The 917,381-nt window shown below is 42.5% G+C and overlaps 3 protein-coding genes, 2 non-coding genes and 1 pseudogene across 5 annotated transcripts; 1 reads left to right on the forward strand and 5 right to left on the reverse strand.

Moving 5' to 3' along the window:
* Positions 1-3,126: 3,126 nt before the first annotated feature.
* Positions 3,127-3,198, reverse strand: Trnat-agu. Its single transcript has one exon. It is a non-coding gene; the product is annotated as a tRNA-Thr (tRNA).
* Positions 3,199-34,171: 30,973 nt separating this feature from the next.
* LOC124605360 (ATP synthase subunit d, mitochondrial) lies at positions 34,172-45,143 on the reverse strand. Its single transcript, XM_047136986.1, has 4 exons — positions 44,916-45,143; positions 44,667-44,835; positions 35,922-36,059; positions 34,172-34,392 (listed from the first exon to the last, which is right to left on the reverse strand). The coding sequence occupies exons 1-4, from the start codon at positions 45,041-45,043 to the stop codon at positions 34,288-34,290; spliced, it is 540 nt and encodes a 179-aa protein (XP_046992942.1). The 5' UTR covers positions 45,044-45,143; the 3' UTR covers positions 34,172-34,287.
* A 164-nt stretch (positions 45,144-45,307) lies between these two features.
* LOC124606002 lies at positions 45,308-187,156 on the forward strand. Its single transcript, XM_047137964.1, has 10 exons — positions 45,308-45,620; positions 45,900-45,995; positions 66,557-67,261; positions 93,865-94,546; positions 107,113-107,344; positions 118,089-118,297; positions 130,121-130,268; positions 139,395-139,599; positions 165,104-165,405; positions 185,515-187,156. Exons 1-10 carry the CDS (start codon positions 45,403-45,405, stop codon positions 187,038-187,040), a joined length of 4,323 nt encoding a protein of 1,440 aa, XP_046993920.1. The 5' UTR covers positions 45,308-45,402; the 3' UTR covers positions 187,041-187,156.
* Positions 187,157-243,342: 56,186 nt separating this feature from the next.
* On the reverse strand, positions 243,343-873,845 carry LOC124606266 (endothelin-converting enzyme homolog). Its single transcript, XM_047138244.1, has 16 exons — positions 873,290-873,845; positions 417,331-417,469; positions 407,580-407,738; positions 403,700-403,848; positions 392,121-392,183; positions 361,423-361,626; positions 335,093-335,220; positions 334,795-334,898; positions 332,937-333,064; positions 327,795-327,893; positions 314,402-314,583; positions 297,773-297,886; positions 281,218-281,485; positions 278,380-278,475; positions 252,454-252,530; positions 243,343-244,144 (listed from the first exon to the last, which is right to left on the reverse strand). Exons 1-16 carry the CDS (start codon positions 873,665-873,667, stop codon positions 244,042-244,044), a joined length of 2,391 nt encoding a protein of 796 aa, XP_046994200.1. The 5' UTR covers positions 873,668-873,845; the 3' UTR covers positions 243,343-244,041.
* Positions 732,506-732,578, reverse strand: Trnal-caa. The gene has a single exon. It is a non-coding gene; the product is annotated as a tRNA-Leu (tRNA).
* On the reverse strand, positions 779,405-779,522 carry LOC124607536 (annotated as a pseudogene).
* Positions 873,846-917,381: the final 43,536 nt, after the last annotated feature.

Here is a 917,381-nt window from a genome sequence, read left to right on the forward strand (position 1 = left end):
GTGGAAATTTGTCGCAGCGTGCTGCGGAATATGCTTACCTCTTCCGCTGTGCGATGCGGGTCGCAGGGTGCTGCGTGAAAAGTTTTCCTAGGAGTGGCGCGGTGAACATCGGAACCTAAAGAATCAAACTTTTTTTTAGAATTTGGCAACTGAACCTGATAGAGTGATACGAGAACTACCTCCTGATACATTTTTTAACCCAATAAAAATTTTGTGCTGTGGAAAAAGATAAATATTTAAGATTTTAAGAAAAGTTGATTTTTCACGCTACTCGATATTTATCACGCCATATCTCTTAAACTAAGTGTAGTACAACAACATAACTTTATAGTTGCCTTCAGTAGTATATGTCGATAACGTCCGCAAAGGTTCTCGCCAATAGAGTTGGTAATAGTGAAGTAATGAATGAAAATGTAACATCTGATGCGGTACTTTACCAAATCAACATCCAAAATGTAGTAAGCAACAAACTTTTCCCTGTTACTTTTTTTGTAGGGGTTGAAAGTGAGAAAAAGTTTCAGTTTTAAAATAATTTTTACAGTTTATTGGAAGTTGGTGGGTGCTTCTCCTAGACGAGAGCAATTTCATGCGGTTTGTTGGCGCAACGCTATTTCCTGCGCACTGTGAGGAGCTTTCTGCTAGGCCCGGGGCAGTGCAACACGACAGTAGCAGCGGAGACCGTGAAGGACAAACATGCAGCACAGTGCTCGAGCTAAAAACTGTTAATTTTGGCACTCCAAAAGTACATGGAAGTTAGGGAAGAGGAGGAGGAGGACTGTATGTTATTAGAAAGAGTACTCAGGAAGTGCAATGCATTGAGACAAATGTTCTTGCATTGTGAAGAAAAAGGAGCATATAAAATTTTAGTTACATAAAATTTACTCGACGATGCGGAGAAGTTTATGGCATTTTTCAGATTCACACTCAACCAGTTTCATTATTTTCTTTCATCAATTGAAGACAAACTGGGAAGTAATTTCTGTAACCGAGTGACAAAAAAGGCATCTACATCTACATCACACTCCACAAACCACCTAATGATGTGGGGTGGAGGGTACTTTCAGTACCACTATCTGATCTCTCCAACGCTGTTCCACTCACAAATAGTTTTATTCATTTTTCTTCCGATTTCTGACCACATTAAGTCGGCCATATTCCACAAAATTTGCTTTTCTGAAACCAGTTGTTCATCCTCTGAGGCAGAGAAGGGTCAGCCAACATTACTGGTGACTGTTTCTTTACAACACTGTTAAAAATAGTATGTTGTTGCCTGTGCGCGCGAAATAAAAACAGCGGAGCTGTCGTCTCGCTGCCGCCCAGTTCGACTACCCATGCTCCTCTGGCCAAGTAAATCGTTGCGACACGCACGACAGACTCCTCCCAAAGCACGCAAGCATTTCTCGCAGGGGGAGTCCGTTGCGGCACTGCATTGTCCGCACCCTAGGAAAAAGGTCTCGTATGTTTGCAATGTGCGAGTGAGCATCAGAGTCTCACATGCGTTTTATGCAGTATGCTGCGGGAAATTCCCGCAGCTACGGAAACGCAGCTTTAGGGATGCATTGAGTTGTTTCACAGCAACTGGTGACCCATAGCTCTCTGTGTGCTCATGGGACAATATGATTGTCAGTAGCATATAGATTTCTTTTGAGAGGCTGAGTACATTTTTGCACTTGACTTGAACTTCAAATTTTAACTTAGCATCCAGATGACTGACATCAACTTATCTCATTGACGATGGTGAGGAGAGTGTCTTTAATGATTGACAACCAGAGGATTTGTTGCACGAACTTGATAGAGTACCTCAAATTTTCCGCAGTCTGTAACTGCTTATGATTCCTGCAAAATGTCCCTTCCTAGGGTAGAATTATGGTTGCATTCTTTTAAAAAGACAAATTGAAGAAGTTGAATTTGTCATAAATAGTTTTTCTCATACCACAGCTTACTGTCAGTTGGATATTTTTTTCCATTTGGAATCTTCAGCTCAATGACAGGTTGGTCACCAAAATGATATCTAAACATTTAGGCAACTGTTGTCATAGGGGATTTTATCTTTGGTAGCCTCACTTTCATAGATGGTCACTTCATTTAGTTTTGCTAATTATAGAAGTTGGATGATTGGATGAAACCTCTGTATGTTGACAAGGAATGGCTGTGGTATGTTGTAGAGTGACCTCAAAAAGGGTTGGACAATAGGCTTTGTCCCACATGTTGGCTATATAGTCATGTGCAGTTGCCTGATGAACGTAGACCTGCCCTGTTACTTGATGATGCCTTGCTGCACAATAGTCATCAAACACACTTTTTAATTTTTTACAGTAGTGCATGGTAGGCATACTTCATCCACAGTTAAAACATACTGCCATAATGTCCTCTGTCGCCCATATGTTCATTTTTCTGTGTGCCAATCCACCTGGTGAGGGAGCCAGCTGTAGCTCTGCTGTTGAGAACCACGGATTTTGTACAGGGTTCCCAACTCCACAGCCGGCCGGGGTGGCCGAGCGGTTCTAGGTGCTACAGTCTGGAACCGCGCGACCGCTACAGTCGCAGGTTCGAATCCTGCCTCGGGCATGGATGTGTGTGATGTCCTTAGGTTAGTTAGGTTTAAGTACTTCTAAGTTCTAGGGGACTGATGACCTCAGAAGTTAAGTCCCATAGTGCTCAGAGCCATTTGAACCCAACTCCACGTTAGCTTGCCTTGTAGGGATTGATCCTAATGTCTTCAAGTAGCAATGCTAATTCCTTTTGATTGGATTCTACATTCAGCAATGCTTCTTTAGGCTATATAGGTTCAACATTAACAGACATCATAAACGGTTCTCTCTCTTCTCTTGATAGGTTAACAACAGTTCAAATCATCAGTCAAGAATTACTTAGTTCAGCATGGAAAATCTAGAAAAACAAAATTCTACCACTATTTGATGTTGTATTTGTAAAATGTTTTCAATGCATAATGCTATATTTCAATATTATGTGTGTAATTTGTCTGATGTCTTTTGCACAAAGTATAATACTATATTTACAGGATTATAAAATAAATCAAATGAAACTATATGGTTACAGTGATGTTTTCAAGTGTCAAGCATCAGTGATAAATACATGCAAACTGAGAGAAAAAATGACAATTTGTACGAAGGCCGGGATTCAAACCCAGGTCTCCTGCTCACTAGGCAGATGTGCTAACCACTACACCACCCCAGCACAGTGGCTTTGCACAACTATATGGACTACTGTAGTATCCATCCCTCCTTAATCCAAATTCCCATTTATGCCTCAGCCTGCTTGATATTCCCTCAAAACTCAAAACAACATTGCAGAGGGTCTTCATCTGTAATGGAATAGCACCTCAGCACTGAACAAAATGAGTATAAATAAAATAAATGGTGGATAAAGGCAAATTGTGATGTTACAATGGTAAATTACTATAATTTTATTTGTCTTGATTGCAATATAAAGAAGCAACTAGATGACTAGTTTCTACAGCTGCATCTACACTCTGAAAACCACTGTGAAATGCATGACAGAGGATAGGTCCCATTGTATCAGTTATTAGGATTTCTTCCTATTCCATTCACATATGCAGCATGGGAAGAATTATTGTTCGAATGCCTTTGTGTGTTTTGTAATCATTCCAATGTATTCCTCACGATCCCCGTGTGAGAGAAATATAGGGGGTTTTAGTATATAGCTAGAGTCACCATTTGAAGTTGGTTCTTGAAACTTTGTTAGTAGACTTTCTCAGGATAGTTTACATCTATCTTCAAGAGTTTGACAGTTCAGTTTCTTCAGCATCTCTGTGACATTCTCCCATGGCTCAGACAATCCTGTCACCATTCGTGCTGACCTTCTCTGTAAACATTCAGTATCCTCTGTTAGTTCTATTTGGTATGGGTGCCTCCCACTTGAGCAATATTCTAGGATGAGTTGCATGAGTGATTTGTAAGTAATCTCCTTTGTAGACTGATCGTGCTTTTCCAGTATTCTACCAATAAACCAAAGTCTACCATATGCTTTCCCACAACTGAGCGTATCTGTTCATTCCATTTTCATATCCCTACAAAGTGTTACATCCAGGTATTTGTATGAGTTGGCTAATCCCAACTGTGACTCATTGGTTTATTTATTTTTATTTTATTTATTTATTTCTGAGTTCCACAAATCCTTGATGCGAGTGTATCGCTAGGGTGTAGAATGTGTCTGATTTTTGTGTATTTTGTTAATGCTTTAGGTTTAAATAAGAATGTAGTTCATAAATTCTGCTGGGCAACAATAACTGAAAATGATGTTAGCAAAGCAATAGACAAAGTAAGTAGTTCCCGAGCAGAGGACTTCTATGGTCTGTCAAACTTTGTCATAAAGAAGATATCAAGTGATCTTCTGTCCACTCTAACCACTCTCATTAAACGTATATTACAGCAAGGGATTTTCCCCGACTGTTTGAAAATAGCAGTAACTATTCCCATATTTAAGAAAGGAGATAAATCAAATCCAAGTAACTATTGCCCTATTTCAATCCCAATAATATTTAAAATAATTGAAGACTGTGTTCACCAACAAATGAATCACTACTTTGAGAGGAATAACTTGTTAAGTAACTCACAGTATGGATTCAGGTCTAAACTATCCACAGTTAAAGCGGTTGAAACTATTGTTAGTGACATATATGATGGCTTTGAAAACAAATTAATCTCTTGTGCTACTCTCCTAGACCTGAGTAAAGCATTTGACACTGTATCTCATAGTACTTTGATCATGAAATTAAGACACTGTGGCATGAAAGAGGGCACCCTGAAATTATTAGAATCCTACTTAAGCAACAGAGTACAATTTGTTAGTGTAAATGGGCAGCTGTCAAACCCAAAAACAATAAAAACAGGTGTGCCACAGGGCTCCATACTTGGGTCCTTCCTGTTTGTAGTGTATGTTAATGATATGCCACAGTATTTACCCTGTAAAACAGTCCTCAATGTGGACGATACATTTTTTATCAATTCAGGACAGACTCTTGAATCTGTACGAGAAAAAAATAATATAATATTTGAAAAATTGGGTCATTGGTTTAGTGCAAACTCCCTATACATAAATGAAACAAAACCTGAGGAAATATTCTTTAATTTGAAGGTATCAAACAAAGAAAATAAGTCTGTTAAGATTGACCAGAAACTTAGCTGGGATAAATATATCACATACATCTGTTCTAGACTTGCACGTGCTATGTTCCTACTTTGTAAGCTTAGGAATAATGCAGCCAAAACTTACTGCTGCATTCATATTTTGCTTATATCCACCCCCATCTTTCACATGGTATTCTGCTCTGGGGAAATTCTTCTAATTCAGTATCAATTTTTAGATGGCAAAAAAAAGCTCTTCAATGTATAGTGGGTTTATCTCCTAGCGATACATGCAGGGAACATTTCAAAAAACTTAACATCATGACAGTTCCTTGTTTGTAGATCTATTATTGCTTATTACACGTAAAAGAAAACATAGCTCAATATCCCCTTATGTCATCTGTCCACACCCATAATACAAGACAAAACCACACAATTGATCTAAAAAATGTTCAAATGTGTGTGAAATCTTATGGAACTTAACCGCTAAGGCCATCAGTCCCTAAGCTTACACACTACTTAACCTAAATTATCGTAAGGACAAACACACACACACCCATGCCCGAGGGAGGACTCGAACCTCCGCCGGGACCAGCCGCACAGTCCATGACTGCAGCGCCCTAGACCGCTCGGCTAATCCCGCGCGGCACAATTGATCTGCCATACTCTAGATTGTACAAGATACATAATAGTTATAAATATGTAGACCTCAAACTGTTTAATACGCTCCCCAAAATTGTACAAACAGTATCTAAAAATAAATTTAAGACAACATTGGGTCAGTGGCTCAAAGGTAAAGCATTTTACTCAGTTGATGAATATAAAGATTGTAATATGGCAGATTTGCTGTTTTAACATAGAGAAAGGTACCTCTGCCTGTAGTAGGATCTAAATTTGGAAAAACAATATCTAACATATAAGCATAGACCTATTTCGAGTGCTCTATATTTGTATCAATATCTTAGGATAATGACATAGTGTTATCAACATGTATATGATAATGACATAGTGTCATCAATATGAATACTCCCCCCTTAATATAAATTTATATAATGTTTTCTTTTTTATTGTGAAATTAACGCCATATTAAATTCCAAATATTTGCTATTGTACTACACTAACATTCATATATTTATATATACATTGTTATGAGAATATAACCATATTTATACTGTAATTGAACTTACTGATGAAGCTCATTGTATAAGAAAATACTGAACGGCTAATAAAGATTCTTATTCTTTTTTTAAAAAAAAAAAGAACCACATTGCGAGCAGCAGCACCAGTCCATGATGGGAGTGGCAACTGGGTGGGGGAAAGGAGGGGGCTCTGGGGTGGGGAAGGGGAGGGATAGTATGTTGGGGATGGCGGACAGTGAAGTGCTGCAGGTTGTACGGTGGGCAGGGCAGAGGTGTGGAAGGGGGGTGGGGGGTGGAAGTGGAAAAGGAGAGAAATAAAAATAAAAAAACTGGGTCTGGTGGTGGAATGATTGCTGTGTAGTGCTGGAATGGGAGCATGGAAAGGGCTGGATGGGTGACAACAGTAACTAATGAAGGTTGAGGCCAGGAGGATTACGGGAATGTAGGATTTATTGCAGGGAAAGTTCCCACCTGTGCTATTCAGAAAAGCTGGTGTTGGAGGGAAGGATCCATATGGCACAGGCTGTGAAGCAGTCATTTAAATGAACGATATCATGTTTGGCAACGTTTTCAGCAACAGGGTGGTCCACTTGTTGCTTGGCCACAGTTTGTCGGTGGCCATTCACATGGACAGACAGCTTGTTGGTTGTCATGCCTACATAGAATGCGGCACAGTGGTTGCAGCTTAGCTTGTAGACCACATGACTGGTAGCCTTGCCTTTGATGGGATAAGTGATGTTAGTGACCGGACTGGAGTAGGTGGTGGTGAGAGTATATATGGGACAGGTCTTGCATCTAGGTCTATTATAGAGGTATGAGCCATGAGGTAAGAGATTGGGAGCAGGGTTTGTGTAAGGACGAACGAGTATATTGTGTAGGTTCGGTGTACGGCGGAATACCACGTTTTCTCTCCTTTTGCGCTTCTCCTCCTCCCTCCCCACCTCTCCCCCTGCTCGTTGCCCAACCTGCAGCACTTCACTGTCCACCATCTCCACCATACTATCCATCCCCCTCCATGCCCCAGGCCCCTCCTTTTCCCCACCCAGTTGCCACTCCCATCATGCACTGGTGCTGCTGCTCGCAGTGTGGTTTCAGTTGCCTGAGACTGCAGTCGTGTGTGCGACTTGCGTTTTTTTGTGTTTTTGTGTGTGTGTGTGTGTGTGTGTGTGTGTGTGTGTGTGTGTCTATTGTTGACAAAAGCCATTGGGTGAAAGCTGTAAGTGTGAAAATCCTTTTATTGTGCCTATCTGTGACTCAGCATCTCTGCTATATGGTTAGTAGCAACTTTCGTTATCATAAAATAGTGCCAGTTGCATCATAACCTCATTCCTTTTAGTGAACCAACAATGTTGGTGATGTAAACAAGTTGTCAAAATAAAACCTGTAGCACAGGTTTTTACTCTTTTTTTAGGAATTGAATCAATCATTTGAACCAAATATGCAGCATATTTTTCAAATGCTTTCTTGTACACTTCATACCTTTGTGGATCAGTTCCTTGGTATATTTGAAAATCCATTAGATACCCATGTTTGTGTTAGGCACCGTAGCTTGTACCCCCATCTAATAGGTTTACCTTTCAGAAATTGTTTGCATCCCTGCCTGCCAAAATAATTTATCATCCTCACACCATAATGCACATCTTGCTTAGGCTGAAAGTGGAGAGAACACACTTTTCTTAGCACATTGATTTGTGTATTATACTTGAGTGAATGAATCTCATAATTGTTTCAAATCTGTCTTTTCTCATCAAGTTGTGCACTGTTTCATTTCCCAAGTCCAACCCTGACTTCCTGTTTTTTAAGCCAGTGCAACTTCATTCACCATGACAGGTAAGTCTATGTTGCAGCGTGTGTATGGCAGGATCAGTGTAGTCAATGTCCTGCCATACACACGCTGCAACATAGACTTACCTGTCATGGTGAATGAAGTTGCACTGGCTTAAAAAACAGGAAGTCAGGGTTGGACTTGGGAAATGAAACAGTGCACAACTTGATGAGAAAAGACAGATTTGAAACAATTATGAGATTCATTCACTCAAGTATAATACACAAATCAATGTGCTAAGATGAAGCCACACTGTCTTGCAAGAAGGTTGTGGTGGTGCCCGTTCAACCAGTGCCGTACCATTAAAACACCTTCTGTGCATTAACAAAAATGTGGTACTGAAATGCTGCCTCTGTACAATGCACTCATAATGTCAGTCCCCACAACATCCCCAATCAAATTCAAATTCCCACGGAGAGGCAACGCCGCTTACCACAATTACGACAAGTGAGTTGGTGCAGTGGTTAGCTCACTGGATTTACATTCGGGAGGATGACGGTTCAAGATTGTAGCCCAAGAGAATTAGAAATCCTAGAAAACCTTTCATCTCTCCATGTGTTATTTTGGGATCTGGGCAGTTCTTGAACATAACATATTTTGTTGATTCAAAGAAATTTAACCATTTCATAATACCGAAACAGCTCAAAGCACTGAACTGGAGGCAAGGTTCTGTATTTACACACTAAGGAATTAAAGTGTTATTGCTTTGCAGATCCTCTCTTCTACAATCTCTGATTACAATTTTTAAGATCTGTAGCATTTTTGCTCCACCTGAATTGATTTTTTCTTGTTTATCATTGTGAGAGCACACCATCTCAGGTTTACAACCTAGCCAGTTATTGTTCGTCAAAACCTCTTCTGTGCCAGCATGAAGTTGTCTTGGTCCAAGATTATTGCTCTTTCCACCCCCATCTTCTTCACAACAATCTTCATCTGACCCTACATTACTTTCAGGAAGCTCAATAAATATATTTGTTACATCTTCTTCTGTCTCAAGAATAGCCAGGATTCCATGCACAGACAGGTCTCCAAGAAAGAAGGAATTATTATACTGACTGTTCTGCCTAGCGTAACACATGTGCAACACGCAATTAAAAACTGGATTAGGAACCATAATAATGAGCTGCATTTTGTGGTTAACCTGTATCATAGATTTCAGCACCTTTAACATTATAATCAAGCAAAAGTTTTAAGAATTGTGTGAACTGTTGTGACAGAAAATAATATTTATTTCTTATTCCAAGACATAATTTTAGTTAGAAAAAGTCTTCAGTAATTGAAGCACCAGATACTGTCCTCTTCCTGCTTTCTACTAGCAGAAACCCACCCAAATATCAACAATAGAACTTTCTTGTCTGGGAGACATACACCAATTAGCATTTCAGATGCACAGATTGTTGCCAGCAAGAGAAAACAATGGCAGGATATTATGTGACATATGTTACACTAGGCAGAAATGGGATAAACCGATGTCAGAGGATGTGGCAGTCATTTCTCTTATTCCAATATCAAAGAACATAAACAAACTGCAGGTTTTTATGGGCAAGGTTATATATTATAGCTGATTTATCCCCCAAACAGTGATGGCAACCCACCGTTGAACCAACTGTGGTGGGAAGGCATCCCTAACCAGTGGTCCGCAGATTGTCAACAAGACTTTCTTCAGCTGAAGCAATGCTGCCAAACTACTATATGTCTATCCTTGTATCAACCTCATTTACCACTTGGGTTAGCCATGGATACATCACCATTTGGCGTAGGGACCATTCTATTGTGTAAGTACCCATATGGTTTGGAATAGCCTATCACATTTGCAGCTTTACTGTATGCATGGAGAGCTGCATCAAACCAGTCTCAGGACTGAAGACCACAACAACAACAATCACATTTGTCTCTATGACACCGACCACAGCCTAATAAAGTTTCTCACAGATACAGAAACAGGCAATGGCAATTATGTTTGGTACCTGGAAGTTCCACATTTCCCTGTATGGCAGCCAATTTCATCTGGTCACAAATCATAAGTCAATGTCATCTGTACTTGGCCCTAAGTCAAACTTGCCTCAACACACATCTCAGATGTTACAACACTGAGCTCTTTTCTTATCAAATTAACAATGCTCCATTCATTGTCGTGCGTCAGCTCAGCATGTGAATGCCGACACAGTGTCAAGCTTTCTTAGGGGCCCACTTGAGGAATTTGATAAACATGAGACAGTCTGTTTCTGCATTGATTCACACTCAGAAGTTGGTGGAAGCGTTTCCCTTTACTTCCAGAGATGTTGCAGCAGCCACAAGTAAGGATCGACTCTGAAACCAAGTGAACCAGTTTCTACAAATTGACTGGCCACAAACCCTTCTCTCAGCAGCCTCCACGGAACGAAGTCTTCTTCTTTTTTTTTTTTTTTTGTCTCTCTCTCTCTCTCTCTCTCTCTCTCTCTCTCTCTCTCTCTCTCTCTTTTTCTCCACATCGCTATACCATCTATTCTCTCAAAGGTGTCCTATTGTGGAACCTGCATGACCAGAAGTTGTTGTCTTTCAAAGGGAGTATTAGGCAACAATTAACTGAAATAGAGAAAATGAATGAAATGTAGAGTGAATGTGTAGTTTTGAGAGAAGATATAATGAAGGCAGCAGAAGATCAAATAACCAAAAAGACAAGGCATAGTACAAATTTTTAGATAACACAGGTGATACCGAATTTAATTCACTGAAAGAGAAAACATAGAAGTGAAGCAGGCAAAATGGAATAGAGGTGTCTAAAAATAATTGCAAAGAGCAATGGAATGTAGTTGAATTAAATCAGCTAGAAACATAGAGAAACATAGAGAAAACATATAAGTGAAGCAGGCAAAATGGAGTAGAGGTGTCTAAAAATAATTGCAAAGAGCAATGGAATGTAGTTGAATTAAATCAGCTAGCAGTAAGATAATAAAAGTAGTAGATGAGTTTTGCTATTCTGCAGCAAAGTAATGAGATGTCCAAAGTAGATAGATATAAAATGCAGACTGGCAATAGCAAAAAACGTGTTTCTGAAAAAGAGAAATTTCTTAACATTAAATACAAATTTAGGTGTTAGGAAATATTTTCTGAAGGTATTTTTCTGAAGTGTAACCTTGCATGGAATGAAACGCAGATGATAAACATTTCAGATAAGAAGAGAATATAGGATTTTGACATGTAGTGCCACAGAAGTATGATGAAGATTAAATGGGTAGAAAAAAATGGCTCTGAGCACTATGGGACTTAACATCTATGGTCATCAGTCCTCTAGAATTTAGAACTACTTAAACCTAACTAACCTAAGGACAGCACACAACACCCAGCCATCACGAGGCAGAGAAAATCCCTGACCCCGCCGGGAATCGAACCCGGGAACCCGGGCGTGGGAAGCGAGAACGCTACCGCACGACCACGAGATGCGGGCAAATGGGTAGATTGGATGGCGGTTGTTGGGATGTTTAAGGGGGACTAAACAGCTAAGGTCATCAGTCCCCCAGGTAGATTGGATAACTAATGGAAAGATACTGAATTGAATTGGGGATAGAAAAACATTATGGCACAACTTGACATCCTGAAGCATCAAATAATTGTCTGTCTGGTAATGGAGGGAAGTGGTGGGGGGGATTTACAACTGTAAAGTGATACCAAGGGTGGAACACAAAAGTATGCTCAAATGGATGTAGGTTGCAGTAGTTATTCATATATAAAGAGGCTTCCAATGGAAACTACTCTCAGACTGAAGACCACAACATACTTTCAGACTCTACATGAAGAAAATGACATATTTTTGTATACAAAATGAGTAATATCTGATAAAACAATAGATAAATGGAAGCAGTAATGTACTGAATGGAGAACAAATCCTTGCTTTTTTTTAAAGAAAGCACACAATGTCACTATGACACCAAGTTTCAACTACGTTTTTTTTGTGTTGTGATCTGAAGGAGTAAAAGATGAATGAGTATGGCTATTGCTTAAAGATCAAACATTTTACATGTTAGCTGCATCTTTGAATTGCAAGTCTGTGTTCTTTTAGTTAAAACATGAGACCTGCATTGCGCACACTATTCACCAAGGTTGTGTGGTACTAAAAGAAGAGTACTCAAGCATGAGTGAATTTGTATCTTACATTAACAAAATTTCAAATGAAGGTCCTGCCAGAAGACAGAAGTACATACATCAAACCACATTCAGATTGTTTCTCCACTATTCCACTTGCTAATTGTGAACATGAAAAACGAACACTTAAGTCATTCTGTGTAAGCTCTGATTTCTTATTTTATTATACTGATGACAAGGGGGCTTCAACAAAATATTTTCACATTTGGAGAAGGAAGGTAGTGATTAAAATGTTATGAAAAAACCTCGTCACAGTGAAAAAGCCTTTATTTTTACGATTCCTGGCCCAAACCACATATATCCATAACACTATCTCTGCTATTTCACAGTAATACCAATGAGCTGCCCTTCTTTTAAGATTATCAATGTCTGCCAGTCCAGTCTGGTAAGGACCCCACACCACACAGCAGTAACTCCAAAAGAGGATTGAGAAGCATGGGGTAGGCAGCCTTTGGTCCACCTTCCACAGATTTTCTAGTGATTACTTCAGTTTCAGTTTTTCATAATTGGAATCCCTAGGTATTTAGTTGAATTGTCAGCCGTTAGATTTGTTTGATTTGCCATGTAACCAAAATTTAACAGATGTCTTTTAATACCTCATCTGGATGATCGTTTTGTTACTTTAAGTCAATTGCCATTTTTAGAATCATACAGTTACCTTATCTAAATCATTTTGAAATTGGTTTTGCAATATGGCAAACGACAAATTAACTGCAAACAATATAAGAGGTCTGCTCAGGTTGTACCCTAAATAGATTATGTAGAGTAGAAATTGCCTGTAACACTTTCTTTAGGAAGCCAGATTCGCTTTCGTTTTGCTTGATGACTTCCCGTAAATTACTACAAACTCATTCATTCCATGTCAGGAGGTCTAATTTCCGAAGACGTTCCCACATGGCCATCACAAATTTTGTTGAAATTTTGTGTGAATACTTACAGATATATAAGCATTTGTTTGACCGCATAGCGTAGCTATCAACAGTGCATCCCAGAATTTTCACCAAATTGGAGACAATATCTCCGTCAATATTTTCTTGAAAGTAACAAAACTAGACTATTTTTGTATAAGTTTTTACTCTCTCTTAGGTAAAATAATAAAAAATATTTCATAAGCATTTTTCATGTGGATAATTTGAAAAGAAAAAAAAGAAAGAATGAAAAAAACAGACTGAGAAAAAATGTGAAGCTTAACGTTTTATACCTCCAAAAGTAATTGTGGGATGAATCAGAAACTTCAGATGGAATAACTTACCAGTACAAGGTCTCTCAATATAAGATTTCATTCTCCCACTTCTTTCCATTAGTTAACATATTGAGAGCAAAGTTAACAACTTCTGTAAAAATACCAAAAACACGTCTTTTTAGCCCACTTTTCTAAACAATTTTCGTAAGAAAGATCATGTTCTAAACAACCTAAACAATGACATTTGGTTTTGAAATGTGAGCATATAAGGCACAGAACATGATGACAAGGAGTAGATGCACTGAAAGTACATGCATATTCCACAGTTACTCAAATTAGATCTGACATCTGTTGCTATGTTCTACAACTGTTTAGTACATTGTGAGGAAGGTAATATCAAAAGCCCTGATGATTAGGAAATGAGCATATTCTTGTTTCTTTGAACACCTCTAAAGCATTCAGCTTTACAAAATTATTTTTAGATAAAGAATCCAATATAAAAGTTAGTTTTCTATTTTTGGTGACTCTAATAATTTGAGTTAATCGCATTTGAAAAGTGTAATTTTTTGAGTTCTGTCTTATTAAAAATTCTTCTCAAACAATCACCACTGTGTGTTGAACCATGTTTTGCATGACAATGTTCATAACTAATGTTGAACAGTATTTAATTCTCTCTAAAATGTGTGCTTTGTGATTTTCTTATGTGAAATTATTCTTTTTAAATAACTTTGAGTTTAAAAATAAGTTTGTATTTCAGCACTGTAATACAAACATAATCCTATAATTATGTAACTGACTAATTTTACATGGAAAATATCACAAGGTTCACATTATGGAGAAAATGTCATATCAAAAATTACTTTAACAATTGGCTGTACTTATGTCTGCTTCTTTCTTGGGGAGTCTTGTACAGACTACCTGCATTTTACTGATGCGTCTGAGTGAAGCTCATATGTGCTTCGTAAGACCATTCAAGGTTTATAATCTGATCTATATTCATAATACTATTATTACTGATTACGATTTGTCTAGCAACATACGTAGCAACATATAAATATTTTTGTTGGCTGTTTTAATCTGGTGTTATACCCTCTACCATGGAATTCACAGTTGTTTGCAGAGTATAGATGTATACATCATACATAATTTCATTCAGTCATTATTGGAGCCAATGGTGTTTGAAAGAAATACTTTTGTGACTGAGGAGAAATAGACACAGAAGGGAGCTGCTTACCTTGCTACTCAACTGGGCAAGGAACTGGAGTACCAAACTGTCATGCAATTTTTCATGCAAAAAAAAAAAAAAAAAAAAAAACTGTTTTGAAAATTTTTAAGGATTTTAGTGAACGCAGAGAAGAGTTACTAGTCTGACACACTGAAGCAAAGCTGGGCAATACATCCCAAGTTTGTCTACTACACCATGAAGCTCTGTTGCTGACTAAATATCAGAATTTTTTGAAACAGAGAGAGGGGGAAAGGGGGAGAGAGGGAGAGAGGGAGAGAGTCATGATCACAGTCTGATGAGGACTTCATACCAAATGAGTTAAACACTAGCTCATCATCAAATGGTATTTTACCCCCGAATAATAATGAATAAAAAATAGGAATGCGGGTAAGCTACTACAAACAGCATAGTGAAGGCATTATTGTAGCCAAGATAGATACAAAGTCCACGCCTACCACAGTAGTACAAGTTTATATGCCAACTCAGCTCCGCAGATGACAAAGAGATTGATGAAATGTATGATGAGATAAAAAAAATTATTCAGATAGTGAAGGGAGACAAAAATTTCATAGTCATGGGTGACTGGAATTCGGTAGTAGGAAAAGGAAGAGAAAGAAATGTAGTGGGTAAATATGGAATGGGGGTAAGGAATGAAAGAGGAAGCCGCCTGGTAGAATTTTGCACAGAGCATAGCTTAATCATAGCTAACACTTGGTTCAAGAATCATGAAAGAAGGTTGTATACATGGAAGAGGCCTGGAGATGGCTCTGAGCACTATGGGACTTAACTTCTGTGGTCATCAGTCCCCTAGGCCTGGAGATACCAGAAGGTTTTAGATAGATTATATAATGGTAAGACAGAGATTTAGGAACCAGGTTTTAAATTGTAAGACATTTCCGGGGGCAGATGTGGACACTGACCACAATCTATTGGTCATGAACTGCAGATTAAAACTGAAGAAACTGCAAAAAGGTGAGAATTTAAGAAGATGGGGCCTGGATAAACTGACAAAGCCAGAGGTTGTAGAGAGTTTCAGGGAGATCAATGGGGAACAATTGACAAGAAAGGGGGCAAGAAATACAGTAGAAGAAGAATAGGTAGCTTTGAGAGATGAAATAGTGAAGGCAGCAGAGGATCAAGTAGGCAAAAAGACGAGGACTAGTAGGTATTCCTTGGGTAACAGAAGATATATTGAATTTAACTGATGAAAGGAGAAAATATAAAAATACAGTAAATGAAGCAGACAAAAAGGAATACAAACATCTCAAAAATGAGATCGACAGAAAGCGCAAAATGGCTAAGCAGGGATGGCTAGAGGGCAAATGTAAGGATGTAGAGGCATATATTACTAGGGGTAAGACAGATATTGCCTACAGGAAAATTAAAGAGACCTTTGGAGAAATGAGAACCACTTATATGAATATCAGGAGCTCAGATGGAAACCCAGTTCTAAGCAAAGAAGGGAAAGCAGAAAGGTGGAAGGAGTATATAGAGGGTCTATACAAGGGTGATGTACTTGAGGACAATATTATGGAAATGGAAGAGGATGAAGATGAAATGGGAGATATGATATTGCATAAAGAGTTTGACAGAGCACTGAAAGACCTAAGTCGAAACAAGGCCCCGGGAGTAGACAACATTCCATTAGAACTACTGATAGCCTTGGGAGAGCCAGCCCTGACAAAACTCTACCATCTGGTGAGAAAGATGTATGAGACAGGCGAAATACCCTCAGACTTCTAGAAGAATATAATAATTCCAAACCCAAAGAAAGCAGGTGTTGACAGGTGTGAAAATTACTGAACTATCAGTTGAATAAGTCATGGCTGCAAAATACTAACACAAATTCTTTACAGATGAATGGAAAAACTGGTACAAGCTGACCTCGGGGAAGATCAGTTTGGATTCCACAGAAATGTTGGAACACGTGAGGCAATACTGACCATACAACTTATCTTAGAAAATAGGTTAAGGAAAGGCAAATGTACGTTTCTAGCATTTGTAGACTTAGAGAAAGCTTTTGACAATGTTGACTGGAAAACTCTCTTTCAAATTCTGAAGGTGGCAGGAATAAAATACAGGGAGCGAAAGACTATTTACAATTTGTACAGAAACCAGATGGCAGTTATAAAGAGTCGAGGGGCATGAAAGGGAATCAGTGGTTGGGAAGGGAGTGAGACAGGGTTGTAGCCTATCCCCGATGTTATTCAATATGTATATTGAGCATGCAGTAAAGGAAACAAAAGAAAAATTCGGAGTAGGAATTAAAATCCATGGAGAAGAAATAAAAACTTCGAGGTTTGCTGATGACATTGTAATTCTGTCAGAGACAGCAAAGGACCTGGAAGAGCAGATGAATGGAATGGACAGTGTCTTGAAAGGAGGATATAAGATGAACATCAACAAAAAGCAAAACGAAGATAATGGAATGTAGTCAAGTCGGGTGATGCTGAGGGAATTAGGTTAGGAAATGAGACACTTAAAGTAGTGAAGGAGTTTTGTTATTTGGGGAGCAATGATGATGGTAAAAGTAGAGAGAATATAAAATGTAGACTGGCAATGGCAAGGAAAGCGTTTCTGAAGAAGATAAATTAGTTAACATCGAGTAAAGATTTAAGTGTCAGGAAGTCCTTTATGAAAATATTTGTATGGAGTGTAGGCATGTATGGAAGTGAAACATGGATGATAAATACTTTGGACAAGAAGAGAACAGAAGTTTTCGAAATGTGGTGCTAGAGAAGAATGCTGAAGATTAGATGTGTAGATCACATAACTAATGTGGAGGTATTGAATAGAATTGGGGAGAAGAGAAATTTGTGGCACAACTTGACTAGAAGAAGGGACCGGTTGCTAGGATATGTTCTGAGGCATCAAGGGATCACAAATTTAGCATTGGAGGGCAACGTGGAGCATAAAAATTGTAGAGGGAGACCAAGAGATGAATACACTAAGCAGATTCAGAAGGATGTAGGTTGTAGTAAGTACTGGGAGATGAAGAAGCTTGCACAGAATAGAGTAGCATGGATAGCTGCATCAAACCAGTCTCTGGACTTAAGAACATAACAACAACAACCCCCAAAACAAACAGCAATCACCAGAGATAAGCCTCAGTATGTGAAGCAGAAATTCAAAGGGTACAGAGTATGACTGAAGAATGTAATGGATGTAAATCAGCATACGAACGAGTCAGTAAACGTAATCAACGCAGAAGCTGTGCTGACTGAAAATTTGCTGACTAAACTGAAGGGCAAAATGCCAGGACCCCAACTATGCAAAACTTAACCTTGGCACCTACAAGAGGGACAATCAGAGAAATGGCAACATATTTTGATTATCAGAAAGGATGGTAATACATGCTTGAAATTCTAAGCAGAGAAGACCATTCTAGCACTTTATGAAAATCATCAAAGAAGACAATTACCAGCAGTAGCCACTAGTAGAGGGCAAAATTCTCTGCATGATGAAATCAGCAGATTATGTCACAGAGTGCAGGTAAGCTACTACAAACAGCATAATGAATGTATCATTGTGGCCAAGATAGACACAAAGCCCACACCTACTACAGTAGTACAAGTTTATATGCCAACTAGCTCCGCAGATGGTGAAGAAATTGATGAAATGTATGATGAGATAAAAGAAATTATTCAGGTAGTGACGGGAGACAAAAGTTTAATAGTCATGGGTGACTGGAATTCAAGAGTAGGAAAAGGGAGAGAAGGAAACAAAGTAGGTGAATATGGATTGGGGGATAGAAATGAAAGAGGAAACGGTCTGGTAGAATTTTGCACAGAGCATAACTTAATCATAGCTAACACTTGGTTCAAGAATCATGAAAGAAGTTTGTATACATGGAAGAACCCTTGATATACTAGAAGGTTTCAGATAGATTATATAATGGTAAGACAGAGATTTAGGAACCAGGTTTTAAATTGTAAGACATTTCCAGGGACAGCTGTGGACTCTGACCACAATCTATTGGTTATGACCTGTAGATTAAAACTGAAGAAACTGCAAAAAGGTGGGAATTTAAGGAGATGAGACCTGGATAAACTGACTAAACCAGAGGTTGTACAGAGTTTCAGGGAGAGCATAAGGGAACAAATGACAGGAATGGGGGAAAGAAATACAGTAGAAGAAGAATGGGTAGCTTTGAGGGATGAAGCAGGGAAGGCAGCATAGGATCAAGTAGGTAAAAAGACGTGGGCTAGTAGAAATCCTTGGGTAACAGATGAAATATTGAATTTAATTAATGAAAGGAGAAAATATAAAAATGCAGTAAATGAAGCAGGCAAAAAGGAATACAAACATCTCAAAAATGAGATCGACAGGAAGTGCAAAATGGCTAAGTAGGGATGGCTCGAGGACAAATGTAAGGATGTAAAGGTTATCTCACTAACGGTAAGATAGGTACTGCCTAGGTATTAAAGAGACCTTTGGAGAAAAGAGAGCCACTTGTATGAATATCAAGAGCTCAGATGGAAACCCAGTTCTAAGCAAAGAAGGGAAAGCAGAAAGGTGGAAGGAGTATATAGAGGGTCTGTACAAGAGCGATGTACTTGAGGACAATATTATGGAAATGGAAGAGGATGTAGATGAAGATGAAATGGGAGATACGATACTGCGTGAAGAGTTCGACAGAGCACTGGAAGACCTGAGTCGAAACAAGGCCCCGGGAGTAGACAACATTCCATTAGAACTACTGACAGCCCTGGGAGAGCCAATCCTGACAAAACTCTACCGTCTGGTGAGCAACATGTATGAAACAGGCCAAATACCCTCAGACTTCAAGCAGAATATAATAATTCCAATCCCAAAGAAAGCAGGTGTTGAAAGATGTGAAAATTACCGAACTACCAGTTTAATAAGTCATGGCTGCAAAATACTAAAGCGAATTCTTTACAGATGAATGGAATAACTGGTAGAAGCCGAACTCAGGGAAGATCAGTTTGGATTCCGTAGAAATGTTGGAACACGTGAGGCAATACTGACCTTACAACTTATCTTAGAAGAAAGATTAAGGAAGGGCAAACCCACATTTCTAGCATTTGTAGACTTAGAGAAAGCTTTTGACAATGTTGACTGGAATACTCTCTTTCAAATTCTAAAGGTGGCAGGGGTAAAAAACAGAGAGCGAAAGGCTATTTACAATTTGTACAGAAACCAGATGGCAGTTATGAGAGTCGAGGGGCATGAAAGGGAATCAGTGGTTGGGAAGGGAGTGAGACAGGGCTGTAGCCTATCCCCGATGTTATTCAATCAATATATTGAGCAAGCAGTGAAGGAAACAAAAGAAAAATTCGGAGTAGGTATTAAAATCCATGGAGAAGAAATAAAAATTTGGAGGTTCGCGCTGATGACATTGTAATTCTATCAGAGACAGCAAAGGACTTGGAAGAGCAGTTGAACGGAATGGACAGTGTCTTGAAAGGGGGAAATAAGATGAACATCAACAAAAGCAAAACGAGAATAATGGAATGTAGTCGAATTAAGTTGGGTGATGCTGAGGGAATTAGATTAGGAAATGAGACACTTAAAGAAGTAAAGGAGTTTTGCTATTTGGGGAGCAAAATAACTGATGATGGTTGAAGTAGAGAGGATATAAAATGTAGACTGGCAATGGCAAGAAAAGCGTTTCTGAAGAAGAGAAATTTGTTAACATCGAGTCAGGAAGTCGTTTCTGAAAGTATTTGTATGGATTGTAGCCATGTATGGAAGTGAAATATGGACGACAAATAGTTTAGACAAGAAGAGAATAGAAGCTTTCGAAATATGGTGTTACAGATGAATGCTGAAGATTAGATGGGTAGATCACATAACTAATGAGGAGGTATTGAATAGGATTGCGGAGAAGAGGAATTTGTGGCACAGCTTGACAAGAAGAAGGGATCGGTTGGTAGGACATGTTCTGAGGCATCAAGGGATCACAAATTTAACATTGGAGGGCAGCATGGAGGGTAAAAATCATAGAGGGAGACCAAGAGATGGATACGCTAAGCAGATTCAGAAGGATGTAGGTTGCAGGAAGTACTGGGAGATGATGAAGCTTGCACAGGATAGAGTAGCACAGAGAGCTTCATGAAACCAGTCTCAGGACTGAAGACGACGACGACGACGACGACATGTCACAGACGAACAGGATTTTATACAAGTTAGACTTTCAGACGCAGAGACGAACATACGTAAAATGTTGTTGATTTGCAGTTTACAGGAAATCTATGCGAGTTACAGGAATCAAAATGGGCCTGAAAGAGGGTTCCCAAAATTTTATGTACTTTGACGAAAATGGTGTGTAATAAACAGTTGGATCAGATGGCATGCATGTAGTGTGTGCATGTCTAGTTCATCAGCTTATGTTTAGCGAAGCAGCAATAAGTGAAAATTATAAAAACCTTAGTTTGCAGCCGAGAACCTAAAAAATGCATGTTACATAACTGCGAAATATCTCCTGGGCCAAAAGCTGTAGCATCTGCAGTTGGCAGCTGCTTCATAGAACATGATCCACAGGAAATTACTGTTTACAAACAATGGCTTCATATTAGAGTCTGTCATGCCATCATTACGTTGCCAAATACCACCTGCTTAGCTGAGTGGTAACATGCTTATCTTTAGCAGGATCTATTGTGGTCAGAGTTGATCTTTCTTTCATGATCCCATTTGGTTTTCAGGGTCATGTTCATCAATTGTTTTCTTTATTCTTTTCATTATTATTTTAGTGAATATTATGAAAGATGCTATGTCTCTAAGTGCTAGTGTCCTCCAACTCTGCTTTTCCTTTATATAGAACTTTTATTACTGGTTGTCTCCACTGTCCTGTAATGGTGGCCATTTCCAGGAACTTCTTGTAGAGTTTTGCCCACACTGGCATTAGTATTTGGGCTTTGTCTTTTGAATGTTCACAATTCATTCTGTCAGAGCCTGCAGCTTTTTTGTTCTTGGTGCTGTTAATGGCATCTTTGACCTCTTATGTGACCAGCCGGACCCTTTACAGAGTTGTTTGTGGCAATATCTCTGGTTTGCCCTCTTATCTGCCTTTCAGTCCATCCTTATTCAGTATGTTGTTGAAGGGCATGGCCAACAGTATAACTTTACTCATGAGACTCAACAGCAAATTAATGAAACATGCAAAAAGTTCAAGTAGCTTGAAGTAAACACAAGCTAAGGATCGTAACGGATACCTCTTCTAGCTTCAACCTATTACACTTAAAAGAAATGTATCATCAGGTGTGGGAACCTGTAGTAAGGATACCAACATGTGGCTGCTGTCGCACAGCTTTAAAAGAAACCAGCAGCATTTAAGCCACCTTGGATCACAGCAACATGGTTATACAATTTTTCTGTCAGTATACTAACATTCCACATAAACCAAAAACTATACAGACACAAAATATCTACATTTACATCTACAACAACATTCATTCATACTCTACAAACCACCGCATAGCACATGGCAGAAGGTATGCCCCATTGTACCAGTTATTAGTGTTTTCTCCCATTCCATTAATGAATGGAGTGCGAGAAGAATGAATGAATGCCTCTGTGCATGCTGAAATTATTCTAATCTTGTACTCATGGTGCCTATGTGAGTGATACGTAGGGTGTTTTATTATGTTCTTGAAACTGTTAGTAGATTTTGTCATATTTTGTGTGTATCTTGAACAATCTGCCAGTTCAGTTTCTTCAGCATCACTGTAATAGTGTCCCACAAGTCAGACAAACCTGTGACCATTTGTGCTGCACTTCCCTGTTTATGTTTGATATCTCCTGTCAGGCCTATATGGTACAGGTCCCACACAGTTGAGCAATATTCTAGAATGGCTCACATGAGTGATTTGTAAGTAATCTCCTTTGTAGGCTGCGCATCCCCCAGGATTATACCAATACACTGAAGTCTACCACCTGCTTTATGCACAACTGAGCCTATGTGATCGTATCATTTCATATCCTTACAAAATGTTACTACCCTTGTATCAGTATGAGTTGTCCAATTCCAGCTGTGACTCCCTGATATTATAGTCATACGATATTACACTTTTCATTTTGTGAAGCACATAATTATACTTTTCTGAACATTTAAAGCAAGTTGCCAGTCTTTGCATCACTTTGAAATCTTAAGATCTGAATATTTACGCAGCTTCTTTCAGACAGTACTTCATTATAGGTAACTGCATTAAGTCTGAGGTTACTATTAATATTGTTCACAAGTCATTAATAAACACTGAGGAGCCAAAGAAACTGGTACACCCGTCTAATATCGTGTAGGGCTCCCGCAAGCACACAGAAGTGCCACAAAACGATGCGGCATGGACTCAACTAATGTCTGAAGTAGTGCTGGAGGGAACGGACACCATGAATCCTGCAGAGCTGTCCATAAATCCATAAGAGTATGAGGGGTTGAGATTCTTCTGAACAGCACGTTGCAAGACATCCCAGATATGCTCATTAATGTTCATGTCTGGGGAGTTTGATAGCCAGCGGAAGTGTTTAAATTCAGAAGAGTGTTCCTGGAGCCACTATGTAGCAATTCTGGATATGTGGGGCATCGCATTGTCCTGCTGGAATTGCCCAAGTCTGTCGAAATGCACAACAGATATGAATGGATGCAGGTGATCAGACAGGATGCTAACATATGTATGAACTGTCAAGAGCTGTATCTAGACATATCAGGGATCCCATATCACTCAAACTGCACACACCCCACACCATTACATAGCCTCTGCCAGCCTAACAGTCCCCTGCTGACATGAAGGACCCATAGATTCACGAGGTTGTCTCCGTGCCCGTACAGGTCCATCTGCTTGATACAATTTCAAACGAGACTCATCCAACCAGTCAACATGTTTCCAGTCAACAACAGTCCAATGTCGGTACTGACAGGCCCAGGCGAGGAGTAAAGCTTTGTGTTGTGCAGTTTTCAAGGGTACACAAAAGGGCCTTCTGCTCCAAAAGCCCATATTGATGATGTTTCATTGAATGGTTCATATGCCAACACGTGTTGATGGCCCAATTGAAATCTGCAGCAATTTGCAGAAGGGTTGCACTTCTGTCACATTGAACAATTCTCTCTGGGAAAATTTCCACTTCTCACTATCTTGGAGATGCTGTGTCGCACCACTCGTGCGCCAACTATAACACCACATTCAAACTCGCTTAAATCTTGATGACGTGCCATTGTAGCAGCAGTAACTGATCTAACAACTGCGCCAGACATTTGTTGTTGCATATATGTGTTGCTGACTGCAGCGCCCTGTTCTGCCTGTTTACGTATCTCTGTATTTGAATATGCATGCCTATACCAAATTCTTTGGCGCTTCGGTGTACAACCTGCAACATGAACAGCAAGGATACCAACACACTTCCCTGCGGCACCCCTGAAGTTACTTCTACACCAGAAGATGGCACGCCATCCAACATAATATACCGTGTCCTCCCTACCAAAAGTTCTATACTTTAAACCAGAATTAAACAAGCACTTTAATAGCATTGCACAATAAAGACATACTCAAAATTCTCTGACAAATCCTTTCCAAAAATGTCAAGCAGACTGCTCTGAACTTTACCAATATTTGGACAGTGTGTCAGTGGTGTAAAACTTGGAAGCATTTTATATGGTGTGTGTTTCAGCTATTATGCAACAATTTCACCACCATTATCTCCAGTGCCTTGGTACTGCACAGATAAATTTTGAAATTTAGAACCAGTTTGATCCTGCAGCTGTTATAGCAGAAAATCATGCTGAAATATGTCATGATGAGTCATGTCAAAAGATACACCCTATTTTCTGAAGTTTTTCGAGTTATTCTGACCCGATCTCAATTCCTAGCCATCAGCACTTTTGATATTACCTTCCCCAAAAAGCACTAAACAATTGTAGAACATGAAAAAAGGTATCAGATTTCATTCACCTCCACCCTGTCTTTTAGGGTACTGCACAACAAAATCAAGTTTATGTGGTTTAGAACACACTCTCTATAATGAAAATGGTTTAGAAGAGTTTGCAGGAAAAACTTTTTTGTGAAAGTGTGCTAAAAATATCCATTTTTTGTGTTTTTACAGAAATTGTCAACTTTGCCCTCAATTTGTAAACCATTGGAAAGCAGTAGGAGATGAAATGTTATATTCTATGACTGTATATTGGTAGATTTTTACTTGCAAAGTTTCAGGTTTATCCTGCAATTACTCCCGGGGATGCAATAATCTGAACTTCATTATTATCTAGTGTACTTTCTCAGTCGACTTTGCTTGAAAATATCCATAAAAAATTGCTCATGAATTTTTTTTAAATCTTTTGCTTGAGAGAACACAGAAAGTTATACAAAATAGCCTAGTTCTGTTTCTTTCAAGCAAATATTGTTGCAGACATTATGTCTCAAAGATACCAAAAACTCAGGGGTACACTGCTGAAAGCTGCACTATCGGATCAAACATGTGCAAATGTTCACACAAAATTTCATCAAAATCCATTATGGTCATGTGGGAACCTCTGGACCACTATGGATGGAATGACCCAGTTGTAGCCTTTCTGACAGAAATCACAGAAACAATTGCACAACTGAGAACTGAGACGATACATCGTAGGCACACTATTTAATTAGAAGCTGTTTGTGAGGACCGTTGTCAAAAGCCTTCTGGATATCTGGAAATATACAAATTACAGAGCTTTCTTTTAAAACCTTCCTCCACCAATATGCAAGGTACTTGTCTGAAAGCCACTGTGTTTAATTGTAATAATATTCAGGCTACATTCAAATTTTTTGGTACTTTGACAGATGATTCTTCAGCTACAAGAAAGGTTAAGGAACTTTAAACAAAAACTTCCAGATGAAATTTGTCATACACCGACAATCCTTCCTGACAACAACCATGAAAAAAGTAGGAGTATGTTTTGAGAAAGAAGCACAGTGGACCATTTTGAGACACACGTAGGATGCACTTGAAGGTAACGAAAAACAGAAGCTCATAGAAGGCTGACCCAGAACTACTGATGTAGAAGCTCGATTAAAACTTAATAATTAAATACATACCTTTTGTGTGTGTAGATGTAGAACATTTATTTTTAAAAATGCTGAGCAACAGCAGGTACAGCATCACTTTAAAAATTAGAACATTTCTTTCAACTGCCTTCTAAATGAGTGACTGAAGATGTGTTCAGTGCTGCGTTTCATTATCTTTTACAGTGAGTTAGTGAATTAGTTTGGAGAGTTTGAGACTTAATAAAATATTGCGTTCCATGATAAATTTTATCATTTGGAATTGGTATAACAAAATGTTGTCCATTATAATGTATATTCCCTGAATTAAAAAGTTCAGGTGAGATTTTCATTGGCCCCCCTTTAAATGAGAGTTTATGAGGTTTTGCTGGACCCCCCTTTCCCCATTTTGACTCCCATAATTAACAGATGTCCCCTGAGTAGGCTTTCATGGGATAGTTTGAGTCCATTTTCAAGTATTTGTTAGTTCATTCTTCTCTGCACATACTTGGCTGTCTCCCATGGGTCAAACAAATTTGTGATCATTCACACTGCCTTTCTTTTTATTTGTTCAATATCCCGTTAGTCTTATCTGGTATGGTCCCACATATTATAGCAGTATTCTAGGATGGATTGCACAAGTGTGTTGTAAGCAATATTATACCAATTAACTGAAGTCTGCTACCTGCTTTACATGCGACTGAGCCTATGTGATCATTCTATTTCATATACCTACAAACTGTTACACCTAGGTATTTGTAAGAGTCTACTGATCCTGCGACAGTGATATTTTAGTCATAGAATACTACTATTTTTTATTTTGGGAAGTGCAGAGTTTTACATTTCTAAACATTTAAAGCACATGTGGGCTGCTGGTGGCCCACAGGCGAGATCCAGCTTGCAACCAGTTTTAGTCTGGCTTGCAGAAGATTTATTTATTTATTTATTTGGGGGGGGGGGGGGGGGGGGGCAATGGCAATGCACTCTCTCTGTGACATTTTTGAGTATTTGTCATTCCGGTGTTCGCATTATTCTAGTTTGGCTTCTGTATTATACAGCCAATATATGCTAAGTTAAACAAAATGGCCTTGCTGTGCTGGTACTGCGAACAGCTCAAAGGAAGGGGAAACTACAGTTGCAATTTTTCCCCAGGCGAAGTGGCTTTACGTGTGGTTAAATGACTGCATCCTCTTGGGTAAAATAGTCCTCCATTTAGATCTCCGGGTGAGGACTACTCAGAAGGACATCATCATCAGGAGAAAGAAAACTGGCGTTCTATGGATCGGAGCATGGAATGTCAGATCACATAATTGGGCAAGTAGGTTACAAAATTTAAAAATGGAAATGAACAGGTTAAAGTTAGATACAGTGGGAATTAGTTTGGTGGCAGTAGGAACAAGACATAGTTCTAGTCTGGTGAATATAGGGTTATAATACAAAATCCCCCCCATGAACCATAGACCTTGCCGTTGGTGGGGAGGCTTGCGTGCCTCAGCGATACAGATAGCCGTACCGTAGGTGCAACCACAACGGAGGGGTATCTGTTGAGAGGCCAGACAAACGTATGGTTCCTGAAGACGGGCAGCAGCCTTTTCAGTAGTTGCAGGGGCAACAGTCTGGACGATTGACTGATCTGGCCTCATAACATTAACCAAAACGGCCTTGCTGTGCTGGTATTGCGAACAGCTGAAAGCAAGGGGAAACTACAGCCGTAATTTTTCCCAACGGCATGCAGCTTTACTGTATGGATAAATGATGATGGCGTCCTCTTGGGTAAAATATTCCGGAGGTAAAATAGTCCCCCATTCGGATCTCCGGGCGGGGACTACCCAGGATGACGTCGTTATCAGGAGAAAGAAAACTGGCGTTCTACGGATCGGAGCATGGAATGTCAGATCCCTTAATTGGGCAGGTAGATTAGAAAATTTAAAAAGGGAAATTGATAGGTTAAAGTTAGATATAGTGGGAATTAGCGAAGTTCGGTGGCGGGAGTAACAAGAGTTTTGGTCAGGAGAATACAGGGTTATAAATACAAAATCAAATAGGGGTAATGCAGGAGTAAGTTTAATAATGAATAAAAAATAGGAGTGCAGGTAAGCTACTACAATCAACATAGTGAACGCATTATTGTGGCCAAGATAGACACGAAGCCCATGCCTACGACAGTAGTACAAGTTTATATGCCATTAGCTCTGCACATGACGAAGAAATTGAAGAAATGTATGATGAGATAAAAGAAATAATTCAGATAGTGAAAGGACACGAAAATTTAATAGTCATGGGTGACTGGAATTTGATAGTAGGAAAAGGAAGAGAAGGAAACGTAGTAGGTGAATATGGATTGGGGGGGAAGAAATGAAAGAGGAAGCCGCCCGGTAGAATTTTGCACAGAGCATAACTTAATCAAAGCTAACACTTGGTTCAAGAATCATAAAAGGAGTTGTATACATGGAAGAAGCCTGGAGACACTGACAGGTTTAAGATAGATTATATAATGGTAAAACAGAGATTTAGGAACCAGGTTTTAAATTGTAAGATATTTTCAGGGGCAGATGTGGACACTGACCACAATCTATTGGTTATGAGCTGTAGATTAAAACTGAAGAAACTGCAAAAAGGTGGGAATTTAAGGAGATGGGACCTGGATAAACTGAAAGAACCAGAGGTTGTACAGAGTTTCAGGAAGAGCATAAGGGAACAAGTGACAAGAATGGGGGAAAGAAATACAGTAGAAGAAGAATGGGTAGCTTTGAGGGATGAAGTAGTGAAGGCAGCCAATAATCAAGCAGGTAAAAAGACGAGGGCTAGTAGAAATCCTTGGGTGACAGATGAAATACTGAATTTAATTGATGAAAGGAGAAAATATAAAAATGCAGTAAATGAAGCAGGCAAAAAGGAATACAAACGTCTCAAAAATGAGATCGACAGGAAGTGCAAAATGGCTAAGCAGGAATAGCTAGAGGACAAATGTAAGGATGTACAGGCTTATCTCACTAGGGGTAAAATAGATACTGCCTACAGGAAAATTAAAGAGACTTTTGGAGAAAAGAGAGCCACTTGTATGAATATCAAGAGCTCAGATGGAAACCCAGTTCTAAGCAAAGAAGGGAAAGCAGAAAGGTTGGTTGGTTGTTTCGGGGAAGGAGACCAGACAGCGAGGTCATCGGTCTCATCGGATTAGGGAAGGACAGGGAAGGAAGTCAGCCGTGCCCTTTGAAAGGAACCATCCCGGCATTTGCCTGGAGCAATTTAGGGAAATCACGGAAAACCTAAATCAGGATGGCCGGACGCGGGATTGAACCGTCGTCCTTCCGAATGCGAGTCCAGTGTCTAAGCAGAAAGGTGGAAGGAATATATAGAGGGACTATACAAGGGCGATGTATTTGAGGGCAACGTTACAGAAAGGGAGGAGGATGTAGATGAAGATGAAATGGGAGATATGATACTGCATGAAGAGTTTGACAGAGCACTGAAAGACCTAAGCTGAAACAAGGCCCCAGGAGTAGACAACATTCCATTAGAATTACCGACAGCCTTGGGAGAGCCAGTCCTGACAAAACTCTACCATCTGGTGAGCAAAATGTATGAGACAGGTGAAATACCCTCAGACTTCAAGAAGAATATATAATTCCAATCCCAAAGAAAGCACGTGTTGACAGATGTGAAAATTACAGAACTGTCAGTTTAATAAGTCACGGCTGCAAAATACTAACGCGAATTCTTTACAGACAAATGGAAAAACTGGTAGAAGCCGACCTCAGCGAAGATCAGTTTGGATTCCGTAGAAATGTTGGAACACGTGAGGCAATACTGACCCTACGACTTATCTTAGAAGCTAGATTAATAAAAGGCAAACATACATTTCTAGCCTTTGTTGACTTGGAGAAAGCTTTTGACCATGTTGACTGGAATACTCTCTTTCAAATTCTGAAGGTGGCAGGGGTAAATTACAGGGAGCAAAAGGCTATTTACAATTTGTACAGAAACCAGATGGCAGTTATAAGAGTCGAGGGACATGAAAGGGAAGCAGTGGTTGGGAAGGGAGTAAGACAGGGTTGTAGCCTCTCCCTGATGTTGTTCAATCTGTATGTTGAGCAAGCAGTAAAGGAAACAAAAGAAAAATTCAGAGTAGGTATTAAAATCCATGGAGAAGAAACAAAAACTGAGGTTCGCTGATGACATTGTAATTCTGTCAGAGACAGCAAAGGACTTGGAAGAGCAGTTGAATGGAATGGACAGTGTCTTGAAAGGAGGATATAAGCTGAACATCAACAAAAGCAAAACGAGGATAATGGAATGCAGTCGAATTAAGTCGAGTGATGCTGAGGGAAGTAGATTAGGAAATGAGGCACTTAAAGTAGTAAAGGAGTTTTGCTATTTGGGGAGCAAAATAACTGATGATGGTCGAAGTAGAGAGGATATAAAATGTAGGCTGGCAATAGCAAGGAAAGCGTTTCTGAAGAAGAGAAATTTGTTAACATCCAATATTGATTTAAGTGTCAGGAAGTCATTTCTGAAAGTATTTGTATGGAGTGTAGCCATGCATGGAAGTGAAACATGGACGATAAATAGTTTGGACAAGAAGAGAATAGAAGCTTTCGAAATGTGGTGCTACAGAAGAATGCTGAAGATTAGATGGGTAGATCACATAACTAATGAGGAGGTATTGAATAGGATTGGGGAGAAGAGGAGTTTGTGGCACAACTTGACAAGAAGAAGGGATTGGTTGGTAGGACATGTTCTGAGGCATCAAGGGATTACCAATTTAGTATTGGAGGGCAGCATTGAGGGTAAAAATCGTAGAGGGAGACCAAAAGATGAATACACTAAACAGATTCAGAAGGATGTAGACTGCAGTACGTATTGGGAGATGAAGGAGCTTGCACAGGATAGAGTAGCATGGAGAGCTGCATCAAACCAGTCTCAGGACTGAAGACAACAACAATACAAAATCAAATAAAGGTAATGCAGGAGTAGGTTTAATAATGAACAAAAAAATAGGAGCACGGGTAAGCTACTACGAACAGCATAGTGAACACATTATTGTAGCCGAGATAGACACAAAGCCCATGCCTACCACAGAAGAACAAGTTAATATGCCAACTAGGTCTTTAGGCGACGAAGAGCTTTAAGAAATGTATGATGCGATAAAAGAAATTATTCACGGAGACAAAAATTTAAGAGTCTTGAGGGACTGTAATTCGATATTAGGAAAAAGAAGAGAAGTAAAAGTAGTAGGTGAATATGGAATGGGGATAAGGAATGAAGGAGGAAGCCACCTGGTAGAATTTTGCACAGAACATAAATAAATCATAGCTAACACTTTGTTTAAGAGTCATGAAAGTGGGTTGTATGCATTGAAGAGGCCTGGAGACACTGAAAGGTTTCAGATATGTTATATAATGGTAAGATAGATATTTAGGAATCAGATTTTAAATTGTAAGACACTTCCAGGGGCAGATGTGCACTGACCACAATTTACCGGTTATAAACTGCAGATTAAAATTGAAGAAATTGCAAATAGGTGGGAATTTAAAGGGATGGGACCTGGATAAACTGAAAGAACCAGGGGTTGTACAGACTTTCAGAGAGATCATTAGGAAATGATTGACAAGAATGGGGAAAGGCAGCAGGATCGAGTAGGTAAGAAGACGAGGGCTAGTAGAAATCCCTGGGTAACAAAGGAGAGATTGAATTTAATTGATGAGAGGAGAAAATATAAAAATGCAGTAAATGAAGCAGACAAAAAGGAATACAAACGTCTAAATACTGAGATTGACAGAAAGGGCAAAATGGCTAAGCAGGGATGGATAGTGGACAAATGTAAGGATGTGGAGGCATGTATCACTAGGGCTAAGATAGATATTGTCTACAGGAAAATTAAAGAGACCTTTGGAGAGAAGAGAACTACTTGTATGAATATCAAGAGCTCAGATAGAAAACCAGTTCTAAGCAAAGAAGGGAAAGCAGAAAGGTGGAAGGAGTATATAGGGGGTCTATACAAGTGCAATGTACTCAAGGGCAATATTATGGGAATGGAAGAGGAAGTAGATGAAGATGAAATGGGAGATATGATACTCCATGAAGAGTTTGACAGAGCACTGGAAGGTCCAAGTCAAAATAAGGCCCCGGGAGTAGACAACATTCCATTAGAACTACTGATAGCCTTGGGAGAGCCGGCCCTGACAAAACTACCATCTGGTGAGCAAGATGTATGAACAGACGAAATAACCTCAGACTTCAAGAAGAATATAGTAATTCCAATCTCAAAGAAAGCAGGTGTTGACAGGTGTGAAAAATTATCGAACTATCAGTTTAATAAGTCACAGCTGCAAAATAATATCACAAATTCTTTACAGACGAATAGAAAAACTGTAGCCTGGGTCAGTCTTTTCTTCTTTTGAGGCTAGAGTTTTAGATGGAAGCATTAAATAATTTAGCCCTGTTTCATCACAGTTACACAGTTGAATGGGAGCAAGATTTTCTTCTTTTATAATTTTGCTCGATTTCTCACAATGTTGTGTAAGAGCTTGAGAATCCACAGAAAGTCTTGTGCCACAAATTTAAAATTGCCTTATGTCTTATCACTTCTTTCACCTATCCAATCATCCTAAACTTGCAGCAAAATCATCCTCACCTGCATTTAATTTATTCCTAAAACATGAAGAATAGGCCCTGAAATTGGATTTCCTTTTTGCCTTTGTTGAGTGAACCAAACAAACAAAGCTTCATTCGCGTTTCTCATACTCAGATTTCTTCACTGACTTCCATTCTAATGACAAAATAGAGTACTTGCTGATGAAAACTTCTCATTTTGTGTCTGTTCTATGCCAATCTCGAACTGTCACTTCACTGACTCCACACTTGGCAGCAAATTTTATTAATGTTTCTTCTTTGTCCTGTCTTTTCAAAGCCTCCAGTTTCACATTCAAAGGCACAAATTTCCTACTGTTCCTACCACTCTTTACAATGTATGAATTAAAACATTAAGAAACACCATTACGTATGTCCAGTATACGGCACATAAACATGACACTTTAAAATTAATGTGACACAGGTGGGCTCACTACCGTACAGATGTTACTACACAACTGTTGTTCAAATCATGTAAGGTGGCGGCCCAAATTTTCAGCTGTTCTGCACATCCCCCTCCACTAGCCACTGGCGACAAATAATATTCATTCTGAAACTTCCTGGCAGATTAAAACTGACTGTGTGACGGACCGAGACTCGAACTCGGGACCTTTCCCTTTCGCGGGCAAGTGCTCTACCAACTGAGCTACCCAAGCACGACTCGTGCCCCGTCCTCACAGCTTTACTTCTGCCAGTACCTCGTCTCCTACTTTCCAAACTTTACAGAAGCTCTCCTGCAAATCTTGCAGAACCAGCACTCCTGAAAGGAATTTAAATGCAGGTCTCCTACAGTTGACATTGGAAAAAAGAAAAACAGACTCCAGAAGTATGTGGTGTTGGCAAGAGAACTGTAACGAGAATTGTAAAGGAAGGTGTCAGAGCTGTAGGAACCGGAGAAACAGTTCACGTTGCCTGGAAAGCATCGAAATTGCAAGGAACCTGTAACACAAATGGATAGTTTTAACAATGATGTTTTAAAGTGTTCCATGTGAATGATGAATCCTTGACACAACAAAAACGTGTTACAGTTATGCAGGCTTCAATGGTAAGCGCTCCGTCAAGGTAAAGAATTTTAAAAGAAGTTGGTTCCAGGTATGTTAAGAAGAGAGTTTTTAGTTCAAAGAAGTGACCTAGGTGCAGCATGAACTATATCCCATAAAAAGATTCACAATATAGGAGAAAGAGGTAGTTGATGAAACATGGGTCACTTAGAATTTACAAGATGATCTGCTGGAAAATGAGTGGTGGTACTGGCAGTTTTAAAGTTCTCATAGGGACAGGTTCTCTGATAATTATTCTGCATGCTCACTCTTCTTCTGGCCTTATTTCTTAGAACAAACACAGTAATAATATTTCTTAGTTTTAAAGACTCGTGGTTTAAAAAATGTTTGTCAACATATCAGTTGCATACATAATAATGAGAACTTCCTAGCCTTTTTGATTAGGACTCTGTATCCTTTTAATCATGCAGACTATAACTTTCAACATACTGCCCAAACAGAAGTTAAGCTTCTCCCACGATGTTGTAAACCTCTTTCATTTTCAAGGCACAAACTGGATAAGGCCCTAAAATGACAGTAACTGTTACTTCGAGATATCAGTCAGATTCCCTAGAGTTATTCATATGTGATGGTTAATTGTTTGCTTGTTCAATGGATTACAAATGCAGTCTCTCACTATAATATCAAATGTGTTAGCTTACACTCATTACGCACGCATGTGCAGGAGCAGCAGGACTGCTACTACTACTACTACTACTACTACTGTAGTAGTAGTAGTAAAATATCTACTCTTGCTCCATTTTGAAAATTATTTTTACAAATCTTGTTGTGCATCACCACTTAATAGCTCTGACAATTATTAAAATTTCTGAAGAGCACAGCAGTCATTTTAGGACCTGTAGGTTTCAAGAGGCAATAAGTTGATGTGAGTAAATCACTAAACTTGACAAAAGAATGAAACAAGCATATTTTATGTACTTCTGTAAACAGTTATATTAATTCACTATACATTCTAATGAAATTTGTGTAAAGTACAGAAGGAAGAAACTGGTATCAGTCTAATCCTGCTAAGGCTACCACACAATTAATGTCCAGATTCCTGAGTTGCAACTGCATCTGATGCTTTGTATCCAAGCTGCTCCTCTGGATTGTGGGGCCAGAAAGTTGGCCTGTTGATAGGGTCTAGTGCCTAAATAAAAAGAATAACTTGATTACATGCTGCACACAAGTACAAGATCATATGAAAACAAACAGGCTGTTTAATGAACACAACTAATGGACATGACTTAGAAACCCATTCACTGCCCAAGCATCCAGAGCATATCGCTTGCCACATATCCACTAATTAAACATTCTCTGTAGCTCAAGTGTTTTATTTGCTTCCTTACCTATCCTAGTGACTATTTTATGAACATATGTAAAGGAATATGCTTACTGAAAAAAGAGAAATACAAAATCTCGAAAAGAATAAAATACAAATTTCAACCAGCAGTCTCAAAGAATTTTATATATATAAAAACAAAGATGATGTGACTTACCAAACGAAAGCGCTGGCTCGTCGATAGACACACAAACAAACACACAAAATTCTAGCTTTCGCAACCAACGGTTGCTTCGTCAGGAAAGAGGGAAGGAGAGGGAAAGACGAAAGGACGTGGGTTTTAAGGGAGAGGATAAGGAGTCATTCCAATCCCGGGAGTGGAAAGACTTACCTTAGGGGGAAAAAAGGATGGGAATACACTCGCTCGCGCAGCAGACATGTCTGCTTGTGTCTGTATATGTGTGGATGGATATATGTGTGTGTGTGTGTGTGTGTGTGTGTGTGTGTGTGTGTGTGTGTGTGTGTGTGTGTGTGTGCGCGCGCGCGTGCGCGCGCGCATACCCGTCCTTTTTTCCCCCTAAGGTAAGTCTTTCCGCTCCCGGGATTGGAATGACTCCTTACCCTCTCCCTTAAAACCCACTTCCTTTCGTCTTTCCCTCTCCCTCCCTCTTTCCTGATGAGGCAACAGTTTGTTGCGAAAGCTTGAATTTTGTGTGTATGTATGTGTCTGTTTGTGTTTCTATCGACCTGCCAGCGCTTTCGTATGGTAAGTCACATCATCTTTGTCTTAAAATATATTTTTCCCGCGTGGAATGTTTCCCTATATATATAACCATTTCCTCCCATCTAATCAGATTTTTAGGTTAAAGAACCTTCATATTCATATGAAATCTCTGAATGCAGTAAACAAGGTTCAGTGATAGTCTAAATACAGAATACCATCTTTCATATGTATAACAGGTCTAGCTTTGGTTACAGCTACTATTAGGTCTTTGTTAACTTCATAACTGATAGGGACTTCGGATGTACAATCTTTGAGCATAGCGAGGATTACCTCATCTGTATGCTTTCTTTCGTAACTAATTTTTCACTCACTTTTCTTCTAGGACACATTTACCACTAGCATGAAATCAAGCTGTCAATTTCAGTAACTTAAAACAAAGAGACTGTTTTAGTCTCCAGTTTAGAATTGTGCACTATCTGGGTATTCGTTAAGTATAATGGTAGGATTGATTTCCAGCCATCTTTGCAGTATATGGAAGGCTTACTATTACTACCTAACAATAGCAGTGAACTACATGCAACACATGAAGAGCCTGCAGAAAGGGTCAGGCTTAAACTGCAGAACATACTAGGGGGCAATGAAATGTAACATAGCATAATGATATGGTTCTTACCTGGTCTGGGAAGGCATCTCTGAAATCTTCCATAGTCATTTGCTCAAATGGTAAGATAGAACGCAGCTTATTTGCCTCTGCTTCAAAGTTGGCTATTCTTTCATTGGAAGCTTTAATGTAATCTTCAATGGCTTTTTTCTGTAACAATGATTTTAGTTAATACCATAGGAGAGAGATATCATATGAAACCCTGTCAGACACTCCACAAAATTTACACCTTCAAATGACTTATTGCCTACAGGTTTAAATTTTACATCTAATACATGTCTTACAGATTTCCAAATTTTGTTTATATTAATGGTTTTGTAAATTTTGACAAATTGGCAACTTGAATTACGTTCCAGTGTAGGTCTAGTCTGTTTTCGTTTACAACTTAAAGCCCAAAGTTTCTTTCAGCTAAAGCTTGCATGCAAAATATACACCACCACAAGAAGAAGAAGAAGAAGAAGAAGAAGAACAACAACAACAACAACAACAACCATAGAGTGATGATCAAGATGGGACGTGTGTAAAAAATTAAAAACTGAATAGTTTCACAAAGCCATTACATGAGGCATGAGTATAGAGGTGGTATACTTTCCACCACCATGGTATATTCGAATACCTTCTAAGTTTGTCTATGGTTCTTCATAATGGTACAGCTGCTCCTTGTTTCATGAACTTCAAAACAATGGGCAAAAGAGTATTGCCAGTACATCCCAGAAAGAAATGATGGTTCCTTTCACTCTAACCTTACAAATAAAAGATGCAGTACAATACTTATCTATGGTAAAAATCACAATGCTTCCACAGCAACAGTAAGGAAACACTTGTGTCCCCTTGCCTGTTGACTACAGAACTCCTAGCCTACACAAATCATGGAGAAAAACAGTTCAAAGATTAATTTGGAAACTTATGCAACTCAGCATTCTTGATCGCTGACAATCCAAATGATAGGCGTGGCAGTAAGAACTTGTGCTATATAAAGATGGGACAAAAACACTTGGAAGCCAAGCACCTTGTGAGCCATTTGCAAGCATGTTCCTAGATAGTGTGTAATGCTTGTCAACAGCTCGTGTCAAGTTAACTCAGCTTGAGCCACTAGCTGCTGATTCTGCCAGTGAGTACAAAGGCTCAGAGTGGATGGCACTGTTGTGTGCTTATAAATGTGTACATGATCATGAGCAACGTGGTTCACAGAATGCTCAGGCGAGGTTAGCTTTTTCCCACCGAGCAGCTCATGAACATATTGTTTTAAGGGGTGCGTGCACTTCAAAGCAAAACTCTGGGATGCTGGCAGCAATTTCAAACAAACTTGATATAAATATGAATGGGGAAAAAACAACAAACTAGGACACCCCTATACTAGATGTGATACTGAAAATTTGTACTTTTTACTTTTTCAGGGATCCAACAATAGCAGAGGTCCTAATACTGAGCTCTGTGGTACATCTTGTTTAACAGTTTTACTACCAGATAGGATAGTGGTTATGGAAATATTTGTTAGCGTACTACATATTGATTTTCTGTATGCATAATGAGTGCATGTGATGCAAATATAGTAGCATATAATATTAGCATAATTCTGAGTTTGTACTTCCAACACAAATGTGAATGAGTGAGCATGTGAAGTTACTCACAATACCACTGTATAGCGAACTTTCGTTTTCATAAATGTGAAACAATAACAGTAAGATCAACCTGTTGGTAAAAAGTCAATTACAGTTTCAGATGAGACATTATTACCCACTTACGAGTGTTTCTTCTTGTGTCAACCAAAAAAACCCTCCACTTCTTTGGCCACATTGTGAGAAGAGTTGGAGACAACTATGGATGGAAAGATAGGGGGCACAAGACCAAGGGGAAGAGCAGCCACAAGACCAAGGGGAAGAGCAGCACGCAGGTGGAGACATCAAATCAAGAACATATCTGGAAATGTGATGCATTACATAATAAACAATTTAGGGTCAAGTTGAAATGGTTTGTCTGATTTACAACTTACATGATTTTGCTTAAAATTGGTGGCCAGCAGCAGCATTATCATGCACTAGTTGATGTTACTTGTGTGGAATGCTCAATTCCTCCTCATCACTTCCCCTTCCACTACAATGAACACAGCATCTAACACATGAAAGGGTGTTGAAATTACAGCTGTCAATATTTTTCTTTGTGGCAGTGTGTTCATTAATAGTGTGCATAAACATTTCAAAACATGGAAAATGAGCCATAGCAAAATTTGCTCTTTTGAAGAGCACACTGCAGTGCGTAGCGTAAAGCAGTCGCCTTCTGTTTCTGGCAGTGGCGCCGCTGTGGCAATCGCAGCTTTGGTGTCTCCCTCTGGTGGGAAAGGGGAAAGTTGCCTGTTCACGTGCATTTAAGAGGCACTATGAGCTCGGTAGTCGGTCAATCTGAGTTGCCGAGTCTGGCTAGGGGGTCAGTCAGAATGAGTCTGGGGGCAGTCTGTCAGTCTCGGCGAGTCTGTCAGTCTCGGCGAGTCGGTCAGTTGGTCCACCAGGTCAGTGCGGAGCAGTCTGTCTGTCATCCGGAGTGCTAGGATGTGTTAGGCCGCCAGTCTGCTCGAGTTTGTGCATGCAATGGACATTGGCAGTTGGATAGATCGGTAGGTCGGTCTCTTCTCGGGGCAGGGATGTCGGGTAGCTTTAGGGCATGTTTCTTCTGTAGGGGTGGGTCTGACCAAGTGATCGCTTAGCCAATGTCGGTCTGCTGTCTGGAGTGCCAGGATGTCTGTCTTCGGATCGACCTTTAAGGCCGGTTGGATTGATCGGTTGGTCGGTCATGCCATGAGACACAAGATGCCTTGTCCGTCTTGAGCGTCGGTGCACGAGGTCGCCACGGGAAGTGCTGCGCCAGGTCTTCGCCAGACATCACCGTTTGTTAGAAGTTAAGTGACTGCTGATATGTCGTTTCATTTACTTGTCAAATTCTACTTGTTTTCTAGGTCACTCTCTCGTCCCCAGCTTGCTCATCTGTTTCCCATCCGCATTTGTTAGACAGTTAGTGTCTGTCTGTCGGTCTGCCATACGTTAATAGCTGCCTGTGTCACGTCTGTCAGATTCGGTGTTAGCGAATTTGTAGAATTAAGGTAAAGGCCGAATTCCTGAAATATGTTTTTAACTTGCCTATCATCTTGCGAGGCGGTATATGTGTAATGTAGAGCATGTTGTACATTTTATGTAAGGGTGCATAGTTAATGTGTATGTGTGAGTTGTTAAAATGTTTAGTTTAAAGTAATCTGGTGTGTTGCAGATTTGCACCAGTGTAGTTTTTCAGAGGTGGTCGTGAGTGGTTGTGACTATGGCCGTGTTGAAAGGGAGCGGAAGCTTCTCAGCCCAAAGGCTCCTACTGTAAAAAAATTGTTATTCTGCCTCTGAGTAATTGTAACTTGATATTTAGAGGGTGCTTTCTGACTAATTTTAAATCTGTTTTGAAAAGGCTTTTAGGAATAAAATTCACATTTGTTAAACATAATTTTATTTTCCATCAGTTACTTCCTGGCAACTACTTCCACGCTCACCTAGTGTGATTAAATGTGTTAATGTTCTTGGTGAATCGTTCAGAAAAATTTCTGAGCCAGAGCACTCCACCATGTTTGCATGGCATGCACTGGTATTTCTTATACAGAGCCAATTCAGCCATCAGTCCCTTCCATTCTATTTTATATTGCATTTCCAATGCCTGTTGACAACTTATACCTCTAAAAACGTCTTAGGCCTACATGGCAATTTCACTCCTGTATATAATTCTCTACTCTTAATTCAACCACTGGCATAGTCCATATCAATTCAGTCAGACTAGGAAAAAAATCTTACCTTCATAGTCTCTGATGTTACTGAATTTAACATATGTTAAAATGAAGGATTAAGTAAGGAACACGTATTTTGTTGTTTTTGCAAAAAAAAAATCTGCTATGAGGTACAGCTCTCCGAAGATGACACTGTGCGTACCATTTTGAAGATGTCTAAGGCATTCAATATGACCGGGTTGCCTCCAAACAAGTCTCTGACGATTGTCTGGTTGAAGGCATATGCGACAATCATCGGTGAAGAAAACGTGATGCCAATCCTGAGTGACCCTTTTGGCATGTTGTTGGGCCCATCTGTATCACCCTGGATGGTGTTATGGTTGCAAAGATGGACCTTGCCACAGACATCGGGAGTGAAGCTGCGCATCATGCAGCCTATTGCGCACAGTTTTAGTCTGTCCTGTGGCTGTACGCAAAGCATTATTCAAATGGTGGAGTTGCTGTCAGGGTTCCTCTGAGCCATAATCCTTAGGTAGCATTAATCCACTACAGTATTAGCCCTTGGGCAGCCTGAGTGAGGCATATCATTGACAGTTCCTGTCTTTCTGTACCTCTCCATGTCACTCCAACGCGCCTGGACACTTCCCTTGTTGAGAGCCCTTCCTGGCACAAAGTAACAATGCGGACGTGATCGAACTGCGGTATTTACCATCTAGGCATGGTTGAACTACAGACAGCACAAGCCTTGTACCTCCTTCCTGGTGGAATGACGAACTATAGATCTTTGGGGAGGTTTAGTGACACATATGAACAGTCAAAGGGACTGTGTCTGTGATACGATATCCACAGTCAAAGTCTATCTTCAGGAGTTCTGGGAACTGGGGGGATGCAAAACTTTTTTTGATGTGTGTAGTTAAAACTTTCACAATTCACTGTAGGACACACAATTTTCAACAGCTGAACTGATATTTGTGAAAAATTCCTGGCAAGAGTGCTTTGATTCATTTTCTTCTGAAGATGGAATTTCTACTTTGACGGGTTTGGTCAGTTTTGCTGTAGTGTATTCATCTGCGGCTTAATAATTTCTCTCCACTTTCTTGATGCACAGAGCTTATGACTACTTCACTGACCATGGTTTCTTACCAGGACTAACACCTAACTCTGTAGTTGACTGATTCAGGGTATTTAATTCTTCCTCTATTGATGTAAAATCTGCATCATCTGCACCATGGGAGGCTTCACCTTGTTCAGATACTATCATTGTTGTTATTCTCTCAAAATATTTACAACACAAAAAGTCGTCACTTGAAACATCTTCACTTTGAAACAGTCTTCAAATGTAAACATTTATTCCCAACATGAACAAAGTCTGTTTTTTGTTTGTCTTATATATCACTCTTATCGATATGCAAATAGTCAGCACACTTCATTCTCCTATGGCCCCAGTCAGAAGACATTCCGAACAGTCCTTCACAAAACACTGCAACTGTGTTAACTGGCAAATTCCTCACAACGACACAGAACTCACTGGATGGTCTCACTGAATGACTAAAATACAGATACCTGTAATGAACAACCCCAACAGAGAAACTACAACGAAGTGTAAGAAATATCTCCAATAACGAAAGTGAAAAAAAAATAACTGCAACAAAGACAATAGCAATAAACATTGTAATAAAGAAATTAGTAAGAAACACCTTCGGTGAAGACATACATCACCCGGAAAGTTAAGAAAAATGATTTTTTAAAACAAAACCTGTCCAACTTGAAAGTGGAAGCTCTCCTTTAAGAACAATATAGTACTATATGGTACTAGTCAACAGAAAGAAAATCTAGCTTTTTGGATTGGTATTTTTGGAAAAAAATAAATTCTGTAAATTATAAAAAAATTCAAAAGGCGACAGTAAAAGAACTTTGGGAGAGATGTCCAGATGGAGGATACCATTGTAATCACAAAGCAATTATCTTTCAAATAAAAAAATTCTAACAAAATATCTAGAACTGGATCATTTAAAAAAAAAAAAAAAAAAAAAAAAAAAAAAATTCCAATATTCGCACCTTCAAAATGGTGTACACAGTGTCATCGTTGGAGGCCTGTATCTCAGAGCAGGAATTTTTTTGGAGAAAACAAAAATACATGTTTCTTACTTGCTCCTGAATTTTAACATATGCTGAATTCAATAACATCAGAGACTGTGAAGATAACCCCCCTGCCTGAAGTGATATGGATTATGCCCACTGTAGAACTACAAGGCCAGCTAAAGTTAAGTATTGGATCCTCCCTGGAATCTTTGTTGTGGTGACAGACTGATCTGTAGCACTGCCTGAGGTCTATGCTAGTGTGGAAGGTGACAATTTGGTTGAGAGTTGGCAAAGCCATCAAATGTGAAAGCAGAAGTACATCCGCACCATATTGAAAAACCGAAGGGAGGACCCAATGGGCAGTTTTTACCTAGTAGGCCTACACCAAGTTCTCTTTAAAGTTTGCAAAACATTTAACAACAGTCTTGTGCATGTTTCTGATCAATGGCATACCCTTTGATACAATTTTCAGAGTTTATCTATAATATATTTAGGTACATAATATACATCAGAATACATGCTGAAGGCTTGTCCCTTATCTATTATACATTGTGGGAACATATCTTGCAGTTTTAGTCTGTATGATGAAAAGTATGTTAAATGTGTAAATATGTGTTAAAATATGGTGCAGAAGTTGTCATTAGGCTACGCAAAAGGTCAGCCTATTACCACAATTATTTGACATTCATATTCACTGGCTTCCACAATTCACAACCAAATTATCAATCTTCCAACCTAACCAAGACATTGGCTTACGCTACAGACTGATATGTCACCACAACTAAGACTTCGGGAAGGGAACCCAATACCTCACACTAGCTCAACACAGCATATTTCCATAGTATAGTTCATGGGTGCTTATATACAGTAGTTAAAACATCTAGCAGTTTGGTTGCCTTTCTGCCATTTTACATCACATCATGCAAATTTTTCATAAGAACTAATCCAAACAGCACAGATAAAGGATATATATAAAAACAAAGATGATGTGACTTACCAAATGAAAGTGCTGGCAGGTCGACAGACACACAAACAAACACAAACATACACACAAAATTCAAGCTTTCGCAACAAACTGTTGCCTCATCAGGAAAGAGGGAAGGAGAGGGGAAGACGAAAGGAAGTGGGTTTTAAGGGAGAGGGTAAGGAGTCATTCCAATCCCGGGAGCGGAAAGACTTACCTTAGGGGGAAAAAAGGACAGGTATACACTCACACTCACGCACATATCCATCCACACATACAGACACAAGCAGACATATTTAAAAGACCAATATGTCTGCTTGTGTCTGTATGTGTGGATGGATATGTGCGTGTGTGCGAGTGTATACCTGTCCTTTTTTCCCCCTAAGGTAAGTCTTTCCGCTCCCGGGATTGGAATGACTCCTTAGCCTCTCCCTTAAAACCCACTTCCTTTCGTCTTCCCCTCTCCTTCCCTCTTTCCTGATGAGGCAACAGTTTGTTGCGAAAGCTTGAATTTTGTGTGTATGTTTGTGTGTCTATCGACCTGCCAGCGCTTTCGTTCGGTAAGTCACATCTTTGTTTTTTTTTACACTACTTGCTCAAGACAATTTCTTTTTCTATGCTGCAGAAGACAAAGGGATGCATATGAGGATCATGTCAATGCTCCCAACCCACTCATTCTCACCTCTAATGCCACCAATACAAACTCACTGCCTTGATCCTTGAATAAATATTTACTTCATCACAGTTTTACAGCAAAGTGGACATCATCAAAGGAATATCATAACAGTAGTACTATCAGACAGACTCCTATCACTAATATGTTTGTAATGTGGCAACATGGCAGTATTCCATTCACATGCCATCTGCACAGTTCATGTTTAATTATGAAGCTGTGACTTCTACTTCGAGTATTGTTGGATTACGACAGTATCAAGTTGGAGCAGGAAGGAGAAGGCATTAAAAGTAGGAGCCTGTTCACACCATCTTTTGCATTTTAAAGGATTTAAAGATAATGTAAGTCAAGAAAGCTGGACAGGTATATTCTACACCCATATACCCTGAATATGAATCCAGCATTTTACATGTGTACATCTCCATGAGATATAAATTGTTTACAAGAATGATAAAATTGATATTGAATAGGTTACAAACAGCACATGTGACAAAAATTCATGGGCATCTCTAGTCAATATTCACAGAACCCTTTTGGACATTTTGTTTGCTAATGAATTCATGATGTGATGTAGGGAATCCTAAGACAAACATAACTAAGATTTGGAATGAAATTACCTGTGACCTTTGCAAAATCCAATGCATCACAGTTGTACCACATTGCATTGCAAGCATTATCATTTTCATTTCATGTCAACTACCCTGACAAATGTAGTAACATCTACCAACCAAAGTTTGCTGCTGTGGAGGCCTACACCTCTTAGTAAAAATACAGCAGGCTACAGATCTGAGGAAACTGTACATGTACATGACACTGTAATATTTGCCGGAAGAATTGACATACTATCTATAATTAACACTAGGACCATAAACTGATAAGTCAGTATGTCCCAGTCCAGCACGCCAAGTACAGTACTATAAAAATACAAAACTCTAGTTGTAAGACATTATCCATTACATCCACACACATTTCAGACAACTCTTTTAACTACTATAATTTATTAACCCAATGTTTTGCGTACAGTTCTCCCTGCTTGATATGATGAACTCAAATGCAAAAAGCGGTATAGTCGGGACATTTATTTACCTCTCACATTACACAAATACAATTAGAATATTTGTGTTGTTCTTGAAACGCCAACGAGTGCTTAAGTTTAATTTCACCCAGCTGAAACATTGGCAAAAATTTCACGCCAGCCGTAATCCGATGTACGAATATATCAACGAAGGGCAATTGGATCCAGTCCACTGTAATTAAGTGATACAATTCATATACGACACTTACTATTTCTTTTTCCTGTGCTTCAATCTGTGGTGTGACGTTGTCGGCCGGATATGGAACTTTCAATGCTTCATACTGTTTCTGGAAATCATCAACCATAGTTTTCAATGGTACGCGTGTTTTGTAATACGTCCAGTCAATCTTCGGCGGGTTTTCTGGATTTGCCAGCATTCTGTGCACAGTGAAATAATGTGAAACCCTTTCCCCATTTTAACGACTAACCAAATTAACAGAATCTTAAGAGCAAAATACCTTCTAACGTATGAATCAGATTTTGCTTTAAATGCGACGAAAAATGACTTCTGATCTTCCGGTACTCTTTCAGCCATTTTTGCCCAGTCTATGGACACTTGTCTAATTCTTCTTGCAGCTGAAGCCATTTCTCTAAACTGTAAATTACACTTCCCTTTAACGCTTATCTTACGAGCTCTTTCACGCAGATCTTGCCTTCTGCCTTGCCGAGTACCACGATCGTCCTTGCTTACCGAACCTTTACGAGCACTCCCGGTTTCTCACGACTATAGAGGCGGGCATTCAAACAGATGCCGAGCTGCTCCGGAACCCCACGGAGTTCGTATTTCCCGCACTTTCCCATGTTAATAGAATCGTCTGCTACTTGTCGTTCATTCGCCATGTTGGGGGTCGATATGGGCAGAGGGCTGGGCATAAAGAGGATAGTATATTACGACCAAGAGAATCAAAAGTTTTTGTGATAATTTGGAGGCATTAGGATGTTGTGATGCCCAAAAAAAGTTCTAGAAACAGTAAAATTATACGTAAAAGCTCTTGGAGGACGAAATTGCTCCAACCTACCTCGGATGAAAAGAAAATTGTGAGTAACATATACATTGGTGCGGGTAATGCTCGGAGATGGATTATTTTGAAGAAGAAATTAGACTACCAGAGTGATGTTGACTTTGTCGCCTATTTACTAGATCTCGCCGAACCTCTTTCTGGGTAAGGTATATTCAGTATCCTGCAGCGCGAATCTTCTGCATGCATCTCGGATAAATTGCTGTAGCGACGTATCTCCTGTCATAGTAATGATGATTTGGGGGTGTGGTTACGAGCTAGAGGCTGGATACTGCATAAAACTTTTCATCTATCGCTTTCCCGCCATGTTACAAATGACCGATTTATAGTTTTGTTCGATGATGACATGCGTCAGTGAATACTCAGTTTGATCCTCGTACTGCAAAGAAATTACATGACATCGTAATTGCTGATTACTTGCAGGGGAGAAAATACACACCCCACAGGGAACGATCAAGATAAAAAAGAGGACAGCGATTCGTTGGCAGCCTGTGATGTACAAGAAGATACGGATGACAGGTAAATTGAGGAACAGATATACGATAACGTTTCAGCGATGTATTAAGAGCATGTTTACGTATTGTAAGATTACTCATGCTTACTCGGTCGTATTTACAACATTATATCTTCGCAGAGAGACCAATGGGCTTGCGCTTTATGTCCACAGTTTAGAGTTGACGCCTGTTTAGTCATCGGCAAGTATCTTCCGTCCGAACTAATGAGAAAAACGCATCTTGATAATGAAAATCCCCTTCTTCTTTTGTCCTGTACCGCACTCTCGTAAATGTGCTTTTCGCAGCTTGACGAACAAAAATAAAATCACTTGCAACAATTTGACAATGAAGAGGGGGAACAGAATAAAACCGCTTATGAGCTCGTATTTGTAAGGTCTGTGTTTAATCTGAGTAGTCAGTCGCTTTTCATCTTCAGATGCAAAAAAAAAGCTGCAGGAACAGAAAGATCAAGAACTCGTGTAATTATGATCTATGTAATGGGTCCCATTTTTTTTTCCCCAGTTACGATCATATCTCCCATAACTATCTTAATAATGTATTTTCTCTGATAATACATTTTTTTCAGTCTCTTCATCCTCTACAGAATTACTTGGCATGTAAACTTAGATAACTGTGGCTGGCGTTGGCTTCATGTCTGACTTGGCTGTGATAGTGCATTCATTATGTTTTTCATAGTAGCTTTGTTTCATAGTATCTTAGGCCTACCACAGTTCTATTTTCTCATTCATTATTAGGGCTGTTTTCTTATCCCTACCTGATTTTTGTATTGATAACCTGTTACTGATCTGGCCAAAAGGACTGTTCTTCCAGCCAATACACTTCATTTATTCCCACTATATCTAATAATTTCACCTTATCCATTTCCCTTCTCAAATTATGTAATCTACCTACCTGATTAATGGATCTAACATTCTGCATTGTGACCCACAGGATGCCAGAATGCACATCCTTGTGAGTGGTCTCTGCCTAGAGACCCGAATGGGGGATTATTATACTTCTGGAATATTTTACCCAAGGGGATGCTATCATTGTTAAGCCTTACAGTAGAACTGCATGCTCTCATTGAAAGAAGGCTGTCATTTCCCCTTACTCTCATGCATCTGCATTACTATCATGACTAGGCCATGTTGAATAATGTCACAAGGCCAGACCAGTTAATCAACCAGACTGTTGTTGCCTCTGCAACTACTGAAAAGGTTACTGCCCCTCTTCGGGAACCATGGGTTAGTCTGGCCTCTCCACATATACTCCTCAGTTGTGGTTGCACCTATGGTCTCACTATCTGTGTTGACAAGGAGCACAAGTCACCCCACCTCGGCAAGGTCCATGGTTCACTAACAAGTTGTTTTTCTATTATCTCACTTGGAGCTCTGATAGAATAATAAGGACCAAACCCTTCTCCATAAGTGTTTTGTCCAGAAATAAATTTAACATTAATACTGAAAAAACACCTTAATAGATGACTATTTTTTGCAGAAAATTACTTTTCCTAAATTTGCTTTCCCTATGCACTGTATTTTTTGCATTGTTCGACAGTTACTTATTTGGGAACATTCTGACAAACTTTTCATAAATTTAACATGCAAGTGTGACACCAGCTCTCATAGCCCTTGTCAAATAATATCCTTCAAATTTATTCATATTGCACTTGATTATCCACCTGTTGATCCACTGTTTAGATAGTAGTATTTAAAAAAAATACATATTCCTGTGTTGAGGAAGTTCTACAGTATTGACATTTTCAGTCTGTCAGACTTCTTTGTCTTTAGCATGACCCAGTCAGTTGCAAGTCTCCAGACTTCTTTTTTGGTACTTTCATTATTTCCCATAATTGTTCAAAATGCCCTCACGCCAATTCCAAGTTCATTTGCAATACCACACAACTTTGACTTTGTCTGTCTTTAGAATCCTTAACTTCCAGATGTATTCCTTTTGAAGATTTGCCTTATAACCAACTCACACCTGTTGCATTTCAAGAAGGCTCTTAGCTCCAACCAAATATTTTGTTTCAGGCACTAATTCTATTTTTAATTATAGTAAAGTGATAATTTGTAGAATTAAACTAATCTGTCATGATCATCCTAATATCATTGGGTAATTGACTTGTTATTGGGCTCGTGGATCTCTGTTGGCTTTGCAATTCCTTCTCATAAAAGTTCCATCTGAACTGATAACTCTTTCTGTTCTTGTGATTGAAGAAAAATTTTCTCCTATCAGTGTTCCTCTTCTGTTAAGTCACTCTTTCCTTGTATGGGAACCCATGGTACCACCTTAACAAAGCCAAGAATACTTCATATTTCCTGTTCCATCATGAATTAGGACAAAATGCTACTCACCACATAGAGGAGGCATTAAACAGAAGATGGACGAACTTCATTCATCTATGTGCAGGTCCTAAGTCTTATTATCCCATCCTAGATTTTCCATTGTTTAATGTTTCTTCTTCTAATATACCCACTCAGTAACACTTAACTGCACTGCTCTGTGATACTACTCATATTTTTGTTTTTTTTTTTCGTACCCTAAAAAATGCATGGCAGGTTTGTTGACAAGAAGCTCCCCTACCTGCTCTAATAATTGGCTGGAGCCTACCATTCCCTTCTTAAACATCAGTTAGATCCTTGTGTGGTAACTGCACTCCAAATAATAGTTGATTGTGGTCAAGTGTCTTGTTGTTCAGTGTCAGGTAAATTCTCCAGTTGTACAGTGGATCTGAAACTATCTCTGCTAATGTGGTTTCTCTGTGCATCACGAGTATGGCACACTGTGTAGTAATGGCAAGCAACTCGTGGACAATTTAACTTGTTCTTCATATTCCCATGAAAGTGTTTTTGTTCTCAGGTACAATGCTTTAAACTACACTGCTGGCCACCGTAAATGCAACACCCTGAAGGAAGCATCCGAACCAAGTGAAATTTACACCATGGGTTTGCAGCGATGAGATATGCAACTGATTAGAATTTCAGTGCAGACGCACATCACGCGCGCCTGTGGCACCACTCATAGCGCCATTTAAGGCTTGGTGATTTCGACGAGTGTACGTTCGGCACGTGTGTTTACCTTGTGGTTGTTTCACAAGACGATCAGTTATGCCTCGTAGACAACAGCGAACATCGTTCGATCAAGTATCCGAGTTCGACAGAGGAAGGATAGTGGCTTACCGAGATTGTGGATTATCATACAGAGAAATCGCTAGTCCTGTTGGACGAAACCAAACAACTGTAATGCGGATATGTGACCGTTGGATGCAGGAGGGTACGATGGACCGACGTGGTCGATCGCATTCACCTCGGTGAACCACTGCACGTGCTGATAGGCAAATTGTGCGCATGGCAGTGACGGATCGCTCAGTGACATCCCGAACCATAGCACAGCACATTGCGTCTGTAACGCATCATCCAGTGTCTGCGCGTACCATTCGACGCCGTTTACAGCAGAGTGGTCTGTCCGCAAGACGTCCATTGCTTCGTCTACCATTGACGCAGAACCACAGACGTCTCCGTCGCCAATGGTGTGATGACAGACGGATGTGGACGGCAGAATGAAATGACGTTGTCTTTACTGACGAGGCACGCTTCTGTCTGCAGCACCACGATGGTCGGATTCGAGTGTGGAGACACCGTGGAGAGAGGATGCTGGACAGCTGCATTATGTACCGCCACACTGGTCTTGCACCGGGTATTATGGTATGGGGGCGGTATTGGATATTACTCTCGCACACCTCTAGTACGCATTGCCGGTACTTTAAATAGCCGGCGCTACATATCCAAGGTGCTGGAGCCAGTTGTCCTTCCTTACCTTCAGGGCTCGGTCACAGCCATATTTCTCCCCCTTGCGGATACGAGGTAAGAATAGGCCCGAGGTATTCCTGCCTGTCGTAAGAGGCGACTAAAAGGAGTTTCAACCGTTTCGGCCTTCCATGTGATGGTCCCCCTTGGGGTTTGACCTCCATTTTTCAAAATTCTACAGAAGTACGAGCCTTTTGGGGAAGGACGCCTTACGTGGTGTACCACTGGTCCTCAGTGCACTAAGACCTTGGCACTCAGCGTTGTACCGGCGTTGTAACCATACCCATTATTCCTCAAATTGGGCCTCAACGCCTGATGGGTTGTACAAGTTACGCCCATAGTGCGTCCCCATCTGCACCTACGATCATGATGGACTTTCCATGGCACCAGAAATCCAGCACGGTAGCCGGCCCGTTGTGGTGGGGTCGTCATGTACCCTCTAGGTTGTAGCTCCTTGACAACACAGGGATCGTACTGCCGATATCTGAGCTGCACCCTCCCCACGTCGGCCAAGGAGTAGATGCCCGTCTCCTTGGGGCATCAGGACTCCCGGCAATGGTCATCTTGCCAGGTGGCCCTTGCTGAGGCTGCGTGGCACCCGTGGGAAGAGCCCCTGGTCGGAGTGGGTGGTATCGGGGCGGACGTTTCGCAGATGAAACGTCAACGCGTATCAGGTCGCTCTGCGGCCGAGTCTTTCAAAAGGAAAGGTACTGTTTCTAGTTCTGGTTCTTCTGCCCTTTCCCCCTTAGCCACTCCCTGGGAGGAGGGACAGGCCCGCCGGCTTGGGGCGAAGTACTTCCCTCGCTATCTGGTCTGTTCTCGAACCGATGGGGGGACGCTCGCCACCTCAAAGCCCATGTTCTTTGTTCAGCACATTGAGGACATCATCGGGGAAATCGAGGCTCTTAGTAAAATGTGTTCGGGGTCCGTTCTTATAAAGACCACCTCCGCCACACAGTCAGCAGCGCTCCAGGCGTGCGACCGCCTAGGGGACATCCCAGTGTCCATTGTCCCGCATCTGGCACTAAATAGGACGCAGGGGGTTATTTTTCATCAGGACCTCCTGCTGCAATCTGATGAGGAGCTCAGGGCCAACCTGGAGCGCCAAGGTGTGCATTTCGTCCGGCGAGTCCAGCGCGGCCCCAAAGACCGTCGCATCGACACCGGGGCCTTTATCCTCGCCTTCGAGGGGGACGTTCTCGCGGAGAAGGTAAAGGTGATGTGCTACCGGTGCGACGTGCGACCTTACGTCCCGCCTCCTATGCGCGGTTTTCGGTGTTTGCGCTTTGGGCACATGTCATCACGGTGTGAGGCTGAGCCCCTTTGTGGTGATTGTGGACGTCCTCTTCGTGAGGAACATACATGCACCCCACCACCTCGGTGTGTTAGTTGTCCTGGTATCCACTTGCCTAGATCCTCAGACTGCCCCACATATCAGGAGGAGAAGATGATACAAGAACTCAAAACTTTGGATCAGCTCTCTTATTCTGAGGCCAGGAAGAAGTATGACTGCCTCCATCCCGTGCCGTTGACCACTTCGTTTGCCTCAGTTGTGTCCACTCCTTCCGCGGTATCCTCACCCCTATCCTGTCCCCCCTCCGCCTCCTCCCCCCTATCCGGGGTCTCTGCCTCCGCCTCCCAAATCCCTCCCTTCCAAATCCTCCTCCCCCATGGCCCCCGCCCCCTCTGCCCCGGGGGCCACCCTTCCTCCTCCTGCTCCCCCCCCCCCTAGCGATCCGCTTCTCAGGCGTCCATCGGGGAAACGTTTGGGGCCCCAGCTTCCGAGGTCAGGCGTTCCAAGACGGACCCCACGCGTGAGGACCTTCTTCGGGTCCAGCCCACCATCCCTGTGCCTCCTCGGACTTCCGAGAAGGCCTCCAAGAAGAAGTCTCTATCCCCCTCTCTACCCTGGCGCGTTTTGTCTGACGCTCCATCCGTGAATCGCTGCTCCCGGCCGTCCTCAGTTTCGCCGGGACGCTCTGCTGCCAGGCGCTCAGCTGGCCTCTCGTTGGCAAATGATGCTGCCCCTCCTACACAACCAGGGACAGTGGCCGCAGCTGGCGACGACTTGATGGAACAGGATCCGCCTCCCGGCGGTTGTAGCGTTGTTCCCTCGAAACATGGCCATCCGCGGCCGTCGAGGTGACCAGCTCTTCCCCCGTCTCGTTCCCCCTCTTTTTTGGCTAGCGATGGCCTTGTTACATTGGAACATAAGAGGTATTCGATCTACTCGGGAGGAATTACAACTGCTCCTCCGTCTGCACTGTCCGCTCGTCCTTGGTCTCCAGGAAACCAAGTTGCGCCCGACTGACCCTATTGCCTTTACCCACTATACCTCGGAGCGGTATGACCTAACCCCTGTGGACGGTATCCCAGCTCATGGTGGGGTCATGTTGCTCGTTCGGGACGATGTCTATTACCATCCCATCCCATTGACCACCCCACTCCAAGCAATAACTGTCCGTATTACTCTTTCTGCTTTTACTTTTTCAGTTTGTACCATCTCCACTCCATCGTCATCTGCTGTTACTCGGGCTGACATGATGCACCTGATCGTTCAGCTTCCCCCGCCGTTTTTATTGTTTGGCGACTTCTATGCCCATCATCCCCTTTGGGGCTCTCCTGCATCCTGTCAAAGAGGCTCACTCTTGGCAGATGTCTTCAACCATCTCAATCTTGAATGAGATTTTCACTCTGCAGCGGAGTGTGCGCTGATATGAAACTTCCTGGCAGATTAAAACTGTGTGCCCGACCGAGACTCGAACTCGGGACCTTTGCCTTTCGCGGGCAAGTGCTCTACCAACTGAGCTACCGAAGCACGACTCACGCCCGGTACTCACAGCTTTACTTCTGCCAGTACCTCGTCTCCTACCTTCCAAACTTTACAGAAGCTCTCCTGCGAACCTTGCAGAACTAGCACTCCTGAAAGAAAGGATATTGCGGAGACATGGCTTAGCCACAGCCTGGGGGATGTTTCCAGAATGAGATTTTCACTCTGCAGCGGAGTGTGCGCTGATATGAAACTTCCTGGCAGATTAAAACTGTGTGCCCGACCGAGACTCGAACTCGGGACCTTTGCCTTTCGCGGGCAAGTGCTCTACCAACTGAGCTACCGAAGCACGACTCACGCCCGGTACTCACAGCTTTACTTCTGCCAGTACCTCGTCTCCTACCTTCCAAACTTTACAGAAGCTCTCCTGCGAACCTTGCAGAACTAGCACTCCTGAAAGAAAGGATATTGCGGAGACATGGCTTAGCCACAGCCTGGGGGATGTTTCCAGAATGAGATTTTCACTCTGCAGCGGAGTGTGCGCTGATATGAAACTTCCTGGCAGATTAAAACTGTGTGCCCGACCGAGACTCGAACTCGGGACCTTTGCCTTTCGCGGGCAAGTGCTCTACCAACTGAGCTACCGAAGCACGACTCACGCCCGGTACTCACAGCTTTACTTCTGCCAGTACCTCGTCTCCTACCTTCCAAACTTTACAGAAGCTCTCCTGCGAACCTTGCAGAACTAGCACTCCTGAAAGAAAGGATATTGCGGAGACATGGCTTAGCCACAGCCTGGGGGATGTTTCCAGAATGAGATTTTCACTCTGCAGCGGAGTGTGCGCTGATATGAAACTTCCTGGCAGATTAAAACTGTGTGCCCGACCGAGACTCGAACTCGGGACCTTTGCCTTTCGCGGGCAAGTGCTCTACCAACTGAGCTACCGAAGCACGACTCACGCCCGGTACTCACAGCTTTACTTCTGCCAGTACCTCGTCTCCTACCTTCCAAACTTTACAGAAGCTCTCCTGCGAACCTTGCAGAACTAGCACTCCTGAAAGAAAGGATATTGCAGAGACATGGCTTAGCCACAGCCTGGGGGATGTTTCCAGAATGAGATTTTCACTCTGCAGCGGAGTGTGCGCTGATATGAAACTTCCTGGCAGATTAAAACTGTGTGCCCGACCGAGACTCGAACTCGGGACCTTTGCCTTTCGCGGGCAAGTGCTCTACCAACTGAGCTACCGAAGCACGACTCACGCCCGGTACTCACAGCTTTACTTCTGCCAGTACCTCGTCTCCTACCTTCCAAACTTTACAGAAGCTCTCCTGCGAACCTTGCAGAACTAGCACTCCTGAAAGAAAGGATATTGCGGAGACATGGCTTAGCCACAGCCTGGGGGATGTTTCCAGAATGAGATTTTCACTCTGCAGCGGAGTGTGCGCTGATATGAAACTTCCTGGCAGATTAAAACTGTGTGCCCGACCGAGACTCGAACTCGGGACCGAGTTCGAGTCTCGGTCGGGCACACAGTTTTAATCTGCCAGGAAGTTTCATATCAGCGCACACTCCGCTGCAGAGTGAAAATCTCATTCTGGAAACATCCCCCAGGCTGTGGCTAAGCCATGTCTCCGCAATATCCTTTCTTTCAGGAGTGCTAGTTCTGCAAGGTTCGCAGGAGAGCTTCTGTAAAGTTTGGAAGGTAGGAGACGAGGTACTGGCAGAAGTAAAGCTGTGAGTACCGGGCGTGAGTCGTGCTTCGGTAGCTCAGTTGGTAGAGCACTTGCCCGCGAAAGGCAAAGGTCCCGAGTTCGAGTCTCGGTCGGGCACACAGTTTTAATCTGCCAGGAAGTTTCATATCAGCGCACACTCCGCTGCAGAGTGAAAATCTCATTCTGGAAACATCCCCCAGGCTGTGGCTAAGCCATGTCTCCGCAATATCCTTTCTTTCAGGAGTGCTAGTTCTGCAAGGTTCGCAGGAGAGCTTCTGTAAAGTTTGGAAGGTAGGAGACGAGGTACTGGCAGAAGTAAAGCTGTGAGTACCGGGCGTGAGTCGTGCTTCGGTAGCTCAGTTGGTAGAGCACTTGCCCGCGAAAGGCAAAGGTCCCGAGTTCGAGTCTCGGTCGGGCACACAGTTTTAATCTGCCAGGAAGTTTCATATCAGCGCACACTCCGCTGCAGAGTGAAAATCTCATTCTGGAAACATCCCCCAGGCTGTGGCTAAGCCATGTCTCCGCAATATCCTTTCTTTCAGGAGTGCTAGTTCTGCAAGGTTCGCAGGAGAGCTTCTGTAAAGTTTGGAAGGTAGGAGACGAGGTACTGGCAGAAGTAAAGCTGTGAGTACCGGGCGTGAGTCGTGCTTCGGTAGCTCAGTTGGTAGAGCACTTGCCCGCGAAAGGCAAAGGTCCCGAGTTCGAGTCTCGGTCGGGCACACAGTTTTAATCTGCCAGGAAGTTTCATATCAGCGCACACTCCGCTGCAGAGTGAAAATCTCATTCTGGAAACATCCCCCAGGCTGTGGCTAAGCCATGTCTCCGCAATATCCTTTCTTTCAGGAGTGCTAGTTCTGCAAGGTTCGCAGGAGAGCTTCTGTAAAGTTTGGAAGGTAGGAGACGAGGTACTGGCAGAAGTAAAGCTGTGAGTACCGGGCGTGAGTCGTGCTTCGGTAGCTCAGTTGGTAGAGCACTTGCCCGCGAAAGGCAAAGGTCCCGAGTTCGAGTCTCGGTCGGGCACACAGTTTTAATCTGCCAGGAAGTTTCATCTCAATCTTGTCTGCCTCAATACTGGCGCCCCGACTTTCCTCTCGGACTCTATTCATACCTACTCCCACTTGGACCTCTCGATCTGTTCTACCACTCTTGCCCATCGGTTCAAGTGGTATGTCCTTTCTGACACCTATTTGAGTGACCACTTCCCCTATGTCGATCGTCTCCTACACCACACCCCATCCCCACGTCCTTCGAGCTGGAACATACCGAAAGCTGACTGGGGAGTTTACTCCTCCCTGGCGACCTTTCCGGACCACAATTTTCTCAGTTGTGACAGTCAGGTCGAATACCTCACGGCTGTTATCATCAATGCTGCCGAACGTTCCATTCCTCGTACTACCTCTTCTTCACGTCGCGTTTCCGTCCCCTGGTGGAACGAGGCTTGTAGAGGCGCTATTCGTGCTCGACGACGTGCTTTACGCACCTTTCGCCGCCATCCTACGTTGGCGAATTGTATTGGATACAAACTACTCCGACCGCAATGCCGTAGAGTCATCAAAGACAACAAAAAAACTTGTTGGGCCTTTTCACCAGCTCCTTTAACAGTTTTACTCCCTCTTCTGTTGTATGGGGTGGCCTGCGCCGGCTGTCGGGCATTAAGGCCCACTCCTCGGTACCTGGCCTGACCTCAGGTAATGAGGTCCTCGTTGATCCTGTGGCTGTCTCCAACGCCTTCGGCCGGTTTTTCGCGGAAGTTTCAAGCTCCGCCCATTACCAACCCTGCCTTCCTTCCCAGGAAAGAGGCAGAAGAGGCTCGGCGACCTTCCTTCCACTCGCTGAATCTGGAAACTTATAATGCCCCCTTTACTATGCGGGAATTTGAACGTGCGCTTGCACTGTCCCGGTCCCCTGCTCCGGGGCCAGATGCCATTCACGTTCAGATGCTGGCACACCTTTTTCCGGCGGGCAAAAGCTTCCTTCTTCGTACCTACAATCGCGTCTGGACCGAAGGTCAGGTCCCCATGTGTTGGCGTGACGCCGTCGTTGTTCCTATACCCAAACCCGGGAAGGATAGACACCTTCCTTCTAGTTACCGCCCCATTTCTCTTACAAGCTGTGTCTGTAAGGTGATGGAGCGCATGGTTCATGCTCGGTTAGTTTGGATTCTTGAATCTCAACGGCTACTTACCAATGTCCAATGCGGCTTTCGTCGCTGCCATTCCGCTGTTGACCACCTTGTGACCTTGTCAACATTCATCATGAACAACTTTTTGCGAAGGCGCCAAACAGTAGCCGTGTTCTTCGATTTGGAGAAGGCTTATGATACCTGTTGGAGAGGAGGTATCCTCCGCACTATTCACAGGTGGGGGCCTACACGGTCGCCTGCCCCTTTTTATTGATTCCTTTTTAACGGATCGAAAGTTTAGGGTACGTGTGGGTTCCGTATTGTCCGACGTCTTCCTCCAGGAGAACGGAGTGCCTCAGAGCTCCGTCTTGAGCGTAGCCCTTTTTGCCATTGCGATCAATCCAATTATGGATTGCATTCCACCTAATGTCTCAGGCTCTCTCTTTGTCAATGACTTCGCGATCTACTGCAGTGCCCAGAGAACATGCCTCCTGGAGCGCTGCCTTCAGCATTGTCTAGACAGCCTATACTCATGGAGCGTGGCAAATGGCTTCCGGTTCTCTGAAGAGAAGATGGTTTGTATCAACTTTTGGCGATATAAAGCGTTCCTTCCGCCATCCTTTCATCTCGGTCTCATTGTTCTCCCATTCGTGGAAACAACTAAGTTTCTAGGGCTCACGTTGGACAGGAAACTGTGTTGGTCTCCGCATGTCTCTTATTTGGCGGCCCGTTGTACACGTTCCCTTAATGTCCTCAGAGTTCTTAGTGGTTCATCTTGGGGAGCGGATCGCACTGTCCTGCTTCGCTTGTATCGGTCCATAGTCCGATCGAAGCTGGATTATGGGAGCTTCGTCTACTCGGCCATCCCTCTTATGCCGTCTCAACTCCATCCACCATCGGGGGTTATGTCTTGCGACTGGAGCCTTCTACACTAGTCCTGTCGAGAGTCTTTATGCTGAAGCTGCCGAATTTCCATTGACCTACCGGTGCGACGTACTGCTGTGTCGGTATGCCTGCCGGCTGTTGTCTGTGCCCGACCACCCCTCTTACCAGTCCTTCTTCGCCGATTCTCTCGACCATCAGTATGGGTTGTATGTGTCTGCCCTGCTGCCCCCCAGAGTCCGCTTCCGTCGCCTGCTTCGACAATTGGATTTTGCCCTCCCTACCACCTTCAGAGAGGGTGAGAGCCCGACACCACCTTGGCTCCAGGCTCCGGTTCATATTTATCTCGACCTCAGCTCACTCCCGAAGGAGGGTACTCTGGCTGCAGTGTATTGCTCACGGTTTGTCGAACTTCGTGCTCGACTTGCCGGTCACACCTTTATTTACACCGATGGCTCCAAAACTGACGATGGTGTCGGCTGTGCCTTTGTCGTCGGGGCCGCCACCTTTAAATACCGGCTCCTCGACCAATGTTCGAGCTTTACGGCCGAGCTTTTTGCTCTCCATCAGGCCGTTCAGTATGCCCGCCGCCACCGCCATTCATCGTATGTACTCTGCTCTGACTCACTCAGTGCTCTTCAGAGCCTTGGAGCTCCCTATCCAGTCCATCCCTTGATTCAACGGATACAGCAGTCCCTCCATTCTTTCGCTGATAATGGGTCTCCTGTCAGCTTTCTGTGGGTTCCCGGACATGTAGGAGTGCCTGGGAATGAGGCTGCGGATGCTGCAGCCAAGGCTGCAGTCCTCCTGCCTCGGCCAGCCTCCCATTGTGTCCCGTCATCTGACGTTCGTGGGAATGTTTGTAAGAGGCTTGTGTGGTTGTGGTGGGATGCTTGGTCATCCCTCCAAGGAAACAAGCTCCGGGCAGTAAAACCACTCCCAACTGCTTGGACAACCTCCTCCCGACCATCTCAGCGAGAGGAGGTCCTTCTGACCAGGTTGCGGATTGGGCATTGCCGGTTTAGCCACCGCTACTTGCTCTCCGGTGACCCAGCCCCGCAGTGCCCTTGTGGTCAGCCATTAACAGTACGCCATGTTTTATTGTCGTGTCCCCGCTTTAGTCAATCTCGTGTTGTCCTGTCCCTGCCATCTACTTTACCGGATATTTTAGCTGATGACGCTCGAGCAGCTGCTCGTGTTCTGTGTTTTATAACTTTGACTGGCTTGTCCAAAGACATCTAACCTTTTTACTTATTTTATCTGCATCTTTGTCAGGTCTTTCTGGTGTCCCCCCCTCCCCTTGTTTTACTAGATTCCATGTGCTCTAACAACAGTGACTGGGCGCTGATGACCTCAGTAGTTGAGCGCCCTTAAACCCCACCAAAAAAAAAAAAAAAAAACAAAACACCCCACACATCCATATTTCAACAGGATAATGCGCGACCACACGTGGCACGCATTGTCCAAAGGTTCTTCGTCAATAACCAGATTGAAGTGCTTCCCTGGCTGGCTCGCTCTCCGGATCTTTCACCGATAGAAAACATGTGGTCCATGGTTGCTCAATGAGTGACCCAGATTACATCCCCAGCTGCCACACCAGATGATCTTTGGCAACGTGTGGAAGCTGCTTGGGCTGCTGTACCCCAGGAACACATCCAACGTCTCTTTGACTCAATGCCGAGACGTGTGGCAGCGGTGATCTCCAACAATGGTGGCTACTCTGGCTACTGATTCTGGCAGGAACCACATGTCACAGACGTCTGTAAACATAATCATTTGATACTTGGTCAACATGTTATCTACAAAATAAATTTTGTTGTGCTACCTCTTGTCTTTCTTGGTGTTGCATTTACGGTGGCCAGCAGTGTACTTTTGTTATGGGAGCAGATTGGGTAGGGCAACTCCCACTGCATGCTGTGTATAAGAGACTGTCAACTCTACCACTTTCCCAGCTGCCTCAGTCATCCCTCTTTTACTCTGTTTTAATTCCTTTTAGTTGAGGTTAGGCCTTTTTATGTTGCACCTAATTTTTAAAGATATGACTCTGATGATTAGTGGGCGCATTTCCAGTCTTCAAAGCTTTGTCTACAACTCATCAGCAGTGGGACTTATCCTGTTGAATGCAGAAACCTGTGGGACACTTGCCTGGTCCCACCACCTACTGATCTGATTTGTTACGTTATTTTTATTATTGTTGGAGTAACTGATGCCCATTACATTTTTAGCCTTCTTGCTTTTGTTATTGGCTAGAAGAAAGTTTTTACTCTGCATCTATCTTCACCTTTGACAAAGTTGACGAGGGATAAATTCAGTCTCTCATCTGCTCTGTCCTACATACTGGCCTGACCCACAAACTTTTACTTATGTGGATTATTTCTCAGTTGTGGCATGGATCTTGTCTTCAGTGTTTCAGTTTTTACAAGTCCTATTTACTCTCATAGGTTCAAATTTCTCATGGATGCCAGTAACTCTAGATGAACACTCTCTTGACTGATGACCTCACTGTTTGGTCCTCAATCCGCAGCCAACCAGCACCCCTACGCGATTCATATGTCTTATAGCAAATGTTTATAATTAAACTAACAGTGTTCAGAGTGCTGCAGTGCAGGCTGTATACATTGCAGTACACTGAAACATTATAGGTATGTTTATTTATTAATTGATGTGCAAGTGGAGCATTTTCACTTTCTGCTATAAAGTGAAAATCAGAATGTGAAATGTTTTCTGTTTTGACATAATGCACAAAACTGCCACATATAGGGCTCTACTCTGCCACATGTTGTGCAGGAACATACACTGTTCTCAGCTTAGGTGACTGTGTGTTGCAGTTTCAGATGTACAGTGACATCTGCATGTTAGAAGCACCTCCTTGTGCAACATGTGATTCCAGCTTTTCAAAAACACAATGTATCCACACCACTATTTTCATGCAAAATGGTGTGACGCCATCTGTTACTTGCCAGATGAAAAATGTGCTTTACGGAATTGTCGGTAATGTCTGCATCAAGATTGTGCAGTCCTCCCAGATCCCTCGACTTGAATTCACGTGACTTTTGGTTGTGAGAATGACTGAACGACTGTGTCTATCGTGAATGTATCTGGACGCTTCCTGATCTGAAGGATAGTGTACAACACATGACACTGATTTATTTTACTTTTTTTTCCATCACAGTCCATGAAATACAGAAGCGTCCGATCCAGCTCATCTGCTTTGACCCATGACGTCACAAATATGGCTGAAACGACCATAAACCATGATTCCAATATGGCGCATTATGAGGACGAAAATACATCGAGAAACAAACACACACACTTTCCACAAAAAGTCTAATGACACTAACGGGACAAGTGCGGGAAATGGGGTGTTTTTCAGTTTGGGCAAACTAAATATAAACAGATTTAGACACCAACCCCCTTACAAAACGACGAAAAAAACTGACATCACAAAATTCTCCAAATACCGCTGAACACAATATCATCTGGAATCGGACACTTCCCTTGACCTATATAGCTCAACAGCAGCTCCCGATCCCATAAATTAGGGTCAAAACTTCCCTTGGCCTGTATAGCTCAAAAAACATCTCCCTTGACCTATATAGCTCAACAGCAGCTCCCGATCCCATAAATTAGGGTCAAACACTTCCCTTCGCCTGTATAGCTCAGAAACATCTCCCGATACCAATATCAACATACACAGCCACACATTGGGATCGAACACTTCCCTTTACCTGCGCACTGTTAATTTTATTCGTCATATCCATTCCTGAACAAAAACAACCACAGATTAATTTTACTAAGATTACCACACGATGTACAGCGAACAACACTAAATTAACCTTCACACAAAATCATTAACTCACTGAAACGAATTCCACTACAAAACAGACCCGACACTCGAACAATTCTGGATAATGAGCAAAAGCAAACTGAGCCCATTACACCACACAAACAAAAACCCTGAACATACCACCAGAGAGCACAACAAACTACGACACGACGACATCTACAAACACGCCACACTCACAAACCAAACTCCGCACCGTCATGACGTCACACACGACAACACCCTTACGTCACGGGTCAAAGCCGACGCATGGGATCGGACGCTTCTGTCGACCCATTTATTTTACTTTTTTTTCCCATCACAGTCCATGAATGCGGCAATTGTATCTACAGTTTTTCAGCATCTTTATGATGTATACAGCCTGCATTGCAGCACTTGGAACATTATCAGTTTAATTACAACTACCTGGTGCAGACCCACTTGAATCAGGTTCGGCTTAGCGTAGTGTCTTTATCAAAATTGGGGTCAACAGAAGCGTCCGTCCCACGTGTCGGCTTTGACCCGTGACGTACGGGTGTTGTCGTGTGTGATGATGTCATGACGGTGCGGAGTTTGGCTTGTGAGTGTGGCTTGTTTGTAGATGTCGTCGTGTTGTGGTTTGTTGTGCTCTCTGGTGGCATGTTCAGGGTTTTCATTTGTGTGGTGTAATGGGCTCAGTTTGCTTTTGCTCATTATCCAGAATTGTTAGTGTCGGCTGTGTTTGTAGTGGAATTCGTTTCATTGAGTTAACGATTTTGTGTGAAGGTTAATTTAGTGTAGTTCACTGTAGATCGTGTGGTAATTTTAGTAAAATTAATTGGTTGTTGTTTTTGTTCAAGAATGGATATGACGGATAAAATTAACAGTGAGCAAGTCAAGGGAAGTGTTCGATCCCATTGTGTGGCTGTGTATGTTGATATTGGTATCGGAAGATGTTTTTGTGCTATATAGGCCAAGGGAAGTGTTTGATCATAATTTATGGGATCGGGAGCTGCTGTTGAGCTACATAGGTCAAGGGAAGCGTCCGATTCCAGATGTTATCATGGCTTAGTGGTATTTGGGGAGTTTTGTGATGTCGGCTTTTTCGTCGTTTTGTGTGGTTTTGTATGGGGGTGGGTGTCTAAATTTGTTTATATATAGTTTGCCCCCACCCAAAAACACCCCACTTCCCGCGCTTGTCCCATTAGTGTCATTAGGCTTTTTGTGGAAAGTGTGTGTGTTTGTTTTTCGATGTATTTTCGTCCTCATAATGTGTGTGTACCGACTTTATATGCGCCATATTAGAATCGTGGTTTATGGTCGTTTCCGCCAGATTTGTGGCGTCGTGGGTCAGAGCAGATGGGTGGGATCGGACGCTTCCGTATTTTCCAAAATTGTCCTCACAGATAAGCATAGCTAAAATCTACTTAATAATGAAGGCGTGCAAACTGGGCAATTGCAACCACAATTTTCTAATAGTCTTTAATCCCATTAAAAATGATCATCATAGTTAAAAAGTGTAAATGTCCTGTGGCACTGTTGACTTTGATATCCTACAGGGAGGGTTCATCCACCTGTCAGGAAGGGTGTCCTTGCTCTGTCCACATTGTCCCCTTTCCTTGCTGATATGTGTAATGTCATATGTGTATTTGTAGAGTGCAGGTGATTGTAATGGATGCATGTATAGTGCAGTGTCATGTTTCAATATTATTAAAAGGATAGTTGCTACTCACTATATAGCGGAGGTGCCGAGTCGCAGATGGGCACAACAAAAAGACTGTCAGAAAGTGGGCTTTCGGCCAACCAGTCTCTGGCAACTGAAGCTAGACTCTCAGTTAAATGTCTATGCAGCATACTTGAAACGACCGTGACAACATGTTGGCAGGTCCACATGTTTAGACTAAGAGGTCTGTTAGGAAAGTACCCAATACCCCCCCCCCCCCCCTCCTGCCTTTTTTCTTTTTTTTTTTTAAGACACCTGATCGATTTGAATCTAGCCTGCTTGTTTGAGCTGTTCTTGAACTTTCATGCACTTCCATTGTGACTGAAGATTTGGCCATGAAGAGAGTGTCGGTGAACTCGTGCCTAAGCTGCCAATGACAGAGCAAAAGTTACTTCGTGATGAAGTCTCACAGGACATGCTGAACTCAACAAACAGTAACCCCGACTTCATGAACACCCTGTGATGAGTCATGGGTGTACAGGTACAGCCTCAAAACCAAATGCCAGTTGTCTCAGTGGAAACCTTACTCGTCACCAAGACCAAAGAAGGCCCGCCAAGTGCGCAGCAACGTCAAAGGGATGATGACTTCTTTCTTTGACTCCCATGGTATGGTACAGCATGAGTTTGCACCACAGGGTCATTCACCAGAGAGTGCTGCACGGATGTCCTCCGTTGCCTATGTGATGCTGTGGGGCGCAAGAGACTGGACTTTCGGTCAACAGGAAATTGGTGCCTCCATCACAACAATGCTCCAGCATATTCCTTACACATGATTAAGACTTTTTTGGCAAAAGAAAACTAGAGTCCTGTGCTTCAGCAGGCTCCTGACTCTTGCGATATGGCCCCCAGCAACATCTGCTTGTTCCTAAAACTCAGGAGGCCATTGAAAGGAATGCAATTTCAGACAAGGGAGGACATTATGGCAGCAACGACAGCCGATCTAAACTACATTCTGAAAGAGGCTTTTTTGGCATGCTTCCAACAATGTGACACCTCTGGGAGAAGTGTGTGGATTCAGTGGAATCCCAAGGGAACAACTGCTTTGAGGTTGATTAGGCTTCAGACATTCCAGGTAATCCAGTGTTTTTTTTGTGGCCGAAGGTAAGATACGTTTCTAAGAGACTTTGTATGCTGCAGAAGTTTCACTGGGAAGCCCTTAAACATCCTCCATACGGTCCTGACCTGTATTTGTGTGATTTCCATACTTTTAGAGCCCTGAAAACAGATATTATTGGTTATCAGTTTGCTTTGGATGAAGAGGTGCACACCTGTATACAGTCATGGTTCCATAGACAGCCACTAACATTTTTCCCTGAAGGCACTGTCTTGTCACACAATGAGATAAATGTATTTACAGTTAGGGTGATTACTTTTGAAGTAATTTAAATTTAGTTCATTTTTCCATCTGTCTCATTTTCATTTGCTCCTTATAGTTTCAACTGTGAGGAAAAGGCATGGACATGTACGGAGAAAAATTGCACACTCCCACATATGATTTCTACTATCCATTTTAATATATTCATAACCAACCACTGTTTGTGTTTTATTGTCAGAGAGTCTTTAAAGTTCTTAATATGTAACCACTATGTAAGTAGCTGAGTTGTGCTGTTTGAGCAGAAAAATAACTGATAGTGGCTGAAGTACAGAGGATGTAAACTGCAGTGAAGCTATAGCAAGAAAACCGTTTCAGAAAAAAGAGGAATTTGTTAACATCTAATATAAATTTAAGTGTTGGTGAGTCATTTGTAAAGGTATTTGTTTGGAGCACAGTCTTGTACAGAAGTGAGACACAGACAATAAACAGTTCACACCAGAAGAGGGTAGAAACATTTGAAATTAGGTGCCATAGAAGAATACTGAAGATTAGATGGATAGATTGAGGAACTTATGAGGTGATACTGAATCAAATTGAGGAAAAGTGAAATTCATGGCAAAACTTGGTTAAAAGAAGTAGTTGATTGATAGATACACCTGAAGGTCGAATGGTTGTAAGTGCAGTAGTTATTAGGTGTTGAAAAGACTTGCTCAGGATAAATCAGCGCAGAGAGCTGCATCAAGTCAGTCTTCGGACTGAAGAGAACAACAACATGTGTCCATGGGCTATTGTTCCTAGAAGATTGTTTATGAGGAAATACTGTGTCACTAAGCATTTACTTCACATTCTGCAAGTGTCCTGATAACTATGTCGTTGGGTACCATGAAGCGAACTTCGTCGCCACTGCTACCACCACCACCACCACCACCACCACCACCACCACCAAACAGCTATTTATCATAGGCTACTTGAGCAGTACGTCATCACATCTGGTTGCAAGTTCTGTAGTTTAAGAAATGTTTCGAGACTTATGAACAGCACTGTGAAATACACTGGTTTGTAGGCACATACTATTACATGGAATAAAACATATTTGAGTAGCTTATGGTGGAAAAGAAGTGAACAGTTGGAATTTTGCTTTGCATCATTGTCAGTGCCCTTGCTTGACTAAACAATTTGGGGTAAAACAGTTATAATGAATAATTTCAAAAATTCATTGCAGCTATTTTAGTAACATAGCACACTGTATAGTGTATGTGTTGGTCACTTGAATATAGAATACCCTTGAACATTGACATGATCATATGGCATTATTAACTGGGAGACGCCATCTGGAGTTGTTTGGCTGCCTGGTACAAGTCTTTCTATTTCATCCCAATTCGGTGACTTGCATGTTTTGTGGTGGCGGCGGCGGTGGTGGTGGTGGTGGTGGTGGTGGTGGTGGTGGTGGTGGTATGAAATGTTTAGGACAACGCAGACATCCAGTCCCCGAATGAAGAAAATTTCTGATTTGGCCAGGAGTTGAACCCAGGACACAGTGGCCTAGAGGCAGTGACACTAACTAATAGACCACTAGTTGCAGACATTAATTCACTAGTAAGAAAACTTTCTCTAATTGTTGCAGTAATTTGATAATGATTAACAAATCTCAATACAAATGCCTTTACAAGAACTGATTTTAGTTATCTGTAGAAATAGATTTTGCAGTTAAGGATTTTTTTTCTTTATTTTAATATAAGTTTGATGGTAATTTGTAGAATACTTTGTCAGTGTTGTCTGAGAATTTGACTAGCAACTGGTCACATTTAGTCACATCCTTGACATTGCTAAGAATATTGCTCTTTGTATAACAGCTGTTAATAATGGAAATGGTGTTTGCTTTTTAGTTTGCAATATGGTTTGAGAAACAGATAAGTAAATGTCAGAGCATGCTTATAATGTGAGATTCAGCCCAAGCAAAGAAAAAAAAAAATAAAGTTGAGATGATGCCGGCCAGGGTGGCCGAGCAGTTATAGGCGCTACAGTCTGGAACCATGCGACTGCTATGGTCGCAGGTTCGAATCCTGCTTCGGGCATGGATGTGTGTGATATCCTTAGGTTAGTTAGGTTTAAGTATTTCTAAGTTCTAGGGGACTGATAACCTCAGATGTTAAGTCCCATAGTGTTCAGAGCCATTTGAACCTTTTTTTTTTAAAAAAAAAAAAAGTTGAGATGTATGTGCAGTTTTACTAACTTGAGAGATTATATCAGAAGAGACAAAATGTGACTGAAAACAAAACTTCAAATGCTGCTGTGTGGGGGGAAACCATTTTATGGGATGCAGTTTTTTTTATCTGTGTTGTACATTTTGTGACTATTCACATTCATTAGTTCTTATTGAAATTAATTTTCTTATGAATTCTTGCATGTGAAACATGTTACACACATATGGTTTCTTTTTATATTCCAGCACCAGCTCTGTTACACAAGACATCAGTGATGGAGAATGGCAACCTACTAGCTCAGGAGCACTACGCAGAAGCCCTCGAACCCAGAATGCTCCAATCAAATTGCATGTACGCAGAAGTGCAAGGAATAACCTTGAAAATGTTGATAGTGGACAAAAGGTTCCTTCAGATAGAAAATATAAGAAAGACAAAAGTGATAGCATAGATGAAAGTTTTGATAAATCTGCCTCAGACTTTGAAGGTTCAAGTGTTTCAGTAAGTGATGAAGTTAAAGCAAGTACTTCAGACAATATTCATGTGGTCACAGAAAATGTAGAGCCAGAAGGAAAAAGTGTTCACAGTTCAGGAACTTCTGCTGAAGATCTACCTGTGGAATCAAGTAGAAATAATTCTAAAGTGTGGTTTAATGAAAGTTTTTGTGATGTTCAATTAGGAATTGAAAAAAATAAGTCTTCCACCGTAACACTTTCGCCATTAGTCGTTTTGGAAAATGTAATGCAGCCTCTGGATGCCGGTGATAGTGAATCTAACAGTGTTTTGATTGAAGTTGGAGAACGCGTTAAACTGAAAAGGAGGAAAAAGAGACGCAATCACATTATAGATGAAGCAGGAGAAACAGATGAATTGCAGAATGGGAAAAATGAGCATATACATACCAGCAAGCACAGGAAGAGGAAACATAAACATGGAGAGCACAGTACAAAAAAGTATGTATCATATTTTCAAAGTAATAATATAGTATACAACTACAGCATACAGATTTGACCTTCTTTAGATTGTTGGCAAAATACATGATAGGAGCAGTTTATACTAGGAATAGAGGAAGTAAAATTCATTTTGTTGCTAGGATTAATTTGCCATAGGGTCTGAAATGTATAACTGCACCTGCATTGCTGGTTCTATGTTGTGAAGCAACAAATGGTGTGGCCTAATCGGTGGAAAATCCAAGATGGATAACAAAAATGGAATAGGATAGAATGCTACTCAGCACATAGAGGAGGCACTGTTCAGCAGACAGGCATATTTAAAAGTAGACTAAGCTTTGTTTAATAACTTAGTCTACAGAAGTGTCCGATTCCACTTCTCTGCTTTGACCCAAGACGTCACCAATATGGCGGAAATGACCATTTTTAACATTTCCAATATGGCACCTATGACGTCATTACATAAGCGACAACAAACACGAAAATATATATAAAACCAACACACACATCTCTCTCCAAAAATATAATCAAACTAACGTGACCAGTGTGGGAAATTTGGATTTTTTTTTTAGGTGGGGACAAACTAAATATAAACACATAAAGAGACACACCACGATCCCAAACCACACAAGACGACGACATAAAAACACCACAAAATTCCCAAGTTCCACTACACTTATAGTATCAACAGGAATCGGTCACTTCCCTTCACCTACATGGCTCAACTGCAGTTGTCGATACCACAAAATAAAAACTAACTACTCCAAAAATTATAATCACACCGCAACTATCGATACCACAAAACCAACACCTAAAACAACATAAATTGGAATGGGACACTTCCCTTGACCTGAAAAATTTGTAGCAGTGTTACTTATATTGTTGGAACTGGCAGAAGATATTTCTTTGGGACATAATTTAAAAAAGTAAATAAATCATTGATACACTGATGGAGACCTTTGCATGTTTGGATTAACATAATACAAATGGAGTGCAGTAGATGGCTTGAAGACTGTTACATTCAACATCTTTTTATATTCTAAGCATGTTATTCACATTGAAGTTGCCAAATTTCTGGTGGATTTATGACACACACACACACACACACACACACACACACACACACACACACACACACACACACACACAAATGAGGCAACAAAACCAATGTCAACACTCCTTACAGCACACAGAAGTCATTATGGAAAAGTCAGATTCCACCCATCTGCTTTAACCCATGACATCTTCAACATGGTGGACATCCTCAATCTTAACATCACTATATATACACATGACCATATATAAAAACAACAAGGGGAGAAGGGGGTTTATGGCGGGGCCAATCTTAATATAGCCCACAACAATATGAAAGACAATAACACCCAAAACTACACATTATCCACAGAATCAAACATGAAAAATTCTCAAAGTATGACATAACATCACAAACACAATAAACCACAGCAGTCGCAGATTTCACTTCATGGTTTAGCTCAAAGGAAGCCCTCAAAACCAAAAACAAAACAAAAAAAACTAGAAAATGATGTTTTGCAAATTTCACTCGTCCTATATAGCTGAAAAGAAGCCCTCAGTGCCAAAAAACCAACACAAGCTGCTCCAAAATATGGTATTGCTAACTTCAGTAGACCTATAAAGTTAAAATGAAGCCCTCAACACTTAGAACCCAAACATGTCAAAAACCCCAGTACCCCAATTTTCATGTAACCTATGTAGCTCAAACACAATCAGTGATTCCGAGACCTCTGACACAAATCGAAAATCCAAAAACCACAGTTTCACTAGACCAATGAATATACAAACATAAACTATAAATGCATAACAAACAAAATATAAAAAAATGCACTAACATCAAAACAAAAAGAAAATTATTTAGCAATCAAAGCCACCAACAAGTAAACCTAGATTAGCCACCTCCCTACAAAAACAATATCAACCAAACACACTTCTTGCATTCACTCCAGTCGCATCAGTGTCATGTGCATAAAAGATTCAAGAGGACTGATAACAAAAAACGTCCAATTTCATCTGTCTCCTTTGACCCGTGACGTAAGAGTGTTGAGGTGTGTGACATCACTAAGGTGCAGAGTTTTTGAGTCGGGTGGGTTTGTAGATCTTGTGTTGTTGTATTTGATGGTGCCCTCTGGTGGTGGATGTAGACGTGCTGAGTTTACCATGTGGTATTGGGTTCATTTGAGTTTAGATTGTCATCGTGCTAACATGGTTTTGAGTTTAGGTAGTTGATGTGGTAATGTAGGTTATGGAAGTGCTTCCAGTGAGTTATTAAGGATTTTTTTGTTTAGGTGTTTGGCATATTTGTTAGGTCTGGTTAGTCTGGTGTTTGCTGTGCGGAAAGAAGTCTAATTTTTTTGTTAGGTATGGGTATGACAGTGCAGTTCATGAGATGGATGATAATAAACACATGATGATGGTATGATGTCTGTCAAACAATTTCTGCAGATATTAAGTCTTATTGCTGAATGTGTTAGCTGTCACGTTTGTGGCAACAACATGAGGTTGGCAAGAGCTCCGGCAGCTCAGGCCCAGGATACGTGTATGTGGCATTGTCAGTGCGAGTGTACGTGTGTGTGGGGGGAGGGGAGGGGCAGGGGGGGCATGTGGTGGCCAGCCAAGGTGGTATTGCCAGAGGCTTTTGTAGGTAAGTAATTTTTGTTTTGGTTTTATTTTATAGTAATTGTGATATTTTGTGTGTTCTATATTTATAGTTGGTCGGTTGTGTTTTAATTGGTATAGTGAATATGGGGCATTTGGGTTTTTGAGTTGTTGGGATTTCAGTTCCACTTTTCGGAGTTGTAGGTGTTGGTTTTTTGGTATCGATAGCTGTGGTTGAACTATATAGGGCTAGGGAAATCTCAAATACCACTTTTTGGGGTTGTAGGTGTTGATTTTTGGCATTGGTAGGGGCGATTGACCTATATAGGTCAAGAGAAGTGTCCAATTTATATGGTTTTGTTGGTGTAGCGGAATGCTATAAATTTATTTATTTATATATTTTGGGATTGTGCGGTGTTCTTTTATTGTTGTACATTCAGCCTTAAACCCCCAATTTTCCGTGGTTGCTCCGTTAGTTTCATTTTATTTTTGGAGTGAGATGTTATTGTGTCAATTTAATTTTTGTTTGCGTTTATTGGAGTGTATATGTAGTGACATTATTGTTGTCATTTTGTATACGCTGGAAGTAGCTGTTTCCGCCATATTGATGACGTCATGACTCAAAGCAGACGGGTGGATTCAGCCGCTTCTGTAATGCCAAATTTCCCTCACGGCCCACCTAGAGCTCTTGAACCAGGTTCCACGTCAAATCTCTCTCCAAAATATTATCATGGTGACATGTCCCTATGTGTAAGTCCCTGATACTACGGGGCAGGAATGTGGTAAACTTCATCCTTTCACCACAAATGTGACATACATGTAAAACACCACTACCACCACCAAGTTATTACATTTTGTTCCATGGAACACACACGCTACAAACATACTTAATACAAAAGCCCAAATGCATAAACCGTGGAGCCATTAAATCAAAATAACTCACTAGCAACAAAGCACATTCTTCTGAGAACAAGTTCACACAATGATTACTCACAATCAAATTACCGAATACCAGGTATAACACAAACTCCAAATCTCAACATCCACCACACGAGTGCGCCACCAAATACCACAACACAATGACTACAAATATGAAGCATCGCAGAAACACTGTGCCACAGTGATGTCACACACAACACGACCATTACATTACAAATCAAAGCAGACGGGTGGAATCACACTTCCAATGACACCACACAAATAATCACAACATTGCCTGGTGAAGTATTTAAGCAGTTTACAATATTGGGGGACATAGTGAGGACTTCTTTGATCAGTACTGCTGGCCCTACTGATCCCTCAGTCAATGGAATCTTGATTGACACAATTTGGGACAAAGTTCTAAATCATTCTCTAAATGCTATGGGATGAGACAGCATTGTCTCTATATTTGGCAGTAGACTGTATTAGCGAAAATGAAATAGGATACACTGCTACTTCCCATACACAGGAGGCACTGAATAACACATTTAAAGGACACAAGGTCAACGGAGGCGTCCGATCCCACCCGTCAGCTTTGACCCGTGACATAAGGGCATTTAGTTTATGAGTGTGTTGTGTTCGTAGGTGTCTTCTTGTTGCAGTTGGTGGTGTCCTCTGGTGGTGTATTGGGTTCATTTGGGTGTCGGTACTTGAAGTGTGCATTTATCGGTCTTGACTGTTATAGAAGAACGGAATTAGTTTCAGTGAGTTAAGAATTAAGTTTCCGTTGTGTTTATGTTATTGCGGTGTCGTTTGATGTTATTGATTTGCTGTTTGTTGCATGGTTGTTGTTGTTGTTGTTGTTGTTGTTGTTGTTGTTGTCTTCAGTCCTGAGACTGGTTTCATGCAGCTCTCCATGCTACTCTATCCTGTGCAAGCTTCTTCATCTCCCAGTACTTGCTACAACCTACATCCTTCTGAATCTGCTTAGTGTATTCATCTCTTGGTCTCCCTCTACAATTTTTATGCTCCACGTTGCCCTCCAATGCTAAATTTGTGATCCCTTGATGCCTCAGAACATATCCTAGCAATCGGTCCCTTCTTCTTGTCAAGTTGTGCCACAAACTCCTCTTCTCCCCAATTCTATTCAAAACCTCCTCATTAGTTATGTGATCTACCCATCTAATCTTCAGCATTCTTCTGTATCACCACATTTTGAAAGCTTCTATTCTCTTCTTGTCCAAACTATTAATCGTCCATGTTTCACTTCCATACATGGCTACACTCCATACAAATACTTTCAGAAACGACATTCTGACACTTAAATCTATACTCGATGTTAACAAATTTCTGTTCTTCAGAAAGGCTTTCCTTGCCATTGCCAGTCTACGTTTTATATCCTCTCTACTTCAACCATCATCAGTTATTTTGCTCCCCAAATAGCAAAACTCCTTTACTTCTTTAAGTGTCTCGTTTCCTAATCTAATTCCCTCAGCATCACCCAACTTAATTCGACTACATTCCATTATCCTCGCTTTGCTTTTGTTGATGTTCATCTTATATCCTCCTTTCAAGACACTGTCCATTCCGTTCAACTGCTCTTCCAAGTCCTTTGCTGTCTCTGACAGAATCACAATGTCATCGGTGAACCTCAAAGTTTTTATTTCTTCTCCATGGACTTTAATTCCTACTCCGAATTTTTCTTTTGTTTCCTTTATTGCTTGCTCAATATACAGATTGAATAACATCGGGGACAAGCTACAACCCTGTCTCACTCCCTTCCCAACCGCTGCTTCCCTTTCATGCCCCTCGACTCTTATAACTGCCATCTGGTTTCTGTACAAATTGTAAAAAGCCTTTCGTTCCCTGTATTTTACCCCTGCCACCTTTAGAACTTGAAAGAGAGTATTCCAGTCAACATTGTCAAAAGCTTTCTCTAAGTCTACAAATGCTAGAAATGTAGGTTTGCCTTTCCTTAACCTATTTTCTAAGATAAGTCGTGGGGTCAGTATTGCCTCACGTGTTCCAACATTTCTGCGGAATCCAAACTGATCTTCGCCGAGGTCGGCTTCTACCAGTTTTTCCATTCGTCTGTAAAGAATTCGCGTTAGTATTTTGCAGCTGTGACTTATTAAACTGATAGTTTAGTATCGTCGCATGGTAAGTCGTTTAATTCAATTTGTGGCTTCAATTTGTGCCCACAACTCTTGGACCTACTAATGGCGTTAGTTGAAATAGCAGCCAAATTCATGAACAGGACAACAAATACTAAACTATGTCATTTTGCACAATTTGCGATAAAAATAGTTAACAAATTACGAAACTTACCACACAGTACTGCAATACCATATTGGCCCAAAAATAATCTACACTATTTATCCAGATTTCATCCTCTAAAACTTAGCATGTGCTTATGTCCACCCCCTTGTCTATAAAGACATCTTTGCTATAAAAAAAAAAAAAAAAAAAAAAACCCCTCATTTGCAACAATACAACTAGCATCTGTAATTGAAACTGACAGAAATACATTTTATTATACAACAGTGCAAACTTTTTCCGATATTTTATTGACTTTAACATTGTGTATATCTACCTGTATTATTTTGTTAGCTTGTAATTCAGTTTCAGTTGTATAGTGGTAAGAAAGTGTGATTTAAGCCGACATTAATGACCATTTAGAGCATAAAGCATCATCAAGCCAGGGAAGTGGGTGCAGTTACAATGCAAGCTTGGCAGTTGAGCACTATGCCAAAACTGCAACCAATAGAGGGGCCAGAAGAAAGTACAGATTGGATGAATTTAATGTGTGATGTTGGGTTTCTTCAGAAGAAAAATGGAAGACGGCAGTTTCAATGAGAAAATCATTCAGGGGACTGAAATACAGCAAAATAATGTGAAGCTAAGGTTCTTGCCTATGTGCAAGATAAGAGTATAGATGGTATGCTTATCTCACGAGAAATAATCAAACTGAAAGCCTTGGAAATCACAAGAATATTAAATAAGCCACAAGGAGAATTCAGTGCACATATTGGTTGGTTTTATTGGTTTATGTGGAAAAATGGCCTCTCTCTCCTATGAAGCAAGTCACTAGTACAGAGAATGCCCGTAGATTTTGAGGAGAAACTGGATAACTTCCAGTGTGGTACATCATCCAGTTGTGAATGTCTTGCTCATACCCTATTCATCTGTTTAGCATGTTGACAAAATGCCAGAATTTTTTTGATATGCCAAGCAATAAGACAGTAGGCATGAAAGGGGCAAAGAATTCCATTAAGAAGAACTGGGACTTAAAGTATAGGATAACTATCACTTAGCTTTTACAATCAATGGGGGAAAAGAACCTCATACCCCATTCTGAAGAAGCAAATTTTCCTATGGGCTTAGTGATTCGCTGCCAAGAAAAGGGCTAGACGACAATGTAACTGATTGTTGCCTGGCTGTCTACTGTTTGGGTTCACAGATTGTGGCACTGCTTGCTAAAGGGAGCCTTGCTATTTTTGGATGCTTTTAAGGGACATCTAATAGCTGAAGTAACAGATAAACTCGCTGCACAATAGGCAAACCTTGTTGCAATACCTGGGAGAATTACTTCAGAACTACAGTTTCTAAATATAGTCATAAACAAGCCGTTCAAAGGCTGTCTCCAAAAAAAGTATCTGGACTGGCTCATGGAAGAAGACCATGCCCTTACTGGGTCTGGTAAAATGGAGAGCCATCAGTCACCCTTCGGTGTGAGTTGGCTCCTCCTTCATCGCCCTCTATTTCATCGAAGTCTATAATCGAGGGGTTCAAAAAATGCTGCACATGAAATGTCCTGAGTGGCAGCATTAATGACATACTGTGGGAAGAGAATGAGGAAAATGATGAGAGTGAGATCAGTGAAGTGAATACCGATGCTGGTGTGAGAATGAATAAGACAAAATCTGACTCTGGTATGTTAGGTGCCAATGTGTTGTATCATATGTTAGAATAAATGTTTACAGTGCATGCCTACATCTAACATGTAAGTACAAGTAAATTTCTGATAATTTTCTCCTCTTTATCTATGCGCAGCTTATTTTAGCTTCAAAGTATGAGTGCCATCTTCACTCTGTCGTTGGTGCACGAGTCACAGTGCCAGTGGTAGGAAGCACTCAAATGTATCCTGAGCCTGCTCGTCCTGTCTCTTGTTCGTGGGACTACGCAGACAGGCAACACTGCGTTAGGATGGAAACAATGCAGTGTTGTCTGGTGCCTGTTTTGGTGGCAATGTCCATTACAGAATATGAGGATTTTCAACGACAAAATTAATTGAAGGAGGCCCCAATTAAACATGTCAGTTACCAGTGTTTAAATTTCTTATCACTCATATGAAACTAAATCTCCCCTCCCCCCGCCCCCCCCCCCCCCCCAAAAAAAAATCACCAACACCCAACACTAAATTTCATTCTAGTAGCATGAAAGTTATTCCCTGGTGTATTAATAATGTCCTTTCATCCTGTCACTTTTCCTTGCAAGTGTTTTTCATATGTTCCTTTCTTCATCTTTTCACTACTCATTAGACTATTCATTCCATTCAACAGATCCCCCAAGAGGCTCACAATTTTTTTGGGTTCATGTGTGGAGCGCATGGGGCCGCGAGCCATTTCTTCTCTCTCAGGATGCATTTCCTTCTCCATATTCACTCCTTGTCATCCTAGCACCTGCCTCTCCCCCCCCCCCCCCCCCCCCTTTCACTGTCGGTGTTTCTCATTGTGACAACCCAACTATTTCCTTGGTTCCGCTATTCCATTTCCATTTTGTATCTTGTATTTCCACTCCACCCTCCTCCCCCCAGGTACCCCTTGGGGTTGACCCCCCCCCCCCCCCCGCTTCCCGCTTTTCTAAATTCTCTTTCCATAGCATGAGCCATTTGGGAAAGAACTCCCTCCCTAGCATCTCTGACGTGGATTCCTCTGTGTACCTTCCTTACCCGCTGTTGCCCCTCCCCCAGGACACCAGTATGTGTAGACAGTCCATGTCATGGGCTGTTATGCATCCATCTGGCTAAGCCCATGACAATGCAGAGATTACACTTGTGGCACCTGAGCTGTCACTGCCTTGTGTGTGTCTAGGAATGGTTGCTCGCCTTTTTGGGGCATCTGAACTCCTGGCAATGACTGCTGTGCTAGGCAGCCCTTTTCCTGGCTGGGTGGTGCCCAGAGGATGAGCATGTGATGGGAGTTCTGGCACACGAAGCTTGCTAAGCAGCATACTTCTTGCCACTCTTCTGCGGCTGTGTTGTTTTCAGGCAGGAAAGGTTCTTTCTCTGTTCCTAATTTTGCTTCCTCGACCATACCCTCCCTGGCCACCTCCTGGGAGGAGGACCAGGCTTGCTGGCGTAAGCAAAACTCTTTCCCCATTACTGTGTTTGTTCCAGGATGGACTGAGAGACTTCCATTGCTAGCAAACCACTCTGTTTTGTCGAATGTATTGAAGATGATTCACTTAGTAAGATGAGGTCTGGTTCCTTATTGATTAAAACATCTCTGGCAAGTCAGTTGGCTTTCCTTTGTGCGTTTGAGCACTTAGGAAACATCCCAGGGAGCAATACCCCTCATCAGTCCTTAAATATGACCCAGGGCATTATTTTGTGCAGGGACCTCCTCCTTCAATCTGACAAGGAACTCTGGACTAATCTGGAACAGTGCAGCTTTCTCTTGCCCGGTGGGTCCAAGAGAGTTCCTAAGGACACTCTCATTGATATCAATGTTTTCATCCTGGATTTTGAGGGGGGATATCCTTCTGGAAAAATACAAAGTTAAGGTTTACCATTGTGACATAGGCCCTATATTCCACCTCCCGTGCACTGTTTCCATTGTCTCCATTTTCGTCATGTCTTCATGATGTGAGGTGAGTCCTATTTGTGCCAGCTATGGTCGCCCTCTCCATGTGGGGAGTCCTTGAATCACATTGCCATAGTGTATTAAACTATTGCTGCCCACATTCTCCTTGCTTGCTGGATTCTCTGATCTATAAAAAGGAATGGAAGATTGTGGAATTCAAAACTCTCGACCATCTGTGCCTCTCTGAGACACAACAGAAATTTTACCATCTCCACCTGGTATCCTTGACATCTACTTTTGCTTGTGTTACATTCTTTCCTCCTCCTCCATCTTCTTTACCTCTCTCCCATCCCCTTTACCTTTCCTCCTCTTTGTCAGTTCCTGTTCCTCCTCTCACAGAACTTTTCCTTCTCCTCAGTCAGAGAACAAACCCTCTTATCTGGCCCCCGCTGGGATGGGGGTCCAACTAGGAATCCCTCTCACCAATGTCTCCGGGACAAGAAGCCTGTTACCTCAAGTCAGATGTGGGACCCTGCTCTGTGGGCCTCAAGGCTGCTCTTCTCTTTCAGATCCTGATACTGCTGTATTTTGCTGTCTTCCCGACCACACCTCCTCTTGCCCTCAGGAGCAGGAGGAGATGCATAAGTCACGGGATGAGGCCCCCCCCCCCCCAACCCCAACCCCAACCCCAACATTCCAGTGGGTATCACCCCCTCCATCTGAATTAGGTTTGAGCTTTGATTCATGGATGTCACTCCATCCTTACCAGTGACAGACACTGCCTCGACACAATGATAGATCCTGGCTGGTTCAACGTCCAACTGGATCCTTGTGCCACTATCCCCCAATGGAAATGTAATGGTTACTATTGTCGCCTTCTGGTATTGCAGTCTTTTCTTTCTCTCTACTCTGTAGAATGTTATATATTGCAGGAATCTCATTTTTGGATACTCATTTGCCAACTCTTCATGGTTTCCAAGCCTTATTCCGGAACCAGGTTGGCCCTTTGTGAGCCTCTGGTGGTGTCTGTACATTGGTCCCCCAGACATTGTTAGTTCCTGGGTTCCTCCACATACTGTGCTAAAAAGTAGTGCCCATTCGGATCCAGCATCCTACACTTACTGCTTTTGTTGCGCTCCTTTAGTAGCTCCCTTCCTTCTCCTTGGGATTTTAATGCCCGTAACCCTCTGTGGGGTGGCACTGTGATCACTGACTGGGACAGTATTGTTGAAGACTTGTTGGCAGGGCTTGATCTCTGCCTCTTCAACAGTGGAGTCCCCACACACTTTAGCCTGGCATACAGCATTTTCTCAGCCATTGATCTTTCCATCCGTAGCCCTGAATTCCTCCCCACTGTTAAATGGGGAGTACACAATGATTTGTGCAGTAGTGATCATTCTCCAGTCATCTTATCTTTTCTTCAGCATAACTGACCTGTACCCCTACCAGGTGACCCTTTACTAATCTGGTCTGGGATGCCTTTTCCATGGCTGCCATTCCAATTGCTCCCACCACATGATGGCATTGTTCAGTCCTTATGGAGTTTGGTGGACACCACCCTTTCAGCATTTGCTTCAGTGATTTCTTCTTCCTCAAGTTCTCTCCAACGGAAGACTTTCCGTTGGATAAATCCGAGGCCCTCTGATGCCAATTCTTATCGATTCTCAGCATGTTTTGGTGGTCAGTAGTAGTTTATACTGATGGCTTGATGGTTGCAAGTTTCGCTGATTTAATTTATGTTCACGCAGGATGTAATGAGCCCCGCTTCTCGCCGGATGGCTGCAGTGATTTCACTGTTGAGGTCGTAGACACCTCATGATCTTGAGCACATCAGTTCCTGCACTGGGGAGTCCTTTCTTATCTGTAGCAACTCTTTGAGCAGTTTGGAAGCTCTTGACCAGTGTTACCTTCACCAGCCTTCGTTTTTGCCGACTTACAATGTGGACACACAGTGATATTTGTCTGGAGCCCTGGTCATGTTGGGATCCTGGGGAATGAACTCGTTGACAGACCAGCCAAATTGGCTACCGACAGGCCACCTCTTGACACTGGTATTCTGGAATTGGACCTTTGATCATTCTTGTGCTGTCAAGATGTAAGGATTTGGAATGTGAAATGTCATACTCTTGACTTTGCCAAACAAACTACATGTGATAAAGGAGACCACAAATTTGTGAAGGTCCTCCATGGGTGCCTCTTGCAAGGACTCAATTGTCCTTCGCTGGCTGACACTTGGCTGACTCACGGTCACCTCCTCCGTCATGAGGATCCGCCTGACTAATTGTGGTGCCTCTTTGACAATGGTCCACTGTTTGCTTGACTGTCCCGAACTATGTGGCAGACTCTGTCTGCCGTACTCACTACTCCCGTTGTTAGCGGACGATGCCTCAGCGGCTGACTGATTTTACGATTTATTCGAAAGTGGGGGTTTTTACCACTCTCTCCCTCTAAGGGAGAGTGCCTCAGCCTTGTTGGTACATCATGGGCTTGCAGGACACTCTGTTACCTCCTTTGCCCCAAACAGGCAATTGGGCTTGATGGTCCACCTTAGCCTTTGCCCTACCCACCCTTTCGCTCGTCTTCCCCCTTCTCGTGGTGCTGGTCTTGTCTTTGTGTTGTTGGGTGGGGTGCCTCTGGTAAGTGGTGGGGACATGTCTCAGCATTGCTCTTTCTGCCTTTGGTGGCCTGTGTCTGCTCACTGGAAAGAGCATTTCAACTGCCTTCGATCCTTTCACCCCCTTTCCCCTTCCTTGTTCCTTTTTCTAGGCATTGTTGACCTTTGGTAGAACTTAGGGTTTTCTTTCATTAGGTTTCGCGCACAAGCCCCTTTCTTTGTGAGTGGTTTCATTGACTTGCCTGTTTCAAGTAGGAGGGACTGATATCATAGTTTGGTCCCTTTAATCATTAAACCAACCAACCATTCAAAAGATCCTTTAATTCTTCTTCGCCTTCACTAAGGATAGTGTCATCAGCAGATCTTATCATTGATATCCTTTCACCATGTATTTTAATACCACACTTGAATCTTTTTTATTTTTTATTGATAGCTTCTTCAGTGTATAGCATGAACAGCAGGACCAAAAGACTGCATCCCTGTCTTACCTCCTTTTTAGTCCGAGCACTTCATTCTTCGTCTTTCAGTCTTGTTGTTTCCTCTTGGTTTTTGTACATATTGTATATTACTTGTATTTCCCTGTAGCTTATTCCAACTTTTCACAGAATTTCAAACATCTTGCACCATTTTACTTTGTGAAACACTTTTTGCAGGTCTTGCTTCCATTATCAAATACAACATAAGGCCTGTCTCTGGTTCCTTTACCTTTTCTAAAGTCATAGTGATCACCTAACAGTTCCTCAGTGTGCTTTTCCATTCGTCTGTGTAATATTCTTGTCAGCACATTGGATGCATGAGCTGCTGAGCTGATTGTGGGATGGTTCTCGCTTATCTGCTGTATCTAGCTTTGGAATTGAGTGGATGATATTTTGCTGAAAGTCTGATGGTATGTCACCTATCTCACTGATCCTATACACCAGCTTGAAGAGTTGTTTGGTAGTCAGTTCCACCAATGATTTTAGAAATTCCAACAAAATGTTATCTAATCCTCCAACTTTATTTAATATCAGGTATTACAGAGCACTGTTAAACTCTGTGTCTAATAGTGGATCTTTTATGTCTTCTTTATCGAATCTAATTTCTTCCTCTATCACTCAGTCAGACAATTCCTCCTCCTCACAAAGGTCTTCTTTATATTCTTTCCACCTATCCAATCTCTCCTCTGTATTTAACAGTGGTATTCACATTGCACTCTTTATGTCGCTACCCTTGTTTTTAATTTCAGCAAATGTTGTTTTGACATTTCTCAATGCTCAGGAGTACGAGGAAGGCACAGACCTCCATAAAAAAACCATCAGCCTCAAGGTGTGCTGAATGCTAATGAGGTGAATGGCTGTTGAGGTGAAACAGTCTCTAGCGGGCAACCTCTGGGGCACCTGTTGTGATTCCGTAGATTTTCCCAGCGTCTTACATGTTTATGCTCTTCACGGGTATGCTGCCGGATATAATTGTCTTCACTACACGATAGTTTCGGCGATCCATATGGCTCCCATCTTCAGGTGCAATCACTGAGTACACAATGACACCGGAACTGAATGAACATCAGAAACGGTGGCTCATTTATACCCTGGGTATAGGCCACTGCACCTGCACAAGAAGTAGAAGTGCTGCCCCTGCAAAGTGAAGAATTGCAGCGCCACCAGCGATAGAAACTGGCAAAAGTGATAAATCGCAAATTCAGATGTAATGAGTTGAAAACCAGACCATTGTTGTTTTTATATCAGATAAAATAGGGACCCATATCTTGCTCAAAGGAAAACCTTTATCTCTATTAATAATAATCCTGAGAATTATGATGTTACCTTTGGCCAAGACTAGAGCCTTGTTTCGATGTGTTAAAGATGGTTTGGGATTGATAAAGCCTGTAGTTTATAAATTCCCTGTCATTGTGGACAGGCTTATACTGGACAAACTATTTGCACTCTTCATGACCGATGTGGGGACATCAGCATCACATATGTTTGCTCCACCTTAAAAATCTCATGAAGGGCATAACATGTCATTTAGAGATATGCAAATTATTGCTCTAGCTTCTCATTACTGTGATTGTGTGCTCAAGAAATCCATTGAAATAAGAGTATCTGGTGACACTATTAATAGAGGTAAATGTTTTTCTTTAGAAAGATATGGAACGCTATTTTATCTGATATAAAACAGCAGTCTGTTTTTTGACTCACTACATCTTAATTTGCAATTTATCATTTTTGCCAGTTTCTAACTGCCGGTGGTGCTGCAATTCTTCACTTCACAGGTGGCAGCTCTTCCGCTTCTTGCGCAGGCGCAGTGGCCTATACCCTGGGTATAAAGTAGCCTGTGTTTCTGATGTTTATTCAGTTTCCGCGTGATTGTGTTCTTGACAATCACACCTGAAGATGGCGGCCAAATGGATCGCCAAAATATCGTGTAGTGAAGACGAATTATATCCGGCAGCATACCCATGAAGAGAATGAACTATGGGGCACATGCTGCCCCCCCCCAGTTGTATAAGGCTTTCTCAGGCATGCAGGGCTCTGCCTGGGTCGACGGTTGTTTTCCCTAGCATCTCATGGGAGACCTATGGGACAGTCTCATCAAACTACTAAACCTGACAGGATGGCAAGGGACAGGTGTACTGTCAGTTAGTGCTTACATCTCCACTAATCGAAGAGAGCTCTGTTGGTCAGTCCTCCCAAAAAGAAGTCTCAGAGTCATAGTAACAGGGCATTAGTGTGCCATAATACTTTCGTTGTAATCAAGCGAACAGGGGTAACCTTTGAGAAGGTATCCCTTTTCTATATTCACAAGGCATTGGAAGATATTGTTGGGTCTCTAAAATGTGTCAAATGACTTTGTAATGGAACACTTCTAGTTGAAACTGCTAATTCAGCCCAACCATCTACGCTCCTGGGATGTAAGGTCTTAGATGACTACCCAGTCAAGTCTGAGTTTGCTAACACCCTTAACTTTAGTAAGGGTGTAGTTACCTGCTCTGATCTAATGGAAGTAGATCCCGTAGGGTTACATGAAGAGTGGAAAAATATGGTCATCACAAAAGTTCAGAACTATGTGAGCAGAGTCAGTGGCAAATTGGAAAAAATGGTCAATATTTATTCTAATGTTTGTACTCTGGAATTACCGGAACATATCCTTGCAAGCTATATCTGTCATAAGGTTCGTCCGTTTGTTGCTAACCCAATGCGATGCTGCAAATGTCAAATATTTGGCCATACCACTATGGTTTGTAATGGAAGGGCAATGTGTGGCAATTGTGGATGCTCAGCTCACGAAGCAGGCAATTCTTGTACACTTCCACCAAAATGTGTGGACTGCTCTGGGGATCGCTCAGTGTGGAGCAGAAAGTGAGAGGTCTACAATGAGGAAAGGAAAATTCAGGAGTTGAAAGCCAAGAGATGTGTACCTTATGATGAAGCAAAAAAGGCTTTGAAAGCTATGCAACTCCCGGTTTTTGCTACTTCTTTTGCGTCAACCCTTAAGGTGCCAATTGCTAAGTGTGATGCCTCCACACAAACTCAACTCATAGATTCAAGTACAAGCACATGCACTTGTTTGTGTACCTGTGTGGAAAACACTCCACTTGAAACTGAAGCCATTTGGAAGCAATCATCAGTGGGCTTACCACCTAAGCCACATACCACTACCTAACACCAGAAGCCAACAAAGCCATTCCCGCAACCCAGGCAACCACCTCCTCCCATAGGTAAAGAAAAACATCCTTCAAAAAGTAGCTCAGAGTCCAAGAAAGTGGTAGTTAAACCTTCAAATTGGTGAGCTCTCTCCCTCTCTGATGCAGACTATGCTCTTGAGGATATAGACTTCCAATTGGAGGAACTGGGGAGCAGGGAACCAGCTAACATTCTCCCTGGTAAATCACAGCCTCCAAGGGAGGAAGAAAAGAACAACCATTGCTAAACAATGGCTTCCACAATTACTTCTGTGTTGCATTGTAATTTGAAGGATATTGCTCACATTTTGAAGAATTACAGCTCTTGGTCCAGGAGAAACTGTTCTGCATGTGCTTACAAGAAATGCATCTTAAAAGTCACAGACCCATCTACATTATGGGGTTACCACCCATACAGGAAGGACGATACTACTGGAGACAGGGCTACAGGTGGAGTGGATCTTTTCATTGATGACAGATGCCACTTCTCTCCTGTTCCTCTTACCATGACCATGCAAGCAATTGCCGTGAAAGTTATCGCACCCTTTGATATCACAGTGTGTTCTTTCTGCTTTCTCCCTAATGATGCTTTGGATGCAGACACACTATCAGAACTCTTCCAGGCACTCCCACGCCCATTCCTCCTTGTGGGGGATTTCAACATACACAATGTGCTGTGGGGTTCAGCTACCACTTGCTTCAGGGGTCAGATGATCAAGCGATTCATTCATTCTGAGACTATATGCCTTCTGAATGTGGGTCGAATGACACACTTTTCCATAGCTGCAGGGTCTTTTTCAGCCATAGACGTTTGTTTTTGTTCCCTAGCTATTGCAAACTCGGTTCAGTGGGAAGTAGCTACAGATTTACATTCTAGTGACCACTTCCCAGTGTGGATCCATCTACCGACTAGGACAGTGATTAACAGGAGACCACGCTGATGGATGATACAAAGGGCAAATTGGTTGCAGTACGGTTTACAGGCTATTTTTGAACAAAAGCATTGTATACAGGAGATGATGGTCCATATCACTTGTGAGAGCCAATGGGCTGCTGCAGAATCCAGCCCCCAGTCTAGTAACCACCTCAGACAACGGCCCGTACCTTGGTGGGACGACGACTATCGATTGGTAATCAGGGCCAGACAAACAGCTCTACGGAGCTTCAAACACTGCCCAACTACAGATCTGTAAGACCACATGCAAGGCGAGTGATAAAAGAACGGAAGAGGGCTTCCTGGAGGGAATTCACGACCTCCATTTCTCGGTCCACTTCCATTGCGCAATTTTGGGAATCAGGTAAGAGTAGTACATGTCCCGTTACGGCCTTGTCAAGTAATGGGGTCTTGGTGGACACACCAGAAGACATGGCTCAGATTTTAGCTGAATACTTCTTTACTGTTACTATGTCATCCAGACAAGTTCCTGCATTTCAGGTGTTCCGTAGGACTGCATTGATGAGGAAACTCAATTTCTTCTTACATAATGAGGCAGTCTGCGACCTTCCATTCTCCATGTGGGAACTTGAGGCAGCTTTGTCTGCAGCAGGAGACACTGCTCCAGGACCTGATGAGATCCATTATGCCATGCTTCATCATCTGTGCCGTGAAGCGAAAGGACAGCTCCTCTCTTGTTTCAATAAGATCTGGTTTAATGGACAGTATCCTAAGCTTGGAAGGAGGCAATATTAATTCTATTCTGGAAACCTGCAAGGATCGTAGCACCCCTAACAGTTACCGGAGTGTACCCCTTACCAGCTGTATATTGAACATATGCCTGCGAGAGTGGAAGCAGTCATCAAGGCTAAGGGTGGGTCAACACCATATTGAATTCCAGCATTATCGATGGAGGGGACCACGAACTTGTAAGTCATTTTTAACCAGGTGTCCAGATACTTTTGATCACATAGTGTACGAAACCTGCGACATCTGCAACAGTCAGACACCTTAGGTTCATTGTCCTCAATCACCCTCCACGTAGTTCCAACTTAGCCCCCAACTGCTTTCCATCTGTTTTGAAAACTTAAGGAACACATTTGAGAACTTCTCTTTGATAGTGATGAAGTGGTGCAAGCAGAGGTTAGGTTGTGGCTTTTATCAACAGTGTCAAATGCTCTACATTTATGGGAGAAACGTTTATTGCCTGGCTTGACTACATAGAGAAATAAATATGTTGACATAAAGAATATACATGTAGGATATTAATAAAGTTTGTTTTATTTTAAAAGCTTCCAGAGTTTTCTCATAAAAAATTTGGACGCATCACTTTTCAGTGCGCCCTCGTATTAACGTTAACACATCAATGTGCAACATAACTATCCATGTAAACATCAAGCTTCTGTTCCATATACTAAAAAGCTGACTTTCTCGACATCTCTTACTAAAGGACTCCATGGTGTGGACCTCTTCAATTTTCTGTGTACTTTGAAGGTCCACGTCCAAACATTGATTTCCTGAAATGGTACAGCGCAGTTCTCACAAAAAAAAAGAAAAAAGAAAAAAAGAAATTGAAAAATTCATCTTTGAAAATTAAAGATTTATAAGCTCCATCTATTATAAAAGATTTTGACATCAATACCATAGTTGAAACTTCCTGACATATTAAAAATGTGTGCCGGACCGAGACTCGAACTTCAAACCTTTGCCTTTCACGGGCAAGTGCTCTACCACCTGACCTACCAAAGCACGACTCACAACCTGTCCTCATAGCTTCAATTCTGCCAGTACCTTGTCTCCAGCCTTCCATATTTCACAGAATCTCTTCTGTGAACCTTGCAGAACTAGCAATCCCGAAGGAAACGATATTGCGGAGACTTGGTTTAACTACAACCTGGCAGATGTTTTCCGAATGAGATTTTCATTCTGCAGCAGAGTGTGTGCTGATACGAAACTTCCTGGCTGATTAAAACTGTGTACTGGACTGAGACTTTAACTTGGGACCTTTGCCTTTCACGGGCAAGTGCTGTACCATCTGAAGCTGTGAGGACGGGCCACGAGGTGTGCTTGGGTAGCTCAGATGGTATAGCACTTGCCCACGAAAGGCAAAGATCCCAAGTTAGAGTCTCAGTCCAGCACACAGTTTTAATCTGCCAGGAAGTTTCATATCAGCGCACACTCCACCGCAGAGTGGAAATCTCATTTTGGAATTACCATAGTTTCTGGTAACTGACCACAGTGTAGCACAGCAGTGTGTAGTAATTGCAAAGTCACTAATTCAAAGCTTGCTGTTAGTTACTTTTTTTTAAAATTCTGTGTTTATTAACAAAAGAAAATATTAATCAGCAAATAATGAAACCTAATTTTATAATAAAAATAGCAGCTTTATACAGTCGAAAGCCTGGATAACCACCTTTTACAATGTGGAGTGCTGCAAGATGTGCAAGAAGAAAGTCAATAAGGTTCTGGAAGGTACTGACAGGGATGTGGAGCCATGTCAACTCCAAAGCCATGGTCTGCTCTGTAAGGTTTCTCAGCTGAAGTTAGACAGTGTAAGCAGCCCTATCGAGTTGGGTCCCTCAGATCCTTGATTGGGTTTAATGCCAGGGAGTTTGGTGTCCAAGGGAGTCCAATAAACTCATCCATGCATGTACAGCATGAGCTGTGTGCAACATTGCATTGACCTGCTGGTAGATGCCATTGTGCCGAGGAAAAACAAACTGCATGTAGGGGTTGGTACAGTCTCCAAGGAGAGATACATACTTATGAAGATCCATTGTGCCTTCCAGAATGAAGAGATTATCCAGAGAATGTCATGAAAACATTCCCCAGACCGTAACACATGCAGGATGTTTGCTTTCACACATTTCATGCTGTACACGCCACTGGCCAAATGTCCAACAGAGCATAAAATGTGATTAATCTGATGAAAAGGCTACCAGTCGCCATTCAGTGGACATCCAATTGCAGTATTGGAATGCAAATTTCAGCCTTCATCACCAATAAATAGCAGTCAGCTTGGGCCTATGAACCAGATGCCTGCTGCTGAGGCCCATACACAGCCACGTTCGGCTGAACGGTCATTGAGTATGCACTGTTGATAGCTTCTTGTTTCATCAGCGTGGTCGGTTGTTAACTGTTGCATCAGTGACTGTTTTGGATAGCGCCATTTTGCCAGGCACAAAATACTTTAATCATGACGGCACACCAACACCTTAAAGATTTAACTGTTTCGGAAATGTTTCCGCCCTTGGCTCAAAATCCAGTGATTGTGCCTTTGTGGATTTCAGATAAATCACTGTTTCTGCATTACAAAAATGACTTCACTGTTTTCCACACCCCTTTGACACACTTCATGTACCCTCCACTGCTACTGCTGCCATTTGATATCGGTGAGTGAAGCATCAGATAGAAAATAAAATTATTTTTGTTTTCAGGGACTGAATCATCTTATTGATGCATATAATCGAAAACATAAAAATGATGATAATTTTTCATTTGACAAAGCATTTGCATGTCTATTAAATTTTAATTTATTTTCATACGGCCAGAATTTAAAATAGGAAATGTTGTTTTTATTTAAAGTTCCAGATTCAGTTTTTGTTGGTTAACGTTTCCATTTGTTAATAAATATGGAATTTAGCAAGATTTGAACCAGCCACTTGAGGATGACACTCTAGGAAATTGGTGCCTTCAGATCCCATAAATACTGAAAAAGTCGAATAGAACCAGTCAGCAAAGTCTCGTTGTTATAGAACACAAAAGGATATAAGAAAATTGTATATACCAACCATGTTCTGTTAATTTTAATAAATCCATATTATGTTACATGTATAATAAAAAAAAAAATGGTTCAAATGGCTCTGAGCACTATGGGACTTAACATCTATGGTCATCAGTCCCCTAGAACTTAGAACTACTTAAACCTAACTAACCTAAGGACATCACACAACACCCAGTCATCACGAGGTTGAGAAAATCCCTGACCCCACCGGGAATCAAACCCGGGCGCGGGAAGCTAGAACGCTACCGTACGACCACACGCTGCAGACTACATGTATAAACCTCCCATAGTGCTCAGAACCATGTGAACCATTTGAGCCAATTCTGAAAACAAAAAAGTAATTAAAAAGACAATCACAAATTTTAAAAAAAAAGTAGAATTGAGAATCCACCCTTACTAATTTATAAAAGCCTGAAATTAGGTAAATTGTGAATATTTCCAACATAAACTCTATTCACCACCAGTGCTTAGCGGAACATAACTGTAATAGTGACAAAAAAGGAAACACTTGTTTGATGTTGCAGAATATTAAATTGTAATGGAGTTGAGCTCTGCCTACATCTACGTAATTCAAAGAGGTAATGAAACTGTCTGCATAAAGTTTGGATTAGAGTCTATTTTTTGTCAGGCTTAATAAAGTTCTCTGATTTTGTGATGATGCTTTCTGACACGACAGTTTGGGAAGGACCAGAAAGTAGTATGCTCAATGGACATAATTTAAGAGGTGGCTTGCTACGACCTGAGGGGGTGAGAGAGAGAGAGAGAGAGAGAGAGAGAGAGAGAGAACAAAACTAGCAAGTTAGTTGTCCATCACACTCATGGGCTAATCTTACTACAGAAACAGCTGTTAATGCAACACATGCATGTCACCTTGCCTGCCAGTGTGCTGCGTAGAGCAATAATCACATGTTGGTTTGTTTTCTTTATCCATCTGCAGGCAATAAATATTGTATAGATGTTGTCCAAAAGTACATGTAAATTTATGAGAAACCATTTCAAGGAAGTGGAACATACAAATATGTAAATAAAGAACTACCAAAAGTACAAGGTCATACAGTTAATAGTAATACAGAATAATACAAGACCATACTATACATAGTAGTAAAACTACATAGACACACATGCTTATGGTATTGTAATTGCAGAGTCTGTTTTGTCATCCCCTTTATATCCAGCTATCCATTAGGTATGCAAATATAATAAAGAGTTTCAAGGCAAAAGACAGTATTTTCAGTTTTACCTTAATATAAACATGGTCAGAAAATATTAATTGGCCTACAGTGTCATTTGAGTAAAAACGTTGTTTGAGTAGAAAATTAAATTCTGCTTTAATTTTTTTCTGACTTCTAACTTCCTGAATTTGACTGGCAGTCTGTTGTAAAGTTTTGTGCCAATATGGCGAATGTGCTTTTGAGTGTTTGTTCTTTTTGTTTGCTGTGTATGGAGTGTTGTTGTGTTTTGAGTATTGTAGTTATGGAAGTTGGCATTCGTTTGAAAATCTACAAGGTGAAACACACATGCACCATACAAAATATTGTTAGTATTTTAAGCTTTTCGAATGTGGGTTTGCAGTGTGTCTGTGGATGGCTGTGTGTTACTATTTGGATACCCTCTTCTGTCACAAAAAATAATAATAAAAAATTGTTTTAGGTGGCAAGTGGTGACACCCCAAAGTTGTATTCTGTATGTTGCAAGAGACTGAAAGCAGGCAAAATATGCCATCCTAGCATCCTCTGAGATACAAACATTTTCAATAATTCTAAGAGCAAAATGGGCAGAATTAAATTTCTGTGAAAGTTTTGTTACATGATCATTAAAATTTATTTCCATCAATATGAATACCCAACAATTTTGTAGATGTCAGTCTGTCTGTAGCTTTGTAACCCAACACCAGATCAAGAATTACGTTTTGGCTTATTTTCCCAAACTGCATATAATGTCAACCTGTTTGCATTGAATCAAGAGTGAACATTCATTAGGACTTGATTAGTAGTAGTTTGTAGCAGTTGCTTTGGGGCACTTATCACTCTAGTTTCATATGTGAATAGTATGGTAGTGGTATGGATGTCAAACTTATATAGACAAGAAACGTTATGGGACCTAGACTACTGCCTTGTGGTATTCCTGTTTTCACTTTTTTTGCATCTGACTTTTTTTAGTAAGTTGAAATCAGTGTTCTGTTTTGTAGGCATGATTCGAACCAAATTTTCCCTGTCCCATGAATACCTAAGACATCTAACTTTTTTTTAAAATAATTCTATGATTGATATTATCAGATGCTTTGGAGAAATCTAAATTTACTCTTGTTACAGCATTGTCTTTTTCTAGGTTTTTCATTATTTGTTCAGTGCAGTACATTACTGCTGTTTCAGTAAATTTTACCTGCCGGGAAGCTATATTGATTTGTGTTTAGCAGTTTATGATCATTTAGATATTTGTTGATTCTTTGCTTCATCAATTTTTCTAATACTGGCTGATAAGTTTTCTGTCTTATACTTGTCTCTGTTTTTAAATAAATGGCTTTACTTTTGAGATTTTCAGCCTTTCTGGAAACACTCCTGCACTAAATGATAAGTTTGCTATGTATGCCAGGGGCCTTGCAGTCTGTGGGGCTGTCATTATTATGATAACACCAGCACTTCATTTGCTCCTGCCAACATTTTAGGTTTCCAGTTATCACTTGTAACACTTCATGTGTTTGTTTGTTTGGCTCTAATCTCGTGCTACAAGCAGCATTTGAAAATTGCTTCTGGATTTGGTCTTGAACATTAAATACAACAACCAGTTCATTTGTGTCATGATTTTAACACAGCTCGGCAACCTGAAGATATTCTAAGAACAAAACCTGTCAGAGCACAATAAACTTGTAATAATACAACTAAGATGGTTTTCATTAATCATTAAAATTAGTTAGTAAATTGTTTAAGGTGGTTACCATGATTGATTCTTTATAAAGGATTTGGCTAGCTGGCTTCCCCATCCTTGTCCTTCCTCATATTCGTCCTATCTGAGCTTGTACTCCTTTTTTAATAAACTCACCATTGGCGGAAAATATAACCCTAATCTTCCTTTCTTTCTTGCTGCCAGAGCTGTGTTACCTTTTTCATTATAGCAGAATTGTGTTGTGCCCGGCACAGTAACCGGACGTGCACTAGTGTCATTCAATTTTTCACAATCTTTTGTTTTGTCTGTACTTTCTGAAGGTACGTATTCCTTTGCTTAGACAGGTTACTTTTATTCAGATTGTAACTAAAAGGACTTTACAACTTTGGAATGATATGCAAATTGATTGAGATAACTTACAGACTCAGTAGATGTGTCATTTTGTAGCAGACAATCTCAAATTTGATTCGCATAGTGGATCAGTACCCCATTTCGCCACCAGCAGCACCAGTGTAGCACACATTTAAATGGCTACTTTCACTAATGTGGAATGTGCACACTGTGTGTTTTAGTTTCATGAAAACTTTTTAATTCCACAGATAAATTAACATAACAGTGATGGAATGGTTTACTACCAGCAATATGCTGCACCACCTGATTTCCTCAAGGTTTCCTCAATAACTGCTTCCCAAGTATGTGCATTGGCCATGAAGGGCCAGTCGCAAGACCACCTTGCTGCCCAGACTAGACACCACTGGATTTCTTTCTCTGGGGTTTCATTAAAAACCGTGTGTATGTTCCTCCCCTACCAAACCATTTAGCAGAACTGAAAAACTGAACCTATGCTGCCGTTGCCTGATTCACTGTAACGAATGTGGGAAGAAATTGATTACCAGTGGGATGGTTTTGCATCACAAATAGTAGCCACATTGAACCAAAATGACAATTGACACATTATGTGAGACTTGTGGCTGTTTGCTACAAAATAACTCACTTACCGATCTGCAATTTACCTCTATAAGTATCTATATCATTCCAAAGTTGTAAAGTCCTTTATGACTCACTCTTTATATAAGGGGCATTCAAATGAAACCCAGTCACTAGTGTAAAGTATTGATAATGATTTTATTAACTCAAAAATGTAGTTATGCCCACAGTACACATACTCAAAAATAGTCGCCAAAGCTGTTGGCACATTTATCCCATTGTGACACTAGCCAGTCGATTCGATCCTTGAAGAAGCTAGTAGGCTGCTGTCAGATCCAAGCCTGGACCCAGTCATACACTTCATCAACCGTTGCGAATCGATGTCTGCGAATAGCTTGTTTTAGAGGTCCAAACACATGAAAGTCACATGGTGAAAGGTCGGGATTGTACGGTGGATGTTCCAGCAGTTTCCCACCGAAACTGCTGCAATGTTGTCTTCACTGCATTGCCTGTGTGTGGGTGGGTGTTATCCTGTAGCAAGATAACACCATTGGACAACATGCCTTGGTGTTTCAACTTGATGGCTCGTCTAAGGTTCTATAAAGTGGCTTGATAATGCTGGGCATTGATGGTGTTCCCTATTCCAGGAACTTGACAAGCAGTGGGCCCTTGTGGTCAAAAAAGGACATTATGACCTTACCAGAACTAGTGTGCATGTCCTTGGATTTTTTTTGGAGGTGGTGAAGTCGCATGTTTCCACTGCTTGCTCTTACACTTGCTTTCCTGTTCAAAATGGTGACACCATGCTCGTTATCTGTGATAATATGCGACAGAAAGCTGTATTCCTCCTCATGATAATGTTTCAGATGACTCAAAGACAGTGCTATTTGAATATTTTGCTGTTCAGCCATCTGTTGGTGGGAAACCCAATGCACACAGATTTTTCGAAAGTTCAAGTGTTGATGCATTATGGGTTGGGTGGCACCCTCGCTTATACCCAGTAACTGATGGATCTCGTCCACGGTGATTCTGTGGTTGTCCAAGACTAAAACGTTCACTTCCATCACCATTTCCGGTGTGATGACACAATGATCCTGTCCAGGATGATCGTCGTCTTCCAGTGACTCGGTCACCTCAAGGTATTGTTTGTGCCATTCCACAACACTTGAACGACTCAGACTGTACTCACCGTACACAGCCTTCATCTGTTGATACATTTCACGGCCTCTAACTCCCTCCACCACCAAAAATCGAATCACTCCTCATTGTTCCTGCTTACTCGCCTGCATATTCGGTAGTGGACGATAACTTGTGTGCCCACCTTCTCTTTTGCGTGAAACCACACTAGTGCTATGCAACACCAAACAGTGCACACGCGTCAGTCTCTCTACCTATAGATGGCACCCCCATACCTGCAGTTACGTGGTGCCACCTTACGTGTAAGGCAAAGGTAGACGCACTGACCAGGTTTCATTTGAGTGAACCTTATATACATAAGCTTTCTGAATAGTTCTATATGAGTGGCTGACTAATTTGTTGTTCCTCTTACTGGACTGCTGACTGCAGTTCTTTATATTTGATTTATGTTAGCTGTTGAATGCTTGTTTAGATGAATCTGGATGTACAGTGGAGGTAGAAGATGGAGATTTAATTTTGGCTGTCTGGCTATATGTGATTTTGATATATAGGTACTCTGTTAATGTTGACATCTGATATGAAACAACTTATTGTGAATTTTTGTATTTGAAGAGAACACACTGAAAATGAAAATGCAGTGTTAACTGCATCATAACCCCCCTACCCCCCCCCCCCCCTTTTCCTCCTCTTAGTGCTGTTATGTGCCTGTAACCACTACAGTATCCAATTGTTACTTTCCATAATTACGTTCAATTCCTGGGAACTCGAGCAGTTCATCAACTCGGCTCTTCGTTCGGAACAAACTAGTGTCCCAAATAAGTTTGACTGCAAATGTTTCCTTTAGTAGCAAAATTTTAAATTAATGTATCTTTCTTTGCAGCAGATGGTGTTACTGAGCACCTTTGTATTTGCATTTAATGGGGTAAATGTTACAGACGGAGTACTTTTGTATGGTCATCTGTACATCGTGAAACTCTTTAGTGTTTTTCTGTTGTTGTTTTGTTTGCATATGTCTCAACAACAGAGAACAATGCATAGACTTCACATCGTGATTAAAAATTATTGATGCCTTTGAATTAGCTGTGTTGTAAATTCGACAAGGGAAAATGTGTCTCACTGTTGACAACAATTTAGTATATGTTTCTGTACCTCTCTTCATTTTATAATTAGAGGAGAACATAACTTTTATAACATGCAGTTAAAATTCTGTAGTTCATTTTTCTCACTTTTCTGATTTTAGTATATCTGTTCACATTTGTGAGTAGTGTCCTGTGACTAATCGCTTTACTATTTTTCCTGTTTCTTCACAGGAAGCATCACGATGTTCGGAAAGCACCAGAAGATGGCTTTCCTCATGAGAACAACATGATTGAGGTTGAGGCAGATAGTCAGTGTAGTCTTGCAAATGGAAATAGGGAACTTTGTGTAAAAGAGGAAAATGTCTCATGGCCCTGTACATCAGATGATGTTCTCAAAAATGTGGAAATTGACCCCCCAATTGCCACACCACCACATTCGCAACAAGAGGAACAGCCACAGCAGCTACAGCAAGAGCAGCATCAGGCGCAACAGCAGCCTCACATTCAACGTGTTGCAATCAGGATTAAGATGTGTGGTGATTGCAATTCACGTCATTTGTTAGAAGCTTGTCCTCTTCGCAGTCCACAAACAATTGTGAGTGATTCTGTAATATACAAGCAATGGTTTGACCATCGTGAGCAGAGTGAAAGAACTAGTGCTGTAATAGTGAGTAACCCTTGTGATGGGGAGGAACGTAAACCGACTATACTCGAAGGACGGTCTGGTCATCAGAGTTATGCCGAAGCATCGTTACCTGTCAGTTTGACTCTGAAAATGTGTAATGCTGAACATGGACTAAGTGTTGTAGCATTGACCCATATCCAGCCATTTACTCAGTTTGGACCCCTTGTTGGACAAGCCATCAGAGAAATGGACATTCCTGATGACTTTAATATGAAGGACATATGGGAGGTAAGTCTTCACTGCAAAACTCTTGCCATTGTGTGGATTATGAAAGTATTTTATTAATACGAATTGTTATTTAGTCCATAGATTATTTTGCTGTTAATGCCTGATTATGTATGTTCGTACAGATTATTTGTACTTTTATAATTTCAGTGATGAATTTTTCATAACTTGTTAAATAAAACTACCATCATAGGGGCTTCCTGGTATGTATTGGATATCTGTTTGATTCTTGCAGGGTAAAACTCTTTTCCAAAAGTGAATTCTTACCAACGTATTGCTCCAAATATATTAGGTTTTTATTTTCTACACTGTAACACTCACTTGAACACTGTATCATTGTTTGTTTTCTGGTCCCAAAGTTTCATGACATCATCATCCTAGAACCAATTCATTACTTTTGCATTTCACTGCTATGAAAGACGATTTTCGAATGCCTGACTGGCTCAAATTCATCTCTTCTGCTAAAGAAAAATATCTTCATAATAATTATCAGTGTGTGTAATTGCTCTGTTTCCAATATAATACTTTTTGCTGACAGTATGAATGGAGCATTTAATTATGCATCTTTGCATGTGTGTTTGTGTGTGTAAACTGTGTGTCAGTGGTTACCTTTACTCGTTCCATTTATATAAATATTAATAATTAAAGAACAAGATATTTGTAGTTGTGGCAGTTCTCCATTATGTGTAATCATTGGGGCTTAAGGCAAGTCATGTTCGCAGTTCAGTCTCCCTGAGCAAAATCTCATAACTACAGTAACATGCAACTCTTATAAACAGAAATTAACAAAATTATGTTCTGTTTTCCCGGCATTCATTCGGGCAGTGCAGTGGTAGTGTATTCTGTTGGGATATTTGTGTTGTTCTGGTGGTGCATGGGTGATATAAGGTTTACGTTTCACAAAGAAACGGTCTTGGCCTCTGATGTGCCAGATGGCTTGAAAGAAGCTTTTTTGAGGTTTTGATGATCCCCTCCTTGAGTTTTTACTTGTTTTATTTCTTAAAATTCCTAACCATATTCTGAATTTTACCCAGAGATAATAGGTTCATTTTATATACTCTTGGCACTGTAATACTGTTTAGTGAGGACAACCACCTGAGCAGTCCCTGCCTGGACATTTGACTAGGGGACTATTTTACCTCCACAATATTTTACCATAGAGGATGCCATCATTAAACCATGCAGTAGAGCTGCATGTCCTTAGAAAAAAATATCAGCTGTAGTCTTCCCTTGGTTTCAGCCATTCACAGTTTCAGGCCCTGTTGATTGATGTTAAAAACACCAGATTGACCATGAAAAACAAGACTGATACTTTACTGACTCCACTGTGGAATGTTAGATCCCTTAATGTGGCAGGTGGATTAGAGAATTTAAAAAGGGAATTGGTAGGGTGAAGGTAGATTTAGTGAGAATAAGTGAAGTGTGGTGGCAGGAGGATCAGGCCTTCTGGTCAGGTCAGTGCAGGGTTATCAACACAGTCAGAGAGGGGTAATGTAGAAATGGGTCTAATAATGAATAAGAAAATAGGAATATGTGTAAGCTACAGTATAGCAAACATATGTTGTAGCCAAGATACACACAAAGCTAAGACCCAACACAGCCATAAAAGTATATATGCCAACTATCTCTGCAGATGATAGAGATGTTTGATGATATAAAGGAAATTATTGAGGTTGTTAGTGTTTTTATTGTGATGAATCCATTACAGGGAGATTGCGATCTTCAGATGATGTCCGTGTATCATAAGTGGTCGCTGCCACTGTTTGCTTTACAGTGTGGTGTAGATTTAGGACTCTTTTGTTATAAGCTATTTTCATGGTTTGCTGCTGTTAATCATCGTTTCTCATAATTATCACAATTTGACTTTCATTGTCAGATTTGGCAGTCGTAGCAGTTGGCCAAAGGTGGCATACAATCTGCTCTACTGCAGATAAGATAGTCCACCTGGAGTCTGTTATTTGAACAACTTTCACCCAATGTCAACACCTTGTTGCAATCTTCTTTGATCTGCATAAATCTTATGATACCATTTCGTGGCACCACAGCCTCACCACCTTACATGGGTGATGCCTCCATGGCCCACTCCCGATTTTTATCTGGGACTTTCTTCCATATTATGTCTCACTTAGCACCACCTATCTGCCAGAGACTGGGGTGCTGCAGGGTTTTGTTTTGAGCGTCCCTCTCTTTTTAATGGCTATCAATGGTCTGGTGGTGGCTGTGGGGCCTGTGATTTCATCCTCTTTGTATGGTGCTGATTTTCTCTTTACTTCTGTTCATCTGTGATGGGTGTTGCTGAATGCAGACTGCAGGGAGCATAACACTGAGCGCAATCTTGAGCTATCACTCTTGGCTTCCATTTTCAGCTGCCAAGACATGTGTTAAGCATTTCTTTTGCTGCCATACTGTCTATCCCCTTCCGGATATTTACCTTTATGGCCAGCCCCTCAATGTTGTGGACTCTCATGGTGATTCCTGGTTGACATGGACTCCCCATCTTCGTCAACTAAAGCGAACATGTTGGTCACACCTCAGTGCTCTTTGATTCCTCTGCTATACCAACTGGGTTGTGGACTGCTCTGCCCTGCTGCAGCTCTACAAAGCATTGATCCAGTTCCATCTAGATTATGGGAGTCTTGCAAATGACTCAACATGACCTTCGATGTTAAGAGATGTGTGACCCAATACGCCATTGTGGGATATGGCTGGCAGCTGGCACCATTTGGACTAATCCTGTGATTAGCCTCCTAGAGGAGGCACGGGTTCCACTGTTGCGGGTCCTGCAGAAACAACAGGTGATTGCTTATGTGTTAAGCATCCACTGTTCCCCGCATTACCCGAACTACTGTCTCTTCCTACCAGAAACAGGGAGCAACCTCCCGCATTGCCAGCCCACGTCTGGGGTTACAAATGCTGTCCACATCTGGTCCCTTTTTTTTCTGAACTCCAGCTTCCCTCTATACCACCTCTTCTCTGGGCCTGCTCACACAAACGTCTGTGGTGTATCCCCTGTCCACAGCTCTGTCTTGACTTGTCACAAGGTCCAGTAGCCTCAGTTGCCAATTCTTCTCCATCCTCGGCAGGTTTCAGGGTTCAGAAGTAGTCTATACTGATGGCCCGGTGGTTGGCACTTGCATCCATGCAGGATGTAATGAACTTCGGTACTTGCTGGATGGCTGCAGTGTTTTCACTGCAGAGTTGCTAGCCACCTCTTTTGCTATTCAGTATATCCTCACCTGCACCAGTGAGTGCTTCCTCATCTATAGTGACTCTGAGCAGTTCACACACTCCTGACCAGTGTTACCCTCGCTATCCTTTGGTCTTGATCATCCAGGATTCCCTTTTTGCCCTCAAACAATGTGGATGCTTGGGGTATTTGTCTGTCCCCTGGGTCACATTAGGATCCCCGGGAATGAGCTCGCTGACAAGCTGGTCAAATTGGCTACTGGCAAGCCGCCACCTTGAGATTGGCATTCTGGAACTGGACCTTCAGTCAGTATTATGCCATCAACTTCTAAGGATTTGGAATATGGATTGTCTTACACTGACTGCTGAACACACTATGGCTGGTAAAGGAGACCACAAATTTGTGGAGGTCCTCCATACAAGACTTTATCGTCCTTTGCTGGCTCCACATTGGCCAACTTGGCTGACTCAGTCACCTCCTTCATCACAAGGATGTGTCCCACTGTTGTCGAGGTACCTGTTTGAAATTGATCCACATTTTACTGGACTGTCCCAACATAGCCTCCCAGCGGCAGACTCTTAATCTTCCTGTTTCACTACCCCTGGTGTTAACAGATAAAGCCTTTGTAGCTGATCTGGTTTTTTGGTTTATTCATGAAAGGAGCTTTTATCACTCTCTCTAAGGAAGGGCGCCTCAGCTTTGTCGACCCATAGAGGGGTTGGCAGGATGCCCTGTTGCCTTCTCTGGCCAGTGGCTGCTGGGTTTGATGGTCTGCCCCAGCACTCACTCTACCCTTTCTTTTGCTCTTCTTCCCTTCTCCTCACGTGTTCTGTTTGACTTGATGTTCTTCCACTGTGTTTCTCTCACCCTATCCATGTTGCTAGTCTTGTCTGGGTGGTGTGCCTCTGACAAGTATGATAAGTAACCGAGGGGGGGAGGGTGTACGTCCCCCATTGTACTGTCTAACTTTGGGGATCTGTGGCTGCTCCCTGTACAGGGCACCTTGCTTGCCTTTATTCCTTTTCTTCTTCCATGTTCTTTTCTCTAGGCATTGGGTAGACCCTGGGGTTTTCTTTCCTTGGGTTTCATGCTCTAGGCCCTTCTTTGGGGTGTAATTTTGTTGACTTAGCTGTTCCAGGCAGGAGGTACTGATGAGCTCATCGTTCGGTCCCTTTCATCAGTAAACCAACAAGCCAACCAACTAATCAACCCAGTTAAAACAAGTACTTGGACCATGCCTCTGGCAGTGGTAAGGAAATCCAGTTTCTCCCTCTGGCAATGCAGAGATATTGAATCAACAATAAGTGCTCAGGCACAATTCAAAATCTCTCCTACACCATGTCCAAAAGACTTCCTCACAAAGCTTGCTGGAAGAATTTTTTTTTTTTTTAGACTGGCCTTGCTAACACACATTTGCAGATGCCACTGAATAAGGAGTTGCAAAACATCATAATGATCAACACTACCTTCACTTTATACAAATACAGACGTTTGCTTTTTCAGATCTGTTCTGATCCAGTGATCTTCCTGAGATATCTGGAACAGTTAACCATGTCCACACTTGCACAATCTATCTTGACTGTGATTGCTACACGTCAGGACCACCTGTGAATCTTTTGCACCCTATTCGCTATATTGTATGCTGCTGGGCTAATGTGCTTCTTAGACAATGCCAGTTTTTCCAGGAACATGTGGAATACCTCACCACCAAAACTTACAGGAGCTGCAGGCTTTTTTGGGAAATGTGAATTATTAATCAGAGTTCTTCCCACAATCATCCTTTATCATGCAGCCTCTAAACCAGTTGCATAAGAAAGGCATTCACCACTGATTGATGGCTGCCTGTGAGCACACTTTCACACATATGCTGCACTTACAATTCCCATTATCTGTCACAATTTCTTCAACTGCTTCCTTCATTGTTGCTTGAGCAATATCTTCAGCAGAAGATCCCACCAATTCATTATAAAATCCTAACTTGGTTGGTGGTTTTGGCAAGTTCATAATTCCACATAACATTATCCCTGCAGCACTGCCCTTGCCAATGCAATGCAAGCCATACACTAGCCTAACATTTATATCATACACCTTCTTTCCACTATTACCACTATGAGGAATACTGTTAGAATTAGAAAATGAAACTTCTTTTACACTTCAATAACATTTTACATGCCAAACCAATATGTGAAGTTATTTTCAATTCCAGTCCTCTTTCTTTGCAAACTTGGCGTAATACGTTATGTTTCAAAATATTAGAAATCAAGGAAATATTAATTATTTCATTCACATCATTACTGTCACTTTCATAGTTTTCAAATTTTTCTTTACTGTCACAACGTTTCTTGCTGGAAGAAGTTCTATCACATTCATCTGGAGTAGTCGGTGAAGCAGTCTGAGCAGCATTTCCCTTCAAAACAACAACAGATTTCTTCTTCCACTCATTGTGCCTTTTCTTAAACACTCGATTGCTGAACTGGGGCATATTGATATCCACAAATCAAATACATAAAACAGGTACGAGGAAAATTCGTCAAATACGCAAAATTGAACAGCTAAACAACACAAAGCAAACTCCACAAATCAACACACACAGCGTAGCATTGATGTTCACCGATATGAACAGTCACTTGTCACAGAGATAAAGCCATACAACGTTGGAAATCAAAACACTATCTAATTTCGCAACGATACCCTGCTTTGCAGCCAGCGAGCAGCACCATCAGAGGTGACACACCAAGTCGCTACAACTGTTTACGCGGCGCGTCAACTTTGCAGCAATAAAAAACACAATTAGGAGGGTGAAACTTGTTTTGTTTTATTCAGAAAACTCCAAATAATTTTATAATGAAAAAAAAACAAAAAAACCCGTTAATTTTGTCATTTTCATCGTTCCGGCTCCCCTTAAGCTTTACACCGGCTTTCTGCATTGCCCTCCAGGAAATCTGGTTCCCGGCAATACGGACCCCTGCCCTTCACGGCTATAGGGCATATTACAAGAACTGTAGCAACTGTAATAGAGTGTCAGGGAGAGTTTGTGTCTATGTTATGAACTCAGCATGCAGTGAACATCTGCCCCGTCAAACCCCTCTTGAAGCTGTGGCTGTCAGGATAAGGACGACACAGGAAATAACTGTCTGCAACATATATCTTCCTTCAGATGTTGCAGTACCCCTGAATGCATTGTCTGCACTGATTCAACACCACCATAAACCTTTCCTACTTATGGGAGATTTTAACACCAATAACCCCTTGTGGGGTGGCACTGTGCTTACTGGTCAAAGTAGAGATGTCAAAACTTTCCTGTCTCAACTCAACCTCTGCCTCTTAAATACTGGGGCCCCCACACATTTCAATGTATCTCATGGCACTTACTCAGCCATTGATTTATCCCTCTGCAGCCCAGGACTTCTCCCATCTGTCCACTGGAGAGCCCACAATGACTTGTGTGGTAGTGACCACTGTCCGATTTTCCTGTCACCACCCTAGCCCTATTCCCCTGGATGTCTACCAAGATAGGCTTTAAACAAGGCAGACTGGGACGCCTTCACCTCTGCTGTCACCATTGAATCTCCACCACATGGTACGATCGATGTGGTAGTTGAGCAGGTCACTAGGACGATCATTTCTGCAGTGGAAAACATGATCCCTTGTTCTTTAGAGTGCCCCTGGTGGAAGTCAGTACCTTGGTGGTTGCCGGAAATCACTGAGGCCATTAAAGAGCGTTGGCGAGCTCTACAGCGACATAAGCAGCACCCATCCGTCCCTAGCTTTTAAACGGCTCTGCCCTAATTTACCAGCTTATAAAAAGATGGAAACAGGAGTGTTGGGAGAAGTACGTCTTGACCATTGGGTGCCATACATCGCCTTCCCAAGTCTGGACAAAGATCAGATGTGTTTGTGGGTACCAGACCTCGACAGGTGTTACTGGCATTAACATCAATGGCATGTTATCTACTGCTGCAAACGGAATTGCCAAGCAGTTTGCTGAGCACTATGCTCTAGCCTCTGCATCAGAGAATTATCCCCCAGCATTTTGGACCCTCAAACAGCAGATGGAAAGGAAAGCCCTCTCGTCCACTGAACGTCACAGTGAACCCTATAATGCTCCATTTACAGAGTGGGAGCTCTTCGGCACCCTTGCACATTGCCCCAATACAGTTCTTGGTCCAGAACAAATCCGCAGTCAGATGATCAAACATCTCTCGTCCAACTACAAGCTCATCTTCAACCGGATCTGGTATGATGGCGTCTTTCCATTGCAATGGTGGGAGAGCACCATCATTCCAGTGCTCAAATGTGGTAAAAACCCACTTGATGTGGATAGCTATCGGCCCATCATCCTCACCAAAGTTCTTTGTAAGCTGTTAGAACGTATGGTAAGTTGACAGTTGTGTTGGGTCCTGAACTCACGGGGCCTACTGGCTCCATGCCAGGGCAGTTTCCGCCAGGGCCACTCTACTATTGATAATCTAGTTTCCCCTCGAGTCTGGCATCTGAACAGCCTTTTCCAGACACCAACACCTGGTTGCCATCTTTTTTGATTTATGAAAAGCTTACAACACAACCTGGCGACACCATATCCTTGCCACATTAAATGAGCAGGGTCTCTGGGGCCCACTCCCAATTTTTATCCAAATTTCCTATCGCACTGTACTTTCCGTGTCCAAGTTGGTGCCTCCCATAGTTCCCCCCCATATCCAGGAGAATGGGGTCCCACAGGGCTCTGTATTGAGTGTATTTATATTTTTAGCGGCCGTTAATGGTCTAGCAGCAGCTATAGGGCTGTCCGTCTCACCTTCTCTGTATGCAGACGACTTCTGCATTTCATACTGCTCCACCACTACTGGTGTTACTGAATGGCACCTACAGGGAGCCATCCGCAAGGCACAGTCATGGGCTCTAACCCATGGCTTCCAGTTTTCAGCCGCGAAGTCATGTGCCATGCATTTCTGTCAGCATCGCACCGTTCATCCTGAACCAGAACTTTACGTTAATGATGATCCACTCATGATAGTGGAGACATATCGATTCTTAGGACTGGTTTTTGATGCCTGATTGACGTGGCTTCCTCATCTTCATCAGCTGAAGCGGAAATGCTGGCAGCACCTCAATGCCCTCCATTGCCTTAGTAACACTAACTGGGGTGCAGATCGCTTTGCACTACTGCAACTCTACAGAGCCCTTGTTCAATCCAGCCTTGATTACAGCAGTCTGGTTTATGGTTTTGCGGTGCCCTCAGCGTTGTGTTTACTCGACCCTGTGCACCACTGTGGCATTCGACTGGCAACAGGAACATTTAGGACGAGTCCAGTAATCAGTGTCCTGGTGAAGACCGAAGTCCCTCCATTGAAGGTTAGGCGTGAACAACTGCTCACCAGTTATGTTGCACACATTCATAGTTCTCCTGAGCATCCGAATTACCGTCTCCTTTTCCCGTCCACGGCAGTTCAACTTCCGCATCAGAGGCCCAGGTCAGGGCTTACAATTGTGGTTTGCATCCGATCTCTTCTGTCTGACATGGAGTCCTTGCCTTTACCTCCTATACTCAAGGTCCATTCACGTACGCCTCCATTGTGTACACCTAGGCCGAAGCTTCGCCTGGACCTTTCACGTGGTTCTAAGGACTCGGTTAACCCCACGGCTCTCCACTGTCACTTCATCTCGATTCTTGACATGTACCGGGACCGTGAAGTGGTTTACACTGACGGCTCGATTGCTGATGGCCACGTTGGCTTCCCGTATATTCATGGAGGACATATTGAACAGCGCTCCTTGCCAGCCACAGTGTTTTCACTGCAGAGCTGGTGGCCATTTCTTGTGCTCTTGAGCGCATCCGCTCATGCCCTGGCGAGTCGTTTCTCCTCTGTACTGGCTCCTTGAGCAGCCTACAAGCTATCGACCAGTGCTACCGCCGCCATCCTTTGGTAGCGACCAGGAGTCCATCTATGCCCTGGAACGGTCCAGTTGTTCCGTGGTGTGGACCCCAGGCCTCGTCGGAATCCCAAGAAATGAACTTGCCAACAGGCTACGCGGAAACCTCTTCTGGAGATTGGCATCCCTGTAACTGACTTGTGATCATTATTACGCCGCAAGGTGTTTCAGATTTGGGAGACGGAATGGCATAATTTCAGTATGCACAACAAACTACGTGCCCTTGAGGAGACTACAAATGTGTGGAAGACCTCCAGGCCGGCCTCTCGCAGGAACTATGTGGTTCTCTGCCGGCTCCGCATTGGCCATACGTGGCTAACACATGGCTACTTCCTCCGTTGCGAGGATCCGCCTCGGTGTCACTGTGGCTCACATATGACTGTCGTCCACATCTTGTTGTACTGCACACTTTTAGCCATTCTTCGGCAGACTTCTAACCTTCCCAGTTCCCTACCTTCAGTGTTGGGCGACAATACCTCAACAGCAGATTTAGTTTTAAATTTTATTTGTGGGGAGGGGGGGGGGGGGGTTATCGTACCATCTAAGGGTGGGCATTTAGCCTTCTCTCTAAGGTCGCCACCCTCCCTCCATTTGAACTCTGTCACACTTTCTTTGCATTTGTTTGTCTTGGTGGTTGTCTTTTCCCTACATGTGTTCATCTCGCCTTGTCTTTTTGGGGTGGACATTTTAATGTGTTGCAGAGTGGTTGGCTCATCCTCTTTATTATTGTGATGAGCCAGTCCAGACCATCTGCTCTATGGTTTTAACAACTTCTTCTCCTTTTCCTTGTAATGTAGGTTTCCTCATTTTTTTGTTCATTCCATTCGTTTTCTTTTTAGGTGAGGTGTTTGGTGTTTTTGTACCTTGAGCCTTGCTTGCGTCAGGAAAAAGGGACTAACGACCCTATAGTTTGATCCATTTATACCCAACCAACCAGTCCAACTTCTGTTATTACCCTTTTTAGATGTATCCATTCATTTTCAACTGAATTACCTTTTAGGTATTCATTACCACAGTTTCAACAGCCTTAGAGAACTCTGAAATGTGCATCATCATTCCTCAATAGTTCGGTATTTGGCTTCTTTGTGTGTTGATTCTTCCTGGTGATTCTCTTGAACTTAAGCTTTATCAGAACTAAATTGTGATCTAAGCCTATATCTATTCCTAGTATGCCTTCCAATCCAACAATTGATTTTGGAATATCTGTCTCTTAATAATGTAGTTCAGCTGGTATCTTCACCTTTCTTCTGGCCTTTTCCAAGCATACCCCTGCTCTTGTGATATTTTCAACAATTTATGTGCTCTTACAATGTGGAATTTATTGCAAAAGTCTGAGATCTTAGCCTCTCTCATTCATATTGCCAAGCTTGTATCTTTCCAAACTCTGCCTTTTATTCCATGTCATACTACAGTTCATCACCTTCTTGCACACTGATTTATCCATTCCATTTTTGTTATGTCACTGTCCTATCACCTTCTGTGTGTGACTTTGGCTTTTATAACTTAACTGTATTTGTTGGTTCTGATTTGGTTTCAATTCTTAGGTGCGTACCCTATCACTGAACTGTCACACCAACTCATGATTTGTTGTACCTTCCTATTTATGACCAGTCCGAACCTCATTATGCTCTTCTTTAACACTGTTAGTGTTACTTTATATCGGCAGATCAAATATCTTTGTCTTCCTTCCATTTAACTCCACTGTCTTCTGTTATACCTAGATTTAACATCTTCATTTCACTTTTCAGATTATCTAGTTTCCCTACTACATTTAGACTAGTGACATCCACACTGTGGCTCATTTTCAGATCTTTTGCCATGTTCATCACCGCCTGAATAGTTATCTTCCAAATATATGGGATTAATCTAAAATATTTTGCCATTGAAGAGATTATCATGGCTGTTGTGTATGACTTGTTGCACAATGGTAAGGAGAAGTGGGCGACAGAGTGGTGTGGCAACTGTCGTCGTAGGAAACCGGGGCAGGAGCAGAAATGATTGGTGAACAAGTTAACACAATAAAAAATAGATTTACTTAACTTGTATCCTTCCAAGTGTATGAAGACTCATAACTACAAAGGCAGCAAGAAGCAGAGTTCAATTATCACAGTGCCCCCAAGGATGTGGTTGTCTGTACCACAGCACAATCTATGGTGTTGGAGCCATGACTAGATGGTGTCACGTGGAGAAGTGGCTCCAAGCGCAAATGCACTGAGTGGCTGCTGCCAGCCATCCTATACTGTGGTGACACAGGGCACTCAGAATATAGAGCTGCTGGACGTGTGGCCCAGTGGACACACGCCATTGGATCCGCCAGATCTCACACAACCATTATTGACGTCAGACGGAATCTTGCTAGTCCGATACCAACCTGGATACACTGTGGGGTGTTTTTGGTACATTATGCTACAATGGCACTTTTACACTTATGGTCCACATTTACTGTGAATACATATTATATGTGTTTAATGCAATGGTTGTTTCTATTTCCTCCTGCATCCTGTTATTGTTGATCATTGTCGAGCCTTCCAACTTTAGGGGCAATTTCCCACCTGAAGGGCAACAGTGTGCTCTGAATGTCTTATCTCCTTCTTCACCCTCTTTCAAGAAGACTATTGACAGATAGGGGTGACAGTTTATACAGAAAGTACTAGGTCAACTGGTGTAACTTTGATACACAACACAACCAAGAATGTTAGAACAACTTTATTAGACCGTGGCGTGTACACCAATCATCATAACATCCACTGAACACAGTAAGACAAAGCAAACGAGTGCAACTATTGCATTGTAGGAATTTTGTTAGACATCTGTGAATAAGACCTGTGGGAACACACCAGAAATGGGAGGTTCCCAGTGCTAAATATGGCATCGGCAAACTTAAGGGCTTTCTGCCACAGATCTATAAATGGCATCCGTCCCAAGTTGATGGCAGAAACTGATAAGTGGTATTATATGCCCTTATTGACTATGCTGGCACAAGTGCTAATGCTGACTGTTGTTGCACTACAGAAAAAGTGATCAAAATGAGCTTTTATGGTCAGTGTGGAGAGTTCAAAGATGCAGAAGTTATGATAAAAGGAAAGTTATTTGTCAGAATGAAAATCTTTTTAGTTGATTGTATTTTGTGTAATACAATTGAAATTATTAATCTACAAAGGACATCTTCCTAATTGCTTCTATTTGGTCTCTACTCAGTTTAGCTTCCCTTTCATCTTGGGTATGAGTGATCTACCCATCCTTTCCAAATTTCCAGAAATCATCCCTCTCTGCTCTGTGGGAAGCAACTAATAATTCCAAAAGCTAAGATAGTTTTTGTATTTTTGCATGTGTGTATTAGTAGTATTTACAATTTTGTCTTGTGAAGGTAAGTACTGGGCAAGCCTTAAGCACTGGTCGGGCTTTCTGTCTCCTTGTGAAATTAAGATTGTGTTGTTATTTCTTTTTATAGATTATGACAGGAAGTGACCGGTTATATATAAGTACACAGGATGCAAATAGCTCCAACTGGCTACGTTACTTAAGGCCAGCTCCTACACGTGATCAACGTAATATTGTTCCACTTCCTCGTGATGGTCATCTTTATTTTGTAACATCTATTGACATTCAAGCTGGTGAAGAACTGCTTTACTGGGCAGATGACCCAACCACCATATGGTCAAAGAAGAAAATGGAGAAAACAAGTAAGCCTTATATGATAAATATGAACAAATTCAATGAGGTGCATTACAGTAGATTTTAGTACAGTTTTTCATTCAAAGAGAACTTTATGGAATTAGTTGTTAATAACATCAATCATGTTTCCATTATGCAATATATTGAGGGGTGTACTACAAGTAAAACAAAACATTCATTTATTAAATACACTTTTGCCATTGCATGCTGCAAATTTACATCTGTGTAACTGAGGGTGCATTTCTGTTTAAGACTTCATCTTTGAACAACTTGAACCTGCACTTAAAAACTCTTCTGCTGCCTGTGACACTCAATTTTATTTAAAAGATTTTCAGTGTTTTGCAGCTGTTTGTTTCACTCCTTTCTGATCCATCATCAGATTCACCTTTGGAAGATGGGTGTCCCTTCTGGTATCGAGTCTGTGAATATTGCTATTACTATTGCTTTCAAACTTGAATGATTTGCTGACAATAAATTTTATCAGTAAATAAGTGCTCTTATAAGCTATTGCTGATCTTTAACTACTTAAATAGTTGGCTGAAGTTCTCACATTATTCATATTATTTTTTTGTCCACTGGTGCCAAGAGAGGAAGTACTGGACTCGAAGCCAAGAAGACTGGAATTCAGATTCCCATGTGACATTTGTGATATAGATTTTCAGTGGTTTCCCTACATACTTCTATATTTACATGCATACTTTGCAAACCACTGTGAAGTGCATGACAAAGGTTGCTTCCCTTGTACCATATATTAAGGCTTATTCCTGTTGCATTTGCATAAGGAGCTCATGAAGAATGACTGCTTAAATGACTCTGTATGTGATGTGATTAGCCTAGTCTTTTCTTCACAATCCCAGTGGGAGCAATAGGTAGGAAATGTAGTATATTCCTAGAGTTTTTACATAATGTTGATTCTTGAAAATTTGTAACTAGCCTGCCATGGAATAGTCGAGGTGTATTTTCATTCTTCTGACAATTCAAGTTCTTCAACATTTCTGTGACATTTTTCTGTGAGTCAAACAAACCTGTGACTGTTTGTCCTGCCCTTCTTTTTATACATTCAGTACTCTGTGTTAATACTATTTGGTATGTGTATCACATATGTGAGCAATATTCTAGGATGAGTTGGATGAGTTTGTTGTAGACTGATTGCATTTTCCCAGCATTCTGCCAATTAACTAAAGTCTACCACTTGCTTTTCATATGAATTAGCCTATTTTACCATTTCACTTTGTATCCCCCAAAGTGTTACACCCAGGTATTTGTATGACTTGACTAATTTCAATTGTGACTCTTTGATATTGTATCATCATCGTCATTCCCCCCTGCATCTCATATTATGAAGTGAACCATTTTATAAATCTGGACATTTAATGCAAATTACAAGTCTTTGCTTCACTTTGAAATTTTATAGATATTTGTGGAGCTATTTTAAGATGGTATTTCATTATAGATAAGTAGTAGTCTGAAGTTACTGTTTTTAACACCTTAAATACTCACCAACCTAACAATATTCTGAATTTTATAGAATGACTGGTTTTTCTGGTTGTCTTTTTTGTTATGGAGAGAGATCAGGAGTTGGATATGGAATTTGGTGGGTCAGAAGACTTCACACACTGATATTGTTAGTGAAGTGACAACAGATCAGAAAAGTGGTTGAAGTGACGTTAGTTCTTTCATCATCAGCAAATGGTATGAAATAGATGTGACTGCAGAATTGCTTCCCTTAACTCCAATATTTCCATTTACTATAACACCTTCAGACACCACACTCAATGACTCTTCAAATTTGATGGATATGTAAGTAAAATAATTAGCGATAAATTAGTGACTATTGTAGTTGCCGATTGGAAGGACAGAAACAGTGACTAAATAAGAATCTTCTTTAGTATCATACTGTTACTAAGTATTATAAAGAAACCAAGCTACGAGATATATTGGGCTAAATGTCCACTACTTGCAACTCCAGCATTTTGCCAGTGACTTAGCTACAAATGATTTTTGATTCTAAATAAATACCTCCATTTTTTAGATAACTCAGGATAGGAACTTGCTAGCCATCCACAGCCAAAGCTAAACAAAATATGGCCTGTTTTAGACCATCTCAATAATAAATTCAAATTTCTTTGTACTCCAAAGAGTGATGTCACCATAGATGAGTCTTGTGTTATATAAAGGCAGATTAGGTTGGGTTCAGTATCTACTAGTAAAAAGAGCAAGATTTGGATTAAAGAGTCCAAGTCAGGATATGTGTGGTGTATAAATATGTATAGGACACAAAATTTGATGATGAACATAAAGATCTGCTCCAGTCCTCTCAAATGAAACCCCTTCTCAACAAAGGCTACTGCCTTACAGTTGATAATTTCTAAACCTCTCTGCAACTAGCAGATCTCCTTATTTCCGTGAAAGCTGACACAAAGGGTATTGTGCAACCTTCTAGGAAAGGTATGCCACCAAACTTTCGAAGTAAGGAATTGAAGAAGGGAGATATTGTTGCTTTTCAGAGGGGTAAAGTTACAGCAGTGAGATGGAAAGACAAGTGTAATGTGTCTATTTTGAGCACTATCTACAGAGCTCAAATGAAAAACTTAAATGAAAGGGGTAGCCAGTTAATAAAACCACCAGAAGTTATGTAACGACACAATTGAAGGGATGGAAAAGTTGACCGGTATATAGCAAACAATCCAGTAACATGAAAAATAGGGGGAAAATAATAGAAAGATTATTTTTCCATCTACTTGAACTAGCACTCTGGAAGTCATTCAGCCTGTTCAAGAAATCTGGGGGAACAAAGAATGCTGTTGATTTTCATGTGGCAGTGATTGAGATGATGGACAGCTGAACATCACAGGAAGGATTCTCTTTGAAAGTAGCTGTTTGTCCATCCACGAACACCAATCCTTTTGGTCTAACTGACCATCATTTCCTATGATACTCCATTGAAACAGAATTCTACCAAAATTTGTGGGATGTGGAGCTGAGTTGGGATGTGAATGGGAAGAAAAAGGAGGGAATCATGATATATGTGTGAAGATTGTTACGTAGCTAAGTGTATTGTACCAATGCTTCAGAGTCTTTCGTGTAGCCATGAACATATGAAGATGAATCTTGTGCAAAAGGCTATCATTTTAGTTTTTAAGTCAAACAATGGAAAATCCAGGATGGAATGTAACAATATTAGAGAAGGAAAGTTGCTACTCACCATATAGCAGAGATGCTGAGTCGCGATAGGCACAACAGAACACCTGGTTCAGATTCATTGATGAAATCTTTGCTATCTGGATTGAAGGTGAGAACACCCTATTCACATTCCTCCAGAACCTCAACTATTTCTCCCCCATTTGCTTCACCTGATACCACTCAACCCAACAAGCCACCTTCCTAGATGTTGACCTCCACCTCAGAGATGGCTACATCAGTACCTCTATCCATATCAAACCTACGAACCACCAGCAATGCTTCCACTTCAACAGTTGCCTCACATTCCATACCAAGAAGTCCCTTCTGTACAGCCTAGCCACCCATGGCCATCGCATCTGCAGTGACGAGCAGTCTGTCTCAAAATATACTGAGGGTCTCACTGAAGCCTTCACTGACCGTAATTATCATCCCAACCTTGTACAAAAACAAATATCCCGTGCCTTACCTTTCCAGTCTCCCACCACCTCCCACAGTCCAGCCACAGAGGAGCATTCCCCTCATAACTCAATACCATCCGGGACTGGAGCAGGGTTTCGATTACTTCTTGTCATACCATGAAATGAGAAATGTCGTGCCCACTACCCTTCCCACCCCTCCTATGTGGTATTCCGCCATTCACAGAACCTACACAATATACTCTCTCATCCTTACACAACCACTGCTCCCAATCCCTTACCTCATGGCTCATACCCCTGTAATAGACCTAGATGCAAGACCTGCCCCATACATCCTCCTACCACCACCTACTCCAGTTCAGTCACTAACAACACCTATCCCATCAAAGGCAGGGCTATCTGTGAAACCAGTCATGTGATTTACAAGCTAAGCTGCAACCACTGTGCTGCATTCTATGTAGGCATGACAACCAACAAGCTGTCTGTCTGCATGAATGGCCACCGACAAACTGTGGCCAAAAAACAATTGGACCACCCTGGTGCTGAACATGCTGTCGAACATGATATCCCTCATCTCAATGACTGATTCACAGCCTGTGTCATATGGATCCTTCCCGCAAACACCAGCTTTTCTGAATTGCGCAAGTGGGAGCTTATCCTGCAATACATCCTACGTTCCCGTAACCCTCCTGGCATCAACCTTAGTTAGTCACTGTCCTCACCCATCCAGCCCCCTTCCTGTTTCCATTCTAGCACTACACAGCAGTCATTTCATCTCCACACCCAGTCTTTTTATTTCTCTCCTTTCCACTACTTACCCCCACCCCCGCCGCCCCCTTTCTCTCCCGCCCCCATCTAAACTGCAGCACTTCACTGTCTGCCACCCCCACCATACGATACTTCTTCTCTCTGCCCCCAGCCTCCTCCTTACTCCCACCCAGTCGCCACTCTCATCACACACTGGTGCTGCTGCTAGCAGTGCGCTTTCAGTTGTTTGAGACTGCAGACATGTGTGCAAGTTGCGTTTGCTTTTGTGTGTGTGTGTGTGTGTGTGTGTGTGTGTGTGTGTCAAAACCTGTAATTGTGTGAATCTTTTTGTTGTGCCTTTCATGACTCAGCATCTCTGTTAAATGGTGAGCAGCAACTTTCCTTCCCTGATATTGTTATTGTAATTTTTAATGTGTACCAAAACCCAAACAGTTTTGAAAGAGATTCAACTAAAATGTTCTGTCCTAACACATTTTATTCCAAGTGGTGTTATCAGGGTTGCCCCAAGTTCTAGAAATCAGGGAATTTCAGAAGTATCAGGGAAATATCATTTAAATTTGGAAAAACCCTGAAAAAAATCTCGTTTTTGTCTCAGTAGCATGAAGTTTTTTATCGAGATTTCATGCTTTGTCATTGGGTGGCTGCAGCGGAGTATGTGTGCCGTTTCCCTTCTCTCTCGTTCTTACTGCTTCTCCCCTGCCCACCCCTCCCCTCAGCTGCCACCACTACTTGCTGCTAGCCTAGCAGCTGCTGCTGTGAGGCAGGGGGGGCATTAGGAGTGATTTGTTTGGATCTGATTCTGAGAGCTTGTTGACGCAGCAGCTGGAGACAATGGTCATGTGTGCATGAGTTGTGTCTGATTGTGTAAATGTGTGTACTTCTCTTTTTCTGACAAAGGCTGTGGCCAAAAATTTAGAAGTGAGAGTGTGATTGTCTTTTCTATGTGCCTGTCTGTGGCTCAGTGATCATCTTTATGGTGAGTTGCTACCTATCCTCATTAATATTGATTCTCAGAGTATATGCACAAGTTATCTATTGCGTGGGTGATCACCGCGGTCTCATTTCATCAACAAGGTGTCTGTGACACTTGAATAGCTGTCCACACGAGTGGACTTCCATGACGGACCAAAACTGCAGTCCATTCCTGTGGGTATCTGACAGGTCAGGCCTGCTGATCTGGAGCCCGTAGTTTCCCGTTGACGTACAGTGCGGCATTTTATAGAAATTTTATTTATTCTAGTACATTTTGGCCCTTCAAAAGTAGTAAGAAGAAGGAAATTGTGGCAGTCGCTGGCAGTGTTTGTACACTATGTACTCATGTATTTCTTGAAAGAAAAATCACACAATACCTGTAGAATAATAGACATAATGCAGAGGGTAATAACCGACAATAACGAAAACACATAGGGTAATTACAGACAATAATGAACATAGTAGAACCACCATTTTATTGGCAGTCACCTATAGTGTTGATTTACACAACTCTTCCCCACATTATACATTTCTTTCAAGAGGCCTACTTTTTTCTGAGGTTATTTCTGAAAACAGTGAAGGTATTCTAAATCTGTCTTGCGACTCCAACAAAATGCATATTTTAGTCACCAAATGTGTTTCGCATTATTGAAATAAAATAACATTAGTGGTCTTAATGAAACACACATACCATTTGGCTTGCTTTCTCCATCTAAAAACAGTTCATTGCAAGAGATGTTGATGTTAGTACTTAAGATTTTTGCTCACATGTTTAGAACTACAGAAGTCTTTACATATGTCTTTTCTTACCCTTGAGATCACAAAATTTGTCAGGGAAAAATGCTAAAACTCATCTGGAAATCTGGGAAACATCAGGGAATTTCACTTGGGGAAACGTGTTGGAACCCTGGTTATTTTTTTAAAAGCAATGAGTGTACTTAGGGTTTTAATATAACCTTTTTTCAGCAGTCTGTAACTACCCTTTAAATGGATGACAAACTATTATTTGAAAGAACCTGTAATCATAATAAAGTTTAAAATTCAACAATAAAAAAACTGATTATTTTTGTACACACTTTTACAGAAAAATTGTTAAGATAAGAGGCTAAGTAGTAAAAATTATCATTATACCATAATAAGAGGCTAATAATCTATGCCATGTCATTAATATACATATGAAGTAGGGACACAACACACTTCCCTGGAGCATGCCTGAAGTGACTTCCACATTTGACAGTGACTATCCATCCAAGATAACATGTTGCATTCTACTTAATAAAAAATCCCACTCCATTCATACATTTTGTTTGCTACCCCATGAGATCATGTATGTGGTGGTGGAGTAGTTCAGTCAGAACACTGGTTTGGTGCAGATTTTCACACTAATCTAGCTTATGCAAGCCTCTTTGTCCCTGCATAACTGCTACAACCTACATCATCTCTGTTTGGCTATAGTCAAGCCTTGATCTTCCTATCTTCCTCATTATGATCCCCCCCCCCCTTTCCAATTTTCCCTCCATTACCAAATTAAATAATACTTCCAATAATACATATTGGTATGATGCTGAGTCTAGTGTTTCTCAGGAGTCAAGAAATACTGTCTCCACCCGATCGATGGGTTCCAGGATGTATTATGAGAGAGATAAGTCAGTTTTTGCACGCCCAGTGTGCTGATTGGCCTGGAGTAATCATTGTTAGAAACATCAAATTGTGTTTGAGCTTATAATATTTTTAAGGTACTAAAACAGAGGGATGTCAAAGATATTGGATGGTAGTTTGATGGATCACTGCTACTAACCTTGTAGGCAGATGTGACTTTTGCTTTCTTCCAACCAGTGGAAACAGTTTTTCTTTGGAGTCATCTACAGTGTTTCATGGTTGACAGATATATCCCATACATCCCTCCAACCCTGTCACAGGCATTTCCTACCCCATAAAAAGCAGGGCCACTTGTGAAAGCTGCCATATGGTGTACCAGCTTAGCTGCAAGCAATGTGTGATAGTCCGTATGGGCCTCTCACATAGCAGAAGTGGCCACCACCAGAATCTGGACCACCTAGTTGCTGAATATGCAGCACAGAACTATGTTCTTCATTTGACTGACTGCTTTGCAGCCTGTGTCACCTGGATTCTTCCCACTAACACCTGTTTTTTTTAAGTTGTCTAGTTGGGAACTCTCCTTGCAGGATATCATTCATTCCCATAGCCCCCCTGGCCTCAATGTTTACTAGTTCTTGCTCTCCACCTGCCTCTATCCCCTTCCCTGCTCCTCACTCCCAGCCTCACACACTCATTTTGCCCCCCCCCCCCCCCCCTTCCCAGCACATGCATAATCCTTTCCCCTTCTCTGCTCCTTTTCTCTCACCCTCCTCCCCTACCCCTCCCAATTCTGCTGCTACCAGCCCACTATCCTGACTAATAATGTCCTTGCACACAGTAGCCAACCTTATTTTTTATTGTGAAACCAACAATGTTATTGGGGCATGTGTTCTCTCTGTTTGGAGGCATACGAAGTGTTTTGTGAAAATATTTCATTCCACCATTTATGGAAATAAAAGTCCTAAGGGTGTGAAATAGGAGGTGAAAATTTACCACAAGAACACAAAACGCATGATTAAAAAAAACCTTGGACTGCAGCTACCAGAATTGCTGTTTGGTCAGAAGCACATCCAGAAAAGACCATGCTTCCATGGCCATGATTAGTGTGAAAAGCTTAGAAGGTGTTGCAATTTGCAAACTAAATAAAATAAATCTGTCTAACAGTCACCATGACAAATTAGCTTTGCCAGAATTGCATGGAAAGATCTTTAATACATCAATTTTTTAGTAGTCTTATAAATGCTTATAAAATTATTTCTGTTGTAATCACTACACAAATAATCATTACTGATGACAAAGTAGACACCACATTTAAATGCGATTCCATGTACGGGAATATGCATTTGAGACGAGAGAATTAGATACCGGTGTAAGACTGGCACTTGTAACTATAGAATCACTTACACGATTTGTCCCCTTTTTTTAAATTCAGTATATAAAATGAAATTAAAGCCATTGGTACACTTTAATTATGGAAAGACTGACAGACATGTAAAGTATCGCTAATTCCTTTACAGAGGTAGGTTCTTTGGTTGCTCTCTGTTTATTGTGAAGTATTAAATAGTATTACATCAAGTTCATTCCCCCCCCCCCCCTTTCCCCCCCAGATGCTCTTCGATACACTGGAAAGACTTTATCAATAAACTTACTTCTAGCAAAGTAAGGATTAATCAGGACATTGCTTTAGCTGTGGCGTCATCTGACATTGCTGCTTTAGCTGTGGCGTCATCTGACATTGCTGCTACACTTTTGGAAGGTGGTAAAACAGGTCACCCTGCCTTTAAACTCCCACTCAATCTTTTCAAAGTTGGAACACTCATATGCAATACCTCTAGTCAGTGTATTATGGCTCAAGTTCTCCAGGAGCATAAATTTATCATAAGGAATGACAGTATCATGGCCCACATAGGCAAATTTGAAGCACTTAATAGAACTTTGAAAGACATTAGAGGTGGTGATCATGTTATGGGTGGAGTTTCTGTGCTGAGTTAGGAGACTTTTGGCAGATTTCTTTTTGTACCTTGAGGACCCAGGCTGATGAGGTTAAGGCATGCAGGAAATCCTCACACCTGTGCCCGTATTTCAAGAAATTGTGTCTCTAAAGAAAAATGTGAGTGTCCATGTAAAGGGCAATAATATCTCTGCCGGAGACTTTTATGAACTCCTACCGAAAATAGGGAACGTAAATTATCCCAAGTCCAAAGGAAAAGTGTGTATTTCTGGCCACAGTAGTCACAACCATATGAGAACTAATAGATGTATCTTATCCCAATATTTTGACCATACGGATGAAATCCACAGACTGACTCTGTAAACAGGCCATATTAACACCCAGGACCAACAGGGGTGCCCCATTAATGACATGCTACTGAAGTCCTTTGGAGGGTCGGAGATGGAGTACAGTTCTGTTGATTCAGTGTTGCAGACAGATGAAGCATTTCACTATCCTATGGAGTTCCTTAATACCTGATCTTCTTCTCACAAATTACTCCTGAAGGTTGCTACACCTATCATGCTACTGCACTACCTTAACCTCCCTAAACTTTGTAATATTATTAGATTAAAAGTAACTGTTCTCCACAAAAACATTATTGAGGCCACTGTGCTTACCAGATGTGCTTGGGTGAACCAACGTTCATACTGTGAATACCAGTTTACTACTACACATATGAGTTCAGATGAATGCAATTCCCCCTTAACATTTGGTGTGCAATGATGATTAATAAATGTCAGCGTCATTTGTTAAAGATGGCAGCCATCGATTTGGGGGAGAACTGTTTCTCACATAGTCAGTTCTATGTGACCTGTTCAAAGAGTCAGTTCCAGTGGTGGCCTGGTGATTTTGGCACCAAACAATACAACCACCAATGTGGTACATAAAGATTTACTTCAGTAAATTCCAACTTCCTGTCTGTAACTTTTTTCTTGTTGAGCAAACTCAGTGTTTCTAGATTGTTGTTTTGTTTATGAAGAATGCACTTAACAATGTATAAATTCAATTAACTTTTTTTTTAAATGTGCAAGTGTTAAGAAGAATTGCTTTATTAAATTTTGGTACCTTGTCTGCAGCTTAGTTTGTGTAGACTAGATACACTGTTTGTACAGTGTGTAGATTTACACATGGAAGTGGGCGTAACAACTTACAAATCTGGTTGAAGGCAGGGGAGGGAATGGAATCATCTGTGCAGACCATAGTATCTACACGAGCTAAGTGGCAGGCACTCAGTTAGTGTAAAATATTTGGATTGTTGACTGCAGGTGATATGTACATTCATATTCTATCTTTTCCATATATATTCTAATTTTCAAGTGCATCTTAGAGTTACTGCAAACATTTTTTGCCCATTTGCAGCAAGAGGGCTCATATATGAGCTAAAAAATCTAATATTGTAGTGAAATGCAAACTGACTCCTTAAAAAGGAGCTTTGACTCATGTAAGTGTACCTTTCGTAATTGTTCCTTACACATTCCGCCAATTTTACATACTTACTATATTAATAGCTAGATGATAAGTACAAAACACAGGTATAATTGCTCAGCTGTATGACAGAAGCAAAGTTTGCTTCGTCCACGCTACTCCTCACCCAGCAGCAATCTGTGTGCAGGCTGGAACATGCCCCCTTATAAAGGTGGTCAAGAAAACGTAAAAAGGCAATAGGTGGACCCAAATTTTCTAATTACTGTTAGAAGATCTTCAGAGTAACTAAAAAGGAGCGTGTGTTTGAAGGTAATTTATATTCCCATTTTTATAATCTGTATGGTGATTGTGTAATATTTAGGTGTATTCATTTGTTTTCTCTCTGCATGTTTACAGATTGTGGCGGCTGTAATTTGAGATTCTCTCATCCACTTTACTACCGTATGCACTGCTCATTATTTCACGATCCAAACTTCAGTCTTACCATACGCAAATATCATTGCAAAGTTTGTGGCACAGCAGTGTTGGGGAAGGAGAACATAATGAAGCATGCTGCAGAGATGCATGATGGCAAAGGAGCATACCAGTGCCAGTATTGCAAAAAGGTGAACTTTTTTGTTGTTGGACATAAATAAAAAGTGGAAAATTATGTAGCCATTGATATGATTACAGGCGGAACATCATTAATGTGGTTCTTTGGAACAGTGCTTGTTAGTACTGTTCTTCATTTCTTTTCTTATCCTCCTGAAGAGAAGTACCGTTTGTAGATTTAGAGAGAGATTTTGACAATACTGACTGCAGTGCTCTCAAATTCTGAAGGTTGCAGGAATAAAATAGAGGGACCAAAACATTACCTGTAACTTATACAGAAACATGACAGCAGTTGTGCGAGTCAGAAGACATGAAAGGGAAGCAGTAGTTAAGAAGATAGTGAGACAGGGTTGTAGTTTATCCTCAATGTTATTTAGTCGGTATATTCAGCAAGCTGTGATGGAAGCCATGCAGAAAGTGCACAAACAAATTAAAGTTTTGGGAGAAGCAATCAGAATTTTAAATTTGCCAATCAAATTGGATTTCTGTGGAAGAGGGCAAAGTGCTAGGAATATCAAGTTATTGGACTAGGTTGTATCTAGAAGAGAGGTTTTAATGTCAACAAAAGTAGAACAAGGTAATGGAATGTAGATGAATCAAATTGGGTACTACCTGAAGAATAGATTAGAAAATGAGATAGACAAAGTAGTAGATGGAATTCCTTTTTTAAAAAATAACTGACAGAGAGGTTATAAAATGCATACTGACAATGGTAAAACATGCATTTCAGAAAAAGAGAAATTTGTTAACATCTAATATAAATTTAATTGTTGGGAAATTTTTTCTGGAAGTATTTGTTTGGAGTGCAGTCATGTAGGAAAGCGAAATCTGGACAATAACTGTTCAGACAAGAACTACAATTGAAAAGGGGTGTTACAGAAAAATGCTGAAGGTTAGATAGTCGGATCATGTAACCAAGGAGGTGCTGAATAGAAATTGGGAGAAAAGAAATTTGTGTTACAACTTAAGAAGGGAGAGGTTGATAGGAGACATCCTGAGCCGTCATAAAATTGTCAGTTCGGTTAATTGAGGAAAGTGTGGAGGGTAAAAATTGTAAGAGGCCAAAGTCTGACTATAGTAAAAATGTTTAAGTGACTGTAGGTAGCATTAGTTACACAGAGGCGAGTCTTACAAGGGAGAAGCTGACTTGAAGACGATGACAACAACGAAGAAGCTACCTCATGTGCAATGTCCGTCTCCTTTTTACTTTAGATTTCATGCAGTTTATTCTTGGTATTGGTGTATTCATAAAGCATTTGTCATCCAAGTTTCAAATATAAAATCTTTGACTTCAGAGCATCAAAATATATTTTTTACATTAGAGTATGTGTCTACCTTGCTAGCTCTGATTCTTGTTTCATAAGTATAATGTTGTAACCTGCATTCCTTTTCTTTTACTATTTATTATAGCCCTTGTGTGGTATCCATGTTCATAACAGATGTTACCTTGAATTTTGGTAGTGGAAAAAATTTTCACTGTAATTGGGGTCAGCTTAAGGAGTGATGTTAATGTGTACATCCAATTAGCAGAATGTGGGACATTGTCTTTGGTTGAACTCCTGTTGCTTCTGTATGCAACATACATGATATATGGGTGACACTATGAGAGCACACACGTCTGAGAGCACTGGCTGAATATTGTTTTGGCAAATCTAAGATTTGTGATGTGATGCCTGGATATTACAACCAGTCCCCTGTTAAGCATACTCTCTTCCCGTATTTCAAAAGGTATTTTTGCCTGTAATAGTGGCATGTTATATGCTGCAGAAAATGGATATTGTGAGATTAACTGCTTCAATTGTAAGGATGGTAAATACTTCTTTAAAATAAAATAAATATTCAACTACAAGTAATACACCATAGAGGATACTGGGTTTTGATGCTACTGATATTCTGAGAACGCATCCAGTAACCAAATTGTATTCAGCATTCCCAGAAGTGCAGAAATCTGCTTGGACAGAGTTGCATTTCTTTAGCTGCTCCTGGAAAGAGAGTGATTCCCAGCGTCAAACTTACGATTTTGCCAGTGAGATGTGCATACTACCAGGAAATTATAGCACCCATTCAGTGGTAAGTGCACCAGGAATTCAAAAGCCAGAATCCAGCATTAAATACCGAAATTATTTATTCACCATTGACCACATATAGGAGACTAGGCTTCATCAGTACATAAGATATGGATTTTTGTAACAATGTCCATAATAATTTAGGCTAATGAGATCCAAACATTTAAAAACTAATGCCAGTATTGTTTCTGTCAGAAAATTCAGTTACTTTGTAAAATGGCTATTCCATTAGCCAAATTTTTGACTCTCTCTCTCTCTCTCTCTCTCTCTCTCTCTCTCTCTCTCTCTGCCCTTATATGATGTTTGATGTTAGCTGGACACATAGTGCCAGTGCTGCATTTTAGCAGATGGATTAGGATAGGGTTGGGATTAGTATTGGGTGGCAAGGGGTTGGGATGGGTGGCTAGTGGCTCAGAGGAAGGCAACCATTTTGCTGACTAGGAGTGCAGGAGGTAGTGGTGGCAGCAGGTGCATGAGTATAGGCATGCGATAGTCAGTTGTCAGAGCTAGTGAGGAGTAATGCATGCTGAAGGTGCCATGATGACATAAATTTGGAGAGAGGTTACAGGATGCAAGACGGGACTAGAGTGTAGAGTGTGGGACAGAAGGTTACAGGAGATTGAGGCCAGGATGGTTATGGGAGCGAAGGATGTATTGTGAGGGTATCTCCCATTTGCATAGCACAGAGGAGCTGGTGATGGAGGGAAGGATCCAGATGGCCCGGGTTGTGAATTAATCATTGAAATTGAGCATGTCATGCCCAGCTGCTGCATTCACAGGTGGCTCAGCCTCTGATGGGGCACCATAGTTCTTTGACAGACTGGAGTAAGAAGTGCTGGGTGGAGTGGATTGGACAGGTCTTGCATCTTGGCCTTCTACTAGGATATATCTCTATGAAAAGGCCTTGGAAGTGGGAGTGACTTAGGGATGAATATGATGATATGTAGGTTAGGTGGGTGAGGAGAAACCACTTTAGAAGGGGTGGGTAGAGTCTTGGGTAGAATGTCCCTCATTTCAGGTCATGATGAGAGATAATCAAAACCCTGATGGAGGATATGGTTTAGTTATCCTAGTCCATGATGATACTGGGTGATGAGAGGGGTGCTGATCGTTGGAGGTTTTGGGAGGATTGAGGGTATGTGAGGACATGCCACAGATCTGTTTGCAGACTAGTTATAGGGGTAGTGACTGTCTATGAAGCCCTTTGAGAGACTGTTAGCATATGGGACAAGGCGTTCTTGTCACAGCAGATAAGTTATCCACAGGTGCCCCGGGTGTACAGCAGGGATTTTTTGATGTTGAAGGGATGGCAGTGGTCAAAATGTAGGTCATCTTGGTGGTTAATAAGTTTAATATGGGCAGTGGTGTGGATGGAGCCATCAGAGAGGTGCAAGTCAATGTCCAAAAAGGTGATACACTGGGTTGAAGAGGACCAAGTGAAATGGATGGGAGATATGTGGTGTTGAGGTTGTGAAGGAATGAGGATGGGGTGTCCTGACCCTGGGTCCAGATCCTGAAAACATCATCAATTAACCTGAACCAGACTAAGGGTTGTGAGTTTTGGGGGCTAGGAAGGTTTCTTCTAGATGTCCCATAGGAGGGTGCCATTCAGGTGCTATAGCTATGCCATGGTTTTGTATGTATACCGTCCCTTCCTTCAAAGGAATTTATGTGTGTGTGTTTTCTATTCCAGAACAACTGCTTTCTCTGAAAGCTTAATATTTTAGCAGTCTTCATCATTGGGCCTGTCTGTGACTGCACCTCTGTGTGGTGAATAGCAGTCTATCATTTCCATATGGTTGTTATTCCATCCAGGACTTCCCATTGTTAGCTTTTGAAGCTGTCTTGAGTTATTCAGGACTGGCAACTGAATCTTTTGTGTTTGATTAATCTCCATGTAATTGTTCTCCTAAAATGTGTAATTTAAATCCTAATGCTGTGTAGCTATTGAGTGACACATGTGGTGATACAGCCAACTAAAAAAATTGTAAGTAATAGTATGTACGTCGTCTTAACAAAATGGTGGCGAGTACACACGTCACATTTGGTTCATGAGAAGGAATCCATCCAAAACTAATAGTGTTCTCATGGTTCCATGTAACATGTTCTGTTGCAGTAGATAGTGCATATTCCAGCAAGACGTCAGTCCTTCAATTGTGCACACACACTTGTACCTCCTAGTGTCTGCCAATGCACCATGCAGTCGCATCCACCCAGTCACACCGGACTCATAATCTGCCCTTCTAATACAATACTAACTACACTGGTGTCCAATATTAAAACAACAAATGGAAATTTTGCAGGGTTACATTTATTTTGCCAGCCACAAAACAGTATAAACAGGTGATAGTGTAATAGAAACAATGTAAAGAATACAGAACGTGAACAACTGTAACATGCATAATGGTAGACAAAAATGTTCTTCATTTTTTCCAACTTAAAGGATTTGCACACCCATTCCGACAACTGGTTAATGTGCTCAGTATGGGTGTGGCCACCATTGACAGCATTATTGGCCTGACAACGTCGGGGCACGATGTGAACAATGTAATCAGTCACACGTTGAGGCAGTAATGCCCTCTGGCAGAACAAGTCTTGGAGAGTGATTGGTGCTGACATGATGCAACCTGTCTTCCTAGGACATCCCAAACATGCTCTATATAATTGAAATTGGGAGAGTGTGCAGGCCATGCCGTGCATGCAATATCTTTCCATTTTCAAGAAAACAATGACAACCTGTACTCTTTGAGATCGAATATTATCACCCATCAGTACGAAGTCAGGGCCCACAATGTCTCACAACAACCACACACGAGGTCCCAAGATCTTATCACGATACCTGACACCAGTTAAACCCTGCCAATTCACCCATACAATTTCACGAAGAGTTGTTTGAGTGTTCAATGTAATCCTTGCACAAACCATTTGGGATCCTCCTTGATATCAGTCTCTTTCCACAATGTTTTGGTCCCGAAATGATGTTCCACATTCCCTCCAGATGAGAATCGAGAATCACTCTCCAGACCAAATCGGAACTCATGAAAAGAACATTGGCCCACTGTTCGACCATCCTGGTGCCATGTTGATGACTCCGCTCTAGATGTTTCCTTCTGTGAAGATGCATCAGAGTTACACATACAGCAGGTCTCTGACAAAACTGCCACTCTGCCAAAGCCTTCTGTACACTGTTTGCCTCAACACAACACATCCAGCGGATGCTGTGAGGTCAGATGCCAGATGCCGTGCAGTACTAAGGTGGTACTGTCATGCCCTTACACCAAATAATTGTCCTATCTCTGATGTCACACATGGTCAGCCCTGCCCTAGTCTTCGGTCTACAGTTTTGATCTCTATAAATTGTCGTCACATTAGAGAAACAATAGAACGATCCACTTCAAGCCATCAGGCCACATCAGTTGTCCTGCCTCCATTCTTCGTATGACCCCTCACAGCAGAGGGTCTGGTAGGCATCTTCTCTGTGCCGTGCTGCACCGTCTGTGACTGTAAGCAGTGATTGTGGATGTGGGACTGTTCAGCAAACACTACCCCGTTTGGTAGGTGCCCTCACGTCATTGTTCGCGTGGTTGTCCATTGACTGGAACGCCATCTTGTGTACAGATCACAGACAGACAGACATCTGTTGACAGTTTGTATGATTATATCATGAATTAGACATAGGCCAGAGGCATATCGTTTTGTTGCTTTAATTTTGGACACCAGTGTATTATCATTTTCCATCTCATTTATTAAACAAAGTTGATAATTTTTGTTTTGTCAAGACTCTAGTATCACTGCGAGCTTGATGTACTATGTGAGTTTCTATATAAAAACACAGAAATGTTGTTATTTCTCACTTTTATTCTCTTTGAGCAATGGAAGAGCCATTATTCTGAATCTCAGTCATTTACCTTGTAGCATGATCAAAGTTTGCTACAGCCTTTCATATCTGTCATTAGATATTTTAATTTATTTGACTGCATTTACATAACTATACCAAGAATGTATTTAAATGTTAGTTGTGTTTCTGTTAAATGTGTGGTCTTATAAAGCATGAAAACCACACTTTGTATTATGTTCCCCCTCTCTTCTTCCTCTTTTATTTATCACATACATATCCAGAAGTGTGTGTGTGTGTGTTTTATTTTATATGCTAGTTGATTAAGAAGCAGTTATCACATACAGTAGAACCCCTCTAATCTGTCACCTTCAGGACCAGGTCCATGGTCGGAACGAAAAAAAGGTCGGATTATCTGAAAAATCTAATATTTATTGCAAAAAATATAAAAATACATTTAGTGCAAAAAATTGAACAATTTAAGAACTAAAGACATCTACAGTAATATAAAAAGATGTGTTAAACAGTATATTAACTAAAAACTGTCTACACACACTATAATATGTATTGGTTTTAAAAGGAAAAACGACAAACAAGTTACAGTACTGTACTGTATTTAATAACGTATAAGCGAGAATATACTGTAAACTAAAAATGTTTATAGCACTGATAAGAAATTTTTTACAAAGAGATAAACTACTGTATATAAAAACTAAGAAATGATATACTGTCCGCCTTGTTTTTACAGTGAAAACGAAAACAAATTACTTGGAAAAAAAGTCAGTGATACATTTTTGCTTAGCAAATGTTATTCTAGATTTAGCTGCAGTCTCCCTCCATCTTTTATCCACAAAATGTCCATTGGAATTGAAGTTGGATTCTGCTCGAGGTATTGAAGGGCGATGTCAAAAGCGTTTTTTGCATCATTGTGTGAAATCCGGGTGGGGGGTTCGTCTTCGCCGTCCGAGTCCTCATTACAGTTTCCTTGCTAACAGCGGCAACAATCTGGTTGTCAGTGAGCTCTTCATAAGTGTCACAGTCTTCGTCACATTCGTTGATCCACTCTTCAACTTCATTGGCAGGGACGTTCGGCTCCAGAGTTTGTAGATCTTTAACGATTTCCAGTGCGTTTTTGTTTTGCTCATCTTCGGTATGCTCATTTTCAGTTACAACTTGTGGGCAAAGCTTACGCCACGATTTCCGCAGAGTGTCAGGTTTCAGTTCATCCCATGCTGCAGCGATTGTGTAGATAGCATCTTTGATGTTCAGGGATTTCATTGCCTCAAATAAGTTATGACCTTCAGATTTTTCCAAGATTTAGCTGACATACTTTCTGTGATATTGCCTTTCTAACCATTCTATAACACCTTGATCCATTGGTTGGATGAGTGAGGTCACATTAGAAAGCAGAAAGAGAGCTTTTATGTCCCCTTTCACCAAATCTTCCTCAGATTGATGTGATGGTGCGTCATCCAACAGCAGTAGAGCACGAACAGGCAGTTTTTTTGCTTCAAGTCTTTTTCGAGCGATGGCACAAACTCGTTGAAAAACCAGGATTTTTAAAGGTTACAGTCCATCCAAGCAGTTTTTTGATTGCGGTAATAAACCGGCAAGGAAGATAAGTTTATATTTTTGAATGCCCTTGGCTTCTTATATTTGCCAATGACGAACAAGGGGAGCTTGTGGGTACCATCTGCGTTGCTACAAGGCATGACTGTTATTCTATCTTTTACAAGTTTCGTTCCTACCATGGATTCGTTTGGAGTTGTGAGCGGCTTTGTTGGCAACATTTTAAAGTTCAGCCCTGTCTCGTCGATGTTATATACTTGGCAGCGTAACAGTTCATTTTCTTCTACAATTTCTTGAAACTTAACAGAAAGCTCCTTAGCAGCTGTGGCATCGGCAGATAGTTTTTCACCGGAAATAGAAAAAATTGGGCACCATGACGGGTTTTCCAACGATCAATCTAGCCTTCACTGGCAGCAAATTTGCTTTCGGCTTCCAGTTTTTTGTGCAAAACTATCACTTGTTCTTTGAGAATTGGCCCGGATGTTGGAGTTCCTTTCCTTCTTTCTTGACAAAACCACATCCACAATGCGTTATCAAGCAGTTCAAGTTTAGACTTTTTTAATGTTTTGCGATTCTTCAGAGTGTTTTCATCATCAATCGTAACTGTATAGGATTCAATGTCTTTCCGATTCTTCCTCCAATCCTTAACTGTCGTAATACCTACATTCAGTCCCATTGCAATTTTTTGGAGTGATTCTCCTTCGTCCAGTCTCTGTAGCACTGCTAATTTTTAATTTAGTGAAAGAGTTACGTGTTTATGTTTGAATCCAGACATGTTGAAAAATAGACAACTGTACACGCAATAAATCTACAGTAATAAGTACTGAAGAGAACACGGAATGAAGCAAATGACGACGTCTTTTAATCCCAACAAAGGATAAAACTGCACAATAACGTATAGTATAACAATATGCACAATGATAGACACCGCAACAATGGCCCGATAGGTGTCCAGTCGGTGACAAGTCGGCACAGGCTCGCGAGCCTAAGCATGGTCGGACTAACCAGAGTGACGGACCATCCAAGGTCGGATTAGAGGGGTTCTACTGTACATATCCAGTAGTGTGTGTGTGTGTGTGTGTGTGTGTGTGTGTGTCAGTTTGCTGTAATCTTTATTGTCTTCCCTGTAAGATAAGTTTCCATTCCCATTTGTGATGACTTCACACTTATAAGAATGTTAAACTGTAATCTTTCCACACTCTCAAATACACCCCCCCCCCCCCCTCCTATTTTTATGTAGATACTGAGATAATTTTGAGTGAGATTCATCTTGGGAAACTGCTTCCAAGAAATCAATCCATAGCCTTTCTAAATATGTTGTGTATATTTCTTTCAGGCCTTATAAATGAATGCAGTTCTTTATGTGTGTAATTATTTTCATAATTTTCTCTTTTTAGTGCCTTACTAGTGCCACTTTTTAACCATTCAGACAAGAATCTTCCATATTTTAGCAAGACACAAAATAAACTAGGCAAGTGAACATTCATAACAGATTAAGATTAATATGGGCCACAATTCACAGGTGCCCTCAGGGACTCAGCATTCGTTTGCTGAGAATGAGCTTCACGACCCTCAGGGTTCCTGAGCTGGGGACTGGTAAGCACTGCCAGTCCCATCACCATAAGTTCTGGGCATGCTTCAGCAATCACTGTACAGCATGGCAGGTGAACATTGGGTGTCACAGGGAATGGGGACCTTAGCTTGACCACCCAAATCACGAGGATGGTAAAAACCTGTATAAACAATCTCTCAATCTCAAAGTGTGCTGCACACTGATGAGATGCATGGCTGTTGAGATGGAACAGTCATTAGCGGGGCAACCTACGGGTAACCCGCCACTCCTCTGTTGTATGAGGTTTATCTAGGCACATGGGACTCTGTCTAGGTGGACTTTTAAATCTCTAGCTGCTCGTGACACCAAAATGAATCTTTTGAAAGTTTCTTTTCCTCCTCCTGAGCAGAATGAATGGGCCTATGGAAGGCACCAACATCCATTCAGATGAGAGGGCTCAGGTAGCCAGTCCTCCAGTAAACAGTAACAGAATGCATGCTGGTTGTCAGAATATGCTTATCGTAGTTAAGAAGAAAGAGGGTATCTTTGATAAAGTTTCACTGTTTTGTATACAAGAAAGGTTTAGAGGGCATTGGGGGAACTTTAAAATCCCTCAAGCACTTATGGAATGGGATGCTCTTGGTCAAAATGTCTAGTTCCCAACAATTGAAGAACCTCACGAAAGCTCAATGCCTTGGGGAGTATGCAATTGAAACCGAACTGCACAACACCATAACAACAGCAAAAGTGTTGTGTGTTGCAGGGTTCTTGTTGACATTCTCTGAGAAGAACTGAGAGCCTACTGGTCCTGGGAAGGCACTATGGATGTGCACAAAATTCTGAAAAGGGTGAATGGCAGTATTGCCAAGTCAGACACTTTTACTATTACATTTTACAGCAGCAAGCTTCCGGAGCATGTCAAAGCAGGTTTCCTTCATCCAGGACATAAAAACAACAAAGCACATTCCATATAGTGAAGCCGATATTATCATGGCTGCCACACGTGAGGGACCAGAAAGCCAGAGCCCGGAAGACACTACATATTGTGAAGTGCCTAAGCCTGTCTGCTCAAGATTGTCTCAAGAGTTTACTGTCTTTGATGCAAAATTATATGCGACCTTGCGAGCAATCAAGCAAATGAGGCGTTCTTCCAGTGCTAAATATATTATCATTTCAGATTCTCTAGGTGCCCTTCACTCTCTACAATGTCTGTACCCAGCACATAAAGTAGTTCAGAATATCCAGGATGTCTTCCTCCAACTATGATGATTGAGGAAGGAGGTATCTTTTTGCTGGGTACTAAGGTCCATGTGTATTGTGGGGAATGAAGGGGCAGATCTACTAGCAGAGGAGGCATGTCGTGATTCTCAGGTAGTTCAGTGTACCATCCTCATGCATGCTATAGGCTCTCTGTTGAGAACCAGTCGTGCCTCAGTGGAAGGATGAGTGGCTGGATGTGACAGACAATAAGCACCATTCTAGTGAAGCTCACAGCACGGCCGTGGCGTACCTCCTTCCAGCCACATTGATGACCCAAGTTCCTCCTTAGTCATCTTCGCATAGGCCACAACCCTATGACGCACAACTTCTTGTTCCTGTGAGAGGACCCTCCGATGTGTGGTGCTCGTGGCTGAACTACAAATAAAACACAGTCCAATAAAATATGGCGCACAGTGGTCGATCGGTGGGCAGTGGCGGATTTGTTAATGGATCTGTCTTTCATTTTAGATAACATTCAAATGAATGTGGTTAGTTTTGAAGTTTTGTAAATTGTCCAACATTTTTTCAAAGATTGTTGGGAGGTGATTTTAATGCATTAACAGGATGACTGGCTCACCCATGTTTTTTGTAAGTGAGCAGCCAGTCACATTTCCATGTGCCTTTGTTTTAGTTTGTTTGTCATTGTGTTTTAAATCTTGTGTATAGTACCTTTTACTATTTCTCTGTTGTCTTACTGCATATGCGATAGAATGATTAAGTGACCAATTTCAGTGAGATAGGAGTGAGTGCATGAGTGTGCAACAACTTTAGAGATCTTATTGATTTTTTGTTTTTGTTTTAATGAGCATGAGGGCATTGATAACCTTGCAGTTGAGTGCCCGTAACCTACACACACACACGCACACACACACACACACACACACACACACACACACACACACACACACACACACACACCCTACTAGTTGGGCCATATGAGTACTGATGACAGGCAGACTCAAAGTATCACCTCACATCACTCCTCTTTCAAGCTTTATGGATTTCCCTTGTTGAACTTACAGAACATTGAGATTTCTAAATTCTCAATTGATCTTTTTGAAGAAAAGGTAGTGTACATTGTAAATTTCACTGGAACTATATGTATTAGCTCAAACTTTACCTTGCCATTCTTCGAGTATGGGGAAGTGTTTGTAATGGGTAACAACAGATCACCAGTGAAGACCCACCATCCATTTCATAATATAGAAAGTACGGATAAACATTTTCATTGAAGTGTGTATTCAGGTCAATTGTAGGAGGTTAAAATAATGTTGAGACGTGTGTGTGTGTGTGTGTGTGTGTGTGTGTGTGTGTGTGTGTTTTGTTTGTTTATTTCCCTTTTTAATTTCAGTATTAAGAAATTCACATTAATTGGTATACAGGGAAAAGATACTACCCATCACAATTACTGGTAGCATTGTAGCACATAGTTTTAGGATTCTCCTATGAACTAGGATGTTACATGAAGTATCTGTTTAGTTTTGTAAAGAAGTAGCTGGAACCCACAATTTGAAAGAAGAAAGCAACAAACTGATACCAGTTTTAATTTTTTCAGTTCTTTCTACGGCTGAATTATCTGGAAATGCATAGAACATATGGCTGTGCAGCCAATCCCCAACGAGCTCGTCCTCTGTGTGATTTCTGTGGGCGCAAATTCTGTCAGCCTCAGAAACTGAAGGTTCACATCAAACGTATGCATAGTGGTGAGTTGATAACTGCAGGAAACCTGGTATTGTCTGATAAATTTAGTCCTCTTTGTTAACTTGATTTTGTTTATGTTTAACGTGTTTGAGAAAGAATGAAAGAGCAACATAAAGTGGCAATGCCTCCCATGTCTTACTTTCCTGCCCCTGTAGAATTTTGACTGCTCATTCTGCCACTGGTTTCCCCAACATTCTCATTAGCAAATCTGTCCTTCAACAGACAGAGACTGCTCATTGTATTTGCCAACTGGTGTAATCTGTGACAGATCAATGAAATAAAGAAAAAAGAATAAGCAGACATAGACAGGCTGTACCGTTAACACTCAATACAGTATTGCAATATATACTGTTCGTTTCAAAGGAATGACTTGAATCCTTGGTTTTAATATGATTACTGCACTATTTTTGAAAGGGTGACAGAGCTCCGCATCAGGAATTTAGTTCTTCTCCCATTACACTAGTTAATGTCAATCAATGTTTCTATTATCCTCTCATTCTCCTGCTTGGGTATGTCATATCCCAGTAAATACAATTTTTCAGCATGTAACAATTGTTTCTCCATTATTGTAATTTATCACTTGTTTACCTATACAATCTGAAAATCTGTTTTTAATTTTCCAATTTTTTTTCCTTGTATTGCTCAACTACTCTTCTCTTTTTAATGCCGTGCTTCACTTTCCCATCCCTGTCTGTGTTTCTCTCTGCTACATTTCTTTCTCACCATCTTCTTCTTTGTCTCTGTCTTAATAGCTGTCCTCTCTTGTGTTCTTAGCTTCTCAGCTTTCTCTCTCTCATGGACTATAGACCCAGTTTTACTTCAAAGTTATTATTAAAAGGCATTGTTAATGCAGATGGTGCATTAAGCATGTAAAAGGAAAGCTGTGAATAAATTACAAAATTCTTTGATAAATTACTGGTCTGCGATGGTCTGTAGGGAAGGCTATAAGTGATACAGTCATCAATGGCAATACTGGACAACAAGCCTCCTGATGAGTACAAAGTGAAGAATTTATTCAAGGACATATAAATAACAAATATAAAGCTGGAGGTGACATAGTGGTAGAGCTCCAAAAGCTTCAATGTCAAAAACATTATGCAGCTATGGATGTTGCAGTTTGTCACTTTAAAAAATCCTACTGCATCATAGCTGTACCATTACTGAAACTGTAGAAGAGTGGATGAAAACTAACAGTCAAAGCATAGAGAATGAAAAATCTAGGATGTGTTATATAATTCTATATGAGAATCTGGCATAAACACAACAAAAAATTAAGCTTGATCATATTCGCCAAATAGATGTGGTGTTCAGCAGCGGACACTCATGTAAAAGGCACACAGTGCCACAAAAGTTGTTACATGGTGCATGATTTGCAAACAGATAGTGTGTGTATGTGCAGTCATTCGAATGTGCTTGGGCAAAGAGGTAGGTGGCAAGAGAAGAATATATATGTAGAGAGGAAAAATGAACAGTAAAAAAGGACCTATTGTATTTGTATGCCTGGTGCTCGGTGCAACCTTCAGTTGATGGTTAGTGATATATCCTCAGATAGATATGTGTAGTATTATTTGTCTCGTAAACACTTGAACAAGATGAAATATAACATTAGTTTTATTTAACTGTGCCCATGAAAAAATTGTTGTAGAGTGATACAGAAAATCATATGAAGAGGATTCAGAACTGGGAGAGAAAAAAACAGTTAGAATATTTCGATTGGCATGCACAGATAACGTATTGGGCTTACAAAAATGTCTGTAAGTGAAGAATAGTTCTGAAGAGCTCTACAATAAAGTAAAAATGACTACATGTTACATACAAGAAAACAGAATGTATGACAAAAATTGAAAAGGCTCCCAGGAGTTTTGGGGTTAATAGAAGGAATAAAAGTTCTTAACAAGGTGGTGACGAGTAGCTATAGCTAGGAGATCAAATAACAAAGGCACTAAACAATAAGCTGCCGATAACACAAGAGCTTAAAATAAAACATCTAGACACAGTTATCAAACCTTCATGCTTGCCTGCAGCAATAGCTGTACATAATTGGAAAATGTAGGGGGGAAGATATAAGAAGGAAAGAAAGAAATATGTTGCTATAAATCTTGAGCCAAAAAGAGGAAGATACACTATGTGATCAAAAGTATCCGGACACCAGGCTGAAAATGACTTAAAAGTTCGTGGCGCATTCCATTGGTAATGCTGGAATTCAATATGGTGTTGGCTCACCCTTAGCTTTGATGACAGCTTCCACTGTTTCAGGCATATGTTCAATCAGTTGCTGGAAGGTTTCTTGGGGAATGGCAGCCTATTCTTCATGGAGTGCTGCACTGAGGAGAGGTATTGATGTCGGTCAGTGAGGCCTGGCATGAAGTCATTGTTCCAAAAAATCTCAAAGGTGTTAGGATTCAGGTCAGGACTCTGACCAGGCCAGTCAATTACAGGGATGTTATTGTCGCGTAACCAGTCCGCCACAGGCCGTGCATTATGAACAGGTGCTTGATCGTTTTGAAAGATGCAATCGACATCCCCGAATCGCTCTTTAACAGTGGGAAGCAAGAATGTGCTTAAAACATCAATGTAGGCCTATGTTGTGATAGTACCATGCAAAACAACAAGGGGTGAAAGCCCCCTCCATGAAAAACGCCACCGCACCACATCATCACCGCCACCGAATTTTACTGTTGGCACTACACACGCTGGCAGATGACGTTCACTGGTCATTCGCCATACCCACACTATATCATCGGATCACCACACTGTGTGCTGTGATTTGTCACTCCACACTACAGTTTTCCACTGTTCAATTGTCCAATATTTACACTCCTTACTCCAGGCGAGGTGGTGTTTGGCATTTACCAGTGTGATGTATGGCTTATGAGCAGCCGCTCGGCCATGAAATCAAAGTTTTCTCACCTCGCACCTAACTGTTATAGTACTTGCAGTGGATCCTGTTGCAGCTTGGAATTCCTGTCTGACAATCTGGATAGATGTCTGCCTATTACACACTATGACCCTCTTCAACTGTCTATGGTCTCTGTCAATCAACAGACGAGGTCGGCCTGTACGCTTTTGTGCTGTATGTGTCCCTTCACGTTTCCACTTCACTGTCACACCAGAAACAGTGGAAATGTTTAGACGTATCACACCCAATCATGTGATACGTGACACCCAATCACCTGACCAAGTTCGATGTCTGAGTGTTCTGAGGAGTGCCCCATTCTGCTCTCTCATGATGTCTAATGACTACTGAGGTCGCTGATGTGGAGTACCTGGCATTAGGTGGCACCACAATGCACCTAATATGAAAAGCGTTTATTTTTGGGGGTGTCCAGATACTTTTGATCACATAGTGTAGGTGGAATAGACTGTGACTTAACAGGATTGCAACAGAAGAAAAAAGGAAGAATTCTTGAGTAAGAGATAGTGCAATTTTAAATTAATTTCGTGGGAATGGACAGCTACCCATTCTGGAAACATCCCCCAGACTGTGGCTAAGCCATGTCTCCGCAATATCCTTTCTTTCAGGAGTGCTAGTTCTGCAAGATTCGCAGGAGAGCATCTGTAAAGTTTGGAAGGTAAGAGACGAGATACTGGCAGAAGTAAAGCTGTGAGGATGGGGCGTGAGTCGTGCTTGGGTAGCTCAGATGGTAGAGCACTTGAGTGCGAAAGGCAAAGGTCCCGAGTTCGAGTCTCGGTCTGGCACACAGTTTTAATCTGCCAGGAAGTTTCATTTAATATGACCATTGCCTCTTTTTAGGAACCATCATGGGACCAACAACTACTTAAAAAAAAAGTGTTAACGTTTCTCAATTTCCAACGTCATGTGTGAAAAATGACATTTCTTGGTTTGTTAACAGAAGTAACTGAAGCAATGGTGACGATTTGAAATATTAAGCAATATAAGGGTAACTATGCTGGGAAAGAAAGCATTTAAAGTGGACTGTCGCATGACATACTGTCTGCAGGTGCTAAGTACTCCAGGTTTACAGAGTGATTTCTACTACAGTTCTTTCAGTTCATTTGTCTGTACCAGATTTTTGAGTAGATGCAACTTGTGTTCCAGTTCTAAACATTGAAACAATTTCACAATTCAGCTGCTGATACTTCGGAATTTGCCCCTGAATAAAGATCTTTTACTTGAACAGAAATTATCCTTCCACCCCCCCCCCCCACCCCCCACCCCCCACCCCCCCACCCCCCCCCTCCCAGGAAAAAATTATCTATGCCCTCTGTTCCTTTCCCCATTTTAGTCCAATGTTGCGTAATCTTCCCTCAGAAACGCCTAACTACTTATGATTTCTTCATGCTAATCAGATTCCATCTCTTTAACTTGCTACCATTTTGTAATTTCTTCAGATTCAGTTTGCAGTTATAAAACATAAATTATGGTCAGAGTAGGTAAAAAGACGAGGGCTAGTAGATATCCTTGGGTAACAGAGGAAATATTGAATTTAATTGATGAAAGGAGAAAATATAAAAATGCAGTAAATGAAGCAGACAAAAAGGAATACAAACGCTTGAAATATGATATTGACAGGAAGTGCAAAATGGCTAAGCAGGGATGGCTAGAGGACAAATGTAAGGATGTAGAGGCTTATCTCACTAGGGGTAAGATAGATACTGTCTACAGGAAAATTAAAGAGACCTTTGGAGAAAAGAGAACCACTTGATATTCATATCAAGAGCTCAGGTGGAAACCCAGTTCTAAGCATAGAAGGGAAAGCAGAAAGGTGGAAAGAGTATATAGAGGGTCTATACAAGGGCGATGTACTTGAGAGCAATGTTACGGAAATGGAAGAGGATGTATATGAAGATGAAATGGGAAATATGATACTGCGTGAAGAGTTTGACAGAGCACTGAAAGACGTAAGTCAAAACAAGGCCCTGGGAGTAGACAACATTCCATTAGAACTACTGACAGCCCTGGGAGAGCCAGTCCTGACACAACTCTACCATCTGGTGAGAAAAATGTATGAGACAGGTGAAATACCCTCAGACTTCAGGAATATAATTCCAATCCCAAAGAAAACAGGTGTTGACAGATGTGAAAATTACTGAACTGTCAGTTTAATAAGTCACGGCTGCAAAATACTAATGCTAATTCTTTACGGACGAATAGAAAAACTGGTAGAAGCCGACCTTGGGGAAGATCAGTTTGGATTCTGTAGAAATATTGAAACATGTGAGGCAATACTGACCCTACTACTTACCTTAGAACCTATATTAAGAAAAGGCAAACCTAAACTTCTAGCATTTGTAGACTTAGAGAAAGCTTTTGACAATGTTGACTGGAATACTCTCTTTCAAATTCTGAAGGTGGCAGGGGTAAAATACAGGGAGTAAAAGGCTATTTACAATATGTACAGAAACCAGATGGCAGTTATGAGTCGAGGGGCATGAAAGGGAAGCAGTGGTTAGGAAGGGAGTGAGACAGGGTTGTAGCCTCTCCACGATGTTATTCAATCTGTATACTGAGCAAGCAGTAAGGGAAACAAAAGAAAAATTCAGAGTAGGTATTAAAATTCGTGAAGAAGAAATAAAAACTTTGAGATTTGACGATGACCTTGTAATTCTGTCAGAGACAGCAAAGGACTTGGAAGAGCAGTTGAACGGAATGGACAGTGTCTTGAAAGGAGAATATAAGATGAACATCAACAAAAGCAAAATAAGGATAATGGAATGTAGACAAATTAAATCGGGTGATGCTGAGGGAATTAGATTAGGAAGTGAGACACTTAAATTAATAAAGGAGTTTCGCTATTTGGGGAGCAAAATAACTGATGATGGTTGAAGTAGAGAGGATATAAAATGTAGACTGGCAATGGGAAGGAAAGCCTTTCTGAAGAACAGAAATTTGTTAACATTGAGTGTAGCTTTAAGTGTCAGGAAGTCGTTTCTGAAAGTGGTTTGTATGGAGTGTAGCCATGTATGGGAGTGAAATGTGGACGATAAATAGTTTGGACAAGGAGAGAATAGAAGCTTTCGAAATGTGGTGCTACAGAAGAATGCTGAAGATTAGATGGGTAGATCACATAACTAATAAGGAGGTATTGAATAGAATTGGGGAGGAGAGAAGTTTGTGGCACAACTTGACTAGAAGAAGGGATCGGTTGGTAGGACATGTTCTGAGGCATCAAGGGATCGCCAGTTTAGCATTGGACGGCAGTGTGGAGGGTAAAAATCGTAGAGGGAGACCATGAGATGAATACACTAAGCAGGTTCAGAAGGATGTAGGCTGCGGTACGTACTGGGAGATGAAGCAGCTTGCACAGGATAGAGTAGCATGGAGAGTTGCATCAAACCAGTCTCAGGACTGAAGACCACAAAAACAACAAAAACATGGTCAGAGTCCACATCTGCTCCTGAAAATCCCTTGTAGTGTAATAAAATCTGATTATTAAGCCCATGTCTTGTCATTATATAATCAGTGTGAAACCCTCCAGTATTGCCAGGTCTCTTCCACATATGTAATTATCTTTCATGATTCTTAAACCAGGTGTTGTCGCCTCATTAGTACAGCTAGTAGGCATGTGAGCTTGTACTACTGTGGTGGGTGTTGGTTTTGTGTCTATCTTGGCAACAATAATGCATTCACTATCCTGTTCATCCTATTTTATTTTTCGTTATTAGGCCTACATAAGCATTATCTGTTCTGTGTTGATAACCATGTCCTGAACTGACCAGAAGGCCTGTTCTTCCTGCCACCCCACTTCACTAATTTCCACTATATCTAACTTCAACCCATCCATTTTCCTTTCTACATTTTCCTAATGTGCCTACCTGATTAAGGGATCAGACATCCAACATTTTCGCCTATAGAATGTGTATTGTTTTATTGTTTTACATGTTGACGGCATTCCCCTGAGTTTATGCCTTACAGTAGAGTTGCATGCACGAGAGGCGTGGGGGGGGGGGGGGGGGGGGGTGATAATGGCTAAAGTTTCCTCTTGCTTTCAGATTCCTGCAGTATCAGAACAGAAAGACCATGTTGGCTAATGTTACAAGGCCAGATCAGACAAAGATTTACATCTACTGAAAAGGCCTCTGTCCCTCTTCAGGATTCATTTGTTACTGTGGCCTCTCCGCAAATACTCCTCAGTTGTGAATGCCATCCGTATCATTGAGGCAAGCAAGATGCTCCGCCTCTCCAAGGTCCATGGTTTACGCAGTCTTAAAATCTAATAAAATAAATTGCTGTTATAGGAATTTAATCAGTTTAGTCTGTTAGTGAGAATTTCGGGAAATAATTGATGTTGACTCTTATATTGTGGATTCTTGGTTGCAACTGACTTTTTACATCAGAATTAGTCGTTCAATTATTGTTGTCCTATCCAGAACATTTCAGAAGAAATTACATTAACAGAATTGCAGTTACCACTCTCTCAGGCATATGTCAGCTTACATTTTATATCAGACTGAAACGATATAGGTTTCAAACACCAAACTTGTTTGCCAAGTTACGCTAAACAGAGTTGCTGGTGGGTGGGGTTCCTAAACTGAGCATTTTGAGATAAGGCACTATTAGTCAGAAACAAAAATGTTTCTTTTCTTCACATAGAAAATATACAGCTTTCAGGAACAACTTAAAAACCCGTATCAGCTGTTCAGAGTTATGACCACCAGATTGTATGCTTATTGATGAACCATCTTTTTGCAGTCCAACACCATCACCTTAAATTCTACTGTGCAAACAATTCTTTGCCTAGAACCTTGGCCAGCTTTCTGTAACTTGAACAACCTAATTCCTCATAACTTTGTATCCACAGTGATAAATTTCTTGGAATTAAGATTATGCCTGCAGCAAAGCTGTATTCTCTACATTCATTTGGCTTTCCAGTTACTGCATTCATGTGCACGATCCATTAATTGCTCATATGCTAGTTCCTGCAATGAATAATGGTGTGTGGTGCACACCATAAATTGTAAATAGTGATAAACTCCATAATTGACAAATCACAGACAGCTCAGTATTGTTTTTTGAGGTAGTGCTACCAACACTGAAGTGGAAAGCACTTATTTGTTATGAAACAAGCTGTTTACAAATATGTGCCTGACCCACATTTAAGTCATCATATGGCCTAAAGTATTCATTTTTTATCACTGGTTTTTAATAGCAAAATAATCAGTTTCATTCTCTGTGATCTGCGTAATTTTGATACTAATCATTAGGGACATCCGGTATGAATGCTAGGACTGTCTTAACCCTTTCGCCACAGTGAACTTCTACAGAAGTTGGGAGCAAATGTGTCGTTCAGCTGGTGGACTGCTGCAGCATTCGAGTGCAGCCCGTGCTGCCCAGCCGGTGAACTGCTGTAGCAGTTCTGCCTCGCGTCATATTTCTCCGCTTCACTACACTCGACTTGTGTCGAAGTTTGACATAAGCACCATCTAGCGGCTTTGTTCAGCCTGCTAAACTGCTCATTTGCCGCCTTGTTTCTAATCTGAAGTGACGTGTTATTAACCACAGTTAGTTTCTACTAGAAGTGATTTATCAGATAAGTGATATACTGTGGACAAAGCTCTTTCTCTCATACTGCATAGTGGCTCCGAAGATGAAAGTGAATCATTGTCTGAATCTGATGATGAACATGAAACACCTACTGTAGCTGCTTCTACATCAGGTTCACGTGCTACTTCATTGACGTCCCCAGACTTGGATTTGTGCACAGACATGACACACAATATCAAAAACATTAGTGATTTGTATAAATATTTTTCTGAATAAACATATAGTATAATGTCCAATAATTGCGACAAAACTAAGTGTGTGAAAGCAGGAGAGAGTAGCGCCGCGGGGAGCACGAAAAATGTGCCGTACTGCGGGCATGACTGAGTGGGTCTGGTGCTCGTCTACAGCACACTATGCATCAATCACATCACCAGTGTGAAAGGATTGATAGGGAAATGATTATCAACACACAAAATTCAAAGTAGTTCACAAGTTGCACCTTAAATAAACAGAACTAGAATTATTGTTGAAGTATCTGATCTTGTGCAGGATTCACTGTCTTTCTGTTATTTTGGTAGGTGTTGCAATTTGAGCTCTTTATTTTGTTTTCTCACTTGTCAGTTTCATTATCATGGATACACATTTGCTTGATGACTTTTATTTTGTTCCAACAATTTTTCAGATATGGCTGAAGTCTTGCGAGAATTCCAGTGTAAGATATGCCTCAAACTCCTTGGGTCTCGTGCAGCCTTACAGAGACATATGAAAGAAGTCCATCACAAAGATATTGTTGGAGCCTGCACGTGCGATCGTTGTGGCAAGATGTTCCAAAATAAGTCTAATCTCAAGATACATATGTTGACACATTCTGGTGTTAAACCGTTTAGGTTTGTTGTGTATTCATAATTTAATTATTAAAGTATGTTGAAACCTAGTAAATTGTTCTAAAATTAACTATTTGTTGTCAAATGACTATGAACTGCATATTGTATAAAAATATTTAAATGTATTTTTATTTACATCCCAAAAAAATTTCTGCTATATTGCACAGTTTCAGTCCATAGTACAGTTTATCAGACCTCAGTACAAATATTCTGTTTTTCACTGCAAGTAAGAGTAAGTCAAAATTATTGCTTAAAATTCTTTTGAATAAAATGCCAGCACCAGTTGCACTTTTGCAACTGGTGCTGACATTTCATTTAAAACCAATACTGCAGTTGTGGAACATGCATCAAGCTGTCCCATATGCTTGACAAGAGCTAAAAATTTCTGTTAATATCATTTATAATCAATTGTAGATAAATGCACTATGATACAAGGCATTGCATAAACTAATTTTTCTTTCATTAATGTTTTAATAGCGAATTAACAAAGTTTGTTTCTGTGGCAAAATTATTGCAGAACTATAGACCTATATCTCTAACGTCGATCAGTTGTAGAATTTTGGAACACATATTGTGTTCGAGTATAATGACTTTTCTGGAGACTAGAAATCTACTCTGTAGGAATCAGCATGGGTTTCTAAAAAGACGGTCATGTGAAACCCAGCTCGCGCTATTCGTCCACGAGACTCAGAGGGCCATAGATACGGGTTCACGGGTAGATGCCGTGTTTCTTGACTTCCGCAAGGCGTTCGATACAGTTCCCCACAGTCGTTTAATGAACAAAGTAAGAGCATATGGACTATCAGACCAATTGTGTGATTGAATTGAGCAGTTCCTAGATAACAGGACGCAGCATGTCATTCTCAATGGAGAGAAGTCTTCCGAAGTAAGAGTGATTTCAGGTGTGCCGCAGGGGAGTGTCATAGGACCGTTGCTATTCACAATATACATAAATGACCTTGTGGATGACATCAGAAGTTCACTGAGGCTTTTTGCGGATGATGCTGTGGTGTATCGAGAGGTTGTAACAATGGAAAATTGTACTGAAATGCAGGAGGATCTGCAGCGAATTGACGCATGGTGCAGGGAATGGCAATTGAATCTCAATGTAGACAAGTGTAATGTGCTGCGAATACACAGAAAGATAGATCCTTTATCATTTAGCTACAAAATAGCAGGTCAGCAACTGGAAGCAGTTAATACCATAAATTATCTGGGAGTACGCATTAGGAGTGATTTAAAATGGAATGATCATATAATGTTGATCGTGGGTAAAGCAGATGCCAGACTGAGATTCATTGGAAGAATCCTAAGGAAATGCAATCCGAAAACAAAGGAAGTAGGTTACAGTACACTTGTTCGCCCACTGCTTGAATACTGCTCAGCAGTGTGGGATCCGTACCAGATAGGGTTGATAGAAGATATAGAGAAGATCCAACGGAGAGCAGCGCGCTTCGTTACAGGATCATTTAGAAATCGCGAAAGCGTTACGGAGATGATAGATCAACTCCAGTGGAAGACTCTGCAGGAGAGACGCTCAGTAGCTCGGTACGGGCTTTTGTCAAAGTTTCGAGAACATACCTTCACCGAAGAGTCAAGCAGTATATTGCTCCCTCCTACGTATATCTCGCGAAGAGACCATGAGGATAGAATCAGAGAGATTAGAGCCCACACAGAGGCATACCGACAATCCTTCTTTCCACGAACAATACGAGAATGGAATAGAAGGGAGAACCGATAGAGGTACTCAAGGTACCCTCCGCCACACACCGTCAGGTGGCTTGCGGAGTATGGATGTAGATGTAGATGTAGATTTGCCTTTGATATCTGCCTTTTGCTACCACTATGAAAACTGTTCTGTGTTATCTCACTAATACATACACTCCTGGAAATGGAAAAAAGAACACATTGACACCGGTGTGTCAGACCCACCATACTTGCTCCGGACACTGCGAGAGGGCTGTACAAGCAATGATCACACGCACGGGACAGCGGACACACCACGAACCGCGGTGTTGGCCGTCGAATGGCTCTAGCTGCGCAGCATTTGTGCACCGCCGCCGTCAGTGTCAGCCAGTTTGCCGTGGCATACGGAGCTCCATCGCAGTCTTTAACACTGGTAGCATGCCGCGACAGCGTGGACGTGAACCGTATGTGCAGTTGACGGACTTTGAGCGAGGGCGTATAGTGGGCATGCGGGAGGCCGGGTGGACGTACCGCCGAATTGCTCAACACGTGGGGCGTGAGGTCTCCACAGTACATCGATGTTGTCGCCAGTGGTCGGCGGAAGGTGCACGTGCCCGTCGACCTGGGACCGGACCGCAGTGACGCACGGATGCACGCCAAGATAGTAGGATCCTACGCAGTGCCGTAGGGGACCGCACCGCCACTTCCCAGCAAATTAGGGACACTGTTGCTCCTGGGGTATCGGCGAGGACCATTCGCAACCGTCTCCATGAAGCTGGGCTACGGTCCCGCACACCGTTAGGCCGTCTTCCGCTCACGCCCCAACATCGTGCAGCCCGCCTCCAGTGATGTCGCGACAGGCGTGAATGGAGGGACGAATGGAGACGTGTCGTCTTCAGCGATGAGAGTCGCTTCTGCCTTGGTGCCAATGATGGTCGTATGCGTGTTTGGCGCCGTGCAGGTGAGCGCCACAATCAGGACTGCATACGACCGAGGCACACAGGGCCAACACCCGGCATCATGGTGTGGGGAGCGATCTCCTACACTGGCCGTACACCACTGGTGATCGTCGAGGGGACACTGAATAGTGCACGGTACATCCAAACCGTCATCGAACCCATCGTTCTACCATTCCTAGACCGGCAAGGGAACTTGCTGTTCCAACAGGACAATGCACGTCCGCATGTATCCCGTGCCACCCAACGTGCTCTAGAAGGTGTAAGTCAACTACCCTGGCCAGCAAGATCTCCGGATCTGTCCGCCATTGAGCATGTTTGGGACTGGATGAAGCGTCGTCTCACGCGGTCTGCACGTCCAGCACGAACGCTGGTCCAACTGAGGCGCCAGGTGGAAATGGCATGGCAAGCCGTTCCACAGGACTACATCCAGCATCTCTACGATCGTCTCCATGGAAGAATAGCAGCCTGCATTGCTGCGAAAGGTGGATATACACTGTACTAGTGCCGACATTGTGCATGCTCTGTTGCCTGTGTCTATGTGCCTGTGGTTCTGTCAGTGTGATCATGTGATGTATCTGACCCCAGGAATGTGTCAATAAAGTTTCCCCTTCCTGGGACAATGAATTCACGGTGTTCTTATTTCAATTTCCAGGAGTGTATAAGATGGAGAGAGATAATAAATAGTGAGAACTGATGATTGTCCCTGGCATTGTGTGGGTAGCATTAAGTGTGTACCATGGGATGACTTGTTTGGTATCGAGGTAATTTTATATATGGACTACTCTGTACAGCTGTGAGTAAAATCCAGTGGACAACATTAGGTAATTGAATGGTAACTCCAAATTCTAAAATTTAAGCTACGCACATCGGGAGGGTTCTCAGAGGGTATGGTGTAATCAACAACCATCATCATCATCATCTTCATCATCATCATAGTTCAGTCAATTTGCACAATATGTTTATAAATTATGTACACAAACCTTCCTTGGGAATCAGTCTTTCTATTAGTGGAAACCAAACTGTGGAAAATACATAATTGAATAATGGCAAAATGAAAAGGTTAGATTGCTAATCACCATGTATCGGAGATGTTGAGTTGCAGACAGGCGCAACAAAAACACTGCTAAACACACAAACTTTTGGCCAGAAGCTTTTCTTATGAAATAGACAAAAAAACCACACACACACACACACACGCAAACACACACACACACACTGTGTCTCGCTGGCCTCGGTACTCTATTTCAGAAGAAGGCCTTCTGGCTGAAAGCTTACGTGTTTACTGATCTTTTTGTTGTGCCTGTCTACGACTCAACATCTCGACTATATGGTGAGTAGCAATCTATCCTTTTCATATTGGCACTCAATGAAAACCAATATATCAACAAAAATAATCTGTTTTTGAAAATATAATTGGATAGATAAAAAATCTGCTCACCAGTGGCAGTAAGTCCGCTCACCAGTGGCAGTAGGAGAAAACACACATAAAGGCTAAAGAAATGTGCATGCCTTCAGGGCCAATGGCTCCTCCTTCTGCCAGAAATGTTGAAGGAAAAAGAAGAGATGAAGGAAAAGGACTTGCATGGTTCATTAAGTAATTTACAACATGTAATGATATTATAACTGATGAATAGTTCTTATATATAATGACATTGTTTTCACCTTAACTATAAATCTCAATAGGTCTCTTCTTTAATATAAGAACTATTTTTATAGAGAATAGCAATAAGGAAACTAGCCTAGAGAATGTTTATAATTCTGACATGAAATAAGTTACCCTAGTGAAACTGCTCTTTACAGAAAATTCTGGAAGAAGCCACCATAGAGCTCAATGAAAGATTTCTGTCAGCTGTGTTGTCACAAAATGCTAAGAAGGATGTCGTGCCAGATTTGTTTTTGCCACCTTGTACTATTTTTGAATAATATTACCTATCTTTTAATTATAATTCTAATGAAACATGAGTTTTCCATTTTACCTTGTTTGTTTCAAATACTGATAAAAGTAAAACAAGGTGTACGCCACCAAAAGTTTTGGAGAGAACAAAGAATACTTCTGCTGGTTATGAACTGTCGTTGCTCTTGACAAGCGCATAAGAAGCAAACTGCACTGTTCACGTGTGTTCACTTCGAAAATTCTTTTAACAAGTGGAAATTTGTTATTGTTAGGCATTATTTACTCAGTCAGTTTGTCCAAAGGTAAAAGTAAGACATCATCCCTGTACTTTGGAGATCCCTTCCCCCTCTAACTCCTCCTCACCCATTTTTATGAAAGTTTTTGACAACTGGCAGTTCAGCTTGGCCTGGAATATACCTCCTTACAGAACATATCTTCCTAGGTGACCTGATAGTGTAAATGACTTCTATTTACATTTCTTCAATAAAGCTGAAATTTCATCCTAGTCTGTAGATACTTTTCTGTGCAGCTATTAAGTAGCTTCAGAATATGTAACCACTAAAAATATTGGCAACAAGAACTAACTAAAATTGTCCTTGACCTGAGGGTGGATTAGAGAATGACAGCCAGTTATAGGGGGACCCACATCTTTAACGTGAGCTCCAAACCTTGGTGCTACTTGTCATTTTTCCCATATTCAAATAATTGTCAGAGGTGAAAGAACCAATAACTGACAGAGAAAGATTATAATACCGAATTAGTATTGAACCGTAAACTTTTAGATTTGTAGCCAAACGCTTAGTATCTCTGTCTTCAATGCAGAGGGATCTGGATTCAATTCCTAGACCCCTTCTTAGATTTTGTTTTCTGAGGTAGGGAGCCCCTTGTGAGGCCACATAAGGAGCTGCTTGAGAAAATAAGCAGCACCAGCAGGTTCATCTATTGGCAGTAACAGCTGGAGGGATTGATAACATGCTGATCACATGTACCGTGATCAGAGATTGCTCCTCGTACCACCTTGTAGGCAGCAGTCGACTTGTTTGATCTGGCCTGAGGCCTAAGCTTTGTGTGGTGCTTACCTTATCTTTAGATCTGTAGTCTGACACTTAACTTGTTTAATCACCAAGCCACACACAAACAAGATATACAGGGTGATTCAGCTAAGCTGTTCACATCAAAAACTGTTTTTGTACATTAACTGTACCACGGTGTTTGTAATCTACATTTATATATTCTTTAACTCGTTCCATATCTGATCACACCTGCATGAAAGGATCTGAAGAAAATGTATAAAGTAAAATTTTAAAATTATTTCTTTAACCCTTTAAGGTATAGTAATTCTGTTTTCACCCAGATTGATCGTGAGAAAGTGTTCATGAAGTGACATATAGTTTCTTTTTGTGGCTATATTAATTGCAGAAATATTAGTATCAACATTGCTCTACAAAATGAAGCTGTTGTAATTAATGTTGCCAGTATCGTAATTCGAGAAGACACAACTACAACAGCATTTCAGTCTCCAAAATCCGGTTGCTTGTTTTGGAGAAATTATAATATTTGTAACTTAGGATTTACGTGTTTTGAACATTAAACTGATTGCTGTCTTATCAGGAAGTTACTGATTTCATATGAACTAACAAAATGTGTAATGTCAGCTGAGAAGGAAATCAGATCGCAGGCAAAGCAAAGGCGCTTCAGCTATCAAAATTTTAGCAGTATATTGTCTAAACATTCCTGAAATTACTGCCTTGCTAAAAGGCTCTCAGAACTGAGAGCTGAATGAAACCTGTGGTAACAACCACCAAAATATTTAATGAGATATGGAATGTACATCAGAAAGACAGGTTAGATCCTATAGGAGGGCAGAGTGTTTATTGTAATTAACAAAATTATTGTGTTTGTTGAGGCTGAAATCAAATCCAATTATAAAGTTATCTGGATATGAGTGCCTGGGTAGATGAACATGAGTTAACCCCATTTCTGATGACCTCGATGTCAGTGGGACCTTAAACTCTAATCTTACTTTCTTCCTCCCTCCCTCCCTCCCTCCCTCCCAGTTAATCATTGGATGTTTTGACCAGCCACTCTGTTCTGCTGTAACAGTCATAAAATCATTCAAAGAACGTCCACTCTCAGTAGTGCAGAAATACCTCAATCTTTCATTTTAGTTGCGGACAACATAAATGTATAGAATGTACCCTGGGATGTTTATGGATTCAATGCAAGTGATGTGGGCGTGGACATGGACGTGAAGTAGTTGCTCACATTTTCATGGAACATCTTCACAGTTAGTATGACAACCTATGTGAAATGGAAATATTTTATATCTTATCAACTGTGTCAGTGTGAAGAAGGAATTAGTCATCGTGATGTCATCATAGCAATGATGATTACTAAAGTTATTAAATCCATTAATAAGGTTAGGAGTGTATTTATGCTGGAAAGAGCAGATAAGCAGTTGTTAACACCTTACTTAGAAGTGAGTGGACATCATTAAGTTCCAATATAATGGATGTATAGGAATTATGGGCAAAGCTTAAACTGATTGTAGATCACATTCTAGAGAAGTATGTGCCAAGAAAGCAGATTAAGGACTGAAAAGACCCACCATAGTTTAATAATGAAATTCAGGAAATGCTGAGGAAGCAGAGACTGTTGGTTCAAAAAAGAATGCACAGATGTCAACATGTGAAAGTTGGTAGACTAATGTACCAAGATTGATGTGGACTTGCACCACTGTACCTTGTGTTTAAGAAATCATTCATGCAGCGGGATTGTACAGACATACCGTTGTTTGACTATGGCACAGACACTCCTATGGAGGACATAATAATAGACAACCCTGGCATTGAGAAGCAACTGAACGATTTGGAAACAAGTAAGTCACCGAGTCTGGATGGAATCCGAATTAGGTACTACAGAGAGTATATTATTCCTTCCCTTTCCTATAAAAGTTAAGTGTTGATGGAGTTATATGTATTTAAGTATTAATGTCTTTTGCAAATTCTATATATGCTTCACCAATCTTAAGAACGTAGGACTAATTTTATTGAGATGAAGTGAAAAATGGCTTGAAATGAGGTGGACTGGCTACACAGTCATCATGCGAGCCGGAATATTGAGATGGAGTGATCTGTTGCAATTGATGAAATAATGTTTTCAGTCGTATTCAGGCTTGTAGCGAGCGGCTCAGTCGCCTTCCAGTTCCATGCCACATATTCCTGAAACTGCTACAGGTTAGGTGAAATGAGAAAAGTATTGGATTCAGCCTCACCCTGAATTTACAGACAAGTCTTGAATTTATTGACTCCATATTATTAAATTACATCCACAATATTTCACAATAGTAACAATGGCATCTTTCATTCCATGCATTGCAACATTCCAGCAGCTAAAATGTAAATTAACAAAAAGATCCCAATAATAACTATTTCTTTAACATTATGCTGACAACAGAAGAATGTAGCAAGACACACAATGCATATAGATTGACTAATACAGTTAGTGCTGAATCATCATTGTCTTTGGCCAGTAGTTTGACACTTCACTACATGGATACAGAGAGTTGAATGTTAGTTTTCAATCTCATAGAAAAGGTGATATTACAGGAGTTCTCTATGACCTTATAGCGAATATCTCACCCAGCACAAAGTCCCAAGTGATTAGAAAAAGTGGAAGTAACTTGTATGTATAAGAAGGGTAAAAGAATTACCCCACAGAATTATAGACCAATATCCTCAATACCATTATGCTGCAGAATTATTGAACATATCCTGAGATAATATAATAAATGTCCTTGAGATGGAAAAACACCTGTCCACAAATCATGATGGATTTAGAAAGCATCACTCTTCCAAAACTCAGGTTGCCCTTTTCTTGCATGATATCCTGCTAACCATTGATGAAAGGCAGTAGGCGGAGTCCATATTCCTATATTTCCTGGAAATCATTTGACGTGGTGCTGTACTGCAGACTCTTAACTATGGTCCAAGCATATAGAATAGTTTTCCAGATATGTGAGTGGCTTGAACACTTCTTAAGCATTAGAACCCAATTTGATGTCCTCGAAGGCGAATGTTCACCAGAGACCTGGTTTTCTCCAGGTGTGCCCCCAGGTAAATGTGGTAGGACTGCTCTTGTCCATGATCTGATGCGCAGGGCAAGCAGCTGTCTGCAACTGTTTGCTGATGACACTATAGTACATGGGAATGTATCATTTTTGAGTGACTGTAGGAGGTTAGAGGATGAATTAGACAGAATTTCTATTTGGTGTGATGAATGGCAGCTTGCTCTAAATGTAAGTTAATGCAGATGAGTAGGGAAAAATAACCCTATACTGTTACATACAGTATTAGTGACATGCTGCTTGGCAACATAACTAAAGTTAAGTATGTAGGCATAATGTTACAGAATGATATGATGTGGAATGAACACAAGGAATGTGAAGTAGTGAAGGCAAATAATTAACTTCAGTTTACTGGGACAATTTTGAGAAAGTGTAGCTCATTTAACCACCAGGTGACATTAAAAGAAGACATGGAAGCAATTTAAAAGCTAGATTTGTTACATATGTATTTGATCAACATGAAAGTATGAGGGTCGTTCAATAAGTAATGCCCCATTTTTTTTTTTTTTTTTTGAAAATCCATTAATATACATAGACGAATGTCCTTGGTGCTTCACATTTGATGTTTGTTCTGTGCGCTGGTCAAATTTCGAACCGTTCTGGCAGATGTCAGAGCCGTAGTACAGTGCCAAAATGGCATCTACATATGATTTGCTAGGAGCAGTGTGCTGTTATTGAATTCTTACGTGCAGAAAAAGAAACTGTGGTGAACACCCGTAAATGTTTGTGTGCAGCATATGGCAATGCTACAGCTGATAGGAGTAGAGTTGGGCATGTGTAAAGAAAGTTACAGCTTCAGGAAATGCAGAAACAGAGCTCCATGATCAGCCATGCTCGGGACATCCTGTCACAGCCACCGCTCCAGACATGCTAAATCATGTAGATGCCATTATTTGTGCCGATTGGTGCACCACAACTCGACAGTTGGCTCTACAGTTGTCAGTCAGCATTGGAAGTGTGTCTGCAATGATCGAGACTCTCGGATATTCGAAGAGGTGCTCACGAAGGGTTCCACAAATACCCACAGCGGACCAGAAGATTAAAAGAAAGGCCATTCCATCTGAATGGTTGGAGCGTTTCGAGACCGAAAGAGTGGCCCTTCTGTCACGATTGTTATGCGGGACCAAAGCTGGGTGTGCCACTTTGTGCCAGAAACAAAAAGGCAGTCTGTGGAGTGGCATCATCCTCATTCACCACAAAAGAAGAAATCCAAGACAACCCCCTCTGCTGGAAAAGTCATGGTGACAATCTTCTGAGATTGTGATAGTGTCATTCTCGTGGATGTGATACCAAAAGGGTCAACCATCAATTCAGAGACAAACGTGAAGACTTTGAATAAACTCAAGAACCATTTTTGACATGTTTGATTGGACAATCTTGCTCCAACATGATAATGCACGCCCACACACAAGTCTGAGATCCCAGGAACATGTCACCAAATTGGGTTGGACATCAATGCCTCATCCACCCTACAGTCCAGACCTGGCACCCTCGGAATTCCATCTCCTTGGGCCGCTTAAAGATTCTCTATGGGGAACACATTTTGAAGATGACGAGTGTGTCGGTCATGCAGTGAAAATATGGCTACGCCTGTGCTTTCACCAGCAAGGAACACATGCTCTTCCACATCACTGGCATACAGCCATAGAATGTGATGAAGACTATGTAGAAAAATAGGACATGGACAAGACATGTTGATGGATGTTGTCACCAAATTCTGACTCTTAACAATAAATATGTTCTGAGGAAAAAAAATGTGCGGTATTACTTATTGAACAACCCTCATATTATTGAGATGCTCTGTGGACTCAAGTGTGAATCCCTGGAGGGAAGATAATACTGTTTTCATGAAACACTGTTGAGAAAATTCAGACAGCGGGCATTTGTAGGTGACTAGACAGCGGGCATTTGTAGGTGACTAGACAGCGGGCATTTGTAGGTGACTAGACAGCGGGCATTTGTAGGTGACTAGACAGCGGGCATTTGTAGGTGACTAGATAGCGGGCATTTGTAGGTGACTAGACAGCGGGCATTTGTAGGTGACTAGACAGCGGGCATTTGTAGGTGACTAGACAGCGGGCATTTGTAGGTGACTAGACAGCGGGCATTTGTAGGTGACTAGACAGCGGGCATTTGTAGGTGACTAGACAGCGGGCATTTGTAGGTGACTAGACAGCGGGCATTTGTAGGTGACTAGACAGCGGGCATTTGTAGGTGACTAGACAGCGGGCATTTGTAGGTGACTAGACAGCGGGCATTTGTCGGTGACTAGACAGCGGGCATTTGTAGGTGACTAGACAGCGGGCATTTGTAGGTGACTAGACAGCGGGCATTTGTAGGTGACTAGACAGCGGGCATTTGTAGGTGACTAGACAGCGGGCATTTGTAGGTGACTAGACAGCGGGCATTTGTAGGTGACTAGACAGCGGGCATTTGTAGGTGACTAGACAGCGGGCATTTGTAGGTGACTAGACAGCGGGCATTTGTAGGTGACTAGACAACAGGCATTTGCAGCTAACCAGACAACAGGCATTTGCAGCTGACCAGACATTAGGCATTTGCAGCTGACCAGACATTAGGCATTTGCAGCTGACCAGACATTAGGCATTTGCAGCTGACCAGACATTAGGCATTTGCAGCTGACCAGACATTAGGCATTTGCAGCTGACTAGACATTAGGCATTTGCAGCTGACCAGACATTAGGCATTTGCAGCTGACCAGACATTAGGCATTTGCAGCTGACCAGACATTAGGCATTTGCAGCTGACCAGACATTAGGCATTTGCAGCTGACCAGACATTAGGCATTTGCAGCTGACCAGACATTAGGCATTTGCAGCTGACCAGACATTAGGCATTTGCAGCTGACCAGACATTAGGCATTTGCAGCTGACCAGACATTAGGCATTTGCAGCTGACCAGACATTAGGCATTTGCAGCTGACCAGACATTAGGCATTTGCAGCTGACCAGACACTAGGCATTTGCAGCTGACCAGACACTAGGCATTTGCAGCTGACCAGACATTAGGCATTTGCAGCTGACCAGACATTAGGCATTTGCAGCTGACCAGACATTAGGCATTTGCAGCTGACCAGACATTAGGCATTTGCAGCTGACCAGACATTAGGCATTTGCAGCTGACCAGACATTAGGCATTTGCAGCTGACCAGACATTAGGCATTTGCAGCTGACCAGACATTAGGCATTTGCAGCTGACCAGACATTAGGCATTTGCAGCTGACCAGACATTAGGCATTTGCAGCTGACCAGACATTAGGCATTTGCAGCTGACCAGACATTAGGCATTTGCAGCTGACCAGACATTAGGCATTTGCAGCTGACCAGACATTAGGCATTTGCAGCTGACCAGACATTAGGCATTTGCAGCTGACCAGACATTAGGCATTTGCAGCTGACCAGACATTAGGCATTTGCAGCTGACCAGACATTAGGCATTTGCAGCTGACCAGACATTAGGCATTTGCAGCTGACCAGACATTAGGCATTTGCAGCTGACCAGACATTTGGCATTTGCAGCTGACCAGACATTTGGCATTTGCAGCTGACCAGACATTTGGCATTTGCAGCTGACCAGACATTTGGCATTTGCAGCTGACCAGACATTTGGCATTTGCAGCTGACCAGACATTTGGCATTTGCAGCTGACCAGACATTTGGCATTTGCAGCTGACCAGACATTAGGCATTTGCAGCTGACCAGACAGTAGGCATTTGCAGCTGACCAGACAGTAGGCATTTGCAGCTGACCAGACAGTAGGCATTTGCAGCTGACCAGACAGTAGGCATTTGCAGCTGACCAGACAGTAGGCATTTGCAGCTGACCAGACAGTAGGCATTTGCAGCTGACCAGACAGTAGGCATTTGCAGCTGACCAGACAGTAGGCATTTGCAGCTGACCAGACAGTAGGCATTTGCAGCTGACCAGACAGTAGGCATTTGCAGCTGACCAGACATTAGGCATTTGCAGCTGACCAGACATTAGGCATTTGCAGCTGACCAGACATTAGGCATTTGCAGCTGACCAGACATTAGGCATTTGCAGCTGACCAGACATTAGGCATTTGCAGCTGACCAGACATTAGGCATTTGCAGCTGACCAGACATTAGGCATTTGCAGCTGACCAGACATTAGGCATTTGCAGCTGACCAGACATTAGGCATTTGCAGCTGACCAGACATTAGGCATTTGCAGCTGACCAGACATTAGGCATTTGCAGCTGACCAGACATTAGGCATTTGCAGCTGACCAGACATTAGGCATTTGCAGCTGACCAGACATTAGGCATTTGCAGCTGACCAGACATTAGGCATTTGCAGCTGACCAGACATTAGGCATTTGCAGCTGACCAGACATTAGGCATTTGCAGCTGACCAGACATTTGGCATTTGCAGCTGACCAGACATTTGGCATTTGCAGCTGACCAGACATTTGGCATTTGCAGCTGACCAGACATTTGGCATTTGCAGCTGACCAGACATTTGGCATTTGCAGCTGACCAGACATTAGGCATTTGCAGCTGACCAGACATTAGGCATTTGCAGCTGACCAGACATTAGGCATTTGCAGCTGACCAGACATTAGGCATCTGCAGCTGACTGCAGAATAATTCTACTGCCACCAATGCACATGTTTCATATGAACCATGAAGGTGAGATAACAGAAATTAAGACTCACATGGAGGCATATAGACTTATTTTTCTCTCACTACATTTACAAGTGGAATAGAAATAGAAATGGATTATTGTGTTGCAATGATAATTATACAAAAGGGTAGGATAGGAAAGTTGGCTTTCATTCCCTGTGTCGTTAACGTGTGTCGAATGCTGGTTAGTTTGTAAAACTAAATGCCTTCCACAAACTAAGTGAAACTAGATGTACTACTTCCTTACAGAGAACACAGAAGTAAAATTAAGCTGTATGAACAAAGGTAATCCAACAGACGATGTCCAAGACGAATGACTGTTCTCAGTGCGTGCTAGAAATTCTTATTGGAATGGCACTGGAATAGTATGCAGGTTGTAAGGAGAAAGCGTGCAGTGAGCAGAGTGTGAAACAATGTTCTGGCAGTTGTTGTACACAATCCACATGTTTCATCCAGAGAAACTGTGAGTGCCTCTATAGTAAGTCAGCCCTGTGTTGTTTACATTCTGTGCACAGAGAGCTTCCATACATATCATGTCTAACTTCACCAGCTTATTAATCAATGGGACTGCAGAAAACACATGGAATTCTGTTGCTTGTTTCTGATGTAGAATCAGGACAACGGGTTCTTTCTTCAGAGAAATCTCTTTAGTCATGAAGCTACCTTTACAAATTATCAAAAGCTGAATGTAAGAAATAAGCATTATTGGGTTGCTGAGAATCTGCTCTGGCTGAGGTAGGTTGAACATCAGAGGCAAAAGGTTGTTAATGTTTGCTGTTGGGTTATTGGAGACTACGTGATTGATCCTTGCTTCATTGAAGGAACCATAACCCTCTAGCAGGTGCACTTGTGTATAAAGTGTGCCAACCAAAAATAAAGTTGTTTTGCACCATTCCATTTTTGTTTCACAATTGCGAGCCCATATCTATTCGTTCATTATTGTTTCAACTAACACGGTAGTAAATTATGTTGTCGTATGTCCAAATAAGCAGCAGTAATATAAAATAAACAGTGAGCTAGGTGTGAGAAAGTTTATTTTGCTTGCAGGAAAATGACCCAGATTATGATCCAGCAGCAAAATGCAACAATGAGGCAGTTGTCTACAAGATCATTAGTAATCAAATAAAGGGTTGGCTGGGATCTGATGCAACTGATTTGTTTAATGCTTCGAGTGAGTCATGACGTGGGGTATCACTGACTGTGGCAACAGAGTGATATAATGAAAGTTTATTGCATTATTTTTTAATTAAACAGCACTTTAGCTCATATTATGTAAGTTTATTTCATCACTATTTAATTAAACGAAGATCAGACAGTGATTTTGTTCATGTAAATTTACTTTGGTAATGTAAAGACAACTGTTCTTTACAAGTGTACAAAGTACATCATGCATGTTCATTTTACAAAAAATGGCATGGGTTACGGGTTCAAAGATACAGACAATTTATTACCAAAGCGCTAGTGGCTCTCCTAGAGGAAATACCACTTTAAATATGTAGATGTGGTAACAGCAAGATTGGTGCCCTTCTCATTACTCACTTGTGGTAGGACAACACTCGCCCATTCATTTCCTGGTCGCTGAGTAGGATGTGAAGACATTATCAATTTTCCTATGTGTCCACCTGATTTGTTACCACTGGATCTTTTTTGTGTTGGATAAACTCTAAAGATGAAGTCCGTATAAAAGTTCCACTGGCCCAAGAGGATTTAAAACAACACATTGTTGTAGCATGTGGAATGATATTGAAGAAATCTCTCCAGTCTTTCCAGAAGTCCTTGCATCAGTAACTGCAGACGTATATTGCAGTAGGCGGAATTTCAAAGACATGATGACATAAATTGAATATTAAGGAAGTGTTTATGGCCACATTGTGATTTCCTTTTTGTTGCTTTTACAGATGTAATTTTGCACTGTAAATGTGCATTTTGGTATTAAATGTGGGTGATTTCATCTCTGATCACACAGGTCATTTCAACTCGTGGTCTTGAATTTCTCCAGAAAAAATATGTATTAGACCTGGCAGATATTTTGCATTAAAGCTTCCTCTTCATTGTGTTGAAATTAGGTTAATACCCACACACTCATTGGCTTACAAATTTAAGACAAAAATATGAAATTTAAGTTAATTTTTCCACTTAATTTCCTTTTTTCCCCTCCCCCTCTAATTTGGAGAGTCGCAGAACACTATCTTTTCTGTCACATTACCAGATGCTACTGATGTAATTATAAACAGTATCTTCTCTGCCCCACGTATATGTATTATGTAAATATTTATTACTAAAAATGTAAAAGAATTGCATTTTTACAAGTTTTTACGAATTATTTATTTGAAAACCCCCATCCGAAAACTTTTGAGAATCACACAAAATATTGTTTGGTTAATATGTTAGTAGTAAGTGCAAACACTGTGGGCAGTATTTTTCTGTGTGAAGTGCTAAAATTTTTTAAAAATTCTGTATATTTCGCATCACTGAATTTCTAGTGTAAATTATGCATGTTGGCAACACTGTTTCCAGCACTCTTCCGTTTACAACAAATGAATGAGAATTTGCAGTTAAACCATTCTGCATCGAGTTTTGTGGTTGGTTTGAACTTTTTGTTAGATACAATGTCAGTGAGGAAATACAGTGGTGAAAGAGTGAGGTGTGTGGACTAAGAAAAAAGACACTAGAAGATGGTTTTTAAGAAAAGTGAAAAACACTTCACAGTTTTTGGAAATCTGTCACAGGTATTGCAGAAATATCTTGGTCCTCAAGTAAAGGTATTAGCATCACATCCATTGTGCAAATTTAGTGACAGCCCACTTGAGCCGGCCGCGGTGGCCGTGCGGTTCTAGGCGCTCCAGTCCGGAGCCGCGCTGCTGCTACGGTCGCAGGTTCGAATCCTGCCTCGGGCTTGGGTGTGTGTGATGTCCTTAGGTTAGTTAGGTTTAAATAGTTCTAAGTTCTAGGGGACTAATGACCACAGCAGTTGAGTCCCATAGTGCTCAGAGCCATTTGAACAGCCCACTTGAACGATCACCATCACCCAAATGCGAAACTGAAAAAGACACTGGAAATGTTTATATTCCTAGGTGTGAAGTTGTTGATGCATTGAATGTTAGCATTTTTGCTGTAGCACCTACTGTATTACCCCTTAAACGTCCAGGAAAGGTAAGAAGCACAAGAAGAAAACAGTATGTAAAAAGAAAAGTGGATGAAATTGAAACAAGTTTTACACAAGCAACATCATCTTGTGAAGAGCATAATGTGGATGCACTTGATGCAGAACCTGAAGATAGTGACATGTGCATGAAAAATGATGTGTGGTTTCAAAACCTAATATTAGTTTCTCAGTAGCCACCTATACTGAAAAGTTACAGTTACTGACACTGATACTCTAAGCAGCAGATACAGAAATACCTATCTGTTGCAAGATGATATGCTTACTGTTGCTCTGGAATGTTATCTAATTGATGACAAAGATTGCAGCAGGCAAAGTTCTAACCAGGCTGATGTTATCTTTGTCAGTGAAAGATAAATAGATATAGGACAAGATCAATAAGAGAAGCATATCTCCTAATGAAAAAGGAGAACCTGAATTTAAAAAGTGGTCTCACAAAATTCTACTCTTTACGACCAAAATGGGTAAAATACCAGCCAGTGAATGAAGTATGTACTTGTATTTACTGTACTAATTTGAAACTTTCTTGTTTCACCATAAGCAGTGTCACAGGAAAGAAGTACACAGTGATGGTTGTTGTGACTTGGCAAGACAGCCAAGCCACTATGAGATAGCCGAAAGGCACGCGTTTAAGCTCACTCGGGCTGGCATGAGGTCTGGAACAGTTAAAGGAGTTGAGTCTAGTAAAAAAAGTACATAGCTTCTGGAATACTTAACTTTAATCCATGATTGGTAAACATCGGTCTGACGGTACATGCATCACAAGATAAATAGCAAATGATAATGGCGCCTTGCTAGGTCGTAGCAAATGACGTAGCTGAAGGCTATGCTAACTATCGTCTCAGCAAATGAGAACGTAATTTGTCAGTGAACCATCGCTAGCAAAGTCGGCTGTACAACTGGGGTCGAGTGCTAGGAAGTCTCTCTAGACCTGCCGTATGGCGGCGCTCGGTCTGCAATCACTGATAGTGGCGACACGCGGGTCTGACGTATACTAACGGACCGCGCCTGATTTAAAGGCTACCACCTAGCAAGTGTGGTGTCTGGCGGTGACACCACAATGGTCTTGATGCTTTTGTGTATATGTCAAAAGCCGCAAGATAAATGTTGCAGGAGTGTGTAATGTGTCCTGGTGCTTGAAGTGATGACGGTTGCAGCATTACACCTTCAGGATACTGACAGTGACATAACCTATGCATTGTGAGAGGGAGAAAAGTTGGTGAAGAAGACAGTAGAGTCGGAGAAGTTTGTTACACAGGTTAGGCATTCGGTCATGAAAGGAACAGCTCCATCATATCTGGAGGATTCAGAGACAAGCCACAGCAGAAGTGAAATTAGCCACATCCCAGAGTACTGACACATTAGTTCTTCATTTCAACTTTGCTGAGAACTGGTCTGTTGCATTGCAGAATCAAATTCAAAGTTACCACTGGCACCCATCACAGGTATCACTATTCATGTGTTGCTCACTTCCTTGGAACATCACACTGTTTTGCTATTGTCAGTGATGATCCCATTTATGATAATGCACACACGTGCTACACTGTCAGAGTGATAATTGATGACATAACATCTAGAGGCCATGCATTTCCTAAACATGTGTATGTGACTGATTGTGCAGCATCTCATTTTAAAATCTGCTTTCTGATTTATGAGCTTGGTCAACACTGTAGTACAAGAATTAAGACAAAATATGGATATTTTCAGCAACAGGACATGGAAAAAGTGCATTTGATGGGGTAGGAGGTATTTGTAAACATCTTGCAACAACATATAATCTCCAGCATGAAGGTGTTGATGCTATAAGAGATACTACTGGATTTTTACACGCCGTGTCAACATTAGTAACAAACATGAAACTCTTAATTCTAAATGAAAATACATTAAGGGAATTCCATATAAAAAAGAGAGAAGAGTAGTCTGCAATGAAGCCTGTGGTAGGAATTCAGTCAAGTCACTACTGGGCTGCATCCCGGAGTAAACATATACATTGCGAGAATGGTTCTCCATGAAATGCAACCTGTTACTCTGTGTGGAATGCAAAGACAACAGTATACATTAGAAGACTTTTTAGTGAGCCACTTCATTTCTTGTGTATGGAGATCAGTGGAGGGTGGGGCAGATTATAAGTGTCTCTCATGAGCTGCAAGATATAACCATCTCCTTTGACCCCTCATGGTCCTTCTAATGCTTTCAGATGGTCATCATCAAAAGATCAGTGTGCAGTTCCCATTTCCCAAGTACTTCTCTTATTGGATTACCCTCATCCGTGTGCAAATTCAGCTTGACTATACAAGTTCAGTGAGAAGAGATGAAAAAGAAAAACAAATGAACTCTTTTCAGCAATGCAGTGTTGATCGTTACATTGCAGGCAATTTTAATTCATGGGAAGTCATTAAGAAGTGAAATTTTGACAGAAGACAATAATAATTAGTGAATAATATCATAAAATGAAAAATGGATATAAATATTCTGTATCCAATTTTTGTTTTAAAATGCTTTCAGACAAGATTATGAATTGTTTTCCCACTCACTTATAATGTTGTAAAGTAATTATTTTATATAAAAACAAAGATGAGGTGACTTACCGAACGAAAGCGCTGGCAGGTCGATAGACACACAAACAAACACAAACATACACACAAAATTCAAGCTTTCGCAACAAACTGTTGCCTCATCAGGAAAGAGGGAAGGAGAGGGGAAGACAAAAGGAAGTGGGTTTTAAGGGAGAGGGTAAGGAGTCATTCCAATCCCGGGAGCGGAAAGACTTACCTTAGGGGGAAAAAAGGACAGGTATACACTCGCACACACGCACATATCCATCCACACATACAGACACAAGCAGACATATGTGCAGAACTAGCACTCCTGGAAGGAAGCACTCCTTTCTTCCAGGAGTGCTAGTTCTACAAGGTTCGCAAAAGAGCTTCTGTGAAGTTTGGAAGGTAGGAGGGACGAGGTACTGGCAGAGTTGAAGCTGTGAGGGTGGGTTGTGAGTCATGCTTGGGTAGCTCAGATGGTAGAGCACTTGCCTGTGAAAGGCAAAGGTCCCAAGATCGAGTCTCAGTCTGGCATACAGTTTTAATCTGCCAGGAAGTATCAAGTATTGCCCACTCTTGATTGTACATTCCCTAAATACAATGACCAATTAAAGTACCATGAAATATTTAGAACATTTAGAATGGGGGTTTTGGAGAAAATAATTTCTAAATTACCAGGAAATTCCAGATTCTTTCATCTCTTTGTACAAATATTTTGACAGTTTGAGAATTTTATGCATTAATGAGCGACAGTTAGCAGTCCTTCCACTTTATCATTTATCAAGACAGTTAACGTCCTGTGACTATTCATATTTTCAAAACATAACTTTATAATTCACAAAATGTTACAATTAAAAAAAAAATAAACACTCATAAGTATATTTCTATTAATCATGTCTCATGGTATTGGGAACAAAGTATTTATTGAAAATAAATTCAGATCTCTCTCACTTTTGGTTTCTTTATTACAATTTTTCAATTTTCCCTTTCAGTATGACATTTTCACAAATACTCTCATTTAGAGAGGTCTGTAGTGTTTTAACATATCATCAGAAAATATTGTAGTTTTGGAGAGGTATCTTATGGAACTTCAACATATATTTTTTTCAGCAAACTTTGAAATAGTAATGTGACACATTCACTCTTCACCTGTGTTATTTGAGATTAAATCGCCCCTCGGTCTTATACCTCAGTTCCCTGTTTTACAAATCCATTCAGTTTTTGTTGTGCACATTTCTTTCAAGGCTATTGCAGGAACAAGACTAGAACTGTTACCATAATAGGATAAGACAGCAAGCAATCAGTCTCACGTTCAAAACAGATAAACCCTTTTAATAAATTATGTAATTTCTCTTAAATTACTAATTAGATTTAAAAGAGTGAAATGAAATGCTGTTGAATTTCTTTGTTTTAGATATATGATACTAGCAGCAGAAGTTGCTGTCATGACGTTTGAAAGAGTGCTGTTGATAACAAAGTCTCTCAAGTAATATAGCTATGAGAAGATATCATTTAATGAGCACATTCTCACAATTCATCTGGGCGGAAACAGAATTACAGTATCTTAAACAGTTCAAGAAATATCTGAGGTGAACAGCTTAGCTGAATCAGCCTTTATCATCAGTTCCCTAGAACTCATTGTGGCCTGCTGGTTTAATGGCAAATGGAGATCTTAAACAACAGCCTTATACTTTATTGTGTCAATCTCCGATGCAGATTTCTTGAATTCTGCTATTAAGTCAAGAGATACAGGTGTCCCCTTGTTCTCTTTGGTGGGCACGACAAACAAGAAGTGGTAATCAGGTAACCTAACTACATAGTAGAATACTATTATGTGCTCATATGGGATTTTAGGTCAGAGGAAAACCTTCCATAGACCTATTGAGGTACATATCGTATTAGGAGAAAGGGGTGGGTCGGTTAAAGTCAATACAGAGGGGAACTTTGCCCTTGCAGAGAAGAAATTTAAAATATTTATAAGAATCCGTAGTAAAGTCCCAGCATTAGTCTCTCTCATTAATGGTAATAATTATCCAATTAGCACTAGGAATAGAATGCCTGTTATAACTAGAAATGAATAGCAGTAAAATTGTAAATTAAGGGTAGTCTGTATATCAGTGCTGTCAGAATATTTTTCACTATCAAGAGCTTGATAATAAATTTAAGTTATTCCTCATGTTGAATATGAATGATTTAGTTGAAGGTAAACATCAAAGATGAGTCAAATATGGTAACAACATGCTTTTAAGGATCCCTGTCTCAGAATTCACCTTGGTAGAATACTCCCAGGTAATCTTTGACAATGTCACATGAAAATTTCATGATTGTGTTATGGTAATACTGGCAGATTTCAACTTGCTCAACTGTAGATTGGCAAATACATGAGATTAGAATAGTTTGAAGGGATATGGATATATTTGAGATTTCTAGACATCTCATGTGACTATAGCAGTCACAGAACCAATTCATTAGGCTACTATCTGACACCTCAGAATGACAGACAGACAGACAGACAGACATGAACTTCTTGACTCACGTAACATAGAGAAGGGAACCTGTGACTATCCTTTTATTGTGTCAGTCACCACAAGCGTCAGGAGGAGTCTTAATGGACAGAAAATATTTTTGCTTGTCAATTGTGACAAAGGAATAGATAGCAAATTACCTGAGCAGTCAGCATGAAACAACATCCCTGGAGCTGAAAATGTGGGATATCAATGAATGAATTTCAATGGTATACGAGGTGTGATCAAAAAATACAGTGAATAATTTTATTAGAAACAAAGTAATAGGCTTACATGGAATTTGATTTAATCTCCTTCAAAGTATGGTTCTCAGCTAGAAATGCACTTAACCCCAATGTTGAATCCATGACTGGAAGCATTTCTGGAAAACTTGGTTTGGAAGGGCATTCAGCTGCTCTGTTATGGTCCCATCAGCATTGGGAATGGTGTCAAATCATTTTCCTTGAAGTACATTTTTAAATTTTGGGAAGAGCCAGAAGCCACTTGGTGTTAAATCTGGTGAGTAAGGTGGATGCTGATGGACGGGAACACTTTTTCTGGCCAAAAACTCGCGAATCAAAAGAGAGGTTGACACGATGCGTTGTTGTTGGGAAGAAGGTAGCCATTGGCCTATTTTTCTGGTCTCTCTCTTCTTACGTTGTTTCGTAAATGTTGCATCCGTCCTTGTAAAATTCGGTGTATACAGTTGTTCCCCTTGGAACAAACTCTGATCACACTATGCCCTCAAATTTTGCTTTCACTCATCTCATTTGCAAATTATCTGTTGAAATGCTTTGCGAGGATCCATAAGAGAGAAGTTCTTCAGTAAGCTCTTGAATAGTTATTCACCTTTTTGAAGGAACAATTTTTACCACCTTTTGCACATTTTCTTCTGTTTTTAAGGTTAATGGACATCCTGAATGTTGCTCGTCTTCTACCGATTCACTTCTGTTTTTAAACTGCTCTTACCACTTGTAAACAGTTGCAGCATTATCGTGATACATCACTTTCAACATGTTGTGTGTTTCTGTGGCACTTTTTGCAACTTGAAACAACTTAATGTTCACATTTTATTCAAAATCCATGATGCACAACAGACACGGTGAACACCATCTCACTCTAGCATCTCTGAATGCTGAGTGCCAAGTCAGTGTGTTCCAACTTGATGCTGCGTGTCTCAGTTGATCAGGCTATCTCACAAATTACATCAAATGGTTGTAGCATCAGCAGTTCCTGCAAAAAAAATAATTCACCGTATTTTTTGACTACTCCTTGTTTGTTAATGACGTGATGGATAATGTTGACGATCAGTGAAGATGCTCAAATCGGCAAGCACTGTAGAATATCGATGTTTGGTGGAGGAATTGGCAGTTGACCACCATCTACATCCAACTGTACTCTAAGAAATAGTTATGGATCGAAATAATAAGTTCCAAAGTCACTTAAAAATATGGTAACAAGGATTTACTTTTTACTAATGGAATGCGAATTGAGACCATTTGTTGCAATGAATCTGCCTGCACCACAACTAGGGCCCCATATGAAATTTTATAAGAAAGGACATTCAGGTAGGCTCTTTGACACCTCAAGAAATGGTCCAGCATATAAAATAACTAGGGCACTCAGTCTAATATAGAAACAAAATTATATCTGCAAAGATAACATTTTGGTTCATAAATGTTTGAATCTACAAAGAGTTCTTTTCATGGGGCAACTGTACATGTATGTTTTCACAAAATGAAGAAAAACACAACAGCTGTTGAATCAGTAATATTTTATTGTTTACAACCAGTTTCAGAATAATGTAATTCCATCGTCTGGACAACTGTAACAATGGAAACAATATGTTAAGATTATGGACAAGCAGTTATCAAAAAAATTATTCATAATTGTAACATATGCCAGAAAATTCAATTATATTATTCCAAAATGGATCGTAAAAAATAAAATGTTATTGATTCAAAAACTGTTGCAGTTTTCTTAATTTTTTGTGCCTCTAATTAATGAAATTAAAGGTGAGCTCTTAAAAACATATCGTGGTTTGTTTTCCTGGTTATCAAGAACCTATACGTAAATTGCAACTTCACCACAGTTCTAGCAACAATAATGTGAAATTACTGTCCAGTCAACATCAGTTTCTAGTTACCTAACCAGCAGAGAGTGAACACACAACCTTAGATTTTAATATGAGTCATCTGGTCAAAAGAGGTTCATTCACACGCTGTTGCATCAAGCCTTTATAGAAGCGTGGTTTATTCATGAAACATCTTAATTAGCAATGACAGATAGCGAAATAATTAAATAAATAAATACAGAACATACCAGGAGAATTGGTCAGCATTCAGAGATATGACAGAAACAATGATTTAAGGCAAAAAAGTCTACTAGACATAGGCTCTAAAACATGTACCTTAAGAGCCAAGAGTATTTCTTCATCTTCAATACTCTGAAATGAATCTCTTCTGATGTAAGCTCTTTGATTTCTGTATTTTGAGAGGTTGTAGTTTGGATCAAAACAAGAAAAGAATGTCCTGTAAACACCTTAAGAGCTATGAGCAGTGGTTCATCTTCGCTACTGTAAAACACATCTCTCCTAATGAACAATTGATCATAGCTCTTAAGGTATGCCTTTTACAGCCCATGTTTACTAGACAATTTTTTCTTCTTCTTTCTTTGAAAAATATGGGAAGCAAAGATGTTGCAGTAGAAGAGATTTGTTTCACAGTATTGAAGTTGAAGAAATGCTCATATGCACTTCAGAGGCCATGTTTACTAGACTTTTTTGCTTCAAATTATTGTTCCTGTCATACCCCTAACACTGACCATTCCTCCTGGGACACCCTGTATATACATAGTGATCATTAAATGGAAAACATTAAAAAAAGACCCTACAGGATAATAGTATTTTCTACAAACAGATGGGTTATCCTTGGCTGTTTAAGTTTATTAAAATAATCATACACAAATTTGAATCCAAACGGTGGCCTTACACAGATAGTTAATACATCACAGTTGAATGGAAATACCACTGGACGATGCATTTGTAGTGCAAACAGAGCATTTCACAGTCAGTAGCAAGTGCAGACAAATGCCTGAGCAGAGAAAAAAATATTTGTGTGGTAATCACAAAGGTCAACAGCTACACCCAAGTCTTTAATCATTAACAAATTTTACTGCAGTTGAAATTGTCACTGGTAACTGGTCTGTGACACTTTAAGTTCACCAGCATTTGTAGTTGCATAATTATTCTAAGTCCCGATTGGTGGATATTGAAATGTTCATAAATCTGAACTACCACAGTTAAACCGAAAGTGGCTCTGTGGCCACACAAAACCTTCCAAACACCTTACTACTTCAACCACATACCCACAAAAGACCCCCAGCTCTGGCTTGCAAGCCTGTTTAAAACCTTAGTCATGTGATCAACACTGTAGTCGGCCTAATCTCTCTCAACCTGACAATTCATGAAATCAGATATATTACAATATTTACACAACTTTTAAGTATTTACCTTAAGCACTCTTTAAATTGTTTTTTTAACAATATTCTCTCTGTACTTGGCATTAACAATCAGATTTATTTATTTTCTTTGCTGTATCTGGAGCTGCAACTGACACGAGTCAGTACAATGTCTCTACACACATTGATCTTACAAACCTACAGCATTCAAAGAACCAAATTATATATTAGTAGGACAGTAGGATGGGAGTCTCATGATAGTAATAAATCAGTAGTGTACTTGTGGAGAAATCGTGGTTTTGGCACTCTTTTTTTGTAAAATAGTTTATTGGTATTTACTTATTTGTTTATCAATATTAGAGACTTGTTCATCCCTTAGTTACTTAACAGTGTGTCACATGTACATATTTTGTGTGTTTCTTGTATTCAGTAATCTAGAAAGTTGCTCAGTTTCAGGCATTGTGTTTACCTGTTTAGATGTATGTCTGTAAGAAATACCTTATAATTGCAGATGCAGAGAAACTGGATGCACAGCTGCATTCACGACCAAGCAGTGCCTGCAGTTTCATTACAAGAAAGTCCATGGGTTCACAGAGGAAAACATGCCTGTGATTGAAAGATCAGTTGCATACACATTTGATGCTTACTCTGGTGGCACTGTGGAAGACCCTGGCAGAGGAAAGTCACCTCGGTTTGATAAAGAACGAAGGAATTCCACAGATAACAATAGCAGTAGTCTGCTGTCATTAGATGATAGTAGTACTACCTCTAGTGCCAAAGCTGATATCTCAGGGACCAGCTCTAACACTGATGGTAATAAAATAAACACCGTAAATTTGCAACAACTTTCTTAGTGGAATGTAAATATGAGTTCCTACATAAATAATTAGAGCAATGTTTGCTATCTCTTAACTATAGTGCATTTTTATTTACTATTTTAAAATAGAATCATTTACCTTTAATGATAGAATGTCAATAGATTGCAGAGTAGCACTTCCTCTTCAAAGATGTTGGGGTGTAAATTCTTAGCTATGCTGAATAGTAATGTGCCACACAACTGTCACAAAATTATTTAAACTGGTCACTATTAAACAGGATATTGTAAGGTTATCAGATGCACGGTGAATAAATAAAGACCAAATGCCGGCCGCGGTGGTCTAGCGGTTCTGGCGCTGCAGTCCGGAACCGCGGGACTGCTACGGTCGCAGGTTCGAATCCTGCCTCGGGCATGGGTGTGTGTGATGTCCTTAGGTTAGTTAGGTTTAAGTAGTTCTAAGTTCTAGGGGACTGATGACCTAAGATGTTAAGTCCCATAGTGCTCAGAGCCATTTGAACCAAAGACCAAATATATTGAAATAAAGTCAGAACATCCATGTTCACAGAGGAACAGAGCAGGAGGAATATTCAGATGTAGCTGTCCTGTAAACTAGAAAATTAATAACAATATTAAAGATATTGATGTAATCTCAGTCAGGACAACATGGCATGTATCAGAAATTAAGACTTTCTGTGGAAAATATTAGAGGTTGTGCAATGAGTTACAGAACATGATAAATGAAAAAATATCACACTGTAACATGATAATGAGAGATTTTAATGGGAAAGGGGATAAACTGAAGAACCACCCTGCAGTGGAAGGCTTTAAGTATAGTACCAGAAATTAATGTTGTCACATGTTACGAGAATTTGCCAAGAACAATAATTTGTTTTCCTTAGTATGTTCTTCAGGCAACAACAAATGTAAAATAGATTAAGATGCATAGTTTTACTAGATATGGAGCTAAAAAGAAACATAGCAGTTCAGCACCTTCAGAGGTAAATGTTACGCAGATGATGAAGAAGGGGAAATTTTTTAACGAAGATTTTTATGAAAGGAGCGAAAAGATGTTGCAGATATGAAGAACACAAAAGAAAAGAATACGTCAAATGATACACTAAATAGAAGGTAAGAAATCCAAGAAGAAAACAATTGGAATGTGATAGAACAACAGATTTTTTTAAATATGTAAATTTTAAAATAACTGTTTGGAAATATAGTCAAGAGGGTGTGAGAAAGTAGAGGAAATTTTGTAAGGAAAACTATTGAAAACAAGAAATGTGTGAAGAAAATGGAAACTGTGAAAAAACATCACTTTTTATCAGTTACGCTGACACATGGCTCAGGAACTAACAACAGTGAGTGAATGTTATAAGCATTCCAAGATTTCTATAAAAGTTCGTATAGTTCTAAGAATGAACCAGAAACATAATTAATAATGTAAATTCTGCCAGATTTGGGGGGGGGGGGGGGGGAGAGTTGCCTGGAGATGTCAATGTTTCAGTAGAAATGAGTAAAGCTGGAGGCAAAATAATACCTTAGAAATTTGTTGCAGGAGTAGTGAAAATACTGTGTTATTTCATTTCACAAGAAAGGAAACAAACAACATATGAAAATACAATAGACTATTCCGCGGCCACTCCTTAATATTCAAGACGTTCATTAAAAAGTTCAACAATATCCCAGGAACAAGTATTCGATTTTATTCAAGCAAAGAAATGAACTAGTTTCGGCTGTGAATGTAGCACTGTTGACCCATTTCAAGTTGCTAAAGACATTGGAGAATAGAGCAACAAGTCAGAATTACCACACTGTCTGAAATTCATAGATTTTTAGAAAGATTTTGACTATGTTTCAAAAAATATGTTGGAACAACCCTTGAGTAACAAGATCACTTAGAAAGTCAAGACATCCCTCTGGGATATCCATCTCTGAAAGAGTTTTCGTTAAACTTCATCAGAATAATGGGAAATTCAGAATTGTATGAAGAGTCGGGCAAGCAGCCCTAGTGAATGAATGTTTTCAGATCCCTAAACTGCCAAAGAGGAGGAGGAGGAGGAGGAATACGTAATTTTGCTGGGCACATTGTATTGTTTGCCTCTCGAGCAGGTAATTTCAACAGTTCGTGATGCTTAATAGAGCAAAGTCAAAATAAAGTCTGAATATTAATTGTAACAAGACTTAAAAATGTATAATCAACATGTTGTTGTTGTTGTTGTTGTTGTCGTTGTCGTTGTTGTCATTGTTGTTTTCAGTCCAGAGACTAATTTGATGCAGCACTCTATGCTACTCCATCCTGTACAAGCCTCTCCATCTCCGAATAGCTATTGCAACTTACGTCCTTCTGAATATGCGTAGTGTATTCATCTCTTGGTCTCCCTCAATGCTTTTTACCCTCCATGCTTCCCTCCAATACTAAATTGGTGATCCCTCATATCAAAGCTGGCCACTGTGGCTGAGCAGTTCTAGGTGCTTCAGTCCGGAACTGCGCTGCTGCTACAGTCACAGTTCGAATCCTGCCACGGGCATGTATGTATGTATGTGATGTCCTTGGGTTAGTTGGGTTTAGATAGGTCTAAGTCTAGGGGACTGATGATGACTTCAGATATTAAGTCCTACAATGCTAAGAACCATTTGAGCCCTCATATCAAAAAGAAAATATGATACATTATTGATGAAGTCATTGAACCAGTTAAGGCAGTGGTTCTCTAACTATTTTCCCTGAAGCCCCTCTTTGTGAGGAGAAACAGCATCAAACCTCCACTGCCAAGCCTATTTTATGAACAAAAATAGTCATTTTTGTAACATTTTCTTTGCGATATTCTGTTTTGCCAAATTCAGCTTAGAAGAATTTTACACAACAGAAACCAGAACTACATGAATTATTATAATGAAAATATGGAACAAATTGTTTATCTTACAGCATTTTTTATTTATCCAAAGCTATTAAATGAACTATATTCACAATTCAGCAGAAAAGGATTTAGAAAGAATCACTCATGTGAAACTCAGCTTATGTCAATGGCTCAAAGACTTCATAAGTAATAGAGCCCAGTATGTTGTCCTCAATAGTGAGTGTTCATAAGAGAGAAGGGCATTGTCAGGAGGGCATCCAGGAAGTGTGACAGGACCATTGTTATTTTGTATATACATAAATGATCAGGTGAGCAGCATTCTGCAGTTGTTTGCTGACAATGCTGCGGTTACAGGAAGGTATTGAAGACGAGAGACTGTAGGATGATACAAGAGGAAACCGCATGTAGGAAATAGTGCAACCTATTCTTGAGTCTGCTTCAGTGTTTGGGATCCATACCAGGTCGGATTAGAGGAGGGCATCAAAGCAATTCAGAGGTGGGATGCTAGATTTGTTTCTGGTAAGTACGTGAAGAACATGTAAATGTTATGGAGGAGCTTCGGGAGCTCAATTCCAAGGAACACTACTGTGGAAATTTAGAGAACTAGCATTTGAAGCTGAATGCAGAATGATCCTACTGCCAACAACATGCGTTTTGCATAAGAAACATAGAGACAACGTATGAGAAATTAGGACTCTTATGGAGGCATATAGACAGTTGTGTTTTCCCTCGCTCCATCTACAATTGTAACTGGAAAGGAAATGGTCAGTAGTAGTACAGGGTCCTTCTGCCATGCGCTGTACGGTGGCTTGCAGAGTATGTATGTAGCTGTAGACGCACAACAGCATTACAAATTTAAATTACAAAGTTATGTATGATGGATGAGGTTGCATTTGAGATGACAGTTTTTCAAGATGTGGTGTAATTGAAAAAACAGGAACTTGAAGTTCTTTGCATACTTTTAGCTTTGAATGGTAGTTAGACTTCATAGCTGACAAAGCTGAAAAGCAAGTCTACAACATGTATGTTGTTGCAAAAGGAATCAGGATCTTTATTGCATTTTGTCTCAGAATTGGGAATTCCTTGCTAATATGTATCCCAAACGCCAGCAAAGATGCTTCATTAAATTTACTCTTCAGTGATTATAACGCACAAGTAAGATTAATAAGTTGTTGTTCTGTTCTGTATTTAGACATGATGGTCCAGGAGCATTTTTGAATTGCTGAAATACTTGTCGAAGGGAAGTAGGGTGATGAAGGCAGGCTTTAATCTACATTAGAACTATCAGATTATCTGTATCCTTTAACACTGACACCAAAGAAGGGACATACCTAGCATGCTACTTAGCATTCAGTTTTGCCACAGCTCTTAATTTCTTTATGAATGCCTTCACTTTTTCATTCCAAGATAATACAGTTGCCCGATTACCTTGAAGTGAATTGTTAAGAATATTGGGTTTCTCAAAAATGTCAATAGAAAATCTGCATTGCTGAAACAATTTGCCAGAGAGTGTCTTTTCTCCTTTAAGAAACAGAATACCATGTTCCCCAGTTCAAACATTCTTTTTAGAATGTTTTTTTCCCATGAAAGCCATTGTGCATTACTAAAAAAGAGCAAAGAAATCAATTCCTCTCATATGTTACACACATCAGTGAAACAAGCGTAAGCAATCAAATGAGCATCTTTATTAATATCAGCTGCTCCACCCACTTGAAGTAAAAAACAGTTCTCATGCAATTTATCGATTAACTACTTGAGAAAATCGCCAGAAATGTCTAAAAATTTTCAGTGTGCTGTATCATTAGACAGAGGAATATTTTTCAGCTGTTGAGCAAATGAGGCACAAAACATTGTTGATACTACAGTTTCACACTGTAACAATGCTGAAGAATGTGACGCATTTGGGTGGGTCTGTCCAGCAATCACCAAAGTGTTAGCACTTAAACATGTGATAGTGACTGTTTATTCAAATCACTACTGTCATGTGATAGCAACCTTCCTCCAATCTAAGTTAAAATAGTTTGTTGGGTAACCACAGCTCACACTTCTCAGTGTTTTCTAGAAATTTTGAGAGAGTTGTTTCCTGGACATCTGTCTTCATAAGGAGACATCAGGTGGCTGCCCAGGTCACCCAGCTTATCACCTTGTGATGTCTTTCTTTGGAGACACTTCGTCTCAAGAGCACAAACAGACACACAACCTTGCAAACTCTTCAGGAGGCAATCACCCGGGAGATGGCTGCCATTCCAAGGGAAATGACACAAAGTAATATGGACAACTTCGGGGGAAGGTTTTGTCACTTTATCAACAATGATGGATGCCATTTACCAGACATAAGTTTCAAAGCCAACTAATGTAAAACGGCATAGTATTTGTTGTTCACAAATAAAAGTTTTTCTCTGTGTCTTTTTACGTTCGTTTGTAACTAATACAGGAGGTCTTTTTGCTGGACCCTGTATATCGATCGCTGCAGGTAAAACCAGAGTTTCTGCGACCATATGTGGTTTCTTGCATTTAGCAAACCTGTGCTAATCCTGGTATGAGGCTGAAAAGGCCCTAGAAGTCACATTCATCATTTCAGCTAAGTTCTTCTGGTTAGACAGTAAAACCTTTAGTTTCCTGACAAAAATTTATTTGGTTTTCCTATTAATTCAGGCTGTTTGGTTTCAGGATGTCTCTTTAATAAAATGGTTTATGCTATCAGCAACTAAAATTGTTACACAAATTACACACTGCAGAAGTTCTTGAACACTGGTTGTAGTTTCATGAAGTGTAGCGATAAATAGGTCTCACCATACCTTCTCATTTTTGCGTTTCAAGTATCTCCCTCCCCTTGACCAGTTTGTGGACCACTGGTGTCTTAATATCCGTCACTAACTAAGAATCACTTCATACTGCAATAAAGTCTTCCTCGTGAAATCTAAAGACTTTAAGGAGGCATTGAGAGACACCAACCAAAGCCTGCACTGTGCATTATAGTTAAGGATACAGCGACAGTGGAGCTGACAGTGAGCAATTCCGCTGACGGCCGATGTTAACCATCTCACCTGATCGTTTTAGACAATGTTAAAAACATGACTATGCTGTCATTTTTGTTGACCGTGTCTGGTGTAACACTGATGTCAGGTGAAATTCAATCCAAATCTACAGCATCATCTTTGTTTGAAGGAAAAGATAAACATAATTATTTGCTACTAAGAATTTTGAGAACCACCGAGTTAAAGAGTATTTTTTCCCATTAGAGCAGTTTTAAATGACCAGATGGACAGGAAAAGAAATAAACAGAAGACTGAACATGATTTTAAATGCTTCTGTTAAACTAATGTTCCCAAGATTAAGCCGCTAACTTTACTGAGGCGGAGAGCCTACAGTAAATATATACAGGGTGTCGAAAATAATCAGCTGGTTTAAAAAAATTGTAACTTTTACGTTATTTGAGATATGTGCATGAACAACATACTGTTGGAAAGAGCAAACTCTCGAGTTTTACATGGTTCCTACTAGGTAGCAGCAGTGTGCGCCCACTTCAGTTCTAATAAAACTGGTGTTGGAATGACAGAAAGCATTTTGTGTTCTACGTTTTGCGCAATGTGGAATAGTAATAACTGTTCAGTGTGACTTTTCATACTAGATATGGTGTGGCTCCTCCTACAGCACAGAGCATTAGATAATGACATGAACAAATCCGAGAAACAGGTTGTTTGTGTAAAGGCAAATCGCCGAGCTGCGCCTGAGTGCATTACACAAACATCAAACGCACCTGCCATAGTTTCTCGAAGAGTCTGCAAAAATCCGTTCGCCCTGCAACTCGACAGCTCAACATGTCCCCAATGTCTATCTGGTATGTGTTGCGTTGATGTTTAAACGTGAAACCATACAAAATTCAACTACTGCAAGCTCTTCCTGAAGGTGACAAACAACAATGTGTGGAGTTCTGTAATTTTGTTGTTGGCAAGATGGAGGATGACAGTTTTCTTTCACTCTTAGTGTTTAGTGTGAGGCAACATTCTATTTAATTGAAAAGTTGAACTGTCATTATGTGAGAACATGGGGTATGGAACAACCACATGAAGTTGTACAGCATGAGAAGGTCTCTCCAAAATTTAATGTGTTTTGTGCAGTTTCAGGGGGAAAGGTGTATGGTCCATTTCTTTTTTTGCCGAGAACGCTGTTATAGGAAGCTCATATCTCGATATACTTGAGAACTCTCTTTTCCCACAGTTGTACATTGATTCAAACAACTTCATTTACCAACAAGATGGGGCACCACCACACTGGCATCTGGAAGTACGGGAATTTTTAAATGAAAGGATTACTGAACAATGGATCGGTCGCACTGGACCAAAAGATTCAGCCTTACATTAATGGCGTCCAAGGTCACCGGACTTGACTGTATGTGATTATGTCTTGTGGGGTTTATAAAAGACCCTGTTTGTGTGCCTTGTTACCAAAAACAATGAATGAACTGAGACATCGCATAACAGCACCTGTGGTGCTCGCTGCAGTGTGGGAACAATTTGAATACCGCATTGACCTATGTCATGCATGTCTAGGGGGCCTTATTGAACCCCCATGAAAAGGTATGGAAAAAAATTCATTGTATATCATTATTAGTTTCAGAAATATAGACATGCCAAATCAGATGATTCTTTTTGATACACCCTGCATATTATGTTTTGACATATAGTCTTTTAATGTAAAATCCATTCAAAACTGAGGAAAATTTAGTGTGCAGTCCAGAGACGTGCTGCGAATTTTTTGGAGAGACAGAAAAACAAACATCTTAGACTGGCAAAAGACCTGATAGGAAAGCGTAGTTACGAATATAAGGAAAATAAAATTACAATTGGTAGAAGTAGTATCCAGGTGAATAGTTGGTAGATGGATCAAGGAAGTTCTTTGTAGGACTCCATGTGATAAGAAAACACTTGAGGTTATGATTTAATGGAAGGTGATATACTACATTAGAAAACGTGCAGGAGCAGATCTTGATAAGATTTCAAAGTGGTGCAGAGATTGGCAACTTGCTTCAGATGTTCAAAAATGTAAAATAGTACCCTTCACAAAAGTGAAAAAAAAAAGTATACTATGAAAAAAATGCAATGGTTGTGTAGCATTGTTGGCTGGGAGGCCCTGTCCTGGCAAGTCCAGCCGCCGTATACAAGTCTTATTTCAGGTGACACCACATTGGGCAACTAGCGTCTCAATAATGATATGATATGATATGATGATGACAACACCCAGTCCACAGTCAGAGAAAATCTCCAACCCGGCCAGGAATCGCACCCGGGCCCACTGCATGGTAGGCAAGCATGTTACCATTCACCTAAGCAGGCGGACAGTGACCTGTGACTATAATATCAATAAGACACTTTTGGTATCAGCCAACTCATACAAATACCTGGATGTAACACTTTGTATGGGTGTAAAATGGAATGATCACATAGGCTGTCTTGGGTAAAGCAGGTGGTAGACTTTGGTTTATTGGTAGAATACTGGGGAAGTGCAATCAGTCTACAAAGGAGATTTCTTACAAATCACTTGTACGACCGGTCTAGAATATTGCTCAAGTGTGTGGGACCCATACCAAATGTGACTAACAGGGTAAATTGAAATATACAGAGAAGGGCAGCACGAATGGTCACAGGTTTGATCTGTGGGAAATTGTCACAGAGATGCTGAAGAAACTGACTGGCAGATCTTGAAGATAGACATAAACTATCCCAAGAAAATCTAAAAGTAAAGTTTCGAGAACCAGCTTTTAATGATGACTCTAGGAATATACTAAAACCCCCTACATATTGCTTACATAGGAATCGTTAGAATAAAATCAGAATAATTAACAGCATGCACAGCGGCGTTCAGTCAGTTATTTTTCCCACACTCCATACATGAGTGCAATGGGAAGAAGCCCTAATAACTGGTAAAATGGGATGCACTCTCTGCCAAGCAATTCACAATGCTTTGCAGAGTATAAATGTAGATGTATATCTAGAGCAGTGTGGATGTGTAATGTTGAAGACCACAATGCACGGAAAAAATATAAAGAAGGCCTTTTATCCTGTAGCATATGTTAAATGGGCGATTACAATGATATCACACAATAAACAAACAATATCTTGACACATGCATTTCTAAGTACAGTTATGTTCGTTCACGGATCTGGTTAAATCATAATTCTATATTTGTGATACTTGGCTCAACTCTACTGTATTTGGTTATCAATACGAGAGAAGGAAAGTTACTACTCACCATATAGTGGAGATGGTGAGTAGCAACTTTCCTTCTCTCATATTGTTACATTCCATCCTAGATTTTCCATTGTATTTGGTTATCAGTGTCAGCCACTTTTCTGTTGTTCAAAAACTTCACATACTTTCTTCATTCACTAGCCCTCCAGCCACTGTGAACAGTCAAACAGCTACCTGGTTACTCTACAGCTCAGCTGCCCCTTAACAATGAATTCTAACAATGCCCTGGTCATCATATATGCAGGACTAAATAAATTTTAAATCAAACAATGGAAACACCAGATAGGAATATCAACAATGTAGGAATAGACAGATAGCTACTTACCATAAAGAAGAGATGTCAAGTTGGAGACAGGCACAATTAAGAAACACTTGCCTAAAGCTATTGGCCGCAGCCTTCATCAGTAAAAAAGACACACACGTGATTCACGTGCACAAGCAAGCACACGTCATGCACATGTGACCGCCAACTCCAGTGTCTCGAAACAGAATGTAACTATCACATGGACTGCAAGTTGCAATGTGGAGGGTGCAGGGAAGGGGAAGGGATAGTAATGTATGGATGGGGAGAGAGATAAACGCTGTCTGGTAGAGTGTGCAGGGACAAGAATGCCAACGCACAGAATCAGGAGACTGGGGCAGGGAGGAGGGGATAAAAGAAGCAAAAAAGGGGAGGAGTGTGGAAAGACAGGCGGATTCATTGGCAGAGAGCTGCAGATAAACAGAGTAGGAGATGAGAATGGGGAGGAGGTGATACGACAAAGCGGGTGGAAACTGTTGGCTGGAGGGTGTGGGGACAGGCGGTGGCCTTTCATCCTGGTAGACAGCTGGTCAGTACTCATATCTATATAAAAAGCTGTGCAATGATTTCAGCAGAGATGGTAAATGACATGGCTGCTTTCACAGTTGGCCTGGCCCCTGATGGGGTAGGATAAACGTGTGACAGGCCTGGAGTAGGAAGTGCTGCGTTGATGGATTAGGCAGGTTTTACACAAGAGTCTTCCATAGGGGATATGATCCTTGTGGCAAGGGGTTGGAATTGGGATTGGGAATGAGATATGGATGGACTAGGATGTTGTGGAGGTTAGGTGTGTGACCAAACACCACTTAAGGAGGCATGGGAAGTAACTCGTGTAGGATGTCCCTCATTTCAGGGCATGATGATGGGTAATCAAAGTCCTGCCAAAGGATGTGGTTCAGTTGTTCCAGTCTGGAGTGGTACTGGGTGATGAAGGGGACATTCCTTTGTGGTTGGTTCTTGGGAGTTGGTGGTAGGATTGGGAGTGTGAGGGAAATGGCATGGGAGATCTGTTTGTGGACTATGTCTGGGGAATAGACCCTGTCTGTGAGCAAGGAAGTTTTTGTCACTGCAGATACATCAGCATATTGAACAAGGGAGTTTTTGACACTGCTGATGCACTGACCTTGGGTGACCAGACAGTATGGGAGGGATTTTTTTTTTTTTTTTTTTTTTTTGGTGTGAAAGTGATGAAAGCTGTCAAAATGCTGGTACTATTGGTGGTTGGTGGGTTTAATGTGGACAGATGTGGGGATGGAGCAAACAGAGAGGGAAAATGTTACCATCTAGGTAGATGGCATCCTGGGTTGAGGAGAACCACGTGAAGCGGATGGGAGAGAAGGCTTTGAGGTTGTGAAGGAACGATGACAGGTTATCTCGGCCCTAGGTCCAGATCATTAAGATATTGTCGCTGAACCTGACCCAGACTAGGAGGTTTGCTGTTTTTGGAGGCTAGGAAGGTATCCTCTAGATGGCACATAAAATGGTTGGTATAGGAGGGTGCCATGTGGATGGCCATGGCTGTGCCACAGATTTGTTTATGTACCTTCCCTTCAAATGAGAAGTAGTTGTGGGTTAGGATAAAGCTAGTACTGTGAATGACAAATGAGGTAGCAGGTTTGGAGTCTGAAGGATGTTGGGAAGGGTGGTGTTCAATAGCAGTAAGGCCATGGGCATGAGGGATGTTGGTGTACAGGGAGGTGGCATCAACAGTTAAGAGTAGGGATCCAGGAGGTAAAGTAGTAGCAATGCTGGAGACTCAGTGAAAGAAGTGGCTGGTGTCTTTGACATGGGAGGCTGGATTATGGGCAGTTGGTTGGAGCTGTTAGCCAATGAGGGCCAAAATTCTTACAGGGAGGCACAATAACCAGCCACAGTGAAGGGGGGGGGGGTGTCCAGCATTGTTGGGTTTGTGGATTTTGGGGAGCATGTAGAAATCAGGTGTGCGGGGTGTCATAGAGGTGAGGAGGGAAATGGATTCAGGCGAGATGTTTTGGGAAGAACTTAAGGCTTTAAGCTGGAATTGGAGTTTGTTTTGGATTTCTGGGAAGGGGTCTCACTGACAGAGTTTATAGGTGGAGGAGTCAGATAATTGACAAAGACCTTCTGCTAGGTAGTCACTGTGATTCATAACGACATTGGTGGAACCTTTGTCTGCAGGTAGAATGATTAGGTCAGGATTTGTTTTGAGGTTGTAGGTGGCTGTTCATTCTTCTCCTAAAAAAGTTGGTGTGCTGAGGAAGGGATGGTGAAACTAAGTTGGCAGTAAGGAAATCCTGGGAGGTGAGTAGTGGGTGGTTAGATGGGAGGGGGGCACTTGCCTTTACCTCCTGGATCGCTGCTCATCACTGCTGACACTACCTCCCTATACACCAACATCCCTCATGCCCATGGTCTTACTGCTATTGAACACCACCTTTCCCAAATCTTAGTCCCCATGTACTGTACTAACTTTATCCTAACCCACAACTACTTCTCATTTGAAGAGAAGGTATATAAATAAATCTGCAGCACAGTCGCAGGCACCCACGTGGCACCCTCCAATGCCACCCTTTTTATGAGCCATCTAGAGGAGACATTCCTAGCCTCCAAAAGCACCAAACCCCTACTCTGGTTCAGGTTCATTGATGATATCTTCATGATCTGGACCCAGGACCAAGACATCCTATCTCCATCCCTTCACAACCTCAACACCTTCTCTCCCATCTGCTTCACGTGGTCCTCCTCAACTCAACATGTCACCTTCCTAGATGTAGACCTCCTACCTTGTGATGGCTCCATCTGCATCTCTGCCCACATTAAACCCACCAACCACCAACAAACAGTACCTGAATTTTGACAGCTATCATCCCTTTCATACCAAAAAATCCCTACCATATTGTCAGGCCACCCAGGGCAGTGTATTTGCAGTCACAAAAACTCCCTTGCTGAGTATGCTTAGGGTCTCACCAAGATCTTCACAGTCAGGCACTATCCCTGTACCTAGTCTGCAGACAGATCTCCCTTGCCATTTCTGCTCACACCCTCAATCCTCCCACCTCCCAACCCTCCACCCCCACCCGCCAAGAACCAACCACAAAGGAATGTCCCCTCTATCACCCAGTGCCACTCCAGACTGGAACAACTGAACCACATCCTTCACCAGGGCTTTGATTACTTATCATCATCCCAAGAAATGTGTGACATTCTCAATCCCAACCACTTGCCACAAGAACCATATCCCTTTGAAAGACTCAGGTCCAAAACCTGCCTAATTCACCAACCCAGCACTTCAGATTTCAGTCCTGTCACAGGTTTATCCTACCCCATCAGGGGTCGGGCCACCTGCGAAAGCAGCCATGTCATTTACCAACTCTATTGCAATCATTGCACAGCTTTTTATATTGATAAGACTACCAGCCAGTTGTCCTCCAGGATAAATGACCACCACCAAACTGTGGCCATGAGAAAAGTAGACCACCTTGTAGCTTAACATGCAGCTGAACATAACACACTTTATTTCAATGGTGCTTCACTACCCAGGCCATCTGGATCCTCCCCTACACCACCAGCTTTTCTGAATTGTGCAGATGGGAGTTATCCTTACAACACATTCTCCGCTCCTGTAATTATCTGGTCCTCAGCCTACTGTAACATTCTGTGCACACACCCGGCTTTCCACTCCCTTTGCCCTTATCATCTCCTCCCCATTCTCACCTCGCACCCTGTTTAGTTGCAGACATCTGCCAATGCATCTGCCCATCTTTCCCCACTCCTCTCCTTTTTTTTTCCTTTTTTTTCCCCACCTCCCTGCCCCACAACCTCTTGACACTGTGCCTTTTGGCATTCTAGTTCCTGCACACTCCACCAGACTGTGTTTCTCTCTCTCTGCAACCATACACTACTATCCCTTCCCCTTCCCTGCCCCCTCCGCAAGCTGCTTGCATCCAACATGATAGTTGCATTCTTGTGCTAGATGCTGGAGTTAGCAGTCATGTGTGCATGACATGCTTGCTTTTGTGTGTGAATGGCATGTCTCTCTCTTTCACTGAAGAAAGATGTGGCCGAAAGCTTTATGTAAATGTCTTTTAGTTGTGCCTGTCTGCAACTTGACATCTCTACTTTACGGTAAGTAGCAACGTGTCTTTTCCTACATTATTGATATTTGTACCTGGCGTTTCCGTTGTTTGATTTTTGCCGAACAGCTTCCTTACATCCTACAACCCTGTGATGGTTTCCTTTGTTACTGTTCTCTAAAGCATTACTCTTTTCAGTGTCCATCCTCTATTCTTTCCTGTGTTTATTCACCACCTTCCATACCACATCTACTTCCAAGCCACACTGCATCAGTGATTTGTCTGCACACAACACAGATTTTGTGACCGCGTGGATTGTTGATGCACCATTGAATGCCCCAGATTCTTTCCTTCCGACAAATATAATTATTCCTATCAATCCTATTTCATCCCTGATCCTGATGTACTTCAGCGTTTTCTTTTTCACACCTGCTCTTGCCACATGAACTTTTGATCCTGGACCTAACCCATCACCTGTCCCCCTCTCTTCCCTTATTGTAGCACATGTGCGCACGCACACGCACGCACGCACGCACGCACGCGCGCGCGCGCGCGCGCCCACACACACACACACACACACACACACACACACACACACACACACACAACCATTTCTTTTCACTCATATTTCTGTACATATTAACATATTTGTATAATACAGGGAAACATTCCACGTGGGAAAAATTATATATAAAAATTATATATAAAAACAAAGATGAGGTGACTTACCGAACGAAAGCGCTGGCAGGTCGATAGACACACAAACAAACACAAACATACACACAAAATTCAAGCTTTCGCAACAAACTGTTGCCTCATCAGGAAAGAGGGAAGGAGAGGGAAAGACAAAAGGATGTGGGTTTTAAGGGAGAGGGTAAGGAGTCATTCCAATCCCGGGAGCGGAAAGACTTACCTTAGGGGGAAAAAAGGACGGGTATACACTCGCGCGCACACACACACATATCCATCCACACATTACAGACACAAGCAGACAACAATTTTTACATTTTCCCTCTCCTTCCCTCTTTCCTGATGAGGCAACAGTTTGTTGCGAAAGCTTGAATTTTGTGTGTATGTTTTTGTTTGTTTGTGTGTCTATCGACCTGCCAGCGCTTTCGTTCGGTAAGTCACCTCATCTTTGTCTGCTTGTGTCTGTAATGTGTGGATGGATATGTGTGTGTGCGAGTGTATACCCGTCCTTTTTTCCCCCTAAGGTAAGTCTTTCCGCTCCCGGGATTGGAATGACTCCTTACCCTCTCCCTTAAAACCCACATCCTTTCGTCTTTCCCTCTCCTTCCCTCTTTCCTGATGAGGCAACAGTTTGTTGCGAAAGCTTGAATTTTGTGTGTATGTTTGTGTTTGTTTGTGTGTCTATCGACCTGCCAGCGCTTTCGTTCGGTAAGTCACCTCATCTTTGTTCTTATATATAATTTTAACATATTTGTGCATATTTTTACATAGTTTGAAGTATCTTTACGTATCTGTGCGTATTTTTGCATATATTTGCATGTTTCTGCTTGTCTTACATATTTTTTACACTTTTTGCATTTTCAGCTCCTCTCACAACCATCAACACCTATTTCGCCCATTTCTGTGTCATTCCCGTTTTCTTTACACCATTCCTGCCCCAATGGACCCTTCCTCCATCTTCCTCCACCAGTTCAGAAAACCATCCATTTCCATGGCTAAAACCAGTACCACATCCTGTTTCTCAAATGTTGCCTAAACCATGGAATCCCTCCAAATGGCGTAAATATGAAGATTCTTTTCTCTGGATCCTAATCCCTCCTTTCACAATGATCCACGCCTTTCCATATTTCACCAATCCCTGGCTCTCACGAATGTGGTACTGCAAAAACACATCTCTGTGGCACAGGCATCCCAGAACCACCTCTGCTCCCCTTCGCAAGATACTTCTACTCAACAATCCCTACTCCATACATCACATCTCTGAAATTCAATTCCTTGCTCTCCAGCACCTTGAGCAGCATTCCAGACACCATCTCAATCAGTTATCTAACCTACTGCCACCTTGGGGCACAACTATCCAACCCCTATCATACCCACAGTGTTCCTCCTTGTCCACCCATCGTAGCAGCTAAACCGTGCCTAGCTGACCTTTTCAAGTTGCCACATCCCCCCAAAACTCCCCACCAACTCTCCATCAAATCCAGAGACAGATCATCCTGTAACACTGTTGTTACCTTTCCACCAAAACCCACAGCTCCACAGAAGTTTCAGTACTATCCAAAGGCCTCACCTTTAGCCCTAAACCCAAATTTAATCGTGCAGGATGTGTCAAAGATGTACTGTCCTTCTCCCGATCCCTGCAATAAAAGCACTTACTTGCCCCCAGTCCCTCCAATCAAAACCACTCTAATTTCTGCATTGAACCCTGCCTCTTCCAGTTCATATCACCATTCAACCATGATCTTCCTTCGTACCCATTGGTCACCTTCCAGGAATTCCGTATGTCCAACTTAGCCTCACCATCCTTCCCCGGGTCCCTTCCTCAGAACACCAATCTTTCAGCAGAAGAAAGAACAGCCACGTACAACCTCAAAACAAACCTTTACCTCGTTGTCCTACCTGTAGACAAAGGTTCTACCACTGTCATGAACTGCAGTGACTACCTGGCAGAAGGCCTCTGCCAATTATCTGACTCCTCCACTTGTAAACTCTGACACAGTGATCCCATCCCTAAAGTCCAACTGAAACTCCTGATATAAGCCTTAGGCCCTTCCCAGAACATCTCCCCTGAATCCATTTCCCTCCTCACCCCTATAGCAGCCCACACACCCAACTTCTGCATGCTCCCCTCAAGAAACACCAAAGATGAACAAGAGTTGTAGCTTATTGCACCCCAGACCATAAGGCCTGGGGTGGGGCCAGTGTGTCTTGGAAGAATGTACTCTAAGGGACAGCACTCACCAGGTCTACAATGAACATGCAAATGACCATCAATTGCATTCAGACAGAATCTGCCTTCATTGTTGAGGATCACCGCGTGCCATTCCATCTTCCAAATAATCATCTGATGACACCATTCAAGCCATGCACATTGATCCTGTGACATGAGTGGAAGATGGGCCAGAGGTGCACGTGCCCATAGTTCCACTTCTAATAACCAGCTGGGAACAGTTCATGTTGACAAGTCTGAGCTCACAAGGCTTCTCATCTGTGCTGTGGAAACTGTACTATCAGCCACTGCTGCCCTACAATACAACAATACTGGTGGGCGTCTGTGCTGTGTAAATGTCCAGAACCTTGTCTAGGGGTGAGAGAATGTTTACATGACCACTGATACCCAGCACTGTTGCACAGCTGACGCAGCACATCCAACTTGTGTGGCAGTTCTCCGAAAGGCCCGTTCTGCTACTTGGAAAGCCACAGTTTGATCTCTTTCAAACTCACTCATTTGGCTGTAGGAAGTGCAGGTGTGCCTCTGTGGCATGGTTGCCTGCTTGCTTCACACATTTTCACCACACTGAGCCTTCTGGCAATGAGCATCCCCTATTATAGGGTAGATGAAGATAGCAGTCAGGTAGTTATGTCACAACGCTATCTGTTGACAGAAAGCAATGAAGCCATTATTATTACATCCACTATCCCCCAAGTGACATTTGTTGTCATTGGATCAAAATTGACATTGTGTTTTGAGGTGTACTCCCCCCCCCCCCCCCCCTCCCCCAGTGTATATATTTGAGAATTCAAAGTTTTTTGTTTAAATTTAATGGCAAAAAATACATTTCATTCAGTTTCTGCTGTTCCCAGCCCACACATTGCTGTGGCTCAGTCTGGTTAAATGGAAAAGAAGGAAACAAGAAAGCAAACATTTGTAATATTCATGGAAATTGGATGTACCTCCCACTCTCCTTCTCTCTCTTGTCTTTATCCATCTCCTCCTCCCACTCTTTGTCCATCTCCTCCTCATCAAGCCCCCTCTCCCTGTCCATCTTCTCCTCTCCATCTCCTCCTGCCCCCTCTCTCTGCCCATCTCCCCCTTTCCACTTTGTGTCTTCATTTCCTCCCATCCCTCTGTCCATCACTTCCCGCCCCTCCCTCTGACCTTGAGCCTTGTTTATTTTTATTGCATATTCAGATGCTGTAGTAGTATTGTAATCATATGCTGGTAAGCCATCCATTAAGTACACCTTTCCAAATGTTCACTAGAGTGCTGTGTAAAAATTTAAACTGAAACAGTCAAGAACTTTCCAAGATTTTTCCAAGATTTTTGGTGATAAAATTTCTCCTTTATATATAGCATTTAAAAATAGGTATATAAAAGTGCACGTTCTTGAATGCAATATTGTATCAAAATTTCAAAGCAATCGATGAAGAACTTTCTGAGATTTATAGTTTTTCACAGATGAATATCTACGTATTTTATTGGTTTCTCTTACAATTATTACATATATATGTATGTATTATATGTGGCACTTTTGGTAGGTGTATAAAAAAAACACACACACACACACACACACACACACACACACAAATGCAACATTGTTTCAAAATTTCAAAGCAATTGATGATGAACTTTTTGGAGATATATATGGCTTTAAACAAATAACATTTACTTTTTTATTTTTGAGATTTATAGCTTAATGCAAAATTTATGTGCTTATCGGCATACAAATTCCAACACAAATAATAGGATTACTTGGGCATGTTGACTATAACACTAAAATTAAATTTTGGAAGATGTAGAACAGTGATCAGTAATGGGAGATAGTAAGATTTTCAGCCTCAAGATCCAAACCAAATTGCAGATTGTATCATCTACAATAAGGTTTGTTCAATTGATCCACAAACTACCTTTCTATATATCTCAGTTCTGTCTGTGCATATTGCACATGTATTTGGTTAGAACGTGACACTGTACCAATCTAGTTAAAAAAAAACTGGCAGCTGGCTGTTATTGTAGGCAGATGTGAAATTGTTTACGTCATAAAATATAAATGATATTGGTTGTAACTTACACATGTTGTTGGGGTCTTGATTTTAAGACCTTTGTTCCAATTACTAGTTCTGCCATCTTCAGATTGATACTGCACTTTGCGTGTATATTTACATACACGTTTCATCGACATTTTGAGAATGAAGTGTAAATACATTAAAAAACTCCACTTAGTTTCCAATCTGAAGATGACAGCACAATTCTGTCGAAACTAGTAATTGGAATAAAGGCCTTAAAATCAAGTGATCTTGGCTTTCACAAAAAATATATGTTGATTGTGATGTCACATATTACACGGAATATGTGGACGTAACACCAACAAATTGTTACAAATGAAACGAGTTCTGGGTAAAGCAACTGGCAGAGGAAGCAAAGTATATGTACAAAACAGTGTTTCTTTTAAAATAATTGTGGTTGTGTTGGAATATTTGCCGAATTCCAAAATTTACTATCTAGATATCAGTGTGATAAAAGACTTTGGAATTAAAAGGAACCCACTGGATACCATGCTGTTAAGTAATGCAACAGTTTTTCTAAACAAGTGATATATTGTTCCCGGATCCACAGTATAATTTCAAAATAGTGTTTGATCTACTGAAATGAATAATTAAATTTCAAGAAATCTGTATTCTTTATATTTAATGAGCATGAAAATCTGTGTAAATCACTACTGAGCATATTTTAAAGCTGCATACATAAATTTGTATGGCACACATTGATAGTGATTCATATCACAAAGAAAACTGCTCTTAGGTAATGTAAGAGTGTGACTCAAATATAACCAGAATTTTTTGTAAGTTTATTTCAGCTTTTGAAAAACTCATACACATGAACTCTTTTTTTTCTATATGGTATTCTAAATGGGAAACAAAATTTTCTCAGTTGTTAGGCAGTTTCTCGATCCTGTTTTCTTAAAATGAATGTGACTGTGACAGTAGCCAGTTGTCCATGAACACTTCGCAGTGCCATCATAATCAAATCTGTGTCCCTGGACTGCTTCCTTTAGTGGTTCAAACAAATTAAAATTTCAGGGAGATAAGTCCAGACTGTAGGAGGATGTTAAAGCGTGGTTCAGAAAAATTCCTGAATTATTTGTTGCATTCTGGCAGCTGTGTGCGATTGAGCATTGTCATGAAGCATGATCACATCCTGAATTGGATATATGCATGTTTTGTTTGGTCCAAAAGTTGGCAATAGTATGCAGTGTTCACAGTACGATGTTCTTAGAGAAAATTTGTGAAAACAACTACTTTAAAATCAAAAAAGATTCTCCGCAGTCATGTTGGTCCTTGAACTACTTCAGTGAGCTGCATTGTCAACAGCTTCTTCACCTTGTAAAAACTGTTTGTGCCATGCATACACTTGAGTTGGTCTTTCTCAGGGTGTTGTCCCCAAATTGTGCCTCAAATCTTTCCAGAATTTCAGATGATTTTATGTCCTCTGTTTTGAGAAAGTTTATTATAAAGTGTTGCACAACAGATGATGGTACTTCTGGAAATGAAAGCAACAATGAGCAGAGATCATGCCACTCTCTGTTTAAAGAAAGGCACTTAAAATAAAAATTCCCGTTTATATTTGATTCACTCTTGTATTTTATAAAATGGTAGGGCTCTGTGTAGAAGTATGTACTCAAAAGAAGAAGTGTATACGTATATTACATTTTACTTTTTGGTTTGTTTGTTACAGCATTGGAAGACAAAATTAGTATGGCTAATCCCCAGCCGACAGCATCGTTACCACCTCCATTGCCCCCATCTTCCCAGTCTCACATACATAACACAAACATTTACACTACGCAGACATTATACACAACCAAAGTTGTAGTGAGCAAAGGAAGTAAAAAGTGGATGGGTGACAGTATCTTACCTCTTGTGCCTTCCCCAAAGAGGGATATTTATGAGTTTGTGGATGAAAAGCAGATAAGGGAGGACGAAAGGAAGGTAAGTGTTGAAGACACTGATAGAGTGATAGAACACGAGTCAGTTTTTCGACGTCCTGAATCGTCAAATGCTAGCCTTCTAGTAGAAGCAGCACTTGATGCTGCTGAACGTGATATTGACATCTCAAGTATGGTACCAAGTACTGCTTCTACGACTGTAATAACTGCCAGTGAACTGGCCGGTACCAAAGAACAGACAGGAAATTTGTATGACCTACCACATTCACAAAGTCATTTAGTAAATGGAAATCACCACCATCAAGCACTGAGCATGCAGTCACCCATCCACAATAAAACTGAACAAGATAACCATGTCGAAAACTATCTTGTGTCACCATCCACCACACCAGAGCACCATTTGCAGCCACAGCGCTCAAGCCCAGACAATAATCACTTACAACAGATGGATAGTTACACGCTTCAGAGACAATCACCATCGCAGCCTGATGCAGAGTCTCTCAATAATCATCCACAACATAGGCCTCATGTTGTGGATGTGTATGCTTTGCAACATCGTGATGATGAAGGATCAGAATCAGTGCCACAAGGGTATGCCATACAGCACCGGCAGGAGGAACTGATGTCTCCTGCTGGTACACCAGATGCAAGCTACAGCCTGCATCACCAGGAAGAAATCATCTCACCAGCTGGAACTCCAGCACCAGCTACAGCTGCTGCAACGTATGATTTACCTGCAGCTGATGATGCATCTAGTTGTGATGAAGGTGAAGTGCAGAATTTGAGTGTAGGCATAAAGGGCAAGCTGGACTTGGCAGCCTACAAGCAATATGAAAGCCTGGATGAATTCAGTCGTGTCGGGGACAGGTTTGAGCCACTGACAGTTGTCGGCAACAGCGGTGAGCTGCAAGGCCTGGATATGTCGGCACGCACATACCATCCTCATCCTACTCACCCTCAAAGTTTCCCTCGTTACCACCACGCACTGTACGAGGAAAGACAGAGTGTCGACCTGTCTCGAGGTAGTGGATATGCGTCTCCACCTCCATACGGTGGACACTCAGAGGTATTGCGAGTGGTGAGTTTGGACTTAACACCAGGAGGAGGTAGGCACAGCGTAGACTTGTCTTTACCCCGGGCAGCTGTGGTTCCTGGCCAGCAGGCATTATCTGAACGAATTGTATCACCTCCACCACCACACCCCAATTATCACGGTTATCCTCTCTCGCCATCACCATACCATCCTGCTTCCCGTACTCCTCATATCACCTCTACCTCTCCGACAACGTATCATCATTACTCAGGTTACTATTGAGGTGTGCTGTGTATCTTATTTTTTGTCAGAGTATTTTGGAAGAGTATTTCTTTACTACTGTGAAACAAATGTATTTGAATAAGACATAGATGATGTTATTCAGTAGAATTAGATGTTACAAGGCAATTTTTTATAGCTGTCTTACTTGTTGCTACTTGTGATTGGTGGAAAGATGATGTGAAAGTCACTTTGCATCCACATGATTTATATAATTTTTAAGATTAATTGTCAGAGGTTTCTAAAATAACGTTAAAAATTTTATATGTCTATCTCCCTGTTTTTAAGTTTTTCTGTTAAAATGTTTGTCGTCATTAAGTTGCTTTGATGTCATTTCACAGTATGTTCCTGGCAGTGGGCTCTGCCACTGGAAAGACAAGCAGAATCACTTAAGTCATGACACATTAATAATTCAAGCATTATAACTGGCAAAACTTGCTTCATCACAGAACGATACTTTCCTGCATATTTTCTCTTCACTGGTTTTGAAAGTATGTAGGGTATGTTTCTAAAATTTTATGTGGTATGGAATATACAAACAAAACTAATTGGAAGTAGCAGTCTTGTACTAGCGTGATTAAAGATAAGTTGACTTGTTGATCACATTTTCCCCCAGAAAGCTATTCTTATTTTGTTGTAATTTTCCTTGAGTTGTTGGATTCAGATAGCCAAATGCAAAATTTGAAAATCAGTGGAGTGCCAACTAACTTCCTCCTTGAGATGTAAATTTTTACCTAGGTTTTTTTTTCCTTTTGTTTCTGTAACATCTTTTTATTTTGATGAAGGGATTATCAGATTCAAATGTAATATCTTTAACATTGTTCTGCTTGTTTCTGTCGAGTCTTCTCTGGTTTTAGAGCTTTTGGTGGTCAGTAAATTGATACTGTTCTGTTCTGTTCTTATACATTTTATTGCTACGGTTAATGTTTAAGCTGCGTAGTTGTACCCATTATCAGCATTAATATATTTGAAGATGTGAATACTGTAAGAGTCCTCAAGTTAATTTTGAAAACACAAGTGGCATTCTTTCCTTTTTGTCTCCTGCTTTTCTTGGTCCCCTCTTCACCACCACTACCGCTACCACCACCACCACCACCACCACCACCCCTTTTCCTCCCTTACTGATGTCCATCTTTTTGCCGGAATTGCTATCCCATTAATTACTTTAGCAACGGAATACAGGCCCAATTATACAAGAAAAGTAGAGGGTCAAAAAATTGATTTAGCCAACAGTATTTCATGGGTAAATCTGTGTGTTTCTTCCATGCCAACAAAGCTGGTTTATGCTTCCTCCTTAGCTGTGTGTGTTCACACCATGGTACTCTCCTATCTAGGGGAAATGTTTTCTCCAACTTTCTTTTTCTTTCAGCTCATAATATTTCATCTCTCAATATAAGAGATAATTTAAATGGGAGAAAATTCAATCAAGAAAACTACCAAACTATGAGGCAGAATTTCTGGCCAGTACTCACTTTCACGCAATGAAATAGTTAGTAATGCCAACAGATACATATATAAAGGCAAGCGAGACAACACTGTCCTAGTTTTGCAATTATTAGTTCCTTCCACGGGGAGGGAGAATGTATGGGTTGAGGAAATTTAAAAAGGAAGTGTCATCCTTTTTACCTACCCCCATCTCCTCCCTGAGGAATTGAAAATTTGAAAGCTAAGATAACATAAGAGATGAGTACAAGGGAGTCACATTCTGAAAACATATCTGACTAAAAGAATGTGGACTTTCGAACAATCCCTATTAAACGAAAATATTAATTTCATCACTCCTTCTTCTTCTTCTTCTTCTTCTTCTATTTCTACTTCTACTTAGTACTAGCACCACCACCACTACCACTCCTACTATTGTGAGTTTTACAGGTGCATGAGAAGGATGGTCTATTGGCCAAAAGCTGATGCGACCTATATAACGTTGAGCAAAAACTGTGCCGAAATACCTGTGTTCTAAATCATTGATCACAAAACTGAAGAAAACGTTTGTAGCAGCCATGACAGAGAAAAAAGAATAGCACTTCACTTAAACTATACAGTCATATCTCCCTTAAGTGGGCAAGAGACAACAGCCAAAATTTACAAATTAAATGAAACATAGCTACTATGCTGCTGAACTGTCAGAGGAATGCAAGCTCCACTGTCATTGAAACAAGCCTGAAAATTGATGTCATTTGTCAGTAATTACAACATTCATTACTAAAAAACTACACACAGACAATTTTTATGATGTCCTTTATTTTAGCATGCCTTAAATTTGAAGAATTTTGCTTAATACTTCTTGTTTCATACAGCCAGACATATTCTGAATTAAGCTCTGCCTTGTCACATAAGAAATATGGAGAGAAAAAGTTTTAAAAATTAATCGTGAAATTGACTCCTTTGTGAAAACAGCTAGTAACAGTCATGTACACACAAAATATAAACATGTCAAACCTTGTCCTGTAAGTGACCTCAGTTCATTCACTGAAGTTGAAAGAGAAGTGGAAGAGGCAAATAGATTGCTCCATTGCTCATGAGTAACTGTTGGTTTTTGTCTGTCTTATTAGTAATAAAAGATCTTGAAAGAGAGGAAGATAACAGTTTATATCTCACTGATAATGACATCTCTGTATGGTACATCCTATGCACAAAATGTGGACTATACTACAGTCCTGGTGGTTATAAACCCATTAAATTATTGATTTTTTTTTTAAGTTTTATTTTCAGACTGGATGAGATAGTGCATATAAATTATATAAATACGGTATGAATACATGCAGGCAAACCACCTTCCTCCTCCTCCTCCTCCTCTCTCTCTCTCTCTCTCTCTCTCTCTCTCTCTCCCCCCCCCCCCCCCCCCCTCATGCATCTGTCTGCTATTTTCTTGATGTAATTTATTATAATTGCTTTATCAAAATACAATCCTCAGGTTCACATTTGTATGGGATGGAGATCTTTCTCACAGGTTGTTGATCATTGATAGTTAAAAGAAAATATTGGTGTGTATATATAAATATACTGTACCACTTACATTGGTATGTGTAAATAGCCATGTCTGTTAAAACTGATTTTTACGTTTAATGTCATAACCTAGTTGCCAAGTGTGTACCAAAGTGTTTGCTAACAAGCATATGTCAAATAGCTTATATCTTTTAAGTTTTTTGTTGCTTTATTCATCAAAGCTTATGTTTTAGTTACTCGCAAACTGTGATTTTTTTAAAAAAAATGTTACTGATGTGAAGCCATGTAAAATTTTACATATTTGCTGCTAGTCACTATATTTACAGTATTATGTTTGTATATAACATTGTTCTAGTATTATTGTTCCAAAACTGTATGGTACCTGTAAGTTTAATACTGTGCAGCTGTACTTTTACATTGCTCTGCAATTATGTTTAAAACCTGACACATAATTTTAAACACTCAGGACGTAATGTTTTTATTATTGTTTGCTTGTTTATTGTAGGCAGGTAATTTGGTCCTGAGTGCATGTTAAGACCTCACTTCAGCAGTTGATATCTGCATTGCAAGTTTTAGAGTACTGAAAGCTAAGCAGTACCAGATATTAATAATGCCATTTTTTGTAATGTTTGCTTGATTTGTGTGTGTGTGTGTGTGTGTGTGTGTGTGTGTGAAACAAAAATGCTTCCAAAAATGTGTGTTCATACTAAAGGTCAGTTGCCATAAAAATACATTTAGAATTAACTGAAATATTACTGCCTATTACCATTGTGCATGTTTATCCTTATACAGATTGATTATATATGTAGCCTATGCTTAATGCCAAAGAGTTTTTAGAACTGTTACCAAATATACTGAAGCCAAAATTTATATGAGAGCCATGAGTGATAAGTGGAATTTCATTATTATTATTATTATTATTATTATTATTACTATTCAGTCTATTTATAAAATATTAAATCAAACTTTGGTTAATATTTTGTAGCCATTATAATGCTCTAATAGTGCTTAATACTATTATAGCTGTAGGAATGATATTATATACAAATTATGAAACCAATGAAAAATTGTTCAACAGCTATTAATCAATTACAATTTGCTTTTGTTAGGTGACAATGGAGAGGAGATAATGATGATGTCTGATGTATCATTTCTTGATAAATTTTGAACAACAGTAACATTTGACATTAACATTACTTAACCTATGTTGCAGCACAGAAATATTTTAATGACTATAGTCTACATTATAAATAATAATGCAGCAATGTGTGTGATGTTAGACACATCAAAATCTGAGCCACTAAACAGTTAACAATATTTGCTGCTTCTCTCTTCGTTTTCTCAAAGGAAAAACTCTTCTTTAAAACTCATTGAAATGTTTCAAATGTCAATCAAAACAGTCTTATTTTGATAAGAATTGGTAACTTGTGACCAATTGTTTGAATCTGCATTTTGATACTGTTAATTAATAATTGAAGGCTGTCATTTATCAGAGTGTTTACATACGTTTTCTTTTATTCTTAAATAGTGCCTTTGAGTGCAGTTTTGGAACACTGAAAAACCAAAATGCAGACCATTTCATGAAGAGAGTGTGAGAATACTTTGTATCCATTGCATTGAATGTTCATTTCACTCAGATATAGAAACGGGTAGAATAAATTAATCTGACAGGTTAATGTAAAAATAAAATAGAAATGACCCCACCACTGATAACTCAACATATAAAATATTAGAAAATTAAGATATTGTACTAGCTGTAAATGGCAGGGTATTGGAATGAGTATTTGAAGCTACTGGAAGTTAAAATAATTTCATTACCTTCAGAAGATTTCATATTTATTCAGTGGCAGATAATATTGAGCAGAATGGCTTGCTGCACAGTACTGCACTTGACAGTTGATTCCAGGAGAACCTACTTTGGTACAAGGTTTAGACAGATCAAACTAAATTCATGTATTCATTTCATTAATATTACACTCAGAGTCCCTATCTGCTTTTTGTTAGATTTGCTTCAAGAATCCTACAGGATGTACTACTTTTAAAGCAACAGATTTCATTTACAACTGAAGTAGCTATATTATGTCTTTGCAAGTATCTTTGAAAGCATTGTCTACACATTAAACCCCTTTATGCCCTCTGTATGTTTCTAAAAAAATGTGGCAATGATACTGAAAGTATATGACAAGTAATATTGCTGTGGTGCAGCTCAGGACAACAAATGAATTGCCTCCATGCATTTAAACATGTATTGTCAAGTCATACTGAGATTCCTAACTGTATTTGTTATAAAGTGCTACCGAATGTATTTGGGAATTAACAATTCATTGATGCTAGAATGCCAATAAACCGATTTCAAGGTTTCATTTTAAAAAGTTACCCAGTGATTTTTATTGGAAATACGTTATTTATAATTGCACCAGGGATTAATATGATTGTTATTTATCCCAGATAGCAACTAAAAGACATTGACAGTGAGACACATTTTCACTTTACTAAACATATTTACGGAAAAAACAGAAAAGAATGACAGTAACGTATTGCAAAGCTTGGACCAAGCTGTGGCATTGCTCATTTTTTTTAAATCAGTAATTTACTCCCATTCACTTCATTTAAAACTATGAAAGTGTCTTTTATTTGGCTCTGGAGAAAGTGTCCTGAAGGACATGTGCACATTAGAAGTAGGTGGGTTCAGGGAAGTTTCAGTGCAAAATGTGCTTACGTTGCAGTGTCAAAATAAGACGTAGCATTATAGGCCTTATCAGATACAAAAAACATTGATAATCAGAAAGGGTAGCTGGTAGCATTTTGTATTGAAAGAATCTCAATATTGGATATATTATTGTAAAATTTACAGTAACAGGTAATCTCATTAGTTTTTTATGATAGTTGTTTATTAAGTTTTTGGTCTATTTCTATTATTAATAACAGTATTTGCATTTTATCTGGTCATACCACCTTTAAATCTGGTCAGATATAAGTTCCAAACGACAGTGGAAATATATTCATAGTGTCACGAGTGACAGGGCATCTTCAAATAGTGGCACTGTTGTGAATTCAGTCTTTGTATTAAATGTTGAATATACATGTATATTAATCTTAAAGTACAAATTGTATTGTACCAAACAAAGTAAATTGTTATTTTAATGTAACTTTTCTATGGACTGTAGATCTGTAAAAATGGAAAAAAAATTAAAGTCTGCAGTTTGCATTTGTTCATATAACATTATGGTATATCTCTGATGTTCTCGAAGCATGGTGACAGACATTTCAGTCTGTGAATGTTGCTGCTTATAAATCTCAGCCATTATTACTCAATGATTAAATTGAATTTTTACTAAATATTTTCTTTTGAACTCTTTCCTAAGAAGAAACCTGCAGTATTTTTTTTTGTGTAAGAGTGAGGGACCAGTGACTGGTGACAAGTAGTTGCACTTGCATCTTTCAGCCCTGCTCTTTCTCCACATTTCTTGACTTCCATTTCATATTGTAGTATAGTGTCGGTGAAAGAAGTTAGTCATCTATAGAGCTGCAGCAACACGGAGGCACTGCCGCCGAGATGTATACAAACAAAATCACGTTTCGTGATTGGTTGAGGCAGACCCATGAAGCAGCCACACCAAGCCCACTGTAACTGTCGGGGATCTTCTTTCACTGGCGCTGATATCGTAACACAAATTGTATAGAAGAAAATTTTTTGTATAAGAAAAAAAGTAAAATGAGAGACAATTTAAAGTGCAGAATGGTAAAACAAGAGGTGTTTTGATTGATCAGATGACAGCCATTCATACAAGTTGCAGGAAAAAGAATTAAGATGTGTGATGATGTTAGGACAGAAAAATGATGACAGATGTAGAAAAGTGAACTAATGTTGCAGTAGTAGTAGGATGCTTTAGTATCTGATAGTGATTCACGTTCAGCAATGTAGGAAAGTACAGATTGCTACCTACCGTAAAAAAAGACATGTCAGGTTGCAGACAGGCACAGTTAAAAGACACTTACACAAAGCTTTGGCCACAGCCTTCATCAGCAAAAGAGAAACATACACCATTCATGAACACAAGCAAGCACCCCTCACACACACATGACCGCCAACTCTAGCGGCTTCGTTTGGGCGTTCTGCCTCGTGCTGCTGGAGTTGGTGGTCGTGTCTGCATGAGTTGTGTTTACTTGCGTGTGTGAATGATGCGTGTATCTCTTTTACTGACAAACGCTGTGGCCGAAAGCTTTGTGAAAGTGTCTTTTAGTTGTACCTGTCTGCAACATAATGTGTCTTCTTTACGGTAAGTAGCAAGCTATCTGTTCCTACATTGTTGATATTCCTTACTGTGGTTTCCATTGTTTGAGTAATTCACATTTCCCATCCAGCCTGAGTATCGATGTGGAGAACAGGGCTGAGATAGTTGGGCTTATTAGATCAGTTACAGCTCGCTCTTGTGGAGGCCGCCAACGTTGTGGGCATGGCATATGGGCCCATCTGCTGATGCGAGAGTATTATGAAATACTGCAGTCCTGTACTTATCTGACAGTTCTCACTATTCTGTGAAGCTTTGAATACATGCTATTGATAGTGACTGCCCTTGCCTGTGTTCACACTTTTTGATTCAGATCCCTCCCTGGACTGTTTGTGTACTATTACAATGACTTTCATTATACTCTTCACTTTGCTTCTGGCTAGCTGTTTATTTCACGGAATCTTTTGCCATTGGCCACAGAAATCACCATTTTGTTCCACTGGTCTCTGCGTCACTGCCAGTCCTAGTGATCACAAACAGTGGTCTGCATTTGCCGCGTGGGTTAGAAAAGTGGCAGTGAGCAATGTCTCGCCATGCTCCTGTTCACAGTGATGCACGAGTCCTAAGTTTCTAAAGTTGTGACAGCAGCATTTGCAACATCAATAACTGCAGCAATAGGACGAAAAGCAGGAATTGCTGTTACAACTACAGCAAACCCAACAACAGTCTGCAGTTGCACCATCGTCGCCTCCCTCTCAACTATTTGCTTGCTTTGACGAGGCAAACGAGGGTTGGGAGATTTACTTATGTTGTTTTGTTCTTCACTGTAAGGCAAGTTACATTGCTGATCCTCAATGTCAGAGTCCAATCTCATTGTTTTTTAGTAATAAATTCTACGATATGGTGCAACAATTATGCCAGCTCTTGGATACCAGTAATTTGAGCTTTTCTATTGTTTGCGGCTAGCTGACTGACTATTAATATCACCAAACCCACATCATTGCAAATAGCCTCAAAGTTAATTGATGTGTTAAGCAACATAAGCAAACATACGCAGCACGGTCTGCTGACTTGCAAGGCTTTTTCTGTAAACGGTCTTGCACATCGTTTGTGGAATAATTAATTTGTGATGTTGTTATACGTCTAGTTCCTGATAGAGAAGTTAATTCGAAGGCTTTAGAGTCATCTGGTCCAGCCATGAGCGATGTGAATTGTCAAAACTCACAAACAGCATTATTGCAAGCTATGTTTCACGATACTTCTGGTGTTGATTTCCTTGGTAGCAGTACTCGCTGTTGAGTCCTATGATCAACTGACGACAACCAGTCGATGTCGTCATCTGATTTACTGGACATCGTATTGTTTGGTACTCTGTCGAAGTGGGATTTAGTGGTCACAGCAGTAGTTACCAGTCCACCACCCTCATCGTTAGTAGATGCACACACAGAGTAGCACTTTGTTCGTCATCAGCATGTCCCAAAGAGAGCAGAAACTCGTACAAAAGTTTCCATCAAGTTGTTGTCAAAGAGTCACAGAAAAGTTAGTGCAGTAAAATTGATTGCAGCCCAAGCCATCAGCAACTTCACTGCCCATTCTGTGACGTCACTTATTTTACTGTTTGCAAACCAGAGCATCTGCCAGGCATCTGCTTAGACTTGTGGGCAACAACAACAATAGTCTCCAGAGCGATGCACTCTGTCTTGCTGGTGCCAGTAGTAGCAACAGGTGGGATGCAGAGGTTTATGCTGCAGCCAGAAAGTAATGGAGCTCTCACAGGCACAGCCATGTCTCTAATTAATGTTGGCACACACCGGTACATCAGCTCCTCATAGCTGCAATATCCTCACGGCAGAGTGGTAACAAATAATGAGGATTTTAGTCCACACTAAGTATAAAAATGTCAATCGGCAACTAACCCCACTGGTAGCAAACTTTTGGACGATATCTAACATTTTTGGCTTAGACACTTTCCCAGTTTTTGGTTTCCAAATTCAATACCAAGTGAATATGAACTTCCTGGCAGATTAAAACAGCATGTATGACAGTGACTCAAGCCTGAGGTCTTTGTCTTTTACAGGCAAGTGCTTTATCAACTGATATATCGAAGTACATCTCATAGCCCACCCTCACAGCTTTACTTCTGCCTGTATCTGATCCCATACCTTCCAAATTTAACAGAAGTTCTCCTGCAGAATGAAAATTCATTCTGGAAACTATCCCACAGGCTACGGCTAAGCTAAGTCTCCGAATTATCCTTTCCTGCAGGGGTTGTTGGTCCTGCTGCAAGGCATGCAGGAGAACTTCTGTGGAGGCTGAAAGGTAGAAGATGAGGTACTGGCAGAAGTAGAGCTCTGACAGTGGGTCTTGAGTAATGCTTAAACAGGTCAGTCTGTATAACACTTGCCCACGAAAGTCCCAGGTTCAAGTTTGTCTGGCACGTAGTTTTAATCTGCCAGGAAGTTTCAAATCAGCACACACTCCACTGCTGAGTGAAAATTCATTCTGAGAACAAGGAATTCACTTTCAAATTCCATTCAAAGAACAGCTTACATTATGTATGCAATATAAGTAACTGTTTGAACCTACATTAGGTTGTGCAACTTATATCGTTAAAGCAGTCAGCAGTGCCCAAGTTTTGTAGAGCGCATCCAGTGCCTTTCACCATGTGTGAACAAGTTAAAGTGAAGGTAGATGGCTTGCAAAGTATGGGAGTAATATCCCTAGTGTCACTTAGCCAGTAGGCAACACCCATGGTAGTAGTTAAGAGATGATAGATGGATCACCTAGAATTTGTGGCAATTTTAAGTCTGCCATTAATGCTGAAGCTAATGTTCATCTTTATCTGCAATTCCTGGGCTAGAAGAACTGTTGGAAAATTGGCTGGGCACCATTAAGATACATCTCACTCATGTCTGTTTTCAGTTACCTGTAGATGATCAGACGAAACAGTTGTGATTAATACCCAGTTCGGCATGTGTCACAACATATTGCTATTTGGGGTCACAAGTGTCTCCACTATATTTCAGAGATATCTCGAACAACTTACCCAAGGTAGTCCCATTTGGATTAATTATTTGGATGACTTGCTTATTACTGACCACATGGAAGAGGCATCTGCAAAATTTACAGATGATGTTTGAGCATCTTTAAGCCCATGGGCTGCATTTCTTCCTTGACAGATGTAGTTTTTTTGAGTCAAGTGTAAAGCACCTAGGGCTACACTCTGACACAAAATGTGGTGCATCCCCGAAGAAATTATCCAAATGGGATGGAAATCAGTAGACATGATACACATGTACAGACAAAAAAATTACTACAATTTCAGAAAAAATTGGACGATTTATTCAAGGGAAAGTTCTTCACACATTGAGAAAGTTAGTAACATGTTGGTCCACCTCTGGCAGTTATTTGTCTTGGCACTGATTAAGAGTTGTTGGATGTCGTGAGGGATATCGTGCCAAATTCTGTCCATTTGGCGAGTTAGATCATCAAAACCCTCTGCTAGTTGGAGGCCATCGCCCACAATGCTCCAAACGTTCTCAATTGGGGAGAGATTCAGTGACCTTGCTGGCCAAGGTAGGGTTTGGAAATCACAAAGACAAGCAGTAGAAACTCTCGTTGTGTGTGAGCCTCATTATGTTGCTGAAATGTAAGTCCAGATTAGCTCGCAATGAAGAGCAACAAAATGGGACATAGAATATCATCAGTGCGCTGCTGTGCTGTAAGGGCGCAGCAGATGGCAACTGGAGGGGTCCTGCTAGAAAATGAAATGGCAACTCTGATCATCATTCCTGGTTGTCCAGCTGTATGGCGGGCGACACTCAGCTTGGTATCCCACCGCTATCTGGTGCATCTCCAGACCCGTCTTTGGCCTGGAATCTCATTGACTGAAGGAGATTCCTCTTCAGTGATGAGTCCTGCTTTGAACTTTGCCCTAATGGCCAGTGGACGTGTGTCTGGAGATGCCCCAGGCAGCAGTGGGATACCAGCCTTACTGTGGCCCACCATACAGTCCAACCACCAGGAGCATTGGTCTGGAGTATCATTTCTTTTTATAGCAGGTAGACCCAAGGCACTGTTGTTGGCAATATGAGGGTTTGAGTTACAGCTGGCCAGAAACACACTGTCGGACATTGAAATTAGCTCTGGCCACACCGAGATATAGCATTTCCACTGCAGCCAGCTGGGCATGACACTCACAACCACACCTGAGACAATCTTGCCCAACTGCCTGCCTGCAACCACTACAACTTCCACCCTCATTTTAGGTTGGGAACAATGACTAGTGATGGGAGCCGATGAAGGTGAAACCATTTCCACCCCCATATGTCATGTCCACATTCCACCAATGCCAGGAACTCATTCCCCAGACAGACAGCAGAGGTTGAGTGTACACATACTGCGGTGCCTGTAGAGGCTGAACCGACCCAGTCTTGACCACCCATTCACCTGCAATGCCACTGAAACTGTCAATTGGCCAGCAATACCTCATATGACAACATCTTTCAACTCAGCCAATTACAATGCAGAAATATCATGGGAGCCTTTGTCAGTGATTCCAGCACCACTCTCTACCTTTCCTCGAAAATTCGGCACAGACTGGGCCATTTCTAACCCTATGCACTGATTAGGGAGGGAGGCATCATTTATGACAGAGCACAAGCTCAGTTTAGGGAAGGCAGTCAGCTGTGTCCTTTTTGAAAGTAACCATCCTGACATTTGAATTATGTGATTAGGATGGGGATTTGAACTGTCATCCAACTGAATGTGAGTTCATTGTCATAACTGTAGTGGCTTGAAGATTAAAGAAAACCGGGTGCTATACAGAAAAACTACTATTTGAATACAGAGTTAATGACCAATAGAAGGTTAATTTCCATAAATGACTTAAAGTAAGTTGTGGAATCATTACTTTGAAAAAGACACAACCATTTTTCTTCCCCAATCCAAGATTGTGCACCATCTCTAATAGACTCGTCCAAGAAATGTCTCACCGTATTGCAACCGCTGTTTATGGTGGCCTGATGCTGCCTGCCCCATGTTTGGTTACAGAGACAGTCTGCTGGTTAAACAACAAATCTCTCTCTACAATTAGGGAAAGGGTGACTGGAATTGAACTGTAACAATGGAGATGTGAATAACAGCCCCCCCCCCCTTTTTTTGTGGAAACTTTATAATCTGCAATGTCTGTGGCTGGAAATATGACTCCAGGTTTGATGGTATTCAATATTCCATGCTGTCCCAACTGAATAAATGGTTGAAAAAGAGTCCTCTTCAATGTTCTCAACTGGATAATGTTACACAAGTGTCACTGAAAGGATACAAATCTGACTCCTCTCCAGAAGCCAAGGAAAGACATAGAAAAGGCCTATGACACTGAGGTCCAGTACTCTAAGCAAAATTCATAGCTGGGTCCTCTGTGGCTGTCACCACTGGAACTGTAGTGTTGTCTTCTAGTGTGGTTGTTCTGCTGTCAAGTTGGGAACAGCCATCAGTCATATGAATTCACTCGAGGGAATTTTGTCCCATAGTATGTGTGTACTTCTGTTAAACTGTTAAATATTTATGTAAAGAGCTTAACACAGTAAACAGCTTAGGCTAGTATTCAATATCCTTCAATGATCTTATGATCTTTTAATCATCCAGCCTCAAAATGCACACATCAGTTACGATTTACTCTTCAGAAGCTATATTAAGCGGCCACATAAATAAGCTTCACATTTTCCTCAGTGATTATAATGCGCATTAAGTTCATCCAGAGTTAATGAATGTACCTCAATGCAACTTAATATCATTCTCAGTTTTGGCAATTCAGTGAGGCTTCTTGGCCACATATTCAATGCAAAGAGTACCTTTTTGCCAAATCTAAAGAACTTAAGTGTGATGAAGAAAAAGACGGGAGAAAGTGGAGAGCAGGTAGGTCATATGTGTCACAATTTTACAGATAATTCAATAACTTTAACCCTTGCGCGGGTGCACAGTTTTCCATAACATGAGCAGGCGTGCAGAGTACTTTGTACAATGTAAAGAATAGATGTCATTACGTTACTGAGGTAAGTATATATAAACAAAATCACAGTTTAATCTTAGGTTAATACTGATTAAATAAACTTACATTATATGAGCTACATCACTGTTTAATCAAGCAATAACAAAATAAACTTTCATTATATCACTCTGCTACCATGTAAAAGTGTTACCCCACACTAATGGCTCACTCAAAGTGTTAAACAGGGCAGGTGCATCCGACTCTTGTCGGCTCTCACTTGATTACTGTTTATTTCATAAGTAACTGCTTCATTGTGAGATTATGCTGATAGCTCGGGACCTGAGTCTTTTTCTTACACGGATCATGAATTTTTTCTCATGTAGCCCATCATTTGTATTGCTGCTGCTTACTTGGACATGTGACAACATGGCTTATTACTGTATTAGCTGAAGGAATAGGTATGGGCTCACAATTGTAAAACATGAAATGGTACAATACAATGTGTGCGTTTTTTTTTTTTTTTTTTTTTTTTTTTTTTTTTTTTTTTTTTTTTTTTTTTTGGGGGGGGGGGGGCGGGGCTTGCGCACTTTATATGTAGGTATGCCTGCTTGAGGCTTAAACTCGATTATGGATGTACTAATCAAGCTACCTCCAACTGTCCAATGAAGTTTTCTCTCTGTGCAACATGCATTTGAGGCCACTGTCAGCAACATTAATAGATGATACATTTATTCATATTCTGAAAAAAGATACACAATATTCAATCAGATCTTGATAAGATTACAAAGTCATGCAAAGATTGGCAACTTGGTTTTAAATGTTCATAATGTAAAACTAACCTCTTCACAAAAAACAAAAACATGGTTTCCTATAGCTTAAGTATCAATGAGTCCCCGTTGTAATCAGTCAAGTCGTACAAATACTTGGGCATAACAATTTGTGGGGTACAAAATAAAACTGTCAATAGGCTGAGTCCTATATAAAGCAAATGGCAGACTTCAGTTCATTGGAAGGATACTGGGAAAATCCAATTAGTCTAATGAAATGAAGTCCTATGTTTCTTGACAGAGCATAGGGGAACGATGGGGGAGACCCGCACCGCCGTACTGGGCAAGGTCCTAATGGAGGTGGTTTGCCGTTGCCTTCCTCCGACCATAATGGGGATGGATGATGATGATGATGATGATGATGATGATGGCGATGGTGACTACGACGACAGCAGCAGCAACAACAACAACAGCACCCAGTCACATCCGGGCAGGTGAAAATCCCTGACTCCACTGGGAATCAAACCCGGGACCCCATGTTTGAAGCAAGAATGGTACTGCAAGACCACGAGCTGCGGACCAATTAGCACAACCTAGAATATTGCTGAAGTGTGTGGAACCTGTACCAAATAGGACTAACAGGAGATATTGAAAATATACAGAGAAGGCCTCTTCTCCCCCCCCCCCCCCCCCCTGTCCTCCCTCCCCTCCACTAATCCACCAACTTAGAGTGAGGAGCGGAGAAACTTGAACCCCTTCGGGAGACTCTTAACAAAGTTTCAAGAAGTAATTGCATGTAAGCATTCTTGGAATATAGTACAGACCCATAGATATCCAAGGGGACTAACAAACTAGGATTGGACAACCTGTGCATACAGTGGCACTTAAGAAGTCGTTTTCCTGCACTCCATACATGAATGGAAAGGGTTGAATACATTGTATGAGGGCTTCTTTTAAAAAGTATGTGCCCTTATTTTTTATTGTTGAAGCCAACAATGATACTAGAGCATGCACACTCACTATGTTTGTAGGCATTTGTAGTGCACATGCCTGCTTTTTCCCCCATCCCCACAACTATGGAAACAATCAGTCATTGGGTAGCTGTTGACAAGTGAACACGTGTAAGTGGTAGTCACCGGATTTTGTGTTGTGGACAAAAGGTCATAAAAAATGGAACAACATTATTGCATCGAATTTTATTTCAAGTTTGATGATTCTCAAGCTGAAGCAATCTGCAAGCTTCGACAGTGGGTACCATACTGATAAAGGACTGACACAACTGCTTCAAAAAAATTTGCTCATTAATGAACAATTAAGCACGTTCAGGTAGGCACTCAACATCCACAAATGAGGTTGTTATTGATCAAGTAAGAACCCAGGTGATGCATGGTGGACAAATCATGATCAGAGAACATGCAGATTAGGTTAAAATTACTATTGGATCCATTCAGTCTATTTTAACATAACACATGGACCTCAGGAGGATCTCAGCAAATTTGTGCCAAAGTTGGTAAAAACTGAACAGAATCAAGGTTGTTTGATCACAGAGGACATGCAGGATACTGTGAACAGTAATTCCAACTTTCTTAACACAGTGGTCACTGGTAAGGAGCCCTGGGTTTATGGGTAAGGTCCAGAAACAAAAGTTCCAGTCACCGCAATGGAAGCATCCATCACCCCCAAGACCCCAAAAAGGGAGGCAGGTCTCCAGCAATATGAAAGTCACACTGACTGTCATTTTTGACTTCAGTGGTATCACAAATTAACCTCGGAAGGTATCTAATGTCAATAAGAAGTACTGCGAAGAGGTTCTGCATCACATTTGTGAAGCAGTGAGCTGCAAATGGTCAGACTTGTGGGCAGTTGGCACCTTCACCACAACAATGCACTTGCTCATCATTCTCAATTAGTTCAGAGGTTTTTGGCCAAACACAACATGGCTGTGGTTTGTCAGCCTCCCAGTGCCCCTGAATTAACACTGGGTGACTTCCGCCTTTTCTCTAAACTGAAAAGACTAAAAGGAACAAGATTTTAGAATAGGGAAGACATTATGTTGAATGCGATGGAGCAGCTGCCTACAATACCAAAAGAGCCTATCCAGCAGTGTTGGGAGAGGTGTGTAGAAAGAGACTGCTTTGGAGGTGACTAGTGTCAAACAATTGTTTCTGAATAAAGATTGGTTTTATAAATAAAAGTTGGATACATTTTGGACATGCCCTGTACACTGGAAAGTATCTTCTACCATGCTCTTTTGGTTTGCAGAGTATGTATATTGATGAATCAAAGTGTATTTCATGCAAGATTGATACATATGGTAGTAACACCAGTGTACTAAAGTGGAGATGTTCTCAAAAAAAGGGAAGGTAGCTTACAACAGAGTACTATATTTTTGAGGATAATCTATAGCTTCTGTAAAACAGCTTCTGCTGAGAATGCAATAATTTTCTCGTTTAGCTCTGCTAGTATTAAGTTTGTTAGACCTAACAAACTTAATTCTAGTAGAATTAAATCAGAATAGTTAGCCTCCTGACATTTTGTGTGTTCCAGCCAAGGCCGCTTAATGTGTAGATCATACAGTTCCGCCATGGAAACTAAAACGGATGGAGTCACATCTTAACAATAGGAAACAGTGGGTCAGATTAGCAAATGATACAACAGGAATAAGATTAAATTCAGAGTGGCAAAACATTGGACACAGTGTGCTGCAAGTATCGTGATGGGGCTGTTCTTGTTCTTGATCTAGATAAATGATTCACACACCACACTGGAGGACTCTTCAGCAAATGGTCACCTTTGCTTATGCCACACATACACAGATAAAGGATCCAAACATATCCACACCTGACACAGCTAAGAGAACGATGGAACAGCCTAACAGCTGGTTCACAACCAACAAGTCAGCCCTTAACTTACAAAAACTTACGTTATGCAACTCCAAATTTTAAAAAAATTGACTCACAGACATCAGAAGTAGAGATCAGTGAGCATACATTGAATGAGACTACACATGTGAAATTCCTTTGCATCCAGATGGAGGGTCAAAAATGTAAACTTTTGTTATAAAACACTTTCAGAATCGTCATGGTGCCTTCTGCATTTGCATGCTTACAGTTGGTACCATTGTAGTCATGTACACACCATTCAATCCCCATCACTTCAGCTACATTCTGTCAGTGATAGTGTAAACGTATCCACTCTGCTAATTTTTTTGCACCAAGAAGTAATAACAAGCAATGATTCGATTTCCTTTGTCAAAAGAGCTGAAACAGGCTGAAATTAGTCATAAAATTCAGGACAATACAGGGACAGTTCCATGTCCCATTTTCTTCTTCTCATGGCATTAGAACCCTGTGTGGGTTTTAGCCTCATCAACAAGTTTCCTCCATTCTGCCCTCTCCAGCAGAGTTCTCCGCCATCCTCAGACTGAGAGATTTTATGACTTCTTCCACATCATCTGTCCACTGTTTTCATGGCCTTCCTCCGTGTCTTCTTCCGGTTGGCCTCCATTCAAAAATCTTTTTAGTTGTTCTTCCAGTATCTGTCCTGAGGACATGTCCAAGCCAGGCTATTCTACTTTTTATAATTCTTACGATGTCAGCTCCTTGTATAAGGTGGTCCCTCAGTATTTGTCCTAGATCTCCAGAAATCATTATTATCCTGAACTGCCCCGTGGGTCTTGCACAGCAACTCTACGTTCAAATATCCTGAGCTGCTGCTCATCAACACTCGTCAGCATCCATGTTCCGCATCCGTAGGTTACAACTTGCCTGATCATGACCTTATATAGTTGCAGCTTCAGGTGCCTATTTAATAACTTAGAGGCCAACAATTTCTTAATTGTGTGGAAGCATCTATTACCACTCAGGATGCACAGTTTTATTTCAGTTGACATGGAATTTGTGCTAATAATATTAGAGCCCAAATAGTCAAAGTTTTGATATGTTCAACATTGAAACCATCTGCTGATAATCTGTGCAAGTTATTATTTTCTTTCCTGGTGAAATTCGTGTACTTAGTCTTTGTTTCATTTATAGAAAGGCCCCTAGATTTTGTGGCTTCTTTCAACTCACATATTGTCCTCTCTAGTGACACCCTTCTTCTACTAATAATTGCTACATCATCAGCATATGCACATATCTGGGACAACTTTGTGCCTGTGTAACCAGATATCTGAGACTTCTGTATGGCTGCTTCAAGAGTCAGATTGAAAAGCATTGTGGAGAGTACGTCCCTTTGTCTGATTCCTTTACTGCTGCTAAACCAACTGCTCAGTTCTCCATCCACTTGCACTGCAGCCTTGGAACCACCCAGCATTGCTTGAATAAGTGAGACAAACTTCGATGGTATACCAAGCAGCAGCAAATCATTTAGCATTTGTGCTCTACCGAGACTATAAAAGGCCTGCTTGAAGTTTCCGTAGAGGTTATGAAGCTCAATGTTATACTCATATGCCTTTTCATGTATTTGCCTCAACACAAATATCTGGTCCGTTGTTGACCTTTATGCTGAAATCCACACTGATACTCCCCCAGAATCTCTTCTACATAAGGTGCTAACCTGTTGTAGATAATACTAGAGAAGAGATTATAGGTTACATTCAGCAGGGTAATTCCTCGGTAATTTGAACAGCAGGTCTTGTTTCATTTCTTGTGTATTGGTTGAATTACACCTAACACCCATTCTTCTGGGATTCTTTCCTGTTTTCATATCAACTTTTCATTTTAGCATTTCTGCTGTTATTTCATTCCTTCCTGGTGCTTTGTAATTTTTTAGACGATACACTACCTTCTGTACTTCCTCTAATGTTGGTTCCTCTATTTCTGGAACTGTGGTTTAATAGAGTGGCTGCTCATTACTGACAGGATTGCCCTCCAAAATTCCCTTCAAGTTCTCTCCATCTTTCCAGAACATCTTGTTTATCTTTCAGCAAAATTTCCCTCTTTGTCCGTACAGACTGTTATTTTTGGTCTATGTTCTTGAGTTCTTTCTTTAATTTTCTTGTAGAATTTTTTGCATTCATTCCTTTGGTAGTGTTCTTCCTTCTCCTCTGTCTTTTTGTTCATGGCTTCCCTTTTTTTCTCCTACATACCCTTGCTGCCTCTATTCTCTTTTCATTATATAATGCCTGATTTGATCGAGTACGCCACTCAACCATTTTGGCCTTGCTTCGTTTTTCTGTTCCATTGCCTGTCTACATTCATCATCATACCAGTCTTCATTCCTAAGTCTCCTTGTTTCCCCCAGTATTTCATGTGCTGTTGTCCTAATGGCATCTTTAATAGAGTTCCATTCTTTGTCTATATCGTGTCTACAGTATTTTGTTTGTAACTCCTGTCTCAATCTGTTTTGGTGCTCCTGAACAGTAGATCTATCTTTCAGTTGTTCTGTATTCCATTTGTTTACTCTGATACAACGTGCATGGCAAGTTTTTGACTCATTTTGGCTCCTACTAGGTAACAGTCAGAATCAGAATTAGCTCTTCAGAAAGTGCGTACATGTTCCATATGGGATGCCCACCTTTTTGATATCAATATATGGTCTATTTGGTTTGCTTCATTTGTTCCTGGTATTTTCCATGTCTCTTTCTAGATATTTTTCCTTGGAAAACATGTACTTACTGCTTTCAACTTGTCTGCAGAAGCAAATTGGGCAACCCACATACCATTATTGTTAGTTTCATCATGCAGACTTTCCTTACCAAACACACTTCTGAATGCCTCTTTCTTTCCCAGTTTTGCAATATAATCACCAAGAACTATTTTGGAATCATAGCTGGGTATTCTGTCACAAACCAGCTGTAGTTGATCATCAAGATGTCCACAGTACCTTCATCTGATTCTTCCATTGGTGCATATAAATTCAAAAAGGCCACATTGTGAAATTTGCCTTTCATACACAGAGTATATATTCTTTCATTATGTGGGGTGAGAGCAATAACAGATCTATGCATATCCGTGGAGACTGTAAACCCAGTTCCATACTCCCATTGTCTTTCGCCTTTTCCTGAATAGTACAGGAAGAATTTGTGCTTGTAAATCTCAACTCTTCCCTTCCACCTGATTTCCTGCAGTGCAGCAACTCCCATTCCATACCTTACCACCTCTTCTGCAACACCATTCATCGCTCCTTTTTGCAACAGCATATGCACGTTCCATGTTCCAAATTTAAGCACCGATAAATCCATATTCCTGTTTCCTAGCACAGTTTGTCTACGTAGCAGCAGTCCGGCATTCCTTGTTGAATTATTCGGAATAACAGATTTTTTTCAAGGCAGGGGTATCAAGCCTGCACTCAACCCCCAATCTGGAGGACCAGGCTTTCTTTTCAAGGTTAGCTCTCCTAGAGGGTTTGACGACCTAGCCTATAGTGTCTCCCTACCCTATGGTGTGGGACACACACTTTATCTGGCTCCTCAATCAAGATCACACTAGCTTCGGTGACCCTGCCAATAGCTACACTACTGCCGGCACAGCTCTCAACCTCATCAAAGCATGCAAACCCTCCCACCTGGCACTGAAGATGCCTACGGTAACACTGTGTCCCCTGGGAGGGGTTCCACGTCACATGAAAGTGTTCATTTGTTGCTCAAGATGTTTGAAAGTAGCTGGGCAAGTGTGACCCACAAAGAGAGTAGAATGTCTGTTAACATCCCTCACAGTCCAGATTATTCAGAAAGGCGAGACGATTTTAGTGAATAGGTGAGTTACCATCAGTAACAATGTTTGGACATCAGTCATGGTTCTGCATATCAAATCATCCATGAAGAACTTAGCTTCCATAAAGATTCTCCTCAGTGGTTACTAAGACAGCTTACTAAAGAACTGAAGATCAAATTTGTTGACATCTGCTAACACTTACTGAACCATTTCAGCAGGGAGGGTAACTGATTTTTATCCAAGATAGTTGCTGTTGATGAAATGTGGGTTCATCACTATGAGCCAGAGTCAAACCACCAGAGCATGATGTCTAAACCCACTGGATCACAAAAAAACAACGAAATTTAAGACTTTCATCAGCAGAAAAGGTTATGTTATATATATTTTTTTATGTGGGGGGGGGGGCAGGGGGGGCTTGAGGACACTAATGGGCCTGTGCTGAAAAAATACATGACAAAGGGAACAACCATCAACAAAGGATCTTACTGTGAACTGACATCAAACACGCTACAGCCAGCAATTCACAGCGAACAACAAGGCTTCTTGTCAAAGAAAGTATTGTCGTTGCATTGAGAGTGCACACGGCTCATAAAGTTGAAACTGGTTTTAGTGTTGCCGGAACTCACTCTCTACAGTGGAGAGTCCAGATCTTGTTCCCTCCACAACTTTCATTTATTTGGGCAACTCAAGGGTGCTTTGAAAGGTCTTCAATTTTCCTCAGATATGGAGGTGCAGAAAGCAGTGCAAAGTGGCTTCACAACCAAGTGAAATCCTTCTTTTTGGCAGGAATACACAAGCTTGTGGACCAGTGGATCAAGTGCATTGAAAAGGTTGAACCACCAATTTTTTGTAAATAAATGGTAGAATGAAAAGTGTACATAATCAACTCTGTCATAAACTGAGATTTCACCAGCATATAAACAGGCTAACTAAAAAGCTCAGTTTTGCCTCTTTGAACTTAGAAGTCTCTCTCACTGTGCAGACCTGCAGATGGGATTGTTAACAAACTTTCAAGTAATTGTGTACAGTGGCAAAATCTTCTGTGCATTGCAATTAAGGTGGAAAAAGCATTTATTCAGCAGAAGTGTGAAATAGGAATATTGGGTAAAGTTGGTTACCAAAACTCTTTCAGAAGCCTCTGCAAGGACTGAGGGATTATTGCACTTTACTAACTCATATACTCCCTATTGGTATTTGTGGTTAATAACAAGAGTGAACTTGGGATAAACTCAGCAATTCAATGACAAAATATCAAAAATAGAAATAACTTTCAGACTGTATGTCCCTCCTTAGGGTTCAGAAGGAAGTTTTACATTCTTGTGCAAAAATCTATAACAGGTTGCTGGTGGATATGAGGCATTAAATCAGAAATCCCCAAATACTCAAAAGCAAAGTAATAGAATACATTTATCATTCCTTCTACAATTCATCAGAATACTTGAACTCAGAAATGTAAATGCTGCATAATTTAGTTTTAGATAGATTTGACTTTGTGTGTATATAGGCAGCAGATGGTGGTCTGTGTAAAGATACTTAAATATGCTTTGTTTGATGTATTGTATAAAAACAACAGCTGATGGAGGAAAGTACTCTATCCGTTTTTCTTGAATGTAGCTTCAGTAGTCAGATACACCAGTCATATGTGTTTGAGTTGCATTTGCGTGAGTGTGTGTATGCATGTGCTATCTTTGACGAAGGCCTTGTTGACCAAAATCTCATTTTCTGACTGTCCTTTTGTTGTGCCTATCTGCGATTTAGTGTCTCCAATGTATAGTGAGTAACAACTATGCTTTTCATAATATTGTTTTTCTCCTAATATATAACACAAATTATCAGTTTGAGTAGATTAGCATTAGGCGTAATTAGTTATTAGTATACTTTACAGAAGTTGCCAGAAGTGGTTCCTTCATGATTAACTTGGTCTGTTTGACTTCCGTGAAGGTTTCATGATGGGGCTTCAGAACATCATGTATGAATGAATGATGTATAGTCTCTCCTATATTTGGTTTCACAGCCCACTATCAGATCAACTATTTATCTTCCACACATGAGCAATGGTGTCTTTAGGAATCCAAGTGAATATTACGGTGAATCAGAATGTAGTAGACTTAAAGATTCTCCCAAAAGGTTGGAGAAAACAACCATCTTAGTTAGTCTGCAGACCCAACAAGTGCTGTAGATTTTGTATGCCATTATACATTCCACTGTACTTTAAGCATGTTCCATGAACATTGAATGGAATGCACAGATGACTCCAAGCAAGCAAACTGATTGCTTATCCTGTTATTTACTTTGAGAAATTTCTAAGAATGAGTCTTGGCTCTTAAGTGGATTGGATGTTGAAATGTCCACTGCTTTTCATTATGAATGACCATATATTATTTGGATCCATTTTGTTAAAGCAGTTATCTTACAGCTGCTTTTAGTGGAGTGCATTGTGTCAACTTAGAACTGCAGTAAAATATTCAAGTTTCATCCACTCACAGTGTATTTTTCTGTCCACTGATACCTCCAAAATTTATTTTCTGGCCAGATGTATGCTGCCAAACAACACTGATTTATTAAAAGTACTCAGCTGAAGTTCAAATATGAAGGGCACTCATAAAGATACATAGTTAATTATTTGTCTGTTTGTAGGTACTTGTCTGCAGTGCTATAGTTCAATTCTTTTATCTTGGCGGCTCGCGCATGCCCGCCCAGACGCGGGAGATTGTTGCGTTGCCAGTTGCACACGACGCACGCGCCAGTAGAAGCAGCGCCATAGTATAGCATAGTTCTCAAGCTTACGTGCAGGGGGAGCGCGCAGTTCATGAAGTAAAGCCACCACGGCCGCATTAACCCTTTCGCTGCTACAAAGACGTGCTCCCTGCATTCCGCGCTGTGCGCGATTTTGTCACCGCACTGCTCGCCTGTGCAGACACATCGTGTTCCGACTGTTTTGACACTCTTATCAATCGATTCCACAAAAACTATTTGGCCCAAAAATTAGATTTTTACACATCTTCTTGACTGATACCTTCCCCCCCATAAATGACTTAATTTTGTTTCGATGTTCAATGCAGTTATTACGCAGCATTAAATATAGTAACCCAATGCACGAAATTTTGAAGAGTTTACAGAGGTAAAAGTCCATAGAGTATACTTTCCGTATGGTCGATTTTAGTTGCCTCAATGTTGAGAATGAAATGTGGACAAGATAGCTAAATTTCATATAAAATTTACTGTATAACAATATCTCATTTAATTTAAGTACGACATAGGTGTTGTATGTAATATTGAGAAATATTCCGTCTTTCGCGACTGTAATAAAAGTATTATTTACACCAGACATGTTTGGCTTTATTTTAAAGCACTTCAATCAATCAAAAGGAAGTAGACAAAATACATTAAACAAAACTGTGGACTTACAAAAACATTAGGACTTGAATGTACCGTCTATCAGTGAAGTGCTCTGAGTTATGTCAAATATAATTTTTGTGTGTGGCACACACAAACATCATTTATTTGCTAAAACACTGATCTGCCAACACAAACGTTGAATATTGTGTTACCGCAGCACAAAACTACGAAAGGTGACTTGGCAATGGAGGAAACAAAATACTGTCCACTGAAGATGCTTCAAAAGAGAGAAACGCGTCTGGTCTGAATAAGTCTCTTATTACAGTTGCAGAAGAGGAATATATTTCAGTACCATTGGTAAAACTGCGACTGTGGAACAAAAACAAGAAAGAGAACATGAGTACCATTGTGTATGTGCCATACCTTTCCTTGATTGAAGTGCTTTAAAATAAAGCCAAACGCGTCCGGTGTAAATAATACTTTTATTACAGTCGCGAAAGACGGAATATTTCTCAATATTACATACAACACCTATGTCGTACTTAAATTAAATGAGATATTGTTATACAGTAAATTTTATATGAAATTTAGGTATCTTGTCCACATTTCACTCTCAACATTGTGGCAACTAAAATCGACGATACGGAAAGTATACGCTATGGACTTCTGCCTCAGCAAACTCTTCAAAATTTCGTGCAATGGTTTACTACATTTAATGCTGCATAATAACTGCATTGAACATCGAAACAAAATTAAGTCATTTATGGGGGGAAGGTATCAGTCAAGAAGATGTGTAAAAATCTAATTTTTGGGCCAAATAGTTTTTGTGAAATCGAATGATAAGTGTGTCAAAGCAGTGGGAACACCATGTGTCTGCACAGGCGAGCAGTGCAGTGATGACAAAATCGCGCACAGCGCGGAATGCGGGGAGCATGTGTCTGCAGCAGCGAAAGGGTTAATGAAGAGACAAAGCACTAGAAATTTCAAAAAATTGCATTCAAACGAATATAATTCGTGAAGTAAGGGACTTTGATATTGTTTTTAAATAATGAAAATATTTAGCACCCCTCAAGGTTTGAACTCATAACCTTTCGCGTAGCAGCCCAACACCTTAACCGTTATGCTTATGCACATCGTCTGACTATAGAACGCCATGAGGAGTATAACACGTCACGCAAAATACTGACAAACACTGTTGGTATGACTATGAATTACTCACACTTCGTCAAAGTACAATAGGAAATAAACAATTACCGCTGTTCTTTATTGCGAAAAAGCAGTTCGTGAGAGTGATACAAACACCTTTCCTTGCTATCGCCTGAATTAGGGGTCTTATTTCTTGTTTGGTTTAATTAATTAATAGAATATGAAGCAATTGGTATAAAGAATGCTTTTTCCAAACTTTCTATAAAAGAATGTCTGCTATCAAGACATTGCTACTGTTCTATTACTTTATTTATGACTGAACGTTTCTAAAACTGAAGACACTCGTCCATGCTCTGCACTGCAGTCGAGATGTGGCAACGTCGTTCTCTGTTCATTGGCTGACTGTGTTTTGTGACGTCAGATGCGCAGAACGAACCTAAACTCGGCCGCCAACATAAATGATGCACACTTTAGTACACATTTAAATCCCCATGCCACAGTACCACAGTGTGCCACTAGAGGAGTCAAAACTAATCTGTGTAGGCATGTGAAGGGGAATAATATTGCAACAACCCACCATTGTGCAGGTGGAAGTGATGGCAACACTGCACCATCATGCATGGCACATTTTCCAGAGTAGTTGAAAAAATCTGAATTAGGAAGTGACAGACCATCTTTCTGTGAACAACCAGGAATCAGAAGAGGAGGCCTCAGTGCCGAAAGAGTAGTGTATCACTATCAAAATGGTAGTGAGAGAAATGAAAATCAGTCTTGGAATTGTTCTCATCTTGCATGACAGTTTGAACATGACAAAGACTGCTGCCCACTGGATTGGGACTGCTCACACGCATTGAAGAAGCCCATCAAATCGAGGCAGCAGTGGAAATGTAGCAGCTCTTTCAGGGCAATTCAGATGACTTCTGGAGACTGCTTTCTCAACATCATAATCATAGACCCACATCTCATCACTAGTTATGATTCTCTTAATGGACATCTTGTTCTCATTTGCACAATCCAAAAGCTCTTTACAGATTGTAAGGCGAAGATCTTTCTGACCTTGACTCACGAGCCATAGGATGAACTTGGCAGCAACATGATGCATTCCAAGGTGCTGCGTCAGGATTTTGTGACATGATCCATCTGCATTGTTACATTCTTCTGCAATCTCTCAGTCAGTCAGTCTTTGATTGGTATGCACAATTTCTTTGACACTCCCGACTTGAGTTTTGTTGGTAGAAATTGAAGGGAGTCCTGAACGAGGGTGATCTTTAACTTCTGTCCCTGTTTTTAAACTGTGTGAACCATTTGTAACACCAAGTATGGCTTAAGCAATCATCACCATAGGCTTCCTCATCATTTGATATGTTTCTGTAAAGGTTTTCATGAGTTTCAGGCAAAATTTAATGCAGACACATTGCTCCTCTAACTCTGTCATCTTGAAATTTGCAAACTGTGTGTGTTTTGTACTCAATACAGCACTGAACAATAACTAACTGACATACAACAGTGGAGCTTCCAGCAGTTACACATTAAACACAGGTGTGTGGAGGGATGCCAACCGCATTTTGCTCCAACACACCATTGGCAGGTAATTACGAATGTTCCTCTACAATTTCTGCCCCAATATCTCTCTTTATTACCAAATTCACTGTTATTTGACATCTCGAGATGGATGTGTCTATCACATCCCTTCTTTTATTCAAGTTCTGTAAACTATTTTCTATCAGGTAACTATTAATACAGGTTTCATGTGGTTAACTAATTCTAGAAATTTTCTTTGATTTAAAAGCAATGAGAGTTTTAATATTCTTTTATAAAAATTAAACAAATTTCTTGACAAAACTTGAATGTAAATTGATAATGACTGAATATCCAAAAAACAAATGTAAACAACTGCAGCCTCAGAACTAACAACGTTTCTTTAGATAAATAATTCTTTACATCTAAAAACCAATAAACCAAAAATATCAGTATTTTCAGTTCAGTATTTGAGATGTTATCTATATCACTCACAAGATTTGTCGAAAATTTGATATATAGGTACTTTTGCCATCTCTAGATTGCATGTTGTCTGTACAGTGACAAGAGGGTGTGAAGTGATGACACTGCGAGAATCAAACACCTCTTAAAATACTGTATGGGAAAAAATTTTATGTTTTTCAAAATTTAGATTTCATATATTTATTATTTTTATATTATTATGTTTTATTTATTAACACTTTAATCTAATCTCTTTTACTTTGTTGCTATCTTTTCCAGGTAAAGGCTATCTTAATTATTTTTGGAAGGGCAGTACTGGCTATCCACTCAGATAAATTTTATAACTGTATAAAACAGTTTCTCATATGAAAACCTCTGTGAAATCATAATACAGAATGTCAGTGGGGAGGTATGTGATATCTGATGCAAAGTAGTAAATTATATGGTTAGCTATGAACATGACACTCATAGCACCACATAGCGCTGCAGCACAGTTTTAACGAATTTGGCTTTGCAGTTTGTGATAGCGTTACTCTTCTGCATTTTGAAATTTATTTATATTTTCTACTTCCATATTCTGCGAACCACTGTAAAGTGCATGGCAGAGGGTACAGCTCACTGTACCAGTTATTGGTGTTCTTTTCACCATTCACAAATAGAGTGCAGGAAAAATTATTGTTTAAATGCCTATGTGCATGCTGTAATTAATCTAATCATATCATCGCAATCCTTATACAAGCAACAGGTAGGGGGTTGTAGTATATTCCTAGAGACATGATTTACAGCCTGTTTTTGAATCATTGTTAGTATACTTCCTTGGGATAGTTTACGTCTATCTTCAAGAGTCTACCAGTTCAGTTCTTTCAATATCTCAGTGACACACTCTCCCAGGACAAACAAACCTGTGACCACTCACACTGCCCTTCTCTGTATACATTCAACATCCCCTTGCTAGTACTCTGTGATATGGGTCCCACACACATAAGCAGTGTTCTAGGATAGGTCACACAAGTGATTTGTAAGGAATCGTCTTTGTAGACAAATTGCATTTCCCTACTATTCTGCCAATAAACCAAAGTCTGCTACCTGCTTTATCCACAACTGAGCCTATGTGATTTTGCCACTTCATGCCCCTACTAAATGTTACACCCCGGTATTTGTACGAGTTTACAGATTCCAACTGTGGCTCACTAATATCAAATTCATAGGATAAGGAGTTTTTCGCTTTGTGAAGTACACAGTTTTAAATTTTTGAACAGTTAAAGCAAGTTGCCAGTCATTGCACCACTGAAATTTTATCAAGATCTGAATGAATATTTATACAACTTCGTTCAGAATGTACTTCATTGTAGATAACTGCATCATCTGGAAAGGTCTGAGGTTACTATTTATATAGTCCACAAGATCATTAATATACAACATGAACAGCAAAGAACCCAACACACTTCCCTGTCGTGTACCTGAAGTTACTCCTACATCTGTCAATGACTCTCAATCCAAGCTAACGTGCTGTGGCCTCCCTACCAAGAAATCCTCAATCCAATCACATATTTCGTCTGATACCACATATGTTCGTACTTTTGATAATAAGCCTAGTTTGTTACACGGTCAAATGCTTTTCAGAAATCGAGTAATACTGTGTCTACCTGAGTACCTTGATCCGTGTCTTTTAGGATGTCTTGAGAAAAGTGCAAGTTGTGTTTCAAACGATCTGTGTTTTCGAAATCCATGCTGGTTGACATGATTCATGATACCTCATTATGTTTGAGCTCAGACTATGATCTAAGATTCTACAACAGATAGATGTCAGAGATATTAGACGATAGTTTTGTGGGTCAGTTCTGTTTATCTTCTTGTAGACATGTGTGACCCATGTTTTCTTCCAACTACTGGGCACAGTTTTTTGTTTGAGGGGTCTGTGATAGATTATACGTAAGAGAGGGGTTAACCCAGCTGCAAATTAGGTATAGGATCTCATAGTCATTCCACTGGGCCCTGGGGCTCCGTTTAATTTTAATGATTTCAACTGTTTCTCAACTCCACTGACAGTAATATTTGTTTCAGCCATGAGAATTAAGTTGGGACAATGCTCCTGATTTTTTCTTTGTAAAGGAACATTTGAAAACAGATTTAAGCTTTTCTGCTTTTGCTTTGCTACTCTCAGTTTTGGTTCTAGTCTCATCCATGAGTGACTGGACACTAACTTTGGTACCACTAACAGCTATTACATATGACCATAATTTCTTTGGGTTTTGGGAAAGATCATTTGACAGTATTCTGTTACAGTACTCATTGAAGGCTTCACACAATGCTCTCTTGTCTGCCTAATGTATTTTGTTCAGCATCTCTTTATCCATAGCCCTATACTTTGTTTTATACATATTATGCAGCAGTCTCTCCCATTATGAATTGTCCTGCTGATTACATATCTATTCAGTGCAGGGTCAACAATTTTTTTTTTAATTTGAGCCATAGTTTCTTTACATGCTCCTGTCCTGAGCTAAAAGTTTCAAGTGTCTCCTTGAGGTATGACACTATAGTTTCTCTGTCTAGCTTGCTGAACATATAAATCTTTTAACTTGTTTTAGTTGTCCATTGTGTTTTGGTATTCATTATTTCTATAACTGTCTCACAGTCACTGATACCACTTTAGATGTGGAATTCCTCAGAGAGATCGTGTCTGTTCATTGCTATTAGATCTAGAATATTTCCATCCTGTGTGAGATTGTGAAGTATTTGTTCTAGGCAGTTTTCAGAGGTGTTTGATAACATTTCACAGGATATCTTGTCTTGCCCACCACCAACAAAACCATAAGTACCATAATGACAGAAGCTGAAAAAATGAATTGAAATTCGTGCTACATCCGGGACTTGAGCCCAGGTCTCCTGCTAACTAGGCAGATGTGTTAGCCACTACACCACCATAGCAGTATAGGTAACACAACTGCACTGACTACCACAGTCAAATGCCCTCCCTAACACAGACTTCAATTCACACCTCTAGCCTATGCCTATATATCATAGGTAAAATTGAAGCACATATGTCTGAAGGAAAATTTAATTATATAAAAACTGTTGTAATTAGGCATAAGTACAACACAACCAGTAGATGGAACACAACTTTATTCCACAGAAGCAGTAACAACTTGAACACAGTATTTAAGTAACGTTGAGTAGGAACCAATTACATACATAAAGAATTATAGCAATACACATAGAGAACTGAGGCTGAGTGCACTTGGCTAGCCTTAAATCTGTGGCGGGCTCTGACGGTGCTCTCTCTCTCTCTCTCTCTCTCTCTCTCTCTCTCTCTCTCTCTCTCTCACACACACACACACACACACACACACACACACACACATCCACTGGGCTTTGGCTAAGGTGGTGTGCTGCAACAGGAGCACGTAGTCTGAAGTGCTTTGGGCACAGACCCCATGTTCCCGTGCCAAACCATACAGCAGCACCGGTGACGCCAGGGCTGTTTCCATGTCAACTTTGAGTAGCTGTAACTTAGAAATGTAAAATATAATGTAAACTTTTGTAGTTCTCTTAAAAAAGTGAAAAAAGTTTCTTTTGTAAACCTTGACATGTCTCCTGTACATCAAATCAAATGATTTGAAAATTGTATGTAATGAGATGAATAAACCACATAACACATAACATAACATCAGCTCTCTGATGGTGCTCGTGATGCTGATGATACTGGTATCAGTGGTTGCTCAGGAATGGGTGACTGAATCCATGATGGTGGTGATGGAAGCAATAGAGGAACTGCTGGTTTGGCCACCAACGACAGATGCCCTCACCCGCACATGAGTGGAGAACCACCAGCAGCAGGTGATTTTTAATGCCCCATGTGGGTGGGCTCAGAGGCGAAGGTGTGACATTAGTAGGTGCCTTGCCATCCACACAAAGATGAAGCTGATCATGGTGCCTCGGGCAGAGGCTGTCATCTGTGCATTTGTCACAGAGATGTGCTCCCAGCATCTGGCGATGACAGCTGGAATCCATTTAGGGCCACATCCAAAACCACATGCCCAAAAAGCCGTACGCAAATGGAAGAGGCGTGACAACTCCATGTGTTGATGTCCAGGTTGAGGACACAGGAGGTGCCCATGGAGTAGCTCCACTAGGTTCTTCTCACCAAACAATGTGAAATGGTTTGAGGAGAGAAACCGATCTAAGGCAATGTCAGACAAAGAGTTGGCAACATGGTTTTTCATCTGAGTTTTGAACACATGCACTAGGCTTTCTGCTGCACCATTAGATTGTGTATAGAATGACGGAGCAAGGATATGATGGATACCACAGGAATCGCAAACTTTTGCAATGAAAATTGTGGACCATTATCGGACACTAACATCATGGGAAGGCCTTTGTGGGAAAAAATTTTGGACAAGGCTGCAAGGGGGGAGTTGTGGTTGTGGAAACACAACAAACAACATATGGAAAATAAGAATATCTATCAACAACCAATAGACAACAAGCACTGAGAAACAAGCCAGCGAAATCCGCATGTTTAAGGTCCCATGCTTGCGATGGCATCAGCCAAGGAGGCAGTGATGCCCTTGGAGCTGCTTGGTGTATTGCACACTTTGAACTGGAGGCAATCAGGCAGGTAACGTCACCATCCAAGTAGGGCCAAAACACATGTAGATGGGCCAATGCTTTCGTGCATGATGCACCCCAATGATCTGCATGTAATAAACAGGGAATCTCCAAGTGAAGCACACTACCTGAGGGACCATGTAATTCATCGAATGTGATGTGCTGCTTCATCTGGTAAATAAATGCCATGTTTCTAGGGCCTCCTGTTGGGTAGACTGGTCGCCTGGTGCAAGTCTTTCGAGTTGACGCCACTTCAGCGGCTTGCGTGTTGATAGGGATGAAATGATGGTCAGAAGGACAACACAACACCCAGTCTGAGTGCAGAAAATATCCAACCCGGCCAGTAATCAAACCCGGGCCGTTAGGTATGACATTCCGTCACGCTGACCACTAAGCTACAGGGGCGGACGCTTCATCTCGTACCAACACGGAAGGGCTGAATAAGGAAACCAATGGATTGTGATTGGTGACCAGGTGGAATTTGGTAACATAGATAAAAACATGGAGTTTCTTCACAGCATATACAACGGCCAATGCTTCCTTATCGACTTGAGACTACCTAGTTGAGGCAGGAGTTGGTGTTTGGAAGGCAAAAGCAATGGGCCACTCGGAGCCATTGGGATATCTATGACCCAGTACTGCCCCAATACATTCTGTAAAGTGTCCGTCACAAGGACCAGGTAGAGGCCTGGTTGGTACATCACTAAGCAGGACACAGACTAACATGGTCTTAGGGTGGAAAATGTGGTTACACAAGCTGGAAACAAGAGAAACTGAACCTCTATGCGCAGCAATGCATGTAATGGCTGTGCAACTGTTGCTGCCCCAAGCCAAACTTCCTGGCAGTAGGTAACTTTATCTAGAAAAACATGAAGTCCTTTACAAAAATCAAAAAATGGAAAATCCAGGATGGATTTAGCTTTCTTATCTCTTTTATGCCTGTAACAAAGCTTCCAGAAATCAGAGAGCCCTGACTGGAGGGAATAAAAAGTCCACTCAGAATCACCAGCTGATGAGTCTTGACTGATATCTCTTCATTTCAGTAAGTTTTTCATTTCCAACTTCCACATGTATCTGCAGCATACGGAAAAGAGAAAAACAAAGTAGCTTCTTATAGTAAGCAGCAATAGCCTCACATCCAATGCATAGGTGCTCACCTCGGTGGACACCTCCAATGGATCTTACATATTTTCTAGAGAATGGAAAGGGAATCACTCTCTTTCCACTATTAAATACAATTTTGATATGTTGTGAAAAGGACAGATTGATATTCACTATATAGAGAGATGCGAGTCACAGAAAAAGCTGTTTTTACATTCTGGCTTTCAATAAAAAGGCCTTTTTCTGAAGCAGAAAACCACAATCACAACTCGCACACACATGACTACTGTATAGCAGAGATGCTGAGCCACAGATTGACCCAACAAAAAGACTGTCACAAAATAAGTTTCGCCCAACAAGGCTTTTGTCAAAAATAAATGACACACACACACACACACACACACACACACGACTGCAGTCTCTGGCAGCTGAAGCCACATTGCAAGCAGCAGCAGCAGTGCATGATGGAAGAGGCAACTGGGTGCGGATAAGGAGGAGGCTGGGGTGGGGAGTGGGGGGATAGCAGGGTGGAGGTGGGGGCATTGAAGTGCTGCTGGAGAGCATGCAGGGACAAGGTGGAGAGTGGGTAGGGTAACTAGGTGCAGTCCAGAGGTTAAACAGAAGGCTGGGGAGAGGTTGCAGGGGGGGCGGGGGGGGGGGGGGGGGGGGGGGGAGCTGGCTAGCGGAAAAGGAGAGAAGTAAAGAGACTGGGTACGTTGGTGGAATAGTGGGCTGTGTAGTGCTGGAATGGGAACAGGGAAGGGGCTGGATGGGTGAGGACAATGACTAACACAGGTTGAGGCTAGGAGTGTTACAGGGAAGTAGGCTGTACTGCAGGTAGAGTTCCCACCTGCACATTTCAGAACAGCTGGTGTTGGTGGGAAGAATCCATATGGCACTGGCTGTGAAGGAGTCATTAAAATGAAGAATGTTGTGTTGGGCAGTGTGCTCAGCAACAGGGTGGCCCAGTTGTTTCTTGGCCACTGTTTGTCATTGGCCAATCATATGGACAGACAGCTTGTTTGTTGTCATGTCCACATAGAATGCAGCACTGTGGTTGCAGCTTAGCTTGTAGATCACATTTTACTAAATTATCTTCAATCCGGCCACTTGCATGACAGAAAAATGTGTACAGAGATTTTGTAAATGTTCCTCAGCAGAGGCATCAGACACTGCAATGTCATCCAAATAGTTTGAGCACCCAAGCACAGAATTAGTAAGTTGTTCCAAAAAAATATTCAAAAATAGTGGGAGTGCTGGTGACTCCAAAAGACAACCAGACGTGTTGGTACAGACCAAAAGGGCATAGACATCTAACAAATTTTTGTGATTCTGTATCTAATGGGAGTTGTAAATAGGCATCCAACAAGTCAATTTTTGAGAAATGTTGACCACCTGATAAATTCACAAAGAGTTCATCTGGGTGCAGTATTGGGTAAGTACCCACTATAGATAAACTCAGAACATAATGCATCGAACTGTGTAATGGCACTTGTTCAGACACTAAACTAATTTCATCTGAAATGGTAAAACCAAACAATTTAAAGCATCGTATCCAAAAATATTCACCGTATGTGTATTATCTACAACAAGACACATAAATGACTGAACTATGCCGGAGTGGCCGTGCAGTTCTACGCGCTATAGTCTGGAGCCGAGCGACCGCTAAGGTCACAGGTTCGAATCCTGCCTCGGGCATGGATGTGTGTGATGTCCTTAGGTTAGTTAGATTTAAGTAGTTCTAAGTCTAGGGGACTGATGACTTCAGAAGTTAAGTCGCATAGTGCTCGGAGCCATTTGAACCATTTTGACTGAACTGCTGACTTGTCACTGGGGCAGAGAATTGGCCAAGAATAGGAATACTCTGTTTATTGTAATTTACAAACTTTCATGACACAGGGAGAAGTGGAGGGGAACCAAATCCATATATGTTTGTGAGATTAACAAGGTTACCACAGCTCCTGTATCCACTGGCAGTGCAGAACTTTACAAATTGGTCCTACAGAAATATCCGATACAATGCCACATCAGGATCATTGTGCTGAATTTTTGCATTACAAACAAAAGCAATGTGGCCTTTTTTGTTATAATTATGATAGGCAGCCCAGAATTTTGGGCAGTCTGGGTGCTCACGGTTAATAATACAATAAGGGCAGGACGGGAGTGTGGTTGCTGTTTACGGGCCTGTTTACTTTGTTGGTGCTACTACTGCTGGAAGTGGGGTTGGTCATCTTAATGCTGTGATCATGTGTGGACTGCCACAACCATGTCTTCCCCCTGCGAACTATCTGAAGCTCGGTGCGGAGGAGAGGGTTGGATTGCGGATACCTCACACCGTGACTCAATTTGGTTACCCGCAGGTCACGGCATCTCGAATGATGGTGCAATAGCTAAAACCTCAGAGAGGGATGGATTTTCACTCTGGAGGGCACACTGTCACATCTCACGATCTGGAGCTAAATGAATGATAGCATCTCTCACCATTTGATCAGCATATGGATCTTAATGCACATCGGACACAAAATGACAATGAAAATATAACCCATGGAGTTCAGCTGGCTTCGCTTGAGAGGATTGACATGGTTGCTTCCTACAGTGGTAAAACTTAACCCAGGATACAATAACATGGGTGCACTTACAGTAGTATTTTGAAAGAAGTTGATACATTTAGTCAAACATTAAAGAAGACGGATTCCACATAGGAGTGAACTGACATAGGACTTGATACATTCTAGGCAACATCCATGAAAGGAATAAGGCACTACATCAAATAGAGTCAGTGATCCCAAAAGCTTGAAAGAGTTGCCACAGACGTTTCTCATATGTGCCTTATTCCTCAACGGACTCATTGTATGCAGGAAAAGAGTCACAGATGGAAAAACAGCAGGCGACACAACTGAGGAGCATGCTGACTATATAAAACAGAAGACAATGATTGGAGTACCTGAGTTTGATTGTCCAGCACCTATGATTGGTGGTGCAACACCATGGTGAATGATTCTTGCTGTTCATGAAATGCCAACGTAAAATGTCCTCTGTAACACCATCAGCCATTGTAAGAATAAATGGAGGACCAACGAGAGTAGACATTTGCACAGAGACTTGGACCATCATGTTGTAATTAGGTACAAGTACAACATGACCAGTAGACTGAACACAACTTTATTCCACAAAAGCAGTAACAACTTGAACACAGTATTTAAGTAACATTCAGCAGGAACCAATCATGTACACAAAGAGCTGTAGCAATAAATATAGAGAACTGACACTGAGTGTTGCTTGCGAGTCTTAAATAGAATGGGCCCCATGATGGGCTGTGGTGGTTATCTCTCTCTCTCTCTCTCTCTCTCTCTCTCTCTCTCTCTCTCTCTCCCCCTCCCACACACACACAGGCACACACGCAAGGCTGAGGCGTCCTCTGCAGGAGAGATACCACTGCCACACGCAGGCTCTCTGAAAACATACCCACGCTCCACTGCAAAAACTAAGCATGCCAAGGGATTCTTTGATGGTTTAAGTTTCCTCCAATGATTACACTATCATTAGGAAATTTATGTAGAAGTGTACTGAGGTTTTCTCTAAAGGTTTTCGTTACATCAGGACAAGAGACTGGTGGTCAATAGAAGCATCCTATTGTATTTTTTTGTCCACCCTTGATACTGAATCTTGTCCAAACAGCCTCACAAGCACTACAATTTCTACTCGGTGGATTTGAGTTTCTTGTCTACTGCGACATATCACCACCTCCATTTCCAGTTTCCCTATCCTTTTGATATATGCTTAAATTTTCCCCAAAGATCCCATTACTTTCATCTTCAGGTTTTAACCAGTTTTCTTTGCCTAATATTTCGTGAGCTTGGTGCTTTTTTGGAGCTCTTCGAACTCTGACACTTTGTTGTGAATGCTTCAGCAGTCAACCACAATTATTCTGATATTCTTACCTGTTGGAGGCATTTCTCTGGATTCTACATTGATACTTCTTAGTTTCCCACATCTATCATTATCAGGATTCAATGGAGGGTCACATGATTTAGAAAACCACTGTGTGCACTGCACACACAGTCAGCTACTTAGGTAGTTGCCTCTGATGTGTAATACTCACCTGACCTATTTACGGGGACCATATATCTCGAACACGGTGGCACAAGTCTAGAAAGTCACAGCCTAGCTTGTTACAGAACCCTAAGAGTCTGTGGTTCAAACTTCCACTCAACTAAGAACCAGAGGCCCACAATATGTTCTGCAAATTATGTGAGCTTTGTTGAAACTCCATGAGGAAGACTGGTATTCTCAACCCTCTTTGTTAGTCACTGGAAAGATTCAGGTGTGACCTCGGAGCATAGATGTCAGGCATCGCTTGTTCCCATGTGCGCCTCAATATATACTCAAAGATGATGTGACTTACCAAATGAAAGTGCTGGCAGGTCGACAGACACACAAACAAACACAAACATACACACAAAATTCAAGCTTTCGCAACAAACTGTTGCCTCATCAGGAAAGAGGGAAGGAGAGGGAAAGACAAAAGGATGTGGGTTTTAAGGGAGAGGGTAAGGAGTCATTCCAATACCGGGAGCGGAAAGACTTACCTTAGGGGGAAAAAAGGACGGGGATACACTCGCACACACACACATATCCATCCACACATATACAGACACAAGCGAAAGCTTGAATTTTGTGTGTATGTTTGTGTTTGTTTGTGTGTCTGTCGACCTGCCAGCACTTTCATTTGGTAAGTCATATCATCTTTGTTTTTAGATATATTTTTCCTACGTGGAATGTTTCCCTCTATTATAATCAATATATACTCAGTTGTACCCTGTTCCCTCAATGACTGTGGGGATAGCCTCTTCAACATGGTGAATGACGCATACATAATTAGTGTGCGTGGTGTTTCTTTTCATCCCTTGCTGCCGTTTCCCTAAGGGGAGCCATTATTCACTGTATGTTTGAACTGCGACTGATTAATATACCCCCACCTTTTTGTGTTTGCCTCCTCTTGACATAGAACAAAACAGGTTTTCACAAAACAGGTGAAGTGACTCCCACCAGCTCAGTTTCAATTTCAGTGAAAGACAGTATCTTGAACTTGTTAGAGGGATTGGTACAACACTCTTAGTCCTCTTGGTCCCTGTCTGTCCCGTACAGGATACCTGTATCCAACATAGACATGCCACTCACAGTCAAGTGGACAGGTAATGGTGGGGCTTGTATTTCCTGCACGAGAGGATAGTACTTGAGGTATCTTTGGTACCACTGGTGCACAACTCACGGTAGTCATCCCGCCACATGCATTCAAAACTGCCTCCAACCACTTGACGGTAGTCAGGGTGATTTCTAGCTGCTTGTGAACAACAATCAGCTCATTCCCTGCTGAGAATAGCAGACATGATGGGGCTGCATAACGCCTGTTGTAATATATTACAAAACAGTAAACAATTCATACTTACTGTAGTATTTTACAGAATAGTAAACAAATAACTTTATACTAAGCTTACTGGTTCTCTTTTAATTTATGAGTTTCATATACTAGGAATATTTTCAGTAGTGTTTTGGAATTCAAGTAATTTCTAGCCAAAAATGAGATATCTATTATGACTAAGTTTTACTACTCCTCTGAAGCATTTTTTTTGTTGAGAATCAGTCAGCTTGATCAACTTTTGCTAGCTAGTAGTTCTATATTATTATGCTGTACCAAGATCACATGTTTGTTACAGCAGTTTGAAGAAAGAGAAATCAACGTCTTGCTAAAGTAACTATTTTGAATCAAATTGAAGCAACTTAAAGAAGAGAAAAATCTAAATCTTGATAACCAAATGGGGATTTGACATGTCCAGTTTCTTAACAATTGTATCATATCACTTAGCACACCAATCTGATTATTTCACTCTTCACATGAAAATACTAGCAAATGTTTTCTTTGAATGACACCCAACATTAAGGATGGGAGGTGAGGGGCTGTGTCCATGGATTAAGTACAAGTAGTAGTACTATCTAAGAAAAGTAATGACTGAAAAAATCCCAAGAATGCCAAGTTGCTGGTCATGTGCACATGAGATGTGCTTGCTTGTGTGTATGAATGGTGTGTGTTTCTCTTTTGCTGATGAAGGCTGTGGCCAAAAGTTTTATGTAAGTGTCTTTTAATTGTGCCTGTCCGTAACTTAATGTGCCATCTTTATGATAAACAACAATCTATCTTTTCCTGTGTTGTTGATATTCCTACCTGGTGTTTCCACTGCTTGAGATATCAAACATAATTAATGAAAGGAGAAAATATAAAATGTATCAAAAGAAGCAGACAAAAGGGAATACAAACACCTAAAACATGAGATTGACAGGAAGCGCAAAATGGTTAAACAGGAGTGGCTAGAGGACAAATGTAGCATATTTCGCTAGGGGCAGGACAGATATCACCTACAGGAAAATTGAAGGGGCCTTTGGAGAAAGCAGAAGCAGCTGTACGAATATCAAGAGCTCAATGAAAAACCAATCCTAAGCAAAGATACAGATACAGACGAAAATGAGGTGGAAGATATGACACTGTGGGACAAATTTGACAGAGTACTGAAAGACCTAAGTCAAACAAGGCCCCAGGAATAGACAACATTCTGTCAGAACTACAGATGGCCTTGGGAGAGCCAGCCAAGACAAAACTCTTCCATCTGGTGCAGGAACATCCTCGGACTTCAAGAAGAGTGTAATAATTCCAATTCCAAAGAAGGCAGGTGCTGACAGGTGTGAAAATTGCCAAACTACCACTTTAATAAGCCATGGTTGCCAAATACTAGCACAAATTCTTTAGAAACTGACATTGTGGAAGATCAGTTTGGATTTTGGAGAAATGTAGGAAGATCATAGGCAGTAGTGACCCTATGACTTACCTTAGAATATAGGTTAAGGAGAGGCAAACCTATGTTTATAGCATCTGCAGACTTAGAGAAATATTTTGACAATGTTCACTGGCATGCTCTCTTTCAAATTCTAAAGGTAGCAGGGGTAAAATACATGGAGCAAAAGTTTACTAACATCTTGTACAGAAACCAGAAAGCACAGTCGAGGGGCATAAAAGGGAAGCAGTGGTTGAGAAGGGAGTGAGACAGCCTATCTCCAATGTTATTCAATCTGTACATTGAGCAACCAGTAATGGAAACCAAAGAAAAATTTGGAGTAGGAATTGAAGTTCAGGGAGAAGAAATAAAAGCCCTAAGGTTTGCTGATGACATTGTAATTCTCTCAGAGGCAGCAAAAGACTTGGAAGAGCAGTGGAATGGAATGGACATTCTGTTTAAAGGAGTATATAAGATGAAAATCAATAAAAGCAAAACAAAGATAATGGAATGTTGTCAAATTAAATCAGGTGATGCTGAGGGAATTATATTAGGAAGCATGATTATTAATCTTGTAGATGTGTTTGCTATTTGGGCAACAAAATAATTGATGACAGCCAAAGTAGAGAGAATATAAAACATATACTGACAATGGCAAGAAAAGTGTTAGTGAACAAGAAAAATTTGTTAGCATTGAATATAGACTTAAGTGTTAGTAAGTCTTTTCTGAAGTTATTTGTCTGAAGTGTAGCCAAGGATGGAAGTGAAACATGGACAATAAATAGGTTAGGCAAGAAGAGAATAGAAGTTTTTGAAATGTGGAGCTACAGAAGAATGCTGAAGATTAGGTGGGCATATCATGTAATTAATGAGAAGGTACCAAATAGAACTGGAGAGACAAGAAATTTTTGGCAAAACTGACTAAAAGAAGGGATTGGTTGATAGGGCATATTCTGAGACATCACTGGACCACCAGTTTAGTATTGTAGGGAATTTTGGGAGGTAAAAATCATAGAGGAAGACAAAGAGATGAATACAGTAAGCCAATTCCAAAGGATGTAGGTTGCAATAGCTATTTGGAGAAGAAGCAGTTTGCACAGTGATAGAGTAGCACTGAGAGCTGCATCAAACCTGTCTTCAGGCTGAAGATCACAACAATATTGTCCATAGTTGTTGTGATACTTTGCAAATAAGTACACTACCAGGTCACTTTTTGGAAAGCTTGCACTGACAAATGTACTTGCTGGCCAGTTTACATTTGATGGATTTTAGATCAAGGCCTTTTTATCAAAAGCTAGACTGGAAAACAGCTTTTTCTGTGACTCAGCAACTCCTCTATATGGTGAGTAGCAATCTATCCTTTTCACAACAAATCAGGATTGTATTTAACAGTGGAAAGAGAGTGATACCTCTTTCCATTCTCTAGAAAATACGTGAGATCCACTGGAGGTTGTCTGCCGAGGTTAGCTTCTATGCACTGGACGTGAGGCTGTTGCTGCCTACCCTATGGAGCCACTTCATTTTTCCCCTCTTTGTATGCTGTTGATAAACGTGGATGCTGGAAGTGAAAAACTTACTGAAATGAAGAGACATCAGTCAGGACTCATCAACAGATGATTCTGACTGGATTCTCCCGCCTCCTCCCCCCTCCCCTACAGCCAGGGCTCCCTGATTCCAATAAGCTTTGTGACAGGCATGAAAGAGATATGAAAGCTAAATTCCTGTTATTTCTGAATCGGCATCTGGACAAAGCCAAGGAGGACACATTGGGCTTTTTCTTCTTGTCATGAGCTTCTCCCATTTCTTCTGACACATTGTAGTCTCTATGCAGAATTCGCCACCATTGCGCCACCACTGATGGTGACTGATTTCACTTTAAATTCAGAATTTTTTCTGAAAATTACTCAAGTCAAGTCATATATTACTTTGCGATATTGAACAGTTGTAGAAATACTATCCTACATTTATTAATTTGCAACCATATGTCTATATACATACCACGTTGAATAAAGTACAACACATTGTGGCCTTACAAAAAATCAAAGTTTTCATGCTGGCAATTTAAACATCATTCATACACTTTCTTCACCTTATCTTATTGTAATGAAAAGCTTCACATCAGAAGAAATAACTAGTCAAAAATTTGTGTCTTGCTTTGTCATAGTAGCTGATATTCTTTGTCCCAAAAAGTGGAATCTGTTTGGACTCATACAGTGGAATGTGTGTTCATACTGAGAGTCCTCAAGAGAAACCATAGCCACACTATGTTTGATATTTATAGCATTGTACAGGTGTCTCCATTATTTCCTTTTTGTTTTCAGTTTTTTGAACACTAAAGATAATGACAAACTGAAATATCCTCTTCATAAAAACTAATTATTGCAACTGAAACTGAAATATGGTTTTCTGACTTCTTGCTTGTTGTAAAGCGAGTCACATTGTGTATTGTATCGCATATCGTATCATCCCACTGGGAACAAAACATCGCATCAGGCAATCAGTACGGCAATGTGTTGTATTCTATATTGTATCATCCCAGTGCGGACTGTGCCTTAGATATCGACGTGTATACTAATGATACTTGTACTTCTAGGAGTGAATTTACGATGAATTTTGGAATTAATTTACAAATTGACTTTCCATCCCTGTTATGTTTTAGACTGGAGTTTTATATTCTGGTGCAAAAATCTACATTGGTGTGCAAAAATTAAGGATGGAAGTCCCTTCCACATGATGTGCCTCTGCCAAGTAACATAGCTCAATGAAACTTGGACATACATAAAACTGCTACAATATAGTGCAGACGTAACAAAGAAATCCACAACAAGATGACACTTTTATTCAAAGACAATAATTACACTAAAGTCACTGCAGTTTATTACGGGCCCCTGGACTTTTCAAAAGGGAGCACACGGCTCATAATATGGTGTGTGATCATCACGGACAGCAATGCATGCTCTGCAACCTATTCTCCTGCTGGCCACAAGGTTGGCAAGGAGTTCCATTCCTCCATCGGCATGGCTGGTAACTGCCGGATGGTTCTTGGTGCATGTGAACATGCTGCAATGTCTCTCCCCAAAGCATCCCACACATGCTCAATGGGATTTAAAGTCAGGCAAACAAGCAACCCAGTCTATTCACCGAATCCTCTCACTTCAAGAATTCCCTCATAGGCACCGCTCAGTGCGGTCATCTATAAAAATGAAGTCAGGTCAAAAAGCACCCCCTGAAATGACACACATGGGGAAGGAGCACAGTGTAGTAATAACGTTGACTGGTGACAATACTACGTTCAAAGTTTTGGCAGTTATGGTCAACAACAGTGGACATACCCTTATATGGCTTACATGGTGAGAGGCACAAACATATGTATAATGCATCCAAGAACATTGTCAAACATGACTGCTTTGGTGGCCTGTGTGTTATGGGGTGGGGAGGCATAAAGTGGCATGATCACTCTGACTTCCAAATCTCTTTAACGTGGCAAACTTGCAAGTCTACATTATTGTGATATTATACTCCTTCCTTATGTGTGTCTTTTCAGGAGTGCATGCAGTTCTGACTTCCACTCTTAGGGATGATAATGCCTGAAATGCGTCGGACAGTGCCAGGTGGAGGAGCTCTTTGAATGGCAGGGTATTCAGCGAGTGGACTGGCTTGCCTACTCCCCCAGCCTAAATCTCATCAAGAATATGTGGGATGCACTGGGGAGACACATTGCAGCACATTCACATGCACCCATGACCATCCAGCAGGTGTCAACTCTGCTGGTGGCAGAATGGAACTCCATACCACAAGAAGGCCTTACCAAACTTGGGGCTAGGATGGGAGCACATTATAGAAATGTAATGCCATCCTTGGTGATCACACACTCTATTAAGAACTATGTGCCATATTTTTTAATATTCAGGGGGCCACTGGTAACTTGATTATAATTATTTTCTGTGAATAAAAGTGTCATTTCTGTTCATCTTACTGCATGTTTCTTTCAGTTGCCTTCTGTATTACACTGCAGAATTTATTTCTACATACAGTCCAATAGTCATCGAGCTATGTTACTTGGCAGTGAAACATCATGCAAAAGTTACTTTCATCCTTGAGTTTTGCTCTCTCTCTCTCTCTCTCTCTCTCTCTCTCTCTCTCTCTCTCTCTCTCTCTCTCTCTCTCTGTGTGTGTGTGTGTGTGTGTGTGTGTGTGTGTGTGTGTGTTTGTGTGTTCTATAACTCTGAAAAAGGATTGTCGGAAAGCTAGCAAAGTTCTCAGTCTAGTTTGTGCGCCTTTCAGTGACTTGGCAGCTCTTTTATTTGGTGATTTGTTACCATCATTCCTTAAATTATTTACATTCCACTAAGACTTTGTATTATTATATTTGTATCTACCAATAGACCTACACTTATATAAATTAGGATTACTCATAATCTGTTGTTACTATACTTCACAAATGTAAGCTGCAATGGCTACTTCTGCTTGTTAATGTGTAACTTAACTCATTCCATGTCCCTGAAGGTTCTCTTTCATGATATGGTTTACAGAATGTGACATATCGTTGAATGAAATAAGATCAGGTATCACCCAGTAGTCCAACAAAGTTTTCACAAACTTGGAAAAAAATCTAATGCTCCTATATTTAAACTAGCAAAATGTTGGATCTTGCCCACTCTTCACTTATAGGGTGCCTAAAGGATGCTGTGTTCTCGGAATGCTACACAACAATTCAAGCAAATAACATTAGTAGTTTCATTTCTATAAAGCAGATTGATAATACTTTTTGCACGTGACATGCAAACAGAAATAATCTTCACTATAGACAAAGTCCAAGTAAGCACTTGATATGGATCACTACAATCTGTTTCGCGAGTGTGGTCCACAACCATCCACTAATGTCCGTACTCTGAGCCGAACTGAGCACTAATGTCCACTGAGGCTGGCAGGAGTAGCGCTTATATTCACTTCTTCCAGAGGTCGCTCCTAGTGCAACGCGGGTCCTTGTCAGTGGGCTAGTGGCTGACCTTTCCTCACTGCCTTCTCGTCTTCCATTCTTCCTCTTCGTTCCAGTGCCAGAACACTAAACATATAATTCCCTTCATTCATCCATTCACTCGCTCATAGTGTTCCAAAGAGAATGCTTAGTTAACATCCAAATAACCAAATCTCACATATTTTGTAGCTCTTTTATGAACCAAGAAATAATGAATCAATTAGCCAGTTGAAGCTGTTTATTTCTAACACTGTTTTATACTCAATTGGGTGTTAGCCAATGAAAATCATAAGTCATCCTCCAAGTTTATTTGGTTCCTCACTTTTGCTTCCATAACTGCGATAATTAAAACTCTACTTTCAGAATCACAGGTTGAGGAATTTGTTTATTAAGACTTTTTCTATTTTATAAAATTCTATCTTCAATGTGTTTTCTTAGCTAAGTCCAAGGAATTGTACATTGGCTCGAATTTCACTGTCAGAATATATTGCTTCACTGACAGCAAATTGTGCTAGAACTCCCTCTACCATTATTACCCCCCCTCCCTCCCCCACCCGCCATTTCCATCCATTACAAAACTAATGATGCCTTGATGCCTCAGAATGCCTCCTTTCAACTGAATAGTCAATTTCTCGACAGTGTGATTCACTGCCTCTTCATTAGTTATCCAATCAAGCCATTTAATCTTCAGCATTCTTCTACAGACCTCCCTTTTCGAAAGCTTCTATTGTCTTCTCTCAAAACTGTTTATCAATCACATTTACTGCCACATAAGGCTACATAGCAAATACTTTCAGAAAAGACTTCCTAACACATCAATTCTTATTCGAAGCTAGTAAATTTCTTTTTTTCGAAAACAATTTTCTGGTTATCGCCAATCTGCATTTTGCATTCTTTCTGCTTAGGCTGCCATCAGGTAGCGTAAATACTAAAATTTATCTATTACTTTTAGTGTATTATTTCATAATGTAATTCCCCAGCCTTGCCTTATTTAATTCATCTACAGTCCACCTTCTTTTCTGTTGTTGTTGTTGTTGTTGTTGTTGTTGTGGTCTTCAGTCCTGAGACTGGTTTGATGCAGCTCTCCATGCTACTCTATCCTGTGCAAGCTTCTTCATCTCCCAGTATTTACTGCAACCTAAATCCTTCTGAATCTGCTTAATGTATTCATCTCTTGGTCTCCCTCTACGATTTTTACCCTCCACGCTGCCCTCCAATGCTAAATTTGTGATCCCTTGATGCCTCAAAACATGTCCTACCAACCGGTCCCGTCTTTTAGTCAAGTTGTGCCACAAACTCCTCTTCTCCCCAATTCTATTCAATACCTCCTTCTTTTCTATTCATCTTAAATCTCTCATCTAACCTAAAAGTTCTTATTTCTTCTCCTGGTACTTTAATTTCCTTACAAAATTCCTCCTTTGTTTCCTTTACTGCTTGCTCTATGTACATACTGAATAGCACCGGGGGGGGGGGGGGGGGGGGGGGGGGGGAGATAAGCTGCAACAATGTCTCTCTCCTGTGGAACAGTTATGCCAGTTATGTCGTGGTTTGTCCCGACAAGGATTTTAATGATTCTGGGGAAATAACATTGTTTAGACTTGTGTCTTTCTTTGCTGTGTCAAATTACTCTCACAGTATCACATTTCTCAACTCCTTTCACTTCTTCTGATAATATTGTTTTCACACTTATTTCCTTCATATACCCTTCCTATTAACTGTATTTTACGGACTATAAGGTGCTATCGACTAGATAGGAACCTCATTTTCTAAGCGACTGCTTTAAAAAAATAACTTTTTGACCATTTTTGTTATTAGATTGCAAAGCCTGACTAAAAATATTCTTAAATTATAAAACTAAACTGACCTTTAAATCCTCTGAAAATCATCTGAACTTTCTTCTTCTTCTTCATCAGCATTGTTGCCCTCTTCATATACAGGGTGTTACAAAACGGCACGGCCAAACTTTCAGGAAACATTCCTCACACACAAATAAAGAAAAGATGTTATGCGGACATGTGTCCGGAAACACTTAATTTCCACATTAGAGCTCATTTTAGTTTCGTCAGTATGTACTGTACTTCCTCGATTCACCGCCAGTTGGCCCAATTGAAGGAAGGTAATGTTGACTTCGGTGCTTGTGTTCACATGCGACTCATTGCTCTACAGTACTAGCATCAAGCACATCAGTACGTAGCATCAACAGGTTAGTGTTCATCAGGAACGTGGTATTGCAGTCAGTGCAATGTTTACAAATGCGGAGTTGGCAGATGCCCATTTGATGTATGGATTAGCACGGGGCAATAGCCGTGGCGCGGTACGTTTGTATCGAGACAGATTTCCAGAACGAAGGTGTCCCGACAGGAAGACGTTCGAAGCAATTGATCGGTGTCTTAGGGAGCACGGAACATTCCAGCCTATGACTCGTGACTGGAGAAGACCTAGAACGATGAGGACACTTGCAATGGACGAAGCAATTCTTCGTGCAGTTGACGATAACCCTAATGCCAGCGTCAGAGAAGTTGCTGCTGTACAAGGTAACGTTGACCACGTCACTGTATGGAGAGTGCTACGGGAGAACCAGTTGTTTCCGTACCATGTACAGCGTGTGCAGGCACTATCAGCAGCTGATTGGCCTCCACGGGTAAACTTCTGCGAATGGTTCATCCAACAATATGTCAATCCTCATTTCAGTGCAAATGTTCACTTTACAGATGAGGCTTCATTCCAACGTGATCAAATTGTAAATTTTCACAATCAACATGTGTGGGCTGACGAGAATCCGCCTGCAATTGTGCAATCACGTCATCAACACAGATTTTCTGTGAATGTTTGGGCAGGCATTGTTGGTGATGTCTCGATTGGGCCCCATGTTCTTCCACCTACGCTCAATGGAGCACGTTATCATGATTTCATACGGGATACTCTACCTGTGCTGCTAGAACATGTGCCTTTATAAGTACAATACAACATGTGGTTCATGCACGATGGAGCTGCACATTTCAGTCGAACTGTTCGTACGCTTCTCAACAACAGATTCGGTGACCGATGGATTGGTAGAGGTGGACCAATTCCATGGCCTCCATGCTCTCCTGACCTCAACCCTCTTGACTTTCAATTATGGGGGCATTTGAAAGCTCTTGTCTATGCAACCCCGGTACCAAATGTAGAGACTCTTCGTGCTCGTATTGTGGATGGCTCCAATACAATACGGCATTCTCCAGGGCTGCATCAGCGCATCAGGGATTCCATGTGACGGAGGGTGGATGCATGTATCCTCGCTAACGGAGGACATTTTGAACATTTCCTGTAACAAAGTGTTTGAAGTCACGCTGGTACGTTCTGTTGCTGTGTGTTTCCATTCCATGATTAATGTGATTTGAAGAGAAGTAATAAAATGAGCTCTAACATGGAAAGTAAGCGTTTCCGGGCACATGTCCACATGACATATTTTCTTTCTTTGTGTGTGAGGAATGTTTCCTGAAAGTTTGGCCGTACCTTTTTGTAACACCATGTATAAAATGGTCTTCAATGCCATCGACAGTGTTACTTATGCCATGACTGTTTTATCCACTGACACACTTGTTTGATTGTAAATATAAAAAAACCTCTTCACCAAGTGGCAGCAGAACATGCACATAAAAGAAGGTTATAAATATGTATGCTTTTGGAGCCAGAGGCTCCTTCTTTCAGCAAAAGATTTGAAGGTGAAGGCAGAGGGGTAAAGGAAAAGGACTGGAGAGATCTAGGAAAAGGGATAGATTTCAGAAAAGTCACCCAGAACTGTGGGTCAGGGGAGACTTACCAGATGGAATGAGAAAGAAAGACTGATAGCTGCGAACTGCACCAGACGAGATTTGAAAACTTGAGAGCTTCAAGGTGGAAGACAGGGTAAAATGCAAGACAGAGATTACTGCTAATACATCCAGCATGAGTTAAAAAGAGTGAAAAGCTAAGAGCAATGTACGTAACAGAGGTGGGAGTTGTACGGCAAAAAATAGACAAGTAAGATAATGAAAGATGCAGAAAATTAAAACAGAGTAAGAAAGGAGTAGTTACTGTGAAGAAATGCAGATATGGAAGAAATTAACACAAATTGAGGCCAAGTGGCTAGTGAGAACCAAGGACATGTAGCGCTAATTCCCACCTGCAGAGTTCTGAGAAACTGGTGTCTGGGGGAAGAATCCAGATGGAGAGTGTGGCGAAACGAGCACCGAGATCATGACTGTCATTTTCTAGAGCATACTCTACAACAGGACATTGTGTGTTGCCAACATACATCCTCTGTCTATGCCCATTCATCCTAACTGGTAATTTGAATGGAAGTCACTCTGACATAAAAGGCCAAACAGTGTTTACAGAACAGCATATATAATATATGTCATTTCACAGGTGGCTCCCCCTTTGATAGTATTGTTTTTCCAGTTACAAGGCTGGTATAGGTGGTGGCAAGGGGTTGCATAGGGCAAGTCTTCCTGGGAGGCAGGGGAGGGGAGGAGGAGGGGGGGGTCAAGAGTCACAGGAAGGAGCCATAGGGTGGGGAGATGGATCCAGAAGGAGCACAGGATCTGACAAGAATATTGCGGAAGTTGAGAGGGTGACGAAAAGTTATTCTAGGTGTGGCGGGCAAAATCTTAGACAGAATGGATCTCATTTCAGAGAATGATTTTAGGAAGTCATGGCCTTGTCGAAGTGGCTGATTTATACATCCCAGATCAGGATAATACTGAGTCACATGTGATGTGTTCCAAAGTTGCTTTTCGGAGGGATCATCAATATCAGGATTGGATGTGATGGGCTGGTGAGGTAATCACGTCCAGTGAAGGCTGAGGTGAGAATAGTGGTGTATTGCTATAAAGAATCTGCATCCGAACAAATATGTTTGCCATTAATGCTAAGGCTATATGGGAGGAAATGTGGAAATGTTCAACCTGAAAAGGATGGAAACCATCAAAATGTAAGTACTGTTATTTGTTAGTAAGTTTAATGTGAACAGAAGTGTGTAGCTGGCCTTCAGTGAGGATGAGATCAACTTCAAGGAAAGTGGCATGGGATCCGGAATAGGACTGTGTTAAATTTAGTTGGGAGATGGTATTCAGAAGTTTCAGAATTTTCACAGGTCAGCCTCATATGTGCCCAAATGGCAAACATGTCTTCAATGTATCTAAACCAAACCAGCGGCTGAAGGCTTAGGGACCCCAGGAAAGCGCTCACTTGCACAGTTAGTCGTCCTCACTTTTTTTAGTTCTTCTTCACTACCCTACCAATCGCTGATGGTTTTTCCAGCTGATGGAGGGCCAAAATGCCACTCAGCTGCTCAGTTTCCATTTTCTTCTGCTTATACTATTACTTTCAATTTATAGCCAGCATCATATGAATACTTTTAATTTTTCTTTATCATGAAACTAGCTACTGACAAAAATTGTGTACTGTTACTGATAACACAAATCGCTTTCAATTCAAGTTCACTGGCACTGCAGACTGCAATGGCGCATCATAGGCTACACAGCATTCTGGGTTTGTGATTGTGGGATGGGAGGGAGACAGTGTTAGCAAGCTTGTGAATCCCCACAACTCATGTTCGTCACATCGGTGCACTGCTTCTGCCAGTTGAATCCAGTGTTGTCTGATAGAAATAGGTTTCCCACTCCCACAGCCTTGAATATATGGCCATTTTTAAGACTTGTGGGAATTTTAAATCGAATACTGGACATTTTTATATTAATTTTGAGTATAAGAGTCACCCGACTTTTGAAGGCAATTTTTGGAAGACAAAAGTGCATCTTATGGTCAGTAAAATATGGTATTCTTTCCATTTTTCAGCCTCCCCTTCTTTGTTTAGTATTTTCTTGCCACGTGAGCTCTTGAAATTCATACAGCTGCAACAGCTTTCCATTTCTCCTCTAGCCATTTCTGTTTCACAAATTTGCACTCTCTATCAAATCCATTTTTTAGATTGTGTTGTGGAAAGGAGCAGTTGCATGTACCACAACAGCACTGTGCATGCATTTGGAACAGAAGCAGGGAGGGCGCGGGAGGGGGGGGGGGGGGGGGGGGGGGAGACATACCTGAGTGAAGCCATGCTTTTAGCATTGAACAAAATTTCTTACATGAGCTTCTAGTGGAGGACGTAAGTCGTACATACATTACTTAAGAATGGATGAGCATACATTTCAGTATTTGCTCAGAGAAGTGTCTCATCATATCACAAAGCACAATACTCACTTAAGAACTGCTATGTCTTCTACAGACAGACTCACAGAAAGATTCCAATTTCTTGCTACAGGAGACAGTTACTCTAGCTTGTAGTACAGCGCTCTAATACAACAGTGCACATTAACTAAAATAATACCTGAAACATGTGAAGCAATTTATAAAGTCCTAAAGGACCAATATCTAAAAGTAAATAAATGTTCAATGTACATTATGTGCACTAAGAACTGTTTTTATTGTAGATCAAAGTAATAATTACATTTTGTGTCCCGCAACTACCAAATTAATAGAAATGTATTAAGCTTACGATGCGCTTAACAATGTGGTGCATCCTGAGTACAAAATTAGATTAAGGAGACTGGAGAGCTCACAAAAATTGACTAATGACCTCTGCATTTTTTTGTAGCTCTCCAGTCTTCTTAATCTATTTTTTTACTCATTGTGCCTTACCCTGTAAAGTGCCTCATCAGCTTCATAGCTTTCTATTAATTTTGTAGTTGACTGCACACACAAATTAAACTTCACAGCCACGTTTACAAATACACTACCGGTGACAGAATGCTGCAGCGATGCTAGAGATTGAAGTGGTAACATTTCACATTGCAGTGAACAGAATACAAGCGACTTTTATGATCAAATCTACTGCAAGGCCATAGATTTGATCATATTTATTTGACAACAGGTGAGATTTGACAAAGTTCCCTATTAAACCATCAAATTTCTTTGACATAAATATTTGACAAATCAACTTTGACAAAGAAATATGATAGTGTAATATTGGTCTATATATGTGTAGGTTGTCTATTTCAGAAGAAGGCCTTCTGGCCAAAAGCTAATGTGTTTAGTAGTCTTTTTGCTGTGTCTGTCTGCTACCCTACATCTTTGCTATCCTTTACATAATATTGTCATTATTCCATCCTGGATTTTTCATTGTTTCTTTTTTTTTAGACCTCTATATTCACTTTTGCTTGCTTCATTTTCTGCATTTTTACATGTCATCATTTCATCAGTCAAATTCCAAACCACATACATTATCAAAGGATTTCTTCTGGACCTAACTGCCTATCTGAACCTTTCTTGCAATCACTATTTCATTTCTCAAAGCTACACAGTCATCTTCTACTGCATTTCTTCCACATATTTCAAACAATCATGCCTAATGATTCATCTGAAACTCTCAAACTCTGTTTCAGTTTATTCAGATACCATCCCCTTAATCTCCACATTTCTAAATTTTTTTCACTTTTAATCTGCACTTCATAACCAAACATCAGAGTCCATATCTATTTCTGGAAATGTTCTGCAGTTTAAAATCTTGTTTCAAAATCTCTTGTCTTGGCATTATATAATCTACCTAAAATCATCCAGTGTCTCCTGGTTTCTACCTGTCAATCTCTTGTATTATCTATATAGGTAGTGGGCATATATACTTTTACAGTTGTGGTGGAACATTGCTATGATGATCCTTCCACTCTGCAGTTTCTAGTCATACACTGAAAACAAACACTACTAATTCAGACGTACGTTCAATAGACTGAAAGCTTTGGCAGCATACTAAAAATTTTGACCACACCATAAACGTAAGATGAAGAAGGACAAGAAGAAAAAGACAATGATAAAACTGCTGGTAGTGAAGACGCTGTAGCTCTAGACTACACAAGAAAGAATTACTGAATACTATGATTAAAGAAACTAAAACTTTAATAATGTGCCAAATAATGAAGGCTTTCTTGTGCTACATGATGTGAATGTGTGTGTATTATTTTTAAAAAATAATAGTTGACCCACATTCCTATTTTTAGTTCACTATTAGACCTATTCCTATGGTCCCCCTATCTAATTTTGTTTTGATAACTCTGATCAGAAATACTGCTTTTTCTTACCACATCTGGAATATTTTACTCATAAGGGTGCCATCCTTCCCCATGAACCATGGACCTTGCCGTTGGTGGGGAGGCTTGCGTGCCTCAGAGATACAGATGGCCATACCGTAGGTGCTACCACAACGGAGGGGTATCCGTTGAGAGGCCAGACAAATGTGTGGTTCCTGAAGAGGGGCAGCAGCCTTTTCAGTAGTTGCAGGGGCAACAGTCTGGATGATTGACTGGCCTGGCCTTGCATCATTAACCAAAACGGCCTTGCTGTGCTGGTACTGTGAACGGCTGAAAGCAAGGGGAAACTATAGCCGTAATTTTTTCCCGAGGGCATGCAGCTTTACTGTATGGATAAATGATGATGTCGTCCTCTTGGGTAAAATATTTTGGAGGTAAAATAATCCCCCATTCAGATCTCCGGGCAGGGACTACTCAAGAGGACTGGCGTTCTACGGGTCGGAGCGTGGAACGTCAGATCCCTTAACCGGGCAGGTAGGTTAGAAAATTTAAAAAGGGAAATGGATAGGTTAAAGTTAGATATAGTGGGAATTAGCGAAGTTCGGTGGCAGGAGGAACAAGATTTTTGGTCAGGTGAATACAGGGTTATAAACACAAAATCAAATAGGGGTAATGCACGAGTAGGTTTAATAATGAATAAAAAATAGGTTTGCGGGTAAGCTACTACGAACAGCATAGTGAACCCATTATTGTGGCCTAGATACACACGAAGCCCACGCCTACTACAGTAGTACAAGTTTATATGCCAACTGGCTCTGCAGATGATGAAGAAATTGAAGAAATGTATGATGAGATAAAAGATATTATTCAGGTAGTGAAGGGAGACAAAAATTTAATAGTCATGGGTGATTGGAATTCGAGTGTAGGAAAAGGGAGAGAAGGAAACATAGTAGGTGAATATGGATTGGGGCTAAGAAATGAAAGAGGAAGCCGCCTGGTAGAGTTTTGCACAGAGCATAACTTAATCATAGCAAACACTTGGCTCAAGAATCATGAAAGAAGGTTGTATACTTGGAAGAATCCTGGAGATACTAGAAGGTATCAGATAGATTATATAAAGGTAAGACAAAGATTCAGGAACCAGGTTTTAAATTGTAAGACATTTCCAGGGGCAGATGTGGACTCTGACCACAATCTATTGGTTATGAACTGAAGAAACTGCAAAAAAGTGGGAATTTAAGGAGATGGGACCAGGATAAGCTGAAAGAACCAGAGGTTGTACAGAGTTTCAGGGAGAGCATAAGGGAACAATTGACAGGAATGGGGGAAAGAAGTACAGTAGAAGAAGAATGGGTAGCTCTGAGGGATGAAGTAGTGAAGGCAGCAGAGGATGAAGTAGGTAAAAAGACAAGGGCTAGTAGAACTTCTTGGGTAACAGAAGAAATATTGAACTTAATTGATGAAAGGAGAAAATATAAAATGCAGTAAATGAAGCAGGCAAAAAGGAATACAAACGTCTCAAAAATGAGATCGACAGGAAGTGCAAAATGGGTAAGCAGGGATGGCTAGAGGACAAAAGTAAGGATGTAGAGGCTTATCTCACTAGGGGTAAGATAGATACTGCCTACAGGAAAATTAAAGAGACCTTTGGAGAAAAGAGAACCACTTGTATGAATATCAAGAGCTCAGATGGAAACCCAGTTGTAAGCAAAGAAGGGAAAGCAGAATGGTGGAAGTAGTATATACAGGGTTTATACAAGGGCGATGTACTTGAGGACAATATTATGGAAATGGAAGAGGATGTAGATGAAGATGCAGGCAGTAGTTGGGAAGGGAGTGAGACAGGGTTGTAGCCTTTCCCCGATGTTATTCAATCTGTATGTTGAGCAAGCAGTAAAGGAAACAAAAGAAAAATTCGAAGTAGGTATTAAAATCCATGGAGAAGAAATAAAAACTTTGAGGTTCGCCGATGACATTGTAATTCTATCAGAGACAGCAAAGGACTTGGAAGAGCAGTTGAACGGAATGGACAGTGTCTTGAAAGGAGGATATAAGATGAACATCAACATAAGCAAAACGAGTATAATGGAATGTGGTCGAATTAAGTCGGATGATGCTGAGGGAATTAGATTAGGAAATGAGACACTTAAAGTAGTAAAGGAGTTTTGCTATTTGGGGAGCAAAATAACTGATGATGGTCGAAGTAGAGATGATATAAAATGTAGACTGGTAATGGCAAGGAAAGCGTTTCTGAAGAAGAGAAATTTGTTAACATCGAGTATAAATTTAAGTGTCAGGAAGTCGTTTCTGAAAGTATTTGTATGGAGTGTAGCCATGTATGGAAGTGAAACATGGACGATAAATAGTTTAGACAAGAAGAGAATAGAAGCTCTCGAAATGTGGTGCTACAGAAGAATGCTGAAGGTTAGATAGGTAGATCACATAACTAATGATGAAGTATTGAATAGAATTGGGGAGAAGAGGAGTATGTGGCACAACTGGACAGAAAGAAGGGACCGGTTAATAGGACATGTTCTGAGGCATCAAGGGATCACAAATTTAGCATTGGAGGGCAGCGTGGAGGGTAAAAATCGTAGAGGGAGACCAAGAGATGAATACACTAAGCAGATTCACAAGGATGTGGGTTGTCGTAAGTACTGGGAGATGAAGAAGCTTGCACAGGATAGGGTAGCATGGAGAGCTGCATCAAACCAGTCTCAGGGCTGAAGACCACAACAACAACAACAACAAGGATGCCATCACTAAACCATACAGTAAAGCTGCATGTTCTCTGGAAGTATAATAGCTGTACTTTCCCACTGCTTTCCTCCATCCACAATACCAAAATAGCAAGGACATGTTGGCAAATCGTACAAGGCCAGAGCAATCAATCATCCAGGCTGTTGTCCTGCAGCCACAGAAAAGGTTGCTGCCCCTCTTCAGCAACAACATGTAAATCTGGTTTCTCCATAGATATCCTTCCAACATGGGTGCACCAAAGGTAAAGCTAATTGTATCACTGAAGTGTGTGACAACTCCACCGTGTGAGGTTACTGTTGGTTTTTATAAAGTTTTCTAATGTCTGCCATTACTCAGTTATCATATCCTTGTCAGCTAAATTGAGATTTTTAGGTGATGAGAAGCAACTATAGTATATCACTCTCACACACACACACACACACACACACACAGACACACACACACACACACACACACACACACACACACACACACACACACACACATTGAATCATGTTTTTCATGTCAGATGTAATGTTCAGAGGTGACAGGAAAATGAATACACTCTCATGAAATGAAAGCATTAACTGATATTGCTTAACCTTTAAGGGTAAGAGATACATCCCATTATTGCTTAAACTCAAAGAAAGAGACTTTGTCAGTGATGAAAAAGTGTAGTATTATGTGGTAGTGAACATCACCTGGACTGTGACAAAATATGTTCGCCCTGCACAATTAATGCAGTCTACCTATCAGCACCCTCACCCCATGTCTGAACTACGGGTAGGATATAATTAGCTCCAGAATCAAAACAAGTGTTGGACCAATGTGCCACAGCAGTTGCTGTAGATAAATAGAATAGTTGCCAATATACTGTGCAAAAAATGTATTTGTCAACCCAGCTTCCACATTCAAAAACATACAACTTATCAATCACACTTGGAAACCCTCAAAAATCACGTTCTGATAAATCAAGATTTCAGATATGTATTTTTATTAATTTACTTATCGCTTTAGGCTTATGATACATAATCACAATTCATGGCAGCAACATTTTGAAAATGCTGATACTTAGATTAGATGTAATTACAAGATATAAAACAAATCGAGTTTGCACAGGACAAATGTTTTCTTTCATATATTGTGTTCACAAGATGAACAACGACTATTATTACAAAAATATTAAAATACGTTTAAAGACTAGCACAGAATCACTATATTTTGCAATATATTTACTTTTATCCAAAAATATAACACTTCTAAAAAAACTATTCAAATTCTTCAAAGTGACAGTATAAAAAACTGTTCTATGCTTTCCATATTTTCAGATATATACAAAATCAATTATTTCCTGCTGCTTTCTGATTTTTAAGCCAGTGTAACATAATTTATACATTGCATACTAGATTGTCAAAGATCTAATGGAACTTCAGATATACATAATTAGACTTTCTATATCTTACTGATTTTTAAGATTTAGGAACAACAAACAAAAACTGTGAACATCATTAGTCAGTAACAATATTCTATATGCACAGCACGAAGTACTTCTATGATGTGATGATTTGAAAGTGATGCATGAATCATTGTGAAATAACAACAGTTAGAAAATGAAAGACCAACAAATTCTGAATTGATGAACAAAAATTATATATTACAGTATGTCATGGCAAGGCTGTGAAGCATAATGTGTTGAGTCTTTTGGACAGCAGAAAACTGCTGAAAACTCTGGTAGTTGTTTCAGAACAACAGGAATCCTGCAACAAAAGAAATACAGAAAAAACTTTAGTTATGAAATACATGACTGAGTTATGGAAAAATATTTTATTTTCATAAATGGTTCTCATACCTAAAAGATGTATTAGTACACATTCACAAATATACTGGGTGTTAAAAATTTTTAGAATCAAGATCGTAGCCAATAAAGAATCCTATATTTTTGAGGTAAGGTACGCATGGTAGCAAACTAATATTTCAGGTAGGATGAAGTACTGAATGAAAGATGCCTCTGAGACACATGTTTATAAAATACGTATGTTGCTGCATCAGTGTTGGTGGTGCTATCTTGATAAACATAGCAATCAGTAGCGTACCCAGATTTTTCATTTGAGGATACATGAGGTTAGATGAAGTCATTCATGACTGAAATCACAGTATAAACTGAAGAGGAACTGATTAGAAGTGTCCTAGCCACTGTCTCATTACATAAGGGACAAGGAGGATATTTGAGAGTATGTGTAAAAATATCGATATGCCATTTTAATAAATGAATTCTGAACAGTTACTATGAACTTAAGATGTTGCTGGAAGTGTAATGTGTTTATAGAAAACTAAATATTTGTTCTTGACACCTGGTTTCCTCTACCATCTATACAATTATGAACCTAACGGTTGGGTTACCCTATATATATGGTGTTCCATGCAAAGTAAAAACCTCAAATATTTTGTAAATGTTAAAATATTTCAAATGGTGATTGTCAGTAAGCGGTAATACAAATGGGGCAAGATGTTTTGACAGTGCAAATTTTTTAGCTATTTATATTCAAGCAACTGCACTTTCTTAATGCAAGGTTCTTTTTTAATGACACTTGATATCTACTGATAAGAGTAGCTCACATTAATGGTTGCAGTTAAAAATTACTCAAAAGACTTTGACATCACATTTAGCTATTTACGAATTATTTTTTCAAAATATTTTTTTGCATGTCAACAAGTGCTCTATAAAAGTTAGGCGTGTTAGTGTATAATGCATGTCAATTCATCTATTATAAGTAGGCAGAAACCATGATCAATATCTCCGGCTGCTCATGAAAAGTCAGGGGAGTGCATAATATGCAGTGCACTTGATATATATCCAACCAACTAAAGTGTGTATCTGGAGAGTCAGCAATTCATTTTAGAAAAATTATAGGTAAAGTTCACACGGTTGTCTTTATTCCATATTATTTTTTATAGATTACTGTAATAAGTTTTATTATTTGTGCACTTGAGCTCTCAGGTCTGTATCTCTGAAGTGGAAGGGTCACTAGTGTTCAGTGCAGAGCTGTGGCCATCTTTACATGGGTGTTTCCAAGAATTAGTTCTAGGGAGGGCCACAATTTGTTAGAATGTTTTGACATAATAATAATAATAATAATAATAATAACAATACCAATAATAATACATATTTGTTTACTTAGTTTTAGCATAACTTACAAGATTTTGCAAATCTGAAAAATGCAGCATTTGATAATTATTCATTCAAAAATTTGAGAACTACATGTGCCAAACATTTATTTTAAGAATTAATATAGTGACATTTACCCTCAACTGCTTTGACAATATAAAGGGTTTTCAAAATTAATTATCTCAATAGAGATGTGCAACAAAAAGTATGTTTATTGTGAAAGCTGTACATCTTCTGTAAGCAGTCATTACCATCACATCACAGTCTTCCCGAAATGTCCACCACTCACAGTACATAGGTGGAACACATGAACAATGAACTTTTCCACCTCATCCTGTAGTGCCTTAATGGAAAAGGATTCAGATGCTACACACATTGCCAAATTGAGCTCATCCGATACTGTGGGATAGCTCTGGTGGACAATCTCTTTCAATGTGTCCTACAAACAGTGGTCACAATGTGTCAGACTGGGTGAATATGAAGGCCAATTCACCCCCGCACCAGTAAATTTGCAGTGATCCAACCCAATGACTCTATTCCCGAAGTATTCATCAACAAAGCTAAACACTTTTTCAATGTAATTTGATTTGGCCCCATCTTGCACTAACTACTCGGTGCCTGGTCGATCTTCCGACACTAGCTGTGTGGCAACAAACTGTTCCAGAGCTACAATTTAGTGCTTTTTAGCGATTGTTTCTCACATGAAAAAGGGCCAATAATGCCTCTGCTGCACACCGCAGCCCAACCAGTAACTTTGGGAGAATACAGTGGCTTCGCTTTACACAAATGGGGATTTTCCGAACCACAAAAATCAGCAGTTTTCAGGTTTAAATGTGCCTCATCTGTAAACCAGATGCAGCCAACACAAAAATTCTTTATTACAGATCACTGTGAGAATCTGGTTCACAAAGTCAGCCGTCATTCATGCTGCTGGAGGCTTTGGATTTCACATGCTGCAACACAGTCGCGAAAACAAACAGTGTTCCAGATACTGTTGTATGTTTTTTATTCCAGTTTTTGATCACAATATGAAGTCCTTCAACAATGACTGGTTTCAGTCATTAATGACCATCTTCAGATCTGTTCTACACCATGTCCTAATGTGATAAAACCATAAAAGCAGCATCAAAATATATATACGATGCCATTTTTCGACTTAGGTCCTTCAGATTTTAACTGTTTAAATGAAGATTGTATATTCGAAAGCTGTTGTGTAAAGACCTTGGCATGTCAGTCATTTGAATTTACAAAATTCCAGAAAGGGAATTAGTCACACCATTCCTCTCTAAATTCCAGTACTTGCTAAATAAACTAAAGCAAGAAAAGAAGAAAATAATTGTAATAGCAATTGATTTTAATGTAAACACTGCAAATAACAATGAAGAATCAACAAAATTTATTGATTCAATTAAAAAGGCTGGTTTTAACCTACATTTTTTGTAGTTCGCCACAGAAAATATTCACTCAGCAACATGCATTGATAACATTGTACTAAATTACTGTTTTGATAATGCTGATCACTCAGCCTTGTTTGTCTCACTGCCAAAAACTGATAAACATAATGCAAGAAAAACTTTTATCAAAAGAAGTTTCAATAAAACAAATATTGAAATATTCTATGAGAAACTAAGTAGAGTTAAATGATTTCTCGGGGATGGAGATTCAACACGTGATAACTTTAGTACATCCTTAAATAGTTTTCTTGAAGCATTTAAACGAAACTTTCCCACCAAGATCATATTCCAATAAAACATCAAATAAGATAAGATGGATCACACTAGAAATAAAAATAATATCCAGTGAGAGGAAAATGAAGGTACACAATCAGCTGAAGTACAGCAAAGATCCTGACATTGTAAAATATGTTAGGAACTATTTTTTTTTTTAATGTGAAAGTTTTAAAATAAATGACAAATAAAAAATTCCTTCTAGAGCAAAAAAATAAAACAAGGGAAGTCCAGTCTGTAGTTAAGTCTGAATTAGGCATCAAAAATTACAAACAAGGCATTTAACAAATCAAACTTAACTAAAATCTGTTGTACATCCCGGTCAAATATCTAAGTGCTTCAATGAGCACTTCATAAATGTGGCAAAATCTGGATTGAAAAGTAATTTCAGTGAATATCTTAAAAAATTCAACACAGTCTCAACAAAACTTGTTGAAAATGTCATACTCTCCTTAAAAGACAAGTATTCAGCAGGTTGGGATGGGATAACCAACAAAGTAATTAAAAATCAATACCTACCTGTCCTTTTTTCCCCCTAAGGTAAGTCTTTCCGCTCCCGGGATTGGAATGACTCCTTACCCTCTCCTTTAAAACCCACTTCCTTTTGTCTTCCCCTCTCCTTCCCTCTTTCCTGATGAGGCAACAGTTTGTTGCGAAAGCTTGAATTTTGTGTGTATGTTTGTGTTTGTTTGTGTGTCTATCGACCTGCCAGCGCTTTTGTTCGGTAAGTCACCTCATCTTTGTTTTTATATATAAAGTAATTAAAAAAGTTTACAACATAATAGCTCATCCTCTCTCACACACACACTAAACAAATCGTCTGAGGAAGGTTATTTCCCTGACCTCTTGAAATATGTGGAAGTAAAACCAATGTTAGAAAAGGTTCACAAGATGATATGGGAAATTATCGCCCCACTTCTGTTCTTCCAGTCATATCAGAAATATTTGAAAAAAATCGCTGCTTTACAGGTAGAAAGCTTTGTCACAGAATATGATATCATTTCAAATAACCAATTTGGCTTCTGACGAGGTACAAACATAGTATATGTGCTAAATGAATTTGTCGAAAAAATTACTTCAACAGATACGGAAACTCAAGTTGCAGAAATATCCTGTTATCTTACAAAAGCATTCGACACTGTAAACCACGTCCTGCTGCTTTTCAAACTCAACAGATATGGAATAAGGGATATTGCTTTGAAATGGTTTGAATCGTATCTTACAGAGAGGAAATAAAGGGTAATAACCACATCAATTGGAGCAGATTACTTTGCAGAGTGGAAATCTGTGTCACAAGGTGCTCCTCAATGTTCAGTTCTTAGACCAATTTTATTCCTGTTCCAAGCAAATGACTTGCCTCTCAATATAAACATTCATCTAACCTTGTGAATCTTCAGGTTCTAACCTTGTCAGGTTCTAACCTTGTTGTCAGGTTCTAACCTTGTCAGGTTCTAACCTTGTCTAACCTTGTTTGCTGGTGATACTTCTGCCCTTATTGAAAATGAAACTTCTGATAATATACCTGCCTCGGGCATGGATGTGTGTGATGTTCTTAGGTTACTTAGAATTAAGTAGTTCTAAGTTCTAGGGGACTGATGACCTCAGATGCTAAGTCGAATGGTGCTCAGAGCCATTTGAACCATTTTCAATAATATACCACAGAGTGTCATGAATACGTTAAGTAACTTGGAAACATGGTTCTGTCTAAATGGCATAATGCTTAAGATTTCAGAAATCCACATGATGAGTTTTAAAACCAAACAGTCAAAAACTAAAGAAATCTGTATTGCTCACAATAATCAAAAAATGGAAGAACTTGACTCAGTCAGATTTCTAAGAATAAACTTAGACAGAAATTTGAGTTGGAATATCTAGCAAATAAATTAAACAGCCTTGCATTTGCTCATATGGATACCAGGTAAATAGCATACTACAACTACTATGAATCTGTTATTAGATATGATATAATGTTTTGGGGAAACTCAGGAAACGTTACACAAATTTTAAAGTTACAAAAAAGAATCATAGCGCAGTGTGTCATTTAAAGACCTAAAAGTATTAATTGTCACCTCTTTACACATCTTTAAGGTGATTCTTTTCCTACACAGCAGCTCTGATCTATTTTTAAAAAAAATAAACACTCAATACAACACAAGACAAAAAGAAAACTTTTTGCTGACCTCACATCACATAAGCTGTGTGCTCAGTACATAGCCATGAAAATTCACAACAAAATAAAAGGATGTGACATAACAAATATGAGGATAAATATTTTAAAAAGCAAGTTATGTGATTTTCTAATTGAAGATGCTACTACTCTGTGGAAGATTTCAAGAAGGACTAAGTCTACTTTGAGCTGGATCACTAAAATGGAATAAAAATTTATGATGTTATAGTAGGTGTAACAGGGTGTACACAAGGACAAGGAAAAAAAAATTCCAGATTTTTCTTGGATTTCCCAGTTAAAAATACATTTTCTCATGGGTCAAAATACACTTTTTCCATGTTGAGTGACAGTATACTTTTCCTCAGAACTGTAACACTTATCAATCCTTTGATTGGTTATGGTTTTATAAACTGGCGTAGAATTTCCTGGCACTTTAGAAAACGAAACTGTGGGAACAAAACACTTTTTGGAAAGATGTCTTATGTGCAGCAACATGTACACTGCATATTTTTGTATTATGAAAGTACAAATTCAAATGCCACCAAACAGCACATGTTACATTCCCAAGCACTGAAATCAAGATTGCAACGTGCTTTTGTAAGCCAGTCATAGCTCGTGTCACATGATCTTGCCAGATGATGACAGCGGATATTCAGATCATAGGACATGTGATGCAGTCAGCCAATAGCAACATCACTGTTAAGTAGCGCGAAGACGCAAATAGGAAAAGTTAATGGTTTAAATAATTATACATAATGTTGCTACAAGGAAAGAAAAGTTTGCACATACAATATTTGTCTCGAAGATTAATAAGCTTCAAGAGAAGCTAAGTTTTCACATATAATGTTGATGGGTTTCGGGCGTGTTAAACTTTACTATACATCACACAAATGTGCCAGTAAAATTTTTAACAACAGCATAAATGTCTATCTTCTGGGCTTGAAATTATTCTAAATGGTCGTCTGTGAAGAGTTGATTTTTAAATGAGAGTCAAACGCTCTGTGATTTAAGAAATTCATCATACATTCTCGCACATAGTTCATCTCGCATAAAGGAAATTTACTTTGAAAGTAATGCTTTTCAAACCACAATTCACAATATTTTCCTGTGACCTGTTAGAAAAAGGTTCGTTTCAGCAGTTGCCAGTGACCGCCATATAACAGGCATCACCGCGCTTGTGCAGCTACGATTCTGTAATATATAGGTCAGTGTTGAACACTGAACACTGAATATCTCTTTGATGATATGAATTGTAATAACACAAATACAGGGTTATTACAAATGATTGAAGCGATTTCACAGCTATACAATAACTTTATTATTTGAGATATTTTCACAATGCTTTGCACACACATACAAAAACTCAAAAAGTTTTTTTAGGCACTCACAAATGTTCGATATGTGCCCCTTTAGTGATTCGGCAGACATCAAGCCGATAATCAAGCTCCTCCCACACTCGGCACAGCATGTCCCCATCAATGAGTTCAAAAGCATCGTTGATGCGAGCTCGCAGTTCTGGCACGTTTCTTGGTAGAGGTGGTTTAAACACTGAATCTTTCACATAACCCCACAGAAAGAAATCGCATGGGGTTAAGTCGGGAGAGCATGGAGGCCATGACATCAATTGCTGATCATGATCTCCACCACGACCGATCCATCGGTTTTCCAATCTCCTGATTAAGAAATGCCGAACATGATGATGGAAGTGCGGTGGAGCACCATCCTGTTGAAAGAGAAAGTCGGCGCTGTCGGTCTCCAGTTGTGGCATGAGCCAATTTTCCAGCATGTCCAGATACACGTGTCCTGTAACGTTTTTTTCGCAGAAGGAAAAGGGGCCGTAAACTTTAAACGCATCCTCTTCCATGAGCTGTTGCAACCGCGCCGAAAATTCAAAGCGTTTGACTTTGTCATCGGGTGTAAGGGCTTGTAGCAATTGTAAACGGTAAGGCTTCTGCTTTAGCCTTTTCCGTAAGATTTTCCAAACCATCGGCTGTGGTACGTTTAGCTCCCTGCTTGCTTTATTCGTCGACTTCCGTGGGCTACGCGTGAAACTTGCCCGCACGCGTTGAACCGTTTCTTCGCTCACTGCAGGCCGACCCGTTGATTTCCCCTTACAGAGGCATCCAGAAGCTTTAAACTGCGCAAACCATCGCTGAATGGAGTTGGCAGTTGGTGGATCTTTGTTGAACTTCGTCCTGAAGTGTTGTTGCACTGTTATGACTGACTGATGTGAGTGCATTTCAAGCACGACATACGCTTTCTCGGCTCCTGTCGGCATTTTGTCTCACTGCGCTCTCGAACGCTCTGACGGCAGAAACCTGAAGTGCGGCTTCAGCTGAACAAAACTTTGTGAGTTTTTCTACATATCTGTAGTGTGTCGTGACCATATGTCAATGAATGGAGCTACAGTGAATTTATGAAATCGCTTCAATCATTTGTAATAGCCCTGTACAATGAGATCAAGATTTTGAGACTCTGAAATTACAAGAGAAGCAGTGAAAATGATGATGAAATCAAGTCATTCTGGATGCAAGAATGCAACATCAATTGCACTCACAAATCAATTCAGCTGTATAATTATGCAGTCCAGAAATGTTATCACAGAGTTCTAAGCAAAAACAGAACCATGTGATTAAATTCTAACCATCTGGAAATACAAATACCTTTGCAGAACCCAACAATATAGATATTTTTTTCTGAAACATTGTGTACTATTTTGCTAACCATGATTAAACATTCCAATAATGTTATCTTTTGTACAGACATTACTTGCGTGAAGAAATCTTTAAGCTCTCCTCCTTCTAGATCCCTGTCCTTGTAGCTGAAGTACACTTGTAACTTTGTTCTAATAAGATCTGCTAACTTTTCATGATTGTTGACGTATTCTTTAACCACAGCAATACAACATACTTAGAACTATATAAGATTTTACTGAAGTCTTAAGCATGTAACTCTTATTTTTAATTGTTATTTTGCTATTAAAAGAATGAAGTTTACTGTACTTACAACTGGCTACTGTTTAATCTTCTACTAACTGTGTTATCAATATCCATCTGTTGGATTGTTGAGTGTGAACACGTACTCTGAAAAATAAAGAAGAATACTCATAGTGGCAGAGCAATAAACAATGCAGAATACACATTATTGTAACACAGATGGCATATACAAATAGATATAAAACATTAACTTTCAAATCCAACATTCCTCCATTAGGAGCTAAGCAAAAGCATGAGAATGGGTAAATACAGATAGATGGTAAGAAAAGTATAAACAATTTAGAATCTTGGGCAAAGGTAGATAGCAAAAACAAAATACAGAACAAAAAATCCTAATTTATTGGGTCGTTGCAATCCATGAGTCACTCCTCCTATAACTTACTCCAGCATCAGACTTAAAGAACAGAAGATTCTAGTTAAACACAAGACAAATTCACTGTATACAGATCTGAGGTCATACGACATTTTTACTACAGCCTGATTAAGCAAAAACAGCTTGCAACAGTTAACTAATAACACAGTTTCTAAAAGTTGGTCCTCTTCAGTAACGTATACCCTGACTTGCTCCTTATCCGACCGCTCAACAACTACAAGGCAAGTTGTTACTTTCACTCAGTCCATTATTTATATTCTGTTGAAGTTCTCCCTGAAACACAATTAATCCAAAACCAGAATGGGCATAGACTGGAAAAAAAAAAAAAAAAAAAAAAAAAAAAAAAAAAAAAAAAAAAAAAAAAAAAAAAAAAAGCAGAAACAAATACTTTACATGTGAGAGTTTAATGAAAATTCAATTCACTGGCAGATAATAATAGTATGGATTGCAGTGATTATGGCACAGACAGCACATTGGACATCAGGCACCGACAACTGATATGAGCCTCACCAAAAAGTCTGAGTATGAGGCTAACTTTATAAGTATGTGTAACCAGCCAAATATTCATGTCACATAGAAGCTATTACTTTGATGTTTAATTGCACTATTGCATAATATGCAGTGCTTCTATGATCAAGTTGAGAGCACAGGAATTCACTGTAGAATTGTCTACTTTGTATGACCAGTGACAAAGTTGCTATAGAAAGTACACTACTGGCCATCAAAGTTGCTACACTAGGAAGATGACGTGCTACAGGTGCAAAATTTAACCGACAGGAAGACGCTGCTGTGATATGCAAATGATTAGCTTTTCAGAGCATTCACACAAGGTTGGCACCGGTGGCGACACCTGCAGCGTGCTGACATGAGGAAAGTTTCCAACCGATTTCTCATACACAAACAGCAGTTGACCAGCGTTGCCTGGTGAAACGTTGTTGTGATGCCTCGTGTGAGGAGGAGAAATGCGTACCATCACGTTTCCGACTTTGATCATGGTCAGATTGTAGCCTATTGCGATTGCGGTTTATCGTATCGCAACATTGCTGCTCGCGCTGGTCGAGATCCAATGACTGTTAGCAGAATATGGAATCGGTGGGTTCAGGAGGGTAATACGGAACGCCATGCGGGATCCCAACAGCCTCGTATCACTAGCAGTCGAGATGACATGCATCTTATCCGCATGGCTGGAACAGATCGTGCAGCCACGTCTTGATCCCCGAGTCAACAGATGGGGACGTTTGCAAGACCATCTCCACGAACAGTTCGACGACGTTTGCAGCAGCTTGGAATACCAGCTCTGAGACCATGGCTGCGGTTACCCTAGACGCTGCATCACAGACAGGAGCGCCTGCGATGGTGTACTCAACGATGAACCTGGGTGCACGAATGGCAAAACATCATTTTTTCGGATGAATCCAGGTTCTGTTTACAGCATCATGATGGTCGCATTCGTGTTTGGCGGCATCGTGGCGAACGCACATTAGAAGCATGTATTCGTCATCGCCATACTGGCGTATCACCCAGCGTGATGGTATGGGGTGCCATTGGTTACACGTCTAGGTCAACTCTTGTTTGCATTGACAGCACTTTGAACAGTGGATGTTACATTTCTTATGGGTTATGACCCATGGCTCTACCCTTCATTCAATCCCTGCGAAACCCTACATTTCAGCAGAATAATGCATGAACGCATGTTGTAGGCCCTGTATGGTCCTGTCTGGATACAGAAAATGCTCGACTGCTGCCCTGGTCAGCACATTCTCCAGATCTGTCACCAATTGAAAACGTCTGGTCAAGGTGACCGAGCAACTGACTTGTCACAATACGCCAGTCACTACTCTTGATGAACTGTGGTATCGTGTTGAAGCTGCATGGGCAGCTGCACCTGTACAAGCCATCCAAGCTCTGTTTGACTCAATGCCCAGGCGTATCAAGGCCGTTATTACGGCCAGAGGTGGTTGTTCTGGACACTGATTTCTCAGGATCTATGCACCCAAATAGCGTGAAAATGTAATCACATGTCAGTTCTAGTATAATATATTTGTCCAATGAACACCCATTTATCATCTGCATTTCTTTTTGGTGTAGCAATTTTAATGGCCAGTAGTGTATGTTGAGATCCTTGGTCTTCAAACACAGAGTGTCAATAGATGTTTACCCTGACTTCAATATTAAATATTAATTAAATTTATGATGGTAACACTTGTTTTTTGTAACAGGCCTACTACAGAACCCATCAAGTTTCTGTATGGCTGCGTCTCCTTCAACATTTTCATGCCACAAGGCGCACTGTGTGAGCTATATCGTAAAAATGGCTTTTGCCCCAGGAGAAAGCTCAATGTGTATGTGTCTAGCAGAAACCAAATCACCGATTACCACACAGCAAAAGTTTGTGTCCCATTATGGAGAGAAATAACTGGATGTCAAGTTAATCAGAACATGCATGGAAACTTTTTTCGCAACAGAGTCTGTTCAGAAATGAACAAGCAGTGGCAGACTATCAATTAGACAAGCTTTGCCATAGCTTCAAGTACCAAAGAGTACATTGCATAAAGTGGTTCAAAAATGTCTTAAATTGCATGCATACAAGTTCCAAATTGTTCAGACATTACAACCAGTTGATCATCCAAAATGTGAACAGTTTTCCATAGACATACATGCTGAACAATTTGGATGAGGACAATGATTTCAATGCAAAGGTTAATGTGTGGTGTGGGGTAAAGTGTGATTGAGAGATTGGCCCAATTTTCTTTCCTGAAAGGAATGTAGGTGGATATGTTTACCTAGACATGGTGAATTACACTATTCCCCAGGTACAGGATGTGCACGGCACTTATCACTTTCAGCAAGATGGTGCTCTCCCTCATTTGGCTCTAGAAGTCAGCTATTTTGTTAATGGAACCTTCCCCAACAGGTGGACTGGCTGAGACAGCCCAGCTTCATAGCCCCTGAGATCATCTGACATTACCCCATCAGATTTCTTTCTTTGGGGGCACATAAAATATATAGTGTACAAAACAGCAGTTCCTGATATTGTTACATTGCAATAATGCATCACAGATGCCACTAGCACAATCACACCAGACATTTTGCACAATGTATGGCAGGATATTGAATACCTGCTTGATATTTTGCATGTTACCAGTGGTGTGTATGTTGAAGTGATTTAAATGTTTATGAATATTACCTGTATTAAATGTTTATGTAAGGTTCAAAACTTAATGAGTAGAGGTGTATGTAGTATAACACAGACTTCATTTACTGTATCCAAGAGAGAGTATTTTGTTATCAGGGAAAACATTTATGGACACCCTGTACTTTTGACATGATGTGATAAACACGCAGGAAACAATATTATGAGAAGGAAAGTTGCTACTCACCAAATAGTGGAGAACACATGTGTGTGTGTGTGTGTGTGTGTGTGTGTGTGTGTGTGTGTGTCATCTAATTTTGACAAAGGCCTTACCGGCCGAAACCTATATTTATGACAGTCTTTTTGTTGTACCTATCTGCAACTCAGTGTCTCTGCTATATGGTGAGTAGCAACTTTCTTTTCATAATATTGTCACATTCTATCCTGGATTTTCCATTGTTTAATGTTATGCTGTAGCTATCGACATGCATACAAATTTTTATTTGTCCTATATCTCAGATTCCACTGACGATGGGCTCTGTATCTGGTAAAGCAATATTTTACAGGCGGTTTATGGGTTAACAAGATGTTTTTTAACAAATATTTACAAGCTGCAGATCAAAAAGCACACATTATTTTCAAATGAAGAAATAATTAGCACTGCACTGTCGTTCATTTCAGGGACGATAAAATTTTAATTGCTATGACAAATGTCATCACAATTAAAATAGACTGCTGACTGACTCTGTTCCATTTGCCCCAATCCTGTATTGCCACCTTCACCACAGACAGGTAATCAAGGATGGGACGATATCTCTGGAAGCTCGAAGGATATGAGGTCTACTTTTAGAATTTCCGGAAACAGTTTTGGCGGTGGTGGGAGGGGGATTTGGGGTTGGAAGAAAGTGATGGTATCACCTTTTCAAAGGCGATATTAGTCTTGGCCAGTCCACAGGATCTTTCGATTAAAATAAGTCATACCACATCATTTGAACCATAAGCAAATCTGCAAATCACTGTTTTCATTCAGTGTTTCAAAGGTGTGTTACCAAAAATTCAGTTTGTGTCAAACAATGGGAATGGCAGAGCTGAAAACTGGGGAGTATTTATACATAATGAAATGAATAGTTAATATTAGTTCAAACAAGCATTTGCTTTTGCTATGACCAGTACTTCTGCACTAACAGAAGTATAAATTGCATTACTGAATGGACTACCTGAGGAATGACATAACATTGAAAGAATTTGTAGAATGGGAATCTTCCATGAACGAATATTTAGATCAGCCTGGAAGGGACAAGATTTTTTACTAACCACAATTGTGTGACAGTTGCCCAACAACACATTTTTGAATAAGACATATCAAACAGATGGAGTACAGATAAGATGGTCAGGGATCGATCACCAAGAAGACCCTTGACTGCCAGTAGATATCCAATATTTGGGTGCCACGATGATATAAGGGGATGGCTTGGATCTCAAGGTGGGCATGGTGGAGCTCACACTGCCTGTGTAGTCAGTTAGTGAAGTGACAGGTTCCAACACACAGAACAACAAGTGGTGAAAGCAACACAGTGAATCAGGAATGTATCTAGATAGTTCTTATTCACAAGTGGAAATGACAGGGTTGTATAAAATAAACCAATAAAGAAGGACTAGCAAGACAAAAAATAAACAAGGAAGAGTTAACAATAACAAATGAGAAGTAAAGGAATGAAGAATATCACTGATCATTTTGCAGCTTTATGTCACTTAGCATTGTCCCATTAGGTAAAACATGGCTGACTTATAAAGCCACAGAGAAAGTGAGGAAAGGAGTGTCCTTGAGTCTGGGTATCAACAGATGGCAGAGCAACACATTTTTACTGGTGACTCTACAACTAGTGAGTTCAGGGTTGAGTTACTACTAGTTCAGACACTCCTAGCCCAAGACTATGTACATAGGTTCCCAGGTTGAGGGGTTAAGATCTACACAGGGACTTCAGAAAGTAAATTACACATTTTGTCCCATGATAAAACCACTGTGCAATAAGAGTGGTGTATTATTTCCAGAAGAGAGAATTCTGCAGCAGTATCAATAACAATCACATCGCAGTATGGCAGTGAATGGCATAGTAACTGGAAGTATAATCCAAATTGAAATAGATGGGACAATACATTTCTTGGGGGCTAAATGTCTAAATTTCACACAAATTCACAAATGGACCACACATAATGTCACGTACATCCATAGCGAAATGATGTCAATAATGCCACACATACATGAGTGACGCTGGTAAGGGAGGAAGCCCATTGGCAATGACACTGCACACAATGCTGAGGCAATCTTTGCCTGAATGATTGGAAGAACTTTCTGACTGACGTTTACACAGAGACTTGGTTAAAATGCTGAAAAATAGTATCATGTACCTGTGTCACTTTGAAGTGTTGGGCAGCATTCAATAAAAGTTGCTTGTCCTGCCATAATAAAGTGTAACTTACTTTTTGTCATCCTTTATAAAATATGACAAGGATGGTAGCTATCATCTTCACGATATTTTAGATGGGATGATGATCTAATATAACCAAACCTAGACATTACAACAAAAATACATCCTCTAGACTGTACTTTGTTCATATAGTTGATAAGGCCATTTTAGTAGTACATGCATTTTGTGGTTACTCAACAGCCTGAATCTGTGTAGAGACAACCGTGTTTTTGTTTGACTACCTGAGAGCTGAGACGAAAGATATTGCAAATTCTGGAGGATCAAAAGATTTACATTTTCCCTGCCTCAACTTAAGATGCTTTTTTTTTTCCTTTCAGCTCATGAATTAAATCCTCCTTCAGAAAGACTCCATGCTTCACACTGGGTGGAAACAAATACACAAACAAACAAATACATATGATTCATACAGATTAGTTGACTTTTACACGTCAACCAAGTATGAGTACACTTCAGACATTTATGTTACTGCATGCAGAATAACAGTCATATCCGCTGGCCCACAATTCAGCTTTAATGTTTCCTGTGAGATGTTGTGAGTTGAAGTTACTTTAAATATTACTGTTTCCTCTGGCTCACTGCTGGCTTTCTCCACTATAATATGTACATTCAAGCTCCATTAACCCCTATGTTGAAACCCAGGTGTCATCTGATTTTGAAACTATCTTTTCAGTAAGTCAAACAACGTAAATCCCAGAAAGGAATAATAACACTATTATGAAAAGTGTACGACTGCTACTCACCGTACTGCGGAGACACCGAGTCACAGACAGGTACAATGAAAAGACTGCTGCTGTACATTTAAGCTTTCATCCAAATGGCCTTCTTCCCAAGTAGAAAACACACACGTGACCATTTTTCCATCCATTGTGGCCAGACAGCAGACAGTGTGGGCTTCTATGCTAGATGTTTGGGGATTGAGGTGGGGTTGGGTGTGGGAGGTGGACAAGAAGAGAAGGCGAAAAAGACTAGTGGGTGCATTGGCAGAATAGATGAGTATGTAGTGCTGGAGCGGAAGCAGGAAAGAGGATATGTAGATGGAGGACAGGAACTAGCGAAAGTTGATGCCAGGTAGGTATAGGAATGTAGGATATACTGCAGGGAGAGTTTGCACCTGGGCCATTCAGAAACACTGGTGTTGGTAGGAAGGATCCAGATGGCACAGATTGTGAATTTCTCCAGCAACATATCCACCAGTCTTTTCCCACTTGTCTCTGCCCCCCCCCCCACCCCCCTACCTCCCATATGTACCTAGCAGTTCCCTGTCCCCAGTATGTCCATGTCCCCCCATGCTCCCAGAAGTGGCACTACACCTTTCCTGACCCCTGCAGTGCAATCGCTGTTCCTCTCCGCCCCATGCCTCCTCCTTACCCCTGGCATTCATGCCATATAGCTGCACTGATCAGGCACACTGTGTTGGCTGCAGTATGGCCACAGCAGCCAGAGACAGTGGTCACGTGTGTGTGTGTGTGTGTGTGTGTGTGCGTGTGTGTGTGTGTGTGCACGCGTTTTATTTCCACTTGGGAAGAATCTGGTACCGCCCGCTGCGGAATTTGATTCATTTGGTTGTCTCTGTCACTCCGTTGATTCTTGGGTGTTGTCGTCGTAAGGTCTGTCTCCATCATCCATCATCGTTTCGTGTCCGTCCTTTCCGTCATTTGTTTGTTTGCGAGCCGCTCTCCGTTTTGGTACCGCCGCGCTTTCTCGGCCACCCCGCGACCCGAATTGTCGTGGTTACAACAGGTTACAACATCTTTGGTGATGAGGTAAATGGTGGTAGTTGCTAGCATTGAGGCAAAGTTGGTCTGTCTTCTGGAGCAACAGCAGCAGCTCATGCAGCAGCAGCAGCTCCAGTTAGACATCTTACAACAGTCGCTGCAGTTGCTAACGGACAAAGTCGATGCTCGGGACGCATTACCACAACAGCTTCAGAGTCCTCAGGTGTCCGATGCTTTCCCATGTCCGTCATCATTTCCACCCTTCAATGACGCTAAAGAGGACTGGGAAACCTACTTACATTGAATGAAACAACATTTCATGGCTTTTCAAGTCACAGACGACTCCTTGCAGCGGCCATTGTTTTTGTCTTGGGCCTCCCCAGACACGTTCTTTCTTCTCCGCAAGTTGGCACCATTGTCCGATCCTGCGGCTCTCTGTTTCCAGGAGATATGCCTTTTGCTGACACACTATTATTCCCAATGGTACCATGTGGTCGCCTCTCAGCTGGAGTTCCGCCAGTACCATAAAGAGCCTGGTCAATCGTATCGTTCCTGGGTCACGGACTTGCAGGGTCTCAGCTGTCAATGTGATTTTACGTGCACCAATCAACAGTGTAAGGCTTCATGTGCAGACTCCCTGATCCAGGATGTGGTGGTTCAGCTGGCTCCCAATCCTGAGTTCCGAAATGCGGCGTTGAAACTCAGCAACCCCTCCTTGAAGAGATTATCCGCATTGCCCACTCCTTTGAAATTGCTCAAGCGGCTAACGAGCGTCTTATGGTGCAACCGCAGGTGGCGGCGATTGTGGCGTCATGACGGGTTCCACCCTTGCAATGTTGATGTGGCCCAGCTGACAGAGGCCAGCACCATTGGGACTCCTCGTTGTCCGACGTCTCTATGGCATCGGCGCCTCCGGTCGCCCCTCGTCACCGGTCGTGCAGCCCACTTCCATCTTGTCCACAGTGCTTTACCACACATTCACGGGCTGATGGTCCCCACCGCTGGAAAACGTGCACACTGTGTAACAAGGAGGGCCACATCCGATTGGTTTGTCGTAGTTGCTCGACTCGCTCCAGTCACTCCAGTCCTGCCCCTCCTGGGCCTAAAGATACAGTCCATGTTCTGCAATCGGATGTCCCACAGGATGACCTGTCAGCACGGAAACTTTTCCTCATGCTCCCCCTTTTCACTGAGGATGTCAGTTTTCAGGTCGACACTGGGGCCACCGTCTCCCTGATTAATATGGTGACATATACCTGGCTGGGCTCTCCTGAGTTGTCACTTCCCTCTCGTCATTTGGTCGCCAACGAAGACTGTTCCATTTCCCTTTTTGGGCAGTTCGTCGTCCAGGCGACATACAAGCGTGTCCCCTGGCTTCTTACCCTCTGTGTCGTCGACCATTCGTTGGCTTCGAATATTTTTCGCCTGGATGTGTTTCAACTGTTTAGCTTTTCAATTTCTGACGAAGTAAAAGTTGTTTCCACAGCTGTTCCTTTTCAGGACTTGGACGATCTGTGCTCCGCTTTTGCATCATTGTTTGCAACGGATCTCAGCTGTGCTTTTGGCTTTCAGGCGCACATCACCCTACCCCCGGATGCACAGCCTCACTTTTTCTGGGCCCAGCCCCTTCCGGTGATGGTCAAGCAGGAACTTGATCGGCTCCAGGCCGCTGGCGGTATGGAGCCTGTAACTTACAGTGCCTGGGCGACAACACTTGGTGGTCATACAGAAACCCAATGGGTCCCTTCGGCTGTGTCGGGACTTCGGCGCTACAGTCAATGATCAGTCCCTCATTGACACTTGCCCCATTCCCCGACAGGAAGACCTTCTCGCCAAGCTTGCCATGGGAGAGTATTTTTGAAAGATCAACCTGGCTGACGTATACCACCGGTTGCCCTTGGATGCCGCATCTCAGAACATCATCACACTGCCAGCAGCGAGTCGTATACTCTTGTTGTTGTTGTTGTTGTTGTTGTTGTTGTGGTCTTCAGTCCTGAGACTGGTTTGATGCAGCTCTCCATACTACTCTATCCTGTGCAAGCTTTTTCATCTCCCAATACCTACTGCAACCTACATCCTTCTGAATCTGCTTAGTGTATTCAACTCTTGGTCTCCCTCTACGATTTTTACCCTCCACGCTGCCCTCCAATACTAAATTGGTGATCCCTCGATGCCTCAGAACATGTCCTACCAACCGATCCCTTCTTCTGGTCAAGTTGTGCCACAAACTTCTCTTCTCCCCAATCCCATTCAATACTTCCTCATTAGTTATGTGATCTACCCATCTAATCTTCAGCATTCTTCTGTAGCACCACATTTCAAAAGCTTCTATTCTCTTCTCGTCCAAACTATTTATCGTCCATGTTTCACTTCCATACATGGCTACATTCCATACGAATACTTTCAGAAATGATTTCCCGACACTTAAATCAATACTGGATGTTAACAAATTTCTCTTCTTCAGAAACGCTTTCCTTGCTATTGCCAGCCTACATTTTATATCCTCTCTACTTCGACCATCATCAGTTATTTTGCTCCCCAAATAGCAAAACTCCTTTACTACTTTAAGTGCCTCAGTTCCTAATCTAATTCCCTCAGCATCACCCGTCTTAATTCGACTACATTCCATTATCTTCGTTTTGCTTTTGTTGATGTTCATCTTATATCCTCCTTTCAAGACACTGTCCATTCCATTCAACTGCTCTTCCAAGTCCTTTGCTGTCTCTGACAGAATTACAATGTCATCGGCGAACCTCAAAGTTTTTATTTCTTCTCCATGAATTTTAATACCTACTCCGAATTTTTCTTTTGTTTCCTTTACTGCTTGCTCAACATACAGATTGAACAACATCAGGGAGAGGCTACAACCCTGTCTTACTCCCTTCCCAACCACTGCTTCCCTTTCATGTCCCTTGACTCTTATAACTGCCATCTGGTTTCTGTACAAATTGTAAATAGCCTTTCGCTCCCTGTATTTTACCCCTGCCACCTTTAGAATTTGAAAGAGAGTATTCCAGTCAACATTGTCAAAAGCTTTCTCTAAGTCTACAAATGCTAGAAACGTAGGTTTGCCTTTCCTTAATCTTTCTTCTAAGCTAAGTCGCAAGGTCAGTATTGCCTCACGTGTTCCAGTGTTTCCACGGAATCCAAACTGATCTTCCCCGAGGTTGGCTTCTACTAGTTTTTCCATTCGACTGTAAAGAATTCGTGTTAGTATTTTGCAGCTGTGACTTATTAAACTGATAGTTCGGTAATTTTCACATCTGTCAACACCTGCTTTCTTTGGGATTGGAATTATTATATTCTTCTTGAAGTCTGAGGGTATTTCGCCTGTTTCATACATCTTGCTCACCAGATGGTAGAGTTTTGTCAGGACTGGCTTTCCCAAGGCCGTCAGTAGTTCCAATGGAATGTTGTCTACTCCGGGGGCCTTGTTTCGACTCAGGTCTTTCAGTGCTCTGTCAAACTCTTCACGCAGTATCACATCTCCCATTTCATCTTCATCTACATCCTCTTCCATTTCCATAATATTGTCCTCAAGTACGTCGCCCTTGTATAGACCCTCTCTACATACTCCTTCCACCTTTCTGCTTTCCCTTCTTTGCTTAGAACTGGGTTTCCATCTGAGCTCTTGATATTCATACAAGTCATTCTCTTATCTCCAAAGGTCTCTTTAATTTTCCTGTAGGCAGTATCTATCTTACCCCTAATGAGATAGGCCTCTACATCCTTCCATTTGTCCTCTAGCCATCCCTGCTTAGCCATTTTGCACTTCCTGTCGATCTCATTTTTGAGACGTTTGTATTCCTTTTTGCCTGCTTCATTTACTGCATTTTTATATTTTCTCCTTTCATCAATTAAATTCAATATTTCTTCTGTTATCCAAGGATTTATACTAGCCCTCGTCTTTTTACCTACTTGATCCTCTGCTGCCTTCGCTACTTCATCCCTCAAAGCTACCCATTCTTCTTCTACTGTATTTCTTTCCCCCATTCCTGTCAATTGTTCCCTTATGCTCTCCCTGAAACTCTGTACAACCTCTGGTTCTTTCAGTTTATCCAGGTCCCATCTCCTTAAATTCCCACTTTTTTGCAGTTTCTTCAGTTCATAACCAATAGATTGTGGTCAGAGTCCACATCTGCCCCTGGAAATGTCTTACAATTTAAAACCTGATTCCTAAATCTCTGTCTTACCATTATATAATCTATTTGATACCTTTTAGTATCTCCAGGGTTCTTCCATGTATACAACCTTCTTTCATGATTCTTAAACCAAGTGTTAGTTATGATTATGTTGTGCTCTGTGCAAAACTCTACCAGGCGGCTTCCTCTTTCATTTCTTAGCCTTAATCCATATTCACCTACTATGTTTCCTTCTCTCCCTTTTCCTACACTCGAATTCCGGTCACCCATGACTATTAAATTTTCATCTCCCTTCACAATCTGAATAATTTCTTTTATTTCATCATACATTTCTTCAATTTCTTCGTCATCTGCAGAGCTAGTTGGCATATAAACTTGTACTACTGTAGTAGGTGTGGGCTTCGTATCTATCTTTGCCACAATAATGCGTTCACTATGCTGTTTGTAGTAGCTTACCCGCATTCCTATTTTCCTATTCATTATTAAACCTACTCCTGCATTACCCCTATTTGATTTTGTGTTTATAACCCTGTAGTCACCTGACCACAAGTCTTGTTCCTCCTGCCACCGAACTTCACTAATTCCCACGATATCTAACTTTAACCTATCCATTTCCCTTTTTAAATTTTCTAACCTACCTGCCCGATTAAGGGATCTGACATTCCACGCTCATTTCCGTAGAACGCCAGTTTTCTTTCTCCTGATAACGACATCCTCTTGAGTAGTCCCCGCTCGGAGATCCGAATGGGGGACTATTTTACCTCCGGAATATTTTATGCAAGAGGATGCCATCATCATTTAATCATACAGTAAAGCTGCATGCCCTCGGGAAAAATTACGGCTGTAGTTTCCCCTTGCTTTCAGCCGTTCGCAGTACCAGCACAGCAAGGCCGTTTTGGTTATTGTTACAAGGCCAGATCAGTCAATCATCCAGACTGTTGCCCTTGCAACTACTGAAAAGGCTGCTGCCCCTTTTCAGGAACCACACGTTTGTCTGGCCTCTCAACAGATACCCCTCCGTTGTGGTTGCACCTACGGTACGGCTATCTGTATCGCTGAGGCACGCAAGCCTCCCCACCAACGGCAAGGTCCATGGTTCATGGTTCTTAGCTCACTTATTTGTTACATAGTTTAATTCTTAATTTCTTTGGGTGTTTTTGTGTACTTGCATTGTTTAATTCATAAATTTCACGCATCTTATAGTATTTGAGAGTTGTAGCATCGCGCTTTAGTACCTGAATAGTGTAAATTCGCATAGTATCCTTCTGCCACCGAGCAGTGTGTCAGCAGTGCGCAAGTAGCAGCATTACTGCATTTACTAGGCAATCTTGTATTTTAATAACCATTTAAATTTTGTGTCGAATTGTTTGTGCTCTCTGTAGATTACTTCAGACGTTCTTTGCACAACAGCTTTTAGCATGGATAGCTGTGTTCGGATGTGGGCTGAGTTGGCATCCCTTCGCTCCCAGCTTCAGGCAGTGTTGGCTTCGGTCACACAGCCTGAGGCTGTTGCCAATAGGCATCACTGTGCAGGTCCGGATGGGGGTTTGTTGGGGACGGCCAGCTCATCCCACGCATCCCCCGATCGGACTATGGCTGTGGCTGCCCTGGATACTGCCCACATTGAGGCTGATCCCTCACCCATGGTAGAGTGGGAGGTCGTCTCGAGGTGTGGCAGGGGGCGAAAGACATTCCGGAGGGCTGAACGGAAGGCCTCTCCAGTTTGTCTGACGAACCAGTTTCAGGCTCTGTCTCCAGCTGATACTGATCTTCGGCCGGACATAGCTGCTTGTCCTGTTCCAGAGGTTGCCCCTCAGTCTGTAAGATCCGGGCGGTCGCAGAGGGTGGGCTTACTGGTAGTTGGGAGCTCCAGCATCAGGTGCCTAATGGGGCCCCTTAGGGATATGGCAGCAAGAGAGGGGGAAAATACCAATGTGCACTCCATGTGCATACCGGGGGGAGTCATTCCAGATGTGGAAAGGGTCCTTCTGGACGCCATGAAGCTTACAGGGTGCACCCATCTGCAGGTGGTCCCTCATGTCGGCACCAATGATGTGTGTCGCTATGGATCGGAGGAAATCCTCTCTGACTTCCAGCAGCTATCTTAATTGGTGAAGACTGCCAGTTTTGCAAGCGGGATGAAAGCAGAGCTCACCATCTGCAGCATCTACGACAGGACTGACTGCGGACCTTTGGTACAGAGCCGAGTGGAGGGTCTGAATCAGAGGCTGAGACGGTTCCGCGACCGTGTGGGCTGCAGATTCCTCGACTTGCGCCATAGGGTGGTGGGGTTTCGGGTTCCGCTGGATAGGTCAGGAGTCCACTACACACAGCAGGCGGCTACACGGGTAGCAGGGGTTGTGTGGCGTGGACTGGGCGGTTTTTTAGGTTAGATGGCCGCAGGCAGGTACAGAAAGGGCAGCAGCCTCAAAGGGTACAAGGCAAAGGCAGGACATGCGGGGACCACGCAGCAATCGGTATTGTAATTGTAAACTGTCAAAGCAGCATTGGTAAAGTACCGGAACTTCAAGCACTGATTGAAATAACCGAATCTGAAATCGTTATAGGTACGGAAAGCTGGCTGCAGCCAGAGATAAATTCTACTGAAATTTTTACAAAGGCACAGATGGTGTTTAGAAAGGATAGATTGCATGCAACCAGTGGTGGCGTGTTTGTCGCTGTTAGTGGTAGTTTATCCTGTAGTGAAGTAGAAGTGGATAGTTCCTGTGAATTATTATGGGTGGAGGTTACACTCAACAACCGAGCTAGGTTAATAATTGGCTCCTTTTACCGACCTCCCAACTCAGCAGCATTAGTGGCAGAACAACTGAGAGAAAATCTGGAATACATTTCACATAAATTTTCTCAGCACGTTATAGTCTTAGGTGGAGATTTCAATTTACCAGATATAGACTGGGACACTCAGATGTTTAGGATGGGTGGTAGGGACAGAGCATAGAGTGACATTATATGAGTGCACTATCCGAAAATTACCTCAAGCAATTAAACAGAGAACTGACTCATGGAGATAACCTCTTGGACCTACTGATACCAAACAGACTCAAACTTTTTGACTCTGTAAGCGCAAAACAGGGAATCAGTGATCATAAGGCTGTTGCAGCATCCCTGAATATGGAAGTAAATAGGAATATAAAAAGAGGGAGGAAGATTTATCTGTTTAGCAAGAGTAATAGAAGGCAGATTTCAGGGTACCTAACAGATCAAAACGAAAATTTCTGTTCCGACACTGACAATGTTGAGTGTTTATGGAAAAAGTTCAAGGCAATCGTAAAATGTGTATTAGACAGGTACGTGCCGAGTAAAACTGTGAGGGACGGGAAAAACCCACCGTGGTTCAACAACAAAGTTAGGAAACTACTGGAAAGCAAAGGGAGCTTCACTGCAACTTTAAAACGCAGCCAAAACCTCTCAGACAAACAGAAGTTAAACGATGTCAAAGTTAGTGTAAGGAGGGCTATGCGTGAAGCGTTCAGTGAATTTGAAAGTAAAATTCTATGCACAGACTTGACAGAAAATCCTAGGAAGTTCTGGTCTTACGTTAAATCAGTAAGTGGCTCGAAACAGCATATCCAGACACTCCGGGATGATGATGGCATTGAAACGGAGGATGAAATGCGTAAAGCTGAAATACTAAACACCTTTTTCCAAAGCTGTTTCACAGAGAAAGGCCGCACTGCAGTTCCTTCTCTAAAATCTCGCACAAACGGAAAAATGGCTGGCATCGAAGTAAGTGTCAAAGGAATAGAAAAGCAACTGGAATCACTCAACAGAGGAAAGTCCACTGGACCTGACGGGGTACCAATTCGATTCTACACAGAGTACGCGAAAGAACTTGCCCCCCCCTTCTAACAGCCGTGTACCACAAGTCTCTAGAGGAATGGAAGATGATTGGAAAAGAGCACAGGTAGTCCCAGTCTTCAAGAAGGGTCGTCGAGCAGATGCGCAAAACTATAGACCTGTATCTCTGACGTCGATCTGTTGTAGAATTTTAGAACATGTTTTCTGCTCGCATATCATGTTGTTTCTGGAAACCCAGAATCTACTCTGTAGGAATTAACATGGATTCCAGAAACAGTGATTGTGTGAGACCCAACTTGCTTTATTTGTTCATGAGACACAGAAAATATTAGATACAGGCTCCCAGGTAGATGACATTTCCCTTGACTTCCAGAAGGCGTTCGATACAGTTCCGCACTGTTGCCTGATAAACAAAGTAAGAGCCTACGGAATATCAGACCAGCTGTGTGACTGGATTGAAGAGTTTTTAGCAAACAGAACACAGCATGTTGTTCTCAATGGAGAGACGTCTACAGACGTTAAAGTAACCTCTGGCGTGCCACAGGGGAGTGTTATGGGACCATTGCTTTTCACAATATATATAAATGACCTAGTAGATAGTGTCAGAAGTTCCATGCGGCTTTTCGCGAATGATGCTGTAGTATACAGAGAAGTTGCAGCATTAGAAAATTGCAGTGAAATGCAGGAAGATCTGCAGCAGACAGGCACTTGGTGCAGGGAGTGGCAACTGACCCTCAACATAGACAAATGTAATGTATTGCGAATACATAGAAAGAAGGATCCTTTATTGTATGATTATATGATAGTGGAACAAACACTGGTAGCAGTTACTTCTGTAAAATGTCTTGGAGTACGCGTGCGGAATGATTTGAAGTGGAATGATCATATAAAATTAATTGTCGGTAAGGCGGGTACCAGGTTGAGATTCATTGGGAGAGTCCTTCGAAAATGTAGTCCATCAACAAAGGGGGTGGCTTACAAAACACTCGTTCGACCTATACTTGAGTATGCTCATCATGTGGGATCTGTACCAAGTTGGGTTGACGGAGGAGATAGAGAAGATCCAAAGAAGAGCGGTGTGTTTCGTCACAGGGTTATTTGGTAAGTGTGATAGCGTTACGGAGATGTTTAGCAAACTCAAGTGGCAGACTCTGCAAGAGAGGCGCTCTGCATCGCGGTGTAGCTTGCTGTCCAGGTTTCGAGAGGATGCGTTTCTGGATGAGGTATCGAATATATTTCTTCCCCCTACTTATACCTCCTGAGGAGACCACAAATGTAAAATTTGAGAGATTCGAGCACGCACGGAGGCTTTCCGGCAGTCGTTCTTCCCGCGAACAATATGCGACTAGAACAGGAAAGGGAGGTAATGACAGTGGTACGTAAACTGCCCTCCGCCACACACCGTTGGGTGGCTTGCAGATTATAAATGTAGATGTAGATGTAGATCACACTTTTCCGACTGTATAAGCGCCTTCCTTTTGGTGTCTTTTTGGCGCTGGCCATTTTCCAGCGATTCCTGGAGCAGCTTACACAGCCTATCCCCGCCTATGTGAATTATCTGGATGATATCTTGGTCACCAGGTGTTCCCGCCAGGAACATTTGCAAAACCTCAGCACCTTACTTCTTCACGCTCTGCAATCTGCTGGTTTACGCTGTCGTCTGGACAAGTGTTGTTGTCTTCCCCCCCCTCCTTCCGCTTACACATTGATTCAACCGCCAGGATGCACTGGACGGTCTGCCTCTTATGGCTGCCCACATTGCTGTGGCTACATGCCACAACCCCGTCTTGTGGCAGGTTCTCCACTACATGGTCCACGGGTGGCCCTCCTATGTTATTTGTCGGATGCAGTCCAATTTCAGCACCTAACACCACCTGTCCCACAGGCTCTCCGTGGTAAATTATGTCCTCCTGATGCCCACGGAGTCGGATACCCATCGGGTGGTAATCCCTCCGGACTTGTGGCTTCAGGTGCTCAGTTTGTTACACCGTGGGCACTGGGGTATGTCCCATATGGAAGTATTGGCTCACCGGCACGTGTATTGGCCTGGCATCGATGGCAACATTGAGTGCCTGGTCCGTAGGTGCACTGTCTGTGTGCGTCACCCCCTTAGTCGTTTGCACCCTGGCCTGTGCCTCGCCAGCCCTGGGATCGCATCCATAATCCAGTTTTTGGGGTCCATGTGGTTACTCATCATTGATGCCTACTCCAAATACCCATATATTGCCCGCATGGCATCCACCACCATGGAGGCTACTCTCACAGGCTTGGCCCAGGTTCTCACAATTGGGGGCCTGCCATACACGTTGGTCTCCGATAATGGTCTCCAATTCATGTCATCCTCCTTCCACGACTTCTGTCAGGCCAACGGTATCAAACATATCCGTAGTCCCCCTTTCCACCCTTCGTCCAACGGCGTGGCGGAGAGGCTTGTCCGCACTTTTAAACACAAGTTGACAAAGGTGGTCAACACGTCTCCAACCACGTCAGACCTCACCCTCACCTCTTCCCATATCTCCTTCGGGTGTGGACGTGGTCCTCAAGTCGCCATCCCTGACCCCGGTTGCCATCTCCCCGCGGGCCTGCTGCCAGCCCTCTCTGCCCCTGGTTGGATCGGCGGCTCCCTCCCCTGCTCTGGACTCTGGATCGGCTCTCATGGATACCTCGTGCTTCCCTTCCTCCCCGCCAATAGCGGTTGATGAGCCCAGCTCCTCTCCCCACTGCCGTCCACCTCGGCACCGTATTGGGCATTTCCGCCCCTACACCGAAGTTTTAGAGGGGAGGGACCTGGTACCACACACCACGGAATTTGAATTCCCGCCAGATATCATGGATGTTGAAGACCCCTAGAGGTCTCTGCACCATCGGGCCATTAGCTGTGGCGGTGTCCGCGTCCTGGCCCAAATTTAGTGCGAGGGCACCACAGTGGCAGAGTATTTAAGCGCCTGCCTCACGCTCAGCCAGCGAGTCTAATTGTTGCATGAGTCTTGACACATCGCCTCGACAACATACAGCGTGTTTACCATTCTTTGTTTTCATTACTAGTGGACGTCTTGGATTTGTTTGGTTGGTTCTGTCACTCCATTGCTTCTTGCGTGTTGTTGTCCTAAGGTCTCTCTCCATCGTCCATCGTCGTTTCGTGTTTGTCCTTTCCATTTGTTCACGGGCCGCTCTCCATTTTGGTCCCGCCACACTTTCTCGGCCACCCCACAATCGGAATGGTCGCGGTTACAACAAAGAAGATCTTTTTGTTGAAATCTTGAACCTATAGCAGTCTTTTTGTTATGCTTGTCTGGAACTCAACATCTCCTCTATATGGTGAGTAGCACTCATCGTTTCAGTAATATTGTTTTCAATAGTCCAAGATGCTGCACAACCCTACTGCAATCAAATATCCCACAAAGTGGTTACTTTTCATCAAGTTGGCAGGAAATGGAAGTTTCCATGAGAAGTGTTTCATTATCAAGACTCTTGGAAATCAGTGAAGTTCTTCCAAGCTCTTTTACAACCTTTTATATATAAAAGAGGCACGCTTCCTCAAACAGCTTCCATTGTTGCTTTATTAAAACACTTTGACACAAGGATTACTTTTCTTAAGACACTTTCAGGAGAACTAGTCCTTTATGATCTCTTTGAAGGTTGGCTTTGTGCTGACAAACCAAGTTTATATCTATATATCATTGGATTCCAACAAGGGCTTATGAGCAGTGCACTTAAATGAAGCTCAATGTGTTTGCGTAAGCTTGATATAACTGCAATGTAACAAGAGTCCTTTCATCTGGACAGCAATGATAATTTTGCCTCAAACCCACTCAAGTATTGAATGCATTGCTCATCTCAAGGTTGAGAGGCAGTTGTCTCCCCACATACCCTTTTTTTTTTCAAATTCAAGAAACCTCACAGTTCCTGTACTCAACGCCAGAACCATATGAGACTTTTTGTGCATTCATCATATGGTACCACCAAACAGGGAATATTAACTTAAGTAACATGCCAAATACAGAATGAATTATCCTCCTCACTAACAGTCTTATTAGCTACAACCCAATAAACACAGTTCACATTATGATGCTCTAAAAAGTAATTTAATAACAGACATGCAGTCTCAAAATTTCAATGACAGTGAAACTGTCAAGATTGAAACTGAATACTGGACGAAGTGTGTACCTTAAACCTCTTGCCTTCGTACTGACTAACTTATCCAGGTACGTCTCGTGGCCCACGTAACAGTTTTAGTCTGTTGGCAACTCTCTCCTACCTTCTAAACTCTGCAGAGGTTTTCTTGTATTCACTGCAGGAACAGCACCACAAGGAGATGTGGAATTACAGAGAATGGCTTAGTGCTGGCATGTGTGCGAGTCCAGCAAGGTGTGCAGGGGAAACATGTGGAGTTCAGAAAGTAAAACTGATGTATTGAGAGACAGACGCTATTAGCCATAACTGAATTGTTCATTTGATAAAGAATAAATTTTTGACAACATAATTTAACTGGATTGACAAAAATGTATTCACCAAGTGCTGGCAGAACACACACACACAACCTTCTTTTATGTGTACATTCTGCTGCTGCTGCTGCTTGGTGAGTAGACAGTTTATCTATCTAATTAAATCATTTGGTAAAGAGCATCACCCACAAAAAATGGGGGGTTCAGATTCGTGTAACAGTCCAGGACACACATTAAATTGCTGGAGAGTTACATGAGAGTCTACATCCAGCTCCAGAGTGAAAGATACACCTCCACTTAAAGTCGCGTCCCAGGGAACCTCTCATGAGAGATCACATGAAATAAAACCAGAAAAGATTATCTAAATTAAAGGTTCCATAAAATAATATCTTTAAGTAAATAATAAAATATTGCTAAAGGAAAATGTAGATGTGATCAGGAACATCATGGTGAAATCAACTGAATAATTTTCTTGAACAATTTATTAACGCAGTTGTGGAAGTCACATACTGAATTAAAAGCCACTAGAAGATTCAATAAGGCATATTTTTTAAAATTGTTTTACTTTACACTTTTTTAATAAAGTTATATGCAAAGAAATGTTTTGCAAACTAACACATAAAAAGCTACTAGTAAAATGTCTGAAGTACGTGTGAATTTGGAAAAACAGTTATGGTTGGTTGGTTGTTCTAAAAGAGGGGGGGGAAGGCACCAAACTACCTAATAAAAACAATGCCAAGGAGTGAGATTAAAACGGACAAGACATAGAACACAAAACGGGAAGAAAGGAAAAACCACAAGAACGAAAGAAAGGCAATGAACCCTAAAAGAAACAAAAGAGGACAAGAAAACAATAGAGACACTAGAAAAAGAAGAGAGTAAAACAACAAAGCAGATTACAGTGGCTGGCCAACCACGAGAATAAAAAGGAGAAGCCAGCCACTCTGCAACACATTAAAACTTCCACCCTAAAAGCAAGGTGGAGGACACAGAGGGAGAAAGGACATGCACTAAAACCAACATATAAGTATAGAAGTATAGAACCCAGTCTCATGGATAAAACTTAAAATTAAAGCTGCTGCTGAGGCATCGTTGCCCAACACTGAAGGTCGGGAGGTGGGAAAGTTAAAAGTTCGTTGAAGAGTGGATAAAAGTGGGCAGTCCAGCAAGAAGTGGATGACTGTCATTTGGGAGTCACAGCAACACAGAGGTGGGTCCTCATGACAGAGTAGGTGACCATGCGTTAGCCGCATATGGCCAGCGCGGAGCTGGCAGAGGACAACTGATTCCCTGCAAGAGGACCGCATGGAAGACCTCCACACATTCGTCGTTTCCTTCACGATACGCAACTTGTTGTGCATACTGTTATACCATTCTGTCTCCCACAGCCTGAAAACCCTGTAGCATAATACGGAACACAGGCTAGCTTCAGAGATGCCCATCTCCAGAAGCAGTTTCCGCGTCGCCTGTTTGACAAGACTGTCGGCAAGTTCGTCGCCTGGGATTCCGTGTCCAGGGGTCCACACAAACACCACTGAAAAACGGGACCATTCCAGGGCATAGATGGACCCCTGGATGGATGCTACCAGAGGGTAGCGAGTGTAGCACTGGTTGATAGCTTGTAGGCTGCTCAATGAGTCAGTACACAGCAGAAATGACGCACCAAGGCATGGTCAGATGTGCTCAAGAGCATGAGATATGGCTGCCAGCTCTGCAGTGAAAACACTTCAGCCATCTGGCAAGGAGTTCTGTTCAATGTGTCCTCCATGAACATATGGAAAGCCTACGTGACCATCAGCCATCGAGCCATCAGTGTAAACCACTTTAAAGCCCCGGAATATGTCAAGAATCGGGAGGAAGTGACAGGGGAGAGCCGCAGTGTTACCGAAGTCTTTAGGGCCTCGTGAAAGGTCCAGACGAAGTTGCAGCCGAGGCATACACCATGGAGGCATACGTCATCAGACCGCAAGCAGAGGTGGTAAAAGGAAGGGCTCCAGTTCGGAGAGAAAGGAGTGCACGCAAACCGCAATCGTTAGCCCCAACCTGGGCCGCCAATGCTGGAGATGGACTGCCGCAGACGGGAAAAGGAGACAGTAAACTGGATGCTCAGGAGAACTATGAATGTGTGCAACGTAACTGGCGAGCAGTTGTGCACGTCTGATCTGCAATGGAGGGACCCCAGCCTCCACCAGTACGTTGGTCACCGCACTCGTCCTAAAAGGTTCTGGCGCTAGTTGAACCCCACAGTGGTGCACAGGGTCGAGTAAATGCAATGCTGAGGGTGCTGCTGAACCATAAACCAGACTCCCATAGTCAATTTGGGACTGGACAAGGGCTCTGTAGAGCCATAGCAATGTAGAGTGATCTGCACCCCAATTGGTGTTGCTCAGGCAAAGGAGGGCATTGAGGTGCTGCCAGAACTTCTGCTTGAGCTGATGAAGATGAGGAAGCCATGACAATTGAGCATCAAAAACCAGTCCTAAGAATTGATATGTCTCCACTACAGTGAGTGAATAGTCATGAAGGTAAGGTTCTGGATCCAGATGAACAGTACGACGCCGACAGAAGTGCACGACACGCGACTTTGTACCTGAAAACTCGAAGACTTGGACTAGAGCCCATGACTGTGCCTTGTGGATGGCTCCCTGTAGGCGATGTTCAGCAACACCAGTACAGGAGCAGCAGTACGAAATGCAGAAGTCATCTGCATACAGAGAAGGTGAAACGGAGGGCCAGACAGCTGCTGCTAGACCATTAATGGCCACTAAAAAGAGAGAGACACTGAACACAGGGCCCTACAGGACTCCAGTCTCCTGGATATGGATGGAACATGGGAGGCACCAACTTGGACACAGAAAGTACGGAGCAACAGGACGTTTTCGATAAAAATCGGGAGCGAGCCCCGGAGATCCCCCCCCTACAATCTGGCAAGGATATGATGTCGCCAGATCATGTCATATGCTTTACGTAAGTCAAAAAAGACAGCAACCAGGTGTTGCCATCTGGAAAAGGCTGTTCAGATGGCAGACTTGAGGGACACAAGATTATCAGTGGTAGAGCGACCTTTGCGGAAGCCGCCTTGACATGGAGCCAGTAGGCACGGGACTCCAGGACTCAGCCCAACCGCCGACATACCATACATTCCAGCAGCTTACAAAGAACATTGGTGAGGCTGATGGGCTGATAGCTATCCATATCAAGTGGGTTTTTACCAGGTTTGAGCACCAGAATGATGGTGCTCTCCGACCATTGCAATGGAAAGACACCATCGCACAAGCTCCAGTTGAAGATGATGAGGAGATGTCACTCGTAGTGAGATAAGAGATGTTTAATCATCTGGCTGTGGATCCGATCAGGCCCACAAGCTGTGTCGGGACAACGTGCGCAGGCCCTGAGGAGCTCCCACTCTATAAGTGGGGCGTTATAGGATTCACTGTGGTGTGTAGTGAACCAGAGGACATTCCCTTCCAGCTGCCATTTGTGAGTGTGAAAGGCTGGGGAGTAATTCCCTGATGCAGAGGCTCGAGCACACTGCTCGGCAATTGCGTTTGCGTCGGTAGATAACACGACATTTATGGTAACACCAGGAACACCTGTTGGGGGTATGGTACCCGAAAAGACGTTTGGTCTTTGCTCAGACTTGGGAGGGCGACGTATGGCACCCAATGGATGAGACATATCTCTCCAAACATTCCTGATTCCGTCATCTGATAATCTGGTGAAGGCGGGCACGGAGCCGCTTAAAGGCTATGAGGTGCTCCAGGGAAGGGTGCCGCTTATGGTGCTGTAGAGCTCGCTGACATTGCTTCAGTGATTTCTGGTGACTACTAAGGGACTGCCTTACGCCTCGGGCACCCTGAAACGTGAGGGATCGCGTTTTCTGCTGCAGTAACAACTGTTGTAGTCACCTGCTCAACTATCACATCGATGTTACCACGTGAGGATGAGTGTGAAGCCCTACGACCAGCTGCTTTTGGGCTCTTCAGCCACTGGTGGGTGTCATTTTTCCCACCAGCAGAAACCTGGGAAGGGAGTGGCCCAAGGGACCCCTTCCTAGCGAGGGAAGCAAAAGAAGACTTATGCTTCTCTGGTTTAGAAGTGGGGACGGACGTTCCCGATGGTTGGGGTGGGGGTGGGGGGTGGGGGGTTTTGCTCCCAAAGTATGTGGTGCAGGAGCAACTGGGACGGAAATGGCCCCCCACCTTCAAGGGGCGGGTGTAGTCTTCTGGCTCTGAGAGGTGACTGGGGTTGGCGGAGCTGATGGTGCCAGAAGTGTTGTAGCGGTGGCATTAGACGATGTCATACGCACAAGATGCAGGCATTCAAATTTTCTCTTAGCCTCAGTGTAGGTCAGTCGGTCTAGGGTCTTGTACTCCTCGATTTTCCTTTCTTTCTGGAGAATCCTGCAGTCTGGCGAGCAAGGTGAATGGTGCTCTCCGCAGTTGACACAGATGGGAGGCGGGGCAATGGAGTATTGGGATGTGATGGGCATCTGCAATCTCGAGATGTGACACTGGAAGTATAGCGGGAAGACATACAGCTGAACTTCCAACACTTAAAGCGCCGCATCGGGGGAGGGATATAGGGCTTTACATCACAGCAGTAGACCATCACCTTGACCTTCTTGGGCAATGTATCACCCTCAAAGGCCAAGATGAAGGCACCGGTGGCAACCTGATTATCCTTGGTGGACACGCAGGACGAAATGTACACCTCGCACTCTAAATTGGTGCGCAGCTTGTCGTCAGGCTGCAAAAGCAGGTCCCTGTGAAATATGATACCCTGTACCATATTTAAGCTTTTATGGGGCATGATATTTACAGAAACATCCCCCACCTTGTCACAAGTGGATAATGCCCGTGACTGGGCAGAGGATGCTGTTTTGATCAAGACACCCAGATCTCATTTTGGACAAGCCCTCCACCTCCTCAAACTTGTCCTCTAAATGCTCAACAAGAAACTGAGGCTTCATTGTCATGAAAGATTCCCCATCAGCTATCGAACATACAAGGTACCGGGCCAAATAAGATCCGCTGCCATCCTTAGCCTGATATTCCTCCCATGGTGTGGCCAGGGAGGGGAACGATTTGAAGTCATACTTCAGTGCACTGAATTGACCTCGTGAATGTTTAGAGACGGTTGGTGTTTCACCAATAGCAAGAGATGATGGACTACGATTCATCGCGTGTCATCTGCCCTGATGCCACCCACTCCGACCAGGGGCCCTCCCCGCAGGTGCCACCCAGCCGCAGCAAAGGCCACCTGGCAGGATGACCATTGCTGAGAGTCCCGATGCCCCAGGGGATGGGCATCTACCCCTTGGCAAATGTGGAGAGTTAACGGTGTAGGCATCAGCAGAGAGATCCCTGTGTGGTCAGTGGGCTACAACCAACAGAGTACAAGGTGGCCCCACCACAACAGACCGGCTACCGTGCTGGATATCAGGTGCAAAGAAGTCCATGGTCATTGTCAACGCAGAATGCGACACTGCATAGTGCTTGGTGGAAAACGTACACAGGAAGGTGTCCTTGCCCAAGAGATGGAGAATGGGCAGGACGATGTAAAAGTGGGCTAAAGCTCTCAGTGCACAATGGACACAATGCACCATGTAAGGCGCCCTTCCCCAATTGGCTTGTTCTTCGGAAAAATTTTGGAGAATGGAGGTCAAACCCTACAGGGGACCATCACATAAGCCCAAAACATGTGAGACTCCCTTTAGTCACCTCTTAAGACAGGCAGGAATACCTCGGGCCTATTCTAATCCCCAGACCCACAGGGGGGAAAAACAGTTATGAATACAGAAAAAGCTGTTCTCCTTACCTGAGCATAGGACACAAAAAATAACTGTTCACTTTCATAATCCTCCAAAGCTGGCTGATGGATATGCGGATCCTTAGATGTAATTTCAGTTAAAGCCTGTAATTAAAAAAGTAAACAAAGATTACACACTAAAAGGGCACAATTTCATAACTGAATGGATGTCAAACATTATTTCACTTAATGTTTTAGCTATTATATTACAATAGATCAGTCACATAATTTCACAAACATATCTTTGAAGTACTTCTCAAAAAAAAATTCCGACAAATGTATAAATGGTAATTACAAAGAAACTGCATAGACTTATGACTACAATGGGTCCTGCACAATATATATAGAGATAGCATGAATGAACCACTTTGCAATTTTACTTTTGAAATACTAATAGGATATGATACCTGATTAATAAATGCTGCTGTTTTCAATAAACCAGAATGAAGCTTTACAAGATTCACTTATTTACCAGACCAGTAATATTTTGCTTTTCTGTCATTTTTACTGGCTTTCATGGATCATATGGACAACTGTGCACGGGAACTGCTTTCATCCATGAGGTAAAACTGTAATCAACCTGAAGGTTGGTTTAAGCAGTACAGTGCTTTGCTAGGAATTACTATGATGTGAAGTTGTGCTTGAATGTAGGTGTTTGTAATAAAAGTTCATAACTGAAATATTGACATTATGCATACAGGATGTTCAGAAATTCCCATTACAAACTTCTTGGGCTTGCAAAGGGGACTGAGTAAACAATATTTTGAACTGGAACCCATGTTCAAAAATGTACCATTTCTGTGATATAGCTGTCTGAAAACATGTTTACTCGGTACGTATGCAACAAGGTAGTTATAGTGGGGGGGGGGGGGGGGGGCACCGTGCTTATGTCGAATTGGCTGATGTCATTTGACATCTATCCTACCTCTCTGCCCTGGTTCAAGCTCCACTGACATGTGAGTGTTAGGGTAATGTGGTTGAGTTCATGTTTGCAGAATACACCGACATGATCCTTCTGTATGGCAAAGCCCATGATAAAGGAAGAGCTGCTTGCAGCCTACATCAAGATTGTTATCCACAACACCTGACTCCATCAAACACCCTTTTTGCCAAAATTACACAACAGCTTCAAGAATTTTTTTGGTTTTTAATGAGTGGAACTGAAGAACAAGTCATGTACCAAGTCACATGTAATAAATTATCCATAAAAGTGGTTGTGTTACCAACATATTTTCAAATGGCTGTAGCACAGAAACGGTATGTTTCTGGAAATGGGTTCCAATTCAAAATATTATCTACGCAATCCAGTTTGCAAGTCCTATAAGTTTATAATGGGAATTTATGTACTCCCTGTATACCTCAGCAAGGTAATTTATCTTCAAATTATAGGTCAATATTAAACTGAAAGTCTTTTTTAACATTAAATATGTAAACAGTGTTATTTAATAGTGGTCTAATATTCACAAAAAGTAGGTGGAGTACAAAGAGTTGCTAACTTGAAATTACTTCAAACATAGTTATATTGTCAAAAGGAAAAATTACTGCTGTTATTTTACAGCAACAGAAATAGTCCTAGGTCCAGATGTAAATGTTTTAATATTATTGCTTTAGAGTGACAGTAGTCAATTTTCAAGACTGACAGTAAGTGGCAGGGATTTTAAAAACATTTTCCTCAGGTTTTCATATAATTTTGCCATTAAGTATTTGTTAATTAATTTTTATTATATACTTTCATTTGCAGTAAATCTGCTTTATAAATTTTATAAAATAAAGTTACTTCCCTGTTGTATAAATCACCACACTGTGGAACCAGTGGGTGGTTAGAAAATTTTGCTACTATCAGAGATACAAAACTGGGCGGTAGGTAAAAAAACTTTACCTTTGTTTTATAGGATGGTAAAACAGTCAAACAATTCATTACTTGGGGGAGAAAAAATTGAATTAATGTCTTAGTGCCCATATTCACCTGATATATTATCTAACTACTTTTTTTTTGTTCTCTTATGTCACATAAAGAATTCACAAGCACCAATTTTCATCACCTCAAGAAACTGCTGAATTCTTCCAAAACCATGTTGTGGTACCAACATCAAAGTAGAAAAAAATGTTTTCAGAAGCATTTCAACACATCTGAAAGTCTCTATATTTTAATGACTGGTATTATGAGAAAGAGTAAAAATATTCTGAGAAACAATAAAACAATTTTTTTCAAAAGGAAACCCCACCCCCCCACACACACACACAGGGCTTCAGGAATTCCCTAGACCCATAAAAAGGTTATATGATGGATTTTTATGAAAAATATACATATCTAAAGAATAGCAAGACACTATCTGCATAATCTTTAAAAAATATTTTGAGCAAATCTTAACAGCATAGTTACATTATTTTTTTAAAAATCTTTAAATGTGTACGTTTATAGACAGCTTGAATTCTATATGTAACAAGAAAAGTTTACAGAAAAAAGGAGAAGAAGGAAAAAGGAATGTGTGATCTATAGAAAAACTGTAGGTGCAATTTTAATAACCATCAGGAAGGGAGTCAAAGAATTAGCCAGAATCCGTAAGTCACAATTTCTGTTATTGCAGATGAATAAAAGCTGAAGTTACTTTTTCCAAGTTCTTGGAAAGGTATACGAACTTACTTCATGCTTGAAGTACAGGAAATACCTGTTCAGTACAGTAATCTTTCTACAATATGACATTACAATTTATGAGGCATTCTCTTTTATTAAAATTTTCACACACACTACAAGAAATAGCATTAATACTGTGCAGTTCAATTACCAAAAATGCTCAGCTCACTTTTCAATGAATGACAGTTAGATCACATAATAAAAATACATACTTCGAAAGCACTTCTCACAGCAGAAACTTCAATGGTTGTTGTCAGGGCAGTTCTATTGGCAAGCATATCATCAGCACCTGCAACTTGTGCAGAAACTTTCATCACACAGGCAACTGGATCGGCCACTGCCTGCACAAGTTGATCCACTTCAGGATTGTATGGCAGCAACAGAGACCCTCCAGCTGTGTGGAGAGCTCCCCAGGGAGAGATGACACCCCACACTATTCCACGAGATATCTGCACTCCCAGTCGGCCATAGAGAACAGACCTGCAATACACAAAGAGGTAATAATGGAACATATTGTGATACATATCGTTATACTCTGAAACAGTGGATCAAATTTGTCTCCATGTAATGGGTAAATTCCACATAGTCAAACAGGTAAGTTATTCAGATGATTATGAAGAATATATTTTGGGATGGGGAGGGGGTGGGAGTGCACATTCCACAACAATGAAGTCTTGAGGAATCACTATGATGAGCTAAAAGTTATTAAAATTGGCAAAACATTTAAGAACATATTTTAAGACAGTCATGTTCAAAAACATTAGGTAAAAAAAGTAAAGATATTTAAAACAACAAAAATGAGGGGCCCAGGAATTACTGTACGCGATATAAACTTTTTATTGTCAATCTTGCAACAAAATCAGCCACTTCCAAGTAATATCCTCAAATAGTGACACACACATTTTTTCCTGTAGTGACATGATTCCTGGAGTGAATTATTTCAGGTAGGCTATAGTCCTCTAACCAACTTCACGTAGATCTCATCTGTGCTTTGAAAACTACGTCCTTTAAACACAATTCTGAATCTGAGGCACAGGACAAATCAACTGCAAAAATTTAGGAGAACAGGCTCTATAGTTGTGCAATGCTTTGCTGTGTCACTGTGTATCAGAAGCAATGCATTAACTGCTACACTGTCATGATGCGACACTCTTTCTACCCACAGGCTCTCATAAATTCATTAACATAGTTCTTTGATCCCATATGGCCACATAATATCCACTGTTAATACACTATGGTATTCCAATTTAAGACCACAACAAATGGCACCATAGGATTGGATTGACACTTACATTTTTTTTTTTGGTGTAAGGAAACACTTTCCCAGCCCATTGTGACAACTTCACCTTTATTTTCATGTGGTAGCTGTAGACCTATGTCTCATCTCCTGTCACTTTGTTCTTCAGGAAGATATCATCAGCATTTGCACTTTCAAGTTTCTCTTGACTAACAGTGAAGTTATTCTCTGGTTATTTGTTCTTCACCAACAGATGCACGAAGTTTACAACAACATGGTTTGTGTGATGCTTGTCCTTTAAAATTGCGTGGCATTATTCTAAACTGGTGTCTCCTTTATTAGCAACCTCTTGGACCACTGACTGATAATTTCTATGGATCATCATACAAACATTCTACTCATGGTAACTATGTTCCACCTTCATCAACATGATTAACCACTTTTAGTAACACACATGCGTCATTAAGTCCTCTCTGTATGCTTGTTTGAGCAGTTCAGTTGTTACCATTAAGTATTTCCCTAGGTTCCAGCACATTTTTATATGGATACTTTCATCTTCCCATTCCTTCATCATCTTACCAGACACTTCACATGTTTGTTTCCTACAATGGGTACGAAAACAAGTTAACACACAAAAATATCACAAACAACAATATGTTGTCAGAACTTGTTGCTAGGAACGCCCAGCATTCAGCACTAAACTAACTGTAGTGGATGGTGTATTGTATCAAATGATCCCTCTCACCTCTCCCCGTCAAACGTGTGTAGCCAACTAATCTCTACACTGAGATCCTCCTTGAGAAAAAATCTCAGACAATATGCGAGGGTTGCCCAGAAAGTAATGCACTGCATCTTTTTCCTTCAAGAATTCTTTACTGAATATAATGAGAATAACACACACAAAAGACTGGTGTTTTACCTACACACCCTATTTTTCCATATAATCTCCATCCCGCTCTATAGCCTTCCTACAGGGCAAAATAAGGGCTTGTATGCCCTGTCAGTACTAATCCTTGTCGTGGTGATGGAGCCAGTGCTTCACTGTGTGAATCACCTCCTCATCATCCTCAAAATGTCTTCCATGAATGGCATCCTTTAATGGCCCAAACAAGTGGAAATCCAAGGGGGCTAGGTCACGTATGACAGCTGTGGATGGTCTCCCTGACTGCTGTAGATTGTGGAGCTCCAACGAACTGCCTTCTGATAACCTTACCCTCTGTGCCCAGCGACTAATTGTACTTCTGTCAACAGCAGGTGCTCCATAGAATTTGCACAAGTTTCTTTCTCTGCAGTCAGAAATTCAATGATGGCACTTTGTCTGTAATGTACGTCACCTACAGGTGCCATTTTGACACTGTCCTGCAGCTATGCTATCTGTCTGAAGTGATGGACACTTGGTGTGCTCACTCGGGAGACTTCAAATAATATATGCATAATGTTTTGCTTTTGTAACACTGTTTTCGGCTGAGAAAAACAAATGTGTTGCATTACTTTCTGGGTAACCCTTGTACAACAGTTTAAAAAACATGTCATGCTCATTACAGTTAGCTAAATTTGAGGACAGGTTCCCCTTTAAATTTTCAGTAAGGTTTACTGAAATATGTACACAACAAGCACCACTAGCTAGCAAGTCTCCTGGCTGAAGTAAAAAAGTCACACATAAAAGGATAATTCTCTGTATGGGACATCTAAATAGAAGCTTTCAACTACAATGATCTGTTATCCTTCATTTCCAGCCACTCTTTCTCCTGCAGACGCATATTTCTTTGGAGTTGCCTTCAAAGCAATGGCACTTTGTTCAGCTTACATGCTTGCTTATTTTCTCAGATTCCTATATAAAAATGGTACCCAGCATAATAACCTGTCTGTCCCTACTTTGGAGCTTTCATGGATGTTTTGAAGCAATTTGCCTTCAGCACAGCATACAGCTGTGCACTAAATACTATGGAAGCAGATACAGAAGATATACAGGATGGTCAGAAAAGTCTGAAACACATATAGGGACGTTGCAGAGCAGGTTGTACTAAGACATAAATATTAAGAAAAAAATTCGATGCACTAGGCTGTTTCTGAGTTATTTAGCATTGAAGTCAGCCAATCGGGTTGGCGCGTGCACAAATTCAAGTTTCAGCTAACCAAACAAAGCACTCATTGGGCAACACCGACCCTGGCAGGCCGCATGAATGGGAGCACGCGATGCTCCAATTGGCTAATTTCAATGATAAATGACTCATAAACGGTGTATAGCATCGAATTTTTTTCTTAATATTTGTTTCATTACAACTTTTCCTGCAACATTCCTATGAGTGTTTCAGACATTTTATGATTACCCTGTATTATACATACTCTGAAGTCAGTGATGTGCTAACATTAGCCTGGATTCTCATTAATTTGGCTTTTGGTTGATTGGATTCATGTTGTGAATTCTTTGCACTGCCATGTCCTCGTACCTCCAAGCTTGCCCCTGACTGTTCTTTCAGACTGTCTTCTCACCGGTTAGGTCAACACTTGGTGTTTATCACAGACGATCACTGAGACTGTAAATCAGAGTGGCCACTTCAAGACCCTGAAAAAGTAGAACTTTCAGAGCTGCATGCACTACTATGGTCAGAATGACATAAGCACGTCGGACAGTTGTATGCAACAAGGATAGCTAACATATAGGGGTTAACGTGTAGATGTTATACTGTGTGTTAACAATGTAGCATGTCCTACGCAGACTATCTAATTTTCATTGTACTGGTACAGCTAGTGCCAGATAGGGCACTATAGATCAAAACATTAGCAAATTCAAATCTGATGTTAGAAGAGGTAGGACAAATAGCAGAATCTGAGGTGTTCATTGCTGCAGTGCAATGTGTGCTCTCAGATTACTGCCATGTGGCAAAACTTGACAATTCGCAACAGCAGGAGAGGTCTCCAGCGGCAGCAATTCAGGCTTTAGTGACCATGCTGTCGAGTCAGTTGGTCAAGCATGTTAGCAGTGGGGTTCTCCTGTGTCCCAGCACCAGTTGGCTACAATTGTGGGGGACTTCTCTTGATCCCTGCAGTGTGAGTCATCTGCTGAGTTTATGGCAAGCTGTCTTGCCAAGATTGCTGGTCGTTACATGAGAGGAGACACTGTCCCTATTTCTTTCCAACTTGTCATGCCTGCTATATGCCAGAATATTTAGCAGCTGATGCAGAAAATGACTGTGAGCAGTTCCATGGAACAAAGTTCCCATACACACAATCAAGCCTGCAAGAATGTCTGCAGGTCTTCAGGCACTTCATATCATAGTGGACTCGGAGATCACTGAGTGTTGCACTAAGTTTCAGTTAGACACAGTGGCCTCAGCTGGGCAAATCAACTTAGTTACTGACAGCACTCTCAGCACACCAAGTAGTACCTCATAGTGGGCGTGGATTCTCTTGTGGAGACAACTGTTAAGTCAGAGCCAAACACAGAAAAGTGGACACCAGGTCACATTTATGGTTGTTGATTCACATTTGGCAGAAAATATTTTCAGCCTTGATGCTTTCATTCTTTTTGGATTTGAAGCAGTTCATAAAGTTAACCTCACCTCTTAGGTAGACCATATCAGAACTTGGAGGCATTGCCGCAGTCGTTTGATCAACTACTTGAAAGAGCCTGGGCCCACATAACATTGAAACCATCAGCAGTTCCTAAGTTTTGTCGAGTCTGCACCGTGCCATTTACTATGCGGGATATAGTGAAGGTGGAATTTGACAGACGGCAGAAGCTTGGAGTGGTGTCACAGGTTTCATCAAGCCAGTGGGCTATGCCCATGGTTGTGATATGGGAACTTTGTGACATTTTTCACACACACAAGCAATGAACAGAGTGAAATAGATGTTCAGCCCATGCCCCATGAGAGGAGTTGCTGGCTAAGTTGGCCAGTCGACAGTATTTTTCCAAAATTTGTCCTCAATGAGTCATACTTGCAGTTGCTGTTGGACACTGAGTCTCAGCAGATTTTGGTATTAAATACGTTTTGGGATGTACCAGTTTAACTGTTTGCCATTTCGGATAGATTCAGCTCCAGGAATATTTCTGTGTTTTCTCGAACACTTATCAAAAAAATTCTGTGCTGTGTCAACTATTTGGACAACATTTGGGTTAATTGCACCGTGAGAGAACAGCGTTTGCAAAATTTGCAGGCTGTTTTTCAGTGAGGGTTAGACAATGTAGCTTTTTTGCGTCTAGATTGCGGTGGTTTGGGCACGAGTTAAATAAGGACAGTATCATACAAATGGCAGAGTGTATTGCAGCAACAGAAGATTTGCTAGTTCCTTAGAATATTAAGGAGTTACATTCCTTTTAGGGAAAGTAAATTACTGCAAGAAATTCATTCTTCAGGCTGTTCACCTTTGTCATCCTTTAAATCAGTTTTTCAAGAAAGGAGAGAAGTTAGTGTGGTTGGAGGCAAATGAGTTAGCACTCCAGCAATTGAAAAAACACTTTTGCTCCGTGTTTGGCTGCTTTCACTCACCTAAATAAGCCATTGAATCTGACCATCAAAGCTTCTCAATGCACCTTTGGTGCTTAGTTCTCACACAGAAATTCTGATGGTTTGGAATAGCTTACTGCATTTGCCTCCTAGCCCTTGCCAGTATCATACAGAAATTACCCTCAGATTGAGAGGGAGGCACTCACAATAATATATATTGAGTAAAATAGTTCCACATTTTCTTGTATGGAATAAAGTTCCATTGTCTTACACAGTGTAAATCATTCATCTCACTGTTTGGACCCTGGCCCAAGCTCCCGAACAGAATGGCACAGCATTTACAGCAGTTGTCCTTATTTCTGAGTACTTATTCCTTTGAAATTCACTACAGGCCACCTCAGAGCATGCAAAGGCAGACACCTTGCCTTTCCTGACAAGACTTCACAGTGTGGAAAGTCATGCCAGCTCAAAGCAAGAATCCATTCTCGCGCAGAGTAATTCAAGCGATCCAGCCAGGATGATCTGGATATTTTGCTGCATGGTCAGACTCAGCGCACCAGATGTACGAGGGCATTTCAAAAAGTAAAGATACAATGGTTCGCAGTCCTTAAATAGAACATTTATTTAGAAAACGTCAGTTACATCTTATTAACTGGATTATTTGTTATTTTTCGACATAGTCACCCCAATTATCCAAACATTTGTTAAGTCGGTGCACAAGCTTTTGTATTCCACAGTCATAGAGGGTTGCCGCCTGTTGTCGGAACCACATTTCAACTTCAGCTTTGATCTCTTCATCGTCGTGGAATGATTTTCCACCAAGATGTGACTTCCGGTAACTGAAGACATGGAAGTTGGTGGGTGCAAGGTCCGGGCTGTATGGCAGACGGTCCAATACATCCCATTTGAATTGTTTGAGTAGTGCTTTGGTTATGAGCGCTGTGTGAGGCCGAGCATTGTCATGAAGCAAGCAGACTCCACTTGTCAGCATTCCCCTGCATTTGTTCTGAATTGCCCTTCGAAGATGTTTCAAAGTCTGGCAATATGCAGCAGCATTAATTGTCGTTCCAGGAGGCATAAATTCCAACAGAAGAATGCCTTGTCTGTCCCAAAAAACAGAAGCCATGATTTTCTTCACTGAAATCGACATTTTGCATTTCTTGGCGTTTGGTGAATTCGAATGGCGCCATTGCATTTATTGTTGCTTGGATTCATGTCTCACGTCTCATCACCTGTCACAATGTGATCAAGGAACTCATCACCTGCTTCAGCATAGAGTGTGAGGAAGTCGAGTGCAAAGCCCATCCTTTTCTTTGTGTGTTCTTCCGTTAACAGTTTTGGAACCCAGCCCCTACACAATTTCCTGTACCCTAACTTGACAGTCACAATGTTATAAACAGTTGTCATTGACACGTCCAGTATGATCTGATGCAATTCTTTCAATGTGAGACATCTATTCGCACGAATTGCTTCCTCCGTTCTCCGAAGAAGGGCATCAAAGATCACAGATGGCCAACCTGTTCTTTGTTCGTCATGAACATCAGTCCTACTTTCAGAGAAATGATGACACCATTTCGTTACATTTTGTCGATTTATAATGTTCCCATAAACAGAAACAATTCCTTTGTGAATATCCACTGGTCACTGACCTTTTGCATGATGAAAACATATGATGGAGCGCACTTCGCATTTGGCGGGATTCTGAATTGGCGCAGCCATTTTAAACACGACCTACTCCAACCAGAAGCAACATTCAACTGCCGAACGACTGCGAGGAGAAAGCTAACGATCCAAGGTTAACACCAGCGTTGCCAACTTGCTCGCCAAAACTCTTCTGTTCCTCTGGCGTATGGTGTATCTTTACTTTCCGAAACACCCTTGATTTAAAACTTTGTAATAAGCTCAGCATTGCAGAAGATCAGAATTGCACAGTTGTTAGCCCAATGTTGTCACGACAATGCATTCTGCAGATGTTGTATGTGTTCCAGTGGGGGATGTCAGGCATGAAACCACAGGCACGGTGACATGTCCATAGGCCATCAACTGATTCCACCATCGAGCACACAGAGCTTGCCTTTTCAACATGTGCACACACTCAGGTGGCCCAGCCACAAAAATTTTCTCCATGACCTGTACCCGAGTATGCATGAGACTGGATGCATGGGGACATCAACGGTTCCTAATGGGGACCACGTGGCTGTTGATGATACATGCCTTGTCTGACTTCCTGTGTTGCTGATTCGTCCTCCAGGTTGTCACACACTACAGTTTGGGGCGTACCCACTATTTATGCTATTGAGGGCATGCTGCACATCCTGGTCTTACACTATAGTTGCCAGCTCAAATTAGAGGATTTTGAGTGTTCTGCTGTCAAAATGAAATTTAGCACCTGACGTCGCACCATGCTGTTAGGCATCAAACACAAAGGTTGTGCGGCTGGCAGACACACCATTGGGCATCAAACATAGAGGTCATGTGGTTGATCAGGATATCACAACTATAGAAAGCAGTCCCAGTGGTACCTAGAGAGGATTCCCTTTCCAGTTGTTTGGCATCTTATCAAGCAACTTATATCAATTGGTGAAGTCTGGCTGAGGTACTGCACAGGTCTCTGCCATGCAGTACCTTCAACCTTTTACACCTGGTACCACACACCACTGGCCTGCAGGTTGTGCCATGGTATCACCAAGGTTCTGCCATCTGGGTGCACATGTTCAGGCAGACACCAGGATGTATGCAAGGCATCATGGAGGGACATAAGAAGCACAACTTTATATAGCTGTTTTACATCAGCAGCTTCCAACATGCCGTGTGAACCAGCTGCACACACATAAAGCTGAGCAGCACACACCACGAATTAGGCACACAGGAACCCTTACCACAGACAGAAGAAACCAAATAAGGTATGGGCAACCTTGAAGGGAAAGGGAGTTGGAAAGCAAACACTTGAAGTCATCCAGGCAATGTACGAAAAAAGCTCTAGTTGTGTGCAGATACCAGTTGGAAGAACTGAATGATTTAAGAATGTTATGGGACTAAGACAATGAAGTCTGATATCACCACTACTATTTATAATGGTGATGGATGAAATAGTAAAAGAGCTGAAAGAAGCCCATAGGGGAAGGGGGATGAAGCTGTTACTATTTGCTGATAATATTGTGGTGTGGGGAAAAAGGAGTAAGGAGATACAAAAACAAACAGACATTCTAAATGATAAGGTCGAAAAATATGGAATGAAATTTAGTATGGAGAAAAGCAAGACCAAGGTGGTAACCAGAGCAGATAGAGAGGGCAAGGGACAAATTCATATTAAGGGATGAGATATTGAAATAGTGGACAACTTTAAATATTTGGGAAGTGTATCAATTGGGAATGCTCATTTGGAGACAGAAATTGGCAAAATAATACAACAGAGTAGTACATTTTACCAGTGTGTGTGGAGCTTGGTGTGGGGAAGGGAAGTGCCAATGAGGTGCAAGATGGTGTTACACAAGACATACTTCACACCCATACTAATTTACAGTTCAGAGGCTTGGACTATGACTAGAAGAGAGGAGAGTAGGATACAATCCAGTGAAATGAAACTTCTGAGAACTATGCTAGGGAAGACGAGGAGTGAAAAATGAAGATGGTAGGAAGGAAATTGGGGTGGAGAGGTTGACTGAGAAAATTGAAAAGAATAGATTAAAATGGTCTGGGCATGTGAAGAGGGTGGGAGAGGGAAGAATACCAAGAAGAATGTCGGAGTACAAGACTGAGAGCAAGAGGCTAAGAGGAAGACCGAGAACAAGATGGATTGATACAATAAAGATGAGTTTAAGGAGGAGAAATCTGCTATGGAACCAAATTGTGGCAGGAGAATCGTGGAAAGACAGAGTTAAGTGACAAAGTACAATTGATAGCCCAACCCGACCAGATGTTGGATAGAGGGGAAATGAAGATGATGATGATCATGAGGAATCATCGGCTTTAGGATAGACCAGGGACTGATTCTAATGTCCCAAGTGGCCAATCTAATTCCCTAATGCTGCACCTTATCCATTACTTTTAAGTGCATTGGTCTAACAAGTCCATAAACAATAATGGACTGCATATAGGTACAGTAAACTAGAGCATCATATAAACTAGAGCAAAATAATTTAATGTTCTCTTTATCAAACTCAGTTCAGGTACATCTAAATGCTTGACACATATAATTAAAAATAATAAATATTGCCATTAGCTGTACAGCATGCCTTGTGGAGCAGCAGTTTGCATCGCATGCGAGTGTGCTGTAGATAGCTGGATGAAATTTGTTATGCAGTATTTATCATTTGTCAAAGGTTTTTGATATAGCTTATATTTGTAACTTACAGAATATTTGATGTTTGCATAAATACCAGCATCCTGGTATATTTGATGTGTGATTAAATGGTTTCACTCTCTGTTCAGGAGTTTAGTTCTTTTGTGGCTATATTTAGTGTTCATAATATATATGTGCTCTGAGTGGTAAATGCCATACTTAACAGAGAAACCTACATTCAGATTTGGAATTGATTGTGGTTTTGACATGACATTGTGCATAGGAGATACCAGGAACTTCAAAACATATATATCACCATTGTCCCATTTTGGCAATGTAACAGCCATTGCCTACATGGAAAGTACTGGAATAAAGCAGTACATTGATCCTAAGATCTATATATTCATGACAGGGATGGATTTGAAAACAGCATGCGGTCAGCTGCACATCAGGCATCCATCAGCGTTTTCAAGAGTCACTGGTCAGGATGCTACGGAATGGCTAAAATGGTTAAACTGAGTTGCCAAATATAACAGGTGAGATGACACGATGTGTTTGGCAAATGTGTACTTTTACTTGGATGGCACAGCCGAGCAACAATCGAAGAACAACGAAGAGAAGCTCAATAGCTGGGACAAATTCCAGGCCAAACTGAAGAAAACACTTGGTGACACTCCACATCAAATCTGTGTAGCAGTACAGTGCCCATTGTCGCTGGGAAATGACACAGTTGTAAATACAGAATGTTTTGGCTCTATGCCAAACTGTGAATCTGAATTTCTACATCAACCTGGCTTCTCTTCAGATCACACTTACATGCCTGGTAGAAGCTGAAAACATTTATCACTTGAAAGGAATCAAAGAAGACATGTCCCAAGCCAAGGTATGTGTGTAAGGACAAGCAAACCAATACCACAAGGGCAGCTTAGTGCTATCACGAAAGACACACCACAGAAGACAACACAGTGAAGGAAGCAACTATCGAACCATCAACAGGATCTTTCCTGACCAAGGAACAATGTCTGCGAGTGATAACCATTCTCTGTATCAGTTTTCAGATGCTTAGAAATCCAGAGTGCAGAAATACAGACCAAGTGGCCATGGCACACCACCATATCAACACTGGTGGTAATCCATCTATTAGCCGGCACTCATATAGAATATTGCCGGCTGAATGACAGATAATCTGAGAGGGAGTGCAGAATATGTAGCAAGATGACATCACTGAACGTTTAGAGTACTTGGTCCTCTCCTTCAGTCCTTGTGCACAATAACAACAGTGTTGTTTGTGTGCCACCTACTGAAGACTGACCAAAATCATATGGAAAAGATGTCAGTCCATTGCAGTGCACTGATGACACCCTAGACTGCTGTAAGGAGCAAAGTATTTCTCAACTATGGACATGCACACAGACTACAGGGAAAAAAAGTGCGTTGATAACTCCTGATAGTCTCTATGAGTTAAAATTTATGCAATTTGGACTGTGTAACTCTTCAGCCATCTTCAAACATCTGATGGACAGAGCGCTTCAAAACATTAAATGAACAAAGTGTCTTTACTATCTGAATGAGATTGCTGTTTTTTCAAAGACATTCGAAGAACATCTAAGCCACTTCACAACCGAGTTCAAGTGTGTTAACACTGCAGGCCTACGTCTGAATCATAAAAAGTGCCTCTTCATAAACAAGAAATAAGAATCTTAGGGTATCTATTGGATGGCAATGAAGTCTGTCACATTCCAGAGAAAATAACAGAAGTAACTGTTTTTCTGACCATCATGTGAGGACTTCTGTACCAAGGCACATCCCTTGCAAGAACTAGCGCAGGAAGATGCAAAATTTTCCTGGAACAAGGTGCAAGAAAGATCTTTCCTTGTCCTTAAGGAGACACTAATGACTTCTCCTTGTAAACTGAGAATGCCCTAGTGCATATTCAGAGAGATGCTGAAAACTTAATAGCTTATGCCTCAAAAGTACTCTCTAAGTTTGAGATGAACTACTGTATAACTGAGAAAAAGTGCTTTGCAGTTGTTTGGGTTCTCAACACATTCCAGCCATATTTATTTTTGCATCATTCACCACTGTGATGGACCACTATTCTCAGTGCTGACTGACTAGCCTGAAGGATCCGTCAGGTTGATTGACAAGATGGATCTGAGGCTTTACGAGTACGATGTCACAGTGGTAAACAAAAACCAGACGCAAACACAAGGACATCAACTGCCTTTCAAAGAATTCTTGAATGAGGATTCTATAAATGAAATCTCTGTTATCCCTGCAATAAATGACATTGGTACCGAGCAGAGGGAAGATCCAGCACTACTGGAAACCACAGGAGCATTGAAGGAGGAGGAAACAACCAAAGGAGAATTCAAATTAATAGATGAAGCATTGTATATGAGGAACTACGATTCAATGAGGCACTAGTGATTGCTCACCATCCAAGCTCAATTATGGCCAGCTCTCGTGAAGTATTTCCATAACACTCCAATTTCTGGTCACTTGGAATTCCTGAGGACACTTAACAGAATCAGATGCAGGAATCCCTGACCAGGCCTCTACGTATCCATTAGACACTGCATGAGTCAATCCAAGGAACGCCCATGATGGAAGCACATGCCACAATTACCTCTGGAGCTTCTGGGACCAATCCCACCTGCAGCAGTTACATCGAACAAATTGGAATCTATCTTTGTGGGAGATTCACAAAGTCAACAAATGGGAATTGGTGGATAACAGTCTCCATTGACTATCTCACCTGCTATGCTGTCACCAACACTATGCCAATTGGTGAAACTCTGGATATTGCAAAGTTCTTTGAAGGAGATATTGTTTTGAAGCACAGAGCACCATGTGTAATTTCATCGACACCTTCCAACTATCCATAGATGAACAGCCTCACAGAATGCTTTAATAAGACATTGGCAAATATGCTCTTGATGTACACTGATGTCGAAAAGAGGGATTGGTATACAATACTGCCCACTGTGATAATTGCACACAACATTTCGAAGCAAGACACTGCAGGATTCAAATCCAAGGTAGAGACTGATAAAGTATACACTACTAATGTTTCAACACATCACCAAGACTGAAGATGCAAGGCAGCTGACTTGTCATATGAACCCTGGATGCCCAGGAGAAAGTAAGTTAGTTAGTTACATGGATCATTTTGCATGACAGAATGTAATGATGCGGAACGAGTAATTTTGCATTCACACTGCAAATAATTTGTAAATACAGTTACAAGAAAAATGATGCCGATATGAGTTAATAATTCCTACCCACCACCTTTTACACATTACAGTAATATGATATTCTTCTATGGAACAGAAGGACTTGTCAAGGAAAACTTTCTCAGTTTGTCATCAGATTTTACTTTGCTTTCTGTTAAGACATTTTACATCACTGGGTAAGTAATCAAAAATTTTTGTTGCAGCATTATGCATCCCTTTTTGTGCTAAAGACAACCTTAATGTAAAGTAATGAGTGTCATGTTTCCTTGTGGTAATGTAATAATGTCCTTTGTTGTTCCTTTTGAACTGTAGTGTATTACTTACAAAAAAAACCTCATGAGGGAATAAAAATACTGTAAGCAGTAGTCAGAATGCCCAGCTCCTTAAACAGATGTCTACAAGATGATCGTGGGTGAACACCACACATTATTCTTACAGCACGTTTTTGTGCAACGAAGACTTCTTTCCTTAAAGATGAGCTACACTATAACATTATTACATTTGACATTATTGAATGAAAATATGTAAAATATGTCAACTTACTGATTTCTCTATTCCCAAGATTTTATAATGATTCTAAATGCAAATGTGGCTGAACTAATGTTTTACGAGTTTCAAAATGTGTTTTCTCCATTTAAATCCTCATTAATACAGACGCCTAAGAATTTCAAAGTTTCCATCTTCTTTATTATTTCTTCACCATGTATTATGCTTGCCATTGGTGTAGTACCTCTAGATATGCAGAGCTGAATCTGTTGTGTCTTTTTAAAATTGAGGGTGAGACCATTCGCAGAAAACCAGTCAATGATACTTTTAATAACTTTGTTTACCATATCTTCTGTTTCTGTATGTATACTTGAATTGATTACAATACTAGTATTATCTGCAAAATGAATTAATTCTGCTTGTTGTATACTAGATGGAAGATCATTTACATATATGAGGAACAGTAATGGACCTAAGATTGAACCTTGAGGAACACCAAACATGATTTCTCCCCAGTCAGAATTATGTCCCTGGACTACATTGGTTGGCTATACCATCAATCCCATACACATTAATTTATCTATGAGAATACTATGATTCACACAGTCAAGTGCCTTGGGGAGGTCACAGAAAATACCAACCGGCCCTATTTTATTATTTAATGCTTGGAAAATCCAGTGAGTGAATGTGTAAATGCCATTCCCAGTAGAGCAATCCTTCTGAAACTCAAACTGTTATTAGCTAAGGATATTATCATTTCTAAGGTGAGATACTATTCTAGAATACATCATCCTCTCAAAAGTTTTGGAAAATTATGTCGGCAGTAAAACAGGTGGTAGTTATTGAAACATCTGTCATATCGCCATTCTTCAAGAGGGGTTTAACAATGGTATATTTCAGTCTCTCTGGAAAAATGCCTTGAGTTAGTGATACATTATGTATTTCAGATAACATTGGGCTTATTACATGAGAACAAAATTTTAGTACTCTATTGGAAACATCATAAAAATTGGATGAACTTTTATTTTTGACAGAATGTATGATTTTCTTAATTTCACAAGCAGAAGTTGATGATACATTCATATGACTGAATTTTATGAAGACTGCATTTTCAACATACTGCTGTGACTCATCATTTATAGCCCTTCCATTCAGTTCAATAGTGATGTTGTCTTGTTCACTGCATTCCATGTGATTGTAAGCCTGTTGTCAGGAGTACTGATTTCTGACTTAATGTGCATGTTCTCTGACTTTTTTTAATAATGTTTTTTGGTAATTTTGAGTAGTTTTTGTAGTGTGCAACTACTGCAGGATCCCAACTTGTTCTCATCTTTACCAATTAAGGCCCTGCCATCGTTATCCACCCATGTTGGAAAATTAATTACTGATACCAAATTTTAGGATCCAAATAAGGTTTCCAGATCAGTTTTCCTATCAGAATCCTTTAAAAAAATCTACACTGAAATCACCACAGACTATTAACTGCTTGCTGCTGTCCAACAAATAACACTGAACAGAATCAAGATTCCTCATAAATAGTTCAAAATTTCCAGTGGGGATCTACATACGGTTACAATTAAAAGTGAACTATTTTTCAGCACTAATTCACAAGCATACACTTCTATGTGCTGATCACTATAAAATCTACTTATCTCAATGTTTTTGAAGTTACGCTCTGTCTTAATGTATGTAACAACTTCTTCCCTTTTCCTATGTTATTTCTATGTATAACCTTTTATATGTATCTTATCTAACCTTGTGGTTAATTACACCTGTGCAGAAAGTGGGGCTATTGGAAAAGCCACCTTTGGGCCATATTGTATCCTTCTTTGCTTGTAGGTCATCCCATATGAAGTCAAGAACTAGGACCACTCATCAAAAAGACAAAAAGCGCAGACACGTCACCCATTTCCTCTATATGAAGCCCTACTACAGTCCAGAGGTGCAGATCAATGATGGGTCCAAGGAAACTGAAGACCCATTCAACGACTGCAAAGCTTCAGCAGGGGGGGGGGGGGGGGGGGGGGGGGGGGGGTTACCATCAGTGCTCATCATAGGGAGGAGGATGTAACAACAGGACCATAATGCAAGGATCTGGCTACACCACTGCACTGAAATTCTCCCAGCTGACTTTGTGGAATGACTTATTATGTTCATGAATTCATGCTATGATCTCTTTAATAAAAGGCATTACTTTGTTCTCACCATTCATAAAGCTGTGTGATTTTCTGCAGTTGGCCTGCACACGAGTGTCCACAATAATGTGCATATCTCCCTTACTGCAGACTGACATTCCTCACTGCTACAGGTGGAATTCCAAAGCAAACAGGAAATTTGAGTATGGATGAATCAACAGAACGGTAAATTGTGCTACTGGTGTATTTCATTCGCTCCCGGAAATCATTGGAAAGCTGTTGCTTACTACCTGACTTCCCACACTGCAATGCCTACAAAGGCAGGTGAGCACAATGCACAATTAACAGCAGAGAGCAAATCTTGCATTGCAATTTTACTGTGTGGTTTGATTCCTGAATGTATGATTTTTTATATATAGACCCTCATGGTCAATAACTGCATAACCAAACTGCACATTCCATTTGTTATAGTCCCCTTCATCACCAATTCCACTTTAGAATTGTCATTAGTGTCCCTTTTCATTTATCTATCACAATTTTGTTTATATTACTCCATTCAGTCACAGTCATCATCTCATTTTATTATATCTTTCATTTCCCTACAGCAGTATGCTAAGCAAAGAATGCATGTGCACCACAAGAAAGGGGGAGCAATAGAAAGCAAGAAACTGGAACGATATCAGAAGTTGAAAATAACTGAAAGAGCACAGTGCACAGATTCATCCCGTTAATAATATATAATTAATGATACGTAGTCAATGGAAAATTGTTTCTATGATTTTCTCATATTCTTTACTTGAATTTTCAGGTCCTGATTGTCATGTGCTTTACCACTCACCCCTTTCAAGGCACATTATTACAAAAGGCACATTATTACAATCAAGTTTACGTAATCACAATCATGATTATTTTAATACATCTTTAGCAGATCTATTCTTACTTTGGATAAGCTGCACTGAAATAAGGTTCCATAAGGCGTCGTTGGGGGATAACAATTTTGTTTTCCGTGGGTATATATGTAACGTCAGCTGAAGATGCCATGATTTCAAGCCACCTGAAACAATAAAAGCATATCATTCAAATAAAACCACGAACAGAGAAATAAATTTAAAAAAACACATTATGTTAAGTTGTAACCAAAGAAGCATATTAATTTATTTTGTTATGCTGTCATTTCAAGTAAACATTTGTACATTGGTTTTTGGAAGTAAATCACGAATAATACCTTTAAAAATGTAAGAGGAATATCAAAATTGCATGATTGGAAGTACTCGTTCATCTAATATCTGTCATTTTTCAATGATCCAAAACCTCCTACTTCAGAAGCACCTCTTATTCCAGTCCTGCACAAGTTTATTGTATCTCCTCAGTGACCAGGCCACCTGCGAAAGCAGCAATCTCACATATCAACTCGGCTGCAAACACTACACAGCATTTTACTTTGGGATTACCACCAATAAGCTGTCCGCCAAGATGAATGACTACTGCCAAACTGTTCTCAAGGACAAAGTTGACCACTTGGTGGCACACCATGCAGCTGAGCACAACATGCTTAATTTGAATGACTGCATTACTACCCAAGCCATATGGAGCCTTCCCGCCACAACAAGTTCTCTGAGTTGCACAGATGAGAGTTTTCCTTGCAACAAATCCTCCACTCCCATAGTCATCCTGGCCTCAATCTCAGGTAACCCCGCACCCTCAACCCAACAGTTTTTGCTTCATCTGTCCTGTCAGCCCCTCCCAATTCATGTTGCCTTCAGTGTGTGAAACTTCCCACCAGCCCCAACAATCTTGCCAGCCCTTATATCTGCCACCTCTCCCTCCCACATTCCTAGCCAGGAAAAGGCCGTCTCCGTCCAAGCCGTGTGACTGTGTGTGTGTGTGTGTGTGTGTGTGTGTGTGTGTGTGTGTGTGTGTTTTATTTTACTCTAGTTCGTCAATGGATAACTCTGAAAGTTAGCAAATCTTCTTTCTTTTGTATGTTCCTATCAACAACTCGACACTTCTGCTTTTCGGTAAATGGCCTCAAATAATCCTAAAATACATATGATGTAAACTTGTTGGTTAAAACACACATTACAAATTGGCACAACAGTTATATTTACGTGTTCTGTTTCCAATGGCATGCTGTAACTTATTGCAAACGAGTGCCATGATACTACCAACAGAAACTGCGTGTGTTAAATTCTTAACAAAGCTCACCTAAAAATTGTTTGTTGATATGCCTTTGAAACAAACAATGCAGGATGCTCAGTGAAACAGATAAAAGTTGTTCTCAATATTATGAAAAGGAAAGTTGCTACTCACCATATAGCAGAGATGCTGAGTCGCAGATACACACAACAAAAAGACTGTCACAAATAAAGCTTTCGCTATTAAGGCCTTCGTCAACAATAGATGTACACACACACACACACACACACAAATCCAGCTCACAGAAAGACTGCAGTCACAGGCAACTGAAACCACACTACAAGCAGCAGCACCAGAGCATGATGGGAGTGGCAAATGGGTGTGGGTAAGGAGGAGGCTGGTATGGGACGGGCAACGGCTAGTATGTGGTGCGGGTGGCAGAAACTGAAGCACTGCAGGTTAGACGGAGGGCAGCAGCAGTTGGGGGAGGGTGAAGTAGTGGAAAAGGAGAGAAGTAAAAAGACTTGAGTGTGATGGTGGAATGACGACTGTGTAGTGCTGGAATGGAAACAGGTAAGGGGCTGGATGGATGAGGACAGTGGCTAATGAAGGCTGAGGGCAGGGGGTTACGGGAACATAGGATGTATTGCAGAGAAAGTATCCACCTGGACAATTAAGAAAAACTGGTGTTGGTGGGAAGGATCAATATGGCACAGGCTGTGAAGCAGTCACTGAAATGAAGGATGTCATGTCCACATAGAATGCAGCACAGTGGTTGCAGCTTAGCTTGGTTTGTATATCACATGAGTGGTTTCACAGGTAGTCCTGCCTTTGATGCGCTAGATGATGTTCATGACCGGACTGGAGTATGTGGTGGTAGGAGGATGTATGGGACGGGTCTTGCATCTAGGTCTATTACAGGGGTATGAGCCATGAGATAAGGGGTTGGAAGTGGGAGTTGTGTAAGGATGGAAGAGTATATTATGTAGGTTCGGTGGTCGACAGAACATCACTGTGGGAGGGGTTGAAGACTGGAAAGGTAAGGAATGGGAGACTCGTTTTTGTACTAGGTTGGGAGGATAATTATGTTGTGTAAAGACTTCAGTGAGACCTTCAGTATATTTTGACAGGGAACACTCGTCACTGCAGATGTGATGACCACGGGAGGCTCGGCTGTATGGAAGGAACTTCTTGGTATGGACCAGGTGGCAGCTGTTGAAGTGGATGTATTGCTGGTGTTTAGTATGTTTGTTATGGACAGAGGTACTGATGTAGTCATTTTTGAGGTGGAGGTCAAAATCTAAGAAGGTGGCCTCTCGGATTGAGTAGGACCAGGTGAAGCAAATGAGGGAAAAGTTGTTGAGGTTCTGGAGGAATGTGGGTAGGGTGTCCTCACCCTTGATCCAGATCGCAAAGATGTCATCAATGAATCTGAACCAGGTGAGGGGTTTAGGATTCTGGGTGATTAGGAAGGATTCCTCTACATGGCCCATGAATAGGTTGGCACAGGATGGTGCCATGTGGGTGCACATAGCCGTAGCTCGGATTTGTTTGTAGGTAATGCCTTCAAAGGAGAAGTAATTGTGCATGAGAATATAGATGGTCATGGCAAGCAGGAAGGAGGTTGTTGGTTTGGAAGACGTTGGGCATTGGGAAAGGTAGTGTTCAATAGCGGTAAGGGTATGGGCATTAGGAATGTTAGTGTAAAAGGAGGTGCCATCAGTAGTGACGAGCAGGGCACCGTGTGGTAAAGGGACAGGAACTGTGGACAGTTGGTGGAGGAAATGGTTGGTATTTTTTACGTAGGAGGCTAGGTTCCGAGTAATAGGTTGAAGGTGTTGGTTGGTCTATGACAGCTGAGATTCTCTCAGTGGGGGCACCGTAACCGGCCATGATGGGGCATCCTAGGTGGTTAGGTTTATGGACTTAAGGAACCATGTAGAGAGTAGGAGTGTGAGGAGTGGTAGGGGTGAGTAGAGAGATGGACTCCAGGGGGAGGTTCTGGGATGGGCCTAAGGATATGAGTAGTGATAGGAGATCCTGCTGTATTTCTGGAATGGCATCAATGTGGCAAGGCTGGTGGTGGAAGTATCTGAAAGCTGGCGGAGTCCTTCTGCCAGGTGATCCTTGTGGTTCAAAAACAACAACGGTGGAGCCTTTGTCCGCAGGTAGGATTATAAAGTCTGGATCAGTTTTTAGATGGTGGACTGCAGTTCTTTCTGTGGATGTAAGGTTACTTTGCATGTTGAGGGATTTGGAGAATGATGGTGAGGCACGGCCTGAGGTTAAGAAATTCTAGAAAGTTAAAAAGGGGTCATTTTGGGGGCAGTGGTAGTGTGTCACGGTTGGATGGAGGAGTGAACTGAGTTAGGCGGGGTTCAATATGGGTCTCTGGTTGAGACCGATTGGTAGGGTTGGTGGCAAAAAAGTGCTTCCACTGTAGGGACCGAGAGAAGGAGAGATGGTCTTTAACATGTCCTATATGACTGAATTTGGGAGTGGGGCAAAAGGTGAAGCCTTTGGAAAGGACTGATATTTCTGTGGGGCTAAGGTTTCTAGAGGAAAGGTTCATGACTTTGTTACAGGCCTGTTTATGTTCTGGACTGTGTGTTGTGGTGAGAGGGAGTTTTGTAGGGTGGGGTTAGGATCTGCAAGACAGGATTTGTCAGCTATGAGGGGACATGGGGGAGATTTGGAGGTTGTTGTAGAGGTGGTGGACAGGGCAGGAGTAGGAAGTGAGCAGGATGGAGAGCTTTTTGAGGTGGCATAGTGCATGTTGCTCAAGTTCCTGCAGGGCAAGAGTCTCAATGTGTGTTATGGGTTCCAGGAATTTGGGATTGCGTAGCAGGAGAATTTTGCGGATGGAGAAAAGGTACTGTAAGAAGGTTGGATTTTGTTGATATGGTTTTGTAGGACTATGTTGGTGAGGAATAAGATTTGGCAGAATCTAAACAGGTGGCGATAATAGTGAAAGGTAGGGTGGGAGCCAGAGATGGGTAATTTGATGGAAAGGCCATTTGGGCAGGGTTCCATGAGCCACGCAACAGTGCAGAAACAGTTTGAGAGACTGGGATCAGGGTATGGGTAAAGAAATTTTTTTGTATTGATGCACATGGAAAGTGTAATGATCCATGGTGATGAAAAAAAAAAATGCAAAAAATCAGGTAAAAATATTTCGTAAAAATACACCCAAATACATCTGAAAACTCAAGGGTACAAAAGGGGGATGATGTGGTTGGCAGGAGAGCCAACACCGTGTTACTAGAGGAGGCCAAAAGGCACGTGTTTTAGCTCACGCAGGCTGGTGTGAGGTCTGGAACAGGACAATGACATTAGAAATTAGAAAGACGGACATAGCTGGTGGAATATTTAACTTTAATCCATTAATGATGAACGTCGGTTTTGATGGTACATGATTCACAATATCAATAGTAACTGATAATGGCGCCTTGCTAGGTCGTAGCAAATGACGTAGCTGAAGGCTATGCTAAACTATCGTCTCAGCAAATCAGAACGTAAGTAGGCAGTGAACCATCACTTGCAAAGTCTGCTGTACAACTGGGGCGAGTGCTAGGAAGTCTCTCTAGACCTGCCGTGTGGCGGTGCTCGGTCTGCAATCACTGATAGTGGCGACACGCGGGTCCGACGTATACTAACGGACCGCGGCCGATTTAAAGGCTACCACCTAGCAAGTGTGGTGTCTGGCAGTGACAACACAGGGGAGACAAGAGATAATAGAGGGAAACATTCCACGTGGGAAAAATACAGGGTGGCCCAAAAAGGGTGGTCACATTTTAAATAACTATAACTCCATCAGTTTTACAAATTAATTTTATTCAATTACGTAACTAAATGCTCCCAGGCACCCAATTACAAGAACTAACCACAAAAAATCATGTACGGAAAATGACTTCCGGAAGATGGTGTCCTTCCTCGGTGATGCATTCCACAAGTCTTTCCTCGAAATTTTCCATCATTTTCACTACTGTTTCTTCTTGAATTGCCATAATTTCCGCACTAGCAGTTTCGGCACCAAAAAGCTACGTAGCATGTTAACGTAACGTTTCGAGTTCACTGTGACTGCAGCGTTGTTCTCCTCAAAAAAATAAGGACCAACAATCCCCAATCTTGAAATTCCACACCAGACTGTTACCTTAGCACTATGAAGAGGCTTTTGGTGCAATTCTCTGGGATTATCTGCTGCCCAATACCTGCAGTTTTGTTTATTGACATAGCCGTCTAAATGGAAATGGGCTTCATCTGACATAAGAAGCACAACATCATTATTAGAGTACAAAATGTCAAGCATTGATTCACAAAATCGTCTTCGCTGCTCAAAATCACGACCATACAGCTTTTGCGTAATCATAATTTTGTATGGGTGAAACTGTAACTCATGGCTTAAAATATGCTGCAACGAACTACGGCTGAGGCCTAAAGTTTGAGCACGACGCCTAGTGGAACGACGCGGGCTTTGCAGCACTGACGCTCTAACATCATCAATGTTCTGTGGAGTAACTGCCGTACGTGTACGCCCTGTAGATTTACCACTTTTGACAGACCCTGTTGTCCGGAATGCAGTCACCCAACGTGATATGGATCTGCGATCTGGAATGGGTCCATCATGCGCTACACCAAAACGTTGTCGAAACAATCGTTGCACAGTAATAAACGATTCATCATTTCTGAAAAACTGTTCCACAGCAAAAACACGATGCTCGACCGTCCACTGTGCCATCTCGTGGCAAACTGGGTGTAATGGCCGACTTGCAGACGGCCGGCAGTGGTCCCCCCTCCTCACCTTTCAATGGTACTACGCAGTTCAAATCCGACCATCCTTTTTGGGCCACCCAGTATATCTAAAAACAAAGATGATGTAACTTACCAAACAAAAGCATTGGCATGTTGATAGACACACAAACAAACACAAACACGCACAAAAAATTCAAGCTTTCGCAACCAACGGTTGCTTCGTCAGGAAAGAGGGAAGGAGAGGGAAAGACAAAAGGATATGGGTTTTAAGGGAGAGGCTAAGGAGTCATTCCAATCCCGGGAGCGGAAAGACTTACCTTACGGGGAAAAAAGGACAGGTATACACTCGTGTGCACACACACACATATCCATCCGCACATATACAGACACAAGCAGACATTTGTAAAGGCAAAGAGTTTGGGCAGAGATGTCAGTCGAGGCAGAAGTACAGAGGCAAAGATGCTGTTGAATGACAGGTGAGGTATGAGCGGCGGCAACTTGAAATTAGCCGAGGTTGAGGCCTGGTGGGTAACAGGAAGAGAGGATATACTGAAGGGCAAGTTCCCATGTCCAGAGTTCTGACAGGTTGGTGTTAGTGGGAAGTATCCAGATAACCAGGATGGTGTAACACTGTCCCAAGATGTGCTGGCTATGCACCAAGGCATGTTTAGCCACAGGGTGATCCTCATTACCAACAAACACTGTCTGCCTGTGTCCATTCATGCGAATGAACAGTTTGTTGCTGGTCATTCCCACATAGAAAGCTTCACAGTGTACGCAGGTCAGTTGGTAAATCAAGTGGGTGCTTTTACACGTGGCTCTGCCTTTGATCGTGTACACCTTCTGGGTTACAGGACTGGAGTAGGTGGTGGTGGGACGGTGCATGGGACAGGTTTTACACCGGGGGCGGTTACAAGGGTAGGAGCCAGAGGGTAGGGAAGGTGGTTTGGGGATTTCGTAAGGATGAACCAAGAGGTTACGAAGGTTAGGTGGATGGCGGAAAGACACTCTTGGTGGAGTGGGGAGGATTTCATGAAGGTTGTTGTTGTTATTGCTGTTGTGGTCATCAGTCCTGAGACTGGTTTGATGCAGCTCTCCATGCTACTCTATCCTGTGCAAGCTTCTTCATCTCCCAGTAACTACTGCAACCTACATCCTTCTGAATCTGCTTAGTGTATTCATCTCTTGGTCTCCCTCTATGATTTTTACCCTCCACGCTGCCCTCCAATACGAAATTGGTGATCCCTTGGTGGCTCAGAACATGTCCTACCAACTGATCCCTTCTTCTGGTCAAGTTGTGCCACAAACTTCTCTTCTCCCCAATCCTATTCAATACCTCCTCATTAGTTATGTGAACTACCCACCTAATCTTCAGCATTCTTCTGTAGCACCACATTTAAAAGCTTCTATTCTCTTCTTGTCCAAACTATTTATCGTCCCTGATTCACTTCCATACATGGCTACACTCCATACGAATACTTTCAGAAACGCCTTCCTGACACTTAAATCTATACTCTATGTTAACAAAATTTCTCTTCTTCAGAAACGCTTTCCTTGCCATTGCCAGTCTACATTTTGTATCCTCTCTACTTCGACCATCATCAGTTATTTTGCTTCCCAAATAGCAAAACTCCTTCACTACTTTAAGCGTATCATTTCCTAGTCTAATTCCCTCAGCATCACCCAACTTAATTCGACTACATTCCATTATCCTCGTTTTGCTTTTGTTGATGTTCATCTTATATCCTCCTTTCAAGACACTGTACATTCCATTCAACTGCTCTTCCAAGTCCTTTGCCGTCTCTGACAGAATTACAATGTCATCGGCGAACCTCAAAGTTTTTATTTCTTCTCCATGGATTTTAATACCTACTCCAAATATTTCTTTTGTCTCCTTCACTGCTTGCTCAATATACAGGTTGAACAACATTGGGGAGAGGCTACAACCCTGTCCCACTCTCTTCCCAACCACCACTTCCCTTTTGTGTCCCTTGACTCTTACAACTGCCATCTGCTTTCTGTACAAATTGTAAATAGCCTTTCGCTCCCTGTATTTTACCCCTGCCACCTTCAGAATTTGAAAGAGAGTATTCCAGTCAAGATTGTCAAAAGCTTTCTGTAAGTCTACAAATGCTAGAAACGTAGGTTTGCCTTTCCTTAATCTAGCTTCTAAGATAAGTCGTAGGGTCAGTATTGCCTCACGTGTTCCAATATTTCTACAGAATCCAAACTGATCCTCCCCGAGGTCGGCCTCTACTAGTTTTTCCATTTGTCTGTAAAGAATTCGTGTTAGTATTTTGCAGCCATGACTTATTAAACTGATAGTTCGGTAATTTTCACATCTGTCAACACCTGCTTTCTTTGGGATTGGAATTATTACATTCTTCTTGAAGTCTGAGGGTATTTCGCCTGTCTCATATATCTTGCTCACCAGATGGTAGAGTTTTGTCAGGACTGGCTCTACCAAGGCCGTCAGTAGTTCTAATGGAATGTTGTCCACTCCCGGGGCCTTGTTTCGACTCAGGTCTTTCAGTGCTCTGTCAAACTCTTCACGCAGTATCATATCTCCCATTTCATTTTCATCTACATCCTCTTCCATTTCCATAATATTGTCCTCAAGTACATCGCCCTTGTATTGACCCTCTATATACTCCTTCCACCTTTCTGCTTGGTGCACGGCCAGCACATCTTGGCACAGTGTTACACCGTCCGGGTTATCTGGATACTTCCCACTGACAGCAATCTGTCAGAACTCCAGAGATGGGAACTTGCCCTTCAGTATATCCTCTCTTCTCGTTACCCACCAGGCCTCAACCTCCGCTAATTTCAAGTTGCCGCTGCTCATACCTCATCTGTCATTCAGCAACATCTTTGTCTCTGTACTTCCACCTCGACTGACATCTCTGCCCAAACTCTTTGCCTTGACAAATGTCTGCTTGTGTCTATATATGTGCGCATGGATATGTGTGTGTGTGTGCGAGTGTATACCTGTCCTTTTTTCCCCGTAAGGTAAGTCTTTCCGCTCCCGGTATTGGAATGACTCCTTAGCCTCTCCTTTAAAACCCACTTCCTTTCGTCTTTCCCTCTCCTTCCCTCACTCCTGACAAAGCAACCGTTGGTTGCAAAAGCTTGAATTTTGTGTGTGTGTGTTTCTGTTTGTTTGTGTGTCTATCAACATGCCAACACTTTCGTTTAGTAAGTTACATCATCTTTGTTTTTAGATATATTTTTCCCACGTGGAATGCTTCCCTCTATTATACTCATATCGTTAATTTGAACCGAACAATTACGTTTGTTATTGTCACTGTTGCATTTCGAAATCTTTTCTGTCATCTTACTTTCTCTTTCTGTTTTTGCAAGTAGTTTCACTTTGTATTCACCTTCTCCTTTTTACCGTAATCTACCATAGAATTTTATCCCGCCAATATATACTCAATAATACGTAACCCACTTCCAAACCATAGCCAAAAAATTTTTTTCTGCTTTCAACATTACCGCTGCTATAAAATCCACCGTTTTCAGTTCACAAACAGTTCCTTTCACCAATTAAACAACCATTTCGGCTAGTTCTAACAACTTTCGCTTTATTTCGATTTCTGTTTTTCCCACATCACTGATCATTTTTAGCCGCTTCCCACAGGTTTTAATGTCATTACTTCTTCGTCAGACAATTGTTAGCCTCATTTTCATAATCAGCCACCACAAAACCACTCCCTTTTAATACATTTACACGCAGTTTTTCGAAATTTTCCCAAATTTCTCCATCCTTTAATGTGTTTTGGCGGCAACACAACCACCTAACCTTTGTGCACATCGTAGTTTACCAACCCAAGTTCACTACAGGGTCAACGTAGCTCAGCTTTAACCAACACTTTTTCGACATTTTTCACACCAGATCTCCGGTTGCTTTCTAGTTCACCTTTATCTCTCCCCATACGTTTTCAATTTCATTTCAGCCTCATGTTACACCTTCCATGTTCTAATACCATGTCACCCGCACAACATCCCCACAACTCACTCACCCTCCACAACCTTTCCAGCAAACCTCAACCTCCTCTCATTGCACACAGACCCAGTCTCTCCCATCTACTCAATCACCCACTTCCAGCTCCACTCCCCCAAAACCTCACAAATCTAATCAACACAATCTGGAACCACAACACCCTAATTCAGTAGTTAACCTTTCCTCGAAACCTCTCTCCCAATCCGAAACCTCTGTCTTATCCAAAGGCCTCACCTTCAGCCCTACTCCTAGATTCAACCAAACAGTCCTCGTCAAAGATTTACTGTCCTACACTCGTACTCTCTGCTGGAAATATCACTTTGCCATGAAGAAAAATAATCCTAATCCTACTCCTAATGATCCAACTCCCCAAGACACTATCCAAATTGAACCCTGCCTGGAACAGTTCCGTCCTCCGTCACAGCGGGACCCACCTCCTATTCCTCAAAATCACCCTCTCCAAACCTTCCAGGAATTTCTCACTTCCAGCCTTGCCTCTCAATCCTTCTTAAAAAACCTTAATCCTACTCCCAACATCACCACTGCTGAAGCCCAGGCTATCTGTGATCTGAAGGCAGACAGACCCATCGTCATTCTTCCAGCGGACAAGGGTTCCACGACCGTGGTACTTGATTGTCGGGAGTATGTGGCTGAGGGACTGCATCAGCTTTCAGACAACACCACATACAAAGTTTGCCAAGGTAATCCCATTCCTGATGTCCAGGCGGAGCTTCAAGGAATCCTCAGAACCTTAGGCCCCCTACAAAACCTTTCACCTGACTCCATCAACCTCCTGACCCCACTGACATCCCCGCACCTTCTACCTACTTCCTAAAATTCACAAACCCAATCATCCCGGCCTCCCCATTGTAGCTGGTTACCAAGCCTCCACAGAACGTATCTCTGCCTACGTAGATCAACACCTTCAACCCATTGCATGCAGTCTCCCATCCTTCATCAAAGACACCAACCACTTTCTCGAACGCCTGGAATCCTTACCCAATCTGTTACCCCCGGAAACCATCCTTGTAACCATTGATGCCACTTGCTTATACACAAATATTCCGCATGTCCAGGGCCTCGCTGTGATAAAGCACTTCCTTTCACGCCAATCACCTGCCACCCTACCTAAAACCTCTTTCCTCATTACCTTAGCCAGCTTCATCCTGACTCACAACTTCTTCACTTTCGAAGGCCAGACGTACCAACAATTAAAGGGAACAGCTATGGGTACCAGGATGGCCCCCTCGTATGCCAACCTATTTACGGGTCGCTTAGAGGAAGCCTTCTTGGTTACCCAGGCCTGCCAACCCAAACTTTGGTACAGATTTATTGATGACATCTTCATGATCTGGACTCACAGTGAAGAAGATCTCCAGAATTTCCTCTCCAACCTCAACTCCTTTGGTTCCATCAGATTCACCTGGACCTACTCCAAATCCCATGCCACTTTCCTTGACGTTGACCTCCATCTGTCCAATGGCCAGCTTCACACATCCGTCCACATCAAACACACCAACAAGCAACAGTACCTCCATTATGACAGCTGCCACCCATTCCACATCAAATGCTCCCTTCCCTACAGCCTAGGTCTTCGTGGCAAACGAATCTGCTCCAGTCCAGAATCCCTGAACCATTACACCAACAACCTGAAAACAGCTTTCGCATCCTGCAGCTATCCTCCCGACCTGGTACAGAAGCAAATTACCAGAGCCACTTCCTCATCCCCTCAAACCCAGAACCTCCCACAGAAGAACCCCAAAAGTGCCCCACTTGTGACAGGATACTTTCCGGGACTGGATCAGACTCTGAATGTGGCTCTCCAGCAGGGATGCGACTTCCTCAAATCCTGCCCTGAAATGAGATTCATCCTTCATGAAATCCTCCCCACTCCACCAAGAGTGTCTTTCTGCCATCCACCTAACCTTCATAACCTCTTGGTTCATACCTATGAAATCCCCAAACCACCTTCCCTACCCTCTGGCTCCTACACTTGCAACTGCCCCCAGTGTAAAACCTGTCCCATGCACCCTCCCACCACCACCTACTCCAGTCCTGTAGCCCGCAAGGTGTACACGATCAAAGGCAGAGCCACATGTGAAAGCACCCACGTGATTTACCAACTGACCTGCCTACACTGTGAAGCTTTCTATGTGGGAATGACCAGCAACAAACTGTTCATTCGCATGAATGGACACAGGCAGACAGTGTTTGTTGGTAATGAGGATCACCCTGTGGCTAAACATGCCTTGGTGCATGGCCAGCACACCTTGGCACAGTGTTACACCGTCCGGGTTATCTGGATACTTCCCACTAACAGCAATCTGTCAGAACTCTGGACATGGGAACTTGCCCTTCAGTATATCCTCTCTTCCTGTTACCCACCAGGCCTCAACCTCCGCTAATTTCAAGTTGCCGCCGCTCATACCTCACCTATCATTCAACAACATTTTTGCCTCTGTACTTCCACCTCGATTGTCATCTCTGCCCAAACTCTTTGCCTTTACAAATGTCTGCTTGTGTCTGTATATGTGCGGATGGATATGTGTGTGTGTGTGTGTGTGTGTGTGTGTGTGTGTGTGTGTGTGTGTGCGCGCGAGTGTATACCTGTCCTTTTTTCCCCCTAAGGTAAGTCTTTCCACTCCCAGGGTTGGAATGACTCCTTACGCTCTCCCTTAAAACCCACATCCTTTCGTCTTTCCCTCTCCTTCCCTCTTTCCTGACGAAGCAACTGTTGGTTGCGAAAGCTTGAATTTTGTGTGTGGTATATATATGTGGGTAGCAGGTCTAAGCGTGAATAAGTGTGAAGAAGAGAGATGGCAGATGTGACTGAATGAGGTGGAATTAGTAGGTGCGAACTGGGATGGAATGGAGATAGAGTGGGGGGTGTGGAGGGGTTCGTACGATGAGACATAAGATCATGTGGCACTGGAAAGGTGCGGGAACAGCTCGCGAAAATATCGGATATTGAAGCAGGGAAAGTGATTAACTGGAAAGCATATGATTAATTATATCGGTGGGAGTAATGTAGGACGTAAGATGCTGCACCAAAAACCCCACACAGAATACAGAACCGAAATAGACGTGTAACAGTCATGAACGTTTCCTCTAGAAGCCTTAGCCCCACAGAAATATCCGTCCTTTCCAAAGGCCCCACCTTTTGCCTCACTCCCAAATTCAATTATGTACGACTTGTTAACGACCTTCTCTCCTCTTCTCCCAGTCCCTACAGTGGAAAAACTTTTTGCCACCAACCCTTCCAATCAGAATCAACCAGAGACCCATACTGAACCATGCCTAACTCAGTTCACTCCTCCATCCAACCGTGACACACTACCACTGCCCCCAAAATGACTCCTTTTTAACTTTCCAGAATTCTTAACCTCAGTCCGTGCCTCACCATCATTTCCCAAATCCCTCAACATGCAAAGTAACCTTACATCCACAGAAAAAACTGCAGTCCACCATCTAAAAACTGATCCAGACCTTATAATCCTACCTGCGGACAAAGGATCCACCACTGTTGCTTTTGAACCACAAGGATTACCTGGCAGAAGGACTCCGCCAGCTTTCAGATACTTCCACCACCAACCTTACCACATTGATCCCATTCCAGAAATACAGCAGGGTCTCCTATCACTACTCATATCCTTAGGCCCATCCCAGAACCTCCCCCTGGAGTCCATCTCTCGACTCACCCCTACCACTCCTCACACTCCTACTCTCTACATGGTTCCTTAAGTCCATAAACCTAACCACCCAGGACGCCCCATCATGGCCGGTTACGGTGCCCCCACTGAGAGAATCTCTGCTGTCATAGAACAACCAACACCTTCAACGTATTACCCGGAACCTAGCCTCCTACATAAAAGATACCAACCATTTCCTCCACCAACTGTCCACAGTTCCTGTCCCTTTACCACACGGTGCCCTGCTCGTCACTACTGATGGCACCTCCTTTTACATCAGTACTGTTGTCCATATCAAACCTACAACCACCAGCAAAACAAATCCAAGCTACAGCTAAGTGCACCCACAGGGCATCATCCTGTGCCAACCCATTCATGGGCCATGTAGAGGAATCCTTCCTAATCACCCAGAATCCTAAACCTCTCGCCTGGTTCAGATACATTGATGACATCTTTGCGATCTGGATCAAGGGTGAGGACACCCCACCCACATTCCTGCAGAACCTCAACAACTTTCGCCCATTTGCTTCACCTGGTCCTACTCAACCCAAAAGGCCACCTTCCTAGATGTGACCTCCACCTCAAAGATGGCTACATCAGTACTGTTGTCCGTATCAAACCTACAACCACCAGCAATACCTCCACTTTGACAGTTGCCACCCATTCCATACCAAGAAGTTCCTCCCGTACAGGCTTGCCACCTGTGGTCATTGCATCTGCAGTGACAAGTGTTCCCTCTCTAAATATACTGAAGGTCTCACTGAAGTCTTCACACACCATAATTATCCTCCCAATGTTGTACAAAAAAAGTCTTCTGTGCCTTATCTTTCCAGCCTCCCACCACCTCCCAAAGTTCTACCATCCGGCCACAGAGGACCATTCCCCTTTTAACTCAGTACAACCCAGGACAGGAGCAATTAAATTACATTCTCTGTCAGGATTTCGACTACCTTTCATCGTGTCCTGAAATGCGAAATGTCCTGCCCACTGTCCTCCCCACCCCTCCCACAGTGGTATTCCACTGTCCACCAAACCTACACAATATACTCGTCCATCCTTACACATTACCCGCTCTCAACCTCTTACCTCAAGGCTCGTACCCCTGTAATAGGTGTCCCATAAATCCTCCCACCACCACCTACTCCAGTTCGGTCATGAACATCACCTATCCCAACAAAGGCAGGACTACCTGTGAAACCCGTCATGTGACTTACAAGATAAGCTGCAACTGCTGTGCTGCATTCTATTTGGGCATGGCAACCAATAAGCTGTGTGTCTGCAGGAATGCCACCAACAAACTGGGGCCAAGAAATAAGTGGACCACCCTGTTGCTGAACACACTGCTAAACATGACATCCTTCATTTCAATGAAGTTTCTCAGCCTGTGCCATATTGATCCTTCCCACCAACACCAGCTTTTCCGAACTGTGCAGGTGGGAACCTTCCCTGCAATAAATCCTACGTTCCCGTAACTCTCCTGGCCTCAACCTTCATTAGTCACTGTCCCCACTCATCCAACCCCTTCCTTGTTCCCACTTCAGCACTACACAACGGTCATTCCACCATCACACCCAGTCTTTTTACTTCTCTCCTTTTCCACTACCTTCCCCCACTCCCCGTACCCACCTCTCCCCTCCCCCTCGTTTAACCTGCAGGACTTCACTGTCTGCCACCCCCACCATTTTATCCCTCCCCCTCCCTGCCCCAACCTCTTCCTTACCCCCAACCAGTTGCCACTCCCATCATGCACCGGTGCTGCTGCTCACAGTGTCTTTTCAGTTGCCTGAGACTGCAGTCATGTGTGTGAGTTGCGTTCGCACGCACGTGCAGTTTTGTGTGTGTGTGTGTGTGTGTGTGTGTGTGTGTGTGTGTGTGTGTGTGTGTGTGTGTGTGGGCGCGCGCGCGCGTGTGTGTGTGTGTGTGCGCACATGCGTCTATGTCTATGTCTATTGTTGACAAAGGCCTTAATGCCCGAAAGCTTTATTTGTGACAGTCTTTTTGTTGTGCCTGTCTGTAACAGCATCTCTGCTATATGGTGAGTAGCCACTTTCCTTTTCATACTATTGTCACATTCCATACTGGATTTTCCATTGTTTGAAAAGTTGTTCTCATTAATCTTGAGTTCTGGGAACAGTGTGCCTCTGAAATATGTTTGCCTTTCATGCTTCAATGAACGTCTGTAAAGTTTCCAGGCATGCTGCAAAGTTTAACCCATTCAGATACCATAGCACTCTCATTCTCTCTCTCTGAATGCTGCACCACTAAGAACAACACAGATTAGGCTTTCAAAATCAGTATGCCACTGGGTGCCACAGAACTATTGGGCGCATCCAAAAATAAAGTCCTATGTAGAAATTCAAAGTTAAAGAAAGACATATTTTACTTTTAATGTGAGCTGTAGCAACTCATAATCAATTTTGAGATAGTTTACTCTAGTCGGAGCCTGCAATGACGGGACACTATCACTTCTTCTTGGCAGTAATTCAAATGATGGCAAAAAAGTTTTGGAATAGTACTTACCTTACTATTTCCACTCAGAGAAAAAACTGTAAGAGCACTATAGTCATTCTGTTTCAATGTACACACAACCAAAGTAGAATGTGGAACAAAAATTTTATTACGGTTTTATGAAGTGATTTTTCATTGCTATGTGAATGGAGCTAACAAGAGCAAACAGTGCTGGGTCATTTTAGCTTGCTGAGTAACGCTACTTATGATCCAAAAATCAATATGCATAGCATCTGTTCATACATAGATTATTGAAATAGAATTTTATTAGATGTCACCTTTCCATTTTATGTGGAAATCAAACAATATGTCTAAAAAATTTGTGCATATTGCTGAATAGAGGTCCTACAGTTGATCAGTGCTATGGGCTTCACACTAGCTTAAACAGGCTCTAGCTGCTATGAATGTTTTATGAAGCTCAACACGTACATGTTCAAAAAATTGGTACCAATTCCAAAGAGTTAGCCTTGCTGATACATACCTTTGTTCCTCAGATGGTGATACCAGAAGTTCCATCTGTTTTGACAACAAGAATTCAATTCCAAACTGAACATTTAGAAAGAAGTCTCTCTTCTGCACACGGAATGAAGAATAATACTCTTCGAGAAAACTGTCTGTTGTCACTGAAGTTGGAAATCCAAAAGCCAATGCCATTGCATTCACCTGAAACAAGTATTTGCTTGTAAAATCCCTGCAGATTAAAGTGCTTGATTCTAGATGTGAGGCAATTTAGTTGAGTAAGTAAAACAACTCAAGAAAGGCAGATTTCTGGGTTTGAATACCTAACTTACACACAGTTCTCATGTCATAAAGTTTAATTACAATCAACAGTCAACTGGGGTTAAAAAGGACTGCACAATGGAAAAGTAAGTTGTGTTAGAGTGGGAAGAGAGAACAGGGTGGCAGACAAGAGAAACAGTCTTGAACTAAGAAGTGCACTATCTCCATTACTTTTAACAGTGGTGGTGAATGATGTAAAGATGAAAATGGCAAGAGAGCTTGGAGACAGGATGACAGCAATGTTGTGTTGCTGATAATTTGATAGCATAGGGGAACAAGGATAGGAAATACAGAACAGTTAGATGTTTGGAACGAAGTTGTGCAAGAATGCAGCTTAATATGTTTCATAAAAAGCTGTGTCAGCTGGTGTTCACAAAAAGAAAATTGGAAGACCTATAATAAACATGACACTGGGTGAGCAGCAGCTGAAAATGGTGGGAAATACTGGGAAAGCATAAAGCAGAAAAATGTAACCGATGACAAAGAGCTCAGTGAACAGGCAAGGCAATTTGGTAGCTTTAGGAGAAGTGTGAGAGGAATCTTATGGAACAAAGAAGTCTCTCAGAAAAGTAGGAGCATGATAATACTAAATGTATCACATACCAATGCTGTCGTATGCTGCAGAAACCTGAGTCACGAAGACAAGGGAAAAAAGTAACACACAAGTAAGTCGGATGAAGTTCTTGAGACATTGGGTAGCAGTAACAAAAATGGAAAAGCTGATAAATTAAAGAGTTAGCAAGATAACACCAAGAAACTCTAAAAGAAAGACTTAGGACAGAAGATTAAAATGCTATGTACATGCGAAAAGAATGGATGAGACAAGGATGACTATGGAGACGCACGAGACGAAGATGGAGGGTGGGAGTGCGGGGAACGCCTAAAGAGAAGTGGCTGAAAGGAGTAAAAGAAACCATCTGGGAAAAGAGAAGAAGACTGGGCCAGAGAAGCAACAGAGTGAGCTGGTGGAAGACTAGTATAGATGGAGAGGGGAGAGGCTTGTTTTCTCTGCAGATCTTGTCAGTGGAGGAAAACTGTACAAGATGATGATGATGATGATGATGATGACAACTCAACTGCACAATGAAAGATGTATTCTGAATATTGGATGGGGAAAGGGGGACAAATATTGGATGGGGAAAGGGGGACAAATATTGGATGGGGAAAGGGGGACACGACAGGCCACAAAATCATTGCAAAAATGGCAGTTTATAGGGTGTGGCTAAGTACAGGAACTACCATGAAACAGATAACTCTGGGAGAGAGTATGGTAATTTAAAAGCAGATAGGTGGCAGCAACAACACATATGCTGTACAACAAAATCCCACCTTCAAGTTATTGAGATTGCTGTTATTAATTTGCAATGTAAACTGAAAATGTCACTGTTTCATTCATCCTTATATGCATCTTGATCCTTAATGTCACAATGAATTGAACACTGAACAATTTTTACCAAATCTAAGGCGTGATCTACATAAACCTCACAATACTGGAGAGAGTATGTTCCATCATTATTAGCAGTTTCCTGTTCTATTCCATTAACATATGGAGCAAAAGAAAAATAATTGTCTGTATGCCTTGGTACATACCATAATACCCCTTGTCTTATTCATGTGATCCACACACAATTTTTCCTTGAATATTAGGCCTGTTAATTTACCCAACAATGTTTAAAGAGAAGACTGATTTCACTTTAAACATTCTCATTTAAGTTTCCTGAGCATCTTCTCAAACACTTTCATACGGGTTGCGCTAACCTGTGATAATTGTAGCACTGTATCTCTGAATTTCTATGATGTCTGCTATTATGCTCGCTTGATACAATTCCAAACATCGGAGAAGTTCTCTGTGTTTTTTCTTGAGGATGTATCACTTTTACTCATAATCTTCTCAACAAATTAGAATATTCTTAACAACTACATGAACATCATACTCTGCTAACCATATAATCGTGGGGTGGCTAATACCACTAACTGACTTCGCCCCACCCCCATTCCCCCACATTGTTCCACTCTTGAATGGCACTTGGAAAGAATGACTGTCCATAAGCCTCTCACTTTAATTTCTCATATTTTCTTGTCATGGTCATTTCGAGTGTTTACGTGGAAGTAAGTAATATGATGTCCAACTCTTCCCAGAAAGCGCTCTCTCGAAACTTCAATACTAAACCTCTCCATGATGCACAATACCTCTCTGTATTGACTGACACTGGAGTTTGTTGAGCACCTCTGTAATTTTCACATATGCTGCTCTTCGTTCAATTCCCCCCCTTCTCTCACTCTTTCTCCTCTCAGTCCTCTTCCTGGTAAGGATCCCAGAGATGTGAACAATACTATAGAATCACTCAAACAAGCACCTTGTATGCCACTTCCTTCACGGAGGAGTTACATTTCCTTATGATTCTTCCTTTGAATCTCAGTCTGGCATCTGCTTTTTTTTTTGTGGCCATTTGACTTAATGTCATTGGATAGTTACTCATTTAATCATTTAATAGTTAATAGTTAATCATTTAATAGTAGACACTGTTTCCAGAAATTTTTTATCAATAGTGTCATTTTGCAGCAGTGGCTTTCTTCTCCTATGTATGTGCAATTTTTGTTACATTTATTTACATTCACAGTCAACCGCCAGTGCCCGCACCATACATCAATCTTCCACTGGTCATTCTGCTAATAGATACTGTCTTCTGGCATTGCTACTATCTTGCAGACAACTGTATCATCTGCGAACAGTCTTAAAGAGCATCCAACACTTTCTACTAAATCATGTATATACAACGTAAATAATAACAGTCCTATCACATTTCCTTGGGGTACTCTGGAAATCACCTTTACTTCTGCTGATTTTGTTTGATTAAGAGTGATGTGCTGAGTTCTACCTGCAACAAAATCTTGTATCCAGTCATAAATCTGGCCCAATACTCAATAAGCTCAAATTTCTTTCACCATGTGGCAATGTGGCACAGTGTCAAATGCCTTTCTGAAGTCAAGGAACATGGCGTCAACCAGAGCACCATTGTCTACAGTGCTATGAAACACAAAGAGGAACAGACTCAGCTAAGTTTGTGCAATTTATGTTTACTTTTAGAGAGGATATTTTCATTCTCAAAACATTTCATAATTATTGAGCAAAAAAAGACATTCCTTAATTCTACAATAGATCGACGTTAACAACACAGGCCTAAAATTATGCGCACCTGTCCTACAACCGTACTTGAAAATGGGAAAGACGGGCTGTTTTCCAGTTGCTAGGTACTTTTTGTTGCTCCAGCAATCTACGATAAACTGTTGCTAGAAGGGAAGCAAGTACTTTCACATAATCTTTGTAGAATCTTATAGGCATATCATCTTGTCCCTACAACTTTCCACTACTAAGTGATCGTAGTTGCTTTTCTATTTTGTGACTGGTTATCTTGATATCTGCCACCACGGTGTTTGTATGATTATTGAAAGGGGAGACTGAGTTATGATCTTCAGTGGTGATGCAATATCGGAAGACCAAATTAGTATTTTGGCCTTCTCTCTGTTATCTTCCATTTCAGTGGCAGTATGGTCACGGAGTGAATGAATGGAAGATCTTGAACTGCTTACTGATTTGATGTAAGTACTGTTCTGATTTTGTGTGACCATCTCATTTCATATCAGTTCATGACATACAAACATGTATTTGTGAGTTGTTTACAGTTAATGGCATTACTCACTCAACAGTTTATGGAGATTCTAGAGTCTATAGCTTCCCTGACATCTGTCACTGTCTTCTAGGCTGTGTCCTTGTTCCCTCCACCCCTCCAATACAGAGAGCTGAAACCACCTGAGACTGCAGATATGTGTGTGTGTGTGTGTGTGTGTGTGTGTGTGTGTGTGTCTACTGCTGACAAAGGCCTTAATGGCCGAAAGCTATAATTGTGTGAATCTTTTTGTTGTGCCTATCGCGACTCCACATCTCCGCTATATGGTGAGTAGCAACTTTCATTCTCTCTTATTGTTACATTCCATCCTGGATTTTCCATTGTTTGCTTTTTAGTTTTATTTGTGAGCTTATCACTCAAAACCATTTGGTTGGACAAATAACACGCTCTCTTGTCAAATCTTGTTTTGAATATATTCTACATACTTTCCATTCACAGGTATATTTACACCTTGATATTTAAAAGAAGAACAATGTGTAATACAAAAATTCATTGCATCTGTACCATACAGTTTCTCTCCACCCACTATCACAGTCAGTTTTCTTTGTGTTTATTTTTAAACCACACTTGTTATATTCTTAAAACAGCTCCCTCAGCATACCTTCGGCAGCTGTCACCTGGTTGTCAATGAATAGGTGAGGGTATACTGTATCATCCTCTACTGACATTTGCATTGGATACATTTTCTTCTCAATTTCTGTATATTTCTTCACATAAATATTAAACTGCAAAGGAGCCAGTGGACAACCCAGTCAAAGTCCCTTGATAGTTGGAATTCCTCTACTAAAGACATTATCCATTTTCACTGAGCTGATCCATCCGCAGTGTCAGACACCTCCTTAGTTCTATGAATGTCAATCAAACTGGTCATCCTCTTTAAATACATCTTTGTGTTATATGTTTTATGTTTGCCATTAATATTGTAATTGGATACTATCAGGTTTTTTCTCTATGTTATGGGTAGAGATTTGTGTGGATGCTGATATCACAGAAATACAGATTTTGTTGATAAATGACTTCACTGACAGATATTTCTGGGTATATCTGTGGATATCTACAATAATAATTGCTTGGTTGTTAAAAGTTAAAGGACAGTGCCAGCATAATGCTTCCCATGATTTTGTACTATTACTATACAGTCAGAGGAAATGACTCCATAACCAATGTCTGCAAATGTGGGAGCTGCCAGAAACACCTGATTACTACTCTAAGTCCACCAACACCTGTTTTTGTTATCCATATGAGTACACAGTCATATTCATTTTGGGCATTGTGAGACCTTATATTTGTGGTTGTTGCTATAAACCCTTCACCTCAAAGACAGTCTAATGCATTTTTTTTTCAATACATATCTCTTGTGTTTCTGAAAACTGACCTACTGTCTACAATGGGTTTCAACCAACTATCAGTTTCTAGTGGGCACTGTTGCTTTATAAGTAAGCTGAATTCTGGGACATTGTTGTGAATCGAATTCTACAATAAACAGAAACTAATACACTGGCTCACAGAAAAAGTGAAACACACAGAAGACATGTTCTGATGTGAATTTAGCTTCATATACTTGTACACCATCAACAAGTAAGTAAATTATTAAGGGTGACAAGCAGAACAGTCACCAGAGTGCATTAGAGCTGTTCATGTTTAATGTTGTTACCAGACCTGGCAGGGTTTATAAGAGGCATGAATAGCTTCAAATGTTCAGAGGTCACTGAGAAGAACATGGAGACATGTCACGTATTTGGAGACATGTCACATACTCATGTTACACAATGTTATCAGCACCTGAAAGAATTTGAAAGGGGGGCCACAATGTGGATTTCCATTTGGACAACTGGTCATATTGTGCAATATCCAGATTTTTGGGATATTTGGATGTGACAGAGGTTGGACTACATGGCAATGTGAGGACAGGCATACTTGTTGTCAAGCTTCTGGTCAAACACATTAACCACCACAAAGAAGGCACACCACATTGTGAACCAAACACATCGTAACCACTTCACATCTGCACCTGCTATCCACAAATAAGTCACGGACTCCCTGCCACATTCTATACCATCCTGCACCACTGGTCGGATACTAGCAGCAGACGGACTAGGGAATTATTGTCCCATTCGTAGGCTGCCAGTAACAACACAACACAAATGGCTGCATTTGGAATGGAGCCATGCCCAGCAAGAATGGACTCTTGCTGGTGTCAAATTGTATTCACTTATTAATCACGGTTCTGCACTATTCCCAATGACCATTGTCTCCAATTATGGCAGCAACCAGGGGAGAGGCTTTATTTTTCCAATGTTTTGGAGAGGCACAGTGATGTTACTCCTGGCGTCATGATGTTGGGAACAATCAGGTATGGCTTCAAGTCAGGGCTGGTGATGAACAACGGACTTCTGATTACACATTGGTACATCAGACGTCCTGTGTCCTCCTATGTTGCCTCTCATTCCATTTTCCAAGAGAAAAATGGTCATCCACACATGACACATCTCTCTTTGCACTGTTTCCATGACACTGAGGTACTCCTACAGCCAGAAAGATCTCCAAAACTGGCACCAATAGAACATTGTGGGACCAGATCAGACATGGCACCGGTATCAAGGATATTAAGGCAGTTACGACAGTTGTGGACTAGGTTGCCTCAGGAGAGGGCACATTATCTTCCTGACACCCTTCCCAAACAAATCAGTGCATGCATCCAGCTCATACTGTTCAACGGGCTTATACCTCCAAGTTCTTTCTCAGTTTGACTATTTTGTAATCACTGCGATAACATCATATACCATCTGCTCCTCCAACACCAGCAAGCCTGTTAACCACCAATCAACCAGCACTGCTCTGATCACCCAGGATCACCATGGCCTTGAAAAGCTCAACCACAATCTTCATCATGGCTGTCCTCTCACCGTACCCTGAGATGAGGAATATCTTATCCACATCACTAAAATAGTGTGCTGCCCACCCAACTCAAATATCTTTGTCCATCACTATTACAATCCTGCACCCTATCACACACCCCTGAGTTATTCCCTTGTGGGCTCATGCACCTAAGCAACACCTCTCACTGGAGTCCAGTCACAGACATTCTGCACTTTATAAAAGGCAGGGCTGTGTGTGAACACAGACCTGTTATATATGTGGGTTGTCCATAAAGTAAGGTCTCCAACAAGCTCCCATTGGGACGGAACGAGATAGCTTGAATCTGACAACAGTGCCGTGTTCCTTGCTTCCCACACTCTAGTACCTTCCGCCACAGAAGTTGAACACGGGCCAGAACAAATGGACGTGGTCAGCCCATAGAGGGCTCCGCCTCCGCGGCGGCTACTCCGCGCAGCGAGGGCGCCACCGCTACGCCACGTGCAGACAGCGGCCAATAGCCACTCCCTCCAGTTTCGTATATAGGAACCCACTCTGCCCTAGTCCAGTCAGTCTGGCACTCGCTCTGGATTTCGTTTCTATCTCGGCGGTACTGCATGCTGATCGTTGTTCGTTGTTGACACTTGCCTGGCTCTGGTTCTGAGTGGTTTTACTGTTGGTGTTTGGTGTTTAGTGTTGTGGTTTCCACAAGCCTTCATTGTTTATCTCTTCCTTGTTGTGTCGGTCATAGTGAGTTGCGGTCGGTTGTTGTCAGTAGTCGTTGGTCTGTCGTCCGACTCGTCCTTGGATTTACCCAGTGGTGTGTGCTCCACTGCCGGCGGCTTCCCTGCCTGGCGGCTCCGATCTGCAGCCCAAGGCGTTCCTGCAGTTGGTTTTGGTTACTACATTGGCGACGAGGTAAACAGAACATAGGAGTATGGAAGAGAAATTACTCACTCTCTTAGAGCAACAGCAGCAGCCCATGCAACAGCAGCAGCAGCAGCAGCAGTTGGAGGTCTTATAGACGTCAGTGCAGTTGCTCTCGGAAAGCGTCAATAAGCGGGATTCCCTCCCACCTCTTCTCCCAGGTGCCCCGCTTTCAGACATTTTCCCACGTCCGCCATCATTCCCACTGTTCAACGACGCAAAAGAGGATTGGGAAATGTACCTGCATCGTCTGAAGCAACATTTCACGGCCTTTCAGGTGTCTGATGACTCTCTGCAGCGGTTGTTGTTCTTGTCTTGCTCCACAAGTTGGCCGACCCCGTGGCTCTCTCCTTTCACGAGATCTGTCTGTTGCTAACTAACTATTATTCCCAGCGATACCACGTGGTTGCATCTCACTTGGAATTCCATCAATACCACAAGCAGCCGGGTCAGTCCTACCGTTCCTGGGTGACGGATTTGCAAGGCCTCAGCCGCAAATGCAACTTCACGTGCACCAATCAGCAGTGCAAGGCGTCATATGCAGATTCGTTAATTCAGGATGTGGTCGTTCAACTGGCGCCCGATACAGAGGTCTGTATGGCGGCGTTAAAGTTGGTCAACCCCTCGTTGGAAGACATTCTGCGTATTGCCCATTCCTTTGAAATTGCTCAGGCGGCGAACGAACGTCTCATGGCACGGCCCCAAGTGGCAGCATCGAGTCCACTTCCCGATCCACTCCTTCCTGCCGTCAATGGGGCACAGTCCCCAGGGGGCACCGCCATCGAGATTCCTTGCTGTCTGACGTCTCTATGGCGTCCGAACCACCGGTCGCCCCTCGACGTCAGCCGCGTGGCCCCCTCCCATCGTGCCCCCAGTGCTTCTCGGCCCACACTCGAGCTGACTGTCCCCATCGCTGGAAGACCTGTTCGCTCTGTGAGAAAGAAGGCCACCTTCGATCAGTCTGTCGTAGCTGCTCGACCCGCCCCCGTCCCACCCCTGCAGGCCACCAGGAAGCCGTCCATGCTTTACACGCAGTTGCCCCTCAGACCGACACATTGGCTAAAAAGTTATTCCTCACTCTACGTATCTTTAACGAGGACGTCCGTTTCCAGGTCGATACGGGGGCCACAGTTTCCTTGGTCAATCTGACGACGTATGCACGTCTCGGGTCTCCAGAATTGTCCCCACCCTCTTGGAGGTTGGTCGCCTACGACGACAGTTCCATTCCTCTCCGTGGGCAGTTTTCTGTTATGGCCATCTACAAAAACATTCCCCGACCCCTTACCCTATTTGTGGTGGACCACCCGTTGGCTTCGGACATTTTTGGACTAGATGCATTTACACAGCTTGGCTTTTCCATTCAAGACAAAGTGCAGTTTGTTTCAACTACGGTTCCATTTCAGGACCTAGACGATCTGTGCACGTCCTTTTCCTCCCTGTCTTCGGCAGACCTGGGCTGCGCTTCCGATTTCCAGGCACACATCACTTTATTGCCGACCGCACGGCCTCGCTTTTGTCGGGCTCAGCCTATTCCGGTAGCTTTGTGTGCGGCCATCAAGCAGGAACTCGATCGGCTCCAGGCTGCGGGGGTTATCGAGCCAGTACAATCGAGTGCCTGGGCAACGCCCTTAGTGGTCATCAAGAAACCCAATGGATCGCTTCGTCTTTGTGGGGATTTTGGGGCTACGGTCAACGCTCAGTCTTTGGTCGAAACTTATCCCATTCCTCGACAGGAAGACCTTCTCGCTAAACTGGCAGGTGGCGAGTACTTTTCTAAGATTGATCTGGCAGAAGCCTATCACCAATTGCCGTTGGATGAGGAATCGTAGGCCATCATTGTCATCAACACGCCTTTCGGTCTATATAAATACACGCGTCTTCCGTTTGGCATTTCCTCTGCCCCTGCGATTTTCCAGTGGTATCTCGAGCAACTTACGCAACCAATACCAGTTTGTGTCAATTACCTTGATGATATCTTAGTCACGGGGCGCATGCGCCAAGAACATCTGGGCAACCTCAGTACCTTATTTCATGCTCTGCAGGCTGCGGGTTTATGTTATCAGCTGGAGAAGTGCAGTTTTTTTTCAGCTGGAAGTGGAGTACTTAGGACATTGGCTCAGTAAAGATGGCATTCGCCCTTCGGACCGCAATGTCGCGGCCATTGATGCCCTTCCCCATCCACAAAACTTATCCGAACTCCAGGTATTTTTGGGGGAAGTCAATTATTACTTAAAGTTCTTACCCCAAGCCGCCCACGTCGCGCATCCCCTAAATCGCCTGCATCGCAAAGGGGTACCTTACACGTGGACTTCTGGCTGTGATCAGGCTTTCACCTGCCTGAAGGTGATGCCGAAATCTGCCCCTTGCCTTACGCCTTTCTCTCCAACTCGTCCCTTGGTGGTGGCGGCCGATGCCTCAGTGTACAGGACTGGGGCAGTCCTGGCACACAGGAATGAGGATGGGTCGGAACAACCTGTGGCATATGCATCCAAGACGTTAACCCCTGCGCAAAGGAATTACTCTCAGATCGAAAAGGAGGCTCTTGCCATTGTTTTTGCAGTTCAGAAATTTCACATTTACCTGTTTGGGGTGCAGTTCACCCTCCTCATGGATCACAAGCCCTTAGTATCGCTTTTTGGGCCCCATTCGCAGCTCCCAGAACGGACAGCTCAGCTTCTTCAGCGCTGGGCGTTGTTCTTGCGTAATTACACTTACACCATCCGCTATAAGCCCACCAGTCAACACAATGTGTGTAAGTGGTGTAAGGAGTTTGCAGTCGGCTGTACAAACCTATGTGATGAGGCCAGCCATAGGCTATCCATCAGTGTCAGACAAGACAGTGAAGAAAGTCTAAGAAGTTGTGCTTTCGGATCAGCGTGTGACTGTGCAAGAGATTGTCAAACTGATAGAGGGTGTCTCTAAGACTACCATGGATAAGATTTTGATGGACATTTTGAAATACCACAAGTTGTGTGCCATGTGGCTGCTGCAGATGCTCACTGGTGAATACAAAAAGAAGCGCATCAAAAGTGTCCCCACGTTTCTGCACCGTTACTGGGAAAAGGATGAGGAATTTCTGGATTCAGTTGTAACTGGGGATGAGACTTGTATCCACTACTTCACGCCAGAGACTATGGAACAATTAAACCAATGGTGGCATTCCAGTTCTCCAAATGTCAAGAAGTTCAAGCAAACGCCGTCAATGGGGAAGGTGATGGCTTCGGCGTTCTGGAATAGTAAAGGCGTTCTGCCGGTCAACTAGCTAGAACGAGGTACACCAATCAATAGACCAAGGTACTCCAAGACACTAACACAGCTACGCCGGGCTTTACGGAACAAAAGACGGAGTCGGCTGACAAAGGGAGTTTGTTTGAACCATGACAATGCTCGTCCTCAAGTCGTTCACAATTTGACAGATCTCATCACCAAATTTGTGTGGTAAATCAATGGCCATCCTCCATACAGCCCTAATTTGGCTCCCAGTGGCTACTATTTGTTCCCCAACTTGAAACAACACATGAGGGGAATGAAATTCCCAAGCAATGAAGAGCTGAGGGCAGCTGTCCATTCCTTCCAGCACGAGTCAGCGGGAGAGTGGTACAATGCGAGTATGAAAAAGCTTCTGGAGCATCTCCAAAAATTCATGAATCATGACGGGGCTAGGTTGAAAAATAGCTTAAAGTCCAAGCATTTAGAATTCATAACTGGTTTTGTTATTCAATCTGTATATTGAGCAAGCAGTAAAGGAAACAAAAGAAAAAAATCGGGGTAGGAATTAAAATCCATGGAGAAGAAATTAAAAATTTTAAGGTTTGCCAATGACATTGTAATTCTGTCAGAGACAGCAAAAGACTTGCAAGAGCAGCTGAATAGGATGGACAGTGTCTTGAAAGGAGGATATAAGATGAACATCAACAAAAGCAAAATGAGGACAATGGAATGTAGTGGAATTAAATTGGGTGATGCTGCAGGAATTAGATTAGGAAATGAGATGCTTAAAGCAGTAAAGGAGTTTTGCTATTTGGGGAGCAAAATAACTGCTGAAGGTCAAAATAGAGAGGATATAAAACGTAGACTGGCAATGGCAAGGAAAGCATTTCTGATGAAAAGAACTTTATTAACATCGAATATAGATTTAAGTGTCAGGAAATCGTTTCTGAAAGTATTTGTATGGAGAGTAACCATGTATGGAAGTGAAACGTGGACAATAAATAGTTTAGAAAAGAAGAGAATAGAAGTTTTCGAAATGTGGTGCTACAGAAGAATGCTGAAGATTAGATGGGTAGATCACGTAACTAATGAGGAGGTATTGAACAGAATTGGGGAGAAGAGAAATTTGTGGCACAACTTTACTAGAAGAAGGGGTCAGTTGGTAGGACATATTCTGAGGCATCAAGGGATCACCAATTTAGTATTGGAGGGCAGCGTGGAGGGTAAAAATCGTAGAGGGAGACCACGAGATGAATATACTAAACAGATTCAGAAGGATGTAAGTTGCAGTAGGTACTGGGAGATGAAGAAACTTGCATAGGATAGAGTAGCATGGAGAGCTGCATCAAACCAGTCTCTGGACTGAAGACCATAACAACAACAACAACAAAAACAACAACAACTGGTTTTGCAACAAAATTATGTTTACTATGTGAAAAAGCATTGGAAACCTTAATTTACAGACAACCCTCATATCAGCTATGCTACAATTACTGTATAGCATTCTACATGGACATGACAGGTAACTAACAGTCTACTTGCATGAATGTTCACTGCTAAACAGTGGTCAGCTACAAACTTGACTGTACAGAAGCCAGACATGATACAGACCACAATATAAATAACTTTAACAGCTGCTTCACTACATTTACCATTCAGATACTCCCTCCCAGTACAAGTTTCTCTGAATTATGCATAAGGAATTGTCTCTCCAGCATATCCTGTGTTCTTGCAGTCTCCCTGACTAAAACTTCGCCTACCAGTTTCCCACTGCCTCACCTTGCCTTCTCCCTTTTCTGTCACTGTCAACATCACTCCTTCCACATCCAGGATAGGTATGCCTTCTCTCACCACACTTCCCCTCCCCCATGTGGGTTCTCTCTCTCTCTCTCTCTCTCTCTCTCTCTCTCTCTCTCTCTCTCTCTCTGTTATATGCTCTCCTCCTTCATAACTTCTTTCATCTTGTTGTACAGCCACTGAGTTATCTGCGTTTCCCATTCCTACCTTGCACAATCTCACTCCCCCTCCTTGCCTTGTGCAACCTTTCCTACCACACCCCCACATCCATCGACCCAGGCAACTGCTGTCAATAATTGATAATCAATAATCAGTATCGCCGGCACCCTGGTATTGTGCGTCTGTGTGTGTGAAAGTGTGTACTTTCTACTAGAAAAAGAGCCAGTGCTTAAAAGCTAGTGAACATGTTCTGTTAATGTCTCCTATAGGTGAATGAATACATATTGTTCCAGCCAAGAATTTCTGTTATTCCTATAGAATTAAAGTAATTTTGACATGTCTTAAATTTTATAATTTATAATAACATAAAAGAAGACACGTAAAAGTATTTTATTTAAATATGAGCAAGATTTAAAGTAATGTTAGCAAAAAACTACATCCCTGATCCATACTCACCTTCTCTACAGCAAGTCGCTTTAATTCTGACCCATACCATGATGCTCCTAGTAAACTGTTTCTCACAACTGCACGTATGCTGTCAAACATTTTACTAACCTGGAATAATACATTCATTAAAAGCAAAGACTTACTCCATAAACATAACATTTATTGAAAGAAACAAATCAAGATCTTTATTGGTTTCTGGATGATACTTATTCAGAATAATGACAACGAATTCATGTCTGCAAAAAGGCATCTTAGTTACAAAGATAAAACTGATACTATCAGACCAACATAAATTATATTAGTCTGCATGTTTCCTCGCATCAAAAATATACTTCAAATCAGAGAATGTTTTTACACAGCCACAAGATAATGACAACACGTTTCCTGTTGAATTTATTGTCCTGCAGTAAAAAATGAAACCACACTGCTGCTACTGCACAAAAATAAGAAATGTCAATACAGCAGCTGATATGGGTTATTTTCCAATCTGACCAGTGTTATTTTTCTAAAAAAGTTGTCTAACAAAATTATTTATTTATTGGAATGTTGCACAGTTAACGATGTGAAACATGTCAACTGGCCAAAACTTATGTCCAAGAATCAGCACAGTTTTAGAAAGCATCATTTATGTGAAACTCTGCTTGCCCTTTTCTCACACGATATACAGCGAAATATGGGTGACGGGCAACAGGCAGATTCCATATTTCTTCATTTCTGAAAAACATTTGACATGGTACCCCACTGCAGAATGTTAATGAAGGTACAATCATACAGAATAGGTTCTCAGATATGTGAATGTCTCGACAACTTCTTAAGTAATAGAACCTATTGCATTGTCCTCAGAGTGAGTGTTCAGTGTTCATTAGGGACAAGTGTATAGTCAGCATTGCTCCAGGGAAGTGTGATAGGACTGCTATTACTTTCTATATATATAAATGACCTGGTGGTCTGGGTCGGCAGCAGTCTCCAGTTGTTTGTGAAGATTCTATGCTGTGTATGTAAATGTGTCGACGATGAGTGAGTGTAGGATGATACAAGATGACTTAGAGAAAATTTATAGTTGGTGTGATGTACATTAGCTGGCTCTAAATGTAGAAAAATGTTAGTTAATGTGATTAAGTAGGAAAAACAAACTCATAGTGTTTGGATACAGCATCATTAGTGTCCCACATGACTCAGTCACGTAATTTAAATATCAGAGCATAATGTTGGAAAGCAATATGAAATAGAATGAGCATGTGAGGATGGTGGTAGGGAAGCTGAATGATAAATTTTGGTTTGTTGGGAGAATTTGAGGAGAGGACTGCTCAAGTGTTCAGGATCTGCACTATTTCGATTTAAAGAAAATATTGAAGCATTTCAGAGGTGGGCTGCTAGATCAGTTACCTGTAGGTTCGAGCAACAGGCAAGAGTTACGGAGATGCTTCAAGAACAAAAATGGGAATATCTGGAGGGAAGGCAACTGTCTTTTCAAAGAACACTATTGAGAAAATTTAGAGAACCAGCATCTGAAGCTGACTGCAGAACAATCCTACCACTGCCAAGATACATTTTGCGTAAAGACAAAAAGATAAGATATGAGAAATTACAGCTCTTATGGAGGCATATAGACAGCTGTTTTACCCTCGCCCTATAAGCGAGTGGCAAAGGAAAGGAAACGACTAGTAGTGGTACAGGGTGCCCTCAGCCACACACCTTATGGTGGCTTGTGGAGTATGTATGTAGAAGGTGTGTGTGTGTGTGTGTGTGTGTGTGTGTGTGTGTGTTTGTGTGTGTGAGAGAGAGAGAGAGAGAGAGAGAGAGAGAGTTGCTCTTTCCACAAATTTGTTCCCATGGGAAAACTGCCATTAAACAGAAACATAAATTTATTTTCACATAAATTATATTCGGAGATGACATCTGACATGTTCTATTTCTCTCTCCCGCAGACATACTGTGGGTTCCTTCAAAAGTTTTTCTTTGTTAATGTGGTCTGGTATAGTATTGTCAAAACCTAATTTAAATAAATGTTAACCCAACTGATTTATTTCTCATATATAAAAACAGAATCTGTCCTGCACAGTTCTGATGGTAAAGTTTACAACTGACTCCACATTACAGATGTAAACAAACACTTCCATCACTAACTTGTTCTACATGAAAAACAAAACATTTTTTGTCTTTTCTTGTACAGCCCCACAAAAATATTTATTTTATAGAAACATTGTGGAGGTCTGTGAATTTCCAGTATCAGAACCATGCTCTTTGAGAGTGCTGATTACATGCAAAATCTTCTCTGTGCAGTATAAACTTACAGTTGTCCTCTGGGTGGACATGTAAGACAACAAAAGAGAGTCCTAACAACAGCGTTTCCAAATAAGTTGCAACTTAAACATAACTTACAACAACATCCGTAAAAATTGTAATACCTGAAAGTACGACCCAGATTAATCAAACACAAAAGAATGTGTAGAACAGTGTACCAGAAATAATCAATTAAGATACCAATGATCAGTGTATACATAATTTCAGTAGCAGCCTCTCTTTTGTGGCCAGAAAAGTCTACGTTATGTCAAGACTAGTCAGTGAAAAACTGGAAATGTGAAAGCAACTGACAGTATGTCTTGTCAAAGGGTACAGCAAGAGCATCTGAGTCACTCCCAATGGGTCTGAATGATTAGTGCAGCTTGTAGAGCATTTGCCGCTGTAACAATAATGCATCAGTGGAAACAGTACTCCAGTGATGGCATACATACATTTTTTATGCCACCATGATAATCACATCCAGTAAACTGCATTGTTGATCAGAATAGCAGATAAAAACCAAGGGTAACAGATTGGGAATCATTGTATATAGGGGATTTCTACCTCTACATATTGGGGATAATAATATCACAATAGTGAATGGGTTCTGGACAGTGCAGAGTGACCACAGCTTGTGATAACCAAATTCTTGTCTGCATGGTCGTAGTGGATTATGAAGTTTTCTCCATAGTGTCAATTCAATGTTGGAATACTGCAGCAGGTGTGAACAGTTCTGGCTCAATTCTTTAAAGAAATCTCTTGTGGACTGGTTTAGTGCCACACGCACCATAGCTTTAGCTTCCATTGTCTCAATAGAACAAATGTGCCAAATTATAACGGGTATGTGAACACCATTTTTGGCATACTTTGGTGTGTTTTATGTTAAGTGCCATTCAGCCTGTCCTCCAATGATGGTTACATACATTTTAGATGCCACTATGGTGACTACATCTGCTAGACCATATTGCTGATCATCACAGGAGATAAATCATCAAGGGTTATGGTTTGGAGCACACTCTATACAAGTGATTCCAACTCCTACATATTGAGGGCAATCAGAGGTGTTTTAGAGGATGAAGCACTGCCTCTTCTTCAGGCAATCACATACGTCACATCCTACTTACAGTTGTTCTAAATTCGTATCTATAAGCATCAAGTCACCTTCAATGCATACCACTATACCATCCCTCCTTTCCTGTTCCAGTCATGTATCGGTGGCAGGAAGGAGGAAAAGTAGTAATGTCCAATAAACAACAGCGTCATTGGAGACAGAGCACATCCTCCGACTGGGGAAGGAAACTGGCCATTGGCCATGCCGTTTGAAAGCAACCATCAAAGTGTTAAGCAATTTGGGGAAATCGTGGAAAACTTGAACCTGGATGGTCAGACAGATATTTGAACCACCGCCCTCCTGAAAAGAGTCCAGTGTCTTACTACTGCACGACCTCACTTGGTAGGTGTATAGGAAGAAGTAGTCAACAGGTCCTGTATGTGCTCAAACTTTTCTAATTTTACCATGACTGTAATTTTGTTCAGTGTTTGTAAGGAGAAGTAATATATTCGTTGGCTAAATACTTAGGTTAAATTCTTGAAAACTGCCACCAGTCGCACCTTGTATTTTTTATTTACTGGTTTCGCTCTTCAAACAAACAAGAGCATCATCAGAATATACAGCTGAAAAGTTGGCTGACGGCATTAACGATTGTGTTTAAGGCTGGCTGAGAACCCAAAGATTAAACTGGTTGTACTACAGTACTTAAACGTATGTTCAAAGCACAGTAGTAAATGCTGACATTGACATCATCAAAGAAGAATTTAACTACTATAATACAGCCACTTTAACCTTTAGAGCTGTTAGCCAGCTTTGAAACATAACCTTTGATGTTATTAGCCAACTTTCAACTGTATATTCTGATGATACTCTTGTTCATTTGAAGAGTAAATGAAAAATACGAAGTCAATTTGTGGCTGTTTTCAGGAATGTAGTTTTAACGGTCACTCCCCCCTGTGGGCAGTGCCGCCTCCTGCTATATTCCTTGGCTTTTTTGGAATATAACAAACACTCTTGAATTTCTACAGGAAACTAAATATGGTGAAAACCTCTCTTGTAGTGTTTGCCACTAGATTTGGATGAGCATCTCCATGACGCTTTTATGGTTGCTACATGATCAACAAACAAAATGCACTGCTCTTCTTTCGATCTTCTCTGTATACTCCACTAATCTTATCAGGTATGGGTCCCAAACTGATGAGCAATACTTAATAATTGGTTGGATGGACATCCCTATGATGTTTTTATGCTTGCTGCATTAATCCCAAACAAATTGCACTGCACTTCTTTGGATCTTATCTGTACTCACTATTAATCTTACCAGGTATGGCTACAGACTGATGAGCAATACTTAAGAACTGGCAGAAACATTTTCTTAGGGTTTTCCACTGAATCCCAGTCTGTCATTTTCCTTCCCCAGAACTAACTTTATGTGGTTGACTTTAGATGCATATTTAATGGTAGTAACTGTTTCCAGTAGTTGACTGTCAGTTCTATTTTCATACAGTAAAGAGTCTGCCTATACATACACAACACTTTACATTTGTTTACACACTACGCTAAATTTTCTGGCTTAAGACTTTCCTGTACACAACAGTATCAACTGACTCAGGGAGTGTCAGATGTTATCCACCAAGTAACTTCACATGTATCACTCTCAGTAACAGTCCTGCATCACTCCCGCAGAGTATGTCTGACACTATTTTCAAATTCTCCAGCGAGAATATTAATTTTTGATAATGACATAAAATTTAAATTTCATGGTGAATAAATTCAAAGTGGGCAATTCAGCAACCATAATTTTCAACACTACTAACCTCCGTCTTTTCCAGTTCTCTTTCATCTTCATGGAAAGTGTTCTCCACCATGGTTGCTAGACCAAAACTCATAAACTTCTCCACAGTCTCCACACACATTTCCCATCGTTCAACAGGTTCCTGCACACCTGTCACAAGGAGGAAATGATGTTATTTAGAACTAAATAGTTATTAATTACACGTAAAAGAAGTTAAGAAAAAAAATAAAATAACTGATATTTAAATGATAACATGATCAGGGTTGTATACTAATTATGAAAACATGGGCTGGAAATGTGTATTCCACGAAAAATGTGAACTATCACTTCAGCAGGATCTGAATACCTCATATTACTAGTCCAACATCCTACAGTGTCATCATATACCACAGTACTTGTGTCATAGTCAACATCTACATGAGCACTATTTCTCTCACAAGGAACACTCCTTCATTCAGGCTAATTTCAAAATATTTGACTACCTCTCCTGTGAAATAGAGAAACCAAGCCCAGTTGGAATATGTGTACCCCAACTGTCTGCTTGTAGTGTGAAAGTGGGCAAAAGTGTCTGAAGTGTTTGCACATCACGTAACTGAGATGCTACTTTGGTACCAGCCCAGTATTCATCTAGGGGGATGTTCATCGAATGTATTCTACCCACAGTCGCCACACCTCCACATCCCAGAAGTGCTGAAAGGAACACTTGTAAACATACTGAGGAGTTCTGCATGATAGTGAGTTGTCACACAAATGATCCACAGAACATGTAAATAACTAACAAATCTGAGTCAGTAGCTTCATAACAAGGAAACTGTTTAATGGTAAGCTCAATGATTCTTACCTGTCCCCAAAATCCACAATGCAACCAAAGCATCCACAATTAATCAGCATCTCTCATCATTTGTATGTCCTGTTCTGCTTTATATTCCCTGCAAATTATTGCCACCTCTACTGATTGTCATATTTTACATCTTTCAAAATCACAAAAGTAGCTTTGTTTGTGGGCAAAAGTTAAGACCTCCACAAAAGGCATGCTGGATGAAGTTGAACATGCAAAGAATAGTGTGTCTAAATGACACACAAAGCAATTGCTGTCTTTCTTAATTCACCTCTCCCACATTCTCCCATCTTTTACCTGAATGATTATACAATTTGAAAAATCAGTTTTTCAGTAATTCTCAGATGGTGGGGTGGGGGGTATTGAAAAAGATCTACTCAGTATTGTGATCACTGGAGACCTATTTTTGTTAGCGTCAAAATTCTTTCATTACTTACCAAATAAAAGTAGCAAGCCCACTATGATACAGAGAGACGATGATGTTAAAAAAGCCACAGAACCCTAGGTGAATACTGGGCTGGTACCAAATTAGCATCTCAGTTACATGATTTGCAAATATGAATGGGCAAATGAGGGGTGGGGTGGGGGTGGGGGTGGAGGGGGGATTTGAACAGGAAATTCAAACTGGTTTTCCTTCTTCATATGTGACAAAAAAGGGAAATGTAAAGCAAATAAACAAATCAATAATATGTATGTAGAACAACACATGAATTTGAAGTTACAGTAGAAAAATATGGACATTCTGTATTATGTATCAATTAGCATCAACTGTCCACACACTACAATGATAAGACTCATGCACCTCCACACGTCTGCTCAAAAGAATTTAAACTTTGTAGCTCAACAGCTGTGCAACTGATGGAGTTAGTGTGAAGGCTGCATAAAAATTAGTCCCAGAACTTATGAACTGCACTTTGTATTCATTATTTCTATTAAGGAGTTTTACAACATCTACCCTTTAAAGCCACTTCAGTTTTATTATTACTGATTGCATATCAAATATAAAACATTAAAAACTTGAACATGAATTTGTTTGCCATACCTGTTAACTGAATATTGTAATTGTTGTAAACAGATCTAAAACTGTTCGACAGATATGGCAGGTACATGACAGTCAGTTTCCACAACATGTAGTCATTCAATGAGCTGAAAGAAGAAAATACAATATAATTTAGCAGAAGTAGTCTTACCTATAAACACACATTACAAATTATCAATATAAAATCTAGAATTATCAATATAAATAAAGAACTGAATATAACTGCAATTATCAAATTGTAAATTTGGTTAAGCCTGGTAGTAAACAAGAGCACAAGTCTGCATGTGCGCAGTTCCCTCACCTGCGATCAGTTGTTGACAGGAGCATTGAAACCTTGTTCAAGTAAGAAGGGGCCGTAACAATAATTTCCGTTTTGTCTGAAATTCTTGCCCTCGGAAACAGACCTTGCAGGATGTCTTGCAAGGGAATCTGAAATTATATACAGACTCATAATTTTGTTTCTGGTTCTAAATTAATAAACTTTTCAGGATGTAACAGAATGCAACAATAAGTACAGGTCTTAGGTCTTAGTTACCAATAATACAAAGTGCAGGATAGTGTAACAACATTTTATAGGAAATGATAATACAGTGAATAAAGCCAACAATTTCTTCATCTTCTGAATTATTTATTCTCTCTACGTAATGAGAGATTTCGTGACTCCTGTACACTAATGCCTACATTACCAAATTACAAAGAAAGTAGCCAGTCTGTTGACAAGTGAATGGTTAATTACACATTCATACAAGGATCAAAAGATTTAGAATGGGTAATATTAGAAGTTCTATATCTCAACATTTAAAACTGGACAATACAACTACACATCACATTCTTTCTGAATCTATCCTAGAGTTCTATGAAAATAATTAACCTTGAACCATAAGATGAGCCAACAATTTCATAGACTTTTGGACAACATGGTTGTGGAGATGAAACGATGATTAGTATGATTAATCAATTATTCAAAACCAGTCTTAATCGCATTTATTATTATTATACCGCCAATCAGTTTCAACCCGACGTAGGGGTCATCTTCTGGGCGTTTACACCATTGGTCGACTGTTGGTGGTGTCACTCCTGTCTACATAACGGCAAGAAACTGCTACTAGTGAGGCTTATAGTACGCATCCAGGATAACACGTCTTGCTGGTGTCTGCAGAGTCTAAGTCCGTTATCAGCGCGTTACGTAATCAAGATCACTCGTTGTCTATATAAGCGGGCCGTCCACGCCAGCGGAACCATTCCACTGTGAACTCTATCTGCAACAGCATTGAAGCACTATGCCTCATTGACGTGTGTTGTCATCGCCGCCACTGCATGCCTGTCTACAAACATATTATTAGCCTCGAGAATAAATAAACACCAAGTCCTTTCATCCATACACGTACTTTTTCATCATTACTAACTTTTCTACAGGAGCGGGTATACAAGGTAAACGGCATATTACTATACACATAATTAGGTCTACTTTGAGTCTTCGGGTCGATTCCACAATGCCAGGTTTTGTAGGCGATGACATCTCGCCTTTCATGTATAATGATTCCCGGCAGAAAACGGGCGTTATGTAGACAGGAGTGACACCACCAGCAGTCGACCAATGGTGTACACGCCCAGAAGATGACCCCTACGTCGGGTTGAAACCAGTTGGCGGTATAATAATAATAAATGCGATTAAGACTGTTTTTGTATAATTGATCAACGATTTCAGTTGTGCTACCTTTTGTCTAAAAGTAAACAATTAAATGTAATTAATCAGTCTTATATAGGCAGAACTGTAAGAGATACTTAGGGGGCAGAAGTTCCAGGGACACGATGAAAAATAAGTAGCCATTACATTACTGAAGAGCGGAACTTCTCGTAGCTGTAAAGAAGTATCAAGGAAATAATTTAAAACACCCTGCTGTTTTCTCCATCATCAATTAATCCTACCCTCAAGTAATCTGTATAATTGTTCCATGACACATGGAGCACTCAATGAAAATTTTATTAATCAGCTACAGAAGTGAATAAAAGCAAGTAAAATCTATGTATGTACCTTCATTACTCCCTCTAATACACCCTCATCCTTTGAAAAGACTAGGTGTTTCATACAAATTGTTTTATTTTACAAGACTGAACCTTCTACATGAATGAATATAGAAATTTGGGATAAATTTTAACTTGCACTTTGAAATTTAAAGATATTCACACATCTGCCCACTTGTTAATTCAAGACAGATTCTATTCAGCACTTTCTTGCATGTAGCACATGGAAGTCTACTCACTGTATCAGCCGATAGTTATCCCTCATGTTTCTGTCTGTCTGTTCAGTGGCAAAGTTTGTCTTTCAAATTATACAGGATTCAATTGCTACAAGGCCTCCTGATGGTGATAAACAACAATGTGTGGAGCTTTGTGAATTCACTGCCTTACACCTTTCATGTATAATGATTCCCATGTTCAATTTAAGTGGAAAAGAGAACTGTCACAACATAAAAATATCCAAATACAGCAGCCACAGACTATAGTTGAGTGCAAGACACATTGTACAAAGCTTCACATGTTTTTTGACATTTCATGAGAAAATATTTATAACCTACTCGTTCTTGCAGAAAAGACGGTACCAGGAATCACATACCTGGATATATTGAGGATATGGAGTTTTCCAAAGTTGCAAGGACATGCCGAGAACTTCATTTTTCAACAGGACAGGGCACCATAACATTGGTACCTGCATGTAAGAGCTTTTCTTAACAATGAGCTGCCTCTCTGATGAATCAGCCAAAAGTACAGATCTCATATAGCAGCACTCACTTCCAAGGTCATCCAGTCTCAAGGAACATGATTTTTTTTCCTAACTACTTTGTGTGAACAATGACGCCACATAGTAACAGCAGTGAATGCTGTAACTCCTACCATGCTCGCTACAGTATAAGTGAGTTAGACTATATGTTTGTGGTGCATCTAGTGGAGTGCACTCTGAACGTTTGTGAAACATAAATGATAGCTTTGATCATAAACATAACTGTAAAAAGTATCCCAAGCCTATAAGTGCATCTATTTAAAATATATACCCTTCTAAAACTGAACAGATATTTTGAAAATAAAAACATTTTAGTCCTATGAAAGTTAAAATTCATCAGAAGTTTCTATCTTCCCTCATGTAGAAGTTACAGTTTTTAGAAATTTGATTAATCTTGTAGAAACTTTGTGTATTACTTTTTTCCTGACTGTTTTAAGTAGTGTTACGGAATTTTACTCTCAGCTATTAGCCTATTGTTATTTCAAAATCATTTCCTGCACACTGTGATTATGTAATCATGATTACATTTAAAGAATTATATCCCATAAAGAGAACATTTTGGAATGTGGAAATATCACAATAATGTAAATTTTACTTACTTATAATACTACAGAATGACTTAAAATTATTAAATGTTATACTGAATAGAACTAGTATGTATTGTATACAGTGTAATGTAGCACAACACAATATCAGAATTCCTAACCAACTTATAATCTGCTTCCACAAAAACAAAAATACGAGGGTTGCCCAGAAAGTAATGCTCCACATTATTTTATACTGAGCTGAAAACAATGTTACAGAAACGAAACGTTACGTATGTATTATTTGAAGTCTCCTGAGTGAGCATTCCAAGTTTCCATCACTTCAGACAGATAGTGTAGCTGCAAGACAGTTTCAAAATGCCGTCTGTAGATGATGTACAATACATGCAAAATGCCCTCATTGAATTTCTCACTGCAGAGAAAGAAAATGTGGGGAATATTTACAAACACTTGTGCAAAGTCTATGGAGCATCTGCTGTCGACAAGAGTACAGTTAGCCATTTGGCACGGAGGGTGAGGTGGTCAGAAGGCTGTTCGGGGGAGCTCCATGATTTGCAGCGGTCAGGGAGACAATCTACAGCTTCACACCTGACCTAGCCCCCTCGGACTTCCACTTGTTTGGACCATTAAAGGATGCCTTTCATGGAAGACATCTTGAGGACAATGAGGAAGTGATTCACACAGTGAACCACTGGCTCTGCCACCAGGACAAGGATTGGAACCGAGAGGGCATATACACCCCTGTTTCGCCCTGGAGGAAGCCCACAGAATGGGATGTGGATTACGTGGAAAAATAGGGTGCATACGTAAAGCACCAATCTTTCATGTCTGTAATTCTCATTCCCCCCCACGAACCATGGACCTCGCCGTTGGTGGGGAGGCTTGCGTGAATCAACGATACAGATAGCCGTACCGTAGGTGCAACCACAACGGAGGGGTATCTGTTGAGAGGCCAGACAAACGTGTGGTTCCTGAAGAGGGGCAGCACCCTTTACAGTAGTGGCAGGGGCAACAGTCTGGATGATTGACTGATCTGGCCTTGTAACACTAACCAAAATGGCCTTGCTATTCTGGTACTGCGAACGGCTGAGAGCAAGGGGAAACTACAGCCATAATTTTTCCGGAGGGCATGCAGCTTTACTGTATGATTAAATGATGATGGCATCCTCTTGCATAAAATATTCCGGAGGTAAAATAGTCCCCCACTTGGATCTCCGGGCGGGGACTACCCAAGAGGACGTCGTTATCAGGAGAAAGAAAACGCGTTCTACGGATCGGAGCGTGGAATGTCAGATCCCTTAATCGGGCAGGTAGGTTAGAAAATTTAAAAAGAGAAATGGATAAGTTAATGTTAGATATAGTCGGAATTAGTGAAATTTGGTGGCAGGACGAACAAGACTTTTGCTCAGGTGAATACAGGGTTATAAATACAAAATCAAATAGGAGTAATGCAGGAGCAGGTTTAATAATGAATAAAAAAATAGGAGTGTGGGTAATGTATGATGAGATAAAAGAAATTATTCAGGTAGTGAAGGGAGACGAAAATTTAATAGTCAGGGGTGACTGGAATTAGAGAGTAGGAAAAGGGAGAGAAGGAAACATAGTAGGCGAATATGGTTGGGGCTAAGAAATGAAAGAGGAAGCCACCTGGTAGAATTTTGTGCAGGGCATAACTTAATCATAGCTAACACTTGGTTCAAGAATCATGAAAGAAGGTTGTATACATGGAACAACCCTGGAGATACTGACAGGTTTCAGATAGATTATATAACGGTAAGACAGAGATTTAGGAACCAGGTTTTAAATTGTAAGACATTTCCAGGGACAGATGTGGACTCTGACCACAATCTATTGGTTATGAACAGTAGATTAAAATGGAAGAAACTGCAAAAAGGTGGGAATTTAAGGAGATGGGACCTGGATAAACTGAAAGAATCAGAGGTTGTACAGAGTTTCAGGGAGAGCATAAGGGAACAATTGACAGGAATGGGGGAAAGAAATACAGTAGAAGAAGAATGGGTAGCTTTGAGGGATGAAATAGTGAAGGCAGCAGGGGATCAAATAGGTAAAAAGACGAGGGCTAGTAGAAACCCTTGGGTAACAGAAGAAATACTGAATTTAATTGATGAAAGGAGAAAATATAAAAATGCAGTAAATGAAGCAGGCAAAAAGGAATACAAACATCTCAAAAATGAGATCGACAGGAAGTGCAAAATGGCTAAGTAGGGATGGCTCGAGGACAAATGTAAGGATGTACAGGCTTATCTCACTACGGGTAAGATAGGTACTGCCTAGGTATTAAAGAGACCTTTGGAGAAAAGAGAGCCACTTGTATGAATATCGAGAGCTCAGATGGAAACCCAGTTCTAAGCAAAGAAGGGAAAGCAGAAAGGTGGAAGCAGTATATAGAGGGTCTATACAAGGGCGATGTTCTTGAGGACAATATTATGGATATGGAAGAGGATGTAGATGAAGATGAAATGGGAGATATGATATGCGTGAAGAGTTTGATAGAGCACTGAAAGACCTGATTCGCAACAAAGCTCCAGGAGTAGACAACATTCCATTAGAACTACCGACAACCTTGGGAGAGCCAGTCCTGACAAAACTCTACCATCTGGTGAGCAAGATGTATGAGACAGGTGAAACACCCTCAGACTTCAAGAAGAATATGATAATTCCAATCCCAAAGAAAGCAGGCATTGACAGATGTGAAAATTACCGAACTATCAATTTAATAAGTCACGGCTGCAAAATACTAACACGAATTCTTTACAGACGAATGGAAAAACTAGAAGAAGCCGACCTCGGAGAAGATCAGTTTGGATTCCGTAGAAATATTGGAATATGTGAGGCAATACTGACCCTACGACTTATCTTAGAAGCTAGATTAAGGAAAGGCAAACCTACGTTCCTAGCATTTGTAGACTTAGAGAAAGCTTTTGACAATGTTGACTGGAATACTCTCTTTCAAATTCTGAAGGTGGCAGGGATAAAATACAGGGAGCGAAAGGCTATTTACTACAATTTGTACACAACCAGATGGCAGTTATAAGAGTCGATGAGCATGAAAGGGAAGCAGTGATTGGGAAGGGAGTGAGACAGGGTTGTAGCCTCTTCCCAATGTTGTTCAATCTGTATATTGAGCAAGCAGTAAAGGAAATAAAAGAAAAATTCAGAGTAGGTATTAAAATCCATGGAGAAGAAATAAAAACTTTAAGGTTCGCCGATGACATTGTAATTCTGTCGGAGACAGCAAAGGACTTGGAAGAACAGTTGAACGGAATGGATAGTGTCTTGAAAGGAGGATATAAGATGAACATCAACAAAAGCAAAACAAAGATAATGGAATCAACAAAAGCAAAACAAAGATAATGGAATGTAGTCGAATTAAGTTGGGTGATGCTGAGGGAATTAGATTAGGAAATGAGACACTTAAAGTAGTAAAGGAGTTTTGCTATTTGGGGAGCAAAATAACTGATGATGGTCGAAGTAGAGAGGATATAAAATGTAGACTGGCAATGGCAAGGCAAGCATTTTTGAAGAAGAGAAATTTGTTAACATCGAGTATAGGTTTAAGTGTCAGGAAGTCGTTTCTGAAAGTATTTGTATGGAGTGTAGCCATGTATGGAAGTGAAACATGGACGATAAATAGTTTGGACAAGAAGAGAATAGAAGCTTTCGAAGTGCAGTGTTACAGAAGAATGCTGAAGATTAGATGGGAGATCACATAACTAATGAGGAGGTATTGAATAGAATTGGGGCGAAGAGGTGTTCGTGGCACAACTTGACAAGAAGAAGGGACCGGTTGGTAGAACATGTTCTGAGGCATCAAGGGATCACAAATTTAGCATTGGAGGGCAGCATGGAGGGTAAAAATCGTAGAGGGAGACCAAGAGATGAATACACTAAGCAGATTCAGAAGGATGTAGGTTGCAGTAAGTACCGGGAGATGGAGAAGCTTGCACAGGATAGAGTAGCATGAAGAGCTGCATCAAACCAGTCGCAGGACTGAAGACCACAACAACATCAACAACATTAGTTAAATAATCATTAAAGTGGCCGAGTGCCCAGCGCACTGGTTTATATAAGGCTGTTGTGCTGATGTGAGGCAGCCTCTTTAGGCTGGCCCTAGAGGTGCTTGCTGTTTAATTACGCATGCTCACTATAAAAGGTTACAACACTCTTTCCCCCTCAGGGAAAACTTGTCACCCTGGAGATGTCCATGCCTACACTGGAAGAGAATATGCTCTGACATGGCACAGGCCTGGACAGGCGCTGTGCCCACTCAGGCAACACCAGCGATGGAGGCACCATTCCATGTTGATGTCCACATCTGGGCAGGCGCTCAGTGATGGAGGCAGCATAGAAGACAAAGGTGATTGCAAATGTGGTGGCAGAGGTGGCAGTACCATTGACAGGGGCTGTGGAGATGGAAGCGGCCTGGCACCAACTACTCTGCCTGGCATTGGCAGCACCTAGAACAGAGACGGTGCAGGAGCCGAAGGGGACACGGACCGCATCGCAGGGGTAGGCGTAGATGGTGGAGGTGACCATGGAGGTGGCGGGGCCTCTGTCACATGGTCATTCACATGTGGGCAGAGCTGGTCCTGACAACAAGCCATCGGATATGCACACAACACAGAGGCGGCAGCCTCAGCAGTGATGGATGACTGCCAGTATTCAGTTACAGCGTTGACCAAACACGTGGGCTTGGAAAGCAGAGCCCAGATGGAACTGCTGTGATATCAGTGTCAATGGATGGACGGGCACCAGCTGGACCAGATGAAGCAGTGTGTGGGTCTGGCAGCTGGGAAGCAGCTCACCTGGGATATAGTTGCCTGCTTGAATAAACCTATATGAGCTCAAGAACCTATTGTGGGCTTCCTCAGGAGAAGACTGCATGATGTACTTTTTCATCTGAGTTTTGAAAGTACAGACCATCCATTTTGCCTCAACATTAGACTCGGGATGAAATGAAGGAGGAGTAACATGCTGAATGCCATTGAGACAAAAACTGTGAGCCACTGTCATTTCAAGCACATACAGTTATTCTTCTAAGGAAAAAATCCTTGTGAGAGCTGTGACTGTAGCCACTGTGGATGTGTGAGAAAGTGTCAACTACAGAAAGCCAAAAATATTTAAGGATGGTACTCACAAAATCAGGATATTATGCTTCCAGGGGTGCTGGGGGCAGGCCCCAGGGAAAGAAGAGGCCTGTGTGTCACGTGATGGATGGTGCACTGCAGACAGGCTGATTGTCAATAACCAGCCAAAACACTTGGTGGCAGGCCAGCAATTCCAGCGATTATGTACAAGAAACTTCCCAGTGGTCCTGGTGGAGAGGACATGTGATGTCCCACTGCATTGTGGACAGGATGACAAGCCTGGGCACCGACTTTTCAGTAGGCAATAGTAACACACCTTCAAGAACTGAGAAGTGATGGTGGATAGCTTAGTAATTACACAAGGGATCTGATGCTCGGCTTTGTGATTTATTCTGCCAGCCATGGTGAACACAGTGAACAACCTGATGTAAGAAATGATTGGCTGCAACAGCTGCTGGAATCTGGTAATGGGAAAACAATCCATGGTATTTTGGGCTTCAACATCTAAATGGAAACACAACAGTTCATCCAGATAAAATGATGGATTGGGGCAAATTGGCAACTGAGAATGAGATCCGTATTAGCATGTTTTGCTGTGGAACAGAAGCGAATCTCATAGTTATAAGCGACAAAAACAGAGGCTAGTGTTGTTGGTAATGAGGCGCTTTGTCCGGAAGAGATGCTGAAGGATGGAAAAGAGAAACCATAGATATATGATCAGTAATCAAATGAAATTTAGAACAGGAAAACATAATTTTTTTTCACATACACAATAGCAAGGGCTTAATTTTTTATATGTGAGTAGCACTGCTGTGCCTGATCCAGGGTTTTGGAAGGATACGAAATAGGGTGTTGAGAACTGTCTGCATATTTGTGAGTGAGAATGGCCCCAAGGCCATACTGGGATACGTCTGTGGGCATAACAACATATTGGCCAGGTTGGAAGGTAATCAAGCAATGTGCAGAGGTATTTTTGACTCCTACCGGGTACAATCATGCTCATAGGCAAGCACTCAGCAAAAAGGAACATCTTTACATAAGCCAGCAAGAAGGTGCTGAGCATTGTGGCCTTACCAGGAAGAAATTTACGGTAGTACGCAATCTTTCTGAGAAAGGCCTGCAACTCTTTGACACTGGTAGGAAGTGGCAAAGCTGCAATGACATAAACATGCTAGCGTAAAGGCTTCATGCCACAACGCGAAGCTTCAAAACCAAGGTAGATGATAGATGGCTGAAAAAATTGCGATTCATTCAAATTATATTTCAATCCAGCACCCTGCAGCACCAAAAAAAGGGCATGAAGGCTCAGCAAGTGTTCATCTGTGGAGGAACCAGAAACCACAATTATCATCCAGGTAGTTACTGCACACCAGCACGGAGGTAGCAAGTTGCTCCAAAAATCATTGGAAAATAGCAGGGGCACTGGCTTTGTGGAATGGCAGGTGCTGGTATTGGTATAACCCAAAGGTGGTATTCACTATGATGATACTTTTGGAACCTTCGTCCAGAGGCACTTGCAAGTAGTCCTCTGACAAGTCTGTTTTGGAAAAATATTGGTCCCTGGAAGGCTGTGTTAAGAGTTCATCCTGTTGGGGTAAGGGTGAGGTATCAATAACAGAATGTGAATTTTCAGACTTTCTAAAATCACCACAGAGCTAATGATTGCCATCAGATTTTGTGACAGTTCCCATCAGAGTAGATCATTTACTAGAAAAACAGGCGTGATAACATCCTATTTGACTTGCTCCCATGGAGCTATTGGGATTCGGCAGGCACAAAAGAAATGGGGATGCACTGTCAGTTTCATTGTGATGTGAGCCTTGAAACTGGTAGCACACCCTAAACCTTCCAAAAACAGTGAGGAAAATTCCAAGTAGAGCGCATCCATTTGTTGGTACAGAACGTGATCAGATACCAGATGCACTTTGTCAGGCATAGAGAAACCAAAAATTTTGAAGGCGTCTAACTCAAATAAGTTTTCAGTGTTGGCATTATCCAGTATCAAAAAGTCAAAAGGCCATACAATTGCTTTATACACTATGGGAGTAGAAAACTGTCCCAATGTGGGTATTTGTTGTTTGTTGTAACTCACCAACCAGCGAAAGGCAGGGGACAACACAGTTGATCCAAGATGCATACAGCTTTGAGAATTTAACAGAATCACAGCTGCATCCATGTCTATTCGCACTGTGCTGTTGCTGTTTAGCATGGCACAGCCCCATGCCTCATGGAAATGGCGACTGCATGGCTGTGACATCATCTCCCCCCCCCCCCCTCCCCATGAGCTAATCGACTGCGGATGAGGAGGAGAAGCAATGGCAGCCACTTCACACCGGGCTCCTGATTTCCTGCTTCCCTAGATAGCACAAAAGACTGGGCAACGTTTGGAATTCTCTGTGTGAGAGAGATTTTCACATTGCAAAGTGTGTTCAGGAACTTCTCTATCACAGGCCAGTGTATTATAGCATCACAATCTACTGTATCAGCATATGAGTCCTGGTGAGCTCTAGTAGCAAACTGGCAACAATGGCTAAGCCCATGAAGTTCTGCTGCCCAAGTTCTGTATGACTGTTGTGGCCACTTTTGACAATGGCAGAACTCAATGTAAGCAGCAGTAATGTAAGTACATTTGCAGTGATAAGCAGAGAGCAACAGACACATTCCGTCAAAAGAGAGACTGGCAGGTTCGTGGAGAGGAGTTAGCTCACACAAAGGGTGATCAACACGAAGAGAAATCCATGACCGAAAGAAAGCCTTATACACGTTGAGGCTGACAACACCAAAAGCCTGAAAATATTACCAAAGGCATTTTTTATGCATCCCAATCTTCTCCAGAATCATCAAATGGAAGAAATGGTTTCAGACTGCATCATGAGCAGTGAAGCCTGGCCTATCAACAAGGCTGCCAAATTGTTTAGTGCCATGGAGAGATGCTGCTGCTGGTTTGTGAGAGCTCGCTGCTGTTCGACTAGGAGATTGAAGAATTTCTTCCATAGATATATTGGCCATAGTGAACCACAAAACAAAACATGTGGAATAGAATACTGCACTTGCCTCCAAAAATGTTGTACAGGGGTTGGAACTTAAATAGTGGCAACTATTTATTCATAACTGATACAAAAGAGTTACATGTTTGCACCTGTTACTGTCCTTCAAAGTAGTCACCAGTGTTGTGTAGAACCTGTTGCTAATGATGTGGAAGGTGTATTATACCGTTAGCAGAGCCTGTTCTGCTGATGGTGTGAATGGAGTGGTCTGCTGCCTGTCGAATTTCTGGAACAGTTCTGAAGCGAATGCCATAAAGTGGTTCCTTCATCTTTGGAATCAAATCAAAGTCACAAGGACTTAAGTCAGGGAAGTATGGTGGATGGTAAAGTACTTCCCAGTCCCATCGACCAAACAGACCAGCCATAGCTTGCACTGTACGCACCCGCGCACTGTCACGCAAAATGATGGGTGGGTTGCGCAGAAAGTGTCACCGCTTCTTTTGCAAAGCTGGTCGAAGGTGATGCTCCAAAAACAAACAGTAATACCTCTGGCACATTCAGTCTTGATCCATCTCCATTGTTCCTGTTTCGAAAACATAGTGAGACAGTTACGTTAGACCGCTCGCTCACAAGTGACTGTGTTTCCCTCGATTGTGCGTATGCTGATGACATGGAATGGGAGAGTCCATTTGCTCGGAGGTAAGGTAGGTATGTCAACAACGTGTGCTATCAGCGACAATAGCAGATTCCATTGCATAGTGTCTCCACAGCAGTGTTGCCACTATTTAAGTTCCAACCTACATAACACTGCACAAGACAAAATCAGAATTCCCACTAACCAACTTTTAATTTGCTTCCGCATACATGAAAATACTTATACACTGAGTGATGCAGTAGTCAGTACAAACACACAAAATCGGAGAGTACATTAAGGCACAGTCTAACAGTAAAGCATTTAACAGTAACATACACATTCGATTGGCTGAAGGCCTGGTGCGCTGCTTTAGATATGGTTGTTTTATACATGGTGCTGCACTTGCTGCACTGTCTGTGCCAATGTGAGGGGGCAACTGCATTCAGATTAACAAAAAATATTTATAATAAAAAACCACTTTCTAAATTCAGTAAAACTTAGCCATTACAGCACTGTTATCAAACCTTAATATCTGTAAGGGGCAGAAACTTGAATTTTGAATAGGAAGAGGGATATTGAAGAAATTCAAAAAAAAAGTAAGATTATTAGGAAAATATTAGGCCCTAAAATTACTGAGTGAGAAACTTACAGGCTGAGAAGTAATATGGAAGTAGAATAATACACAGACATACATGGTGACAAGAGAAAACGATGACTTAAATTTTATGGCCATATTAAAAGAATGGCTACCACTAGGTTGACAAAACAAATAGTAGAATTATACAAAAACAGATGTAAGGCCAAAACAGAGTCACTTAAATGGCTCACTGCAATTAAGGAGGATCTTAAAAGTAGCTGGTATAGCTCAGGCAGATGATTCAGACAGAAAAGCATTCAGATAAAAGATATTTGATTGGAAAGATGGACAGAGGGAAATTAGAAAACTGGCTGGGACACTGTGGTTTGATAAAAGAAAGCAACTTCATTCTGAAAATATGAAATAAATTTGGACACAAAAGAAGGCCATTGACAGATTGTACCTGGTGTAGTCCTATTGGGCCCATACATGAATAATAATAATAATAATAATAATTAAAAAGGAAACACAACTGAAATTACTATAAAGATGTCATTTCTGCAAGTATAATATCCTCAAAAAAATTATTCCTTAATCATTAGTGAATGATTGTACACAGAATAAGCTAGTTTGTTCATTCTTATATTGTCAATACTTTTTAGCATCCAACTGCAAATATAGCAGAAGTGGAGCTTCTGTAAGTCTACTATGTGTGTCTTCCAATTCATACTTTCTTGTACTTTTAGATGAAAAAACTGAACAATTATTATTTCTTAGAGTACACTGTTTGAGTAGGTTACAGTTAGGACAGCAGTGAACATAATGAGTATCACTGAAATTTAATAATGAACCATTTGCCAAAAACAATCTGGCTTTTTAATAAAGGGACAAGTAAGAAAAAGCTGTCCCCAACCTTAAGATGCACCAAAGCGAGTAGGAGGATTCAACTGACTTACAGTCTAACCATGATGTTTTTTCTTTATGATAAAGATCCTCAAGCTTGAGACATCCTTCACTTCTGGCTACACTTCTCTCATTGCTTTCTAAAATATTATTACTGCCAAAGATGCAGGATGCACAGACTCCTAAATATGTAATTTTTCATGGACAGTTGGGACCTTCTTTTCTTTTGATACTGTAGATGTGCAGTGAGTAAACCTGGAGAGTAATTTCCACAAAGTTGGGTACATCAATGCACAATGCATCAATGCACAGATGATATATCTGTGGTCTGGACTCACATCAAAGAAGAACACCTTCATTTCATTTAATAGCTTGACTCCTTTTCCAAATTCAAATTCACTTGGGCCTTTCCCAAAGTCCAAAACACCTTCCTTGACGATATTCTCCATCTTGTTGAAGATCACCTCCAAACCACAGTTCATGTAAAACATACCAATGCACAACAACACTTGCGCTTTGACAGTTCTTCTTCCTTCCACGTCCAATGTCCCTTCTCTACAGCCTAGACATGTATGGTACACTTACATGCTCCACCACCAGACCCCTCAGCACCTACACTAACAACCTCACTTAGATTTTCCTTTCCCATAACTACTACACGGAGCATATCCCCAAACAAATCTCTTGGACAGCATCCTCCTCACACACCATGATTAATACAATTCCCACTTCTAAAAAATTCCAATGTAGTCTCCTATCACCCTCCTAAACTCTGTAACATTCTTGTCAATTCAGACAACATTACCAGACACTACCTCTCACCTAAGGTTCACATCCATGCAGTTGTTCCCACTGTAAAGCCTACCCCTTGCGTCCATCCACTAGCACTTACCTTGAACCTTATTGCTAGTAAATCCTGCAATATAAAAGGCAGAGAAAAGTATGAAACCACACACAGTTTCCTATGGAAATTATCACCAACGAACTGTCTGAGCCCATGAATGGGCATAGAATACCTGTTTGTGTTGGGAACATTAACTACCTAATTGCTGAGCATGCTCTGCAATACAACTCGAGGGTCTTGAATCACTACTACGCTATGTGGACTATTTAGATCCTTCCACCTGATACTAGTTTTCCCTGAACTCTGGAGCTCTCCAACATATCCCCCAATTCCACTAACTTCCTCACTCCCTTCTTTATTGAATTATTAACTGTTTTATTTATTTACGTACTCAAAACTTTCTTAACTGCATGGACGGTTCAGTGTCAGATGGTATAGCATGAACTGAACCATATTTCAATGAGACTGCTGCTTCTCATCCTCAGGTGCTACAGATGCATTGCTGTTGTGGTTCACCAAATTGTGTGTTGGCTCACTACAAAAGTGCTGCTGTCAAGAGGAGGACTATGAAGTCATCTTAGACAAATTCTGGAAGACATCAACATCCAGAGCCTTCTCCCGGAGAAATGGGCCGTGGTCTTTGCATGTGTGGTGTGGCTAGGCAGGGTGTTGGTGCCTGGCTTAACTACAGGTATCAGCATGGCACGGGTATCAGCACTAGTGGCATTGAGGGATCACTGTCACAGACAAAAGGATACAAAGAGATTAACAAGTATGAGGAATCAAAGAGAGGAGAGTTAAGCCTGAGACCAACATCTTTCACCCACAAGCACTCTGGCCCCATGGATTCTGGCTGCACTTTCCTGTGCCATGCCTATGAAGACTGCAGCACATTTTGCTGGCAGGGGATTCTAGATGTTGATGTTCTCTATGATTTGATGACAATGATGTTATATAGGCCGGCTCCTTGGCATCTGTGCTTTTCTAGAGAGCCAGTGCATAAATTGGCAAGCCACAACAGTAATGCGTTAGTAGCACCTTAAAATGATGAGTAGCTATCTTGTGGAAATATTGTGCAGTTTACACAATACCATCTGACACTACATCTAGGAACCATTCAAGCAGTTATGTTGAGAAAGCCTCAAACAACACTTCCTTAATCACTTTTCTGACCAACATTAACACCCCATCTCCTCCCTTGTTTCTTCTCTCTCCTCTCCAGTTTTTAAGTGAACATTTGAGTTGGTCATTTCTCTTTATCTTGCACTGCAATCTTATGTTTGCCACCCAGTCCTTATATCATATCTGGACTGAATCTGACACAGTGCTTACCAGTGATCTCTATACTGCTTATTTGCAGAATTCTGTTCTCTGTACACTGAACTTCAGTTTGAACACACATTCCTGTTGTCTGCATTGTTTATCATACTGAGGTAACAAAAATCTTTTAAATAATCTGTACACAATTAAGAACTATTTGTTTATTTCAGGTTATAAAGCATTTCCTGTATTGGTGTCTGAAGAATGAAGCTATCAGAGCAGCAGAATATTGCAGAAGTCCATCAGAAGACTCTCACATAACCAGAATAATTCTTGTCTTCATAAAATCTATGAATTTTACAATTTTTATGTGGTTTTGTTCCTGCAAATAGAATTAAAAAATTCAGGTCTCTAGAAATATTTTGTTTTGTTTTGTTATCTTTTCCGTGTATATCCTCAAGAAACTGGCAATCACTTACAACGTTGTTCCCAAAATCAATTCTCTGTCATCTTTTATGCATCCTTCAATGTCAGAACTAACTGCATGTAGTATTTGAAAGAACAGGTAGTAGCCCTAAAAATGTTATATTTAATGTCCTATTGAGAAAACATTGTCAAATTTTTAGTATGTGCCTCTATGACATTAAGTGTCAACATAAAAGTTGGTAGGCAATGTATTATTTCAGGCACTGAGCATGTAAATTCGTTTTTCGCTTTGGATTGAGAAGCATATGCCCTCACAAATTTTAGTTTAGCTCATTCGTAATTTTTCTTGTCAGTAATGGTATGCCTGAGTTAGCACTGTCAGCATACTACAAAAAGCGTCTACATTGTTTGCAACACATGATTTTGCAAACAACATGTGATTAAAGATTTGATAACATAATATCTAATTTACTGATTTTTTTTTCTACATCTTTTCGCATTGTTTTTCACATGAATGGAATGTATGAATAAATCAAAACCAATTAACAGTTCAAATTTTCTCAAGCTTTCAGCTGTGTCAAGTTGTAAAACATCCAAGAACCTTCAAAGGAGTACTTCTCAGCTTGATGACGACCGAGGAGCTCTCATCCAAAAGGTTGTGGATACTCAACCACTTGACAAGGCTGGAAGCTCGAGAAACTTTTATTAGTTGATATAACCATGAACCACCCATTGTAGATATTTTGATCAGCCTTCAAATGTCTGGATCACATCATAGTTTTGAAATGATATAACACTACTGTCACTTTTTTGCAGCAGTTTTCAAACATTCATTTTATACCTCCCATGAAATATGAACCATTCAATGTAATGTGCCCATGTGGGCACCGAGTTGGAAAGTATTTGTATTCTAGTGAAACTCCATGCATGCCATGTTTTAGTAATGCAAGAAGTGAAAACAGCTGCTCTTTGACGTCCTTTTACATATGTATGGTGCTTAACTACTATTGGCAGAGGAAAATCAAACAAGCAAATAATCCTAATAAACATAGGTCTGGAAACTGAAAGATTCCATGATACAACATACGCCTGTTGTATCAGTGCAGTCATGAGAATGCTAAAACACTTTTAATATCTAATGCTACAATTTTGGTGGTGTTCCTTATGTTGAAAGGATGCATATGCAGTATATGCATGCTGGTGCACTGGCACATTTTCATGTGGCTGTCGGGGAATATGTAGCATGAATCTTTGACAACACACTTATCGGTCATGACTCGCCAATGCCATGGCTTCCCAGGTTCCCCAATTTGAATGCATCAGAATTTTTTGTCTGAGGATATTTAACAGTTTTGGCATATTCTAATCTTTCCGATAGTGTTGAACTCTGTGAACATAATATGGATGATTGTCAATATATTTGGAAAATGCTTGCAATTTTTGAACATGTACGGGCATCAATGAAGAGGCATGCTGATACCTGCCTTCATATGAATGGTGACCATGTGGACCACTTGTTGCAGGGTGCTTCTGTCCTCAAGTGCACAGGGACAAGGTGCTCATGTACTCAGCTGTAATATGTCACATCAGGGAAACAACTGGTTTCTGGACCTATGTTTATTAAGATTATTTGCTTATTTCATTGTCCTCCACTTGCCCCTTTTGGACCGAGCGAGGTGGCGCAGTGGGTAGCACACTGGACTCGCATTCGGGAGGACGATGGTTCAATCCCGCATCCAGCCATCCTGATTTAAGTTTTCCTTGATTTCCCTAAATCGCTCCAGGCAAATGCCGGGATGGTTACTCTGACAGGGCACGGCCGACTTCCTTCCCTGTCCTTCCCTGATCTGATGACACCGATGACCTCGCTGTTTGGTCTCTTCCCACAAACAACCTGTACAACCTGCCCCTTTTGTTCATATCTTTCATAATCTGATATCCTGTAGATCATTGGTGCTTGCCAACATATTTTGCCCCTCTCCTCTCACTGACACCTCCCCCTTCATCTTTGTTTCCCCATGTCCTCACAATGTGTGGTTCCTCCCATCCTGGGCTCCGAGTGCTTTCTAACTTTCCCCCAACCTATCCCTCTTTCCTCAAGTGGAGAATGAACTAATAGTTCCAAAAGCTAGGACTGTTGTTTTCCCTTTTAATGTGTGTAGACAGTAATGGAATTTCACCTTCTGAAGGTAAGTTATAGACAGCCTTTCTCTCTCTCTTTGTAATTTTATAGTCTTCTTAAGAGAATTTTGCTTTCAATACAATTAATTTACGATTCAAGTTGACATGGCACGTCCACATCAGACATCTTTTCCCAGGCTACAACAAATTATGCACATTTTCCGCTCTTTGGTGGGGAATACAGATTGAATCATCTAAAACTTGCACCACAAATATTGCAGAAATGGAAAGTGCTATTGATGTGAGGTTTTCATACAACGGATTGGTGGTCACGGGCTCGTATTTTTAGCCAATAAACAGGTTGCAATAATACTTAGAAAGTGTATTTTGTACAAACATTTGCTTTTTTAAATGGAACGATTTGTACTGACATTAACAAACTAAAAGTACAGTAAATTAGAATGTCAGTGTTGTTTGTTGCAGGATTCTACTGCGAGTCATTCACGAGATATGTGTTTTGAAACGTTCACACATTGACACTTGTACAATACCTGTGGTAACACACACAAAGAACAACACAAGTGTGTACACTAATTATATGGATTCTAACTAGTAGCGAGACCTCAAAAATGACCATCGGCAGCAGCAATACATGCTTCCAGCCTGGTATGGAACAGCTGCTGTACACAAGCTAGCATTTCAGCGGACATGTCCAAGCAAGCTGCAGAAATATGTTTTTACATATCTTCGGGTGTAATAGGTATGTCCTTGTAGACAGTGTCTTTCAGCTCTCCACAGAGAAAAAGATCTACAGGCGTCAAATCTGGGGAATGGCCAACCAAGGTACAGGTCCTCTGCATCCAATCTAACATTTTGAAACAATTAATGAAGACATGTTGCAGTATTTCATGCACTATGGGCTGGAGAGCCATCATGTTGGTATCAGAGGTTCCTCCTAGTCTGCAAAGGACCATCATCTAGCATTCATGGAAGGTGGTCTGTTAGGGGTCTGTGATACTTTTGTGTGTCCAATGTTCCCTCTATGAAAAACAGGCCTATGAACTGATGGTTCACTATCCCACACCACACATTGAAACTCCATGGACGCTGACACTCCACCTGACGAAACCAATGGTGATTGTCAACAGATCAATAGTGCATGTTTTGGTGGCTTACCTGGCCATGTTTGGTAAACCAGGCTTCATCACTAAACATGATACTTGATACATCTGAGGTATCCTGTCTTAATACCCATGTACAGAAGTTAACATGATTCCCATTATCATTTCCATGCAGCTCTTGACGGAGAGAGATGTGATAGGGATGGAACCTGTGTCAATGGAGAAGGTGTAGAACACTTGCCTCACTCATGCTCACATCCTTATATGATTGTGTAAGAGCTAACATGTGGATCGACTGCAACAGCAGCAAGAATATTAATTTCCTCCTCTTCTGTCACACCTGTTACACTATAATTTTCACTAACCGGTTGAAGAGGTTGACGAATAACTGCAAAGATGGTTGACATCTACTGGGATATCTTGCTGCATACACCATACAAGAACAAGCTGCATTCTTCCTACACTCTCCATACACTATGAACATGTCAGCTTTTTCTGCATTGGTAAATCTCTGCTTGGACAGTCAAACCTACTGCTTGGACAGTCACACACTAACTGACCATCAAGTTGAAATGTACTCGAGAGACACACATGCACACTGTAAGCAAACATAACAACATTGTGCCTAGCAGCTACGAATGTTGAAAGCCACAAACAAAAGTTAGTGTGGGAACTTTTCAAAATATGATATCTAGTGAACGACTTGCACTAGAATCCAGCAACAAACACCACTGACATTTTAATTTACCATACTTTTATCAAACAATGGAAACCCCAGGTACAAATATCATCAATGTAAGAAAAGACATATTGCTGCTTACATGTCAAGTTGCAGACAGGCACAATTAAAACACACTCACATAAATCTTTCAGCCCCAGCCTACATCATTAAAAAAACACACACACACACACACACACACACACACACACACACACACACACACACACAGACAACCGTCAACTCCAACATCTTGGGTCAGAATGCCATCTCTGCTGTGGCCAAAAACTTTTTGTGAGTGTCTTAATTGTGCCTGTCTGCAGCTGGATGCATCCTCTTTATGGTAAATAGCAGTCTAAATTTCCTACGTTGTTTATTACCTTACTTTTAGTTTCTTACAGTCAATAGGCATTGTTCCATTTAAAATATGTGTGTTTACACAAAAAATACACTTTCAAAGCAGTATTACAATCTGTTTATTGGCTAAGACTATACACCCTTGACTACTAACCCATTCTAGGAAAACCACACTTCAATAGCACTTCCCATTTCCTCAATATGTGCGGTGCAAGTTTTTGACAATTCACCCTGTATATACCACAATGCTATTACTGCATCAATTATTGATGTAGCCCTCATTTACAGCGTAGTGCAATCTTTTGTGACATGACAGTAGCATCAAGTTAGCACTCGCCAAATTAGACAAAATATAGTCCCCAGGGACTCGCACCTAGTGAGTACATGGCTGGCGACCACGGGGTCCCAAGCTGAGTCCTGGCATTGCTTCCACTTACTTATGTCTGGCTCCTCACTTTTAACTTTCATATTTGGCCACCCTCGGCCAACTCTTGTTCTTTTCCGACCCTGACGCTATTAGGTTTCAAGGGATAGGGGTCTTTCATTTCCAACCTATACTTCTACTGAGTCGAATATCTCCTGGGATAAGGAGATTACCTTCTATCAAGTGCCAACGGCCTTTTAGGAGGGCGGATGAGCGGCTAGAAGGGAGGGCACTCTCTTGCCCTTGGGGTGGGAAACTGCTCCTAAAGGCGGAGGAGCCATAAGGTGGCCAACAGCATAGAATGGAGAAGGCAACGGGAAACCACTCCATTAAAGACCCGGGCCAACAGCTTATGATGGAAAGCTCTTTGGTTAAATTCTCCGGAGGTAAAATAGTCCTCCATTCGGACCTCTGGGCGGGGACAACTAAAGAGATACCGAAATCCAAAAGCATTAATGTAAGAAAGATAGCAACATGGAACGTCAACTCACTTCTTTTTTGGTAAACTGGAAAACTTGAAAATGGAAATGAAACGAATGGATATTGATGTACTGGGAGTCTCAGAAATGAGATGGCCAAATGCTGGTGACTTTTGGTCAAGGGATTACAGAATCATACACACTGGAACAGCACAAGACAATTCCAGGATTGCAGGAGTGGGAATTATCCTCAACAAAAAGATGGGGTTAAGAGTAAAAGGATTTGTTCAACATAGTGAGAGGATAATTTCTGTCAGATTGGAGACTAAACCAAGAGACACAATCATAATCCAAGTATACATGCCAACTACGGGGCACGAGGATGATGAAGTCGACATGATGTATGACCACCTTGAAGAAGTAATTGGCAGAATTAAAGGAGCTGAAAACTCATCATCATGGGAGATATGAATGCTGTTGTTGGGGAAGGTAAAGAAGAGGGTGTGGCAGGGAATTTTGGATTAGGATTAAGAAATGAAAGAGGGGACAAACTTGTAGAATTCTGCCAAAGAAATAAACTTTGCATTACAAATACCATCTTTAATCATCATCCAAGAAGAAGATATAGTTGTAAAATGCCTGGTGACATTAACAGATCTCAGATTGACTTCATATTAGTGAAGCAAAGATTTAAAAACCAAGTTAAGGACAGCAGATCATATCCAGGCTGTGATGTGGAAAGTGACCACATACTCGTTATGATGACGACTGAACTAAAATTCGAGAACATTAAAAAAAGAAGTATATGTAAATGGGATTTGACAAACCTGAAAAATCGAAATACACTGAAGCACTATCAACTAGAAACAGACAAGAAAACAAATACAAAGGGCTGCAATGACACCCAAAGCAGCTGGGAAAAAATAAAAACTGTATTTTAGAAGCAGCAGAAGAAGTAATAGGAAACGAAAGGACAGAGAAAAGGAAGGAATGGATCACTAATGACCTACTAAATATGAAGGAAGAAAGAAGGAAATTAAAAAAATTCTGTGAAGAGGGAAGACCAAGAGAAATACAAGAGTCTGAAAAACAAAATCAACAGAGAGGCAAAACAAGCAAGAGAAAAATACCTTAATGATCTCTGTATTTCAGTTGAGGACAACATGAGAAAGGGAAATATTGACAAGGCCTATAAATGTGAGAGACATTTCTTTGGAGACAGAAGAAAGAAGTGTAGGACTGTGATGGATGAATATAGCAATATGTTGGATGACGATGACGAAGGTGCAAGAAGAACTGTCTGAAAAGATCTTGGAAGAAGAAACAGAAGTAGATGCACACAACATAGGTGAACCTATATTAAAGGAAGAGTTTGAACTAGCTCTGAAAAATCTGAAAAACAACAAACTGCCAGGTATAGACAATAACCCAGCTGAACTTCTGAAATCTGGAGGAGCAAAACTGAATCAGGAGTTGTAAAATCTTGTTTTCAACATGTAAGAGCAGGGTAAAATTCCTACAGACTTTGAGAAAAACATTATGATCTCCATTCCAAAGAAGGCAAATGCTACAAGATGTGAAAATTATAGGATGCTCAGCCTAGTTACTCACGCCTCTAAAATAGTAACCTCAATTATCCTAAAACCCATAGAACAAAAAGTCGAAGCTACACTCTTCGAAGACCAGCTTGGATTCCGGAAAGATAGAGGAACCAGAGAAGCAATATTTGCTCTAAAACTAATAATAGAGAAACGACTAGATAATAACCTGACAACATACATAGCTTTCGTAGATGTAGAGAAAGCCTTTGATAATGTTAAATGGGATAAGATGTTTGAGGTACTCAAAAAATTAGGAATAGACTATAAAGATAGAAAAATTATATGGAACCTGTACAAAAACGAGACATCAGTTATCCGTGGACGGACAAAACAAGAAGAGGTGCAGATATGGAAAGGTGTCCAACAAGGTTGTGCACTATCCCCTGTTATCTTTAACCTATACATTGAAGAGGCGCTGAAAAAAGTAAGGGAAAATTCACAGACAGGTGTAGTAATTCATGGCCAACAAATAGATATGATAAGATATGCCAATGATATAGCTGTCCTAGCTGAAAGTGAAGAAGATCTTGTAGTCCTACTGAATAGAATGGATAAAGTTATGGAGGAAGAATATAATATGAGAATTAATAAAGCAAAAACAAAAGTAATGGCATGCGACAAAAAAGATCAAGTGAAAGTCCAAGTTCATGTAGGCAATGAACTGCTTGAACAAGTTGATAAATTTACTTATCTGGGCAGTAATATTACCAGGGATGGAAGGAGCAAGGCAGAAGTGAGAAGTAGAATTGCTCAAGCAAAGGCTGCTTTTAATAAGAAGAAAAACATCTTAACATCTAAGAGCATCAGCCTCGAAATCAGGAAAAGATTTTTGAAATCATTTGTGTGGAGTGTGGCATGCTATGGGTGTGAAACATGAACTCTTGGGACAGAGGAAGATCAGAAGTTAAATTCTTTTGAAATGTAGTGCTATAGACACATGCTCAAAATAAAATGTATCGACAAGATCACAAACGAAGTGGTTCTCGAAAGAACAGGTGAGAAGAGAAGCTTCTGGAGTTTCATTGTTTAAAGAAGAGTGCAATTTACAGGCCATCTATTAAGACATGAAGGACTCCTGAACACAATCATAGAGGGAAAATGACCACGAGGAAGACCACGGCTGAGGTACATGGATCAAATCGTGAAAGATGTGGGATGTAACACCTATAAAGAAATGAAGAGAAAAGCTGAAAGACGCGCAGAATGGAGACAAGCTGCCACTGTAGCTGTTGCAAACCAATCCTTGGATTGACCACAACAGAAGAAGAAGATAGTATTGCTGAATTAGAAACTGTATAGGGGTGATGCTTTTAACACTGGCCAATACTCTGTTCTTAGAAACAATGAAAATAAATCTTTATATCTGATGTCAGTTTCTGAAGGATAAATTTATGTTGTGGAGGAGAGTACAAGCTTTTTCAGACTAATTATCAACTATCTACCAAAACATATATTGTGCTGTTGAATAATAATCGCTATTTAACAGGGACAATACCTTACTTCATAAACATCCATGAAACAGTGTGTGATGTGCAGAAAGACCAATAAGGGTGACTACATAGGGCTACAAGAGATGAATCCTAAAATGTGGCACTGGAAATGATTTAGCACTCGCTACAAAAATCTTTGGGGCAAGGATCCCCTGAGAGTTGTGTAAGGATCAGTAACATACAATGCATTCTGAAGAGATGCAGGTCATGTCATTTCATTCCATGCTGGTGCCACAGGTAAGGGACAATGAGTGGGATTGCAGAATACTATATGGACTGGGGCAATGTTAGTACAGGGTTATTACAAATGATTGAAGTGATTTCACAGCTCTACAATAACTTTATTATTTGAGATATTTTCACAATGCTTTGCACACACATACAAAAACTCAAAAAGTTTTTTTAAGCATTCACAAATGTTTGATATGTGCCCCTTTAGTGATTCGGCAGACATCAAGCCGATAATCAAGTTCCTTCCACACTCGGCGCAGCATGTCCCCATCAATGAGTTCGAAAGCATTGTTGATGCGAGCTCGCAGTTCTGGCACGTTTCTTGGTAGAGGAGGTTTAAACACTGAATCTTTCACATAACCCCACAGAAAGAAATCGCATGGGGTTAAGTTGGGAGAGCGTGGAGGCCATGACATGAATTGCTGATCATGATCTCCACCACGACCGATCCATCGGTTTTCCAATCTCCTGTTTAAGAAATGCCGAACATCATGATGGAAGTGCGATGGAGCACCATCCTATGGTACGTTTAGCTCCCTTCTTGCTTTATTCGTCGACTTCCGCGGGCTACGCGTGAAACTTGCCCGCACGCGTTCAACCGTTTCTTCGCTCACTGCAGGCCGACCCGTTGATTTCCCCTTACAGAGGCATCCAGAAGCTTTAAACTGCGCATACCATCGCCGAATGGAGTTAGCAGTTGGTGGATCTTTGTTGAACTTGGTCCTGAAGTGTCGTTGCACTGTCATGACTGACTGATGTGAGTGCATTTCAAGCACGACATACGCTTTCTTGGCTCCTGTCGCCATTTTGTCTCACTGCGCTCTCGAGCGCTCTGGCGGCAGAAACCTGAAGTGCAGCTTCAGCCGAACAAAACTTTATGAGTTTTTCTACGTATCTGTAGTGTGTCGTGACCATATGTCAATGAATGTAGCTACAGTGAATTTATGAAATCGCTTCAATCATTTGTAATAGCCCTGTAGTAGTGTTGGCCCATAGCAGAAACACAAAATGGTGAAAGGAGCAGAAGAAGAATAGGAAAAAGAAGACCATGATGTTTTGCTGTGATCTATCATCAGCTGCCATCCACTCTGTCAGCTGCTAACCACTCAGTAAGTACTTACATAAAATTGTTTTAATTATAAACTGTACAGCTTATGTAATATTAAACTGGTTATAAAGCACATACATTATGATAATTATACTTTTTTCCAATATTCCCTCTTCTATATACAAAGTTGCTAAAATATGCTAGTACAGCTAGCAGCCAGTTTGAAACCTGATAGTGGAAGTCAAGTTCATTGCTGGGGCTTGGCTGACAATGGGAGGTCAGATACTGCATGGAATTTCTACCTGTCAAATTATTTATTCAAGCCCAAGGCTATCTTTTGAGCCTCACAGCAATGTCACCAAACAAAGGCATAGACATTCACTGTTGGTGATCTGTCTGTCAAACGGACATTAACTCAGAGGTCCCCTTTATGTAAACTGGGAAGAGTAGGCTATGTGCTGGTATCAGATTTCATCTGTTACCTTCCTTCCATCCAACTCTTCTTCATAACAATATTTTGAAGAAGGGAACAGAAAATTACTTCCATTAGGGCCTTAATCAAACCACTTGCAATTTATTTATGTTTCTACAGCACAGAATAGAAGTTTGGTTCCATAATCTTAGAATAAATATCTGCAGTCTCCTGCACCCTTATGTTACAATGTATCAGTCTTACCAATATTAATGCAATACTTTTTCCTGCTGCTCACTTTCAGCTATTGGGAAAATTGCAACTGGTCTCAATAAGAAATACCAACACTGTCTTGTGAAGTGTTTATCTGGAAGATGAAATCCCAACTACCGACTTCTATCTTTATACATATTCATTGTGAATGAAATTGCCTTTGTTCAACATTTTCCTTATATTTTACTTCATTGAGCTCCTGGGAATGTCCACTAACACTTGTCAGTTTTAGAAGAAACAAAACGCTTTTTTGAGAACAATATAGAACTAGGAAGTACAACTGAGGATAAACAATTCATGAAGAGGTGAGTACCGCACATTCCTTCTTGATAAAACTTTTCTTCATTTACCGAAGGTGCTGTTTGCCGCAACTTGTCAATGGTGAGACGGTTGTATGCCTCATTTGGATTTGCAGGCACTTCAGATACATTCAGGAGCTCAGCTATCCGCTTCTCAAAGTGGTACATGTTGCTAGAAAAGCTTCGTGCATCAGTGCTGGTTGCTCCGAGAAGCTGCACCACATCGGTCAGAAACTGTTGATATGCCATAGCTACCTGCACAAAATGGAGAATAATGGCAGTCAATAACTTAAAAACTGTGTTAAATAGTAAACAAAACCACTACAGTTATTAATATAATATATGCAGTGTCTCTTATCAGTTGGCAACTGTGTTGATTCAGTAGACTGATATCTCAAAGATTACCATTCCATCCCTATCCACAAGACACAGTATACATGTTTAGAGCATAAATTTGTAGATTGTTTTTTTAATCACAAAATATTTTTTAAGATATTTGTTAACCCTATAAGAAGGGCTTGTGTGGAAAGTTATGCAATATTACAACTTCCTGCATTCCAGACCCTTGTTCAATGCATCTTCTATTATTTGGTGAGCAGTGATCGACTCATATTTGCACATTCCAGCCCTGATTTTTCTCCATAAATGAAGACGTATATCTGACTTTGTGACCAATACATATGCCCATACAGTAAAAGTTTCTAACAAAACAAAAAATAGTATTTTATCAAAGTATACTGGCCATCTAAAGCAATTACAAAAACAGGTTGCTTCACCAAACGAGTGTTGAAACCAAAAAGATATAATAAAATCATATAAAATGTTATTATGAAAAGTGTAGTTGCTACTCACCATATAGTGGAGATGCCGAGTCACAGACAGGCACAACAAAAAGACTATCTGCAACTCAGCATCTCCACTATATGGTGAGTAGCAACTATCCTTTTTATAATATTGTTACATTCCAACCTGGATTTTCCATCACATAAAATGTTATGTTTGAGACAGTAATGCCACATAAACAAATAAATTTAAGTCTTTGAGCTTCCTGAGCCACAAGCTTGTCCATGCCTAGGTCACATACCTTCAGTTGTGTTAAAAACATGCCTGTCATTGCCAAGAAATTGCCATATGCATAATCAGGTAGTATCTATTTATAACAAATCATGCAGAATGATCACAGTAGTTGTGTGAAAGCAAAATCAGAGAAGCTGAAGTTGTGCAGAGATAGGTCAGAAATAAACTTGTTATACAAGAAACTTTCAGGAACACCCAGCAAAGTTTGATCTTGGGCTTTGAAGAAATAAACAAGAAATGTGGTATGGCTGTCTAAGAAAACAATAAATTTTACATCATGGAAATTCATTATCCCTCTTACAGCATTTGTAAGAAACAAATAACTCATGTTTCGAAACACAGCAGAAACAGATGACTATAGAAACAATTAGAATCTGAATAAACATATATGAACAGAAGTGTGCCCAGCACACAAATAGTGCTATCAACACACAGTGTGTACAGGTATCTTCTTTGGTTTTAGAGAGAGAATGATCATTTGTGTGAACCATGCATTTGAATAAGTTGTAACTCTATGGAGTTAGGGCAAAGTTCAGTAATAATTTCTTCTGTATCCGAGAAACAGGAAGCAGAATGTTGTTCTATAGTGCAAACAACAATAAGAAGCATTATCCTGTAGATTACACAGACTGCAGCCTAACGTAGATTCTGGCACAGTCCTCTCTTGAAAGCAAATTTTATTACTATAGGGTAGTGTATTAATAAGGCAAGTCAAACTTTTTAAATTCTTACAGTTGAAGACAGAGGAAAATGTTTCTTGGAAGTGTCAACACTACTTATCTTGTTCAAAAATTGGATGTGCGAACTATCTTTACTATCACCAACACAAATCAAGAAGCTTATAAGTTTCTGAACTTGTGCAGGTCGCTATTCAAGAGTCTTAGAAGATATCTGAGTCACAGAACTTGTGGTCACTGATACTGACTATTTCAAAAGAAACTGCAGTATCCATTTAATGAGCATTCAACAGAATAAAAACACACCTGTAAAACACTTCATTAACCACTGTACACAGAGGAGTGCTGTATCTTATTTGCACCATTTTCAACAGGCTTCCTGTAGAACTGAAAAAAGTTACAGCTAAGTTCCATACTTTCAACGGCTTTTTTGTATCGCAACCATTTTATTCAGTACAGGTGTTCCCCACTAAAGCTTAGAGACTTCTGACCCATGTAGTTCCCAATTTCTTTTATACGCATTTTTTTAAATTCTGGAATAAACAATTCTACTACAGTATGTTCGATCACATAGTCTCACAGAATCTCTAAAACTAATAAATAGGAATGTCAAGCTTCTCTTTAAACTATGGTCTCTGTTCAGCAAAATTATCTTTTGTCATAAAGTATCAAAATATTACAGATTCACACTCAAGAACTTAAGCATGAAGACAGCATATAGAATGATATTACACACACTACACACAAGTAACTTAAGTATGTCAACTTTTTTTTCAGGATTTTGATGTCCAGAAGGCTACAGAAGTGAGACAGAATAGGAACAGATCACTTGTGCTTCCAGCAGCAAATGAATTAACCACATAGGCATGGTCATAAAAATTTCACATTCAACCTTTAAAGTGGAATATATATTTATCCATTAGCAGTTGTTTATCACAATGAACTGACAGAATTAATGGAATCTGACTCTCACCAGATAGAAAGCAAAGCAAAAATATTTAATGAACATTAAATAACAGTTTCCCAATACTTGTAAGGGCACAAAACAGTCAGAATGTTCAGCAATACACTTCCTCATGTTGTTGTTGTTGTGGTCTTCAGTCCTGAGACTGGTTTGATGCAGCTCTCCAAGCTACTCTACCCTGTGCAAGCTTTTTCATCTCCCAGTACCTACTGCAACCTACATCCTTCTGAATCTGTTTAGTGTATTCATCTCTTGGTCTCCCTCTACGATTTTTACCCTCCACGCTGCCCTCCAATACTAAATTGGTGATCCCTTGATGCCTCAGAACATGTCCTACCAACCGATCCCTTCTTCTGGTCAAGTTGTGCCACAAACTTCTCTTCTCCCCAATCCTATTCAATACTTCCTCATTAGTTATGTGATCTACCCATCTAATCTTCAGCATTCTTCTGTAGCACCACATTTCGAAAGCTTCTATTCTCTTCTTGTCCAAACTATTTATCGTCCATGTTTCACTTCCATACATGGCTACACTCCATACAAATACTTTCAGAAATAACTTCCTGACACTTAAATCAATACTGGATGTTAACAAATTTCTCTTCTTCAGAAACGCTTTCCTTGCCATTGCCAGCCTACATTTTATATCCTCTCTACTTCGACCATCATCAGTTATTTTGCTCCCCAAATAGCAAAACTCCTTTACTACTTTAAGTGCCTCATTTCCTAATCTAATTCCCTCAGCATCACCCGACTTAATTAGACTACATTCCATTATCCTTGTTTTGCATTTTGTTGATGTTCATCTTATATCCTCCTTTCAAGACACTGTCCATTCCATTCAACTGCTTTTCCAAGTCCTTTGCTGTCTCTGACAGAATTACAATGTCATCGGCGAACCTCAAAGTTTTTATTTCTTCTCCATGAATTTTAATACCTACTCCGAATTTTTCTTTTGTTTCTTTTACTGCTTGCTCAATATACAGATTGAACAACATCGGGGAGAGGCTACAACCCTGTCTTACTCCCTTCCCAACCACTGCTTCCCTTTCATGTCCCTCGACTCTTATAACTGCCATCTGGTTTCTGTACAAATTGTAAATAGCCTTTCGCTCCCTGTATTTTACCCCTGCCACCTTTAGAATTTGAAAGAGAGTATTCCAGTCAACATTGTCAAAAGCTTTCTCTAAGTCTACAAATGCTAGAAACGTAGGTTTGCCTTTCCTTAATCTTTCTTCTAAGATAAGTCGTAAGGTCAGTATTGCCTCACGTGTTCCAGTGTTTCTACGGAATCCAAACTGATCTTCCCCGAGGTTGGCTTCTACTAGTTTTTCCATTCGTCTGTAAAGAATTCGTGTTAGTATTTTGCAGCTGTGACTTATTAAACTGATAGTTCGGTAATTTTCACATCTGTCAACACCTGCTTTCTTTGGGATTGGAATTATTATATTCTTCTTGAAGTCTGAGGGTATTTTGCCTGTTTCATACATCTTGCTCACCAGATGGTAGAGTTTTGTCAGGACTGGCTCTCCCACGGCCGTCAGTAGTTCCAATGGAATATTGTCTACTCCGGGGGCCTTGTTTCGACTCAGGTCTTTCAGTGCTCTGTCAAATTCTTCACGCAGTATCATATCTCCCATTTCATCTTCATCTACATCCTCTTCCATTTCCATAACATTGTCTTCAAGTACATCGCCCTTGTATAGACCCTCTATATACTCCTTCCACCTTTCTGCTTTCCCTTCTTTGCTTAGAACTGGGTTTCCATCTGAGCTCTTGATATTCATACAAGTCGTTCTCTTATCTCCAAAGGTCTCTTTAATTTTCCTGTAGGCGGTATCTATCTTACCCCTAGTGAGATAGGCCTCTACATCCTTACATTTGTCCTCTAGCCATCCCTGCTTAGCCATTTTGCACTTCCTGTCGATCTCATTTTTGAGACGTTTGTATTCCTTTTTGCCTGTTTCACTTACTGCATTTTTATATTTTCTCCTTTCATCAATTAAATTCAATATTTCTTCTGTTACCCAAGGATTTCTACTAGCCCTCGTCTTTTTACATACTTGATCCTCTGCTGCCTTCACTACTTCATCCCTCAAAGCTACCCATTGTTCTTCTACTGTATTTATTTCCCCCATTCCTGTCAATTGCTCCCTTATGCTCTCCCTGAATCTCTGTACAACCTCATAAATATGATAAAAATCACAACACATGACACATCAATTGGAAACGTGTACATCCAACATTGCAAAATAAAAATTACTCATTAAACAGAAATAGCAACATCAAATATGAGAAATTATTCTTTCACAGTTAATTTCTGGTTAAATAACATCTGCTTAAGACAATTTTCAACAGTAGCACACATTACAGCACTCTACATTGTGTTGGGATCATAGCTGCTGTCATGGAGTCGAGAGGATGCACCTGTAGCTGTAGCAGTTTGTTTAATACACAGTCATTTAGTATGATTTCTGTTTTTCAAGTATATTTCAGCAAAGAAGTGAATTGCACCCCTGTATTTCACTGTGTTCACTAGTGTTAAGTAACTTATTTTTAGTGCATTAACTTTGTGTAAGGCAACTTTCTTCGGTAGAACAGATTAAAGATAGTGTAGCAATGGAACTTAAGATTACACCCAGCGACTCCTTACGTTAGTGTTCCATTACTGGTGATGTAGATAAAAATTAAATAAGAATGGACAGGGGCTGCGCCTCTTTCCTTAAACAATTGGGAGCTGTGTTGGTCACGGTCAAAAAGATTTAGGCTGCTGGTCTGGGCTACAGCAGCATTGAGGAGCTGAGACAAATGCTTTGGCAGCTCTGACTCTATAGTGCTGCTGGGTCACTGATGCCACTGCGCTTTCTGATCTGCAAGTATCTGCCAGTTGACACTTGCTTGACAGTGATTGGTGAACAGTGGCAAGGACACGAATCTCTGGGTGGAAGGTGAAAGTAGATATCTTCTGCACAGCTGTCCCCTTACATCTCAGAAATAGGGTTGAGGTATTGCCCATGATATGCCTCGTCTGTTGGGACTGTGGCTGATATTTCCGAGAGGTCTGGACAAGCGCACAGTGTGGAGTTCCTTGTTATTGGGAACTCCAGTGTAAGGCGAATGATCGAGCCCCTCACGAAAATAGCGTGCAAATCAGGAAAGACAGCCAGTATCCACACTGTCTGCCAAGGGGTCTCATCTGAGAAGTGGAGGGGGCTCTTTTGACAGTGACTGAGCATACTAGGTACAGCTGACTACACATTGCCACTCATGCCTGCACAAATGATGCCTGCCACAAATGATACCTACCATCTGGATTCAGAGGCCATCCTTGGCTCCTGCAGGCATTGGATGAGATAGCATTTGTTGTTGCAGATCGCAAAAAGTAAGTGTGAACAAGGCGTTAGTTAACTGCAGGAGCATCTATATAATGGTTCTGGAACTAGTCTCACTTATGAGCGATAATAATGCCCACTTAGTGTTAGCAACAGAAAGCAATGAAATTTTGAACTCCGACTGGAATGTATATCGCAAAGATAAGTTGAACGCCAGAGGTGGAAGCGTGTTTACAGCAATAAAAATAAGATATCATTTAATGAGATCAGTGCAGATTGACAATGGGAAACAATTTGGGTGAAGGTAAGTGTTAAAGGTGGATCAAACAGGTTCACAAAAAGCTTTTATAGGCTTCCTGCTGCAGCAGCAGTAGTAGTAGTGGCACTGTCACTGTCACTTGGAGAATAGTTCGCATACATTTCCTGGTCATATTATAGCTTTAGGTGGTGATTTTAATTTACCAGCTATAGACTGGGAGACTCAAGTGATTATGGCAGGTAGTAAGAACAGGAAATCATGTGAATTTCTTCAAAATGCCTTATCCAAAAATTACCTTTAGCGATTAATCCGAGAACTGACTAATGAAGACAAGATCTTACACCTGCTGGTGACAAACGACCTGAACTTTTGAACTTCATTACAGCAGGGAACTGATGATCATAAGGCCATAACATCATCACTGAATATGGCTGTAAATACGAATACAAAGAGAAGTAAGAAGATCTTTCTGATTGGCAAGAGTGACAAGAGACAGATTTCAGATTACCTGAGGTCATCCAGAAAATTTCATTTCCACCACCAACAAGGTTCACTATCAATGGACAAAGTTGAACAGCATTGTACAATACACTTTAGACAAGTATGTGTTAGAAATATGCTACAAAAGCTAAGAGGGTTTCACTGCAAATTTAGGTGTCATTGCAAATTTACACGTAGCCAAAGCCTCACAAACAAGCACAAACTTGTGCCAGGCAAAATTACCACAAGAGAGATGATAAGTGAAGAATATAAAAGTAGACCACTACCTACCAATTTGACAGAAACTCCTAGGAAATTTTGGTCTTATGTTAAATCTGTAAACGGATCGAAGCCACCTGTCCAGATACTCAATGAGCATAATGGCACTGAAGTAAAGAATGACACATAAAAAGCCAAATGCTTAACATATTTTTCCAAAACTGTTTAACAGAGGAAAATCACACTGTAGTTCCACTTTTAAATTGTCACACAAATGACAAAATGACAGATATCAAAATAATTGACCAAGAGAGAGAAAAATAACTGAAATAGCTCAAAGGGGGAAAGGCCACTGGGCTTGATGGGATATCAATCAGATTCTACATAGAGAATTTTCCACTCTTCTAGCAGCAATGTACCGTAGGTCTCTAGAGGAATGAAGCATTCCTAATGATTGGAAAAGAGCACAGATCATAACCATTTTCTACAAGCACCATCAATAAATGTAGAAAATTATAGGCCTATATCTCTGACATCGGTCTGTTGTAAAATTTTGTATCACATTTTATGCTCACGTATTATGACATTTCTGGAGACCAAAATTCTATTCTGTAGGAACCAACATGTGTTTCAAAAACAATGACTGTGTGAAATCAAACTCGCTCTGTTCATCCACGAGACCCAGACACAAATAGATACACACATCCAGTTACGTGTCACATTCCTTGACTTCTGAAAGGCAGCGTACAGAATATAAGTCAACTTGTGATTGGACTGAAGAGTTTCTAGCAAACAGAACACAGGTTGTCTTTCTGAACTGAGAGAAGTCTTCAGGGATACAGATGTACTCCAAGAGAGCATTACAGAACCATTACTTTACACAATATATGAAATGATCTCGTAGATAACTTCAGAACCTCCACATGACTTTATGTGGATGATGATATTGTGAACACAGAAGTTACAATGCTAGAAAATTGTAGTGAAATGCAAGAAGACCTGCAAAGAATCGAGCCTTGACATAGGGAGTGGCAACTGACTCTCAACATAAACAAAACTAACATATGGTGAGTACACAGGCAGAGAGATCTTTTGTCACATGATTACACAATTGTAGAACAATCACTTGGAGCAGTTTCTTTCATAATAAATCTAGGAGTATGCATACAGAGCGATTTGAAGTGGAATGACAACAAAAATTTAATCACGCGTAAGGCAAATACGAGGAAATATACTACATCAGCAAATGAAGTAACTTAGAAAGCACTTGTTCAAGCAATACTTGAACAATGTTAGCCTGAGATTCATATCATGTGGAATTGATACAGGAAATAGAGATGATCCAAAGAAGACCAGCATGATTTGTTGGAGGTTCACTCAGTAAGCACAAAAGCATCATGGAGTAGCTCAGCCAACCCCAGTGAAAGATAATGCAAAAGAGGCATTCTGCACCACATATGATCTACTGTGGAAGTTCTAAGAGCATATGTTCCTATAAGAGTCAGTCAATATATTGTTTCCTCCTATGCATGTCTTGCAAAAAGACAATAGAGATAAAATTAGAGAGATTCAAGCCCACACAGAGGCTTACCAGCAATCAGTCTTCCTGCGAACCATACCTGCCTGAAAAAGGAAAAGGGGGAAATGGTAGTGGTACAGGAAGTACCCTCTGCTCAAACCGTAAGATGGTCTGCAGAATGTAGATGTAGAAAGGAGTTGGGGGAGCAGAGAAGGAGGGTCGGGGAGGGGTAACTGTTAGCTAGGAGGGAGGCAGCAGGTATGCAGGATGGGAATGCAGGAGGGAGAGGCAGAAGCAATCAACTACTCCACATCATCATTATCATCATCATCATGCTCATTGTATGCAGCATTAACTCACCACTGCCAGAGCTGTATGTTGCATTGCTATCCCGTACACTTGCTGCCTTCCTCCAAGCCATCAAACATCCTTACCTAACCCTTCCTCCTGCCCCAGCAATGTGTATTCAGCTGGCATAAGATAGCTGTACACACACACACACACACACACACACACACACACAGAGAGAGAGAGAGAGAGAGAGAGAGAGAGAGAGAGTGTGTGTGTGTGTGTGTGTGTGTGTGTGTGTGTAGGCACACGCTCCCATGCGTGCATCTATGTGTAATCTAGCTTGAAAGAGGATATGTCAGAAAGCTAGCAAGTTTTCAGTCTTGTTCATGTGCCTGTTGGTGATACATTTCCTCTACTATTTGGTGAATTGTTACCTTTACTTCTAAATTATTTTCACTCAGTCAGTACTTTCCATTATAAAATTAAAAACTAAGCATCATCAGTTCAAATTACTAAATAAATAAAATGTTTATACATTTTCTCACAGAAAAAAAGCAGCTTATTGCTATTATGCAGATAAAAATATTCTTTAATCAAAACCTTTTCTTGTACATAAGGATGTTTGTGCTTGACATGTTATGCCAAAATTCTAATACATTACAATCACAAATATATGCAGTCATCTTAAGACAGGCTTTATGCCCAAGGCTAAATTCATAATGGTGTATACATAATTATCTACAAAGTTGGGTGAAAGAATGCCAGAAATTGGCCAAATGGAGCATTGGGAGTAATAAACACATCTCCAGGGCCACAAACATGGGCTAACAGCCCTGAAAATTGCCACTGAAGATGCTTCACAAATAAAAGAAGCAAAATGTGTATGACAATAAACAAACTGCCTTCAATTAGTTGCATAAACAGAACATACCTCCATGAATTTTGGAGCAACTAAGGAATGACAGAAAACAGAAATGAAAACATACAGCGGTTGCAATTGGTTTTGCAATTTTGATCTTACAAACAACCAGGGAGAATGCAAGAAATAATTTTGAATAGAGTGGTGACATATAGCAAAATTATATGTCCTGTAATTATTATTGACCTGGTGCAGTAAATAGATGACCCAAACCTTTCAGCCAGCTGACAACTCTTTCAGGAAATATAATTTTATATGCTGATTTTATTCACCTTCCATTTTTACAATGAGTTAAAACATTCAAGATTACAGCACTAAGATCACCTGCCTGACTGTACAAAATCCATGAAGTACAATGACCTAGAGTGGATCATCAACATGAAGCGTCTCTCGGCATCACATTACTAAATCCTAAGCAGTGCAGACATGACACAGATTGAAAATAACAACCCAGGTGATTCTTACATGATATGGAACAACATTCTTATGTGTCCAAATTATTCATCACAGTTCTCAACAGAAGTGTACATTCTTAATGAAGTTCAAACTACTGTTTGATGTTACACAATAAAAGAAGATAGTTCATGTGCAACAATCTGCAACTATGCAGGTGCCTGTTACAGTCTTTTTAACTAACAACATTATTAGAGTTAATGTTGATAAACAAGCTGCCAGCCTGAAGCCTGTGTCAACATCCTGCTCACAACTGCCTACAAAATTCATTTGATGTGATATTACATTGATTCACATTTAAGTACAGAGATTGTCCATACTAATATAATAATTCAGTGTGTATATATGAAAAAAATCCAATGTAAGGACACCTGCAGTATGCACATACATGTGCTTTGTGCTTGAGGTAAGTGCATGTCCTGAAAATTATGTCTCTCACTTGTCAGTGTAGAATTTGTCGCTTACCACCACCATCAGGCATGACACCTCATAACAAATGGAATAAAAATTCATTGATTAAATCGCTTGTTTTATGTTTTGTGCTCTCACTGGGTAAGAAATTTACAGCAGAGTGCTCACAACACTAGTTAACACTCACTGGCTATCAGAGAATGCATGGTGCAAGTGCACACAATGAGCCTAAACTTGGCTGCCATCATTTGTGACTCCAACTATACACAGCATCTGAAAGGGCACTGATGACTGCAATGTGAAGAAACCAGTAAATCCAATCATCATCACTTCTTTGATTTTGCTGTTATAATTATGTTCAACAATCTTGCAACATGTTATCATATTTTTTATGAGTAGGCACTATCATTGTCTTCTGTCAAAATACACAACAAATGCACATAATATATTAACTAGTAAGCACCTCAGCTTAAAATCTATATCTATACTACTACATTACTAACTTCATATAAACAGAATGTCAATATAAACTGTACTAGCAGGTAAATAAATACTACAATTGACACAATTAAAAAGAAGCTACATATACAATTAAACAATTACAGAAAAAAGCCTTTCAGACAGAGTAACGACTAATTTGCAAAACATGCCTGCTGAGAAAAGTATCTGCATCCAGTCAGCTAACAGTAAAAATATCATTTGTTGATCACTATGCGGAATTTTTTATTACAAGAAAGAGCAGACCTACATTCAATGATTAATTTTCATGTGGCCATGGCTATATGAACTGATGAAATATTCATTAAAATGTGACTAATATGCAGAAATAAATAACAGACCTAACTGAAAAGATAGTACACACTGAAGAGCCAAAGAAACTGGTACACCTGCCTAATATCGTGTAGGGCCCCAGTGAGCACGCAGAAGTGCTGCAACACAACGTGGCATGGACTCTACTAATGCCTGAAGTAGTGCTGGAGGGAATTGACACCATGAATCCTGCAGGGCTGTCCATAAGACAGTGTATGAGAGGATGGAGATTTTTTCTGAATGCCATGTTGCAAGGCATCCCACATACACTCAACAATGTTCATGTCTGGGGAGTTTGGTGGCCAGCGGAAGTGTTTAAACTCAGAAGAGTGTTCCTGGAGTCACTCTGTAGCAACTGTGGATGTCTAGGGTGCCATATTGTCCTGCTGGAATTGCCCAAGTCCATCGGAATGCACAACGGACATGAATGGATGCACATGCTCAGACAGAAAGCTTACGTATGTGTCATATGTCAGAGTCATATCTAGACATATCAGGGGTCTCATATCACTCCAACTGCAAACAGCCCACACCATTACAGAGCCTCCACCAGCTTCAAACATCATCTGCCAGCGTGTGTAGCGCCAACAGTAAAATTCGGAGGCAGTGGTGTTACAATGTGGCCATGTTTTTCATGGAGTGGGCTTGCACTCCTTGTCATTTTGCGTGACACTATCACAACACAGGCCTACACTGATGTTTTAACTACCGTCTTGCTTCCCACTGTTGAATAGCTACTCGGGGATGGCGATTGCATCTTTCAACATGCTCGAGCATCTGTTCATAATGCTCGGCCTGTGGTGGAGAGCTTACACAACAATGACATGCCTGTAATGGACTGGCCTGCACAATGACCTGAATTCTATAGACCACCTTTGGGATACTTTGGAATGCCGATTTCATGCCAGGCCTCACCAACCAACATCGATAAGTCTCCTGAGTGCTGGGCTGCCATTCCCCAAGAAAACTTCCAGCACCTGACTGAACGTATGTTTGTGAGAGTGGAAGCTGTCATCAAGGCTATGGTGGGCTAACACCATATTGAATTCCAGTATTACCGATGGAGGGCGCCACAAGCTTGAAAGTCATTTTGAGCCAGGTGTCCAGATACTTTTGATCACATAGCGTATTTCATTTCAAAAGAACACTAGTTTCTTAAAAAAAACATTCAGCAACAAAGACTGAGAAGTGATGGCTCCCCCTCTGTTTTAAATGTTATGTATGTCTCCAAAAAACATAGAAAAGCACACATTATAGTTTCAGGAGGTATACTTCATATGGCAGACAATGAATTCACATTTATCACTTGAGTAATACAAACATGAATAACATGAACATAAACTGTGTACCTTGCCAAGGTGGAGTAGCTTGTGTGCTTCAGTGATACAGACAGCCCTACTGTAGATGAAACACATCACATTGGTATCTGTGGATAGATGTTGTAGGAAAGTTCTGGTATAATTTAAATATTTTTGGATCAAAGGAGACCACTCCCCAAAAAGCAAAAGTGTGCATCACTCCCCATGCCTCCGACAACAACTATGCATCACACGCATAGCCCATGAACCTGCCACTCCTCCCTCCTGCATTTCTAGCCAGTAAAACGGATGCCTACCTCTGCCGCTAGTCACCCATCACCAATCCCTTTCTCGCCTTTCTCTCCCTCGCCCACTCCAGCCAACACTACCCCAACCCAACCTAACCCAACATTACCCCCACCACAACCCATTCCACCTGCCAAAATGCAATGCTCGATATAAAGAGAGCAATACAGTATGCAGGTTAAAATGGATGTAGGTTTTTCCAGTTGTTATGCAGAGATGAACAGGTTTGCACAGGATAGCTTAGTGTGGAGAGCCGCATTACACCAGTCTTCAGACCTGATATCAGAACTACTTAAGTTTCAACATTAAAGGTGAAGACCTCTGACAATAATTCTGAGACTAAAGATAAGTCACCATAATAAACAGTTCAGAATAACTATGTAAAGATTGATCAGGAAACATCATGTAGCTTTATGACCAATGTAATTATTACCTGCAGTCTGCTCCTCCAGCAACAATAAACCCTGTCTGACAAATAAGAGGAGTGTAAAATATCTGTATGGGTACTTTATTGCTACATCAGTCTTAAAGTAATTCTATCAGTTAAATGGGAATGCAAAAGTTCTGGACCTAAGGAGGAAACTAGAAATTTGAGTCACAGATTACTAAAAATATTCATGTAGTTTCCCTTCCACCCCATTGTTCTTTTATCAACAAATCTTAATTGAATCTCATTCTCATATGTTTATTGCATTGTCAACTGATGTGAAAAGTTACTATTGATAGTAAACATTGCTACCGAGTACCAATACAGTATAAAGTGTAAGTATTTTATTTCTATCCATGCTCAAGGATTCACAAAACCAAATATCCAAAAATAAGGTCTACTGGTCTTAAACAGTTCCATTGATTTTTACACTTACCATCTGAACAACCTTAGACCACTGTTATATAAAATAAGGGAAAGGCAACCACTCACCTGTGGCGGACTGATATGTGGCACATAGACACACATAACAGAAAACAGTATTTACACTAGCTTTCGAGCTCTTATTCTTTTTCTATCAAAAGTACACACCTTCATACATACAACATCACAGACACACACACACACATACACACACACACACTACTGCGGCTGTGGTGAGACTGGTTCTGGATATTGAAAGCAGTTGTCTGAACAGTGGGGGTGGGGATTCGGAAGAGAAGGACACATGAGACAAGGAGAGGGTAGCAGGATAGTGTGAGGCAGCTCTTTCATGTCTTCTTCCACCCTCTCTTAATCTTTCATCTCCATCTTTCTCTTTCCTCCTTTTATACCTCTCATCTATTCTACCTTCTGAACTCCTTGCATCTTGTGCAGCCACTGAGCTATTTGTTTGAAGACTTTACCTGCAATATCCTGCTACCCTGTTCTTGTCTCATGCATCTTTCTCTACCCCTGCTCTCAATAAACGGTAATCAATAATCAATCTTTGTGTGGCTGTGTGCTTTTAGGTCTGTGTGACTCTGTGTATTTTTGCTACAAAAGGGCAAGAGCTCAAAACCTAACGTGAATAGTGTTTTTTGTTACTGTGTCTATGTGTCACACATCAGTATGCTATAGATGAATGGTTGTCTCTCCATTGTCTTACATATCGTTCGAACCATCAATAATCATTATATTATAGTACTGCAACTGTGACAGATTTGTTAATAAATACTTCATGAAACATCCATTATTGTCATACCATTGTTAGTACCATAAAATAAGCTCATTAGCATATTTGTTACTGTTCATTTGTGCAAACTCAGATCAGAACACATTATCTCTCGGTTGTACTCTGCAAGTGCCGCACCCATTTTCCTCTTTTCACAGAGAATGTATTATAGCAGCTAAATTATATTAATTTGCAATCTAGATTTTGTTCGGGCAGATTTATTCCAGTCATCCTTTTCATATATACTGGTTCTATCTTTCTATGCTTTTTTCTTGTTCTCTGTAACTTTCAAAACTTATTTCCTTTTACATTTTATCAACTTGGTGAACTCTTCCCGCAATAATTCAAATATCTGACCAAGTTTTTCATTTCATTCCTCCAGCATTAATTGTATGACTTCTATTCATTCTACAACTTCCACGCATGCAGAGTTCACAGTGTTAACTTAATTTCTCCTCATTTTTTTTTAATTTTTACTGCACGAGATACTGTTGCTACGAATACTACTTCATCAGTAACTGTAAAATTGTGAAATTATCATTTGCAACAGGTTATAAGATTTTCTTGTGGTCTTCTAGTTATAAATTTGTCTGTTCTCATGTGTGTTTTCCAAGCCTTTTCAAATTTTACTTCACAAATATTTAAATTATTTGCTCTATTCATTTTAAATTTTCAAACAAACAAAAATTCCATTCTTTCACTTCACATCTTTTCCCTTTGGGTGTTGTCACAAAGTAGAAAATACAAAGCTACCAATTTTCTCGTCCTTACATTTTTGCCTTCTTCCTTTTCATTGGATTGTTCTTGGTACCTAGACAAATTCCCCGTTCCTTCACACATTAGAAACTTCAGTTATGTTTATAATAGCTGTTTATATCATTAGTTTAAAACATTAATCTCTGAAAATATATTTTATCTTTTGTGACTGTTCTAGATACCTTATTTTCCTCTCACCTGATACTCCCAACATTCCCAAACACACTGCTGACTAAACCATTTCTTGAGATTTCCCAGGTTATCTTTGTATTTTATTTTTTGGAAGATTTTTTTTCAGTGTTTACAGAGAAATTTATAAACCGTATTTGACACTTTTTTATTATTTTTATTATTTTTACTTAGAATATCTTCAAAAGACCATCCTCTGTAAGTAATTTTTGTTTATTTTACTTTGTTTTCCTTAAACTCTGTGTTCTCTCTCTCTCTCTCTCTCTCTCTCTCACTCACTCACTCACACACACACACACACACACACACACACACACACACAAACTTCAACCTCAAATACCAGTCAAAAGACATAAACACACACACACACAAACTTCCATCTTCAACATCAAATATCAGTCAAAAGACATAACTTAAATTCCTTGCTTCTTTGTCACTCTACCTTCTTGGTGCACTGCACTCACTACATAACACACCTGAACTGTTAATGTGATCCTTATTAACTTCAGAGTGTACATACTCATTCCTTGCAGCTTTTTATTCCACTTGCCCTCTAACTCCTCCCTGACTTTAGCCACTTTTTAAGCGCTTATGAGGCAAATATCAAGTTAAATGTATTATTTCTAAATGATTACATATTCACTAAATATGTGTATGGGAAACAAGTCAAATCTGTCAGCATACTGTTTACACAAGTTAAGTTGGCAATCATTTTCAATAGGCCTATCACTGTTTGTTGACATCCACTACTGCATATTAACACAACTGGCACCTATCACGTCACAGTATTGTGGTGCCATTTTTCAACAGGACAATGGTCATTCATACTTGACATGTGTGCCTATGAACTGTCTACGAGATGCAGAGGTATTCCTGTGATCAATAAGATTCCCAAATCTGTTCCCCTAGCACATATGGAACCAGCTCAGAGGTCAACTCTGTCGTAGTGCTGGTATCCAGGACATCAAAGACCAATCACAACAGTAGTGCACTAGCTTGCTTCAGTTTTGAGATACAACCACCTTAACAGTTCTCTTCCCAACCAAATCAGCACAAGCCTCCAGACCAGAGGGGCTGCAATGTAATACCGATATTTGGGCTCATACTGCCCAGTTTTTTTATAAGTTTGATTTAAATTTGTAATCACTGATCACACTGATGTCATGTTTCATTTCATTTCCTCCTACCCTTCTGGGTGCTACACTTTTTTATCAGGCAGTATATTATTGGTAATCATTTTATAAAATTTAATTTGGTGTGAGACAGATGAAAGATGGATGTAACTATTTGTATGAGGATAGACACTGTTCATCAAATAGAAAAGGTGCTCAGCAGCAGACAGGTATACACTGAGGTGACAAAAAGTCATGTGACAGTGATATGCTGGTATACAGATGGCGCTAGAATCATCTATTCAAGAAATAAAAGGGCAGTGCATTGGCACATCTGTCATTATATTCAGATGATTCACGGAAAAGGTTTCTGGCATGATTATGGAACCATGAGGGGATTTAACAGATTTTACACACAGTTGGAGCAATACGCATGGGACATTCAATTTCAGAAATCATTACAAAATTCAATATTCCAAGATCCACAGTGTCAAGAGTGTGCCAAGAATACCAAGTTTAAGGCATTAACTCTCACCACGGACAATGCTGTAGTCAAAGGTCTTTACTTAATGACTGAGAGCTGCGGCATTTCCATTACAGCTGTCAGTGCTAACAGACAAGAAACACTGCGTGAAATAACCTCAGAAATAAATGTGTGACCCCCCTTAGGACAGTGAGACAAAATGTGATGTTAATGAGCTATGGCAGCAGATGACTGATGTGAGTGCCTTTGCTCACATCAAGATATCACTTGCAGTGTCTCTGCTGAGCTCGTGACCATATCGGCTGGACCATAGATGACTGGAAAATTGTGGTCTGGTCAGACAAGTCCCAATTTCAGTTGGTAATATCTGATGGTAGGGTTCAAATGTGGTACAAACCCCAAAGAGCCAAGGGCCCAAGTTGACAACAAGGCACTGTGCAAGCTGATGGTGGCTCCATAATGGGCTATGTTTAGATGTAATTGATTGGGTACTCTGGTCAACTGAACTCATCATTGACTGCAAATGGATCACTGACTTCCAATGAAAGCCAATATCCACTACTAACAAAGTGTAACAGGACAGAAAATGAATGGTGGGAGGAATGGATGTGGAGGTGAAAGCAGCAAGGGTCTGTACCTGGTGCCACAATAGTGATGATGACCAGATATATTGATTTTATTATATTTTCTGTTAATTTTGGCACAAGCAATGAATACATATGAATTAAAATACAAACCTGTAGCCTTGCAAGTATTCTGTTGTTTATGAAATGTCACAGTGTAGCATTTGAAATATTTACTGTTAATTTGTTTAACTTCAACCCTTATGCTATTACTAGCTTTACATTCTTTCATAGCTCACAACAGGTTCAAATTTCCTGCAATGGGCATGTTCAATAATATCTATTAATAGGTAAAATATATCTAAAAACAAAGATGATGTGACTTACCAAATGAAAGTGCTGGCAGGTCGACAGACACACAAACAAACACAAACATACACACAAAATTCAAGCTTTCGCAACAAACTGTTGCCTCATCAGGAAAGAGGGAAGGAGAGGGAAAGACGAAAGGATGTGGGTTTTAAGGGAGAGGGTAAGGAGTCATTCCAATCCCGGGAGCGGAAAGACTTACCTTAGGGGGAAAAAAGGACGGGTATACACTCGCACACACACACATATCCATCCACACATATATGTGTGGATGGATATTGTTTTAGGGTGTTGTCAGACACTAACTTTCATTACTACTTTATATATGTGTGGATGGATATGTGTGTGTGTGTGCGAGTGTATACCCGTCCTTTTTTCCCCCTAAGGTAAGTCTTTCCGCTCCCGGGATTGGAATGACTCCTTACCCTCTCCCTTAAAACCCACATCCTTTCGTCTTTCCCTCTCCTTCCCTCTTTCCTGATGAGGCAACAGTTTGTTGCGAAAGCTTGAATTTTGTGTGTATGTTTGTGCTTGTTTGTGTGTCTGTCGACCTGCCAGCACTTTCATTTGGTAAGTCACATCATCTTTGTTTTTAGATATATTTTTCCTACGTGGAATGTTTCCCTCTATTATAATCATACTATTAATAGGTAAGGATTACATGTTAATGAAATGATACATGTTCTTGAAAGTAACCTGAGGAACAGTTCTGTTTCATTACTTCTCTTTCACATTAGAAAACAGCATATATTTAATAAAAGGTAGGCTGAATCCTGTACAAAACTGATTGCCTTGGAAAGGTACAGTGCCAGATTTCTCTTTGCCACATTTGAATAAATCACCAACATCATGCAAACATATACTTTCCTCCACCTACTCTCTCTCTCTCTCTCTCTCTCTCTCTCTCTCTCTCTCTCTTCCCACCCCACACACACACACACACACACACACACACACACACACACAGAGATCGCTCTAGGTTAAGTAGCAAATCTATGTTTTAGAAGCTGAATGCAAGTTAGTTACACAATTACATGAACAAAGTGCTACTGAAAAAGAGTAAATACCAACCACTGAATATCTAGCAGGCAGAACACAGTGACATTTAGAATACACAACAGGCATGCTCTACACAACGAGCATTACTTAGGACTTTTCGAGTTACATGTGAGATTCCTAGGAGCTTGATCACAGATTGCAGCGATGTTACATTGGATGGATCAATGCAGAATGGCCCAATGTTTCGCCAGCCTGAGCGAGGAATAGGTTTGAACTGAAACGAATGAATTCAATGTATGTGCCTCAGCTGCATATACTAAAAGAGCCATTAAAACTGCTACATTATCACTGCAAATTATGTGTATACTTTACAGCTGCTGTGTTAGCCACAACTCACATAGTCCAATTTACAAAGTAGTAATGAAAATTAGTGTCTGACAACACCCTCAAACAATATTGGCAATACTTCTATGATTTACTATAGTACAAAACACCTAAATCTCTTAGTTCTTCACACCAAATACTTCAGAAAATCGTACTTCACTATGATGTGCATTTCCTACCTATCCAGAAAAGCTCTGGTGTGAGAGCCTTTCATAACAAAAGATTCCCTGCCAATGTACACCCATCAGAAGTTGCAACTCATACTGCATTTTATTTTTTATCTCAAACAAACTCTCATTACAAAAAGAAAGAAGAATAATCATCTGTTTCATTACTTCTCTTTCACATTAGAAAACAGCATATATTTAATAAAAGCTAGGCTGAATCCTGTGACACACTCCAGTAGGCGTAAATTAGAATGATACAATTTCAGATTAGCCCCCCATTCAGATGTCTGAAAAGGGAATGTAACAATGAGAAAAAAATTAAATAACCAAGATTTTAAACATGGCTGCAGCAGCAACTGTTAAAATTCTTCACAATAAAGGATGGCAGCCAAAAACAGTTGCAGGATAGAATTTTTTTATTAAAATTCTTGACCAAGGTTTCGGTACATATAAATATACCTTCATCAGAAGTAAAACTTCCTGAATAGAAAGACACATTCATTAGAAAAGCCATATCAACGAAAGTGAGAAACAGAAGCTTAAATAACGGTGAAATTGCTAAAGTAATACAGGCACACAATCTTTAGTACTTACTAAAATTACATCATGCACTGGAGAATAATAAAATGCCTTTTGGCATAATTGTTTTATTATTCTCCAGTGCATGATGTAATTTTAGTAAGTACTAAAGATTGTGTGCCTGTATTACTTTAGCAATTTCACCGTTATTTAAGCTTCTGTTTCTCACTTTCGTTGATATGGCTTTTCTAATGAATGTGTCTTTCTATTCAGGAAGTTTTACTTCTGATGAAGGTATATTTATATGTACCGAAACCTTGGTCAAGAATTTTAATAAAAAAATTCTATCCTGCAACTGTTTTTGGCTGCCATCCTTTATTGTGAATTAAATAACCAATGAAAGGCTCAAATTCCATGAGTCAGAGAGTGGCAAGTCAAAAGTATGAATCTGGTAAGGAAGCTACAAAATTTGAAAAGGGAAATGCAAAGGCACAGACTAGATGAATACAGGTTAATACCAACAGCACAGACAATGACACAACTGAAATAGGATTCAACATGAATGCAAAGACAGGACAGAGAGTGTTGTGACTCGCCGATCTTTCAAAGTGCCGCTCCGCAGTTACGCGCATCCTCTACATGCGGCACTGTCTGCCAGCCATGCAGCAGCAGCACCACCTAAGCGGCCAGCCAGCCGGCGGCCGCTAGACTCACAAGGGGAGGCCGCCAATTGTGAAATTCAGATTCGATTCATACTGCGCATAATAAAAGCTCATGGCCAGAGGTGTAATGTGGCAAAGCACCAAGACGCACTTCTCAGCCGTTGTCGAGAAAATCGACAGTTAAAAGAAACCGTTGTGGTGAAATACTCTCTACGATTCATAATTTCCTACAGCGTTGTGGCGCAGCGGAAGTGATCGGGTTCGTAATCCGAAGGGCATCGGATCGAATCTCGCGCCATGCAACCTTTTTTTTTTAGTATTTGTTTTTTGTAATTCGTTTGACTTACACTATACGTATTCGTTTCGGAATATCGTTTCTACGTCTTCCGTTAACTACACGTGTAAACATTATGAAGACAATTAATAACATTTGTGAAATACAACTTTGTTTGCGGAAAACATAATCATGTTCGAAGTCGCCAGTTTTTCCATGACAAACGACTTTCAACAACTTATTATATGCATAATTGTTGCAACTGATTGCCGGGAATATATATATGATGTGACTTACCATACGAAAGCGCTGGCAGGTCGATAGAAACACAAACAGACACATACATACACACAAAATTCAAGCTTTCGCAACAAACTGTTGCCTCATCAGGAAAGAGGGAAGGAGAGGGAAAGACGAAAGGAAGTGGGTTTTAAGGGAGAGGGTAAGGAGTCATTCCAATCCCGGGAGCAGAAAGACTTACCTTAGGGGGAAAAAAGGACGGGTATACACTCGCACACACACACATATCCATCCACACATCCACATTTTTTCATATATATATATATATATATATATATATATATATATATATATATATATATATAAAATGGAAGGAAACATTCCACGTGGGAAAAATTATATATAAAAACAAAGATGAGGTGACTTACCGAACAAAAGCGCTGGCAGGTCGATAGACACACAAACAAACACAAACATACACACAAAATTCAAGCTTTCGCAACAAACTGTTGCCTCATCAGGAAAGAGGGAGGGAGAGGGGAAGACGAAAGGAAGTGGGTTTTAAGGGAGAGGGTAAGGAGTCATTCCAATCCCGGGAGCGGAAAGACTTACCTTAGGGGGAAAAAAGGACAGGTATACACTCGCACATATCCATCCACACATACAGACCACTTTCTGTATGTGTGGATGGATATGTGCGTGTGTGCGAGTGTATACCTGTCCTTTTTTCCCCCTAAGGTAAGTCTTTCCGCTCCCGGGATTGGAATGACTTCTTACCCTCTCCCTTAAAACCCACTTCCTTTCGTCTTCCCCTCTCCCTCCCTCTTTCCTGATGAGGCAACAGTTTGTTGCGAAAGCTTGAATTTTGTGTGTATGTTTGTGTTTGTTTGTGTGTCTATCGACCTGCCAGCGCTTTTGTTCGGTAAGTCACCTCATCTTTGTTTTTATATATATATATATATATATATATATATATATATATATATATATATATATATATATAGACACACACACACACACACACACACACACACACACACACACACACACACACACACACACGAATTACAAAAAACAAATACTAAAAAAAAGTTGCATGGCGCGAGATTCGATCCAGCGACCTTCGGATTACGAACCCCAGCGCTTACCGCTGCGCCACGACACTGTAGGAAATTATAAATCGTAGAGAGAATTTCACCGCAACGGTTTCTTTTAACTGTCGATTTTCTTGACAACGGCTGAGAAGTGCATCTTGGTGCTTTGCCACATTACACCTCTGGCCATGAGCTTTTATTATGCGCAGTGTGAACCGAATCTGAATTTCACAATTGGCGGCCTCCCCTTGTCAGACTCAGTTATGATTTGACTGTTGAAGTGTACACTCATCTTACTCTGTTTACTTGATTTGTGACTTTCACGTATTGCGTCGTCCTTGAAATATATTTGTTCAACTTGAAGTTATAACAATTGATGCCATCCTCGTTGCCAATTGTTATAACTTCAAGTTGAACAAATATATTTCAAGGACGACGCAATACGTGAAAGTCACAGATCAAGTAAACAGAGTAAGACGAGTGTACACTTTAACAGTCAAATCATAACTGAGTCCGAGTCTAGCGGCCGCTGGCTGGCTGGCCGCTTAGGTGGCGCTGCTGCTGCATGGCTGGCAGACAGCGCCGCATGTAGAGGATGCGTGTAACTGCGCAGCGGCACTTTGGAAGATCGGCGAGTCACAACAGAGAGTCAATTACAGTGAACAGTTCAGCGATAGTATCAGTCTCATCAACTATCAGCAGCAAACCAATGACAACACCAATAGCTCAAGATATATGGCACAGTCACAGGCAGAAAATGAAGAAATACAGAAAATATATGAGAATAATAAACATATAATTCAGTATGTAAAGGGAGACGAAAATCCAAATCGTGGGTAACTGGAACACTGTAGTTATAGAAGGAATAGAAAACAGGAGGAATATGGGCTCTTTATTAGGAATGAGAGAGGTGGAAGACTAATTGATTTATGAAATAAATTTCAGCTAGCAACAGCAAATACACTGTTCAAAAATCACACAAGGAGGGGGCACACTTGGAAAAAATCTGGAAAGATGGGAAGATTCCAGTTGGATGTGCAAAGAAGTGGGATACTGAAGCAGTGTGGAATGATTGAATGTGTCTAAAGTTCTCTAAGGCTGTAAACAGTGTAATGATGAATACCACAAAATGCAGTCCAGTTGAAAAGGAATGGATGTTGATAAAAAGGGTAATCAGAAGTTAAGTAGACAAGTATAGGTACAGGGCAACTAACTGCGAAAAAAAATTTGCATAATGTAAGAAATACTTCCAATAATATGGTAAGGAAGTTCTGGCAGAATGTAAGTAATTTAAAAGAAAAGGAAACTATTTGTTGGATTGTGGAAGCATTGAGTCACAGGCACACAAAAAGAATGAAAATCTGGCTCTACACACACATATATATATATATATATATATATATATATATATATATATATATAAACAAAGATGAGGTGACTTACCGAACAAAAGCGCTGGCAGGTCGATAGACACACAAACAAACACAAACATACACACAAAATTCAAGCTTTCGCAACAAACTGTTGCCTCATCAGGAAAGAGGGAAGGCCTCTTTCCTGATGAGGCAACAGTTTGTTGCGAAAGCTTGAATTTTGTGTGTATGTTTGTGTTTGTTTGTGTGTCTATCGACCTGCCAGCGCTTTTGTTCGGTAAGTCACCTCATCTTTGTTTTTATATATAATTTTTCCCACGTGGAATGTTTCCTTCCATTATATATATATATATATATATATATATATATAAGAGAGAGAGGTGTGCCAATGCATTTCTGGGCTGAACACACAAATTTGCTTTTACATTACAGCATATTAAAGAATTTGTTCAAGAGCTAGCGTTTCCATTCTTTTTTGTGCATTCGCTTTTACTATAGTGTGAGTTGTCTTCTTTACTACTAAATTAAATACTTCCATTGACTGACAAAAGAAGTACAAAACTATTCACAGAAAGACATGAATACAGCAATATGAGTCACGTGGGAATGCTTAGGAGCTGCAGGTAAACTAAGGTGAAATGGCTGCAGGAGAAGTGCAAAGAAACTGAAAAATATGTGATCATCAGAAGGATCAATTCAGTGTACAAAAAAGTAAAAACATTCTTTGATGAAATTAAAAGCACAGGAGTCAACATCAAGAATTCAAGAGGAATTCCACTGTTAAACAAAGTGGAGATCGGATAAGTGGAATGAATATACTGAAAGCCTGTATGAAAGGGAGGAACTGTTTGATGACATGAAAGAAGAAGAAATGGTAGTTGATATGGAAGACACAGGACATTCAGTATTAAAGTAAGAGTCTAACAGCTTTGGAAGCCTTGTGATCAAATAGGGCAGAAGGCATAGATAACATTCCTTTGGAAATTCTGAATATCATTGAGGGGAAGCAGCAACCAAAAGATTATTCAAGTTTATTTGTAGAGTCTATGAGAGTGGAGACATATCATCAGATTTTAGGAAAAATATCATCCAGGCAATCCCAAAGGCATCAAGGGCAGGTAAGTGTGAGAGCTATCAAGGGATCAGTTTAGAATTTCTTACATCCAACTTGCTGGTGAAAATAATGCAAAGAAAAATGGAAAGGAAAATTGAGATTTGTTCAATGATGACCAGTTGGGTTCAGGAAAGGCATAGGCACCAGAGATGCAGTTTTGACATTATGTTTGAAAATGGAAGCTAGACACATTCATAGAATTTATCGACTCAAAAAAAGCATTTGGATAATGTAAAATGGCATAATGTGTTTACGTCTCTCAGAAAAATAGGTGCAACCTATAGGGAAAGTAAATATAAGAATGAAGAAGCAAGAACGAAGTGCTCATATGGAAAAAGAATGTAAGATAGAGATGCAGTCTTTCAGCCATGCAGTTCAATATGTACATCAAAAAATCAATGATCGAGATAAAAGAAAGATTCAGGGTGAAAGGATATCAGTGACAAGATTTGTTGATTAAACAGTTATTCTCAATGAAAGTGCAGAAGAATTACAAGACCTTTTGACTGGAATGCACAGTATTGTGAGAAAACGTTATGTATTGAGAGGAAACTGAAGAAAGAAGTGAGTAATAAGTAGCAGAAGTGAAAATGCAAATAACATAACACAATTTTGGACCATAAAATAGACAAAGTGAAGAAATTATGATACCCTGGAAGCAAAATAACTCACAATGAACAAACAATAATAACAGACCAGCACAGACAAACAGGACATTTCTTGAACAAAAGCAATTTAATAGCATCAAACATTGGCCTTAATTTAACAAAAAATTTCTGGGAATGGATGTTTGAAGTACAGTATTTTATGGAAATGAATCGTGTATGGAAGTGAATTAAAAGACTATAGAACAACAGGAAAATAAGGGAATCAAACCACTTCAGATATGCTGCTACAGAAGGATGTGTTAAGATGTCAAGAAATAACTTACGTGGTACATGAGGCAGTTGTAGTGGGTAAAAACTCTAGGGGAAGACGCAAGATTGGAGTACATCCAACAAATAATTAACTGAGGATCTTCGAGCACAAATGCTGTGCTGATATTACGAAGTTGATATAGGTAAGGAAGATGTGGCAGGCCACAACAAACCAGTCAGAAGACTGACAACCCCTACCAAGAAAGGCCATACTCAAGTGCACCAATTAAAGCACAGCCAATGAAATTAAATTCCAAGTTCCATAACCTGATAGCTCAAGTGTGTATCTTTGGAATAAATCACACCATCACAGTAACCAAAAGGGCTAAAGAAATCATCCTCATATTTTGTCATGGTAGGAAGAAAATATACACAGATATCCATAATAATTTATGTTGTAGGCACTTTCAAAATAATGAATGTTATAACAGTTCAACGGGCTGTCCTATGTCACGGTTATGCATTTTCTCCATTTTGAAGAAGGTTTTTGAGGGCTGTAACTGCTCACAGATGAATATGAAATAATTACTCTCCATCTACTGGCTATTGACTCATTACCATGTCAATTCTAAAATGCTCTGCGCAAAAAAAATTTGAGCATAGGTTTATATCGAGAATCCTCGTTTGATATACTAGAATTTTATATGTGGAGTTCTTAATGCAGTATTGAATATTTAATAATTCTCCCTCGGCTACTGACTATCTACTCTTTCACAACTGGTTTTGGGATAAATGGTCTCTTTTTCAAGCCCTCCTGTGTAATATCGTGTTTTACCATGAGTACATGTTTATATAACCTGGCAACAGCCCAAAACTGCAGTAATAAAACGTCAGAAATTACAAGCTACATCATTGCACATTCCACAATAACAACTGCAATGCAGCCACTACAGTAAATTGTTGAAAATCATTAGTGGTAATAACCTGTTAAATGTAGCTAATTAGTGTAGCAGCCCACTGCATCTAATTTCTATAGAATTATTTATATAGTAATTAACGTATTTGTGGGTAGACCTAATATGTGGGAGTTGCATAGGAGCTCGAAGAAGTGAATATGTCAGTAGCCTGTGCATTTGTTTCACACACCCTTTGACTTGCAAAAAACTACATGGTCCAATTATACGTAAGCAGAGAACATTATACATAAGTAGAGAAGTCCCTGAACTCTGCCTAAGTGATCTTAGAGTGCTATAATCACGTGAAGCCAAATGTAATGTGTACAGACAAAGAATGCAGACAGTTCTCTTTCACATTTAAAAAAATAATTACAATCTTTGTATTACCCCTGAAAACAATATTAAATGCACAACTGATTTTGAAATAGGAAAAAATTATCCACATTCTTCATGTGTGGTCAACATTATTTTTGATCTTGCATAACTATAATAGTGTAACAGATGAAACACACCCATACTAGAACACTGAGCTTGATCTGTTATGTATCTCTCCCTTATTACATTTACTCATGGGTGTGTCAATTAATATACCAATAATTTAATAAAAGTTTTGAGAAATTGAGCTGCTATGCTAATTTTTTACCTTTTATAAAAGGCTATATCTTCATAATACTGAACAACTTACTATGATGACTGCACGTTGTAATTATTGTATCACGGACTGAAAACCTACATGTGTTGCGATTTCTGAGGATGTTTCTTACTTGCAATTTTGCCTCTAAATCTACATCTATACTCTCTAAACCACTGTGAAGTGCATGGCAGAGGGTATGTTCCATTGTACCAGTAACCAGGGTCTTTTCCCATTCCATTCACATATGGAGCATGGGAAGAATGATTTTTAAATGCCTCCGTGAGTGCTGTAATTAATCTATACTTGTCCTCATGAGGCCTGCGGGAGCAATAGGTAGCCGTCTGTTGTATATTCCCAGTCATCATTTAAAGTTGGTTCTTGCAACTTTGTAGGTAGGGTTTGTCGGCATAGTTTATGTCTATCTTCAAGAGTTTGCCAGTTCACTTTCTTCAGCATCTCTGTCACACTCTCCCACCACTCAAAGAAACCTGTGACCATTTGATTTCCCTTTTTTGCATGCATTCAACATCCCCTGATCATCGTATTTGGTATGGGTCCCATTATTATGAATTAGGAATATTTTAGGATGGGTCACACAAGCAATTTGTAAGCAATCTCCTTTGTAGACTTATTGTATTCTACCAAAAAATCGAAGTCTGCCACCTGCTTTTACCCACAACTGTGCCTATGTGATCATTCCATTCCACATCTCTATAAAAGTATTGCACCCAGATATTTGTATGAGTTGACCAGTTTGACCTGTGACTCATTTATATTATAGTCATAGACACTACGTTTTGCCATTATACAGGGTGGAGAAAACGTGTCACGAAATTTTAACCCTGGATAGCTGATGCCAGTAGGAACCAAAATTACTAATGTTGTGTAGGTCGACAATGCACCATTTTTAAACTACAGAAACTTGGTGCCACACACTCCAATTGGCCATGTGATTGCCCTGTTGCTGTTTGCCAGTGGACGGGCAACGGTATGGTTGTCAGTTCACACATACAAATGTATCACATTGAGGCAGTGACAGGGCGAAGGATGTTTGTATGTGTGAACTGACAACCATAGTGCTGCCTGTCAACCAATGAACGGCAGCAGAGCAATCCCACAGCCAATCAGAGCTTGTGATGCCAAGTTTCCATACATTGTCGACCTACACAACATTAGTAATTTTGGTTCTTACTGGCATCAGCTATCCAGGGTTAAAATTTCATGACACATTATTTCTCCACCCTATATACACTTGTCAGTCTTTATGCCACACCTTCTACCATTCCTTTGCTACATAGATTAGGTACAAGGCCTGTCCAATACACCCACTCTACACATTCCACAGAAGTCCTGTCACAGACTTACCCTGTCCAATCAGAAGCAGCCTTTCTGCACAGAATTTTATATGAGCATGGTGACCAACCAGCTGTCCACCTTAAAGGGTTAACTACCAGTGACAAAACATTCTGCTGAGCACAACATGCCCACCTTCAATGGCGCTTCACAACCAGTGTCATCTGGATCTCCCAAGCTATCCTGAATTACTTAGATGCAAGTTGTCTTTAATACTCTTACTTCAATCCAGTCCCCCTCTTGGTCTCAAGTTATGCCAGCTCCTGCTTCATGATCATAACTTCATTCATCCTGCACTCACACCCACTACTCCACCCCCCCCCCCCCCCCCACCCCCCGTTCTACCCTCTTTTTCCATGGTTCTATCACCCCCCTTCCAACCCACAACTGCAAATAACTGTGCGCTGCACTAAAACCCCCTGCCTGCAGCCAGAATCATTTGTGCCTGCTGCCTCTTCCTCTAAAAGTCAGACATCATTCTCAAACTTCCCCTTCTGTTTCCCACCTTCTTTCTCGCATCATCCAGGTTTTAGGGCGCACAACTACAATGGTCATTAGCGCCCAGGGGTGGGCGTGTGTGTGTGTGTGTGTGTGTGTGTGTGGGGGGGGGGGGGGGGGGGGGGGGGGTGCACGCACACATGCGCTTGCTAAGGCTCCAAAGAAGGAATGGTAACTCTTGTTTATGTTTACATACCTATCAACAGCTCAACACCTGAACTATTTGGTGAGTTGCTACCTTTACTCCTTAAATTATTTATACACACATATACTCATTACAAAAAGTATAAGAGGCTGTCGAATGAAAACGAGACAGGTAGAAAAAAGTAAGTAAACTGTTTATTATTTCAGAAGTAATCTCCAAACTATTCATACATTAATCCCACTCAGAGACACACCAGTCTATGCCTTCATAAAAAAAAAAAATTATGGTTGCCTACAGAACCATAATTGTACCCAGGCATGCACCTTCATCTGAAGCGAATCATTGGCCATGACTGTCTTTCTTCATAACTACAAAAATATGGAAATCACATGGGGAGAGATCAGGACTGTATGGAGGATGTGTATGGGATTCCCAGTGAAACTTCTGCAGTGTAGATGGAACAACGTTGGCAACATCGAACCCCATGCGATTTCCATATTTTTGGAACCCTGAAGAAAGACATTCATGGCTGTGGATTTGCTTTGGACAAAAAGACGAATGCCTGGGTACAATCATGGTTCCACAGGAAACTGCAAATAGTTTTCAATGAGGGCATTGACTATCATATCTCACAGCAGGATAAATTTATTGACAGTTATGGCAATTATTCTTGAAATAATAAACAGCTTACACACTTTTTTCGCAATCTGTTGAGATTTAATTTGAATGTCCCTTATATTTTTACAGTAGCTCTCAAGATTAAGACCACTTGTTTGAAAACTAATTATGATATATTAAAGAATAAATAATTCACTAGCCGAGAGAGAATTATTTCATTTGTAGCAACACCATAACAGCTCCTTATGGGAACTATACTATGTATGTTGAACCACAATTATCAATATAGGTCAGGAAGTTATGGACTATTGTGGGAAATGTACAGATTTCTTCAGAAGCCATTCAGCTTCAACGATAAATATACTGAACACCAAATTTTCTCCCCCCTTTTCACTTTGGATATGTGGAACAATTCTTTGTTCTGATTTTGTAATTTGAAAAGTTTAACAAGCATATAAAACACAGGTCAGTCTACAGCCATCCATTAATGCATCAATTTAAAACAAAGAGTCACAAAAAATTACAGCAAGCAATAAATAACACTATTTTTCTAAATATTAGTGAATGAGTACAGGGATTTCAGAAAGTTTTATAATTTGCACTTAAATACATATTTTATCAAAATAAATTACACGATCAATATTCACTAACAACAGATTAACTTTCCAACATGCTCATAACCAGTTAGAATACACGTAATTTTACATAAACACAAAAATGAAATTGCTATTTACCGCATTCTCTGCTACTCTGTAATAATAGCTTGGGTCAGGGAGTCCCAGCTCAATTGGAGTTATCTGGAAATGAAATGGAATTATTAGATGAATAATCTCAACAACAATAACAAAAACAAGTAATCAAATCAGTACAGTTAGGAGCACAGATACCCCTTTCTCTACAGCTAAAGAGAACTCAAACAAACTTAAATTACCTATATTTCTGTTCATTCTTTAAAAATTTGCATCACTGAAAGGCTGAATGCACTTGCACATGGCCAATTTCTAAACTTCCACCTCATAACACAAATGGCTCAAGTTTTTGTTCATTTTTCCAGTTTGTTCCTCAGTTGGTTGTTACCAGTTGACCAGTGTTTTTTTGGCATCATCACTTGTGCAGTTAAAATTCTGATGTACATTTACTCAATGTGTGTTTCATTTTGTATTCAGTGAAAAAGCATAATCAATGACCAGAACTTATGTTATACTTACATACATGTGTATATGGATATTTCAAATAATCTATTAATAGATTTGCTAGCTTTATAATCTGGAAACAGTTTGTATGGCTGATCTATTTGTGTGAAACTTTGAATATATATTTCCTATTTTTTGAAATTCTTATATTTTCAGTGGCCATCTCCTTTTTCTTCTGTTACTTGAACTCGTCAGTTTATAAATAATTATGAAAGCACATTAATACTAATACAAATCATAATTATCAGGTGCCTAGTGACAAACAACGCCAAAAATAACAAATTGTGTAGATGGTGAATGTGATTACACAATAACACCACTAAAATCTACACAAAAAGCTTTTTTTGTCAAACATTTAAAAAAAAACTTCAATTTTGTGCCCACTATGACACCATCATAATTTTCAGCTGTAATTGGTGTATGTCTGGTACACGAGTATCTGTGTGACACTCTTCATAGGTTGCTTGAGATCATTAACTTAAATGGAATCAGACTGCCTAACACTATTAAAAGTTATGAAAAGTTGTAATTCTTGCCATTTCCACCAAGCACCAGCAGTACTTGCATTTAGATAGCTGTCATCCCTTTCACATCAAAAAGTCCCTCCCATACAGCCTGTCCACCTGTGGGTGGCATATCTGCAGTGATAAAAACTCCCTTGCTTGGTATGGTCACCAATACCTTCACAGACAGGCACTATCCCCCACACCTACAGGTAGTCCACAAACAGATCTCCCATGCCATTTCCCCTTACACCCCCAGTCCTCCCACCACTCCCAAGAACCAGCCACAGAGGAGTGTCCCCTTCATCACACAGTACCACACCAGATGGTAACAACTGAACTACATCCCTTGCCAGGACTTTGATTACCTATCTTCATGCCCTGAAATGAGGGACATCCTACTGTAGCTACTTCCCACCTCCTAAAGTGATGTTCTGTCACCCACCTGAACTCCACAACATCCTAGTCCATCCCTATGCTACTCCCAATCCACCTCTTGCCACAAGGATCATATCCTTGTGAAAGACCCAGGTGCAAAACCTGCCCAATCCACCCACCCAGCACTTCTTAGTCCAGTAATGTCACAGGTTTATTCTACACTATCACGGGCCGGGCCACCTGTGGAAGGAGCCATGTCATTTACCAGTTCCGCTGCAATTATTGCACAGTTTTTTATATTGATGGTCTACCAACAGGATGAACGGCCACGGCCAAACTGTGGCCAAGAGCAGCTGAACATAACACAGTTGATTTAAATGGCTGCTTCACTACCTCATTCATCTGGTTCCTTCCCTCCACCACTAGCTTTTATGAACTGTGCAGAAGGGTGTTATCCTTACAACCAATTCCCCGCTCCCGTAATTATCCTGGCCTCAACCAATGGTAACATACTGCCCCACACCCTTCACCCAACAGTTTCCACCCCTTCTGTCCTATCACCTCCTCCCCATTCTCATCTCCCACCCTCTTTATTTGCTGCCCTCTGCCAATACATCTGTCCATCTTCCCCCACGCCCTCCTTTTTTCTGCTCTTGTTTCCCCACCTCCCTGCCTGACAACCTCCTAACACTGGGCCTTTTAGCATCCTAGTCCCTGCACACTCCACCAGACACCATTTGTCTCTCTCCCCACCCGTACATTACCATCCATTCCCTTTCCCTGCACCCTCCAGATTGCTGCTTGCATCCCACAAGGCAGTTGCACTCAGGCCTGAGATGCTGGAATTGGTGGTCATGAGGTGTGCTTGCTTGTGTGTATGAATGGTGTGTGGCTCTCTTTTACTGATGAAAGCTGTATGCAAGTGTCTTTTAATTGTGCCTGTCTGCAACTTAGTGTGTCTCCTTTACAGTAAGTAGCAATCTGTCTTTTCCTACACTGCTGATACTCCTACCTGGAGTCTCAGTTGTTAGATTTTTGTAATAATGATCATTATAGAGGGTGCTGTTGTGCCTGGTGTTGGCAATGGACATAGCTACGCGGGTTCCTGTAAGCAGCCAGCCCAGTTGCATTTGTTCCTTTGGTCTGTCAAAACTCTTCCTAGATATGTGATGATATTGCAATTTTACTGCTTGTTTTTATGAGTTCACAGGGCTTTACTACTAGGTATATTGATGAAACCAGTCCCTTTTGTATGTTCTTACTTGTATAGTTGGACACGTTTATGTCATAGTGCAGTCTCATTATTTTGTTCTTGTTTTACCTGCAGCACTGATGATAGTCATGTACTGATTAAAATCAATTTGCAACAGAAATAAAGATTTGTGCTTCAACAATCAATGCTAAGCCTCCTTTTTTTTAATTAATACTGGTGTTATGGTCATGGTGCACGTAACTCATGATAGAATCCCCACTCGAAAGAATTTATGCTGTTCTTTGACTATAATTTTTATTCATTTTTGGCTACAAAATATTGAGAAACTTTGGAGTATAATTTTCCACAGATAAAAGTGTCTCACTGAGACTTAGCTGCTGTAAAAAAGGTTTCACTCTCAGCCTCATCATTCATTTAGGTTCATATTTTACAGCTAATCTCAGCTCGGGAAACTGTACCCATCATGAGCAAAAAATGAGAGATGCCAGTTGTGTTGCAATGCCACATCTTATCGGATTTTGCAGTGTGTTGTGTGACTAGACTGAATGAGGTAGCACAGTAGTTAGTACATTGGACTCACATTCACGAGGAGAGCCCATCCAGATTCAGGTTTTCTGTGATTTCCCTAAATCGCACAATGCAAATGCAGTAATGGTTGCTTTGAAAGAGCACGGCATAATACCAATTGAAGGTCCATGTGGTGTCACCGCCAGACACCACACTTGCTAGGTGGTAGCCTTTAAATCGGCCGTGGTCTGGTAGCATACGTCAGACCCGTGTGTTGCCACTGTCAGTAATTGCAGACCGAGCGCCACCACACGGCAGGTCTAGAGAGACATACTAGCACTCGCCCCAGTTGTACAGCCGACGTTGCTAGGAAAGGTTCACTGAGAATTACGCTCTCATTTGCCGAGACGATAGTTTGCATAGCCTTCAGCTAAGTCAATTGCTACGACCTAGCAAGGCGCCATTTATCCTTTGCTATGTATCTAATGAAGCATGTACAGTAACAAGACCAATGTTCACCAATTGTGGATTAAAGTTAAGTATTCCAGCAGCTGCGTACTTTTCTTTATAGCATTCATAACGTATCCTGTTTCAGACCTCACGCCAGCCTGCGTGAGTTTAAGCGCGTGCCTTTCGGTTACCCGTCACTGTGGATTGGCTGTCTTGCCAGTCCACAACAGTCCAATTCTGGAATACTGATCTCAGGAGGTGGCATTCCAGTGCACAATTTGGCCAGCCTACCAGCAAGTTCATTCCTTGGGATCCCACTGTGACTCATTGTGGTAGTGAGGAAAGCTGGAGTTGGATTTCTATATCTGAAAAGAGGAGAAGGTAGTTAGGTGCTCAGGTGAGTAGCACACATGTAACACATAAGCAATTAACCGTTGTTGGTGCAAAACTTGCAAGGGCTAGTCCGAAAGGCACCAGTTGGCAGTTGTACCTCACAAGGCTGTGGGTCCAGCCTAAGTAATGTAAAAGGCGATGCCAAGCATTACGTAAATCTCCTGTAGTCTAGATGGGACTGGACCAATGCTGTGTAGAATTGTATCAGAGTAGTGTGGTACGCATCCCGGTTGGTATTGCTGAGACATCAAACGGCACTGAGATGTGAGCAGCATGTCGACTTTAGCTGAAGAAGATGGGGAAGCCATGTCAATTGGATGTCAAAGACCTGTCCCAAAAAAGATGAGATTCCTCCACATTGAGGGACTGGCTATCAAGGTACAGATCGAGATGGGAATGGACTGTACGGTGACAACAGAAATGCATAATGTAGGTCTTGGCAGCCAAAAAATGGAAGCCATGAGTGAAAGCCCAAGACTGTGCTTGGTGTACTGCTCACTGCAGTCTGCGTTCAGCAATGTCCATCACAGACAAACAAAAATAAATGCAAAAAATCACCAGCATACAGAGAGAGGGACACCATAATTCATGCTACTGCCACCTGAACCATTGACAGCAACAGTCAAGACAAAATCCTGCAGAATCCCATTCTCCTGCAAAGAAAGGGGAGGGGGGGGGGGGGGGGTGCTACAAAAGGCACCAACCTGCACCTGAAAAGTGCAACAGGAAATAAAAATTGAGTTCAGGCCATGGAGGCTCCATTCATGTAAGGTGGCAAGGATGTGGTGGTGCTGTATGGTATCACAAGCTTTATACAGATCACAGAAGACTGCAGTAAGGTACTGTCACCTGCTGTAAGCTGTTCGGATAGCAGACTCAGGTGGACTAAATTATCTGAAATAGAGCAGCCTTGGTGAAACCAACCCTGGGTTGAAGCCAAAAGGTCCCAAGATTCTAGGATTTAATACAGTCTTTGACTCCCCATACAGTCAAGTAACTTGCACAAGACACTGGATAAACTGGTTGGCCATTGAAGAAACAAGAAGAGAACAAAGCACAGAAGGCTGGTCTGGGGAGAGATAATGATTGTATATCGTTACCACAGTATCTAAATAGATCTGAATGGCTACCACTCACAGTGCAGTATAAGAGGATCCTAGGAGCTGAAAACATCCATGCACAATACCGTACAGACACCATCAGAGGCTCATAAAGGGCCGATGCAGTTCCAGCGGAAGGCTTGGAAACGTCAGCGAATGAGTATCCACAAAATGAGATTCCTGCAATACAACACAAGCTACAGAGTAGAGAGAAAGAAGAGACTACAATTCTGGAATGTGAAGACAGGAGGAGAGTGGTACAAGAAACCATACAGATGTTGCACAGGCCATAATGCATTGTTGTGATGAGTCACTGTCCGTCACTGGTAAAGATGGTGTGACATCCATGAATGTAAGATCAGATCCTGCTTGACAGGTGGATGGGGGGCAACAATTCCAGGGGTGGAGGGATCAGGGAGGGGTGGAGGGGATGGGGGGTAGCCTCATCCTGAACCTTACACATCTTCTTCTTCTCCTCCTCCGGAGGGCGAGGAAGAAGTGGTCAGGAAGAGAGCAAACTGCAGCAATATCAAGATCCAAAAGAGAAAAAGTGATCATGAGGCCCAGAGAGTGTGGGACTGCGTCCTACTTGAAGTAAGAGGCTTCTTGTCCTGGAGATGTCAGAGAGGAGGGTTCCTACAGGAATCCCATCAACAGCAGTTGCCAGAGAAGAGGATTTCTTCACCAGCCAAGGAGAAGAAGCAGCTCCATGAGGGAAGGAACAGGAACTACCAGGGGGAAGGAAAGTGAAGGGGGACAGCAAAGGTAGAAGTTAAAGATACCAGGTGGAAACAGTCAAATTTCTGTCGGAACTCAGAGTAGGGTAGACGGTTGAGAGTTTTGAATACCTGAACCTTCCTTTCCTTTTTATAGATCAGGCAAGCCGGCAAGCGAGGAGAACGTGGACCAGAACAGTTCACGCACTTGGGTGCAAAGGCTCCCCACATGGAGAGGACATCATCAGTTGCTGCAAACAGGATTTGCCTCACATCACGAAGACACATGACCAAAATGGAGACACTGGAAACAGAGCATGGGAGGTGGGATATACAGCCTCATCTCACAGCAGTAAATCACAACTTTGACTCTTTCTGGAAGGATACTCCCTCAAAAGCCAAGATGAAAGGGCCAGTATCAATGCAATTGTTCTTAGGACTTTTCTGGACTCTCCGTATGAGATGAATTTTGTGGAGTGCCAGATTAGTCCTGACTTCCTCATCAGATTGAAGGAGAAGGTCCATGTGGAAAATATGACTCTGTGTCATATTTATGGAATGGTGAGGAGTAAAGCTCACCAGGATGTCTCCTATGTGCTTTTAAGCAGAAAGGGAAGCTGACTGACTGGCAGAAGAGGTTTTAAGCAGTAGGAAACCGGGTTGCATCTTAGCAAGTATGGCAACTTCACCAAACTTAGCTTTCGAATGTTCAACAAAAAAGAGCAGTTTGGTAGTGACAAAAGTCTCTCCGTCTGTCCTGTAACAAAGCAAATAAAGGGGAAAGAGTTTCGCCCTAAGCCAGTGGGCCTGTACCTCCATCCAGGAAGTGGCAAGGGAGGGGAAGACCAAGGAAGCAAAAGTAGGAGCAGAGAGAGAACTGTTCCTGTCTGAAGAGGCAGTCACAGAAGAGAAACCAGAAGTATGGAGCTTAGCAAGCTTCATGTGCAAAACGTCTGCCCTGGTACCACCCACACCAATCAAGGGATCACATCGTGGGGGCCACCCAGCCATGCCATGGGCTTCCAGGCACAGTGGTTGTTTCCAGGAGTTCTGATGCCTGAAAAAGAGCAGCAACAACTCCTAGGCATACACAAGGTGGTGACAGCTCAGATACCAGAAGTGAGATCCTTGTATTTTAAGGGTCTCAGACAGATGGGTACATAACAGCCCCACCACACACACTGGATAATATGTGCTGGTGACCTAAAGGAGGGAGGGAGGGGAACACACAGCAGAGATGCTATGGAGTGAGTTCTTCCCCAAACGGCTCACACTACATATAGTCTGCTCTGATGTACAATTATTTTACTAAAATTCTTATATTTCTTTTAATTAAAGGAAAAAAGGGAAAGACCTGTTACGCAGATCATGGGTAGCATATTTACTATGTTTCAGAAGTTGACAAATGTAACAAATCATTGCACAATGACATTTCACAACTGTATCACAGTAATGGCCAAAGATAAATTTGCTATAATGTGTATGTAAATATATATAAATGGATACATTGATGTACTTTGAACTGAAAATCATCACACACAATTCCTTTTCAATTCAGGTCTTGAATCATAAGACTGATAGCCCTGGACAGGACTGGAAAATTCAAGTGCAGATTCACAAACAATAAACAATCATTTCAATCTAAGGAAGCCTTACAAACTTAACAACGAAATTTGGTTTCCACAATGAACACCAGTGCAACTGGAATGCACAATGCACACAGGACATCTCAAACAAGAAACCGTGGCCAGCAGTTTGACGAAAGCACCAGCCAAACATTTTAACAAGGAGGACACCTAAAGTGGTTCAAAAATGCCATCCTATACTGTTGACATCCATTAGTTGCAGACTTTTAGAACATACTCTGAGATCAGACATAATGAGGTATCTCAAACAGAGTGGCCACCTCCATGCCAACTGGCATGGGTTCTGACACCACTGGTTGTGCCATCCTGAAAGCCATGGATCAAGGCAATCAGAGGGATGCAGTACTTTTTGACTTCCAAAAACCTTTGACTCAGTACTACACCAATCTTTATTAACAAAAACAAGGTTATATGGGGGTATCAAACGAAATTAGTGACTGGATTAAGCATTTCTTGGCTACTATGTGGGTACATATCAAACAGGACTAACAGAGGATAGTAAACACACAAAAATAAGAGCAGAACTAATGGTCACAGGTCTCTCTAGCTCACAAAAATGTGTCATAGAAATGCTGAAAAATCTGACTTCACAATCACTTGGAGATAGAGAACAACTATCCTGTGAAAGCCTGCTTACAAATTTTCAAGAACCAGTGTTATGTGAAGAATCTAGAAAGATACAGTGATTATAATTAAAGTTCCAGTTACAAAACACTACAAAATATGAACCACTGTTCAGAATGATGTCAAATTTGAATGGAATGGTACGTATCAAAGAAGGGGGGGGGATGTTATTGTGGGGGAATATGGATGGTGCCATAAGTGGCAGAACATACAAAATAAAGACTGCCTCAAATCAGGATCATGTGCTACAGATAAGACTCTTTTACAAGAATGGTGCATATGTGCCAGTAGCTTTGCAGAAGTTACAGACATTCAAGGGTACGAAGAAAGACATGGGACTGATGTCTGCCAAGGATCTGGAGAAAGTGATTACAAAATTTGAAAAGGCATATTTTTTGTACTGCTGTGTGTCAAAGGGAGGAAAATAACTGATCCAATATCAGTAGAAGAGGTGGCCACAGCACTGCAAGAGTGGTCGAGCAGTGGTATGTAGACATGCAGTGCATGGCGAATTGCCCAAACTTTGGCCATGCCTGTGAGCAAGATGTATAAAATTCTAAAAACATCCTGCACTGCTATCCAAATAAAATTACCCATGTTCATGAGTTTCTTCATGCTGACCTTCTGAGTAAGACAAACATTTGTTCAAGAATTTCTTTCTTGCATGGAAGTGGACAATTAATGGAAATGTGGCATTCTGTGGACATATGAAGCCCATTTCCATTTCCAAAGACATGTCAATACACGCAACTGGAGAACATGGGCAGCAGAAAATCCAGTCGCACATGAACCAGTACTACTTCATTCTGCAGAGGTAACAGTGTGGTGCGGGTTGACAGCATCAATTGTTATGGGGCCATAATTTTTTCGAAGAGATGGGTCCTGTGAGTCCTGTTACCTGTACCATCACTGGCAAATGCTATGAGAGTCTGTTGCACACCAATGTCATTCCAATCCTTCAACACCATGGATGTGTGGATAGGATCATTTTTAAGCAAGATGGCACTCCTCCACACATTGCACAACCAGTGAAGCAGCTGCTACAGAGCCATTTTGAAAATGCTACAATTATCAGCAGTTACTTCCCTACAGCCCAGCTGTCCAGATGACCTGATCAAATCTGTGTGAAATCTAGCTATGGGATTATCTGAGAGGTGCTGTGTTCAATGCTCTGATTATAAATGTAGCTGAATTGAAGGCACATATTGCACAACACATTCTGAACATGCCCCCCTGAGATGCTCTTATTTCTTATGGAACATATTGCTTCTTGATTTCAACTTGTGGCAGAAAATGGTGGACAGTATATTAAACACACCTTGTGTCAGTCTCGTGATAATTACATACCAATTTCATTGTTACTTTTTATGTGGTTTACAGTGCCATAATATTTCCCCTTTCTTCAATAATATTCCATTCAAATTTGACATCATTCTGAGCAGAGGTTCTTTTTTTTTACGCCATTTTGAAACTGGGACTTTAATTATAACCATCCTGTATAATTAAGCCCTATACAATGGACACATAGGTATTAAAACTGTCATTCTTCCTGTGCACAATATGCAAATTAAATGAAAAGAAACCCTAATATGTGGTAGAATAAGACATATATTTCACAGCTGTCTCAAAAAATATTTATGTGGATGTCTACATAATTAAAAGCCAGGCATAAGGGTGCAGTTTAACTTTGATATCATCACAGTTTTCCTAATGAAAAATTGATCATGCTTAGAATTACAGTTACCATGTCTAAGACACTGGAGACTACAAAGCCACATCTACCTTTTGACACATCCATCTTATTTTTAATGCAAAGCTGAATTACTTTTTGTGTGGAAAGTTGAGTCCCCTTTGACACACAGCTGACATTTTCATCCACTAACTCTGCTGCAGGCCTAAAATGTTAATTACAAATGTGTGAGTCACCACTAATTTCACAAATGAATTAAGTATTCTTAACAAGTTAATATCTGTAAACTTCAGGTGCAGCTGGCAATACTTCCAAACTATCTCTCCAACTGACTGTCATGATGTAAAGGTGATCTGTTGCTGTTCAGGACGGGATCAGAAAATATCTTTCTTTTTTTCTTTTTAATGTAAAATTCAACAATTTATTTTTACTGCTATTAGTTTTGTGTGGCTAATATGATTCCAACACATTTTCAATTTTTTCATCTTCTAATCTATTATCATTGTGCTCATGAGATTATTATGAAACAAGCCCTTCTTCTTCTACCAGTAACAAAGATAGAAACCACATCATTTTCTTCACATTAGACAACATTTCCAAATTTAGGTCAAATCAGGTATACAAAGAAACACTAACGACTTTGTCAGTGCCAGTTATACTACACACCGTAATTAAATGAATTTTAGGACACAATAGAAAAATGCTATACCTCTGTAAAATAATTTCTCTACAATTTGTTTTTATGTTCAGAGGAAAAGCAGAATGGGTTAAAACTTTATTTAAATGTATATTAGTGCATGCAAACTAAAGTCCTTTTTGCACAACTGCATTTACATTTGTAAACCACATCTATTACACATCGATTCAAAGATCGATTAATGACTAAATTTGACTAGCTTAATTAAAGACATAAAAAGCCAGTTCTTCTTATGTTTTCAGCTATCTGCTTTATTACAGAAATTAAATTCAACTAACCAAACAATTACGTAATTCCAAGAGTCAAAGTTATTAAAACAAAATTGTTGAATTGACTAGTAAATGTGGCATTACCCACATATCAGAAAGCATCTGTTTTTTGGTACGAAGAAAGGGACAGATGTCAGTGGTGGAAGGTGGTAGCTTGTTATGCTTTGAAACTTGGCAAAGTTGCACAACAAACTGTGCTTTTATAAATTGTGCTTGATATACAGCAGTGATAAGGAGATGACATAGTTTCTGGAAATAAACAAATGGATAACAACACATGTACAGTTTAATAATTAAATGACCCACCGCCCAACTTTTGAAAACAGCTGGAGAAAGAAGAAGCAGTTTGACACACCAACCAGGTAAGTATCAGAATTCAAATTCTTGAATTGAATGTACTCCTCTTGTCATGTAACTACAAGCGCTGACACAAAAATAGATATACTGTCATTGTTGTCACAAGAGCTAGTCGGAAATCTAGTACTTTTTATACATGGAGGGGTTTACATGCTTCAAAAAGAAACTACCAATTTCACACAACTGTACCAAATCTAAAAATAACAAATACATTAGCTTACTCTTTAGAATATTCAATTCAATGAAAAAATTTCTTTACCAAATTATATGAGTTTAGGTCCACTCATTATGCAAACAATGGTTGTTTATAAACACCTTTGTCCCATAACCATCACAAATAAATACACCACTGGGTACTTTTACTCAATTCTCATTTTCTACACTACTGAATAAAAATACCCACTGATGATAGTGAAATGGTTCTGAAACATATTTGGGATTTTATAAATGACAAGTTGCTTGGCTAATAGGTATACCTGAATTCCTACAATTCAGTCTGGAAACATGGCTGCTACTTGAGCTTCAAAGCTAAGATCTATATTAAACTTAATTAACTCAATTTAAAAATGTTTAGTACCTGAATAACATTTCTTTCTGGATTCCTGTTATCAGGAACTACAGAAACTCTAAAGAAGGGTGAAACACCGTACTTCTTATGAAGCTTGATCAAAGTCTTCTTATAGTCAAACGACTGCACAGAAAAGTCTCTCAGTACGTGCCAGCCACCTGCCAAAATAAAAACACTGAAATGCATACTTCTAGTTTCTGCGTACAACTACAGTTAATTTTGTGGAGGAAACAGATTTTGATGCAATAACCAAATCTGAGGGGCAGTCAAGTCACCATTTCTTTGAGGCAAGTAAGCATAGACAGAGGATGAGGAACATAGGGTATGAGATAGCAATGCGACAGGTTTGGAGGTGGGGAGGGGAGCAGAGACAAAAACAAAACATCTACCATATTTTACAGCCTATAAGGCAGACTTTAATTTTTAAGCAATCTTTAAAATAACATTTTTACTAATTTCTTTATTAGATTGCAAAGACAGACAAAAAAAAATTCTTAGTTTGTAAAACCAAACTGATCTTGCAAATCCATGAATATCATCATCTGAACAGTCTTTTCCTCTTCTTCTTCTTCTTCTTCTTCTTCTTCTTCTTTTTCTTTCTCTTCACTGTTCTCCTCATATATAAAATGGTCTTCACTGCCATTGTGAGTGTTACTTATGCTGCACTTCTTGAAAGATTTAACAATAATGTCTTCTCTCACTCTATACCACAAATGTGTTATCCATTAACACACTTGTTTGATTGTAGGCCGTGTTAATGCTCCCTTCAGTATAAATTCATGTTGGGTTTCATCCATCATCCATTTGTTTCATTCCTCTCTCATATACACTTTAAATGGTTTATTTATTGGGACATCAAGAGATTGCAATTGCAAAGTAGGACATCAAGAGATTGCAATTGCAAAGTAAGTTCTCCCACAATAATAGCAAGCTCTGTATTTCGCTATCTCGCTTTCACAGAATTTTTCAAATAACTGCTAAACTGACACAGCACAAGAAGAGAATTCTTCTTCAATAAAGCACTGTTGTTTCTCCCCCACACTCTGTTAATACATAATTTTATACCAGCCTCATCCATCCAACCCTTTTCATGTACATGAAAAACAACACCTAGTTTTATTACTGACATTGTTTTGCACTTGAAAATTTGATGGGTTTAAGTTTATTACTGTCAGCACAACATGAAAAGACAACAGTGTAGTGCATTTTTTCATGTCCATTTATTTTTATAGTTACAGTTTTTAGCACCTATCATGGCAACAGTTCTGTTACTCAGGACATCAAATGACAGAGGAGTTTTGTCCATATCCATTATTTAGCATATTTCGACACAGGTTTTCTTTTGATGTTACAAAAATTGATGAGAAGATAATATTTTCTCTTCCTATTCTTGCAGCATTTTGCTTTTGGTTCGCATGCTAAGTCCATCACACTTCATAAACTTATAGCACCAACCAACTCCAGCCTTCGAGTCTATTAAGTTCCACAGTAGCACTAGTTACGAGTGTATATTTGAATCATGTTTGTATTAATTCCAATGCCATTTTGATGGTGTCCTCAAATCCATTTCAATATGTCACATTCGTGTTCTGGACATTTCGCATTCAGTCCTCTATTTGCACATTAAGTCTGTTTTCAGTTCTTCTTTATGAGCCCACCAACTGCGAATGTTGTTTTTTTTTTTTCAGTTGGTGGAGGGTTCAAATGCCACTCAGCTGCTCTGTTTCCATGTTTCTATGCATATGTTATTCTTTCAATTTTTAGCCCACATTATATGAATATCTTATTTTTTCCATTACGAAACTAGCTGCTATCAAAAATATTGTACTGATACCAATAATACAAATCACTTTCAGTTCAAGTTCACTAGCACCATAGACTGCAAAGACGCATCATAGGCTCGACAGCGTTCTTGGTTTGTGATGGCTGGGTGAGAGGGAGACAGTGTTAGCAACCTTGTGAATCTCTGCAACTCACATTCATGACACTAACGAACTGCTGCTGCCCATTTAATCCAATATTGCCAGATAGAGATAGGTTTCCCATGACATAGAATATGTGACCATTTTCAAGACATGGGAATTTTAAATCAAACACTGGACATTTTTATATAAATTTCAAGTATAGTATACACTTGAATCTTGGAGGCCATTTTTTGAAGAAAAAAGTGCATCTTATCATCCGTAAAATACGGCACCTACTACATTAATGCACATGAAATGTGACAACCATAATATACTAAAAATGTCACACAGCACAATACAATAGATCTTGGACATAGTAAATTCTCTATTTACTTATCATGTATATCTTATTGTAACAAATTGCTGCATATCATATTATCTTTATTTCTTTTAGGTAAGACCTTTCATTGTTTCTGTCTTTTTATTCACTGAAAAGGTAATCAGATAAACCTTTTTCAGTTAACTCTGAAACAAAATCTACCTGCAAGAAAAGTACAAAAAGTAACTGCATGCAATATTATTGTTAATTAGATTCATAGACTCCTTTATCTTCACACAAATAAAGATTTTATGTACCACTCTTTTCTAGAAATCTGCATAACTATACATTTTTACTACAAATTGAACATTATCAACGGAGTGTGATTGTTGATTTATCTTTAATCCTTCAATGATATTCATAATGGAAAAGATCTCCATGATAGTGAATGAGAAAAGCTTCAGAATCAAAAATCAGTGAAACAGATGTAACTAAATAAGCAAATGTTGAGAAAGAATTTTAAACGGTGTTTTGGAAGTTTAAAATTCTATTTCCAATCACCATACAATATGGAACTAAAAATTTACTTTAAAAGGCAATAATATATTTAAAATGGAGCTTCGTTTAGTGAAAAGGTTGCTCTTTGCTATTCTGATGGAAAGGTGGTGCTATTCTGCTGCATAATTCATTGAGGAACATTACAGAGTTCCAACAAGTATATAACACACTGAAAACTGCGATAAGTATTTGTGTTGCTCCACAATCACACTGAATGACAAGCCATGCTCTAATGCTGAATCTTATCAACACATGCAAATGAGAATCAAAGTTTCATTTTTCTTACACAGTTTCATTTGCGATTTTTTAATGACAATTCAGGAGCAGTTCTGATGTAGTTTCAGAACACTGAAAATGCCAGCAGGATCCTAATAAAACTCATTTTCCAATGTAAATGCCAATTAGTGGTAGTCTGTTTGAAAAGTCTGTTGGAAACAGGACACTACACATAGAATGGGAAGTACCCGCAGTTGTCAAAGGTGCTATTTTTTATCAATACTAATGTCTGCAGAGAAGGAAGACATTGGGAGATAACTTCCTTCACGTCTGTGGAGGTGATGTTAATGATAAGTTTATTTATCTAGTTTCAGTGGAAGCAAATAAAATGCGACAGAAAAGTACTGTATACTTCTTGAGTGCTTGGACTGTTAGACAGAGCAACATAATCATTTTTGCTTATGACAAATCTACAAGCCATCTTTACGTTCTCAATTTACATCTTCTCAACTTGAAATTGTGAGAGACAGGCTTGACAGTTTTAGACAATAAAAACTTAAATATTGACCATCCAAATAATGTCTTTGGCTATATCAATTACTTATTTTTGGTAACAAAGAGAAACACAGTCATGAGCTTTATTTTTTAGCAGACAAGGAACTGTGCCAATGGTACAGCAACAGTAACGTGAGTAAATGAAAAGACTTTTCTGGGAAATGCACTATGAATCTGGCCTCAGAGTAGAATAACTATTTCTATAGTTATATGAAGTACTTTTGTAATAACAACATGAATAAATGACTTGATTAATTAATTAATTAATCAGCTTTTGGAATGTGAATTTTATGTGACTATTACTGAAACATCATTAGTAGTATGAAATATAACTTACCAAGTTCATTAATAATCCTAAGCAAAGGTCTGTCCCCATCAGCTTCTATGCTGTCCAGTTCCATGCATGACTCATACAAGTTTTTCATTTTCCATGCAATTGATTCAATTTTATTTGGTTGAGGTAGTTTCACAATCAGCGACCTTGCCACCTCATTATCTGGAGCAGAATAACGATATTCATTAGAAGTGACCATTAAATATTAAACTCAGACATTTTTAGTCAAGTGAAGTAGAATAGTATGTATCAAAATAGATAATATACATATTCCAAGTGTGTGAAAAAAGGACACTGTATGTACATTCTGCTCCAATTAACAGCTAGGTTATTCGTGATAATATGTGTGTTACAGCAGCTGCATCCCTGCTAACTTTTCGTATAGTTCTTAAGATCATAAATAATATTTATGCATTCTAATGATAGTAGTTGTTTTTTTTATGGATCTAAGCTGCACTTCATTGTTAATATTTACCATGATAGTTTTCATATACCCACAGATTCTCCTAGATGGGATCTACAGAATTGCAACATTTGACACTGATAGATGGAGCCATAGACAGGAGAAGGGCAACATCTGGGAAGGTGGCACACTGGGTTGACCAGGACCATGTGAAGCGGATGGAAGAGAAGGTATTGAGATTCTGAAGGAATGAGGATAGGGTGTCTTGGCCCTGCGTCAAGACGATACCTTCATCATCAATGAACCTGAGCCAGAAAAGAGGTTTGGGGTTTTGGAAAGATAGAAAGGTTTCCTCTAGATGGCCCATAAACAGGTTGGCATAGAAGGATGACATGCACGTTCCAATGGCTGTGCCATTTTTATACCTCCCCTTGAAAGGAGAAGTAGCAGTGCGTTAGGATTACATTAGTAAGGTGTATGAGGACTGAGGTAGTGGGTCTGTAATCTGAAGGACATTGGGAGAGGTAGTGCTCAATAGTGGCAAGACCATGAACATGAAGGGTGTTGGTGCATAGGTAAGTGGCATCACTAAAGGATGGGGATGCTAGTGTGTCAGTGAAAGAAAGGATCGGTATGCTTTTATGTTGAATGCTAGATGTTGGACAATTGGGTGGAGATGTTCATCAATAAGGGGGCAAAATCCTTTCAGTGGGGGCACAATAATGGGCTACTATGGGGCATCCAGGATTTTTGGGTTTGTGGATTTTGGGGAGCATGTAGAAGGTGAGTGTACAGGTTATTACAGGGGTGAGGGCAGAAATGGACTCAGGGGAGAGGATCTGGGAAGGGACTAAGGCCTTGAAATACATTCTCCACTCCCGAAATTATCCCGGTCTCAATGTACAATAATCTACTATCCCCACAACCTTCACCGAACAGTTTCCATCCCCTCTGTCCTACCACTAAAGTTTTCCGGGCACAAAAACGTGCAGTAAGAATAATATGTGGTGTGAACTCAAGAACATCCTGCAGAAGCCTGTTTAGGGAACTAGGGATACTAACTACAGCTTCCCAATATATTTATTCCTTAATGAAATTTGTCATTAAAAATATATCACTTTTTCAAACCAACAGCTCAATTCATGGAATCAATACTAGAAATAAGAATAATCTTCACAAGGATTTAAAGTCACTTAGTCTTGTACAAAAAGGTGTGCATTATTCAGGAACACACATTTTCAATAACTTGCCAGCAGCCATAAAAAGCTTAACAACCAATGAAATTCAGTTTAAGAGAAGCCTAAAGGATTTATTGGTGGCCAACTCCTTCTACTCCATTGATGAATTTCTGAGGAAAACCAACTGATTTGTATATAAGTACAACATAACTTCTGCACAATTTCAGTGCAGTAATGTGTTCACTGAAAATTTGTGTGTGTGTGTGTGTGTGTGTGTGTGTGTGTGTGTGTGTGTGTGTGTGTAAGTATAATCTAACTTCTGCACCATTTCAGTGCAGTAATGTGTTCATTGTAAATAAGTATTACAGTAGTTGTATTACATGTTTCTTACCTTATAAATAAATATAAAACTTTTTTATTTTAAATTCAGTGCAATAGTATTTGTAAAATGACTCTTAGTGTTCATTAAAAAATGACGATCATTCCACTTGGGACCTGTGGAATGGTACATTAGCTTATTTGTTTTAGTTTAAATATTTGTCATGTATTGTTGTTTTTCTGACATGTTCCACATCCTGGAGGACCTCCTCACTACGGATCAATTGGAATGAAAGTAAATCTAATCTAATCTAATCTAAACCTCATCCCAATTCACGTCCACGCACACTCTTGTCAACGCATCCACTGATCTTTCCCTGTTCTGAGCTCCTCTCCTTTTCCACACACCCCCCTCCCCCCTTTTATAGTGAGAATGCTGATGCTGCCACCAGTATATTCTGTGACCTGTTAAAGGCCCTTCTCTTTGTAAATCACAACATACATATATGTGAATTACAATATTATGCTGTCACACGATTTTCTGGAAACACACACAACATAACATACACTATTTGATCAAAAGTATCCTGACACCTAATAGTGTACATTAATATAGAATGTGTCAACCCTCTGCTTTTATACAGCATGAACTCTGCTGATGGCACTTTCAAACACTGCATCTCTAGAGCAAAGTCAATGATCTAAGTCAGTCTGAAGGTGTTCCACTGGGTCCCAGGTCAGGACTCTGGGTAGGCAAATTCATTTTAGGATTGTCATTGGTCGCAAACCATTGCGTCACACATGCTGCTTTATGAAAGTGCACATTGTCATGCCAAACTGCTGTACCAATACCCAGTGCTGTAAAATGTATTTATATGCTTTCATATTTAGCAGTGTCTTAAGCACATGGTGCTCAGAGCCATTTGAACCATTTTTTGCTCTTAAGCACAATAAGGGGATTACATCCTATTCACAAAAAATGCCTGATACCTTAACACCACCTCCTCCTGTTGACACTGCATACGATGGCAGGTAACATTCTCCAGGTATTTGCCAAACCCAAACGTTTCCACTGAAGTTGTGGTTTACCTACGATTGTTCATATGCATTTTCACTTCACAATCACTTCACCAACAGCTGATTTGGGCAGCTTTAGTAGAGCTCAAATATCCCTGGTGGATTTGTTACTCAGGTGACATCCAACTATTAGTCCATGTTCAAAGTCATTGAGCTTTCCCGACAACCCATTCTGTCATTACTGTCAATACAATACTCCCCATCTCCTTTAGTACTGATAAGTCATCCCTCATGGCATCTAGCAGTCAATTTTGCATTACACAGAGGTGTCTGAATACTTCTGACAGCATATCTCTCCAACATGAAACAATGAGTGTTAATAGGATGAGTCCTATATTAAGGTCATTTGACTAGGAACTAATTATCTGTGATCTTCCAGGAAGTTCCATCCGAGGATGCTTACTTATTCTTGTATAATTATTGTTCATCATAAAATATCCATTCTCTTTGTAGACTATGAACTCTGTCACAAATAGCAAATCAAGTATAATTATAGAAATTGTTAACGACATCAAAAAATTTTTTATTTCCATTGTACTTTGAAAAACTCACAAATTACATTTCGGAACCTGCAAGAGATTACCACTAAGGACACACATAAATTATTAAGGCCTGCAAATAAAAGAGGTTGACAGTGTGGAATTCTTGATATTGTGAATTTATAATTTATCTGATAGGAGCACACCACAGAAATTCTGAAACAACTGAACAAATCAATTTTGATGCACATGTGGGATCAGAAAAGAATTACATAACAATAAAAAAACAGACATTACTTTGATACTTTCATCCTGTAATGTCATATCATATAACATTTTGGGGTAATTCACCGAGACAAAGGTAATTTTCTTAGTTCAAAAGCATGCAATATGTATTACATGTCATAGGAATTCAAAACATTCTACAGTAAGTAGTTCGTATAAATGGGTAAACTATCCACTCTCTTGATGTCAATTTATTTCTTGAGGTAATTCATTGTAAATAACACATTTTCCTTGCAAACTGAAGGCTCTGTACGCAGAATTGTGCTTGGAATACAGACGTACTTCATAACTATATAAAGTCACTTACTTGGTTCAAGTAGGTACTGATTAGTCAAGAATACGGATCTTCAATAATTTGCCAGCAATGATAATTGCTTAGCTACTAATAAAGTACAGCCAAACAAATTCGTGGGTGGACAAAACTTCTATTTTATTGACACATTTCTTAGAACAACCAAATGATTTACCTATTAACAAAAATTAATAATATCATGTACTGTGAATGTTATGTATCACATGACTTCTGCACATCTTCATTGCATACTTGGTTTGGATAGGACCCCAGGTGTGTCAAAAATTAGTGGTTTCCCCTCACAAAAGCAATCAAAACAAAAGTAGTGGGAAAAAATAAAGAGTACATGTTAACTACATACCTAAGTAAGTAATTTTCATTTAGTATTATTTTTAACTCCAATAAAATTTGAATATGATATGCATTAATTTCTCTTTCTTCTCTGTTTAGAGCAGGGTTTGCTTATTAGTTTCCATCTAGTGTGATCTTGGGGTTTGACCAGTGGTACCCATTGGGGATTGTGGTTCCATAGTGTCTCAGTCCAGCACTTCCTTAATTAATATAAATAATGACTGCAAAACACAATTACAATGTTTTGTAGTAATAGTTTAACATAAATGCAGAGGCATCTAAATTTAGTGAATTCCATTCTTTTATTAAATTGGAGCTGTTAACTCAGATGTGTAGCTCCTGTGGCATAGCAGCTGCAACAAACAAACAGTTCAAACAACCATATCTACTTCTGACTATGTATCATGTGACGTGAAGTTGCCTAAACTCACCTAACCCAAAAGTATTGTTTCCAAAAACTGACATGTCCAGGCTTATTTTATTGCAAACTGGAATGTTTGACAAACAATTATTTATGAATATTTTCTCACAATACTCTTGAAGTTCGAAGCTTGCTGTGTATTCTTGGGAATTGCTGACAATGCAATATTAAGCCCAGTCGTAGAGCAGCAAGTAGCTACCAGCAGCAGCTGCATTTAGTTTGTATGTGCATGTAGTCTTTTATGCACGCTTATACAAAGAGGCGAACAGTAACTGATTATTTATCTATACACAGTAGCATTTACTATTTTTTCCAAGTACTGTATTTGGGTATTTTGGAAGAATTTGTGTAACGTGAGCTGGCTAGTATTATGATAGCCTGAAGCAGCATCAGCATCTAGCAACTGCTCGGATTCATAGTTTATTTATTATTGTATAACTGTGTGCAGATAAAGGCAGATTGTGCCTGCTGTGTACTATCCAGAAGCAGTCAGAAGTTGTGTTGCCAGCCACAGGCTCCATGCTCATGTCAGGGGCTGCGGTGGCATCGATGCACCCACAGCAGAAATTTCTTGTATTTCCTGAGATCGCTGATACCACAGAGCCTTCTGATATGTGTGAACCTTCCCAGTTCCCATTCACTTGAGGTTGAATGGTGAATAGTGATGGGGATGCAAATTCTCTGAGTGAAAAGAGAGAGTGGGCACTGACTCCACATGTCCACAGCTGCCATCCTTGAGAAGAGTCTGTCAGTACTCACATGCCAAATACAGAGCGCGGACAGCAGGGGGGGAAGGGGGGTAGGGGCTGGAGGCCCTCCTCCAGAAAATTTTTTAAAGTTAGGAGCCTGATTAGGATAACACTTTAGTGTTTCACAATATAACTCTCTGAATTTGCTACTGTACTTAGTCCTTCTTTCAGAGTACTTACTTTTTAATTGTGATCATTTTTTATTTAACTTCTTACTACAATTGACACTATCAGTAAATCCATAACTACTGGTACTTGGAACACCTACAGAAGCTTCCAGGTTGTAATATCCCCCCCCCCCCCCCCCAGATATCATACTTGCCTTTATAGGAACAGTTGCCAAAGGCACAAAAAAAGTCTAATTCCTTACCTTTGTCACAAAACAGCTAAAAAAATTCTTAGCGACTAACACCGTGTACAGAATGTATTTGATTCCAAAAGGGTGAATAAAACCATCAAACACAGATTATGTCAAAAAAATCCTGGTATTTTTATCACCAACTTTCTCCTCTGAATGTGATAATATGTTACTGTCGACTACATAGAGGGAAATGGGCATCATAATAAAATCAGAGAAATCAGAGCATGTACGGAACGATTTAAGTGTTTATTTTTCCCCATCTGCTGTTGGAGAATGGAACGGCAGGGAAATAATCTGAAGATGGTTTGAAGAACCCACTGCCAGGCACTTAAGTGTGAATTGTAGAGCAATGATGTGGATGGAGAATTACTGAAATCAGTCTTATAATTTACTCCAGCCAAAATTTAAAAGGAGACAGCCATTACTATAATAGCGACAATGTGGGGGTGTGTTACTAAGTATGGATTAATAAGTGAACTGCACATCTTGTGACATCACACGATTAGAAAAACCTACCTCCACGGAAAAATGGCAACAGCTTACAGATGAGACAAACACGTTGAACCTTGTGACATCACTTGGTTCAAATGCAGTTTGTTGCTATCCTTTAAGCTGACACACACAGACAAAAGATTTTCATCATAACTCAGCATAATCTATCTTACTAAGCTGGTCATTCATAGATAGGTTTACTACGTACTCAGGATGGAAATCATTACATTTTATAAAATATGTTAATAATATATGATTAGTGAAATGTAAACAGTAACTTTTCTGACTTTTTTAAAACACTGAATTGTGAAATGTCTATTTCCCTAATTATTTTAGCCATTTATTGTAACTTCATAACTAAGGTGATAAAACCCATAACAATTACGGACAATCAGCAGTAGTTGGCAGCCCTGTGGGTCTTCCCTCACGCCCTAAAAATATATCTGAGGTCTTGCCCAATGCTGAGAGTACAGCTGAGCAAGTACTTGAAGCTTCATCCATTGGGACTGGAGTCAATCTCACTAATAGATTGAGACAAACACAGACGGTGAGTTTACTGATCATTGGGAAGTCGAAGTTCATGCAGGTAGTCTACATCTACTCTACACCTGCATATATGCCACTCCTCACGGAAATAGCTGGCAAGTAGGGATCGACAGTTAGTGTCCATTCTGTATGTTTGCTGGGGATCTCATTTGACATCTGCAGAATGCTTTGGAAGAAAATATTGAGCACAATGGGTGCACCTGGCTATAAAACATGACTCATATTGACACTAATTATGTCTTCAGCCAAGGTTTAGAGGACTGAAAGTCACTAGCTGAATTCATAAATACAGTTAGGCCTACAAACGGAGTGGAATCTGAGGTGGCTTTAAGCAGCAAGTGCTCAGAATTAGTCATGGCCCTTTGATTTTGAACAGGAGGGTTATGTGACTATAGTGAAAAAAGTTTTCTCAACCTCCGATGTCAGATGGAGAAATGTAGATACTCTATGCATTAAATATCACGTGATTGTTTTGACTGGGTCCTACTACTCGTCCAGAGTCATTAGCATGAAGCTGCTGTGACTGATCTTTTTGCTGGCCATGATGGATAATAATTACTTGAATGCAGAGCTTAGGTACAGGCAAAATGTGGATTGAGAAACGTGTGATAACCAAAGAAATCTAAGAGTTATGTGCTAGCACAAAATTATTTAATAAATTCCATTTGACATTTTTGTCATCCTTTTTAATTTATAGCCCAATTATCTAAAACAATCTTTACCTCATCAGAACTATTTGCATTACATAGTAACATTACACATAGTTCCTGGAACCAACAAGCAGATAGTGATGGCACAATCATTGATAAGATTTTAGTATTTATCAGGATAGCATGAAAGAGCATCTGCCATCAATGAGAAACCAGCCTACACGTAGAAATAACATTTGCAAATTTTCTGTTTTTGCAAAATTATGCAGCACCTGAAGCTCCGGTTCTGTTTGTTCCGATGGAAATCAACTTCTGAGACACTGTTGACATTTGTGTAGCGGTAGGAAAATAAAACAATGCAAAAAGTTGCTAGTAGCTTAGCAGTACAACACAGTTTTTGATGGTCGCACATGTATTGAAAATTACCCCCACTTACATCACACATCTGCTTCCGTTATTCACAAAAATTTTGAGTGTATTTGTCAGAAACTCACTATTAGCAAGTGATACAGTACGTCATCTAAATAGGTGCAGACGGTTCAGTAGGAACAACTTTTACTAGGTGTTAGCATTAAAATACTGCTGAACATGCTTTTTTGATTTATAATAATGTTCCACGTAACACTCTGTTAAATGGTATAAACATTTCATCTTACAGAGGAAGTCTCCATTTGAACAGCAAAAACCAAATAAAAATGATTTTAAAATACAGATACGGAATTCTGCTACCCATCAAGGTCATTTATTTCTCAAATTCGGCATTTGTGAAAAATCAAGACAGAACAATGGAACAGTACGCACACTTCACAAGTGTAACACTTGGACAAACTATATACATTTTTATGTACATCCACACTGCAGAAGTACATCAAAAACCATGTTGATTTATCATACTACCCAGATCTTCGCCACAAGCTACTGCATTCTGCTGTTGTTTTCATCACTTCACTGAAACTTCACATTTACACTTCGATGACGAGAATGGGAAAAATGAATGAAAACGTGGCAATATCTATTTTGGGAAATACAACTCTTGTAAGTACTCAACATTTTAATGTGTATTATTTCAAGTGAGTGTTTAGCTTTTTGCCAAATATTGCAGTACTGTTTCTCTCTGGTAACTTGTGCATCTGTGTTTTCGGAATTATTAACCTTCAAACACTAATTGTACACAAATGCAGTATTTTACAGATAAAATACCTTGGTGGGTGGCAGAAATCATTTTTATTTAGTTTTAGCTCTTCAGCCTGAGATTCGTACCTTGTTCGAGTTAATCTACATGTGTACATACATGGTTAAAGAATTGACTTTTTTAAAATGTGTGTGTGTTATGAATATATAATTTTTTTACTTGACACTGAAATTGTCTTTCAGGTCTTCACGCAACATTTTTAGAGCAGAAAAGGGGACATCTTTAAAAAAAGTTTAAAATAAGGAGCTGGCAGTCAGATGGATGAGTTGTTCTTGTTTGTGTATATGAACGGTTTGTGTTTCTCTTTTGCTGACAGAGGTTGTGGCCGAAAGATTTATGTAAGTGTCTGTGCCTGTCTGCAACTTAACATGTCTCCTTTACAGTAAGTAGGAATATCTCTTTTCCTACCTGGAGTTTCCATTGTTTTAAAATAAGGAGAGCTTGGCAAAAATGATGAAAACATCTGGAGTTAAAATGGTAGAAGCAATCAGTGGAAAACAGCAGTGAAAGAGTTTCTATGTTATAAAGTAAACTATTTTTGAGGATCTGAAGGGTAAGAACGTGAAATCTTACACTTGTCAGGTGCTACACGAAAGCACAGACATAAACTAAAATAAATGTAGAAATCAACATATACAACTATACAGGCAAATATTACAAACAGAACTTAAGTAGAAGGTAGGACAAGACATACTGGCAGGTGTAAAGCTGTGATGATGGGTTGTGAGTCATTCTTGGGTAACTCAGTTGGTAGAGCACGTGCTCACGAAAGGCAAAGGTCCCAAGTTTGAGTCTCAGTCCAGTACACAGTTTTAATCTGCCAGGATGTTTCAGAACTTAAGTAATCCAGGTGAGTTTAAAACATTGCACTGAAGTTCTAATAGGTGTGGAGTATATGCAAGCAATATTTGAAGCACATACTGTTAAGACATGAGAGTGTAGTAAAGAACCTGAGCTTACATTTAGAGAGTAGCTGCTCAGTCTGACTCCATGTGTTGCGGCTTGCAGGGATACTATTGTCACGCAGCCATGAACCACAAGAGAATTTCAGCATGTCATCACAGGCACTCTGATCACTGCTGCCCATCGCTGACACCACCTATCAACAACAGAGGTACATGGTTAATACTGAGTCACGAGTTTCTCTATTGAAATAAAACTGAAGTCTTTGTGTAAGGGCCACTGCAGAAAAATATACACAGACAGCATGACAATGCAAATGATTCAGTGGATATTCACAACACAACTAACTTCTAATGGTTTATTCTCATTAGATGTCCCAACAATATTTACTGAAAAATTTGGGTTCTGGCGGTGATGTCCATATTTGTAGGTTACCCATATCTGTTATCTTAATTACATCTGGTACGTTGTTAACACCTGTGAGATGCCTTAGGGAAATTATAGCTTTTGAATTGAAAGTCTTTTTTGAAATGTGTTCAAATTGTATCACTCCTCACTAGCTTTGGACAAAATTGTGACTACTCAAATAGTTATTCATCATGGCTGATGCTTTTGAAGAATTAACTGAGACATTAAATACTGCTTTGCCCTCTCACAACCAAGCAATGACCTTCAGCCTTACCTAGACCTCAAGCTACACTACAGATGAGTATGTCACCAGATCTAAGAAGATTCTGCACTCATGTTTGTTGGCTTCATAGACTAACAACCAAACTGTCGCATTTCAATCTCAACTAGACCTATGACTATGTTGCAGATAATCTATCACTATAAAGTGCATTCCAGAATCTAATACATAAACAAAAGAAATATTGCCTGTGCTCTGTTGACTTTCTGTTTGGACACACATGGTGGCACACACCACGTCGTTATTACATAACTGGACGAAGATGAAGACTAGTATCAGTATGTTCAACTGATCCCTTGTGAATTACAGTATCATCTTTGTGATACTCATTGCAGGATAGGAGAAGATGTAACAATATTACAGGTTCTTGAAAACCGTGGTACTGATTACCAAATTAATAACAATTTGATAATATACTAGCTTTATAAAGCACATACTGTAAATGAATTACATTATAAATCTCAACTAAATGTATGAACATAGGTAGTGGCTCCACTGTGCTCCATTTGTTTCCTTTTAAGGGTACTACAGTCTGATCAAATATCTCTCATGCCCACAATGAAAAGTTTGACTGAGAGTGAATTAATTTCCTTGTGGTGCATCACTGCACCTGCCAAAGGGACAACAGAGGAATCCTAACAGTAAACGTATTTTTACTCCACAATTTCTTGTTGGGTCAACCAAATGGTTTACGACCACCATATCTAACATATTATAGGGCCAAAAAGACAATACAAAAACAAGACTCCCAAATGAAATATTCATTTCGCAGCAGAGTGTGTGCTGTTTTGACACTCCTGGCAGACTAAAATTTGCTCAGACTAAGCATAATACACACATACACTTACTTGAATATGTTACACAACAACTCACCAAAGTACGACTGAATAGGGCAATAGCAGTGCTCTCAGCATAAAAGCAAGTATGGCATTAATTTGTAAATTTCAATTCCTCTTCAGAAAAAAGTGCCATCGTGGAGGAAGGATGATCAGAGTTCAACGTCCCCCAGAGAACATGTTCATTATAGATAGAACATAAGCTTGGGATGTGGATAGAAATATGCCACTTCCTTTATTGAGAAACTCGTCTTGAGTGATTTAAGGAAACCATGGAAACTTTAAATCTGGATAGCTGGACAAGGATTTAAACTGCCATTCCTCCAAAATGCTACTTCAATCTACAAGCCACATCAAAGTGTCTGTCACTAGGTACTTTGTGTACATCTGTCACCACCCCTTCCCGGTTCCAATCACGAATGGTATGCGGGAAGAATGAGAAGCTCTTATAGTGGCTGAACAAGATCAGGCCTTACAGATGAACAGCTATGAAAAAGTAGTATTTAGAACCACTCAAGGTGACAGCTGTAAACTTTGTTGCATACAATAGACCACAGACCTCATAACAGAATTTCGTGCCCATGCAAAACAGTAAGGTGTGCTTGGGTCATCACTGGCAAATATGGAGAGCTCTGGGAGTATCTCAGTCTGTTCAAAAATGGTACAACCACTTCCCCTAAAGAAGTCATGACAGCTGGACATAACACTAATCTCTACGATAAAAAATATGTACCGATAGAACGGTGGAGGTTAAAATGTCTGACAACATCGAACGTCAGCCAGATGAAAGATCTTGCCCTGTAACTAAAGTTTTAGTCCCATGTGATGAAAATATAAACAATAAAGTGGGTCACAATAAAATAAGGATCGGAGAATGGGCAATGTAAAAACTGATGATATCCTCATCACCACTGGTGCCCTCAGATAAATGCCATATAATTTCCTCTTTCCAGAATTCCAGGATGTAGTGAGGATAGCGCTCTTTTCTTAATAATAATAATAATAATAATAACAACAACAATAATAATATACTGTCCAGCCACATTAATGTGACTACAAGTCAAAAGCCTGAATAACCATCTTTTGTAACAGAAGACGTGAAGGAAGAGTGTCAATGAGGTTCCAGAAGGTACTGACAGGATGTAGAAAGATGCCGATTCCAGTGCCGTGGCCAGCTGTGCTAAGTTTCTTGGTTGAGGATTGATGACGCAAACAGCCTGATCGAGGTAGTCCCACAGAGTCTCACTAAGGTTTAAGTACAGGGAGCCTGGTGGGTGGGGAAGTACGGTAAACTCATCCTTGTGCTCTTCAAACCATTCACATTCATTATGAGCTGTGTGTGACATTGCATTGTCCTGCTGGTAGATGCCATCATGCCGAGGAAAAACAAACTTCATGTAAGGGTGGACTTGGTCCCAAGGATAGATGCACACTTGTGTTGATCCATTACGCCTTCCAGAATGACAAGATCACCCAGGGAATGCCACAAAAACGTTCCCCAGACCATAACACTCCCTTCTGGTTGCAGAGTATTTATTTCAGATGTTTAATGACATGCATGCCAAGGCCATCTGTCCAATGGAGCATAAAAAGTGATTCATCTGAAACAGCCAACTGTGGCCCCATTAAGTGGATGTCCAGTTGCAGTACTGGTATGCAAATTACGACCTTCATTGCTGATGAACAGCAATCAGCATGGATGTATGAAGCAGGTGCCTGCTGCGGAGGCCCGTGTGTAACAAAGTTTGCTGAAGGGATACTGTTGGTAACACCACAAGTCATCTGGGCTATCAGTTGCTCAACAGTTGCACGTCTGTTCACCCATACAAATAAATCTCTGTAGCCATTGTTCATCCTTGTCATCCATGGACCTCAGTGCACCACAGATGTCTTGGCTCAAGTTCTGAATAGTGCCATTTTGCCATGCATGGTATACTTTCGCCATGGTGGCACCTGAACATGTAACAAACTTAGCCATTTCAGAAATGCTTTCACCTTCGATCTGAAAACCAACGACCATACTATTTTGAATGTCAGATAAATTGCCCTGTTCCCACATTATGACAATGACTGTACAGTTTTCCATGTCCCCCTGATATGGTTTATATACCCTCCATTGATAGTGCTGCCACCTGCTGTCTAAGTGGTTATTGCCCATTAACATCAAACACAGGCAATGGTCACGTTAATGTGATTGGACCAAGTAGCAGTAGCAGTAGTAGTAGTAGTAGTAGTAGTAGTAGTAAAGAAAACACTGCTGGGACTCTTCAAAGATGAAACAACCGATATGAGACATGATTTTCGGCCAACTTCTGAAGGGCCATTTTTGGCAAGCTTGCATACCTTTTCAAATATTCCATGGGTGTTAGTATGTTACAATCAGATGTAATGTGCGATATCACATAGTTTTATTCTTACACTTGCTGCAACAATAATATATTCCTTGCTTTATCAGTGTATACTTCCAGTAGTTCCTCATCACAATGACCTGGACTTGTACTGCTGTCAGACATCAATCATTTTCTGCATACCAATCACATGCATCAACCAGTTGCCTGATGCTTGCGAAGTGACTAGACCTAGCTGATGTTGTTCACACGTTGCAGTTCTTTTACAAGTCATCTAATTATTCTGGTGTCAATTATTTCAGTCTTAGTTGCTCTCCTGTTTCTGAAGGACAGAGTAGTATGTAATTAATGTCTGTGTCTACTATTGTTTCATGGACTGACTGATTTCCTGTTGTACAATACTACTTCAAAGTGACTTTTCATGTAGATGCTAAATATCTGGCAGTTTTTGCGTCCTTTCTCAAGTGAGTGGCCAAGCCCTATAGCAATTAATTTAGGGTGATGGATGCCACACTTCATGAAATCTTCCACATTTTGCTCTGTATTTCTTCCAGGCCTGTTTTGTCCAATTAATGGCATTAAAAGTTAGCAATGGACAGCATATGTAGCAATGGCACTGAAATTGTCTTTTATTCTGTCTAATGCACAATTCAAAACTGAGGAAATTCGGCTGATGTACATAACAGTGATGTGTTGTTTTACAGTTTTATGCAACACTTATATTTATTCACACACTTGATTATTTTTTCCACTATATTATTGTTGTTGTTGCCGTTGTTGTTTCTTTATCTTTGGATTGACCAATTAGGTTCATATAACAGGTCAGTTCCTTTCTTTGTATCTTGTTATCTATTTTTCCAGTATTCCTTCCTCTTCACTCCAAGTTGCCTTTCCCTTTCTTCTGTCCATGTTGTAGCGTGTTCAACACTTTCTTCTCACTTGAAAGCCACCTAAATTCAGTATTTTATTCTTAAAAAAAGTTTCTTTCTGTTATTTCTGATTCTTTGATGCTGTTTCTCTCTAGTTCTTTCCATATTTTTGCAATTCATCATTTTCTTAACTTCTTTTTAAAGAAACATAGGAATATTTTTTTTTTTTTGTTATCCTGTTGTCATTCATTCAGTCAAGGTGTCCAAACAGATTTACCTTTGTTTTGCCATTACTTCAGATATTTTCTCCATATTTTGATGGATGTCTTCATTACCTCTCATTTTACAACCATCTGCAGTTTGTATTGCACCCATTATGTTTCAATTTTCAAGTGTATCTGTTCTGCCCATCTTTTAGTTCATCATAAAGCATTCACAAGCACATAAAAATTCTGATCTTACCATATAATACCGTATTTCTATGGATGCACTTCTTGTTGTGGATATTTTTAGTTAAATCATATTCTCCTTCCATTTTATTCTTACTTCTATTGTAAATTTTTCTAGCCCATTTAGCTGTAGGTCATCCCCAACATAGTTAAATGCACCATGTCATTCTATTTTACCTAATTGTGTTTCTGTGTTGTTTGACTATATATATCGTGTTGTTTGACTATATATATCATGATAATTTTTTTCCCAGTTGAAATTCAGAGACTAGCTCCATTGGCTGTTCGTTCCAGAAGAAGTAACTGCTCCTGTTAGATTTTCTTATGTCACTGCCAAATCAGCTGAAAAAGCTAGGCAGTTATTATTATTGCTTTAGTTTTCATATTGACCAATCAGATCCACATAAAAATCTCAATTCCTCTTCTTTCCTTGTTGTTTTCTATTTTTCCAGTACGCCTTCATCTTCTCCCCACGTTTTCCTTTCCTTTGTTCTGTCCATGTCGTCCCCAATTTCTTATTTCTTCTGCATCATAAGCCTTCTGAATTTAATATTTTATTCTTAAAAAGATTTCTGTATGTCAATTCTTTAATGTCATTTCTTTCTAGATGCTTCCTTATTTATGTAATCCAAGCTACTGTCGATTTCTTCTTCCAGAAATACAAGAATATTTGTTCTGTGAGCCTGTTCTTATTCATTAGTTAGAGGTGTCCAAAAAAGATTAGTCTTCTTTTAGCCATTACTTCTAATACTTCCTCTGTATTTTTGTAGATATTCTCTATACATCTCATTTTCCAGCCATCTGCAGTCTGTATTGCACCCATTGGTTAACTAATTATCCATCTTTCAAGTACCTCTAGTCTGTCCAGCTCATAGTTCATTGTTAGGCATTCACATCCATACAAACATTCCCGTCTACCACAGTGGTACAGTGTTTTAGTTTTGTTTTCCTTTATATGCATTTCTTGTTGTAAATATTCTTTGTCAAACCATATGCTCTCTTCATTATGTTAACCCTTAAATCTGTTGGAAATTTTTCTGCTCCATTCCGCTGTATAGTTTCTCCAAGATATTTGAACTTACTTAATCACACTATTTTACCTACTTGCATCTCTACGCATTTTGGTGCATTTTTTTATGTTTGTCACGAATTTTGTTTTTTCTGTGGAAATTTTGAGACCAGTTCTATTTGCTATTTCTTCCAAAAGATTTATTTGAATTACTGTGTCTGTCAGATTGCCTGAAAGTATAGCAATATCATCTGCAAAAGCCAGGCAGCTTATCTTAATTCCATTTGTCTTCCTAGAAATATTAGTTCAATTTTACGATCCTTTAGCTCCAAATTCCAGATCCTTACAATTTTCTTCTAGAACTCAGCTAACAGTAAAGGTGATTTTTATTTTGGTGGCTGATACACATCTCCCATAAATTTAGCTTTAGTAATTGTAAGAGTTTCAGTAATTATGTTTGCTAATTTTGCTTTAACACCGAATTCTATACTGATTTTATCTGTTGTTTCTCTGTCTACTGAATCAAATGGCTTTTAAAAAAAAACAATAATAAATGATGCGGTAATAGGTTTGCTGGTTAACTATCTGTGGCCAACTATTGATTTTAAGTTAATAATCTGTTCTGTGCAGCATCTTCTATTTCGAAAACCTCCCTGATATTCTCCTAATTGTTTGTCTAAGGTTTCTACAACTCTGTCCAGGATAACTTTTGATAATATTCTGTATACCACTAGCAAAAGTGACACTCCCCTGTAACTGTTGACATTTTGTTTGTCTCCCGCTTTATGCAGCGAGTGGATTAATGCTATTTGCCCCTCTTCTCGAATCTTTTCAGTTTTCCAGATGTTCTCAAAGAGCAGGTGTAGATCATTTATAACGTTTGGTACTGACCATTTCAATAATTCATTTATTTCATATTATTATTATTATTATTATTATTCGCGCTGCGATTCTGCTGTTAGCACGACGGAACATTCGTCTAGGGAGGTTAACCGAGAGGAGTAACATAGGGAAATTTGAGCCGATTAAGATGCGATATGAAAGCGGTAGCGCTGGCAGACACTTCCGAGGTCTCCGATCTGGAATGTAGCAGGAGCTGTTGAGACGGAAGCCGGCGGCTAACGAGCGCCAATTGACACACATTGCAGCGAATCTGACGGCTGTGGCGGCCGTTGGGGGCTTCTCGCTGACAGTGCTATCGGACTCGCTCATATAGATGAGTGATGAACTTAAGTCACCAACTCAATACCTTATTCTCATTTCTGTTAAAACGCTTTTTTCACAGCAACGGAGTACAAGGTTTTGTACTTTCGACAAGTTTCAGTTTGAAGATTCCTGTCTGAAAATCAGTTTCTACACAGATAATTTGGTGCCCAACAGATTTACATGACGGTAAATGAAAATGTGTATTTGTAACATCAGCATTTTGACACTGCAAGGTGCAAGTCTTCAAAATGCGAATCTGCTACCCAGATAACCCTTTAGTGCTGCCGCGGGGTGCTGTAGACACCACACGCATCCGTCTGAGCAAGACAACTGAGGGGACTGACCGTAATATAACGGCTGAAAATTCGTTTACTACAGAGCTTCCGAAGAAGAAACTTACTTTCGTTGTATTCTGTTCGTAAAAATAAAATCAAACTTTCTTCCGAGTTCGTCAATTGGTTTAATGTGAAGCAAATCGTAGCTTATTTGGATTTCAAAAGGATTTGACAATCTTCTCGTATGTGTCAAAAAGGCAAAAACGTGACACTTCTTTCATATATGCACTTCGATAATAAAATAGATGACAGCACCGGAGAGAAAAGGAAGCTTGAAATTATCACAGTGTACAATTTCACAAAAACATGAGCCGATGCACTGGGTGCAATGTGCGCCGTGTACGCTACGTCAAGAAAAACACCTCACAAAAACATCTGTACAATATTTTTCCATATTCTGAATGTTTCTGGAATTTATGATCAAAAATATTTACCAGAAATAATGAGACCAATAATACGGTCAGCAACTGTCCCTACGAGAACCAGGAGTTTAGCTAATACAACCAGTTATACACAAGATACCAGCGATGAGATCCCTACCTACATCTATCTGACAGAAAGTGGCCAAGATGACATCAGAAGACAAAAACCAACGATCTTCGGCTGGAAGGCCAGGGGTTGCAAACAGAAATGTGGACGATGAAAGGAACAAGAAGAGAAGATGTACAAAATTCCCAAGAAGTAAAGACGTAAAAACCAAAAGTATCGACGCGAAGTGCATAAAAATTATGTCTGAGTCATATGGTTACAATATATAATGATTGCTTCGCTAAAGAACGTGTTTCTGATTCGGAATGAAACATAAATTAATGTACAAAACGTTGAAATTTTACACAACCAATATATCTATCAACTGATCATGGAAAGAATGAAATATTGCTAACTCTAGTGCTAATGTTTAAATTAATATTATAAATGCATAGAAAGTGTACAAATCTGTGGAAGAGTAAGACTTAAGTACAATAATATTACAAGGTGTTTTGCACCACAACATTCTTTAGGCTCTTACACCATTGGGTTGTAAGATACCTTTACTACAAATTACTCTTTGTGTGCGTAAAATTTCTTGTATGCTTGTGCAAAGGAAGATGTATTTGATATATCTATTATGGACCAAAGAGCCCATATAGCAATATTTACATCTACTGTCTTTAGAAATAAAAGAGGTCGGGGACTTCAATTTTTTTCTTCGAGGGCTGCTAGGAGATGATTAACAGTTCACCTTTGTCTTTTACCATCGTGATCTTATCATGTAAGCATCGCTGTCTGTAGCACTGAAAAACTTCTAATAAGCTACTTTTGATTGAAAATGAGTTCGAATATTTTATTACAATACCAGTCCACATATTTATGTTAACAATCATTGTGCTTCTAGCTCGATTTTTCAGCCCTTTTTAGTGCGAGAGACGCAAGGCTTCGACGTGGCACCGATCCTCCATTACGTGATTTCGCTTCAAATACATTGAAGAGACAAAGAAACTGATACACCAGCCTAATATCGTGTAAGGCTCCCGCGAGCGCACAGAAGTGTCGCAATACGACGTGGCATGGACTCGATTAATGTCTGAAGTAGTTGACACCAAGAATCCTGCAGGGCTGTGCATACATCAGTAAGAGTACGAGGAGGTGGAGATCTCTTCTGAACATAACGTTTCAAGGCGTCCCGGATATGCTCAATAATATTCATGTCTGGGGAGTTTGGTGACCAGCGGAAGTGTTTAAGCTCAAGAGGGTTCCTGGAACCATTCTGTAGCAACTCTGGACGTGTGGTGGTCTCGCATTGTCCCGCTAGAACTGCTCAAGTCCGTTGCAAAGCACAGTGGATATGAATGAATGCAGGTGATCAGACAGGATACTTACGTACGTGTTATCTGTCAGAGTTGTATCTAGACGTATCAGGGGTCCCATATTACTCCAACTGCACACGCCCCACTTCATTGCAGAGCCTCCACCAGCTTGAACAGTCCCCTATTAACATGCAGGGTCCATGGATTCATGAGGTTATCTCCATACCCGTACACGTTCACCTTCTCGACACAATTTGCACCGAGACTCCTCCGACCAGGTAACATGTTTCCTGTCTTCAACAATCAAATGTCGATGTTGAAGGGCCAAGGTGAGGCGTAAAGCTTTGTGTCGTGCAATCATCGAGTATACAAGAGTCGGCCTTCGTCTCCGAAATCCCATATCGATGATGTTTCGTTGAATGTTTTGCACGCTGACACTTGTTGATGGCCCAGCATTGAGGGCGCTGATAACCTTGTTGTGCGCCCTAAAACACTGATCACTCACTCACTCATCCAGCATTGAAATCTGCAGCAATTTGCGGAAGGGTTGCACTTTTGTCACGTTGAACGATTCTCTTCAGTCGTCGTTGGTCCCGTTCTTGCAGGATCTTTTTCCGGCCGCAGCGATGTCGGAGATTTGATGTTTTACTAGGTTCCTGATATTCACGGCACACTTGTGAAATGGTCGTACGGGAAAATCACAACTTCATCGCTACCTCGGAGATGCTATGTCCCATCGCTCCTGTGCCGACTATAAAACGACGTTCAAACTCACTTAAATCTTGATAATCTACCATCGTAGCAGCAGTAACCGATCTAACAACTGCGCCGGACACTTGTCTTATGTAGGCGTTGCCGACCGCTGCGCCGCATGCTGACTGTTTACATTTATCTGTATTTGAATACGCATGCATATACCAGTTTCATTGGCGCTTCGGTGTATAAGTAGATGTATACCAGAACTGTTAAGTGTATGATAAAGATCATACGCATGCCATAATTTCACCAAGTCCTGACTGAAGTATGATTCTAACAAGGGGAGGCCGCCAATTGTAAAATTCAGATTCGATTCATATTGCGCATAATAAAAGCTCATGGCCAGAGGTGTTATGTGGCAAAGCACAAAGATGCACTTCTCAGCCGTTGTCGAGAAAATCGACAGTTACAAGAAACCGTTGCGGTGAAATACCCTCTACGATTAATAATTTTCTACAGCGTCGTGGTGCAGCGGTAAGCGCTCTGATTCGTAATCCGAAGGTCGCCGGATCGAATCTCGCGTCATGCAACGTTTTTTTTTTAGTATTTATTTTTGTAATTCAAATATATATATATATATATATATATATATCCCGGCAATCAGTTGCAACAATTATGCATATAATAAGTTGTTGAAAGTCGTTTGTCGTGGAAAAACTGGCGACTTCGAACATCATTATGTTTTCCGCAAACAAAGTTGTATTTCACAAATGTTATTAATTGTCTTCATAATGTTAACCATGTATAGTTAACGGAAGACGTAGAAACGATATTCCGAAACGAATACGTATAGCGTAAGTCAAACGTTCGAATTAGTATAGAGACCCCACGAACACATATTCGCTGTGGGAAGTAGGAAATATAAACTCCGTTACTCGCTCGTTACACTTGAAGGACAGATGTTGAATGGGCCGAAACGAGCCGCCTCATAACAGCGTAGTTGCCAGCTAACTTCGAAAGAAGGTAGATGCGGTCCCTAGCGCAACTTATAACATCGTCGAAAATCAGTGCGGACGGGAGAGCTTTGGTACACACTGTTAAAAAAACGGAAAAATGGAGGCGGTACAATTGGAGAGCGATCCGCCTTCACCAACATGCGTAAGCAATTCATTAATAGTTTTATATATATATATATATATATATATATATATATATATATATATGAATTACAAAAAACTAATAATAAAAAAAATTGCATGGCGCGAGTTTCGATCCGGCGACCTTCGGATTACTAACCCGAAATCTTACCGCTGCGCCACGACGCTGCGGAAAGCTATTAATCGTAGAGAGTATTTCACCGCAACGGTTTCTTTTAACTGTCGATTTTCTCGACAACGGCTGAGAAGTGCATCTTGGTGCTTTGCCACATTACACCTCTGGCCATGAGCTTTTATTATGCGCAGTATTAATCGAATCTGAATTTCACAATTGGCGGCCTCCCCTTGTAAGTGAAGGATTATACCTGAATATACAGGGTGATTCAAAAAGAATACCACAACTTTAAAAATGTGTATTTAATGTATTTAATAAAAGAAACATAATATAACCTTCTGTTATACATCATTACAAAGAGTATTTAAAAACGGTTTTTTTTTCACTCAAAAACAAGTTCAGAGATGTTCAATATGGCCCCCTCCAGAGACTCGACCAATATCAACCCGATACTCCAACTCGTTCCACACTCTCTGTAGCATATCAGGCGTAACAGTTTGGATAGCTGCTGTTATTTCTCGTTTCAAATCATCAATGGTGGCTGGGAGAGGTGGCCGAAACACCATATCCTTAACATACCCCCATAAGAAAAAATCGCAGGGGGTAAGATCAGGGCTTCTTGGAGGCCAGTGATGAAGTGCTCTGTCACGGGCTGCCTGGCGGCCGATCCATCGCCTCGGGTAGTTGACGTTCAGGTAGTTACGGACAGATAAGTGCCAATGTGGCGCTCCATCCTGCTGAAATATGAATTGTTGTGCTTCTTGTTCGAGCTGAGGGAACAGCCAATTCCTGGGCTGCGAACAAATGCTTGCTGGATGCGTGCTACATTTTCATCACTCGTTCTCGGCCGTCCAGAACTTTTCCCTTTGCACAAACACCCATTCTCTATAAACTGTTTATACCAACGTTTTTAATACACCACCTATCAGGAGGTTTAACACCATACTTCGTTCGAAATGCACGCTGAACAACTGTCGTCGATTCACTTCTGCCGTACTCAATAACACAAAAAGCTTTCTGTTGAGCGGTCGCCATCTTAGCATCAACTGACGCTGACGCCTAGTCAACAGCGCCTCAAGCGAACAAATGTACAACTAAATGAAACTTTATAGCTCCCTTAATTCGCCGACAGATAGTGCTTAGCTCTGCCTTTTGTCGTTGCAGAGTTTTAAATTCCTGAAGTTGTGGTATTCTTTTTGAATCACCCTGTATAATAATTATGGAATTTTTACTTCCTGAGCGAGTAACCGTTATGAAGCAAACCAACCTTGCATACATTAAAAGATTACTATCAAGCGATTACGAAGCATGTGCACAACAATGAACTACGCTCACGTTAAGGTTCTTTAGTTGAGTGTAAGAGCGCCTTCTGATAAACGCGCCGCGCAGGGACCTTGTGCATTAAAGTTCATTTTAGCGCTGTGTGTTCATTACAGTTCGGCTTAATATTTAAATATTTAACTAACATTGTATTTCGGATAAGTGCTTCCTGTACGCCCGGGTTCGATTCCCGGCGGGGTCAGGGATTTTCTCTGCCTCGTGATGACTGGGTGTTGTGTGATGTCCTTAGGTTAGTTAGGTTTAAGTAGTTCTAAGTTCTAGGAGACTGATGACCATAGATGTTAAGTCCCATAGTGCTCAGAGCCATTTGAACCATTTTGCTTCCTGTAGGGCATGATTTCTCATTGCACATAATTATACCGGCAGCTGTACTGTAAGCTGTTTAATAGTTATTCTCGGCTCTTCGTGCTGTAGTTCGATACGTAGAACGTCTTGTCAAACAATATATAACGTTAAGATATTGTGTTAATTCGTGTAGTTTATTAAGCGGGTGTAATGTCAAGCAGTGATGAAGAGATGTGCGGTGTTTCTATGCCAAAGAAAAAGAAGACGCAAAGAGATGAATTCCCAAAAAGTGAGAAACCTCAGCACAGGATTCAACAACATCGCCTTGCATGGGAGGGAGATCCGGCATTTCGTTCACTGACAGCGAAGGACCCCAACAATAGCTATAAGACACAATGCAAACACTGTAATGGTTCTATAGTAGCTTCTCTAACTGTATTGAAGTGACACATGCAATCAAATAAGCACATTTTGTCTAAAGGCACGACATCACTCATCAGATACACTATGGGAGCCGAGCTTAAAATTTCCGCGCTCCTAGCAGCTCATGATATTGCTTTTAGTACAAATGACCATTTGACAACTATGCTCAATAATGCGTTTCCTGATTCTTAGGTAGAGAAGTGTTGATCTGAAAAGGATCACAAGTATGACTATAATAAAAAAATGCTATTACACCTTCTCGTAAATACGATTTTATTTCCAAGCTTAAAAAAAAAGTTTCCATTTTGACAGATGAAAGTACCGATATTACTTCAGTTCTTCTTGTGCTGTTAGGCGTTGTTATGATAGAATGGAAGGCCAAATACTGAGCAAATTCTTCAATTTGAATGAAAAAATTACAGTGTCTGTAACTGGAGCTTGTAAACTAGTTCAACCTTAGTACAACATAATACTCCATTAGAAAACATCATTGGCCGGCCGCTGTGGCCGAGCGATTCTGGGCGCTTTAGTCCGGAACCGCGCTGCTGCTACAGTCTCAGGTTCGAATCCTACCTAGGGTATGGATGTGTGCGATGTCCTTAGGTTAGTTAAGTTCAAGTAGTTCTGAGTCTAGGGGACTGATCACCTCAGATGTTAAGTCGCACAGTGCTTAGAGCCATCATTGGTTTTGACTTAGATAGCGCAAACGCTATGGTGAGCAAGCGCAATCCATTATTCAGTCGAATAAAAGTTTTTCTTCCTCGAATTATATTAACAAAATCCATTTTTCATTCACTTGTACGCTAATGATGGCTGCAAGGCACTTCCTAGTCGTTGTGAGAGATGTACATAATTACTTAAAGCTAAATTACAAAATGGCAATGTCAACTAATCCAATTTCAGCCCGCCCGGTTGGTCGTGCGGTCTAATGCACTGCTTTCCGGGCGGGAAGGTGTGCCGGTCCCCGGCACGAATCCGCCCGGCGGATTAGTGTCGAGATCCGGCGTGCCGGCCAGTCTGTGGATGGTTTTTAAGGCGGTTTTCCATCTTCCTCGACGAATGCGGCCTGGTTCCGCTTATTCCGCCTCAGTTACACTATGTCGGCGATTGCTGCGCAAACAGTTTCTCGACGTACGCGTACACCATAATTAATCTACCATGCAAACAATGGGGTTACACTCGTCTGGTGTGAGACGTTCCCGGGGGTGGCCCACTGGGGGCCGAACCGCACAATAACCCTGGGTTCGGTGTGGGGCGGCGGTGGGGTGAGTGGACTGTTGCAGCCTGTTGTGGCGTTGTGAACCACTCACGGCTATGGCGGGAACGAAGCCTCTCCGTCGTTTCTGGGTCCCCAGTTCCAAAAACCAATTTCAAAAATACATACAGCTTTTAAGTACATAAAATACTAAATCCAGCGTAGATTCGTTGACTTTCAATTATTTCTGTTGTCGAAGGAATATTGGAGCACTGGGATGCATTTTTTTTTTTTTTTTTTTTTTTAATTGATCGGTGAGCAACAAAAAAGGTTAACAAGTCCAAAGAGATGCTAAACTTGCTCCATGATGCATTTATTAAACTCTGTTTCCAGTTTCTAAAGTGTATTTTGCCCAAATTTAATACAATGAGTTCTTACTTCCAATCTTAAAAAGTTGTTACCAGATTAACCGGCATAGCCAGAGCCTTACTGGTAAAACCCAGGAAAATACTCAAGTTTTGTTAGGATTTTTGGATTATTTAGATTACTTAAATATGTCCAGTGAGAGTTGTGATAGTCAAAATGGATTTAGTAATGGAGGAAGAAGATCGTTTAAGCCTACTGAAAAAAAGGGGATCACGCGCATATTGTGCACTATGGACAAATTGTCCAACATTCTGAACATAATTCCAGCAACATGCGAGTATGGAAAAGAGTACACCAACCCTGAAATGGAAGTGATAAACAGCAGGAGAGATATTTTAGGCATAAAGATAAATGTAGTCCTGACATGAGATGGCGACAGTATTGGAGGCGAAATAATAATAATAATAATAATAATAATAATGAAGTGGGTTGGACGCCGCCGCAGGAAGGAGATCAGGGAAGATCATTCAGGGCAGCGAAGAGGAAACTACAACTGAAATTGAATCTCAGACGTAAAGAGATTTACAATCTGCTTTTATCCGTTACCAGGAAGAGGAACATGAACAAGAAATGTTAATGTGAAAGAGAAGGAAATAAAGTTGAGGCTTTCTTGACCCACAGTAGGTCATATCAGGAAAAAAATGGTTCAAATGGCTCTGAGCACTATGGGTCTTAACATCTCAGGTCATCAGTCCCCTAGAACTTAGAACTACTTAAATTAACCTAAGGACATCACACACATCCATGCCCGAGGCAGGATTCGAACCTGTGACCGTAGCAGTCTCGCTGTTCCGGACTGAAGCGCCTAGAACCGCACGGCCACCACGGCCGGCTCATATCAGGAAGTTGTTGTTAATGTGTTGTTGTTAATGTCTTTATAGATACTAACAGTGAACTGAGTCTTATTGACCAGCTCCTGTGGGAGGAAATTAACAACCAATGCGGAGCAATTACATTACCTGTTAATGGGGTAAAAATCAGAGATGTAACTGGAGATACAGAGAAGAGTACCAAGGAGATTGCGGATGTGAAGTTTCGAATAAAACATGTGTGTTTCAAACAAGCTACGCTTGTTTAACCAGAACTTGCGGCGGGGCGGGGTATGTCGTCGTCGCTCGTTCGTACATACAGTTTCTCTCATTGCTTGTTCACCTACCTCGGTACGGCTTCCTTACGACGTCCCTTCACTCTGGAGTAGTAGATACTCACCAGGCCGTGTAAAGCAGCGTTGATGAAACCACGACCTAATACCTACCACACAGAGGCCGCGTAACTCAAGTTGCTAATCAGTTCCTCTAAGTTCATTTTGACAAATTTCTGGTGGTGGTTAAACTCAGTTTACCTGCAGTAAGCCTTCGGAAATTTTAGTAAACTGGTTTTTTTATTCTTAAGGAAGCAAATAACTTTGCTATGAAGTCCGAATTTACTATTTTTAACTGCTCTACTATTCCCATCTCATAGTCTGTACAAAATGTTCCCACACGAAAAAAAGCAGCCAGACTATCTACCAGTCCGACCCGATTAATGTTCGATCTGATAGTTACTGGCCCACTACTATAGCGAGTTGTGTGATGTCCTTAGGTTAGTTAGGTTTAAGTAGTTCTAAGTTCTAGGGGACTTATGACCATAGATGTTAAGTCCCATAGTGCTCAGAGCCATTTGAACCATTTGAACTATAGCGAGTTGAAACTTCGGTCGTATCAATGGTCTTCAAAGTTAGAAGTGCACGCTCAAGTATTTCATAAAGTATACGGAATATGCCATGAGGAATTTCACTAAGACCGAAATATCACACGCTCATCATACATCAATTAATTAATTAAATTGTCTTCTCAATGCTCGTAACTTAAACTGCCTAAGTCACGACACTTCCTATCAGCAATCAACAGTTCTTCATTTTACAAGTTATTTTCTCGGCGACATTTAGCACGATGCTACACGTACGAAGGGTAGCAAGCGACTCTCTCGATGCCACCCCACTCTATGTCTTTCTAACTTTCTACGCGCGGGAACAGCTTAATTCTGATTGGCTAATGGTTTGAATGTCCAATCAGAACGATACTTCTAGATCATTCCACGCGACAAAACTTGCCTGAGCCAATCACTAATCAGAAAATCATTTACGTCATTCCAATGCCAATTTCTACTATAATATCTAATAAAATAGACCGAAATACAAAATAATCTTTAAATTAATTTTGAAACTTATTCCAGTTCCGACTTCTATTCTGGCTGCTCTCTTACAGAAGCAAGCACACATCGACATACATCAGCTTCCTGGTTGCACCACCCCAAGATTCAATTTCCTAAGATTTTACATAAAATAAGTTTTTACGTATGTCCTACAGACACTCTCATTCATTCCCATGTAAACATACAACAAAATAATAAATAGATAATAATTTTGAAAAGACAATTCCAATTAAGTGATTTTATACACCGAGAACTCTGTTTATGACTTTAGATGATGATAAAACACAAACTGCTATTGTTCCTAACTGAGTTTTGTAACCTAAGTGTCGGTTTCTGGACATGTAAGTAATTTTCTCAATCTCCGGAACTATATGAGATAAAAATCTGAAATTTTGACAGAATTCTTTTCTTGATAACAAACTGTGGTATACCAAGTTTGAACAAAGTCGGTTGATAATTACTATGGTTTATTTAGATTCGTAGAGGGTATGACTTTACGTTCCTACCAGACGTTACTTGAGACCGTTCTCACGGCTACTAGCGTCAGCTGCGCTGTGTATCATAGCGAAGACACAATCCTGCAGCCACCTCGACACACAGCTGCGTGCAACACTGCAATAAATGTTATTCGGTAATAACTTGCTATTGCGTGCAACACTGCAATAAATGTTATTCGGTAATAACTTGCTACGTTACAAATTGGGAACGAATGTTTTGCTTGGTCTGAACTGGTTGAAAGAAAATCAGGTAAGGGTATGTTTGGGTGAAGGTAAGATTAGTGTACTTTATAATGATATGAGGAGAGAGGTTAAATTCAATAATGAAATGAACGGGGAACAAGAAGGAAAGGATGAGAGTGTCAGCGCAACTATGACGCAGCCTAACTTAAAGGGTGATAAGTTGGAAACGAATCAGTGTAATAATCTAATGACTGAGGACGGTGTAAGAGAAAATTAATGTTATGAAAATTATGCAAAAGCAACAAACTTGCAAAAGGAATCAGTCACAAAAATAAAAAGAAAGTTGACATCATCCCTAATGATTTAGCACATTCCTCGGTAACATCACGCAAATTACAAATAAAATTTAACTAATGGCCCAACAGTAAAATAAAAATTTAATAGTGAATGGTATTTCGACTCGTATAATGAAGTACCATGGGCGTACCCAGCAAGGGGCAGGGGAGGGGCAGCTGCCCCCCCCCCCCCCCAGAAGATATTCGCAGTTTTTCACTAGTTTACTGTTTTATTTAATAAGAAATGCTGCATGTTTTCTCAGATTGTACAAGTGCATTCTTGTATTTAAAGTGTTTATTAAAAGCAGTTTTTCACTGGTTTACTGTTTTATTTAATAACAAGTGCTGTATGCTGTCTCGAGTCCTTGTTTCCTAGTATGACCCCCCCCCCCCCCCCCCCCCCAGTTCAGATCCTGGGTACGCCCTTGGTCACCACTTTACGGGTGTTCTGCACGGGAGAAACCTGGAAAAAGCGTGTGCTCTCGCTACCGGGTGCGCAGATGTGTCAAGGGTGTTGCAGGGTCACAAGGGGCTCTCCGCTCTTCGCACCGGCGCTCTGCAGTAGGGAACACCGACGTGACTGCGCTGTTGGTGCATGTAGTTTTACACAATTAACATTTTAAATGCAATTATAATTGCTGAATTAAACTAGGACCGCCACCTTAGAGTTCCTTGCATGTGGGTTACGAGCCCTCTCGACTACATTATAAGCGTCGATTTCGAGTTTCTGTCGTGACATATTTTGAAGTGAATTAGAGTGTTTTAAATTAATAAATTAGCGAGCACTATGAAGCCTACACTGAAAACAAGCTGCTTCGCTCTTATGTAGATGTGTTTAGTGTGACTGACATGTGAGTTACAGTGTCCAGCGTCCTACACAAGACAGCTAACTGCATCTTCATGCATGACTTTTAAGGTCAGTAATTAACATACTTTTACGAGTAACTCTGAAGCCACCAATTCCAGATTATTCTATAAACGCAGTAATTCTGATGGAGACCGATGCCACTTACAGGATGACCGTGTTTACGACATCAATTTTTTTTCTGCAATACAAGGCAGACTAGCAAATACGCTACACCACATGGCAATCGCATTATTGAAATTTTTTATATTTATGGTACGTGAAGTTCTCAAGAAACTGGACTTTAAAATTCTTCGACTGTCTTAAATTCTGTAGAGGTAGGATAGTTTTCGACAGGCTGCGTAGCTCTACTTGTAACGCCCGAGACTGGTAATCGCTGGGTCGCTCTTTTGAGTCTCCTGTAGGCAAATTTTTTCGCTTGATCGGAATACCTGTGGCAATAAAATTCATTAAATCTACGCTGATTAACACAAATCTGAATTTTTTTATGTAAAATGCACGTCGTCTTACTTCTAATAACGTATCGGATGCAAAATTTGAGGTATAATTGCAAATAAACTGAACTGCCAAAGAAACTGTTATAGACATGCTCATTCAAATACAAAGATATGTAAACAGGCAGAATATGGTGCTGCGGTCGACAACGCCTATATAAGACAAGTGTCTGGTGCAGTTGTTAGATTGGTTACAGCAGCTACAATGACAGGGTATCAAGATTTAAGTGAGTTTGAACATGGTGTTATAGTCGACGCACGAGCGGTGGAATACAGGATCTCCGAGGTAGCGATGAAATTCGGGTTTTCCCGTACGACCATTTCACGAGTGTAGCGTGAATATCAAGAATTTGGTAAAACATCAAATCTCCGACATCAACAAGTGACAGCGTGGGAACCATTCAACGAAACATCATCGATATGGGCTTTCGGAGCCGAAGGCCCACAAGTATACCCTTGATGACTATACGACACAAAACTTTACGCCTCGCCTGGGCCCGTCAACTCCGAGATCAGGCTGTTGATGACTGGAAATATGTTGCCTGGTCGCAAGAGACTCGTTGCAAAAGTGTATGGAGTGGATGGACGTGTACGGGTATTGAGACAACCTCATCAATCCGTAGACCCTGCATGTCAGCAAGGGACTGTTCAAGCTGTTGGAGGCGTTCCTAGGCATATGGAAGACTGCGATACATTCGATTTTACATCAACCTTTAGCTGTTATAAATATCCGTTCCTGTTGGATTCCACACAATTCCATTAAACTTCAGATCATCCATGTGTCGAATGGTGTATGGAAATATTCGACAGAAAAAAATTTAAAATCCGTATACAACATCGTGACAAAGGACGAAACTTTAATATACTCTTACGAGTCGGAAATTATTATTATTATTATTATTATTATTATTATTATTATTATTATTATTATTATTATTATTATTTATTCGTTTCGCCCTCTAAGGAGCACGCGGTACCATTATTTAGCACTGATCTTCTTAGCTTTCTCGTTCTTCTTTTGTCAGCCACTGCGGCCAAGCGGTTCTAGGCACTTCAGTTCGGAACCACGCGGCTGCTACAGTCGCAGGTTCGAATCCTGCCTCGGGCATGGATGTGTGTGATGTCCTTAGGTTAGTTAGGTTTAAGTAGTTCTAAGTTCTAGGGGTCTGATGACCTCAGATTTTAAGTCCCATAGTGCTTAGAGCCGTTTGAACCATTTTGTTGTTCTTTTCTTCCCAAAACTTCCTCATCCTTTCACTATGGGCCTGTCTTCTTTCTTGTATCCATGCGTTTTTTCAATTTCAGATTCTTTTCCATCGAGTTTTTGATTGTGAACTTATGAGAGTTGATTTTCTGTTTGTACACAGTCCGTGTGGTTTCTAGTGGGTCAATACCGAGTTTCGTGAGATCATTTTGGGTTTCTGCGAGCCAGCGTGCCCTAGTTTGGCGAGTTCCTTTGATGATAAGGAAGATTTTCTTGGTCATCCTAGAGGCGTCTATTCTTGCTAAATGTCCGTAGAATTTCAATCGTCTTTTCCGTGCATCTGACGTGAAACATTATTATTATTAATGGACATGTTGCGACTACTGCTTTAGAGGACAGAAGAACTTCTGCTAATGATGAAATGTACACTATTTGCTTGCCTCAGGTCGTCGCTGAAATCAGTAAACACAACGCCTGAAGTAAAAATAAATAAATAAATAAAAAGAAGAACCCATAATGGGAGGAAGAAACTAAATGAAACTTCATGGGTTCAGATGGTATATGAAGTTACGAGGGGTATTCGAAAAGTAAGGTCCGATGGCGTGCGAAACGCAAACCACAGCGAAAGCCCGGTGAAGCTTGGCACAGATACGTCGAGCAGTGTCTCTAGTATGCCCGTCGATCGCGTCGCGTCGTCCTTTTCAGTTCTGAGCGCACAGAGAGCACGCAGATGCCTAGAATAGTATTTTCTCCTCAGATGTTTATCATTCCAGTCTTTGATCACAATATCAATTCTTTTGACGATGGCCGGTTTCAGTCCGTGAAGACCATCCTCAGATCTCTTCTACACCGTGTCCTAAAAGCCATAACGGCATAGTCAACACATATAAATATAGTCAGCACAGCATCGTCACATAGATCTAAAATAAGGTGTAGAGTAGGCCACATCGTCCACACAGTCATTATTGCTACTCAAGCATTGGAAAAACGGGACCTCTTCCCAGTTCGCCGCCATACCAACCAATGATGATCATCCGGGGTGGCGCAGAACCGCGATTCGTGACTAAACAAATGCGACGCTATTCATCAGCAATCCATGCTTCCCTGTCACGCCACCACTCCAAACGCAGCCGTTTGTGTTGCGGCGCCAACGGCAGCCTACACGTGATGGTAACTGCCTAACCGGCTTCTGCTCCTCTCCTGCCAACAGTGCATGATGACACATAATGATGCATAGAATCCATTACTTATTTCCAGATGGCATCTGCAGACGTGAAGGGGTAGGATCGGCTTGGTCCGCAATACAGTGATCCTCCCTTCTGGTGCTCAGACGGGGTCGATCGGAATCTGGAGGCGAATACGCCTGCCATCACGTTGTCATGCAGTCCAGCATCAGGCCACTGTCACTTCCGGAAGCCTCAGAAACACGCATATTGCCGGCCAAATGGAGACCCACAACTCCGGCAGGGACTTATAGCGCTGCCTCACTAGAGTATGCGGTATCTCTTCGTCCGTCACGTCACGCCACGTCACGTCAGAGTGATCACTCAACGACTGACACTGTTCACGCCTCTTATAGAACGTATCAGGTCTGGTAACAACCACGAATACCATTAATGCACTCTTGGTGGCCATTCAACATGTCACAGAGAATTGCAACATTCACATACTCTCCGATGGTGTGTAAGTGTACCGAGTTATACTGACATCCATGTCTTCTGTATACAACATTAAGCATCCTGCCACTCTTTATCATGAAACAGTTTGATTTTTTGACGGAGAAAACTGCCGAATCAATGACTTATTGAGCGTATCGAGTTTTTTTATCGCCTATCGACTTCTATTTGTTTCCTTATGTCAAACCGAAACTGCATGGGAAACCATTTTCTCATCTGTTGAATCCTTCCAGAAGCCTATTTTTGCGGCACCAACGTAAGAGTAAAAAAAATGTTTCCAGAAATGATTCTAACCCACCGAAAATGTATAAATTTAATGGTGCATATTTTGACACGCGAGACAACGACTACCGCAAACAATATTTTTCTTTCATTGTTTCTAGAAAAAGTTGTTCGGCAGTGTTACAGGTACGTTTATATGTGCAATAAAAATTGCATATTTCCGACAATGTTGTCCGGCAACATTGTGCACACACCAATTGCATCACACGTATTTTAAACATTACTGGTCACTACTGCTCGGCAATATTTGCGGCAATACAATTCTGTGCCAGTAGTGTTTACAAGGGGTCACAAACAGACGAAAGTTAGCTAGTGTAAGTGGCTGCAACTTTACTGCTTTTACATCACACAAGGATTGTAGTTAGAAATAACAAAAGAAATCGAAGTTTGTGGATGCGTACCTTTTTGCGTAAGTAATTTAGCTAGTGAACTGAAGCTGTTCGAAAATACAAATGCTAGTTACAATCAGATTGGCGATCACCCTTCGGTTTTAGTTACAACTGATTCACACAGAAGTACCTCTTTGACGTTCACTATTCATCAATAAGCTTCGTGATACTAGAAGTACGCAATACTTTGGTGGAAGAAATGAAAAATTTCGTTAAAGGAAGCTTGAAATAAGAACACAATTTTTATTTCATTTTTGTTCATCAGCAAACACAACTGTTTACACTGCTACGTCTCGAGATAGTATTAAACGCATAGCATAAAATTCAAACTACGCAGATAATAAGCCACGGGCGCTTCCACTCTTCCTATGCAACTTCACTGCCTCGCATTTGATACAGATGCGAAGATTTCGGGAATATTTTTTTTTTTTTTTTTTTTTTTTTAATACTTCATCGAACGTGATTCTGAGCTCACTGGAAAAAGCTTCCCAACTGTTTTTTTTTCTTCTTTCTGATTATAATCTTTGTAGAAATTACTTCCTACGTTACATAACTTTGGTCGTATACGAATCGCATTTTAAAATTTAACATCTGTCTCTTATGTCCACTTTTCCATTTCTGTACACACCAAACGCACAGTATCAAACTACAAAACATGTGGCTGTGTGTACGAGCACCAACTTTCGAACAAAAGTGGAACGATATTGTTTTTGTTCAGACACACAACTCCAGTGCTGTCGGTGAGAGAAGTAGGAAACAACAGTGAGAACCAGAAGGAAGCATTTACAGACAGTGAGAGAGATGGATATTGCCCTGCTATACGAAATATTCTTCACCGTTGGCGGACACAACTGGCAACGCCTCATCAGTGTGTCGACAACAGCTCGCGACGTGAGTAATACTGCCTATTCATACCGTAAAATTGCAACCTATTGCAACCACATTGCTGCCAAGTTGATGGCAACTCTATTGTGGCCAAATATTGCCGTAAAAATTGCTTGTCTAAAGGTGAGACTGCTTCTGCTGTTTGCGAAGCACAGTCTAAAGTTAAATTTGTCGCCTAGGTGAGTGTAGCGCATGTAGCAATACTATTCTCAGCTTGTTAAATCACTCAGTTTGTGGTCCCTAAACATAAATTACATCATTTTTTCCTCTCGTTTTAAGAAGTGTCAAAACCTGCTTTTGCAAGTCTCTCAAGATGAATCATAGCACCTCGTCAAAGGGTCGGAGAGACTTCTCTCTCGCTGACTTATGAACCAAGTTTATTACACCAGGTGGCAGTTTATTCCGAAACTGTTCCGAAACCTGTTTCATTACTTAATATGCACGTCTCAATACCCAGTCAAGTCTAATCCCGAAGACTGCTGGATATCTGCAAGCAGTATTCATCATAGCCAATGGCTGCATTTGAAGTTACTTCTATATCTCCTTAGCTACCAATACGACGAGGAAGTCTTATTTCGTTAGCCTTTGGGCTTTTAGCGGGCTCATGACAGGAAAGTTTCGCTTAGGGGAACGGAATAGTCATAAATATGTTTTCTGCTGAACGCTGTTCTTCGCGCAAGTAGAGAGCACTGGAGGACAGTCTTCTACATCTACATCCATACTCCGCAAGCCACCTGACGGTGTGTGGCGGAGGGTGCCTTGAGTACCTCTATCCGTTCTCCCTTCTATTCCAGTCTCGTATTGTTCGTGGAAAGAAGGATTGTCGGTATGCCTCTGTGTGGGCTCTACTCTCTCTGATTTTATCCTCATTGTCTCTTCGCGAGATATACGTAGGAGGGAGCAATATACTGCTTGACTCTTCAGTGAAGGTTTGTTCTCGAAACTTTAACAAAAGCCCGTACCGAGCTACTGAGCGTCCCTCCTGCAGAGTCTTCCACTGGAGTTTATCTATCATCGCGATTACTAAATGATCCTGTAACGAAGCGCGCTACTCTCCGTTGGATCTTCTCTCTCTCTTCTATCAATCCTATCTGGTACGGATCCCACATTGCTGAGCAGTATTCAAGCAGTGGGCGAACAAGTGTACCGTAACCTACTTCCTTTGTTTTCGGATTGCATTTCCTTAGGATTCTTCCAATGAATCAGTCTGGCATCTGCTTTACCGACCATCAACTTTATATGATCATTCCATTTTAAATCACTCCTAATGCGTACTCCCAGATAATTTATGGAATTAACTGCTTCCAGTTGCTGACCTGCTATTTTGTAGCTAAATGATAAGGGATCTATCTTTCTATGTATTCGCAGCACATTACACTTGTCTACATTGAGATTGAATTGCCAATCCCAGCACCATGCGTCAATTCGCTGCAGATCCTCCTGCATTTCAGTACAATTTTCCATTGTTACAACCTCTCGATACACCACAGCATCATCTGCAAAAAGCCTCAGTGAACTTCCGATGTCATCCACAAGGTCATTTATGTATATTGTGAATAGCAACGGTCCTGTGACACACCCCTGCGGCACACCTGAAATCACTCTTACTTCGGATGACTTCTCTCCATTGAGAATGACATGCTGCGTTCTGTTATCTAGGAACTCTTCAATTCAATCACACAATTGGTCTGATAGTCCATATGCTCTTACTTTGTTCATTAAACGACTGTGGGGAACTGTATCGAACGCCTTGCGGAAGTCAAGAAACACGGCATCTACCTGTGAACCCGTGTCTATGGCCCTCTTGAGTCTCGTCGACGAATAGCGCGAGCTGGGTTTCACACGACCGTCTTTTTCGAAACCCATGCTGATTCCTACAGAGTAGATTTCTAGTCTCCAGAAATGTCATTATATTCGAACAGACCAGCAGCAGTGTTGAGGACTCTGGGTGGTGTGCCACAAAACTGCACTGCACGAGAAGTGCAAGGAATCCTGTTTAGCTGAAAAAAGTGTTCAAATGTGTGTGAATTCCTAAGGGACCAAACTGCTGAGATCACCGGTCTCTAGACTTACACACTACTTAAACTAACATATGCTAAGAACAACACAGACACACCCATGCCCGAGGAAGGCAATCAGTGGCATGGCGCCTCTAACAGCGCGGCTACTCCACGCGGCTGTTTAGCTGATACAAGAATCAGGAGAAAACACGAGCCGACGAAGCATGGAGAGCCCATGTGCGACCCGCTGAAATGTTTGTTCAAATTTTAGTAAATAATTCTCTGATTGGTTCGTAGTAATTATTTTGGTGGAGGGTGGGGGGCGAGTTCCCGCGCGTGCATACGTGCACGTTATTTGACTGAGAATATGTCATGTAGTGAAAGAGATTTTCTGCCTTTTTCGCTGCACCATGGGGGAAGTAGACCTTATTGGTTCAAATTCACATGGTTCAAATGGCGCTGAGCACTATGGGCCTTAACATCTGAGGTCATCAGTCCCCTAGAACTTAGAACTACTTAAACGTAACTAACCTAAGGACATCACACACATCCATGCCCGAGGCAGGACTCGAACCTGCGACCGTAGCGGCCTTATTGGTTAACCACGACAAAATCCACAAGATTAAGAAATTGTTGAGCCTGTTTATTACATTATCAATGGTCGGAACTCGCAAAGTCGGCAGGGAGATTCCCACTCCGGCAAAACCAGTTAAGCTTCGTAGAGAAAAGTTGGAACACAGCTCTCTTTTTGCAGTCACACATGACACTTGTTCCAGGCTCGAGTCAGTACGTTGCGTCTTAGAGCTACAGAGAGAGAAAAGTCTCCAACTTAAGAGCAGAGTGTAGAAGCCGAGTTGAACTTATAAGCTTTTCTGTATTCACTGGCCGCATTCATGACATGGTTTTATATTGTCGTTTTAAGTATGCACATTTTTACCTATACTATAGATCGCATTTGCAATCCTTTGTCCACTTATTAATTTTTATGTTTTTGGTTCAAAATGGTTCAAATGGCTCTGAGAACTATGGGACTTAACTTCTGAGGTCATCAGTCCCCTAGAGCTTAGAACTAATTAAACCTAACTAACCTAAGGACATCACAAACATCCATGCCCATGGCAGGACCGTAGCGGTCGCGCGGTTCCAGACTGTAGCGCCTAGAACCGCTCGGCCACTCCGGCCGGCTGTTGTTCAATGGGTGAATCATTTATGATGGTTTTTGGCAATAAACCAGACGGTTATGGTGACCATTACTTTCTTTTTGTGGTTTGATAGATTTCGTTAACAATATGTTCGCGTGAGGTGCAGTACCCATACTTCCATTCTTAACGGAGCTACTCCTAGTAGTTTTCAATTAATAAGACGTTATCCCCTGTGCAACCTTGTTTCTTTCAACTTTGCATTATCTTATGAGGGGTTTCTCATCCCTGCGAGTCAGTGGGGATAGTGTCAGTAACATCTTAGGGGTATGTTAAACAGCTCAACTGGCACCTCACACAAGCTCATGCTAGACTTTCTCTCGTCATATCCTTTCTTATACGTCTCTGTTACATGTCTTGTTTTATCCACCGCTTCTTCTTCTATTTCCTATTAACCCTCCACCAATAGAATGATACGACGTTATTAATATCGACATTTTATCGTCGCCATATTGTTGTGCATTTGTTCGTATATTATTAATTTTGCTCGTTAAAAATATTAACTTTAATTAACTGCGTGGCGGCTGTCCGACTATTTGTAGCCACTATCGAAAATTTCATCTATGAATGGTTTCTGTATTCATTTACTGTTGTTACTTTCCATCTCAATAATTGAATATTTCTGTGATCTTTGATACATGTTAAACTTACAGGCTGAATTTTAAAGTTCTTTCCATTCTCGTGTCCTAGCCCTCCACAATTCAAGTTTTGATTTGTAGTCCCTATGTCATAGCTAAATTTTAACAGTAAATTATTACTTTTGTCGAGTATTCTCATATCATATGTAAGACTTCGTGCATCAACAAAGGATAGTTGTCATTAAATAATTTCGGTTGTTCAGATTGTGACTATAGAGCTCTACTGCAGCTGCATGTCATCCGCACAGATGAGGAATTGCAGCTTTGTCCTTCTCATGTATCCCAAGTTGAGCATTCACCAATAAACTCATTTCTTTCATGGCAAATTTCGTAGCTTCGTAAACTCATTTAGTTATTTTATCATTAAATGTGACGTATGGGTTTATTCAGTAATTTCTATTTGACTTCGCTATCAGAAGTTTTGAGAATTCAACAAAGGACAAATTTTCATTCTGCAGCGGAGCGTGCGCTGATGCGAAACATCCTGGCACATTAAAACTATGTGCTGCTCCAGGATCCGAAGCTGGGATCTTTGCTTGTTGCAACTACGTGTGCTACCAACTGAGCTACATGAGCATGACTGACGACACGTACTCAACAGTTTTACGAGGGTCGCCCAGAAAGTAACGCACCGCATTTTTTTCTTCAACAATTCTTTACTGATAATAATGAGAATTACACACACGAAAGAATGGTGTTTTATCTACACACACTATTTTTCCAGGTAATCTCCATCCCGTTCTATGGTATGGCCTTCTCCAGCGCGAAACAAGGGCGTGTATGCCCTGTCGGTACCAATCCTTGTCCTGGTGGTGGAGCCAGTACTCCACTGTGTGAATCACCTCCTCATCGTCCTCAAAATGTCCTCTCGTGTCGTAATGCATCCGTCTGTCCTCACGAATGACAACACCAGCACGCTTCAACAAGTCAGATGTGACAGCCGTGGATGGCCTCCCAGACCACTGCAGATTGTGGAGCTCTGCCGAACCGCCTTCGGATGACCTCACTCTCCGTGCCCAGCGATTAACTGTACTTTTGCCGACAGCAGATGCTCGATAGTCTTTGCACAGGCGTTTGTGAACATTCCCCTGAGTTTCTTACTCTGCAGTAATAAATTCAATGACGGCACGTTGCTTGTAACGTACATCAACTACAGACGCCATTTTGAAACTGTCCTGCAGCTACCCTATCCTGTCGGAAGTGACGGAAACTTGGCGCGCTAACCCAGGAGACTTCAGATAATACATTCGGAACGTTTCGCATTCGAAGCATTGTTTTTGACTCAGAAAAAAAATGCGGTGCATTACTTTTTGGGCAACCCTCGTATTTCCGCCATTAACTTGTTCTCCTACCTCCCAAATTTCACTAGTTCTCCTGCCTAGCTTGTAGGACTAGCGCTCCTGGAAAAAAGGATACTGCAGAGACAAAGCTTAGCCACAGCTGGTGGGACTACTTACAAATCGAAATTTTGTAACGTAGGAGATGAGGCACTGGCGGAAGTAAAGCTCTAAGGAAGGGTCGTGAGTCGTTCTCAGGTAGCTCAGTTGGCAGAGACCTCACCCGCAAAACGGAATGGTCCCGGGGTTGAGTCCCACTCTGCTAACACAGTTTTAATATGCTAGGAATTTCTTGATATCTATGAATTTATCAATAGCTTTTCTGGTGGCAAACGTTTTATCTTTGTTTACTGGATCCTGACTACCCCTCTCACTAAAAATCTTCTAAAACTGCTGCAAGAATGGATGTTCGTTAATTCGCCAAGTATTTGATCTATGAAGATGAGTACGAAACTAACTACCCATTTGATTTACACTTTCTCTGGTTTAGATATAAAGTGACGAACTTGTCCTGATAGTGAGTAGGCACTCGCGCAAATCGTTTTTAGCATTTTCCGTGAAGGAAGAATGTTGTCTCTGACACTGAAATGCGCAGGTTTGTTTATTACGCTTACTTCCATTGTACTGTCTCCCATGCAGTCATGATCTGTGGCACCTATGTGCACTCACCACGAAAATTCTTAGCCCAGCGAAGGGCAGTCCGGCAGATCTGTGGTATCAGTTTGTAAACTTCCTACAAGCCAGTCTCCAAAATTTGGAATTGTAACTGGCGTGTTCAGAGACATGCGGACACGGAGGCTTGCGGAAAGGAAAATTTCCAGGCAGAACAGGTTCACGGAAAAATTTACGTAGCCACAAGGGATGGACACCCAGTCGCTGTCCCCAACCCCTCTGAACTATAATTCTTGCATTCCACTGAGATAACTTTCCTGTCGCCCGAAACCTTAGTTACCCCTAACCTACTTTCAACAGCGATTTGTTCTCTACCACTTTTTCTTTCTCTATTCCGTCCCGTGACATCATTAATAAATTTTCATAAACCGCAAGTGGCTTCGGATTTCAGTGAGCGAATTAAGATCGAATACGTCTCTTTTTTTTCTCAACCACTCACCTATCCATTCTCTCTCTTGTTATTGTTTATTGACAATCATAGTTAATAAAATAGCGACAAACGCTTAATTGCTCTTCGGCATCTTGGCTTTCTGATATCGCGTTGCAAAATGAAAGCAGTGACTTAACTTTGCATAGTGTGATGGTGGCTTCAGTATATTTAAAGACCGGGAATATAGTACTGTCAATATATATTGAACGTCTGGAGGCTCCTTACGTAATGGCGATGTCGGCAAAGATGTGCACAAGACGGCTTGAAAGCGTATATTTTTTGACACCTGCGACGCGGGGACGGACTTCCCTAGTTTTCAGGGATCAGTGCCCAAACTACATGGCAAAGGTGGTGTCCGAAAATCTCGGGCAGACCCTGCTGCCCGCTCGTCACCGTGTCCGCATTCCAACTCTGCAATACCTTCGTACATGTTGCATCATACGATTTGTCGGCAAAAACACTGAATCTGTGAGAAACGAGGATAACACTCACTCAGTGAACACTACACGGAAAAACGATTTGTATTTGAGTAACACTTCCTCAAGCATTGCACAGAAAGGTGTGCGCAACCCACAGGCTTCATTTTAAGCAGGCTTCCAGCAGAACTGAAAAGAAGTGTGATAAACCCCAAGTCCTTAGACCTAACTGGGGAAAAAAACGAGTGGTAAGCCCCACGTCTTTAGATTTAGGTTAAAAGGTTTACGTGTGGCACACCGATGCACAGTCCATGAGTGCCCCGCAGTGGACGAAACATTTCCTCTATAATATGTGATTTATTCGCATACGCTCACCTAAAACTTCTCTTCGTATTTTATTAATTGCTTAGTCTTCTATTTACAAATTTTCTACCCAGCCTTCAGTAAACTATGTACTGTTATGGTTCCATGACCCAACAGCATTGGCTCGCACGGTCCCGCCAACCGGATAAATAAGCAAAGCTACATTCTCAGCGCTTCCGAAAATCCCAAGTTCGCATACAAGAATATCCTGAAGACGAAAAGCAAAAGAATGTTGGAAAAGGGAAGTAGAAATGCACGTATTACACAGTAGCCGAATACTAACTGGAATTTTAAAAGGAACAAGAACTAAAAACGGGAAGTATAGTTACCAAATATTACGATTTTCTCTTGAAATTTTCAGGGGCAGAAGCAGATATAAACTTTCATCGTGGATCTATACTGGGGAGTGGGCAATCGTGAATTAACCACAACATGTCCGTGAAATCCCGCTGTCCCAAGGTGAAAACAGTGCATTATGTATTGGAATACTCACACATAAAAGCTATCTACGGAGCGGATCTGTTCGTGCATCATCATGTGTACACAGGGATCCACGGGTCTCCAGGTCCTCCTTGACATCTTGAGCAGCATCTTAGACGCTATGCTCCGAAAAGCTTCCTCGACACTTTTGCGAAATTCTTCAGTGGAATTTTACCGACGCTGAGCCACAAGGGACTTATTCCCGGTAATGAGTCTCTTTGGAATGGCAAGATGCAGGCTTCTTGATGATCATTTCAATGAGCCTGTGGACGTTGCTGAAGCACACCCATCCCATTGGCCACGAAATTTTTCGTCAAGGAAATAATGCATCTGGATAGCGAAGTGTGCCAGAATTCCATCGTGCAGTAACCACATATGATTGATGATTTCGAGCAGAGGTACTAAAAAAATGTTCAAATGTGTGTGAAATCTTATGGGACTTAAAAGCTAAGGTCATCAGTCCCTAAGCTTACACACTACTTAACCTAAATTATCCTAAGGACAAACACACACGCCCATGCCCGAGGGAGGACTCGAACCTCCGCCGGGATCAGCCGCACAGTCCATGACTGCAGCGCCTTAGAGGTACTATTTTTGTAGTATGTCCAAATAAGAATTTTCACTGAAGTGTCTTAATAAAAATGCGGTAACATCGTAGCCAATATCAAAATAGCAACTGCGCGCCTTTACAGGTCTTGAACGTGCCGGTCATTTTCCTTAGAACAGAAAACCACATTCCTCCTATGTGAACTGCAATATACCGCAGATTCATCAGAAATTAACATTCTTGAGCGAGACACGATGTCTGGAATAGTGACAACAAAGCGTGGCGGATTGCAGTTCGCTGCTCCATGTCGTCGTCAGAGAATCCACTCACAACCAGCAGTCTTAATACTTTCGTACAATGCTGAAAAAACTTCTTTTCGTCAGTTTCAAAGCTGAAATACCAATAAAACAACTATTTATTTCCACAACTGAACAAAGTCAAGAGGGATATGGAACTTCTAAGACACCCTGTTCAATGCTACATACACTACTAGCTATTAAAATTGCTACACCACGAAGATGACGTGCTACAGACGCGAAATTTAACCGACAGGAAGAAGATGCTGTCATATGCAAATGATTAGCTTTTCAGAGCATTCACACACGGTTGGCGCCGGTGGCGACACCTACAACGTGCTGACGTGAGGAAAGTTTCCAACCGATTTCTCATACACAAACAGCAGTTGACCGGCGTTGCCTGGTGAAACGTTGTTGTGATGCCTCGTGTATGGAGGAGAAACGCGTACCATCACGTTTTCTACTTTGATAAAGGTCGGGTTGTAGCCTATCGCGATTGCAGTTTATCGTATCGCGAAATAGCTGCTCGCGTTGGTCGAGATCCAATGACTGTTAGCAGAATATGGAATCGGTGGGTTCAGGAGGGTAATACGGAACGCCGTGCTGGATCCCAACGGCCTCGGATCACTAGCAGTCGAGATGACAGGCATCTTATCCGCATGGCTGTAACGGATCGTGCAGCCACGTCTCGATCCCTGAATCAGCAGATGGGGACGTTTGCAAGACAACAACCATCTGCACGAACAGTTCGACGACGTTTGCAGCAGCATGGACTATCAGCTCGGAGACCGTGGCTGCGGTTACCCTTGAAGCTGCATCACAGACAGGAGCGCCTGCGATGGTGTACTCAACGACGAACCTGGGTGCACGAATGGCAAAACGTCATTTTTTCGGATGAATCCAGGTTCTGTTTACAGCATTATGATGGTCGCATCCGTGTTGGGCGCATCGCAGTGGACGCACATTGGAAGCGTGTTTTCATCATCACCATAGTGGCGTATCACCCGGCGTGATGGTATGGGGTGCCACTGGTTACACGTCTCGGTCGTCTCTTGTTCGCATTGACGGCACTTTGAACAGTGGACGTTACATTTCTGATGTGTTACGACCGGTGGCTCTACCCTTCATTCGATCCCTAAGAAACCCTACATTTCAGCAGGATAATGCACTACCGCATGTTGCAGGTCCTGTACGGGCCTTTCTGGATACAGAAAATGTTCGACTGCTGCCCTGGCCAGCACATTCTCCAGATCTCTCACCAACTGAAAACGTCTGGTCAATGGTGGGCGAGCAACTGGCTCGTCACAAAACGCCAGTCACTACTCTTGACGAACTGTGGTATCATGTTCAAACTGCATGGGCTGCTGTACCTGTACACGCCATCCAAGCTCTGTTTGACCCAATGCCCAGGCATATCAAGACCGTTATTATGGCCACAGGTGGTTGTTCTGGGTACTGATTTCTCAGGATCTGTGCACCTAAATTGCGTGAAAATGTAATAACATGTCAGTTCTAGTATAATATATTTGTCCAATGAATGCCAGTTTCTCATCTGCATTTCTTCTTGGTGTAGCAATTTTAATGGCCAGTAGTGTAACAATGCTACAAGAGGTTGCAACGCAAGGAATGTTATAGCCCGAGTAAATTAACATAGGTAAAAACATTGAGAAAGGAACATTTCACTAATCACACGGCTCAATGAAATGCGAATACGTGACGTTCACGGCTGCCGTAACGATGGCCTGTACTCGTAACTAGTGTAACCGCAGGCTCTGGCGGGAAAACAAGCGCAGAGACGAGCTATATCGGGACACCGCCCTCTGCACGTCCATCAGCGAGGCACGTTGTCAGGGAGGAGTGCGGCAGGCGCAAGTTATTAAAAGAAGGGTCTCAAGCGCCGGATGCCCTGGACAAAACACGCGCGCGCTCACACAACACACACACGAACCGCGCGACTTTCAGCACTTCGCCTTGCTCTTGCCTCGTCACTGTGTGTGCCCCTGTGGGCAGGGTGTCCGCTGTCATGCTGGTGGAAGAGCAGCCCATGCCACGGCTGCCAACGTTACGGACCACAGCCATCTTCACGTTGTCACGAGAGAACATGCGTGAGTAAAATACTGAAAGTAAATATTCAGAACGCTGAAACTTCCTGACAGATAAAAACCGTTGGCTGTACCGGGACTCGAACCTGGTACCTTTCACTTTCACGAGAAACTACTCCAGTCTCTCCAAGTCGATTCACAATGCACCCTCACAACCATTCTTCTGTCACTACCTCTTCTCCTGCCTCAACGAGGAGGGAAGAAAAGCCCTTCTAGGTTTAGGGGTGGCAAAAATGAAGAACCAAACTTCGAAAACAAGATTCATAGCGACATGTCAGGTTTCCTCGGCGTGATTGATTAATATATGTTAAAAAGTGACGAAATTCCTCCAGCTGTATTAAGGTGTTGGTTTTATTGGCAACTAGTTTCGATGTTGGTACATCATCATCTTCAGGCCCATACTTGTTGACAGCAACCGTATGTGTCTAACACTAGTAGTCAGTGGTGAGATAGGCGTGTTCCATGCGGAAGTCAGTTACTACCTGCCTTTTTTTTAACATATATTACACTAGCTGACGTCCCACGTCGTCCGTTTCAATTATGGATATACGATGATTGATTAGTGGCATGCCTCTGGCAGTTCAGCCGAGCTGTATCTTCCATTTTATGATTTCTTCACGTCCTGCAAGTTGTGCTGTTACGACTTGTATACCCGCTGTCTGGATGAAGCCCACATTGTATACAAATATCTTTTAAACCCTTTACGCGAGGCAGGGTAATCTGACACAGAAAGCGATACGGATTGTATGGCTTTAAAGGATTTAGAGAGATTCCTAAAATTTGGGAGGGGTGGAAATTCTTGAAACATGTAACAAGCTGGGTTTTGGAGGATGAGGGTCTTAAAAATATGAAAGTTCCACGACTATTTCGATACCAATGCAAAGCCGGTAAGCATGTTTAGCCTACTGCAGGCATTCTTTCGGATTAAATTCTGCGTAGGTGGCTCGACTAAAAAAAATCTGTGCGGCCGTTGCACGTGTCAGCGCGGAGGGCGCTGCCTCTAGGTACGGTACGGCAGCTGAGAGGTGGGATCATGTTTCGCGGCGTCAGCCTGCTGACTGCGCTCCTTAGGAGCGGCAGATGGGAGGAGAGGAGGGCCCGGAACTAACCGGCAAGAGGGCAAGGGGACTCCCTCCTGGGAGAGTGGGAGAGCGAGAGGCACAGGGAGCGCTTTGCTGCGCCGGCCTGTTGCTGTTAGCACTGCCTCAACGCCACCCAATGCGAAGAGGCGCGCGGCAGAACTATTTGCGAAATACCATGCCGTGTCGACGGACATCGCACTCCAATCGCAGCTAGGAGACCCGCACAAGTTAGGAGGAATCAGTCGCTTGCTACTCCCTATTAAGGCTAGGATTTTTGTGACTTAGGATCACCATGACATGCACACAAAAATACAAAAATATGCAAAATAACATGAAAAACATTACGTAACATTATTAAAACGAGGTAACATTTCTGTTGTAAAATAAATTAGTAAATCACTTCTTGCTAAAATCTATCGACCCTGCATGTCAACAGGGGACTGTTCAAGCCGGTGGAGGCTCTCTAATGGTATGGGGCGTGTGCAGTTGGAGTAATTTGGGAGCCCTGATACGTCTAGATATGATTCTGACAGGTGACACGTACGCAAGCATCAAAAATGGCTCCAAGCACTGTGGGACTTAACATCTCAGGTCATCAGTCCCATAGAACTTAGAACTACTTAAACCTAACTAACCTAAGGACATCACACATATCCATGCACCAGGTAGGATTCGAAGCTGCGACCGCAGCAGCCGCGTGGTTCCGGACTGAAGCGCCTAGAACCGCTCGTCCACAGCGGCCGGCCTACGTAAGCATCCTGTCTGATTACTTGCATCCATTCATGTCCACTGTGCACTCCGGACTTGGGCAATTCCATCAGGACAACACGTCACCCTTCACGTCCTGAATTGCTACAGAGTGGCTCCAGGAACAGTTTTCTGAGTTTAAACACCTCCGCTGGCCACAAAACTCCCCAGGCATGAACATTATTGAGCATATCTGGGATGCCTTGTAACGTGCTGTTCAGATGGGATCTCCATCCCCTCGTGTTCTTACGGATTTATGGACAGCCCTGCAGGATTCATGGTGTTAATTCCCTCCAGCACACTTCATACATTAGTCGAGTCCATGCTACGTCGTGTTGCGGCACTACTGCGTGCTCGCGGGTGCCATACAAGATATGAGGCTGGTGTACCAGTACCTTTGGCTCTTCAGTGTATTTATTTAAGATTAAGATGCGCATGAGTAGCAAGCTAAACTGCAGAATTAGATGATGATGTATGCATTTTATTAACATCATGATTTTTACTCCAATTTATGAGCTCTGAGTTGCAGTATACGAGGGTTGGAACTGTAATAGTGGCAACTATTTATTTACAGCTCGTACAAAATAGATACGTGTTTCAAAGTTTTACTGACCAACAAAGTGTAGTAGTGTGTATAACCCGTTGCGAGCGATGTGGAAATGCTATACCACCTACTGCACTCCCCTGATTAAGCCCTCGTGAGTTCAGCTCGATTTCTAAAATGAAGGAGACACTTCACGGCATTCGCTTCAGATCTGCTACAAATTCGTTGGGTAATAGACCGCGCCGCTCGAACTGTCAACACAACTGGGACTGCTAAGAGTATGGTTCAAATGGCTCTGAGCACTATGGGACTTAACATCTGTGGTCATCAGTCCCCTAGAACCTAGAACTACTTCAACCTAACTAACCTAAGGACATCACGCAACACCCAGTCATCACGAGGCAGAGAAATGCTAAGAGTATCCCACGACTTGCACATCGCTGGCAACGGGTTCTACAAAATGCTTGTGACTACTCTGAAGGTCAGTAAAACTTTGAAACACGTATCTATTTTGTACAAGCGGTAAATAAGTAGTTGCCACTATTAAAGCTCCAAATTTTCAAAAAAATTCTACTGTCAGGCAAACAACGCCTCAAAACTTTAAACTTCTTTCTTTTCCAGCTGACACAATAGGATCATATTTAAAATGGAAAATGTCATCTGAATGTAAATCTAAATGATTACTAGACAACTTTGAAAAAAAAATTAAATTCAAATGGACACAGTGTATGATGCGTTGTTTAGTTTACTTAAGGGAATGTCAGAACACAGGAAAGCTGTAGATCTACTAAGTTCCTAACAGAAGGCTGAACAAGGGCAGGATTCCCCTAGGAGCATTTGCTGTTTCTCTTCCATTTTCAATCCGTTGCACTCCAAATTTGTGTTTTTCTGTTGCCACGTGCTGTTGAACATCGAGATAATGGCTTCGCCGAGTCATTCTCACGTTATCAGTTTACGAAAATAAATTCTCAGCATAATGATTGTGAGATATGAACTGTAGGATAGGGCAATACTGTAACACTTTTGGGATGAGTTAAAATATCAATTTCGCTTCAGGCCCCAGCGTCCAATTTCACTACCTTTTGTGGTTTCAGCTCTTGAGGAAGAATGGGCTGCCACACCTCCACAGAAATTCGACACCTCATCTCATTAAAAGTGTTCCCAACACGATTCACGCTGCCACAAATGTGAAGGTTGCACACCCCTCGTAGTGATGTCCACGAACTGGTGTTCGGATACTATTGATCGAACAGTGTCGGTAACACCGGGTTTCCGAGCTCCGGAACTACTGTCGTCTTTGTAGAATCCGGAACACCTTTACCCACGCTACAGATACCAAATCTGGACATACCTAAATTTCCCTAATAGTCTCCACTAATTCGCAGCTATTTACCTCTTATTTTACGCTATCACAGACCCACTTTGTGTCGTCATCGGCGATTTATGTCTTGTAGCACTGAAGTTATCAGTGCATGAAGAAACCAAGTACAGGTGATGAAGTACACGCACAACACAGGCGAGGCAGAGTCACGTGACGTTGGACGCGGGTCGGCAGGTTCCGGAGAAGCCGCATAGGGACCGACGCACAGCTACTGGGAAGGGCTCCGTCGAATAACACGGCAAAAAACGTCCAAAACCGGTGGCTTCGCCCATGGAAACGCAAGATCCCGACTGCAGTAGCGGTAATACTAGTAACTGCGTCCTGGTCAGTGAGTAATCCTGTTCCACGTATGAAAGTTACGAACCAGCCCAAATAATCGCGCGCGTTAGCACGCCGCTTTCAGGATTCGGACCGGCGCGCCAGCCCCAGACTACCCACCTAGCAGATTAACGACGCGGCCGGTGTACCGGCCAGCCTGGACGAGGGTTTTAAGCGGTTTCCCCACATCCCACTTGATGAATATCTGGCTGCTACAGACGTTCACTTTTGAGTTACTAGATTCGCAAACGCTTCGAAACCATTAGCACTCTTTCATATGGATAACGCTAGACAGACAGATACTAAACTCTAAACTCCGTCCGAACAGGCCTTGGAAGTCCCAACGGTACTGACTGACTGCAGTGTCATCCTGAGACCACAGGCGTCACCCGATTCGGATATGGGCATGTGGTCAGCACACCGCTCTCCCAGCCGTATATCTGTTTACGAGACCGGAGCCGCTACTTCTCAATCAAGCAGCTCCTCAGTTTTGCGTCACAAGAGCAGACAGACAGATGGGGTGCACAAATTCCGTCTCATCTGGGAAGGGCTGACAACAGAAAGGGCATCCGGCCGCACTCTACCACTAACATTGCCAAATCTTTAAATTAATATGCCGACTTCGTGTCGATACGGCATATAGACCAAGTAAAAGACGTCTAATATTTACTCGCGTTCCAACCACATCAGATCTGCGTTAAAACTCGTTTTCGAAGATCATCACCATCTTTTTCGTCAGGAGATGACTCAACCGAGAGATTTTTCTCCACTGTTATTTTAGGTCTCCACGAAACGGTCGGCTGGTAACGGATAAAACCACACTTCACTCAAATCTCACATATATTTAAAAGATGTTCTGAAACACATAAAATACAGATGACAGTAAAAGATATTTACAAAAAAGAAAGACAGTAGTGGACAATATTCGTGATTTTTAAACATTGTAGCTGGGACTGCCGTTAAAATATTATCACTGATGATAATGTTAATGATGTTACAGTGTGATGTGGTACTGTTGGTGCGTAATAAAGACCATGTTCACGATGGAGGTACAATGATGAATATGACTATGAGACCCGTGGAGCGGCAGTTAGTGAGAGGAAGTGGGAGGGAGAAAAATGGAAGAATGCGTGAGATGGAGCGTTGTGGACAAGGATGGGAAGAGGGGTATACCTCGGGAAGCATGTCATCGTTGGAGAGTTGCAGATGTTTTAAATTACGGCGCGAGAGGATGGATAGGGCATAAAGGTGTATGGGAGCAGGAATATGGATGTAGTGGCGTAGCAGGATACCTGGGCTGGCGAGTAGTAAGTGGGAAATTTGGTGCCGCGACTGGGTTTTGCCATCATTTTATTGGATTCGAAGATGCTCTAAGAGAAGAAGATTTGGGTAGTGGAGGAGCTGGTATAGGATGTGAGTTTGGGAAGGCGGCAGATGTGGTAGGCGAGGCGGAGTGCCCAGTCTTTCCACGATTTCAAAGGACTTGTATAATGTATGAGAGGCGGAGACCCAGGCTACACTGGGGTAGGTTACGAAGGGACGGATCAGGAATTTTTTTGTAAGGATAATCTTGTACGGATATAGACACCACGTGCAGCTTCTCAGTAGTTTTAGTCGGTTTCGGGCTTTCTGTTGCGTGGTACGGAGACAGCAACGCCTGCTCCTTTACAATGGCGTTCAAGTTTGTCATCGGCCGAGTGACTTCTATTGGAGGGATGATTCGCACGCACAGATGCGGCAAATAAAGCCCTCTCTCTTCCACCAGGCCGCTACTGAGGAGCGGGAGGGGAATGGAGACCACCTCCAGCATAACCTATCCCCTTCATAATTAACTTCCTTGCCTTTATTTCTTTGAAGATGCTGCAATTACTACCGAGTCTCAGCTAGCCGATGCGTGGGAGAAAGATCTTAGTAGTGAGTTGATCTGATGTCCTGTGTCCCGCTATCGCTCACTTCAAGTACAGAACTGAAAAATCTGCGGAAAGCACTTCTTTATTTCTAGCATAATTAGTCTCATAGGGCTACATCCATCTTCAAGTGGCTACGGAATTCGAGGTGTCATGAAAAAGTAACGGGAAGTTTTTAATTTCACGGGCTTTACACAAACATATTTCAAAATTTTTTATCTTGTAGGTGCACGGTCCTGACATATGTTTGTATTTTTAGCTGTTTTGTACATTTAGTTTATTGTTGACAGTCGAAAATGTTATACGCGTTTTCGAGTACGCGGTGAATTTTTACTTTCGAAAAAGATTAATAAAAAAAACCGCGTTAAATTTTGCTTGAAAGATGGAATAAAGTGCAGCACTTCATTCTAAATATTGACTGTGTACTATGAGTAATACAAGAGCTTAGGAGTGGTGTAAAGGTTTAAAGAGGATCGGGAAGACGTTGAAGACGACAACCGCCTTGGACGCTCTAGCACATCAATTACTGTCGACACCGTGGAAGAAGTAACGAAAATGGTTCTGGAAAATCGCCTAGTCACCATTTGAGAGATTGTATCAGCAAAAGAAAATTACCTCAACAGCATTTGTAAAGAGGTGGAGGAAAACATGGTTAAAGGAAAAACTGACTTGGCCTACAGAACAATAAAACAAAACTTTGCTAAACGGAAAGTAAAATCTTCAGGAACTATAAAGAACAAAGAGGGCAAGGTACTATTTGGATATGACACGCTGAAGAGATGGCAAGAATACATTGAAGAGCTATATCAAGGAGACCCTCTAACAGATAATATGATAGAATTAAGCGAAGAAGTAGAGAAAGAAGAACTAGGGGACACAATTCTGAAAGATGAATTTGAAAAAGCACTAAAAGAACTACCAGATAAGAAAGCGGCAGGTGTTGATGATATACCTTCTGAACTAATTAAGAAATCAGGAGACAAAATGAAAGCTACATTACTGCAACTCACACAGAAAATATACAAAACAGGTGAAGTTCCTGAAGACTATCAGAAATGCATCATATTCCCCATACCTAAGAAAGCATCTACTATGGACTGTGAAAACCATCGAACACTCAGTCTTCTTTCACACGCATCAAAAATTCTAATAAGAATAATTTTGAAAAGAGTTGAAAACCAATTGAATAGCACTCTAAGTGAAGACCAATTCGGTTTTAGAAGCGGTGTAGGGACGAGGGAAGCAATCTTATCTTTAAGACTAATAATTGAGAAACAAATTTCCAAAAACAAACAAGTATTTATAGCCTTCGTAGACCTCGAAAAGGCATTTGACAATGTTGTATGGCCAGAAATGTTTAGAATTCTGAAGAAGGCTGGTCTGAAATATAATGATAGAAGGATAATCTTTAAAATATACCAAAATGAAACAGCCTTAGTTAAGAAGGAAAACAAAGAAGAAACAGCAAGAATAAGGAAAGGAGTGAGACAGGGATGCCCACTATCTCCAGTAATTTTCAACGCATATATCCAAGAAGCAATAGACAAAATAAGAGAGAATATTGAAGTAGGAATAAAACTTAACGGAATGAAAATAGATATGTTGCGATATGCAGATGATATCGCCATAATTACAGAAAGGAAAGAAGATTTAGAAGCCGCACTCAATGAAATGGAAAACACCTTAAAAGAACAGTATGGAATGAAAATAAATAAGAAAAAGACTAAAGTGATGGTGAGTGGCGCCCTGAACTACAATGAACCCATACGAATAACAATAAAGGGAGAGAAACTAGGGCAGGTTACAGAATTTAACTACTTAGGTAGCAAAATAACAGCAGATGGAAGGAGCAAAAGTGACATTAAAAACAGAATACAACTTGCCAAAATAGCATTCAATGGAAAAAGAAACTTACTGACGAGTAGAAATGTTAGTTTAGACGTAAGAAAGAGAGTCATGAAAACCTATGTGTGGAGTACAGCCCTTTACGGATGTGAAACTTGGACTAGTGGAAAAGAAGAAAAGAGAAGATTAGAGGCATTCGAAATGTGGTGCTACCGGAGAATGGAAAAAATCAGCTGGCGAGACAAGGCTACAAACGAAGATGTCCTCAGAAGAGTGAAAGAAAACAGATCTCTTTGGCGAAATATACAGAAAAGAAGAATAACCTTCATAGGTCACATTTTACGGCATAACAATTTCATTAAGAGAATATTAGAAGGAATCATTGAAGGAAGAACTCGCCGAGGTCGACCTAGATTAAGCTACATTCAACAAGTAATAAATGACATCGGGTGCCAGACCTATGCAGATATGAAGAAGAAAGTTGACAAAAGAACGGAATGGCGTGCTGCTGCCAACCAACCTGTGGGTTGATAACCGAAGAAGAGAAGATCAGCATATCCTTTGGTTCACGCTAACCAATTTTTTTTGCAGTTTTGCGCATGAAACATGAGCAGGAAAGTTTGTTCCGAAGATCCTTAATGAAGTCGACAACGATCAGAAACTTCTAAATCAGGTTTATAACAGGTGATGAAACTTGGGTATACATGTATGGCGCCGGCCGCGGTGGCAGAGCGGTTCTAGGTGGTTCAGTCTGGACCCGCGCGACTGCTACGGTCGCAGGTTCGAATCCTGCCTCGGGCATGGATGTGTGTGATGTCCTTAGGTTAGTTAGGTTTAAGTAGTTCTAAGTTCTAGGGGACTGATGACCTCAGATGTTCAGTCCCTGCCGGCCGAAGTGGCCGTGCGGTTAAAGGCGCTGCAGTCTGGAGCCGCAAGACCGCTACGGTCGCAGGTTCGAATCCTGCCTCGGGCATGGATGTTTGTGATGTCCTTAGGTTAGTTAGGTTTAACTAGTTCTAAGTTCTAGGGGACTAATGACCTCAGCAGTTGAGTCCCATAGTGCTCAGAGCCATTTGAACCATTTGTTCAGTCCCATAGTGCTCAGAGCCATTTGAACCAGACCAACATAAACATCATTTCCGCTCTTTTTATTGTTCATGAAACCACACATTGCATGTTGTACCACCATACAGCGAGACCTTCAGAGGTGGTGGTCCAGGTTGCTGTACACACCGGTACCTCTGATACCCAGCAGCACGTCCTCTTGCATTGATGCACGCCTGTATTCGTCGTGGCATACTATCCACAAGTTCATCAAGGCACTGTTGGCTCAGAGATTGTCCCAGTTCTCAACGGCGATTCGGCGTAGATCCCTCAGAGTGGTTGGTGTGTCACGTCGTCTATAAACAGCCCTTTTCAATCCATCCCAGGCATGTTCCATAGGGTTCATGTCTGGAGAACATGCTGGCCACTCTAGTCGAGCGATCCGTTATCCGGAAGGAAGTCATTCACAACATGTGCACGACGGGGGCGCGAATTGTCGTCTAGGAAGACGAATGCCTCGCCAATATGCTGCCGATATGGTTGCACTATAGGTCGGAGAATAGCATTCACGTATCGTACAGCCGTTACGGCATACGGCGCCTTCCATGACCACCAGTGGCGTACGTCGGCCCCACCTAATGCCACCCCAAAACAACAGGAAACCTCCACCTTGCTCCACTCGCTGGGCAGGCGTTCAGCCTGACCGTTTGCCTCCAAACACGTCTCCGACGATTGTTTGGTTGAAGGCATATGCGGCACTCGTCGGTGAAGAGAACGTGAGGCCAACCCTGAGCGGTGCATTCGGCATGTTGTTGGACCCATCTGTATCGCGTTGTACGGCGTCGGGAGTGAAGTTGCGCATCATGCAGCGTATTGCACACAGTTTGATTCATAGCACGACGTCCTGTGGCTGCACGGAAAGCATTATTCAACATGGTGGTGCTCCTGTCAGGGTTCCTCCGAGCCATAATCCGTAGGTAGTGTTCATCCACTGCAGTAGTAGCATTTGTGCGGCCTGAGCGAGGCATGTCATCGACAGTTCCCGTCTTTCTGTATCTCCACCATGTCCGAAGTACATCGCCTTGGTTCACTCCGAGACGCCTGGACGCTTGCCTTGTTGAGAGCCCTTCCTGACATAAAGTAAGAATGCAGACGCGATCGAACCGTGGTATTGACCGTCTAGGCATGGCTGAACTACAGACAACACGAGCCTTGTTCCTCCTTCCTGCAACTGGTCGGCTGTCGGACTCCCTCCATCTAATAGGCGCTGCTAAAGTGTGGTTGTTACTTCTCCTTGTCCATGATACAATATCCACAGTCAACGTCTATCTTCAGGAATTCTGGGAACTGGGGTGATACAAAACTTTTTTTGATGTGTGTACAAAAGGCAAAGTCCCGACTGATTGACTCACTAGCTCATCATCGCCCAGCCAAAGGATAGAAACTTGAAATTTGGAGAGAGCGAGGATCTAATACAGTAGATACGGTTTACGAAGAGGGACTGTTCGAAATTCCACTCCTTAGGGGATGAATGGCTTTCCGAAAAGATGTCGGTATTAGCGCCATTTTGGAGCACGAACTACGAAAACTAGTATTTGGTTTGTGAGTCAGAAATAAAAAAGTAAGTGTTTCAGCATTTTTAGACATTCAACCACGAAGGACGTGAAATAGGGGATGAAAATTTTGAAGAAAACATTTATTTATATTAAAAAATTTTAAAGCTGAATCTATAAAAATTGGTATTTCAGTTTGTCGGATACATAAAAAGAATGTGTTAGGGGATGGAAGTTTCTATGGAAATATCACCATAAGAATGCAAAAGGCATGATGAATAAAAACTTTGGACTCCAGCTACCAAAATCGTATTTCGCTCAGAAGTACATTCTGAAAAGACCACGCTTCTACGGTCCACAGTAGCGAAAAAAATTTAAAATGTGTAGCAATTTGTGAACAACATAAAAATTCGATCAAAGAAAAACAGAAACATCTGTGCAAGTCATACAGTCGAAGTGGCGGGAGCTAAACTGGTATGGAATAGTTAGTCCAGGTAAGCCTGGGTACGCTCCTGATAACAACTAAGTGCAAGTAGGAAGCCGCTCAGCAGGAGAGACTCGGTAATTGGGCGGTCCGACCACGAAAATCAGAGCAGGGGCACAAGCAGGGCAGGGGCCGCGCGTGCCAGCCGCCCGCCGTCACACCGGCTGCGCCAATTGTACTCCGCCTCCACCGCCGCCACGCTAGAAGGGGCTCCGGTTACACCGCATCTGGGCCGCAGCACGGCTGGCCACCGCTTCCTGCGCCGTATTCGTAGCCACTTCTCTCTACTTTGTTGCCTTTAACACGTCGACTGCCAGTACCGTCAACTGACGGGACTCTAAAGTTTCTGTAGACTGCCTATCCCAACACTTGTCGGAGTACGACTTCTTACGCTTGTTGGCACTCATAGCTATTGATAGTCTCGATCGTTCTTCATTGCGTTGAGAGGGACAAAAAATGGTTCAAATGGCTCTGAGCACTATGGGACTCAACTGCTTAGGTCATTAGTCCCCTAGAACTTAGAACTAGTTAAACCTAACTAACCTAAGGACATCACAAACATCCACGCCCGAGGCAGGATTCGAACCTGCGACCGTAGCGGTCTTGCGGTTCCAGACTGCAGCGCCTTTAACCGCATGGCCACTTCGGCCGGCGTTGAGAGGGACATGTAGTTTCTAACACAGCCGACAGATAGCGAAAATGTATGTGATTCTTCAGTTTCTCCCGGCGTATTTGTTGCTCGAACAGTCCACGGGTATACTGCCGGTTCACAGTGTCCAACGGGCACAATATTTCGGCGATCAGACACGTCGCCATCGTCAGGTGCGCTGACGAACTGAGCTCCTGAGGGCGGGCGGCCGATTTCAATCCCCTCCCCCCGCGGGCCGCTCTCTTCGCCGTCCGCGCCCGCGCCCGTTCGTCAGTGCACCTGACGATGGCGACATGTCTGATCGCCGAAATATTGTGCCCGTTGGACACTATGAACCGGCAGTATACCCGTGGACTGTTCGAGCAGCGAAAATGTACTTTCTAACTCGGCTGGCAGATTTGCGTTTTTTATTTTACGGAACCAAGTTGCTGGCGGGCGGGCAGCAGCCGTTCGTTCGGTACGTAAAGAAACGAAAGACACGGTTTCACATTTTCTTATACACAATGAAATTTGAATTGGAGTAAGATTTTGGTGAAAACGACAATGCGATTCATATGATTGGTCCTCTGTGCAAGAAGAATTGCGTCGAACTCCTGAGTAATTTGGTAAGACGTTTGTTGAAACAACCGTTTACATTATTTTCTGGCCATTTTTTTCATTTTCTGAAGTGTGAAACATTTTTATTTTTTTGTTATAAGTTCGGGAAAAAAAGTGAGTGTAAAATAGGCACGTGCAATGTGTCATGTTCTAGGTTGTCTCACCCAAAAAGTTACACACTGTCAAAACAGTGCGTTAGTCTTCAATTACTGAAAGAAGAATAGCAGAGAATTACGACTGGAATGGTAATAAAGAATTATTTTGACTTTTGTAAACTCTGATATTTTTTGCAAAACCTAACAATCATTAAAAATACGAGGGGGAATAACAGACATTCAAATAAGCTGGAAATACGTAATCAAACCGGGGTAGTTCCAGGCTTTCATAAAAGGTTAAATGTTGGCTAGTCATCTTAATAAAACATATTGAAAATCCGTAATAATGGCGGAATTCTAAGGAACTGAAAGACTTTTTTAAAAATTTGTTGCGTTTTTGGATGTGCCCATACAGCCATCTCAAAAATGTAATGGCAAGTAATGGCAATTATGACGATACAAACGTAAGGACAACACAACACCGGGGGGGGGGGGGGGGGGGGGGGGGGAGATCTCTGAGCCGGCTGCGGATCGAACCCGGGTCTCGCGCAGCTACCGAGGCGGAGGAACTGAGATATTTACAAGGTTGGCAGTCAAATCTGTCCTCACAGGGAACTTGTTTCTGACTATAAAGCACGCACGACAAATGTGGTTTCCATCGTCGCTGGTGCACGCTCAGAAGCGTACTGGTAGATCACATGGAACGTGCTCGTCATCGTGATCTGCGACCGCACCGCTCTCCAGTGACAATTGTTGGAGACGTCGCGCGTGCAAGCCACAGTTTGTGTACGAAAATGTTAGCCCTATTATAATGTACATTCTGCTTTTAATATGCATAAATGTAATTTTTTAATATCGGTGAAAATAACACAAAGCCAAAAGAAGATTTCAAGTCTAATTACTAAGAAAATAAGATTTTAAAACTCTCATTACAAACAGTGCGATCCCAATTTACAATAAACTTCCACACAAGACAGAAATTACTTCATCATCACTTTTTAGTAAATACCTAAGGGCATTCTTATTAGATCACCCATTCAAAAGCAGCAGTTTTAGACCGTGAGACTTGCACTGATCAGCCAGACCATTATGAGCACCTACCTAATAGCCGGTATGTCCAATATGTCCACCTTTGGCATGAATGAGAGCGTCGATGCGTCGTGCATGGAACCAATGAGGTCTCGGTAGGTTGCTGGACGGAGTTGGCACCACATCTGCACACACAAGTCACCTAATTCCCGTAAATTCCGAGCAGGGGGCGGGGGGCGGTGAGCTCTGACGCCATGTACAATCACATTCCAAATGCTTTCGGTCGGGTTCAGATCTGGCGAGTTGGAGGCTAGCACATCAATTGGAACTCGCCACTGCGTTCCTCGAACCACTCCACCACACTCACGACTTAGTAACATGGCGCATTATCTCGTTGAAAAATGCCGCTGCTGACGGGAAACATGATCGTCATGAAGGGGTGTACGTGATCTGTAACCAGTGTACGACAATCCTTGGCTGTCAAGGTGCCTTGCACGAGCTCCACTGAACCCATGGATGCCCACATGAATGTTTCCTAGAGCCTAATGAAGCCGCCGCCAGCTTGTTTGTGCCCCGCTGTACAGGTGTCAAGGATCTGTTCCCCTGAAAGGTGACGGATACGCGCCCTCCCATCGGCATTCATCAGATCATGCAACGCTCTGCCTCTGCGCCAACGTCCAGTGCCGATGGTCACGTCCCCGTTTCAGTCGTAATTGCTGATGTCGTGGTGTCAACATTGACACAAGCGTGGCTCGTCGGCTGCGGAGGCCCTTCGTTAGGTGTGTTCGGTGCACTCTGTGTTCAGACACACTTGTACTCCGCCCAGCACTAAATTCTGATGCTAGTTCCGCCACAGTTCGTCGCCAGTCCTGTTTAACAAGTCTCCCTAGACTAGGATGTCGGACACCTGTAATGAGGGGTGGCCGCCAAACTCCACGACGTCTGGACGTGGTTCCACCTCGTTTCCGCCACGTGTTGAAGACACTCATCACAGCACACCTCGAACACCCAACAACTCGTGTTGTTTCCGAAATGCTCGTGCCGAGCCTCCTGGCCATCACGGCAAAGTCAGACAGACCGCGCGCCTTCCCCATTCTACGCACGGACAGAAAGCTCACTGATAATACATGCACTGTCTGACTAGCAGTCATTCCTCACCAGCTGGCGCTGCTATCGTCTGGACAGGTTTATATCAATAATAGGCCGGTGGTCATATTGTTCTGGCTGAACAGTGTATAAAGTCCTAAATCTCCTGCTGCCAGTAGTGCATGATCTTTGGTAGATAAAGCCAATAAATCGATAATGAAACAGCGATGTTTAAACTCCCAACATGGATATTTTGTAAACACGATAATCGAACATCCTTGTCGTTCGTGACTCCCAGTATACATACGTTCATGCGATCACTCTTAGGGCTAAGGGGTTGAAGACTGTAATGCTTTTCCAACGTCGCGTAGGTGTCTGCTGGCATATGCAACGCCCATGCAGCACAGCGTGTGTTACGCAGTGACAGCGGGTGGGCGTCATGTCCTTCGAGGATTGCGACTCCATGGGGACAGATAAACTAACCTAGCGGCAGCTGCGAGATATTTCACATGTGTAATGTGGAGGCTGTTACAAGCACCTCCCCCTCACACAAAAAAAACGGGAGGATGCTGACACAGACTCTCGCTAACTAACCTCAGTCACCCGGGATATGACGAGTGAAACAGCGAAGACGCATCGCCGTAGTTCACGGTGGAGGAATCTCGGGCACGGCAGGATTGTTCGAACATACGTGGAGAGATGATGGAAGGGTTAGTCTTTAGCCACGATGTGGCGATATCATTCCTTGCACGCTTGTTGTCGACATTGCGCCTCAAAGGCTGACGTAATAGCGAATTCAACTGAAAAAAAAGAAAGTAAGGAGAACGTAAAAAAGCTGGGTCAGATAGGCAAAGAGAAGTTTCCTAGGAAAAAGAAGTTTTCTACTAGGCAACACCGGCCTTAGTCTGAGGAAGAAATTTCTGAGAATGTACGTTTGGAGCACAGCACAGTACGGATGTGAATCATGCAATTGGGAGAAACTGAAAAAGAAGAATATCGAAGCGTTTGAGATATAGTGCCACAGAAGGATGTTGAAAATTTGGTGAACTGCCAAGAAATGAGTACGTTCTTCACGGAACCTACGAGGAACATTTTTTTTTTACAACAATGGCAAGGAGAAGGGAAAGGATGTTAGGACATGAGTTAAGAAGTCAAGGAATAACTTTCACGGTACTAGAGGGAGCTGTTGGAGGTGTAAAAGTGTGTAGATATTGAAGTATATCCAACAAGTAATTGCCAATGTTGAGCGTAAGTGTTACTCTGAGATGAAGAAATTGGCACAGGTGAGGTTGTCGTAAAGGGTTTCCTTCAAATAGAAGACACGAAAAAAATTAAAAAATAATGTACGCGTGTGCTAGGACTGACGTTCGCTAATTTTGCTACGATGTGCCCTACGCCATCTGTACAGTAGGCTGCTCAGAATATGTGTCGCTGTAGATGCATGATCCAGTATTAGAATATTAAAATATACAACGGAGCGGATAAAAATGTGTTTAAAATGAAGTGCGAAGTTATCAGAGAGAATAGCTTGGTGTCTAAAAGAACACGAGTGAAATTAGAAATTAAACGGTGCAGTCAAACGTATAACTTCTTCCACTTCTAGCAGTTATTACTGTAAGTTGCACGGTGGTCCGGAATTAGCAGTAAAATGTCGGTCTCCCTGTAAGCGGTTGGGTAAGTTATTTCAGAGGTCAGAGGGAGGTAACTGCACTCCATTTCCTTGCATGCCACGTAAACACTGCCGTGTTCAAATTAACCTTGGACTTCTGGCCATCTTTAGTTAGTTAATCGGAGAGACAAAACCAATACCTGAAATGTAACCAGTCTATACTACGCAGTACTTCTAAAATGAAAACTCATAAAAAATTTACGAAATATCTGGGTAAGTGTAAGTACAGATAAGTAACAATTACGAATAAGGTTCTTTTAACGGTAATCAGTCACAAGTATAGTCAAAAAAGTTTATTCGCGTTAAATAATCAATGATTTCGAATTTATTACAAGTCCATCTTCGGATGGCTCTTACAGATTTTTTTTCTTTCCTGCTGGGGCTTCATTTTGTAGTCGTCATTGGTTTTGTGCACTAAGATAAACGAAAAAGTTTCTCGTTCAAAATTCGTTGACCGCAGGAGAGATGATTATTTTTCTTTCCTTTTTGACCTTCACACAAACATAACGAAATGGTTGTAAAGTTGATAGCGTGAGGTATATTTCGCTGCGACGAAATATTTTTGGATTTTGACTTGAGACATGAAAGCCAAATGTATCAGGGATACATAATCTTCATACACACGACATCGTAAATAAGATAGTTGTACACTTTAGGAAATTATTTTATTATTAGAGTTTTACACACTGGACACATTAGTTAAACATACTACATATGTACTCGGAAATGCAATTCACACGAATACGACGACTATTGATTACCGAATCCAAACTCATCCCATTATATCTGGTCTCTAGAGAGTTTGCCGAGCGAGGTGTTGGGGCGGTTAAGAAAAATTGGAAATTTGTGGTAAGGTCTTAGAGGACCAAACTGCTGAGGTCGTCGGTCCCTAAGCTCACGCACTACTTAATCTAACTTGGGCTAAGGACAATACAGACCCATTTCCGAGGGAGGACTCGAACCTTTGATAGGAGTGGGCGGAGGGGGGGGGGGGGGGGAGACCAGCTGATAAGATTGTACTAGAAACAGTTGTGTGCCCCTAAGGTATGAGTCATTCAATGAAGTTATGCAGCCGATCTCTGGTGTGGTGACAACGCGAAAACAGACTTCCTACCCTTTCCTAGAGACGAATGTTTCTGCAGCCCAAGATTGTAACAGCATGTACACGTTTTTTCACGAGGAGTGCGGCACCAACAACTATGTCGAACTTAGAGCGGATAAAGACATTAACGCCAATTTTCTGTAAGGGATTTGTAGTGTACGAAGTAAAATGTTCAACTTGCTCCTCCCATCATTGAGAGGTAAACGCTAGATTAAAGCCAGAGTGAAAATATTCGTGATCCGACCCGGATTCGAATCCGCGGCCTCTCGATTTCCAGGCGGGCGTTTTGTCACCAGACCACTAGGCCCGATGTTGTATACATTACTTGCAATTTAAAACCTCATCCGGTCATCTAAATTTAGATTTTCCCTGATTTCACTAAATAGCTCAAGGCAAATGCCAGGAACGTCCCTTTCATAAGGATACGGCCGATTTTCTTGCAGACCCACCGAATGTACATTAAACTCTTAAGCTCATTCCTTTTCCTAGACGCGGTAACGAGAGAGGGAAAAAAGTGGAACTTGGCAATCATTTCGATGTATAGTGACGTTGAACTAACACAAATCGTATTACAGGATTGGAGATTCATGCTTAACCTCGAAACTGTTGTACTGTTTATTTTTGTATGATTTATACTTTTCGAAATACAACTTCTAAAATTACCTAAGATTTTCGTTAGGTCCGTTCAGCGCGAGTGGTTCGCAGTACGACAGCGAAAACAAACCAACAGTTGGGATTTTGATAGTGGATTTTGGTTTTATGCCGACGCTGCGACGGATCCATAGAAAAAGCACTACTATATGTAAACAGTCAGGTCGGAAGTATCCGGACATCCCTATGTAATACGGAATTTACCACTCGATGCCACCAGAGCGAATCTGTCACTATAGAAGGAGGCAGGTAGTATCGTATTGTCAGTAGAGAAGCAATAACAACAATGTGACTTCGAATGTGGGCTATTCACTGGGTGTCATCGGAGTAACAAATCTACCACTGCTAATAGACGATCAGATCGATCTCACGTACTAAAGGACAGCGACCATCGAACGTGCTTAGGATGATTGTAAGAAATGAGCGGAAGGAATCACTCTTGAGTTACAAAGTGCTGGAGACAGTGCAACTAGAAAACAGTAGGAAATGGGAGTTAATAGAACGGGATAGAACAGTCGAACAGTTCCTCATAAGCCACAAATTTGTGTAGTCAATGATAAATGTAAGCGACAGTGGATGACTGGCAACAAGTAACTTGGAGTAATGAATCAAGCTGTACACTGGGGCAATCAACCGGATGGAATAGTTTGGGTATGTCGAATGCTTGGCGAACGTTACCTGCCACATCACGTGTACTGCCAATAGTGAAGTGCGGAGGGCATGGTGTTAGGGTATAGGAGTAGTGTTTCGGGTAGTATAGGGGTGGTTTTCGTGCTTAGGGTATGGTCCCCTTGTTGTGCTTAAGAAGGATATGAACATATTTAACGGCATAGTGTATTGCTTACAGGAGAGGAACAGATCGGAGACGGTGACTGCACATATGAAAACTGACACTGCACCTTGTCATAAAGCAACATCTGTGAGGTAATGGTTTGTGGCAACAACACTCCTGAAACGGACTGACCTGCTTAGAGTCCCGGCCTGAACCTGACAGAACACCTTTGGGATGAACTAGAACTTCGTCTTCGCTCCAGACCGCAGCGTTCAAGATCACTGTCTTCTCCAGTTTCCGCTCTTGAGAAGGAATGGGCTGCCATTTCTCTACAGACACCTCTCTGAAGGAGTTCGCAACAAGGTCGTGCTAAATGCGAAAGGTGGACACATTCCATATTGCTGTCCACTAAGAGGTATCCGGATACTTTTGATCAGATGGCATGTACGCATACCAAAAATTTAATTTCTGGTATCATAAATACATACATAAACTTTATTTATTGTAATATCTTTCGGGAGTGCGGTCGGGATAATATTGTTTCTCCTTATGATATTTCGACTATTAACTGTACAGCCATCTCCAAGGCGATTCGGTGACAGAATGAAAACCACCTGAGAACTTACTGTGGAGTGAAACGCACATACGCCAGAGGTAAGACAGTCTGCACACCAGAGACATACACTACTAGACTGGCAATACCGTATACAGTATCATTGGTGTCACTGAAGCCAGCGCTTTAGAATAGCAATATGGCGGCGAGCGCAAAGCACGTGCGAACAGCTGTTTATTTACTAACAAAACAGTCGTAAAAATGGGGATAAACTGATTTAACTATGTTACCTTTAGAGTTGTGACAAAATGTCATGTTTGGCTGTAATTTATCATACAGCAGGCGGGAGATACAAGGAAAGGAACTTGTCACAATGCAAGAGTAACTAGAAAAATCTTACGTGTTTGCTTCATGGTGCATATAATCCTAAATAATTACATTTCAGTTTGTATTATCTGATATACAGGTAGTGATTAAACAGTATATGTACATTTTAAGGGGTTTGATAAATCTAGTATTAACAAGTGTAGCTTAATGTGTTTTTAACCAGTTTTGACGAACTTTGGCTTTTCTTTGTACTGTACGCTCGTTATGGAAGTGATCCTATACGTAGAAAGTGCTCTCTGGCGTTGATAAGATGTGTCTTTACTGATCCGAGTGTTCTTACGATCTGCTTTAAACGTTTGTACATGTAAATGTCGTGTGACTAGGGCCTCCCGTCGGGTAGACCGTTCGCCGGGTGCAAGTCTTTCGATTCGACGCCACTTCGGCGACTTGCGCGTCGATGAGGATGAAATGATGATGATTGGGACAACACAACACCCAGTCCCTCAGCGGAGAAAAATCTCCGACCCTGCCGGGAATCGAACCGGGGCCTTAGGACTGACATTCTGTCGCTCTGACCACTCAGCTACCGGGGCGGACAACGTTTGTACATGTAACTTAATGTTCTTCATATAACACGATTCTACAGTCTGTGTGTTAACATCAGCTAACATGGAAATGTTTGTTCAATTGCAGAACTTGATCAGGCCACCTTGTAAAGATTACATCGTTTGGTCACGAAAATCTTGTAGTACCATATGCAAACTTGCTTCAACCGCCATCTTACTTCACCAAACGTTCAAGCTTCAGTAAAAGTTGTGGCTGTGCCAGTCTAGTAATGTATGTCTGTGGCACAACAGCGCTAGTCACAGGTAATATTTCATGTGCCTAAGAATAAAACACAGCAAAAGTACGAGTATATCAACAGAGAGAGACAGTGGTTACAAAACATTGTGATTAATTATTCAAGTTCACGGCATGTGCTTGTATTCTAGGCAGCGTAGCTTTGAAACAATAATTCCTCTGAGAGAGGAAACGTGTAATGAGAGGTTTTCGTCAACTGTCGAGATGGTTCAGTCACTGACTCACGCTAATGACAGCTGAACAGTAATCAGCCAAAATATCGAAAGATGAAATATTCCTGTCCATGATGCATACTAGAAATATGACGGAATACCTGGTACTTGCAGATTAACTTTGAACGAGGTAAGTAATGAGTTAAGTGTCGTGCTGAATTCTTATGGTGAGGGTGTCCACAGCAGCCGCTGTGGTGGCGGCAAGGGAACCGAGCTGAAACGCGCGACACTCGAGACGAGCGCCGTCCCCCGCACGTGCCAGGTCACACTGGCGTCAGCTGCAGCCTGCGGTAACGTTTCACACACCGTTAACACACTTCCACGGTGGGCCGCCTACCTACAGCGTTCCCACGACTGTACTGTACACCAACTACACGCCGCGGCCAACCCACCGCGGGGGATCCCGTTAAGTCAGAAAAACTTGACAGGACTGCTACACCATGGTAATTATCTGGTCGCACAACAGGGTGCGAAGCTGCACGACCCAAGACTGGTATACGAGCCAAATGTCTGAACTAATTCTGCTTACATTTTCTGGCATGGGGAAGAGGGATATAAACAGTGCCGGCCATCCAAAATGAAACAGCAAGAAGGGCCGGAGATGTCACAGCCAAACTGATTTGGGAGATAACACGTCGTACAAAGATCACATGATTGAATACACAGCACCATGTGCAGTGAGCAAGATTACGAAATCAGTATTGAGTGTTGTCGCCTCTGCTGACTATAACCACTGCTTCACGCCTCGACATTGGATCAATGAGGCTCTGGATGTGTTGTTAGGTACAGCAGCCCATGCTGCTTCCACTTAGTACCACAGCTGATCTGGTGTAGCAGCAAGTGGTGTGTCCCGGGCCAGTGATTCCGCAATCGTCGACCAGAAGTTTACGATAGGCGACAGATCGGGAGAACAGAGAGGCCAAGACAGAAATGCAATCCGATGGGCGACGAAGAAGTCTTGAACATTGCGTGCCACGTGTGGTCGCGCATGATCCTGTTGCAGTGTGGCCGTCGGCAAGCTCCGGAGGTATGGTATGACGACAGGTTCCGACACTTCAGAGATGTTGCGTTGGCTGGTTAGTCTACCGGCAATGCGTACTAGGGGCTGCGGGAGTGGAATTCAATACCACTCCAAACCATAGTATCGTGTGCAGGACCAGTCTTGCGACGCATAAGGCAACAATTCGACAGTCTCTCACCGCGGTGTCTTCAGACCTTAATCCGACGATCGTGGTGGTGCAGGAAGGATCGGAATTCGTCGGTAAAATCAGTGTCATTGCATTCGGTTTTTCATATCCGTCGTTCGTCGCACGATTGCCGGAGCAAACGCCTGTGACGTTGATTCAATGGTAAACACAGCAATGGACGCCTTGCAGACAGTCCATTCTGCTCCTGCCGGCCGAAGTGGCCGAGCGGTTCTAGGCGATACAGTCTGGAATCGCGCAACCACTACGGTCGCAGGTTCGAATCCGGCCTCGGGCATGGATGTGTGTGATGTCCTTAGGTTAGTTAGGTTTAAGTAGTTCTAAGTTCTAGGGGACTGATGACCACAGATGTTAAGTCCCATAGTGCTCAGAGCCATTTGAACCACTCTGCTGCTAACGATGTCAGATGGTGGTACGTGCGGGCACTTCTTGTGTGCAACAGACCGAATTTGTTGTGATTCGGTTAGTGATGTGGCAGAACGAACCATCACTGCCATGCGCACGATATGCCTGTCATCACGCGTAGTGAGTCGTGTGAAGTTAGCACCCCTTTTTCGAGAAATATACATTTTTTTCAGAGTTCTTGATAGATATGGCATAGTTCTAGAGTTCTTTGTACAAAATTTCAATAGTTCTGCAGAATTTAGCGACGAAAACAACAATACTCGAAAAAATTTCGTATCGAAAACAATCTTTGGCAATTTCCGCAAAATGTAAATAAGTACAAGAGTTCAGAGCACAGTTCTGAACAGAGCTCCAAGAGTTCTTTCGAAAATCCAAGTAACATTTTTTTGTGCAGCTAATAGTTTACGAGATAATTGCATTTTAATGAGAAAATCTTTTCACTTACTGTGAAGTTGGCACCATTTTTTTCACAAATGTATACTTTTTTCAGATTTCTTGATAGATATGCCATAGTTATAGAGTTCTTTGTACAAAATTTCAATAGTTCTGCAAAATTTAGCGACGAAAACAATATTCGAAAAAATTTTCGAATCGAAGACATTCTTCGTCAATTTTCGCAAATTGTAAATAAGTACAACAGTTCTGAGCACAGTTCTGAACAGAACTCCAAGAGTTCTATCGAAAACCCTATTAACATTTTTTTGTGCAGCTAATAGTTTACGAAATAATTGCAATTTAAGGTGAAAATCTTTTCATTTACTGTGAAGTTGGCACCCTTTTCTTCAGAAATGTATATTTCTTTCACAGTTCTTGACAGGTATGCCATAGTTCTAGAGTTCTTTGTACAAAATTTCAATAGTTCTGCAGAATTTAGGGAAGAAAACAACAATACTCGAAAAAAATTTTCTATCGAAATCATTTTTTGTCAATTTTCGCAAAAATTAAACTGGTACAACAGTTCTGAGGACAGTTCTGAACAGAACCCCAAGAGCTCTATCGAAAATCCTAATAACATTTTTCTATGGCGATAATAGTTTGTGATAAATTGATTTAATGTGGGACACACTTTCTCTACAGAAAATATAAATATATTCGTACAACAGTTCTGATGACAGTTCTGGACACCACGTGAAGAGTTCTATCGAAATTCCTAGCAGAATTTTTTAGTGCAGGTAATAGTTTAAGAGGTAATCGCAACTTAATTAAGAACCCCATAAGAGCTCCTACTGTGAAGCTGGCACCCTTTTTTTCAGAAATATATATTTTTTTCAGAGTTCTTGATAGATAAGTCATAGTTATAGAGTTCTCGGTACAAAATTTCAATAGTTATGCAGAATTTAGCGAAGAAAACAACATTGTATAACAAAGCTGATTCAGGAACCCTTTCCTTTTGATACAATTCTTCCTGTTGCCACAATAAATCACTTGTGCATAGATTCCAACTGTACTGATCATTAGAAAAATACAACCATTGACCAGCGGCGTACATTTCTTGCAGCGTTGTACAAAGCATTCGGCTTATCCGCTGTGAAAATACCACACTTAACGCTATTTTAAAATTTACGGTGGATGGCTTCCGTTTATCTACAATGTCAGCATCTATCGAATTATCTTCATGCAAACGTGATGCCTGGATCACTCACTTCCCCTTTTAGGTACGGAGGAAATTAGAGTTCAGTCTTGTGGAAGTCAAAAAAGGAAATGTGGGCAGCCCTTCTTTTACTGATAGCAAACTCTAGAGAAATCTCCACACTTGTTTTTCTTCATCATGCCAACAGAAGAAAAACTCTCCCTTCATAGCTCTATTATCATTCCAGTACTAGTAAACCAGTTGTCCGCTTTCACATTTCGACCTGACTGATATATAGGTTTACACAGTCACAGAACAACATCAAATTGTTTATTGCTCAGTTGGTAAATCCTTCTGGTTGCAACACAGCGTATATTTCCAAATTTTACAGGTAAAATACTTAAGAATCCACACTTAAGAATCCATACTCGTTTGTTTTGATTGATACATATTGGCGAAAACTGTACCTTCCACAGAATACTTCCAACTTCTTGCCTACTGTAACATATTCTCCGAGGTTTAAGATTTGTGGTAGTTGCGTACAAACACAGTAAATATTTCCCGAATAGCTGTTAGCTTGTCTAATTGTCTCCTTTCATCACGAATAGCGCGACTGCAAAATCTAAGGCTCTCCAGAATAAATTTGAAACGTTTTATGTTCGTTTGCGAAGTGAAATTTTTCAATGCCATCACCATCAGTTCCACACAGATCTTCCAGGCTTTATCTGTTACTTTTGTTAACAACAATTAAAAACAAGAGACTGATGAAGGCTTTCAATTTAATATCATCTATTGATTTTACCCCTCTCTCACGCTGAAATGAGGCTTTGATGCTCTCTAAATTCTGATTGGAATACAAAACTACAATAGACAAAAATCGTTATCTATGAGGTAATTACAGCATCACAAATGCTGCTTTGGCTGCACCTATTGGTACAGGTAAATTTCGAATAATATTATGCTCTTCGAACAATATGCTTCGAATTTCTTCAACATTATCTAGTACTTCCCACTTAAAATAATAAAATTCCTATAAAATAACGCAACCAGGCGTAGTGTATTAATCTGATATTTGACGTTCAGACAGCGGACACTGACTATTAAACAGTTCAAACAGAATTTAAGTGCAGTTTACATTCTGGATTAGCTTTGTACTACTTACTACGTTGATAAACAAGTAAACTAATCGCTGAAATGAAATACGAAAGGGCACAGTGGATAAAAACGAGCAATCGGCTCATATCTCATCAAGAGAGCATTAGCGTCGATACTGAATCATACATACAACAATGAAAGGCACACATGAAGTGTATATTTTTAGAATCAGGAAGAACCAGATGAATTTTATCACGTAAAACAGTAATTGTTTTGAACTCTCATGACATCCAGGACCCACTAACAGCTAAAAATATGCCCAGGACCCTCATGGATGAAAGTTATATTGCAACATCACCAGCCACTAGGATACATAAAAACATGTGCTGTGTGTAACGAATAAATTTGAAATTGATGTCGTTAATATTGTTGCAAACATTTGTTCTAGTTAGAAAGGAAGTGTGGAAGTTTGATGAGTTACACTACAGCGAGAGTTAAAAGTCTTTACGATGTATAGAAATGTAAGTATATTTACTGAATATATCGTACAAACGAACTAAGTAGTATGTTTAAATCCTAATTCAATACATGACTGATAGAGGTGTTATAATGTTGAGGGGATACAGTATTAAAGTTAATAAGAAGTTCGAAATTTGTAAATAAGAACCTCGTTTATTTGGTCCTCAATAATCCGGATTTCCGGTTTATCCGGATTCATATTTTGTGTCCCTTGGTATTTTTCTCTTTGTTTTCTTATAACACGAAGATGTGTAGTCGGTGAGGTACACAGGCTGCTTATCACCAGGCCGGTAATTTAGTCTAGTACTGAGTGATAAGGAACTTGGAGTGTGTGAATGACATTGTTTCTCAAGTATTGTACATTAATATAACGGTGTATTGATGCCCATCAAGTAAGTTGCATAGTAACCACGCCAACAGCACTCCACCACAGCTCATTGTACCTCTGGTGCGATTCTCGACAGGTGTGACACCATCTGGTTAGTGGCGCGTGTGAATGTATCTGCTCTCTCAGCCATCTGTTTGTTTTGCACTGACGAGCCTTCTCTCCTTGAATCATCTAAGCGTGCACATCCCACGCTTCCACCTACAGTTACTACAGTCAGTCTTAAGAAGGTGTACTGGCATTTGTATAGTGCTGAACATTTAGACTTTTTGTATTTAGTAGAATATACATCCGGTTTTCGATTTTCGGTTTTCCAAAATAAAAGTGAGAATTTACGATCGTACTCATAGCTGTACTTCCAGCAGTACTTCATCTCCTGCGTTCCCAATTTCGTAGAAGTTGTCCTACGAAAATTGCAGAAGAAGCACTCCTGGACGAAAGGATATTGTGACGATATTCTTTGGTCACAGCCTGGGGTTAGAGACCCGGTCCGGCACACAGTTTTTATCTGCCAGTAAGTTTCACATCGGCGCACACCCACTGCAGAGTGAACACACAATCTATTTCATAATCTACTGGCACCATAAAAATGTTATGAGGGTTTTTAAAAGAACTCTTTCGGTGCCATCCAGAACTGGCAGCAAAAGGGTTGTGCCAATTTATTATAATGTAGACCAAGTGGGTCTCTCGAAAATGCTATTATCTCATTAACTGTTATCCCCACAAAAAATGTTATTACAGTTGTCGGTAGAACTCTTAGGGTCGTATTAAGAAATGCCGTCAGATCTTTTGTACGAATTTATTACTTTTACCTGACAAAAGTGAGTCCCACATTAATTATCTCATATAATGTCATCGTCACAAATAATGTTATTATAGTTTTTGGTAGAACTCTGTAGGTGATATTCAGAACTGTCATCAGAACTATTCTACGAATTTTGCTATATTAGATAAAGTGAGTATCAGATTAAAACAATTATTGTATAAACTATTATCGCCACAAAAATGTTCTTATCATTTTCATTGCAACTCTTCCGGTGCTATCCAGAACTGCCAACAGAACTGTTATACAAATTTATTTTTTCCAAACTGACAAATAATTTTTTACCATACCAAAATTTTGCCGTGTTATTGTTTTCTTCCCGAAATTCTGTAGAACTATTCGTGTTTTGAGCAGGGAAATCTAGAACTATTGCATATATATCAAGAACAGTGAAAAAAATTTATATTTATCGTAAAAGGGGTTCAAACTTCACGGGAAATGCTCATAAGCATTCCTTAATAATGGCAGTTACTACGTAAACAATTACCTGCACAGAATATGTTACTAGTTTTTTCGATAGAACTCTTACAATGCTATCCAGAGCTGGCATGAGAGCATACGAACAGACATAATTTTTTTTTTTTTTTGAGTAAGAGTGCCCCACAATTAATCAATTACCATACAAACTATTACAACCACAAAAATGTTATTATGATTATAGATAGAAGTCTTGACGTGTTAACCAGAACTGTTCATCCAAACTGTTGAACGAATTTACTTTTTCTGTGGAGAAAGTGGGTCTAACATCAAAACAGTTACCGTAGAAAGTATCATCGCCACAAAAAGATGTTATTAGGATTTTCGATAGAGCTCTGGGTGTTCTGTTCAGAACTGTTTTACGAATTTACTTTTTGCGAAAATTGACAAAGAATGTATTCGATACGAAAAATTTTTCGAGTATTGTTGTTTTTTTCGCTAAATTATGCAGGACTATTCAAATTTTGTACAAATAACTCTAGAACTACGACATTTCTATCAAGAACTCTGAAAATATATATATATTTCTGAAGAAAAGGATTCCAACTTCATAGTAAGTGAAGAGGTTCCCTAATTAAATTGCAATTATATCGTAACGTGTTAGCTGCACAAAAAATTGTAATTAGGATATTCTATAGAACTATTGGGGTTCTGTTCAGAACTGCCCTCAGAACTGTTGTCCGAATTTACTTTTTGCGAAAATTAATAACGAATGTTTGCTATACGAAATTTTTTTCGAGTATTGTTGTTTTCTTCGTTAAATTCTGCAGAACTATTGAAATTTTGTACAAAGAACTCTAGAACTATGCCATATCTATCAAGAACTCTGAAAATAATATACATTTCTGAAAAAAAGGGTGCCAACTTCACAGTAAGTGAAAAGATTTTCTCATTAAAATGCAATTATCTCGTAAACTATTAGCTGCACAAAAAAATGTTACTTGGCTTTTTGATAGAACTCTTGGAGTTCTGTTCAGAACTGTGCTCAGAACTGTTGTACTTATTTACAATTTGCGAAAATTGACGAAGAATGTTTTCGATGCGAAAATTTTTTCGAATATTGTTTTCGTCGCAAAATTCTGTAGAACTATTGAAATTTTGTACAAAGAACTCTAGAACTATGGCATATCTATCAAGAAATCTTAAAAAAATATACATTTGTGAAAAAAAGGGTGCCAACTTCACAGTAAGTGAAAAGATTTTCTCCTTAAATTGCAATTATCTCGTAAACTATTAGCTGCCCAAAAAAATGTTACTTGGGTTTTCGATAGAACTCTTGGAGTTCTGTTCAGAGCTGTGCTCAGAACTGTTGTACTTATTTACAATTTGCGAAAATTGACGAAGAATATTTTCGATACGAAAATTTTTTCGAGTATTGTTGTTTTCGTCGCTAAATTCTGCAGAACTATTGAAATTTTGTACAAAGAACTCTAGAACTATGGCATATCTATCAAGAAATCTGAAAAAAGTATACATTTCTGAAAAAAAGGGTGCCAGCTTCACAGTAGGAGCTCTTATGGAATTCTTAATTAAGTTGCAATTACCTCTTAAACTATTACCTGCACAAAAAAATTTCACTAGGATTTTCGATAGAACTCTTCACGTGGTGTCCAGAACTGTCATCAGAACTGTTGTACGAATATATTTATATTTTCCGTACAGAAAGTGTGTCCCATATTAAATCAATTTATCTCAAACCATTATCGCCATAGAAAAATGTTGTTGGGATTTTCGATAGAGCTCTTGAGGTTCTGTTCAGAACTGTCCTCAGAACTGTTGTACAAGTTTAATTTTTACGAAAATTGACAAAAAATGTTTTCGATACGAAAATTTTTTCGAATTTTGTTGTTTTCTTCGCTAAATTCTGCAGAACTATTGAAATTTTGTACAAAGAACTCTAGAACTATGCCATATCTATCAAGAACTCTGAAAAAAATGTATATTTCTCGAAAAAGGGGTGCTAACTTCACACGACTCGCGTAGTGGTGCAACGAGGTGGGTGCAATCGGTCCGTCCGGTCCATTGTTCCCTCTTGCATCGAGCGATTACAGATCCGCATAACAGTCGCTTGGTCCCGTCCGACACGTTCGCCGATTTCTCTGAAGGATAATCCGCAATCCCTATAGGCAAATGTTGTATCTTGGTCGAACTCCGAAAAGTGCTCGAAATATGCTTGCTGTCTTCTACGTGCCATACTGAAGCCGCTTACGCAAAACAATCGCACGAAAGAGCAATTCCAGTACGCCCACACGGTTGTTCAAAATGGCTCTGAGCACAATGGGACTTAACATCTGAGGTCATCAGTCCCCTAGAACTACTTAAACCTAACTAACCTAAGGACAGCACACACATCCATGCCAGAGGAAGGATTCGAACTTGCGTCCACACGGCTATCTATTCCCTCTTTTTGCCGGCTGGTGTGGCCTTGCGATTCTAGGCGCTTCAGTCTAGAACCGCGTGACCGCTACGGTCGCAGGTTCGAATCCTCCCTCCGGCATGGATGTGTGTAATGTCCTTAGGTTAGTTAGGTTTAAGTAGTTCTAAGTTCTAGGGGACTGATGACCACAGATGTTAAGTCCCATAGTTCTCAGAGCCATTTGAACCATTCCCTCTTTTTATAGCGCTTGCACATGGCGTTATTGGCGAATATAATGTGAACCTACGCTGAAATGCTAATCATGTGCATCTCTCGTTGCCACAAACGCATGCTTCAAATTTCACCTGATTCGGATGTTTCCTTCAGGCTTTTCCTTCAAGCTGTTGCACTTTGGGCGGCCAGAAGTATACAAAGTGTGTTAGAAAAGTATCCGGACTTTGGCCCGGAAAAAAGCCGGCTTACCTGGAGCGTTGGCCACCTAATCACCCTCAATGTAGTTCCGTTGGGACTCCACATAGTCCTCTAAGCGGTGCCGCCATTGTTGGAAGCATAACGAGAAATCCTCTTTCGGAATGGAGTCTAGCTGCCATGACGTCCTCTTACCTGAAGTCCCGTTCCTTTGACTGTTCTCTTGAGCTTCGGGAACAGCCAGAAGTCGGGGAGGTGTGTGTATGTAAGGGGGGGGGGGGAGGGGGGGCAGATCAGGAGAGTAAGGAGCCTGTTGAAGCACAAGAATTTGGCTTTTCGCCACAGAAGTCTGAATCAAGTGCGAGGAATGTGATGGAGCATTCTCGCGAAAGAGCCGCCAATTTCCTACTGACCACAAGTCCGGTCTCTTGCGCTGCACAGCATCATATAGGCGACGGAGGACATCCCTGCGGTATTCTTTGGTGACTGACTCTGTGGTGCGTACTCGTGGTGTACCACACCGCGTGAGTCAAATAAAGCAGTTAGCATCACTTTGACGCTGCACACTTGGCAGGCCTTCTTTGATCTTAGCGACGAGGAATGCTTGCACAGTGACGACTGGGATTTGGCCGGTACACCCAGGACTCGTCACCAATGATTATGGTATTCACGAACTCGGGGTCACTGTTTGTGGAGTCCAGCGTGTCCTGAGAGATTTCAACATGAAGTTCCTTTTGCTCTGGCGTCAGCAGTTTCTGGCTAAATTCGCCGGCACTCTCTTCGTTGCTAAATCTTCCGCCACAGTGTAATGTGCCGAGAAAGTGTTGATGTCCACCTAGTCCGTATTTTCTGTAACAGTCTCACGACGGTCCCGCATCATGACAGCGTTTACTTTCGCAACGACATGGTCATTCTAGTATGTTGATGGCCGACCAGTGTCTGAATCGCTCTCGACCTACGTGCAGATGTCTTTAAACTGGTTGTAGCACTCCTTAATCTGTATGACGTCCATTGCATCGTCACCGAAAGCCGTCTGAATCTTCGAATGATTTCCCCCTGGCTGTAGCCCAGTTTGTGACAAAATCTGATGCAGTAGTATTGCTCCAATCGTTCGGTGACATAGCTTTCAATAAAAAACACTACACACCACCTCACTCAAGTGCTGCTCGCCAGCAACTGACGCTATCGACAGGCGGGAAAAAAATCATGCATGTGCCCGAAGGCTCAAGGTCGGCTCATGCATGATGGCGTTACTGTTATCTATTTAGTGTACCCGCGCTGAATGCTAATCATATGCGTATCCAAGGATTTAGTACATTTCTTGCCAACCTGACGTCTGTTACATGCCACCTCCATGGTGTTGCAAATTTAATGCACACCCAAGTAATAACGTCGATTTCAAAGTCCGGTGCGACCTGTGCTTATTGCTGAAAGGCATAGGGTATAAAGAACTTCATGGCCAACTTGGGAACGAAATCATAATCCTTAACTGCACTCCCCCGCCCCCCTCTCTACAGAGCAGAGCGCACGCCAACGGCCTTGCTGCAATGGTAACACTGGTTCCCGCCAGATCACCCAAGTTAAGCGCTGTCGGGCTGGGCTAGCACTTGGATGGGTGACCATCCGGTCTGCTGAGAGCGCTGTTGGCAAGTGGGGTGCGCTCAGCCCTTGTGAGGCTACTGAGGAGATACTTGATCGAGATGTAGCGACTCCGGTCTCGAAAACTGACACTTAGCCGGGAGAGCGGCGTGCTAACTAACCACATGCCCCTCTGTGCCCGTATCCAGTGACACCTGTGGGCTAAGGATGACGCGGCGGCCGGTCGGGACCGTTGGGCCTGCTCGGGAGGAGTTTGTTTAGCTTTTGAGAGAGAAAGAGATAGAGAGCAGCGACGACGGAGGCGGAGGGGCGGTGCAATTAAGAATTACAATTTCGTTCTCAAGTTGGCCATGAAGTAACACCCTACGACTTTCAGCAATAATCACAGGTCGTACCGTACTTGGAAATCAACGTTACTGCATTGGTAGCCATTAAAATTCCAACGCTATGGAAGTGGCATGGTAACAGGCGTCAAATTAGCAAGAAATGTTCTACATCGTCGGATACACATATAAGGCTCCAACTTCGATCAGTAGAGTGCGGCATAGAGGCGCATCCAGTAAGGTGGCTTAAGGCTGTCGTGCTGAACGCAGATTATGCTGAAGAAGTTTTAAAAAATGTGTTGCATTACTTACTGAACGCCCCCTAGTAAATATGTGGAATTTAAGAATTTTTAGTCTTATTACCATTAATTCAGCAGTTTCCTCATTATTTTCTTGTCGAACGCTGAACGCGAGTAGGGACATTTAACAAAAACAAATGACAGCAGCCCAGAATGGGTCAATGTGAAGGAGTTTACTGGTCCGAGGAAGAGCGAGTAGTACTGTAGTAGAGTAAGATGGCAGATGAGATGGGAAGAAGCAAAAAGTGACAGAAAGGGATGAGCAGCGCGTAGACAGTTCGCAGTGTAAGAGTCATAATCGTTCCCGTTGGACAGAAAGAAAACACCTGCGCTATGCCGAGAGAAAAGCCACGCCTATAATAATAGAAAGCGCTTCCAAGTCCTCTTGAATGCAGAGTGGTTTCGGATAAGAATCTGTTCCACAGTCGCATGACTGCATCGGACAAGGAGATGGACAAAGAAATGGTGTTGTGCAAAGGTACAGCCAAGGTGCTAGACGTATCTGCAGTTGTGGAATGACGTCAGGTATTTTGTGTGTAAGGACAGGTATTAAGCAGACCAGTGACTAAGAAAACGTCGAAGCAAACAGAGTGTATGAAACTACGGTATGTTGATGATTTTCACTTATGGACCGTCTGACAGCAACAACATACCGTAGTATTACGCGCAACTGAGGAGGACAGGACCAAAAAATTTGAGAGTGTATGAAAATCACGCCGCCTATCCAGTCGCATCCGAACTAAGCACAGGCTAGTCTGATACAATCAAACAACTGATTGTTGCACACACACATCTTAAGGGCGTTCATCGCCAGCTCGACCTTCTGAAGTTGACAATATCTGTGCTGTGTTAAATTACATCATAGCAGTAGTCGTACAGAACTAAAGACTGGACTATTTTTCGTTTAATTTGAAGTGGAGATGTAAGCTGAAGAGCCAAAGAAACTGGTACATCTGCCTAATATCGTGTAGGGCCCCCGCGAGCACGCAGAAGTGCCGCAACACGACGTGGTATGGAGTCGACTGATGTCTGAAGTAGTGCTGGAGGGAATTGACACCAAGAAATCTGCAGGGCTGACCATAAATCCGTAGAGTACGAGGTGGTGGAGATCTCTTCCGAACCTCACGTTGCAAGCCATCCCAGATATGCTCAATAACATTCATGTCTGGGGAGTTTGGTGGCCAGCGGAAGTGTTTAAACCTGTTGGAATTGCCCAAGTTCGTCGGAGTGCACAATGAACATAAATCCATGCAGGTGAGACGTATCAGGGGTCCCATAACACTCCAACTACACACGCCTCACACCATTACAAAGCCTCCACCAAATTGAACAGTCCCCTGCTGACATGAGGGACCATGGATCCATGAGGGTGTCTCCATACCTATAAACGACCGTTCGATATAATTTGAAACGAGACTCACCCGACCAGGCTACATGTTTCCAGTCCAATGTCGGTGTTGACGGGCCCAGGCGAGGCGTAAAGCTTTGTGTCGTGCAGTGATCAAGGTTACACGAGTGAGCATTCGGCTCCGAAAGCCCATATCGATCATGTTTCGTTGAATGGTTCGCATGCTGACAGTTGCTGATGGCCCAGCATTGAAGTCTGGACCAATTTGCGAAAGGGCTGCACTTATGCCACGTTAAACTAATCTCTTCGGTCGTCGTTGGTCCCGTTCTTGGAGGATCTTTTTCCGGCCGCGGCGATGTCGGAGATTTGATGTTTATTTCTGACATTCGCTGTACACTCGTGGAATGGTCGTACGGGAAAATCCCCGCTTCGTCGCTACTTCGGAGAAGCTGTGTCACATCGCTCGTGCGCCGACTACAACACCACGTTCAAACTCACTTAAATTTTGATAACCTGCCATTGCAGCAGCAGTAATAGATCTAAGAACTGCGCCAGACACATATCTAGGCGTTGTCGACCGCAGTGCCGTACTTGCCTGTTTACTAATGTCTTTATGTGAATACGCATGCCCACACTAGTTTCCTCGGCGCTTCAGTGTATTTATACATTTCTAGATGCATATATGCAGGAGAGAAATTTCCTGCATGTTGCCATAGTTTGTTCTTCCCCACTTACATGGTCATCCAAGATTACGCCAATCTTATTACTACAGTTGGGACACCTAATACTTTCACAAGTATTTTATTAATTACCGTAATAACAGCACACTTATGTGTAGTACTTTGATTAGTCTTAGAGTGCAGTTTGCTGCACTTACTAGCATTTTTATAATTATTGTAAATTAGATTTCCGAACTGGGTAATATAACAAATGCATCACCATGTAAATAGTTTTCGAGCGAGAAGCCGACCAACTATTCAGTACGTGTCTTCCCTGTAATGTCTCGCTTTTCAGATAGTAACCGCTCTGTAAGTGTACCATCTTAAGTCCATATTGATTGCCCATCGCGCTCTTACTTGACCCATCGTTACTGTTCTTATAATTAGTCGCCTAGTTTGTGTATTGTTTAGAATAGGAGAACTGAGTGAACGCACAGGTCTCCAAAAGCATTAACACCCAAAACGGAGGAACCTTATGGTCAAGGTTAGCGCAAGAAAAACAGAGTGGAAGTAGCTGTGAGTAAAATGAAATGTAATGAACGTGAAATTACAGGAACTGGGAGACCCGGGCTACATGGAAATTTTAATGGCGACCAAAACAGGAAATTAGTTACTGTATTTATTAGGTATTTAGGATAAAGCGTTTTTTGCCTTTTTCTGGTACTGAAGAGCTTACTTTTTACGTTGAAATGCAAAGTTCCGGAACGTTAAATTGAAAATACCGTCGAGTTATATCGGCGACGTCCTAGCGGACATATATAATTAAATGTCCGGCCACGGCGATCGAGGTGTTAGTGCAGCAGTCAGACCGGCTTCTACGTCACGTCCACAAGCACCTTGTTGGTGAGCGCGCCAGCAACGGTTTTGCAGCGAGGCCAACGAGGGAACGTGAAATGGTAGGGGCGCTGGGCAAAATATAGCCTACCCCACGGTAATTGTGGCTTCGTAAGAAGCTGTAAGCTCTCCTCTATTTCTTATACTACTAAACTAACTGCGTTCCACGTCTCGTGTTGCAGCATTTATTGGCGAGACTCACAAGAGCTTTCGGGAACCTGGAACCAATTTTAAAAGTAGCTTGCAATAAAGGCGGACAGTCTCGCCACAAATATAATAATGTTTATTTGCAAGTGATTTCTTTTAGTGTTATTTATTCGGGTCTGAGGAAGGACTCGTACAACTCAACATACATATACAGACAGAACTCCTGAAGATAGACGTTGACTGTGGATATTGTATCACAGACACAGTCCCTTTCACTGTTCAGAGATGTCACTAAACCCGCTCAAAGATGTAAACAACCATGCACGAGCAGCGCTTGTTAGACGGAGGGGTCTGTCAGCCGATCAGTTTCCAGTCAACCCCTGGAAGGAGGTACACGGCTCGTTCCCAGCCATTCCTAGACGGTCAATGCTGCGGTTCGATCACATCTGCATTGTTAATTTGTGCCACGAAGGGCTCTCAACAAGGGAAGTGTCCAGGCGTCTCGGAGTGGACCAAAGCGATGTTGCTCGGGCATGGAATGGATACATACAGACAGGAACTGTCGATGACATACCTCGCTCTGGAAGGCCATGGGCTACTAGTGCAGTGGATGACCGCTAGCTACGGATTATGGGTCGGTAGAACCCTGACAGCAACGCCACCATGTTGAATAATGCTTTTCGTGCAGCCACAGGACGTCATGTTACGACTCAAACTGAGCGCAATAGGTTGCATGATGCTCAACTTCACTCCCGACGTCACGGCGATACATTAAAAATCGACTTGCTTGTAAAACGAGAATGAGATAGTCGGTACGGCGTAAAGTAAGAGTAAGAAATATGAATCATATCTTTGTTCAAATGATAAATGTATGCAAACCACCGAACTGCTTTGATGTAACACAACCAGATCTCATCAACCATTACTGACTAATAAAAAAGCTGCCATTCATCAAAATAATATTTATTTATTCGAATAACCCTTTTGGATGGTACGGTAAATCACCTTTGGTTTTCTTTCTTTGTATTTAATTTTCGTTGCTCACAGGCTTACTTCATCCTTCGAGAGTGTGCTTCCTTTTCTTCCTGGGTCCACTTTCTTACTTTTGCAAATCTCTTTCTTTCCTGGAATCCTTCCTATTGTATTGCTTCCATAAAATTCTTTTCTGTTATCGATATTGTCCATTCTAATACTAATGTTTTTCATATTTTTTCAATTTCGGTGAACCATGTTGGTTTGAATTTGTAGCTGCTTAGTAAATTAAATATCTGCTCGGTTAGTCTGTTACTACCCATTCGGTACATGTAACCATAAATTGTGGTCTTCTTTTCCTCGTTAAATTATTTAGCTTTCCCATTTTGAGATAGTGCTCTTTGTTTGATCTTAATTTGTATTCTACATTTGTTTTATTTGTAGGTCCCAATATTTCCCTTATAATTTTTCTTTCAACTTTTCCAGTTTTTCAAGATCCCCAAACCCTGTTACTTAAAGAATTTTGCTACACACAGTGTTTCATGCCTTGCCACTGTTTGATAGTGTCTTAGTTTTGTCTTCCAGGACAAACCATTTTTGTCATTTGGAATATTCTTTCCATTTTGTGGAATCTTTTCTTTTGTGTTGCGTGTATCCATTCCCCTAGGTATTTAAAAGCTTTTTTTTTTTTAATATTGATATTGTTACGAATTTTAAGATTTGTAGGGGCATCATTGATATTTATTATTAAACGTGTTTTCTCAGATGATTTTTAGTCCTATTTCTTCTGCATGTTTCTCTAGTAAGAGAACTATGCTAATGCATAGTTAAGAAGTAGGGGTGATGACCATCTCCCTGCCTTAGTCCTGATTTTATTTCAAAAGGTTTTGACAGTTTCCCCATAAATTTTACTTTCGATATTGTGTTTGTTAAAAGTTCCTTTAATTATTTCTGTTGTTTTATTGTCGAATGCGAATTCTTTTAAAATGTTGGCTGGTGCCTTTTTATGAATTGAGTCATATGCCTTTTTAAAATCTACAAAAATTATCACGTGTTTCAAGTTTCCGGTTTTCCTCATTTCTATTATGTTCTTTACATTTAGTACTTGCTCTGCACGAGACCGTCCCTTCCTAAATCCTGCTTCATATTTTATTAGCCGTTGGTCGAGAATTCCTTCAGCTGTCTTTAAAAGTGCCATAGACAAGCTCTCATATGTCACTGGCAACAGAGAGATCCATCTATAACTGTTAGGATGTTTTCTTTCCTTTTTTATCTAGTGAATGTACTAATGCCGATGTCCATTCTGATGACAAGTGCCGGCCGGTGTGGCCGTGCGGTTTTAGGCGCTTCAGTCAGGAACCGCGTGACCGCTACGGTCGCAGGTTCGAATCCTGCCTCGGGCCCGGATGTGTGTGATGTCCTTAGGTTAGTTAGATTTAATTAGTTCTCAGTTCTAGGCGACTGATGACCTCAGAAGTTAAGTCGCATAGTGCTCAGAGCCATTTGAACCATTTGATGGCAAGTTGTTTGTTGTCCAAATTTCATTAATGATTTCTGTTAGACATAGAATAATGTTGTCAGTAGAGATTTCCACAGTTCAGCAAATATATTGTCTTCTCCTGATGCTTCGTTATTTTTTGGTTGTTTTAGGACTTCTCTGATTTTCTCTGCTGTTGATTGCGTTGAGTCTCGTTGTACTTGGACGACGCTACGAAAATTCTTGTTTTGGTGGACTGCAGTTGTGTACTTCTTTCAAAAATGGTTCAAATGGCTCTAAGCACTATGGGACTTAATACGTGAGGTCATCAGTCCCCTAGACTTAGAACTACTTAAACCTAACTAAGGACATCACATACAACAATGCCCGAGGCAGGATTCGAACCTGCGACCGTAGCAGCATCGCGGTTCCGGACTGAAGCGCCTAGAACCGCTCGGCCACAACGGCCAGCTGTACTTCTTTGAAGTAGGCCGCAAGTATTCCGCAGTTATCCGTTTATTATATGCAGGATTTTATAGGATATTTGTTTAAAAATTTCATAATTAATTATAAAATAAAGCCGATAAAATAAATATACTAATCTGGCTCCGAAGAAACTTAATAATTATGTCCGTGTATACAACTGTGTTTTTTGTATAATTTGTGTGTTTATACGAAAATAAATATAACGTGTGTGTTCATGACTTTAACTGTTTCGTTATAGTTTGTTTCTGAATTTCCTGAATATCCGTATTTTCAAAAAACCCGGACGATGTACGGCCGCACGTAATGCGGATAAACAAGGTTCCCCTGTACGTCGCCTAAATCTGTCGCTGCTTCGCAGGTCAGGCGGTACCGGGGAAAGGGAAAATAGCCGGCGGAGCGGGGCAGTCCGTTGTTAGGCCGGCCTCCCCGTGCCGAGCAGCTGGTGGCAGTTTCCGGCATCGGGCCATCCGAAATAAATGTTACGACACGGTTTACGGGGCGCGTCCTACAGAGGAGCAGCCCCATAAACACGCGTGTTTACCCTGGCGGGCGCTGTTTGAGGGCGCGCCCGTAAAGTAGCCCGCTGCGGTCCACCCGCTGCCCACAACAGGTGGGCCGCGAGCCGCCTGCTGCTGGCTCCGTACTCGTCTTTCCTCACACCACCCCGAGGCCCGGACTGCGGTAACGCAGTGGCCTCTGCCCAGGCGCGGGTCCAAAGATGCGGAGCGAGCGCGTAGGGTCATGAACCCTCTAAAATTTCAGAACAGGTGGTCATAATACGAGGGTAATCCCTAAAGTAAGGAGCACTGTTTGTGTGGCAGTTGGTCACACTGTTATGAAGAGTGCTTCACGCACTGTGTGTAAACATGCACACGCCGCGCTGAGGGGCTCACAAGGGAGACCACGGACGTTTGGAACGCGGATTTACTGCATACTTCGTACACTCGTAGTACTCCGTGAGGACAACAAAATGTGTAAGCAGTAGCCCGTACTTTGCAAGTGTTACTGAGAAAATCGCAAGATAATTTCGGTCGTCAAATATTTATCTGTGCGTGGCAGTTTTAACCATGAAGCGGCTGCAGCCGAGTGGTGCCGGCACGGTAGCTCAGCGTGTTCGGTTAGAGCGTTAGCTTCCCTTTCGAATAAAAGAACTGAACGAACGGACCATCGAACAGATTGAACGGGTATCATCGGACGACCGCCCTGAACAAATTCAACGAAGAATATAGAACAGAATATATATATATATATATATATGTGTGTGTGTGTGTGTGTGTGTGTGTTTGGCGTTCAAGCCGCTGGATCGAGTTCCGTTCGTCAGTTTTTTTTATTTTCAACACAGTCATTTTCCTTACTATTTATATTACAATTGATATAATGAGAAAAATACGTGTAATGGGATGAACTTTTATTAAATTTACAATGTTATTTGGCAGTCTACTAATTTTTATTATCACAAATAATGTAATATTCATAACTATAGACTAGTAAACGGCCAGACGCATAAAGTGATACTGAAAATGTATGCTTGTCCGTGATTTGTGAACTCCCTTATACCTGGAAGGAGTCCGAAACGACTTGTTACCTCCGAGTTTTGACCGGCACAGACGGCTTTCGAAAGATGTACTATTAATCGTCGCTTTCGACTTTACGGGTACAAGTTCGAGGATGGTAGTTTTCGTAAAAACATGGTAAACGTGAAGTTAAACGGCACCAGCTGCATTGAATAAGTGCTATGTTTCCTCATACGCAACGTCTTTTGACGTTTTCCGTGGAAAAACAAACCTCGTTAACATTTTCAAAAACCTCTGCTTCAGACGATAGTTTGGAAGCAAACCATGCATAACGTAGTATTTCCTCAAAAATCGGCGCTGATAATTGGTTATGCAGTATCGGGTGTATTTTAATAGCGTCTTCCAAGAAGCAATTTCTCGTTCTCTTTCGATTAAATACGAACAGTTTTGAAGACACGGACAAGCATACATTTTCAGTATCACTTTATGCGTTTGGTCGTTTACTAGTCGATAGGTATGAATATTATATTATTTGTGATAATAAAAACTAGTAGACTGCCAAATAACATTGCAAATTTAATAGAAGTCCGTCCGATTACACGTATTTTTCCCATTATATCAATTGTAATATAAATAGTAAAGAAAATGACTGTGTTGAAAATAAAAAAAACTGACGAACGGAACTCGATCCAGCGATCTAACGGCTTCATCGCCACCCACATAAAAAAAACACACATTCTGTTCCATATTGTTCGCAGAATTTGTTCAGGGCGGACGTCCGATGACACCCGTTCAGTTTTTTCGTTCATCCGTTCGCTCAGTTTATTGTTAGAAAGAAAAGCTAACGCTCTAACCGAACACGCTGAGCTACCGTGCCGACACCACTCGGCTGCAGCCGCTTTGTGGTTAAAATGGCCACGCACAGATATGTATTTGACGACCGAAATTATCTTGCGATTTTATCAGTAACCCTTGAGAAGTACGCGCTACTATTTACACATTTTGTTGTCCTCATGGGTTACTGTGAGTGTACGAAGTTTGCAGTAAATCCGTGTTCCAAACGTCGTGGCCTCCCCTTGTCAGTCTTGGCTTGGCAGCCGTTGAGAATGGAGCTCCCGTTGGACGTTACCGCCAAGTGCGACTTGCGCGCAGTTATTCTGTTTTTGAACGCATATGGCACTGCGCCGATTGAAATCCATCGCCATTTGACGGAAGTGTATGGTGAGTCGTGCATAGATGTCAAAAATGTTCGTAAGTGGTGTAGAGAGTTTGCAGCTGGTCGGACCGAAGTTCACGACGAACAAAGGAGCGGGAGACCGTCAATTTCTGAGGAGACAGTGTTGAAGGTTGAGCAAAGCATGCGTGAAGATCGGCGGATCACCCTGGATGATCTCTGCACGTTGGTTCCTGAGGTTTCCCGAAGCACCGCTCACAGAATTTTAACGGAAACGTTGAACTACCGGAATGTGGACGCAAGAGGGGTGCCACGCATGCTGACTGAGGACCACATGTGTGAACGAGTTGATGTTTCCCGCTCATTTCTTCAGCACCTTGCAGCCGAACAGGACAACTTTCTGGACTCAATTGTCACGGGTGACGAAACCCGCGCATACCACTTTACACCTGACACCAAGCAACAATCACGCCAGTGGCGGCATCCTTCTTCGCCAAAGCCGCGGCAATTCAAACAAACACATCTGCCGGTAAAGTTACCACAACCGTTTTTTGGGATCGGAAAGGGGTATTGTTGGTCGACTTTATGCCCACTGGGATCACAATTAACGCTGACAGGTACTGTGAGACTGAAAAAACTCAAACGGCCAATTCAGAATCGGAGGAGTGTTTAGCAAGGGCGTACACATTCTCCATGACAACGCTCGCCCGCCCACACATCGCTCGGTAAACCGTAGCTCTCCTGCAACAGTTTCAGTGGAACATAGTCACCCACCCCATAGTCCTGGCTTGGCGCCCAGTGACTATCACCTGTTCCTTCAGTTAAAAGAACATTTGGCCGGAAAGTGATTCAGCTCCGACGACGACGTGAAAGAAGAGGTTCATATCTTTCTGAACAGCATGGCGGCGAGCTGGTATGACATGGGCATAGAGAAACTGCCACAGCGTCTACGAAAATGCATCGACAGAAATGGTGATTATGTCCAAAAATAGCTAAATGTTCAAGCTGTAAACTGATGTAAACCATTGTAGAAATAGACAGGTCTATGTACATATAAAAAAAAGGAGACCTTACTTTTGGGATTACCCTCGTACTTGAAGAAATACAGTCACCATCCACTTCTCACATACTGGGTTCGTGTGAGAAACTGGTACGATTTTGGGTTGGTACGTAGATTCGTAACATTTTTCTAGAAGTTTAATTAAACACAACAGAGCTGTGCATTCGACAACCCTTACGAGTTCGCTTGTGGACTCAACAAAAGTCAGTTGCGATTATAGTGAACATGAGGTCATCGAGACTGAACCACGTACCAAGGGAAACCTGTTGCCTGGTCGGATAAATCACGTTTCTTGTTACGCCGGGTCGGTGGACGTGGCGGATACGATGCATCCGGGTGAACAGCCGGCATCGCGCCACGGATGCAGGCCGGTGGGAGCAGTATCGAGCTATGGAGGAAATACACCTAGGCTTGCATAGGAGCTGCGGTAGCAATTAAAGGCACCATAACAGCTGTGGAAAATTAGTGCGGGGCACTTATATAGCTCTACGCTTAATATCTTCCCCTGCGGCGATGCCATCTTCCAGCAGGATATTTATCTGTCTTACAAGGTCAAAATGGCTCTGAGCACTATGGGACTTAACTTCTGAGGTCATCAGTCCCCTAGAACGTAGAACTACTTAAACCTAACTAACCTAAGGACATGACACATCCCGGGTTCGATTCCCGGCGGGGTCAGGGATTTTCTCTGCCTCGTGATGACTGGGTGTTGTGTGATGTCCTTAGGTTAGTTAGGTTTAAGTAGTTCTAAGTTCTAGGGGACTGATGACTGTAGATGTTAAGTCCCATAGTGCTCAGAGCCATTTGACATTACACACATCCATGCCCGAGGCAGGATTCGAACCTCCGACGGTAGCGGTCGCGCGGTTCCAGACTGTAGCGCCTAGAACCGCTCGGCCACTCCGGCCGGCGTCAGAATAACAGTTTGAAGAGCATGATAATAAACTCGTTTTGATTCACTGGCCACCAATACCAGATGGAACAAATCTGGGACGTTATCGGGCGCCAGCACACAAACCATCGATACATAATTACGAAAATTGCGTAACGTGTGTGTAGATACATGGTGCCAAGTCTGGAAACCTAGCAAGTACTTGTTAGAAATGGGCAGTCTTTCATCCTTGGGAACTAGTTCACTGGTGATCGCTCGTTTTTGGGAACCATTCATTTTTACTCGTTCACCTTTCATTGTGCTTGGTATATGTTTCTTATGAAAAATTGATAATTAGTAGCATAGGTGACTGAAGATGGAAGGCGCCAAGAGGAGCACAGAGTTTTTATTCGTAACAGAATTCTGACACACTTGTAATTTTCGTGATCCGGCAAAACATCTCGTTTAGCCGACTGCAATGTTATGTGGCTGATCGCAGTGAAGTAATACAAGGTGGCGCACGAAAAACCGGCCCCGAGTACAGACTGCTCACCAATTACGCACGATTTGACCGCTACGAGCAGAATAAACGAACATGTAATAATTCAGCAGTGAAGAAATAACAAATAAACTAATGCAAACAGCTTCGAAACAATAGATGACGATTGGTAAGCAACAATGAGCAGTCTAGCACTCGGGGCCGATTTTTCGTGCGCCACCCTCTACCAATGAAATAATATTGTAAGAGTTGTCATATTCTCTTAACAAAATGTGACACCATACACTCGATTACGAAGCGCGGGCTTAATGCGGTTGTAAGTCGGTCTGCGTTCCATAACAATGAACATGCTCTTTTACCTTGGATCAAAAAAAGACGGAAAATGATCACTCGTGCTGACTTCCTTTGCATGTGTAATAAAAAATCTTGCCTTTTTACAAGTTTTTCTTCTGCTCTTTATCGAAATAGTGAAGTAAGCTGATATGCCATTTTGTTACCTGAAAAGATGCATGTATTACACACCACGTAATTTTTATGTAATTTACGTAAATTAAAAACACATTTTAATTGCCAGTTGTGGACGCTGAATAGAATACGAAAAGAACCAGAAGTTCAGAGTTCAAAAAAAAGCGTTGAACAGATCTAGAATGGGCGTGCGAAGCGAATGAAACGAACAACTCGATACTGAACTGGCAGTGGAACTGCGACGAGTGGCCACGCGAAGAACGAGTCCGGCCGAGCGAGACCGAGACCGAGACAGACGGGAACGGGACCGAGGCTGGAACGAGACCGGCCGACGTGCCGTTCGGGAACGAGACCGACCACTTCCTGTTCCCGGGAACTGTAAGTAGAAAGGCGCGACCGAAGTGAACTATGAAAGACCGTTCCTTAGAATTCGTTCCTCGCTCGTTCCGTTCATCTTTGTGAACCGTTCCTTTGGACCCATTACTTCGCGAATGACCCATCTCCAGTACTTGTCAAATCCATGCCACGCAGAATCGCTGCTGTACTGCATTCCTAATGTGGGCCTAAGCGCTGTTGGTAATCATAATGGTTTGGCTCATCAGTTTATGCAAACACGATAATCACCGGAAATGCGCCAACACAACAATTCCTTAGGAAAACATAGTTCGTGCAATCGTGCACAGGGGAGGGTGAAATTTCAGTAATGACAGCAGAGCTTCAGGAGAAAAGGCAGTGTATAAAGCATCCAAGTCTCTGAGAGATCTGTACTAATCACTTACGTGAAAATAAAATATTTGCGTTCTTATTAAGTTTTTCACGGGTTACCTTCAATATTACTTTACAGTAGTCGTGGGCTACCTCCTAATATCGTGACAGACCTCCTTTTGCCCGTCACAGTGCAGCAACTCGACGTGGCATAAATATTGAGCCATGCAGCCTCTATTGCCGTCCATAACTGCGAAAGTGTTGCCGGTGTAGGATTTTGTGCACGAACTCAACTCTTGATTACGTGCCATAAATGTTCCGTGCGATTCGTGTCGGTCCATAAGGGTGGCCAAGTCATCGCTCGAGCTTTCCAGAATCTTCTTCAAACCAATCACTTACAGTTATGTCCTGGTGACATGTTTGGAAACATGAACTCCACGAATGGCTGCAAATGATCTCCAAGTAGCCGAACACAATAAATTTCCAGCCAATGATCGGTTCAGTTCATCCAGAGGACTCAGTCCATTCTATGTAAACACAGCCCACACCATTATGGAGCCACTACCAGCTTGCAGAGTGCCTTGTTGATAACTAGGGTCCGTGCCTCCGTGGGGTCTGTGTCACACTCGAACCCTACCATCATTTCCTACGAAGTGAAATCCGGACTCGACTGACTGGGCCGCGGTTCTCCAGTCGTCTAGGACCCAATCGAGCCCAGGAGAGGCGCTGCAGGCGATGTCGTGCTGTTGGCAAAGGCACTTGCAGGGGTCGTCAGCCGCCATAGCCCATTAACGTCAAATTTCGCCGCACTGTCCTACATTGATTTCTGCGAGTATTTCACGCAGTGTTGCTTGTTCGTTTGCGCTGACAACTGTACGCAACGGCGCTCTCTCGGTCGTTAAGTGAAGGCCGTCGGCCACTGCGATGTCCGTGGTGAGATATAATGGCGGGAATTCGATATTCTCGGCATACTGCGTGGATTTAGAAATACTGAGTTCCCTAAGGATTACCAAAATGGAATGTCCCATGCGTCTAGCTCCAACTACCATTCCGCGTTCAGTCTGTTAATTCGCGTCCTGTGGCCATTTCGAAAACGTTTTCACATGAATCACCTGAGTACAAATAACAGCTCCGGCAATGTACTGCTCTTTTCACCCTGTGTACATGATATTACCGCCATCTGTATACGTGCATATCGCTATTCCATGACTTTTGTCAGCTCAGCGTATATTGTCTATGAAAAAACTAATTCTGATTCGCCGATTCCTATAAGAGTTCGAACTTCCGTGTCGTCCTGCACTGAAGAAGATTCATTGGCCGTCATCACCATATATATTATACATATAAGGGTGGTCCATTGATAGTGACCGGGCAAAATATCTCACGAAATAAGCATCAAACGAAAAAACTACAAAGAACGAAACTCGTCTAGCTTGAAGGGGGAAACCAGATGGCGCTATGGTTGGCCCGCTAGATGGCGCCCCCATAAGTCAAACGGATATCAACTGCGTTTTTTTAAAATAGGAACCCCCATGTTTTATTACATATTCGTGTAGTACGTAAAGAAATATGAATGTTTTAGTTGGACCGCTTTTTTCGCTTTGTGATGGATGCCGCTGTAATAGTCACAAACGTATAAGTACGTCGTATCACGGACGGTATTTGCTTCGTGATACATTACCCGTGTTAAAATGGACCCTTAACCAATTGCAGAAAAGATCGATATCGTGTTGATGTATGGCTATTGTGATCAAAATGTGTGTGCCATGTATGCTGCTCGGTATCCTGGACGACATCATCCAAGTGTCCGGACCATTCACCGGATAGTTACGTTATTTAAGAAAACAGGAGGTGTTCAGCCACATGTGAAACGTCAGCCACGACCTGCAACAAATGATGATGCCCAAGTAGGTGTTTTAGCTGCTGTCGCTGCTAATCCGGACGTCAGTAGCAGACAAACTGCGCGAGAATCGGGAATCTCAAAAACGTCGGTGTTGAGAATGCTACATCAACATCGATTGCACCCGTACCATATTTCTACGCACCAGGAATTGCATGGCGACGACTCTGAACGTTGTGTACAGTTCTGCCACTGGGCACAAGAGAAATAACGGCAGGATGACAGATTTTTTGCACGCGTTCTATTTAGCGACGAAGCGGCATTCACCAACAGCGGTATCGTAAACCGGCATAATATGCACTATTGGGCAACGGAAAATCCACGATGGATGCGACAAGTGGAACATCAGCGACCTTGGCGGGTTAATGTATGGTGCGGCATTATGGGATGAAGTATAATTGGCCCCCATTTTATCGATGGCAATCTAAATGGTGCAATGTATGCTGATTTCCTACGTAATGTTCTACCGATGTTACTACAAGATGTTTCACTGCATGACAGAATAGCGATGTACTTCCAACATGATGGATAACCGGCACTTAGCTCGCGTGCGGTTGAAGCGGTATTGAATAGCATATTTCATGACAGGTGGATTGGTCGTCGAAGCACCATACCACGGCCCGTACGTTCACCGGATGTGGCGTCCGCAGATTTCTTTCTGTGGGGAAAGTTGAAGGATATTTGCCATCGTGATCCACCGACAACGCCTGACAACATGCGAAAGGGGATTGTCAATGCATGTGCGAACATTACGGAAGGCGAACCACTCGCTGTTGAGAGGAATGTCGTTACACGTATTGCCAAATGCATTGAGGTTGACGGACATCATTTTGAGCATTTATTGCATTACTGTGGTATTTACAGGTAATCACGCTGTAACAGCAAAAATGATAAGTTCACAAAGGTACATGTATCACATTGGAGCAACTGAAATAAAATGTTCAAATGTACCTACGTTCTGTATTTTAATTTAAAAAGCAACCTGTTACCAACCGTTCGTCTAAAATTGTGAGCCATATGTTTGTGACTATTACAGCGCCATCTATCACGAAGCGAAAAAAGTGGTCCAACTAAAACATTCATATTTCTTTACGTACTACACGAATGTGTAATAAAAATGGGGGTTCCTAATTTTAAAAACGCAGCTGATATCAGTTTGACCTACGGCAGCGCCATCTAGCGGGCCAATCATAGCGCCATCTGGTTTCCCCCTTCAAGCTAGACAAATTTCTTTGTTTGTAATTTTTTCGTTTGAGGCTCATTTCGTGAGATATTTGGCCCAGTCACGATCAATGGACCACCCTGTTTATATTTATGTGTGTGTGTGTGTGTGGGGGGGGGGGGGGGGGGGTGAACATAGACCACGTACATTTAGATCGAGCTATACGATCTTGTTATATCAGGATGACGGGACGAATATTCAAACCTAAAATGAGCCCAGTGTGCTCAACTCTGTGCCTCTTCAATAGCCGTTTATCGGATGGACTGACTACGTGTTGGCAGGTTTTACCGTCACCCTTCCCTAATACACGCCGCACGACACTTCCATAGTCACTAGTGCGGCCTTGCGTAATTTTACTGCTACGTTTTTAGCTAAATGAGCGGAAGACTAAAACTTCTTCCAGTTCAACGTCCACCCGTCATAACCCTCTCCCTCGCCGAGAGGCGGTCGGAAGGGGACGTTAAGCTCGGCGATCCCCTTACCGCTACTCGGGAAGAGAACGCTATGCGACGGCATCGGGTTTCTCCCTCTAGCTTCCTTTTATTCAGTACCCATCGGTAATAACAGAACACTTTACTGTTGCAGCAGTCAAAACAACCATCCATCCAACTCACTTGGCACGTAATTAGCATGCCAGACGAACATCTTTATTAGAATGGGAAGCACGAACCCTAAGTATCACCGGATTTGCTCGCCTTTCGCGCGATTATAGTACATACATGAGTGTTACAAATACTGCTCCAGTACTATAAGTTTCTCAAGGGTTTTCGCCAAGTCGCTGTTCAAAAGTTCTGCCAGCCTGTTGAATACTATACGAGAGCGCCAGCCATCGACAGCGGCGTTAACGTAACAAGCTAAGGGCAGACAAAGTCTCACTGTACTGCCCCTGAGTCAATTCTTCTTCTTCTTCTTCTTCTTCTTCCTTTCTTCTTCTTATTCCACACGACTTGTATGGCCAACGGCCTTTCCGCAGTGCTGACACCGGTTCCCGTCACATCTCCGAAATTAAGCACTGTCGGGCTAGGCTAGCTAGCACTTGGATGTTTGACCGTCCGCGTTTGCCAGATCGCTGTTGGCAAGCCCTTGTGAGGCCAATTGAAGAGCTACTTCAATGGCCGTCAAACGTTTTTGCTTAAGAGCCAATACTAAGATTGTAGGGCGACACCCGGGCCACATAGGATGAAATCAGGGAGGGGGCGGGTAAGGAGGGAGGGGGCGCGAGGGAGTGGCCACCCAAACAGAAATTTAATTTTCACCGAACCATACTAATTGATAGTTTACCACTTAAGCATTTAGAATCTATGTATTGTAAAGTATTACATCAAATATTCTAAGTGAAAAAGAAAATAATATATTGGAGCTACATGCATTTTTCTGAAGGCTTATACAATGATCAACTTTCCGTACCTAAGAGGGTACTGCGGCCAGTAGCACCACAACAGGATCCCAATTTCGTTTATCGGATTTCCAGGAACTTTTCTAGGCGTCTTCACGCCCTAGTATTTGAAAGAATAGCAAGCGGCTGTAGCTGATCATTTTCAATCGGACTTTTGTAATAGAGCGCGCATTCAACATAACAGAGCCGGTTTCAAATAATATTACTTAATTAATTCAAAACTGTCAGAAAGGGGTAGAATGGCGGGTGACAGCTTCGTATATAAAAGGTTTTAGAAGTCAGTTTTGTATATTGTATTATTCGTGTTTCTTGGAAATAACTAACTCTTACGGCGGTGAGCACGGTGGCCATTTTTCTCGACAAGTAGTGTGGCTACTTTACCCGATTCGCTAAAAGCAAGCATTATTACAAAATACGGCTGAGAGCCGCGGACCGCACCAACCCTTGATTCGGGCCGCAGTTTGGCCACCACTGAGCTACTTGCCCGAGAAGTAGCGGACAACGGTCGGGACAACAGCGTGTGACCATATCGAGTGGCACCTGTGGGCTGAGGATGACACGGTTGTCGGCCGGTATCTTTTGGGCTTCAAGGAGTTCAGTTTTAGATCACTTGTATACGAGTCGCGTTTCTTCGGAAACATTATTGATAATAATAGTGCTTAGGTATGATCGAGGTTGGTTGGTTGGTTTGAGGAAGGAGACCAGACAGCGAGGTCATCGGTCTCATCGGATTAGGGAAGGACGGGGAAGGAAGTCGGCCGTGCCCTTTGAAAGGAACCATCCCGGCATTTGCCTGGAGCGATTTAGGGAAATCACGGAAAACCTAAATCAGGATGGCCGGACGCGGGATTGAACCGTCGTTATGATCGAGGCATAGCAAGGAATAGTAATAAGCTGAACATTTACTTACCGATACATTCATGCGTATCGCACTGAATGTCTGTAATTCTTCGTCACCATTGGTTAACCCGACAGTATTTGGAGTTGTACTCACAAATGAAGCACGAAAAACATACAGACTGACGCAAAACGTGTGACAGGCTTCTACGGTTTGCAACCAGATTTTCAAGCAAATTTGACACAATGCCTTTCGACGATCTACGTGCCCGTCATCTTTAGGTCAGCAATAGCAGCGTCTGACCTGAAGATGACGGCCAGGTGGGCCCCCGAAATAGTGTGTTAAGTTAACTTGAAGATCTGGCTGCAAATCTGATTTTATTACAAGCTACTCCGCAGGGAAAGCTTACGAAGATGCACAAAAACATATTTCCCAGAATGCAAATTTCTGACACGCACACCTGATTTTAATACTGATGGCGGAAGACGACTTTCATTGATACTTAAAAATAACGGCCGTACAGATGTATTTTTTGTCATAAATCATGCATACTTTAACACAGATACGAATACCAGAACTGTCAACTGACGCAGTACTAGCAGGTGAAGAGTAATGCAATCTCCCACAAGATATTCCTCTCGGCACCGCGCGCAACAATGTACTCGTAGAAGCATTCTGCAACTGCTCAAGGAAATGTTTTGCCTGGTTGCGTTAATGCCGCTGCTCTGTGGTCGTCATTATCTGCAAGCCTTTTTTTTTAACTGCACTTTGTTTGCTTCGCCAAAACAGCACGCTTGACATGCAGAATAATATCTAAATATCACAATTTTGCTATTTACAGTTGTATAGAGTGAAAACTGTTTATTAGATAAAAAAAAGCACTGTTCGTAGAGTCGGCACGCTATGCTGGTTCTCTCGTGTTCTCTTCCATTCCGTCTAGTACAAACTTTTGTTCAGAGGTACGAGGAGGATCGGTTCAAGAACATTTTTCCATGCAAGCAGCTTATTAACTGAAGTCCCCCCCCCCCCCACCCCCACCCTCCCCAGCCAAACCTGTTTCCCTAGCACATTTGACCAGTTTGCGGCAACGTATGCAAATCTTAGTTGGGCGCCCGAAGCGGCGGCTACTACGGACCAATTAAAATTGCTTGATAGCCGACACTTCACGCGTTGTAGCTGGTTTCCTCCGATCAGAACGCTCAAGGTCACGCCCGAAACGTTTGCGGTTGCCTGACTGCCACAACAGTTACACTCGGTTCACTTCCAAATTTCTTGGCCAGCTTCCTTTCTTGATGTGTTTGGACCCCGAATCCTGGGTCTGGTCCTTTTATTTCGTAATCCATCACCCATGATAATCACACCAAAAACAAAACACACACAACGATTCTAAAGGAATAAAAGTTTCACGCACAGCACTAACCAAACACTACTGGATCCGATTCAGCATCATATATACAGTTTTATAATCACAGAGATCGGTTGACATCACGTAAGCTTCGCACAACATTAGTGAAGTCGAATTTTTGAAGACTGCGATTTATCATTGCGACTGGTTCACCTGAGTCATAAATACAACTATATTCTCCGCTAGAACTGTTCAGCGTAATGGCTCGCGCATTAGCCTAACGTATGGAACGTCGTAGGTTCTAAACTCGTCAAATACACCGAATTTTTTTCATTTTTCTAAGTCTAATCAAAAGGGCATAATTTTTATTCAATTAATTGGTTTCAATATGTTTTTTATTTCTAATACTTTGCCGTGTTATTTTAATCATCGAACTGACTTTTGCCGGCCGCGGTGGTCTAGCGGTTCTAGGCGCTCAGTCCGGAGCCGCGCGACTGCTACGGTCGCAGGTTCGAATCCTGCCTCGGGCATGGATGTGTGTGATGTCCTTAGGTTAGTTAGGTTTAAGTAGTTCTAAGTTCTAGGGGACTGATGACCATAGATGTTAAGTCCCATAGTGCTCAGAGCCATTTGAACCATTACTTTTTTTTTTTTTTAACTGACTTCTCCATTTGCTCTTATTTTTCTTCCTATCATTCTTTTTTCGTTTGTAATCTGCCTGTGCCGCCTATAATCTACAACTAAAAGCCAACCAGGACTGCTCATCGGTTGGTAACGTGGCATCCCGTGCAGCCAGTGTGAGGACAGAGCGAGAAATCATACCTCGCTTTTTCCGCTGAAACCGAAATTGTTCTGTCTCGAGTTTGCTCGTTGAGAGTAGCCTTAAGCACCATGAACAATGCGGTCGTGATTTCAGTTCTGCCACAAAGTGTTCATCGCCACTTTCTCGGATATACTGCACATCACGAGGTTGTGGTTAGTTTAGGGCTCGAGTTTAAATTCAGGACTACAAAATCCGTCGTCTGCCGCAGTTCAATCACTGCTCACCTCAGACCAGCTGAAGACAGAGCATCTCGCATTTCCGTCATACCTCGCAGCAGCCGCTTTCAACACTGCTCCGCATTACACATTAACAACATGTGTGAATGTGAGCCGCCGTGTTTGTGTGCTGCCCATAACCGAGGGGTAGCCGGCAGCGGATGTGGCAACAATATAGCGACACGTGACAGACGTCTACTATCAAGCAATTGTAATCGCGCTACAATTGTGATACGTCCTGTATACAGTAGAAACCTTACAATTTTGGCGCCTCTCGCACCTTCTCACCATGCGGTGACTTGAGTCGCTTGGGCCTCGATACAACCGAATAGTGGTTAGATCTGACGAATTGCCTGTGCACACTCGTTCGCTTGTGTTCGCGTCCTCTCATTAAGATGAGAATGACGTTTAAGCATGTGCTACAATTGTGCGAAAATGGAGTAAAATATGTGATAAGTTGAGTGGCTATGCTTTTACTGTAAGACATTGCACAGGACAGGAAGTTACGATTCCCTAGTAGTCCCTGACGCGTATGTGATTCAACCTGATTTTGCAGCCTTGTTACCGGGTCGTTGACTTGGGCGTGGTCTCTGCACTGCCCCAGCTGGGAGCTACCGAGCACACAAAGAGGTCCAGCTGACCGTAATGGCTTCGAGACCTGGAAACGCACTAACAAAGCAGCCGCAACGCTCGCCTTCCACAGCTGCAGACGGCCAGCCATATTAAGCTGCGTGAGTCCCTACTTGGACCACGTGCTGCGTTGTGCGACCTCCGTATACGGGGCACCAACTATTGCACCGGTGTACTGCAAAGGCGGCGCAGAGCGATCTCCCTGCCATCGGAGGCGCGCGATGATGTAAAGGGCAATGTCCAAAAGCAGCAGCTTGCTGCGAAAAGCACTGCAATTCCAGTAGGCACAGCCCTACCGGTAAGACCTTTGTTGGATGGGAAGTGGAGGAGAGCAAGTATGAACTGTGAGTCTGACACGGAAACCAAACTGATGAGGAGCTCCCCGTTACTCAAATTCAGTCGGTCATTATACACTTTAGCTCCTTACTATGCTGGTCCTTGTCTGCTTCCCGGAATTGCCGTGCAGATGAAGGCATATGGAGTCTATATGTACAACTATATGTACATTCTACAAGCCACTGTAGAGTGGCAGAGACGAGGAACGTCGTGCCAATATTGTCGATTTCATTTCATATTCGATCAAGCTAGGGAAGAATAACTGTCTATATACATCTGTACGCGCCCTGATCTCTCGTATCTTATTCACATGATCCCTACGCGAGACGTAAGACAGTCAAAGCATATCGTCACACTATTTTTCTCGAATATAGGATTCTAGAGCTTTAGAATTACATATTTGTATAGACTATACGGAACTAACGCGACTCTGGCAGCGCGCCTCTAAATCTGTTCCTGGTCTGTTGTCGAGTTTGTTTTATACTATCGTGTACGGCCACCACGAGCACGCAGAAAAGCCGCAACACGACGTAGCATGGACTAGACTAACGTCTGAAGTAGTGCCGGAGGGAATTGACACCATGAATCCTGCAGGGCTGTCCATAGATCCGAAAGAGTACGACGGGGGGGGGGGGGGGGGGGGGGGGCGAGGGGGGGGAGGGGGGGGGCGGGGGGGGGGGGCGGATATCTCTTCTTAACACCACGTTGCAAGGCATCCCAGATATGCTCAATTATATACATGTCTGAGGAGTTTGGTGGCCAGCGGAAGTGTTTAAACCCAAAAGAGTGTTCCTGCTGGAGCCACTCTGTAGCAATTCTGGACGTGTGGGGTATCGCATTCTACTACTGGAATTGCCCAGTCCGTCAATTGCCCAGTCCGTCGGAATGCACAATGGACCTGAATAAATGCAGGTGATCAGACAGGATGTTTACGTACGTGTCACCTGTCAGAGGCGAATCTAGACGTATCAGGGGTCCCGTATCACACCTACACACGCCCGACACCATTACAGAGCTTCCAACAGCTTGAACAGTCAGCTACTGACATGCAGAGTCCATGGACTCATGAGGTTGTCCGACCACGCAACTTATTTACAGTCAGGCAACTTATTTACAGTCAATGTCGGTGTTGACGGGTCCAGACGAGGCGTAAAGCTTTGTGTCGTGCAGTCATCAAGGGTACACGAGTAGGCCTTCACTCCGAAAGCCCATATAGATGATGATTCGTTGAATGATTCGCACGCTGACACTTGTTGGTGGTCCAGCATTGAAATCTGCAGCAATTTGCGGAAGGGTTGCACTTCTGCCACGTTGAACGATTCTCTTTGTCGTCGTTCCCGTTCTTGCAAGATCTTTTTCCAGCCGCCGCGATGTCTGAGATTTGATGTTTTACCCGATTCCTGATATTCACGGTGCACTCATGGTATGGTCGTATGGGAAAATCCCACTTCATCGCTACCTCGGAGACTACAAAACTACGTTCAAACTCACTTAACGTGCCATTGTGGGAGCTGTAACCGAACTAACAACTGCGCCCGACACTTGTCTTGTATAGGCGTTGCTGACCACAGCACCATATTCTGCCTGTTCACATATCTCTGTATTTGAAAACACGTGCCTATAGCAGTTTCTTTGGCGCTTCAGTCTATAAAGAGTGCTAACACTGAACCAATACTCTACAACTGGTTGTACGATCATGTTATATGTGATTTCAGTTACATATGCTTGTCACTTCTCCAGATCCCAAACAACAACTGGAAGTCTTCCATTCGTCTTCCACAAAACTGCTTTCAGGTAGTTTTTCTATTTCATATCGCTTATTAGGCTACAAGGAGAGGTCGTCGCCCCCCCTCCCTCCCTCTATCCCCCCCGGACGATACCGACTTTAAGAAAACCATATACACCGTGGAGTAGGTGAGGGTCCCAGGTATCGCTCTCTGCTGCCACTTAAACTGGTTGTCCTTCGTTTGCGAGGCATCGGAAAAAATAGCTTTAAAAATAACAACGATCTTCTAAATTGCGCAGTAGCCCAGCTGATAACATATTTGGCAGGTATGATGAATGTTGTGGGTTCGAATCCCGAAGGAATTTAATTTATTTTTCTATAATCTTTCTAAAAAGATTGATCATTTTTTTTTTCAACTAAGTAGTTTATATATAATTTTTCTTTACTGCTACGACTGTTGCTGGAACCACTATTCCTAACTTTTTGTCACACCATTGTTATCATCGTGTGAACTCTTTATTTGCTCTTATTTTCACTCTTTTTTTTAATTTGGAATGTTTGGACATGTGATTTTACCTGTATGATCTAATAATTTTATTTTATTAAAATGCTCATCCACACGTTACCAAGGTTGTTCCTGCTACGCTGAAGAAGTTCAGGCCCGATCTCTCCCCCATGCTATTTCCATATTTTTTAACCCCTGAAGAAAGACACTGATTGCCGTCGATTTGCTTAGGACGAACAGCTGCACGCCTGTTACAATTATTGTTCCAAAGGCAACCGCAAACGTTTTTCCGTAAAGGCATTCACTATCTTGTCTCACAGTGGGGTAAATGTGTTAACAGTTACGGGGATTACTTTTGAAATTATAAAAATTACTTACATTTTCCCATCTGTCTCGTTTTCATTTGACTGACCCTTATACATAACAATAAATAAAATCACATGAGCAAAGAATCCAAATGAAAAAACTGAACGAATAATCACAGCAAATAAACTTAAATCTATGACTTTAATTATGCAGCAGAACATTGGAAATAATGAAGTTATACTTAAACCAAGTAATGGAATAAAAATTCTGACGACTCATTTCTACAGAGCTGCAACAAAAACTTGACACGTGACAGGATTCGAATCCCCACTTCAGCAAAAAAAAACTCCACTGATACGCTACAGTGGTGTGTCATAAACTGTAGTTGTTATTCGGGCTTCAGTCATCTAGCAGATGATAGGAAATTCTTTTTTGTCGAATGTTCTAGGACGAATTGACTGCAGGGCGTGGTAGCTGGAACCTTGACATAATGCAACGTACAGGTGGTTTCAGAAAGTCGATCCCACCCGTGGGGACCTATGCTTGTTACTATTACCCCTGAATACTTATACGATGCTACATGTTCACGATATTCAGCTCTAGTCTAGCCTAGTCGAATGCTACATGGTTCCATCTCCTTGTTGAAGGAATTATCTCACATTTATCCACATTTAATTACATCAAGCGGAAATGTTGTCCCAGTATTTTAGCAATTTCTTAAGATTGTCCAGCGAAGATATTTCACCGTACTCAACATCGACATAAGCGAACACTCTTATCGAACTCATGATATTATCTGATGAAGCGATTATGTGTATTGAGGAATTACAATTCGTGTTGCGCCTCCTTGGAGCTCACCCGATGTTACTTCCATCTCTGTGGAACATTCACCGTCGAGTATAACGTACTGGGTTCGATTAGTCACATAACCGCGGATCCTACACATATTAGCGAACTACACTCCTGGAAATTGAAATAAGAACACCGTGAATTCATTGTCCCAGGAAGGGGAAACTTTATTGTCATATTCCTGGGGTCAGATACATCACATGATCACACTGACAGAACCACAGGCACATAGACACAGGCAACAGAGCATGCACAATGTCGGCACTAGTACAGTGTATATCCACCTTTCGCAGCAATGCAGGCTGCTATTCTCCCATGGAGACGATCGTAGAGATGCTGGATGTAGTCCTGTGGAACGGCTTGCCATGCCATTTCCACCTGGCGCCTCAGTTGGACCAGCGTTCGTGCTGGACGTGCAGACCGCGTGAGACGACGCTTCATCCAGTCCCAAACATGCTCAATGGGGGACAGATCCGGAGATCTTGCTGGCCAGGGTAGTTGACTTACACCTTCTAGAGCACGTTGGGTGGCACGGGATACATGCGGACGTGCATTGTCCTGTTGGAACAGCAAGTTCCCTTGCCAGTCTAGGAATGGTAGAACGATGGGTTCGATGACGGTTTGGATGTACCGTGCACTATTCAGTGTCCCCTCGACGATCACCAGTGGTGTACGGCCAGTGTAGGAGATCGCTCCCCACACCATGATGCCGGGTGTTGGCCCTGTGTGCCTCGGTCGTATGCAGTCCTGATTGTGGCGCTCGCCTGCACGGCGCCAAACACGCATACGACCATCATTGGCACCAAGGCAGAAGCGACTCTCATCGCTGAAGACGACACGTCTCCATTCGTCCCTCCATTCACGCCTGTCGCGACACCACTGGAGGCGGGCTGCACGATGTTGGGGCGTGAGCGGAAGACGGCCTAACGGTGTGCGGGACCGTAGCCCAGCTTCATGGAGACGGTTGCGAATGGTCCTCGCCGATACCCCAGGAGCAACAGTGTCCCTAATTTGCTGGGAAGTGGCGGTGCGGTCCCCTACGGCACTGCGTAGGATCCTACGGTCTTGGCGTACATCCGTGCGTCGCTGCGGTCCGGTCCCAGGTCGACGGGCACGTGCACCTTCCGCCGACCACTGGCGACAACATCGATGTACTGTGGAGACCTCACGCCCCACGTGTTGAGCAATTCGGCGGTACGTCCACCCGGCCTCCCGCATGCCCACTATACGCCCTCGCCAAAGTCCGTCAACTGCACATACGGTTCACGTCCACGCTGTCGCGGCATGCTACCAGTGTTAAAGACTGCGATGGAGCTCCGTATGCCACGGCAAACTGGCTGACACTGACGGCGGCGGTGCACAAATGCTGCGCAGCTAGCGCCATTCGACGGCCAACACCGCGGTTCCTGGTGTGTCCGCTGTGCCATGCGTGTGATCATTGCTTGTACAGCCCTCTCGCAGTGTCCGGAGCAAGTATGGTGGGTCTGACACACCGGTGTCAATGTGTTCTTTTTTCCATTTCCAGGAGTGTATGTTGGTTGGTAGTTGACGATGTGGTACAGTGTCGAACATCTTCCCGGTCTCTAGAAGCGCGGAATCTACCTGTTGACCTGCTAATACTAACTGCAAGGTTTTGTGCGTAAATAAGGGCAGCTTTATTCCACACCAACGATTCTGCCTGAAATCGTGCTGTTTTTTGAGAGTAGCTTCTCCTCCCCCACAAACGTCATGTTTCAGTTTCGAATATGCTCTAGGATCTTGCAAAACAAGGACGTCAGAGAAATTGGTCTGTAGCTCTGTGCATCCTATTTTTTATGCTTTTTGTAAACAAGAGCGACTCGCACTATTTTCCAGTCACGCAGGACTGTTCAGCCGCGAAGATTCTCGACAAGTATGAACTACACTCATGCTCATAAATTAAGGATAATGCTGATACATGGTGAAACAACGCTCTGGTGGTCGGTTTGCGGGTTTAAATCACCTCGGGGTATGACCATGCGGCGCATTTGACCTGCGGTCGTCTCACGGTGGCGCTGGCAGCAGTCCACATACGCAGAGATGTGTTGGTGCATGTCAGAATACGGTGCAGCGAGTAAGTGTGCAGACGTTTTGTACAAGAATATGTGAAACGAATGGTATCCGAAAAGGGAGAGGCGTAAGTGTGGAATGTTGTACTGCAGGCCCTAGCACTTCGTGCACTGCAGCGCTGAAGAGTGTGTAAGTAAGTTAGGGGATTCCAGTAAACATGACGAAGGCTCAAGGCATTGCAACGAAAGTACAGGGAAAAACTGTTCTATGTCCCACCGCCGACGACGTCTTAGCGGACGGCCCCCATGCTCGGAATGAGGGATTTTCCAAGGAATCGATCCAGAATTTGCCTGAAGTTGCAGTAAACTCTCCATTATCCGCGGGCGAATAATCCATAGCTATTTCCCTCACTTTTTTTGTCTGCTGAAAATTTTTCTTTAACCTGGGAGCGGTCGCGGGTGAGCGATAATCTCATGTTACAACACGAATGTAGTGAACAACGTGCTGTTGGAACACTTCAACGCTATACTGTATTTTATTTCAAAGAAGTGTAAGACAATTTGAAACTGGATTGTACTGTATTCTTTGTAAGTACCCAATTTTCACATATACTACCATGAATATAAGTTATTGTAAACATTAGTTAAGTGATTTTAATTATGATATTGTAATTAAATTTTTTAAAATAACGCTAATACGAATACATTACTGTGTACTTGAAATGCGGATAATCCGCGGTTTCAACTCCCCAATTACCGCGGATAATCAAGAGTTTTTTTTAATTCTTTATTTCCAGAACTTATTAATTATACAATTTAACCCACTACCTTATATGATTAGTGGGCCGAAAAAGTGGTACAATAGTTTCAATTGCAGCTAATCTAAGTTGTATTTAAGTAACTAGTTTGTATGTAAGCTATGGGATAAGTGCAATGGGCAAATTAGTTTTGTTAATTAATTAGAAAGCAGGTAACCTAACTATTGACTAGTTACTAAGGCCCACAGCGTTACATATGTGTCAGTTGAAATATAAACCTACTATAGAGCCTTGCTCATTGAGCTAACCCCAATGAGCGTGCCCCTGACACTGGGCAGGCCACGATGCTGATCCCTGCAGGTTCCTAGAAATAGTACCTAAAAACTAAGTCCTACAACTAAACTTATTCTAAGGTCAAATCCGGTGCATTGTCGAGATCGGTGAAGTTGCACCCCACTCCCCCTAAGTCCCATGGCGCGGCGGATTCCAGACTGAGGAAGTCGGCCTTTCCGCGCCCAGGCGGTTTGGGAATAGGGTACCAGACTCTATAGGTGTTTTACGTAAATCTCTCATTATTGCTGGTTTAAGTCTGTTAGATAATCCTTTAAGACTTTCTGTGATACCATGTTAGCCAGTTTATTAATGGTCTGAAAGGTGTCGTGTTGTCTAAGTAATCTGTATGTGTCATAGTATGGCAGTTGGTCGCGTAACATTGAAACTACATCATTGAAAAGGGGGCACTCGTAGACTACATGGTCAGGAGTATCCTCCGGAGTCACCACAGTCACACGCGGGTGTTGCCTTTTTCCCGAATCCACATAAGTATGTTGGGTCAAAAATGGGTCAAATGGTACTGAGCACTATGGGACTTAACATCTGTGGTCATCAGTCCCCTAGAACTTAGAACTAATTAAACCTAACTAACCTAAGGACATCACACACATCCATGCCCGAGGCAGGATTCGAACCTGCGACCGTAGCGGTCGCGCGGTTCCAGACTGTAGCGCCCAGAACCGCTCGGCCACTCTGGCCGGCTATGTTGAGTAAGGTCCATGTCAAGTGAGAAAGTGAAGTAGTCCCCGGGTTGGTTCGAAATACGCCATTCCCATCCGTTCCCTAATATCTGGAAGAAAATCAAAGGTTCTGCGTCCCGTTTCTTCAACTTCCCACGATTGTTGCCATAACTGGTCCCCTCTTAACCTAATCTCAGCCTTGTTCCCAGCCCTGCTGCCTAAAATCTCCTCTGTTTTCTCTATATTCCCCTTCTTTGCCCAATACCAAGCGGCCTGTTCTCGAATTTTGATGTCCAGGGGGCAGAGCCCCGTTATGACTAACAGGGCTCCTCCTGGTGTGGTCCTCTATGCCCCCACTGATCTCATAATCCTATTTCTCTGTACTCTTCTCACTGTCATGGCAGACACCACCCTCGTGAGTCTGTGCGCCCAGACTCCCGAGCCGTAACCCACTACTGAGGTGAGTATACTATTGTGGTATAGTTTGATGAGATGTGGTGGGAGATGAAATCTTTTGTGTCCAATGGAAATGAGGTTGTTGAGTACTTGCAGTGCTCTTTGGGCTACGGCTTCAATGTGCCTTCCGAAGGACCACCTTTCATCAATGATGATTCCAAGATAGCGAGTCTCTCGTCGCCGGAGAACTGGTGAGCCCTCAATCCTGACTGTTGGATTACGAACTAGCTGTCCTTTCAGAAGAAGGTATGTGGACTTGGGAGGTGAGATCTTCATCTTTGTGTTTCGGCACCAAAGTTGTAGTGTTTCTATTGCACTTTCTATCTTGGGGTCTATATCTTCTCTGCTACGGCCGCCGACCAGTAAGAGGTGGTTATCCGCGTAGGCTATCACCACTAGCACTTCATCACTTTGCTGTAGTTTGCCTAGTAAATGTTCCATATGGATGTCCCAGAACAGGGGACCTAGTACGGAGCCCTGGGGACATCCTTTTGTGATAGTTTTTCTCACTTTTGTGTTTGGGGATGATAGCCAAACCTCCCGATCCTCGCAATAGCTCCTCAGACACCCCAAGACTTTACTGTATTTAGAAAAACCCAAAATCTGAATGCCCGGACCTGGACATGAACCAGTGCCCTTCCAAACAGCGTAATTAGAGTATCTGGCGCTCAGGACGAGCTTCGACTTTGCGACCCCCTCCCCCCAACACCACTCCGATATACTCCCTCCGCCACTGCCGATATTTTTTCTTTCACGTCTAATTATGATCGCTACGTACCTTTGTTTACAGAGACATACGACTTCACAATGACGCGAAACGTAACATATTTTAAAAATTCTTCTTTGTAAGATTGAGTTCAAACTATAGAAAACACGGAGTTAAAATTACATTTCCGGCAGCAATAATGCGAATCCTTTCTATTGTTTCATTGATGATCAAAGAAAAGCTGTAACTTCGACAATGTTATGTCTGCAGTGGTGGAACTAAAGCACGGCACGTATTTTGTGACCTGTGAAAGGCCGATGCTGCCCAGAACCGTTATTTTCATTTGAACAAGCGTGATTTTCCCAATCACTAGGGCATGCTTCCCGACAGTCATACCCTAGTTACGCCGCTAGGCTTAACCACTTCGCTGGGTAAGATTTCGATTAGTATGGTTATGGGAGGAGTAAGAGGGGAAACGGGAGCGGCACAAGGCTTCGGCTTGTTCGTTTACAGCAGTATATTAGAGTCGTTCTTGGGCTAAGTACAATGATATTTCATTATAGCGCCAACACAGGTGTACTGCCACTGGAAAGAGCCTTTGGGCGAACCACTGGAAGCAAATCTGGCAGCAAGTGGATGTTGATGTAGTTATAACGAAGGTGAGGAAGCACTGGCGCAGAGCTGGTGATCTGTGAGTGCTAGGAGAGAGTGCCAGAAGGTATCATATTGCGTCCACAGCAGCTGCCCTTGGCTTTTTTCGACACGGCCAGCGACAGCGCGCGTCCTGCTGACGACTAGGGACTTAAGTAGTGGGGCCATATCTGCTGTCGCTAATCACGGCTGTGATATAACCACGCTGCTTACACGGTGGCGCTGTACGGGTGGCCATAAAACAGCCTCTTGTATCCTACCTGCTGTTCCTCACCATGTGTGTGTGTGTGTGTGTGTGTTTGTGTGTGTGATGACTGCGCTGAAGGCCGGTTCCAGTAATGGATGTCACGGAGCTGAACGTCAGAACATCACACAATGCATTTCAAATGGTGGCATCCGTACACCCACCGTCAACGGAACGAGACATCAGCGGCAAGAACTCTCCGAAAAAACGTTTGGGTGTTATAGGGATAGGGGAGGAGGGGGCGGGACAAGGGCGTCGTCGTTATCATCGACAGTTAAGCAATTCATTCCACATTCAAGTTGTAGTAGTGGATCTTGTATCTCCTCAATCTTTATTTTATTATTTGCTTTCTTCTTTCTTTCTTTCTTTCTTTACACTATCCGAAAGTTCCTTCAGAAGTTCGCTATTTGCCCTTGAGTGTTGTTCTCTTTTTGTTTAGTGGTGGGAGGGGGAGGGGGGGGGGGCGAGAAGAAGAGGAGGGGACGGGAGGCTGTACGACATGCTTGTGGAAGGTTTGATGCGGCGCACTACGAATTCGTCTCTTGTGCCAACCCCTTCATCTCTCTTGCACCCTTATTTCTCAATTATTTGTTGGATATATTCCAATCTGTATCTTTTCCTACAGTTTTTAGCTTCTACATGTCCCTCAACGGCGACGCACTAGCTAATAGCACCAACCTGCCACCTGCCGCGTCTGTCTAGCTTGCGTTTCCGGGTGCACGCAGAACATTTAGCGTCGATTTTTGCTAGTTCAGCTATTGCATAGTACTGTTTATTGTGAGTGGCATAAAGCAAACACGCCAAGTACTGCGTTAACAAGAGACAGCGACGGTTGTTCGAGCATTTGGGATTGTCAGAAACAGTGGCTCAACATGCTGCTTACTCCATGAATGTCAGTTACCATGGTAGGCATGGGATGGAGACATGAGAGCAAGCTGGCGACTTCGCGAAGTATTCCTCGTCTTTCTCCTTGTGTAGTACGCATACGCAGCGACCTTTCTACATGCACCATCCGTTAACACTCTTGAAATATGTTGAAGATAAGATACCTTCATTAAGTCAGTAATGAAGAGGTCCTCAGTAACGAATCAAAGAAAGATAATGCCTAATAACGAGCACAATGAACCCATACATGAAAAGTGTATCTGCTAATTCTTCATCAGTAAACTCATCCACACCGCGTAGAACTAACGCTGTGACAGAAACAGTCCGGAGACACAACACGAGCAGTACTAAATGCAAGTTTCATGGCGAAGGGTAAAGTGGACACTACTGTTAACAGCATGTACTGAGAGAAAATGGAATAAGTTTGTTTCCGAACAAGACACAGAGGTCATGCCGCCAGTAATTGCACTGTTGTGTACATATTTTCACTGTAATTCAGATAAAAAGATAAATGAGGTTAAGAAATCAAATTGCAACTACTTTGGAACGAGCAACCAGAGACACTGAGTCCATTATACCAAAATAAAATGATAATTAAATGGACAAATTGTTCAAATGGCTCTGAGCACTATGGCACTTCTGAGGTCATCAGTCCCCTAGAACTTAGAACTACTTAAACCTAACTAATCTAAGGACATCACACACATCCACACCCAAGGCAGGATTAGAACCTGCGACCGTAGCGGTCGCGCGGTTCCAGACTGTAGCGCTTACAACCGCTCGACCACTCCGGCCGGCAATTAAATGGACACCCTAGCTGCAAACAGGCATTGATATACTTCGTTGGGACATGTTGAAAATGTGTGCCCCGACCGGGACTCGAACCCGGGATCTCCTGCTTACATGGCAGACGCTCTATCTATCGGGAACAGATACTACGTCATATATAGTTAAAATATGGCTTCCCGGCCATTAACCTTCTTGTGCGAACGAACACGCTATGCCCGGACTCGTACGGGACTTAGTAGATTAATCTGCCACGAGTAATGAGTACGATGGGCAAACGTCTATTAGGCGCACTATGAATGTAGTGGTTTGGACATGTTGGGAATGTGGGTCTCACGGGGAGCGTGCAAGGGATAAGTCCCTGCAGGCGCACTATCCTCTGTGCCCTCGGCGGCTCAGATGGCTAGAGCGTCTGCCATGTAAGCAGGAGATCCGGGGTTCGAGTCGCGGTCGGCGCACACATTTTCAACATATCCCCAATGAAGTATATCAACGCCTGTTTGCAGCTAGGGTGTCCATTTAATTATCATATCATTCTAGCAAAGCTGCAATGTCATCAACGGTACCTGCTCTTTCGGGAACAGATACTACCGTCATATATATACCAAAATACTCACGAAATATTCCTGATCGACCTCGAAAATTAGGACTGTATTCTTCCATATTCCCAGTATTATGCACATACCATTAGTCTCTAAACTACGAGGGTTGCTCAGAAAATAATGCACCGCATTTTTTTCCTCAACAACTTGTAAGAGGTATGCGATGTATGCGCTGCCTGCAACAGGCAAGACTTAGAAGAGTCTCTGACCAGAGAGCAGTACGTAGCTAGTTGTTGCTTGTCGCTAGTCGGCACTAGTCTTGAGTAGTCTGCAGTTTTTCTGCGTGAGTCGGCAGTAATCGGCGGTTGTATGTGCGTGTCTGCGCTTGTGTGCAGTCTGCTCTGGTCGGGACTCTGGAGGATGAGTATTATTGTAGAAGGTAAAGAAGCAGCCTTGCGCATATCTAGTAATGTATGTTAACTGACATCCAAATTCTTTTAAAAATGCCCCAATAATAATTTTTATAATATAAAGTAATTTTTTTTAAAAAATGCATTCATTTCAATTTAAAGATTTTGTTTCAATGCATGATAATTCCTTTCACGAGTAACAAAGCATAGGCCAGCATTGCACGGAGCTGTGCCGAAAATTTTTTAGGTAAAAGCAGATATATTCGCAGTTTTTATTGAGGTAAGAATTTTTGCTTTTTTTACTCAGAGTGCAGGGCCGTGGCGCAGCGCTGCTGTCGTCATAAAATCTACCAGGTTACTGAATTTTTTTATTATTTTGTAGTTTCGGAATTTTTCTGTTTCGAACTTAACATTAAATGAGAAAAGAATTTTGTGGGTACATTGAATGTGAATGCATTTCTGCACGGAGATAATAAATGGGAGCCAAGTAGCTTTCTGGCAGATTTTACATGACGCTAAAACTCGTCGAATACGTTTCTCCATGTTGGTAAAATAACAGATCTGTCTCAGTATAAGAAAACATTTTCTGGCTCCGTAATGTGCGTAACTTAAATGAGTATACCAGATTAATTTGTTAACAAATTCGTCAGGAATGCATAATAACCAATTGTTGCTGTCAGGGTGAGAGCGGCGAAACAGAATGTTATTGCGTACAGTGTAATGGTTTTTAATGGTAACATTATTCCTATCTTGCCAAAGGTGTTTAATTTCTTTCCATACGTTGTCCTTACTCTGCTCTTGTGCTATGTCCTGTAATGACGACGAAATGAAATTTTCAAATGCAACTTGTTGAATGTACATGACGCTGAAATTTGCTTTGCAGAAGTTGGTTGCGATGTCTTGCTGATTGTTGCTGATAGAACGGGATAGTACGTCTGCTACAATATTTTGTGTACCGGGAATGTGAACAATTGTAAAATTAAATTCCTGCAAATAAAGTTTCCATCTGCTTAATCTGTCGTGTGTAAATTTAGCGGAAAGTAAAAACTGTATCGCTCTATGATCTTTGTAAACGGTAGTGTGTCTTCCATAAAGAAAATGCCGAAATCTCGTAAATGCCCAAACAACACATAATGTTTCAAGTTCTGTAACAGAATAATTGCGTTCAGCAGGTGACAGAATGCGACTCGCAAAGGCTATGTTTTTAATTACTGTAGTGCCATCTTCTTCAATTTCCTGAAAAGCGTGTACGCCTAAAGCGGTGTTAGAACTGTCGGTTGCAATGGAAAAATTTCTAGTAAAATCTGGATGTGATAAAAGAGGTGCATTCAACAAGGCATGTTTCAAATAACATTTTCGTGAACAAGATTCTGTGTATCTGAAGTATTGCTTACGTTGCTGGAAGATGCAACCTGCACAGTATCTAGTCAAATTCTATCTGACGTGCTATTATTTGCGGGAGGATGCTGTGGCATTTCGACTATTTGAACTTTTCTGTTATTTCTTCCTGACGTATTACGTTCGGGATGATATCTACTGTCTGGTTCATTCATGATAATATGTTGTTGCGGATGATTTTGCTGTTGGTAAGACAGGAGAGTCTCTGACCAGAGAGCAGTATGTAGCTAGTTGTTGCTTGTCGCTAGTCGGCATTAGTCGGTAGTTGTCTGCGTGAGTCGGCAGTAGTCGGCGGTAGGCTGCGCGTGTCTGCGCTTGTGTGCAGTCTGCCCTGGTCGGGACTCTGGAGGATGAGTATTATTGTAGAAGGTAAAGAAGCAGCCTTGCGCATATCTAGTAATGTATGTTAACTGTCATTCAATTTCTTTAAAAAAATGCCCCAATAATAATTTTTATAATATAAAGTAATTTTTTTAAAAAAAGCATTCATTTCAATTTAAAGAATATAAACAATTCATGACCATTCCTTTCAAGAATCACAAAAATATAGGCCAGCATTGCACGAAGCTGTGCCGAAAATTTTTATGTAAGAGCAGATATATTCGCAGTTTTTATTGAGGTAAGAATTTTTGCTTTTTTTACTCAGAGTGCAGGGCCGTGGCGCAGCGCTGCTGTCGTCATAAAATTTACCAGGTTACTGAATTTTTTATTATTTTGGTGTTCAGGAATTTCTGTTTCGAACTTAACATTAAATGAGAAAAGAATTTTGGGTACATTAAATGTGAATGCATTTCTGCACAGAGATTATAAATGGGAACCAATTTCGTTCAGAGGCTACAATATTTAAAATTCATTTAATTATTATTTCCGTTGGGAGGTTACACTTGGTTCATCATATTCATTTCAATATTTTTGTGGGGAGGTTACAAACTTTTTACTGAACATAATGAGAACTACACAGACGAAAAAATGGTTTTTTATCTACACACCGTATTTTTCCACGTTATCTCCATTCCGTTCTGTGACATTCCTCCAGCGCGAAATAACGGTTTGTATGCCCTGTCGGTACCAATCTTTGTCCTGGTGGAGGAGCCAGTGCTTCACTGTGTGGATCACTTCCCTATCGTCCTCAAAATGTCTTCCACGAATGGCATCCTTTAATGGCTCAAACAAGTCCTCGCGAAGGACATCAGCACGCCGCAACATGTCAGGGGTGACAGACGTGGATGGTCTCCCCGATCGTTGCGAATCGTGGAGCTCCGCCGAACCGCCTTCTGGTGACCTCGCCCTCCGTGCCCAGCGACTAACTGTACTTCTGTCGACAGCAGATGCTCCATAGACTTTGCACAAGCGTTAGTGAATATTCCCGACAGTTTCTTCCTGTACAGTCAGAAATTCAATGATGACACGTCACTTGTTAGGTACATCACCTACAGACGCCATTTTGAAACTGTCCTGCGGAAGTCACGGAAACTTGGCGCGCTCTTTCGGCTTGCGCATTCGTAGCAGTTTTCGGCTAAGGTAAAAAAAAAAAAAAAAAAAAAAAAAAAAAAAAAAAAAAAAAAAGCGGTGCATTACTTTCTGGGCAACCCTGGTAATATTCACTGTTCAGTTTTGGACAATAGGACGGGACGGAGACAGTGGGTATTAAGTTGGCACGCCTTGTTCCGTGTTCCATTCACGACCACTGTGAGCCGACTGTGACGTGCGAAACCAACTGGTGCCTCTAGACAGCAATTGATGGCGAACGGAAGCCGCGACCCGCAGACGGGGCGGTGTAAGGTGGGGCACAGTTGGCAGCTATGTATAGCCGGCCGTTTACTGGTCGGGACTGCGCGATGCGGCACACCTGGTCGCGCGGGAAATCCCCCAGCTCCTCGCATATACCAGCAGCGGGACTTGGTACTTCAAGCGTCTCATTATAGGTAATGAGACAAAGCAAGTATCTTGCGGACTGAGGCCCAGAATCGCTCATCACATGCTTACCCACCCTGTACGAAACGGGGCTCATGGTTCACTGAGATTAAGCAAATACGAAATTAATGACAACTTTATACACGACTGGGAAACACATAGTAGTCGGAGCAATTCTCGTACAGTGGAAGCAAAATAACACGTGATGGATGAAATGAGGAGGACATAAAAAGTAGACTAGCACAGGCAGAGAGCATTCATCACTGAAAGATGTCTGCTACAATCTAACACAGGCTTCAATTCGAGGACGAACTTTCTGAGGGTGTAAGTCCGAAGCACAGCACTGGAAAGCAAAGAATCATGAACTGCTGGAAGACTGGAAAAGAACAGAATATAACTGCTGAGATGTGGTGTTGCTGTAGGATTCCGAAAATTTGTAGACTGGTGAGAACTGAGATAGCTCACTGGAGAATTGGCAAGGAAAGGAATATATGGGAAACACTAATAAGAAGAAAGGACAGGACATATCTTAAGATATTAGGGAATGAATTACCTCTGTGATAGTAGAAGAAACTGTGGAGGGTAAATACTGTATTGGAAGACAGTGACATATATAGATCAAAGAACTGAGGACGTTGAGTTAAACGCTTCTCTAAGAAGAAGAGATTGGTACAGAATAGCAAATCATGACATGCCACGCCGGCCTCCGTGACCGAGCGGTTCTAGGCGCTTCACTCCGCAACCGCGCTGCTCCTACGGTCAGGTTCGAATCCTGCCTCGGGCATGGATGTGTGTGATGTCCTTAGGTTAGTTAGGTTTAAGTAGTTCTAAGTCTGGGGACTGATGACCTCAGATGTTAAGTTCCACAGTGCTTAGAGCCATTTGAACCATTTGACATGCCGCTTCAAATGAGTAAGGAGATACAAAAAAAGAGCTGCATTACTTGATGTGCCTTTTTTGAATGTAGAAGACAGATATTTGCAGAACTGGAGATGCAAATGCGGGACGTGATTCATACTTGGACTGCTCAGTCACTAATACCACTGCTTACAAGAAATGCGTGTTCTAGTCCCCGTCTAGCAGGTAGCTTTTATGCAACTGAAGATGGCAGGAAAGGGATTTGAACCCTGAACCCAAGTCCTATCCCACTTAGTCTTCTCCCTCATTCCCGAGAACGTGCGGTTAGAGTCTAGAAAATTTGGATGAAATTAAGGGTGTGGTTAAATAATAGTGTATGGAGCAGCAGTGTTACAAATGGTTGATATAGAGTTGTGTGTTTGTTGGAAGGACGACGTGACAGTCTAGAAGAACTAACCCTGACCAGAGGTTTATTAGTGTGAGTGCGAGAAGAGATGGGCAAAAAATGGACAGTCTGATACATCTGAGCATGTTAGGAGATGCTGAAGAGTGATGCTATGCATGCTGGAGGGTGTATCCTGACGTTTTTTTACGGAGAGACAAGGCAGCGCCTAGGTGCCTTATTGGAAATCCTTATGACAAGTTCGCGTGAAACTGGAAAATTATTATCGAATTTTGTTATGAAAACAAACGGCTGCAAAACACTAACAGGAATCCTTTACAGAAGAATGGAAAAATTTGTAAAAGCCGACCTCGGGGAAGATCAGTTTGGATTCCGGAGAAATACTGGAACACGCGAGGCAGTAGTGATCCTGCGACTTATCCTAAAAGACAGGTTAACGAAAGACAAACCTAGGTTTATAGCATTTGTAGACTTACAGAAAGCTTTTGACAATGTTGACTGGAATATTCTCAGATTCTAAAGGTGGCAGCGGTAAAATACAAGGAGCGAAATGCTATTTACAATCTGTATAGAAACCAGATGGCTGTTACAATAGTTAAGAGGCACGAAAGGGAAGCAGTGGTTGAGAAGGGAGCGAGACAGGATTGCAGCTTATCCGCGATGTTATTCAATCTGCATATTGAACAAGCAGTAAAGGAAACAAAAGAAAAAATTGGAGTAGAATTAAAGTCCAGAGAGAAGAAATAAAAACTCCGAGGTTTGCTGCTGACATTGTAGTTCTGTCAGAGACGGCAAAGGACTTGGAACTGAACGAAATGTACAGTATCTTGAGAGGAGGATACAAGAGGCGCGCGGAGTGGCCGCGCAGTTTAAGGCGCCATGACACGGATTGCGCGGCCCCTCCCACCGGACGTTCGAGTCCTCCCTCGGGCATGGGTGTGTAGGTTGTTCTTAGTATAAGTTAGTTTAAGTTGTGTGTAAGTCTAGGGACCGATGACCTCAGCAGTTTGGTCCCTTAGGAATGCACACACATCTGAACATTGAGGATATAAGATGGACATCAACAAAACCAAAACGAGGATAGTGGAATGTAGTCGAATTAAATCAGGCGATGCTGAGGGAATTAGATTAAGAAATGAAACACTTAAAGTAGTAAATGATTTTTGCTATTTGGGAAGCAAAGTAACTGATGATTGCCGAAGTAGAGAGGATATAAAATGTAGATTGGCAATAGCAAGAAAAGCATTTCTGAAGAAGAGAAATTTGTTAACATCGAGTGTAGATCTAAGTGTCAGGAAGTCCTTTTTGAAAGTATTTGTATGGAGTGTAGCCATATACGGAGGTGAAGCATAGGCAATAAATAGTTAGCTAAGAATAGAATAGAAGCTTTTGAAATGTGGTGCTACAGAAGAACGATGAAGATTAGGTGGGTATCACGCAACTAATGAGGAGGTGCTGAACAGAATTGAGGAGCAGAGAAATTTGTGGTACAAACTGACTGAAAGAAGGGATCGGTTGGTAGGACACATTCTGAGGCATCTAGGGATCACGAGGGGAGGGGGGGGGGGGGGGGGGTAAAATCGTAGAGGAGAAAAAAATGGCTCTGAGCACTATGGGACTTAACATCTTAGGTCATCAGTCCCCTAGAACTTAGAACTACTTAAACCTAACTAATCTAAGGATATCACGCAACACCCAGCCATCACGAGGCAGAGAAAAAATCGTAGAGGAGAAACAAGAGATGAATACAGTAAGCAGATTCAGAGGGATGTAGGTTGCAGCAGTAACTTGTAGATGAAGAGGCTTGCACAGGATTGAGTATCATGGAGAGCTGCGTCAAACCAGTATTTGGACTGAAGACCACAAGTATAGCAACAATCTGCATGAGAGAATGGCACTGCCTATTGTAAAGGTTATAAAAAATCAGCGGATAAGACTATTTTATGGATTTTTATATATAAAGCTTATCCCCCTTCAGCTTAAAGCCGCCACATAACGTTATTGTCTGACCACTTCATCGGCAATCACTGGGGCGGTAATATCTTCTAGATGTCTCGGTCACTGTTCTATATGTCCTTCAATAGACTGTTGAATGTATGGGCAAGTGCCTTTTTCAAAGAAGCATCTCACAGATAAATATTCAACGCTCGCTCAAGATTTTCTCCGCTGACTCGTTGGGGGGACGGGAAGATCATTCAGGACGAAATAGTTATTCACTTGGAGAAGGAGTCGGTAAGTAGTCTGCTGTGATCTTCTCGAAGAAACGAGTACGACGCGCCAGAAAATAAATTTGGAAAAATCTGCGAAGACAGTGAATTATGCTATATTGTGAACAAGCCCCAACAGAAACTAGGTCTATGGCTGCAACATCGGAGGCGTATGGGGGCAGTCACGTTACCGAAATAGCAACTGCCTTCGTAGTTCGTACACAAAGCCGCTAGTGCAGGCTTGTGCAGTGAAGCTGCAGCTTCGAATCCTGTTTGTGGAAGAAATTTCAAACGCTGGTATTTGTTCGTCGAGGGGAGGGGTGTGGTGGAAAAAGCAGCTCGTCGCCAGAATTCGCTCGAATATGCACCGCAGTGTTTCATGGAGCGAGGGTCGGTGGGACTGACGATCAATCTGACGTATGACGACTTTAAGTTCGGCCCCTTTGTGCTATTTGATATGAGTGGACTATTTCCCGTCCCTTCGGCTTCACCAATGCACAGCAAAGCTACGAGCCAACTATTCTTGTCCGATATACCTCAGAAAGTAACGCGAAGAAAGCCATTTTCAATGAAGCCTCTAGGTCTACCCTTCGGATCTTTGCAGTCAAAGATGTCACAAACGGTGTTATTGTTTCTACGTTCGCGGACATTTCCTCAAAACAGTTCCCTAATAAAACGGTCGTAAAAGAAAGAGGGGATGGGAGGGGTAGGTAGGTAGGTAGGTAGAGAGAGAGAGAGAGAGAGAGAGAGAGAGAGAGAGAGAGATACTCTTCTTTATATTCCATTGTTTAAGTTCTTCCCAGAGTCATTGGAGAAACTAATGATTTTCGATGGCGTTGAGCCAGTCATGCAATACTTTTTAAATGAGTGAACCGCCATTTGACTGTGTAGGCTACTATTCCATTTATCTTTCGTACTACCCAGATTTCCGTTTTTATGCCATTATCAAGTACAATGCTCCCAGGCCATTGTTAAGTCATTACTGTCAATACAGTCCAAAGCAGGTGAACAAGGCTAACACATGTCTTTAAGATGGACATGTCTACCTGGAGATGTTTACCTGTGTTTGACTGCTTAACAACAAATATGACTTAATAATGGTCTAGTAACTTTTATCATTGTACCTGATAATGACATAAAAACCGAAATCTGGATAGTACAAAAGATAAATATAATAATACACAGTCAAATGGCGGTTTACTCTTTTAAAAGCTAATGACTATGAACAACTTAATTCCCTAATGTGCAGCTATCCGAATGAGCGACGGAGTTACGGATGTGTTCTTCCGATCCACTGTTCAACTTCGTGTATAAGGATCGAACTATTACCTAGTTCTTAGGTTAAATGTTTCGTTTCTCATTTTCGAAGGTTTAGAATAGCTAGCATGTTTCGAAAGTAGGGGCACATCTTTGTATGTTTAAATTCCGATAGTCCACCGTTCATTCAAATGGTTCAAATAGAACTACTTAAAACTAACTTACCGAAGGACATCACACACATCCATGCCCGAGGCAGGATTCGAACCTGCGACCGTAGCAGCGGTTCTGGAGTGAAGCGCCTAGAACCGCTCAGCCACAACGGCCAGCACCCTTCAATCTTCGGAGTGCAAAAACACTATAGGTCTTTTAGTGTTCACTCAACGTAAAACACATTAATTTGCAGAATACTCCTCGATCGAAGACATATATCTATTTTGAAGAGAGAGGACCAACAGTACTTAATCGTATTCACATGAGGAGGGAGTGGTCGTGACGAAGCGGCGGTTACATTACGAGTCTTCCAAGAACGCGACTGCGCACGAGGAACAATGATTGTTCCGCAAAGCATGACCGCTACTAGGATAGGACGCGAAGTCCGGCACGTCGACAGAAAGTCGGGGGATTGGCTGTAATGGTGACGAGGAGAATCCTGAAGAGCAGCGGGAACTTTTTTACGTTTCTCCACCTTACGAGAAACACATGTTTGCACCGTTCCATGACAAACAAACAAAAGAAGAACGGTGATTGCTTGCATACCTGTGGAACTACATGCCCTAACGTATTACTTTACCACTTTTTCCAGTCACCAGCTGTATCATTACGATGAGACATCATTAAAATCGATAAAAATCAATGGCAGAGGACGAGCAGTATAATACGGATGTGTTTTCCGATCCACTGTTCAACCTAGTGTGTAAGGATCGACACAAGTCAAACCACGACATATGCCTGTATCCTTTTCTTCTGCTGCCCATTTGTGTGTGTCGCTTTCTGCGAGGCTGCGCCGGAGCTCGGCTGGCTTTGCTCCATGGCAGAGCGCATTTACGACTGTAGTAAACTGCTTACCAACCGCTACAAAGTTGATCGACAAAAATGAAAAAGCCTCACAGCTTAAAGATACAGTTCAAGGTCGAAAAATAATCGCCCACTAATTCGGTACGACAAATGGTTGCTTACTGATGCGGTTAACTTGTACCGGCTGGGAGTCCAACTGTAGACCGCGGATACCAATGAAGGTCATTTCGTTCAATAAGATCGTTACGGTTAATAATTGAAGAGCCACTGCAGTACAAAGCAGAGCGTGAGCATTGACGAATTCTATGAACGAAACCGCCCTCAATACTCACGGGACATTGTAGCTGCCTCGTGAAGTCGAGCTATCAGATTCGGTTCGTGCCTCTGCCACGGAAATGGTTTTAAATGTAAAGTTGCTGCATCAGTTACACACACACACACACACACACACACACACACACACACACAGGGTGATGGTCCACCTCTGGAACGCAGTAGCGCAAGCTGTGTGGTATGGATTGGACACAACTCTCGTGAATTACGGGCCGTTATTTTGTGGGCGTGGAGCTGGCAGCCGCTAGCGCCCCACATATGTTCCACAGAGTTCATATTAGGCGAATATGCTGAGCCAAGGTAGCAACGGGACTTCGCCATCATGGCCCTCAAACCACTGAAGCAAGATTCTCTGACACTGGGTTTTTGGTGGAAGATGTTATTGCCGTCGCATGAAGGGGTGCAGGTCGCACGCAATACCGCTTGGAAGATAAGAGACGACGTATTGGCGGACGTAAAGCTCTGAGGACAGGTCGTGAGTCGTTCTTGGATAGCTCAGCTGGTAGAGCACTTGCCCGCGAAAGGCAAAGCTCCCGAGTTCGAGTCTCAGTCCGGCACACAGTTTTAATCTGGCAGGAAGCTTCACCGTTCACGTAATTCACAGCTGTCACGGTGCCTTCGATTACCACCACAGGTCCCCTGAATGCCCAGGTGAATGTCCCCCATAGCACAATATTGACCCCATCGGCCTGCGTTCGTGGCGCGGTACATGTTTCGTCCAGCCGTGCGCCTGAATGTCGGCGTATCGATCTTATGCAACAATAAACTTTATTCATCCGATCAGGTGACATATTCCCACTGATCCACGGACAAATTCGATACTCCAGTTCCCCACTGTAGTCATAATTGAAAATGCCGTTGGATCAACATGGGTACACGTACAAGTCGTCTGCTGTCGAGCCCAGTGTTCAACAATGTGAGGTGAACGATGTGTTCAGAAACACCTGTGCCTACACATCCACCGTACTCTGCCATCATATCTTGCTCAGATCGTTGCCTGTCCTTCACAGCTTACGACCTACGCGTTCTGTGACAAGGCGTGGACGACCGACAGCTTGTCGCCTACTCGTGGTTTCGCCGTCCTCCGCAACTTTCTACAGACACTGACGACAGAAGAACGCGTTCGGCTTCGCCGTTTCCCAGATGCTCAGTCCAAGGCAGCAGGTCGTAACAATCTGCCCTTTGTCAAAGTCGCTTGTGCCAGTCGATTTCGGCATTATCGGTTCGAATCGTCGCTATAATGACTCCCCATTCGTCTTTGATCCGTATCACGTGCCAGCAATGCCACCACGCAGTATTCAGTCTCGCGGTGGTCAACGGTCATAACGTTTTCGATCATCAGTATATATTTCCGGCCTATAGCCAGTGTTGTAAATAAATTTTGTCGGTTTTTTATGTATTAATTTCCTATAAGGGCGCTGACGACCTCGCCGTTGCTAAACCACCAATTATTCTTCTTCATCGTTTTCCTATATTAAAAAAAAATTGTGGAGATGAGTTTGCAGTCTGGCAACTAAAATGTCAACTTCACCCCATGCGACGTCCCTCGAGCTTCATTCCAGAGATCACCCCCCCCCCCCCCCCCAGAACGAAATTTCCGGGCTCCAATAAAATTCCCCCTGCCAAGTACAGTAAATGAAATTTCCTCGTTGTCGCTTGGAATTCAGCGAGCGCGCTCGGAAGAAGTCCAGCGGGCTGTTTTGTGGGGTAGTCTGGATGACATGCGGCGTATTCTGCTTGTTATCATTACCTACTACGTTTGTTTATAATATAATGGATACGCTTGTCTCAAGCCAGTCTCACTCTGACACTTCTTCTGATACCAGAGAATCATTTACCACAGTCTCGCAGGTATCGTAGAAGTGAGATGAGCGAGCATACTTTTATAACTATGGTGTCAAATCATGCAGAGCCCCCCCCCCCCCCCCGAACCTCTGACAAATACTCGATATGAACGTCATAATGCCCCCCGTGACAGAGACTGTAATATACACTGAAGAGCCAAAGAAACTGGCGGACCTGCCGAATATTGTGTAGGGCACTCGCGAGCACGCAGAAGTGCGGCAACACGACGTGGCATTGACTCGACTAATGTCTGAAGCAGTGCTGGATGGAACTGAGAGTGGGCCTTCGGCTCTGAAAGCCCTTATCGATGATGTTTCGTTGAACGGTTCACACGCTGGCCCTACTACTAGCTTTGAAACTCGTAAACATTAAGAATCTTACACAGCAGAAATCCTGCAGGGCTGTCCATAAATCCGCGGGGTTGGCGGTCTCTTCTAAGCAGGACGTTGCAAGGCATCCCCGATATGCTCAATGTTCATGTCTAGGGAGTTTGGTGGTCAGCGCAAGTGTTTAAACTCAGAAGTGTGTTCCTCTGTGGCAATTCTGCACGTGTGGGTGTCGCATTGTCATGCTGGAATTGCCAAGTCCGTCGGAATGCACAATGAATGGATGCAGATGATCAGGCCCCACACCATTACAGAGCCTCCGCCAGCTTGAACAGTCAATGCTGACATGCAGAGTCCATGGATTCATGAGGTTGTCTAGATACCCGTACACGTCCATCCGCTCGATACAATATGGACCGAGATTCTTCCGATCAGGCAACATGTTTCCAGTCATAAACAGTCCAATGTCTGTGTAGAGGGCCGCAGGCGAGGCGTAAAGCTCTGTGTCAAGTGATCAAGGGTACACGAGTGGGTCTTCGGCTTTGAAAGCCCATATGGACGGTGTTTCGTTGAATGGTTCATACGCTCACACTACTACTAACTATGAAACTCGTAAACATTAAGAATCTTACACAGCAGAAATCTATCCGTGTAGAGAAACGCTGGATAAGTTTTCTATCTTCGGCTGAAAGATACAACACGTAAACAGAAATGGCTCTGAGCACTATGGGACTTAACATCTGTGGTCATCAGTCCCCTAGAACTTAGAACTACTTAAACCTAACTAACCTAAGGACATCACACACATCCATGCCCGAGGCAGGATTCGAACCTGCGACCGTAGCAGTCGCGCGGTTCCGGGCTGCGCGCCTAGAACCGCTAGACCACCGCGACCGGCACGTAAACAGATACACACAGATGACGTACACGAATCTTGAACTTCCCCATACCCAACAATGCGTTGACAACATAGAATATCAGTTAAATGAGAGATTCATGAATTGCGACGTTTTCGAAATACGAGCACTCGTAAACACTAATAATAAGGGGTAGGTACTGGAAACGTCCTGAGTCCATATAGGTGTAATACGAGGGCTACATGAGGAATGAGCTGGCAGTCGTCAGTGGTATGTGACAGGCAGGTCTGCTACGTACTACGCTATAGCAGAGCTCTTACGGTAGTGGAAACGGTACAGCTCACTTGCAGACATGAAGTGTCATACTACGGCGTCTGACACCAGAAACAATTACGTCAGATGATGATGCCAGCGTAAAAGGAGTCAACGTTACTGTATACAGCCCAACTAGGTTTACTTTAAAACAATGATTCAAGAATGTACGAGTATTTAATTTCTGAGTTACCGATGTTGCAGCTCCTGTCGCGGGTAGCTGGTTCGAATCCTGGTGGTCCGTATGTGACCACAAAAGGTGACAGCGTAAAATTTCTAATCAGCACACTGTTCACTGACGTCCTACGTTAAAAGCAAAACATTCCAGCGCTGTCTCGTATTGTGCTGGGATGTGATTTGTCGAAAATGGCCTGTTGTCCATTAGGCTTGGAGGTCCGTTTGGAGCTACACAACAGGAAAAAATCACTGGATTTCAAAGGAACACTATCTCAGTATTTCTATGGATCACACTGTTCTGGCTAGATATGACATGGAGACACACACTGTTCAATTCGCACTGCTGCTGTTAAACGACAAAATACCTTTCCGTCGGGAATGTGAACTACGTATTTCTGTCTGTGTATGACGACTTTGTTTGCATAAATACGACTGAGCACACGTGGTTTGTCTTCTTGAACACGATTATGATAGCTGGTTTTAGCAGCTTCTCGGTGTAACATCTCACGAGTTACAACGTCCACACGAACTTTCGCGTGTTGAGTTCTGGCCGGTGGTTACCGACTGATGTGGGATCACGCTTTTGGATCCTTAGCTTTTCATTTCTTCAGATGAGGTTTGGTTTCGCCTGTCAGGATATGTGGACTCTCAGAATGTGCCATTATGCATCAGAAAATCCCCATCAGTACTTTGAAGAGACGTTGCATAATCTCAAGATCGGTGTTTAGTGCGCATTGTGTGATGTCTGCATCGTAACACGATTCTTTGAGCAAACTATTAATGCTTACAGGTATGTCCAGAAGCTGTTTAATCCATAAGTAGATCAACTCGCGGAAGACGAACGACTGTACGTATATCTTCAGCAACGCGGAACAACAGCGCAGACTGCCTGACAACCAGCAGAGTCAGTACAACCTCCTGGCCACGTCGATCGCCTGACCTCACTCCCTGGAATTTTTTACCTGTGGGGCAAAGTGAAGGATCAGGTGTAGTCAAATGATTCTCAGGCACAGGGAGAGCTACGGCAGAACACTGGAAGAGCTGCTACGCCTGTCTCGCAGTTTGATAAATCGAGCACAGCGCTGCATCACCGTCAACTGTGGCAATTTCCAGCTTCTTCTGTGGTGTTGCATTAACGGCAATCCCGTGTCAGTTTTACTGTAAATACTTCTCGGGCCAATTTCATTTTACCCACCACGTATTAAACACTTATTTGAAAAAGATCTGTGAAAAGAATTAAATGTGAACTATTTATTGTAATAAATACCACCACTATGAGGCCCGTGTCCAAACTAGTAGCACTAAAGACTACACGCCTCGGTCGTTCATATAGGTTCTCTACAATCAAAAGTTTTCCAACTGTTCAAATGGGTCAAATGGCTCTGAGCACTATGGGACTCAACTACTGTGGTCATAAGTCCCCAAGAACTTAGAACTACTTAAACCTAACTAACCTAAGGACATCACACACATCCATGCCCGAGGCAGGATTCGAACCTGCGACCGTAGCGGTCGCGCGGTTCCAGACTGAAGCGTTTCCAACTGTTCCATTTAATTACACGCTTCATGTGTCCAGCCACTCTGTGACCAAAATGGTACTGAAACAGAGGATGACAGACTAAAGGCCGAAATACTAAATGTCTTTTTGCAAAGCTGTTTCACAGAGGAAGACTGCACTGTAGTTCCTTCTCTAGATTGTCGCACAGATGACAAAATGGTAGATATCGAAATAGACGACAGAGAGATAGAGAAACAATTAAAATCGCTCAAAAGAGTAAAGGCCGCTGGACCTGATGGGATACCACTTCGATTTTACACAGAGTACGCGAAGGAACTTGCCCCCCTTCTTGCAGCGGTGTACCGTAGGTCTCTAGAAGAGCGTTGCGTTCCAAAGGATTGGAAAAGGGCACAGGTCATCCCCGTTTTCAAGAATGGACGTCGGACAGATGTGCAGAACTATAGACCTATATCTCTAGCGTCGATCAGTAGTAGAATTTTGAAACACGTATTACGTTCGAGTATAATGACTTTTCTGGAGACTAGAAATCTACTCTGTAGGAATCAGCATGGGTTTCGAAAAAGACGGTCGTGTGAAACCCAGCTCGCGCTCTTCGTCCACGAGACTCAGAGGGCCATATACACGGGTTCACAGGTAGATGCCGTGTTTCTTGACAAACAAGGCGTTCGATATAGTTCCCCACAGTCGCTTAATGAACAAAGTAAGAGCATATAGACTATCAGACTATCCTAGATAACAGAACGCGGCATGTCATTCCCTATGGAGAGAAGTCTTCCGAAGTAAGAGTGATTTCAGGTGTGCCGCAGGGGAGTGTCATAGGACCGTTGCTATTCACAATATACATAAATGACCTTGTGGATGACATCGGAAGTTCACTTTTTGCAGATAATGCTGTGGTGTATCGAGAAGTTGTAACAATGGAAAATTGTACTGAAATGCAGGAGGATCTGCAGCGAATTGACGCATGGTGCAGGGAATGGCAACTCAATCTCAATGTAGACAAGTGTAATGTGCTGCGAATACATAGAAAGATAGATCCCTTATAATTTAGCTACAAAATAGCAGGTCAGCAACTGGAAGCAGTTAATTCCATAAATTATCTGGGAGTAGGCATTAGGAGTGATTTAAAATGGAATGATCATATAAAGTTGATCGTTGGTAAAGCAGATGCCAGACTGAGATTCATTGGAAGAATCCTAAGGAAATGCAATCCGAAAACAAAGGAAGTAGGTTACAGTATGCTTGTTCGCCCACTGCTTGAATACTGCTCAGCAGTGTTGGATCCGTACCAGATAGGGTTGATAGAAGAGATAGAGAAGATCCAACGGAGAGCAGCGCGCTTCGTTACAGGGTCATTTAGTAATCGCGAAAGCGTTACGGAGATGATAGATAAACTCCAGTGGAAGACTCTGCAGGAAGGACGCTCAGTAGCTCGGTACGGGCTGTTGTTAAAGTTTCGAGAACAAATCTTCACTGAAGAGTCAAGCAGTATATTGCTCCCTCCTACGTATATCTCGCGAAGAGACAATGAGGATAAAATCAGAGAGATTAGAGCCCACACAGAAGCATACCGACAATCCTTCTTTCCACGAACAATACGAGACTGGAATAGAAGGGAGAACGGATAGAGGTACTCAAGGTACCCTCCGCCACACACCGTCAGGTGGCTTGCGGAGTATGGATGTACATGTAGATGACATGTGTTTTAAGGGTATCATCTATCACTTGTTTGATATTCTTAAATAACAAGGAAGCGTCTTCGTACTTTCTAACTGATCGGGAAGTTACGCTTCCTTCTTCAGTGCAAGCTGGTTAGCTCAGTTAAAGAGGATGAAAGCATATCGGCGATTTAACCTTCGTCGTAAATGAGTACGACCTTCAGTGAAGGATCGTATGGATACATGGCAGAACTAGCCGGAGTCAGTATCCTGGTACAGTCAACAACATAGAGGACAAATAAGGAGCCGAGGTCACAGTTCACCGGGCTGCAGCATTCGACAACTGCGCGCTATTTTTCCTCCTCTTCTACCGGACTCCAGACGTTGAGAGTTATACTAAAACCTCTTCAGCTAATATCAACTCGAAATAGCCAGACGTTTCTCGTCATAAGAAATCCTACCAAGAGATGTGTGCAAGGTACGACCTGCGAATCAGTGTTTCAGGATAAGATTACCTGTCACATACTCTGATTAGAAGGCAGGACGCAACAGAAGCAGTCGCTCAACACTCCCAATACATTTTCCCATAACGCTTACTACTGGAGGGGGGCGGATTATTCACACCACGAAAAAATTACTTAATTGTTGTTACCGATTATTAATATCCTTTTTAAGTAGGTCCTGACCTGTAAGTACGGTCCAGGACACAATCTTAGCAATACCAACGCATTTTCTGTACACGGAGAAAGGGTATTTCATCAGCAGGGCAAAAAATAAAAATACAGATTTCGCTAATTTTCGTTGGGTTTTATTCATTACACACTTTTTAAATATGCGGAGAACTGTAAGAAGGGTCCTGAATTTGAAAATATAAATACAACAATTATTTTGAAAAGTCACATTCACTACTAAGACTTAATTTTTTCAGTTTTACAGAAAAATTCATAGCAGTTACGGAATATGGTATAAGAAATCATTAAAAAAAATAAATATTATTTTTTTTAACTTAAAATGTTAAGCACGTGACTAGATTACAATATATTCAGAAAGTGGGTACAAGCTAACCCACACCCCCTCCTGGTATAGCGAGGATTAAACTGTACGTGTTGTTGGCACCGTAGCCTCAACCATATAGATCTATAACAAAAGGAATAGTAACCAGAACCATACACCTGATTCACCAGTTGCGCAGGTAAAATAAGCCGCAGATGGTCCCAATGAAATATACATTTTAGTCATGCCTATTGCTTAATAGCAGATTCTCAAAACAATAAAAACTTTAGTCGTGCCTGCTGCTTAGCAGTAGATTCTGGAAACCCAGAACATGTCCTGATAGCGATTCATCAAACACACACAAATATTTTCGTTTACAAAATGAGGAAGGTGTATCATTTAACCCTCGCATCGGTGCAGTCTGTGCTCTAGAAGTGGCCACGCCCTTATCTACAAGTTTCACAAGCATGCACGATATAGCATAATATAGCATTCTACAAGTATGCTTGACAGTGTACCGGGTGATCAAAGAGTCAGTATAAATTTGAAAACTGAATAAATCACGGAATAATGTAGATAGAGAGGTACAAATTGACACACAAGCTTGGAAAGACATGGGGTTTTATTAGAACCAAAAAATACAAACGTTCAAAAGACAAAGCAAAGATGATGTTCTTTACAGGAAATGCTCAATATGTCCACCATGATTCCTCAACAATAGCTGTAGTCGAGGAATAATGTTGTGAACAGCACTGTAAAGCATGTCCGGAGTTATGGTGAGGCATTGGCGTCGGATGTTGTCTTTCAGCATCCCTAGAGATGTCGGTCGATCACGATACACTTGCGACTTCAGGTAACCCCAAAGCCAATAATTGCACGGACTGAGGTCAGGGGACCTGGGATGCCAAGCATGACGAAAGTGGCGGCTGAGCACACGATCATCACCAAACGACGCGCGCAAGAGATCTTTCACGCGTCTAGCAATATGGGGTGGTTCTAATAAAACCCCACATCATTTCAAGCATGTGTGTCAATTTTTACCTCTCTATCTACATTATTCTGTGATTTATTAAGTTTTCAAATTTATACTGACTTTTTTATCACCCGGTATATAATTTTGCACAAGCATTCGGACTGTTCGATTTGCTTGGGACTTGTTTGATTTTCCATTATGATGTGCAAGCATAGCACCATACGCATGGTTAAGTCAGTACCCCGAGATTGTTCAGGCTTGTACAAGCTGTCAGTCGTGAAGCGACACTACGAAGCGAATGAATTGCAAATTCATGGAAAAGTTTATCAGGGTATATGAAAGCCCGCCTTGGTTCTGGATCACTAATCGAAAGCCCATCTCGTAAAGGCGAAGAAGGATGTTGCATACATTATACCTTTAATAAAATACAAAGCGACTGCCCCTCACAAACAGAAATGTCGTTATTAAAATGAAGCGTTCTGTCAGAACCGAAAAGGGGAAAAAATATGGAAGATGATTATTAACTTGGGGCAGGAAGAGGTGAAGGATTTAAGTCGACACTAGTATATTCCAGATTTCTGTAGATGTGTATCTGAAGTCTTCATAGCGCCTCCAACACTAGATAATGTACTATTGTTGTCAATCTGTCGAGTGATGATGTAGATTATTTCATGATTGCATCCTTTCAGATATGTCTGTCTAGAGCTCCTGAAATATTTAGATCAATCATGTAGATAGTACTTCAACCTGCATAGTAACTTAAAGGGAGAATATTTTTTCATTCTATTAATCAGTACCCATCCCAAATGTTCAAATGTGTGTGAATTGCTAAGGGGCCAAACTGCTGAGGTCATCGGTCCCTAGACTTACACACTACTTAAACTAACTTATGCTAAGAACAACACACACACCCATGCCCGAGGGAGGACTCCAACCTCCGGCGGCAGGGGCCGTGCAATCCGGGGCGTGGCGCCTCAAACCGCGCGGCCACTCCGCGCTGCAGTATCCATCCCACACATACCGTTTTACTCCCGAGGCTTTTTCCCGCGTCACAACAGCGAAGGCGGCAGAAACGGCTTCCCTTGTAGCCCAAGCGCCACGTATTCGAAGAACAAACTAATGACAGTACAAGCATGCTTGGGATGTGTGGCCGCCTTATCGCCTGACGGGGCGAAAAAGCGACTCCGAGACGGGTATCGGTACGGTGTCTGCATTTAAGGTGAATCTCTCGACCTGCACAAAGTACCAAGGGAGGGGAAAAGTAGCGCAGGTGGCTCCTGTATAGAAGATGAGTAACTGAATGGAACAGCAAAATTAGTGAGCAGTGGCCTTAAAATCGGTTTGCTGCGCAATTCTTGAGCATATTCTAAGTTCCGACGTAATAAATTTGCTTGATACATAAAAGATTCTGGCTGCATATCAACAAAAGTTTAGAAATCATAGTTCTTCGGAAACTCTGCTTGCCATTTTCTAGCATGGATGGAGGGCAACAGGCAGACTCCGTAATCCTAGATTTCCTGAAAATGTTTGAGGCAGTGTCCCCCGCTGCAGAGAGTTAATGAAGGTCCGAGCACACGGAATACGTTCCCAGATATGTCAGTGGCCCGAAGACTTCGCAAGTTACAGAATGCAGTACGCTGTCCTGGACAGCGAGTATCATCAGAGACAGAGACATCGACAGGAATATCCCAGGGAGGGCTGTTTTTCTTCTCAATATACGTAAACAATCTTACGGGTACGGTGAGTAGGAACCTGTAACTTTTCCAGATGACGCTGCAGTGTACAGAAAACTATCGTCGCCGGAACACTGTAGAAGGATACAGGATGATCTAGACAGAAGTTGCATTTAGCGTGATAAATAACAGCCTGGTCTAAATAAGTTAAGCAGATGAATAAAAAAATAAAAAATAAATTTAAAAAACCAATCCTATAACTTATGATTGATGGTGTGTGTGCTTGCAGTCACGTCCATTAAATATCTTGGCGTAACGTTGCAAAACGATATGAAGTGGGATGAGAGTTGTAGGGAAAGCGTGTGTTCAGCTTTGGTCTACTGGGAGAATACTAGGAAAGAGTAGCTGTTCTACAAAACAGACCACGTATGGAACAGTAGTGCTAGCCACTCCAGACTACTGCTCGAGTGATTGGGATCCCTACCACGTCAGATTAGAGGAAGACATGCGTGTTTTCAAGATTTGTTTCTGGTCGGATCGATCAACATGCGACGATTACGGAAATGCGAAACACTACTGAGATAATTTAGAGGACCGGCATTTGCGGCTGACTGCAGAACGATTCTACTGCCGCCAACGAACATTTCTTGCAAGGACTATGAAGACAAGAGAAATTAGGGGTCGTACGGAGGCACATGGACAGTTGTTTCTCCCTCGCCCCCTTTCCAAGAAGAGCAGGAAATGGAATGATTAATAGTGGTACAAAGTACCGTCAGTCACGTATAGTATGGTGGCTTGCGGAGTACTTACGTAGATACAGATGTACAAGCCCTCGTTTCGCCCTGTAGACAAGGCCTGGGGCACTACACCAGGACTGACGCGGGTAAATCAGCTGCCCAGAATAAATGAACAGAAATATTTTAACGAGACATTCAAAAGTTTCAAAAAAGGAAAGTGCTATTTATACGCCGCAAGTGGGTCGACCGTCCACAAACACAGTGACAGGGAAATCCGACAGCTACGGACACAAAATCTACTACTTCGTAAGGTTCATCTGGGGAGTCGAGGATAGCAAGGGCTGTATCAAGGAGATACATTGCTCAGATGTCTGAGTAAGAGAAAGATGGAGATACATTGCTCAGATGTCTGAGTAAGAGAAAGATGTGTGTCCCAGATTCATTAACTGACGAGCAGAAGGCAACAATGGGTGTATCTGCTGATAACTGTGCGCCAGTTCAGCTGAGTGTGTGAGCAATGCATATATTATCTGATCAAAAGTATCCGGACCTCTATTGGTGGAAATAGGGGGTGTGGTCACCCTGCTCCTTTATGGCGGCTTGAACTCTGCTGGAAAAACCTTTAACCTGGTGTCTAAATGTTTGCGGAACAGTGGCAGCCCATTCTTCCTCTAAAGAGGTAACCAGAGAAGGTAGCGGGGGTTCTGGACCGATTTCGAGGTTGAAACTCACCCCAAACGTGTTTCATTAGTTGGGGTTGGGATTCTAGGAAGGCCGCTCCATTTCAGTACTGTTATTGTCCACAAACCATTGCCTCACAGATGCTGCCCTGCAACCAGATGCACTCCCATGTTGCTAAATCAATCATCGTTTCCGAACTGTTCTACGCAGTACACGGTGTCTAAAATGTAATCATATCCTTCCACATTTACCACTCTCTTAAGCGTAAGACTACACCATAAATCCGAAAAACATCTCCATACCGTACCAGCACTACCTCCGTACTGCTACAGTGTCGTCACTATGCACGACAGCATGTAACGTTCTACTGACATTCACCAGACCCAAACAAATCATTCCATCGGATTGACACAGTGTATAGCGTAATTCATCATTCCCTATCATTCGTTTCCACTCATCCACTTTACAGCGTCCTCACCCTTTCCCCCACCTCAAGTGTCTCGTAACGCTGGCAACAGAAATGTGTGGTTTAGAGGAGTTTTTCGACGATTGTACCCCATTCTTTTTAACTGCCTGCACACAGTCATTGCGCTTTATGGATTGCTGGTAGCACTTCCGAACTCACTAGTGATTCTTTCCCCTAATATGATGCGATTTTTTTTTCAACCACCTACCGCAATGCTCAACGGTCCCTGCCCGATAGTACACGAGTTCTACCTGATCCTGGTTTAGCCTTAGTTGTTCCTTCGCGTTTCCATTGCGCAATCACATCACTATCAGTCGACTTGGACAGCTTTAAAATGGTTGAAATGTTCCTTAATAGTCTTCTTATACAACTGACGTCCAATGACTATTCCCCGTTGGAAGTCAGCGAGCGCTGCTGACCGACCCTTTCTATTCTTCCTGCTCCTCTCCTGACGACACAATATTTCCCGCCTGCTTTTCTTCTGGTTTCGCCTGTCGTGACATCTAACAGACCCAGAAGAAGGCAGCTGCAACCGTGGCCAGATAATTCCGCATTACACAGGGGCGTCGGATACTTTTGACCAGAGGGAGGGAACGATTACAAATTACAGAATAAAAAGCGGCTTTAGCGTTCAAAATGCAGTTGCCAAAAACGGTGTGTTGTTGATGATGATATAAATACATTGAAGGGCCAAAGAAACTGGTACAGGCATGTGTAATCAAATACAGAGATACGGCGCTGCGGTAGGAAACGCCTATATAACACAACAAGTGTCTGGCGCAGTTGTTAGATCTGTTACTGCTGCTACAATGGCAGGTTATCAAGGTTTAAAGGAGTTCGAAAGTGGTGTCATAGTCGGCGCACGAGTGATGGGACACAGCATCACCGAGGTAGCGATGAAGTGGGGATTTTCCCTGTACGACCATTTGACGAATGTACTGTGGATATCACGAATCCGGTAGAACAACAAATCTCCGACATAGCTGTGGCCCGAAAAGATCCTGCAAGAACGTTCAGCGTGACAGAAGTGCACCACTTCCGCAAATTGCTGCAGATTTCAATGCTGGGGCATCAACAATTGTCAGCGTGCGAACCATTCAACGAAACATCATTGATATGGGCTTCTGAAGCTCGTGTACCCGTGTGATGACATCACGACACAAAGCTTTACGCCCCGCCTGGACCCGTCAACACCGGTATTGGACTGTTGATGCCTGGAAACATGTTGCCTGGTCGGACGAGACTCGTTTCAAATTATGTCGAGTAGATGGACGTGTACGGGTGTCAGCAGGAGAGTGTTCAAGCTGGTGGAGGTTCTGTAACGAGGTGGGTCGTGTGCAGTTGGACCTCCTGATACGTCTAGATACGACTCTGACAGGTGACACGTACGGAAGCATCCTGTCTGATGACCTGCATCCATTCATGTCCATTGTGCACTTCGACGGACTTGGGCAATTCCAGCAGGACAATGCAGAATTGCGACGGAGTGGATCCAGGAATACTCTTCTGTGTTTAAACACTTGCGATGGCCACCACACTCCGCAGACATGAACATTGTTGAGCATATCTGGGATGCCTTGGAACGTGCTGTTCAGAAGAGATCTCCACCTCCTCGTACTCTTATGGATTTGTGGACAGCCATACAGGATTGATGTTGTCAGTTTCCTCCAGCAGTACTTCCTACATTAGTGAAGTTCATGCCACGTCGTGTTGCGGCACTAACGCGTGCTCGCAGGGGCCCTACACGATATTAGGTGTACCAGTTTCTTTGACTCTCCAGTGTATATTACGCCATTTGAAGATGGCTGAAAACCCGGTAAATGTACTAGCACAAATAAATCTATATAAAATGTGGCTAACTGCTGATTTTCCTAAGTAATTTCAAGTGCCAGTATTAAGTGAAGACTATAGAAATAAGCTTCAGAGCCCTACAATGACGCTGCCGCTGAGAACGTGAAGACAAGATTAGACTAATTACAGTGCGCATGTGGGCACTTCAGCAATCATTCTCATCGCTCCTCATACGCGAGTGGAACGAGAAGAAACCCTGACACGTGCTAAACTGCTAACAAGGGAACCTCCCCATCGCACCCCCCTCAGATTTAGTTATAAGTTGGCACAGTGGATAGGCTTTGAAAAACTGAGTACAGATCAATCGAGAAAACGGGAAGAAGTTGTGTGGAACTATAAAAAAACAAGCGAAATATACAAACTGAGTATTCCATGGGCAACATAGGCAATATCAAGGATGATGTCAGCACCGAAGCGCCGTGGTCCCGTGGTTAGCGTGAGCAGCTGCGGAGCGAGAGGTCCTAGGTTCAAGTCTTCTCTCGCGTGAAAAGTTTAAATTTTTATTTTCAGACAATTATCAGAGTTCAGGCACTCACACATAATCAACTTCGCTCTCCAAAATTCCAGAACATGTTCAGATTTGCTTGGACATATGCAGGATTTGACGGTCTACACACGGAAAAATTTGAAAACGTTAAAAACATATGTTTCGACAGAGCACAGAGAAAACTGTGCGACTGTGAAACTGTTGCATTCATTTGTTGCAGTTTATGTGACACACTCTTATGTTTTCATCACATTTTTGGGAGTGATTATCACATCCACAAGAAAACCTAAATCGGGCAAGGTAGAAGAATCTTTTTACCCATTCGCCAAGTGTGCAAGTTAGGTGGGTCGACAACATATTCCTGTCATGTGACGCACATGCCGTCACCAGTGTCGTATAGAATATATCAGACGTGTTTTCCTGGATCAAATGTTTTCGGTTCCCATTGGAGAGGCACGTCCTTTCGTCTACCAATCGCACGGTTTTGCGGTGCGGTCGCAAAACACAGACACAAAACTTATTACAGTGAACAGAGACGTCAATGAACGAACGGACAGATCATAACTTTGCAAAAATAAAGTAAGCAAACTTTTCGCTCGAGAGAAGACTTGAACCAAGGACCTCTCGCTCCGCAGCCGCTCACGCTAACCGCGGGACCACGGCGCTCCTTTGCTCCCATCATCCTTGATATTGCCTATGTTGCCCATGGCCTACTCAGTTTGTATATTTTACTTGTTTTTTCATAGTTCCACACAACTTCTTCCTGTTTTCTCGATTGATCTGTGTTCAGTTTTTCAAGGCTTATCCCCTGTGCCAAATTATAACTAAATCTGAGGGGGGTGCGATGGGGAGGTTCCCTTGTAAGTACTCTCTGCCATGCACTTGAGAACAGCCCGAAGTGTATAAATGCAGATTACTCTGAAGGTCAATAAAACTATTTTGTTTTCATCTTTCGTTCCACTTTGTGGCACCTTTCATCCAACTTCTTAAAGGTCAAATGGTTCAAATGGCTCTGAGCACTATGGGACTTAACATCTGAGGTCATCAGTCCCCTAGACTTAGAACTACGTAAACAAAATTAACCTAAGGACATCACACACATCCATGCCCTAGGCAGGATTCGAACCTGCGACCGTAGCAGTCGCGCGGTTCCAGACTGAAGCGCCTAGAACCGCCCGGCTTAAAGGTCATATAAAACTAAATTTCGTTTATTGTAACTTGTCACATATGTTAATACACTGATCGTTTAGGTTTGACTTTGCGTTTTTATTTCATTTTAAGACTGAAGATGATCACTCTATGATTGAATATGATATGGGAAAAAAAGGAAAAAAGGTTTCAAATTATTTGACCTTGTTGACAATACTTGTATTGTCGTGGCGCACGAACTTTTTAATGGAATCCTTTTAAACGGAGCCCGCATTATTAACTCAGGCACTAGCAAATCAGAATATTAATTCGGTTTACCCATATTTTTAAGCAAGTAGTGCATTATACACAAAATTTTTGCGAAACACAGCCCTCAGTCGCGAACACAATTAATTTGTGACCTAGGTTTCGGTGTCACAAGGGACACCCTCTTTGGACAAAATTAAAACTAAATGTTACAGCTTCACGTATCAAAAAACACGAAAGCTGCGGTGTTGACTGTAGCAGAGGACACATGGCAGCCCCTAGTGGCTTTCGCCTCTGTTGCATTTTATTTTAATTTCTGACTATCTGACGCTGTCAGGTAAGACCGCAGCTTTCGTATTTTTTGGTACGTTAAGCTGTAGCATTTAGTTTTAATTTTGTCTGAAGAAGGTGTCCCTTGTGACACCGAAACCTAGGTCACAAATTAATTGTATTCGCGACTGAAGGCTGTGTGTTTCAAAAATTTTGTATTATACAACAGTCGCTGATTGACAGCCATGTTAAAAACCTCAAGTGCAGTATACCCCCATTTCAGATCCAATTTGCAGCAGCGGCATTATTGTACAACAGGTTGTGAAAGAACGTGACTCGAGCAAAATGCGTCCACACCTGACGCCGTGACGAATGGTGGAAGCGCGGCAGCGAAGAGAGTGCCCTCGGCATTGCAGGCGGCGACAGCGGTATCTTCCGCACCAGGGAGACAGGCCGTCGTATTAATAATAACAGAACTGAGGGAGGTAACTCCCTGCCACTCTAGGCTGAGAGGCCCTAGGGCTTGCAAAGTGTGGCAAGAGGCTGACCGCTAATGGCGCATTCTGCTCTGTGAGGGGAGTGTAGGCACGGGCGGACATGAATAGGGAAGGGGCGACGCGGCTGTGGAAAATACCGCTGAGGATACCTCTACTTGAGCTTCATCCTTTGATGTCGGGGGAGCAAACTTCTCCAATCTGCGGCCTGGAACTGTTAACTGCAACATGTATGCATCCATAGTGGTGAAGCGCCCCTGCCCTGACGCCAGTGGAACGGGGAAGTGGGCCACTGTTCATACTCGTGCAGTTCCGCTTTATTTCGCGGCGAACAAAATATCAGCTGTAAAATGCTAACTTTCACGGCCGGAAATGTGATACTTATTAATATACTAGCCGAGAAGCCGGACGTCGCCCAGGTATTTATTTATAGCTGTGCCCCCACGCCCGTACCACGAAGCATCCGGCCTTGCGCTTAATGTTATCTCCTGAACTGTGTGTCGTAAAATGATCAATTCAGCGGCATATGTCTACAAACTTTGTTGCGAATAGAATTAGCAACAAAGAAGTAATAAATTCAAACGTCGTGCATGATGCGCCAGTTTTTCACACATCGCATAGTTCATGACGCCATATCTTTTACACTATGCGATGTATAGTGATATAGTTCTGCAGTTACATACATTAGTATATGTGCACACTGTCTGTAAATTGCATCGCGAATACAGTTAGTAGTAAAGAAGTAATAAATTTTAATGTCATTACTCATGCGGTACTTTTACTGCATGAACGAGGAAAAAGTACTAAGCGATGAACATTTTTCCTTTCAGCGTTTTGTGGGGACTGTCAGCGATATAAAAAAAATATATACAGATTTGAAATTATGTGTAAGGTTTGTCGCAAGTCGCCGGGCGGGATGGCCGTGCGGTTCTAGGCGCTACAGTCTGGAACCGCGTGACCGCTACGGTCGCAGGTTCGAATCCTGTCTCGGGCAGGGACGTGTGTGATGTCCTTAGGTTAGTTAGGTTTAAGTAGTTCTAAGTTCTAGGGGACTGATGACCTCAGAAGTCAAGTCCCATAGCGCTCTCACTCTGAAATACTGGGTGAATCAAGTCTGGGAATACTGGGATACTAGCAGAGGATTCATCGAGCCACCTTCACAATAATTCTCTATTACTCCAAATCCCGTACAGCACGCGGAAGAAACGAACACTTATATCTTTCCATGCGATCTCTGATTTCCCTTATTTTATTATGATGGTCGTTTCGTGAGAAGATTCCGCCGCAACGAAAAACGGCTACGTCCACCCCAAATCCTGTATCATTTCAGTGACTCTCTCCCCCCTATTTCGCGATAATACAAAACGTGCTGCCCTTCTTTCAACTTTTTCCATGTACTCCGCCAATCCTATCTGGTAAGGATCCCACATCACGCAGCAGTATTCTAAAACACGACGGACAAGCGTAGTATAAGCAGTCTCCTTAGTAGATCTGTTGCTTTTTCTAAGTGTCCTGCCAATAAAACACAGTCTTTGGTTAGCCTTTCCCACAACATTTTCTATGCATTCCTTCCAATTTAAGTTGTTTGTGATTCCTAGGTATTTAGCTGAATTTGAGGCCTTTAGATTTGACTGCTTCATCGTATAACCGAAGTTTAACGGATTCCTTCCAGCACTCTTTTCTAAATCGTTTTGCAATTTGTTTTGATCTTCTGATGACTTTATTAGTCGATAAACGACAGCATCATTAGCAAACAACCCAAGACGGCTGCTCAGATTGTCTCCTAAATCGTTTATATAGATAAGGAACAGCAAAGGGCCTACAACATTACCGTGGGGAACGCCAGAAATCATTTCTGTTTTACTTTATGACTTTCCGTCAGTTATTACGAACTTTGACCTCTCTGAATGCAAATCACAAATCCAGTCACATAACTGAGACGTCATTCCATAAGAACGCAATTTCACAACAAGCCGCTTTTGTGGCACAGTGGCAAAAAGTGAGTGGGTGATTGCCGGCCGGTGTGGCCGAGCGGTTCTAGGCGCTTCCATCCGGAACCGCTCGACCGCTACGGTCGCAGGTTCGAATCCTGTCTCGGGCAGGGACGTGTGTGATGTCCTTAGGTTAGTTAGGTTTAAGTAGTTCTAAGTTCTAGGGGACTGATGACCTCAGATGTTAAGTCCCATAGTGCTCAGAGCCATTTTTTTGAGTGGGTGATTCTTAGTCACAGCAATTGCCTCTGTTCTAATCGGTCCAGTGGTTTATAGGAAGACGGGGAAAACAGACACACAAATCCGTTTTTATAATATGTATGGATTCCGGGTTCCTATGCCGTGGTGGGATGAATTTCTTGTTGAATCCGAACGTTCCGGATTGCGGAGCACATCTTCAAATGGTTCAAATGGCTCTGAGCACTATGGGACTTAACATCTTAGGTCATCAGTCCCCTAGAAGTTAGAACTACTTAAACCTAACTAACCTAAGGACATCACACACATCCATGCCCGAGGCAGGATTCGAACCTGCGACCGTAGCAGTCCCGCGGTTCCGGACTGCAGCGCCTAGAACCGCAAGACCACCGCGGCCGGCAGCACATCTTCGGGAGTGGCTCAATAGTGACTGTAGTAAAATTCCGTTTGTACCTCGGTTCGGAGTCCACGTTAAATTCCAGATCCCCTTAAAGCTGATTACGCACTTTAGAGGGCAGAAGTAGGCAAGGACACATCAACTCCGGTACTACTACTTTGCCATACAATGCTCTTTGTGGTTCAAGAGAACACTGATCGTTTTGGAGCGCTGCACACGGTGTGTGACAGGTGCCAGGCGGTCGTATACCTCTTCACATTTAACGTAAATCATGACAGTGAAGTGGTGTTTACGTGCCATTCTGTTGTATGGAATGAGCGCAGTAATATGGGTCGACATGACAGAATGGCAGAAAGTAACCGTCGAGTTTGGAGATGCCCATGACAACTCTGAAAATGACACTGCCCCATTTGTTGGTGCATCAACGCGAATTGTCCAACGTCGTCCAATGTGTGTACACGATTTGGTGTACCCTTCACAGCTATGTAATACGGCCCAACAACAGTGGTTGTAAAAAAGAGCCAGAGGTATGAATCAATAATAACTGACTGCGTATCCATCTCCAACTACTTACCGAGAGAACATGACGAAAGGAAGTGCATGCATTGGGCAATTGAGGCTCGATTGCTCGTCAACGGCACCTGTTCACAGCAGAACATTTAACTGTGCGTCTTCAACGGGCCAAACGACAGAGAAAGTGGACGATTGCTGAATAGAGGCGCCTAGTGTGGTCCGACGAATCGCCATTATATCTCTCGTCAAATGACGCAAAGGCCCAATGAGGAGTTAAACCTGTGTGATGGGCATAGCTTGGGCCTGGGATGGTTTATTTTATTGTGAGCGTTTTTCGTACCACGACTTGGGCCCAGTCAGGTTTACTTCAATATTCTCGATGACTGAGTGTTGACCTTTCTTGACTTTTATGATGAGTATGCTACTGTGTACACTCCCGTCTTTCAAGATGATAACAGCCGTATTCACAGGCTTCCACGCGTATGTTCCTGGTTTGAAGATCATACGGGCACCCTAACGCACATCGTTGCGCCCGCCTAATCAGTGGAGCTTGATCCCACAGAAAATGCGTGGGAGTATTTAGAACAGCGGGTGAAATGTATGTTCTGTTTCTACAAGCACCAAACGAAATAGGTGCTCTTCTTACTGAAAAAGATACAACTGATCCACAGCCATCAGATCCTGCCTGGTTACTGTTTGTCACTTGTGGTCAACGTCACATCCCGCTTGAATGAACTGAACTTTATATAAAGGGTAAATTCGTCTCTGATCCCTACAGAATCAAAGGATTTCGGAGAAAGCAGTCGAGAGAAAACTTTTTTCATTTTTGACTGTCCCAAAGAGTTATGTGCTATAATCCCCGAAGATTTCAATCTTGACTCTCCGAAAATAAATATTCGTGATCTGAAGCATTTTTTGGGAGCTCTTCAGATCGCGACAGAACTGAGAGTGACATTCTTCTGTTCCATAATAGGTTTAATTATAACCTCGGTGATTTTCCACTTCAACTACAGTTCAAGATCATTCAATTGAAGGTGAATGATTTACTGAAAGAGAAGTAAAGAGAAGGAAGACTTTTTGAATTTTGCCGCTGCTTACATGATGTCGGGTTTCCGAAACTGAAGAGATCTGCTACTGGTATGATATCAATGTTTGGAGCAACTCACATCTGTGCACCCACATTTTCAAAAATGAAGTATGTAATATCAGCACATCGAACTAGACAGACTGATGAACAATGGAAAGGAATTCTCTTGATTGGATGCAGCAATATCAAACCCAAAATTTGATATCTTGAAAGCGAAACGCCAGTTTCCCAAGTCTCACTAACGACTTCAGCTCCATAGTTTATCATATTCACATATGTGCAGACCAGGTCTGATGTAACAATCTTTTTCCTAACGCCATCTTATTTGATAACTTTTTACTCAGGAAATATGTCGGTTGTTCCCGTTTGTTGTGCATTAGATGCCGCCGACCAATTATTAATGACGAATGATGAACTTAAGTTTTTTGTCTTTTTCTCCAGAGCTTTCATTTTGGCTTGCAAGTATTGTACAAAATGACGATGCAGCCCGCGCTCGTCATTTTGCCAGTTATGTGGCCCGCCGTGAAAAACCTTTAGCGACCAATGCTCTACGGGACCTAGTCACCAATAAGCCGCTCCCGCTGGATATGAAATACAGGAAGAAACTTGTGAACTGTCTTCCTCGCGGAATTGTCTTTGGCACAGAAAGGGGTAAAATATGTTGCTATAAAAGTTTTTGAAAAATTACCAGATGAAATAAAATGTCTGACAGACAGCAGTAATAGTTTTAAAAACAAATTGAAATCATACCTCCTTGACAACTCCTCCTATACCATAGATGAATTCTTGAATATGAGTAAATAAATCTGGAGATATACTATATGTATGCAATTTGTATGGGATAGATAACAGAAATATTTAGGTATAACACTATAATGTAAAAAAAAAATAAAAAAATAAAAATAAAAGAAAAAAACTTGTTTCCTGTGTGCATTTCTTGTGCATTTGACACGTTCCTCATCGTGCTATTGATCAGTGGAACACGGCTAACTAAAACTAACTAACTTATGGGGATGACCAATTTACTGTCAGATGCGCTTAGTTCAATCGGGTATCGCTTGATCTCAAAGCGTCTCAATAATCAGTGCAATACTCATTAGTGAGGTATGTGTTCTGTTAAAATAGATTAAAAGCCGACTGGTGGTTAATGATACGTGGCAGTGGCAGCGGCCATGTGGCCTGCTGCGCCGGCGGCGCCTGGAGCCGCCAGATAGCGGTCCTCGACCAGAGTGCGCCTCTGTAAATAGAGGCGGGGCGAGGTGAGCCGAGGCGAGGCGAGCCGGCGCAGCACGGCAAACAGCGCGCTCCGCCGCTTATGTTGCCGCGCCTTGGCCCTCTGCAGCTAGTGGCGGCTCGTGCCGCACCGTCAAAGCGCGCCATTCTACCCAGGGGCTCCAGAAGTAAGCTACGCTTGTCGTCCCACGCGCAGCAACTGTCGCTCATTGTCAGAAGAGAACACATGTTGCGGGTTTCCTGTAGACACAGTTCTACTGCGGTACGGGTAACGGCTGCCTCACACAGTTCGAGTGAAATGGCGCGTCAACCGGGAATGTATTCCAAAGTTGAAGTGCGCGGAGCAATACGATTCTTGTAGGCAAAACGTGTAAACTGCACGCGTACTGGGGCCTCTGCTGTTCCTGATCTATATAAATGACCTGGGTGACAATCTGATCAGTTCTCTTAGGTTGCTCGCAGATGATGCTGTAATTTACAGTCTAGTAAGGTCATCCGAAGACCAGTATCAGTTGCAAAGCGATTTAGAAACGATTGCTGTATGGTGTGGCAGGTGGCAGTTGACGCTAAATAACGAAACGTGTGAGGTGATCCACATGAGTTCCAAAATCCGTTGGAATTCGATTACTCGATAAATACTACAATACTCAAGGCTGTCAATTCAACTAAGTACCTGGGTGTTAAAATTACGAACAACTTCAGTTGGAAAGACCACACAGATAATATTGTGAGGAAGACGTGCCAAAGGTGGCGTTTCATTGGCAGGACACTAAGAAGATGCAACAAGTCCACTAAAGAGACAGCTTACACTACACTCGTTCGTCCTCTGTTAGAATATTGCTGCGCGGTGTAGGATCCTTACCAGGTGGGATTGATGGAGGACATCGAAAGGGTGCAAAAAAGGGCAGCTCCTTTTGTATTATCACGTAATAGGGGAGAGAGTGTGGCAGATATGATACGCGAGTTGGGATGGAAGTCAGTAAAGCAAAGAAGTTTTTCGTCGCGGCGAGATCTATTACGAAATTTCAGTCACCAACTTTCTCTTCCGAATGCGAAAATATTTTGTTGAGCCCAGCCTACATAGGTAGGAATGATCATCAAAATAAAATAAGAGAAATCAGAGCTCGAACAGAAAGGTTTAGGTGTTCGTTTTTCCCGCGCGCTGTTCGGGAGTGGAATGGTAGGGAGATAGTATGATTGTGGTTCGATGAACCCTCTGCCAAGCACTTAAATGTGAATTGCAGAGTAATCATGTAGATGTAGATAAAATATGGCATATGAACCAACAGCAATGTCGCGTCCAGCCTTAACGAAACGCCAACGACAAAATCCGCTAAAGTTGTAAAAATTATTTCTAAAAAGGTAAGCACTATTCGGTTTCAGGACGTATGTCCTCTCTTCAGGTGCACCTGCAAAATTTGAAATGAATAATAGTATCTTTCGACATGGTTAATGTAGATAAGTACATTAAAACGTGAGTCCATAAAAGGATGCGAAACTAACTTTAAAATACTGCATCCCAAGTACCAATGTTGTTGAAATATCGATACATCGGAACATTCTCCGAAAAATATCGACGTACATTAGCGACAATTTTACACCTATATATCGATATCGAAACAGCGAAATCGAGTGCGGTTTTTTTATTTTTTCCCAATTTTCGATAAATAAATTGAAGTTTTTCTGTTCAAATCGTAGTAGGACATAATTTTTCTTTCACTTTCAAATTCTAAAGGTGGCAGGGATAAAATACAGGGAGTGAGCGGCTATTTAGAATTAGTACAGAAACCAGATGGCAGTTATGAGAGTCGAGGGGCATGAAAGGGAAGCAGTGGTTGGAAAGGCACTGAGACAGTGTTGTAGCCCCTCCCCGATGTTATTCAATCTGTATATTGAGCAAGCAGTAAGGGAAACAAAAGAATAATTCCGTGTAGGTATTAGAATCCATGGAGAAGAAATAAAAACTTTGAGGTTCGCCGATGACATTGTAATTCTGTCAGAGACAGCAAACGTCTTTGAAGAGCAGTTGAACGGAATGGATAGTGTCTTGAAAGGAGGATATAAGATGAACATCAACAAAAGCAAAACGAGGATAATGGAATGTAGTCGAATTAAGTCGGGTGATGCTGAGGGAATTAGATTACGAAATGAGACACTTAAAGTAGTAAAGGAGTTTTGGTATTTGGGGAGCAAAGTAACTGATGATGGTCGAAGTAGAGGGGATAAAAAATGTAGACTGGCAATGGCAAGCAAAGCGTTTCTGAAGAAGAGAAACTTGTTAACATCGAGTATAGATTTAAGTGTCAGGAAGTCGTTTCTGAAAGTATTTGTATGGAGTATAGCCATGTATGGAATTGAAACATGGACGATAAGTAGTTTGGACAAGAATAGAATAGAAGCTTTGGAAATGTGGTGCTACAGAAGAATGCTGAAGATTAGATGGGTAGATCACATAACTAATGAGGAGGTATTGAATAGAATTGGGGAGGACTTTGTGGCACAACTTGACAAGAAGAAGGGACCGGTTGGTAGGACATGTTCTGAGACATCAAGGGATCACAAATTTAGCATTGGAGGGCAGCGTGGAGGATAAAATTTGTAGAGGGAGACCAAGAGATGAATACACTAAGCAGATTCAGAAGATGTAGGTTGCAGCAAGTACTGGGAGATGAAGAAGCTTGCACAGGATAGAGTAGCATGGAGGGCTGCATCTAACCCGTCTCAGGACTGAAGACCACAACAACAATGAGAAGGAGTCTTACTGCTTTTTGAGCTTTCATCACGTCCAGTCTTTCTCTTTAACTGTGTGAAGCAAGTACGCACAGATGACACAATCCGATAACTGACGAAACCGAACGACGGACCCATCGGACACCTGCAGTTACCATTGTTAGCAACTGCAAGCGTAAACGTGCATCGTTTTCCTTTCAATTCTTGCTTCAAAGGGGATAAGCAGGCTGCTTTCTTGGTTTTTGTGCAGAATATATAATAACAAATCAATACTGAAATTTACACCTCTAACATTGGTAATATTTTACAATGTGCAGCCGATATTTTTTGGCCAGTACGTCGACAATTTTCCCGTCGATATTTCGATAATTTTTTCAATGTATCGAGAGCCGATAATATTTTTTTTAAATACTGGTATATCAGAGTCCCGACATTTTTCAAAATATGAACAGTACTACCTAATACATGGGATCCAAGAGAATATCCTCTCCAATTCTAAGCCTACCACAAAGCCTCTCGCAGAGGACGACCTATATAAAACGAAGGTCCCCAATTAGAAGATCGGAAACCACCGTTAAATGGAATAAAATACATATAGAATTAACGACACTACGTCCCAAATCGACCATTACAAAAATTACAACGGTTCAGGCTTATGTAGCGCCACACACGCAGCATCCCTTGAGAACTCAGTTTTTAATGTACAAATAAGGATGTTTTTCTATGAATTTCTGTTGGTTCTATTTAGCTTTGATTAACTTAATCACATGGGTATGTATTATCATTCATTAAAATTTTGCTGAACCACCTGTAGATGGCTGATCCAGGCGCCGCAGGTGCCACTGCAGGTAATTCCTGTACATAAGAAAGGTAAACGAAGGGACCCGCAAATTTACAGACTAATATCCCTATCTTCTGTCTGCTGCAAAATCCCTGAACATATTCTCATACTCTCAGTTCGAATATAATATACTGCGACTGAGAAGCTTATGTCCATGAATCAGCATGGTTTCAGAAAGCATCGCCAGAGCGAAACTCAGCTTGCCCTCTTCTGCGAACTATGGATGAATGGCAACTGCAAATTGCATATTTCTAGATTGCCGGAAAGCATTCGACTCGGTGCCCCATTGCAGGATGTTAAGAAGGTACGACCGTATGTAATAAGTTCACAGCTCTGTGAGTGGCTCGAGGACTTCTTAAATAATAGAACCCAGTATGCTTTCCTCGACACTAATGTTCATCAGACAGGGGTATCGTCAGGATTGCAACAGAGAAGTGTGACAGTGCCGCTGTTGTTATCTGTATACATAAATCATTGGCTGAATGGGTGGGCAGCAGTCTGTGGTTGTTAGCTGATGATGCTGCGGTGTACGGTAAGATGGTTGGTTGGTTGGTTTGGGGGAAGAGACCAAACAGCGAGGTCATCGGTCTCATCAGATTAGGGAAGGACGGAGAAGGAAGTCGGCCGTGCCCTTTCAAAGGAACCATCCCGGCATTTGCCTGGAGTGATTTAGGGAAATCACGGAAAACCTAAATCAGGATGGCCGGACGCGGGATTGAACCGTCGTCCTCCCGAATGCGAGTCCAGTGTGCTAGCCACTGCGCCACCTCGCTCGGTGACGGTAAGATGTCGAAGTTGAGTATGTGTAGGAAGATACAAGATACAAGACGACTTGACAAAAATTCCAGCTGACGTGAAGAATGGCCGCGTATTTCTTTAGGCCGATGCTATGGGTTAATTTATCGACTGTCCTTTGTGTTTGGAAGTTCAAGTTTTGCTTGAGTTTACATATCTGAGTTTTTCAACTTTGGTTTTGATTAGTTGGCCACTTCTATTGTATATTTAAGCATGTCCCACGTATTTACAAGCGCTGAATGTGAAGATACGGTGTTTGCGTGCGGATTTTGTAATGGAAGCCTTGTCGCTGCTGTTTCTGCTTGTAGAGAATACTGTATAGATGATTTCCTAATCCCAGAGTGCCAGATTCAGGAGTTTTACTCGTGGTTTCACTAAATACCGTGTGACTGTTGTCGTACCCGGCAGTCATACCTCATCTGAACGTGCAATAGAACAGAAATTGGATGAAGCAGAGGATATTATTCAGATGGAAGAAAGCAGTCCTTTAACAAACGCAGAAGGAGATGTAGGTAGACGATTGGCACTTTGTTGCTGGTTAATTGCAAAGCGCAAAGTAATCCCATTAATACTGTTTGATGATGAAGCCACTTTCGCACTTGACATCTACATCTGTATGACTATTCCATAATTCACACTTAAGTATCTGGCAGAGGATTCTTCGAACCACATTCAGACTATTTAGCTACCGATCCATTTCCTAACAGCGCGTGAGAAAAATGACCACTTAAATCCTTATAAAGCTTATTCCATTCCTTGATGGGCTAACTGGTACAGCAACCGGTTTGCGTAACTATATAAAGAGACAGTCTCGGTTGCAAAGTTATTTTTAATTCGAATAACTCGTTTCGCCTGGTTAAAGCTTTGTCAGATAAAGAATTATGTATGACCGGCTGGTAGGGCGGTTGGTCAAAACGATGGTAATGAACCATCTGAACTCAGAACTGTCGAACATGACACACTTAAAATACAGACGCCAGATGAAGAGCAGCGTAGTGCCACACGTACATCGAAAGACCAATATGGCCGTCTGTTGATCACCTGCTATCCAGGCCATTTGATGTACGTGTGGCTCTATCCCGCGCATCACCTGGCGTCTCCATTTCAAGTGTACCTTGTTCGACAGTTCTTCCTTTAGACGGTTTGTTACCACCGTTCTGACCAACCGCCCTACCAGCCGGTGATATGTAATGCTTTGATAGCCTTTCAAAATCTGACGAAGCGTTAACCAGGCGAAATGCGTTTCGTACGAAAAATAACTTTGCAATCGAGATAGTCTCTTTATATACTAAATTCTTTTTGTACGAGCTATAATCTCTTATTTTTATCATTTCCCCCTATCTCCATTCAGAGCAGAAAGTTGGTGACTAAATATTGCGAAAAGATCTCGCCGCAACGAATAACGGCTTTGTTTTAATGACTGCCATCACAAATCGCTTACCATAACCGTGGCACTCCGTTACGGTGTAACACCTGTAACTCACATCGGTGGTCCAAAGAAAATCTATATGCCTTTGAGCAGACATTTTCAAGAAAGCTGCTCGAAAACAGGTGGTGCAGTACCATAGACAATAAGCTGACTTGGAGTGTTGCGCCGTTGCATCCTCTTACAGAGTCTCGGTATCTAGGCTATCTTGAAAATGAACTTACAGCAAGAGGTTCATTTCGCTACAACTGGCGTTTAGATGTTTACCTGTAGCGATAGTTGAAAGTTGAAGTCTACGCAAGAGTGACCGTTGGGATTCCTCCCCATAAAAGAACGTCAAGACGACCTCAAAAGAGATACACTTGGTCTTCTCAAGATAACTCGAAAACGCATTTAAACACACTCATGCTCATAAATTAAGGATAATGCTGATCCATGGTGAAATAACGCTCTGGTGGGCGGGTGCATTTGACCTACGGTCGTCGCAGGCGCTGGCAGCAGTCCACATACGCAGAGGTGTTGGTGCATGTCAGAGTACGGTGAAGCGAGTAAGTATACAGACGTTTTCAGACGTGCTAATGGTGTTGAAAATGGCTCAAAGAACACATACTGATGACGTTGTGAGGGGTAGAATATTAGGGCAACAAACACAGCAGGTCGTAGCACGGGCCCTCCGTGTGACAAAAGTGTTCTCAAGATTATGGGAACGATTCCAGCACAAAGAAAACGTGTCCAGGCGCTACAGTACGGGACGTCCACTGCGTACAACACCACAAGAAGACCGATATATCTCTATCAGTGCCCGGAGACTGTCACGGAGTACTGCAGGTAACCTTACTCGGGACCTTACTGCAGCCACTGGAACAGTTGTCTCCAGACACACGGTCTACAGACGACTGAACAGACATGATTTATTCGCCCAGAGACCGGCAAGGTGCATTCCACTGATCCCTGGAGAGCCCGTTAAGCCTGGTGCCAAGAACACAGTACATGGTTATTGGAACAATAGTCCCAGGTTATGTTCATGGACGAGTCCAGGTATAGCCTGAACAGTGATTCTCGGCAGTTTTTCATCTGGCGTGAACCGGGAACCAGATACCAACCCCTCAACGTCCTTGAAAGGGACCTGTATGGAGGTCGTGGTTTGATGGTGTGGGGTGGGATTATGATTGGTGCACGTACACCCCTGCATGTCATTGGCAGAGGAACTGTAACAGGTCAGGTGTATCGGGACGTCATTTTGCACCAGTATGTCCGCCTTTTCAGGGGCGCAGTGGGTCCCACCTTCCTCCTGATGGATGATAACGCACGGCCCCACCGAGCTGCCATCGTGGAGGAGTACCTTGAAACAGAAGATATCAGGCGAATGGAGTGGTCTGCCTGTTCTCCAGACCTGAACGCCATCGAGCACTTCTGGGATGCTCTCGGTCGACGTATCGCTGCACGTCTTCAAACCCCTAGGACAGTTAAGGAGCTCCGACAGGCACTGGTGCAAGAATGGGAGGCTATACCCCAGCAGCTGCTCGACCACCTGATCCAGAGTACGACAACCCATTGTGCGGCCTGTGCACGTCTGCATGGTGATCATATCCCATATTGATGTCGGGGTACATGCCCAGGAAACAGTGGCGTTTTGTAGCACGTGTTTCTGGGCGGTTTTCTCAACTTATCAAAAATACCGTGGACTTACAGATCTGTGTTGTGTGTGTTCCCTATGTGCCTATGCTATTAGCTCCAGTTTTGTGTAGTGCCACGTTGTCTGGCACCACATTCTGCAATTATCCTTCATTTATGAGCATGAGTGTAGAAAGAGAAACTCACGAATATCAGCTTTCAGCTTTATTATTTGCCTAAGCTCAACATCAAAGAATATTTCTTTGAGTCACAACAGCTATACTTCTGTAGCCAGTAATAACTGGTCACACTTGATGTGGAACCTTTTATTCGAAATGCTCAACACTACCAGTACCGGGCAATATAATGTAGGGCAGCAACTGTATCTTTATAATGTTTGGTTTTCGAGATGAGTTGACGCAGTTCACATTGCAACGAAGACATCTGAATCAGCTGGCGCTTGCTGGACGCGTCGTTTTAGTGAGGATACAGCCTTGCGAGGCACTGGAGCGACCGCCGCCTCTGCGGAAGCAGCCAAGCGGCAACAACCGTTCGCGGCCGACGGCTGCGCGGGCGGTGCGTAGCGGAAACGTGTGTGCGTGACACTGTGTGCGTGTGGCGCCCGGCACGCGTTTGCGTGACCGTCAGCGCTGACTAATGCCGCATGTGCGCGGTTACGCACCGGCCACCAACAATAACAGATGCGGACGTACAGCAATAGATTGATCGTCATCAGGACACTTGATGGGCTGTTGCTTACCCCCACCACCAACACTCCCATCCTGCCTTACTCTCCCGTCTTCAGCTCGCTCATAATGTGTCCTCCTTTTGGATATTACTACGTTATTCAGTGCACCCACTTGGGAGCGCATATCCGTACTGCAGCGTTATCACTATCAACGTACAATTAATACTGTAGCAAAAACAAACTCGAAACAGAACTGAGCAGTGCTACAAGCAAGCTCGACGGCGAAGACTGAAGTGGGCATTACAATTCTGAAAACCAAGTACCGTGGATGAATGGAGCAAGATTGTTTCCAAGCAGGACACACAGTGCATGGCGTCGACATTTCCACTGCTGTGCAGATTTTTTCACTGCAATACATGTCCAAAGTTAAATTGGAGCTATACGAAATGCAGTTACTCTGAACGAGCCACCGCAGACCAATAGTTCCTCGTACCATAATACTCAGAAAATATCTTCGAACAAATTCACAAACATTGTGGGCAGAGTTCGGGTTCACCCGGTATATGTAATGTCCTGCTCGTGTACGAGGCATGTTCAAAAATTAAGTGTACTGAGACCATAACAGTCTGCGATTTTTTCACTCTGTTTCTTAGTAGTTGGCAACGCTGAGAGATAGAGGGGGATCCCCTGACCAGAGCGAGCATCGCAGGAATGCGGTAGTATGTAAACTCACGTTGTGGTGTTCAGTACCGTAAAAAATGTCGGTAAGAAAAGTGCGAGCCACGTGCTGTGATTCGCTTCCCACTCACGGCATGAATAAAACCTACCTTTTTTTCTGCGTATGAAAACAGTTTATGGCGAAGGTGTTATGAAGAGAACGAGTGTGTTTAACTGGAGTACCGAGTTCAGTGGAGGAAGAGCAAATCAAATGACGAGCAGAACACCTATTTTGACTCATGAGTCGTGCAAGAAATCAAGAAAACTGTTCCTGGAGACCGCCGACTGACAGTGGATAAAATTTCTGCGATGTTTCCAACATTCTCTTATACGAGACACTCATAGAAAGGCTGGGAAAGATGGGTTCCAAAACAGCTGTCAGACCAGTATAATATAAATCGGGTAATTAGCGCCAGTGAGTTTTTTGAACAGCTTGAACTATAAGAAGAGGATTTTCTGAGAACTTTTGTGACTGGAGATGAAACGTGAGTGGCTCATTACACGCCTAAGACAAAAAGACAGTCGTCATAGTGGCGTCACATCAACTCTCCAGTTGCCAAAAAATTCAGAGCCACAATTTCGGCAAAATAAAAATAAAAAAAAACATGGCATCAGTGTTTTGGGACCGAAAAGGCATCGTTTTGGTTGAATTTCTGCCTCAGGGAGACACCACCAAAGCGCAACGATATTGTGAGATTCTAAAAAAAGGATCGTTCGAAACAAAAGGAAGGGAATGCTGACTAAAGGAGTCGCTGCACATCGCCAGTTCTCACACAGCCTCAGCCTCCAAGGCGCTTTTGGACTCATTTACTTCGGATGTATTGAACCACTCCCCGTATTCCCCTGACTTGGTGCCTTCATATTATCATCTTTTCACCTCTCTGAAGGCACACATGAGTGGAAATAAATGTTCAACAGACCAGCAGGTGAAGTAAGAGATTCCGAAGTGGAGGATGTAGCTCGCGGGAGTTCCTCGAGGAGGGCATAAACAAGCTAACCACACATATTGAACGGGATGGCAATTATGTCTACACCTTTTCTAAATAAAAATTTAGAACACTTACCTTTCGAACATGCCTCGTGGCTTAATGCGCAGGGCATCAGCTTACAAGCCTGGGAGACAAGCCACACTCAGTTCGAACCTGCACGGCAGATTAACGGCCGTTGGTCTAGAGGTCTAGAGCAAGGGACTGTCAAAGTTTTAATTATAACCTTGAAAAAATGAAGTTACGTCTTAAATTTTTTGTTTTGTTTTCAGGTACTTATGTAGAGTCGTGGCACCCACTGAGATTCCCGCGCTAAGGTACCCTAATATGCCGCTAGAGTGCTATATCGTCCGGTAATGCGTTATCGGCAGCAACGGAAATATTGCAGCTGTGTCAAGGCCAAATTAGATTATTTCTTTAGACGATTTGTGTTGCCGAATGTGCCGAGAGGTGCTTTAAAGCTCTAACGTTTTGCTGCCAGGCCAATCTATGTCTGAAAATGCACGTGCCTGATGAGCGAAACTAGTCAAACTTATCAAATAATATGCAACCTGTGGCGGTTTTACCTTTCCATTATTTTCTAACATTGTTCCCACGGGTGGTTATAAGGAAAACCACTAAAACTTTCTTCTCTTACCTGTTGAACAGAATGCATGATCATACTACGGCGTTTGGAGATTAGGTCTCTAAAACCGCAGTCACAAACATTCGCTTTTATACCTCTACTTGGTCATGCCGTTTACAGCATTTACGGTCTTTTTTTATAACAATTTTCACAACAGACTTTGCCAGATTTCATGTCACCGTTCTCTCTATGTATATCAAACAAGATTAAAGGTATTGTTATTTGATGAAAAAAGCTAACTGATTCTGTTATTCGGCGGATAAAAAAATTGTTCAGTATATCATTGGATTTTAAAAAATTATCATTATTAATCATACGCACATTACGTACAATGTGTTATCGGCTGCCTTAAACCAATAACGTAATTATCTGATCAAAAGCCTGACACCTATTAACAGACATTAATATGAGGTGTGTACAAAGATAGCAATTTGCTTTAAATGTTCAGAAATTCAAAATTATGCACTTCTCAAAACGAATAAAAAAAATAAATTCGTGACTATAATATCAATGGGTCACTGTTGGCATCGGCCAATAAATACCTGGGTATAACCTTTTATATGGATACGAAATGGAATGCTCATATAGGCTCAGTCACGGGTACGGCAGATGGTAGATTTAAGTTTGTTGATAGAATACTGGGGAAGTGCAATCAGTCTACAAAGGAGGTTGCTTGCATATCACTCGTGCGATCCATTCTACAAGTGTGTGGCATTCGTGCCAAATAGAATTAGCAGATGATACTGAACATATACATAGTACAGCATTCCCAACGGTCACAGGTTTGTTTGACTGGTGGGAGAGTGTTGTTGAGATGCTGAAGAAACTGAACTGGCACGCTCTTGAAGATAGGCGTAAAGCTACCCGAGAAAGTCTACTAACAAATTTTCAAGCACCGGCTTTAAGTGACAACTCTAGAAATGTACAACAAACACCTACGTATCGCTCACATAGGAATCGTAAGGCCAAGACCAGAATAATTACAGCATGCACAGAGGCAGTCAAACAATCATTCTTCCTGCGCTCCGTACGTGAATGAAACGGGAAGAAACCCTAATAACTGCTACAACGGGACGTGTCCTCTGCCACGTCCTTCACGGTGGTTTGCAGAGTATAGATATAAAGTAGAAGCAAAGAAATGTACGCTTAGTTCACGTACCACTTTGTCTTGTTTCGTTCGTAGGAGGCCCAGTTCATCCCCGGTGTTTGTCACGCATGTTTCGAAACGCGCCGCATAACTTTGCGGGCAGTGGTCTCCTCTAACAACATAATCATGTTCTCTTTCATCACTGGCGCGAGTACCTGCCACGACTCGAAACTCGAACAAGTAAAACGGCTTTCAATCACGGGATCGGAAGACGCCGCCATCAGCGAGTGATTGTCGTGCCAGCCTAAGCGAGGTACGGCGATTAGACGGAGCCCTGTGGGCCTCACGTGGCGGAGACTGCGTCACGCAAGCACGCAATGCGCGTCCCACGTACTGGGACGCACCTGCTCTCACGGCCGGCGGACCCATATGAAGGGGACTCCACAGCCGACTCTAAAAACGATAAAGATATTCCACACACACAGCTATGTTTACTGATACGTTCGCCATTGTTAGAACACATAATAAAAAATGATGATAATTACTGTAAGCCCCGATAAGCATTATTGCTAGAATACTTTTATCAGTATCGAGTCGGATTCAGTAAAGCTACTTGACGGTGAATGCAAGCTACTCTGTCGTCAATATTTTTACAGTTCTATCTATCCTAATGACATCCCCCAGAAAGATTCTATTAAATTTAATTTTGTTTGGAATTGCACACTTGTCTAGCTTCTCAGAAAGCCATACAGTTTCGCTGCATAGCGAACCTATGACCTTTTTTTTCATACACAGAATTTCGAACGCGCGCGGTCAGGGGATTAGGTTGCTGCACCCCATGACGTGACGTAACCAGAAACCTGCTAGAAGAGATTAATTATCCTTCACCTTTATGATGATCCGAACTCTGTTAGGACTACTACTGATGGGGTGTCTGATGTGTCTGTGGAGAAATGGCAGCCCATTTTTGCTGAAGAACCGAAGGGAGAGAAGGCAGTGATGTTGGATGCTGAGTTCTGGAGCGAAGTCAACGTTCTAATTCAGCCCAAAGGTACTGCTTTGGGTTGAAGTTGGGGCTCTACACAGGCCACTCCATATCAGGAATGATGTTGTCTACGAGATTATTGCCTCACCGATGCTGCTTCATATCAGGGTGCGCTGTCATGCTGATACAATCGTCGTTTATGAACAGTACACAATGCTGAAAATGCATTCAGCGTTTTGTTAAGCGCAATAATGGGACAACATCCTAACCACAAACAACAAACCCCACACCGTAAGCCTACCTCATCTGTACTTCACTACTGGCACCACACGTGACAGCAGGTGACGTTTTCCAGAGATTCGGCCGCGAGGGGTAGCCGCGCGGTCTGGGGCGCCTTCTCACGGTCCTTGCGGCTCCCCCCGTCGGAGGTTCGAGTCCTCCCTCGGGCATGGGTGTGAGTGTTGTCCTTAGTGTAAGTTATTTTAAGTTAGATTAACTAGTGTGTAGGCTTAGGGACCGATGACCTCAGCAGTTTGGTCCCAAAAGACCTTACCACAAATTTCCAAATTTACTTCCATCGGAATGCCAGAGGGAACAACGGGGTTCATCACCCCAAATCCCTCTTTTGCAGTAGCATCGCTCTATGAACCACATCAAGCGTCAATTAGCATTGACTGCTGATATCTATGGTTGAGGAGGAGCTGATCGCCCATTGCACTGTCCCCACGCACAGTCATTGTGCTGGCTGGCCTGCTGACAGCACTTTGCAACTCAACATTTTGCAACTACCCTCTGCATTGTTCGACGATCCCTGCCCGCCAGTACATAACGTCTCCCTGGACTTGGTTCGACTGTGATTTCTCGTTAGCGTTTGCACTTCATTATCATATTACCAACAGTCCACTTTGGCAGCTTTACACCGGTTCACACGGATGGATTTGTTGCTCAGGTGACAGACGACGCCTTGTCCACGTTCCAAATCACTGAGCTCTCCCGGCCGACCATTTCTGCTCTTACTGCTTCTGTACCGCCAACACAACTCCTTTTATGCTGGCATCTCGTAACACCTACTGGTCAATTCTGCATTATACACGGTGTATCAAGAGGAATCATTCGATTTGGCACGTCTGTACAAGGTGTACAACTGTGCTTCCGATGTTGTTTCCCCAACATTTGAGGCTTTAATGAAACAAATTGGTTACACATGTATCATTCAAAGTATTTTCCGTCGCTGGCCACTACTTTCTCCCATCTTTCGGGCAGCGTAAGAATCCCGCGTCGAAAAAATTGTTCATCTTTTGAAGCGATCAACGAATCGATCCAATTTGTGACTTCTTCATGAGATCGGAAGTGTTGGTCAGCCAGGCAATGCGCAATTGATCTAAACAAATGATAGAGGGAGCAATGTCTGGAGAATTCGGCGGGAGGAGTAGGACTTCCGATTTTAACGATTCCAAGTACGTTTTGAACTCTTCTGCATAGTGGGGCCGAGCGTTGTTGTGCTGCAAAATCACTTTATCGTGCCTCTCGCTGTATTGCGGCCGTTTGTCTTTTAATGCTCTGCTCAAACGCATTAACTGCTTTCGATAACCAGTACCTGCGATTGTTTCGCTTGGTTTTAACACCTCATAGTACACGACTCCGAGCTGGTCCCACCAAATGCAGAGCACGATCTTGGAACCGTGAGTATTCGGTTTGGCCGTCCATGTGGAAGCATGGTCGGGATATCCCCATGATTTTTTTGCGTTTAACGTTATCGTAATGAACCCATTTTTCGTCCTCGGTCACAAGGCGATGCAGAAATCCCTTCCGTTTTTGCCTCTGAAGCAACTGTTCACACACATACAAACGCCATTCAACGTCTCTTGGTTTCAGCTCACAGGCGACCCAAGTTCCTTCTTTCTAAATCATGCCCATAGGCTTGAGACGTTTTGAAACGCCTTGTTGTGTCACTCCCACTAATCGTGCCAATTCTCCTTGAGTTTGACGCCATTCTTCACTCAGCAATGTCTCCAATTCTCCAGCTTTGAAAACATTCTCTCTTCCACCACTATGCCGGTCTACGACGTTAAAATCTCAGTTCTCGATGCGTTGAAACCAATCACGACACGTTCTTTCACTAATAGCATCCTTACCATACTTACTTGAGAGCATTCGATGAGACTTAGCCGTTGTTCTCTTCATATTGAAACAAAACAGTAATGCCTCTCGCAAATGACGAGAATTAGGCTCGTAAACTGACATTTTCAATCAAGAACAACTTTATGATGCAAATACAAATCAATTAATGTTTGAATGAGGTTATGTTGACCGAGGTCCAAGCTAACTGCCGGACGTCTGCGATCTGTTTCTTTCGACCGCTACTTACCGTTGTCGCCACCTATCGGCAAACGGCGGAAGCAAAGTAGTACACCTTGTATTTCTGAAACTAATAAACATATACAATGAATTTTGTTTTTTGATGAACGGAAAACTCTAAAAGTTTTTTTCATGTCTTTTCATAGGTGTTCAATATGCCCCCTCGAGATGCACGGCGTATGTCACTGTGGTATTCAAATTGTTTCAACACTGCAGCGAGCAAGTCTTGAGTTACAGCTTTCACAACGATGTCTCAGTTCATTCACTGTTCCTGGTAACGGAGGCACGTAAACAGAGACTTTTACAAATCACACACAATCAGGTCCGGTAACCTTGGAGGCATGTAATGTAAGGCTGAATCATTTGGTCCAGTGCGACCGACCCATCGTCCAGTGATCCGTTGATTTAAAAATCTCTGCACTTTCAGATGCCAGTGTGGCGGTGCCTCATCATGTTGGTACATAAAGTCTTTCGAATTAGTCCCCAACCATGGGGAAAGAAAAAAATGGTTCAAATGGCTCTGAACACTATGGGACTTAACATCTGTGGTCATCAGTCCCCTAGAACTTAGAACTACTTAAACCTAACTAACCTAAGGACACGACACACATCCATGCCCGAGGCAGGATACGAACATGCGACCGTAGCGGTCGCGCGGTTCCAGACAGAAGCGCCTAGAACCGCTCGGCCACACTGGCGGGCGGGGAAAGAAAGTTCTCAAGCATATCGAGATACGTGCTTCCTGTAACAGTGTTCTCAGCAAAGAAAAATTGACCATACACCTTTTCCCGTGAAAGTGCACAAAAAACATTAAGTTTTGGAGAGTCCCTCTCATGTTGTACTAACAACTCCATGTTGTTTTTTCCCTATCCGATATTGTCTCATTATGACGGTTCGCCTTTCCATTTAAATGGAATGTCGCCTCGTTACTAAACATTAGGGGTGGAAGAAAGCTTTCATCCTCCATTTTGTCACGAACGAAATTATAGAACTCCACACGTTGTTGTTTGTCACCTTCACGAAGAGCTTGTTTCATGTGTAAACGTCGACGCAGCTCACGCCAGACGGACATCGGGGGCATGTCGAGCTTCCGAGCTGCACTGCGAAAGGATTTCTGCGGACTCCTCGTGAAGTAATGATAGATGCGATCGCCGTCTTTGTCAGACACCCGGGGACGACCCGGCGATTTTCCTTTACACAAACAATCTGTTTCTCGGAATTGTTCATTCCATCGTCTAATGCTCTGTGTTGTTGTAGGATCCACACCATATGTAGTACGAAAGTCGCGCTGATCAGTTATTACTGAACCGCACTGCGCAACACAAAACGCTTTCTGTTGTCCCAACACCGTTTTTGCTAGTACTGAAGTGGGCACACACGGCTGCTACCTAGCGGGAACCATGTAAAACTCTATAGAGTTTGCTCTTTCTAACAGTACATTGTTCACGCACATATCGCAAATAACATAATAGTTACGACTTATTAAAAAATCGGATGATTCTTTTTGATACAGTGTATGGGTGATGGGATACTTCTGATCAGACAATGTAAGTATGTTATGCTGGGAACGTCACGAGATCGCTTCTGCTTTTAATCATATGATGACCACACTGGCTGCTATAAAGCAGATACGCATTATGAGATGCCAAAAGCCCAGGCAATCATCACAGGCCGCACCACCCGCTCTTTCCATCTCCCTGATTTCTACCTCACCATTTACGGTCATACTATCCAGCTCACCCCCACCCTGAGATACCTTGCCTCACCCTCGACCGGCACCTCACCTGGACCCCTCACCTCCTGACCATCCAGCAGAAACCCCATTTCCGCCTCCTGAAACTCCTGTCTGGCTGGACATGGGGATTGCATCCTTCCACCATCCTCCACACCTACAAATCCCTCGTGTACTTTATCCTCTATTATGCCTGCATTTGCAGGATCTCCGTACCCACCCGCTTTTTCAAGGCCCTCAAAATCCATGAGCGCCATGCGCTCCGCCTTGCCTTCCGTATCCGCCTTCCTTCCCTCACACAGCTCCTGTATGACCTCATCCCCTACCCCCACTTCCTCCTTTTCCTCCAACATCTCCGCATCCTTTACACTGTCCGCAGGCTTGATCCCCCCCACCCTCTGCTCCCTCTCCACCCCCCGCCCATTGCCGCACCTCTATCACCGTATCCCTCCCTCTCTCCACCTCCACACCCTCCATCTCCTTCATCAGGGCAGTTTCCAGCACATTCACCTCCCGGGTGTTGAACTTCGCCGTGACATCTACCACTCCTTCCAACTGTAACCTTGGCCTTGTTCCACACCTCCCCAGGGCCTCCTTTTTACCTCTCCCCTCCTTCTCCCAGAGCGGATTTTTCTGCTTCCTTCCCTGAGTCCCTGCACCACCTCCTCGACTGCTTCCCTCTCACATATTTCCCTCCCTCGCCCTCTTAGGCACACCCCCCGCCTGTCTCCCCCCATCCCTCTCTTCTCCCCCCTCTCCTCCCCACCCCATCTCCCCTCCCTCCCTCCTTCCCTCCTCGTTCGTCTGTATACCCCTGGCAGATCCTCTGTGTTTCCTCATCGTCATCAGTGTACTATGTCAGTATTGTGTTTGGTGCTGTACTCCTGTGTGTCAAGTGCTGTGATTTTAATTGTGTGCTGGATTTGTACATAGTGTTACTGTCAGTGATTTATGTGCTACGCCATCCGTCGACACTTTTTTGATCCAATGTGTGGTTTTGTTTTGTGTGCGCAAATTTTTTACGGTTTTTATCTCCATTTTTCAGTCCCCCCGTTTTTGTATGTTCTCTTCCGTACTGTTCTCCATTTTTTTATATCTATGTACGCCATATTTTTCTCCTTTCTGTTATTTTAAATGTCTTCTTTGTATAATTACTGTCTTTCAAATGAAGAGCAGCGCATATGCTGCTGCCAGCCCACCCCGGATGGGGCATTGAAACACAATAAAGAGAAAAAAATGAGATGCTTTTTGTGGTTTTGTCATTATGAAATATAAGACGATTAATCGCGGATCCCCATTCACAATACGTCATATCTTCCAAATAGAGAGAGAGATATCACAGTGTGTGGTAGAGTGACAGGAGTAAGTCGCCCCCCGCTGCGTAGGACGCTGTGGTCGGAATCAGAGCAAAGCAGCGATTGTCAACGGTACTGCAGTCGTAAGAGTGAATCAGCGCAAGCCGAGACCGTATGTCAAGTAAAGGACACGACAGCACAGCGCAACTGGCAGGCGGCTGGCCGCGCCTGCCACCTACGCACAGCGTCTGACCGTCTGGAAGGCAGTCTGAGGACACGGACCCTGTACATGCGACCGAGGAAACACTTACAGCGGGGACATGACATTTAACATTACCTCCGAACCACGGTGAAACTCTGTATTTGACACAAAGAGTTAGTAAAAAACGCACTTAATAGAGAATGAATAAGCTATCGATTGCGCCATTAAAGAAACAGCAGCATTCGAAATGCTTACTTAAGTAGTATAATCAACAAAAGGTGCCTGAAATACTGTTACTCGCGATGGCGAAATAAAGCAGAGAATTTACACTCGTTATTGTTCATCACTTCATTGACACTGCAGGGGCCGGCCGGAGTGGTCGAGCGGTTCTAGGCGCTACAGCCTGGAACAGCGCAACTACTGCGGTCGCAGGTTCGAATCCCGCCTCGGGCATGGGTGTTTGTGATGTCCTTAGGTTAGTTAGGTTTAAGTAGTTCTAAGCTCTGGGGGACTGATGACCACAGTAGTTAAGTCCCATACTGCTCAGAGCCATTTGACACTGCCGGCCACTACGACTGCAACATCATGAAGGGCTGCAATAAACGAAAACTTTACGTATTGTGCATATTCAGTACACACTGAGGTGACAAAAGACATGGGATACCTCTTAATATGAATTATGACGTTTTTGGAAAATGAACACCTCCTTTATAAAAATCAACAAGTATTTGGCAAACAAGAGATCCTGCGAAACTCAGCTCGCTCTGTTCCTCCACGAGATCCACAGCGCAGTGGACAACGCCGCTCCTTGATTTCCGTAAGACATTTGACACCGTCCCGCTTTGCCATTTAATGAAAAAAAAAGAAAAATACGAGCTTACGGAATATCGGAGCAAAACTGAGGTTGGCTTCAAAACTTTCTTGCAGACAGAACTCAGCACGTCGCTCTTGACGGAATGAAATCGACAGATGTAAAGGTAATATCCAGAGTCCCACAGCGAAGTGTGATAGGACCGTTGCTGTTTACAATATACAGGGTGAGGCAGCTAAGCCATAACACCCCTTGTATCTCCCCAATCGTAATAGATACAAAGATACCGTTTGGACAGTGAATTGTAGGGACAAGGGCTACTTGAATACATCACATGTTATGTTCGTGCTATTTTTATTACAGAGATATGAGGCCATCTTTGGTTTTTTTTAAATGGAACCCTATGTTAAATTTTAGCGTAATATGATGGGCTTAAAAAGACGGGTTCAAATATGTGTATATCGTAATATTTAGGCGAATAGTTTTTCAGACACAGATATGTTCTCGTATCGTGTTAGTCCTTCGAAGCGGCGTTGTCCAATGCGACCTTTCCTGTTGTGCAGAATACATGGTAAACGTCCCGAGTCCGTCCTTACACAAACACGCCAATTTACCCGACGATAGCAATACACACTGCGATATTTTGCGCAAAAATTAACTGATGATGCCGCGCAAATATTATTCAGTTATTTGACAATTGCGATACTAAAATAGTTGACAACATACAGTATTAAAATACTACCAGATGTTAATACATTTCAAGTAACAGAAATACAAATGTAAATGACGAGGCACTTATTGGTCACAATTATTTCGTACGTGTTTGCATTTTTATTTGAAATTTTTACTATTGATCATAATACGAAGCAAATAGACACAAAGATGCAAAATACGTACTGTATAAGATGCAAAACTTTACTGACGCATGTGCTCAAAATGCTTCCCCTCTGCTGCAATGCACATTTGTAGTCGCCGTTCGAATGATTTGTGAACGGCTGCGAGGGTTTCACGTGAGATATCAGCGCACGCTTCGATGATACGTTGCTTCATATCGCCTGGCGTAGTTGGTATTTGAGTATACACTTTATGTTTGATTGCTCCGAACAGAAAAAAACCAAGACGGGTCAGCTCAGGAGACCGGGCTGGCCACTTCACTTCAGCACGTCGTCCTATCCAACAATCTGGGAACTTTTCATTTAATAGCTCTGCAGCCACACGGGAAGAGTGAGCATGACCGCCGTCATGTTGGAACCAAATGCACTGACGCGTAGTTAGTGGTACCTCCTCCAGCAAAATGGGCAGAACGTTTCGCAGGAACTGTGCATAGTTATTGCCATTTAGTATACCCGGAATGACGTACTTGCTCCGGACACTGCGAGAGGGCTGTACAAGCAATGATCACACGCACGGCACAGCGGACACACCAGGAACCGCGGTGTTGGCCGTCGAATGGCGCTAGCTGCGCAGCATTTGTGCACCGCCGCCGTCAGTGTCAGCCAGTTTGCCGTGGCATACGGAGCTCCATCGCAGTCTTTAACACTGGTAGCATGCCGCGACAGCGTGGACGTGAACCGTATGTGCAGTTGACGGACTTTGAGCGAGGGCGTATAGTGGGTATGCGGGAGGCCGGGTGGACGTACCGCCGAATTGCTCAACACGTGGGGCGTGAGGTCTCCACAGTACATCGATGTTGTCGCCAGTGGTCGGCGGAAGGTGCACGTGCCCGTCGACCTGGGACCGGACCGCAGCGACGCACGGATGCACGCCAAGACCGTAGGATCCTACGCAGTGCCGTAGGGGACCGCACCGCCACTTCCCAGCAAATTAGGGACACTGATGCTCCTGGGGTATCGGCGAGGACCATTCGCAACCGTTTCCATGAAGCTGGGCTACGGTCCCGCACACCGTTAGGCCGTCTTCCGCTCACGCCCCAACATCGTGCAGCCCGACTCCAGTGGTGTCGCAACAGGCGTGAATGGACGGACGAATGGAGACGTGTCGTCTTCAGCGATGAGAGTCGCTTCTGCCTTGGTGCCAATGATGGTCGTATGCGTGTTTGGCGCCGTGCAGGTGAGCGCCACAATCAGGACTGCATACGACCGAGGCACACAGGGCCAACACCCGGCATCATGGTGTGGGGAGCGATCTCCTACACTGGCCGTACACCACTGGTGATCGTCGAGGGGACACTGAATAGTGCACGGTACATCCAAACCGTCATCGAACCCATCGTTCTACCATTCCTAGACCGGCAAGGGAACTTGCTGTTCCAACAGGACAATTCACGTCCGCATGTATCCCGTGCCACCCAACGTGCTCTAGAAGGTGTAAGTCAACTACCCTGGCCAGCAAGATCTCCGGATCTGTCCCCCATTGAGCATGTTTGGGACTGGATGAAGCGTCGTCTCACGCGGTCTGCACGTCCAGCACGAACGCTGGTCCAACTGAGGCGCCAGGTGGAAATGGCATGGCAAGCCGTTCCACAGGACTACATCCAGCATCTCTACGATCGTCTCCATGGGAGAATAGCAGCCTGCATTGCTGCGAAAGGTGGATATACACTGTACTAGTGCCGACATTGTGCATGCTCTGTTGCCTGTGTCTATGTGCCTGTGGTTCTGTCAGTGTGATCATGTGATGTATCTGACCCCAGGAATGTGTCAATAAAGTTTCCCCTTCCTGGGACAATTAATTCACGGTGTTCTTATTTCAATTTCCAGGAGTGTATTTTGTACAAGTTGCAAATAAATATTCTTCACTTGTTTGGCCATATAGTTCGCAGTTGCTTTACAATTCTTAAAGAATTCAAGAATTGTAAATAAATCGTTTCTACTATTAAAGTTCAAAACCTCGTATGAGATTCTAGGGTACACAGGTTGTGAAATTCAGCACAAAATGCTGCCCCCTCTGGCAGCTACGACAGTTCTAACCCTCCTGGGCATAAACTCGAGTTGAACGAAATATACGGGTACGTCATTCCAAGCTGCTTCGATTCTACACTAGGCAGGATTCATGAACAGTATTGTTGGTGAGTGGTAGTGTACCAGTCTCTCAGCAACCAAATTTAGACACCTTGTATTCGAAGAGATGTCTGTGTGACTCATATACTGCCAACAACATATCTCTCGCTTCAAAGGGATCACGAGAAAAATATGACAGAGATAAGAGCGCGAAAGACGTATTTAGTCATTTGTGATTTGCGCAATACGGGAACGCTACAGGAAAGTTAATCGGTAATATTTGTACAATGCAACCTCCTCCATGGACTGCACATTCGTTTGCAGAGTATTTAGAGGGTGACAATTATTGAACCATATCAAATAAAAACGTCACGTCTGAACAGCTTGGGTTAGGACGCTCGGACTGCACGGTTGGCCGCGGGGCATGATGGGAATTAGTATGATTTGATTTTCAAATAACTTCCGGGAATTCAGCCAGGTAACACTTTCAGCGACCGCCGATATTTCGGCGAGAGAACACCCCGCCATTTACAAGGCAAACTGCAACGGACAGGCGGCGTACATGCAAATTTAATACCTCGGTTCTCCGACAGAAGCAGGAAAGATAACACACACACACACTGAACACTAGTGCCACCAAAGATGACCAAAGTCAGAGCTATCGATAGTGAGACTATGAATCCGCAGGTGAGGCAGCATTGAGTCTGTTCCTCTGTTTTTTGACAAGGGAGAGAGCCCGATTCCAAACAGAGTTTAAACAGAAACCTCCATCCCTGTTAACGAGGTTGCTCGCTAATTTAATCTCAACTGCCTCCCAAATGACACTGTCCCAATAGCTGGACGTGCATGCCAATATCTCGGTGTTATTATATAACATGGGGTGACCAGTATCCAAGCAATGTTCGGCAATAGCAGATCTATTTGGCTGCTGTAATCGTGTGTGCCGTTTATGCTCAGTACATCTGTCCTCGTGCCGCAGCTACAAGGAATACAATATACACCCGCCTTACGCAGTCCAAGATCATCCTTAACGGAACTCAAAAGTGCTCTAATTTTAGATGGAGGTCGGGAAACACATTTCACATCGTATTTCTGTAAAATACGACCGATCTTATTGGACGTGTTTCCTACGTAAGGCAAAAAGGCAGTAGACTTAGGTGTTGACTCAGAATTATCATCAATCACCCGATGTACAGTTGGTCGATAGCACAACGCACGTTCAATCTGTCTATCACTATAACCATTTTGACGAAATGTAACTTCAAGATGGGACAGCTCAGCTGGCAAAGTCTCAGCGTCAGAAACGACATGTGCCCCGTGTACCAAGGTACGAAGTACCCCTTCACGCTGAGCCGAATGGTGACAACTATTAGCTTGTAAGTACAAGTCGGTGTGAGTACGTTTCCTGTAGACTGCATGTCCCAATGATCAGTCATCCTTCCTCCTAACCAACACGTCGAGAAAGGGAAGGCAACCATCCTCTTCCACCTCCATCGTAAAACGAATGTTCGGGTGGATCGAGTTCAGATGTTCTAGAAAGACATTCAAATTCTCCCTACCGTGAGGCCAAACAACGAAGGTATCGTCAACGTATCTAAAGAAACAGGCGGGTTTTAAAGGCGCCGACTCCAATGCACGTTCCTCGAAGTCTTCCATAAACAAATTTGCGATCACAGGAGACAACGGACTACCCATCGCAACTCCATCTGTCTGCTCGTAATACTGGTCATTAAATAAAAAGTAAGTGGATGTCAACACATGCCTAAAGAGATTAGTTTAGCACCAAACCTGGCTTCAATTAACCGCAACGAATCAGACAGAGGAACATGAGTGAAGAGAGAGACCACATCGAAACTCACTAAAATATCAGAGTCATTCAGCCTCAGTCCCTCCAAACGACGTAAAAAATCAGCTGAGTTCCTGATACGATGTTCACATCGTCCTACTTGTGGACTCAACAGAGAAGCAAGATGCTTGGATACACTATACGTCGGAGCGCCGATGTTACTCCCTATAGGACGGAAAGGAACCCCTTCCTTATGAACCTTTGGAAGGCCATCTAACCTAGGGGGAACGGCACTACTGGTGTTAAGCCTCTTGATTGTGTCCTGCGACAAACCACTTTTCTTCAGGAGACTGTTGGTCTTTCTCTCAACACTTTTCGTGGGGTCAGCATCTTGAAGTTACATTTCGTCAAAATGGTTATAGTGATAGACAGATTGAACGTGCGTTGTGCTATCGACCAGCTGTACATCGGGTGATTGATGATAATTCTGAGTCAACACCTAAGTCTACTGCCTTTTTGCCTTACGTAGGAAACACGTCCAATAAGATCGGTCGTATTTTACGGAAATACGATGTGAAATGTGTTTCCCGACCTCCATCTAAAATTAGAGCACTTTTGAGTTCCGTTAAGGATGATCTCGGACTGCGTAAGGCGGGTGTATATCGTATTCCTTGTAGCTGCGGCATGGCATATATTGGTCAAACTATCAGGACCGTGGAGGACAGATGTACTGAGCATAAACGGCACACACGATTACAGCAGCCAAATAGATCTGCTATTGCCAAACATTGCTTGGATACTGGTCACCCCATGTTATATAATAACACCGAGATATTGGCATGCACGTCCAGCTATTGGGACAGTGTCATTTGGGAGGCAGTTGAGATTAAATTAGCGAGCAACCTCGTTAACAGGGATGGAGGTTTCTGTTTAAACTCTGTTTGGAATCGGGCTCTCTCCCTTGTCAAAAAACAGAGGAACAGACTCAATGCTGCCTCACCTGCGAATTCATAGTCTCACTATCGATAGCTCTGACTTTGGTCATCTTTGGTGGAACTAGTGTTCAGTGTGTGCGTGTTATCTTTCCTGCTTCTGTCGGAGAACCGAGGTATTAAATTTGCATGTACGCCGCCTGTCCGTTGCAGTTTGCCTTGAAAATGGCGGGGTGTTCTCCCGCCGAAATATCGGCGGTCGCTGAAAGTGTTACCTGGCTGAATTCCCGGAAGTTATTTGAAAGTTGTATACGCCAGGAGAAACTCAGGTCTCACATAGTATGATTTGGTTTAGCGACGAAGCGCTATTTCATTTCGATTGATTCGTGAATAAGCGAAATTGGTGCGTTTGGGGGACTGAGGATCCGCATTTCGCAATCGAGAAGTCCCTCTTCACGTTCAACGGATGATTGTGTGGTGTGCAATGTCCAGTCACGGATTAATCGGTGCGATATTCCTTGATGGCACTGTGGCTATCGAACGTTACGTGAAGGTTTTCGAGGATGATTTCATCCCCATCATCCAAAGTAACCCTGATTTCGACAAGACGTGGCTTTTGCAAGACAGAACTCGACCCCACTGAAGCAGGAGAATGTTTGATGTCGTGGTGGAGCTCTTTGGGGACCGCGTTCTGGCTCTGGGGTACCCACTGGCATGAGCCTCGATCGGCCGCCATATTCTCCGGACCTGAACACCTGCTATTCCTTTTTGTGGGACTGCGTTAAAGACAAGATATTCAGCAATAACCCCAAAACCACTGCTGGGCTGACAACAGCCATTCAGGAGGTCACCGACACCATCGATGTTCCGACACTTCAGAGGGTCAAGCAGAATTTCGCTATTCGTCTGCGCCACATCATCGCCGATGACGACAGGCCTATCGAACATGTCATAACCTAAATCCGAATATCTGTAGTGACGTTTACATGTTGAATAAAGTGTGTGCGCGCTGTAGTTTGTAATTAATTTACGTTTTTTTCATACAGTTCAATAATTGTCACCCTGTATGTAACAAATTTGTATTCATTCTCGACATTTCGACGAGCTCCCCCGTTCTCATCATCAGGAGGTTTCAGTAGGTTCTTAGGAACTTGCAACGATCTCTGCTCGCAGGTCACTCCACATGCAACCGTCGCCAACGTCGCGAACGACGAACGCTGGTAAGACCGCGTTCTCCAGCAGTCGGTAAGCCTACTCTGCCTGCCGCGACGTGAGCATTGGTGTGTGTGCTGTTACTGGACATGCGTTACTGCGTGGCAATAACAATAGTCTATGGTAGTAGACGTGATATCAGATGTGTAACTTGTTGTCCTGACCAAAAAAACGTCACTGTCTTAAAGCGAAGTATGCCGTACCTTCTTCACCTGATCGAATTAAGTCATGGGCGCACGAACTTCCGCGAGCTACCGGAGACTATTTCGATGTCTACGACTGAAGAGGGCTGGTAGCAATGCTGATTTCGTTTGATGTGGGATGACTCAGGTGATTTCTCTGTTGCCTTTCAGTACCATGTGCCCGTTTACATGCACCACTGAGGGCGTAGCCATTGTCTCATTTAAAGTAATTGTTACACATTGTGATCTCGACTGCTTCTTTGATGTCAGAACCCCATGAGGTCGCATGCGAAAACGGTCTACGCGAATCTCCTAACAATGGTGACAGAGGAAGTCGTCATAAGCCCGAGATACAATACAAATCCGATGTGGTAAGAATCCAGCGCAGCATTTTTTCAAGAGTGTCCTCGCGGACAGAGCCATCACACCGACGTCAGCTCAGACGCCGCGCAATCTGTTCCACAGAGCGACCGTGGCGCGGGGCGCGGATGTCGGAGGGAGTGCGCCGCGGGCGGAGGGTATTTAAATCGGCCGCCGCCGCGACCGAACCCAGTTCCCCCTGAGCAGCCATAGCGTACGGATCTCCGTACCGGTACGTTCACAGGAGCTCAGTCCGTCAGTTCACCTGATGATGGCGACATGTATGATCGCCGAAATATTGTGCCCGTTGGACACTGTAGATCGGCACTACACACGTGGATATTTTGATTGAGATTCAGAAGAGATCTCTGAATGTCCGACCAACTGCGTAAGCTTTCCATGTAGACAGAGGTGACAAAAGTCATGTGATAGTGATATGCACATATGCAGAAGGCATTAGTGTCGCATAGACAAGGTATGAAAGAGCAGTGCATTGGCGGAGCTATCATTTGTACTCAGGAGATTCATGTAAAAAGGTCTTCGACTTGATTATGGCCGCAGAGTCTGAAGGCGGAATGGCAGTTAGATCTAGACGTATAGGACATTCCATTTCGAAAATCGTTAGAGAACTGGATATTCCGAGGTTCACAGTGTCAAGAGAGTGCAGAGAATACCACATTTCAGGCATTACATCTCACCACAGACAACGCAGTGCTCGACGGCCTTCACTTAACGAACGAGAGCACCGGCGATTTCGTATTGCTGTCAGTGCCAACAAAAATGCAACACTGCGTTGAAAAACTGCAGAAGTCAATGTGGGACGTACGACGAACGTATTTGTTAGGGCAGTGCGGCGAAATCTGGCGTTAATGGATTATGGCGGCAGACGACCCACGCGAGTACCTCTGCTAACAGCAGGACATCGCCTGTAGCGCCTCTCCTGGTCTCATGACCATGTTGGTTGTACCCTACATGACTCTAAAACCGTGGCCTGGTCAGATGACTCCAGATTTCAGTTGGTAAGAGCTAATGATAGGGGTCGAGTGTGGCGCAAATCCCACGAAGCAGTGGACAAAAGTTGTCAAAAAGAGCCGGCCGGTGTGGCCGTGCTGTTCTACGCGCTTCAGTCTGGAACCGCGTGACCGCTACGGTCGCAGGTTCGAATGCTGCCTCGGGCATGGATGTGTGTGATGTTCTTAGGTTAGTTAGGTTTAAGCAGTTCTAAGTTGTAGGGGACTGATGACCACAGATGTCCCATAGAGCTCAGAGCCATTTGAACCATTTTTTGTCAAAAAGACACTGTGCAAGATGGCGGTGGCCCATAATTGGTGTGGACTGTGTTTACACGGAATGTGCTGGAACCTGGTTACGTTTGGCTACTTGGAAACCATTTGCAGCCATTGATGTGCTTAATGTTCCCAAACAACGACGGAATCTTTATTGATGACAATGCGCCTTGTCACCGCGCCTCAGTTGTTCGAGATTGGTTGAAAAACATTCTGGACAGTTCGAGCGAGAGATCTGGTCATTCAGATTGCCCGACATGAATCACATCGAACTTTTATGGGACATAATGAAGAGGTCACTTCGTGCACAAAATCCTACAGTGGCAACACTTTTGCAGTTATGGATGCTGTAGAGGCAGCGTGGCTCAATATTTCTGCAGGGGACTTCCAGCGACATGTTGAGTTGCTGCACTAAACCGGGCAAAGGGACGTCCGACACGATAGTATTAGGTGTCCCATGACTTTAGTGTCCTGACTGTACTTTAAGCACGGCGGCAGGCGAATAGTTTACAAACTTAGCCGTTTCGGAAGTGCTGCACTCTTGGTCTGAAAGCCACTCATCATGCACTTCTGGACGTCAGATAAATAGCTCCGTTTCCGCAATACGACAAAGACTGCACTGTTTCCCGCGTTGTCCCCTCACCAAGGCATGCTTTCGATACGCTCCATTGTTTGTGCTGCTACCTGCCGTCTATGGGCGGATATTGCACATTGATGTTGAAGACATGCAGAAATCACAGTACTGTGACTGGACCATGTAGAATGTAGATGGCGTTATCCTTGCCTGCTTTCGGCGGTTATGCTAAAATCCTAATCATTGGTACATCCAAGCAAGTAGTACACCTCCTTACAGCTTGACCTCACTGCATGCCGCCTCCATGGTGTTGCTATTTTAATGGCCAGCTGTGTAATTCACAGGCTTGGTGTTCGGGTCTATTACAACCAATAGAATAGCTGGCTGCTCCGTTGCGTCTATGGTACGGAAACTTGTTCCGAATCTTTGATGGACGTGTGTAGCAACGCGGAGATGGGGAGTCAGGAAGGCGGTATCGTGGGAAGTATGCAGCTTGGCCCGGCTGCGGCTTCTTCCGTGGTGGCTATTACCGCCGCGCTAAATGCGGAACGCCGACCACGCGACAGCAGGAAGTGCCGTCGTTTTTAGCCCACTGTGAGTCTGATTGCGGCAAAGGTAATGTACCGTTTTGTCGTGCTCTGCGATAAAACCTAAGCTGTCGTATTGTATGTCACAAAGCCATCTGGGACGCTTGTGTCTCCGCGGACGCGGGCACAATGTACGGGGCAAGTATTTAATCACTATTTGCTGTTCTTTTAAGCGCTGCTTCTATTAGCACATACACTGTGCTCCGAGAGATTCTGTAAATTGTAAAACTGATGTTTTACGCTATCTTTTGCTGCAGCTGACATGTACGTCTGCATATACACAGTATTCTGTTAGCCACGGGAAAGTGAATGGCAGAAAGTATTTCTTACCATGAAATTCATTTGTGTGGCCAAATTGTCCGGAGTTGCTTTAAAATAGCTGTTTTTCCCACCAACCACGTTTCGCTTTATTGAGGTAAAGCATCATCAGTGGTCTGTAACTGAAGATATTTACAATTCGGTACATTTTTAAGATCGAAAAACAATAATTTCTTTCTGGTTTCTCGCCTACATTAGGAAATGCCGCTTGCTAGTACGTCTTCAGATTCTGTCTTCATTAGACACCGCTACTTTTAATCTAATTTTTCGCTCCTTTGCATAACTGTGCATTTTTTAAGTTTTACATAGCACACCGTCTCGTACATCACTGTATACTATTTCTTTTCATGCTTTTAAGGAGTATTGTGTTTTATTGTGTTGGGAAATTGCCTCAAGTTTGTCTATGACCTATTCTTTTTTTGTAGTTAATTAAGTGTATTATCTGCATGCTCCAAAACCATTCCGACGCCTAATTCGCTTTGTTATGCAAAAGGAACACGGTCGTTTACGCGCTTTCTTTGTTGCTAAGCTGCAACGCAACGCTCTCCCATCGCAACACCTCCTTCACGCACAGAAATACGACATGAAAATCTCGCAGAGACTGATCTCTCAGCTTATCATGCAAACTCTCACGCTGCTGGGTATAAACATTTCCGACATCTGCTGTTGCACGACTCTCAGAAGCTTACAGAATCACAGTTACAATAACGTCCATTGCCTTAGTCCGCTCCCCCATCTGTTTGACTGTTTCCTTGTCTCTACCAGTAATTACCAACATGCGAAACACAAATGCGGCCATTTAAATTACAGCGGAGACCGCTTTCGCTGTATGATGTCACATCCAGTACTGTACGAACTCGACTGTCAGTTTCCTTGCACTCCGTTTTGTAGCAACAGACACGTTCTCGGGAAGGCAGCGGCGAGCTAGTTCCTTCTTATGAAAGGTGACCGCTCGATTGGTGGGCGCTGCCGGCGTCTCGTGTGGGACTCCAGGAACTGCTGGCTCCGCGCCGTTTATTCCTGGAAAGCGGCAGTCCAGCAACCACTTCCACAGCTCACGTGGTTGCCGCACACACAGCTATGGTCAATTCTCTACAGCAACGGAAGTTCTTAGTCACGATGGGCTAATATTTCGTCACCTAGAGTAACATGTCATTCCCTGCCCACACACGTATGCTAGTCTTCTACACTGTCGGCGAATAGGCCGGCTTCCACTTGTAGGGAGAACGGGAATTTGCTGGGCCTTAAGCTGATGGCCTGGAATTTCCCTAACCCTCCTAAATGAGTGGTGCTCGGAGATGACTACTGTAGTCTGATTTTAGGGGAGAGTAATTTTGTTATGACAGCCGGTGTTTTCAACATCCAAATCCTGCCAGAAGGCATCACTTCACTCGTTCTCAGTAAGCAGTACCAGAAAATGAGCAATGAGCAATGAGCAGATAGCCGCACGTATTAAAGCGCAGCTTTCGTGACGGGGAGATGCGCCGACCCCGTATCGGTTCCGCCCTGCGGTGTGCTGGCCGGCATGGATGTTGTTTCTAGGCAGTTTCCCCGCGTTGCACTTGCTGAAACCGGGCTGGTAAGTCCCACCTCAGATACACTATTAGCAAAAATTTACAAAACTTTCGCCCATTTACATATAACACAAATAACGGGGTTGGGTTGAGTTGTTTGGGGGAGGAGACCAGACAGCGAGGTCATCGGTCTCATTGGATTAGGGCAGGACGGGGAAGGAAGTCGGCCGTGCCCTTTCAAAGGAACCATCCCGCCATTTGCCTGGAGCGATTTAGGGAAATCACGGAAAACCTAAATCAGGATAGCCGGACGCGGGATTGAACCGTCGTCCTCCCGAATGCGAGTCCAGTGTCACAAATAACGCTACACGCTGACAGTTGGGATACACAAATCCACCCCGGTGGTCCGGGGTGGGGATGAAGGGCATAGCAGAATGGCGACCGAAGCAGCATGTGGCCACCCCCTTAAGTTAACCATGCTAAATCCGTTACAGACTATGCTAAATCCGTCACCAACCATGCCGACCCTGCGCCGGTGCGGGACAAAGGCACAAGAAAAAGAAGAATGCCTGCTCAAATTAATATGAATTCTTTAAAAAAATGACATGATACACTATCCAGTCACATTAATGTGACCACGTGCCAAAATCCTAAATAACCGGCTTCTGCAGAGCGAGAAGCGTCGATGAGGCTCTGGGCGGTACCGATATCGGTGACGTGGGGCCATGCAAACTCCAGTGCCGTGGCCAGCTGCCCAAAGTTTCTCGGCGGAAGATCCATGGAGCGAACAGCCCGACCGATGTGGTTCCACAGATTCTCGATTGGATTTAAATCCGAGGAGGGTGATGGTCACGAGGGTACGGTGAACTCACCCTGGTGCTCTTCAAAGCACGCAGCGCGTACACTGCGAGCTGCGTCACACGTTACAGTGTCCTGATGGTAGATGCCATCGTGCCGAGGAAAAACAAATGCACGTAGTGGTGGACTTGGTCCCCAATCATAGACGCATACTTGTGTTGACCCAACGTCCTTTCCAGAATGACGAGATCACCCAGGGAACGCCACGAAAACATTCCACAGACCACTACGCTCCCTCCTCCGGCCTGGACCCTTCCGTCGACTGCTGAAGGGTTTTTTCTTTCAGTCGTTTCACGTAATACACGCGTAAAAACCTGACTCGTCCGAAAAGTCGCAAATTGCAGCCTTCGTCGCCGACAGACAGCAGTCAGTTGGGGTGAATGAAGCAGGCGCCTGCCGCGGGGGCCCACACGTTGCAACAATGGCTGTTGACAGCCCCTTGGTTCATCTGGGCAGTCAGTTGCTCAACATTTCCACGTCTGTTCGCCTGTGCACATCTCAGCAGCCGTCGTTCACCCCTGTCATCTATGGCCCGAGGGTCACCACAGTTGTCTCGCCGCCGATTTTGGAGGGCGCCATTTTCCAATGCACGGTATACTTTAACCACGGCGGCATTCGAACGGTTTACAAACTTGGCCGTTTCGGAGAAGCTTCCACCCTAGGCCTGAAAGGCAATGATCATGTTCTTTTGCACGTCAGGTGAATCGATCCGTTTCCACATTGCGACAACGACTGCACTTTTTCCGCGTTCCAGCCCCAACCCCTTCCCACCTCCACCGCTGAAGCTGCCACCTGCCATCAGTGCGTCGTTATCGCACACTGACGTCGAACATAGGCCGTGGTCACATTAATGTGACTGCGCCACGTTTTACGTAACTTCAACGTGAAAAAAAATTGTAGCCGGAGTGTATGTAATGGTTCAAATGGCTCTCAGCACTATGGGACTTAACTTCTGAGGTCATCAGTCCGCTAGAACTTTGAACTACTTAAACCTAACTAACCTAAGGACATCACACACATCCATGCCCGAGGCAGGATTCGAACCTGCGACCATAGCGGTCGCGCGGTTCCAGACTGTAGCGTCTAGAACCGCTCGGCCACCACGGCCGGCGGAGTATATATATTTTTAATGACTAATTACATTATTGCAGAAGGCAATTTCATTAACCAATTGTTTGATATTGCCGCCTGCAATTGTTGAAAACTAAACACAACTTGGCTCTAAGTAAATATTTTTGTTATCTGAATGTATGGAAAATAGTTTTAGTTTATTCTAACCTTTTCTGAGCAGGATTGCAATACTTTAGGACACCTAGTCTAATTTCTAAATATTTTCAGATATGGGATTAGCTTTTCACATTTCATCAACAAAGAGGAGTCGTCAAAGGCCTCTTGACTGAAACCAATCTTTCACAACCAAAAATAGCAAAAAATAACGAATTTCTAAATCTTCAGGGGTTAACATTATTAAGAATTGAAAAGAATTTATTTACTGAACAATGGGATAACTTTATCGTACCTACAAATTTTCGGATCGATTGCGCAGATTGCTGTGCATCGTCAAGTATGAAATTTCGTTATCTTATGTCTTCCAATTGAAGTTATGCAACAATACACTGCTTCCCTTGAAATCACTGTAAGCTACGTCGCGCGCAATTTGATGTGCATAACGTAGTCGGTAGCTACCCTGCACATGCCGTAAACTGTAACGAGCATCCTTGAAATGCGCAAACACTAGTTTTTGTAACAAGTGCGCCTTGTCATCCCTTGAATATCCTTTGTTTTTTCTAATTCACTCCAAGGTTGTATTGCTGTAGACTTATTCGAAATCTATTCGTGTTTTTTTTTTTTTTTTTTTACTATGGTGCGGATGATCTTCATGTACGTAATTATGTTTAGTACCTGCTCGTTGGACAACGACTGCCCCTTACTACATTTCACTGGAGACGGAATTTGTGGCTTCCTGTCCGACAAAAATGATAAACTACATGGTGCGACACCTCTTTCAGTATCACTTTCACTTGTTAACCACGTATCATCATCATCGTGCTCCTCTTGTACACTGTCCGTACAGTCGAGGGTATACGATACCACACGTTCCACTGATTCATTCTGCAGAAACGCTAACATTTCACCTGCCACTTCCTTGTCACTCTGGGAAATTCCTTTTGTTCCTTGGTGACGAAATGTCGACTTCGGCAACTGTTATTGTGGATATAATACAATGTTTGGTTTGTTTATCGTTGACATTACTCTGCTTTGTATCAACACCACTAGCACAGTAGCACTGTTGAGAGTTACTAGTCGACTAAGCAGGTCAACTAGGTTCCGTAGCCTCAGGCTGTACTCATCATTCGATATCTGCAGTCCCGCCCTCTGTTGCCAATAGCAGCCAGTATTGTGGCCGCATGGTAGACAATATGTGGGGCGCCGAATGCCGTAAACATCACTCGCTTTTGCGACCACGCACTCAAGGGGTTCCTTGATAGAAAGGAATGAAGTACGACAGAATTATAATGGCACAAATGTACCGGAAGGTGTCTGGGCAATTAAAAGGTTAGCCTGCTAACTGTAACAGCATCAAAAACCAAATTACGATAACAGCGTATGTAATCTAGTGAGGTCCAGTTCAGAAGTAGGCAGGCGAGACAAAATTAGGCAAATTAGCGTCGGCAGACAAACAGCGGATGGGCAGCGCGGCTGATGAAACACGATGAAGGCGGGCAGGCAGCGCGGGAACGAGGGACCAAGGCCGGCCTGCTGGCCCGTCCCAAACGCGCGCACCGCCCGACACTGCTGCGGTCTCTCCAGACAATCTCTGCTGACAACCAGGTTGCGGGATGACCACTGGGGACAGGACGGAAGGGCATTTCCCACGGCAAGACGCTGTTGCGAGTGGCACTAGTAAGATCAGACAAGAATATGAAACAATTTATTACGTGAAGATCCTCGCTAATTACTTCAAACATTCATATTACCGATTTCGGCACATTTACTGCTAACACTTGGCTCAAGAATCATAAAAGAAGGTTGTATACCTGGAAGAATCCTGGAGATACTAAAAGGTTTCAGATAGATCATATAATGGTATGACAGAGATTTAGGAACCAGGTTTTAAATTGTAAGACATTTCCAGGGGCAGATATCGATACTAACCACAATTTATTGGTTATGAACTGCAGATTGAAACTGAAGAAACTGCAAAAAGGTGGGAATCTAAGGAGATGGGACCTGGATAAACTAAAAGAACCAGAGGTTGTAGAGAGTTTCAGGGAGAGCATAAGGGAACAATTGACAGGAATGGGGGAAAGATATACAGTAGAAGAAGAATGGGTAGCTCTGAGAGATGAAGTAGTGAAGGCAGCAGACGATCAAGTAGGTAAAAAGGCGAAGGCTAATAGAAATCCTTGGGTAACAGAAGAAATATTCAATTTAATTGATGAACGGAGAAAATATAAAAATGCAGTAAATGAAGCAGGCAAAAAGGAATACAAACGTCTCAAAAATGAGATCGACACGAAGTGCAAAATGGCTAAGCAGGGATGGCTAGGGGACAAATGTAAGGATGTAGAGGCTTGTCTTAAGAGGGGTAAGATAGATACTGCCTACAGGAAAATTAAAGAGACCTTTGGAGATAGGAGAACCACTTGTATGAATATCAAGAGCTCAGATGGCAACCCAGTTCTAAGCAAAGAAGGGAAGGCAGAAAGGTGGAAGGAGTACATAGAGGGTTTATACAAGGGCGATGTACTTGAGGACAATATTATGGAAATGGAAGAGGATGTAGATGAAGATGAAATAGGAGATAAGATACTGCGTGAAGAGTTTGACAGAGCACTGAAAGACCTGAGTCGAAACAAGGCCCCGGGAGTAGACAACATTCCATTAGAACTACTGACGGCCTTGGGAGAGCCAGTCATGACAAAACTCTACCATCTGATGAGCAAGATGTATGAGACAGGCGAAATACCCTCAGACTTCAAGAAGAATATAATTCCAATTCCAAAGAAAGCAGGTGTTGACAGATGTGAAAATTACCGAACAATAAGTTTAATAAGTCACAGATGCAAAATACTAACGCGAATTCTTTACAGACGAATGGAAAAACTGGTAGAAGCCGACCTCGGGGAAGATCAGTTTGGATTCCGTAGAAATGATGGAACACGTGAGGCAATACTAACCTTACGACTTATCTTAGAAGAAAGATTAAGAAAAGGCAAACCTACGTTTCTAGCATTTGTAGACTTAGAGAAAGCTTTTGACAATGTTAACTGGAATACTCTCTTTCAAATTCTGAAGGTGGCAGGTATAAAATACAGGGAGCGAAAGGCTATTTACAATTTGTACAGAAAACAGATGGCAGTTATAAGAGTCGAGGGGCATGAAAGGGAAGCAGTGGTTGGGAAGGGAGTGAGACAGGGTTGTAGCCTCTCCCCGCTGTTATTCAATGTGTATATTGAGCAAGCAGTAAAGGAAACAAAAGAAAAATTCGGAGTAGGTATTAAAATTCATGGAGAAGAAATAAAAACTTTGAGGTACGCCGATGACATTGTAATTCTGTCAGAGACAGCAAAGGACTTGGAAGAGCAGTTGAACGGAATGGACAGCGTCTTGAAAGGAGGATATAAGATGAACATCAACAAAAGCAAAACGAGGAAAATGGAATGTAGTCAAATTAAATCGGGTGATGCTGAGGGAATTAGATTAGGAAATGAGACACTTAAAGTAGTAAAGGAGTTTTGCTATTTAGGGAGTAAAATAACTGGTGATGGTCGAAGGAGAGAGGATATAAAATGTAGACTGGCAATGGCAAGGAAATCGTTTCTGAAGAAGAGAAATTTGTTAACATCGAGTATAGATTTAAGTGTCAGGAAGTCGTTTCTGAAAGTAGTTGTATGGAGTGTAATCTGAACATTAGAAGATCGCTTACTGCCATCTGACAATATATCAGTTCTTAAATGCTGTTATACGGGCATGACTGTTTATGAAATTTCAGTTTTGGTAAATTCTCAGGTTCTGTTCCGAATGTGTTAGAAATAATACAAAAAAAAAAAAACTATGCGCTGAACAAAGCAAAAACAGTCTCGTAAGCTCCCAAAGGAAATTCGTAAAAAAGGGAGCTCCTCGAGGAAAGAGAAAGAATAATACCGTATATCATGTGCTGAGAATGAATTTTTTTTCTTTTTTATGCTTCTAGTTAATATGTGAGATGCTGAATTCTTCTGTTGCCTTTACTGTAATACACCCACAGGCACAATTTTGCAATTAATGATCGATATCTTTATAGAGAGTTAATGGCGGATATGGAAAAAAAAACTTTTACTTCCAGTTTTCTTCTACTCCCCTTATTTAGAAACTAACATATAATCAAAACCTACTCGCAGAATTTTAAGTGTACAGTACACATTGCAAACAGCAAACTTACAATACAAAAACAAAAGAGCCACAAAAATAACGCTATAGAACAGAGTATGATACACTTTTACTCTAAACATACCCATACAAGACGATGTAGCAGCAATCCAAAAGAGCAGTATGAAATACAGGACTCTTACATACAAAGAAATTTTGGAATTCATAGAACGCCTCCAACTAATTTAGTCAGTGAATACAGTCGTCGTCGCGTATGAGTCGCTACTCTTTATTTTGATGATCGCTTTCGACCTACTACAGAGATCATCTTCAGATCTACATTCCTCAGTGGCAGCAGGAATCGCTGGGGTGGAGCAGGCCCATCCGCTCAGCGATCTCCACGCCAGCGATTCCTGCTGCCACTGAGGAATGTAGATCTGAAGATGATCTCTGTAGTAGGTCGAAACTGATCATCAAAGTAAAGAGTAGCAACTCATATGCGACCATGGCTGTATTTACTAAATAAATTCTAATATTATTTCTTCCCCCCCCCCCCCCCCCCCCCCTCCACGAACCATGGACCTTGCCGTTGGTGGGGAGGCTTGCGTGCCTCAACGATACAGATAGCGGTAACGTAGCTGCAACCACAACGGACGGGTATCTGTTGAGAGGCCAGACAAACGTGTGGTTCCTGAAGAGGGGCAGCACCCTTTTCAGTAGTTGCAGGGGCAACAGTCTGGATAATTGACTGACCTGGCCTTGTAACACTAACCAAAACGGCCTTGCTGCGCTGGTACTGCGAACGGCTGAAAGCAAGGCGAAACTACTACCGTAATGTTTCCCGAGGACATGCAGCTTTACTGTATGATTAAATGATGATGGCGTCCTCTTGCGTAAAATATTCCGGAGGTAAAATAGTCCCCCACTTGGATCTCCGGGCGGGGACTACTCAAGAGGACGCCGTTATCAGGAGAAAGAAAACGCGTTCTACGGATCGGAGCGTGGAATGTCACATTCCTTAATCGGGCAGGTAGGTTAGAAAATTTAAAAAGGGAAATGGATAGGTTAAAGTTAGATATAGTGGGAATTACCGAAATTCGGTGGCAGAAGGAACAAGACTTCTGGTCAGGTGAATACAGGGTTGTATATACAAAATCAAATAGGGGTAATGCAGGAGTGGGTTTAATAATGAATAAAAAAATAGGAGTGCGGGTAAGCTACTACAAACAGCATAGTGAACGCATTATTGTGGCCAAGATAGACACGAAGCCCATGCCTACTACAGTAGTACAAGTTTATATGCCAACCTGCTCTGCAGATGATGAAGAAATTGATGAAATGTATGATGAGATAAAAGAAATTATTCAGGTAGTGAAGGGAGACGAAAATTTAATAGTCATGGGTGACTGGAATTCGACAGTGGGAAAAGAAAGAGAAGGAAACGTAGTAGGTGAATATAGATTGGGGCTAAGAAATGCAAGAGGAAGCCGCCTGGTAGAACTCTGCACAGAGCATAACTTAATCATAGCTAACACTTGGTTCAAGAGTCATGAAAGAAGGTTGTATACATGGAAGAACCCTGGAGATACTATAAGGTTTCAGATAGATTATATAATGGTAAGACAAAGATTTAGGTACCAGATTTTAAATTGTAAGACATTTCCAGGGGCAGATGTGGGCTCTGACCACAATCTATTGGTTATGAACTGTAGATTAAAACTGAAGAAACTGCAAAAAGGTGGGAATTCAAGGAGATGGGACCTGAAAGAATCAGAGCTTGTACAGAGTTTCAAGGAGGGCATAAGCGAACAATTGAAAGGAATGGGGGAAAGAAATATAGTAGAAGAATGGGTAGCTTTGAAGAATGAAAGCAGAGGATCAAGTAGGTAAAAGGACGAGGGCTAGTAGAAATCCTTGGGTAACATAAGAGATACTGAATTTAATTGATGAAAGGAGAAAATACAAAAATGCAGTAAGTGAAGCACGCAAAAAGGAATACAAACGTCTCAAAAATGAGATCGACAGGAAGTGCAAAATGGCTAAGCAGGGATGGCTAGAGGACAAATGTAAGGATGTAGAGGCTTATCTCATGAGGGGTAAGATAGGTACTGCCTACAGGAAAATTAAAGAGACCTTTGGAGAAAAGAGAACCACTTGCACGAATATCAAGAGCTCAGATGGAAACCCAGTTCTAAGCAAAGAAGGGAAGGCAGAAAGGTGGAAGGAGTATATAGGGGGTCTATACAGGGACGATGTTCTTGAGGACAATATTATGGAAATGGAGGAGGAGGTAGATGAAGACGAAATGGGCGATATGATACTGCGTGAAGAGTTAGACAGAGCACTGAAAGACCCAAGTCGAAACAAGGCCCCTGGTGTAGACAACATTCCATTAGAACTACTGACAGCCTTGGGAGAGCCAATCCCGACAAAACTCTACCATCTGGCGAGCTAGATGTATGATACAGCCGAAATTCCCTCAGACTTCAAAAAGCATATAATAATTCCAATCCCCAAGAAAGCAGGTGTTGACAGATGTGAAAATTACCGAACAATAAGTTTAATAAGTCACAGATGCAAAATACTAACCCGAATTATTTACAGATGAATGGAAAAACTGGTAGAAGCCGACCTCGGGGAAGATCAGTTTGGATTCCGTAGAAATGTTGGAACACGTGAGGCAATACTGACCCTACGACTTATCTTAGAAGAAATATTAAGGAAAGGCAAACCTACGTTTCTAGCATCTGTAGACTTAGAGAAAGCTTTTGACAATCTTAACTGGCATACTCTCTTTCAAATTCTGAAGGTGGCAGGGGTAAAATACAGGGAGCGAAAGGCTATTTACAATATGTACAGAAACCAGATGGCAGTTATAAGAGTCGAGGGGCATGAAAGGGAAGCAGTGAGCAGTGGTTGGGAAGGGAGTGAGACAGGGTTGTAGCCTCTCCCCGATGTTATTCAATCTGTATATTGAGCAAGCAGTAAAGGAAACAAAAGAAAAGTTCAGAGTAGGTATTAAATCCATGGAGAAGAAATAAAAACTATGAGGTTTGCCGGTGACATTGTAATTCTGTCAGAGACAGCAAAGGACTTGCAAGAACAGTTGAAGTGAATGGACAGTGTCTTGAAAAGAGGGTATAAGATGAACATCAACAAAAGCAAAACAAGGATAATGGAATGTAGTCGAATGAAGTCGGGTGATGCTGAGGGAATTAGATTAGGAAATGAGACATTTACAGTAGTAAAGGAGTTTTGCTATTTGGGTAGCAAAATAACTGATGATGGTCGAAGTAGAGAGGATATAAAATGTAGACTGACAATGGCAAGGAAAGCGTTTCTGAAGAAGAGAAATTTGTTAACATCGAGAATAGATTTAAGCGTCAGGAAGTTGTTTCTGAAAGTATTTGTATGGAGTGTAGCCATGTATGGAAGTGAAACATGGACGATAAATAGTTTAGACAAAAAGAGAATAGAAGCTTTCGAAATGTGGTGCTACAGAAGAATGCTCAAGATTAGATGGGTAGATCACATAACTAATGAGAAGATATTGAATAGAATTGGGGAGAGGAGGAGTTTGTGGCACAACTTCACCAGAAGAAGGAATCATTTGGCAGGACAAGTTCTGAGGCATCAAGGGATCACCAATTTAGTATTGGAGGGCAGCGTGGAGGGTAAAAATGGTAGAGGGAGACCAAGAGATGAATACACTAAGCAGATTCAGAAGGATGTAGGCTGCAGTAAGTACTGGGAGATGAAGAATCTTGCACGGGATAGAGTAGCATGGAGAGCTGCATCGACTCAGTCTCTGGACTGAAGACCATTACAACAACATTATCTACTCTTTTTTCGTTAGTTCACTGTTACTTTAATCTCGGGCATGAGGAGTTCCGCTTTTTATGTGGGACACCCTGATTTCATAAAAATCTTACAATGCAGTCGCAGTTCTCAAATAACCTCCGTATATAAGAACAAATTTAATCAAAACAAATTGCGGAAATATCTGCAGTATAACTATGAGACTAAAGAAATAAATAGGAATGAAGCACAAATAAAAGAAAGAGAATTGTATCAGCAAACTGGAAAGTAGCAGACAGCCCATTTGGCATCAGTAACAAAAAATGGCTCTGAGCACTATGGGACTTAACTTCTTAGTCCACTAGAACTTAGAACTACTTAAACCTAACCAACCTAAGGACATCACACACACCCATGCCCGAGGCAGAATTCGAACCTGCGACTGTAGCGGTCGCGCGGTTCCAGACTGTAGCGCCTAGAACCGCTAGGCCACCCCGGCCGGCGAGCATCAGTAACATAAAGTAACCTACAATTCCGAAGGAAAGCGTTTCACAACAAGTTTAATCAATCGCAATTCCCGTTCTTTTTTCATTTTATACAAGTGTTCGTGGAGATCAACTGCCGCTGGTGCTAAGTATAGAAGTTTTCGAAACTTCCTGGCAGATTAAAACTGTGTGCCGGACCGAGACTCGAACTCGGGACAATTGCCTTTCGCAGGCAAGTGCTCTACCAACTGAGGTACCCAAGCACGACTCACGCCCCGTCCTCACAGCTTTACTTCTGCCAGTACCTCGTCTCCTACCTTCTAAATCTTACAGAAGGTCTCCTGCGAACCTTGCAGAACTAGCACTCCTGGAAGAAAGGATATTGCGGAATTAAAGCTGTGAGGACGGGGCGTGAGTCGTGCTTGGGTGGCTCAGTTGGTAGAAGCACTTGCCCGCGTAAGGCAAAGGTCCCAAGTTCGAGTCTCCGTCCGTCACACAGTTTTAATCTGCCAGGAAGTTTCATATCAGCGCACACTCCGCTGCGGAGTGAAAATCTCATTCTGCGTAGAAGTATTCCATTCCCCACCCATTTTTCTCTAGACCAATCAGAAACAGGCTTGCTCTGCTACCGCCAACCATTTTTTATGCCAGTGCTTGACACAGTAGCGTCCATGAAACCGGTCAAAATTGCTAGCTAAATGTGGCGGGGTAAAAGTGAGCGACCGATGGCAGGCGACATCGCCAGCTCGTGTGTTGGGTCGGTACGGCGGCATAGAGGAGCATGGTGGGGGTCGGCGATTCGGCGGCTCGCCGCGTCAGCTGTGTTGCAGCTGCAGCTGCAGCTTGGCGATATCAGGAGGCGCGCTGCACAGCTGCGCTGCTACTGGGTACCGCACGGCTCCTGCTATGCTGACGCAGCGTGGTGCCTTCTACTGAAACAGCAAGCGCTCAGTTAACGGGGTGCGTTCTGTTGACGCACGCCTTGCTGACACCAGAGGTGTGATATCTCAGTCACAGACCGTTAGGGCACAGCAATTAGTTACGTTGGAGGTCTGATAGGCTGTAACAGCGTCGAAGAAAACAGCGGCTAAAGGGCCCTGCACACGCTCAATATTTATTGACAATACTAGTTTGTCAGACCTTCAATGTTTTGAAGCGATCTCACACCATCAATAACATTGACAAAACTTCTACATCTACATCGATACTCTGCAAATCACATTTAAGTGCCTGGCACAGGGTTCATCGAACCACCTTCACAATTCTCTACTATTTCAACCTCGTATAGCGCGCGGAAAGGTATCAACAAAATATTCTCGCATTCGGAGGAGAAAGTTGGTGATTAGAATTTCGTGAGAAGATTCCGTCGCAACGAAAAACGCCTTTCTTTTAATGATGCCCACCCCAAATCCTGTATCATTTTTGTGACACTCTCTCCCATATTTTAAGGAACAAAACGTGCTGAACTTTTTTGAACTTTTTCGATGTACTCCGTCAATCCTATCTGGTACGGATCCCACACCGCGCAGCAGTATTCTAAAAGAGGGCGGACAAGCGTATTGTAGGCAGTCTCCTTAGTAGATCTGTTACATTTCCTAAGTGTCCTGCCAATAAAACGCAGTCTTTCGTTAGCCTTCCCCACAACATTTTCTATGTGTTCCTTCCAATTTAAGGTTCGTAATTGTAATACGTAGGTATTTAGTTGAATTTACGGCTTTTAGATTAAGCTGATTTATCGTGTAACCGAATTTTAACGAATTCCTTTTAGCACTCATGTGGATGACCTCACTCACACTTTTCATTATTTAGCGTCAACTGCCAATTTTCGCACGATTCAGATATCTTTTCTAAACCGTTTTGCAATTTTTTGATCTTCTGATGACTTTATTAGTCGATAAACGACAGCGTCATCTGCAAACAACTTAAGACGGCTGCTCAGTTTGTCTCCCAAACCCTTTATATAGATAAGGAACAGCAAACGGTCTATAGCGCTACCTTGGGGAACGCCAGAAATCACTTCTGTTTTACTCGATGACTTTCCGTCAATTACTACGGAAGTGACCTCTCTGACAAGAAATCACAAATCCAGTCACATAACTGACAAGATATTCCATAAGCATGCAATTTAACTACAAGCCGCTTGTGTAGCACAGTATCAGGTGACAGCGGCGATTTTCGAAGGTTAAGATGACGAACAGCCAAAAGAAACCGTGTGCTGCGATTATATTATCTATAGGTAATAGAGAAGAAATATATATTAATGAGAAGGGCAGTCGCGTTCGTCAAGAGATCAGGAGTAACTTTGAGATGTCTGATGACAGACAGGTCGTCCTAATGCTCAAAGTTTAATTCTGTAACATCAGCAAGCACAATTAGTAAAATTCTATGGAAACCTGTGAAGCAATTTTATCTGCCTGGCTAGGATCTGTACAGGTAATTAACGTAAAACTCTTTTTTTAAGCTTTGTGGTAATTCGCTGAAACTGACATGCATTTCGCACACCTCTTAGTAGTCTACATCTACATCTACATTCATACTCCGCAAGCCACCTAACGATGTGTGGCGGAGGGTACCTTGAGTACCTCTATCGGTTCTGCCTTGTATTCCAGTCTCGTATTGTTCGTGGAAAGAAGGATTGTCGGTATGCCTCTGTGTGGGCTCTAATCTCTCTGATTTTATCCTCATGGTCTCTTCGCGAGATATACGCAGGCGGGAGCAATATACTGCTTGACTCCTCGGTGAAGGTATGTTCTCGAAACTTCAACAAAAGCCCGTGCCTAGCTACTGAGCGTCGCTCCTGCAGAGTCTTCCACTGGACTTTATCTATCATCTCCGTAACGCTTTCGCGATTACTAAATGATCCTGTAACGAAGCGCGCTGCTCTCCGTTGGATCTTCTCTATCTCTTCTATCAACCCTATCTGGTACGGATCCAACACTGCTGAGCAGTATTCAAGCAGTGGGCGAACAAGCGTACTGTAACCTACTTCCTTTGTTTTCGGGTGCATTTTTCGAAATAGGAATATTTTTCAAAACTGTTGTGTAACAACAATCTGTACTATATTTTCAAATTAATAAAGTAAACAATGTCATAGAAAATCCTCCGTCAACCATCCTAAAGTGGCATATACAATGATTACCCTTGTATAGGCCTATTAAAATTCTTTTATGTTAAAAGACTCTTTAAAAATTGAATCAGTTGTATAATATACACAACGGCGAGTTGAAAAAATAAACACTGCACACTAACGTCGCGTGACTGGTTCCTGAAGCTCTGTCAACATCTGAATGGCGAGTATTGTCAAACCGTCCATATTTGACCTCACACATTCTGTATGTACTGACAATACTGAGAATATTTTGAGATCCATCATGACTGCTCATCAATATTTCTAGTACTGACAATGTATCAATACGCGCTCTCAGACGGTCAGTATGTTAACAGTTTGACAATGTTATTGAAAGTGTGAGGCCCCCTTGAGGTCCGTTTTACATGAGTGACTTTTTTATGAATATCGGATACTCGAAGTGCGTGCGACTTTCGTGCCTGCGCGTAAATTAGCAGCCAACCACGATGTGATTGTGTCTACGAGGTCAACGATCTACAGATTGTGCTGAGTGAGTTGTTCTAAATTTTCGAGTATGCTGCGCACTGCGCATGCGCACGGACAAGGGGGACTGGCGGTGGCGTCGGCTAACATCGGAAGTTATAACCTGTTCTAGTCGATCTCACTCCTGTCATAGAAATTGATTTTGTGCTTCCGTGTCTTCTTAATCTTTACTGTGTTGTTTTCGTGGTACGCTAGAAAGTTACATGAGGTTCTGGTATTTTTTTTCCCATTAGTGTTGCTCTGTAAGGGACACGAAGTATTTGAAAGCAAAAAATATTTACGTTTTACAGAGAGAGAGAAAAAAACCTATACTATGGAAAAATAAGAATGTAAACGGATAAACGTCTTTTAACGAAAATTATTTCAATAGTGAAAAAGTCAGTTTTATTCGGCGAGAAAAATAATTTTTGTTGTTTTTTGGCACTTAGCAAGAAAAGAAGATACAAAGGATAAAGCAAAATGCCACTATTTACTGCGTTCTACATTGTCTGATATGCTTGCGACTACATATTTTCCCGAGCGCATACATGAAATTATATTCTGAAACGTTTGCATGGCACTTTCCCTATTTTTTCCATTCTCAGGAGTTAGAGAATTTACCACACGACCGTTGACAAGAACTTCCAATATGAATTCTGCTTCGGTCTTTAACGAATTCTATTAACATTATTTGTTCCTACGTTTTGTTACTATATTCCGATTTTTCCGTAAAAACGGTAGTCTCTCTATAACCTCACTTTCACCATTCAAATGCCAAATTGCACAGCAAACATTTTTCACAAGACATGCAGTTTTGGCGATGACGAAAACGACAACACAAAACAGACAAGACTCAGTATGGGAATAGAACGCCAGGGCCACTGCAGTAGTCAGTTGATACAAGAAAGTCAATCACGTGAAAGGGGCTTCAAGAAAAGCGTGGCTTTTTTTAGGCGTTCACGACGCAGCTTTGATAATAGTGTGGGGTAGTGTCCCGAGCAGTATAGTTATTTTCAGGTTGGAGTGGAAGACAGGGTAATCCTAAATTTATCAGAAAAGTTTTACCACTTATTGTGTTCACCATGTGCTGAAAAACGATACGCTAGCAAAGCTCACTATATACAGCGTTGGTGCACGAGTTCGTAGCGTTTTTCCATAAGTTTAAACACAACAGAGACATGTAACAGAAACTTTAGTCATTTCACTATATAGAATAGTCTGCCAACGCTGGTGTAACTTTTCGATTCCGCAACTGTATAAATCAAGTGGTTTTGAGGCGAAGAAGTCGTCGAGCCATGTTCGGAGCGAACAGAAAATCCGGAAGGCAAGTTCCTTGAAAGTTGTTCGTCTGAGAGAGGAAAAGATGAAAATGCGAGGGCGCAAGGTCAGGTGAATAAAGCGGGTGCCGAATGACTTCCCAAGCCAACTCCTATATAGTTTTTTTTTGTCAGCCTAGCCGAATGCGGAAGGGTGTTATCGAGGAATAGCATCACTTCACGCAGTCTTCCTGGTCGTTGTTCTTGCACTGTCTCTCCAAGACATCTGTTATTGACAGCAAATGTTGACAGTAAATGTCAACAGTGATGGTTACACTAGGGGGAAACAATTCGTAGTACACAACACCGCAGCTGTTTCCACCAGATCTTTTGAGGATGCGCGCAGGCATTTCTTAGTACGAGGACAACCATTCCTTTCTTTACCTCATGTTACCATAAAGACATCATGTCTCGTCACCAGTGACGATACAGGATAGCAATGGTAGGTATTGTTCACGAGCCAACTGATGACGAGCTAGCAGAGATGCACGTATGCCCACTCGCTGATTTTTTTGTAACTTTGGCTTAGAGCGTGCTATACCATTACACCCGATTTTTGAACATTTCCCACTGCACGCAAATGTCGCACTATTGCGGAATGATCGCAGCTCATCGTATTTTCCAGTTCTCCAGTGCACCGACGTTGATCAGTGTGGATTAATGCGTTTAAATGATCTTCATCCCACCCCGAAGATCTTCCTGACCGTGGAGAGTCAAAATTATCATGTGGCCCTTCCTTGTATACGCTCAATACCCTCTGTTAGTCTTTTTGGTATGGTTCCCACACACCTGAACAACATTCTGGACTGGGCCGCTCGAGTGTTTTGTAAGCAATTTCTGCTTACATTTTTTCCGTATCCCAGCAAAATTGAGTCTGCCACTTGTCTTACGTACAACTGAGTTCACGCGACCATTCTATTCCATATCCCTGTAATGGTAAACAAAATCTCTCGAGTGTCCGCAACTCATGGTCGTGCGGTAGCGTTCTCGCTTCCCGCGCCCGGGTTCCCGGGTTCGATTCCCGGCGGGGTCAGGGATTTTCTCTGCCTCGTGATGACTGGGTGTTGTGTGCTGTCCTTAGGTTAGTTAGGTTTAAGTGGTTCTAAGTTCTAGGGGACTGATGACCATAGGTGTTAAGTCCCATAGTGCTCAGAGCCATTTGAACCAAATCTCTCGAGCGATCTACACAGAGAATATTCACTGAAATAGTTAATTACGAGAGACAATCTGTGCTACTGATTGTAAAAAGGTTTAAACGAACGGTCGTTCCAACGTACAAAAAAATAGACCTGCGCTGTTATTCATCTTCTTGTTTAGTTTACGCCAACTAAGGACCACGACATTCATTTATTGTGTCTGGAGTGGGTTTTGATGTTCTACCGTTAGATGCACATCCTCTGGCTGCGTTGTTCCTTCCTTTCCTTTTCCTATAGGGCACCTGTCTTTGTCTACGTGGTTTGTCCTGGATTCTCGTATGCTTAATCATTATCCTGAGGTATGTCCGGGCTGTTAATCTCTTTCTATAGTTCCCAGATGTTTTGCCACTTCCATCATCCTTGGTGACATGGTCTTCCTGTATGCGGGAATCTGACTGTCAACCTGTTGGAATTCTTCCTGTAGACAAGTCAATGCAAGGGTAGACGTCTCTTCCTGTTATTATTATTATTATTATTATTATTATTATTAATGCCGGCCGGAGTGGCCGTGCGGTTCTGGGCGCTACAGACTGGAACCGAGCGACCGCTTCGGTCGCAGGTTCGAATCCTGCCTCGGGCATGGATGTGTGTGATGTCCTTAGGTTAATTAGGTTTAATTAGTTCTAAGTTCTAGGCGACTGATGACCTCAGAAGTTAAGTCGCATAGTGCTCAGAGCCATTTGAACCATTTTTATTATTAATGTTGTTAGTGAAAACTCATTTCTGAAACTGTACTCCACCTCCTAATGCAGAGTTATGTCTTATTTGCTTCTCCGCTTAGGAGGCACAGAAACGCAAAGGGACTATTATTATTATTATATTATTATTAGAGTGTTGTCAGTCAAAACTCATTCATGAAACTGTGCTCCATCTCCTGATGCAGAGTTATGTCTTACTTGCTTATCTGCTTAGGGGAGACAGAAACGCAAAGGGAGCTGACAGCACAGAACAGCCTATACACTTCGCACTACCCCCTCTAAATCGAACATTGGAGATGAGCTGCGTTACATTTCCGCTTACAGAATTAACTGTCACATTCACATCAGGTTCTTATGTCGTTTTTGAAGAAGGTAACTTGTTTGGCTTCTGCAGGTGGTATACAATAATCAGTCAAAATACCAGAGATACATCAGACGGATGACACTAACATGGATTTGAATGAAGATATTGAACAGGTTATATCGGTTGACGTAAAAGTTATCTCAGTATCGTACGGCGGGTTGACGTAAAAGTTATCTCAGTATCGTACGGCGTGATAATTAAAAAAACTATCTTGGAGAAACGAGTGTTTCGGCCACAGTTACAATGGCCTTCTTCTGGGTCTGCTGATGAAGATCCAGGAGGCGGTCACTGTAACCATGGCTGAAATGTTCCTTTCACCAGTTTAGCTTTTTTAGTATCATACTATTCGATACTCAAAACACTGACCGCGGAAGCCTACCTAATTATACAGTGTTACATCGAATTAACACCTGTTACGCTAAATTCATTTTGTAGTGAATGGCCAATAAAAGCTGTTGGGCTCAGCGTATAGCTTGAAGACAAATCTCCTTAGCAACATATGCGGAAGATTATAATAACTGAAGACAGTTTACCAGTACCGCAGGAAGGCAACGCCAAAGTAAGCAGTATTCCTTTGCATTGGTTCTGTCGGTTATCAGTTAGATATACAGTCGATCACTGAGTATCTAAGAGCGTTTCTGATAATGTTGCTGTTTGCTGAATAAACTATACGATGAGCTCCAAGATTACGTGCACCCAGCTCTAACCTCGTCGTGCTTTTCCTGGTTGTGTAATTAACGTCTGCAACAGCGCTGATTCATAACTAGTAATCTGTTTTCCAACGAGTGCAGTGTCAATTTTTAATGTATTACGCAAGTGCACGCTGGTAAAAGTAGAAAAGAAGAAATGTCATGGTTCTTGCAAATCTGGTCGCGTTTCGAAACTAGCAGACACAACCTGATTTCTCTGGACGAAAGCCATTAAGATCATATGTGATACCACACTGCATCAGCGCTTTCTCTTCGGCTTCGACTTTCTGCAGCACACGCCTACTGCCTGAAGTTCTCGCGTTCTGTTTCGCAGGTTCACACTTGTTACATTCAGGCGCGTATAATTCTAAGAGGTTCTTAGTATTTACACCATTTGTGACTGCGGCGTGAAAATGCAACTCTTTTTTGCCAAAGCGGTATATTTTGATTAGGGCTGAATAGTGTATTGTTGTTGTTGTGGTCTTCAGTCCTGAGACTGGTTTGATGCAGCTCTCCATGCTACTCTATCCTGTGCAAGCTTCTTCATCTCCCAGTACCTACTGCAACCTACATCCTTCTGAATCTGCTTACTGTATTCATCTCTTGGTCTCCCTCTACGATTTTTACCCTCCACGGTGCCCTCCAAACCTAAATTTGTGATCCCTCGATGCCTCAAAACATGTCCTACCAACCGATCCCTTCTTCTAGTCAAGTTGTGCCACAAACTTCTCTTCTCCCCCACCCTATTCAATACCTCCTCATTAGTTACGTGATCTACCCACCTTATCTTCAGCATTCTTCTGTAGCACCACATTTCGAAAGCTTCTATTCTCTTCTTGTCCAAACTAGTTATCGTCCATGTTTCACTTCCATACATGGCTACACCCCATACAAATACTTTCAGAAACGACTTCCTGACACTTAAATCTATACTCGATGTTAACAAATTTCTCTTCTTCAGAAACGATTTCCTTGCCATTGCCAGTCTACATTTTATATCCTCTCTACTTCGACCATCATCGGTTATTTTACTCCCTAAATAGCAAAACTCCTTTACTACTTTAAGTGTATCATTTCCTAATCTAATTCCCTCAGCATCACCCGACTTAATTCGACTACATTCCATTATCCTCGTTTTGCTTTTGTTGATGTTCATCTTATATCCTCCTTTCAAGACATTGTCCATTCCGTTCAACTGCTCTTCCAAGTCCTTTGCTGTCTCTGACAGAATTACAATGTCATCGGCGAACCTCAAAGTTTTTACTTCTTCTCCATGAATTTTAATACCTACTCCGAATTTTTCTTTTGTTTCCTTTACTGCTTGCTCAATATACAGATTGAATAACATCGGGGAGAGGCTACAACCCTGTCTCACTCCTTTCCCAACCACTGCTTCCCTTTCATGCCCCCCGACTCTTATAACTGCCATCTGGTTTCTGTAAAAATTGTAAATAGCCTTTCGTTCCCTGTATTTTACCCCTGCCACCTTCAGAATTTGAAAGAGAGTATTCCAGTTAACATTGTCAAAAGCTTTCTCTAAGTCAACAAATGCTAGAAACGTAGGTTTGCCTTTTCTTAATCTTTCTTCTAAGATAAGTCGTAAGGTCAGTATTGCCTCACGTGTTCCAACATTTCTACGGAATCCAAACTGATCTTCCCCGAGGTCGGCTTCTACCAGTTTTTCCATTCGTCTGCAAAGAATTCGCGTTAGTATTTTGCAGCTATGACTTATTAAACTGATAGTTCGGTAATTTTCACATCTGTCAACACCTGCTTTCTTTGGGATTGGAATTATTATATTCTTCTTGAAGTCTGAGGGTATTTCGGCTGTCTCATACATCGTGCTCACCAGATGGTAGAGTTTTGTCATTACCTTAACCATACATCAAGAATGCTTCTAGTCGCTGTTACTCGGTTTGTTACTGAGATGTATCGCAATCTGTTGATGGTGTGATGCCTAAGCTAAACAGAAAATTTGCTGTAGAAGTGAACACGCTTAACCAAAAACCACCACGAATTCATCGTTCATGTTCCTCAGAAGTCACTGAAAACAAGAACACCACACGCTGGTCCATACCGGATCCGGAGAAATTTATACATTTGCCTTCTCCTTCATCTCACAAAGTTTGTCTCGTCATCAAAGAAACACTTCGTGTGTCAACGTGTGCACTAAATTCCTCAGTTTTCGAGTTATGTGACAATCAATAACGGCAACGTTCCATTTGAATACGTGTTCCAGTTCCTCTTGTAAGTTTATGAACTGTTGTACTAACTGTGCTGTTGTGATTACTTTGATGACGTCCCAATAGCTCCCTATCGCAAGTATTATTTCAGGCACTACCACGTCTTCCCATGAGCCTGAGTGTACCCTTACCCACATAACACTATTCGATGGATCGTTTGGCCTCGCCGCTCATCTGACGAAACACAATCCATTCTTTCCGCTCTGTTGCGTCAAAACGGTGGATTATGCAAACACGCCCAGTCTCTTCCAGCTCGATTTGTAAAAGCATGCGAGGTGGTGCACCCTACCCCAGGAACATGCTTCTGTGTTGGCACTCGCTTCGGCGGCGATCTTAATGTCTGTGTGCAGACGGGAAAATTGAGGTTCTAACACTTTTTTGGTGCAAGATGTTGTGAACTATTCCTATAAGTAGTAAATGACATGTCTTGTGAACAGCTACTTCGACTGTTCTACTCTGCTTGGCAGGCTCATGTTTAACCCAGTTATTATACAACTTTTCTCCTTTTTCCTTTAAATGAGGCTACTCATACCAGGTAGTTTCCACTGTTTTTGAGACACAGCACATTCTCACACTATGTTAAATTAAAATACACGTCGTCTTAACTGATATTACAAACTTAGATACAGGCAACGAGGAACTACTTACCTTTCCCCATCTTTAAAGTTCCTCTCTTTCTCGTCAGCTCATACAAGGAATGGTAAAGGATTGACAAACCTGCAAAAGAAATAATTCGATTAGTTGTTATGAAGAGAGAATTGTTAAAAATACAAACAAGTTCACTGTTGACGATTACATCAATTTTCTTTCTATATGCGTCTTCATGTGAACTTCGTGAGACTCTGGCCCGTGTGTGCTCTAAGATGATCCAATATTAAGACATAGTTAAGTACCGATACTTTTGTTTCGGGACTTATAATATCTATGCTGTTCGATTATTTTGTAGAACGCAAAGAAATATGAGCGTTTTTTAAGACATGTCATCGTCGGGCGAAAGAGATACATCAATATGTAATACTTGTTAAAATTTTCAAAAATCTAGATCGCATTAAAAATAAAATTACAATATGCTGATTACTGGTTTCTTTGTCGCTCGATTCCCAAAACTTTTATTTTCTCATACTAATTACATGTTTTCTAAGGATCTTCCAAACATATTTGTTTCAAACTTTCAGTAAATGTTACACAGTACCTTCTGCATAATTTAACACAGCCTTTTTCCAAAAAACTGTATATTTTTGAATATATAAATAAAAAATTGCAAAAAAATGTTGTGAATTTTCATTACAATTGAAAAAAAAAATCATCTTTAATAACTGAACTAAAATTTTGTAAAATCCCTGTGTTAAGTTGTAGCCCATATTCCAATAAATAATCTGTAAAAAGTTCAACTTCCTACCTCAAATACTTTGTGAGGAAAGATGTAATTTATAAGCGTTATTTTAACATTGCAAGTATAGGGCGTTCCGGAGCCCCTTAACGTAGAACGCGCTGGCTGTGGCGCAGCGCCAGCTAGGCTGCTAGACAGGAGGCTGTCCTTCACACCTAGTGAAGCAGGCCGTAGCCACTGCGCAGGCGTCATAGGAGGGAGGCGACCTGTAGGCTCGTACTAACGGCCGACACATCCGCAATAACCGCGCACCTGCCTCGTCACAGAGTCCGCTTCCGGCAACGGGCATGTCAAAGTGGCGGGAGGCACACGAGGTCCTACACGACGAACCCCTTTACCGTTCTGCACAGGTCACGACATTAGCGCGAAACACCGTTGATACTTTTATGGTGCTAGTGAGAGTAATGCCGTGTCGTGAAGATAGTGGTTCATTTTCTTACCGATAGATAAAAGCACCAGGACACCAAGCATACCTTCGTAAAACTAGATAAAACGCGGCTTGCAAGTGCTATATGAGAGCTATTATCCCCCTTCTTATACACGGTGAAAAGTATTTAAACCGACAAACTCTTGGAGGTTGCAGGGGACATCAAAGCAAATATTTTTCCCTAATGTCATTTTTTTCCTATGAGCATTATTTAAACTGGTGGAGGCCGTATTACGCTCTTCAGTTGTTAGAGGCCGTATTACGATCTTCAGTTGTAGGCAACTTCTGTCCACCAGTGTAGTAGTGCATTGTCTCTGTTTACTAATGGAGCGATACACCTGGAGTGAGTACACTGATATGGTTGGTGCGTACTACGTAGCGCGCCACAACGGACGAGCTGCACAGCAGGTTTATCAACAACAATATCCTAATCGCCGTATCCCGCATCATACGACCTTTACTGCTGTGTACCAACGTCTGCGTGAGACTGGGCCATTTAGCAGATTACCTGGACAGGGACGCCGTCGCACGGTAAGAACGCTGCAATTTGAGGAAGCTGTCTTGCAGCATGTGGAGCGGGATCCTCCAATCAGCACTCGTGCAACTGCACGTCACATGGGGACGAATCAGACGAATGTAAGAACAGTCCTTCGAGAACAATTGTTACGTCCATTTCACTTACAGCGTGTCCACAATCTGGAACCAGTTGATTATCCACCCAGAGCACAGTTTTTGCAGTGGTACCAGGAACAATGTGAAATGCATCCCACATTTCCATCCTCTGTGTTCTGTACCGATGAAGCAACGTTCGGGCGTGATGGAATCTTCAACATGCACAATTCGCATGTTTGGAGTGAGGATACCCCACATGCCACACTTACTAGCGCTCAACAAGTGCTGTTCTTCGTTAATGTGTGGGTCGGTGTTGTTGGGGACTGTTTAATTGGGCCGTATCTGCTACCTAGGCCGTTAAATGGCAGGCACTACTACAATTTTCTCGCCAGAGCATTGCCAGAATTGCTGGAAGACGTCCCGCTCCCTACAAGACAAAGCATGTGGTTCCAACATGACGGGGCGCCGGCACATTTCAGTCGTCGTGTGCGTCGATTCTTGGACCGACAGTTCCCAGAAACGCGGATTGGCAGAGGTCGTCCTGTACCATGGCCTGCTCGATCCCCAGATACGTCCCCTGTGGACTCTTTTGTGTGGGGAGAGAAGCGCAACCTTGTTTACGCAACTCCTGTTGCATCAGAAGAGGATCTGGCTGCCCGGATAGTAGCAGCAGCAAGGAACAATTCAGGATACTGCTGGGGTTTTTGCCCGTGTCAGACAGAACATGATCCGATGGTGTAACTTTTGTTTACGTGTCAATGGAGGCATTTTTGAAAATCTACTGTAATTGAAATTTGGTTGGTTAATGTGTTGTCTCTTGGTCATAAAAAATGGATAAGTGTTTGTTGGTTTAATTAATTTGCCGTCAGAAAATCTTCCTCTATCGGTTTAAATACTCCTCATGGGAAAGAGTGACATAAGGGAAAATATTTGTTTTGATGTCCCCTACAACCTCACAGAGTTTGTCGGTTTAAATACTTTTCACACTGTATACAGGCAGTACGAAAAATAACGTTCAATTTACTTTCTTATGTTGTCCCTCGGGTGTATGAATTGATAAAGTAAGATATTGTTCTCTGATTTACGGACTCTTCCGTCCCTTCTTGATACAATCATTCCATGTTTGAGATTGAATAACAAGTAAACTGTTTTTGTGCTCCTGACTTTTCATTATTTCTAACAAGTTCTCGGCTTACTGGGCCATTTCTTGAAACACCTGACTAGCGTCTGCAAGGGACACTATACCTCTACGTGTAAATCACTAAAAATACTTTCAAAATTTGCAGAAAACCCACAACAGACACAGTAACGCCCTCATGTTCACAACAGCCAATAACACACAAAAATGCTGCATTCCATGGTGCATCGTCTTACATCCATACCAACATCAAAACAGAATTTTCCAACAGACATCATTAAATGTATTGCATCTAACAATGTCTGTATCCCTGACTTAACTGACAAAATTCTACACAAAAAAGCAAAGAAGAAAAATGTTGCCCTACGTGTATGATCCCCCTGCAGCAACAGTCATATCTAAAACCAACTGATGTACTATCCCACATTTAGGAAAGCTATCTGAAAAATTAGCCAAAACACTCAAGTACTGCAATTATAGAACTTCATTTTATGTAAGAGCCACTATCCCTTAGATTAGATTAGGTTCGTACTTCTTCCATAGATCATGAATACGACACTTCGCAATGATGTGGAACGTGTCGTGTTCAACAGCAACGACGAAACAGATTTATTAAGTAACATTACAAATTCGCAACATTAAAAATTCACTTGCAATGACTGCAAAAAACTGTATATTGGTCAACAGGCAGGGCTACAACAGCAACTAGGCTGACTGAACACGAATGCAACTAGAGATTGCATGAATTAGACTCCTTTGCCGAACACGTGCTGAAGGAAGGCCAAACATACCAAATCCACACAGAAGTGCTACATATAATCAAGAAAGGAAGGAAGGAAACAGGCTGTTAGAAGAATTTGAGGTAAACAAACATTTAGCTCAAAATCCCCAGCTGGTTCTAAATGGTCATTCACAGATGAGGACATCCCCAGCTTTAAGTTTCATCTACATCCATACTACGCAAGCCACCTGACGGTGTGTAGCGCAGGGTACTCTGAATGCCTCTATCGGTTCTCCCTTCTTTTCCAGTGTCATATTGTTCGTGGGAAGAAAGATTGTCGGTATGCCTCTGTGTGGGCTCTAACCTCTCTGATTTTATCCTCATGGCCTCTTCGCAAGATGTACATAGGAGGGAGCAATATACTGCTCGACTCCTCGGTGAAGGTATGTTCTCGAAACTTCAACAAAGGTACCGAGTTACTGATAGTCTCTCCTGCAGAGTCTTCCACTGGAGTTTATCTATAATCTCCGTAACGCTTTCGCGATTACTAAATGATCCTGTAACGAAGCGCGCTGCTCTCCGTTGGATCTTCTCTATGTCCTCCATCATGCAATCAACCGACCACATAACCTACAGACCGTCACAATGACTTTTACGACTAGACGAAATTAAAACACAATAGAACTGCATATTCCTTACTTTGCTTATCTCACAAACTTCACCATAACGACAACGTAACTTGTGTTACTCTAACAAACGAATGACACGGCCTCACAAAAAGTAGCATCAACCAAGTAACCTGTAATCCTGTGTATTTTGTTATTAATGAGTTAAATATTATCTGCTGTGTAAAATGTAATCTATAATGTTAAAAAAAACATTGTTTAGTGCACAACATAAGTGAACAGTGCTCAGTTTGACACTTCTCAACCGATGTCACGACCCCACAAACTTGAGCATTACAACCATATAACCTGTAATTCTGTAATACTGTGTTGTTTATTTGTTGCATTTAACATCGTCCATTCCGTAAGTGTAATTGGCAACGTTAAAAACAAATTTGGTGCACAGCATCCTGTGCAAGTGGGTTGTATCTTTGCTGACATGTATGGTTACCTAAGAACTAGTGCCCTTGCGGACGGTAGCCAGTTGTTTCAAGAAGATGGCTCATTAAACCAAAAACTAGTTAGAAATAAACAAAAATCAGTAGAATAAAAACAGTTTACATGTTGTTCAAGCGTAAACATTATTTTCTAGTTCAAATGATTAATGATGTAAATCATTTTCTGCAATTGCGTGGAAGAAATACAAAGTTTAAAATTTTTTACAAATTTCGCGCTTGCGTAAAGTTGAATTGCAGTTGAAGACAATGTCGTTACCTACAGGATGTAACTGAACGTCACGCGTAAATCGAATGCACGACACTACTTTTACCACAACGCTGCGAAATTAAAATTCCATGACTAACTCTGCTAATGACATGATGTGCATATAAACACTCATAGGAATGCACCTACCAACACTTACAGAAAAGTCACACAAGTAATTGGTGAAAATTTTACCTGCCAATCTTCCATCCATAATCACACTGAAAATTTTTTGATGCCTCACATGTCCCACAACGGACCCCTTCTTTTGGCCAAGTTGTGCCGTAAATTTAGTTTTTTTCCCAATCTGATTTAGTAGCTCATTATTTACTGTATCCGCTCATTTAATCTTCAACATTCTTCTGAAACACCTCATTTCAAAACTCCTATTCTCTTTTCTGAACTGTGTATCGCTCACGTTTCACTTCCAGGCAAAGCTTCGCCTCAGACAAATACGTTCAGAAAACACTAATTCTGGGGAAATGTCACCTACTCCAGAGGACTTGTTGCTTGTTCGACGTTCTCTTCAGACCAGCTGTCTGAGATCTCTTTCCGTTAAATGAGGTTAAAATTAGGTTGAAAGAACGACGAGTTCGTATAGTTCAGAAAATTCAAGCAGAAATGAAAATGTACAAAATGTCGTCTTAAATAAAGTTGTTATTTTGTCTATCATAAGCATGTTTGTGAAAATGCAGAAGTACTTCTCAAATACGCTACAGTTTCGGTTAAAAGATTTTGATTAAATTTTTGATTTCCGAAATATTTTCCGATTAAAGGCGACTGCGCTAAAATTCAAGTCAACATCGAGGCAGACATCAAATCCATTCGGATGAAAATTGTGAATGCAACTGAAGGTGATACTGCTGAATATGATCCCGTTACAGACAAAATATGACTGTTTACATTCAAATGTCGCGTCAGTCGCATAAAAGTGGCGGCAGTCGCCCCACTATCAGGATGCCCTTTAACACCGCTGTGACGGCCGTGGGCGTTGAGCTCGGACGTGGTAAGTTGATGTTAGTTAAGAATGCCTTTGAGGCGAAATTGACGCAATTATCAGAACCTCAATGAGTCTGGACGAGGTCGTGTAATAGGACTACGAGAAGTTGGATGTTCCCTCTGCGACACTGCAGAAAGACTTGGCAGGAATGTAGCCACTCTATATGATTGCTGGCAGCGGTGGTCACCAGAATGTATAGTCGCAAGAAGATCTGGCTCCAGATGGCCACGTGGCTCTACCGAGACAGAAGGCCATCGTGTTCGTCGTACGGCTCCGGCTCAACGCACTGCATCTGCAGCTGCCAATTGAGCAGCACTCGGCACCACAGTGACACAACTAACTGGTACTAATCTATTACTGCTAGGACAGCGCCGAGCCAGACGCGCTGTAGCGTGCATTCCACAGACCCCAAACCACCGCCATTTGAGACTTCGGTGGTGCAAACGCCAGCTCACCGGAGGGCAAGATGGGATCTGTTGTGATTTATGACGAAAGGTGGTTGTGCCTCGGTGCCAGTGATGACCGCGTATAAGTTAGTAGGAGGCGAGTTGAGGGCCTGCAACCAACCGGTCTACTCCTCGAGTTATGGTCTGCGGTGCGATATCGTATGACGGCAGGAGCACTCTCGTCGCTATCGCACGCAGCCTGCCTGGAAAATTTTACGTCAATCTGGTGATTCGACCAGTTGTGCTGCCATTCATGAACAGCATTCCAGGGGGTGTTTTCTAACAGGATAACGCTCACCCACACACCGCTGTTGTAACTCAATATTCTCCACAGAGTGTCGATATATTGCATTGGCTTACTCTTTCACTAGATCTGTCTCCAGTCGCCGGCCAGAGTGGCCGAGCGGTTCTAGGCGCTACAGTCTGGAACCGCGCGACCACTACGGTCGCACGTTCGAATCCTGCCTCGGGCATGGATGTGTGTGATGTCCTTAGGTTAGTTAGTTCTAAGTTCTAGGGGACTGATGACCTCAGATGTTAAGTCCCATAGTGCTCAGAGCCATTTGAGCCATTTGTATGGGAAATCATCCGACAACTCCAGCGTCATCCACAAATAGTGTACTGACCGACCAAGTGCAACAGGCATGGAACCGCATCCCACATACTGACACTGGAACGTGTACAACACAATTCATGCACGTTTGAATGCTTTCATTCAACATTCTGGCGATTACATCAACATTTCACATTTGCAGTGGCTTACTCGCGGTTACACCAACCTGTGGTCTTGCAGTGTTAATCAATTCAAAATTATTCCCGAAATTTCATTACTCTACATAAAGTATTTTTAATGCGATTTTCTGCGTCAGTATACGTTCAAAAAACTTCTGGAATGCATCTTTCAGTTCGATCCAAGGTCACTGCATCTGATATAGCAGTAACGTGCGCAGTACACTAGAATACCCCTAGTTCATTTACACGCAACATAATACTCTTCAGACATTCTTGTAAGAAAGAATATCCATTTTGCATTGCAATACAGACTGCTTTCCTGGTTTGGTACTGTTGGTATCCAAAAATCAGAGTGGCGCATTGCCACCTCATGTTCCAAGCGCAAATGACGTTCTTCTCGCTCCTTTAGCACTTAAGGAAACTGTTGCTCAAAGCTGACTAATCTAAGCAAAGTACAGGCTGTTTAAAAAAGAATACAAGTTTTACAAAGTTTTATTTTGTCCAAACTATCGATCGCTGCGACTCGGCTCGGCTATTGGAGAAACGAATACATAGTCTACTTTATATTAATAGCCGCTGGATGTCAGTTGTCTTCTGGTTTGCTTGGTAATGGTCATATGTTTAAAATAGATACTCCGCAGCAGAATTCATTTTGTGTCCTCAAGTTTGCAAAGTGATATTCCATGATTACAGTGCAAAGACGTTTCAGGTTGAGGTACCGAATTGATCCACCGAATGGGTGGAACATTCGCAGATGGTATCGACAGTTTCTAGATACACTATGTGTATGTAAAAGAAAGAGTCCTGGCTGCCCTCGCGTTCCTGAAGAAAATGTTGCACGAATTCAAACTGCTTTCGAACGTAGTCCTTCAAAATCAACTCGTCGTGCAAGTCGGGAGTTACAGCTGCCTACAACAACAATGTGGCGTGTTTTGATACGTCGGTTGGTTATGAAGCCGTACAAGTTACAACTGCTGTTACAAGCTCTGCGTCCTGATGACTCTACCGAACCGTTGGATTGGTCGTCAAGGACCTGGCGACTTAGCATGTCTCAGCTGGGCTCTCCACGGTCACCGGATTTGACACCCTCTGAGTTTCTCATGTGGGGTTTCGTTAAAGTCAACTTTTACGCACCACCACTCCCATAGAACCTGGAAGAGTTGAAGAACGGGATCCGTACTGCCATGACATCAGTGACGAAGCGTATGCTTGCCCGAGTATGTGAGGAATTTGAGTATCGATGTGATATTGTTCGACATTGATGGAGGACATATTGAACATCTGTAATCTGAACATGTGTGTAGAGTTTCATATTCGTATGTCTTAAAGTTTAATAAATATATCTATTCGAAATACGTATATTCTTTTTGAAACGTCCTGTAATTTAGAAAAGCACCACATGATAGTGTGGGGGTTGGGTCACAGTTCTTTTACTTGACAGAGAAAGGTAGCAGCGGAAAGTTTCGCCTCCGCTACTGTCGTTTGCTTCTCTCCGTACCGCACGTACCACTCAGCTCCACAAACAAGCTAAGAAACCAAACAAACACTTGCCGAGAGTGCAGCCGACACGTCTTTTTGTGACGACGTCCTTTAGGGATCTCAGCTGTTAGTTTATACTTCTCTTTCTACGTGCCTCGAGACGCGACCGTGTCCATGAGCTGTAAGGCGCGATGCAAGTCAACACATACGTTTCTAACTGAATGTCTTCATTTTAATATACCTTTTAGTTTCAAGCATCAAATATTATTCGAAATTACTTCCCTTCATCGATCTATTGTGCATTTTGAATCCTTGGAGCGTATCGCCAGAATCAGTATTCGTCAAACTTCAGTTATTACAGTAAAGACTGAAGGCTGGTTAGGTCACGAGTGAGTTAGTTGATGACAGATAGGTAAACACGTTATAATCTTGGAAAATAGCCTGTACGAGGGGCAGTCAACCCGTAAAAATAATGTTACATAATTAATTTTTTGTTTGTTTGAAGGTACATGTGTGAAGTCCGAGAACACATGGAAATCCCCGCGCATAGAACCTTAGAATGCCGCTAGAGCAGACACAAGACAGTAGCGCAGAGCATTCATAAAGTGGACTACCGTGGGGGAATGTTGCAGCCGTGTCAGCACAAGCCAGATAGCTAATGAAGTCATCTGGATTTGCAATTGCTAGTTCATTTATCGATAACATGCCCATCTTTGCAATAGCATCAGTAAGTCGCCAGACGAGTCTAACACTTTGTTATCCAGCAATGATACCTTCGTTTGAATTATTGTTTCCTTAAAATGGGTACAATATAATACACGTCTAATTAACGTAAGTACAAGCATTTTCAGAAAAAAAAAATGTTTCAAAGCATTTTTAATTGTAGGTGCTTTTACAGTGTCACAACTGGTAAATAAGGCATTCTTCATTTTTTGCGGTATTCTGAAAAACAATTCTTACGTTGAATTCAATGCAACATGTCCGTAACGTTTGTTACAATAGGGGTGTGTCACTGTGCTACAGAACGCGCAGCTTCTTGATACTCCTTTTGCATGCACATTAGATGCTTCATTTCCCCGTTCAGCTTCTGGAATGTATGGCTTTTAACAGTTTATGCGTAGCGCTGTATTTGCTCTGTACAACTTTATTTGTTAATGATGTCACTGACTGCAGCAACATCAAGAAAATCCCACATCATCATCAACAAAATCCCTTATTATATGCTGCCACCATTTCACTTTCGTGGTGACTGTCAGAGGTTACTGACCTGCGATTAATTGTTGATTCATCCAGTAGCTGATATAGTTTTTGTTGAATCCTGCTTAGTTGTCAAATATGGGATGTCTAGGAAACCTGCTTCTCGGATCGCTAGACAACAATTCAAGCAAATCATATTAATGAGTTTTATAACGAAAAGTATGTGACAATACTTTGTGTTAAACAGATGTGGCGCAAGCAAAGGGCGACAGACAAAATAAACAATGTTCTTCAGTATATACAATTCCTAAGTCGCTGGTCTTGAAGTGTCTAATCTTGATGCTGCTGTAAAAGGGGGTCGCGACCAGTTAGTGCGGCGCTTATGTTTTCGCATAGAGGCCGCTGCCATCGTCCTGGACAGGGGTCGCTCAGCGTGAGATTGGCTGACGTCTTCTTCACAGCCCACTCTGCTCTCTAGTTTTCGACTGGCGTGCCGGCACTTGGCTTTACGCCGTAACAGTTTTCGACTAATCAGTCCAACAGGGCGCAAATTATATGACTCACGGCTGATGAGGGCAGACGACCCGACACTTACTGCCACTACTTACAGACTGAGACGTACTCATGGTTGTCTTGTTTAGTACGAAAACATACTTGTAATGAAAAGTAGGACCCAGATTTTAATGACCTAAAAACAACGAAATACGCAAGCATTTATGGTCTAAAACTTTTATAAATATGGCCTTAAAACCTGTGAAAAACATTCTCGTTATTTTTTTTATATGCCATGTAATACAAAATCACTTCTGAACAAATGTTCAGTATAGCATCTACTTTTTACCGTGTCTGAAACTAACTGGCATTTATTTTTGAAATGTCTGCATCTATTGAAAAACACACGAAGTACAGTGAGAACAATAACACCTACGCAAATAATAAAACCATGTTTTTACTACTGCACACCACTCGTTTAAAATATTTCAAATTTATTAGGGACGAGAAAGCTACCCTACACTGCGTGCCACGATTTTTCACTCTGTGCAGTCCCACGCGTCAGCGACTGCACTGGTGAAAATCCACGAATTGCGGTTTCAATTGCTTGACCACCTTCCTTACTCATAAGACCTAATCGCAAACGACTTTTTTTGTCCCTCGTCTAGAAGGTGAACTAGGAGGATAGAAATTATCGTCGAATGACGAGATCAACACCTTCGTAAACAATTATTTTGCAGAGAAAGACACTATTATTTGGAAGGGTTAAAGAGCTGGAAGCGGAGCTGGGAGAAGTGTATTGACTTACAAAGCAATTATGTTGAGATATAAAAATAAACTGGAACAAAAATGTATAATTTACTTGTTATGTCGGAAACTGTTAAGACTATCCTCGTATATGACAAAGTTTAACAGAACAACTCTTGTTGATTAGCTATCCAGCCATGACTCCCGACCCGGCCTCAGAGCTTCGCTTCCGCCAGCACCTGTTTCCCACATGCCAAAATTAAGAGATGGCATCTAGCATTCTTTGCCAGTGTAGCAGTCCAGGAAAATAATATCGCCACAGCCTATGAGATCGTGAAGTGTGTGGAATGGCAAACTCCAGTAGGCGACTTCATTGTCATAGAGGTCCTTTTCTGGACACATTTTGCTGCTCGTAGTTCACCTCCGCAACATTTTGCGGTGATTCATCTTTCAAAAAATGGTTCAAATGGCTCTGAGCACTACGGGACTTAACATCTATGGTCATCAGTCCCCTAGAACTTAGAGCTACTTAAACCTAACTAACCTAAGGACATCACACACATCCATGCCCAAGGCAGGATTCGAACCTGCGACCGTAGCGGTCACGCGGTTCCAGACTGAAGCGCCTAGAACCGCACGGCCACACCGGCCGGCGATTTATCTTTGCGAGAAGCATAGCTTTAATATCCAATAAAAAACATAGAGAACATCATTAACAGTGTCAATATGTTAAAAACTTGGGTTAATAATAGGTGGAAGGAAATTAGGATGCGGGCGAAGATCACAGGCAGAATTGGTCTGACAAATCCAAGTGGCATGACAGCTCCTGACAGAAGGAAGGAAAGATGTGTGCTGATGATATGCGACATAGTCATACACGCAAGAGTGCCGAGCTGCCTACTATTCAGGTGCAGTTAAGACCAGCCCCAAGAGAGGGCGCAACAAAGCAAGCACTATTTTTTGCTTCCGCCATATGTCAACCCAATACACGGCACAACAGAAAAGGTCAGTTTTTTTAAACACCATAATTGTTTTCCATTGCGACACATTAATTTGAAATTTGGCTCAAAAGTGCTTACAATCTTCCTCTGTAATGTTGCAACAGTGTGGTGCCCTGCGACGTTACCTCAGGCTTCCCGACGCTTCAGAGAGCAAGATGTCGACACATGCGAAAAAGCTTACACCTCACGTGAACTTCTGAGCTGTGCTCTTTGAGTTGATGTCACATTGGCACCAAGTTTCACCACAATTCTGTCAAACACCACAGTGGACGTGTTACACGATGAGAAGGCCGCCACTCTCCCGCTTATCCACACTTCACCCATTCTCTTGACCACTTTACAAAGATGGTCAGAATCGCGATGCCATGCGTTGAAATCTCGGGGATTTCTTATGGGTGGCCGAGGAAAACATTCAGACACCGCCACGCAGAAGAGGCCTTAGATGGTGGGATGTGGTACCTCTATGAAACCACCCTTTCGCTTGGGGCGTTGCTTCCCACACATTTCTCTGTTGAAAACGGCATTTCGCAGTTTGCTGGGCAACAGGACGACATTCTTGACAATCCTTGACTTTGCTACCATCCCGAATGATTCAACCATATTCTAAGGACATGGTGGGCCAGAAACCCCATTGAACGTGACACCATCCCTTTGTAGCGCTGTGCTACCACAATTCTAGCTCTAATGTACAGGGTGGGAACACTAGGGACCATTCAAAAATATGTAATGAAATTTGAAGACGGTCCAAAGCAGCAAAGGATGCTTATACACACATCAAAAACGTTTAGCATCATCCCAGTTAGATAGACGTTCACACCAAACGCTACACACCAAGGGCGACCTAGAGAAGATCCTCACAATGAAAAATTTCCGGGAAAATTATTGGACCAAAACTCACATACGAAGGATACAGGCTTCACTCCAGAGACACCACAGAGAAGTTGTCCAACTTCGCAGCGGACATCAGAAAAAGGCCACATCAGCAGACTCCCACAGACCAGACTCACCAACAGAATACCCAGATACATACATAGGCTCAAAACCACTACACTTTGGATGGCACTAGTCAAAATTGATCTGGGAAAAGCACAGGTAGATTCAGCGGACATCACAGACAAAAGCGTCTATAGACACAAAATGCACAAGTGGGAAGTAACGTCGGGGAAGACAGCACCTAAAGCCCAAAGACCAAAATGGACCGAAAAAGGGAAGAGGGCCTTTAGCAAACGAATGAAAGAGTATTGGAAGAACATGAAGAATAAGTAGTCATAAATGCTTCGCGTGGTCTGATAAAGGCCTGTAACGTGAGTAATAACAAATAATAAAAAGAAAGGTTCAAATGGCTCTGAGCACTATGGGACTTAACATCTGAGGTCATCAGTCGCCTAGAACTTAGAACTACTTAAATCTAACTAACCTAAGGACATCACACACATCCATGCCCGAGGCAGGATTCGAACCTGCGACCGTAGCGGTCGCGCGGTTCCAGACTGAAGCGCCTAGAACCGCTCGGCCACACCGGCCGGCAACAAATAATAATAATAATAATAATAATAATAATAATAACAATAATAATAATAATAAACCTTATTACGCGCACTCATTAGATATGATGGCCGCTTGGAGCGCTGCTACCGCTGTGGGTAACAAAAGAAGAGTCGCGACTGTTAACCCTGATAATTGCTATCGATATTTTTGACTATCACACCTACTATCGTGGGGGCATTAATGACCCCAAAAATTACTAGTATCTCCATTTACTTTGATTCAATTTTTATCGTAATTGTGATATACACGTTCATTTTAACTTGTTTACAACCGCTTTAATGTAAATATCAGGTATAAGAAAGCCAGAAACTCATACAAAACAAGATGATTTTAATATGTAGATTTTTTTAAATTCTCAATCCAGAGGTAATTTGAAAGTAACAAATTTTTCATTTTAGTAGTAACTCTTCTTTTTTGCTTCATTTGCCTGGTTGATGAATGTACAAATTAATCTCTGAAAGGGGAAATGCAGTAAAGAAAATAACAGCCATTACTTTACGCTTAACAAAAATTTCAATTTCTAATAAATTGTTGTTCGTAATAAAGTTACTCTTTGTTGCGTTGTACACATAATGTCTTCTTCTGAGAGTGGTTTTTGCAGACATATCTGCTGCCACTTCAACAAGTGACTGACACTTTTTTGTCATGATTTCTTGAGCGAAAGTTACATCTCTGGCGCTTTTGAGGCCCACATGAGCTTCATGGCTGTGACTGCTCTTCCAATCCAAATGCTGAATTAATTAACGTTTTCAAACTTGTTGATAGAGTTGGTACAGTGGCACGTTGTTTCATATACTTTTCAGTTTGAGTTGCTGACAGTTAATTCATACATTGCCCGGTCGGAGTGGGCGAGCGGTTCTAGGCGCTACAGTCTGGAACCGCGCGACCGCTACGGTCACAGGTTCGAATCATGCCTCGGGCATGGATGTGTGTGATGTCCTTAGGTTAGTTAGGTTTAAGTAGTTCTAAGTTCTAGGGGACTGATGACCTCAGAAGTTCAGTCCCATAGTGATCTTCATACATTGACAATGTGACATCTTTGTGTTAGGATTGGAGTAGTGCCGTATCACGTAACAGGTAACAATAGCAGTATTCATTACAGCCCGCCATATGGCTAGTGGCCTGCCACCTTTTACAATTTCTTCCACATTTATAGAGAGAACACTTCTGATCAAGAGCATCCATCCCCCCCTCCCCCCCCCCCCCCCTTTATGTAGAATTGTGAAATAGAATAATATCAGGTTTAACACTCTGCTAATCAATGCGATTGTCAAGATGCACTGACGACAGCATGACTACTGATTTACTTTTCTTGAGGACATAGGAGCATATTGTTAAACCCTTTGTGAAACCAAATTTTGTATGTCCCACATCATATGATTTATCGGGCAAGGATTCTGCCGGAATTTTTCCACGTTTCTGTTTCCGAAGCGTACCGACGTATGTCAGGCCAATCTTTTGTAATTCATTAGCCAGTTCTATAGAGGTGAACCAGTTATCCCCACATCGTTTCTGTTTTGTCTTAGCAACAGGTTGAACCAGCTTCAAAACAGATGGTGTGGGGATGCTTAGTTTTGATGGATTTCGCGTTGTCGCCTTCCCTGAATAAATACGAGTAAAAGCGTTTAGCAGATAGTTGGATTTTGCACAACACAAACACACCATTTTTAATCCATATTTTTGGGCTTTGTTTTGTAGATACATTCTAAAAGAACACCGTCCAGGAAAATCTACTAACATTTCATCAAGTGTAGCAAAACGTAAGCAGCTATAATTTGCTGCGGAGATGGATATAAACTTGTTAAACAATTCAGAAATAACTGCCAACTTTTCAACAACAACAAAAGTGTGTGAAATCTTATGGGACTTAGCTGCTAAGGTCATCAGTCCCTAAGTTTACACACTACTTAACCTAAATTATCCTAAGGAGAAACACACACACACCCATGCCCGAGGGAGGACCTGAACCTCCGCCGGGATCTGCCGCACAGTCCACGACTGCAGCGCCTGAGACCGCTCGGCTAATCCCGCGCGGCGTCAACTTGTCACCTGAATGTTTTCTCTGTTCCCTTGTTGTTCTGTTGTCAAATCTCGTAACAGACAGAAGAAAAAGAAACCGTTCCTTGGACATCGTTGCTCTAAATATTGGTCTTCATGTTAGCTCCGTAGCAAAAGGAGAGTCTGCATTCTCATGATTAGATTTACAAGCATCTGCGAGATAAAAAAGCTCTATTTCTTCGAGAGACACACAATCAACGTAAGTCGCAGTCACACCATAGTTTGCATTCACTTCAGAATGTTGATCGTTTGTGTGATCTGCTATAGTGTTCAGTATATCATCTGTAATAAGCAGAGACCACGCTTCAAATGGCATAAAGGCTTACATTGCCGAGCAGGTCCAATGAATCCCGGTAACTGGACAACAATATTAGATTTTAACGTTCTAGTACTACTGGGCGGGTTTCGCTATCATTTGAACCTGTTATTCCCATAATAGTAACTACCAGAATCATTGTCAGTGATTTCGTCTTCTGAGACATCCAAATCAAAAAGTTATTGTGTCCGTATTGTGAGCACTGTGTTCACTTTCACAATCACTTATATCGGAATCATGGGTAATTTCCAAGAATGGTTGCCTATCGAAGTCGCGGGGTCCAAACGATACATATCGAACGCGCGATCGTAAATTAATCACGTGACTCTGGTGGCGGGCGTTATGATCAATCATTTGTGATCGTCATTTTTATCTGTTTTCCGTCGTTCCCTTAGTTGCTCTAAGTTACATACCTCCGCGAATTGTTTGTGAGTTGCTAGGGAAACCCAGACGATTTAAGTCGGTAGTGAGTGGGATGTCTGGTGTTCTTGACGTTTCTTTGGCGGATTCAGTCACATGGAAACATATAATTCCATGCTTATCCAGCGTAGAAAACTGTTAGACATTTCTGTCGCAAATATGGAGTACTACCGGACTAGGAACGGAGGGACTGTGTAGACTGTGGTGGTGCAAAGTGTGTAAAACTTCTTAAAAACAGTTTCGATGCTGAAATACCGTTACAGTTTCATTGTAGACAATGTGGAAAACGAGTATCAGGAATAACACATGGTTCGACTCTTCCAAATTATCCATCCACACCAGCGTAATGGACTTTCACATGACGACAACACCGACGACGAGAAAGGTAAGTCGTCTTCTTTGCAGTTAGAAGTACTTTGTAATGCTCTTCTTCTGTCGTTGCTGTAATGACCACCGTAAACATACTCATGCCCGCCACCAGAGTCGCATGATCGATTTACGATCGCGCGTTTGATATGTACTTCGATAGGCAATCATTCTTGGAAATTACCGAATCGTGTTCCTGGTTTCGCTCTTCTTCTGCAGATTCATTTTCTATGTTACGTAAATAGTCCATAACCTCTTCCGCTGTCATAACATGTCCGTCGATGCGAATAGATTCATTACACATTGTAAGATCACACACGCAACAAAGAAAATACAATGGAATATTCAAAAATAATGGGCACATAAGTACTATCCTGGGGTCTTCAGTGACCCCAAAATCCAATTATTCTCTAACAAACGATGTCACGATTTGCACTAATACGTTTCCTTGAAGACAGCTGACTTCTATGAGAATACGTACAATCTTTGGCGCAAGAGCGGAGTCACTCCAGAGATACTGTTTATGCTGGGGTCAAAAATGAACCCACGATAGAAATTGAGGGTTGAGTACTCCACGCCGTTGCGTGGCGCAGAAATGACAGCGCGATTCGACGGTGCCGCAGGCCGCGGCAAAGGGACAATGGCTGGACAACGGGCCCGTGCCGCGCCGCGCGCCGCCCCTGTTGCCACGTCTCGTCTCACCTCGTCTCCTCTTCTCTCGTCTCTGCCCTGTCCGCTGCGGCTCTCCTGTCCTCCGTGTCAACCCGTCTGCCCAGCTCTGCCTCGCCGCCCCTCCCATTAACATCGGCCGGCTACCTCCCGCGTTACGCCGGCGAGACCTGTTCGGTCAGCTGGTTCTGGCCGCTCTCTGGCTCGCAACACATTCCTCGCCGGCTTCCCATTCGCTTCCCTTCCCTCGATTATAAAATTAAACGCAGGATACAGTAGCAGCAATAGTAGTAGTAGTAGTAGTAGTAGTAGGAGGAGGAGGAGGAAGAAGAAGAACTATTGTTGTTGTTGTTGCTGGCCGGCTGCTGTGACAGAGCGGTTCTAGGCGCTTCAGTCTGTAACCGCGCGGCCGCTACGGTCGCAGGTTCGAATCCTGCCTCGGGCATGGATGTGTGTGATATCCTCCTGTTAGTCAAGTTTAATTAGTTCTTAGTTCTAGGGGACTGATGATCTCAGATGCTAAGCCCCATGGTGCTCCGAGCCATTTGAACCATTTTGTTGGTTGGTTGGTTGTTGGTATGTTTAAGGGGGACTAAACAGCGAAGGTCATCAGTCCCCCAGCATTTTGTTGTTGTTGTTGTTGTGGTGGTGGTGGTGATGGTTGTGGTTGTGGTGGTGATGGAGGTGTAGTCTTTATGTTCCGAAGACTAATTCAAAGCTGTTATATCATGTGCAAGACATTTCACCTCTGCACAACTACTATACCCTATATTTGAACTTGCTTGATGTCGCCAGGCTTGGTGTCCCTCACACTTCCCTACAATGCTGAACACAAGATTCCTTGATGTCTTTGGAAAGCGTTGAATCAGTCGGTCGCATCTTTAACTCGTGCCTAAAAGTCTCCCCAATTCGATTCAGCACCCTCTCATTAGAGTACTCGATCTACCGATCTAATATTCGGCATTCTTCCACAGCACCGCATTTCAAAAGCTTCTATTTTCTTCTTTCTCTTTGTCGTCCATGTTCAATTTCCGTACAATGCCACACTCCAGATAAATACATTCAGAAAAAGACATCCTAAAACACTGTACTTAGTGCTAAGAAAATCCTCTTCTTCAGAACTAGTTTTCTTGTTATTACAGGTCTGCATTTTACGCACTTTCTAGTTCGGCCGTCATCAGTTATTTGGCTATCCAAGAAGCAAAACTCATCTACTACTTTAAGTGTCTCATTTCCTACTCTTAATTCCCTCGGTATCTTCAGCTGTAATACCATTACATTCCATTACCTCTTTTCGAGACATAATCCATTTCTCCCAGGTCCTTTGCAGTCTCTCGTAGAATTACACTATCATCGACGGAACTGAAAATTTTTATTTATTCTCCCTTACCTTAATTTCCTTTCCAAATTTCAGTTTCCACATTTTTTGTTTCCTTCACAGCTTGCTCAAAGTACAAACAGAATAATATCGGGCATAGGCTACAGGCCCGCCTCATTCCCTTCGCAACCACTGATTCCGTCGTTTCATGTTCCTCGACCCTTATACAGCTACATGCTGCATGCTCTACAAGTTGTGGGTAGCCTTTCGCTGCCCGTATTTTATTCCCGCAATCTTCAAGTGTCACTCTCACCATGTTTAGAAGCGATACAAATTGCGAAATATGAAAATAGGACATCGCAAACCTTCCTGTCTACACGTTAGGACTATATCAATTTTGCTGGACCGATCAAAAATCAGTTTTCCGAGTGTCAATTGTTTACCTTCGTAATGTTTCTAATAGAGGGAGTACTATTTTTCTAATCGTTGCCGCCGGCCGGTGTGGCCAAGCAGTTCTAGGCGCTTCAGTGTGGAACCACGCGAGCGCTTCGGTCGCAGGTTCGAATCCCGTCAAGGACATGGAGTGATCTCCTTAGGTTAGTTAGGTTTTAGTAGTTCTAAGTTCTAGGGGACTGATGACCTCAACAGTTAAGCCCCATAGTGCTCAGAGCCATTTGAACCATTAACAACTGCCAAATGGCTTGGTTCAAATGGCTCTGAGCACTATGGGACTTAACTGCTGTGGTCATCAGTCCCCTAGAACTTAGAACTACTTAAACCTAACTAACCTAAGGACATCACACACATCCATGCTCGAGGCAGGATTCGAACCTGCGACCGTAGCAGTCGCGCGGTTCCGGACTGAGCGCCTAGAACCTCTAGACCAGTTGAGTTAGAAAGCAACCCGCCTCACGTAATGATATGGGCAGCGATAACATCACATCATCTGCTTGGACAGTACTTTTTTTTCTTGAAGGGAGTGTGAATGGCGCTAATTATTTACACGTGATACGAACATGGTTCATACCTCAGCTTGAAGAAAGGGGCCTCACAGAAGGCGGATGGTTGCAGTACGACGGAGCGCCTCGTCACTACGCTCTTGCAGTGCGCGAGTTCCTAAACGAACACTTTCCAAGACGGTGGATAGGTTGTGGTCCATCAGCAACACCAGCTCCCTTCAAATGGCCACAATGAACTCGTTACGGGGAGTCATCAAGGCGCATAAATCGGCACGTCGTCATGCCATAAACGAAGAACTGCGCAATGCCGTTAAGGATGCATTTCGCACCACCGGAAATGCTCAAAAATATGTCAAGAACAACACGGAGACGTATGAAAAATATGTTTACACGACAAGGTGTTGTAGTCGGCGCACGAGCGATAAGTCACAGTATCTCCAAGGAAGCAATGAACTAGGGATTTTCCCGTGCGACCATTTCACGAGTAACTTCCAACAAAATCTACATATATAAGGGACAGTCAAATCAAAACGAAACAGATGGATAACAGTAATTAAACTGTTTATAATATCAAAAATAATAGGCATAAATATTAATACGTTGATCTCACTGTGAGACGGTCAGTGCCTTCATGGAAAAATGTTTGCGGTTGCCTACGGAAGGATGGTTGTACCCAGGCGTGCACCTCCTAGTCTGAAGCAAGTCGACGGCTACCAACGTCTTTCTTCAGGACTTCAAAAATACGGAAATCGCATTGGCAGAGATCAGGACTATACGGGAGATAATTTACGGGATTACCAGCGAAGCTTCTACAGTGTAGACGAAAGAACCTTGACAACATGCGGGCCCGCCCACAAGCTGGAGTGTACACGTAGCCGTTGAATCTGCAGTATAGCGATACAGAGGTGGAGACACTGGAGACAGTGTCAGTGTGACAGGCAATAGCCGCCACTTACACAGCAGAGGTCGCCGAAAGCGCCGTCGCCTTCTGCCCCCAGTACGTGCTTTGAAGTCCGATGAACTACTTGCCGTTTCTGTAGGTGGCACTCACAAGGGAACATCCCCATCGCACCCCCCTCAGGTTTAGTTATAAGTTGGCACAGTGGATAGGCCTTGAAAAACTGAACACAGATCAATCGAGAAAACAGGAAGAAGTTGTGTGGAACTATGAAAAAATAAGCAAAATATACAAACTGGGTCGTCCATGCCTAAGATAGGCAATATTAAGGGCGATGTGAGCCGAGGAGCGCCGTGGTCCCGTGGTTAGCGTGAACAGCTGCGGAACGAGAGGTTTTTAGTTCGAATCTGCCCTCGGCTGAAAATTTTGCTTCCTTTATTTTCGCAAAGTTATGATCTGTCCGTTCGTTCATTGACGTCTCTGTTCCCTGTAATAAGTTTAGTGCCTGTGTTATGCGACAGCACCGCAAAACCGTGCGATTAGTTGACGAAAGGACGTGTCTCTCCAATGGGAACCGAAAACATTTGATCGCAAGGTCATAGGTCAACCGATTCCTCCACAGGAAAACACGTCTGATATATTCTATACGACACTGGTGACAGCATGTGCGTCACATGACAGGAATATGTTGTCGACCCACCTAACTAGTACACTTGGCGAATGGGTAAAAAGATTCTTCTACCTTGCCCGATTTAGGTTTTCTTGTGGATGTAATAATCACTCCAAAAAAACTGATGAAAACATAAGGGTTTGTCACATAAACTGAAAATAAAAAGTTAAAATTTTAAGTCGAGGGAAGATTTGAACCAAAGACCTCTAGTTCCGCAGCTGTTCACGCTAACCACGGGACCACGGCTGTCCTCGTCTCACACTGCCCTTAATATTGCCTATATTGCACATGGACGACCCAGTTTGTATATTTTGCTCATTTTTTCATAGTTCCACACAACTTCTTCCTGTTTTCTCGATCGATCTGTGTTCAGTTTTTCAAGGCCTATCCACTGTGCCAACTTATAACTAAATCTGAGGGGGGTGCGATGGGGAGGTTCCCTTGTCAGATGAAAACCAAACACCCGTCACAACAGGAACACGGAATCGTTCCATTCGAAAGCAATCACCATTTCGTAGAACGTGGTCGGCCGCTGACGGATCCACAGCTGCACCCTCTTCTCGCACCTCCTAGTCTGACAAATCTACGTCCACGCATGTCTTTCTTCAGGCTGTCAAAGATCCGGGCTGTACGAAGGATGTTGCAGTGTTCCCCTACCAAACCGCTGAATCCCATTGGCAGTATACACCGTGACTTACTGTGCCATGTGTACAGGGAGTTACCACCATCAAGTAGGCGTTAATATCTTTTTCCATTCAGGATCGGCCTGCGCGGATAAGGAACATATGCCCGCTTTCTCCAGTGTCGCGATCGTGTATTTCAACTAACACGGGTTTGCAGAACTTGAAGCGTAGCTCGCCTGATCGTGCCTAATCGCTTTCTGCCTAGTGTGTTACTGCAATTTGTTGAGCGTCAAAATTTGTCATTAATACTGCAGCGTTCTATGTTTCATTCCGACTTACAATAAATCATAACCCTCTCCGATTCTTTACGTATATGTAACTCCTATGTATAAAACAGTTTGCCGCCTGCCGCGCCTCGACTGAAATGCAAAGCGCAGACAATTCTTTTCTGGAAAAGAATTATTATGGGGGACGAGATTTAGTGACATCAATATGGACCTACCGCAGAACGACGAAGTGAAGAATTCATATGAAGGGTCAACGATTTGTCGACCATAAACGCCCTTCAAGTCACTGTGGCGCACGAACTGAACAACATCCTGCTAAAACTACCATTTCCTTACACGAAAGTTCGATTGCTTAATAGAAGTCTTGTCAGACACACATGTAGTCACTAATCTTCCACACCTTATAATTCACTTCTCGGCCTGGCCCCTATACGCAGTCTCTCTCTCTCTCTCTCTCTCTCTCTCTCTCTCTCTCTCTCTCCACCTCTCTCTCTCTCGTTTTTCCCGCCATCCTCACCACAACACTATCTTTAAGCTGAGTTCCTACGTAACGTACCATGGTCCTGCATTGGTTAATTGTTAAGTGTAATCTGTCGCTCAATAAATTTCGCTTTCATTAGTGCGTAGGTTGATTTCCGCAGCTGTCCACGCTATGTGCATGTCTTTTTTCATGTGTGCCCTAAATCCATTTGAACTTTTTTACTGCACTGAAGCCTTTGTCTCCCTCTACTGTACATTCTGTATGTACTTAATTGGTGAATTTGTTAATCTATGATACACAATATCTTGTTCTGTTTGTAGACATAATTTCACTGTTATAAATTAACAAGTTTATTTGTGATATTTATTTAGCCAGATCTGATTAGGGCTATCCGGCCTTCTTAGATCGGACCAGGGTTTCACACAAAGTATCTATAGCATCATAGGTACCAAAGAAATAACGATTTTAATATGACAATTAGTATTAAAGTGATTTGAGTGTCCGAAGTGGCAGTGTGAGTAATTTATACTTACTATTAACCAACAAAGTAAATACTGGCGTTATTTATACTACTGTAGCAGCAGCCGCTAATACTGATAATGACAGTTGGACGTTCATATGCTTTTTTTGAAAAGTTGGCTACTGATGCTGCTGTTGCCTGTATACGCAAACTCTGAGTCTGAGATTTTATTGTCGTGAGTTGTAGCGAGCGAACAGTTGTTAGTAGTCGGACGCAGAGCGGCGTGGAGGGAAGTTGCGCGTCAGGAGAGGTCGCAGCCTGTCCTGAGCGTGCTACTAGCGCCGGAGGAGATTTGGGTATTAATCGAGAATTTCTGGTAATTTGCCTTTTTGCTGCATGCAGTTGTTACCTGCTTGCGTACTGGAGGGATTTTGTCAGATTTGTGTATGCATACATTGAAAGTAATATTCAAATACTTTTATTATTCCAAACATGTTTAATACCTAATTAAAGTTTTTGCTAATCAAACTGTCCAAGGGAAAGAAAGGCCTGAGTAAAGTTTGTCTCTGTATGAATCTTCAGTTTTAAGAATATATTAGATTAAACGTTTTTAGTGACTCCTTTCATTTTTTACATTTCTTAACGCTTGTTGACTAATCCCTCCTGATTATTTAATTTCTATAAAAATAAAACAAAGTTGCATCAGTAGCTGTGATCACTCATTCCACTCTGCATGGATCGCAGTATTTCTTTTGAATTATTTTAGCACGTTGCTGTATATAATATATTCATGCATCTGCAGCGGCAAAACGACGTAAGATGTCTGTTGCGTGCAGGAGCATTGCAGTATAATTGTTACAGAATATTTTGAAAGATCGCAGTCAGATATTAGAGAATTGATTTTTCATGATTTATAGGAAGAGTAATTTCTGTTTTTGCTCTCTATCAGAATAATGACATGTCCGATATTACGAGGTTCCAGAAAGAGTTTAAATACCGACATGTCAGAATAAGTAATTTCATAATACAGGTTGTACGGCTACGCATCAAATTTTATGATAACGGTAAGAACGTTTCACTAGACTGCCTTGAAATTTTTAGAGAAAAAGTACAGGTATCGATAGTATTGCCAGAGACAGAGCTTTACACATTTTCGCATGTCTTTTATCAGGCTAATAATAATTACAATTTTTTGATGATGAAAAGCTATCAATAAGGGCAACACTAATCATAATAATAATAATAATAATAATAATAATAATAATAATAGTAGCAGATATAAGAAGACTTTGTAGGTGTGCAAAAGAGATGTACTCCGATATAGCGAATTCTGGGAAGAAGAAATTTAAGGAGACTACATATGCTAAGAATAACGGGAAATGAGGACCGCCGGCCGTTGTGGACGAGCAGTTCTAGGCGCTTTTCCGGAACCGCGCTGCTGCTACGGTCCCAGGATTCGAATCCTGCCTCGGGCATGGATATGTCTTATGTCCTTAGGTTACTCAGGTTTAAGTAGTTCTATGTCTACGGGACTGATCACGTCAGATGTTAAGTCTCATAGTGCTTAGAGCCATTTGACTATTTGTTGAAAATGAAATCGAACCTAGATGCTCAACTTCCGCGGGCATTTTGCTAGCACGGCTCATGGACCACCTATTAGCTTGTCACAGGGTTTGTCTTTGTTCTGTCTTATTCTCGGTACGCACCATCATCTCTCTTATTTAATCTTGTGGTCCGCAGGCGGACAGCAGAATTATTGTACCGTCATCCACTAAGAATATCGGGTCTCCAATCCTTCCCTACAGGGTTTAGTACCTGCTCTTATTTTACAGGCATTCTGCAAATAAGTTTGAAAATTCTTTGTGTATTATTTTTCCTCCAGGTTTAACCACGTCTAATGAAACACCAACATCTTTTCTTCCACTTAATACAGCTGACAAAAAAGAGCACCTGAATGCTCTCTTAAATTGTCGGTATTCCAACAAGCAATCACCGGGTTCGCTGTTACGGCACCTTGCTTGCTACAGGATCATCACGTTCTCCACAACAGACGTAACAACCCACCTACCCCGGGCAAGGCTTGTTTCTTGGAACTACGAAGGGGAAAAAAGACCACCCGCTTATTAATGAAGCAGTCATTCTCGCAGTAGCGAAATATGCTGGCGGCCAAGCAAAGTGTATTAGCTCACGTTTCTCGGGAGCAGATCTCTCAAGTACAACAAAGGCTGCTGTCGAAGTGTACAGAAAACAGGGTATTGTTATCCTGTGCGACAGATTCTTCACTTACGTTAAGGATGATTATACTCATCGCAAGCGTGATTGGTGGCTTGCTCAGGCGACCTTGGGATGACCTGGCACACGTAATATAACAACAGCACTTCCGTGGGCATTCTGCTTTGTCACACGAGAAACGGCAGGATCAGTTTTTATGCCAATATAATTTTTGTCTGAAATTAAGGGCTCATTATCAAATAGGAGCATTGTCAATGTTTTTAGGCAGATGCAGGCAAGAATGCGCCGTGGCCTTTCAGCAGACATCTCCGGCATAGTGTGGGAGGGGAAGGCTGATCTTTCTTGCTCTGGTACAGAGAGAATTTTGGCAACAATGAAATTTTGGTTTCGAAGTGTTGGTAAGTCATGCATAACAATGTACGTCCAGCGTCAACTTGAGCAGTGGTGAAGTGACGTTTATACGGCTGATAGAGTAGGAATATCTATGTAGTAGTGAACACAAACTGTAAGTAGCCCACACCAAACAGAAATTGTCGCGTGTCTCTCGAAAAACGCAGTTTGTACGTATTTTGCTTTAAAAGCAAAATTTTATAGGTTCCCTGCTTTTAACAGCTCTGGCTCTGAGCACTATGGAACTTAACATCTATGGTCATCAGTCCCCTAGAACTTAGAACTACTTAAACCTAACTACCCTAAGGACATCACACAACACCCAGTCATCACGAGGCAGAGAAAATCCCTGACCCCGCCGGGAATCGAACCCGGGCGCGGGAAGCGAGAACACTACCGCACGACCACGAGCTGCGTACTGAGTAACAGCTATTGCGAACAACTGTCGCTGCTACAGATGCCAGCTGAAATGTCAAAGGAAAGGCATAGGTAAACACAGTGAAAATCTGTTCGCATTTATGAGATTTTAGGTTCTTCCGGCGTAGGAAAATTCTGAATATAGTTGTCATACCATTAGGAGGCGCGTTATACGTGTTGAAAAAACATCGAGACAACAAATATTGAGATAAAACTGCAGGGATAATTTTTCTGATTATAAGGCCATATACTTGCCGGAAATCATAAACAGATGGCCATGATTTTTTCAAGTGCCAATATCAAACCCCAGTACACAAAAAAACGTGGAAAATTTGCAAATGGCTCTAAGCACTATGGGACTTAACTTCTGAAATCATCAGTCCCCTAGAACTTAGAACTACTTAAACCTAATTAACCTAAGGGCATCACACGCATCCATGCCCGAGGCAGGATTCGAACCTGCGACCGTAGCGGTCGCGCGGTTCCAGATTGTAGCGCCTAGAACCACTTGGCCACTCCGACCGGCGGAAAATTTTGAGATATTGCTCTATATACTCATAAGAAACAAAATAAAGCGTTCGTTCACAAAGTTAGAGCAAATTTCAAACTATCAGAGGTTTTTTTTTTCAAAATTATGTAACACTTAGGCCATTTCACTCGTGTATCAGGGTTAGATGACCAGCTGACAAAACACTTTGAAAATGACGAGAAAATCGTATTAAAAGAGTGTTCGATAATCTTGACATGTTTTTATTGAACTACTTGTTACAGATAAGATTTGTAGACAAAATTATACGAAATCGCACAATTCTAAATGAAACTGAGACATGAAATTAATAAACCAAAAGGTACGTACATTGTATAGATCTAAAGGTTCGTTCCACTGAAAGTGACAGGTCAAATATCGTCCACTTTAGTGGAGGGACCAAGACAAGGGAATGTTTGCCGCACTTGTCTGTTGTAGTAGGGGTGTCTGCGCTAGTGGCGGACTGGGGCTGAGGTAACGAGCTTCAAAATGGCTCTAGGCACTATGAGACTTAACATCTGAGGTCATCATTCCCCTATACTTAGAACTACTTAAACCTGACTAAACTAAGGACACCACACACATCCATGCCCGACGTAGGATTCGAACCTGCGACCGTAGCAACAGCGCGGTTCAGGACTGAAGCGCCTAGAACCGCTCTGCCACAGCGGCCGGCTAACGAGCTTCATTCGTCGGATTTTTAGCTGATGGTTTGATGGTTTCATTGCCTGCAAAACCAGCTGCATCACTTGTAAAAGATTAGTCTGGAATTGAATTTGGATTAAAAGGGTAGATCCCCGTAGCTTTGAACTCAGACATGGCATTCGCTGGCGTTACTGTTTTTCCGAACACTCATGAAGAAGCTCGCCAAATTGTTATCTTCCTAACTGCCGACCTCGATGATTCCTTTACCATTTTGCTGCGGCACTGTTAAAATAAGTATTGCCATCAAGAACATTTAAAAGGGATTACGAAGCAAAAAGTCATCCCTTGGCTACAGGAAAAAGATCTCAGCATTCGCTATTTTGCTAACCGGTGGCATGTTGTCCTCCCAGTCTTTTCTTGTTAACTCCCTTCATGACTCAGCACTACAGCATGCCAACACGGTAAAAGTTTCCCCCTTTGCAGACGATGCAATTACAAGAACTACCTTCTCTCTCAGCTATAACTGCGTCTGGTTTGTTTAAGTCCAGTCTCATCCATACTTAATATACTTCCTGGTTTTGTGAGCAAATTGTTGTCTTCCATTAGGTTGGTTCAAATGGCTCTGAGCACTATGGGGCTTAACTTCTGAGGTCATTAGTCTCCTAGAACTTAGAACTACTTAAACCTAACTAACCTAAGGACATCACACACATCCATGCCCGAGGCAGGATTCGAACCTGCGAACGTAGCGGTCGCACGGTTCCAGACTGTAGCGCCTAGAACCGCTCACCCCGGCCGGCTTCCATTAGGTTGGAAAGTAAACTAAAATATCCCCTGATTTCATTACGATTTATTCCTGGACTGTGGCATGAGCTAAACCCTCAGATTTCTGCACAGACAGATCTAGATATTTAAAGAAAAACTGTAACCAGTCGTTAACAGCTTTTTCTTTTTCAATTCTATGTTCTTGGTGAAGCTGCACTGCAAAATTATAAGCTAAACTCCGTTGGTAGTCCCTTGTAACAGGAAACCCATAGGACTGCATTTTATTTATATGGCGGACAAGTCGTTCCCCACTGGCTAAACCCAAACCTGGACACATTGCGGTTTTTGAATCAAACCCGGTTTTCATTTTTCGCTCTATGGTTTTCCTTGGAATATTGAACTTTTTAAAAGCTTTTATGACTGGATAATCCTCATTTTTTACTTTATTAATAATAATTTGAAATTGTTCTTTTGTCCGTCTGCCTACAGTAGAAACAATCTTGGGAACGTAGTTAGTTGGCATCAATAAAAAAATTCCTGTCAATACCTAAAAAATGAAGTTACGAATGGTAACCATCCCAAGGTGTGGCCACCCCTCCCAGTCCGCAGGGAGAGGTCGCCGTAGCGCGTCATCAAACATGGTGGACGAGAACACAAAAAGAAAGAACATGATGGTAAGCAGCTATACCAATAGAGCTCTGAAATGTATGTTTCCCGTAACTACTCACAGTCTGACTTACGGAAAAATGGAAAGCCAGAAAACTATTGATCTGCTGTATAGTATTAAGGTGGATTAAAAACTAAAAATCATGAAAACTATTTAATTTTTGTTGAAATAAAGAACGAAGGGAAACATCAATATATCACTCATGATAAAGATTACCAACTGACCGGCAGCACTGTACAGTGAATACTAGAAGAACCAAAACCTTTGGCCATCTCTCCTGCATGGCTATCTACCCCCGTTTTACTCTAAATGTTGTAGGTAAATTCGCAGATTTGGAAATCTGCTGCCACTCAATCCATTGAATATGCACACATTTCAAGCAATATTGACCTGCTGATAACCTTCATATACGCAGGGAATTCGAAGAGCAAATTACATATGTAGTCTCACGCTAAGACAGCACAATGGAAGTGTAGCGTTATAAGGAGACAGTTCACGTTCCGCGTTTCCTGCAGACATAGCTCTGAAACAATGCGGATAACAGTTGCATCAAAGTGCGCGAGTGAAATTGCGCGGCAACTGGAAATGAACTCCCAAGTTCAAGTACACGGGACAGTTACGATTCTTGTAGGGGGAAACGACTAAGTTACATATAGATACACAGTGAAATTCTGGTGGTATACGGAAGAAACACAATGCCGCGTCCAGTTATAGTAAAATGGTGCCAACAGTTTGGTCAAGGCCGCACAGACGTAGGTCGCGCTGATCGGGAAGGAAGGCCATCGACATCGACCACGTAAGTGGATATTCAGACAGCTGAGGAAGAACATGATGGCGGGGAGTGGGTATAAGTTATTTCAATGATGAAGACGTTCGCACTGAGGTTCTCCAATGAGTCGATACCAAGGAGCGGATTTCTATCGTCGAGAAACTGAACGATTGGTTCTGATGTAAGAGTACTCTGCACTCAGAAACCTCATGCAGCATCTCAGGTTGAGGATAAAACTTAATAGTATCACACGCGGCATCTCCTTCAAGCAGCACTGCTGGCTGAAGGAGTACATAGATGTTAGCACTGAACACAGGGCTCTCACGACATGTGACTTTGAAAAGATTGTTCCATGTTAACGAATAATTCAGTTTTCAGAAAAACAATGGAATATGTTAGAGAATATCGCGCAATTCATTTAGTTTATCGGTGAGACGGGCGTTACGGCGTAAGGGTAGACATTGCCAGGCCATATGTCAAATGGTTCACAACCTTCAACGAAGGACAAGCCGCTGTGGAGATGGCCAAGGTTTCATTTCATGATGCCTGCGTATGTCGGTATGCGATGTGCCTTCGGGACCTCTCCAAACTCCACAAGTATCGATTCCATTACGAGTTTGCACGAAGCCAAACTTCGCCGATCCCTAGTTACTTTACATGGATACATACCGTTTTATCTACGAGGTGAAAGGCTGCAATTCATATAAAGTAATTAGGTGCATCACGAAACATTCGACACATATGGATACGCAGCTGATAATCCTTTTGAAATAACACCTCAATACAAGACGGCTATCGGCCCTGATGAAAGATGTGGCGAATGGGTCCCAAATTGTAGAGTTTATGGGGGTCAGGTTAGATGCCACCGGTTGACTAAAAGGTGCGTTTACACCTGTGCGACTTCCCGTGCGCACTAGACGCGTACAGCCCCTACCCGAAGAGACAAGAAGGCGCAAGCACCGGTGCGAAGTCGCGCAGGCCTCTGAATTGTGCGCACGGGGCAGCGGGAATCTTCCCATGCCAGACGGGGAGACACATGCCTCTACTTGCGGGTGGAGCAAGCACAGTGGCAGGGCGAATAGCCGCAATGCGCACAGTTGTAAACGCACCTTAATGTGTGCACCGTGCGGCCTCTAAAGCTCCTTTTACACGATCCACTTCCTTGTCTCAATTGACTAATCGAAACAACTGCGTCTACTACAGCGCCCCTGGCGTTTTATCCTCGTACCGAATCTCGTCTGTTTTCAGTGGTTACTTTCATTTACACGTCAGCGGTAAAATAGCGGGTGTTGTGTGAGCTAGAGGGTGTTGTGTGAGCTGTCTGCTGTGCAGTTTGCCATATGAGTAGTGAAAGTGAGATTATGAGGGACTTTTGTTTTTTTATGAAAGAATTGAAATATAGTAACAACATGAAGGAACAAGCACTGGCAATAGAGTTTATTAATGACTAAATCAGGATTCATAGTGAAAGTTCTGTTCAAACTCCTGAGAACTGAGAGAGTAGTAAAAGTGTCATCCAAACACTTCAGAATATATACATTTATTTGCTCGAGAAAATATATACTTGCAAACCTACCAGACAATATGTAGAGCGCAGCATTCGTAAATATTACCTTTTTGCTTTCTCCTTGTACCTTGTTTTCTAGCCAAGTGCCAAATAATAACGAAAATTATTTTTCTCGCCAATAACCCTGACTTTTCACTGTAGAAATAATTTTCGTTAAATGGTTCAAATGGCTCTGAGCACTATGGGACTTAACTTCTGAGGTCAACAGTCCCCTAGATCTTATAACTACTTAAACCGAACTAACCTAAGGACATCACACACATCCATGCCCGAGGCAGGATTCGAACCTGCGACCGCAGCGGTCACGCGGCTCCAGACTGTAGCGCCTAGAACCACTCGGCCACCCCGGCCGGCTTAATTTTCGTTAAAACACGTTTATCTATTTACGTTCTTATTTATGCATAGTGTAGGTTTTTTCCGTAAAACGTAAATACTTTTTCCTTTCAGGAAAACACTAGTGGGAAAAATATCAGCAATGTGCCACGAAAAGAAATCCAACACCACAATGAAGATTAAGACGACACGGAAGCATAAAATAAGTTTCTGTAATACAATGAGCTCAACCAGAATAGATAATAACTTGCGATGTTAGCAGACGTCGCACAAGCTCTCATCTCTGCGCATGCGCAGCGTGTAGCGTGCTCGGAAATTTAGAACTCTACACTCGGTACAATCTATAGATCACTGACGTCATAGACACATTTGCGTCGTTGTTCATTGCTGATTTACACGCAGGCATGAAAGGCGCACTCATTTTGAGTAGTAGATTGTGGCCAGAAAGTCGTTCGTGTAAAACGGGCTTAAAACTCTCACGATCGATGATTACAACGCGAATTCTCTCGAGGGCGTTGGCGCCGCTCCACACACGGTGCGCCAGGTAAGTAATCTTTCGATTGCGAGGCTATGAATTACGTACTGCACTGCAGCTGAAAGTGGGGCTGTCGCGCCATGCTCGAACGGTTCATCTGAGGGGGCGGGATCGACACCCTCCCATACTCACATTATTAATTAGAGTGAGTGTGACTGTGTATTAACTTCTAAATAGTTAATTGTGCTTGCATTCATAGTTGGTTGCACACCATGTGCGCGAGTCATACAGGGTGTACATAAAGTCCGGGAACACTTTCAATTATTTACTGCGTAAGAACTAAACATTGTACAGATGTCATACATAATGCATTTCGAAGAGAAACTCTGAAAGTTAAAAAAAAAAAAAAATCGATATGCGAACCATGAGTGACCCGGCAGACGTCAATACGGTGCATGGGGGCTTAATTAATTATTAATTGAAAATGTTTTTTTAGTTTTTAGTAGCTGTAAGTCTGATTACGCTGTCTCGTAATCGGTTGGCCCTGACTAGTATTATTACGCTATCTGACTGCAAAGAACAATGTAAGAAAATTTTCGTAAACACAGTTAATTAGTTAAGTCCCCAGCAACTATAAAACCTACAAAATCCAAGCACAAATGTAACTGTTCTGTATGTGTGAGTGTGACTCAACGTCCACATCTGGCACGGTTCTTTTCCAACAAGACAAGAATTTTTAAATACCAACTATGCTGACGTGACAAAAGAAAATTAGAAAACTATAATTACGCAAGAAAACCAGAATTCACTCTAATACAAGAACACAAGCCAGATGCTTTGTTGACTGAACCTGTAGTGACGCATTATTTCAGACACACAATTAATAAAAGAACATTGTAGATTTTACCTTCATATATATTGACGAAATGCACTCATTACAATAACATCTGCTATCTCTCCCATCAAATAACTGCATAAAACATGGAACAACACTCTTTACTACCACATCTCACTCCGACTTCACGACAAGCAGTGCCCACTAGCACATCTCGGTACGAACTCTTAACACATACTGTCCTCTACGAGCTCTCTACTAGCACTCTGCCATGAACTCTCGACAACCACACTTCAACGAGTTCTCTCCAAGCACTCTGCTATGAATTCTCGACAATCACTGTGGAGGCGGCTTAATAGTACTCTTTGGCGCAATCTCTGGCGCAGTGGCACAGTGTAGCCACCTTTCATATGCCCCTCCTCCACAGGCCAGAATTTGATGGTATTTTTGCCAGCATTGGTGGTGAAAATACCACCAAATTCGTCCAGAAAAATACAGACAAAAATAAAAGATAATATTAATACCTAAATATCACATAATTAGTTAAAATTTTTGGCTTTGCACTGACCTTTCACTAACCTAATATATGAAATACAGTAAGCAATACAACTTCTTTTCATACATGTGACTTTACATAATAGTTTACACAATATACAAAAAATCAGTTTATACAAATGTTCACATAAAATGCTTTCAATGATTAGTTTATACAAAAAAAAGATACTAACAGGTGACATCTTTTCAGTAGAAGCAGTCCATCAGTTGCACCCAGTAAAGTTTAGCAGGTACACCCAGCAACAAGTAACATTATTTTAGTAGAAACAGTTCATCAGTTGCACCCAGCATTGTTGAGCAGGTGCAGACAGCAACAAGTGACATCATTTCAGCAGAAACAGTCCATCAGTTGCACCCAGCAATGTTGAGAGCAGGTGCAGACACCAACAAGTGATACCATTTCAGTAAAAACAGTCCATCTGTGGCACCCAGCAATGTTGAGTAGGTGCAGACAGCAAAAAGTAACATCATTTCAGTAGAAACAGTTCTAACAGTGGCACCCAGCAATGTTGAGTAGGTGCAGACACCAACAAGTGACACCATTTCAGTAGAAGCAGTCCATTAGTGGCATCAGCAATGTTGATCAGGTGCACACAGCAACAGGGGACATCTTTTCAGTAGAAGCAGTCCATTAGTTGCACCCAGCAATGTTGAGAGCAGGTGCAGACACCAACAAGTGACACCATTTCAGTAGAAGCAGTCCATTAGTTGCACCCAGCAATGTTGAGAGCAGGTGCAGACACCAACAAGTGACACCATTTCAGTAGAAGCAGTCCATTAGTGGCATCAGCAATGTCGATCAGGTGCACACAGCAACAGGGGACATCTTTTCAGTAGAAGCAGTCCATCAGTGGCACCCAGCAATATTGAGTAGGTGCAGACAGCAAAAAGTCACATCTCTCAGCAGAAGCAGTTCGATAAAATTCACTAGCACTGATCACACTGTTCATCAGAGTTTATGAGCAGAAATTAAACATGTCCTAGTGGCACCAATCATGTAGAAAAGGTACAAGTAACAGTCCATAATTTTTTTTTTTTTTTTTTTTTACAATCACTGATCACACAGTTCATCAGCAGAAATTAAACATGACTAAATGTCACACATCATGTTGAAAAAGTGCAAGTAACAGTTCAGAATATTTATCTTCACTAATCAGACAGTCCAGGCATGAACAATAGTTTGAATACACATACAGTGCTTTTACACTAAACATACAAATCATAACAAACAAACAAATGATATCAGATAATTGTCCTATTAACTATTACAATACACAAATACCAGTAAACCTATAATATTTATGGGTGTCAGTGCAAGCCACTACAAACAATAAAATAATATTTAGGAGATAGGTGGGTAGGATTAGGAAAGGAAAACACACAGAACACACTCACTCATCTCTCATCCACATTAAGTACTACTGTGTAATTGAATAGTGTTAACTGTGTAAATGCAATTCTGTCAAAATTTAATGTTCATCATGTGTATCAAGTAGTACTGGCAGCAATGTATAACAGTCAATAATAGTTAGTCAACGTCATAGTCATCATGTCAAGACCAATGTTTGCCAAGCCAGATCAAAATGTACTGTTGTTGAACAACTGTCAGTGAGCCAAGATATGCAATTACTTCCTCTCTCCAAAAAAAAATGTATACTGCTTAGTGATTTAACAAAGTGTGTATAGACTATCTTCCTTCTACTTTAGTGTTCTAGTCTGCTATCTTCATCCTCCTTGTTCCATAAGACCAACAAAAAAAAAATATGCATCTCACTTACTTTACCTCTTATACACCAAAACTCCAATAATCATCAGCTTCACACAATCTCAATAATACCTCAATAATACCTGTTCAATACGTCTTATCATCAATATCATTTACCTTACCTCTTGTCCACAAAAACTCCAATAATCATCTACTTCACATACTCTCAATACCTCAATAATACGTCGCTACATATAAACCTCAGCACCAATATCATTTCACTTCCATAACAACTCTTTCCTCTAGTCAGTCTCCTCGAACAAGTACAGATAAAATCCTAGTGCAACTTCAATTCAGCATCCCATACAATCCGAAGACACAGTGTCCACACACAACCTCTGTGTAATCCATCTGAGCCCAATCTTCTACTCATTATAAATTATAAGATACATTTTGGTTCCTTGTCCATCATTAAATAAAAGAAATGCATACCTGACCTCTAACAGACTTAGTTCGAATAACTCTCAGTAATTAAGTACGATTACGGAGTGTGAATAATCATAATGTTTCACAGTGTGTACACCACTTCAAGAATTATAGCAGAAGCAAACATGTGGAGTATTTTTTGTGTCAAGTGTCACTTCCTATTTCAATTGCTCACGAAAAATGCAGTGTAATAACTGTCAATGGTCTCAACCTAGTTTCGGTCTGTCATGTCGTTAGCCTCCTTCCTATTAGCATAAATTTATACAGCTTCCATAAAACTTTAGCTCATGTGACTTCAATGACTTTCTTGTACTAATGTCGTTCGTCGAATTATAGCAGTTAATTTTCTTATCTTAAAAATATAAGGCACTGAGCGTAAGCAAAACTTGCAATAGCGAGTAAATATACCAGTAGAGAACAGAATGTCAACAAGCGTATGCAGCACAATTCTTACAACGAGGCTCTGCCAAGCAAACAATCTATAATTAATACAATAGTGTGACCTAAACCCTATGTTTATACACAGTATATCAGCATTTCTATACACCAAATTAAAGAGTAGTTATGACAACAACAGATATGTATAAATATGCAATCCATACGCAAGGCAGTAAACATGTCATTAGCATCATATCAGCATAAGCAAATAAATGTTCATATGTCATCTTAATAAGTAAACATGAAGGCGCAAGCAGATAAATCACAAAGTATAACTTACATACCTAACCACATCAGCACAATAAATCAGGTGACAATTATAATTTAAATAAATAAGCACAGCAGGCACATAATTTAAAAAAAATGACATCAGTGAAAAAGCAGTGCAGCCAAGCGATGCATAATATACACAAGTTACAACCCAGTTCATTAATAATCATTGTCAAAATCAGTTAACGTACGCAAGCACGTCGCTTCACACGTAAATTTATAGAACATGAAATTTAGCACAAAGTCTGAATCACGTAATCGCGAGCAGCAAATTACGTCTAAAGTACGTACCTAAGTGGAAATATGTTACCTGAAAAATAAACTCAATTAATAGTTACCTTTTTTAGTTAATTAGTTTCTTCTTGGAAATTACATTCGTTCTGAAATTTTCTCGATAGCAAGTCGTCTTAACGTCGGACACGCACAGAATTTACCTGAAGGTCTTAAATACTTTATACAACCGTATCCTGCAAAATACTGAATGTTAATAACACAATTCAACAAGTCCTTATAGCTTTATACAGAATTTAGTCGGAGAAATTAGACTGTGTGTTTGTTTACGGCTGTCAGTGCATTCGCACTGAGCGCTCGATCAGCTGTAGGCGCGTGACGTAGGAAGCAATTGTTCGCGGTCAACGACTGCCTTGTGCGGCGCGCAGACTTGACTGTTGCTTTGAGTATGTGCCGCCGCCAAAACACAGCGCGGTATCCTTGTACTCTCCGCATGTTTTCATCTAGCTGTTCGTTTCTCAAAAGTATGTCATTCCACAAAAAATTTTTTAAAAGTATATCATTCCATAAAAATTTTGGAAACTATGAGCCTCACGTTTTGTGGTAGGAACAGCATAATTACGAACAGCGTCTAATTTTTCTGGATCCGGAAGAATACCTTCTGTAGAAATAATGTGACCGAGAAGTTTCACCTGAGAACGACCAAATTCAGATTTTTCCAACCTCACTGTAATGCCAACTCTTGCAAAAATACGTAATAATGAATCCAAAATTTTGTTGTGCTCACTCCAAGAATGTTTAGCAATAAGAATGTCGTCAACGTATGAAGTAATATTGTCACGAAGATAAACAGGTAAAATTTCGTTTAAACTACGAATGAATGCTGCTGAAGGTACAGTAAGTTCAAACAGTAATTTTCGAAATCACATTTAGGTAAATAGTCATATCCGGTTATTGTTTACTTACTCTCTAGATAGATTGATAGTCGAAGAGTTGGTTTGACAGATGCAAAGAATAGTAAAAGAGTAGGCAGCGGTACAGAAAACTAAAAGGGAAATAGCACCACTACAGCTCGGGGCCCTATGCTCGCTACGGCACATATTCACTTAAGAGTAGTGAATCCCCTGAGGACCTTAATAGCTGCACATAATTTCAAGTTTGTGACTTAATGGCAACTTTGGCGGAAGTGCGTACGCAAATTGACCTGACCATGAACATGGATGTATGTCATTCTTAGAATTGCGAAATATCTTAAATTTCCGGACAGTCAAAAAGTGTTTATAATCAAAGTTTTCGCCTCGTGGCGACAAAGACCTACCGCATCTGTCCCAGTCCGAATGTCGATTATTGTAAAGTTCGCGCGCCTGGCGCTCTCTTGTTGCATCCCGTAAATGAAACAAATTATTTTCTTCACACCCTTCTGCTAAACTAACACTTGTCAATTTATCTGAGATCTCCTCAACTCTTTCCGATGAGTCACTTAATTGTCCTTTCTGTTTATTTACGTCTTCCGTAAGTGTCGCGACTCGGGTTTCGGTATTGTCACATTTAGTAGTTAAGTGTTCACACTGTTGCGTTAAGTTATTTATTCTGTCATTTGGTACGGATTCCTCGATTCTTTCAATTATTTCTTCCTTATCGTGTGCACGTTGTAAATTTAATTCTGAAAATTTCTGTACTATCACGCGATCTCATCCTTCCTGTTCTCTATCCTGTTCCCTTTGTCTGATTTCTACTGCAATTAATCTATTATTGTGAGCATTCAAAATTGGTTGCACTTCTTCTCTGATTTCTTTCTTTAATTCATCTTTCATATTTTTGAAACATGTTCCTATTCGTGAATCTATCCGAGTTTCCATTGTTCCCAACCGTGTTCCCATTGTTCCCATATCAGTTTTAATTGTTCCCATCTCTGTTTCTAAACGTGTTGCCACCGTTTTTAATTCAGATCCCAAATTTAATATTGCACCCATCAACTGCTCCATAGTAGCCGGTTCGCAATTCTTTTCGCGCCTAACATTTCCCGCAAAACCAGTTTCCTTCCTAATAGCTGTAAAGCTATCTGTGTTCGATACTATTCCAGAATCTTCTATCGTTACTCTCGTATTCTGTGAATTTTCTGACTGAGAAAAATTTTGAATTGGTTCCGGACTATTTTCCCGACTTATTACATTGTTTTCCACTTCATTATCCATCATACTGTTTTCCTCTGTTGGCGAATTCGCCATGTTAACAATTTCGTTATTCTCTCTATTCATCATTTTTGCCTTTTTCATTGATCGCGTAATCATTTACAAAACATACGAAAGATTCGTCACTGTACGAAAATTACACACAATGACTCTTTATCTCCAACAATACTATTCACATGAAATGTCTCCCTCAGACACGATCAATCGAACAATTGAAATAATTGCACTAATTTGTCAAACGCGTATACAAGGCAATAATTTAAATTCTGAGAAAAAAATATCATTAGAAGAATGCCAATTACCAAATCTACACATGCAATATAACCTACAATTACTAAACTACAAATTACTACAACAATACTACAGTCTACAATTTTCACAATCAGAAGAATCCAAGGGACGATCCGAAGCAGCGGTCGCCACGTGCATGGGGGCTTAATTAAATATCATGATAGAAAATGATTTTTTAGGTAGCTGTATGTCTGTCCGATTACGCAGTCTCGTAATCGGTTGGCCCTGACTAGTATTATTACGCTATCTGACTGCAAAGAACAATGTACGAAAATTTTCGTAAACACAGTTAATTAATTAAGTCCCCAGCAACTATAAAACCTACAAAATCCAAGCACAAATGTAACTGTTCTGTATGTGTGAGTGTGACTCAACGTCCACATCTGGCACGGTTCTTTTCCAACAAGACAAGAATTTTTAAATACCAACTATGCTGACGTGACAAAAGAAAATTAGAAAACTATAATTACGCAAGAAAACCAGAATTTACTCTAATACAAGAACACAAGCCAGATGCTTTGTTGACTGAACCTGTAGTGACGCATTATTTCAGACACACAATTAATAAAAGAACATTGTAGATTTTACCTTCATATATATTGACGAAATGCACTCATTACAATAACATCTGCTATCTCTCCCATCAAATAACTGCATAAAACATGGAACAACACTCTTTACTACCACATCTCACTCCGACTTCACGACAAGCAGTGCCCACTAGCACATCTCGGTACGAACTCTTAACACATACTGTCCTCTACGAGCTCTCTACTAGCACTCTGCCATGAACTCTCGACAACCACACTTCAACGAGTTCTCTCCAAGCACTCTGCTATGAATTCTCGACAATCACTGTGGAGGCGGCTTAATAGTACTCTTTGGCGCAATCTCTGGCGCAGTGGCACAGTGTAGCCACCTTTCAACGGTAATCGAATTCTTGCCACACCCTTCCCAGCATGGCATCGTCGACTGTGGCAGTCGCTTCCCGTTTTCTCTCCCGGAGCTCTGCTACATCACGTGCTATATGCGGTACATACACCACTTTAATGTGTCCCCACAGAAGAAAGAGAAATATCAGGGAGGCCATTTCACGAAATAGCTGTCCCCTTCTGTAGCACGGCAGCTCCGTTTTCACGTCACAATGAAAATGGAGTGGAGCAACGTCCTGCTGAACGATGAACGGAGAGTCCGATTGCATTTGAGACATCAGCCATTACTGCAACATGTCCAAGTAGGAATATCTAGTGACAGTGCTCTCCGCGAAAGAAGAATGGCCTGTACAGTTTTCGACGTAACAAGGCACAAAAAACATTTACCTTTGGGGAATCACGCTCAAATTCAGCGCATTTGTGTGGATGTTTTGTACCCCAGATTCGACAATTATGCCTGTTCACAATTTGAATGGTTTCATAGACAGCTTGTGTAACACGACTTTCCACACTGTCATTGGAGCCATTTCCAGTTCACGGGATGCACGACGCACCGATTTCTTTGGACTCCTTATGAATGTCTCTCGTACGCGCTCCACATTCACTTCTCTCACATTGGGAAGTCCGCTTCACTTTTCTGGGCACAAGCAACCCCTCGTAACGAATTTGTTGTGCCAGTGGTAAATGGCCTTCCTTGTTGGTGGCTTCGTACCGTACTTGGTTCTAAACATACGCTGAACAGCTGTAGCACACTTGTTCTTGTCGAACTCCCAACACACAGAAAGCTCCCTCCGCACCTGAACTCGCCATGTTTGCGACTAGCGCTGACTATCGGCAAATTACCAAACTACGCTGTGGTGGTATACAAGGAAAAAAAAGTTCAGGGTTTCTCTTCAAAATGCCACATATATGTTACCTGTACAATGTTTGGTTCTTGTGCAATAAATAATACACTCCTGGAAATTGAAATAAGAACACCGTGAATTCATTGTCCCAGGAAGGGGAAACTTTATTGACACATTCCTGGGGTCAGATACATCACATGATCACACTGACAGAACCACAGGCACATAGACACAGGCAACAGAGCATGCACAATGTCGGCACTAGTACAGTGTATATCCACCTTTCGCAGCAATGCAGGCTGCTATTCTCCCATGGAGACGATCGTAGAGATGCTGGATGTAGTCCTGTGGAACGGCTTGCCATGCCATTTCCACCTGGCGCCTCAGTTGGACTAGCGTTCGTGCTGGACGTGCAGACCGCGTGAGACGACGCTTCATCCAGTCCCAAACATGCTCAATGGGGGACAGATCCGGAGATCTTGCTGGCCAGGGTAGTTGACTTACACCTTCTAGAGCACGTTGGGTGGCACGGGATACATGCGGACGTGCATTGTCCTGTTGGAACAGCAAGTTCCCTTGCCGGTCTAGGAATGGTAGAACGATGGGTTCGATGACGGTTTGGATGTACCGTGCACTATTCAGTGTCCCCTCGACGATCACCAGTGGTGTACGGCCAGTGTAGGAGATCGCTCCCCACACCATGATGCCGGGTGTTGGCCCTGTGTGCCTCGGTCGTATGCAGTCCTGATTGTGGCGCTCACCTGCACGGCGCCAAACACGCATACGACCATCATTGGCACCAAGGCAGAAGCGACTCTCATCGCTGAAGACGACACGTCTCCATTCGTCCCTCCATTCACGCCTGTCGCGACACCACTGGAGGCGGGCTGCACGATGTTGGGGCGTGAGCGGAAGACGGCCTAACGGTGTGCGGGACCTTAGCCCAGCTTCATGGAGACGGTTGCGAATGGTCCTCGCCGATACCCCAGGAGCAACAGTGTCCCTAATTTGCTGGGAAGTGGCGGTGCGGTCCCCTACGGCACTGCGTAGGATCCTACGGTCTTGGCGTGCATCCGTGCGTCGCTGCGGTCCGGTCCCAGGTCGACGGGCACGTGCACCTTCCGCCGACCACTGGCGACAACATCGATGTACTGTGGAGACCTCACGCCCCACGTGTTGAGCAATTCGGCGGTACGTCCACCCGGCCTCCCGCATGCCCACTATACGCCCTCGCTCAAAGTCCGTCAGCTGCACATACGGTTCACGTCCACGCTGTCGCGGCATGCTACCAGTGTTAAAGACTGCGATGGAGCTCCGTATGCCACGGCAAACTGGCTGACACTGACGGCGGCGGTGCACAAATGCTGCGCAGCTAGCGCCATTCGACGGCCAACACCGCGGTTCCTGGTGTGTCCGCTGTGCCGTGCGTGTGATCATCGCTTGTACAGCCCTCTCGCAGTGTCCGGAGCAAGTATGGTGGGTCTGACACACCGGTGTCAATGTGTTCTTTTTTCCATTTCCAGGAGTGTAGAAAGAGTTCCCGGACTTTATGTACACCCTGTATTGTATACAGGATAATTCTGTAATGATGCTACAAACTTACAGGGATGATGGAGAAGGGTAAATGTATCAATATGAATTAAGGGACAGAGGTCCGGATACGACCGAGTTGAGAGTTATATGCGAAAATCGTTTTGATACCTCGACAGTGGAATACATGTGCAGATACTGTTGTTGCTAAGATTGTAACGTAGGCAATTTTAAGAAGCGCTACTACAGACCAAAACAAGATAAAAGTCTTGTAAACATGGGCTCCAAACTGTGTACCCTAATCTATGACCACCTGTTCATCTTCGCGACTGTGAAACACATCTCTTCCACTGAACACCTGCCCACAGCTCTTAAGATACGTATTTTAGTGCGCATATTTACTGGACATTTTTTCCGATTTTGGTCCATACTACCTCCTCCAAAAATATGGACACCAAAGAATTTGCAATAGAAGAGATGTTTTTCACTGTAGCGAGGATGAACATGTGCTCGTAGCTCTTAATGTATGCATTCTAGAGTCCATGTTTACTCGGCGTTTTTCTCTTGTTGTAGTCCGTACTAGCACCCCCTGAAAGTTCTCTGCCCTACAATCTTAACGACAGTACCGTTATATGTATTCCACTGTCGGAGGTACCACACCGATTTTCGCTTATAACTTTCAACTCGGTCGTGTCCAGACCAGGATTCCTTACCTCGCATTGGTATGTTAGCTTGGGTCTTGTCAAAGTGCGCAGGGCTTTACTCGTAAAGCTGTTTTATCAAAACAACAGCAATAGACCTGCTGCTCTTCGAGAATATCAACGCATTCACAAGGAATACTGTTAGGTCTTTTTCCGCAACGGGGCTGAAGAACATGATTCGGAACTTCGAATTAACTGCCGATTTGCGAACTGTTCGTGGGAGAGACCGACGGTCAGCTGCGCCACAAATTGTTGAAGATGTATACAGAAAATGATTAAAATCTAAGTACTGTGTATAGAAAGGTAACGGGAAACGTAGTATTTAAGTTTTTCGTGTACCTGACAGTCGTAAGTCTTCAGAAAAAAATTTCTTTCTAAACAAATCCAGTGTATACATGTGTGTAAATAAACCAGCAGAAATTGGTGGATTGTTATATATAAGAAAAAAATCTTTGTAAGAAAACCCACTGTGTGTAGAGCACATACACCTGTAATTAAAAAATTGTCGACAAACAAATGAGTGTAAATACAAACTTTACTGTGTGCGTAACAAATAGCCTAGCAAGTAAAAAATTGTTAAAAACAAGTGCTTGTAAATAATTTATTGCAAAAAACAATATTATTAGTAATAAACTAGTAGTTAATGTGGTATATCATTAATATTACTTCCAAACCCTTTCACAAAAGAATTGTTGTTTATAACAAACCTGAATCTCACCCAATTGACAGCTGAGCTAGTTGTAAAGGGTGCTAAGGGGGAGGAGAAGCTTCAATCTTTTTGCTCCAGCAGTTTCCCGCATTTCGACGTGCTCCCATTTGTCCAGGGCTTTCCCACCAATTTTATATCACGTGACCAATATCGAGTTACATGTTCACTTGCCTTAGGTGCATGTGTCCCCCTTGTTGACCTCGAATCTATGTCACAAAATTGCCTCAGGTGTTTGTGGGGTTCGCCTCGATGGCCCTGAACATACCATACACGCGTGCCGGTGATACCTGGAGAAAGGAGAGTGACACTGATTATAAGTTGCTCAAGTGTGTAACCTGACCCCAGAGTGACCGGTTATAACTGGATTGCGAATTGAACTCCCACTGATAACTTTATCCTGTCGCTCAAGGCGTTCTGCCCCACACACCATTCGCAAGTAGAATAGGAAACGGCGTAGGGGTGGAAGCGTGAATTGGAGGGGCATCCGAAGTGCTGTAGGCCACACACCACAAGGTAGTGGCGCTCATGAAAGGGACATCGGCTTCATGAGAAGCTACAGATTTCCGAACGCTTTCATGATGTGTCTTTCTGTTTGGGGAGAGGCATTTTTTATCTTTTTCTTTTGACCAAAATAAAAATCAGTTCTTCGCTGCACAAAAATTTTTTATTTTCACTTTACCCGCTTAAAGAGATTAATCAGCCATCTACAGAAGTTCGATACAGACTTGAAACATGGGTACGCCGACGTGAAATAAGGGTTGGACGATAAAGATGTCCTAAAAAGATTAAGTGATAAAAATGTTTATCAAAATCGATGTACACCCGGCCCGGATCGCTAAAGCGCCGCTTCTGGGACGGGTACATGCGCCGGCCCCGCAGATTAACGAGGGTTGGTCTGCCGGTCAGTCTGTATGTGTTTTTAGACAGTTTCCCACGTCCCACTATCATCCATTTCATAATGACTGACCCCTGACTTGGAGCTCATATTCTGGTCACATCGCATGAGGAACATCGATGTGTCATCGCTTGCCGAAATCGTGGAAATGTCTACTTTTATTTGGTGTATGAATATTACATTTTAGTTGAAAAGGGGCGGCATACGCGGTAATATTTAAGAGAAAGCGTGCCTTTTGGACCATTTTAAGGCGAGTATCAAATTGAGGAATCACAGAAGTCAGGCCTCAAATAGGAGAAAAAGTACCTTTGCACAGTTTAAAGATACAACTATACTCAATTTCCAGACGAACTGTCGTTGCTTTCCACTTAGTAGTTTTGTCCCAATAATGATGGGCGTAGATTGCTGCAATTCGCCTAATGGTGATACATATTAACAAGGCGAAAAGTGTTGTTGCCTTCCACGGCCGTTATGTTTTTATGAACATAAATCTACATAAAGCGCCCCGTGCTCGCGTTCCCTATATTACCAGACCTCTGAACAGTATTTCCACTTCATAGTTCATTGATGCAGTTTTTACATCGCGGCTACCCGTCAGATAGGAAACAATCATGCTCCCACTCGTTCTTGTGCATTCGTCTGAGACAGTTCTCGTTACATGATTAGTTGCCTTGTACTTGGTGAAACCATGCATTACTCACGGGGCTGCGAAAAGCCTATGGTGATCAGCGCGCGTGCAGTGTCGTATCACAGCCAGTAAAGAGAACTTCTGAATACCTCGGTATTAGTTAAAAGTACAGTGAAGTGAATTTCGAGAGAATATAGGGAGACTTCATGACTTGTGTCTCCAAAAACGAGTTCTGACAGGCGACGGAAGTTTGTATTGGACGAGTTTACACAGGGAGTCATAAGAAGAAAAATCCACGACTTCTACGTGCAAAAGCAGTTTCCAGCGCTGGCAGCCCTGTTGGAGAAGTTGATGCCTGAAGTGGAAGATTTTCCTGATATGGGTCAAGCAAACCCTCTGGCGTGCTACTCGAAAATTGGGTTTCAGAAGTTCAACAAAAAAACCTTTGCTCCTGGAAAATAAACAAGTAGCAGGAAAAAGAGACGAGTTCTTGAGGGAAATAAAACACTAGGGCAACACTGGATGGACTATTAATGACACTGAGGAGAGTTGCTGTGGTGCAAGTCATTCCAGAAAGTTTGGTTGGCAGGAGCAAAAAAAAACACCTCGTGCATCAGACAATGTATACGATTATCAGAGAGGAAGAGTTCGAGAATGGAATGGCTGGAAAGGAGGAATTCAACCACCGTCCGCTCCTCGAAAAAGGACTATAATTTGCCGCAGTGGGAACGAAGATGGGTTCGTGCAAAATGGTGGCTTCTTTTACTGGGCAAAATGGAGGTGCAGATTATCATTCTGAAATGAGATATTTGTGCCGGCCAGGGTGGCCGAGCGGTTCTAGGCGCTTCAGTTTGGAACCGCGAGACCGCTACGGTCGCAGGTTCGAATCCTGCCTCGGGCATGGATGTGTGTAATGTCCTTAGGTTAGTTAGGTTTAATTAGTTCTAAGTTCTAGGCGACTGATGACCTCAGAAGTTAAGTCGCATAGTACTCAGAGCCATTTGAACCATTTTTTTTATATTTGTAGTTGAAAAGTTGACGTTCTATGTCACTAAAAACGGCTGATATGTCGGATGTAAGTTTCACTCCACAGGCATGTTTAATTGTTAAATAAAAGCACAGAGAGGAAAAGAGATTCATCAAACTGGAAGCAGGATGTTAAAATGTGTGTGAATTCCTAAGAGACCAAACTGCTGAGGTCATCGGTCCCTAGACTTACACACTACACACACACACACACACACACACACACACACACACACACACACGCCCGCCCGAGGGAGGACTCGAACCTCCGGCGAGAGGGCCCGCGCAGTCGGTGACATAGCGCTTCAAACCGCGCGGCCACTCCGCACGGCAAAAGCAGAATGTCAAGAAGATTTGGAGGAACAGTGGAACATAATGTATTTCTCCAGCCGGTAAAGACGTGCCTCAAAAAACTACATCAAACGTGGTATATCATTGTAACGTAAAAATTGTGCAGTAGAATAACGTGCTTGGTCTTGCCGTTGCTTTCGACAAAACAACAACGGGACAATGATACTTTTGTGTAACTACCTTGCTGTAACGGGATGTAGAGCGAAAGTTTATTGTTATAGTGGAAATGAGCCAGAATGACTTCGTTGCTGTCAATGTTCTTGAAGGAACGATACCTATTATGGGGCTTGTTTTATTGTATAAAGAGCTTCTTCCTCTACCATCAGTACGTACTGTATCTCTGATCATACTCACTAAAACGCATAAATAAATGGTATAAAACGAAACCAACAATTATTTTTACTTCCTGCAAAATTATGAAATCGTGATTTACAACTTTCTCTGAGGGAGGTATTCACTTCTGTCCCAACTTCCTTTGAGGGAGATCTTCACTTCTGTACCAGACTGATCCCTCCGCGTTTCTTCCGGAGTCTACGTGGGATTTGTTTACTGTTGCTCAATACTTTAGCATTCCCAAAATGTATCTCTAAGCGGATTCCTCGACGATTATGCTTTGCAAGCCGATTTTGGGGGTCAAGAGACAAGACAACACTTTTTAGCCGTGTTCTCGAAATTATCATTTAGACATGGAACTAAAAGCAGTAGTAGTAGACACCTGACTATGAGGACTAAATTGTAAAGGGATCGCTATAGACGGTCTATCTTTTAGAAAGTCTTCGTCTTATCAAATGACACCAAATAACGTTACTAGCATACTCGATCTTTTGCTTCTTCCTTGCCAAGATCATCTGCTTCTGCAACAAGCATGAATACACGCAGTGTCCACATGCATTTGTGCTTCTTATTCAGCCTCATGCTGCAACATTTCTGAGCCTTTCTTCACCTTTAGACATCAGGGAGAAACAAAAAAAGGATGTAAGAAGGAGAACAAAGAGGTGTTACCATCGATTTACTCGTAACGTCTCAAAATAAGCAGAGAGCAGCGGTGCGGCGGCACTTAATGTGTGTGTGGGTGCTCCACAAGTGAAACAAAAGAACGTTAATGCCCACCAGCAGGTAGAGGGCGCGAGGCGGGACGCGCGGTATCAGCGTCCACGCGCGAGAGGAGGCCGGCTCGGCCTAATCGAACGCTCCCCAGATTGATGTCGTGACCCACATCAGCATCACAAGTGCCGCCGACACGGCGAGAAGGGCCAGGGCCGTCACAGGCGCCACGGCCGCCGAAACCAGCCAACCCCACGCTCCACACACTGCCCACTTGACAGCTGTTGACTAATGGACAACGCTCTGTGTCTGGTTACAAGATTGGCTTGTGTCTCTGTACAATATGAGCCACCAATATAGTTGCAGCACATCTCTAACAAGTTAAATTCACCTTATACGATGCGTAATGGTTGGAGAAGTCCGCATCTATTCAGAATAATAATAATGGTGGAGGAAAAGGCAGTTTGACGCATACGGGGTATCCGAGGTACAGAGAAAAACATTTGTTTATATTTCAGTACCTATTAAGGTTTATAACCTTATTTGTCGAACATTGTACACAGGAACTCAAACATTTTTTTGTGTATTTTGGTACAGTTCAATGTGGACACCGATACTTGACTCCACTTCTGGCCCAATATCGATAAGCATGACTGGCGAACATTTGTTCTGTAAACAATGTGCTTGATAAAGAACAGTGCACTGAAATACAGCGGAGTCAGATCGGGAGACCGAACCGCCCCCGCCCCCCTCATCATCATCATCAACGAACAACCAGGAAATATCTCATGGAGAACTGTGATAACATCCCCACGGTAGTGGGATGAGACACCAACCTGTTGGAAAATGGGGTCAGGAGGCATCTGTGGAGTTTGTAAGAGCGCAACCGGAGACGCTCGTGCACAATGTCGTGCACCGTCAGACGGGGGACGGCTAGTTCCCTTACTAGCTTGTCTGATTCATTTACGTGGGTTTCTAGCAAACGCTTCGCATACACGTTACACGGTCTCTTCATTCACGTGCGTTTTAGGGTGTTTCCCAGCGTCTGAAATCAAACTTCATGTTCTGTCCCACTGATAAATGGATTAATGTGTGGGACGATCCACGTCCCATTCTCTTCCTGCACGCTGCTGAACACGTGCTACAGATTCAAACTTCGCTAACCACAGCACACACTGCACCTTCAGATGTGGCGTCCACATGTTGACCATCAGAAGTAAGTCAGCCTGCTCCGCGGTAAACATTTTTGCGCATGCGCTGTTCGCCCCAGCGCCGTTCATGAAATGGTGAGGATCACATCTTGGAGAGTGTCTCTATCGATTGCGCATTTACTCTGCAACATAAAAATGTCGAGTTAATTCGTTAAAAGCATTTGTTTGTGTATACCGCTAGCTCGGACACCCTGTACAGGGTGGATAAAATAAAATTGCGCCGGAAAATATTTCATGCAACTCTAGATTGCGGCTAAAGTATGTTGAATTGCCTACGAAATATTTTTCCCGGCGTTTTATTTCAACCAACCTGTGGATGTGGTACCAGGCAGTTATGTGGCCATCCACCGCTGTGTCATAGCAATGAAACACGTTGACATCCTTAGATTCGTACAACCACAGCCTGGTTTCTGTACGAGTTGTAGATACATTTTCGTTGCCTGTATTTTATCCCTGCAGCCTTCGGAATTTCAAAGGCAATATTTCGGCCAGCACTGTCGAAAGTTTTCCCCAAATCTACAAATACTGTACAGTAAGGTGTACGTAATAAGCGCAGTACCAATGGACGACGTGAAACGAACAGAATACCAGAAAGAAGCAAGGTCGTGCCCGTGGCAACATCGTGCATGGAGTTGCCTGATTTGTTGGCGTATCGAGGCAGATTGGCCAGCTTGTCTATAAGGAACGGTGTACCACTCGCAGACATGTAACGCGGGGGTAACATCACTGATGGTAGAAAGATTCTAACCGACAGGGACTGGAGAAGTGTGTCTCGCCTTGTCAGTGAGAATCGGTTTCCAACTCGACAGAAATTGAGAAATGTAAATGTCGTGTGACTACGGCCTCCCGCCGGGTAGACCGTAAGCCGGGTCTTTCGATCTGACGCCACTTCGGCGACTTGTGATGATGATGATGATTGGGACAACAGAACACCCAGTCCCTGAGCGGAGAAAATCTCCTACCCAGACGAGAATCGAACCCGGGCCCTTAGGATTGACATTCTGTCGCACTGACCACTCAGCTATCGGGGGCGGACGACAGAAATTGATGATGTCTGTGATTCGAACTCCATCAAACCGTTTCCGAGCAAAAGCTGCGAAGGAAACTACATGAAATGGGACATCCGGAGTCGGGTACCTCCCAAAGGCTATTTCTCACAGAGGAACATACAACTGCACGTCTTCAATGGATCAGCCAACACAGAAATCGGACAACAGCTGACTGGGGGCGTTTAGTGACGTCGGACGAGTTGCGATTTTGCCTATTGTTAAGCGATGCAACATGTGGAGAGCGCCGACGGTCCAGAGAGGAGTTTTACCCGCAGAATGAAGTGCGTAATTTAGGTCAAAGATTCTTCTGTAGCGTTTTCCGTATCATGATTTGGGCTCATTTATTCAGGTTACCGTGAACACTAACCAGGATTTATGTTTCAATGCAACGGTGACCAAGTGTTTTCCCATCTTCTGAAAGCTAAGAATGCCGTCTTGCAAGATGACAACAGTCGTGTTCAAAGGACTGCACTAATATGTTCTTCGTTTGACTATTTTCATGCAAGTCTGAAACAAACGAAGCACCCGACATCCGTGTAATTTAGTAGCATTACCGGAACTGTCATGGTGGTGGTGTAGTCCAAAGATTGGTTTCGTACGGTTCTCCTCTGGTCTCTCCTGTCATCGCCGAATATAAACTTAAAATACAAATTGCTGTAACATTTCTCGCTGTGTCCGGTACACTGGAGAGGACGTCACACGGCAAGACCAGCACCAGGCCATGTTACGCTTCCGCCTAAAGCAGTGGTCGGCAAATCTTGACTCGCGAGCCACACGCGGCTCTTTGGCCCGTTGGTTGGGCTCTCGCGGGCGCGCACATACAGTGCAACAGAAACTTGGTGACCCATGCACGAGAGACTAAATTAATTGCCGTTAAAATCCACACCCATGCAACTGGCAATTCCATATGCCTCTATCCGAAGCCCACTGCCTACCCTGCAATATTCCCCCGCCAGGAGCATTTTCCCCTGTTCACTTAGCTAGCGACCACGAGCACGATCCAGCCAGCCAGTAGTCTCACTGTGCAGTGCTAAGTGCTACAATCCGTTCACCGTAAGAATAAACCTGATGTAAACAAACACAAACGCGATGACTGGTCAGAAGCCGTAGCACACGCAGACTGGTGCTGTTACGCTCTTGGAAGTAGGTCCTACTAATGTATTAGATATCTTATTATCAAGTTACGTCAAATGAAACTTTAAGATATTCAAATGTATTAACAGCAATCAACGTCTTTCTTAATCACGCTTTAGCTACGTAGTTTTTATTTCAAAAATTGTGTACAATCACAGCCTCTGCAGCGTTGTGCTCTGATTGCCGCGCTGTTAATGCGCAGTATGAAATGGCTGAGGTTGCTTTCTCTTCCGCAGTGAAACACGCTCGTGGAGCACGGTTAAAAGTGCCAAGAAATAGGCTGTTCTTAATGTTTCTCATAAATTTACAGACATAATCGGCTTTGAAGTTTTCCCAGCATATACACTCCTCGAAATGGAAAAAAGAACACATTGACACCGGTGTGTCAGACCCACCATACTTGCTCCGGACACTGCGAGAGGGCTGTACAAGCAATGATCACACGCACGGCACAGCGGACACACCAGGAACCGCGGTGTTGGCCGTCGAATGGCGCTAGCTGCGCAGCATTTGTGCACCGCCGCCGTCAGTGTCAGCCAGTTTGCCGTGGCATACGGAGCTCCATCGCAGTCTTTAACACTGGCAGCATGCCGCGACAGCGTGGACGTGAACCATATGTGCAGTTGACGGACTTTGAGCGAGGGCGTATAGTGGGCATGCGGGAGGCCGGGTGGACGTACCGCCGAATTGCTCAACACGTGGGGCGTGAGGTCTCCACAGTACATCGATGTTGTCGCCAGTGGTCGGCGGAAGGTGCTCGTGCCCGTCGACCTGGGACCGGACCGGACCGCAGCGACGCACGGATGCACGCCAAGACCGTAGGATCCTACGCAGTGCCGTAGGGGACCGCACCGCCACTTCCCAGCAAATTAGGGACACTGTTGCTCCTGGGGTATCGGCGAGGACCATTCGCAACCGTCTCCATGAAGCTGGGCTACGGTCCCGCACACCGTTAGGCCGTCTTCCGCTCACGCCCCAACATCGTGCAGCCCGCCTCCAGTGGTGTCGCGACAGGCGTGAATGGAGGGACGAATGGAGACGTGTCGTCTTCAGCGATGAGAGTCGCTTCTGCCTTGGTGCCAATGATGGTCGTATGCGTGTTTGGCGAAGTGCAGGTGAGCGCCACAATCAGGACTGCATACGACCGAGGCACACAGGGCCAACACCCGGCATCATGGTGTGGGGAGCGATCTCCTACACTGGCCGTACACCACTGGTGATCGTCGAGGGGACACTGAATAGTGCACGGTACATCCAAACCGTCATCGAACCCATCGTTCTACCATTCCTAGACCGGCAAGGGAACTTGCTGTTCCAACAGGACAATGCACGTCCGCATGTATCCCGTGCCACCCAACGTGCTCTAGAAGGTGTAAGTCAACTACCCTGGCCAGCAAGATCTCCGGATCTGTCCCCCATTGAGCATGTTTGGGACTGGATGAAGCGTCGTCTCACGCGGTCTGCACGTCCAGCACGAACGCTGGTCCAACTGAGGCGCCAGGTGGAAATGGCATGGCAAGCCGTTCCACAGGACTACATCCAGCATCTCTACGATCGTCTCCATGGGAGAATAGCAGCCTGCATTGCTGCGAAAGGTGGATATACACTGTACTAGTGCCGACATTGTGCATGCTCTGTTGCCTGTGTCTATGTGCCTGTGGTTCTGTCAGTGTGATCATGTGATGTATCTGACCCCAGGAATGTGTCAATAAAGTTTCCCCTTCCTGGGACAATGAATTCACGGTGTTCTTATTTCAATTTCCAGGAGTGTAATATGCAGTTGATAAGAAATCCATTTTGAACGTATAGCGCAGTCGGTATCGTATTGGCATGTGAACCGAATTGTGGTTATTCGTGTGTTGGTTCTGAACTCCCCAGCATCATTTTTTTTCTCGTTCAATTTGAAATACCTACATCTCGTACTTATAAAACTCATCATTCATTTTGTATGTATAATGCACGTCTTCCTGTCTCCAGTAACATATTGGACGTGAAATTGCTCATTCCATTTCAAGTACAAATTCTTAATTATCGATGTTTTATGGAAGACTGTTCATACAAGTTGTTTAAATTAAGAACACATAAAAATTTAATTTTTTAAGGCAAAATGAAAAACATAATCCTCTTTATTTCGACTATGTCCATCGTTTTATACCGTACAGGTAGATAAATATCGTAGAAACATGAAAAACAATCATTTTCACAGCATCGAGCACATCATACAAATGCTGCATTTTTACATTTGCTGCTGTACCATTACAATATGAATCGAACGGAACTGATCTGGAGCCAAGTTGCGGGATTTGGCCCGAGAAGTAACAAGACCGTTAATGTGCCAGACGTACTGGAACTAAAGCAAATAGCTTTCTCACATGTCACTGCCGAACGCTGGCGGGATATAGAATGGCACATCACAAAAGAAGAACAGAAATTCTGCGCCTGGTTGGCTTCGTGGATTCTGTTGTTGATAGGCTTGTTATCAACGTAGCACGTGACACTTCCAGAACTGAAATGTATTTCTCGGATTCGGATAAGGAAGGAGCTAAGAGATTACCAGACGACTGACTGTAAGTAATACCTCCACTGGCCTCAATATTTAACTATACGGTGAAATCCTTCAATACTCTCCTACGTTACACACAGCTTATGCAGAAAAATTACCCTGTGGTTAAGTCAGGAATTTCATCATTCTTGTTTTTAATTACAATAGTACCTTAGCTTAAAACGACAACGTGTTGCCATTTCGCCTAGTTGTCTAAGGAGCGTATTTTGGGAGATTTGCAGAGAATTATTTCACTCCGCTTCAAAATTAAATAACATTAAAAGCTGTATTGCTCCTCTGCTCGTCTCTTTTAACGTGTGAACTGCAGCTGGCCACGTCACTGCACGCTATCTGTACCAGCTGACCGACCAGAGCTGTCCAAGTTACATGCCTAGTACAGCTGTTGTCCCATATTATCGCTAAGTCGACGTGCGCGTAACGCACAGCATAAAACGTACCTTTATTATCGTACTTGACAGTACGCGAGACAGGTTGGCTGCAGTCCCACGTTGAAACGGAAATCCAATGAGGTTCAGCAAACGCGGAAGAATACATAGTGCAATGTTTACATCAGGTTTATTCTTATGATGAACGGATTATAGTCACGCGCGGCCGACATAGTTACCTACTCGATGCATGAAGTTAATGGCTCTGAGCACTATGCGACTCAACTTCTGAGGTCATTAGTCGCTTAGAACTTAGAACTAATTAAACCTAACTAACCTAAGGACATCACACACATCCATGCCCTAGGCAGGATTCGAACCTGCGACCGTAGCGGTCATGCGGTTCCAGACTGAAGCGCCTTTAACCGCACGGCCACACCGGCCGGCGCATGAAGTTACCTTATTTTTCTAACCAGCTTCAAATTCTACAGACATCTTTGCCATTAGTTTAAGAATCATACGTATTTTGTGCTGACAGATTTATTATTTTAAAATGGAATATTTTTTAGGTAGTCTGTTTGACAGGGCTACAAAGAAGAAGCAAACCAAAATGGGAAGTTGAAAACATTGATTTTAAAAGTTGAATAGACCTAAACGTAAATGGCCTTCCGACCTGTCTTCTTTGACAGAAAAAAAATGGCTCATAACAAGGGGCCACATTTGGAGAGACACTTAAAAACCAAACACGTCTCATGTAGTAGTAAATATCCTGTTCAGGTACTTCAGATGAGCCAAGAAAAATCAAGAAAATAATTGTCATATTGACATTTGCTATTTAAAAACGATTTTTAAATATGAGTTTTGTTTTTCACAACAGGTTCAAGATTTCGGAAACAGCATTGCGACATTAGCCTTTGTTAAAAAAAAAATCCCCTTAATGCTACCGTAACAGAATTTAATTTTTCTCTCTTTTAACAGTGAAATTGGCAACCTTGAAATGCAACTGCTGCATTTAAAAAACAAAGAATTGTGGAACTCTGAGTTTGAATGTCTTTGTACTTACATATAAATATTGAAGAAAAAATGTGAACCTAGTTCACAGCACAAATGGTCTCCTTTGGAAGACCTAAAGAAGGAAAAAATTCTGGTTTTTATACGCTGGGAATAGTATTCATGACTCAATACAGCTAAGAAATGCAAGTATTTTCAGTTCTTTCCTTATTATTGCGATCTACATTTTTATGGGAACAACCACTGTTACCCATGAGCCTTATCAAGACTGAATTGAAAAGCCATCTTATTGATGAGAACATGGAGTCATGCCTAAAACTGAAAACAGCAACATACAAATTTTACTAACCCAAATTTTTCAAGGAGATGCATGGTAACTGTTCATATCACTGTTTATAGCTCACTGTCGTGATTTAATTTTATGGATACTTACATTTAACTTCATCAATAAATTACATCGTCGTTAAGAAGAATATCAAGTTTTATTCAATGTATCTATAGATTAACTAAGACTTAAAATTTTAAGTTTATTTACTTAATTTTAGGGAGTGAAAGAAGGTTTAGTGTTGAGTACTGAAAAGGTAGTTTGAAATGGTTTTGACATACGCAGGGCAATACAGGAGGAATGGTCACTATTCAGGGATATGACGGAAACTATCATTCGAAGCTAGAATGTCTACTAAATATGGGCTCTTAAATGGATCTCTTCCTCATCTTCGATATTGTGAAACAAATCTCTTCTATAGCAAGCACTTTGCTTCCATACTTTGGGAGGAGGCAGTGTGGATCAAAATAAGAAAAAAAGTGCCAAGTAAAGAAGGGTTCTGAAATGTGTACCTAAAGAGCAATGAGCTCTGTCTGGTTCAGTGGAAGAAATGTGTTTCGCAGTAAGGAAAATGAACAAGGGCTCATAGCTGAAGAGTTATGCACTTCAGAGCATATGTTTACTCCACCTTTTTCTTGTTTTGATCCGTACAACCTCCTGTCAGAATATGGTTAAAAATGATTCAAATGGTTCAAATGGCTCTGACCACTATGGGATTTAACATCTGAGGTCATCAGTGCCCTAGAACTTAGAACTACTCAAACCTAACTAACCTAAGGACATCACACACATCCATGCCCGAGGCAGGATTCGAACCTGCGACCGTAGCGGTCGAGCGGTTCCAGACTGAAGCACCTAGAACCACTCGGCGACTATGTCCGGCTGAAAATATGGAAAGCACAGAAATTGCAACAGAAGAGATTTATTACACATTACGTAAGAGGAAGAAGTGCTCATAATTCTTAAGGTATTCATTGCAGAGCCCATGTTGACTAGATTTCGTTTTGCTTCGAATACTCGTTTCTGTCATATCCCTGAACAATTACCATTCCTCCTGGGACAGCCTGTATATAGGATGAACGATTGAAGAAACAAGTATACAAGACGGGTGTGAGTAGAAGAGTTATAAGTGAACGTACGTCAACCAGAATGAGGACGTTTTTAGCGAAAGCCAGCACGGAGTACCCTAATTAAGTTAATAACAATGTACCTAAAGAAATTACAATTGTTTTACTGTTGACATTTTGTTCTTTTGAATATCGAGTTTGCCGACCACTGGCTTAACGCCACTCAAATAGTTCCCAGGTGGACATTGCCCGCAACACGCGGATATTAGCGGAGGCGTGGTTTCATTCAGACAATTTGTATCATCAATTAGTTCGACAGTACCAACGCCGTGCCTCGAGACAGCATCAGGACTGGTCTACAGTCACTGTCCAGACGAGCTTACCTGGACATTCCACCAGTTCCCTCGCTGTGTTCAGGACCAGACCAGGACTAGACCGGTGCAGGTGTCACACATATCTTCACACTCAAGACGCGTAATGTATATTTTCTCTTAATAAATTATCGTTAATTTTTATCATATTGGGTTGCCTTCAATACTGCCGCAGTTTACCCAAACCTGTTTGTCCCTGTGACGGGGCTGTATGGGTTGCTACGTGCAAGTAGTCCACCTCAATAACAGCAACTACTTTCGGTGGTGGGGTGTTATTTTCCTGTCACATTTATGTTGGCCGTCAATAACATTTGGTGAATGCAACGTTTATTACACCGGGTGATCAAAAAGTCAGAATAAATTTGAAAACAATAAATCACGGAATAATGTAGATAGAGAGGTACAAATTGACACACATGCTTGGAATGACATGGGGTTTTATTAGAACCAAAAAAATACAAAAGTTCAAAAAATGTCCGACAGATGGCGCTTCATCTGATCAGAATAGCAATAATTAGCATAACAAAGTGAGACAAAGCAAAGACGTTCTTTACAGGAAATGCTCAATATGTCCACCATCATTCCTCAACAATAGCTGTAGTCGAGGAATAATGTTGTGAACATCACTGTAAAGCATGTCCGGAGTTATGGTGATGCATTGGCGTCGGATGTTGTCTTTCACCATCCCTAGAGATGTCAGTCGAACACGATACACTTGCGACTTCAGGTAACCCCAAACAATAATCGCACGAACTGAGATCTGGGGACCTGGGAGGCCAAGCATTACGAAAGTGGCGGCTGAGCACACGATCATCACCAAACGACGCGCGCAAGAGATCTTCCACGCGTCCAGCAATATGGGGTGGAGCGCCATCCTGCATAAACGTCGTACGTTCCAGGAGGTGTTTATCAGCCAGGCTGGGGATGATGCGATTCTGTAACATATCGGCGTACCTCTCACCAGTCACGGTAGCAGTTACAAAACCAGAATCACGCATTTCCTCGATGAAAAAAGGCCCGATAGCGGTAGATGAGGTAAATCGAACCTATACCGTGAATTTCTCGTCATGCAATGGAGTTTCCACGACAGTTATAGGATTTTTGGTAGCCCAAATTCTGCAGTTGTGGACGTTGACAGACCCTCGGAGCGTGAAATGAGCTTCGTCGGTCCACAAGACGTTACTCAACCAATCGTCATCTTCCGCCATCTTTTAAAACGCCCACACCGCAAATGCCTTCCACTTCACTAAATCGCCAGGTAACAGTTCACGATGACGATGGATTTTGTACGGATAGCATTGGAGGCTACGCCTAAGTGCCAACCAAACAGTAGTGTATGGAAAGCCGGTGCGACGTGCGACTGCACGAGCGCTGACTTCCCCGTGCATAGACGAACCCGCTACAGTCTTCATTTCTTCCTGAACTGTCTCAGCAGCATTACGCCTTGTGCTCGGTTGGCCACTACGGGGTCTATCGTCTAAGCAACCCGTGGCTTCGAACTTCGAAATCATTCTCGCCACAGCTGCATTTGTCAACGGACCTTCACGTGTTCGAATCCCCTTCCTATGGCGATAGGATCGTAAAACGTAACGCTGAACTAGCACATTCCCCGTTCTGATAATACAGTTTCACTAAAAGCGCCTTTTCAGGTAACGTCAACATGCTGCGACTGCTGGCGCATCTGATTCTCTCTCTCATTACATCTCCTTTTATACACGATTGTCATGCGCAGTCACTGACGTTTTGCTGTCGAGCGCCATCTGTCGGACATTTTGTGAACTTTGTTTTGGTTTTGGTTCTAATAGAACCCCAAGTCATTCCAAGCATGTGTGTCAATTTTTACCTCTCTATCTACATTGTTCCGTGGTTTATTAAGTTTTCAAATTTATACTGACTTTTTGATCACCCGGTACTTTCCGCTGTCGGTGGTCACAGGTTGTGTACAGAGAACTCGGTTCAGTGGGATGTGACGTTTCGGTGTCAGCGACAGATGTAGACGTCATGCGGGGCGGACGTTCTGGTATCATTCGCACAGCGAGAGCCGCGGAACAGCGCAAAAAACGAGGTGTCCAGGGCCCGCGCTTCCTGCTCGTGCCGCTGCCGCTGCATTGCTCAACACACCGCCTCACCCGCGCACCATGAGGCTGCTACGGCGGGACGACACACGGCCAACGTAGGCGCACCGACCGAAGTTTGCCCAACCCTACGTAAGAAAGCAAGGGCTACACTCTAGCCTACACCATACTTGGCGTTTGATCTGCTTCCCGAACACAAGCAAGCACACACACACACACACACACACACACACACACACACACACACACACCAAGGTTCTGCCTCGTACAGTGGTAATGCTTCGGTACCCAGGTACGCTAAGCACTTCTTGCTAGGGCTGTTGATGATAAAATATCGATATTTTCACCCAATATATCGACATTAAGACGGCAATATAGAGTGCCGCTATTTTCATTTCATATTTTTTTCACAATTTTCGGAAAATATTTCAGTGTGAAGGAGTCTTACTATTTCTTGAGCTTTCAACACGTCCAGTCTTTCTCTTTGACTGTTTGAAGTAAGTATGATGATGAGGTCCCATACTCCTTGACAGAGCGTAGGGGACGATGCGGGAGACCCGCACCGCCGTACAAATGGCAGAAAAGGAGAACACCTATTGCGATGGGGGAACTGGGGGACGGGGAGGGGGAGTTTCAATGGAATAAAAAGATTTCCGATGGCAAGAAACAGCACACCAGTTGCGTTAAAAAAAATAAAAAAAAACAATTTTTAATGCAAATAGTGTACTATTTTTTTTTTTGTGGTTTTAGGGCGCAAAACTTCTATGGTCATTAGCGCCCAGCCCGTGACGTAGAAAACAGGAAAAAAACGAAATTTAAAATCAGCAGCAATGGGAACAAAGTCATAAAATTTGAGAAACTAAAGGCAGAAGGAATGCTTAAAAATCCACTATAGAAAGGGGTTGGTTGTCAAAAAAAAAAAAAAAAAAAAAAAAAAAAAAAAAAAAAAAAAAAAAAAAAAAAAAAAAAAAAGACTGACGTCATTTCACTGTCACTAATAAACTGTAGAACGCGGTCAGCTGAGCGCGTGTCATCTGCTAAAATCAACGATAGATCAGGCGATAGCTGTAGACGGGAGCGTAACGGATTAAAATAGGGGCATTCAATTAAAAGGTGTCTGACCGTCCACAGCTGAGAGCAGTGGGGACAGAGTGGGGGAGGATCACCGCTTAAAAGATGTCGATGGCTAAAAAGACAGTGCCCTATCCGGAGTCTAGCTAAAATTACCTCCTCCCGACGACGCGTTCGGGAGGAAGAGGTCCAAGCGCAAGGAAGGGCTTTCACTTCCCGCAATTTATTATGGGGAAGTGTTGACCAATGCGCATGCCATAAATGAGCAACTTGGCGACATAAACCGCTCTGTAGATCGGTAAACGGAAGAGACTGAATAGCTGGCCGAGGAAGAGAGACTGCAGCCTTGGCCGCTATATCGGCCGCCTCATTCCCACAGATACCAGCGTGTCCCGGGAGCCAGAGGAACGCCACTGAGACGCCCCCCCAGGTGGAGCAAGCGCAGACAGTCCTGAATCCGGTGGACCAGAGGGTGCACAGGGTAAAGAGCTTGGAGACTTAGGAGAGAGCTGAGAGAATCTGAGCAGATTACGTACTGTATCCGCTGATGGCGGCGGATGTAGTGGACAGCCTGGAGAACAGCGTAAAGCTCCGCAGTATAAACCGAACACTGGTCGGGAAGCCGAAAGTGATTTGGGGTGTCGCCAACAATATAGGCACTCCCTACACCTAACGATGTTTTCGAGCCGTCGGTGTAAATAAATGTGGCTTCCGTCATTTGTGCACATAGAGCAGCAAATGCCCGACGGTAGACAAGTGTAGGGGTACCATCCTTGGGAAATTGACATAGGTCTCTGAGCAAGTCGATCCGGGGACGGAGCCAAGGCGGTGCTGTACCCCAAGTTGTCAAGAAGGTTTTAGGAAAGCGGAAGGAGAGAGAATGGAGCAGTTGACGGAAGCGGACTCCCGGGGGTAGTAGGGAGGAGGAGCGGCCTGCATACCCGACATCAAAGAAGGTGTCGAAAAAAAGGTCATGGGCTGGATTAGCAGGCATGGAAGACAGATGGCTAGCATAACGACTCAGAAGGACTGCCCGCCGATTGGACAGCGGAGGTTCAGCAGTCTCAGCATAAAGGCTTTCCACAGGGCTGGTGTAAAAAGCTCCAGACACTAAACGTAATCCACGGTGGTGGATAGAGTCGAGACGCCGAAGAATAGACGGCCGAGCAGAGGAGTAGACGATGCTTCCATAATCCAATTTCGAGCGCACTAAGGCGCGATAGAGGCGGAGAAGGACCACTCGGTCCGCTCCCCAGGAGGTACCATTCAGGACACGGAGGGTGTTAAGGGAACGCAGACAGCGAGCCGAAAGATAGGAAACGTGGGAGGACCAGCACAGTTTTCTGTCAAACATAAGACCCAAGAATTCAGCGACGTCGGAAAACGGAAGGTTGACAGGACCTAGATGTAAGGAGGGCGGAAGAAACTCCTTACGTCGCCAAAAATTAACACAAACGGTCTTACTGGGTGAGAAACGGAAGCCGGTTTCGATGCTCCACGAGTGGAGGCGATCGAGACATCCTTGAAGACGTCTTTCAAGCAGGCTGGTCCGTTGAGAGCTGTAGTAGATCGCAAAATCGTCCACAAAGAGGGAGCCCGAGACATCAGGAAGGAGACAATCCATAATTGGATTAATGGCGATGGCAAACAGTACAACACTCAGCACGGAGCCCTGGGGTACCCCGTTTTCTTGGGAGAAAGTACGGGAGAGAGTAGTGTTCACCCGCACCCTAAATGTGCGCTCTGCCATAAATTCGCGAAGAAAAAGGGGCAGCCGGCCTCGAAAGCCCCAAGAGAACAGTGTGCGGAGGATGCCTGTCCTCCAACAGGTATCGTATGCTCTCTCCAGATCAAAAAATATTGCTACCGTTTGGCGTTTCCGGAGAAAATTGTTCAAGATGTAAGTGGAGAGAGCAACAAGATGGTCAACGGCAGAACGATGCTTTCGGAATCCGCATTGGGCTGGTGTTAAAAGACTGCGGGATTCCAGCCACCAAGCTAAACGGTAATTCACCATACGCTCCAAAACCTTACAGACACTACTCGTGAGAGAAATGGGGCGATAGCTAGAGGGGAGATGTTTGTCCTTTCCAGGTTTCGGAACGGGAACGACAATAGCTTCCCGCCATCGCCTGGGAAAGGTACTGTCGGTCCAAATTCGATTGTAAAGACGAAGGAGGTAACGCAGGCTATGGGTTGATAAATGCAGCAACATTTGGACATGGATACCATCCGGTCCTGGGGCGGAGGAGCGAGAAGAAGAGAGGGCATGTTGGAGTTCCCGCATGGAGAAGACAGTATTGTAGCTTTCGCGATTTTGAGAGGAGAAAGCAAGATGTCGCACTTCCGCTGCACGTTTCTTCGGGAGAAACGCTGGCGGGTAATTTGAAGAGCTCGAAATCTCAGCAAAGTGCCGACCCAATGAGTTAGAAATTGCGACGGGGTCCACTAAGGTATCATGCGCGACAGTGAGCCCAGAGACCGGGGAGAAACTAGGCGCGCCTGAGAACCGTCGAAGCCGACTCCAAACTTCCGAGGAGGGAGTGAAGGTGTTAAATGAGCTAATAAAGAATTTCCAGCTTGCCTTATTGCTATCGCGGATGACGCGAAAGCATCGCGCACGGAGCTGCTTATATCGGATACAGTTTGCCAAAGTTGGATGGTGAAGGAAAATGCGAAGAGCACGTCGCCGCTCACGTATTGCGTCACGGCATGCCTCGTTCCGCCGGGGCAATTCGGAGGTGCGTGGTATTGAACGTTCCGCAGCTGTGAGAATAACGTCGGTAATGTGTGTGACCTCATCGTCGACGCTGGGAAAGCGACGGTCTTCGAATGTCGCTAGAGACGAAAAAAGTGTCCAGTCGGCTTGGGCAAACTTCCAGCGTCGCGAGCGCATATATGGCAGTTGAGGCTGCAGTCTAAGAACACATGGAAAGTGGTCACTCGAGTGTGTATCATCAAGGGCGAACCATTCGAAGCGCCGAGCTAGCGGAACAGTACCGACCGCAAGGTCCAAATGAGATAAATTTGTCGTGGAGGCAGACAAAAATGTGGGGACCCCAGTGTTGAGGCAGACTAGATCCGCTTGGTGGAAGACGTCTAGCAATAGTGAGCCACGTGGACAAGGATGTGGAGATCCCCAAAGCGGGTGGTGGGCATTGAAGTCCCCAACCAGCAAATAGGGGGGTGGAAGCTGACCAAGAAGATGAAGGAGATCAGCTCGTGCCATTGGTGTGGACGATGGAATGTATACCGTACAAAGAGAGAACGTGTATCCAGAAAGGGAAAGACGGATGGCGACAGCTTGGAAGGAACTGTTTAAGGGGATTTGGTGATAATGGAGAGTATCGTGGAGCAGAATCATGAGTCCTCCATGGGCTGGAGTGCCTTCAACAGAGGGGAGGTCATATCGGACGGACTGAAAATGAGGGAGAACAAAGCGGTCATGGGGACGCAGCTTTGTTTCCTGAAGACAGAAGATGACCGGCGAGTAGGATCGTAAGAGGATCGACAATTCATCCCGATTGGCTCGAATGCCGCGGATATTCCAGTGGATAATGGACATAGGGTGAACAGAAAATGGAGGAACGTGACCAAGGGTGCTGTCAACGCAACGACTGCTCAGAGCTTGCGACCGACAGCATGGAATGGCATTCAGTCGAAGGCAGAAGATCCTGATCCATAGGTTGGTCAGGAGCAGCTCCAGCCACCAACGATCGGCCAGTTGACCGGCCACCAGCAGTGCGCCTCGGCGACACAGAAGACGGCCGAGGGCGATTTCCGCCAGGTGGTGCTGTAGATGGGACACGCCTTGGCAGAGAAGGAGATGAACTGTGTTTCTTCGTAGCCTTCTTGGAAGTATGATGTTTAGATGAAGGAGGAACCGATGGTTGTGAAGTTGCGGTACGTAAAAACTCTTCACGAGAATGCTCTTTTTTGGAAGACTTGGCGTCTGACTTTTGGGCTCGAGATTTAGCAGAACCCGACGAAGGGTGAGCCATTGAGTGGGCAGGCGAAAGTGGTGAGGTTGAACGGGCGATCTTTGCGCTGGCCGATCTGACGACCGTGGTACTAAAGGTGAGGTCGCAAGTCTGCGTGGCCGCCTCCTTTGTTGGCCGAGGAGAAGCAAGGACAGCGCTGTATTTTCCTTTCTGAGGCACAGTGGGCTGTCGACTGGCGAGTAACTTTCGAGCAGCAAAGGTCGACACCTTTTCCTTCACTCTTATTTCCTGGATGAGTTTTTCGTCCTTAAAAACGGGGCAATCTCGAGAGGAAGCAGCGTGGTCACCCATACAGTTGATGCAGCGAGGGGATGGAGGTGGACAAGCACCCTCATGGGCATCCTTGCCACACGTAACACATTTGGCCGGATTGGAACAGGACTGGCTGGTGTGATTGAACCGCTGACATCGATAGCAACGCGTAGGGTTTGGGACATAAGGGCGAACGGAAATTCTCATAGCCTGCTTTGATTTTTGATGGGAGTTGAACTTTGTCAAATGTCAAGAAGACAGTGCGGGTTGGAATGATGTTCGAGTCAACCCTTTTCATAACCCGATGAACAGCTGTGACGCCCTGGTCAGACAGGTAGTGCAGAATTTCTTCGTCAGACAATCCATCGAGGGAGCGTGTATAAACGACTCCACGCGAGGAATTTAAGGTACGGTGCGGTTCCAGCCGGACAGGGAAGGTGTGGAGCAGAGAAGTACGCAGCAATTTTTGAGCCTGGAGGGCACTGTGTGTTTCCAACAACAGGGTGCCATTCCGTAATCTGGAACAAGACTTTACAGGACCCGCAATTGCGTCGACACCTTTCTGAATAATGAAAGGGTTGACCGTGGAAAAGTCGTGACCTTCGTCAGACCGAGAAACAACAAGGAACTGTGGCAACGATGGAAGAACCGTCTGTGGCTGAGACTCAGTGAACTTACGTTTGTGAGCAGACATAGTGGAAGGTGAGGAAACCATTGCGGAAGAATCCCCCATGATTACCGGCGTCTCCGATGGCGCGCTCCTTCCTTGTGGGGGCCCTCAACGAGGGCACACCCGCCTTAGGTGAGTGTTCACACCTCAGGTCACACCTCCCGACAAACGGACGGAGGGACCAATCGGCACTTTCGGAAGATATCAGCTCGGGTAATCACCCCTCCCTGGGCCTGGCCGTTACCAGGGGGTACGTACGTGTCCTACCTGTCTACCCGGGGCGGGGAATTACGCGTTACCCCGTCACCGGCTACTCATGGAAGTGCGTGGGTCGGCCTTCAGACACGCACAGGGAGGAAGAAAGAGACAGGGAAAGGAAAGAAGAGAGGTCTCAAACGCCGCAGCGGAGAAAAGGGTAAAGAGAAGAGGTAAAGAGAAGAGGTAAGGAAAAGAGAAGGACGAAGAAAGATGAAGACATACAAGCAAGAAAGGCGAAGAGTGCGGTACATTTACAAGCGTCCGTCTCCGGACGTAGGCACAAACCATACTCCCAGAGGGGGAGAAAGGGAAGGAAAGAGCCAGAGGTGAGGGGGGAGGGTGAAGATGGGGGATGGGGAAGGATACGGAAAGGGGGGGTATGCAGCCCGGAAAGGAAGGAGGACCACATTTGCTCGGGGTCCCGTGCTCGCTACGCACGTGTCCACAAAAGAGTTGTGGACCCCCTGGGGGGAAATAAATAGTGTACTAGTTCTTCACTCCGACATTCTTAAAAAACGATATTGTAGTGACTGTGTTATTCTCATTACGATACTAAGTTCCTTTGCGCATGCATCAGAATAACACAGGCACTGCAATAACGTATTTCTCTGCCGATACCGGGCAAGGGACTATCAAGTACAACGTCTGACCTGTTCCCGAATATACATAATGGATGTACGTGTCCAGGTCGTAGGCGCGTGGTTGACGGATTGACAACATATGGAAGTTTGGGTCTCGCCGTGAGCCGCGCACGGATAGCCAAGTTGTAAAGCGACTGCTCGCGATAAACAGGAAATCCGGATTCGGCACAAATTTTCATTGCCGTCACTCCATTCTGATGGTTGCATTATCCGCAGTTGCGAACACATTTAATGTTCTTCAAAAACAGTTGCTGAACATAATGAACAAAAATCTAAAGGAAAACATTGGTCGTTGAGTGGGTGGAGACGTGTGAGGGGCTACCAACAGAAACTGCAACGTTTAACTTCACCACGCAATTTTGACACTACAATCGCCAGGTTGCTGGCGTTTGGGGTAAAAAAAATAAAAAAAACAGCGAAGTCGACATGAAGTGTTCCTGACAAATCCGATATGTGACGAAACAGAACGGTGGACGCATTTGCCACCTTTTCTTGTGCCACTTATATGCAGTTAACATTGTCAGCAAAGAAGTTATCGCCAAGCGTCAACGTGCTTCGTTTTCCTTTCAATTCTTGCTCTGAGGAGGATAGGCAGGCTGCTGGCTTATTGATTTACATAATATCTAATAATAAATAACTACTTAAACATACGGCTCTGAAACCGACATTATATTTACACTGTGCAGCCGATGAATTTATAAGCAGGTACGTCGATATTTTTTGCCGCCGATACATCGATATTGGAAATTTATGGTAAGGTCTTATGGGACCAAACTGCTGAGGTGGTCGGCCCCTAAGCCTACACACTACTTAATCTAACTTACGCTATGGACAACACACTCACCCATGCCCAAGGGAGGAGTCGAACTTCCGACGTTGAGAACCGTACGGACAGTGGCAAGACGCCTCAGAGCGCGCGGCTACCCTGCGCGGCGATACTTCGATATATCGATGCCTTTTCTCGATGTTCCGCTCTCAAGTACACTCACCTGGTAGTTGCAATTTCTTTAACGCCGGGCGGACGTTTACGTCACAAGAAAATCTATCAGCAACATTAATTAGCGTCAAAACAAGCTTCTGAATTTGCTTCCCCAAAGCACAAGGTGCCTTCGAAATTAACAGAAAAACTAACTCTTTTTCACGCAGCCCCTGTGTACTATGCCTTATAAAGTGTTTTCAATAAAGAATGCAATTTCTGAAATGCGAGTCACTTCTGTTATAGGGCGCTGATAGCATTGAACATTGCACGGTTTTCACCTTTTTCCTTTGTGTTTAGTAATGGTGCACTTCGCGGCGGATAGGTGTGTTCTCATAACGAAAAATTATTTCAAATGTGGTGAAGGCAGTGCAAAGACTACAAAGTCCGTGGAATATTTACACAACGTAATGCACTGAATAAGTCGACTGTGATGAGGCTGATTACTAAATATCAGAAAACTGGCTCATGAAACCTTCGGAGCGTCCTCGTGTTAACTGTTCAGTGGAAAACATCGCCATTACCCGTAATAATGTCCTTTTAAGTCTAGTGGAAGCCATTCGCGGTCGTGCACTATGGGATATTTCCAGAACCAGCATGCAACGAGTTCTGGAAGAAGATCTGTAGCTTTGAGCCCATAAAATCCATTGACACAAGAACTGAAGCCAAACGAAAACGAAAAGCGCCTAACACTTTTCCATTACGGGTGCTTGCAGAACGGGGAGCGAACAATAATATCATCAAGAAAATAATGCTCACTGGTTAGGTGCACGTTGTGTTAAATAGCTTCGTGAACAACAAAACTGCAGGATCTCGGCCACAGGAAACCCTGGAGTAATTATGGAGAAGCCTTGTATGTGAAACGAGCGACTGTGTGGTGTGGCATTCGGGCTGAGGACGCAATTGGGCCGTACTTGTTAGATGATGTTGCCGGAAACATGTTATCAGTGGACGGCGAACGTTACTGCAATGGGTTAACAAGAGTTTTTGTGATCTGAAGTGGCTCGTATGTATGCTGAAGAGGTTTGACTTCAACAAGACGGCGGAACCAGTCGCACATCGTACGTACGAGAGAGGTTCCATGGCCGGACGATTTCTCGCAACGCTGACGTGATTGCCCACCTAGATCTAGTGATATGGCACCGTGTATCTGATAAATTTCATCGAAAGAACGAGAGTGTGTCCGCAAAGTCGTGGAGGGCATTTGAGTAATATGTCAGATACATAATCGCCGGTAGTGTACACTGCAATAATATGCAAATTACTTCATTTCATCAATAAAGTTTTACAGGGTATGCACTCCAAATTTGTTCAAGGGACAACCTTTACTTGAATCTACCGTCAAATAGTGGAGATACGAGGAAGACGGGAGTTAAGTCGTGGAAACTGAAAGTGGAGTAACAGAGCCGCTTTAGAATTCGTAATGAAGAAAATGCTGTGGATTCGTTACTATACCCCCCCCCCCCCTCCCTCCACTCAACCGTCCATTTGTTAACTGTGCAGTTTACGATTAAAGAAAATATTACTCCTCACGTGTTTTAAAATACGAAGTTCGGGGTTGTTGGAATCTTCCCTCTAGTATTCAGTAATAATATCGTAAATAACCAAAAACCTAGATTCCATATTCCGTGATTCGTTCTCGTACTAGTATTTTTGCTCAATGAACAAGCGCCGGTTTCTGCGTTTCCCAACACAGAATTTCTACCTTCATTAACTGTTTCCATCTGAATATCGGCCTCGCATTTACGAATGAAAAACTGCTAAAATAAAACAGCAGAAACGAAGAACTAACACCCACAAATTTGTACAGAGAGACTCTACTTAAGGAGCTAGTTCTCTTTGACAATTTCAAAATCGATTTTTTGGCGTAACCGGTTCTCTTGGACGTCTACTTCATTGTAGCATTTATTCAAACTTCGCCAGGAACTCCGTTATCAAGTTACATGGCGGTTTGAGAAAGTGTGTCTCCGAAAACCATTTACAATAGAAAAAAAGTAGTCGACATCGCGGCCAGTGTGGCAGCATGTAATATCAACGACACAAGTAATTGAGCCCCCTGAGTGCGAGTGCTACTCTGAAACGAAGAAGTTGGCACAGGAAGGAAGTCGTTATGGACGCCATCAAACCAGACAGAAGACTGGTGAAGAAAATAAATAAATAAATAAAACCATGGGAAACCGTTTTGAACACTGTGAAGGAGCTCAGAGTAGACAGGAAGACCAGAAAACTAATCTGTCGGAACCTCATAGAAACATCACATTTGCAGTGAAATTTCCGGCTGAACTACCAGAGCCTTTTAACGTACATACAGGAGTTCGACAAAGAGACGGACTCTCCCCATTTGTGTTTTGCATAGTGTCATACAAGGTCACCAGAGAATGGGGGGAAAGAAGTCGAGGGTATATAGATCGGGATCTCGGGACGGAGAATCAAAGTGAAGTGCCTAGCTTTTGCAGACGATCTATCCATTTTTACTGCGGATAGTGAGGAAACCAAGTATGCTATAGAGAAGTTACACGAGGAAACGAGACTCATTTGATGGAAAATTTACATCAGAATATCATAAGATCCCCACTACAGTCGAAATATGGAACAATTTCATGTGCGTCTTCTTTTCAATATCACGGAGAAATCACAATACTTACCCATCTGAACTAGATAGTAGGGTCAATTTAGAAAGACCCACCAAACTGAAGAAAGCGTACAGAATAACATGGAATCACAAAATAAACGATTAATATCGCGTAATGTGTAGCTTCAGCATAACAAGACAGATGCCGGCCGCTGTGGCCGAGCGGTTCTAGGTGCTTCAGTCTGGAACCGCGCTGGTGCTGCGGTCGCAGGTTCGAATCCTGCCTCGGGTATGGATGTGTGTTGGGTTAGTTAGGTTTAAGTAGTTTTAAGTCTAGGGGACTGATGACCTCAGATGTTAAGTCCTGTAGTGCTTAGAGCCTTTTTTTTTAAACAAGACAAGTTTTGCCTGAAGAATTATATGCCACTAATACTACGTCTCTTATGAGACAACTCAAAAAAATTAATGAAATTGGCAGGGAAGACCGAAAAATCCTGAGAAAAATTTATCGTTCATTTAACGTAAATCGTGGATTAAAAGAAGAACTAAGGCGAAAGACAAGTTTCTGATGCAACAGGTAGAAGACGTTTGAAGTTCAAATGTCGCAGAATGGACAACACTAGATCCACTAAAAATTAGTTAATATAAGAAATTTAAAAAATATGGAACTCATTTGGTTAGAAGAAACTAAGTAGAGAGCAGGGGGGAGGGGACTGGATGCACCGAAGATACCGTCAGAGAACGCAAAGCTTTTTTCATCCTAATTGTAAATCACACATTCAAAGATAGAGCTAAATAGCCCATTGAACACGATGGGCACGGAAACGAAAGAAACACAGCGAAGTCATTGAGACATTTTGGAAATAGAAGAAGAAAAGGAAACTATCAAATCAAACTAAGGAGCTCAAACGCGTGAACTGGGCATAAAGAAAAGAAGAAGAAGAAAGGCATATCGAACCCTATACAGGTTCGTCACGGAAACTAACTTACTCGCATGATTAGTTCTCTGTTCATCGTAGTGTGCGTTGTTACCTCGCAGTGCTTCGACCATGTACCTTTCGTCCATTTTCTGAGTGAGGCGTTAGACCGTAGCTCACTCGGAAGGCGGCCGAAATACCATTCGATCAGATGAGAGTTTGTGCGCCTGTACCCCGAAATATAACCGACAAGTCTTAGTTTTTACCGCATAGAACAGGATTCCAACACTAGCAACGGAAGTGGAGGGAAAAATTTATCCTTCTATGGGATTTTCTTTTTTGGTGATAGAATAATTGAGCCGTCATGTGTGGACTAAAGGACAAACTGCAGAAAAGACAGACAACAACAGATTTTTTACGAGAAAAATGAAGCATCAGAATTATAGCGGCAAGTGGTTTATTTAGATGGAACATGGATTCACTCCCATTACACTGTGAATACATGTGAGCAAAGTAACTGTGCGAAGAGTGCCGTTGTCAAGCGAAATCACCAGTCAACGTTTAATTGTTTTACTTGATAAGAGTTTCGTTTCGGGATAGCTTCTAATACACCACTATCAGAGCAAAAATCAGAATTATAGCGGCAAGTGGTTTATTTAGATGGAACATGGATTCACTCCCATTACACTGTGAATACATGTGAGCAAAGTAACTGTGCGAAGAGTGCCGTTGTCAAGCGAAATCACCAGTCAACGTTTAATTGTTTTACTTGATAAGAGTTTCGTTTCGGGATAGCTTCTAATACAGCACTATCAGAGCAAAAATCTTGTACTATCATTGAAAAATGAACGGCAAAATATTTTAAGTACTACATTCCAAGATTAACACAACGATGTCATAACCGTTTCTGATCATCTCTGTAGCACAAGAACAGGAGACTCAATCACTTTTCTCCACTTCGGCAAAATGTTAAACACAGTTCTGGTTGACCGCTAACTACATAAATTAAGAGCCAATTCTAAGGGGAACGGAACTTTTGACATTACCGAAAGAGACCGATATTCTCCTTTTTTTTTTTTCATTGACAAAATTTTTAAGAGAAAAGGAAGATGTGATCCCCTACTACTGCCACCATACCATTCAGACCTAAACCCACAGAACTGGTCTAGAATCTCGCAAAGAAAGAGTACCGAGTCGTTCTCTGTCAACCATCTCGTCCCGCCGGAGGTTCGAGTTCTCCCTCGGGCATGTGTGTGTGTGTGTGTGTGTGTGTGTGTGTGTGTGTGTGTGTGTTTGTGTGTTGTCTTTAGCATAAGTTAGTTAGTTTAAATAGTCTGTCAGTCGAAAGACCGATGACAGCAGTTTGGTCCCTTAGGAATTAACACACACCTGAACATTCAAGCATCTAGCTCTCGGAGCTGAACAAGTATAATATCTGATCAAAACTATCCGCACATCTATTAGTGGGTACTAATATGGGGCGTGTCCACTCTTTGCCTTTATGACGGCTCGAACTTTGCTACAAACATTTGCAATGAAGTGTCTGAATATCTGTGGAGGAATGGCACACCTTTCTTCAAAAGCAGACTTCATAAAAGGTAGCGATGTCAGACGTTCTGGAGCGAAGTCGACATTCTAACTAATCCCAACGGCGTTCCATTAGGCTCAGGTCGGTACCCCGGGCAGTCCAGTCGATTTTGCGAATGCTATTGTCCAGAAACCATTGCTTCACACATGCTGCTTTACGGCAGGGTGCATTGCCATGCTGATATTATCATCGATCTGTTCTTCTCCTGTTCGCAGCAAAACATGCCGTTAAACGTGTTCATATCCTTCCACATTAAGTGTTTTCTTAAGTGCAATATAGGGACGACACCCTTACCACGAAAAAGACTTCCATGGCGCAACACCACTGTGCTTCACTGTTGGATATACACATGATGCAGGTAAACTCCTCCACGCATTCGTCAAACCCAATTCCTTCCATCGGAGTGTCAGAGGATACAGCGTGATTCGTCACTCAAAATCAGTCGTTTCAGTCATACACTGTCCCGTGGCGTCGCTATTTACATCACCTCAAGCGTCGCTTAGAACTGAATACAAAAATGTGTGGCTTTTGAGGAACAGCTCGACCATTACATCCCGTTCTTTTAACTTCTTAAGCACTGAGCTAACTGTACTGCTGGTAGCACTTTGAGGCTGATGTGATTCCATCTGCCATTCGCATGCGATATTTTAAGCCTACTCCCCTCAATCCTCGAAGGTCCTTTTCCGTCAGTACAATAGGTCTACCTTATCTTGGTTTAGCCGTTGTTTTTCCATCGAGTTTCCACTTCACAAGGACATCCCTTGCACTTGACCTGGGCAGCTTAGAACTCTTTAAATGTCGTAGATGGATTTGTTACGCGACACCCAGTGACTAATCTACGTTCGAAGTCACTGACATCTCCTGATCAGCCCATTCCGCTGTGAACATTGCTCTACTGACAACATAATACTGTCCCGCCTCTCGTGACATCTAGTGGCCAACTCAGCATTACACAGTGCTGATCGGGTATTTTTGTTCAGACAGTGTAACAACTCAAGGCACTGATGTTGTGACATTAGAAAACTGGAGGAAACCGCTGTGTCATATTTAAAAAGTGTGTGATGAGTACTGGAAGAGAGATGCTTTGATGCACTAGGAAACTGAAAATTACAAAATACAGGTCGGCATGGATTCTAACGAACAGGCGACATTATTTTATTTATTTATTTGCTTATTTAGCGTCACCAGATTAGGGCCTTAAGGCCCTCTCTTATATCTGACCAGGAACAACACATACAGATATATTACCAAAACATTCATGAAAATGTTAACAATCTTAGAAATAATTAATTGAAACCCCCAGCTGTCGACAGGTGTTGTTGATATACCTCGATGGGGACAGCTGAAAATATGAGTCCCGACCGGGACACTAACAAAGGATCTCCTGCTTAGATGGCAGACGCTCTATCCATCTTAGCCACCGAGGACACAGATGAATATCGCGACTGCAGGGACTTATCTCTTGCACGCTTCCCGTGAGTCCCACATTTCCAACTGACCACAATCTACGTATGCAATGTACCTAACACGTGTTTGCCCAAGCACTGCAAGAGTTCAGGCAACCTGTGTGCATTCGCACAGCCGAAGGTCAATGGCTGGGTAGCCATTAACTACATATATGAAGATAGTAACAGTTCTCGAAAGAACAGATACCACTGATGATCTGTTCTTTCGAGAACAGTTACTATCTTCGTATATATAATCTTAGAGATGATAATAAGCATAATAATAGTAATAATAACAATAATAATAATAGTAGTAGTTGACAATAATGAAATTAAGGATAAATGGCAATAATAACAGTAATAATAAAACAAAATGCATTAAAAATAATATAGACTAGTTTAGAACAACTTAAATTATGTTTAGTATTGTCAGAAAAAAGAAAGGATGAAGAACAAGAAAATTGGAATGACAGTAACAGTGGCTGTTAGGAGAGGACGTGATGTAAGTAGATAACACTGTAAGCGAGGAGAAGGGAAAGGTTGTAGGGGGAGGGAGGATTGAAGAGTGTGGACTGCAAACCAGTACGTGGGAGAGATAGCTATTGCGAGAGAAGATGAGCCATTAGCTGCATTTTGAAGCCTGGAACTGATTTAATTTCTCTGATAGTTTGAAGAAGATTGTTCCAAAGTCGGGTTCCGGATACAGAAAATGATTTAGAAAACATGACGGTGTTGTGTGGTATTAATGAGAGGATGTTACTTTGTTGAGAACGAGTATTTCTGCTGTGCTGTTCAGATAGTAACGTAATGGATTTTCATTGGAATGTTTGGGGGAAAGAGACCAAACAGTAAGGTCATCTGTCTCGTCGGATTAGGGAAGCACAGGGAAGGCCCTGCCCTTTCAAAGGAACCATCCCGGCATTTGCCTGTAGCGATTTAGGGATATCACGGAAAACCTAAATCAGGATGGCCGGGCGCGGGATTGGACCGTCGTCCTTCCGAATGCGAGTCCAGTGTGCTAACCACTGCGCCACCTCGCTCGGTAGTAACGTAATGGCTGAGGATAAGTAAGAGTGATGATTGAGAAGACGATGGAGTACACAAAATATGGTAGTCCCTACGTTTATCAGCACGTAGCCACGATAATTGTTCAAAGGCTGGAGTGATATGACGTAATAACGAGCGTCACAAATATATATTGTATGCAAGCATTCATCGCCAGTTCAAGCCTGCGAGAGGTTTCGTACGAAAGTCCTTGAAGAATAGCATCGGCATATTCGAGAATAGGGAGCGTTAGAGATTCTATGAGCTTCTTTTTAAGCTCGAATGGAAATACTTTTTTATATTTCTGTAGACAATGAAGGGACGCAGGAACTTTCTTACAGACTGCAAGCAGCGTGTTCACTACAGTCTAAGTGGTGGTCCAGGATTATCCCCAAGCTCTTTGCAGGAGGAGAAAAGGTTATTTCAGTGTCATTTAAAATTAAGCATGGAAGAGATTCTCTGTGCTGTGTTGTAATAAGTCTTTTGTGGGCGACTAAGATTGCTTGCGTAGTTTCATACCTAAGTTCTGCGACCATTCTGATACAGCAAGTAAGTCAGCATTTACATGATCGATGGCTGTGTGCAGGCTTGCTGGACTTGCACTGAGATATAACTGAAGGTAATCAGCTTATAGGTGGTATCTGCAGTGGGAGAGAATGGTTGACTCATCGTTAACATATAATGAGAAGTAATGGGCCAAATACTGACCCTTGTGGGACTCCTGCTACAACATCCTTCCACTATGACCTTTTAGTACCTACCATTACATACTGCTGGCGGGACGTACGGTATGAGTGGAACCACTGTACATCGCTTGAAGAAAATTTTTGACGTGTCATTTTAGCAAGCAGAATGTCAAAGTCAACGTCCGCCACTGAAACGGACGACGACTTAAGGTAGTTTATAACCAGACAAGCGTCGTAAGCAGCAATGATAAGATAAGTATTTAGTGTTTCTTAAAGTTTCATCCGCTTTCATAACACTACACCTGAATGAAGATACAAAGTTGGGGTCATTTTTAGCTTACGCATCGAAACTAAGACTTTACGATAATGCACGCAAAATGTCGTCGATTCGGGTGGTTGTCAGTAGGGGTCTCCTTTCTGCAGGTACCTCGCTCGCTCATTGACCAAATGTTTGTCGACTAAGGATTTTTGAGATTACGGTACTGCACCTACCACGGATCTCTCACCCTAATCATAACTGTTAAACATACCCCAAAGTTGTATGCGCATTCACGTATAAGATACAGCCGGGAAAAACCGTATGGTTTTTGAGGGTAAAAGCTGTGTAGTCCGATGCGTAAGTTAAAATTTACCGAAAATTCTGATATTTACACACGTAGAACACATCGTCTTGAGGAATCTTATTAATATTTTTGTATTTAGCATGTCACTATAAGGAAAAACCAGATGAGTTGTGTAGGCACTGCTCTGCTTAACTGAAAAATTGTTCAGTCAAAAGAGTGTCTGAAGGCTAGTGTTTTAATTATAGCGATTTTGGCAAGCATTTTTTTTTTAGGTTGCCAGACTTCTCACCACAGCCAGTGAGATAAACTTCGCTAGCATACAACTTCCGGTAGATTGCACAGTAATCGTATGAGTGTTCCTGCTGATACAGCCGACGTATCTGCCATACCATGACATTCGTTGTTCAATCGTCGTCGGACTTGTTTCTCTTATTCTCACTGACCAATCAAAGTTCTAAGAACAAATAAAACGTCCATTGCATAACGAGCTTTGAAAACAGAAGTTTCGTCGTTCGCTTCTGTAGTTGAGATTGGTTTCTAGTTTTCCCAAGTTTCCGCTTGACCCGCGACAATTTATCTCTCAATACATGGCGCATCTAATATGCTTAATAATGTATGGTGAATTCTCCAATTTTCGTCTTATTCCGAAAGTTTCCTGTCTATCATTCTGTTCAAACTGACTACTCCCGAAAGTTTCCCTGTCTATCATTCTGTTCAAACTGACTACTCCCGAAAGTTTCCCTGTCTATCATTCTGTTCAAACTGACTACTCCAGATCGTCAAACTAAGCCTCATATAGATAAATGATTTAGGAGTGAAGACTGTCTCTTAAAGTGGCGTTAAGTGCATTTTTATCAGCTATTTTAATCAGATATACTTTGCGTTTCTTTTTGATGGTTGTAGATGTTACGGTATTCAGCCTAGCAGCAACTGCCTTGTGGTCGCTAATCCCTGTATTCGTCACAATACCCCAACCCCCCTCCCCCCAAATCCACAAAACATCGAAAGGGGAAAAAAGTGTGTCGCTTACTATATTTTCACTGTTCACGCAGTAAAACAGCAACTTCACCTATGACGTTTTAATTTAGTGCTAACTCCATTCGCAACACATTCTGCAGACTGTATCTACACACACCACTGAACTTACTTGCAAAATTATATTACTGTGTGACACACAGTTCGGGAGATAGGAGGTTTTATACAAGGGAGAATTAAAGAATCGGGGAAGAGGGTTTACTTTTCCTTATATGCAGTGTTAAGAGCAAAACTTCCGAGCTTGTGGAACTTAGCTACCTAACTGCTGCCCGTCACTCAACTCAGAAAAACACGAAAACAAAATATAAACATGAAGTATTTCTAATTAAAAACTTGTCAACTAAGGTTCAAATAAAATGTCTTATGTTCGTCTTATGTTATTTCTTAATTAAGAAAAAAGACTCCTTACCTCTCTATACATCTCCCATTGGGGTGTAACAGTACAGATCGAGAAGACAATCGGAAATGTGTCCGGTGACTTCAAGCCACGTACTGTATGAAGGTCTTCACACAAATCATATTCCACGCGTTGTTCGGAATTAATTACCTATCACAATAAAGGGTGCTTAAGCAACGTGTGCCATATTCGTACGTGAGGCAGAACTGGTGAAAACTGGCTAATAAGACATGTAAATATATGCCCCAAAATAAGTCCTTGTTGAGATAAGGGCCGTTTTACTTGTATGGAGAACGGTCAGTATGAAGCAGTGTAGGGTGTCATTTTATTTACGTCCTTTGCTCATTTATTATTGATTGTGTTCCCTTGTGATTAGTCCTCTCACTGTTATGCTGTTTTCAGACATAGCACTTACACCCGTCTCGTACTTCGGCCTTTCTTAACGTAGCACTCTGAGATTGTGGTGGCGTCACATCAAGATCAGAAGTGGCGCGCGAACAACGTAAGCAGTGGAATGGATTCCTGTTCTTGTACATGACACGTGGCAGACAGTGCAGTTGTGCGGTTCAGCCAGCGGCATTAATCGGCACGCACGTGTAATGCACACCGAGCTACGTCCTCAACGCCGGACTGCGTCGGAAAAAATGGTCACGGGATGGTTCGCAACAAAGAGAAGAAATCGTGGCAGCCCTTGCATAGTTTGCATACCGTTAAGTGATGAAGCGACTACTTTGTCGAGTAGATGATGCTACTGAAAAAAGTGGGCGAAGAAATGGAGCAATTGAAGGCATAAACGGCGCTCTTGCTTGGTCAGTTACACACAAACAGTTACTATACCCACTTCACTGTGTGCGTGTGTTTGTTTAGCTGTAGCACGCGATAACTCGAAGGTCACAGAGCGCCACGCTAGGATACAGTTTTGCCAGTTGCTTCTAAGGTAGAGAGCTAGGGATCTGCTGTTCACATTTGCGTGGTGTGAAACGAATTGAAATTCATCGACAGTTGAAGGTGATATGTGGTGATGGAGTTATGGATGTGTCGAAAGTGCGTTCGTGGGTGTGACAGTTTAATGAAGGCAGAACATTGTGTGACAACAAACCGAAACAACCTCGGGCTCGCACAAGCCGGTCTGACGACATGATCGAGAAAGTGGAGAGAATTGTTTTGGGGGATCGCCGAATGACTGTTGAACAGATCGCCTCCTCCAGAGTTGGCATTTCTGTGGGTTCTGTGCACACAATCCTGTGTGACGACCTGAAAATGCGAAAAGTGTCATCCAGGTGGGTGCCACGAATGCTGACGGACGACCACATGGCTGCCCATGTGGCATGTTGCCAAGCAATGTTGACGCGCAACGACAGCATGAATGGGACTTTCTTCTCGTCGGTTGTGACAATGGATGAGACGTGGATGCCATTTTTCAATCCAAAAACAAACCGCCAGTCAGCTCAATGGAAGCACACAGATTCACCGCAACCAAAAAAATTTCGGGTAACCGCCAGTGCTGAAAAAATGATGGTGTCCATGTTCTGGGACAGCGAGGGCGTAATCCTTACCCATTGCGTCCCAAAGGGCACTATGGTAACAGGTGCATCCTACGAAAATGTTTTGAAGAACAAATTCCTTCCTGCACTGCAACAAAAACGTCCGGGAAGGGCTGCGTGTGTGCTGTTTCACCAAGACAACGCATCCGCACATCGAGCTAACGTTACGCAACAGTCTCTTCGTGATAACAACTTTGAAGTGATTCCTCATGCTCCCTACTCACCTGACCTGGCTCCTAGTGACTTCTGGCTTTTTCCAACAATGAAAGACACTCTCCGTGGCAGCACCAGCGATTTTCCAGTGGTCAAAACAGACTCCTACAGAAGCCTTCGCCGCTGCCACGGAATCATGGCGTCAGCGTTGTGAAAAATGTGTACGTCTGCAGGGCGATAACGTCGAGAAGTAACGCCAGTTTCATCGATTTCGGGTGAGTAGTCAATTAGAAAAAAAATTGGAGGCCTTAGAACTTGAATGCACCCCTATCACGAATTGTGCGTGACAGGCTCCATACACATACACATCACCGGATAAATTAACAATTGCTGTTAATCACTAGCTTCAGTGCAGCGAATTACCCGTGATACTGAAGGATCGTTGCCCCTGCAGGAATATAACGTTTGTCGGTTATGCTGGGGGAGGGGGCCAGTGTCATTTCATATCCCTTGCACTACAGCCGGCCGGGGTGGCCGAGCGGTTCTAGGCGCTACAGTCAGTAACCGCGCGATCGCTACGGTCGCAGGTTCGAATCCTGCCTCGGGCATGGATGTGTGTGGTGTCCTTAGGTTAGTTAGGTTTAAGTAGTTCTAAGTTCTAGGGGACTGATGACCTTAGAAGTTAAGTCCCATAGTGCTCAGAGCCATTTGAACCGTTCTGAACCTTGCACTACAGTATCTTACGCAAATGTTTAATGAGTAATGGACTGATCGAGGTGGTCCTGTAATTACCCGCTCACAAGAGCTTAATTTCTTGTAGCGGGAAATGGAAATGTACTGTTGTATTCCACACCCATTAACAACGTGCACACATTAGAAGAACATGAGTCCCATGCTTGTGAACCAATCCGGGGCAGCACAATATATTCGCAGGAGTTCATAAGATTTAAGAAGTAGGGTTGAAGGATGTATAAGAACGAGGGGTAAGCACGCTGAGCACCTTACGTTGTGTAAACAGACACGAGGCCTTCACAGATCAGACTTGACTCGTGCATCAGCAAGTACTGTATTTGCTTTTGGGCGTACGTCTGTAGGACTTTCTTCTGGTTCTGACCAGTATTATCTATAGTAGACAGCTTAGAAAGCTTTTCAGGTAACATTCCTTCGCAAGTCATTGATGTAATTGGCAATCAACCTATTACTAAAGTTAAAGTGTAGTATCGCACACTGGTGACATACTATAGGACTTTTTTTTCTTCTCCTTATCCACTTCATGGACTAGATTTACTTTTTTTTTTTTTTTTTTTTTTTTTTTTTTTTTTTTTTGCGCGTTCCGGCTTCATTCACAGTTTTCCTCCATCGTGTCCTGGATCTTCCTCGGTCCCTCCTTTCGAAAAAATGTCACTCACACAACACCGTAAATAGAAATGATAACTATCGTACAACCAGTTGAACAGAAAACCTCAGAAACAAACAGGGCACGACGGATAGTATACAAAACTTGCGGGAACCTACCTATAGGGAACAATATGAATGGAAGAAGAGGAAGAGTTTGAATCTAAAAGGGCGCAAAGCTAGGATGTACTCTTTCTCTCCTGCTATTCAACCTGTACATCGACTAGACAAAGACAGTTGGTTGCTTTCTTGGAGGTTCATGCAACAAAACGCTTCGCCACACCGTGACACCTGGACTACGTACTGTGCCACTTATGGATAAGCAAAATCACTCGCTAAGCCAGTCAACCACACTGCACTCACTTGTCAAGGAAATATGTCTGAGTTTAACTGGACACTTTTCTACTATTCACCTTTTTAAGAAGTCAGAATGAACTCGTGCTACTCTTCGTTTCAACTGATGCAAGGTCATTGATTTAACAAGCAACCATCAACAGTATACAGTAGTATACTCTGTGTATCGTTTTCTGTGTACTGTTTTCATCAAACAATATGTCTACCGAGTTTAGTACGGAACTAATTGGACTACACACACAACCTAGCGAAAGAATCTAAGGAACAAATCGTCTACGGCGGATGTAGCACTACGGCTTGCATCATTATTGGTTAGCCCTTGTTACCCTTTCTTATTCACCTCACTCCGTTGTACACTCGCGAGTAAACCAGTTTTAATCACAGAGTATAAAGATCTACAAGACGTCATGTGAAGTGAAATAATTCCATTCGAATGGTTGGTTGATTTGAGGGAGGGGAGTAAACAGCGAGGTCATCAGCTCCATTGGATTGTCTCTGGCAGTTCACCCTGAATGTAATTAAGTGTAGCATAATACGAATATATATGAAAAGAAATCCAGTAATGCAGAACTACACTATTGATGATAAAGCTGCTGGAAACAGTACCTACCTTAAAATATCTAGGAGTAGCTATCCAGAGCGATGACTACAAGCAAATAACAGGAAAAGTAAATCACAGGTTGAGAATCACAGGAAGAATCTTAAGGGAATGTAATTCATCCACGAAGGAAGTGGCTTACATGGCGCTTGTTCGACCGATTCTTGAGTACTGTTCATCTACCGGGTATCCTTAGCAAGTAGGACTCATATGAGAGAGAGAGAGAGAGAGAGAGAGAGAGAGAGAGAGAGAGAAGATCCAACGAAGAAAGGTGCGTTTCGTCACGGGATCGTTTAGTCGGCGCGAGAGTGATACAGAGATGCTCAACAAACTCCAGGGACGTCACAAGAGAGGCGTTATGCATCACAGAGAGGTTTACTCTTGAAATTTCGAGACAAATTGAAATGGCTCCAAGCACTATGGGACTTAACAAAAAAAATGGCTCTGAGCACTATGGGACTTAACTTCTGGGGTCATCGGTCCCCTAGAACTTAGAACTACTTAAACCTAACTAACCTAAGGACATCACACACACACACACACCCATGCCCGAGGCAGGATTCGAACCTGCGACGGTAGCAGCCGCGTCGTTCTGGACTGAAGCGCCTAGAACCGCTCGATCACAGCGGCCGGCAAATTTCGAGACAGCTCTTTCCAGGAAGAGTGGGACAACACATTACTTCCTTCCACAGACATCTCGCGAAATGACCACGACGAGAATATTCGAGAAATTAGAGCTAGTAAGAGGCTTGCCGACGAACATTCTTCCAACATAGGACTCAAGAGGGTAATAAGGAATGGGGGATCAATCAGTGGTACCAGGAGTAATCTCCAGCGCATACTATTAGATGTACATGTAGGTGCAGATGTAGACAGACAGACAGCCCGTCAGAAAAATGGTGAACCAGAAAAGTGTCCTGTAAGAATATGGGACACCTCTGCATAGCAATAATGCTAGAGAGGGAGTATCAGGATTTTCGTATTCGAGTAATTTCGCAATAGGGGCAAAGTACCGCGAGACGGGGTCGCAGAGGGTTCATCCAGGGTTTCAAGGACTGTGGCTGGCTCCGGTGCAGCCAACGCAGATGCAGAGGAAGGCAGACACACGAGTGGGCTTCTTGGCCGGGCGCCCACGGACGGCTTGAATGGCGCCTTAACTGTAGGTGAAGGCCGGGTTGCAGCGGCTTTTAAGCGCGGCCTAACCTCTGCACCGTCGCCGATGGGAGCGGCTCGCAGCTGCCCAAGATTCTATCAGCCCTCACGGGGCCATCGCGAGAGGCTTCGCGGCGTTTCATTAGGCACTGGGCCAGCAGAACGATTGGGGAAAAGTTATGCGTCCAGTCACCATATGTACTGTGTGTTCAACATTTACACCGAATAGCACAAGAATCAACTTAATTTCTACAATAAAGTAAAAAAAGTAACCAGCCACTCTTAATAATGCTATTTATAAAGAAAAAATAACCCACTTGCTGGCGGCTGTTCAAGTTTAAAGTTACAGATGGCTATCAATCGATCTCTTACTTTCGTCAAGCTGTGCCACAAATTTCTTTTCCCCCCCATTCGATTCAGTACCTCCTTCTTTGTTTTCAGATCTAACCATGTGATCTCCAGCAAGCTTCTCTAGCACTACATACGACATCTACATCTACGTGATTACTCTGCCATTCGCAATAAAGTGCCTGGCAGAGGGTTCAATGAAGCACCTTCAAGCTGTCTCTCACTCTCCAACGGCACGCGGGGAAAACGAGCACTTATATTTTTCTGTGCGAACCATGATTCCTCTTATTTTATCGTGATGATCATTTCTCCCTATGTAGGTGGGTGCCAACAGAATGTTTTCGCAATCGTAGGAGAAAACTGGTGATTGAAATTTCATGAGAGGATCCCGTCGCAACGAAAAACGCATTTGTTTTAATGATTGCCACTCCAATTCACGTATCATGCCTGTGACACTATCTCCCCTATTTCGCGATAATACAAAACGAGCTGCCGTTCTTTGTACTTTTTCGATGTCATCCGTCAGTCCCACCTGATACGGATCCCACACCGCACAGCAATACTCCAGAATAGAGCGCCCAAGCGTGGTGTACGCAGTCTCTTTAGTAGGCCTGTTGCACCTTCTAAGTGTTCTGCCAGTGAATCGCAGTCTTTGGTTTGCTCTACCCACAATATTATCTACGTGATCGTTCCAATTTAGGTTATTTGTAATTGTAATCCCTAAGTATTTAGCTGAATTTACAGACTTCAGATTTGTGTGACTTATCGCGTAATCGAAAAACTTCTATTCTCTTCTTGTCCGAACCGTTTATCGGCCACCTTTCATTCCCGCACATAGAACACAAATACCTACAGAAAATACTTTGCAACACTTAAAATTATATTCGATGTTAACAAGTTTCTCTTTTTCAGAAATGCTCTTCTTGCCACTGCCAGTCTATGTCTTATATCCTCTCTACTTCTGCCATCATTTGTTACTTTGCTGCCCAAATAACAATATTCATCTGCTGCTTTTAGAGTCTAATTCCCTAATTAATTTCCTCAGCATCGTCTGATTTAATTCGACAACGTCCCATTATCCTCGTTTTGCTTTTGTTGATTTTCACCTTATATCCTCCTTTCAAGACGCTGTCCATTTCGTTCAACAACTCTCGCAAGGTCCCTGCTGTCTCTCACACAATTACAATGTCATCGGCAAACTGCAGAGATTTTATTTCTTCTCCCTGAACTTTAACTGCCTCTTCAATGTAGAGATTGAATAACATCGGGAATGGAGCTATACACCTTTAAAAAAATGGATTTTCTCGCCTTTTATCTTAAACAATACAGCCAGTTCATAACGTAGATAAAATATAAAAATACATAGTTACAGAGAGAGCAATACTGTACAATCCAGTGTAAAATCAAATATTATTAACACTTTTGTGTAGTCCTTTTCAGTGACAACTTGGTGATAGATACGGATACTTCAGCAACTGTGAATCTGCACATCGCGCGAAAAAGTCAGCAATCCAGTACTGCTAACAAAGCCGTCACGCAGGTTGGCAACAGATGGCCAAGCTACAAAAGATCTTGCAACAGGACTGTGGCAATTTTCTACGTTGACTAGGGCATCCAAAGAAAAGGTGAGCTGCGTCCTGTTATTCTCACCACGAGCAGAAAGGTGTGTGATTTTAGCCTAACTTTCAACAGTTGTCGCAAGACTTTTTCTTTGCGGAGACTGACGAGATGTCAGAAACAACCAGTTGGTGGTTAAATGGAGACCGTTCGTTCGCCGGGTGCAAGTCTTTCGATTTGACGCTACTTCGGCGACTTGCGCGTCGATGTCCCTGAGCGGAGAAAAATCTCCGATCCAGCCGGGAATCGAACCCGGGCCCTAAGGATTGACAGTCTGTCGCGCTGACCACTTTTTTTTTCTTTTGTATCCAGATATTAAGAAATTAAATTTTAATGAAAATAAACATTCATGTTACAGATTACTGTCCAAGCCTTCCTCTTGTACATGGCAAAGTATATTAAATATCTCTCTCTTAGCTTTCATCACTAGAGCTTTACTTTTTATTTGCTGTAGAGAAGCAGTTACATATGAACCAAAGACTTCGAGATCAGTTGGAGCAGTTTTTGGTTTATTTATGCTGGTCAGTATATTGTCAGCTCTTTCCAAAATAGCATTTTTTTCTTCGTTGTAAGCACTCTTCCTTTTTGTCCCTTTGATCATATCACTTCCACGTGGACTGCTGTATGATGACGACAATAATGCTGTTTGAAATGTCTGGCAACATCACATCCTTCTATAATTATGAAATCCTCACTAACATCAACGGTAGAGTTTGGGATCTCTAGACAATCATCCTGAAAGATAATGATAACAATTTTGTGGTAGGATATTTATGGCCAATACGAGACACTGTGCAAGATCATGGTTTACGAACTCAGCTTCACATAGTATTTTATTTTAAGTTACAAAGGAAAAAAAGACAGCGCTACTACTAGGGTTCGAAACCACATTCTTCGAATTAAAAACGCACCAGATAATTTTTTTTTTATTTTTTTAAATTTTCCAATGTCAGACTTACAACCTTTGCTGACATACATTTTGTTATACCACCGCATAAATAGTGTCTACAATGTCCAAATGTTGACAAATAGTGGCTAATTAGAAAATTAATCAAGTAAGGAAATGAATAAAACTGAAAATTTCCAAATGAAAAAGACCTGAAGACATCGCGGATAGTACAAATACAAAATAAACATGCTCCTCTAGCAATGAAATGAAATTCATGTCGGGGGCGACACCTGCTCACGACCCGACGTTCGATAGAGCAAGAGAGCCATCTGTCGACCCGTTCTCCACACGTTGGTGTAAGACTGGGTCGTCTTCTCGAAATTAACTATGGGTCCGTAAAGTGTGATCGATGTCTATTTCGGCTTCTTCGTTTATCTCATCTCTCACCCGTCACACCCCATCTGGCCGGCGGGTCGGTAGATGTTAAGTCGCAGGTAATTAGCGAAGCCTTGCCTATATTTCTTATGATGTTGCAGCTTCGTGTGTCAATCCAGGAGAAAATGCCAAAAATCCATTTTGTCCTTTTCCAATTCGTTATAGACGTAGTCCACAACCATTCCCCGTACCCATGTCACTGCATTGGTTAATGAATCGCATGCCGCCGTTGATTCGTTGCGAACTTCCTATTTATCACCACATACCATGTTGAGCATACCGACGTTGGGAGGTACCCGTTCCGTATAACGCGCCATATCTGTCGCCAGTTCTTGCCTGGATTCTTCTTTTCCAGAGTATGAAGGCTTCTCTGACATAGAAAAAAAAAATAATAAAAAATAAAAAGAAGAAGAAGACGACGACGACGACTTGAAACGTAACATCTTCGGTAAAATATGGCCCACATTGACTGGGAGCAGCATTGAAGTGGGCGCTAGTACATCGGCCAACGCAACTGACATATTGTGAAACTGACCGCGCCACTGTCGTAAAATGGTAATGACGAATAACGCCCGTGCCTTTTCATATACGTTCACCAGACCAAGTCCACCCTCTACAGGTGGTAGCGTAAGCGTTGTGTAGTGGATCTTAAACAGGTGTGCCACACTCACGTAAGTTCCGAAAGTTGCTTGTATCCGTGATGCCATTGTGCGCGTTACAGGCAGGACAGGCGCTACGTGAGTGAGTCTCGGTGCTAGGTATACGTTAACATAGGTCACCCTCTGAAACATATCCAACGCTCTTAATTTCTGTAACAGCACCATTGTCCGCATCAGCTTCAATATGCGTCGGTAGTTATCCGCTGCTGTCCGCTGCACATCCGTGTGGAACGTAACACCGAGACATTTTATGGTGTTAACTAACATAAGCGGGCCTTCCTCCCCCGGTTGTAATCCTCGACCGACATTCATGCAGCTTGACTTCTGTAGATTAAGCACGCTTTCCGCCGCCATCCCGTATCGCTGAATCCATGCCAAAGCCGTACGTACTTCGTCGCCTGTCCTTGCCATCAGCATCACATCGCCAGCATAAGCGCGGCAATGAAAGGTCAGTTGTGGCAACGGCACTCCCTCTAGCCGTCTTCGGAGAGCATATAGACAGGGTTCCAAAGCCATTCCATACAAAAATATCGAAAGGGGGGCACCCTTGACGAACTGACCTTGAAATAACAATGTAGTCAGTGCCCCGCCCATTCACCGAGACCTTTGATCGCACCCCGTGTAACAGTCGCATGATCACTAGAATGAAGGCCTGTGGGATTCCCAATCTGTTCATCACTGCGTGCAAAAAGATATGATCCACTCTGTAGAACGCGTGATGACCACTCAGCTACCGGGGGCGGACAAGAGAGACTGTCAGCACTGTGTATTTGCAGTCCAGTGGTCGAATTTTACATTTTTTCTGATTGCGGTCGGATTGTTAGCGGAGGGCAGTAATCAGTAGTGTCAGATTTGTGACTTTATCATATTATCACGCTGGTCAATTCGTGTCCGCCGATTATCGACCGGGGGGGGGGGGGGCATTCGAGATCGTGAGCATCAAGCATAATAAAGACAGCGGCACGAACGTGCTTCCGCGACGTCATTAAGGCGAGAAACGGACTGCTTCCTCAGTGAAAAAAGTTTTAACGCGCAAGCGTACTTGTGCCACCGAGTAACGTTGGCTAAATGTAACGCAACGTCAGCGGTTGTCAAAGTTTCAGATCTGTCTGGGGGACCTACAAAATACGCGCCGATCAAGCACACGCGAAGTTCAACCAACTGCACCCACAGCTTCACAGACGAACCATTCTAAACAGAAACGCATCGAAATTCAAATACATGACTTATTAGACTGTCGATGACGCACGCAGCCCCAGTCTGGGGATATGCAGCTCCAAACACACCTTTGCCACCCGCAGGACATACAAACGAGGTAGCACGAATCGTAAGCAAACGCTCCACGATGCAGGCGCACTGCGCACATCCACAATGAAATCCGCTCCGAGACAACCTTGGTGGTACTCAAGAAACTCGCTACACCACTGTACAGGAACACAAGACATTCATACGAAAAATTGACCGTTAATGCCAACTTTAAACACAATACAAAAACCCACACATGAAGTCGGCGAGCCCCTGTCTTTTAAAAACACTGGCTGTGCCACCTATTATTATACAGCCCAACATTAGACTGTCACAATAAAATCAGCCAACATGCAAATCACGAAAGAAACGGTCACAGACGTTCACCCCGATTTTGTAAACGTCTCTATGGCAACCCCTTAGAACGGTCATAGATCTGTAGATCTATTGTTTTCGCCTGCAGAAGTTAGCGCTTCGCAGCTGAATGCTGGTAACAGCACTGCGAACCGTCCTGGGCCTTCTTCGCCGTTTGGACTATAACAACTCTTGCTCTCAATCGTACAACGCAAGCTTTCACGGTTTGCTATGCGGCTGATACTTGTTTTAAGGGCATAAGGCCATGGTCCAAGGCATAATTCTTTAGATAACGTTTCGTCTTCCACTGCTTGGAGACATCATCAGAGGCTTTAACGTCCCAGAAAGCTGTTACAGATTGAAAAATGCTCAGCGAACCATACCACATTGAAAAATGCTCAGCGAACCGTACCACCTACCTAGAAAGTCGCAGAGGCCCTTTTTGCCATGGCTTGCTGTCGCACTTCCTTCCGTATGCCCTAAACCGCTACCATTCACAAATGTTTCTGCATACTTTACTCAGATTGCACCATATTAATGGGTGTCGCACCCACACGTACGGCCAACATCGCGGGCCGTAAGCGCATGGGTAGCGGTGCTTCATGTTCTGCTAAAGTGGTGCTCCATTTTCTGTTTAAGAATGTTTCCGAGCCAGATTTTCGTGCAGGTGTAATAAGGGTATTTTTCAGAGGGTAACTCTGGGGTTCATCCTGTGACACTTCCATCAAAATTATTAAGAAGTCACAGTTTTTATAATATGAAATTATCAGTATCTCGATGGGATTTCAGTCACAATTGTAAGTCACACGAAATAACAAAAAGTAACATTATGACAATCAACACCGTGTACCATCTATTGGCCGCCGTTCGTACTTAGTTGTCAGAACCTCGTGTCTCGCGCTACTGAACCTTCAAGATTCCTACTGCCAATATTTCCGATAATAAACGCACTTGAATGGTGGAAGCCTGCACACTTGCGTTAAACAATCTGACTTACGCTCTCTCACAAGCTTAAAAACTAACCTTTCTTCGGAAGAAGGCGGTCGCCTAATGGAGAAGTGGCAACTTCTCCAGTTCTGCTGTCTATGATACTTCGAATTATCTCCATATCGAGTGGTTCAAAATGTAGCTGACATACCTGTGACCATAACGAAGCTATTAGAATTCGTATTTGACACCCCCTGGAATGTTTAAAATAAAGTGTTGGGAAAAAACTGCTTTTTGCTGCTTCTAGTTACTTTATTTATCCCATACGCGTTTCGCCTTCTCCTGTTCTAAGGCATCATCAGTGGGATCTATAACGATACAGTTTTGCTAGTTATAGATCATCAAACAGTTCAGTTCGCGATTTTCTGTGTTGCGTTTTGGGCGCTGGGTGAACTGTTTTTAATCTTTACATTGATATATTTAGGTACAAGACCGTTACATTTGCATATGTTGTTGAATTTTATGTGTTGTATGGTTTTATGGGTGTTCAGATGAAGTCTTCTGAATTTCTGGTATAGGCCACCTGGAAATGCCTGGCATGGCATGAATAACAAGTTTCCAGAATGAGATTTTCACTCTGCAGCGGAGTGTGCGCTGATATGAAACTTCCTGGCAGATTAAAACTGTGTGCCCGACCGAGACTCGAACTCGGGACCTTTGCCTTTCGCGGGCAAGTGCTCTACCAACTGAGCTACCGAAGCACGACTCACGCCCGGTACTCACAGCTTTACTTCTGCCAGTACCTCGTCTCCTACCTTCCAAACTTTACAGAAGCTCTCCTGCGAACCTTGCAGAACTAGCACTCCTGAAAGAATGGATATTGCGGAGACATGGCTTAGCCACAGCCTGGGAGATGTTTCCAGAATGAGATTTTCATTCTGCAGCAGAGTGTGCGCTGATATGTGGCAAGTGCTCTTGCCCGCGAAAGGCAAATGTCCCGAGTTCGAGTCTCGGTCGGGCACACAGTTTTAATCTGCCAGGAAGTTTCATATCAGCGCACACTCCGCTGCAGAGTGAAAATCTCATTCTGTAAACATCCCTCAGGCTGTGGCTAAGCCATGTCTCCGCAATATCCTTTCTTTCAGGAGTGCTAGTTCTGCAAGGTTCGCAGGAGAGCTTCTGTAAAGTTTGGAAGGTAGGAGACGAGGTACTGGCAGAAGTAAAGCTGTGAGTACCGGGCGTGAGTCGTGCTTCGGTAGCTCAGTTGGTAGAGCACTTGCCCGCGAAAGGCAAAGGTCCCGAGTTCGAGTCTTGGTCGGGCACACAGTTTTAATCTGCCAGGAAGTTTCAATAACAAGTTTGTTTGTGTGGCCATCCTCCTCAGCATGCACCTAAATACTTGTTTTGTAAATAAAACTGCCTTTTCCTGCTGCTAGTTACTTTATTTATCAAATGGTTCAAAGGGCTCTGAGCACTATGCGACTTAACATCTGAGGTCATCAGTCCCCTAGAACTTAGAACTACTTAAACCTAGCTAACCTAAGGACATCACACACATCCATGCCCGAGGCAGGATTCGAACCTGCGACCGTAGCGGTCGCGCGGTTCCAGACTGTAGCGCCTAGAACCGCTCGGCCACCCCGGCCGGCTTTTATTTATCCCATACGCGTTTCTTTAATCATCTGCCTACCTGTCCGTCTGAATTCTACTCAGGGTTGTCATGTTTAAAATAAAGTGGTTTTAATCAATGTTTAAAACAAATTTAATAAATCATTTTATGGGTTTTTATCGGACTACGGAAAAAAACCTCAAGTGAGGGGGACCACCAAATCTCACCAAAGGGGGCGAGCGCCCAAAATTTAAAGAAAACTCCTGGGGTAATTAATAGGCGTCGCGTTGGAAGGCAATACTTACCAGTACCCGTTACTCGTTACTTGTGACTTATCACAATGTAACAGCTACGATGATAAATAACAGCAGAAACATTTTAACGTTGTTGGAGTGCGGAGGGATACAGGTTGTGAATTCGTAAAATGTTATTTAAGACTATGGCAAATGACAGCTTACTACTAAAAATACCAACTACCGAATAGTGACTTCCTATGATACCAAAACCTGTTGCCTTGTGGTGGTCCTTTTTTTATTGCATTTGTTCGGGGGCGGACATCCCTTGACACCTTTCAAGTTCATCGTTGATATATTCACTCTGTTTTTTATTACAGAGCTGGCAGATGACCCTCTGACCGCACACGCTGAGCTACCGTGCCGGCGGAATCGAACTGGTCCTAAGGGCTGCGAGCGCTGGACCAGCAACTGCACGCAGTTCGGCACGCGAGGCCTTGGAGCTGTGGTTTCCCGCCGCCTTCCTTATTGGGTAAAACCGGGAGCAGGGGCGGGCACGCGCAGACAACAGGTGTCTGCCTGCTTCCAGCCGCACCGCCGCGGGCGCTACCTGTTGTGCGAGCCGCGGCAGCATTTAGCGCGTATAGGCCGCGAGCGTGAGTGACCCTGCAGCGCGGCCCTACAATGGGAAATTCTGTGGTAACTAAATCGCAAGAAAATAGCATTTTCGAGCGGTATTCGAATTAAAAACCTACAACGCAGCATTTAAGGTTTATATGTTTACTAACTGACAAACCTGGCATTGCCCGGATATTCATTTTGCCAATTTTCTATTAGAGAAAAGAAACAAAAAATGAACTGTGTTTGTAAATAATATCGAAAAAATTTCATTTCTACGTATTCGCGGAAATACCTTTGATATTATGAAAAAGTCGTACAAAGAAATAGGCAAGAACAGGTGCATCGCGTGTCTACAATGCGATTTTGTAAACGGCTCTATGGCAACGCCTCACCATACATCTCTAGAGAGGCATACTGCTTTCGCCTACAACCGTTTGCGATTCGCAGTTGAAAGCTGTCAAAAGCGCTGGCAGATGTCAGGAATTTCCTTAAACTGACTCGCCTGTAGGAGTGTCTTAGCAATATTAAAACTTCACGCAGGATGCGGCATTTTTTCACGCATCTCAGTGTGTATCACGTCAAATCTCCTGATCTAGGGGCCAGACAATGATGTAATACGTGGGCACTGTCTGCAAAATGTGTGGCGACCGGAGCTAGTAAAAAACAAATACTAAACTTGAACGTCGTGCACAATGCGGCAGTCTTTCACGCATGTTAGTGTCAATGACGTCATGTCTCCTCAACTATGATACGTGGTTCTGTCACCGACAGAGATTGCTGCCTGACAGTAAAGGATACGTGTACCAAATGTGGTTGAAATCGGTACAGTGCTTTAAGTGGAAATGTGGAAAACACACACACACAGTTTTAAAATATGTATGGATGGATTTACTATACAATTCTTGATTTAGTGAATTGAGTCGATGATAAAAACCAAAAACAATTTAACACGATTTTTTAATAAAGCAACAACTTTAAAAAAAGTTGTAAATTCATGTCCATCCTAAATTCAGAATCTCAATTTAAAAAAGAATATTTCATAACTATAAGCAAACTGGTTTATAGATAAATGCAAGATGGCAAAAAGAGTTTGTCGGCGAAGCATATTCTACTTCCATTAATTAAAACACATTACTTTCCCAAACAATCAGCGTTAAAATATTAAATAATCTTACTGAATTAAATCATGTGCTTCCACTAGTGTTCCTTCTTCTGTTTAACCATCGCTTTGACTCTGTTCCTTAACACAACGTATTTTTTTCTGAGATGAACGGTCTTATCCCATGACACTCTTTCTTCTCCACAATGCAATATTCTAAATTCTTGCTTTGCTTTAGCACGTATTTGTTCCTTCTTGTCTCAGTCCTTGAAGCTTCTGTGACCACATAAAGACAGAAGCAAGAGTAAAGATGGGAAACAAAACAACAACAGAAAGGTTTAAGCCATAAATGGCGTTAAGCAAGGTTGCACTCCGTACCCATATCTTTTTAATATATACATAGACAAATCGCTGCTGGCACGATGCAAAAGAAGTTCAGAAATGGGTATTTTAGTTGGACAGTATAGAACAGATACCAAACTTTTTGCAGATGACAAAATAATTTCGCAAACTGCAGACAATATATAGAACAGACGCTCGATGTACATGTCTATTGGTTAACAAGAAATTGATTTAGTTCTCTAAGATGAAAAACTTAAAATAACTTGAACATTTTAAATATTTAGATTCCATTATATCCAGTGACCGCAGCTGTGACAAAGATATTGAATCCAAAATAGAGATGGGTAAATGATCGACGAAACACATAATTGGTAGGTTTTTGCAATAATGGTACAAGTACACAGACAAAAAAGGATATTCAATAGTATCACTGAGAAAGTAGTTAGTTATGGCGCAGAAATATGGCTACTTCCGAATAAAAGGAGGCCAAGATCAGGGCAGTGAAATTATGTTTTATAAGAAGATTCCTACAGATCATCAGTGAAAATACGCTCAAAACACCTAAAATATGTGGAAGTGACATAGCTCACAACGAGGAGACTGAAGAATAAAAGTCTTGGTCACGGTAAATGATGACATCCGAAACAGTTGAAGAATAAAGATTTATTAAAATTCTTGACCAAGGTTTCGGAATATATAAATATACCTTCATGAGAAGTAAAAAATCCTGAACAGGAAGACACTTTGATTAGCAAAAACGTAGCTTCGGAAATGGGAAACAAAAAACACTAAAGCTTAAGTAACCGCGAAATTACCAGAGTAATACAGGCACAACATCTTTTAGTTACTTACTAAAATTACATCCTGCAATGGAGATTAATAAAACCTTGGTCAAGAATTTTACTAAATCTTCATCCTGCAACTGTTTTGGCTGTCATCATTTACCGTGAATGATTTCAACAGTTGCTGTTTCAGCCATGTTTAAAATCTTGAAAAGTCTTGGTGACAGCAATGAGATGTGGCGTAAGAAGGTGTTAATGTGTGCCTCGAGAAGAACTGAAAAGGGACGACAACCTTTGTCATGGAAATTCTATATACCGATCGGGCAATGAATGGGAAGGGGTGGACAGCTTTCCATTGGAGTAACCGAGACTAGTGGAACGAAAAAGCGACGAACTTCTAATGTGACAAGTAGCAGTAGAAGAAGAAGAAGAAGAAGAAGAAAAAGAAGAATCTTGCCGGCTAATTGGTTTGTGCCTACACTTCATACTCAAAGTAGCAGCAGTCCCATATCCAAGAAATGAGCGCAGTGGAGCAGATGCAGTAACGGTGCACCGCGTTTCACGGCAAGATCCTAGTGCAGGTGGTTTGCTGTTGCCTTCCTCCGACCTGTTATGATGTGTCAAGTGACTATCTGTGTCGTGTGAATGGCTCACGAGTGCGTGTACAATGTAGTAGTGGTGGGTCTGCGTTGTCACGCATTATGAGATGGAGGAGGGTGACACCCGGCATCGACACATAGCCTATTCCTCTCCAATAGCACCAAGTGGGGACGCCGAAGCTTAACGCAACCACCCGACGGACGGATCACCATCAAAAGTGTCAATATTATCACTCTATGAGACACTGTGGAGAACTTTGGAATTTAATCCAAGGCATTGGCGTAAATACTGGTGGTCAGGAACTTTACGCTGCCACCTGTCCTCCTCGTGCCGGCGAAATGCTAGCAGTGAAAATTTCATGCACCACCAGCATTCGAACCGGCTTACCTCCGAGTCAAGCGGCAACATACAGACTGGCGTTAGCGATCTTGTCTACGAAGGTAGGTTACGCTTTTACTAATGGAGCTATTTAGAGTATTGTAATTACTGTCACAATATGGCAGTCTTAAAATATTTTCATTATTGTATCAAACCAAACGGAGATTTCGAAGCTTATTTTTCGATCAACTTCAATTTTAGAAATAACCTTTCCCTACAGTTGTTTCAGATCGTAAGTGAACGCTCCCGACATTTATGAATCTTCGTTTGGATGAAATGAGATATGGAAGAATTTTTTCACGAAATCGAGCTCATTTCGACCAGCCAAAAGTCCGTTAACCGTTCTTTTAAAAGTCTTTATGGTTTTGCCAACTGAGGTGCCTCTCGTATGAGCACGTGCCACAGGGAAATCGACGCGAAGGTGCGCTAAGTTCGAGAAGTGAATGCAGACTTCATTCATATCGGCTGTTTATTGAAAAAGCATAGATTTTTTTTTTCAATATAAGTATTTGTGGTGCTGACCGCAGTCAACTGAGGCCTTGGCAAAGGTATCCCTCAGCCCCAGTATATCAACGACTGAGTAGTCAGTACCAGAGAAGTTTGCCTGGCGAAGAAACTCGTCAGTAGGTGGGTAGGCGTTTTTAACACTACCCACCGATTTGTGATTTTGCGTATCAAGGGTAACAAACGCGAACCGGGCAGGACGTTCGGGTTCCATTGTTGGTTGCTGTTCATAGAACAGTGAAAGTACGGGTATAAGGGCATGACCGTCTTACGGAGTGTCGAAATAGTGTATAGGCGCAAAGGAACGGACGATAGTAATACAGAGTCTGCGTTCGATATCTTCAGCGGTGCTCCTGGTTCAGCTGCGCCTTGGCCGATGTCAGGAAAAATGAAGTTTCTTGGACGGCGACCACATAGCTCACAAGTTTCACAAGCAGCCAACACAACCGGTCTTGAAAGTCTTCTTTGTATGAACAGTAGTACAGTTTTAAAATAGCGACAGCTAAATCTGTAATGAATGCTCTTGACAATAGTCCTTTCATAGGGATTGTTGGAAACTGAAACATTTCACATTTCAAAACAATTTTTATTTTCTGGAAAAAATATAGTCATACAAACATAACAGACTATGTGCAGAAAGGCAGTATTTTTTCGTTTTATCGTTGCTGCTTTGGTTTCTAATAAAAAAAAAACTATGTCACTGGATATAACCATTTCATTGTTGAAACCATTTTTAATTAAAAATATTGTTTGTTCTTTGTAGCCCCGCCCCGCGTTATTAGCCGCGTTCGTACAGCTATTTATAAAGAAATGTTAATACTGAAACTCGCTGTTCACGAGTATCATAAAAGTTATCTCCTGGAAGCATAGAGGCACAAGCCACTTGCAAACCGCTTGAGAGAACGGGAGAAGCTGACGGAATACATGCCGCTCACAACTCACTCGTTTACTCAAGGAAAAACTAATCTTAACGATAAGCTAAATGCTTTCATTTGATAGTTTATTATATACATACTATATATAGATTACAGAGGAGTACAATTTTTTTTCCTTGTCTACATACTGTAAAATATAAAAATCTTTTGACTTTCTCGATTACGGGTTTCTTCTGTCAGATAACACTTCAAGAAAATACATCAACCCTCATGCAAACTTCGCAATACTTTTTCAAAACAATGAACAGACTAAGACGACACAGAAGCACAAGTCAGTTTTCTGCGTTTATTCATTGCAAATGTCACTCCAGATCGTCAAATTTACTAATTGAGAGTAAAATATGTAATATTAATTCTTCTATATAAAATGTACCGCATTAGTTTTGGAATATTAAATGTACTTTAGTACCAGTCGCTTCTATACTTCACAGTCACTTCTGCACTTCATTACCACACAGCCGGCCGCGGTGGTCTAGCGGTTCTAGGCGCTCAGTCCGGAACCGCGCGACTGCTACGGTCGCAGGTTCGAATCCTGCCTCGGGCATGGATGTGTGTGATGTCCTTAGGTTAGTTAGGTTTAAGTAGTTGTAAGTTCTAGGGGACTGATGACCACAGATGTTAAGTCCCATAGTGCTCAGAGCCATTTGAACCACACACAGCATTCAGTACACTCATGCAACTTCATTTTTTTTAGTGACACAGAAGCTAAAAATAAAAATATTTAATGCTTGAACCCAACTGATTCCATCAGCGCTTTCAAAATCTGCCGGCCGCGGTGGTCTCGCGGTTCTAGGCGCGCAGTCCGGAACCGTGCGACTGCTACGGTCGCAGGTTCGAATCCTGCCTCGGGCATGGATGTGTGTGATGTCCTTAGGTTAGTTAGGTTTAAGTAGTTCTAAGTTCTAGGGGACTAATGACCACAGAAGTTGAGTCCCATAGTGCTCAGAGCCATTTGAACCATTTTTTCAAAATCTATAAGCAAAATGTAACTGATAACATAGTTTTCCGATGTAAACAAATACACCAATCTGCAATAAGACGAATGCTGTGTTTACAATAAGCGTTATGAAACCCGTCTTAGGTTGCACAACAAGAACATTTATTTACTGGTGACCGGTTCTCTATCGTTTGTCCATTATCAAATCAGCCATAAATACTCGTGTAAGGCTTGCGTTACACCAGTCATACATGTGGAGAATTGATAGTAGATAACGGCCTCCCCATGTGCTCATCGTTAACTGTACGCTTGATTTCGGCTGTGAGTCCAGCCTCGTATGCACACACACACACACACACACACACACACACACACACACACACACACACACCTACCTGCGCGCGCGCACGCGAACAGTATTCCAGTATGGGGCTTCAGTTTTGTAAACGATCTCTCCTTTAGGCAAAATGCAGTTCCAAAGCATCCTTAACACTGAAGCAGTAGTTCGTATCTGCCTCATGAAGCACTGTGCCGATGTGGTTGTTGCACTTCATATCCTCGATTTATGGACACTTAGCCGGCCGGTGTGACCGACCGGTTCTAGGCGCTACAGTCTGGAACTGCGCGACCGCTACGGGCGCAGGTTCGAATCCTGCCTCGGGCATGGATGTGTGTGATGTCCTTAGGTTAGTTAGGTTTAAGTAGTTCTAAGGGTGTGCGGACATTTGCCACGATTTTACCTGCTCCGAAGGGTTAGGTCGCTTGTCTCCCCCTCCTCCTCCTCATCGCTGTCGCGCAGTAAAGGTACTTACTGAGCCTTTCCGCTGGTTTACTTAACATAGGACCAGAATCTCTTTGGATTTTCCGCCACATTTCTAGAGAGACTTTCGTTGTGGAAACTATTAAATGCATCTCGCACTGAAATCCGCACCAAATTTCGAGCCTCAGTAAAGCTTCGCCCATCTTGGAGATTCGTCTAAATTATACGTGCCTTTTTCGGTGCTCCTGCAGCAGATTTCTGTTGTGTTTTGTGTACCATGGGGGATCAGTTACGCCTCTTATTAATTTATTTGGTATGAATCTCTCGAGTGGTGTTGATACTATTTCTTTGAACTGAAGTCACATATGGTCTTCACTAACATAGTTTGGAAGCATTGGAAATTGTCTCTTAGAAAGACGTCAAGCGAATTTTTAGCTGCTTTCATAAATAGATATATTTCACGTTTAGTTTTGGTGAATTTCTTTGTTGCGAAATTGAGCCTCGCTCCGACTGTGTGTTCACTAATCCCTGTATCCGTCGTGATGCTCAGCATTATTTGTGGCTAAGAGGTCAAGTGTGTTTTCGTAACCATTTACAATTTGATTGGCCTCGTGAACTAATTGTTCAAAATAATTTTTTAAAAAAGCATTTAGAACAATTACGGACGTTGTTTTCTACATACAATAGGGTCTGAAAATGTATTTTTGTCAACATACGGAAGGTAGATTGAAGTCACTGCCAACTATATTTGTATGATTAGCGTACCTATTTGTGATGAGACTCAAGTTTTCTTTGGGGGACTGATGACCTCAGAAGTTAAGCCCCATAGTGCTCAGAGCCATTTGAACCATTTTTAGGGACACTTAAATTTGGTTTCGGGCAATCGCTGCAGAGTTTTCAAACTGGATAAATCGAAAACGAAATTGACCCCTATACTTGTAAAAAGGAGCGAGGCGTACAGGCAGTGGCCAGTGCGATGGCTTTTTTGCTGCGGTAGCTTCGGAATGGCAGGGCTGTACAGAAGGAAAAAGAAAGGAAAAGGGACTGGCTGAGGCACGCGTCTACCTGCTGCAAAGCGGGAAAGGCTTACAAGTTGGACTGGAGAGGGAGAATGAGGATAAATGGAACGGTGCGGTGGGCTGGGAAGCGGGGAGGGAGGAGTGGAGGAGACAGCTACCGGGCTACACCATGCGGGCAGTTCCAGGGTTGTCCAAGGAGGCGGCACCTCCAGGCTGTTCCTTAAGAAACAGGTAGAACGAGGCGCGAACAGACACACTTGTACCTTCACTGAAGGGAAGTCTAGGAGACGAAGGAAGAAAATGCATACCGGCGAGACTGCAAGAAAAACGTTGTACATTACGAATAACCCGGAATATCACCGTCATGAAGGTCACATTTACATAATTTGCAGCAATTAATTATTTATGTTAATATAAAAATCAACACACAACTCAATGGCGAAATCAGTATATAACTCAATGGGAATGGTGGACCTAAATTTAAATTCTGCAAATGACATAGTAATCAGGTAGCGACCTAATCTCGTTACGTTACAATGAAAGAAATTGTGTTAGTTAAAAGCGATTGAATCCACGCGTAGGATTCTGAAGTAAATGTAATCAAATTAACTTTAATGTGCAACTCAAAATCAATGTAACTGTAGTCATATACTGTAGTACATGTACTTGCATGTACGAGTAAAAAGAATCATTACGAAATTACAGAAGCGTCATTCACTGACTTTAAATAAAATTCCTACAAATATATGGTACCTATGTTGTTGAATAGTAAGTATGCATGCACCAAGAAATTTACTCAGTTACTCGAAATACACTGACACACACAGAACATCTAATTCGCACAAACCAGCCACAAACACGCGTACACCAGCTGCCAAACTCCAATATAGCGCCGACTGCGGTTCTCGATCAATCAGAAGAAAGATTTATGGTAGGCCCGCGCGCGCAGTTTGTAAATCTGCTCACTACAGAAAAATATTTATTTACTATTTGAGAAATCAAAATCTGCGAAACATGGTTAATGTACTGAATGAATCGAAGCATGTGAGAGTAATCTGTTACAAACAATAGAAAAATCATAGGGAGGTATGTGGGGTGAAGACTACATTTCTATGTTGGAACTGATGCCGTGACAAATTACAATATTACGACTGGAATTAAATTTTATTTTAAAAAGAAAAGAGGCAGGCCCATCTGCATTACCTTCGAAACTGATCGCATTTAGCAGTCTTTTTGAAATATCTCCGCTTCAGCTGCACCTTACCTCGTTTGCAGGATTCTGCAGTAGTATAACGACGATAATGCGTTATCCTGGTATTTGGCGATTCTGCGTTGAAAATGATGTTCGCAGATACGCTATACGTCTGTTGCAGCTGTCGTCGTAAGCTTGGTGCTGTGGGATTGAAGCTCCAGTGAGCACAATATGAAATACGACCAGTATTTATGGAGCATATTCCTCTACACAATGTCCTACTCTGGCACCTGCGAAACCGTTTCGGTCCGATGATTAATTCGACACGTTTCAAGTCTTATTCATATCAAAGCACAGTCGTCGAAGTGCTCAAACCTAATAACGCGCGCACAAATTGTTCCACCTAACACCCAGATATGTGTGTCCATTGCAAACGCGGAAACTGTCTTAGTTCATCTACGCACAAAAGCAGAGCGCACAGTTCACAGTTAGTTCAGTATTAATAACTAATGGTTCAAATGGCTCTGAGCACTATGGGACTCAACATCTTAGGTCATAAGTCCCCTAGAACTTAGAACTACTTAAACCTAACTAACCTAAGGACATCACACACACCCATGCCCGAGGCAGGATTAGAACCTGCGACCGTAGCAGTCCCGCGGTTCCGGACTGCAGCGCCAGAACCGCACGGCCACCGCGGCCGGCAGTATTAATAACTGTCCTTCTGTAGCTAATATGATGTACAAATTGATTTAAATCTTTTATCCGTGTGTTTATGCCCCGCACACACCAGCCACTGTCATACCGTCACGCCAACGATCAGTCTTCTCCTCGTCAGCACTGTTCTAGTCGACTGTTCAGTCTCAATTGTCGAAAACAGGGCCCCTTTCAACAGAGATATATTTTAAAAAAATTAGTGAAACATATTCAGATAGAGATACTATTTGAATGTTCTGACATTTACTACTACACCTAACGAATAATACAATATAATATACATGATAAAACTCATTTATATACGCTCCCCACAGTGTTTTGTCATTATTTTGTATGCAGTTCCGAGACAATTCTCCTCCAGAGTTTATAAAGATTTCCACATTTACGTTACAGGACAGCAGATGCGGTAAAACATCTACTAGAAGGACTTATTAGTGCAGTTGAGAAGGCAGCAGCGGAAAGATAATGTTAATGTGGCGTGCGGTACCGATGACGGATGATTTGTTCGTTATGGGTATCGTAATGAAGACCGCCTAATCTGTGGTCCTCCTTAATTGGCTACTGCGTTCAGTAAGCAGCGCGCCAGAGTTCTGCTATTAATATTGGAAAAACTAAACAGTGAATTTACTTGCCTTTGATATAAAAGCATATAGCAGGGTTTCACTCCATTAATTCAAAAGTGTTACTCATCAGAATAATAGACAACTGCTAAACGAAATGGCAGACGAAGCGCTTCGGAGGTCTTCCGATCGCGCCTTGGCGGGCGAAGTGGTTCGGCTGTTAATATCAGAGCTGGTTCGGCAATCGGCAATCTCGAAAGACAGACATGTTGTATGCCTTGGTAGGTATCGGTTAAGGCCTTAATTAGCACCCTCTGGTTATTTGGAAATATAATAGAGAACAATTTGATAGTAATTACGCAAATAGGCAGTTCACGGTTTTATTCATTTTTTTATAATTGTGTGAAGAATGGAGTCTATTTGTGATTCATAAAGTGAACCATAATTGTATAGTTTCTCGTTTTCTGCTTATTAAAAGAAGAGTGGCCTCCAGTATAAACAAACAAACTGAAGATTTGGCTCTGAGCACTATGGGGCTTAACATCTGTGGTTATCAGTCCCCTAGAACTTAGAACTACTTAAACCTAACTAACCATCACACACATCCATGCCCGAGGCAGTATTCGAACCTGCGACCGTAGCGGTCACGCGGTTCCAGACTGAAGCGCCTTTAACCGCACGGCCACACCGGCCGACCCACTGAAGATTTAATTGTTTATAGAATATCAGTTCCTCGGTAAGGATTTATTACAGCTTCAATAATTCACGACCTACTTGCTGTTTTCTGTGCAGGGGACAACAACTATTGAAAACTACAGGTAGGTGAACATTAACTAGAACTTACGCATTCCACTCCGGGCGGTGGAACCAAATAAGCACCTCACGTGTACTGTAATCTTAGTACAAATGAGTTCAGTGACACGTTATCTTTAGTGACACAGAGGAGGTAGGAAGAAGAGTAATTTTCGAGGGAGGGGTTTATCATACGCACGTAAACTGACTCTCTCTCTCTCTCTCTCTCTCTCTCTCTCTCTCTCTGTCACTTGTATCCAATGATGTTTCGTTCAGTTTTATATTTACAGTATAGTAAAATATTAAAATTTATTCATGCTTTTTTACAATGAGTACCACTAGGGTCAACACGACCCCAATTTAAATTTATTTTTGTTTCTTGAACGTAATACTTAGAAAATAGAACAATTACTGTTACTCTGAAAACTGGAAGGTATGTTTTTACGTTAGTTCAGTAAAATATTGTCAATACATTCCTGTGTAAATTACTCGGGATCTATATAACTTCTGCAGTACTCGATGAGACAAAAACTCCTGGTGGTAAGAGAGTTAATTGTGTCTTGGTCTATATTTGGAACGCAGTACAACAACTATAATACTGTGTAGTATGGAACATCTATCACGCAAAGGACACGCAATTGCGGGCCGGTGGTTTGTTGGCGTTGAGCCTGCGCCCAATAGCGTCCTAGACGTGATCCATAGGGTCCCGATTAGGCGAATTTGGTGGCCAAGACATCAACGTGTGTTTACTGTCATGCTAGTTAAACCCCTGTGGGGCGATTCTGGCCTTGCGACGCGGACATTCGCGCGGCTGGAATACACCATTGCCATCGGGGAAGACATCAAAGTATGAAGGGGTGCAGGTCGTCCGCAGTGTTGTTCACGTAATGCACAGCATTTACGGTGTCGTCGAATACAACGACGGGTCCCATGGAAGCCCAGTGAGTGCCGCTCACAGCATAATACCGCCTCCATTGGTCCGTGTCTGCGGCAAGGGCGTTTCGAAAAGCTGTTCGCTTTAATGGTGGCGTATCCGAACACGACCATCGATAAACTTGATGTAACAACGAATGTGCTGCATTCGACAAAGTGACAAGTTTATATTATCCCACGGTGCAATCAAACCTAGCTGCGTGCTCAATGGAACAGTAGTTAACGATGTCACTGGGTCAACATGGGAACACGAAGGGGTTGTCTGCATTCTCATGTTGAACAACGTATGGTGAACGGCGGGCTCCGACACACCCTGGCTCTCTCACACACCCGTGCCTGCAGCACCACCGTACTCTGTCGTCACATCTGCCACAGACTGCCGCCTATCCAGCTTCTGCTTTTCGTAACGAGGAAACCTTCACGTTCTATTATCAGAGGTGGACGTCCAACACCTTATCGCTGGCTGCATGGCCTGCCTCGTGGTTTCTATATAATATTACTACAGCTACTACTATCCACAGATGCTCACAATAGTAGCAGGGAAACAGCCGACCAGCTTCTCCACCTCCGAGATGGTCGTTCCCAAGCTCCGTGATACTCCGCACTTTGTCATAGATATTTATGTTGGTGGAGTCCCCCTTGACGCCCGTATCGTCGCTTGAATGATTCTCCAGTCATCTCTAGCCCGCTCACACACTTTCCCAATCGTGTCACGATCAGGCGTCATTCAGTATCGCGGTGAGCAGCGGTCAACGATTTGTGTCATCAAAGTAAATGATTCCTAACTCATCTCACTCAAATCCTACTGACCGCTACCGGCGACGCTACTGGACTATTTCTGCGAATCATTACGGTTGATGGATAACGGAGCTTGGAGAAGATTCAAATTAAAAAACATCTTCAATAACTCTTTCATCAACTTTTATTTTCCGTGTCATTATAAGCCTAGGAGAGAAACGAATCAGTAACTTAATATTTTTCTCGTTCTTTCTTTACATTCAGTATGGTATATGACGTTATACTCGGGGATAACTTCATTTATGAAATGAAGTTCTCATTGGGCTAAAGCTCGTTATAAGAACAGTATGTGATGCTTACCAACTTCATGTTGTAGACAAGTGCATAAGGAGTTGGGTACTTTAATTAAAGCGCAAGTGTACATTTTATTTCCTCAAATTTTTTGTAAATACTCTATTACAGTTCTGAAAGAATAACAACTAACATAATTACAGTGCTAGAGGAAAAAGGACTTTCAGTTACACAATTAATTAAAATAGACTTTATTAGAAATAGAGTGAATAACTCTGCTACCAAAATCTTTCATCACTAATCCAATGTTAACAAACGCATGACACACAGCAAAGCCAAATTTGAAAAGTAAACTAAAATAGTTTCTTGTACGCAACTCTTTCTAGTGCATAGAAGATTTTTCTGCGTAGAAACATTTGGCTTATTTATAGCAAAATTATTTTGGTCTTCTGTTCCAAAACTAAATACTCTTTTCTCTTACGAGAACTTACCTGTAAAAGGTCAGCAAACAGTTATACTTAAATACAAATTACAATTTAACAGACAACTGACTCACCGCACGTCGTTACGATGCATCGCGCAAGTACACACAACAAAAAAAGTTTCGCATCACCTCGTTTCCAGACCTGTACAGAAAATTGGAAAAGAGATCAACATAAACATCATTTCCGTCCCCAGAAGGTTCGCAGGAGAGCTTCTGTAAAGTTTGGAAGGTAGGAGACGAGATACTGGCAGAAGTAAAGCTGTGAGTACCGGGCGTGAGTCGTGCTTCGGTAGCTCAGTTGGTAGAGCACTTGCCCGCGAAAGGCAAAGGCCCCGAGTTCGAGTCTCGGTCGGGCACACAGTTTTAATCTGCCAGGAAGTTTCATCATTTCCGTCCTTTTTATTGCTCATGAAAACCACACATTGATTATTGTACCACCATACAGCGAGACCTTCAGAGGTAGTGCTCCAGATTGCTGTACACACCAGTACCTCTCATGAACAGTAGCACGTCCTCTTGCACTCATGCATGCCTGTATTCGTCGTGGCATACTATCCACAAGTTCATCAAGGCACTGTTGGTCCAGACTGTCCCACTCCTCAACGGCGATTCGGCGTAGACCCATCAGAGTGGTTGGTGGGTCACGTCATCCATAAACAGCCCTTTTCAATCTATCCATGTTCGATAGGGTTCATGTCTGGAGAACATGCTGGCCACCCTAGTCCAGCGATGTAGTTATCCTGAAGGAAGCCATTCACAAGATGTGCACGATGGGGGCGCGAAATGTCGTCCATGAAGACAAATGTCTCACCAATATGCTGCCGATATGGTTGCACTATCAGTCGGAGGATGGCATTCACGTATCGTACAGCCGTTACGGCGGCTTCTATTACCACCAGCGGCTTACGTCGACCCCACATAATGCCACGCCAAAACAGCAGGGAACCTCCATCTTGCTGCACTCGCTGGCCAGTGTGTCTAAGGCGTTCAGCCTGACCGGGTTGCCTCCAAACATGTCTCCGACGATTGTCTGGTTGAAGGCATATGCGGAAGTCATCGGTGAAGAGAACGTGATGCCAATCCTGAGCGGTCCATTCGGGATGTTGTTGGGCCCATCTGTACCGCGCTGCATGGTGTCGTGGTTGCAAAGATGGACCTCGCCTTTGACGTCACGAGTGAAGTTGTGCATCATGCAGCCTATTGCGAACAGTTTGAGTCGAAGCCCGACGTCCTGTGGCTGCACGGAAAACATTATTAAACATGGTGGCGTTGCTGTCAGGGTTCCTCCGAGCCATAATCCGTAGGTAGCGGTCATCCACTGCAGTAGTAGTCCTTGGGCGGCCTGAGCGAGGCATGTCATCGACAGTTCCTGTCTCTCTGTATCTGCTCCATGTCCTAACAACATCGCCTTGGTTCACTCCGAGACGCCTGGACACTTCCCTTGTTGAGAGCCCTTCCTGGAACAAAGTAACAACGCGGACGTGATCGTACCGCGGTATTGACCGTCTACGCATGGTTGAACTACAGACAACACGAGCCCTGTACGTCCTTCCTGGTGGAATGGATGGAACTGGTCGGCTGTCGGACTCCCTCTGCGTAATAGGCGCTGCTCGTTCATGGTTGTTTACATCAATGGGAGGGTTTAGTGACATCTCTGAACAGTCAAATGGACTGTGTCTGTGATACAATATCCACAGTCAACTTCTATCTTCAGGAGTTCTGGGAACCGGGGTGATGCAAAACTTTTTTGATGTGTGTATTTAATCGGTAAAAGCAAATAAGTATTTCAGAGAAACTTAACACGGCTGTTAAGATTTAAGCAGTTATTATCAGCGTTATTCCTCAAGTATTTACGAAGGAAACACGTGACCACTTGTCCGCTGATTAAAGTCGATAACACGAAGCGGAATGCTTACTTCATAATGTTACGGGTGTACACTTAAAAGCTGATAGCCAATATTAAAATGAGGTTCTGAAGTAATTTCTGTGTTGTCTGTCACATTTCCAACAATGGAATGCTGAAGGCGGAACTTTGTCGAAGACATTTTCCTGAACAATTGTCAGCTCGTAACAGTGAAAAACACAGCTTTGCTTGCACCAATGGTCCCTATAAACTACCAGTATCTATCCTAGTCAGGACTGCTATCAAGTGACAACAATCACGGACAGGCGTGCAGCAACGAATACTATGAACATGTAGGATAACATAGAACCACTGCTGACAACGATAACGCATCAGACACGGGCAACCGATTCGGCTCATATTTGGTAGGTCGCTTGTGTACAACCTAAAATGAAAGATTCTAACGAGGAATCCCTTGGGTGCGGGGTCGCAAAAGCCCAATGATGTTTACGGCATTCGACTCCCCACATATTGACTTACCATGCTGCCACAATATTGGCTGCTAATGGGAGGAAGAAGAAGAAGAAGAAGAAGAAGAAGATGATGATGATGATGATGATGACTGGTTTGTGAGGCGCTCAACTGTGCGATTATCAGCGCCCGTACAAAGTCCCAATCTTTGCTCAGTCCAATCTCGGCACATTCATAATGATGATGAAATGACGAGGACAACACAAACACCCAGTCATCTCTAGGCAGGTGGAAATCCCTGACCCCGGCAGGAATCGATCCCGGGGCTCCGTGTTCGGGCTAATGGGAAGAAGGGGCGGGACTGGAGATATCCAATGGTGAGCACAGCATGTTGCTACGGAACGTAGTTGAACTGCTTAGTCGACGAGTAACTCACAACAGTGCTGCAGTGCTAGAGATGTTTATACAAACAGATCAATGGCAACGATAAACAAAGCAAACATTACATTATATCTAAAATAAAAGTTGCCGAAGTCTACATTTTGTGAGAAAGAAACCCAAGAGATTTCGCAAAGAAGTGGCAAATGAAATACTAGCGTTTCTGCAAGATGAGTCAGTAGAATGTATGGCATCGTATACCCTCGACTGTGCGGACATTAGACGTGAGGAGTATAATGACGACGGTACTTGTTTAACAAAATGATACTGAAACAGGTGTCGGGTCATGCAGTTCATTATCCTTGTCGAACAGGGAGCCATAAATTCCGTGTCCAGTGAAACATGGTAAAGGACAATCGTTATCCAAGTTATACAGGGCTATTACAAATGATTGAAGCGATTTATAAATTCACTGTAGCTCCATTCATTGACGTATGGTCACGACACACTACAGATACGTAGTAAAACTCATAAAGTTTTGTTCGGCTGAAGCCGCGCTTCAGGTTTCTGCCGCCAGAGCGCTCGAGAGCGCAGTGAGACAAAATGGCGACAGGAACCGAGAAAGCGTATGTCGTGCTTGAAATGCACTCACATCAGTCAGTCATAACAGTGCAATGACACTTCAGGACGAAGTTCTACAAAGATCCACCAACTGCTAACTCCATTCGGCGATGGTATGCGCAGTTTAAAGCTTCTGGATGCCTCTGTAAGGGGAAAACCGATGGATCGTTCATGGTGGAGATCATGATCAGCAATTCATGTCATGGCCTCCACGCTCTCCCGACTTAACCCCATGCGATTTCTTTCTGTGGGGTTATGTGAAAGATTCAATGTTTAAACCTCCTCTACCAAGAAACGTGCCAGAACTGAGAGCTCGCTTCAACGATCCTTTCGAATTCATTGATGGGAACATGCTGCGCCGAGTGTGGGAGGAACTTGATTATCGGCTTGATGTCTGCCGAATCACTAAAGGGGCACATGTCGAACATTTGTGAATGCCTAAAAAAACAGTTTTTGTATGTGTGTGCAAAGCATTGTGAAAATATCTCAAATAATAAAGTTATTGTAGAGCTGTGAAATCGCTTCAGTCATTTGTAATAACCCTGTATATATATATATATATATATATATATATATATATATATCCTATTCCGCGGATGATCTTCCACGTGCGCTACGGTCGCAGGTTCGAATCTTGTCTCGGGCATGGATGTGTGTGATGCCCTTAGGTTAGTTAGGTTTAAGCAGTTCTACGTTCTAGGGGACTGATGACCTCAAAAGTTAAGTCCCATAGTACTCAGAGCAATTTGAACCATTTTTGATCTTCCATGTGCGAAATGATGTTTAGTCCCCGCTCCTTGGATAACGATTACCATGTTTCACATCTCGGATACGTCCACAGCAAATCACAGCAATATGATCGTGTAGTGCAAAAACGATATTCAAGAGAGGACAAGGCGCACTTGTTACTAAAACTGGTGTCTGCCCTTTTCAAGGATACTCGATACAATTTGCAGGATGTACATGATAATATCGTACTACGTTATGCACATCAAATTGCGCTTACAGTGACTTCAAGGGAAGGATTGGATGGCTGCATAACTTCAAACAGTGCTACGCGATTGGAAGGCATAAGATAACGAAATTTTAAATAACGCGTCAACTTGACGATGCTCAGCAAACTGCGGAATCGGCCCGCAAATCCGTAGATGAGATAAACTTATCCCATCATTCAGGAAGGAATTTGTTTCCAACCCCCACCTATCGGGGTCTGAAGAAGAAATGCATATGAAAGTAACCCTGGAAATTCGAGGTATCAAGAGAGTTGTATCAAGATCGACTAACATAAAGGCGGTATGAGGACTGCCTTCGCCCAATAGCTCGTCAAAATAACTTGGTTTTGCTTGATTCCTGGTCTCCTTTTAAAAATCTTATTCCTTTAGAGCAAACTATTCCTCCTGAAAAGTGTGTGACATTGCAATTCATATCTATGCACGATATCGCATAAGGGAGAGTAACGAACCCGTTTCGCTGTTGGTAATATACACTCCTGGAAATGGAAAAAAGAACACATTGACACCGGTGTGTCAGACCCACCATACTTGCTCCGGACACTGCGAGAGGGCTGTACAAGCAATGATCACACGCACGGCACAGCGGACACATCAGGAACCGCGGTGTTGGCCGTCGAATGGCGCTAGCTGCGCAGCATTTGTGCACCGCCGCCGTCAGTGTCAGCCAGTTTTCCGTGGCATACGGAGCTCCATCGCAGTCTTTAACACTGGTAGCATGCCGCGACAGCGTGGACGTGAACCGTATGTGCAGGTGACGGACTTTGAGCGAGGGCGTATAGTGGGCATGCGGGAGGCCGGGTGGACGTACCGCCGAATTGCTCAACACGTGGGGCGTGAGGTCTCCACAGTACATCGATGTTGAAGCCAGTGGTCGGCGGAAGGTGCACGTGCCCGTCGACCTGGGACCGGACCGCAGCGACGCACGGATGCACGCCAAGACCGTAGGAACCTACGCAGTGCCGTAGGGGACCGCACCGCCACTTCCCAGCAAATTAGGGACACTGTTGCTCCTGGGGTATCGGCGAGGACCATTCGCAACCGTCTCCATGAAGCTGGGCTACGGTCTCGCACACCGTTAGGCCGTCTTCCGCTCACGCCCCAACATCGAGCAGCCCGCCTCCAGTGGTGTCGCGACAGGCGTGAATGGAGGGACGAATGGAGACGTGTCGTCTTCAGCGATGAGAGTCGCTTCTGCCTTGGTGCCAATGATGGTCGTATGCGTGTTTGGCGCCGTGCAGGTGAGCGCCACAATCAGGACTGCATACGACCGAGGCACACAGGGCCAACACCCGGCATCATGGTGTGGGGAGCGATCTCCTACACTGGCCGTACACCACTGGTGATCGTCGAGGGGACACTGAATAGTGCACGGTACATCCAAACCGTCATCGAACCCATCGTTCTACCATTCCTAGACCGGCAAGGGAACTTGCTGTTCCAACAGGACAATGCACGTCCGCATGTATCCCGTGCCACCCAACGTGCTCTAGAAGGTGTAAGTCAACTACCCTGGCCAGCAAGATCTCCGGATCTGTCCCCCATTGAGCATGTTTGGGACTGGATGAAGCGTCGTCTCACGCGGTCTGCACGTCCAGCACGAACGCTGGTCCAACTGAGGCGCCAGGTGGAAATGGCATGGCAAGCCGTTCCACAGGACTACATCCAGCATCTCTACGATCGTCTCCATGGGAGAATAGCAGCCTGCATTGCTGCGAAAGGTGGATATACACTGTACTGGTGCCGACATTGTGCATGCTCTGTTGCCTGTGTCTATGTGCCTGTGGTTCTGTCAGTGTGATCATGTGATGTATCTGACCCCAGGAATATGTCAATAAAGTTTCCCCTTCCTGGGACAATGAATTCACGGTGTTCTTATTTCAATTTCCAGGAGTGTACATATAAAACGCATTCGTACACGGCTCAGTAGTACATCACCGAATCTGCTTAAGTTGTTGCCTAAAGTCTTTCTGTGCTTGTAAGAAACTAACGGGTGATTTGGTCCTCGGCACGTAGAAGAGGTTAAGAAAATGTTTACGTGATTTGCTTCAAATCCAGGAACTTGATAAATACGATTTACAAAACTTGTCTTGAGAACGTCTTAAAATTATATGTTGCTGATAACCAGTCTGATACAGGATTTGTGGAGTGAACATGTATGATAGCAAGTTTACAGATAACGAGGGACAACCGACTTGCGCGGTAGTAGTAATATCGCCAAACTGCACATCTGTTTGCCAACCATGCTATGTTTATTTTTATCTCAAAGCTAAAAAAACTTATTTCGAGGTTTCAAAATTGCAATCTGCTTCTGGAAACCCAGTGCGAATCGCACAACCGCTCGGATGCAGTAACAATTCACAGCATAATACATGATCAACTTTCAGCACGTATTTTTCAGGCGCTGTTATCGTAGGCATGATATGCACCAAAATTAATTGTCCAAAAATAAATATTTATAAATGCAAAAAAAAGTCTGTTTTCCGACGAATCTTTGGAAGAAACGAAGTAGTTGCGCGAAGATTGTATTCATTACATGTTCTTGGTGCTGCGAGTGCATTTGCTTCGAATATTTATACAAATAGCATCCCTCTATATGTTCGATGGAAACTGAGAAAATATAACAGTGTGTGAAAGAGCCACTGTAAAGAGCGCAGGATTAAATTTGTAATTCTTTACTAATGCAAGTCGTTTGAGAAACTAATTTGCCTGTCATTCCTTATTGATTTACTTACCTTCTTAATCCTCCTATTACTAACAATTCCAAAACGGAAAAAATACCAATAAAAAATCCGCGTAATCCATGTGGGAATTCAACATGGGTAGAGATGCCTTGGTCACTACTCCATCGCCACTTATGTTGAATGGCACTTACCTTAAAGTGTACATACGTGGCAGTCCTAATGCGTTTGTACGTTGCACATACGATGATGAAAAAACGTTCAGTTTTCAATTATCTATAGATTCTGTCAATTTGGAGTTCATTATGTGTCACTGACGGAGTGGGTTTCTCAAAAACGAGGGGACGGGTGATGTTGAGCCAAACTATTTTAGACTCTCATTTTAGGTTGTACACAAGCGACTTGCCAAATACACTGTGCGATCAAAAGTATTCAGACACCTGACTGAAAATGACTTACAAGTTCGTGGCGCTCTCCATCGGTAATGCTGGAATTCAATATGGTGTTGGCCACCTTTAGCCTTGATGGCAGCTTCCACTCCTGCAGGTATACGTTCAGTTACTTGCTAGATAGTTTATTGCGTAATGGCAGCCCATTCTTCACAGAGTGCTGCACTGAGGAGAGGCATCGATGTCGGTCGATGATGCCTGGCACGAAGTAGGCGTTCCAAAACATCCCAAAGGTTTTCTACAGGATTCAGGTCAGAACTCTGTTCAGGCCAATCCGTTACAGGGCTGTAATTGTCGTGTAACCACTCCGCCACAGGCCGTGCATTACGAACATGTGTTCGATCGCGTTGAAAGATGCAATCACCATCCCCGAATTGCTCTTCAACAGTGGGAAGCAAGAAGGTGCTTAAAACATTAATGTAGGCCTGTGCTATGATAGTGCCACACAAAACAACAAGGGGTGCAAGCCCCCTGCACGAAAAACACCACCACACCGTAACACCACCGCCTTAGAATTTTACTGTTGGCACTACACACACTGGCAGATGACGTTCACAGGGCATTCGCTATACCCACACCCTGCCATCAGATCGCCATATTGTGTACCGTGATTCGTCACTCCACACAGCGCTATCCCACTGTTCAGTCGTCCAATGTATACGTTCATTACACCAAGCGAGGCGTCATTTGGCATTTACCGGCGTGATGTGTGGCTTATGAGGAGCCTCTCGACCATGAAATCAAAGTTTTCTCACCTCCCGCCTAACTGCCATAGTACTTGCAGTGGGTCCTGATGCAGTTTGAAATTCCTGTGTGATGGTCTGGATACATGTCTGCCTATTACACATTACGACCCTCTTCAACTGTCGGCAGTCTCTCTCAGTCAACAGACGAGGATGGCCTATACACTTTTGTGCTGTACGTGTCCCTTCACGCTTCCACTTCACTATCACGTTGGAAACAATGGACCTAGGGATGTTTAGGAAAGTGGAAATCTCGCGTACAGAGGTATGACAAGTGACACCATATCACCCGACTACGTTCGAAGCTCGTGAGTTCCGCGGAACGCCCCATTCCGTTCTCTCAAGTTGTCTAATGACTACTGAGGTAGCTGATACGGAGTACCTGGCAGTACGTGGCAGCACAATGCACCTAATATGAAAAACGTATGTTTTTGTGGGTATCTGGATGCTTCTGATCACATAGTGTATCAGCCGAACCGGTTGGCCGTGTCAGAGACCTTCCCTTTATCATACCTAGCCTGGAATGAAGAGGCTGTACAGAATGTGTGTTTCAAAGCCTTTCCATCGAACGTCTACAGATGATAGATCACATAATGGGGAACAACTTTTGTTGGAGACGAAACGTTCACTGATGCTTACCGACGGCGCTAGGTGTCCTTTTGTATTCGCCCGCCCTGGGACGAAGAGATTTCACTAAACTAACAGAGACTATTAACCATGTCTGCTGCATGCTACCTATCCCAACTAAACTGATACAGCGATTTTGAACAAGAAAACCTGAAGAATGAAGCTGTCTAAGAGGATAAAGATATTTTATAAACGAATCAGAAACTTTAATTTTTGTTGACCTACCCCTTTCGTGCTGAGCAGCTTACTGGATTATAGTCAACACAGATGGCATACGCAAACCGCAGAGTGCCTACGCCCTCCCGCCTTTCAGGGGCGTAGCCAATACAAAAGGAAGCCTAGCGAACATTTTGTGCCTACACAAGTTGTTCCCCACGACGTCATGTACCACCTCTAGATGTTTGGTGCCATATATACTGATATGCCAAAATATTAGCCGGCCGCTGTGGACGAGCGGATCTAAGCGCTTCAGTCCGGAACCGCGCTGCTGCTACGGTCGCAGGTTCGAATCCTGCCTCGGGCGTGGATGTGTGTGATGTCCTTAGGTTAGTTAGTTTTAAGTAGTTGTAAGTCTAGGGGACTGATGACCTCAGATGTTAAGTCCCATAGTTTTTGCAGCCATTTGAACCATTTTTGACCCAAGATATTATGATCACTGCCCACCGTGACACTGGATACCGCCTGGTGCTGTATGCGGGCTCGTGACGCGACAACAGAGTATGTAATTGGAGCAGACACAGACGGGAATCACCCTAGCGAAGATACTGGCTGCAAATGCGGAAATCCACTGAGATAACCGACTTCAACAGAGGGCAGATTATTATTACGCACAGCCTGTGAACGAATATCTCGAAAACGGCGAAGCTGGTGGAATGTTGACGTGTTACTACCGTGTGAGTCTACGGAAAGTGGTAGATGGACAGTGAAACTAACTCTAGGTGCTAACTGGTTGGACACCCACGAGTCTTCACAGAACGTGGGGTTCAGATTCTTGTCTGCTCTGTTGAGTAGGATAGATGGTGATCTGTGGCATCTCTGCCGAAAGAGTACAGTGCCAGTGCAAAAGTTTTTCGGAACACAATGTTCACCCTACTTGTTGAACATGGTGCTCCGCAGCAGACCACCTCTATTTGTTCATAAGCTGACCCAACGACGTCGTCAATTACGACTGCATTGGGCATGGGACCATCGGGATTTGACCGCCGGTCAACGGAAACGGCGAATCACATTCGTCCGACACCAAGTCGATGGGCGTCTTCATAAACGCCGTCATCGAGGCGAACGCGGCTCCAAACGTGCAGCGCGCCAAGGACGCAGGCTGGAGGGAACAAAAAATGGTTCAAATGGCTCTGAGCACTATGGGACTTAACATCTGAGGTCATCAGTCCCCTAGAACTTAGAACTACTTAAACCTAACTGACCGAAGGCCATCACACACATCCATGCCCGAGGCAGGATTTGAACCTGCGACCGTAGCAGCAGCGCGGTTCCGGATTGAAGCGCCTAGAACCGCTCGGCCACAAAGGGCCGGCTGGTGGGAGCAGTATTATGATATGGGAGTCATTCTTCTGCGCTTGCATGGAGCATGGGGCAGCAATCGAAAACACGCTGACAGCTCCGAACCACCTGCATCCCTTCATGCTTGATGTCTTCCCCGACGGCGATGACATCTTTCAGCTGTATAATTGTCCTTATCTCGGAGCTGGAACCGTGCTACAGTCGTTTGAGGAGCACTATACTGCATTCACGTTGATGTCTCGGCAACCAAATTCGCCTAATGTAAATCCTATGGAACCCATCTGGGTCGCTATCGGGCGTCATCATCCGCTTACGCAAACGAGCGGCCCGTTATTTACGCGAATTACATGACCTATCGGTAGACATTTAGTGCCACATACCTCCACAACCTACCGAGGTGGCGCAGCGGTAAGCACACTAGACTCGCATTCGGGAGGACGAGGGTTCAATCCCGCGTCCGGCCATCCTGATTTAGGTTTGCCGTGATTTCCCTAAATCTCTTCAGGCAAACGCGGGGATGGTTCCTTTGACAGAGCACAGCGGACTTCCTTGCCAAATCCGATGGGACCGATGACCTCGCTGTTTAGTCCCTTCCCCAAAACAAACCAACCAACTTGATACGCGGAATTAGTGACGTATTTTGTTCCAAAGACTGACAAACAAGTTATTAAGCAGGTCGTCATAAAATTTTGGCTTATCAGTGTATATAAAAAGGGGCGACCAGAAAATTTCCTTTTGATGGCGTTGATGTAGCTTATATGAGACATAGCGAGACTACGATGCGGGTATATAGGTACCGACACTATACATACATCGGCGGATAAAGAATGTGATGGGGCAGCATGTCTGTCGAAAACCATCGTTGCGGAATGCTGCGCCGAGTTCCCTGCTGATCCCGATTCGACGCAAGACATCTATCCATCGGGGAGGCCAGCCCACATATTAGTGATGTCAACGAACTGGGGAACGGTACTGCACAATGCTGGAGTTCGTACGACGAATCACCCGGGAAAACTGCAACTAGGGGTGCAACAGCTTCGTGATCACGCAGTTCGCCACGTCGCAAATATCGTAACTCACAAGTTATGCCAGTTCAAGTGGGAGACACTGGAGAACCTACCCTATAGTCTGATCCGTTCCCATGCCATTATCATGCCTTCAGCCCCTTAAAAAAGGTCTTCAATGGTCGACGATTCATGTCGGATGAGGATGCGAAACAGGCACTTACGGCCTTTTTCAGCAGGAGGACAGTGTTTTACCAAACGTCTGTTTTCGATCTGGTGCGTCGGTGGAATAATTGTGTCACTGCTCACGGCGATCTCACCTGATTCGCATATCGATTCTGGACTGTATGGCCTTCGGGCGGAAACTTTTTGATCGCGTGTTAATATACAGCCTATTTCAAAAAGAATGAGCTGATTTTGGACGGCATTAATCACGAAACATGGGAATGGGGCGTGCTAGCAAGGAAATGTGTATTGTTTGAATGGGCATAGTCTAGAGTTTCATAAAATCGCCGTAACATGTCAGTCAATGCATCTTTTCGGTTTGCAGTCAGACGTAAGTTGGGGTCTGCTCAACACAAGGCATTTTGTATGCTGCAGTTTGCAAAGAGGAGCCAGTGATTTCGGTCCAACGTGCTTGTCATCGGCAGTGATGACGATGATTGGTTTCTAAAGCGCTCAACTGCGCGGTCATCAGCGCCCGTACAAAGTCCCAATTTTTACACAGTCCAATTTTTTCACAATCCAATATTGTAACTGTTACGAATGATGATGATGATGATGAAATGACAAGGACAACACAAACACCCAGTCCCCGGGCAGAGAAAGGCGTTTAGGCAGTGATCCACCTGCACCCAAAAACATTTGTCATTTGTATTGTCAATATGAGGATTCAGGATGCTTGCGCAAAGGTAATAGTCTATGTCGACCTAGCAATTTTGATGACACGGTGGAAAGAATTCGGCAGAAGTTTGACCGGAGTCCATTAAAGCGTACTTCGTCGCGCAAGCAGGAAACTGGCAGTGCCTCATATGACTGACTAGTGTTAAGGCGTCGTTTGGTCTAGAAACGACGTATGTCAGTTTCTCAGAGACAATCTGTCTCAACGCTGGGCAGGGCACACGAGACCTCGAGACTCTACACTGCGTTTTTGGCCTCCAAGATCGTTATACATGACCCCACGTGATTTTTTTCTTGTGGATATATGTGAAGGAAAGTATGTTCATCTCTCTCCTCATGACACAGAAGAATTGAAGGTCAGAATAACAGCCGCCATAACTTCTGAAAAAGCAGATACATTGTGTGAAGTTTATGACGAATTTAGCTGTCGCCTAGATATTGTTCTCACTGTTGCTGTTGCTGCTGCTAGAGGACACAGATCATCTGTTATAGCATAGGTGAAACTGTAAGATTTTGTAGTTTGCACTTCATACCATGTTTGTAGATTGTTTTTACCAATAAATATGGAGTTTTGAAATCAGGTCATTCTTTTTTGAAACACACTTCCATATACAGGGCGTAAAAAAACAGCTACAAGCTTTAGAACAAGTTCCTTAAACCAAAACAAGAATAAAATGTCTAGCAAACACGGACTCCAAAGTGCTTAACTTAAAATTTATGAGCCCTTGTTCATCTTCGATATTATGAAACAGATCTGTTCTACTGCAAGGTGTTTGCTTTCCATATTTTGCGAGAACGTAGAATTGACTAAAACATGAAAAGAAGTCTGGTAAACATGGGGTCTAAAATGCATACCTTAAGAAGTACGAGCATTTTTTCTGTGGAAGAGATGTGTTTCACATTAGCGAAGATGAACAGGTATCCAAAACTCTTAAGATATGCATTTTAGAGCCCATGTTCACTAGCCTTTTTTTCTTGTTTTGGTGTAAGGAACCTGTCCCTAGAGCTCGTGAAGCGCAATTTCAGTTTTCGTCGGACTATATACTACCCTGATGAAAACTGAAATCACACACACACAGACATGCCCGAGAGAGGACTCGAACGTCCGGCGGGAGAGAGTCCACGTTGTTTAGAGTTTGAATAGTAAAGTAAACCAATCAGAACGCACGCGCTCTTTGAGATATAATTTTGAGAGGGCCAGTTTCTTATGAATTATGCATACTTCATACTAACGATGCAGAAAAATAGATTCCTGCTTACCGTAAAGATGCACGTTAAGTTGCAGACAGGCACAACTAAAAGGCACTTACACACAAGCTTTCGGCCACAGCCTTCGTCAGAAAAAGAAACACATACCACTCATTCACACAAGCAAGCACACCTCACGCTCACATTTGGCAGCTCGAGCTGTGGCCTAAAGCTTACGTGTAAGTGATTTCTAATTGTGCCTGTCAGCAACTTGTCATGTCATCCTTACGGTAAGTAGTGATCTGTCTTTCCCTACATTGTTGATATTCCAACCTCGAGTTTCCATTGTTTGTATACCACATACAGACAGGAAACGCGTCTTGCCGAGTCTAGACGGGAGACCTGTGCTGCATGTCAGCCAAACCGAGACACGACCTGCCTCTAGGGGGTGGAGCAATGCAGGGCAGCGCGGCTACAGAGAACGTGACGCGCCGCGCCTATCGCGGGCCATTATCACCGACCGCAACGGCCGCAAGAGCAGCGCAGCGCCATGGGCGGGCCGGCACTGCACCCTCCGTATCCACGGCAACGGCGGAGGGCTCTCTCTGTGGCCGCGGCTCCCGCAACATGTTTGGGCTGCACGATAATACACTACTGGCCATTAAAATTGCTACACCACGAAGATGACATGGTACAAACGCGAAAATTAACCGGCACGAAGAAGATGCTGTGATATGCGAATGATTAGCTTTTCAGAGCATTCACACAAGGTTGGCGCCGGTGGTGACACATACAACGTTCTGACATCAGGAAAGTTTCCAACCAATTTCTCATACAAAAACAGCATTTGACCGGCGTTGCCTGGGGAAACGTTGTTGTGATGCCTCGTGTAAGGAGGAGAAATGCGTACTATCACGTTTCCGACTTTGATAAAGGTCGTATTGCACCCTATCTCGATTCGCGACATTGCTGCTCGCCTTGGTCGATATCCAATGACTGCTAGCAGAATATGGAATCGGTGGGTTCAGGAGGGTAATACGGAACGCCGTTCTGGATCCCAACGGCCTCGTATCACTAGCAGTCGAGATGACAGGCATCTTATCCGCATGGCTGTAACGGATCGTGCAGCCACGTCTCAATCCCTGAGTCAACAGACGGGGACGTTTGCAAGACAACAACCATCTGCACGAACAGTTCGACGACGTTTGCAGCAGCACGGACTATCAGCTCGGAGGCGATGGCTGCGGTTACGCTTGGCGCAGCGTCACAGACAGGAGCGCCTGCGATGGTGTACTCGACGACGAACCTGGGTGCACGAATGGCAAAACGTCATTTTTTCGGATGAATCCAGGTTGTGTTTACAGCGTCATGATGGTCGCATCCGTGTTTGGCGACATCGCGGTGAACGCACATTGGAAGCGTGTATTCGTCATCGCCATACTGGCGTATCGCACGGCGTGATGGTATGGGGTGCCATTGGTTACACGACTCGGTCACCTCTTGTTCGCATTGACGGCGCTTTGAACAGTGGACGTTACATTTCAGATGTGTTACGACCCGTGGCTCTACCCTTCATTCGATCCCTGCGAAACGCTACATTTCAGCAGGATAATGCACGAACGCATGTTGCAGGACATGTACGGGCCTTTCTGGATACAGAAAATGTTCGACTGCTGCCCTGGACAGCACGTTCTCCACATCTCTCAACAATTGAAAACGTCTGGTCAATGGTGGCCGAGCAACTAGCTCGTCACAAGACGCCAGTCACTACTCTTAATGAACTGGGGTATCGTGTTGAAGCTGCATGGGCAGCTGTACCTGTACACGCCATCCAAGCTCTGTTTGACTCAATGACCAGGCGTATCAAGGCCGTTAATAAGGCCAGAGGTGGTTGTACTGGGTACTGATTTCTCAGGATCTATCCACCCAAATTGCGTGAAAATGTAATCACATGTCAGTTCTAGTATAATATATTTGTCCAATGAATACCCGTTTATGATGTGCAGTTCTTCTTGGTGCAGCAATTTTAATGGCCAGTAGTGTATGATCTCTCCCTGCGGTATCAACTTCTGAGAGTCTTTCCTCTGTAAGATCCCCTTGATTGTAATTTTTTTCTAAAATTGGTATTCCTTCATCTAACATGTGACGCACCTCATAACACTTTGAGATATAACAACCACAACCACCACCACCACCACCACCACCACCACCACCACCACCACCAAGAAGTACTCCATCGTAGAATGTCGCAAGTCAAGGACTCAGTTTTCCTCCCCTACTCTTCAAACTGTATATCGAAGAAACAGTGACGGAAAAAAAGAAAGGTTTGGGAGTTGGATTAAAATGCAAGGTAAAATGATATGGTACAGACGGGGGATCTCCAATTGATTCCATATTTCTAGATTACCGGAAGCCTTTCGACACCGTTCCTCACAAGAGATTTCCAATCAAATGGTGTGTCTATGGAGCATCGTCGCAGTTGTGCGATTGGATTTATTATTTCCTATCAGCACAGATCGTAGTAACCGACGGCACGTCATCGCGTGAAACAGAAGTGATTTCTGGTGTTTCTCAAAGAAGTTTTATAAGCCCTCTGCTACTTATAATCTATATATTCGATTTAGGAGGCAATTTGAGCAGCCCTCTTACAGTGCTCGCGGATGGTACTGTCGTCTACAGTCTAGTAAAGTCATCAGGAGATCAAAACCTATTCCAAAATTATTAACACAATTATCGCCGGCCGTGGTGGCCGAGCAGTTCTAGGCGCTTCAGTCTGGAACAGCGCGACCGCTACGGTCGCAGGTTCGAATCCTGCCTCGGGCATGGATGTGTATGTTGTCCTTAGGTTAGTTAGGTTTAAGTAGTTCTAAGTCCTAGGGGACTGATGACCACAGATGTTAAGTCCCATAGAGCTCAGGGCCGTTTGAACCACTTTTGAACACAATTATCTGTGTGGTGCGAAAAGTGGCAACTGACACTAAACAAACGTGTAAGGTCATCCACATGAGTACTACAAGGAATTCGTTAAATTTCTGTTGCAGAATAAATCACAAGAAAATTTAATGGCTGCCAATTCCACTAAACACCTAGGAATTACAATTATGTCCAGCATAAATTTGAACAATCGCGTATAAACACCAGAAATCACCTCTGTTTCACGCGATGACGTGCCGTCGGTTACTACGATCTGTGCTGATAGGAAATAATAAATCCAATCGCACAACTGCGACGATGCTCCATAGACACATCATTTGATTGGAAATCTCTTGTGAGGAACGGTGTCGAAAGGCTTCCGGTAATCTAGAAATATGGAATCAATTGGAGATCCCCTGTCTGTACCATATCATTTTACCTTGCATTTTAATCCAACTCCTAAACCTTCTTGGAGAGGGGGTGGGGAAAGATGAACGAAGGACTGCCTTTTACTGGCTGAATACTTAGAGGATGCAAGAAATGTACTAAGGAGACTGCCTAAATTACTCTTGTCCGCTCTCTTCTAGAGTACTGCACGGTATGGGATCCTTACAAGATAGGATTGACGGAGGATATCGAAAAAGTTTGAAGAAGGGCAGCTCGTTTTGTAACATCGTGAAAAAGGGAACTGAGTTTCACGGATAGTATACGAGAGTTTGGGTGCGAATCATTGAAACAAAGCCGTTTCTCGTTGCGGCAACATCTTTTCACGGATTTCCATTCGCCAGCTTTCTCCTCCGAATATGAAACTATTTTGTTGACTCCGACCTGCAAAGGGAGAGATGAACATCGTAATAAGCGATCTCAGAGCTCGTACAGAAAGATTTAGTGTTCGTTTTTCCAATGTACTATTCGAGACTGGAACGGTAGATAAACAATCTGATGAAAGTGGTTCTATGACACCCCTCCCGACAGTTCCCCAGTTGCCTACATCATATGAATGCAATACATAGGATATGCTTTGCCTTCTTGCAGCAAGTGGGGGTCACTACTTCTATCCCCTTTGGACAAGGGAAGAAGAAAGTCGGCACTATTTACAAGAAATGCTTCCCTGTACAGGAATGGCTGGGTGACTGGAAGATTCCATTAGCTGGGCTGGACGGGTGATTCCCAAAACAGCAACGAAAAATGCATCCTGTACCGAAAATCATTTCTTGGAAACGTACGAAAGAGTTTAGCACAGGGGCCTTAAAAAAAGCAGGAATCCGGTACTCTGTCATTGGCAAACACTGTTGTGGCAAAGCACGTGCGAGTTCACCCGAGCCAATCTCAACGAGAAGACTACAGAAGTGGATTACAACGACGGTGAAACTCTAACGGAAGACATCACCACCGACGAGGAAAAGCTGACGCTCAATAAGATTTGCCCTCTGCACCAAAGAGATCGAGGTGTTAACATGATTTGTGTTATTCTGCTTTCTATTACATGTTCCTTTATCAGTAGCAATTTCCATTTTTTAAAAATATAGGCTGCCTTAGAAATGACCTTGCATTAGATGTAATTACAAGTATCTGACAAGAAACACTGTTTTTTGCCATTTCATACAGCCTTAGCAGAAATGAGCATCCCGTTTGAGGGTGGGAGAGGGGGGGGGGGGGAGGTTAGGTTTGCTAAACGTTGACAAGAGTCGCATAACATTATGCTTCAAAAATGTAAAATTAAAGTTAGATTGCTAAATGATGCACTGATTTTTTAATGAGTTAAGAAATATGCTGCTTCTACGAAGCTTTGTTATCAGAGTAATATCCCTTGTAAAAATACGCCTGACCAGCGTAAATTTTAGGAAATTATACCCTCGACAAGGAAGATCTGAATTCATTTTTTGTAGTAGGGCTCAAGGCAAAAACTTACGAGTGTCAAAATTTCGCGTTTCTTCGGTGCTCCACAAGTTTACATATAGAAGGTTCTCAAGGTCGAGAACACTACATGCAACACACTAACATTTCAGAAAATTAGGGCGTTTTGTTGTAAGGTCCATAGTGTCTTGCGACTGGGCTGAAGTAGGGAAGTCTTAGCAGCAACCATCAGCCTTGTCATCGTTATCGTGTTAGTATTCAGGCTTGTAGCATCGGCACCAGTAAGCTTGCCAACAAGCTTACGCGATTATATCGTCAAAATAGAAAAAAGAATATAATCAGTCAATTACTTAATCTCGAATTAATTGTTTCCAAAATGCCTGTGAAGTTGCCCTTAACTTCTCCTAAAGGGTGTACAGTAGAATAATGACAGCTTACTACTGTGAATTGATGCTGTCGTGTTATCCTTGGATTTTTTGGTAAACTGGATTTCTGCGTGATGACGTAGTAGGAAGTCAAATGTTGCACCCACGATTGCTTACCTGAAACAAAAACAAAAATTATATATAGGTTAGGCGGCAATGTATCAATGTTTTTATTTACCTACATAATTTCGTCTCTCTAATATTTACCATTGTCGAACTACAATTAACTGTTTCTTATTCTTTGAATGACCTTCGCAATTAGCATATTTCAGATTTTGTTTTACCGGTACGTCCTTTTCTGCACTGACATGGCACGTATGTAAACGTAAATTTTCATAACTAGGAAGTACTCTACTATAAAATATATTTACTTTTAAACTATTATTCACATTTCACAGTGGACATACTGCGTGTGAAAGAAAGACAAATTAATAACTAAATGATACTTTTTGACAAAATCTTATAACGTAAAACCTGACTACTTTACCAGAAAAACTGTGCCGTAGGTTGAATATGATGGCATTAGCAAATATTACCTAAATCGATGAAACTGCTACGTAATTGCTGCAGAATATATTAAATCTCTCACAATAGTTTGTCAAATACGAGAGCAAGGTCATCAAAGAAAGTCAGATACTGAAATAAATATTCTAACACAAACACGACACAAAGTACATTCGGAGTTTAACTGCCTTCTGGGCTAAGAACGATACAATTTATTGCCATTAGACGTAGACGGAGAAGTTCAGGAATCCAAGTATTATACCATAAGGAAGCTTCTAGTTTCTTCCGGTATCTTATAATATTAAATTTCAACTACCAGCTGGAGCTCGACTTTGGAAACGAGCCAGTAACCTGCGCGCCTCTAGCGAATAACCGTTAACCTCCGCAGCACGCTGGACAACCCACATTTGCAGCAATACTGACGCAGGTTGTTAGATAAAAAGGATGCATTAATGACGTCACCCGCAGTCGATGAACAACTAGACAGCAATATACATCTTTGTAATCATATAGATTACGATTTTTCGTACACTAGAGGCGGAAAAATAATGAGGTACTACAAACTGAAGCAAAATTACGAACAATAACGTTTACGGTTCTTACTCGCGAATTGCTGCAATGTGAGCACGAAAACTTAATAATGAGTTAATTTGTAAGCTCTAGTCGATATTCGGCTTTTGCGGTAATTACACATTTATGACTGTGTACGTACATGATTCGTCAAGTTACAGGCTTTTGCGGTAATTACACATTTATGACTGTGTACGTACATGATTCGTCAAGTTACAACGCTATGAATGGTGTCAAAGATTGTTTAAACGGTGCCACACACAAATGGAAGGCAGTTTATTATCGTGGGAAGAAACAAACAGACGGACAGCCGCCACAAGACCGCCTCTCGCGGTTTACAGCATCTTACACTGATCACAAATGAACTGATTTCGCCTCGTGATGACTGGGTGTTGTGTGATGTCCTTAGGTTAGTTAGGTTTGAGTAGTTCTAAGTTCTAGGGGACTGATGACCATAGCTGTTAAGTCCCATAGTGCTCAGAGCCATTTGAACCATTTTGAACTGATTTCCTTTTTAACTATTCTGTATCTGTTCCACTACTATCTATTGTACGGTGCTTATCACTTTACCTGTAGTCGCAACATTTTAAGTTTTCGGGCGAAGATGTCCTATGTCCTAAAAAGCCGAAAACCGTTTTGAGAGTATATACCTGTATATTAGCTATAGAGCACCAAATACTCTACTAGAAGAAGAAAAAGAAAAATGGTTAGATGCGACTCTCCACGCTGTTTTACTCTGTGCAAATCTCTTCATTTCTGCATAAATAATGTAACCTACATACATTTGAACCAGTTTAGTGCACGCGTTGTGCTCTTCCCCCCTCCCGCCAATACTTCACAAAGCTATTCTCCAGACAAATACCTCCAAAAAAATAATTCCTAAGTTTTAATGTTCAATGCTAACGGTTTTCTCAGTTCAGCACTGCTTTCCTTGCTATTACCAGTCAGCATTTTTATCCTCCCTACTTCGACCATCGTACCATGTTTTGCTGCCCGCATAGCAATACACAGACTATTTTAGTGCCTCATTTGCTATAGTAATTCCGTCAGCTTTGCTTGATTTAATTCGACTACTGTATATTACCTCTGGTTTACTTGTCTAGATATTTATCGTGTGACCTCTTTTAAAGACACTATCCATTCCGTTGAACATCAGAAAGATAATAGGCGATGGGGTTGTTCGGAGGGAGATGACCAGACAGCGAGGTAATCGGCGTCATCGGATTAGGGAAGGACAGGGAAAGAAGTCGGCCGTGCCCTTTTAAAGGAACCATCCCGGCATTTGCCTGTTACGATTTAGGTAAATCATGGAAAACCTAAATCAGGATGGCCGGACGCGGCATTGAACCGTCGTCCTCCCAGAATGCGAGTCCAGAGTGCTAGCCACTGCGCCACCTCGCTCGGTAGATGATGGGCGAAAATTAGTTGAACTTTTTTTCTTTTTTTGTGTAGTAGCACATACTTTTCAGAGGCAAGTGGAAAGAACATAAAATTATATTAAATAGGAAAAAGTTTCCTAATGATCTGCACAATTATATTTGAAACTTACTGGAAGCTTTCGGCTTCTTAGACCATCTTCAGATGACATCTGACCGTCGCAAACGCAGATAACAATGATGTGAGACACACATATTATTTATAAAGAAGATACAAAAATGACGTACACTGTTTACATAGGAAAACATTATATTTTTTGTCACGTAGAAATAATAACATTAACTACACGAAAGAATGGGAAATCAGAGTTTTTATGTGGCGATACATTTAAGAACTGATGAGAAACAAGCTGATTTAACAATCTGAATCTTTTGTATGTAACAAAGCTTAACAATGTGGAAAAAAGAAACAGAGTGTGATCATTTAACGTGTGGCAGTTAGCTTATCTGAACATGAGAGAAGCTGGAGAGTGAGGACGAATGGTTCAACCTTTGCTGATCATCTCTTAAAAGATAACCATCCATATGTTGTAGAATTCGAAGTTTTACATTCTGTTAAGAAAAGCAGAAAGGTGACTCTACAGGACATACTGGAGATCAACAAACACGTCTCACAGAATGCTAGATTGGTATTAAATGACCAAACTCAATTTCCTTTTTCGTCAATTCTTAAATGAATATTCACTTAACTTTGACTCCCTCCTGTTTAGTTAATGTGATTATTTCTACGTGACAAAAACGTAATGTTGCCTCACGTGAACACTTATGTCATATTTGTATCTTCTGTACAAATAATATCGTACATCACGTTTATGTGTGTTTGCGACATCTGTAGATGGCCTAAGAAGACTAAAGTAGCTACGTGACCAAATAAACATATTTTTGCAAAACAGTAGGAAGAGTTTTTGTGCTTTAATATTACCATTATGTTCTGCAAAGACCGACGGAAAATTCTGTTAATGTTACTGGTGGTGGTGGTGATTGTAGTAGCAATAATAATAATAATAATAATAATAATAATAAAGGCTAGGGCTGCGAAGGTATGTGGCTATGTTATGTCAGGCTATGAGGGTGAGAAAACAAAGGCGTCACGACGAATATGGAGGGGGATCCCTGGCATTTTTTAACCATTCACTGAAGAAGGGCGTTTCATGGAATTGAGAAACGAAATCGTTCCGGGAAGGACTGCTTCCAAGTGTTGCGAGTGTGCAATATTTCACAGGCGCTTTTAGTTTTGGAACGGCTCAAGGTCTGGCGCGCGTAGTAAAGTTACCGGTCCGCCTTCCACCGCGTCTGGCATGGTTTATAAGCCTCTGCGGCTGGAAGTGCAAGGCGCGGAATGCTGACTCGGTCGGTGGGCGAGCTGCAGCCCGCCCTGCAGCTAGGGGTTCAATTCTGGCACCGATTAGTCTTGAAGCGGAGCAAGTTTCAGCTCAACAGCAGTGCTAAGATCCGTTGCAAAGTTGACAATAGCTTAGTTTTAAGTTACAAATTCTGTAAACAGTCGGAAACGTCAAATTAGCGATTTCAAAATCAAGGCTGCTTCAAGAAATTTTACCCTCGAAGATAATATTTGTAATAGAACGGAAATGTTTTTTGTGGGTGTGGGTGATAGTTTATATCGTCGAAACTTGTAGCAAGTAAAGAGATTAACCACTGCAGCTCTCGGTGCTATCAACGTGACTTTCTCTGAATTGTAATGGGTGCTACATTCGCAATTTCGCAATACGTTCTTAGTTCCATATCAAGTTAAAGGCGGTGAACAAGAGATCAAAGAAAATTTTCTTGAAATTCGCTAATAAAATGTACGCGGTAATTAATGCGTATACGACGATCAACCAAAGGAGAAAGGCAAGTCAGTGAAAAGTAAATAATTCATAGGAAGTAGAAAATATAACCTCCGAAATTAAACAATATCATGTGAAAATTCAAATGGGCGATTTTAAAACAAGAGTTAGGGAAAGAGAGAAAATAAGGGAAAACTTATACTGAATTTCCTGCACACCAATGATCCATTCAAAATCGACACAGACTTGTAGAAATGTGTAGAAATGTCAACCTCAAAATTATTATATTAAGAATAAAATTACAAAACAAAAATAAAAACATGGCTGCCACCCAACAATAATATATATGAAATCCAAATTGGTCATATCCCAATCTCGCAGTCACATCACAAAAATATCTTAAACGCTCAAGTATGCACAGAAACAGATACTGACACTAACCACCATATAGATTGTATGAAACTAAATTTAAAGTTCTAAAAATTCAGCAAAAGGATGTCACTAATTCTTAAATTTGACACTAGTAAAATCCAGCCACTATTATTACCAAACGAACTCGACAAAACGCAAAGACATCAATTCAAATATAGCACACAATACTGCCCAAAACCAAATTCCTTAACAAAGCCGCATCTCGTGGTCGTGCGGTAGCGTTCTCGCTTCCCACGCCCGGGAACCCGGGTTCGATTCCCGGCGGGGTCAGGGATTTTCTCTGCCTCGCGATGGCTGGGTGTTGTGTGCTGTCCTTAGGTTAGTTAGGACTGATGACCATAGATGTTAAGTCCCATAGTGCTCAGAGCCATTTGAACCTTAACAAAGTCGAAAAAAAAGCACCCACGCTTGATTGGAAGTAGTGAACACGCAGTAAAATCTCAACGAAAGGCATTCAACACATGGAACAGTAACAAATAAATAACTGCAGCTGGCAAGTTCCTGGCAACTACAAAAGAAGCTCTAAAATTAATTAGACAAACAAGAAGATAATTCGAGGACTCAAATTGAATAAGTCTTCAAAACACAATACCAGTACTTTTATAAAGCAGCTAAAACGAAGTTAGCCGGCCGCGGTGGTCTCGCGGTTTTAGGCGCTCAGTCCGGGACTGCGTGACTGCTCCGGTCGCAGGTTCGAATCCCGCCTCGGGCATGGATGTGTGTGATGTCCTTAGGTTAGTTAGGTTTAAGTAGTTCTAAGTTCTAGGGGACTGATGACCACAGATGTTAAGTCCCATAGTGCTCAGAGCCATTTGAACCATTTTTTTTAAAACGAAGTTACATGGGTTCCACCCCAAAACCTATATAGCAACCAAGAAAACTACAGAAACATTTGGGGCAAAAATGAGAGAGAGAAGGGGGAGGGGGAGAGGAGAGAGATGGGTGAGGGGGAGGGGAAGAGCGGAGAGAGATGGGAGGGGGAGAGAGAGAGAGAGAGAGAGAGAGAGCGAGAGAGAGAGAGAGAGAGAGAGAAGAAAAAAACTTCTAACTTGCCATGAATGCACTGAGTTCCACCAGAAATTCCTCTAAATACCAATCCACTCACACAGGATATCAGATGTTGAGGAAATTGCTAGACAAATTAAAAGGCTAAAAAATAGCAAAACCTCTTGCGAAGATAAAATAATTGTAGAACTCTTGAAGCAGTCGCCACAAAAATCTTAAATGAAATTAAAAGATGATCATGCAAAACATTTCGCGAATTGAGAAAATTTCGGAAGACTGTAAAAGTGCATTGGTACATCCACTACATTAAGAAGGGAGACAGAACTGAGATAAATAATTATAAAAAAAACTAACTAATTTCGTAAATGTATCTGGAGTGAGCAGTTGGGCAGGTATTGTTAGCGGTACAGAGAGATGACCACAGAGCGCATACGAGTGCTAAGCAAAGGAGAGCCTTCTTTCAACTTTAACCCAGAAGCTATGGTGAGTTTATGATCTCCGCTCATTCGTCTCCAAACCACCTATATGACTGATGATGTTTCAAGGCGCCAACAACCGCTGGCCTTATTTAATTTTACGTAGAATAAAAGATGCCGAACACAGCGATTGCATAGCATAAATGCTGGTAATGTCACTATATTGTTGTTACTGACAGCAGCATATTAGCATGAATAAATACGAAGCATTCGGGTAAACCCTAATCTGAAATGGTCACAACAGTGGACATCATGTTAAATACAACAGAACCTTGATCATATGAACTAAAATCATCTGAATTTTCGATTATCTGAATTTGAATGGCAGCTTAACCGATTATCCGAGAATTCTTTTTTTCCAGTCTACAGCGATCACTTATCGATTACTAGGTGCCACGAGAGGTGAGCGAAGTTCTAGTTGTTGTTAAACTTCTACATGAATCGGTCTGAGGTTTCTACTGGCACTAAAGGATTTCATCATCATTGTCATTCCAGTTCAATTGTACTTACAGACAATTAAGGGCATCTGGTTTCAGAGAACATACACTTTCGTGCTTTCTTAAACAGCTACTCGCCGATCTCTGTCTACAATTGTAAGACTCCACGTCCGTATTTATAAAACATTAGCATAACTGTTGTTTCGTGTTCTAATTTTAGATCGATACTGCTTTGTGTTTTTCAGAATTACGATGCTATATTCCTTCGGTCATGCATGAATAACCGAAGGAAGAGGCACTGAGGCGACTACAGCCGTTATGAAATACATGAAATGTATGCGCTATTTCGAATATGGACAACCATCAGCTGTATAATGGAATGACGACAATGAAAATTTGTGCTGGACCGGGACTCGAACCAGGATTTTCCGCTTATCGCGAGCGGTCGCCTTACCATTAGGCTATCCGAGCATGCTCCATTAGCCGACCCAAACTTCCAAGTGTGTGTATGGTAAATAAGAGTAACGTGACGAACATGACCGGTAACAGCCGAGCGCTGACGATTTATATAGGATGACCACCAAATTATAATTCGGGAAGTATTGGAGGTAGAGAATCGTGGTTTCTTATAAGTGTTTAGCAGCTCTAGAAGTCTTCCCTTTGTGCTTTTTTTTTTGCAGATTTCAGTTAGAGTGCATCAAAATGGTGACAGACCAGTAGCAGGTGTCGTGTGTCATATGGTGTGCAGAAGCCATAGTCTACCTACCTGTGACAAGGATACTGCTGAATTATCGACGCTTGTGCGGGGGGATACCACCCCCAAAAGCAAGTATATGAATCGCCACAACATCATGATTTGAGATCTGAGGCTCTGAAGACCCACACAACACAGGTGGACACATACACGATAGCCTGAAGTTTGATGTCTGGCGTGTGCACGATAGGGTGACGGCTCATTTTTCTTCGCAGAGTAAAACATAACGGGCAATGCGTACCTGGACATGCTCCAACAGTTCCTGCTTACAAAGATCGAAGAGCTGCAGCCGGCCATCATCTTCCAACATCATACCGCACCCCCACATTGGAATTTGAACGTGCGGGATGTTCTGAATGACATTTACTGGGAAGTAGGCGGGTGGTGGTGATCCCATCGCATGGTCCCCGCCACTAGACTCATTTTTATGGGTTTACGTCAAGGATCGCATTTACACGGCACCGGTCAATGTCACTGCTATCCTTCGTGCACGATTCAATAAGGCAATCAGAATTGACGATGGTGTCCAGTACATGGACAGAACTCTAATATTGCCTTGGTGTCCCACACCCGACAAGTGGGACACACACCGAAAGTCGGATATAACAGAAAAAAAGCTTTGAGAGCTGTTTAACGTTTTACAACAAACTACGATGCTCTGTCTTTAATAGTTTCCAAGTTATAATTGTTTGAAATGATAGTGGGTTTTCGGACACATGTAGTTCGCGCGGACAGGGTCCGCTATAGTCTCCAGTTTGTAGGACTGTGCCACAGGGTAAATCGCAGATGGTCGGCAGTAGTGTATGTTTCTTTCCAATCTGTCCACTGCAGTGTATATTTTAGTGTTAAAAGTGTAATCAGAGGTGTGAGTTGCCATCTTGACTCTATCGATAGCGTATGCTGAAGTATGAAATGTGTTTTGTTTTATCGAAACACCAAAAGGCAGATAGCCCTCCTCCTTTTAAATCGAAAGAGTTGGAGTTCATTATTCTAGACAGAAGAAGCGATTCTCCGTAACACCTCAGCTGTCTGCGACCAGCGGCAATGATAAGCAATGTGACATCGAGACGTCTATGGAAGACGTGGGGTAAGCACACCATTTCGGATTTATCTATTTATTTAATCTGGTCTGACTAGGGCCATCAAGCTCTCTCTTACGTCGGACGAGGCTTTCACACGTACAGTACCTTTTTTTATATCATAGTTATCAAAGAAAAAACAATTTTAATGCGACAAATAGTATTAAAATGATCTGAGCGTCTACAGAGACAATGTGATTAAATAATACTGGCTGTGACCTAATACAATTAATACTAGCAGTACTTTTATTACTGCTGCTGTCACTAATGATATTAATAATAAATAATAATAATAATAATAATGATGATGATGATGATGATGATGCGGATAATGATGTCAATAATGATAGTGGCAGGTATAAAAACAATTTATTGGTGTACAAATGGCTCTGAGCACTATGGGACTTAACATCTGAGGTCATCAGTCGCCTAGAACTTAGAACTACTTAAACCTAACTAACCTAAGGACATCACACTCATCCATGCCCGAGGTAGGATTCGAACCTGTGACTGTACGGTCGCGCGGTTCCAGACTGAAGCGCCTAGAACCGCTCGGACACACCGGCCGGCTATTGGTGTACAAAATAGATGTTTTCTGGTATAACGAATTCTGGGAAAAGAAAGTTACCGAGAATATGTCAGCTAAGAATACTGGGAAATGAATATCTGAGTGGGGAAAAGGATGTACAGGGGAATTACTCTCGCAGTTCGTCTGACGTAGCTCTCCACACACTACGTCACAGAGCGATCGACGCAGGAACTTCACTTGCAATGAAAATTACGAAGGGATACGTTACACCATGTATGCAGTTTTGTGGTTACCATCCACCAAGTCGTCCCTGACTCCCGGTAACGTAAGGAACTATGTTAATCCTGGTACTCCTGGACACTGTTTCGGTTCTTAGTTCTTCCCGAGTAATTCCACTGCTTTCTTTGATGTCTTCATCCACCTTGTCCTTGCTTTTCCTCTAAGCCCCTGACTTTGTGCCGGCCATTGTGACCGAGCGGTTCAGTCCGGAACCGCGCTGCTGCTCCGGTCGCAGGTTCAAATCCTGCCTCGGGCATGGATGTGTGAGATGTCCTTAGGTTAGTAAGGTTTCAGTATTTCCAGAATGAGATTTTCACTCTGCAGCGGAGTGTGCGCTGATATGAAACTTCCTGGCAGATTAAAACTGTGTGCCCAACCGAGACTCGAACTCGGGACCTTTGCCTTTTGGGGGCAAGTGCTCTACCAACTGAGCTACCCAAGCACGACTCACACCCCGTCCTCACAGCTTTACTTCTGCCAGTATATCGTCTCCTACCTTCCAAACTTTACAGGAGGTTCGCAGGAGAGCTTCTGTAAAGTTTGGAAGGTAGGAGACGAGATACTGGCAGAAGTAAAGCTGTGAGACCGGGCGTGAGTCGTGTTTCGGTAGCTCAGATGGTAGAGCACTTGCCCGCGAAAGGCAAAGGTCCCGAGTTCGAGTCTCGGTCGGGCACACAGTTTTAATCGGCCACGAAGTTTCAAGGTTTCAGTAGCTCTATGTCGAAAGGACTGATTACCTCAGATGTTGAGTCCCATAGTGCTCAGAGCCATTTGAACCTGACTGTTTTTCGGAGTGTACAGTTATTTCTAGTGAGTCTTATGCTGCATGACTAGCCCAAAATACAGTAATCGTATAAGGAGTATGTTAGTTTCAAAGTTACTTAAGAGTATTATTTTTTTGCTTATGAAATACTCGGGATCTTTCTCCAATCTCAAATAACAAAAGACTCATTTTTCTTGAGGCGCACTTGTTTCATTGCTCCCTTCTCACATCCGGACAGAACTACGGGAAAGATCAAAGCTTCAAAATTACTTTTTTTGGTTAAAGTGACAGTTTCTTCTTCTTTAGCAACCTGCTTAATTTAATTGTAGCGACTGTTCCGGATTGTATCCTTATTGAATCTTTGGTATATAAAGGACGACATCATGGAGGCTTCGACAGCTCATAAATATAAATAAAACGGTTTATTGCGTCAGTCATATCGAAGGACCGTAATCGTTTTCAGCTATGTAGCTCATACGTGTAGCATATCATTGCGAATCAGTCGATCTGTAAGAGAAAACTCTTTCCAAATCCCTATAGGAGTGCAAGAGATCAGCCTTCACAAACAGACAGCAACGCGGCGGGGCACTCGTGATTTATAATATGTACACATTTCTGTTTTACGGCTGGATGACAAATTTCCACGTCAGGAAGTATCACGCAGCACCATCATAAGCACGCTTGACGTGATTCGCACCTTTTTAACAGCAGCAAGATGAGATGTGGCAGTGGTAATGGAGACAACCTGGTGGTAATGACGTGTCCACAGGCGGCGATATTTCCGACACGAGCAGAAAGCATCGTTCCCCTTCGCTGTCAATCTATCATGCGGAGGTGCGCCCGCCTTCTCACTTCCAATTTCCTTCGCGCGCGCTGCGTGTCCCTAAGGGACACTTCCGTGCATTGTTGACACGGGTGACAGCCCTAAGCAGACCGAGAAATTAGACGTCGTCCTGGCGGGGAGACGTGACACCGGCGGAGGCTGTGGGCGCGGCCGGCTGTTCCGCTCGACACGTCTACTTAAAGCCTCGAGCTACGTACTGGAATAGCCCTCGACTATATCTTCACATAAAGCTTTCCTAAGCGTGTGAGACAGAAGGTATTTCGAGTACCACTACCACTGTCCCCATTTGGTACCTGCGCGCAGTTAGAATAACAGTCGGTAAACTTCTGTACCATTTATGGTTCAAATGGCTCTGAGCACTATGGGACTCAACTGCTGAGGTCATTAGTCCCCTAGAACTTAGAACTAGTTAAACCTAACTAACCTAAGGACATCACACACAACCATGCCCGAGGCAGGATTTGAACCTGCGACCGTAGCGGTCTCGCGGTTCCAGACTGCAGCGCCAGAACCGCGCGGCCACTTCGGCCGGCACCATTTATGATACCTCCTCAAATTATCCAGTTGGGATCATTTTGCAATTGTACTGTGCCTGACAAGAAAAGCGTGATGCATCCAGAAAGGGAGGAGGAAATGAAATTAAACTTCAAAAGTCGAAAGGGTATCTGATTTTCCAGCCAAATTTACAAAGAACCTGGCTGTGTGAGCGCACTTATCAGTGAGACGTCGCCACCCCAGCCACCCCCACGCCCTCCCCCCGGGTGGGCACGAACACTGTCCTGCTGAAAAACGCCACCACCATACTGTCGCATCGGAGGCAACACATAAGGACGCAGGATGTCCATGACGTACTTCTGAGTCGTCAGAGTTCATTCAGTTACTACCCATGACCTGGTGTCATACCCGATGGCTACCCAAACGGTGAGGCCAGGGGATAACACCAATGTGCCCCTCCAAAACACTGCAAGAATGGGACTTTTCCTCAGGTCGCCTCCATAACCGCCGACAATGATCATCCGGGGAAGCGCAGAACTGCGTTTCATCTCTGAACACAGTGCGACACCATCAGCAGGCCAAGCTTTCCTATCGCGGCACCATTCCAGTTTGTCTTGTCTAGTTAACGGCAGTCTACGAATGGGCTGTTGATTCCCTGGTCCCGCTGCTGCTGTCTCCGACTAACGCTGCAGGATGACACAGAATACTGCAGGGAGTCCACTTGTCCTGGGATGGCAGACGCAGATGTGAAAGGGGTGAAGATGTGCCTGGCGCACAATACGAGGTGCATTCAAGTTCTAAGGCCTCCGATTTTTTTTTCTCCGGACTCGAAAGAGATAGAAACATGCGCATTGTCTTAAAATGAGGCCGCGTTCATTGTCAATACGTCCCAGAGATGGCAGCACCGTACGGCAGATGGAATTTTACCACCAGCGCCGAGAATGAGAACTGTTTTAAATACTTAAAATGGCGACTTTTCCTTACTTGAACAGCGTGCAATCATTCGTTTTCTGAATTTGCGTGGTGTGAAACCAAATGAAATTCATCGACAGTTGAAGGAGACATGTGGTGATGGAGTTATGGATGTGTCGAAAGTGCGTTCGTGGGTGCGACAGTTTAATGAAGGCAGAACATCGTGTGACAACAAACCGAAACAACCTCGGGCTCGCACAAGCCGGTGTGACGACATGATCGAGGAAGTGGAGATAATTGTTTTGGGGGGTCGCCGAATGACTGTTGAACAGATCGCCTCCAGAGTTGGCATTTCTGTGGGTTCTGTGCACACAATCCTGCATGACGACCTGAAAATGCGAAAAGTGTCATCCAGGTGGGTGCCACGAATGCTGACGGACGACCACACGGCTGCCTGTGGGGCATGTTGCCAAGCAGTGCTGACGCACAACGACAGCATGAATGGGACTTTCTTTTCGACGGTTGTGACAATGGATGAGACGTGGATGCCATTTTTCAATCCAGAAACAAAGCGCCAGTCAGCTCAATGGAAGCAAACAGATTCAACGCCACCAAAAAAATTTCGGGTAACTGCCAGTGCTGAAAAAATGATGGTGTCCATGTCCTGGGACAGCGAGGGCGTAATCCTTACCCATTGCGTTCCAAAGGGCACTACGGTAACAGGTGCATCCTACGAAAATGTTTTGAAGAACAAATTCCTTCCTGCACTGCAACAAAAACGTCCGGGAAGGGCTGCGCGTGTGCTGTTTCACCAAGACAACGCACCCGCACATCGAGCTAACGTTACGCAACAGTTTCTTCGTGATAACAACTTTCAAGTGATTCCTCATGCTCCCTACACACCTGACCTGGCTCCTAGTGACTTTTGGCTTTTTTCAACAATGAAAGACACTCTCCGTGGCCGCACATTCACCAGCCGTGTTGCTATTGCCTCAGCGATTTTCCAGTGGTCAAAACAGACTCCTACAGAAGCCTTCGCCGCTGCCATGGAATCATGGCGTCAGCGTTGTGAAAAATGTGTACGTCTGCAGGACGATTACGTCGAGAAGTAACGCCAGTTTCATCGATTTCGGGTGAGTTGTTAATTAGAAAAAAAATCGGAGGCCTTAGAACTTGAATGCACCTCGTATGACGGGACCTCCCTAGTGGTGGTCAGAGGTGGTCACCCGGAACTTTGACCAGAAGAATTTCTGCCCTCACGTTCCGATGTAGACCAACATCGGGCCACTCTCACATCCGAATGCCCCACAAATATTGCGTTTATCAACCAACCGGCTAAATGGAGTCCTACACTGAAGCTCCTTTCAAACTCTGTCAGGTGCTGATAGCACTGTCTTACAGGAGTACGCAACATCTTCGCGTCCATCACATTGATCACTACTCAACATCTATCGTACCTTCTCCATCTCTTCTACTGATACTGCCTAGACGTAATAGCAACGAATAGTCGAGTAGCTTACAAAACATCCGTTCGACGGAAGAAGTATCTGTCCTTAGGGTTCTTCCAATGAATAACAACTAAGCAACTGCTTTTCCCATTAGCCATTTCCACGTGCTCGTTCCATCTCACGTAGCTCCGGACACACACCACCACCGAGTGCTGCGGAGCTGTGGTTAGCTCACTGGACTCGTAATCGGGAGGACGACGGTTCAAATCCGCATCCGGCCATCCTGATTTAGGTTTTCCGTGATTTCCCTAAATGGCTTCAGGCAAAAGCCGGGATGGTTCCTTTGAAAGGGCATGGCCGACTTCCTTACCCATCCTTCCCTAATCCAATGGGACCGGTAGCCTCGCTGTTTCATCTCCTCCCCCCACCAACCAACCCATACCTCCACTGTCTGTATTGCGAAAGGAGAGCCCTAACAAGTTAGCTTAGAGCGACTGCTTCACGCGAGCACCACCCCCAATTACGTAGCACGATTTTGCGTGTGTCTCCATTGCAACGCCTCAATGTTACCGCAACTTTTAGAAGGATTATTACTGTTTCATTCACATAGCTTTGTACTGCCAGCTGCCGTTTTCTCACTTCGCAGTGAACGTTAGCAACGGCAGTGTCAGATGTTGGCGTACGAAGTACAGGTACTTTACGTTTGTTAATGCTTCCTCAGGGTGACTGCCAATTTATGCTCAACACATTACAATTGTGTGTTTCGAGCTCAACCGCCAGTCTGTGCACCAAGCGAAGTCTTCCTGCAATTGACCACAGTGTTCTCATTTACACCTACATCTATACTCCCCAAGCCGGTGGTGTGTGGAGGTGGGCACTTTGTGAACCACCGTCACTTACGCCCCTTTCCTGCTCCAGTCGCGAATGGTTCGCGGAAAAAAACGATCGCTGTTAAGCCTATCTTAATTTTTCCTTCGTGGTCTTTTCGTGAGATGTACGTAGATGGAAGCAATGTTCTGGTTGACTCTTCTAAAAACGTACAATCTCGAAACTTTAACAGTAAGACCAGACTGGTGCAGAACGCCTCTCTCGCAGCGTGTGCATCTCTAGTTGGCTGGACATCTCGGTGACGCTTGCTAATCTTCCCACTTTATATCAATCCTTACGCATACTCCTAGATATTTTATGGATGTTACTGCTTCCACTGATTGTTCTGCACTTGTGTAATCATATAATAAAGGATACTTCTGTCTATGTATTCGCAGTACGTTACATTTGCTTATGTTGAGAGTCAATTGTCAATGTCTGCGGCAAGCGCCGATACTCTGCAAATCTTCCTGCATTTCGCTCTAGCGTTGCGACTTCTCTGTATACAACAGCATCATCCGCAAGAAGCCGCATAAGTGATTCACATATTGCGTAAAGTAATGCTCGTGTAACATTCCCCTGAGGTATGCTCGAAGTTACTTTGGCGTCTAAAGATTTCTCTCCTTAGACACTGACATTCCGTGTTCTGTTTGCTACATACTCGTCAGTTCAGTCACACAGCCGGTCAGATATTCCGTAAGATCGCATTTTCTCCGTTCGGCAGTAGTGCGGAACTGGATCGAACGCCTTCCGGAAGACGAAGAGCACGGCACGTACCAGGTACCAGGACGCCGGCATCCACAGGGTGAGGCATAATGTCGAGCAATTTTGAAAAGCGCGCGGATCAAGCTGCGTCGGTGAGAGGTGGTGGAGATAGCATCAGTTACGTTTGGCGCGAAATAGCATTTCTACATCTACATCTACATCCACACTCCGCAAGCCACCTGACGGTGTGTGGCGGAGGGTACTTTGAGTACCTCTATCGGTTCTCCCTTCCATTCCAGCCTCGTATTGTTCGTGGAAAGAAGGATTGTCGGTATGCCTCTGTGTGGGCTCTAACCTCTCTGATTTTATCCTCATGGTCTCTTCGCGAGATATACGCAGGCGGGAGCAATATACTGCTTGACTCCTCGGTGAAGGTATGTTCTCGAAACTTCAACAAAAGCCCGTACCTAGCTACTGAGCGTCTCTCCTGCAGAGTCTTCCACTGGAGTTTAGCTATCATCTCCGTAACGCTTTCGCGATTACTAAATGATCCTGTAACGAAGCGCGCTGCTCTCCGTTGGATCTTCTCTATCTCTTCTATCAACCCTATCTGGTACGGATCGCACACTGGTGAGCAATATTCAAGCAGTGGGCAAACAAGTGTACTGTAACCTACTTCGTTTGTTTTCGGATTGCATTTCCTTAGGATTCTTCCAATGAATCTCAGTCTGTCATCTGCTTTACGGACGATCAACTTTATATGATCATTCCATTTTAAATCACTCCTAATGCGTACTCCCAGATAATTTATGAAATTAACTGCTTCCAGTTGCTGACCTGCTATATTGTAGCTAAATGATAGGGGATCTTTCTTTCTATGTATTCGCAGCACATTACACTTGTCTACATTGAGATTCAATTGCCATTCCCTGCACCATGCGTCAATTCGCTGCAGATCCTCCTGCATTTCAGTACAATTTTCCATTGTTACAACCTCTCGATATACCACAGCATCATCCGCAAAAAGCTTCAGTGAACTTCCGATGTCATCCACAAGGTCATTAATGTATATGGTGAATAGCAACGGTCCTACGACACTCCCCTGCGACACACCTGAAATCACTCATACTTCGGAAGATTTCTCTCCATTGAGAATGACATGCTGCGTCCTGTTATCTAGGAACTGCTCAATTCAATCACACAATTGGTCTGATAGTCCATATGCTCTTACTTTGTTCATTAAACGACTGTGGGGAACTGTATCGAACGCCTTACGGAAGTCAAGAAACACTGCATCTACCTGGGAATCCGTGTCTATGGCCCTCTGAGTCTCGTGGACGAATAGCGCGAGCTGGGTTTCACACGACCGCCCTTTTCGAAACCCACGCTGATTCCTACAGAGTAGATTTCTAGTCTCCAGAAAAGTCATTATACTCGAACATAATACGTGTTCCAGAATTCTACAACTGATAGACGTTAGAGATATAGGTCTATAGTTCTGCACATCTGCTCGACGTCCCTTCTTGAAAACGGGGATGACCTGTGCCCCTTTCCAATCCTTTGGAACGCTACGCTCTTCTAGAGAGCTACGGTACACCGCTGCAAGAAAGGGGGCAAGTTCCTTCGCGTACTCTGTGTAAAATCGAACTGGTATCGCATCAGGTCCAGCAGCCTTTCGTCTCTTGAGCGATCTTAATGGAGCGCTGGACCCCACAGCGTCATGCGTACGCTGCAAAGCAATTTATCAAAACGGCAGTTCGCACCAGCTAGCACGTCGTGCATTCCGCAACCACTTCCACATTAATCGGAATCGGCCGGTGTCATTTGCTTGTGCGATTAAAAAGTGGATTGAGAACTTTGAGGAGACGTCGTCAACGACAAAGAAGAAAACTGGGAGACCAAAAACTGTGCGCCCTGCTGAAAACATCGAACGTGTAAGAGTTGCCATTGAGAGAAGCCCTCGTCGCTCAGTTCGCCGGCACAGCGCTACGCTTGGGATTTCAAACAGAACGGTAAGAAGAATTGCACTTTCGCCCTTAAAAAATCAGAATCGTTCAGGCCCTTCAGTAAACAGAACAGAAGCCGGTTCGCTTAGAATTTTTGGACACGATTAAGCAAGACGAACACATTGTAAACCGTTTGTGGATGAGTGATGCTCACTTCCATCTCTCCGGTTATGTGAACAACCAAAACTTTCGATTTTGGAGTGACGTTAATCCTAGGGAACTGCGTCAGCAACCATTGCACTCCGCAAAAGTTACTATGTGGTACACCATGTCTTCATTAGGGATTATAGGGCTATACTTTTTTGAAGATGGCCTTGGCAATGTTGTAACCATGACTTCGCAGTGGTACACAGACATGTTGGAAAAATTTTTGGCTCCACAACTTGCACACTACGGAGTGAACCACGAGATGTTTTTCCACTAGGACGGAGCAACCTCCCACACTGCTCGAGTAAGCATGAATATTGTCAATCATTTGTTTCCAAATGATGTGATCTCCCGAAATGGGGATATTGTAGGGCCCTCTCGTTCACCAGACCCCAAAACATGTGACTTCTTGTGGGGTTACCTGGAAGGCAAAGTTTACAAAGGTAACCATCCTCGAACTCTTGAAGCCCTGAAAGAGCGGATCCGACAGGAAGTTGTTCACATCCCACTGGCAGTGCTGCGCAATGTGATGAATCACTTCTAGTTCCAACTGGAGGAATGTGTGCGTCCAAACTGATGTTATCTTACCGCAGTTATCTTAAAAAATAACCGCAGTTTTACTGTTGTCGAAAATGCTTTTTCATGTATTTCTAGATAGCGAAATGAAAAAATTTTAACTAAGTGTTTTTACTTAAGTCTTTTAAATTTATTATGCCTCACCCTGTATTACTTTCTGAATCTCGTGGGCTAACAGAGCGAGCTGGGTTTCACACGACTACTGTTTTCGGAACCCATGTTGATTCCTACAGAGGAGATTTCGGCCTCCAGAAATGTCACGATACGAGAGCATACATAAGTTCCAAATTCTACAGAACACAGACGTCAGACAGTAGGTCTATAGTTTCGCGCGTATGTTTTATGACCCTTCTTGAAAACGGGAATAACGTGCTATTTTTCGAATCATTAAGAACGCTTCGCTCCTCAAGCGACCTGTGGTACACTGCTGCAAGTGCAAATTCTTTCGCATGCTCTATGTATAATCGTACTGATATCCCATCAGGTCTAGTGGCCTGTGCTCTGTTGAGCGACTTCGTTGCTATTTTATCCCAAGACAGCTTATTTCGACGTATGTTATTCTGACGTTTTGTGGATATCATTAGCCTTAACGAGATAATTAAAAAACTTTGAAAGTATGTATTCTCAAAGAAACATCAGCTTTGTTATACCAAAAGTCAGATGAAATTAGTGTAGAATCAATACGTATTTTGGGGAGAAATATTGTGACTTTAGGTGTTTGTAAATCGACTGGAAACTGCTTGTGTAATTAGTAACACTAATCTTTAAATTGTATTTTTTAACACACTTGTTAGTAATCTGTAGGTTATAGGTTGGTACAACGTCCATGTTATAAGGCAGGATCAAAAAGATATACAAATATAAAAGTATGTTTTCTAAATTCAGTGCAGAAATTATAATAAATAGAAAATTGTATGTCAAGGTAAAAAAAGCGAAAGATAGCAGTGTCTTGGAAGTTTCAAAAGACTGTAAGTAGCTCAGTTGGGAAATTATTCTTGGTACCAGCCTTATCGAAGCACGTCGTGAGTAGAACTTCGTGATCATTCTAAGTCAGCAAGTTGTGAGAGCAGGACAGGCATTATCAGCCAACCAGAATGTTCGGTGTACTTCAGTTTCCAAATGAAATATGTTTCAAGTGAAGAAATAAGAAAATGATGTTTCACAATTTCATCAAAATCCGACTCAAATCAATTAGTAGAAGCGAAGTAAAGAAAATACTGCGTCATGAACAACTACAACAATTGCGATTCGCTTCAGTCAACAATCCAGAGAAGTTATAATTAGCTGTACTTCTTGGTACCGCATTGACTTCCAGAAAGTACATTAAATACCAATTTTTTTTAATATTATGCGCAAGGAGGAAAGGTGTATTTTAGACCGTTGCAATGGATGAAGACATTACGCAATGAGCGCGGGTGAAGAGTGAAAACGTAGCTATGGAATTTATGCAGACTTTTTGCGCATAACAAGTCGACTGCCTTCCCCCTTATCTTTTTTAAGTTGTCCCGTTAAACCCGCAAGACTGATTGATGAGAAGCAAATCCAATTATCTGACGCGCAGTAAGTGTCAAAGTTTATGTCGTGAAAACGTCAGGAGAGGATAATGCCCCCACGGCGAGCAGCTTTCAAGTCGGAGGTCTCCAGGGAAGGAGCAAGGAAAAAAAGGCTGGGCAGACGGGCCACGGAGTAATGGGGTGTGGCCACACGGGCCCTGGATGCTGCTGTAACCCGATCCGAGGCGTCCTCGTCTCTGACGAATCAGGCCCACTGCGTGCTCTCGAGGAATGTGGGGGCACGGCTTCATAGAGGGGAGGGAGGGGAGGGGACGAGAGGGGAGGGAGAGGTCAACGTGGGTAATTAGCGCGTGCTCCGACGTACGCACCAGACCAACAAGCGCAACGCGAAATGTGCAGCAGGTGCAGTTTCCGTATGCTAGACGCGATAGCATGTAGTTTTGGATCGTGCACTTTCTACGGTCACACAGCACCGGGAGTCCTCCTTGCATGCTAAAAAAATAATGTTACAGTCTGTCCAGGTAACTATCTTTGCTTTAGCAGCAAATGATATAGCACAGACGTGCGATGGAACAATAAAAAAAATTAAAAACAGTAAAAACTGACTTAAAAGGATTCTCGAATTGATATACACCAAATGAGACTGCATCGTATTCATTATACACCATACAAACAGCCTCAAAAATTCTAAGTCAAATACTATTCTACATCTACATTTATACTCCGCAAGCCACCCAACGATGTGTGGAGGAGGGCACTTTACGTGCCACTGTCATTACCTCCCTTTTCTGTTCCAGTCGCGTATGGTTTGCGGGAAGAACGACTACCGGAAAGCCTACGTGCGCGGTCGAACCTCTCTAATTTTACATTCGTGATCTCCTCGGGAAGTATAAGTAGGGGGAAGCAATATATTCGATACCTCATCCAGAAACGCACCCTCTCGAAACCTGGACAGCAAGCTACACCGCGATAAAGAGCGCCTCTCTTGCAGAGTCTGCCATTTGAGTTTACTAAACATCTCCGTAACGCTATCACGCTTACCAAATAACCCTGTGACGAAACGCGCCGCTCTTCTTTGGATCTTCTCTAGCTCCTCTGTCAACCCGACTTGGTACGGATCCCACACTCATGAGCAATAAGTATAGGTCGAACGAGTGTTTTGTAAGCCACCTCCTTTGTTTATGGACTACATTTTCTAAGGACTCTCCCAATGAATCTCAACATGGCACCCGCCTCACCACCAATTTTATACGATCATTCCACTTCAAATCCTTCCGTAAGCATACTCCCAGATATCTTACAGAAGTAACTGCTACCAGTGTTTGTTCCGCTATCATATAATCATACAATAAAGGATCCTTCTTTCTATGTATTTGCAATACATTACATTTGTCTATGTTAAGGGTCAGTTGCCACTCCCTGTACCAAGTGCCTATCCGCTGCAGATCTTCCTGCATTTCGCTACAATTTTGTAATGCTGCAACTTCTCTGTATACTACAGCATCATCCGCGAAAAGCCGCATGGGACTTCCGACACTATCTACAAGGTCATTTATATATATTGTGAAAAGCAATGGTCCCATAACACTCCCCTGTGGCACGCCAGAGGTTACTTTAACGTCTGTAGACGTCTCTTCATTGAGAACAACATGCTGTGTTCTGTTTGCTAATAACTCTTCAATCCAGCCACACAGCTGGTCTGATATTCCGTACGCTCTTACTTTGTTTATCAGGCGACAGTCGAACTAACCAGCACCTAATATTCTGTACCTGATTTCGAGTAGGCGTACCATCCAAAAGACCGTCAAATCTATACAATGACGTAACAAAAGTACTGCGACAGATATATGCACACACATAGATGGCTGTAGTTTCACAAACACAAGATATAAAAGGACAGTGCATTGGTGTAGGTGTCATTCGTATTTAGGTGATTCATAAGAAGCTAGACGCATGGGACGTTCAATTTCGAAGATCGCTAGGAAAATCAATATTCCGAGATCAGTAGTGTCAATAGTGTGCCAAGAATGCGAAATTTCAGGCACTACCGCGCGAATTTTGGCGTTAATGGGCTGTGGCACCAGACGACCGACAGCGAGTGGCTTTGTTAACAGTAGGACATCGCCTCTCCTGGGCTCGTGACCATATCGGTTGGACCCTAGATAACTGTGAAACTGTGGCTTGTGCAGATGAATCCCGATTTGAGTTGGTATGAGCCGATGGTGGGGTTCGAATGTGACACAGACCCAACGAAGCCATGGACCCAAGCTGTCAACAAGATACTGTGCAAGCTGGTGGTGGCTTTTTTAATGGTATGGGCTGTGTTTACATGGAATGGACTGTGTCCTTCGAGTGTTCAGCTCCTTGGGGACTATTTGCAGCTATTCATGGACTTCATTTTCCCAAACAACGATGACATTTCTATGGGTGACAATGCGCCATGTCACCGGGCTCCAATTGTTTGCGACTGGTTTGAAGAACACTCTGGACTATTCGAGTGAGTTATTAGCCAACCAGATCGCCTGACATGAATCCTACCGAACATGTATGCGACGGTTCAATTCGTGAGCAACATTCTGTACCGGCAACACTTTCGCAATTACGGACGGCTGTAGAGGCAGTAAGGCTCAATATTTCTGCAGGGGACGTCCAACGACTCCTGGAGTCCATGCCACGTCGAGTCGCTGCACAATGCCGGGAAAAAGGAAGTCCGACACGATATTAGGAGATGTCCCATGACTTTTCTCACCTCAGTATATTACTGCGCGACTATCCTGGGGCAGTGAACCAAAATTGATTTGCGGGTAGCGTATCTAGTAGCTTCCAGGGGCGCAAAAATTTGATTTCCAACAGTTCATATAAATAAGAGAACGAATTTAAAAAATTAAAATGCTGACATAATCTACTAATTAAGAGGTATAATATTATTTTGAAGGTTCTACACAATAAGACAAGTATTACAGTTATGAACTCCGTATACGTCTAGAAGCAGCGTAACTCATCGCACGCAAATACTCATAATATATTCATCCAGTCTTTGAGAATGACAGTACTCAGTGACTTCCAGTAAATTTTACACACAATTTCAAACCTTTGCGCAACTTCTTATCGCTGACTCTAACCCCCCCCCCCCCCCCCCCCCCACTCACACACACACAAACAATGAAAGGAACAAAAAACTTCGGTGTTTTTATTTTCGATGTACCTGCAAAATTATATTATTCTACGAAACACAGTTTAGCACATATGACGACGTAAACATTGAGACGCGTCAAACACGACATTTTGCTTAAAAGACAGCTCAAATTACCCAGAATACACTAATCCAGTGTTTGATAATGAGAGCACTTGGCGAATTCCAACAAACTTTAAGCAACAATTTCAAACCTTTTCCACACATTTTCGGGTTTACATACTTAACGTCAAATACCTAACATGTTAAAAACTTCCTGGCAGATTAAAACTGTGTGCCCGACCGAGACTCGAACTCGGGACCTTTGCCTTTCGCGGGCAAGTGCTCTACCATCTGAGCTACCGAAGCACGACTCACGCCCGGTCTCACAGCTTTACTTCTGCCAGTATCTCGTCTCCTACCTTCCAAACTTTACAGAAGCTCTACTGCGAAACTTGCAGAACTAGCACTCCAGATAAATCATTTGGCTGTTTTTTCCTAATTTTTTATTTCATTTTTTTTATTTACACATTTCAAACCAATGTAATTTTTATGTGCGAAATAAATAGGCCAAGAAGAGATATGAAAATTCGGAAAAAAACGATCGTGTAATTATAGAACCCTGTTTTTGCTCCGCTGAAACATTTAACCAAAAAGTAACTAGAGTAAAATGTAAAGTCTGACTTGAAACATCACACACTGAAGAGCCAAAGAAACTGGTACACCTGCCTAATCGCGTATGCTCCTGCGAGCACGGACACGACTAATGTCTGAAGTAGTGCTGGAGGGAACTGACAGCGTGAATCCTGCAGGGCTGTCCATAAACCCTTAAGAGTATGAGGTGGAGATCTCATCTGCACAGCACGTTACAAGGCATCTCAGACATCTTCATGTCTGTGGAGTTTGGTGGCTAGAGGAAGTGTTTAAACTCAGAGGAGTATTCCTAGAGCCACTCTGTAGAAATTCTGGACGTGTAGGGTGTCGCACTTTCCAGCTGGAATTGCCCACGTCCGTCGGACATGAAGCAATGCAGGTGATCACACAGGATGCTTACGTACGTGCACCTGTCAGAGTCGTATCTAGACGAATCAGGGATCTCTTTCGCTCCAACTGCACACGCCCCACATCGTTACAGAGCCTCCACCAGCTTGAACAGTGCTCTGCCGACCTGCAGGGTCCATGGATTCATGAGGTTGTCTCCACAGGCAAGTGTGGCCGAGCGGTTCTAGGCGCTTCAGTCTGGAACGGCGCGACCGCTACGGTCGCAGGTTCGAATCCTGCCTCGGGCATGGATGTGTGTGATGTCCTTAGGTTAGTTAGGTTTAAGTAGTTCTAAGTTCTAGGGGACTGATCACCTCAGATGTTAAGTCCCATAGTGCTCAGAGCCATTTGAACCATTTTAGGTTGTCTCCATACTCGTACACGTCCATCCTCTCGATACAATTTGAAACGAGGCTCGTCCGACCAGGCAACAAGTTTCCAGTCATCAACAGTCCAATGTCCATGTTGTCGGGCCCAGGCGAGGCGTAAAGCCACTGACACCATCTTCAAACTTTACAGTTTTTTTCACTATTTCATTCTGAAATCATAATTTCCGACATAGACTAACGGATTTGCAACAGAAGATTCTATAATTACACAATCGATTTTTGTCCTAATTTTCATATTTCGTCTAGCCCTATTTATTTCGTACATAAAAAGTTACAATGGTTTCATATTTGTCAATAAAATTTAAAAAAAAAAAATGTCATGCAGTCAGCAAGGGTACACAAGGGGGCCTTCGGTTCCGAAAGCCCATATCAATGATGTTTCGTTGAATGGTTCGCACGCAGACACTTGTTGATGGCCCAACATCGAAATATGCAACAATTTGCGGAAGAGTTGCACTTCTGTCACGTTGAACGATTCTCTTCAGTCGTCGTTGGTCCCGTTCTTGTAGGATCTTTTTCCGGCTGCTGCAACGATGTCGGAAATTTAGTGTTTTACCTGATTCCTGATATTCAGGGTACACTCGTGAAACGGTCATACGGGAAAATCACCACTTCATTGCTACATCGGAGATGCTGTGTCCCATCGCTCGTGCACCGACTATAACACGACGTTCAAACTCACTTGAATCTTCATAATCTGCGATAGTAGCAGCAGTAACCGATCTAACAACTGTGCCAGACACCTCTTGTCTTATATACGTGTTGCCGACAGCAGCCTCGTATTCTGCCTGTTTACCTATCTATGTATTTGAATACGCATGCCCATACCAATTTCTTTGGCGCTCCAGTGTAGGAACCAGACGCGTCTGTTTTTTTTTTGTGTTTAAATCTTGATGTAATGTTGATGTATTATCAACATCGAATTACTACAAAGAAAATAAAAACTGGAGAGTTACAAATTTACGTGCTGAGTACATTATTTACGTAATCCGTTAGTCTATGTCGGATATTATGATTTCAGAATGAAATAGTGAAAAAGCTGTGAAGTTTGAAAGGTGGTGTCAATGGCCTTATCAGTTGCAAAACTCGTTTGATGCAACAAACTGGCCGATTAAAATTGTGTGCCGGTCCGGAACTCAAACCTTTGCCGTTTGAAGGCAAGTTCTTTACGGAGCTGTCCAAGCACGATGAGAGATATATGGAACTGGTACAAGGAAAGCTGTGAGCGTGAGTCGTGGTTGGATAGCCCACTTATCCGTCGGCAGATCACTTGCTCACGAAATGCGAAGGTCCCAGGTTCGATTCCCGATCCGGCACACATGCCGGTTTAGAGTGAACATTCATTTTGGTTTTATGCACCTCCCCACGCTAGACTATCCCATGCAGGTCCTTTCATCTCTGCGTACCTACTGCAACCTATATTGATCTGAACCCGCTTACTGTATTCGAGCAACGGTCTCGCTCCAATTTGTATCTTTGTTGAAATCTCTCCCAGTGACTGAAGCAGCGAAAATCACATCATTCCATACAACATAGATAAATTTAACTGTTTGTCTTTTCTATTATTTTTGCCCCTCTACGGATTTTTCCAGCACTAATTATTCTTGTGTCTTTTTCTGGTAAAGGTCTTTCACACGCCTAGTACTACTACTTTTCATACTATCTGTCCACTAAATTTTGTAACCCTCTTCGGTAGAAAAAGTATCCATTCTGTTCTTCCTATATTGAAGGGACTCCAAGCTTCACTTTCGGTAACTTCATTTCCACGTCAATATCTGATGGCAGTAGAGCTCTTTTACTGAAAGAAAAAGCTATCTTCGCCTGCCCCGTTAGTCTTCAACGAACCGACGACCGTGGGAAAGAAGCAACTGCTGACAGCTACACTTATTTGCTACGTCCACAGTTCTCAACAAAGTAAACTTATAAAAAAACTTATATGAAACGATGTATTTTCTGTACTGATTGAGCTTTGTATCAATCAAAGTCTGTATGAACCGCAGATACTTCAATAAACGAGATCCCTGATTTCAAGTTTTACGTGGCGAAGAATATACAGTATAATGTCCTCAGTACGGCAATAAAACTGTTGGAAGTGTTTAAGTAAATACAAACGTGCTCCTGAAGCTATTTTTATGGCAAGTTACTACTTTAAATACTTTGAGAATTATAACAAAGCATTCTTAACATTCTTCAAGCATATAAATAAGTCAAAACAATAATTAATGATGACGCTCAAGAACTGATAGACTATTATCTCTGTTTATACAAAGATACGACTGCCGAGAATTTTCGTTGATATTTGATGTTAGAAAGGATAGTCACATCGCAGGAGATTAGTGTTTAACGTCCCGTCGACAACGAGGTCATTAGAGACGGAGCACAAGCTCAGTTTAGTCCGCCCCGCCCCTGGTACCTGAGTGGTCAGCGCGACGTAATGTCATACCTAACGGCCCGGGTTCGATTCCCAGCTGGGTCGGAGATTTTCTCTGCTCAGGGACTGAGTGTTGTGTTGTCCTTATTTCATCCCCATCGACGCGCAAGTCGCCGAAGTGGTGTCAACTCGAAAGACTTGCACCAGGCGAACGGCCTACCCGACCGGAGGCCCTTGCCACACGGCATTTCCATTTTCAGCTCAGTTTAGGGAAGTATGAGAACGGAAATAGGCGTGCCCTTTCGAAGGAACCATCCCGGCATTTTCCCGAAGCGATTTAGGAAAATCACGGAATGGCGGGACGCGGGCTGAACCGTCGTCATTCCAAATGCGAGTCCAGTGTGATAACCACAAAGGCAGTATTTGATAGTCGATACTGACTGAAGTGCATTTCCTATACAGTGAGTATACTGCGCACGGAATTAAAGGCAAAAAAAGTTCAGTTATCTAGATCCTCCTTATCAGTGAGTCTGCTGATGGATACCCCGCAGTTAAGAATTATCTTTGGCTGTCTAACCTTCCGACGGGCTGGGTTTACAAACCGAAAAATTGCAGTTTGTGAAAGGACATGTCTATACTTAGCTTGTCTGCGAAATTCGTTATCTGCCGATTAGAACGACACCAGGACATAAAACCATAAATTAATTTTAGATGCACATTGCTGTTGCACGTACAGAGACTTATTTTTGCAAAAAGATAAGCGGCAGATATCTCGTTGACATAGTAAACGAATCAAATGTGCTTTTAACCGCTGCATGTTACGTGATCAAACTGAAAATATTTCTCTGGTAAAGATTCGAATTTGTGCTTACAATTCGTTTGCTAGAGTGGAAAGATCCCTTTTTCATAACTGGAGGTCTGTTAGAAACGATCTTCGGAACCATGTAGCGAAATGCAATCTGGATTAGGCGATGAGTAAATGTGCCGTCAAATAAATATGCAAAATAGGAAGTCGCTCCACTGCACTACCGGGTAAAGAGGGCAGAACCTCAGTTCTTGAAGATCATGCCACACGTTCTCCACACAGCCGCAGGGGGAAGGCCAATCGCCTTTAAATTTCACACGTGTTACATTCACCACGACCACACGATGCCACTTGTGTGTTGCCCTCCAGTACCATCTCGGACGCTACTTCAGCAGATATTTTGAGCCTCCTGTTTTACTACACGCTCTTCTACATTCCAAGTGTACTCTGAACAGCTCCCAATGTGAAACAAGACAGTGTTCGCGCAACACTTTTGATGCCAACAGAAACAAAATGCTGTGACTGCCCATTCGATGCCCTGTTAATATAGCTGCACTGAACAGCTACAACGTGTACAGGTATCAAGCCTCACGCTCACTTAAAAAGATAAATGCAGAAGCTTTAAATTCGAGTTCCAACACATGGATAAGTCACTAGCAAAAGATTCTTACTGTTCAATGTTGGAGTGAGGGCCAGTCTTAAGATCTGGTGTCCAGCAAGTTTTCTTCAATAGCGATGGGAAGCAAAGCCGGGGACGCTATTAAGATGACCCTAGTTTCAGGGCGGTCAACGGCATGGTTATCAGTGCCATTGCCCAACACAAAGTGGTTCTTCGTAAGCAATCTTCTTGGGGCAATCATCCGTGAACACGTCTTTGTCTAGCAATACGAATGTATTAAAGTGGATAGCAAAAGTAACGCACGGGAGTGCGTAGATTGAATCACTCTGGTGTTATCTGTCGGAGAGGAATGTAATTGTAACCATCTTTTATATTATTAAAATAATGTGTAATATCTTTCTGGGAACTGCTTTGAAACCAAAAGACACTACTGCGAATTGTTTGCGAATGATTGACTGCTTGCTTTTACATTTTAGGATCACTTGCACGAGAAAAGGTTGTGGTCAAAATTTACGAGATAAAGATTCAGCTGAACGTCAGTCCCTCACTCAACCGCTATATTTCTACTTACACTGTCCGGCGAACAGTCCACCTTCCACTGGAGAGTCCGTTGAATCTCTAGATCCAAGTACAATCGACGGTAGAACAGAGTTCATTCCTCCGTGCCTATTTACGGATCTTGTAATTCTTGCGCTCAGCTCTGGCATACCAATTCCTCTCTTCCTCCACCCCTCTGTAATTCTCTTGTCACGGCTGGGTACGACGGCCGTTGTACCTCACGGAACAATCGAATTGTTACAGATGACCGACCGTCCTCCCCCCCCCCCCCCCCCCCTGCCCCGACCCGCAGCATACCGATTACCTTCCACAAGTTCACGCCCGAGAAGAACAGTGACACCCAAAAACACGGGAATCGTGACCAGTTGATACGGTATGCAGTCTAATCCAGGACCGCTTTATATACTGTCAGGATCTCCCACACAAAGACTAAATACGGTAACTAAATGAAAATTTAGCGTCGTATCATAACAGTAAAAAATCATCACATTATACAAAAATGGCTAGCTTCTAGATCTATCAGATGTTCTTTGAGGTGCGGACCATAATAATCGGATCAACGCTCCACTCTCTCAGAATGGTTATATTCACACTTTGAGAGGTGTTTTTTGGATCGCATCTTTGTAAGAAGCTGATATCATGTAATATTATAAGGTTACGTCAAGCACTAAGCCAAATTAAAAAATCCCATCCCCCTTCCTTGTAAGACGTTTGGCACACGGCACACACAGTGGTACTACTTTGTAGCTATCTCTGAAGTGGTTTTGACAAATGTTAACGTTACTTGATGTTTGGGCATGGTGAATGCAGGTCACAATACTGTACTGGCCACCATATCCACAACGCAGAATGTTACGGCAGTGTGTTGTGCAGGATGTCTGTCGCATTATCTATCTGTAATCATATATGTTGTAATATCGGGTGATCAAAAAGTCAGTATAAATTTTAATAAACCACGGAATAATGTAGAGAGAGAGGTAAAAATTGACACACATGCTTGGAATGATATGGAGTTTTATTAGGAAAAAAAAAAAGTTCACAAAATGTCCGACAGATGGCGCTGGACAGCAAAACATCAGTGACTGCGCATGAAAATCGTGTATAAAAGGAGCTGTAATGAGAGAGAGAATCAGATGTGCCAGCAGTCGCAGCATGTTGACGTTACCTGAAAAGGCAGAATGGGGAATGTGCTAGTTCAGCATTACGATCCTATCACCATAGGAAGGGGATTCTAATGGGTAAAGGTCCGTTGAAAAATGCAGCTGTGGCGAGAATGATTTCGAAGTTCGACGCCACGGGTTGTTTAGACGATAGACCCCGTAGTGGCCGACCGAGTACAAGGCGTAACGCTGCAGAGACAGTTCAGGAAGAAATGGAGACTGTAGCGGGTTTGTCTATGCACGGGGAAGTCAGCGCTCGTGCAGTCGCACTACTGTTTGGTTGGCACATAGCCAAACCCTCTGATGCTATCCGTACAAAATCTTTAGGCATCATGAACTGTTACCTGGCTATTTGGTGAAGCGGAGGGCATTTGCGGTGTGGGCGTTTCAAAAGATGGCAGAAGATGGCCATTGGTTGAGTAACGTGTTGTGGACATACGAAGCCATTTCACGCTCCGAGGGTCTGCCAACGCCCCCAACTGCAGAATTTGGGCTACCGAAAATCCTGTAACTGTCGTGGAAACTCCACTGCGCGACGAGAAAGTCACGGTATGGGTTGGATTTACCACATCTACCGTTATCAGGCCTTTTTTCTTCGAGGAAATGCGTGATTCTGCTTTTGTAACTGCTACCGTGACGGGTGAGAGGTACGCCGATATGTTACAGAATCGCATCATCCCCAGCCTGGCTGATAAACACCTGCTGGAACGTACGATGTTTATGCAGGATGACGCTCCACCCCATATTGCTAGACGCGTGGAAGATCTCTTGCGCGCGTCGTTTGGTGATGATCGTGTGCTCAGCCGCCACTTTCGTCATGCTTGGCCTCCCAGGTCCCCAGACCTCAGTCCGTGCGATTATTGGCGATTATTGGGGTTACCTGAAGTCGCAAGTGTATCGTGATCGACCGACATCTCTAGGGATGCTGAAAGACAATATCCGACGCCAATGCCTCACCATAACTCCGGACAAGCTTTACAGTGCTGTTCATAACATTATTCCTCGACTACAGCTATTGTTGAGGAATGATGGTGGACATATTGAGCATTTACTGTAAAGAACATCATCTTTGCTTTGTCTTACTTTGTTATGCTAATTATTGCTATTCTGATCAGATGAATCGCTATCTGTCGGACATTTTTTGAACGTTTGTATTTTTAGGTTCTAATAAAACCCCATGTCATTCCAAGGATGTGTGTCAATTTGTATCTCTCTATCTACATTATTCCGTGATTTATTCAGTTTTCAAATTTATACTGACTTTTTGATCACCCGGTATTTCGACGACGACATGTTGTTTAGTGGAAGAAAAGACAGACAACGGCTGCTAGTAGGCACTGAAATAAATCGATGGGGAAGGTTGAACATTTGTGCTCAACAGGCCTAGAGTATCGGCATGGGGAAAAATTTACAACTTTCCCCATTAATTTATTGCAATGCCTACTAGCAACCGTTGGCTGTCTTTCTTCGACTGATATTCAAGTAAGGCTTCAGAAGCAAACAAACGGTGTCCGCTCTTTCGGACATCTCCGAAAGAACAGGCATTATATCTATATACAAATGCTATTCTTATATGTTGGACATTTTGTGAGGTGTACGTAAAGCTCTTAAAATAAGCACTTTTATGTTCTGCAAATTAAGCCTTGCACTGCATGATTCCTACGTCTTATTGATTTTTGGTGCCGGCAAACACGAGAAGTACCAGCATATATGCAGAAAAAAGTTTATTTGCTCTACGAAGCGGCTGAATACACATTAGAGACTGGAGAACCGACAGCACGGCTGCGTAGATGTAGTGTAGGGTTCCCCCCAACAGCTGTGGTGTGATTTAAATTTGTTGGCACCCGGCGTTTAAGATTCAAAGTTGAGAATAACTACTGCCTGCAGCCAACAACCACAGCGCTCTGCGGCAACAGAAAGTCGCCTACAAAATGAATGCAAAAATTCTGAAGTTCACATGTGGTACAGATCTCTAAATGGTCTCTTAGCGTTAAGAAAAATAGTTTTAATTACGACTGGAGTTATATTTTTTCTAGACTCTACAGAAATTTTAGCATCTGGAAAAGTTTCGTACTGGAGACCTAGCAGACCGGTGCTTTACGCAGCGGAAGCAGCGTCATAGTTGGAACACTTGGACGGAGTTACTTTTCTGAGGAGCCTAGAGCCCTTGCCAGAAGAAAAGCTTTTTTGCAGGTGACACACAGAATTTGTTTCCTGTATACCAGTGTAGCACATTGCGCTGTAGTCTACGACACGCGTTACTAGGAACTGTTTTTAATATACACCGAAGCGCCAAAGAATGTGGTACAGGCATCCGTGTTCAGATACAGAGAGACGTAAACAGGCAGAATAGGCCGCTGCCGTCGCGAAAGTTCGACAACAAGTGTCTGGTGCAGTTGTTACATCGGTTACTGCTGCTACAATGGCAGTTTATCAAGATTTAAGTGAGTTTGAACGTGGTGTTTGTGCACGAGATATGGGACTCAGCCCTCTGAGGTAGGGATGAAGTGGGAATTTTCCCGTACGACCATTTCATTATTGTACCGTGAATACCACGAATCCGGTAAAATATCTAATCTCTGGCTACGGTCGCAGGTTCGAATCCTGCCTCGGGCATGGATGTGTGTGATGCCTTAGGTTAGTTATGTTTAAGTTGTTCTAAGTTCTAGGGGACTGATGACCTCAGAAGTCAAGTCCCATAGTGCTCAGAGCCATTTGAACCATCTAATCTCTGACATCGCTGCGGCCGGTAAAAGATCCTGCAAGAACAGGACCAACGACGACAGAAGAGAATCGTCCAACGTGACAGAAGTGCAAGCCTTCCGCCAACTGATCTGTAGCTGAGATCCAGCTCGTGTTGGAAGGTGGCAATTTTGTTGTGATTTCGCGAGGTCAACGAATTCGAATGACAAAAACCTGCCTGCGATGACGGGCTGATCTGTAGCTTAGCCTGAGGTTTAGGTTAGGCTGGAAGGTGACAGTTTTGTTGTGAGGTGGCGAAGCTAACAAATTTTAAAGCAAAAAAATTGGCAACTGCGAGTAGGACTCGCGCAACTCAGGGTGTGTACCGGTGCCTCTGACGAGAAATAATTAGAATCGCAGGTTTTCAGATGTGGTACGATAACTTCTGCTGCGGTTGAAGCAAAACTGTTATATTCACAGTTTTAAAGTGCCCACAAAAGCAATAAAGTAACGTTTTAAGACGTCGAAATTTCAAAAAGACCCCCACCACCCCCGCCCGGTAGGTCACACTACAGAAACCTCTTTCTTTACAATATAGAGGGCGAACGTCAATAAAACCGACGAACGGTAGGGACGGATTCCTGACTGGAAATGGACGAAAGAAGGTCCTACGAACATGTGTCCCGAAATGGATGGTGTATGCACTACATCAAATAGTACCGGAACAGTACAGAGCTGCATCGCATCCATGTCACCACAGATGTTCAAAGTGGCTTCCATGGGATGCAACGCACGCCTTCGCACGTCGCATCATGGATTGCCACAATCTTTCGCACGTTCCGCCCTCTCTCCGAACAGAGTCTCAGGCGTCGTGAAAACGCTTTTGAAGGGTCTGCGTATCATGAACTCTTGCAGCATACACAACGTATCCCGTATGTTCACAAAGGTAAAAATCCAAGGGGTTTAAGTCCAGTGATCTAGCAGGCCATGCTAGAGGGCCTCCGCATCCTATCCAGCGTCCAGGGCGATGATGTTGAAATGGCGGTAAACAGTTATGCGGAAACCACACAACCTGCCAAGAGCACGCTCTCAGACAGCCCAGGCAAAGTCTTCTGCAGGAAGTCCACGTACGTTCCACCGTAGAGGCGTAGTGGAATAGCAACTGGTCCAAGTATGTGGTCGCCTAGAAACCCTGCCCACACATTGACGCTGAACCGATGGTTATGAGACGCCTCAACCATTCCCCAAGGATTGTGTGTAGCCCACAGATGACGATTATGCGGATTCATGATGCCAGTTCTGGTAAAGGTTGCTTCGTCGGTAAAGAGGACTGATGAGAGAAATCACACAGTTGTGATGGTCTGATGCAAAAACCATCGACAAAATGCTTCCCTTAGATGGATACTGATGCTGCCGGGAGCTTGTACAACGGATTGTATCAATACCCCGTAGAACCTGGTTCTCCAAATGTGGTGTACGCACAGTCTGCCGCCTCCCTGGACGTTCGTCTGTCGGTAGGGACTCATGATCACACAAACGCCCAAAAAGGGCTTGCAATGTTGTGTGATGTGGTTAGTATCTGTGAGGGTACATGTTTTGGTATAGTCGCGCTACCTCTCGACCGTTTCGATCTGTTTGGCTGTACACAGATACCATCTCGGCTTATTTACGAGGGACCATTCTGCAACACTCAAGGAACACACAGCACGTGGTCAGAGATACTTTCATTCTTCAGCGCGAGCTACCGTAGTCTCAATGCATTTCCGGACATATGTCCATAGGATCTTTTTTCCTGCATTTTCAGTTGGGAATCCGCGCTTGCAGTAGGTCGGTTTTATTAATGCTAATCCTGGAAATCGAGAATCTCAACGATTTTTGCCTGCTTTTGATACAGATATTGGCAAAATATCGGCTCCTGGAATTCCAAGACCGTATCAAAATCTCTACAGTAGTTTTTCAGACTAGCCCAGGCATACAAAAAGATGCGTGCAGTGGACTTCAGTTTATACACACAGAAGATTTAATAAAATAGGTTTTATTTAATTAATATAACTTGAGTACAACTCACGTTTTATGTTTGCATGCAGTAATGTTCGCCTATTACGCTTTTGACGGATGATGAATGCAATATATTGCTAACGGCAAAAAGATATTTTTTATGTGATATAGTTACTATTTAACAATTTTCAGAGGTTTTTACACCACTTGTACTGTGAAACCTTGTTTCTTGCCACATTTTATAATTCTAGCACCCCATAGATTTTAATGAGCGATTTTCCGATTATCAAAATATGTGATGAAAAGAACCGGATCTTTTGATTGCATTGTGTCAAAACCTTAATTTTTTTTACACCGCCATGGAACCATAGTCCTCAATAAATAACAAATTTGAAGTTTATACACCGACGAGTTCACGGGAAAAAGGTGTCTTTACAGGACAAATACGCAGACGGATCAAAACTGACAAAAATATATTTTTTTTTTTTTTTTCGATTATATAATTACAAATAACGGCTGAAAGCAAGGGGAAACTACAGCCGTAATTTTTCCCGAGGGCATGCAGCTTTACTGTATGATTACATGATGATGGCGTCCTCTTGGGTAAAATATTCCGGAGGTAAAATAGTCCCCCATTCGGATCTCCGGGCGGGGACTACTCAAGAGGATGTCGTTATCAGGAGAAAGAAAACTGGCATTCTACGGATCGGAGCGTGGAATGTCAGATCCCTTAATCGGGCAGGTAGGTTAGAAAATTTAAAAAGGGAAATGGATAGGTTGAAGTTAGATATAGTGGGAATTAGTGAAGTTCGGTGGCAGGAGGAACAAGACTTCTGGTCAGGTGACTACAGGGTTATAAACACAAAATCAAATAGGGGGAATGCAGGAGTAGGTTTAATAATGAATAGGAAAATAGGAATGCGGGTAAGCTACTACAAACACCATAGTGAACGCATTATTGTGGCCAAGATAGATACGAAGCCCACACCTACTACAGTAGTACAAGTTTATATGCCAACTAGCTCTGCAGATGACGAAGAAATTGAAGAAATGTATGATGAAATAAAAGAAATTATTCAGACTGTGAAGGGAGACGAAAATTTAATAGTCATGGGTGACTGGAATTCGAGTGTAGGAAAAGGGAGAGAAGGAAACATAGTAGGTGAATATGGATTGGGGGACAGAAATGAAAGAGGAAGCCGCCTGGTAGAATTTTGCACAGAGCACAACATAATCATAACTAACACTTGGTTTAAGAATCATGAAAGAAGGTTGTATACATGGAAGAACCCTGGAGATACTAAAAGGTATCAGATAGATTATATAATGGTAAGACAGAGATTTAGGAACCAGGTTTTAAATTGTAAGACATTTCCAGGGGCAGATGTGGACTCTGACCACAATCTATTGGTTATGACCTGTAGATTAAAACTGAAGAAACTGCAAAAAGGTGGGAATTTAAGGAGATGGGACCAGGATAAACTGAAAGAACCAGAGGTTGTACAGAGATTCAGGGAGAGCATAAGGGAGCAATTGACAGGAATGGGGGAAATAAATACAGTAGAAGAAGAATGGGTAGCTTTGAGGGATGAAATAGTGAAGGCAGCAGAGGATCAAGTAGGTAAAAAGACGAGGGCTAGTAGAAATCCTTGGGTAACAGAAGAAATATTGAATTTAATTGATGAAAGGAGAAAATATAAAAATTCAGTAAGTGAAACAGGCAAAAAGGAATACAAACGTCTCAAAAATGAGATCGACAGGAAGTGCAAAATGGCTAAGCAGGGATGGCTAGAGGACAAATGTAAGGATGTAGAGGCCTATTTCACTAGGGGTAAGATAGATACCGCCTACAGGGAAATTAAAGAGACCTTTGGAGATAAGAGAACGACTTGTATGAATATCAAGAGCTCAGATGGAAACCCAGTGCTAAGCAAAGAAGGGAAAGCAGAAAGGTGGAAGGAGTATATAGAGGGTCTATACAAGGGCGATGTACTTGAGGACAATATTATGGAAATGGAAGAGGATGTAGATGAAGATGAAATGGGAGATACGATACTGCGTGAAGAGTTTGACAGAGCACTGAAAGACCTGAGTCGAAACAAGGCCCCCGGAGTAGACAATATTCCATTGGAACTACTGACGGCCGTGGGAGAGCCAGTCCTGACAAAACTCTACCATCTGGTGAGCAAGATGTATGAAACAGGCGAAATACCCTCAGACTTCAAGAAGAATATAATAATTCCAATCCCAAAGAAAGCAGGTGTTGACAGATGTGAAAATTACCGAACTATCAGCTTAATAAGTCACAGCTGCAAAATACTAACACGAATTCTTTACAGACGAATGGAAAAACTAGTAGAAGCCAACCTCGGGGAAGATCAGTTTGGATTCCGTAGAAACACTGGAACACGTGAGGCAATACTGACCTTACGACTTATCTTAGAAGAAAGATTAAGGAAAGGCAAACCTACGTTTCTAGCATTTGTAGACTTAGAGAAAGCTTTTGACAATGTTGACAGGAATACTCTCTTTCAAATTCTAAAGGTGGCAGGGGTAAAATACAGGGAGCGAAAGGCTATTTACAATTTGTACAGAAACCAGATGGCAGTTATAAGAGTCGAGGGACATGAAAGGGAAGCAGTGGTTGGGAAGGGAGTAAGACAGGGTTGTAGCCTCTCCCCGATGTTGTTCAATCTGTATATTGAGCAAGCAGTAAAGGAAACAAAAGAAAAATTCGGAGTAGGTATTAAAATTCATGGAGAAGAAATAAAAACTTTGAGGTTCGCCGATGACATTGTAATTCTGTCAGAGACAGCAAAGGACTTGGAAGAGCAGTTGAATGGAATGGACAGTGTCTTGAAAGGAGGATATAAGATGAACATCAACAAAAGCAAAACAAGGATAATGGAATGTAGTCTAATTAAGTCGGGTGATGCTGAGGGAATTAGATTAGGAAATGAGGCACTTAAAGTAGTAAAGGAGTTTTGCTATTTGGGGAGCAAAATAACTAATGATGGTCGAAGTAGAGAGGATATAAAATGTAGACTGGCAATGGCAAGGAAAGCGTTTCTGAAGAAGAGAAATTTGTTAACATCCAGTATTGATTTAAGTGTCAGGAAGTCATTTCTGAAAGTATTCGTATGGAGTGTATCCATGTATGGAAGTGAAACATGGACGATAAATAGTTTAGACAAGAAGAGAATAGAAGCTTTCGAAATGTGGTGCTACAGAAGAATGCTGAAGATTAGATGGGTAGATCATGTAACTAATGAGGAAGTATTGAATAGGATTGGGGAGAAGAGAAGTTTGTGGCACAACTTGACCAGAAGAAGGGATCGGTTGGTAGGACATGTTCTGAGGCATCAAGGGATCAGCAATTTAGTATTGGAGGGCAGCGTGGAGGGTAAAAATCGTAGAGGGAGACCACGAGATGAATACACTAAGCAGATTCAGAAGGATGTAGGTTGCAGTAGGTACTGGGAGATGAAAAAGCTTGCACAGGATAGAGTAGCATGGAGAGCTGCATCAAACCAGTCTCAGGACTGAAGACCACAACAACAACAACAACAACAATTACAAATAATCAATTTTCGGATTTTTTCCTTTACATGTACTTTTAAAACCTTTCTTCTTACCAAAACTCATGATTCTAGGTCAACGGATAGTACGCTATAGGTTTTGATGGGTGACTTTCCATCAAAATATGTGACATTAATGGGCGTATCTTATGGCTGCCCTGACTTAGAGGGATCATAGACTTAATATGTGACATAAATTTAAACATGATGTGTCACTCCATTCCTGAGAAAAGGGGCTTTTAACAATCGGCCGGCCAGAGTGGCCGAGCGGTTCTAGGCGCTACAGCCTGGAACCGAGCGACCGCTGCGGTCGCAGGTTCGAATCCTGCCTCGGACATGGGTGTTTGTGATGTCCTTAGGTTGGTTAGGTTCTAGGGGACTGATGACCACAGCTGTTAAGTCCCATAGTGCTCAGAGCCATTTTTTTGTTTCAACAATCGGGCAAACAGACGGATAAGAAAGTTATCCCATAAGGGTTCCATCTTTACAAACTGAGACACGGAACCGTAAAAACTACCTGAAGTGTTTGGGCTCCGCTGAAATGTCAAATCATTCCATCGCCATTTCGGACTAATGTGACAAACTCACACCAAGTTGCCACTGGCATACTGGTGGAAGCTGCAGTCTAACCCGCTCGCTAACTAATTTAAATGCAACTATTACTGGTATTCGTAAAAGTTCTCGTTTCTCGGACGTGTATTCCTTTTGGTTCACCGTAACTGTTATCGATTCCTCACAGTTCTCGATTCTGCCCGTCACACGACAGCTGGTGCACTGCCTGGGCGCGTCCCTTCCGGTTAGTAGCTGCGGCGAGGAAGCGCTCGGGCTAATGGGGGTAACATCATCTGTGAAGCCCCGCGGCGCCAGTGGAAAGCGAGTCCCGAGGCGCAGAGAAACCGGCCAAGTCTGAGGGAAGGCGGCAATTGTGGCTTGTCAGCCTTCCGCACAATGGCTGCCGCTTCTCCGGTGTCTGGAGGAGAGGCAGAGGGCCGGTGAGTGCGCGCGCTCGGCTGCGTGCCTGGCTGCGTTCCGGGAAACCCGAGACGGCGCGCAGCCGGCCGACCGACGCGCTGTCCGCTCCACGCACTATGCGTGAGCGCGCGGCCCGCGCCGTGCGTACACGCGCTACTGCACAGCGACCGAACAAACCCGCCCCCGAGCGATCACACCCGACCGCGGAACTGACCCAACAACGTGTATCCCAGTGGCGCCGCGGCCAGAGCAGTCGTTTCGTGAATTCTGTCACATCTGTTGTCTTGGCAGAAGAGCCAACACCGTGTTACTAGAGGAGGCCGAAATGCACGAGCGGACGTAGCTAGTTTGATACTTCACTTTAATCCATTAATGATGAACGTCGCTCTTGACGGTACATGAGTCACAATATTATCTGTTCAGAATACATTCTTGAAGAATATGGCGTCTTGCTAGGTCGTAGCTGAAGGCTATGCTAAACTTACGTCTCTGCAAATGAGAGCGTATGTAGTCAGTGAACCATCGCTAGCAAAGTCGGCTGTACAACTGGGGCGAGTGCTAGGGAGTCTCTCCAGACTAGACCTGCCGTGTGGCTGCGCTCGGTCTGCAGTCACTGATAGTGGCGACACGCGGGTCCGACGTATACTAACGGACCTCGGCCGATTTAAAGGCTACCACCTAGCAAGTGTGGTGTCTGGCGGTGACACCACAACATCCATCTACACTGAGGCAACAAAAATTATGGGATATCTCCTAATGTTGTGTCGGAGCTGCTTTCACCCGGCGTAGTGCAGGAGCCCGAAGTAGCATGGACTCCCCAAGTCGTTAGAAGTCCCCTGCAGAAATATTGGGCCATGTCGCCTCTATAGCCGTCCATAATTGCGAAAGTGCTGCCGGTGCAGGATTTTGTGCACAATCTCACCTCCCGATAATTTCCCATAAATGTTCGATGGATGGGCAACAGCCATACCATGTTCCGCTTCTCGTCCGATCAGGAAAGTTAAGCAACATCGGGCCCGGTTAGTAATTGCACCCGGTTACCACCTGGGTACACCGTGTACTGTTGGTTGCCTCCGTTTGGCTAGCACCTGCGTGGGTGACCATCCCATCACCCAAGCGCTGTTGACAAGTGGGGACACTCAGGCCTAGTGAGCCAAACTGAGGGGCTACTTGATCCGAGAACTGGCGCTTTCGGTCTCATAAACTGACATAGGACCGGGAGAGCGGTGTGCTGAGCACATGCCTCTCCAGATCAGCATGCAGTGACACCTGAGGACGACACGTTGGCCGCTCGGTACCGTTGGGCCTTCATGGGCCGTTTAGTTTCGATGGGTGGCCAGGTCATTTGCTCGAACTATCCAGAATGTTCTTCAAAACAGCTGCGCGACATGGCGCATTGTCCTCCATAAACATTCCATTGTAGTTTGGGAACATGAAGTCCATAAAAATAAATGTCGCGTGACTAGGGCCTCCCGTCGGGTAGACCGTTCGCCGGGTGCAAATCGTACGATTTGACGCCACTTCGGCGACTTGCGCGTCGATGGGGATGAAATGATGGTGATTAGAACAACACAACACCCAGTCCCTGAGCGGAGAAAATCTCCGACGCAGCCGGGAATCGAACCCGGACCCTTAGGATTGACAGTCTGTCGCGCTGACCAGTCAGCTACCGGGGGCGGACGTGAAGTCCATGAATGGCTGCAGATGGTCTCCAAGTAGTCGAACATTCCATGTAAACACAGCGCACACCATTTTGGATCCACCAACTTATGCCACGCCTTGCTAACAAACTGTGTCCATGACTTCGTCGGGTCTCCGCCGCACTCGAACCCTACCACCAGCTCTTTCAACTGAAATCGAGACTCCTCTGCCCGCGCCACGGTTTTCCAGTCGTCTAAGATCTAAGGTACAACGGATAAGGTCACGAGCCCAGGAGAATCGCTGCAGGCGATGTCGTGCTGGTAACAATGGCACTTGCGTCGGTCATCTGCTGCCATAGCCCATTAACGCCAAATTTCGCCGCACAGTCCTAATGGATACGCTCCTCGTACGTCCCACATTGTTTTCTGTGGTTGTTTCACGTAGTGTTGCTTGTCTGTTAGCGCGAACTCTGCACAATCTCCATAGCTCTCGGTCATTAAGTGAAGGTCGTAGGCCACTGCGTTGTCCGTGCTGAGAGGTAATGCCTGACTTCTGGTTATCTCGGCACTCCCTTGACACTGTGGATCTCGGAATATTGAATTCCCTAATCATTTCCGAAATGGAATCTGCCATGTGTCGAGCTTCCGCCTTCAAGGTTTGTTAATTCCCATCGTGCAGCCATAACCACGTCAGAAACCTTTCCACTTAAGCGGTTCTAGGCGCTTCAGTCTGGGACCGCGCTGCTGCTACGGTCGCAGGTTCGAATCCTGCCTCGGGCATGGATGTGTGTGCTGTCCTTAGGTTAGTCAGGTTTAAGTAGTTCTAAGTCTAGGGGACTGATGACCTCAGATGTTAAGTCCCATAGTGCTCACAAGGGAACCTCCGCATCGCACCCCCCTCAGATTTAGTTATAAGTTGGCACAGTGGATAGGCCTTGAAAAACTGAACACACCTCAATCGAGAAAACAGGAAGAAGTTGTGTGGAACTATGAAAAAAATAAACAAAATATACAAACTGAGTAGTCCATGTGCAAGATATGCAACATCAAGGATAACATACGCACCTGAGTGCCGTGGTCCCGTGGTTAGCGTGAGCACCTGCGGAACGAGAGGTCCTTGGTTCAAGTCTTCCCTCAAGTGTAACTTTTACTTTCTTTATTTTCGCAAAGTTTCTGATCTGTCCGTTCACTGACGTCTCTGTTCACTGTAATAAGTTTAGTGTCTGTGTTTTGCGACCGCACCGCAAAACCGCGCGATTAGTAGACGGAAGGACGTGCTTCTATAATGGGAACCGAAAACATTTGATCGCAAGGTCATAGGTCAACCGATTCCTCCACAGGAAAACACGTCTGATATATTCTATACGACACTGGTGACGGCATGTGCGTCACATGACAGGAATATGTTGTCGACCCACCTAACTTGTACACTTGGCGAACGGGTAAAAAGATTCTTCTACCTTGCCCGATTTAGGTTTTCTCGTGGATGTGATAATCACTCCCAAAAAAGTGATGAAAACATAAGAGTTTGTCACATAAACTGTAACAAATGAATGCACCAGTTTCACAGTCGCACAATTTTCTCTGTGCTCTGTCAAAACATGTTTTTAACGTTTTCAAATTTTTCCGTGTGTAGACCGTCAAATCCTGCATATGTCCAAGCAAATCTGAACATGTCCTGGAATTTTGGAGAGCGAAGTTGATTATGTGTGAGTGCTTGAACTTTGATAATTGTCTGAAAATAAATAAATAAACATTTAACTTGAGGGTATACTTGAACTAAGGACCTCTCAATCCGCAGTTGCTCACGCTAACCACGGGATCACGGTGCTCCTCTGCTCATATTATCCTTGATGTTGCCTATGTTGCGCACGGACTACTTAGTTTGTATATTTTGCTTATTTTTTTCATAGTTCCACACAACTTCTTCCTGTTTTCTCGATTGACGTGTGTTCAGTTTTTCAAGCCCTATCCACTGTGCCAACTTATAACTAAATCTGAGGGGGGTGCGATGGGGAGGTTCCCTTGTCAGAGCCATCTGAACCTTTCCACATAGATCACCTGAGTACAAATAACAGCTCCGCCAATGCACTGCCATTTCCTGCCTTGTGTTGCTCTTTTACACCTTGCGTACGCGATACTACCGCATACTACTCTGTGCATATCGCTATCCCACGATTTTTACTGGCACAATGTACATTACCAAACGGACATTATGACCACCCGGTCCAACTTGCAGATTGACTGCCTAACGGCTTCCACTGGGAACAAAAATATTATTTTCAATATTTCATATCACTGCTGACCGAATTTCACCATCATATTCCCAGTATTTGGCGGCTGGCGCCAGTTCTCGCTTCCCGTATTCCACATCCTGCGATCATGCCAGCCTCTTTGTAGTTCTCTGGCACCCATCGTGTCCCGGACTTTCGACTCAAGCTGCTTCTAGGTCGCCTGGGCTTTCTTCTTTTCGCTGGAGTCCATAGCCACAGTATCGATCATTCTTTTTACACTGTCCAGTAACATTAACGTAACCGCCTCTCGAAAGCCTGAATAACCACCTTTCGCATCGCATACTGCTGAGAGACGTACAGGGAGAGGTTCTAGAAGGAACTGTCAGGGCTGTAGAGCCATGCAGACTCTAGTGCCATGGCCAGCTTCGATAGGTTTCTCGGTTGAGAATCCACGCCACGAACAACCCGATCGATGTAGTCCCACAGATTTTCGACTGAGTTTAATTCTGAGGAGTGTGATGGCCTGGGTAGTACAGTAAACCCATCCTGATGCTCTTAGAACCCCATACATACATTATGAACTGTGTGGCATATTGCATTTTCCTGCTGGAAAACCCACTGTACTGGCTGCTGCTAGATGCCGTCTTTCAAAGGAACAACGAACTGCATATACAGGTGGATATGGTCCCAAGGACAAATGGATACTGCTGTCGATCCGTTGTGCATTCCAGAATGACGACGAAAACATTCCCCAGACCATATCGCTCCCTAGTCCAGCCTGTACCCTCCCGACAATTCTTCCAGGCTCTTTGCTTTCAGATATGTCATGCCGTACACGCCAACAGCCGTTTGTCCAGCAGAGCAGAAAACGCGATTCATCTGTAAAGGTCATTCAGTGGACATCCACTTGCAGCACTGGCGTGCAAATTCCGGACTTTTTCGCCAATGAACAGCAGTCAGCATACTTGCATGAAACAGGCACCTGCTGCAGAGGCCCATGGGCAGCAACGTTCTCTGAACGGCTGTTGAGGAGACACTGCAGATAGCGCCTTAGTTCATCTGGGCGTTCAGTTGCTCAGCAGATGAACATCTACTCGCCCCTCCACAGCCATCGCTCATCCCTATCCCTTATCGCTCACGGTGCACCACAGTTGCCTTGGCGCCAATTTTGCATAGCACCATTTAGCCATGCATGGTATACGTTAACCATGGCGGTAAACAGTTTACAGAAGGGGTTGTCAAGAATTCGATTCTTAGGCTGTGCTCTGGCACATTTCTCGACAACACAGTTCAAAAACAACATTAGTAAATGGACAATCTGTTGTGGACTGGCAAGACAGCCAATCCACAGTGACGGGTAACCGAAAGGCACGCGCTTAAACTCACGCAGGCTGGCGTGAGGTCTGAAACAGGATACGTAATGAATGCTATAAAGAGAAGTACGTAGCTGCTGGAATACTTAACTTTAATCCACAACTGGTGAACATTGGTCTTGTTGATGTACATGCTTCATTAGATACATAGCAAAGGACAAATGGCGCCTTGCTAGGTCGTAGCAATTGACTTAGCTGAAGGCTATGCTAACTATCGTCTCGGCAAATGACAGCGTAATTCTCAGTGAACCTTTCCTAGCAAAGTCGGCTGTACAACTGGGGCGAGTGCCAGGACGTCTCTCTAGACCTGCCGTGTGGCGGCGCTCGGTCTGCAATTACTGACAGTGGCGACACGCGGGTCCGTCGTATACTAGCGGACCGCGCCCGATTTAAAAGCTACCACCGGGCAAGTGTGGTGTCTGGCGGTGACACCACACAATCAATGTTTCAGCACAAGTTGTTACTGTGGGTTGCCCACATTCATGGGCAAGTATCCATTCAGGGGGAAACCTATTGCTCTCTTTTGATTGACAGGTGCTCAACCTATCGTTCTGCTAAGAGCATTATGACCCCCTGGGGATAATCCTGCCTCTTGATTGACAGGTCCTTAACCTACTGGGCTCCCTACCCCTCCCCTCTACTCCACCATCCCTCTGAGAACTCGCGTCGCCGATACAAGCACACTTTTGATATCACTAATTAATTAAATCGATCAACTAATTAAATCCCCCTCTGGGAAACCCCCAGCCCTCCCCCTCCCAGGAATTGGAAGGGAGAAGACTCAGTTGATAGGCGATTTGGAATATTATTTATTTGGAATGTTATTTATTTAAACAATTTAAGGGAAAGAAAGTGATATATGAAATACTTAAACAATTGTGAAGCTTTTTCATTCCGACCGTGTAAGGAATACCGTCATGAAACACCTATCACATGTAATTACACTGATAAAAGTCTTTCAGTTGTGAGGCACACATCGTCTGCTAGCCCGCCCCCGGTGTCAGCGCAGGCTGGCCGAAGTTCAGGTGCACCTGGGGCCCTGCGAAGTGACGTACGTGTTCGTCAGTGCCCGCGTCTCATGTCGGTGTCCGTTCAGGCCCCGTGACTGACAGACCGGATGTCACGCTAATTCCCAAACATTAATCCCCCAACAAAAGCACCCAAGAATTTCCTGTCGAAACATATTCTCTCTCTCTCTCTCTCGTCCCGCAGCGTGCCACTGCTTGGCCTGCATGTGCCTTACGTCGTAGTCAGACTGAACTGCAAACAAAGCAGCATTTACCCAGCAAACTCATGCGGAATACCAACACACACGAGAACTCCTTCCAAGGCAAATGTCTGACTGACAATGGATTCCGCCATGGGCTCTAAGCTGCTGTCTGTGTCGAAGAAGAAAGGTCTCTCATCAGGATATTCAAAAAGTATAGGATGTACTGTATATTTATAAAACTCACTGGATCTCACTTTTATTTAGTGGAAGAAGCACACATCCAGCAAGAACACTGTTGCATATTGGAGGTGTTGTCTTATTGGAATATTTTCATGTGTGCACTCACCTTGACATGCAGGGATCGACTGAGCTAGTGCATAGCGCCACCACCAGAGGACGTCCCATCCCCATTCCCCTCGACCCCTCCCTCCCCACTGATCCCAGAAAAAAATGGTAGGAAAAGGACCCACAGTTTGCTGGACAAGAAGGATCTCACGACAGGAAATTCAAATCACAGTCAATAACATGTTGATACACATTCTTTATTTAACCAGTTTCTGGAAGACAGGGTTCCCCCACTTGGGTATGCATCATGACTGCAACCCCCTCCCACCCTTGCTCCCCATAAAATAATAACTGTAATCACCAGGGAATGGAATGGAGTGCATTATAGTAGTCACTGTTTAGGATCTTGCCCCATGTGTGTGTCTATCGTCAGGGCGCCGCCACGAAGGTCAACACACCCCAATCTACTAATTACAGATAACATTGGTAAATACCACCGACCATGGACCGGATATTGGTGTTCTTTGATCACGGGGCCCCCCGAACAAAGCATCAAGTGCGACATTCTGTTGATCAGCAAATTCCAGACTCGCCTCCTCTCTCTGTCTCTCACAAGAGCCCACTGCTTGTCTGTGTGAACCAACGTCTCCAAACAGGAAGATGGAGCTCTCCTCAGAATACTGTATCCTATTGGCTAATGCTGGAGACAAAGGGAAAGCTGACGCAATTTCGATATTAAAAATAAAATGAAATAATACATTTGCACTATCCTGTCAAGTTAATTGTTTAACAGTTTACAGGAGTCAAATGGATACTTAAAACCCTCACTTCAACTTAACAGATGCCCTTCCTCATAATAAAACATATTTTAAACGTTTGCGTATGACATGCAAACATTATGCAAATAAAGTAATGAAATTTCCGTCACAGATAGATCGTTCCGCTAAATATATCCGAGGTCTTGCACACACCGACGTTTGAGAGCATAAACAACCTCCTCCGCCACAACGTTTCCTCTAAAGGTATCTGGTGGTAAAAAAATCCTGACGACCACACAAACTCGCAATCACGAAGCGCGCCGCCGGCCGGAGTGGCCGAGCGGTTCTAGTCGCTGCAGTCTGGAACCGCGCGACCGCTAGGGTCGCAGGTTCGAATCCTGCCACGGACATGGGTGTGTGTGGTGTCCTTAGGTTAGTTAGGTTCAAGTAGTTCTAAGTTCTAGGGGACTGATGACCAGAGATGTTAAGTCCCATAGTGCTCAGAGCCATTTGAACCATTTGAACGAAGCGCGCCATCCATCGACTGCAGGCTGGTCCTGTCCGCGCCGGCTGGGTGAGGGAGCGACCCACACCCACACCCGTGCTGGCTATGCCCGCACATCCCGGACGCGTGCGTGTACGCCTCTGTGATTAAGCCATTTTTGGTCCCCTTGAAAAGGCTCTGAGGGGCAAACTATTCACCTCTGACGACGACGTCCAACTGTACATGCGGAATTGGTTAATATTGCAGACCCAGGAATTTTATGAGACAGCCATACACCGCCTTGTGTCACAGTGGGATGTCTCAACAGCAAGAGTCAATACCTCTAACATACAGGTACTGGTTTCTGTAATTATGCCTCCAGGTCGTTTCTTTTTGAACGCCCCTTATAGAATAAAGGCAACAGCAAATACCACTACAAGACGGAGTGCTTTGCAATGTATTGAGAAGCACTAAACACAACACACTCAAAACACGATCCAACCAGTAATAGTAATAGTAAGTAGTAGTAGTAGTAGTTGTTGTTGTTGTTGTGGCTAGATGTCGGAGATCGCTATCGGTCGGTAATTTGGCGTCACGACTACGTTTTTAAAGCACTATAGAATTCCTAAATTGATTCTCTCTGCTACGTTCAGAATAAGGAAAACTCTACTGCGTGATAGGATAGAGGCAACAGAAAATACCACTGTACAGACAGAATCAACCGCGATGTTGGGAAGCGCTAAACGCGACACGCTTAAACTGCGACCTAGTCTGTAGCACTAGCTGCCGTGGGCAGATGTCGGAGATCGCTGAAACACTCACACATCCTGCACACTCACCTTCCAGATGTCTACACACAGCGTGGCCACCCTCCTGTAAGTATTGCAATAACCTGTGTTCTAGCCCAAAGTACCAAGATGGCGGCGATGACGCCATCCAAGATGGCGGCGATGACACATCCAAGATGGCAGATTTTTACGGGAAGTTGTAATTTTGGAGGGAAAGTGCCACGCTAACTCGCCCAGAAAAATGGAGCGAATTTCAAATTCCAACAAGATAATGCGTCACACGCCAGTTATCTCTACTAAGCAAAGAAAATGGCAGGATAAAAGGACTTGTCTTTATTATGTGCCCAATTTCAAGCATGTGTGTTCTCCACTGGGTCTGGACTGGCTTAGTTCATATCGTCGCCACCAGAGAGCGCCACCGCGATGTCATCCAAGATGGTGGATTTTGGCGGGAAGATACGACACTTGGGCTACCTCCACTAATCTAACCCCCCCAGGAAATGGCGGGAAGTTCAAATTCCAGTACTATAATGACGAGAAAAACACACTTGTCTTTATTATTCAACCAATTTCAAGCAGATATGCTCGCCACTGAAACTGGACTGCAGCTGGCTTAGTTCACATCCGTGACATCAGACGTCGCCATCGTGACGCGGCGCGAGAGAGAAGGCTGACGATCTAGTCATCTCCTGACGCCACAGGCCCGCGAGCGGCCGAGCGCTCCCTCCATACACGCTCTAGACACACTATTTCGTAAATATTCTAACACTCACATCCAGCATCTAACGTATGAATTACGCAAGTGCTTAATTCCATTTCAGTTTTAATCTGCCACTTCGATATTCAATGAACAAATGACAAGTTTCATATTTTCCCACTAGGGGAGCTGTGGTCCTTCATATAGGTAAGAAAAGGGGGTTACTACACTTTCAACTACCAAGTTTCAACGACTTTTCAAGGTCATCCGACTATCCACTTTCCACAACCGAAATACATGCCCTTGGATCAATGCATATAGGAAATGTCTTACGAATTGTGGTAGATTAGACAAAAAGATAAGCAAATATTCTAGTGCCAAATCTTTATTAACTTTTGCATATACATTTACGTCCAGTAAACAACTCTTCCCTTATTTTTGGTATGTGTAGCTTTAATAATGTCCAATTTAATTTTTAACTTATAACTTAAATCCACATCTGAATCATAGAATTCTTTCTCCAGCCAGCAATTTGACAAATACAGAGAACGAATGTTTTCGAACTCCAGTATATCTATTTTTTTTTCCTGTAGACTACCTCTTTTAAGGCTTTAATAATTAGTTCTGTTCCTTCTGGCAGTTCTTCTAGACGAGAGCATTCGGGGACTTTAATTTTTCCTCTTATTTCCTGCATGACACTGTTGTTGCAACACACCATATCCTTCAGGATATAAGCTGCAAGTTTTTCTGCTGCACATCCTTGCGGTATTTCGGTATAGAACTTTAAATTTACAACTTTTGCAAACGAATTGCCATTTAAACACATTTTTCGTGTGTCCCTTAATATAGTAAACGTTCTCGATTCCACTGATTTTGGCCAGTACATCACCATACGGCCACTTACCACTGCTCCTTACAGTAAACGCTATTATCTTGTATTCCCATTTCGTTGTTAGATTTTACCATACAGAATGTTTAAATCCGTACGTAAACCTGGCCTGCACATCGGCAATAGCTTCTTCCTTTTCCAGTTGCAGCTTATATTCCTTATTTGTAGCAGTTGTCTTCTCCATATACTACACTTTCCTTTTCTTTACTTCGAGATCCTCCATCTCCAGTTTTCTTTTCCGTACACTTAATACACTAACTGCACTTAAAGGAGTAATTTCTCTAATGAGGAGTGGTTTAAGTCAGTCTAACATATTGGTCCTTTTCCTTTGTAGGAACCAGTCCCAATGCGGCGATATCTGTATCGGACGGTATTGTGGAGAACAGGGTTCTAGACTGAGAAAAATAGTTTCTCCTGCTTTAACATAACATTTACGCATAATACTTATATTGTCTCTGTTGGAGTCAAAGTTAAGAACCTCCACGTAGTTTACAGGCAGAGAGTTAAAACTGTAAGCAGACAGAATATAACTTATAAGCTTTCCTCCGTGTTGAGAATCAGGCAAACTTTCTTGCACACCAGTCAATTTTCGGGAGTTCTTATTACCCCAGTAGACAAATTGTAGAACGTTGTTAAACACCACACAGCAACTGTTCTGTAAATTATTAGTTAGCTGACGCCACATGGATGCAATTGGCACAGAGTAAGCACATTGTAAATACTGCTTGTTGGTGTCCAACACACTTAAAAACAGCTTTGCACTGCATATTGTGGCCTCCAGCCTGGTAATGCCATGCTCCTTAGCCAAATAAGACGTTAAAGTTTCCCGTAGTCGCGTGTCTGGACACTTTATAAAATCTATAAGATGGTTACCTATAACTTTGTTTACTCCTGGACTTGTGACTTGACATATAAATTTGTTATAAACCTTTACCCCACAATTGGAGCTCATCCACGTTAAACATATTCCAGCTGTTTTATCGTTGTCCACAATCACATTGCTGCGTCCCTAATGCTCTCCTTCCATGCAGAAGTCGTGGGTTGATATTAGCTAGTAGCACACCTCCATTTTATTAAAAATTCCGTCAAAGTCTTGCGTTATGTCTAAATTCAAAAGGCAATAAACGTCTACAAGTAGCTGCTGCAATATTCCGGGCAACTCCTCCATTAGAACATCCAATTTAACGTCCGCTAATTCCACTTTATATGGTATAGCCACAGGATTTTTATATTTCTTCGAAATAGTCTCCAGTGCTCCCTTGCCGATATTGTCCAATATTCCTCTTGCTGTCACACTGTCGCTTCCATGTAGGAGAAATGGTAGCTTCGCCTTGACACCATGTCTTGCGGTGGCTAACTTGGAGCGTAGGTAATAGTTAAATGAGCCACACATCTCCTCCTTTAACATTACAGATCGTCCCTTCTCTAACTGCTCCTGACAGTCCTCTTGATCACAGATTTTAACTACCATAATGTTATCGCAATAGGAGTGAGCACACTTAAATTCTTCTTGCTAAGGAGCGTACCATTTTCGGTGTAATTTATGTTATCAATGTCAGAAACAAGATTGTCCAGGTTCTCCAGTAGTAACCATAAACCAAAGCGTTCGTCAGTTGGTCTCGTCCTCCTCCCTAATAGTTGAGGCATGTGAAGCACTTTGGAGGAATCCTTGTTGGCACTTTCAACTACCCCAGAAGACTGATGAGATACGGCCAACATGCATCCTTTTATGCTCTGCAAATCCGAGATGATTGCACTTCCGGTCACGTGATTTCAGGTCATACACTCTGCTTAGATCCTTGCCCAATTGCGCTATTTCGTGCGCAAGTTGTTCATGGGAGGGAAGGCGACTGCCCGCCCCGTGAGTACATGGACTTTTGGTTCATGACATCTACATCTACATTTATACTCCGCAAGCCACCCAACGGTGTGTGGCGGAGGGCACTTTACGTGCCACTGTCATTACCTCCCTTTTCTGTTCCAGTCGCGTATGGTTCGCGGGAAGAACGACTGTCTGAAAGCCTCCGTGCGCGCTCGAATCTAATTTTACATTCGTGATCTCCTCGGGAGGTATAAGTAGGGGGACGCAATATATTCGATACCTCATCCAGAAACGCACTCTCTCGAAACCTGGACAGCAAGCTACACCGCGATAAAGAGCGCCTCTCTAGCAGAGTCTGCCACTTGAGTTTGCTAAACATCTCCGTAACGCTATCTCGCTTACCATATAACCCTGTGACGAAACGCGCCGCTCTTCTTTGGATCTTCTCTATCTCTTCCGTCAACCCGATCTGGTACGGATCCCACACTGATGAGCAATACTCAAGTATAGGTCGAACGAGTGTTTTGTAAGCCATCTCCTTTGTTGATGGACTACATTTTCTAAGGACACTCCCAATGAATCTCAACCTGGTACCCGCCTTACCAACAATTAATTTTATACGATCATTCCACTTCAAATCGTTCCGCACGCATACTCCCAGATATTTTACAGAAGTAACTGCTACCAGTGTTTGTTCCGCTGTCATATAATCATACAATAAAGGATCCTTCTTTCTATGTATTCGCAATACATTACATTTGTCAATGTTAAGGGTCAGTTGCCACTCCCTGCACCAAGTGCCTATCCGCTGCAGATCTTCCTGCATTTCGCTACAATTTTCTAATGCTGCAACTTGTCTGTATAGTACAGCATCATCCGCGGAAAGTCGCATGGAACTTCCGACACTATCTACTTGGTCATTTATATATATTGTGAAAAGCAATGGTCCCATAACACTCCCCTGTGGCACGCCAGAGGTTACCTTAACGTCTGTAGACGTGTCTCCATTGATTGACGGAGTGCTAATATCTACCACTGTCACAGGACGCCTCACTTTCAGACTCTCTTAGGAACAGCACAGAAAAGTTGTAAATATAAGGTTTATACTTCGTTTCACTTTATAAATTCGGTAATACATCTTATTGTATTACGATGCTCATCTCTCCCTGTGTAGGCGAGATATTCAAATATCACTAAAAACATCGTCCCAACGAAACACATGTCAAGTCAGGAATCATATCCGTGGTGCCCTATCCATCGCCTTCATCTATAAGGCAGCATGTCACTGAAATCAAATTGATAAGCTAATTAATTAAATTGGCCATGAGAGTGGAGGGGCGGGGGACAATTTTAAACGAACACTAAGGGTTGATGGCAGTACAGAAGTTCTAGCTTGCAGCACTTAACGCTGAGCATACATTAGAATGGAAAGTTGTGAGCCGTGCGTGGCTCGTGATCCCGCCTTCATCTATTTCTCACCCTGTTTTTAACGTACTTCCACCTCGCTACGTTAATTTAACTTACTACTGTCACTGAGTTGCTGCTTTGCCTGACCGTGAGCGGCGTTAGCATCGCGTATCGATATATCCCCTCCCGTAGTATCTTTGCTCGACTGCTATTACTTCCCGGTTTTGTGGGGCATGAGGCAGTTCCCGTCGGGAGTTCAGGTCGCGAGTTCGGGTCTGCCAGTCGGTTGGAACGCTCCTGGAGCGCAGTCCGGACCTGCCAGTCGGGGAGTTGCAATGCGGCCCTAGTGCAGTCGGGATGGAGCGGTGAGGTATGCGGCGACATGGCTCGCCCGACCATTGCCGCCACGCATCACTTGGGCCGGGCCACAGTCTTGGTGGATCGTCGGTCGGTCGTCCAACCGGATGACGCGTTTTGGCTCGCCGATCGTCCATGAGTCGTGTCGTGTGTGTGTGTGTGTGTGTGTGTGTGTGTGTGTGTGTGTGTGTGTGTCTTCGTGTGTGTTTAGTTACTGTTGGGTGTCGTTCAGGTCTTCGGCAAGTGTTTGTCAGGTTGTGTGTGTAGTACGTGATTTCCTTTGACAAGTTATTTTAAATGTTGTCGACATACTGGCTCTGAGAGGTCGGTCGTCTGATCGGGCGACATGTAACTGATTCTCTGAGCGCTTCTGGGCCCCTACAATTACAATCTTGTGGAACTTAGGTCGGTCCTTTCCTGGTGCAGGGATGTCGTTTAGGCCAGCGAGCGCGTTTCCTCTGCATGGTTGGGTCCGAGCCAGTATTTCCGCCCTCGTGTGTATGGAAGCGAGTCAGAGGCGCGCCAGCAGTGCAGTCGCGACGGAACAGCAGTCGCGGACAGATCAGCATGCAGTCGGTCGGTTGGTGCGGACCAGGGAAGACATCTCCGTGCGGTGCAGTTGCCTGTGTCCGCTGCCGGGCCCTGCGCAGTGTCGCAGCGTGTGTGCAGCTGTCCGATCGCTACGAGCTTAGTTGCTCACCCACCCAGGACTTCGAAGTTCAGTGTAGTTTGACAGCTAATACAATTCCTTTGTGGATTACCGCGTTTGTAACACTGCCGGTTTGAGTTCTCATGTACTGATTGACGGGAAGCAAGTACTTGTGTCGGTCGGTCCGTGGCTGTCCCCTGGTTGGGTTCCGACGGATCAAGTATAGTTAGGAGAGACAGGTGGTGAGCCCAAGTGAACGCGGGTAGAGTGACCTCCCTGGAGAGTTTCTGAGTGAGAGCCCGGTTTTTAATTATCTCTTGTCAGCTACTTTAAATTTTAAGCTTATGGTTATGTGTTTGTTTTCTTAAAATTTTGCAAAATTAATTTTTAAATTTATCTTTCGAGCTTAAACATTGCGACCTTCTACCTTTAAAAGATTATGTTAATATATTTTAAAATTTTGGAGTTTAGTTGTGGCCTCAGCCATTGGTATTGTACTTTGCATATATTGCTTTTTTTAAAATTATTTTATTGCTATCTTAATTAGATTTCTTGTTGTTAAACATGCTGGGCTTCTGCCTTTATAAAGGTCTATGGTAATATATTCTAAAGTTTTGAAATTTAATTGTGGCCCCCAGCCATTTATGTTGCACTTTGCATATGTTGCTTTTTGGGTTTTTAAATTATTTTATTGTTATCTTGTTGATTTGTTAAGATTTCTTGTTGGAAGCCTTCAGCCGTGAAAGAGTTGCATTCGGTAAAGATCCGGCTATGTGCCGCTTTGGTTGTAAAGGTTATTAAATTACAATGAATGTGAATTAGAAGGAGAAACTAACCTCAACCTTTGGCCCCTTTCCACAATCCTATTACCTGTTCTGCCCAGCCGGTTTAGCGGGCGTTTCAACTTCTGCAAGGTTCGCAGGAGAGCTTCTGTAAAGTTTGGAAGGTAGCAGACGAGGTACTGGCAGAAGTAAAGCTGTGAGGACGGGGCGTGAGTAGTGCTTGGGTAGCTCAGTTGGTAGAGCACTTGCCCGCGAAAGGCAAAGGTCCCGAGTTCGAGTCTCGGTCCGTCACACAGTTTTAATCTGCCAGGAAGTTGCATGGAACCAGTCTTTGAGTGATGACCACAACAAAAAAATGGCTCTGAGCACTATGGGACTTAACTTCTGAGGTCATCAGTCCCCCAGAACTTAGAACTACTTAAACCTAACTAACCTAAGGACATCACACGTATCTATGCCCGAGGCAGGATTCGAACCTGCGACCGTAGCGGTCGCGCGGTTCCAGACTGTAGCGCCTAGAACCGCTCGGCCACTCCGGCCGGCATGACAACAACACCATATTTTGCAAGCGCGAGAGCGCCACAGAGATGTTCAACAGACTTCAAGATGTTTGCTCTCGGATTTCCGAGAAGACGAGAAGTATGTGCTGGCACAGTTTCCCACGCCCGGTTGCTGAGGAGTTAAGGCACTGTGCGATGGCATGTGCAGTGCCCCTGGCGGCCTGTTCGCTTAGATCTCCGCCCGGCTGCTCCTTGTTGCGAGGCCTGGAAAGCCGCCGCTAATTACACATTCCCCCACCAGGCGCGCCACCCGCTATTACCAGCGCCACATCTACGAGCTACTTTTACGACGACCCTTAACGTCAGCTTCCTCTGTTCGGCGATCGCCGCTTTACTGCCCTCTTCATCTGGACGATACCTCGCTACCCGAAACCACACCGCCCAAGGAAAAACACTCATGTTGCTTCTGCTTCCTTCGGAACACGCACCGGTTTCTCCACGACCCGGTTTCTCTTTATCGAAAGCAATAACATGAGATTTAGTCCCGAGAGCGCGGTGTCACATCGAAGTCGGCGGCGCGAATCGATACCAAAGACATTAGCGAGGTTCGTAGCGACTTATGGGAGGGGCTCCAGAAGACCACGCCTGCCTCTCACCATCGGCAGCGCCCTCGCACTGAGGTCAATGTAGTGCTGAGCGCCGGCGAGCTCAGCCCAGTTTGAGACCTTAGCTACAGCAGTCGACACGACCGTCTGGGATCAACGAGTAGTTGAAGTTTCAGATGAACTTGTAGACTTCTTAATGCTGAATATTGTACATCAACAGAACAGTTCGTTAATTAGTTTATCAAGTGATAGTTTGGTTCAAATGGCTCTGAGCACTATGGGGCTTAACTTCTGAGGTCATCAGTCCCCTAGAACTTAGACCTACTTAAACCTAACTAACCTAAGGACATCACGCACATCCATGCCCGAGGCAGGATTCGAACCTGCGATCGTAGCAGTCGTGCGGTTCCAGATTGAAGCGCCCAGAACCGCTCGGTCACAACGGCCGGTAATTCGTGTGTGGAATGAAATGGACTATAATTTCCAAGTTTCTCGAGCAAGGCATGGTGCTCAAGTTGACTGTGAGGCGTAGGGTCTGTGGAACGTAAAACATTGAATCTTCCTCTATCCAGTGACGTGTGCAATGTATTTCTATCTTTCGTAGTTTGTCTGTAATAAACAATTGAAGTCTGTTTTTTCTTTTTGGTTCACCCTGTATACAGAGTGCTTGATCCCAAGTCTTTCTTCAACCGGAAGCCTCAGTCCGAATTTATTAAGTTTTCCAACGTTTTTGTTTCGATAGACTTCTAAACTGAGCCGTTCCAGAAACTTAGCATTTGCACCACAATGCTAGTCTCGTCGTGTTTCGTTCCGTGATTATCAGTAACCCTCGACATTCGATTCGTCAAGGAATCGATCTCCACTGTATAAAACAGCTTCAAACATCTGATTACTTTACAAATGACTTAAGGTGTTAAATACCTGACGTTAAGCATGTAATCCCCTTACGGTTGACGCCTGAAACTAAGCTTAATTCCGCCGGAACAGGCCATGAAGACCACCCAATGGTACCGACCGACCGCCGTGTCATCCTCAGCACAGGCATCGCTGGATGTGGATATGGAGGGGCATGTGGTCAGCACACCGCTCTCCCAGCCGTCTGTAAGTTTACGAGACCGGAGCTGCTGTTTCTCAATCAAGTAGCTCCTCAGTTTGCCTCACCCACTTGCCAACAGCGCTCGGCAGACCAGATGGTCACCCAACGAAGTGCTAGCCCAGTCCGACAGCGCTTAACTTCGATTATCTGAAGGGAACCGGTGTAACCACTGCGGCAAGGCCGTTGGCTATGGATGAAGACGAAAATCCCTAATTATGTTGATTTTTTATTAGTTTTGGTTTATGCAGCCACAGACTAGCAAAAACATCAAAACCAAAACTGAAAACGTTTGGAAAAGTTTTGAAATTGTATTTGAAGTCTGCTGGAAGTCGCTAAATACTCTCATTGTCAAACACTGGATGAGTATAGTCTAGGTCAGGTCTGGCCTAGCAACGCTCCGCGAGCGTGATTGCCTTCGCTCTGCGCTCCGGGCACTGTGGTATGTTGGACTAAGGGTACGGAGGAGAGCGTACGGCTGCAGCCGGCTGTCGCTAGAGGAACGCAGTCGGCTTGTCACAGTTTGCCAATAATACCAACCGTGTTAAATTAGATTTACGTTCTCCATTTGCAGAAACAGTGGAGAAGACACATCGTCCAATGCTGAATCGGAATAGATTCGCTGTTCGTATAGTTTGAAGGCCACGCAACGTTCTTAATATCACACTCTTACCAGCTGGAAAACCATGCACTGGATCATCATTACAACATCAGCCACAAAGACGATATGATGTCTTCTGATGAAGGAGTCTGAATGCTGTCTGACTTAGGGCGGCCATTAGGGAAAAAAATGAGTTAAGGATAAACAGAGCAGTGATAAAATCTTTTATCGTCGACATCACCAACATTTAAATTCATTAAATCTTTTTAGCGCACAGGAAGAAAAATTTGGGAACATATCACAGACAAGACTGATGCAATCAAAGAAAAGTTAATCCTGTGTAATTATCAACTTCAAGTTTATTACTTGGAATATTTCCCATAACTCAATGCAGTTATTTGTGGGCCAGATAGGACTGACTACGAGGGCCGTCTGAAAAGTCCGTGCGAAGTCCGAGAGATGGCACCACCGGCGCGTATCGAGGTCATATTTAGTTAATAGCGTCTTTGGAAAGAACGCACGCCAAGTTTCAGCCATATTGGTCTATTCCTTTGTGTTTGGCATTCGTGTGAATCAAGGAAGTCGAGTGATTGTCAAAAAATGGACGAAAAAGAATTTACTGTGGTGATTAAACATTACTTTATGAAAGGCAAAACGCCTCAGGAAACTAAAGAGAAGCTGATGAACATTACAGTGACTCTGCACCTTCTATTAGAACAGTTTATAAGTGGTTTCAAAATTTTCGGAGTGGCCATATGGGCACAAGTGATGCTGAACATTCTGAACGCCCTGCGGAGGTTGCGACTCCAGAAATCATTGACAAAATCCATGATATGGTGATAGATGACAGAACAGTAAGGTGCGTGAGATTGCTAGTGCTGTGGGCATCTCGAATGAATGGGTACCGGTACATAATATTTTGCATAAACATTTGGAAGTGTGAAGTGTGGCAAGGATGGTTTGCAGCTGTTCAGGAAGAATCCGCAGGACTAAGCGTCGTTTTGTCACTGTGGATGAAACATGGATACTATACTCCTGAGACCAAAGAAGAATCTAAACAATGGGTTATCAAGGGAGAATCTGCACCAAAAAAGGCGAAGATCATTTCTTCGACCGGAAAGGTTATGGTGACTGTCTTTTGGGATTCGCAGGAGATAATCCTCATCGTCTATCTGGAAAAGGGTAAAACTATTACAGGTGAATATTAATCACGTTACTGGACCATTTGAAAATCGAACTTCGAGAAAAACGCCGGCGATTGGACCGCAAAAAAGTCCTTTTCCATCACGACAATGCACCAACACACACCTCAGCGGTTGTGGTCGCAAAATTATTGGAAATAGTATTCCAACACATTTCACATCCCCCCTATTCTCCAGACTTGGCTCCCTCAGACTACTATTTGTTCCCCAATTTGAAGAAATGGCTGACGGGACAAAGATTTTATTCAAACGAGGTGGTGATTGCAGCAACTAATAACTATTTGGCAGTCTTGGACAATTCCCATTATTCGGAAGGGATCAACAAATTAGAGCAGCGTTGGACGAAGTGTATAAGTCTAAAAGGAGACTATGTCGAAAAAATAAAAAAGATTTACCCCACACACATAAGTATTTTTTATTTTTGCACGGACTTTTCAAATGCCCCTCGTAGAACAGTGATAAAATCTTTTATCGTCGACATCACCAATATCTAAATTCAATAAGTCTTTTTAATGCAGAGGAAGAATCATTTGGTAACAGATACGACAGACAAGATTGATGCAATCAAAAAAGGTAATCCTGTGTAATTATCAACTTCAAGTTTATGAAATGGAATATTTCCCATAACTCTATGCAGTTATTTGTGGACCAGGCAGGACTGACTACATTTCAATAATTCAAACATTTCATCATGAGTTTCCAAAGAGATTCCAAGACTTTGCATTCTGAAGACTTAAGTAGATTTATCTGCCAGACCGTTTCCACTTTTGGCTGCTGATGTATCTCGCCATTACTCCGACTTGCGTTGTTAGGTGCATATTATAGCATCTGACTGAATTAACGAGACACTTAAAAAATTTTATCCTGAGAGAAATATCATTGACTGCGCAGACAAGCCGCTAAAGTAATACATTGTTCGGTTCAACTTACGCGTGCAATCGGTTTTTTCTGTTATGAAACTGACCAAGTGCCGCTAACTTTCTCCTTTAACAGATTTTAATTGCGTAACTCTGTGTGTGTGGCTTTATGATGACCCAACGGTCCAGATATTACACTTAACCCTAAAAGAGAAATGCCTATAAATTTATAAACCTCACAACTTAGTGTTAAATGCTAGTATATAAAGCTGCTTGTAGTTTGCACGCTGCAGTAACACTGTCGAATGTACTTAATGAATTAAGTAAAAAAGTTCTTACTTTGGTAGAAAAATACGAAAGTCGAAAATAAGCCCAGTGCTAAAATTCTGTTTATAAAAGTATGCTGCAATATTCGCGCCTTACAATTAGTCACACTGTCTTGCAAGAACGTCTTCTTTCGTTCCTCGCGTGTGAGGCCGTTGGCATCTAGCCGTCTCTCACACACTTGCTCGGAATAACGCAGGGCCGGCTCTGTAGCCGAGCGGTTCTAGGCGCTTCAATTTGGAACCGCACGACTGCTACGGTCGCAGGTTCGAATCCTGCCTCGGGCATGGATGAGTGTGTGATGCCCTTGGGTTAGTTAGGTTTAAGTAGTTCTAAGTTCTAGGGGACTGATGACCTCAAATGTTAAGACCCATAGTGATCAGAGTCATTTGAACCATTCGAAAAACGCAGTGGTGGGGGGAGCCGGAGTGCTGAGCAGATTCGGCTGAGCGTATCTTGACCAGGCTTGGTCTAGGAAATCCGCGCTCCATTTTAAGAAAAACGCTTTTCACGCATCTCACTGTTTACAATGTCATACTTCCAGAAGTGTGTGTTGTACAGCGATAAATTTTACAGGTAAAAATGGAAATGAGCCTATGGCGTCAGTGTCCGGGAGTTCCCAGGCGGGAAAGGTATGTTCAGTGGATATATGTGGAAAAGTTTCAAGTAAAGAAGTAATAAATTAAAATGTTATCCCTGATGCTGCAAGTTAACTGTATGAATAGTAAAAATGTAGCAAGCCATAATTTTTTCTATTTATTTTACAGTGGACTTCCACCGAGAGTTTCGAAAAACTTTTAAATTATCTGCAAAGCTGGTTGGAAGTCACAACGTGCTCTCATTCTCACGTACTTGATAAATGGAGTCTGATTGATTTGTACGTCACGAGTTACACAGCCTCAAGAATACACAGTTTCCAACTATAATACTTGTTTTACTCTGTAAAACTTGGAACATAAGATTATTAATGAGCTGATTATAACAGCATTTTAAATTAGGTCAACAGTTATGTGAAGTAGGGAAAGTCAAATTTTTTCCGCCCCTGGAAGCCATTTGTTAGGTGACCTGCTGCTGAGATTGAATGACTTTTTCGGTCATTCATTAATACAGATGCTCGAGGCTGTGTTGGCCGACAGCTGATTCGCTTGGTTGCATTAGTCTGGTGTGGCGCTGATGTTCCTTGCTTTTCTCCCCCCCCCCCCCTCCCCCTGCCAAAGACTTAACCAATATTCTTTGCACACTCACTACCGATCGGCAACGGGCAAACTTTACTAAACAAAATGCTTTATTTACCTGGTTCGCAGCCGGTTTCAGCGACAGCGGAAAAAAGATTACTGACAGTTTGTCTTTCACGTACTGTATCACATGTTACGTTATGTTCAGCCATTTACCTACACGAATTTGTTAAAATGTTTCACGGACATTATAATTACCCTGTATTCTAGTCTGATCGTCTTTACAGGCGCACTGCATCTGCAAGACGGATTCAAGAGGTCTCCTCAGTCAGATATCCCTGGCTGCTGCGCGCCAGTGTTAAAACACGAGAGCCGCTTAGCTGGCTGGTCTGCTCGATCAGCCAGTTACCGTGTCCGAGTTCTGGTGGAACCGGTCGTAGGCGTTATGCATGCAGGCTCTGGTCCGAACTTAATCAGCCGGCTTCTGTTTGGAAATGGAGCGTAGTAATATTAGTCAGCACCCAGCCACTGCCGGCCGCGGCTACGTCCATTACACACACACACACACACACACACACACACACCAGCAGTTCGTTTTGTTGTACTGCATTGCCACTCGGACACATGGCGATGGAGTGAAGCGTTGTTGCGGATGCTGCAAATACCGAAGCAGGCAAGCAAATGCTTCGGTTCGGTGACCCCTGTTGGGTACCCTCAAACTGCAACGGTTTCTTGAGATGCATTGACGGAGTCTATAGACGCACTGGATCCTTTTTTTTTGGGGGGGGGGGGGGGGCAGAGTTCCAGGTTTTTAGCTAATAGGTTGTTGCATAAGTTGGTAGGGCTTTTGTTTTGCTTGTTCGTATTTCGATTGAGGTTTTTTTATTTGTAGTTCACTGATGCTATTTAAGGTTACATACTAGCATTTTTGACATTTAGAGATACGAGGGGCGTTTGAGATGTCAGTGCAAAAATAAAAACTACTTACGTGTTTGGGGAAAACCTTTTTTATTTTTCGACATAGTCTCCTTTTAGACTTATATACTTCGTCCAACCCTGTTCCAATTTGTTGATCCCTTCCGAAGAATAGGAATTGTCCAAGTCTGCAAAACAGCTATTAGTTGCTGCAATCACCTCCTCGTTTGAATAAAATCTTTGTCCCCCCAGCCATTTCTTCAAATTGGGGAACAAATGTAGTCCGAGGAAGCCAAGTCTGGAGAATAGGCGGGATGTGAAACGAGTTGGAATCCTATTTCCATTAATTTTGCGACCACAACTGTTGAGGTGTGTGCTGCTGCATTGTCGTGATGGAAAAGGGACTTCTTTGCGGTCCAATCGCTGGCGTTTTTCTTGCAGCTCGGTTTTCAAACGGTCCAATAACGATGAATAATATGCACCTGTAATAGTTTTGCCCTTTTCCAGATAGTCGATGAGGATTATCCGTTGGGAATCCTAAAAGACAGTCGCCATAACCTTTCCGGCCGAAGGAATGGTCTTCGCCTTTTTTGGTGCAGGTTCTCCTTTGATAACCCATTGTTTAGGTGGTTGTTTGGTCTCAGGAGTATAGTAATACATACATGTTTCATAGTGACGAACCGACGCTTAAAGTCCTGCGGATTCTTCATGGACAGCTGAAAACCATTTCTGCGGACTCTTCATGAACAGCTGCAAGCCATCCTTGCAACACGAACCCATCAAAATGAAAGTGGGCTTCGTCGCTAAAGCAAACCAAACTAATTCCCATCATACCCCGTGGCCAACCGTGCAGTTTTAACGTCCTAACGCAAACCGTTCATAAGTTATGACGATTTTATTTCATACAGTGCAATAATTTTCACCCTGTACGTAGATGGCATATCAGATTGCTCTTAGAAAGGCATGTGCAGGTAAGCGTCGAGTAATATGAAATAGCGACCGCCGTTCTAGTCGCGAGCGCGCCGTGTCGGCAAACGACGCCACCTGTTGCGGGGGCCGCCAGCGGCCTGCAGCTTCGCCCACGGCGAGCCGCGGGTCCCTCGCCGTGGCTTCGCGTTCCGTCGTCTGAAGAGGCGCTCCGCCAAGGCCGGCGCCATTAACCTCCAGCAGGCTGCGCATGCGCACTGGTGCAACGTCGCGCGCGTTCCGACCGGCATACCAATGCACCGGGCGCGCGCATCGCCGCGGTCGCACCGTCCCTCCTGTCCTGGCCGTTCATAGCCGCACGTGACGGCAGCGCAGGGCAGGGCAGCACTGTCCAGGAGAAGCGTGGCAGGTGGCCTGCGATCAGCCGCCACCTCCAGAACCAATTTAGGGGGTTTCACGACCTCGTCGATAAAGCGTGGTAGAATAAAAAACTGTAAGTTACACAAAAGGGACGAATATTTGTTAGAGAACACTGACTTTAATGTAAAGAACACAGACTCAGGACAGGTGCTAACATTATTCGATGTATCTGGTTACGTTCGTCAGACACGGGGATCCCCGACTCTGTGGAAATCGCCCGTATGTAACAGCAGCATCAAATAAAGTTAATTTCTAAAACTCGATTTATATTCATTACTCTAGTGACGATACGTTAAAAATTAAAATTACGGCATTGCACAACCGTCGATACAAATTAGTGAGAGATGATCTGCAATAATTACTGTAAGCTATTTGGCCACATTTCTTTTAGAGTATAAATTATGACTGATGTATGGATAAATGATGATTATTTTAGTTTCTTACCATTGTACCACACGTTTGTCTGGCCTCTCAACAGATACCCCTCCGTTGTTGCACCAACGGTGCGGCTATCTGTATCGCTGAGGCACGCAAGCCTTCCCACCAACGGCAAAGTCCATGGTTCTTGGGAGGATGTATAGGCATGTAGCACTAGGGGGTAAGATAGATACTGCCTACAGGAAAATTAAAGAGACCTTTGAGGAAAGAGAACCACTTTTACGAATAAAAAGAGCTCAAATCGAAGCAAAGAAGGGAAGGCAGAAAGGTGTAAGTATCATATAGAGGGTCTATACAAGGGCTATGTACTTGAAGACAATATTATGGCAATGTAAGAGGACGTAGATGAAGATGAAATGGGAGATGCGATTCTGCGTGAAGAGTTTGACAGAGCACTGAAAGACGTAAGTCGAAACCAGGTGGCGGGAGTAAACAACATTCCATTAGAACTACTGATACCCTTCCGAGAGCCAGCCCTGACAAAACTACCAATGGAGAGCAAGATGTACGAAACAGGCGAAACACCTTCACACTCCAAGAAGAATAAGTTTAATACGTCACGGCTACAAAATACTAACACGAATTCTTTACAGACAAATGGAAAAAACCGGTAGACGCCGACCTTGGCGAAGATCAGTTTCGAATGCGTAGAAATGTTGGAACACGTGAGAATACTGACCCTACCACTTATCTTAGAAAATAGATTAAGGAAAGGCAAACTTACGTTTCTAGCATTCGTACACTTAGAGAAAGCTTTTGACAATATTGACTGGAATACTCTCTTTCAAATTCTGATGGTGGCAGGGGTAGTATACAGGGAGCGAAAGGCTATTTACAATTTGAACAGAAACCAGGTGGCAGTTATAAGAGTCAAAGGGGCACGAAAGGGAAGCACTGGTTGGGAAGGGAGTGAAACAGGGTTATTCAATCTGTATATTGAGCAAGTAGTAAAGGAAACAAAAGAAAAATTTGGAGTGCGACTTAAAATCCATGGAGAAGAAATAAGAACTTTAAGGTTTGCCGACGAAATTGTAATTACGTCAGAGACAGCAAAGGACCTGGAAGAGCAGTTGAACGGAATGGACAGTGTCTTGAAAGGAGGATTTAAGATGAACATCAACAAAAGCAAAACGAGTATAATGGAATGTAGTCGAAATAAATCGGGTGATGCTGAGGGAATTAGATTAGTAAATGAGACACTTAAAGTAGTAAAGGAGTTTTGCTGTTTGGGAAGCAAAATAACTGATGATGGTTTAAGTAGGGAGGATATAAAATGTAGACTGGCAATGGCAAGGAAAGCGTTTCTGAAGAAGAGAAATTTGTTAACGTCGAGTATAGGTTTAAGTGTCAGGAAGTCTTTCCTGAAAGTAGTTGTATGGACTGTAGCCATATGCTGAAGTCAAACACGGACGGTAAGTAGTTTAGACAAGAAGAGAATAGAAGCTTTCGAAATGTATTGCTACAGAAGAATGCTCAAGATTAGATGGGTAGATCACGTAACTAATGAGGAGGTACTGAACAGAATTGGGGAGAAGAGGAATTTGTGGCACAACTTGACTAGAAGAAGGGATCGGTTGGTAGTACTCGTTCTGAGACATCAAGGGATAATTTAGTACTAGAGGGAAGCGTGGAGAGTAAAAATCGTAGAGGTAGACCTAGAGATGAATACACTAAGCAGATTCAGAAGGATGTGTAGGTTGCTGTAGGTACTGGGAGATGAAGAAGCTTGCACAGGACAGAGTAGCATGGAGAGCTGCATCAAACCAGTCTCTGGACTGAAGACAACAACAACAACCACCATTGTACCTAATTCCCCGACACTGTATGTGGGATTCGCTACCTCAAGACCACGGAGCCCGGCCGTTTGGGACTCCCTCGCTGCAGCCAGAGCTACTCGTAGGCTCCGACTAAGACGGTGGAGAAGCTCCGCCTCTGTGTAAACCACTCAACCACTCTGTGGCCAGAAGCATTATGCTTGACGCATGATGGTTGCGACTGGTTATACTGAGTGATAGCCAAGCGCACAGTCAGAACATGTCTGACCCTTGTGTCTATTCACGCGCATTTTATTACATTTATTGATGTGGAGAATCAGTTAAAAGGTGGTTGTTACACCAGAACTCCGAAAAGCTTTCGTAGTATTACGATATTTATTGCCTGATTGTGAGTTCATTGACATCGACGACGCACCATGAAGGACTTACCTGAATGGGACGCACATCTACAGACAAACAAATGACTACAATTTCAGATAAATGGAATGATTTATTCAAGAGGAAAAGCTTCAAAAACTGATCAAGTGAATAACGCATTGTCTGATGTCTGGTCCTTATGCAAGCAGTTATTCGGCCTGGCGTTGATTGACAAGAGTCGTTGGAAGTCCTCGTGCGGGATATCGTGCCAAATTGTGTCCAATTGGAGCGTTACATCGTCACAATCCCGAGATGGTTGGAGTATTGCTCCAAACGTTCTCAATTTGGGAGATACCTTGCTGGCCAAGCTAGGGTTTGGCTAGCACGACAAAGAGTGGAAACTTTCCGTGTGCGGGCGGGCATTATCTTGCTGAAGTGTAAACTCAGGATGGCTTGCCATAAAGGGGCCACAAAACGGGGCGTTGAACATCGTCGGTGTATCACTGAGCAGTAAGGCTGCCGCGGACGACAAGAAAATGGGTCCTCCTATGAAAAAATATGGCACTCCTGGTTGTCGGGCTGTGTGGTGGGTGACAGATTGACACCGCTGTTCGGGGCGTGTCGAGACACGTCTTCGCTGGTCATCGGGGCTCAGTTCTAAGCGGATTCATCACTGGAGACAATTCTACTCCAGTCAGTGCAAATCCAGGCCAAAGACATATCTGGAGACACCTCGGACTGTGTGGGATACCAACCAGCCACCCGCCATACGGCCCGACAACCAAGAGTAACGGTGTGGGTAGGTTGAAAGTATATCTTTCTTTTTTTCTGTAATAATTATCACGGATTGCCACTGCCAGTAGGTGCCAAATCTGACACATGATGCAAATAAGGGCAGCGCTTTAATTGTATTTCACGATGTATGTAACGGTTCACTTACGGGTCGCGACCGTTGGCAAGTGCTGACTGCTATTTATGGGTGACTGCGTCGATTTGCCAGTGTCAGAGGGACAGCACGTGTTCTCCAGCCTGCAGGTAAGGGGTTGGGTTCCACTAATCTGGCTGCGTGGTCTTCAAAGGCTTGTGTTTTTCCCACACAATGGCTGGCGTTTCCTAGTAGCCTTTGCGGAACGCAATTTTCAAAATGTCGGGAGGCAGCAGCACTTTACAGATGTACTCTGAGCGTTAGCAGGAAATGGCCAACGCAGCGACTGCTTTCAGCTCCAGACACTGATTGCCCGAAATTTCGGCATGTCGAAATGATGATGTGGAGCTGTGGGCAGCTCGCGATATTGAGGAGTCGGCCGGTGCCAGTGGCAGGTGCAGGAGACGAGTTTGAGCCCTCTGGGGTGGAGGTAGAGTGGAGGCACGTTTCGAGAGTTCGTAGCCACGGTGCAGCAAGGTTGTTCTCTAGAGTGGAAAGCTGTGTTGCGGAGTGCGTTCCCTTTCGCGCGCGTGGTAAACGTTTTAATGTATTGCAGGTTTTCGAGCTGGGTGTTGAAGGTAGCGAGCATACACGGACTATTAAATACGAGGTCACCTAACAGAATGGAGCAACCGGCTAGCTGTAGGCGTCTAACGGACGAAGCAGACTGGGCGAGGGATATTAGAAGAAGCATAAACTGAGGTTTGCTGCAATAAAATTTTGATGTGCTGTGGTCTCGTGCATATCCTTACTCTCTCTTAGAATGTTCTGCAGTATTGTTTGCAGAAGAGAAGGCAGACACCGGTTAGTGACGATGTAGCGACTGCTTGCAGTGTTTGTTGTCCAATCCTGTTGTCGGACTTGGAGGATTTTGAAGGTTGTCTGATACCTTCACGGCACTTATTAGTGGTATACAGGAAAGGACTGTTTAAGAAACTTCCTGGCAGATTAAAACTGTGCCCGACCGAGACTCCAACTCGGGACCTTTGCCTTTCGCGGGCAAGTGCTCTGTTTAACCCTGTCTCGCGGTCTAAGCGAGTCTGGCGACCCGTATTTAGCTTTTAGCGTAGGTGTCGCAGGGCCTGGAAATCATTCACGTCCGCCAACACACGTCTGGAAGGAAGTCTATGGAGCAACACGTCGCACGATTTGTCTCACGCACCGTACGGCGCTAAGAGTTCATGAGTTCTGGCCACGATAGCACTCGCCAAACGATACAGAAGCTCCACGACGACGTACGAAGAGGAACGTTTCATACAACGTCTTCCAACACCCCCCCCCCCCCATCTCCAAACCCGTCCTCGCGTGTCACAGCTCTCTCTCTCTCTCTCTCTCTCTCTCTCTCTCTCTCTCTCTCTCTCTCTCACACACACACACACACACACACACACACACACACACACACACACACACACTCTATTACTCTGAGTAGACAATATTCCATTGGAACTACTGACGGCCTTGGGAGAGCCAGTCCTGACAAAACTCCACCATCTGGTGAGCAAGATGTGTGAGACAGGCGAAATACCCTCAGACTTCAAGAAGAATATGATAATCCCAATCCCAAAGAAAGCAGGTGCTGACAGATGTGAAAATTACCGAACTATCACTTTAATAAGTCACGGCTGCAAAATACTAACACGAATTCTTTACAGAAGAATGGAAAAACTGGTGGAAGCCGACCTCCTAGAAGATCAGTTTGGATTCCGCAGAAATGTAGGAACACGCGAGGCAATACTGATTCTACGAATTATCTTAGAAGCTAGGTTACGAAATAGTTAACCTACGATTATAGCATTTGTAGACTTAGAGAAAGCTTTTGACAATGTTGAACACTCTCACTCAAATTGTAAAGGTGGCAAGCAGGGGTAAAATACAGGGAGCGAAAGGGAACCAATAATTGAGAAGGGAGTGAGACAACGTTGTAGCGTATCCCCAATGTAATTCAATCTGTACATTGAACAAGCAGTAAAGGAAACCAAAGAAAAATTTGGAGTAGGAATTAAAATCCAGAGAGAAGAAATAAAAACCTTGAGGTTAGCCGTTGAAATTGTAATTCTGTCAAAACCAGCAAAGGACTTGGAAGAGCAGTTGAACGGAATGGACAATGTCTTGAAGCGAGGATATAAGATGAACATCAACAAAAGCAAAACGAGGATAATGGTATGTAGTCGAATTAAGTTGGGTGATGCTGAGGGAATTAGATTAGGAAATGAGAAACTTAATGTAGTAAAGGAGTTTTGCTATTTGGGAATCAAAATAACTGATGATGGTCGAAGTAGAGAGGATATAAAATGTAGACTGGCGATGGCGAGGAAAGCGTTTCTGAAGAAATTTGTTAACATCGAGTAAAGACTTAAGTGTCAGGAAGTCGTTTCTGAAAGTATTTGTATGGAGTGTAGCCATGTATGGATGTGAAACATGGACGATAAATAGTTTGGACAAGAAGAGAATAGAAGCTTTCGAAATGTGGTGCTACAGAAGAATGCTGAAGATTAGATGGGTTGGTCACGTAACTAATAAGGGGGTACTGCACGGAATTGGGGAGAAGAGGAATTTGTGGCACAACTTGACTAGAAGAAGGGATCGGTTGGTAGAACACGTTCTGAGAAATCAAGGGATTACCATTTTAGTACTGGAGAGAAGACTGGAGGGTAAAAATCGGAGAGAGAGAGAGAGAGAGACCAAGAGATGAATAAACTAAGCAGATTCAGAAGGCTGTAGGTTGCAGTAATTACTTGTGGATGAAGAGGCTTGCACAGAATAGAGCAGCATGGAGAACTGCATCGAACAAGTCTTTGGACTGAAGACCACAACAACAGCCGCCAGATCGGTGAAGTACAGCAGTTATGTGAGTTAAGACTAAAACATGGGTAGCGTACAAGGGAAAAGCTAAAAATGTGGTAATTATAAGGCCCTCACGCTACGACAATAGTTAGTTACCATGATGACGCAGTTGCAATTTTCGTACATTTTAATGAAATTGGTTTCCGGAAACGAGCAAGAACATATTTTTAGAGATTTTTTTTAAGGGCGAACATTTTTAATTTGCAGAGACAGTTTGGAAATAATCCACGACTTAGCCAAGGTTGCACATATCCCCTCGTGGACAGGCTTGTGAACTTACCAGTACTATCATGACAAAAAATGAAACGCGACTGTTAAACAAAGGGCTCAAATTCAGTACAGCTCCTTCGACCATAAATATAATAGACTGGCCCTGACGTCATTTCCGTGGCTCCAACATCTCTGGGCTAAAGTCACGTGAATGTTGGCAAAACATGGTTGTTTCGTGTTGCGCTTATGGCTGTACTCAGCGTTTTGTCGAGGGAAATGGCATTACATTTCACGTGTGTTGATGTGATAGTGCAGATGCGTTTATTGAAATCTGCTGAAGTGACTCATATGTTTTTTACACTTGAAATAGAGTATCACGTAAATTAAAGTGTTGAAAGTGATGCCTGTAAAGTCAGACTCATATTACATTTTGGCAAGTATCTGTGATAATTCGGTTACAGAAGTAAGTATAACCGTTTCTCGTTCCTACTCATAGGTTCACTAAGGATGAATACCGAAGGCAGCTTTGGATACAGGCCCTGAAACGGGAAAACTTTAAGCCCTCTGCACATACGCGCCTTTTTGTATATACAAGTGAGATTATAATAAGGTAAGAGCACCTATAGTCGACACATGAAGAGAATTTTTTCTACCTTCTAATACTATTAAATAAATGTAGGCTCCAAAATTATTTTCTGAAACTTCAAAGTCTCACCTTTCATCTAAAATATCATTTTTTTTAAACTGTTAGTTTAAACTTTTGTAAAAATAGTAGGAACTGAACCTTTGAAGTGCACCTAAAACGCCCGCATCTCGTGGTCGTGCGGTAGCGTTCTCGTTTCCCACGCCCGGGTTCCCGGGTTCGATTCCCGGCGGGGTCAGGGATTTTCTCTGCCTCGTGATGGCTGGGTGTTGTGTGCTGTCCTTAGGTTAGTTAGGTTTAAGTAGTTCTAAGTTCTAGGAAACTGATGACCATAGATGTTTAAGTCCCATAGTGCTCAGAGCCATTTGAACCATTTTTTGCACCTAAAATTGATACCCTAAAATGGACCTGCTCCTAAAGTCGACAATTTTGGCACCTATAGTTGACATAATTCTCATATCCCATTTTCTAATAAGTGACTAGAGCTCAAAACGCGGCGAATCCAATATTCTTTGACACGAGCCCACTCTTACTGTTTAAAAGAATTTTAACGACATTTTACTTTAATTGATAGTTTATAGTAATTTCGTCCCGCTGCCCACCAGAGGGGCGTCCAATATATTTGTTAGATTTTATAAATAGTACTGTGAACAAATCAAGGTCAATTGTAGTTCTGACGTAATTTTTCGCAAATAAAAAAGTAATTTTTGTTGGAAGCGTTTGGCAGTCAATTGAGAAATGTGGGGAAAATACGATACAAATATAGGATGGCAGACCGCTCATTTCAAATGCCGCCACGTTTTGCCAACAGTCACGTGGTTTATGTTGGAGCCACACCAGCCCTATAGCTTCTGCACAGCAAGGCCAGTCTACTAGTATCTATGGTCGAAGTACAGCTCACACTGCGGATTCCGATTTAATAATTACTATTATCGCTGAAGTCAAAAGTGCACGCGACACAGCTAACCTCAATAAGCGTCAGCAATGGAGATAGTGGCAGATGTTTATAAGGTCATGGATAAATAAACGCAAGGAATGAGTAAGAACATGAAAGAAAGATATACACAGAATTAAACATTCTAACAATAAGTTGGAAACAAAATAAAGCTGTAACTACGTTACGGATAAGGCCAATTTCATTGTTATCATTCACGATGATAACTACAGAAAACGATGAAGTTTTTTTTAATGACAACGATATTACAGAGGTATAAAAGAACGCGGCCATTAAATTTCTTAGACAAGATAACACTGCGAAGTCCAATTTATTGCTCAGTTATTAGAAGGTAGAGAAGAAGAAAATGACCATAATTACTAAAATCATTCTAAAGAATGTAAAGCATAGCTGAAGCACATTATATCTTTAGATGATTGTTCATGTGAGAAGTTATGAATCCGTGGACTTTGTAAAATACATTAAAATTCCAGTAGATACAATTCTTGCTTCATTCGATATTGAAAACCTATACTACACTAACATACCTGTCAGCAAACCCTAGACATATTTCAGAACAAAATATTTATTAACAAGAAAGGTTAGCCATGGGAAATAGTTTGGCGGGAACATTTGCTGATATTTTCATTAACGAATTTTAAATTTTGTTCGATCCTAATTCACACGCATTTGATGAAGTAATTTATTATAGATGACATGTTAAAAAAAATGCAGTCAAAGCGGTCCATAACATAGTCTAGTGCAATTATAATCGCGGACTCTCTTAATGACTTTATGCCATTCATTGACTCAGTACATTTCTCCGTAAGGTACTGCCTTTGCGCTTCTAATGAAAGTATGCCCGAAAGAAAAATGGCTCTGAGCATTATCGAACTTAACATCTGAGGTCATCAGTCCCTTAGAACTTAGAACTACTTAAACGTAACTAGGCTAAGGACATCACACACATCCATGCCCGAGGCAGGATTCGAACCTGCGACCGTAGCGGTCACGCGGGTTCGGACTGAAGCGCCTAGAACCGCTCCGCCACGTCGGCCGGCTATGCCCGAAAGAGAGGAGGTACTAAAAACGGTGAAAGGCATGAGAAGTCCGTAGAAAGACATCTCCATGAACGAAAGGCCCGAGTGATAAACGGCACTGCGATTTCACGTGCGTCCGCGCACTTTACGCAATGTATGCAGTGTATCATTTCATGGTCAGGCACCTTGTTGAGGTTCATTACCAGAGCCCTCCGGTGTAACCGAGCGGTTCTAGGAGGTTGGAATCCTGCCTCGTGCCTAGTTACGTTTAAGTAGTTGTAAGACTAGGGAACTGATGACTTCAGATGTTAAGTCTCATAGTGATTAGAGCCATTTGAATTTTTCATTACCTGATAGTGAATTAGTTACGTGTTGCGGACAATGCCATGTTCTTTCAATCGTGACTTGCCCAGCCCATCTATTACACTGGGCACCACGGTATTCCATCAGTTCTGCCAAAACGTCCCAAAAACCTGACAATATGCGTCAGATTTACAATACTTCTTACACTTTAATATCACAGCAAACTAGAGAAGATTTGAATACCCAAGCGCAACAACAAAACTGAATGTTCTGCCTTGCAATCTCGGAACACTGATTCAAAACGTGGCGAACCTTAAGATGAACAGTGCATGAATGTCGACCAATATTTCGCAGGGGAACTGCTCGCTGACGAAATAAATTAGAGGGCAATCAGACTTCTGTACATCCACCCAGTTCAGAGACTTACTCTGTGTATGGGGCTGCGAAACAGGGAGGGAGCTGCCGTACTGAAACTCAATTGCTGCCTAAACTGTTTTTCCGATGATTTTCGTTTTCCGCTGCACAGCACAGATGGTCGTCGGAGTGCAACAAACACTGGAAGTATATGCATGGAGCAATTTTATTAAAACCTAGTACATAGATGAAACACACCTCTACCACCCTCAGGTACGGCGTGCAGGTGTGACTAGACGTGTACACACAATCAAAAACGAAAGACATTACAGTAGAATCCACAGTTTTTGGTATCACTAGTCTCATTGGTGGTAGTCGTGATGACAGATAGAAATATAATTCCCTAGAGCCCTTCAAACGAAACTGAACGTGAAAGAAGTAAATTCTTCATTTCTTTACGTTGAGGTTAGTAATCAAGCATCATCATCATCATCATCATCATCATCATCATCATCATCATCATCATTATTATTATTATTAGTAGTAGTAGTAGTAACAAGACTATAATAATAATAATAATGTAAGCATTGCTGGAAGACATAAGGTAGTAGCACAGCATTACAGCACGATCAGCGTTATCTTGACAATATCTAGAACGTTTAATCCATAGTGAAGGCGCTTTCGATAAGGAATCAGACCTCTGATATCACGTTCACCTGCAAATGACGATCGTCTGGGACGACGCAACGGCTCAGCAAGATGATGTACCTTGACACATGTTTCGCAGTGTCTGCAAATCACTGGCAGAGAACGGCCAAGACCTGAAAAAGCTTCCCGGGCTAACATTCCTGTTAGGAAAATTCATCATCTGTGAGCCAATCGAGATCGCCTTTTCGAATTCTCCTCCCTTTAACTGTTGTGAGAAGCACTGAAGCAGCATAGCTACAGATACACGTAGAGATCGACCAGTGACCGACACAAACTGGGAACTTGTCTACTGATATTCAAAAGCACCTTTCGAAGGCAATATAGCACCGATTCTGGGTGGCGTGGATTCGACAAATCCTTGACAGGTGTGGATAATTGCGTCCCAGATGTGTTCCATGGAGTTCAGATCAGACACATCTGATGGCCAAGATATCAGTGTGAATTCACTATTGTGCTCCTCAAACCACTGATGCACTTTTCTGACCTTGCGACAAGGATATTTACCGTGCTGGATGATGTTACCGCCTTAGGGGAAGACATCAAGCATGAAGGGATGCACTGCTCTATTGTTTACATAGCCCACAACCGTCATGATGCCTTCGATTACGACCATAGGTCCCATGGAAGACCCGGTAAATGTCCCCTCATAGCATAATTCTGCCCCCCACCCATGTTCCAAAGGACGCAGTGCATGTATTATTTAGCAGCTGTTCGCCTGTTTGACAGTATATCCGGACACGACCAACGACCTGGTATAACAAGGAGCGTTATTCACCCGAATAGGCGACAGGTTTCCACTGACCAACTGTCCACCTTCAATGATTCCGTTCCCACCATTATCTTGATTGACGACATTGTTGGGTCAACACAGGAACATGTAGGGGTCCTCTGTGCGGAGAACCAGGTTCAGCAACGTGTGCTGAATGGTGTGCTCCAAAGAAGTTGTGCCAGCAGCAGCAGCAGCATTGTGCTCCGTAATCATAGTCTAACCTCCAACCTTCACGTTCTCTTACGAGTCATGAACGTCCAAAACTATCGGCTACTTTTGGTTTTACCATATTTTAACCAGTTTCTATGTACACGGACTACAGTAGCATGTGAACAGCTTCACCGCTTCCAAGGTGCTCGTCTACAGACGCTGGGCCATAACAATCTGCTCTTTGTCAAAGACGCGTACGTCAGTGGATCTCCCAATAAATGTAACTATTTCGTAGTTTAAGTGGGAAACTAATTAAATGCGATCTTCAAATGAAATAGTGTGGTTGCAGAGACCTTATGAAATCTAAAACATCTTTGATGTATAAAGGGTGGTCCATTGATAGAGACCGGGCCAAATATCTCACGAAATAAGCATAAACCAAAAAACTACAAAGAACGAAACTTGTCTAGCTTGAAGGGGGAAACTAGATGGCGCTATGGTTGGCCCACTAGATGGGCTGCCATAGGTCAAACGGATATCAACTGCGTTTTAAGTAGGAACCCCCATTTTTTATTACATATTCGTGTAGTACGTAAAGAAAAATGAATGTTTCAGTTTGACCACTTTTTTCGTTTTGTGATAGATGGCGCTGTAATAGTCACAAACGTATAAGTACGTGGTATCACGTAACATCACGCCAGTGCGGACGGTATTTGCATCGTGATACATTACCCGTGTTAAAATGGACAGTTTACCAATTGCGGAAAAGGTCGATACCGTATGTATGGCTATTGTGATCAAAATGCCCAACGGACGTGTGCTATGCATGCTGCTCGGTATCCTGGACGACATCATCTCCAAGTGTCCGGACCGTTCGTCGGAAAATTACGTTATTTAAGGAAACAGGAAGTGTTCAGCCACATGTGAAACGTCAGCCACGACCTGCAACGAATGATGATGCCCAAGTAGGTGTTTTAGCTGCTGTCGCGACTAATCCGCACATCAGGAGCAGACAAATTGAGCGACAATCGGGAATCTCAAAAACGTCGGTGTTGAAAATGTTACCTCAACATCGATTGCACCCGTACCATATTTCTATGCAACAGGAATTGCATGGCGACGACTTTGAACGTCGTGTACCGTTTTGCCGCTGGGCACAAGAGAAATAACGAGACGATGACTGATTTTTTGCACGCGTTCTATTTAGCGACGAAGCGTCATTCACCAACAGCGGTATCGTAAACCGCCATAATATGCACTATTGGGCAACGGAAAATCCACGATGGTGCGACAAGTGGAACATCAGCGACCTTGGCGGGTTAATGTATGGTGCGGCATTATGGGAGGAAGGACAATTGGCCCCCATTTTGTCGATGGCAATCTAAATGGTGCAATGTATGCTGATTTCCAACGTAATGTTCTACCGATGGTACTACAAGATGTTTCACTGCATGACAGAATGGCGATGTACTTCCAACATGGTGGATGTCCGGCACATAGCTCGCGTGGTTGAAGCAGTACTGAATAGTATATTTCATGACAGGTGGATTGGTCGTCGAAGCACCATACCACGGCCCGCACGTTCATCGGATGTGACGTCCTCGGATTTCTTTCTGTGGGGAAAGTTGATGGATGTTTGCTATCATGATCCACCGACAATGCCTGATAACATGCGTCAGTGCATTGTCAATGCATGTGTGAACATTATGAAAGGCGAACTACTCGCTGTTGAGAGAAATGTGGTTACACGTATTGCCAAATGCATTGAGGTTGACGGACATCATTTTGAGCATTTATTGCATTAATATGGTATTTACAGGTAATCACGCTGTAACAGCATGCGTTCTCAGAAATGATAAGTTCACAAAGGTACATGTATACATTGGAACAACCGAAATAAAATGTTCAAACGTACCTACGTTCTGTATTTTAATTTAAAAAACCTACCTGTTACCTACTGTTCGTCTAAAATTGTGAGCCATATATTTGTGACTATTACAGTGCCATCTATCACAAAGCGAAAAAAGTGGTCAAACTAAAAAATTCATATTTCTTTACGTACTACACGAATATGTAATAAAAAATGGGGGTTCCTATTTTTAAAAAAAAACGCAGTTGATATCCGTTTGACCTATGGCAACGCCATCTAGCGGGCCAACCACAGCGCCATCTAGCGGGCCAACCATAGCGCCATCTGGTTTACTCCTTCAATCTAGACACGTTCTTTGGAGTTTTTTTCGTTTGACGCTTATTTCGTGAGATATTTGGCCTGGTCGCGATCAATGGAGCATCCTGTATATGCAGACTGAAGCGAATGAAAATTTGAACCAAGCGTAGTGTAGTGGTTAGCACATCTGCCTAGTGAGCACGAGACCCGGGTTCGAATCCCAGCTTTGGTACAAATTTAATAAATCAAAATATACAATCTTTATGGTAAATATGGCGTTAAGGGGAGTTAAAAGGAAAAATGCATTTCTTTACATTTTTAAAAACTTTTGTCTCGATATATAATACGCAACTTAGTACAAAAATAATATATACTGCTAAATCAGTTACAAATTCGCTTGGGAAGTATTTTTTTAATCGTGTTTATATGTTTAAAATAATAAAAACTTTGCTTACATTACTTCAAGATGAAAGAAAGGTGGTGTTTTTTTATGCAGAAGCCTGTGCATTGCAGTATTACAAAGGTGTCTTCGATAATGGAATACTGACGTAACCGTTATTTTTACGCTTTACAGACAGGCATGAAATATTACCTGATGAGTAATTAGAAGCTCTCCTTAATGACAAAAATGCAGAATTATCTGATTGGGAAGAAGAGGAGTTCTGGTTTTTGACCAAAGATTGTTCAGCTCAGCTTGATGATGCTCAGTGGTAAACAATATGAACGTTGAGATGTTGTGCTAGGAGAAGTGGACGTCCTTGAACAGCGAATTCCACTGGGAGTGAAGATGTAAGACCATCCAGAAAATGTGAATAAAAAGGTAAGAAAAGCTGTCTAGAAACCAATTTCAGAAGTTACGTTTCACAGTGTTGTCCAACTACCATAATTTGTTGAGGCAAGGAATAGACGTAAATGCAGCAAACCTGACTACAAGATAAGAGACATGTGCTTCAAAAAAAATGGCTCTGAGCACTATGGGACTTAATATCTGTGGTCATCATTCCCCTAAAACTTAGAACTACTTAAACCTAACTAAGCTAAGGACATCACACACATCCATGCCCGAGGCAGGATTCGAACCTGCGACCGTAGCGGTCACGCGGTTCCAGACTGAAGCGCCTAGAACCGCACGGCCACACCGGCCGGCCATGTGCTTCAAACGTGGATTTTATTTATGTATTGTGGAAACATAATTGTTTTCAAGCTTATCACATACAGTAAAGATTATTAGCCAGAAATTATTGTATGCTTATTATATTCTTGCATTTATGAAATTGTTTTAAAGTATCAATAAAAACCTGTATTTCAAAAAATTAACATTAAGAATCCTATTTTGTGTGTGCATTATCATATATAATTTACTGCTTCAAATGAAATACATGTATTGCGGAATAAAATGATTTTATTGATGGAAGGGGAGAGAAAATACAAAGCAAAGAATAATCCATTTTTTAGATAAGTGAGACTTACGGTCCACATAATTATATGGTCCTCAATTTATGCTTTAGTGAACCGAGGAAAAATTAACTAAATATTACAGACTAGTGGCTGAAACGCCACGATCATCGTACAGTACACTAAGAACATAACGTGTAGCGCCCAGTAAAAGGTTCATGCCCATTGATGGAGTTGTTTCTGAAATACAGGAAAGCTAATTAAGAAAGTTTTGCATTGTCGATATGGGGCATTCCAACTGCTTTTAGCCGGCCGTTGGTGGCCGAGCGGTTCTAGGCGCGTCAGTCTGGAACCGCGCGACCCCTACGGTCGCAGGTTCGAATCCTGCCTCGGGCATGGATGTGTGTGATGTCCTTAGGTTAGTTAGGTTTAAGTAGTTCTAAGTTCTAGGGGACTGATGACCTCAGCTGTTAAGTCCCATAGTGCTCAGAGCCATTTGAACCATTTTTTGGAACTTCTCTTAAGTGAGGAATGTGTTTCTCGACGCTAGGGGCGCTACTGTGTCTTCAAGTGCCAGACGGTAGTAAGTTTCACGCCAGTGAGTGTAGCGACTGTACACGTGAACGTGAGACTGGAGTAGTGCTGCCCTGTAGAGTGGCGCTGTGTTTACTTTACACCAGACACAGGGAACGTGGCGAAGAGAGGCGCCGTCTTTCTGCAAAGGGGCGAGCCGGCCGGCGCACGCCACACGGCAGCCCCAGGGAACTCTCCCTCCCCAGCAGAATAACATCCTGGGGGAGCAAGCGGCACTACCACACCACTCGATTAGCTGCCTGGATCGATACTTTCGGGCGCCAACTCATCCTGCCCCGAACGACCGGTGTTGCACTGTCTCCTTGCGGAAAGCTAGCCGTCGGTGGAATTTGAAACGTGTCATATACTTCCCATCTTATCCACAGTGGCTGCCCTGAGCAAAACTGGTGCAGCGAAACGAATGGAAAGCTTAATAATAGAGAGCGCCAGCTGCCTACTTAACACAGTATTTTATTCGCCAGCGTGTACAAAAATGCAAAACTGTCCAATTCGCAAAGTCGGTAGTTTTATTCAGAAGAATTTTATTGAAATGGGCTCCAGAAACCTATCATCTTTAGATGCTGCTGTTGATGCTGCTGCTGATGATGATGTTTCTGCTTTGATGTAAGAAGGAGCCTGAAGGCCCTATTCCTGATTAGTAAAATCAATGCATACATAAAACTTTTTAACATTTTTGCCCTTAAATCCAATGTGCACATAACTGGACACTGAAAGAGAGAAACAAACGCAATTGCATGGTTTTTAATTTAATACAGGAACCAGGAACTAGTATGGGTACAAAAGTCTATTTAAATTTATTTATTTAAATCAAATCTGACCGGTTTCAGATCTGCACTCATTCACCTTCGGATGGCTTCACAGATACTGGGACCCTCGTTTTGCAGTCGTTATAGATTTTGTGCATCAAGATAAACAAAAAGTTTTCGTTCAGGATTCGGTAAATGTATGAAAGGATTTTAAGCCGCGCGGGGTAGCCGCGTGGTCTGCGGGGCCTTGCCACGGTTCGCACGGTTCCCCCGTCGGAGGTTCGAGTCCTCCCTCAGGCATGGGTGTGTGTGTTCTCCTAAGCGTAAGTTAGTGTAAGTTACATTAGGTAGTGTGTAAGCCTAGGGACCGATGATCTCAGCAGTTTGGTCCCATAGGAACTTATCACAAATTAACAAATTTCCAAACGGCCGTTGTGGCCGAGCGGTTCTAGGCGCTTCAGTCTGGAACCGCGCTGCTACCACGGTCGCAGGTTCGGATCCTGCCTCGGGCATGGATGTGTGTGATGTCTTGAGGTTAGTTTCACAATTTCGATAGCACTTGATTCATCGCTATCAAGCTCACAGAAGATTGTCTTTATTTGGGTGTAGTTGGTGAAGTAATACTCAGCAGCATTAAGCCAAGAACCCCATCGTGTAAGAACAGGTTTAGGTGGGAGGGGTGTTGAAGGTGCTTGTTCCTTGAATTTCTGCACCCGTGCCGGAGCCTTCACATAGTTTTTTTTTTTTTTTTCCACAGAAAATTAATTTGTCCACGTCAGGGAAATTTGATCGCACCTCTTCGGCAACTCTGTGCAACGCATGTGCAAGGCAAGTGGCGTACACCATACTGGTGTAGAGAATCTTAGCCCTTTGGCTGCTTTAGCCATATATGAAGCACCATCTGTTACAAGCAGCAAAACGTTGTCTCCTGTCACACCATCCGGCCACAGTAGCTTCAGAGAGTTGTCAAACAAAATAGCAATCGTCGAACTGTCTACTCTATCGAGAGCTTCACACGTTAGTAGGAACATATCTCCAGGGCCATCAACTTTTAGAACACCACCAACAACATTTGCAATATATCGCCCACTAATATCGGTAGTTTCATCTATCGACAGCCAAATCTTTTGCTCAGCAATAGTAATTCGTATTTTGTTGAGCACATCATTGCAGCATACGGATAAATAGTTCTTTCTCGGTGTAGATTCATCTGGAACTGGATGTGTTGTGCACTTCTCCAAGAACCGTCTGAAGCGTGGATTCTTCAGCTTTTCCAATCGGGTGTTGCAGGACACCATTATCTCACACCAATCCTTGCAGAATGATTGCACGGTTGACTGACCTGTCTGTTCAAATAACAGCGTTTGCCTGCTGTTATTTTCAGCACTTCGTTTCACACAGCTGCTGTGTTTAGCGGTATTACAGTGTTGTTGCACATTAAAGCGCTTTTCTGCACTAACTTTAACTTCACACAGTTTACAAAATAATATTTTCCCATCGGTACTAAAGAACTTATCTCCAAATTCTCGAACATATCCTCGCTACTTCACGCTGTCGGAGCACTTTGCTTTAGGCATTTCGAACAAGGCAAAGGCTGTATTCAGACTGGTTACTGGGAACACCTGTGCAATTGCGATGATTAGTACGGCAGAAACCGCCTTTGTTGGCTCTGAGAGCGTATTGTCGACTCTGCGCAACAATGTTTTATGTTCGCGAAACGACTGTTGTGGTACACCGATTTTCTGCTAGTCCTGAGAAATAAAGCTTTGTACTAATTTTTCTGTTTATCTTTCATAATAGCACGTTAAATATTGTCTCGTGAGGAACATATTCATTTTCTCATTCGTGTGTCCCGTAAGATACGAGAAAAACGGTATATGCATTTTTGGCAAAAGCTGACGGAAATATGACCTATTATATTAAAAGTTAGCCGCAATATGACCTATTACTAAAATTTGTTGAAATATGACTCTATATGCACAATCAAAATACATTTTTCGACACTTAAATGCCTAGATTTGTGTATAAATTGTTCTAAAATTCACCCTATAGTTCAGAAAAAAATATGACTTGTCATTAAAATCCGGGCCCTACTGATGACCTCAGATGTTAAGTCCCATATGCTTAGAGCCATTTGAACCATTTTTGAGCCAAATTTCCAAAGGATTTTAAAGTTGGTACAACTTGGCGAAAAGTTATATTGTGCATATTTCTGTGCCATGAATTCGTAGTGTATTTCTGTAATACATTTTACAGTTTCTACAGTTTGGCATGTGAACTACGCGAGTGCTGTTAAATTCTCGTAAAACTGTTTCAACACACACTTTTCTATGTCTTATAACCGGGGCACAAATGCTCAACATTTCCAAAACATGGCCCAGCTTCACATAAACCAGATACGACACTGCAGTGCCTATGCTGTTACAGCCATCTTAAAACACATGAAAAGTATTCATAGTTAAGAATAAGAAGAACCATCAGCTGTCACAGCGAATGACGACAGTTAAAATCCGTGCCGGACCGGGACTCGAACCGGTGTATCCCGCTTTACGCAAACAGTCGCCTTAACGGATTTGCCTATCCGTGCACGACTCACGGCCAAACCTAAACTTCCGTTACGTCACCGTTCCTCCATCACAACCTGTACTCGTACACATATTATGTAATTCCCGTAAAGAGGAGGACATTTTATTGAAAGTCCCTGCCTAGTATCGACGGATACACAGTGGCTGTGTTATTATTCGGTCATGCATGCATATCTCATTTCACATCTAACTTAAGTAACAAATACATTAGTTTCAAAGACGTTATAGTAGTGAAGATGGCAGTGACATCTATACTACCTGGATGTTGAACATCAGCTGTCTGATCACGCCAGCCATAGATGCTCGTATTTCGTTTCTTGCCAAACTAGAACATGCCTGCTAGAAAAGTCACTAAAAGAAGAAAAGTATATACGTTTTGATTCCGCTCCCACATCAGCCTATTACATTACATGTTGACATGAAGTTCAGAACAAGACATCAAGTTGCAATTCTTTGTCACGTACAGAACGATGGTAATTTGTGTGCCAAATTACAACATGGCGAACGACGCAAAGCACATGGATCTGCAGCCACGCCGCATTTCTACATTCAGAGACTAGATTTCTACATCCAGGTTGTATAGGGATCACTGGAAGATGGTAAGTTAATGCTATATAGAGTATATGGTCACATTAAAATATGTCTTTGCTAGAACGATAAAATTAATTAAAAGGTCGAAAAGGGATTAAAATTATGTAGGGTAAATTCTAATATGGCGTTCTACTGAGTGGCTACGATTAGACAAACAAATATTATAGATCAACAGTTAAAGGTTTATAGGGGTGTGGGCTATCTAATCAGTTTTTGGGTGTGTTAAATTGTGATCGGTTAAAGTATTCGTACATTGAACAGAACCAGCACTGAACAGGGACATTAGATGGCCGACAATGTGTACGGTACAAGAGCACAATAAAACACTTTTCTCGTTACACTGATGAAGTAAAGTACGAACACTGAATCTGAAGTCGCATTCTAGCTATATATAGATTAAGTCGTCACACACAAATATACACCAAGTAAATTTTCGCCGTATTTCACGGCGGGTCGAAGGTCGAAATGAATAAAAATCATCCCTCTGAAGTTTACCGAATTCCGAACGTAAATATTTTTTGTTTATTTCAGTGGACAAAACCTGTGAAATCTGTAAGTTTGTAATAAATCCGGGACAGGTAATATATGATTTAAATAAACTCCTCTAAGCCATTATTTTTTACTGTTTAAATTATTAGCCTAATAATTTTACTGCAACCACGCTTCTCGTGTTGTCTACTTTCGACGAGATAGCGAATAAAAACTATTTAAACCGCTGTGTTAGCGATAGAGTAGGAATGACGCACTGAACCGGAAGACGACGAGCCCTCGAAAACAGAGCTTCCTATTGTTTAGGGCGCAGTGCGCCAGGACAGGTCGTGAAATTTTCACAAGGATGTACGACGGCGCGCTAAAAAGTAATGCCTCCGAATATTTCATGTGAAAACACTTAAAATTCTTAAAGTAAAAGAAACATTATTAACATTTTACATCTCTATTCTTCATATTTATTTCTCAACATCGTCAGCCTGACGACGAAAATAATTCTCTCAGCGTGGAAGCACTTTGTTGCAAGAGTCACACCAAAATGTTCGACTCTGTTGACGGAGCCACCACTCATCTCTATTTGCACCGCTTCGTGAAATCTTCGAAGGTGTTCTTTAGGTTTTGGAAACACACGAAAGTCGGGACGTATGGAGAGAATGATTGATGACGGTGAATCCAAGGCGTCGAATTGTAGCAGATGACGCAGCAGCAGTGTATTGTCTGGCATTGTCATGCTGAAGGACAGGGTGCTTTCCGTATGGACAAACTCTTCGAATTCGAAACTAGATTACCGCACGCTGTTTCTCGTGCACAGAAATAGATATATTGCACACCGCCATCCTACACGCTACAATCCCGAATCCTCTAGCGGCAGTTTTCTGCAAACACACTGACGGAAAAAAAATCACAACACCAAGCAGGAGTAATGCAACATAACCGAAAGTTGGTAGGCGCGTTTCTACATCTGAAAGATGATATCTATTAAAATTTCGTGCCTGCCGCATAGGTGTGGCGCTAGTCGCGCCAATATGAGGATACAAATCAGATTTGCTTTCAATATACGCTGTAAAGGCCGTGAGCCTAAGTTACCTTTGAGATTGGTCGTGGTGAGTTGACGTTAGCCAAGAATGCCTTTAAGGCGACAAAAACGCCGTTATCGGCATGTCACTGAGTTTGAACGAGGTCGTGTGACAGGACTACGGGAAGCTGGATGTAACTTCTACAATCCTGCAAAAATATTTATCAGGAATGTAGCCACTGTACATGATTGCCGGCAACAGTGGTCACGAGATTCTAAAGCCGCAGGAAGACCGGGCTCCAGGCGGTAACGTGGAAGACCATCGAGTTCAGCGTACGGCTATGGCGCGTCATATTATAGCAATCTGAGCACCATTTGGCACTACAGTGACACAACGACTGTTACCAATCTGTTAGTTCAAGAACAGCTCCCAGCCATACGCCCTTACGTCCATTCCACTGACCTCAAACCAACGACATTTGTGGTATCAGGTGTGAGCTCATTGGAGATCTGTTGTGTTTCTGATGAAAGCTAGTTCTGCCGCGGTGCCAGTAATGGCCGTGTGTTGGTTATAAGGAATTTGGTTTAGGGCCTGAAACCAGCCTGTCTGCGTACTAAACACTTCGGACCTACTCCTTGAGTTATCGCCTGAGGTCCAGTTTCGTATGACAACAGCAGCAGCAGCAGCAGCAACACTTGTGGTTGTCCCACGCACTGTCATTGCAAAACTGTACGTCAATCTGGTGATTCGAACTGTTGTGCTGCCATTTGTGAACAGCATCCCAGGAGGCCCAGAATGAGATTTTCACTCTGCAGCGGAGTGTGCGCTAGTATGAAACTTCCTGGCAGATTAAAACTGTGTGCCGGATCTAGACTCAAACTCGGGACCTTTGTCTTTCGCGGGCAAGTGCTCTACCAGCTGAGCTACCCAAGCACGACTCACGCCCCGTCCTCACAGCTTTACTTCTGCCAGTACCTCGTCTCCTACCTAAACTTTACAGAAGCTCTACTGCAGTTCTGCAAGGTTCGCGGTGTTTTGAGTTCTCCGTGGCGATGCCCCAGATTAACCTGCACAGGAGTACCGGACAGTCAGGCATGCTCCCTCTTCAAGCTATCGAACTTTGCCTCAATGCCACCGCCTCAATACTCACCTGACTTGGCTCCCAGCCACTGCTTCCTTTTTCCACGGAGTTCCAGAATATGAGAAGATTTCCGAAGTGGAATGTTTTCCGAAAGGCCAAAACGCACACTTCTACAAGCTCTGCTAAGTCATCCATCACTGGGACACAAGCATCGCTCTAGAAATGAGAAGAGAAGGATGAATATGAATAGACTTAAACCGTCACCACGTTTCATGGCCGCAGCTTAATTTTTCGAACGTGATGATTAAAATTTCATATCACAAAATTCCTTAACACGCATTATAATGCCCAGTAGATCTTTCCGAATACTGTCATACCACCTCCACAGAAAGAAACGAAACTGTTAACCCAATTTGTGATAGTCTCAAATCACTTGTTTGTAGCATATTTGTAGTCTATTTTGTTAAGCTGTTCGCATGCTCACTGAATATTATTACCATGTGGATTTTTGACCCACATAAACTGTACCTGTTGGATAGCTACGTTCCTTTATTTTCATTCACATCCAGGATAGGTTAACAGGTGTCTTCTCAATACTGGACGACTCCTGGTTGGTAGATCGATTTTGGAGGAGGGAACCAAACAGCGAGGTCATCGACCTCATCGGATTAGAGAAGAATGGGGAAGGAATTCGGCCGTGCCCTTTCAAAGGAACCATGCGGAATTTCCCAGAAGCGGTTTATGGCAATCACGGAAAACCTAAATCAGGATGGCTGGACGCGGGTGTGAACCGTCGTCCTCCCGAATGCGAGTCCAGTATGCCAAGCACTGCACCACGTTGCTCGGTGGACGACTGCGAAGACTGAAGTATACTCTTGCTATCTGATATAATCTGAAGTTTCTTACGTTAGATTCTACCATATACGTATCACTACTTCTCGAATGACATACGCTTCCTCGGAGAAAACTTGGACACCAATTCTACGCTTTGTTTTTACACCTCCAGTGTTAAACGATGTTAGGAAAATCGTTCCCTTATGATTCAAATGGCTCTGAGCACTATGGGACTTAACTTCTGAGGTCATCAGTCCCCTAGACTTAGAACTACTTAAACCTAACTAACCTAAGGACATCACACACATCCATGCCCGAGGCAGGATACGAACCTGCGACCGTAGCAGCAGCGCGGTTCCAGACTGAAGCGCCTAGAACCGCTAGGCCACAGCCGGCGTTCACTTATGACGCGACATCGCTATTTTTACTAACAGTAAGGTACAGACTACCCCAAAATTGTAAAAGTAAGGTTAGTCCCGCACACTGATTGAAGAACGAAAACCACGACACGTGGACGCCTGCCGCGACCTGGCTGAAATGCGAAAAAGGACAATTCTTTTCTGGAAAAAATAATCAAGTGGTGACGAGGCTTGGTGTTCTCAAAAAGAACGTAACGCAAAACAATAACGTGCGGAAATTTACATGTAGGATCAACGCCTTGACAACAAGCCCAGCATTCATGACAACGTGACGAGCTACTTGAACATTCCAGTGACGGAATTTTTGTAACAGTTTCACGTGCGTTGTACTCATGTGGAGGGACGTCTATGTAACACACCTGAAGCATTAAAACCGCCATTAACCTTCCTCTGTTTTTTATTAATCCAGTCTCGAAACTTTATGGGCTGACGGGGTACGTCCTTAGCTTTCATAATTGCCAGAAAGAGCTTGAAGTGTTCTCCCCGAGAGGAATAAAGTCATCCTCGGTGACAGCGCTGCGTGCGGTGATAAACTTTTCTTGCGAGGCTCCATTCCCGACCTCGCAATGCCGGAGCGGACAAAAACACTACGGACAAACACTCCGTTGAAGCGGCTGTCTGCGTCTCTCTCTCTCTCTCTCTCTCTCTCTCTCTCTCTCTCTCTCTCTCTCTCACTCTCTCTCTCGGGTCTGCGATTTTCACATTATCATTTTTTTTTCAAAAGCTGCTTCTAATTGTCAAGGAAGGGAAGAAAATGGTGCACTTAGAACCGACATAAGGAATGAATCATTTCGTAGGACTGAGTGTGTGACCTGTAATTGACGGTTAACATCGCGTGTGCTGTTGAACAAAAAACCACCGTTAAACATTCGTCGATATAGAAAGATACATACATGCTGTATGTACAGGGAAGCCGCAACGCTAGAAATTTGTGAAGAACTGGAAGAAGGCCTGCAGAGGTTCGGCGCTTTAGACTGTAAGATGCATCATTCATTCGCTTAATGAAAGATTTACTGACGTTCTTGTTTAGAACTAGCGTAGCGACATAAGTAATTCTGAATACGAAATTGCAGGAATAAGACAAGCTGTACAGGATGGCCAGAAATAGTCCGAAAAGCTTGTAATGTTGTTGTAGGGTATGTTCTGTTGAGAAATAATTGTTAAGAAAATAAATTCGATACGTTGCGCCGTTTCAGAGTTGATTGACATTGAAGTTAGCCGATCAGGCCATTGTGTACGCAAATTCAAGTGGCCCGCGAGGGCTGGTCTTGTCAGAGGTGATCTTCGTTTTGTTTCCTAAACCCGAACAAGAAAGCGATACAAAAATTAGACACGCGGCGGTAGTAAGGATCGAACCCGAGCCAAAGCCTGAGATGTCTGGTGCATATACAGTGTGAAAACAACTAACGCTAATTGTACCTGGCTGGCCGCTTGAATTTGTGCGCCCCGCGGTCTGATTGGCTAACTTCAACACCAAGTAACTCTGAAGCGGCGTAACGTATCAAATATGCTTCTTAATTAACTTCTCAGCAACACACTTACAAGCTTTTCACACTGTTTCTGACCACTTCTTCCTCCTACATATACAGGGGTTGGACACAAATGTGGCAAATCCGCGTGAAACGCATGGTTGAACATATATGCGGATTGATAATTAATCGAAACTCTCAGCTGCCAACAGGTGTTGTTGATATACCTCAAAGGGGACAGCTGAAAATGTGTGCCCCGACCGGGACTCGAACCCGGGATCTCATGCTTACATGGCAGGAGCCACCGAGGGCACACAGGATAGCGCGACTGCAGAGACTTATCTTTGTGGACAGTTGGGAATGTGGTTCTCACGGGAGGCGTGCAAGGGTAAGTCCCTGCAGTCGCGCTATCCTCTGTGCCCTCGGTGGCTCCTGCCATGTAAGCATGAGATCCCGGGTTCGAGTCCTGGTCGGGGCACACTTTTTCAGCTGTCCCCATTCAGATATATCAACAACACCTGTTGGAAGCTGAGGGTTTCAATTAATTATCATTTCTTTCTAGAGAAGCTGCATGGTCATAATTGGTATCTGTTCTTTCTGAACAGTTACCATCTTCATACATATGCGGATGCTAGTCAAGCCTGCAGGTTGCACTTTCGTATCCGACCACAAACGGCACCTGTGCAATGTCCTCTGTGTTGCAAAAGTCAGCCGTAGTCAAAAGAGTATTTTGTGCAGTCGTGAGTAGCTTATGACTGCGGTGGGTGAATTCGAACTTGGACAAATTGTTGGTGGCCGTATGTTGGATGCTTCCGTAGCCAAGGAAAAAAAGGGTTCAAATGAGTCTGAGCGCCATGGGGCGTAGCCATCTGAGGTCATTAGTCCCCTAGAACTTAAGGACATTACACACATTCATCTATGCCCGAGGCAGAATTCGAACCTGCGACCGTAGCGGTCACGCAGTTACAGACTGAAGTGCCTAGAACCGCTCGGCCACAGCGGCCGGCTAACCAAGGAAGCCGAAGTGTTTGGTGTTCCAAGACGCACCGAGTCGAACATTTATAATGCATATAGCGAAAGCAGCGAAACATCATCCGCTAAATCACTATGCTCACAAGAGTATGTGTTCATTGATCTTGATACACGGTTATTGAAAAGATCTGTTACGAAACAAGAGAAGAAAGTTCCAAAAGTCACTGCAGAATTGTCACACTCGCGAACCCTGTCAGCGCCAAAAGAACACGTAGGGAGCTGCGTACGCAGGGAACTACCAGGTGAGATGGAATTCCGAAACATTTCGCTAATGATGAAAATTCCTGTAAAAGGAAAACTTTTTGCCAAAAGAAAGAAACCTGGACTACGGACCAAGCGAAGTCATTTGGTCGGATGACTGTTGTAGCACACTGTTCCCAACTTCTGCCAGAGTTTCCATAGTAAGTCCGGTGGCAAGTTGGGCAGCCATACAGTGGTATTTCCTGGGCCCCATGGATGTTCTGCGACGTCGCATTACTACCAAGTGTTATAATATCATTTTAGGTGATCGGTTCTATCCCAGGGTATAATATTTGTTTCCGAATGGTGATGCTATGCTCGAATACGGTAGGACCTCTGTTCAGACAACTCGCAAACTCCACGACTGGTTTAAACACAGGAGGATGAGTTGCCGCAACTTCTCTGAACAGCAAGGTCACAAGATCTCAGTATTATGGAAACTTTGTGGCCTGCCTTGGAGAGAAGGGTGCGTGACCGCTATCCACTGTTACCTTAATGTGTCCCTATTTGGAGGAAAAATGGTACAAGATTCCCTTGAAGACCATACAGGACTGGTATATTTCCATTCCGAGACGACTGGAAGTTGTTATGAGCGTCATGATTCTCCTACACCTTATTAGGCATGGCAATGTGTGTTGTGTTACCATATTTTTGTGTAGCTCCCACTGTACGTCTCCTAAAAACCATAACCATAAAGTTAAAATTCGAGAGAGTCATTTGATACGGAGTATTACCAACAATGTTTCTTCCCGCGCAACAATCGAGTTCGGTACAGGAAAGAACGGAGGGGGAGGGGGGAAGGGAGGCGACGGCAGAGGTTAAGAAGTAGCTTCCGCCCCAGCCGTAAGGTGGCTGGAGGAATACAGGGTATCCCAGGAGGAATTGTCAATATTCAGGGATATAACAGGAATGATCATTCAAAGCAAAAAAAGTGTACTAAACATGGGCTGCAAAACGCTCTTCAAAGGTATGCATTTTTTGAGCTGATGTTTACTAGACTTATTTCGTTCGAAAGATCGTTCCTGTCATATGCCTGAATACTGACGACTTCTCCTGGGACACTCTGTCTATGCAGGGTGACAATTATTGAACTGTATGAAAAAAAAAACGTAAATTATTTACAAACTACGGCGTGCTCACACTTTATTCAACATGTAAACGTGACTACAGAAACTCGAATTTAGCTTATTATGACGCGTTCGATATGCCTGCCACCACTGGCGATGAAACGAAATGAAATGATCGTATGGCATTGTTGGCCGGGAGGCCCCATTCCGGGTAGTTCGGCCGCCGTATTGCGAGTCCTTTTTAGGTGACGCCACATCGGCGACTTGCGGGTCAATAATGATGAAATGATGATGAAGGACACACAACACCCCGTCCCCTGCCGGGAATCGAACCCGAGCCCCCTGCGTGGTAAGTGGTAACGCACTGGCGATGATGTGGCGAGACCAATAGCGAAATTCTGCATGTCCCCCGAAGTGTCGGAACATCGATGCTTTAGATGATCTGAATGGCTGTTTTCAGCTCAGTAATGGTTTTGGAGTTATTAAACTTCCTGGCTGATTAAAACTGTGTGCCCGACCGAGACTCGAACTCGGGACATTTGCCTTTCGCGGGCAAGTGCTCTACCAACTGAGCTACCGAAGCACGACTCACGTCCGGTACTCACAGCTTTACTTCTGCCAGTACCTCGTCTCATACCTTCCAAACTTTACAGAAGCTCTCCTGCGAACCTTGCAGAACTAGCACTCCTGAAAGAAAGGATATTGCGGAGACATGGCTTAGCAACAGCCTGGGGGATGTTTCCAGAATGAGATTTTCACTCTGCAGCGGAGTGTGCGCTGATATGAAACTTCCTGGCAGATTAAAACTGTGTGCCCTACCGAGACTCGAACTCGGGACCTTTGCCTTTCGCGGGCAAGTGCTCTACCAACTGAGCTACCGAAGCACGACTCACGTCCGGTACTCACAGCTTTACCTCTGCCAGTACCTGTTATTGCTGTACACCTTGTCTTCAATACAGCCCCACAAAAAGGAATCGCATCTGTCCTGGCGAAACCACAAGCGGCGGAACGAAGACGAAGAACGCCAAGACCAGGGAAGGCGGTGAAACGACGTTGGCCAACGCTGCGCGGAATAGGACCGCACCACGACAGGAGCGCCCTCAAGCCGAAGTGAATAAAAGCGCCGCTCCTGCCAGCCTCGGCCGCTCAGGTCGGCTCAATACACTGACACTGGTGAACAGCATTTGCACGGCCTAGCAGAGTGCTACGATACCAGATTGTAGTTATTTATTTAATCGTATGGCTAGGGCCCCCCGTGGGGCAGACCGTTCGCCAGGTGTCGGTCTTCCAATCTGACGCCACTTCGGCGGTCTGCAGTCGATGAGGATGATGATGAGGACAGCACAACACCCAGTCGCTGGGGGGAGAAAATTCCCCCACCCAGCCGGGAATCGAACCCGGGCCCAGAGGATTGACAATCCGTCACGCTGACCAATTCAGCTACCGGGGGCGGACAATCTGATTGTAGTGATCCATATCCATTGCTTGTTTGAACATTGTGTATAGCACGGATTTATGTTCCATGTCCCCTATCGCTTGCGACACCTTTGTATGTTCAAGTTAAGTATTGTCAACTTGCTTTATTGGAATAAAAACTACTAATGTTATTTGCTTGAATTGTCGTATAGCATTCCGAGAACGTAGCTTCCTTCAGGCACGGTATACGAGTGGGCAAGACCCAACGGCATGTGTTCATATACGGAGAATACGGCGGCCAATCTGGACCCACGCCAATGGCCTCTGGGCACCCCAGAGCCAGAAAGCGGTGCCCAAAGTGCCCCCTACATTCTTCAGCTTCGATGGGGTTAGCTCCGTATTGCACGAACCACATCTTGTCGAAATCAGGGTCACTTTGGATAATGGGGACGAAGTAATCTTCCAAAACCTTCACGTACCGTTCGGTAGTCACCGTGCCATCAATGAATATCGCACCGATTATTCCGTGACTGGACATTGCACACCACACAGTCACCCGTTGAGGGTGAAGAGACTTCTCGATCGCGAAATCCAGATTCTCAGTCCCCCATACGTGCCAATTTTTCTTATTGACGAACCCATCGAAATGAAAGTGAGCTTAGCGGTTCTAGGCGCTACAGTTTGGAACCGCACGACCGCTACGGTCGCAGGTTCGATCCTGCCTCGGGCATGGATGTGTGTGATGTCCTTAGCCGGCCGGAGTGGCCGAGCGGTTCTAGGCGCTACAGTCTGGAACCGCACGACCGCTACGGTCGCAAGTTCGATCCTGCCTCGGGCATGGATGTGTGTGATGTCCTTAGGTTAGTTAGGTTTAAGTAGTTCTAAGTTCTAGGGGACTGATGACCACAGCAGTTAAGTCCCATAGTGCTCAGAGCCATTTGTGATGTCCTTAGGTTAGTCAGGTTTAAGTAGTTGTAAGTTCTATGGGACTGATGACCTCAGATGTTGAGTCCCATAGTGCTCAGAGCCATTTGAACCATTTGAAAGTGAGCTTCGTCCCTAAACCAAACCATACTAATATCCATCATGCCCCACGGCCAGCCGTGCAGTTTGGACATCCTAACGCAAACCGTTCTGAAGTTACGACGACTTTATTTCATATAGCTCAATAATTGTCACCCCGGACGTAGCTGGATTCTTGTGTTGGAGGCCGGAAGCGGCCTTTTAAACGGCAGGGGGACAATCAAGATATCCGCCGCACCTGTCCCAGAGGCGCGGCACAGGTTAAGAGCAAACAACCCGCCGAGGCGTTGCGTAACAGGCGGCCTTATCGCCTCCCCCACTGCGCACGCGCTCAGCTTCCCGCTGACGGCGAATCTTATCTCGGCCCTGAGAACAGCCACCGCTACAACACACCGACTGACTGCCGTCGCGGTCTGCTGGCAGTGTACGGCGCCCTCGGTCAGCACAATGCACAGGAGGGGGGCCCCTGTCAAAAGAGGGAGCCGCCAGGCGCCAGGTCGATAGCGCAGTCAGGGGCACGCACCGTACACACGCACTTGGCCAGCTGCCCCGTTCCCGAGGCACCCCCGGCTGGCTCAAGGGCGCGCCATTCATCCTCACTCTTCTGTCGACGCCGCCTGCTTTCTGCCGCCACATCAGTGAATAAGGGGCCGATTCACGCTGGACAGCACGTCAAAACGTTCCACAATGCACTACAAACGGCGGTTTTCACACTGTCCGCCAACAGAGCGGAAATGAAAGGAGAGGAAGGGGACGAAACGGAACGAGAAGGAAGTCCCCACCAAATCATCTCGTCAAATTTTTGGGTGTACATAATGATGAAAACTTTAATTGGAGAAGCTTCTCAAACAATTACGTTCAGTTGATTTTGTTTCTCGTGGAATTGCAAGTCTTGAGAGCAATAAATTTTGCCTATTTCCATTCAATAATGTTTCATAGGTAAGTTGAAAGAACTAGAGGTTGTTGAGAGTTTCAGAAGGGAGCATTAGGCAACAACTGACTAGAACAAGCGAAAAGAATACAGCAGAGACGAACAGGTAGCTTTGAGACATGAAATAGTTAAGGTAGCACAGGATCAAATAGGTAAAAAGACAATGTCTAGTAGAAATCCTAGGATCGCACAGGAGATACAGAATTTAATTGATGAAAGAGAAAAAATAAAAATCCAACAAATGAAGCAGGCGAAAGGGAATACAAACGTCTCAAAAATGAGATTCACAGGAAAAGCAAAATGGCTAAGCAGCAATGGCTGGAGAACAAATGTAAGGAGTTAGAAACATCTCACAACGGAAAATATTGATACCACCTATAACAAAATTAAAGAGGACTTCGGAGATAAAAGAAGCAACTGTATGAATATCAAGAGCTCATATGAAACCAGTCCAGGGAAAGCTGAAAAGAGTATATAGAGGGTCAGTACAAGGCAGTATTATAGAAATGGAAGATGACATAGATGAAGATGAGGTGAGAGATATGATACTGCGACAAGAATTCGGCAGAGCACTCAAAAACCTAAGCAGGAACAACGACCCGGGAACAGACAACAATCCGTCAAACCTGCTGATAGCCTTGGGAGAGACAGCCATGACAAAACTCTTCCATCTGGTGAGCAAGATGTATGAGACAGGCTTAATACCCCCAGACTTAAGGAAGAATATAATAATTCCAATTTCAAAGAAAGCAGGTGCTGACAGATGTGAATATAACCAAACAATCAGTTTAATAAGTCGTGGTTACAAAATACTAACACGAATAATTTACAGAATGGAATAACTGCGAGAAGCCGAGCTTGGGAACGGATCAGTTTGAATTCTGGAGAAATCCAGGCACACGCGAGGCGAAACTGAGTCTACGACTTATCTTGGAACACGGGCTAATGAAAGGCAAACCTATGTTTATAATTTGCATTTGTAGACTTAGAGAAATCTTTTGATAATATTGGCTGGTATACTCTCTTCGAAATTGTAGCATGGGTAATATACAGGGAGCTGAAAGCTATTTGCAATTTGTATAGAAATCAGATGACAATTATAAGAGTCGAGGGACATGGAAGAGAAGCAGCATAGTAAACCAAAGAAAAATCTGGAGTAGCAATAACAAACACCTCAGGAAAAAGAAATAAAAACTCTGAATATTTGCCGATAACGTTGTAATTCTGTCAGAGACAGCAGGAAACCTGCAAGAGCAGTTGACGCAATGGATGGTGTCTCTAGAGGAGGATATCAGATAAACGTCAACAAAGGCGAAACAAAGATAATGGTGCGAAAATTATATTAGTAAACGAGACACTTAAAGTAGTAGATGAGTTCTGTTATTTGGGCAGCAAAATAACTGAAGATGGGCGATGTTGAGAGGATATAAAATGCTGACTGGCAATGGCAGGAGAAGTGTTTCTGAAGAAGAGAAATATGTTAACATCGAGTACAGATTTAAGTGTTAGGAAGTCCTTTCTGAAAGTATTTGTGTGGAGTGTAGCCATGAGTGGAGGTGAAATATGGACAATAAACAGTTTAGACAAAAAGAGAATAGAAGCTTTCGAAACGTGGTGCTACAGAAGAATGCTGAAGATTAGATGGGTAGATCACGAAACTATTGAGGAGGTAGTGAATAGAATTGGGGAGAAGAGGAATTTGTGGCACAACTTGACTAGAAGAAGGGATTGGTTGGTAGGACACGTTCTGAGGCATGAAGGAATCACCATTTCATACTGTAAACCGATTCAGAAGGAGTTACTCGGAGATCAAAAGCTTTGCACAGGATAGAGTAGCATGGACAGCTGCATCATACCAGTCTTCGGACAACAACAACAACGTCTCATGGAATAATTCTCTGGGGTAACTCATCACTTACAAAAGAAGTTTTGATTACACAAATGCGAGCGGTAAGAATAATGTGTGGTGTTCATCCGCGATCGACATGTAGGTGGCTCTCCGCGGTATTAGCCATCTTAACGGCATCATCGCAATACAGTACGTATATCCGCTAATGAAATTCGTCATAAGCAATCCATCGTAATTGACAAAAAAAGTGGTGTCAATACCTACAACACACATGCAGCAACAAAAGCCGCGAAAGGTAGCCGCGCGGTCAAGGCGTCTTGCCGCGGATTCCCCCCGTCGGAGGTTCGAGTCCTCCCTCGGGCGTAGGTGTATGTGTTGTCCTTAGCGCAAGTTAGTTTGAGTTAAATTAAGTAGTGTGTAAGCCTAGGGACCGATAACCTCAGCAGTTTGTCCCATAGTAACTTACCCAAATTCCCAATTTCCAGCAACAAAAATCTTTTGTATTTGCCCAAAACATAAAATATCTGACAGGTTGCAAAGCGAATTCGAAAGTGACCTACAAATCATTTGTCCGGGGCAACTACTACTGTCTCATGGACCAATTTTTATTTAAAAAGTGGTAGCCTGTAAAGAAAACGACCAATTACTTTCAGTGTAGTTGCATGAATAGGACTAAAAAATAATTTATGTTCATTACTGTTAACACTAATCATGTATAAGTTTCCTGTACACACACTTGTTCCGCACACTGCGATTACAGAAGCGTTCAAATGATGTATGAAACACCTAACTAACTAAATGAATAAATAAAATTGTAAAACGGGGAAGTTTGTGCCGTCGTCCGCTGGCCTCAAAGCTAACCTATTCTAGCCGGGCTCTTGCACGTTTATAGCAGTGAATTCTGTCTTCTTAATCCGCATCCCTCGCTTTGCTTTCCTGACACATTGTGAAGGTTGCATGAGGGCTGTAATGTGTTGTTGCAGAAAGTGAGCCAAATATATAAAAGGAACAAATTATATACAGAAAACTGATTTGTTCGTCGATGGGGCCACCACACCGCCCGCACTTACTGTGACTTCAATTTGATTCCTAGACTGAAGGAAGCGCTTCATGGCACTCGCTTCAGATCTGTTACAGAGATTCGTCGGGCAATGGACCACTCCTCTGTAACTATAAACACAACTGGCGCTGCTAACTATAGCCTATGACTTCCATATCGATGGCAACAGCTATACAAAATGCTGATGACTACTTTGATGGATCGTAAAACTTTGAAACGTGTATCTATTTTGTAGAAATTATAAATAAGTAGTTTCGACTATTAAAGTTCAACCGCGTTTATGCGGTTTAGACTGTTATACCAGAAATGCATGGTGCGAAACAACTAAAGAAACAGACAAAAATTCAGGTCACTTGAAGAGGTTGTGAAAGAACAGATGCGAAGGCCCAGTAAAGAAATGTACCGGAGCAGGAGTAGATCAGTAAAAATTGAACTGAGAAGGGCAAGATTCGCTCGAGATGAATGTGGACAGAATGACCAAAAGAGTGTGGGAAACAGCGAGTATCATAAATGGAGAGACACTAATTGTTGAGCTCAGTAAGGGCTGTTCGTAATTGGGATCGAGGTGGAAAGGAAGTAAAACTAGACAAGCAAGTGCACCCCAATCAATGTGCTAGAAACGGACGGCAGAGAAGGATACAGGGAGCATCCGAGAGAAGATGATACTGAATATCTTGGAATAAGAGCGTGAGGAACAGAAACTGTGGAGAGATTTTGGGACGTCAAGAAGAAAACTCAGCCCGTGGAAGGGCTTCCCATCATCAGAGGCCGTAACGAAAGATGATTGGCAGCGTGGGGAACTCCTTTAAACATTGCTTCGAAATGTAGCTCGCAAAAGCAGTTGTGCTGTGAACTTGCCGTACACTGTCAAATACTTCTACCACATTTCAGCATCCATATCTGATATCAGTAAAGAAAGTTTTCTTCGCCCACGTCAGTCTGATTCTGACGTCTTCCTTGCTTGGGCCAAGCTACGAGATCTTCCTTCCTAAATAGCAGAAATCTTTCACGTCTATCGCTACTTTCTCACTCGTAATTTTTATGTTAAGCAAATCGTTACTCTACATTCTCTGTGGTAAGTAATTTGTTCAATTAGAAATCTCTTTAGGTCGATTCACTTGGTCGTCGGCGGACTTGCAGAAAACCGAAAGAAAAACACCATCAGGGGGAGGTGTGTTAACACTAGACTGGAGGTCTCGACGCCCAACCTGATACTGAACGGTGAGTCAAGGTCTGTCTCACAAGAAGACATAATATAAATGGCTCTGAGCACTATGGGACTGGACACCTGAGGTCATCAGTCCCCTAGAACTTAGAACTACTTAAACCTAACTACCCTAAGGACATCACACACATCCATGCCCGAGGCAGGATTCGAACCTGCGACCGTAGCGGTCGCTAGGTTCGAGACTGAAGCGCCTAGAACCGCTCGGCCACACCGGCCGGCAGACGTAATATAGTTTTGGAACTAAGGAATTATCAATGACAGTAGAGTTTATTAATAGCCAAAGCAACATTCATACCGTCAGTTCTTCCAAAGGTGGAGTGCTAAATTTTCCACACTGTTAGGAACGGAAAGGACAGGTAAGTATCGTCCAGTCATTTCAAAACCGTTTATTTGGTCGAGGAAATACGTGCAGTCAAACAATATTTCGGAGGGAACCCATAGAATTTTTGATTTCATCCTTTGTGTGTTGTTTTTGTTCTTTTTCCCTAATTACAAAATAACGTCACAAAAGCTGCATATTTTCTCCCTCACCAGAAAAGCCTTTATCACTACTGAAACAATCTTCATTAAAATTGTTTTCGACTTTCTTATGCACGGCGTAAACTTTGTGTGTCCTCAGTTGTTGTAAAACAAACAGTCACTAACGTATAAGTACGTGGTATCACGTAACATTCCGCCAGTGCGGACGGTATTTGCTTCGTGATACATTACCCGTGTTAAAATGGACCGTTTACCAATTGCGGAAAAGGTCGATATCGTGTTGATGTATGGCTATTGTGATCTAAATGCCCTACGGGCGTGAGCTATGTATGATGCTCGGTATCCTGGACGACATCATCCAAGTGTCCGGACCGTTCGCCGGATAGTTACGTTATTTAAGGAAACAGGAAGTGTCCAGCCACATGTGAAACCTCAACCACGACCTGCAACAAATGATGATGCCCAAGTGGGTGTTTTAGCTGCTGTCACGGATAATCCGCACATCAGTAGCACACAACCTGCGCGAGAATCGGGAATCTCAAAAACGTCGGTGTTGAGAATGCTACATCAACATCGATTGCACCGGTACCGTATTTCTATGCACCAGGAACTGCATGGCGACGACTTCGAACGTCGTGTACAGTTCTGCCACTGGGCACAAGAGAAATTACGGGGCGGTGACAGATTTTGCACGCGTTCTATTTAGCGACGAAGTGTCATTCACCAACTGCGGTAACGTAAACCGGCATAATATGCACTATTGGGCAACGGAAAATCCACGATGGCTGCGACAAGCGGAGCATCAACGACCTTGGCGGGTTAATGTATGGTGCAGCATTATGGGAGGAAGGATAATTGGCCCCCATTTTATCGATGGCAATCCAAATGGTGCAATGTATGCTGATTTCCAACGTAATGTTCTACCGATGGTACTACAAGATGTTGCACTGCATAACAGAATGGCGATATACTTCCAACTTGATGGATGTCCGGCACATAGCTCGCGTGCGGTTGAAGCGGTATTGAATAGCATATTTCATGACAGGTGGATTGGTCGTCGAAGCACCATGGCCCGCACGTTCACCGGATCTGACGTCCCCGGATTTCTTTCTGTGGGGAAAGTTGAAGGATATTTGCTATCGTGATCCACCGACAACGCCTGACAACATGCGTCAGCGCATTACCAATGCATGTGGGAACATTACGGAAGGCGAACTACTCGCTGTTGAGAGGAATGTCGTTACACGTATTGCCAAACGCACTGAAGTTGACGGACATCATTTTGAGCATTTATTGCATTAATGTGGTATTTACAGGTAATCACGCTGTAACAGCATGCGTTCTCAGAAATGATAAGGTCACAAAGGTACGTGTATCACATTGGAACAACCGAAATAAAATGTTCAAACGTACCTACGTTCTGTATTTTAATTTAAAAAACCTACCTGTTACCAACGGTTCGTCTAAAATTGTGAGCCATATCTTTGTGACTATTACAGCGCCATGCATCACAAAGCGAAGAAAGTGGTCCGACTAAAACATTGATATTCCTTTAAGTACTACACGAATATGTAATAAAAATGGGGGTTCCTATTTTAAAAAAACGTAGTTGATATCTGTTTGACCTATGGCAGCGCCATCTAGCGTGGCAATCATAGCGCCATCTGATTTCCCCCTTCAAGCTAGACAAGTTTCGTTGTTTGTAATTTTTTCGTTTGAGGCTTATTTCGTGAGACATTTGGGCCGGTCACGATCAATGGTCCATCCTGTCTATCAGGAGGCTCCAAGGAAAACGAACCTTGCCAGTTTGCATTCATCCTCATACGGGCCCAATATCTGGCGAAATATTATGGGGCACTGGGTACACAACAGGATGTTTCATTTCTAACATGCTATGGTCAGTGACTGTGCCCTGTGCTGGAGGTCTCTGTGGACGTTATACTGTATGTCAACAAGATAAAGCCAGACTGCTTGTTGCTGACCTACCTCGATACAGAAGGTGTTCTACTGTGGTCATGACCAGCAGATTGCTCGCTCGTTCAAAATATCTGGCAATGGGTTGCCAGTTACAAAAAATGATGAACTTTGCTAGAGCTAAAGCAGCATGGAATGACGTACCCGCATCTCTCATCGAAGTTCAGTTCGACTGAATGCCGAGTCGGGTTCGACAAATTGTTGCTGGCAGAGAGGGCACCCTTGTGTGCACTTGTGGAAGTCCGTAAAGATTATATTCGCCGTGCTTTTGTTCACCGCCAGGTCTCCGTAGACATTCTGCAAAGGCCTATGAATATCTGCGATGCTCTGGTTTTCAGCCAAGAGAAACTGAATGACAGATCTCTGATTGGAACGCACCTACGAGGTGCATTCAAGTTCTAAGGCCTCCGATTTTTTTCTAATTAACTACTCACCCGAAATCAATGAAACTGGCGTTACTTCTCGACGTAATCGTCCTGCAGACGTACACATTTTTCACAACGCTGACGCCATGATTCCATGGCAGCGGCGAAGGCTTCTTTAGGAGTCTGTTTTGACCACTGGAAAATCGCTGAGGCAATAGCGTCACGGCTGGTGAATGTGCGGCCACGGAGAGTGTCTTTCATTGTTGGAAAAAGCCAAAAGTCACTAGGAGCCAGGTCAGGTGAGTAGGGAGCATGAGGAATCACTTCAAAGTTGTTATCACGAAGAAACTGTTGCGTAACGTTAGCTCGATGTGCGGGTGCGTTGTCTTGGTGAAACAGCACACGCGCAGCCCTTCCCGGACGTTTCTGTTGCAGTGCAGGAAGGAATTTGTTCTTCAAAACATTTTCGTAGGATGCACCTGTTACCATAGAGCCCTTTGGAACGCAATGGGTAAGGATTACGCCCTCGCAGTCCCAGAACATGGACACCATCATTTTTTCAGCACTGGCGGTTACCCGAAATTTTTTTGGTGGCGGTGAATCTGTGTGCTTCCATTGAGCTGACTGGCGCTTTGTTTCTGGATTGAAAAATGGCATCCACGTCTCATCCATTGTCACAACCGACGAAAAGAAAGTCCCATTCATGCTGTCGTTGCGTGTCAATATTGCTTGGCAACATGCCACACGGGCAGCCATGTGGTCGTCCGTCAGCATTCGTGGCACCCACCTGGATGACACTTTTCGCATTTTCAGGTCGTCATGCAGGACTGTGTGCACAGAACCCACAGAAATGCCAACTCTGGAGGCGATCTGTTCAACAGTCATTCGGCGATCCCCCAAAACAATTCTCTCCACTTTCTCGATCAAGTCGTCAGACCGGCTTGTGCGAGCCCGAGGTTGTTTCGGTTTGTTGTCACACGATGTTCTGCCTTCATTAAACTGTTGCACCCACGATCGCACTTTCGACACATCCATAACTCCATCACCACGTCTCCTTCAACTGTCGATGAATTTCAATTGGTTTCACACCACGTAAATTCAGAAAACGAATGATTGCACGCTGTTCAAGTAAGGAAAACGTCGCCATTTTAAGTATTTAACCCGTAACTGGTACACCTGGGTCCCAGGGACCCGAGCGAAATTTCTTTTTTCCAGCTCCGTGATGTGTGTGGTAGCACTGACTTCCCTCTCCCTGTACTCTCCTAACAATCAACTGGCTACCAGCCCACAACATTGTTGCAGGCGTTTCTTTGTTAGTTTTGTTTCTATAAAGGTGATCGGGTCCCGTGGACCCAGGTGTACCGTTAGTGAAAGTTTTCTTTTCGTGGCATTATTTCCGGTATCTTGGATTTACGGTGTAGTGCTTCAGAAAAATGAGCGAGGAAGATACTACAGATAATCTGAACGAACCATTGGACAGTGATATTGAAGACATAAGTGGAAGCGACAGTGACTATGAAATTAGTGAACATGAAACTGGAAGTGATGAAAGTGATGATGGAGACAGTAACAACGAACAATCTGGAACTAATTATATCTATGGAAGAAACAGATTCAAGTGGTCAACAACACCCAGCATACGTGGAAGAACCTCTCAAACCAACATCATTGCTCCAATTCACTTTCCTGGCATACGTAATGCAGCTAGACAGGTAACAGAAAAGACCCCTCTAGCATTTTGGGAACTACTTTTCAGCAAAGAAATGATTGCAGAGGTAGTACTCAGAACCAATGAAAAGATTATGTCATTGCCACCTGAGTCAAAAAAGAATTCTTTTTCAAATCTAACAGACAGTACTGAAATAAAAGCTGTCATAGGTCTTTGTTATTTGTGGGGAGCCTTCAAGTCAAACAACGAAGATCTGAATGGTTTATATGCTACAAACGGCACTGGTAGACCAATTTTTAGGGCAACTATGCCCTTGAAACGTTTGCTGTTTTTATTACGTTGCCTTCGTTTTGATGATGCAGCAACCCGTGACGCAAGGAAACTCACAGATAAACTGTACCACATCTCTTGGCTCTTCAATTCATTGATAGAAGCTTGTCAAGAAAACTATTCAGTCGGAGAGTACGTCACTGTTGACGAAATGCTTGTAGGATTCCGTGGTAGATGTCCATTTAGGATGTACATTCCATCCAAGCCACGGAAATACGGTATAAAAATATTTATTCTAGCTGATGCCAAAATGCACTACTGTTTGAATGCAGAGATATATTCGGGAAAATCAGCTGTAGCCATCCCGCGCCGTGTCCTCTTACCAACAGCTGTTGTCATGCGGTTGGTTGAACCAATCAAGGGAAGTAACAGAAATGTGACAGGGGACAACTGGTTCTCAAGTGTGGAGTTGGTCAATGAGTTGTCGAACTGTAATTTGACTTATATTGGCACCATGAGAAAGAACAAGGCTGAGCTACCACCAAGCTTTTCAACAGCAAAGGGCAGAAATGTGTCTTCTTCAATCTACGGATACTCTGGTTCTGTAACAATACTTTCACACGTCCCCAAAAAGAACAAGGTTGTCAACCTGATATCGACAATGCACCATGGAGAATGTATGGTGGAAAATAAGCCTGAAATAATCCATGACTACAATAAAACAAAAGGTGGAGTTGACGCACTTGACGAAAAGACGCATAATTACACGACTTCTAGAAGAACAAGGCGGTGGCCTATGGCAGTCTTCTACACTATGCTAGATATAGCAGGTGTAAATGCTTTTGTTTTGTACCATGGGAAAGAAGATACTGATGATGTGACACGCAGAGAATTCCTCATTGAACTAGGTACACAACTCATAAGTGATTGTATGAAAAGAAGATTGGATTCTCCATTTTTGAGAAAAGATATCCGAAATTCCATTTGTGATATTCTAGGCATGACCCCCTCCAAGGCATCAGGAACATCCCAGGTTCACAGTGAAGCTGGTGCTACTAAATCGAAGAGGAAAAGATGCTCAGTGTGCCCATCTAAAAAAGACAGGAAAGCATCCCGGGCGTGTGCCAGATGTCGAACACCATTATGTTTGGAATGTTCCACTGCTTTATGTCCAAACTGTTTCGGTAGTCTGGATGAATGAAATAACTGAAATGGACTGGTGAAGATGCTGTATAATTGAAACCTAATATTTTGTCATAATTTCTGCTATTTTCAAAGATCACATAGTCATTTAGCTGAGAAATGTACTAAAATTTATCCAAAAGTTGTGCCTGCAGAAATTTTTATATTGATTTTGAACTTTTCTTCTGGCTTACTGTTGTGAAGCATAGTACATTTTGTGTTTAAACGTGAAGTTTCAGTTGTCTATCTTACTATTTGTAACTGATGTGCAGGACTTTCCAAAAGTATATTTTTCACATTTCGTATTTTATGCAGTTTATTGTCCTTTTTTGTAACATCTTTAAGGTATGACCATAAATGAGGAATGTGGTTTTAAAACATTAGTAACAAAACATTAATAAAAGTTTCATATTTAAATTTCATTTAAATGTGTTTTTTTTACCAAAATATACTCAAAACTTGGGTGGGTCCCGAGGACCCAGATGTACCTTATGTGTTACAATTTATAGGTGTACCAGTTACGGGTTAAAACAGTTCTCATTCTCGCCACTGGCGGTAAAATTCCATCTGCCGTACAGTGCTGCCATCTCTGGGACGTATTGACAATGAACGCGGCCTCATTTTACAACAATGCGCATGTTTCTATCTCTTTCCAGTCCGGAGAAAAAAAAATCGGAGGCCTTAGAACTTGAATGCACCTCGTACGTTGCAGATGGGATTTTTCAGGCTGCGTACAGCGCCGCCACCTATCGGTAGTTCATGAAAATATACAGGTGAACGCCCCTCGTATATGAAGAGTCAAAGCAAGTGTTGTCACAGCGCAAATATGTAATGCTTACAGAGCAGAAATAAAAATCAAAAACAGCAAGCGCTACGACTTTTCAAGGGTACACTGTGGCCGCGAGATGTGTGGCGGCAGCCGCTGTTTGCTGTGCAGCGCAGAGCCAGCAGCCGCCTCGCTCCCACGCGTCGGCTTTCTTCTGGCTGCAACTTCAACCGCCTTCCCGGAACGTCGACAGCTCGCCCTCCCGACTTCTGCCGGCGGCCTTCTCTGCTCAGCAAACCTTCTTTATCTCTCCGCCAGTCCCCGTCCCAAACGGCAACACCACATTCAAATCTTACTGCTGGCGCTGATCTTCTATCGCGACTGAACAGCAGACGCATACAGATTAGCTAGTGTGCCATCCGGATTCTAGACCAGCAGAGCTCAGAGATTGTAACCTACACAGTATTCTGCATGACCGGCAACAGGTTCAGAACGGAAACATCGAAGGGTAGTACTAATTTGTGAAGCCTTTCTGCAAACGTGACGCCATTCTAACGTGGACAACTGCAGGAACTGCTATCGACTTGCGATAAGGAAGAATATAAACGTTATTGCTCCTCTTAGGTACCTGTCTAACCATACATTCAAAAATGTCAAATATTGAATTCATCCTTTGTTCTCTGATCACACGGAAATGTAAACAACATCGAATAATGCAGAACATACTTGTATTACATTCATAAGAAAGTCCCAGACTGTGTTACAAAGCTAAGATGAAGAAAAGAATATTTGCATGTAGCGCGGGATGTGTACCTACATCCTTCGATTCCATAAGCCACGAAATTATCCATTACGCTAGCACTTCGTCATGCGATAATAGTATCATTTCTTCATTACCACATTATATCTTTAAAGCTTACATGGTTGATGGATTATTAACTGACATTTAATAATAATGGTGAGATGTTTGTGGTAAATTTGCAGTGCATCATTGGCTTGAAATGACACGCTACAAGTTATAATTCACGCGTGTATCATTTTACTTTTTAAATTATTGACGATAAACAATTGCTCTTCAGAGAGCGCTGTTAAATGAAAACAATAACCGTCAATAAATCATTACGTGAGTATAATAATAACTAGCTATACCCGGCGAACTTCGATCCGCCTCTGAAAATCTTTATATGTTATAGCTAAACCACAAACGTTGTTTTGCCATATAAATTGTCTCTAGGCTATAATAATAATGTATACGTGTAACACGATAGCTGTTGTTGGCGGGAGATCATGACAGTAACAATAATAACAGCCGAAAACTGTGTAGGTAGGGAGAAAAGGCTTAGGGGGAAGTCCGCCAGTATCGGCCACTATTAGTTCTACCGTTTCTACGGTAGATCGCGCGGATTTAACAATTGCAGCCGATACACGGCTTGTCCTTGAGCATACAAACATAGCGGCATTTTCGTGTCGAAACGTGTTCGCCAGCACTGCGAATAAGGCCAAGCGCACACGCATAGATTTTTATCGTACGTAAAAATATTGTACGATTAAATTCTTTTAGAGGAACAAACGAGAGCATACAACTCCTTTGTTAAAAGAATTTGATCGTACGATATATTTAAATCGATGCGTGTGCGCTAGGCCTAAATATGTCGGTTCGGCGAATGACGCGTGCTACTTTGTTAAACTACTCGGTCTAGTTACGACGATTCAAAGAGGGATATTCGAGTCGTTGCTTTCGGTACGTTTTACTCAATTACCGGGGTTGAAAATTATTAAATTACAATAATCGCTATTAAAAATAGGCGCTGAAAGTAAAACGGATATCTTTCAGAGCGTAATGTTTGCCACACATATGTTCGGAGGAGGGAGGAGATTAGTGTTTAACGTCCCGTCGACAACGAGGTCATTAGAGACGGAGCGCAAGCTCGGGTGAGGGAAGGATGGGGAAGGAAATCGGCCGTGCCCTTTCAAAGGAACCATCCCGGCATTTGCCTGAAGCGATTTAGGGAAATCACGGAAAACCTAAATCAGGATGGCCGGAGACGGGATTGAACCGTCGTCCTCCCGAATGCGAGTCCAGTGTGCTAACCACTGCGCCACCTCGCTCGGTCATATGTTCGTGAACATCGAAATGTGTAAAACGTCGAGCTGTCCTAACTGTATGACTACAACGAACGATATTAACAGCGTGTTTTCGCTCCTGCACGTTTTATTCACGGAAGGAGGGAAGAAATTGTCTTCGATAACAACGAGGGAGAGTCATTGGAGAGGGAACAGAAGGTTAGACAGGGCAAAGATCGAGCATAATTGAACCTTATTCTTTATAGAAGAAAAAGAGCCGTATGGCACTGTTGGAGGGGAGGCCCGAGGGGTGCTCCGCCTCCTCAAACGAAACAGTTTTCTTCCTGCGCAGACAATGGCCCCTCATCGTGCGGTATTTGAGAGTTGTGTCTTAGTTTATTAATTCGTTACTACTAGCTCTATACGAAACACATTTTGCAGTCAGTACCCACATACACTGAAGAGCCAAAGAAAGTGGTACACTAGCTTAATATATTGTAGGGCCCCGCGAGCACGCAGAACTGCCGCAACACGACATGGCAAGGACTCGACTAACGTCTGAAGTAGTGACGTCGAAAGGCATCCCAGATATGCTCAACAATGTTCATGTCAGGGGAGTTTGGTGGGGCGTGGAGCGTCGCATAGCACTGCTGAAATTGACCATGTCCGTCGCAATGCACAATGGACATGAATGGATGCAGGTGATCAGACAGGACGCTTATTTTCGCGACACCTTCCAGAGTCGTATCTAGACGTATCAGGGGTGCCATATCACTCCAACTGCACACGCCCTACACCATTACAGAGTGTCCACCTGCTTGAACAGTCCCCTGCTGACATGCAAGGTCCATGGATTCATGAGGTTGTCTCCATATCCATACACGTCCATTCGCTCGATACAATTTCAAACGAAACTCGTCCAACCGGTTGACATGTTTCCAGTCTTCAACAGTCCAACGTCGGTGTTGACGGGCCCAGGCGAGGCGTAAAGCTTTGTGTCGTGCGGTCATCAAGGGTACACGAGTGGGCCTTCGGCTCCGAAAGTTCATATAAATGATGTTTCGTTGAATGGTTCGCACGCTGACACTTGTTGAAGCCCAGCATTGAAATTTGGAGCAATTTGCGGAAGGGTTGAACTTCTGTTACGTTGAACGTTTCTTTTCAGTCGTCGTTGGTTCCGTTTTTGTAGGATCTTTTTCCGGCCGCAGCGGTGTCCGAGATTTGATGTTTTATCGTATTCCTGACATTCACTGTACACTCGTGAAATGATCGTACGGGGAAATCCCCACTTCGTCGTTACCTACGAGATGCTGTGTCCCATCGGTCGTGCGCCGACTATTACACGTTCAAACACACTTAAATCTTGATCAACTGCCATTTTAGCAGCAGTACCGATGTAACACCTGCGCCACACACTTGTCTTATATACGCGTTGCCGACCGCAGCGCCGTATTCTGACTGTTTACATATCTCTGTATTTGAATACGCAGGCCTATACCAGTTTCTTTGGCGCTTCAGTGTATATTGCTGAATGAATCTGCAAAGTTCTATTACTGTACGACATGTAGATCAGGAGATACGTCACAAATATTGAGATGCGTGATGCACGTGACTGTAATGTCTGTGTGTATAGCCGGCCAGTGTGGACAAGCGGCTCTAGGCGCTTCAGTCTGGAACCACGCGACCGCTACGGTCGCAGGTTCGATCCTGCCTAGGGCATGGGATGTGTGCGATGTCCTTAGGTTAGGTAGGTTTAAGTAGTTCTAAGTTCTAGGGGACTGATGACCTCAGATGTTAAGTCCCATACTGCTCAGAGCTATTTGAACCGTTTTTCTCGCGCTGAGAGATCCTGCATGATGAGAGAAGGCAGAGAGCGGCAACCAGTGCCGGACACACAGCCTATTCCTCTCCAACAAGGAACAGTCCCAAGTGTCAATAATCGACCTTGTTGAATCTTAGCGGGTCTGTAGATGGGGCAAAATAATTCAATACGAATTTTTTTGTTTGTGCCAAATTTCACTTTTAATGGGGTAAGCCACATCGCGAAAGCTAATTTATGCAGCAAGGGGATCATTGGGCCAAATATCCTCTACCGACAGTGAATCGCCAACATCACTGTCAAAATTTTCCTCATTTCGTGAATTACCATGGAGCGGTTTGAAATCTATTCTAGAGCACTGGCGGTGGTCATGAATTTTATGTTCCGCCACCAGGATTCGAACCAGCAACGTCGGGGACGAGCTGTAACGGCTTCGGCTACGGAAATGGGCAATTTCAGAGGAACTCTTTCGTCTTAATAGATATAGTCCCATCTCTCCTCAGCCATTGCAGCACTTCCCGCAATCATTTTGTTGAAATGAATGTATGCACTGACCAGACTGTTCTCGCACGATGTGTCCAAAATCGTGGGGCAATAAAGCTGATAATCCGGAACTGAGTATGTAAGAGAACGGTGTTCCTCAGCGATACAGGAACACTGCCTCTCGAGAACCGTGAACATGTACCGTATAATCTTACTGTCATTAGTAGAAAATTGTGATATTTTAGCATCCCCTTCAACAATGAGAATTTCAGCGACGCTTCACTCTGATACACTTGCAATCGTCCACCGTCGCGCAGTCAAAGGTCCATTTCATGGAGCGGTTCTACAGTGCAAGGAACTTCTGAGCACAAACGTCGGAGAAAAAAAGGGACGAACAGGGAAGATCAAAACGTAACGCCACTAGCTCCTGCATGACGCAGCCGAATTTTCTTTTCTATTTATAAACAGGGTATATGTTTAGGTCAGTTCAAAAGGAAACTGGCCCTTAAAGCGTCAGCAGAGAGTTCTAACGATATGTATTCGTCAAAACCTGTCTAATAACCGCAATGTTGATATCTTATTTACTTTACTAACAATGTTATTTGACTAGAATGTTCTTGGTAACTGAGACGACGTGAAATTTTTCGTGACAGTGCCAGAACATTTAGGGGAACGTTTTAAATTTTGAAGCAGTCTTGTGGAAATGATGATCCAAATCGAAAGGGGTGTTATGAACAAATATCGCGACTCAAAAGTGGCCGTTAATAAACTGAAGATGACCTATTGTTGAGAAGATGTACGTTTTCAACTGTTTCGTCTCATAATCAGAAACCAAAGCTATAGTGCGTGCAAAATGTCGCTTTGTCAGTTCTTAACAGAGTCCCCAGTCCCCTCAGCCTGGTGAGGGTAAATGAGGAGCCTCTTGCATGAATAGTAGCAGTTCCAAGATCTGGAAAGCCGGCGACGCCTGGAAAAGCGGTGTGTTGATCCCAATGCCAATCCATACTGCATCTCAATAACGCCCTAGACATCGCGCGATCCTCTGGGGATAATCGCGAAGGTAGTTCTGTATCTAATATCACGTGGTATAGGTTAGCATCTTGCTTGCTGTTTCCACACGATGTTATTTGGCAGCCATGTAGTGGAGTCTGCATGTTCTCTGGAGTCTAGGCAGTAGACCAATGACCGTCAAGCAGCGGCCTACGACAGCACGCGGCCCGAATCAAGTATTCGTGCGGCCCGCGGTTCCCTGTCTTATTTTATAATAATTTGCATCTATCAACTAGCAGCCAAATCCAAAAACGTCAACTAACGTTAAGAGCTTCTTAACCGTCTATTTTCCTGCTCAGTAACAAACAAAAAAATAGTTATAGAGACAGTAATTTTAAGGCGTGTTTAATCGTAATGGACGTTGGTCAATTCGGCGTGAGCTAGGTAAAGTTGACCGCTTACTATAAGGACAGAGGGGTGACTAGCGCGGCCACAGCGGGGTTACAGGATGTGATAGAGGGGAAAGTTTTATTGCTAGTCTTCCAGTATCAACTCCGGGCGTGCGCGACTCATACGATCAGTTCCTACAGTATAAAGTTAGATTGGAACATGTATTCGTGAATGCTCATTAAAGAGACCGTCATTTTCCCGTGCCGTATTTATTAGTAGCAGAAAACATTAAATTATTTAAGGCTGTTGTTGTACAATGCATTGAGAAGAGAACTGGCATTTAAATAATTTATCAAACTTATGTGATGGTGTCTCATATTCAATAGCGCATTGAAATGTAAGTTCGAATACTGTACTGTTATTAGTCAAAGTCATTTGCAAACATGTCCGCCCCGATAGCTGAATGGTCAGCGTGACGGATTGCCGTCCTACAGGCCCGGGTTCGATTCCCGGCTGGGTCGGGGATTTTCTCAGCTCAGGGACTGGGTGTTGTGCTGTCTTCATCATTTCATCCTCATCCGGCATGCAAGTCGCCCAATGTGGCGTCGAATGTAATGAGACCTGCACCAAGGCGGCCGGACCTGCCCCGCAAGGGGTCTCTCGGCCAATGACGCCAAACACTCATTTCCATTTGCACACATAATAAAACCAACAACATTTCACCAAGCAACTCTAGTGTCAGAACTGTTAGGTAGCTGTGGTTGGCAGCGATCTGAAACAGACCCGCAATCTGGGACAGACCACTGTCGACACGAAGTGTTCCAAATGGTGCCGACTTTTCACTGTCAGTACAGGGGCAGGGAGGGGTGGCGGCCAACTTACCTTGTCCTTATTACACCTAGTATGCTGGAGGTTCATTACATACTACTTTGTGTGTGTTAACAATTAATGATAAGGTCGGTATATATTCGAAACTAGGTGGTCCCGCACCGTGTCAGTATTAGCTATTGAGCAAAAACTCTGACGACCACTGCACCAGAGGTTCATATGGTGTTCTGCTGTCCAAGTATGTATACTAGCAAAGGCTGCAAAACATGATATTATTACTCAGTGTGTGTGTGTGTGTGTGTGTGTGTGTGTGTGTGTGTGTGTGTGTGTGTAGGTAGGCAAGCAGGCAGAGGTGCGCTGCGTTGGCGACATAAGCAATCTTTGGTCCGCTGCGGGCAGCCGCCGTCCGTGGACAGCTGTTGGCAGTTAGCAGGTTAGCGAGATGGTTGAGCAGCGCTGCAGCTTCCTTCCCTCTTCCGCCAGTACGCGATCCGCGCCGGTAATTGCTGACGAGTAAATAAACACGGTGGAGGCTCGTGCGCTTTGGATTTATGGCCTGCCGAGGCCGCCGTGTAACGGTCAGGAATGAATGCTGCACGTCGACAACTTAGCGTCCAGGAATCCCACTTTACACATGCGGCTTTCTGGTCAAAATAGACTTCTCTAAGTACCTGCGCATACATCACCAGTCAAGTGTGTCTGTTACGTCAATGACTACAGATCGTAGCCAACGATAAACACAGGCCTGAGCGCATGTCTGTGTGACGTCAGCAATGTAGTGTTCGTGGCGAACGATAAATACTTCTCAAACCCTGTTGGTCAAATATTTGACAGTGTTGTAGGGAAGCTTTTAGCAAAGACCTTCCATAAAAGCTAGAGGGAGCGCCGTTGTTTACATGTTGATTCGTTTGCATTAGCTATAAAACGTGGAAGTATATTTTGTGCTTGTCTATCAGCACTGTCATCATTGCTTAATCCTAAGAATTAGAAAGTCTTCATAATAAAAAGCACGCTCCCTACAAAAACAGTAATAAGCGGTTGGAATCTTACAAATAAATAGCTGCAGCCATCAGCTGCATTCGAAGTTGTTGCAGTGTGGATGGTGTGAAGCTTACATCTAAAGACAAATGATGTGGAAGGAGATAGAGATGTGAAAATCTAAGTGTTCTCAAAGAGTACATAAGTGAAATAAATATATTTCTTTGTATTCTAAATAACCTTGCTTATCCTTAAACGTATTTTTTATACTCTAAATAACTTTATTTAACCCTCAAAAATCCTCATTTAGGTGATTAATATATTGATCCACATGTTGCTGGAATGATACAGGTCGAGTCAGGACGAAAGGTACATGGTTGGCTCTGAGCACTCTGGGACTTAACTTCTGAGGTCATCAGTCCCCTAGAACTTAGAACTACTTAAACCTAAGGACATCACACACATCCATGCCCGAGGCAGCATTCAAGCTTGCGATCGTAGCGGTCGCGCGGTTCCAGACTGTGGCGCCTAGAACCGCTCGCCCACCCCGGCCGGTGAAAGGTACATGCTTTGAGGGGGGTGGGGGGGGGGGTAGTATTAGTTATTCTCAACAAAAAACTTCATATGGACGTATGCTCCATTCCGAATGGTTTCCGAGATAGAACACATGTAATATCACTTTTGAACGTTTTTCTTGGGTAACTCGAAAACCGCAAACCTCCAGCGAAAACTCGCTCGACGCCCAAGCGCTGTTGCTTACGTACTGTTTGTAGGCCAATTTGAGGTAGTTTCTCGACTTGATAGACCACAAGTGTCACGTATGAAACTGTTCGTCTCAACTTGCTCTACACTAATGCGGTACATTGTAAACCTCAAATTGTCCTACAAAAACTACGTAAGCTAGCGCATGCGCGTCGAGCGAGTTTTTAAACATTCTCGCGCTCTCTACGCACAAACCACTAGTTCTAGAGAAAAAAATGAATATGACCTTTTTTGTAGGAAATTTGATATAGTTCAATTTTGTACTGAGACACCTTTTCGCTGGAGGGTGCGGTTTTCGAGTTATTCGAAAAAAACGTACGAAAGTGATATTAAATGTGTTCTATCTCGGAAACCATTCGGAATAGGGCATACGTCCATGTGAAGGTTTTTGTTCAGAATTACTAATACTATCACCCCTGAAAGCATGTACCTTTCCTTCTGGTCACCCTGTATGTAAAATGGTACATGGGGATTTGAATACTATATTGCAAGCTGTAATAGCTTTCGCCTGTTGCCAAAAATCTTAAATTAGCCATGGGACGATCTGAGGCAGAAATAGCATTCATGATTTAAGCAATGAATCGATGTACCAATTAAAGATGTTGGCCGGCCGGAGTGGCCGAGCGGTTCTCGGCGCTTCAGTGTGGAGCCGCGCGACCGCTACGGTCGCAGGTTCGATCCTGCCACGGGCATGGATGTGTGTGAGGTCCTTACGTTAGTTAGGTTCAAGTAGTTCTAAGTTCTAGGGGACTGATGACCTCAGATGTTAAGTCCCATAGTGCTCAGAGCCATTTGAACCATTTTTTTAATTAATTTATTTTTTTCAAGATACTATTCGAGAATTTATTCTCATTATCAAGTACAAACATTCACGTAGGTATTTTATGTGACGTTTGGGAAAATCGGACAAAAGAAATCTGTCCGACTGCAAGGCAATAGAGGCAAAACAGCATGCATACGAACATCAAATAACATACCTATGTGATTATTTGCTTTTGATAATATGAATAAATTCTCGAAAAGTGTTATATTAATCATTAAAACATACCTAGCTACTGCAGTGTTTAATTATTTAAATCATAAATGACACAGTTGCAGCATTAACAACAATCGATTGTTAAGAAGGAAATTAATAATCTGCATTTTTCTAAAAACATCGATTATTAAGGAGGAAATTAAAAACCGCATTTCTTAAATGAGCATTGTGTACGCAAATATGATGGGCCACTTTCATGAGAGCAAATTGAAACGCTTGTTCGCCCTTTCTGAAATAATCCTCGTTGTTCCTTATGCCCTCGCACTTTGGCTCATGAAACTAATTCTGGTGAACACTTCGAGCGTCTCCTCTCGGTATCCATGGCTTTAGCCACGATCGTTTCCATTTCTCTTTCTTTTCAAGCAGTGCACTCGCCATTAACTGCTGTTAACTGATCGGCATCCATTCCCAAAGAATTACGACGAAAAATTTTAATAGCTCCAATGAAGCAGTTTGGTCAAAGAAATTTGACGAAATCTTTGACAGAGCATGCGTTTGTGTCGGCCGACAGTTAAACACTGCACTCCTGATATCACACAGACGTGCGCTCAGCCCTGTTTTTATCGTTGGCCACGCTACAGATCAGGCCATCGATAAACACCGGCCTGAGCGCACATCTGCGTGACGTCATTTCGACGGATGAAACCAGAGGTCCGTATTATCCACACCTCCGGTGACTGGTTTCCATGGTTTCATTTTTAATGTCATGAACGCATTCTACTGAAGACTATCTCATGGCTAGGTTAAGATTTAACTTGCGAAAGCTATTCCAGCTTTCAATATAGTACTCGAATGTATAATTCCAGAAACATGTGAATCAATATATAAATAAGCGAAGGAGGGATTTATAATCTTGGTGGTCTCGCGGTAGTGTTCTCGCTTTCCGAGCACGGGGTTCCGGGTTCGATTCCCGGCGGGGTTAGAGATTTTCACCTGCCTCGAGATGACTGGGTGTTGTTGTGTCGTCTTCATCATCATCATTCATCCCCGTTACGGTCGGAGGAAGGCAATGGCAAACAACCTCCACTAGGACCTTGCCTAGTACGGCAGTGGGGGTCTCCAGCATAATTGCCCTACCCTCTGTCAAGGAGTATGGGACTTCATCATCATCATCATCATCATCATTATCATCATTATCAAGCAGGAATTTATAAAGGGTAAGTCTGGTTATTTAAGAGTAAAAATAAATAGATTTATTTCATTCTGACACACTTGGCTATTCAATTCTGCAACTCCTTCCACATCCTTTCTTTCTAAATGTAAGTTTAACATCATCCAAAGTGCAGCCACTCCGAATGCAGCTGCTGCAGCTATTTCCTTGTAAGATTCCAACAGCTTACTACGTTTCTGTAGTCAGCATGCATTGCGTTATGAACAATCTCGGACTCTTGATACTTTGCAGTGATCACTGTGGTGGTAGCTGCACACCAAATATACTTCGCCATTTTATAGCTTAACCGCACTTACGTAAGCAGAGCGACATGTATGTAATGGCGAACTGTAATCAAAGTTAAGACCTCCCTCTAACTGTTATGAAAGATCTTTGATGAAAGCTTCTCTGATACACTGTCAAAGATTTGACCAAAGGAGTTTGATAAGTATTTATCTTTCGCCACAAACAGTACATTGCTGACGTCACACAGACGTGCGCTCCGGTCTGCATTTATTGTTGGCTACGATCTGTAGTCATTGACGTCACAGACACACTTGCGTCGTGATTGACTGTTGATTTACGCGCAGGCACTTCGAGAAGTCAATTTTGACCAGAAGATCGTTCGTGTAAAGCGGATTTCCTGCACGTTAAGTTGTCGCCGTGTAGCATTCCTGCCTGTGACACGGCTGCGCCAACAGGTCATGAATCCACGGCGCTCCAGACTCCACCGTGTTTATTTAGTCGGCAGCAATTAGCGGCGCGGTTCGCGTACTGGCTGAAGCTGGAAGGAAGCTGCAGCGCTCTGCTCAGCCATCTCGCATAACTGCTAACACCTGCCCATAGATGGTGGCTGCCCAAAGCGGACACGCCGCGAACACAGCGCACTCCTGTCTATACGTATACCTACCTACACCTACCGCGCGCGCGCGGTACACACACACACACACACACACACACACACACACACACACACACACACACACACACGCGCGCACGCGCACGCGCGGTGATAAAACTCATGGGATACCTTCCAGTATCGCCTGGTTGGTGAGGTAACTCGATATGGCATGGAATCATAAGTCGTTGGAAGTTTCCTGCAGAAATACTGAGATATGCTGCCTCTGTAAACGTCCACAATTGCGAAAGTGTTGCCGGTGCACGATTTTGTGCATAAACTGACCTCTTCATTATGAACCCATAAATGTTCTAGGAATTCATGTTCAAATGGTTCAAATGGCTCTGAGCACTATGGGACTTAACATCTGAGGTCATCAGTCCCCTAGAACTTAGAACTACTTGAACCTAACTAACCTAAGGACATCACACACATCCATGCCCGAGACAGGATTCGAACCTGCGACCGTAGCGGTCGCTCGGTTCTAGACTGTAGCGCCTAGAACCGCTCGGCCACAGAGGCCGGCCAGGAATCCATGTCGGGCCATTCGCGAGGCCAAGCATTAGGTAGAACTGTCTAGAATGTTCATCAAACCAGTCGCGAACAACTGAGGCCCGGTGAGATCACATCGTCGTTTGGGAACACAAAGCCCACGAATGGTTGTAAATGTTCTCCAAGTAGCCGAACATAACCGAAGACTCAGCCCATTCCCTGTAAACACAGCCTACACCATTATGGAGCCCCATCAGCTCGCACAGTCTCTTTTTGACGACTTAGGTCTTAGGTCCTTTGCTTCGTGGGTTCTACTCCACAGTAGAACCCTACCATCGGCTGTTACAGACTGAAATCGAGACTCGTCTGACCAGGCCACAGTTTTCCATTCATCAACTGAAATAGTCACGAGGCCAGGAGAGACGCTGCAGGCGATGTCGTGCTGTTAGCATAGGCACTCGCTTCGGTCGTCTGCTGCCATAGTCCACTAACGCCAAATTCGCCGCACTGTCGTAATGGATACGTTCGCCGTACGTCTCACATTGATTTCCGCGGTTATTTCACGCAGTGTTGCTAGTCTGTTAGTACTGACTACTCTACGCAAACGTCGCCGCTCTCGGTCATTAAGTGGAGGCCGTCGGCCACTGCGTTGTTCGTGGTGAGAGGCAATGCCTGAAATGTGGTTTCCTCGGCAGTTGCTTGACACTATGGATCTTGGAATATTGAATACCCTAACGATTTCTGAAATGGAATGTTCCATGTGTTTAGGTCCGACTATCATTCCGCGGCCAAATCAAGTAGGAAACATTTTCACATTACTCAACTAAGTAGAAATGACGGCTCCGCGATTGCACTGCCCTTTTATCCCTTGTGTACGCGATACCACCGCTATTAGTATATGGGCACATCGGTATCACATGACTCTCACCGCTGTGAAGTACGTTATGGCTACAGTAAGGACGGTAAGTTGGCCGCCATCCCCCAAGTACAGACGACGAATGGCGCCTACTTTGGGCACCATTCGTCGTCTGTTTCAGATCGCTGCCAATGTCAGTGATCAAACAGTTGTGTGGTAAAAAACCTCGTGTGACTAGGGCCTCCCGTCGGATAGATCGTTCGCCACTTCGGCGACTTGCGCGTCCATGGGGATGAAATGATGATGATTAGGACAACACAACACCCAGTCCCTAAGTGGAGAAAATCTTCGACCCAGCCGGGAATCGAACCCGGGCCCTTAGGATTGACATTCTGTCGCGCTGACCACTGAGCTACTGGGGGCGGACTTTAGCCCACTAAAGACATGAACTTTATCCAGCTGAAAGCAGTGGTCTTTTGCTAAGCACCAGACTCCAAATATCACCTGTATGCAGCTCCCTTAGCAAACGTTCGTTCGCTCGGGTACTTGGTGTGGACCTAGATTTACTGACAGCAGGATATCCTGTCGGTTTGAAACTGACTTCCATTATCATGGCATAACACTCATCTCCGGTCACTGTCGGTTAGATCTTCTTACTACCACTATTCTCACGCAGTGCCACGTGGCTATATGAGTGCTACACCAGTCCTGGGCAGTCTGCGTTGATACACCAACGATGGTTTTTTAATTTAACGGTCTTTTTTAATTTATTGGTCTTTGGCGCTAACCAGTTAGCCAGGGATGTAAATACAGATTTGATAAATCGTATCAATTATATAGCACAGGTATAAGAAATTACATTTATTCCAGGTTAACTTCGTGGTACACTTAGTACATTCACATTCTCAACACAGTCAATATATAACAACTTGTTTGTGTTTGACATACAAGTGGATACCCGCTTCTTGCAGAAACCGAGCTATACTGACATAGTCCGTTGTGGACAGCTGTCGAAACAAGTCCGTCATACATGTAGGTTCGGAAATTCGTGCTTTGATCAAGTCCTTAAGAAACTTGCGGCTTGTCTGTCACAGGGCGAACACCCTAGCATCACATGGTTGAGGTCTGCACTCTCTGCTGGGTGACACCAACGAGTTAGACAGCGTTAACCACAATGTGGTCATGGCCATTCCCAAATGCGATCCCTCATTCATATCATTCTACTGATGGGATAAAAGGATTTTTTTCCCATAACATATAACAGGTTCTTGACCTCAACACCACCTCGTTCTTCACCCTGTCTTGCCACTCACAACCTCTAGTCTCCTTCATACCCAGATTTTCAGTGCCTCCAGCCCCCTTTCCTCATATTTTCGCATGCCCTGGTCTCTGCACGGTATAAAACAATGCGATCATGCTTTCTACCGGTTATAATTCAATGGCTCACACACGAATTTCCTCTTTCTGTTGAACATTTCCTTGATTATCGGCAGTCTCGATCGCATTATTATAATTTAAATGCTGCCCGAAAGACATCACCTGTCGTGGACAGCCTTAAGCCGTCGGCATACGGACCGTGCATCCGAACGTTGAGCGTGCCGAGTTTCTGACGTCGTAGCGTGGAATAGCACGTTCGGGAGTCTTTCCGAACGTGCAGAGCAATATCTAGCAAGTCAGATATTCTGAGCGTTGACCAATGAGATGGCACAACACCACTATGTCACATTCACGCCATCTCCCTTCAGTACAGAGTTGTGAGGCGCCATATTGGCATTCATTTCAAGCCTACACGTATATATGCCGTTTCTGAGCACCAGCAAATTGAGAATCACTGGAAAACCCGTTGTTAACTGTCAGATCCGTTGCAATAAAATAATGAGAAACAACATATTCGTGGCAAAAGAATGATTGTAACTTGCGTATTATGAGAGTATGCTATTTGAAGGCAGCAATACACTGAGCATGCACCCAAAACGCATTGGTCTTGGTACTATTTGTTATAATTAAATTTCAGTAAGTAACACAGTTACGATTAAAGCTTTCAGCAAGTGCTAAGATTGGTAAGATCCTAGGAATGACAACTAACTTCATAATGTTGGTTTAGCGTGGTGAGTAGAGTTACTGATTTGTTAAGTTTTTATGTTTGTGCGGTGGTTCGCGACTCGCCAATATGTAAATTTTTTCCCAACATTCGCGTTTTTATTAGGTTCTGTTACTTTATTATTAGTTTAATATAAGTAAATATTATAATTTTTGATGTTATGTAAATATAAGTTAACCTTTCTTTGGGTGTTCGATTGGCTTGATCTACAAGACATCTTGCCCTACTTGTGTAAAGCTATTTCACTACTTTTTGTTTCACTCTTCGTAATTCACGATTTGCAAAGATTCTGCTACTGACAAGGGAACCTCCCCATCGCACCCCCCTCAGATTTAGTTATAAGTTGGCACAGGGATAGGCCTTGAAAAACTGAACACAGATCAATCGAGAAAACAGGAAGAAGTTGTGTGGAACTATGAAAAAAATAAGCAAAATATACAAACTGAGTAGTCCATGCGCAAGGTAGGCAACATCAAGGAGAATGTGAGACTACGAGCGCCGTGGTCCCGTGGTTAGCGTGAGCAGCTGCGGAACGAGAGGTCCTTGGTTCAAGTCTTCCCTCGAGTGAAAAGTTTAATTTTTTATTTTCAGAGAATTATCAAAGTTCAGGCACTCACAGATAATCAACTTCACTCTCCAAAATTCCAGGACGTGTTCAAATTTGCTTCGACTTATGCAGGATTTGACGGTCTGCACACGGAAACATTTGAAAACGTAAAAAAACATATGTTTTCACAGAGCACAGGGAAAACCGTGCGACTGTGAAACTGTTGCATTCATTTGTTGCAGTTTATGTGACAAACTCTTATGTTTTCATCACTTTTTTGGGAGTGATTATCACATCCACAAGAAAACCTAAATCGGGCAAGGTAGAAGAATCTTTCTACCCATTCGCCAGGTGTGCAAGTTAGGTGGGTCGACAACATATCCTGTCATGTGACGCACATGCCGTCACCAGTGTCGTATAGAATATATCAGACATGTTTTCCTGTGGAGGAATCGGTTGACCTATGACTTCGCGATCAAATGTTTTCGGTTCCTATTGGAGAGGCACGTCCTTTCGTCTACTAATCGCACGGTTTTGCGGTGCGGTCGCAAAACACAGACACTAAACTTATTACAATGAACAGAGACGGCAATGAATGAACGGACAGATAGTAACTTTGCGAAAATAAAGAAAGTAAAATTTTCACTCAAGGGAAGACTCGAACCAAGGACCTCTCGTTCCGCAGCTGCTCACTCTAACCACATGACCACGGCGCTCATCAGCTCCCTTTATCCTTGATGTTGTCTATCTTGCACATGGCCTACTCAGTTTGTATATTTTGCTTATTTTTTCGTAGTTCCACACAACTTCTTCCTGTTTTCTCGATTGATCTGTGTTCAGTTTTTCAAGGCCTATCCACTGTGTCAATTTATAACTAAATCTGAGGGGGGTGCGTTGGGGAGGTTCCCTTGTGAGTAGGAACAGTGATCAAGTAAGACTGACCTTAGAGTTTTATTAAATGTGGGATTGATGAAATAATGTTCATCTTACGTGAAGAAGTATTGCAAGTTTGTATCGCACTGTTCGTAATGGAACTTTTAATAGGCCTGCGTCCTCATTGATTGGACAGGATACTTTCCTTTTCGTGGACAATGGAGGAAACGTGCGTTGCAATAGAGCTAACGTGGGAATTTTACGCGCGACCGTTTAGTAAACAGTGTGATTTACGAACTAGAAACTTCCCGCAACTGCCGCCGGGGTACGTTGCGATCGCGTGTACCAAGTTGGGGCCCATGTACCGTATGCACAAGTCGCATCGTTTATTAGCGTTCAGCAGCACGTTGAACTTGGCACGCACAACGTTGACGTTCGACAGCACGGTCCGTGTGCCGACGGCTTTAGGTGTCTTCCGCATAGCCACCTTCCGCTAGGTACGCATCACCAAGGGAGCCAACGTGAAGACTGAAATAGTAAATAACAGTTAAGATTTTGCGGACAGAACGAAGCCGTAGAATAAGAAATTACGAGGTGCACAGTCCGTTCCTCTTCCGCTGCCGAGCTGACTGCCTGTTGGTGAGAGGCTGCGTTCTCGACTCTCGCCCTTGCATTTGCTTCCTTACGCCAAAGCAGGCGCGGTTCCGTGCACGAGGTGATCAGCTCGTGCTCTCGTTGCAGATATAATGGGCCGCTAGTCACGATCCTTCAGCGCAGAGCCCTTGCAACATATTCGTTGCATCAGCGTGCAGCGTGCAAGCTCACGCGTGCGGGCAACAGTCACAGAATGCAAGCAGTCGGCAAAGGTCCCAGAGGTGGCCGGCCGGCGAGAATACCCGGCAGATGGCGCGGCAGAGCGGGCGATGAGACATTCCACCGGCTGGTGCAGCCGGAGAAAGCGCGCCGCAGCCAGCCAGGCACAAGGTTACATCAGACAAACGCCGCGCCGGGCTGCGAACCGGATCTCCTGCCGGCGAGCCGCAGCACACTTCCCACGCCGAACGGGGGTGGCTGGAAGTGCGCGGAAAACAGATGATCCCACAAAATGTCTAAATTGTGTTTTCCTCGTCTGACTGTTTTCTATTTCCTTCTGGATACACTGAATTTCTAATTTATTGCTATTGTCTATCATGATTCAGTAATGTCCTTTCGAAATTAATTACATTTACTTGTCTAGAACACCATACCCATTATTTGGTAACAGTGGGATAGTCATTTCAATATTTCTTACAGAGGCTGTACGTCTTCCTTCATTGTTTCTAGTAGAGAAACCCAGAGTTAGCCAGATACTATATAGGAGCAAACTAGGTAAACACGCGGGGCGTGGCGTCGGCTGATGGGAACGATCGTTAGGGGGGGTAGGAGGTCAAACGGACCGACTTGGAGCAGGAGAGGCACCACAGGACATTTTAATTTCCACTGTCTATACTTTTACAAATGATTTTCATAAAAGTCTGTCAGCATGACCAGGAAGGATTCAGGATTCACACTTATAGCAGTGGAAGTTCAAAAACAGAACAAAATACATTTTTTTACATGTGAAATTTCATTATTTTTTGGCTTACTATTGGCTGTATTTGTTGCTATAGGTACACTTTTCTTCCTAAGTAAGAGAGATTATCTCAATTTTTACCTCAGTTTTTAATATATTTGAAAAATTCTAGAGTTTGATACACCTGTATGGTTTGTATGCTGCGCAAAATTCACCGAAGAATCTCTCTTACTTATGAAGAAAATTGTACCTATAGCAACAAATGCAGCCAATAGTAAGTGAAAAATGATGAAATTTCACATGTAAAAAAAATTATTTTGCTATGTTTCACTGCTATGAGTGTGAATCCTGAATCCTTCCTGGTCAAGCTGACAAAGTTTTAGGAATTCATTTGTGAAAGTACAGACAGTGAAAATTGAAACATCCTGTGGTGCGTCTCCTGTTCCAAGTCGGCCCATTTTACGTCCTACCCCCCCTTACGGCACTTCCCATGTACAGTCGCTCACGTCAACCACTGCGCCGGGTGCCAACGTAGTCTGCGCGTATAATATTTATTTACAGCTACGAGTCTGGCCTTGTCTTAATGCGTATGACGTCATACCTCCTGAACTATGCGTCGTACAATCATATAATTTTATAGGTGCATTCAGCGGCATATGTGGATACTGTCTGCAAAATGTGTTGCGAATGCAATTAGCAGCAACGAAATATAATAAATTTAAACGTCTGCACGGGGTGGCAATTTTTCACCCATCGCACTGTTTATGACGTATCTCCTGTACTATGTGTCGTACCAGGATATACACTGATTAGCCGGCACATTATGACCACCGAGCTATTATCGATATGAACCTGTCCTGGCGTTAGCAGCGTCACCTGGCGAGGAATGACTGCTAGTCAGACGCACGTACGTTGCATGAAGTATCAGTGAACGCGTTGTCCGTATGTAGAATGGGGAAGGTGCGCGATCTATCTGAGTCTGACCGAGGGCAGATTCTGATGGTCCGGAGGCTCGGCACGAACATTTCGGAAACTGCACGACTTGTCGGCTGTACGAGGAGTGCTATGGGAAGTATCCTCAACACGTGGCGAAGCCACGCCCTGACGTCGTGGGTTTGAACAGCCACCCCTGATTGCTGATGTCGTAGGCTGGGTAGACTGGTGAAACAGGGCAGGCGGCGAACTAAGGCGGAACTAACATCAGACTTTAATGCCGAGCAGGGTACAAGTGCGTCTGAACACACAGTGCATCGAACACTCCTAAGGATGGGCCTTACCTCAATAGGGCACAGGGTGAAGGTCTGTTGTTTCTGATGAAAGCTGGTCCCGCCTCGGTGTCAGTGATGGCTGTGTGTTGGTTAGGAGGCTACTTGAGGGCCTACAACAACCCGTCTGCGTGCTAGATACACTGGGCCTACACCTGGAGTTTTGGTCTGGGGAATGATTTCGTATGACAACAGGAGCACTCTCGCGGTTATTCCACGCAACCTGACTGCAAATTTGTACGTCAGACTGGTGATGCGACCTGTTGTGCTGCGGTTCATTAACAGCATTCCATGGAGTGTTTTCCAGTGGGACATCATCGGACGACAACTCCAGCGTCATTCACAACCAGCATTAACCTTTCCTGTATTGACTGACAACGAGCAGCAGGTATGGAACTCCATCCCACAAACTGGCACACGGCTCCAGTACAACACAGTGCAGGCACGCTTGAATTCAACATTCCGGCGGTGCACCGCTTATTAACGTACCAGCATTTCACATTTGCAATGGCGTAACTCGTGCTTACATTAACCTGTGATCTTGCCATGTTAATCACTTAAATGTGTTACCTAGACAAATGTATTCTCTGAAGTTCACACTACATTAATTATTGTTTGGTGCTGCGTTAATTTCCGACGTGTATTATACACTACTGGCCATTAAAACGGCTACACCACGAAGATGACATGCTCCAGACGCGAAATTTAACCGACAGGAAGAAGATGCCGTGATATGCAAATGATCAGCTTTTCACAGCATTCACACAAGGTTAGCGCCGGTGGCGACACCTACAATGTGCTGACATGAGGAACGTTTCCAACCACTTTCTCATACACAAACAGCAGTAGACCGGCGTTACCTGGTGAAATGTTGTTGTAATGCCTCCTGTAAGGAGGACAAATGCGTACCATCACGTTTCCGACGTTAATAAGGTCGGATTGTAGCGTATCGCGATTGCAGTTTATCGTATCGCGACATTGCTGCTCGCGTTGGTCGAAATCGAATGACTGTTAGCGGAATATGGAATCGGTGGGTTCAGGGGGGTAGTACGGAACGCAGTGCTGGATCCCAACGGCCTCGTATCACTAGCAGTCGTGTTGACAGACATCTTACCCGCATGACTGTAACGGATCGTGCAGCCACGTCTCGATGCCTGAGTCAACAGCTGGGGACGTTTGCAAGACAACAACCATCTGCACGAACAGTTCGACGACGTTTGCAGCAGCGTGGACTATCTGCTCGGAGACCATGGCTGCGGGTACCCTTGACGCTGCATCACAGACAGGAGCGCCTGCGATGGTGCACTCAACGACGAACCTGGGTGCACGAATGGCAAAACGTCAATTTTTCGGATGAATCCTAGTTCTGTTTACAGCATCATGGTGGTCGTATCCGTGTTTGGCGACATCGTGGTGAACGCACATTGGAAGCGTGTATTCGTCATCGCCATACTGGCGTATCACCCGGCGTGATGGTATGGGGGTACCACTGGTTACACGTCTCGGTCACCTCTTGTTCGCATTGACGGCACTTCGAACAGCGCACGTTACATTTCAGATGTGTTACGACCGGTGGCTCTACCCTTCATTCAGTCCCTGCGAAACGCTACACTTCAGCAGGATAATGCACGACCGCATGTTGCAGGTCCTGTACGGGCCTTTCTGGATACAGAAAATGTTCGACTGCTGCCCTGACCAGCACATTCTTCAGATCTCTTACCAATTGAAAACGTCTGGTCAATGGTGGCCGAGCAACTGGCTCGTCACAATACGACAGTCACTACTCTTGATGAACTGTGGTATCGTGTTGAAGCTGCGTGGGCAGCTGTACCTGTACACGCCATCCAAGCTCTGTTTGACTCAAGGCCGTTATTACGGCCAGAGGTGGTTGTTCTGGGTACTGATTTCTCAGGATCTATGCATCCAAATTGCGTGAAAATGTAATCACATGTCAGTTCTAGTATAATATATTTGGCCAATGAATACCCGTTTGTCATTCGCATTTCTTCTTGGTGAGCAATTTTAATGGCCAGTAGTGTAGAATGCTTAACAACAATTTAATTTTCTTTGTCTCGACGATGGCTTCTGTGCAATGCCATTACCAGACATCGTTTTATTGTGTATCATAAAATTATTGATCACTCAGTAAGTGTGAACATTTGCGCTGGAATGAACGATTTAATCGTAAATATGCTTACCATTGCAGATGGCAATTTTTTATACGATGCAATGAACTGTTTTGTTTGATGTGATACTCTTCCATTTGTTGTACCAGTCTTCCTAGCCTCATTACATATTATTAAAGCTGAACTACGTCTGCCGTTAGCTGTGTACTTCCTGCGGTCCATGGCGGCTGTCCTGCAGCCGCGTGTAACGGCTCTGCCGGGAAAACCTAGTCGTTCGCTCTCGCTAATCTTGCCATTGTCCGTAAGCCCTCAGCATACCTGCTTAGCGGAAACCATTTCCAAGCTTCTAGCTTTCTGTTCACATTTATTTAGACTCTAAACCCACAGCAGTCTCGGGATCCTCCCAAGACTCTTTCAGTTTCATTCTTCTACTGTAAGCTCGTCCTCGACCGCTCAACAAACACTATCCACTTGTTATGTTCAGTTCGGCTTCCTCCAAAAACTCGTTAAGTCTACACAGAAGTGCCAAAGAAACTGGTATAGGCAAGCGTTTTCAAATACAGCGATATGTAAACGGATAGAATACGGCGCTGCGGTCGGCAAGTGTCTGGCGCAGTTGTTAGATCGGTTACTGCGGCTACAATGTCAGGTTATCAAGATTTAACTGGGTTTGAACGTGGTGTTATAGTCGGCGCACGGGCGATGGCACACAGCATCTCCGAGGTAGTGATGAAGTGGGGATTTTCCCGTAAGATCATTTCACGAGTGTACCATGAATATCAGGAATCCCGTAGAACACCAAATTTCCGATACTGCTGCGACCTGAAAAAGTCCTGCAAGAACGGAACCAACAACGACTGAAGAGAATTGTTCAACGTGGCAGAAGTGCAGCCCTTCCGCAAATTGCTGCTGATTTCAATGCTGGGCCATTAACAAGTGTCAGCGTGCGAACCATTCAACGAATCATCACCGACATGGGCTTTCGGAGCCAAAGGCCCACTCGTGTACCCTTGATGATTGCACGACACAAAGCTCTACGCCTCTCCTGCGCCCGTCAATACCGACATTCGACAGTTGATGACTGGAAACATGTTGCCATGTCGGACGAGCCTCGTTTCAAAATGTATCGAGTGGATGGACGTGTGCGGGTATGGAGGCAACCTCATGAATCCACGGATTCTGCATGTCAGCAGGGCTGTTGAAGCTGGTGGAGGCTCTGTAATGGTGTGGGGCGTGTGAGGAGTGATATGGGACCCCTGATACGTCTAGATACGACTATGACATGTGACACGTATGTAAAGCGCCCTGTCTTATCACCTGCATTCATTCATATTCATGGTGCATTCCGACGGCAATTCCAGCAGGACAATGCGACACCTCAAACGTCCAGAACTGCTACAGAGTGGCTCCAGGAACACTCTTCTCGGTTTAAACACTTTCGCTAGGCACCAAACTCATCAGGCATGAGCATTATTGACCATATCTGGGATGCCTTGTAACGTGTTGTTCCTCAATTACGTACGTCAGTGCTTGATCCCAATTTTCCGGATAAGAATAACAATCACAGTAGTTTTGAAGAAACCTCTCTCGAAACAACAAATACCCATTATGGGTTCAAAGAGAAAACAATGTTTTGTGTGTGCCCGTGCCAGCGAGAAAAAGGCTAACCAGTATCGTACTTGCTGGAGTCGTCCAGTTTTTAAACTTGTCGTTGGAGTGCGGAAGGAGAACGTGGGTGTATGTTCATCAGTTCATAATATGCTGTTAATTTTTCACACCCTGTATGCTTATCTTATAGCAATCTATCACTGTATCATGTTATTACTAATATAATAAGCTAGTTGTAATATACGTTTCATTTCATTTCAGTGTACTGCAGAGTTACATACCGTACTATATTGCGTCCCCCCTTTTTTTTCCTCGAAAATTTTTCTTGAAAACACTAGAGAGGGAATTATGCGAGTAGTAGTGTGATGCTTCTATGAATTTAGAAAGGAAGGGAAACGATTTTTTAGGTGGGTAAAAGTCATATTTACGGTAATTAGTGAAAAAAATGGTATCTACCGGTATTTATTTTCGTTTAACACAGAACTGGATTCATACCACGGTTTCATTATGCTTACAATGAAAGGCAGCAATGCAATGTTTCACGGTTTCTTTTCTCTCGCTATTTTGCGACCTCGCTTTTGTCACTAACATCACTAAATAACACATCATCATCGTCTTCATTTTTACTATTCCACAACATGTCGCCCTCGGAACCGTCAATGGCACAAGAAATTCCAGATTTTTAAACTCTTCTTACCAAAATCTCCCAGGTACGGATTATCCACCCGCAACGTCGGTATTGATGGCGTCCTTTCCAGCCTCCTGGAGTCAGCTGACGAGACCCCGCCGCCATACATTCTGAATACAGGCGTCGAAGATGACATCTAAAGGTTGAAGAATGGATGTTCAACCTCCAGGAATTTGACTTCATCCGTTTAATTTTCTCCTTTACAGCTTCCACAACGTGATCCCAGAAACTGTCTAGGACTTCTTTTGTAATAATGCCCCAGGTCGTCTTTCCCAGACTTTCTCCAACAAATCCCCCATCACATCTGCTATCATCCAGCACTTTTCCTGAACTTGAAAATGAAATCTATGTGGGGTAGTTTCCTTTGGTCTTCCTTTTAAAGATGGCATACGGTAGAAGTTTATTGCCGTCTGCTGTAATGCACAAGATTATTGTGCGTTTTATGCATTTTAGTTTCTCCGCGTCAGTCGTCTTCACAAGGACACTTTTTGAGCCATTTGGAGCAACCGTGGTGTTGTGCGGCATGTCAAAAAACAAAGACGTCTGGTCAGCGTTATCGATCTGGGAGACCAAGTAGTCATATTCCTGTCGCACTTGCATTACGAAACGATGGAACTCTATTACCTTATTGTGTGGTCTCGAGCTATACGCCGTCACAAAGATGGTCTCTTTCGTAGACTGAGATTTTGCCGTCTCATAAAACGAATCATCCAACCTCACTTTAAAATCCTTTCTGTCAATGTTTAGCGTGGCAACTATCTCGTGAGATTTGTTCTGAACCATTTCGTAAGAGACAGCACGACCCTTATAGCCCGTATGTGAATTCGTAAGGCGTCTACTGTCTCAACTGTACGACAAAGCCTCTAAGCCTAACAATAGTACTCCAGACTGCGTCTTGTATGCAGTTCCTTTATAGATGCACTTGCACTTTCAGAGAATCCTTCCAATAAATTCCTTTAGCGTAAACACAACCACCATTACCTTCTTCTTCTTCAACGTTCAGCCCTGAGGTTAATTTGCAGCAATACTCCATTCCACTCTTCTGTCTGCCTTCCTCTTCATTTCTGCATAAAGAGTACATGCAACATCACTCATAATATGTGTGATTCCTTCGCTCCCGGCGATTCCTTTCCTCAATCACTCCTTCCGCTATTATTCCGAAAGATGCAACTCCATCTTACAATGTGTCCTACCAGTTACGTCTCTTCTTGTTTGCATGCGCATCCAGAGAGATCTGGTTTCTTGTGTTATTCTCAGCACCTCTTCTACTATCTCTCCAACTGAACTTCAACATCGTTCTGTAACTCCAAATCTCCAGGGCTTCTTGCCGTCTTCTCTGTCGTTTTCCTACTGCCCAAGTTTCACACCTGTATAGGGCTCCACTACGAACACTTCCTTCTACGATCAGTTTCCTCGTTTTCAGACTAATGATCTTGCTAGTGAGTATGTTCTAAAAAAAAAATGGTTCAAATGGCTCTGAGCACTATGGGACTCGACTGCTGTGGTCATCAGTCCCCAAGAACTTAGAACTACTTAAACCTAACTAACCTAAGGACATCACACACAGCCATGCCCGAGGCAGGATTCGAACCTGCGACCGTAGCAGTCGCACGGTTCCGGACTGCGCGCCTAGAACCGCGAGACCACCGCGGCTGGCTGAGTATGTTCTTTCTAAAGTTAAATGCAATTTTGGCCTCAGAATTTCTTCCCAGCTCTACCGCCCGTAGTGCTCATGCTCCCCAAGTAGGTAAATTCTTGTAGCATTTCTGGCTCCTGTCTTCCAGTTCTCATTCCTAGATGTTCTTCTTCGTTACTGGATACCATGACTTTAGTCTTCCTCTTGTTTATTCAATAATTCATTGCGGTGAGGACCACCTCTAGATTTCCTTTCGTCTCCTTAAAAACAGTAATTTCATCTGCATACTGTAGCACGTTTATCTTCTGTCCATCAATTATTATCCCGAACACAATTGTTTTCCGAACTTACTCTATAGCTTCCCGGACGTTAGCATTAAAAGAAAGAGAGAGAGAGAGAGAGAGAGAGAGAGAGAGAGAGAGAGAGAGAGAGAGAGAGAGAAAATCTCCCGACCTTTCTAATTTTTGCTTCTTGTTCCAAATGCAAATTCCTAGTCACAGGCATTTCGTAATCAATAACGACAGCAATCGCGAAATACTTTGGGTACCATTGAATTCTACACCAGGCTGCGCCGCCACCACAACCTGTTTCTCCCATGGTCTGACCATGGCCTGTTGGCAACTATCACTTTCGAAGCGAAAATAAGACATAATCAATTTTTAAGGCATATTGAAACAGTGGGCATTTTAAACAGTAGCCAGTCAATACCACGTAGTGTTAGTACTGCATTACTTAGCGGAAGTGAGTGTTTCAGAGGTGCGGAATGATGAATCAGCGATTATTATAAGCGCGACCTCGCGCGTGTTTATCCAGTTAATCTTCGCCAGTCTCATGCTGATTTACAACTTGCATCTCCTATGCTGCGTCAGGCAGACAGTAAGCATCGTTTCCGTAAGTGACTTGAGCGTTTCTTTTTAAGACAAGACTTTCAGATGAGATGCCAACAAGTTTCTGAAGTGGCGTTTCGCAAAGACTCATAAATCACTCGAGCGTACATTTATAACTGTTACTGCAAATTCACAATAAATGAGGCGAATGTTACTGTAATAGCGTAATATGTGACTTCTCCTTATTCTCAAATAGCTCTAATTGTTTTTTAAAAAAATAATACAATATGGCACTCGATATTATTAGAGGGCGTCCGCGAATCTTTGTCGCAATTCCATTTCAGATCGAACACGTACGACGTCCCCTACTCCAATAATTTTCTGGACGAAGAACTAATCAAACTTTCATATAATAATAACAACGCGGGATGGTAAACAAATACTTAGACAAAACAAGCCTGGAAATTATGCACCAAACCTCAATCTCGTCATAACATTACGCAAAGGCTCTTCAAGGTACTGATGATGATTTGCTTATGTAAATGGCGCGTGCTCTATGAGTTCGTTTACCAGGACAGACTAAAACGGGCCCCATTTGAAGATATGAAGAACCAAGGACCCGAATATTTCGACACCACTTCAGTCAGAAACTAACGGCGGAAGTGAACACACACAGCTTGGTCTGGAAGTTAGAACTTCATTCACAAACAGATAATATTTAAGGATAAAGATGGAAGTCCTTTTAGTAGTATGCTGACATGACGATCTTTTAATTCAATCTGCAATACCTATTTTACGATGTTGTCTGACTTTTTGTACGCTGCCTTTCACCCGAGCAATGTTTTCTTGTTTCCGAGCTGTTTCGGTTACCATATTTCACCGATGATCTCCTTTCCTGCTAACATATTTGTTCAGGACACTGGCAACAACATCGCGTGCGCCCCCGTCGCAGTTTTTCCCAGCTTTCACCAAAACTTGACGTTTCTGCTTTACACTCCCAGTCGGTGTGTGTGATTCACTTTCTGACTGGGCACGGTCCTTGTCCACAGCACCTGGATAGACTCCAACGACGAAAAAGGCAATGCGATTATGGTGAGCTCGGAACCTCAGAAAATATTATCGCTAAATGCCCCATGCACCAAGCGTTTGCACTATTCTCCTGTTAGGTTAGCCAGTGACGCACTTACTGCATGGCAGCAGACTACCTGGAGACGCTTGTATTCTGCATCTTTCTTTGTGCGACATGGTGTGGGGCAAACGAGGTAGTGTCCCTGATGACTGAAAGCGTATACGCACAATTCCGTGTATATCATGGCGCTACAATAGCTATTACAGTCATTGACAGTATCACCACCGCAGCAAAGATATAAGTCTCTTGCGACGCGGACACCACACTGACGCTTACAATCCATTCGGACACCGATTTGAAGTGTGTAATGGTTGTTTATGTAACTGTAGATGTAATAATAAATGTTATTCAAGTGGTAGCATATAACCGACAGGGACAATCCAATCGCAGGAGACATATTAAACCAGCTAATTTTGGCAGGATACAATAATGGACTATGGCTAGGGACAGAGATAATATTCTATGATTTATTAAATTATGGGATAATACATGGACTTCATATAGGGTAACAAAATGATTCCGTGCCGTATAGTTGATAGGACACATTCCGACTTTTGAGACATCAAGGGATCACGAATTTAGTACTGGAGGGAAGTAATATACACTCCTGGAAATGGAAAAAAGAACACATTGACACCGGTGTGTCAGACCCACCATACTTGCTCCGGACACTGCGAGAGGGCTGTACAAGCAATGATCACACGCACGGCACAGCGGACACACCAGGAACCGCGGTGTTGGCCGTCGAATGGCGCTAGCTGCGCAGCATTTGTGCACCGCCGCCGTCAGTGTCAGCCAGTTTGCCGTGGCATACGGAGCTCCATCGCAGTCTTTAACACTGGTAGGATGCCGCGACAGCGTGGACGTGAACCGTATGTGCAGTTGACGGACTTTGAGCGAGGGCGTATAGTGGGCATGCGGGAGGCCGGGTGGACGTACCGCCGAATTGCTCAACACGTGGGGCGTGAGGTCTCCACAGTACATCGATGTTGTCGCCAGTGGTCGGCGGAAGGTGCACGTGCCCGTCGACCTGGGACCGGACCGCAGCGACGCACGGATGCACGCCAAGACCGTAGGATCCTACGCAGTGCCGTAGGGGACCGCACCGCCACTTCCCAGCAAATTAGGGACACTGTTGCTCCTGGGGTATCGGCGTGGACCATTCGCAACCGTCTCCATGAAGCTGGGCTACGGTCCCGCACACCGTTAGGCCGTCTTCCGCTCACGCCCCAACATCGTGCAGCCCGCCTCCAGTGGTGTCGCGACAGGCGTGAATGGAGGGACGAATGGAGACGTGTCGTCTTCAGCGATGAGAGTCGCTTCTGCCTTGGTGCCAATGATGGTCGTATGCATGTTTGGCGCCGTGCAGGTGAGCGCCACAATCAGGACTGCATACGACCGAGGCACACAGGGCCAACACCCGGCATCATGGTGTGGGGAGCGATCTCCTACACTGGCCGTACACCACTGGTGATCGTCGAGCGGACACTGAATAGTTCACGGTACATCCAAACCGCCATCGAACCCATCGTTCTACCATTCCTAGACCGGCAAGGGAACTTGCTGTTCCAACAGGACAATGCACGTCCGCATGTATCCCGTGCCACCCAACGTGCTCTAGAAGGTGTAAGTCAACTACCCTGGCCAGCAAGATCTCCGGATCTGTCCCCCACTGAGCATGTTTGGGACTGGATGAAGCGTCGTCTCACGCGGTCTGCACGTCCAGTACGAACGCTGGTCCAACTGAGGCGCCAGGTGGAAATGGCATGGCAAGCCGTTCCACAGGACTACATCCAGCATCTCTACGATCGTCTCCATGGGAGAATAGCAGCCTGCATTGCTGCGAAAGGTGGATATACACTGTACTAGTGCCGACATTGTGCATGCTCTGTTGCCTGTGTCTATGTGCCTGCGGTTCTGTCAGTGTGATCATGTGATGTATCTGACCCCAGGAATGTGTCAATAAAGTTTCCCCTTCCTGGGACAATGAATTCACGGTGTTCTTATTTCAATTTCCAGGAGTATATATATATATATATATATATATATATATGTGTGTGTGTGTGTGTGTGTGTGTGTGTGTGTGTGTGTGTGTGTGTGTGTGCGCGCGCGCGCGAGAGAGAGAGAGAGAGAGAGAGAGAGAGAGAGAGAGAGAGAGAGAGAGAGAGAGAGAGAGAGAGAGAGCGGGGTAGGGGGGGGGGGTCGAGGCGGGTGTCTACATCGTATCGTAGAGGGAGATCGAGAGATGAATACAGTAAACAGATTCAGAAGGCCGTAGGTTTCAGTAGTTATTTGGAGATTATGAGGCTTGCGCAGGATAGAGTAGCATGGAGAGTTGCACCAAACCAGTCTTCAGTCTGAAGACCAAAACAATAACAACAACAACATGATGTGCACACACATTTACTAACGATAATATGTAGCTCTAACGTTCTTGGCAAAGCACATGTATAGAGCACCTTGTTCCCCCTCATCACGGATAATTTTTCTTTCTTCTTTTCATGCCGATTTTGAGCGCAGTTGGAAGACACATATTTTGATCTTTATCTTAGTATTCTATACATTATCTTTGCAATACGCTGACGTAACAAGTAGGGATTCTGTGAGTGTCTCTCTCACGGTAAGGCCACGATCATTTGCATGAATGGAAATTCAGGGAGAATTTGTTGATCATTTGCGTACAGGCTGAGCAGCGTAGGTTCTACCACATTTCTTTTTTTTTTGACTCGTCTTGTTTCTCCAGTTTTACAAATCTTCCAGCAACAATTCACAGCGTCATCCGGTGCATCATCGCCACTGTGTATCACACATTTCGGCTCAAACACTACACTGTGGGATGTACCTAGGAAGTCCTGAGCGAGGACATACTCATCTGGCCAGTGCTGCTCACTCCGGTGTGAGAGGCGCGCGCAGTGAGCCACGTCCGCAGGGCTGCCTGGCTGTCTGGCCGGCACGCTGTCTGTGGGTGGTCTGCGCTCACCCGGATCTGAAGCCGGTAGCCTGGCCTTCGGCTCTCGGGCCGACGACACTCTCTTCCCGCGTTCTCCTACAATTCTGCAGTTACACCCATACTCTTCAAGTTGGTCTCAAGTGTACGGCAACGGGTCGGGTGCTTTATTAGCACATGCTACCCTAAAAAGTTTGGTGAGTGGAACAGTGTGTAATGGGCAAACGTGTGCAAAATGCGCGCATGAGTCCGGAGAAATCACCGGAATAGTCACCAGGCGCGTATATATATAAACCGGGAGATCAAAAAGTCAGTATAAATTTGAAAACTGAATAAATCACGGAATAATGTAGATAGAGAGGTACAAATTGACACACTTGCTTGGAACGACATGGGGTTTTATTAGGACCTAAAAAATACGAAACTTCAAAAATGGCTCTGAGCACTGTGCGGCTTTACTTCTGAGGTCATCAGTCGCCTAGAACTTAGAACTAATTAAACCTAACTAACCGAAGGACATCACACACATCCATGCCCAAGGCAGGATTCGAACCTGCGACCGTAGCGGTCGCTCGGTTCCAGACTGCAGCGCCTAGAACCGCACGGCCACTTCGGCCGGCTAAAAAAGTTCAAAAAATGTCCGACAGATGGCGCTTCATCTGATCAGAATAGCAATAATTAGCATAACAAAGTAAGACAAAGCAAAGATGATGTTCTTTACAGGAAATGCTCAATATATCCACCATCATTCTTCAACAATAGCTGTAGTCGAGGAATAATGTTGTGAACAGCACTGTAAAGCATGTCCGGAGTTATGGTGAGGCACTGGCGTCGGATGTTGTCTTTCAGCATCCCTGGAGATTTCGGTCGATAACGATACACTTGCGACTTTAGGTAACCCCAAAGCCAATAATCGCATGGACTGATGTCTGGTGACCTGGGAGGCCAAAGTTTCGGCTGAGCACACGATCATCACCAAACGACGCGCACAAAAGATCTTTTACGCGTCTAACAATATGGGGTGTTTTATTTTGGTTGTAATAAAACTCCATGTCATTCCAAGCATGTGTGTCAATTGTTACCTCTCTATCTACATTATTCCGTGGTTTATTAAGTTTTCAAATTTATACTGACTTTTTGATCACCCGCTTTTCCTCATTACAGAGGCTTATCTCCAACATAATAATTTACTCGGAAATTACTATATAAAGAATAAACGTTCTTAAACTACATTTTCAAAATATTCCTTCAGGTGTTTCGATCTTGTGTGTCCTCTTCCTCTGCGCCCATTCTCCTCATTGTGTGCTGTACATTTTGGAGCGAGGTGGTCATAGATCGTCGTCTTCTTCTCCCCCCCTCCGGTTCCCACTCCAGTACCAATTTTGATATTCTGGCTTTCTCCATTCGTCGTACATCCGCGTACCACTGTAATTTCTTCCTATCCATTACGTCATATATCCTTTCTTTTATTTCCATTCTCCTTATTATTTCGGTGTTCCTTATCTTCTCTTTCCTAGAGATTCTTGCCGATCTTCTCCAGAAGTCCATCTCTAGAGCTTGTAATTTTTTAATGTGCTTCAGGTTAGTTGTCCAGGTCTCCGTTCCATGCAGAACCACACTCTCTAATACGGATTTGTATATTAATTTTTTAGTTCAGCTCATTACATTCCTGCTCCATTTTTTTCTGTAAAATTGTGAAAAACTTTCAGTGCAATGTGTTTCTCGCCACTTTTTAAAGGTATTCCACGCACGTTTTCACTACGGAGCAGGAAGCAGCGTCAAGCCATTTTCAGACTACGTATTAACGGTACGACAGTGTCAGCACAATACAAAGATGCGACTGTATATGATTTTTGAAATAAAAACGACATAGTGGAAGTATGATTAAGGAAAGCGTCATTGGTTGTTGACACATTAGAATATCTTGACGTTTCATTTAACGTAATATAGTAACAAGCTAATACATAAGTAGGACCTACTTCCCAGAGCGTAACAGCGCCGGTGTACGTGTGCTACGGCTGCTGGCCAGTCTTCGCGTTTGTGTTTGTTTACACAATGATGAACAAAGTGTAGCACCACGCTTATGTGACTAGCGTGAAATTTGAATAGATATCATCGTTCAGATCGAGAAGGATGCAACATCTCCTTGGATTTCTGGTATATATATATATATATATATATATATATATATATATATATATACGAGGCCTGTTCAGAAAGTAAGCTCCGATTGATTGCCAAATTGAAACCACAGTGAACATCAGAAATGTTTTACTTGTAACAATTAGCTACACCTTTCAGCTACTTCTCTACGTAGTCGCCGTTCTGACTTAGACTTTTGTCATAGCGTTGTACCAACTTTTCAATAGCCTCATCACAGAAGGCAGCCGCCAGTGATTTCCGCCAATTCTCCACGCTGGCCTACACCTCGTTGTCTGTGTCAAAATGTTGTCTTCAAAGACAGCGGTTCATGTGACCAGAGATGAAACTCAGGGGGAGACAATTGCGGACTGTATTGTGGGTAATCTCACATTTCCATTTGAAAACGATGCAGGAGCATCTTCATTGCCCCTGCAGAATGCGGCTGAGAATTGTCTTGAAGAAGAAACAGCACGACAGTTATGTAATGTTAGCTGCATAGCTTCAGGCGAAATTTCTCACCAGGCCCTCGTACTTGGCGGCAGACACTATTTTCTAGACATCTTTACGCACTCACTGCGAGCTCAGAAATGAGAAGAGCGACGTGATGCTAACTGGGGTTATACTAGAGACACTACCCAACACATCTGTGCAAAGCTTTATCGTATTTTCATAGTCGTTTCCATTTCGCGACCGATCGGAGCTTACTTTCTGAACGCCCCTCGTATATATATATATATATATATATATATATATATATGAAATTTCTTTATTAATCTAACCATCGTCGAATTGTTTCAAGGGCCGGCTTTAGATAATTACTCTAGGGATGTATTACAAACCGCTACGTATCGCTCACATAGGGATCGTGAGGCATTCAAACAATCATTCTTTCCACGATCCATACGTGAAAAACAGGAAGAAACCCTAATAGCTGGTACAACGGGACGTACCCTCTACCGTGCACTTCACGGTGGTTAGCAGAGTACAGATATAGACGGAGAACTGTAGGGAACGCGTACAACGGGACAGTGTTCGTAGAGGTAAGCAGACCTGTACATCGAATCAGCTCTCGGATCGTTCAATAGAAGAAAACTCTCTTCCGTCCTACGCGTTATCCGTAGTGAACAGAAACTAGACACTAACGATTTTATAATAACAATAAACAAAAAAATTCAATATGTAATTTGTTTACGACAATGGTTAGTACATTGCTTCAGGGCATCAACTGGCAGAAATACATAATTTACAATGCTTTTTCGGGACACTTACTGCCCATGCTACTTTATTCTCGCAAAATTAGCTGACACATGTGGAAATATATGTATGGAAAAAGGGAACTCTGAGAGTAAAATGTTCCTGGGACGAGTGTCCTGATTCTCATGCTTCCCTCACTCTGGATACGTAGATGCACACTGCTAATCGAAACGCCACCTGCAGACGGTTGTCCTAGCAACGAACGTTTGGCATGCGGTTACCTGAACCAGCCTATGGATTACTATTTCCCATTCAACGCCGGAGAGAGCTCTTGGGTCGTACATACTGAAAACACCTAGACATTTACTGACTGGTTTACTTCGACGAGGGAAAATGTAATTTAAAGATTAACACGGAACGTGACAACCTCCCTTTTTTTAAGCTTTACGCCCGACTTGGCGAAATCACCTGTGGAGGAAGCAACTAGACTTGGTCGCCAACAGTAATAATAATTGTCCCTCCCCCCAAACACAGGTTCATGCCAGGAATCTGATGACTAATTAACGTCGCACTGGATTCCTATACCATCCTCCGGACCCGGACAGGCGCACAGTAATAGCGTAATAAAACTGTAATTAACTACAGCATTATACGTGTGGGCATGCCGATCGGTCTACACCGTTCTCTCTCTCTCTCTCTCTCTCTCTCTCTCTCTCACACACACACACACACACACACGCGTGCACGCGCGCGCGCACGCACGCACGCACGCACGCACGCACACTGCGCACGCTCGCACTCCACTCCTTATCTAATTATAAGACTATAGTAGTATGGTTCAAATGGCTCTGAGCACTATGGGACTTAACTTCTAAGGTCACCAGTCCCCTAGAACTTAGAACTACTTGAACCTAACTAACCTAAGGACATCACACACATCCATGCCCGAGGCAGGATTCGAACCTGCGACCGTAGCGGTCGCGCGGTTCCAGACTGTAGCGCCTTTAACCGCTTGGCCACCCCGACCGGCACTATAGTAGTAATGTATGCTCGACTGCACTCGAGAGCTGAGAGTGTGGACAATTTTCTTCCCTGGTGATGCGTCCCGCGTGAAGGTGCGCCTCCTGGGTGTTTAGGGAACGTAACTGGCAGAATTTAACGCGGTATTCGAGCCACTGCCTCACTTGGCTCTTTATTATCTTTCAAGGGAGGACATCACGTTAATCCATGAACTCCTACGACTTATTTCGGTTTAACTCCAGTCCTTTCTACACGTACATCTGTCTACATGGATACTCCGCAAGCCACCGTACTGTGCGTGGCGGAGGGTATCCTGTACCACCACTAGCTATTTCCTGTTCCACACGTAAATAGAGCTATGGAAAAACGACTGTCAGCGCCTCTGTATGAGTCCTAATTTCTCGTATCTCCACTTCGTGGTCTTTACTCGAAACATACACTACTGACCTTAAAATTGCTACACCACGAAGATGACGTGCCACAGGCGCGAAATTTAACCGACACGAAGAAGATGCTCTGATATGCAAATAATTAGTTCAGAGCATTCACACAAGGTTGGCGCCGGTGGCCACACCTACAACGTGCTGACATGAGGAAAGTTTCCAACAGATTTCTCATACACAAACAGCATTTGGCCGGCGTTGCCTGGTGAAACGTTGTTGTGATGTCTCGTGTAAGGAGGAGAAATACGTACCATCACGTTTCCGACTTTGATAAAGGTCGGATTGTAGCCTATCGCGAGTGCGGTTTATCGTATCGCGACATTGCTGCTCGCGTTGGTCGAGGTCCAACGTCTGTTAGCAGAATATGGAATCGGTGGGTTCAGGAGGGCAATATGGAACGCCGTGCTAGATCCCAACGGCCTCTTATCACTAGCAGTCGATATGACAGGCATCTTATCCGCATGGCTGTAACGGATCGTGCAGCCACATCTCGATCCCTGAGTCAACAGACGGGGACGTTTGCAAGACAAAAACCATCCGCACGAACAGTTCGACGACGTTTGCAGCAGTATGGCCTATCTGCTCGGAGACCATGGCTGCGGTTACCCTTGACGCTGCATCACAGGCAGGAGCGCCTGGGTGCACCAATGTCAAAACGTCAATTTTTCGGATGAATCCAGGTTCTGTTTACAACATCATGATGGTCGCATCTATGTTTGGCGACATCGCGGTGAACGCACATTGGAAGCGTGTATTCGTCATCGCCATACTGGCGTATCACCCGGCGTGATGGTATGGGGTGCCATTGGTTACACGTCTCGGTCGCCTCTTGTTCGCACTGACGGCACTTTGAATAGTGGACGTTACATTTCAGATGTGTTACGACCCGTGGCTCTACCCTTCATTCGATCCCTGCGAAACCCTACATTTCACCAGGATAATGCACGACCGCATGTTGCAGGTCCTGTACGGGCCTATCTGCATACAGAAAATGTTCGACTGTTGCCCTGGCCAGCACATTCTACAGATCTCTCACCAATTGAAAACGTCTGGTCAACGGTGGCCGAGCAACTGGCTCGTCACAATACGCCAGTTACTACTCTTGATTAACTGTGGTATCGTGGTGAAGCTTCATGGGCAGCTATACGTGTACACGCCTTCCAAGCTCTGTTTGACTCAATGCCCAGGCGTATCAAGGCCGTTATTACGGCCAGAGGTGGTTGTTCTGAGTATTAATTTCTCAGGATCTATGCACCCAAACTGCGTGAAAATGAAATCACATGTCACTTCTGGTATAATATATTTGTCAATGAATACCCGTTTATCATCTGCATTTCTTCTTGGTGTAGCAATTTTAATGGACAGTAGTGTATTTTGGCGGCAGTAGAATGATTCTGCAGTACGCTTCAAATGCCGGTTCTCCAAACTTGCTCAATAGCGTTCCTCGAAAAGAACGTCGCCTTCCCTGCAGGGATTCCAATTTCAGTTCTCGAAGCATGTCCGTAGCACTTGGGCGTTGTTTCAGTCTACCGGTACCAAATCTACCAGCTCCACCCTGAATTGCTTCGGTATCTTACTTGGCTTTAATCCGATCCCAAACACTCGAGCGGTACTCACGAATAGGTCGCGCTAGCGTCCTACACACGGACTCCTTTACTGATGAACCACACTTTCCCAAAATTCTCCCAATACACCGATGTCGACCATTCGCCTTCCCTATCACAGTCCCATGCTTGTCCCATTTCATATCGCTTTGCAACGTTACGGCCAGATATTAAACGACGTGACTCTATCAAGCAGGACACTACTAATGCTGTATGCGAAAATCGTGGGGTTGTTTTTCCTACTCATCGGGATTAACTTACATGTCTCTAGATTTAGAGCTAGCTGCCGTTCATCACACCAATCAGAAATTTTGACTCAATCATCTTGTATGCTTCTATTGTCACTCGAGGACGAGACTCTACCGTACACCACAACATCATCAGCAAATAACCGCAGCTTGCTGTCCGCCAGATCATTTATGTGTACAGAAAAAACGAGTAATAGCGGTCCCATTACACTTCCGTCAATACCCTTGGGTCCGATGAACACTCGCCGTCGAGGACTACATACTGGGCTCTATTACTTAAGAAGTCTTCGAGACACTCGCACGTCTGGGAACCTATTCGTAAGCTCATACCTTCGTTAGGTCTACAGTAGTGGGACGCCGCACCAAATACTTTCCGCAAATCTACCTATTTGCCTGTTACCCCTCATTCATAGGTAGCAGTATATCATGTGAGAAAAGGGCTAGCTGAGTTTCGGACAAACGATGTTTACTAAAACCGTGCTGATTCGTGCCATAAGATTCTCTATCTTAAGAAAATTTGTTATGTTCCAACTGAGAATATGTTCAAGGATTCTGCAGCAAACTGATTTTACGGATATTCGTCTTTAATTTTTCTGGTCCGTTCTTTTCCCCCTTCTTACATGTAGGAGTAACCTGTGGTTTCTTCCAGTCGGGTGGGACTTTGCGCTGTGCGAGAGGCTCGCGATAAAAGCAAGCTAAGCGAACTGCTGTTCTGACATTTCGAACAGAGCTGCAGAGCATCCTTGATAACCAGTACATAACGGTAACAGTAACAGCGACGCCAAGTGGACTGTTATAGCAAAGTAGGCCGTTATGCAGGCGTGACATCACAGCACTGCCTGTTCGAGCCTCAGACTGGAAATCATGGGTGACAGCGCCACTCCAGACGCAGCGCATTACTTAATTCGAACAATCCCAGCTGATACTGGACGCGGCAGTTGTCACCTGAGTAAAAGCCCTTCTGAAGCGCACAAGTCGACGGTTGAGATGTGATTGAGGAACGGAGACGCAACGAAACAACCACAGTTAAACACAGATTAGGAACATGTCACGTATTGGCGGGCAGGGGCCTCCGAGCACTGTACAGGATGGTTGTAAGAGCTTGAAATCAGCAGAAGTAATTACTCGTGAGTTTCTAAGTGCTCCCAGCAGTCCAGTTAGTTCAATGACTGTGCACAGGGAGTCAGAAGAATGGGGTACTACGAGTGAGCAGCTCTTCATAGGCCACAAACTTCTGCAGTCAATGCTAAGCGACGGCCGAAGTGATATAAAAAGCGACACTGCTGGACAGTCGATGACTGGAAACGAGTAATGGATCACGCTATACACTATGGCGATCTGATGGCATGGTTTTGTGTTTGGTCAATGCCTGGAGAACCACTGCCGGCCGGTGTGGCCGAGACGTTATAGGCGCTTCAGTCTGGAACCGCGCTGCTGCTACGGTTGCAGGAACGAATCCTGCCTCGGGCATGGATGTGTGTGTTGTTCTTAGGTTAGTTAGGTTTAAGTAGCTCTAAGTTCTAGGGGATTGATGACCTCAGAAGTTAAGTACTCAAAGCCATTTTTTTTTTTTTTTTTTTTGGAGAATCACTACAATCTCTTGAGGTACCAAAAGTGAAGTATGGAGGATATGATGTTACGGTGTGGGGGTGTTTTTCGTACTTTGGTTATGGTCCCGGAGATAAGTTTACTTTGAAAAATATCGCTGCACTCAAGTAAATACAACGCCCAGTCACATTAATGTGAGCACCTGCCAAAAGCCTGAATAACCACGTTTCTCCGACTCCAATGCCGTGGCCAGCTCCCTGTCGAGGTTCCACGGCACAAACCGCCCGATAGAGGTCGTCTCACAGATTCTCGACTGCATTTAAATCTGTGGAGTTTGATGGTCAGGGGAGTACAATAAACTCCTCCTGGTGCTCTTCGAACCACGCAAATACACTGCGAACTGACAAGTAGCATTGTCTTGCTGGTTGATCCCATCGTGCCGAAGAAAAACAAAACTCCTTGCAGTGGTGCACATGATCCCCAAAGGTAAATACATACTTATGTAGATCTACGGTGTCTTCTTGAATGACGAGATCAGCCATGGAATGCCATGAGATTATTTGCCAGACTATAGCGTTGCCCCCTCCAGCCTGAACCCTGCCAACGACTGTTACAGTCTGTTCGCCGAACGCCGCACACGCCAACTGCCATCTACCCGAGAGAGCATAAAACGTGATTCATCTGAGGTCACCCAATGGACGCCCAATAGCGGGGCTGCCGTGCAAATTCCAGACGACGATGTCAATGAACAGCAGTCAGCATAGCTGCATGAACCTCGCGCCTGTTGCAGTGGCCCACGTGCAGCAGCGTTCGCTGAACGTTGTTGAGGAGACACCCTTTGTTCACCTGGGCGGTCATTTGCTGAACAGTCGCACGTCTATTCGACCATACACGTCTCCACAGCCGTCGTTCACGTCTGCCATTTATAGCCCGTGGTGCACCGCAATTGCCTCGGCGCCGGAAATGTATACCACCATTTGCCATGCACGGTACGCTTTAACCACGGTGGCAAGCGAACAGTTTACAAACATCTCGGTTTCGGTAACGCTTCCAACCTTGGCGCGAAAGCCAATGAGCGTATCCTCGTGGACGTCAAATTTATGGCTCCGTTTCCGCGTTACCACGACTTCCCTGCATTCCGTCCTTCCTCGATATGCTTTGCATACTCTCCTGTAGTGTCATACGCCCTCTGCTTTTCCTGATTTACATAAAGATCTAGGTGATAATCTGAGCAGCCCCCTTAGATAGTTTGCAGATGACGCTGTAATTTACCGTCTAGTAAAATCATCAGACGATCAATTCCAATCACAAAATGATCTAGAGAGAATTTCTGTATGATGTTAAAAATGGCAATTGGCACTAAACAAAGAAAAGTGCGAGGTCATCCACATGGGTACTAAAAAACTTCCCATAAATTTTGGGTATACGATAAATCGCACAAATCTAAGGGCTGTCAATTCGACTTAGGCATTACTATTACGAGTAACTTAAATTGGAAAGACCACGTAGATAATATTGTGGGGAAGGCGAAACGAAGACGGCCCTTTGTTAGCAGAACACTTAGAAGATGCGACAAACCCACTAAAGACACAGCCTACATTACACTTGTCCGTCCTCTGCTGGAATACTGCTGCGCGATAAGGGATCCTTACCAGGTAGGATTGACGGGGAACATCGAGAAAGTGCAAAGAAGGGCAGCTCGTTTCGAGTTATCGCGCAATAGAGGTTAGAGTGTCACTGATATGATACGCGAGTTGCGGTGGCAGTCACTGAAACAGAGGCGGTTTTCTTTCCGGCGAGATCTATTTACGAAATTTCAGTCACCAACTTCCTCTTCCGAATGCGTAAATATTTTGTTGAAACCCACCTACGTAGGGATAAATGAGCATCATAATAGAATAAGAGAAATCAGAGCTCGAACGGAAATATTTAGGTGTTCCTTTTACCCACGCGCCATTCGAGAGTGGAATGGTAGAGAAGTAGAAGGAAAACGGTTCGATGAACCCTCTGCCAGGCACTTAAGTGTGAATTGCAAAGGATGTAGATGTACTGTAATGCTGCCATCTGCAGCCTATGAGTGGTTATTGCACACCGACGTCGAACATGGGCGGTGGTGCTCTTCAGCTGCGTTATTTGAAAAGTGGCGATGTTAAGCTACCCCTCGAACACCCGTGAGCACGTGTCATCGTGCTTACATTCATACTCTTATTATACACTGAAGCGCCAAAGACACTGGTATACACATGCGCATTCAAATGCAAGGATATGTAAACAGGAAGAATATGCCGCTGCGGTCGGCAACGCCTATATAAGACAGGTATCTGCCGCAGTTTTTGGCTCGGTTACTGCTCCTACAATGACAGGCTATCAAAATTTAAGTGAGTTTGAACGCGGTGTTATAGCCGTTGCACGAGCGGTGGGACACAGCATCTCCGGGTTACCGATGAAGTGGGGATTTTCCCGTACGGCCATTTCACGTATGTATAGTATCAGGAATCCGGTAAAACATCAAATCTCCGATATCGCCGCGGCCGGAAAAAGATTCTGCAAGAATGGGACGAACGACGGCTGAAAAGGACCGTTCAGCGTGACAGAAGTGCAATCCTTCCGCAAATTGCTGCAGATTTCAGTGCTGGACCATCAACAAGTATCAGCGTGCGAACCATTCAACGAAACATTATCGATATGGGCTTTCGGAGACGAAGGCCCACTCATATATCCTTGATGACTGTACGACACAAACTTTCACGCTTCGCCTGGGCCCGTCACCACCGACATTGGACTGTTGATGACTGGAAACATATTGCCTGGTCGGACGAGTCTCGTTTCAAATTTTATCGAGCGGATGGACGTGTACGGGTATGGAGACGACCTCATGACTCCATGGACCCTGCATGTCAACAGGAGACCGTTCAAGCTGTAACGGTGTAGGGCATGTGGGGAGTGATATGGGACCGCTTATACGTCTAGATACGACTACGACAGGTGACACGTACGTAAGCATACTGTCCGATGACTGCATCCATTCATGTCCATCGTGCATTCCTACAAACTTGGGCAATTCCAGCTGGACAATGCGACACACTATACCTCCAAAATTGCTACAGAGTGGCTCCAGGAACTCTCTTCTCAGTTTAAACACTTCCGCTGGCCACCAAACTCCTCAGACATTAGCACTGTTGAGCATGTCTGGGATGCCTTGGACCGGCCGCGGTGGCCGAGCGGTTCTAGGCCCCTCAGTCCGGAACCACGCAGCTGCGAAGGTCGCAGGTTCGAATCCTGCCTCGGTCATGGAAGTGTGTGATGTCCTTAAGTTAGTTATGTTTAAGTAATTCTAAGTCTAATGGACTCATGACCTCAGATGTTAAGTCCCATAGTGCTTAAAGCCATTCGAACCATTTTTGGGATGCCTTGGAACGTGTTGTTCAGAAAAAATTTCCACGCCATCGTACTCTTACAAATTTATGGATAGCCCTGCAGGATTCATGGTGTGAGTTCCCTCCAGTAATACTTCAGACATTAGTCGAGTCCACGGCACGTCGTGTTGCGGCATTCCTGCGTGCTCGCGGGCCCTACACGATACTAGGCTGGTGTACCAGTTTCTTTGGCTCTTCAGTGTATGATGGTTAAGTCTTTGCGGCTTGGTCTAGATCCTACGCCGAAAGAACATTTCAAACAACTTTTGAAAAAGTAATACGATCATCAATTGTCTGAAATACAATGGTTCAAATGACTCTGAGCACTATGGGACTCAACATCTATGGTCATCAGTCCCCTAGAACTTAGAACTACTTAAACCTAACTAACCTAAGGACATCACACAACACCCAGTCATCCCGAGGCAGAGAAAATCCCTGACCCCGCCGGGAATCGAACCCGGGAACCCGGGCGTGGGAAACGAGAACGCTACCGCACGACCACGAGCTGCGGACTGAAATACAATGCTCGACTTCACTACAAACGACTGAGACGATTTTCACACTACATGCATCGCGAAAATCCGAGTACGCGTGAATGTACAGTATTAAACTTCATGAAACGGAGAGGAGGTTTCCCTAAGATCATCTGCAGCATGGTAGATTTACCGGTTTCCAGCGCAGAGCGCCCGATGAAGACTACGTTTACCTACAATAATAAGCTAATAAATTCAAAATCGCGTTGAATCGGAGTACAGTAATGCAAAACGTATGACCAAAGTCAAATCAAGGAAAACAAACAGCTGAACATTAGCCGCTACCATACCCAAGCGAAGCAAGCAGAAGCATAAAGCACTGAAGAACAACGCCTGATCGAGTTCGTAGCGCAAATATTCTTTTTTTTTCCCTTCATAGAGAAAGTTCAACAGAGTGGAAACAATTTGGCGTTAGCAACAATCGTGAGAAATTAACATGTAGTCGAGTGGAGTTATCCATGCGACGCTATTGCCACTCAGGTCTCGGTATCGACTGCCCTTATGTTTATCACATAAGAGGATACTATGGTACACGAACAAGATATACTTGCACGTCTATTTAATTTCGTCAACTACGCTCAAGTGCCTAAAGATGAAGCCATAATAGGGTCGAAGTCAATGGGAAATAATACGACTAACACAACTCTGAAACGTTAAAACAGCCTGTAGCTCCAAAACAGAGTAAGTATCGACAGCGCTCGTCAGTGTAGTGATAATTTGTTGTTAATGCGTACCATGGCTCGTTCCACAGCCCTGAAAGTTTCCCTTCTACCCTTGGTAGGATCTAAACACGATGAATGAATAAAGCAGAGGCCTTCTGATGCAGTATTTCTTTTCCTTTTAAAAAATTAATTTTTGGGAACTAGGTATTAAATAAGAACGGATTTTTCCATTTTGCCACATCTATCGGATAAGAAATAGAACTAGGAAGCTGGCAAACGCTCTTGGTGACAGTGAGAATACTTTAATCTTTAGTGCCTTCCACTTCCCAAGTACAGGCCTAGGTTAAAATTGAAAGCGCTCTGCTCCCCCCCCCCCCCCCCTCCTCCTCTCCAAAGAAACCAGCACGCTGGTTTGTTCCTAAAGGTCATTCAGTTTTTTTTGGCCAATAAAATTACAAAATTTTGGCTTCTAATTTATTAGTTTAAGAAGTTTTCTAGATGCTCCTGTTTATTGGTAACATTTAAAACGGACTACGTAAATTATCTGAATTAAAAGAACTATCTCAACAGGAATATTTCCGTAAAAAGAACTACTTTGCCCTTCTCTAAGGCAAATTGAAGCGCGTAAGGATAACTGAATTTTTAAACAATGGGCGGCAGCAAAACAAAGCAACAAGACCGGGGGTAGACTCACGAGCGTCGCACGTGTCTTCCTCATCAGACAGGGGGGGAGGGCTCGATGGCACGTGCTCACAGATTCGTCACTTCGCACCGTTGTGTGGACACACTTATGTCTCTATTTCTAGTCCAGTTATCCACATTTTTTAAGCGTTCTCTGATGATGCGACTCCCACAACCGCCCAAAATACTGTCCAAAAAATCAATTAACACCGAAGGGTGGCCGCACAGCTGCATACGTTCATCGTGTAATCCAATAAAACGTGCCTAATTATGGCTAATTCAATCTATATTTCTTTACCTATTCTTCCTGAGTACGTAATAATCATTTCTGCACTTCACAATTACAGACTGAAAAAAAAAACCTTGTTAACGAATTGTGGGCTTGAGGTGGGTGTGTTGGTCCGCAAGATTGCGCAATTCATCTGCTGCCAATATCGATCCTTTTCCTCGAGTCTCGTGGAGGGTGTGTCCATTGCAAACATCTGCTCACATCAGATCGTTGTTGTGCCGTTGTATTTGTGTAGGCACTACTTTTACCAAAACGGCGCCGCCTGTCCACACAAATATGCAGTATGATTTCCTTGGCTCTTCGAAAACAGTCAATAACATCCTGATAACTGTTGGAATGGAATTAATATCAATATACCCTCTGTGGGCAGCCATCTACATAAGTAGAATACAGTATCCCGTTCGCAGATTTTATATGCTTGTGAAAAAATAAATCAGTAAATACTCAGCTGTCTTCTGCTTGAAGTATTGTGTCAGTACGGGAAATTAACGGTATCTCCGATAGACTAGATTGTTATGTCCCTCTATGCTGTGTATCCTGTCACTAGATCATCTGATCGCAATGTTGATATGCACCTGGAAGCAAGATGCGACTGCTGTATTTCATTTTCACGAGAACAACAGTACACAGCTACTATTACACAGCCGTTGGGTTTATAAACAAAGTTCGGAATAAGAAAGAATCACATGGCATACTGATTTTTTACGCGAAGAACAAAAGACACTACAATACAACAATCACTAGTATACTTCGCTTCAGTTACCTCCGGCAGTTGCAGCTGCCTTTCTTGAAACTATGATAGCGATTCATTTTAGATCACGGTGTTCTGTGACCAAGTTCTCTTTGAAGCACTCGAAAGTTTACAACCGCAACTACTTGTCAATTTCGCATATGCAGTTCCATTTGCTATAATCTTGGTGGGATCCCATGATTAAACGATTTTTTTTTTTCTTTATAAATGTGTGTCCATGGATATATTAAACACAGGCTTTTAAATCATTTGTACGTCGGGAAGTCTTTACTGACACAATAACCCACACGTAAACGATATCAAGTGATTTACAATAACTTGAATTAAAGGTGTGCCAGGATTTCAGAATAAAAAGGGCATTAAACTTTCCCTGAACAATATCCTTCAGGTTGACAGTACATTCGAAACAACTGATAGCAGGTATGCTTTGCACAGCTTATCCATCTATAGCAACATGAAGGTGTTTACAAATCCCAATTACGCGTAATATGAGATTACTGAGTCTTCCGTAGCAGAAGAAAAGATATTGCCAAATTTGGAATTCGTAAATGGGTATCACTTATCCAAATGTGTCTAAAACAATGCTAAACATTTATATTTACTCCTCTGTAACGAGACTTTAAGGATTAAGCGATAACACTTAATGAGCGATGTAGAGAAGAAAACGGTATCTGCTAATCAGTTACAAGTCGGGGAATTCTAAAGGCCTTTAGTATGCAAGAGTTGAAATGTGTGCAGTTTCGTCTCCATGTGAGATTCTTCAGCGTCTTGGTACTTTGATGGAACATTTTGTTTATTCTGAAGGTTAATAAAATTTTTAAAAGGTAAGAAAAACTTGTTTTATTCAATGTTTACTTCAATTGTGAATCATAACTAATAGCAGAAATCATATTTAAAAAATAATCAGTGCGCCGAAACGTTATTAATTGATCGTATTTCGTGGAACACCCTTTTCTATTGTACCGACACCAAAGAGAAGAGAATTACGAGCACACGTTTTTCTCCTCAGCAGCATTTACCCGAAGTGGATGCGACAAGTACTGTCAAAACGCATCCTAACAACCACAGGAAATTATATATATGTTATGCGTTACCACCAAGGTCACCGTGCGTGAGCATCAAAACAAATGTCACTGCAAGCTATTATGGCAACCGGTGACAGTTGAGAAAAAGTAAATGTAATGAGAACGAAGGAACGACAAATCGGTCGAAATGTTCACGGCCTCACATGAAAGAAACACGTTATTTTAGAAGAATTAAAAACAATAACAGATGCCAGAAATGTGCCTTGGCGGACAGCCGCCACTACACATACAGTTATACTACGTTCGTTTCATAGAAAATGATCATGAACTGCGTAATCTTTTTCTAAATATTGCTGAAATCTAGTAGGGTGTTTGTCCCTTCAAGAGAAACTTTTCACCCGAACTGGTAACAAACCGGCACATTAACATAAAAAACCCGGGTGTTTTTGTTGATAATATAAAAAAAAAAAAACATTGTACAGGATTTGGAACAATAATGCCGCCGAATGCAGACAGCTTTGACCAACTCTTCTCGCACGTACCTGTGCAGAAGCCGTGAGGCACGCAGCTGTCCTACAGAGCGGCGCGCTGAGGTTGTGTGGAGTGACAGGCCACGAAGCAGCCATCACGATGACGGCGATGAACAGGGCCAGACACAGCAAGATGATGATTATCGCGACGATGAGGCCAGTGCGAGACAGACCGGTGCGTTTGCTCGCGCTGTGCTGCAGCCGGGACACGAACCCCGAACGGCCGCGTCCGCCGCGCTTCACACCCACAGAGTCCGCGTCACTCGAACGGCGCATTTGATCGGAACTGGAAGGAGGCAGGCAGGGCACCTTCTCTCCCGGACTCGAAGGCACCGGCGGTGAGGAATCCCTCCCGCCATTAGCCAACCCCTTCTCACTGTCGTCTTCCATTGTTCAGTCACTCACTGTGGCGTCAACAATAACACTCATAACACGGGTGCACTCGCCTGCCGTAACCACCACTGCCCGACTGCACCGTACGCCGTGCACACGTGTACTCAACAATACTCACGTCCAACGGACGCTCGCCCGGCCCGCGTTTCTACCACGTCGAAGCTCATTGGCTGAATGCAAGACGCCCCTCGCTCGTAGTTCGCCGGCATCCATAAAGTTTCAGCGACGGCCACTGGAGGCGCACCGGCAGCAGCACTTGCAGGCGAGAGTGCCAACAGCTGAGTGGAGTGGGCACTCGCCATCCTGCAAGTAGTTCTGACGTCTGCCAATAGGAACGCTACTGTGCTGACCGAACCGAACGAAACATCACCGTCATTTCTGATCCGTAGAATAACTTGCCCATAATCGAACTACGTTTTATCAGGATTTTAATTGTCGCAGGAGCATAATGGGGCACCACGCCGTCAGACAGCAAGTAGGAATCTGTATGTGGGCAACAACTATCGTTTAAAGCTGCACGGAATTAGTTATTTCAATTTTTTTAAAAGTCCTATAGCTAAAAACATTTATTTTACTTTATTTATTTATTCGTCCATAGACCATTTAGTTCAGTAATATCGGTCATGTAACTAACACACAGAAATAATACATATAAAAAATTAACAAAATAAGATACGATAAGATGAGGACAGAAAATCGGCCATGGCCTAATCAAAGGAACCATTCCAGCATTGCATCTTAGCGGAAAGGGGAAACCATTGAAAACCCACGTCACGATGGCCGGAAGTGAATAAACTCCGGTCCTCCCGAATACGAGTCCAGTACGATAAACCGGAATAGCCACATCACTAGGCACATGATTGGAAGGGGAGCCACAAAATACATCGTTTACATGGTGAATGCAACATGCACAATAAGTAAATCAATGGAAAAGAAATTTTGAAAATAAAAACACCACTGAAAAAACATGAACAAATTACATAACACTGCGGAAAAATACAAAATTCACAATAAGGCAGTGATGTAGGTACGTGTGATACATGAAAGTCTGATTTAAAACATCCCTCAAAAAATAGAACACATTATATAACACCGCGAAAAGGCAGAAAGTATATGATCTGTCACTACTTGTCCACTTGACTGCAAGTGACGCGTCAGTGGTAGATCCTGATGCGCCTAACCAACAAGTTTGAGGTGCTGTCTTTACTGAAACTGAATCTGAGTCAGTGTGACTCCCGTCACCTGTTTTAGGTAAAGCTGTGAAGAGGAGACAAACGCAAGAAGATAGGGGGACTATTAATCGTCAGTAGATCAGACCTATCGAGAATCTTGGTACCCTTTAGGGAAATAGCAGCAAAGGACAGGAAAGCACACCAGATGTCCTCAGTGTATATGCCTGTGGCCCTCATTCAACACGTTGAAGAGGCTATTCCAGCAGCCATTGAGGGAACAGAACCCACCAACTGCAGCTTATGGCACACATTGGAACTAGCAGAGCCTGTCATCCGGGCTCTGGAGTCATACTTCGGTCATTCCAAGGCTGGCAGAGAAGGCTGAGAAGACCATCCTTGTGCATGGAGTTTCAACAAAGCTCACAATTTTCAGGCATTGTCCACAGAATTGATCGTGGCCCTTTGGTTCTGAGTCGAGTGGAAGGACTGAACAAGAGACTTCGTATGCTCCTAACAAGCTAGGCTGTGACTTCCTGGACTTTTGCCATAGGGATGAGAACTGTAGGACCCTCTAAATGGATCAGGTGTGCACTACAGAAACATGCTGGAAACCTGAAATGACAGTAACGTGATTTTTGGGAAAAATTTGAGTGTACATCAAAAGGACAGGAAAATGGGAACTGGAGGTGGTGTACTTGTCGCAGTATATAAGAAATATGAATCCACCGAGATAGAAATTGAGGTCACATATGAAACTGTTTGGCCAATGATAATTGAATCCTTCTATCTCCCAACAGATTCATCTCCTGATGTAACTGAAAACCTTAGATAAAACCTCAGTTCACTTGAACGTATGTTCCACAGTTATACTGTACTTATCGGTGCAGACTTAAGTCATCCAGCAAATAATTGGGAAAATTGCAGTTTTGTTAATTGTGGGCATGGTAAGACTTGTGAAAAATTACTAAATGCCTTCTCTGAAAACTACCTGGAACAGATAGTTAAGAATCCCAGACATGATGAAAATATATTGGAGGTAATGGCAACAAATAGACCTGACCTATTTGAGGATGTCTACAGTGAAACTGGTATCTGTGACCATGACAAAGTTGTGGCAACAATGATTATCAAACTACAAAGAACAACTGAACCAAGCGGAAAGATATATATGTTCAGTAAACTAGATGACAAATCGGTAGTGTCATTCCTAAATGAGGAACTAGAAACGTTCAGCACAGGGCACAAACATGTAGGCAACTATGGCTCAAGTTTAAAAGAATAGTTGACCATGCAATCGATGGATATGTACCCAGTAGAACAGTTCATAGTGGGAGCAACACTCCATGGTATACAGTCACTATAAAGAAAGTTCTGAGGAGACAGAGATTACTGCATAATAGATGTAAAACAAAGCTTAGAGCTATAGACAGAAAGATGCTCAATGAAACATGTTTGGCTGTCAAGAGAGCAATGTATGATGCCTTCAATGATTACCATAGAAGAATATTGTCAAATGACATTTCACAAAACCCAAAGAAATTATGGTTGTATGCAAAGGCATTAGTGGCACCAAAGTTAGTGTCCACTCCCTAGCGAATGAGAGAGCAACTGAAATTGAGGGTTGCAAGGCAAAAGATGAAATGATTAACTCTGTTTCCAAATGCTACTTTACATAGGAAAATGAAGGAGCACTACCCCAATTTAATCCTTGTACTACTGAAAATATGAATGAAATAGGTATTAGTGACAGTGGTGTTGAGAAACAGCTGAAATCTTTAAAACTGAAATAGCTCCATGCCTTGATGGAATCCCTGTTAGATTCTATACTGAATTTGCAGCCCTGAACTTTCCCAGTACTTGGGAAAAAGCACAGGTCATACCTGTCTACAAGAAGGGTAGTGCAAGTGATCCACATAACTATTGTCCAATTTACTTGACATCAGTAAGTTGTAGACTCTTAGAACATATTCTGAGCTTAAACATAATGAGGTATATTGAACAGTGACCTCTTCAATGTCAACCAGCATGGATTCCTAAAACACTGATCATGTGAAACTCAACTTGCACTTTTCTCAGATGATGTACTGAAAGCTTTGGATCAAGGCTGTCAGGTAGATACAGTATTTCTTGATTTCCAAAAATTTTTGACTCAGTACTATACCTACGCTTGTTGTCAAAAGTACAATCATATGTGGTATCAACTGAAATGTGTGACTGGATTGAGGACTTTTTGGTAGGGAGGACACAACATGTTATCTTGGATGGAGAGTCATCATCAGATGCAGAAGTAACTTTGGGTGTGCCCCAGGAAAGTGTGCTGAGACCCATGTTGTTCATGTGGTATATCAATGATCTTACAGACAATATTACTAGTAACCTCAGACTTTTTATGCATGGTTATCTATGAGGAAGTGCTGTTTGAAAGAAGCTGCACAAACATTCGGGAAGATCTTGGTAAGATTTCATTCAAAGCAGTGCAAAGATTGGAAACTTGCTTTAAATGTTCAGAAATGCAAAATTTTGCACTTTACAAAATGGAAAAAACACAGTATCTTATGATTATAATATCTGTGATTCACTGTTGGAATCGTGCAACTCATACACCTGGGTGCAACATTTTGTAGGCATATGAAATGGAATGATCATATAGACTCATTTATGGATAAAGCAGGTGGCAGATGATAAGAAGTTCATAATGTCTGTAGATGATATGTTTTCCAGGGTTCAGGGACAAATGTTAACTTGCTTACAGTTAGCAATTAGAGTGTTGTACTAGAACAGCACATACAGCAAAGAGAAACAGTGAACTTGAATGTCACAAGTTATAGAAAGAAAATGAATGATGAGGGAAATATATGTGGACAATTATCAAGCATAATTGTCCAAAGGTAACTTTATAAATGAAATACTGATGCACCAAGTACAAGCTGGAAATAACTTTGATTATGTATAATTATATATTGTCACATACAGCACTACTTTGCAGAGAGTCAAAGAAGCACAATAGCTGATCTCTACCATACATTAACAAGGATAGTCAGGAATTAAGCCATGAAAGGGAAGAGCAAGAAAACAAAGCAGCTAGCTAAAATATTCTATCATTTTTTGGGTGTGCATCTGGGACTTTTTTAATTCTTTTATTGAGAAAGGTAACCAATAACAGTAGAAGTGACAAGATAACTAAATTTGGAGACAATGGATGGTTAATAGACACGTGAAAGGTCAAAATAGTACAGAGAAAACAGAGGAACTGGGAAGAAAAGCTTGTCATAGAATACGATCAACAATCAAACAAAGGTATATATATATATATATATATATATATATATATATATATATATATATATATATATATATATATATATATATATATATATATATATATATATATATATATATAAAAAATAAAGGGAAACATTCCACGTAGGAAAAATATATCTAAAAACAAAGATGATGTGACTTACCAAATGAAAGTGCTGGCAGGTCGACAGACACACAAACACAAACATACACACAAAATTCAAGCTTTCGCAACAAACTGTTGCCTCATCAGGAAAGAGAGAAGGAGAGGGAAAGACGAAAGGATGTGGGTTTTAAGGGAGAGGGTAAGGAGTCATTCCAATCCCAGGAGCAGAAAGACTTACCTTAGGGGGGAAAAAAAGGAAAAAAGGACGGGTATACACTCGCACACACACACATATCCATCCACTCATACACAGACACAAGCAGACGTATTTAAAGACAAAGAGTTTGGGCAGAGGTGTCAGTCGAGGCAGAAGTGCAGAGGCAAAGATGTTGTTGAATGACAGGTGAGGTACGAGTGGCGGCAACTTGAAATTAGCGGAGATTGAGACCTGGTGGATAACGGGAAGAGAGGATATATTGAAGAGCAAGTTCCCATCTCCGGAGTTCGGATAGGTCGGTGTTAGTGGGAAGTATCCAGATAACCCGGACGGTGTAACACTGTGCCAAGATGTGCTGCCTGTGTCCATTCATGCAAATTGACAGTTTGTTGCTGGTCATTCCCACACAGAATGCGTCACAGTGTAAGCAGGTCAGTTGGTAGATCACGTGGGTGCTTTCACACATGGCTCTGCCTTTGATCGTGTACACCTTCCGGGTTACAGGACTGGAGTAGGTGGTGGTGGGAGGGTGCATGGGACAGGTTTTACACCGGGGGCGGTTACAAGGGTAGGAGCCAGAGGGTAGGCAAGGTGGTTTGGGGATTTCATAGGGATGAACTAAGAGGTTACGAAGGTTCGGTGGATGGCGGAAAGACACTCTTGGTGGAGTGGGGAGGATTTCATGAAGGATGGATCTCATTTCAGGGCAGGATTTGAGGAAGTCGTATCCCTGCTGGAGAGCCACATTCAGAATCTGATCCAGTCCCGGAAAGTATCCTGTCACAAGTGGGGCACTTTTGTGGTTCTTCTGTGGGAGGTTCTGGGTTTGAGAGGATGAGGAAGTGGCTCTGGTTATTTGCTTCTGTACCAGGTCAGGAGGGTAGTTGTGGGATGTGAAAGCTGTTGTCAGGTTGTTGGTGTAATGCTTCAGGGATTCCGGACTGGAGCAGATTCGTTTGCCACGAAGACCTAGGCTGTAGGGAAGGGACCGTTTGATGTGGAATGGGTGGCAGCTGTCGTAATGGAGGTACTGTTGCTTGTTGGTGGGTTTGATGTGGACGGACGTGTGAAGTTGGCCATTGGACAGGTGGAGGTCAACATCAAGGAAAGTGGCATGGGGTTTGGAGTAGGACCAGGTGAATCCGATGGAACCAAAGGAGTTGAGGTTGGAGAGGAAATTCTGGAGTTCTTCTTCACTGTGAGTCCAGATCATGAAGATGTCATCAATAAATCTGTACCAAACTTTGGGTTGGCAGGCCTGGGTAACCAAGAAGGCTTCCTCTAAGCGACCCATGAATAGGTTGGCGTACGAAGGGGCCATCCTGGTACCCATGGCTGTTCCCTTTAATTGTTGGTATGTCTGGCTTTCAAAAGTGAAGAAGTTGTGGGTCAGGATGAAGCTGGCTAAGGTAATGAGGAAAGAGGTTTTAGGTAGGGTGGCAGGTGATCGACGTGAAAGCAAGTGCTCCATCGCAGCGAGGCCCTGCACGTGTGGGATATTTGTGTATAAGGAAGTGGCATCAATGGTTACAAGGATGGTTTCTGGGGGTAACGGATTGGGTAAGGATTCCAGGCGTTCGAGAAAGTGGTTGGTGTCTTTGATGAAGGATGGGAGACTGCACGTAATGGGTTGAAGGTGTTGATCTACGTAGGCAGAGATACGTTCTGTGGAGGCTTGGTAACCAGCTACAATGGGGAGGCCGGGATGATTGGGTTTGTGAATTTTAGGAAGTAGGTAGAAGGTGCGGGGTGTCAGTGGGGTCAGGAGGTTGATGGAGTCAGGTGAAAGGTTTTGTAGGGGGCCTAAGGTTCTGAGGATTCCTTGAAGCTCCGCCTGGACATCAGGAATGGGATTACCTTGGCAAACTTTGTATGTGGTGTTGTCTGAAAGCTGACGCAGTCCCTCAGCCACATACTCCCGACGATCAAGTACCACGGTCGTGGAACCCTTGTCTGCCGGAAGAATGACGATGGACCGGTCAGATCACGGATAGCCTGGGCTTCAGCAGTGGTGATGTTGGGAGTAGGATTAAGGTTTTTTAAGAAGGATTGAGAGGCAAGGCTGGAAGTCAGAAATTCCTGGAAGGTTTGGAGAGGGTGATTTTGAGGAAGAGGAGGTGGGTCCCGCTGTGACGGAGGACGGAACTGTTCCAGGCAGGGTTCAATTTGGATAGTGTCTTGGGGAGTTGGATCATTAGGGGTAGGATTAGGATCATTTTTCTTCGTGGCAAAGTGATACTTCCAGCAGAGAGTATGAGTGTAGGACAGTAAATCTTTGACGAGGGCTGTTTGGTTGAATCTGGGAGTGGGGCTGAAGGTGAGGCCTTTTTGATAGGACAGAGGTTTTGGATTGGGAGAGAGGTTTGGAGGAAAGGTTAACTACTGAATTAGGGTGTTGTGGTGCCAGATTGTGTTGATTGGAATTTTGAGGTTTTGGAGGGAGTGGAGCTGGAAGTGGGAGACTGAGTAGATGGGAGAGACTGGGTTTGTGTGAAATGAGAGGTGGTTGAGGTTTGCTGGAAAGGTTGTGAAGGGTGAGTGAGTTGCCTTTCCGGAGGTGGGAAACCAGGAGATTGGATAGTTTTTTGAGGTGAAGGGTGGCATGCTGTTCTAATTTGCGGTTGGCCTGTAGGAGGATGCTCTGAATAGCCGGTGTGGATGTGGGAGAGGAAAGATTGAGGACTTTTATTAAGGATAGGAGTTGACGGGTGTGTTCATTGGCTGAGTTGATGTGTAGGTGAAGGATTAGGTGGGTGAGGGCAATGGATTGTTCAGTTTGGAACTGGTATAGGGACTGATGGAAAGAAGGGTTGCAGCCAGAGATGGGAACTTTAAGTGTGAGGCCTTTGGGGGTTATGCCAAATGTCAGACAAGCCTGAGAAAATAAAATATGCGAGCGTAATCTGGCTAGGGTGAAGGCATGTTTGCGGAGGGAATGTAAATAAAACTTAATGGGGTCGTTGTGGGGGTGCTGTGAGGGTGACATGGTATTAGAAGGTGGAAAGTGTAACATGAGGTTGAAATGAAAATGAAAGATAAAAATATATGGGGAGAGATAAGGGTGAACTAGAAAGTAACTGGAGATCTGGTACGAAAAAAGGCGAAAAAGTGTTGGTTAAGTTGATCCTGTGGTGAACTTGGGTTGGTAGACAGCGATGTGCATGAAGGTTAGGTGGTTGTGTTGCCGCTAAAACACGTTAAAGGACGGAGAAATTCGGGAAAATTTCGAAAAAAACGTGTAAATGTATTAAAAGGAGTGGTGTTGTGGTGAAAGATTACGAAAATGGGGCTAAAAATTGTCTGACGAAGAAATAATGACGTTAAAACCTGTGGGGAGCGGCTAAAAATGATCAGTGATGTGCGAAAAACGGAAGTGGAAATAAAGTGAAAGTTATCAGAACTAGCCGAAATGGTTGTTTAATACGTGAAAGCAGCTGTTATTGAACTAGAAACGGTGGATTTTATAGCAGCGGTAGTGTCGAAGGCGGAAAATAAATTTTTTTTGGTTGTGGTTTGGGAGTGGGTTACGTATTATTGAGTATATATAGGCGGGATAAAATTGTATTACGGTAAAAAGGGGACGGTGAATACGAAGTACGACTACTGGTAAAAACAGAAAGAGAAAATAAAGAGAAAATAAGACGACAGGAAAGATTTCGAAATGCAACAGCGACAATAACAAACGTAATTGTTGGGTTCAAATTAATGATATGGTTATAATAAAGGGAAACATTCCACGTAGGAAAAATATATCTAAAAACAAAGATGATGTGACTTACCAAATGAAAGTGCTGGCAGGTCATCTTTGTTTTTATATATATATTCCTGGAAATTGAAATAAGAACACCGTGAATTCATTGTCCCACGAATGGGGAAACTTTATTGACACATTCCTGGGGTCAGATACATCACATGATCACACTGACAGAACCACAGGCACATAGACACAGGCAACAGAGCACGCACAATGTCGGCACTAGTACAGTGTATATCCACCTTTCGCAGCAATGCAGGCTGCTGTTCTCCCATGGAGACGATCGTAGAGATGCTGGATGTAGTCCTGTGGAACGGCTTGCCATGCCATTTCCACCTGGCGCCTCAGTTCATCCAGTCCCAAACATGCTCAATGGGGGACAGATCCGGAGATCTTGCTGGCCAGGGTAGTTGACTTACACCTTCTAGAGCACGTTGGGTGGCACGGAATACATGCGGACGTGCATTGTCCTGTTGGAACAGCAAGTTCCCTTGCCGGTCTGGGAATGGTAGAACGATGGGTTCGATGACGGTTTGGATGTACCGTGCACTGTTCAGTGTCCCCTCGACGATCACCAGTGGTGTACGGCCAGTGTAGGAGATCGCTCCCCACACCATGATGCCGGGTGTCGGCCCTGTGTGCCTCGGTCGTATGCAGTCCTGATTGTGGCGCTCACCTGCACGGCGCCAAACATGCATACGACCATCATTGGCACCAAGGCAGAAGCGACTCTCATCGCTGAAGACGACACGTCTCCATTCGTCCCTCCATTCACGCCTGTCGCGACACCACTGGAGGCGGGCTGCACGATGTTGGGGCGTGAGCGGAAGACGGCCTAACGGTGTGCGGGACCGTAGCCCAGCTTCATGGAGATGGTTGCGAATGGTCCTCGCCGATACCCCAGGAGCAACAGTGTCCCTAATTTGCTGGGAAGTGGCGGTGCGGTCTCCTACGGCACTGCGTAGGATCCTACGGTCTTGGCGGGCATCCGTGCGTCGCTGCGGTCCGGTCCCAGGTCGACGGGCACGTGCACCTTCCGCCGACCACTGGCGACAACATCGATGTACTGTGGAGACCTCACGCCCCACGTGTTGAGCAATTCGGCGGTACGTCCACCCGGCCTCCCGCATGCCCACTATACGCCCTCGCTCAAAGTCCGTCAACTGTACATACGGTTCACGTCCACGCTGTCGCGGCATGCTACCAGTGTTAAAGACTGCGATGGAGCTCCGTATGCCACGGCAAACTGGCTGACACTGACGGCGGCGGTGCACAAATGCTGCGCAGCTAGCGCCATTCAACGGCCAACACCGCGGTTCCTGGTGTGTCCGCTGTGCCGTGCGTGTGATCATTGCTTGTACAGCCCTCTCGCAGTGTCCGGAGCAAGTATGGTGGGTCTGACACACCGGTGTCAATGTGTTCTTTTTTCCATTTCCAGGAGTGTATATATATATATATATATATATATATATATATATATATATATATATATATATATATATATATTTGGTACAGATTTATTGATGACATCTTCATGATCTGACTTACAGTGAAGAAGAACTCCAGAATTTCCTCTCCAACCTCAACTCCTTTGGTTCCATCAGATTCACCTGGTCCTACTCCAAACTTGCTCTCAGAACTAAATTAAGGAACTCTCAGAACTAAATTAAGGAATGGTACTCTGCTTGAGTTCTATATATATATATATATATATATATATATATATATATATATATATATATATATATATATAACCGGGGAACACACAAACGAAAGGTATTGAAGTCTGCAAGCTTTCTGAGCCAGTGTCTCCTTCTTCAGGCATAAAAGTTGAGTTAAGGAAAAGGGTTAGAGTTCAGGAAAGTCACACAGAACCCAGGGCCAGGGGAGACTTACCCGATGGTAAGAGAAGGGAAGACTGTCTGAAAGAACAGACACCACTCATATAGATATATTTATGTGCTGTGAAGGCTGACATGATCATTCAGTGCAGAGCACTCATCACCCAACCTCATGTGATACTTCACGTGGTGTGACATGCAAAAAAAAAGAGAAAAAAGGGCAAGGGGCACTACTTTGGTAGTGTGTGGCAAATGGAAATTTGGACTATGGGGAGAAGCCTGTGCAAGTGGCATAAGTGGTTAACACATATGCCTAGTAAGCAGGAGACATGGGCATTGGTAGAAATTTTCACTTGTCGCCATTGAATTCTTTCATTGCCTGAATACAGCAGGTATCAGAATTTCTCCTTTCTGAATATTATTGATCATAAGGTCGAAGTAGTAAACTCATTCAGCTTCCCAGAAATACTATCTCATTTATGACATATATGGAAAGAAAGCAGAAAGGTTTAATTACATTAACAGAACAATCTAGGTAACCCTCAGAACTAAATTAAGGAATGATATTCTGCTTGAGTTCTACACAATGATATCAGTACCACCATAACATATGGAAGTGAGTTGTGGACTGTAATAAAAAGAAATTAATGAAGATTACAAGCATTGGAGATGTGACTACTGTGAAGAGTAGCTGTGTACACACTATCTGACAGGGAGAGGAATGCTGACATCAAAGCAGAGCTGGGAGTGAAACATTTAAATGAGCAAATTAAGGAATACTGGAAAAACTTGAAGGATCATGTCTCAAGAATGGAAGGCAATGGAATACCAAAATCAATGCTGAATTACTACCCAGTGGACAGACAGTGTTTAGAACGATCATGGAGAAGGTGGAAAGATCGATAATTTCAACCAATGGGGCATAACTGGCAAATCCCCCATAAATGCAGAAAGAAGATGATGATGGGTTAAGATGACATCTGATGTGTCACAATGGTCCTTGATGGACAGTCTGAGCAGAGCCTGTACCTTTGGCCCCAAGATCACCTGACTGACCTCAGTACTCTGGATGTTTCTGTGTAGGGTAATGCCATGTTTACAGCATTCCCATCAACACAAAAGAAGAACTGGAGCAGTAAATTGTAGAGTCTAGTCAAGATTTATGAGGTGATCTGTGGGGATGTTTGAAGGAACTTGTAGCTCAATGCAGAGACAAGTGCAATATTGTATCCTAATGTGGGTCATCACCTAGAATGCCTTTAGCAGGTACGAGTATGCAGTTTACATTTCAAATATGTTTGTTCTAACTAGGACAATAGAAAGTAAGTGGTGATTCAAAACCATACATTCAAAATAACCTCACAGCAGCTCATTTGTGGACCTGTGTTTACTGGAATGTTCTTGCTTCTGCTGTAATACACTGCTTACAAGAATTAGGGGAACACATATATCAATGTCCAGTATTTTAAATCTATTTTGACACAGGCTATACCTGTGGTCTTACTGCTTAGCTTGAGATTTTCACTTTCAGTGGAGGCAACATTTAAAATCTATTGACTGTGTTGTGGATTATAATGTCATGTGACCCCTCAGAAGGAATGGAGTACAGGTGTCCCAGTGTTTTCTAGTGAGGTACACAGATTGCAGTTGTCATTTGCGGACATTATATTCAACCAAGCACATGCAATGTGACATCTTAATGTACATCTTAATGTAGTGCAAGTTGCAAGGGTAGTCTGTTCAAGCCAAAAAGCATATGCTTTTGATCTTGTTGCTTCAGATGCCAATGCCTCACCTTGTGTCATCCATAGGTTGTGGAGATGCTCAGAGAAAAAAAAAGTCTGTACGCAAGATGGGTTGGCAACATCACTGATGCATTGCAGCCTCATATGAAGACTGATACCTGGCCATCACTGCATTGTGGGATTGTACAGACACCACCAGAGCCCGGCAAGGTGATCTCAGAAGCCGCTGTGTCCAGTCAGAATGTAATGAACAGATTATGAGAAAGGGCCTTACCACCCAACCATCCTGTTTGAGTAAAATACTTGACATGACATCTTGGCAGCTTGCCTTCAGCTCTGCTGTTGCCTTGTCAACTGGCAACTTCATCACTGATGAAATGTGTTATTCACAGACAAGCCCAAATATCCTCTGATGCTAGGTGATGACTGTGTTTGTGTGCAGAGACCCATGGTGATCAGAACCTGCCAAATGTTGTCCAGGAAATCAACACATTCTTCTTTCTTGGCAGCCATATAGATCTTGTTGTTGTGTATAGTCACCTTACCGCCAGGCCGTACATTGAACAGATTATGTTGGTTGTTGCTGCATACAGTGGTGGCTCTGAATTCCTTCTAGTGCCAGGGCCTATGTGTTAGTCACCATCAAGGATATCTTGTGAAGCCTAGATATTGAAGCAATGGAATGGTCAATGGGGAGTCCTGACCTATATGCGATCACGCGGATGTGTGGCATGCTTGACAGACATGTCTGTCATTGTTCTCTTCCACAACAGACTCTCCAAGAACTCTCATGGGCTCTCATTGAAGAACGGCAGTGGATACCATAGAGTGACTTCTGTAGACTTACAGGTGTCAGGCAGTGATAAACACTTAGATGTCATACACAGTACTGAAGCTCTCAAAGTCCAATGAGAAACAACCAGGATGACAGCATAAAGGGTTGTTTCCACTTTGTTTTCAACTATTATAGGACATTTCAGTTATTTTTATGTAAACCACCAAGGATATCATGATAGTTTTTTGTGTGCTTCATTTGTGAAAGACAAAGTACAATTTGGTAACATACCCAGTCCTCAGTTATTGATCAATGGAGTAAGGCAGATGCCCACAGTCATATTCCCCTAATTGTTTTGAGAAGTGCTCATTTTCATCCATGTCAGTTTTTGTTGTTAGTTATGATATACTCTGGATAGGGAGCAGACTGAACCAGATTTTCCTCATCAAATGCACCAACTAGATCACAAATCTGCAGCCACCGTGTCTGTCATGGTAGTTCATTTCCTGATTATTACTTTTTCTCCATTCTTATTCAGACACTGAATATACCGATTTTTAAAGTTAGAAGAATGAAAATGATTTTTACCTTCAAGTTGTCCTTTTTCTTTTTTTTTTTTTAAAAAAAAGAAGAAAAATGATGTGAGTATCCAGCATAGTTTTCCATTTTCTTCCACCAATGAGAATGTGATGTTTATGCTTCATTTATTGTAATTCCACTCATTTAATATGAGATGTGAACCATTTTTAAACCATAGTTATTTAGCGTGCCCCCCTTACAAATGGCAGCAGGATAAACTGTCTGCTGAAAAATGAAGTTAATCTAGGAACTAGCAAGGAATTATAATTACCAGCATTGGCAATAAACACATTGTGTACTTTCGTCAGAATTGTGCTGCACATCATATTCCAACTGTTATGTTTCACTTACAGTTTCTTCGTTTGTTAACAGAATTTTATGAAGTTTCAACATATGTGGGACAACATTGAGATTCCTTGGAATGATGACAATGCATCTTTGTGTGCAAATGAATGCACATAATCATATCTAAATTCATTTATATTCTTTATTTAAGTCAAAAGTTATTCATGTGTAATATTTATTTCTGCACATTTTACAATGTGATTATGAAACAAATGCTATCAGTGGCAAGACTGCAAAAAGAAATCAGCATAGGTAGTTAGAAACATTAATCTGTGTCTTAGAGCAGAGTGGTGTATATGATAAACACCTGAGAGAGTGACCCAAAATTTTGCCCATTTCTCATTTTGCCTTTTTAAATTATGTTTTATTACATACATCATTTAGCCTAACTTTAACTACTACAGAAAATGTTAATCATCATGAGCAGATGAGGAGCTGGACAAGAGCTTGGAATTTCTCTCACACAAGAGTTCCTAGAAAAATAAGCAAATTCTCAAGAATTTCAAAGGTTTACAAGAAAAAATGAATAGTGCTGCACTCTCTTTAGCACATATGAATCACAATGAACTGTTGGTCTTAGAAATTCTCTCTTGGAAGCCCAGCTGTTGGAGTTGGTTCAGACAACTGCATTTTTGGTTTATCTGCTTTGGCATACATGAATCATTTGCTATGAATTTTAATTAATATGAACACAATTGATTATTTATACAAAGGGATGCCACACAACTAATCTCAGTTTAGATGGTCTTGAGAAAGAAACATAATGACTTATTTTTGTTAAATAAAGTTGTGTGTTGCTCTGCTCTTGAATTAACTTATGTTTTGGCTCCATTTATTCTAAACATTGTGTTTACAGCTACAAACTGCTTATTCAGTAGAAAGATGAGCAGTACACATTTACACCATAAATACAGCTCTTTAAAGAAGACAATTTCCAGATTATTTTTTTAAATTTTTTGTCTATAAATGAAAAATAAATTTCTGTTCAGTGTAACATCACAGTCAATTTGTGAAAAATATTTAAAGAAGTATTATCTCTCCTTAGACATTAATATGTACTTCAAGTGTTGTCTTCATTAGAGAGAAAGAAATTTCCTGTGGATTCCATCACGTTTATTATATGCTGTTCCACTTGACATCTCTTCAGCAGTCTGCACATAATCTTTGCCATTCTTCTCAAGCATTTTTTTCACTTTGTCTCCCAAGGATGGTTGGACCCAACCCATTCCCAAGGCAGAAAAGTGTAAATGAATCAAACTTCAGACTTCCACATTATCAACCAGTGATGTTAACCTTTAACCTTTGATGGCATTCACTACTTTATATCAATTCAGGTCTGTTGAATGATCAGGCTCAGATAAATTTTATTTCTCATGAAATGTTTGTTGTTGCAGACAAAACAACTTGTACTCCTATCATTCCCTGAAAATATATGGCAAACCTCAGTTTGTGACTTTGCCTAGTGTAACATGGCAGAAAGCAATTTAGTAGAAAATCAAAGACTGCTGTCCACAGAGTGTTGTGTAAACATTAAGTAACAAGGATGCCTATCTTCAAGACACTTATGAGGCATCAATTACAACAAAAGCATTGAGAAGTTCTTGACATTTGCAAACTCATTTCCCATCTCCCATTTGTACCCTGTTAGTGCCAATTACGATTTAAATATGACTTCTTTCAATTGAACAGACAAAAGTAATGAAAATAAACTTATCTGATGCTGTGAAACTATTTCCTCATGAGTTTTTTTGAGGATCCAGCAGTTGTGTCACCATATCACTTAAAGCCATAGTACATAGTTGGCCTTCTGTGCAATACTCGTAAAATGTAAAAGATGAGAACCATGTTTTATACAGGATCCATGTATAACAGAATTCTGATCACTCATGTTTTGCCAGCATGATTTATTATCAATGGACTTTCAAGTGTTCAGCTGAATTGCTGTTTCCATTCTATTAACAATATTATGATGACACACCCAACTGCTTCAAGTGTGGCTCAACTACATTGATAGAAAAAAAGGTCACAACACCTAGAAGGAGTTGTGTGACATAAATGGAAACTGGTAGGTCTGTTTATTCATTCAAAAGATGATGTCTATTCAAATTTTTTGCCAATTGCATAAGAGTGGCACTAATAGTGCCACTATGAGGATGCAAATCAGGTTTGCTTTAAATACACAATGCAACAGTTGTGAATGTTAGTTACCTTTGGGATTGGATGTGGAAAATTAATATTAGCGAAGAATGCCTTTAAGGTGTCGAACATGCTGTTATCAACATCTCACTGAGTTTTAAAGAGGCCATGTAATAGGGCTATGAGAAGCTGGATGTTCCTTCTCTGATACTGCAGAAAGACTTGGCACGAATATAGCCACTGTACATGATTGCTGGTAGTGGTGGTCATGAGAATGTATGGTCCTAAGAAGACTGAGCTCTGGACACCCATGTGGCACTACTGAGAGGGAAGCCATCATGTCCTGCATATGACTCTTGAACAGCATACTGCAACTGCAGCAGCAGTTTGAGCAGTATGTGGTACCACAGTGACACAGTGAATTGTTACAAATCAGTTACTTCAAGGACAGCTCTGAGACAGATGTCTTGTAGTGTGCTTTTCACTGATCCCAAACCATGGCTGTTCTTGACTTCAGTGAGAGCTCACTGGAATGCAGGATGGAAGTCTGTTGTGTTTTCCAATGAAAGCTGATTATGCCTTGGTGTCAGTGATGGCCACGTGTTGATTAGAGGGAGGCCAGTTGAGGGCCTGCAACCAACCTTTCTGTGTGCTAGGCACACTGGACCTGCACCTGGGTTTATGGTCTGGGGTGTGATTTCGTAAGACAGCAGGAGCACTCTCGTGGTTATCCCACACACCCAAAATACAAAATTGTATGTCAGTCTGGTGATTCGACCCGTTGTGCTGCCATTCATGAACCACATTCCAGGGAGAGTTTTGTAACAGGATAATGCTCACCCACATACCACTGTTGTAACACACTGTGCTCTACAAAGTCTCGACATATAGCTTTGACCTGCTCAATGCTCAAAGTCAGTCCATTACTCAAGTGCAATGTGCATTCCTCATACAATATTCTTGAAAGTTGGTTACATACACAAAGGGGGGAGCACTGATCAATCTGATGAAAATGTTGACCATAACTGAGATGAATTCACAAGGAGCCATAGGAAGTTCAAAAGACAGACAGACCAAGAACCCCAGCTTCCTCAAACAATGGTTTAGTGTGTTCTGAAATGACACCTGCATATGAAGCCTCACAACCTGCAGTCACTGAAGCAACTGTGTCTGATTGACCATAACAGAAGGTATGAATTTTGGATTTCAATCCTCCAGGGTATGACAGAGGACACTTTTCCAAATGACTCATCTTTTCACATGAATTGATGTTTCATCTATTGGCTAAAGTAAACCACCATCATGTAAGAATTTAGAGGTCACAAAATCCTGGCATCATCATCAAAAATGAAAGAGACTCTCCAAAACTGAATGCATGTTGCGCTGTTTGTGTGCACGAAATATATAGATCTTTCTTTTTTGTGGAGGAAATTTTGACAGCAATGTCGTACGTGGTAATTCTGCAAAACTGGTTGTTTCCTTAACTTCATGAAAATTCCAATGATTTCATTTTTATACAGGATGGCCTCCCACCTCACTTTTACCATGAGATATGCCATTATCTTAACAACACCACCCCACAACACTGGATTCGAAGAGGTGGACAACATGATCTGGTTCATTGCTTTTGGCCTCCCAGGTCACCTGACCTCACACCTTGTGATATTTTCTCTGGAGGTACATAATAGTCAGCATCTTTGTCTTACTTATGGGAACTACTCTTCAAGAGTTCAGAGATTTAATTGTTGAAGATGTCAATTCAATAAACAATCTGTTGATTCACGTCTGGAATGAAATGGTATACCGGTACGGTTTTGATGTTTCTCGAGCAACACATTATACTCATGTTGAGTGTATGGTACAGTGTCTACGTGAACATAGAACTTGGAGAAGTTAGAACTTTCCTCTATCCCCTGTGCAATGAGTTTCAGTTATTCATAGTTTATCTGTAATAAAGAACTGAAACATTTCTTCCTCTTTGAATCACCCTGTATTTAAGGCCTTGGACAGTGTGGAAAGAATGCAAATAGGTCATTAATCAGAGGGAGCTGTGGCAACATCTGTTTTTGGCAGTGGTTTAACTATTCCCTGTTCCCAAACCTCAAGGAAAAAACTTGTATTTAAAGAGTGATTGAAGATATTTGTTATAGTGGGCACTAGTGGGTCAATAATAAGCTTCATCATCTGGACTGTTATGCCATCATATCCAGTAGTTCCTGATCTGATAAGCATTACAGCTTTTTTTGATGGTTTTACAAGTAACATTCTTCAGATAGAATTTTTTGTGGCTGCAGTCGTTTACCCCTATGAAGTAATCAATGAGTCTCCATTTCATTTGTGGTTATAGGTAATGTGAAGTAACGTTAGTACTACTTTCTCAACTACTGCTTTCCTTCTACATCTACATCTATACTCTGCAAACCACCATGCGTTGCATGGCAGAGGGTACATCCCATTCACGTATGGAGTGCGGGAAGAGTGATTGTTTGAATGCCTCTGTATGTGCATTAATTATTCTAATCTTATCATCATAATCCCTATGTGAATGGTACATAGGGGGTTGTAGTGTATTCCTAGAGTAATCATTTACAGCCAAATCCTGAAACTTTGGTAACTGACTTTTTCAGGGTTGTAGTGTATTCCTAGAGTAACCATTTACAGCCAAATCCTGAAACTTTGGTAACTGATTTTCTCAGGATAGTTTAGACTACCTTCAAGAGTCTGCCAGTTCAGTTCCTTCAGTACCTCTGTGATACTCTTCCACAGATCAAATAATCTTGTGGCCATTCATGCTGACCTTCTCTACATGCATTTAATATCTCCTGTTACATATTCTAGAACTGGTCACATGAGTGATTTATAAGCAATCTCCATTGTAGACTGATTGCACTTCCCCAGTGTTCTACAAATAAACCAAAGTCTATCACCTGCTGTACCCACGACTGAGCGTGTGTGATCATTCCATTTCATATCCCTACAAAATGTTACACCCAGGTATGTGTATGAGTTGGCTGATTCCAACAGTGCCTCACTGATATTGTCACAGAAGAACCTGAGTAGCACAGTCACTGTAGTGTAGTGGTTATGGTACTAGACTGTTGCATGGAGGGTCACGAGTTTAAAGCGCACTTGAACTTTAAAATTTTAATTTCTATACTCGGCTCGAGTACATTCTAGAAGTATCTACAAATGTCAAGAATCATTGTACTGCAATGTTCTGTAACTGTATATATACCATGTGTGTTCTGGTCAGAGGCAGTACACTCTGCGCTCTTGTATGTGCAAGTGCTGAATAAACCTTCGTTAAGTGAAGTTAGTTTTCGTCATTCATCTAATTACATCCTCTTTTACGTGACATTATTCTGGTGGAGATGCTGGGTATTGCAACTTGTGATGGCACACATTATCGACGACACAGTGGCTCCCATCAGGCAATGACAGAGCCGCCGTTTACATGTCGTGAAACCTGAGTTCGAGCCATATTCAACAGATCACAATCTATCGGAGACAGAAGAAGAAAACGATATTACAATGACAGCAACTGTGTGCCACCACATGAGATATCCTTCTGGGTTCTCTGGTGACGGTGGCCAAGATCCAAACAAGTGGCTGAAGATATATGAGTGTATAGCCAAATTTAACAAATGGGATGACACCATGTGTTTGGCTAACGTATTTTTCTACTTGGAGGGCACTGCCCAGCAATGGTATGAGAACAACAAGGAGAAGTTCACAAGCTGGGAAGTATTCCAGGAGGAACTTTGCAAGCATTTCGGCGACACACAACGACAGAAGTGCAAGGTTGAAGATGAATTAAAGTGCAGGGCACAGCGTCCAGGAGAAAAGACGACATCCTACGTTCAAGATGTCTTGGACTGTATAAAATAGTGGATCCTCGGATGAAGGAGGAAGATAAAGTTGCACATCTCATGAAGGGTATTGCTGAGGACATGTATCAAGCCCTACTCCTGAAGGAGACGACTTCATAAAATGGTGCCAGTATGTCGAGACAATACATCAAAAAAGAATTACATGCAAGAAGTTTGAACAACTTCCAAACGTCATATCGATGTCTGTGATGGAGGAAGAAACTGATTTCACAAGTGTTCTTCATCAGATAGTGAGAGTGAGAGAAGAAGTTCAGAAGGCACTTGGATTGCACGGCAAGCAAAAAACCGAGACGCTTCAAGAGGTCATAAGGGAGGAAGTGGAACAGACATTCAACCCTATCTGTCGTCCTTCATTTCCCTTTAAAACGGTAAAAAAGTCCAGACCCAGGCGAAGTTACGTTCCTGCAATGCCACATGAGGAACCTGTTTGGGCACCAAGGAAGACTGGCGTCTGGAGGGCGCAGGATAACCAACCAGTATGTTTCCACTGCAGATGAATGGGACATGTGGTGCGCCCGCGCCAGAAGACAGCAGACAGATCTAAGCTGACGCCAACTCCGGGACGACGAAGATGAACAAGAAGATATGGATGCAGGACGACGTAGGTCACCATCGCCGCAAGCTAGCCGCCGGAGAGGGCGCTCCCCAACACGTCGATCAAGGTCTCCATCGCCGTTTAGAAGCTCCAGCCGATAACCCAGTCGCTGCAACCTGGAAAACTAAAGGGTGCGACCTTCCTTGGAGGCGAGGCCGCCGAAGAGAAACATCCTCCACCGTCGATCACTACAAAAATGATGGGAAACTAGGTCGATATCCTCATGGATGGCGAACCAGTCCAAACTTTTGTGGACTCTGGAGCATCATACTCAGTCATTTCTGAGAAGTACTGTCGCCAGTTGCAGAAAACCGTATTCGTCGACAACAAAACATCTCTGCTGAAGGTGGCTAATGAGAAATATGTAAAACTTACAGGAAGCTGTACCATTCATGTGGGTATAAGTGGCCATACACAGCCTTTAGAATTCATCGTCTTACGAGAGTATAGTCATGACGTCATTCTTGGATGGGACTTTTTAACTTCTCTGGCAATCATAGATTATGGTTGCTTGAAGATTATGCTAGACGAGATAAGATACTGTGGACAGGAAGATGCGCATCTGAGTGTGTGGAGACTGTGTGCTGGATGAAGTGATCATTCCTGCAGTCACCACTAGAAAGGTAACTGTCATGCGTCATGTCATGTATCAACCCATGGATCTTGTAGTGGAATGTAAGAGAAGCATACCACTAAAGAATAACTTGGTCGTCCCAGCGTCTGTTGTCTCGTTTAAGAACGGATTCGGTGAATTGTGGATAGTTAACTGTCACCGAGAACCGCAGATCCTTCCAAGACGCATTGCATAGCAAACGCTGAGCCGTTAATTGCAGAACAGCTGAGCGTCATAGAAACCTCCCATGCCGAGTCTGTGCGCAAAATTAGCGCTACCACTATGAGACAAGATCTTCTAGCTACACTATAACCAGATCTCACTAAGGAACAACAGAGGTCTCTGAATGCTTCTATTCACAGGTGGAGAGCAAATTAGACAAATCGTCGGTGAAGCACCGGATTAGCACGGGAGACCATCAACCAATAAGCCAGAGAAAATACCGTATGTCAGTAACGGAACGTCGAATAATTCACGACGAGGTAGAGAAAACGATGAAGAATGACATGATTCAGCCTCCGCAGAGCCCATGGACGTCACCATTGGTTCTCGTCGGGAAGAAGGATGGCAGTTGGCGCTTTTTTGTTGATTACAGGAAGCTTAATAAGATAAGTAAAAACGACGCTTACCCTTTTCCACGAGTTGATGATACACTATATTGTCTGAAGGGGGCTAAGTTTTTCTCAACCATGGACATGTGCTCGGGATACTGGCAGATTGAAGTAGATGAGGCTTATTGTGAGAAAACTGCATTCATTACCCCTGAGGGCCTGAGTTCAAGGTAATGTCGTTTGGTTTGTGTAAGCACCAGCAACTTTTGAACGGATGATGGATAATCTTCTAAGTCACCTGAAGTGGACGATTTGTCTTTGTGCTGAGGGTGACAATTTCTTGTCAAGTATTGTTACAGGCGATGAAACATGTGTTCATCACTTCGAACCTGAAACAAAACGGAAATCAATGGAGTGGCGCCACACCCACTCCCCTACCAAGAAAAAGTTTAAAGCCATACCCTCAGCCGGTAAAGTCATGGTTACAGTCTTCTGGGACGCTGAAGGGGCTATTCTGTTCGATGTCCTTCCCCATGGTTAAACGATCAACTCTGAAGTGTATTGTGCTACTCTTCAGAAATTGAAGAAACGACTTCAGCGTGTTCGTAGGCACAAAAATCTGAACGAACTTCTCCTTCTTCATGACAACGCAAGACCTCACACAAGTCTTCGCACCCGAGAGGAGCTCACAAAACTTCAGTGGACTGTTCTTCCTCATGCACCCTACAGCCCCGATCTCGCACCATCGGACTTCCATATGTTTGGCCCAATGAAGGACGCAATCCGTGGGAGGCACTACGCGGATGATGAAGTAGTTATTGATGCAGTACGACGTTGGCTCCGACATCGACCAGTGGAATGGTACCGTGCAGGCATACAGGCCCTTATTTCAAGGTGGCGTAAGGCCGTAGCATTGAATGGAGATTACGCTGAAAAATAGTGTTGTGTAGCTAAAAGATTGGGGAATAACCTGGTATATTTCAATGCTGAATAAAGCAACCCCTGTTTCAGAAAAAAAATGTGTTGCATTACTTATTGAACTGCCCTCGTAGATGACATTGTAGTGTTCTCAGAGAGATTTGATGAACACATAAAAGACTGAGGGCTGTTCTTAAGTGTCTCCAACAAGGCGGACTGAAATCCAAGAAAGTGTCTCTTTGGAGAAAAACAAATCAAAATACTTGGATACCTTGTGTCAAAAGAAGGTGTGCGGCCAGACCCAGAAAAGGTGAAGGCTATAACGGAATTTCCTATTCCTAAAAGTATTAGAGATGTGAGAAGCTTCCTCAGATTATGTTCTTATTACTGTCGTTTTATCAAAGTCTTTTGTATCGAAGCCAAGCAACTCCAAGAGTTGATAAAAGCCAATGCTAAATTTATCTGGGGTGGTGCTCAACAAGATTCTTTTGATGTGTCGTGAAAAGCTCTGACGACTGACCCCGTAGAGTTGGTCTGTATGATGAGACAGCACCTACAGACCTACACACAGATGCCAGTGGGTATGGGATTGGTGCTGTTCTGATGCAAATTTCGGATGGAAAAGAGAAAGTTATAGTCTATACTTCTAGGACACTTACAAAAGCCGAGATAAACTACTCAACAACAGAAAGAGAATGTCTTGCTGTGATCTGGGCCATGTGCAAATTTCGACAGTATCTCTATGGAAGGCCATTCACAGTTGTTACAGACTATCATTAACTTTGTTGGTTGACAGGTCTTGAGGATCCAACAGGACGACTCGCCAGGTGGGCAATATGTCTTCAAGAGTGTGACATTACCATAGTGTACAAAAGTGGAAGAAAACACCAAGTTCCAACTGTCTCTCAAGAAACCCTGTGCAAGACATCAAGACTTTGATGAAGATAGTGACTGTCTCGCTGCACTCCAGGATATCTCTGCTGAGCAGAAGAAGGACGCCAAGATATCTCAAATTATGCTTGCCTTAAACCGGTCAGAGGGTGTGAAAGGACAATTTAAGGTAGTTAATGGATTACTTTGCAAAAAAAACTTTGATCCGTTTGGAAAAAGATGGCTACCAGTGATTCCTAAACACATGTGCTTAGATGTTTTACAGAAATTCCATGACACACCTGAGGCCGGACGTTTAGGATTTGTTAAGACATACGATAGGATCCGCAAGAGATTTTTCTGGTCAGGTTTATTTAGGAGTGTCTGTCACTATGTGTCGCACTGTCGAGTGTGCCAGAGGAGAAAGGCAGTTCCTCAGAAACCACCCAGCTGACTCATACCAATTCCACCAGCCGAAATGCCTATCCAGCTTGTTGGGATTGACCTCCTCGGACGATTTCCAATGTGTGCTAGAGGGAATAGATGGATTATTGTTTGCACTGATTATCTGACATGCTGTGCCATTACAAAAGCCGTGAAAGCAGCCGAAGCATGCGAGTTAGCGAAGTTCATCGTAGAAGACATTGTATTAAAACACAGTGCCCCAGGGTCATTAATTACGAATTGAGGGAAAGTTTTCAATCGAATCTTGTGACAGAGATAAACTGTCAGTACAACATTACTCATCACATGACGACTACCTACCATATGCAAATTAATGGGCTTACTGAATGCCTTAATAAGACCTTGGCCGACATGCTATTAATGTTCATCAATGTTGAGAAGAGCAACTGGGGTGAGGTGCTACCTTTCGTGACGTTTGCCTACAACACCACCAAACAAGACACCACAAGACTTACGCCATTTTTCCTGGTGCATGGGCGTGAAGCGACGATGACGATGGACACTGTGTTTCCGTTACGTCCTGATGATGTGGACGACGACTACATCGGCCAGGTGTTAACCAGAACTGAGGAAGATCGGCAGGTAGCTCGACTCCGCACAATGCAGGCTCAAGAAAACGATCGCCGAAGGTATGGCACGAGCCACTGCCCTGTTGTCTACCAGCCTGGTGACCTCGTCTGGATCTTCACTCCTGTTCAGAAGGTTGGTCTCTCTGAGAAGCTCCTCAGGCGCTACTTTGGACCTTATAAGGTTGTAAGACAGTTGTCGACCCTGACACAAGACGACGAAAGATCAAAGATACGGTCCACGTCCTTCGAATGAAGGACGTGGACTGTGAATGCTTTGGCAGTTAACCTTTAGAATTTTCATACTCTCACTTATGGGAACAATTTCTTTCGATCTTACACTGATACCTTTGGGTTTCTTGCAGCTATCATTATGTGGATTGAATGGAGAGTCACCTTATGTAAAAAGCCCGTTTGTGCATCCCATACACAATCAGCTATCTGAGTAGCAGCCTCTGACATGTGGTGCACACTTGACTCATTTAGGGGACACTACAGTTCTCAACCATATGGCGCAAGTCCAGAAAGTCACAGCCTAGCTTGTCATAGAACCTTCAAAATCTCTGGGTCAGTCCTTCCACTAAACTCAGAACCAAAGGGGCACAATCAGTTCTGGGGACAATGCTGCAGATAGTGGGTTCTGTTGAAACTCCAGGCACAAAGCTGGCCTTCTCATCCTTCTCTACCAGTTGCAGGAATAATTGAAGTATGACCTCAGAGCCCAGACGACAGGCATCATTAGTTCCAACGTGTACCACAGTCTGGAGTTGGTTGCACCCTGTTCCCCCAATGGCTGCTGGAATAGCCTCTTCAACATGTTGAATGAGACACCTGGGCGTACATGTTGTGTACACCTGATATCCTTTCCTGTCCCGTGCTGTCATTTTCCTAAAGGGTACCATCATTCACCATATGTTTGAACTGCTGATGAGTAGTAGACCCCTATCCTTTTGTGTTTGCCACCGCCTGATGTTGGACAACACATATTTCCCCAGAACAGGATCAGCTTGTTTCGATGAAAGACAGAACCTCAAACTCCATGTCCTTTAACTCTTATAACTCCAGTCCGGTTTCTATACAAGTAGTAAATAACCTTTTGCTCTCAGTATTTTATCCCTGCTATCTTCAAAATTTGAAAGAATGTGTTCTGATCAACAGTGAAAAAACCTTTCTGTAAATTTACAAATACTATAAATGTAGGTTTACCCTTATACAAACTATTCTCTGAAATTAGTAACAGGTTCAGTTTTGCACATCTCCAGAACCTGAATAATTCTTCCCCAAAGCCAGCTTCTAACATGTTTTTCATTCTTTAGTAAATAATTCATGACAGTCTTTTGCAACCACTACTTATTAAACGGATAGTTTGGTAATATTGAAACCTGTCAGCTCCTGCTTTCTTTGGAACTGTAATTATTGTATTCTTCTTTAAGTCTTGTAGTATTTAGCCCCTTTCATAAATTCTGCTTAGCAGACAGAATAGTTTTGTCATGACTGATTCTCTCAAGGCTATGAATAACTCTGACAGAATGTCACCAACGCCAGGGACCTTGTTTCGACTTAGATCTTTCAGTGCTCTGTCAAATTCTTCTCGCAGTATCATATCTCTCATCTCGTCTTTATCTACATCCTCTTCCATTTCTATAATATTGTTTTCAAGTTAATTTTCCTTGCATAGGGCTTTTATATATTCCTTTCACCATCCAACTTTCCCTTCTTTCAGTACTGGTTTGCTGCCTGAGCTGTTGATATTCATGCGACCTGAGCTGTTGATATTCATGCGGCCTTACCTCTTACCACCTAAGGTCTCCATAATTTTCCTGTAGCTGATATCTATCTTTCCACTCGACATGTATGTTTTTACGGCCTTGCATTTCAACTGTAACCGTTCCTGCTTCCACATTTTGCCTTTTCCTCTAAATTTAACTTTTTAGACATATGTATTCCCTTTTGGTTGCTTCATTGATATGTTTTCTCCTTTCATTAGTTAAAATTCCTAATGTCCTTTGTTATTCAAGTATTTCTTTAGGGCCTTGTGTTTTTACCTATTTGATTCTCTGCTGCCTTCACTGCTTCATCTCCAAATGTCACCCATTCGACTTTTTCTTTCAATTGTTTCCGTAAATCATTGCCTAAAGCTCCCTTTGAAACTCTCAATAACTTCCAATTTCTTTTAATTTATCCATTTACATCAATATACATTCACTGGTGGAGGATACCATGTGCCACTACTACTCATTTCCTTTCCTATTCCACTCGCAAATGGAGTGAGGGAAAAAATGACCGTTGTATGCCTCTGCACAAGCTCTTGTTTTTATTATGTCTTCTTTGCAGCCATTACACGAAATGTACGTTGGCAGCAGTGGAATCATTCTGCAGTCATCTGCAAACGCAATGATGTTTCACAAAACAGTGTTTCCAGGACCCATCTCCTTAATTTCCAATCTGCCTATGGTTTTTATCTGCAATTAATAAACAATAAATTCTGGACAGAGTCCACTTCTGCTGTAGAAATGTTTTGCAGTTAAAAATCTAACTTCAAAATCTCTCCCATCATTATACTTGGTCCAGTAACATTAATGTGACCACCATCTATGTTCAAAGTCAGTGTCCAATAACCACTCACAGATGGTAGGTGGCAGCACTAGCAGTGGAGGGTATATAAATCATGTTGGGGGTATGGAGATCATAGTCCAATCATTCTTGTAATGCACAAACAGAGCAATTTACCTGGTGTTCAAAAGTGCATGATCACTGGCTTTCAGACAAAGGGTGGAAGAATTTCTGAAACGGCTAAGCATACTTGCATACTGCTGTGGTTAAGGTAAACTGTGCATGGCAAAATGGTGCTTCCCAAAACCAGTGCCGAGGAAACTGTGGTGTGCCACAGGTCATAGATGACAGGAGTGGACGACAACTGTGGAGATGTGTATTAGTGAATAGATGTACAACTGAATGCCCAGACGAACCAATCGAGTACCAACAGTGTCTCCTCAATGACGTTGCTGCATATGGCCCTCCGCAACAGGCACCTAATTCCACCAATACTACAACTGGCATCGAGTATCAACAGGTGGCCTTTTCAGATGAATCAAATTTTATGCTCCAGCAGACAGATGGTGTGAAATGTCTGAAACGAAAGAGCCGCAGGAGGGGACACTGTGGTCTGCGGAATATTTTTGTGGAATACCACGGGTGATTTCGTCATTCAGGAAGATACAGTGGATCAACACAAGTATGTGCCTGCCTTTGGGAATCATATCCACCCCTACACATAGCATGTTTTTCCTCAGCAGGATGGCACCTACCAGCAGGACATTGCAATGTGTCGCACATCTTGTAGTGTACACCCATGGTTTGAAGAGCACCAGGGTGAGTTTACTAGACTCCCCTGGCCACCAAACTCTCCAGATTTAAACCTAATCAAGAATCTGCAGGTCCACCTCAATAGGGCTGTTTGTACCACGAATCCTCAACTGAGAAATGTAATGCAGGTGGCCATGGCACTGGAGTCAGAATAGGTCCACATCCTAGTCAGTATCTTCCAGAACCTCCTTGACTCTCTTGCTACACATCTCTCAGAGGACTACACTGCAAAAATTTGGTTAGTCAGGCTTGTCACGTGATCACAATAATACGACTGGACAGTGTATAATGTATTTGAAAGCTTCTGGTGTCCCCAAGTCTGTTCCACTTATAAAACCTTCTTTCATGCCACATTAAAACTGCTTATAGCTGATTTATGGTGTTAACATATCGGGTGGTTATAATTAAAGTGCAGCTACTCACAAGAGGTCCAGCATGGGCTATACTTATTGTATGGCAGTAAAACTTGGTAGATATTGTAATGCATTAACGCAGAACCAGTTTACGCGGGAAAAATACTTATAGAAATGTTCCATATGTAACGGATTGAGGATAGGAAGCAGGTAGAAAAGGTCAAACAAGTGAGAAAGGCATACTGTTGATTGTATGATTAACTGACACTTATATAATTTGTTCAATATGAGCACCAGAGATGCCAACAAGATACTGCATCCATAATAAAACGTGATCAACAGTTCCTCGCAGCCGTTCCAGTGGATCTGAGGAATATGTTCCTGCATACTGGCCCTTAGACCAGGTAGAGACCAAGTGTGCACCTGGTGAATGCTTTCTTTTACACATCACCCGAGCCAAAAGTCACATGGATTCAGATCAGATGATCTTGCAGCCCATGCATGTGGAAAACCTTTGGTGATAAGACATTCATTGAAAGTTGCATTAACCAGATCTTTCACTGCATGAGTGCTGTGAGGAGTTGCCCCATCTTGCATGAAAACAGTGGTTTCCACACAACTGTGCTCTTCCAAAGCAGCAATCACATGCTGTACAAGGAGAGGTCAGTAACACGCAGACGTCGTGGTATACTTGACAGGCTCTCTGGGTTTATTCTCTTCAAAGAAGAACAGACTGGAAATAAAGGCGCTTCTGAATCCACACCATCACATACGTCATACAGTGACGCAGTGGCTCTTTGTGCACAATACGCGGTTTAACAGTACCCTAGATTCGGCAGTTCCGTGTATTCACAAACCCTGTAGCATAAAATGTGCCTCAACACACCATAGAATACTGCCCAGCCACATGTCATCAACTGATCCATGCCAGAAACCAAAGAGAAAATTCAGATTGTTGCTGCAGATCATAAGGTTTCAGTTGCTGCATTGTCTGGATCTTGTATGGGTGTCAGTCTAAAATAGACCGCAAAGCTTTCTGTACTGTTGACCAGGACATGGATATTTCTTGTGACACTGCACGAGTACTTGCCAGGGCATGAGCTCCATGGTCAGTTACAGCAACAGCAACCTCATCAATAAGTTCTGTGGGGATAAGATGCCTTCCTCTCCCAGGTGCCACACCAAGTTCATCTGTGCTTTCAAATTTCATGTTCATCTTTTTTAAACCATTTAATGACATCGGGACTCTCCTAAGAGTTTTCAGTCAGTGATACTCACTCAATGCAGCACAGTAATTACTATTGTTAAACCTCTTCATAAGGAATGTGACAAGACAGATTAAACATTTATCATCCAATTTCCTTACTGACATCTTTTTCCAAAATATTCAAAAAAAGTAATGTACTTTCGGGTTCCGCTGAATGGGTCAGCTGTCCAATTTACGCAGGAGGCGGCTACACAGGTAGCAGGGGCTGTGTGGCGTGGACTGGGCGATTTTTAGGTTTGTGAAAACACACTTGACCTCTTAGCAACAAATAATCCTGAATTAATAACGAGCATCAAAACCGATTCAGGGGTTAGTGAACACAGGGTTGTCGTAGCGAGATTGAGTATTGTAATCCCCAAATTCTCGAAAAATAAGCGAATAATATACCTATTCAAAAAAGCAGATAAAATTCACTGGACGCCTTCCTGAGTGACTATCTCCACTCATTACAAATTAATAATATAAATGTAGGCCAGACGTTTCTTAAATTAAGACAAACAGTATCGGCAGCAATTGAGAGATTTATACCAAATAAATTAACAAACGACGGAGCTGATCCCCCTTGGTACACAAAACAGGTTAGAACACTGTTGCAAAAACAACGAGACAAATATGCCAAATTTAAACAGACGCAAAATCCCCAAGATTGGCGATCTTTTACAAAAGCTCGAAATTTAGTGCGGACTTCAATGCGAGATGACTATAACAGTTTCCACAACGAAAGTTTGTCTCGAAACCTGATAGAAAAGCCAAAGAGATTCTGCTCGTATGTGAAGTATGTTAGCGGCAAGAAATCATGGAGGTAAGAATAGACCTCCATGCAAGAAATAATCAATGACTCCCCTGCGCGATATCAATGGAGATACTATCGATGACAGTGCTGCCAAAGCAGAGTTACTAAACACAGCCTTACGAAATGGCTTCACAAAAGAAGACGAAGTAAATGTTCCAGAATTCAAATCGAGAACAGCTGCCAAGAAGAGTAACGTAGAGGTAAATATCCTCGGAGTAGTGAAGTAACTTAAATCACTTAATAAAAGCAAATCCTCTGGTCCAGATTGTATACCATTTAGGTTCCTTTCGGAGTGTGCCGATGCATTAGCTCCATACCTTTCAATCATATACAACCGTTCGCTCGGCGAAAGATCCGTACCCAAAGACTGGAAAGTTGCACAGGTCACACCAATATTCAAGAAAGGTAGTAGGAGTAATTCACTAAATAATAGGCCCATATCGTTAACGCCGATGTGCAGCAGGATTTTGGAAATAAACATTATGAATTACCTCGAAGAAAACGGTCTTTTGACACACAGACAACATGGGTTTACAAAACATCGTTCCTGTGAATCACAACTAGCTCTTTATTCACATGAAGTGTTGAGTGCTGATGACAAGGGATTTCGGATCGATTCCGTTTTTCTGGATTTTCGGAAGGCTTTTGACACTGTACCACACAAGCGGCTCGTAGTGAAATTGCGTGCTTATGGAATATCGTCTCAGTTATGTGACTGGATTTGTGATTTCCTGTCAGAGAGTCACAGTTCCTAGTAATTGACGGAAAGTCAAATAAATTACCACCAGATGGTATTTTTTGTGATTTTTCCAAGGCGTTTGATTGTGTAGATCATCTTCTGCTCTGAGAAAAACTCAAGTGTTATGAACTTCACGGCTTTACACACAGCTGGTTTGGATGATACTTAACAAACAGAAGCAAAGGCTGTTCTGAATAATCCAAACACTGTCAGAATGGTAGAAAATTTCAGTGAGTCCTACAGGGTTCAATTCTGTGTCCACTCCTATGTGAATGATCTTCCACTTAACATTCAATAAGCAGAATTAGTACTTTTTGCAAACAGTACTAGTGTTATAATAAATCCCATTAGAGAGAAAGCAACAGATAAGATGGTAAATGAAATTCTTCCAAAGAATCATAAAGTGGTTCTCAGAAAATGAACCCCCCCCCCCCTCCCCAAATTCTGAAACACACACTATATTCAGTTCAAAACAACAAATAAAGTCATACAAACAATTCGTGCAGCACATGAGCAGGAGTCAGTAAATAAAGTAGAAAACTCCAAATTTGTAGTTGTACATACTGGTGAAAACTTGAACTGGAAGAAGGATACTACTGAATTTCTCAAACAGTTATGTTCAACTACTGTTGCTCTTCGTTTAACTGATAATCTTGAAAACAAGCAAATCAACCTCCTGACATATTTTGCATATTTCGACTCAATATTGTCTTATGGTATTGTAGCAACTGGTACACGATGATACTGCGGTCGGCACGTGTAAATAGTCAATCATGTCAATCTCAAATGTCGTACAGCTCAGTTCATGTGCGAGCGCGAAGACAGAAGAATATCGTCCTGACACCAAGTGTTTTCACCGCTTTGGGTGCAGTGATACACCTACAGCGGTTCGCCACATTTGTTTTAGAATCACAGTGCAACTACCGATTTTTATTCTTTGCTGAAGAACAGATTACTCGTGGTAAAAAACAGAGCCGGTACCTAACTTAGTAATGTAGATTTGAGAGTTAATAAATCTGTTGAAGTTGCATCTCGTTTTTGATTGGACGGAAGTTTGGGTTTGGGGTATTCTCAAGCTGTAATACATACCACCATACGAACAAACAGTGAGGGAATGATCAATGGCATCTTGCCTGGCAGTGTTCCTCCTGCCCTTTTGGCCCCACAATCCCATATTGTGATTTTCTTAGGCTGAAGCAAACTTTTCCTGCACCAGAATAACTGTCAATAACACTAAATTTCCATTGCTCATAGGCTGTCTCAACCAGCGATGTGCTACGGAAGTTCAAGACGTAATAACAGCACCTCCAATGGGGAAAATACCTATGACTGATTAAAAGCGGAGCTCATACGTCCTGTAGCGGCTTCAGGAAGATCACATTCACCAGGTATAGGCTCAAGAAGAAATGGGTGACAGGAAGCCCTCACAATACCTTCACTATCTTTGCAGTACACTGGACATCAGCATAATTTCTGACAATCTCCGCACACAATTTGGAGCAAATCTCTGCCATCTTGGGACATGCCATCATTCATATGCAGCTGGGCATGTCACTGGACACAGTCGCAGAACTTGCTCACCGCATTCAAGATTCCATCACACCGTGCTCGCAGGCCACTACAGTAACTGTTCCTACCAGTGTTACATCCATAGCCCCTAAGGTGTTGCATTCCGATTACGATGCCCTAGCTGCCAAAGTGGTTCTCTTAAGCTCACAGATGGTACCTTTGCTTTCGCATGGTAATATGAGCCGCCATAGAGAGCATATCCAACGAAGTTCAAGGAGACGCTCCACTTCACATTCTGCATCAGAGCCTAGCTCTACAGTTTGCTTGTATCACCGCAGATACAGCGTACAAGCCCATGCACATTCCTAAATGGGAACAGCCATCGTTAGTAGGTGCCACTGACTGCAACAACAACCCTTAAAGCCTATTTATAATGGAGTGGACGTCGGGAAGGAAATATCTAGTAGATACAGAATCTGATCTGAGTATTTTACCAAGGAAGTCACTCTGATGCTAGAGGCCATGCTACCAGTCAGCTTGGCAGGTGCTATCAATACAGAGATCGCAGCTTATGGTACATGGTGTGAGGATGTGAGTCTAGGCCTGGGTAGACAATTTATGTGGAATTTTACAGTAGTAGACGTGGCTGAGGCGATAATAGGCACTGATTTCTTAGCATATTTCAGACTCTTGCCCGATACATCTAATGCCTGCCTTGTGGACAGCCTTATTTGTTTGACAGCCGCTGAAATTACAGTGATACTAGAACCAGTAGCATCAGGCTTGTGCAAGTAGCAGATGAAGAGTACTGCACAATTTTGCAAGATTTTCTGGCCTTAGACCGACCTCCGGGAGCATCACAAAGGTGTTGCATGACACTGTCCATCACATCAAAACTACAGATGGACCACCTGTGTCATATTGCATATGCAGAGTAGCATGTGGACGCCTCGCAATATCACTGGCAGAGTTTGACCTTATGTTGAAGGAGGGAGTTATTCGTATGTCATACAGTCCGTGGGTGTCAGCATTACACCTAGACCCTAAAAAGGTGGAACTTTGTGTCCATGCAGTGATTATTGAGCAATGAATGCCAGGGCTATTCCCAATTGCTACCCGGTACCATTATTACGTGGCTACAACCACACTCCTCATAGCTCAACAGTATTTAGGATCATTGACCGTGCAAGGGGCTACACGCAGATCATGGTCATGCCAGAGAACGTTCCCAAGGCGGCTATATTTATGCCCTTTGGATTATTTTAGTCAAAGTTTATGACATTTGGGTTGCAGAACGCTGCACAGTCCTGGGAGTGGTTCCTGGGTTCTATCTTGCATGGGCTACCTTTCTGGTTCACATACCTGGACAACATGTTGGTCTATTCAGAAACCAGAGAACAGCATTACAGGCACTTACATGTGGTTCTTAAACGACTGGAGAAGTAAAGCATGTTTTAAACATTGCAAAATGCATTTTTGGCTAGCCTGGAGTTCAGTTTCTGAGCCACCACATATTGTCCTCTGGTTCTGCACCACTATCATAAAAAGTAGAGGCCGTATTACAACTGCCAAAGCCTACCAATATAAAAGAGCTACACAGATATCTCGCAATGTTAAATTTTTACCAGCATCTTTTACCATGTACTGAAAAGCAATAAGCACCATTAAATACTCCACTAACAGGCGCAGAGGTACAAGGTAAAGCTCCCATTCAAAGGAATAAGAGTATGGACATGGCATTCCAAGCACCAAAACACAGCATTGCTCAGGCCACCCTGCTCACCTGCTCAAAACTGGGTGCCCTGCTTGCCTTAGTGATTGATGCCAGCCAGTTTGCAAACAGCGCAGCTTTGCAACAATGGGTAGATGGTGCATGGCAGTTGTGGATCACATACCACTGGAATACACATTCCATAAGAACAGTGACAGGTGCTCACCATAACAGTACTCTCAACTTGAGTTTACAATCCAATTCACTACAGACTTGTAGCACATTTCTGGACTGACAAACGTGGTGGCCAATTGCTTATCCAGAGTATTTGGTATTTCACAACCACTGAACATGACAGAGCTAGCAGGAATGCAGCAAGAAGACCCTGAATTACAAGCAATATTATGCGATGACAAAATCGCTAAAATTGCAACTGGTCAGTATTCCGTATGAAACCAGCAAGGTCTACTGCGATACACTGCACGTCAGATCATGACTGTATGTACTCACTGCATTCTGCTGCGCGGTGTTTGATAACCTCCATAACCAGTGTCACCCTGGAGCGCATGTGATGGTTAAACTAGTGTTACAGAGGTTGCCGTCGGTGGACTAGATCATACACACGCTCCCAGTTATCCAAAGTTGCCCGATATTTGCATGCTCCAATCTGGGAATTCCCAGATGTCAGTGTGTGTTTTTCTCACATTTGCATGGACGTGGTAGGACCACTGCCTCTCTCAGACAGCCGTCACTACATAATGATAATGACCGGCAGGTACACGCATTGGCCGGAAGCAGTACCTACTGATGACATTTCAGCATAAATGCTTGCAGCAACTTTCACATCAACATGGCTCACCAAATTTGGTTGCCACCTCCATATAACAACCAACAGGTGGAGACAGTTCAAGTCTGAATTCTGAATTGTTCATGCAGCTAGCCAAGTTCTGTGGATATTCGCACCGTAAGACCACGGCCACCACCCGGCTAGTAAAGACATGCTGGAAAGGTGGCACTGCACATTAGAGGCAGCATTTATGTGCCACAGGACCACATGGACTTTTGCACTTCCCATTGCCCTACTTGACCTGAGGAATGCATTCAAGCCAGACATTGAGACTTCAGCAGCAGAGCTTGTATACAGAACGTCACTGCGTCTGTTGGGTGTATTCGGCGATGCCACAAAGGTATCTGATGTTAACGATCAGCTGTATCCTCCTGAGGTCCATGGTCCAGTATACTGGACTACACACAAAAGCAATGCTTGAGACCCAAAGTTCAGTATACTGTACCAGCCATTCTGAAAAAAGTAAAATTGCAAAAAATAATGTCCTGTTTTAATATGTATTTTAGGCATATCTGGCCCAAAAAAAAGAGTACATTCTAAATGAAATTAAAGAAAAACCCCTTTGGACCTAAGGAGGATAATTCCTATATACTCTATATGAGATAGTGGACCACATGAAACCAGTGAGAGCCACTAGGCTTGGATACCACAAAACGTTCATGCGTAAGGATATGGACACGTGCACTCACATTATGCTTTGCACGGAAACTGTTAAACCACCCAACACCTGACCATGCCCTGTTCTGTGCAGGAGTTTGCATACCATGGACATTCTTGTTAATGGCAAACCAGCTACAGTTTCAATGAATACAGTTAAGATGGCCTACACGTTAAAATAAGTGCCGACCACACTTCCAAGGATTTCAGGAGAAGAGAAGAAAGGGGGCTATAATCCAGCCTCCCACTCTGGCACCAACTCAACCATTTGAAGAAGAACATAAATGCACCACTCGCTCAGGAAGATATGTTCATTTTCCCACCAGGTACAGAGAAGACTTACCATGCCCCAGTCTTGCCAAGGGGGCCGACTGCTACAGGCTGATATTGCAGCTGGCGCATGCGATAGTAGTTCATACGAATCTCAAATGTTGTTCAGCACAGTTTGTGTGCGAGTGCAAAGACAGAAGAACGATGTCCTGACACTGAGTGTTTTCACTGCTTGGCGTGCGGTGACACACCTGCAACGACGCACCACACTTATCCTTAGAATCACACAGCAAATACTAATTTTTACTTTTTGTCGGAAACATTCTGTTATTCTTGTTAAAAAACAAAGCCTGTACCTAACTTAGTAATGTGGTTTTGAGAATTAATAAATCTGTTGAAGTCCTATCTCATTTTTGATTGAGCGGAAGTTTGAGGGCAGGATACTCTATAGTTTTATACATCCCTTCAGTATCATTTTCTGAGGTAACTCATCACTTAGAGAGAAAATATTGATTGCACAATAACAAATAGTAAGAATAATATGTGGTGTTCACTCACAGATGTAATGTAGGTAACTCTTCAAGGAAGCTAGGCATTTGAACTGTGCTATCGCAATACATGTATTTGCTAATAAAATTCCTGATAAATAATCCATCACAATTTCAGAAGAACACATATGTCCATATCTAAAACACTAGAGGGGAAAAATTACCTTTATTACGCACTAGCTTAGTGCCCGCTGCTGTGTTAGCATAGACTGTATGAATTGCACAGATTTTTTGTGATTTTCTTTACTCAGATTTTTATGTTGTTCATCAATTGCAAAACCTTCTAAATTTCTTACACTAATTAAGGCCACAAAATCACAGTCTTTTCTGAATGTACTTCTGCCCAAAAAGTGGTTCTGCTATCTGGAGTTGGAGGTTTTTGTTAATCGTGCCTTTTGGTTTCTTGTGGTGACATTTTCATAAAAACTTTCATCCGCTAACTCATATTTCTATATACTTAGCCGAAAAGTGAAATACCAGTTTTCATAGATTTAGCTTTAAACACTTTCTAATACAATGAAATATTTACTTAACAATTTTCATCTCCTATTTCACCCCTACAATTTCTAAAAACATGTTTCTTATTATTATTTATTTATTTATTTCTGAGAGAGAAGTCAAATACCATTTTTCATAGATGTAGCTTTAAACATGCTTTAGTAGTTATTTAACAATTATTTATTTTCAAAATAAAATTTCACCCCCATAGTGAATGAATTTCCAAAAACGCTGAAACACAAATTTCTTTACTTCTGACTGAGAAGCCAAATACCAAGTTTCATAGGTCTAGCTTGAAAATTGCTTAATAGTGACATATTTTCAAAAGACTTTCTCCCCTATTTTAGCCCCTTAGGGATGGAAAATCAAAATATCCCTTCTTAAACAATGCCTACAGTATAAGATCAACACCCTCTATGAATTTCAAGGTTTTATCCTCAGCGGTTTGAGCTGGGGGTGGTTAGTAAATGTGTGAGCCAGTCAATCAGGATATTGTCTTTTATATGAGAGTTCTTCGGAAAGCAAGTTCCATTCGGTCGTAATATGGAAACCACGATGAAAATCTGATGCAGCTTTACACAGAGATGTTGAGCAGTGTTGCAAATATTCCCATCGATTGTGTCTTGTTGCTCTTTTCAGTTCTGAGCATACAGTGAGTACGTACAGATGCCTGGGAAATAGCAGCTACCATCAAGCATGAGGGCTGGTGAGAGATTTGACCTGACGTCATGCAGCCCACATAACAACTGTCAAGCAGGTCCTTCTTCATGACACTTCCCCACCGCACTCTACAGGTGCGATGAAGATGCTCCTGCAGTTATTTTCGATGGAAAGTGTTTGATCACCCACAATACAGCCCATTACTGGCTACCCCTGAGTTTCATCTCTGCTCACATGAACTGCTGGTTTTGAAGACAGCATTTGGCACACTCACAAGCTGCAGACCAGCATAGAGTATTGGCGAAAAACACAAGTGGCTGCCATCTATGATGTGAGTATTGGAAAGTTGGCACAATACTATGACAAATGTCTAAGTCAGAGCAGCAACTGTAGCTGGAACGTGTAGGTAATTTTGCAAATGAAACATTTTTTATTTTCACAGTGGTTTCCATTTCATGACCGATTGGCACTTACTTCTGAACAGCCCTCTTGTACAGGCTCAGAAAGAAGTTCAATATACAGCAAGAAAAATCTTTGACCATTTGCCAACAACATGATAAATCACATCTCCGAGCCACAGACTCGAGACTTGTGCATAATTTAGAAAATGCCAATTCCAAATACAATCGTCTGAGTAATGAAGTGGCACTGATATTTGAAAGCACCTCCTCAAAAAAATATAAGACCCAAACCACAATACACACCAAAAAGCCCTGGATAACACTGGTATTAAGATTTCATGCAAAAGGAATCAAAGGCCCATACATCGCCACAAAAAATCCAGACAACCACAGCCAAATCACTGTAAAAAATATTGTAAAATACTAAGTAAAGTTATTTAGAAGTTAAAAAGTTTGTACCTATGCTCCAAAATTAATAAATCCAATAACAAAATCAAAACAGTATGGGAAGTGATTAGGAGTGAGACTGCTGCAAATTGCCTCAGTAGTTCCCAAAACATTGGTCTCATTAATGTAGGTAAACAAGTACAAAACCGAGAGACTGTGGCAAAAATTTTAATGAGTACTTTTTAAATGTTGCTGAGAAAACAAGATGAAATGGCTCTGTATAAGAGGCCTTAAAAATATTGACAGATCATTTCCCAATTTCCATAGAGCAGGTACGTATAGCCCCTATAACAGTACAGGAAGTATAAGAAAAACCATTATTTCTTTAAAAAGCAAAAATTCAACTGGTGTCAACATCGTCTCCAGCAAAATGCTAAAAGCCTGCTGCAATCAGTTCAGTGGAGTCCTAGCTCATATATTCAATGCCTTTCTGAAAAAAGGTATCTTCTCTGACAGGATGAAGTATGCTATTGTAAAGCCCCCCTACAAAAATGATGATACCTCAGATGTTACAAACTATCGTCCTCTCTCTCTTTTGACTATAAAATTAATATATGCAGGACAGTCAGTCACCTAGAAAACTTTGCATTAATTAGTAAAAACCGGTTTGGATTCGGAGAAGATATCTCCACAACTGAAGCTATATTTCCATCTACCAGTAACGTTTTGGAATGCCTTGACAAGAAGACATTGCCTGTGAGCATATTTTGTGATCTGTCTAAGGCTTTCAACTGTGTCAATCATAGAGTGCTTATAGAGAAAACATGCTACTATGGACTCCAAGGACAAATGGGCAACTGGCTCAAATCCTATCTACAGGGCAGACAACAGAAAATAGTGTTAGACGGTAACAATATGCAGGTAGGAGGGGTATAGTCTGACTGGGGAAAAGTAAATATGGAGTTCCAGAAGATTCTGTCCTTGGTCCTCTGCTATTTCTCATATACACACATAAAAAAAGTTTTGCATTACCTCAGTTCTGAGAGTTCTGGAACCTGTACAGAAAATTGGAATAGAGATCAACATAAACATCATTTCTGCCCTTTTTATTGCTCATGAAAACCACATGTTGCATGTTGTACCACCACACAGCGAGACCTTCAGGGGTGGTGGTCCAGATTGCAGTACACACCAGTACCTCTAATACCCATTAGCACGTCCTCTTGCATTGATGCATGCCTGTATTCATCGTGGCATACTATCCACAAGTTCATCAAGGCACTGTTGGTCCAAATTGTCCAACTCCTCAATGAGGATTTGGCGTAGATCCCTCAGAGCGATTGGTAGGTCATGACATCCATAAACAGTCCTTTTCAATCTATCCCAGGCATGTTCATGTCTGGAGAACATGCTGACCACTCTAGTTGAGCGATGCCATTATCCTGAAGGAAGACATTAACAAGATGTGCACAATGGGGGTGTGAATTGTCGTCCACGAAGATGAATGCCTCGCCAATATGCTGCCGATATGGTTGCACTATCAGTCGGAGGATGGCATTCACGTATTGTACAGCCATTACGGCACCTTCCATGACCACCAGCGGTATACGTCCGCCCCACTTAACGCCACCCCAAAACATCAGGGAACCTCCACCTTGATGCACTCGCTGGACAGTGTGCCTAAGGCGTTCAACCTGACAGGGTTGCCTCCAAACACATCTCTGACGATTGTCTGGTTGAAGGCATATGTGACACTCATCGGCAAAGAGAACATGCTACCAATCCTGAGCAGTCCATTCGGCATGTTGTTGGGGCCATTGGTACTGTGTTGCATGGTGTCGTGGTTGCAAAGATGGACCTCACCATGGACATCAGGAGTGAATTTGCGCATCATGCAGCCTACTGTGCACAGCATGAGTCATAACACGATGTCCTGTGGCTGCACGAAAAGCATTATTCAACATGGTGGCATTGCTGTCAGGCTTCCTCCGAGCCATAATCCATAGGTAGCGGTCATCCATTGAAGTAGTAACCCTTGGGCGACCAGAGCAAGGCATATCATAGACAGTTCCTGTCTCTCTGTATCTCCTCCATGTCTGAACAACGCCTACGTAAAGGTTTTTTAAATTGCCGCCACCAGTCACAAACTCTGTTGACTATTGTATTACTTATTTATTTAGCGACATGTTTCGAGGGAATACCATCTTCAAACTAAATGGCATTACAAAAACAATTTTACAGTAAGGTCATACTGACGTTACATAGTCTTTTCCTAAAGGCTGTTACATCAGCATTAGTATGACCTTATTGTAAAATTGTTTTTGTAATGCCATTTAGCCTGAAGATGAGATATTTCCTCGAAACATGTTGCTAAATAAAGAAGTAATACAATAGTCAACAAAGTTTGTGACTGAAAGTGGTAATTTAAAAAAACCTTTACATATTTCTTGAGACAGTCACAGTTGAAAAATAGTCAAAATTGCTTCAAATTCTGAACAACATTGCTTTGGTTCACTCCGAGATGCCTGGACACTTCTCTTGTTGGAGCTCTTCCTGCGGATGTGATCGAACAGCGGTATTGACTGTCTAGGCAAGGTTGAACTACAGACAATATGACCCATGTACCTCCTTCCTGGTGGAATGATTGGAACTGATCAGCTGTCAGACCCACTCCATCTAATAAGCACTGCTCATGCTTGTTTAAATCTTTGGGTGGGTTTAGTGACATCTCTTAACAGTCAGAGGGACTGTGCCTGTGATAAAATATCCACAGTCGAGGTCTATCTTCAGGAGTTCAGGGAACTGGGGTGATGCAAAACTTTTTTTGATGTGTGTATATCAATGACCTACCTTTGTACTCAAACAAAGAAGCATGTTTACATTGTTTGTAGGTGACACAAGCAGTATGATAGATAAGACATCCTATAACCCACAATTAAATGCCAACCAATTAATTACTTGAGGTTGTTCTGAATTGGTTCACAGTCAATTCTCTATCAATAATCCTCAGCAAAACCAATTACATTCATTTCCAGTCATAGAAGCCCACAGGATATAAACATTGCACCTGAGAGCCAGCAGATACAGAGGATAAATTGTTTGAAATTCTTTGGCTTACATATAGATAACAGGCTTAACTGGTAACACCACATCCAGGAAACCCTGAAATGGCTTAATTCAGCAACAATGTCTCAAAATCTGCTTACTTTGGCTACTTCCATTCAATTATGTGTTATGGAGTAATCTTCTGGGTCAATTCATCACTATCAAAAAATGACTTTACAAGTCAGAAAAAGGCTGTCCAAATTTTGTGTGGAGTGCCTCCAACAACCTCATGTCACAACCTTTTTAAGCAAATAGGAATACTAACCACTACTACACAATATCTCTTTTCATACATGACATTCATGCTTCGCAATCCTTCTCAATATGAACAAAATGAAACATACCATCATCATAACACAAGAAGGAAATGTGACATACACTGTGACCTGAAAAATTTGTCTCTGTTGCAAAAAGGTGTACAACATACAAGCACAAAAATCTTCAGTGCACTTCCAAGTAATATTACATGTCTACAAAATAATAATGTGCTATTTAAAAATGAGCTCGCGTTCTTGCTTGAAAAAAGTGTCTGTTCTCTAGAAGAATTCCATAGCAGAGATAGCTAAGACCATTTACCATGCCATGTATTATTGAGAATTCAATATACCTTGCAGCTTTAATTAGATTAATTGGTGATCTGTAAGTCCAGAAAATGGTCACTTTTACTCTGGACACTGGGGGGGGGGGGGAAGAGAGAGAGAGAGAGAGAGAGGAGAGAGAGAGAGAGAGAGAGAGAGAGAGAGAGAGAGAGAGAGGAGGAGGAGGAAGAGGAGATGATGGAGGAGGAGGAGGAGGAGATGATATGTCTAGATACAACCTGAAAATTGTATCTTAACCTTTGTTGCGAGTGTGATTAGAACTTACTGATTGTGTTACTTTATTATTATTTTCAATTTTTATTCTTAATCTTTGTTTATTGCCCTGATGGAAACAAATGCAATAATGAGTTAAATGTTTTGCTCGTTCCACATCCATGCGTTACTGCGCAAAAATGGATCTATGGAATATGTATTGCAATAAAATAAAAAAATAAACACACTTTCCTTTCTAGCCTTAGCCACAAAACATTGAAGCTGTGGAAGATAACTAAGCTGAAGCTATTAGAATTGGTGCATCTCCAGCAACTTTTCACTCATTTGGAAGGGTTAACTGCAATCTAGTCTTCTGATGCAGCCTTACCATTAGTAATGCAAATTGCAGCTTGCAACTTATATGTTGCAGCCAGACGCCAGTCAGTGATGTATGGATATACAATATCTGGATCAGCATGCAGTTCCAATCTGTAATTTTATTATTGGCTAAGGACCCTTTTAGCATGTTTTCCAACAATTGCTTCCCACTACTAACAGGTACAATCCCTGTGTTTTAATCACCACTGTGTCACCTCACTTGGTGTCGAGCCCGGTGGTCTAGCGGTAAAGCAGGTGCTTGGAAACGGAGTGGTAATGAGATCATATCCCTGTCAGACCACATAGTTTTCAGTCCGTGTCTTACCTAGCCTTCACCTATCAACGATGTGATGTTTCTCCAGAAACTACATGTGATTTGGATCCTACATTCAACAGTATGTCCCCTTCTCCCCAGTTGGATATCTGGGGTTGGTTAGGGCCACATAAGTCACCAAAGTGGCCTCCAACTGACACACTTGCAACCAATCACTGACACACACAAAATCATTTTCATTATTATTATTTTTATTATTAGTTCATCTTAGTAGGTTCTTTATGTACTCACAGCAGTGAGTGTCAGGCATTTTATGGTGCCAAGACAAATTGTTTCCAAAGAAACAATGGTTTCTTGAAGTTTTCCTGGCAGGCCTCATTCACCCATTCACCCCACAGTGTAAAATGCTTTAAAAATCTTGTAAGTGACTCACCTTGAGAATGGCTGAAAGTTTGTCAGTCAAAATATTGGTACAGGAGTTGATAATGTCCTGGGTGCACTCCCAAAAAATGATGGAACAAAAGTGTGTTTGTTGATATTGTAAAAGCAACTGAAGACTACTATATTGCAACTGAATACTTCTCTTTTGAGCACTGATGAATGTGCCACAAGTCCAGCGAATCAGAGCAAATAAACCAATCTTTTATTTAACCAGCAGCTTCAAGAAAATTAAAAAATAAACTTACCCAATCTTCTGATAATAAGTATTTTGGTCCAAA

The sequence above is a fragment of the Schistocerca americana genome, chromosome 3 (genome assembly GCF_021461395.2).
Source record: "Schistocerca americana isolate TAMUIC-IGC-003095 chromosome 3, iqSchAmer2.1, whole genome shotgun sequence".
NCBI lineage: Eukaryota > Metazoa > Arthropoda > Insecta > Orthoptera > Acrididae > Schistocerca > Schistocerca americana.

Bases quoted from the DNA above. Each gene is read 5' to 3' on its own strand.
- LOC124605360 (XM_047136986.1), bottom strand. From the start codon at position 45,043: ATGGCTTCAGCTGCAAGAAGAATTAGACAAGTGTCCATAGACTGGGCA. The intron at 36,060-44,666 runs GTAAGTGTCGTA...TCATTGTTACAG, and splicing joins AAGCACAGGAAAAAGAAATA to AAAAAAGCCATTGAAGATTA. The intron at 34,393-35,921 runs GTAAGAACCATA...CTTTTTATTTAG, and splicing joins GAGATGCCTTCCCAGACCAG to GCACTAGACCCTATCAACAG.
- LOC124606002 (XM_047137964.1), top strand. From the start codon at position 45,403: ATGCCCAAAAAAAGTTCTAGAAACAGTAAAATTATACGTAAAAGCTCT. The intron at 118,298-130,120 runs GTGAACTTTTTT...TAATTTTTTCAG, and splicing joins AGTGCCAGTATTGCAAAAAG to TTCTTTCTACGGCTGAATTA. The intron at 130,269-139,394 runs GTGAGTTGATAA...ACAATTTTTCAG, and splicing joins CATCAAACGTATGCATAGTG to ATATGGCTGAAGTCTTGCGA.
- LOC124606266 (XM_047138244.1), bottom strand. From the start codon at position 873,667: ATGGAAGACGACAGTGAGAAGGGGTTGGCTAATGGCGGGAGGGATTCC. The intron at 361,627-392,120 runs GTAAATAGCAAT...CATTTTGTGCAG, and splicing joins ACAGAGTAGCAGAGAATGCG to GTAGCTATGGCATATCAACA. The intron at 333,065-334,794 runs GTATGGCAAACA...TCCTTGTGACAG, and splicing joins TTACAATATTCAGTTAACAG to GTGTGCAGGAACCTGTTGAA.